This window comes from Eurosta solidaginis, chromosome 1, assembly GCF_040869045.1.
Source record: "Eurosta solidaginis isolate ZX-2024a chromosome 1, ASM4086904v1, whole genome shotgun sequence".
In the NCBI taxonomy this organism is placed as follows: domain Eukaryota; kingdom Metazoa; phylum Arthropoda; class Insecta; order Diptera; family Tephritidae; genus Eurosta; species Eurosta solidaginis.
Genome location: NC_090319.1, coordinates 48,850,370 through 50,003,802, shown reverse-complemented (window position 1 = coordinate 50,003,802; position 1,153,433 = coordinate 48,850,370). Strand labels below are relative to the sequence as shown.

The 1,153,433-nt window shown below is 37.6% G+C and overlaps 14 protein-coding genes, 1 long non-coding RNA gene, 1 other non-coding gene and 1 pseudogene across 65 annotated transcripts in view; 6 read left to right on the top strand and 11 right to left on the bottom strand.

Moving 5' to 3' along the window:
- The window catches only part of psidin (phagocyte signaling impaired), a 51,952-nt gene extending 10,708 nt beyond the window's left edge, over positions 1-41,244 (bottom strand). The window contains exons 1-8 of one of the 2 annotated variants that reach the window (XM_067789319.1): positions 41,226-41,244; positions 38,620-39,194; positions 38,269-38,493; positions 7,894-8,087; positions 6,288-6,586; positions 4,183-4,339; positions 3,835-4,107; positions 1-1,406 (exon numbers count right to left, since the gene is read on the bottom strand). The exon at positions 1-1,406 is cut by the window's left edge and continues 31 nt beyond it. In XM_067789319.1, coding sequence (XP_067645420.1) covers positions 1-1,406; positions 3,835-4,107; positions 4,183-4,339; positions 6,288-6,586; positions 7,894-8,087; positions 38,269-38,493; positions 38,620-38,677 — 2,612 coding nt within the window. In that variant the 5' untranslated portion in view covers positions 38,678-39,194; positions 41,226-41,244. Of the gene's footprint in view, positions 1,407-3,834; positions 4,108-4,182; positions 4,340-6,287; positions 6,587-7,893; positions 8,088-8,162; positions 8,265-38,268; positions 38,494-38,619; positions 39,195-41,225 lie in introns of those variants that run through there. The other variant, XM_067789328.1, reaches the window with a different exon arrangement.
- Positions 41,245-55,667: 14,423 nt separating this feature from the next.
- Positions 55,668-58,166, top strand: LOC137253032 (coiled-coil domain-containing protein 174). The gene is made up of 2 exons (XM_067789280.1): positions 55,668-55,741; positions 55,813-58,166. Exon 2 carries the CDS (start codon positions 55,842-55,844, stop codon positions 57,654-57,656), a length of 1,815 nt encoding a protein of 604 aa, XP_067645381.1. The 5' UTR covers positions 55,668-55,741; positions 55,813-55,841; the 3' UTR covers positions 57,657-58,166.
- On the bottom strand, positions 57,898-84,439 carry LOC137253034 (uncharacterized). 2 transcript variants are annotated; one of them, XM_067789295.1, is made up of 9 exons: positions 83,955-84,438; positions 77,306-77,484; positions 74,599-74,723; positions 74,267-74,508; positions 69,089-69,295; positions 68,820-69,028; positions 67,451-68,752; positions 67,134-67,361; positions 57,898-58,259 (listed from the first exon to the last, which is right to left on the bottom strand). In XM_067789295.1, the coding sequence occupies exons 1-7, from the start codon at positions 84,063-84,065 to the stop codon at positions 68,527-68,529; spliced, it is 1,299 nt and encodes a 432-aa protein (XP_067645396.1). In that variant the 5' UTR covers positions 84,066-84,438; the 3' UTR covers positions 57,898-58,259; positions 67,134-67,361; positions 67,451-68,526. The 2 variants fall into 2 exon arrangements, with proteins under 2 accessions (XP_067645396.1, XP_067645406.1); XM_067789305.1 differs by lacking the exons at positions 57,898-58,259; positions 67,134-67,361 and having other exon boundaries at positions 67,920-68,752; positions 68,820-69,025; positions 69,086-69,295; positions 83,955-84,439.
- Positions 84,440-89,312: 4,873 nt separating this feature from the next.
- Positions 89,313-89,384, bottom strand: TRNAG-UCC (transfer RNA glycine (anticodon UCC)). Its single transcript has one exon. It is a non-coding gene; the product is annotated as a tRNA-Gly (tRNA).
- Positions 89,385-95,367: 5,983 nt separating this feature from the next.
- Positions 95,368-278,021, bottom strand: LOC137239274 (hexosaminidase D). 5 transcript variants are annotated; one of them, XM_067764654.1, is made up of 8 exons: positions 277,748-278,021; positions 113,073-113,216; positions 112,435-113,013; positions 112,229-112,372; positions 104,241-104,953; positions 99,473-99,673; positions 99,104-99,413; positions 95,368-95,860 (listed from the first exon to the last, which is right to left on the bottom strand). In XM_067764654.1, the coding sequence occupies exons 2-8, from the start codon at positions 113,214-113,216 to the stop codon at positions 95,636-95,638; spliced, it is 2,316 nt and encodes a 771-aa protein (XP_067620755.1). In that variant the 5' UTR covers positions 277,748-278,021; the 3' UTR covers positions 95,368-95,635. The 5 variants fall into 5 exon arrangements, with proteins under 5 accessions (XP_067620755.1, XP_067620515.1, XP_067620596.1 ...); XM_067764414.1 differs by having other exon boundaries at positions 277,776-278,021; XM_067764495.1 differs by having other exon boundaries at positions 112,435-112,998; positions 277,776-278,020.
- Positions 278,022-285,606: 7,585 nt separating this feature from the next.
- On the top strand, positions 285,607-348,874 carry Ssdp (Sequence-specific single-stranded DNA-binding protein). 8 transcript variants are annotated; one of them, XR_010953691.1, is made up of 4 exons: positions 285,607-286,633; positions 334,237-334,624; positions 334,677-340,486; positions 340,813-348,874. XR_010953691.1 is itself a non-coding variant. In XM_067789229.1 (4 exons), the coding sequence occupies exon 4, from the start codon at positions 335,299-335,301 to the stop codon at positions 336,622-336,624; it is 1,326 nt and encodes a 441-aa protein (XP_067645330.1). In that variant the 5' UTR covers positions 285,607-286,482; positions 286,573-286,633; positions 334,237-334,624; positions 334,677-335,298; the 3' UTR covers positions 336,625-348,874. The 8 variants fall into 8 exon arrangements, 7 of the variants coding, with proteins under 7 accessions (XP_067645330.1, XP_067645338.1, XP_067645349.1 ...); XM_067789229.1 differs by having other exon boundaries at positions 285,607-286,482; positions 286,573-286,633; positions 334,677-348,874; XM_067789237.1 differs by having other exon boundaries at positions 285,607-286,268; positions 334,677-348,874.
- Positions 348,875-363,833: 14,959 nt separating this feature from the next.
- Positions 363,834-372,288, bottom strand: LOC137239151 (uncharacterized). Its single transcript, XM_067764178.1, has 2 exons — positions 371,509-372,288; positions 363,834-365,528 (listed from the first exon to the last, which is right to left on the bottom strand). Exons 1-2 carry the CDS (start codon positions 371,923-371,925, stop codon positions 365,277-365,279), a joined length of 669 nt encoding a protein of 222 aa, XP_067620279.1. The 5' UTR covers positions 371,926-372,288; the 3' UTR covers positions 363,834-365,276.
- Positions 372,289-380,667: 8,379 nt separating this feature from the next.
- On the top strand, positions 380,668-386,863 carry LOC137252954 (protein transport protein Sec24C-like). Of its 11 annotated transcripts, none has more exons than XM_067789133.1 (9): positions 380,668-380,786; positions 381,333-381,471; positions 381,533-381,623; positions 382,055-382,281; positions 382,342-382,571; positions 382,630-382,953; positions 383,007-383,499; positions 383,562-383,712; positions 385,341-386,863. In XM_067789133.1, the coding sequence occupies exons 3-6, from the start codon at positions 381,564-381,566 to the stop codon at positions 382,713-382,715; spliced, it is 603 nt and encodes a 200-aa protein (XP_067645234.1). In that variant the 5' UTR covers positions 380,668-380,786; positions 381,333-381,471; positions 381,533-381,563; the 3' UTR covers positions 382,716-382,953; positions 383,007-383,499; positions 383,562-383,712; positions 385,341-386,863. The 11 variants fall into 11 exon arrangements, with proteins under 11 accessions (XP_067645234.1, XP_067645277.1, XP_067645259.1 ...); XM_067789176.1 differs by having other exon boundaries at positions 380,700-380,786; positions 381,423-381,471; XM_067789158.1 differs by having other exon boundaries at positions 380,704-380,786; positions 381,406-381,471.
- Positions 386,864-390,601: 3,738 nt separating this feature from the next.
- MED17 (mediator complex subunit 17) lies at positions 390,602-395,487 on the bottom strand. Its single transcript, XM_067764051.1, has 6 exons — positions 395,405-395,487; positions 393,505-393,628; positions 392,685-393,444; positions 391,573-392,144; positions 391,061-391,481; positions 390,602-390,999 (listed from the first exon to the last, which is right to left on the bottom strand). The coding sequence occupies exons 2-6, from the start codon at positions 393,597-393,599 to the stop codon at positions 390,916-390,918; spliced, it is 1,932 nt and encodes a 643-aa protein (XP_067620152.1). The 5' UTR covers positions 393,600-393,628; positions 395,405-395,487; the 3' UTR covers positions 390,602-390,915.
- Positions 395,488-411,349: 15,862 nt separating this feature from the next.
- On the top strand, positions 411,350-412,610 carry LOC137238984 (RNA-binding protein 42). Its single transcript, XM_067763965.1, has one exon. The coding sequence runs from the start codon at positions 411,402-411,404 to the stop codon at positions 412,362-412,364; it is 963 nt and encodes a 320-aa protein (XP_067620066.1). The 5' UTR covers positions 411,350-411,401; the 3' UTR covers positions 412,365-412,610.
- Positions 412,611-453,742: 41,132 nt separating this feature from the next.
- On the bottom strand, positions 453,743-492,366 carry LOC137252939 (phospholipid phosphatase 5). 5 transcript variants are annotated; one of them, XM_067789078.1, is made up of 5 exons: positions 483,856-483,991; positions 483,144-483,330; positions 481,499-481,947; positions 454,867-455,276; positions 453,743-454,791 (listed from the first exon to the last, which is right to left on the bottom strand). In XM_067789078.1, exons 2-5 carry the CDS (start codon positions 483,309-483,311, stop codon positions 454,367-454,369), a joined length of 1,452 nt encoding a protein of 483 aa, XP_067645179.1. In that variant the 5' UTR covers positions 483,312-483,330; positions 483,856-483,991; the 3' UTR covers positions 453,743-454,366. The 5 variants fall into 5 exon arrangements, with proteins under 5 accessions (XP_067645179.1, XP_067645190.1, XP_067645217.1 ...); XM_067789089.1 differs by lacking the exon at positions 483,856-483,991 and adding an exon at positions 483,585-483,714; XM_067789116.1 differs by lacking the exons at positions 483,144-483,330; positions 483,856-483,991 and adding an exon at positions 492,348-492,366.
- A 9,280-nt stretch (positions 492,367-501,646) lies between these two features.
- Positions 501,647-503,210, bottom strand: LOC137236543 (histone acetyltransferase type B catalytic subunit-like; annotated as a pseudogene).
- Positions 503,211-506,580: 3,370 nt separating this feature from the next.
- Positions 506,581-508,347, top strand: LOC137252931 (coiled-coil domain-containing protein 115-like). The gene is made up of 2 exons (XM_067789067.1): positions 506,581-506,938; positions 507,040-508,347. Exons 1-2 carry the CDS (start codon positions 506,664-506,666, stop codon positions 507,242-507,244), a joined length of 480 nt encoding a protein of 159 aa, XP_067645168.1. The 5' UTR covers positions 506,581-506,663; the 3' UTR covers positions 507,245-508,347.
- On the bottom strand, positions 507,352-508,975 carry LOC137252906 (oxaloacetate tautomerase FAHD1, mitochondrial). Of its 4 annotated transcripts, none has more exons than XM_067789060.1 (5): positions 508,833-508,951; positions 508,562-508,665; positions 508,210-508,305; positions 508,059-508,155; positions 507,355-507,977 (listed from the first exon to the last, which is right to left on the bottom strand). In XM_067789060.1, the coding sequence occupies exons 3-5, from the start codon at positions 508,287-508,289 to the stop codon at positions 507,480-507,482; spliced, it is 675 nt and encodes a 224-aa protein (XP_067645161.1). In that variant the 5' UTR covers positions 508,290-508,305; positions 508,562-508,665; positions 508,833-508,951; the 3' UTR covers positions 507,355-507,479. The 4 variants fall into 4 exon arrangements, with proteins under 4 accessions (XP_067645153.1, XP_067645161.1, XP_067645150.1 ...); XM_067789049.1 differs by having other exon boundaries at positions 507,356-507,977; positions 508,210-508,435; positions 508,489-508,665; XM_067789052.1 differs by lacking the exon at positions 508,562-508,665 and having other exon boundaries at positions 507,352-507,977; positions 508,854-508,975.
- Positions 508,976-517,539: 8,564 nt separating this feature from the next.
- Positions 517,540-561,924, top strand: LOC137252812 (dipeptidyl peptidase 9). The gene is made up of 12 exons (XM_067788892.1): positions 517,540-517,684; positions 522,550-523,896; positions 529,591-529,810; positions 544,135-544,414; positions 544,493-544,772; positions 546,784-546,946; positions 547,013-547,321; positions 549,938-550,132; positions 550,205-550,516; positions 550,583-550,805; positions 550,868-551,060; positions 553,519-561,924. Exons 2-12 carry the CDS (start codon positions 522,764-522,766, stop codon positions 553,718-553,720), a joined length of 3,510 nt encoding a protein of 1,169 aa, XP_067644993.1. The 5' UTR covers positions 517,540-517,684; positions 522,550-522,763; the 3' UTR covers positions 553,721-561,924.
- A 5,185-nt stretch (positions 561,925-567,109) lies between these two features.
- Positions 567,110-1,115,908, bottom strand: InR (Insulin-like receptor). 20 transcript variants are annotated; one of them, XM_067788935.1, is made up of 24 exons: positions 1,115,516-1,115,908; positions 1,109,827-1,110,480; positions 1,105,429-1,106,696; positions 1,030,053-1,030,287; positions 1,028,797-1,029,035; positions 699,008-701,462; positions 590,566-590,981; positions 590,146-590,284; positions 587,348-587,514; positions 587,007-587,286; positions 586,784-586,931; positions 583,450-583,658; positions 583,168-583,345; positions 580,976-581,183; positions 580,748-580,862; positions 580,477-580,672; positions 579,110-579,594; positions 578,727-579,034; positions 576,839-577,411; positions 576,586-576,757; positions 576,378-576,505; positions 575,957-576,224; positions 573,205-573,379; positions 567,110-569,797 (listed from the first exon to the last, which is right to left on the bottom strand). In XM_067788935.1, exons 6-24 carry the CDS (start codon positions 701,157-701,159, stop codon positions 567,862-567,864), a joined length of 8,253 nt encoding a protein of 2,750 aa, XP_067645036.1. In that variant the 5' UTR covers positions 701,160-701,462; positions 1,028,797-1,029,035; positions 1,030,053-1,030,287; positions 1,105,429-1,106,696; positions 1,109,827-1,110,480; positions 1,115,516-1,115,908; the 3' UTR covers positions 567,110-567,861. The 20 variants fall into 20 exon arrangements, with proteins under 20 accessions (XP_067645036.1, XP_067645042.1, XP_067645068.1 ...); XM_067788941.1 differs by having other exon boundaries at positions 1,028,797-1,028,963; XM_067788967.1 differs by having other exon boundaries at positions 1,028,797-1,028,951.
- Positions 1,115,909-1,124,190: 8,282 nt separating this feature from the next.
- On the bottom strand, positions 1,124,191-1,125,187 carry LOC137238903 (uncharacterized). Its single transcript, XR_010949250.1, has 3 exons — positions 1,124,780-1,125,187; positions 1,124,506-1,124,658; positions 1,124,191-1,124,432 (listed from the first exon to the last, which is right to left on the bottom strand). It is a non-coding gene; the product is annotated as an uncharacterized lncRNA (long non-coding RNA).
- Positions 1,125,188-1,153,433: the final 28,246 nt, after the last annotated feature.

Below are 1,153,433 nucleotides of genomic sequence, written 5' to 3'. Positions count from 1 at the left end.
TCACGTCGCCGCCATAGACCATCGCACGCAGCATCACTTTCCGCTATTACTTGTGCACAAAATTGCACAATTTTCGTCGCTATATCGCTTACAATTTTACATTGCATTGGCAAGTTACCAGCACCAGTATATAATTCCAATATAAGTTGCGCCAATGCACTAAAGAATTCTTCATATGGTACTTCAAGAAATAGATGCAGTCTAGTTGGCAATAGATTGACTAGAAAACGATTTGATAATGGTTTGTAATTCATTTTACGCAAACGTTGATATAAGCCAATCCATGAATCGCGCAATAATTCTATAGTTTCAGTTTCTTTTATATTTTCCACATCGTTGGCGACAGTGTCACTACAACTATGATTATGACTACTGTTGTTGCTATGTCTAATGCTATTTGTGGTGATGGATTTTTTTTGCTGATTATTAGCCTTTTTGCTATTAATGACATTAGCAGATTTTTCTTGAGCGTCGATTGATTCATTTGATGGAGGCATTTGTGGTTTCGGATAGAAAATATCAACAAATGATGCTACTAACCGTAATAGCAATTGACGTATTTGTAAGACTTCCACTTCTTGATCGAAAGACTCTGCACGATCCCGTTCCACATCAATTAAATGCACCGGATCCCAACGTATCAATGCACTCAAATCGCGATTATCAGACAATTCATGCCATGTGATACGATCATTTGCAGGTTCTATACTCATTGCAGTGTAAGCTGCTAAATTATGTTTTACATTACCGTATAACATAACCAAATCACTTAATTGCGCCTCTACTGAAGTACTTACATAATGTATACTATTTGTAAGACGTTCTTTAAAATTCATAAATTCTTCCAATTTGGAAAATGTACAAAAACGATATGTTAAACCTATATATTCTAAACGTTCCTTATAACTGTTGGTGAAGAATTTTAATGTTGCATCAAAAACTGTACGTGCCATTGAAAAACGTCCGCTTAATGGTAACAAATTACAATGTATATAGCTCATTGAGTCCAATTGGATTTGTTTGATATCCAAATAATCATACATTTCTTGTGCGCCCAACATACAACCGCACATATGATAAATTTTTAAGCTAAGCAATTTTACATGAAAATTACTGGTACTATTACGTAATGTATACTGTAATAGGCATAATGCTTCGAAAATTCGATCTGATTTCTGTTCTCTTAAACTAACATCGTACATAACATTTGCGGCTAATAGCGCATAAGGATCAGATGGACCCATATCGGTTGGTAATAAATTATTACCAAAAGCACTCAAGCCATGTTCATAGTGCAATTTAAGCGCTGTATATAATGCGAGCATATGTTCGGTTTCCATATCTAAATGTGTACCACAAATGCGTGATATTTGTAAAGCGCATATATGTTTTTGCATTTGTTCTTTCTGAAATATTTGCAAAATAAAAAATTAAGTTTAAATTCACATGTTTACGTACATACATCGACAAAACTTTAAATATAATAGAATATTCATTTTAAACACAAAGAATTGTTTACACTATATCGATCATACCGACACTTTGATGTATTTAATTTAAAAATCGTGTTTTTATACTCAGCTTAGCAGCGCTCACAGAGTATATAAATTTTTTTCGCATAACGGTACCCCGTAACGGCATAAACTAATCGATATAGATATAGAATTCTATATATCAAAATGATCTGGTCGAAAAAAGAAATTCATTTAGCCATGTCCGTCCGTCCGTCCATCCGTTCGTCCGTCTTTCCGTAAACACGATAACTTAGTAAATTTTGAGGTATCTTAATGAAAATTGGTATGTATGTTCCTGGGCACTCATCTCAGATCGCTATTTAAAATGAACGAAATCGGACTATAACCACGCCCACTTTTTCGATATCGAAAATTTCGAAAACCAGAAAAAATGCGATAATTCGTTACCAAAGACAGATAAAGCGTTGAAACTTGGTAGGTGGGTTGACCTTATGACACAGAATAGAAAATTTGTAAAATTTTGGACTTTTAAAAGGAGGTAATTTAAAATTTTTGCAAGCTGTAATTTGGCAATCGTTGAAGATATCATGAGGTAATTTGGCAGGAACGTTACTACTATTACTATATATGTGCTAAATAAAAATTAGCAAAATCGGATGAAGAACACGCCCACTTAAAAAAAAAATTTTAAGTAAAATTTTGCCAAAACATTGAATATCTTTACAGTATATAAGTAAATTATGTCAACATTCAACTCCAGTAATGATATGGTTCAACAAAATACAAAAATTAAAGAAAATTTCAAAATGGGCGTGGCTCCGCCGTTTTTCATTTAATTTGTCTAGATTACTTTTAATGCCATAAGTCGAAAAAAAATTTACCAATCCTTGTGAAATTTGGTAATCTATGACGATAACTGTTTTCTGTGAAAATAGGCGAAATTGGTTGAAGCCACGCCCAATTTTTATACACAGTCGGCCGTCTGTCCTTCCGCTCGGCCTTTAACACGATAACTTGAGCAAAAATGGATATATCTTTACTAAACTTAGTTCACGTACTTATTTGAACTCACAGTATCTTGGTATTGAAAATGGGCGAAATCCGACTATGACCACGCCCACTTTCGGTATCGAAAATTTTGAAAAAAAAAAAATGCATTATTCTATACCAAATACGAAAAAAGGGATGAAACATGGTGATTGGATTGGTTTTTTTACGCAAAATATAACTTTAGAAAGAACTTTGTAAAATGGGTCTCACACCTACCATATTAAGTAGAAGAAAATGAAAAAGTTCTGCAGGGCAAAACCAAAAACTTTTGGAATGTTGGCAGGAATACTGTTCATGGTATTACATATATAAATAAATTAGCTGGTCGAAATTTTGGTCGATATCTCGAAAACGCCTTCACATATACAAATACAACACTCCCTTTTAAAGCCCTCATTAATACCTTTAATTTGATACCTATATCGTACAAACACATTCTAGAGTCACCCCTGGTCAACCTTTATGCCGATATCTCGAAAAGGCGTCCACCTATAAAACTAAGGCCCACTCCCTTTTAAAATACTCATTAACATCTTTCATTTGATACCCATATCGTATAAAAACATTCTAGAGTCACTTCTGGTCCACCTTTATGGCGATATCTCGAAAAGGCGTCCACCTATAAAACTAAGGCCCACTCCCTTTTAAAATACTATTTAACAACTTTGTGGTGCTGTGTTACCGGTACAAACAAATTCTAGAGTCACCCCTGGTCCACCTTTATGGCGATATCTCGAAAAGGCGTCCACCTATAAAACTAAGGCCCACTCTCTTTTAAAATACTCTTTAACATCTTTCGTTTGATACCCATATCGTACAAACACATTCTAGAGTCACCCCTGGTCCATCTTTATGGTGATGTCTCGAAAAGGCATCCAACTATAGAACTAAGGCCCACTCCCTTTTAAAATACTCATTAACACCTTTCATTTGATACCCATATCGTAAAACCAAATTCTAGAGTCACCCCTGGTCCACCTTTATGGCGATATCCCGAAATGGCGTCCACCTATAGAACTATGGCCCACTCCCTTTTAAAATACTCTTTAATACCTTCCATGTGTTACCCATGTCATACAAACACATTCCAGGGTTACCCTAGGTTCATTTTCCTACATGGTGATTTTCCCTTATTTTGTCTCCAAAGCTCTCAGCTGAGTATGTAATGTTCGGTTACACCCGAACTTAGCCTTCCTTACTTGTTGAGTTATAACACTAATGAAGTAAACGAGCAGCAGTTAATTACCATACATCATTCTTTTTTTACAAACTTTTCAGTTATTGCAAATAAACGCAAAAAAACACTCACATTTTGTGGTAAAGTTGTAGAACTAATTCCACTTTCCAGCAATAATTTGCTAGCTACTTGCTGGCGTGTTTCCATGCTAATCGAAGGCAAAAATAGCGCAATATCATGTGTGCAACAGGGTTTATCACCAAACATTCGGAAATATTCAATAATTAACTCAGTGAAATCACCAAGTAACGCTTCTGCATCCATACCTTGCGCACGCATTCGCTTATGTAGTTCCAAACGTGCTAAGTATGGACCACGTACTTTGCGGTAAGCGGACTCGATCATCTGTAATATGAGAACATTAAGAATAAATTATTTGTTTGTGTTGAAAGACACATACGTTTTAAATTATTTACGCACCTGGCACAAAAAATCATGGCACTCATCCAATATACTTAACGAATTTGTTTCCTTAGCGTCATCTGTATTCTCCGTTATTTCTGACTGCTGTGAATTTGCTTTTAGTAATTCAAAACAGCTTGACAAATAATCTTGATGATAATCCCAACGGTCAGGGCTAGTTGGCAAAGAGAATTAAATAAAAGTTCAGAGTAGAAACGAAAAGATATTAAATAAATATTGTTTCTACTATTCGTCTGAAAAATTCAGCTAAAAAACGACCCGGGGGTCAGTATGGCTCAGAAGGTTCGTTCCCGAGATGATCGAGCTAGTATCTTAATTGTGCTTGTTACCAGAACGTTACCGCGCTATTTCCCCCAAAGGATCATTAACATTAATAATACTAACTCAAAACAATAACAACAATAATAAGAAATCGAAGCTGGAACCCAAACTAAAAATATAACCAAATATCTAATCCAAAATCGAAACCATGACTGGACCCGGATGAAAACTATGACGTAAACCTGAACCGACTACCGCACAGAAACCACGACAAAAAATTCAGAACCGGAATCTTTAACGAACTGAAACTCGACAGAACCAGAGATCAAGCTGGGATTCAAGAGTTTGGTGAGCTCAATAAAAAACGTTATAGGTTCAGAGAGAGGGGGGGGGGGGGGGGGGGTTACGGCCTAGAAGGTTTAATGTGGTCATGTTAACCGTTCCGGAGATGGTCGGGCTAGTACCTTAATAATGCTTTGTTACAGGAACGTACGTGAGCTATATCAGGCAAAGTATCATCAACGTTGAAAATTGTGAATAAGAATTGATTCAAATTTTTGAACCAACACCTACGCAGAAGCGTTAACCGAACTTATATTGGAAATTTATCAAATGTCGCATAGATGACTGAACCGAATTTAAATTGAAAGAGGTAAGGTACCGAGAACTATGTAGTATTAGGCTATGTTATGGTTCGCTAAGTTATATATTACCTAGGCGACCGAGCTTTGCTCGGCAACGTTTCGTTGTGCTGGCAACGTTTCTCGAGTATCTTCATGCGCCGAATTATTAATTTCAAACATTTTTTTAGTTATACACTATGAAAGTCTCACAATTTTATTACATTCCAAAAACTTGTAAATTTCACGAAGGACAACCATTAGTTAGTTTAATTAAATGTCAACTTACTTCCCTATGCGCCATCTGTTGGTAAGTAGTTAAATGGTTAGATGTCGTTTTCAAATTGAACACATGCCTCTAGTGTTAAACGGTAGCAAATTATCATGGTGAGATATCTTTTTGCTATGGTGAGAAATTTTTCTAATAGTAATCTGTGAGAAATTGCAATTATTCATTCATGTTTGCCAAAAATATGGATTTAAATATATTTTGTTAGAATTTGCCACGGTGCCTTGATTTTGCATTTCAATTTTATTAACGTGTGTGAAATTAAGAAAATTAAGTCGAATCATGTGTAAGATTTTTTTACGAAGATTTTTAACTTTAATGTTCTCCTTAAAGCTTTAATAGAATATGAGTAGGTAGAGTACTATTTCGTCTAACTACCCCAACCCTAAATCTAAATGGCAACCCTACTCAAAAATGTCGCTATTGTAATGCGGAGTGAAACACCTTTCGTTTGATACCCATATCGGCAAATCTCATGAAATTTTTTTTTAATTTCGAATAGGTGGCAACCCTAAATGGCAACCCTACTCAAAAATGTCCCTATTGTAATGCGGAGTGAAATACCTTTCGTTTGATACCCATATCGGCATATCTCATGCAATTTTTTTAAATTTCGAATAGGTGGCAACCCTAAATGGTAGCCCTACTCAAAAATGTCCCTATTGTAATGCGGAGTGAAATACCTTTCGTTTGATACCCACATCGGCATATCTCATGCAATTTTTTTTCAATTTCGAATAGGTGGAAACCTTGTGAAACATTCTGAGTGGCAACACCTAGGTAGAAAGTCTTAGAAGGTGATATATTATCTGTGTGCCAAATTTCATTTAAATCGGTTGAGCCGTTCCCGAGATCGTTCGGCTATACAAATATACCAGAATTGCTCGCTTAAAGCTATAAGATTTTGTTAATTATCAATTAGTTTAACTTACTCATCTTTCAATAAATCTTTGAGTAGCGTATTTGTTTCCTGCCACATATTCAGTAGTTTTAACAAGTCAATTTTCATATAAACGGGCGCACCGGGATACAATTTTTCACAAAGTTCACCTTTTAGGAACTCCAATGCCTCTTTATATTTTTGTTGCAATTTTAAAATATGTAAATAGAGGAAAACTTCTTGTTCTGATTCCAACTTATTTTCATTAATCATTTTTTCTACCATACGCTGTGCTAGCGCTAGATATATTGCCGTTTTTTCTGGATAAATCTTTTCCGGACCACGTATTCCCTATGAAGAATATGAACATCATTTAAATAAGACAATTATTAAACATACAGTTATTCACAAAAATAAGTACACACTTGGTTTATGCTGAACAAAAACCTCAGAGCAGTGGCTCACCGCTTAATTGATAATTTTCATCTAAAATATCGCAAATTCCCTAACAGAAAACACATTCAAAAAAATGTCAAAGGTTATCCAAAGGTAAGGAGAATTAATCAAAATTTCAAAAATGATCATAAAAATTTTAAAATTTTTTTTCAGAAATTCTAAAAAATTTTTGAGTATGCAGTTTTGTAGCCCAATAAATTTTAGTATAATAATGTGTAAGTTAGAAATAGCTCAAAAATTTTCCTGAATTTCCAGAATTTTTTTCGGCGAGGGTGTTGAGCAATTTCCCACATAAAAAATACATTTTTATTCATGCGGTGAAATTCTGAAAAAAAAAATTTGAAAATTTTGATGATTTTAAAAATATTTTTATTTGCCTTCAAATATTAGGGGGACTCATGATAGCATATAAACTTATAAGGTGTAAAATTATATCCATTTACACACGCGGTTATATGAACACACCTAGTAATACTCTTGATAAACTTGATTGTTTTTCAGCTGTATTATTTCCAAAAAAATTTTTTTGATTGTTATACAAATTAAAAAATACCAAGATTAAGTGAAAAATCAAAACTAAAACGCCTTTACTTGCTGATGTTGGAGATTTCTGATGAAAATGCCTGCTGTAATGTTTGCAAGGTTGCATTCCTTTGAGTTTACCGCGTTTACACAATGAAATGTGCGCGTAAATTTATACAAATTGTGTAAATGATTTTTCATACAAAATTTGACAGCTCGTGCGTAAACTAGATAAATTTATACGTTTACACACTTTATAAGGCATTTATACGGTTACATGAGTCCCCCTATTATAATTTATTAAATTTTACCGACTGTAAAACATATTCAATTGTTTCCTGAGGATGATCTCAGAATGAGATCGAAATATCGACCAAATAAAATTGAAATACAAACATTTAAACTGTGTTTCAATTTTTTAAACTGCCTCGAGCTCATTAAATTTAATAAATTATAATTTTGATGATTATTTTTGAAATTTTGATTAATTCTCCTTACCTTTGGATAACCTTTGACATTTTTTTGAATGTGGTTTCTGTTAGGGAATTTGCGATATTTTAGATGAACATTATCAATTAAGCTGTGGGCCACTGCATTTGAGTTTTTTTCAGCATAAACCAAATGTGTACCTACTTATTTTTGTGAGTAACCGTACCTATTTAACAATTTTTTTTATTTACCTGTAAAACCACACTCATCACAGCCCAAAAGTAATAGGCCGTCTTTGGCTGTGCTTTATATAATTGTAGCGCCACCGATTGTTGCGATTTGAAATCCTCCATCCGTACATAGGATATGAATAGATGAGCCAGCAATGCTTCATTGCCAGGCGATTGTTTTACAGCATTATTGTATAAGTGTACAATTTTATCCACTTGAAATTAATCAAAAATTACAATTTGAATACTAAAATAATACATATTTGTAAATTAATAAATAAATAAAATACTTGTTCATAAATATGTTAAAATAATTTGGCAGTGCTAGAGAGCCGTTTGAATAAATTTCAATAAATCTCGTGTGTGTTTAAATGCCAAAATAACACGTCTGGCTGCTGATCTTACGTGTTGTCGTGTGCCACGTCAGGCGGTGAATGCTTCTTCATTTCATATGTTTGTACCTGCGTGTTTACTTGAATTTTTACGTTTGGTTGATATTTTTATAGTGCATAAAATGTTTCATCTATGAAAAAAAGTATGCCTAAGGCAGCAGACAAGATGCCAAATTTTAAATTTTAATGTGTGCTATAAAAAGTATTCACTTAATTGCGACACTTGCGCTACCTACAAAAGTATTGGCCTAGTTGATTTTGAATAAAACTGTGTAAATTTTGAAATGAACCGATTTATTCCTGCACACGCGGCTAATCAGATGATATTGTTGGGAAAAATTATATATTAGTAAAATTTTATTGGTACTTGGAAAATCAGTATTACGTTGGAGGTTCTATGAGAAATTGAGCCGTGACGCGGGAAAAATCCTAGGCGCTGATGCGCCAGTCTTTATTGGTAATGTTATTTGAATAGTGGGTGTATGCTAGAACTATATAAGTAATATATGTATGTAATACTTCTATATTGCTACAACAGGCTGGGTATACTCACATACATTAGAGTGCCCATTAATTGCTGTTTAAATGTTTTTGTTTTTGTATTCAATAATGGAATGTTTGTAAATTTAAATTTTTTCTTGCCACACTTATGCTGCTACAATCAAAAAAATTTTGTAGGCTGTATTTTTATACCTTTATATTAAGTCGCTTTCATGTTTGTCCCCTCATTTCCATACGAATTTTTGACCCACGGAAAAGTCTTTTTCGGTAACTTCCCGTTGAGCTAGACACTTGATACTTAGAACATTAGTTCAGCTCTGAGAGACATTACAGTGTAAGTGAAAAAAAATCCGTTAGGTGGCGCATGGATCGAGATATACAGAAAATTAATTTTAAAATGGAAATTGTGCGATCGACTTTTAACTAACTTCTCGGTGATTCAGAGACTTGAAACTTAGCACATAGTTTGCGAGTCGATGGCACTACAATTCGTGGAAAAAAAAATACCGCCAGGTGGCAGACGAATCGAGATAAACGAAAATACCTGAAAAAACGCAGGGAATCTTGCAATCGATTTTTGAGTAACTTCCCGGTGAGCTGGAGGTATGAAACTGGAGCCGTAAGTCGGAACCCGGTGACAATGCAATATTTTATCAAAAAAATTCAGCTAGGTGGCGCATGGATCGAGATATTAGGACAATTAATTTTAATTTGGGAATCTTTCAATATATTTTTAACTAACTTCCCGGTTACGTAGAGACTTGTAACTTAGCACATAGTTCGAGACCCGGTGACAATACAATTTATAGAAAACAAAGTTCCGCTAGGTGGCATGCTAATTGAGATCACTACAAATCCCTGAAAAACTAGGGGAATCTTGTGATCGATTCTTGTGTAACTAGCCGGTGAGCTAGAGGCTTGAAACTTGGCACTTAGTTAGAGGCCTGTGACAATACAACTTATAGAAAAACAAAGTTCCGGGGGGAATCTTGCGATCGATTTTCGAGTAACTTCTCGATGAGCTAGAGACATGAAACTTGGGCCGTAAGTCAGAACCCGGTGACAATGCAACATTTTATCAAAAAATCCCGCGAGGTGGCGCATGGATCGAAATATTGAGAAAACTAGTTTTAAATTGGGAATCTTGCAATCGATTTTTAACTAACTTCCTGGATATCTAGAGACTTGAAACCTGAAATATAGTTTAAAACTCGGTGACATTGTTTTGATCAAAAAATTTGAGCTACGTAACGCACAAGTCGAACTATTTAGAAGATTAGGCCATACCTTCATGGCTAGCCTCCTGAGTGTTGCAGGCGTTGTAGAATTCCACCTCGTTGAAGGCCCAACTCAATGCACGTCCTTGCATACTTTTAGGCGTACGTGACTTTCACCACGATTCTTTTAGACTTTCAGGCGTATGCGAATTTCACCACGATTTTCAGCCGTGCAAATTAAGTAGCTGGCAAATGAGGTGGAATTCTCTTGTCATGATGCGAGGTGGAATTCTGTTGTTTTCGCCAGTGTTGTCGGCGAAAATTCCACTAATTCTATTAAATCTTGCTATTTTGAACAAATAACTAAAGATAAGAATTTTCACTTAGGAATTACTTACATTACTAATCAAAGTTGCAATTGCCTTTTTGTTGGCAGTACTAAAGACATAGTCTTGTTGAATTTTGACTAAAAAACTTTAACAAAGCTCTTGTAAAAGAATTTTGGGATTTAAAATTGTAGAGGTCTGTATTAAAGGAAAAATTGTCTTCTATTATTTGGTCCATTTATATAAAGGTAGTCCTTAAAATTTTTTATCATATTTTTATTTTGATTTTGAATTCAAAACTAATTGAGAGCATATTTTACTAGCAATTCAGGAGTATTACATATACGTATGTCTAGAACTCTTATACATATATGTATCTCTATCTCTACTTTAAGCCGGTAACTGACAAAAAAACTTCTTTAACATGACTGCATTGGAGTTAGAATATAGTAATTTGCTTGTAGCAAATGCACTATCATTAGAGATGGGAAAGGGGTAAATAACCGGTAAATTGGTTATATATGGTAAAAATGGGTAAATACCCCTCGGGCGCCCTCCACGGCGAGGGATTACATCGAAAGAAACATAACCTAACCTAACAAAGGGTAAAAATTATCTTTTGGGAAATATGGGAAACAAACACACAATTGGTGGGTAGTTATCCATTGCGCTATCGGTTAAATTAGTGTTAATCTGTAATCCAGCGCTTTTAATAAATCTTTACCCGATTATGCATACCGTGGCCCAAATTTTAGTTAACCCAGCAAAAATGTTAAGTCAAATAAGAGTCAGAAAAAATATCTAATTTGGAGCGTTTACAGTCGCTATGAGCTCATTTTGGAGGCCGAAACCAATTTATTTCCCTTCTTACAGTGGTCGTCGTATATGTATGGGCCTATTAAAGTACAGTAGAATCGCGAAAAAGTTAACTCTCGAGAAAGTTAAACGCTCGGCTAAGCTCGGCCCGGGACTAAAATGAATATGGGGCCACTTAAGGGAGCAAAATATGACCATTTTTTTTTTAAATAAATAAAAACTATTATAATTATTTTTATAATATATTCTCGCAAATATTTTTTCTTTTGTACTTATATATTAAAAACTATAAATCATTATACAATTAAAAGTATTTTTTTCTTGATTTTACTCTGGCAAAGTCACTTATCAAATCATCAAAATCAATCGATCGAAGTAAATCAACTTCAATGCTTAACCGCATCAATGCGGCCAACCGTTCATCTAACATAGTTCATCGATACATATTTTTTATTCTTTTTAAAACCGAGAATGACCTTTCAGATTCGCAGTTTGCTATTGGAATCGTAACCAAAACACTGTAAGCGATGTAGATATTCGGGAATACTTCGATATGTTCACATTTACAATCCAATTAAGAACTTGCAAAGGGCACAGAATTTGTTCTGTTTCGTTATATAATTTTTCTGTTCTATTAGAGAAAAAACATTTTGGCTGTAGTTTCAAGCGGGGTATAAACTGTTTGAGTTCCAATAATAAGTCATTTTGCAAATCATCCGAACAAACCTTTATCAACTTTGTTGCTTTAGTTTCCAATTCATCTGATGTTTCAGATTACAATGAGGATATGTCATGATATACTTACTATAGTCCGAACTCTGAACGTGCTTGCTTATATTATCTTATTCTTAGCGTGTATTCTTTTCCATATTACTATTGTATATAAATTATGAGGTGCAAAATAAAATTTAAAAAAATAATAATAATAAATGTAAGGCGCGATAACCTCCGAAAAGATTTTAGGCCGAGCTTCTCTTCCAATTTGCGTCGTGCTCTTTTTTAATTTTTCCTACAAATTTGACGGACGGAACCTATTTGTTTTATGCCGACTCCGAACGGCATCTGCGAGGCAGATGAGTTTTCACTGAGAGCTTTTCATGGCAGAAATACACTCGGAGTGCTTGCCAAACACTACCGAGGGGCGACCGCTTAGAAAAATTTTCTTCTAATTGAAAAACATTATTTCTAAAATTTTGATGTTCCTTTGCTCAAGGTGTGAACCCAGAGCATTCGCTGTGGTACGCGGAGCACGCTACCATCACACCACGGTGGTCGCCAATTAAATTATGTGTACGCAAATACGTAATATGATATTATTTATTCGAGCTCGCGGGGCCCTCCCGATGCTGGGGCACGGGGCTATAGCCCCTGCTAGCCCCTCCTTTAATCCGCCCTGCGTCCACGTAGCGCTCTAAAAAGTTCTATTTGTTAACTTTTCTCAGCTCATCAATATTTTTTCACATCCAACCGTTTGTTTGGCACCAAAAAACAAGTGCGGGTATTCGCCTATTTCTGTGTATTCCCTGAATTTCTGTGTGAAGAAATATTGTCGGTGACACGAGGCGCTAAAGTAGTTAGTCATGAGCATTTAAACGTGTGAGTTGTGTAAAACTTGTGTTAAAAAATGGGAAAAAACAGAAAAAATAATCGCGATTCAGATTAAATTAGCATCAAAAAATAAATTCAATGTGTTATATCCCAAAACTATATTTATTACTGTATTTTTTCAAATTTGAGAACCGCTTGGAAAAGTTAATATTTCGGAAAAGTTAAATACCCTTGGGAAATTTTTGGGTTAACTTTTTCACGATTCTACTGTACTTAGGGATCCTGATTGGCAATAAACTGAGGTTTGCGGATCATATTGATTATATTGTTGCCAAAATGGGCAAAAAAAATTGGATTCTGGAAGAGATCATGTAAACTTATTAGTAAGAAATATAAGTTGAAAGTTTATAGATCCATCATAGAACCGCACTTCTTATATTGCCATACAATACTCTTTATTGCTAATAAAACACAAGTAGACAGGCTACAAGTTATGCAATACAAAGCTATGAGATTTATATTGAAAATGAGGTACGATACTACCATAAAGAGTATGATCGATGCACTAAACTGATTGAGTGTGAAACAGCTGATATTTTACCATAGTATGAAATTTGTATTTAATATCAAGCATGGTAAATTACCAGTCTACTTAATACGGCCCATACATAACACAAAGCCATGCGCAAATATAAAACGACGAAATTTGTGCAAATGAGAATCGTATCAAAATCGTTTTGATGTTAGCGCAGTTCTCTGCGCAAATGGCGCAACCAGTGCACACACCCGGCAAATCCTTGTGCAAATTGGTAATTGGCACAAGGAGACTTGAGCCGTGCAATTTGCGTATAAGTGAAAAACTTGTGTATGTAATGAAACCCACTCTTACATAATAAGGGAAAATAATAATTTTAGATTACGTCTTTTCAAAACCGAAATGCACAAGCAAAATATATTTTACAAAGGCCTGAAATGTTTTAATGAACTTCCCAATCATGTTAAAAATTGTGAAAACTTAAACAACAACAAACAGACACTGAGTAGCCTTATGCATCAGGTCAAATATATCGCTCGCAATCAAATTGGGGAAGAGTTCCTGAAAACATCGTCTCAGACAAATAGTTGGAGGGTTCATGAGAGTCACGTCTATTCAAACAAAAATAATAAAACAATAATATATTATGATTAATTATGTTTATATAAAAGCTGGTGCAGGGAGGATTGGAAACACGACGTCCTTTCCAACCATCCGATAAAAGTGGATCATTCTGCTGAGCTGCTAGCTTTTGTGTTGATCGGAATCAAATGCATTCCGACAGCATAAATAACAAAACTGTGTAATCTTAAAAATTGGAACAGGACATGATTGGAAATACGTTCTTTCCAACCTCCCATTAAAAGTTCCTTATAACTTTGAGACAACATAATTAATTAAACTATGTATTCATAAGTCATGGCGGCCGCCGTGGTTTGATGGTAGCGTGCTCCACCTACCACACCGTATGCCCTGGGTTCACACCCCGGGCAAAGCAGCATCAAAAACATTTTAGATATAAGGTTTTTCAATTAGAAGAAAATTTTTCTAACAGTGTTTGGCAAGCGCTCCGAGTGTATTTCTGCTACGAAAAGCTCTCAGTAAGAACTCATTTGCCTTTCAGATGCCGCTCGGAGTCGGCATAAAACATGTAGGTCCCGTCCGGCCAATTTGTAGCGAAAATCAAGAGGAGCACGACGAAAATTGGAAGAGAAGCTCGGCCTTATATCTCTTCGGAGGTTATCGCGCCTTACATTTATTTTATTTTTATTCATAAGTCTTGGAGTAGGGCAGGATTGCGAACACGTTCTTTCCAACCTCACAATATGATGACTCCAGGACTCGCCCGTTGGGAGCGCCAGTTCCCGTGCTGATGGGTATGGCATGCATTCCGACAGGTCAAATTGTAGAAATCATATTACTATTAAAATGTACTTACAAATTGTAATAATCTAAGTTTTAGGCTTTAAACGCCGTAATAATAAATAATAATAATAAAAAATAAGAGTCCGACATGAGTCTTAAAAGGCTTTTAAACAGCTCATATTATACTCTACTGGAACTCTTTCCGGCGTCGATATAAACTCTGATTATATGACGTATGTATATATGTAGTTCGACACACCAGGGCAGAGCGGAAAAACGTCGATGCTTATACAAAAAGAAAAAAAAGAATAGCAAGGGTAACAATAATGTACAAATATAATTCATTTTGTATTAAAATGAAAAATTGGCGTAACAAAGTATCAATATTTGTTCCAAGCTCGCTTTGACGAACATAAATATTTGAAAAAATGATAATTTTGGCATGCTAGGTTAGGAGCTTTTAGGTCGTTAAATAAAAGCCAAAAATTAAAATGTTCCTTTACCCTCCTACGCGTTTCGACGCTTTCTGGTTCCTACATTGCCCACTTATTTTGGACTTGTTTCGGATTCTTAAATTATGAGCGTCGCAAGCATGTTTGAGGGGTAAGCTTTGTTTGCGTAAATATGTGTACTAGGGCGGGTCGATTTAAAAATCGCTCATTGCTCTGTGAAAATCGTATTCTAGGGATCAAAATAAGAAACTTTGCCGAAGGAACCATACCTCTAAAACGAATTCTGATGTCGGCCCCCCCCCCCCCCCCCTCCCCCTCTGGGTCGAACTTTTGGGTAGGGGCAATTTCAATTCTACCTGCTGTGTCTTGTGGTGGCTTAAAAAACAACACAAGCAATTTTACGATCTGCAATTGTGTCACAGTGATGCCTTGGTTTTAAAAGGGGGTTGTAAAAACGCTAATTTCTAATAATTTTTTTTTTAATTTCTTTTCTATTACTAAGTTAAATTCATTTTTTCATTTACATATGTCCTGACTAAATAAATTTCTAAAGAGAAAAATAAACTCCAAAAAGAAAAAACATAGGCATTTCAAAGTGGGATTTTACAAAATTTGCCCCTACGACCCAAAGGGGGGACATCAGAATTCGTTTTAGAGGTATGGTTCCTTCGGCAAAGTTTCTTATTTTGATCCCTAGAATATGATTTTCACAGAGGGCGATTTTTTTGCCTCCCCACAAATCGACTCGGCCTAATGTGTACGCTATAAACATTATCGAAGCGCTTACAGTTCTGGAGTTCAATATGGGTCCGAAATTTGTGAAAAATATCAGCCTCAAAAATGCTATCACTTAAGAGTATTTTATGACGCCAATTTGATGAAATTAGGAACAAACGCAAAATATTAAAATCAGTAAACTAGCTCCGGAATAAAAACTCAGAAATTTTTCTGCGATAATTTTTAAATAAAAATTTAATTCAACTAATACTAATTTCATTTGATTCATAATGAGTGCAAACGATGCAAAGTTTGGACTCCTTTCAGACTAATTGTTTACTCCGAGTGTTTGCTGGGTTGTTTGTTTAAAATCAAAACGAAATTTTTTTAAATTTCAAATAACGTATAAATGATTTTTAAATATCCAAAAAAAGATACAAATAAAAAGATGATAAACAAATTTTAAGGGCTACCTTTATATATATGGACCAAAAAATTGAAGGCAATTTTTCCTTTATTACAGATATAGTCTTGTTGAATTTTGACTAAAAAACTTTAAAACTATAAAGGTGGAGCGCAATCTTTCAATTTAAGGCAAACCATGTATGTGGAATTAACTAATTGATTATTTAAAATTTAAACACGCACTCTACCTTTATAATTTTAAATACCAAAATTTTTTTACAAGAGCTATTGTTAAAGTTTTTTAGTCAAAATTCAACAAGACTATATCTGTAATAAAGGAAAAATTGCCTTCTATTTTTTGGTCCATTTATATTAAGGTATTCCTTAAAATTTTTGTATCATCTTTTTATTTTAAATTTTTTAGTACTGCCAACAAAAAGGCAATTGCAACTTTGATTAGTAATGTAAGTAATTCCTAAGTGAACATTCCTATTTTTATTTATTTGTTCAAAATAGCAAGATTTAATTAGTGGAATTTTCGCTGACAACACTGGCGAAAACAACAGAATTCCACCTCGCATCATAACAAGAGAATTCCACCTCGTTTGTCAGCTACTTAATTTGCACAGCTGAAAATCGTGGTGAAATTCGCATACGCCTGAAAGTCTAAAAGAATCGTGGTGAAAGTCGCGTATACCTAAAAGTATGCAAGGACGTGCATTGAGTTGGGCCTTCAACGAGGTGGAATTCTACAACGCCTGCAACACTCAGGAGGCTAGGCATGAAGGTATGGCCTAATCTCCTAAATGTTCGACTTGTGCGTTACGTAGCTAAAATTTTTTGATCAAACATTGCACTGTCACCGAGTTTCAAACTATATTTCAGGTTTCAAATCTCTAGATATCCAGGAAGTTAGTTAAAAATCGATTGCAAGATTCCCAATTTAAAACTAGTTTTCTCAATATCGCGATCCATGCGCCACCTAGCGGATTTTTTTTTGATAAAATATTGCATTGTCACCGCGTTCTGAGTTACGGCCCAAGTTTCAAGTCTCTAGATCATCGGGAAGTTACTCGAAAATCGATGGCAAGATTCCTCCCGTTTTTAAAGGATTTGCAGTTATCTAGCGGAACTTAGTTTTCTATACGTTGTATCGTCACCAGCCCTCTAACTAAGTGCCAAGTTTCAAGTCTCTAGGTAACCGGGAAGTTAGTTAAAAATGGATTGAAAGATTCCCAAATTAAAACATTTTTTTGTACTATCTCGATCCGCGTGGCACCTAGCGAATTTTTTTTTGATCAAATGTTGCATTGTCACCGGGTTCTGACCCACAGACCAAGTTTTAAGTCTCTAGCTCACCGGCAAGTTACTCAAAAATCGATCGCAAGATTCCCCTCGTTTTTCAGGGATTTGTAGCTATCTCAATTAGCACGCCACTTAGCGGAACTTTGTTTTCTATAAATTGTATTGTCACCGGGTCTCGAACTATGTTCTAAGGTACAAGTCTCTAGGTAACCGGGAAGTTAGTTAAAATGGATTGAAAGATTCCCAAATTAAAATTAATTTTCCTAATATCTCGATCCATGCCCACCTAGCGGAATTTTTTTGATAAAATATTGCATTGTCACCGGGTTCTGACTTAAGGCTCAAATTTCATATCACCGGGAAGTTACTCAAAAATCGATTGCAAGATTCCCTGCGTTTTTTCAGCAATTTTCAGGGATTTTCGTTTATCTCGATTCATCTGCCACCTGGCGGCATTTTGTTTTCCACGAATTGTAGTGCCATCGACTCGCAAACTATGTCCTAAGCTTCAAATCTCTGGATCACCGAGAAGTTAGTTAAAAGTCGATCGCAAAATTTCCATTTTAAAATTAATTTTCTGTATATCTCGATCCGTGCGCCACCTACCGGATTTTTTTTTCACTGGCATTGTAATGTCTCTCAGATCTGATCTATGTTCTAAGTATCAAGTGTCTAGCTCAACGGGAAGTTACCGAAAAAGGCTTTTCCGTGGGTCAAAAATTCGTATGGAAATGAGGGGACAAACATGAAAGCGACTTAATATAAAGGTAAAAAAAGGATTATTCCTGCTATTTTCCGGGTATTTACCTATAATAAAATAATAGAAACAATTTTTAAGTTAAACGGTTTTATTGAAAACAATACTTACATGAAGTAATAATAATACTAAAAGCTAGAAAATAACTAGGTAGGTCCTACGTACTAGTCATCGTCATCACACTCCTCATCAATCTAGGGCGTTGATCAGACGTGAAATTTCTAAAAATGTGAGGCGTAGCATAACCTGATTAAGGTTCAGTTGGTCTTACTTATGACTATCTATAGAAATTTGACGCGTCCAACGCTTTTATTTAATTGTCTGGTCAATGCCCTAGATTGATGAGGAGTGTGATGACTAGTACCTAGGACCTACCTAATTATTTTCTATCTTTTAGTATTATTATTACTTCATGTAAGTATTGTTTTCAATAAAATCGTTTAACTAAATTTTTTTTTTCTTTATTTTTTTTTCTTTATTTAATTGTACATTATTTCTCAATCTATTTAGTTCATTTAGTGACTCATTATTACAAGGACCCTTTCCTGACAATTTGTTACAATCTAAGTCATCAATACATAATCCTTCCAAAGACTTTACTCGACTCTGCGCCACGTATGCGCCCTCCTCCAATTCCAAAATATTTTGATGTCACTTCTACCGGACTGTATGTAATATTTGTTCTAAATATGGAGCAAAACGGACCACAAATACGAAAATTTTGAATATCTCGATCCTTGCGCCACCTAGCGGTGATTTTTCTTCATAGGTATCTTTCTATTCTTGTATGTAATATGTGTTCCAAATATGAGCCTAATCGGACCATTTTTTTGAATATATCGATCCTTGCGCCGGCTGGCGGCGATTTCATGTGTCACTTTCTATTCATGTATGTAATATGTGTACCAAATATGAGCCTAATCGGACCACAAATACGTTTTTTTTTAATATCTGCATACATAACTGCATTTTGTTTAAAATTTAAATATTGCAAAAAAATTTTTTAAAATGGTTTCTAAAAGAATATTTTCTTAACAAACATATCAGCAACATTGAACACGAAAAATACAATCGAAATCTTCCCAGGAAAGACTGACTTAAGATAGCACGCAAGAGATTTGGCGTAACAAAATTATCATTGTAGCATCTTTTTTAACAATCACAGCAAAAACAATTTTTTTTTTTTTGGTTAATTGAAACTGCTTTGGGCCTTATTTATGAGCCTTCTTCGGGATTCGGTAAGGATCCTTTCACAATGGTTTCTAAATCCTTAGACCAATTTCACACAGAGGGTTAATGAAATAATTAGTCAAGCTTTCGACATTAAAGCACTTATTGAACTCAATCTTCCATACAAATTCAAGCTCCTAATTATCTCATTATTGCTGTATTGAATGCCTAATGGAGTCAAAAATCAAGGGTTGAGTTTTATTGTTATTGTAACAAATGACAATCAAAAATAAATTATTTTCAATAATGTACGAAAATTTTAAAAACACCAAAAAAATCTCAATTTTCTTTTTTTAAATAAGTACATATTTGGTTAGGTGCAAAATCTATGAGTAGTTTTGCAAAGGTATTTTATAGGGCTGTGAACTAGAGGTTTACGCCGATCACTATATCGGCGGCGGCGGCGTGGGGGGCGCGCCGGTGTTCTTGCTTTAAAACGCTTTTTTCTATTTAAAAAAATAATATTTAGGAAAGGTTTTGTTTGTATGTATTTAAGGGAATCAACGTATTGGCGATTTCGGAAAGACCAGGGTTTTTGCCACAAAGTCTCGCGGATCGTTCAAAAAATTTCAAGAGCAGCTCCTTGCGGAGGGTCTGTCCTTCATTCACTTACTCCAGGGATTTTCGAACCTAGCCCCGGTCTAAAGGACTGGTAATGCTGCGTCCGCCGAAAAAAATGAGGTACTTAAAACGGTCACACTTTTGCCTGCAGATCTCGTACAAAGCGTAGTTTCACCGAAGGAGATGTTCTGGTCTAACTTCTAATACTCGTTATCGACACGATTTCTTTAAATTATTTGTGACCCCTTGCTGGTCACGCACAAAGGTGACTTACGGTTGCTAATAATGGTCTTTTAATACTCATGCCACAATTTTAACGATGAGCACCAACGCTGGCCTATTGTTAATCGTGCCAAAGGGGGCATCTAGTTTTTTCGGCACCACCAGTCGCTACCACGCATCCTGGCCCTCATACAACATGACAGCACAGAAGCTATATGACTGCGACTTCGAACTCATACCTTCGTGAACGTCACTAGAAGCTCTATGTATAGTTCCGAAGACTTTCTAACGGATTTTTTTTTTTGTCGCGCTATACTGCCGAGCACTACCAGAGAAACACCTTGAAACGTTGGGGAGTGACTATTCGGACAAGAACGCCGCCCTCGAAATCATAAGCAGTCCAAGTGGATATTATTGCATAACTCATGGGTGAAAATAATATAATCCTACATAATTTAAATTTTACAAGAACCCTGGATATCTTTTTTTTAAATGTAGACCAAAATTTGCAGACGTTTGTGTTCGAAACTTAGATTTCAATAGTCTTCGCTAAACCAAAAGATGTTTTAGAATGAAAGTCGACCGATTTTAAGTTGAAAGATGTTAAGGTTATACGCTCAGTTCCAACTGTTGTTTTCCGGACTTTTGATACAAGAATTCATTATGAATAACCGCGTAGCTTCAGTTTTCAAACTAGTTCGACTGTCCACTATGTTAGAGTAGTAGCACACCGGGTTATTTGTTCGACTGTATGGGGAAAACTTTTGCTTCACCACTTTGAGTGTTCTTGCGAAAGACAAAGCCTCACCTGGTAAATATACATATGTGCCTACGTATTCACATTTGTAAAAGGAGCCGTAACGTGTAGGTGATATTTAAACTTGGTTCATAGGCTAGAAACTTCAGCGACTGGCATGTGTATGCATCACGGGAGTTATGCGCACATGCCCTACAGCAGCGCTGGAGGCTATCCTCGATCTGACCCCGCTGCATATATCAATAGAGCAGTCAGCCAAGCGAAACCTCCTGAATCTCGCTAAGGAGGGCTCGGGCATAGGTAAAGTCATATCGTCCCGAAACATGGAGGAATTGAGAGAGAAGATCCCAATCTCTCAACTCCGGAGGGATGATATCCTCAGGCAGATAGTCTATGAGAGAAGGTATAAAGTAGAACTGGGAAACAAGGGTACGTGGAAGGAAAGCAGAATTGAGTACATTCATCAGCTAAATAGAATAGTATGGTATACCGATGGCTCGAAGACGCCAGAGGGAATTAGATCTGGGGTCATTGGACCCAGGGCCAAGATATTAACGCCTCTAAGAACACACCCGAGCATTTTTCAAGCGGAAGTATTCGCTATAAGCCAGTGTGCTGACCTGAACCTCCAATGAAACAATTGCCATACTCAGTGACAGTCAGGCCGCCCTTAAGGCGATCTCGGCGTCTGAAATAAAATCAGCACTAGTCCTTGAGTTCTTTGAAAAGCTAAATCAGCTATGAGCACACAACGAACTGCTGTTGGCCTGGGTTTCTTGAGGGTTGAGGGTAATGAGCAGGCGGTTCCTGCCAGTAGGCCCGCTGGAAATAAGAGGACATCTACTAGTAGAAGAAAGGGAAAAGAGGGAAGAACACTGGCGCAATATGTCAGGCCTGAGGCAATCTAAGTTACTGTTAGGGGGCTACAACACAACTCGATATAGGGCATTAATAGGCCTCTCGAAAGATAACCTTAGGATCCTAACAGCTATTCTTATAGGACATTGTAGACTGAACAGCCACATGCAGAAGCTGGGCATACTATCGAACAACACATGCCGATTTTGTGATCGATCTGCGGAGACGGCGGAACATGTACTCCTCGAATGTGACGCAATCTCAAGACGTAGGGATAATTTTATGGGCTCACCATGGCCAGAGCACTCACATCAAATCCCTCAAGCCAGGTGAACTGCTAGGGTGCATCAGAGATGTCGGCTTGGATGAGGTGCTGTGAAGCAGGTGAGGGTACAATAGACCAATGGTCGCAGTGCGATCCTCAATTAATTATCTAACTATCTAGGCTAGAATCACTGTGATTCACTCCAAGGGACTAGTTGGGATAGGGCCGCCAACTTTAGGAAATGTCAAAACGGGAGACTTGGGTGTTGAATGATGAATTGTGAATTGTGAAAATCAAAATTAACACATCGAACGCTATTTTAAAGTTTCGCAAATAAACAACAGATGTTTGAATATAAGGCCAAGTGATTTTTCAAACCCTTCTATCTTCAACTTAAGTGAGAATCATTTCAAAGGGGAGTTTAAACCCCTGGGGTATAAAACCCCTGATATTTTTTACATTCGGCGGCGGCGGCGGCGTTTATCTGCGGCGTATATCTCTACTGTGAACTGCATCCGGATTTTTCAACTATCCGGATACACCGGATATTCGAATAACCGGATAGCTAAGCAAAAAATTCGTCTGACCGGATAAATATCTGCATATCAGAATTGAACGAAGCAAACATAGAAATATTATTCACAAAATATGTTTGTAGATTATTAAATTAACGTCAAAAATTAAAAGGCTTCAAATTTACAAACAAGTGAAAATTGTTTATATTGTGAAAAAACGCTAGGGTTACATTTAATTGCTTGCTCAACACCACGTTTGTATCTAATTTTGTGAGAAAACCACTGCTACAACAATAACAACAGGAGCAAAAAATAGAAACTATGTTGATATGCAGTTTGAGAAGACATCAGTCAATCAAGCAATCAAAGTATTACCCCAGCGGGTTAGGGGCTTAGAATATACCCTCAGCAGGTATGCCTGTCGCAAGAGGCGACTTAAATACCAAATTGATTCAAGGGATTGCCAGCGAAATATAGTTTCTCCAACCCAATTGTCAACTTAACCTACCCCTGGCGAATACTGTTTCTTTAACAGACGAGGCTCTGGCAACCCAAAGTTCCTCATGGATTTAGGGGTGGGAGGGCGGTATGGCCTTGAAAATTTCATTTGGTCATACCAAATCGGTCGCGAGATGGTCGGGCTAGTACCTTAATTGTGCTTGTTATCGGAACGTACCGGATCTGCATCCGTCAAAGGACCATCAACATCGATAACACTACCAGGGCCTTTGGAGAGTGTGCTTATCCCTACAACAACAAAAACAACACAAGCGTATTGATTTAAAAATAGGCTCTGGTAAAGAAAAATGTCTGAAGAGTTTGAGATAGACTTGAAGTCGGTAATTGCTCTAATTAAAGGTACGTTAGAGGCATAGAGGGTCGTGACACAGTGCGTATAAAATATATCCTGCTTTAGGGAACGGATGCTCTCAAGGAGTGGGCGTTAATAGCACCGTTAACAATGTCATAGATAAAACTGACTTATTAGCGTGCACCTCGCATTATATGATAGAATCGGTAAGAAAAGCTTAGCGAACAAACGCTTCTTATACCCATTCAATATATGACACTCATAATACAGTCTCCCAATAAAGCAAACAACTTGGGGTATAAGTCCTTTATCTCGTTAACAGTTGAAAGGCGGATACAACCAATAAAATACGAAGTGGGGATGATTCCACGCGATTTGGTAAAGGTTACATGAAAGCATTTACTAAAATTTAGCTGTAGATCATTGGCACTACACCAGGCTACGATATCGTTCAGATCCTATTGAATCTAATTCGCGTCAGAGAAATTTGGAAATAGTAGAGTCTTCAGGCCATGTGTTGGAGCGGGTTTAGATATGGTTTATGAAAACTACAAAAAGTAATGGCTCCAGAATGCCACCCGCGCTGGCACAGTTGTTAAGGAATGCAGTCACTTAATACATAATAAATAAATTTTTATTGTATTTTTTTCTTTTTGTTATTCCGAAATAATTATTTCGTTTTGCATTCCTAATGTGGACTAAAAAAATTTAAAAGAATTCCTCTTTTGGAATAACAAAATTAAAAATTATACCTCAAGTGAATAATACAATTGAACATTGTAAGCGCAATACAAAGCTTTACTTCAGAACTTTCGAAACCAAATTGTCAACCTCACCTACGCGAGGGGAATCCTGTTTTTTTTTAGCAGCCGAAACCCCAAAACCTTCGGAGAGTGTCCTCATCGCTACAGCAACAATAGAACATCTTAACATTCGGAGAGTGTCTTTATCGTTGATACAACAGCAACAACAATTAAAAAGCGTTCCTCTAGTGAATAATTGCCCAAAATTGGTTTTCTTACATTGTTTCTTGTAAAATCTGAAACCCACAATGCGACTTTCGGAGGAAGTGGCTAAATAATTCTAATTCTTAGGCTGCTAACTCTGCAATCCATATTATTATTCATTAACAATGGATAAGTAAATAAATTAACATACTAAGGGCAGAGCTGTAAAAAGATTGAATCAATTGAGTGTGCATTCTCTCAGCATTCTTTTAAAAATTTGTGATTTTTTGGTTGCATATTATAAATCTCTATTCCTGAATGGCTTAAAATACTTTAATTCCAAGCTAGTGTGTGTGTTATTGAATGGTAATATATAATTCAATATAGAGTGTGAATGTAGGAACCATTCCCAAGCTTTAATGAATGTGTAATGTCACCTTAAGTTTGTAATGTCACCTTTAGTTTTAAGTTTTATTCATATAAGCAACCCTGTACATAGCAACCCTGGCATAGGATGTCGAGTATAAAAGAAAATGTCAAAATGTCAAAAAGAGGGAAGCGCTGCTAAATTCACTGATTTCCTTCTTCTTCTGTGCCAGCCAAAAAGACAAACTAAATATCGCAAATAAAATAAAGACATCCTGTTGAAGAAAACGATAAAGTTTCAAATGTAAATTTTAAATGAATGCACACTTTTGTTTCCATTCAGTACTAAATACTTTTTCCTCAGGGTTATTTTTTTGTATACTTTCATTGCCATCAGATATGTTAAATCAATTTAGTAGTTGGGTGCAAAAAAGGCGTAAAATTGGTCAATAGGAAAATAGCCCCTTCTAATTATTCAAATAGTTTAATATTTAAGAATTCACGAGCTTAACACCGGCTTATAATTATTGAATATCAAGATATAGTCGAATTTGGCTGAAACTTCGCAGACAATCTATTGCTTTCTTACTATATGTCAGAATGTTACTACTTATTTTGCTATTGTTGTAAAATGGATTTTGTAAATGAACACATTGTGCATTGACCAAATAGAGTAAAATGTGCATATTTTTTTGTCGATAATATAACAAAAACAGATTCTTGAGTTTAAGTCATTTAAATACATCAAAGTGCATAGGTCCATCGGCGATTTCGTTGGAGCTTCCTAATTCCGAGAATTTCGATAAACATACATATGTCCATTTCCATGGGGCATCGTCCTACGGTGATTCAGGCTTTTTCTATTCACCTGATTCACCTTCCCCGTTTTCCTTCATCTGTGCCACAAAAAAAAGTTCCATTGGGAGAAACTCTTCAGAGGTTATTGACTGGCTTCATCGGACTACAGTTTTTTTACAGTGTTTGACGGAATATAAATATAGGACCCGAGTGACTGAGAAGGACCCTTAGTCTCTCTGTCTATTTGCATGACATTTGTAGGTTGAATTCTATCTTACTTGAGCAGATTTTTATTCAAAGTTAATTTTCTTTGCTATCAAAAAAGCTACAACTACTTATAGAGCCTACTTTAAATGACTGTAATTACAAACAATTTTGTTTAGAAGAATATTTTTCTTAGAAAATAGAAAAAAATAGTATATTGCTATATCAACTTGCAAACTCACAAACCAGTATAGATACAGTATTTGACCATAAACCGCTAGGAAGAATATACTGTTACGAATATTAGCAACACTAAGGGGTACTGCCATCTCTAAGCCGATGCTAAGCAGCGCTTTGTATGCACATCCATAAATCAATCATTATGTATCTACATAAACGAATGAATCATTATGTCTACACATATGTACGTACACGCAGCGGAGAAGAGATGCACAAACACATGCAGATATCTTATCTGAGATGCTCCCGAAAGTATGCAATTGTAATTGTGGAAGTGTCGCTCACAAATAAGCGAGCATATGAAAAGCTATACACGTGCATCTGTAGTTATAATTATATGGCAGTAACTAAGTAAATTCTCTAAGCGCCTAGAAGATGCAACGAGGAAAACACAGAGTATAAAAGCACCAAAGGTGGAGGCGCTACAATCAATTTTGATTAAGCACGTTCAACGTAAATTCGTTACAATATGAACGAACTTAAGAGCTTTTATAATATATAACTTTAAATTGTTTAATCAACAATTGAGTACGTTGAAATGTAGATTAGTACTTTTTCATGCAAGCCTTTTATATGGCACATTGGAAAATCTTATTTAGAACGATGACAATTTTCGGAACAGGGACGTTGAAATCTTTGTCATTTTCTTTTATTATTATTAAATTTTTAGGAAAATTTCAATGAGAATAATTTTCCAGTTAACTTCTTTGTGCTTTATTACCATTTAAATATCGAAAAAACTGGTCATTACGGGCAATAATTAAATTTTTGTGTAGATATTTTGAAGTGGCTTTAATTAAATGCAACCATGTGATATTTGAGCGGGTTTTGTGCATGTACAACATTTTTCATAACTGATTGGTACTAGAAAAGTGTGTGCACACTCAGCAAAGGCTGCATTCATTTGAATGCTTATTCTGTGTTGAAAAATGTTTGTGTTTCATTCAATAACTCCCTTCTTTCTTCGATGAGTTCGGGAATGTATTTGTTTTTTCCACTACTGAATGAAGAATGGGTTAACTTGTAAGCCACATTCCTTAACAAGGAATGAATGAATGAAGAGCAAGCATTCTTAAATCAATGATTTAAAGTTTCAAATTGCACAGTTTTACAGCTCTGACTAAGGGCCATTTTTAACACGATTTTATTAGCTTGGCCTGTATGTAACGGAATCTTTGAGCTTAATTTTCACCGGTTTCTAGAAGTCTGATTAATTTGAAACTTTGCATACGTATCAGGGACCGATGACAATGCATTAATGTGATGGTGTGGTGACATAAGGTCAACGGCCATAAGGTCAATTGGCCTTATTACCACATTGAATGGCGATAAGTTTGATTGAAACTTTGTACACGTATCATGGCTCAATGACAATGCATTAATGTGATGGTGCGGTGACATAAGGTCAACGGCCATAAGGTCAATTGGCGTTATTACCACTTTGAAAGGCCATGTTTAATTGAAACTTTGCACACGTATCAAGGCTCGATGACAATGCATTAATGCGATGGTGTGGTGACATAAGGTCAACGGCCATAAGGTCAGTTGGCCTTATTACCACGTTGAATGGCCATAAGTTTGAGTGTAACTTTGCACACGTATCAAGGCTCGATGACAATGCATTAATGCGATGGTGCGGTGACATAAGGTCAACGGCCATAAGGTCAATTGGCCTTATTACCACTTTGAATGGCCATAAGTTTGATCGAAACTTTGCACACGTATCAAGGCTCGATGACAATGCAATAATGTGATGGTGCGGTGACATAAGGTGAACGGCCATAAGGTCAATTGGCCCTATTACGACTTTGAATGGCCTTAAGTTTGATTGAAACTTTGCACACGTATCAAGGCTCGATGACAATGCATTAATGTGATGGTGTGGTGACATAAGGTCAACGGCCATAAGGTCAGTTGGCCTTATTACCACGTTGAATGGCCATAAGTTTGATTGTAACTTTGCACACGTATCAAGGCTCGATGACAATGCAATAATGTTATGGTGGGGTGACATAAGGTTAACGGACATAAGGTCAATTGAACTTATGACCACCCCAAATGACCATAGATTTGAAACCTTGCACATAATGCGAAAAACGCATTCCTTTATTAATGATAGAAGTGGATGCATGGCACATCTACGAAAGAGCATACTGGAGCCCTTTTTAACACGCCTCAATTAGCTTGGCCTGTATCTATCTATGTATCCATGTTTGTATGTAACGGAATCTGGAGTGGAGCCGAGAGCCCCGGTAATGCAGAGCTCCGAACTCCGTTGCACCTTTTGAAGCATTTTAAGATAGGTACTTTTAGCTAGTGCAGGCCACCAGACCAAGCCACCATGGCTGTGTAAATCCAGTAGGTCACCTTAGGGGAGAATCCCCAGGAGGTGCCAGTTGTCCCCTTGCAGGTGAACAGCTCTGCTGTTGCCTTCTTGAATCGCTCCACTATATGGCCACTCCATAATAGCTTTCTATCCAGAATGACTCCCAAATTACTTGACTTGATCGCTAAACGCTAAGAACGTACACCCAATTCTTGGTGGTGTAAGATTTGGTACTTTGTACCTCCTCGTGAAGAGGACAAGCTCGGTTTTATCCGGGTTTACTCCAAACCTGTGGCGGGTTGTATTCCTGGAGCAGGTCCAGGACGTCAGCTGGGTCCGTTGGCGTCACTGGAACCCAGGCTCTAGCCCTTGGTCGTGAGGGGATATCACGCGCCTCCACTACCTTGAGGCGCGCGCCCGGATATACCACCCCTATCAGCGTGACGGCGGCCCTATAGAGGTTTACCGACCTGGCGTCGTCAGAGGCAATTAGCTTGACATTGCCCTGGAACCACCCTGCATCGGTGTAAGATGGCGGTGGACCAGGGTTGTCTTTCTTAACCTCAACGGCCACCATAGCGAGCGCGGCCTCGATCCACTTCCACTGTTGTTTCGGGATCCTGCCATCTTCGCGGCTCTCGTCTATAATGCCACTGATCTGCCGACCATTGGCAATTTCGGCGAAAGACCGCGTCCACCCTCCCTACGTCTTGGCCCTTTTTGGTGCCGTGAGGTTGGATTCATCCACGGACCGCTGGCGTTTCGAGGTCTCTTCACTCTCGACTAAAACTTTTAAAATTACTTGAACTAAAATATTAAAAATAAATAATAGGTTAAAAAAACTAAAAAAAACACGCTTTTATAGAAAACCGAACTAACAAAAGGACGTGTGGCACTCGGGGCTGCCGCGGTAAAGCTATTGCATATTATCAACTTATGCAATTATAATATTTATGCAACATTTTGTTTTCTTTGATATTAATTCAAGTTTTGTCTTTGATATTAATTCAAGTTAACCTTTTTAAGCGTGGTGACCGATAAGAAAACAATTTTTTTACTTTTATTGAATAAACGAGAAGTTAATATTTAACTTTCACTTTGACTTTAACTTTATTTTTAACTTTAACTTTAACTTTCACTTTAATTTTAACATTCACTTTAACTTTAACTTTATTTTTAACTTTAACATTCACTTTAACTTTAACATTAACTGTAACTTTAAATTTAACTTTAACTTTAACTTTAACCTTAACTTTAACTTTGACTTTAACTTTAACCTTAACTTTAACTTTGACTTTGACTTTGACTTTAACTTTATTTTTAACTTATGATTGGATAACGGTTGGTTGTACATATATAAAGGAATCGAGATAGTTATAGACTTCCATATATCAAAATAATCAGGATCGAAAAAAAATTTGATTGAGCTATGTCCGTCCGTCCGTCCGTTAACACGATAACTTGAGTAAATTTTGAGGTATCTTGATGAAATTTGGTATGTAGGTTCCTGAGCACTCATCTCAGATCGCTATTTAAAATGAACGATATCGGACTATAACCACGCCCACTTTTTCGATATCTAAAATTTCGAAAAACCGAAAAAGTGCAATAATTCATTACAAAAGACAGATAAAGCGACGAAACTTGGTAGATGAGTTGAACTTATGACGCAGAATAGAAAATTAGTAAAATTTTGGACAATGGGCGTGGCACCGCCCACTTTTAAAAGAAGGTAATTTAAAACTTTTGCAAGCTGTAATTTGGCAGTCGTTGAAGATATCATGATGAAATTTGGCAGGAACGTTACTCCTATTACTATATGTACGCTTAATAAAAATTAGCAAAATCGGAGAAGGACCAAGCCCACTTTAAAAAAAAAAATTTGTTTAAGTAAAATTTTAACAAAAAATTTAATATCTTTACAGTATATAAGTAAATTATGTCAACATTCAACTCCAGTAATGATGTGGTGCAACAAAACACAAAAATAAAAGAAAATTTCAAAATGGGCGTGGGCGTTTCATTTTATGTCTAGGATACTTTTAACGCCATAAGTCGAACAAAAATTAACCAATCCTTTTGAAATTTGGTAGGGGCATAGATTTAAAAAACCCTTAAAATCTTGGCAGGTATTACATATATAAATAAATTAGTGGTATCCAACAGATGATGTTCTGGCTCACCCTGGTTCACATTTTGGTCGATATCTGGAAAACGCCTTCACATATACAACTGCCACCACTCCCTTTTAAAAAACTCATTAACACCTTTCTTTTGATACCCATATTGTACAAACAAATTCTAGGGTCACCCCTGCTCCACCTTTATGGCGATATCTCAAAACGGAGTCCACCTATGGAACTAAGGATTAAAAAAAAAAAAATAAATGTAAGGCGCGATAACCTCCGAAGAGATCTAAGGCCGAGCTTCTCTTCCAATTTGCGTCGTGCTCCTCTTGATTTTTCCCTACAAATTGGCCGGACGGGACCTACATGTTTTATGCCGACTCCGAACGGCATCTGCAAGGCAGATGAGTTTTCACTGAGAGCTTTTCATGGCAGAAATACAATCGGAGCGCTTGCCAGACACTGCCGAGGGGCGACCCCGCTTAGAAAAATTTTCTTCTAATTGAAAAATCTTATTTCTAAAATTTTGATGTTGCTTTGTCCGGGAGTTGAACCCAGGGCATACGGTGTGATAGGCGGAGCACGCTACCATCACACCACGGTGGCCGCAACTAAGGATTACTCCCTTTTAAAATACTCATTAACACTTTTCTTTTGATACCCATATTGTACAAACAAATTCTAGGGTCACCCCTGGTCCACCTTTATGGCGATATCTCGAAACGACGTCCACCTATGGAACTAAGGATTACTCCCTTTTAAAATACTCATTAACACCTTTCTTTTGATACCCATATTGTACAAACAAATTCTAGGGTCACCCCTGGTCCACCTTTATGGCGATATCTCGAAAAGGCGTCCACCTATAGAACTAAGGCCCACTCCCTTTTAAAATACTCATTAACACCATTCGTTTGATGCCCATATTGTACAAACAAATTCTAGGGTCACCCCTGGTCCACCTTTATGGCGATATCTCCAAAATGCGACCACCTATACAACAACCACCACTCCCTTTTAAAACCCTCATTAATACCTTTAATTTGATACCCATATCGTACAAACACATTCTAGAGTCACCCCTGGTCCACCTTTGTGGCGATATTTCGAAACGGCATCAACCTCCCACTCCCACCTCTACTCCCTTTTAAAATACTCATTAACACCTTTCGTTTGATGCCCATATTGTACAAACAAATTCTAGGGTCACCCCTGGTCCACCTTTATGGCGATATCTCGAAACGACGTCCACCTATGGAACTAAGGATTACTCCCTTTTAAAATACTCATTAACACCTTTCTTTTGATACCCATATTGTACAAACAAATTCTAGGGTCACCCCTGGTCCACCTTTATGGCGATATCTCGAAAAGGCGTCCACCTATAGAACTAAGGCCCACTCCCTTTTAAAATACTATTAACACCTTTCGTTTGATACCCATATTGTACAAACGTATTCTAGAGTCAACCCTGGTCCACCTTTATGGCGATATCTCGAAAAGGCGACCACCTATACAACTACCACCACTCCCTTTAAAAACCCTCATTAATACCTTTAATTTGATACCCATATCGTACAAAGATATCCTATAGTCACCCCTGGTCCACCTTTATGGCGATATTTCGAAACGGCGTCCACCTATAGAACTAAGGCCCACTCCCTTTTAAAATACTCATTAACACCTTTCGTTTGATACCCATATTGTACAAACGCATTCTAGATTCACCCCTGGTCCACCTCTATGGCGATATCTCGAAAAAGCGACCACCTATACAACTACCACCACTCCCTTTTAAAACCCTCATTAATACCTTTAATTTGATACCCATATCGTACAAACGTATGCTAGAGTCACCCCTGGTCCACCTTTATGGCGATATCTCGAAAAGGCGACCACCTATACAACTACCACCACTCCCTTTAAAAAACCCTCATTAATACCTTTAATTTGATACCCATATCGTACAAAGACATCCTAGAGTCACCCCTGGTCCACCTTTATGGCGATATTACGAAACGGCGTCCACCTATAGAACTAAGGCCCACTCCCTTTTAAAATACTCATTAACACCTTTCGTTTGATACCCATATTGTACAAACGTATGCTAGAGTCACCCCTGGTCCAACTTTATGGCGATATCTCGAAAAGGCGACCACCTATACAACTACCACCACTCCCTTTTAAAACCCTCATTAATACCTTTAATTTGATATCCATATCGTACAAACACATCCTAGAGTCACCGCTGGTCCACCTTTATGGCGATATTTCGAAACGGCGTCCACCTATAGAACTAAGGCCCACTCCCTTTTAAAATACTCATTAACACCTTTCGTTTGATACCCATATTGTACAAACGTATGCTAGAGTCCCCCTGGTCCACCTTTATGGCGATATATCGAAAAGGCGACCACCTATACAACTACCACCACTCCCTTTTAAAACCCTCATTAATACCTTTAATTTGATACCCATATCGTACAAGCAAATTCTAGGGTCACCTGGTCCACCTTTATGGCGATATCTCGAAACGGCGTCCACCTATGGAACTAAGGATCACTCCATTTTAAAATACTCATTAGCAACTTTTTTTTTTATACCCATATTGTACAAACAAATTCTAGGGTCACCCCTGGTCCACCTTTATGGCGATATCTCGAAAAGGCGACCACCTATACAACTACCACCACTCCCTTTTAAAATACTCATTAGCACCTTTTTTTTTTGATACCCATATTGTACAAACAAATTCTAGAGTCAACCCTGATTCACCTTTATGGCGATATCCCTAAATGGCGTCCACCTATAGAACTATGGCGCACGCCCTCATAAAATGCTCTTTAATGTCTTTCATTTGATACACATGTCATACAAACACATTCCACGGTTTCCCTCGGTTCATTTTCCTACATGGTTATTTTCCCTTATGTTGTCACCATAGCTCTCAACTGAGTATATAATGTTCGGTTAGACCCGAACTTAACCTTCCTTTACTTTAGCTTTCTCTTTAACTTTAGCATTCACTTTAACTTTAACTTTAACAAATTTTAAATATTTAACGAGCTCGAGGCCATATACATATATATACATTTTAACTTTAACTTTATTTTTAACTTTAACTTTCGCTTTCTCTTTAACTTTAGCATTCACTTTAACTTTAACTTTAACTTAAATTTTAACTTTAACCTTAACTTTAACTTTAACTTTCATTTTAACTTTAACTTTATTTTTAACTTTAACTTTAGCTTTCTCTTTAACTTTAGCATTCACTTTAACATCTACTGTAACTTTAAATTTAACTTTAACTTTAACCTTAACTTTAACTTTAACTTTGACTTTAACTTTAACCTTAGATTTAACTTTAACTTTGACTTTAACTTTAACTTTCATTTTAACTTTAACTTTAACTTTATTTTTAACTTTAACTTTAGCTTTCACTTTAACTTTAACTTCAACTTTAACTTTAACCTTAACTTTAACTTTGACTTTAACTTTAACTTCAACTTTAACTTTAACTTTAACTTTAACTTTCGCTTTAACTTTAACATTCACTTTAACTTTAACTTCAACTTTAACTTTATCTTTAGCTTTAACTTTAACTTTCGCTTTAACTTTAACATTCACTTTAACTTTAACTTTAACTTCAACTTTAACTCTAACCTTAACTTTAACTTTAAATTTGACTTTAACTTTAACTTTAACTTCAACTTTAACTTTAACTTCCACTTTAACTTTAATTTTAACTTTAACTTTCGCTTTAACTTTAACATTCACTTTAACTTTAACTTTAACCTTAACTTTAACTTTAACTTTAACTTAACTTTAACTTTATCTTTGACTTTAACTTTAGCTTTAACTTTAACTTTAACTTTAACTTTAACTTTAGCCTTAACTTTAACTTTAACTTTCACTTTAACTTTAAACTTTATTTTTAACTTTAACTTTCGCTTTAACTTTAACATTCACTTTAACTTTGTGATCCGGGGTGGGCGTGAGCTTAACACCTGCTAACAAGCCAACCTAATATAAACGCACGCAAGTCATTTTCTGTCAAAAATGTCTCATGCACATACAACTTGTATGAGAGCAACTCAAAAAAAAACGAAGTGCGGTTTTATTAGGTTGGCTTTTAAGACGGCCCATACATAACACAAAAGCCATGCGCAAATATAAAACGACGAAATTTGTGCAAATGAAAATTTTGACATACACGGCCCAAAAACACTGCACAATATTAATTTTTAAAGTTGCGCAACAAATGAAACATGTGTTTTAATTGTATAAAAAAGGCACTAATTGTTTAAAAAATCACTCTTTATTTTCCACAGTGCTGGTAATTCACGGTATAAGTAAAAAACTCGCACCAGAAGCGTTTATTTTCCATTGTATTTATAACATATATATTTTAATTGTAGGACCAGCTCAACTCATTGCAGCACTGCGCAATATTCATTTTTCAACTAGCGCAACAAATGAAACATGTATTCATGTATTCTAATTGTATAAAAAACTATTATGTATTATTGAATTTGTGTGAATTCATGTTACAAGCTAGAGATGGTCCTTACGCCTTCGATATTAACATTTTTAAGTAATAAGTAATAATTATTGATGTTATATTATCAGAAACCACAGGTAAACTGTGTTACCATTCACCACACACGAAGAAAAAAGCATGTGCAATATTTGCAGACATGCGTAAATATCAAAATCGTTTTGATTTTGGCGCAGTTCTCTGCGCAAATAGCGCAAACACTGCACACACCGAGCAAATCCTTGTGCAAATTGGTAATTGGCATAAGGATACTTGTGCCGTGTAATTGGCGTATAAGCGACCATATATGTATACGATAAGCTATAGCACAATGGCTACTTCGTGAAAATCAACGACAGCTCTTTTAGTTTGATCATTGTACAGGTCTACAAGTAGGATATGTAGCAGCACGCACATACACAGCCACGCTCACCTGATAAAATGCTTCTTCTTGTTCGTTTTTTTTGTGGACGCTATTTGGCACTGTTGTACTTCTTAGGACAAAAAAAAGTTTAGTAGCTGCTATCGAAAACTGCTTAAAATTTTTTTTCTTATATTACAAAGAAATATACTTATTTACATTCAAACGAGCACTTAATTACATATCTCTTTAATAACCATATATTTTGGACAATTTTAATTAACAAATTGTGATACTTTATTACCGGGGACGATTGCTAAAACACGACCAAATCCGTCGGGGGAGTTATTAATAGACGCGTTTTGGCCTCGCTTCCAATAATTCGAATACTTTTTCTCTTCGGACTATTGACAACAGGACAAAACGCGTCTATTCATTTTTCTTTCCGCTTTTTTGGACGGGTTATTGCAGTCGACCTCGATTTCAAACTGTTTTTCGCGGAGAACTTTTGAACGGGTAGAAAAACTTAACTCACGTGTTTGTATTCTTAATTCTGAAATAACTACGCGTCCTCAGATACCCCAATTGAAGACTTTTTTATAATTTTCTGAAGGACCCATATGGGTGCACTTAGAATTTCCTACTAAATTCGTTCAAAAAAATTTACCATCACAGCAACCCATATTTGATATTCCGATCCCTTTCTTGCTTCCCTGTGTCGCTTTCGACGAAGCAACCCCGGTAATTTTGACACTTCGTTCAGTGTCAAAACTCATGTTCCACGCATGTTCCACTGGGTTCCACGCTAGTTTGACACTGACCGAAGTGTCAAACTGCCGTGTGTTAGAAAGGGAAAGAAATTGTTTCCCTCTCATACATATCATACTTGTAAACCTGTACAATGAGTTTGATTTCGATGGTCGTACGGTGAGGAAGTGTCGCACGCGCGCTTAATACAGAGTACCAAAGAGTGCGTGTGACACATGTTCACCGTTCAAGCCATAGATGAATGGATTTGCAACTCTTTGTTTCGAGAGAGCGCTGTCAAAATGCACATTTTTTATAACATTTATCAATGATGCCACTCCTAACAAAAATTAATAGATCTGAAAATGGGGATTTTTGACATACATTTCGGCGATTATAGTTTCAATAATTTAAAAAAATGATAGTCGTAAAATATTCATTTCTTTAAACTCATTTTACAATAATACTACTAGTTGGAGTCAAATATAAACAAATCTAAGTAAAATTTACATTTTGATTAAAGTAATTGGTCAAAATTTGTAACGCATTTAACTCACAGTGAAAACCATATATTCTTTTGGAATTTCAGTAAATCCGACCTATGATATAATAGTTAACATCATTCAATGGTAGGGCCTATCCTACATGTCTGACGTTCCAGGTTCTGTGATCAAAATGGACTGGTTGCATCGGGACTTCATATTTACAGAACTTGTTTTTGTGACGACATTTGAATGGGAAATAATATTTACCCTCCGCCTTCGAACTAATAATATTTACGCTAAAACAAGTATTTTTATCCTTTTTCCCATAATTTTTGAACGCTGTTCTACAGTTGTAGGTCAAACTAAAGTTTACCAAAATTTTTAGCACATTTTCGTTTTGGCTGGGACATTTTTTGTTCTGGCACCCGCTTCAGCTGGTGCGAGGGATTTATCTGTGATTGTTGCCAGCAACAACTAGAAGATAAATCCCTCATGAGAGCGAAAATATGAGAGCGTAAACAAAAGATTCGTATCAATCTAATCTATGGTTCAAGCATTGAAATCAAACTAAATAAATAATTGATTTTGCTTTCGTGCTCGCTACGCGTTCGTGTTTACTAACACATTCTCAATTTGGTAACCTGCCTACCGCTGATTATGATAGAGATCCAATATTATGTATTTGGCCTGTTGCTAACACCGAACCTTTACGAACGTTTTCGAACCTTTTCGGATCTTTTTTGACAAATATCTGTTACGGTTTTTTTGATTTAGTCGCCAAGCCCGCGATAAAATCTATGAAATAGCTTAAAATAGAAAATAAATTTCAATTGAAAAGAGTTTATATAACAGTAGTAGAAGGTCAAACAATCGTTTATAGTTAATCAACTCAAAATAAAATTATAATAAAATTTAAGTTATTAACAGAATAATTTAATTCACAATAAAAAGCGTGGGGTGCTTGATATTGAATGTTACTATCATTCTATTGGCAACTATCTGAGAGGAAATATATGAAATGTAGTCAAATGCACCCCACGCTTTTTACTGTGAATTAAATTATTCTGTTAATAACTTCGATTTTATTATAATTTTATTTTGAGGTGATTAACTATAAACGATTGTTTGACCTTCTACTACTGTTATATAAACTCTTTTTAATTGAGCTTTATTTTCTATTTTTTAGTTCGATTTTATTATAATTTTATTTTGAGGTGATTAACTATAAACGATTCTTTGACCTTCTACTACTGTTATATAAACTCTTTTTAATTGAGCTTTATTTTCTATTTTTTAGTTCGGTTTGCTATAAAAGCGTGTTTTTTTTTTAGTTTTTTTAAACTACTTTTATTTCATGTCAACCGTAAGGTTTATACGAACAATAAACACATTTTCTGTGAACGAAAATTTTTTAGGACCTAGTAAACTGAATGCAGGTAAAAATAATGCAAAGGCAGGCCTAGATAAAGTGATGAGTTGCAGTTGGTGAAGGTGGGGCATCGGAAGACCGGCGAAGCGGGAAAGGAGAGGGAAAATATATGGTAAGTGGAAACGAAAGGAAAGAGGTGTGATTATTTCCTACGTGTGAAAACCAAAGTTTGAGCAGAAAAAAGTTTTACCGGATGTGCTATAATGTTGTCACTAGCTGAACATACATACTCATAGAGAGATGTTTTTCGCATATCTAACACATGTTAAACTTACGTTGCTCCAGTTCCTTGTAGCAGAATGATAGCACCTGCAATGTCGGATCATCTACGGGCTTTTCACTGCTTACAGATTTTAACATCACCTGGCTCTCTTCATATCTTCCAAGCCGTAATAACGCCAAAGCTTTTAATGCACGAGCACACCACATATTTGGATGCTTCTTAAGGAGTTTTTCGGTTTCTTGCAAAGCTTTGCGATTGTTACCAACCTCTAAGCTATCTGAAAATTCAAAAATGGAAATGATATTAGTGCACTAAAAGTTTATGCATAGAAATAGAATCATCCTCCAATCTTGAGTCTATAATGATGTAAACGCATATACAATTGTTTGATCACTTTACTTACCATAAATCGGCCGCAAGCGTCTCTCAAAAACGGTAGCATCTTGCATGTGCTGGGACATTTTGTAGCTAAAAAGTGCCTGTTTTGATAACCAATAAGACTTTTGTTTGCACTGCTTTAACTGTTTATAAAATATTTAAAAGCGGCACAATTTTCAATTTCCAATAATTACTTTTTATGTGACGCCTACTATGAAGCACTTTACTTGTTTGCTATTCTTCTGCTAATACGTGTCCAAAAATATCGAGAGGTGTTAAAAGACGCGTATTCCGAGGGCGAAAAAATTTTAACTCGTTCAACAGATATTAACGAAAAATGAAATTAAACTTTCCGTGAAATGTGCACAATTATAAACCATACATTTTTAGAGAAATTGGCGTAATGAGAACAACAATTTGTTTAGAACAATCGTTCAATATAGATTTCAGACATTTACCGCTAATCACGTACACAAGTTTCTTCACGCGTTATTAACACAATTTAACTATCTTTTATAAACTCAGTTAATTTTTTAATGGAATATTCAGAAAAAAAAAACTTTTATTTTAGGCTAAATTTTGCGAAGCATACTGCGAGATCTGCAATTAAAACGTAAAAAATTAAATGTCAAAAATAAGGAAATGTCAAGAAGGTTGTGTTGCCAGACCGCCAGAGACGTGTAACTACCCTGCAAAATTGTTGGATAACCCTTCAAACGCGATTATTCCATAAATATTGTAAGGAGCACCCCTTTAGGAGTATAGGAGTGTCCAAAACTAATCTGTATTCATACAAAAAATGTGCTCCAAATAACATTGCGATGTCCTAGGAGAGGAGTAGGTGATCCCACTCTCGCTTTGTTTGTGAGTATTCCATACAGTACATACGTGGGAGTACTTTCCAAAGTACTTTCAATGTAGTACTCCATGGAGCACCCACGCAGGAATTGTATCGGAAAGAATTATCGGAGTGAATTTAATTTAAAATAAAAGTAAATGAAGAGGGGCAATACAACTTTTATATTTTATACTACGAATATTCTTATCTTATTGTGCGGCCACCGTGGTGTGATGGTAGCGTGCTCCGCCTGTCACACCGTATGCCATGGGTTCGCACCCCGGGCAAAGCATCATCAAAATTTTAGAAATAAGGTTTTTCAATTAGAAGAAAATTTTTTTAAGCGGGGTCGCCCCTCGGCAGTGTTTGGCAAGCGCTCCGGGTGTATTTCTGCCATGAAAAGCTCTCAGTGAAAACTCATCTGCCTTGCAGATGCCGTTCGGAGTCGGCATAAAACATGTAGGTCCCGTCCGGCCAATTTGTAGGGAAAATCAAGAGGAGCACGACGCAAATTGGAAGAGAAGCTCGGCCTTAGATCTCTTCGGAGGTTATCGCACCTTACATTTATTTTTTTTATTTTTTTTTTATTTAGCATTTGCGTGAATAAAGGAACTAATATTTCCCTTTATTATAGTATGCATACATAAAAGCAGTGCGCGGTTGCATTTTATCTGAATTGCCATAGTCAAATTTTATTATCAGTTATTACTTTTTAAATATAAACGAGCTCTAGGCCAAATATTTGTATATTCTTAATAAAACACAATACGTGAATTTTTAATATACAATTATATTATTTAATTTGTCGATATTTCGACTTCAGGCTGAAGTCATCATCAGGACTAGGTACGAAAAGAACAAACATAAATATTAAAATCATAAAAATTAAACAAAAATAAACAAAAATATAAGTTTACGGACAGTGCAAAGCAAATAACAATAAAATGTAAATAATACAAAGTTGTTATCATAAACAAAAAATGAACATAAGCAGAAAGTTAGCTAATGAGTAGCAAAAATTTTGGATATAAAGATATTGCATGCGCGAACTTCGGTGGAAAGCAGCGGAGCATAACAAAATTCTAGTAGGTCACTTTCACCACACCAAAAACTTTAACACAATTTTTAACATAATTTAAGCACAGAAATACACTGATTGGAGTTTTAGAGAGTAAAAATGTGAATTCTGAACACATTAGCTGAATAAAAAGTGTATAAATAATTGTTAAATAACAAATACAGACAGTGGTAGTTTAACAAATTCTGCTGTGGTAAGTGGTGAATGTGACCTACTAGAATTTTTTGAAGCTTGCCTCACACGATTTTTCGTCTATGCAATGTCTCTATATTATATTGTTTGTGTGAGTAGTGAGCGCCGCTCAAGTGATATCAGCTGCAGCCTGCAGGTGAACTCTTTGGTAAACAGTGGGAGATGCTCTTATCTAATATTGTTGTTGTTGTTGATATCAGTTGAGCGGCGCTCAATACTCATTAGCTAACTTTCTGCTTATGTTCATTTTTTGTTTATGATAACGGCTTTGTATTATTTACATTTTATTGTTATTTGCTTTGCACTGTCCGTAAACTTATATTTTTGTTACACTAGTCGACATATTGCATTCAACAATGTAAGTTCTGTACTTGTGCAAATGTGTATTTTTATGATTTTAATATGTATGTTTGTTCGCACCTAGTCCTGATGATGACTTCTGACTGAAGTCGAAATATCGACAAATTAAATAATATAATTGTTAGCGTTAAAATGCGGGTTGCGGGTTGTAAGGTTGACTTACGCGAGGATTATAGCCGATTATAAAAAACACTTGCACTTGGTTTTCTTTGTTTGTTTACTATAAGCTAAACGGAAGTAGCCATTGACAGCTGACAGTCGGTGCTGCCAATGCCACTAATTGATGTTTGATATGATTACATATAGAGATGCCAATTAGGCGCAAACATGCCGGCCGCCTTGAACGACCGTCCAAAATTAGAAAAAGGTACAAAGTATTTAAAGTTTACATCAATAAAATTCAAAGTGAAAAAATGTCTGCTTTTGTTGGTAATAATGATAGCTTCGCAAAAGGTCTTAGCAGCTCTCCTTCGGATGTTCGTAGGTTGACAATTCGTACGCGATCATCTGAGCCGGGATAGCTGTCGAGAACTCGACCAAGTTTCCATTTAGTGGGCGGAGCGTTGTTGTCGTGTATAACTACGACATTATCTCGTTGTAGGTTTTGCGTTGGACGAACCCACTTCGATCGGCGCTGAAGATTCGGGAGATATTCGTCTCGCCATCGCTTCCAGAAGTGCTGCCTTATTGCTGTGATTGCTTGCCACCGCTGATGAAGGTTGCCCTTGAAAGGTTCTGTGTCAAGCTCCGGTAACCCCTTTATTGGTTCGCCGATCATAAAGTGCCCAGGTGTTAGCACTTCGATGTCTTGTATGTCAGAAGGTATCCAGCAGAGTGGTCGAGAATTGACGCATGCTTCCACCTCGGTTAAGACTGTTGAAAACTCTTCGTAAGATAGTAACGCGGAGTCTAGTACGCGTTTTAAATGATGCTTTATGCGCTTAATCCCAGCCTCCCAATAGCCGCCCATGTGTGGAGCGCTTGGAGGGTTAAAATGCCAGGTGACTTGGTTGTTGGCGAAGTAAGATGCCAACTTGTCGTCGTTAGCGCACCTTTCAAACGCGGCACGTAGCTCCCTTTCGGCACCGACAAAGTTCGTGCCATTGTCGGAGAACATATGCTGACAATGTCCTCTTCGGTTGGTGAAACGTTTGAATGCGGCGATAAAGCTTGCAGACATGAGGTCTCCGGCCAATTCTAGGTGCATGGCGCCTGTGCTCATACATATAAATGAGCAAATGTACGCCTTTGTTGATTTCGCGCCTCTACCATGAGTAAATTTTACGTTATATGGGCCGGCAAAATCGACCGCACTTTGAAGGAAGCATCGCGTACTCGTAACGCGACTAGGTGGTAGATCGGACATCTGCTGCTGTAGCGGTTTGCGGTTCAAGCGTTTGCATCGTACGCAATGGCGGTATGTACCCCGAACTAAATTGCGAATGCCAGGGATCCAAAATTTACGTTGTATAGCAGCTTGCATCATTTGCGGGCCAGCGTGCAACATACCGATGTGAGTTTCAGCGGCTATTGCTTTAGCGAGCGGTGAATTTTTAGGCAAAATAATCGGATGTTTTATATCGTTCGTGCACGGTGCGTTCTTAATTCGACCTCCTACTCGTAAAATGCCTACGTCGTCTAAAAACGGCTGATGACGAACGAGGCTACTACGTATCGGTATTGGCTTCCCTGAACTGCAATTAGAAATTTCTTGTTGGAAAACGTTAGCTTGGGAATACCTTACCAAAGATAATTCGGCTTTGCGGATTTCAGAGCAGGTTAACGGTCCGGACAGCCGTTCGTGTGCACTCGACTTCTGAGCAGATATGCGAGCGTTGTTTATGGAGCGAAGTATATGTGCGGTCACCCGTTTGAGTTTGTTGTAAGAGTGAAATTTCGTTAGTAAATCCCAATCTTCGTGCGTTTGCGTTACATTAGAACTAGCTTTGATTGATTTCAGTTCCAAATTCGTAGTATGTTTCGTTATGTGCTGCGTCCAAAAACGATCGGTTTCGGATAACCAGTGTGACCCCTGCCACCATAAGCGGTGATCGAGGAGCTGTGCAGGTGTGAGAACCCGAGAAGCGCAATCTGCAGGGTTATGCTCTGAGATGATGTGTCTCCAATGCGATGACGGCAAGACTTCTTGTACATCGGCTACACGATTTGCAATGAACGTTGCCCAACGATTTGGATTTGATTGCAGCCATGCCAACGCTATCGTTGAGTCTGACCACGCGTACAGCTTTTCAAGTTTGTGACCAAAACTTTATTGAATTAGGCGGACGAGTTTAGCGCCTAGATGAGCTGCGCAGAGTTCCAGACGAGGTAACGGAGTTGTTTTTAGCGCAGCTACTTTAGTTTTCGCAGCATTGAGCACGACGTTTATCTCGTCGTCCGATGACTGAGTGCGGCAGTAGATAGCGGCTGCATAGGCAGCATCTGATGCGTCAGTGAAAACATGGAACTCTGTGTCGGCGTTTGGACTAGTACCAAGCCAGCGATTTAGCTTCAGCGATGAAAGCATGGCCAGCTCTTTTCTATGCGTTAACCAATCTGTAGCTATCTCAGGCGGAACTAACTCATCCCAATCGACATTACAACGCCAAATTCTTTGCAACCAAATTTTTGAGCGAATGGTGCATGGAGATATGAGGCTGAGAGGGTCGAAAATCTTGCTTGTATCGGAGAGAAAAATGCGTTTTGTTAATTCGCACTGGAGTGGCTCTATATTGAAGGCTATCGCAAGAGAGTCGGTATCCGTGTGCCAAATACATCCTAGAGTTCGGATATCACTTCCATCAGCCAAGAGATGAGACACCTGTGTAGACGCATGTGGCATCTGTTGTCTCAATGGCTTGCAATTTGTTGCCCACTTCCGGAGCTCGAATCCACACTGAGATAAGACGTGCGAGATGTTACGTTGAAGCGCTGTCAGTTCTTGGAAAGAGTCGGAGCCGGAGAGCAAGTCATCCATGTAAAAATCTGACGTAACGATATTTGCGATATTTTGATATAACGCGCCAGCTTTTTGTGCCGCGCGTTGCAACGATTTGACAGCGAGATGAGAAGCGGATGCTACCCCATAGGTAACCCTTAATAGACGATAGTCGCGTATTGGCTGCGATGAATGCTCACGCCATACAATGCGTTGATAGTCGACGTCCCGTTTATCGACGTAGACCTGTCGATACATTTTCTCGAGGTTGCAATTATACCATAGCGATGGGTGCGGAAGCGGACTAAAATCGGGAAGAAATCTTGTTGGAGCTGAACCCCAACCATTAGCGCGTCGTTTAACGAGTGCCCCGACGACGTCTTCATTGACGCGTTGAATACGACCGTAAGCTTAGTAGTGGAACTTGTTTCTTTTACCACGGCGTGATGTGGCATATAGTATGCGGTTTGCGTTGTTGGAGTAGTTAGCTCCATATGACCCAAGTCAAGAAGCTCCTTCATAAATTTGCAGTACTCTTCGTGAAGGTCTTTGTTGGTTGCGAACCTGCTTTCCATTCGCAACAATGCCCGAACGGCTGCGTTACGCGACTCACCAATCAACACCTCGGGTTTTAGTGGTAAACGTACAATAAATCGGCCGTCAGTTGCGCGCTGTGTTGTATCGTCGAATAACTTCTCACAATATAACTCTTCGGGCGTGTAAAACTTACTAGATGGTAGCTCTTCCAGCTCCCAAAACTTAGCGAGGAGGTCAGTTAGTTGCGTATTACAATAATGCGTTGAGATTACCCGGAGTTTTATTTGTGAGGGAATCGCGTTCCCAAACAGCACCAACCCAAACACGGTGTTCTGTGCCATCGCAGTGCCATTTTCACCCTTTTTTAAGCCGTCGAGTAAAAACTTGTCCATTTCGTCCATGCCAATCAAGACATCTATCGGACCAGGCTTGAAATAGTTAGGGTCAGCAAGCGGTAAGCCAATGACATGCGGCCACCGTGATTCGGACAAGGCGTTTGTTGGTAGGTCGTTAGTAATTTTAGATAAAATAAGCGTACTCACGTGAAATTTAGAGTTTAGTGACTTTGGCGCTATGGATAACTTGACCTCACCCTTTGTGCGACCTCCTTGTACGGATCCAATACCCGTGACGCAAGCTGATGACGTATTTCGTGGTAAACGAAGTCGTTGAACGCAGGGCTCCTTGATGAATGAAGCATGTGAGCCGTTGTCGAACAGTGCTCTGGCTGGCTGCCAGCGGCCGGAGTTATCTTGCAATAAAATGTCAGCAGTAGCTAGTAATACTACGCGTTCAGCATCGGCGTAGTGCGACGTTACGTTGTTTTGGACGGCATTTTGGATATCAGGAGCTGCCTCGTTTGTATTGTGACCAGCATGAAGAAGCGTGTGGTGGCGGCGTTGGCATATGCGGCACGATGACGAGCTGCGGCAGTTAGCGAAAACATGTCCTTCACTAAGGCAGTTTAGACATGCACCATCTGATTTGATTGTGGATAGCTTTGCTCTCGCGTCGAGTTGGTTGAATTTTTCGCAAGTGTAGATTCGATGCTCACCTTTGCAGTATGTACACGATGTGGTTTTAGCGGTTTTTGATGATGGATGATTTTTTGGTACTAATTGGTTGCATGTTGTATGCAAAGCGTTCTTTGCAGTTGTACGTGCGTTTGCGGCAGCGGGCACCATCTCCAAAGAGCGGGCTCGCGTTTCCAAAAAATCTCGAAGCGATGTAAACGATGGCACATCGTCGGCTACAAGCGATAATTCCCACTGTTTTCGCGTTTCATAGGCTAATTTCGAAACAGTCAAATGGACAAGGCAGTCGTCCCAAAATTCCACCGGGCGTTTCAAGGCACGTAGCGCACCAACGTGCTGCAATGTTAAATTTAAAACGCGTTTAATTGCTTTTGCGGAGTCTTTCGATGCCTTTTCAATCGATGATAATGCTTTTATATGGCTATCCACTATAATACGCATATCTTTATAGCGTGCTGTCAGCATATCCCAAGCTTCACTGTAGTTGCTGTCGCTTACAGCAAAACTACTAAATAATTCCAATGCTTCACCATTTAAACAATTGCGCAAGTATTGCAACTTCTGTCCGTCCGACAAACTTGCATTGGAATTCACTAGTAAACACAATGCGTCATGAAAAGTGATCCATTTTGTTGGATCGCCACTAAAGGATGGTAACTGCAGCTTCGGTAGCGGCACGCGTGCAGGTGCAGTCGGAGTTGGTTGCTTTTGTGGCGCAAGAATGCGCTTAAAATTTGATTTAGTGATCAAATACCACTCCTCACCTTGAATTCGTGCCTGCTCTTCTACTGCTGTGTTTTCGTCGCCACACGACACCTCCACTTCTTGTGCTTTGCAGAAACGTTCCCACTGCTCCTCTAGCAATTGCAAATATGTGGTTGCAGCCTCTGCATCGACTGCAAGCGAATCGGCTTTGCTCGATTGCAAATGCCGCTTTAATGCATTTAAAGCAGAATCGCGAACTTTCAACGAAGACATTTTTAATTTGCGGGTTTTTATGAAATTTATAAAATTAAAGCGATGTGGACTGTATTTTGCGGAAATATTGCGCGATCCGGGTCGGTGGACCAAAATGTTAGCGTTAAAATGCGGGTTGCGGGTTGTAAGGTTTACTTACGCGAGGATTATAGCCGATTATAAAAACACTTGCACTTGTTTTTCTTTGTTTGTTTACTATAAGCTAAACGGAAGTAGCCATTGACAGCTGACAGTCGGTGCTGCCAATGCCACTTATTGACGTTTGATATGATTACATATAGAGATGCCAATTAGGCGCAAACAATAATTGTATATTAAACATTCACGTATTGTGTTTTATTAAGAATATACAAATATTTGGCCTAGAGCTCGTTTATATTTAAAAAGTTATAATCCAAAGGCCGTAAGCAACAAAAATAATTATCAGTTATTTGTATGCAATATTTTACTTTTGGCAACTCTGTTCGATCGTCATCGTGTCCTGATAACGGTTGTTAAAAAACGAGCAATGATCGGCTGATGGTGGTCCGCAAACGCATTGCAAAGGAGTATTGTTAGATTACTCCAACATGAAGAAAATGGAACACGTAATCCAACAATTTTTGCAGGGTACGTGTTCCATTTTCTTCATGTTGGAGTACTCTAACAATACTCCTTTGAAATGCGTTTGCGGACCACCATCAACCGATCATTGCTCGTTATTTAACGACCGTGATCACGACACGATGACGATCGAACAGAGTTGCCAAAAGTAAAATATTGCATACAAATAACTGATAATAAAATTTTACTCTGGCAACTCTGATAAAATGCAACCGCGCACTGGTTTTATGTATACATACTATAGTATAGAGAAATATTAGTTTGTTTATTCACGCAAATGCTAAATAACATAAGAATATTCGTAGTATAAAATATAAAAGGTGTATTGCCCCTCTTCATTTACTTTCATTTTAAATTAAATTCACTCCGATAATTCTTTCCGACACAATTCCTCTTTAGTACTTTGGCATATGATCCTCTGTGGGTGCTCCATGGAGTATTACAGTGAAAGTACTTTGGAAAGTACTCTCACGTATGTATTCTATGGAATACTCACAAACAAAGCGAGAGTGGGATCACCTACTCCTTTCCTAGGACATCGCAATGTTAATTGGAGCACATTTTTTGTATGAATACAGATTAGATTTGGAGCAGTTCTATGCTACCAAAGGAGTATTCCTTACATTATTTATAGAGTAATCGCTGAAGGGTAATTTTACCGTCAGGTGCTGCCACGAAATTTGAAAACTTAATAATTTTCTCCTAGGGAGAACAATTATTGGGGAATAGGAATTTCGAATTTTCGAAGTCAGCTGTTTTGCCAATTGGGGCCGTTAGAGATGTGTACTGTGAATTGGTTTATGGAAAAAAAAACCGGTTTTGAAAAATTTTAAGTTGTGACTTATAAAAATGTGTATAACAATTATTACTTTTGCCTACTTTTATTTTGTCTTTCTAGGTAAGTTTGCCACCGACTTGGGAGTTCGGCCGTACCACTCGAGCGGGCCAAGGTACACCCTACACCCACAACCTGACAAGCTCTTCAGTTGCTTATGATATACTTTTCGACTTAAAATAAAGAATATTGTGGTTGTTGCTGTTGTTGTATTAACAGTGAGAATATTGTGGAAGAATGTACATACATATTTTAGCAAAATACAATACAATAAATGTTCTTTCTTAAAAGAACCAATTTCCTTTAATTATTTTGACGCATTCGCTTTAATTTAACAAGTGAAAAAACTCGTATAAATGGCAGCGAAATCTCCCTCACATTCATAATCAGCCCAATTCTAAACAAAAATTCCGTGCGAGTTTTTTCCCTTCTCCCATTCCTCGTATTCTAAATAAAAATTCCTTGTGAGTTTTTTCACTTCTCCCTTTCCTCTTATTCTGAACAACGTTCGAAAAAGCAGAAACCGGTTATGGGAGAAAAGTAGGTATTATGAATGTGAGGGAGAGGGAGATTTCTCTGCCATTTCATAGGAGTTTTTTCACTTGGTAAATTAAAAGGAATGCATCAAAATAGTTAAAAGAAATTGGTTCTTTTAAGAAAGAACACTTATATATACAAATTTATGCTAAAATATGTATTTACATTATACCACAATATTCTCACTGTTAATACAACAATAACCACAATATTCTTTATTTTAAGTCGAAAAGTATCTCATAAGCAACGGAAGAGCTCTTCGTATATTTGATGCAGCCATCCAGAAATTGCGCTAGGATTTTTTAAGAAGGCTTAAATAGATTTTGGCATATGAATTTGCTTTGCAGAATGAATGCAGGCAACTCCGGCGGATTTGTGGTATCCCGCCGGCCTTCTTCTTATGCTCCTTTGTTGATGTTGCTGTGGCACCAATTCATTACTCATTTCAGTGAATACCACATGAAATGCAATAATGTGAATTTTTTTAAACCCTATTTCTTAATTTCAAACAAATTCGCAACAATAATTAACCTTTTCAATTTTTTAAACAAAATAAGAAATGCGTAACGAAATTAACAAAACAGCTGACTTCGAAAATTCGAAATTCCTATTCCCTTAATTATTGTTCTCCCTAGGAGAAAAGAATTGGAGGAATTTTTCCGCGGGAATAAAAAAATCCGCGAGAACAAAATTCCGCGAGAATATTTAGAATTGGTCTGATAGCCTACTTTCCACCCATAACCGGCTTCCGCTTTTTCGAACATTGTTCAGAATAGGAGGAAAGAGAGAAGTGAAAAAACACACAAAGAATTTTTATTTAGAATACGAGGAATGGGAGAAGGGAAAAAACTCGAACGGAATTTTTGTTTAGAATTGGGCTGATAGAGAATAACCAACGACGGATAGCAAGAGAAATGTCAAGGATTAGCAAAAAACGCAGTGTTTTCGTTGGAATTTCACAAAATATAAAAGAGCTCTTATGGGGACACACATAGCACACAGCATCTGGCAACACCATTCTATGTGGCAGTTCTTCTTCGTTTCTGCTTCCTCTTGTCATTCGCTGGCGGTTGCAAGTTCGAAATGCAACCGGAGACAGATTCATTGAATCGCTACCAACTGAACTAAGCTGACGCTTCTATACAACATTAATAAGATTTCAATATTTAATAATTTCACACTTTGTAACTTAATATATATATTATGCACATAATAAATATACGTTCATAAAATACAAAAGTAAATTGGCTAAATGGTTAACAACCACAATTGGTGACCCCGACGTGATTTGTACAAGCGGCACTACATCGCAAAAAGACAAAGCCATGGCATTCTGCAACTAACATCGATAAATACGAACGACTGGAACTTCCACCTTTTTGGAACCAAAAAGTTGAACTATGGTTTATTACGGTGGAGGCTCACTTCCAGCTGAGGAGGATTACGTCTGACGCAACGAAGTATTACGCTGTTATCGCCCGTCTCGATCAAGACGCACTTATTGTCATCGAGGGTATTTTTACAGACCCTCCAACAACTGATAAGTATTTATCACTCAAAGAAATTCTGATAAGCCATTACGGTATTTCACAGGAACGACGGTTCAAAATGTTATTGTCTGGTTTGGTACTAGGTGATCGACGTCCTTCCGAACTCCTGGCCGAAATACATAGATTAGGCGGAAACAAACTCAACCCCATTTTCGTACGCACTATTTGGCTTGAACGACTTCCCACACAAGTACAGCTTGCGCTTGCTGGAATACACGAGACAGACAACGCCAAATTAGCTCAAATAGCAAACCAAATGATGGAAGTACAACGCGACGCTGCTAGTCGATGCGTTATGCCTATTTCCCAAGCTGCTGCTTCAAACAATGGCAATTTAACGGAACAAATCGACAAGCTGACGAAGCAAGTTAAAGACCTGACAACAAAGGTTATACAATTAGTACCGGAGGATGGTTTTCGGCGTCGGCAAAACCTAAACAATACCACAAGTACACGGCTCAGCTCAGAACCACGCAGGCAACCAGCATTGTGCTTCTATCATCGTAGGTTTGGAGTGCGCGCAAACAGGTGCACGCAACCATGTACATATGAAAAGGAACAGGGAAACGCAAGCAGCCACCAGTAGATTCGGCGACGTCTGGTGGTAAAAATCTACCCCGCCTTTTATTTATATACGACCGCAACTCGGGAACGAAGTACCTCGTCGATACTGGCGCAGATATTTCTGTAACTCCACCCACTAACAAAGACAACCTTTCACCAAAAGCACTTCGACTTAAAGCTGCGAACGGCACCCAAATCGAAACGTTTGGCGAAAAACCAATTTTGCTCGACTTTGGCTTTCAACATCCGATCCGGTGGGTATTTTGCATTGCCAATGTCCCATACCCAATCATCGGCGCCGATTTGATCCATGAACATGGGCTAATGGTGGATCTGAAGCGCGCGTGTATTATCGATCGAAGCTCCGGTTCACGTAGCACAGGGCCGTTCGCTACAGCACCTATCACAAACATTACGGCGCTCAGCGGTACGAGCAGGTATACAAGCATCCTCAAAAGCTTTCCTGAACTGTTAGGTAACCCGTCCAACCTCACGGCAACCAAACATTCAATAAACACTACATTACAACCACTGGCCCTCCATGCGTACAACGCGTACGGCAATTATGCCCTGAAAGACTTAAAGTTGCTAAGGACGAATTCCGGTTACTGGTCGAACTCGGTCATGCCAGACCGTCTAACAGCCCATGGGCCAGCCCTTTACACATGGCCAGGAAGAAATCAGGGGATTGGAGACCGTGCGGGGACTACCGCAGACTGAATGAGCGAACGGTTCCCGATCGGTATCCGATTTCATTACTTCATGACTACTCCACAATTTTAGCAAAGAAAAATATGTTTTCCACAATCGACCTCAAGCGCGCATTTGGACTGTACGAGTTCGTAAGCATGCCATTCGGACTCCGCAACGCAGCCTAAACGTTCCAACGCTTCATTAATGAGGCACTAGCAGGTCTCGACTTCGTATACGCATACATAGACGATCTGCTAGTGGCATCAACAGGTGAGCAGCAACACGAAAAATATCTGCGAGCAGTATTCCACCGGCTGAGCAAATACGGCCTATGTGTTAACGCCGACAAATGCGTATTGGGTGCAGCCACGGAAAATTTTTTGGGGTATCGTCTATCAGCGGCCGGGTCAACACCACTACCGGATAGAGTTAAAGACCTGCTTAATTTCCCGAAGCCAAATACCATTTTGGAGTTACGAAGGTGTATTGGAGCTGTGAATTTTTATAGACGCCACATGAAAAATGCCGCCACGGTTCAAGCTCCACTCAAAGAATTTTTAAAAGATTCAAAGAAAAACGATCGAAGGCCAGTGCCATGGCAGCAGAAGCAGAGTCTGCTTTCGTTTCCATAAAGGACCATCTCGCGAAGGCCACTTTACTTGCACACCCATGTCCATCAGCCGAAATTCGGATCACATGTGACGCCTCCAGCACAGCGCTCGGAGCAGTACTCGAGCAAAACAGCAACAGCACTTGGCAACCTTTAGGATTCTTTTCAAAGAAACTGTCACCGGCACAAAAGAATTATAGTACGTACGATAGGGAATTGACTGCGGTATACGAGGCAATAAAGAATTTTCGCCATTGGGTAGAAGGTCGCGAATTTGTTGTCAGGACCGACCACAAGCCCCTTATTTACGCTTTTAAACAACAATCTGACAAATCATCGCCTCGACAAATCAGGCAGCTCAGTTTTATCAGCCAATTCACCACCAATTTTCAATACATTTCCGGCATTAACAATAATGTAGCGGATACGTTCTCACGGATTGACACTATGCACCTCCCATTGGCAATTGACCATGACGAACTGTCTCGAGCCCAAACAACAGATGAGGAGCTACAAAGACTGTTGGTTCACAACGACACATCGCTCAAGTTTCATTCACTGACATTCGGCCATAGTCAACAAGTAGTACATTGCGATATTTCTACCAATCACGTGAGACCATTCGTGCCATCAGAACTTCGTCGTAAGGTTTTCGACGCACTGCATAATCTAGCACACCCCAGTGGGAGAGCCACAGTCAAAATAGTCGCGCAGCGATACGTATGGCCGTCCATGAACAAAGACATCACCCGATGGGCTCGCCTCTGCCTCCCTTGCCAACGTTCAAAAGTCAATCGCCACGTACACGCTTCACCAACCTTTTTCGACAGTCCCGATGAAAGATTTGAGCATGTACAGTTGGATTTAGTCGGGCCTTTGCCAGAGTCACAAGGATATAGGTACCGTCTCACGATGATTGACCGATTTGCTAAATGGCCGGAAGCTGTCCCCATAAAGGACATCACAGCAGATACAGTCGCAAGTGCTTTCTATTGTAATTGGATCGCACACTTTGGATGCCCTAAGCTTATGACAACCGACCAGGGTACGCAGTTCGAAAGTGCATTATTCACGGCCCTGTCGAGATTAGTTGGAGGCAAACGAATTCGAACCGCGGCGCATCATCCAGCCTCTAATGGATTGATTGAAAGATGGCATCGTACCCTCAAGGCGTCCATTATGTGCCACCAAATTCCCCAGTGGACCCGAGCGTTGCCAACAGTCTTGCTGGGATTGAGAACGTGCTACAAGAACGATTTAAAAGCATCACCAGCCGAATATTTATACGGAACGACACTCAAGGTTCCTGGTGAATTCTTCACGAACGCAGAAGCCCCAGTAGACTCACATAATTTCATCAACGATTTCCGCAAACATATGAGAACTATTCGGCCAGCTCCCACCACACACCATTGCCGACAGAAAACGTTCTGCTTGGAGGACTATCTACATGCACCCATATTTTTATAAGAGTCGATGCAACCAAGCGTCCCCTGGATCAACCTTATACAGGCCCACATAAAATAATCAAAAGGGTAGATGAGCGAGTCTACACTGTCGACGTGAATGGCAAGCACTCCAACATTAGCATCGAACGTCTCAAGCCAGCTCATGTAGCAAGTGATGAATTTTTTGGAGAACTACCTCACCGACGTGTTCTCATCAATTCAAACATGCCTCAACAACCGTCGCTTTCAACAAGTTTACCACTACAACAAAATTCTACAGTAAAGCCCCCGTTACTGATACTTAGCATAGACTTGACTTGACTTGGCGTAAACTTGGCAACTTAGCCACGATTATACTCCACTTGGCGCATAAAATCTGGCATCATAATCAGCGTTGAAATTTATTTTTAAATAAATGTCAATTTGTATGACAAAATGTCAAAATGAAATGGAAACAAACAAATGGCATCTCAAAATGTATACGTCACTTAGAACTTACATAGAAAATCAAAATTCAACAGACTTCTAAGTCAAGTTAAGTTTTGAGTAATCAGTAACATGCAATGTTCATTTAACAGAACTGTAAGTGACAGTTCGCAAGCCAAGTCAAGTCTATGCTAAGTATCAGTAATGGAGCCTTAATACCATCACTTAGGGGGGAGTAATGTGGGGACACACATAGCACACAGCATCTGGCAACACCATTCCATGTGGCAGTTCTTCTTCGTTTCTGCTTCCTCTTGTCATTCGCTTGCGGTTGCAAGTTCGAAATGCAACCGGAGACAGATTCATTGAATCGCTACCAACTGAACTAAGCTGACGCTTCTATACAACATTAATAAGATTTCAATATTTAATAATTTAAAAATTAAATAATTTGTAACTTAATATATATATTATCCACATAATAAATATACGTTCATAAAATACAAAAGTAAATTGGCTAAGTGCCCTACAAGACACGCTGATAGTTTTACTAATGCACTCACACTTGTAATTGACAATGCCATGGCGCAACGATACAAGGTGGCAGCATGGGAAGCTGATTATACATTTTTTTTATTTGATTTGATACATCAACTTCCGGATCAGTACGATTTTGACATTTGTCCATCGAATTTACAAAAACAAAGTACATGGAAATTGTATTTATGTTTGTAGGTATGTCACCATGCTGCCACCTTGTATCGTTCCGCCATGGACAATGCTGATCCTGCGATGACGTAAACATTGATACTCAAATTTATGTATGTTCCTTTGTTCGCTCATGCATGTCCGAATGTTCCCAACGACAGCCTATAATAATGAATAAGGACTCAAACTGGCAAAGCTTCGGACACCTGGTACAGAACAAAAGAACATACAGCAGATACCATTATGCATGTGAGACAGATACATAATTCTCAACGGAATTTTATGTATGCGAGAACAGTTTATCCGATTTAATCATGTTGTCACTACTGACAGTCATATGACAATCAAATGATTATCACGGTTGTCTTGTTATTTTTTAAATTCCGCCATTTTCAACCGACGAAAACCATATAAAAAATAAGTTTAAAAATGAAAAAGAGAGCATTTCAAAGCTCCATGCTAAAAGAAAAAAAATCGAAAATAATATTAAAAAATACCAAAAGTTGTCGGAATGTATGGGGCGCACTCAAAAAATTGATACGCGAAAAATAATAGTGGTTAGTGGTGATTAATTTTTAAATGTGTTTCCGCATGGGGAAAGCGCTCTTCTGTTGTTTTGTTATTTTCTGAATTTAAATTTAACATTCTGAACTCGAATTCTTATAAAACTAGTTATTTTAAACAAATAAGAACAAAATTAAAAACGTAATGAAATAAAGTAAATAAAAAGCAAAAAGCATTGTTTCATTTTTGGCGGAATATAACAATGGTCATTTATGATAGTAAAACAGTCAAACCTGATATCTACAGTAAACTATAATTTATGACACTTTTTGATACTTAGAGTGTCAGCACTGACCCAGGAAAAGGAATGAGAGTGAGCAGTACGGCTATATACTTAATCAGTAGGCCATGTTGGTGTATAAGAAGGAGAAACAAACTCACACGTACACAGTTGTTTACATCACATTTGCGCAGGTCCCCTTAAGTTTGTGATAGAAAGTTTGTATGAGGCGCTGATCGTTAGGTTGACATTGCTGACAATCAGATGATAGTCATATGATAGTCAGTATTCTTGTAGGGAACCACACTTGTTATAAATTCAGCAAAAATTGTTTCTGCATATGGCAACACCAGCAGTTCACTCATGTGCCTTGAGTTGACATTCGTAATTTTTTTTTGCAATTTTGGGAACTGGAGTTTCCTTTACCGCTATTCGTAAATATTTTCTTCAGAGTTATGTGTTTGACGTATATATTTCTAATAAATTTTCTGACCATTTCTAAGAGTTTTATGCTGGTATCCACAAACGGGAAGAATGAACGATCCAAACAAAGCAATTAATGTAAATTTATCATCGCTTTTAAGCTTGAAAGCGGAATTGCTGCGAAAACAGGCAGAAGTTAACAAAGCAAAAGCAACAACGGTGGTTTCCAATCAACCAAACGAGTACAACTCAAATAGAAGTTCCTACAATAGCGCTGATCGCGAAAGCAAACGGGATAAAAAGCTGCGAGCTAAAGAGGTTGAAAAGCAAGATGATGCTACTGTTTACGAGCATGAAGATTCCCAATTGCTGGAGAAATCGAGGCGTATATTAGAAGCTAAAAGCAAATTCTATGAACGCATGACCCGCACTGGTGGTCAGCTTAACTCGGATGATAATTGCCTAGTATTGTTCAATCGTAAGCATCAAGATGAGCGTGTGAATGTTGCTGATGGGAAAGATGAAAATACATCAACAAATCATGTAATTTCAAGCGACATCGATACGGATAGTGAAGCCGAAAGGGGTACTGACAAAAGGTATGACGATGATGACGATGAAGGAGACTGGGTAGAATATACGGATTGTTTGGGACGCACAAGAAAGTGTTTGCGTGAGGATTTAGAAGCAGTCAAAAGGCGAGATGCTGAATTGGCCACCAGTATGCCCGAGCGCTTAGATCAATCTAAAGCGAATTGGATGATAACAATGAATGAAACAAAGGATAAAAACGAGGATGAAGATACACTAATTGGACCAATGCCAAGCGAAAGTGTCGTTGGTGATGGTATATCGATGATGTCCAAACATGATGAGCAACGCGCCAATTGGGAGCGAAAAGAGCTTGAAAATTTAGATAAAATAGATGTGCACTATCAAGATGTATTTTTCGATGAAGCCCGTCAACATGGTGTTGGCTATTATGCATTCTCTACAGACGAGGAAGAACGTAAAAAGCAACAAAAAGAGCTAGAAGAGACGCGAAAACGTACAATTGCTGAACAAAAACGCCGCGAAGAGCTCCGTTTACAACGCGAAAAGATCATAGCAGAACGTGTGCGTGCGGCGAAGAATAGACAAAGGGCACGTCTTGGCTTACCACCATTGGAAGAGGAAGAGAGTAAAAAGAAAAACGCTGACGATGCTGTAAAAGAAACAAAAGCGGAGCGTAAAGCGCGCAAACGAGCTGAAAAAATAAAACGTAAACAAGAAGAAGAGGAGCGGCAACGTGAAATGGAGCGTGAACAATATGTGCGTCCGTGGGACAAAGAAAAATTGGGCATTGCAAGCCAAAAATTGAAAGAAGACAACGATGATAAATCGGAACCAAAATGGGTATATAGGCCCGAACGTGTGCCCATGTCGCAAGAAGAATGGAATGAAAAGAAACGCGCTGAACGCATCACAGAATTCGCTCCAGTCGTCAATGAATTATCAACATCGGCACCACCAACCGAACATCATCAATATCAATTAAAGCGTACAAATTTCACAAGTATGCCACCACCACCACCACCACTACTAACATTGGAAACAATTCCTACCAACAAACACATTTCTACTGCAACATTATTGGAAACCGATGAAAGCTTCATTACTCATCAAACATCCAAAAAGAAAAGACAATTTCATCGACGGAACTGTGAAAGTCATTGCGAGCAGCCGGAAGAGGAAGGGCTTCATATGGGTGCCGCTATACCTCCGCCAATAGATTTGGGCTACGTTACTCCCCCACATGCTAAAAAACCAAAAAGTGGACATCAACTTGAGCAATCGATCGAAGCAGGCCTACGTTTTCTACGTAACAATTCCGATCAGGGGACTTTAACCACGAAATCCAGTTGGGCGGCAAAGGCAGATTACTGATGCAAAAGAAAGTTTATACAAATATTGCTGTTATATTTAGTAAACGATCATACTTCGGCTTAATGTGCTGTTATATATATTCGAATCAGTTTGAACTCCGAGCTATGACTTTAGAATTTAGCATTTTTTTGTTACAAGTCTTTAATTACAAGAATAACATTTTTTTGTCTCTTGGAACATTTTCCGATGGCTTCGTATGAATATACCCACATTTCGGATCGCTATGACTAAAAAAATGGAGTTCGGTTGTTCTCTAATTGGTTATTTTTATTAAAAATAAATAATAATAATTCTAAAATATATGGTATATTATGTATAAAAATAAGTTATTACTATGCTCCAGTATCAAGTTAAGAATACAGCTGTCGATTTTATAGTCAGCGTTACCATTGCCTGGCGTTAAGCTGAACATCGGAGATGATTTATCCATTCGAATAGCAAGCAAGGGTTGGTTGGTTGCTGTGTCGCCCGGACACCAAAGATGCGACCCCAAGTAGCGTACGGAGTCCCTATTAATGCAAATTTATTTTGGAACCAATTGGTGCTGTTTTAGTATGGCTAGTCGGCTAACTAATTATTCGAATAGTCCATCCCTAGTAGAAACTATAACAAAGAAAGAAACCCCAAGACTTTCTTAATTTTAGCATTCACATTTATTAAACATTTTATTCTTAAATTCTGCATCATAGATAGCTCAATTTGAAAAAAAAAGAAAAAAATTCGAATACGTTTTTTCGTTTTAAGTCATATCTTACAAGCCAACTCCTGAGGAATTCACCATATGTCGGTGCCCTATCACAGCAAATTCTTGCAAACGCGTTATATCGAAATTTCTTTGAAGAATGTCCTAGTTCAAAATCTTTTTCAAAAATGCACTATTCTAACGGGAGTCCGAGGAAACTTGCTGTTTCAACAGGGGTGTTAGAGGCGTTGGTTCCACATTACAATTAAAGAGATGGTTGGTGTCATGTGGGGACACATTGCAATCGGGGCATGCATTTTATATGTCGGGGTTGATTCTGGATAGGTAAGAGTTTAGTCTGTTACAATATCCAGAACGAAGTTGAGCTAGAACGACTCGCGTTTCCCTGGGGAGTATGCGTTCCTCTTCCGCAAGTTTTGGGTACTGTTCTTTGAGTACTGGATTCACCGGGCAATTCCCGGCATAAAAGTCCGACGCCTGTTTGTGGAGTTCACTGATGACCTGTTTGTGTTTTTGGCAACATACGGGTGAGTTCTCAGGTGTCGTATTTCCTCATAATGCTTACGGAGATGACTTCTTAAGCCCCTGGGCGGTGTTGGCTCATCAATCAGATGTGTGTTGGGATGCCCATGTTTCTGGGTATTCCACAGGAACTGTTTGGTTAGCATCTCATTTCTCTCCCTGATGGGGAGTATTCTCGCCTCATTATGTAGATGGTGTTCTGGGGACATAAGAAGACAGCCCGTGGCGGTGCTGAGAGCAGTATTTTGGCAGGCCTGTAGCTTTTTCCAGTGAGTAGTTTTTAGGCTTGGCGACCATATAGGGGACGCGTAGCATGTAATCGGCTGGCCAATTGCTTTGTAAGTTGTAATAAGCGCTTCTTTGTCTTTTCTCCAAGTACTGCCCACAAGAGATTTGAGGATTTTATTACGGCTCTGGATTTTTGGTACAATTGCGGCTGCATGCTCACCAAAATGTAGACCCATATCAAACGTCACACCCAAGATTTTTGGGTGTAGGACAGTCTGTAGCGTAGTGCCATCGACATGGATGCTCAAAATGGTGGACATTTGGGACGTCCATGTTGTAAATAAGGTCGCGGAGGATTTAGTCGGTGATAATGCCAGGTTTCGTGAGGCGAAAAAACTGGAGAGATCAGGGAGGTAGCCGTTTATTCTGTTGCAAAGCTCATCGATCTGTGGGCCTGGGCCTGTGGCCATTATTTTACAGTAATCGGCGTAGGAAACGATAGTGACTCCTTCTGGTGGTGAAGGTATCTTTGATATGTAGAAGTTAAACAAAAGAGGGGATAGGACACGACCCTGTGGCACCCCTTTTCTTGGTTTTGATGTTTCGTTCCTAAATTGCACCGATGCCTGCCGAGCACCCAGATAATTTGCGGTCCACCTTTTAAGACATGAAGGAAGGGTAGACCCTTCCAGGTCTTGCAGTAACGTGCCATGGTTGACCGTATCAAAAGATTTTGATAGGTCTGGGTGCTAATGGCATTTAACGCGGTGGTGGTGCTATGGAGTTTTCTGAAGCCATGCTGATGACAGGGTAGCTGGAAAGTTGCTTTGAAGTAGGTGAGCAAAATGGCTTCAAGCGTCTTGGATACTGGCGATAGGAGAGATATCGGGTGATATGACTCTCCTACGTTAGCTGGTTTCCCATATTTCGGTGCCCGATCACAGCAAATGAAATCGAATATTTAATTAGTATTCGAATTTTCGAATCAAGCTACAAAGTAGGACCTTATTGCGCTCCCTTTATGATTTTCAAATGTGCATTCGAACAAATTACAAAGTGTAATTTTATGTTAAGATTTCCCAGTACATACATTTTAGTATCTACATTAGGGTGCCTCAACATATAAAGTTGAGGTTTTTTCATCGGAATTATACAATCCACTCATACGGTAAAATATTTGAAAGTATAGGGGGGTTAGGGGATCAGAATATACCCGCGGTAGGTATGCCTGTCGTAAGAGGCGACTAAAATACTAGATTCAAGGGGCTGTGTAGCGCAAACTTTCAGGTTGCCAGCGCAATATATAGCTTCTCCAAACCCAATTGTCAACCTCACCTATCCGCAGCGAATCCTGTTTCACTAACAGAAGAGGCTCTGGCGACCCCAAGCTCCTCATGGAACTTGGAGATAGGGAGGGAGGGAATGACCTGAAGGTTTAATGTGGCCACATAAATCGTTCCCGAGATGGTCGTTATAGCACCTTAATGGTGCTATGGTACCGGATTTGTATCCGGCCAAGGACCATCACATCGATGACACTCCCCAAAGCCTTCGGGGAGCAACCTTATCGCTACAACAACAACAACAACAACAACAATGCTAAAATATTCTTTTTCGAGGTATTAACAACAAGAATTTAAAAATTCCATACTTAAAAACCCTTTAATAGAGTACCTAGTATGCACCTCTCAAGAAAATGTATATGCTTTCTGGTACCTTTTTTTCTAAACATTGCTTAGCAAGTGTGTCCAGGGGAGCCCAGCTATGGACATCCCAACTGGAAGCGCAAGAGGCACGTATAACAGAAATGTCATCGCAAATATCCACCAACATGTCATCTCAACTAGGAGAACAGAAAACGTATATGTCATCTCAACTAGAAGAACAGAAAACGTATATGTCATCACAGATGGAATCCCAAGAGACACGAATAACATCGAAGATTGAAGCACAGGAAACACAAATTTCTTCACAACTAGAAGAACAGAAGACGTATATGGTATCCCAACTGGAATCGCAGGAAACCCGTATAACATCACAATTGGAAGAAGACATACTTGGCATCTCAACTGGAAGCGCAAGAGGCACGTATATCTGAAATGTCGGCACAAATTTCGGAACAGGTATCATCGCAGCTCTTTGTGAAACTGGAAGAGCAGGATGCAAAAATTTTACAACTCGAGGACAAAATTGATGCCGAAATAGAAGCGTTAAAAGGTCGTATGGAGCAATTACAACTAAACCGCCCAGCTGTTTCAGCAAGCAATCCAAAGGTAAAAACACCATCATTTGACGGTTCTGTTCCTTTCCAGGCTACAGTTTGAAAAGACCGCAGCAGTGAACAACTGGAATGCGGAAGATAAAGTTGCTGCACTGTTCGTGGCATTGAAAGGGTCTGCAGCGGAAATCTTACAGACGATTCCAGAGTACGAACGGAACAGTTATGAAGCATTGATGGCTGCTGTAGAACGACGTTATGGAAGCGAGCATAGGAAACAGATATTCCAAACTGAGTTGCAAAACCGTCACCAAAGAGCTAATGAGACTTTGCAGGAGTTTGCCTCGGATGTTGAAAGGTTGGCTCATCTCGCAAATGCGGATGCACCCGTGGAATACACCGAGAGGGTAAAAATCCAGATACGCAAACCCAAAGCTGGCATTTGCTGAAACGGTATCACATGCATTGACTCAGGAAACGGCTTCACTATTGAGTAAACCAGCATACAAAGCTCATCGTGTGGAAGTGGAAATACCAGATTGGGTAGACACAATTTTGGAAGCACTGAAGGGATCACAACAGAAAAATGCCGGAGTTATTAAATGTTTCAAGTGCGGCAACCCAGGTCATATTGCACGACATTGCAGCAGCGTTCCCAATAGCTCCAACAATGTGGGTGGCCGTAAACGCAGAGCTGAAGGAGATGAGCAAATCTCCAAGTCCACTCAATCGTTAAACTAAAGCGAGTCAGCCGCAAGGGGCGACAGCTGGCTCCCTCAATTGAATGCCCCATAATCTCTATCTCACAAATTGGAAGAAGGTCAAACAATCTTACGGTCGGAGGACATGTGGATGGAAAGGAACGTTTACTGACTGTAGATACGGGTGCATCTCATTCCATCATTCGATCGCATTTAGTCAACAAGAAGGTAAGACCATTGCATGGAGCAAGATTGCGCACAGCCACTGGAGAAGACAGCACGGTTCTAGGAGAAGTATCATGTGAAGTCGCAATTGGGAATGCCACGGGCATCAAGATCGACATGCAAAGCAAGACGATGCGATATAAGAACATGGATGTGCCACTTAATTTCGGATACGAGAGAGGCTACAGCAGTAAACGAGTGCTGGTGGAAGAGAGTCAGCAAATACCACCAAAATCAGAAGCAGTCATCTGGGCAAAGGTTGATGGAGATTGTGGGACAAACAAATTGTGGGTTGTCGAAGCAGCAAATAAATTAGCACTGAACATACTTGTAGGAAAAACCCTGGCTATGACAAAACAAGATGGACGTATTCCGGTAAGAGTACTCAATGAGTTCAAGTCACCATTCAATTTGACCAAAGGAACTATTTTGGGAAGATGCCAAGAGGCCGAAGTAGTTATTAACTGTGAACAGCTCCAGGAACACGTTTCATCTAGTAATACTGATCTTTCAAACGACATCACGGCATGGACGCAAGGGCTAGAGGAAGCCTATCAGAGTAAGGCAAAACAACTGCTCCTAAAGTACGCGAATATCTTTGACCAGGATGGTTTCAAACCAGGCCGCACCAACGTTGTGAAACATCAAATTGACACTGGAGATGCGAGGCCGATCCGTCAAGCTCCACGTAGTGTTCCACTGGCGAAGCGGGAAGTTGTGAGTCAAATCATACAAGAAATGAGCGACAGCGGCATCATCATCAGCTAGTCCATGGAGCTCACCGGTAGTACTTGTAAAGAAGAAGGATAGAAAAATGAGGTTTTGCGTGGACTACCGGAAGTTGACTGACGTAACGAAAAAGGATAGCTACCCATTGCCAAGAATTGACGACACTGGACTCGCTATCTGGTACGAAATGGTTTTCCACGCTGGACTTGAAAAGCGGCTACTGGCAAGTGTCGGTGATGGTCTTTGGCAATTTACAGTGATGCCTTTTGGACTTTGTAATGCACCAGCTACTTTTGAGAGACTCATGGACCAGGTACTGAAAGGACTACATTGGAAAACATGCTTGGTGTACCTGGACGACATCATCGTATTGGGCAAGAATTTTGATGAACATCTTAGGAACTTGGAGGAAGTTTTCCAAAGAATAGCTGGCGCTGGTCTGAAGTTAAGTCCCAAAAAGTGTGCGCTGTTTAAAAAGGAAGTAAATTATTTGGGTCACAAGGTAACGACAGAGGGCATCTGCACTGCGAACGAAAAGATAGAGGCAGTAAAGGATTGGCCAAGACCACAGAATCTGCATGAATTGAGAAGTTTCCTTGGGCTGTGCACATATTACCGCCAATTTGTACCAAATTTTTCCAGTGTAGCCCATAGCCTCCATGAGCTTACAAGAAAAAATAAAGCTTTTGAATGGAAAAAGGAGCAAGAGGTGGCTTTCCAAACATTGAAGGAGCGTTTGTGCACTGCCCCAATGTTGGCTTATCCGATTCCAGGAGCAATATTTATTCTAGATACAGATGCGAGTGGATATTCTATAGGCGGCGTTTTGTCACAACTGGTTGATGGACAGGAGAAGGTAGTTGCATATTACAGCCGTTCGATTGGAAAACCAGAGAGGAACTACTGCGTTACGCGGAGAGAGCTGTTGGCATTAGTAGAGTGCATTAAACATTTTCACAAATACCTCTACGGCCAGCGATTCCGTGTCAGGACAGATCACGCAGCGTTGAAATGGCTTCTGCAGTTCCGTAATCCGGAAGGACAATTGGCACGGTGGATCGAGCGACTACAAAGCTATGACTTTTCCATTGAGCATCGAAAAGGTAGTACCCATGGAAATGCCGATGCAATGTCACGAAGACCATGTAGTTTGGAATGCAAGCACTGTTCAAAGGCCGAGGCTAAAGAAGACATTATAGATGTCCGGCTAATGACTATAACGTGTACGGATGAATGGGACAAGGAACAACTAAGAAAGTGTCAGCTAAAAGATACAGATCTGTCACATGTTATGCAAGGGCTCGAACGAAACGAAAGACCAAGCAGAGAGGAGATGTCAGCAGAGAGTCCCATTGCAAAGTCATATTGGGCACAGTGGAACAGTTTAGAATTGATATCCGGTTGCTTGTATCGAGTATGGGAGAGTGAGGATGGTCAATGCAAGAAGAAACTGAGTTGTTCCCAGAAAGAGGATTCCTGACGTGCTCAGCGAGCTGCACAATGGTCCAAGTGAAGGTCATCTTGGAATCACGAAGACACTCGAGAAAATTAAGCAGAGATTCTATTGGGTTGGTTGCCGTCAGCCGGTCACCGAGTGGATTGCCAATTGCGAGGTGTGCAACAGAGCGAAAGGGCCCAAAACCCGAAGTCATGGCCAGATGAAGCAGTATATTTCAGGTGCACCATTTGAAAGGATCGCCATGGATGTCGCAGGTCCATTTCCTACTAGCAACCGCGGAAACAAATAGTACTGGTTGTTATGGATTGTTTCAGTAAATGGCCAGAGGTATACCCAATCCTAAACCAAGAAGCGAAAACAGTAGCAGAAGTGGTTAAAAACGAATGGGTTGCAAGGTATGGTGTACCAATGGAGTTACATTCTGACCAAGGCAGGAGTTTTGAATCAGCTGTGTTCCAAGAAATGTGCAAGAAGTTGGGCATTCGAAAAACACGGACAACTGCATTGCATCCTCAGTCCGATGGCATGGTGGAACGTTTCAATAGAACATTGGAGGAGCATTTAAGGAAAGTAGTAGACAAGTACCATAAGGACTGGGATACACACATATCATTATTCTTGATGGCCTACCGATCGGCAGTACATGACACAACGGGCCAAACTCCCGCAAAGGTAATTTTTGGCAATGACCTTCGACTGCCAGCTGATTTGAAGTATGGGATAGATGCCGATGCGGAGAGGAATGTAAAGAAATCCACTGGTGTCTTGGAAGAAGAGCTAAGAGAGATACATGATCTGGTAAGGCAGCGAGCAAAGATTATGAGTGACAAGATGAAAGCGAGGTACGATAAAGCAATTAATTCGGAAGGGTTGCAGGAAGGAGATTTGGTGCTGCTATACAACCCACAACGAAAAAAAGGTTTGTCCCCTAAATTGCAGTGTAACTGGGAAGGCCCATACAAAGTTGTGAAACGGATCAACGATGTAGTATACCGCATACAAACCACTACCAAACCACGAACCAAAATGAAAGTGGTTCATTTGGAGAGATTAGCAGCGTTTAGATCGAGAGATTTGTCTGATCGGGACGATCAGACTTAGGTGTAGGGCAGTGTCACGGATATTAGCATCACTAAGCTATACCATCACTAAGGCGATGCTAAGGCATGCTAAGCGATATTTACGTCAATAATCAAATTATGTATACACATATATAAGGCAGCCGAGAGATGTCACACACAGATGCATTTACTTATACGCCTATGTGTGCGCGAGAGACTGTAAACTACAAACATTCACATCAATAATTCAATCATTATGTATCTACATAAACGAATAAATAATTGCGTCTACACATATGTACCATGTACGAATACGAGCAGCGGAGAGTCAATGCGCAAACACATGCATATATCTGAGATACTCCTATAAGTATGCAATGAGAAAAACTATAAAAATTGTGCAATTGTAGTTACAGCTGAGAAGTTTGAGAGCTACTGGACTAGTAGATTCTGGAAGCGCCTAGAAGATGTATAAAGTGTGCAATTGTAGTTACAGCTGAGAAGTTTGAGAGCTGCTGGACTAGTAGATTCTCGAAGCGACTAGAAGATGCGAATGTTAAAATCAAAGAGTATAAAAGGCGACAGATGTAGAGGCGCTGCAATTCATTTTGATTTGAGTTACGACTAAGACGATATCTAGCGATCAATAGCAGTATTATTTTGAAAGTCAGTTTCCTTTAAGCTATCAGTTTGGTTATTAAGCTATTCGTTGCACAGTTTGAGTGTTATTGTGAAGTATTTTAATAAAGGCCGTTTTTTCCATTATTCAATATTGGAGTTATATATTCAACAGTTTAGCGATACGAACATAGCAAAAGGGCAAATAAGAGGATTTGCAAAAAATTCGTTACAATACTATAGATCTAGTGAGCACGCGTGGTCCCTAGTTCATATATTTCATTAATCCAATACACCATTTCGGAGCTAGCGTGATTAAAAACCGGCATTAGATCACGGATCGTATGTTACGATTGTTGTTGTTGTATAAACGATATAGGCACTACCCGAAAGCTTTGAGGAGTGTTATCGATGTTGACCACATTAAGCCTTCTAGGCCATGGACTTGGCTACTGTTATTTTACACATAACAAATATATACGAAATTTTTCTTGAGCGCTTGATTATGAAGTGGATACCGCCCTTAAATAGGGTGCAATTAATTGTTTTGCATATGGCCCGGTTTTTCAGTAGCTGGTTAAGCAAAGCTTAAATGTAGTATATTGGAACGATTTTCCGGTATACCTCGTCAAATTTGGTTTCGAGGCAAAACGGTTTCGGCGTTGTGCCATCATCAGTGTCAATTTTCATTCTCTCAAACTAAGTTTGATTGGGCTCTTGCAGTAGTTAAGCTAAGCTTAAACTAAGTTTTCTTAAATTCTAGCCAAATTTAAACTCCAGTTAAACTACAGAGCAGTTTTTCAGTCACAGTTTAAGCCGCCTTTGTGTGAACTTTTTTTGTACGGCACCATTGGTTTTTTACCATATAGATAATTTGAAGATACGACAGCAGCTGGAATTTGTTTACCCACCAAACATGGAAAAAAATATTTCTCCCCGCTTAGATAAATATGTACATATCTAGTTCTAGTATCCAGTTGATATCCAACATCATTCTCTAATTATTCTCAAACCTGATAGTTCTTAAGTTTATATCCAACATAATTCTCCAATCACTATCCAACCTTTTGTAAAATTTATAGTTCTCGATTTGATTTTCAATGCTATTCCAACCGTTGAAAGATTTTGAGAAAGTATAGTTCTCGAATGAATGCTCAGCTGATTTCTCCAGTTGATATCCTACATCTTCTGCAAGATGGTACCATCAAAGCCCACAGCTCTTTAGTGTGAGAAAAACGCATCTTGATTGTTGTAATGAAGCGGTATAAATAGGAAAAAAGTTAATGTTTTATTTTATTTTCAGGAAAAAACTCGAGTATTGGAATCTTACATTTGAGTCCAATTAGAGAACAAGACTTCAAGTTGGGAATTATATCTTTTTCAAACTTAAGTAACAGCATTGTTTGCTTTATAAAAACTCCCCTTTTGATGAGAAGGCACCGATTCTCCAGTTGGGGCACTGTTTCGAAACAACGTCTGGGATTTGAGAAGTATGCTAGTTATCAACATGAGCTATGGTACACACGCCCAAATTTGGTATATTCGACGCCATTGCGAAGGAATGTAAGTAACTGATTGGTTAACTTATGTTTAAACCAGCCTGATCGGCCGCTTAAGCTCAGCTTAAACTTCAGTAAAAATAGATTTTTAAACTGCAGAATAAATATAAGCGTAGTTCAAATGACAAACTGAATGGAGCTTGCACTCAAAAACTGGGCCTTAGTGTCAATTTCTCAAAAAAAATTGGTAAGGTCCAATACTCAGTCGGATGTTGTATGTGTAATAATACAAGTTTCAAATTGTTATTGTCCGTTTGAAGAGTTTAATTATTAGTAATTAGGCCGCAATGATTCCGTCGCAGTATAACATGTTTTTCATGGACCCGAATATCTACGATACTTCTTTCATTTTGAGTTGAATTGAACTCTCAAAAATCGTAACCATACCCATATCCATAACCATCTCCAATGTGATCGATTAATGGTGCCTTAACCTAAAAATCGTGAAAATTTCATAAAAATTAAGAAAATGCAAAAAATTACAAACATATTCCACAAAAAATAAGTCTCTTAGTCATAACGTATCGAAAACAATGAATAAAATCTACAAAAAGTTATTAAATTCACCAACTCAAATATTTTTAGGTTATGGATATGGCGAGAAACCAAAAACCAATTGGTTGGCTATGGTATGGTTATGGCGTTAGCGTTATGGTATGGCACCATTAATCGATTACATTGATTGCCATAAGGTAGGTTCGATCAGCTGTTTTATTTGGTTATGGTTTTATGGTTATAAGTCACCACTAATTGGCCCTTAAAGCATTTACGCTCGAATACTTAATAATCAAAGTGCGTATGCTATTGAATATTTTTCGATTAGGATAAAAAAAAAACACATATCTCATTAAAGCAACCCTCCATCAACCATATCAATAACAATGTCGGACATATTTTGTCGACATAAATCGTTGGGCGGAAAATTTAATATCGGCGCACCCGCTTCCAAATCATCGGGATGTGTATTTAAGTACATATCAGGTGCTTGATCAGATGAGCAGGTTGATATTGGTATTATATCCATTGCTATACCAAGCGCAAAACGTCCATAAGCTTTCAAATCTTCACGAAATCTACAATAAATCGAATATCACTAAATAATATATCACAATTTTATCAACATTTTTTTGTTTAACATACAAGTTTGAAAACTTTTCAGCACTGTCGCACGCCTCGGGTATTTTTGTACATAATATTTTTAACCATCGAAAAACTTCTGTCGTATATAAAGTTATAAATTCATCCAAATATTCATCACGCATCATTTTGGTTGTGCAACAGAAAAGCAAATTGGCTATGTCTAATGCAATGGAACTATAACGTATTAGCTGAAAATCAACTAGACAAATCTAAAATAAAGATAGTAGGAATTGAACGGAAATTCCAAAAAAAAGATGTTAAATTCTTACTTCAACTGCACGTTTTTGGTCTGTTTTTCCACCCGCACATTCGTAGCGATAGAGAAAATTATTCACCCAACAATCGCCATGACATATAGCTGAAAGCAACGATTCTGAACTGGCGATGTGTATCATTTGCGAGAAGAACGAAGTGGAGCCAGCAAATTTTTTCATTGCATCCAAATATTTTGATTCTTCTGAGAGAACATCGGAAACCTGAAAAAAAAAACTTTAACTTAAAATTTTATCAATCGCTAAATGAAATCGGCGATATCACATCATATTATAATATCACATCAACATATCACATCAACATATCACATCAAATCAAAAGTATTGAATCAATCAAACTATAATGTCATACAACCATAAGTAACAAATGAAATGAATCAAGAAAACAAAATCAAATAAATATATCAATGATAATCTAGTTAATAATATTAAAAAATATCTTCATCAAATCAAAAATTTCTAGCCATCATCAAAAATTCACATCAATCATCACAAAGTCGCAATTAATTGTTCTCTTCGACTATCAGTTGGATACTAATGTGCTTAATCGTCTGCCAGATATGAAGGACCTGGGTATGATATTTGACACTAAGCTCTCTTTTAATAACATATCGATTTCATAGCCTCCAAATCGTTTGCACTGATAGGTTTCATTCAAAGAAATACTAGGGATTTTAGAGACCCAAATACCCTTAAATCTTTGTTTATTGCTCTTGTACGGAGCCGGTTAGAATATTGTTTCTTGGTTTGGAGTCCGTACTACGATCTATACTCAGCAAAAATTGAAAGATTTCAGGGAGTCTTTACGAAATATGCTTTATATAAAACTAACTTCGAATGTGGTCGTCCGCCTTACATTGGCAGAAGGAAGCTTCTCGGCCTGCAGTCTTTACATGACCGAAGAATTTGCTGCTCATTACTATTTGTATATAATGTAATTAACCATAATATTGATTGTGATGACATAAAGGCTTTGTTCAATGTTTATATTTCCCCAAGATCGCTAAGATCTAATCGCTTATTTGATGATTCAGTTAGTAAAACTAATTACTCGTTGAATGAACCCATTAATAGGTGTATCCGCCTTTGTAATAGTTACGCTAATGTTATTCAAGTTTTTAAACGTTTAAATTAAGTTAGTTTACACTATTTAATTAAATTTGTTATATTTATACTTATGTGATAAACTGTCTAGTCTGTAAGATTTATAAATCAGTAGACTGGAATAAATAAATAAATAAATCGCGAGTTTGAATCGAGCTCAAGGCCTAACAATAATTATTTTATCATTATTATTGTTATAATATATTTTTTCTTAATTGAAAAAATTTTTAAATTAGAATAGAAGAATTTAAAAATTTTTTCAATTAAGAAAAAATATATTATAACAATAATAATGATAAAATAATTATTGTTAGGCCTTGAGCTCGATTCAAACTCGCGATCTTACAAATCAGTAGGCCGATATAACACCAAATTAGGTATTTATATCATTTGGGCAATTTATTACGTAATTTATCATATAATAAATTGTAATACTATATACAAACACATACCAAATTGGCAATTTATACTATTTGGGCAATTTATTACGCAATTTATCATACAATAAATTGTAGTCATAAACCGCCAATTTAAAAAAAAAAAGGCGTAATAAATTGTTTCAAACTGCAAATGCATGTATACAATTTTCCCCAACATTTCTGTTGCTTCACGTATCTTTTGCCTATACCTGTCACTGTAGCTAGTGCAGAACGTCCCTTCAGCGTCCTTGCAAGAATCAAAAATATCATAGATTGTGTTCATGTCAAGAGCGAGTTTCAAGACTTGCCAGGCTTTTTGTTGAATCCGTTTTGGCAAGACAGTTAAATTTTGATATTATTATAAAAAATTGTGCAGCGAAAAAACCAAGAAAAACCACTCTTTGATATCCGAACCTTCTATATCGAATAATTAAAATTTATAATCATCATTATATTTGTCAGAAATGTTCTAAAATGTTGCCAACTAACTAGAAAAGATATTTTGAAATAATATGTGGCTGTTAAAAGAGAATTTTATTTCAACGTTACAATAAAATAGTATAAATAGTAAATATTCTGTGTGAATTTTATTTTCAGCCCTTAGTCCAAAAATCATTTAGTTGATGTGGCAAACATTTTTTTTATGTAATCCATCAATAATAATTCATGAATGAGACGTCATTAATTCAAATTAATCAAATGTATTTGTGTTTTTTTATAGGGGGGCCGTAAATTGTTTAGTCCCGGGCCCGGATTTTCTCTCTACGGCTCTGTTCTGGTGGATAGTAAATATACCAGGTATGGAACCGCACTGATTGGAGAATAGGAGCTGATACACTCCCTTTACCCAATCTTTGTCTCCCTGTGTGAACAGCTTGGTAATCAATCAACTTCCGGATACTTATTTTTTTTTGTTTTCGTTTTTTTGTTTTTTTTTTTTTGTTTGTTTTTTGTTTTTTTACCTAGAATATTGTCATCTTTACTCCGTCATAGTTAGGTGTCGGGACATATATTTCGTCGCCAGCGATTGGGGTCATACCTCGCGTCCCGATAATGTTGCCATATACCGCACGTTGCGCCCGAACCCAACGTGGCGCTTTTGGATATCGTCAATTTTTGCAGGGGAAGCGAGACATTCCTCATAGTGCCAGTTGTTTTTCTGATCTCACTGGAAGTTTGTGGAGTTCGCAATGGCGTTATGTAGTGAGTGATGTCTTTCCTAGTTGCGCATGAATTACTATATTTGAATAAATCAATATAAAAGAAGTAAGGGTGTTTAGGTTCGAGAGTAACCGAACATTAAATACTCAGGGTGAATTTAAATTGTACAGTTCATTTCAGATAAATTACTTTTATAACCCTACTGAGGCATATTTTGAACACAAACTATTCCCGAAAAAGTAAGGGAGTCTATGTCTGGGTGTAACTGAAATTGTTGTGTAGCATTTGATCGGTATAGCTTATTATATTCGTCTACGACCATTTTTAAAAGTCTTTTATATAAATGTGGGCACGGTCCTTAACCGATCTTGTCCATTTTTCCTAGAAATATTTTCTGCTATGAGAAAAAATTGTGTAGCCAATTTTATTACGATCCGTTCATTTTTCTTGTACTTACGGCTCCCGAAACAATGAAAATCAAAAATTTGAAAATTTTCCACTTGTTATAATTCCACTTGGGAAAAGAAATACTATTAATATAAAGCTCTTTTTTGCAAGGATATGGCTTATTTTTTTCGTCCACGACCCTTTTAAAATGTTTCATATAAAAAAGGGCGTGGTCCTTAACCTATTTCGTGAATTTTTTTATTATGATAAGTCTAAAGGGTTTTGATTCATGATTAATAATATTTGTAAAATTTATTTTATTACAATAGGCGGTGCTACGATCATGTTCAAAATTTGTATCAAGAATCTTAATATCACACATCAAATTTCAATATTCTAGGTGTATTGTTTACGAAATAATCGCGATTTTTGTGTTTTCCAAAATGTTGTATGTATAAAAATGAGCATGGTTATCGTTAAATTTCGCTCGTTTTAAATACCGATGGGAGATGAGTGCCAAGGAACCCATATACCAAATTTTAATAAGATATCTCAATATTTACTCAAGTTAACGTGTGCACAGACAGACGGACGGGCGTGGCTAAATCAATTCCTTTTTTCATACCGAGCATTTTGATATATGGTATGGTTGTCTATATTTATCTCTATTCGTTTATGGTGTTATGATCAACCGTTATGTTATCAAAGTTAATATACTCTGTGTGCAAATAAATAGATTAACTATTAAAAGGTGTCCTTATTCACGTTGGCATTACCATCTATTGTTGCGTGGGCGCAAACAAATGCTATATACAATATAAATCGCTGAAATCGGTGTGGTTAAATGTTCGCTATAGCCGTGAACCACAGTACTTGTCCCTGTTCATGGTCACTGCGGTAGATTTCGTAAGGCCCTAGCTTTTGCCTTCATGACAACAGTCGTAAATCTGTACCTTATTCTGCAAGAGGGTGGACATTCCAGGTAGTGGTAGTCTTAAAAATGCTTTCCGTGGTCCCCAACAGAAGAATCTCTTCAAAGCGTGTTACCTATTTTAGGTAGCGGGTCACGAGCTCTGCACCCGAAAAGCCTTTCAGGGTATATTCTATGTCCCTATAACCAGCTATAAATATTGTGATGAATATTAGCAACACTAAGGAATACTATCATCTCTAAGCCGATACTAAGCAGTGACTTGTAGGTACATAAACAAATCAATCATTATGTCTACACATATGTACATGCCAACAGCGGAGAGATGCTCACAAAAGTATGCAATCATCAGCAAAGTATTTCTCAAATATATACATGCATATATCTGAGATGCTTACAAAAGTAGGCAATCATTTGTGCAAGTATCACTCACATATAAACGCGCATATGAGAAGCTATAAACGTGCATATGTAGTTTATAGCTGGTAAACAAATAGTAAATTCTAGAAGAAGAAACGCCTAGAAGTATGCGAACGAGACATCACAGAGTATAAAAAGAGTTAAAGCTGAGTAAACAGTGATCAGTCTGATTTAAGCAAGCTATTGGTTGGGAAGTATCAGTGTTATCGTGAAGTACTTTAATAAAGGCCATTTTGCATTATTGAATATTGGAGTTATTTATTCAACAGTTTAGCGATACGAACGTTAGTTGAAGGTTGCAAATAAGCGGAGTTTCACTAAATTCGTTACAATATTTTAACAACATAACATTAATAATATCACATTACTTATCGGAAATATCACAACTTTTATATGAAAACGACATCGACATCACAAATAAATCAAGCACCTATCTCGTTACTACGTTAGTCCAAACTAGGCAACTCTTTATACACGTACAATAAAGATCCAGATGTGTTTGCTCCTAATACCAATAAACCATCGCGCTACTTTAAATTATCAAATCATAAAAATATATAAAATTAATTATATAATAATAAAATAACATGTGTTTTATGTGGCGAAAAACATTTGAGTTCATATTTCATAGCTTCAGATACTAAAAATTTTAACTGAAAATAGCGCACAAGGACTACAACATAAAAAATCAAATGAATTTGAACTTAACTATAAAGGCAAGTCTTGCGATTACGGTTCAGCTAAAAGACTCACCATTTTAATAGCATCCTTTGTCAAGCGTTCATAATAATTTTTATACCAATTCGTATTCGAGGAACAAAAGATGCCTTCCGTGATAAGCGTACGTAATTTTTCAAATTGTGTAGGATTTTCAAATTTATAAGACAAACTTAAGGCATGAAATTGAGCTACCTCTTTCAACACTAAATACATTTCTTCTATTGTAAGACCTTTTTGGCGGTCTGGCATTTGAAAACCACGTGTTTTTAAGTCCTCTGAAATTTCAAATATATTAATATTCATTTAAGGATATGTATTTTATGTATTTTTTTTTTTGGTTTGATTTTTAATTTAATTAAACGAACCCATTATAAGAAGATCGTCTCGTGTATAGAAACATTTTGGAGCTGCACAAAAAATTGTATCCGTTTTTGCGGCTTGAAATCTCAATAGTTCCGGTAAGATTTTGGTGTAAAACAATACTTCAGTGCTAAAAATATGTACAGAAAAATGTTTAAATATAAAGTTTTATTACACTTTTAAATGTTTAATATCAGAAATCCCTCATTGAAACGAAAAATTTGAATTGAAATTGAAATATATTTTAGCTTCTCTTTGGAGTTCTTTAAGGCCTGGTACTCTGAGGCGTAGCCTGGTTTGTTTCAAAATAAGCCGCCACTGTCGCATATATATACATAAATATAAAAAACCTGCTGCCCCTAAAAGCAGGCAACAGTTATGTTAATAAAATGGCAGTTAATCGAAGAAAGGCCAAAGAGGATAAATATAATAAGAGACGTCACTCGTTAATTTGCATAATGTTTTTGGTTAGGGTAAACGCAGGTTTTTTGTTTTGGGCGAGATCTGCATAAATGTCTTTATACCATTTCGTGGGGTGTTTGTGTTTATTTTTCCCACTGTATTTAATTAATTAATTAATTTTCTTTCCAAAAATCACATTTGCATAAGGTGCCTACACGACATGGATAAATGCAAGACAATTGAAAATGTCCCTCATGGAAAACATTAGGCAACTTTTTTTTTTTAATTTCCAGCGAGTCACTCGCCACTCGTAGCAGACTGGTGGCTCTTATTATATTTATCCTCTTTGGAAAGGCATACAAAAATTCGAAATGTAGTGTTCTACCTTAGTAATAAATTTATGTCACATGGCTTAAAGGGCTAATTAAACTTCCTTAACCCTAACGCCATACTCGTAACCATACCCATATCCATAACCATCTCCAGTGTGATCGATTAATGATACCTTAACCTAAAAATCGTGAAAATTTCATAAAAATTAAGTAAACGCAAAAAATTACAAACATATTTCACAAAAAATAAGTCTCTTATAGCGCTTTCTTTTCTGAAATACATTGTTGCCTAAGTAAATGGTAAAGCCCTAATAGAGTTACTCCTACCCCAGACAATTTTCAACATTTATAGTGCATGCAAAGATCATAAGGTGCTACCCCGTGTTTTAGCTGATTTTCACAAAGGCTCTGTCAGTAATAATAAAAATTCATTAGCAATTATTTCCTTCATTTTAATTTTCTTCACCTAAAAATATGTGAAGTTACGAAAATAAATAGTCACGATCAGCAAGTTTAACAGAGTTGCACTGCCACACCGCCCTTTTATGCAGGGTAAACGTGTAACGCTTTTGCGTTGCGAGGAGTCAACAATTTTCACAAAAGAACGAAATAACCCATAAAGGCGTTACCTGCGTTTTACAACAGAAAAAAAAAAAAACATTTACAACCCTTGCGCGGCGTACAAAAAGCATAACACTTTTGTTAGAAAAGAAAACGTTATTAGTATCGAAACCAATGAATAAAATCTACAAAAAGTTATTAAATTCACCAACTCAAATATTTTTAGGTTATGGATATGGCGAGAAACCAAAAACCAGTTGGTTGGCTATGGTGTGGTTATGGCGTTAGCGTTATGGTATGGCACCATTAATCGATTACATTGATTTTCATAAGGTAGGTTCGATCAGCTGTTTTATCTGGCTATGTTTTTATGGTTATAAGTCACCACTAATTGGCCCTCAAAACATTTACGCTCCAATACTTAAAGAGCTAATTAAACTTCCTTAACCCTAACGCCATAGTCGTAACCATACCCATAACCATCTCCAATGTGATCGATTAATGGTGCCTTAACCTAAAAATCGTGAAAATTTCATAGAAATGAAGAAAACGCTAAAAATTACAAACATATTCCACAAAAAATAAGTGTCTTAGTCATAACGTATCCAAAACAATGAATAAAATCTACACAAAGTTATTAAATTCACCAACTGAAATATTTTTAAGTTATGGATATGGCGAGAAACCAAAAACCAATTGTTTGGCTATGGTATGGTTATGGCGTTAGCGGTATGGTATGGCACCATTAGTCGATTACATTGATTTCCACAAGGTAGGTTCGATCAGCTGTTTTATCTGGTTATGGTTTTATGGTTATAAGTGACCATTAATTGGCCCTTTAATACAAAAAGCACATACATGTAATACATACATGCAAACATATTGTTACGAATATTAGCAACACTAAGGGCTACTGCCATCTCTAATCCGATGCTAAGCACAGTGACGTGAATGCACATCAATAATTCAATCATTATGCCTACACATATGTACGTACACGCAGCGGAGAAGCAACAAACACATGCAGATATCTTATCTGAGATATGCAATTATAATTGAGGAAGTGTCGCTCACAAACACACGCGCATATGAGAGCTATACACGTACATCTGTAGTTATAATTATAACAGATAACCAACTATTAGATTCTAGAACAGAAGCGCCTAGAAGATGCAACGAGGAAACCAAAGAGTATAAAAGGCCTCAACAATAGAGGCGCTACATCCAGTTTCGATTAAGCACGCTATCTGTCGGGCAATAGTAGAGTTATTTATTGTGAAGTATTTGAATAAAGGCCATTTTGCATTATTAAATATTGGAGTTATTTATTCAACAGTATAGTGATTCGAACTTAGCAGAAGGTTGCAAATAAGAGGATTTGCAGTAAATTCGTTACAATATATAAGTACATACTTACCCGAAAAGTTTATCGCTCTTGTAAGCTTCCCGTCGTTGCAGATTGTCCGGCAATCGCTTACAAATTAAAATTTTCTCCCAAAACTCCTTTCCACCATCCGAAGACTTTCTTTGTCCAATGAGATGTGTACGATATAATGTAGCCGTATAGTTGTCGCCTCTCCCCGACCCCTGTTCCTCCTAAAGGGGAAGAAAATTATAAATTAATTAAAACAGTGCAGCCGAAAATTGTATGTACTGCGATCTTTATTTAGATCTATGGTGATTGACCTTTTAGCCTATTACTGTATGTGGTGGCTTTCAATGTAATTTAAATACCTTCTTAGGATATTTACTCCATATCACGAAGGGATTAAGAGCCACGCCACCTAGATGGGAGAGTCTCTGCCTTGCCAGGGCGACACACTCGCAGAAAATGTGAGTCGGCGTTTCATTTTCCAGCTCATAAAAGCGACAGGTTTGTGTATGGGATACATTTTACGTACTTAGGATATATCGTAGACCACATTATATACATATAATAACCAGTGTGAGTTGGTAGGCCCTCACTGCTTAGATTTATGAGTATGTGCATTGTTGGGAGTATAAACAATTTGGCTTGCCTTTTCCCTGTCCAGTGTTGTCTGAACTGTGGATCAAAGCAGCATTGCTAAAAGAACTTTCATGTCCTTGGTCCTGGGAACCCATCCTAACAAAATCTTGTTTATGGCTCCCGGATCATTTAGGACTCCAATGCAGCCATCCGCTAGCACAGAATTTATTGTGTAAGACTACAAGGCCCGTAAGGCTGTTTGGCTGTGTGACATAATGAGGATACTGCTAGAGTATAAGCATCTTCGTAGATATTCTCTACTTTTAAAAGGATTTCTGCCTGCAAAATAGTGGAGTAACATCCCATTGGTATCGATTTCTTGACGTTCACCCCATAGATATCAGGTCCCGTTTTTCTATCATCCAATATTGATCCATCCGTGAACCAGACCTCTAAGTTAGGGTTAGTATATGGATTCCCTGTTTCCAAAAAAGAGTTCTGTCGTGAAATTCAGGGCGTACATAGTTACAAGAAGGATTTCCTTTGATAATAATGGTTTTCATTTGCAGTTCATTAGCTCAGAGATATTTTCAAGTATTAGTGCAACATGTGTTGCCTCTTTTTCTATTGGAATAGGGAACGAAGGTATTCCCACTAAGACACTATGTGCAACATCCGAGGAGGTTCTCATCACATCCGTTATGCCAATACGGACTAATCAATGTAGTTTACTTAATTTTGTTATTGCTGTTCTTTGCGTGGTCTTTGTGTCCACCAAACTAAGGAAGTATATGTGAACATTGCCTTCATAACAGTATTTAATATCCAGTACCCATTTTGCGAGATGGCCCCATGTTTTTATATAATTTGCCTAATGACTTGGAAACTAGACAAGAAAGACACGGTTTGAAGTCGAACGAGATCCCTAGGCTGCTAATATTCTCAAAACTCGAAAAATGAGAAGAAAAATTAAATTATACTACTACTTCTAATTCCGTTCTAACACAGAATAATAACGCTTAAAACCTTATGATTTACATTAATTGAATTTAAATAAAATAATTAAAAAACATTTTTAAGTTAAACGGTTTTATTGAAAACAATACTTACATGAAGTAATAATAATACTAAAAGCTAGAAAATAATTAGTTATGTCCTAGGTACCAGTCATCACACTCCTCATCAATCTCGGGCGTTGATCAGACAATTAAATAAAAGCGTTGGGCGCGTGAAATTTCTAAAAATATGAGGCGTAGCATAACCTGATTAGGGTTCAGTTGGTCTTACTTATGACTATTAATAGAAATGTGACGCGCCCAACGCTTTTATTTAATTGTCTGATCAACGCCCTAGATTGATGAGGAGTGTGATGACTAGTACCTAGGACATAACTAAATATTTTCTAGCTTTTAGTATTATTATTACTTCATGTAAATATTGTTTTCAATAAAACCGTTTAACTAAAATTTTTTTTTTAATTATTTTATTTTCAAGTTTTTAGTCTTTATTTAATTGCCTATTATTTCTCATTCTATTTAGTCCATTTAGAGGCTCATTATTAAAAGACTCATTCCTGACAATTTGTTACAATCTTAGTCCTCAATACATAATCATTTCAAACACTTTACCCGACTCTGCGCCACGTATGCTTGTCCCTCCGCCAACTCTAAAATATTTTGATGCCACTTCTACCGGACTGTATGTAATATTTGTGAACCAAATCGGACATCATAGGTCGCTTTCTATTCTTGTATGTATTATGTGTTCCAAATATGAGCCAAATCAGACCACAAATACGATTTTTTGAATATCTGGATTTTTCTTATTATTGCATGTCATCGGGTTCTGAACTATATTCCAAGTTTCAAGCTTGTAGCTTATCGGGAAATTACATAAATTTCAATTACAAAATTCGTGCCAGCCAGCCAACCAACCAGCCATTCTGTCAAGTCAAGCTAAATAAAACCGTTAAAAAAACGGGTTTGTTTTGAAACTATTATATTTCATGAAAAGATATGAATTTCGCACTGCCTAAAACAAGAAGACACCATAGTGCGATGTCTCTTCCACTCTCAACATCGAACCGCAAACTACCGAAGAACAATGTCAACAGCAATTGATCTCAGCTCAGTCAAGTAAGCGACAATTACTTCATATCGAATTATAAATAAACATTCCGCAGCAATTAATCCAAAGCGATGCACATACAAGAAACTGAGTCAGTCATTAAGGGTAGCCTACATACTTACTTATACCACTAGGGTGTGGTGCTCTGACCAATACACAATAAGCCATATTAATTATGAAGTTCGGCCGCCGTGGTGTGCTGGTAGCATGCTCCGCCTACCATATCGAAGATCCTGGGCAAAGCAATATCAAAATTTTAGAAAAAAGTTTTTTCAATTAGAATAAATTTTTTTCTAACGGGGTCGCCCCTCTGCTGATTTTGGCACGCACTCCGAGTGTATTTCTGCCGTGAAAAGCTCTCAGTGAAAACTCGTCTGCCTTGCAGATGCCGTTCAGAGTCGGCATAAAACAAATGGGACCGCCAATTAGTAAGAAAAATGAAAAGGAGCACGGCGCAAATTGAAAGAGAAGCTTAGCCTACAATCTCTTCGGAGTTTATGGCGCCTTACATTTATTTTTTTTATTTATCATCAGCATGCGTCAGCAATTGTAGCCTCTTTTATAGATTGTACCATTATAGTTTAGTTCTGCTGTTAAAATTATCTTCTCCAGCATTAGGTTAAAGAAGTCGCATGAAAGGGAGTCACTCCATTTAGTTTCGAATGGCTCAGAGAGGTGCTTCCTAATCTGGTGGTGCTGCTCAACGCTATTTGGCATAGTCTAATTAATATTACTGGAACTTGAAATAAAAAATCAAGTAGTATATAAATTTGTTTCGGTATTTTTCATGTTTCGTTCGCAGTGCACAAACCAATTGCTGTATTACCCACCCCTGATATATATGATCATGTTAAAATAGGAAAAATGAAGTCAGTCGATGTGTTAGCATCTTAATTAAAATAAAAAAAATAAATGTAAGGCGCGATAAACTCCGAAGAGATCTAAGGCCGAGCTTCTCTTCCAATTTGCGTCGTGCTCCTCTTGCTTTTCCTTACAAATTGGCCGGACGGGACCTACATGTTTTATGCCGACTCCACACGGCATTTGCAAGGCAGATGAGTTTTCACTGAGAGCTTTTCATGGCAAAAATACACCCGGAACGCTTGCCAAACACTTGCGAGGGGCGCCCCGCTTAGAAAAATTTTCTTCTAATTGAAAAACCTTATTTCTAAAATTTTGATATTGCTTTGCCCGGGGTGTGAACCCAGGGCATACGGTGTGGTAGGCGGAGCACGCTACCATCACACCGCGGTGGCCGCCATGGCCACGTTGGCACGCATTAATTTATCATATAGTATAACAAAAATCGCCTGAAAATGGCACACCTTAATGTGGGCATACTACAACTGCGATCACGAAAATAGCAATTGCAACTTTCAGGAAATTTCGTTAATTATTTTTTCTTCTTTTCTTTTTGATAATTTGAGGAAAAAATTGCGTGAATTGCGTAACTTAAACTATGCAAACTAATCTTAAAACGTTGACGAAAAAATTTGGAGTTCGTTTTTGAGTATGCCGTTTTGTGGTCTAATAAATTGAGATTGACAAAATAGAAGTCTTTGAAAATTCGCATTGATTTTTGACATATTTTCCCCCTCAAAGGTGCTTAGATTTGTTTCCATACAAAGTGCGCACTTTTTTTATGTGGAAGAAAATCTTAAAAATCCTCGGAAAAAAGTGATCAAAAATTAATGTACAATTTGAGACTTCCTGCGCTGACGTTTGAAATGTCGGACGAGCTATAACCATTTCCTTCCACACGCGTGTGTACGGTTTCGTGCGGAACTTCCTGTAGTCTATTTGTTCCGCCTACATCTCTCGCGTGCTGCCTACTTGCTGGTTTGGAATGCCACAGTTCGTGATGGGTATTTAAAACGCGAGTAAAGCACTGACTTCTCGAATTTTCGAAATTTGTCGAAAACATTTCTGAGATTGTTTTGCTTCAGTCATGATAAAAACACCTACAAGGTGTAACCGTTTCTGACGGTTTTCCGCAATGAAAAAAATTTCAAATTTCTAAACTGCACACATACATACTTATTTTTTTCTCAAAAAACCCAAATTTGATTACTTTACTTTGTTTATTATACTCAGCGTGCTTTGCACACAGAGTGTATTAACTTTGATTGGATAACGGTTGGTTGTACAGGTATAAAGGAATCGAGATAGATATAGACATCCATATATCAAATTCATCAGTATCGAAAAAAATTTGATTGAGCCATGTCCGTCCGTCCGTCCGTCTGTCCGCTAACACGATAACTTGAGTAAATAATGAGATATCTTCACCAAATTTGGTACACGAGCTTATCTGGACCCAGAATAGATTGGTATTGAAAATGAGCGAAATCAAATGATAACCACGCCCACTTTTTATATATATAACATAAAACACAAAAAACCTGATTATTTAGTAAATAATACACCTATAATGTAGAAATTTGACGTGTGGACTGATATTGAGACTTGATAAAAATTTGAAAAAAAAATTGAAATGGGCGTGGCCCCGCCCACTTGTGATAAAATCAATTTTACAAATATTATTAATAATAAATCAAAAAACGTTAAACCTGTCGTAACAAAATTCGGCAGAGAGGTTGCCTTTACTACAAGAAAGCTTTGAAGGAAAATTTACGAAATTGGTTAAGGAACATGCCCACTTTTATATAAAAGATTTTTAAAGGGTTGTGGACGAATAAAATAAGGTATATCTTTGCAAAAAAGAGCTTTATATCAATGGTATTTCATTTCCCAAGTGGATTTATAACAATAAATAGGAAAAATTTCAAATTAAAAAAAATGGGTGTTGCACCGCCCCTTTTATGACTAAGCAATTTTCTACGTTTCGGGAGCCATAAGTCGAAGAAAAATTAATGGATCGCAATAAAATTAGGTACACAAATTTTCCCTATAATATAATATATTTCTAGTAAAAATGGACGGGATCGGTTGAAGACCATGGCAACTTAGATATAAAACAAGTTTAAAAGGGTGGTGGACTAGAATAATAAGCTATAACTTAGCAAAAATAGTTTTGAATCAATGATATTTCACTTATCAAGTTTTACTGTAAGAGGAAATGGAGAAATTTTTTTAAACGGGCGGTGCTACGTGTTCTGTAGAAAAGTAATTTATCTGAAATGAAATGTACAATTGAAGCTCACGCTGAGTATATAATGTTTGGTTACACCCGAACTTAGACACCTTTAATTGTTTTTTGATTTTGTTCTGGGATTGATTTTTTTTATATTGCGTAAGAACTTAAAAATAAAATCATGGTCGACCAGAAGAGAGAACGGTTATACCTCGTAACTGTTGATAACATGGGTTGAGTAAGCAATTCACAATTTTGAAAATTTTTTCCTCAAATTTACTAAAAGTTACCACTGCTATTTTCGTGCTCGCAACTGTACAAGTCTATCATACATATCTATATGGGGTCAATAAAAATATCCAGCATGATGTGTTTTGAGAAATATGTTGTGGGCGGTGGCAATATCACAGCACAGTGATGTAATAAGGAAAATGCGTCCCGTAACAAAATATAGATAAAAAAATAGATGCAAGGCGCGATAACCTCCGAAGAGATCTAAGGCCGAGCTTCTTTTCCAATTTGCGTCGTGATCCTCTTGATTTTCCCTACAAATTGGCCAGACGGGACCTACATGTTTTATGCCAACTCCGAACGGCATCTGCAAGGCAGATGAGTTTTCACTGAGAGCTTTTCATGGCAGCAATACACCCGGAGCGCTTGCCAAGCACTGCCGAGGGGCGACGCCGCTTAGCAAAATTCTATTCTAATTGAAAAACCTTATTTCTAAAATTGTTGATGTTGCTTTGCCCGGGGTGTGAACCCAGGGCATACGGTGTGGTAGACGGAGCACGCTACCATCACACCACGGTGGCCGCCAACAAAATATAGATACACATATTTAATTTAATATGTATGTAATTTATAAAACTAAAAACAAAAAAAAAAACAATTTGTTACCTCCAACGCATCGATTTGTACTTCCGGCTCTATATTACGAAAAATCTCGCGAAATGTTTCCAGCGTCACTTTCGAGCACGTATCATCTGCGGACGTTTCAGTTACTCCCATAATATTTAACAATTCAATGTCGCTTACAAATACCGGAATGAGGGAAAAAATCAGACTTGCAAAAATGTATCCTTTGAAGTGCGTCAAAAAGTTTGGTTTTTGTTGCTTTATTTTGTTGCTTTATATTATAAATTTTTTTTTCTATACTGATATCGTCTTAACAATTTCTAATTATGTTTTTTTTTTATTTGTTCAGTTATTTTTTTAATATTAATCACAAATATTTCCTCCGTTACACATTTACGGTATAATTTGTTTTAGATCCCATCCAAAGAATCAACCGCTTTCGAATGAATGAAGAACAAATTTTGCATTAGTTTACTTGTGCTTTTTATTTTGTGTTTGTGATTTTTTTCTTTCTTCTACACACAAGTATTCTATCTACTTGAATAACAATTGACATCTCGATGCTTTCGCATATCATTGCGATGTCGCTCACATCGATTTTCTTCGTTTACTCATTCGCGTATTTTAAAGTTTGACAAATGTGCAAGGGATGAATGAATTTGTTTATGCTTGGTTGTGTCAAATCGTCCTGTCAATTTCCGGTGTTTTCGCTCCTCGTTTATCCTGTGCTGCTTGCGCTTCTGTCATGCATGGGACACAATGAAATTTGACATTACACATTGCATACTTCTAGGCTAAAGGTAAAATATTCACAAAAGGTAACCCATCCAACCCAACAACAAATTTTTCCAACTTTGCGTGGAGTACACGTCGTTACAGATTCTTATTCTTGACAGTTCTCCATTCTTTGTATATGTGCTCGCACCAAACTTAAAAAGAAAACAATTTAACTCACTAAATCTTATATAATGCTGACAATCTGAACTAAGGTATGTTGTTGCTGTCAAGAATAAGACCTACCTAATTATTTTCTAGCTTTTTGTATTATTGTTACTTAATGTAAGTATTGTTTTCAATAAAACAGTTTAACTGAAAAACTTTTTAAATTATTTTATTTTCAAGTTTTTAGTCTTTATTTAATTACCTATTATTTCTCATTCTATTTAGTTCATTTAGTAACTCATTATTACAAGGACTCTTTCCTGACAATTTGTTGCAATCTAAGTCCTCAATACATAATCCTTCCAAAGACTTTACTCGACTCAGCGTCACGTATGCTTGTCCCTCCTCGAACTCCAAAGTATTTTGAAGTCACTTCTACCGAACTGTAGCTATCTAATATTTGTTACAAATATGAGCCAAATCGGACCACAAATACGAGTATTTTTAATATCTCCATTCTGCCGCACCCAGCGCGATTTTTTTTCATAAAGAGATACCTATTTCTGTATGTAATATGTGTTCCAAATATGAGCCAAATCGCTCCACAAATACGATTTTTTTAATATCTCGATCCTTGCGCCACCTGGCGGCGAGTTTTTTCATACATCGCTTTCTATTCTATTCTATTATACGTGTTCCAAATATGAGCCTAATCGGACCCCAAATACGTTTTTTTTAATATACCGATCCTTGCGCCACCTAGCGGCTATTTTTTATAGGTCGCTTTGTATTCATGTATGTATTATATGTTCCAAATCTGAGCCTAATCGGATCACAAATACGATTTTTTGAAATATTTCGATCCATGCTTCAACCTCAAATCCAGAGCTGCTCAACGCCTATACACTTGTAACACTTTTGTTTTTGTTTTGCCCTGAATCATAAGCACAGATTCAAAATTCACACTTAGAATATAAAATAAATTTTAATAGCACTCCCATATGCCCTCACATATAATTTCGAATCATATGAAAATGCTTGAATTTCTTATGAAAGTGCCAAGAAAAAGCACTCCCGTAAGACGCTCAGGCAATTGTGTACGATAAAAAAATCTACACTAACAATTTGACAACAAAAATTATTCAAAAACATTACATATAGCACTGAAAAAAATGTTCAATCAAAATTGATTCATAAATAAAATTAAAATAGATAATTGACCGCGGAGCTGAAATATTTATATGGGGCATATGACCAAAGAATGTAAGCAAAACTGTACCAAAACTAGAGGAGCCTATTCTAACTTCATATGAAATTAGTTAATTACCCTTCAGGAAAGTCAGTAACTAGTGATACAAAATTCTGGTTCAGAACTAGACCTAGAGTGCCAAACAAGTATTAGTTCGTTAGTAACTAGATTTTTAGTTATAAAATCGACAAAAAAACTGATACCAGCTTTAACGAGCTACGGCTACATATGAGTATGCCTCTTTCTCAACACTATTCCACCAGTACGTAACTATCAAAAAAGTACCAAAAAGAAATTTGTATATAGTTAGGAACTAGTGAAAAGTTAAAGCAGCGGGGACAATTTCCACCGCCTAGGACATCGCCATGTTAAATTCGCTAGTTGAAAACATGTAAAAGAGATAGATGGCGAACTATTAGTGGTTCAGAATGTAGTAGCAATGCACCCATTTTGAACTAGAGACTCTTCTTACGGGGTAGTTTCTGTGACTTCTTGTTTCAATTCTGTATATTATTTTTCTTGTTTATGAGAAATTTTTTGATTGGAAGTGGGGGGAATCGTAAAGTAACCATGCCCATCATTTACATGCTAAACATTCTATTAAATTCAAATGGTATTTCAGCACCTCAGTAGTCTCTGTTGCTAATATATTGTGAAGAATATTAGCATCACTAATCTATTAGTAAATAATCACGTAACAACAAAAATATGAACCAGTGGCTGTCGTGTACACATTAAAGCTAGCAACAATTATGTAGAAGACGTCGAAGAGCTATCTCACACCCACAGGTGTAGTCATCAGCCGGAGTAGTTACTCACACATACACACCCATATGGCTATAAACTACAAATATAACGAAGCAACGGAGAGTATAAACGCGACGAAAGCTGAGTAATCAGTAATTAAATTTGATTAACACACGCTATTTTGAAGTACGTGATATTGAAGTATAATTGTACTACTCCCAAAGGAATCTAAATGAAGACTAGTTTGCAATACGGAATATTGGATTGATTTAGTCAACAGTTTAGCGATTCGACCGTCAGCAGAAGGGTTGAAATAAACGGAATTTCACTAAATTCATTACAATATGTATGTAAATTTGAACACAAATTTAAAACAAACCGCGCGGAGCAATTAAGCATTTCAAAAGTTTTCAAATTCAATTTCCAATGCAACATTCGCTGAAATCTCTACGTTCACTTTTAGTATGATTATTGAAACCGAAATTCCGACGATATATGTATATAGAATATGTTCCCACAAAACTTGAGGCTAGAGGTCAATGTAGTTTTTCGCTACTTTCAGAATTAATTTTATTGGCTCTCGTATGTGGTGATATAACTATTGACGTATTATTTTAAGCAAATATTTTGTAACATGAAATCAAATATTCAATTTTTCCGACATCAAAGATTAAAATTTTTTAAATATATTTTTTAAATACAAAAAAAAGTTTCAGTGCACATACAATTTTGTACATGTATTGTGATTCGCACTTCCATATAAAAAATTTTGAGTAGCCCTGCTCAAATCAAAAACTTAAAGTTGCAGTCACATTTTTTTTTAAATTTTGGAGATAGATATTCTTCCACTGCATTTCTAACCTAGTTATTTCATCAGTGCTATACTTGTTTTTTACATTCGTGAAATATGAAAACAATTAAGGTTTCACAATTCTCGATGTGTTTTCAACTGAAAAGAAATCTATATTGCTAAGCGTATCTATACTGTGCGGCAAGCGTTGCCTTATTTGCTCTATTAATTTAATTATGAAGTCGCGACATATATTACGTATCTTTATTTCAATAAATTCGTCTATATATTTATCTTCTTTTTTGAATTCCTATATATTCTTCAAAGATATAATGAAAATAAGGCACGGGGAACAAAAATTTATTATAATCTAAAGTTAAAGAAAAAAAAGGGGCAAACATTTTAAAAAGGGCCAAAAAAAGAGCTAGGAGCTAAACGCAAAAAAAAAGGCTAGATCTGGCTCCAAAAGCACCAAAGTGGCAACACTGGGAATCATACATGGTGGCAGCACAGCGATATACCTACAAACATATATAAAAGTTCCATGTACTTTGTTTCATAATTCGATGAACTTATGTCAATATATCGTACTGCGCCGGAAGTGGAAGTGTCTATTAATATTAAAAAATCAGCGGATTTCCGGCAGTCACCTGTTAGTGGTTCCGCCATGCTCAAACAAATTTGAGCTGAAAGTAATTGTTATACGTTGTAGCGCAGTAGGTGGAGCGCTAATGTAATTATCATCATTTAGATAATGTTTAGGAGACCAATCTAGCGGCAATGGTTAATTAACTAACTACAGAACGGGTTGTACCGAATAGCAGACACACGCACCTCTATTGGCCATAGTGTATAACTTAAATAAAAAAAATAAATGTAAGGCGCGATAACCTCCGAAGAGATCTAAGGCCGAGCTTCTCTTCCAATTTGCGTCGTGCTCCTCTTGCTTTTCCCTACAAATTGGCCGGACGGGACCTACATGTTTTATGCCGACTCCGAACGGCATCTGCAAGGCAGATGAGTTTTCACTGAGAGCTTTTCACGGCAGAAATACATCCGGAGCGCTTGCCAAACACTGCCGAGGGGCGACGCCGCTTAGAAAAATTTTCTTCTAATTGAAAAACCTTATTTCTAGAATTTTTATGTTGCTTTGCCCGGGGTGTGAACCCAGGGCATACGGTGTGGTAGGCGGTAGTAGTGTATAACTTATAGCTACATAAATCGGCTGCGGTGAATAGTGGACACACACCATTTGTAGAGGTAAATCAAAGGCACATATTTCAGTGCATCTGAGTATAATGCGTATTGAAATTTAGGAGTACTAATTTTCTGCGCAGCGATTTAAGAAGTGTAGATAAAGTTTAGGCATAAATGGTTTCACTTTTACTGACGAAACACAACCAATTCTTTATGAAAAATCGCTGTTTTTCCTAGCTTTGACCTCAATGAGTGTTAAAATTATGGGATTAACCTGAAACTTTGTATGTCCTATTTTCTAATCTATTGGTATATTTTATGGGGGTGCCCCAGCGGAAAATCTAAAATTGATTTATTGTGGTCGCCCTAATGTACATATGTACATACGTAGGCATACGATGTGAAGGTAAAACGTAAAAGCACAATTTACTTGCATTAGTGTTTTCTCTAACACCATTTTTTTTTGTTTGAATATGGATTTGTGGTCTTGTACTAAATTAAATAAAATTAAAATTAGAAAAACAACAAAAACGTGTGCGTCGGCCGGGAATCGAACCCGGATCAACTGCTTGGAAGGCAACTATGCTAACCATTACACCACCGACGCAACTGCGAACAATGTGCACAATGGCGTTGTTGAAAAGGCCAGCACAAGTCAACAGCAAACAAAAAAGTTGTTATTGTAGCGAATACAAAACAAGCATTTATTTTCGTTGCGTAACAACGTGTGCGCCGAACAAATGTTCGCCTATTGAGTGTTGAACTTTTTAGATAACTTAAGTTTGCTGAAATTAAATGCTGGTACATTTTTGAAAAGTTATTTTTTACGAGTTTGTTTCTTAAATTTCTTGTTTAAAATCAGCGTTTTTTCATTGGATATTATTAATAAATTGTATAATTGTATGCGCTAGCAGTTGTTTCCTACCGTGGAGATGGTACTCTGCAGCAGGCCCTACGAGAGGGGGGATGGGGGGGAGGATTCCCCGGGCCCGGGCTTTCTCAGGGGGCCCGCGATTAAGAAATTTTTTTAATTCAGGAGAGTCTTTAGCTGTTCCATGTGCAAATTTTAAGCCGAATTTCAAAAGCAACGAATATTTATAATGATTTTTTGCCTGGGCCTGAGGAGACAATAAAAACATCAAGCAAAAATGTATGTTTACATGAGTCCGAAATCTTAAAATTTTCGTGGTGAGTCACCACTGGTGACACTGATGAAGGTTCATCTTCAAAAAGTCTTACAACAATACCACCAACTCTGTATCAAAGTTCAGATTATTTAAACGACTTCGACATCGGTACCGTGAATAATGAGTTTTTGCGATCTGAAAAAGTCAACGAAATAATTCGTCGAGGTCATCAAAAGTGTCCTGTTATTTTTCCACGTGATTGTCATGACGAGGCATTTCCTACCTCGTTGTTAAACAGAATCATGCCAAATGGAGAGAAAGTGGAAAGTGACTGGTTAGTGTGGAGTGCCAGTAGCAATGCTTTTTATTGCCTACCATGTCGTCTATTAAGCACCAATACTTTAAATCGACCTAAAATTTGTTCTGCGGATATTCGAAATTACAGGTATGGAAGAAGCTATACGATAATCTGCCATCACACGAAAATACTCAAGATCACATTAAATGTTATATTCAGTGGCGATCTTTACAAAATCTAATTCAAAAGGAGGCTTCAATTTATACACTTATCAATGAACAGCTAATCACTGAAACTCAAAATTCAAGAATGGTTTTTGGCTTTCGTGAATTGTAACCAAATAACTGGTCACAAAATCGCTGGTCTAATTTGCCATACTTGATTGAAGATTGTCGTGCACAAGGGTACGATAACGGCGCTAATATGAAAGGAACTTGCAATGGAGCACTACGTCACGTTCTCCACAAAGACTCGAATGCTGATTACTCGCCTTGTGCAACCCTCAATCTGGTTCAAAATACTGACTACCATTAATGAAAGAAATGTGGTCCTCCAAGCTAGAGACACCACCATAGATGTTGACGTCCGACATCTAAATGCCTTATTAGCTTCTTGAAGTTGATCAGGCACCAATTGGAAACAATTTTAAACGAATGCAAAACAGTTGCTATTCAATTGAACATCTCGCCAAATTTTCCTGACATTCGAATGAGAAAACCCAAAAGACGATCTGAAGATAGTTTAAATGAGATGATTACGGATGATTCAGAGTCTGATTTTAAAAACAATACAGTTTTGGTGATCATTGATTCAATCACTGGCATTACTGAACGATTTGCGGCTATGAGAAATTTGAATGAGACGTTTTCCTTTTTGTGGCAATTTGAAGACATGTATGAAACTACGGTTCGGGCGAGCGCAGCAAAATTTGTCGAAAAATACAAGTCGAACATTTCTCAAAGCTTAGATAGCGAAATAATTCACTTGAAACACATTTACGAAGCAAATTTTGACAAAGGTCTGTCACCATTGGAATTGCTAAATGCCATCTATGTTCAAAATCTGTATACAATTTTCCCCAACATTTGTGTTGCTTTACATATCTTTTGCGCTATACCTGTCACAGTAGCTAGTGCGGCCACCGTGGTGTGATGGAAGCGTGCTCCGCCTACTACACCGAATGCCCTGGGTTCACACCCCGGGCAAAGCAACATCAAAATTTTAGAAATACGGTTTTTCAATTAGAAGAAAAATTTTCTAAGCGGGGTCGCCCCTCGGCAGAGTTTGGCAAGCGCTCCGAGTGTATTTCTGCCATGAAAAGCTCTCAGTGAAAACTCATCTGCCTCGCATATGCCGTTCGGAGTCGGCATAAAACATGTAGGTCCCGTCCGGCCAATTTGTAGGAAAAATCAAGAGGAGCACGACGCAAATTGGAAGAGGAGCTCGGCCTAAAATCTCTTCGGAGGTTATCGCGCCTTACATTTATTTATTTAAATAACTAGAAACGATTATTTGCAACAATATGTGGCTGTTAAAAGAGAATTTTATTTCTACGTTACAATAAAATAGTATAAATAGTAAACATTCTGTGATCATTTTATTCTCAGCTCTTAGTCTAAAAATCATTTAGTTGATGTGGCAAAATTTTTTTTTTTCAAGTAATCCGTCAATAATGATTCATGAATGGGACGTCATTAATTCAAGTTAATTAAATGTATTAGTAAATTTTTTATAGGGGGCCCGTAAATTGTTTAGTACCGGGCCCGGATTTTCTCTCTACGGCCCGCTCAGCAGTATGAAAAGAAAACCACTTTGCTTTGACTGTTTTGTGAGGTTTGTATTTTATTCCGACGAATTCTACTCGTTCCTGACATCCATGCACAGTTTTCCAAAGTTTTTGTGAAAAGCGACATTGAGTTTCTTACAAAAGGGTGAGCTAAGGTTAGTGATTTCACAAGGTGATAGCACAACTCGACCTCCATAAAATCGAGGTTGCATGAGCTCTATGAGCTTTACGTAGATACGAACATACATGGTTCAACGAATAAAAGACCATTGGCTTCGATGGTTAGGTAATGTTATGCGAATGAACGAAGACACCCAAGCGCAGAAATTACATACCATCGACACAGGATTTTGAAGCAGAGGCGAAGACTTCGACTGAGTTGTTAGGGAGACTTGTTGGAGCTCACAATTCGAAACAGCTATTAATGTCGTGTCAGCCAAAATCGTCTAGGCGGTTAAGTGTCAATTAATGTTGATGAGATATGCAAAGAAGACTTAAGGAGGCAAATAATACAGTTTTTGGGTGTTGATAGTTTTGTCTGTTTATTGAACGACCAGTATAACCTAACGCATGGTATTTTTCCAACAACTACAGTGCTTCCAGAACCTGTCTATCACCACGACCATTGCGAATCATTCGGAATCGATGCTATTGTGAAGCAGGATGAAGCTTTTATTAGTGGCATAAGGTCCCCACAATAATTATGACTAATAATTAAGGTCGACCGATTTGTGGTGCGTTCCTTTTCACTCATGGCATCCGCTAAGGCAGATGCATTTTCTTTTTTGCTGAGAAGCTTTTCATGGCACAAATACATTCGGAGTGCTTGCCAAACTACTTCAGAGTGGTGATGCCGTTTTAGGGAAATGTTAGTCAGTGATCTGCGATATGTTAGGCCAGCACACTTCCACTGTATCACGGCGATTGACGAACTATCATTCGGATACTGATACGGCCCTACCGTAACACAGCATATTTACCTAGAACAGAATAGTGAAGTAGTGTGTTTTAGTTGTTTGGCGGCAAGACAAATGCGCCGGGCTGCAAAATTTCTAAGATCATGTGCAAAGCCTACGATATTAGACTCACAAACTGGCTCATATCTCTGAAGATAGAAGACTTTAAGCTCAAGATGGGCATACTAACTGGACACTGCCTTCTGGCATCATATGCTTATAAGTTAGGCCTCGTCCGTAACAGCAGGCGTGGGAAGTGCGAGCTGCAGGAAGAAACTGTTGAGCACGTTCTGTGTTGGTGTCTCACACTTGCCTGGTCGGGGCTGCAGCTATTAGGGGCGCCAGAGTTGTCAAATCTCGAGCAGAAGTTAAGCGAGATCCTAGAAAACTTCCAGTATTTGCCAAGAGGACGGAGTTGTTATATAACATAAGTCCTGGCACCTGGTTGAGGTTCCGTTTGGTCGTCAAACAAATTCTGGTAAAACTATGGACACATTCAGTATATGCGACGTCTTTATTGGACGGCCAGTTCAACCTAACCTAGGTTTCAAGACAAAAGCTGTAACGTATAATAAACTCGTATAATCTGGTCTTTTACTTACCGAGAGAAAGCTGTCAATTCTTTGATACAAGTCTCCGGTGTCTTTGTTGATTTATTGCCGCTGGCTCGCCATCTTTTACACTAATTGCCTTAAGCCGGGCTACATACAGAAGTCTTGAAACAAGTTCATGGTAACTATTATTCCAAATACCGGTCAGAGTCTCAAGTATGTTTTTACGACTTCAGACCGATAGGTCTCTCGTCTTTTCTCCTAAAAACGTTGGAGCGGCTTATTGATCTGTACATATGCGATAGGATTCCTTGGGGATTACAATCGGCATCGTAGCATGCCTATTGTAAGCGCAGGTCAAGGGAAAAGGCTCTCCATTCGATTTTAAAGCAAACAGAGGGCCGCTGAACAAAAGGAATTTTAACTTGCCGCCTTTATTGACATTGAAGGTAATTCTTGGTTGGGACAGAGGGGGCTCTGGTTGAATTCATTAACAAACTGCTGTGTAACAGAATTGTTTCAGTGGAATGGGGAGGAGCTACAAGCGGGAGGAATGTATGTAGAGGCACGACAAAATGATCAGCGATTCTAGCCCCTCTACTCACGGTGATGGTAAAAGACTTCTGATGCAGCTAAAGGGCAGAGACTGCGGAGTGGTGGCCTATGATAATGGCCTGATCTTTGTCAGAGGTAAATTTCTGAACACCCTGCATATTTTGCGAACCTAACTGAACTTTGGATATTTTGCAGGGCTATCTGGTCTCAGTGACTAGGTGGGATGAATCATGTGGGCTGGCAATCAATGCTGGAAAAACGAAACCGGTTCCTTTTACGAAAATAGACAAGAACCCGAAAATATACAAGAATCTCCGGAAGACCTTTGATTGGGGGTACACCGTTGGCCTTTTCTGGGGATTATATTGGACGGGAAACTGTTTTGTACAGCGAATGTGGTGGATAGAGCAAAGGAAGGTCTCGGTTGCCTTGTACTGCTGCAGGGGGCCAACGGCAAGAGCTAGAGACTCACGCCAACGGTAGCACACTGGGTTTATGGCATGGTAGTCAGGCCCAGTTCAGAACTACTACTTCTACATTGCAAATCTTGTTGTACTTACATCCGACGAGTATTGCGGGTAAGAAGGCTGTGGCCCGGTAATTGATCAGGCTTCGTGACATGCGCTACGGACTCTCTCATATGGGGTATTCCAGCATTCTTACCGAACTTGCTCCCGTGCAATCTCTAGAGCAGTCATCCCCTAGAGAGAGGCAGTGGACTCGTCAACTGGCTCACGGATGGGTCGAAGTTGGGTGGCAAGGTTGGAGGAGAGGTTTTTCAGTCGGGAGCTTGATGTAAGCCACAAGCTGCGTGAAAACTGTGTCTTTCATGTGCTCTACTCCTCAATCTGGACCTCGAGTCAGCTATAAAAATGCTGGGCGAACACTACCTTTTGCAGGGTAGCGAGATTCTTTTGGCCGAAGCAGAAATTATGGTGTCAGCAAAGCTCTATCGATAGTGATTGAGGTTTTGACGCGTCACTGTTCAATGGGAGTACATGCGGTACATACGGAAAAACCCCACTTGCTGCAACTGCATGGAGGATGATGAGGGAGAATCATTGAGACACCTTCATGCTTGACTATCCACATTTTGTCTACGATCGAGATCGGCATTATTCGAAACTACATCGCTGTCACCCAGCGGTTCTAAAATAGCTATAGCTTACGTCACCGTTATCTTATGCGGTATCACAACGGACCTTCATGTTGTCCAAGTGAGCTTACCCTGTCGGGGTGGCTACCACCAACCTAACCTAACCTATACATACCGACCACATCTAAGGCCTAATCATCTTCAATAATAAGATACACATCGACTTTTATGTTTAGGTAAATTATTTTAATTAGATATTATTTATGATCATTTACAATTAAAAAGCATCATAGAAAATGTTAACGGTTTTTGTTCATAGAACTTTAAATATACTCTCTCTGCTCTTAGATGTGCTCTCGCTCGCTTGCTCCACATTGTATTTGCTCAAAGCGTTCAAAATTTATTTTAAATGTTAACGGTTTTTTCGTTTATTGGTCCCATGGGGCTTATGTATATGTATCTATATGTATTTCTTTGAGTCTTAAAGCTCTAATTGTGTTTGATATCACCGTTATCGCCTGCTTCAGAGCCGCTGCCAGCCGTATTCAACAATTGTGTTGGTACCAAATTTAGTTGCACCAATTCTTGAGCGTAGGGTAGAGGACGTTGCGGCCATACGCGACGTTGCAACAAGCTTTGTGCATTCTCCAATTGACGTTGCAATTTTGCTATTGTTGGATATATATTTTGCTCCACAAATTCGACGATTGTGTACTGAAAAATATGAAACAAGTTTTTTGAAAGTAGTTTAGAAAACTATCAAAATCAGCAGGTATTTTGTCCGCTGAATTAATTTTAAATTTGGAATTCATTGATAGCTCGAAATTTGGGCGGGGTGACATAAGGTCAGCGGCCAAAAGGGCAATTGACGTTATGACCACTTCAAATGGCCACAGGGTTAATTAGCCCTTCAAACGGCCACAAGGTCAATATACTTAGGGTCATCCCTTTATATTTTCACTTTGGTGTGGCCATTTAGAACATTTCCGTTTGACCTTATTACCATTTCGAGAAAAAGACCATAACCATTTGCAAGTTAAGTTCGTGGGGTGACATAAGAGCAATGTCCTTTTAATTTTACTTTATGGCAGTTAAGTAAGTTTCAGTTTGACCTCATGACCATTTCGGGAAAAATACCATAACCATTTACAAGTTAAGTTCGTGGGGTGACATAAGAGCAATGCCCTTTTAATTTTACTTTATGGCAGTTAAGTAAGTTTCAGTTTGACCTCATGACCATTGCGGAAAAAAGACCATAGTTACATACAGCAATTGTTTGGTTGGCTGATATAAGGCCAATGTCAAAAAGGTCAATTGACGTTATGACCACATCAAATGGCATACGATCAATATGTATAAAACCACTTCATATGGTCACAAGGTCAATTGACTTTACGCCCTTTCTTAATTTGATTTATGGTCATTTAAGGAATTTCCGTTTGACCTTACGACCATTTCAGGAAAAAGAACGAAAAACTTCCATAGGATGCATAAGACGTTTTGGTTAGCACGTTTTGTTTTTTATTTGAAAGAAGTCCTCATCGACACAGCTTTTAATCCGATATTGCACTTCAATGAAACCAGAATTAGAAAAGTAGCGCAGCAGGAGAAAATTTGGAATAAAAAATCGTGCAACTATATGGCCATAAGGTCAACTGTCATTTAAGCCGTTGACATTATGTCATCCCTCCCGAAATTCGAGATAAGAACTACTTTGTAGAATTCGAAAGGTCACATCATCACCTTGTTTGGTGTGACCGGATCTTTCTAGGTTAATAAACCATTTTGATACCAAGCCGGCTACCGTGGTGTGGTGGCAGCGTGCTCCGCCTGCCACACCGAAGATCCTGGGTTTACGCCCTGGACAAAGCGACATCAAAATTTTATAAACAAGGTTTTCCATTAAAAGACAATTTTTCTAAGCCCCTCGGCAGTCATTTGGCAGGCACAGCGAGTGTATTTCTGCCATAAAAGAAATGTTTATGTGAAAACTCATCTGGTTTGCAGATGCCGTTCGGAGTAGGCAAAAAACATGAAGGTTCCGCCAATTAAAAAGAGCACGACGCTAAATTGGAGAGAAGGTCGGCCTAAAATCTCTTCGGAGGCTATCGCGCCTTACATATATAAATATATTGTAACGAATTTAGGGAAATTCTTCTTATTTGCAACCTTCTGCTAACGTTCAAATCGCTAAACTATTGAATAAAGCACTCCCATATTCTGTATTGCAAAATGGTCTTTATTAGACTACGCTGGGAGTAGCATAACTATACTTCACAATAACACGTATACTTCACAACCGATAGCGTGCTTAAATCAAACTGTTTTTGACTACTCAGCTTTCGCTGCTTTTATACTCTCTGTTGCCAAGTTCACCCATTTCACCTAAGGTCTAGTAAATTCGCGAACTTCTTGCCTGGTTACCAACCATATATGTACATGTATATCTGTAGTTTATAGTCTCTCACATAGCGTATGTATATGTGAGTAGCACTTCGGCTGATAGTGAGTATCTATCTGCTGCCTTGTATGTTCATGTGTAAATGATGATTAATCTGTTTATGTAGCTCGCTTTTATTTAATAACATTAGGGATGTATCAATTAGTGATGCTAATATTCGTCACAATATATATAAATGTTGTAAGACTGACGAATTTTTAAACGCACCGCTGCGTATCGTGAGGACTCCGTTGACTTTTTAATATTTGGGAAGCTCTACCGGGCAGACACCCTTGAATACTAGTAGGCTCTAGAAACAGGATTTATCAATAACCTTCATTCTCCTTCGATAGTGCGCTGAACAGTCGCACAGTAGGTGATCCACTATCCGCATAGAAACCACCTCGCGGAGTTCGGAGGACGGATGGAATAAGATGTTGCCGCTAGTGTTCCGAAAACGCTCACTTTCACTCCCACGCTACAATCGGTTTTAGATCTGTTCGTGAAAAGTATTACGTCAAATATTTGAGTGAGATTTGAGTCAAATACATTCTTGAACGAAAGAGCTTCCCATTGTTATAGGACTTAAGTAGTCCGACGGACCTTTTACTTTCTGCCTTAAAGAAACACAACTCTGAATCAGGCGAACAAATGGAAGATTGGCGTTGTTTGCTTCATCATCATCATTATTTGGCGCTTAACGGCCTCCGTGGTTTTGACCGCGTCTTAACAAGTTACGCCAGATATCTCTGTTTCGTGATAACTGACGTCAATTGGGAGCACCAAGCGATATCAAGCAGCAATTCAGGTTCTTCAGTAATCCCGCTGATCAGGTTGGGAAACAGATTCGATACCTATTACTATACATCATTGGTATAGGGAACAACTTTAAACTCGTTTCTGTTGAGTGGACGAAGTATGCTGTCTACGCAAAGCTCAAGAGTGGTAATAGGTTACCGCCTTGTGAAGCATCTCTACATCGAAGTCCTGTAATCTGACTAATTCACAGCTTAGCGCTAATTATTCCGCACCATAGAGTCGATTCTGTGCAGTTTACAATTGGATCTTCAATACCTACGTTATAAAGCGTACTTCAGTTTTTTTAAAACAAACGACGAAGGGCTAATCGGTCTAAAGTAGTCAGGTTATTTATAACCATTTTTGCTTTGATTTGGTCGAAAATAGACCTAAAATAGACATTCCAGAGAGGATATAATCAGAGGGCAGGGTTTTTGTACTATCCCTCTGAAGATTTCATCCAGATCTGGGGACTTATATGGTGAAAAGCAGACATCATTTGGCTGGAGCTAAGCCCTGTGTTTTAACAAGCTGAGAACGATATAGTCATTGTGCCAGTTTAGTTTTTTTGAATATCAACCTGTCAGATACGTCCTAACCATCGCAAGTCGTGACCAAGACTCATACACATATTTTATTTTTGATCGTAGTATTACCAGGGGCGATATTGAATAAAATACCTTCACTTCATTTTTCAAGGACCACCTTAATGTACATACCTCATCAAACGCCTCGTACATGACCTCATGTGCTTCGCGCCCCATAGCAACTAGTTCATTGATATAATTCGGGGTATTGAATGTCAATTCGTGTGCACGTAAAGGCGAAGAAAAATTATGACGCACATTGTAATCGGATATCCAGGCACTTCGATCTTGGACGTGCATTAAGTAGCTCTGTAATTCTGTTAACTTGTCAAAGAGGCGTAAAGCAAATTTATAAACCATGCTGCCGGGATATGTACAAGAAGAGAATAACTGGCTATGATGTGAGTTTGGTTGCAGCTCAATCCAGGCATGTCCAGAGCGCCTAAATAAGAAATTGAAAGCAGTTAGATATGAAATAACTGAAGGATATGAAACACTTACCGACTATCTGGATGGAAGGCACACTCCAATATACGCAGTATGTCGTTCTCCTTTGGATTCGTTATAAAATGGCCACGAGATACAGTTGATAAGGATGTGGTTAAGCTAGGTATGCCAACCGGTAACAATTCACATAATACGGCAAAATGATCATAACGCTGCCAGCCAGTTAATGCCAGACCTCGTATACCTTTGGAAAAACTTAACAGAGAGAAATAGCTGACTTCAGTGGAAAATTAAAAGCAATAAGGTATGGGAATATTCCTATAAAAAAGAGTTTAGCTCTCATCTTCCAATAGGTGGACCTGAGAAACTTGAAGTAGTTACTTCGTGCGCTCTTCAACAACCCAAAACAACGTGGTCCAGATGATGCGCAAATAATAAACTCTTCGGATTATTTTATGATAACGATGTGAACCAAAGGACTGCCTATCAATTCATAGTGCCTTCCACTATAACATGTTGTTGTTGTAGCAATAAGGATACTCGCCGAAGGCCTTGGGGAGTGTTATCGATGTTGATGGTCCTTTGCCGGATGCAGATCCGGTACGTTCCGGTACCAAGCCCGACCATCTCGGGAACCATTTGCAATCCAACCATCTAAGCCATACCGCCCTCCCACCCCCGAGATCCATGAGGAGTTCGGTGTTGCCAGAGCATCCGCTGTTGATGAAACAGGATTCGCCACGGATAGGTGAAGTTGACAATTTGGTTGGAGAAGCTATATATTGCGCTGGCAACCTCTTGAAAGAGTTACGTTACACAACCGCTTCAATCCATTTGGTATTTTAGTCGCATCTTACGTCAGGCATACCTACCGCCTAAGCCGCTACTTTAAACCAAGCAACAAAAAGTTTCTTTGCCTGCACTCGACTCTATGCCAAAACTTTGGGGCTATCTCCCAAAATTGTATATTGGGCATTTAATACTGTTTGGGAAAAAAACATTACACAAACAACAACATCAGCTCTGAAATCCAGCGAAGTATCACCCTTGCCAATAAATGCTATTTTGGACTGAGCAGGCAATTGATGAGTAGAGTCCTCTCTCGGCAAACGAAAATCATGCGCTACAAGTCACTTATCGTACCGGTCCTGCTATATGGTGCAGAAGCATGGACCATGACAACATCATATGAAGCGGCTTGGCTCTGGGAGTGTTCGAAAGAAAAGTTCTTCGACGCGTTGGCGATGGCGAGTACCGAAGAAGATTTAATGAGTAGTACGAGCTTTATGCAGACATAAACATAGTCCAGCGAATTAAAAATGACTAGGCCATTTTATGCGAATGAAAGATGAGGCTCAGGCTAAGAAAATATTTTTATCGGAACCCGCCTATGGAAGCAGGGCTGAAGTACCACGTGGAAAACAATTTAAGCTCTGCTGGTGTGATCAACTGGCGCCAGTTGGTAGAGCGAATAAGCGACTGGCGCCTTTTGTTGGGCGGCCGTAACCTTTTAAACGGTTAAGTGCCAATTAAGAAGAAGGAGAATACTGTTGTGAAGCCAATAGTCACATATGCTTCGAGTTGTTTGTATTGTCATAACGGGTGCGATGACAACGTACCTCCTCTCCCTATTTTAATGGAGAAAGAGGCAAAACTTACTGCACTAGGACTTCAAAATTTTTATGAGCTAACGATCGAAAACATGACAGAGTATGAAAGTAATCAAAAAATTTAGAGAAACACTCATATTGCACCTACGTGATGCTATGGCCCCTATGTTCAGAATTTCTATAAACTTTAAGGTGCCCATTGTGAGCAAAACTCTTTGGCAAACAAAGAATCCATATACTGCCCCTGACTATGAGATCAAGTTCACCGATGGATCGAAATTTGATAACCGCAAAGCAGGTGCTGGTCGAAGTTCGAGAAATCAATGAGTATGAGATTATGTCCTTCTGTGCACTCACAGAGGCACACACTAGTGAAACGATAAGTAACTGGGCAACAAAACAGCTCAGACAACCCTGGATTGACTGTCCAGGGTCAAATTGTTTATACTCACAGCAACGAGATTATCAGCCAAACTCATTAATGTATGCATAGATGGGATACGAAATTTCACTGGGTTAAATCTATCTGATAGACAAATATGTCGATTTTGTGAGCTGGAGGATGAAACGAAGGCCCGCATTCTCTGTGAATGCATTGCTCTGGGAAGGCAGAGATTCTCCCATCTAGATGGCGTGACTCTTAATCCTATCGTGATATGGAGTAAAAAGCCTGAATAGGTACTTAAATACATTAAAAAGCTCCACATACAGAAATGGGCTGAAAGGTTAAGCATAATAGATCTAAATAAAGGTAGCAGTGCGCCGACGTCTATAACAATAACAATAATGATAACGGCCATTAGGGTGTTTTTCCGGCCGTTACTATTGTTAGTCAAGGACTATATTAGGCGGTATTTGAACAGAGCCTTTCCCATATTTAATACTACTTAACCCGCCTTATCGGGCTGATGGTCGTACAACGAAGATGGTCCACTCAATACTCCATTACGAAGAAAATGAGGAAGAGTGTGGTAGAATAGGATAGAAAGACATAGAAGACGTTAGCGTTCAAAGCAATGAGGCTGAGTTGGCAAGCAAGGAAAGAATGTTGTGAGTAAGCTTGGTGAGAGGGAGAGGCGACTGTAAAGCCTGGAGTGGAGAAGGATACGAAGCAAAAGGTGAAAGATAGCACTATCACAGTACGGGACAGCATTAAGAATTGTACATTGCTTTGCAGCGGTGTTCGATCCAATTGGGACGGTGTAACAAACTAAATCAGTTAAGTATCCGGTTTGGCACGGTGTGGTGTTAGTGTTGCCCGCCTACCACACTGCATGTTCTAGGGCCAATTCCCGGGTGAAGCAACGTCGAAAATTTATAAAAAAGTTTTTTCCAAGCTGAGTGGCCCTCGGCCGTGGTTTGGCAAATACGCCGAGTGTGTTTAAACTATGAAAAGGTTTTTAGCTTTTCCTCTCCATTTCCCTTAATGACGTCCTTTCGCTTCATTTCTCTTTTTCTCCTTTCTTTATTCCCCCAACTTTCCCACTTTACAGTTCATATTTTGATATAAACTTCGTCTTATCAACACAATGATGAAGTTAGGAGTTAAGACTTAGTTGGAAAAAGAAATGAAATAATTAAAACAAAATTTTCAAGTTAAGCCGTTTTATTGAAAACAATACTTACATGAAATAATAATAATACTAAAAGGTAGAAAATAATTAGGTAGGTCCTAGGTACTAGTCATCACACTCCTCATCAATCTAGGGCGTTGATAAGACAATTAAATAAAACCGTTGGGCACGTGAAATTTCTAAAAATGTGAGGCGTGGCATAACCTTATTAAGGTTCAGTTGGTCTTACTTATGACTATCAATAGAAATTTGACGCGTTGTTGTTGTTGTTGTAGCGATAAGGTTGCTCCCCGAAGGCTTTGGGGAGTGTTATCGATGTAATGGTCCTTTGCCGGATACAGATCCGGTACGCTCCGGTACCACAGCACCATTAAGGTGCTAGCCCGACCATATCGGGAACGATTTATGTGGCCACATTAAACCTTCAGGCCATCCCCTCCCTCCCCACCCCCAAGTTCCATGAGGAGCTTGGGATCGCCAGAGCTTCGTCTGTTAGTGAAACAGGATCGCCGCGGATAGGTGAGGTTGACAATTGGGTTTGGAGAAGCTATATATTGCGCTTTCAACCTGAAGGGTTGCGCTACACAGCCCCTTGAATCTGGTATTTTAGTCGCCTCTTACGACAGGCATACCTACCGCGGGAATATTCTGACCCCCTAACCCGCTGGGGTAAATTTGACGCCTCCAACGCTTTTATTGAATTGTCTGATCAACGCCCTAGATTGATGAGGAGTGTGATGTAAGTATTGTTTTCAATAAAACCGTTTAACTTAAAAATTTGTTTTTAATTATTTTATTTTCAAGTTTTTAGTCTTTATTTAATTACCTATTATTTCTCATTCTATTTAGTTCATTTAGTAACTCATTATTACAAGGACTCTTTCCTGACAATTTGTTGCAATCTAAGTCCTCAATACATAATCCTTCCAAAGACTTTACTCGACTCAGCACCACGTATGCTTGTTTGTCCCTTCTCCAACTCCAAAATATTTTGATGTCACTTCTACCGGACTGTATGAAATATTTGTTACAAATATGAGCCAAATCGGACATCATAGGTCGCTTTCTATTCTTGTATGTATTATGTGTTCCAAATATGAGCCAAATCGGACCACAAATACGATTTTTGCGAATATCTCGATCCTTGCGCCACCTAGCGGCGATATTTTTTCATAGGTCGCTTTCTATTCTTGTATGTAATATGTGTTCCAAATATGAGCCAAATCGGACCACAAATACGTTTTTTGTGAATAGCTCGATCCTTGCGCCACCTAGCGGCGATCCTTTTTCAGAGGTCGCTTTCTATTAGATATTGTATGTATTATGTGTTCCAAATATGAGCCAAATGGGACCACAAATACGATTTTTGTGAATATCTCGATCCTTGCGCCACCTAGCGGCGATTTTTTATCTTATAATTGCATTGTCATCGGGTTCTGAACTATATTCCAAGTTTAAAGCTTGTAGCTTATCGGGAAGTTACTTAAATTTCTATTACAAAAAAGTGCTGTCCAGCTTGTCAAGTCAACCTAAATAAAACCGTTTAAAAACGGCTAATACATAACAAACTCGGCTCAATCACAGGATTCGAATAATAATTAACATAGTTACTATAGTTACTAGTACTACAATACCTACCGTCCACCTTCCTTTGCAATAACAGCTAGCCATCTGATATTGTTCTCCAAGTGTTGCTGTAGTGGTGGTATCATAAGACTCTCGCCAAAAGCACCTTTAAATGCAGACGCAGCCCAAACTGCTGGAAAAACCTTCGAGTACATATCCCATAATTGTGGTTGAATGAATCTGTATATATCATTGGCATATACCCAAACCATCGGTTCGACATAGCTACCAATATGCGAATGTAGCATTTCACTTAGCATCATGCCACGAAGCATATCATCCCAAATCACTACACGCAACTGTGGCCAATGTGAGCGTACGAAATTTGAAATTGACGTAACATGACTTAGAAAAACTTCATTACGTGCACGCTGTCGACACAAATTACATTCGCCCATGCGTGCCACCTCATCACAACCGATATGAATATGGGAAAATGTAAGCGTATGATCTGCTGGCATATGCGTTGCAGCTCCTCCTTCTGATGAATTGCCATTATTGGTGGCAGCATCATTTAGGTTAAGATGAAATTCAATAACTTGACTTAACATATTTTGTATGAATGAAATGGAATCTGGTTGACTGGGACATATTGATTGTGGACTTTCGAGTATTTCACGCATATGCTCAAATCCGGTTAATTTTAATGCGAATTCGATGTGACCGAAAGTTTGGACGAGCGGCATAATGGTGAGACCGTGCATTTTAGCAGTTTCAAGAAAATCCTGTGTAGGGGGAATAAATCAACATGTATGTATGTAGATATAAGTAAAAAATTCGAAGTTGAACGCCAAATATACTTATGTAATATACCCAGTAGTGAATTTTAGTAGCTGCCCATTTAAGGTGCCTAGGATATTATGATGTTATAAAAATAAGCACCAGCAGACTTGGCAGACTTAGATCTGACCTAACTTCGGTTTATCTGTATGACTTTTAAGAACTCTTTTTCTTTGGATTGGATAGTGAGAAGAAAAATGTGACCCTTGCAGGGAGACAAAGTACTTGGTATGTGGAAAGAAAGAAGCGGCTTATTGGTGCCTTTGGGTGCCATGCCTTCGTCTACCTCGAAACCAGCAATGCCAGCTTATTCAAGCGTATCAAACAGAGAAAATTTTTATTAAAAAGCTCTACTTTTGACTTGTTGAGCAATTAAAAAGTGGATAAGTAAAGAGTAAGACACAACTCTCATCATTCCTACCCTGATGTATTGGCTCCAAATAATGGGCGCTGTCGAAAGATAATGCGGCGACTCTTGGAGTATTCGAGAAATATGTTCCCCGAAAGATCTAAGGTACTCTCTTTAATGACAATGGTATATATTGAGGTAGGTTAATGGTAAAGAAGCAGAGGAAGGGAGAAACCTGCGCCGAGTTGGGAGGCAGACGTGGAGGAAAGCTTAAACTCCTTTTATGCTCTCAATTGGCGCAAGTTATCGCTGTTATAGCGATAGCTGGCGTGACTAATTCCACAACGGCCAAAATCACTTTTATTCAGGTGAGATTAAATTTCAAGTAAATAATATTCCTATAATATGTGGTCTACGTTTTCGATACATTTAAGGGCTAATTAAACTTCCTTAACCCTAACGCCATAGTCGTAACCATACCCATATCAATAACCATTTCCAATGTGATCGGTGCCTTAACCTAAAAATCGTGAAAATTTCATAAAAATGAAGAAAACGCAAAAAATTACAAACCTATTCCACAAAAAATAAGTCTCTAAGTCATAACGTGTCCAAAACAATGAAGAAAATCTACAAAAGGTTATTAAATTCACCAACTCAAATATTTTTAGGTTATGGATATGGCGAGAAACCAAAACCAATTGGTTGGCTATGGTATGGTTATGGCGTTAGCGTTATGGTATGGCCCCATGATTTCCATAAGGTAGGTTCGATCAGCTGTTTTATCTGGTTATGTTTTTATAGTTATAAGTCACCATTAATTGGCCCTTAAATCTGGCCATGCCTCGACTGGTTGACTTATTACCATTGTTGATCTAAAACATTACTACTAGGAGTCCCGGCAGTCGTTGTACTGCCCTTACTTTAGTTAATCTGCATGACTTTAAAGACGCTTTTCCCTGTTACTCTCCTTTTTTTTGTCCTCTTCCTTTTATTCGCTTTTCCATCTCCGTTTATCTCTCTCTCTCTGCATCTCGTTCTCCCTCTCCGTCTTTTTATTTCCCTTCCTCTCTCTTTCTGTTTCCATCACTCTCTTAAGCTCTCTCTCCTTCTCCCTTTTTCCTCTATATCTGCATCTTCGTCTAACCCTATCTTTTTCTCAGTTTTTCCTTCCTCCCCCGTTTTTCCTTTCTCTTGTATCCTCTATATAAATTTCTAGCAATTCATCTCCTGAAAAAAGTATGCGAAATATTTATGTCCGCGAATTACAAAAAATGGCAATATAAATTAGATGTTTTCGCAAATTCGGCCCCTAGTCCACTACCTAGAGAAGTAGTGTCCTAAGTACTTCTTTTTGTTTTGTTGATTTTCCGACAGGGTGTATAAATGATGTATATTGGAACGATTTTTCATCATCCATCCCTTTGTCAAATTTGGTTTGGAGGCAAGCCGGTTTCGGCGTTGCGATATCTTCATTTTTCATTTTGACGAACATCATAATCTGAGCAAGAAGCTATCAATGTTAACATTCGCATCATAAATATAATTTTAGATTTTTTAATCGGTCTTTGGTTCAATTCCCGAAACCCAGAAAAAAAAACTTAGCAGGCACACTCTATGGGTGAAAATTTAAACCAAATCGGTTGAATGTACTTGGAGGACATATTTAGTTCTGTATTTAACAATCTTTAAAAGTTTTCAAAGAATGTATGCTGATTTAATCGGTATTGTTGCATAAATGTATATTAGACTGGGTTGGTCCCCATACAAAAAAAAGTTGACAATGTCCGCCCCTAAATTTAAAGCTTATGTTGAGATGGTTTCGGAAAAAATTTTTTCTATTTTTTTTTGATCCTTCGAAATACAGCCGAAAAAATTTTTCGTTACAACTTGGTTATTTGACGTCCGATTTTTAAAATTGATATGTCATTATTTTGGCCTTGAGAAGCTTCACATTTCCTTTTAATGTCCTTTTAAGATATGAAGTCGTTTTCACAGGATTAGGTCAGCTAACAAAGTTGTACCGCCCTAATGTATCCTTTTTTCTATACCAAACGAAAGTACTTAAAAATTCAAGAAAATTTTGCTTGGAAACTATATTACTAAAATAATAAACACAGAAGTTATAGCACTTTCAATATTTATTGCAACTGTTATTTTACTTGATTCTTATTATACTTAGACCTAAAACTCATGATAAAAATTATTATTAGGGTTTGCATTGAAAAGTTTATAAAGATATGCCAAATATCATAAATAGGGGAAGCCAAAGTAAATAAGTGAGTCAAACCTGTTGTTTGGTATTTATAATAATAGTATCGCCTGTGGTCGAAATTCGACCAATGTGTTTTTTTTCAACTCAGTCTATGCATCAAGTGTTGGAATATAGCAAACTGGTCTAACTTACTTAACTTTTTCTTTAAAATTTTGAATTTGATCTAAGACTTTGTACTTTTTGATTGCATTTTCTTAAATTTTCTACAAACTTTCCACATGTAATTATAACGTTTTGGCATGGAGCTCCTTAAACAAAAATATAAAAATTATGTAAAATCAAATGAAATCGACATAGAGTTATGGTGAAATTACTTGAAATTGAATTGAAAAATAGGTTTTTCCACACCACCCGGAAGGTCCCCGTTGGCCCGCTACCGAAGTTAGTTTTGGAAGCTCGGTTCCCCAGTAGGCCTATATCACCCATATACATATTGTTACGAATATTAGCAAAGCTAGGGGGTGCTGCCGGCTCTGGGCCGATCTAGGCAGTGACGTGAATGCACATCAATAATTCAATCATTGTGTATCTGCATAAGCGAATGAATAATTGCGTCTACACATATGCACACATTCCGACGAGCAACATTTACATACAAGGCAGCAAGAGATGAGATGTCACACACCGATGAATTTACTTATACGCTTATGTGTGTGCGGGAGACTGTAAACTACAAACACATGCATGTACCTTGTCTGAGTTGTCGCGGGAGTCAGCAATAATTTGTGCACGTAGTTGTGGCTGGCGATTTTGTAGCCGAAACAACTAGTAGGTTCTGGAAATCGAGGAGCCTAGAAGTATGCAGCGTAAACTATAAAAGCGGCGCCAGCGAGTAAGAAGAATTCAGTTTGATTTGAGTTGTCAAGCAGTTGCGATTAAGACGATATCTAGCGAGCAATAGCAGTATTATTTTGAATAGTAGAGTTTCATTGAGCTATCAATCAGTGTGGTTATTAAGCAAGCTATTCGTTGCACAGTTGAGTGTATTGTGAAGTACTTTAATAAAGGCCATTTTGCATTATTACAAATTGGAGTTATTTATTCAACAGTTTAGTGATTCGAACTTAGCAGAGGATTGCAAATAAGAGGATTTGCAAGTAAATTCGTTACAATATGTATATAGAATTTTAATGTTTATTCTATAATATTTAATTCAATAAAACTCAACCTTAAACTAAAAAGGACAATGTCTTATCTTCAAAAGGAAAATCCCAAAATTATATATGCGTTGAAATTCAAAGTATTACTAGACGTTGCACAGTGTTTCGTGTAGAACAAGCTAGCTTGACAAAATTATTTTATGAGATTTTCCGTTTCATATGCAGTCATTTATTACAACTACGTCATTTTTTTCAGGCATATGTTCTTTTTTTATTTTTTTTTTCCAAAATTTTACTTCATATGCATACATTTGCTTATTTCATATACAGTAACTAATGTGAATAAGTGACATAGATCCAAAAAAATTTAAAGGACTTAAGATTATTACTTTATTGTACTTAAAATGAATGGACTACAAATCTCAATACTCTAAAAAATTCCGAAAAAAAAATTAAAATTTTTTATGAAAATTCGTCGAATTTTTCAAACATTTTTTTAATATAATTTAGTTTTTGTTATAGATCGTGACACATTTTCTTATGGGAAATTAGTTAAAATAAAATTGCGAAAGCGAAGATTGTAAGAATTGTCCAAAAAGGGGTGTATACTTATTTATGTGAGTGACTGTACATATGTACATACATATTTTGTATTTATTTGAGTATTTATCCTGGCACTACAATTTTTACAAAATTGATTTATAGTACCAGTCAGGAATGCAAAAGTGAATTACAATAATAATAACAACAATGTAAATAATTAAATTAATTATGTGAAAATAACTTATTACAAAAACTTAAAAGTAAAGTATAATGCGATCCAACAAAAAGTTATAGGGTAGGTTATCTTTTATAATTATGTTATTATTCGCTATCATCACTTTCATTCGATCAGTCACTTGTGGAATAGTCATGCGCATCAGCAACACTATTGTGAAAGCTTGAAACAACTGGGGTATTTATTGACTCCTCAACATTATCGGGGGACAGTAAATTTAAGACTTCTGAAGTCAGACTTTTAAATTTTTTCTTAGGTATCTCCCTAAAACTGTTAACTAAAGGATCCGATGTTATAAGCAACATATTCATAAGATCTCTATTCGTGGCTTCACGCGACTGCTTTTGTGTGTTATCATCCCTGAATCGTCTCAAATCTTTGTTACGGGCTTCCTGTGCTTCCTCAGAAAGTTGACCAATAGGTAAAATTGCTGATTTTATAATATCAGACTTCTGAATACAGTCAGACTCTGACTTCTGACTTTTCACCTCGTATAACAGCTGTTATACCAAATTTCTCAAAAAAGAATACAGCCCTTCAAATAAGGGAAAAGAGCGGACCACGATCACATTTTTGCTTTTTCAATTTGCTGAACGCGTTAAAAAAAAAAATTAAATTTCGAAATGTAGAATTTCGAACGTCGAACTTCGTAAGCCGATATCTATTTTTGGAGGCTAAGTTCGAAAAACGGAGATAGCACTTTGTTTACAAAAAAGTGAAAAAAGTTGAATTTGTAGCATAGTGTTATTATTATAAATACGAAACAATAGGTTTGACTCACTTATTTAATTTGGCTTCCCCTATTTATGATATTTAGCATATCTTTATTAACTTTTCAATGGGTTTTAGGTCTAAGTATAATAAGAATCAAGTAAAATAACAGTTGCAATAAATATTGAAAGTGCTTTAACTTCTTTGTTTATTATTTTAGTAATATGGTTTCCAATCAACATTTTCTTGAATTTTTAAGTACTTTCGTTTGGTAAGGAAAAAAGGATACATTAGGGGGGTACAACTTTGTTAGCTGGCCTAATCATGTGAAAGCGACTTCATAGCTTAAAAGGACATTAAACGGAAATGTGAAGCTTCTCAAGGCCAAAATAATGACGGACGTCAAACAACCAAGTTACAACGAAAAAGCCCTTTCGGCTGTATTTCGAAGGATCAAAAAAAAAATTTTAAAAAAATTCCGAAACCCTCTCAGCATAATCTTTAAATTTAGGGGCGGACATTAGCAACTTTTTTTTCGACCCAATCTAATGTATATGTCACACTGAAATCAAAACGATGTGAAACGAAAATGCATTAATAAGTAGGTAAGCTAGCGAATGGTGGCCTTTTTCACCATTTGATCTAATTCGACACGCGATATGGTGGATTGCGCTCGCAGATTGCGTGTTTGAACGTTTAGTTCACGGCAAACAAACACGCATACTGCGTTTTTTTAAGTAATAAGTTTTTTTTTTACAAAATTTTTTGTTTAAACAATTTGAGATATATATATTGTGGCGAATGTTGACATCACTAGGCTGTTAGTAAATAATCACGCGTACAACAGAAACATAAAGCAAGCCATACTTGTATGCATGAATACATCAGTCATCATTTATACACATAAATACAAGGCAACGAAGAGATATTTCACACACATACATGTGGTCATCAGCCGAAGTTGTTACTCACACATTCACACGCACATACGTAGGTCAATTACCAAGCAGTTTAAGTAGGCGAAACGTCTAGAATTTAGTAGAAATATGCGAATGAAGCAACGGAGAGTATAAAATCAGCGCAAGCTGAGTAGTCAGTATTCAATTTGATTTAAACACTCTATTAGTTGTGAAGTATAATTGTGAAGTACTACTCTCAAATTAGTCTAAATAAATACCAGTTTGCAATACGGAATATTGGAGTTATTTATTCGACAGTTCAGCGATTCGAACGTTAGTGGAAGGTTTCAAAAAAGCGGAATTTTTCCTAAAGTTAATATTATGTTGTTTAATTGCTAGAAAGAAATCAAGGTGAATCTTTACAAGGTGATGGCAAAGCGAATTCAGCCAATTCGTCGTGCAGAAGAATGTGAAGTCAAAAGAAAATTTTCATTGATTTCGGTTAACTGACATATTGCTGTACAAGGCGTTGTATGGAAAAAATCGAGAAGAAACAAGCAGCTGTTGGTATAAAACACCTGATACTGAATTCGCCTTGAAAATAAATATTTTAATCGAGTGATTCGTTGTTGATTTATAGACGTGTAGAGTACAATTTTATGAGGTTTGACCACATTTCAGCAATTCGCTAAGATCCTATTCAAGGCGAATCCATACCAGGTGGTGGCAAAGCGAATTCTACCAATTCGCAGTGAAGAAGCCTGTCAACTCAAAAGAAAATGTTCATTGATTCCGATTAACTGACATATTGTATTACAAGGCGTTATATGGAAAATAATCAAGAAGAAGCAATCAGCTGTTGGGATAACAACACCTGCTACTAAATTTGCCTTGGCTCCTATTATAGATTCCTCTACATTATATAAAAAATAGCCATATCACATGGCCAAGCTTTAAAATGCAAAATCGAAGCTTTCTGTGCGGAGTTATAACGCTAAATCGACATTTAACGACTTTATTCTAAAAGATGTATAGATATTACGTCTTAGCACTACTGGGTATAACATTTTTATGTTTTGCATGCATTCAAGTTAAAATTACGCATTACCTTCAACTCTTCCGCTTTATATGCATTCCTAGCAGACAACACTTGCAATGCACCTGTATATGGGAACATATCTTCATACTCCATCAGCAGGCCAGTGGCACCCAAAGTTTTTAGCATAGGCAGCAGACGTTTCAGAAATGTTAGCTATTACAAAAAAATACATTTAAATTAAACATTTTAAATCAAAATTGATTATCTTTGCAAACCTTTGGTGGTGCACCCTTGAGATCCAAATGCACCAGTCGCTCGTTAGGTGCACGCGGACCATCTGGTCCAATACCCGCAATAGCTGGTACACCCAAACGTTGCAATTCATGCTCATATTGTGCCTGACGTTCGACTGATGTTAGAGCGCGATCATAATCTATATTGTTCTGGAATTCATCCATGCCGGCGTTACGTGCGCGCTGTTGATTTTCAAGTATTTTCAGACGTTCCTCTTCGAAGAGATAGTTGACACCAGCCGTAGGTATTTTCTTGCGACGTGCAACTAGTGCGAGTGTTTGTTCTGATGCTTCGACTAGGCTGATAGTTGGTGGGCTCTTTGTCGGCTTAACGAAGCGCACAATACCAGAATTCTTGCCACTATGTGCTGCAGCCGGTACGGGTATGACCCCGGTAGGACCACGTGTACGCAATAAATTATGTTCAATACTCGAGGCTGTATGAGATTGCTGTTGTTGTTGATAACGTAATACACGATTTGCTTGTGATATTAATTTTTGTAATATATAGACATGCTTTTGTGGATTATCTGTTTGTATGAGATCCTGCAAAGGATGATTCTTTATTACTTAACTAATGACAATTTTTTTAAACGCATTTGAGGTATGACAGTTCTTACATTAAACTGTGCATCTTTTGGTATATCGCTATTGCTGGATATAAAGAAGACCCAAGTCCAAAGAGCAAAGAGCACTAAACTGGAGACGATTAGGACTGCACTAAGCTTACGACGCCATATGAGTATAAACCAACTTGATTGCATCTACAAATATATTCGGAAAAAGTGAATAAATTAGTAAATTAATATTTTGCTGGCAGACCCGGCAGTCAATGCCTGCTCAAATTTAGGACCCCGAGAGAGTCCCCAATATCATCCCTAAACTACCCCCAAATAACTCACGGGAAGATGCCGAAGCCCGAAGTGATCCCTAAATGACCTCGAAGTGGTCTCCAAATGACCCAAAAGGAACCCTGGCTTAACGCTGGATCGAGTAGGAAGGCTATTTCACACTCGATTGCGCATGGTATCAGATTCCAAGGTTACGCGGATGATATATGTAGCAATCATTGCAAAGGGATATATTCGAGAGCATGCTATGTGGTACCATAAGGAGAGTCTTAAACATAATAATGAGATGGTGCGCCAATGTGGGGCTTGACTTCAACCCACCAGGCCAGAAGAAGAGTCTTAGCAGTCCTAAACACAATTACCATAGAGAACATAGCAATGGAATATGGAATCGGTGCTAAGCACTTGGGGGTCATCTTTGAAACCAAGTTCCTATGTAAGGGTCGGGGAGTACATAATAGCATGTAAATTTCTAGCAGGCAAATCACAATAGACCAATGATCGCAGTGTAGTCCTCTGCAAGTATCTATTTCTCTATTTAACATCTTCTACGCCCGTTTGATTCTATTTGGTTAGCTGGGATCCCAGTTTTGGTAGCGATGCTGTTCTTGCCTTTTACAGGGATAATGAAGGTTCACGGCTTTGGCCTTTAGTTTGTTTGCTCAACATCGCTGTTTTCTTGTGCCTCTCCCCTATGCCTTGAACTCGTCATCTAACATTGTCTACCAACAGATGCACTACATTCTGCGGACAATAAGACGTCGCAAATTTCTGTACGAAGTCGTTTGAGATTTTATTCGTTGCACTCACAACTCCGCATTGAACATACGGTTAGCTTAGGTAAACGCGGTTTTTAAACTGGCAAAAGCTGTGGGAAGCCAGGAGTACTGGATCGAATATAGAGATCTGTTGAGTATCGTTAAACATGAAATCAACTGGCCTATGCGAACACAGAATGCTCCAGCGAAACGGCGCGACTGAGGTAAATCCTATCTTAGGGAGATACAGTTCAGGGACTGGTAAAAAAAAAAACGACGGTGAAAGGTCGAGCAGAATTGAAGATTCCTTGCGGCTCTACTTAACACACGCTTACCATGTTGTTGTTGTTGTATTAACGATAAAGACACTTCCCGAAGATTTTGGGTAGTGTTATCGTTGTTGATGGTCCTTTGCCGGATACAAATTCGGTACGTTCCGGTAACAAAGCACCATAAAGGTACTAGCCCGAGCAACTCGGGAACGAATAATATGACCACATTAAACATTCTAGGCCATACCGTCCCAACCCTACTTCCATGAGGAACTTGGGGTAGCCAGAGCCTCGCCTGCTAAACATGTGTATGATTCATTCATATTTGTAATTGTCAATTGGGATGCAGAAGCTTTGAAGCTATATAGCTTTGTACTGCGCTTATCAACCCCTTGAATCCAATACACTTCTCATCGGGAGATGATGTGGTAGAGTTGTGTAGCAACGTCTGCACTCCAAATACGGAGCGATCAGTTGGTGACAAAAACCAAAATTGAATCCGAGATAAAACTGTTGCTAAGTTCAGATGGAATACTCCCTGCTCTGTAGCAGATGTAGACTTTGCTCAGGATGGACCATACATGTATACTGGGCTCCCGGTAATAAGGAAATAGAGGGTTACGCAAATTATTATTTGTCGGAGGAGGGTGCTGTATTCGATAAACCAACGGTAGACGCCCCAATACACTTTGTAGAAATCAGAAGGAGACAGGAGTTGCATATGATCCATCAAGCAGGAAAGGCGTCGAAAGAAGTGCGCGTTGCTCAAAGTTTTTAAGTTCATGTCTAAATCCTAGCGCGTTAGACTCGCAACGTGGATCGTATCACTAACGAGACAGGACTTAAGGCTCACGATGGGCATATTAACTAGACACTGCCTTCTGACATTATATGCTTATAAACCAATCCTCGACAACAACAGCAGGGGGCAGCAGGAAGAAACGGTTGGGCACGATCTGTGTTCGCGAGGTCACGGCTTGACGGTTGACATTACCGGAAGCACCATAAAACTGCCGGATACTTTCTCCCGAAGACTCCGAAGAACGATTACCTTCGGTACCGTTGATGATTCTTAACCATATATCAAGACAGATGTCACAGTATCATAGACAGAGGTTGGCCTAGAAGGTTCAATATGATCATATTAAATCTTTCCTGAGAGGATTGGGCTACTATCTTAATGGTGCTTGTTATCGGAACGTATCGGATCTGCATTCGGAAAAGGACCATCAACATCCATAACACTCCACAAAGCCTTCGGGGAGTGTCTTTATCGCTACAACAACAACAACAACAACGTGACTGCCAAAGCCTTTGATGACAGCAAGTACTTCATCTTGTTCTCGTTCGCTGCAGCACCCCACTATTAGGCCGATAGCAGTTCAAGCACCACTAATAAGATCCAATCATTCTGACGACTTTCGGCTTAAGCTTTTCACACAATACTCTAAATAGAAACTTATATGCGATATTAAGCATGATAGTCACGCGTTAATTGGCGCGATTTGGGGAACGCCTTTCTCCTCTTTACCTACTCTCCACCTCCAAGGGCGAATGAACACCGTTCCATTTTGTGTACCCTCTTATTCAGATTAGTGCATTCACAGTCCAAGCAGCATTAACCAGTTTGTTGGTGAAATATACATAAATGCATAATTCGACCTTGACTCCAACTAACTACCGAAATTATCCAATTTTTATTAAAGCGCATAAATTTATTTATTTGCCACTTGGCGCCATCCTTAATGATGTTGGGGCACTCAACGTTTTTATACTCAGTTGAGCAGAGCTCACAGAGTATATTAACTTTGATTGGATAACGGTTGGTTGTACAGGTATAAAGGAATCGAGATAGCTATAGCTGCAGCGAACGAGAACAAGAAAAAGTACTTGCTGTCATCAAAGGCTTAGGCAGTCACGTTGTTGTTGTTGTTGTTGTAGCGATAAAGACACTCCCCGAAGGCTTTGTGGAGTGTTATGGATGTTGATGGTCCTTTTCCGAATGCAGATCCGATACGTTCCGGTAACAAGCACCATTAAGATAGTAGCCCGATCCTCTCAGGAACGATTTAATATGATCATATTGAACCTTCTAGGCCAACCTCTGTCTATGATACTGTGACATCTGTCTTGATATATGGTTAAGAATCATCAACGGTACCGAAGGTAATCGTTCTTCGGAGTCTTCAGGAGAAAGTATCCGGCAGTTTTATGGTGCTTCCGGTAATGTCAACCGTCAAGCCGTGACCTCGCGAACACATCATCATCATCATCATCCTCCTCAACTCCTATTGGAGCATAGGGCCTCGACCACCGACTTAAATCTTATTCTGTTAGGTGCAGTTCTTGTGATGTCATTCCACGTATATCCTGCGTCTTCGAGTTCTTTATCCACAGTTCTGCGCCAAGTTTTCGCAGGTGCACCAGGTCGTCGGCTTCCTTGTGGATTCCATCGCAATGCTTGTCTGGCTATATTTACTGGAGGTCTTCTGAGAGTGTGACCAATCCACGACCATTTACGCTTGGTTATTTCTGTGGTAGCCTTAGGTTGATTTGTTCTAGACCATAAGTCGTCATTTGAAATTCTTTCCGGCCATCGAATTTTCAGGATTCGGCGCAGACATTTATTAATAAAAACTTGTAGACGTTTCTGAATTGAAGTTGAGCTTTTCCACGTCTCGCAAGCATAAAACAGTACTGATTTAACATTCGAATTAAACAGTCGAAGCTTCGTTTTTAAAGATATTTGGCTGGACCTCCACACGTTTGCCAGTTGCCCAAAAACCATTCTTGCTTTGTTTATGCGAGACTGAACGTCCTCATCTGCACCGCTCTTATTTGAGACAATACTACCAAGATAAACAACGGATTCTACACCTTCGATTTCATTTTCGTCAACCGTAAGCGTCAATGGCCTTGATGAAATACTATAGCCGCATCTTATGACTTTGGTTTTCGCTGTATTGATGCTTAGTCCGGCCTCCTTTGCATGTGTGTTGACAGCTTCTAAATTGTGTTGAAGGTCAGTACTTCTGTGGCTTAGCAGACAGACATCGTCTGCATATTCTAAATCCCCTAGCTGAGTGAAAGGCGTCCACTGTACACCGTGTCCACCATTTTCTGCGTTCCTCATAATCTCGTCTAATGCCAAGATAAACAAGAGCGGCGAGAGTATGCATCCCTGTCGCACCCCGCTTTTAATTTCGAAGGGTTCTGAGAGGCGCCCATCGTGACTGACCCGGCACTTAAATTCGGCATACATTGCCTTTATAATGTTGATTATTTTATTGGGCATCCCTCGTTTTCGTAGTATTTCCCAAATATATTTCCTGTCGAGACTATCAAAAGCCTTTTTAAAGTCGATAAAAAGTAAATAAGCTGATGTTCTGTATTCACAGCATTGTTCAACAATGATTCGGACGGTATTTATTAGATCAACACAGGATCGGTTTTGTCTAAAGCCAAACTGATTTTCTCTTAGAAACACAGATCGTGCCCATATATCAAAATCATCAGTATCGAAAAAAAAATTCGATTGAGCCATGTCCGTCCGCCCGCCCGTCCGTCCGTCCGTCTGTCCGTTAACACGATAACTTGTGTAAATTTTGAGGTATCTTGATGAAATGTGGTATGTAGGTTCCTGGGCACTCATCTCAGATCGCTATTTAAAATGAACTATATCGGACAATAACCACGCCCACTTTTTCGATATCAAAAATTTCGAAAAATCGAAAAAGTGCCATAATTCATTACCAAATACGGATTAAGCGATGAAACTTGGTAGGTGAGTTGAACTTATGACGCAAAATAGAAAACTAGTAAAATTTTGGACAATGGGCGTGGCACCGCCCACTTTTAAAAGAAGGTAATTTAGAAGTTTTGCAAGCTGTAATTTGGCAGTCGATGAAGATATCATGATGAAATTTGGCAGGAACGTTACTCTTATTACTGTATGTCAGCTTAATAAAAATTAGCAAAATCGGAGAACGACCACGCCCACTTTTTAAAAAAAAATTGTTTAATTCAAATTTTAAAAGAAAATTTAATATCTTTACAGTATATAAGTAAATTATGTCAACATTCAACTCCAGTAATGATATGTTGCAACAAAATACAAAAATAAAAGAAAATTTCAAAATGGGCGTGGCTCCGCCCTTTTCCATTTAATTTGTCTAGGATACTTTTGATGCCATAAGTCGAACAAAAATTTACCAATCCTTGTGAAATTTGGTAGGGCTTAGATTCTAGGACGATAACTGTTTTCTGTGAAAAATGGCGAAATCGGTTGAAGCCACGCCCAGTTTTTATACACAGTCGACCGTCTGTCCTTCCGCTCGCCCGTTAAAATGATAACTTGAGCAAAAATCGATATATCTTTACTAAACTCATTTCACGTACTTATCTGAACTCACTTTGTATTGGTGTAAAAAATGGCCGAAATCCGACTATGACCACGCCCACTCTTTCGATATCGAAAATTACGAAAAATGAAAAAAATGCCATAATTATATACCAAATACGAAAAAAGGGATGAAACATGGTAATTGTATTGGTCTATTGACGCAAAATATAACTTAAAAAAAAACTTGGTAAAATGGGTGTGACACCTACCATATTAAGTAGAAGAAAATGAAAAAGTTTTGCAGGGCGAAATCAAAAGCCCTTAGAATCTTGGAAGGAATACTGTTCGTGGTATTACATATATAAATAAATTAGCGGTACCCGACAGATGATGTTCTGGATCACCCTGGTCCACATTTTGGTCGATATCTCGAAAACGCCTTCACATATACAACTAAGGGCCACTCTCTTTTAAAACCCTCATTAATACCTTTAATTTGATACCCATATCGTACAAACGAATTCTAGAGTCACCCCTGGTCCACCTTTATGGCGATATCTTGAAAAGGCGTCCACCTATAGAACTAAGGCCTACGCCCTTTTAAAATACTCATTAACACCTTTCATTTGATACCCATATCATACAAACAAATTCTAGAGTCACCCCTGGTCCACCTTTATGGCGATATATCGAAAAGGCGTCCACATGTAGAACTAAGGCCCACTCCCCTTTAAAATACTCATTAACACCTTTCATTTGATACCCATATCGTACAAACGAATTCTAGAGTCACCCCTGGTCCACCTTTATGGCGATATCTTGCAAAGGCGCCCACCTATAGAACTAAGGCCTACGCCCTTTTAAAATACTCATTAACACCTTGCATTTGATACCCATATCGTAAAAACAAATTCTAGAGTCACCCCTGGTCCACCTTTATGGCGATATCTCGAAAAGGCGTCCACATATAGAAGTAAGGCCCACTCCCTTTTAAAATACTCATCAACACCTTTCATTTGATACCCATATCGTACAAAAAAATTCTGGAGTCACCCCTGGCCCACCTTTATGGCGATATCTCGAAAAGGCATCCACCTATAGAACTAAGGCCCACTCCCTTTTAAAATACTCATTAACACCTTTCATTTGATACCCATATCGTACAAACGAATTCTAGAGTCACCCCTGGTCCACCTTTATGGCGATATCTTGCAAAGGCGTCCACCTATAGAACTAAGGCCTACGCCCTTTTAAAATACTCATTAACACCTTGCATTTGATACCCATATCGTAAAAACAAATTCTAGAGTCACCCCTGGTCCACCTTTATGGCGATATCTCGAAAAGGCGTCCACATATAGAACTAAGGCCCACTCCCTTTTAAAATACTCATTAACACCTTTCATTTGATACCCATATCGTACAAAAAAATTCTGAAGTCACCCCTGGCCCACCTTTATGGCGATATCTCGAAAAGGCATCCACCTATAGAACTAAGGCCCACTCCCTTTTAAAATACTCATTAACACCTTTCATTTGATACCCATGTCGTACAAACGAATTCTAGAGTCACCCCTGGTCCACCTTTATGGCGATATCTTGCAAAGGCGTCCACCTATAGAACTAAGGCCTACGCCCTTTTAAAATACTCATTAACACCTTGCATTTGATACCCATATCGTAAAAACAAATTCTAGAGTCACCCCTGGTCCACCTTTATGGCGATATCTCGAAAAGGCGTCCACATATAGAACTAAGGCCCACTCCCTTTTAAAATACTCATTAACACCTTTCATTTGATACCCATATCGTACAAAAAAATTCTGGAGTCACCCCTGGCCCACCTTTATGGCGATATCTCGAAAAGGCATCCACCTATAGAACTAAGGCCCACTCCCTTTTAAAATACTCATTAACACCTTTCATTTGATACCCATATTGTACAAACGCATTCTAGAGTCACCCCTGGCCCACCTTTATGGCGATATCTCGAAAAGGCGTCCACCTATAGAACTAAGGCCCACGCCCTTTTAAAATACTCATTAACACCTTTCATTTGATACCCATATTGTACAAACGCATTCTAGAGTCACCCCTGGTCCACCTTTATGGCGATATCTTGAAAAGGCGTCCACCTATAGAACTAAGGCCCACGCCCTTTTAAAATACTCATTAACACCTTGCATTTGATACCCATATCGTAAAAACAAATTCTAGAGTCACCCCTGGTCCACCTTTATGGCGATATCTTGAAAAGGCGTCCACCTATAGAACTAAGGCCCACGCCCTTTTAAAATACCCATTAACACCTTTCGTTTGATACCCATATTGTACAAACGCATTCTAGAGTCAACCCTGGTCCACTTTTATAACAATATTCCGAAAAGGCGTCCACCTATAGAACTAAGGCCCACTCCCTTTTAAAATACTCATTAACACCTTTCATTTGATACCCATATAGTACAAACAAATTCTAGAGTCACCCCTGGTCCACCTTTATGGCGATATCTCGAAAAGGCGTCCACCTATAGAACTTAGGCCCACTCCCTTTTAAAATTATCATTAACACATTTCATTTGATACTCATATCGTACAAACAAATTCTAGAGTCACCCCTGGTCCTCCTTTTTTGGCGATATCTCGAAAAGGCGTCCACATATAGAACTAAGGCCCACGCCCTCTTAAAATACTCATTAACACCTTTCATTTGATACTCATATCGTACAAACAAATTCTAGAGTCACCCCTGGTCCACCTTTATGGCGATATCTCGAAAAGGCGTCCACATATAGAACTAAGGCCCACGCCCTCTTAAAATACTCATTAACACCTTTCATTTGACACTCATATCGTACAAACAAATTCTAGAGTCACCCCTGGTCCATCTTTATGGCGATATCTCGAAAAGGCGTCAATGTATAGAACTTAGGCCCACGCCCTTTTAAAATACTCATTAATACCTTTCATTTGATACACATGTCATACAAACACATTCCAGGGTTACCCTAGGTTCTTTTTACAACATCGTGATTTTCCCTTACTTTGACTGCACAGCTCTCAACTGAGTATGTAATGTTCGGTTACACCCGAACTTAGCCTTCCTTACTTGTTTCTATTAGCTTTTTGTAATTACATACTTACATACATACATGCATACATACACATTCATAATGCAAGTAGCAACTGCACGTGCTGTTGAGTCGAAAAGTGGCTCGCGGTAAAATTTTTGCGAACTCAGACCAAAGAAGCTCAAGCACTAGATGAGCTCCAAAGTACTATTCAAATGTGTTTGTACGTACTATTTTCTTAACGTTGTCATTGTAGCTTTTATAGAAGTGGCTGCATGAAACTCTGTACACACGTATGTGTGTATGTATGAATGTATGTGCGTCTGTGTATAGAGTAAAATGTGCCATGAAGAGAGCCTGGCCCTATAATGGCTTTGAGGCCAACAAGTAGCCCCAAGTGTTCCCTAAAGCGTATGTGTGCATACAAAAAGTCTGCAAACAAAAGCAAACACACAAGCGTACTCAAGCGATCAACAATGGACCATTTATTGTATTTTGTTAAAGCTTGTTCGTACTTATGAGCATATGCACTTACATTCATATGTAATACATTCATATATAAGTTATATATATCTATATAGCGGTGTATATGTTTATACCTCATATGAATATTCGAAATGACCCGATTTCCTAGGGTAACCCTGGATATGGGTATCAAATGAAAGATGTTAATGAGTATTTTAAAAGGGAGTGGGCCTTAGTTCTATAGGTGGACGCCTTTTCGAAATATCGCCTTAAAGGTGGACCAGGGGTGACTCTAAAATTTGTTTGTACGATATGGGTATCAAATTAAAGGTATTAATGAGGGTTATAAAAAGGAGTGGCCCTTAGTTGTATATGTGAAGGCGTTTTCGATATATCGACCAAAATGTGGCCCAGAACATCATCTGTCGGGTACCGCTAATTTATTTTTATATGTAATATACCACGAACAGTATTCCTGCCATGATTCCAAGGTGTCACACCCATTTTGCAAAGTTTTTTCTAAAGTTATATTTTACGTCAATAAACCAATCCATTTACCATGTTTCATCCCTTTTTTAATATTTGGTATAAAATTGTGGCATTTTTTCCATTTTTCCTAATTTTCGATATCGAAAAAGTGGGCGTGGTCATAGTCGGATTTCAGCCATTTTTTATACCAAGATAAAGTGAGTTAAGATAAGTGAACTAAGTTTAGTAAAGATATATCGATTTTTGCCCAAGTTATCGTGTTAACGGCCGTGCGGAACGGCAGAAGGTCGACTGTGTATAAAAACTGGGCGTGGCTTCAACCGATTTTGCCCATTTGCACAGAAAACAGTTATCGTCATAGAATCTAAGCCCCTTCACAAGGATTGGTAAATTTTTGTTCGACTTATGGCATTAAAAGTATTCTAGACAAATTAAATCAAAAAGGGCGAAGCCATGCCCATTTTGAAAATTTCTTTTATATTTGTATTTTGTTGCATCTTATCATTACGGGAGTCGAACGTTGACATAATTTACTTATATACTGTAAAGATATTCAATTTTTTGTTAAAATTTTACTTAAAAAATTTTTTTCGTCATCCGATTTTGCAAATTTTTATTTAGCACTCATATAGTTATAGGAGTAACGTTCCTGCCAAATTTCATCATGATATCTTGAACGACTGCCAAATTACAGGTTGCCAAAGTTTTAAATTACCTTCTTTTAAAATTGGGCGGTGCCACGCCCATTGTCCAAAAATTTTACTAATTTTATATTCTGCGTCATAAGGTCAACCCACCTACCAAGTTTAATCGCTTTATACGTCTTTGGTAATGAATTATCGCATTTTTTCGGTTTTTCGAAATTTTCGAATTCGTTCATTTTAGATAGCGATCTCAGATGAGTGCCCAGGAACTTACACATCAAATTTCGTTAATATACCTCAAATTTTACTCAAGTTATCGTGTTTACGGACGGTCGGACGGACATGGCTAAATGAATTTCTTTTTTCGACCAGATCATTTTGATATATAGAAGTCTATATCTGTCTCGATTAGTTTATGCCGTTACGGATTACCGTTATGCGAACAGAATTAATATACTCTGGGAGCTCTGCTCAGCTGAGTATAATAAGTCTCGGAATTTTGATTATTATTATATATGCAGCCTTGGCCTGGCGACCGCAAGACACGAACACAGAACATGCTAGCACTTTCTACATTAGCTGTTACTGACGAGGCCCAACTTATAAGCATGTGACGCCATAAGGCAGTGTCCAGTTATTATGCCCATCGTGAGCCTCAATTTTTGTGTCTTTAGAGATATGAGCAGGTCCCAAATTGGACCAGGCCTAAGTTAGGAGGCGTGACCTTACAGGAGAAACTTTGCACAAAATATCTAGGAATCATCCTAGGCAGTAAGCTGTCATGGAAGCTACACGTGGAGGAGAGGGTGAAGAAGGCCTCAACGGTACTCTATGTAAAAGGATGCTGTGGTGTACGTGGGGCTTATCGCCCTCTCTTTCTCATTGGGTTTTAATAGCGATTGTAAGCCCTATTCTAGACTATCGAGTTCTTGTTTGGTGGAAAGCCACACAAAAAACAACACGCCTGAAAAAATTAGAGGGGGTATTCAGACTATCGATGCTTATCATTACGGGAGCCCTGAAAACAACCCGGCGGCTGCACTGTATGCCATTCTGCACATTCCACCTGTAGACCTGGTAGCAAAGAACATAGCATTAACAACCACGACCAGGCTCGGTGCCTCGGGGCAGCTTGAGCGCCGACCATATGTCCTTAGTAGTATAGCGTCATCAATTACAAGACGAACAGACTACTGATTCCCTATCTGCGCTTCGAGGGAGATCTTAAGGCCACAATAGAGGTGGACGGTTGGCGGAAATAAACAGATCCTACAGGCTGCCGGATTACTGTAGCGTTTTCCAAGCGGAAATATTAGCCGTAACCAAAGCAGTAGAAACACTGGAAGAGAATAGCTTAAGCTGCAACCGTGTTAACTTTCATATTGACAGTCAATCAGCAATTAAGGCAATAATATCGCATAGCACAGTATCTAAATGCGTGTTAGAGTGTAAGCAGTCTCTGGAGAGAATCGGAACAGGGAGAACCATACATCTATATTGGGTCCCAGGCCATATGGGAATAGATGGGAATGAAAAAGCGGACGAACTAGCTAAAAAGGGCGCATCCCTTGACGCTTGCTCCGTAGACGAACCAATTAGACTGGGCGAGATCAAGCGAAGGCGAGAGGTGCACATGATCGACCAAGCGGGAAAGGCGTGGGTTCAAGCGCGGGGCTGTAGAGTGTCGAAGATTATGTGTAGGTATTACAACCTTAGACTAACGAAGTTGCTTCTATCATTAAAAGAGAGGACTGTAGACTCATGACGGGTATTCTGACTGGACACTGCCTATTGGTGTCACATGCCTTTAAATTAGGCTTAGTCAGTGATAGCAGATGTAGGAAGTGCGGGTTGGAGGAGGAAACGATCGAGCACGTTCTGTGCTCGTGCCCTGCACTTGCCAGGCGAAGACTCCAGCTATTAGGAGTGATACAGCTGTCAGATCTAGAAGCAGCAAGTGGCTTAAGTCCTAGGAAGCTTCTAGTATTTGCCAAGAGGACGGAGTTATTTTATAACATAGGTCCTGCTTTTTCAGTTTGGTCGTTAAAACAAACTTCTGGTAACACTACGGACTCAATTAGTCTATGTGAGGTCGTCATGGACCGGCCAGTTCAACCTAACCTAGCCTAGAGATATGAGCAACTTTGTGAGTCTCGCATTTTGATAACAAATCGACAAGTTTATGACAAAATTTCGATAGATCTTTGAAAATAAATCAATAACTTTTAGATAACAAAGCGAAAACATTTCGCTATTTTCTTGATAGCAAATCGATAGCTTTTCAAGAATACATCGATAACACGTCAATAACAAAATGATACCACTCCGGAAACAAACCGATAAACTTTCGATAGCAGCTCGATATTTTTTCAATAAGTAATCCATAGGTTAGGTTAGATTGAAGTCGTTGCCGCGGAGGCACTCACAGGCCAGTGTCAGTGACGACTAGAGGACACCTCCTCTTGAAGCCGTTTATAGGACCTGGTAAAGGCTGCCATGTCCTTGATGTCAACGAGCTGGCGTAGATTTTAGAGAAGTGGCGCTTCCAGGCAGCGCTATCTGACCCCGCTTTGCGACGGGCAGTTGCACCTGAGGTGATACACTGCTCCCTCTTTTTCGTTAGCTCCTAAAGCATAGCCAATAAGCACTCCTAGTCGTTATGCATGCCTACCATTGATTCAGTGCCCAGTGCCTACTTAAGGTGCAAACATGACGGGATATCGTAAGATCCCATTTTTACCAAGTTTGCTAAGTTATCGTAATCGTTAAGTTTTCGATAACAAATCGATAACAATCTGTTATCAAATGCAGTGCTTTAACACTTCGATATGAAGTGGATAACTCGTCTATACCTCGTCGATAACAAACTGATAACTCATTGAAGAAAAAAGCAACAACTCATTGATAACAAATTGTTAAACTTCGACAACAAATTGATAACACGTGTCCGTTTTCGCATCCGGCATCGGTTTCACCTCTAATCTTTCAGTGGCTCTTATTTTTGCTTTTCTTTCATTTTCCTTTCACAACCATTCCTTTTCTTTCCTTGCCTTCCGCAATCGCGACAGTAAGCATCGTTATTATCATCCACATCATAATAGATATTGTTACTCTTACAGCTCTTTTTATCGTTGTTGTTGTTGTTGTAGTGACAAGAGCACTCCCCGAAGGGCTTGGGGAATGTTATCGATGTTGATGGTTCTTTGCCGGATGCAGATCCGGTACGTTCCAGTAACAAGCACCATTAAGGTACTAACCTGACCATCTAGGGAACGATTTGGTATGACCACATGAAACCTTCTAGGATATACCGCCCTCCCACCTAAATACATCAGGAGTTCGGGGTCTCCAGAGCCTGAAATAGGAATCCCCACGGGTAGGTGATTTTGACAATTGGCTACATATAATAATGATGTAGACGGAAAGTCGATTAAAATTATCTTTATTTCACGAGCTTCGCTTTACATCTAATCTAAACCGAAATTCGAATGGACCTTATGCCAATGTTCAAAAAGTTAACAATTTCGAATAACGGTATCCTTATAACTAATTAAAGTTAACTTCTCTCTTAATACTAAATTAAGAGAACTTAATACTACTTTTAACAGAAGCTCATATGTGTATGCTTCTATACATAACTCGTCCACCGTTGGATGTTTGCGTCTCTGCAAACGTTATCAATAAAAATTAAAAATGTTTTAAAACAGTCTTCAACAATTCAACAATGGCACGATATTAAAAAAAACAATTTTAATTACATATATTTTAAATTGTTAATATTTCAAAATTCTCTTGTTTCTTTAACTAGAGGTTTGATAGTTATATTTTCTTTTCAATTGTGATTTATAATATTTCTTATTTTGCTTAGTAGAGGTATCCAAAACATAATTTCCTTCCTTAACATAGTTATCAAGCTCTTTATATTTTGGTTAAGCTTTTGCAATTTTTCTGGTTTTAACAAGGTTCTCTTGTTGGTCAATTGGTTGATTTCTATTTTCGTTAAGTTTATTTATTCATTTAGCCTTCTCATCTTGATATTTTTTACATAAGTCTTGAATGTAATCTTTGTCAAAATTTTTAATTACAAAATCGATAGGACGTTTCTTTGTTGTAGTGTGAATTGTATTATTATAAATATTAAATATTTGAAAAAGCTTCTCCTCTAACTCTAAACCTTTCTTCTTTTTATCCACGTTCATTATTCTCAGATGCTCATTTAATGTACCATGCAACCTTTCGATATCGGAATTGTTTTAAGGTATGGCGTAGTTTTATGAACTTCGATATTATTTTCTTTCAAGAACAAAGCGACAGCACTGTAATATACACCTTTCGTTATCAAAAACAATTGTATTCATTCATCGTAAAAACTGTATACGCTGCCTTAAAGCGTCCAATATCGCTATCCAATTCCTATCGTTTAACTTGTGAAAAGTGGCATATTTGGAGAATTTGTCTATTGTGGTTAAAACCATACAATTTCTATTTGGATATCAAATGTCGATGTGCACAATATCATTAAAGTGAGTTGGATTTTTCGTAATTTGGTATGGCATTTTTAGTAGTTTTCTATCGTGTTTAGCGAGCTGACAAGTTTTGCAATTATTAATAACTATTGCGATCAATTTATAAAGTTTGGGATAAAAATACCGATCTTTTATTTCGTAAAAAACTTCTTTAATTCCTATGTGATTGTTTCGAATATGTTCGTTTTCAATTAAACTTAAAATCTCGGCTTTGTCTGTAATTTCTACTAACTTAGTAACTGATCTGTATAAAATTAAGCTGCTGTTTTGAAAATTATTAATATAAATATCTTGAAACTTTATGAAAAGATCATCATCTTCGCAATATATGTATACGGGGTATTCCATCCCATTTCGACCAATTTTGAACCCGACCCCTTTAGAATTGGCTGAAAGTTTTTCTTCTTTTTCTACCTTACGAAAGACGTTTTTCAGAATTTTTTTCAAATTTTTCCATCCAACTCAAAAAAAGTTATGAATGTTTAAAAAAACACCGTTTGGGATCTTTTTTTTTTTAATTTGTTTTTAAGTGTACTTTTCGGAAAAAATACAAACAAATTTTTAAGTTTTTTTTTTTAATTTTTCACTTTTTCGAGATTTTTCGAATTTCGCCATTTTTTTTTTTCTCATAAAAAACTTCAATCAATTCTGCAATCATCCCCACTAATCCCGGAGTGGGCCGATATTTTTAAAATATTTTTTTTTTAATTTAATTGAAAAAAAAATTTTCAAAAATAAAAATTTTTTTTTATCAATTTTATTTATATAACAAAAAAATGTAAGAAAATGATTTTTAAGTATTCTTTTCTTTATATATTATGGTAATCTACGATTAAAAGTTATAGCATTTTGAAAACAAAAACGGTGTTTTTTTAAAAATTCATAACTTTTTTTGAGTTGGATGAAAAAATTTGAAAAAATTCTGAAAAACGTCTTTCGTAAGGTAGAAGAAGAAGAAAAACTTTCAGCCAATTCTAAAGGGGTCGGGTTCAAAATTGGTCGAAATGGGATGGAATACCCCATACACATTATGCCCTTTTTCAGCAGTATTTTACTCAATATATTTACTAAATCAGAAGACTCGTTAATGACGACAAAGGTATGGCTTTTTTTATTAACAGTTTCTGTAAAAATATTTTCTGTATCACCATAACTAAGATAAAGTTGGTTTTTATAATAATTTACAATTTTTTCCGTAATAAAAATGTATTTTAAATTGTCCTCAATACCACTGTGGACAGTTGCATCTGTAGAGCGAATATCTATGTTAGTTGTATCAGCAAAATCAATTTGCTCGTTATTAAAAATATCAACGCTATTGTCGTCGTTTGATTTTTTTAAATATCTGCTTAATGCGTCAGCAACCTTATTATTTTTGCCTTTAATATAGCAAATATCAAAATTATATATATATATATTATATTCATTTAGAAAAATTTTCCACCTTTGTAATTTCATATTCGGTTCTCTAATATTATGTAACGATGTCAAAGGCTTGTGGTCTGTTTGTATTAGACATTTTTGTCCATACAAATACGTCCTAAAATATTTCACAGCCCAAATTACAGCTAGAAGTTCCTTTTCAATGGTTGAATATCGTATTTCATGTTCAGCTAAGGTGCGCGAGGCATAACAAACTGGATGATTTTTCTGACTCAATACAGCACCTATGGCAAATTGGGACGCATCCGTGGTCAAAAAAAAATTTTTTTCGCGAAATCAGGTGGCTGTAAAACTGGATCACTAGTCAATAATGTTTTTAAAGGTTCAAATGAACTAATATAGTCTTTATTTTTAACGTCAATTACTGCATTTTTCTTTAAAAATTTAGTCATGGGTAAGGCTACTTTCGCATAATCGCGAATAAATTTCCGGTAATAGCCGGTTATACCTAAACATTTTTTAATTTCTTTCTCAGTTTGCGGTAATTTCATGGAACTAATTGCCTCAATTTTGGAAGGATCGGGTTTGATTCCTTCAGCAGAAATGATATGACCTAAGAATTTCGTTGATATTGCAGCAAAAAGACATTTGTCAAACTGTATTTTTAAATTTGATTTGCGTAGCTGATTTAGAACTTTTTGTATAGAGTCGATATGCTCTTGAAATCCAGTAGAAAAGATTAATATATCGTCTAAATATACTACGCAAATCTTATTTATGTATTCGCTCAATACGTACTTTATTAGCCTCTGAAAGGTGGCTGGAGCAGTTTTCAACCCAAATGGCATGCGATTGAACTCAAAGTGACCATCAGCGGTTGAAAACGCAGTTTTTGCTCTAGCATCTGGATGAACTTCAATTTAGTGATACCCTTTCGCGAGATCAATTGTACTAAAATAATTATATTTACCTAATTTATCGAATATGTTTTCCATATTCGGAATAGGAAACCTATCATCTACCCTTTGCTCATTTAGCTTTCGATAATCAATAACGATTCGCCACTTTGAAGTTCCGCTGCTATCGATTTTTTTTGGTACAACCCAAAGAGGCGAGTTGTACGGGCTATTACTAGGTACTATTATCTTCTGATTTAGCTTATATTTAATTTGCCTATCGACTTCTGCTCTGTGTATAGCAGAATACTTATAAAGTTTGCTGTATATCGGGACATCTGTTTTTGTGATAATCCTGTGCTTAATCTCGTTTATGAAGGTCAAATCTTCGCCTTCCTTATAAAAAAGATCAGTGTATTTATTTAAAAGAGATTTTAACATCGCCTTATCTTTCGGATTTAAGTGTGCAGAAAATAAACTATTTAAGGACTTTTCATTTTTTTCTTCCTCGCATGTAAAAACCTGTACCAATTCATTATTTAAATATTTATCATAAGAAGATTCTTCTTCTTCGTTGAAATAAATTGGCACACTTGCACTGTCTGTTAACAACATTCTCTTTTTATAATCAAATATTATATTAAGATCAAACAGAATATTATTTCCAATTATGCCATCAAAGTATGTGTGAAATGGTACTTCCAAGAATTGAACAAAAGTATTTGGTTTATTGAATTCTTTAAATAGTGGTATCCTATATAAAGTATTAGTACTGACTTTTTTATTTAATACTTTTAGTGTGAAATCCGGTGAGTCCATTTTCCATTTAGGGCTACAAACTTTAGGGTTTATGACACTGAATTCTGCACCCGTATCAATAATAAATTTAAGTTTTCTTATCTTTGTATTAATTATTATATAGGGTAATCTTCTAGGCTTAGTGCTTGAAAATTTTTGCATCATTTCATTTGTACCTATTTCCATAGACTCGTTATCATTGCGATGTTGAGTATTATTTATGTATGAATTTTGTGAATTATTTGTGTGTCCAAATGTATACCTACCCACGTTTCTGTTACCATTCACTGCTTGCATATTAGAATTAAGCGCTCTCCTTGACTGCATAGATGTTTGTGTATTTGGATTTTGTCTCAATTCACGTCCATTTCCGTTTTCGATTTCATTTCCTCTGCTTGGATACTCATTAAAATACCTGTTGTCTTGCATGTGTTGTTGTCGTCTTCTGTTATATTCCATGTTCCTATCTGCGCTTTGTACATTACCTACGTGCTGTGCCATGTTACTAACAGAATAATGATTGTTGGTTGTGTACATTAAATAACCATTTTTATACTCAGTTGAGCAGAGCTCACAGAGTATATTAAGTTTGATTGGATAACGGTTGGTTGTACATATATAAAGGAATCGAGATAGATATAGACTTCCATATATAAAAATATTCAGGATCGAAAAAAAATTTGATTGAGCCATGTCCGTCCGTCCGTCCGTCCGTTAACACGATAACTTGAGTAAATTTTGAGGTATCTTGATGAAATTTGGTATGTAGGTTCCTGAGCACTCATCTCAGATCGCTATTTAAAATGAACGATATCGGACTATAACCACGCCCACTTTTTCGATATCGAAAATTTCGAAAAACCGAAAAAGTGCGATAATTCATTACAAAAGACAGGTAAAGCGACGAAACTTGGTAGATGAGTTGAACTTATGCCGCAGAATAGAAAACTAGTAAAATTTTGGACAATGGGCGTGTCACCGCACACTTTTAAAAGAAGGTCATTTAAAACTTTTGCAAGCTGTAATTTGGCAGTCGATGAAGATATCATGATGAAATTTGGCAGGAACGTTACTCTTATTACTATATGTCTGCTTAATAAAAATTAGCAAAATCGGAGAACGACCACGCCGACTTTTTAAAAAAATATTTTTTCAAATTCAAATTTTAAAAGAAAAGTTAATACCTTTACAGTATATAAGTAAATTATGTCAACATTCAACTCCAGTAATGATATGGTGCAACGCAATACAAAAATAAAAGAAAATTTCAAAATTGGCGTGGCTCCGCCCTTTTTCATTTAATTTGTCTACGATACTTTTAACGCCATAAGTCGAACAAAAATTCACCAATCCTTTTAAAATTTGGTAGGGGCATAGACTTTATGACGCTAACTGTTTTCTGTGAAAATGGGCGAAATCGGTTTATGCCACGCCCAGTTTTTATACACAGTCGTCCGTCTGTCTTTCCGCATGGCCGTTAATACGATAACTTGAGCAAAAATCGACATATCTTTAATGAACTTAGTTCACGTGCTTACTTGAACTCACTTTATCTTGGTATGAAAAATGAACGAAATCCGACTATGACCACGCCCACTTTTTCGATATCGAAAATTACGAAAAATGAAAAAAATGCCATAATTCTATACCAAATACGAAAAAAGGGATGAAACATGGTAAGGTAATTGGGTTGTTTTATTGACGCGAAATATAACTTTAGAAAAAACTTTATAAAATGGCTGTGACACCTACCATATTAAGTAGAAGAAAATGAAAAAGTTCTGCAGGGCGAAATAAAAAACCCTTAAAATCTTGGCAGGTATTACATATATAAATAAATTAGCGGTATCCAACAGATGATGTTCTGGGTCACCCTGGTCCACATTTTGGTCGATATCTGGAAAACGCCTTCACATATACAACTACCACCACTCCCTTTTAAAACTCGAATTAATACCTTTAATTTGATACCCATATCGTACAAACTCATTCTAGAGTCACCCCTGGTCCACCTTTATGGCGATATCTCGAAAAGGCGTCCACCTATAGAACTAAGCCCCACGCCCTTTTAAAATACTCATTTACACCTTTCATTTGATACCCATATCGTACAAACATATTCTAAAGTCACCCCTGGTCCACCTTTATGGCGATATCTCGAAAAGGCGAACACCTATAGAACGAAAGCCCACTCCCTTTTAAAAATACTCATTAACACCTTTCATTTGATGCCCATATTGTACAAACAAATTCTAGGGTCACCCCTGGTCCACCTTTGTGGCGATGTCTCGAAACGGCGTCCACCTATGGAACTAAGGATTACTCCCTTTTAAAATACTCATTAACATCTTTCATTTGATACCCATATCGTACAAACGCATTCTAGAGTCACCCCTGGTCCACCTTTATGGTGATATCTCGAAAAGGCGACCACCTATACAACAACCACCACTCCCTTTTAAAACCCTCATTAATACCTTTAATTTGATACCCATATCGTACAAACACATTCTAGAGTCACCCCTGGTCCACCTTTATGGCGATATTTCGAAACGGCATCCACCTATAGAACTAAGGCCCACTCCCTTTTAAAATACTCATTAACACCTTTCATTTGATACCCATAGCGTACAAACGCATTCTAGAGTCAACCCTGATCCACCTTTATGGCTATATCCCTAAATGGCGTCCACCTATAGAACTATGGCCCACTCCCTCATAAAATGCTCTTTAATGCCTTTCATTTGATACACATGTCATACAAACACATTCCAGGGTTTCCCTCGGTTCATTTTCCTACATGGTTATTTTCCCTTATGTTGTCACCATAGCTCTCAACTGAGTATGTAATGTTCGGTTACACCCGAACTTAACCTTCCTTACTTGTTTTTTATAACATCAAAAGCTCTTTAAGGTTTGATGGATTCCTGCTAATTATAATACTCTTAACTGGCTCTGGTAAACCATGTTTAAATGTATGTAAAGCAATTCTGGCATTGCTGTTACTATTTATTACTGGATTATTTTCGTTGCTAAAATATAAAGCATTGTTTAACCTACATAATAATGTATTTAATGCTTTGTAAAAATTTTCGATTGTTGAATCACAACGGCAAGTTCTAATTTTATCAATAAGGTCATCTACCGAATCTTTTTCCCCGTGATTGTCAATTAAAATTTGTTTAATATCTGGCCAATTATCTGCATTTCCATTGACCAACAAAGATCTTCTTGCATCACCTACAATTTTATCTTCAACCCTACCCATAATTAAACAACGATAATCTAATGGAAACGAATCGAGAATTGGAACCATCGAATCTATTCTCTGTAGGAAAATTAGGAGCGCATCTCTATCGCCATTGAAACTTGAAATGTTATTAATATTTGCTGTTATTAACTTAAATCTAACATTTATGTCCAGACCTTCCATTTTCGTTGTCTTGCGGCTTCTTGCCCTTCGAAATTCTAAAAAATGATGTTTTGATGTTCACTGGATTCCTTCGTGATCGTCGTGCACCTCGGTTGGAACGAATTCGGGAGTAAAGATGAGTTTAAACTTACCAAGTTGTTCGTGTACTTCTCATAAGTCTATGTTGTAGATGTTGCTGCTTCTCAATATAATTGGCTTCTCTCTACCTATGCTTGCTTGTTGTTGTTTGATTGGAAAAGGAAGTTCTCTGCTCTGATTTACTTTGGCTGGATTGACTGATGAGTTTGCCCTCTAAACGACTTTGTCCCTTTTAAATCTTTCACTATTTTCGAACTTCGTTTAAAATTCCTTTGACCTTTAAATGACTTTGAATGATCAATTCACTGAACTTTGGACTGTCCTTTAAATTTTGTTGTAGCTTTTGTTTCTTATTTTTCGACTTGAAAGGCTACTTCACTATACTGGTTATTATTAACGTTTATTTTGCTGATTTTTTTTTTTCACAGTTCTTTTTTAAAATCAATGTTTGAAATTAAATAAAGTTAAATAAGCCACAAAGTTTGTACACTTCTTTTGTTTTTCTCATTTCAGTCTGTATTTCAAAATTTTTCATACGTTTGGTTTCGTTAAAGTTTTTTTGTTCAAATAACCAATAGCACTTTTGCAATTTAAATATACTTTATTTCTTTCCGAAATTTAATACATGTGGTAAGTTCAACTGTTGACTGCGCCAATAATGATGTAGACGGAAATTCGATTAAAATGATCTTTATTCACGAGCTTCACTTTACGTCTAATCTAAACCGAAATTCGAATGGACCTTATGCCAATGTTCAAAGAGTTAACAATTTCGAATAACGGTATCCTTATAACTAATCAAAGTTAACTTCTCTCTTAATACTAAATTAAGAGAACTTAATACTACTTTTAACAGAAGCTCATATGTGAATGCTTCTATACATAACTATATATATTGAGCTGGTAACCTCTTCAAAGGTTTGCGCTGCACAACCCCTTTAATCAATTTGGTATTTTAGTCGCCTCTTACGTCAGGCATACCTGCCGCGGGTATATTCTAAGCCCCCTACACCGCTGGGGGGGGGGGGACTTTACGGTTGCTAAAAGTATGTAGTGCGACACTAACGCTTTGCGTGACTGTATCCCATTTGAAAGAGCTAGCACAGTTGGAACTAGAACCGTCTCTCAATTAGATAATTCTGCGTTAGCTCGAAACTTATCACTTATCCTACAATTTTTAAATATCTTGCCTTTCTTTAATACATTGTGTAATCATCATTCGATTAGTTTTGAACGCTCTCCAATATGTTACAATAATTTGAAGTGAATTGGTGATTTACAAGTAAATACTCGTTACATGTTGTGAAGGATATTAAAGCTAAGTAATACACTCTAACAATTTTAACAAGAAACTTTTAGCTATCTTCTAACACTTCATCCATTACAATAAAATACGTTATATGTATGTATGTTTGTCGGTAAAAAACTGGCCATATGTCGTACTTAATCCTTATTCCATTTTATTTTATTCTTTTTTTTTCAGAACTGAACTAAACTTTTCTGACCATAACAACAAATTGTAAATAAATAGCTCATAAACAAGAAGCCAAAGAAAGAGAGCAAACGAGAAAAATCCTTTCAAAACACTACAAATTGTGTGTAAACAAATGCAAACATAAGAGTGTGGTATGTTTTGAATCCATGTCGCCTTGAAACGTTAGGTTAGGTTTAACTGGTCGGTCCATGAGGACCTCACATAGACTCAATGAGTACGTAGTGTTAGCATAAGTTTTTTTAATGACCAAACTGAAATACTCTATCAAAAACCAGGACCTACATATTGTGACGAATGTTATCATCACTAAGCCGATACTAAGCAGCCACTCGTATGTACGTAAATAAATCAATCATCATTTACACGCATGCATACAAGGCAGCGGAGAGATACTCACCATTGTGAATGATGACAAAGTGTGATCTCTTATCTGTCAACTGCCTGACAGGCTGTTCAATATGGCTACTTTTCAGCGTTTTGACAGGCTGTTCAATATGGCGGCGCCTATCTTCAACGGGTGATAGAAAGAGATACAGAATGAGACAGCGATAGTCAAATACGAATCAGGTGATCCAATCACTTTGGAATTTTGACGTTTATGCAGAAGAGATCACACTTTGTCATCATTCAAAATGATACTCACAAACGCATGTCATCATCAGACGACGTAGTACTCACATATACACACGCATATGGATACAAACTACAAATATACATGATATACATGATGGTAACCAAGCATGAAGTTCACGAAATTACTAGACCTTAGGAGAAATGGGTGAACGAGGAAAACGAGAGTATAAAAGCAGCGCATGCTGAGGCATGACTAAGCAGTTTGATTTAAATACGCAATTAGTTGTGAAGTATAAGTGTTATTGTAAAGTACGATAAAGCAGTCTAATAAAGACCATTTTGCACTACTGAATATTGGAGTTATTATTCGACAATTTAGCGATTCGAACATTTGCAGAAGGTTGGAAATAAGCGGAATTCCCAAAAATTCGTTACAAAAAATAAAAATGTAAGGCGCGATAACCTGCGAAGAGATATAAGGCCGAGCTTCTCTTCCAATTTGCGTCGTGCTCCTCTTGATTTTCCCTACAAATTGGCCGGACGGGACCTACATGTTTTATGCCGACTCCGAACGGCATCTGCAAGGCAGATGAGTTTTCACTGAGAGCTTTTCATGGCAGAAATACACCCGGGGCGCTTGCCAAACACTGCCGAGGGGCGACCCCTTTTAGAAAAATTTTATTCTAATTGAAAAACCTTATTTCTAAAATTTTGATGTTGCTTTGCCCGGGGTGTGAACCCCGGTGCTGTGTTACCGGAGCGTACCAGATCTGTATCCGGCAAAGGACTATCACATTGATAACACTCCCCAAAGCCTTCGGGGAGCAACCTTATCGCTACAACAACAACAACAACAATAGCACAGAACGTACTCGATCATTTCCTCCTCCAACCCGCACTTCCTACATCTGCTATCACTGACCAAGCCTAATTTAAAGGCATGTGACGCCGGAAGGCAGTGGTCCAGTCAGAATATCCGTCATGAGACTACAGTCCTCTCTTTACAGTATATAAGTAAACTATGTCTAAGTTTGTAAGACCTCCACATAATTTTTGACACTTTACAGCCCCGCGCTTGAACCCACGCCTTTCCCGCTTGGTCGAGCATGTGCACCTCTCACCTTCGATTAATCTCACTCAGTCTAATTGGGACGTTTACGGAGCAAGCTTCAAGGGATGCGCCCTTTTTAGCTAATTCATCCGCTTTTTCATTCCCATCTATTCCCATATGCCCTGGGACCCAATATATGTAGATCTAGGCTTCTTCCTGTCCCGATTACTTCCAGAGACTGCTTACGCTCCAACACGCATTTGGATGCTGTGCTATGCGAGATTATTGCCTTAATTGCTGCTTCACTGTCAATATGAAAGTTAACACGGTTGCAGCTTAAGCTATTCTCTTCCAGTGTTTCTACTGCTTTGGTTACGGCTAATATTTCCGCTTGGAAAACATTGCAGTAATCCGGCAGCCTGTAGCATCTGTTTATTTCCGGATCAGCACAGTATACCGCAGACCCTACTCCTTGCACTACTTTGGAACCATCTGTGTACACATGTATCGTCTCGTCCGCTATTTGAGCACCCTTGCGCCAACCGTTTACCTCTATTGTGGCTTTAAGATCTTCCTCGAAGCGCAGATAGGGAATCAGGTAGACTGTTCGTCTTGTGATTGATGACGCTATACTACTATGGCCGTGTTGTCGGCGCTCAAGCTGCCCCGAGGTACCGAGCCTTGTTGCAGTTGTTAACGCTATGTTCTTTGCTACCAGGTCTACAGGTGGAATGTGCAGAATGGCATACAGTGCAACCGTCGGGGTTGTTTTCATGGCTCCCATAATGCTAAGCATTGATAGTCTACATACCCCCTCTAATTTTTTGAGGTAGGTTGCTTTTTGCGTGGCTTTCCACGCAAGAGTAAAGAAATCAAAAAATTTCTTTTCGAAAAATGTCCTTACCAAAAGAACCAAAGGCAGGGAACCATTTTTCTCTGGTAAATTTTTGTTTGGCAAAATAATAAAGTTTTTTCTAGCTTCGTAATCAAAATCTGTTCAAACAACCGGTTCTTGGTATCGGTTTCTGTAGACGCGGTTATTTAAGTACTCAAGCACACACATCACTATGTAACGCCTATCAGCTGAATTCCAGATGTTAACAAATAAGGGTTTTCCCTTGGACTCAAAGTAAGTATATTTGCTTCAAAAAATCTCAGATAAGCTAAGCAAAGAGTCAGCGTGTCAGACGTGTTGGCCTCGTATATGTTAACATACACACATACTTAAGTTTGTGAATTTGTGTGGATAAAATTTGAAAGAAATTTAAGGTGGATACTTTCACTGATACAGATATCGTAGGTAGATCGTCATTCTTTTAAGTAAGGTTAGGTTGTGTGGCCACTACAAAGGGAACTTTTTTTTTGTAAAGTTGTGTTACTCCATTCCCCAAAGGTGATATAGAAAACGACCATGTACGCTTCGTCGTTGCAAAGTATGAACAGCTGAGCTGAGCATAAAGCGACTGGATACTTCCACCTCATTGTCCTCGCTGTTGCTAAAACATCTGACACGCCGGCAATGCAGTCTTACCTCCAATTGATGAGTCAATAATAAAAACTACAAAAAGTTCAGCCAAACGCTGGGAGTGAATGACTGGCCAGAAATACCTTAGTGCCTGGCAAATGGTTGTGTCGGTCCTGCGCTTGTTAAGCTGAATCGATGTCTATCTATCATGTGGAGTGACAGCAGAGTGAGTAAATATCAAACTCCTTTACATTTAAATTGACGGATGACACCCCATATACCGCATTCTAAATAACTGGAAACTTCATAAACGAGGTCGTAGCAGAATACTCCCTCCTTCTTCCCGTCTATCGTGAATCCATCACTGTTCAACCTCCAAGCTGCGCTAATTTTTGTACCGCTTCCATGGAAGAAGTGCCTTGTTAATCAGACTAGAAGAAAATTGGTTTGACCACCATATCGTACAGCCAATGTACTGCCTGATAGACCCCGGCGTTTTGCCAACTGCCCCTCAACAGCCTTCGGTGGGGTTGGGAAGTATGAAAGAATTTGGTCTCCTTCATACTTCTTAACTGCGAGACAATAGCTGACCTGTGGCAAGCGAGAGTTAACAAGCATAAAGTTGAGGCACACCAGCTTTTCAAAGAATCGTCATTATAAATTACACTCTAGTAAAACCACGCACGCGGATATGCGGACGATGCAATGATGATGACCTTAGATTCCTTCCCTTCCGTTATGAGTGAAATCAAGAAAAGAACATTAGCAAAACTAAGCAGATGAGCACGGAATGTGCCTTTACATACCATCACGATACGAGTAATCTGCTACTTCTCAGCAGTAGCTGAGGTGAGCGCCAACACGTAGAAGACGGGTATGTTCCTGCTTACTCGGTTTTATATGGTCCCGATTGGCCTAGGCCTAAACTAAGAGGTATGATCTTGCAGGAGAGGGCTTGTACAAAATATCTAGGAATCGTCCTAGACAGCAAGCTCATCATGGAGGAGAGAGTGAAGAAGGCCTCGACGGCACTTTATGCATGTAAAAGAATGTTGGGGTTTACGTGCGGTCCATCGCCCTCTCTCTCTCTCTCATTGGATATTTACTGCGATTGTAAAGGCCATCCTATGCAATGGACTTCTTGTTTGGTGGACGGCCGCTTAAAAAAGAACGTACCTCAAACACTTGTTGGCAAACCGATAGCCCAGAAAACAACCCCCACGGCTGCATTGTATGCTATTCTGCACATTCCACCTGGTGGCGAAGAACACCGTAAAAAACTGCAACGAGACACAATGCCTCGGGGCAGATTGAGCGGAGACCATACTATCATAGTAGTATAGCATCATCAAATATTGTACGGCCACAATAGAAGTAGAAGGTTGGCAAATGGCAGATGAGACGATACACGTATATACCTATGGTTCCAAATTAATGGACAGAGTGATGTCTGCGGTATACTGCGAAGTGTTTTTCAGGTGGAAGTAGTAGCCGTGACTAAAGCAGTAGAAACAATTCCGGTTGTATACATCTAATTTACTTTTGGAGTTGATAGTTTTCAGCTTCTAGAAAGACCAATTCGACCACTGTGTTTCAGTTGAGTACTAATTTGTTTTTGTTTAGTATAGTGTGCATACCTTAAGCATGAAACGGAAGCGGAAACAATAAAAACTAAGCAAATTGCAAAGAAGATTTAAACACATAAAACTGAGTCGCAAATTGCTTTAACTAATCTAACAACAAATGGAAATGCAAAGGAAAGATGAACGAAACCTGCAGACTACTCAGGTACTCAGATAAGCGCTGTTTGGATGAGTTAAACAAAGTCACATAAAAAATTTCAACATTTGGGGCTCTAAATCTGCAAGTAGTGCAAATATATGCAACACCAAAAACAAAAAACACAAAACGAATGCAAATAACACTGGTTTACAGCCAAAATGCACCAGAGACACCACTAGAGAAATTCCTATGTAAAATCACACCTTGATACCGAAAATCAAGGTTATTTTTAATTCTATGGTAACGTTTTTGAGATATTTACGAATAACAGTTTTTTCAAAAAAAAAAAAAAAATTGGGTCCACTTAATCATATATATCTCAAGAACGAATAGAGCAATTCCAAAACGGTTTGAAGCTTTTAAAAGACATAATTATATATTAATGTGTCACTTATGTATTTATCTAATATACTTTTTATTTTCTTTCGGGAGTAAATATGTCTTTAAAAATTTATTTTCTACACTCCCATTTAAATTTTTAACGCAAAATCTTGGCGACGAAAGTGAAGAGCATGGCGAAAGGTTTCACCAGCAAATGAAAATGTGAAACCGATCGTAATCTAAACAAGCGTCAGAACAAGATACATAACTTTTTCAATTATAAAATAAGATCATAGAGTTAAGACAGAATCATATGTACATACTTATGCTATTATTTGTAGCATACTTAAGTTTTACTATATGGGAATATTTATTTGAATGCTTATAACTTTCGTATTAGTCCACCGATTTTGTTGAATGAAAATTTATTTTTTTTTGTAATAAAACAGAGCTTAGAGAGGAAAAAAAATCTGCAAAAAAATAAAAAGTTGTCGAGATATTTCCTCGAAAAGTACAAATTTTTTTATATTTTGACAAAAAAATTGAAAAAATCCGTAATGGTTGTTCGTTATCTTTGAATCTGCAGGGCCTAGCAAAAAGTGTTGTATGCACAGTTTATAACAAATTTTATTACCTCTTAAAAGCTTCAAATCGTTTTAGAATTGCTCAATTCATTCTTGAGATATATATGTATTGTGACGAATATTAGCACTAAGGCATACTATCATCTCTAAGCCGATATTAGTCGTCGCTTGGCACTTGGCGTAGCAACATCAGTGGTGGGTATCGGAGATCGGTATCAAAATATGTATGAAAAATTATGCGCGATACAAATGCTTGATGTTAGCTCGTTGCTTGCTAGTAAGCGACTAAATGAAAAATCAATTCACCCGCACGATCATCGCGACGATTGCGCTCTCACTAATACAGGTGCACTTTCAGTTTTGAATGGCCCTGATCTACATAAACAAATCAATCATTATGTCTACACATACATATGTACACACAAGAAGCGGAGAGATATGCACAAACACATGCATATATCTGAGATGCTCACAAAAGTATGCAATCATCGGTCGATGTATCACTCACATATACACGCGCATATGAGAAGCTATAAACGTGCATCTGTAGTTTATAGCTGGTGCGCTTATAGCTGGTAAACAAGTAGTAAATTCTAGAAGGAGAAACGCCTAGAAGGTTGCCGATGAGGAAACCGAAGAGTATAAAAAAAAATTTTAATTTTTTTTTTTGAAAAAATAAAACGGTAATTCGTAAAAATCTCAAAAACGTTACCATAGAATTAAAATAACCTTAATTTTCGGAATCAGGGGGTGATTTTACATAGGAATTTCATAATGGCGTCTCTGGTGCAAAAAAAAAATTGGAATTTGTGATCCAGTGTAATTTATCGGGCAGACACAGGAAGTGCTATTGAATCAGTTAAAACAGACAATAACAAAATAAAGAAGCTATGGGAGTTCAGAATATTGTGCATTTGAAGTTGGAAATGTCGTTATAGCAAATATAACCCACGTATCATGAGCAGCTTTTTCATTTAAAATTTTTTCTTCGCAATTTTTGTTTTGTTTTGACAGTTGATGATTTGCTATTCAATAATATTGCTACGGTTTCTGATGTTGCAATGCTCAAATATCTTTTTTTTGAGCAATTTAAAGTTTGTAAATTTGCTAATTTTCCTATAGCTGAAAAACCACTGAATTAACGTAGGTATGATGCAGTAGAACACATACCTCTTACGATAAGTCTTACGATAATTGCTCTATCTTAGCGAAAAAAAAGATATTTGAGAAAACTCAACGCTATTCGTAAGAGAAAGACTTCTTCTTTAAGATGCTATGTGTGCTTTTAAAAAAAAAAATCTGTCGTTTATATATAACCTCAAAAATAGGTAAAAACGGTGTTTTTTGCACATTTAGGTTGGGATATCTCAAAATCCTGACGTGATAGAGCAATTCTGCGTCCAGATTTGAATTCAGCGCATCGAAAACCATTAGGAAAGTATGGTCTGGTTTATGGTCAAAAAAATCGGTCTCATTTTGTCGGCCTGTGTTATCGGACGAAGTCAACGATAAATGAATGCATAACTCATTCGTCCCCAACTGCTGCGGATAGCATACACTGAAAGAAATGGTGCTAGTAAAATCAACAATTCTGTTGTTCTTGACTTAACGGAGAATCGGTGAAATTGATCGAATTATGGTTAATTCGACCGAGTTCTTTGTCAAGCGAACAAATTAGTTTAGTCATGTCAACAGAGAAGAAATTGTCGCTCTTAAGTTGACAAAATTCTGTAAAATTGACAGATTCCTAATCAATCTAACTGATTGTTTTTTGTTAACACAACTGATCTCACTGGTCATTTCAACAGCGATCAACAGTCAATACATGAGCAAATTTCAAAGGGAATTTTACGCTCACTGCGCTCTCTACTTTGTACTTATGTATGCTGTGTACTATATTTATGCACATATTTCCGTATGTATATGGCGGCCGCCGTGGTGTGATGGTAGCGTGCTCAGCCTACCACACCGAAGACCCTGGGTTTACACCCCGGGAAAAGCAATATAAAAATTTTAGAAATACGGTTTTTCAATTAGAAGAAAAATTTTCCTAAGCGGGGTCACCCCTCGGCACTGTTCGGCAAGCACTCCGAGTGTATTTCTACCATGAAAAAATCTCAGTGAAAACTCATCTGCTGTGCAAATGCCGCAACATAGGTACTTTCGTACAAGGCTGTCGCAACAACTTTTTTTGTTAATTTGACTACTAAAACGGTCAATTACAAATCAACGATTTGTGCGCAGTTGTTTCAACATCTTGTGGCGATAAATAAAAATTTACAGAAATTTCGGCTGAAGTGGCCCGTATTTCGGTTGATTTTACCAGTATTTTTCTTCCAATGTATCAATGACTTCAACCAACTTGCGGCCATGAGGGTTATCGCGCTATATTGAGAAGATAGGATGCACGAATATGAGGCCAAACGGTGTCAGTACTAGGAGTTGAGATACCTAGTGGCCGAAATTTTACCAAAAAAGGCGTGAGTACTAAGTACTCGTGAAGCTCGACGTGTCAACATATAGGTGCACGCCCAAAAAACAAATGCTATTAAGATAACTACAGCCCGTTTAGGGGTTGAGCTTAAACCACAACAGTGGTAGCTACAAGAAACAAAAATTCCGGCCTTTTTGATAAGATCTTCGTCGGCTTCTTAACGGCAACAACCGATATCGACAACTTATTTTTTTATTATTGGTTTGTTATACCCGAGTCATCGGCTTGTTTTTGTTTGTTACCGGATTTTTATATACGGGTAACAGACATGTCACCAATTTTATATGAAAGTTTTATCGGTATCTGTTTCGTAACAAACCGGTGAGTTACAGATAACAAATCGATAACACGCCGATAACAAATTGGGTGCACTCGGATAAAAAATCAACAAGATTTCGATCGAAAATCGACAACACGCCTATAAATTATTGGCAAAACACCGATAACAAATCAACAATTTTTCGATAGCAAATTGATACATTTTTTGCACCATATCGGCAAATATTCGATATATAATTGATAGCTTTTCGATAACAAATCGATGAAAAGTCGATGTTTAATATCCAAACAACTTTTTGATAACAGACTGGCAACATCCCGATAAGAAACCGAAAACTTTTCGACACGAAATGGTAACTTTTAGATAACATACCTATAACTTTTCGTTAATTAATCGATAACTTTTCGATATAAAATCGATAAATATTTTGGCAACAAATCGATAAATTTGATATTGAAAATCGATAGCGAGCCCATAACATATTGGTCAAACTCCGATAACCAATCGACAACTTTTCGATAACAAATCAATAAATTTTTCGACAGATAATCGATGGATTTTCGAAACAAGTCGACAACTTTTCAATGTTCAAGGGATAACTTTTTGATAACAAGTCGACAACTTTTCAATATCCAACCGACAACTTTCTGATAGCAAATCGATAAGAATTGGCAACACTTCGATAAGAAATTGACAACTTTTCGATAACAAATCGCTTTTTACAACATATGGGTAAATCTTCGATAAATAATCGATTTTTTTCGATAACAAGTCGACAACTTTTCAATACCTTACCGACAACTTTTTGGTAACATGTCAATCATTTTCCAGTATCCAACGGACAAATTGTTTATAGAAAATCGATAACACGTTTGCAACACTCCGATATGAACTCGATAACTTTTGGATACGAAATGGTAGCAAGTGAAATGGACAAGTTGGCAACACTACTACAGATAACTTGTCGATGACAAACTTGTTGATAACATACCTATAAACAATAGAAAACTTTTCTATAAAAAACGATACTTTTTGGATAGCATTTTTATTTTAACACATCGAAAACTTTTCGATTAATTTTCGATAATAAACACTTCGATAAAAAATCGATAACTCTTCGATAACATACCTATAAGAAATCTTTCCATCCCAGAAAATGAAAATTGTCGAAGATCATGTGCAGATCTTACAGCCTTAGATTAACAAAGATAGCCTTATTATTGAAAACAGGGGACTGTGGGCTCATGATGGGTATTCTGACTGAGCACTGTCTTCTGGCGTCACATGCTTTTATATATTGGTCTTGTTAGTGATAGCAGATGTAGAAGGTATGGGTTCGAGGAGGAAACGATCTAACACGTCTTGTGCTGCTGCCGTGCGTTCGTAAGGCTAAGACTCCAGCTATAAAGAGTGGTACAGCTATCAGATCTAGAGGCAGCAACTAACATAGGTCGTAGAATGCTTCTTGTATTTGCCAAGAGTACAGAGTTATTTCATAACGTGGGTCCCGGTTTCTGATTGGGGTTTTTAGTTTGGTCGTTGCGCAAACGTCTGGTAACAAAATGGACTCATTCAGTCTATGTGAGGTACTCACGGACCAGCAAGTTCAACCTAGTCTTCCTTCACTTACCATGCCTTTCCTTGCCTTGCCTTGCCACTGACCTTTGCGAAACATCCTTCCAAGTCCAAGATCCCTTTATAATACTGGACTCTTAAGGTCCTAATACATTAACAAACCTTCCAGATTTGAATTCAGCGCATCGAAAACCATTAGGAAAGTATGGTCTGGTTTATGGTCAAAAAAATCGGTCTCATTTTGTCGGCCTGTGTTATCGGACGAAGTCAACGATAAATGAATGCATAACTCATTCGTCCCCAACTGCTGCGGATAGCATACACTGAAAGAAATGGTGCTAGTAAAATCAACAATTCTGTTGTTCTTGACTTAACGGAGAATCGGTGAAATTGATCGAATTATGGTTAATTCGACCGAGTTCTTTGTCAAGCGAACAAATTAGTTTAGTCATGTCAACAGAGAAGAAATTGTCGCTCTTAAGTTGACAAAATTCTGTAAAATTGACAGATTCCTAATCAATCTAACTGATTTTTTTTTGTTAACACAACTGATCTCACTGGTCATTTCAACAGCGATCAACAGTCAATACATGAGCAAATTTCAAAGGGAATTTTACGCTCACTGCGCTCTCTACTTTGTACTTATGTATGCTGTGTACTATATTTATGCACATATTTCCGTATGTATATGGCGGCCGCCGTGGTGTGATGGTAGCGTGCTCAGCCTACCACACCGAAGACCCTGGGTTTACACCCCGGGAAAAGCAATATAAAAATTTTAGAAATACGGTTTTTCAATTAGAAGAAAAATTTTCCTAAGCGGGGTCACCCCTCGGCACTGTTCGGCAAGCACTCCGAGTGTATTTCTACCATGAAAAGATCTCAGTGAAAACTCATCTGCTGTGCAAATGCCGCAACATAGGTACTTTCGTACAAGGCTGTCGCAACAACTTTTTTTGTTAATTTGACTACTAAAACGGTCAATTACAAATCAACGATTTGTGCGCAGTTGTTTCAACATCTTGTGGCGATAAATAAAAATTTACAGAAATTTCGGCTGAAGTGGCCCGTATTTCGGTTGATTTTACCAGTATTTTTCTTCCAATGTATCAATGACTTCAACCAACTTGCGGCCATGAGGGTTATCGCGCTATATTGAGAAGATAGGATGCACGAATATGAGGCCAAACGGTGTCAGTACTAGGAGTTGAGATACCTAGTGGCCGAAATTTTACCAAAAAAGGCGTGAGTACTAAGTACTCGTGAAGCTCGACGTGTCAACATATAGGTGCACGCCCAAAAAACAAATGCTATTAAGATAACTACAGCCCGTTTAGGGGTTGAGCTTAAACCACAACAGTGGTAGCTACAAGAAACAAAAATTCCGGCCTTTTTGATAAGATCTTCGTCGGCTTCTTAACGGCAACAACCGATATCGACAACTTATTTTTTTATTATTGGTTTGTTATACCCGAGTCATCGGCTTGTTTTTGTTTGTTACCGGATTTTTATATACGGGTAACAGACATGTCACCAATTTTATATGAAAGTTTTATCGGTATCTGTTTCGTAACAAACCGGTGAGTTACAGATAACAAATCGATAACACGCCGATAACAAATTGGGTGCACTCGGATAAAAAATCAACAAGATTTCGATCGAAAATCGACAACACGCCTATAAATTATTGGCAAAACACCGATAACAAATCAACAATTTTTCGATAGCAAATTGATACATTTTTTGCACCATATCGGCAAATATTCGATATATAATTGATAGCTTTTCGATAACAAATCGATGAAAAGTCGATAACTGTTTAATATCCAAACAACTTTTTGATAACAGACTGGCAACATCCCGATAAGAAACCGAAAACTTTTCGACACGAAATGGTAACTTTTAGATAACATACCTATAACTTTTCGTTAATTAATCGATAACTTTTCGATATAAAATCGATAAATATTTTGGCAACAAATCGATAAATTTGATATTGAAAATCGATAGCGAGCCCATAACATATTGGTCAAACTCCGATAACCAATCGACAACTTTTCGATAACAAATCAATAAATTTTTCGACAGATAATCGATGGATTTTCGAAACAAGTCGACAACTTTTCAATGTTCAAGGGATAACTTTTTGATAACAAGTCGACAACTTTTCAATATCCAACCGACAACTTTCTGATAGCAAATCGATAAGAATTGGCAACACTTCGATAAGAAATTGACAACTTTTCGATAACAAATCGCTTTTTACAACATATGGGTAAATCTTCGATAAATAATCGATTTTTTCGATAACAAGTCGACAACTTTTCAATACCTTACCGACAACTTTTTGGTAACATGTCAATCATTTTCCAGTATCCAACGGACAAATTGTTTATAGAAAATCGATAACACGTTTGCAACACTCCGATATGAACTCGATAACTTTTGGATACGAAATGGTAGCAAGTGAAATGGACAAGTTGGCAACACTACTACAGATAACTTGTCGATGACAAACTTGTTGATAACATACCTATAAACAATAGAAAACTTTTCTATAAAAAACGATACTTTTTGGATAGCATTTTTATTTTAACACATCGAAAACTTTTCGATTAATTTTCGATAATAAACACTTCGATAAAAAATCGATAACTCTTCGATAACATACCTATAAGAAATCTTTCCATCCCAGAAAATGAAAATTGTCGAAGATCATGTGCAGATCTTACAGCCTTAGATGAACAAAGATAGCCTTATCATTGAAAACAGGGGACTGTGGGCTCATGATGGGTATTCTGACTGAGCACTGTCTTCTGGCGTCACATGCTTTTATATATTGGTCTTGTTAGTGATAGCAGATGTAGAAGGTATGGGTTCGAGGAGGAAACGATCTAACACGTCTTGTGCTGCTGCCGTGCGTTCGTAAGGCTAAGACTCCAGCTATAAAGAGTAGTACAGCTATCAGATCTAGAGGCAGCAACTAACATAGGTCGTAGAATGCTTCTTGTATTTGCCAAGAGTACAGAGTTATTTCATAACGTGGGTCCCGGTTTCTGATTGGGGTTTTTAGTTTGGTCGTTGCGCAAACGTCTGGTAACAAAATGGACTCATTCAGTCTATGTGAGGTACTCACGGACCAGCAAGTTCAACCTAGTCTTCCTTCACTTACCATGCCTTTCCTTGCCTTGCCTTGCCACTGACCTTTGCGAAACATCCTTCCAAGTCCAAGATCCCTTTATAATACTGGACTCTTAAGGTCCTAATACATTAACAAACCTTCGCATACATATGTATATATTGTGGCGAATGTTGACATCACTAGGCTGTTAGTAAATAATCACGCAACAACAAAAACATTAAAGCGAGCCACACTGGTGTACATGAACACATAAATCATCATTTATACACATACATAGAAGGCGACGGAGAGCTATCTCGCACGCACAGATGTAGTCATCAGCCGAAGTTGTTACTTACACATACACACGCATATATGTAGCTCAATTACCAAGCAGGAGATACAGCAGTTCTAGAAGGCGAAACATCTAGACTTTAGTAGAAATATGCGAATGAAGCAAGATTGTATAAAAGCAGCGCAAGCTGAGTAATCAGTAATCAGTTTGATTTAAACATGCAATTAGTTGTGAAGTATAAGTGTTGCTGTGAAGTACTCTCAAAGTAGTCTAATAAAAGGCATTTTGCATTACTGAATATTGGAGTTATATATTCGACAATTTAACGATTCGAACGTTTGCAGAAGGTTTCAAATAAGCGGAATTTCCCTAAATTCGTTACAATATCAACACAAACATGGTAACTGAACTTTGCTCAAGTTTTGCCAAATGGACTGACCACTCTACTTAACTGTGATGATACAAACATACATATATACAGGTAAATCCGAAAATCTCTATATGCATGTGTTCCTGAATATTGTAGCTATGTATAAATATGTATGGTGCATGCCTGATGACGAATAATCCATATATGTAGGTGTGTACGTATGTGACTTGGATGGCTTTCTATGTTGTGTTCACATTGATGTTGAAATGTGTCATCATGACAGCGTTGATGTGACTGTTGATGTTTATGTGGATTTTGCCACTGTAAAGTCAACGGCACCAGCGGTTGATGCTGATGATGACGAGTGTAACGATTATGTAGACATAAAGACGATGGATGGCGTCATCAATTTGGGTTATGAAGCTTTAGTTTTGTTTACTGCTCTCAAGTACTATGGTGCACTTAAATACTGTATCTAGTATTTTTTCATTTTTATTTATACAAGGATGCCCGGCTATGTAAACTCTCTTGTAGTTATGACAATACATTTTGTTGAGGTAGGTATGTACCTAAGTCAACCATAGAGTATGAATAGGCTTCTTGGCGTTCAGCATATCCATGCATGAATAATTACAAAGGCGGTAGATTGTCTATAGCTTTCAGCATTTTATATGCGGAAAAAACTTGTAGATTGAGTGGTGGCACTTTGTCTTTTAGTTTCACAAATTGCTACAACACAATAAAAGGAGGTTATCTCTCTGCATACGAGTGCTCGGCAGGTGTATTCATAATATTGCAAGTGAATATGCTTTGCACATCCATACATACTTGATGATGCCATAGACTGGGTTAGGTAAGGTTGGATGGCAGCAGTCCAGTTAAGAAACAGTTCACTTTGACACTTTTAGTTCTGTCCATTATGTTACCATATACACTAACGGTGAATCAGCTTCCAGTTATTTAGCAAATCGTTTTGGGGCAACTATAATACTATGAAGGCATACAACGATCTTGGAAATTTCACCTCGCCCCCCAAAGGCTGGTTAGCTGAGCACAAAGTGAGTGGATGACTCCACCTCGTCGTTCTTCATACAGCTTAAACAGCAGGGTTTGTCTAGTATTTTAAGGCGTACCGCATGCACTCCAAAAACTATGTTTGGTTGAACTTTTATAAACTCTTATACCTCCGCCGAGCGCTTGGAGTCAACAACGGGTCAAAGAGAACTCGACACACGGCAAGAGGTGGTATCATCCCAGAGTTTGATTAACTGACTCGAGGCTCATCTGTCCAGAAGCACAGAGCAAGTGGCCATCGATCAGAGATCAACCTGGCAATTGATTCATCTTTATCTTTATATATTGTAACGAATTTACTGCAAATCCTCTTATTCGCAACCTTCTACTAACGTTCGTATCGCTAAACTGTTGAATAAATAACTCCAATATTGAATAATGCAAAAATGGACTTTATTAAAGTACTTCACAATAACACTTATACTTTGCAACCAATAGCTTGCTTAAACCAAACTGATTCTCGCGCCTCTACTGTTGCTGCTTTTATACTGTGTGATTTCCGCGTTGCATCTTCTAGGCGCTTCCAGAATTTACTTAGTTACTGGTATATAATTATAACTACAGATGCACATGTGTAGTTTTCATATGCGCATGTTTTTGTGAGTGACACTTCCACAATTATAATTGCATACTTTAGGGAGCATCTCAGATAAGATATCTGCATGTGTTTGTGCGTTGCTTCTCCGCTGCGTGCACGTACATATGTGTAGACATAATGACTGAATTAGTGATGTGCATCAAGTCACTGCTTAGCATCGGTTTAGAGATGACAGTAACACTGCCCCCCACTTAAGTCTGATCGTCCCGATCAGACAAATCTCTCGATCTAAACACCGCTAGCATCTCCAATTGTACCACTCTTCTACTTCGTGGTTTCCCAATTATTTGTATGCGGTAGATGGTATCGCTAATCTTCTTCACAAATTTTTACGGGCCTTCCCAACTGCACCGAAATTTGGATGGAACACCTTTCCGCCGGTGAGGGTTGTATAACAGTACCAAATCTCCCGCCAAGAAACCTTCCGAATTATTGTTCTCATCGTACCTGCGTTCCATCTTACTACTCATTATCCTGGATCGTTCCCTCGCACTCTGTTGTTTGGCTAATGAACTACTTCGCAGAGCTTGCGCTTGACGGATTGGCTTCGCATTATCAGTATCGATCCACGTTTCACAACAGCGGTGCGCCCTGGCTTGAAACTACCCTCGCATTCCTTCTGGGAATTTCTTTCCTTCGTTTTCGTGCATCCCTTTGGTTTTGTCAATGCCAGTGTTTCTCTCGCAGGTACTTTTGATTTCGCTTTATTTGGCCCATTAGATCTATCAACTTTTACCGTTGACTTCCGTGGTCTTTGTCGAATCTTCTCCACCAGAACTCGATTACTGCTGAACCCTTCCTCCAAACAAAGTCAAGTGGTACATCCTTGTTCTCATAACGCATAACCCTTCTCTGCATATCGATCTTGATGTCATGGTCAACTAAGAAGTCCACTACCAATATGACTTCATCAACAATCTCCGCCACAATGAATTTGTGTAGAACCATGACCTTCCCAATTGAGACTTCACATATTACTTCTCTCTGGACTTGGTTATACTCGCCTGTGACCGTACCCAACCTTGCTCCACGTAATGGCTTTACTCTCCTATTGACCAAATCAGATCGGATTAAGGAGTGAGATGCGCCCGTATCTACAGTCAGTACACGCTCCTTGTCATCCAGCTTTCCTTTGACGGCAAGACTGCTCGATTTTCTTCCAACTTGCGAGATAGATATCACAGGACATTCAACAGCTGGAGCTAGCTCTTCATCTTTACATCTGGCACGCTCTTGCTCATCTCCTCCAGCTTTGATATTAAGACCACTCATGATGTTGTAACCACTAGGATCTAGATCGCAATGACGTGCAATGTGACCGGGCTTCACGCATTTGAAGCATTTGATAACTATCTCACTCCGCTTTTGCGATCCTTTCAGCGCCTTCAATATTGCGTCTACCCACTCTGGCCTTTCCACTTCCACACGACGTGCTTTGAAAACTGGCTTACACAAAAGCGACGATGTTTCCTGAATCAGAGCTTGTGAAACCGTGTCTGCGAATGTTGGCTTTGGGTTTGCGTATGTAGCTCGCTTTGTTTCGACGTCCCGTATGCCATTTATAAAGCTCTAAATCTTTGCCCTTTCAGTGTATTCCACGGGTGCGTCCTCATTCGCTAAATGTGCCAGCCTTTCAACTTCCGACGCAAACTCTTGCAATGTCTCATCAGGCTTCTGGAAGCGGTACAGTAACTCCATTTGGTATATCTGTCTCCTATGCTCAGTTCCGTATCGTCTCTCTAGAGCACCCATCAATGCTTCATAACAGTTCCGTTCGCCCTCTGGAATGGTTTGTAAAATCTCAGCTGCAGGCCCTTTCAATTCCATGAACAGTGCAGCAACTTTATCTTCAGCATTCCAGTTGTTCACTGTAACGGTCTTCTCAAATTGTTACTTGAAGACCTGGAAAGGAACAGAGCCGTCAAAAGATGGAGTTTTTACCTTCGGATTGCTTGCTGAAACAGCTGGTCGATTTAGTTGCAACTCCTGTATACGACCTCTCAAAGCATCCACCTCGGCCTCGATTTTTTCCTCAAACTGTGTTATTTTCTCGTCCATACGCGCTTCGAGTTTTGATGATATACGCGCCTCTTGCGCTTCCAGTTGTACTGTTATGAGTGTCTCTTGTTCTTTCAGTTGTGCTTCCATATTTGATGTAATCTGTGTCTACATTTCTGAAATACGCGTTTTTTGTGCTTCAATCTCCGATGTTCTGCATGTCTCCTGCGATTCCAGTTGAGATGCCATATATGTTTTCTATTCTTCTAGTTGAGTTTCCATCTTGGATGTTATCTGTGTCGACATTTCTGAAATACGTATATCTTGTGCTTCAATCTTCGATGTTACTGTCGACGTTTGTGCAGATATTGCAGCCAATATCACGTTCAAGTCTGTGCTGGTAACTACCTGCGATGTTTCGTTTTTCTATTCAATTTTTGTTGTTGTCTCGTCCCCATCAGGATGAAAGACATCATCGTCCACGTTAATTCCATCCGACTCCATAGCGCCTCGTAGCCGTGCTTGAAGTTCGATCTTATTGCCGGTTGTATTCAATCCACGGGCTTCCAACTCCTTTTTCAGTTGCTGCATCCTTGCCAATAAATGCTACTTTGGAATAGGTAGGCAATTGAAAAGTAAAGTCCTCTCTCGGCGAACGAAAATCATACTCTACAAGTCACTTATCGTACCCGTCCTGCTATATGGGGCAGAAGCATGGACCATGACAACAGCAGATGAAGCGGCTTTGGGAGTGTTCGAGAGAAAAGTTCTTCGAAAGATTTATGGACCTCTACGCGTTGGCGATGGCGAGTACCGAAGAAGATTTAATGATGAGCTGTACGAGCTATACGCAGACATCAACATAGTCCAGCGAATTAAAACGCAGCGGCTGCGCTGGCTAGGCCATGTTATGCGAATGAAAGATGATGCTCCGGCCAAGAAAGTGTTTCTATCGGAACCCGCCTATGGAAGCAGAGGTAGAGGGCGGCCCCCACTCCGTTGGAAGGACCAGGTGGAAAACGATTTAAACTCCCTTGGTGTGACCAATTGGCGCCGGTTGGCGGAGCGAAGGAGCGACTGGCGCGCCTTGTTGGACGGCCATAACCGTTTAGACGGTTAAGCGCCAATTAAGTAAGTAAGTAAGTAAGTAAAGGATTCTTAATTCATTAATTAACTTCGCCATGTCCTTGTTGTGCTCTGCAACTTTGGAATTTATTCAACAATTCCTCTTCTGACACCATTTGTAACGAATTTACTGCAAATCCTCTTATTCGCAACCTTCTACTAACGTTCGTATCGCTAAACTGTTGAATAAATAACTCCAATATTGAATAATGCAAAAATGGCCTTTATTAAAGTACTTCTTAATAACACATATACTTTGCAACCAATAGCTTGCTTAAACCAAACTGATTCTCGCGCCTCTACTGTTGCTGCTTTTATACTGTGTGATTTCCTCGTTGCATCTTCTAGGCGCTAGGATAAGATATCTGCATGTGTTTGTGCGTTGCTTCTCCGCTGAGTGCACGTACATATGTGTAGACATAATGACTGAATTAGTGATTTGCACAAGTCACTGCTTAGCATCGGTTTAGAGATGACAGTACCCCTAAGTGTGGCTAATATTCGTAACAATATGTTTTCGCCTTAGTCTTGACAGTCATCTTTTTTTATACTCAGTTGAGCAGAGCTCACAGAGTATATTAAGTTTGATTGGATAACGGTTGGTTGTACAGGTATAAAGGAATCGAGATAGATATAGACTTCCATATATCAAAATCATCAGGATCGAAAAAAAATTTGATTGAGCCATGTCCGTCCGTCCGTCCGTCCGTTAACACGATAACTTGAGTAAATTTTGAGGTATCTTGATGAAATTTGGTACGTAGGTTCCTGAGCACTCATCTCAGATCGCTATTTAAAATGAACGATATCGGACTATAACCACGCCCACTTTTTCGATATCGAAAATTTCGAAAAACCGAAAAAGTGCAATAATTCATTACCAAAGACAGATAAAGCGATGAAACTTGGTAGGTGCGTTGAACTTATGATGCAGAATAGAAAATTAGTAAAATTCTGGACAATGGGCGTGGCACCGCCCACTTTTAAAAGAAGGTAATTTAAAAATTTCCAAGCTGTAATTTGGCAGTCGTTGAAGATATTATGATGAAATTTGGCAGGAACGTTACTCCTATTACTATATGTACGATTAATAAAAATTAGCGAAATCGGAGAAGGACCACGCCCACTTTAAAAAAAAAAAATTTTTAAGTAAAATTTTAACAAAAAATTTAATATCTTTACAGTATATATAGTGCAACAAAATACAAAAATAAAAGAAAATTTCAAAATGGGCGTGGCTCCGCCCTTTTTCATTTAATTTGTCTAGGATACTTTTAATGCCATAAGTCGAACAAAAATTTACCAATCCTTTTGAAATTTGGTAGGGGCATAGATTTTATGACGCTAACTGTTTTCTGTGAAAATGGGCAAACGGCGAAACGGCGTCCACCTATGGTACTAAGGATTACTCCCTTTTAAAATACTCATTAACACCTTTCGTTTGATACCCATATTGTACAAACGCATTCTAGAGTCACCCCTGGTCCACCTTTATGGCGATATCTCGAAAAGGCGACCACCTATAGAACTAAGGCCCACTCCCTTTTAAAATACTCATTAACACCTTTCGTTTGATACCTATATTGTAGAGGCACCCCTGGTCCACCTTTATGGCGATATCTCGAAAAGACGACCACCTATACAGCTACCACCACTCCCTTTTAAAACCCTCATTAATACCTTTAATTTGATACCCCTATCGTACAAACAAATTCTATGGTCACCCCTGGTCCACCTTTATGGAGATATCTCGAAACGGCGTCCACCTATGGTACTAAGGATTACTCCCTTTTAAAATACTCATTAACACCTTTCATTTGATACCCATATCGTACAAACGCATTCTAGAGTCAACCCTGATCCACCTTTATGGCGATATCCCTAAATGGCATCCACCTATAGAACTATGGCCCACTCCCTCTTAAAATACTCTTTAATACCTGCCATTTGATACGCATGTCATATAAACACATTCCATGGTTACCCTAGATCATTTTCCTACATGGTGATTTTCCCTTATGTTGTCACCATAGCTGTGAACTGAGTATGTAATGTTCGGTTACACCCGAACTTAACCTTCCTTACTTGTTTTATTTCGTTTTCTTATTACCGTCTCCTCAATAATTCTCTTCGTTTTCGTATGCGTCTTCGTCTATTTATTATTCTTCGCCTTCCTGTTTTTATTTGTTGTTATACTTATATTTTATGCTTTTCTTTCTTTTGGTTGGTTGGTTGCTTGCCTTGCCGCCCGGGTAACAATGATCTAAGCTTATATTGCGCGTGTGGGGCTATTATGATGCATATTTTCGTGGAAACAATTTCTACTCTTTTAGTATGGCAAGTAGGTGTTCCATTCAAATGCCTTGGCACGGAAAATTAACCTGCTGAGACCTTTAACAAAGCATTTAACAACTTCCTGAAGTATATAAGAAGTATATAATAGCCTATAGTTAGAATCCTTGTGAGTACTAGAGATGGGCAGTCACTCAGGCAGTGCGCGACGGTTTTTTCCTGTCCACCTCGCCGTAGCTACCGAAAATGCAGGCGAAGCGTGTTTGTATTCGTTCGTTTTGGTGTTCGTCCCCATATTTGCATATGTGTTTCTATTTCGACTTTGCCGTCATCTCCGCATTTCTGTTCTTTCCTCTTAGTATTACTTTCAGTCTTTCTCTTCTATTTCGGCTTCGTCTGTGTTTCATGTTCGTTCTCGTTTTAGATACGTCATTTTCACTGTTATTGTTCATCAAATGAATCGTTATGAAGGATTTGATATCTCCGTGTTAAAAAATTAGTTATTTAAGAGTTGGCTGAGTAGAGTGGGCTTGGTTTTTTTATAAAATTTGAAGAAGCTTAAACTATGTACAAACACACACCAAATTCGCAATTTATAGCATTTGGGCAATTATTTTTTTCATTTCACTGGAGTAGGGATTGTGAAAAGAGGATGGCAAACTCAAACTCTAAACCAAAACATTGAACACATTTTCTTACAACACATAAAAATTTCAAAGTTTTATGTTTTCATTTCATTCCATTCACCTAATACCACCACACACATTTTGACAGTTTGAACAAAGGTATGTTGTTGCTGTAGATATGAGCCAACCAGCTATCAAATTACTATGAACACCACTAAATTTAAGTCGAAATTGCCTAACCTTATTTTTCTGTTTGAGCAGTAGTATTAGAGGTACCAGATTTTTTCAATACAATTTTTGAGGGGACCAGTTCTGAGGCAAATGTCGTAGTAGGGCAGTGCCATCGGGCCTTAAGAAAAAAATTTTCTTGAAAATTAGATACAGTCAACATTTCTAAACGCAGAGATGCATGGATTGCATGTTTCATGATCCACCCAACCTTCATCAGATGCTTTCGTGTACTGGAACTCGATCCCATGTATTAACATGATAGCCCTTGTTAAATGCAAGCGGCTCTAACCGCTCGACTAACAGTTTGTGACTTAAACTGTCATTCTCTTCTAACTGCTTTGCTTTTATTCACTTTACCGGTTTTTCTTTATCCTCTATGCGTTTCGTTATATTCTATCCTTCCTGAGGGAAATCTGTTATTTTCTTTTCATCAGTTTTTTCGTCTATATGCAATATTTTTTGTTCAATGTTTAACGAGATACTATTTTTATTACTTTGGGCTTTGTTATTACTGCTTTTTAGAAAGGGTTTAAGAAACGTTTCCTTAATCCTCCAGCGCGTTTGTGTATATTTTGTACCTCAGGGAGATCTAATAACTTTTTGTTGTTACTGTAACACCTGGTTTATTTGTTATTTTATACCTGGGGTTTTTAGCCGGTTGCGGTTTCGTGCCAGAAACAAAGTTTGTCTTTATCGTTCTGCGGTATTCAGTTTGTTGGATACCTTGATCATGGAGTTCTTTTATTTTCTTCCGATGGGGATCTAAGCAAAAAACAAAGTTTAATTTTATCCTGCTACGATTTTCGGGACATTTTCGCCTTACCTAGAGAGATTTGAACTAAAAAATTAGTGACAATTTTAGGGGTGTGGAAGCGGCCTGATTGAATTAAAGTTTTAAATTATAGTAAAAAATTCTCACGTCAATTTATTTTTAGTTACCATCGGAATAGTAAAAAACTTAGGAATGAAATTATACACTGAAACTTTTGCTCACTATTCTCTTCTATGGTAGTGTATGCGACTACATTAAACTGCACTTACTTTTCTATATGCTTTCTACATTACGCAGCGCGCCTAGTTCGACGCAAATAGTGATACAGTTGTTGCGCTTTAGAAAAAAAAGTATACGAAGGATGCTTAAAGTTGTTGTTAATTATATGGTATTATATAGGAGGCTACTCAATTTGTTTGAATGTAATTATTTCGACGATAAAGTGAGAAGTAGTTGTTTAAGACAAATATGAATATTTAGTCGATGGCAATTTGTGCGGTTGTAGTTCCGGTCACTTTTTCCATGCTTGTAACTTATCATATATATTATTTCTAATTGCTGTTTTTATTACGGGCCCCTTTTTCACTCTTATTTAGAATCCAAATCTATAAATAAAGTTTTGGTTGTAAAGATGGAGATTCAAGCTATTAGTGAGCTTAGGGCAATTTTGGTCGTAGTGCTTTTGTTTAGCTATATTTTATTAAAATAATTTGTTCAAAATAAACGATTGTGACCACACAAAGAAATCTATTTGTACTATGGCACTATTGTGAATATTTCCACTGCATTACCGGCAGTTGCTACCATACCCCAGATGGCAGCGCGAGTTATAAGTTTTAATTGATTGATAGAAGAGCTGATTTCTGTTGATATTTAATAAGAGATTTTTATATTGGTTGCGCAAGATGCGCACGGATCCGGCTCGTAGATACTAATTAAAAATAATAACATTCATAACCGATATATTAGATCAAGCTTAAGATTGTGTTAAAACCGTTGAAATATTTTATCCAAATCAGTATGATGACCTCCTAACATAAAGTTAAAGCTTAACACCCCTATATTTTAATTAGGTTCACACAAAACTAATTATTCGTTAATTCAATTTCCAGTAGGGCTATACAGTCCAAAGGTAGCGAAATTATCCTTAAACCATCTCGGGTCTTGCGTTCCTTGATGAGATTAAAGACTTAGGGGTTATCTTTGACTCCTTGTTCTCTTTCAATAACCATACCTTAATATATAAAAATCACGTGTCACAAATCTTTGGCCGCGATGGACTCCTAAACTACTGGACCGATTTTGAATTTGTTTTGCACCCCGTGTGTAGTTTGATCTAACTTGAAATATAGGATAGGTCATATCTCAGTTTATAGTTGCAATATTAATTTATTGCAAATTTTTTTATTTGTTTATACGTAATAATAAAGTGTTACGTATACGCACAGGCACTCACATTTTCAGGGGTGCGGATATACTTCCGTGTAATTGGTTGGTGTTTATTTAACAACGTGCTTATCAATAAAAAATATTATAGCGAATGATATCAAGTATATGCCCGCCGAGAGGGTGGGGGCATTTTTTTAATTCATGAGAGTCTTTAGTTGCTCCATGTGCAATTTTCAAGCCGAATTTGAAAAGCAACGAAAATCTGCATTTCGTTTTAATATTATAGTGAAATGTGAAAAATAAAAATCTATATATATAAAAAAGAAAAACTAAAATGTGTGTTAGTTGGTCGCCGGTGTTTGAAGAAATGCGTCGGTCGATTTTGTTCAAACTTTCACACAAGTTGCGAAAACCTCACCCGGTGATTACTACATAGGTTTGGTTGCGATCGACGAACAGGGTCTCGAGATATAGGCCGAAAGGTGGACCCGAGTACCCATAGAATGTGTTTATAGAATATGGATATCAAATGAAAGCGGTTGATGAGTTCTTTAATACAGAGTAATATATTATCCAGAGACGGACTGGGACTGGGATTAGGACTAGGACTAGGACTGAGACTCGGAGTGAGACTGGGACTGAGACTCGGAGTGGGACTGGGGCTGGGACTGGAATAAAATACATACCACCCTCTGGGACAGGCAATAAGGGATGCAGAAGAATGAGAGGGAATTGAGAGAATAGAAAAGAGAGAAGGAGATTGAGAAAGAGATAGAGCTAGAGGAAGATGGAGATACACGAAGCGAAAAAGACGGAGGGAGGAGTGAATAAAAGGATTAGGAAAACGTTCCTGAGCCCCAAACAAATTTGTTGTACCTTCAGCTACTAAAGCATTCTATTTAATGACTATTTTAAGACTTTTATACTTGGGTATTTACATAAACGCAATCCCTTTGGATTTAAAGAAACGCTATTTTCTCAGTTGCTACATAAATACGCAATAAATTAACCAAACTGTAATTGAGATGAACCTTCTCACAAGAATCAGCTTCTCAATTGATTGCATAGCTCTATGTTTCAGTCGTCGTAATTTTGTTAAAATCTTGTTATATAAAATGAGTTACTCATTGTGCGATAAGCGCACGAAACTGATTGATTATGCCACATCCCATTCGCCTTTCTAGCAGAGGAAGCATCATTGCAATCATGAAGCACGAAGTACGCTGCAACATCAATTTGTATGCCCCAATAAACAGTTAATACAATAGCGAGGCTAAAGCTTTTTGCTGCAGCACATCACAACTCAGCATCCGTTAGTTGACGCTTTGAAGGTAACATTAAAAAAATGAAGCAAAAAGGAAGACGAACGAAAAAGCAGGAAATACCATGCACATTCAGAATTATTTGAGCCGCGACTACATCATCGTCTGTGCTGTAATTTGCATACACTTGCAATATATATATGCATATACATAATTAAGGTGGCGCACATCATTGGCGTTAATCATTTAAGCGCCTTAGTCCCGTCTGATTTATGCTAGCTTGTGAAAATTGGGAGCACCAAGGCATTCGATCCTCCCTATCTTTATGCTTCGAAGCTTGGTAATGACGCAGAACACAGCCGCAGGGTTTTTCAATTGAATCATAATTTTTTATCGATACTTTTCGTTGTATTAACAGTGCTTCGCTCTAACCGATAGACGCGATCACTAACGAATTGTCATCAAAGTACACGCAGAAAGATGAGTTGGCAAAGGAGGGTGCAAAACTCCCTGAAACGACAATAAATTCCCCAATCCGTTTGGGAGAAATTAAAAGAAGACAGGAGCTGCTTATGAGCCATCAAGCAGGAAAGGCGTGAACAAAAGCGCGGGGCTGCAAAATTTCTGAGATCAAAGCCTACGATATTAGACTCAAAAAGTGGCTCATATCTCTGAAAAGAGAAGCTTGAGGCTCACGAAGGGGATAATAACTGGGCACTGCCATCTGGCGTCACATGCTTATAGGTTAGGTCTCGTCAGTAATAACTGGTGTAGAAACTGCCAGCTGTAGAAAGAAACGGTTGAGCACGTTCTGTGTTCGCGTCCTGCGCATGCCAGATCAAGGCTACAGTTATTAGGAGCTGCAGAGTTTCCAAATCTCGAGACAGCAATTAATTCAGGTCCTAGAAAACTTCTGGTATTAGCCAAGAGGACGGAGTTAGTTTATAGCACAAGTCCTGGTACCTGATTAGGAATCCTCCGTTTGGTCGTCAAACAAATTCTGGTAACACTATGGACACATTCAGTCTATATGAGGTCTATAATAACCGGCCAGTTCAACCTAACCTAACACGCAGAAAAATATGGTAGCCCAAGGAAACTGGCAGTTTCAACAATTGAAAAGGTAAGGTTCAGCGAAGAAAAGCTCCGGAAACGTAGTGCTTTCAAAAGTAATAAAATCGGCAGTTCGTTCTATTGAGGGAATGTAATCGACTGCCTGTTGTTGTTTATAAGTCCCTTACTGACGATGGAGATATCTGCCAAGCTATGGCAGTTTCGTCCCACTCGTGGGGGAATGTCAGTTGGCAAACCGGAATGTCAGAAATTGTGGCTCTCGAACAATAGGTGAAAGAAGTTAAGCAGACTTTCTAACTGACTCTTCCTGCGGCGGATGTTAGGTATATTTGGTTATATTCTGAGCAAATTCTCAGATAGGGGCTACTTTCGTCTCTTGTAACGCAGCGATGTAAATGTTAGGTTTCTTCTGATGGTCCAATACACGATTTTCACTGAGCTTATAATGCAGGCTGATATATTTTAACCTGATATATTTGAACCAAAAGGCTCAAACAAAATTTTTTTTTAATTTTGCTTCTGTAACGAGAGGTGTGAATATTTCGGTAAGTGCAATTCCGAATGAGACGCAGATGTTGTCACCGTCTGTCAGTCACGGCGGTTCCCTCGAAGCTCGTCAGAACGGCCTTAACAAACACTATTAACATTTCATTTTAAATTTTAAAACTAAATACCCACCTCACATACATACTTTACATATACATTAGGGTTGGTCGATTTGTATGGACAAAAGTTAACCGATATCGCGCCATCGATTTTTCGATAAGATTTGGGCGCATACCTAAAAAAATAAGTTTCGAGCCTGCGAAATTAAATTTTTTTGATTTTCTTCGACTTTGATTTTTAAAGTGTTTTCATGACCTACTAAAAATATATTTTTTTTCAAAAAACTGTTATCGAAAACGTTTTTAGCGAACATTTTTGGGTCGGACAGGGTACACATCAAAATTTTACAATCAAATGAAAATTTGTTTAGTAGATCATGAAAAAAAACTTAAAAAGAAAGAAAAGTAAAAAAATTAAATTTCGCAGGCTCGAAAATAAATTTTTTGGGTATGCGTAGTGGAACTTTTTTTCCTGAGCCCAAATCCTATCGAAAAATCGATGGCGCGATATCGGTTAATAAATCGACCCAGTCTAATATACATATGTACTAACTTGTATGTCTTTATCAACAGCATCCTTCGATGTGGCATATTTTTGTAGATGCTCCTTTGACGGGAAGGAGAGCAATTTCAGCTCAACTTTTAGGTTGCTTCAAACTTTTGGGACTTTTCACACTCTTTTTTTTTTATTGAGTGTCTGACACTTTGTTGTAATTTTATGTAAATTCGGTAAAACCAATGGCACACAATACTAACAATTTTCAGACTTTGAGCCACAAAAATTTAGTATACCACCCCCGACTGTGCATGCACATAAATATTTTGAGAACTTAATGAACTTTTGCGCCACAAAAAAAAAAAAAAAAAAAATTAAAACTATGTGAAATACCTCAATCAGCCCACAAGTGGATGTGTAAATTAGGGTAAATGAGCTGTTAAATTGTCTATTACTTAAACGAAATGTCGCTGTTAACTCAATTAACTTGACATCTAAATGGGAAATTTAGAACAACAAATAGAGGCTGGCGTTACGATTAAGGAATTTATTATCGTTCTTGTGTCATAAAGTAGACCTTTTTCCGCCTATGTATAACCTTTTTAATTGGTTCATTTCAAAGATCGAACTTCACGGATTGTGATCAAAGTTATGGAGTCCATTTTGTACATTACAATGTCCTTAGTACGTTCATGACGGGTGCACATTAGACTGGGTTGGTCCCCCATACAAAAAAAAAGTTGCTAATGTCCGCCCCTAAATTTGAAGATTATGTTTAGAGGGTTTCGTAAAAATTTTTGAAAATTTTTTTTGATCCTTGGAAATACAGCCAAAAAGGTTTTTTCGTTGTAACTTGGTTATTTGACGACCGATTTTTAAAATTGATATGTCATTATTTTGGCCTTGAGAAGCTCCACATTTCCGTTTAATGTCCTTTTAAGCTATGAAGTCGTTTTCACATGATTAGGTCAGCTAACAAAATTTTACCCCCCTAATGTATGTTTTTTTCCTTACCAAACGAAAGTACTTAAAAATTCAAGAAAATGTTGCTTTGAAACCATATTACTAAAATAATAAAGAAAGAAGTTATAGCACTTTCAATATTTATTACAACTGTTATTTTACCTGATTCTTATTATACTTAGACCTGAAACTCATGATATTTTTGGAGGAAATATTGCAGGGTTTGCATTGAAAAGTTAATAAAGATGTGCCAAATATCAGGAATAGGGGAAGTCAAAGTAAATAAGTGAGTCAAACCTGTAGTTTCGTATTTATAATAATAACGCTATGCGACAAAATCAACTTTTTTTCTGGGTATTGGACAAACCCCACTTTTTTGTAGAGATTGAGGCTTAACTAAACAAAGTACTATCTCCGTTTTTCGAACCGAAATTTTATTTTTCACCCCTATTCTGCACTTCGATTACGTTCCCGTTCTACGCTCCGTTTTAATCGAAGTTGGGTATTCTGCATTACGACGGAATCGTAATGAGAAGAGGAAGAGCAAATGAATTTTCGAAATCAGCTGTTTGTACGGAATGTGTGAACATTGGAACAAAATAAATTTAAGAAAATTTGTAAAAAACACCGAAAAACGTTTATATTTTATTATCCACGCCATTTTGTACAAAAAAAGCAATCGAATATATTGCCGCAGTGTTATATTTTTTTGAGTGAAGTGCTTTCATAATCGTATGTGTGTTTTTGTTGTTCTTTTAGCCAATTCCCTGCCATGGCCACCAAGTTTTGTTAAAACGGATTCCTGCACGAATATAGTTGACATTTTCTGAATATTATGGATAATAATTTCATTGCGCTGGACTAAAATACTTCATGAAGATTTATTTATTCTTTCCGTAAGGATTGTTTACGTTTTCGCTTCACGTTCCTCTATTCCGTCGGCTTGCTTTGGCATATAACTGAACCAAACCAACAGCTACAAATTATAGCTGTCTACTATACTGGAGCCAATAGTCGCGGCATTATTTGTGGAGTTGGAAAGCAACGTATACGAAAATGGCCAGGCGAGAACGGAAAGGCAAATATTGCGAAGTTTGTGTAATTTATTTGAGATGAGTGACGAATTGTAAGAAATTGATCTTAAAAGTGGTAATGTTTAATAACTTATTTTCTTATTTAGGTTCAAAAAAACTTTCGACTTAATAAGGATGCTTTCAAGTATGTGTTAGATACTTTTGTGGGGCAAATACGTCCGAGGACTTCGACATCGACATGTCATGAAGCCTTTTATGTTTCTTAACAAGTTTTACTTACATTTTTGTTAAAATTCTGTTATAAATTAATAAAAAAATAAAAAGAAAATATTTTTCCGTCAACAAATTTGCAACTTAGAAAAACGGAATTATGATCGAAATGCAGAATACACAAAATCGAACGATTCGAATTTGGATCGAAAGAGATTGGAACACAGAATACCAAAATTGCCAAATCGAAAAAATTCCAATCCAAGCCGAAATGCAGAATAGGGCTGTTTGTTGTTATACGAGGTGAAAAGTCAGACTCTGACTTCTGACTTTTCACCTTTACTTTTTGAATTTGCTGAACGCGTTAACAAAAAAATAAAATTTCGGTTCGAAAAACGGAGATAGTACTTTGTTTACTTAAGCCTCAATCTCTACAAAAAAGTGGGTTTTGTCCAATACCCAGAAAAAAAGTTGATTTTGTCGCATAGCGTTATTATTATAAATACGAAACTACAGGTTTGACTCACTTATTTACTTTGACTTCCCCTATTCCTGATATTTGGCACATCTTTATTAACTTTTCAATGCAAACCCTGCAATATTTCCTCCAAAAATATCATGAGTTTCAGGTCTAAGTATAATAAGAATCAGGTAAAATAACAGTTGTAATAAATATTGAAAGTGCTATAACTTCTTTGTTTATTATTTTTGTAATATGGTTTCAAAGCAACATTTTCTTGAATTTTTAAGTACTTTCGTTTGGTAAGGAAAAAACATACATTAGGGTGGGTAAAATTTTGTTAGCTGACCTAATCATGTGAAAACGACTTCATAGCTTAAAAGGACATTAAACGGAAATGTGGAGCTTCTCAAGGCCAAAATAATGACATGTCAATTTTAAAAATCGGTCGTCAAATAACCAAGTTACAACGAAAAAACCTTTTTGGCTGTATTTCGAAGGATCAAAAAAATTTAAAAAAATTTTTCCGAAACCCTCTCAACATAATCTTCAAATTTAGGGGTGGACATTAGCAACTTTTTTTTCGGACTCAGTCTAGTGCACATCTGTCCAATATTTGTAACTTAGTAAACTTGTTTTACCTTCGACAAACTGTCGGGAAAGCTTTGTACACAAAAACCTGTGTTGTTTTTGTTGTATCTAAAAAGACACTTTCCGAGTACTTTGGCACATGGTACCGATTCGTGTAGTGCTTTGTCGGATAAAGAGCTGTTATGCTTCGAAAATAGCACCGCAAGATGCTCGGCCGGCTTGGGAACGGATTTATATAGTCACTAGCGATCACGGTAGACGTGGTTCTAGCAGAAAATCGGTCTGCGTGCATTTAGAACTGATCCTCCCTCCCTTTCTCACACTCTGTCCCCTCCTTCCATCCTTTCTTTCCTTCATTCCCTTTATCTTCATAATGATTCTCCTCCTCCCTTGTACACTCCCTCACACTTTCTCTCCCACGTCTACTCTCACACCCACTACCAATACTACGACTACTACCAATATTTTATTTGTATTTCATTTTATTTTATTTCATAAAATAAGTTTTGTTCTATTATATTTTGTACTATTTTACTTTGTTTAATTTAATTTAATTTAATTTTATGAGTTAACCGTGGATTGCCCGTATCGCTTTAAATGTATGAAAACATTTATTTCAAGCAAATAGAACAAACAACAAATACCAAGTTTCTCTGAAAACCGCCTTACAAACAGGCATAACTTCAACACATAACTACATACGAATTATGTAATGTGTGGAAGATAATATATGCGAAGAAGACAATTGGGAAAAACTTTACAACAACTAAGGCATGACGTAGCTGAATGCGTTTATAACCATTTCAACTATCGTAGGAGTGCGGGTTCGACTCCCACTCCCGGGAGAAAAGGCTTTGAAGAGATTTACAAGGTATAATCGAAACAGCTGTCGCCTTGTCCGTCCTGATGTCACGTTGTTTAAATTTTTCCCAAATTATTAAATAAATTTAATTTAATTTTATTTTATTTTATTTTGGTTTTACTTTACTTTATTTTATTTAATTTAATTTTTAATTTAATTTCATTTTATTTTATTTCGTTATTTATTTTATTTGATTTTATTTTTCTTCTGAGACTGTTTTTATTTTATTTTATTTTATAGTATTTTGTTTTATTTTATTTTACTTTATTTTATTTTATTATTTTTAATTTTTTTTCTTTCTATTTTATTTTATTTATTTTATTTTACTTTATGTACTTCTTTTTACTTTAGCTTATTTTATTTAATTATACTCAGCGTGCTTTGCTCACAGAGTATATTAACTTTGATTGGATAACGGTTGGTTGTACAGGTATAAAGGAATCGAGATAGATATAGACATCCATATATCAAAATCATCAGTATCGAAAAAAAATTTAATTGAGCCATGTCCATCCGTCCGTACGTCCGTTAACACGATAACGTGAGTAAATATTGAGATATCTTCACCAAATTTGGTACACGAGCTTATCTGTACCAAGAATAGATTGGTACTGAAAATGAGCGAAAGCGGATGATAACCACACCCACTTTTTATATATATAACATTTTGGAAAACACAAAAAATCTGGATATTTAGTAATTAATACACCTAGAATGTTGATATTTGACATGTGGACTGATACTGAGACTCTTGATAAAAAATTTTAAATGGGCGTGGCACCGCCCACTTGTGATAAAATCAATTTTACAAATATTATTAATCATAAATCAAAAATCGTTAAACCTATCGTAACAAAATTCGGCCTTTACTATAAGGAATGCTTTGAAGAAAAATTTACGAAATCGGTTAAGGACCACGCCCATTTTACATAAAAGATGTTTAAAAGGGTCTCGGACGAATAAAGTAAGCTATATCTTTGCAAAAAAGAGCTTTATATCAATGGTATTTCATTTCCCAAGTGGGTTTATAACAATAAATAGGTAAAACTTCAAATTTAAAAAAATGGGCGTGGCATCGCCCCTTTTACGACTAACCAATTTTCTATGTTTCAGGAAAAATTAACGGATCGTAATAAAATTGGGTACACACATTTTCCCTATAGCAGGAAATATTTCTAGGAAAAATGGACGAGATCGGTTGAAGACCACGCCGCCACCACCACCAGTTTATTTTGTTTAAATTTATTTTATTTTGTTTTTATTTTCTTACTTTTTTTAGTCTTTTTTTAATTTATTTTATTTCACATTGGTTTGTTTTATTTTACTTTACATTATTTTATTAGATTTTATTTTATTTTGTTTTACTATACTTTACTTTATTTTATTAAATTTTTATACTCAGTTGAGCAGAGCTCACAGAGTATATTAACTTTGATTGGATAACGGTTGGTTGTACAGGTATAAAGAAATCGAGATAGATATAGACTTCCATATATCAAAATCATCAGTATCGAAAAAAAATTAGATTGAGCCATGTCCATGGTATGTAGGTTCCTGGGCACTCATCTCAGATCGCTATATAAAATGAACGATATCGGACTATAACCACGCCCACTTTTTCGATATCGAATATTTCGAAAAACCGAAAAAATGCGATAATTCATTGCCAAAGACGGATAAAGCGATGAAACTTGGTAGGTGGGTTGACCTTATAACGCAGAATACAAAATTAGTAAAATTTTGGACAATGGGCGTGGCACCGCCCACTTTTAAAAGAAGGTAATTTAAAAGTTTTGCAAGCTGTAATTTGGCAGTCATTGAGGATACCATGATGAAATTTGGCAGGAACGTTACTACTATTACAATATATGTGCTAAATAAAAATTAGAAATGTCGGATGAAGAACACGCCCAGTTTAAAAAAAAAAAAATTTTTAAAGTCAAATTTTAACAAAAAATTTAATATCTTTACTGTATATAAGTAAATTATGTCAACATTCAACTCCAGTAGTGATATGGTGCAACAAAATACAAAAATAAAAGGAAATTTCAAAATGGGTGTGGTTCCGCCCTTTTTCATTTAGTTTGTCTAGAATACTTTTAATGCCATAAATCGAACACACATTTACCAATCCTTCTGAAATTTGGTAGAGGCATAGACTCTATGACGGTAACTGTTTTCTGTGAGAATGGGCGAAATCGGTTGAAGCCACGCCCAGTTTTTATACACAGTCGACCGTCTGTCCTTCCGCTCGCCCGTTAAAATGATAACGTGAGCAAAAACCGATATATCTTTACTAAACTCAGTTCGCGTACTTATCTGAACTCACTTTATCTTGGTACAAAAAATGGCCGACATCCGACTATAACCGCGCCCACTTTTTCGAAATCGAAAATTACGAAAAATGGAAAAAATGCCATAATTCTATACCAAATATGAAAAAAGGGATGAAACATGGTAATTTGATTGGTTTATTGACGCAAAAAATAACTTTAAAAAAAACTTTGTAAAATGGGTGTGACACCTACCATATTAAGTAGAAAAAAATGAATAAGTTCTGCAGGGTGCAACCAAAAGCCCTTGGAATCTTGGCAGGAATACTGTTCATGGTATTACATATATAAATAAATTAGCGGTACACGACAGATGATGTTCTGGGCCACCCTGGTCCACATTTTGGTCGATATCTCGAAAACGCCTTCACATATACAACTAAGGGCCACTTCCTTTTAAAACCCTCATTAACACCATTCATTTCATACCCATATCATACAAACACATTCTAGAGTCACCCCTGGTCCACCTTTAGAACTATGGCCGACTCCCTTTTAAAATACTCTTTAATACCTTCCATGTGATACCCATGTCATACGAACACATTCCAGGGTTACCCTAGGTTCATTCTCCTACATGGTGATTTTCCCTTATTTTGTCTCCAAAGCTCTCTGCTGAGTATGTAATGTTCGGTTACACCCGAACTTAGCCTTCCTTACTTGTGTTATTTGATTTTATTTTTCTTTTTAATATTTTTTTAATTTATTTAGTTTAATTTAATTTTTAAATTTTTTTATTTTTTTAATATTTTTTCTCTTGTTTTATCTTATTTTATATTATTTTATTTTATTTTAACAAAAACTTTTTTAGAGATCTAGAACCATGATATCTTCTAAATAATGCTGCTATAATACTCTACAAATTGTTGTAAAATATATTCGTAAACTTGTAGCTCGAAAAAGAAAAAGACAATTTGAGTATTTTGTAGCAAACGTCCTTCAGCAGCTTATTTGCGCATAAAAGTACAAAAGCAATTGGCGTTTCTTTAACGATTTGCAATCCTTTTTACAAATTTCTAACAAATAAATTAACAAATTAGACTTTGAAAATGTATGTCTTCAGCTGTGTATATATGTTTGTTGCAAGGATAACAGTGCTTTAGTCCTTCCAATCATTCATATTAACTGCAGTACCATTTAAAAGAACCCCTTTATTTATTTTATTGTAAAAGATTCATACAAAAGTTTGGCAATGCTATGATTTAATGCTTCGTTACTTTGCATTTTTACTTTTTTCAACATTCCTATTTCCAGCTAACTTTAAAAGGACTCCTTCGTCCTTGCTTGTATCGGCTTAATTAGTTCAGCTATTTCAAATCTCTACATCGGAATTACTTGTTGCGAAATGAAGTATGAATATAAATATATTTTGACGCATCTTTGTATGTATCGGACATTGTTTTAATGCTGTTACTTAGCTTTAAGGTAGAACTCTTGTCTTTGTAAACGGTATTTAAGGAATTGGTAAAGAAGTTTATTTTCATTTTATCTTTAACATGCAAAACCAACAGACAGTGTTCTACACTAAGATTGCAGAGAAAGTGTTCTTACTTTTTCCAACCTTATCTTTCCTTCTTCAAAGCGGCCACTTTCGGTATCCCCATCTGTATCCCTATCCCTATCCCATTCAACATCATGCAAGTTGTTAGACATAAGCAACTAATAAAATCACTATCCCTATCCTTATCCCTCAATCAAGTACTACTTTTATCTTATGACTTTAGCCCCATATTCATCAGCCATTCTGTCGTTCTTTCTTCGGTGTTATATCATACTACTTGGCGCACATCCCATCTTTTTTCCAGTACTTCAAATGCAATCTGATCTGCATACTCGACAATTTGTGTGTTTCCTGGTAGATAGATACTTAGCACACCGTAGAAACCGCATGTTTGCTTATTTGTAAGTCCCGAAGAAGAGAACTCTGTCTTAAAGACTGCTAACAATTATTTTGAGGAAGTAAGCCTCGTGCCGTCCTCCAAATCCAGGGTGTTATACACACCGTGCATTTGAACGGAGCCTTCCTGATACCGGCCCGCCTCGGGAAGTAATAATGGCCTTACCACAGCAAGAGGCGCTCTTGTGGTGGACGGTTTTTATCACCATTTTTAACATTACACCGCTGAGCCCGCATTGTCGGACAGGTTGTCGTACGACCAATATGAACTCAAAAACTTCTAAAGAAAGTAACGATGAGAAGCAAAAGGCAATAGCGTCGCAAGCTAGGGAAGAGAAATCGCTGGAACTAAATTGAAAACTGTTTTGATTGCATTTACCGTAGATCTGGATTTCTCATACCTTTATGAGAATGGCTGCTCGGCAGCTTACCAGGTTTCTGGAATAGGGAGCTGTCTTTGAGTTTTGTATTAACGGGGAATACTACTTCTAGTATACAGATATTGAAGAGATCAATTAATACTGATGTTCTGGTTCTAGTAACGGCTATAAAAACTACCGGATAATTGTTTAAATTTTTATTTTATTTTTTATTTTTATAATTATTTAAATAATTTTCGGGACTTGAAGAACGCGTGCAGCCGGTATTGCCATCCTTAAAGAACAAATCAAAAAGCAACTATCATATTTTTACTACCTTTTATATTTGTTAACGTTAAAGTAAGAAACCAAAGTTCCGTTTTATTAACACGTTCTTCCTTGCAACTAAAAAGTCTATTCCAACAATTACCGGTAATTTTATAATGGTAAATTTTGTTACCATCATTGTTAGCCACATCAGCTTACGGTCATTTTGACACACACGGTTACAGTGCCAAAACGCAAAATGTTTATTAACTATTATAACGAAAGTGTGTATGAAAATTTGTTAGAAAATCGCTATATTAATACGAGCCTGACCTGTGCGCATTTTGCGCTACCAATATAAAAGTCAGTAAATTAAATGTAAATTTTTGTTTATTTATGTTTAGATGTTAAAGTTTCAATGTTATAAATTGAATGTAAGTATTATGTTAACAACAGAGTGATGTGAATTGTGCAATTCTAACTAATATGTTAATGTTTGTTTTGTTTTATGTCATATTTTATGATAAATATACGGTTTCCTTTATGAAGATGAAAAAATTTCATGGAAACGCGTAGGAGGAAAAACTCCAAATAATTACAATAAAAGTCTCTTATCACATATCAACAGAAATCAGCTGTTCTATTGACTTACAGTTTGCGCTGCCATCTAGCGTACAATAGCAACTGCCGTAAATCAATTAAAACTTACAGCTTGCACTGTCATCTAGCGTACAATAGCAACTTCCGGTAATGCAGTGAAAATATTCACAATAGTGCCATAGTACAAATAGATTTCTTTGTGTGCTCAAAATCATTTATTTTTAATAAAATATAGCTAAAAAAACGCACTACGACCAAAATTGCCCAAAGCTCGCTAATAACCCGAATCTCCATCTTTATAACCAACACTGTATTTATAGATTTGGATTCCAAATAAGAACTAAAAAGGGACTCGTACATAAAAACAGCAATTATAAATAATATATCGTTAGCTTAATGTGAAAATGTGCTAAGTCACTTTTTTTGAAAAATTGTTTTTTAATGCAGTTTTAAACATGTATTCAAAATACGTCGATCACAAAAAAAAATATTTAATTTTTTCATTTTTACGTGCTGTGGACAATGATTTGTAAATGTGCTAAGTCGTCAGCTGTTAAAAAAAATGTGCTAAGTCAACCTGTCGATAATATCAATCTGAATTACTAGTTATTTCTTTGTGCGTGTATGCTTTGTTGTTGTTGTATTAACGATAAAGATACTACCCGAAGGATTTGGGGAGTGTTACCGATGTTGATGGTCCTTTTCCGGATGTAGATCCGGTACGTTCCGGTATCAAAGCACTATTAAGGTACTAGCCCGACCATCTCGGGAACGATTTATATGACCACATTAAACCTTCTAGGCCATCCCGCCCTCCCCACCCCTGGTTCCATGGGGAACTTGGGGTGGCCAGAGCCTAGGCTGTCAATGAGATAGGAGAGGGTTGCGAACACAACCCCTTGAAATTGTATTCACCTAATTGAGACATGCCTTTGGTGTATGATAAATGCTTTGCTCTGACTATAATCTACTTCAATTCTTACATGTCGATAACTACATGCTTTCTTACAGACTAGTTAAAAATAGAAAACAATTCACGGTTAAACTTACATATTTATTAAAATTAATAGTAGTGTTATTTCGATGAATCGATTTGCTAGATGTAGAGTCCTAGTTATAGGTTCTTTCATAGCATAATTCGTATTATGAGTTATTTCGATACATAATATATTATGCCGAAGATCTCGCAGTGGAATATATGGAACGAACAAAGTAGATAAATCAGAATAATTCGTACTAAAGTTTATTACATTATAGGCAAGCATGAGTGAGATTAAAGTTCTTCTATCATGCAAAGCTTGAAGACTAAGCAATTTGTGCCTGCTGGTATGTGATGGGAGGCCGCCTGGCCAGTGAAGCATACGTAAAGCAATTTTTGTAAAAATTTTTTGAACTTTCTCAATTTTATCGGAGTTAGATTCATAGAAATGATTCCATATTATTGATCAATATTCAAGACCTCTTCTGACCAAGGATATATAAAGTGCCTTTAACGTCATAGGTTCCTTAAAGTCACTTGTGTTACGTATACTGAACCCAACCATTGCAACAAATTTTGAAACAATGAAGTCAATGTGACTAGAAAAAGAGAGTTTGGAGTCAAAAATTACACCCAAGTCCCTACTCTCTTGACAACGATTAAGAGATTTAGCATTCAGTTTGTAGATAAAGTATGTGGCAGTTGTCTTTTTGGAATAAGACCCAACACAGCATTTGGTTGAGTTTAAAAATAAATTATTGTCTACGCACCATCCGGCAAAAGAGTCCAGATCAGAACCGTTAGAAATAGTTTGTTTGATAAATAAATAGTATTTTTTGTGAAATATATAGTTTTAGAGTTATCTTTCAATCACTAAAGGGGAAGAGCGATGGGGAAACATATTGAGTAAAAAGTGCTAAGTCGGGAGAAACAATTTGTTTTGAGTGCGGAAATTGTGCTAAGTAATAAAATAGCTGCTGGGTTAGCATACATGATTTTTTTTAGCTTTTTCAAAGCTTCTACACTCAAAAGTATTGCAACTAAGGTATGCTCATTCATAGTTTTGAAAAAAATGATTATTTCAAAAATCATTCATTTCTTTTTTCGTCTCCTGTAAAATTTGTAAAAAGTGACTTAGCACATTTTCACATTAAGTTAACGATATATGATTGTTTTTTATATGCTTGTTCCCCAATTTAGATTGTTGTTGTTGTTGTAGCGATAAGGACACTACCCGAAGGCCTTGCACCGTTAGGGTACTAGCCTGACCATCTCGGAAACGATTTAGTATGACCACATGAAACCTTCAAGGCCATTACCACCCACCCACCCCCTATATCCATGAGGAACTTGGGGTCGCCAAAGCCTCTGCTGTTAAAGAAACTGGATTCGCCACGAGTAGGTGAGGTTTACTATTGGGTTGGAGAAGCTATATATTGTGCTGCCAACTCCCTTGAAAGGGTCACAACAGGCATACCTGGGGGACCAATTTAGATACTCAGTGTGTGCTATTTGTTCCTGTCTAATTTTTTTACTGGTTATTTTCCAGAAACTTTTAAGGGCAGAATATGAAAAGGTTGTAATAGTTTAATAGTTGCTTGTCACTTTCGACACCGGTTATAAGAAGCTTATTACCAAACAAGAATACAGACGTAAATATTCTCTTCTTAATCGAAGTATGTAACCAAGTAGAGTTGTATTTCACTACATTTACACAGAGCTGATGCATATAGTTCGACGCATTTTCTCCGTATTAAGTTTTTATTGTACGTACTTCAGTTTTGTTGCATTCGGAATTTCGGAAGGAAAATCATACAATTTTACAGTAACACATATGTATATATTAGACCGGGTCTTAAAATAAGTTTTAAAAGTCCGTATTTAGTACGTTATTTTATGATTCTTCGAAACACAGCCGTAATCGTTGTTTTTTTATTACAACTTACTTATTTGACATCCGATATTTGCTATTGATACATCATTATTTCGTTCTTGGAAATTTGCATATTTGCTTTTAACGTCCTTTCGAGGTATGAAGTCGATTTCACATGATTAGATCACCTAATTGGGTTCTATCCCGCCTAAGGTATTCTTTTTGTTTTACCAGACGACAACATAAGCTTCAAATTTAGGGGCGGTCTAATATATGCTTGGATTCGCTGCTATCGAATGGCGAAATTTATCTCTTTTAGCTAACGTTTACTGAATGAATAAAAAATAATTGTCAAAGCATTAAATCGCAAATTCGAAAGCTATTGGTAATGATTAAGAGCTTTTATCTGCGAACGCTTTATATTCAGCTCAATGGTTCTGGCAGTTTTTATGTCTCATTATTACAAAAGTTGAGTTTCATTTCTTGTCAAAGCTAGGCATGAGTAACATCAAAAAATAGTAGTAAAATGGCAAGTAAGAGGAGCTAAGGAAGGAAATCGAATTTTAGCGAACATACCCGGGAACTTATCTTTTTGAAAAGTTTATATATTTACAAGCTTTTGTCCATGAAAAATTTCGTTGAATTCAATGATTCTATAGACATTTCCGGAATGATACGAAGATAATAAAAGGTACCAAAACATTCAAGAAACTATTTTTAAAACAATCGGAATATTCGATTATTCCCGAAACAGCTCAGCAATAATACTGAAAACAATCTTGAAATATTCCCATCATTAGACCGTAATAATCCGAAAATGACTTTGAAAACAATCCAAAAATTATGCGGAAGTATTCTCGAAATATCCTGGAAATTAGCTTGAAATAGCCGTGAAATAATTTAGCTTAGATCAAACAGCTATTAAATAGTCATGTTATTCTTAACACTTCTCAAAAACAATCCGAAAAACATTCGAAAAATATCCCAAATTTATAATGAAAACAGTCCCAAAATTGCTCCGATATGAATTTTATAAGAATTTCGAAATGATCCTTAAAACATTCTTCAAATTAGTCTGAGGTAATTCCGAAAAGATCTCAAAATATTCAAGATAATATCTTCAAAACAATCTCGATTCCCAAATGCTTCTTCGAAACAGCGACGCTATGAATAACGAAAAAAATATAATTGCGAGATTATTAGTCCTGAAATGTTACAGGCCATTATCTTGAAATAGCTGTGAAATGATTCTGAAAAGTTTCCGAAATTGCTTAGATGGAATTCCCATAAAATAGCCCCGTTACTGTAACACTTTACCATAAACAATCAAAAATTACCAAAAACAACACTCAACCATAGTCTGAAAATAATCCCGAAAATGCTTCGATATGATCATTACAATAATTCCGAAAAAGTTCGGAAATTATACTAAAAATATTTCGGAAATTGTTTCTAAAAGGTGTCAAAGTATTCCAGAAATTAACCTTGAAGCAATGGCAATATCCAAATCTTCTCTCGAAATAGCTCCGATTTAAATACTGAAATGGCGGCCGCCGTGGTGTGATGGTAGCGTGCACCGCCTACCACACCGAAGGTCCTGGGTTCACGCCCCGGCCAAAGCAACATCAAATTTTAGAAACAAGGTTTTTCAATTAGAAGAAAATTTGTCTAAGCGGGATCGCCCCTCGGCAGTTTTTGACAAGCACTGCGAGTGTATTTCTGCTTCGCAGATGCCGTTCGGAGTCGGCATAAAACAAGTAGGTCCCGTCCCGCCAATTTGTAGGAAAAATTAGAAGGATCACGACGCAAATTGGAAGAGAAGCTCGGCCTAAAATCTCTTCGGAGGTTATCGCGCCTTACATTTGCTTTGTTTTTTATTTTAAATACTGAAAAAAGTCTGTACGACGAGATATTTAAGAAATTCCAGAAAATTATGAAGAAAAAATCCATCGTATATTGCAATTGTTTTTGAAGTATCTAAGTTACCGGTGAGGTAAAGACCTCAAACGTGGACCATAGTTCAAAAACTTGCAACAGCTTGTGAAATATTCCGCTAGGAGGGGCACTTATTAATTTATTTTATTTATTTATATCAAAGACTGTTAACATGCAATAGGGTGTGCTAAAATTCCGCTGGTTGCCCCACAGATAAGGGTATTTGGAAGATTCGTTAAAATCGATGGAATTTTCAGATCGATTTTTTTTTTTTAATATTTCGGTTACTTGGGAACTTGAAGCATAGAACGTGGTTCAGAGCTCGGTGACAGTGGAACGTGAGGAAGAAAAACTCCCCTAGGTGCCGCATAAAGTCAGATATGGTAAACGTTCGAGTTTAATTTAGAACCTTGCAATCGATTTTGAAATGACTTGGATGTGGGCTAGATGGTTAAAACTCGGATCATAGTTCTAAGTTTGGTGGCAATATAATATACTAGGAAAAATATTCCGCTACGTGGCGCACAGATTGAGATACATGGAAAATTAGTTTAACAGCGATGCAATAAAATTTTAAGTAACTTCCCTTTCAAGCTATGGGCTTATATTCATGTGGCAGTGTAGAGTAACGTTCGGATCAATGATATTGTAACGAGTTTTGCGAAATTCCGGATAATTATTTTGCAGCTTTTGTTAACGTTCGAATCTCAATTACGAATCGAATTACAATTATCGCGTACTTCACTATAGCGTGTTAAAACCAAAACTGATCGATTCTCTCTTGCACCGCGCTGCTTTTATACTCTCAGTTAGCCTCGTTCACCTATTTCTCCTAAGGTGGTCTAGACTTTTCACGAACATGCTTTCTGGAACAGTTGTATCTCATACCTGCTATGTACATGTATATTTGTGAGTAACAGCTTCTGCTCTTAGCGATAACGTGATGTGTGATTGTTTCTCTTTCTCCTTCGCTCTGCTGACTACATATGTGTATGTGAAATAATCTCTTTGCTTCAAGGTGCTGGTTATGTGTGTGAAATATTCTTCGTTACCTTCTATGTATGTGTGTAAATGGCTTAATGTTGTTGTGTTTATTTACTAACAGCATAGTGATGTTACAAATGCTAATATTCGCCACAATATGTTAATGAGATGTTGGGAGTCTTAATTTCAACCTAGGAATAGCGAATATAACTAATTTTACAGGTATGTCGGTCAGTAAGTATGCTTTATGTATGTATGTGTGTATGTATGCTTTTGAGAACCAAATGAAGGTCCTTTCTCCCCTGTCGGATAAGGTGAATCTGTGCGTGTGTTTAATTAAATTATGTCACAACCAATCATACACTTTGCTTTCATGATTCACAAAAGTAACTAAATGATTATGTCTACTACTCGCGCTAGGTTTATTTTGTCGCAGCCTGCGGATAAGAAGTCCATTTCCTTTAACTGCAATTGTTCATTGTGCACTTGAAATCGTTGCTACGCAATTGTTACTTAGTTCCTTTTGTTGTGCCATTTTCGTTCACAACTTTTGCCTTTAGTGGATTTTTGCTCTTTTTTCATTCACCACAAACTTTGTTTGCAACTAAGTTAACTCAATTGATGGGCATTGTGGTTATATTTCCATATGTAAAAAAGACGATCTCACCATGGAGTAGGTCGTAATGAAAGGACTTCAAAACAAGGAACTATTTTGATGTGTTTAAAAATGGAATGCTAATAATTTTCAATAAAATTTTAAAGAGGAACAATAAGAACATAAAAAACATAGATAACATCATAAAATTTAAGTGGAAAGCATATAGTTTCGTTTTAGCAGTCGAGAGTGGATGGAGTCTTGTAGATTCATATGTCTATACTCAACGTGCTTTGCACAAAGAGTATATTAACTTTGGTAACATAACGGTTGGTTGTGCAGGTATAAAGCAATCGAGATAGATATAGACTTCCATATATCAAAATCATCAGTATCGAAAAAAAATTTGACTAAGCCATGTCCGTCCGTCTGTCCATCCGTCCGTTAACACGATAACTTCACCTAATTGGGTATACGAGCTTATCTGGACCCATAATAGATTCGTATTGAAAGTGAGTAAAATCGGATGATAACCACGCCCACCTTTTATATATAACATTTTGGAAAACATATTGATATTGATTATTTAGTAAATAATATACCTAGAATGTTGAAATTTGATGTGTGGATTGATATTGAGACTCTTGATAGGGAACTTACATATATCCATTGACAGGCATTGGAATATCTGGTTCGTCATCTCCGTCGCTATATGGCAACAGGGAAAAATGTTCCCTATTGAAGTTAAGCACACTCTATACGTCGAGGTTAAGCTTGAAAAAGAATATTGAAGTGAGATAAAATAGAGCTCGAGCAGTGTAATATAAATCAAAAGAGCTTTAAGAATGCACTTGGGCTGTCATTGCATATCATCCAATGTTAGGTTAGGTTAGGTTAAGAGGCCGTGTGTAGGTATTACTTTCACTCAGAGAAATTTTTTGTCCATTGTGAGTGCCCACAGTAAGGGCAGGGTGGCGGAACATTCGTTTAACCCCATTAGCTGCTAGTGGTCATAAACGAACCACTTGCTTTCCCTGATGAACCCAATAAGAAGCGAGACGTTCGCCTTCCCAACCTCTGCCAGACTGTCGAAGAGCCGTGAGCCCAGAAATCTGAGCCTTCTACTTTGAAGTCCCGAACACCGGTAGAGAAACTGGTAGATCGACTCCTCTTCCTCCTCATCCTGACAGCTCCTGCTGAGGGAGCTTGTTGGTGTTCGCCAACGTCGGAGCATTGGTGCGATAGCACAATGACCTGTAATTACACCCGTAAGTATCCTCACCGCGGATTTGTCCAATTTGAGAAGGAAGCTGGTGCCTTTCCTAGCCAAGAATGGCCATGAGGAGTTGAGACTTCGCAGTCAACCATGTTGGTCCATAGCAAGTCCGTTTCTCTGTTCTCATATTCCTCGATTCTCCCCAGGAAATAACGCATCGGTGGTGGAACGGAGCTGTCCGCTTCACTTTTGTCCAAATCCGAACCTTTTCATACATAAGTAAAGAAGATTTAATAGCTAACAAGGCTATAGGATAGTTAAAAATAGATGCCTGCAATTCGAAGACGACTGTAAACGTTAATACGAGTTTAGTATTTAAGATATTTGAGCATGAATTTTAAGGCAATCAGTATATAATTTTAGTGAGCTACCTTTAAGCTCAGTGGATAAAAACAACAAAGCAAAATAGTTTAGCAAATCTGAAATTGCATTTATTTTTATTTACACCATAATATTTGTAAATCACTCACGTGCTGCTTGTCTAAAGTACAATACATAACTTAACGAGAATGCTTTAGTTTTTTATACTCAGCGTGCTTTGCACATAGAGTATATTAATTTTGTTCGCATAACGGTACGCTGTAACGGCATAAACTAATCGAGATAGATATAGACTTCTATATATCAAAATGATCTGTGCGAAAAAAGAAATTCATTGAGCAATGTCCGTCCGTCCATCCGTCTGTACGTAAACACGATAACTTGAGTAAATTTTGAGGTATCTCGATATAATTTGGTATGTAAGTTCCTGGGCACTCATCTCAGATCGCTATTTAAAATGAAAGAAATCGGACTATAACCACGCCCACTTTTTCGATATCGAAAATTTCGAAAAACCGAAAAATTGCGATAATTCATTACCAAAGACGGAGAGGCGATGAAACTTGGTAGGTGGGTTGACCTTATGACGCAGAAAGAAAATTAGCATAATTTTGGACAATGGGCGTGGCAACGCCCACTTTTAAAAGAAGGTAATTTAAATGTTTTGAAAGGTGTAATTTGGCAGTCGTTGAAGATATAATGATAAAATTTGGCAGGAACGTTACTCATATTGCTATATGTGTTCTAAATAAGAATTAGCCAAATCGGATGACGAACACGCCCACTTAAAAAAAATTTTTTAAAGTAAAATTTTAACAAAAAATTTAATACCTTAACAGTATATAAGTAAATTATGTCAACATTCGACTCCCGTAATGATATGGTGCAACAAAATACAAATATAAAAGAAATTTTCAAAATGGGCGTGGCTCCGCCTTTTTTGGTTTAATTTGTCTAGAATACTTTTAATGCCATAAGTCGAACAAAAATTTACCAATCCTTGTGAAATTTGGTAAGGGCATACCTTCTATGGATAACTGTTTTCTGTGAAAATGGGCGAAATCGGTTGAAGCCACGCCCAGTTTTTATACACAGTCGACCGTCTGTCCTTCCGCTCGGCCGTTAACAGGATAACTTGAGCAAAAATCGATATATCTTTACTAAATTTGGTTCGCGTACTCATCTGAACTCACTTTATCTTAGTATTAAAAATGGGCGAAATCCGACTATGACCACGCCCACTTTTTCGATATCGAAAATTTCGAAAAATTAAAAAATGCCATAATTCTATACCAAATACGAAAAAAGGAATGAAAAATGGTGATTGGATTGGTTTTTTGACGCAAAATATAACTTTCGAAAAAACTTTGTAAAATGGGTGTGACACCAACCATATTAAGTAGAAGAAAATGAAAAAGTTCTGCAGGGCGAAATCAAAAGCCCTTGGAATCATGGCGGGAATACTGTTCGTGGTATTAAATATATAAATAAAATAGCGGTACCCGACAGATGATGTTCTGGATCACTCTGGTCCACATTTTGGTCGATATCTGGAAAACGCCTTCACATATACAACTGAGGGCCACTTCCTTTTAAAACCCTCATTAATACCTTTAATTTGATACCCATATCGTACAAACACATTCTTGAGTCACCCCCGGTCCACCTTTATGACGATACCTCGAAAAGGCGTCCACCTATAGAACTATGGCCCAATCCCTTTTAAAATACTCTTTAATACCTTCCATTTGATACCCATATCGTACAAACACATTCTAGAGTCATCCCCGGTCCACCTTTATGGCGATATCTCGAAAAGGCGCCCACCTATAGAACTATGGCCCAATCCCTTTTAAAAAACTCTTTAATACTTTCCATTTGATACCCATGTCATACAAACACACTCCAGGGTTATCCTTGATTCATTTTCCTAAATAGTGATTTCCCGAATTTAGCCTTCCTTACTTGTTTGATGTTGTTTTTGTTGTTTTCATGTCGGCATTTTCCATCTATGAACGTCAGGGATGCAACTCACGCAAAAACATGAGACAGATGCACTCATGTTTAGAAATATTGTAAACGACTTTTTTGTATTTCATCAATATAAACTTTTGTTATGGTATGTATGTGTAAATGCTTATGTGTGAGTAATATGTAGTGCAAATTAACATAAAAGAAGTCGCCGTCGATTGCGGACGTGTTTATTTTTCGCTCCGCGTTTTTTGTACTATTTCTGCTATTATGGCAAGTTTTAATAAGTATAATTATAACAAGTGCACTGTTGACCTGAGATAGTGACTCTTGTTTCAATATAATAACTATTATCATTTTATTCAAATGAAGAAACAATTTTATTATTAATAAAATAAATTATTCAAAATGCCCTGCGAATGTGGACAAAGGGTTGATCGCAATAAACCGAAAGTGTTGTGTGCAAAGTGCAATGATCTCTTTCATTTGCAATGTGTTAACATGTCATCTGATGATCTTGATTATCTCATCTCTTCAAAGAAACCATTCTTTTGTAAATTGTGTTCGGTTGCGCGTCGCGCATCGATACGTACTCCTCCACCAAGTGCTCCACCCATTGTCTCTAATAACGCTGAGAGCATAGGCGAGCTGTGTGAAAATATCCAACAACTATCTCTGTTCGATATTGCTAATGACATTGCTGCTTTACGTTCGGAAAATGCCAGTATACTTACTACAGTGAATTCTCTATTAGCCGAAGTTTGCTCTTTGCGCTCATTAATTGTCGATAAAAATAATATAATCTCCTCGTTAACTACCGAACTAAAAGACATGCATACTGTTGTTGCTTCCTATGCTAGTGAACGCGAATCAACTCGCATAGAAAAACAAAAAGTTAAACAGTCAACTTCTCATAAGAAAAACAATATGAGTGGTTTGGCTGCAAAGGCAAAAAACAGCAACAACGACTCTGCTGCAAAAGGTAAACAAATCACGAGTATAGAAAAGCCTGAATCTGATACAGAAACAAGGCAGTCAGAACCTATGATAGAATCTGAATTTCTAACTCCAATCAATGATGTCGCTGCTAAGGAGAAACCTGTTCTCATTGACAACAACAATGTTACACTATCTGTTGAACCAGCTAATACGTGTGTTGATGATAGCATTGTTATTATTGATACAACTGACATACAAAGTGATGAGCCTACTGATGCAAAGTGGGTGGAAGTTATAAAGAAAAAGAAAGCAGGTAAAAATCGAAGTACTGAGAAGGATAAATCTGACTTAAATACCGCCGCATCTCCGTCTTTCTCTGCGTCAGCTGTTAATGGCACTAATGCTGAAGTTAACATTGCGAACGTCAACAACAATCATCAACATCAGAAGGTAGATGATGCAATGAAGAATAATGATGATAAACAAATGCGCATTATTGGTTCGAATGTAAGCACTGAGCTTAGGGTTGCTAAGACTAAGTGGCTTCACATTGCGTCGTTTTTGCCATCCGTTACAGAGGAAAATATTATTGAATACGTCTCTAAGTATTCTGGGATACGAAGAGAGTTGCTTTCTTGTCACGGGCTTATTAGGAAAGGTACTGCCGTTGAATCTTTGAAGCGAATTACATTCAAGCTTGGTGTCCCCGATTCTTGGTTTGATAAGATGCTCAACCCTGAGCTTTGGCCTGCCGGTGTAACGGTTTGCCCTTTTCGGTTTGGCCGAAAAAGGTTCGAACTGAAGACATAGTCGCTAGTTCTTACTTAGAAATTAGTAGATCCATTAATAAATCAAAATCGAGTTATGCGATTTATTATCAAAATGTTAGTGGTATGCGTACCAAATCGTCACAATTCTATTGTAACGTTAGTTCACACGAATATGATATATTAGCTCTGTCAGAGACCTGGTTGAATGAAAATTTTTCATCTAACGAATTTTTTGACGGCTATTATAACGTATTTCGCAATGATCGGTGCCCGAACGCCACCGGTCTTGAGAGGGGTGGTGGTGTTTTAATTGCTATTAGAGCAGATCTATGTAGTAAACTGATTACTAATGATTTGATAGATGGTGGCGTTGAACAAATCTGTGTAAGCGTTAAGTTTAATGACAATAAAACAATAATAATCGTTTTGTCTTATATTCCGCCAAGTAGTGAAATTGCTGTCTATCGAAAACATTTAGATAATATAAATAGTGTCATAAGTACTGCTAATCCGTCTGATGAGATTATATATCTAGGCGACTTTAACTTAAGTAATATCTCCTGGTCAAGTGGCTGTAATAATTTACCCACAAATATCAGATCCGATATCGATGTGCTTGTTGTTAGCACCTTGTTCTCGTATGGCTTAAAACAATATAATACTCAACCAAACAGTAATGGTAGGTTCCTTGATCTCGTTTTTGGATCTGATGATTTAAGAATATCTTGCCTGGAGTGTCTATCTCCAATCTTGGAAAACAGTTTACACCACAATGCTTTGGTTGCAAATTTCGAGTTTTATAGCTTTGATAAAAACCCAGTTGTAAATATTTCAGAATATAACTATTTCAAGGCTGATGCTCAAGCGATAAACGAGTTTATCCTCGACACTGATTGGTCCTTCTTGGACTCCGCTAATGGGCCTGAGGCTTCTTATGAGCTCTTAAAGCAAAGGCTTTCATTAGCAGTCTCGAATTTTGTTCCGCTAAAACGGAAAATTCTGAACAACAGGCCACCCTGGTTCAATACTAAACTTAATAATATTAAAAATAAAAGACGTAAGGCCTTTAAGAAATATAAAAGGAGCAGGAGTGAATCTGATCGTCTTACCTTTGTCAGGCTTAAATCGAATTTTAACTGTCTCAATAAGTTCTTGTTTAGACAATATATGAATAATCTGGAATCAAAACTGAAGACGAATCCATCTAGTTTCTGGTCGGTGATTAATTCCAAGAGGCAGACTAACGGATTTCCGACGTGCATGGAGTATGACGGTGTATCGTCCAGTAATACGGTAGATATTTGTAACTTATTTGCCAAATTATTTCAGAAGGTATACTCAGATCCTACCTCTTCACCTAGTCCGACATTCTACTCTGGTTCTCCGCGTCAAATTTCTTCTTTTGATATTACAGCCGAAGATGTATTTCTGTCAATTTCAAAATTGAATAATAGTCCGAAATCAGATAGCGAGGGATTTTCTCCGTTATTCTTCAAACTATGTTCAAATACAATTTCTGAACCCCTGGCAATTCTTTTCCAAGGATGCTTGAACCATGGGATATTTTTAGACTCTTGGAAGTTATGCTCCATAAATCCGGTATTTAAGTCTGGTGACCGCAATGATATTCGCAACTACAGACCTATTGTTAAGCAGAGTACTCTGGCAAAACTATTCGATAGTATCCTTCATAGCAAATTGTTTCACTACATAGTCAAGGCTATTGTTGAGTGTCAGCATGGGTTTTTTCCTGGCAGGTCTACTTCTACCAATCTGGCTTTAGTCACTAGCCAAATTGTAGATGCCTTTGAGAACCATGCGCAACTAGACGTCATCTATACTGACTTCTCGAAAGCATTTGACAAGGTCGACCACTCTATACTCTTGCAAAAACTGGGGATGTACGGAGTGACCGGAAGTTTGCTGAAGTTCTTCTCAAGTTTCTTATCGAATAGAAAGCTTTTTGTGTCAATCGGAGCCAACCAGTCTACTGCGCTTATTAACGCTTGGTCTGGAATCCCACAGGGAACCCACTGTGGCCCTCTGTTGTTCCTAATTTTTATTAATGATCTACCTCAAAAATTCAAATTTGCTAAATGTTTAATGTTTGCAGACGACGTCAAACTCTTTCTAACCGTACGGGATACTTCCGACTGCATTAACTTGCAATATGATCTCGATTCTTTTAATGAATGGTGTTCAAGTAATAACCTACTTTTAAATACTAACAAATGCTGCGTGGTTTCCTATTCTAAAAGGGTCACTACCACCTTTTTCAACTACAAATTAAATGCTGGATCTTTAAACCGTTGTCGAGAGATAAAAGATCTGGGTGTAATGTTTGACAACCAACTTTCTTTTTCTGGTCACATCGACTTTATTATTTCCAAATCTTTTGCAATGGTTGGGTTTATTAGACGTAATTCCAGGGACTTCAAGGATCCGATGACTTTGAAGGCACTTTTTACGGCATTGGTAAGAAGTCGTCTGGAATATTGCTCGATTATATGGAGTCCATTCTATGAAGGTAGCTCACATAAAATTGAGAGAGTTCAAAGAATTTTCACCAAAATTGCTTTGCGTATGCTTCACTGGCCCGATGGCCTCCCATCATATATCAGCAGGCGTAAATTGCTCGGACTCCAGGCTTTGTATGACCGTAGAACTTGTATCTCACTCATGCTTGCCTATAACGTTATCAACGGTAATATAAACTGCCCTGATTTATCTAATTTATTCGTTTCATATATTCCACCACGTGATCTAAGGCACACCAGACTATTTGTTGAAGTAACTCATCGAACGAATTACGCGTTGAATGAACCCATATCCAAGGCTTTACACCTAGCAAATCGATATAGTGGTCTTCTTAACTTTAATAATAGCATTTATAAATTTAAGCTTGAACTTTTCTCTATTTTTAACTAGTCTGTAAGGAAGTTTGTACTTTTTAGACCGAAATATAAATATAAATATAAATATAAATATAAATTTCAGTATTGTAACAAGGCTTGGGTTACAAAAGCGTCGCCTTCAACCAACTTGTCATGTCGCCGATCTGCCGCTCTAGCACTGTTGGCATTATTAAACGGAAATGATACAGTTTACCAACAAGAAGAAAAAACCACAGTTTCGGCGGCGCTCGCTATATGGTACTGCCCTCAGTACGCCTACGAATGTCAAGTATCTGGGCTTTGAGATAGACAACAAGCTAAGCTGGAAATCGAATATCGAGCGTGGGGTCGAAAAGGCGCATAAAGCCTAATATTCTCTTTTACACGAACATGTCAGCAGAAACTGGAGTCTAAAATCTAAACTCGTTATATTACTATATACGGCTGTCATCAGACTCATGCTAACATATGTAGCTATAGCATAGAGGCTGGCTATGGACAAACAGTACAACATTAAAAAGAAGCAATTTTTAAAAAGAAGAATATAGTACAGCGGACAGCCCTCGGAGGAGTAACAGTCGCGTCCAACTGACGCACTGACTAACCTCTGGACCTTCACATATGTGAGGGGGAGGGGTAAAATTTTGTTAGCTGACCTAATCATGTGAAAACGACTTCATAGCTTAAAAGGACATTAAACGGAAATGTGAAGCTTCTCAAGGCCAAAATAATGACATATCAATTTTAAAAATCGGACGTCAAATAACCAAGTTACAACGAAAATACCTTTTCGGCTGTATTTCGAAGGATCAAAAAAAAAAATAAAAAAAAATGTTTCCGAAACCCTCTCAACATAATCTTCAAATTTAGGGACGGACACTAGCAACTTTTTTTCGACACAGTCTAGTGTGCAGACGTCAGAGCAACCAACAAACGCGGCTTTTAATATAGAAAATCACTCAGAAAAAAAATATTTTGGCAACCTTGGTTGACATCTAACGGGTACAAGTAAAGTCGTTCGACTTGGTTGGGGCAAAATTTTCTTTAAAAGTCCTATCTTGCTATTTTAGAGATCTATTACGGTGTTTTGTAAAATCTGCCAACAAATTAGTTTTGGAAGTGGCGATACTGGGTGAGACTGGATAAAATCATTAATTGGATTAATGGGGGCCATCCTAATATACAAACATATCTCAAAACTAACAATTATATAGCACAACTAGCAGACCCGGCAGACGTTGCTCAGCCCAAGCTTTGGTCTATCTGCATAACTTTTAAGCAGTTTTTACCTCTTACTCTCACTTCTCATCTCTCTCCCTTTTCCTTATCTTTTTATTCACTCTTCACATTGCCTCTCTCTTTTTCTGCGTCTCTTACTCTCTCTCTCTACGTCTTTGCCCTCTCTTCTTTTCCGCTCTCCATCTATACATATCTCTCTATCTTCGTCTCTTTCTCCTTCCCCTTTTCTCTAGTTTTTCTTGTTCTTCTCCATCCCTTTTTACCAGTCCCAGTCCTAGTAGCAAGCCTAGGCCCAGGCCCAGTCCCAGACCCAGTCTAAGTCCAAGTCCCAGTCCCAGTCCAAATCCCATTCCCAATCCAAGTTCCATTCCAATTTCATGTCCAAGTCCCAGTCCGAGTCTCAGTCCCAGTTCCAATTCCAGTCCCAATCTCAGTCCCAGTCCCATTCCCAGTCTAAGTTCAAGTCTCAGTGCCACTCCCAGTCCCATTCTCTGTTCCAATCCTAGTCCAACTCCCAGTCCCAGTCGGTCCCTGCTCCGTTTCCCGAGAAAAGTGTCATAAATACTAATCAAGGCAATGCCCAATTTCAGGTAAATCAAACCAAGAACAGAATTTTTTCGGAAAGATCGGTCCATGGTCCTATTCCCGGAGAAAAAGTATCGTAAATACTAATCTAGGCAAAGGGCCGCCTATATACAGTAACGAATTTGGGAAATCCGCTTATTTGCAACCTTCTGCTAACGTTCGAATCGCTAAACTGTTGAATAAATCATTCCAATATTCTATATTGCAAAATGGTCTTTATTAGAGTACTTTGGGAATACTACAATTATACTTCACAATTAAAATTCAATTCGCAACTGATAGCGTGTTTAAATCAAACCGATTAGTCATGCCTCAGCTTGCGCTGCATTTATACTCTCGGTTTCCTCGTTCACCCATTTCTCCTAAGGTCTAGTAATTTCGCGAACTTCATGCTTGGTACTAGCCATATCCATGTTTATTATTATTATGTATTATTATTATGTATATGTGAGTACGTTTTTTTTTTTTGCGGGGAGGCCGAAAAATGCCTAATGCACTATAATTGTTGCCGTCGCAGCAACCGTGTGTCCGTAGACTAAAAAACAGCCCCGTTTTGGAACCGTCGCCCACTCCGATACCACTTTCGCATTACTTCAGGGTGGCGTTCCATATTTCTCATTTTTTAAGAGCCTACTGTTGTCCCTGCGTCCAGGTTCCCGCTATTTGCTCTGAGTACTACTTCGGCTGATGATTACATGTGTTCTGAGCATCTCCCCGTTGCCTTGGATGTATGTGTGTAAATGATGATTAAATTCATGTATTCATGTACACATGAGTGGTAGCTTGCTTTTTTGTTGTTGTGCCTTTATGTACTAACAGGTTAGTGATGCTAAAATTCGCCACAATACTAAATTTCAGGTAAATCGAACTGTGAATAGAATTTGTTTCGAATAACTCGGTCCCTGCTCCACATCCCGGTAAGAAACTTCACATAAACGCTATCCTATCTTTCAAGTTGCATCAAAATGTAATCGTTTGAGTCGCTTAGGAGTCCATCGCGGACAAACAACGTAGCACGAAATTCATATGTATATATATAGATAAGATAGACGAAGAGCCCCTACTACTGCGACATAGCCAGTAGAAAAAGTTACTCATACGCACCGTCATCCCCACATATAGAGTATATCCAGCAACTTACATATGAAACTACATATTATTTACATATGTGCAGCCAGCAAATTGTTGCAAGGTTTTGCACTTTCATCAACTGCATTTTGTATATCTTTACATAACTGCACTACAAATGACGTTGCTATCATTTAAATGCCTGCAAATTGAATCACTAAAATGCGCAAACTGCTGACATTGCAATGAAATTTGAAAAGTCATTCATTTGATTGTTTTTATTTGCTTTTGTGCTTTATGGCTCTCAAACAATTACATGCAATGAAGCAAGAAAAAAGGCATAGATTTTGTTTATTCCAGCAATAATCACTCCTATGTAGAGCACAAGCAAAAAAATGGAACTTTATCAAATTCAAGACCATGGTCGAAATGGAGGAATAGAAATGGCTCATTGCTGCAATAAAAGGATGATTGAGCATAACTTGAAAATCGGTGTTCGCTGCATTTGGTGATGGCGCTACCGCACACAACAATATACATATACATACATAGATACAAATAGCTATGTGTGCATGTGTATGTGCATACATATACTTCAAGGCAAAACTAATGATACTGCAGGAGGCAGTTAACTGTGCTCTTGATTTACTAACTGCTGCATACGGCCAGTCAAGTAAAAAACATATTTTCTGTGTGCACAATAAGGCATAGTGAGTATTGTTACAGAAGTGAGGCATACAAGGGACGAAATCTATGACTTTGATGATAATGATGACGATGATGATGGTGGCAATGTGAATGACAACGCGACATATTTCGAATTTTATCTACCAACTTTACTGCATTCTGCGAGTTTTGATGAGCCAGCAAATTGGTTGGATATGCACGGACACTTTACCAAGTGGTTGATACCTGACCATAGAAGTTCTTAAGGCCTCCAACTTTCATAACTTTAATACAGTTTAATAGAGCAGCTTATAGTGTATGCGGTTTGATGAAGATAATATTGACCGTAGAGAGCCGAAGTAAATGTTAACGTTTGTACATATGTAGCTAGAAGTGGCTTCGGCCGATAAATCTTCTTGGTAGTAAATGAGAATGTTTCGAAATGTTTTATCAAACACTATTTATATGGACCTTAGACCTAAACACTCAACGGGTCTTGAAGACTATTAAAGCTGAATTTTTTAGGGGAAAATTTATTCCATTCTAAAACAATTTCTGGTCATATTTAAAAGTTAAAAACAAAATGAAGAAAAGTACTGCACTCCCAGGAAGGACGATGAAATCGAGCCCCCAAACAATGAAGATGGAATTAGTGTTCCCCTACCCGATTATGGTGAAATCAGAATAGCAATAACTGTAGGGTTATTTATGTACTTGTAATATACTTTGTTATATTTAAAATTTTTTATTATTAGATTGTTTATTGTTTATTATTAAAAAATGAAAATATTTTCAGTTATCAAAAATATCTTTTAAAAAAATAAAGTTTAAATAAATTACTAAAAATTATATAGAAAATTATTATTTTCTATAATAACAACATCCAAAAAAAATAATTCCGCGGATCCTAGTGAATTGCTTGCGGAGCTATTCAAATGCGGCGGCGAGGTGTTGTTAAGACGTAGCATCAACTTCTGTACAAGATATGGTCCCACGAGTGCAAACCTGTCGATTGCAATCTAAGTGTTCTTTGCCCAGTTCACAAGAAGAGGGAACCTGAAAACTGCGCCATTTATAGCGTGGATTTATCTTTCTTAGTATCGCATATAAGCTCCTGTCAAGCGTATTGTGCGAAAGTTCGAATCCCACCGTGTATCGGTCGGTTGGCACCCATGAGGGCGACTTCACACCTGGTAAATCTAATATCGAACAGATTTCCAATATACGCAAAATCTTGGAAAAACCCACGCAAAAAGAACTGACACACATCAAAAGCTGCTGCTATGTCTGAATTTCGTTTCTTGCAAAACTTGTAGTGTTATGCAAAATTACTTTGAGCAACTCCATCAGCTCAGTTAAAATTTGGAAGGACCTCTCCGAGCCCTTCGAAACTAATCGAGTTGTCAAAAAGAGTGACTATTGTGTGGGATTTCTTTAATTTGATGCTGGAGAAATTATATTGCCTGCAGAACTTAACGGCTCTGGAAGCATATTAGTTATATAAAGGCATACAATTACTGACGTATAATGACGACATTGACATCAACGGCCCGAACATCCGCGTCGTAGGTTCAGCTTACTCCGAAATGGAAACGGTAGCTCAAAAGATCAGGTTGAAGGTGAATGAGAACAAAACAAAGTACCTGCAATCATCAAGCGACGCAGATTTTTGTTTTGACAACCACGTCCCTGTTGACAGCAATAATTTCGAAATAGTAAGGGACTTCGTTTATTTGAAACCCAGCATTAACACAAATAACAATGTCGGTCTAAAAATCCAGCGAAGAATCACACTTGCCAACAAATTCTACTTTGGATTGAGTAGACAATTGAAAAGCAAACGAAGAGCAACACGATACAACTCACTTACCGTACCCATCCTGCTATATAATGCAGAAGCGTCGAACATGACCACATCAAACGAGACGACGCTGGGATTGTTTAAAAGAGAATTTCTTCGAAAGGCCCACGGGCCTCAATGCGTCTGCGACGTCGAGTACCGAAAACGTTTAATGTTGAGTTGTACGTTGTATGGCTCATGATGTCATGATGAATGACTCAGAGTCATGGACAGTGTCGAGAGAAGATAAGAACGCCCTTACAGTGTTCGAAAGAAAAGTGTCCGGAAGATTTATGATCCTTTCCGTGATGCCGTCGGCGAGTTTCGAAGGAGGTATAATGATGAGCTGTATGAGCTTTACACAGATATGAAGATAGTGCACCCAATAAAAACCCTAAGGCTTCGCTACCTAAGCGAATGGACGCTCCGGACAAGAAAGTATTTCAGTCAACACTAAAGTTTGGATACAGAGGAAGGAGAAAGTCTCCACTGAGTTGGGACAGGCAGGCTTAACCTCACATGGTGTTATTTATCGAAAAAGGGATAGCCGGCGTGACTTGTTACGAAACTGCTAAAATCGTTTAGTAGGTTAAGCGCCAATTAATGATGATGATGATAAAGTACGAAGTTTATGTAAGCATCAGCATGTTAATTTTATAGACCACGACGCCTAGCTGCAAATTTATCTGTTTCGCTGAACAATCATTAAATTTAGTACATTCGTTAAACTCCTGCGAAGTTTGTGGGCCACACGTTGGAAAGTTAGATAAAAGGACCATGCAACGCCATAACAGACATCATAAAGTGGCAAAGAGGCCTGGAAAGACTGCAATGCGATAGCAACATAAAGAGACCTAAAACACGGATTGGAACACGGCCTTTCTAACAGCGAAAGATGCAATGAAGTAATCAAATAGTAAAGTCTGATGTACTGATTGGAGGCAAGGCCTCTCACCATAAAAATAACGGCATATGAGTGAAAAGGTAATAACTATCAAGAGTAGTAATTTTCTGGGCACAGATTGGATATATGGCCTCTTCAGTCTGAGCAACTAACAACTAGGGAGTTTTTGCATACATCATTGCTAGTTGCCAACACGGATTTTGCAAGGGAAAAATCCACAAACCTGCTTGAATTCACAACTCATGTCTCAAATGGGTTTCGTGAATACATGCACACGGACGTTGTATACACAGATTTTAGTAAAGCGTTTGACAAAGTATGGCACTCGCTACTTATTAATAAACAGAATATTCTAGGCTTTCAACCAGGTCTCACGCAATGGATATCGTCTTATATTTTGATAGAACTCAAAGAGTTATCTTTAAAAATGCTTTGTCCGATGTCATTGATGTAAATTCTGGAGTTCCTCAGGACAGTCATGTTGGCCCAATTCTGTTCTTGCTGTTTATAAACGATATTTCTACAACAATAAAATTTTCTGAAATTTTGATGTACGCTGATGATGTAAAAATTTGTTTATCCTATGCGTCAAGCGATCAGATCTGGACGCATTGCACAATTGGTGCTCCATCAACTATATGCCACTTGATCTTAAAAAATGCAAATTTATGTGCTTTTCTCGTAGATTACTTCAGCCAGCTTCCTACTCTCTTAACAATTGTAATCTTGAAAAGGTATACAGTTTTATAGACCTTGGTGTTAATATGAAGAGTAAACTTTACTTCAACCTTCATATTACTGCAGCTGTTAATAAGGCTAGAGGTGTTTTGGCGTTTGTAAAGCGATGGTCTAAACAATTTAGCGACCCGTACGTTACTAAAGCTCCTTATACAACATTAGTTAGGCCAATATTAGAATATGGTGCAATAATTTGGAACCCGAGCTACCAGGTTCATACTGATCGGCTAGAATCAGTCCAAAAACAATTTTTACTTTTCTCCTTAAGAGATTTCCATTGGAATTCCACGTATAATCTGCCAACTTATACTAATCGCCTGAAACTTATTAATCTTTCCGCCCTTGCTAGTCTTAGGGAAACGCTTGGAACCGTATTTATGATTAAATTACTAAATGGTTCGCTCTCTAGCTCATTTCTGTTGAGCGAAGTAAACTCTAATGTCCCTTCCCGGCCTTCAAGACATTTTTAACCTTACTACCTAAAACATTGTAGAACAAATTTTGAATTAAATGAGCCCTTCCGCTGTTTGTGTCAGAATTACAACTCCCACTCTAGCACATTTGATGTTTCGGACTCGCGTTTCTGTTCTTTACTCTCTTAATAGTAACTAACAGTATTCATTAACATGTTGAATTCAATTTCTACTAATTCGATCCATTATATGTATGTACATTAATTACTAATACGTCATTTATTTTACTTAGCTGATGAGGTTTCCTCTGTAGCTGAGCAGTTTTAGATTTCGACGGTTAACAAACCACTGCCTTACAACGACTCGGCATGAACAGGATTAGCCTGGTTTCATTGGACCCCACTTGAGCACTTGAGGGCAGCGCGCTGTCACAGCGTCCATTAAAAAAAGGGTTTATTATTGCTTTTTAATCGAAAAATACATCAAACTGCATACAATTTTTATACAACTTTAGATGTGCGCGGTTAGCTCCGTTTACGTTGCAGATGGGTTTTGGGATATCTATACTATTCAGTGGACATCTAGGAACGCCAGGGAATATATTTAAAAAAAAATTGGAACATTTTGAAAAATCGACTTTTGGCCAGCTAGATTGATCAAATACTCCACCGTGCGCAGTGCGACTGTGCAAGTACTGCAACATTACCTCAACGCATGTAGAGCCTAGTGCTAGACCAACCTCCTGACGGAATACTTAATGTTAGTTACGGGGGAAATGGTACTTATACGGCAGGAGTTTTAGTCTGGTTAAGGTCCAACACTCACTTGGAAGCTTTCTCCTCTGAAACCAAAAAAACACATCCTAGATTGTTCATTAAGAATACTATTGTTTATATTCTCTATATAAGTACATTTACATTTGTATTTATTTATTTGCCTTGGCTTCATAATATACTCGATTCATCAATGAAGTGCATTTTTTATTGTTTTAATTACAATTATGTGGCGTGTTTATCTTTTCACATCCATAGGCAATTACAGTGTCCACAGACATACAATATATTCTTACGTATACACGCATACATATATACATATATACACGGTATATACGCCAGCTGTGTGAATCCCAAAAAGTACACAGTTAAAAGTTTTTAAATTAACCAGATGAAAAAATTTAATTGGAATTAAAATTTAAAATGATGAAGAAAAAAATTTCATATATTTACACATACATGCATAATATGAATATTTATGCATGTGGACATATTTGTATATATGAACATTAGACTGGGTCGATTTCTTAACCGATATCGCGCCATCGATTTTTCGAAAGGATTTGGGCTCAGGAAAAAAGTTCCACCATGCATACCCAAAAAAAATTATTTTCGAACCTGCGAAATTTCATTTTTTTGACTTTTTTTGGCTTTGATTTTTAAGGTTTTTTTCATGACCTACTAAAAAAAATTTCATTTGATTGTAAAATTTTCATCGGCAACGTTTTTAGCGGGGATTTTTGGGTCGGATAGGCTAAAATCGATGGCGCGATATCGGTTAACTTTCGTCCATACAAATCGACCCACCCTAATGAACATACATTATTCATATACACTGCATGTACACTTGCACAGATAGATATTTCTTCCATTTTATATTTATGAGAATTATTTTATTATTGCAGGATGTGCATCTCCTTTGCCAGAGGCAGAAAATGGCGCATGCATGTTGACAAAGCACAGGATATAAGAAATATGGACTCATACATAAACACAGTAGTGTACAGTACTGAGCGAAAGTAGAGGACTCTGAAATACACTGAGAAATAATAGAAGCGCATGCATATATAAGAGGCCGACAATAAGAAACGTACTGCTCGAATTTCGTGCGAATCACTGTGCTGTCGAATGAATTAACGCAAATGTTCTTTATATAAAATGCTCTTTATTAACAGCACTACTGTGGTAGTAGATCTTCAAAGTTTGATGTATTCATATACTTCACTTATAGCGTGTTAAAATCATCGATTCGAAATCAATTTAGCCGCCACTGCTTCGCATGCAAATTTCTCTGCGCTCCCTCTCAGCATGCATCAATTGCGTTATAACTAGAGAGGCCATCTTGCTCACAAAAGTCCAACAATGTATTTGTCTGCACACTCGGGGAACTAAACTGCTAATGGAGGGATCCTCTCCAAAAACACTGTGTACATAAAGTCTTTCGACGTGAAAACGAGGGCGGTGAAATATGACGTGTTCTGTGTTTTCTAATTCGGAGGGACAGTGTGAACAAAAAGGACCCTCTCCTATCCTACGCTTATATAGATATTCCTTAAACCCGCCGTGCCCGCTCAATATCTGTGTGAGGTGGTAGTTCAGTTCGTCGTGTTTCCGCTCGTACCATTCCGCTATATTCCAAACTATCACTAACACGCGCCCTTTTTCTTTCCACCTAACTATTATTCGTGACTTTTCTTGGCATTTTCAGATGGTCGGCCCATTTAAATGACATGCCGATCGCATGAACAGGAATCACGCCCTCGGACACCGTCAGATAAGCACAAGATATATATCGTATAGCAGTGTTACGGTAGGCTGGTAGTATAACTTTTTGGTGGGCCATTTTAGATCCGTGCCAACCGTGCTGCATATAATATTATCGAGCTGATTACGTTGGATAAAAGCTGGAGGGTAGTTTCGCCTGGGCCGCCGATGTTGGGCATTATTCGCGTTAGGACTCCACTTACTCTAGAACTTTTCTCTCCCACCGCCCTCATGTGCTCCTTAAAAGTTAGTTTTGAGTCAATGTTTACTCCTAAATATTTAAAGAAAAGCTTTAAATTTATTTGCCAATATTGTATAGTTAGGACTAACTTATCCACAGTCCTCTTTGAGCTCACCAAACCACTTCTGTCTTATTGCTAGCCATCTTTAGCCCCATTTTCTTCAGCCATTCCTTCATTCTTCCCACGGCTTCATCTCTATCTTCGTCTAACTCTATCACTTCCCAGTCTCTTTCTACTTCCCTCATTTTCTATCTAGTTCTTTTTATTCTTCTCCATCCCTTGTTCCCAGTCCCAGTCCTAGTTTGCTAAATACATGGGGCATACAGCGAATTACGCGTAATTACGAAGGGAAAATCACAGAAAGTGGACATAAACCAAATAACAGCAACATAATTTGATAATTTGGAAAATGAGAAAAAAGGGCTAAAAGGAAAAACAATGGAAAGGAAAAGTTTTAAGTTTAACGAAGGGGATCCTTAAACGAAATGTAACAGATTACGTAATGGCAGAAGAAGAGAAAGAATAAAAAGAACAGTATAACCTCGATCGAGTTAAGGGACTTATGAAGAATGAACCAAAAGTAATGAGAATTGGAATGGAAAAAAATTTAAACAGAGATGTCATCAAATACCTCAGCTTAAAAAAAATGGCTACCAAAGACATACACAGGGACCTATTGGAAACCAAAGGATACTCTTCTCCTCCAAATTCCAAGCGACGGAGTTTAGGTTGAGAAGAACCTGAACATTGTAACGGACAACCATCCACGTCCCTGGCTGAAGAGAACGTAAAATAAGGTTCAAGAAATTGTATTGGGCAATCGAAGCGTGACTAGCCCATGTAAGTACATGAGGTCATAAGGATCTCATTTGCCACTATTCAAAGAATCCCTGCGAAGGAATACGTGAAACAAACTTCTGCGCGGAAGGCGACATTTTAAGAGCAAATCTCGAAAACTTGCAAGCAAAGCAGTAATGTTTTTTGGCATGTTTGGTTTACAAAGACGACACCACCACTTCAACGCCGAAACTAAACAATAATCGATTACATGGAAACGAATCGAGATTCAAAGTGTCAAGCTCTGCAGGGAAAGTTATGTCATCCGTTTTCTTGGATACTGAAGGAATTATTATGGTGATATATTTGGTTATGGGAGCTATTATTACGAGCTCCTTCTACGCTAAGCGACTATGAGGTGTGCGGGAGTCTAACAAGGAGAAGAAACACGGCATACTGCTGGCTGTAGTGCTCTTACATCAAGTCAATGCTCCGGTTTACAAAGCTCCAATTGACATAGCTGAATTCGTTCATCTACAAGAAATTGCTACGCTCACCCATGGTCGAAATGGCCAAGAAAAGACGTCTATCGTTTGCTTACCTTGTGCGAACCCTGCGACTATTTCCATGCTCTTATTGGATAGCCTGAACTTATGCAGATAATTGCTGACAGTATATGCTCTCACAGTTTTCCACGCTATATAAACTCTCCTGCCACTTTTCTCTTGGTGCTAATGAAGTCAATATATCTGTTTTACGACAGTCCATATTAGTATATTTGTGTCCCAAACACCGTTTTATAATAACAGACCTTGATTAAACAAATTTGCTATGACATTCATCGCGTCTACACTTAGCAATACATTTAAGCAAGAGTAGGTGTTATGCGGAAAGTACTGCTTAGTTACCAGGGGGTCTTTTGTCAAGAGCTAAATGTAAGCCGCAAGTTTAAGTTGGCTGATCACTGCAGTGTATTCCAAGCGGATGTTGCTGCGATTAAGGATGCGGTGAATGAAATGCTATCCAGTGCTACTACGGGTAGGGAATTTAACATCTACTCTGATAGCCAAGCGGCTATCAAGGCCTTGGGCTCAACTACAGTGCGATCGAGGGTGGTCTGGGAGTGCCTGACCTCGCTTGCAATTGCATCGAATTATTTTACAATTAAGATTATCTGGTTCCTGGGCCATATTGATATCCCGGGCAACTGTCAAGCGGATCTCTTAGCCCGCATCGGCACAACTGAACCGGATGAAGATGGCTGTAGGGATTTCGGTATTCCGCTGGCCACCTGTGGATTGCTCTTCCATAGCTGGGCCTCAAGTCAGCTCAGCAAACGTTGGACGGACACCACGTCCTGTAGGGTAGCAAGATCTTTCTGACCGAAAGTGGATGGCAGGAGGTCTGCTGAAATAATTGGTTTCACTAAGGCTCACCTATCAATGGTAATTGGGGTTTTGACAGGGCACTGTCCCATGGGTATCCATGCGGTACGTCTCAATATACTGGAAACTCCATCCTGCTGCAGCTGTATGGAGGATGATGAGGTGGAATCACCAAATCACTTTATGCTTAATTGCCCAGCTTTTGCCAGAACTAGGCGAAAGTACTTCGGTCGCGACTCACTTGGATCTCCCGAGGATTTATCCAAAGTTGAGATCGGTATCATTCGGAGCTTTATCGTTGCTACCCAACGATTCTCTAAGTAGCTAGAACTAAGTCACCGTTATTTTTGGTGTATGTGGTATCACAACGGACGTTCGTGTTGTCCAAGTGGGATATCCTTATCAGGGCAGCTACCACCTAGTCTAGCCTAACCTAACTTACCAAACCAATAAGCAATAAGAACATGAGTACGTTTTGGCGGTCACTGCCCAATGGGAGTCCATGCGGTATGTCCTAACATAATGGAAAACCCTCTTTCTGCAACTGCGTTGAGGATAACGAGCTGGATTCATCGAAGTACTCCTTTCTTGACTGATCAGCTTTTGTCAAAACCAGGCGAAATTATTTCGCGTTTGGTTCACAAGGAGTATCGAAGGCCTTATCCAGGGTTAGGATCCATCTTATAAGAAACTACACCGTTGCCACGCAACGCTTCTCTAAATAGCTAAAGCTTGCGTCACCGTTATCTTATGTGGTATCACAACGGATCTTTTTTTTTTTGTTCCCCCTGCCGTGGTTTCACTTCCCATGGCGGGGTGACTACCGCACCATCTAGCCTAACCTAACATTTGACTGAATGAGAATACCCCTAAGCTTAAGAAAAATTCATCACATATGACTTCTCCTCTAATAAATTTCATTTATGTCCATCCTCATTTTGTATGATAACATAAAAAATATTTACACTCGAAAATGTTTCGTGTGCACATTCAAAAATTAATTCACCAGCGTACAATGTGCAAATTCCGCTGTGCACTAATTTCCACTTCCTAACACGTAAAGAGTCCTGCTGCTATCCTACCAAAAAAATTGAAGTGTGAAAATTTACTCCCTCAATTCCAGGACAGGCATTAGTGCAACTGTCAGTGATTTAGAAACGGCGCACAAAAAGGCTGTAAAGTTTGCAGCTATACGCTTCTAACAAAACATGAATGTACATGCGTAGATGTGCATATGCATGAGTGTTAAGGCATCGTTAGGTGTTAGGAATGTGAAGTGACAGTGGTTGCTGGTAGCGGAAGTGGATGCGGATATGAAACTAACAGCAACGCCACCCACAATATGTAGCAATCATATGCACTGTTAAATGCATTTTTGTTGTTGTATTTAAATGTGTGTACATTAGGGTGAGTATTGAGTGTTAGGGAAGCACATTTTTTATACTCAGCTGAGCAGAGCTCACAGAGTATATTAATTTTGTTCGCATAACGGTACCCCGTAACGACATAAACCAATCGAGATAGATATAGACTTCTATATATCAAAATGGTCTGGGCGAAAAAATAAATTTATTTAGCCATGTCCGTCTGTCCGTCTGTCCGTAAACACGACAACTTGAGTAAATTTTGAGGTATCTTATGGAATTTGGTATGTAAGTTCCTGGGCACTCATCTCAGATCGCTGTTTAAAATGAACGAAATCGGGCTATAACCACGCCCACTTTTTCGATATCGAAAATTTCGAAAAACAAAAAAAATGCGATAATTCATTACCAAAGACGGATAAAGCGATGAAACTTGGTAGGTGGATTGACCTTACGACACAGAATAGAAAATTTGTAAAATGTTGGACAATGGGCGTGGAACCGCCCACTTTTAAAAGAAGGTAATTTAAAAGTTTTGCAAGCTGTAATTTGGCAGCTGAGTATGTAATGTTAGGTTACACCCGAACTTAGGCCTTGCTTACCTGTTATATGTAAACTTCTTTGGCCACGTTATGGTGAAATACAGAATATTAGCGTAAGTACTACTATTGATGACAAAACTAATCGATCAGCTATGGATTTGTTTACGAGTTTTCTGTTTATTACAGAAAAGCTATCGAAAATGTATCGATATTTTATCTAAAAAGTATCGATTTGTTATCAGAGTGCCACCAATTTTTTATAGGCGTGTTATCGATTTGTTTTCAAGAAGTTATCTATTTTTGTATCAAAAATTTGTCATTGAAAAGTTATCGATTTGTTATAAAAAGTTATAGATTTATCACCAATATATTATCGGCGCGTTATCGGCGACTCATCGGTTTGTTATAAAACTGATGCCGTTAAAACTTCAATATCGATAGCCCTTCGATAACAAGCCCATAAGAAATTAAAAATAATAATCGATAATAGGCCGATAATGAATAAAGAAAAATGAACAGAAGGAAAGGAAATGAAAAAAGAAAACGAAAGATTCAACAAATGGAAGGGATGTAAAGGGGGAAGAATAATTAAAATGATTGTTATGAAGATAATGATGATGAGCGAGTCGGGGAGGGGACATAAATCAAATGAGAATAATAAAAACTAGGAATAATGAAAAACAAAAGGAAGGAGAAGAGATGGGAATGAAGAAGGAAAACGAAATGCAAAAAAATGAAAGGGACAAGGGGGGAGAGAGACGAGCTAAAATGATTGATGTAGAGATAATGGTTTTCCCTAGAATATGAGCGACTCAGGGAGTGGACATAAACCAAATCAGAACAAAAAAGCAAGGTATAAAGAAAGGTGTAAACAAGGAAAAGAGATGAAAATGAAGAATGAAAACGAAAGGTAAAAAAATGGAAGGGATGGAAAGAGGGGAGGGTAGAAGAGCTCTTTAGAGTATGAACGACCCAGGGAGTGGACATAAACCAAATCAAAACAATAAACCCGGAAGTGAAGAAATGTGAAAACAAAGAGAAGGGATGGAAATGTATGGAAATGGAAGCACTGCTACAACAACAACAACAACATGGAAATGTATAAGGAAAAAGAATGGTAAAAAAGGAAAGGATAAGGAGAAAGAAGAAAAGAAGTTAAAGGATTGTTATGAAGATAAGGATTTTCCTTAGAAGAAGGACGGCGGGGTAGAGCAGTTTCTGACTGTGACGTTAATTGATTAGCCTCATTTTTCAAACAATATCTACAAAAAAGTGGAGATCTGTAGAGACGGAGCTCAACGGTATAATGATGGGAATTTTTCGTCACGTACATAATATCGGAGGGGCGGTACTATATCGCACCTCCAAAGCCAAAGCACCCGATCTGTTCTCAACTATTCCAAAGGCTAAGGTGGCAAATTCGGATGAAGCGCAGCTCTTTCTATAGAATCAGAACTCAAATATACCAACAAAGAATTGGAAGGTACTTAGTATACCTCGGCCTACGGAGGAGGGTCAGCACTACATCTTTGTAAACCGAGTTTGGAAAAAATATCTTGGAACATGAGCAGCACTTATCTTCGCCACTGGAAAGAAGTATCAAGGCCAACGAAGAATGTGTATTAGAAACAGGCGAAGTAGAAAGGGGCATCGAGAACATGATATTAAGGGTACACAAGAAGAAGACTTAGACGTAACAATGATTTTCTGGCCATCCTGCAATATGGTTCATAACTTGGAGGCCGTACCAATAGCGTTAAAGAGGCTAATGGATGAGGAAATGCGCAAAGGGCGGATCGTCTTGGACGCAGATGCAAAAGCGCTCCCACCATGATGGATAAATTACAGTTCAATCAGATTTTTCCAAACACCCTCATAAATAGCGCCTGTACTCTACGGAGATCCAGGCGCAAAATAAAGCCACCATAGTTGAATAAGGGAAAGTGTAAGGAGCTGTTGAGTAGCAGGATAAGCAGGAAATATGGCTTACAAGAGATTCATTGAAAAATGCATTGTATGTTCCAGTGAAACAGCTAGGTTGAGGAAAACCGAAAAGTGGAAAATAGAAAGCTGGAATAGTTAAGAGGCTGATAAAGAAATAAGGGAGAATGAAATTTATCTTGAGTTAGTTCTGAAGAGTGTTAGAAACTTTCTTAACCTTTAAGCTCCAATTCCTTGTGGCACATTTTTACTTCTTTGATGGAAACAGCAGGCAAAACGAACGTAGAAAGGCGGAAGTTAATTTTTGTTGCGTGCATAAAACTGGATTATTCCGGCACTCTTGGAGGACGGCTAGCGTCGTTTTCCTATCAATGGTGAGACAAATACAAGAAACAGTAGAAGGATATTTTTGAAAAATTGTCAGAAAAAATTCGGTATTTTTACAGTTACAGTTACGGGTACGCCTACTGTTCCTACTGCTGTCAACGCTACAGTTACCGTTAACACTGTGATTATTACGGTCTAAGCTATCGTCTGCGCATTATTCTACAGTTACGGTTACGTGATTAATCTTTCTGATGAGGCTAGGGGCTGTGGTTATTGTTATGGTTATGTTAAAGGGAATGGGTGCGGTCATGATAAAATTAATTTTGACGGTTACAGCTAAGTCCTTGTTCTCCCTGCTTCTTTACCTATCGTTTTGATAGTCGCCTATGCTTAGCACACAGCATCTTTAGAGCCATTGCGTCACCATTTAATGATATTCAGATGTATTTTAATTTTATAAAGGTCACTCTAATGTGCATAAGTATTTATGTTTGTACGTCTGTACTTTATGCTTGAGTACAGTTCAAAAGTAGCTGCCCCGAAGTGAGTTAAACAGGCTACAGAAATGCAATCGAGGCCACAGCATTGATGCACCAAAACTTCTGAACGCAAAAAAATACATAACTAAGGTTTAGTGATGCTTCGAATATTTGTCCAAACGAAGGCGCATTGGCAGAAATCAAAGCATAGCTTAATACGGCACACTTCGATATGACGGCACAAATCGAACTCAACATTTTAAGGTAATTTTTAAAATGAACTTAAAACAATAATGAACAAAAAATTTCAGTATTATTTTAATAAGCACGTTTTTTTTATTAATCAAGTAAAGGTGTCTAAGTTCGGGCGTAACCAAACATTATATACTCAGCATGCGCTTCAATTGTACATTTCATTTCAGATAATTTACTTTTCTACATAACACGTGGCACCGCGCGTTTAAAAAAAATGTCTCCACATTTCCTCTTACAATAAAACTTGATATGTGAAATATCATTGATTCAAAACTATTTTTTGCTAAGTTGTTATAGCTTATTATTCTAGTCTACGAACCTTTTAAACTTGTTTTATATCTAAGTTGCCATGGTCTTTAACCGATCCCGTCCATTTTTACTAGAAATATTTTCTGCTATAGGGAAAATTTGTGTACCCAATTTTATTACGATCCGTTAATTTTTCTTCGAGTTATCGCTCCAGAAACATAGAAAAATGCTTAGTCATAAAAGGGCGGTGCCACGCCAACTTTTTTAAATTTTAAGTTTTTCCTATTTACTGTTATAAATCCACTTGGGAAATGAAATAACATTGATATAGAGCTCTTTTTTGCAAAGATTTAGCTTATTTTATTCGTCCACGACCCTTTGAAAAATCTTTTATATAAAAGTGGGCGTGGTCCTTAACCGATTTTGTTAATTTTTCTTCAAAACATTCCTTATAGTAAAGGCAACCTCTCTGCCGAATTTTGTTACGATAGGTTTAACGATTTTTGATTTATGATTAATAATATTTGTAAAATTGATTTTATCACAAGTGGGCGATGCCACACCCATTTTAAAAATGTTTTTCTAATTTTTATCAAGAGTCTCAATATCAGTCCACACGTCAAATTTCAACATTCTAGGTGTATTAATTACTAAATAATCATGTTTTTTGTCTTTTCCAAAATGTTATATATATTAAAAATTGGGCGTGGTTATCTATTCTGGGTCCAGATAAGTTCGTGTACAAAATTTGGTGAAGCAATCTCAATATTTCGTTTTTTTTTTTTTTTTTTTTTTTACTCGGACGTTGAGCTGAGAAATATAGATTCAAAAATACAATAGACTAAAAGTATAAATATAATTTTTTATTTATTAAGAGAAGATAGAACCGTCTTTTTTATGGCAAAGAGCGAGTCCGAAACATCAATTATTCTCGAGTGAGAGTTATAATCTTCACACAAACATAGAAAAGGTTCGTGTAGTTGGAAATTGCTTCTGCATTGTTTAAGAATTATAGGTTTATAATGCCTTGAAACTCGGCATGGAACATTCAAGTTTACTTCGTTCAAAAGAAATGGGCTTGAAATCGATCCATTTAAAAGTCTAGCCATAAATAGTACACCTAGCATTTCTCTACGACTTGCGAGTGTAGGAAGATTTATTAGTTTTAATCGATTAGTGTAAGGAGGAAGATTATACGGAGAGTCCCATTGAAGATTTCTAAAGGCGAAAAGTAAAAACTGTTTTTGAATTGATTCTAGTCTATCCACATGAACTTGATAACGCGGATTCCAAATTATCGATCCATATTCTAATATTGGCCTCACCAATGATGTAAAAAGGGTTTTTGTAACGTAAGGATCACTAAACTCCTTTGCCCATCTTTTCACAAATGCTAAAACTCCTCTCGCTTTATTGACTGTGGCATTAATATGAGGGTTGAAACTAAGTTTGCAATTCATTGTAACTCCCAAGTCGACAAAAACATCAACGCTTTCCAGAGTTTGGCCATTAATTGTGTAGGAAGCTGGCTGTATGTTCCCACGTGAAAAACACATGGATTTACATTTTTCTATGTTGAGAGGCATAAAATTCGCATTACACCAAGTAACTAAACGATTTAAATCCGCCTGGAGTACAGAACGTTCTTCAACCGACGGGTATGACTTAAAAAGTTTTACGTCGTCGGCATACATTAAAATTTTAGAATATTTTATAGTTGTGGAAACATCGTTTATAAAGATCAAAAACAGAATAGGACCGAGATGGCTGCCCTGAGGCACACCGGAGGGAACATCGATGACATTCGAACAATTTTTTTTAAAAATGACTCTTTGAGTTCTACCGCAAAGATAGGAGGAGATCCAGCGAGTTAGGCCAAGCAATTCGAGTTTATAAACAAGTAATGAGTGGCGTACTTTGTCGAATGCTTTGCTGAAATCAGTGTATATAACGTCGGTATGCTGATTGTTTCTAAACCCATTAAAGACGTGAGTTGTAAATTCAAGCAAATTGGTTGTGGTTGATTTGGCTCTACAAAAACCATGCTGGGAACTATCTATCAATGTAGAAATCGAAAATGTAAGGTGATTAGTAACGATTGCTTCGAAAAGCTTAGGGATAGCGGAGAGCTTTGCTATTCCACGATAGTTTTCAATAGACGACTTGCTTCCTTTTTTATGGAGTGGGATAAGAAAAGATTCCTTCCAAGCCGTCGGGAAAATGCCATTTTTTAAAGAGAGGTTAAACAGATCAGTAAGGGGCTGGTAGATGTATTCCGCACATTTTTTAAGAAAACATGTTGGGATCAAATCGGGACCGTATTTGAAGGATTCTTTTAGGGTCTTTAGATGTAGTAGAACATCTTCAGGCAGCAAATGTGGGGCATATATTGAGTTACTAGAATGGAGCTCATACGGATAATTTGTAGGTGATGAATCAACCACAGCAGAGTAATTAGAGTGAAATGAGCGAAGAAGTTTGCAATCTCTTGACCGTCGCTGGAAATGCTATTTCTAAACTTCATGGCAGAAGGAAATCCGTTAGTTCTGCGTTTGGAATTTACGAAATCATAAAAAGACTTCGGGTGGCAAATAATGTTTCTTTTAATTTTACATATGTAAGCTTTATAACACTTTTTATTAAGTTCAAAATACTTATGACGGAAAATAGCGTACTGTGCATAATGAGAATGTAAACCGGTTCTCTTATATAATTTGAATAAACGTGATTTCTTATTTTTTAAAGCTTTTAAATCTTTAGTAAATCAGGCTTGCACTGGTTCAGTGTACGAGCATGTGCGTTTGGGCACATGTTTTTCAAATAAAGTATAAATGGTTTTATTAAAATGTAAAACGTTTTCCTCTATATCCTTTTTATATCGAGGCCAAGTTATCTCAGAAAGCTCTTTATTTAAATTGTTGAAATTAGTTTTGGAAAAATCAAAGCATCTGGTAGAGAAACGTGTTTTGTTAGTGCAGCCGACTTCGTTGCTTATGATTTCGTAAGTTATCTCAAGAGAAGAATGGTAAACGTCTTCTGGCAAAACAAGAGGTTCACACCGATTTATAGAGAATTTAGATATGTCGTCAACAAACTCAAAGTCTAAGAATTTTCCATACTTATTTGGAAAGAAGTTGATCTGATTAAGGCAAAGATCATTAATTCCATCCAAAAAGTCATTGTTATGCATCTTGGATGATACGGGGACAATATTGTGATCAACGGTATTCCAAGATATATGTGGCAGGTTAAAGTCGCCTAAAACAATCATTGAGTCCGTGGACTTTATCATCGAATTGACTGATTGTAACAGTGAAATATGGTGCATATACACTGATAGATCAGAAGACGGTGGAATATAGCAAACGGCTAAGTAAATATGACCCCGGTCTAGTAAGATTCGGATGCATTTAAACTCGATGGAATCAACTTCGGCTAAATTAACATCTTCAGATGGTATTGAAGAATGTACAGCTAGCAAGACACCACCTCCGGTCCTATTTAAGCGATCATTTCTATAGGTCTGATACTCACCACAAAAAATTTCGGAATTTAAAACATTGGGTTTCAGCCATGTTTCGGTAAAAGCAATAATATTATAGTTACAGTGAATGGTTTTCAAATATAAGTCAGTTAATTTAGTATTTAAGCCTCTAACGTTTTGATAGTAAATGCTTAAGCAAGATATTAAATTAAGTTTTTTGGATCGGAACTTTGAGGAGGAATTTTTGCTACATTTTGAGTAATCTCAATAGTCTTATGCACAAATTCGCGAACAAAAGCCCCTGGCGGCCAAAATGCGCTGTCCAAAAGTTTATCAAAATCTTCTGAGTAGACATCAATTCTAAATGAAGAAATGTTCCTTTCGTAATTAAATTTAAATTTTCTTAAAGTCATGCCGTCAGCCTTAATTTTCGAAGTGACATAAGACTTGATATCCTCAACGGAAGTGTCTTTGTCAAAGCGAGATACAAAAATCGATTTTTTGAGCGGGACTACAACTAGCTTCTTAGCCGGTGCTACTGAATAAGAAGGCACAGATTGAGAAGTTACAGTTTCAGAAGTTACAGTTTGAGGCTCTAAGGATTTTTCCGCGGCCTTAGAAGTGGACGGAACCACAGCTTGAGGATTAGGGGAAGCCATGTCTATGAGCTCCACTTGCGGAAAATTAATGTTCTGAGCAGGATTAAGATTCAAAGCATTAGGTGAGTCTTCAGAATGTTTTTGATTATTATCGCGGTTGTCTTTATTTCTATTTAAACAAAGCGGTAACTCATCCAAACACTTGAAGGATTTGAACAAGCTATCGTATTGATTGAACTTTTCCGTGATTATGGAAAACTCTTTAGCAATAACAGAAAACGCTTTTCGTGTTTGTCTAAACAGTTTAAATAGGTCAACCTCAGTTGATCTGCATTTAATGCATGACCAACGTACTCCCTTCTCCCCATCATTGACAGTGTCAACAACTCAGCCGTCAGTCCCGCGCACTTTCCATGGGCGAGCCCATCGCAAAGCCAGCAAGAGACAAAACGTTCGGATTCGCTTTTTACCTGACAGTTTTTGAAAATGCAAGTCATTTTTTATAGAAAGGTGAAAAGAAACTAGTATAAGAATATAGAAATGGTAAACATATGTTTGTAAATTACAAAGAAAAAACAGTTGAAATAGCACTGAGAATGAGAAAGGTTATATATAAAGCAACTCTGAAAGTTTGGAGCTTAGCGGTAGCTAGCAGTTTTAGAGTCACTGTTACTTGACACTTAAAAAGCGACGCAAACAGCTGCGAAGACAGTAAATTGCGAGAAAAACAAAAAGTGTGCGCACAAAAACAATTTCAAGATGAAAAGGTGCCAATCAAAAATTGCAACAAAAACACAAATGCACAATGACTCGGCAAACACAAAATGAATAATAAGAAATTGATTAAAAACTTTAAAAATTCACTAAATCTTAACTTTTCAAAGCAAACCAATTGTATTAAAATGAACTCAAGGTTTTCGCACTTATTTTTGTCACAAACTAATATTACAATTTAGATATTATAATTTAAAACTCGCAAAATAAACACAGCAAAATAAAATGCAACTTCACAGCTATAATGACGTTTGCGTCCTGGTGGCACGAAGTCGGCGGTTACTATTTCCCATGGCTGCGGATATTGAATGGTTGCCAATCATCTCACCGGGCTCTTCTCTGTCGCCTTTTATTGTGTAAAATAGCGGGGAGCGCATTGCATATCGCGTTCGGCGCCCTTTTTCGGTAATCTTCATTGACATTGTATGTTTGTATAGCCGGGTAACGGGGGTAGAAGCGTTGCTTCAGCGGTCGGTTATGTTTACGGATGGTCGAATGTTCGGCTGCGGTTATTGGGCTACCGGTTTTACTCAATCGCTTCTGGTGGTGCTCCGGTTTTTGACCATTGTTCACGTGTTCCCAGCTGGTCATTGAACATAGTGTGTCTAACTCGGCTGATCTCCTGGTCAAAGTGACTTCTAACGGCTGGCCATCTAGCGTGAGGGTGATTCCCCTTTCCCGTAAAAAGTCCATTCCTAAGATCATCCGTTCTGCCAAGTTCTGGATGACGGACATCATTGTGTTAGTCGTTCATCCTTTGTACGTAATCCTTGCTGGGTACGAATTCGAGCTATAGACACACGTGTGGTCTGCCAATTGGACGCTCCGCCTATGAAGATGTGGTTTGATTTTGTTTCTCTCCAGGTGGTTTCGTATTGACTCGTCGACGTATGAGAGGGTGGCGCCGGTGTCTACTAGCGCGCGCACGCTCATGCCCTCGATGGTTATCGGCATGTAGAAACGGTCATCTACTTGCATTTCGGCAGCGGAATTGCAGGCTGGTGGTTCCATATACTTCTGTGGCCGCACAAATAATGCTTGGCGGCTTTCTCTCACATAACTTGACGGCATCCTGGATGTGTTGTTGTCGGTGGATTGGTTGGTCGAATGGCATAGGCAGTCCCTGGAGAGGATGTTGTCTTGTCCACACCTGGAGCAGAACATTCTCCAGCGGCCCCTGCATTGGGAGCGGCGGTGTCCGCGTTCCTTGCAGCGCCAGCAGCACTCCTTGCTATCATACTCCGTTTGAAGATGATACAGGCTGTGGATCGCCGCTTTGCCCTGTTTCGCTTCCTCGATTTTTAGCAGCTCATATTATTCCGTTATTTCCAGGAGCTCATCGATCATTTTAAACTCGCTGCGCTTGACGAAGAGGCGGTATTCAACGCGTAGGCCATCGTATATTCGTTCGATGTGGTTTTCCTTACACATTGTCGGGTGCTGGCGGATCAGAGTTTCTAATGCGAGGATGTAGTCTTTGGCTTTTTCACGGCCATGTTGCTTGCGTTGTCGGATGGCCTCTTCCAAATGTCGAAGATGACGCTTGGGCAGGAAAAAATTTTGCACCTCCGTTCGAAAATCGCGCCATTGGTTGATTTGTTGTTTACGGATGCGGTACCATTGGAGTGCTTTGCCACGTAGAAGTTCCGGCAGCGTTGGGAGGAGCCGGTCGACGGGGATGCGGTAACATTCGGCAAGCTCCTCTATCCTCTCCAGAAATTCGTGCAGCGACTCTTCACCCGAAAAATGCAAATCCCAGCGGCGAACGGTATTCATTAGCTCACCGTCGCTCATTTCGTCTCGCTTCGGTGGTGCGCGTTCTCTCTCATGCGCATGCGGTTGAGGACTATGCATCTGGATCGAAGGGCTCGGCTTTGTTGTTGGTTGGGGTATCGTAGCGGATTTCCCCTCTTCTTCATTCACTTATCTCTCTAGCTCCTTTAGCAGGTCTTCGCTTGACTTTCTTGTGCGTTTGGCTCGCACGTATACGCTCAGTGCGCGACGCAGTTCGGCTACGGTTTGGCCTTCTACCTTGATATGGTGTTTCCTGCACTCCTCGATTAGCCTCTCCCTCTTGAGTAGGTAGATCCAGTTGAGCGAATCGGTGGTCAGCGTTGTACCTTCGGGGGACGGTGTGTTTGTTGTTTCTAAGGGTGTGTTCGTCGAACCCGCCCGGCAGTGTTGGTGGTTGTTGTGTTTGGTTTCCACCGTCATCTGCGGAGGAGGGTCCCTGCTCGGGCGCCATTTATGAGGTGGGTTTTGTCGAAGGTAGCACTCAGTCAATCCAGGGTCAAGTAGAGGTCCCACAAACCCCTAAACACCGCTTGAGACTTCGCCAGCAACGGCACTACCACAGTAACGCGCAACCGCGAACAGGCCGACCCCCCTCCGCCCCGGCCCGGCCGTCGACCGGTCCAGCAGCTAAAGGGGCTACCGCTGTGCCGTGAGGTGCACTCCCCCTCAGCCCAGGGATCGGCCGACGGAATTCCTGCTGGTACAACTCCGCGTCCAGCCCTGCATTCGTGCGGGCAAGGAGGCGGTGGTGTCCAGCTGGCGGACCGCCATTAACCCAAGTTATCGTGTTAACGGACGGAAGGACGGACGGACATGGCTCACTCAAATTTTTTTTCGATACTGATATATGATTTTGATATATGGAAGTCTATATCTGTCTCGATTCCTTTATTTATAAGTTAATATACTCTGTAAGTTAATATACTCTGTGTGCAAAGCACGCTGAGTATAAAAACAAATCAACTACACCCAAACATATCCGTACCAAATGAAAAGACGGCTACCAGTGCGTATACGTAAAATTTTATTTATAATTTACCCTATCTGCAGGCAGTAGGGATGAGAATTCCTATGCCCATTTTAGCAGGGGCAACCCCCGCCTACACACATCCTATACCGTTTTAATATTGGCATACCATTGGAGGTCCTGCCACACATAGCAAACTAAAGACCTTGAGAAATAATGCACCCTTCTTACAGCAAGGGCATCGTGTCACATACTACAAACTTTGCAGCACACTTCTTCGCAACCTGCCACATACTGGGGTATGCTTTTTCTGAACATACCCAACATTGTAAACTAAATGCCTTGAGAAATGTCCACCGAAGAGGCCTAATAAAGAACATATTAATAGGACTATGACAAAGTGCTTCTAGAATCGGGTATCTTGCCACTGCTAGCGTATTAAGCCATTAGCGCATAGTCCAAAGGAGAATCACATGATCGCAAACATACAGTGAAGCATTTTATAAACAACTGAATAATTTCACTTGTCACTGAGCTGCTTTCTATAGTCTGTCTGGGCGAGACAATTCCCATTTTTAAACTTCTAGACATCTACGAATTATACATCTTCTTAGATGACGATGATGTAAGCACTTAACTTCATTAGGGTATGAACCAGCCGCCCCGCGAGTTAATAATAATAACATTTTGGCACCAAATATATACCCCCGAAGAGATTAAGGTCGCACTTCTTTAGCGATTTGCAGTGAAGTGATTTTTCTTTTTTACAACATTTGGCGGGCCTACACATATTATGCGACATGTACATATATGTTCTCTACGACCGTGACGAAGAGCACGGAATGATTCACACTTCGTTTATGGTGCGACAAATAGGCAGCAAATACTGCAAGTGAATACGCATAAAAATTAATTTTTATTACCTTAAACATATGTATGTTGATTACTATATGTATTGTACGTGTAATACACATATGTGTACGTAGTAAGCGAGGGCGGGAATAAACTGGCATATGCGGGCTCTAGCCCCAGCTTATTAAATGCCGAGCGGCTTTGACTTTGGAATTGCAGCGTGACCCCAACAGACGTAGAACCTTATGCTTAACCCACCTCCCGATGGAATACTTGACAGTAGTACCGGAAGGGAATGGTACTTAGACAGTAGGAGGTTTGGTGCGTTAAAGTCCCAAACTGATTTTGAGGCTTTCGATGTTTCCTCCTCTGAAAAATAAAACATGTTTAATGCCGACTACGAACCAAAAGCAGCTGAATTTCGCTGCGAAATTTTTCATGGCAGAAGTACAGCCGACAGTTCGCTAAAACACCGATGTTAGTTGTCACACAACCTTAGCTGAGTTAAAAATAGTACTTGTCATTAAAAAAAAGATCTCTCATTCGTAACTGTACTAGCTTTTTAATTGTACGTGCTTTTAAATGGCATCGCACAAGCCAAGCGTACCACTCAATGATACAGACCACCAGTTCATGTGGACAGTCTTACAAACAAAAAATCGTGAGTACTGAATACTCGTGAAATTGGTTATGTAAACATACAGGTATATGTTTAGAAAACGAATGTTTTTAAGTTGTCTAGAGTTTGGCCAGGGGTTGAAGTTAAACCACAAAAGAGGCAGCTTTAACAGAAACAAATAATTTGAGGCTATTTAAAAAGAGCTTTTGTCGGATTTGTATGGCTAACAACCAATACCGAAAAGCTTTTGTTTTAATATCGGCCTCGATAAATTTTCGATAACTATTTGGTAACATATCGCTAACTTTTCGATTAATATTCGATATACTTTCAATAGTAAATTGATAACTTTCCGAAAACATCTATAATAACAAATCCATACCAAGTCGATAACAAATTGGCAACACTCGAAAACTTTTCAACAACAAATAAATAACCTATTAATAATATATTGATAACTTTTTGGATAAAAATTCGATAACTTTTTTATCAAAAATCGAAAAAAATTTCTATAACAAACCCATAACTCGGCGATAAAAAATCGACAACTCAACGATAACCTTTTTCATCGATAGCAAATTTATAACACTTTGATAAAAAATCGATATCTCGTCTATACGTCATCGATAGCATACCTATCACAAACCGATAGCTCGTCGATCACTAATCGATAAGAAACTGTTATCAAAGCGTTTCTCTCATACCAACTTTACCATGTTTTACATTATTCCGTCCGATAAGCACTTGCTATTCTTAAAGAAGCAAGTCGGTACGCTGCTAATATATATTTTTGATGGGTCTGTTTAGATCCATACCACACTGGTGCTGCGTATAGTATTATTGAGCTGGTTACTGTGGACAATAGCTGACGTATAGCTTCGCTCGGACCACCAATGTTAGGCATTATTCGCATAAGTGATCCATTAACTTTGGTAATTTTCTCCCCCACCGCTCTGAAGTGCTCTTTGAAAGTTAACTTAGAGTCAATGTGCACTCCTAAGTATTTTAAGGAATCCTTTGAGGTGATTTGATGATCCCCGACAGTTAAGACTAACTCGTTCGCCGACCGTTTGGAGCTTACTAATACCACTTCCGTCTTTTGGCTAGCCAACTCCAGTCCTGTATTGGTCAGCCATTCCTTTATTCTTGCTACGGCGTCATTACATAATGCTTGAAGCAGGTCCAGTTTCTTGGCCACTACTACCACTGCAATATCATCAGCATATCCCAAAATTTGCGTGTTTTCTGGTAGATCAATCTTTAGCACCCCGTCATACATTACATTCCAAAGCGTTGGACCGAGAACAGATCCCTGTGGGACGCCTCCTGTGATTTTGTACTCTTTAGCTCCTTGATCCGTGTCAAAAAGAAGTACTCTGTCTTTAAGATAGCTACCTATAATTCTGCGTAAGTAAGCTGGAGTGCCGAAGCTTTGCAGCGCTGCCATTATCTGCATCCAGTTCGCAGTGTTAAAAGCATTCTTGATGTCCAACATAATCAGTGCACAGAACTTCCTTTTATTTTGGCCTCCAGATATAGCTTCTCTAGCTATATTGACGACTGTTTGTATTGCATCTACGGTGGATCTTGATTTGCGAAATCCATATTGACTATTCGATAAGCCACCTGGTCTTTCTAGAGTCAGCTGTAGGCGCTCACTAATTATACGCTCGAAAATCTTCCCTAGGGAATCCAGCATACAAAGTGGCCTATATGAGGATGGTTGGTCCGGCTGTTTACCACGTTTCAGCAATAGGACAAGTCTTTGTCGTTTCCACGGGCGAGGGAACACGCCTTCTTGCATACAGGCATTAAAAAGATCAGTAAATAATGTAGCCCTAGTTGTAATCGCGGCTTTAAGGGCTATGTTTGGTACTTCGTCGGGTCCTGGGGATTTGTTATCAGCAACTCTTTTTGCAGCGTCCAGCACCTCTTGCTCTGTAATTTGCGCAATTTCCGTACTTTCTAGATCCTCGCTTGGATAAGTCCAGCGATCTTGCGGCGGGAAAAGTGTTTCAACAATAATATTCATCAGTATCGGGCACGTAGGTTGCTGTGATATCGGTCCTTTAAATTTGGCCATCACAGTTCTATAGGCTGATCCCCAAGGATCTAGGTCGACATTATCCAGCAGTTCCCTAAAGCATAACTTCTTGCTCTTTTTTATGACATTTTTAAGTGCCTTTCTCTGTGCGACATAGGTGCTGTGTAGCTCTGCATATCGTGGTGATGAGCGTGCCCTCTGCGCTATTCTTCGTGCTTTGTGGCATTTTCTACGCTCTTCCGCAATTTCGTCATTCCACCAATATACCGGAGTGCGCTGTGCTTTTCCGCGACTTCTGGGCATGGCAGCATCACATGCCATACATAGCAACTTAGTGATTTGAACCGACTGGTCTTCCACATGCGATTCTCGTACTATGGCGTCCTTCCAGATAATGTCAAATATTTGTGGGTCGAAAAGGTGCTGTTTCCATTTCCTACTTTGTCGATGTCTTGCTGCTACCGTTCGTGGAGTTTCGAGCAGCTCTACGCTAATAGCTTTATGGTCGCTGTGTGTGTAGACGTTGCTTATGGACCATTTTGCTCGTCTTGCTATTTCGCTGCTAGCGAAGGTGAGATCTATAATGGATCGTCTGGTACCTGTATCGAAGGTATATATCCCTGGTTCATTTAGGAGTTCTAGCCTCAAAGAAGTAAGACTTTCGAGGAGAACTCTCCCTCTTTCGTTGGTTCGTCTACTTCCCCACACAGATGACCATGCATTGAAGTCTCCACACACTAAAAGCGGGTGTTTACCTCGTGCTTCAATGGTGATCCCGTATATCATGTCTTCGAACTCGGCGATGGTCATGCTCGGAGGGGCATAGCAACTGAAGACGTATATACCGTTGATTTTTGCCCACGTGAATCCTGCTACCGTTGGCGTCATAATTTCCTGTGGGAGAAATTTCCCTGGTGCCCAAATTGAGGCTTTCCCTGCTGAATCTGAGAGCCAACCCTGCTCCTGGCGATTTTTGTATTGTTCAGAGAGTACCACTATGTCATATCCTCCTTCATAGACTGTTTGGGATAATAGCTCTTGGGCTGCCTCGCAATGGTTTAAATTGAGCTGCAATACCCTCATGAGACAGTCATTTTGCTGCCCTCTCGTTGTGGGCATTTAAAACTGCCTGCTGAATGTTGTCCCCCACATAGCGCGCATTTCGGGGCATTTTCGCAACTTGCAGCCTTATGACCTTCCTGGCCGCATTTCCTGCATAGGCTAGACCTATCTACAGTCTCCTTACATTTCTGAGCTATATGCCCGTAGCCCCAGCACCTATAACAGCGTTTTTCTTGCTTGAGCTCTCTAATTCGGCAGGAAACCCATCCTACCCGGATTCTTTGCGTATTAAGAACCGCCTTGGCATCATCCGCTGTAAGGCTTATAAGTGCCGACTTCGTGCCACTGTACCCTGTGCGTATGCTTTTTATGGCAGCCACATCTGGAAGTTTGATGTTGCATTGCTGGTGGAGGGCGTTGCAAATCTCCTCGGGCGTAGTAATCTCATCGAGATCTCTGCACTGTAGCGTGACCATTTGGGACTTTGTTATAATTTAGCCGAGTCCTTTAGTACCGCTTCAATTTCTGCTTGGTACGCGCTTGTTTTCCCATCTTGCGAGTTTTTCAGCTCTAGTAACAGCTCTCCTTTCGCCGTTCTTCTAATCGTTTTGACGTCATCACCCAGGGATTTTAATTCGTCGCATCTTCTCACTTTACGCAATATGTCGGCGTACGTCGCATCCCCCGCCTTGGAAATGATGATTGCATCCGGCCTAGCCTTAAGTGATTTTTTCTTGCTCTTCTTTTTGGCTAACTGCCACTCTCCCGTCTTTTGGGCTGCAGTTTCCTCTTTCCGCTCCGTCTACTCTTGCATTTCTTGCCGTCGTTTGTGACCACCCACGTGCCCTGGTAAGACATCTTTTAGAGTAGTAGTGGGTTTTACCACGTTGTTCTCCTTGGTCGAGTACAAATTATTCCTCGGTCGCTTTCCTGGGGGTGATGGACTTCTATCCTTGGCGCATTCGCTTGCACGCAATTTATGTTCTAAATTCTTTACCTCTAGGGCCGACTCGATGTACAGCACTTTTATTACGGAGGCCAAGCGCTTGATTTCCGCGTGTATATTATTACGCCCTATGAAGAACTGCATCAAGTCCTCAATCGCCTTGCCTAGCTTGGTCATCTTTTTTTCTCCAGGGGGGTTTTGCTGATTTAACGCAGCTGACGCCTGCTTAATTAGCTCACTTAATAATGGTGTGCCCGTTTGAGCCTTGCTGTCGGAGTTCTTTTTGCAAAGCTTCGGTGTAGCACCCGGCGACAACGCTCCTTGCTTGCTTTCGGCCTCCGCTCCTTTGGGTTTCGTTACCACTTGCGACGAAATGTTAAGGCCCCCAGCCGATGGGACACGCCCTTCTGGAGAGCGAGCTAGCTTCCTTCCTACAAATGGATTGAACGCCATTTCATTCTCCTGTGTTTGGTTTTTTATTTTAGTATTGTTGTTGCTCATCATTTATTTAATTGGGTCCCCACTTGAGGCCGTTATCTTGGTCCGAGTGTGCAGTTACCTATATAGATCCCGTGGTTGTCTATGCGAAGGCAGGGAGGCCACGTGAAGGTTGACGCAGTCCCTCATGAAGACTGCGTTCAGAGCCAGATCAGTATTAATCGGGAGGATCTCAACCGAACCTGCACCACCAACTTAATGATGACGGACTTTGAACGTACCCCAAGGCCTGCCAAGGTTTTAACGGGACGGAGACGAATGGGACATTAACCGGAAAGTCATTTCGACGGTGTGTCAAGCCGTGTACTGAGTTTTCCGAATGCCACATTCGCCAGCCCTTAACAAACATATCCGAGTCGTTGATTCCAGTATACCTTAATTAAGACCTTACTGGGCTCAGTCTTAATGTGACAATCACCTTAAATTTACAAATAATTTACCTCTTTACCTTCCTGAGTGTGTATCCCACGTCGTATAGTTGCCTCCCTATCTTGGGTAGGTATTCCCTCGAAGCAACCCCGCACTAGGCTGTGGATGCTTAAGTCAGGGCGGCATCTGCTCGCCCTGTCACTGGAGGTTCCCAGGGTGCTTTAGGCCTTTTAAGCCAAACCCTCCTCACCAGCCGCTCTTGGTCGAGGGCTGATTATTTGATATTCGCAGCTAACCTAATTAATAGGCCGTTCACTGTCCGCCAGCAGTGCCCCCTTGGCCTGAGCTCAGCCTGTAGTGACTACACTAACGCTTACATTCTATAGTCCCCCAATCCGTGCGCAAAGATGTTTAAATGTCAATAAATTGAGATCATGCCATAAACTATCGCTACTACTATATCTCCGTTTTCCTCTAGCTCGTTGCATCTCCTTCTAATCCTTAACTATCTCACTTATTACACTTCATACTGTAGTACTTCAGTTATTCTGACATCATCCCCACCTATTCCCTCTTTTTTATCCTTCTATCCTTCGCCCACACTTCTCCGCTCTCGACAGCACTCTCATTTTTCTTATCTCTTTTTCTCTTGCTAAATCTATTTCTCTTCTTATTTCTTTCCATCTTAGGGTGAACTGACTGTTCCATGTTCTCACATAGACTGAATAAGTCCATAATGTTGCCAGAAGTGTGCTCAACGACCAAACTGAAAAACCCAATCAGTAACCAGGACCTATGTCAAAAAATAATTCCGCCCTCTTGGTAAATACTAGAAGCTTTATAAGACCTATACTACTTGCTGCTTCTAGATCTAATGGCTGAATTACTCCATGCAAGCGCATTGCAGGAGCACAAAACGTGCTCGATCGTTTCCTCCTCTAACCCGCATTTCCTACATCTTCCATAACTGACATAGCCAATTTTAAAAGCATTGACGCTAGAAGGCAGTATTCAGCCAGAACACCCATCATGAGCCTAAGGCTGTAAAACCTGGTCGCTCATGTGCAGCTCTCGTCTTCTTTTTTGGATGGTACGTCTATGGTACATGCTTCGAACGATGCGCTCTTTTTGGCTAGCTCATCCGCTTTTTCATATCCATCTATGCCCATATGGCCATATGCACAATATAGATAAATCCCTACCCCCATTTTTTCTTGGGATTGCTTACACCTTAACACACTTTTAACGCTATGTTCCTTGCCCGCTACAGGTGAAATGTGCAGAATGGCATACAGTGCAGCCTTCAGGGCTTCCGTAATGCTAAGCATTGATAGCCTGCATATCCCCTCAGATTTGTTGAGGTAGGTTCTTTTTTGTCTGGATGTCCACCAAAAAATCACTCCACAGTATAGGATAGGCTTTAAAATCACTACAAATACCCAGTGAGAGAAAAATTGCCGTCGAAGCCTTCTTCAGTCTATAAACGTTGAGCTTCCACAACAGCTTACTGTCTAGAATTCCTATATTCCTAGATCTTTTGTTAAAGGTTTATCCTGCAGTATAACCTCTCCGAGCTTATGCCTGGCCCAATTTGTGATCTTGTACCTCTTTGTAAATAACACCATATCCGTCTTCTCCACGTTGGCGGTCAACCCGATATTAGATAACCAGGATGTTAATTTAGAAGCGCTCGATCCATCAAACAGTTAATTTTTGGAAGGCAACAACTGTGACAACTGAACCGTCATCTGCGTGCGCCGTAACTTTGGCGGGTCCCTCATCGAACCACTTTAGCAGTTGGTTGATAAGCAGCGTCTAAAGCATAAGTGATAATACCCCGCCCTGCAGTGTGGCTTTGTCTACTGATTTCGTGACAAGTAACTTCACTTGACTTCAATTTTCTATCTATAGAGTATTATTCTTACTGTCGAACAAAAAATTATAACAACATGACTATGATATTTTTACATACCCAAAACATATACCCTTTTTTGCAATTTTTTACTTCCTTCGGTTGAATGTTTGTCCGCTTTTCATACAAATCTTGCAATCGATTTTTAAGTAACTTCTCAATGAGCTACAAACGTGAAACTTTACACATAGGTTAGAACACCGTGACAATGCAACAAAAGGAAAAAAATCCGTTAGGTGGCGCACGGATCGCAATAATTAGATAAGAATTTAAAAATTTTCAAACCAGCTTTTAAGTAACTTCTCGATGAGCTAGAGACTTGAAATTTCAAGCTTAATTCAGAGGTCGATGACACGATACAAAAAGATTCGCTAGGGGACGCACGGGATGAGATACTCAGAAAAATCGTACGAAGTTCTCCTTTTAAATATTTTTGCAATTTCTATCTAAATTTAAAAATCAAAGTTTAGCAAGAATATGTCTATATATAAGGAGACATTTTTCACTGATTTTTGTCCATTTATATAAAGGAAGTGTTTAAAATTTTTTATTTTATTTTTATTAATATTTTAAGTACGTTAATGCACTACAAATGCACTTATGTATTTTAATAATAGCATTACTACATATATATGCATATGCAAATGGAAGAAATGTGTCACAAAAAAACGCAGACAACTCATAAAACTAGACACGAGAACTTGCTAGAAGAAAGCTTTTCATACATAGTCTCTCATAGTTTACAGGGTGACAGGAAAAGTTATAAAAAAAAAAAAAAAACATTTATTTAGTAGCTTTCGCTTGTCTGTCGAAACTTGTCTACCTGTACCTTTATTTCAACCTTTACCGCTATCCTTATGTCTTATTTTCTCTATCCGCCCCTTTTCCTGCCTATAGGGCTGACTACATTCACGACGGCGGTGTAGCCGCCACATCTGTCGTATTAGTTTTACACATGTTCTTATGAGCGTCGTTATTTTCGGCGCGACAGAGCAGCACGACAATCAATCACGAAAGCCATTGTAGCCAGATTAAACCTAATCTATTTTTTGGGAAGCGACAGTGAGTGCTGTCCTTTTTATTTTGTCAATAAAAACTAAAATGGAAGTAAATAACAGATAATAAAAGCCAAAATCCTTCTTTCGGACATTTTTTAAACATAATTAATATTTTTTTCAAAATTTTTCGCTACTGTTTGCTGTAATTTATATTGGTGGCTACCGCTTTCAAAGTAATCAAGAAGCCAATGCTTGGCTACGGTTGTCATAAAGCTTTGCTTTATTGTGGTTGTGGTCTGTAGACACCGTGTTGAATATGATCAGCCCGTATATCTATTTTCCCAATGTCTTATATCTCTCTCAAGCTCTACTTTTACCACTATCTCTATATCTATCTCAAATTCCTATCTGCATCCCTATTTGTATCTATATCAATAGCTCCGCAAGGTTAGTAGTTAAGTTCACATTGCTTCCGCTCATACCATTTTGTTATATAACGTACTAGCGTGAAGGTCCAGCGTCCTATCCTCGATTCCCCCAAACGTTCTTGGCACTTAACTATTGTTCGTGACCTTGAGGTCTTCTTGGCATTTTCAGATGATCGCCCGACTCGACTGTCACATAGATCGGCCATTGACAGCAGACCCACTGGTTTTTCTGGGATAAAACAAGGGTCACGCCGTCGGACGCCGTCCGATAAGCATTTGCCATTCATATAGCTATAAGTCGGTAGGGTGCTAATATATATTTTTGATGGGTCATTTTAGGATCGTGCCACAGTGGTGCTGCGTATACTATTAGCGAGTTGGTTATGGTCGACAACAGCTGATGAGTATTTTCGTCTGGGTCGCCGAAGTTAGGCAATATTCGCATAAGGGTTAATTAACTTAAGAAGCTTTCTCTACCACCGCCTGGAATACTCCTTATAACTTAGCTTTGAGTCAATGTTAACTCCTCATCCACAGTCCGCTTTGAGCTCAACAACACAACTTATGTTTCATTGCTTGTCATATGTGGCCCCATATTCGAAAATCATTCCTTTATTCTTCCTGCAGCGTCATTACATAATGCTTAGAGCAGATCCAGTTTTAGGATCACGGCTACGACCACAATATATCTGCATAGTCATCAATTTTTGTGCCTCCATGAAAATCGATAGATACCACACCACCATACATCGCATTATATTGGGTGGATCGTAGGACAGATCCCTTAGGTACGCCTGGTGATGTTGTTCTTTCATAATCCTGCTGTATCAAAGTTTCGTAGCGTAGTGCACAGAGCTACGTTTTGCTTTTACCTCTGGTTATGGCTTCGTGAACTATATTGACAACTGTTTGCATTGCATCTACCGTGGATCTTGGTTTTCGAAATCCAAACTGATTATTTTATAACCCATTCGAACTTTCCAGGCTTTGCTGTAGGCGCCCGTCGATAATACGCTTGTGAATATTTCCTAGTCAATCCAAAAATACAAAGCGACCTGTATGAAGATGGCTGATCGGTCATCTTAACAGGTTTCAGCATAAGAACTAGTCTTTGGCGTTTCCATGTACGAGGGAACATGCTTTCTTGTATACAGGCTTTGAAAAGATAGATTCGCAAATACTGATGTTCTAGCTCTTTGGCTGCTTAGAGGGATATATTTTACACTCCATTGGGATCCGACGATTTACTATCACCAACTCTGTGTATTGCATTCAGCACCTTCTACTCTGTTACTTGTAGTACTACCATACCTTCGAGTTCCTCGCTTTGATAGGTCTAGTAATTTTGTGTCGGAAACAGAGTTTCGACTATATTTCATATCAGTATCAGACATGTGAGTTGCTGAGACACCTTTCCCCTTAATTTTAGCCATCACCGTTTTGAAAGCCAATCCCCACGGATCAAAGTAGGCATTATCCATTAGTTCTATCTCTGTCTCTACCTCGATCACTTTCACTATCTATGCCTTTACCTTAACCTCTCTCTATTCAAATCCCTCCGAAATAGTCCTGAAACGATCTGAAAAACAATTGCGAAATTGGTTCGAAATTAATTCGAAGTAGTCGCAGAATTATTCGTGAACTGTTCTGAAACAATTTCGAAGCGTATTTTGAGATATCCAAGTAAAAGTCTTAACTTGCTGCAGACCTCTTAGCCCTTTCCCTTGATACCCATATTGCTTATACAGTTTTTGGAACTATCTGGGTTCCTATTGATATCCCAAAAACATTTTGAAACAACGAAATATTGTGATACTTTGTGTCCTGACAGATTACTGTAGCGTTTTCCAGGGGAAGTATTAGCCGTAACCAAAGCAGTAGACCACTGGAAGAGAATAGCTTAAGCTACAGCCGTGTTAACTTTTATATTGACAGCCAGGCAGCAATTAAGTCAACAATCTCGCACACAGCTTTTAAAAGTGTGTAAGAGTGTAAGCAATGCCTGGAAAGAACCGGGACGGGAAAAGCATAGATATATTGGGTGCCAGGGCATATGGGAATATATGAGAAAGAAAAAGCCGATGAACTAGCTAAAAAATGCGCATTCCTTGAAGTTTGTTCCGTAGATGTCTCAATTAGATTGGGCGAAACATCGCAGACGTGCACATGAACGACCCGGCGGGGGATTGTAAAATGTCAAAGATTGTGTGTAGTTCTACAACCTTAGACTAGCAAAGTTGCTTCTATCATTAAAAAGAGAGGACTGTAGACTCATGACGGGTATTCTGACTGGACACTGCCTTCTGGCATCACATGCCTCTAAATTAAGCTTGGTCAGTAATAGCAGATGTAGGAGGTGCGGGTTGGGGGAGGAAACAATAGAGCACGTTTTGTGCTGGTGCCTTGCGCTTGCCAGGCTAAGGTTCCAGCTATGAGGAGCGATACAGTTGTCAGATCTAGAAGCAGCAAGTGGCTTAAGTCCCAGAAAGCTTCTGGTGTTTGCCAAGACGATGTAGTTATTTTATAACATAGACCCTGGTTTGGATAGGGTTTTTCAGTTTGGTCGTTAAATAAACTTTTGATAACACTACGGAATCATTCAGTCTATGTGATGTCCTCATGGCCCGGCCAGTCCAAACCAACCTAACCTTGTGTCCTTTCGTAAACTGAGCTTATATCTCCCCGATTATCTAAGACTCGCAAAATTTCGAATTTATAATATGAGTAAGATACCAATTGAATTGGTTTCCTTAAAGTATGCAGTAAGCAACAATTATTTACACTTTCTTATGTTACCATAGTATATTATCAGGCACCCTGTATTTACATAAGCATGGCATAAGAACTCGCTAAAAACGTATTCATGTGTATCTATGTATGTGTGTGCGTTCGGGATAGGGTTAACGGCAATAATGCTGACGTTTTAAATGGCCGCTTGCAGCAATGTTGAAATTTTTTGGATTGCAAACAGATACACCGCTGGTTGTAATTGGCACGTTCCAACGAATAACAACCACAACAATAACTACAACAACTACAGCAACTACCCTTGCAACTAGGGATTCAAAAGTGGAAACTGTTGAAATGCTTGAATTATGGATATGCTCGTTGTAGAGCTTTAGAGCCAAAGTAAATTGTAGGTAAGTACTCGTATGTATGTATGTGTACACGTGTATGAAGAATATAATAAATTGAGACAGTTTAGGAGTCTGTGATATAATTGAAACATGTAGATGCATTGTCGCATTCATATAGATGAGCATGTACAATTCCATATATACATAACTACATTTATCATATACAAACACATACATATGTATGTATGTACTATGTACGTGTGGAAGATTGCAATGTGTTGCTGCTTTTGTTGATTTTCAAAATGTTCTTATCAGCACTTGAATATGTTAAACAGGAGAAGAGGCATCAGTAACAAAAACATCAAAAACAGCAGCAACGATCCACAGTTCTTTGTTGCCGCACAGTGCATTTGTATATAGCTGCATATATGTATGTATGTCAGAGCTTCCAAATATTAGTAAACTGAAAATTTTACGTAATCAAATTCTTTAAAATACCTGACGCCAATTGCAACCTGAAAAGGAAACGAGTGCTCCCCTACTTACTTTAATCCACCCGTTAATGTTATCATCCCGGTTATCTTTTATCTATTCGGTTATTCTCATCGAGCCGGTCAGTTTAATTAAGCATGTTGCTTTTCCATCCGGTTACTTTTAGCCATGCGGTTACTTTTATCCATCCGGTTACTTTTACCCGTTCCTTTAATCGAGCTGATTACTTTGGTCTTTTCCTTTGCTTTTATCGAGCCGATTACTTTGATATATTGTTGTTTTTGTTGTTGTAGCGACATGGATACTTCCCGAAGGCCTTGGCGAGTGTTATCGAAGGTAATGGTCCTTTGCCGGCACGTTCCGGTAACAAGCACCATAAAGGTACTAGCGCGACCATCTCGGGAACGATTTGGTATGACCACATGAAACCTTCTAGGCCTTACCGCCCTCCCACCACCTAGATTCACCCCAATCATCCCGGTTGATTCACAGTAAACCCGTTGAACTAACCTCATATTCCTTGATTTACCTCTGGAGATAATTCAGTGGTGGTCGTAAGGAGTAAGCCACGCTTATGTCCGTTTCGAAACCTTTCTGGCCATCTCATCTACAAATTCATTCCCTCCAATATCGCTGTGGCCTGGGACCCAAGTGCCGTATGGACGCCAGCGAGGTTTAACACATCCGCATGATATCCGACTTTATCACGTTGGATTGCAATGGCTTTAAGGCTAACTGGACCTTACTACCCTGGAGCAGTCTGGCTGCTCTTTCTATGGTATTTAGGGAAACCTCTGCCTGAAAGACACTGCATGAGCCAGAAAGTCGAGTTGAGTCAGTTACTCTTATTAATTTTTTTTTTTTTTTTTTTTTTGAGAACAGAGGAAATGTGAAAATGACATAAGAAAGCTTTCGGCTAAAACAACAATTAAACACAGTGACGGATTTCAAGGAATATTATAACAAAAAAGGGAAACCCTTACACAAGAGCTTTCTTCGCCTGCACTCGACTCTATGACAAAACATGGAAGGGAGGTAGCTGAATATTTAATACTGTTGTGAATCCAATAGTCACCTATGCTTCTTTAGTTTCATGGCCGAAAACCTCACAAAGACTAGCACAGACTGTATTGGCAAAACGGGTGCGATGACTACATCTCCTGGTGTTGCACTTAGTGCCATCGTGGGACTACCTCACTTCCCTATTCTAATAGAGAAGGAGTCTTCAAAATATTTTGAGCTAAAGATGGGAAACATCACAAGGCTATAAGAAATTTTGTAGAAGATGTCACATTGCAACCACGTGATGCAATGAACCCTATGCTCAGAATCTCACGTAACTTTGAGGTGTCCATTGTGTATAGAACTTTTTGGGAAACGGGGAATCCAGAATTCTGGTTCACAGATGGATCGAAGTTTTATGACGCAAAAACGAGAGCTGGTATCTATGGGCCAAACTTCAAAATATCGAGGAGTAACTTCGTTATGTCAGATAGCCAGCCAGCCCCCGTGCGCTGCAGAAGGTTTTTTAAGAATGGGGTCCCTCTCATCAAGAACATTTACGTAATTAACAGGCAGATTACCTTGCCAAGCAGGGCGATATAGCAGCATTATATGACCCAGAGCCCTTCTGTGGACTCACAAAGACGTAGACTAGAGAAACCGTAACCAGGACAAATTTGGAAATATGGATTGATAACCACGCCCACTTTTTATAATAGAGTCAACAAACCTTCTAATTAGTAGGAGATATTGGGAATGTCAATGGAAACAAATAAACTTTAAAATTCAAATAGCAAAGGTATAAGCGAGATATATCTAAGTCAACCGTGGTAAAAAAACAAGTTAAGTGGGCGTGGTGCCGGCCATTGCACCTGCAGTCCAACTATTACACTACTACTCACAGATGTGTAGAAAACACACTTCCTTGTTGTTTTTTTTTATAAACACATTTTTTATTCAAAATTCTTAAAAATTAAAATTTTTTATCCTCATACGCGTTTCCACATGTTCACGTCTTCATCAGGGATGCTGATAACTTTGTTATTTATAGCGGTGTCAGACTTCCTAAAATTTTACTTGGCCTTCAAATTTCTCGGCTATAACGATCCATTCTATCAAAAGCAGGTAAGTTTTTTCCTACAAGAAATACACATTGCTAGATCAGCCTAGTCTATTAATCTATACACCTCAAGGAAATACAGCCTTATGGCCATTCAGCTTATCCAACCTAAAGGTCAAACCTTCGGGTAGTATTTTATCGTTAAAAAAAAACAACAACGTAGTCGCGGTATGCATTTTATATGGGGAATGAGAATTCGACACCAAGCACCGTCGATCATGGCTATGAACTAGGCATATACTCAACCGCCCCCGATTTTGGTCGTTTTTCGCACGCCGCCGCCGAATGTCAAAAATATCGGCGCGGCGGCGGCTGCGGCGTCCGGCGCGTTACTTACGTTTTCTACTCGTTTGAGACTGGTTAGGCCATTTATTGTTCATGTCGAAAATTGGGCGGATATGGTCGAAAGTGGTATCAACGGATGCGCATCACTGTCAGTTATAAGAAACTAATTGCGAAATTTAACTCTTTCTAATTGTTCAAAAGTTATTTAAAAAAAAAGGCGCTTTCGATGTCAGCTTAACACGGACTTCGCATCACCCAATTAAAACAAAACACTAAAAGAAAATTTATATAATAAATTTATATGCTCACTTTGCATATTTTTTTCAAAAAATTAATAATGAACAATGAATTCAAATGAAATGGCCCAAGGAGAACATGTTTTCAAATTGTCCTCAAGTTGTTAAAAAAAATCAAATTACCCAAAAAGGTGCCGATTTTTAAAAAAAATTTTATATTGCGATTGGCTGAAAGAATAAGCGAAATGATTCAGGGTTTTAAACACTCCTATGAATGATTCCCACCTTATACTTACGTTGAAAATTTATGTACGTATGAGAAGGGTTTGAAAATTCACTTGGTTTTACATTCAACCATCTGTTGTTTATTTGCGGAGCTATATATAATAGCGTCTGAAATGTTAATTCTGATTTTCACACTTCATCCTTCAACACCCAAGTCTCCCGTTTTGACATTTCCTAAAGTTGGCGGTCCTATTCAAAACTAGTACCTTGGAGTGAATCACATTGATTATAGCCCGTCAATCAAGTTTAAATATCACCTATACGTTACGGCTCCTTTTACAAATGTGAATACGTAGGCACATATATTTACCAGGTCAGGCTTTGTCCTTCGCAAGAACACTCAAAGTGGTGAAGCAAAAGCTTTCCCAAGACAGTGGAACTAATGACCGTGTGTGCTACTACCCTAACGTAGTGAACAGTCGAACTAGTCTGAAAACTGGAGCTACGCGGTCATCCATAATGAGCTGTTATATCATAAGGCCGGAAAACAGCAGTTAACATCTTTCTACTTAAAATCGGTCGACTTTCATTCTAAAATATCGTTTTGATTTCATGAAGACTATTGAAATCAATGTTGTGAACACAAACGTCTGCAAACTTTAGTCTACATTTAAAAAATTTTATCCAGAGTCTTTGTAAAATTTTAATTATGTAGATGCGCCGAGGATTATACGATTTTCACCCATTATGCAATGACTTCCACTTAGAGTGCTTATGATTTCGAAGGCAGCATCCTTGGCCGAATAGTCACTCCGTAACGTTTCAAGGTGTTTCTCTGGTGTAGCTCGGCAGCATAGCGCGCCAAAAACATCCGTTAGAAAGTCTTCGGAGCTACACCTAGAGTTTCTAGGAAACTGACGTCGACGAAGGTACATATGATTTCGAAGTCGCAGTCCTATAGCTTCTGTGCTGGCATATGATGTGAGTGTCAGGAGGCATGGTAGCGACTGGTGGTCGGGATTGCTACTGTTCGCACATCGAGAATTGTAGCTCTTAATCATCGGGGATTGTAGCTCGAAAAAACTGGATTCGCCCTGTGCCACGAGAGTCATGAGTATTAATAGACTATTAATAGCAACCGTACGTCACCTTTGTGCGTGGCCGCTAAACAGCCACAAATGATTTAAAGATATTGTGTTCGCGACGATTATTAGGAGTTAACCCCAGGTGAAACTACGCTTTGCAGGAGATATACAGACAAAAGTGTGACCATTTTATGTATCTATTTCTCTTCGGCAGACGCAGCATTACCAATTCCAAAGACCGGAGTTAGATTCTAAGTCTCTCTGGAGTAGGTGAACGAGGGACAATCCTTCCTCAAGGAGCTATTCCTGAAAATTTTTGAACGGTGTGCGAGATCTTGAGGCAAAACCCCAGGATCTTTCCGAAATGGCCAACACGTTGATTTCCTTAAATACATACAAACAAAACCTTTCTTAAATATTATTTTTTTAAATAGAAAAAATCAAGCTCTTTAAAGTAAGAACACCGGCGTATGCCGGCGCGCCGCCCACGCCGACGAACAGTGTTTCGTGTAGAACAAGCTAGCTGGACAAAAACAAAGTTCTTATTCCAAGAAAAGTGTAATGAGAAATGAAAGAAAACTAACAAAATAACGGGATTTTTGCTTTTTTCTGATATTTTTGCTCATATATATTGAGTAATTGAAGTAAGAAGGCAGGAGTGGCCGTAAAATGCATTGATTAATTTTCTAAATTCTTGTTGAATATTAAGATTCATATTTCTTTTAAGTGAACACTTTTACATAATTTTTTTGATGGATTCTAAGCTCGAAGGTAAGTAAAATTTTTTAATAGTAATTCTTTCACAATTAGAGTATTTTCAATATATTTAACATTCCTTTATTAAGAAGAAAAGGTATTTTTTCCCTATATTTTTAAATTTAGGAACAAAAAAGTTACATACATCCGCGGACATCCGGGCTTAATTTTACATATGTTATAGTCGCAAGTATTCTCTAATAGTCGAAAGAAAAAACCATTGCGAATTCTTTGGACATTTATTTTTAATTTTTTTTTTTTTTGTAGATTTAGTTATCTCTACATATCCAATAGGATGTATGTACCTACCAGCTCCGACGAGATATTTGAACCTTTAAAGCTGATCTACAAACGGCAAAACCAATTCCCTGGTACAGAGAACAAACACGTAGCCATAAAACATACAAAAATAAACGCGCAAGGTCAACAAGATCACACCAAAAGCAAAAAGGCGAAGATCATTGACTTCAACCTGCCACAACCTACCGCACCAGTCACCAAGGCATAAAAACAGGTACATACAATGGATTGATGAAGATAAACCAAAACCAGTTTTCGGCAATACCAATGACGGCAACACTGCTCGTAGGTTTTTCGAAAATTCTGAGGCTATTGCTGAGATTACGGGATTGGATGTAACGCTCATCAAAAGATTCGACACTCTCCTTCGCACATTAGCATCTGGGTACAATATAAATATCCAAAAATTTTAAAAATTTGCTGTCGAGACTAAAAAATTATACATAGATCTCTATCCTGGTTTAATATGCCTGTTACAGTTCATAAATTCTTAGTGCATAGTACTGATATTATAAAATCAGCAATTTTACCTATTGGTCAACTTTCCGAGGAAGCACAGGAAGCCCGTAACAAAGATTTGAGACGATTCAGGGCTGATAACACACAAAAGCAGTCGCGTGAAGCCACGAATAGAGATCTTATGAATATGTAGGATCCGATGTTACCTTTAGTTAACAGTTTTAGGGAGATACCTAAGAAAAAATTTAAAAGTCTGACTTCAGAAGTCTTAAATTTACTGTCCCCCGATAATGTTGAGGAGTCAATAAATACACCAGTAGTTTTAAGCTTTCACAATAGTGTTGCTGATGTTCATGACTATTCCATAAGTGACTCATCCAATGAAAGTGATGATAGCGAATAATAACATAATTATAAAAGATAACCTACCCTATAACTTTTTGTTGGATCAGGTTTTATTCAATTTAAATCTATTGTCTTTTCTACTTTGTATGATACTTTACTTTTAAGGTTTTGTAATAAGTAATTTTGACATAATTAATTTAATTATTTACATTGTTATTATTATTATTGTAATTCACTTTTACATTCCTGACTGGTACTATAAAATAATTCTGTAAAAATTGAAGTGCCAGGATAAATACCCAAATAAATACAAAATATGTATGTACAAATGTACAGTCACTCACATAAATAAGTAGACACCCCTTTTTGGACAATTCTTACAATCTTCGCTTTCGCAAATTTATTTTAACTAATTTCCCATAAGAAAATTTGTCACGATCTATAACAAAAACTAAATTATATTTAAAAAATTCGACGAATTTTCATAAAAAATTAAAAATTTTTTTTCCTAATTTTTAGAATTTTTGAGTATTGAGATTTGTATTCCATTCAATTTAAGTACAATAAAGTAATAGTCTTAAGCCCTTTAAATTTTTTTGGATCTATGTCACTTATTCACATGAGTTACTGTATATGAAATAAGCAAATGTATGCATATGAAGTAAAATTTTGGAAAAAAATAAAAAAAACAAGTAAGGAAGGTTAAGTTCGGGTGTAACCGACCATTACATACTCAGTTGAGAGCTATGGTGACAACATAAGGGAAAATAACCATGTAGGAAAATGAACCGAAGGAAACCCTGGAATGTGTTTGTATGACATGTGTATCAAATGAAAGGCATTAAAGAGTATTTTATGAGGGAGTGGGCCATAGTTCTATAGGTGGACGCCATTTAGGGATATAGCCATAAAGGTGGATCAGGGTTGACTCTAGAAAGCGTTTGTACGATATGGGTATCAAATGAAAGGTGTTAATGATTATTTTAAAAGGGCGTGGGGCTTAGTTCTATAGGTGGACCCCTTTTCGAGATATCGCCATAAAGGTGGACCAGGGGTGACTCTAGAATTCGTTTGTGCAATATGGGTATCAAACGAAAGGAGTTAATGAGTATTTTAAGAGGGAGTGGGCCTTAGTTCTATAGGTGGACGCCTTTTCGAGATATCGCCCTAAAGATGGACTAGGTGTGACTCTAGAATGCGTTTGTACGATATGGGTATCAAATGAAAGGTATTAATGAGTATTTTAAAAGGGAGTAATCCTTAGTTCCATAGGTGGACGCCGTTTCGAGATATCGCCATAAAGGTGGACCAGGGGTGACCCTAGAACTCGTTTGTGCAATATGGGTATCAAACGAAAGGAGTTAATAAGTATTTTAAGAGGGAGTGGGCCTTTCTGGACCAGGGGTGACTCTAGACTTTGTTTGTACGATATGGGTATCAAATGAAAGGTGTTAATGAGTATTTTTAAAAGGGAGTGGGCCTTCGTTCTATAGGTGTTCGCCTTTTCGAAATATCGCCATAAAGGTGGACCAGGGGTGACTCTAGAATGAGTTTGTACGATATGGGTATCAAATTAAAGGTATTAATGAGAGTTTTAAAAGGGAGTGGTGGTAGTTGTATATGTGAAGGCGTTTTTCAGATATCGACCAAAATGTGGACCAGGGTGACCCAGATTTATTTATATATGTAATACCTGCCAAGATTTTAAGGGTTTTTTATTTCGCCCTGCAGAACTTTTTCATTTTCTTCTACTTAATATGGTAGGTGTCACAACCATTTTATAAAGTTTTTTCTAAAGTTATATTTCGCGACAATAAAACAATCCAATTACCTTACCATATTTCATCCCTTTTTTCGTATTTGGTATAGAATTATGGCATTTTTTTCATTTTTCGTAATTTTCGATATGGAAAAAGTGGGCGTGGTCATAGTCGGGGTCGTTCATTTTTCATACCAAGATAAATTGAGTTCAGATAAGTACGTGAACTGAGTTTAGTAAAGATATATCGATTTTTGCTCAAGTTATCGTGTTAACGGCCATGCGGAAGGACAGACGGACGACTGTGTATAAAAACTGGGCGTGGCATCAACCGATTTCGCCCATTTTCACAGAAAACAGTTAACGCCATAAAATCTATGCCCCTACCAAATTTCAAAAGGATTGGTTAATTTTTGTTCGACTTATGGCGTTAAAAGTATCCTAGACAAATTAAATGAAAAAGGGCGGAGCCACGCCCATTTTTAAATTTTCTTTTATTTTTGTATTTTGTTGCACCACATCATTACTGGAGTTGAATCTTGACATAATTTACTTATATACTGTAAAGATATTAAATTTTTTGTTAAAATTTTACTTTTAAAAAATTTTTTTTTTAAAAGTGGGCGTGGTCCTTCTCCGATTTTGCTAATTTTTATTAAGCGTACATATAGTAATAAGAGTAACGTTCCTGCCAAATTTCATCATGATATCTTCAACGACTGCCAAATTACAGCTTGCAAAATTTTTAAATTGCCTTCTTTTAAAAGTGGGCGGTGCCAGTTCAACTCATCTACCAAGTTTCGTCGCTTTATCGGTCTTTTGTAATGAATTATCGCACTTTTTCGGTTTTTCGAAATTTTCGCTATCGAAAAAGTGGGCGTGGTTATAGTCCGATATCGTTCATTTTAAATAGCGATCTGAGATGAGTGCTCAGGAACCTACATACCAAATTTCATCAAGATACCTCAAAATTTACTCAAGTTATCGTGTTAACGGACGGACGGACGGACATGGCTCAATCAAATTTTTTTTCGATCCTGATTATTTTGATATATGGAAGTCTATATCTATCTCGATTCCTTTATATATGTACAACCAACCGTTATCCAATCAAACTTAATATACTCTGTGAGCTCTGCTCAACTGAGTATAGAAAAGAACATATGGCTGAAAAAATGACGTAGTTGTAATAAATGACTGCATATGAAACGGAAAATCTCATAAAATAATTTTGTCCAGCTAGCTTGTTCTACACGAAACACTGTGCGCCGCCGCCGGTATATAATATAGTCTACGCCGCCGCCGCCGATAAAGTGATCGGCGTAAACCTCTACTATGAACTAATGTCTAACCGCGATGTGCATCGAAGCAATTTAAAGATAATGCGTGAGACATGGATAAGCACTCCGCTTATGAGAAAGTAGAAAACACTGGCTATTTGCTGCCCCCCTCCATGCCATCATGCAGGGCTACTTTAACGCCTTGCTATTAAGGAAGAGTCTTTGGTGCTACAGTCCGAAAATTAAGCCTCCACGAGATGTTACCCAATGGGTTGAGGTTGATCGACTTTTAACCAGATAGAAATATGATGACATGCAGTACCAGGTGCCAGAATAAAAAGATAAATCAAGCTACTTAGTGGTCTCCTGAACGGGGAACGATGAATCAAATCGATCTTGGGATTAATTTTCTTAATGTACGAGATCGGTTTTTTGACTCTCCAATACCTTGCGGGATCCAAAATACGCGCTCGTCTGTGTGCAGCAAAACAAATGCGTTCAGTGACATAGAGAAAGTCTGCCGGGCGCTGAGATGCTGCTCATGGAATAAACAGCTGATCAATTCTCTTCTCGGCTCTCACCACTGGTCGCTTGAAGCAATATCCGACCAAATCATGACTTACCGCCGCTATGGCGCATAAAAAAGGAGCCTTCAGTCTCACTGAGAGCAGCCGAAATACATCTTAAATGTAAGTTGCTGACGAAAACTTAGCTCTTCTTAGTTGACTTTTATTATGAAACTCTATCAATTGTTTAATAGTTATTCTTGAGCTCTGTCAAGCGTGTCAGTGGAAATTTCCATTTTGCCATAACACTTTTCTCTTTGCTATCTCTCAACCAGCCATCCCCTGATGTTTTTGATGCTACTTTTTTTCTATAGAAGATGCAAAAACTTTAAATATTAAATTTCCGGTTGGCAGCATCCGGTGTTACACGTTGAATTGCATATCTTCTGCCGACCGCGTTAAAACTCAGCAACCGAGCAGCCAACAATAGCGAGTCAGTAGTGCCAGTTTTCAAGCGGTTGGAGACAGCAAGAAATTTTCAGTTAACATTAAAAAGTAACTAACTGAATCGACCACATTTGTAAGCCACAAAACCACCATGAAATCCAAATGCAAGCTCATCCTTTCAATTTTCTCTTCGCCTACTACTCTACCCCATTAGTTCGACTCTTTGTTGGTCTTTGCGGTTGTTGGTTATTGCTCAACGTTAGCTCACCTTGTTGGTCAAGGCTTACATTGTGTGGCTCATTGGACGGGTTATTGACCATGTTTTTTCATCAGAGGCAACATTTGCTATCCACACGCGTTGATCGACTAGACAAACGCCTTCGTTTTCATCTTTGTATCCCATTTTGCATTCATTTTGTTTTGCGCAAATTTGGAATTTTGTTTGGAATTGGAAATTGCATTGCTAATGCGATTAGTGCTTTAATTACTTGCAACTACTGTTTGCTACATTTTCCCATCCGACAGCAAAACAGTCAACAACAACAACAACATGCTAGTGCTACAACTGTTGTACAGTAGTAATCATCGTGAATTCCGGTACGTAATTCAGCAATTAGAATAATGTAGCTTCAGTGAGGAATTAAATTACGGAAAGCATTAAATTAAACACCAAAAATTGCATTGATTAAGAGAGGACTGTAGACTCATGACAAGTATTCTGACTGGACACTGCCTTCTGGCGTCACATGCTTTAAGTAAAGCTTGGTCAGTGATAGCAGATGTAGGAAGTGCGGGTTGGAGGAGGAAACGGTCGAGCACGTTTTGAGCTCGTGCGCTGCACTTGCCAGGCTAAGACTCCAGCTATTAGGAGTGATACAGCTGTCTAGAAGCAGCAAGTGGCTTAAGTCCTAGAAAGCTTCTGGTGTTTGCCAAGAGGACGGAGTTCGTTAAAATAAACTTCTGGGAACACTACGCACTCATTCAGTATGTGTGAGATCCTCATGGACCGGCCAGTTTTAGGTTATGTTGACCTAATTGCATTGAATTAAAATTTATTCAAATTAAAATTGTATATATATTGTGACGAATATTAGCAACACGAAGCTGATACTAAATAAATAATCACAGAACAATAAAAAAACACGAAGCAACCACTCGTATATACATACACACATCAACCATCATATATAAAAGGCAACGAAGAGATAACTCACACACAGATGTAGTCATCAGACGAAGTGTTACTCACACAACCACACTCATATATGTAGCTTAATTAGCAAGCAGGAGATACAGCAGTTCTAGAAAGCGAAACGTCTGGACCGGAGTGGAAGTATGCGAATGAAGCAACGGAGAGTATAAAAGCAGCGCAAGCTGAGTAGTCAGTAAGCAGTTTGATTTAAACACGCTATCAGTTGCGAAGTGAAGTACAATTGTGAAGTATCATTGAATTGGAGTGATTTATTCAACAGATTAGCGATTCGAACGTTAGCAGAAGGTTTCAAATAAGCGGAATTTCCCAAAATTCGTTAAAATATCTACAGTTGAGCTGATAGCCATAGCAGCTAGTGCTCTCCTTTGTTAGTCTTAAAATTTATTTTAATCCTAAATATATATTAATATTAATATATATATCTACATATAGTGTCTTTCTTTTAATTTTCGAGCTTTACTTCTTTAACAGCATTTATTTTTCTTCTAATATCATTTAACCATCACCTGCCCCAGAAACCAGGCTCAATCAATAGTTGGAGTGAACTACATAGAAGGAGTGCCGTAGATGAGTTTATTTAAGGAACGAAGAGGTTTACATCTTAACGATATTCTCCACATATGATATATAAATACTTTGTAAGAATCTGTTCGGTCGTACCCTGTCTAGCGAGTTTGTGTGCAATACAGTTTCCTTCGTTGTCCCTGTGCCACGGGACCGATGTGAGGTGTACACGGTTCTGTTGGGCCATCTCTTAAAGAGATCGGCGACAGTTCATTCAGAATTGAGTTGGTAAGTGCTAAGAGATTTGATAGTTGCCTGGCTGTCACTGAAAATAATGATCTCGTTATTGATGTTGTGTATCTCTATCTTAACTGAGACTTCCATGATTACTGACACTTCTGCTGAAATACACTACAGTGATCGGGTAGACTGTAGGAGAGTTGTAGTTCTATGTCCCTTGAATATACTTCACTTCCAACTCTTAATTTAGAACCATTGGTGTATATGGAAATACTGCCGTCAACAGCAAGGCACCCATCCCACTCCGCCCAATCATTTCTACAGGGAATGTTTACCATATAGTTGCTTTGCTGTTATTGTTGTAGCAGTGCTTCGCCCCATCCAATAGGTGCGACCAATAACAAATTGTCATCAATGTCCTCTAATGGGAGTCCAAGGAAACTTGCTGTTTCAACAGGAGTGGACCATAATGGGAGGGGTGTTAGAAGCGTTGGTTCATAATACAGTTAAAGAGATGATTGGTATTGTGGAACCAACGCTGCCAATGTTGCTTTCCTCAACTGTTGTGGTCGCACAGCAATCAGTGATAGAAGGAAGAAAACTGTAAGAATTCGTTCAGTATGCTAGAGTATCCTACGGTTTTATTGTTCCAATTGGACAACACTATTAAACGCAGGGCTGACGTTGCCGCTGCTCGAGAACCAGCTAGATCCAGTGGTAAGATGTCAAGAATGATTTGAAGAGCTTCGGTAGGCGTTGTTCTTAGCGCACCACTTATGCTGACTATACTAGATGTTTGGACTTTACCCAACAAGTTTAAGTTTGACACCTTGCTCAGGCCTGGCCAATATACAACCATCCCATACAGCAGTATGATTCAGATAACCGCATTGAATATCCAACTGCATCTATAGGGGGTGAGTTGAATTCTTTGCAAATGATTCTTTTATACGTATGTATATAATGCAATGTATGCTTTCTTTTGGCACTGAATTACGTTGTCCTTCTAGTTCAGCTTTTTGTCCAGAACTACCCCTACGTATTTGACCTTATCTTCCAGGTTTAGGGGCACACCATTTAAATCAGGTGAGTTAAATGGTGGGATTTTGTATCGTTTGGTATATAAGACAAGCTCAACTTTATCGGAATGAGCACTGAGCTCGCATCGGGAGCCCCATAGGGAAACCTCTCGCAATGCTACCTGCATCAGGTCGCATAAAGTTTGAGGGTACCTGCCTATGTAAGCAATAGATTGGTCATCAGCATATACCACAACCTTCCCGCTCTCCCATATTGTACCTCTTCATAACGACTTTACCGTAAGATTCCATAGAAGCGGGGATATAACACCACCCTGAGGTGTGCCCCTTGCGACATAGCGTGTTACATCTACCTTCCCTCTTTAAGAAATAACTTTCCTTCCCTTGAGTAGTTGATAAAACAGTCCCTCTAGAGATATCTTTACATCCAGATTTGTTAGGGCATTCTTAAAAGCATTTGAAATTATATTGCTGCATGCTCCTTCAATGCCTAGGAAGACCACAAGATAACAATCCTTTTCCAATAGTAGAGACTAGGCTGTATAACGAACTCTCCGTAGATTTACCGTTCGTGTATGCATGTTGATAGCCAGATATGAGGTTGCTATCAATATTTGTTGTGAGGAAGTTCCCCTCTCTAGGGTATCTTGTTTACTCGCTGGTGTACATCAGTGTCACACTTATATATCAAAACCACATTTAGCCCCATGATTATAATACCATATCTACTGCCATTTATTGTATAAATATTTGCGAGCAAATTAGCACTTTACTCTATCTAAACTAAAATTGACCGCATAAAATCAAATAATAAATATAAAAATTTCAAATAAGCGCAAAGCAACTAAAATAATACACACACTAAAGCATTTTTTTCGTCTTCTCTCCTTTTGCGCCTGTTAATACATTTAAACAATTGGGTCATATTTATTTGCCAACTCAAAATATGTCGAAAAGGTTAAAAATTTATGAAAATAAATTTCAATTGAAAACAAATAAACATAAATAACGGATTTAAATCACAAGACCAAAAAGCCGTTGAAATGAGGACTGGCAAGAGGTTTGTACTAGCAAAGTAAGTTTGGGTCATTGCTGCAATGTGCAATTTGTGCCAAATGCGGGAAATTTTCTTTTTTGAAAGTTTGTTTATATATATGTATATATATGTACATATATACTAGGGTGGGTCAAATTTATTGTTGAAAAGGCACATCCAGTTTCTGCATCTATGGGTCATACTGAGTAATATTGTCCATGGGACCATAGGTCTGAAATGAATTTCGAGCCTCCCTAATTTTGTTAGAAAATTGTATATCCCAAGAAAAAGAACCGGTTGTGTCGGATATATAATATATAGGTATATGAGCGATCTTAATAACTTTTTCGGCAATAATATATGGCGTATTTGTGATCATCTGGAACGATTCGAGGCCTATAGGGGTTAAAATGTAGAAGAAATTACGTCAAACCTCTTATTTGAACAATCGGTTGTATGGGATATATTATATACTAGCAGACCCGGCAGATATTGCTCTGCCCTAGCGTTGGTCTATCTGCATAACTTTTAAGCAGTTTTAACCTCTTATCCTACCTTCCACTCTCTCCGCCTTTTCTTTATCTTTTTATTCACTTTTCCCTCTACCTTTCGTCTTTTCCCCCACTTCATTTCCGCTCCATCTATCCATATTTCTCTGTCTTCGTCTAATTCTGTCTCTTTCTCCTTCTCTCTTTTCTGTTTTCTCTAGTTCTTCTCATCCCAATTTCCCGGTCTTACTCCCTGTCCCAGTCCCAGTACCAGTCGCAGTCCCAGTCCCAGTCGCAGTCCCAGTCCCAGTCCCAGTCCGTGTCCCGGTCTCAGTGCCGCTCCCAGTTCCAGTCCCAGTTCCAGTCCGAGTACTAGTTCCAGATCAAAGGCTACGGCCAAGAATGTATAGCTATAGGCACCCATAATTGGTAACAGAGGGGTGGGGCCATTTTCACTAAGTAGGGAGACACAAATGGAGGAATATTCAACCTGCTTTGGTGTACCCACTTGGCGTCAGTTATAGCGAAGCAGAGATGATCGGACTGACTATCGATGCTTAGCATTACGGGAGCCCTGAAAACAACCCCGACGGCTGCACTGTATGCCATTCTGCACATCCCACCTGTAGACCTGGTAGCAAAGAACAAAGCGTTAACGACCGCAACCAGGCTCGGTGCTTCGGGGCAGCCTGAGCGCCGACCATATGGCCTTAGTAGTATAGCGACATCAATTACAAGACGAACAGACTACATGATTCCCTATCTGCGCTTCGAGGGAGATCTTAAGGCCACAATATAGGTGGACGGTTGGCGCAAGAGTGCGCAAATGGCGGACGATGCGACACATGTGTACACCGATGGTTCCAAATTAGTGGAAGGAGTAGGGTCTGCGGTATACTGCGCTGATCCGGAAATAAGCAGATCCTACAGGCTGCCGGATTACTGTAGCGTTTTCCAAGCGGAAATATTAGCCGTAACCAAAGCAGTAGAAACCCTGGAGGAGAATAGCTTAAGCTGCAACCGTGTTAACTTTTATATTGACAGTCAAGCAGCAATTAAGGCAATAATCTCGCATAGCACTTCATCTAAATGCGTGCTAGAGTGTAAACAGTCTCTGGAGAGAATCGGGACAGGGAAAAGCATACATCTATATTGGGTCCCAGGGCATATGGGAATAGATGGGAATGAAAAAGCGGGTTAGGGGGGGTCAGAATATACCCGCGGTAGGTATGCCTGTCGTAAGAGGCGACTAAAATACCAGATTCAAGGGGCTGTGTAGCGCAACCCTGCAGGTTGCCAGCGCAACATATAGCTTCTCCAAACCCAATTGTCAACCTCACCTATCCGCGGCGAATCCTGTTTCACTAACAGACGAGGCTCTGGCGACCCTAAGCTCCTTATGGAACTTGTGGTTGGGGAGGGAGGGGTTGGCCTGAAGGTTTAATGTGGCCACATAAATCGTTCCCGAGATGGTCGGGCCAGCACCTTAATGGTGCTGTGGTACCGGAGCGTACCGGATCTGTATCCGGCAAAGGACCATCACATCGATAACACTCCCCAAAGCCTTCGGGGAGCAACCTTATCGCTACAACAACAACAACAACAAAAAGCGGATGAACTAGCTAAAAAGGGCGCATCCCTTGAATCTTGCTCCGTAGATGTCCCAATTAGATTGGGCGAGATTAAGCGAAGGCGAGAGGTGGACATGATCGACCAAGCGGGAAAGGATTGGGTACAAGCGCGGGGCTGTCAAGTGTCGAAGATTATGTGTAGGTCTTACAACCTTAGACTAACACAGTTGCTTCTATCATTAAAAAGAGAGGACTGTAGACTCATGACGGGTATTCTGACTGGTCACTGCCTTCTGGCGTCACATGCCTTTAAATTAGGCTTGGTCAGTGATAGCAGATGTAGGAAGTGTGGGTTGGAGGAGGAAACGATCGAGTACGTTCTGTGCTCGTGCCCTGCACTTGCCAGGCTAAGACTCCAGCTATTCGGAGTGATACAGCTGTCAGATCTAGAAGCAGCAAGTGGCTTAAGTCCTAGGAAGCTTCTAGTATTTGCCAAGAGGACGGAGTTATTTTATAACATAGGTCCTGGTTTTTGATAGGGTTTTTCAGTTTGGTCGTTAAAACAAACTTCTGGTAACACTACGGACTCAATCAGTCTATGTGAGGTCCTCATGGACCGGCCAGTTCAACCTACCTACCTCACAACGAATGCGGCACTCTTGTGAGCTGCCCAGCTAATTAAAAAGTCCTAAGGCGTACCGTGGGTAAACACACTTCAAAAGAAAAATCGCTGTAAGCTTCTAACCTCACCTAAACGAACAGCAGCTCTGAGAGTAACCTACGCTTATAGCACTGTACAGGACAAGCCGTAAAAGTTAATACCAGAAAAATATCTATCGACGTATCAGCGCTTGAAAAAATAAGGTTATGGGAAACAAGAAATCACGCGAATCAAGAGCGCATGAAAGTCGTTAACAAAAAGAGTAGGAAAGAAACGTTTAGGCTATGGAAAGTATGATGATAAAATGAACAGCGAGGCAAATGAACAGCGAAACTAATCACAGATATTAAGGCATGGAGCACCATAAGCTTTGGTGAGGTAAATCAATACGTAACTCAAATGCTTTCTAGACATGGTAACTTCAAAAAATACTTGTACAGAATTAAAAAGTCCGGAGATACTTAGTGTGTTTAGGGCGATGCATACGAGTATGATGCTGAACACACCTCTTTCTCCTGTTCATGATAAAGCCCGAACCGATAAATGCTCCAGTGGCCGAGAAGAGCGGCAATAAATCAGCAACTTCCCCCAAAATCACACTCAGAAAGTTCTTTAAAACCACCCTGGAGTAATGGGAACGGTGACGATTTCAAGACGGTTCCAAAAGGGGAGATTTTTAACAGCAACAATGGAACATTGCGGTAGTTTAAACTACAACTTTGACTAAAGTTTAACCTTCCACTATAGCCGACTAAACTGAGGTAAGCAGTAAAATTGTATGTAAACTTCAACTGTAGCTTATGAAGTCCTCAGGACCGCCCGGTTCAGCACAACCTACCCCAACCTTAACTGTCACTGTAAAACCGAGCGTAAGCACATTATCTTAAACTGTTTACAATGTTTGGATAATATCTTTTCGAAATTTGTAGTTTATGTGTCTTTTGTACCCTGCCAATAAGGGTTGGCATATTCTGTGATTTTTTAAGAACTATGTGATTGCAAAGTCGCAGTGATTTTAATCCGTTGCGGTGACTGAACAATGATACAAAAGCAGTTCGCAAGCACGCATAGCAATAATAACAATCATAAAATCAATCACACATGGCAGAGCCATACAAGTGACGGCAGGAAATCAGCTGATGAATACTTTTTTTTATCTGATTTGACATTTCAACTTCTGGCCCAGTACGATTTTAACATCAGGTAATCTAATTACACAAACAAAATGCATGGAATGTGTACATTTGTTTGTATGTATGCAGCTCTGCTACAACCTTGTATGGTCCCACCACGCAATAACAGATCCCATCACAGCAAAACTCTTAGATGTAACTAGGAGTAGCTGACTAAGTAGCAGCAGACAACGCTGCAGTAAGCTGCATCTACAGCTAAATGGTCGCAGCACAAATCACAGGTTCATTGGTGCGTATTGTCGTATGTTATTATTTCTTTCTTTGCGAAAACTGTGATTGGATCTGTGACCGCGTTTATTACTAAGCGTGAAAGTGAACGAGATGCAGCTGAAGTCACGGCCAGCAAACTCTACAATTTTTTTTTTGGAGCCTTAGTTGTGATTTACCTCTACACACAAATATTTGTCAACTCTACTGTAAGTAACATAAATAGGTATGGAATGTGTAACTCAAAAAAAAAAATATTTTTTGTAGCGGCGCAATTTATTCTGGATTTGCCCATTCGTGTATAGATGTAATAGAGAGAGTATATATAAGCATTTATAGCACATGTTTAGGTATGCAAATAATATTAATAATCTTATGCACAAAATCTGGCTCAACTCTAGAAAGTTTCGATATCCGATTGCTATAAATGTGGGCCATGTCATAAATCACTGTTTTTACATAAACAGTTCTTATGCCAACTCTTATCGTTCATTCAATGCCAAATATACAATTTGATATGGGTTTTGGCTAAGGATTTGTTTTTATGCAATATATGTATATGTCACGCTAGAATTAAGAAATAAATACTCATTGGATTTTTATCGATTGCATTGTGATTCAGTTCTCTTTTTATACTCAGAGCTCACAGAGTATATTAACTTTGATTGGATAACGATTGGTTGTACAGGTACAAAGGAATCGAGATAGATATAGACTTCCATATATCAAAATCATCAGTATCGAAAAAAAATTCGATTGAGCCATGTCCGTCCGTCCGTCTGTCCGTTAACACGATAACTTGAGCAAATGTTGACGTATCTTGATGAAATTTGGTACGTAGGTTCCTGGGCACTCATCTCAGATCACTATTTAAAATGAAGGATATCGGACTATAACCACGCCCACTTTTTCGATATCGAAAATTTCGAAAAATCGAAAAAGTGCGATAATTCATTACCAAATACGGATTAAGCGATGAAACTTGGTAGGTGAGTTGAACTTATGACGCTGAATAGAAAACTAGTAAAATTTTGGACAATGGGCGTGGCACCGCTCACTTTTAAAAGAAGGTAATTTAAAACTTTTGGAAGCTGTAATTTGGCAGTCGTTAAAGATATCATGATGAAATTTGGCAGGAACGTTACTCTTATTACTATATGTCTGCTTAATAAAAATTTGCAAAATCGGAGAACGACCACGCCCACTTTTAAAAAAAAAAATTTTTTTAATTCAAATTTTAAAAGAAAAATTAATATCTTTACAGTATATAAGTAAATTATGGCAACATTCAACTCCAGTAATGATATGGTGCAACAAAATACAAAAATAAAAGAAAATTTCAAAATGGGCGTGGCTCCGGCCTTTTTCATTTAATTTGTCTAGGATACTTTTAATGCCATAAGTCGAACAAAAATTTACCAATCCTTGTGAAATTTGGTAGAGGCTTAGATTTTAGGACGATAACTGTTTTCTGTGAAAAAGGGCGAAATCGGTTGAAGCCACGCTCAGTTTTTATACACAGTCGACCGTCTGTCCTTCCGCTCGGCCGTTAACACGATAACTTGAGCAAAAATCGACATATCTTTACTAAACTCAGTTCACGTACTTATCTAAACTCACTTTGTATTGGTGTAAAAAATGGCCAAAATCCGACTCTGACCACGCCCACTTTTTCGATACCAAAAATTACGAAAAATGAAAAAAATGCCATAATTATATACCAAATACGAAAAAAGGAATGAAACATGGTAATTGTATTGGTATATTGACGCAAAATATAACTTTAGAAAAAAACTTGGTAAAATGGGTGTGACACCTACCATATTAAGTAGAAGAAAATGAAAAAGTTTTGCAGGGCGAAATCAAAAGCCCTTGGAATTATGGAAGGAATACTGTTCGTGGTATTACATATATAAATAAATTAGCGGTACCCGACAGATGATGGTCTGGATCACCCTGGTCCACATTTTGGTCGATATCTCGAAAACGCCTTCACATATAAACTAAGGGCCACTCCCTTTTAAAACCCTCATTAAAACCTTTAATTTGATACCCATATCGTACAAACACATTCTAGAGTCACTCCTGGTCCACGTTTATGGCGATATCTCGAAAAGGCGTCCACATATAGAACTAAGGCCCACTCCTTTTTAAAATACTCATTAACACCTTTCATTTGATACCCATATCGTACAAACAAATTCTAGAGTCACCCCTGGTCCACCTTTATGACGATATCTCGAAAAGGCGTCCACCTATAGAACTAAGGCCCACGCCCTTTTAAAATACTCATTAACACCTTTCATTTGATACCCATATAGTACAAACAAATTCTAGAGTCACCTCTGGTCCACCTTTATTGCGATATCTCGAAAAGACGTCCACCTATAGAACTAAGGCCCACTCCCTTTTAAAATACTCATTAACACCTTTCATTTGATACCCATATAGTACAAACAAATTCTAGAGTCACCCCTGGTCCACCTTTATGGCGATATCTCGAAAGGCGTCCACCTATAGAACTAAGGCCCACGCCCTTTTAAAATACTCATTAACACTTTTCATTTGATACCCATATAGTACTGTAACGAATTTTTATTTGCAAATCCTCTTATTTGCAATCCTCTGCTAAGTTCGAATCACTAAACTGTTGAATAAATAACTCCAATATTGAATGATGGAAAAATGGCCTTTATTAAGTACTTCACAATAACACTCAAACTGTGCAACGAATAGCTTAATAACCAAACTGATATCTTAAAGGAAACTGACTTTCAAAATAATAGTGCTATTGCTCGCTAGATATCGTCTTACTCGTAACTGCTTGACAATTCAAATCAAACTGAATTACTTCTTACTCGCTGGCGCCGCTTTTATAGTTTACGCTGCATACTTCTAGGCTCTTCGATTTCCAGAAGTTACTAGTTCTTTCGGCTACAAAATCGCCAGCCACAACTACGTGCACAAATTATTGCTCTCTCTTGTGACAACTCAGATAAGGTATATGCATGTGTTTGTAGTTTACAGTCTCCCGCACACACATAAGCGTATAAGTAAATTCATCGGTGTGTGACATCTCATCTCTTGCTGCCTTGTATGTAAATGTTGCTCGTCGGAATGTGTACATATGTGTAGACGCAATTATTTATTCGTTTATGTAGATACATAATGATTGAATTATTGATGTGCATTCACGTCACTGGTTAGATCGGCTTAGAGCTGGCAGCACTCCTTAGTTTTGCTAATATCCGTGACACTGCCCTACACCTAAGTCTGATCGTCCCGATCAGACAAATCTCTCGATCTAAACGCTGCTAATCTCTCCAAATGAACCACTTTCATTTTGGTTCGTGGTTTGGTATTGGTTTGTATGCGGTACACTACATCGTTGATCCGTTTTACAACTTTGTATGGGCCTTCCCAGTTACACTGCAATTTCGGGGACAAACCTTTTTTTCGTTGTGGGTTGTATAGCAGCACCAAATCTCCTTCCTGAAACCCTTCCGAATTAATTGCTTTATCGTACCTCGCTTTCATCTTGTCACTCATAATCTTTGCTCGTTGCCTTACCAGATCGTGTATCTCTCTCAGCTCTTCTTCTAAGACATCAGTGGATTTCTTGACATTCCTCTCCGCATCGGCATCTATCCCATACTTCAAATCAGCTGGCAGTCGAAGGTCATTGCCAAAAATTACCTTTGCGGGAGTTTGGCCCGTTGTGTCATGTACTGCCGATCGGTAGGCCATCAAGAATAATGATATGTGTGTATCCCAGTCCTTATGGTACTTGTCGACTACTTTCCTTAAATGCTCCTCCAATGTTCTATTGAAACGTTCCACCATACCATCGGACTGAGGATGCAATGCAGTTGTCCGTGTTTTTCGAATGCCCAACTTCTTGCACAGTTCTTGGAACACAGCTGATTCAAAATTCCTGCCTTGGTCAGAATGTAACTCCATTGGTACACCATACCTGGCAACCCATTCGTTTTTAACCACTTCTGCTACTGTTTCTGCTTCTTGGTTTGGGATTGGGTATACCTCTGGCCATTTACTGAAATAATCCATAACCACCAGTACGTATTTGTTTCCGCGGTTGCTAGTAGGAAATGGACCTGCGACATCCATGGCGATCCTTTCAAATGGTGCACCTGAAATATACTGCTTCATCTGGCCACGACTTCGGGTTTTGGGCCCTTTCGCTCTGTTGCATACCTCGCAATTGGCAATCCACTCGGTGACCGACTGACGGCAACCAACCCAATAGAATCTCTGCTTAATTTTCTCGAGTGTCTTCGTGATTCCAAGATGGCCTCCACTTGGACCATTGTGCAACTCGCTGAGCACGTCAGGAATCCTCTTTCTGGGAACAACTATAAGTTTCTTCTTGCACTGACCATCCTCACTCTCCCATACTCGATGCAAGCAACCGGATATCAATTCCAAACTGTTCCACTGTGCCCAATATGACTTCGCAATGGGACTCTCTGCTGACATATCCTCTCTGCTTGGTCTTTTGTTTCGTTCGAGCCCTTGCATAACATGTGACAGATCCGTATCTTCTAGCTGACACTTTCTTAGTTGTTCCTTGTCCCATTCATCCGTACACGTTATAGTCATTAGCCGGACATCTATAATGTCTTCTTTAGCCTCGGCCTTTGAACAGTGCTTGCATTCCAAACTACATGGCCTTCGTGACATTGCATCGGCATTTCCATGGGTACTACCTTTTCGATGCTCAATGGAAAAGTCATAGCTTTGAAGTCGCTCGATCCACCGTGCCAATTGTCCTTCCGGATTACGGAACTGCAGAAGCCATTTCAATGCTGCGTGATCTGTCCTGACATGGAATCGCTGGCCGTAGAGGTATTTGTGAAAATGTTTAATGCACTCTACCAATGCCAACAGCTCTCTCCGCGTAACACAGTAGTTCCTCTCTGGTTTTCCAATCGAACGGCTGTAATATGCAACTACCTTCTCCTGTCCATCGACCAGTTGTGATAAAACGCCTCCTATAGCATATCCACTTGCATCTGTATCTAGAATAAATGGTGCTCCTGGAATCGGATATGCTAACATTGGGGCAGTGCACAAACGCTCCTTCAATGTTTGGAAAGCCACTTCTTGCTCCTTCTTTCATTCAAAAGCTTTGTTTTTTCTTGTAAGCTCATGGAGGCTATGGGCTACGCTGGAAAAATTTGGTACAAATCGGCGGTAATATGTGCACAGCCCAAGAAAACTTCTCAATTCATGTAGATTCTGTGGTCTTGGCCAATCCTGTACAGCCTCTATTTTTTCGTTCGCAGTGCAGATGCCCTCTGTCGTTACCTTGTGACCCAAATAATTGACTTCCTTTTTAAACAGCGCACACTTTTTGGGACTTAACTTCAGACCAGCGCCAGCTATTCTCTGGAAAACTTCCTCCAAGTTCTTAAGATGTTCATCAAAGTTCTTGCCCAATACGATGATGTCGTCCAGGTACACCAAGCATGTTTTCCAATGTAGTCCTTTCAGTACCTGGTCCATGAGTCTCTCAAAAGTAGCTGGTGCATTACAAAGTCCAAAAGGCATCACTGTAAATTGCCAAAGACCATCACCGACACTGAAGGCTGTTTTCTCTTTATCTTCCTCCTTCACCTCCACTTGCCAGTAGCCGCTTTTCAAGTCCAGCGTGGAAAACCATTTCGTACCAGATAGCGAGTCCAGAGTGTCGTCAATTCTTGGCAATGGGTAGCTATCCTTTTTCGTTACGTCATTCAACTTCCGGTAGTCCACGCAAAACCTCATTTTTCCATCCTTCTTTTTTACAAGTACTACCGGTGAGCTCCATGGACTAGCTGATGGTTCGATGACGCCGCTGTCGTTCATTTCTTGAATGATTTGACTCACAACTTCCCGCTTCGCCAGTGGAACCCTACGTGGAGCTTGACGGATCGGTCTCGCATCTCCAGTGTCAATTTGATGTTTCACAACGTTGGTGCGGCCTGGTTTGGAATCATCCTGGTCAAATATGTTCGCGTATTTTATGAGCAGTTGTTTTGCCTTACTCTGATAGGCTTCCTCTAGCCCATGCGTCCATGCCGTGATATCATTTGAAAGATCAGTATTACTAGATGAAACGTATTCCTGGAGCTGTTCACAGTTAATAACTACTTCGGCCTCTTGGCATCTTCCCAAAATAGCTCCTTTGGTCAAATTGAATGGTGACTTGAACTCATTGAGTACTCTTACCGGAATACGTCCATCTTGTTTTGTCATAGCCAGGGTTTTTCCTACAAGTATGTTCAGTGCTGATTTATTTGCTGCTTCGACAACCCACAATTTGTTTGTCCCACAATCTCCATCAACCTTTGCCCAGATGACTGCTTCTGATTTTGGTGGTATTTGCTGACTCTCTTCCACCAGCACTCGTTTACTGCTGTAGCCTCTTTCGTAGCCGAAATTAAGTGGCACATCCATGTTCTTATATCGCATCGTCTTGCCTTGCATGTCGATCTTGATGCCCTGGTCGATTAAGAAGTCCACTCCAATTATGATTTCATCAACAATCTCTGCCACTATAAAATTGTGTACTACCGTGACGTTCCCAATTGCGACTTCACATGATACTTCTCCTAGAACCGTGCTGTCTTCTCCAGTGGCTGTACGCAATCTTGCTCCATGCAATGGTGTTATCTTCTTGTTGACTAAATCCGCTCGAATGATGGAATGAGATGCACCCGTATCTACAGTCAGTAAACGTTCCTTTCCATCCACATGTCCTCCGACAGTAAGATTGTTTGACCTTCTTCCAATTTGTGAGATAGAGATTATGGGGCATTCAATTGAGGGAGCCAGCTGTCGCCCCTTGCGGCTGACTCGCTTTAGTTTAACGATTGAGTGGACTTGGAGATTTGCTCATCTCCTTCAGCTCTGCGTTTACGGCCACCCACATTGTTGGAGCTATTGGGACCGGTGCTGCAATGTCGTGCAATATGACCTGGGTTGCCGCACTTGAAACATTTAATAACTCCGGCATTTTTCTGTTGTGATCCCTTCAGTGCTTCCAAAATTGTGTCTACCCATTCTGGCCTTTCTACTTCTACACGATGAGCCTTATATGCTGGTTTACTTAATAGGGAGGCAGTTTCCTGAGTCAATGCATGTGATACCGTTTCAGCAAATGTCAGTTTTGGGTTCGCGTATGTAGCTCGCTTCGTTTCCACGTCTCGTATGCCATTTATAAAACTCTGGATTTTTACCCTCTCCGTGTATTCCACGGGTGCGTCCGCATTTGCGAGATGAGCCAATCTTTCAATATCTGAAGCAAACTCCTGCAATGTTTCATTTGCTTTTTGGTAGCGGTTTTGCAACTCAATTTGGAATATCTGTTTCCTATGCTCGCTTCCATAACGTCGTTCTACAGCAGCCATCAATGCTTCATAATTGTTCCGCTCTCCTTCGGGAATCGTCTGTAGAATTTCCGCTGCTGGCCCCTTCAATGCCACGAATAGTGCAGCAACTTTATCTTCCGCATTCCAGTTGTTCACTGCTGCGGTCTTCTCAAACTGTAGCTTGAAGACCTGGAAAGGAAGAGAACCGTCAAAAGATGGAGTTTTTACCTTCGTATTGCTCGCTGAAGCAGTCGGCCGATTAAGTTGCAATTCCTGTATACGACCTCTCAATGCATCCACCTCTGCCTCGAATTTTTCTTCAAACTGCGTTATTTTCTCGTCCATACGCGCTTCGAGTTTTGATGATATACGCGCCTCTTGCTCTTTCAGTTGTGTTTCCATCATTGATGTAATCTGTGTCGACATTTCTGAAATACGTGTCTCATGTGTTTCCAGCTGGGATGCCATATATGCCTTTTGCTCTTCCAATTGTGATGTTATACGGGTTTCCTGTTCTTCCAGTTGTGATGACATGTTGGTGGATATTTGTGATGACATTTCTGTTATACGTGCCTCTTGCGCTTCCATCTTAGATGTTACTGTCGATGTTTGAGCAGTTATTGCAGCCAATATCATGTTCAAGTCTGTGCTGGTAATTGTCTGTGATGATTCGTTTTTCTCTTCAATTTTTGTTGTCTCCTCGCCATCAAGATGAAAGACATACTCTTCCACATCAATTCCTTCTAATTCCATTGCCTCTCGTAGTCGTGCCTGAAGTTCGAGTTTAATGCCAGTTGTATTCAATCCACGGTTCTCCAACTCCTTCTTCAGTTGCGGGATCTTCAATTCACTTAACTTTGCCATGTCCTTGTTGTCCTCTGGAATTTATTCAACAATTCCTCTTCTGACACCAATTGTAACGAATTTTTATTTGCAAATCCTCTTATTTGCAATCCTCTGCTAAGTTCGAATCACTAAACTGTTGAATAAATAACTCCAATATTGAATGATGGAAAAATGGCCTTTATTAAGTACTTCACAATAACACTCAAACTGTGCAACGAATAGCTTAATAACCAAACTGATATCTTAAAGGAAACTGACTTTCAAAATAATAGTGCTATTGCTCGCTAGATATCGTCTTACTCGTAACTGCTTGACAATTCAAATCAAACTGAATTACTTCTTACTCGCTGGCGCCGCTTTTATAGTTTACGCTGCATACTTCTAGGCTCTTCGATTTCCAGAAGTTACTAGTTGTTTCGGCTACAAAATCGCCAGCCACAACTACGTGCACAGATTATTGCTCTCTCTTGTGACAACTCAGATAAGGTATATGCATGTGTTTGTAATTTAGTCTCCCGCACACACATAAGCGTATAAGTAAATTCATCGGTGTGTGACATCTCATCTCTTGCTGCCTTGTATGTAAATGTTGCTCGTCGGAATGTGTACATATGTGTAGACGCAATTATTTATTCGTTTATGTAGATACATAATGATTGAATTATTGATGTGCATTCACGTCACTGCTTAGATCGGCTTAGAGCTGGCAGCACTCCTTAGTTTTGCTAATATTCGTAACAGTACAAACAAATTCTAGAGGCACCCCTGGTCCACCTTTATGGCGATATCTCGAAAGGCGTCCACCTATAGAACTAAGGCCCACGCCCTTTTAAAATACTCATTAACACCTTTCATTTGATACCCATATAGTACAAACAAATTCTAGAGTCACCCCTGGTCCACCTTTATGACGATATCTCGAAAAGGCGTCCACCTATAGAACTAAGGCCCACGCCCTTTTAAAATACTCATTAACACCTTTCATTTGATACCCATATAGTACAAACAAATTCTAGAGTCACCCCTGGTCCACCTTTATGGCGATATCTCGAAAGGCGTCCACCTATAGAACTAAGGCCCACGCCCTTTTAAAATACTCATAAACACCTTTCATTTGATACCCATATTGTACAAACGCATTCTAGAGTCAACCCTGGTCCACGTTTATAACGATATTCCGAAAAGGCGTCCACCTATAGAACTAAGGCCCACTCCCTTTTAAAATACTCATTAACACCTTTCATTTGATACCCATATAGTACAAACAAATTCTAGAGTCACCCCTGGTCCATCTTTATGGCGATATCTCGAAAAGGCGTCCATCTATAGAACTTAGGCCCACGCCCTTTTAAAATACTCATTAACACCTTTCATTTGATTCCCATATCGTACAAACACATTCTAGAGTCAACTTTGGTCCACCTTTATGGCGATATCTCGAAAAGGCGTCCACATATAGAACTAAGGCCCACGCCCTTTTAAAATACTCATTAACACATTTCATTTGATACCCATATCGTACAAACAAATTCTAGAGTCAGGCCTGGTCCACCTTTATGGCGATATCCCTAAATGGCGTCCACCTATAGAACTATGGCCCACTTCCTCTTAAAATACTCTTTAATACCTTCCATTTGATACACATGTCATACAAACACATTCAAGGGTTACCCTATGTTCTTTTTACAACATGGTGATTTTCCCTTACTTTGTCTCCACAGCTCTCAACTGAGTATGTAATGTTCGGTTACACCCGAACTTAGCCTTCCTTACTTGTTTTACATTGGTAATGGTTACCGTGCGTCACATACCTAAAGCTTAGCCTGGGAGCGAGATCGGATGGAGTTTACACATTGATTGTTCTAAGCCCACTTAAAGAACCACCATTTAGTGAACAGATGCTACTGGTTTCAGTGGTACTAAGGGAAGTATTGATAGTTTTATTTTTGAAAAACAAAAACATTTTTGAGGGGCTATCAAATGATGCCAACATCGATAGTTTTGCAGCTCTAGAACGACCCCAGACTTCACACGGAGTGGCTACAGCATCCAAAACTTGGGCCATTGAGCACGAAGTTTGCGATTGAGTCAACGTGATGCTGAACAATGTTAAAAATGGGTGCACCTTTACTACATCGACCTCTGCTTGGAAGACATTACAGTGACAGCTTAAACTAGCCGCTCATATCCACCACAAATATTGGTAGAACTCGCCAGCTGTAAGCAACATCGTGATTTTTAAATCAGTATGTTATAAATCGCAGCTCACAATCACGCTTAACAACAATCGCTATCACAGGACCCAATCACAACTTTCATATGTTTGATTTATATGTACATTGCCTCATCGCATTGTTCCTGTGACGCGAACTATGATTTCAACTGTTGGTAAGCGTGATATCGAACGAGACGCTGTGATAAAATCACAGTTACATGACTATTTTCGAACTCTATGGACTCATCATAATCATTACTTGGCGCTAAACGATTTCGGTTGTTTCGTAATAAGACACACCGACCAACCCTGTTTCGAGTCAACTCACGCCAATTGAGAGCAGCAGGGTAAGTCCAGTCTTCCTCCACTTGCTTCTCCCAACTCAGTGGAGCTCTCTCCCTTTCTCTGCTTCCAAATGCGAAGCGCCGTCATTCATTTTCATTACATGACCAAGCCAGCGAATCCTTTGGCTTTTATTTGCTGCATTATCCTCATTATCGCATATAGCTCATGCAACTCATCACTATACCTCTTTCGATACTCGCCGTCGGCATCACGAACAGGACCATAAACTTATGGAGCCCATGATTTCGAGTCATACAACAGGACGGGTATGATGAACAACTTGTAGAGCCTGATTTTTGTTAGTCAAGAGAGGACTTTACTTTTCAATTGCCCACTCAACCTAAAGTAGCACTTGTTGGCAAGGGTAATCAGCTCAAAAGAGTATATCGGCTTTTCGTAACGTCTGCTGCAGTGTTGAGAGCAATTTATCTATTGAAATTTTATAACATTCGGCCAGCTCCTCAATCCTTTCCAGAAAGTCATTACATTCTCTGTAATTACTGAAGACGGGGTACTCACATAAATAATGGGAATCGATTCGAGGGCGTTTTGATTTGGCTGTTCTTTTCTGACTTGATGTCCTCTTCCACCTCTCTCAATAAATCTTCACTTGATTTGCGGCTTCGTTTTGCTTTAACGTAAGCGCAGCGCATAGCCCAGCCACAGTGGAGCCGTAGAGCAATATGCGGTGTATCTTACATTCTTCGATTAGTCTCTCTTTACTTAGCGGATATATCGAGTTCAAGTTACCGATATTCAGATGATTGAACTTTTTCTCTGGCTGTTGTTGTTGCGTGTTCAGCTGTCCCTCTCCCTTCGTGTTGGTGCTTGTTGTTGGTTTTACGCCGTCGTCGATGGAGATGGGTCCCTACTCGGGCGCCTTTTGTGAAGTGATTTTTGTCGAAGGCTGAGGTAAACTCAGCCGCTCCAGTGCCAAGTAGAGAAGCCATCAAACTTCCACTAAATAATAAAACATATATAGTATTTAAGCGAACATGTGGAAACATACGACCCAGCCATTTTCCTTTATTGCCGACAGCCTTAGTTTTCAAAGAGCAAGACAGAGAGTGAACGACGGTATTGGTGAGAGCGCAGAAAGCGGTTATCAGAATAGCGATGCCAGTTCAAAGAGTGACGACGGGCACGGTCCCAATTCAAGCGAATTCAAATAATTAATAGTCCAAAATTATTTTAGAATGTTAATCCTACACTGAAAGAAATAGTGCTAGTAAAATCAAAAAATCGGTTCTGTTGCTCTTGACTTAACGGAGATTCGGTGAAATTGATCGAATTATGGTTAATTCGACCGAGTTCTTTGTCAAGCGAACAAATTAGTTTAGTCATTTCAACAGAAGAGAAATTCTCGCTCTTACTTTAACAAAATTTTGTAAAATTGACAGATTCCTAATCAATCTAACTAATTTTTCTGTTAACACAACTGATCTTACGGGTCATTTCAACGGCGATCAACTGTCAATTTTTACGCTCACTGCGCTCTCTACTTTGAACTTATGTATGCTGTGTACTATATGTATGCACATATTTGCGTATGTATATGGCGGCCGACGTGGTGTGATGGTAGCGTGCTCCGCCTACCACACCGAAGACCCTGGGTTCACACCCCGGACAAAGCAACATAAAAATTTTAGAAATAAGGTTTTTCAATTAGAAGAAAATTTTCCTAAGCGGGGTCCACCTCGGCACTGTTCGGCAAGCACTCCGCGGGTATTTCTGCCATGAAAAGATCTCAGGGAAAACTCATATGCCGTGCAAATGCCGCAACATATGTACTTTCGTATAAAGCTGTCGCAACAACGTTTTTTGTTCATTTGACTACTAAAACGGTCAATTACGAATCAACGATTTGTGCGCAGTTGATTCAACATCTTGTTGCGATGGATAAAAACTGACAAAAATTTCGGTTGAATTGACCCGTATTTCGGTTGATTTTACCAGTCTTTTTCTTTCAGTGTATTTAAGGATTATATTAATAATCTAAAAAATGTATTTACACACAAATGTGCCACAAATGACAGCTTCTACTACTGATTGCATCACATGTTAATAAACGATTCCATATTAGTATTAGTGCAACTATGCTAAACGCTTCACTGATTTCTCTATGTCAAATCCTAAACATAATATCCGTTGCGAATGCGTGCATATATATCTTACACAGGAATGTTATCATTGTTATGCTTGCAACTGTTGTTGTTGTGAAAGCTCAGTTTGTTGATCAAATTTATGTTAGTTGGTAGGGTTGGTATACACCCTTGCTTACTGTTGTTGTGTTATTTTGTTGAGTGTTAAAACTATTATTTGATTGTGAAAACCGCGACACCCAAAACAGATGTTCGAAACCAACAGACCAACACCGAAAGCGTTGTTGCAAACAAATTTCATTCAACTGCAATAGAAAATCTTCAACAATGCTCTAGAAGCATCTTAGATAATAAATCAAGTGTAAGGCGTTGCAATATGTTCTACTCATAATATGTGAGAAGGACAAATGTTGAAAGGAAACAGCAGCAACTATGGAAGCACCAGACAATAAACAGCTGCTAGATGTTCGGCGTTGGAGTGTAAACATATGTTACGTGCATTAGAGTGCTTCAAAAAAATATTAAATTTCGTTGAAAAGGCACAAGCTATTTATACTATGTTCAAACAGAAAAATAAATTGAGGCCATTTCGATTTAAATTGAGTGGTGTTCTTACAACTCAATTTAGCTTACACAATAGTAATTTGATAGCTGGTTGGCTCATCTCTACAGCAACAATATACCTTTGTTCAGACTGTTGTCAAAATGTGCGTGTTGATATTAGGTAAATGGAATGGAATGAAAACATAAAACTTTGCAATTTTTGTGTGTTGTAGGAAATTGTGTTCAATGTTTTGATTTCATTTTGAGTTTGCCATCCTCTTTTGACAATCCCTACTCCAATGAATTGAAAAAAATAATATCAGCTGATGAGGTGGACCAACCATATAGTTGAGCCATGCGTAACTGACGTTTAAATCTATTCAATAAACACACTTTACAAGGTTGTATTTGCAGTTTGAAACAATTTATTACGCAATTTTTTTTTAAATTGGTAATTTATTATTAAAATTTATTATATGATAAATTGTGTAATAAATTGCCCAAATGGTATAAATTGCCAATTTGGTGTGTGTTTGTACATAGTATTGTGTTGTGAGAGGGTGGGGGAGAATGAGGTGAGTGAGTGGCATGTACACGTATTCCGAGAATTTTACGGAAAATCGTAAAGTTTGCCAACTTTTGGCTTACGTATTTTCAATGCCAATATACAGATATTAATATTGATAAAATAGTGAACAGCGGAAATACTGCTTATAAAAGCACTGCTATAACTAAACCCAATGTTACTGAGCTTTCGATAGCGCGCCTATAAGTATTCCACACAATTAGGAATAAAAACATATAGAATTAGTATGTGCCTAATGGTATATAAAGTAATTGCAACAAAAAGACAATACTCAGAGACCAATAGCATTCATATGGCCGAGTGGATAAAGGCATCTGCCTTTAAACTAGTATAAAGTATGAATGTTGGAGATTTCGTGTTCACTAACTCAGCTCCCGAAATGCTAGCTGATGAAGAAGTGAAATTCAGAAACATGTCCTGGTAACCGTCACCGTTTGCAAACTTTGTAATTATACTCAGCTGAGCAGAGCTCACAGAGTATATTAACTTTGTTCGCACAACGGTACCCCGTAACGGCATAAACTATTCGAGATAGATATAAACTTCTATATATCCAAATGATCTGGGTGAAAAAATAAATTTATTTAGCCATGTCCGTCTGTCCGTAAACACGATAACTTAAGTAAATTTTGAGGTATCTTAATGAAATTTGGTATGTAGGTTCCTGGGCACTCATCTCAGATCGCTATTTAAAATGAACGAAATCGGACTATAACAACGTCCACTTTTTCGATATCGAAAATTTCGAAAAACTGAAAGAGTGCGATAATTCATTACCAAAGACAGATAAAGCAATGAAACTTGGTACGTGGGTTGACCTTATGACGCAGAATAGAAATTTAAAAAAATTGTGGACAATGGGCGTGGAACCGCCCACTTTTAAAAGAAGGTAATTTAAAAGTTTTCCAAGCTGTAATTTGGCAGTCGTTGAAGATATCATGATGAAATTTGGCAAGAGCGTTACTCCTATTCCTATATATGTGCCCAATAAAAATTAGCAAAATGGGACGACAAACACGCCCACTTTAAAAAAAAAAATTGTTTTAAGTCAAATTTTAACAAAAAATGTAAAATCAGTATATAAGTAAATTATGTCAACATTCAATTCCAGTAATGATATGGTGCAACAAAATACAAAAATAAAAGAAAATTTCAAAATGGGCGTGACTCCGCCCTTTTTAATTTCATTTGTCTAGAATACTTTTAATGCCATAAGTCGAACAAAAACTTACCAATCCTTGTGAAATTTAGTAAGGGTATAGCTTCTATGACGATAACTGTTTTCTGTGAAAATGGGCGAAATCGGTTGAAGCCACGCCCAGTTTTTATACACAGTCGACCGTCTGTCCTTCCGTTCGGCCGTTAACACGATAACTTGAGCTTATACTTATCTGAACTCACTTTATCTTGGTATTAAAAATGGGCGAAATCCGACTATGACCACACCCACTTTTTCGATATCGAAAATTTCGAAAAATGAAAAAAATGCCATCATTCTATATCAAACACGAAGAAAGAGATGAAACGTGGTGATTGGATTGGTTTCTTGACGCAAAATATAACTAGAAAAAATCTTTGTAAAATGTGTGTGACACCTACCATTTGAAGTAGAAGAAAATGAAAAAGTTCTACAGAGCGAAATCAAAAGGCCTTGGAATCATGGCAGGAATACTGTTCGTGGTATTACATTTATAAATAAATTAACAGTACCCGACAGATGATGTTCTGGATCACCCTGGTCCACATTTTGGTCGATTTATCGAAAACGCCTTCACATATACAACTTAGGTCTACTCCCTTTTAAAATACATACTCATTAACACCTTTCATTTGATACCCATATCGTACAAACACATTCTAGAGTCACCCCTGGTCCACCTTTATGACGATATCTCGTCCACCATAGGGTCCACCTATAGAACTAAGGCCCACTTCCTTTTAAAATACTCTTTATTACCTTCCATTTGCTACCAATGTCATACAAACACATTCCAGGGTTACCCTAGGTTCATTTTCCTACATTGTTATTTTCCCTTATTTTGCCACCAAAGCTCCCCGGATCCTTTTAATAAATCGCCATAGCTGAACAAATTTACCTGAGACCCACAATATTTAATATCTTGGTCTTACAGATAGAGGTTGAAGGAATTTCGAAAAATTTAGTAGTGGCGCGCCCAAGTCCCTTCGCCTCCAAGTCCCCTTGAACTTTCTTATAGGTTGCTGTAACTTTGCATGTATTTACCTCATTATCATTAACTGGCGCTTAACAGCCTAAGCTATATTGGCCGTTTCATAACAAGTCACACCAGCTATCCCTGTTTCGCGATAACCTCCTTCTTCCTAACTCAGTGGAGGTCTCCCTTGCTCTGCGTCAAAACTGCGGTGTAGACTATAATACCTTCTTGGCCGGGGCGTATTCGTTCTTGTTGGATTAACGATAAAGACACTATCCGAAGGTTTAGGAGTGTTATCAGTGTTATCGATGTTGATGATCCGTTGTTGGAAATAGATCCGGTACGTTCCGGTAACCAAGCACCATTGGGGTCGCCAGAGCCTCGCCTGATAAATATTTCCCTCTCGTAGTATCTCGAGACCCTGTGCGTCGATCGCAACCAAACCTATGTGAAAGTTTGAACAAAATCGACCGGCGCATCTCTTCAAACACCGGCTACAAACTAAAACACATTTTAGGCTTTCTTTTTATATATTGTAACGAATGTTAGCAGCACTGAGCGATGCTATCGTCTCTAAGCCGATGCTAACCAGTGACGTGAATGCACATCAATAATTCATCATTATGTATCTACATAAACGAATAAATAATTGCGTCTACACATATGTACGTATACGAACATCTGAGCGGCAATGCACAAATACATGCATATATCTTATCTGAGTTGTCACAAGAGAGAGCAATAATTTGTGCACGTAGTTGTGGCTGGCGATTTTGTAGCCGAAACAACTAGTAACTTCTGGAAATCGAAGAGCCTAGAAGTATGCAGCGTAAACTATAAAAGCAGTGCAGGCGAGTAAGAAGAGTTCAGTTTGATTTGAATTGTCAAGCAGTTACGAGTAAGACGATATCTAGCGAGCAATAGCACTATTATTTTGAAAGTCAGTTTCCTTTAAGCTATCAGTTTGGTTATTAAGCTATTCGTTGTACAGTTGGAGTGTTATTGTGAAGTACTTTAATAAAGGCCATTTTGCATTACTACAAATTGGAGTTATTTATTCAACAGTTTAGTGATTCGAACTTAGCAGAGAAAAAGCAAATAAGAGGATTTGCAAGTAAAAATCGTTACAATTGGTGTCAGAAGAGGAATTGTTGAATAAATTCCAGAAGACAACAAGGATATGGCAAAGCTCAGTGAATTAAAGATCCAGCAACTGAAGAAGGAGTTGGAGAGCCGTGGATTGAATACAAGCGGCGTTAAACTCGAACTTCAGGCACGGCTACGAGAGGCAATGGAAGCAGAAGGAATTAATGTGGAAGAGTATGCCTTTCACCTTGATGGCGAGGAGACAACAAAAATTGAAGAGAAAAACGAAACATCGCAGACGGTTACCAGCACAGACTTGAACATGATTTTGGCTGCAATATCTGCTCAAACATCGACAGTGGCTTCTCAACTGGAATCGCAAAAGACAGATATAACATCCATGATGGAAGAACAGAAGACACGTATTGCAGAAATGTCGTCAGAAATAGCATCGAAAATTGAAGCACAAGAAACGCGTATTTCACAAATTTCAGCACAGATATCATCTCAGATCTCCACACAACTAGAAGAGCAGGAAGTCCGTATATCATCTAAACTGGAAGCGCATATGGAAGAAAAACTAACCCAGTTTCATGAAGGCTTCAGTGGTCGACAGGATAAAATCGAGGCCGAGGTGGATGCTTTGAGAGGACGTATCGAGCAGTTGCAACTAAATCGCCCAGCAGTTTCAACGAGTAATCCAAAGGTAAAGACACCATCCTTTGACGGTTCTGTTCCTTTTCAGGTCTTTAAGCTACAGTTTGATAAGACCGCAGCAGTGAACCAATGGAATGCTGAAGATAAAGTTGCAGCTCTGTTCGTGGCACTGAAAGGGCCTGCCGCGGAAATCTTACAGACCATCCCAGAGTACGAGCGGAACCATTACGAAACATTGATGAGCGCTTTAGAGAGACGTTACGGAAGCGAGCATAGGAAACAGATATTCCAAATTGAGTTGCAAAACCGCTGCCAAAAAGCAAATGAGACATTGCAGGAGTTTGCTTCAGATATTGAAAGATTGGCTCATCTTGCAAATGCGGACGCACCCGTGGAATACACTGAAAGGGTAAAAATCCAGAGTTTCATAAATGGCATACGGGACGTGGAAACGAAGCGAGCTACATACGCAAACCCAAAGCCAACATTCGCAGAAACGGTGTCACAAGCTCTGATTCAGGAAACAGCGTCGCTTCTGTGTAAGCCAGTTTTCAAAGCACGCCGTGTGGAAGTAGAAAGGCCAGAGTGGGTAGACCCAATTTTGGAAGCACTGAAGGGATCTCAACAGAAGAATGCCGGAGTTATTAAATGTTTCAAGTGCGGCAACCCAGGTCACATTGCACGTCATTGCGATCTTGGTGCTAATAGTTCCAACAATGTGGGTGGCCGTAAACGCAAAGCTGGCGGAAATGAGCAAGAGCGTGTCGAATGTAAAGAACGAAAACTTGCCCCGGCTATTGAATGTCCTGTGATATCTGTGTCGCAAATTGGAAGGAAATCAAGCAGTCTTACCGTCAGAGGGAATGTGGATGGTAAAGAGCGTGTACTGACTGTAGATACGGGGGCATCTCATTCCTTGATTCGATCTGAATTAGTCAACAGGAGAGTTAAACCGTTACCTGGAGCAAGGTTGCGTACGGTCACAGGCGAGTATAACCAAGTCCAGGGAGAAGTGATATGTGAAGTACTGATTGGGAAGGTCATGGTTTTACACAAATTCGTTGTGGCGAAGATCGTTGATGAAGTCATATTGGGAGTGGACTTCTTGGTTGACCATGGCATCAAGATCGATATGCAGAAAAGGGTGATGCTTTATAAGAACCAGGATGTGCCAATTAACTTCAGTTTGGAAAAAGGTTTCAGCAGTAATCGAGTACTGGTGGAGAAAAGTCGACAAAGGCCACGAAAGTCAAAGGTAAAGGTTGATGAAACGAATGGGCCAAACAAAGCGAAATCAAAAGTACCTGCGACAAAAACACCGGCATTGACAAACCCTAATGGACGCACTAAAACGACTGCAAGAATTTTGCAGGAAGCATGCAAGGGTGGTTTCAAGCCATCGCGCACTTCTGTTGGGAAACGGCGGAACGATACTGTCAAGCCAATCCGTCAAGCGCAAGCTCTGCGAAGTAGTTCATTGGTCAAACAACAGAGTGTGAGGAAACGACTAAGGATAATGAGTAGTAAGATCAAACGCAGGTACAATGAGAACAATAATTCGGAAGGGTTCTTGGAGGGAGATTTGGTACTGTTAAACAACCCTCTCCGGCGGAAAGGTGTTCCAGCCAAAATTCGGTGCATTTGGGAAGGCCCGTACAAGGTTGTGAAGAAGATCAGTAATTCCATCTACCGCATACAAACCATTGGGAAACCACGAAATAGAAAGGTGGTTCATTTGGAGATGCTAGCGGCGTTTAGATCGAGAGATTTGTCTGATCGGGACGATCAGACTTAGGTGGAGGGCAGTGTAACGAATGTTAGCAGCACTGAGCGATGCTATCGTCTCTAAGCCGATGCTAACCAGTGACGTGAATGCACATCAATAATTCATCATTATGTATCTACATAAACGAATAAATAATTGCGTCTACACATATGTACGTATACGAACATCTGAGCGGCAATGCACAAATACATGCATATATCTTATCTGAGTTGTCACAAGAGAGAGCAATAATTTGTGCACGTAGTTGTGGCTGGCGATTTTGTAGCCGAAACAACTAGTAACTTCTGGAAATCGAAGAGCCTAGAAGTATGCAGCGTAAACTATAAAAGCAGTGCAGGCGAGTAAGAAGAGTTCAGTTTGATTTGAATTGTCAAGCAGTTACGAGTAAGACGATATCTAGCGAGCAATAGCACTATTATTTTGAAAGTCAGTTTCCTTTAAGCTATCAGTTTGGTTATTAAGCTATTCGTTGTACAGTTGGAGTGTTATTGTGAAGTACTTTAATAAAGGCCATTTTGCATTACTACAAATTGGAGTTATTTATTCAACAGTTTAGTGATTCGAACTTAGCAGAGAAAAAGCAAATAAGAGGATTTGCAAGTAAAAATCGTTACAATATGTATAAGATTTCTGGGCCATAGTTTTAAATAAAAATATTTTTAGATACTTTTATATCAAGTAATGACGTAAAAAATGTTACGTATACGCACAGGTACCCGTCTACTCACGTGGTACGGATATGTTTGGGTGCTGCAATTGGTTGGTGTTTAACAACACAACGTTTTCATTTTATTTTTCGTCACACTAATATATGCATACAAGCATACATACATATATACAACAATGCTTATAAGAATATATGTAGGTTTATATATAAAAACAAATATAGGACTGCAGTACGCAGCCTGCCAGAAGTGTTTCAACTTCCACGTTCTCTATTTTAGCCAATTTATCCTGCGAAATGAAAACGGAAGTTGAGATAAATGTTAGTCTTTGCTTGTAATTTGTTTTTGTGGTGCGTTGTGAAGTGATCGGAAGTGTTGTCTAGTTTACCAAACCATACGCACATACACACATACATACGTCGTTACATATATTAGTGCATACAGACATTTCTAACACTTTTTCAAATGCAAGTGACCCATGCGAAAATTTAACTTTAATAGTGAAATGTTAAAAGAAACTAATACGAAAGCGAATACGAATTCAGAAAGTAAATATATGTGTATGTATGCATGCACGTAATGAAGAAGAATAGAGGAGATGCAGAGAAAAATGTTGTTTTCCTTTGTCAAACGAATATGACTTCTTACAGAGTTAATGGTTCCTAATTAAAAGAGACATATTTTCGTTATTATTGTCAATTTATTTTCTACTGACTATTACCGCGCACTTTGCTGTCGCAGAAAAACAAAATTCAGAAATTTGGTTTAGTAATAACTAATGGTGAATATACATATGTATACATATAGTGAGTTAAGGGGCCTAAAATTTACCCGCCGCAGCTATGCCTGTCGTAAGAGGCGACTAAAATACCCAAACGGTTCAAGCGGTTTCCAGCGCAGTTAATAGCTTCTCCAACCCAATTGTCAAACTCACGTACCCGTGCCGAATTCTGTTGCTTTAGCAGACGATGCTCTGGCGACCCCAAGTTCTATGGAGCTAGGGGTGGGGAGAGGGATGGCCTAGAAGGTTCAATGTGGTCATATTAAATCGTTCCCGAGATGGTTGGGCTTGTACCTGTATGCTGTTGTTGTTGTGTTAAAGGTGCTTCGCCCCATTCAATGGGCACGACCACACACAAATTGTCATCAAAGTCCTCTAACGAGAGTCCAAGGAAACTTGCAGTTTCAGCAGGGGTAGATTGGTTGGTGTCATTCAGAGACACATCGGGTGCAGGGTATACATTACTTATGTCGGGGTTGATTCTGGACAAGTAAGAATTTAACCTGCTACAGTATCCAGAACGAAGTTGGGCCAGGGTGACTCGTGTCTCCCTTGGTAGTGTACTTACTTCTTCTGCGCCGTAATGATGCTTGTTACCGGAACATACCGCATCTATTTCTGGCAAAGGACCATCAACATCGATAACACTCACCAAAACCTTCGGGCAGTGTCTTTATCGCTACGACAACAACATATATATTTCTCTCTTCTTTCTCCCTATTCTTTAGCCACTAATTTTTCTTCCACTTCTTTTCTTTCTTCTAAATCTTTTCTTATACCTCTATTTCCTCCTTTAACTCTCTATTATCGTATCCCTTTTCTCTTCCTTGCCTCCTGCCTCTCGCTCTTCCTTCTGAGTATAAATTTCAAGCCAGTCGAACCATAATTTTTTTTTTCTATAAATCACTATACGACCCACTATCTGGAATAAAGATTGTTCTATAAAAAAGTCAAGGTATAAAGTACCGAAGTATGAACTTTTAAGCAAATGAGAAAGTTTCGGAGTTGTCACGAATGGTTCTAAAAGTATGTGTGTGATATTAAAGATTTTGTTTGTATGACGGGTATGCGCCATGCACGGGAGTGCCCAGAAACACTCCCAAACACAAAATCACCAACGTGAAAAAAAAATTTCGAAATCCTTTCAAAATCGTTGCAAAATATGGTGAGATGAGTGCGTGACTGACGATTGGAGTTTAAGTGTTCTTTGCATAGTCCACAAGGGGAATCCTGCAAACTGCGCCAACTATCGCGGAATCAGGCTTCTTAGTATCGCATATATGTAAGTTCCCGTCAAGTGTATTGGGCAAAAGATTGAAGCCCGTTGTGAATCGGCTGATTGGACCTTATCAGTGTGGCTGCAGACCTAGTAAATCTACCATCGCCCATATTTTCACTATGCGTCAAATCTTGGAAAAAACCGACAAAAAAGAAGCTGCCTTAGTCACCCTTAAACCTAAATGTACCGTAGTCGCAAAAGCGGTGTAGAGAGTGGCTTGAACCAAAGGTTATGTGGGCTAATTTCGAGAAACATCAGCCAAAAATGTTAAAGAGAAAACGAGTAAGGGGAAATTTTTTTGTAGTTATGCAAAAGTAAACCTTAAAGCTTCCTATGGCTAAGTACACACACACATACATATATATTAGCCACCAGAATAAGGTCGCGCGCAATTGCCAGTTGAATATAAATCATGTCAGTCGCGTCAAATTCAATTCTGTAACGCCCAACTGAGAATAACTGAAATGAAATTCAACAACAATGACAAAGCGTTAAGACATACAAAACAATCTCCGACTCCCTGGCGTTAGGCTCAACTATTCGAATGCATTTAAATCAAATCAAAACCAAATTCATCATCATTATAGCCATCGTTATTAAGATAATCAAAAACATCAGCCTTGAGATGTACAAAAAACTTCGTTTATATTTTACGTAGCCAAGCTCAAAGACGATAAATAATAATTTGAATACGTACGACTGACTGAGTTGCGGTTGCAAGGAAAGGTGTCAAAGGACCTTTCGCATACAGCATCGTTAACAACACTAACCAAATCAGAATAACAGATTCATGACACGATGAGACTACAATGGGAAAATGAATATCAAAAAAGATAGTCATATATGTATGTATGTATGTATGTATGGAATGTACCATAAAACAAGATGTACGACTGTTTGACACATTTGGCACGAATACCTGACAGGTGCGTATTGGGATTGGAGGGTTAAAAAAAACGATGTCATTAAAAAATGAAAAAAGTGCGCATTGACTTTTTTGGAGCCAAGTAAAAAGCCGAGAAAGACAGTCAAATAAATACGTAATGTGTATGTGCTTCATTAGGTTAGGTTACAGTTACTGTCCCACAAAGCAGAATCCTTTCCTTCTTTAAATATATAAAAAAAATGAACCAGTTTGTCCATCTAACGTACAGAAGAATGTCCATGATGTGAGCTATTCAGTCGATGAAAAGTTTGTTCAAGTGTTTAAAAATTAAACAGGCCAGATCAGTACCTTTGCAAAGGAGATGTACAACACTTTATATCTCCTCTTTATACATACTGCTGCGACGGAATCATTAGTTGGGATTCTCATGCAATCTTCATGTTCTCCCATCAGACTGTATTCTATTAATGTCCCAATCAAAGGGCCTAAGTAGACACGATTCACAAAAATTACAAAAAAGATTCTCATTTATGCGAGAATGAGGGGGCGAAGTTTATGCCTACGAGGCGGCAGAGATTTCAGAAAAGGAAAAGAATGGCACTGCCGATGCGCCGTTGGCCAAAGCGGCACGTTATATACATATACGTTATTTTGATATGTCTGGCAGCTGTAGAAGCTAATGTTGCTTGTGCTCAAGCTTTTCTGCTCATTGTTGCATCAGCTCGGCTCCACAAATGAAGTTGCTTTGACGAAAGAGTGAGCAGTATAGAAGAAATAAACATGAGACCTAATGGCGTGATTGCGAGGATCTTTAGATGGTGGCTGATGGGTATACGTTGTTCCAAAACTGCTGCCAGCAAATTCAGCGGATGACGGACGGATTCAAAACGGAGGCCAATTTTCGGCTGCTGATTGAGTTATGAAGGGAACACTTTTGCTTATTGGTAGATATTGAGGGATATGAAGAATACCGCCATTGCTGAGGACGTAATACGCGTTCCTCCACCGGATATGACGAAGGGAGTATCAAAAGTGCCCGATAATGACCGACTACCCGCCCGGACGTTGAAAAACGGAGGCAAAGAGGTAGTAACCCTGCAAACACAGTTGTCAAACTAGTACTCCAGTATAGATTATCTACTCCAGATGTCGCTTTGCATAAGGTAATTTTTTTTTTGATTTTTTGAATAGTACTCCCTCGAAGATGTTACATAGAGTGCTCAGAAGAACACCCAAACCGTATTAGGTTACTCTGACTTAGGACATCGCAATGTTATTGAACCACTCGCTTTATGTTAAGTAGTGGAGTACTTGTAAACTTCTTAAGGTTTTTTAATGAACTGAATGAGCTTTGCGCTGACTAGGTGTTACATTTGAGAATGAAAAAAGACCCTCAGGTCAGGAAGGATTCTTATCAGTTTTGGAAACAGGATTACGTACCTGCCGACGGTGACCTAAACTTTCTATGATCCAACTTTCTATGAGGACCAGTCTTTTGTCGGACTTACGCGGTAGAAGCTCCTTCTGATTGAGTGCCCCTCTACTCCGGACCGCACCTAGGGGTGCGGTAGGGTTAGAACCCCCGCAGATTCGCGAAGACATCCATCTATCTTCAAAACTTACCCGCCAACTATGTACTAATGTCTTTGAATTCCGAGTACTCTGGATACTCACACAACGCATGCATCAAGTCACCACGCAGCGCCCGACATGCACAACCTCCATTGCGATAAGGTTCCTCTAACAACTTCCTCTAACCGACACATACTTTCCAACTATCTATCTCTCCACACTATCGTCGGCCACCCGTTCAACCTCAAGCATGCCGTTGCTATCCTCCTTCTCAACCTAAGAGAAAAAGCATACGTTCGGTCGATTGAAGCAGCACCTACATCGCATCCGAGGATACGGTGCGACAAACGGGAAAGGGTGCTACCACCATACACCTCTGTATGTTCAGCATGTCATGACCTTTCGATACCGTAATGCGTTCATACAAGTAGCACAAGCTACGAAGAGGCTGCAACATATTGTACGAACTGCACGACAACTCAGGCCCCCCAGTCATTCCGAATGATGCGCAAAAAATTCCCGGAATTAACCATCATCTTTTCCCGCATGAACTCTAAGTATGGGAGGACGTTTATTCGCTCGCCTAGGCCGGCCACAGGTATTTGACTTGAGCCTTTGCGAACAACCGGTAGGCGATTTCGCAACAATCTGTCCTTGCGCAGTATTGTTACGGTTTTGTCTACCCTCACGTAAGCGCGCCAGTTTGGCACTATTTCGCATATTGCATCGATGTTGCGCTCCCCAAACAGGGCGCCCTTCATCATGTTCCATATATATGGATTACAGATGGATCCCAGCGAACAACCTCGAACCTGCTGCCTCTCCACACTTCCATTCGCACCAACGATAGAAATAGCTCCGTCAAATGAGACTTTCGGGCAGCGGAGCTCCGCTAACCGATTACCCTCTCAAAGTACAAGAAGTCCCCTCTTGTCAAATGTAATATTCAACCCTCCTTGAACATGCAGACAGGTATCTTCTATACTACATTTTTTAAATCTAAACTGCCTAAGCGATTGATTAGATTCGTGGTGCTCCCAATTGCGAAACACGAATAATAATGATAAATGATTATGACGAAAAAAGTGTATTTAAGATATTGGTAATTGGTAAATTACGAATAATCATGTAATTCAAACTTTTTATTAATCTTTGAGAAGATACAAGCACTAATATTTAATCTTTAAACCGTAAACTAATTGCAACACAATATATTAGGGATGACTTAGTAATCAATTAATCTAGCATGACAATTCATCAACACACCAATTATCAATTAATTAAAAATTAATTATTTACGATTAATCGAATAGAATATATGAATTTCTAAATTAGTCATAATCGTATTAATTTCATTCAACCGATTACGCAGTAAACACAATCTGATTAATCAGAAAGTCTTAGTATTGCTGTAAGATTAATTGCAGTATTTATGGACATTGTCAAAAATATCTTATTACTTTAAACGAGTAAAAAATTTTTTGTATTACCGGAACGATCCCGGAAACGGATTAACCGATTTACCTATGTAAGTGTTGCTGTATTGTGTTTTCACAACGTTGCCACCTATAGGAAATTAAAAAAAATTACTTGAGATATGCAAATATGGGTATTAAACGAAAGGTATTTCATTCCGCATTTCAATAGAGAAACATTAAAGTATGGTTGCCACTTAAGAGTTGCCACCTCACCTTATTATTTATATCTCTTTGTATATACACTACTATCGCGGAAACGGCTAAACACATTTGAATGAAATTTTGTTCATAAATAGTATATCACATTTTAAGACTTTCTACTTAGGTGTTGCCACTGAGGATATTTTCCCAAGGTTGCCACGTATTTGAAATTTAAAGAAATTACATGAGATATGCCATTATGGGTAACAAACGCAGGGTATTTCACTCCACAATTCAATAGAGAAATTTTTTACTAGAGTTGGCACTTAGGGTTGCCACCTCACCTTATTATTTATATCTCTTTGTATATCCACTACTATCGCGGAAACGGCTAAACACATTTGAATGAAATTTTGTTCATATATAGTATATCACATTTTAAGACTTTCTACTAAGGTGTTGCCACTGAGGATATTTTCCCAAGGTTGCCACTTATTTGAAATTTAAAGAAATTACATGAGATATGCCATTATGGGGAGCAAACGCAGGGTATTTCACTCCACAATTCAATAGAGAAATTTTTTAGTAGAGTTGGCACTTAGGGTTGTCACCTCACCTTATTATTTATATCTCTTTGTATATCCACTACTCTAGCGGAAACGGCTAAACCAATTTGAATGAAATTTTGTACATAGATAGTACATCACATTCTCAGACTTTCGACCTAGGTGCTGCCGCTGAGGATATTTTCACAGGGTTGTCACTTATATTAAATTTAAAAAAAATTCACGAAATATGCCAAGCGAAATATACTTTTTTCCCTCATATAAATAGAGACATTTTTATTAAAATTTAATTTAAAAAAAATCCACGAGATATGCCAATATGAGTATCAAATGAAATATACTATTTTTTCCGCATTTCGATAGAGACATTTTTAAGCATTCAGTGGATCTAATTGAAAATATAATGCCGTTGATAACTTGGTTTTCATCTGTTTTCATGTTTTGTATGATATAGTATGTGGCTTTTTCTAGAGTGACCAACTAATTTAAAAGTACTGCTTCCAGAGGCAAATCAAAAGCGTTCAGGGAACATGATTTTGAAGCAAGTTTTGGTTTCGAAGTTTTGTTTTTAAAAAACATAAAAAAATATGGAGAACAGTTTCTTGAAAAGTAAAGTTGAAATCGAAGGTTTTGGTTGATATATCGAGCTTTAACCGCAGATGCTAATACTCGAAGAATACCGAGCCAAGTTCGGTCGGCCAGCTACTATATATAAAGATATAATTGAAATCAGACTCAGTCAATTTTTTCTCAGTAGACAGTAACTAGTCAAGATTTAATTGAGCAAAAACTTGCCAATCAAACTTTTCGAATAATCCAAAAACTGATTGACATTTTTTCTTAACCGATTAATCGCGCATTCCTACAAAAAACCAAATAATTAATCAGTCTGATTTTTATTCATTATTCAACAGGCCTGCTTTAAATGATAGATTGGTTCTATTTGTAATTGACTTACAAACAGCCTTTCGTTGTTTATTTTCCAAACTCTTTCCAAACACACATTCTTTACCTCCACATTTACATGCACTTTAAATTTAAGTAACTAAAAATTGCTTTCCAAAAATTCAGAAGCTCATAAAACCACTGTCAACTGTAGCGTTTTTCTTGTAACTTTTTTTCTTTTAAATTTAAATCTTTAATGACTACATTACCATTTTATTTATTGAGATTTATCCGTTACTGCATTCAATTTAATTTTATTTTTTTTTATTTATGCTAAAATTGCAATAACGAAGTCCTTCGAAATGTTATTATCTACTCCAACTCATTTTTGCTATTTATTATTTTTTGATTATTAGTTTTTCTCATTTCACTATTTTGATTTATTTAACTAATATTTACAAACATCTGAATATATGTAGAGCAGTTACAAAACTTTAAGTTCTCAATCGAATATAACAACAAACGCGCTCGATGCACAATTTTCTCATGTTGCTTTCGCTATTTACTGACTGCAACTGATTCGCAGGACATTCAGCAGCATCACAAAAAGCATCGTGTGTCCTTTGCCAAGCAAACCAATAGCAGCATGAATGAGTAGTGTTGCCTCTTGCCGAGAGAGGGTGAGAAATTGCCCCTTTTGTAAAATAAGCTTTAGCAGCAATTTTTAGTGTTTCTCTCAAAACTTGTACGTCCTTCTTCGTGTATTTGTCTTACAAAAGACTAATATTTGCGGTCACATGCAATAACAGCCTAAGTCGACTTAGGATATATGCAGAACGCAAGATTTTCTATCTGTTTTTTTAACAGCTAAACCTCATCTTTTTGTGAAGTTTTTTGTCCTTATAATATTTTTTCTAATAGCTATGATTAAAACGTTTTTGACTTGAGTGGTCATATGGTATTACATTCTTAAGTTGACTTAGGTTATTATCGCTCGTAACCACAGATATGAAATTGAATAAAAGATTTTTAAATACTAACATCTCGGTAACATCTCGGATTTACATAGACCTCTTGCCGCGTTGCTTCGCTTTGATGCTTTGACACCACAATAAAACTGGACTAATGCCGAATTTATATAGAACGCTTTGTTACTTTGCTTCGCCTGATAGATGAGTTCGATGTATGCCCGAACGCATATGTTGCTGCACAAAGTTTGTAAAATATAAATCGAGGCTAAAGTTCACATGTTCTTAACTCATGGCGCATTCAAATCTTCAAAGTGAATCACCGCGGGAATAGTTATATGAAAATCCCGGCTTACATAAACGTATTGATCAATTCAAAGCGATGGAAGCGGCTATGCCTTTCATTGTCATCTTATATAACTGTTAAAGTGTTAAAAAGACCACAGACTTTAACACCCTATTATGAACCCATACGATACAAGATAAACGCTTGCAATCTGTTATACCGTATTATAAAATAAATTCTATCGTGTGAAAACCGTTCATTAGCGTTTATCGTGGTATTGCCATACGCTAACTATCATATCAGCTGTTCAATTTTCTACGCTAGCTATCGTTGATAAATTTTTGCACGATACGTTGGGAGCTATTTAAATAAAAGTAAATATAAAATTATTACAAAATCCAATAGAATCCAACTAAAGCCTCATTCCCAACACTCTGTTGCAACATCCTGGGCAAGAAACCTTAAAGTGGCACAAACCTTCAAAATATTTGGGATGGGTGACCTACTTCTGTTAAGACATACTCTGAAATCAATTATTTTTTTTATTAACTTTTTTCACTTTTAGTATATCAAGTACTTACAGTGTAGAGTTCATTTCAAGAAGATTGGAACCATCTCTCAATTTTCTTCTTTCTATGGCCTCTATGCGAGTTTCGTCAATTTGTTCATTTGAGTTTATATAAAAGGCAACAGAGGTTGCAGAAAAGATTTTATTATTAGAGCTTTTAAAAATTTTTAATACTTTTAGTTACAAGGCAATTGAATTGTTAGTATTTACGTTTTGTTTTGCTATCTGTTTCCTATAGATTAACAAAAATTTGTAAACACAAATCTGCTGTCATTCACAATAGTACATCTGTCGGGCGTGTGGAAATCGCAATATGAAAGCTGATTTTTTACGATACGCTAGCAAGCGATTATCGTCTATCATATGAAAATTCATAATAGGGGTGTAAGTATGTTCGCCTTAAGTTAACAATACCTCAAATTCTTGCCTTGCTTTATAATCCACATACTCTTTGTAGCAAGATATATTTGGGGCCATATATTGAACTCATCTCTCAGGCGAAGCAACGCTGCGAAACGTTATCTGCAAATCCGGCATACATGTATGCAGAAAAGTGTTCTGTGGAGAAATACTGTGAATCACATAGTGGACTAAAAATATGTAGTTCATTGTCTTGTAAATCCCTTGTTACCCGTAATATTTCTATAGAATTTTAGATTCTAGTTAAACAAGTATCATATCACCTCAGCTGCAAAAATTTGCGAAACTGAGTATGGAAGCGCTGAAAACGACGAAGGTTATAGATTTACTTAGTCTATTCCAGATTATATTCATCAGATTTTTGAAACAAGTGTTAAGGCTGTTTAAGAGATAATCAAATTAATTGATGCGGTCGTATAGCGCGTTTTCAACTAACGAAATTGCGGTAATAAGTTTTTTAATAAATCGTGTTTCTAAACAACTACTTTTTTCCAAGACCTACTCAGTACTCGGTGCAAAAGTATCGACTGCAAATATTCTTGGCATCGGATCAGAAGTATCGATATATACTTGTATTTACTAGTATCGTTTCATCCCTAGCAGCAAAGAGCGTTTGAGTGTTGCTATCATTGTGAATTCAAACAAGTGGCGAATGTTTGAAAAAAAAACGTTCACAATAGTAAACAGCCTGGATCACCTATTAAATCGCTGATCGATTACTTAAATAATTTGCTCAATAGTGTTTTCCTAATTTTTGAAGACGACTGGTACATTGCATTATTTACGTATTTTAAAAGTTTTCTTAACTTGCTGCTCCTTTTTTCTCTATAAGCTACATTTTAACAAGTAAGGAAGGCTAAGTTCGGGTGTAACCGAACATTACATACTCAGCTGAGAGCTTTGGAGACAAAATAAGGGAAAATCACCATGTAGGAAAATAAACCTAGGGTAACCCTGGAATGTGTTTGTATGACATTGGTATCAAATGGAAGGTATTAAAGAGTATTTTAAAAGGGAGTTGGCCATAGTTCTATAGGTGGACGCCATTTCGTGATATCGCCATAAAGGTGGACCACGGGTGACTCTAGAATGTGTTTGTACGATATGGGTATCAAATGAAAGGTGGTAATGAGTATTTTAAAAGGTGGACCAGGGGTGACTCTAAAATGCGTTTGTACGATATGGGTATCAAATTAAATGTATTAATTGGGGTTTCAAAAGGGAGTGGCCCTTAGTCGTATGTGTGAAGGCGTTTTCGAGATATCGACCAAAATGTGGACAAGGGTGACCCAGAACATCATCTGTCGGGTATCGCTAATTTATTTATATATGTAATACCACGAACAGTTCTCCTGCCAAGATTCCACGGGCTCTTAATTTCGCCCTGCAGAACTTTTTCATTTTCTTCTACTTAATATGATAGGTGTCACACCCATTTTACAAATTTTTTCTAAAGTTATACTTTGCGTCAATAAATCAATCTAATTACCATGTTTCATCCGTGTTTTCTTATTTGGTATAGAATTATGAAATTTTTTTCGTAATTTTCGATATCGAATAAGTGGGCGTGGTCATAGTCGGATTTCGGCCATTTTTTATACCAAGATAAAGTGAGTTCAGATAAGTACGTGAACTAAGTTTAGTAAAGATATATATATTTTTGCTCAAGTTATCGTGTTTACGGCCGAGCGGAAGGACAGACGGTCGACTGTGTATAAAAACTGAGCGTGGCTTCAACCGATTTCGCCCATTTTCACAGAAAACAGTTATCATCACAGAATCTATGTTCCTACCAAATTTCACAAGGAGTGGTAAATTTTTGTTCAACTTATGGCATTAAACGTATTCTAGACAAATTAAATAAAAAGGGCGGAGCCACGCCCATTTTGAAATTTTCTTTTATTTTTGTATTTTGCTGCACCATATCATTACTGGAGTTGAATGTTGACATAATTTACTTATATACTGTAAGGATATTCAATTTTTTGTTAAAATTTATTAAAAATTTTTTTTTAAGTGGGCATGTTTGTTATCCGATTTTGCTAATTTTTCTTTAGCACATATATAGTAATAGGAGTAACGTTCCTGCCAAATTTCATCATGATATCTTCAACGACTGTCAAGTTACAGCTTGCAAAACTTTTAAATTATCTTCTTTTAAAAGTGGGCGGTGCCACGCCCTTTGTTCAAAATTTTACTAATTTTCTATTCTGCGTCATAAGGTCAACTCAGCTTCCGAGTTTCATCGCTTTATCCGTCTTTGGTAATGAATTATCGCATCTTTTCGGTTTTTCCAAATTTTCGATATCGAAAAAGTGGGCGTGGTTATAGTCCGATATCATTAATTTTAAATATATGAGATGAGTACCCAGGAACCTACATACCAAATATCATCAAGATACCTCAAAATTTACTCAAGTTATCGTGTTAACGGACGGACGGGCAGACGGACGGACATGGCTCAATAAAAGTTTTTTTCAATACTGATGATTTTGATATATGCAAGTCTATATCTATCTCGATTTCCTTATACCTGTACATCCAACCGTTATCCAATCAAAGTTAATATACTCTGTGTGCAAGGCACGCTGAGTATGAAAATTAATATTAGTTTGTAGTCTCGTTTTCTGCAGATACAATTCAAAGAAAAATTGGTTTGAAACACAAATGGGTAATTCATGGCGCTTCAATTTATTAACCGCGAGGAAACAAACACCCTTTCTTCCATTCTCTGGCCATGCGCGACTGCCGTTCTCTCTCTCAGCAATTATTTGACAGGTAGGTATGGCAATGGAGTAATAGAAAGAGTTTAGACTTCCAGAATTTACAATGGTTGCTATTAAAAAATATTTACGTTAAAAATCAAGGTTTTAAGGAAACTGATTTTTTCATTAAATAAATGGATGTCTTATTTTTCTTAAAGAATAAGTGAAATTTCGAGATCCAAAATTAAATATATCTCTACTGTGTACGCCGTACGTCATCAAACATCAAAAATATTGCCTATTTCGGTGCAGAATTTTTCTTGAGCATTCACATTTCAGCTGTATACGGCCCTTTAGCTTCGACATAAAATAATATTTGAGTACCACTGGATCAGTTTATTTTAACTCGACAGCCCTTAACAGCTGTACATAATTACGAGATTGCAACAAGACACCCACCACCATTGTAAATTTTACCAAGTAGCGCAACTAACAGCTGATCGATGAAAATTCGCACATTCACACGCACAGTTCTCGACTCAGTTTCAAAACAAAACTTTAGATTATTTAATTCAAATTTTAAAGTGGGATAATCCTTACAAATTTATGCATACAGAATATATATGGCGTTTTTGTTGTTATTAAAACAATAGTTTTATTTATATTAAAGCTTTTATCATTTTTTTTTTTAACTTTGAAAAAACTCCGAACACCATTCCTTCATTATATGACATTCGACTGCCTAGTCCACTGCCTTCCACTCTATTCGCAACATAACCTCTACTTAAGCTGCCAAACTATATAGTAAACAATGCCCACCACATGCGGCCAATCGAAGTTGATTTCTGTTCTATGTATGAACACATTTATGCATTGGCATCACCAAATACTTACATGTATTAATCAATCTCCAATCACTTACATATGTAGCTGTATGTTCCATTCAATTGGTCAAATTTATTTTATTTCATATTTATCTAAAGTACCTCATTCTATATTAAACACCGCAACATTGTTAATTTTACCAAGTAGCGCAACTAACAGCTGGTCGATGACAATTCGCACATTCACACGCACAGTTCTCGACTCAGTTTCAAAAAAAAACTAGATTATTTAGCTTAAAATTTAAAGTGAGATAAACCTTACCACTTGATGTATATATTGAATATATAAGGCGTATTTGTTGTTTTTAAAGGAAGATTTTTATTTATTTTAAAATTTTTATCATTTTTTTTTTTTTCAGTTTTAATTTAACAATTTCATGGGTTTTTACAGCATTTTCGTGCACTGAAATACAACCATGTGCATTACGTTTTAACATTACATTTCATACACGTTCGTATTTGCCATCCTCATTGTATCTAAATTCGTAAACAATGACTGCAATTATTCGGTGCGTTTTTCGAAAAAAATTATTATTTTTGTGAAATTTTAAACTTAATTTGTGGTATTATGGCGGTCAAAAAGTTTTTATGCAACAATATTTTGCCTCACAACGCGACAATGTATTTCGTAATGTCAAAGTACTTATATGTTCATGTATTTGATGTGGACCCTTCAAAAAACGCGAGTACTCCATAAATAGTGTAAGGAATACTCCTTTAGGAGTATAGGAGTGTTCCAAAACTAATCTGTATTCATACAAAAAATGTGCTCCAATTAACATTGCGAAGTCCTAGGAGAGGAGTAGGTGATCCCACTCTCGCTTTGTTTGTGAATATTCCATAGAGTACATTCGTGAGAGTACTTTCACTGTAGTACGCCATGGAGTACCCACAGAGGATCATATGCCAAAGTACTAAAAAGGAATTGTGTCGGAAAGAATTATCGGAGTGAATTTAATTTAAAATGTATGTAAATGAAGAGGGGCAATACAACTTTTATATTTTATACTACGAATAGTCGTATGTTATTTAGCATTTGCGTGAATAAAGAAACTAATATTTCTCTATACTACAGTATGTACGTACGTTTTTTGAAGGGCAGTTATTTGTATGCAATATTTTATTTTTGGCAACTCTGTTCGATCGTCATCGTGTCGTGATCACGGTCGTTAAAAACGAGCAATGATCGGCTGATGGTGGTCCGCAAACGCTTTGCAAAGGAGTATTGTTAGAGTACTCCAACATGAAGAAAATGGAACGCGTAATCCAACAATTTTTGCAGGGGAAGCTTGCATTTTAGACCACGCTTGCCACTTATTCAATTTGGAACAAAAATGGTCCTTTCCAACCCCATATGGTCCGCTGGTCCCTTTTTCTCAATTTTGTTTTTTTCGGCACGGTTTTGGTATTATTTCTTTTTCACTTAAACTGAAACAAAAATTCAAAATACTGCTAATAAAATTTTCCGCAAATCTATTATCCACATATAATTTTCAATTTACTTCAATGGAATTCTTACCACGAAAATTGCTCTAGCAAAAAAATGTAGCAGACAATGACATTTCACTTGGGAGATAATTTAAGCGAGTAATTAAAAAGGGAAGTGTTGAATGTTCGGGCAACAACGGACTTATCAGAAAAAATACTTGTTTTCGATCGGTATTCAGTTATTATAGAGTTGAAACTTTTAAGACGCTTGATTTTTAGTCTGAGTTCAAAACTCATACTTTCTGAATCTAGGTTCTGGTATGAAGTTTAAACTGTTAGGGGAAAAGTAAGCATCTATAAAATAGCATTAACATAATTGCTTAGTTTTATTTATGGTTTACTCAGTTCGCCACAACGCAAATTTTTTAACCGTTCCTTACTAAAACGTAACTGCACTATACATTTTATTTCATTGCAATCAAGCAAAATTAGGTTCACAACGTTTTATTGATGAAAGGCATAGACTTATCCTATAAATTTGAAAATGTATTACCTAAAGTTACACTTTATTTTTGTTTGTGCATTTTGAAATAAAGCCAAATGTCTCCTTTATTAAAATTTTACAACGAACGAAAGTGTGGTCCTTTTTTACATGCATTTTGGCCCCAAATGAAATCATGGTGTGGCAACCGTGTTTGAAAATGCATGTGCAAGGTTGCATTTTTCAGAACTAAATTTTTTTTAAATAATGAAACGCGTATGCAAGCGACTGCCATAGTAGTAGACATGTACATTAATATTATGAACAAAGTTTAAAACTAAAAAAATTTTCTTTGAAATATAATCTAACAGAAGATGGACACGAGGCGAAGCTTCATAGACGCGTATTAGGCACAGCATAAGAAATCTTGAGGCGTAGAGAGATCTTAGCTGCATGCCATATTTTGTAAGGTTCTACGAAGCTACGCCTCGTCTGTATCTTGCCTAAGTTTAACCTTGTACAAGATCCAACATTTTCAATTAATAATAAATAACACGTAAAGCAACTACGCTTAAGGTGACTTTTGTGTCGTTTTGCACTTGCGTTGCGTCTACATCTGACGCGCTTTAATTGCTTCAATCGATAAGCAACGCAACGCCCACGTCGAAGCAACACACAAATCATTAAAAACCTACGTTCTTCTTGAAGTTTCTTGCATTTTATATCGATTTTGTGATCGATCTCCAGAGACGGCGGAACATATCCTACTGGAATGAGACGCAATCTTATGAGGGCACAACAAACCAATGGTCGCAGTGCAATCCTCCTTAAATTTTCGATCTATCTGTGGCAGGGAAACTTTTAACGTGCTTTATTTCAAAGTGACACTTTATATGAGAAGTAACTGAATGAATTCTTTCAAATAAATTGCTTGCTAACGTTAACCGAAGATTGTGAAATCGGGCCCTGGAATTGTTACCTTATATATCGAGAAAATTAAGATATAATGCATAGGTATAAAATGCTTGCATGCATAAAATCATTTTTGTTATATAAAAGTAGTATGACATTTATATTTTAGTTCTGATATTTTTAACACAGAGTTATTTTTTAACATAAAGTAAGAAGTAAAAACATGATTAATTGCTACATTTTACGTGTTTCATTAATTTTCATTGAGGAATAAATCGTAAAAATAAAAATCATGTTATTGTAAAGATTATGCGAAGCCCCATAGGTAAAACGAGTAATAAAATGAACATTGGTTTATATATTACATTTTTAAAAATCTTCTGCTAAAAAAGAAATAGAATGAACATTGGTTCGTATATTACATTTTTAAAATGAAAATCTCCTGCTAAAAAAGGAAGCAGTACTTAACTCGTCCCACGCCCTCCCCCCTCCGCCCCTTTGTGTTTCAGGATTTTGGGCATATTTTGAAAAAACTCCCAACATCATTCCTTCTTTATATGTCCACTGCCTTCCACTCTATTCGCAACATAACTTCAATTTAAGCGGCCAAACTATATAGTAAACAATGCACCGCACACAAAACAACCACTCAAATACCTTGTAAGAGCAACACTGAGTATCAGGGATAGAATTTACAAGTACTGATATACTACTTTCTTCGAAACGTTGGTCTGCGCTACTACGATGGAATAAGGTATAAATTAACATATGGCCGGTTTCTAGTGCAAGTTTAAACTACAAGTTTATTTGAGCTTAACCCTGTCACTGTGGTGATTTAAACCATTATGAGCGAGCGTTAATTGTGCTTAATTTGAAAAAAGTTTATTCGGAAGTTTACTTTGAAAGAACATAATGAAGAAAACACTCTAGTGTGTTCGAAAAAAGTCGTAAGCTGCTAGTATTTAATATTGCCAATGCAGCGATTAAAATAAATTTCGAGAAACTCGCGAGATTTACGAGCATTTTGAAATTAAAGAATATGACAATATTGTCGAGGGGCATGCCAAGGAGGATAGATATAATAAAAGCCGTCACTCGTTATTTTGTGGCGAGTAACTCGCTGGAAATCAAAAAATTCATGCCGAATGTTTTCTATGAGGGACATTTTTGAATTGCCTCCAATTTATCCATGCGGTGTAGGCACTTTATGCAAATGTCATTTGTGGAAAGAGAATTAAATAACTAATTATATACAGTCGGAAAAATAAACACAAATACCCAATGAAAATGTATATAAGACATTTATAAACATCTCGCCCAAAAAAAAAGTAGCGACTACCTCACAGTTAACATCGAGTAAATGCCTAAAAAAGAACGAGGGACTGCTCTTATTATATTTGTCCTCTTTGTGCATGCATCAATACTTGCTAATTGCTTCGTTGAATTTGTTGATCGATTTCATTGATAAATTGAAATGATAATGATATCAAAGGAAAACAAAAAGACCTATGCTACATGCTGCTTCTAAATGTGATATATGTGCCACTCTCAATAGCTGGAGCTCAACACAACATTAGATTCCCAGGTATGTTACATATATCCCTTTCGGGACATAAAAAAAGTTGTTGTCCGTACCAAGTTATTCATTGTGTAGCCGCCCTATTAGATCCTGCGTTATGTAATAAATTTACCATTAAATAATATTACAAAAGTTATGCTGTTAAGTATTAAGCGTGCAAATGAATATTTGTTCTTCTTATTTCTACAGCTACTATTTTTCATAAATTTCCCAAAAAAAGAAAAAAAAACCATAGAGTTATGGATGTCAATTCGATTTGGGAGCAACATGGCTGCAATTGTCAAAACTTTGTACCGAGCAAACCTCTTGTGATTGAACCATGGGCGGTAGCTTCTTGGCCATAAGTAAGGGATTACCGATTGCGAATTGATCAATGTAAGACCTAGTTTTACATACAACGAGATAATATTCATCTGAGTACTTAGCACCTTATCGGTAATTAAATAACTTGATTTGCCATATAAAGTTATAGCTTCGGTAATTGCCATTGTTTTCCTAGGCAAAATTTGACGGTTAATTATCTAGTTTCGAGGAATGGGGCTATTGTTGACGGCTAGGTTTAACTATTGTGTTTTTTTTTTTTTTTTGTAGATTAGTACACGTGTAAACGCGGTCAAAGCGGTTTTTGGGGCAAAATAATTTTTTTTATTTGTGCCTTACTCAATAAATCCATCATGTATTAGGTACAAAATTGTGTTCTTTGACCGCCTGATGTGACTATCTTTATTTTCCTACATAATTCCCAATAGTTAATTATAAGTAATTAAGGCCCGATTTTTCAGTAGTTGGTTAAGCTAAGCTTAAGCTAAATTTGCTTAAACTCTAATCAAATTTAAACTCCAGTTAAACTACTGAGCCGTTTTTCAGTCACAGTTTAAGGCCACTATTGGCGTATGCTTTTCGAGCGGTAACATTGGTTTCTTTATTATCTAGATAAATTGTAGATAGGGAAACAGCTGGATTTCGTTTGCCCAAGAAACATGGAAAAAAGTTCTCCAGCGAAATATATATCAAGTTCCGGAAGTGATATCCAACACCATTATTTTATTAATATTAAACCAGATAGTTCTCGATTTAATATTCAACTTCATTCTCCAATCACTATCCAACTTTAGAGAAATTGTCTAAAATTAAAAGTTTTCGAGTTGATCTCCAACGTCATTAATATTTTGCAATTATTATCCTAATTTCGAGAGATTTTGAGAAATGTACAGTTCTCAAATGAATATTCAACACATTTCAACGGTTGATATTATTACATATTGGGTCGAGGTGGAATTGAAAAAAATCTCCAAGGTGGTACCACCAAAACCAACAGCTGTTTATTGTGAGAAATAAACACCTGGTTGATAGCAGTAATGAAGCGTAATTAATCAAAAATAAATTATATAGGTGGCCGCCGTGGTGCGATGGTAGCGTGCTCCGTCTACCACACCGAAGATCCTGGGTTCAACACCCGGGCAAAGCAACATCAAAGTTCTAGAAACAAGATTTTTGAATTAGTAGAATATTTTTCTAAGCGGGGTCGCCCCTCAGCAGTGTTTGGCAAGCACTCGGAGCGTATTTCTGCCGTCAAAAGCTCTCAGTGGAAACTGATCTGCCTTGCAGATGTAGCTCGAAGTCGGAATAAAACAAGTAGGTCTCGTCCCACATTTTTGTAGCAAAAATTAAAAAAAAAGTTGGAAGAGAAGCTCGTCCCATAATATCTTCGGAGGTTACCGCGCCTCCCATTTATTTATTTTTTAAATTATATATCCATATTTCATTTTATTTTCTTGAAACTCCTGTAATATGGAATCTTACATTTGAGTCCAGCTAGAGAACCACCAGTTGGGCATTAAATTTTTTCAACTTAAGTAATAGCATTTTTTGCTTTATAAAAAATTCCCTTTTTTGCTGAGAACGCTATGATTCTTGAGTTGAGTCACAGTTTCGTAACAACTCTTGAGATTTTAGAAGTATGCCTAGTCAAAAACATGAGCTCTAACTAGATCTTCTGGGCTTTCCAGCGCCTTTATTAAGTTGGATTTCAAATTATCTTGATATTAGGACTCAGCGAGCTTTCTTCAATAACAATCTTTCAAAGTCGTTTCATGTAACTTCTGGCGTGCCTCAGGGTAGCCATTTGGGCCCATTACTTTTTACCCTGGCTATCTTACATTTTAGAGGTTTTGTGTATGCAGATGATGTAAAACTTTGTTACACATATCTGCCTTCAAAATTGTTCTGTTTTGAACAGCGTTAGACCGATCTTGACTCATTTCAAAGCTGGTGTACTGCAAATTTACTTTTTTTGAGTTACTCTAAATGTAAGCAAATGACTTTTCACCGGGTGAAGCCGGTCCTAATATCTTATATTCTTAATGGCAACCCTTCGGAGCGGATATCCGTTGTAACTGACCTAGGTGTTACTTTTGATCCGAAATTAAGTTTTACCATAACACTATAATCAACCACTATAAACAAAGCATCTGGTACTAGGATTTATCATACGTTGGGCTAAAAAGTTTGATGACCCTTATTTCACCATTTATACCTCGCTGGTACGTCCTATTCTCAAGTACTGTTCATGTGTTTGGTCTCCAATCAATCAAATCCATATAGATCGGAATGAGTCGGTCAAGAGACAGTTTTTAATTTTTGCATTACGAGGTCTCAACTGGGAATCAAGTACTCAACTTCCACCATACAGGAATAGGCTCCTTCTAATTAATTTGCCATCTCTAGAGAATCGTAGAGTATTACTCGACGTTATGTTCATTCACAAGCTCATTATCGGCGTGACTAACTCCCCTGACCTACTCAGTCAACTAAATTTTGCTGTTCCTGCTAGGGCCTCCAGATATTTTGTGCCTTTTCATTTACCTCTATGCCGGCAAAATTTTGCCAGGAATAGTCCCTTGCGTCATTGGTGCTCGTGCTACAATGATGTTTTTAACTGCATTGGCTTTGAATGTTCGCTTTACATACTGCTATATTCTTAAGTTCAGCCTGATATTTTAATTTTATTTTTTCTTATGCAATGCGATGTCAAATTGTTATAACATACTAATTTTCTATGTACCTCTTTTAAACATTTTAATTTTAAGGATGGCTCTGTATTAACATATATATCTGTTCTTTTACAATAATTAGTGGACCGCTTTGTGTTTGCGTCGACTTTAAATAAATAAAAAAATAAATAATGGTACTCAAGCCCCAATGTTTGTTGGGTATATTCGACGCCATTTCGAACAAACGCATATCACCTATAGGTTAACTAGAGTTTAACTCTGCTTAAGGTCAGCTTAAATTTCAGTTAAATTATACTGAAAAACTGCAAAATAAGTTTAAGCGTAGTTTAACTGACAAACTGAGTTGTACTTCTGCTGAAAACTGGGTCTAAATAACACATTTCTCATATAAATTTACAGATCAGTGCATTTGTAAACGCGGTCTAAGACAGCGAAACCCGACCTGTAATGTCCATCTCTAGTATTGCCAGCCATTTAATAACGCGAGACGTACTTGTGGCGAAAAGTTCGGGACCATTCGATTCATATTTCACTGGTAAAATTGTGTTCTTATTTAATAAATTATCACTTAAGTGCAAGCATTAATAGATTGAAATGTTTTGTGCATAAAATGGAAGAGAATAAAAATGCAATTATATCGCAAATTTACAAATGAAAATTTTTTACATGAAAAAGTACATGTGAAATATATATATATAGAAGTGCACGAACATAGTGGAAAAGAAATAGGATCAAAGAAAGACCAATTGGCGAAAGAAGACGAAGAAACTGAGCCTGCGGTGGTTGAAGTTGGAGTGAGAAAACAACATTATCAAGAAATCGAACCATCTGAGAAAAACAGAACGGCAACATTGAATACAAAAACAACAATAAAATCTGCAACAAAAGTGACAATAGCCAAAGCAGCGACGTCGACAGAAATAGCAGCAGCTACGACGACGTTGACAAACCAATCGGTCGGCATGTTTGTGAAAAGTTTTAGCAGATTTGTTAAAATGGACTAAATTATTTTGCAAAGTGAATAAAACCTCAAGACATATATACTGCATACTTAATCGTCGACTTAAAACATTATAGCCGCATACTGAAAAAAAGAAAGATAACTTGCAGTATTAAGGTAAAATGAATTTTGTAGCACCTTAATAACTCAGTAAAACTGAAAACATACTTTACACACATTTATACATACATGTATCTGCATAGAATTGAACGAAAAAAGCATGCACATAAAACGGCAATAAATATCGGAAAATACGTAAATCTAAAATTGTAATTAAAACAGAATAAAGAAAAAGCAACAAAGTGTAAAAAGGAAAAGAAATAGCATACAGGTGAATATTTAGTGGAGCTGCTCATGCACAGTTTAACTACATAAAAGCGAATATGAAAACATAAAGCAAACAAGAAAATTTTAAATCTAGGTACATCAGCTAATCACCCAGTGCGTAATTTTCCAGTGGTGTTGTGCAACGCTTACAAAACGTAAGTGCATGTGCTATAAAGTAACGTAAACTAATTTAAAATCTTTCATTTGTTTCTACACCATAGCATGACACTGGTAATAGTTTACTACAGGGGTCGACTGCTAATACACATCCAAAAACTTGGGGTAATAGTATAGTTGAGGGTAGTAGTGCATTTTGCGGTACCCACCCTAAAGTTGGGCCAAGATTTTCGAGTGAGGTATCAAAAGACGCGTATTTATCTCGAGAACAATAATCCGAAGGCGGAAAAGAAAAATTGGTAATAGTCTAGTTGAGGGGTCGACTGCTAATATGCTACCAAAAATACCGAGAGGGGTGTCAAACGACGCGTCTTGACATCAGTATTAATAAACCGGAGGCGGAAAATAAAAATATTAGCTCGTTCAAAAGATAGGTAATAGTCTAGTTGAGGGGTCGACTGCTAATACGCTACCAAAAATATCGAGAGAGGTGTCAAAAGACGCGTCTTGACATCAGTATTAATAATCCGAAGGCGGAAAATAAAAATATTAACGCGTTCAAAAGATATTAACGAAAAACCGAAAAAAGACCCGTGGGTACCTCCGAAACCGGGGGTCGGATCCATAGTATTTTTGCGCAGAACACCTTTCGGCGTTGGCGGCCTTCGGCCGCGCTTATAAAAAATAACCCTGGGCTACGCCATGCCACGTCCGGGTGTGTGGTTTAACCGTGGCTACCGCCACGGTGATGGACAATTTTTTTGGTGGGTACAAACACAACAACAACCACATGGAAATCGCCAACTTCAACTGCAAATATCTCCGGACAGAGATAAAATTTTTCTTTTCCGCCTTCAGATTATTGTTCTCGAGGTTAATACGCGTCTTTTGACACCTCTCTCGATATTTTTGGTAGCGTATTAGCAGTCGACCCCTCAACTAGACTATTACCAAAAGATATTAACGAAAAACCGAAAAAAGACCCGCGGGTACCTCCGAAAACGGGGGTGGGATCCATAGTATTTTAGCGCAGAACACCTTTCTGAGTAGGCGGCCTTCGGCCGCGCTTATAAAAAATAAGGTAATAGTCTAGTTGAGGGGTCGACTGCTAATACGCTACCAAAAATATCGAGAGAGGTGTCAAAAGACGCGTATTAACCTCGAGAACAATAATCTGAAGGCGGAAAAGAAAAATTTTATCTCTGTCCGGAGATATTTGCAGTTGAAGTTGGCGATTTCCATGTGGTTGTTGTTGTGTTTGTACCCACCAAAAAAATTGTCCATCACCGTGGCGGTAGCCACGGTTAAACCACACACCCGGACGTGGCATGGCGTAGCCCAGGGTTATTTTTTATAAGCGCGGCCGAAGGCCGCCAACGCCGAAAGGTGTTCTGCGCAAAAATACTATGGATCCGACCCCCGGTTTCGGAGGTACCCGCGGGTCTTTTTTCGGTTTTTCGTTAATATCTTTTGAACGCGTTAATATTTTTATTTTCCGCCTTCGGATTATTAATACTGATGTCAAGACGCGTCTTTTGACACCTCTCTCGATATTTTTGGTAGCGTATTACCAGTCGACCCCTCAACTAGACTATTACCAAAAATAACCCTTGGCTACGCCATGCCAAGTCCGAGTGTGTGGTATAACCGTGGCTACCGCCACGGTGATGGACACATTTTTTTGTGGGAGCGTGCAATAGGTCCTTGTGCATCGAAATTGAAGACTGTAAGTCCCAACCTTTCTTGGCAACATCCGGGGTACCTCAGGGTAGCATTTTTGGTCCTCTTTTATTTGTGCTCTTTATTAATGACATTGGTTCCTGCTTTAATTCGTCTGGATTTCCTTTTATATGCAGACGATCTTAAGATTTTTCTTAGAATTAATGGCCCGTCAGATGCAGTGCTGCGCTACACAACCCCTTGAATCCCGATCTAAATAATCTTGTTGCTTGGTGTAATGCCAATAGTCTCTACTTAAATGTCAAAAAATGCATTCAAATGTCTTTTTCCAAGTCGTCTACCCTGCATACCACGCCCTACGGTATTTCAGGTGTTCCACTGGCTTCTGTCAAAGAAGTTATTGATGTAGGTGTTGTCTTCGACACCTCTTTCTCCTTCGTTAGTCATATCTGTTATGTCCTTCCGAAGGCTTACAGAAACCTTGCCTTCCTTCGCAGATATGCTAAAGACTTTAAGGATCCCTATACCAGGAAGGAACTTTTTATCTCTTTAGTTCGCTCAAAATTAGAATACGCCTCATTTGTCTGGAATCCTATCTATAGTGGCCACTCTGCCAGAATAGAGAGGGTTCAAAGAAAATTCATTAGATTTTGCTTAATTTCTATTAACTTAGACGATCCATCCCCATCCTATTACTCGCGATGCATACTTATCAATCTCCAGTCTCTTGAAATCCGGAGAACTGCGCATCTACTAATGTTTGTTTATAATCTCATCACTGGCTCTTTGGATTGTTCAGCTCTTCTAGCTAAAGTTAATTTTAATGTACCTAATAGGTGTCTTCGTACTTTCTTACCCTTTTACTTGCGTGTCGGTAGAGCCAACTATTGCATGTTTGACCCGATTTTCCGCGCACTTACCGTATTTAATAGACTCTCAGGGAGCTTCCTTCTTGATTTCTCTATGTCGAGAAGTACGTTCAAGTCTTCTCTGGATTTGTGGCTGTAATTTATTTTTATTATTTATTCATCTCATTGTTATCTTTTTTCTTTTTTATTATTTACACGGTAATTACATATATAAGTTTGACTATATAGTTTTTATATCTTTCTATTCATTTGTATCTAGTCTGTAAGATTCTTTTCGATCATAGACTTAATAAACATATACACATATACACATACACATACACAACAACAACCACATGAAAATCGCCAACTTCAACTACAAATATCTCCGGATATAGATAAAATGTTTCTTTTCCGCCATCGGATTATTGTTCTCGAATTAATACGCGTCGTTTGACACCTCTCTCGATATTTTTGATAGCGTATTAGCAGTCGACCCCTCAACTAGACTATTACCTATTGGGAAAAAGTCTAGTTGAGGGGTGGACTGCTTTTTACCAAAAATATCGAGAGAGGTGTCAAAAGACGCGTATTAATCTGGAGAACAATAATCCGAAGGCGAAAAGAAAAAATTTATCTCTGTCCGGAGATATTTGCAGTTGAAGTTGGAGATTTTCATGTGGTTGTTGTTGTGTTATACCCACAAAAAAAAATTGTGCATCACCGTAGCGGTAGCCACGGTTATACCACACACCCGGACTCGGCATGGGTAATTTTTTATAAGCGCGGCCGAAGGCCGCCAACGCAGAAAGGTGTTCTGCGCAAAAATACTATGGATCCCACCCCCGGTTTCGGAGGTACCCGCGGGTCTTTTTTCGGTTTTCCGTTAATATCTTTTGAACGAGTTCAAATTAGAGTTTTATTAATACTGATGTCCAGACGCGTCGTTTGACACCTCTCTCGATATTTTTGATAGCGTATTAGCAGTCGACCGCTCAACTAGACTATTACCAGGTATTGAAACGAATTTAGGGAAAGTCCGCTTATTTCACACCTTCTACTAACGTTCGTATAGCCAAACTGTTGAATAAATAACTCCAATATTCAATAATGCAAATTGGTCTTTGTTAATGTACTTCACAAAAACACTTATACCTCATATTCGTCACACTGCTCTCCACCTAAGTCTGATCGTCCCGATCAGACAAATCTCTCGATCTAAACGCTGCTAGCACCTCCAAATGAACAACCCTTCTATTTCGTGTTTTCCCACTGGTTTGTATGCGGTAGATGGTATCACTGATCTTCTTCACAACTTTGTACGGGCCTTCCCAACTGCGCCAAAATTTGGATAGAACACCTTTCCGCCGGTGAGTGTTGTATAGCAGTACCAAATCTCCCTCACGGAAACCTGCCGAATTAATTTTTTTTGTCGTACCTGTGTTTCAGCCTAGTATTCATTATCTTGATTCGTTCCCTCACACTCTGTTGTTTGGCCAATGAACTACTTCGTAAAGCTTGCGCCCTGGCTTGAAACTACTCCCGCATTCTTTCTGGGAAATGCTTTCCTTCGTTTTTGTGCGTCCATTTGGTTTTTTCAATGCCAGTGTTTCTCTCGCAGGTACCTTGGATTTCGCTTTATTTGGCCCATTCGATCCATCAACCTTTGCCCGATCAACTGCCTTCGACTTTGGTGGTCTTTGCTGAATCTCCTCCACCAGCACTCGCTTACTGCTGAACCCTTTCGCCAAAATGAAGTTAGATGGTAATAGAGATATACGCCGCCGCCGCCGCCGATTAGGGTCGTTTTTCGCACGCCGCGGCCGAATGTCAAAAATATCGGCGCGGCGGCGGCGTCCGGCGCGTTACTATATTTTCTACTCGTTTAAGACTGTTTAGGCCATTTATTGTTCATGTCGAAAATTGGTCGGATATGGTCGAAAGTCGTATCAACGGATGCGAATCACTGCCAGTTATAAGAAACTAATTGTGAAATATAAGAAACTTATTGCGAAATTTAACTCTTTCTAACTGTTCAAAAGTTATTAAAAAAAAACAGGCGTTTTCGATGTCAGCTTAACACGGACTTTGCATCACCCATTTCACCAAGTTATTAAAACAAAACACTAAAAAAAAAGTTATATAATAAATTTATATGCTTTGCATATTTTTTCCAAAAAATAATGAACAATGGATTAAAATAAAATTACCCAAAGCGTTTCAAATTGTCCTCAAGTTGGTAAAAAAAAAAAAAACAAAAAAGGTGCGGAAATTTTTAAAAATTTTATATTGCGATTGGCTGAAAGAAAGCCAAATCAGTGATGGAAAATCCTTTAGTAGGTTCTAGGGGCATAAACACTCCTTTGAAATGATTCTTACCTCATACTTAAGTTGAGGATATATGTACGTATGAGAAGGTTTTGAAAAATCATTTGGGCTTACATTCAAAAATCTGTTGTTTATTTGCGAAACTATACAATAGCGTCTGAAATGTTAATTTAAATTTTCACACTTCATCCTTCAACACCCAAGTCTCCCGGTTTGACATAAAGTTGGCGGCCCTATCCAAACCTAGTCCCTTGGAGTGAATCACATTGATTATAGCCTATCAACGAAGTTTAAATATCACCTACATGTTACGGCTCCTTTTACAAATGTAAATACGTAGGCACATATATGTATTTACCAGGTGAGGCTTTGTCGTTAGCAAGAACACTCAAAGTGGTGAAGCAAAAGCTTTCCCAAGTCAGTCGAAATAATGACCGTGTGTGCTACTACCCTAACGTAGTGGACAGTCGAACTAGTCTGAAAACAGAAGCTGCGCGGTCATCCATAATGAGCTCTTATATCATAAGGCCGGAAAACAGCAGTTAACATCTTTAAACTTAAATCGGTCGACTTTCATTCTAAAATATCGTTTTGATTTCACGAAGACTATTGAAATCAATGTTTTGAACACAAACGTCTGCAAACTTTGGTCTATATTTTAAAAACTTTATCCAGGGTCTTTTTAAAATTTTAATTATGTAGATGCGCATGGATTGAAATATTTCAAAAAATCGTATTTGTGGTCCGATTTGGCTGATATATGGAATACATAATACATACATGAATAGAAAGCGACCTAAAAAATCGCCGCTAGGTGGCGCAAGCATCAAGATATTCAAAAAAATCGTATTTGTAGTCCGATTTAGCTCGTATTTGGAATACATAATACATACATGAATAAAAAACGACTTATAAAAACCGCTGCTAGGTGGCGCTGGTATCAAGTTATTCAAAGAAATCGTATTTGTGCTCCGATTAGACTCATACTTCGAAAGCGACATGAAAAAAATCGCCGCCAGGTGACGCGAGAATCGAGATATTTAAAAAAATCCTATTGGCCGATTTGGCTCATATTTGGAACACATATTACATACATAAATAGAAAGCGACATATGAAAAAAACGTCGCCAGGTGGGGCAAGGATCGAGGTATTAAAAAAATAGAATTTGCGGTCCAATTTTGCTCAGATTTGGAAATTATATTACATACAGAAATAGAAATCGCTTTATGAAAAAAATCCCGCTAGGTGCGGCAAGGATCGAGATATTAAAAAAAATTCGTGTTTGCGGTCCGATTTGGCTCAGATTTGGAACACATAATACATACATGAATATAAAGCGACCTATGAAAAAAAATCGCCCCTAAGTGGCGCAAGGATCGAGATATTCACAAAAATCGTAATTTGGTCCGATTTGGCTCATATTTGGAAAAAAAATCACCGCTAGGTGGCGCAAGGATCGAGATATTCAAAAAAATCGTATTTGTGGTCCGATTTGGCTCATATTTGGAGCACATAATACATACATGAATAGAAAGCGACCTATTATTTATTTATTTATTTATTTATTATTACGGTCTTTAAGACCTAGTTTAGGTTAACATAAGAAATTAAACATAACTACTCATGTCACATTTAGTGACGTACAATATAAAAACAATTTTTCTTTGAACTTACTAATATTTTCACAGTCTTTCAAATCAGAAGGTAACTCATTATACATTTTATACCCTAAATATTCAAGAGACCTTTTGGCGAACTCAGTTCTTATTCTAGGCAGTCTTATATTATTGCAATTTCTTGTTCCATAATTGTGGATTTCATGATTATAATGTATTTTACTACTCAGGTAATTCGGTAACATTCCTAACCTAAGTTGGTGTATAAATTTCAATGTGAAATAACTAACTGACTGTTTAATACTAAGCCAGTTTAATCTATTGAGCATTACAATTTTTGGCGTTCTTGGAGGACATTTTAAAATAAATCGCATTGCCTTGTTTTGCTGTATTTGAAGTTTCTTAATATATATATCATTACTTAATAGCAGAATAGTAGGACAATAAATAAAGTGTGGTTCAATAATTGAACGATATACCAATATTTTATGACTTTGACTGATATGTTTACATGTTCTATACATGAAGCCTATTTTCTGTGCAATTTTCCTTTCCAGATAAGTTACATGCTCTCCAAAATTTAGATTATCATCAATCAAAACTCCTAAATACTTAATTTTGTCTACTCTTTGGATTTCCATGTTTTTTACCTTCAGCGTAATATTATTTAAACTATTGTTACTTATGATATTGGTGTTTTTACAAAATATCATGAACTTAGTTTTTTCGACATTTAATTTCAGTTTTCTAAGGCATAACCATTTGTATAGCGAGTCCAGGTCTTCTTGTACTTTCAGCATGGCACATTCTGCATATTTTTCACTTATGATAAGCAATGCATCATCCGCAAATAGACGTATTTTACAATATTTTAAGCATCTTTTGATATCATTGATATACAATGTAAACAATATTGGCGCCAAGACCGAGCCTTGTGGTAAACCAATGTTAACATCCACCACTGATGAAACCTCCTTTCCAATTATCGTTCTCTGTTTTCTGTCACCCAAATAACTCCGGAACCATTCCAAAGCCTTTCCTCTTATACCAATTTTAAACATAACGTCCAATAGCTCAGATCTATCGACAGTTTCAAAAGCCCGTTTTAAATCCAAGAAGACAGACACCGTAAATTTTTTGTCCGCCATGTCTTCTTTCCAATCTGCAATTACCATATTCAACGCTGTTTCACAAGAATGGCTCTTCCTGAATCCCGATTGTTCTGGGATAATCACATTGTGCTTCTCTAAGTATGCCACAAGTTGATCCTTCACCACTGTCTCCATAATTTTTTCATCTGTAGGTAACGTGTTAATTGGACGTAGTTCCTCAGGTTTCATTGTATTTTTTACTTTTTCAACAGGTATTATTGTTGAAATTTTCCAGTAACTAGGTACAATACCGCTGTTTAAGGATTCGTTAATTATGTCTTTGTAGAAATTAGCAGTATATGTCATGGCATCTTTAACGACACCCTCCGATAAAAGCTTGTCGCCGCCATATTTGTTTTTAAGTGATTTTGTGATAATAATAATATCGTCCACTACAATGTCAGTAAATTTAAATGTTTCAAATGGATTACTATGATTTGCGCTTATTTCATCCCCATTTACAATTTCTTCGATGCTATCATTAATTTCAACAATACTTTGTATAAAAAAGTTATTTAGGGCATTAGCTATATCATATTCATTTTCCAGGCATTCACCGTTAATTACAATTTTAGTGATATGTTTTTTAACATCATTAAGCTCGACGAGGTCTTTTAGACACTTCCACATACGTTTCATATCGCCATTGTTATGATTTACTCTATCTTCCATGTATTTCTTTTTTTTATAAATTATGGTTCTTTTATATATGAAAAAAATCGCCGCTAGGTTGCGCAAGGATCGAGATATTCACAAAAGTCGTATTTGTGGTCCGATTTGGCTCATATTTGGAACACATAATACATGCAAGAATAGAAAACGACATATGAAAAAAACCCGCCGCCAGGTGACGCAAAGATCGAGATATTTAAACAAATCGTAATTATGGCCGATTTCGCTCATATTCGGCACAAATATTACATACAGTGCGGTAGAAGTGACATCAAAATACTTCGGAGTTCGAGGAGGGACAAGCATACGTGGCGCCTAGTCGAGTAAAGTCTTTGGAAGGATTATGTATTGAGGCCTTAGATTGTAACAAAATGTCAGGAAAGAGTATTTTAAATACAACGGTTTTATTGAAAACAATACTTGCATGAAATAATAATAATACTAAAACTAGAAAATAATTATGTAGGTCCTAGGTACTAGTTATCATACTCCTCATCAATCTAGGGCGTTGATCAGACAATTAAATAAAATCGTTGCGCACGTAAAATCCATTAGTCTTTATTTAATTGTCTATGTAACAAATTATATTTAGAGTAAATCAAAACTTCAAAGATGAAAGTTAAAACTGTACAACTAAAGAAATGTTCAAATTCATGAATTTAAGTGAATTAAAATGGTAATACCAAAAAGTGGAGCAACTTGCCTTTGCTATCTTTCTTCAGCTATCGATTCATTTTATTTAAATATTTTTTTAAATATGAAAATTTGGTTAAATTTGAAGGAATTTCTTTATCATTTTTTTTTAAATCACCCATGAAATATTTTCGAATCGCTCTGAATTATGAGTCCGATAAGAGTCCGAAATTGTGGACCAAGGGTGACGTTTTTTGGAACGATTTTCCTTCATCCTTTATCAAATAAGGGAAAATCACCATGTAGGAAAATGAACATAGGGTAACCCTGGAATGTGTTTATATGACATGGGTATCAAATGAAAGATATCAAAGAGTATTTTAAAAGGGAGTGGACCTTAGTTTTATAGGTGGACGTCTTTTCTAGATATCGCCATAAAGGTGGACGCGTAGTGGAATTCACTAACTTATAACGATGCGAATTGTCGAGATTTCCCACGACGATTTGTCGACGATTTTCACCCATGAGTTACGCAATGACATCCACTTAGACTGCTTATTATTTCGAGGGGGGCATCCTTGACCGAATAGTCACTCCGTAACGTTTCAAGATGTTTCTCTGGTGTAGCTCGGCAGCATAGCGCGACAAAAACATCCGTTAGAAAGTATTCGGAGCTACACCCAGAGCTTCTAGGAAAGTGACGTCGACGTGGTCAGGATTGCTACTATTCGCACATCGGGAATTATAGCTCTTAAAAACAGCCGAAAAAACTGGAGGCGCCCTGTGCCACGAGAGTCATGAGTATTAATAGACCATTAATAGCAACCGTAAGTCGCCTTTATGCGTGTGGCCAAGGAGCCACAAATGATTTAAAGAAATTGTGTCCGCGACGACTATTAGGAGTTAACCCCAGGTGAAACTACACATTGCACGGAGATATACAGACAAAGGTGTGACCATTTTATGTATCTCTATTTCTTTTCAGCAGACGCAGGAGTACCAATTCCAAAGACCGGGGTTAGGTTAGAAGCCTCTCTGGAGTAAATGAACGAGGGACAATCCCTCCGCAAGGATCCAAAACGTTGATTTCCGTAAATATATACAAACAAAACCTTTCCTAAATATTAGTTTTTTGAATAGAAATTCAAGCTTTTTGAAGTAATAACACCGGCGTAAACCTCTAGATGGTATATTTTGGATCTTATAACGCATAATCCTTCTCTGCATATCGATCCTGATGTCATGGTCAACTAAGATGTCCATTATTAAATTAAATACACCTTTTCGGTGTATTCCACGGGTGCGTCCGCATTCGCTAAATGTGCCAGCCTTTCAACATCCTACGCAAACTCTTGCAATGTTTCACCAGCCCTCTGGAAGCGGTTCAGTAACTCCATTTGGTATATCTGTCTCCTATGCTCGGCTCCGTATCGTCTCTCTAGAGCGTCCATCAATGCTTCATAACAGTTCCGTTCGCCCTCTGGAATGGTTTGTAAGGGCTCAGCTGCATGCCCCTTCAATGCCGTGAACAGTGCAGCAACTCTATCTTCATCATTCCAATGGTTCACTGTTGGGGGTACCCAACATTACAACAACCACATGAAAATCGCCAACTTCAACTGCAAATATCTCTGGACAGAGATACAATTTACAGATTATTGTTCTCGAGATTAATACGCGTCTTTTGACACCTCTGTCAATATTTTTGGACGCGTATTAGCAGTGTCATGCTGTCGTAATGTTGTGTACCCACAAAAAAATTGTGAACATAAGGGTTTTGCGCGGATATAGTTTTGGTCTCCAAAGGTGTTCTGCGCAAAAATACTGTATATCCCACCCCCGATTTCGGAGGTACCCGCGGGTCTTTCTTCGGTTTTTCGTTAATATCTTTCGAACGAGTTAAAATATTTATTTTTCGCCTTAACACTGAAGTCAAGAGGCGTCGTTTGATACCTCTCTCGATATTTTTGGACGCCTATTAGCAATGTCATGCTGTCGTATAGAATTACCTAAAAAATTACCCTGGGTGGGTCCAACACTTGTGTGGAGACCAAAACTATATCCGCGCAAAACACTTTTATTTACAATTTTTTTTGTGTGTACAACAAAATCATCAAAACTACAACAACCACATGCAAATTTTCAATTTCTTTTGAAATATCTCTTGACAGACCCAAAATATTTGACCTTCGCTTTCGGATTCGCGGTCTTGGATCCAAAACGCGTCTTTTGATACCCCCTCTTGATATTTTTGGACATGTAATAAGAGTGTCATGCTGTCTTATAGAATTGCTCTCAATGCCCTGAACAGCGTTGCCATATATTTTTTTTCCAAGTCGTCAAACGCCGCCCAAAAAATTGTCAAAAATCTATGGCAGCAGCCAAAGTCGAGTTAGGACGAAATTGGGTTATTACCAGGGGCCATACGATTGTATTCGCCGAGAACCAAAATGATGAAAAAATAATCAACAATATTATCTTTAAAAGCGCTTTCCTGAAAATTTTCTTTGGTTGTTATTTCTTGTTGCAAAAATGTATCATAACAATAATAAGATAAAATAATTATTGTCAGGACTTGAGCTCGATTTGAACAAGCGATCTTACAAGTCAGTAGGCCGATATAACAATAAAGTTGTAATCTAGAGCCAGCAATATTCCTTTTAATGTAGTTTCCAAACTAGCTCAAAGAACAACTTCTTTGGGATCCATGAAACTTAAGTTTTGTAGTACAGCATTGTTAAAATAAAAACGCTTTGTAATTTGATCACACAGTTCACTATAAAAAATAACACAATTTTCTTTAAATTTGAATTTTTCTTGCTCGGAAATGTTAGAGGCAGTCTTAAATCGTCATTTTTCATTACAAAATCGTCCAAGCGTCATTCTAGTTGAAAATCATCAAAATGACGACGGCGTCGTCAATCTGTCACCGCTGGCCCTGAATACCATGAAGTCACATGCTTTGTGTTTGTCAACTGTTTCCTCACGTTTGCTATGTCTGGCTCTAAACTCCATTCGAAACAGCTCAGATACTTAAACTAATCAGTGGTGTACAAAAAAACACTTTCTGAAAAATAAAAAAAACTCAAGCATACAAAGAAGCACCCACAGCGTCACCATATATTCACATAGGTATATAGCGTCTGTCTGGGAATTCGTAGTGTCATTTTAAAATTGATATTTAAGCGCTGTATTTAACTTTTGCAAATTATTTTTCCTGTACTGTTAAGAAGTCCTATCGATACATATTTATATAAATGTTTATACCTAAGAATTATAGATTGGTGTCAAAAGGGATGCAAAAATTTACATCTGCCTATAATAAGTTTGGCTTACAAGAGGATAAAATATAATATATTCCGCTTCCCAAGGCAGACGGTTCTATGTACCATAGCGACTCGGGATTTTTCCCGACCAAGGGCTGTCATTTCATTGTACACTGCTACAACAACAACATAAAATATAAATAACAAGTAAGGAAGGCTAAGTTCGGGTGTAACCGAACATTATATACTCAGCTTGAGCTTCAATTGTACATTTCATTTCAGATAAATTACTTTTCTACATAACACGCGGCACCGTCCGTTTAAAAAAATGTCTCTCCATTTCCTCTTACAATAAAACTTGATAACTGAAATATCATTGATTCAAAACTATTTTTTGCTAACTTATAGCTTATTATTCTAGTCTACGACCCTTTTAAACTTGTTTATATAAACGTGGGCGTGGTCTTTAACCGATCCCGTCCATGTTTACTAGAAATATTTTCTGCTATAAGGAAAATATGTGTACACAATTTCATTACGATATGTTAATTTTTCTTCGAGTTATGGCTCCCGAAATATAGAATATTGCTTAGTCATAAAAGGGGCGGTGCTACACCCATTTTCAAAAATTTTGGTGTTTTCCAATTTTATGTTATAATTCAATTTAGAAAGTACAATTCTATTGATATAAAGCTCTTTTTCGCTAAGATATTGCTTATTATTTTCATCCACCACCCTTTAAAAAATCTTTTATATAAAAGTGGGCGTGGTCCTTAACCGATTTCGTAAATTTTTCTTCAAAGCATTCCTTATAGTAAAAGCAACCTCTCTGCCGAATTTTGTTACGATAGGTTTAACAATTTTTGATTTATGATTAATAATATTTTTAAAATTGATTTTATCACTAGTGGGCGGTGCCACGGCCAATTTTAAATATTTTTTCAAATTTTATCAAGAGTCTCAATATCAGTCCACACGTCAAATTTCAACGTTCCAGGTGTATTATTTACTAAATAATCAGGTTTTTCATGTTTTCCAAAATGTTATATATATACAAAGTAGGCGTGGTTATCCGATTTCGCTCATTTACAATACCAATCTATTCTGGGTCCAGATAAGCTCGTGTACTGAATTTGGGGAAGATATCTCAATATTTACTCAAGTTATGGTGTTAACGGACGGACGGACGGACATGGCTCAATCAAATTTTTTTTCGATACTGATGATTTTGATATATGGAAGTCTATATCTATCTCGATTCCTTTATACCTGCACAGCCAACCGTTATCCAATCAAAGTTAATATAATCTGTGTGCAAAGTACGCTGAGTATAAAAAATTGCTGGCGCCTTTTCCTGTTATCTAGATACCGCGGGTTGTTCCAACACCGGCTAGGAGATTCAAATGCTAGGAGATTCAAATGGAAAATGCTTTAAATTCGTGGGAATGTTTTGGAACTTTTCGGCCAAAGGTTTTAAGCAAAAAACAATGGTTTTTCTTTTTTCCTCTACATGTTTCGATTCGGATTTAAATTTTCTTGGTGTGACCAATGGGCGCCAGTTAACCCAGCGAAAAAGCGACTGGCGCGCCTTGTTGGACGACCATAACCGTTGAACGGTTAAGCGCCAATTAAGTAAGTGAGCTTAAGAAGGTGACTTCTTAAGTTCCGAGGACGCGGGGCCTCTGTAATCAGATGTATAAGTCTCATAAGCCACTCAAAATCAGGCTTACATAAGGCGTTAGAATAAGCTAAGTAAAAATAGATATTTTTTATGACTCACTGTCCAACAACGAATTTTTTGCCGAAATAACTGAACTTTGCCTTAAACAGATAAATAAAATTCCTAATACGTTCGGGAGGATCTTTGATTTGGTATTTGTTGACGATACATCAAAATGTAATCCTAGCCGGGGTGAACCTCTTACTGTACCTGAAGACCCTACCAGCGACCCTAGCGGGTTAGGGGATCAGAATATACCCGCGGTAGGTATGCCTGTCGTAAGAGGCGACTAAAATACCAGATTCAAGGGGCTGTGTAGCGCAACCTTTCAGGTTGCCAGCGCAATATATAGCTTCTCCAAAGCCAATTGTCAACCTCACCCATCCGCGGCGAATCCTGTTTCACTAACAGACGAGGCTCTGGCGACCCCAAGCTCCTCAGGGAACTTGGGGGTAGGGAGGGAGGGAATGGCCTGAAGGTTTAATGTGGCCACATAAATCAGTCGAAATAATGACCGTGTGTGCTACTACCCTAACGTAGTGGACAGTCGAACTAGTCTGAAAACAGAAGCTGCGCGGTCATCCATAATGAGCTCTTATATCATAAGGCCGGAAAACAGCAGTTAACATCTTTAAACTTAAATCGGTCGACTTTCATTCTAAAATATCGTTTTGATTTCACGAAGACTATTGAAATCAATGTTTTGAACACAAACGTCTGCAAACTTTGGTCTATATTTTAAAAACTTTATCCAGGGTCTTTTTAAAATTTTAATTATGTAGATGCGCATGGATTGAAATATTTCAAAAAATCGTATTTGTGGTCCGATTTGGCTGATATATGGAATACATAATACATACATGAATAGAAAGCGACCTAAAAAATCGCCGCTAGGTGGCGCAAGCATCAAGATATTCAAAAAAATCGTATTTGTAGTCCGATTTAGCTCGTATTTGGAATACATAATACATACATGAATAAAAAACGACTTATAAAAACCGCTGCTAGGTGGCGCTGGTATCAAGTTATTCAAAGAAATCGTATTTGTGCTCCGATTAGACTCATACTTCGAAAGCGACATGAAAAAAATCGCCGCCAGGTGACGCGAGAATCGAGATATTTAAAAAAATCCTATTGGCCGATTTGGCTCATATTTGGAACACATATTACATACATAAATAGAAAGCGACATATGAAAAAAACGTCGCCAGGTGGGGCAAGGATCGAGGTATTAAAAAAATAGAATTTGCGGTCCAATTTTGCTCAGATTTGGAAATTATATTACATACAGAAATAGAAATCGCTTTATGAAAAAAATCCCGCTAGGTGCGGCAAGGATCGAGATATTAAAAAAAATTCGTGTTTGCGGTCCGATTTGGCTCAGATTTGGAACACATAATACATACATGAATATAAAGCGACCTATGAAAAAAAATCGCCCCTAAGTGGCGCAAGGATCGAGATATTCACAAAAATCGTAATTTGGTCCGATTTGGCTCATATTTGGAAAAAAAATCACCGCTAGGTGGCGCAAGGATCGAGATATTCAAAAAAATCGTATTTGTGGTCCGATTTGGCTCATATTTGGAGCACATAATACATACATGAATAGAAAGCGACCTATGAAAAAAATCGCCGCTAGGTTGCGCAAGGATCGAGATATTCACAAAAGTCGTATTTGTGGTCCGATTTGGCTCATATTTGGAACACATAATACATGCAAGAATAGAAAACGACATATGAAAAAAACCCGCCGCCAGGTGACGCAAAGATCGAGATATTTAAACAAATCGTAATTATGGCCGATTTCGCTCATATTCGGCACAAATATTACATACAGTGCGGTAGAAGTGACATCAAAATACTTCGGAGTTCGAGGAGGGACAAGCATACGTGGCGCCTAGTCGAGTAAAGTCTTTGGAAGGATTATGTATTGAGGCCTTAGATTGTAACAAAATGTCAGGAAAGAGTATTTTAAATACAACGGTTTTATTGAAAACAATACTTGCATGAAATAATAATAATACTAAAACTAGAAAATAATTATGTAGGTCCTAGGTACTAGTTATCATACTCCTCATCAATCTAGGGCGTTGATCAGACAATTAAATAAAATCGTTGCGCACGTAAAATCCATTAGTCTTTATTTAATTGTCTATGTAACAAATTATATTTAGAGTAAATCAAAACTTCAAAGATGAAAGTTAAAACTGTACAACTAAAGAAATGTTCAAATTCATGAATTTAAGTGAATTAAAATGGTAATACCAAAAAGTGGAGCAACTTGCCTTTGCTATCTTTCTTCAGCTATCGATTCATTTTATTTAAATATTTTTTTAAATATGAAAATTTGGTTAAATTTGAAGGAATTTCTTTATCATTTTTTTTTAAATCACCCATGAAATATTTTCGAATCGCTCTGAATTATGAGTCCGATAAGAGTCCGAAATTGTGGACCAAGGGTGACGTTTTTTGGAACGATTTTCCTTCATCCTTTATCAAATAAGGGAAAATCACCATGTAGGAAAATGAACATAGGGTAACCCTGGAATGTGTTTATATGACATGGGTATCAAATGAAAGATATCAAAGAGTATTTTAAAAGGGAGTGGACCTTAGTTTTATAGGTGGACGTCTTTTCTAGATATCGCCATAAAGGTGGACGCGTAGTGGAATTCACTAACTTATAACGATGCGAATTGTCGAGATTTCCCACGACGATTTGTCGACGATTTTCACCCATGAGTTACGCAATGACATCCACTTAGACTGCTTATTATTTCGAGGGGGGCATCCTTGACCGAATAGTCACTCCGTAACGTTTCAAGATGTTTCTCTGGTGTAGCTCGGCAGCATAGCGCGACAAAAACATCCGTTAGAAAGTATTCGGAGCTACACCCAGAGCTTCTAGGAAAGTGACGTCGACGTGGTCAGGATTGCTACTATTCGCACATCGGGAATTATAGCTCTTAAAAACAGCCGAAAAAACTGGAGGCGCCCTGTGCCACGAGAGTCATGAGTATTAATAGACCATTAATAGCAACCGTAAGTCGCCTTTATGCGTGTGGCCAAGGAGCCACAAATGATTTAAAGAAATTGTGTCCGCGACGACTATTAGGAGTTAACCCCAGGTGAAACTACACATTGCACGGAGATATACAGACAAAGGTGTGACCATTTTATGTATCTCTATTTCTTTTCAGCAGACGCAGGAGTACCAATTCCAAAGACCGGGGTTAGGTTAGAAGCCTCTCTGGAGTAAATGAACGAGGGACAATCCCTCCGCAAGGATCCAAAACGTTGATTTCCGTAAATATATACAAACAAAACCTTTCCTAAATATTAGTTTTTTGAATAGAAATTCAAGCTTTTTGAAGTAATAACACCGGCGTAAACCTCTAGATGGTATATTTTGGATCTTATAACGCATAATCCTTCTCTGCATATCGATCCTGATGTCATGGTCAACTAAGATGTCCATTATTAAATTAAATACACCTTTTCGGTGTATTCCACGGGTGCGTCCGCATTCGCTAAATGTGCCAGCCTTTCAACATCCTACGCAAACTCTTGCAATGTTTCACCAGCCCTCTGGAAGCGGTTCAGTAACTCCATTTGGTATATCTGTCTCCTATGCTCGGCTCCGTATCGTCTCTCTAGAGCGTCCATCAATGCTTCATAACAGTTCCGTTCGCCCTCTGGAATGGTTTGTAAGGGCTCAGCTGCATGCCCCTTCAATGCCGTGAACAGTGCAGCAACTCTATCTTCATCATTCCAATGGTTCACTGTTGGGGGTACCCAACATTACAACAACCACATGAAAATCGCCAACTTCAACTGCAAATATCTCTGGACAGAGATACAATTTACAGATTATTGTTCTCGAGATTAATACGCGTCTTTTGACACCTCTGTCAATATTTTTGGACGCGTATTAGCAGTGTCATGCTGTCGTAATGTTGTGTACCCACAAAAAAATTGTGAACATAAGGGTTTTGCGCGGATATAGTTTTGGTCTCCAAAGGTGTTCTGCGCAAAAATACTGTATATCCCACCCCCGATTTCGGAGGTACCCGCGGGTCTTTCTTCGGTTTTTCGTTAATATCTTTCGAACGAGTTAAAATATTTATTTTTCGCCTTAACACTGAAGTCAAGAGGCGTCGTTTGATACCTCTCTCGATATTTTTGGACGCCTATTAGCAATGTCATGCTGTCGTATAGAATTACCTAAAAAATTACCCTGGGTGGGTCCAACACTTGTGTGGAGACCAAAACTATATCCGCGCAAAACACTTTTATTTACAATTTTTTTTGTGTGTACAACAAAATCATCAAAACTACAACAACCACATGCAAATTTTCAATTTCTTTTGAAATATCTCTTGACAGACCCAAAATATTTGACCTTCGCTTTCGGATTCGCGGTCTTGGATCCAAAACGCGTCTTTTGATACCCCCTCTTGATATTTTTGGACATGTAATAAGAGTGTCATGCTGTCTTATAGAATTGCTCTCAATGCCCTGAACAGCGTTGCCATATATTTTTTTTCCAAGTCGTCAAACGCCGCCCAAAAAATTGTCAAAAATCTATGGCAGCAGCCAAAGTCGAGTTAGGACGAAATTGGGTTATTACCAGGGGCCATACGATTGTATTCGCCGAGAACCAAAATGATGAAAAAATAATCAACAATATTATCTTTAAAAGCGCTTTCCTGAAAATTTTCTTTGGTTGTTATTTCTTGTTGCAAAAATGTATCATAACAATAATAAGATAAAATAATTATTGTCAGGACTTGAGCTCGATTTGAACAAGCGATCTTACAAGTCAGTAGGCCGATATAACAATAAAGTTGTAATCTAGAGCCAGCAATATTCCTTTTAATGTAGTTTCCAAACTAGCTCAAAGAACAACTTCTTTGGGATCCATGAAACTTAAGTTTTGTAGTACAGCATTGTTAAAATAAAAACGCTTTGTAATTTGATCACACAGTTCACTATAAAAAATAACACAATTTTCTTTAAATTTGAATTTTTCTTGCTCGGAAATGTTAGAGGCAGTCTTAAATCGTCATTTTTCATTACAAAATCGTCCAAGCGTCATTCTAGTTGAAAATCATCAAAATGACGACGGCGTCGTCAATCTGTCACCGCTGGCCCTGAATACCATGAAGTCACATGCTTTGTGTTTGTCAACTGTTTCCTCACGTTTGCTATGTCTGGCTCTAAACTCCATTCGAAACAGCTCAGATACTTAAACTAATCAGTGGTGTACAAAAAAACACTTTCTGAAAAAAAAAAAAAACTCAAGCATACAAAGAAGCACCCACAGCGTCACCATATATTCACATAGGTATATAGCGTCTGTCTGGGAATTCGTAGTGTCATTTTAAAATTGATATTTAAGCGCTGTATTTAACTTTTGCAAATTATTTTTCCTGTACTGTTAAGAAGTCCTATCGATACATATTTATATAAATGTTTATACCTAAGAATTATAGATTGGTGTCAAAAGGGATGCAAAAATTTACATCTGCCTATAATAAGTTTGGCTTACAAGAGGATAAAATATAATATATTCCGCTTCCCAAGGCAGACGGTTCTATGTACCATAGCGACTCGGGATTTTTCCCGACCAAGGGCTGTCATTTCATTGTACACTGCTACAACAACAACATAAAATATAAATAACAAGTAAGGAAGGCTAAGTTCGGGTGTAACCGAACATTATATACTCAGCTTGAGCTTCAATTGTACATTTCATTTCAGATAAATTACTTTTCTACATAACACGCGGCACCGTCCGTTTAAAAAAATGTCTCTCCATTTCCTCTTACAATAAAACTTGATAACTGAAATATCATTGATTCAAAACTATTTTTTGCTAACTTATAGCTTATTATTCTAGTCTACGACCCTTTTAAACTTGTTTATATAAACGTGGGCGTGGTCTTTAACCGATCCCGTCCATGTTTACTAGAAATATTTTCTGCTATAAGGAAAATATGTGTACACAATTTCATTACGATATGTTAATTTTTCTTCGAGTTATGGCTCCCGAAATATAGAATATTGCTTAGTCATAAAAGGGGCGGTGCTACACCCATTTTCAAAAATTTTGGTGTTTTCCAATTTTATGTTATAATTCAATTTAGAAAGTACAATTCTATTGATATAAAGCTCTTTTTCGCTAAGATATTGCTTATTATTTTCATCCACCACCCTTTAAAAAATCTTTTATATAAAAGTGGGCGTGGTCCTTAACCGATTTCGTAAATTTTTCTTCAAAGCATTCCTTATAGTAAAAGCAACCTCTCTGCCGAATTTTGTTACGATAGGTTTAACAATTTTTGATTTATGATTAATAATATTTTTAAAATTGATTTTATCACTAGTGGGCGGTGCCACGGCCAATTTTAAATATTTTTTCAAATTTTATCAAGAGTCTCAATATCAGTCCACACGTCAAATTTCAACGTTCCAGGTGTATTATTTACTAAATAATCAGGTTTTTCATGTTTTCCAAAATGTTATATATATACAAAGTAGGCGTGGTTATCCGATTTCGCTCATTTACAATACCAATCTATTCTGGGTCCAGATAAGCTCGTGTACTGAATTTGGGGAAGATATCTCAATATTTACTCAAGTTATGGTGTTAACGGACGGACGGACGGACATGGCTCAATCAAATTTTTTTTCGATACTGATGATTTTGATATATGGAAGTCTATATCTATCTCGATTCCTTTATACCTGCACAGCCAACCGTTATCCAATCAAAGTTAATATAATCTGTGTGCAAAGTACGCTGAGTATAAAAAATTGCTGGCGCCTTTTCCTGTTATCTAGATACCGCGGGTTGTTCCAACACCGGCTAGGAGATTCAAATGCTAGGAGATTCAAATGGAAAATGCTTTAAATTCGTGGGAATGTTTTGGAACTTTTCGGCCAAAGGTTTTAAGCAAAAAACAATGGTTTTTCTTTTTTCCTCTACATGTTTCGATTCGGATTTAAATTTTCTTGGTGTGACCAATGGGCGCCAGTTAACCCAGCGAAAAAGCGACTGGCGCGCCTTGTTGGACGACCATAACCGTTGAACGGTTAAGCGCCAATTAAGTAAGTGAGCTTAAGAAGGTGACTTCTTAAGTTCCGAGGACGCGGGGCCTCTGTAATCAGATGTATAAGTCTCATAAGCCACTCAAAATCAGGCTTACATAAGGCGTTAGAATAAGCTAAGTAAAAATAGATATTTTTTATGACTCACTGTCCAACAACGAATTTTTTGCCGAAATAACTGAACTTTGCCTTAAACAGATAAATAAAATTCCTAATACGTTCGGGAGGATCTTTGATTTGGTATTTGTTGACGATACATCAAAATGTAATCCTAGCCGGGGTGAACCTCTTACTGTACCTGAAGACCCTACCAGCGACCCTAGCGGGTTAGGGGATCAGAATATACCCGCGGTAGGTATGCCTGTCGTAAGAGGCGACTAAAATACCAGATTCAAGGGGCTGTGTAGCGCAACCTTTCAGGTTGCCAGCGCAATATATAGCTTCTCCAAAGCCAATTGTCAACCTCACCCATCCGCGGCGAATCCTGTTTCACTAACAGACGAGGCTCTGGCGACCCCAAGCTCCTCAGGGAACTTGGGGGTAGGGAGGGAGGGAATGGCCTGAAGGTTTAATGTGGCCACATAAATCGTTCCCGAGATGGTCGGGCTAGCACCTTAATGGTGCTATGGTCCGGAGCGTACCGGATTTGTATCCGGCAAAGGACCATCACATCGATAACACTCCCCAAAGCCTTCGGGGAGCAACCTTATCGCTACAACAACAACAACAACCCTACCAGCGGGTTAGAGGGTCAGAATATACCCGCGCTAGGTATGCCTGTCGTAAGAGGCGGCTAAAATACCAGATTCAAGTGGCTGTGTAGCGCAACCCTTCAGGTTGCCAGCGCAATATACAGCTTCTCCAACCCCAATTGTCAACCTCACCTATCCGCGGCGAATCCTGTTTCACTAACAGACGAGGCTCTGACGACCCCAATCTCCTCATGGAACTTGGGGGTGGGGAGGGAGGGATGGCCTGAAGGTTTAATGTGGCCATATAAATCGTTCCCGAGATGGTCGGGCTAGCATCTTAATGGTGCTGTGTTACCGGAGCGTACCGGATCTGTATCCGGCAAAGAACCATCACATCGATAACAATCCCCAAAGCCTTCGGGGAGCAACCTTATCGCTACCAAGCAAACACAGTATCAAACGATAGAAAAATATTGTAATTTTACATTAGAATTCTAATGTAGTTCTCTAATGAATTTCGAATCGAAAACTAGGTTAGAATTCGACTGTGAAACGATTTGAATAACACTAGAAATGCGATGTTATGATTATTGTCACAGTTATCGATTATTTTCACGACATGATCACTCATCCTTAGTGTTTAAGGCACGCATTGAGTCCTATTACTTATCTCAGTAAATCTTACTTTAAAATTGTTAAACTAGTACTAAGTTAACCTGTAATCTAGTCAGTTGTTACCATTTGACTTAATAAAGATATGAAATATGAAATATTCAAACTAAATAAAAATAGTGAAAACTTGTGTGGAAATATTATAAGTTGGGAAATAAGTTTTTTTATTTATAATAGTAAATACTAGGAAGTGAAGATGAATCAAAAAAACTTAAAAAAGGAAAGCAAGCAGATTATTGAAGTACTATTTGAATGGCATGAAGAAAACGCTTCCTCATCCGTACCCCAAACCAACGCTGAGCTCAATTTTTACGTGCGGTTTTAATTTATTATTATAGAAAAAGCCTTTGAAATATGTTCATTCTTAATACATAAGCTTATAACCAAATAAAACTATTTGATATAATGAAACAATGAAAATTTCGCTGATTTTAAATAATTGAACTTAATTGCGCATCACTTCAAAATTCTCATTAGAAATTGATGTTAGAATTCGATTAGAATTCTAACCCTTTTCTCGATATCGAGAACGAAGTCCCCTTTTTGTCGAGAATGCTATAATTCGCGACAGTTTCGCAAATCGTCCTCTAACCTTCTACCTCAGAGAAATACGTTAGAATTCGATTCGTCTTCTAATCGTTTTCTAACCTAATTGTTTGTTGGGTACAACAACAACAAACCTACCAGCCTAAAAACTACTCACTGGAAGAAGCTACAGGCCAGCCAAAATACTGCTCTCAGAACCTCCACGGGCTGTCTTCTTATGTCCCCAGAACAACATCTACATAATGAGGCGAGAATACTCGCCATCAGGGAGAGAAATGAGATGCAAACCAACCAGTACCTGCTGAATACCCAGAAACTTGGCATCCCAACAGGTATCTGATTGATGAGCCAACACCGCCCAGGGGCTTAAGGAGTCATCTCCGTAAGCATTATGAGGAAAAAAGGCACCTGAGGACTCAGAAGTATGAAGCCAAAACCACAAGCAGGTCCTCAGTGAACTCCACAAACAGGCGTCGGACCTTTATGCCGGGAATTGCCCGGTGAATCCAGTACTCAAAGAACAGTACCCAAAACTTGCGGAAGAGGAACGCACACTCCCCAGGGAAAAACGAGTCACTCTAGCTCAATTTCGATCTGGATGCTGTTAACAGGTTAAATTCTTACCTATCCAGAATCAACCCCGACATACAAAATGTAACACCCCTCTCATTATGGTCCACCCCTGTTGAAACAGCAAGTTTCATTGGACTCCCGTTAGTCGACATTGGTGACAATTTGTGATCGATCGCACCTATTGGATGGGGCGAAGCACTGCTACAACAACAACAACCCTACCATCCTTCCCTGGAAATAGCATACGAATGCGAAAGAAATTCTCTGTATAATTGCTACTAAATACGATCCTAGTTTGATTTTTGACTTTGCAAAGGCTACTTTTAGTAAACTTAATCAAACTGTATCTACAGTGGCTTGGCCCAAATACGGTGTAGATATTAACAAAATTGTTTCTGACTTTTATACCACCATTTACGGTATTTTGGAAAAACACGTACCTAAGCGAAAACGTGTGTCTACCGCACCAGTCCAAATATGGTTCACTAAAGAGCTGAGTTCTTTAAAAAACAGAAAATCGCGTATCTTCAAATTATTCAAAAGGTCCGGTTCTCAATCCGATTACTTGCAGTATTCTATTTTGCGTCATAAATATATTGAATTAAACATAAATTGCTACATATGTACGTCTGTAAGCCGGAAAGGAAAATAACTTGCAATCCGAAAGCATTCTATGATTTCGTGAACTCTAAACGTGGGGTAAAGGGTTCCCTCTGCTCTAAAAAACAAGGATGATTTGTCTAGTCACGTTCAAGATATTACTAATTTCTCTGCACAATTTAATTCTTTTTCAAATGAATATTCAATTAAACTTAACTCATTTAACACAATATTCCAGCAATATCTCTTGATGAAGTTTTTTCATGTTTAACTTCTTTGAAGGAATCTTACAAGTACAGTCTTGATTTACATAATTCCCACTTGTCTTCTTAAAAATGCGCTGAACACATTTATCAGCCTCCAACTGATTTATTCAATCTGTCCCTAAAGCGTAGAGCCTTTCCTTCTGCTTGGAAGGAATCTTTTCTCATACCCCTTCACAAAAGTGGTAGTAGGTCGTGTGTAGAAAACTATTGAGGAATTGCAAAGTTGTCGGGCATCCCAAAGTTTTTTAAAGCTATCGTTACCAATCAGCTAACATTTTCCATTTCTACTTTGATTGCAGCACCGCAACACGGATTCTGTAAAGGCAAATCTACCATTACAAATCTACTTGAATTCACAATTTATGTTTCTAATGGATTTAGAAAAAATATTGGTGCAACGTTAATTCAATGCCGCTGAACCTCAATAAATGCAAATTCATGTGCCTCTCTAGAAGATCTTTGCCTATTACGTAAATAATAATTTTTGTCTTCTATCAGTAAACTAGTTTGTGAACTTGGAAGTCACAATAGATGCTAAATTTAGTTTCAACCTAAATATTAATGCTACTGTCAATAAGGCTAGAGGTGTTCTTTCATTCGGGAAACGGTGGTCCAAAGAATTTAGTGATCCTTATTTGGTCAGGTTTATTTATTTATATAAGGATCAATAGTCTGGAATCCAAAATATCGAGTTCATCCAACTCTCGCAGGTCGTAGAGAAACGCTAGGCGTAATATTTATGGCTAAACTTCTGAATGGATTGATTTCCAATTATTTTGATCGAAGTAAACTTTAACGTCCCATCACGAGTGTCAAGACATTACGAACCTCTTCGAACAAATCCGTGCGCCATGCGGATGCGCCCCTCGCGTCGTTTGTACGAGCTTTGGAGGGTATTTATCCGTTGGGTATTATTATTATTATTTTTGCATATATAAAATCAGGCTTACATAGGACTTATAATAAAGCGCTAATACAGCAGGCGACAAGGACAAAATTAGAGATACGCTAACAGAAAAGATGGATACAATTTTATATAATATAGCTGAGCAAAAAGTGTATATCCCTAGAGTTGTGGTAGCTAATATTAGTACAGAGCATACCGAAAGCGAAATAGTTAGCGGGATCCTTGCGCAAAATGACCCACTGAGGGAAGCTAAAATGAAATGTATTAAAATTAAACGCTCTAAGATAGAAAATAGAGTGCAACATGTTAATGCAGTTATAGAAATAGAGCAAAAATATTATGAGGTCATGCTGAGAAGTAAGAAAATTAATATTGGATGGGATCGCTGCAAAGTTTACGACGGCCAAACTGCAAAAAGGTGCTTCAAATATTTAGGGTTTAACCACATAGCTGTCAATTGCACCCTGAAAAAGAGATTTAGTAAATGTCTAGGAGAACATATGGTAGAAAACTGCAAGGAGAGCATACCAATTAATAAACGTGGCAATTGCGTAGATGCCAATAACCAGCTGGGTTTTAAACTCAATATTGAACATAACATTATGAGTCATGACTGCCCAGTTTATCAAAGGAAGCTTAAACTGGAAAAACAATGAGTTGCTTTTTAGCAACCAAGACATACTAGCCCTGTAATAAAGATTTTTGATTTGAAATGTGTCTACTAGAATATTTGTAGTTTGTTAGCAAATAAAGCGGAGTTCGAAGAATGATAGAAGAAGTGCATCCGGACATTGTTTTATGTTCAGAAACACGTATAACTTCAGATATTCTTGATTCTGAAATTAATATTGCACCGTATACACTAATTCGTTGCGACTCTCATAGCAGATATACGGGATGGGTAGTTTTATTACTGAAAAGGGAAATCGAGTACAAAGTCAGGCTTAATAGATCAATTGATAGAAATGTACGGTGTGCTATAGTAAAATTAAAGAAAATGGGCATTAAGTAGCAAATATGTGTGTTGTATCATTCCCCAAGTTCTAGCGACAGTGAATTTCTAAATCACATCGAGAGCATTTTAACAGAAGTATTAGAATCAAGTACGAATTCCCTTTTATGTAGTTTGAGATTTCAATATAAACTTAAATATCAATTCTTCGAGTAGCGACAAACTGAATGAAATGTGTGCACGTAGCGCAATGAAACAAAAAATAAATTTCAATACATGAGTCGCGGAAACTTCCCAAACAAAATTAGATTTATTGTATGCAAACGCTGATATACTGTCCTGTGTAAATCTTGAAGACCACAGAATATCCGATCACGAAACTATTTCATTTACTTTGAAAGTAAATAATTCAAACCCGTTACGAAGAGTCATTACATCAACATCTGGGAGAATTATTCTGTCGATAATTTGACGACGAAGGAATTGCCATCTCAGCTTAATAAGAACCATGAATGTGAGCGACATGGTAACTATATAAATGCTTGTTTACTGGAATGTATGGGAGCACTAACATTTGAAAAGCCCAGTACCGTAAAGTTAAGAAATAAATGGTATGGCCAAGAATTGAATAAACTGAAATATCGGCTGCACTCACAAGCTAGAACAATGGGTGACTATACCGAATATAACATGATCGGGAAGTACTTCAAAAAATTAATCAAATTTAAAAAGATTAAATACATGGAGAATAATATTGATATCAATTGTTCAGATAGCAATCTAATGTGGAAGCACCTTAAGCATGCTGTAAACTTAACAGGGCCACAAGAAAAGATCTTGACAGTGATCGTAAAGGGTGTGACATATGATACACCTCACGATATTGCTGATGCATTGAACTCCTTCTTCATCGATAGCATTGTTGATATAGTAACGAATTTTGGGAAATTTCGCTTATTTACAACCTTCTGCTAACGTTCGAATCACTAAACTGATGAATAAATAAATCCAATATTCAATAATGCAAAATGGTCTTTATTAGACTACTTTCACAATAACACTTCTACTTCTCGACAGATAGCGTGCTTAAATCAAACTGATTACTGATTCTTAGCTTTACCACCTTTTATACTCTGTGATTTCCTCGTTCGCATACTTCTAGGCATTTCTAGAATTTAACTTAGTTACCAGCTATAAAATGTCACAGCTATAACTACAGATGCACGATTATTATAGCTTCTCACGTAGCCACATGCGCGTATATATGTGAGTGATACTTCCACAGATGATTGCCTATTTAGGGACATATGTATAGGCATAATGATTGATTTGTTGATGTGCATACAAGTCACTGCTTAGTATTGGCTTAGAGATGATAGTATCCATTAGTGTTGCTAATATCCGTCACACTGCCCTCCACCTTAGTCTGATCGTCCCGATCAGACAAATCTCCCGATCTAACCGCTGCTAGCCTCTCCAAATGAACCACCCTTCTATTTCGTGGTTTCACAATTGTTAGTATGCGGTATATGACATCACTGATCCTCTTCACAACTCTGCACGGGTCTTCCCAACTGCACCAAATTTGGATGGACCACCTTTCCGCCGGTGAGGGTTGTATAGCAGTACCAAATCTCCCTCCAAGAAACCTTCCGAATTAATGTTCTTGTCGTACCTGTGTTTCATCCTACTACTCATTATCCTGGACCGCTCCCTCACACTATGTTCTTTGGCCAATGAAGAACTACTTCGCAGAGCTTGATCTTGAAGGATTGACTTTGCATCATCAGTATCGTCTTGACGTTTCACAACAGTAGTGCGCGCTGGCTTGAAACCACCCTTGCATTCTTTCTGGGAAATTCTCTCGTTCGTTTTACTGCATCCATTAGGGTTTGTCAATGCCAGTGTTTTTCTCGCGGGTACCTTGGGTTTTGATTTGTTTGGCCCATTCATTCCATTAACCTTTGCCCGCTTTACTTTCTTTGACTTTTGTGGTCTCTGTTGAATCTCCTCCACCTGCACTCGCTTACTGCTGAACCCTTTTTTCAAACTGAAGTTAATTGGTATATCCTGGTTCTTATAGCGCATAATCCTTCTCTGCATGTCGATTCTTATGTTATGGTCAACTAAGAAGTCCACTCCCAATATGACTTCAACAACGATCTCCGCCACAACGAATTTGTGTAGAATCGTGACCAGACCTCACATAGCACTTCTCCTTGGACTTTGTTATACTCGCCTGTGACCGTACGCAACCTTGCTCCAGGTAACGGTTTTACTCTCCTGTTGACGAAGTCAGATCGGATTGAGGAATGAGATGCGCCCGTATCTACAGTCAGTACACGCTCCTTGCCATCCACATTTCCTTTGACGGTAAGACTGCTCGAGTTTCTTCCAATTTGCGAGATAGATATCACAGGACATTCAATAGCTGGGGCAAGTTTTCGATCTTTACATCTGACTCGCTCTTGCTTATCTCCTCCAGCTTTACGTTTTCGACCAGCCAAGTTGGAACTACCAGGACCGGTGCTGCAATAACGTGCAATGTGCCCTGCCTTTCCACACTTAAAACATTTGATTGCACCATTATTCGTTTGTTGCGTTTGTTTTAAAACTTCCAAAATTGCGTCTACCCTCTCTGGCCATTCTACTTCCACACGGCGTGCTTTGAAAACTGGCTTACCCAGAAGCGCCGCTGTTTCCTGAATCAGAGCATGTGATACCGTTTCTGAGAATGTAGGTTTTGGTTTTGCGTATGTCGCTCGCTTCGTTTCGACATCCCGTATTCCATTAATAAAGCTCTGAATTTTTACGTTTTCGGTGTATTCCACGGGTGCGTCCGCATTCGCTAAATGTGCCAGCCTTTCAACATCCGACGCAAACTCCAGCCCTCTGGAAGCGGATCAGTAACACCATTTTGTATATCTGTCTCCTATGCTCGATTTCCTCTCGCCTCTCTAGTGCGCCCATCAACGCTTCATAACTGTTACGTTCGTACTCTGAGATGGTCTGTAAGATTTCCGCTGCAGGCCCTTTCAATGCCACGAACAGTGCAGCAACTTTATCTTCCGCATTCCAGTTGTTCACTGCTGACGTCTTCTCAAATTGCAGCTTAAATACCTGGAATGGAAACAGAGCCGTCAAAAGATGGAGTTTTTACCTTCGGATTGCTCGCTGGCACAGCTGGGCGGTTTAGTTGTAACTGCTCCATATGACCTTTTAACGCTTCTATCTCGGCATCAATTTAGTCCTCGAGTTGTAAAATTTTTGCATCCTGCTCTTCCAGTTTCACAAAGAGCTGCGATGATAGCTGTTCCGAAATTTTTGCCGACATTTCAGATATACGTGCCTCTTGCGCTTCCAGTTGAGATGCCAAATATGTCTTCTGTTCTTCCAATTGTTATGTTATACGGGTTTCCTGCGATTCCAGTTGGGATCCCATTCGGTTGATATTTGTGACAACATTTCTGAAATGCGCGTTTCTTGTGCTTCAATCTTCGATGTGATTTCTGACGACATTTCTGCAATGCGTGCCTCCTGTATCTCCAATTGTGATGCCATATATGTCTTCTGTTCTGCCAGTTGAGATGACACTGTCGATTTTTGAGCAGATATTGCAGCCAAAATCGTGTTCAAGTCTGTGCTCGTAACTGTCTCTTCCATTTTTGTTGTTTCCACGCCATCAAGATGAAAGATTTTAAACATGATCTAGCTAAACTGATGAATAAATAACTCCAATATTCAATAATGCAAAATGGTCTTTATTATACTACTTTCACAATAACACTTCTACTTCTCGGCAGATAACGTGCTTAAATCAAACTGATCACTGATTCTCAGCTTTACCTCCTTTTATACTCTGTGATCTCCTCGTTCGCATACTTCTAGGCGTTTCTAGAATTTAAATTAGTTACCAGCTATAAAATTTCTCAGCTATAACTACAGATGCACGATTATTATAGCTTCTCACGTAGCCACATGCGCGTGTATATGTGAGTGATACTTCCACAGATGATTGCATACTTTTGGGAGTATCTCAGATATATGCATGTGTTTGTGCGTTGCTCTCCGCTGCTTGTATGGACATATGTATAAACATAATGATTGATTTGTTGATGTGCATACAAGTCACTTCTTAGTATTGGCTTAGAGATGATAGTATCCCTTAGTGTTGCTAATATTCGTCACAATATAAACAGGGAAATTGAAGTTGTTCAAATGATCATGTTTAAAATTCGAAGAAATTACGGTTGAGGATGTTTTATATTTATAACAAAAAGGTTCAAAAATAAAACTGGAGGGAAAATTGTTCTTTCAGAAGGCGTAATTAAAGATTCGATATCGTACATGGGTTTCTTCTATGCAAACGCTATAAACAAATCCATGGCTACTGGAGTAGTGCCAGACATGTGGAAAATTTCGACAATAGTACCAATTAGGAAAGTAAAAGACTCAATAATGGCAGAGGAACTAACACCGATAAGTACATTGCCGAGCATAGAAAAATTCTGGAAATTGTAATAAAAAATCAACTGGTTAATTAATTGGAAAATAATAAAATCCTTATAAAGGAACAATCCGGTTTCCGAGAAAGACACTCTTGCGAGACGACGTTAAATTACATCATATCTAGCTGGAAAGAACTGGGTCTAAAAAAACATATAGTAGCAGTTTTCATTGACCTGAAAAGAGCGTTCGAAACAATTGATAGGAATATAATGCTCGATAAACTACAAAAAATTGGTATAATGGAAAATGAGTTGCAGTGGTTTAGAAGCTTCTTATTAGATCGGAAACAAAGAACAACCATCGAGTAAGTAGTCTCATCCGAGGCACAAATGGACATAGGCTTACCACAAGGGTCGGTATTAGCACAAATCCTGTTCAACATTTACATAAACGATATATCATCAGCACTGAAATATAGTAAAATCAGGTTGTTTGCAGATGATGCGCTACTTGAAGTATATGAAACGGACATTTCAATAGCAAGGAGCAATATGCAAGAAGATTTGGACTCATTGTTTAGATGGCTTTGCAATAATAAACTCAATCTTAACGTTAATAAAACTAAGTTCATGGTTTTATCTAGGACGACCAATAAAGAATCACTTAATTTAGATCTAATAAGTAAGGGTGTCTAAGTTCGGGTGTCACCGAACATTATATACTCAGCGTGAGCTTCAATTGCACATTTCATTTCAGATAAATTACTTTTCTACATAACACGTGCAACCGTCCGTTTAAAACAAATGTCTCCACATTTCCTCTGACAATAAAACTTGATAAGTGAAATATCATTGATTCAAAACTATTTTTTGCTAACTTATAGCTTATTATTCTAGTCTACGACCCTTTTAAACTTGTTTTATATCTAAGTTGCCATGGTCTTTAACCGATCCCGTCCATTTTTACTAGTAGTATTTCCTGCTATAGGGGAAATCTGTGTACCCAATTTCATTAAGATCTGTTAATTTTTCTTCGAGTTATGGCTCCCGAAACATAGAAAGTTGCTTAGTCAGAAAAAGGGCGGTGCCACGCCCATTTTTTTAAATTTGAAGTTTTTCCTGTTTATTGTTATAAATCCACTTGGGAAAGGAAATACCATTGATATAAAGCTCTTTTTCGCTAAGATATTGCTTATTATTTTCATCCACCACCCTTTTAAAAATCTTTTATATAAAAGTGGGCGTGGTCCTTTACCGATTTCGTTAATTTTTCTTCAAAACATTCGTTATAGTAAACGCAACCTCTGCCGAATTTTGTTACGATAGGTTTAACGATTTTTGATTTATGATTAATAATATTTGTAAAATTGATTTTATCACAAGTGGGCGGTGCCACTCCCATTTTAAAATTTTTTCCAGATTTTTATCAAGAGTCTCAATATGAGTCCACATGTCAAATTTCAACATTCTAGGTGTATTATTTACTAAATTATCAGGTTTTTTGTGTTTTCCAAAATTTTCGCTCATTTTCAATACCAATCTATTCTGGGTCCAGATAAGCTAGTGTACCAAATTTGGTGAAGATATCTTAATATTTACTCAAGTTATCGTGCTAACGGACGGACGGACGGACATGGCTCAATCAAATTTTTTTTCGATACTGATAATTTTGATATATGGAAGTCTATATCTATCTCGATTCCTTTATACCTGTACAACCAACCGGTATCCAATCAAAGTTAGTATACTCTGTGTGCAAAGCACGCTGAGTAAAATAAAATCCAGTTTCCTTAAAAATATTATCATGTTAAGTTTTGGGCCACACACTGAAAGAAATGGTGCTAGTAAAATCAACAAATCGGTTCTGTTGTTCTTGGCTTAACGGAAATTGATCGAATTATGGTTAGTTCGACCGAGTTCTTAGTCAAGCGAACAAATTAGTTTAGTCATTTCAACAGAAGAGAAATTGTTGCTCTTAAGTTAACAAGATTTTTTTAAATTGACAGATTCCTAAGCAATCTAACTGATTTTTCTGTTAACACAACTGATCTTACAAGTCATTTCAACGGCGATCAACTGTCAATACATGAGCAAATTTCAAAGAGAATTTTACGCTCACTGCGCTCTCTACTTTGTACTTATGACGATGGTGCCACTTGTTAAAAAAAACCATCAAATCGCAAAAACACACAAAATGGGAAAACAATAAAAAAACTAGTTTTGCAGTTATCAATACAAAACGAAAACCCTTTTTTGAATTTACTGTGCAAAAAATTATGAGACACCGGGACACCTATTTTCGGGTACAATTTTGCAACTTCTCGTCCAAGCTAAATGCAAAATTGCGCCCTCTTGTTGCAAAGGTTTTGCTTGAACGAACAGGATTTTTCCAAAGTTAGTAACATTTTGTTAAAGTTTTTATGAATTTTCACTCACGCGAACGAATCTAATAAGATAATAAAAAAACATCCTTTTATATTGTTGATGTTTCCGACAAAATAAAAGTTTGAGTTGTTTTGGAATCGTTTCAACTTAAAGTGTTACGAAAATTTAACTTGCCGAATTACATGTAAAATTACTCCAGTGGTGAATTACCTTCCTGCGATTTGATATTCTTTACTTTTCTATAACTTACAAGTTCCCTTTTTAAAATGTTACGTCAAACATTTATACTACAAGTTTTGTCCGAAACAATCAAGTGAGGCAACTACATGCGAGAGAAGAAACTGAGAATGAGCTGAGTTGCAACTGAAAGAATTGAGAATCAGTTTTGTGACTACTATTTTCATTTCTCTATTCATATTGTAACGAATTTACTGCAATTCCCCTTATTTGCAGTCTTCTGCCAACGTTCGTATCGCTAAACTGTTGAATAAATAACTCCAATATTGAATAATGGAAAAATGGCCTTTATTAAAGTACTTCACAATAACACTTATACTTTGCAACGAATAGCTTGCTTAATAACCAAACTGATTGATAGCTCAAATGAAACTCTTCTATTGCCCAACAGATTGCGTGCTTAACTACAATTGCACGATTTTATAGCTTCTCTCATTGCATACTTTCAGGAGTATCTCAGATATATGCATGTGGTTGTGCCTTGCGTCTCAGCTGCGTGTACCTACATATGTGTAGACATAATGATTGATTTGTTTATGTAGATACAAGTGACTGTCTGCTTTATTGTTGTTGTGACTTCATTTACTTAGCATCAGAGTAGGGATGTATCACTTAGTGTCACTCATAATCATCACAATATGTATGTATATGTACGCATGCTTGCTACATTTATGTATTCACATATTTACGTATTTATATGGCGGCCGCCGTGGTGTGATGGTAGCGTGCTCCGCCTACCACACCGAAGACCCTGGGTTCACACCCCGGGAAAAGCAACATCAAATTTTTAGAAACAAGCTTTCGGAGTCGGCATAAAACAAGTAGGTCGCGTCCCGCCAATTTGTAAGAAAAATTAAAAAGGAGCACGACGCAAATTGGAAGAGAAGTTCGACCTAAAATCTCTTCGGAGGTTATCGCGCCTTACATTTATTTATTTTTTGGGTTTTTGTTAATAGCCTTATAAGTTTATCTTAACTTTCTGGTTAATTATTGAGCTCAAGGCCGCAAGGATAAATAAATTTATTTATTTATATGGCAAGATAGGTACTTTCATACAAAGCTGTCGCAGCAACTTTTTTTGTTCATTTGACTACTAAAACGGTCAATTACGAATCAACGATTTGTGCGCAGTTGATTCAACATCTTGTTGCGATGGATAAAAATTTACAGAAATTTCGGTTGAATTGACCGTATTTCTGTTGATTTTACCAGTCTTTTTCTTTCAGTGTATTTACCTTAGTGATAAGACCTATTTGTAGCGTTATTAAGCCTGAAATAACGCGTTATTACAAGGCGTATGAGGTTTATCTATTAGGAATAGAACCAGTATTCATTATTGCTTACAAACGTCAGTTTTTACTGGGTAGATTTTCTTGTTTTGTTACATGCATTCATCATGCAGCACATTGTTGAAGTGGAGTAGAAAGATTGACGCTACAAAATCTTTACCTAAAAGATGTAACAAATAAAATATAGAAAGGTGTAATGATTTAGGGTTTTTTTTTTGCCAGTCGCTCAACAGCGAACAGTCGAGCGCTTGGACTACAAACTTTGCATCGCTAAACACAAGTCTACATACATACATATATACATATCTATATACGAACGTGCATTAACACTAAATATTTAAAAGTTGTCGCAAGGAAAATGAACAAAAATTCTTCAATATAATCATTAATTGGCGCTTCATCGATACCGCCAATGTGAATTGAGCTGATATAGAAATTTCCAGTGATCGTGTCTCTAGAATACTCGGTATCATCTTATATGCCGCTGGCAACGTCCATGAGTACTACGAGCATTCCATGGAAAATCATAAATATTGACCGATTTCTGCTCTCCTTATTATATTAATTTTGTTCGCATAACGGTACCCTGTAACGGCATAAACTAATCGATATAGATATAGACTTCTATATATCAAAATGATCTGGGCGAATAAAGAAATTCATTTATTCATTCATAAATGTTGAGGTATCTTGATGAAATTTGGTATGTACGTTCCTGGGCACTCATCTCAGATCGCTATTTAAAATTAACGAAATCGGACTATAATCACGCCCACTTTACCGATATCAAAAATTTCGGAAACCGAAAAACTGCGATGATTCATTACCAAGGACGGATAAAGCGATTAAATTTGGTAGGTGGGTTGACCTTATGACGTCGAATAGAAAATTAGTAAAATTTTTGACCATGGGCTTGGCACCGCCCACCTTTAAAAGAAGGTAATTTAAAAGTTTTATAAGCTGTAATTTGGCAGTCGTTGAAGATATCATGATGAAATTGGAATTTCTCCTATTACTATATACATATGTGCTAAAGAAAAATTAGCAAAATCGGATAACAAACATGCCCACTTAAAAAAAAAATATTTTAAAAGTCAAATTTTAACAAAAAATTTAATATCTTTACAGTATATAAGGAAATTATGTCAACATTCAACTCCAGTAATGATATGGTGCAACAAAATACAAAAATAAAGGAAAATTTAAAAATGGGCGTGGCTGCGCCCTATTTCATTTAATTTGTCTAGAATACTTTTAATGCCATCAGTTGAACAAAAATTTACCGATTCTTGTGAAATTTGGTAAGCGTATAGCTTCTATGACGACACCTGTTTTATGTGAAAATGGGCGAAATCGGTTTAGGCGACGCCCAGGTTTTATACACATTCGACCGTCTGTCCTTCCGCTCGGCCGTTAACACGATAACTTGAGCAAAAATCGATATATCTTTACTAAACTTAGTTCACGTACTTACCTGAACTCACTTTATCTTTTTATTAAAAATGAGCGAAATCCGACTATGACCACGCCCACTTTTTCGATATCGAAAATGAAACAAAAAAAATTCCATAATTCTATACCAAATACAAAAAAGGCATGAAACATGGTAATTGGATTGGTTTATTGACGCAAAATATAACTTTAGAAAAAACTTTGTAAAATAGCTGTGACACCTACCATATTAAGTAGCAGAAAATGAAAAAGTTCTGCAGGGCGAAATCAAAAGCCCTTGGCAGGAATACTGTTCGTGGTATAACATATATAAATAAATTAGCGGTACCCGAGAGATGATGTTCTGGGTCACCCTGGTCCACATTTTGGTCGATATCTCGAAAACGCCTTCACATATACAACTAAAGGCCACTCCCTTTTAAAACCCTCATTTATACCTTTAATTTGATACCCATATCGTACAAACACATTCTAGAGTCACACCTGGTCCACCTTTAAGCCGATATCTCGAAAAGGCGTCCACCTATAGAACTAAGGCCCACTCCCTTTTAAAATACTCATTAACACCTTTTATTTGATACCCATATCGTACAAACACATTCTAGAGTCACACCTGGTCCACCTTTATGCCGATATCTCGAAAAGGCGTCCACCTATAGAACTAAGGCCCACTCCCTTTTAAAATACTCATTAACACCTTTCATTTGATACCCATATCGTACAAACACATTCTAGAGTCACCCCTGGTCCACCTTTATGGCGATTTCTCGAAAAGGCGTCCACCTATAGAACTATGGCCCACTTCCTTTTAAAATACTCATTAACACCTTTCATTTGATACCCATATCGTACAAACACATTCTAGAGTCAACCCTGGTCCACCTTTATGGCGATATCCCGAAATGACGTCCACCTATAGAACTATGGCCTACTCCCTTTTATGTGTCATACAAACACATTCCAGGGTTACACTAGGTTCATTTTCCTACATGGTGATTTTCCCTTATTTTGTCTCCAAAGCTGTCAGCTGAGTATGTGATGTTCGGTTACACCCGAACTTAGCCTTCCTTGTTAATTTAATAAAAAATAATAATTAGAGAAGAACTACATAAGCATAAGCCTAAGTTTCTTGAATATTAAACAACTAAACAATGCTTTAAAAAACCGTAACAAGGGATTTTCTGAAAAGAGATGAGAAAATTAATATTTAAAAACTGAATTTCATACGTGTCCCGTGCGAACAATTTAGCTTTTGTACTATATGTACTTAACTTTTTTTAGAGTAAATATATACAAGTAAATATTAATTTTGCTGAAATTTCAGCTCACCGTAACAAGAATCAGGTGTATTTTCTTTCCAGTCTAAAGTAAATTTCTGATAACAAAAATAGCTGAAACTTTGAACATAACTTAGGAACCTACTAGGAGAGAAATCAAATATATCCCGCGGACCACACAGGCCGAAGAAGGACACTTCGTTAATAAACCAAAGTACAAAAAAAAAAAAAAATCCTGTCGCCTCTTTGGGAGCCGAGTAGCCGGCAGGTGGGCGTCTGTTCTCCATGTAAGGAGCGGCCTGCTTCGAGCAATCTGTGAACTCATCACTCGCTGATTGAAATTTAAATAATATTCTAGCATGGATCAAAACGATAACGGAAACTATTCTCCACGGGGTAACCAGCATTTGCGACACAATCCCTCTGCTTCGGCAGCTGGCACATCGGATGTGGAGGTGCCAAATTCAGGCTTTAATATTAGGATGAATGAAACTGAAACGACCGACCATATCATATTCCTGAAAGTAACCAACATCACAGAATCGGCATGAAGCATAAAACACAAATATGTACATGGAATGTACGAACTCTCTATGAGAGTGGTAAGCTTGAACAGCTACGGAGGGAAATGCAGCGATACAAAATAGACATATTAGCCATACAAGAGTGCAGATGGACAGGATATGGCCGAATAAATGACCAAGGAACAACGTTCCTATACTCGGGCCGAAATGAAGGAGAGAGTCACACCAGCGGCGTAGGTTTTTTAATAACAAGTACAATAGCGAAAAGTATCATTGAATGGGTGCCGATAAGCCCCAGAATTATTATACTTAAACTCCGCACTAGAGCAAGGAAACTAGTCATCATCAATTTTTATGGACCAACAGAAAGCCAAAATGACGAAATCAAAAACGAATTTTTCGATACGCTCAACAGCTGCGTAAATTCACACGTTAATCAAGGGAACATATGTGTTATTCTGGGCGACTTTAATGCTAAAGTTGGATCTGACAATGATGGTCTAGATATATACATGGGTAAACACAGCCCTGGTACCCGGAATGACAATGGTAGTAGGCTTATATAATTTTGTTGTGAAAACGGTCTGGTGATCGGTGGAAGCTTATTCCCACATAAATTAGTCCACAAAACAACATGGACGTCTCCGGATCAACGCACTAATAACCAAATTAATCACGTACTAATAAACAGCAGATGGAGGTCATCCTTGCTAGATGTGCGCGTTAAAAGAGGAGCAGATATTGGTAGCGATCACTACCTTGTAGCTGGTAGTTTCAGATTTAAGGTAGCCGCAGTACAGAAAAACCTTCAAAAAATGAGCAAGAAAATTGATATTGAGAAACTAAAGCATGAAGAATATCAAAATGCCTTTAATGCCGCAGTACGCGAACGTGTTGAACAGGTAAACATGAGTGGTAGTACAGGTGACAGGCTAGACTCCGTTAATAATATCTACCAAGAACTTGGTAGCAGTATCCTTGGACACAAAAACAAAGCAAAGAAAGTATGGCTAACAAATAATACGTGGACACTTATTGAACAGCGGCGGAAAATTAAAGAATCGCTTCTCAGACGGACGAACAACAATGACACGGAGGAAGCAAGGCAGTTATCCGCAAGGTATAAAGAAAAATGCAAGCTAATTAAGAAGTCTGCTAGAAAAGACAAGAGGGAATGGGCTGACACATTAGCAAGTCGAGCTGAATCGGCAGCCAGATTAAATAATCTGAGGGAACTCTATGAGATTGGTAGGGAACTCACCGGAAAATACAGGAGTGGTCAAAAACCAGTAAAAGACTTAAACGGAAATCTTATTACTGAAAGCGAACAACAAATGAGTGTATGGGTGGAACACTTCAAGAAAGTATTAAATAATCCTGTAGGTAAACCGGCCTTAAATTCCAACACTATTGCTGCAAACTACAACAACCAACCCCACTTCAATGGGGTAAACAGCGCGCCCCCTACGAAAAATGAAATAATTTCAGCAATCAAGTCCTTAAAAAAGGGCAAGGCCCCAGGAACTGATGACATATATGCTGAATACCTCATAGCAGATCCAGATACCGCAGCTGAAACCTTACTTCCAATCTTCCGTCAGGTATGGAAAGAAGAATCCTACCCTCGTCAGTGGAATGAAGGCATACTTGTAAAAGTCGCAAAAAAGGGAGATATCTCTGATTGTAACAACTACAGAGGTATCACCTTACTCTCGATTCCTAGCAAAGTGTTCTCCACGATCTTACTGTCCCGAATTCAAGAGGCGGTGCACGGAACTCTAAGAGAAAATCAGTTTGGCTTTAGACAAAACCGATCCTGTGTTGATCTAATAAATACCGTCCGAATCATTGTTGAACAATGCTGTGAATACAGAACATCAGCTTATTTACTTTTTATCGACTTTAAAAAGGCTTTTGATAGTCTCGACAGGAAATATATTTGGGAAATACTACGAAAACGAGGGATGCCCAATAAAATAATCAACATTATAAAGGCAATGTATGCCGAATTTAAGTGCCGGGTCAGTCACGATGAGTGCCTCTCAGAACCCTTCGAAATTAAAAGCGGGGTGCGACAGGGATGCATACTCTCGCCGCTCTTGTTTATCTTGGCATTAGACGAGATTATGAGGAACGCAGAAAATGGTGGACACGGTGTACAGTGGACGCCTTTCACTCAGCTAGGGGATTTAGAATATGCAGACGATGTCTGTCTGCTAAGCCACAGAAGTACTGACCTTCAACACAATTTAGAAGCTGTCAACACACATGCAAAGGAGGCCGGACTAAGCATCAATACAGCGAAAACCAAAGTCATAAGATGCGGCTATAGTATTTCATCAAGGCCATTGATGCTTACGGTTGACGAAAATGAAATCGAAGGTGTAGAGTCCGTTGTTTATCTTGGTAGTATTGTCTCAAATAAGAGCGGTGCAGATGAGGACGTTCAGTCTCGCATAAACAAAGCAAGAATGGTTTTTGGGCAACTGGCAAACGTGTGGAGGTCCAGCCAAATATCTTTGAAAACGAAGCTTCGACTGTTTAATTCGAATGTTAAATCAATACTGTTTTATGCTTGCGAGACGTGGAAAAGCTCAACTTCAATTCAGAAACGTCTACAAGTTTTTATTAATAAATGTCTGCGCCGAATCCTGAAAATTCGATGGCCGGAAAGAATTTCAAATGACGACTTATGGTCTAGAACAAATCAACCTAAGGCTGCCACAGAAATAACCAAGCGTAAATGGTCGTGGATTGGTCACACTCTCAGAAGACCTCCAGTAAATATAGCCAGACAAGCATTGCGATGGAATCCACAAGGAAGCCGACGACCTGGTGCACCTGCGAAAACTTGGCGCAGAACTGTGGATAAAGAACTCGAAGACGCAGGATATACGTGGAATGACATCACAAGAACTGCACCTAACAGAATAAGATTTAAGTCGGTGGTCGAGGCCCTATGCTCCAATAGGAGTTGAGGAGGATGATGATGATAATGAGGAACCTACTAAGGTTTCCTACAGGATACAAACATTATATAGGATACAAATTATTTCTGGATGAGACAGGAATCGAGATATTTATAGATATTTAAAAAATGATTGCGAACATGTGTGAATCTTGCTGCGATTTTTGAGTAACTTCCCGAGTCTTGAAACTTGGGACATACTTCAGAACCCGGTGACAACGCAACATGAAAGACAAAAATGTCGCTAGGTGGCGCTAGAACGCGATATTTATAAAGCTCGTCGGAACTTGAAAATTTGATCGAGTTTAAGTAACTTCCAGCAGAACTTGAGACTTGAAACATTAAACTTGGCATAGAAATATATTAAAATCTTATTCTGAGGGAAAAATTGTCTACTAGATTAGACAGGGATCTTTAAAGATGTTTAGAAAATCCATACAGAGCATGTTGCAGCATAAGAGAGATTGTGTCTTCTCATTGAGCTGGAAACTTGAAACCTTAGGCTTCACACGGGTTGAAACAATCAGAATACTCTTACGAAATCCGGAATCCTATGATCGATTTTTATGTAGCTTCCCAAACTAGACAATTTGAAACCTAACACTAATCGTGAAGAAGGAATCAGCTGCTATCCATTTTAACGTTTAATGAAGCAGTAGCCCTGTGTGAAAAGGAAAACTTAATTATTTCATTAACCAAAATTGTGATTCGATTAAGTTTATGAGTGAAATTGGTATAAGGGAAGGACAGGAATAAGGAGATATTTAAAATAGAGCAGACAGGGGTGGGATAGAGAGTGATAGCGGAAAGGGAGGACCAATTCTTGAATGTAGGTAAACCAATTTCGGGTAGGACATCGTCTGCCTGGTACGCTAGTTTACAATCAAATATGAACACATGAACATGATATGTATGTATGTCATTGAACCGATTCAGTTCGATTTTTTACCGACTAAAAACATCACGGAAGAGATACCCCCAGCGGGTTAGGGGGTCAGAATATACCCGCGGTAGGTTTGCTTGTCGTAAGAGGCGACTAAAATACCAGATTCAAGGGGCTGTGTAGCGCAACCCTTCAGGTTGCCAGCGCAATATATATCTTCTCAAAACCCAATTGTCAACCTCACCTATCCGCGGCGAATCCTGTTTCACTAACAGACGAGGCTCTGGCGACCCAAACTCCTCATGGAGCTTGTGGGCGGAGAGGGAGGTATGTCCTGAAAGTTTAATGTGGCCATATATATAAATCGTTCCCGAGATGGTCGGGCTAGCACTTTAATGGTGCTGTGTTACCGGAGCGTACCGGATAACAACATCACGGAAGAGATAAAATTTATTCAATTGTAATCATAGTACATTCATTTATAAACTATCCCTTTAACGTTTTTATGTAGAATAAACCAAATCACTAAATTCTAAGCACCTAAAATATGAGGTACGTTGAAACAACGTCCGTACAGTAAGTCGCCATTAAGTATGATAGACGTCTACGGTTACTCTGTGTACAAGACGCGATATGCCTCCGAAGAAGATTTAGGCCGAGTTTCTCTTCCAATTTGCATCGTGCTCCTTTTAATTTTTCCTAGAAAATGGCGGGACGGGACCTACATATTTAATGTCGATTCTGAACGGCATCTGCAAGGCAGATAAGTTTTGACTGAGATGCTTTTAATGGCAGAAATACATTAGGAGTTTTTGCCAAATCAACCCCGAGGTAATTGAATAAAAAAACTTCTTTCTAAATTTTATGCTTCTAGCTGTTAAAATCGTCAAGAAATGACGAAAACCCTCTTATCGGAAAAATAGGTTGTATGGAAGATGTATGCTCCGTTCCATACGGCTCTGACAAATGATTAATCGGACACCCAAATATACCCGCTTACCAAATTTGCATTCAAACAGACACACATATACACAGACGGACATTACTAAATCAACTCAGTTCTTCATCCTGATCATATCGGTGTACCTATTGGTGAGCCCACCTCACCTCTATCAAGGTCCTACCAATTTTGAGATTCGTAACAAACTTAATGAACCATTTTATTTTGATGAAAGGTATAAAAAACACTAAGATTTGAAAATTTGGTTCCACATATTCTACTTCAAATTAGGTACTATTTATTATATGAACGCTGCTGTATATTTATATAGCCGTTAAAGAGCAAATAACTAGAGACAGGTACAGAACAATAGTTTTGTCACCAGTTGGATGTAAATGAAATTCGTAGTGTAGCTCATACAATTCGACTGAACTGCGACTGCAATTGTAGTGGGCAGCGAAACGCATCTATGGAAATAAAACGAAAATCGATTGCTCTTCAAGTGCAAAAGAGCTCATCATGTTTCTGTGATTCGTGCATACGGCAACAGACTCTGCTCCTGTGGCGCGACGTTAAAATCAAAGTAAGCGCATGTCCTCTAATTCAAAGCTACCTCCCACTCGTCCTGTTTTACTGCTATGTATTTGATATGGTGTTTGTTGATCGGAATTGACGTACGACGTTAGCTTAAACGCACCTTGCGCTGTCACTTTCTTCGTCCCTGTCATATTCTCATGTCATGCGCTGTATTGTGTATGTAGTTTGCTATTCAATACACATCCAACATCACATGGAGGTATAGGCATCCATCACCATTGTAGACGTCAGCGTCATCACAAGCTGCATCACAGCTGCCACTTTGGTTTATTTGGCCTGAAAATGGTTCGTTTTGTTGAAACTTTGCAGGAACTCTGAAATGAAATATGTATATATTAGGGTCAGGTGTTTCTACCACGTTCAGGTACAAATATTTCATATATGTTGAGGTCCACACCAAAACAAAGGAAGCAATTATTTACACATAACTAGTTTTGAGAAAATTGGCAAAATTGATTTTAATATTGATACTAAAGTAAGCTTCGTTTTTTTTAAACGGATTTATTTAGCTTGAGTTGGCAGGCTAGGCTGGCTGGTTGGTATGCATTTTGTAATTGAATTTTAAGTAACTTCCCGATAAGCTCCAAGCTTGAAACTTGGAATATAGTTCAGAACCCGATGACAATGCAATAATCAGAAAAAAATCGCCGCTAGGTAGCCCAAGTATCGAGGTATTCACAAAAATCGTATTTGTGGTCCGATTTGACTCATATTTGGAACACAATACATACAAGAATAAAAAGTGACCTATGACAAAAAATCGCCGTTAGGTGGCACAAGGATCGAGATATTCACAAAAACCGTATTTGTGGTCCGATTTGACTCATATTTGGAACACATAATACATACAAGAATACAAAGCGACCTATGAAAAAAATCGCCGCTAGGTGGTGCAAGGATCGAGATGTTCACAAAAATCGTATTTGTTGTCCGATTTGACTCATATTTGGAACACATAATACATACAAGAATAGAAAGCGACCTATGAAAAAAATAGCCGCTAGGTGGCGCAAGGATCGAGATATTCACAAAAATCGTATTTGTGGTCCGATTTAACTCATATTTAGAACACTTAATACATACAAGAATAAAAAGCGACCTATGAAAAAAATAGCCGCTAGGTGGCGCAAGGATCGATATATTTCCAAAAATCGTATTTATAGTCCGATATGGCTCATATTTGGAACACATAATACATACAAGAATAGGAAGCTACCTATGAAAAAAATCGCCGCTAAGTGGCGCAAAAATTGAGATATTTAAAAAAATCGTATTTGTCGTCCGATTTGGTCCATATTTGGAACACATAATACATACATGAATAGAAAGCGACCTATGATATCCGATTTGGCTCATATTTGGAACAAATATTTCATACAGTACGGTTGAAGTGACATCAAAATATTTTGGAGTTGGAGGAGGGACAAGCATACGTGGCGCAGAGTCGAGTAAAGTCTTTAGAAGGATTATGTATTGAGGACTTAGATTGTAACAAATTGTCAGGAAAGAGTCCTTGTAATAATGAGTCACTAAATGAACTAAATAGAATGCGAAATAATAGGCAAATAAATAATTGAATAATAATAATAATTAAATAATTAAAATATTTTTTTTTTAATTAAACGGGTTTATTGAAAACAATACTTACATGAAGTGATAATAATACTAAAAGCTAGAAAATATTTAGGTCCTAGGTACTAGTCATCGTCAATCTAGGGCGTGGATCAGACAATTAAATAAAAGCATAGAACTCGTCAAATTTCTATTGATAGTCATAAGTAAGACCAACTGAACCTTAATCAGGTTATGCTACGCCTAACACTTTTAGAAATTTCACGCGCCCAACGCTTTTATTTAATTGTCTGATCAACACCCTAGATTGATGAGGAGTGTGATGACTAGTACCTAGAACCTACCTAATTATTTTCTAGCTTTTAATATTATTATTACTTCATGTAAGGATTGTTTTCAATAAAACCGTTTAACTAAAAAAATTTTTTAAATTATTTTTTTTATATGGAGTCTTGTCTGAACGGGGTAACATGTATTTAAATTAATAAGTCCAACAATTGTATAAGCTCCAGATTAGTACCTTAGCAGAAAAGTAGTTTAAATCTATTCTTTAAGTGGAATCTAAGGAGAAATAGTCCCACAAGCTGGTTTCAAGTCAACGTAATGGGGACTTAGTTTCTTTTTTTAAATAGATAACTTTTTTTTAAATATGTAAACGTTGTATTTTGGATGGACCTTCACATAAGGTTCATCGCCCGTCTTATTTTAAACTAATGTATACAAAATTTAAATTTTTGAAGATTTTAAGATAATCCACAACAGCCGACTGGTAAGAATATGTTATGTTCACATACAAAAAAAATTCTTAGTGGGAAAATTGAATGGTCCAGTGGTCTTTGCATTTAACTTTTGTCATGAAACTGTTTACAATAAAACGGGCAATATTTATATCAGTAAGTAAAGAAATTGTTTGCGTAGGTAAAGAAATTTTATTATTTTATTCGTTGCTGTCGGTATGACCGAACTTTTCTGGAGGGACCCGACATCAAATTTTGTAGCACTGTTCTATCCACTTTTAGTGATATTGTTCGACACATTCATTTTACTTCTGTAACGATTTTTTGGGTTTCCCTATTCTCAAAAGTTTTGGTTTCATTTGAGCCCAATATTGCTTAAGTAATTGGCCGCAAGTGACGCACGTTGCGTGGATTCAAGTTTTTCCTAACATAATGTAGGTGCATTATTGCCTTCGTACCACTTTTGGGTGATACGAGAACACTACGGAGCCAAGTCTGTCCAAATTTTAGATTAACCATTATGGCGACGTAAGAATTGCAGAAGACGTTTTTGAACATATTCTTCTTAAATTTCTGCGTTGATGGTTCACTTCGTAGAAAACAGCTTAGTTTTATGCCCACTTCACTAGTAGCTTGCCAAATCAGACCTTTCTGCAAAAATTTTCTATCAAGGTGATTTTTTCGGAATAGGAATATTCTCTTCAGGTCCCTTTTCATAGACAAAAAAAAATTATACACAAAATTTTTGTTTGCCAAATTGGGCTCATAGAGCTTACGTGTAATGGCAATGCTTTTTGACAACCGTTGTTCACTTCGTTTTGGCACTTTTTTATGTATTTTGGTTTTAATACCATTTCTCTGCTTGATTCGTATGACTTGCAAAAGTGTGGTTTTGGCTATTTTGGCAACTATTGATATGGATCGGTTTTTTTCGAATGAGGGTTAGACAATTTTTCTCCAACTGGGCGTCTGCTGATCCCTTTGGACGGCCCTTTTCTAGGCTTGTCTTTCACTAAGCATTCGCTGAAGTACAATACCGTTCTCGGGGTAGTGTCATACGATAATCCTGATAGTTTTGTGAACTTTTTGTAACTAACATTGGGGTCATTCGTCGAAATGTACACGACTTGTTTACGTAGCTCTTCCTTCTTACTCACTACTTGGTTTACGAAGCTAATACATTTTTAAAAATGCTATGAAACGCCAATTCAGAAATATTTTATTTTAAACCTACTATGTCATTACTAGAACATTCCGTACCAATCCTTATATTGAATGGATTCAGCCAAATGACCTTTACAAAAGTATTGGCTCATTTGTCGGCCTGTGTTATTGACACAGAAGTCATTTTTGAACGTGTATTAGCAGTCGATCCCTGTGAAAATTTTTACCGAAGGTCTTCCATGATTTCTAACTTTATTTTGGTACATGTGGACATATGTACATTAGAGCGGGTCAAATTGTATGGGGAAAAAACTTAAGGTGCACATCCAGTTTCTGAATCTATGGGTCATACTGAGTAATATTGTCCATGATAGGTCTGAAATGAATTTCGCCCCTCCCTAACTTTGTTAGAAAATTGTATATCCCATTCTGAATACGAATATGACATTTATTTTCATGCATTTTATTTGTGAGAGCCGCTATTCGGATCGGGATATAAAATTTTCTAACAAAATTAGGGAGGCTCGAAATTCATTTCAGACCTATAGTCCCATGGACAATATTACTCAGTATGACCCATAGATTCAGAAACTGGATGTGCCTTTTCAACAATAAATTTGACCCACCCTAATGTACATACATACATATATTTCTACGTCGGTAAATTATCAGCACTGTAAGTTAGTCTGTGAGTGTATTAGTAAAAATAACAGAATTTCTTCTAGGGATGTAGTTAATCTAGTTTGTATCATATACATATGTCTAAGGTTTTTGTTTCTTTTCATAATACATTTTGGTGCCGAAAAAACTTTGCTCTGGCAACCGTGGGCTGTTTATGTACTTTATCAATTCCTTCATTACACTGCTTTTCCCTACCAATTTTATTGTTATTTTATTTTTACATTCTCTTTTTATATTATATGCTTCAGGTTGAGTTCCTTGGGATTGGTATTTTAAGCGTAGTGGGAGAAGAGCTATATCTGCAGAGGTATCACAACACAGCGCAACGAAAATACAACCACGGCAACGACTACGTCACACTAACAACAAAACGTTTGTTATTCGTGGCCTACGAGTATAGCAACACAACTGCAGCTACATCGTCTGCTACTGCAGAGATTGACACGAACACGAGTGGGAAAAGCAACAACGATTTTCAGTGAAGTGGTTGTTCAAAGCAGAGTAGGCGGCAGAAATAGCAACAAGAGCATACAATATACCAAAAAAAAACGGTATAAGGAAGAATCAAGCACGGCAAACATGAACTAAATTTTGCACGAAAAGTAAGCAGTTTTATTGTTGAAAAAAATATCATATGTGAGTATGCTTCGGTAAAAATAAATAAAAGTAAAAAATTTTAACTTTACAGTAAATAGTGCCAAGCAATAGAGGTGGAATATTGGAAGAAGATAGCAAAGAAGCACCAATAATAGCGGCAGCGGCAGTAGCAGTAGCAGAATAACTGGCAGTGGTGCCGTGGAAGAAGAAACAAATTTGAGACTGGTGAAAGATAATACGACGAATAGCAAGAGGACGAGTAATACGCACAAATTACCTACAGAAACAACTTTATATTGCTGAAAAAGTAAATGAAAGATGTTGAAAGTCTAAAGAAGAAAAGAGAATGGCTGCGTAAGCTTCGCAGTGGCGGCGAGCGCCAATTAAATATTTTTTGTGGTGGCCTCAAAACAAAAAAAACCAAAAATTCATGAATTCTGTTTCTATGAAGCAAAAACCTACAGAAAAGTATTTTAAAAGTAATTGCGATTTAGCAGTTTGTATAAAACGTGTATAAAAATAACACTGTCGTCTATACGAAAACTCGAAGGTGCAATTGATGTCAGTATATAAGAAACTAAACGGCAGCACTACTGGAATACATCATTAAATAAAGATATCAACTAATCAGCAGATATCGTCAACAAAAAAAAAAAAAAAAAAAAAAAACAATACTTATCCATTTTAAACCTTGCGATACATCACAACAAATAATGTATGGAAAAGCTAAAACATCATCGGTGCCGTCAGATGCACAGGCACGCGAGAAATTGGCGTTATATGTTTACGAATACCTGTTACATGTTGGCGCCCAGAAAGCAGCACAAACTTTCCTATCGGAAATTAGATGGGAAAAGAATATTACGTTAGGCGAGCCACCCGGGTTTCTGCATACATGGTGGTGCGTCTTTTGGGATTTATATTGCGCCGCACCTGAACGCCGTGATCAATGTGATCACTCTTCAGAGGCAAAAGCCTTCCATGACTATGGCTTTGTCAGTTCCGGTTATGGTGTTAATGGAATTGGTCCCGGTGGACCACATAGTGCTGGCGGTCCAGCTCCTAGCCCACTTGGTCAAATGCCACCCGGTGGTGAAGGTCCTATGGGACCTGGTGGACCAATGGGTCCCAACTTTTTTCCAAATTCAACAATGCGCCCATCACCACCAACACACGCGTCAAGTCCACAACCACCACCATCTCAAATGATGCCTGGTCAACCGCCATTCATGGGTGGACCGCGTTATCCTGGTGGTCCACGACCAGGAGTGCGAATGCAAGGTATGGGAAATGAATTTAATGGGCCTCCTGGCCAACCAATGATGCCGAACAGTATGGATCCGACACGACCGGGCGGAATGGGCCCAATGAATCCGCGTATGAATCCACCACGCGGTCCTGGAGGTATGGGTCCGATGGGATATGGTGGCCCCGGAGGAATGAGAGGGCCAGCCCCAGGACCAGGTGGTATGCCACCCGGTATGGGTATGGGTGCAGGCGGACGACCGCCACAATGGCAACCAAATGCAACAGCTCCTATGAATGCGTATTCATCATCTTCACCTGGTAATTATGGGCCAGGTCCTGGTTCTAATGGGCCGCCGGGTCCTGGAACACCGATTATGCCCTCACCACAAGATAACACGCAAACAGGACCTGGAGGTCCTGGAGATAATATGTACGCGATAATGAAACCTGAATTCCCGATGGGTGGTGGACCGGATGGCGGTGGTGGGGGTCCAGGCGGTATGGGTCCAATGGGTGGTGGGCCTAATTCAATGGGTCCTGTACTTAATGGTGGTGCCGGCGATGGTTCCGGCTTAGATGGTATGAAAAATTCGCCAGCCAACGGTGGTCCCGGTACGCCGCGTGAAGATTCTGGCAGCGGAATGGGCGATTATAATCTAGGTGGTTTTGGTGGTCCGGGTGAAAACGATCAAATCGAATCGGCGGCTATATTAAAGATTAAAGAGAGTATGCACGAAGAGGCGAAAAGATTTGAAAAAGACTCTGAACATCCAGACTATTTCATGCAATAACAACATAGAAGCAACAATACGGCCACGACGCACACAACAGCGGTAGCAGCAGCGGCAGTTGCAGCAGCAGCAGCGGCGGTGCTTGGTGCAAACATGCTCAGTGATGCAGCCGCAGCTGTTGCACATAATTTTAGCAACAATGGCAGCGGTAACAGCACCAACAACAGTCTCATCCACCATGCCAGCAACAAAAGTCCCGCAGCGATTACGTCGCATTTTCCTAAAGAACTTAATTTTTAAAAAAATTTAACATATTTTTAGGATGCAGAAAGCTTTCAAAAACAATATATGAAAATGAACTAAAAGCGCGTACAAGTAGTAGGGTCAACTGCATACAGAAAGCCAACTTAATGATATAAAATTATCTGCATTTGTATTTCAATTTAAGTTATCCAAAAATATCAAAAAGAAATTTGCAACAATTTGGTGCCACTAAGATCATGCAATATGTACTAGCATTAGCATATCTGTTATTTTTTTTTTGTAATATTTGCTTGATGCGGATAGTTGTTTAACTATGGCTGTTTAATACATGTCCATATGTTGCATGGTTTTAGACGCATTTTGTTCTTGCGGTCGAGTTTTAGTTATGGTTTGAATTGGATCCGAAACTTATGCCCATTGATCATGTAAAATAATAGAAGAAATTTACCAATATATCGCCGGATTAGGGGAAAGGCGTTACTGCTGTAAAACCAATTTTCCACGCAGGCAAAAGAGGTTACCTGGATTTTCTTTAACAGCTTGAGAAGCCAAATCAATCTTAAAGAATTTATTTGCCTGTTGATGGAGCAAAATATAATTTTTTATAATAAACGGATTTAGCAAATTTACGCCCGAAGCCGGTGATATATTTTTTAAAATTATTGTTCGGTTACGAGTGACTAACTTTCGCAGCTGCTAATGTGCGGATGAAGCGATTCTTTTTATTTAAAAAATATCTTGACAGCCACCCAAAATTACCTCTCGTGTTACTCTAATATTTAAAATTTTGCAGAAAGTATTAAAATTGTACAAAACAAAAGCGCAATTAATTAAAGAAATATAAGACAATGGATGGCCGATTTTATAAAATCATATTATGCACTTGCAAAAATTTAATATTTCAAATATCACAAAAAAAAAGCAAATGTCCCATATAGAAAGAAGTCTTTATTCAGATTTTGATTTATAGCTAAGCGTGAAAGATGAAAAATTTAAAAAATATTTTAAAATATTGGATGCATAAATGCACATACATATTTGTAAAATAAATATACTAATAATTGTTAATCATAAACTAAAATGGAAATAACTATATTGTACTTATCAAAGCGAACTTATACTGTAAAATATTTAAAACAATTAAATAAATGACTACACATAATTATGAAATGAATATGAAAATAAAAGTAGTAATTAAATTTAAAACTATTAAGGACACGGTTAGCAACTATGAGTAAATAAATACTTTAGTTTCAACATTCATGTGAAATTACGCGTAACTTAACTAGATTCTAGAATTAAGGGCAATATACATAGGTATGTGGTAGAGTAGGGTATTGCAGCTGAGGCCAATAATGCTATGCTGCAAAAACCGTAAATAACATTTGTAATAGGCTAAAATACATACAAATTCAAATTGTAAAATTTTACATATATATATTAAAAAAAAAAATTATATATATATGTATTTATCACAGAGGCAACACTCGAATTTCAACACATTTTTGTTGCATTAAGTAAAATTATTAAATAATAAAAAAATGTAATTTAAGTCAATTTGAGTTCATTGTATTCCTTTCATTTGTCGAAAGTTGACGGGCATAGTATATAGCAGAACCACCACCGTTTTTTACACTTCGAATACTATAAAATATACGAGTACTTTAAAGTTATAAAACAACAACATAAAACTAATTTCTACATAGTTTATTGTACTTCATTTTAAATTTGCAATATTTTACATGAGTCTTTTTAGAATAAGAGGTAAAATATATTACGTACATTGGAAGGACATACGTTGTTTGGGTATATATAGTAAAATTCCACGAAGAAAATTTGTGTGAAAATGTTTAAACCTTTGGCTCTGTTAAGAAAGGGTCCTTTTTCGGTGACCACAAAAAATTTTCACCGGAAAACTCGAACACGAGTGTTCTCAGAAAAATTCATTGTTCAAAAAAGGTGAAAGGCGAGGGAATAAATGAAATATTTGCCTATTGAAATATAAAATAACTTTTCAATCATCCTCGTATAGACCTTTTGTTTCCAACAAAGGTATGTTATTGTAATTTATACACTAAACTAGCATAACAGCAATGTTCGTTTCCACAGAAATTGCAAATTAAATAGTCTGAAAAATTATTGCATATTTTAGGTGGCATAATTTCTTTTTAAAAATTGTACACGAGTATTCTGAGTATACTGTTACTAAACAGTAGACTGGGTCGATTTATTAACCGATATCGCGCCATCGATTTTTCGATAGGATTTGGGCTCAGCAAAAAAAAAACGGTCCACTACGCATACCCAAAAAAATAATTTTCGAGCCTGCTAAATTTCATATATATATTAGAGCGGGTCAAATTGTATGGATGGATTTTTTCCCATCAGGAGTATAGCAAAAACGTAATCTACAGACGATTCTAAGAAAAATTGCTGAAGACACCATAGCTCTCAGTCCGATTTCGAGATCCCCACTTTTTCAAAATAGATATTTTGCATTTGAATGTAGTGTTTGGCTAAAAAATCTTCATAGCTTCTGATAGAATTATAGGAAAAATATAATATTGGGCTTACTTTAGGTACATTTCAGAATCTGTATTAATATATCTAGTGTTTTTGAATTTTAGCAGAGATCTCATACTTAAATTATGAGAAATTAGCCTAAAATGAACTATTAACTATTATATTATAATTTTCAACAAATTTCTTATGGACATTTTTTTCTTTACAGTTAAAATAAGTTCAGAACATTTCCAAAAATTTTATTCAGACAGTTTTTCTTTTTTCGAATTCGTTTTAGTAGAAAAAAATTTCAAAACAACCTATATTTTCAAGTAATAAGCAAAAATTTTTTCTAATAAAACCAATTTGAAAAAAGAAAAACTGTCTGAATGAAAGTTGTTGGAAATGTTCTGAAATTATTTTAGCTGTAACGAAAAAAAATTCCATAAAAAATTTGTTAAAAATTATAATATAATAGTTAATATGTAGTTCATTTTAGACTAATTTCTCATAATTTAAGTCTGATATCTCTGCTAAAATTCAAAAACACTAGAGATATTAATACAGATTCTGAAATGTACGTAAAGTAAACCCAATATGATATTTTTCCTATAATTCTATCAGAAGCTATGAAGATTTTTTAGCCAAACACTACATTCAAATGCAAAATATCAATTTTGCAAAAGTGGGGACCTCGAAATCGGACTTAGAGTTAAGGTATCTTCCGCAATTTTTCTTAGAATCATCTGTAGATTACGTTTTTGCTATACTCCTGATGGGCAAAAAATTTAACTCGCTCTAATATATACATATATAAATTTAATTATTTTTTTTTTTTTAAAACTGTTATCGCCAACGTTTTTAGCGGTTTTGGGTCGGACAGGGTCATATATGTAATACTCCTATATTGCTACAAAAGGCTAGGTACATTCCCAAACATCAGAGTGCCGATATATTGCTGTTTAAACGTTTTTGTTTTTGTATTCAATAATCGAATGTACCTAAATTTACAAAAATTGTATACGCTGTCTTGTTTTGATTTCGAATTCAAAACACATTGCGAGCATTTTCTATTAGCAATATAGGAGTATTACATATATGGACAGGGTATACATATGAAAATTAGTAGGTCATGAAAAAAACCTTAAAAATCAAAGTCGAAAAAAGGTCAAAAAGTGAAATTTTGGCAGGCTCGAAAATTATTTTTTTTTGGATATGCGTAGTGGAACTTTTTTTCCTGAGCTCAAATCCTATCGAAAAATCGATGGCGCGATATCGGTTAACTTTCGGCCATACAAATCGACCCACCCTACTAAACAGTCGTAACTGCGTATTTCGAAACGATAGAGTTTAGAGAAATTTTTTTAATTATTACAAATAACTCAGGAAAAAAAATGCAAATTTAAAACGGCCATGGCAAGAAAATTTGGCCAAAGAATATAAAACGATTTTTTGAGCTTTTACTATACGGGTCCGTCTTAGTGGGATTTATTCGCTCCCAAAAATGCTGTTACACAGTGTTACAGATGCTATTGGTTATTTAGTAATGCACATTTGTATCCCTCAATTCACGTATGTGCAGTTATTTTCATCGTTTGATGTATAGTTGGGTAATTTGAAGCACTTTTTACTCTTTCTTCATATTGCTTGCATACATAATTGCGGCTTAACGGTTTAAACGGTTATGGCCGTCCCACAAGGCGCGCCAGACGCTTTTACATTAATTGGCGCCAATTGGTAACACCACGAGAATTTAAATCTCTCCACCCGGTCCTTTCAACGGAGTAGGTTTTCCCTCTTGCTCTGCTTTCATGGGCGAGTTCCTAGAAAAATACTTTCCTAGCTGGAGCATCATCTTCCATTCGCATAACATGACCTAGCCAGCGGGTTAGGGGGTCACAATATACCCGCGGTAGGTATGCCTGTCGTAAGAGGCGACTAAAATACCCGATTCAAGGGGCTGTGTAGCGCAATATATAGCTTCTCCAAACCCAATTGACAACCTCACCCATCCGCGGCGAATCCTGTTTCACTAACAGACGAGGTTCTGGCGACCCCAAGCTCCTCGTGGAACTTGGGGGTGGGCAGGGAGGGGATGGCCTGAAGGTTTAATGTGGCCACATAAATCGTCCCCGAGATGATCGAGCTAGCACCTTAATGGTGCTGTGGTACCGGATCTGTATCCGGAAAAGGACCATCACATCGATAACACTCCCCAAAGCCTTCGGGGAGCAACCTTATCGCTCCAACAACAAACCCCGGAGCGTACCGGATCTGTATCCGACAAAGGACCATCACATCGATAACACTCTCCAAAGCCTTCGGGGAGAAACCTTATCGCTACAACAACAACCTAGTCAACGTGGTCGCTGCGAGAGAGGACTTTACTTTTCAATTGGCTCCCTAGTCCAAAGTAGCATTTATTGGCAAGAGTAATTATTTGTTGGATTTTAAAGCTGATGTGGTTTGTGCAAGCGCAAATAAACGAAGTATTTTACTATTTCCAAATTATGAGCAGATAACTCGTTTATCCATATTCACTATCAAACTCAAAATTTCCGCTGCTTTTGTCCAGTTTAGAGTGAGCAGAACTTATGATATGGGTGTTCAGGCCGATGATATCAATGACGTCAGCATACGCTAGTAATTGCACGCTTTTATAAAATATGGTTACAGAGCCGACGGCGCGACAATCGCTTCTTCGCTCTGCCAATTGGTCAGACCAATGGAGTTTAAATCGTTTTCCACCTGGTTCTTCTTCCTCTGCTTCCATAGGCGGTTTCCTATAGAAACGCTTTGCCGGAGTGTCGTCTTTCATTAACATAACATGGCCTAGCCAGCGTAGCCACTGCGTTTTATTTTGCTGGACTATGTTGGTGTCTGCGTAAATCTACTTCGGTACTCGACATCGCCAACGCGTAGAGGTCCATAAATCTATCGACGAACTATTCTCTCGAACACAACCAGAGCCGCTTCACCTGATGTTGTTGTTGTTGTTGTTGTAGCGATAAGGTTGCTCCCCGAAGGCTTTGGGGAGTGTTATCGATGTGATGGTCCTTTGCCGGATACAAATCCGGTACCTTCCGGTACCATAGCACCATTAAGGTGCTAGCGCGACCATCTCGGGAACGATTTATGTGGCCACATTAAACCTTCAGGCCATTCCCTCCCTCCCTACCCCCAAGTTCCATGAGGTGGTATAAGGCTGATTTCGAGATAGTTGTCGCAGTTTGCAGGATACCCCTTCTTGTGGATTGGGCAAAGAACACTAAGCAAAGCATGGGCCTTGTTGTTGTAGCGATAGGGACACTCCCCGAAGGCCTTGGAGAGAGTTATCGATTTTGATGATCCTTTGTCGGATGCAGACCCTGTACGTTCCGGTAACAAGCACCATTAAGGAACTAGCCCGGCCATCTCCTGAAGTTTTCCAGTTTCGCCAAGAAGGATATTTTTGTTTTCCTAATAAGAAAGTGATTTGACGTAAGCAACACATCACAGAAATCACTAAACATAATACTCCATCTAGAGCCGTTGCAAGTGTTCGTGCAAAGTTGCAATAAAGTCTTTACATATCTATAAGAAAATCCTATATGTGGGAAAACTATGGGTTTATAATGTACTTTGTTGTTGGTTTGACACTAGGACGGCCATCAGGATTGTCCTTACATCCATTATGAACATGTACTGCATCCATATATGTACCATAACGTATCAAAAATAAAAAAATTGCAAAAAATATAACAACAATTCAAAGTAAGGTAGTGCTCTTTATGTTGTTGTTGTAGCGATAAGGTTACTCCCCGAAGGCTTTGGGCTTTATGGCCATATTAAACCTTCAGGCCATCCCTCCCTCCCCACCCCAAGTTCCATGAGGAGCTTGGTATCGCCAGAGCCTCATCTGTTAGTGAAACGTGATTCGAAGGTGAGGTTGACAATTGGGTTGGAGAAGCTATATATTGCGCTACACAACCCCTTGAAACCCTAGTGCTCTTGATAAGTCCTGCTCTTGATCTTTTCGAATCCTTGTCGGTGGCTATTTCTCAATACCTTTAGACTGCAATGTTGAGTATGTTGAGAAAAAGTTTACCCAAAGTATGCAGGGTTTTGGAGGACGCGCTTTCCCCCACCCATTCGATGTGATATTTCTAAATTCCTTTAGACTGCAATTGGCCTTAATAAACGCGCCGTAAGTTCTTCCTTCTCTGGAGTTGATAAACAGGCAAACAAGTGGATACTGCTGTAAATGAGGTTAGGACGAAGGACTTACTGTCGTAAAAAAAAGAATCAGCGCATTTGTGCCATGGCGCCCTCGTCACTATTCACGGATATAAATTCGAGACTGTGAAGGACTTCGCCTATCTCGAGTCAGTATTAACAGCGAAAACAATGTCAATTAAATATCAAACGTAGAATAACTGTTGTCGTTGTTGTATCAGTGCTTCGCCCATCCAATAGGTGTGACCGATCACAAATTGTCATCAATATCCTTTAACGGGAGTGCAAGCAAACTTGCTGTTTCAACAGGGGTGGACCATAATGGAAGGTGTGTTAGTTGCGTTGGTTCCACATTACAATTAACGAGATGGTTGGTGTCATGTGGGGACACATTGCAAGCGGGGCATACAATTTGTATGTCGGGATTGATTCTGGATAGGTAAGAGTTTAGCCTGTTACAGTATCCAGAACGAAGTTGAATTAAAGTGACTCGCGTTTCCCTGGGGAGTATGCGTTCCTCTTTCGCAAGTTTTGAGTACTGTTCTTACAGTACAGGATTCACCGGGCAATTCCTGGCTTAGAGGTCCGACGCCTGTTTGTCCAAAAAAATAATTTTCGAGCCTGCGAAATTTCATTTTTTTGACTTTACAATTTTACAATGAAATGAAAATTTTTTTAGTAGGTCATGAAAAAAACCTTAAAAATAAAAGTAAAAAAAGTCAAAAAAACGAAATTCCGCAGGCTCCAAAATTATTTTTTTGGGTATGCGTAGTGGAACAATTTTTCCTGAGCCCAAATCCAATCGAAAAATCGATGGCGCGATATCGGTTAATAAATCGATCCAGTCTAGTGTACATAATTGAGTAACTTACTCAAGTACCGATTATTTTCGTAGTCGATTACATTGTACAAGTACTTCCTTGAGTAGCAAGTAAACAGATATCGATTCCTCGTGTCAAGTAACGTCTCTTGTATTTTTGTAACTTTTTTTTACAATTCCCGTAAATTTTATTTTAAGACTGGCAACATTCGCAAATTTGAATACCCGTATAAGAATGACCCAAAATAAGGTTTGATTTTGAGAATATTGCATTCCGCTTATAAATTAGCGGTGCCAATATCTATAAGTACAATACAAGCTGTATAGCTTCTGCAACTCAATTGTCAACCGTACCTATCCGAGAGGACCCCAAGTTCGTCATGGAGCTGGGGTGTGAGAAGCGGTATGGCCTAGAAGGTTCAATGCGGTCATATTAAATCGTTCCCGAAATGGTCGGGCTATATCCGGCAAAGGACCATGAACATCGATAGCACCCCAAAATTTTTGGGGTATGTATTTATCGCACACAACAACAAACTTTTTTCCAAAACTGCTTTCGAACTTTTGTTATATTCTTTTTATTGAGGGGTGTGCGGCTAAAATTTTTTTCTTTTTTTTTTTTTTGAGTGCGGTCTATTATGCATACTTACATATATCAAATACATAAGTTAATATTGTACAAAAGTTTAATATAATTGCTATTCAAAATTAATTAAATGAATAAATAGGCATACATACATATTTAAAAAAAATAATTACTTATAATAAATCATAGTTGCATTAAGACTAAAAAAAACTCTTTATAGTTATAAATATATTATATATCAAAGTAAATAAAAATAATATACATGCAAAAAAATAAGAAAAATCATAAAAAATGTAAAACAATTGAAAAATACAAAAAATGGTTGAATGAAGAAAATAAAATATGCAACATAAGTAAAATCTGAGTAAGTAATACAAAAAAGAAACTTAAATATATACTTATTATGGAAGTATGTATGTAATGTAGAGAAAAACAAATTGTGCGTTGTGCGTATAAAACATTAATCTCAATTTTCCAGTCGTTATTTTCCTCACTTCTACAACTCTAGCCGTTTGATAAAATTTTTTTTCATATCCCATAAAACTAGCATTAGCTTTCAATTGTTTTTTTTTTTTTTGTTAAATAAAAGCGAAAAATTTATGTTGAATCAAAAAAATAAATAAATAAATTTAGTCAAGCTAAAGGCGAGTTCTGTACCAGGCGTTGTTATCCCACCAGCTGATTATTTCTTCTTGATTATTTTCCATACAACGTACAACAATATGTCAGATAATCGAAATCAAGGCGAATTCAGTACCAGGTGTTGTTATCCAACATCTGATTGCTTCTTCTTGATTATTTTCCATACAACGCCTTCTTCAGCAATATGTCAGTTAATCGAAATCAATTAAAATTTTCTTTTGACTTGACATTCTTCTGGACGGCGAATTGGTTGATTTCGCTTTGCCATCACCTTGTATGTCGATCAAGGCGAATTCATTACAGGTGGTGTTATCCCATCAGCTGATTGCTTCTTCTTGATAATTTTCCATACAAAGCCCTGTACAACAAAACGTCAGTTAATCGAAATCTATGAAAATTTTCTTTTGACTTGACATTCATCTGCACGGCGAATTGATTGAATTCGCTTTGCCACCACCTGGTATATATTCCCCTTGTATGTCGATTAACTGACATATTGTTGTACAAGGCGTTGTGTGGAAAAAAATTAAGAAGAAGCAATCAGCTGTTGGGATAACATTACCTGGTACTGAATTTGCCTTGCTATGTATGTAAAAAAGGCGAACATTAAAAAAGATATTTAGCATAAAATGGCCGAAGTAAAAATCAGAAACGCTATATCTAAGACGAAAAAGCACAATTACAAAAAAATCACATCATAAAAAATCATACGTGCTCATTAGGGTGACTAAGAAACAAATTTGTCTACAAAAAGACACGAATGCTTCGTTTCTGTGCGAATAAAAAAACACTTATCACTAGAGTTCGCCCAGTGGTAGAAATCCATCACTGTAGTAGTCAGTAAGTAAACCACATATAATATTTAAGACCATAACGTAAGGCTTATGATCCCTGCATGCTACCTCTATTAGGACTCTGGTTTCCGTTTCAGCTTTCTGCGTCAGAATTCCAGATTTTAAATCTATACTAAATACGAAACGCGTTTTGGTTCGGTTTCTGCCGCAGTTATCAATATGGCAAGGCGAATCCATACCAGGTGGTGGCAAAGCGAATTCAACCAATTCGCCGTGCAGAAGAATATCAAGTCAAAAGAAAATTTTCATAGATTTCGATTAACTGACATTTTGTTGTACAAGGCTTTGTATGGAAAATTATCAAGAAGAAGCAATCAGCTGTTGGGATAACACCACCTGTAATGAATTCGCCTTGTTAAATTACAAGGCGTTGTATGGAAAATAATCAAGAAGTAGGAATCAGCTGTTGTGATAACAGCATCTGGTACTGAATTCGCCTTGCAGTATGTTGATAGTTTTGGTTCCGCTTTCGAATTTTCACATTTCCTTTCTCTTTTTCGGTTTCAAGTTCATGCGTCAGATATCCAGATTTTAAATGTATACTAAATATGTAATTCGTCAATAGAGTCTAATAGTTTGTATATGAGGTTGGCATTTGTAGTGATGTCATTTTTAAATTTATTTTTAATTTTTTTTTCAAAGCCTACACTGCTCCTTGAGAAAACCTATCGATACAAACTATAAGTCTTTATGCCCCGTTTTTCAGTGCAAGTTTAAACTATAGCTTAAGTTGACTAGAGTTTAACCTTGCCACTTTGTTGGATAACATAAAATTTTTCTGTTCATGGCAACTTTAACTGTAGTTTAAACTCGCACTGAAAAACCGGGCATTAGAATTATAGTTTGGCCATAAAAGGGGCGCAAAGTATTCAACTTTCCATTTATGTATAGTTTATAATGAACAGACTTTTTAGTTGTTGTTGTTGTTGTTGTAGCGATAAGGTTGCTCCCCGAAGGTTTTGAGGAGTGTTATCGATGTTGATGGTCCTTTGCCGGATACAGATACGGTACGCTCCGGTAACACAGCACCATTAAGAGGCTAGCCCGACCATCTCGGGAACGATTTATATGGCCACATTAAACCTTCAGGCCGTCCCTCCCTCCCCACCCTCAAGTTCCATAAGGAGCTTGGTGTCGCCAGAGCCTCGTCTGTTAGTGAAAGAGGATTCGTCGCGGATAGGTGAGGTTGACAATTGGGTTTGGAGAAGCTATATATTGCGCTGGTAACCTTAAGGGTCGCGCTACTCAGCCCCTTGAATCTGGTATTTTAGTCGCTTCTTACGACAAGCATACCTACCGCGGGTATATTCTGATCCCCTAACTCGCTGGGTTAGAATTTTTAGTTCTTAAACTTGTCTATATGAAAGACTTGGGCAAACCTTCGATTGTTATAGCAACCCCCGCTGCGGTACATGATGCAATACCATTCTTGGACAACTTTCACAGAGTGTGTGGGATTATGCCTTGTTGAGACATCCAAGATTGACTCACACCGAATTTTTCAATACAGGGATTGCTTTTGTCTTCACGACCTTCAAAATTTTGCTTGCGTTGCTAAAAAGTTAAGTATCCCAGTAACTTTTCGATGACAGTTGACCTTATTCTAGCATCACTTAGTCGCTTTGGTGTGCCTGATTTGGGAACCTAAATCTTGCAACCCAAGCTGTCTTAATACAATTTTTTTATATAAAGATTCCAAAAATTCGCTATAAAACAGCTTATTATCAATTAATAATTAATAAAGTACATATTTATTTCGCACAGAAACGAAAAATCTGTTCAAAAGAAACATAAATTTGTTTCTTTTAAGAAGCACCCTAGTGCGCATACACGGTGAAAAATTGTTTATAGAAAAGTGAGAAAAAAATTTATAAATTTAGCAATTTTAGATTATAAGCTTAACAAAAAAAAAATATGTATGTATGACAGTGTAAAGTTTGAATATGACGAAACTGTGTGTGATGAAAAATTAAAAAAATTAATAAATAAAAAAATATATAGGTAATGAATGCACACTACACACTTTATTACGTTAAAAATATGTACGTGAATGGCATTCTTGAAGCTCATAATTTGCTATCATTTAAAATATCGTCTTTTGCCTATACAGAGTAATATTTCGTGATGGAAATGTGTATTTTTGTGCAAATTGTATGCATGAAATAATATAATTAAATTAAACCGTAACAGCAGAAAAAACTTAAATTAAATTGAGTAAAAAAATTATATATTTAATAAAAAACGATTTAATGAAATGTGGTGGTGAATTATGCAAATATGTTTATACAGTAAGTATTTTTAGTGTTAATATACAATTTGCGAATAGCATAACAACAATATGAAAAAAAACCCAAAAATATGGAAGTGTGAGAATGATGAATAAAGTTTTAAAAACCAGAATATTTGTAAAAAGTAAACAAAAAACAATATTGGTGTTTTTATTGTAAGAGAGAAAAGGTAGGTGATAGTCGGATAAAAACGGATATGTATGCTGGGTGAGAATTTTTTTTTTGTATTGTAACGAGCTTACTTGCAAATCCTCTTATTTGCAACCTTCTGCTAAGTTCGAATCACTAAACTGTTGAATAAATAACTCCAATATTTAATAATGCAAAATGTCCTTTATTAAAGTACTTCACAATAAATAACTCTACTATTGCCCGACAGATAGCGTGCTTAATTGAAACTGACTCTAGCGCCTCTATTGGTGTCGCCTTTTATACTCTCTGATTTCCTCGTTCGCATCTTCTAGGCGCTCCCATTTCCAGAATCTACTAGTTGGCCATCAGCTATCAAATTTCTCAGCTGCAACTACAGATGCACGATTTTATAGCTTCATTGCATACTTTCGGGAGTATCTCAGGTATATGAATGTGGTTGTGCGTTGCTTCTCAGCTGCGTATACGTACATATGTGTAGACATAATGATTGATTCGTTTATGTAGATACAAGTGACTGTCTGCTTTATTGTTGTTGTGACTTCATTTAGCTACTTAGCTACTTAGACTAGGGATGTGAGTATCACTTAGTGTAACTCATACTCGTCACAGTATATTAAAAAAAAAATTCTGTAACGAATTTAGGGAAATTCCGCTTATTTGAAACCTTCTGCTAACGTTCGAATCGCTAAACTGTTGAATAAATCATTCCAATGTTCAGTATTGCAAACTAGTGTTCATTTAGATTACTTTGGGAGTACTTCACAATTATACTTCACTTCATAACTAATAGCGTGTTTAAATCAAACTGATTACTGTCTACTCAGCTTGCGCTGCTTTTATACTCTCCGCTGCTTCATTCGCATATTTCTACTAAAGTCTAGACGTTTCGCGTTCTAGAATTGCTGTATCTCCTGCTTGGTAATTGAGCGACATATATGCGTGTGTATGTGTGAGTAACAATTTCAACTGATGATTACATGTGTTTGTGAGTATCTCTTCGTTGCCTTGTATGTATATGTGTAAATGATGATTCATGTGTTCATGTACAGCAGTGTGGCTCGCTATAATGTTTTTGTTGTTGCGTGATTATTTACTAACAGCCTAGTGATGTCAACATTCACACAGCCACAATACATAACCTCCGAAAAGATTTTAGGCTTCTCTTCCAATTTGCATCGTGCTGCTTTAACTTTTTCTTCAAATTGGCGGTACGGGACCGAACCCGAACAGCATCTGCAAGGCAGATGAGTGGCGACCCCGCTTGTAAGCACTTTTTTCTAATTGAAGAAACTTGTTTTTAAATATTTGATGTTGCGTTGGCCGGGAATCGAACCCAGGATCTTCGCCGTTGTAGGCGGAGCACGCTACCACCACACCACGGTGACCACCAAATATTAGATATAGGATTTTAATGGCATTTCAGGTTCTAGCTAAAAAGGGTGAATCTCTCGAAATATGTACCGTAGACGTCCCAATCAGATTAGGCGAGTATTGCACATGATCGACCAGCCAGGAAAGGCATGTAACCAAGCGCGGAACTAGACTGCAAAGTGTCGAAGATCATAAACTGTGTGAGAACTATTTATTTATTAAAATAGCCGAACCTAAGGTTTGTAGTCTGCCAACACTTAAAATGATTTTTCTTCAATTTCCTTTATTGACTACAAAATAAGTTTGTCAAATAAAAAACACACCTATACACTAACAACATATATTTTTTATTTGGCACAACAAATGCATTTCGGACAGACCTGCTGTCCATCATCAGCGACGCGCTACTAAAACAAAGGAGTCAATTGCAATTTTCATGGAAAACCAACAAAAATTCTTCGAACAATGCCATAACAGCTTCAAGAAAAAGCGCAATATACAAAATGGCAAATTAAAAAGACTCATCGAGGAACAACTTAGTCAACACCCAAAAGCCCGCCCTGAAATTCGCCCAGTAAAAAACCTCGTAATGAACCTATCTACCGCCATGCTCAACGATGAAGAACTAGATCTATTAAATAGAGATCTAAATTTTACCCCCCACACAATGTCCAGGAATGTAGAAGATTCCATCGTAGATATTGAATCCGCCATTCAGTTCAAACCATTAAGTACACAAAGACAATTCGTGAAACAGCAATGAAAGCAATAACAAATGCTAAACTCAAACTTAAAAAACGTCAGATACCAGAAGTAATCAAAACGATTAAACACTTAAAAGAGAAGGACGTCTACTATATGAAGTCCGATAAAGGTAATAGAGTCGTTATTATGGACAAAAAAGACTACGACCGCCGAATGCATCTCTCTATCGAAGAAGATGGTTTACAACTTTTAAAACGATCCCCGCTTAATCGTATGGTTAATGACGCCAAAATAATCATCAAACAAATTTGCGAAGTTTTTAAGACCAATAAATACACCTTTTTGGTGCCAAATCCTAGTGTACCCAAAATGTACGGTTTGCCAAAGGTCCATAAGGAAGGAGAAAAGATGCGGAAAATCGTCTCCAATACATCATCACCGTTGGTTCGCGTCGCAAAATGGTTGGTAAATGAGTTGAGCAAATATGGAAATTTTGAGGGTGCCAGCATAAAAAACACCTTCGAATTTGTTAACAGAACCACAGATATAGAAATCCATGAAGGTGAAATTTTTGCATCCTTCGACGTAACAGCATTGTTTCCGAGCATCCCAGTTGATATTGCTATAGAGTCTCTTCGAAAACACCTGGAAAACAAACAGGCCAACCCGGATGAAATAAAAGTTTTAATTGAAGCATCCCAGATTTGTATGTCCCACAATTATTTTGCCTTCAGAGATAAGTTTTATTCTAATGACTTCGGTACCAGCATGGGAAACCCACTGTCACCACTAATTGCAGAAGCATTCATGACCAAATTCGAAAACGATTTAAAACAGAAGGTGTCTTACCTCGAATTTGGATCAGATACGTCGACGATGTGTTTTGCATAATTAAAAAACAAGAACTGCAACACACATTAGACACAATAAACAACAAATACGACAGCATAAAATTCACAGTTGAAGTGGAAGATGAACAAAACTCCATAAATTTCTTAGACTTGAAATGCACAAGAGTAAACAATAAAATTGACTATGCGGTATATCGAAAACCCACCTCAACTGACCGTTTAATCACACGTGATTCTTTCTGCCCCTATCAAACCAAAATAGCTGCATTTCATTCATTGGTTTATCGCCTTGTGAATTTACCACTCTCCGTAACTAATTATAAAAACGAGTATACAAAAATTATTGATCTCGCAACTACCAATGGCTTTGACAAGAAACTCATCGATAAACTAATAAAAAAACATTCCAACTTACACTACAAAAACAATTTAACTACTCTCTTCGCTCAAAATAAAGAAATTAAAACAAACAAATTAGCACGCATACCATTTAGTTATGTATTTTCCTGCTATCACCAATAATTTAACGAACATATTTGAAAAGAATGAAATGAAAATCGTATACACAAACAACAACAAATTGAAAAACATTTTGGGCTCCACAAAAGATACTGTCCCAATGCTTGAGCGTAGCGGCATTTACCAAATTAGCTGCCTGGGTTGCGATGCAAAATATGTTGGACAAACTAGAAGGCAAATCTCTGTTCGTTTCAAAGAACACGAAAAGCACGCCAACAATAAACAAATTCATCGGTCCGCAGTAGCAGCGCACATTCACACAAATGACGACAGCTCAACAAAGCACAGCATCGGCACTGTAGAAGAGAGTCTTCATTTAATAAAAGCGGTGCACTATAGTAAACAATGCGGTGCACAACAACAGAAAGTTAGACGCTTACGAATCTCTCTACATCACAAAAACCAAGATTGCCATGAATGCTGACAACGGGAACATAAATTCCCCTCTTTTTTCTTAAATTTATTACATACATATGTATGTACGTTGTTTTGTAATTGCCATAATATTGCTAATATTTTCTATTTTGTTTATATTCTTGACTGTTGTTGTTGTTGTTGTTGTTGTAGCAATGCTCGCCCCACCTAATAGCCGCGACCGATCACAAATTGTCATCAATATCCTCTAACGGGAGTCCAAGGAAACTTGCCGTTTCAACAGGGGTGTACCATAAGGAAAGGGGTGTTAGAGGCGTTGGTTCCACATTACAATTAAAGAGATGGTTGGTGTCATGTGGGGACACATTGCAAGCGGGGCATACATTTTGTATGTCGGGGTTGATTCTGGATAGGTAAGAGTTTAACCTGTTACAGTATCCAGAACGAAGTTGAGCAAGAGTGACACGCGTTTCCCTGCGGAGTATGCGTTCTTCTTCTGCGAGTACTGGATATTTTTCTTCAAGTACTGGATTCACCGGGCAATTCCCGACATAAAGGTCCGACGCCTGTCTATGGAGTTCACCAAGGACCTGCTTGTGTTTTTTCGCTTCATACGGCTGGGTTCTCAGGTGCCGTATTTCCTCAAAATGCTTACGGAGATGACTCCTTAAGCCCCTAGGCGGTGTTGGCTCATCAATCAGATGTCTGTTTGGATGCCCAGGTTTCTGGGTATTCAACAGAAACTGTTTGGTCAGCATCTCATTTCTCTCCCTGATGGGGAGTATTCTCGCCTCATTATGCAGATGGTGTTCTGGGGACATAAGAAGACAGCCCGTGGCGATTCTGAGAGCAGTATTTTGGCAGGCCTGTAGTTTCTTCCAGTGGGTGGTTTTTAGGCTTGGCGACCATATGGGTGACGCGTAGCACGTAATCGGCTGGCTAATTGCTTTGTATGTGGTCAAGAGCGTTTCTTTATCTTTTCCCCAGGTACTGCCAGCAAGGGATTTGAGGATTTTATTACGGCTCTGAATTCTTGGAACAATTGCGGTTGCGTGCGCACCAAAATGTAGATCCTGATCAAACGTCACACCCAAGATTTTGGGGTGTAGGACAGTCGGTAGCGTAGTGTTGGGGCGTCCATGTTGTAAATAAGGTCGCGGAAAATTTAGTCGGTGACAATGCCAGGTTTCGCGAGGCGAAAAAACTGGAGAGATCAGGGAGATAGCCGTTTATTTTATTGCATAGCTCATCGATCTCTGGGCCTGGGCCTGTGGCCATTATTGTGCAGTCATCGGCGTAGGAAACGATTGTGACTCTTTCCGGTGGTGAAGGTAGCTTAGATATGTAGAAATTAAACAAAAGCGGTGATAGGACACCACCCTGTGGCACCCCTTGTTTAATTCTCCTTTGTTTTGATGTTTCGTTTCTGAATTGCACCGATGCCTGCCGACCACCCAGATAATTTGCGGTCCACATTTTAAGACATGGGGGAAGGGTAGACCCTTCCAGGTCTTGCAGTAACGAGCCATGGTTGACCGTATCAAAAGCTTTTGATAGGTCTAACGCTACGAGTACTGTTCTATGGTGGGGATATTGATTCAAACCGCAATTTATCTGGGTGCTAATGACATCTAGCGCGGAGGTAGTGCTATGGAGTTTTCTGAAGCCATGCTGATGAGGGGCTAGCTGCAAATGTGCTTGGAAATAAGGGAGCAAAATGGCTTCAAGCGTCTTTGCCACTGGCGATAGGAGAGATATCGGACGATATGACTCACCTACGTTAGCTGGTTTCCCAGGCTTTAGTAGCGGGACCACCTAGGCCATTTTCCATTTCTCGGGTATGACAAAGGTGGAAAGAGACAGGTTGAAGACATGCGCTAAATATTTGAAACCCTCTTTCCCTAGGTTTTTAAGCATCGGCATGGCTATGCCGTCTGGGCCCACTGTTTTGGATGGTTTAGCGCGACCAATGGCGTCCTCAACCTCTCTAGCGGTGATGGTAATTGGTGACGCGCTGAGTTTGTGTTTATGTGCGTGTCTATTGGCTCTCCGTCTATCTTTGTCGACCGTAGGATGCATTATATATTGTCGGCAGAAAGCGCTTGCACATTTTTTCGCATCCGACAGCACCTTATCGCCAAAGGCGATGGAAACTTTATCTTTGTGCTTAGTCGGATTCGATAGGGACTTTACGGTGGACCAAAGTTTACCTACACCGGTAGAGGTTACAACCTCTTAGGTGCTCTTCCCATTTCGCCCGCTTGTCTTCGTCCACAAGCAATCTGATGCGTTGGTTTATATCCCTTATTTGGGGATCGCCTGGATCAAGCTGTCTTATAAGGTCGCGTTCCCTCGCTAAGCTCGCGGCCTCCGCCGGGAAGTGGGGCCGGATTTCGGGAATTCTCCCGGCGGGAATGAAATGTGCCGAGGCGGATTCAATGACCTTACGGAAGGCACGCTCCCCTTGGCGGGCATCAGTCGGGATAGGGAGGGCAGCAAAGCTGCTGTCTGTTGCAGATTTATATTCTTCCCACTTTCCTTTTTTGAAGTTTATGAAAGTGCGTTTTTCGGTGACGATGAAGTTGGCGGTACGCTCGAACGAAATAAGTATGGGCAGGTTACGAGTTCTGCGCTCACGATTGAGATATCTGGCGAGCTATGACAGCTTCCTACCATACGTGTGGGGGCGTCTCCGTTTATTGTGCAGAATGTCGTTTCGTCTATTTGATCCGCCAACATCTCACCCCTACTGTCCGCCCGCAAGTTTGAATGCCATAGGTCGTGATGGGCATTGAAATCGCCTAAGATAATGCCTCGATATTAGGGCGGTATCCACTGGGGCAACAGGTGACAGGAGGGATGTAGATGTTGATGATTTCTAGATTTGCATCGCCTGACCGGACAGATAGGCCTTGACGTTCTAAGACATTGTCCCTGCGGTCGATGCCAGGATCAAATATATAATATTGCACAGAGTGGTGTATAATAAACGCGAGGCCGCCTCCATTTCCGCTCTCGCGGTCTTTCCTGTGGACATTATAACCAGAGCAGGTCTGCAATGCAGATCTTGCTGTGAGTTTAGTCTCTTGAATCGCAGCAATGCGGATGTTGTTCCGCTTCATGAAATCGACTATCTCCGTAATCTTCCCAGTTAGTCCATTACAGTTGAACTGCAGAATTCTGAAGTGCATGAGGGGTGACGCCGCCACTCTAGGGGTAAGTTACGGGTGACTACGCCTAGGTTGTGGAAGGCCAGGACGCAATTGCTGTTGTGGCCTTGGGCCTGGGCGCCCTTGGGCAAGCATTTGGGTACCCGGATGATTTGGGTTTGCGACCTGGCAGCATGGCGCGATGAAACCCGTCGAGGGGTTGCCGTCGCGGAGACCAGAACATCTAGGAAAGTGGCACCACCCAAGGCAGGAGCTGCATTGAGCGGATGTCGCAAACCTATATATTCTGTGCTGGCAGACGGTGCAAACGGAGGCAGGGACTAAGAGTCTGTTTCCCTGACCTGCACGATTTCTGCCAGAAAAGAGGGGGGGGAGAAGAAGACTGGGGCAGGGGCTGATGCTCAGCATTGCTACCAGCTCTACTACGAAGGTAGTAGTTATGAGTGGTATCAGCTGTTTGAGTTGTTGGCGCAGTGGGGCGCGAGCAGCAGCGGGTACTTGTTGTGGCTTGCTGAGCAGCGAAGCTGCTGGAAGGTAGTGGGGATACGCTTAGGCGTAGACTACGGGACGCCCTTGGGCGTGAGCAGCAAGGAGCCACAAAATATATATAAAAGTTACGTGGACGTCGGGTTTTGGGATCAAGCCCAGAACAACCTGTCCGATGCAACCATCCCTTGCTCGAGACACACTGAACAGAGTATGACCGTCCTAAAAATATTCTTTTCTGGCAAATGCAGCAAAACCATTTCTCAGGACCGAGGTCAGGAGACGGACCCGGATTGGGTTCGATACCTTCCCGGAGTAAGAGAATATGTAGCAGTCCTGCTGCAAGGAGCTGCTGGGAGGATGACAATTTGTGGGAGGGACGAAACAAATTAAATGGGGTCACACTGAAATGACAGTCCTTGGTCGGGAAAAATCCCGAGTCGCTCCGGTACATAGAACCGACTGCCTTGGGAAGCGTTCTTGACTCCTTTGTTTTAGTAGCGCGTCGCTGATGATGGACAGCAGGTCTGTCCGAAATGCATTTGTTGTGCCAAATAAAAAATATATGTTGTTAGTGTATCAGTGTGTTTTTTATTTGACAAACTTATTTTGTAGTCAATAAAGGAAATTGAAGAAAAATCATTTTAAGTGTCGAAGATCATGTTCATGTCTTACAACCTTAGACTAACAAAGTTACTCTTATCATTGAAAGTAGAGGACTGTAAGCTCATATCCATCATGGGTATTCTAACTGGGCGCTGCCTTCTGGCGTTAAATGAGAAAACGCTTTAGCACGTTTTGTGCTCGTTGCCTTGTCCTAGAATGCTTCTATTGTTTGCCAAGAGGACGGAGGTTTTTTATAACATAGCTCCTGGTATCTGATAGGATTTTTCAGTTTGGTCGTTGAGAGCAAACTTTTGATAACACTATGAATACATTCAAACTTTTTGAGGTTTTCAAGGAAACCTTAAAGGCCTAATGGTAGACAAGTTAGATTTGATTTAGATATCGGGAAAAGTGCTGAGCTAAGAGCTAGTCAGGTTACGTCACACTTATGGATTCCAAACCCGACATATCGTAACAACGCAATTTTTTATAAGAGGGGGGGGGGGGGGGGGGTGGGGGGAATTTCGTTTTGTCACGATAACAATTCCCTGAAGGTCTGGGATAGTGATGCCGCTTTGATAGTTCTTTAGTAGGATATGAACCAAATTTGTAATAGCTACAAAATACTTTTCAAACACTTTCTGAAATATTAAATCCATACTTATTTTAAAAGTCTCACAAAGGCTGAAGGCATACAAAATAACCCTATCCTCTGGGAGAATACTTAAAGTTGTCTAGGGTCTCGACATCTGCAAGTTGCGAACTCATAGCGGACTGTAGCTTATGTTGCTGTTTTTGATGTAGCAGCGCTTCGCCCCATCCAAGAGGTGCGACCGATCACAAATTGTCATCAATGTCTTCTAACGGGAGTTCAAAAAAACTTGCAGATTCAACAGGGGTGGACCATAGTGTGAGAGGAGTGTTAGAGGCGTTGGTTCCACATTACAGTTGAAGAGATGGTTGGTGTATGTGGGGATACATTGCAAGCAGGAAAGTTGATTCTGGATAGGTAAGAGTTAAACCTGTTACAGTATCCAGATCGAAGTTGAGGTAGAGTGACGCGCGTTTCCCTAGGGGGAGTGCGTTCCTCTTCTGGATGTTTTGGATACCTTATGTCTACCAAAATATGTAGTTGATTGAAGATTAGCACCTGCAGCAAAGCTGATAGACCAAGGGTAGACTATGGCGTGATTTGCTTGAAATTTGGTACAGGGTTATTTCTTTGGCTAGGCTAAAATTTTAGAAACTTTTATGTCCGGAAAGCCAATTATATCGCTTAATTCGCAAAAGACCTAGCCATCAGATTCTATGAAGCAGGGTTTTTCACAGATTTTGATAGGTATATTAAAATAACCCCCAGTAAAAAAAATTTGAAGTTTTAGAATAAATAATAACGGAGTTTGCCTCCAAAAATTAAGTGTGAATATGAATGCCCCGCTGCTCGCTTTGCAATTGATCTCTAAGTATTGCCTTTTTGTTGCTATTCTTTTATACACTATTAGGTACATACTAATTCTATATGTTTTTATACTCAGCTGAGCAGAGCTCTAAGAGTATATTAATTTTGTTCGCATAACGGTAATCCGTAACGGCATAAACTAATCGAGTAAGATATAGACTTCTATATATCAAAATGATCTGGGCGAAAAAAGAAATTCATTTAGCCACGTCCGTCCGTCTGTCCGTAAACACGATTACTTGAGTAAATTTTGAGGTATCTTGATCAAATTCGGTATGTAGGTTCCTGGGCACTCATTTCAGATCGCTATTTAAAATGAACGAAATTAGACTCCCCAGCGGGTTAGGGGGTCAGAATATACCCGCGGTAGGTATGCCTGTCGTAAGAGGCGACTAAAATACCAGATTCAAGGGGCTGTGTAGTGCAACCCTTCAGGTTGCCAGCGCAATATACAGCTTCTCCAAACCCAATTGTCAACCTCACCTATCCGCGGCGAATCCTGTTTCACTAACAGACGAGGCTCTGGCGACCCCAAGATCTTCATGGAACTTGAGGGTGGGGAGGGAGGGACGTCCTGAAGGTTTAATGTGGCCATATAAATCGTTCCCGAGATGGTCGGGCTAGCACCTTAATGGTGCTGTTACCGGAGCGTACCGGATCTTCGCCTTCGGGAGCAACCTTATCGCTATTAAAACAACAACGAAATCAGATTATAACCACGCCCACTTTTTCGATATCGAAAAACCGAAAAAGTGCGATAATTCATTACCAAAGATGGATAAAGTGATGAAACTTAGTAGGTGGGTTGACGTAGAATAGAAAATTAGTAAAATTTTGGACAATGGGCATGGCACCGCCCACTTTTAGAAGAAGGTAATTTAAAAGTTTTGCAAGCTTTAATTTGGCAGTCATTGAAGATATCATGATGAAATTTGGCAGGAACGTTACTCTTATTACTGCATGTGTGCTAATAAAAATTAGCAAAATCGGAGAACGACCATGCCCACTTTTAAAAAAAAATTTTTTGTAAAGCCAAATTTTAACAAAAAATTTTATATCTTTACAATATATAAGTAAATTATGTCAACATTCAACTCCAGTAACAAGTAACTCCAGTAACAAAATACAAAAATAAAAGAAAAATTTAAAATGGGCGTGGCTCCGCCCTTTTTCGTTTAATTTGTGTGGAATTCTTTTAATGCCATAAGTCGAACAAAAATTTACCCATCTTTGTGAAATTTGGTAGGGGCATATATTTTATGACGATAACTGTTTTCTGTGAAAATGGGCGAAATCGGTTGAATACACGTCCAATTTTCATACACAGTCGACCGTCTGTCCTTCCGCTCGGCCGTTAACACGGTAACTTGAGCAAAAATCGATATATCTTTACTAAACTTAGTTCACGTACTTATCTGAATTCACTTTAAAATGGCCGAAATCGGACTATGACCACGATATCGAAAATTACGAAAAATGCCATCATTCTATACCAAATATGAAGAAAGGGATGAAAAATGGTATTTGGATTGGTTTATTGACGCAAATATAACGTAAAAAAAACTTTATAAAATGGATGTGACACCTACCATATTAAGTAGAAGAAAATGAAAAACTTCTGCAGGGCGAAATCAAAGGCCCTTGGAATCTTGGCAGGAATACTGTTCGTGGTATTACATATATAAATAAATTAGCGGTACCCGACATGATGTTCTGGGTCACCCTGGTCCCCATTTTGGTCGATATCTCGAAAACGCCTTCACATATACAACTAAGGGCCACTTCCTTTTAAAACCCTCATTTATACGTTTAATTTGATACCCATATTGTACAAACATATTATAGTCACACCTGGTCCACCTTTATGGCGATATCCCGAAATGGCGTCCACCTATAGAACTAAGGATCACTCCGTTTTAAAATACTCATTACCACCTCTCATTTGATACCCATATCGTACAAACACATTCTAGAGTCCCCCTGGTCCACCTTTATGGCGATATCGCGAAATGGCGTCCACCTATAGAACTATGGCCCACTCCCTTTAAAAATACTCTTTAATACCTTCCATTTGATACCCATGTCATACAAACACATTCCAGGGTTACCCTAGGTTAATTTTCCTACATGGTGATTTTCCCTTATTTTGTCTCCAAAGCTCTCAGCTGAGTATGTAATGTTCGATTACACCCGAACTTAGCCTTCCTTACTTGTTATTTCTAATTTTATGGAATATTTGTATGCGCACCTTCAAGAGCTTAGTAACATTGGATTTTTAGCAGAGCTTTATAAGCAATGCTTACTCTGAGTGCCTTTTGCCCTAGTATGAAGTTTGCAGGTTGGAGATTTCGAGTTCAATACTCAGCTCCCGAAAAGCTAGTTGAAGAAGAGAAATTCAGAATCATGTCCTAGTGACCATCGCCGTTTGTAAACTTTGTAATTTTTCTCTAATATCAATAACAAAAAACAATTGTATAAAACAATATGAGCATGTCTCGCTTATTAAATACAGATAAAAATGTTTGTGCTTTTCCTGTAAAATTTCCAATTTGTTGGTTAAGCGCTAACGATATATAGATTATTTTTGATTTGAGAGATCTTAAAATTGTGTATTTGAGATTTATAGTTTACTTAGTTATTTATAATTTTTGTTGTTATATCGGCCTACTGATTTTAAGATCGCGGGTTCGAATCGAGCTCAAGGCCTAACAATAATTTTTTATCATTATTATTGTTATGATAAATTTTTTCTTAATTGAAAAAATTTTTAAATTAGAATAGAAGAAAGAAAAAATTTTAGACAACTGCCAAAGCTCGTTGTATAGATCCATTTCGGGAACTGCTAAATTCCTTCATCGGCAACGTTTAGGCGCCGCTGCTATAGCCATTCAGCCACCACAGCGGTTTTTGTTTGTCTTCATTAATCCTACTTCTATTCTGGTTCGTGCCAATTGATATTCACACCACTGCGACATCTGTTGCAGAATAGCTGTGAAAATTGGACTTGTTTGTTGGCAATGCTGCCATAGTGTCATATTTTATTGACACTTTTTTTCCCCGTGCTCTGGGATGTATTAACAATTTTTGTTGTTATATCGGCCTACTGATTTTAAGATAGCGGGTTCGAATCGAGCTCAAGGCCTAACAATAATTTTTTATCATTATTATTGTTATGATAAATTTTTTCTTAATTGAAAAAATTTTTAAATTAGAATAGAAGAAAGAAAAAATTTTAGACAACTGCCAAAGCTCGTTGTATAGATCCATTTCGGGAACTGCTAAATTCCTTCATCGGCAACGTTTAGGCGCCGCTGCTATAGCCATTCAGCCACCACAGCGGTTTTTTGTTTGTCTTCATTAATCCTACTTCTATTCTGGTTCGTGCCAATTGATATTCACACCACTGCGACATCTGTTGCAGAATAGCTGTGAAAATTGGACTTGTTTGTTGGCAATGCTGCCATAGTGTCATATTTTATTGACACTTTTTCCCCGTGCTCTGGGATGTATTAACAATTTTTGTTGTTATATCGGCCTACTGATTTTAAGATCGCGGGTTCGAATCGAGCTCAAGGCCTAACAATAATTTTTTATCATTATTATTGTTATGATAAATTTTTTCTTAATTGAAAAAATTTTTAAATTAGAATAGAAGAAAGAAAAAATTTTAGACAACTGCCAAAGCTCGTTGTATAGATCCATTTCGGGAACTGCTAAATTCCTTCATCGGCAACGTTTAGGCGCCGCTGCTATAGCCATTCAGCCACCACAGCGGTTTTTTGTGGTGAATGTGGTGTGAATATCAATTGGCACGAACCAGAATAGAAGTAGGATTAATGAAGACAAACAAAAAACCGCTGTGGTGGCTGAATGGCTATAGCAGCGGCGCCTAAACGTTGCCGATGAAGGAATTTAGCAGTTCCCGAAATGGATCTATAAAACGAGCTTTGGCAGTTGTCTAAAATTTTTTCTTTCTTCTATTCTAATTTAAAAATTTTTTCAATTAAGAAAAAATTTATCATAACAATAATAATGATAAAAAATTATTGTTAGGCCTTGAGCTCGATTCGAACCCGCGATCTTAAAATCAGTAGCAAAGAGTATATATTTGTCAAGAGGCGTCACTCGATACTTTTGTTGTTGCCAAAGCAAATTACTCGATGTTTTCTCAAGGTAGTCGTTGGTTTTTTTTATCAGATGTATTTATAAAAACTCCTTCTATACATTTTCGTGGGGTATTTGTGTTTATTTTATTGACTGTATTAAATTAATTAATTAATTCTCTTTCCAAAAATCGTAATTATGCAAAGTCACTTTACCGCATAACTATATAGGATTAAATTTAAAAAAACTAAACAAAACTTCCTTGAGAATCACATTCGACATGACAGGGTTGCTTTGGCAACAACAAAGTATCGAGTGACGCCTCTTAACAAATATATACTCTTTGTCAGTAGGCCGATATAACAACAAAAATTGTTAATACATCCCAGAGCACGGGGAAAAAAAGTGTCAATAAAATATGACACTATGGCAGCATTGCCAACAAACAAGTCCAATTTTCACAGCTATTCTGCAACAGATGTCGCAGTGGTGTGAATATCAATTGGCACGAACCAGAATAGAAGTAGGATTAATGAAGACAAACAAAAAACCGCTGTGGTGGCTGAATGGCTATAGCAGCGGCGCCTAAACGTTGCCGATGAAGGAATTTAGCAGTTCCCGAAATGGATCTATACAACGAGCTTTGGCAGTTGTCTAAAATTTTTTCTTTCTTCTATTCTAATTTAAAAATTTTTTCAATTAAGAAAAAATTTATCATAACAATAATAATGATAAAAAATTATTGTTAGGCCTTGAGCTCGATTCGAACCCGCGATCTTAAAATCAGTAGGCCGATATAACAACAAAAATTGTTAATACATCCCAGAGCACGGGGAAAAAAAGTGTCAATAAAATATGACACTATGGCAGCATTGCCAACAAACAAGTCCAATTTTCACAGCTATTCTGCAACAGATGTCGCAGTGGTGTGAATATCAATTGGCACGAACCAGAATAGAAGTAGGATTAATGAAGACAAACAAAAAACCGCTGTGGTGGCTGAATGGCTATAGCAGCGGCGCCTAAACGTTGCCGATGAAGGAATTTAGCAGTTCCCGAAATGGATCTATACAACGAGCTTTGGCAGTTGTCTAAAATTTTTTCTTTCTTCTATTCTAATTTAAAAATTTTTTCAATTAAGAAAAAATTTATCATAACAATAATAATGAAAAAAAAATTATTGTTAGGCCTTGAGCTCGATTCGAACCCGCGATCTTAATTATTTATATATAATTATTTAATAATACATACATATACATATTGTAACGATTTTACTGCAATTCTCCTTATTTGCAATCTTCTGCCCACGTTCGTATCGCTAAACTGTTGAATAAATAACTCCAATATTGGATAATGGAAAAATGGCCTTTATTAAAGTACTTCACAATAACACTTATACTTTGCAACGAATAGCTTGCTTAATAACCAAACTGATTGATAGCTCAAATGAAACTGATTTCTCGCTTCTACTGTCGCGCCTTTTATAGTTTTTGATTTCTCATTGCATACTTCTAGGCTTTCCATTCCAGAACTTACTAGTTAGTTATCAGCTACAAAATCGCCAGTCACAACTACGCTTATAACTTCTCATTTGAGTAAAGCCCCCATTACTGATACTTAGCATAGACTTGACTTGACTTGGCGTAGACTTGACTTGACTTGGCGTAAACTTGGCCACTTAGCCACGATTATGCTCCACTTGGCGCATACAACCTGTTATCATAATCAGCGTTGAAATTTATTTTTAAATAAATGTCAATTTGTATGACAAAATGTCAAAATGAAATGGAAACAAACAAATGGCATCTCAAAATGTAAACGTCACTTAGAACTTACATAGAAAATCAAAATTGAACAGACTTCTAAGTCAAGTTAAGTTTTGAGTAATCAGTAACATGCAATGTTAAATTAACAGAACTGTAAGTGACAGTTCGCAAGCCAAGTCAAGTCTATGCTAAGTATCAGTAATGGAGCCTTAATACTTGCACAAGTTATTGCCCTCTCTTGTGAGCAATTCAGATAAAATATATGCATGTGTTTGTGCATTGCTTCTGCGCTGCTCGTATGCGTACATACATATGTGTAGACGCAATTATTGATTCGTTTACGTAGATACATAATGATTGATCTATGGATGTGCATGATATCACTGTCTAGCATCGGCTTAGAGATGGCAGTACCCCTTAGTGTTGCTAATATTGTAACAATATTCTTTAATTTTTTAACAAGATTTTATGTACTTATGTAGGTACTAAGTATTAAAAATTGTGCGTATTTAACTTTTTATTATCTGAACACAAAATCAATACAATGATATAATATATAATAAATTTGCGGGTTTGAATCGAGCTCAAGGCCTAACAATAATTATTTTATCATTATTATTGTTATGATACATTTTTTCTTAATTGAAAAAATTATTAAATTAGATTAAATTAGATTATTATATTAAATTTAGTTTCCTGAGACTATGTTTATGCACAGAAACTTTTTTTACAGCAACTATTAACTTAAAAAGGGGGAGAGTTTCGTGAAGAGAGGATAGACCAAGGTGGTGTCCGTAATCTGGCAGCTTGTATCTTTTTTTTTTTAACAAAATTAAATTTTTCAGGCCTAAAGTATAAATTAAACAGGAAGTTTATATAACAGAATGCGATACTCAACTGCAAAACTAAATAGGAAACAAAAGCTGCTGTATATAAATACAATCAAAGCAGAAATATATATAGGAATAGTAAGTTTCTAGAGTACACCAAATCGTTCAAAATTGCTTTGTATACTCGTACTCCGTTCGTATAAACTGCGAGGTGGCATGACAAGTGCATGACGACTGCCGCTGGGCACATAAAATATGCTACTACCCCGTTGCATTCTATCATTTAAAATGCCACTGTTCTCATTGTACGATGAGCCGTTGGTGCTCGGTAGACTATTTTTGCGTCTTGACACTATAAAAGTATCTTCAAGGCTGATAGTGTTAGCACGATTAGTACTCTAAAATGATAAAAATAAGTTTATAAATTTTTGTATTAATTTAGGAAGATTTTGAAACTTAAATACGTATTACAGATTTCCGAACAATTTGTCTCAGATAAACTCAGCGTTAGCCGGATATGGATACCAGGCAATTTTTTAATCATATATAATTCCTGGGGTCCCTAAAAATCTTATACGACTATGCCTAACTTTGAGGACTGCCTACATATCTCTCTATCTCTACCTATCTCTATTGCTACAAAATACAATAACAATACTTTTGCATACTCTTCATCCATTTGCGTAACATTACAAATCATGTTATGTGTTACGGCTACACACGACATACGAGAAGAATCTAACCACCATGGCGAAGAAGAATAAATTTACTCCAGCACATCTTTATCGTTTAACTCAAATTCTTACCTGTCCGGATTAACTCTTCATATATTTAATATATGCCTCCCATGGTAACAGTCTAGCTGAGACATGAAATAGTTAATGAATTGGCATCTCTTTAAAAATTACTTGCTCCAGCTCAGAAAATACTGTTACGTTATTTGTGCCGCTATAGCATCCAAGATGTTCAGCTACAAGGCAAGATTGAACTGGTCGGTTTGCAAGGACCTTAGATAGACTGAATGTGATCTTAGTGCTAACGGAAATTTGTTCGACGACTAAACTAAAACACTCTTTCAAGAACCGACATTTGCAGTTTAGGCTGGAAAAATTGTTTCGGCATTAGTCACCAATCCTGGCACTACGCGATTTGTGATAGCAATGCAATTATTGTCTATTTGCTCTGCCGAAAGAAAAATGTGCTTCTTAAAGCGTCTTAAGGGACCGGGACACTTATCATCATTAAATTAAAGCTGGACCCGGTTTACCCCCGAGGAAAACTCTGTTCTAATTGAAAAATATTGTTTCTAAAATTTGGTTGCCTTTGGAATAATTAGGCTGTGTACTGAACTTCACAGTTCATTGCATGCAAGAATATTGCCGCCGATATGAACCTTTTGCAGCTAAAGAAAGGTGAGACCCTGTGTTCCACGAGTTTTAAGTTCTGTCTCTACGACAGGATACCATAAAATGTCTATGAGTGTTGTTGCAATAAAAGCAGGGCCGGATTAATAAGTAGGTAGAATAGGTAGTTGCCTGGGGCCCCCAATTTTAGGAGGCCCCCGAAAAATGAAAAAGACTTCTCAAATTTTCTTACAAACATAAAATTCTAGAGTGAAAGAAAAATATAATCAGAACTGAAAATGATTATATAATTTTTTTCCCGCTTCCACCTATCGTTGGGCGTATTAAAAAATAAAATAAACAATGAGAAAACTTTGAAGACATTGTCATCTACACGCTGGAAAGCACATTCGAATGCGACGCCTCTAACACCCCTTTCATTATGGCCCACCCCTGTTGAAACAGCAAGTTTCCTTGGACTCCCGTTAGAGGATATTGATGACAATTTGTGATCGGTCGCAGCTATTAGTTGGGGCGAAGCACTGCTACAACAACAACAACAACGAATGCAGTTTACGATTCATTTGAAATCATATTAGAGGCTCTAGAAATCATTGCTGATGATGAATCACAAAATACTGATACTCGTTATGAGGCGACGGGTATCGCGTATAAAATGCCTGCTGAAAGAGCTACAACGCGACAAGAGCGACTCGAGATGTTAAGTATAGTTTCCATTGAGTCAGATTTATTGAACAAAATCGATGTTGATGATATTGTTACGAATATTAGCAAAACTAAGAAGTGCTGCCATCTCCAGGCCGATGCTAAGCAGTGACGTGAATGCACATCAATAATTCAATCATTATGTATCTACATAAACGAATCAATAATTGCGTCTACACATATGTACACATTCCGACGAGCAACATTTACATACAAGGCAGCGAGAGATGAGATGTCACACACCGATGAATTTACTTATACGCTCATGTGTGTGCGGGAGACTGTAAACTACAAACACATGCATATACCTTATCTGAGTTGTCACAAGAGAGAGCAATAATTTGTGCACGTAGTTGTGGCTGGCGATTTTGTAGCCGAAAGAACTAGTAACTTCTGGAAATCGAAGAGCCTAGAAGTATGCAGCGTAAACTATAAAAGCGATGCAGGCGAGTAAGAAGTAATTCAGTTTTAGTTTGAGTTGATCAGCAGTTACGACAAAGACGATATCTAGCGAGCAATAGCAGTATTATTTTGATTAGTGGAGTTTCATTTGAGCTATCAGTTTGGTTATTAAGCTATTCGTTGCACAGTTTGTGTGTTATTGTGAAGTACTTTAATAAAGGCCATTTTTCCATTGTTCAATATTGGAGTTATTTATTCAACAGTTTAGTGATTCGAACTTATCAGAGGATTGCAAATAAGAGGATTTGCAAGTAAATTCGTTACAATTGGTGTCAGAAGAGGAATTGTTGAATAAATTCCGAAGACTTCGAATAAACTTGGACATGTCAAAGTTAAGTGAATTGAAGATCCCGCAACTGAAGAAGGAGTTGGAGAGCCGTGGATTGAATACAAGCGGCGTTAAACTCGAACTTCAGGCACGGCTACGAGAGGCAATGGAAGCAGAAGGAATTGATGTGGAAGAGTATGTCTTTCATCTTGATGGCGAGGAGACAACAAAAATTGAAGAGAAAAACGAAACATCGCAGACGGTTACCAGTACAGACTTGAACATGATATTGGCTGCAATAGCTGCTCAAACATCGACAGTAACAGAATTGGCGTCGCAAGTAACATCACAATTGGAAGAACAGAAAACGTATATGTCATCACAGATGGAATCCCAAGAGACACGAATAACATCGAAGATGGAAGAACAGAAGACGTATATGATATCCCAACTGGAATCGCAGGAAACTCGTATAACATCACAATTGGAAGAGCAGAAGACATATATGGCATCCCAGCTGGAATCACATGAGACTCGTATTTCAGAAATGTCGACACAGATTACATCAAAGATGGAAACACAACTGAAAGAACAAGAGGCGCGTATATCATCAAAACTCGAAGGGCGTATGGACGAGAAAATAAAGCAGTTTGAAGAAAAATTCGAGGCAGAGGTGGATGCGTTGAGAGGTCGTATACAGGAATTGCAACTTAATCGGCCGGCTGCTTCAGCGAGTAATACAAAGGTAAAAACTCCATCTTTTGACGGCTCTGTTCCTTTCCAGGTCTTCAAGCTACAGTTTGAGAAGACCGCAGCAGTGAACAAGTGGAATGGGGAAGATAAAGTTGCTGCACTCTTCATGGCGTTGAAAGGGCCTGCAGCTGAGATTTTACAAACCATTCCAGAGAGTGAACGGAACTGTTATGAAGCATTGATGGGCGCTCTAGAGAGGCGATACGGAACTGAGCATAGGAGACAGATATACCAAATGGAGTTGCTGAACCGCTTCCAGAGGCCTGGTGAAACATTGCAAGAGTTTGCGTCGGATATTGAAAGGCTAGCACATTTAGCGAATGCGGACGCACCCGTGGAATACACTGAAAGGGTAAAAATCCAGAGCTTCATAAATGGCATACGAGATGTGGAAACGAAGCGGGCTACATACGCAAACCCAAAGCCAACATTCGCAGAAACGGTGTCACAAGCCCTGATTCAGGAAACAGCGTCGCTTCTGTGTAAGCCAGTTTTCAAAGCACGCCGTGTGGAAGTAGAAAGGCCAGAGTGGGTAGACGCAATATTGGAGGCGCTGAAAGGATCGCAAAAGGGGAGTGAAAAAGTTATCAAATGCTTCAAATGCGGGAAGTCCGGTCACATTGCACGTCATTGCGATCTTGGCCTTAATAGTTCCAACAATGTGAGTGGGCGTAAACGCAAAGCTGGAGGAGATGAGCAAGAGCGAGTAAGAGGTAGAGAGCTAGATCCAGCTATTGAATGCCCTGTGATATCTGTGTCGCAAATTGGTAGAAAATCGAGCAGTCTTACCGTCAGAGGGAATGTGGATGGCAACGAACGAATACTGACTGTAGATACGGGCGCATCTCATTCCTTGATCCGATCTGACTTGGTCAACAGGAGAGTAAAACCGTTACCTGGAGCAAAGTTGCGTACGGTCACTGGCGAGTATAACCAAGTTCAGGGAGAAGTGATATGTGAAGTATTGATTGGGAAGGTCATGGTTCTACACAAATTTGTTGTGGCGGAGATTGTTGATGAAGTTATATTGGGAGTGGATTTCTTGGTTGACCATGACATCAAGATCGATATGCAGAGAAGGGTGATGCGTTATGAGAACCAAGATGTGCCACTTAAATTTAGTTTGGAAAAAGGGTTCAGCAGTAATCGGGTACTGGTGGAGAAGACTCAACGAAGGCCACGAAATTCAAAGGTAAAGGTTGATGGAACAAATGGGCCAAACAAATCAAAACCGAAGGTACCTGTGAGAGAAAAACTGGCATTGAAAAGCCCTAGCGGACGTACTAAAACGAAGAAAGAATGCAAGGGTGGTTTCAAGCCAAGGCACACTACTGTTGTGAAGCGTCGGAACGATACTGATTATGCAAAGCAAATCCGTCCAGCGCAAGCTCTGCGAAGTAGTTCTTCATTGGCCGAGCAACAGAGTGCGAGGGAACGATCGAGGATAATGAGTAGTAAGATGGAACACAGGTACGACAAGGAAAATATTTCGGAAGGTTTCCGGGAGGGAAATTTGGTACTGTTATACAACCCTCACCGGCTGAAAGGTGTTCCATCCAAATTTCGGTGCAGTTGGGAAGGCCCGTACAAAGTTGTGAAGAAGATCAGTGATACCATCTACCGCATATAAACCACTGGGAAACCACGGAGTAGAAGAGTGGTACATATGGCGATGCTAGCGGCGTTTAGATTGGGAGATTTGTCTGATCGGGACGATCAGACTTAGGTGGAGGGCAGTGTTACGAATATTAGCAAAACTAAGGAGTGCTGCCATCTCCAGGCCGATGCTAAGCAGTGACGTGAATGCACATCAATAATTCAATCATTATGTATCTACATAAACGAATCAATAATTGCGTCTACACATATGTACACATTCCGACGAGCAACATTTACATACAAGGCAGCGAGAGATGAGATGTCACACACCGATGAATTTACTTATACGCTCATGTGTGTGCGGGAGACTGTAAACTACAAACACATGCATATACCTTATCTGAGTTGTCACAAGAGAGAGCAATAATTTGTGCACGTAGTTGTGGCTGGCGATTTTGTAGCCGAAAGAACTAGTAACTTCTGGAAATCGAAGAGCCTAGAAGTATGCAGCGTAAACTATAAAAGCGATGCAGGCGAGTAAGAAGTAATTCAGTTTTAGTTTGAGTTGATCAGCAGTTACGACTAAGACGATATCTAGCGAGCAATAGCAGTATTATTTTGATTAGTGGAGTTTCATTTGAGCTATCAGTTTGGTTATTAAGCTATTCGTTGCACAGTTTGTGTGTTATTGTGAAGTACTTTAATAAAGGCCATTTTTCCATTGTTCAATATTGGAGTTATTTATTCAACAGTTTAGTGATTCGAACTTATCAGAGGATTGCAAATAAGAGGATTTGCAAGTAAATTCGTTACAATATAATTGATGAATTTGCCGAAAACAAATGTAGAAAATGACATGTTTAAAATGTATATAGTAATTTTATAGTTATTATTACATTGTGACAAAAAAAATTTTATGAAAGATATAAGTCTGTATTTTTTAATCGAAAAAAGAAGGGAACAGACGTGAAAAAAGAGGCCCTCAAATTGATGGTTGCCTGGAGCCCCGCTGAGGGTTAATCCGGCTCTGAACAAAAAGTACGTACTGCGATAAAAAAAAACCAAGTGAAGACTTGAGTTCTCTTGTTTTTTTTTCAGTTAGCGCAAGAAAAATCAACTTGTTGGACTCAACCATAAACATCTAGAAGGTAACGCGCTAAAAAAGAACTGAAACTAAATGATCGTTTCTTAGAGACGGTGCTTTTTCTCTTAATTTTTTATACTTACCCAACGCTCCAAATCACAAAAATGTATTTCGTTGTCATAGTTGGCGGTGGGTAAATTATTCTCGTTGCCGCAATCACCACCGATTATGCCACAACTGCATTTATTACGCACTTCACCACTATTACCTTCAGTATTTGGACAGCCGTACGCACCAACGGCAGCGGCATGAGATTTGGACATAGTTTTGGCGACTCGCAGATGTAAGCCACGATTTGTAGAGAAGAGCACCGGTGTGATGTATTTTGTTGTTGCATTAAAGTTTGGATTTTGATAAAGACTATTAGCAGCGCCAATATTATTAGATGGTGGTAATCTTTGTTGTGCACGCTTTCGTATAGGTGATGGACTTTCAGACGATTCATCGCTGCTGTCAGTTGACCCAGAGGTACAAGGATTTCTCCAACTCCATGGCGCCATGCAACGTTTTTATATTTTGTTCTTCCCCTGCATATTACCGCTTTGGTGATATTGATTTTTTTTGTTCTAATTTTATATGCAGAAAAGTATATCTGCTTTCCGGATCTACTACGTATTTAGTCGTTTTTTGTCCTTCAACAAAGACTACTCCAATAACGTGTTTACGTATGGCTGATTTGCCAAAGACTAACAAAACAAAGCAATTCGCTGACGAACGCATATAGGCAATTCTACATAACTTTTTTCGTTCTTTTATGGAGTTCAAATAAGTGGCAAACGGTAATTCCAACACTGTTTAAATAGGATGACTTCTTTTTCTACGCACTACAAACGCAGTCGGCTCGATTATTAATATAGCCAAAATCTATTTGTAGGAACATTAGTATAATACGTATCAAAACAACAAGTCCTATTGATTTGCTTGTGTATATGCATTAGACCGTTTCAGAAAAAAAAAATGTAATACTTCATATGCACATGAAATAAAATAATCAAAAAAAAAATGTTTAAGTTAAACGGTTTTATTGAAAACAATACTAACATGAAGTAATAATAATACTAAAAGCTAGAAAATAATTATGTAGGTCCTAAGTACTAGTCATCACACTCCTCATCAATTTAGGGTGATCACACAATTAAATAAAAGCGTTTGACGCATAACCTGATTAAAGTTCACTTGGTCTTACTTAAGACTATCAATAGAAAATTGACGCGTTCAACGCTTTTATTTAATTGTCTGATCAACGCCCTAAATTGATGAGGAGTGTGATGACTAGTACCTAGGACCTACATAATTATTTTCTAGCTTTTAGTATTATTACTACTTCATGTAAGTATTGTTTTCAATAAAACCGTTTAACTTAAAATTTTTTTTTTAATTATTTTATTTTCAAGTTTTTAGTCTTTATTTAATTGCCTATTATTTCTCATTATATTTAGTTCATTTAGTGACTCATTATTACAAGGACTCTTTCCTGACAATTTGTTACAATCTAAGTCCTTAATACATAATCCTTCCAAGGACTTTACTCGACTCTGCGCCACGATGCTTGTCCCTCCTCGAACTACAAAATATTTTAATGTCACTTCTACCGGACTGTATGTAATATTTGTTCCAAATAAGAGCCAAATCGCACATCATAGGCTGCTTCTATTCATGTATGTATTATGTTTTCCAAATATGGACCAAACCGGCCCACGAATACGATATTTTTGAATATTTCGATCCTTGCGCCACCTAGCGGCGATTTTTTTCACAGGCCGCTTTCTATTCATGTATGTATATGTGTTCCAAATATGAGCCCAATCGGACCACAAATACGATATCTCGATACTTGCCCCACCTAGCGACGATTTTTCTCATACCTCGCTTTCTATTCATGTATGTATTATGAGCACCAAATATGAACCAAATCGGACCGCAAATACGATTTTTTGAAATATTTCGATCCATGCGCCACCTATCGGATTTTTTTTCTTATTAGTGCATTTAATAGTCTCATTTTGTTATTTTTTTTGTAAGTCTTCTAATAGCGAAAAGAGGGCACAATATAAAACAGAGACTATTTTATATCAAAAATGTTTTTGTGCTTCTCAAAAATGTGCTGGAAAAGTACCTACCCGCAAAGTCAGCGCGTGTTTCGTTTATACAGTTGCGATCAAAATCTTAGTAGTGCTTATGGCACATTTCATTTAAGTTTTTTTTTTATCCCAACAATTTTTCGGTATCCACTGTAAAACACATTAGACAAAGAAGATGGCTTCAGAACATGCAATCACTTGGTAAGGATTAATGACGCAACATTTTATGGTCCGACATTGTAAAGGTTTACAATATATGACGAAGGTTGTCATGTATGGTGGAAAGGGTTTACGCCAATATGTAATACGGCCATCGAATGCCGAATACCAACCGAAGTATACTAGAAAAAAAGTGACCGGTATTATTGTCTGAGCATTAGAAACTTATGTTATCGCTTTGTTTAAATTAAAACAAACCTGATATATAAAAAAAATATTTTTTTAATTTTTTAAACGATTTTAAAATTACATGAATAATTATTCAATTGTAATATGACAATATAAGAAAAAATTTGATGGTAAGAAAAAATATTACAATTAAAAATCAATGCCAACTAACTATAATTATGAAAGAATTTCAAAAGCACAGTGTTGTTGCTACAATGTCTGACGCTTCTCAAGGAGATCATGCTGTCATATGCCAGAGACCAAATGCCACTTGTTTGGACGTTCTAGCAAGACAACAACCCGAAATATACGAGCAAAGTAGCGAACATATATCTTGAGGAAAGCCAGATTAGCGCCATGGAATGACCGCCACAGTCAGCAAATATAAACCCCATTAAAAATTTGTGGGTTGGTCAAGGAGGCAATAGCTCAACGCAAGCCAACATCGAATAAGCAACCATGGGAGTCGCTTGAAGGATGCCAAAAACTTGTAGACTCAATGCCACGTCGCTGTGCTGCAATTGCTAAGAACAAGGGCCATGCAACTAAATACTAATTTAATTATTAGCCAACACTCAATGACCGTCCGAAATTCGCTGCAGTTTTTCTAAATATTTGATTGAAATTGTTATATCATTAGATTTGTTAGATATTTCGGCTATAAGAGGGGAAAATCTATTTTTTTTTTTATAGAAGCGATTACTGTTTACATATGTACACTACTAAGATTTTCACCGCAGCTGTATGTCTAATGCAATTATTCTAAGAGAATGTGTATTTCTTAAATAGGCGTATATTTTTAGTGTTTGTCATGGAACATGTATCCTAAGGTAAGCTTTATAATTATACTCAGAGTGCTTTGCACACAGAGTATATTAACTTTGATTGGATAACGGTTGGTTGTATAAAGGAATCGAGATATATATAGACGTCCATATATCAAAATCATGTGTCGAAAAAAAATTTGATTGAGTCATGTCCGTCGGTGTGTCCGTTAACACGATAACTTGAGTAAATATTGAGATATCTTCACCAAATTTTGCCTTTACTATAAAGAATGCTTTGAAGAAAAATTAACAAAATCGGTTAAGGGCCCACTTTTATATAAAAGATTTTTAAAAGGATCTTGTACGAATAAAATAAGCTATATCTTTGGAAAAAAGAGCTTTATATCAATGGTATTTCATTTCCCAAATGGATTTATAACAACAAATAGGAAAAAATTCAAATTTAAAAAAATGGGCGTGGCACGGCCCCTTTTATGACTAAGCAATTTTCTATGTTTCGGGAGCCATAATTCGAAGAAAAATTAACATGTAATGAAATTTCGTACACCCGTACATTTTCCCTATGGCAAGAAATATTTTTAGTAAAAATACAAAACAAGTCTACGACCCCTAGACTAGAATAATAAGCTATAACTTAGCAAAAAATAGTTTTAAATCAATGATATTTCACTTATCAAGTTTTATTGTAAGAGGAAATGGGGAGACATTTTTTTTTAAACGGGCGGTGCCACGTGTTATGTAGAAAAGTTATTTATCTGAAATGAAAACTACAATTGAAGCTCACACTGAGTATTTAATGTTCGGTTACACCCGAACTTAGCCTCCTTACTTGTTTTTTATTAGAACCAACAAATATTTATTTTTAATAACGTAGTTTATAAAAATTAGTCTGCCAACTTAAAAATGTTTTTAAAAAAATTGCAGATGTTTTCAAAAATATGGGAAATGATTTACAAAAATAGGCTAGATATTTACCTTTAAATAAAGTCCTCCAGCGATAGCAAATAATTTTCAGGTAGTTATTTACAGGTTACCATTGCTCAATTACCCCCTTAGAGCTTTCGCAGATCCGTTAAGTTCGTTTACGATAATGAAACACCAGCGTGGCTACAAACCATTACTGAAAGGATTCAGACTCAAATAAATGAATTAGAGACATTTGTCTATTAGGAAAATCCTATTAATTTTAAACATATTTGCCAATGATCCACGGAAGGACTTATTTACTACAACAACATATTTACTAACGCAAAATTGGCTCTAAGTTGTTATTTATGTGGTGGAGCAGCTAAAAATATGGACTGCCTTGAAATAATCGAGAAAATTTGCTTTGTTCACTCTACACGCAAAGAATCGATTTTTTGAATGCTACTTGCACTTGGGACTAGAATGGAAATTAAATGTTGGCAAGCAAGAGAAGACACGAAACCAGAAGTTGAGAAATGATTATTGACAAGCTTGGGACCGAACTAGGTATTTAAGCTGACCAGTCTAGGCCCGGATATGGTTCCACCAACACTAATAATGCAAGTAGGAAAGATCAAAAGTACATTAAAAGCGGTAAAAGTAGGGGTACCACAAGGTTCCAAACTTGCTGCAACATTATTTATGATCTATATAAATAATGTATTGAAACTCAGTCTGTACGGAATCCCATAGTTCTATGCTGATGATGGTAGTTTCCTATGTGCTACAGATACTCTGGAAGAATTAATCAGTAATATTAAAGCAGATTTGCAAGAAACCTCCTGCAAATAAATTTGACGAAAACCAATTTTATCATTTTCAACAATTTTAGAAAAATTCCTGATAGAAGTGAACTTCCTGGGATAATATACAACGGTAACTTTATTTCAAGAGTAGACAAAATAAAATACCTGGGTATTTGGTTCGACGAAAATATGAATTGGAATGAACAGATTTTCATTTATAGAAACCGTAACAATATTCCAAAGAAGCAGCTATGGCTTCTATACAATTCCTTCTTTCTCTCGAAAATAAATTATCTAAACCCAATTTGGAATAGATGTTCAGAAGAAAGATTAAGTGAATTACAAAGGCTACAAAATAAATTTTAAAAAATATCCTTGTACTTCCGTGTACAACTAGCACATCCAATCTATATGTAAACATGCTTGATATTCGAAAGTATTCAGCTCTTCAAAATATTATGGTCATATATAAGATAAAAAATAACTTAATAAAACACAATATACAATTAACAGCAGCAGAAAGCACTGATTACAACCTAAGAAACTCTCAGAACATCAGGACTCACTTTTTTCGAGCTGAAAGATGCGCTAGATCTATTAGAAGCTACGGTATAAGATTATTCAATAAATTACCGTTAGAGATAAAAAATATAAATAACATTCTACTATTTAAAAGATACGTAACAAACTTACTACTGCTAACTATAATTTTAGAATATAAACATATATATAACCACATACTTAAAATATTTATGGAACAATCGAAATTATTTTCTCCTCTAATTAGGAATATTTCCTCTTGCCACAACTGATTGATGCAAAATGAGAAAAATGTATTCGTTATCTTCTCGCACAAAATTTTATATTTTGTGAGAAAATTGATGTATGTATATACATATATTATATATCAAAGTTGTTAATAAAGGAAAAAAAATATATTGCCAGTGTTTTTTCGAAACTGAGAAAAAACTGCAGGGGTGGCTTTCCGTATTTCGATATCGATCGAGAACGAGTATAAAATAATCGTTTTCGCTTTCCGTAACACAAAATCTCCACGAGTCGTGTCGAACGTTCGATACAAACTGTTCGATACCAAATTAGGTGTCGAATTGCCTTTTTGAAAGTTATAATTTATGCTTTGGTGATTATCTAGAGAATGATTTTTTCTTCTGAGATTAAGAAACAAACGATATTTATAAAAGAAAATATTTTGGTGGCTCCAAAAAGTTTTCTAAACACCCTTTAAAATCTACAAACGAAAGAGATCATACAAAGATACGGGAACTAAAATGGGATCATCGAGCGTTCGATATTGACTTGACGTATCGAACCAACGGGTGTCGACTATCGAATTACGGAAAGCCACCCCTGATATTACAGAAGTTGACAAAGAAATAATTGACAGATTTCCTACTATTCTGCAATTAAGCCGAACAGACTACCTGATTCCATATCTGCGCTTCGAGGGAGACCTTCAAGCCACAATAATAGTGGATGGTTGGCGCAAGGGTGCCTAAATGGCGGACGAGGCGATACATGTGTACACAGATGGGGCCAACGTAGTGGAAGGAGTAAAGTCTGCGGTATACTGTGCTGATCCGAAAAAAAAACAGATCCTACAAGTTGCCAGATCACTGTAACGTTTTCCAAGAATCGGGACAAGGAGAAGCATGCATATATTTTGGGTCCCAGGGCATATGTGAATAGATGAGAATCAAAAAGCAGATGAACTAGCTAAAAAGGGCACATCCCTTGCAGCTTGCTCCGTAGAGCTCCCAATTAGATTGGGTGAGATTAAGAGAAGGCGAAAGGTGCACATGATAGACCAAGCGGGAAAGGCATGGGTTCAAGCGCGGGGCTGTAAAGTGTTGAAGATTATGTGTAGGTCTTACAACCTTACACTAACAAAGTTGCTGCTATAATTAAAAAGAGAGGACTGAAAACTCATTACAGATATTCTGACTAGATATTCGGACTGGACCTTCTAGTGTCACATGCCTCTAAATTAGGCGTGATTGCAGACGTAGGAAGTGCGGGTTGGAGGAGGAAACGACCGAGCACGTTTTGTGCTCGTGCCCTGTGCTTGTCAGGCTAAGACTCCAGCTATTACGATTGATACAGATGTCAGATCTAGAAGCAGCAAGTGGCTTAAGTCCTAGAAAGCATCTAGTATTTGCCAAGAGGACAAAGTTATTTCCGTTTGGTCGTTAAAATAAACTTCTGGTAACACTACGGACTCATTCAGTCTATGTGAGGTCCTCATGGGCCGGCCAGTTCAATCTAATCTAATCTACCCTGCAATTAAGCCAAAAAATTTAACACTTATGAGATCAATGTTGCTGTAAAATGTTGTTATTGAACACGTGGCAAGGTTAAACTCTTGTTGTTGTTGTTGTATTAAAGACTTAAACTGTAATTTAAGCTCGGACTGAAAAACCCGGCCTTACATTACGAAATGAAATATAATATTAATAAAATTTTCAGCTGATAACAATTCCAATTTAAATTTTTGTTGTTGCAAATTTTCGCTATAACAATAAATTTTATGTCATAGTGAATGAGAAAAGCTCGGCCAGCATACCAATACTATGGATCCCACATCCGATTTTGGAGGGGCCCGGGGTAATTTTTTAGGTTTTCGTCAATTTCTTTTGAACGACTCAAAATTTTCCGCCTTCGGGACTATTAATACTGTGGTCAAAAAGCGTCGTTTGACACTCCTCTCGATATTTTTAACGCATATTAGCAGTCGACCCCTGCTGTAAATTATTACAATAAATATTTATCAAACACCTTATATAAAAATTAAAATTTTTTGGGTTTTTTATAACATATCAATACATATAATTTCGGTGTTGCATCCGAAGCCTCCGTGTCTCCAAACAAAATTTGACAGGGGATGACAGAAAAATTAACTTAGTCTCTATCATCAAAATGGCGGGTTCGAATCGAGCTCAAGGCCTAACAATAATTTTTTATCATTATTATTGTTATGATAAATTTTTTCTTAATTGAAAAAATTTTTAAATTAGAATAGAAGAAAGAAAAAATTTTAGACAACTGCCAAAGCTCGTTGTATAGATCCATTTCGGGAACTGCTGAATTCCTTCATCGGCAACGTTTAGGCGCCGCTGCTATAACCATTCAGCCATCACAGCGGTTTTTTTGTTTGTCTTCATTCATCCTACTTCTATTCTGTTTCGTGATTCGAACCCGCGATCTTAAAATCAGTAGGCCGATATAACAACAAAAATTGTTAATACATCCCAGAGCACGGGGAAAAAAGTGTCAATAAAATATGACACTATGGCAGCATTGCCAACAAACAAGTCCAATTTTCACAGCCATTCTGCAACAGATGTCGCAGTGTTGTGAATATCAATTGGCACGAAACAGAATAGAAGTAGGATGAATGAAGACAAACAAAAAACCGCTGTGATGGCTGAATGGTTATAGCAGCGGCGCCTAAACGTTGCCGATGAAGGAATTCAGCAGTTCCCGAAATGGATCTATACAACGAGCTTTGGCAGTTGTCTAAAATTTTTTCTTTCTTCTATTCTAATTTAAAAATTTTTTCAATTAAGAAAAAATTTATTATAACAATAATAATGATAAAAATTATTGTTAGGCCTTGAGCTCGATTCGAACCCGCGATCTTAAAATCAGTAGGCCGATATAACAACAAAAATTGTTATTATCAAAATGTTTTCTCTGATATTCGGCGATTTTACAACGTGAAGATTTGTCGTCCCCCGGAAACTTGTTTTCTTGAATAATCAAAATACCTGCGTCGTTCATGCAACGGGTGATCCAAAGCAATGATAATCGGTTATTTCCAGTGCACCAAATAAAAAAAGTTCTCTTATGACTTAGCTACTCACTAGTTCAGCTATATTCATTTGAATACGAAACGCAGAGAAGTTAACAGCAATGTGGAAAAAAAATTAATTAGGTGTAAAATTATAGTATCCGTGTTCGCATTTTTGGTTTATAACATACATTATAGTAAATTCAGGGTGCTATTAAACTCTGATAGTTTCGTTACTTATATTCCACCCAAACGAAACTTAGAGCACGTTTTAGAAAAAACAAATTTTTTTCAAAAACGGTCTAATGTAAATAATCCCTGCAAAAATCGTGTGACCAAAAACGCACACAGCCACACGAATTTTTGACAGGGGTGACGATTTGGAATGAAAAATTCCCCAAATGAAATAGCATGTTGACAAATTTAGCTTTCCCACAAGGTATCGTGCTCTCTCGCACCTATTATTTTTATAGGGATAGCAAAATACGTCATTTTTGCGTGCAAAAAAATCCGCCATTTCTAATTCAGCAGAGACAGCAAAACATTTCGTGGTGGAAAATTTTTTCAATTTTCAGAGTTTTAAGTGTAATATCTCCGGAAAGATTTAAACTTAAGAGGGAGTTCTCCAGATCACAAATATATATATTTTAAAGTGCGAAAACTTATAACTTAAAAGTTATTTGGTGTTAAAGTTTGCAAATTTCTATACAAATTTTATATGTGTATACGTATATATATGTGGCAGAGCACAGCTTTGTAATGTCAATAAAATATATATATATATATATATGTGAATGTTGCTACAAAAGTGCGATTGATTTAATAAAAACATTTATAATAAATAAAAACAATGCAAAAATGAAATGTGAAATATACAAAAATGCAATTTAAGTTTATCGTTGCTAATTTATATAGATATGTATGTGGATTAAGGTTTTGAAAGATGTGTAAATTGTAATTTAAAGTGCTATAGAAATTTGTTAAATTTGCAAACTTTAACAACAAATAACTTTTAAATTATAAGTTTGTGCACTTTAAAATATATATATTTGTGATCGGGAGAACTCCCTCTTTCATTTGATACCAAGTTTTACCCCGAACTCGGGGGGTGCTATTCTAAAATTTTCCCAGTCTTTAATATACAATGATTTTTGCTGTTTATTTCGACAAAAACTTTTGATTTGATTTTTGTGCTCATGGAAAGAATTCACAATTATATAGCACCATGCCGCGAATTATGATAAAAGGTGGTGTGTGGAGAAACACTGAGGTAAGCATTTGACGCGACTGGTTACTCTTGGCCGTTTATTAACTAAATTGAAAACTTTCAGGATGAAATCCTCAAAGCAGCTGTAATGAAATATGGCAAAAACCAGCGGTCACGTATTGCATCACTGCTGCACCGCAAATCTGCCAAGCAATGTAAGGCACGCTGGTACGAATGGCTTGATAATGGTCACGGGAGGAGGATGAAAAGGTTTTTATTTTGACAAATTAATGCCAACACAATGGCGTACAATTGCGCCGATTATTTCAGAGGGTTAACTGGCACCAATTGTTCACACCAAATTGTTAGGTACAGGATTCGCCACGGGTAGGTGAGGTTGGCAATCACAACCCCTTGAATCATTTTGGTCGGCAGGTATGCCGCGGATATATTCTTGGCACTTGTTATTGATGGCTTTTATGATGCCACCAACACAACCTGGACCGACGCCAATGCTCAGTCAACCACCCAAGCCGGGTCAACCCCCAATACCCGGACACGTCCGGACACCCTAGTTATAATATATGCTAATACAACTAATAATTTACAAATTTGCTGATGATTATTTTTGTGTTATTTTCTTTAGCAACCACCTGCACCTGTTACTGGTAAATATCAACAGCCGCAACAGTATGATCAAGCCCAACGCCGTTTAGATCCCGATCAGATACCAAATCCGATGAGCGTTATCATTGAAAATCAAAAAAACGCTGGTGGTGCTTTTATTACTAATGAACAGGGTTTATTACCACCATTGGTGACCACAAAATATGTGGTAGAAGATCAGGGTAACTCCTCGCCACGTTACGTTAGGTATCGATAATCGAAATTAATGTTTTGTTTGGCAATTACATTGATCTTTCTTCTTTGCAGGTCGTCTTTGTATTGCATACCTGCAACAGCTGATTTATTAAAAACAACAGCTTTGTCCAGTACACTTGCCGTCTCACCAATGGCACGCACGGTTGAGGGTGAATATGAGCCACCCATTGTAAATTTTGGTGAATTGGGTGCAATTAGATGTAATCGTTGCAAGGCTCATATGCAACTTGTAGATGCTGGTCGTCGTTTCCAATGTCTAATGTGTAAAGTAACAACAGATGGTAAAAAAAAATCTTTCACTTTTACTTGTGTTCATTGATCAATATTTTTTCTCAACAGTGCCAACTGCATATTTCCAACATTTGGGCCACACCGGACAGCGTGTCGATAAATATGAACGTCCTGAACTTGTATTGGGTACATGAGTATTTGTGTAAAAAATGTTTGGGTACCGATAGCTCTCAAGGTAAACCTCAAGTCATATCCAACATCAATGCCTCGCATTCAATTGTGGACGCTGTACGCACTACATTGGGTTCACGTAGTATGGACAAGCATATTGTTGATTCCAGTGGTAAGGCCACAATTTCAAATGATGGGGCAACAATTATGAAACTATTAATTAAAAATCTAATCGACATCGCCAAATCTCAAGATGCTGAGGTAAGTTTTTTGTTATATTAGAATGTGTAGAATAAAAATGTTTCTCTTATCAGGTCGGCGATGGCACCACTTCAGTAGTACTTTAAACAGGTAAAATCTTAAAACAAGTTAAACCATATGTTGAGGAAGGCGTGCATGCACGTATCATCATTAAAGCTATACGTAAAGCATTACAATTATGCATGATAAAATATGACATGGCTGTACATGTCGAAGCGCCAATCAAAGGAAAAACAAAGTGCTTTATTGGAAAAATGCTCTGCCACAGCAATGTCCAAGAGTATCAGAAAACTGTTGATGCTGAATGGCGTCTCCTGTACAATAAACTAGCTAAGTAAGGCGCCAATGTTGTGTTTTCTAAACTACCAATTGATGTTGCTACACAGTATTTTGCAGATTGTGATATGTTCTGTGCTGTTCATGTACCAGAAGAAGATTGGAAACGAAGAATGAAAGCTTGTGGGGGTGCTGTTATGACTACAGCTAATGATATTATATCAAGTGTTTTGGGTCAATGTGATTACTTTGAAGAACGTCAGGTTGGTGGTGAGCGTTTCAAAATTTTCCAAGATTTGATAGTGGGTTTGACATTAATTTCATTTTTATAGTTTATAATTATTTAAAGGTTGCGTTAATGTTAGAACATGTACATTGATTTTACGTGGCGGTGCTGAAAAATTTTTGGAAGAAACTGAGCTTCGTTACATGATGCTATAATGATTGTGCGGCGTACAATTAAACATGATTCTGTTGTTGCTGGTAAGTCAAAATACAAATTGAAAAAAATTTCTAATCTTAAATTGTTAAGTAATATTATGAAAAGATTGTGTCCAACTCCGGAAGAAAAAACTATAAAATTTGTGTCAGTGAAATGATAATTATTGCTTTTGGTTGTAGTTTTGAGGCATCGTCTTCGAGTGCCTTCTGGTCGTATATGCCGTTTCTTTTGCCAACTACCTGTAAGGCGTTAAACTTATCAGTAACGTCGCCGTGGCCTCGTTCAGTGTAATGTGTAATGGCGACCCCAAGTTCCTCGTGTAAATAGGGGGTGGGGCGGGATGGCTTAGGTGGTTTAAAGTGATGATATTAATCGTTCCCGAGATGGTTGTTGTTGTAGCAGTGCGTCGCCCCACCTAATAGGTGCGACCGATCACAAATTGTCATCGATATCCTCTAACGGGAGTCCAAACTTGCTGTTTCAACAGGGGTGGACTATAATGAAAGGGGTGTTAGAGGCGTTGGTTCCACATTACAATTAAAGAGATGGTTGGTGTCATGTGGGGACACATTGCAAGCGGGGCATACATTTTGTATGTCGGGGTTGATTCTGGATAGGTAAGAGTTTAACCTGTTACAGTATCCAGAACGAAGTTGAGCTAGAGTGATTCGCTTTTCCCTGGGGAGTATGCGGTCCTCTTCCGCAAGTTTTGGGTACTGTTCTTTGAGTACTTCACCGGGCAATTCCTAGCATAAAGGTACGACGCCTGTTTGTGGAGTTCACTGAGGACCTGCTTGTGTTTTTTTGCTTCATACGGCTGAGTTCTCAGGTGTCGTATTTCCTCATAATGCTTACGGAGATTACTCTTTAAGGTCCTAAGTGGTGTTGGATCAACAATCAGATGTCTGTTGGGATGCCCAGGTTTCTGGGTATTCTACAGAAACTATTTGGTTAGCATTTCATTTCTTTACCTTATTGGTAGTTTTCTCGCTTGATTGTGCAGGTGGTGTTCCGAGGACATAAGAAGGCAGCCCGTAGCGGTTTTGGGGGCAGCATTTTGGCAGGCCTGTATTTTCTTCCAGTGAGTAACCTTTAGGCTTGGCGACCATATCGGAGACGCGTACCATGCAAACGTCTATTTATATTTACCCCAAGTACTGCCGATTTATCGAATTATATTAAATATTTGTTACAGCTCTGGGTAATGTCATATGGTCGACATTTGGCGCGGCCATGTTTTAAATAAGGTCACCAATGATTTGCTTGGTGACAATATCAGGTTTCGCGAGGCGACAAAACTGGAGAGATTGCGGAGATAGCTGTTTTTTTTTTATTACAAAGCTCATCGATGTAGGAAACAATAGCATAGGCGTAGAAGCAATAGTGACTACTTGTGGTAAAGGTAGCTATTGATATGTGGAAGTTAACAGAAGTTTGAATATGAGTTTTTTTAAGTTGCAAAAAAAGCGTTGAGGATTTTTATTATCTTACCAGGTACCTTCGTACATGTTTCTAAGAATGAAGAATAAAACCTATTCAAACTCAATTTTGACCAGGACAAAGCCGCTGAGACTTCGCTATACTTTAACATACAATACGTTACCCCATTTTAGCACAACTATCATTTTTTGATTTTATTAAATTTTATAAAATGTTTCTTCCTCTACAGTTCCATTTCGGTATTGGATGGTAAATATGTGGAAGAAATCTATGCGCGTAAATCGCAACATATTATCTTGGTGGAGCGTTTCTTCAATAGCTCTCTAGTGGTGATAGTGACAGCAGAGAAACCCAACTGTTTACAAATGTTACACTTCAAAAAGAATCAAAATATCTGCCATTGCGTCTACGGCTCAAATACCCACAGTATATGAATGAATCAAACGCACTTAATTGTCTGCCTAACGGATAGTATACATATTCATCAAATCGAAAATATTGCACCAAACGAACTGGGTCTGAATACTGAAACAGTACACATATTCAAAATCGATGAGAAGGCTGTGATGATGGTATAGGGTGAGTTGTTGAATAACATACGAAAACCACTTTAACCCATCTATCCATCCATTCTTGATCTGAAAAAAAAGTAAACCTAATCTGAATTTCTACTAAGCTTTAAGTTGTAGATTATTCAAATAGTTGGAGTTTTTTCTAAAGCTTAAAATTATTTTCTGTTCGCTTGGAAAAGATTTCAATTGGAAAACGAAAACCAGTTAAGCGAGTTTATTATTAAAATACTTACTTTTCTTTATATGAACTGTATTAATTTAAGTTACAATTTCATGTACATATATAATAAAGTATGTCGTGGAACGATTGCTGTTGGAATTAGATTTGAAACCAATCAATACTTCTGCTAAGGGTAGCAGATATATTGCTGGAATGATTAGATTTAGAACAATAATAAGTCTGACTCAATTACTAGTCGTACATTTTTAAGTTCGCCAATTACGACAGCAATCTGATTCCACGACACCTTTGAATATTCTTGATCTGAAAAAAAAGTAAACCTAATCTGAATTTCTACTAAGCTTTAAGTTGTAGATTATTCAAATAATTGTAGTTTTTCTAAAGCTTAAAATTATTTTCTGTTCGCTTGGAAAAGATTTCAATTGGAAAACAAAAACCAATAATGCGAGTTTATTTGTTATTAAAATAATTACTTTTCTTTATATCAACTTATTAATTTAACTTACAATTTCATGTAAATATATAATAAGGTATGTCGTGATCCGATTTCTGTTGGAATTAGACTTGAAACCAATCAATACTCCTGCTAAGGGTTGCAGAATTATTGCTTGAATGATTAGATTTAGAACAATAATAAGTCTGACTCAATCACTAGTCCTACATTTTTAGGTTCATACTTTACTTTATTACTTTCAAATTCAATTACGACAGCAATCGGATTCCACGACACCTTTGAATATTCTTGATCTGAAAAAAGAGTAAACCTAATCTGAATTTCTACTGAGCTTTAAGTTGTAGATTATTGAAATTATTGGACTTTTTTTCTAAAGCTTAAAATTATTTTCTGCTCGCTTAGAAAAGATTTCAATTGGAAAACAAAAACCAATTAAGCGAGTTTATTTATTATTAAAGTACTTACTTCTTTTTTGTATGAACTGTATTAATATAAGTTCCAATTTCATGTAAATATAATAAAAATAATAAATATTGAAAATTCAATTTTTTTGGTTCATATTTTATTCATATGGCTGCTCCAGGTAAAGTAAATCTGCAGGTAAAATTCACGTTATATGGCGGTTATATAAATGGTAAAACCGCAGTAAAATTGATTGTCAAATGGCTCGAAAACGTAGAGTTAAATGACGGAAAAATGACCGCCATTTGACGAGCATTGTGACGTGTGTGAGCAGCACAGTGCTATGCTCACATCCTATAAGTGGGAGCGGAATGCACGATCACATTAATAGGAACGAAACGGAAAATTTGGTCACAAAACCTAATCACGCCATGCAAAAATGACTATGAATATAACCGCTGCAGAAAGTCACAATGACCGTAAAATGACTAGTAAAATGACGTGGAGCGTTTTTGCAGGGATTATACGTATGTACATACATAGATTAGGGTGGGGGAGTTTTAGGCGTTTGCTTGTTTGGCTTGGTTACACTTAAATTTTATTTCCACTGTTGTTGCTAACATTCGTACTTAATCATTAGCTGTGTTTTTTTATACTCAGCTGAGCAGAGCTCACAGAGTATATTAATTTTGTTCGCATAACGGTACCCCGTAAAGGCATAAACTAATCGAGATAGATATAGACTTCTATATATCAAAGTGCTCTGGGCGAAAAAAGAAATTGATTTAGCCATGTCCGTTTGGCGGAAGTTAAATTTTGAGGAGTCTTAATGAAATTTGGTTTGTAAGTTCCTGGGCACTCATCTCAGATCGCTATTTAAAATGAACGAAATTGGACCATAAACGCCCTCTTTTTCGATATCGAAACCTTCGAAAACCCGAAAAAGTGCCTTGGCTTAACCTTATGACGGAGAATAAAAAATTAGTAAAATTTTGGGCAATGGGCGTGGCACCGCCCACTTTTAAAAGAAGGTAATTTAAAAGTTTGGCAAACTTTAGTCGTTGAAGATATTATGATGAAATTTGGCAGGAACGTTACTCCTATTACTATATGTGTTTTGAATAAAAATTAGCAAAATCCGATAACGAACATGCACACTTTTTAAAAAAAAATTTTTTAAGACAAAATATTTAATATCTTTACAATATAAAAGTAAATTATGTCAACATTCAACTCCAGTAATATGGTGCAACAAAATACAAAAATAAAAGAAATTTTGAAAATGGGCGTGGCTCCGCCCTTTTTCATTTTTTTTTGTCTAGAATACTTTTAATGCCATAAGTCGAACAAAAATTTACCAATCCTTGTGAAATTTGGTAAGGGATAGCTTCTATGACAATAACTGTTTTCTGTGAAAATGGTTGAAGCCACGCCCAGTCTTTATACACTGTCGACCGTATGTCCTTCCGCTGGGCCGTTAACACAACTTGAGCAAAAATCGTTATATCTTTACTAAACGTAGTTAACGTACTTAGCTGAACTCATTAAAAATGGGCGAAATCCGACTATGACCACGCCCACTTTTTCAATATCGAAAAATGAAAAAAAATGCCATAATTCTATACCAAATATGAAAAAATTGATGAAACATGGTGATTGCATCGGTTTTTTGTCGCAAAATATAACTTTAGAAAAAAATGGGTGTGACACCTACCATATTAAGTAGAAGATCAAAAGCAGGGCAAAATCAAAAGCCCTTGGAATCATGGCAGATTCCTGTTCGTGGTATTACATAAATAAATTAGAGCTACCTGACAGATGATGTTCTTGGTCACCCTGGTCCACATTTTGGTCGATATGTCGAAACGCCTTCACATATACAACTAAGGGTCACTCCCTTTTAAAACCCACTTTAATACCTTTAATTTGATACCCATATCGTACAAACACATTCCAGGGTTACCCTAAATTCATTTTCCTACATGGTGATTTTCCCTTATTTGACAAAGGATGAAGGAAACTCGATCCAAAAAACGTCACCCTTGGTCTACAATTAGGTCGATATTTCCCAAACGTGTGTGATATGGAATTAAAAACCACTTATAAACCATCTACGAAACCCTCCGAAACCGACGCAGCTATAATTATACTCAGATGAGCAGAGCTCTCAGCTGAGTGTGTAATGTTCGGTTACACCGGAACTTAGCCTTCCTTACTTGTTTACAGCTATAAACGTTTACGCTTAAACTTTATATGGACTGCTAAGGGTCAAACTTTATCTACTCTTCTGAAATTGCTGCGCTTAAAATTAGTACTACCAATGACATCTACAAATGGGTGTGTCCGCTATTCATCGCAATCGATTCAGCTATGTTATACACAGAAATACAACACAGGTTTGTGTCTGCGCTTTTCAGTACACCATGTTCTGTAGCTAGTTGCCGCTAGATGGATCCCCTAAGCAGCATTATGTATGTATGTATGTATGTATTTAGAGGTGTGGAGAAAGTGTAGCCTTGCCCCTCCTATGGAAATGTTTACCTTGTTTTCCAAAAAAACATTCACTAAATCTGTTCATTACTGATAAAAAATGTAGATAGAACAAACGAACAGTCAACGCCGGCCTAGGTATTTCAACTAAACTGAAAGCTCAGCCGATCAAATTCGAAGAGACGTCGCGATAGGTGTGTCTTTTTGGCAGCCCGAAAAATTTTCCAGAGCGTAGGCATAACGTTTTAAAGAGATTGTCACAAGGATAAAAAGAAACAGCTGGTGGTATAATGCTAAGTGAAGCGCAGTGTATTTTGCAGGGGGTGAGATATAGACTTTCGTTTCCCTCCAAGGTTTCCGGATTCCACGTTGTTGTTGTTTTATTAACGACAAAGACACTTCCCGAAGGGTTTGGGAGTGTTATCAATGTTGATGGTTTTTTTCCGGATATAGATTCGGTACGTTCTGGTAACAAAGCACCATTAAGGTACTAGCCCGACCATCTGGGGAACGATTAATATGACCACATTAAACCTTCTAAAACATCCCGCCTCCCACCCCCTAGTTCCAGGAGGAATTTGGGGTCGCCAGAGCCTCGCCTGCTAAATATGTGTATGATACATTCATATTTATAACAGTATTACCCTCGCGTAGGTGAGGTTGACAATTGGGAGCGGAAGCTTTGAAGTTTTGCATTGCGCTTATCAACCCCTTGAACCCACGTCGCCGAGGCTTTCTGTTCTGTATTATCGTACCTCATAAGAGCTCAAACGCTGAAGAAGAGAAGACAAAATATACTCATTGGACACCTATTCAAGTAAAAAAAAACATATCAAATAAGAAATTAGAGACTCGAGATTTTAAAAATTTGGAGGTAAAACAAAAAAATTTAGTTCCAAAACTAGTTCCCGACCGTTTTTTCCACTCCAACAGGCATTCATCGTCCCTGCTCCTTATCACTATATCGGCCGATATATAAGATTTGGCCAATGCGATGGCGTGAACAACACTCGCGACATGGGGATGACCGATGGGACAGTACAAGTATAGGATTTGGAAGCCCACCTGCAGTTTCTCTGCAACAATGAGTTAGCTATGATCAATCCTTTAATCGGTCGCAATGTGGCAGCCTATTCAGCGAAATAAAATTATACAAAAGAAAAGCTGGGGTGCACAACTCTATCCTATCCGAAGTTTAAACTGAACTGTGTTCATAAAATGGTGCTAAAATATTTCGGGTCAGGTCTCTTAGTGTTCATAAAATTGTCTAGCATTAAATTTTCAACTCTGAGAGAAGCACCAACATTTGGGTAACATATCGTTAGGCACCAGGTGCTGTGCACTTTACTGGATTTGTCTCCATACCAAATAAACAAGTCGCAAAAGTCCGCTTATAAGTTTTAAGTTCATGTTGAGAGTGTTTTGGAAAATATTTTTCAAGTTTTTTAAACCTTCCCGTTTTTTTTTTTATTTTGACCTGGTAATTAGACATTTGTCCTTTTCAGCTCTGCAGTCGTTTTCACATCGCCATAGTTTAATGAAACTAAAAGAATAGTTTAAGAAACTACAACTGGTTTAGTAGATTATGAAAACGGCTTCAGAGCAGTAGCGTGCGGTGTTAATATAAATAATTTGTTTTATGCTTTACATTTATTCTTAAACTAATCATTTTTTAAATGTATTTTTATTAGAATTGCGAGTATAGTCAAACGGAATTGCTAGTTAGAGCTGCCATTAAGAATTCCATTTTATTGAGAAAACTTTTGCCTTCAATTTTATCAAAGCGTACCTTAAATCAGTAAAAATAAACTCATTTTAATAATTTTTATATATCTAGACCTTTTACTTACTTCTTTAAAGTGACCACCCAAATTTTCCCAGAATTTCTCTGGCACCAAGGGATTCGGTATAAAATCTGGGCGTGGACTACGAGCAATATAAACTTTGACATCAATTTGTGGATCACAGCGTATTTGGACCGCAATCATGCGATCACCATTCGGTGATGCCAACAAACATGAACTTGCATTACCAAGTGGTTCCACTTTTCCAATACCCAGATTATTGCTATTGGACAACACCGTCCAAGCCATGCAACGCGCTAAATTGAGCAAACAAGATATTTGATGTGAATTTATTTGGCAAAGTATAAGATCACGCAACTCTTGTGGTTCGTAGGAAAGATGCATAACTCGTCCATCACGACAAATGCATTTAAGTGAACGCTCCTTAACATGTATTACGAGCGATGTACGATTAATGGTATCATAACTAAGAAGATAAATGGAATATAGAGATTAGTTAGCCAAAGTACATATGGATATCTTTAAAAGTTTAATAATTATAAAAATATGTATCTTACCCATGCGTAACAATGTTTATCTTAACACACGACATTGTTGGGCTGTTCATTGCATTCCAATGTGATACAATTTGTGGATCTTTAACATCACGCGCCAAAGTATCTAAAACATATTGCGTACGTTTACGCATAAATATATGTTGCGCTTGGGCAATTATTTGCTCCAAAATTGTTTGTGATTTTGTCATTTCCAATAGGCTTTGACGATCCGCTGCCTTAGGACCAGCAAGCATACGTTTCTTACTCGGCCCTAAAGGCCCACTAGTAGGATGCGGGAAAGGATGATGAGAATTCTTATGATGTACTTCACGTAAAAGTTGGTGTAGCGAATGTTCAAGTACATGGTCATGATCATTTATAGGACCTGGTTGACTCGAATCAAATGTTGTTGAGTGGCATAGGGATATGATAAGTTGTATGCCGGGTAGTAAAGTAGCACGAATTTGATTACCAATCACAACATGTGGTATTGGGGCTTGTAATTGGATAGCCTCTCGTGCCAGTTGACTGAACAGCTCTTTACAAAATAATACATTTTGTGCGAATTCCAAAGTTTTTTGCCAAACACCAGCCTACAATAAAATTAAAAATTATGTCGAGTATTTACATGTTAAAAATGCAAACTGAGAATGTAAAATCCTTATTTCTGAAAGGCTCTATACTCTGAACGGCATTAGATAAACGAATGTAATTTTACTGAGAAAAGAAAGGCTTTTTCATTTATCTAAAGCATTTTTTTAAGAATTCTTGCTGGGACCTCAGCTATAATGTCGCATACTGCCACGGCGGCCAATTTCGTTTTATAAAATAAGTTCAATTTTAGTAATATTTTTTCAGTCTGATAAAGAGCAAGCAGTTTCAACGCTTTTTTTGGGGAGAGCCTAAGTGCATCAGTCTGTATTGCGAACAATATCTTAGCTGAACGAATCGTCTCTTATTGATTTCGCTAGCAATGGCATTCTCTATCACTTTCGTTCCTTCGGAATAAAAGGAATCTGGATTGCAGTAAGAGTCAGAAACTTTTGTTAGACAAAATATCGCTGCAACAAAAGTAAAATCTAAGGGATTTACTTTTCAAGTCTAAATAAAATGAATTTTAGTTAGCTACCAACCTGTTGTGTTATGTTTGGACCGTGTCCCATTAGATTTACATTGGCCGTGCATAGATCTTCTTGATCCTTCTGTGTAATAACTTTTATGTATGCCACCCCTTGTAATTCGGCAGGTACAATAACTCGCAAAGATGAAGTAGTTTTCGGTGATTGTGTGGGCATACCATTGTTTCCACTACTTCCCGCATTACTTCCCATTCCAGTTGCATCATCATCTGCTATTTCTTCGGCTTTGGTTACCTCAAATGTACCGCTCATACCAAACTTAGATCCCGCAGTGCGATAACTTAAATCACCTATAATTGCATTTGACACCTTTTTCAGACGCCAGTTTTGACGTAAACGCAGAAGTTCAATGTGAAAATCTGTAACATTCCGGTTACGTTGTTCGCTATGCGAGTTTCTCAAGCGCTCAGCGCCGCTCAATAGCACCTGCGCTGCTTGTCCTAGTGCCTTTTTACGACTATAAACTTGTACTATTGGTTTAACTTCGTCCGGATCTTCAGGCACTGGATCCAAAACTAAATACCTTTTGTCCTTGGCTATTGAAATGACATCCGATAGCACGCAAACTTCTGTGAAAGCATCGTTTAATTTGGTGCGCACTGAATCCCATGGCCACAAACTTGGCTGAAATAATGATGGATCTTTTGTGTCATCGTCGACAGACTTGTCTTCCTTCTTCAAATCGTCCAACGAAGTTTTACTAAAGTCAATTTTAGCAGCACAACGTGCCAATGTCTCCGAAAGAGTGGGTGGGCTATTGATAAAAAGATATAAACTTTAAAAACTTTAATTATGAATTTCTATGTATTCTCACGGTTGGTAGATCTCAGTGCCATCATATGTTATTTCCTGAATCTGGTTTTCACACGTTGTTTCTACTGAAACATTGACACTTCCTGTTAAACTCATTTTCGAACTACCTATTCTTGATTGAGGAACTGAATAAAAATTATTATTTATAATTTTCGTGCAGATTTAACGAAAAATTAACAATAAATTTAGCCCAAGAAGGTGAGCTCTCAATGTTCGGCGGGATACGAAGTCACAATGGACGCTTTTAAGGTTCATGCACATTATACGATGTGACATGTAGCGACAAAATATTCTTCGCTTGTGTTATGGAGCCATGCACATCTAGCGACAGTCGTACGACACGACACGACCAGGTTGAACTAGGCAAAAATACCCAAATATCCCAAATATTTGGGATTCAAGGAGTTGTGTAGCGCAATATATAGCTTCTCCAACCCAATTATCAACCTCACCTTCGAGCGGCGAATCCCGTTTCACTAACTTGGGGGTGTGGAGGGAGGGATGGCCTGAAGGTTTAATGTGGCGATATAAATCGTTCCCGAGATGGTTAGGCCAGCACCTTAATGGTTCTGTTACCGGAGCGTATCGAATCTGTATCCGACAAAGGACCATCACATCGATAACACTCCCCAAAGCCTTCGGGGAGTAACCTAATCGCTACAACAACAACAACAACCCCAAATATTTTGTCGGAACGTGTCGCTACATGTCGCGTCATACAATGTGCATGACCCTTGGGTGAACACAATAGCCGTCATCCAGTGAGTTTTACAGTTCCGGATCACGGGAATGCTATGGATCAATGAGAGACTTGAGAAGCAGAGGTCGTGATTTTTTCGCACACGTGAAACGTGATAGGCAGATGTCGCCGCTGTTTTTCGTTTAACTCATACGGAGGAAGGCTAAGCAGCGACATCTTTTTTTGAAAATGTAGGTTTATTAAAGGCAGCGTTGCCAAACTAAAGACAAGTAATTAGCAAATTATCTGGCTCACAAATTGAACCAGACTTCTATCTGGATTTATCTGGCTCAAATCGTTGTTGTTGCATTTACATGCTAAATTATTTATCTGTCTCAGGATCTTTGCCACCGGATGGTGGCTAATGGCGCATAGTCATAGTCAAAATAAACCAAGTTTTAAATTTAGTTGCAGCCGTTTGATATAATTTTCTATGAGCTATTTGTAAAAAAATCTGAAACTAATATAATAAAACCTTATATTTTGACTCTAACTGTGCGCCAAAGCTAAAACTAACAGCCTCATTCTGTTTGGCGAACGATACGCTCAACGAACGATACCTGCTTGAACGATATCGTGTGCTCATGGTATTCTGAATCTTACGTTGCCGTTTATCGTGTAGCTTTACGTCGTTCGTCAACTACACGATATCAAGTGTCAAACTTGCAACTCTGTGCACATATATTTTGTTTTTGCGCACGTCATAAAGTTAACTATTATGTTAAATAAATATAGATATAAAAATATAATAAAAATGTATCAAGCTACTGCTCTATTATTTGCGCCATATTCCGGTGCTCCTCTGGCCAGATCCACATTTGCTTCCAGTTCATGAACAAGCACGAGGAATACACGACACGAACATTTCCGCGAACATTCCGCAATCTTGTTCGCAGATTTGGCCATACACCATACGAACTTTTGGCCGAACTTTAGTTCTCTTTCAGACAGCGATGAATACGGACAACAATTGTGCTGCAGCAATATTGCTCGCTGTGGCAATTAAGCGTAAAAAAAAGAGATAAGATCGCAAAAAAAGAATTTGGTGCAAAGAATGGTTTAATGTTCGTTTGAGCAAGGCAACATTTGACCAACTTTTACAAAAAATTTTGCCATAATCATTATTCTTTTTAATTCTATTACAATAATCTTTGCTTCTTACTTGCCACAATGATGGCAAAGATTTATACATTTCAATAAATTCACTCAGAAATTTTTTATTGTCCATTTTACTTTTCCGCGCACGTAATACACGACACGAACATTTCCGCGAACATTCCGCAATCTTGTTCGCAGCTTTGGCCATACACCATACGAACCATGGCGGAACGATACAAGGTGGCAGCATGGGACAGCTGATTATAATCTTTTTTTTATTTTAATTGATACATCAACTTCCAGCGCAGTAGGATTTTGACATTTGTCATCGAATTTACAAAAACAAAGTACATGGAATTTTTATTTATGTTTGCAGGTATGTCACCATGCTGCCACCTTGTATCGTTCCGCCATGATACGAACTTTTGGCCGAACTTTAGTTCTCTTTCAGACAGCGATGAATACGGACAACAATTGTGCTGCAGCAATATTGCTCGCTGTGGCAATTAAGCGTAAAAAAAAGAGATAAGATCGCAAAAAAAGAATTTGGTGCAAATAATGGTTTAATGTTCGTTTGAGCAAGGCAACATTTGACCAACTTTTACAAAAAATTTTGCCATAATCATTATTCTTTTTAATTCTATTACAATAATCTTTGCTTCTTACTTTCCACAATGATGGCAAAGATTTATACATTTCAATAAATTCACTCAGAAATTTTTTATTGTCCATTTTACTTTTCCCCGCACGTCTGTTCCGTTCAGAAATTACTACGATTATGAGCTATTTCGCCATACATGCACGAACAGTTCGCGCAAATATTCGCCAAAAATTAAAATATTTTGATTTTTGGCGAACATTTGCGCGAACTGGCAAACACCACCATACACGACAGAAAAGGTCGCAGAAACATGACATAACGGGAATGTTCGCGGAAATGTTCGTGTCGTGTATTTGGCGCTTTACGTAACAGTCAGCTGTTATCGGTTTGTCTATCGTATTGCAATTCATAATACGAACACACGAACGATGATCGTTTTGGAGACGATATCGCCAAACAGAATGAGGCTGTAAATATAAAACTTATTTTAATTTGCTTATGACTATGCGTCAATATTTATTCATACATTACCACCAGTGTAGTGGTAGAAAATTTGGGCACTTCTATACGGAAACATGACACTCTTAGTACACGTCCAAAAATATCGAGGGGGTGTCATGATGCATTTTGGCACCAGGATCACGAATCGGAAAACGGAAAACAAAATTTTGAGTCTATTAAAAGATATTCAGCCCAATTCTAAATATTCCCCCAGAATTTTGTTCTCGCGGAAAAATTCCTCCAATTCTTTTCTCCTAGGGAGAACAATAATTAAGGAATAGGAATTTCGAATTTTCGAAGTCAGCTGTTTTGTCAATTGAAATTTCGTTGCGCATTTCTTATTTTGTGAAATAAAGTATAAACAATGCACAGTATTGCATTTCATATGATATTCACTGAAATGAGTAATGAATTAATGCCACAGCAACATCAACAGAGGAGCTTAAGAAGAAGAAGGTGGCGAGATGACACAAATCCATTCAGCACAGCAACTTTCTGGTGGCCAAGTCGAGTTGAATTCGTATTTCATTATATGCCAAAATCTATTTTAGCCTTCTTAAAAAATCCCTGCGCAATTTCTGGATGGCTGCATCGAATATGCCAAGAGCTCTTCCGTTGCTAATGATGTACTTTTCTACTTAAAATAAAGAATATTGCGGTAGCATACATTTGTACAAATAAGTGTTCTTTCTTAAAAGAACCAAATTGATTTAACTATTTCGAAGCATTCCCCTTAATTTAATAAAAAAAAAATTCTAAGTAATGGCAGAGAAATCTTCTTCTCACTCACATTCATAATCAGACCAATCCTAAATATTCTCGCGGAATTTTGTTCTCGCGGATTTTTTTATACCCGCGGAAAAATTCCTCCAATTCTGTTCTCCTAGGGAGAAGAATAATTGGGGAATGGGAAATTCGAATTTTTGAAGTCAGCTGTTTTGTTGCGCATTTCTATTTTTGTTTAAGAAATTGAAAAGTTTAATTATTACTGCGAGTTTGTTTAAAATTTAGAAATAAAATATGAACAATACACAATATTACATTTCATATGGAATTGACTAAAATTAATAATGAATTGGTGCCACAGCAACATCGACAAAGGAGCATAAAAAGCAGACGGCGGGATAACACAAATCCGTTGGAGTTTTCTTCCACTCAGCAAAGCAATTTTATGGCGGACAACTCGAGTTGAATTCGTCTTTCGTCATATGCCAAAATCTATTTAAGCCTTCTTAAAAACTCCTTGCTCAATTTCTGGATGGCTGCATCAAATATACTGTTATGGATTCGCATTTTCGGTGGAAGCAGTAAGGAAGGCGGTCGGCATGATGTGGTGGTGCACAGTGGCTAGTCATTGTCGGCTGGGCGGGTCCTTGCCAACCTTATTTTTCCTGCGCCATAAACAGAAAAAAGTTCGTATCATGCCTATCAAACTAGCAGCTGTCAAATTTAAAATAAACTGACAGAAGCGCAGAGACGACTCAAAACGCTTATAATTCAAAATAAAACAACATCCGGCCGAACCGGATGTCACGGACAGACCGTTAACATTCAAAAAACTTAAAAAAAAATTAAACGCAAAAAAAATTACCGAACCGGACACGGCCGGTTACTAAAGCTGAAATTCAAAAGAACAAAAAAAAAGCTGAAAAGTAAAAGAAAGGGAAAAGGGCCGAATATATAAAGGGGCGCCGCGGGTGGTGTTGAGACGCCCGGTGCTATGCCCACCCTCAAACTCCATGCCCACCGACGCACCTATTTTTCGGTGGCCCCTTACCTGTTTTACCCTATGCCTTCTAAATAAAGGGCGACGTCAGCATTCCCATTATAAATACAATTTTTATTCAATACTCATTATTAATGCCTTAAACTTTTTCTCTGAAAAGTCATTGAATTATTAGCTAAATTCTAATATAAACCATACTCTCTAACAACAAAGGTGTTCAAATAATTTGCTTATGTTTGGTTAACAAAAAATATATAAATAATAGTTTGGCGACCTTTCTATTTCATAAATTTTATTTGCCGGCTTGAGGTCTGATGTTTTGACAAATAAAACACAGATGTTTTAAATTTTTTACCAATATATTTCGGTTATGCACGATAACCGTCCTCAGGGTGAACTATAAACAAACAGAACATAAAATAACATATAATTTACATCAAACAACAATTAACAATTAATAACAAAACTTCTTAAACATTGAAAACATACATTTTTGACACGTCTTTCCCTTTGTACGTGGAGTTGTTAACTATTTTGGTTTTTTATTAGATGCCTATAGGAGAGCGCGGTGTTTGCTACATCTGTTTTGTAGTTAATTCTTGTGTTAGTTGGTGTGTTTAGTATATGTAGCATTTCCAGTGTGAATCTCTTTCCATATTGTTGTTCTTGTTGAAGTATTATTGTTTTTTCGAAATTCGGGCAGTGCTTTCTCGTTGCACAATGGGTCATAAGTGCGGTTTTTTGGTTATTTATATTTAAATCATTGCAATATTTAAAATCTGATTTATGTTGTGCTAATAGAGTCTTTAATTTAGATTTAGTTGTTCCAACATATACTTTGTTGCATAATTCTTTGTCGTTTCCGTTACACGGGATTTGATAAATAAGGTTGCTTTTTTCCATTTGCGGTATTTTCGATTTCGTTTGGTTAAACATACTTTTTAAAGTGCTCATAGGCTTGTGTGCTATTTTAATATCTTCTTTATTATAGATGTCAGATGTTGATAGGCGCTCAGATAATTTAGGTACATAAGTTAACGACTTGAATATTTTCGGGTTTTCCTCTCTACGTTGACTATTTGGTGATTTATATCTTTTTAAAAGAGTTTTTATAATTTTATCAGGAAAATCATTGGCTTTTAACAATATCTTTATTTCATTTTCTATGTCCTTATGGTAAGTGTCATCTGTAATATTCATCATTCGTCTTATATAGCCCATTGCCGTATTTATGATCATGTTTTTGGGATGTTTAGAATAATAATTTATAATTCTACCCGATGTTATGGACTTCTTATACCACATTAACTTCAGTTGACTTCCTCGTCGTATTACTATTGAATCTAGATAGGGTAATTTTCCTTCGTTGTTGTTGTTGTTGTTGTAGCAATGCTCGTCCCACCTAATAGCCGCGACCGATCACAAATTGTCATCAATATCCTCTAACGGGAGTCCAAGGAAACTTGCCGTTTCAACAGGGGTGGACCATAAGGAAAGGGGCGTTAGAGGCGTTGGTTCCACATTACAATTAAAGAGATGGTTGGTGTCATGTGGGGACACATTGCAAGCAGGGCATACATTTTGTATGTCGGGGTTGATTCTGGATAGGTAAGAGTTTAACCTGTTACAGTATCCAGAACGAAGTTGAGCAAGAGTGACACGCGTTTCCCTGGGGAGTATGCGTTCCTCTTCTGCGAGTTCTGGATATTTTTCTTCAAGTACTGGATTCACCGGGCAATTCCCGACATAAGGATCCGACGCCTGTCTATGGAGTTCACCAAGGACCTGATTGTGTTTTTCCGCTTCGTACAGCTGGGTTCTCAGGTGCCGTATTTCCTCAAAATGCTTACGGAGATGACTCCTTAGGCCCCTAGGCGGTGCTGGTTCGTCAATCAGATGTCTGTTGGGGTGCCCAGGTTTCTGGGTATTCAACAGAAACTGTTTGGTCAGCATCTCATTTCTCTCCCTGATGGGGAGTATTCTCGCCTCATTATGCAGATGGTGTTCTGGGGACATAAGAAGACAGCCCGTGGCGATTCTGAGAGCAGTATTTTGGCAGGCCTGTAGTTTCTTCCAGTGGGTAGTTTTTAGGCTTGGCGACCATATGGGTGACGCGTAGCACGTAATCGGCTGGCTAATTGCTTTGTATGTGGTCAAGAGCGTTTCTTTATCTTTTCCCCAGGTACTGCCAGCAAGGGATTTGAGGATTTTATTACGGCTCTGAATTCTTGGAACAATTGCGGTTGCGTGCGCACCAAAGTGTAGATCCTGATCAAACGTCACACCCAAGATTTTGGATGTTCAATATGGTCGACATTTGGGGCATCCATGTTGTAAATAAGGTCGCGGAAGATTTAGTCGGTGACAATGCCAGGTTTCGCGAGGCGAAAAAACTGGAGAGATCAGGGAGATAGCCGTTTATTTTATTGCATAGCTCATCGATCTTTGGGCCTGGGCCTGTGGCCATTATTGTGCAGTCATTGGCGTGGGAAACGATTGTGACTCCTTCCGGTGGTGAAGGTAGCTTAGATATGTAGAAATTAAACAAAAGCGGGGATAGGACACCACCCTGTGGCACCCCTTGTTTAATTCTCCTTTGTTTTGATGTTTCGTTTCTGAATTGCACCGATGCCTTCCGACCAGCCAGATAATTTGCGGTCCACCTTTTAAGACATGGGGGAAGGGTGGACCCTTCCAGGTCCTGCAGTAACGAGCCATGGTTGACCGTATCAAAAGCTTTTGGTAGGTCTAACGCTACGAGTACTGTTCTATGGTGGGGATATTGATTCAAACCGCAATTTATCTGGGTGCTAATGACATTTAGCGCGGAGGTAGTGCTATGGAGTTTTCTGAAGCCATGCTGATGAGGGGCTAGCTGCAAATGTGCTTGGAAATAAGGGAGCAAAATGGCTTCAAGCGTCTTTGCCACTGGCGATAGGAGAGATATCGGACGATATGACTCACCTACGTTAGCTGGTTTCCCAGGCTTTAGTAGCGGGACCACCTTGGCCATTTTCCATTTCTCGGGTATGACAAAGGTGGAAAGAGACAGGTTGAAGACATGCGCTAAGTATTTGAAACCCTCTTTCCCTAGGTTTTAAGCATCGGCATGGCTATGCCGTCTGGGCCCACTGCTTTGGATGGTTTAGCGCGACCAATGGCGTCCTCAACCTCTCTAGCGGTGATGGTAATTGGTGACGCGCTGAGTTTGTGTTTATGTGCGTGTCTATTGGCTCTCCGTCTATCTTTGTCGACCGTAGGATGCATTATATATTGTCGGCAGAAAGCGCTCGCGCATTTTTTCGCATCCGACAGCACCTTATCGCCAAAGGCGATGGAAACTTTGTCTTTGTGCTTAGTCGGATTCGATAGGGACTTTACGGTGGACCAAAGTTTACCTACACCGGTAGAGAGGTTACAACCTCTTAGGTGCTCTTCCCATTTCGCCCGCTTGTGTTCGTCCACAAGCAATCTGATGCGTTGGTTTATATCCCTTATTTGGGGGTCGCCTGGATCAAGCTGTCTTATAAGGTCGCGTTCCCTCGCTAAGCTCGCGGCCTCCGCCGGGAAGTGGGGCCGGATTTCGGGAATTCTCCCGGCGGGAATGAAATGTGCCGAGGCGGATTCAATGACCTTACGGAAGGCACGCTCCCGTTGGCGGGCATCAGTCGGGATAGGGAGGGCAGCAAAGCTGCTGTCTGTTGCAGATTTATATTCTTCCCACTTTCCTTTTTTGAAGTTTATGAAAGTGCGTTTTTCGGTGACGATGAAGTCGGCGGTACGCTCGAACGAAATAAGTATGGGCAGGTGGTCGGATGCCAATGTTACCATCGGCTGCCAGTTGACGCAGTTTACGAGTTCTGCGCTTACGATTGAGACATCTGGCGAGCTATGACAGCTTCCTACCATACGTGTGGGGGCGTCTCCGTTTATTGTGCAGAACGTCGTTTCGTCTATTTGATCCGCCAACATCTCACCCCTACTGTCCGCCCGCAAGTTTGAATGCCATAGGTCGTGATGGGCATTGAAATCGCCTAAGATAATGCGATTGTTGCCAGTGAGTAAGGCCTCGATATTAGGGCGGTATCCACTGGGGCAACAGGTGACAGGAGGGATGTAGATGTTGATGATTTCTAGATTTGCATCGCCTGACCGACAGATAGGCCTTGACGTTCTAAGACATTGTCACTGCGGTCGATGCCAGGATCAAATATATGATATTGCACAGAGTGGTGTATAATAAACGCGAGGCCGCCTCCATTTCCGCTCTCGCGGTCTTTCCTGTGGACATTATAACCAGAGCAGGTCTGCAATGCAGATCTTGCCGTGAGTTTAGTCTCTTGAATCGCAGCAATGCGGATGTTGTGCCGCTTCATGAAATCGACTATCTCCGTAATCTTCCCAGTTAGTCCATTACAGTTGAACTGCAGAATTCTGAAGTGCATGGGGGGTGACGCCGCCACTCTAGGGGTAAGTGAGGGGTGACTACGCCTAGGTTGTGGAAGGCCAGGACGCAATTGCTGTTGTGGCCTTGGGACTGGGCGCCCTTGGGCAAGCATTGGGGTACCCGGATGATTTGGGTTTGCGACCTGGCAACATGGCGCGATGAAACCCGTCGGGGGGTTGCCGTCGCGGAGACCAGAACATCTAGGAAAGTGGCACCACCCAAGGCAGGAGCTGCATTGAGCGGATGTCGCATACCTATATATTCTGTGCTGGCAGACGGTGCAAACGGAGGCAGGGACTAAGAGTCTGTTTCCCTGACCTGCACGATTGCTGCCAGAAATGAGGGGGGGAGAAGAAGACGGGGGCAGGGGCTGATGCTCAGCATTGCTACCAGCTCTACTACGAAGGTAGTAGTTATGAGTGGTATCAGCTGTTTGAGTTGTTGGCGCCGTGGGGCGCGAGCAGCAGCGGGTACTTGTTGTGGCTTGCTGAGCAGCGAAGCTGCTGGAAGGTAGTGCGAATACGCTTAGGCGTAGACTACGGGACGCCCTTGGGCGTGAGCAGCAAGGAGCCACAAAAGATTTATAAAAGTTACGTGGACGTCGGGTTTTGGGATCAAGCCCAGAACAACCTGTCCGATGCAACCATCCCTTGCACGAGACACACTGAACAGAGTATGACCGTCCTAAAAAGATTCTTTTCTGGCAAATGCAGCAAAACCATTTCTCATGACCGGGGTCAGGAGACGGACCCGGATTGGGTTCGATACCTTCCCGGAGTAAGAGAATATGTAGCAGTCCTGCTGCAAGGAGCTGCTGGGAGGATGACAATTTGTGGGAGGGACGAAACAAATTAAATGGGGTCACACTGAAATGACAGTCCTTGGTCGGGAAAAATCCCGAGTCGCTCCGGTACATAGAACCGACTGCCGTCGTCCTCGAGTTCCGTAGTGAATTTAATATTTTTGTCAAAAGAATTTAGTGCGTCAAGTATTTTTGTACCTCGTTTTCAGTGATTATTGCAAAAAGATCGTCCACGTATTTAGTTAATAATCTTGGTTTTCGTGCTAATTTGTTCATCGCATTGTCCAACAGTTCTTCCATTACAATATCTGCAATTATTGGGGAGGTTGGTGATCCCATCGGTAATCCTTTTAGTTGTGTATATATTGTTTCATTATATTTAAAATACCGATTATCTTTAATGCAGAACTTTAATATTTCTATGAACATTTTCTTAGGTATTTTCGTATATTTTTCTATTGTTGTCCACTTATTTCTTATTATGTCAAGTGCTAGATGTGTCGGTATACTAGGGAACAATGAAACTGCGTCAAAGGATATCATCTTTTCATCGTCATAAATATAAGAGTTATTGATCTTTTATTTAAAGTCTTGTGTGTGCTTTATATTATATAATGAACTGGTGGTGACGTTTTTTAAAATATCTGCAACGTATTTGCAGAGTGCGTGTGCTGGTGATCCCGTGGCCGAGCATATCGGTCTTAATGGTGTTCCTTCCTTGTGGATTTTCGGCAATCCATATATCCGTGGTGGTAGTGCCGTTGTAGTCGTAAGTTTATTTCTAAATGGTGTTCCTTCCTTGTGGATTTTCGGCAATCCATATATCCGTGGTGGTAGTGCCGTTGTAGTCGTAAGTTTATTTCTAAATAAACTTACGACTACAACGGCACTACCACCACGGATATATGGATTGCCGAATTCTAAATAAACTTACGACTACAACGGCACTACCACCACGGATATATGGATTGCCGAAAATCCACAAGGAAGGAACACCATTAAGACCGATATGCTCGGCCACGGGATCACCAGCACACGCACTCTGCAAATACGTTGCAGATATTTTAAAAAACGTCACCACCAGTTCATTATATAATATAAAGCACACACAAGACTTTAAAGAAAAGATCAATAACTCTTATATTTATGACGATGAAAAGATGATATCCTTTGACGCAGTTTCATTGTTCCCTAGTATACCGACACATCTAGCACTTGACATAATAAGAAATAAGTGGACAACAATAGAAAAATATACGAAAATACCTAAGAAAATGTTCATAGAAATATTAAAGTTCTGCATTAAAGATAATCGGTATTTTAAATATAATGAAACAATATATACACAACTAAAAGGATTACCGATGGGATCACCAACCTCCCCAATAATTGCAGATATTGTAATGGAAGAACTGTTGGACAATGCGATGAACAAATTAGCACGAAAACCAAGATTATTAACTAAATACGTGGACGATCTTTTTGCAATAATCAATGAAAACGAGGTACAAAACATACTTGACGCACTAAATTCTTCTGACAAAAATATTAAATTCACTATGGAACTCGAGGACGACGGAAAATTACCCTATCTAGATTCAATAGTAATACGACGAGGAAATCAACTGAAGTTAATGTGGTATAAGAAGTCCATAACATCGGGTAGAATTATAAATTATTATTCTAAACATCCCAAAAACATGATCATAAATACGGCAATGGGCTGTATAAGACGAATGATGAATATTACAGATGACACTTACCATAAGGACATAGAAAATGAAATAAAGATATTGTTAAAAGCCAATGATTTTCCTGATAAAATTATAAAAACTCTTTTAAAAAGATATAAATCACCAAATAGTCAACGTAGAGAGGAAAACCCGAAAATATTCAAGTCGTTAACTTATGTACCTAAATTATCTGAGCGCCTATCAACATCTGACATCTATAATAAAGAAGATATTAAAATAGCACACAAGCCTATGAGCACTTTAAAAAGTATGGTTAACCAAACGAAATCGAAAATACCGCAAATGGAAAAAAGCAACATTATTTATCAAATCCCGTGTAACGGAAACGACAAAGAATTATGCAACAAAGTATATGTTGGAACAACTATATCTAAATTAAAGACTCGATTAGCACAACATAAATCAGATTTTAAATATTGCAATGATTTAAATATAAATAGCCAAAAAACCGCACTTATGACCCATTGTGCAACGAGAAAGCACTGCCCGAATTTCGAAAAAACAATAGTACTTCAACAATAACAACAATATGGAAAGAGATTCACACTGGAAATGCTACATATACTAAACACACCAACTAACACAAGAATTAACTACAAAACAGATGTAGCAAACACCGCGCTCTCCTATAGGCATCTAATAAAAAACCAAAATAGTTAACAACTCCACGTACAAAGGGAAAGACGTGTCAAAAATGTATGTTTTCAATGTTTAAGAAGTTTTGTTATTAATTGTTAATTGTTGTTTGATGTAAATTATATGTTATTTTATGTTCTGTTTGTTTATAGTTCACCCTGATGACGGTTATCGTGCATAACCGAAATATATTGGTAAAAAATTTAAAACATCTGTGTTTTATTTGTCAAAACATCAGACCTCAAGCCGGCAAATAAAATTTACAAAAAATATATATATAAAGTTCTGTTTTGGTTATTATCATAAGGGGTTGCACTTAAAGTACATTGTTATGATAATCACTTATTATCTGTTTTCTTTTTTTTCACTTACAAAAATTATTATGATGTTATAGTAGAACTTATTTTGCGGGTAACCTAATATCAAATTGGTATAATGCTAGTGCGAATAGTATAATGATAATAATATCTAATATGTACCAAGAAGAGTGTTTACAAAAGCAATAAGGATGAAATTGCGATAGCAATATGTATTACGTGCACGTAGATTACTTTCGTCTTGTTGTTCGAAAGATATTGCCGGCAATAGGGATTCATATGTATATATATATATATTGCATTTGTAAGATATAAGAAAAAAAATTTAATTCAAAATCCTTTTGCCAATTCGTGCATAATCGACGAATGGCTGCTGTCGCAAAAAAAAAATTCTTTAAATTTATGGTTGGGCTCCCAAAAATGAATCGCTAAAATGTTTCACGTGATAGCGACGGCTTATTATCAATAAAATTTATAGGGCTAACTTCAAACATTTTTACGCGACAAAATATATTCTTAAAATGATAAAAAAAAAAATGTATGCCTTTTATTTTTTTTGTAAAGCTAATGCTTAGGTAGGTATTAGGTAAATGGAATTATACTCGTAAATTGCTGAATACAATTTTAGTTATATTTAAAGAGTTATGTTCAATATAATGTATATAAGATGCATTCTCAAATAAACGGCGTATGTTGGAATTAGTGACTGAGACAAAACTGCCTGTTTATTTGTGAACAACCCTTTTAAAATGTGTAAATAATTTTGCATATTAAACTGTTGTTGCATTCTTTAATATCTTGTCAAGTTGCAAAACATAAGTGTTAGATAATTAATACAAGCTAAACTTAAATAGTGGAAATCATTTATGTGTAACTTTTTTTTTCTATAATAATTTAAAATATCCTTTCATCTTTTATGTTGATAATTCTTAAAAAATGTCATGATTTTGACGAAAAAAAGATCGATCCTTGTCGAATGGTTTACCCGGGCTGTATAAAACCCTCTAAGTACCACTTGGAAGTTCTTTTAACTACCCTGCAAAAATGCTCTCGTCATTTCACGCCGTTTGACTAGTTATTATACAGTCATAGGTTATATTCCTAGTCACATTTGCATGGGCGTGGGTAAGTTTCGTGACCAGAATTTTTTGTAGGGTAATTATATCTAAAGTTATACCTTGCTGGTACTTACATGGCCGACAGAGTACGTACTATAGGTCTCAGCCGGCGTGTTGTCGCTGGTGAAGGTGACTTTGCCGGTGAAGCCGACGCTGTTGTTGGTTGTGGTGCGCGGTCTCGGGCGCGCCGTGTTGGTACTGTTGGTGGTTGTTGCGCTCTGGTCCAAGGTAATCGAATGAACCTGGTGGCGATAAAGCTTCGTGCTGGCCTTTACGATCTGGATGACGTGGCCATTTTGACGTTAGTTGTGTTACGCGGCAGCGTACTGCTGGCCCTGGAGGCGGAATTGGTGGTCGGACGCTTTTCCGAAGGTGGTAGGGTACTTCGTGGTTCTCATCAACATTTAGCTCAGTGCCGTCCGAATCCGTATCGGAATCACTAACACCTTCCTCACTAAGTGTGGCTGTGAAACGCCGACGTACTTCACTAGATATTATATACGTTGCGCTTGTGTCAACACGACACCACCGTGATAAGTTTTATTCCCAATTGTTTATTCTTCTGGTAGTTGGGCCTGAAATTCCTCGTTGCAGTCTTTTGGTTCTAGTTGCTAGTTGACGTAGCAATAATGTTAATAAAGCAGTTGGCGCCTTGCTATTGAAGTTGTGTCAACCGATGTTACACGATCCCTTTTTTTTATATCGCCAGGCCGCCACAATTTTAGCTGCAGCCAATCACACTTTTTTCCGGAAACTCATTCCTATTTTATAAGCTTTTATTTAGTTTCACTTTTGTTGTCTGTAATGGAATCTTGCAAATTAAATTTGATACACTTCCCGGTGTCCGATTGAGCTGAAATTTTGCACACATGTATAACTCCGATGACAATGCAATATTACTTTGTTAGAATTCGATAAATTAATCGATAACACAGTTATCGGTAAAGATTTGTATTTACTTTGGCATAACAGCCTAAGTCCCATACAAACCCGCCGGTACCTATCAACAGATTGTGATATTTGGACGTGGTGAATCATGCGTATCACGCGTGGTGAATCTCAACGCTTGCGAAAAGCGGAGACACAACCCTCTGTTGTATTTCTGTGTATAACCAACATAGCTGAATTTTTAAGGTGTTTAACTCTGTAATCTTTTCTGTAATTTATTTTGCTTTTGGAAAAATTACCTATTTGAAAAAAGCTGGCTGAAAAATATTGGCATAACAGCTTAAGTTAAATCAAGAATGGAAAATCTTGGAAAATTTGAGCAGATGTGGCAATTTCGCGCGTCCGTTGAACGAAATATTGACAATCTGATGATCATCGCTAGGAAATTAGCGACATTCCATGAACTAAGCAGCACTTTAGCAATACTACTGTTATTATTTGACCGCTCAAACACACACATATTAATTGTGCATTAAATCTAAAATATACAAATACACCATAATAATTTACACGGCCAAAGCTATAATAATTTACACTGGTCATCAATTCTTTCTCTGATTCAAAATCTGAACTACCAGCGCTACCGTCAACAACTCAGTGTCATCATTGCCAGTAGCGCCAATAACACCAAATTCGTGCCTGACACACAAAAGTCGTTTCACTCAATAGCGCAAGTAAAATGTACTACGCAGTCACTACTAAGTAGAGTCAAAAATTCGCTTGGAGTCATTTCGTCAATGAGCTACCATTGAGCTGGCACCGCATTGGCGCTGGCGCCATGCAATTTACATCACTAAAATTGCGCGAATGCCCAGGCTCATGACTTTGTTAATCCAGATGGTGAAAACGAACACTCAAAGGAATGCAACCTTGCAAACAACAGCCGTCATTTTCAAAGTGTAAAAATTCTGTGATACAACGAACGCTAACGCGGTTAGGCTCTTATCGGTAAGTGTTGCATACTTTTCTGCGCACTTGATTTTGTTTTACAGATTTTTGGCGATAGAATTTTAGCTAAGCGAAAGTTGGAATATTAGCCGTGTTGTTAAACAACTAGCTCCAGCTACAGCGTGTACCGAAAAGCGGAGACACGACCCTCTGTTGTATGCCTGTGTATAACATATAGCTAAATCAGTTGCGATGAATTGTGGACACATATAGAATACATAGAATTAGTGTAGGGGGTGAAACAAAAACACATATTTCAGTTACATCTGCGTATAATGCGTATTGGAATTTATTAGTACATATTTTATGCGCAGCAACTTCAGAGGTGTATTTAAAGTTTGGCGCTTAGCAGTCCATATAAATTATAAGCGTATAGACGTTTACGTGTAAAAAAAAAAATACGGCTATTATTTTAAAACAGATTTAACACACAGAGCAAAGATCTGCAATGAGTAGTTGTAAACTGAACGCCACATAGGCCAAGTCACAATAAAATATGATTTTAAGTTAGTTAACGCTGTTTGACACAATTTTATATGTGCTCTCTGTCAAAAGCCGAGTTAGGTCTTTAGCAGGTATTCGAATCGAAGAACTTGACTGTTCAAAGTTGACTTCGAAGAAACCCTGTAATGTTGATGCATTAAAAGAAATGGATAGAATGAGAAACGTTACAAATAGCTAAGTAAAGTTTACGTAACTAATTAAAACAATATTTTACCCTACTAAAAATTAAAAAAATTTTCATATTTAAATTAAATTTAAGAAAAAGGCTTTTCTAAGAACAAGCTTCTATTACTTGTTAATAAAAGGAACTAAAAAGTAAAAAATAAAATTAAAGAAAAAAAAAACTTTTTTAAAAATAAGCTTTTATTATTTTGGTTAATAAAATTAACTAAAAAGTAAACAATAAATTGACTCTAAAGAAATATAACACTTTATAAGTTCATTGTAAGCTTAAACGATAATTAGGCTTTTTCGTCTGCGACAAAAAAATTCTATATCGTACATAATTATATATTTTTAACATTAAAACTTTACACCTAAATTATTAAAGCTTACAGTTTATATCACAGTCCTAATTGTTCTAATAAAAGCGTGTTACATTGCGATAGCAAGAAAATGAGATCCTAAATGTTCTTAATTATACCATCAAAATTTAACACGTTTTTATTAGTACAACTTGGACTGTGATATAAACTGTAAGCTTTAATAATTTAGGTGTAAAGTTTTAATGTTAAAAATATATAATTATGTACGATATGGAATTTTTTTGTCGCAGACGAAAAAGCCTAATTATCGTTTAAGCTTACAATGTACTTATAAAGTGTTATATTTCTTTAGAGTCAATTTATTGTTTACTTTTTAGTTAATTTTATTAACCAAAATAATAAAAGCTTATTTTTAAAAAAGTTTTTTTTTTCTTTAATTTTATTTTCTCTAGTGATGGCCGGTCTGTTTTTTTTCTTGTTTTCCGATACTTTTTATCGCAACTTTCGCCCCATCACTAGGTGTGTTCGTGCGAAAACGCTCCCAAGTGGACCGTAACCGTAGACCGTAGCAGCAGATCCTAACAATACCAAGAGCTCTTCCATTGCTTATGATATACTTTTCGACTTAAAATGTACATATTTTAGCACAAATTTGTACAAATAAGTTCTTTCTAAAAGAACCATTTTTCTAAATTATTTTCACAATTTTTCAAACTTTAATTAGGCGTTTTTGCATAAAATTGCAAACGGTCAAAAATTAGCGCACAAAAGTTTACTAGGCAACTCTGTCTAGTGAGAGAGCGATCAGCTGGCACGTTCTTACGGAAAAAATCAAAATTGTTTTGATTTCTACGTTCCGGGCTACGTACGTACGGGCGTTGCACGTCGGTGAGTTTTCGTTTACATTGCACACTCATAAGATGGGTCGTGTCAGCTGACACGTTTTTTCTACGTACGTTCGTGAGTAACCACGGCTTAAACCAAAACCCAATTGGTTGGCTACGATACGGTTACGACCTTAGCGGCACCAATAATCGATTGCATTAATTCTCATAAGGTTGGTCGAATCAGCTGTTAAAAGGTTACCGATACGGTTACCGATAAAGCACCAATGTCTCCAGCTTTAGTTTGCGAAAATTCCAGAATAATTCTTCACTACTGAATGAAAGTCGATAAATGGGCTGAATCGATAGAAAAGGTTATTCTCTGCTATTATATTAAACTGTCAAACGGAGTATTTGTATTTTGATTAGACGCCTTTTGTACCATAAAAAATGGGTACCAAACGTAAGCAAATCGAGGATGAGTTGTCGCGGTTCGAAGCAGAAATATCTAAGCCAGCGACACAGCCTATACGTAATCTGTTTGTTCCAAGTCAAGTCCGACCTATTATTGCGGCTAATACCTACAGTCAAGTTCAGCAAAAATTACAACAGCCACATACGACTACATTAAGCGCCAGTTCTACAACAAACTCGGCCACAACAGCACAACAAGCTCAACGTGCACCAATTCCACCACCACCAATACCGCCGCCAGCTTTTATGCCAACTTTTGTGCCAACGCAAGCAAATGGCGCCATTAACTCAAAACAAATAGGATCTGCTACCATAACAGCAACACCAGTTGTTGTAAGTAGTGCACCAAAGCTTTACCAAAGTCGACAGTCTGTTAATGTACCAACAACACCGCACATCGATATCAATGCGATACAATTTGATGTAACACAAAAATTAAAGAAATTGAAAGCAGAAAAATCTGGCCCGAATCCAATAGCTGAAGAAGCTATTAAAGCTGCACGTGCATCATCTGCATTGCAATCATTTCAAACAACTGAACGTAAGAAGAAAGATCGTAAAACGATACGCGTAGCTGGTGGTTCCGTATGGGAAGATTCTTCACTTGCCGATTGGCCTGATGATGATTTTCGTATATTTTGCGGTGATTTGGGAAATGATGTAAATGACGAAGTCTTGACACGTACTTTTAATAAGTATCCATCATTTCAAAGAGCACGTGTTGTGCGTGATAAGCGGACTGGTAAGAGTAAGGGATTTGGTTTTGTAAGTTTTCGTGAACCCGCTGATTTTATACGTGCTATGAAAGAAATGGATGGGCGTTATGTAGGTAGCAGACCAATTAAGTTGCGTAAAAGTACATGGAGGCAACGCAGTTTGGATGTTGTAAAGAAAAAAGAGCGAGAGAAACAATTACTACTGCAGTCTTTTAATTCCTAAATTAAAATAGTTACGAATATTTCGGTATATACTATACATAAATGATTAGGAAACTAAAAAAAAAACTAATATAAGTTTTGACAACCTAAAATACGTACATATGTTAATCGATACTCGGTCAATGCAATTATGAAATCAAAAGTTTGACAAAAATTAAAGCAGACATATTGACATTTGTTAAGGAAGTCATAGATTGTACAAATTATGGCCTAGTTAATTCAAAAATATAGTTTAATCGTTTCGGAATTTTTCTTGTTTTTGAAGTTGAGGTATCTTCTTCTGTAGCAGTGCTGGGTAATAGTCTAGTTGAGGGGTCGACTGCTAATACGCTACCAAAAATATCGAGAGAGGTGTCAAACGACGCGTCTTGACATCAGTATTAATAATCCGAAGGCGGAAAATAAAAATTTTAACGCGTTCAAAAGATATTAACGAAAAACCGAAAAAAGACCCGCGGGTACCTCCGAAACCGGGGGTCGGATCCATAGTATTTTTGCGCAGAACACCTTTCTGCGTTGGCGGCCTTCGGCCGCGATTATAAAAAATAACCTTGGGCTACGCCATGCCAAGTCCGGGTGGCTACCGCCACGGTGATGCACAATTTTTTTGGGGGTATAAACACAACAACAACCACATGGAAATCGCCAACTTCAAATGCAAATATCTCCGGACAGAGATAAAATTTTTCTTTTCCGCCATCGGATTATTGTTCTCGAGATTAATACGCGTCGTTTGACACCTCTCTCGATATTTTTGGTAGCGTATTAGCAGTCGACCCCTCAACTAGACTATTACCCAGTGCTGTTGGGTTGGCCCAATAGGTGAGATCATTTACACATTTTCATGGATATTATCGGTAATAGTCTAGTTGAGGGGTCGACTGCTAATACGCTACCAAAAATATCGAGAGAGGTATCAAACGACACGTCTTGACATCAGTATTAATAATCAGAAGGCGGAAAATAAAAATTTTAACGCGTTCAAAAGATATTAACGAAAAACCGAAAAAAGACCCGCGGGTACCTCCGAAACCGGGGGTCGGATCCATAGAATTTTTGCGCAGAACACCTTCCTGCGTTGGCGGCCTTCGGCCGCACTTATAAAAAATAACCCTGGGCTACGCCATGCCAAGTCCGGGTGTGTGGTATAACCGTGGCTACCGCCACGGTGATGCACAATTTTTTTTGTGGGTACAAACAACAACAACCACATGGAAATCGCCAACTTCAACTGCAAATATCTCCGGACAGAGATACAATTTTTCTTTTCCGCCTTCGGATTATTATTCTCGAGATTGAGACGCGTCTTTTGATACCTCACTCGATATTTTTCGTAGCGTATTAGCAGTCGACCCCTCAACTAGACTATTACCATATTATCTAACGAACGTCTAAGGAAACTTGCAATGCAATAGAGGTGGACCAAAAAGAAATGGGTATTACCGCATTGGTTTCCCATTGTTATTGAAAAAGTAACATGTGGGGGACACATTAGATACAGTACATATATGTATAGCGTATTTTGTGGTTGATTCTCTTTAAGTAATATTTTTCTCTATCACAGTATTCACATCGAAGTTGTGCGATAGTAATGCGCGTCTCGCTTGAAAGTGTACTTTACTGCGACTTTTGGGTGTTGGACTTAATGAACGGGGTTCGCCGGGCATATATCGATTGCTAGATTGCCATTATTGTTGTTTATTAATATGGTTGATAAAACAATAAAAATAAATATATATTTAGGTTGAATATTCTCCAGAGCTCATCCACTTCCATTTTTATGCTCAGCTGAGCAGAGCTCACAGAGTATATTAACTTTGTTCGCATAACGGTAATCCGTAACGGCATAAACAAATCGAGATAGATATAGACTTCTATATATCAAAGTGGTTTGGGCGAAAAAAGATTAATTTAGCCATGTCCGTTCGTCCGTCCGTCCGTAAACACGATAACTTAAGTAAATTATGAGGTATGTTGATGAAATTTCGTATGTAGATTCCTAGGCGCTCCTCTCAGATCGCTATTTAAAATGAAGGAAATCGGAATACAACTACGCCCACTATTTCGATATCGAAAATTTCGAAAGTGCGATAATTCACTATCAAAGACGGATAAACCGATGAAACTTGGTAGGTGCGTTGACCCTATGACGCAAAATAGAAAATTAGTAAAATTTTGAACAATGGGCATGGCACCGCCCACTTTTAAAAGAACGTAATTTAAAAGTTTTGCAAGCTGTAATTGGCAGTCGTTGAAGATATCGTGATGAAATTTGGCAGGAACGTTACTCCTATTACTATATGTGTGCTAAATAAAAATTATCAAAATCGGATGACGAACACGCCCACTTTAAAAAAATGTTTGTTAAGTCAAATTTAAAAAAAAAAATGTATATCTTTGCAGTATATAAGTAAACTAGCCTTTACCCGCGGCCCCGTCCGCAAGGAGAAAAAGAAATATGTGGGCTATTCACGTTAGCCTGCTTATAAAGTTATCTGTTTAAAATTTTTTTTTCTGTCTAATGCATTTTATTTTTGTAATTGAGTAAAAAAAGAACTTTATGAGCTGATAACCTGATAGGATCCCAAAATGATAACGAAATTATCCAGAAAAAGCCACGAAATGACCCCGACGCTATCGCGGACGGATCCCGAAAACCATCCAGAAACGCCCCGGAAGTGTTTCCAAAAGTTCCCGAAGTAGTCCCAAAAAACCCGAAATGACAACGACACGATTCTAGACTTATCCAGATAACCACACAGAAATGATGCCTGAAGGGTACCAAATTGATCCCGAAATAGTCCCGAAAAAGTTCCGAAATTACCCTGACGGGCTCCCGGACGGATCTCAGAAACCATCCAGAAAATATCCAGGAAGGGTCCCTAAATTATCCCGACTAACTCCAGAAAAAGTTCCGAAATGGCTCCGAGGGGATCCACGATGGATCGCGAAAACCATACAGAAATGATTCCGGAAGGATTCCAAAATGATCCCGAAATAGTCCGGAATTGACCCAGATGGGATCCCGCACAGATCCAGAAATGATACCGGAAGGGTGCAAAAACTATCCCGGAAAAGTAACAAAAACTCCCGAAATGGCTCCTACGGCATCCCGGACGGATCCAGAAATGATCTCGGAAGGGTCCCCAAATGATCCCAAAATGGTCCTGAAATGACCCTGATGGATCCGGCAAACCATCAAGAAATTATGCCCAAAGGGTCCCAAAATGATCCCGAAATAATACAGAAAAAGTCACGAAACGACCCCTAGAGGATCCCCAAATGATCCCGTATTAGCCCCGAAAAGGTCCCGAAATAACCCCGACGGGATCCCGGACAAATCCCGAAAACCATCCAGAAATGATGCCGGAAGGAATCCCAAATGATTCCGTAAAAGTCCCGCATTGATTCCGACGGGATCCCGAACGGATACCGAAAATCATCCAGAAGTGACGCCGGAAAGGTCCTCAAATGATCACCTAATAGTCCCGAAATGACCCTTAAGGGGTCATGGACGGATCCCATAAACCATCCAGAAATGATCCCGATATATTCCCGAAGAAGTCCCGAAATGACCCTGACGGGATCTCGAACGCACCCCTAAATGACCCTGACGGGATCCCGGACAGATCCCGAAATCCATCCAGAAATGATCTTGGGAGGGACCCCAAATGATCCCGAAAAAGTCCCGCAATGATTCCGAGGGGATCCTGATCGGATACCGATAACTATCCAGAAGTGATGCCGGAAAGGTCCTCAAATGATCACCTAATACCAAAATGACCCTGACGGCATCCCGGACTGATCCCAAAATCCATCCAGAAATGATCTTGGGAAGGTCCCAAAATTATCCCGAAATAGTCTCGGAAAAGTTCAGAAATTACCCTGACGGGTTCCCGGACGAATCCTGAAAGCCATCTCTAAATGATCCAGAAAAAGTCCCGAAATGACCCTGACTGGACCCCGAAAGGATCCCGAAAACTATCCAGAAATGATGCCGGAAATGTCCTCAAATGATCACCTAATAGTTCCGAAAAGACCCTGACGGGATCCCGAACGGATCCCGACAACTATCTAGAAATGATGCCGAAAGGGCCCGCAAATGATTCCGTATTAGTCGAGAAAAAGTCCCGAAATGAACCCGACGGGATGCCGGACGAATCCCAAAAACCAGCCAGAAATGTTGCCGGAAGGGACACCAAATGATCCCGAAAAAGTCCCGCAATAATTCCGGCGGGATCCTGAGCGGATACCGAAAACCATCCAGAAGTGATGCCGAAAAGGTCCTCAAATGATCACCTAATAGCCCCAAAATGACCCTGACGGCATCCCGGACAGATCCCGAAATCCATCCAGAAATGATCTTGGGAGGGTCCCAAAATTATCCCGAAATAGTCTGGGAAAAGTCCAGAAATTACCCTGACGGATACCGGACGAATCCTGAAAACCAATCTTAAATGATGCCGAAAAAGTCCCGAAATGACCCGGATGGGACCGGGAAAGGATCCCGAAAACTAACCAGAAATGATGCCGGAAAGGTCCTCAAATGATCTCCCAATAGTTCCGAAAAGACCCTGACGGGATCCCGAACGGATCCCGACAACTATCCAGAAATGATACCGAAAGGGCCCGCAAATGATCCCGTATTAGTCGAGAAAAAGTCCCGAAATGACCCCGACGGGATGCCGGACGAATCCCAAAAACCATCCAGAAATGATTTTGGAAGGGACCTCAATGATCCCGAAAAAGTCCCGCAATTATTCCGACGGGAATCTGAACGGATACCGAAAACCATCCAGAAGTGATGCCGGAACGGTCATCAAATGCTCACCTAATAGTCCCAAAATGACCCTGAGGTCATCCCGGACAAATCCCGAAATCCATCCAGAAATTATCTTGGGAAGGTCCCAAAATGATCCCGAAATAGTCTCGGAAAAGTCCAGAAATTACCCTGACGGGTTCCCGGACGAATCCTGAAAGCCATCCTTAAATGATCCCGAAAAAGCCCCGAAATGACCCTGACGGGATCCCGAAAGGATTCCAAAAACTATCCAGAAATGATGCCGGAAAGGTCCTCAAATGATCCCCTAATAGTTCCGAAATGACCGTGACGGGATCCCGAACGGATCCCGACAACTATCCAGAAATTATGCCGAAAGGGTCCGCAAATGATCCCGTATTAGTCGAGAAAAAGTCCCGAAATGACCCCGACGGGATCCCGGACGAATCCCAAAAACCATCCAGAAATGATGCCGGTAGGTATCCCAAATGATCCCGAAATAATCCCGAAATGACCTCGTCGGCATCCCGGACGGATACCGAAAATTATCCAGAAATGATGCCGGAAAGGTCCACAAATGATCCCCTAATAGTCCCGAAATTACCCTGATGGGATCCCGGACGGATCCCGAAAACCATCCAGAAATGATGCCGGAAGAGCCCCCAAATGATCCCGAAAAATCCCCAAATGACCCCGACGATATCCCGGACGGATCCCGAAAACCATCCAGAAATGATGCCGGAAGAGCCCCCAAATGATCCCGAAAAAGTCCCCAAATGGCCCCGACGAGATCCCGCACGGATCCCGAAAACCATCCAGAAATGATGCCGGAAGAGCCCCAAATGATCCCGAAAAAGTCCCCAAATGACCCCGACATACTCCAGAAAAGGTTCCGAAATGGCTCCGAGGGAATCAACGACGGATCGCGAAAACCATACAGAAATGATTCCGGAAGGATCCCAAAATGATCCCGAAATAGTCCGGAAATGACCCAGATGGGATCCCGCACAGATCCAGAAATGATCCCGGAAGGGTCCAAAAACTATCCCGGAAAAGTAACAAAAAATCCCGAAATAGCTCCTAAGGCATCCCGGACGGATCCAGAAATGATCTCGGAAGGGTCCCCAAATGATCCCAAAATGGGCCCGAAATGACCCTGATGGATCCGGCAAACCATCAAGAAATTATGCCGGAAGGGTCCCCAAATGATCCCGAAATAAAACAGAAAAAGTCACGAAACGACCCCTAGAGGATCCCCAAATGATCCCGTATTAGCCCCAAAAAAGTCCCAAAATGACCCTGACGGGATCCCGAAAGGATTCCGAAAACAATACAGAAATGATGCCGGAAAGGTCCTCAAATGATCCCCTAATAGTCCCGAAATGACCGTGACGGGATCCCGACAACTATCCAGAAATGATGCCGAAAGGGTCCGCAAATGATCCCGTATTAGTCGAAAAAAAGTCCCGAAAGGACCACGACGGGATCCCGGACGAATCCCAAAAACCATCCAGAAATGATGCCGGTAGGTATCCCAAATGATCCCGAAATAGTCCCGAAATGACCTCGTCGGCATCCCGGACGGATCCCGAAAATTATCCAGAAATGATGCCGGAAAGGTTCCCAAATGATCCCCTAATAGTCCCGAAATTACCCTAATGGGATCCCGGACGGATCCCGAAAACCATCCAGAAATGATGCCGAAAGGGTTCCCAAATGATCCCGTATTAGTCGCGAAAAAGTTCCGAAATGACCCCGACGGGATCCCGGACGGATCCCGAAAACCATCCAGAAATGATGCCGAAAGGGTTCCCAAATGATCCCGTATTAGTCGCGAAAAAGTACCGAAATGGCCCCGACGGGATCCCGGACGGATCCCGAAAACCATCCAGAAATGATGCCGGATGAACCCCAAAATGATCCCGAAAAAGTCCCCAAATGACCCCGACGAGATCCCAGACGGATCCCGAAAACCATCCAGAAATGATGCCGGAAGAGCCCCCAAATGATCCCGAAAAAGTCCCCAAATGACCCCGACGATATCCCGGACGGATCCCGAAAACCATCCAGAAATGATGCCGGAAGAGCCCCCAAATGATCCCGAAAAAGTCCCCATTTGACCCCGACGAGATCCCGCACGGATCCCGAAAACCATCCAGAAATGATGCCGGAAGGGTCCCCAAATAATCGCGAAATAGTCCCGAAATGATTCCGGAATAGTCCCGAAAATGTTCCAAAATAACCCCGACGGGATCCCGTAAACTATACAGAAATGATCCCGGAAGGGTCCCAAAATTATCCGGAAATAGTCCCGAAAAAGTTCCGAAATTACCCAGGCGTAATCCCGGACCGATCCCGAAAACCATCCAGAAATGTTCCCGAAAGGGTCTCGATATGACCCTTACGGGATTACAAATAAGGTGAAGCTAATTATAAAACCATGTTAATAAGGCAGCAGGCGCATTGGAGCGAATAAAAAGTTAGATAGAAACATACAGGTAAAGCTAATAAAAGCGTGCTAATAAAAACAATTGATGGAGGGCGGATGGCGGGAGTAGAGGAGAGGACCACTGATCGTTCCTCCAAAATAGACAATGATCTCGTTCTGTATGTACCAGATACCAAAAACTATTGATTTAGGAGAAAATTTAGATTGAGTTATAACAATTTATGGATTTTACACCAGAGGGGGAGATAAAGGGGGGCGGGCGGAGGGTGTCACTGCTTACTTTGTAAGTCCTCGACTTATTTGACCCCTTGAGCCTGTGATATTGGTGAAGGCCAGTATACGTAAAGTTATAATGTGTAAAAATTATGAAAAATAATTTCTCGAAGGGTCGTGGGACCCCCACCCCTCTTTCCATGTTCGAAAAAAATTTCGCTAGTAGACTACTGTCTGTGTCCCAAATTTCATCAACATCCGTGTAGCCATTCTGGCGTGATTCAGTCGCAAAGGCGAAAAAATATAATAATTACATTATAACTGTTCCTAGGGGGCGGGGACCACGCCACTTTTGAAAAATATATAGCTAGTAGATCCTTCTAGACTATTGGCTATATGTGTGCAAAATTTCATCCAAATCGGTTCAGCCGTTCTTGCGTTATTGAGTCACAAAGCCAAACGTCTGGACAAACATCCAAACATCCAAACATCCAAACATCTTAACATCCAAACTTTCCCATTTATAATATATATTAGATTATGTCAACATTCAACTTCAGTAATATGGTGCAACAAAATACAAAAAAAAAAATAAAATTTCAAAATGGGCGTGTCTCCGCCCTTTTTAATTTAATTTGTCTAGAATACTTTTAATGCCATAAGTCGAACAAAAATTTACCAATCCTTATGACATTTGGTAGGGGCATAGACTCTATGATGATAACTGTTTTCTGTGAAAATGGGCGAAATCGGTTCAAGCCACGCCCAGTTTTTATACACAGTTTTTATACACAGTCTGTCCTTCCATTCGGCCGTTAACACGATAACTTCAGCAAAAATCGATATATCTTTACTAAACTTAGTTAACGTACTTATCTGAACTCACTTTATCTTGGTATAAAAAATGGCCGAAATCCGACTATGATCACGCCCACTTTTTCGATATCGAAAATTACGAAAAATGAAAAACATGCCATAATTCTATACCAAATATGAAAAAAGGGATGAAACATGGTAATTGGATTGGTTTTTTGACGCAAAATATAACTTTAGAAAAAACTTTGTAAAATGGGTGTGACACCTACCATATTAAATAGAAGAAAATGAAAAAGTTCCGCAGCGCGAAATCAAAAGCCCTTGGAATCTTGGCAGGAATACTGTTCGTGGTATTACATATTGTGACGAATGTTACCACCTCTAAGGTTATTACATAAAGGCACAACAACATTTAAGCAAGCTACATAAACACATTAATCATCATGTTCGCACATACATACAAGCAGCAGAGAGATATAAACGCATGTCATCATCAGCGAAGTCGCGAACTCGTACTCACATATATACACACGCATATGGTTACACACTACAAATACACGCGCGTATGGCTGGTGACCAGGTAGAGGATTCTAGAAGAAGAAACGTCTAGACATTTGGTCGAAGAGTATAAAAGCAGCAGAAGTTGAGTAGTCCGGAATCAGTTTGATTTAAGCACGCTATTGGTTGCGAAGTATAAGTGTTATTCAAAGTAATCTAATAAAGACCATTTTGCATTATTGGATATTGGAGTTATTTTATTCAACAGTGTAGCGATACGAACGTTAGCAGAAGGTTGCAAATAAGAGGAATTTCACTAAATTCGTTACAATATATAAATAAACTAGCAAACCCGGCGAACTCCGTTTCGCCACCAGATAGCTTCGTTTTTTTGTAACATTTCGTTTGGTGATTAAAAGATGAAGAAAAATTATTTATTTTGTTTTATATTTTAAATGGAAACATTTTATTTCATTTCACAACAGTAATGAATTCATTTCGAATACAAAAATGAAGTGTAATTTAGTTGAACTTCTCTAAGTAAAAAATGAAATTGAATCCAAAGTAAATACTGAATCGAAGCGTTATACGTGTCCGCAAATTATTCGTTTCATTGAAGTGCTCTTTGGTAAACCACATTTTTCGTTTTTTGGTCTGACGTTAACACAAGCAAAGCGGATGGTTTCCGAACTCGTGAACACGCAACGTATAGCTGCCCATGTGAAAAACAATGATTTTCTAAATTTTGTAACGGCAGCCTGTGGGTTAATGCGATTGTAAGGATGTTCAAACATTTACGTATGTATCTGTGTGCATATACCAGCATAGCTACGTTTACATGTGTTAGTAACTGGTAGGAAGCAAACACTTGGATAGATGTTCGAACATGTATCTATTAGTATGCGTGAAGTTAGTTCGTGAAAGTTTATATCTGTCGTTTCCCGCCAAAATAGGATTGTATGTATTGGTGTCTTTCGTTCTTGAGTGAAAGTGGTGAGAAAGAAAGGCTTTTGATTTATGGGGGTACGACCACCAAACGATTGCAGAGAATGTCTCAAAAGAAAAGTTGACTTAAGTGAGTGCGGAAGCAAGTTTTAATTATATATACTTTTTTGCAAAAAAAAAAACAAAAAAGTTCGCGATTTTTTTCCATAAAACCGTGCTAACGGGTAATTGAGCGGAATCCCAAGGAGGAACCGGGATCTCATACCCTGCTTGACAACAGCCCCAGGTGAGTCCAGTGAAACCCCTTTCCCCAGTCCATGGTGCATGTGGACTAATAGTGAAAATAAATTAAAAAAAAATGTTAAAAGTGGAAATTAATTTAAATAAAACTACATACCTACAATCAATAAGATTTAGTGAAATAAATGAAATTGTATACAAAGATAAAATTAAGTAAAAAAATTAGATAAAATAATGAAAGTTAAAAATAAAATAAAATTAAAATAAATTAACTAAAATTATAAAATAAAATTACATATAAAACTAATTAAAATAACTAAAATTACATACATAAATAAATAAAGCCAGATATTTAATAAAAATCTATTGGATAAAATCAAGTAAAATTAATAAAACCAAATGAATGAATAAAATGACATAAATAGGTAAAATGAAATAAGTAGATAAAAGTCACTAAATAAAATAAGGTCACATGCACCCTAATGTGTCTTCCTCTGCCGCCATGACCCCAGTCCCTAATATTCTCCCCCTCTGCACATCTAGACTGCTGTGCAAAAATTTAAGCTGTCCACCATCACCAGCCACAAACGCAAAAATAAAGCGGGGTAGTATTTAAGTTAAAGGAACTTGCCACACCAGCCACCAATACAGTCCGAAATACACATAAGCGGGGTAGTATTTCATATAGAGGAAGGGGAAGCATACAGACGGTGCCAGGCTAGACGTCAAGGGAGTAAAGGGGCATCTGAGCGCTCCTGTCCTGGCACCGCCATCATTAAATTGGAGCTGCAGAGACAACCACTAATTGGAGGAGAACAGCAGTCAAGGAGAGAGCCCAAAAGGGGAACATAATTATCCGTGCGCCGCTGCCGGAATTTACATTTGTTTTTTTACATTTTTTGAATTTTTTTAGTTAATTTTAAGCACCATTTCATTTCATTGAATTTGTTTAATTTGAATTGTTAAGTTTAGTTTTCTTAGGGTTAATTTAAATCAATTCTACTTTTTCGCCGATTTCCTTGTGAGCCTTTTTTTTTATGAAGTAATTTTTTTGTAACCTCTATAATTGTTAACATTTCTGCTATTGCGTTTCGTTTCCTTACTTCTGCCTACCTTTTTTTCCAGTTTCTCAACATTACCCTTGTTATTTACCTATTAGTTCCTTAACCTTCGTTTTTCTATTTCTCCAGATTTAATCTCTATCCCGTGTCCTGCTTCTTCTATTAAATTCCTAAGCCTTAAGCCGACAGTTTCTCCATTACCTCTCCACTTTTTCTATTTCCTTTTTTTTTAGCATTTAAAGATCGCCAATTTTGTTTCACCTGTCTATCATTTTTTTGTATTTGTTCGACTTTGGCTTCTTTTTTGCACGTTTTTTGTTTTTTTTTTATTCCCCATTAGCGCATTTTTTTTTTTCTATATTATTTTTCACTTTTTTGTTGCTTTACGTTTTCTTTTGCGCTATCCCTTTTTTTACGTAAAGCTATTCGCATTTTTTTTTAATTGGCCCTCAATTCCATTTTTGGCATATTGGTTAAATTTCGGATAAATTGTTATAACACTACTAGAATTTTTATAACACTATCAGATTTTATATTTTTATATTTTATTTTATAATTTTTTCCATTTTTTTATTCTATTGATTTTTACTTCGCTCTAACCACGCGTAAAATCTTTGATTCGGGCCGCAGCCGCATGCCCGAATAACTTTGTAAAATTTCTTACTGTCACCTCCCATAGAATAGAAGTAGGATTAATGAAGACAAACAAAAAACCGCTGTGATGGCTGAATGGTTATAGCAGCGGCGCCTAAACGTTGCCGATGAAGGAATTTAGCAGTTCCCGAAATGGATCTATACAACGAGCTTTGGCAGTTGTCTAAAATTTTTTCTTTCTTCTATTCTAATTTAAAAATTTTTTCAATTAAGAAAAAATTTATCATAACAATAATAATGATAAAAAATTATTGTTAGGCCTTGAGCTCGATTCGAACCCGCGATCTTAAAATCAGTAGGCCGATATAACAACAAAAATTGTTTTATATTTTTATTTTTCCCAAATTTCTGTCTATTTACAATTTTGTTTACTTCTTTTACGTACTAATTTTAACATCAATAGCCCAGTTTAGTTTTTTGTTTTGGTTTCCAATTTCTCATTTTTCATACTGGTTTCAGTTTTCGACTTTTTTTTGCAATTTCTTTTTCTTTACGTCTTTCATAACTTTTAATTCTCTATTCCATTTAGATTTTTTGTAATTCCTCCTCTATTTTGTTTCCTTCATACTCTTCTTTATTTCTATGACCGTACAGGCGACCGTTGCAGTGGCAGCATCGCTTGAACAAGTCCGATACGATTTGTGCCACTACAACAAATACAAGGGGCGATACTTAGCTTACCGTAGGAGTTCCTTATGAGAGTTGCAACGCTTGAGTAAGTGGGATTCTACGGTAATGCTAGTATGATAGGAGGTAGACGTTTTCAATTGCAGGCCACTGTTCAAGCTGCCGTGCAAATAGTTCAGCACTGTTTGCACGTGAGGCCTACAGTGCGCCTGCGCCACATACAATCCAACAGAGTATGGCAGCCAAGCTTAAGGCCAAGGCCTCTAGACTTGATGTGCCATACTCGACTGGCATGACCTGTAGGGGAGACGTAGCTGACTTGGACTTAGACAAATTACGGACGGACAGCTCACATCCATTATGACCTTGCTGAGGTGCAACACCAGCACACACCATGCATTTTAATATATTTCATATTTCTTTATTTCAGTCTATGGCGTTTAAAGCCCTTACAGACTAGATAACAATGTTAAATTAAAATTAGATAATTATTTAATAGTATAGTACATGAGTTGAGTATAGACACAATAAAACTTACATGCTATGAAGAGATTGACAAGCACATTTATCTGTTTGAAAAGATATCAGTAAGTATTGTTTTAAAAGTAAACTTAGAAAGAGCAAAATCAATAGCTGAAGAATCAGAGATGCGATTAAAGTCGGTCATAGCTCTAAGCAAAGATGCGTTTGAGGCATAAAGGTTTCGGACAGAATCCGTATAGAAAATAGGTATATTACGAAGAGGCCTTATAGGGATATGGAATCGGAGACTACTGAGGAGACAAGGTGCATCAACTACACCATTAATGATGTCATAAACAAACATGAGCGATAGGACAGTTCTTCTGCATTCCAGGGTCTCTAATTTGATAAGTGAGCACCTGGATTTATAAGATGGAATCGGTTCAGAAAAGTTCAGCGAGCGCAGCGCGAACCGAACAAACGCTTTCTGCACACGTTCAAGCCTAACAATATGGCATTCATGATACGGCCTCCAAATTAAACAGGCATATTCCAGCTTCGAACGAACTAGTGCAGTGAACAATAACTTGAGGGTGTAGGGATCCGTGAAGTCTGTGCAGGAACGCCTAATAAAAGCCAGAAGTGAATACGCCTTAGCAATAGTAGAATTTATATGAGTCGTGAAAGAAACTTTCGAATCGAAGACAACACCCAAGTCCTTTATCTCGTTAAGAGTTGAGAGGTGGGTACCATCGAGAGAGTAGGAAGTGGGAATGAGGCCACGTGATTTAGAAAAGCTTACAAGAAAGCATTTGCTAACATTTAGTGGCAAGTTATTAGCACGACACCAAACAGCAACGTTATCTAAATCAGATTGCATTTTAATCACGTCGTCTGAGTTTGCGATGGTATTAAAAATCTTTAGGTCATCAGCGTATAATAGAAAATTAGAGTGCTGGAAGCAGGTGGAAATATCGTTTATAAAAATTACAAAAAGTAATGGGCCAAGTATGCTACCTTGACTCAGTTTAACCGGGGGGACGATCTTCAGCAGGACCAAGCCTGGAAACTCTGGGTGCCGTCGGAATTGCGTGCAGGATTGGTGGAAGCCTCTCACAGCCCACCTTCTTCTGGGCACGGAGGCATCCATAAAACGTTAGCCCGAATACGCGAAAAATACTACTGGCCTGGTATGGTAACAGAGGTTCAAAATTATGTTAGGGAATGCGAAGTATGTAAGGGAAATAAAACCCAAAACTCTTTTCACAAACCACTCATGGGAAAGCAACACGTAACTGAGAGACCTTTCCAACGATTGTTTATAGACTTTATGGGCCCTTACCCATGTACGAGTGATGGTAATGTGTATGTGTTTGTTTGTCTTGACCATTTTTCCAAGTTCGTTTTTTTAAAACACATGCGTAAAGCCACGTCTGTAGATGTTATTAAGTTTTTAGAGAAAGAGGTTTTTCACATCTTTGGAGTCCCAGAATATATCCACTCAGATAATGGCAAACAGTTTGTATCCGATGTTTTTGCAAAATTTTTAGAAAAGTATGGCACAAGACATATCCGGACTGCATTCTACTCTCCACAAGGGAATGCCGCGGAGAGGGATAGTAAGATCCTTCATTAAAGAGAATCAAAAGAGTTGGGATAGGTGCATCAGTGATGCGGCCTTGCCCTTCGTAGCGCGATACACACATCAATAAACTGCTCGCCATATTATGCCACTTTTGGCTTACCGATGATGCAACATGGCGCGTCTTATGAAGTATGCCGCAAATTAGGCACCGTGAAAGATACTGATCTACAGATAGATGCGCGAGCAGATAGATTGCAAGGAATTAGGGACTCGATAATGAAGGAGCTTAAGTTAGCACATGAGCGAAGTCAAAAGGTTTACAACACCAGATCCAAAGATGTGAAATTCCAAATCGGACAAGTGGTATGTCGCCGAAATTTCAAACAGATACCAGTGGCAAGAAAGTGCGCGTATACCACGCTAAGGATATTTTTGTTGCTTAATTATATGTTGAGTGTTAGTTTTGGTGACCTATGCTAAATGTAGATGTGTGCAACGTTTCCTAGCGTTAGTTTTAGCTTGACCATTAGAGTAATTATTTAAGCAATTATTTATTTCTTTGACCATGTTTATAGTTGACCTTATTTATTCATTTATTTATTGTTTTTTATTATTTATTTATTTATATTTTTATTTTTTTATTATTATTTTATAGATTCTGTGATATTTTATTACTAACATACTAAAAACTGTGATATAGATTTAGGTAGATAGATATCTGTGATATAGGCTTAGATACTTACCACCGATATAACTTTAGATTTAACCCGCATGCCATTCTAGTCATTAATGTAGTAGATATCTGTGAATTTAGGTTAGTAGTAGAAACATTTTCTTATTCCGCGTGCTGCCCTTATACGAGTTAACATAAACCCTAAATAATCGGAAGAATAGGCAACAGCCCGGCTTCAGGTCGTGGGTCGGGGCCACACGTTAGGCGTTTGAAGGTAGCTTTACCCTGCAAAAATCGCGAGTACTCCATGCATGCATGTATGGAGTACTCGCTATGGACCAAGCGAGTGCTCCAAAATTAACCACAATTCATACAAAAAATATGGTCCAATTAACATTGCAATGTCCTAGGACCGGACCATATACTCCAGCTCCGCATTACATCAGAGTAATCCATGGAGTACCCACAGTCCAATAAACATCGTGTAGTGATTAAAGTCGTTAAAAACGAGCAATGATCGGCTTACAACATGTTCGTGTAGAAACATGACTTGGTCCATCGCTGCATTACAGTGGAGTAGAATGGTAAGTACTCCAGTGGACCACATGGTCCAACGATTTTTGCAGGGTAGGACAGACTGCGCATTGAATTTGTTTACGCCCACGCTCCATGTTGCATGCAACATCGGCGGTTGCGAGCCTGTAGCGGCAGCCTGTGGGTTAATGCGATGGTAAGGATGTTCAAACATTTACGTATGTATCTGTGTGCATATACCAGCATAGCTACGTTTACATGTGTTAGTAACTGGTAGGAAGCAAACACTTAGATAGATGTTCGAACATGTATCTGTTAGTATGCGTGAAGTTAGTTCGTGAAAGTTTATATCTGTCGTTTCCCGCCAAAATAGGATGTTATGTATTGGTGTCTTTCGTTCTTGAGTGAAAGTGGTGAGAAAGAAAGGCTTTTGATTTATGGGGTTCGACCGCCAAACGATTGCAGATAATGTCTCAAAAGAAAAGTTGACTTAAGTGAGTGCGGAAGCAAGTTTTAATTATATATACTTTTTTGCAAAAAAAAAAACAAAAAAGTTCGCGATTTTTTTTTTCCATAAAACCGTGCTAACGGGTAATTTAGCGGAATCCCAAGGAGGAACCAGGTTCTCATACCCTGCTTGACAACAGCCCCAGGTGAGTCCAGTGAAACCCCTTTCCCCAGTCCATGGTGCATGTGGACTAATAGTGAAAATAAATTTAAAAAAAATGTTAAAAGTGGAAATTAATTTAAATAAAACTACATACCTACAATCAATAAGATTTAGTGAAATAAATGAAATTGTATACAAAGATAAAATTAAGTAAAAAAATTAGATAAAATAATGAAAGTTAAAAATAAAATAAAATTAAAATAAATTAACTAAAATTATAAAATAAAATTACATATAAAACTAATTAAAATTACTAAAATTACATACATAAATAAATAAAGCCAGATATTTAATAAAAATCTATTGGATAAAATCAAGTAAAATTAATAAAACCAAATGAATGAATAAAATGACATAAATAGGTAAAATGAAATAAGTAGATAAAAGTCACAAAATAAAATAAGGTCACATACATTCTAATGTGTCTTCCTCTGCCGCCATGACCCCAGTCCCTAATATTCTTCCCCTCTACACATCTAGATTGCTGTGCAAAAATTTAAGCTGTCCACCATCACCAGCCACAAACGCAAAAATAAAGCGGGGTAGTATTTAAGTTAAAGGAACTTGCCACACCAGCCACCAATACAGTCCGAAATACACAAAAGCGGGGTAGTATTTCATATAGAGCAAGGGGAAGCATACAGACGGTGCCAGGCTAGACGTCAAGAGAGTAAAGGGGCATCTGAGCGCTCCTGTCCTGGCACCGCCATCATTAAATTGGAGCTGCAGAGACAACCACTAATTGGAGGAGAACAGCAGTCAAGGAGAGAGCCCAACAGGGGAACATAATTATCCACCTATTAGTTCCTTAACCTTCGTTTTTCTATTTCTCCAGATTTAATCTCTATCCCGTGTCCTGCTTCTTCTATTAAATTCCTAAGCCTTAAGCCGACAGTTTCTCCATTACATCTCCACTTTTTGCATTTCCTTTTTTTTAGCATTTAAAGATCGCCAATTTTGTTTCACCTGTCTATCATTTTTTTGTATTTGTTCGATTTTGGCTGCTTTTTTGCACGTTTTTCGTTTTTTTTATTCCCCATTAGCGCATTTTTTTATACTCAGTTGAGCAGAGCTCACAGAGTATATTAAGTTTGATTGGATAACGGTTGGTTGTACATATATAAAGGAATCGAGATAGATATAGACTTCCATATATCAAAATAATCAGGATCGAAAAAAAATTTGATTGAGCCATGTCCGTCCGTCCGTCCGTCCGTCCGTCCGTTAACACGATAACTTGAGTAAATTTTGAGGTATCTTGATGAAATTTGGTATGTGGGTTCCTGAGTACTCATCTCAGATCGCTATTTAAAATGAACGATATCGGACTATAACCACGCCCACTTTTTCGATATTGAAAATTTCGAAAAACCGAAAAAGTGCGATAATTCATTGCAAAAGACAGCTAAAGCGACAAAACTTGGTAGATGAGTTGAACTTATGACGCAGAATAGAAAATTAGTAAAATTTTGGACAATGGGCGTGGCACCGCCCACTTTTAAAAGAAGGTAATTTAAAAGTTTTGCAAGCTGTAATTTGGCAGTCGTTGAAGATATCATGATGAAATTTGGCAGGAACGTTACTCCTAATACTGTATGCACGCTTAATAAAAATTAGCAAAATCGGAGAAGGACCACGCCCACTTTAAAAAAAAATTTTTTTTTAAAGTAAAATTTTAACAAAAAATTTAATATCTTTACAGTATATAAGTAAATTATGTCAACATTCAACTCCAGTAATGATATGGTGCAACAAAATACAAAAATAAAAGAAAATTTCAAAATGGGCGTGGCTCCGCCCTTTTTCATTTAATTTGTCTAGGATACTTTTAACGCCATAAGTCGAACAAAAATTAACCAATCCTTTTGAAATTTGGTAGGGGCATAGATTTTATGACGTTAACTGTGAGCGAGAACACGATAACTTGAGCAAAAATCGACATATCTTTAATGAACTTAGTTCACGTGCTTACTTGAGCTCACTTTATCTTGATATGAAAAATGAACGAAATCCGACTATGACCACGCCCACTTTTTCGATATCGAAAATTACGAAAAATGAAAAAATGCCATAATTCTATACCAAATACGAAAAAAGGCATGAAACATGGTAAGGTAACTGGATTGTTTTATTGACGCGAAATATAACTTTAGAAAAAACTTTATAAAATGGTTGTGACACCTACCATATTAAGTAGAAGAAAATGAAAAGTTCTGCAGGGCGAAATAAAAAACCCTTAAAATCTTGGCAGGTATTACATATATAAATAAATTAGCTGTATCCAACAGATGATGTTCTGGGTCACCCTGGTCCACATTTTGGTCGATATCTGGAAAACGCCTTCACACCACTCCCTTTTAAAACTCTCATTAATACCTTTAATTTGATACCCATATCGTACAAACTCATTCTAGAGTCACCCCTGGTCCACCTTTATGGCGATATCTCGAAAAAGCGTCCACCTATAGAACTAAGCCCCACGCCCTTTTAAAATACTCATTAACACCTTTCATTTGATACCCATATCGTAAAAACATATTCTAAAGTCACCCCTGGTCCACCTTTATGGCGATATCTCGAAAAGGCGAACACCTATAGAACGAAGGCCCACTCCCTTTTAAAATACTCATTAACACCTTTCTTTTGATACATATTGTACAAACAAATTCTAGGGTCACCCCTGTTCCACCTTTATGGCGATATCTCGAAACGGCGTCCACATATGGAACTAAGGATTACTCCCTTTTAAAATACTCATAAACACCTTTCTTTTGATACCCATATTGTACAAACAAATTCTAGGGTCACCCCTGGTCCACCTTTATGGCGATATCTCGAAACGGCTTCCACCTATGGAACTAAGGATTACTCCATTTTAAAATACTCATTAAAACCTTTCTTTTGATACCCATATTGTACAAACAAATTCTAGGGTCACCCCTGGTCCACCTTTGTGGCGATATCTCGAAACGGCGTCCACCTATGGAACTAAGGATTAGTCCCTTTTAAAATACTCATTAACACCTTTCATTTGATACCCATATCGTACAAACGCATTCTAGAGTCAACCCTGATCCACCTTTATGGCTATATCCCTAAATGGCGTCCACCTATAGAACTATGGCCCACTCCCTCATAAAATACTCTTTAATGCCTTTCATTTGATACACATTCCAGGGTTTTCCTCGATTCATTTTCCTACATGGTTATTTTCCCTTATGTTGTCACCATAGCTCTCAACTGAGTATGTAATGTTCGGTTACACCCGAACTTAACCTTCCTTACTTGTTTTCTATATTATTTTTCACTTTTTTGTTGCTTTACGTTTTCTTTTGAGCTATCCCTTTTTTTTTACGTAAAGCTATTCGCATTTTTTTAAATTGGCCCTCAATTCCACTTTTGGCATATTGGTTAAATTTCAGATAAATTGTTATAACACTATTAGAATTTTTATAACACTATCAGATTTTATATTTTTATATTTTATTTTATAATTTTTTCCATTTTTTTATTCTATTGATTTTTACTTCGCTCTAACCACGCGTAAAATCTTTGATTCGGGCCGCAGCCGCATGCCCGAATAACTTTGTAAAATTTCTTACTGTCACCTCCCATTGTAGGCTGGAACACTTTTCAGCATAGGTTTGTAGGTAGATGTATATGTACATACGTTCTTTGCAGCCACGCTCTCTCTTCGACGCAGGCGCCTCCGTCGCGGGATTGATCGGTAAGTGCTAGTGTTATAAGTTATTAACTACCTACGTAAATAGTTTAAATACAAACATACGTATATATCAAATTGTAAACAAACCTGCTGGAAGCCAGCAGAGGCTAAGGAGTTATTGGGATACAGTGGCGGTCCGATAACGACAGCATTATTAGCATTTATTAATTTTCAAGTTTAATTTTTGTACGCTAAAGTTTCACATTTTTATTCGGTAATTTTCAAGTTAAGTTTTTGGTGCACGGTCCAATTTTCCTTTTTACGTAACATCCTTTTTATTTTTTTATTCAATAGTTTTCAATTTAAAGTTTTTTACTTTTGATTTTCCATCGGTTTTTAATTTTCTGTTTTTCATTCTCAATTCTGCCATTAAACAAACTGATCTTTCTGACTTTCGATGTCTTGATTTTCTTTGAATTACGTAACGTGCTTTTCGCGGCAATTTTACAACCCAGCTCCCACTTCCTTTTCTCTATTATCTTCAATTTAGCAACCTTATCTTCATCATTTATATTTTTTTATTATACATATAATTAGGTAGAATTAGTTTCAAACCATTAGCCTTAAGGAAAATTCGATATCAGGGAAGTTTTGAATTGTTTTGAGCATTATTTTAGTATAACTAGCTAATAAAGAGTTTTATAACGTTTTACGAAGAAATTCATACTATCGTGTTCATTAGTTAGATGGGTTGAGCTTATCTCAGAATGAGCGGCTAAACACTTTAAATTGGTGTGGGTGTTGCACGAGTGCAATGTAGGGGACGTGGGTGTGAGGCGACTGTGACAGACTAGACAGGCTAGGGACATGGGACCGTAACGTACAGACAAATGTCAGGCTAAGGGGGCGTTACTAAAGTTTCGGAGTCAGTGTAACGCCCAAGGCTGCGTCAAGGTTTTACGCAGAAGGGGAGGGATGACTCCACCTGACACGGACAGACCTTTTCTTCCAGCTTTCCTTTTCTTTTCATAGATTTCAGGCATGAACCTCTCTCTTGTTTGTATAACTGTAGTAAGGCGGGTGAGCAAAAACTCACCCCACCCGACGAGCTAGCAGGGGCTTGCCAGCATGCCAAGTGCCACCTCCGCCTTACCCCAACAGTCAGTTATGCAACAGTTTATCCCACAAAATACTAAGCCATTGGCCTTGCGACTTGTTAATTGTCATTGCGAACGCAAGGTGAACCGGAAATTGCAATCGTTTGGGTGGAAATCCTGGTAACTCCAGAAAGTTCAAAAACTCCGTGGGATAATTTACTACATCATCGGGATTTGTTATGGAATCAACGGATTTGTATGTCACCAAATCGCCATCGATTTTTGATTGAATGGTGAAATTCAGTGCGTATACATCATTATTCTTTGCGGCGAGAATTGCTCGTTGACTTAACCAAGCATAATTCTGATAATTCTCACTAATGTTTGAGAAAACATTTTCAATAAGAGCTAATTGAGAGTCTACAAATTGGCAAAAGTCATTGGTAAGAGTAATTAATCCATCTGTCGCATCAACTGGGACTCTTCCATTTCCAACAGCTAACAATTGTTTGGAAAATTGTGCAGCACTTTGATCATTTTGAAGTTAAACTCTCATATTAGTGGTTAGCGATAATGTTTTTACGTTATTCCACAAAGGCGATGCCTTTAGGCAAGCATTCAATTAATCTGCAGGCATTCCACGTGGAATTACTGGCAACGTCTACCTGAAATCACCTGTCAACAATATCATCAAGCCGCCAAAGATGTTATTTCGCCGAAGATCCTTCAGTGTGAAGTTAAGTGCTTGAAGTGATTTCTTATGTGCCATAGTGCACTCATCCCAAACAATGAGTTTGCATTGCATCAACAATTTTCCCATTGCACTGGATCGGGAAATATTGCATGTTGGAGTATCAATTGTGTTTAAATTGAGTGGCAACTTAAGCGCAGAATGTGCAGTACGACCGCCATCTAGAAGAGTCGCCGCAATTCCAGATGATGCTAACGCCAAAGCTATGTTACATCTTGATCGAATAGTGGCCAAAATCAATGAAATGACAAATGTTTCCCTGTTCCTCCAGGTGCGTCCATGAAGAATAGACCACCAGTATTATTGTCCACCGCTTGCATTAATGTTTCGTATACTTGTTTTTGCTGTTCATTCAGCAACGGCACATTATTTCGAATGAATTCCTGCAATGTATCAACATTGTATTGCAGCTCGAATTAATTCTTGGTTAAATGCATCGTGCATCGATTGATTTGGCGGAATCATTCCTACTTGAATTAGTAACTTGTTTGCAATAGTCCAGCATTGATCCTCAATCAGAATCAATCCTTCATTGTAGATTTCATCGGTTATTTGCATGTCGGAATTATTCGTTCGAATGCGCAAGCGATACAAGATATTGTTACGAATATTAGAAACACTAAGGGGTACTGCCATCTCTAAGCCAATGCTAAGCAGTGACGTGAATTCACATCAATAATTCAATAATTATGTCTACACATACACGGACACGCAGCGGAGAAGCAACGCACAAACACATGCAGATATCTTATCTGAAATGCTTCTGAAGGTATGCAATTATAATTGTGGAAGTGTCGGTCACACATACAAGCGCATGGGGTATGAGAGAAGCTATAAAAATTATACATCTGTAGTTGTAGCTGAGAAATTGATAACTAACTAATAAGTTCTGGAATTAGAAAAGCCTAGAAATAGCAACGAGGAAATCAGACAGTATAAAAAGGCGGCAACAGTAGAGGCCAGAGATCAGTTTCATTTAAGCTATCAATCAGTTTTGATTAAGCACGCAATCTGTCGGGCAATAGTAGAGTTAGTTATTGTGAAGTACTTTAATAAAGGCCACTTTGCATTATTAAATATTGGAGTTATTTATTCAATAGTTTAGTGATTCGAACTTAGCAGAAGATTGCAAATAAGAGGATTTGCAGTAAATTCGTTACAATTGGTTTCAGAAGAGGAATTGTTGAATAAATTCCGAAGACTTCCAATACAACTTGGACATGCCAAAGTTAAGTAAATTGAAGATCCAGCAACTGGAGAAGGAGTTGGAGAGCCGTAGATTGAATACAACCGGCATTGAACTAGATCTTCAGGAACGACTACGACAGGCAATGGAATTAGAAGGAATTGACGTGGAAGAGTATGACTTTTATCTTGATGGTGAGGAAACAACAAAAATGGAAGAAACACCGCAGACAATGGCGAACACAGACCTGAACATGATATTGGCTGCAATGTCGGCACAAATGTCCGAAATATCATCACAAATATCCACCAACATGTCATCCCAACTGGAATCATAGGAGACACGTTTAACATCCAAGATGGAAAAACAACTGGAATCACAGTCGACACAGATTACATCTAAGATGGAAACACAGTTAGAAGAACAGAAGACATATATGGCTGAGCAGTTGAAAGCACAAGAATCTCGCATATCTTCGCAACTCTCAGGACAGGAAGCAAGGGTATCATCAAAACTGGAAGCGCAGGATGCAAAAATCGCTCAATTTCAGGCAGAAGTCGATGATTTAAAAGGTCGTATGGAGCAGTTACAACTAAATCGCCCAGCTGTTTCAGCAAGCACTCCGAAGGTAAAGACACCATCCTTTGACGGTTCTGTTCCTTTCCAGGTCTTCAAGCTACAGTTTGAGAAGACCGCAGCAGTGAACAACTGGAATGCGGAAGATAAAGTTGCTGCACTGTTCGTGGCATTGAAGAGGCCAGCAGCCGAAATCCTACAGACGATTCCCGAAGGAGAGCGGAACAACTATGAAGCATTGATGGCTGCTGTAGAACGACGTTATGGAAGCGAGCATAGGAAACAGATATTCCAAATTGAGTTGCAACACCGCTACCAAAAAGCAAATGAGACATTGCAGGAGTTTGCTTCAGATATTGTGTTAAAGTCTGCATTATCAACTACAAACCTCACCTGAAGGGGTCGCTGGTAGAAGACTCGCTGCAAGCACTCGTTGCGTTGCGGATCCGTTAAATGGCATCAGTTCCTTAGAGCCTATAAAAGGGACGAACAGCGATAGACTCGCCCTTATTCTTTTACCAGCGATCCATCAGATGAGTGTTTGCCAATACATTTGTATTTCATCCCTTTATATTTTTAATAAAGGCCTGTGCGACAGGGCTATCATATATATATACTTCATATCTTTGGATATTTAACTTATCTGTTTGTTGTTGGACAGCTAGGCACAGCTGGTAAGTTTTCCGTTTCATTATCGCGAGTTTCAAGAACCGGCTCCCCATAGGTTCCCCGTTTCCGGAATTCACGAGGAATTCCGGCGCCATTTATCCCCGCTCGAACATATTGATAGATTGGCTCATCTTGCAAATGCGGACGCACACTGAAATGGTAAAAATCCAGAGTTTCATAAATGGCATTCGAGATGTGGAAACGAAGCGGGCTACATATGCGAATCCAAAACTAACGGTATCGCATGCACTGACTCAGGAAACAGCCTCACTTTTTAGTAAGCCAGCGTACAAAGCTCATCGCGTGGAAGTGGAAAGGCCAGACTGGGTAGACGCAATTTTGGAAGCATTGAAGGGTACGCAGCAGAATAATAATGATGCAGTGAAATACTTTTAGTGTGGAAAGCCAGGGCATATTGCGCGTTATTGCAACACCAACCCTAACATTTCCAACAATGTGGGTGGTCGTAAACGCAGAGCAGAAGAAGATGAGCAAATCTACAAGACCACTCAATCGCTAAACTAAATCGAGTCAGCCGCAAGGGGGGCGACAGCTGGCTCCCGCAATTGAAAGAAGTTCGAGCAATCTTACTGTTGGAGGACATGTGGATGGAAAGGAACGTTTACTGACTGTAGATACAGGTGCATCTCATTCCATCATTCGAGCGGATTTAGTCAACAAACAGATAAGGCCATTTCCTGGAGCAAGATTACGTACAGCCACGGGAGAGGACACCCAGGTAATTGGAGAAGTACTACACAATTTTATAGTGGCAGATATTGTTGATGAAATCATAATTGGAGTGGACTTCTTAATCAACCAAGGCATCAAGATCGATATGCAAAGCAAGACGATGCGATATAAGAACATGGATGTGCCGCTTAATTTCGGCTACGAGAGAGGCTACAGCAGTAAACGAGTGCTGGTGGATGAGAGTCAGCAAATACCACCAAAATCCGAAGCAGTCATCTGGGCAAAGGTTGATGGAGATTGTGGGACAAACAAATTGTGGGTTGTCGAAGCAACAAACAAATCAGCACTGAATGGGTTGCAAGGTATGGTGTACCAATGGAGTTACATTCTGACCAAGGCAGGAATTTTAAATCACCTGTGTTCCAAGAAATGTGCAAGAAGTTGGGCATTCGAAAAACACGGACAACTGCATTGCATCCTCAGTCCGATGGTATGGTAGAACGTTTCAATAGAACATTGGAGGAGCATTTAAGGAAAGTAGTAGACACACATATCATTATTCTTGATGGCCTACCGATCAAACTCCCGCAAAGGTAATTTTTGGCAATGACTTTCGACTGCCAGCTGATTTGAAGTATGGGATAGATGCCGATGCGGAGAGGAATGTCAAGAAATCCACTGGTGTCTTGGAAGAAGAGCTGAGAGATATACACGATCTGGTAAGACAACGAGCAAAGATTATGAGTGATAAGATGAAAGCGAGGTACGATAAAGCAATTAATTCGGAAGGGTTTCAGGAAGGAGATTTGGTGCTGCTATACAACTCACAACGAAAAAAAGGTTTGTCCCCGAAATTGCAGTGTAACTGGGAAGGCCCATACAAAGTTGTAAAACGGATCAACGATGTAGTGTACCGCATACAAACCATTGGGAAACCACGAACCAAAATGAAAGTGGTTCATTTGGAGAGGCTAGCAGCGTTTAGATCGAGAGATTTGTCTGATCGGGACGATCAGACTTAGGTGGAGGGCAGTGTTACGAATATTAGAAACACTAAGGGGTACTGCCATCTCTAAGCCGATGCTAAGCAGTGACGTGAATTCACATCAATAATTCAATAATTATGGAATTAGAAAAGCCTAGAAATATGCAACGAGGAAATCAGACAGTACAAAAAGGCGACAACAGTAGAGGCGAGAGATCAGTTTCATTTAAGCTATCAGTCAGTTTGGTTTAATTAAGCAAGCTATTAGTTGCGAGTTATAAGTGTTATTGTACTTTAATAAAGGCAATTTTTCCATTATTCAATATTGGAGTTATTTATTCAACAGTTTAGCGATACGAACGTTAGAAGAAGATTGCAAATAAGGGGAATTGCAGTAAATTCGTTACAATATCTTCACATATGTCGTCTTTGTATTTGTTCCATATACTTTTAAAAGAAGGTAATTTAAAAGTTTTGCAAGCTGTAATTTGGCAGTCGTTGAAGATATCATGATGAAATTTGGCAGGAACGTTACTCCTATTACTGTATGTACGCTTAATAAAAATTAGCAAAATCGGAGAAGGACCACGCCCACTTTTAAAAAAAAAATTTTTTTAAAGTAAAATTTTAACAAAAAATTTAATATCTTTACAGTATATAAGTAAATTATGTCAACATTCAACTCCAGTAATGATATGGTGCAACAAAATACAAAAATAAAAGAAAATTTCAAAATGGGCGTGGCTCCGCCCTTTTTCATTTAATTTGTCTAGGATACTTTTAACGCCATAAGTCGAACAAAAATTAACCAATCCTTTTGAAATTTGGTAGGGGCATAGATTTTATGACGTTAACTGTTTTCTGTGAAAATGGGCGAAATCGGTTGATGCCACGCCCAGTTTTTATACACAGTCGTCCGTCTGTCCTTCCGCATGGCCGTTAACACGATAACTTGAGCAAAAATCGACATATCTTTAATGAACTTAGTTCACGTGCTTACTTGAACTCACTTTATCTTGGTATGAAAAATGAACGAAATCCGACTATGACCACGCCCACTTTTTCGATATCGAAAATTACGAAAAATGAAAAAATGCCATAATTCTATACCAAATACGAAAAAAGGCATGAAACATGGTAAGGTAATTGGATTGTTTTATTGACGCGAAATATAACTTTAGAAAAAACTTTATAAAATGGTTGTGACACCTATCATATTAAGTAGAAGAAAATGAAAAGTTCTGCAGGGCGAAATAAAAAACCCTTAAAATCTTGGCAGGTATTACATATATAAATAAATTAGCTGTATCCAACAGATGATGTTCTGGGTCACCCTGGTCCACATTTTGGTCGATATCTGGAAAACGCATTCACACCACTCCCTTTTAAAACTCTCATTAATACCTTTAATTTGATACCCATATCGTACAAACTCATTCTAGAGTCACCCCTGGTCCACCTTTATGGCGATATCTCGAAAAAGCGTCCACCTATAGAACTAAGCCCCACGCCCTTTTAAAATACTCATTAACACCTTTCATTTGATACCCATATCGTAAAAACATATTCTAAAGTCACCCCTGGTCCACCTTTATGGCGATATCTCGAAAAGGCGAACACCTATAGAACGAAGGCCCACTCCCTTTTAAAATACTCATTAGCACCTTTCTTTTGATACATATTGTACAAACAAATTCTAGGGTCACCCCTGTTCCACCTTTATGGCGATATCTCGAAACGGCGTCCACATATGGAACTAAGGATTACTCCCTTTTAAAATACTCATTAACACCTTTCATTTGATACCCATATCGTACAAACGCATTCTAGAGTCAACCCTGATCCACCTTTATGGCTATATCCCTAAATGGCGTCCACCTATAGAACTATGGCCCACTCCCTCATAAAATACTCTTTAATGCTTTTCATTTGATACACATTCCAGGGTTTCCCTCGATTCATTTTCCTACATGGTTATTTTCCCTTATGTTGTCACCATAGCTCTCAACTGAGTATGTAATGTTCGGTTACACCCGAACTTAACCTTCCTTACTTGTTTTCTATATTATTTTTCACTTTTTTGTTGCTTTACGTTTTCTTTTGAGCTATCCCTTTTTTTTTACGTAAAGCTATTCGCATTTTTTTAAATTGGCCCTCAATTCCACTTTTGGCATATTGGTTAAATTTCAGATAAATTGTTATAACACTATTAGAATTTTTATAACACTATCAGATTTTATATTTTTATATTTTATTTTATAATTTTTTCCATTTTTTTATTCTATTGATTTTTACTTCGCTCTAACCACGCGTAAAATCTTTGATTCGGGCCGCAGCCGCATGCCCGAATAACTTTGTAAAATTTCTTACTGTCACCTCCCATTGTAGGCTGGAACACTTTTCAGCATAGGTTTGTAGGTAGATGTATATGTACATACGTTCTTTGCAGCCAAACTCTCTCTTCGACGCAGGCGCCTCCGTCGCGGGATTGATCGGTAAGTGCTAGTGTTATAAGTTATTAACTACCTACGTAAATAGTTTAAATACAAACATACGTATATATCAAATTGTAAACAAACCTGCTGGAAGCCAGCAGAGGCTAAGGAGTTATTGGGATACAGTGGCGGTCCGATAACGACAGCATTATTAGCATTTATTAATTTTCAAGTTTAATTTTTGTACGCTAAAGTTTCACATTTTTATTCGGTAATTTTCAAGTTAAGTTTTTGGTGCACGGTCCAATTTTCCTTTTTACGTAACATCCTTTTTATTTTTTTATTCAATAGTTTTCAATTTAAAGTTTTTTACTTTTGATTTTCCATCGGTTTTTAATTTTCTGTTTTTCATTCTCAATTCTGCCATTAAACAAACTGATCTTTCTGACTTTCGATGTCTTGATTTTCTTTGAATTACGTAACGTGCTTTTCGCGGCAATTTTACAACCCAGCTCCCACTTCCTTTTCTCTATTATCTTCAATTTAGCAACCTTATCTTCATCATTTATATTTTTTTATTATACATATAGGTAGGTAGGTTGAACTGGCCGGTCCATGAGGACCTCACATAGACTGATTGAGTCCGTAGTGTTACCAGAAGTTTGTTTTAACGACCAAACTGAAAAACCCTATCAAATACCAGGACCTATGTCATAAAATATTTCCGTCCTCTTGGCAAATACTAGAAGCTTCCTAGGACTTAAGCCACTTGCTGCTTCTAGATCTGACAGCTGTATCACTCCTAATAGCTGGAGTCTTAACCTGGCAAGTGCAGGGCACGAGCACAGAACGTGCTCGATCGTTTCCTCCTCCAACCCGCACTTCCTACACCTGCTATCACTGACCAAGCCTAATTTAAAGGCATGTGACGCCAGAAGGCAGTGTCCAGTCAGAATACCCGTAATGAGTCTACAGTCCTCTCTTTTTAATGATAGAAGCAACTGTGTTAGTCTAAGGTTGTAAGACCTACACATAATCTTCGACACTTTACAGCCCCGCGCTTGAACCCACGCCTTTTCTGCTTGGTCGATCATGTGCACCTCTCGCCTTCGCTTAATCTCGCCCAATCTAATTGGGACGTCTACGGAGCAAGCTTCAAGGGATGCGCCCTTTTTAGCTAATTCGTCCGCTTTTTCATTCCCATCTATTCCCATATGCCCTGGGACCCAATATAGATGTATGCTTCTCCCTGTCCCGATTCTCTCCAGAGACTGCTTACACTCTAACACGCATTTAGATGCTGTGCTATGCGAGATTATTGCCTTAATTGCTGCTTGACTTTCAATATAAAAATTAACACGGTTGCAGCTTAAGCTATTCTCTTCCAGGGTTTCTACTGCTTTGGTTACGGCTAATATTTCCGCTTGGAAAACGCTACAGTAATCCGGCAGCCTGTAGGATCTGCTTAATTCCGGATCAGCGGAGTATACCGCAGACCCTACTCCTTCCACTATTTTGGAACCATCGGTGTACACATGTATCGCCTCGTCCGCCATTTGCGCACCCTTGCGCCAACCGTCCACCTCTATTGTGGCCTTAAGATCTCCCTCAAAGTGCAGGTAGGGAATCATGTAGTCTGTTCGTCTTGTGACAGAGGACGCTATACTACTATGGCCATATGGTCGGCGCTCAAGCTGCCCCGAAGCATCGAGCCTGGTTGCGGTCGTTAACGCTTTGTTCTTTGCTACCAGGTCTACAGGTGGAATGTGCAGAATGGCATACAGTGCAGCCGTCGGGGTTGTTTTCAGGGCTCCCGTAATGCAAAGCATCGATAGTCTGCATACCCCCTCTAATTTTTTGAGGTATGTTGTTTTTTGTGTGGCTTTCCACCTAACAAGAACTCCATAGTATAGAATAGGGCTTACAATCGCTGTAAAAACCCAATGAGAAAGAGAAGGCGATAGGCCCCACGTACACCCCAGCATTCTTTTACATGCATAGAGTGCCGTTGAGGCCTTCTTGACCCTCTCCTCCACGTTGAGCTTCCATGACAGCTTACTGTCTAGGATGATTCCTAGATATTTGTGCAAGGTTTCTCCTGTAAGGTCACCGCTCCTAACTTAGGCCTGGTCCAATTTGGGACCTTGTACCTCTTTGTAAACAAGACCATATCCGTCTTCTCCGCATTGACTTTCAGCCCGACATTAGATGCCGAGGTATGAATATCCCGAAGCGCCCGATCCATCAAAGAACTAATCGTTGGAAGGCATTTTCCACTTATGACAATTGCAACGTCATCTGCGTAAGCCGTAAGTTTTACGGGTCCCTCATCGAATTGCCTGAGCAGTTGGTTGATGACCAGTGTCCACAGCAGAGGTGATAGCACCCCTCCCTGCGGCGTGCCCCTGTCCACTGATTTCGTGGCCTCGTACAATCCCCATTGTGATGTAATCTTTCTGCAATTTAACATGCAGCCGATCCGTCTGATTAAGGCAGGATGTACTTTAATGTAATTAAGACCATCCATAATCGCCCATTTTGCAACATTATTGAAAGCCCCGGCAATGTCCAAGAAGACTCCTAGAGCATACTCCTTATATTCCAGGGATTTCTCTATGCTTATTACCACCCTATGCAATGCGGTGTCTACCGACTTGCCTTTGGTGTACGCATGCTGTGTTGTGGAGAGCAGCTTTTCATCCACGTTGGACTTTATGTACACATCTATCAGCCTCTCAAAGGTTTTGAGCAGAAATGATGTTAAGCTAATGGGTCTATAGTCTTTGGGATACACGTGACCGATCTTCCCCGCCTTTGGTAGAAAAGCTACACGAGCAGTTCTCCAAGAGTGCGGTACATGATTCAGTCTTATGCACCCATCGAATATTATTTTAAGCCATTCCACGACCGCCCTACTTGAGACTTGTAGCATGGCCGGGAATATACCATCTGGGCCCGGCGATTTAAACTTAGAAAACGTCTTCACTGCCCACTCGATCTTGGTATCGGTCACCAAGCCCGGCACCACTAGCTCCGTGATCGAAGTGTGAGTGATGTCTGCTGGTTCTTCTAAACCGTCTCCCGATGGGAAATGTGTATCGAGAAGCACCTCAAGGGATTCCTCACTATCACGTGACCATTCCCCGTTCTCTTTCTTTATTAGTCTCTGGACTATGTTTCCCTTTGCTAGGACTTTTTTCAACCGTGCTGTTTCACTGGAGCACTCTATGTCCGTACAGAAACTTTTCCATGAGTTTCTCTTCGCCCTGGTAATTTCACGCTTGTAGATCCTCAGTAGATCCCTGTACTCGTCCCGACACGCTTCGCTTTCCGCGGTCTTTGCGAGTTTAAACATTTCTTTTACCTGTCTTCTTAGAAGACTCAGCTCATTGCTCCACCATGGCGGCTTTGCTTTTCTTCTGAATCTTCTTAGAGGGCAAGCTTTGTTATACGCAGTCATAAGCGTACTTGTTAGGAATTCATTCGACTCCTCCAGTTCCTCTACATCAGCAACCTCTTTGGGTTGTCCCAGTTTTGTTTCTACATGTTTCTGGAATTTAGTCCAATTCGTTGCCCTAGGGTTTCTAAAGGTTCCTCCCTTCTCTACCCTCTTTAGTGGGATGCTGAAGCTTATATACGCATGGTCGGAGAAGGATGGTCTATCGAGAACCATCCAATCATACCTTGATATATCACGCTCGGAGCTCAATGTAATATCCAGAACATTGCTGGATGTTGGACCAATGTATGTAGGAACATTTCCCCTGTTGGCTATCTGCAAATTGGTTTGCAGGATGTAACAAAATAGAGATTCGCCTCTCTCGTTCGTATCTGCTCCTCCCCACGCATTGTGGTGCGCATTTGCATCTGCGCCTATGACCAACCGCCCTTGCTATACATATAATTAGGTAGAATTAGTTTCAAACCATTAGCCTTAAGGAAAATTCGATATCAGGGAAGTTTTGAATTGTTTTGAGCATTATTTTAGTATAACTAGCTAATAAAGAGTTTTATAACGTTTTACGAAGAAATTCATACTATCGTGTTCATTAGTTAGATGGGTTGAGCTTATCTCAGAATGAGCGGCTAAACACTTTAAATTGGTGTGGGTGTTGCACGAGTGCAATGTAGGGGACGTGGGTGTGAGGCGACTGTGACAGACTAGACAGGCTAGGGACATGGGACCGTAACGTACAGACAAATGTCAGGCTAAGGGGGCGTTACTAAAGTTTCGGAGTCAGTGTAACGCCCAAGGCTGCGTCAAGGTTTTACGCAGAAGGGGAGGGATGACTCCACCTGACACGGACAGACCTTTTCTTCCAGCTTTCCTTTTCTTTTCATAGATTTCAGGCATGAACCTCTCTCTTGTTTGTATAACTGTAGTAAGGCGGGTGAGCAAAAACTCACCCCACCCGACGAGCTAGCAGGGGCTTGCCAGCATGCCAAGTGCCACCTCCGCCTTACCCCAACAGTCAGTTATGCAACAGTTTATCCCGCAAAATACTAAGCCATTGGCCTTGCGACTTGTTAATTGTCATTGCGAGCGCAAGGTGAACCGGAAATTGCAATCGTTTGGGTGGAAATCCTGGTAACTCCAGAAAGTTCAAAAACTCCATGGGATAATTTACTACATCATCGGGATTTATTATGGAATCAACGGAATTGTATGTCACCAAATCGCCATCGATGTTTGATTGAATGGTGAAATTCAGTGCGTATACATCATTATTCTTTGCGGCGAGAATTGCTCGTTGACTTAACCAAGCATAATTCTGATAATTCTCACTAATGTTTGAGAAAACATTTTCAATAAGAGCTAATTGAGTCTACAAATTGGCAAAAGTCGTTGGTAAGAGTAATTAATCCATCTGTCGCATCAACTGGGACTCTTCCATTTCCAACAGCTAACAATTGTTTGGAAAATTGTGCAGCACTTTGATCATTTTGAAGTTAAACTCTCATATTAGTGGTTAGCGATAATGTTTTTACGTTATTCCACAAAGGCGATGCCTTCAGGCAAGCATTCAATTAATCTGCAGGCATTCCACGTGGAATTACTGGCAACGTCTGCCTGAAATCACCTGCCAACAATATCATCAAGCCGCCAAAGATGTTATTTCGCCGAAGATCCTTCAGTGTGAAGTTAAGTGCTTGAAGTGATTTCTTATGTGCCATAGTGCACTCATCCCAAACAATCAGTTTGCATTGCATCAACAATTTTCCCATTGCACTGGATCGGGAAATATTGCATGTTGGAGTATCAATTGTGTTTAAATTGAGTGGCAACTTAAGCGCAGAATGTGCAGTACGACCGCCATCTAGAAGAGTCGCCGCAATTCCAGATGATGCTAACGCCAAAGCTATGTTACATCTTGATCGAATAGTGGCCAAAATCAATGAAATGACAAATGTTTCCCTGTTCCTCCAGGTGCGTCCATGAAGAATAGACCACCAGTATTATTGTCCACCGCTTGCATTAATGTTTCGTATACTTGTTTTTGCTGTTCATTCAGCAACGGCACATTATTTCGAATGAATTCCTGCAATGTATCAACATTGTATTGCAGCTCGAATTAATTCTTGGTTAAATGCATCGTGCATCGATTGATTTGGCGGAATCATTCCTACTTGAATTAGTAGCTTGTTTGCAATAGACCAGCATTGATCCTCAATCAGAATCAATCCTTCATTGTAGATTTCATCGGTTATTTGCATGTCGGAATTATTCGTTCGAATGCGCAAGCGATACAAGATATTGTTACGAATATTAGCAACACTAAGGGGTACTGCCATCCTAAGCCAATGCTAAGCAGTGACGTGAATTCACATCAATAATTCAATAATTATGTCTACACATACACGGACATGCAGCGGAGAAGCAACGCACAAACACATGCAGATATCTTATCTGAAATGCTTCTGAAGGTATGCAATTATAATTGTGGAAGTGTCGGTCACACATACAAGCGCATGGGGTATGAGAGAAGCTATAAAAATTATACATCTGTAGTTGTAGCTGAGAAATTGATAACTAACTAATAAGTTCTGGAATTAGAAAAGCCTAGAAATAGCAACGAGGAAATCAGACAGTATAAAAAGGCGCAACAGTAGAGGCCAGAGATCAGTTTCATTTAAGCTATCAATCAGTTTTGATTAAGCACGCAATCTGTCGGGCAATAGTAGTTAGTTATTGTGAAGTACTTTAATAAAGGCCACTTTGCATTATTAAATATTAGAGTTATTTATTCAATAGTTTAGTGATTCGAACTTAGCAGAAGATTGCAAATAAGAGGATTTGCAGTAAATTCGTTACAATTGGTTTCAGAAGAGGAATTGAATAAATTCCGAAGACTTCGAATACAACTTGGACATGCCAAAGTTAAGTAAATTGAAGATCCAGCAACTGGAGAAGGAGTTGGAGAGCCGTAGATTGAATACAACCGGCATTAAACTAGATCTTCAGGAACGACTACGACAGGCAATGGAATTAGAAGGAATTGACGTGGAAGAGTATGACTTTTATCTTGATGGTGAGGAAACAACAAAAATGGAAGAAACACCGCAGACAATGGCGAACACAGACCTGAACATGATATTGGCTGCAATGTCGGCACAAATGTCCGAAATATCATCACAAATATCCACCAACATGTCATCCCAACTGGAATCATAGGAGACACGTTTAACATCCAAGATGGAAAAACAACTGGAATCACAGTCGACACAGATTACATCTAAGATGGAAACACAGTTAGAAGAACAGAAGACATATATGGCTGAGCAGTTGAAAGCACAAGAATCTCGCATATCTTCGCAACTCTCAGGACAGGAAGCAAGGGTATCATCAAAACTGGAAGCGCAGGATGCAAAAATCGCTCAATTTCAGGCAGAAGTCGATGATTTAAAAGGTCGTATGGAGCAGTTACAACTAAATCGCCCAGCTGTTTCAGCAAGCACTCCGAAGGTAAAGACACCATCCTTTGACGGTTCTGTTCCTTTCCAGGTCTTCAAGCTACAGTTTGAGAAGACCGCAGCAGTGAACAACTGGAATGCGGAAGATAAAGTTGCTGCACTGTTCGTGGCTTTGAAGAGGCCAGCAGCCGAAATCCTACAGACGATTCCCGAAGGAGAGCGAAACAACTATGAAGCATTGATGGCTGCTGTAGAACGACGTTATGGAAGCGAGCATAGGAAACAGATATTCCAAATTGAGTTGCAAAACCGCTACCAAAAAGCAAATGAGACATTGCAGGAGTTTGCTTCAGATATTGTGTTAAAGTCTGCATTATCAACTACAAACCTCACCTGAAGGGGTCGCTGGTAGAAGACTCGCTGCAAGCACTCGTTGCGTTGCGGATCCGTTAAACGGCATCAGTTCCTTAGAGCCTATATAGGGGACGAACAGCGATAGACTCGCCCTTATTCTTTTACCAGCGATCCATCAGATGAGTGTTTGCCAATACATTTGTATTTCATCCCTTTATATTTTTAATAAAGGCCTGTGCGACAGGGCTATCATATATATATACATATATACTTCATATCTTTGGATATTTAACTTATCTTTTTGTTGTTGGACAGCTAGGCACAGCTGGTAAGTTTTCCGTTTCATTATCGCGAGTTTCAAGAACCGGCTCCCCATAGGTTCCCCGTTTCCGGAATTCACGAGGAATTCCGGCGCCATTTATCCCCGCTCGAACATATTGATAGATTGGCTCATCTTGCAAATGCGGACGCACACTGAAATGGTAAAAATCCAGAGTTTCATAAATGGCATTCGAGATGTGGAAACGAAGCGGGCTACATATGCGAATCCAAAACTAACGGTATCGCATGCACTGACTCAGGAAACAGCCTCACTTTTTAGTAAGCCAGCGTATAAAGCTCATCGCGTGGAAGTGGAAAGGCCAGACTGGGTAGACGCAATTTTGGAAGCATTGAAGGGTACGCAGCAGAATAATAATGATGCAGTGAAATACTTTTAGTGTGGAAAGCCATGGCATATTGCGCGTTATTGCAACACCAACCCTAACATTTCCAACAATGTGGGTGGTCGTAAACGCAGAGCAGAAGGAGATGAGCAAATCTCCAAGACCACTCAATCGCTAAACTAAATCGAGTCAGCCGCAAGGGGTGCGACAGCTAGCTCCCGCAATTGAAAGAAGTTCGAGCAATCTTACTGTTGGAGGACATGTGGATGGAAAGGAACGTTTACTGACTGTAGATACGGGTGCATCTCATTCCATCATTCGAGCGGATTTAGTCAACAAACAGATAAGGCCATTTCCTGGAGCAAGATTACGTACAGCCACGGGAGAGGACACCCAGGTAATTGGAGAAGTACTACACAATTTTATAGTGGCAGATATTGTTGATGAAATCATAATTGGAGTGGACTTCTTAATCAACCAAGGCATCAAGATCGATATGCAAAGCAAGACGATGCGATATAAGAACATGGATGTACCCCCAGCGGGTAAGGGGGTCAGAATATACCCGCGGTAGGTATGCCTGTCGTAAGAGGCGACTAAAGTACCAGATTCAAGGGGTGTGTAGCGCAACCCTTCAGGTTGCCAGCGCAATATATAGCTTCTCCAAACCCAACCTCACCTATCCGGGGCGAATCCTGTTTCACTAACAGACGAGGCTCTGGCGATCCCAAGCTCCACATGGAACTTGGGGGTGGGGAGGGAGGGGATGGCCTCGAGGTTTAATGTGGCCACATAAATCATTCCCGAGATGGTCGGGCTAGCACCTTAATGGTGCTGTGGTACCGGAGCGTACCGGATCTGTATCCGGCAAAGGACCATCACACCGATAACACTCCCCAAAGCCTTCGGGGAGCAACCTTATCGCTACAACAACAACAACAACAAACATGGATGTGCCGCTTAATTTCGGCTACGAGAGAGGCTACAGCAGTAAACGAGTGCTGGTGGAAGAGAGTCAGCAAATACCACCAAAATCCGAAGCAGTCATCTGGGCAAAGGTTGATGGAGATTGTGGGACAAACAAATTGTGGGTTGTCGAAGCAACAAACAAATCAGCACTGAATGGGTTGCAAGGTATGGTGTACCAATGGAGTTACATTCTGACCAAGGCAGGAATTTTGAATCAGCTGTGTTCCAAGAAATGTGCAAGAAGTTGGGCATTCGAAAAACACGGACAACTGCATTGCATCCTCAGTCCGATGGTATGGTAGAACGTTTCAATAGAACATTGGAGGAGCATTTAAGGAAAGTAGTAGACACACATATCATTATTCTTGATGGCCTACCGATCAAACTCCCGCAAAGGTAATTTTTGGCAATGACTTTCGACTGCCAGCTGATTTGAAGTATGGGATAGATGCCGATGCGGAGAGGAATGTCAAGAAATCCACTGGTGTCTTGGAAGAAGAGCTGAGAGATATACACGATCTGGTAAGACAACGAGCAAAGATTATGAGTGATAAGATGAAAGCGAGGTACGATAAAGCAATTAATTCGGAAGGGTTTCAGGAATGAGATTTGGTGCTGCTATACAACTCACAACGAAAAAAAGGTTTGTCCCCGAAATTGCAGTGTAACTGGGAAGGCCCATACAAAGTTGTAAAACGGATCAACGATGTAGTGTACCGCATACAAACCATTGGGAAACCACGAACCAAAATGAAAGTGGTTCATTTGGAGAGGCTAGCAGCGTTTAGATCGAGAGATTTGTCTGATCGGGACGATCAGACTTAGGTGGAGGGCAGTGTTACGAATATTAGAAACACTAAGGGGTACTGCCATCTCTAAGCCGATGCTAAGCAGTGACGTGAATTCACATCAATAATTCAATAATTATGGAATTAGAAAAGCCTAGAAATATGCAACGAGGAAATCAGACAGTACAAAAAGACGACAACAGTAGAGGCGAGAGATCAGTTTCATTTAAGCTATCAGTCAGTTTGGTTTAATTAAGCAAGCTATTAGTTGCGAGTTATAAAAGTGTTATTGTACTTTAATAAAGGCAATTTTTCCATTATTCAATATTGGAGTTATTTATTCAACAGTTTAGCGATACGAACGTTAGAAGAAGATTGCAAATAAGGGGAATTGCAGTAAATTCGTTACAATATCTTCACATATGTCGTCTTTGTATTTGTTCCATAACAGAATTGGTTGTGAAGAGAAACATGAGGTGATTAAAATTGCGAACAGCGTTCGTATTTGGTACGCATTTGATGAAACAACTGAATCCGCAAGTGTTAAATCCCAATGAGAATCGTTCTCCAGCAAACCCAATAGTTGACATGCTTCTCGATATGTTTGGCATTGGTGGCCATTCACATTTTTCAAATGCGCAAATGATTTTGGTCCACGTACATTTACCAACAGCAGTCGCAAATAAAAACATTCATCATTTCTAGGATGAACAGTATACATGCGACCTAGAGCATCAGTGGAAAACACCTGTGGCCAATTTGGAACTGGGGTTCCTTGTTTGCGACGTTGGAATTTCTTTGTTGATTGATTCCAAGTGTAATACTTCTGATCGTGGGATGGTGTAGTGTGTGGTGTATGTGTAGTTGTTATGTGTTGCAATTGATTGGTGTGAGTGATTGGTTGTGTGTGTTGTATCTTTTACCTTGCAAGTAGGCATGAAGCCGCCTTCTCTAATGATATTAGCTCCAAAGGAAGTCATGCGAAAGCAGTTATTGTATTCAAGGATACGTTGAAGAAAATGGTTGGAATCGGGATCAGTTCCATCGAACAATGGTTTCAGTGGCTGTGGTGGTGGAAGTAATGGATCCAGTTTGACTTTTCCACTTGCGCAGCATAATCCGTCCGTTTCTCTTACGAACTTTAACGCATTGCAATATCGGCATACAGTCGTCATTGGTCAAATATCTAAATTACCATCATCACTGTAGTTCGCAGTGGGATCATATGGGAATGCCAAGCGATTGTATGATGCCAATGATCTTCCTGTGCTCACGCGTTGTCTCAATCGGGAATTTTCTCTTATTATATTTTGTCTTTCTTCGCTTAAGTTCTGTGAATACACCTGTCTTCCACGGCGGCCGATGTTCGCACGTCGTCCTCTCGGCAGTTTGGACTATGGACAGACTTTTAACCTCAAATGCACCATCCACATAATTTACACAGTTCAACTCACCACCTTAAGGACAAATGCCTGCTGTTGAAGTTGAATAAAAATTTGCTCAAGTCTGATTTGATGGTTTCCAACTGAACTGTTAGGAAACGAATAACTTTAACCCCAATTTCACAGTGAACGCTACCGATTTACACATTAGCGTTTGAAAGAAGTGCGCATAATAAATGTTACATGAAATTAACTGAACACAGTACAATGAGTAGCTGTCAAACAATGTATCACGCATCGGCGCCATCTACTTAAAATTGATACCCATAATGTAAAAACATATTCTAGGTGTATCCGGGTCCATGTTTTGGCCTATATCTCGAGACCCTAGTCACCCAGCGGTGTAAAAATTTCTCTGTGCTAAAGCATACAGCAACAGCTTAAATTTGATACACATAATGTAAAAACACATTCTAGGTGTATCCGAGTCCACGTTTTGGCCTATATCTCGAGACCATAGTCCCCCAGCGGTGTAAAACTTACTCTGTACTAAAGCATACAGCAGACGTTGTTCTGCCCTAAATTTGGTATATCTGTGTTCATATTAATAAGCTTTTTCCGTCTAACTCTGCCCTTGCCCCTCTACACTTTTTCCTAATCTTTGTATTCACTCCTCCCTCCGTATTTTTCGCTTCATCTATCTCCATCTTCGTCTCATTCTATCTCTTTCTCAGTCTTCTTCTCCTCTCTTTTCTCTTCTCTCAAGTTTTTCTCATTCCTCTTCATATCTTATTGCCAGTCCCAGAGGGTGGTATGTATTTTGTTGCAGTCCCATTCCGAGTCTCAGTCCCAGTCCCACTTCGAGTCTCAGTCTCAGTCCCAGTCCTAGTCCTAATCCTAGTTCCAGTCCGTCTCTGGTCTACTTCCCGGGAAAAGCATCGTAAATTCTAATACATATAGGCAAATTTATATACCAAATTTCAGGCAAATCGAATAGGGCGTATGTAAATAGGTATGTGGGTATTATTAATTCATGTCTTTATTTCGGCTTCGCATGCATATTTATCAGTTTTGCCATGTTTATGCGACTAAATCGAATATCACAATGAAAATTACTTTAAAGCTCTCAGCAACAGCTTTCATTTGATATCCATAATACACACACATTCTAGGGGTACCCGGGTCCATGTGTTGGCCTATATCTCGAGACCCTCGTCACCCAGGGGTACGAAAATTACCCTCTACTAAAGCAATCATCAACAGCTTCAATTTGATACCCATAATGTAAAAACGCTGTATAGGTGTTAACGGGCCTGCGTTTTGGCTAATATCTCAAGACCCTAGTCACCCAGGGGTATGGAAATTACCCTCTACTAAAGCACTCATCAACAGCTTTCATTTGATATCGATATCCTATAGACACATTCTAGGGGTATCCGGGTCCACGTTTTGGCATACATATATCTCGAGACCCTGTGCGTCGATCCTGAATTTTGCTATAAACCTCACTGAGCCCGAGACCTTTCCAACGAATGCAAAGCCGTGGAAATCGGTTCGTGCGTTCTGGAGTTATAGCGTCAGGAAGGAAAACCTGACTTTTTTTATATAATAGATTTGCGATACCCGGCAGATGATGTTCTGGGTCACCCTGGTCCACATTTTGGTCGATATCTCGAAAACGCCTTCACATATACAACTAAGGGCCACTCCCTTTTAAAACCCTCATTAATACCTTTAATTTGATACCCATATCGTTCAAAACATTCTAAAGTCACCCCTGGGTCCACCTTTATGGCGATATCTCGAAAAGGCGTCCACCTATAGAACTAAGACCCACTTCCTTTGAAAATACTCATTAAGACCTTTCATATGATACCCGTGTCATACAAACACATTCCAGGGTTACCCTACGTTCATTTTCCTACATGGTGATTTTCCCTTATTTTGTCTCCAAAGCTCTCAGCGGTTACACCCGAACTTAGCCTTCCTTACTTGTTTAAATATCATTTTATATTGATAACAAACTAGTAGTAAAAACTAGTTAAATCTTTAATGCAGTGTTTAATCTCATAACTTCATATTTCCAAGGAATATTAACTATGTATCACTAGATGGAATTAAGAGTTATAAAAAAAGTTTAAATAAATTTAAGTAAGCCTAACCATGTATAAATTTTACATTATGGACAAGAAATAATACATAAATACATACTGTTGTTGTTGTAGCGATAAGGTTGCTACCCGAAGGCTTTGGGGAGTGTTATCGATGTGATGGTCCTTTGCCGCATACAAATCCGGTACGCTCCGGTACCATAGCACCATTAAGGTGCTAGCCCGACCATCGATTTATGTGGCCACATTAAACCCTCAGGCCATTCCCTCCCTCCCTACCCCCAAGTTCCATGAGGAGCTTGGGGTCGTCAGAGCCTCGTCTGTTAGTAAAACAGGGTTCGCCGCGGATAGGTGAGGTTGACAATTGGGTTTGGAGAAGCATATATTGCGCTGGCAACCTGAAGGGTTGCGGTACACAGCCCCTTGAATCTGGTATTTTAGTCGCCTCTTACGACAGGCATACCTACCGCGGGTATATTCTGATCCCCTAACCCGCTGGGGTACATAAATACATACTCTTTCTCTGCGGTTCATAAATTAAGTCTAAAATCACTTTTTTCTAAATAAGTCGACGATGCTCGCTTCTAGATGAATTTCCGTGGTTTTCATATGGGACAATTTCTTCATCGCCATCATTCATATCTTCTTTAGATGATAAACGTTCGTAAAACCTTGATCGAATATTTGATTCACGTATCCTCCAACATGTACGTAAATATGGGCGATGACAATTTTTCGATGTTAGTGATGGATAATATTGTCTATAAATTAAATAAATAATAGTTAAGCCAATTATGCTGCCTGTAAGAACATCCTCCCAATGATGATGATAATCGCAAGTACGACTTAAAGCAATTAAGGCTGCGAAAATTAGTGGCATAATTGTAGCGCATAAACGCCAAGATTGACCACGTCCACGTGTACTAAATGCATGCAATTTCGCACCTACAAGCATGGAAATAAATCCAAAGGCAACAAAGGCAACTAAAATGCAAGAAGGAAATTTTTGAATAGTAAAAATGTCGACGAATTTTTCTAATCCACGTTACAACAACTTACAAGAAGCATGCCCACTGGGAAAACTTTTACGTCCTTCGCTTATTTGGCGTATATCACCTGTACAATTGTAAATGTCTTCGCCTGGAATGGTACTATTGTTTAGCACTTCTATTCCATCTGGAAAGCAGCGATAGTAGAAATCGGGTCTATGACGTCCAACTGTTATTTTTAAAATACTAGTTACAAGTCCATTCAATCCAAGTGCCAATGTCCACACCCAGTTGGCAGCGCGAAAGTCACGGCGATCACCTGTCAGCCACAGCTGAAACAGTGTCACAAAAAATGGCCCCAATGTTACTGATAATAAAAGCGCTTGTGCTGAGAAAATATCCGGTGTACGTGGATTTTTATACAACCATATTTCCTCTGGGTGTAATTTACGTTGAAAAGGTTTTGTTTTCTCTAGAGCTCTAAAAAAAGAAAGAACACATATGTACATGTTTAGTTCGTTAGTGAGAATTATGAATTTAGTATAAAAAACAAAATCAAAACAGGAATGAATAGATGCTTTCGAACGGCTGCAGGGTTGCTCATGGCTACCCCAATAGCCGCCGTCAGCCTAGAAGCGCGGTATCACGATATCGATTGTCAACTACAAAGGAGGTCAGCTGGTTTCGCAGCGAAAAATTTGGCACTACGAGATCACCCATTACACGAACATATGTGGAAGCTACAATCAGCGAATAGAAGAAAAGTAGGCGGCAGAAACGCTAGCGCTCTGGAAAACATTATAAGCTACCTTAACAATAATAAAACACCCATACCAGCACAACCACTAAGAAAGTCACCTAAAGTAAAATTCCATACGTATATGACACTGCGAATTCAAAAAAAAAAAAAAAAATACAAATGCTAGTCTTTAAAACCTTCTACGCAAAAATAAAAAATGAATTCAACCCAGACCTTATTTTGTTCACTGACTTCTCTAGGCAGTGCGTTACCTCAACCTATGCTTTAGTAGAACAAACTTCAGTTGACTCCTTTAAAACTCTGAAGCAAAGTCTATTACCGCTACATGCAGGAATTTCCGATGCAGAACTTGCAGCTGTTGAACAGGCAATTATGTACGCTGCTGAAAGAAAAGAAAAACGTTGATATGTTCCGACAGCCAAAGTGTAGTCAAATACATTTGGCTCTACTGAATATAATGGACCGGAAATCCAAAGACCTGGCGAGGATCAATTAATAAAAATCCTTTGGATTCCAGGCCACATAGGAATCAAAGGAAAAGCAGCGCTCCGGTTACCATTAACTGTGGCAGTACCTTGCTATAGCAGTATTATAAGAAACCACTGTTATAGTTGTCAAGACGTTGAGGAACAAGAAAAATTCAAATATATTTCTTCGAACACACAACCTGGGCACAAAGAGGCCAAACTACAATATAAACTTTACCAGTGATGAATGTATAAAGATTGCAAGAATGAGAGTTGAAACCATGCTGTTCAGCATATCTCATCATTACAATGATAATGGTCCGATTCAATGTTCGACATGCACCACTGCATTGACTCCCGAACACATGATGCAAATCCGTCCGTTGACGAAATTATAAACCCGCATGGATGTTGCCCTAGACTGCAGTAAAACGGAAACGATAAACACTGTCAATAACGCCTTGAAAACCTATAACGTCTACCACACTACTTAATACAGCAGCGAAAAATAACTATCCTTTAAGTAAAGTCAATATACATTTAGCTTACATACCAATATTACATTCCATATTGCTTGGAAAGTTCTAATAATATTTTAAAGATAAAGATACTGTTCCTCATAGTCTTCTTGCATTGAAACGAATATCTTCACCTGGTCCAGATGGTGTTCCTAGTTGTGTGCTTAAGTACTGTGCTGTCAGCTTATCTGAGCCTATCTTTAAATTATTTAAACTATCTCTGAAATCTGCATCATTCCCATCTATTTGGAAACAATCGTTTATTATACCTTTACTTAAAAAAGGTAGTAGGTCTAATATTGAGAACTACAGAGGCATAGCTAAGCTCTCAGCTAACCCTAAAACTTTTGAGCAGATAATTACATATCAGCTTCAATATCTGTGTAGCTCTTTAATATTACCTTGTATACATGGTTTTGTGCATCGGAGATCAACAACTACCAACTTGCTAAAATTTACGTCTTTTGTTATAAAATGGTTTTTTAGATTGTTTTTTATATCTTCTGGGCTTTCCAGTGCCTTTATTAAGTTGGATTTCAAGTTATCTTGAAAATAGGACTCAACGAGTTTTCTTCAACAACAATCTTTCAAAGTCGTTTGATGTAATTTCTGGCGTGCCCCAGGGTAGCCATTTGCACCCATTACTTTTTACCTGTTCATTAATGACTTACCACAGGTTATCTTACATTCTAGAGTTTTGTATGTATGCAGATGATGTAAAACTTTGTTAAACATATCTGCCTTCAAACTTGTTCTATTTTGATCAGCTTCAGGCCGATCTTGACTCATATCAAAGCTGGTGTACTGCAAATTTACTTTTTTTGAATTACTCTAATGGTGTTTTCTTTTCTACACGAAAATGTCGCCTTCTCGCCAACCCTTCAAAAAGTTGTATTCTGTTGTAAAATCAGCTTAGCCTCCATAGAGGGCATCATTATCTTTTCTCAACAACCTACCCCTAAAAATGGCCAAAAATGCAACATTACTTGCCCTCGCTGCCATTGACGGTGCAGAAAACAGCCCTGTCAATTAGCTGATGAATCACACGAAGCTGAAGCGAATGCTATATATGAACGTATGTGTCCGCATCATGCCTCACTCAAAAGCAATTTGCGATCACACTTGACAGCGAACAACCACACGAACTGCATTTTTTTTGTAAAAATGGTTACAATTTTTGTTCTTTTCAAGTCATACAGGGTGGCACTGAACATTTTAAGTGGCTAAAATTTCACAGGGCGAAGTGAGAATCTTATACTAATTTCACACAGACGGCTTATTGAATAATAAAGGCAATTTTCTACATTAAAACGCTTCCCTACAAGAACACTGACTATCATATGACTATCATCTGATTGTCAGCAATGTCAACCTAACGATCAGCGCCTCATACAAACTTTCTATCACAAACTTAAGGGGACTTGCGCAAATATGATGTAAACAATTGTGTACGTGTGAGTTTTTGTCTCCTTCTTATACACTAACATGGCCTACTGATTAAGTATATAGCCGTACTGCTCACTCTCATTCCTTTTCCTGGATCAGTGCTGACACTCTAACTATCAAAAAGTGTCATAAATGATAATTTACTGTAGATATCAGGTTTGACTGTTATACTATCATAAATGACCATTGTTATATTCCGCCAAAAATGAAACAATGCTTTTTGCTTTTTATTTACTTTATTTCATTACGTTTTTAATTTTGTACGTGATAAAAGCATACGTGTTTCTTATTTGTTTAAAATAAATAGTTTTATAAGAATTCGAGTTCAAAATGTTCAATTTAAATTCAGAAAATAACAAAACAACAGAAGAGCGCTTTCCTCATGCGGAAACACATTTAAAAATGAATCACCACTAACCACTATTATTTTTCGCGTATCAATTTTTTGAGTGCGCCCCATACATTCCGACAGCTTTTAGTATTTTTTAATATTATTTTAGATTTTTTTCTTTTAGCATGGAGCTTTGAAATGCTCTCTTTTTCATTTTTTAGACTTATTTTTTATATGGTTTTCGTCGTTTGAAAATGGCGTAATTTAAAAAATAACAAAACAACCGTGATAATCATTTGATTGCCATATGACAGTCAGTAGTGACAACATGATTAAATCGGATAATCTGTTCTCGCATACATAAAATTTCGTTGAGAATTATGTATCTGTCTCTCATGCATTATGGTATCTGCTGTATGTTCTTTTGTTCTGTACCAGGTGTCCGAAGCCTTCCCAGTTTGAGTCCTTTTCCATGATTATAGGCTGTCGTTGGGAACATGCGGACATGCGTGAGCGAACAAATGAACATACATAAATTTGAGTATCAATGTTTACGTCATCGCAGGATCAGCATTGTCAATTACAAGTGTGAGTGTATTAGTAAAACTATCAGAGTTTCTTGTAGGGTTATTGAGCTCAATCTTCCCTACAAAATTCGAATCTACTATTATTTCATTAGTAGCTAATCGAATGCGTAATGAAGTCAAAAGCACAATGCAACTCTGTTGGCAGCGTTCCGCTTCCGTTTCCGCTTCTTAGTTTTCAAAGCAAATGCCATTGTCTGCATGGCGGAACGATACAAGGTGGCCGCATCGAACAGCTGATTATAACCTTTTTTATTTGATTTGATACATCAACTACCGGCGTAGTACGATTTTGACATTTGTCCATCGAATTTACAAGTACATGGAATTTTTTTTGTTTGTAGGTATGTCACCATGCTCCCACCTTGTATCCTTCCGCCATGATTGTCTGTCTCATCCTTCATACTAATCGAGCAGTTACTTCTGTGTGAAAGCAAAAATTTACGATTTCATTAGCAGGTGAAATGAGATCATTAAGTTTCTGTGTGAAAACAGTATAAGCAAATGACTCCTGTTGTAACTGATCTAGGTGTTATTTTTGATCCGAAATTAAGTTTTGCCATACATATTTCAACCACTATAGACAAAGCATCTGGTGTACTACGATTTATCAAACGTTGGGCTAAAGAGTTTGATGACCGTTATTTCACCAAGATGCTTTATACCTCGCTGGTATGTCCTATTCTCGAGTACTGTTCATGTGTTTGGTCTCCAATCTATCAAATCCATATAAATCGGATTGAGTCGGTCCAGAGACAGTTTTTAATTTTTGCATTACGATGTCTCAACTGGGAATCAAGTACTCATCTTCCACCATACAGGAATAGGCTTCTTCTAATTAATTTGCCATCTCTAGAGAATCGTAGAGTATTACACGGCGTTATGTTCATTCACAAGCTCATCATCGGCGTGATTGACTCCCCTGACCTAATCAGTCAACTAAATTTTGCTGTTCCTGCTAGGACCTCCAGACATTTCGTGCCTTTTCATTTACCTCTATGCCGGCAAAATTTTTCCAGAAATAGGCCCTTGCATCATTGGTGCTCGTGTTACAATGATTTGTATGACTGCATTGGCTTTGAATGCTCGTTTGCCGCTTTACATACTGATATACTCCATGGTGGAATAACTAGGTGAAGTAAGCCGTCAATTGTCTCGCTCTAAATTCTTCTTTGTTCTGTCATTCAGCTATCTGAAAATTTTTCACCAATGTTGTCCCCGAAAGTGTTGCTTTTTGCATTTTTCAGGAGTAAAATATGCCACTTATAGTACTTTTTTCACATAAACTATTAGGTGAATATCGATGGACCTTTACTGGATTTAATTACAGAAATTCATCAGTTAGGGTATCTTTGGTGTTCTCTTCCATAAGTAAGGCCGTGCTAAACTAATAGTTCCATATTTTTGATATTATCATTATATACATATGTTTAATTTGTTCCCAAAAAAATTGAAAAAGGACTTTGTTAAAAAAAACTATTTGCATTCACGTCATATTCAACCATGGATTTTCCCCTGTACAGTACTAGTGAAGACTTTCGAGGAATGTTTTTCTCATTCATACAAGAACCCCAAAATTGTCGTATTATACCTTATTTTGAAAAAACTTCGGCTAAACAGTGGTATTCTAAATATACAAAAAATTGTAACTCACTGTTGCTGTTTGGCCCAAAAATCAGAACACTAAGATGAGAGGAAGCACTGCTACAACAACAACAGGAATGTTACACTTAAGGATTGTAATTTAGAATATATGAATCCAGCTCGCTTTGGATCAGCATCTTATCGTTCTAGGCCGAATGCCACTGGGCTAGTCTATCCCCTGATATATTTTGGTAAATAATAACTCGGTAACATTACTAATACATCATGAATTCAACTGTCAAGAATGCTTGGGGGATCTTCTGATTAAGTTTGTTGTTATATATTAGAAGAGCATATTTTTTAATCCCGACTCTCAACGAGAAATCAATAAAGCAGATGAACATGTCAATGAATTTTAAGGGACGGAAACACATTTAAGACTATCACGATCACGACCAAGTGTGACTGTAAAACTTTTCATCGAACCCGAAACCCATTTCAGTTCCGCCAAAGCAGAAAAGTACAACTAAATAACTGGCGTACATATGTATGTACTTTATATGAATAACTTACTTACTTACTTAATTGGCGCTTAACCGTCTAAACGGTTATGGCCGTCCAAAAAGGCGCGCCAGTCGCTCCTTCGCTCCGCCAACCGGCACCAATTGGTCACACCAAGGGAGTTTAGATCGTTTTCCACCTGGTTCTTCCAACGGAGTGGGGGCCGCCCTCTACCTCTGCTTCCATAGGCGGGTTCCGATAGAAACACTTTCTTGGCCGGAGCATCATCATTCATTCGCATAACATGGCCTAGCCAGCGCAGCCGCTGCGTTTTAATTCGCTGGACTATGGTGATGTCTGCGTATAGCTCGTACAGCTCATCATTAAATCTTCTTCGGTACTCGCCATCGCCAACGCGTATGAATAACACATGTTTCTTTTATGTTCGGTTTTTCAATGAAAGTTTCAACTGCAGTTGAAATAAAGATCAGTTAAAGTGGCCAAATTGAATTTTTTTTTTTTATTCGATCCTAAAAGTAATGTTAGCTCGCACTGGTGCTTTGTATGCAGTTTTGCACTGATATGCTGAAAACCGCAATTTCTGTAATGGCTTTCGTAGCAAGGTATTTATTTTTCTACTCCTAGTTCTTCAAAGCGGGTAAAAATTTTACCCTCTTCTGACCGTCGAAAATACATCACTACCGTTTCAGATAGCGTACATCTTCTGTCTTTTTTTATTTACTTCACCTGATGATGCCACCATGCTATACTCTTAGGTTTAGGCCTGATATTTTAATTTTATTTTTTCTTATGCAATGCGATGCCAAATTTTTATAACATACTAATTTTCTATGTACCTCTTTTAAACTTTTTATACTCAGCGTGCTTTGCACACACAAAAACCTGATAATTTAGTAAATAATACACCTAGAATGTTGAAATTTGACATGTGGACTGATATTGAGACTCTTGATAAAAATTTGGAAATTTGTTTCAAAATCGGCGTGGCACCGCCCACTTATGATAAAATCGATATTACAAATATTATTAATAATTTTTGTTGTTATATCGGCCTACTGATTTTAAGATCGCGGGTTCGAATCGAGCTCAAGGCCTAACAATAATTTTTTATCATTATTATTGTTATGATAAATTTTTTCTTAATTGAAAAAATTTTTAAATTAGAATAGAAGAAAGAAAAAATTTAGACAACTGCCAAAGCTCGTTGTATAGATCCATTTCGGGAACTGCTAAATTCCTTCATCGGCAACGTTTAGGCGCCGCTGCTATAACCATTCAGCCATCACAGCGGTTTCAAAATGGGTGTGGCACCGCCCCTTTTATGACTAAGTAATTTTCTATGTTTCGGGAGCCATAACTCGAAGAAAAATTAACGGATCGTAATAAAATTGGGTACACAAATTTTCCTTATAGCAGGAAATATTTCTAGTAAAAATGGACGGGATCGGTTAAAGACCACGGCAACTTAGATATAAAACAAGTTTAAAAGGGTCGTAGACTAGAATAATAAGCTATAACTTAGCCCAAAATAGTTTTGAATCAATGATATTTCACTTATCAAGTTTAATTGTAAGAGGAAATAGGAAGACATTTTTTTAAACGGGCGGTGCCACCTGTTATGTAGAAAAGTAATTTATCTGAAATGAAATTTGCAATTGAAGCTCACGCTGAGCATATAATGTTCGGTTACACCCAAACGCTTCCCAAGGCCGTCCCCATTTAATTTGTTGCGTCCCTCCCACAAATTGTCATCCTCCCAGCAGCTCCTTGCAGCGGGACTGCTCCATATTCTCTTGCTCCGGGAAGGTATCGAACCCAATCCGGGTCCGTCTCCTGACCCGGGTCCTGAGAAATGGTTTTGCTGCATCTGCCGGAAAAGAATCTTTTTAGGACGGTCGTACTCTTGTCAGTGTGTCTCGTGTAAGGGATGGTTGCATCGGACAGGTTGTTCTGGGCTAGACCCCAAAACCAGACGTCCACGTAGGTTAGGTCAGGTTGAACTGGCCGGTCCATAAGGACCTCACATAGACTGATTGAGTCCGTAGTGTTACCAGAAGTTTCTTTTAACGACCAAACTGAAAAACTTTATCAAAAAACAGGACATATGTTATAAAATAACTCCGTCCTCTTGGCAAATACTAGAAGCTTCCTAGGACTTAAGCCACTTGCTGCTTCTAGATCTGACAGCTGTATCACTCCTAATAGCTGGAGTCTTAGCCTGGCTAGTGCAGGGCACAAGCACAGAACGTGCTCGATCGTTTCCTCCTCCAACCCGCACTTCCCACATCTGCTATCACTGACCAAGCCTAACTTAAAGGCATGTGACGCCAGAAGGCAGTGTCCAGTCAGAATACCCGTCATGAGTATACAGTCCTCTCTTTTTAATGATAGAATCAACTGTGTTAATCTAAGGTTGTAAGACCTGCACATAATCTTCGACACTTTACAGCCCCGCGCTTGAACCCACGCCTTTCCCGCTTGGTCGATCATGTGTACCTCTCGCCTTCGCTTAATCTTGCCCAATCTAATTTGGACGTCTACGGAGAAAGCTTCAAGGGATGCGCCCTTTTTAGCTAGTTCGTCCGCTTTTTCATTCCCATATATTCCCATATGCCCCGGGACCCAATATAGATGTATGCTTCTCCCTGTCCCGATTCTCTCCAGAGACTGCTTACACTCTAACACGCATTTAGATGCTGTGCTATGCGAGATTATTGCCTTAATTGCTGCTTGACTGTCAATATAAAAGTTAACACGGTTGCAGCTTAAGCTATTCTCTTCCAGGGTTTCTACTGCTTTGGTTACGGCTAATATTTCCGCTTGGAAAACGCTACAGTAATCCGGCAGCCTGTAGGATCTGCTCATTTCCGGATCAGCGCAGTATACTGCAGACCCTACTCCTTCCACTACTTTGGAACCATCGGTGTACACATGTATCGCCTCGTCCGCCATTTGCGCACCCTTGCGCCAACCGTACCCCAGCATTCTTTTACATGCATAGAGTGCCGTTGAGGCCTTCTTGACCCTCTCCTCCACGTTGAGCTTCCATGACAGCTTACTGTCTAGGATGATTCCTAGATATTTTGTGCAAGGTTTCTCCTGTAAGGTCATCCCTCCTAACTTAGGCCTGGTCCAATTTGGGACCTTGTACCTCTTTGTAAACAAGACCATATCCGTCTCCTCCGCATTGACTTTCAACCCGACATTAGATGCCCAGGTATGAATATCCCGAAGCGCCCGATCCATCAAAGAACTAATCGTTGGAAGGCACTTTCCACTTATGACAATTGCAACATCATCTGCGTAAGCCGTAAGTTTTACGGGTCCCTCATCGAATCGCCTGAGCAGTGGGTTGATGACCAGCGTCCACAGCAGAGGTGATAGCACCCCTCCCTGTGGTATGCCCCTGTCCACTGATTTCGTGACCTCGTACAATCGCCATTGTGATGTAATCTTTCTGCAATTTAACATGCAGCCGATCTATCTGATTAAGGCAGGATGTACTTTAATGTAATTAAGACCATCCATAATCGCCCATTTTGCAACATTATTGAAAGCCCCGGCAATGTCCAAGAAGACTTCTAGAGCATACTCCTTATATTCCAGGGATTTCTCTATGCTTATTACCACCCTTTGCAATGCGGTGTCTACCGACTTGCCTTTGGTGTACGCATGCTGTGTTGTGGAGAGCAGCTTTTCATCCACGTTGGACTTTATGTACACATCTATCAGCCTCTCAAAGGTTTTGAGCAGAAATGATGTTAAGCTAATGGGTCTATAGTCTTTGGGATACACGTGACCGATCTTCCTCTTCTTTGGTAGAAAAGCTACACGAGCAGTTCTCCAAGAGTGCGGTACATGATTCAGTCTTATGCACCCATCGAATATTATTTTAAGCCATTCCACGACCGCCCTACTTGAGACTTGTGGCATGGCCGGGAATATACCATCTGGGCCCGGCGATTTAAACTTAGAAAACGTCTTCACTGCCCACTCAATCTTGGTATCGGTCACCAAGCCCGGCACTACTAGCTCCGTGATCGAAGTGTGAGTGATCTCTGCTGGCTCTTCTAAACCGTCTCCCGATGGGAAATGTGTAATGTTTCCCTTCGCTAGGACTTTTTTCAACCGTGATGTTTCGCTGGAGCACTTTATGTCCGTACAGAAATTTTTCCATGAGTTTCTCTTCGCCCCGGTAATTTCACGCTAGTAGATTCTCGGTAGATCCCTGTACTCGTCCCGACACGCTTCGCTTTCCGCGATCTTTGCGAGCTTAAACATTTCTTTTACCTGTCTTCTCAGAAGACTCAGCTCATTGCTCCACCATGGCGGCTTTGTCTTTCCTCTTAATCTTCTTAGACGGCAAGCTTTGTTATACGCAGTCATAAGCGTCCTTGTTAGGAATTCATTCGACTCCACCAGTTCCTCTACATTAGCAACCTCTTTGTGTTGTCCGAGTTTTATTTCCACATGTTTCTGGAATTTAGTCCAGTTCGTTGACCTAGGGTTTCTAAAGGTTCCTCCCTTTTCTACCCTCTTTAGGGGGATGCTGAAGCTGATATACGCATGGTCAGAGAAGGATGGTCTATCAAGAACCATCCAATCATACCTTGATATATCACGCTCGGAGCTCAATGTAATATCCAGAACATTGCTGGATGTTGGACCAATGTATGTAGGGACATTTCCCCTGTTGGCTATCTGCAAATTGGTTTGCAGGATGTAACAAAATAGAGATTCGCCTCTCTCGTTCGTATCTACTCCTCCCCACGCATTGTGGTGCGCATTTGCATCTGCGCCATAACCAACCGCCCTTTGCGCCCTTCCTCCTGTACTAGCCTTTTGCACTCCATCGGTGGAACCCATGCAGCATGGGCCATGTAGCAGGACGCCAGGATAAATGCCTGCTTATTCTTTTGCTCAACGGCCACCGCTACGAAATCCTCAGAGGTGTAATTAGGCAGCATATATGAATGCAGCTGTTTCCTTACCATTACTACAGCTCGCACCCGTCCTTCCGTTTGCGCGTAGTAAATGCCAAACCCGCGCGCGCAAAGTCCAGAAACCTTTCCTCCCGATTAGAGCCACGGCTCCTGGATCAGCCCCACGACAAACGAACCCTCCTCAAGGGTTAGGAGTTCGCTCAACGGCACTTTACTGTGTTGGAAGTTTATCTGTAGGACTCGCAGCACCATTGGGCTGTTTGTCCCCCTCCAGCACCTTGGTCTTGACGTCGTCGTCCTCCCCTTGCCCTTTTGGTTTAGAGTATTCGAGGTCGCCTTCAGCCTCTCGTGACTGTTGTGCCGGGTGTTCCTCTGTGCGAGTCACAGCACCATTTAGCGGTTGGTCCTCTTCTAACACGTTCGTGGTGACGTCGGGGACCTCCACCTGTCTTTTTTGCCTTAGGCTTTTGAGGTCCTTTTCGACTTCGCCCACCTCTAGCGTGTTAGGGTTTTTATCCTCGGGACTTCTTTTCCTGAGTCGCATGTAAATTTTGCCGGTGCCAAAGGACATTTTGCCAAGCTGCGTGTACAAAATATCCTCCGCCTGCTTGTTTATTTGGAAGATGTAGAACTGACCATCCTCGTTAGGCCGAGATACAGTAAGTACCTCCCAATCCTGTGTCGGTATGTTCGGATTCTGATTCTGCAGGTCGCAGTGTATCCTCCGACTTCATCACGCATGGTATCCATAATTTAACTTTTGGTACCGTGGGGATTTGCGCTTTATCCACCACCTCAAACCGCACGTTCGTGCCTTGCCTTTGGAGGTTTGGAACCACTTCCTCCAGCCACCGCATGCTCGCGATGTTGTCGCACGCTATCATCTTCACAGCATTATACCATCCACTCGAATCAAAGGTTGGAAGGGGCATCATCTTAAGCACTAAGCTAATAAGCTCCCTTTCCACAGATCTCCACCTTTCAGTAGTCATTTGTCCGAAAGGACTGCTACGATCAACCAGCGCCACAGTCAGTGACTGCTTTGCCACATCACTCATCTTCTCGGGAAAAGCAGGAGTCTTAGTGTTATCTCCCTTTGGCACCTCCGAGAAAGCCGGAGTCTTAGCGTTATCTCCCTTTGGCTTATCTCCTACTTCCGTAGTTGGAACTTCCCTCTGACTCGCAGCTTTCGAGGTAGTTGCTACGTCGCTATTGGAGCCCATCTGTCTTACAGCTTTGGGCCTACTTGTCTTGTCTATGCCACTGCCCTGCCTCGCGGCTCTAGGACTGGGTCCTTTCTGCCTCTTGAAAGCAGGCTTGTCGGCTTCCGCCGAACGTTGTCTCTCCATTCTGCCATTCGACGCTTCTTCCTCCTCGTACCGGTTGCAGAACCGAGGGTTTCTCGCAGCAAACCTTTTGAACTGCCTTCGACCAACTTCTACCGCTTCATGGGGTCATTCCAAGCGCTCGATCTCACTTCTGTTGGGTCGTTTCATTTTCATTTTTCAACACTACTCTCGCTCCCCGACTCCGACACATCGCTTAATTCGTATTTGTCGTCCTTGGATTGCGACTCCTCTTTACATCGTCCTTATTACAATCAGGTAATGAGTCTTCATCTTGGTCGTACGACCACCTAACCGATAAGGCGGGCTCAGCGGTCCAGTATTATATACGGAGTCATAAATACTTCCCGAGGTGGCCCGGTATGGGGAAGGCTCCGTTCGAATACAGCCGAATTTATCCCCTGGCTGCAAATCGTCCAATAGACACGGTCCGCATAACACCCTGGATTAGGGGGTTGGCAGTTCTTGGTCACCGACATCCCGCCGCCCTCCTATGAGGCGAAACGGCGTAGATGTCAGTCCTAAACAGCTCCGCCTCATAGTCGGGCGCTATGGAGTTCGGCTAAGCCCTCACACCAACGACAAGGTGCCTACCCTAGTGAGGGAGACGTCCACGTAACTTCTATAAATCTTTTGTGGCTCCTTGCTGCTCACGTCCTATGACATTCCGTAGTCTGCGCCTTAGCGCCCCCCCCCCCCCCCGCCACCTTCCAGCAGCCCCGCTGCTCAGCAAGCCACAAGTACCCGCTGTTGCTCGCGCCCCACGGCGCCACCAACTCACACGGCTGCTCCAACTCATACCTACAATCTCCGTAGTAGAGTCGGGAGCAATGCCGAGCATCAGCCCCTGCCCCCGTCTTCTTTCCCCTCTTTTCCGGCAGCAATTGTGTAGGTCAGGGAAACAGACTCTTAGTCCCTACCTCCCTTTGCACCGTTTGCCAGCACAGAATATATACGTTTGCGACATCCGCCAAATGCAGCTCCTGCCATGGACGGTGTCACTTTCCTACATGTTCCGACTAAATCATCCGCGACCTTATTTACAACTTGGACGTCCCAAATGTCGACCATTTTGAACATCCACGTCGATGGCACTACGCTACCGACTGTCCTACACCCCAAAATCTTGGGTGTGACGTTTGATCAGGATCTACATTTTGGTGAGCACGCAGCCGCAATCGTTCCAAAAATTCAGAGCCGTAATAAAATCCTCAAATCCCTTGCTGGCAGTACTTGGGGAAAAGACAAAGAAACGCTCATTACCACATACAAAGCAATTGGCCAGCCGTTTGCGTGCTACGCGTCCCCTATATGGTCGCCAAGCCTAAAAACTACCCACTGGAAGAGGCTATAGGCCAGCCAAAATACTGCACTCAGAACCGCTACGGGCTGTCTTCTTATGTCCCCAGAACACCATCTACATAATGAGGCGAGAATACTCCCCACCTGGGAGAGAAATGAGATGCTAACCAAACAGTTCCTGTTGAATACCCAAAAACCTGGGCATCCCAACAGACATCTGATTGATGAGCCAGCACCGCATAGGGACTTAAGGAGTCATCTCCGTAAGCATTTTGAGGAAATACGGCACCTGAGAACTCAGCCGTATGAAGCAAAAAACCACAAGCAGGTCTTTGGTGAACTCCACAAACAGGCGTCGGACCTTTATGCCGGGAATTGCCCGGTGAATACAGTACTCAGGGAACAGTACCCAAAACTTGCGGAAGAGGAATGCATACTCCCCAGGGAAACGCGAGTCACTCTGGCTCAACTTCGTTCTGGATACTGTAACAGGTTAAACTCTTACATATCCAGAATCAACCCCGACATACAAAATGTATGTAATGCAATGTGTCCCCACATGACACCAACCATCTCTTTAATTGTAATGTGGAACCAACGCCTCTAACACCCTTTCATTATGGCCCACCCCTGTCAACACAGCAAGTTTCCTTGGACTCCCGTTAGAGGATATTGATGACAATTTCTGATCGGTCGCAGCAATTAGGTGGGGCGAAACATTGCTACAACAACAACAACCCGAACTTAGATACCTTTATTTGTTAATTTTAAGGATGGCTCTGTATTTACATACATATCTGTTCTATTACAATAATAAGTCGACCGCTTTGTATTTGCGTCGACTTTAAATAAATAAATAAAATAAATAAATAAATAAATAAAAAATAAAAAAAATATGTTTAATTACAGGGAACGATATGGTCTCAGTAACCAGTACCCTAACCAAAAATAGTTTATAAATTTATTTGTAAACTATGACAATAATAATAATAAATAGTATCGCCTGTGGTCGAAATTCGACCAACTTGTATTTTTTTCAACTCAGTCTATGCATCCTGTGTTGGGGGTAGTGCAATAATGCGTTAATAGTTTAGCAGTGAGTAGAAATGTAGCAAAATGGTCTAACTTACTTCAATTTGTCATTAAGACGTTGTAATTTTTGATTGTATTTTCTTAAATTTTCTACAAAATTTTCAAATGTAATTATAACGTTTTGGTATGGAGCTCCTTAAACAAAAATATAAAAAATATGTAAAATCAAAAGAAGTTGACACAGAATTATGGTGAAATTACTTGAAATTAAATTGAAAAATAGCTTTTTCCACACCACCCGGGAGGTCCCCGTTGGGACTCTACCGAAGTAAGTTTTGTGTGCTCGGTTCCCCAGTAGGCGTATATCACCCATATACATATAACGGCCATTTACTTCAATAATGTCATAATTCACACAAAATTTTAGTTAAAAACGAAGAAATGTGATTAAGGAATTTAGCCTATTTCACGCCACCCGTTAGGTATGCAATTGGCGCTTTACTGAGTTTAATTTTGTATGAATACATATACAGCATGAACCAATAAACAGATCTCGCATTAAAAAATGAGAGAACAAAAAATCATAGTTGGCTGGGAAATAAAAGTTCTTGGCGTGACGTCACGCTTTTGACAACATGTTTTATTGCTGACTCAGTGTTCAGACTTTATTCCAATCGGAGTATTTTGCTCCGCTCTTACCTCCTACTACATTTTTTATCTTAAAGGTTTATTTGGGTTGAGTTGATAACTAAATAGTATTACTACCTAATATCTTTTGGTTGAAGTTTTCATTATATGTGACCCGACCTATGAAAATGTGGCTTATGACTCAAAAAAGAAATTGAAAGAAACAGCTGTTAAAGATAAACAATGCATTTCTTCAGTTTCTTAGTAGTCTTCTTTTTTTTGAGTGATAAGCCACCTTTTCAAAGGCCGGGTCACATATACATCCGTATGTAAAGCTGATTGTTTAGAAGTGACGATTGGATGAAATGAAGTGAATTCATTGTTCGTGTCTAAGACATGTTTGTTCACATTTTGCTTACAGTTTTTTTTCGTACGGAATGAGAATTGAAGAAGTAAAATGTAAGCAAAAAATTTGTCCGAACGTAATCTGAAAATCCTGCCAAAATTCAACATACAGCACTTCTTGAAGTTTTATATAAAAATGGAGTACGTTGAGTCAGTAAGGGCAGCGATAACAGTCGCCAATTGTGAGCACCACACGAGGTCAAATCTAACTCCAACTGTCTCTCCCAACTCAGTGAAGGTCTTTTCTTTCCTCTGTTTAAACACCGTGGCGGCCACCGTGGTGTGATGGTAGCGTGCTCCACCTGCCACACCGTATTCCCTGGGTTCGCACCCCGGGCAAAGCAACATCAAAATTTTAGAAATAAGGTTTTTCAATTAGAAGAAAATTTTTCCAAGCGGGGTCGCCCCTCGGCAGTGTTTGGCAAGCGCTCCGGGTGTATTTCTGCCATGAAAAGCTCTCAGTGAAAACGCATCTGCTTTGCAGATGCCGTTCGGAGTCGGCATAAAACATGTAGGTCCCGTCCGGCCAATTTGTAGGGAAAATCAAGAGGAGCACGACGCAAATTGGAAGAGAAGCTCGGCCTTAGATCTCTTCGGAGGTTATCGCGCCTTACATTTATTTTTTTTTTTTTTTTTAACTTTCTTTCTTGGCCGGAGCGTATTCGTCCATCCGCATAACATGACCTAGCTAGCGAAGCTTTCTGTTTTTATTCGCTGCATTATCGTCATATCAGCGAAAAGCTCATCATTATACCTCCTTCGGTACTCGCCGTCGACATCACGAATAGGACTATAAATCTTCCTGAGAACTTGTCTCTCGAATACTCCAAGAGCCATCTCATCTTCTTTAGTCACCTTCCATGATTCCGAGCCATCCATCAGGACAGTTATGATGAGTGACTTGTAGAGCGAGAATTTTGTTAGTCGAGACAGGACTTTACTTTTCAATTGCTTAAAGAAGCACTTGTTGGCAAGACTTATTCCCCGTCTGATTTCTAGGCTGACATTGTTTTTGCTTTTAATGCTGCTTCCCAAATAGACGAAATCTTTCACAGTCCCGAATTTATATCAGTCAATAGTGACTGGCTACAAAGGCCACAATAACAGCAAGTACTTCGTCTTGTCCACATTTACTATAATCCCCCCTTTTTTTGCTTCTGTATCTTATACCAACTCTTCGCCTCCATGTTTGAGCAGCCCGGCGGGTATCCCGTCATTACTTGGCACCTTGTGATTTCTTAGCCGTGATATTACCATTCTCACTTCGCCAAAGTTAGATGCCGTGTTTTTCATCATCGGCAATCGGGGTATCGGCTTCGTCTTCCCTCACACTCTGTACGTCAGATCATCATTATCATTCCTACAGGAATTTGCCCCGGTCTTGTAGCCTTCTGTCATTAAAAGAGCATGAAATATGTATGATAACCCGAAAATAATAATAATATTTTTTGCGATAAATATCCGGGGAGATAGAGCCCACTTTTCTTCCAGAATGTGGTGTGCTAATGGGAGCATTATTTGGTCATCCTGCACGTTTTAGGCCGACTCCATGTGCATATGATAAGGCAGATAACTTTTTTGTCGAGAAAGATTACATGGAAAAAACAATGGAAGGGATTGCCAAGACACCAAATCAATTTGTTGTTGGTTGTTCGCCCGCTTTCAAAGAGGAAAAAAAATATACTCCGAAAATTTTATTTTTACTCCGCCGTAGTCGTTTACTCAGGTAACAGTTTTAAATACTCCGAACACTGGTAGCGAAATATGAGAGAAATGTAATAAATCGAAAAACTTCAAAACCGCTACGTCTTCAAACTTTTTTTTAAAATTCGATTACAAATACAACAATTCCGGAATGCGGGATCTTGGCTCATTTGTTTATGCATATACAGTATGTACATATGTAAGTGTGACACAAAACGAAAATTTCGAATAGAATAGAGGATACCTTCATAAAAAATAAGAATATAAAAAAACTATATAATGAGAAAGGAGGCAGAGTTTACTAAAAAAATTTAAATGAAAGAAAAAAAATAAAGTACTTAAAGTGCGAAAAAATTAAGTGAAGTGAATAAACAGTTCCATATAAAAACGCAATAAGTGCACTTAGACTTTTTTCCGGGTTTTAATGTTATCATCGTGGAAATATGAAGATTCTAATATTCGGATATTTAATAATGGGATTCCCATTGAGATCTATGTACGTAATTAATTTGTATTAAATTTGCAAACACTCCATAAAATATCGTCTGCGAACGATATAATACTACGATATAACAAAGCAGAATAAATTAGAAGGAAAAGAAAAACAAACAAAAACATTGAAATTATTCAAGCAAACATATTTACTAAAATAAAATTGATTTCATAACTTTAAGCGACATAAACAAATTAGGAATATGGGATCTAAGCAGCCGATTAATGGGCATATAATCCAAGAAAGTTAGCCTAATAATAAATACAGTGGGTAATATACTGCCTATGCAATATTTCGACCTAAAATCGAAAACGTTTTTGGGTCGTTTTTTCGTTTAATATACAACGTCCAATTTTCCGATGCAATCAAGTTGCATTTAAATAATAAATTAAGTTGAAATATAAGATAATATAATAAAATAAAATAAGAAATATCAAAATAAATTAGCATAAAAGATAATATACAAATTTTAATGTAATATCTTTGTACCAAATTTATTTATTTTTTGTTCACTATAAGACGTGCTATATCTAAAATGAGCATAAAATCTGAAAATACAAAAAACATTTGGGTCAAATTTGCAATTAATTGCTATAAATAAATAAATTTAGTGAGTTTGAACAAAAGTTGGCTCATTATTTCTGATTTCATTTTTTTAAAGCAACTAAAATGAAAAACAAAGAATCTGTTAAATAAAGACCTATGCTTTTACGTGTAAGTAAAATTTGTCCAAAAAAAAAGTTTTTTTTGTGCGCTAACAATTATTTTAGAACAATTTTTTAAGGATTTTGGTACAGACCAATATAGGTAAGTGGCAACAATGGGAAACAATATTTTATGTGAACTGAAAATGAGTGAAACATTAGTTCTCTCACCGTTTGGCAGGTACGAATATATACATATGTAGAGATGAAACATTTGAGCAACGCGACAATGCATTTGAACTGAAAACAAGTAAGGAAGGCTAAGTTCGGGTGTAACCGAACATTACATACTCAGCTGAGAGCTTTGGAGACAAAATAAGGGAAAATCACCATTTAGCAAAATGAACCTAGGGTAACCCTGGAATGTGTGGACCACGGTGACCCAAAGCATTTTCTATCGGGTACCGCTAATTTATTTATATGTATATGTCATACCACGAAAAGTATTCCTGCCAAGATTCCAAGCGCTTTTGATTTCGCCCTGCAGAACTTTTTCATTTTCTTCTACTTAATATGGTAGGTGTCACACCCATTTTACAAGGTTTTTTCTAAAGTTATATTTTGCGTCAATAAACCAATCCAATTACCATGTTTCATCTCTTTTTTCATATTTGGTACAGAATTATGGCATTTTTTTCATTTTTCGTAATTTTCGATATCGGAAAAGTGGGCGTGGTCATTGTCGGATTTCGACCATATTTTATACCAAGATAAAGTGACTTCAGATAAGTACGTGAACTAAGTTTAGTTCAGATATATCGTTTTTTGCGCAAGTTATCGTGTTAACGGCCATTTTCACAGAAAACAGTTATCGTCATAGAATCTATGTCCCTACCAAATTTCACAAGGATTCGTAAATTTTTGTTCGACTTATGGCATTAAAAGTATTCTAGACGAATTAAATGAAAAAGGGCGGAGTTACGCCCATTTTGAAATTTTCTTTTATCTTTGTATTTTGTTGCACCATATCATTACTGGAGTCGAATGTTGACATAATTTACTTTTATACTGTAAAGATATTAAATTGTTTGTTAAAATTTGACTTAAAAAATTTTTTTTTTAAAAGTGGGCGTGTTCGTCATCCGTTTTCGCTAATTTTTATTTAGCACACATATAGTAATAGGAGTAACGTGCCTACCAAATTTCATCATATCTTCAACGACTACCAAATTACAGTTTGCAAACATTTTAAATTACTTTCTTTTAAAAGTGGGCGGTGCCACGGCCATTGTCCAAAATTTTTCTAATTTTCTGTTTTGCGTCATAAGGTCAACGCACCTACCAAGTTTCATCGCTTTATCCGTCTTTGGTAATGAATTATCGCACTTTTTCGGTTTTTCGAAATTTTCGATATCGAAAAAGTGAGCGTGGTTGTGGTCCGATTTTGTTTATTTTAAATAGCGCTCTGAGATGAGCGCCTAGGAACCTACTTACCAAATTTCATCAAGATACCTCAAAATTTACTCAAGTTATCGTGTTTACAGACGGACGGACGGACGGACAGGGTTATGAATTAATTTTTTCACCCAGACCATTTTGATATATAGAAGTCTATATCTATCTCGATTAGTTTATGCCGTTACGGATTACCGTTATGCGAACAAAGTTAATATACTCTGTGAGCTCTGTTCAGCTGAGTATAATGAGAAAGCAGTAGTTCTCTCACCGTTTGGCGTGTACAAATATATACATATGTAGAGATGAAACATTTGAGCAACGCGACAATGCAGCATTTGGAGCTTTGTACTCAGGGGCGTTTGTGAACATAATGGGTCGTACAGATGGCAATTTCGATAGTTGAATAGATTTTCGAATTTACAAAAAACTTTTTCTATTAATTATAAACAAATAGAGTAATATTTGTTAACAAAAATAGGCCTATGCACTGCGGCTGATCAATACGAATCGATTCATATAACTTTTATATGATTTTACGCATGCTAAGTATTCGAAACAGCCTGTCAATTGATTGTATGAAAATTTTGTTAGCGTATTAATATATAGATAAAAAATTTTGCTAAAAATACTTTTGCATTCCGTTTTCTTACTGTAATGTACCTTAACTTTGGTACAAATTACTTTTGTTAAATAAAATAGAACGATTGAGAAGGCACGTGTTTTATTATATTTCCTGTCTAGAACAATCTTCAATAATATGTATATTCAAGAATGGTACAATAAAAGTGGTTGTGTAGTAATATGTATATATAGGAATGTGTATTGTGAATCGATTGTATGTGTGTTCCTGAACCGATAATAGGTTCGTTCCTGACATCCCTCCTTTTTAGCGGTACCTTGCGGGTGTTTGAATTACACGTCCAGAGCGAGTGCGTGGTGGATGATTGAGGCTAGCTGCATCCTGTGGTGTAGCAGGCGTGGAAGGTTCAGCTTCACGAGGCACGTCATCTGGCGGACACTGTTGTATTGTGGTTTCTGTCGGTGGCTGTGTTGGACTCGAAGAACTTTGGTTTTTTGGTTCAACAGTAGGACGATCTGTGGACGAGTTAGGATCAACGTCGAGGGATGAAGTGGCTGGCTTAAGATGCCATGTGTTTCTTCTATATATGGCGCCATCCTCGGTTTGTACTCTGTACGAGCGGTGTCCTTCTGGTCTCACTATATAAGCTGGAACCCAGTTATTATGGCTTTGTCTAAGCAGTACTTTCTCTTGCGTAGTGTATTCTCTACTCTGTTTTTTATTTCTATCTGCTGTTCCTTTCTCACCTTCCTTGAGTTTTGTTAGTTTTTTGCTTACGTTTTTTATTATTTTTGGATTGAGTAGCTTTTCATTGGTAGGTAATAGCGTTCTGGTTCCTCTGTTCCTTAACCGTTGAACTGGAGACCACAGGTCCATGCGTGGAGTATTCCGATGATGTAGCAGCGCTAGCTGTATGTCCGTGTTGTCTTCGAGGCACTTTTTCATCAGGTTTTTTGCCTCTTGTACATAGCGTTCGGCTAGACCATTTGAACGTGGAAAATGAGGGCTCAAATTCTATTTTCAAAGTTCCATTCTTTCTGAAAAGCCCTGAAATCGCTGCAATCAAATTGTTTACCATCATCTGATAATAGTACTTCCGGGATGCCGAAGGTAGCAAACCATGTCTTAAGTTCTTTAATGACGTTGAAGCTGGTGATATTGTTTAGTTGTTTAAAGTCATAGTATCCTGAATAGCTGTGTGCAATGAGGATATAATTCCTTTCCTCTTAAGTGGAATATGTCCGAAGCGACAATACTCCATGGCCGTTTCGGTGCTGCTTGTAAATTTATTTGTTCCATCTGATTATCTTTTTGTATTTTGCTGCATGCACTGCAAGTTTTTATGTACTCAGTTAAATCTTTGGTCATTGTTGGCCAGAATACATTGTCACGGGCCAGTTTTAGCGTTCCTTGTAGTCCCTTATGACTAAGGTGGCAATGTTTCATTACTAATGGCACAATTGAGTTTGGAACCAATACTCTGTGATATTTAAAAATTATGTCCTCGTAAACGCTGAGAGCCTCTCTGTTTTTGAGATTTACCGGCACTTTATTGATGGTCTTTGGCCATCCTTTTAATAAAGTCAACCTTAAATCATTAAGTTCTTTACTTTTTGAGGTCTCTGCTTTAAGTTCGTCTTTTCGCGTTTTCGTGAATGGCACAATAGCACATATTTGTAAATTTTCTGTATTTAAATCTTCACTATCTAAGTTTTCTCTCTACTCAGTAAATCTGCTACATACAATTCCGTACCTTTTTTATAAGTGACTTTTGGATTATAAGGCAGGATTTGATACATGATTTTTTGCAATCTCGGTGGTGCATCTGTAATTGGCTTTTTAAATATTGTCTCAAGAGGCTTATGGTCAGATTCGATCGTTAAATCTTTGCAACCCCAAATGTACATGTGAAATTTTTTACATGCTACTAGAATGGCGTTTGCTTCTTTTTCTAATTGGCTATAGCCCTGTTCGGTTTTTGTGAACGATTTCGCACAGTAAGCGATCGGCTTCTGTTTTTGTATTAGCACTCCGCCACATGCATAACTACTGGCATCTACTGACAGCAAAATTGGCGCTTTCATGTCATAATACCATAGGACTGGTGGATTCTTTAACAGATTTTTCAATTTATTGAATGCTTCATTGTATTTCGTATCCCACACCCACTCAACATCTTTTCGCAATAATTGTCTTAGTGGTTGGGTGATATCTGCCAAATTTTTTATGAATTTCGACACGTATGTTACCATACCCAAGAATCTTTGCAACTCTTTCACGTTTTCTTGTTGTTTAATTTTCGTTATAATTTCTATTTTTTCGGGATCAGTAGTGGAATTCACTAACTTATAACGATGCGATTTGTCGAGATTTTAATTAGCGATTTTGTCGCTTGCCTTATCGATTGTACTATTCACTAACTTAGTTTTAACGACTCGAAATAAATGACGCTTAAATTTCGTTTTAATAGTAGAAAGGTGGCTGCACAGCTTAACGAAACCTAAAAAATGCGAAAAGCACAAAAGGAATGCCAAAAATAAATAAATTCCGTATACTAACTGCTTTTAAAAGTCATTATTGTGCAAGTTTTTACCTATTTTAACAAAAGGTAAGTAAATGCGGTATTAATTTCTTTTTTTTTTTCTCTGTTGATTTCGCAGTTATTCTTGTACCCCTTAATTGACCTTCAAGTTGAGAAATATCATGAGCCAAGTCTGGGGTTAGTCGGTACAGCTTTTGAAACTCCATTGCATTCAAGTCGAATGTGTTATCTACATACTTCTCTAAGAAGGTGTCTGTCCACTGGCGATGGACTTAGTAATTCTTCATCTTGTGATAAAACGTACGCCAAGTACTAAATGCCATTTGATTTATAAATAAAGCAACTTTTCGTGTTTGAAAGTATTTAGTTAAAGTTCCGATTCTCTTTTTTTTCGTGATTTTTAACGCAGCCAATTTACTTGCCGTTTATTTAACAACACAGCTGATAGTCGATCAACGAATATCGATACAAATTGGTTACTGAATAACGAAATCGTTACAGTTATCGATTAGCAAATAAAGCGATGGCAAATGTCGTTAAAAAAAAGTTAGTGAATTCCACTACAGGTTTTACCCCTTCAGCGGAGACTATATGTCCCAGAAACTTTACTTCTTGTGTATTAAAAACGCATTTTTCTTTATTAAGCTTAAGGCCTGCTTTTCTGAATTTGTCGAGTACCTCTTGAGTGATCCTCTCTAGTTCTAGTTTGCTGGTGGCATGCACGAGAACATCATCCATAGACACCTCCGCGTTCTTTACGTCCGCTATCAACGAACTCATTACTTGTTGGAAAACTTCCGGAGCCGATGCTAAGCCAAATGGCATTCTTAAGCAAGAATATCTTCCGAATGGGGTACTGAATGTCAGATATTCTGAAGTACGGGGTGTTACTTGCAGTTGCCAAAAGCCTTTTTTACAATCGAGTAACGTGAACCACTTAGAGCCGGGGATGCGGGCTGTAATTTCTTCTAACGTAGTAAGTGGATAATAACGTCTGTTGAGATTTTTATTTATCTCCGATGGATCTAAACAGAGTCTAATTTTATTTATTTTTTTTACTACGACCATGGGTGACACAGCCGGTGTCGGCTTGGTTATGGGTTTAATTATTTTTTGCGCTACCATACTATCAAGCTCATCTTTAACCTGCTGTCTAATAGTATACGGGATTTTTCGCGCAGGGCATATGCTTAGTTTCGGACAATAGTCTATGTCGTATTTGTATTGCTTCAGGCAACCAATTCCTTCAAACAAGTTTTCATCAACAGTTAAAGTTTCAATACGCTTCACTAATTTCAATTTCTCACATGTTGACTTACCAAGCACTGCTGTAACATCCGCTTTCACAACTAAGTATTTTATGGGTACCTCTTGTTTTTTAATAAGCGTGTCTATGACCACTTCACCCAGTACGGGGATTTTATGGTTTGAAAACGATGTTTTTTGCTTTGTTGGCGATGGACTGATGTGAACGTCTATTTTCTTTATTATTTCGTAGTTTAAAACGTTGCACTGGCTACCTGTGTCAAGCTTAAACTTTACCATTACCTTTTTGGCCAGCGTAGATTTTTCATACCAGTCTTCGACGTCCACACTGTCTAAATCCGCACCTACCGTAGACTCTAAAAAACTGTAATCGTTGCTTGCTCGGTCTTGGACAAGTTCGTTGACCGTTTTGCTTTTGCAACATTTGGTAAGGTGGCCATTTCTTTTGCATTTTTGACAAACCTTTTTAAAGGCCGGATAGTTACGGCGACCGTGCGTAGTATCACACCTATTGCAGTGAAAGGGTTCATCTTTTTTGTTAGTTTCTTTGATGTCTCTTTTATTTTGCTTTTTGTTCCACGTAACGGTGTCAACTGTGGCCGCTTGCTTCATTGTTGTTACCTGCATCTTAACTTGCTCTGCAGAGTGACATATATCTATTGCTTTTTCCAGGGTTAATTTGCTTTCCGCTAGTAGTTTCTCTCTTGTTGTATCATTTGTTATACCCACTACTAGTCTGTCGCGAATTAAAGTGTCTTCTAACGTCCCATAACCACAATTTTTAATTTTGCTTCTTAGATCTGTAACGAATTCATTAAATGTTTGACACTCCTTTTGTACGATGGTGTTGAATACATATCTTTCGTACGTTTCGTTGATTTGGGGTGTAAAATATTCTGTAAATCGCCGTTTGATTGTTCTGACGCTTTTTGTTATCACTTTCTGTTAAATTAAAAGTATTGTAAATTACTGCTGCATCATTTCCTACCGACGACATGAATACTGCGACTTGCACTTCTGGTTTCTTAGTATCCAGTTCCGTCGCGATCGCGTACCACTCGAATTGTTGAAGCCACAATTTCCACTCGTTTGCCACATTTTGGTAATTGTTGATGACGAAACTTTTTGGTGGTCTAATATTGTGGTCCAGTTTTACGCTATTAGTGTCTGATACTGGCATTTTTTCTTTAATTCGGGTTTCGGCACCATGTAATGTACCTTAACTTTGGTACAAATTACTTTTGTTAAATAAAATAGAACGATTGAGAAGGCACGTGTTTTATTATATTTCGTGTCTAGAACAGTCTTCAAGAATATGTATATTCAAGAGTGGTACAATGAAAGTGGTTGTGTAGTAATATGTATATATAGGAATACCCTGCAAAAATTGTTGGATTACGTGTTCCATTTTCTTCATGTTGGAGTACTCTAATAATACTCCTTTGCAATGCGTTTGCGGACCACCATCAGCCGATCATTGCTCGTTTTTTAACGACCGTGATCACGACACGATGACGATCGAACAGAGTTGCCAAAGTAAAATATTGTATACAAATAACTGATAATAAAATTTTACTATGGCAACTCTGATAAAATGCGCACTGGTTTTATGTATACATACTATAGTATAGAGAGATATTAGTTTCTTTATTCACGCAAATGCTAAATAACATAAGAATATTCGTAGTAAAAAATATAAAAGTTGTATTGCCCCTCTTCATTTACTTTCATTTTAAATTAAATTCACTCCGATAATTCTTTCAGACACATTTCCTCATTAGTACTTTGGCATATGATCCTCTGTGGGTGCTCCATGGAGTACAACAGTGAAAGTACTTTGGAAAGTACTCTCACGTATGTACTCTATGAAATACTCACAAACAAAGTGAGAGTGGGATCACCTACTCCTCTCCTAGGACATCGCAATGTTAATTGGAGCACATTTTTTGTATGAATACAGATTAGTTTTGGAATACTCCTAAAGGAGTATTCCTTACATTATTTATGGAGTACTCGCGTTTTTTGAAGTGTGTGTATTGTGAATCGATTGTATGTGTGTTCCTGAACCGATGATAGGTTCGTTCCTGACACTTACAAATTGGACTATGCGTATATCACATTCAGAAAAAAAGGATCAAATATACTTACATAAAAATATAAACGAGTAAAACACGTATCGCAATATCAATAGCGTCACTTATACGATTCCTCCTACTTCCAGTGCTGTAACAACAACAAACATTTCCACCAACATCGTCACCTTCATCATCATCATCATGATTATGATTGCTTGGACAATATCTTCTAGATTTTTTTAAATGTTGTGTAGTTGGAATATTTGAATTCACCATAAATTCATGACGCCACATATTTTTATTATTCCAATCGTTGGGCCTCTTTAATGATACGTCATTTCTGTGAAACTCATCTGCAGAACTTTCACTAAAACGTCGAAATGTCGTTGATGCCTCACTACCGATATTCGAATGGGTTAACACTGTATCGGCCTTGCTTATTGCTGTTGTTGTGAGTATGGTCGGCGCCATTATCAGACTTTTATGAATATGTTGATAACCGACTTCATCAGCGTCGGGGACCTGTACAATTTAATTAAAAATCGAATTTAAATGGCGGTAAAACAATTTTCACGTAAAAGTTATTTACTATTCTGTAACTGGTACATATGGATTAGTACATTTAAGTTGTGAGAAAAATATGAAAACGGGCAACTTTTTACAAAACGGAGCCGACCTCCAACAGATTTTTGGCTAACTCTCCTAGGGTATTTCTGTTGTTGTTGTAGCGATAAGGTTGCTCCCCGAAGGCTTTGGGGAGTGTTATCGATGTGATAGTCCTTTGCCGGATACAGATCCTGTACGCTCCGCTAACACAGCACCATTCAGGTGCTAGCCCGACCACCTCGGGAACGATTTTGATGGCCACATTAAACTTTCAGGACATCCCTCCCCACCACCAAGTTCCATGAGGAGTTTGTGGTCGCCAGAGCCTTGTCTGTTAATGAAACAGGATTTGCCGCGGATAGGTGAGGTTGACAATTGGGTTTGGAGAAGCTATATATTGCGCTACACAGCTCTTTGAATCTGGTATTTTAGTGGCCTCTTACGACAGGCATATCTACCGCGGGTATTTATTTTATCTTTTCATTTTAAATTTTTTGTTTATAAAGATGCAAAGCCATATATTTCTGTCATGTTTATCCCATTGAGGATAAAACGAAACTAAACATAATATCGTCAGTCAGTTATTAAAATATATCATAATATCTCAGACAACTAAAATTTAGCATTACATCATTTTACAATAAAAGGTGAGTTACGAGGTGTTAATACAGCTACATACTTGTGTGAAAGTTTCGCAAATAAATTTTAGTCGTACACTTATCTGAATGAGCTGACTTTAGTAATAAAATTAAAAAATTTGGCTTAACACTTGGTTAGTACGTCATACATATACATATCGTTGGCTTATAGTGTAAGTTAATTGCAAGACAAATTCATTAAAAGTTATGGAGACAACTTAATACTAACTTCATCGTCTAGGCTTAAAGCCACCAAAATAATGAAATTGTTCTTCCTTGTTTTTGCAAAATCGTCTGCTCCATGTGAGTTAGTAGCTTGAGCTAAAATAAATCAATGGATCTACACTCTTTGACGAAAATGTATTAATATTAGTGACGTGCAATGAACTTTTAGCATTAGATACTTCGCACAGGTTTTAAGACAAAATTGAACACAAAACAAACACGACAGACACACCTTATGTTGATGCTTACTTTAGTTAAATCAGTACTTTTCTCCACGTATTCATTATGGTTATTCCTAGGTGTATCTGAATCTACAATCATAGGTAAATTTCCAATCCTTTTTATCAAACCAAAAGTACGTTTGCGGATTTCCGTTTCCGTAGGAAGCCCCTTAAGGAAGGCTTGTGATTGACTCATTATGTTAGGAACTTTTAACCTAGAATAACGAATTTATAGTTAAATCACACACCTATATATACTATGTACACAAGCGTATGTGTGAATACAAGTTAACAAAAGGCTAGAATGTATAGCCGCTACTATGATTCTAACAAATTTTGGCGTGTTCATGATTAATTTTCTAGCTTTATTCTTATTTATTTTCACGTTTATCTTTCGCTACCTATCTTAAGGCGACAAAATACGATTACAATCTCCTTGTTCTTTATTGTTATTGATTTAAATACTGACAAACTTTCTCTAATCTTGCATTATGGGTTTTGTTTTCTAAAGTATTTTCAGGCCAGTTTACTTGTCCACATCATATAGCTATCGCCGTTATCAGCTGGATATAATGTTGTGCCAACGTCTAGCCCTAAATTTCTTTAATTTGCTAATCTAATGTAGTCTATACTTTCTTTTATCGATTTTATACTTCATCTCTGATGTTTATTAACTCAAAATTTGTTATTATGACCTATTAACCAGTATATTATAATTATAGCCTACACCAAAATTGTACCTGTAATCAAATTAATTAGCTTGTGGTAACATCTGTTAGCCCTCCAATGCAAATAGCTTTGTATGGCAATAAACAAACTAAATAAAGTTATTTTATTTTTCAAGAAGCAAGAACAAGAAGTAGGTCACAATAGTTCAATTGTACAAAATCTTCAAGCCAAACCTACAAAAATATCGATAATCTATCGACAAGTTCGAAATATATTGTGGTCCGCTCTAACTAAAGTCAAAACAGATATGAAGTACCCTGCAAAATTGTTGGATTACGTTTTCCATTTTCTTCATGTTGGAGTACTCTAACAATACTCTTTTGCAATGCGTTTGCGGCCCACCATCAGCCGATCATTGCTCGTTTTTTAACGACAGTGATCACGACACGATGACGATCGAACAGAGTTGCCAAAAGTAAAATATTGCATGCAAATAAAGCTGGAGTCATTGGTGCCGTATGTCGTATCGCTGTATCTGTATCCCTAACGTAATCAGCTGTTTATCGTTACGACGGTAAACCAAAACCCAATTGGTTGGCTACGATACGGTTACGACCTTAGCGGCACCAATAATCGATTGCATTGATTCTCATAAGGTTGGTCGAATCAGCTGTTAAAAGGTTACCGATACGGTTGCCGATAAAGCACCAATGTCTCCAGCTTAACTAATAATAAAATTTTACTTTGGCAACTCTGATAAAATGCAACAGCGCACTGGTTTTATGTATACATACTAAAGTATGTATAGAGAAATATTAGTTTCTTTATTCACGCAAATGCTAAATAACATAAGAATATTCGTAGTATAAAATATAAAAGTTGTATTGCCCCTCTTCATTTACTTTCATTTTAAATTAAATTCACTTCGATAATTCTTTCCGACACAATTCCTCTTTTTGGCATATGATCCTCTGTGGGTGCTCCATGGAGTACTACAATGAAAGTACTTTGGAAAGTACCCTCACGTATGCACTCTATGGAATACTCACAAACAAAGCGAGAGTGGGATTACCTACTCCTCTCCTAGGACATCGCAATGTTAATTGGAGCACATTTTTTGTATGAATGCAGATTAGATTTGGAGCAGTCCTATACTCCCAAAGGAGTATTCCTCACATTATTTATAGAGTACTCGCGTTTTTTGAAGGGTAATGTTCGGGAACTTTTCGAAGATTACGACTGCTATGCGAAAATTGTCGGTAACCTGCCAACCTAATAAAAACTTACGCAAGTAATTTTCTGTAAAAAATGTCTCATGCACATACAACTTGTATCAAAGCAACCGAAATTGAATTTTCTGAATGCGTGAAACCTAACTGCGTGAAAACCTAACTCGATTTCCAATTTTTGTTCTGCGTGACATTTCAGTTCGATCTTTGCACTCATTAATGATGGCCGATACAACGGTTTTGAAATATCAGTGAAATATATATGGATATTTTTGAATCGCGGCTATTTTTTATAGTGTAACGAATTTGCTGGAATTCCTCTTATTTGCAACCTTCTGCTAACGTTCGAATCAATAAACTGTTGAATAATTAACTCCAATATTCGATAATGCAAAATGGCCTTTATTAAACTACTTTCAACATAACAAGAGATGATAGTATCCCTTAGTGTTGCTAATATTCGTCACACTGATCGTCCCGATCAGACAAATCTCTCGATCTAAACGCTCCCAGCCTTTCCAAATGAACCACTTTCATTTTGGTTCGTGGTTTGCCAATGGTTTGTATACGGTACATTACATTATTGATCCGTTCTACAACTTTGTATGGGCGTTCCAAATTACAATGCAATTTCGGGGACAAACCTTTTATTCGTTGTGGGTTGTATAACAGCACCAAATCTCCTTCCTGAAACCCTTCCGAATTAATTGCTTTATCGTATCTGGCTTTCATCTTGTCACTCATAATCTTTGCTCGTTGCCTTACCAGATCGTGTATCTCTCTCAACTCTTCTTCCAAGACAACAGTGGATTTCTTGACATTTCTCTCCGCATCGGCATCTATCCCATACTTCAAATCAGCTGGCAGTCGAAGGTCTTTGCCAAAAATTACCTTTGCGGGAGTTTGGCCCGTTGTCTTATGGACTGCCGATCGGTAAGCCATCAAGAATAATGATACGTGTGTATCCCACCTCCTTATAGTACCTTTCTACTACTCTCCTTAAATGCTCCTCCAATATTCTATTGAAACGTTCCACCATACAATCGGACTGAGTACGCAATGCAGTTGTCCGTGTTTTTCGAATGCCCAACTTCTTACATATTTCTTGGAACCCAGCTGATTCAAAATTCCTGCCTTGGTTAGAATGTAACTCCATTGGTACACCATACCTTGCAACCCAATCGTTTGTAACCACTTCTGTTACGGTTTCGGCTTCTTGGTTTGGGATTGGGTATACCTCTGGCCATTTATTGAAATAATTCATATCCACCAGTACGTATTTGTTTCCGCTGTTGCTAGTAGGAAATGGACCTGTGGCATACATGGCGATCCTTTCAAATTTCAAATTCCCCCAGCGGGTTAGGAGGTCAGAATATACCCTCGGTCGGTATGTCTGTCGTAAGAGGCGACTAAAATACCAGATTAAAGGTGCTGTGTAGCGCAATATACAGCTTCTCCAAACCCAATTGTTAACCTCACCTATCCGCGGCGAATCCTGTTTCACTAACAAACGAGGCTCTGGCGACCCCAAGCTCCTCATGCAACTTGGGGGTAGGGAGGAAGGGAATGGCCCGAAGGTTTAATGTGGCCACATAAATCGTTCCCGAGATGGTCGGACCAGCACCTTAATGGTGCTATGGTACCGGAGCGTATCGGATTTGTATCCGGAAAAGGACCATCACATTGATAACACTCCCCAAAGCCTTCGGGGAGCAACCTTATCGTTGCAACAACAACATCCTTTCAAATGGTGCACCTGAAATATACTGCTTCATCTGGCCATGACTTCGGGTTTTGGGCCCTTTCGCTCTGTTGCAAACCTCGCAGTTCGCAATCCACTCGGTGAACGACTGACGGCAACCAACACAATAGAATCTCTGCTTAATTTTCTCGAGCGTCTTCGTGATTCCAATATGACTTCCACTTGGACCATTATGCAGCTCGCTGAGCAGGTCAGGGATCCTCTTTCTGGGAACAACTATCAGTTTCTTCTTGCATTGACGATCCTCACTCTCCCATACTCGATGAAGGCAACCGGATATCAATTTTAAACTGTTCCACTGTGCCCAATATGACTTCGCAATGGGACTCACTGCTGACATATCCTCTCTGTTTGGTCTTTCGTTTCGTTCCAGCCGTTGCATAACATGTGACAAATCTGTATCTTCTAGCTGACACTTTCTTAGTTGTTCCTTGTCCCATTCATCCGTAGACGTTATAGTCATTATCCGGACATATATAATGTCTTCTTTAGCATCGACCTTTGAACAGTGCTTGCATTCCAAACTACATGGTATTCGTGACATTGCATCAGCATTTCCATGGGTACTACCTTTTCGATGCTCAATGGAAAGTCATAGCTTTGTAGTCGCTCGATCCACCGTGCCAATTGTCCTTCCGGATTACGGAACTGCAGAAGCTTTTTCAACGCTGCGTTATCTGTCCTGACGCAGAACTGCTGGCCGTAGAGGTATTTGTGAAAATGTTTAATGTACTCTACCAATGCCAACAGCTCTCTCCGCGTAACGCAATAATTCCTCTCTGGTTTTCCAATCGAACGGCTGTAATATGCAACTACCTTCTCCTATCCATCGACCAGTTGTGATAAAACGCCTCCTATAGCATATCCGCTCGCATCTGTATCTAGAATAAACGTTGCTCCTGGAATCGGATATGCCAACATTGGGGCAGTGCACAAACGCTCCTTCAATGTTTGGAAAGCCACTTCTTGCTCCTTCTTCCATTCAAAAGCTCTATTTTTCTTGTAAGCTCATGGAGGCTATGGGCTACGCTGGAAAAGTTTGGTACAAATCGGCGATAATATATGCACAGCCCAAGGAAACTTCTTAATTCATGCAAGTTATGCGGTCTTGGCCAATCCTTTACTGCCTCTATCTTTTCATTCGCTGTACAGATACCTTCTGTCGTTACCTTGTGACCGAAATAATTTATTTCCTTTTTAAACAGCGAACACTTTTTGGGACTTAGTTTCAGACCAGCGCCAGCTATCCTCTGGAAAGCTTCCTCTAAGTTTTTAAGATGTTCATCAAAGTTCTTGCCCAATACGATGATGTCGTTCAGGTACGCCAAGCATGTTTTCCAATGTATTCCTTTCAATACCTGATCCATGAGTCGCTCGAAAGTAGCTGGTGCATTACAAAGTCCAAAAGGCATCACTGTAAATTGCCAAAGACCATCACCGACACTGAAGGCTGGTTTCTCTTTGTCTTCCTCCTTCACCTCAACTTGCCAGTAGCCGCTTTTCAAGTCCAGTGTGGAAAACCATTTCGTACCAGAGAGCGAGTCCAGAGTGTCGTCAATTCTTGGCATTTGGGTAGCTATCCTTTTTTGTAACGTCATTCAACTTCCGTGGACTACCGCAAAACCTCATTTTTCCATCCTTCTTCTTTACAAGTACTACCGGTGAGCTCCATGGACTAGCTGATGGTTCAATGACGCCGCTGTCGCTCATTTCTTTTACGATTTGACTCACAACTTCCCGCTTCGCCGGTGGAACACTACGAGGAGCTTGACGTATCGGCCTTGAGTCTCCAGTGTCAATTTGATAATTCACAACATTGGTGCGGCCTGGTTTGGAACCACCCTGGTCAAATATGTTTGCGTACTTTAGGAGCAGTTCATTTGCCTTACTCTGATAGTCTTCCTCTAGTCCCTCCGTCCATGCCATGATGTATTGAAAGATCAATATTGCTAGTTGAAACCTCTTCCTGTAGCTGTTCACAATTGATTATTACTTCAGCCTCTTGGCATCTTCCCAAAATAGCTCCTCTGGTCAGTTTGAGTGGTGACTGGAACTCATTGAGTACTCTTACCGGGATACGTCCATCTTGTTTTGTTATAGCCAGGGTTTTTCCTACAAGTACGTTCGGTGCTGATTTGCTGCTGCTTCGACAACCCACAATTTGTTTGACCCACAATCTCCATCAACCTTTGCCCAGATGACTGCTTCTGATTTTGGTGGTATTTGCTGACTCTCTTCCACCAGCACTCGTTTACTGCTGTAGTCTCTCTCGTAGCCGAAATTAAGTGGCACATCCATGTTCTTATATCGCATCGTCTTGTTTGCATGTCGATATTGATGCCTTCGTCGATTAAGAAGTCCACTCCAATTATGATTTCATCAACAATCTCTGCCACTATAAAATAATGTACTACTGGACGTTCCCAATTGCGACTTCACATGATACTTCGCCTAGAACCGTGGTGTCTTCTCCAGTGGCTGTACCCAATCTTGCTCCATGCAATGGTCTTATCTTCTTGTTGACTAAATCCCCTCGAATGATGGAATGAGATGCACCCGTATATACAGTCAGTAAACGTTCCTTTCCATCCATATGTCCTCCGACAGTAATATTTTTTGACCTTCTTCCAATTTGTGAGATAGAGATTATGGGGCATTCAATTGCGGGAGCCAGCTGTCGCCCCTTGCGGCTGACTCTCTTTAGTTTAACGATTGAGTGGACTTGGAGATTTGCTCATCTCCGTCAGCTCTGCGTTTACGGCCACCCACATTGTTGGAACTATTAGGACCGGTGCTGCAATGACGTGCAAGGTGGCCTGGGTTGCCGACCTTGAAACATTTCATAACTCCAGAGTTTTTCTGTTGTGATCCCTTCAGTGCTTCCAAAATTGTGTCCACCCAATCTACTTCCACACGATGGGCTTTGTACGTTGGCTTACTGAAAAGTGAGGCAGTTTCCTGAGTCAGTGCATGGGATACCGTTTCATCAAATGTTGGCTTTGGGTTCGCATATGTTACTCGTTTAGTTTCGACATCCCGTATTCCATTTATAAAGTTCTGAATTTTAACCCTCTCGGTGTATTCAACGGGTGCGTCTGCATTTGCGAGATGAGCCAATCTTTCAACATCCGACGCAAACTCCTGCAAAGTCTCGTTCGCTTTTCGGTAACGGTTTTGCAACTCAATTTGGTATATCTGTTTTCTATGCTCGCTTCCATAACGACAGCGGCCATCAATGCTTTATAACTGTTCCGTTCGTACTCTGGAATTGTCTGCAAGATTTCAGCTGCAGGCCCTTTTAATGCCACGAATAGTGCAGCAACTTTATCTTCAGCATTCCATTTGTTCACTGCTGCGGTCTTCTCGAACTGTAGCTTAAAGACCTGGAAATGGACAGAACCGTCAAAAGATGGAGTTTTTACCTTCGGGTTGCTTGCTGAAACAGCTGAGCGATTTAGTTGTAACTGCTCCATACGACCTTTTAAATGATCTACTTCTGCCTGAAACTGAGACATTTTTGCATCCTGTGCTTCCATTTTTGATGATACGTGTTCCAAAATTTCTGCCGACATTTCAGATATACGTGCCTCTTGCGCTTTCAATTGAGATACCATATATGTCTTTTGGTCTTCCAGTTGAGGTGACGTCATTTCTGAAATACGTGCCTCCTGTGATTCCAGTTGGGATGCTATATATGTCTTCTGTTCTTCCAGTTGAGTTTCCATCTTGGATGTTATACGTGTCTCCTGTGATTCTAGTTGAGATGTTATATCTGTCTTTTGTACTTCGAGCTGTGTTGACATATCGGTTGATATTTGTGACGAGATTTACTTCAGCACTGCTAGTATCGCGTTAGTGTATACACTCGCCAATGGATTCGGAGTCTCTATCTTCTCCTCCAATTTAGTCGCTGGCTCTTCCATATCAGGAAAAAAGACATACTCATTCACATCAATTCCTTTCAACTCCATTACCTCTCGTTGCCGTGCTTGAAGTTCGATCTTATTGCCGGTTGTATTAAATCCACGGCTCTCCAACTCCTTCAGTTGCTGGATCCTCAAGTCACTCAACTTTGCCATGTCCAAGTTGTATTCGCAATCTTCGGAATTTATTCAACAATTCCTCTTCTGACACCAATTGTAACGAATTTGCTGGAATTCCTCTTATAACTCCAATATTCCTTTATTAGACTAATCTAAAAATAACACTTCTATTGCTCGCCAGATAGCGTCTTAAATCAAACTGATTGTCGTGCCTCTACTGTTGCTGCCTTTTATACTGTCTGGTTTCCTCGTTGCATATTTGTAGGCTTTTCTATTCTAGAATTTACTAGTTAGTTATCAGCTGTAACTATGTTTATAGCTTCTCATATGCGCGTATATATGTGAGTATACTTTGTGAGCATCTCAGATAAGATATATGAATGTGTTTGTGCGTCTCTTTTCCGCTGCTCGTATGGACATATGGGTAGACATAATGATTGATTTGTTGATGTGCATACAAGTCACTGCTTAGCATCGGCTTAGAGATGATAGTATCCCTTAGTGTTGCTAATATTCTTCACAATAGCTATAGGCATCGCTTCAATTAATTTTTAATAAGCGAATGTGAAATTTGTATAATTGGCTATAAAAAAGGAATGTTTAAGTTTGTTTACCGAAGTAGATTGAATGTTATACATTATTTAGTTTAGTATACAGAATATATGAATCAAAATTGGAATAAAAAGAAAAAAAATATGTTCCTTTTATTGGAAACTGATGTATTGTGAAGTTCTAATTTTCTGAGATATTATGATACAATATTATTAACTGGCTGATGACATTATGTTCAATCTCGTATTACACTCAATGAGATGAAACTAGCGGAAATAGATGTCTATGTAATTTTGTTTTATAAATTTTGCTTATTGAAAATGCTTTGATTTTTAAATGTAAGATGAATCAACCCGAAATAAATCTGTATATGCAACACCATAAAAACATTATTTATTATTATTATTTTTATACCACACCGATGTAATCAGAAATACTCCGTATGAATTTATTCTGAAATTTGTATTTGGCTGCATAATGTTTTTATAGTAAAGTGAATAAATTTTTAATGAAAAATGCCCAAAATTATAAAATTGCTAACGGCTACTGCCTAGAAGTATTAACTTAGGAATTACACAGGCAACCAATCTTAGACTAAGACTAAAGACCCAGGTCAATTTAGCGTCATTTGTAATTAAAAATAAAAAAAATTCAGTCATTTAATCTCTTTTATGCACTTCATGAAATATTTATATGAACGGGGACTTTTACAATTATCACCGGGCTTTGCATGCGGTTCATTTATGGGCTCATAAAATTGCAACATTTCACTTCTTTTTTTACTATAATTTGCTCTCATCTTCCACTCGGTATTAAAATGGATTTTTAATAAATTAATACAACCAAATTTTCACAGCCAACCAGATTAAAAAGCCAACCAGATCAAAAGTAAACACAACCGAGTGAAGAAATATCGCTTTTGGATATCAATATTTGTTTTTTTTTTGTCAATTTGTATGGCCGAGTAGTCCACTTACTTAGTAAACAATGTCATAAACAGTATGAATTGCAAGATGTTATGTTTTTCTTTTAATTCCAGTGATTGATAAATGATCTTTGATAAAATTCAATAAGTTCCAGTTGTGAAACAGCTTTTTTTTTGTTGTCAATTTGTATGGCCGAGTAGCCCATCCGTATGGCCAGGGTAATCAAAATCAGTATGAGTTGTCAGATGTTGAGTTTTTGTAAATGGTGTGTTTTCTTTATTTTGCATTCCTCTGTTGTTGTTTGTTGCCAAATAATGTATGTTTGTATCCGTGATTTCAATGTATATATCAGCATGTTCCCATAATTTCACTGTGTATAGCAGCTCTTATTTTTAGTTACTCATATGTCCAAAAATGTGAAAATAGATTTAATTTTAGTCATTTAGGTTGAATGCATTACAATAGTTAATATCTCTTTTTTTTTATTTTCAATTTGTATGGCCGAGTAATCTACCCATGTGGCCAGGGTAATCAAAAACAGTATGAATTGACAAATGTTAAGTATTTAAAATGATGTGTTTTCTTCCATATGTAATTATTTGTTTTATTTATCTAGATTACAAATTTTTTTTATAGTATTTAATGTATTTATTTTAACTTTCGTTTCTAGTGTTGAGTAGAACTAATCACGCAATTACTGTTATTTATACAGTTTCGTAGCTCCGTTATGTCATGTAGCACTTTTTTCCATTATACAATGTTTAATATCTCTATTTTGAATTTGATATTAAATGTATAGATCCAATCACTCAAATTAATTCATTCATGAATTGATCGGAAAAGGTCATTATTAATTCATTATATTTAATTATTTTGAATTTATTTTACAATCTTTATTAAATATCAGCGCATTTTGTTTAATGTTATAATAAGTATTGTACTAATTGATTTTTCTTATGAAATTATTAGTTGATGTTTAAATTGAATATACATGACTGTACATGTTTTGTTACAATAATCTCTAAGTTGATTTCATTTTACCGTTTAATATCTCCGTTATATATGTTATACGATTATGATACTCGATTTTAAGTAGATTTAATTTTAATATTAGCCGTGTTTTTTAACACGCGTATATCCGTTTACGCTTAAACTTTATATGGACTGCTAAGCGAAATGCTTTAAATACACCTCGGAAATTGCTGCGCATAAATTTTTGCCTACTAAATTTCAATACGCATTATACTCAGATGTAACTGAAAAATGTGTTTATGTTGTCATATGTCATCGCAACTGATTCAGCTATATGTTATACCCTATGACCATCAGAGCGTTGTGTCTCCGCTTTTCGGTACACCCTGTAGCTGTAGCTAGTTGTTTAACCACTGCAACTAGATGGGTCTCCTAAACATTATCTAAGCGAGGATAGGCGTTTTTTTTTCACGCGAAAACGAAACTTATACGCGTGTAAAAAAACACGGCTATTGCACATTATTACAAAAAAAAAAAAACATATTACATTTAAACGAAAATGATATTGCTGCTTCGGCAGTATATTGACGAGTGGATATCAATATATCTATTTGGATAGCTAGAAGTGATGAACGATATTTCACTATCGGTGATTGCCTCGCCGCTGTCACTATTAAAATTCCATGCTGAACATAGCGGAATGATACAAAGTGACAGCATGATGACATACCTACAAACATAAATAAAAATTCCATGTACTTTGTTTTTGTAAATTCGATGGACAAATGTCAAAATCGTACTGCGCCGAATGTTGATGTATCAAATCAAATAAAAAATTTTATAATCAGCTGTTCCATACTGCCACCTTGTATCGTTGCGCCATGATGCTGAAGGAAAATCGCTAATCACTGATATTTGGATCATGGTACAATTACCAGGTAGAAGCATTAGCGAAAATGCAACCCTCCCGTGTATTTTGTTGTTGCCGATTGTACATAAACTGTCAAACGTTCTTTCAGTTTCTTCTGTCAAAAGTGATGGAAAAAGAAAAATGTCAGATGTAATTTTCGTCAACAAAGCCAAAACAAAAAAAGAAAAAAGTTGGTTTGCTGATGAAGATGGAGGAAAAAGGCATTTTTAATGGAAAATAAAGGTATTAGCTGATTTTTAAATGATATATATTTAATTTATTGTTATTATTTATTTACATATAGCAGCTGAATCACTTCTTCAACGTTTCCAACGCATCAACTCTTGGTAATTCTATACAACAGCATGACACTGATAATATGCGTCCATAAATATCGAGAGAGAGGAGTTAAAAGACGCGCATTGACCTCGACAACAATAATCAGAAGGCGGAGGTAAATTATTTTGTGTTTGACAAGAGATATTTGCAAAAGAAGTCGAAAATTTTCAATTGAACATTTTCATGTGCGCGTTGTAATGTTGATATTTGGTACCCACAAAAAAAATTGTGGACATAAGTGTTTTGCGCAGATATAGTTTTGGTCTCCAAACCGGTGTTGGACCCACCCAGATTAATGTTTTATAAGCGCGGCCGAAGGCCGCCAGCGCAAAAATACTATGGGCCCCACCCCGGACTAGAAGCACTCCGGGGTCATTTTTCGGTTTTTTGGGAATATCTTTTGAACGAGCTAAACTTTTTCTTTTCCGCCTTCGGATTATTGTTATTGGATTTGGTGCTGCATGTTATCTTGCACTCAAAGAAATGGAATATGATAAGAAATTTATAGATTTTCTGTCGAAACGTTTATATGATCGCATCACTTCAAGATTATTACATGGTATATGTAATTGTGATCCAGAGCAAAGGTATAGTGGTTTATTAAATTTATCATTACTTATGGCCTTAAAAGATGTGGCGTTGTCTAGTGCCTCAGCATGTACTTCTGCATCACTGGAACCTACGTGCGATTGGAACTGATGAGGATTTGGCACATAGTTCAATAAGGTATACGAGTTTACCGTACGGAATTGTTTAGTTAATTTGAAAGTAATTTATTGATAAATTTTTATAGATTTGGTATTGATTGTTTTACCACCATTGAAGAGGTTGATTATATTACCGATACCTGCATCAAACATGTCGAACGTTTACGTGAAATGTCTCCATTATGGGAGATGGTTCTAGAACCAATTGATTTGAAAAATATCCAATGGTCGCAACATTGATTTTGTTTATGAAATTTAAATAAGGGACCGTTTTGTATTGTATGTATCTTTTAGTGTAGGTATTTATATTCCAAAGCAGTTTAATGTAAAGTGAGATACAACTTTTTAGGAATTATATTGTTCCTACTTTATCTGCCTAAGGTCGTTATTTTGTAGTATTGAAATTATATTGGGAAATGCTATTGCTAAATGTTTTTTGTATTGGACCTTATTTTCAATACATGTATGTATGAATGCTAACGTTACTGTCTCCAAGAGATGTTGAAAATTTGGGATGAGATTGTATATAAAATGCTGAGTTAATAGTATGTTCATGAATAAGTACTGATTTTTTTTTAAATTTCATGTATTTTGTAAAGTAAAAATTAAGTAATTTAGTAACCTAATAAATATCGAAGATACATATATACATAATAACGTTTAACGTTGGAAACTCGTTGTGTAGGCATTCGAGGTGCAGATTTCTTTGAAGGATATGTACTCCATGTCTTTATATGTAATCTTTTTTAATTAAAAAAAGCACGGGTGTGTTGAAAATTTCAAATGAGTCACTATGCCACAGAACTTTCGGGTTCAGCGCCATTGCATGTTATTTTTCTTTTGGCTCCTCTGTTCGGAACCGATTTCGCTTTCGGTTTAATTTTTGGATACTAGTTCGGTTGTAGTACTGACTTCAATTAAGGTTCCGGGTTTTCCTTCTGGCTCTAGCCAGGAGGCTTTTGTAGCAATTTCGGCTTTAGGTTGGATCTGGTATCCGTACCTGCTATGGCAAAAGTTTGACTTGGAATATTTCCGTTTTCAACTCCAGTATAGGTTATAATCCAGTTTTTTTCTTGTCAACATATGGATGAAATAAATAATCCAAAAGTAAATCTATAGCATGTAAAACATAATTGTCTAGCAATATTTTCTCTTCGCAAACTGTTTGTGGCCCTGATAAGGGCCGCTTTTCGTAGGTATAATTGTTTAGCATTTTTTTTCTCTTTGTTGATTAGTATATATACTTGTATATACTTGTATAGCATATTTTCGCTCTTTGTAAACTAATGGTGGCCCTGAAACTAGGGGAGGTTACTGCGTCTGGGTTTCACAGCTTATTCGTGGTACATCATGCATATCCGTTTTTGTGCTGCAGCTGTTCCGTGCCAAGTATTGGCCTTTCGCTCCAACGGTTTCACTTAAAAAAAAGCGAACATGGGACTTTATTATTTATCTTTCGTCCTTCCTTCACGTTGTAGCGGCGAAAGTATTGTCCGATATTTTGGTAGACAACTGTAGGAATGACCGTTGGGGACGATGAGACAACTTCCGTTTTTTACAAACTCTTGATAAGCACTGCTAAGTCATACATAAAATTATATTATATTTTTTATCTTACAACATTCGGGAAACAATATTTACATCAAAGACGGTAAATATAGCAATGGAGTGGAGTTGGGCATCAAATGAGCTCCAACAATAAGGTCACAGGCCTGAAAATGGAGCGGCAAAATTAAGCCATTTAGGGAAAGTAACGCCACAAGCTTTTTTCCAATTTTTCCTCTTCCTTGATCTTGCGGGGTAATTCTTTACTTTAGCTCACAACTGCAAAAACTCGTGAAAAAATATCGGGAGAGTTGTAAAAAAATGTGTTTTGGACTCAGGACGACGAATCCGAAAGCAAAAATTAAAAATTTTATTTCTGTCAAAAAATATTCCCAAAAAACTGAAAAATGGCACCGGAGCGCTCCGAAACCGGGGGTGGAATCCATAGTATTTTTGCGCAGGTGATAGTCTAGTTGAGGGGTGGACTGCTAATACGTTACAAAAAATATCGAGAGAGGTGTCAAACGACGCGTCTTGATCAGTAGTCAGTATTAATAATCCGAAGGCGGAAATTTAAAATTTTAATTCGTTCAAAAGATATTAACGAAAAACCGAAAAAAGACCCGCGTGTACCTCCGAAACCGGCGTGGAATCCATGGTAATTTTGCGCAGAACACCTTTCTGCGTTGGCGGCCTTCGGCCGCGCTTATAAAAAATTACCATGAGAGACCAAATCTATATCCGCGCAAAACACTTACCCACAGTTTTTTTTTGTGGGTACGCAACACCATCAAAATTACAACAGCCACATGAAAATTTTTACTTTGTAAATATATCTGGAAAGAAATAAAATTTTCAATTTCCGTTTTCGGATTCGTGGTCCTGGGTCCAAAGCGCGTCTTTTGACACATCTCCAGATATTTTTGGACGAGTTTTAGTAGTTGTGAGCTAAAGCAAAGAATTACCTAATAAATTTTCACATCAATAGTAAATAAACAAAAAATGTAAACATAAACAAAGTTTGATATTTTATGACCACCTTCGAATGAAAAAACATGTAAAATGCAACTCTCATGCTTTTACTTCGTTATTGTACCATGATTTGGATATTGCAATATCACCGATAGAGAAATATCGTTCCATCACTAGCGCACATGCTTTACATTAGCCGTTTTTTTTACACGCGTATACGTTTCATTTGCGAGTGAAAAAACCCATGACGGAACGATACCAAGTGGCAGCATGGTGACATACCAACAAACATAAATAAAAATTAAATGCATTTTGTTTTTGTAAATTCGATGGACAAATGTCAAATTCGTACTGCGCCGGAATTTGATGTATCAAATCAAATAAAAAAAGGTTATAATCAGCTGTTCCATGCTGCCACCTTGTATCGTTCCGCCATGAAAAAACGCCTATCCTAGCTTAGATAATGCCCATCTAGCGGCAGTTGTTAAACAACTAGCTATATCACAGTGTGTACCGAAAAGCGGAGAGACAACCCTCTGTTGTATTTCTGTGTAAAACATATAGCTGAATCAGTTGTGATGAATAGTACACGCGCATAGAATACATAGAATTAGTGCAGAGGGTGAAACATAGACACATATTTCAGTTACATCTGAGTATAATGCGTATTGAAATTTAGTAGTACTAATTTGATGCGTAGCAATTTCAGAGGTGTATTTAAGGTTTGTCGCTTACATATATGTAATACTTCTATATCACTACTACTGAACATTACAGTACAGATATACAACGAGAGAAGGAGTAAAAATCTCAAGGCTGTCCTTAAATTTTTGTAAAAAAGGGGCTTAAATATATGTATATTTCAACAAGTCGGCTTGCTTCTATCAATATTGTACATTAGGCTATTTCGTTCTCCAAATGAAAAAGTAAGCTTTTGTTTTCCATTAGTATTATAAAATTTTTATTGTTTTAAGCTGGAGTCATTGGTGCCGTATGTCGTATCGCTGTATCCGTATCCCTAACGTAATCAGCTGTTTATCGTTACGACGGTAAACCAAAACCCAATTGGTTGGCTACGATACGGTTACGACCTTACCGGCACCAATAATCGATTGCATTGATTCTCATAAGGTTGGTCGAATCGGCTGTTATAAGGTTACCGATACGGTTACCGATAAAGCACCAATGTCTCCAGCTTTAAGAACTCCGCAGAATAGCATTACCGATTTGTGCTGAGTGCGCAGATATACGTATGTAAATGAGCCCTTAGTGACCAAAAAGCGACAAAAACAAGCAAATAATAGGCCTGGCCACATTCAACACGGCGGATACAGACCACAGCTACAGCAAAGCAAAACTTGACCAAAATCGTAGCCATGCATTGGCTACTTGGTTACAATGGCAACCACAGCTACAGTGGCAGCGCTGTTTCGAACAGCTGATGTATTTTAACATTTCATTGGCAAAACAAGCGTCCCGCCAAGTTGGTTGAAATTCTGCAAATAAAATTAAAAAGCCAGCTACATGAATTAATGGAAATAAAATAACTCGTTCTGTATACTGTATAAATCTGATATATTTCTACGATCATTCTACAATCAACAAATTCATTATACTCTTAATAGCAAGCTGCTACACATGGTTCTGGGCTCTGGTATTACCATTGGGAACCAGTGGAGCTCGACGTTCTTGGAATTGTAATTAAATACCATTTTCACTGGACAATAACCTCGAATCTGGGCAATGGAGAGGCGAAATAAATTCATTGGAGTCGTTCCAACAGAGAGTTGTAAACCGTTCTTCCTCTCATGATTTTGAATACGAAACAGCCTTAAAGAATTTTTAAATACAACTTTCTAAAAAAGAAGTGCAGCAAAGGGAATTATAGGCAACAAGCTTCAAAATTATATCGTCGTTTTCTTGTCAGAAGTATAAATGAGTGTTTTTTCAATTTCACTGGTTTCATCAGTGAATGTTCTATATTAAAATCCCGAAAGCTTATACTAAAGGAAACTACATTTTTTTTGGGCTTTAGTAAAGCGAATATGAAAAAATTCTAGATTTTCTGAAAATAGCTAACTTTAAAACTTGATTCCCGGACATTTTGCTTTTTGTTCATTCATGCTCCTGGCAAGTGGGCGACGAACAATCCAAGTTTTCATGCCTTGACAAAAACCCAATATTGAATTGATTATTTTGTCTTTACTGTAAATATTTCTAATTAAAAATATTGTTTTGACAAACTTAAGTAAAACTATAACGCACACCTACGCTTAAAGAGTGTTAAGTCAAATACCTAAGTCTTTATACATACTACCGTGTTCTCTAATCCTATACAGACTGATCTATATACTCAATTAAATAGTAGTTCCACCACTCACCCCCAAAGGCTTGATGAAACCTGACTTTTATTTAATCTATATGATGGAGTCAGACATCTTATCGAGTTTTTTAAACCTTGTTAGTTTTTGAGTTATTCACTCTTTAGGTAAAGGTGTGCGATATATCAGTTTTTTCTTTTAGTGATCGTAATCTAATCTGGTTGGGGGGGAGGGGGGTGGTCTTTGTAGCTAACCGCTTTATGGCATCAATTACGCTCACCGAATGAACCAGGAAGGAGGCAATGGTGATGGTCTCTATCTTTACAAGTAATACCGAGCATTATCTTATCAGAGCCGTAATAAACTCCTCAAATCTCTTGCTGGCAGTACTTGGGGAAAAGATAAAGAAACGCTCATTACCACTTGTAAAGCAATTGGCTAGCCGATTGCATGCGCGTCCCCAATATGGTCGCCAAACCTTTGGAGTGGGGAGGGAGGGATGGCCTGAAGGATTAATGTAAATCGTTCCCGAGATGGTCGGGCTAGCACCTTAATGGTGCTGTGTTACCGGAGCGTACCGGATCTGTATCCGGCAAAGGACCATCACATCGATAACACTCCCCAAAGCCTTCGGGGAGTAACCTTATCGCTACAACAACAACAACAGGCCTGTCAAAGCACTGCCCTCAGAACCGCTACTGGCTGTCTTCTTATGTCCCCAGAACAACACTTACACAATGAGGCGAGAATATCCCCCATTAGGGAGAGAAATGAAATGCTAACCAATCAGTTCCTGTTGAATACCCAGAAACCTGGGCATGTTGTTGTTGTTGTTCTTGTAGCAGTGCTTCGCCCCATCAAATTGTCATCAATATCCTCTAACGGGAGTCCAAGGAAATTTGCTGTTTCAACAGGGGTGGACCATAATGAGAGGGGTATTAGAGGCAGTGGTTCCACCATACAGTTAAAGAGATGGTTGGTGTCATGTGGGGACATATTGCAAACAGGACATATGTTTTGTAAGAGTTTAACCTGTTACAGTATCCAGATCGAAGTTGAGCTAGAGTGACTCGCGTTTCCCTAGGGAGTGTGCGTTCCTCTTTTTCGTTCTGGAGAACCGTGTCAAAGGCTTTTGACAAATTATGCACCACGACTACTATCTTTCCTGGCCATAAATTCATAAAGCCAAGAAAGTGAGGTGTTCAAAATGATTACAAGAGGGTGATACAAAAGTAAGCATTGGTTCCCCGATGACGTAGTTTATAAGTCCTGCACTGACTCGCGTTTGGAGCGTCCCCATTCAGCGTGCTAAAAGTCATATTATCTGCAAGTTCACTCACTTGCTGACGTCTACACAAAACATCCTGTCAAAGATATACCCAGAATAGTTGTTGTTATAGCGAAAAATCAACCAACCTCCGTCTTTTGCGGGATATTAACCAACTAAGCCCAGGCAGTATCATGACATTCCTGTAACCGATTCAAATTGACCATCGTAACTTCTTCGTATCTATATTTTCATGTTCTCTGTATATAAATCTACGCAGCAGATGGACGAGGTAAAAGACGTCATACACGAATAAATTCGGAACTCTTAGTGTTTAGGTTTTATTACATAAAAAATAATAATCAGATGTAGAACAATACCAGCTAAATGACACTTAAAATCTATATCATTTACTGTAACACATACAAAAACTTTGCTAGGTTCATAAGCTTAATCACGTAACTTTTCAACAATTTGTTTGTCTGCGTTCTCTTCTTTTTCATATTCCTCATGCAATTGCTCCATACGTTGACTTGGTGTAGGTAAACGCGCTCTCAACCATTCCGTATCCACTTTAGCTTTTTCCATTTTCTTAATATCATTTATATATTTATAATAAATTGCGTTTAACCGACGATTTACATCTAAACGATAAGCATGATAATCGTCCTTATCATAAATGTTTGTATAATATAGTCGAAGTATTTCATAAACCCGGCGACACTGACGTGGATTTAGCTGGAAAGAGATGGGCATCAGTTTAACAGGTGGTGTTTAATAGTTTTTAGTTAAATTAGTTTACCTTGTACGTTTCGCGTGCCACATGAACCATTTCTTTGTTAAATCCTTTTTTGATGACATCACTTCCAAAACTTTTTAGGCCCATACACAGACGAGCATCAATATAGCTGCGTAAACGCTGAAAATCACCCGATGGATCTTCCACTGCCATATCAATTACATTAATGATTGGTAAGTAATGTTTATAGACAGTTTCAAGGAATTTTGTGCCAAATTGACTAATGCGCGGTCGTATGTGTTGAGGATATGCGTAGTACTCATTTACAGTGGTGTAGCCAGTGGTTGAAGACTGATAATCACCATTATCATTTTTATACTTTTCATAGCTGTAGGAATATAAAAATTGATATAAGTTACTTATTGAAAGTAGCATATTTAGTGAACATACCATACAAAGAAGCTTCATTGCGGATCGTCAACATCAATATAGGATGCTGCATCAACGAACCATAATTTAAATGTCTACAAACGACTGAAGAATTTTAAGAATGCCGGCACCTTATAGTCACAATGATATAGTTCGAAGAAGTGCTCTTGTCCGTCTTCATCAGTAACACTGTGTTCGGTTATTTTTTCACCAAATGGTTGAAACTTATCTGCTTTATCTAGTGTTTTCAAAAACTCATCAATATTAACAAAAAAACAGCAATCAGGTAATTTTTCCGCTATCGGTCGCACAACTACATCAGCCTTTATATCTCCGTCTGATAGTTCATCAACTCGACTGTCATATTCAATGCCAATATAAATATGTAGAGGACCGGCAGTGTATAAAATACGCACACATAAACCTTTATATCCGAATATGCTTTCAGATTCACCAAATATTTGATGTGCCATCATGGGATGAAATACAAGGCTGTCATCTTATCTTGTTTGCGGCGTACTTGAATATGGGAAACATATAACTTTCGTACTGTTTATGTTAAATATTTTGTGTAATGCGAATGACTTACTTAATTTAAATTCCACAGCTTGGACTGCATCCAGTACGAGGTCCACATATTCGTGTATACCTTTTAATTCGTTTGCAGGAGTCTCGCAAACCCTTTCACCGCTTTTTGCATTGTTCCTATACATTTTAAATTGAAATAACACCACATGGAGAAATAAATCTCAAATATGTATACTAACCTTCACTTTGCATAGCAGAGGAGACTTGCCTCCATGCCAATTCCTTTTTCTTTATGTTTTTATAGTCCTTCAAGCCCAGATTATATATAATGGGCATTTTCCGCACCTCTTCAATTAATTTTTCACCTATATCCATATTTAATTTGTTGAAATTGTAGCAATCTATGTATGTAATTCAAGTTTATGAAGAAACAATTTTTTCATATTTTTTCAGGTAATTGTTTGCTTTAGGGTACAACTGCTAAAACTCGTCCAAAAATATCGGGAGAGGTGTCAAAAGACGCATTTTGGACCCAGGATCACGAATCCGAAAGCGGAAATTATTTCTGTGAAAAGATATTGCCAAAAAACCGAAAAATGGCTCCGTAACACTCCGAAACCGGGGTGGGATCCATAGTATTTTTGCGCAGAACGCCTTTCTGCATTGGCGGCCTTCGGCCACGCTTATAAAAAATTACCCTGGGTGGGTCCAAAACCGGTTTGGAGATCAAAACTATATCCGCGCAAAACACTTTTACCCGCAGTTTTTCTTGTGGGTACCACAAAATCATCAAAATCACAACAACCACATGAAAATTTTCGGTTTTGTTTGCAAATGTCTCCGAAAAGAAATAAAATGTCTGATTTCCACTTTCGGATTCGTGGTCCAGGGATCAATACGCGTCTTTTGACACCCCTCCCGATATTTTTGGACGAGTTTTAGTAGTTGTACCCTAAAGTAAACAATTACCTTTTTTCAGTCGAAGATTTTTCTTACCAATAATTTAAACTGTTCTGTATCGCTTAATATAATGTCAAATAAGTTATTATTATTATAAAACCGTGAGATTATAATTAATTTTATTATTTTACCAATTTTACCCAAGAAAAACTTTCAATAAACACGCGCGAAATTATTTGTCAGAAAAGTTAAGAAGAAGCATTTCATTAAGCATTTATGCTTTGCCGCTTGTCAAAATAGAAATAGATTTAATCTGGCGACAGCGGCATTCGTGGTTGATTGGCGTGTTGCCATGTTGTCGTTAAAAAAACCATCGCCATAAGAACATGAGTAAAAATAATATGACAGATGTGGCGGCTACACCGCCGTCGTCAATGTGGCAAGCCCTAATGCCAACCAAGGCGAATTCTGTATAGGTGGTGTTATCCCATCAGCTAATTGCTTCTTCAGTTAATCGAAATCTATGAAAATTTTCTTTTGACTTGACATTCATCTGCACGGCGAACTGATTGAATTCGCTTTGCCACCACCTGGTATAGATTCGCCTTGAATGCTAACTGACAACTACGAATTTCTCATGCACAGAATTAACAGTTACAAAATATGCGTAGGCGCACCGAATGGGATAAATTGAAAACAAATCTAGTTAGCGGTCGTAAGATTTCTGCTGTTGTAAGTAAATTTAATATCAAAAATGTCGAAGCGGCAAATTTATTAATATAGGCTTGCATTCGTGAGTATTTTGCAGAAAGTGAATACGTTAAATTGTCCAATTTTTGTTTTAACTTCTTATTGGGCTTTTTATTTAAACCCCAGCTTTCCAAAAGATGCAGAAACTTACGAGAAACTCAAAATAAGTAAAAATTTTAAAACGTTTATATATCGTTTGTTCAAGCTAGTTCAGTATAAATTATTTTTATACATGTATATTTGAATTTTTTTCATTTCAAAAATATGAATTCTTCGCTTTGTTTTTTTTTTTACTATTTATGTAAATAATGTACTTTGTACGGCTGCTTCATGTTTAAATAATAAATACATCAAGCCTTGTATTGTATTTGTTGGCCTTTTCATTGTTTAATTGACTAAACCGAGATTTTATAACAATTAGTCTGCAGAAGTTGGGTAAAGGGGATAGTGACCCGTTGTTACCCCTTTAATACTTTTTTTTCACACGATACTACAATTCACTAACACTAACAAAGCCCGCGCATGCGCAGAACATACATTTGCACAGTTTCATGGTTCAATTATGTACAGGTTGGCTCATCTCATCAGCTGATTTTAGTTATGTCATTGCATGGTCGAAGGGATTGTCAAAAGGAGATGGCAAACTCAAAATGAAACCAACTTATTGGCAACATTTTACTTACACATACAAAAACTACTAAGTTTTATGTTTCCATTCCATACCATTCGCACCAACACCAATTCACAGATTTTGACAATTTGAACAGACATATTTTGTTGCTTCACAGATGAGCCAAACTGTATATAGTTAAACCATGCACAGTTTCAGCAAATAATGATTGACAGAAAATTTGCACATTAGGAAGATAGGAAGGTATTGATATAGAAGTATTATATATATGGTCGCTTAGCAATCCATATAAAATTTAAGCGTAAACGTATATAGATGTGAAAAAACATAGCTATTGTCGCAACGCATGCTTATTTCGGTTAAGGCAAAAAACGCCGGTTGTTTGCGTGCGCTAAAAAAAACGCAGTGCGGTTTTATTAGGTTGGCTTGTTAAAGAGCCGTGTGCAGCTCTTAAGAAATCCCAAAAACCTATATCACATGTCACTCAAGAAATGCTTTAGAAAAAATTCGTATGTCATATTTCCTTTTGCAGAAGAATATCTAAAGAAATTTCTACTTGAGAAATGTCACTTAAGGTTCTGCTTAATAAGCCTTGAATGTAAAAGTTCGAGCACATAAGATTTTTGATGTAGTATCGTGCGCTGACAGATAAGGATATTACCAGCTGAATTCAGTAAGCCGTCTCTAGTCACTATTAGAGACTATTTGCGGTGAAAATCACTTTTGAGACAATTTGCCATTATGTAAGCTGTCTCGCGTCTGCAGCCTCACAAAAGCAATCACTAATTTGTGAGCTGGGCTGAAGCAGATCGCAAACATGAAAATTTCAAAAAAAGTATGAAAATGATTTGCGAAAAACACTTTAAATATGTTGTTTTATTCCCCAAATTATAATAAGCATAGAAAAAATAGAAAATATTAAAAAAAAAAACATCGAATTTAATAAATATTTGTAGATTTTATTCATTGTTTGGGATACGTGATGACTAAGAGACTTTTTTGGGGAATATGTTTGTAATTTTTTGCGTTTTCTTCATTTTTAAAAAATGTTCACGTTTTTTAGGTTAAGGCACCATTAATCGATCACATTGGATATGGATATGGATATGGATATGGGTATGGTTACCACTATGGCGTTAGGGTTAAGGAAGTTTAATTAAACCTTAAACAAGCCTTTATTAATGTTGTTTGCTATTGTGAACCTTAATCTCAAATATTCGGTTTTTGTAGGAATTGACGTCCGAACTTAACCTATCGAGTACATTAGCAACGCATCTCTAACAAGTCACATGATTTGTTGACATTTCTGTAATTCAGTAATAGTGGTAACAAATAGAAATTTAATTTTAAAATAAAAATGGTAGCAACAAAGGAGGAAATTGGAAGTTTACTTGATTCATTATACATAGAAATGTTTGATTTGATTGAACAGCAAACGGCGTGCCGCGTTAACATTGAACGGCTAATGAACAGCGGACAGTTAATGTTGGCAAAAACACGGTACCTGCAAGGATCACAAACAATTAGTTCTGCACAGATGCCCACAGAAAATAGTAATGAATTTAATGCACTTTCTGAAATAGCTGAACAAAAAAATAATGCGAAAATCTCTAGTGTGGAATATATACTGAGGTAAGTCTGAGGCAAATATCTTTTAAAACCAGGCCAAGTACATTGGCCAAACTTGTGGCAATGAACATATTCATATACCTTGTTCTTCGTTTACAATTTAGAAAACATGCCATAAATAAGCAGGAGGGATTTGTTGAACCAATGCATTGGTTTACGATGTTACCCCCAAGTAGTTTACGAGCTGCATCCGAGCAATTTAAAAAATGTGTGGAACTAGTTGTAGAAAGTGCCAATGTTCAACGTGAGCTTTTGGCTGTTATGGAAAATATTCAAAAAGTAAAGCATAAGCAAATCAAGTCATTCTAAAGAAGGGGTCTGCCATCCATAGCGTAATTGTATTCTCATTGCATATGGCCAGGGCAATACATACTTTCAATCTTTTGGACATCTATGTGCTTAAGTATCTTTTAACGTTCTTATTATAATTAAATATATATTATAATTTAGTACAATACACATACAAAATTATGTTATTATTATTTATTTAAATACATATAACAAATATGTGTAATTGTATAATTATTATATACATTTTTTATTATTAAGTGCATTCTTCACCAACAACAGTAAATTTTATTTGCACGTGATCACCCATGCCAGCCTCAATTATATCACCAGCTTTAGTAGACAACGAACCGTCTGGTGTTCCAGTTAGAATAAGATCATTTGGTTCCAATGTCATATACTTCGAAGCGTAAGCGATTAGATCATCAACTTTGAAAATAAGATCTGCTGTATTACCCCGCTGGCGCAGTTCTCCGTTTACTTTTAGCCATAGAGGTATATCATGAGGATTCTCAATTTGATTGCAGGATACGAAACGTGAGACAGGCGTTGAAGTATCAAAACCTTTACCCAAACTCCAAGGATGACCATTTTGCCGTGCCAAACCTAAGTTACATTGCGCAGTCATATCCAATGCGAGACAATAGCCTCCCACATAACTCAGCGCTTCCTCTTTTGAAACGTTTTTGCATTTTTTGCCAATTATGACGCCCAGTTCAACTTCATGTGCAACTTTCGTAAACACTTTAGGGATCTTGAAAACAAAATCAAAAACAAATTATGACACTAAATTAATGATTTATTTCGTATGTTTAACTATTGCATTAGGGCATACCACAATAGGATTGCCCTCTATCTCGTACGATGTTGTTGGTTTCAGGAATATGAGTGGTTCCTTTGGTACAGGTACATTCCGAGAGCGCACTATATCCCTGAAAATGTAAGTCAGGTGTATTCCAATTTGCATAACATATTTTGTATATTACATATAGTTAAGTGCTGCGCCAAGTATTTTTTTCCCATGCAGTACAAAACCATATTTTTCAGTTGCGTTTGTTGACGCCATCCTCCGACATGTTTTTCTTGTGATTGCAAATAAAGAACTGTTTATCATCTTGCTTTTATTTAATGTTAGGTTTGGATTAATTAATAAGTGTTAGTACGTATATACATACTAAGAACCATAAATGGGCAAATTTATGTGGACTAGAACTGTAAATATGTGTTTAAGCGCGGTATTCCGATTATAAAATAACACACAAAACCTCGCTATAAAATGACACTCAGAAACTCTCCATGTAAAATTTGGCATAATTTCATCTATTGTGTGTAAATTACCATGGATTGTATAATGACAAAAACTTTCCTATTCCCCCAATTAATTTTTTTAGGTGATGGCATGATAAAAACAAGGTATAACGGTTTCTGACATGGACGCTTATCTGCAATGAAAAACATTTTAAATTTCTAATTGCACACTTAAAAAATTATGTTTTTTCTCAAACAAAAACAAATTTTAATAGGTATTATATTTTGTCTATTTCCTTTTCATTCAAGATTGATTTTTGACTTGCTTAAAAACTTAAAAAAAGAATAAATCATTGCTGACCAGACGAGAGAACGGCAATACCTTGTAAGCGTTTTTATCATGGGTGATAAAGTACATTCTTTCCCTAGCACTAAATTGTTTAGCTCAGTACACTATGCCCAACTATGCTTAGAACTGATAAGAATGAGTACTTTTGACCTGAGAACGTGGGCCATCGACAACAGCTGTTCAGTTATCAATTCACTGACAGTTCATTTACGTTGTTCCCTTCCCTACAAGAATTGAGCGATATGTACTAATCCTCAGACATTTGCTTCCTGAAGCCACATTAGGGCCGTGTCACAATCAAATTTCTCATGATAAAGAGTTTTGATTCATGAGCGACCATCGTTATAATCGAGCAAGATGCTGCGTTTGTAAATATGAAAAAACTTCAGACAGCAGTTGAAACTTATTTCGGCTTGCCCACATACATAAAAAATTACACGGAGTTTTGTTATAAACATTCCCACTATACAAGAAAAATACTTGCTAATATATTTGGTCTTGTATTCAATTGTTAAAATTTAATTTTTAGACGTGACAATGAGAAAACAAACAAACAAAAATGTTGGAAAAAAGAATTACACTTGCAAAGTCTGAAAGCACTTATAGCAAAAACACATCAAGTTCTTCTTCGTATGCTTTTCTTGTAACAGGTTGGAACTTGGCTACTTTTTTATGTCAGATGTCACCGGTGATGCGGTTCTTGTCGCTTTCCATGCAAACACACGCTGTTGCAAGAAGCCACCAACGAAAGAGATTGGGGCAAAAATACAAAATCTCACACACACGTTCCACACGTCATACACCAAAAGAGCATCTACGCCGACAAGTCTGGCAACACATTTGGCCCTAAATCGACGGCAGCACTGGCGTGTACTTACCACACACGCTTGTCAAATATATATACATAGATACTTTGTATTAGTAATTGTCTGTATTGATATTCCTTTGTACTTTATTATATACTTTGTAATTTGTCGATATCCGTTATTCGTTTATAAAAAGACAAAGAGACTTTGCCGCTAAGGCCAGTTACATTTGAATACTACATTTGTCGTGTAATTTTTTAAGCCGTGGACAACAATCGTGAGATTTTTTTGCCTTCCCTGGAAATTTTGTCTGTAAAATTCGTGTAGAGTAAAATTTGTTCATTTCCGCGTCAAATTGTTTGTTTCCCGCCAGTTGCTCGTATAATTTAAAGGGCCAATATTTCTTAATATGCTAAATAGGGCACGAAGTAGAACTGACAGCGAAGAAGTGGAGGATGCCAACGAATCCTTTCCCGTCGCCGATAATACAACCTTGGAGAATGTCAATTCCCAAAATGCACCAGCTGTCTCTGCCGAGCAATCTACAACAGGCATAACCAGCCAATTAGCCGCAATAGTAGCCAGTATTGCGTCACTTAGTGAAGGCATGAGGGAGTTGCGCAACGAAGCTCAAAATCTACAGGAGCGTGCATGTTCCGATTCCAGCAGTATGGGAAATGCATCAAATCAACCACCCCTATGGTGCCAGTAACTACGTCATCACTTGCCACGCCGACAATATCGCGGATAACATTTGCCAATAATATATCATCATGGCCGCCAGCAGCTACAGTTGCTACAGAAAGCAACATGTCACCAACTAACGCCCAGAGATTGCCACTTCCACCATCAACATCAGCCGCGCTTGTACAAAGAGAAACAGCGCAAGTATCGACGTCAGCAGCCGTGCCATCGGCTACAGAAGCGTAATGGCGTGCTCAGTCAGGTCTAGATGGTTTATCAGCTAGCGGATCATATGCTTCTTCTGCACCACCTTTTTTATTACAACAGTCGCAAGTATCAGCACATGCTTTGCCACAAGCATCATTGCACTCCACTGCAAATGCAATGAACCAGCCAGTATTTATGTCACAGCAGCCGCATGGTTATATGCGGGTACAGCCAACACCGCCTGCGCCATATAATATCGAGTCAGGAGTTTTGCACAGAGCAAAGTTGTACCCACTGCCGGAGTTTGACGGCAATCCCGAGGATTGGCCGCTGTTTTACTCCAGTTTCGCCGACACAACACGTGAGTTCAACTATAGTGATCGCCAAAATTGAATGCGCCTACAAATGGCGTTAAAGTGTGATGCGAAGCGGGCAGTCACATCACTGCTTATCTTCCCAAAAAACGTGCAAAACATATTAGAAGAGCTGAGATTTAACTTCGGTCGGCCAGAACTGCTGATTCGTGCGCAGTTACGTAAGGTACAATCATTTCCAAATATAACAGAGGACCGTATGGAATAGGTGGTGGACCTCTCCAATCAGGTACGCAATATAACTGCATTCTTTAAGTCAGCAAGGTGTGATCAGCACTTAGTAAATCCGACGTTGCTTGAGCAACTTATTTCAAAGCTCTCAGCATCGAAACAGTTCGAGTGGAGTAAACCCGCATCTACGGTGACACCATTTGCCACAATGGAAACCTTTGCCGAATGGGTCGGTAACCTAGCCAAAATACTAGCTATTATGCCAAAAGTTGCTGATAAGGCAACACATCCAACATCATTTAGAGCTCCTCGTCTATCGGATCAGAGACCGGTCATAGCAAGTCGCTTTCTACACAGTAGTCAGGGTAATATAAATCAACAATGGATGTGCATTGCATGCAATTAGCCACACTCATTGGAGGACTGTCCCCAATTTAAAACACGTAACATAGAAAATCGATGGGCCCTAGTCAAACGTCAACGTCTTTGTTTTGCATGCCTGCAAGGAGGACACAATTTGCAAAGCTGTCAAAAGAAAAAGCGGTGTTATATACAAGAATGTCAACGCGTACATCATCGCTTACTGCACGCACCATCGAACACGCATACGGTCACATCAGCTACCACAAATAATTCGGAAGTCGTCCTCAGTTGCCAAGGTGAGTGTCGTTCCATTATATTTAAAGTTATACCCGTCACATTATTTGGGCCGAAGGGTCACATGGAGACACACGCCATGTTCGACGAAGGCTCTTCTATTTCTTTGCTAGAAGAAGACGTCGCTAATCAGCTGGGTTTGAATCATCACTAACACTACAATGGTATGGCGAGAACACAGCAACAGAGAAATCTCGCATAGTGTCGTTGGAGGTACAGGGTAATCAAGGCGGCGCACCATTTCCACTCAAGAACGTTCGCACAGTCAAAACCTTGAATCTGCCTAGTCAATCGTTTCAAAACTATCGCCATTTTGGTAACTTACCAGTCGCCAGCTACGACAACGTAAAGCCGACGTTGCTCTTGGGTTTAGCCAACAGCTTTCTCGGTATTGCCACCGAAACCGTTACGAACGGGCCGAGCCAATTAATTGCCGCCAAGACAAAATTAGGATGACTGGCTTACGGGCCAACTGATAAGATGGATTCGACTAGTCCACGGGTACTTATGATCAGAGACCCGCCTCTGTCGAAAAAGATATGCAACATGGTCGAAGAATATTTTACATTAGAAAACTTGGGAGTGAAAGCAGCTGTTACCGAGGGAGAAGACGATATGCGTGCAAAAGCTATTTTAAAATCGACAGCAATTAAGATTGGCGACAGGTACGAGATTCGTTTGTTGTGGAAGCAAGACGACATTGCATTTCCACCTAGCTACGATATGGCGAAGAGACTGTTGCTTAGTATTGAGAACAAAATGAAGAGAAGCACAGTTTTTGCTGAAAGTTACACCAAAGGCATGGCGCGCTACATAGAGAAGGACTATGCCAGAGAGCTATCTGCAGCTGAAGTCAACAACCAAAGTGAGAAGGTATGGTATCTCCCACATTTCGGTGTAATGAGCCCTCATAAACCCGGTAAGCTGCGCATAGTCTTCGACGCAGCCGGTCACCAACACATCGCTCAACTCAGAACTGCTTAAGGGTCCGGAGCAAGCACAATCGCTCTTTGCTATTTTACATCGGTTTCGCCAAGGGTCGGTGGCAGTTGCGGGCGATATTGAAGAGATGTTATCCCAAGTAAAAATCAAACCAGATGATCAGCACGCACATAGGTTCCTGTGGAGAAACGACAGCAACTCTGATAAACGGGTCTACGTAATGACCTCTATGATTTTTGGAGCAGCCTTCTCCCCCTGTTGCGCTGAATATGTTAAAAATACAAACGCGCTACAATTTTCGTTAATAATGCCAAGGGGAGCAGATGCGGTAGTAAGAAGCATGTACGTTGATGACTTGGTCATTAGCTTTCACTCGGAGAAGGAAGCCGAAATCATTACAAATGAAGTAATCGACATAAATGCAGCCGGTGGGTTTAATTTAAGAAACTTTGTCTCCAGCAACAAAAGACTCCAAAGTCTTCTAAACGGTGACAATAAGCCAAATGCGATCGTTAATATGGAGAAGCAACCAAGCGTTGACAAAATATTGGGAATGCTCTGGAACTCGGAAAAAGATAAGTTTGAATTTCGTTTTCAATATTTCAAAATTTCTCCCGATATCTTACAGTGTAAGCGGCCACCCACCAAACGAGAGTTACTAGCCATAGTGATGTCGATTTATGATCCCTTCGGGTTTCTCACATATATAACAATTGCAGGTAAGTTACTGATACAAGCCATGTGGAAGCGGAAGATTCAATGGGACGAGCATCTACCTAATGATCTCGGAAGGGCATGGTCGACATGTTGGTCCATATTCCAAAATATCAAAACATTGTCAATACCGCGCTGCTATGGAAATGTATTGCCAATCGCTGACGAAATCGAGGTCCATATATTCGTTGATGCAAGTTCAACAGCATATGCAGCTGTAGCCTATCTGCGAATGCGTAAAGGTCATCAAATTCACATCGCATTCATCTGTGCCAAATCTCGATGCGCACCTGTAAAAGGAATGACGATTCCTCGCCTGGAGCTCCAAGCAGCTGTGTTAGGATGCCGCCTAAAAACATTTATTCAGCAGAGCCATGATTTCCAGATTCATCGCTTTGCGTTCTGGTCCGACTCACAAACGGTGGTTATGTGGATATGCTCAAGGGAGCGAAAGTATAAACCCTTCGTCCAGCAACGTATCGCCGAAATTTTGACATCAACAGATAGTGACATGTGGCGATGGTTACCCTCAGAAGCTAACCTAGCCGATGACGCAACGCGAGCAACATTTACACAATGCTCATCACATCGATGGTTTACGGGGACGGAATTTTTGCAACAACGCACCGAGGAATGGCCAGGCGAGCCAGTTCAACTTGATACATCCGAGTGCAGTCGTGAAGAAATACTAGAAAGAATTATTCTGTTATGTCAAACAGGTGACTTAATCAAATACACTAACTATTCTTGTTTTTTAAAGATAGTCAGAATTGTCGCTTGGATACTACGCTTTGTGGGTAATAGTCGCAGTAAGAGTCGTTTACGAGGAGAGCTAACAGCTGCCGAAGTCACTGAAGCAGAAAAGTATATTTGTCGCCAAATACAACAAGAATGTTTTCGAGCTGAAGTTGCAACATTGAAAGCCAAGCAACCACTTCCGAAGAGTAGTTGTCTCCACAAACTAACGCCTTTCGTCGATGAAGACAACATTATCAGAGTACATGGACGCATCGATTAAGCCTTTTGTCTACCATTGTCAGCCAGACAGCCGATAATATTGCCACAAAACCACTATGTCACGCGCCTGATCATGCAACAATTCCACGCAAGAAGACATCATCAAAACGATCTTTTAGTTATCAACGAAATGCGTCAGAAATATTGGGTGCCATTTGCGAAAATGTTACTGAGGTCGATCAAACTAGCTTGTCCAATCTGCATCCGCTGGACTGCCAAACCCGCTGTGTTGCTAATGGGACAACTACCATCAGATCGCTTGACGTCCTTCGTTCGTCCGTTTTCATATGCGGGCGTTGATCTCTGCGGACCATTTCAGGTTACGATTGGTCGCAGAACAGAGAAGCGTTGGGTGGTATTATTTACATGCATGACGACAAGAGCCATTCATCTCGAGGTAGCCGAAGATCTTTCCACCGACGCCTTTATCATTTGCTTAAGGAATTTCGGCAATCGACGCGGAGTCCCAGTGCAAATCAGAAGTGACAATGGCACAAATTCTGTTGGTGCCCAGCGTGAGTTGAAGTCCGAAGACCGACTGTTCGATTTCGGGCGCATCGAGAAAGAAATTACGAAGCAGAATATTGAATGGCGTTTCAACTGCCCCGCCAATCCCAGCGCAGGTGGCTGCTGGGAATGATTGATACAGTGTGTTAAGAAGCTATTGCACCGCGTACTAAAGGAAGATGCGCCTCGAATCGAAACCTTCCGAAGTGTCCTGATAGGGGCAGAGAACATTGTTAACAGTCGCCCGCTAACAGATATCCCAGTTAGTTCAGAGGAGGAGGAGCCACTTACTCCTAATCATTTCCTGGTCGGGTGCATGAACTTCACGCAGACACCCAGCCTGGATGAAGCCCGCATCTGTCCGCGAAAGCAATGGAAGATTGCGCAAAATTTAAAAGATAGAATCTCGAAGCGGTGGATGGTGGAATACCTGCCACAACTGTTGTGTCGACCCAAATGGAGGGAGGAACCCGATCCTCTAAAGCTAAATCAGCTGGTGATTGTCTGCGATCCTGCGCTGCCAAGAAGCCACTGGCAGATGGGTAAGGTGATGGAAGTATTTGCTGGTAAGGATGGTCGAATTCGAAGCGCGGCCATAAAGACATCTCACGGAATCCTGCGTCGTCCAGCCAGCAAGCTAGCCCCTTTAAAGTATCGTGAATCCGCCGAAGATTCACTGGTCGGTGGGATGTTGCAATAAGCCACCAACGAAAGAGATTGGGGCAAAAATACAAAATCTCACACACACACGTCATACCAAAAGAGCATCTACGCCGACAAGTCTGGCGACACATTTGGCCCTAAATCGACGGCAGCACTGGCGTGCACTTACCACACACACTTGTCAAATAAATATAGATACTTTGTATTAGTAATTGTCTGTATTGATATTCCTTTGTACTTTATTATATACTTTTTAATTAGTCGATATCCGTTATTCGTTTATAAAAAAGACAAAGAGAATTTGCCGCTAAGGCCAGTTACATTTTAATACCACATTTGTCGTGTAATTTTTTAAGCCGTGGACAACACACGCCATCCACTCATCTGTTAGCGCACGATACTGCATAAAAAATTTAATGTGTCGGGTTCTTTAGTTCGCCCAAAATGATAGCACAAATAATCTACCAAATTGCGCAACCACGAATTCAAAACTGCTTCGTTCTGCGTATCTGCGTCACAGTTGACTGCTTGAGCGAATGAAAGAAAGAGAGAAAAAACAAGAGCTAAGGAAAATGATGTATGAATTGCCCATAAAAAATAGCTGATCTAATGTTTACATGCGCATTGCGCAATCTTATCTTATGTGATTTGTGACACCAAGCCAAGGCAATTTACAGAAACATTCCGATTACTTCGAGTCAAAGAAACTGGAAGGCGTTAATTTTTATTTTATGGCGCTGCCAAAACTTCCAAGCGAAGTAAACGGGAACAAGGCGTTAATATAAGTCCACCTTTTTTATTTTATGGTCGCTTAGTTTCAACAAAAATGAGAATGAGATTTGTATGAATTATTTCAGGCTTTACTGATCCATTCATTTTGGTGCAAATTCAATTCACCATTCTGCCCAAAGTTTCGCTGAAAATTTTCAGCATCGTCAGGGGTGACTCTGCTTATTTAAAAAAAACAAAAGGCATATAATATAACATATATTTCATATTATGAATTATACATGAAGACAAACAACATAAACAGAAAAACAATTTTATTACCACGCTTCAATTTGGTATCAAAACTAAGTATACATAACCCAAAGACATATAGCAAAATTTTGTTGTAATCCTTAATGCACACTGAGTTGGGCTGAACTTTCGACGAACCGAAATCAAACTATAATCTTTCATCATACCAGCAAAGAGTTCACTCGTTACTTGTAGCCATTTGCTAAATGTTTTCTTCGAGGTAGTCGCTGCTTTTTTTTTGGGAGAGATGTGCATAAAATTTTCTATACATTTTCGTGGGGTATTTGTGTTTATTTTTTCGACTGTATTTAATTAATTAATTAATTCTCTTTCCAATAATCACAGTTGCACAACGTGCATAGACGGAACGGATGATTGCGAGACAATTAATAATTAATTAAAACATCAGGCATACATTTTTTAATTTCCAGCGAGTTACTCGCCACTCGTAACAAACTGGTGGCTCTTATTATATTTATCCTCTTTTATACAAGTAGTAGGGCTCGGAGCTATGAGATGCCTGGGAGAAAAGATCTCTGGAAGATTTACGGTCCTATCAGTGATGCCTACAGCGAATTGGTAGTGCTACGAAAGAGTTCAAATTCTGCACATACAAGGTCACACTCGGCTTTATGATCAGAGGAAGGGTGAGACTTATACAGAAAAGACAGGAGATGTCAGTTATCGCGAAGCAATCATAATTGGTCTAGGCGGATAAGCGAGAATCAATTATGACGATCATTAAACGACGATGAACTACCTTCGGCTGAAATAATCCGCTCTCAAAATAATAAATGTAATTACATACCCAACGAGGACCGATTGGTGAATTATGTATGAGAAAGATACAAGGAAGATCTGAGCAATCCCGTTTAATCTATTGTAAGTTCCCTACAGAAAAAGAAGAAGAACAAGCGAGCACTCAAACGTCAATAGATTATTCAAGCAATCTGGCAATCACCAATTTGTGTGAAAAACAACTGGAAATACGCAATTATAAAATTGTTTGTGGTCATTTATAGTAATAATACTAATCTAGTTTAAATACAAAAAAGTGAATATGACATGAAAGTGAAACTTGCGCAAAAACTGCCGAATAAAAGTGTGTTGGAATATAAATAGCTGAAGGATTTTAATAGGAATTTTTGGCTACACATAAAACATATATATACAGATGTATACGTATGCATTTATATACTTCTGCTTATACTAATTTGGCACTGGAAGTAAATAAGTTCTTAGTGGGCTAATAAGTGAAAATACGAAATAGCCTAAAATTATCGAACAAATATATGTATGTTAATACTCTAAAAGTTAAAGGAATCAAAAAAAAAAATTAGGTTGTGATAGAAGTATGCTTATTGGCTTTGTGCCGAGAAGGACGTTTAAATATTGGATTGCTGGCTTTCACTTATTGGAATGCAATCAGATCAACTGTCAATTGCAATAACAACAATAACAGAAGACAAATACTTACAACAACTACCAAATGCCAGTGTGAGAACAGTAAATTTATTGGACGGATTGGTATTAATAAACAACGACAATAACGGAGTACCATTTCAGAATGTGAAGATTTTGTTTGCAAATGAGGTGCCACAGCATTATGTACATACGTATGTATATACAAATATGGGAAAAGGGTAAACGTGACTAGGTTTTTTTTTGGGGAAATGATTCGTATTTGGGTCAAACCTCAATACATCTCTTGTAATAAAACATTTTAGACTCCCTTTACTCGTTTCCCAACAGTATTTCTATTTCCTTAACACCAAATACCTAAAATGTTGAGTAAACAAATATGTACGGTTGACGGCACAATACTACAATATCATTTTTTAGGTCGTTAATGGCTTATAATGAAGATAACATACAAAAACAAAGTCAAAAATAAAAAGAATAATAATACATTTTTCAAATTTGCGGCATAAAACAATAAAAGCTCTTTTAAGATTAAAAGGTAAAAACCCTGCAGTCAAAAGCCAAAGTAGTCGGCGAACGTTCTAGTTCATTGACTAGAATTTTGTAGGATTATTGCTATGTTATGATGAGACTGGCAATTAATGGCAAATATGTCCTACATCACCATGTTGAAACTGCCAGTAGCAAATATAGAAAAAAGACAGAACTCGAATTAGTTGGGCATTTTGGCAATTACGTATTCTTTTAGTATACAACTAATTGGTTTGATTGCAAAAAAATCTACGTCCATATTTGGATAATCAGTAGACTGTTCAATGTAATTCCGAACCTTTAACCAAATAATTGACCTTTCGGAACCCTTAGGTAAGCTCTAAAAGCAGGGTAGCTCGACAAAGAAACAATGTCATATATAATTCCCGCAGTAGCATGAAGAGAAGCGAAGGCAGTGCTTATCAAAACTTTGAAATTGAAATAAACCAATCTTGAACGAAATCTTCAAAGGAGGCCTCAAATGCGTAATATACCAAATAGAGGATCTCTAAAATTGAGATTCAAGGGATTGACAGCGCAATACAAAGCTTTATTGCTGTATAGCTTCCAAAAAGCATTTTTCCACCTCACCTACCCGAGGGGAATCTTGTTACAAATATTTCACACACATATTTAGCAAGCGAGGCTCTGACGACCCCAAGTTCCGCTTGATGCTAGGTGGTAGGGGCGAAACGGCCTAGAGGATTCAATGTGGTTATTTTAAATCTAGGTGAAACTAATGCTCGGGCTAGTGCTTTAGTGGTGCTTTTTACTGGAACTTACCGCACCATATCCGAGAAAATACCATCAACATCGATAACACAACCCAAAATTTCGGGGAGTATCTTCAACGCTTCAGCAACAATAACGTCATCTAACAAAGTACATATATATTTTTTAAAACTCATTTGTTTTCGTACAAAAAAAGAAGCTAAAAGTTGGATCTAGGATCGAAGGTATTTGCAAAAGCAATTGAAAATTTTCATGTGATTGTTGTAAGTTGGATAATTTTGTCGTTACCACAACAAAAGATGTGAACACCAGTGTTTTGCGCGGATATACCTAAGTAGTTTTGATCTCCAAACCGGTGTTGGACCTACCCAGAGAAATTATTTTTAAAAGGGAGGGCGAAGGCCGCCAATGCGTCAAGTAACGTTAAATAACACCATGATCTCCATAATAGGACGGTCCTCGTGGCACTTGACCTGTCAAAAGCTTTTGACACAGTCAACCACGGCACGTTACTCCAAGACATAGAAGGCTCACACCTTCCCGCTTGATTAAAAAGATGAACCGTTAATTATCTGAGTGGTCGGCAGGCGTCGGTTAAATTTAGGGACGAAATTTCTAAACCTAGAAAAATTAAACAAGGGGTTCCGCAGGGTGGTGTCCTTTCCCCGCTTCTGTTTAATTTTTACATATCGAAACTCGCTTCCCCACCAGGAGTCACAATCATTTCCTATGCTGACGACTGCACGATTATGGCTACAGGACCTGGCCCATCAGTTGATGAATTAGTTTCTAAAATAAACAGCTATCTCCCCGATCTTTCTGGTTTCTTCACCTCGCGCAACTTGGCATTATCACCGACAAAATCCACGGACACCCTGTTTACGACGTGGAAGTAACAGATGTCGCAAATATTGGACGTATATGGTGTCACACTACCGACTGTCAGTCACCCAAGGATCTTAGGGGTAACACGAGTAACATGAGTAATTTATCAAACCTTCCCTAATGTATGGCTTGGAATCATGAAATGAAGATAGCGGAACAAACTAAAAGTCCAAGGATTGTTGGTATGAGTACAGCTGGTAGAAAAACCTTGTTGCTTGGAAACTTAGTGTCCCTTTTATAATTTTATTTTCTGCGCCATCATTTTTATCGCAGGATTTGAAAAACCGATTGATCGATCCTTAATAAAATTATCCGAAGATGTCAAAACTAAATATATAAGATCGAATAGAAATATTATAATTTATCTACTTAATACTTTCAAAAGATGTTTATGTAGTGGAATTTTGTTTTAAGAAGATAATATAAGCGACAAATCTAACCTTGCAGCGGACACTTCATGACTTAAGTTGTACCGACACATACCGACATTTTTTAAAACTATTGTAAAATGGTTCGAGAAAACAGGAAGAACAAGTAAGGAAGGCTAAATTCGGGTGTAACCGAACATTAGATACTCAGCCGAGAGCTTTGGAGACAAAATAAGGGGAAATCACTATTTAGGAAAATGAACCTAGGGTAACTCTGGAATGTGTTTGTATGACTTGGGTATCAAATGGAAGGCATTAAAGAGTATTTTAAAAGGGAGTGGGCCATAGTTCTATAGGTGTATGCCATTCCGGCATATCGCCATAAATGTGGATCAGGGGCTGACTCTAGAATGTGCTTGTACGATATGGGAATCAAATGAAAGGCGTTAATGAGTACTTTAAAAGGTAGTGGCCTTAGTTCTATAGGTCGACGCCTTTTCGAGATATCGCCATAAAGGTGGACCAGGGGTGACTCTAGAATTTGTTTGTACGATATGGGTATTAAATTAAGGGTATTAATGAGGGTTTTAAAAGGGAGTGGCCCTTAGTTGTATATGTGAAGGCGTTTTCGAGATATCGACCAAAATGTGGACCAGGGTGACCCAGAACATCATCTGTCAGGTACCGCTAATTTATTTATATATGTAATACCACGAACAGTATTCCTGCCAAGATTCCAAGGGCTTTTGATTTCGCCCTGCAAACGTTTTTCAATGTAATCTACTTAATATGGAAGGTGTCAACCCATTTTACTAAGTTTTTTCTAAAGTTATTTTTTGCGTCAATAAACCAATCCAATTACATTGTTTCATCCCTTTTTTCATATTTGGTATAGAATTATGGCATTTTTTTCATTTTTCGTAATTTTTGTTATCGAAAAAGTGGGCGTGGTCATAGTCGGATTTCGGCCATATTTTATACCAAGATAAAGTGAGTTCAGATTTCGCTCATTTTCACAGAAAACAGTTATCTTCATAGAATCTATGCCCCTACCAAATTTCACAAGGATTGGTTAAATTTTGTTCGACTTATGGCATTAAAAGTATTCTAGACAAATTAAATGAAAAAGGGCGGAGCCACGGCCATTTTGAAATTTTCTTTTATTTTTGTATTTTGTTGCACCATATCATTACTGGAGTTGAATGTTGACATAATTTACTTATATACTGTAAAGATATTAAATTTTTTGTTATAATTTGACTTAAACTATTTTTTTTTTAAGTGGGCGTGTTCGTCATCCGATTTTGCTAATTTTAATTTAGCACACATATACGAATAGGAGTAACGCTCTTGCCAAATTTCATCATGATAACTGCAACGACTGCCAAATTACGGCTTGCAAAACTTTCAAATTACCTTCCTTCAAAAGTGGGCGGTACCACGCCCATTGTCCAAAATTTTACTAATTTTCTATTCTACGTCATAAGGTCAACCCACCTACCAAGTTTCATCGCTTTATCCGTATTCGGTTTTTAGAAATTTTCGATATCGAAAAAGCGGGCGTGGTTATAGTCCGATTTCGTTCTTTTTAAATAGCGATCTGAGACGAGTGCTCAGAAACCTACATACCAGATTTCATCAAGATACCTCAAAATTTACTCAAGTTATCGTGTTTACGGACGGAGGGACGGACGGACATGGCTAAATAAATTTCTTTTTTCGCCCAGATTATTTTGATATATAGAAGTCTATGTCTATCTCGATTAGTTTATGTCGTTACGGATTACCGTTATGCGAACATAACATAAGCTGAGCTCTGCTCAGCTGAGTATAAAAATAACAGTAAATAAACCCCGGACAAATAAAAGATTCGATCAGTTACATTGAAAATTTTTAAACGAATAGATAATATATTTTTACACATTCATGTTTCTGACATGAGAGGCAATAGGGATTGTGTGGGTTACACAGTTACGAGGCGTTCAAATCTTTACACAAATACCATATATATATAAAATTTACTTCACAGCGATAATAATACTCGAGACTCTCAAGTTGCCATATTAAAATTTATGTACGAGTATAAGTAGTACCGTAAATATACGACGTTATTTCATCGACACAATTCAAAATCTAATAAATCAATTACATTGTCAATGTGGTTATAACATTAATGAATTTGAGATAATATTCTTAATCATCTAATCCATCATAACGGCTGTAGTGCGAGATTTAAATAAACTATGGACTCAACATTGACGACACATCATCAGCATAGTCGTTTGCAATCAGCTTTGACTACTACAACAACTTCAGCGGCAAATGTAACACCATTGAGTAGCAGTATAACTGGTGGTTCAAGCGCACTTTTAACAAATAACAGTAGCAATAATAATAGCAACAATACAATTGGCAGTAGCATAAGTGGAAATGCAAGAAATGTTGGTAGTGCTAGTCTAGCCATAATGACAAGTACAAGTGCTATAGTACCAATAAATCCCTTAACACAACTACCAATACAATCACCCACAACGGAACGCATAGCAACTAGTACATCGTCGTTAGCAAATCTTTTGGATGGATTTACATCACGCGTATCTGGTGATCGTACACAAAGTACTGCAAGTACACCAAGTAGTATTAGCAGTTCAATAGGTACCACTGCAAATGCCTTCTATTCTTCATTGGGATTAGCTTTCAATTCGTTAACATCCCCTATATCTACTGTGGCTGCAGCTGCGCACGCTACAACGGCAGAAGCTGCTGCCGTTGTTGTTGCGGCTGCATCAGCACTTTCAAATCATCTTAGTTCACCGACTAGTGGTACACCACCAAATATGGATGAATTAGATGATGATGATGATGATTGTGAAGATGATGATGACGATGATGACGATCGACATGTGCCCGCACCCACACCGCGAAAAACATGGTCTGAGATTAAAGCAATTGTTAACGATATGAGAAGACAGCTAATCAATTTATCTAGTATGATGCCATCAAATATACAATTTCGAACATTGTCTGATGGACGAGTACGTTGTTATTTTCTAAGTACGCCACCTAATGCTTGGGAACCCACATTGCTATATGCAGATATATATATGAATGGTAATGAAGAAAGCATGGATCAAAATATTGATGATGACTCTCCCACTGCAGAGATAAATGGTGGCAGTATTGCTGATGTAGAAAGTGATATGACTGTTGGCGCGAGCAGTAGTAGTTCTGTTGCAGCTGCAAGCGCAGGCATGGATGTTGCTGGAAGTGTTGGTAGTGCAGGAAGTGTAGGCAGTCGTTTGCCATCACCAAGTTCGTCAGAAGCATATTCGCCTCATTTGTCGGCACCCTTTCTAAGTAGTAGCCAAAATAAGAGGTTTGTTTAAAATAAGTTTGTACATATTTACATATATGTGTACGCTTGTATGTGCAGTGACGTCTCGGTATAACGAAATGAAAGATATTATTTTGTTTTGTTTATATTCCGACAGGGTGGATAAATGATGTATATTGGAACGATTTTCTGTCATCCCTTGTCAAATTTGGTTTTGAGACAAACCGGTTTCGTTGTCGTTTGCCCTGTATTTATAGTGCGTAGGTACATGAGCAGGTATTGTCAAAATTGATGCTTGTGTATATTTAGTTATGTGTATGTGCTGTGTGTTCATTCAGATCCGAGGGGGGTTTCTACTGATCGATTTGTGTGGCTGACTGGGGTAGGTAAAAATCCGTAATTTTAGTCGTTTGACCTTCTTTGTGGGTTTTTTGTTTTGGTGTGTTAATTGTTTTGTTGTTGTTGTTGTTGTTGTTGTAGCGATAAGATTGCTCCCCGAAGGCTTTGGGGAGTGTTATCGATGTGATGGTCCTTTGCCGGATACAGATCCGGTACGCTCCGGTACCACAGCACCATTAAGGTGCTAGCCCGACCATCTCGGGAACGATTTATGTGGCCACATTAAACCTTCAGGCCATTCCCCCCTCCCCACCACCAAGTTCCATGAGGAGCTTGGGGTCGCCAGAGCCTCGTCTGTTAGTGAAACAGGATTCGCCGCGGATAGGTGAGGCTGACAATTGGGTTTGGAGAAGCTATATGTTGCGCTGGTAACCTGAAGGGTTGCGCTACACAGCCCCTTGAATCTGGTATTTTAGTCGCCTCTTACGACAGGCATACCTACCGCGGGTATATTCTGATCCCCTAACCCGCTAGGGTAATTGTTTTGTGTTTGTTTGTTGTTGTGTGTTTGTCTGTTGTACCTGTGTGATTACTTTGTTTCTTGTAAACAAGTTTTAAAAACTCGAATATTGTGTCAGAAATTGTGTTTATCTGTTCCTTTATTATTCTACCGTCGAATGTTTTCTTTGGGGAGTGTTATCGATGTGATGGTCCTTTGCCGGATACAGATCCGGTACGCTCCGGTACCACAGCACCATTAAGGTGCTAGCCCGACCATCTCGGGAACGATTTATGTGGCCACATTAAACCTTCAGGCCATTCCCCCCTCCCCACCACCAAGTTCCATGAGGAGCTTGGGGTCGCCAGAGCCTCGTCTGTTAGTGAAACAGGATTCGCCGCGGATAGGTGAGGCTGACAATTGGGTTTGGAGAAGCTATATATTGCGCTGGTAACCTGAAGGGTTGCGCTACACAGCCCCTTGAATCTGGTATTTTAGTCGCCTCTTACGACAGGCATACCTACCGCGGGTATATTCTGATCCCCTAACCCGCTAGGGTAATTGTTTTGTGTTTGTTTGTTGTTGTGTGTTTGTCTGTTGTACCTGTGTGATTACTTTGTTTCTTGTAAACAAGTTTTAAAAACTCGAATATTGTGTCAGAAATTGTGTTTATCTGTTCCTTTATTATTCTACCGTCGAATGTTTTCAGTTTGTAGATTTCCATGTTTTCGAGTACGTTGAAACGTCGGCTTTTTGTTTGTATGTGAAGAACCCTAACTGTTTTATTGATGTTCGCTGGGGAACATTCACTCTCGACCATGTGATTCGCGAAGTTAGACTCGGGTATAATGTTTGGATTCCGTATTTTTTTGTTTTAATCTCTAATATGTTCTTTGAACCTCGTTCTTATTTACCGTCCTGTCTGTCCTATGTAACTATGTTGGCATCCGCAGGTAAGCTTGTATACGCCATGGCTGCTAAACGTATCCTCTGAGTTATTGTTAGTTCTTAGTTTTCGTCCTAGATTGGTCGATGTTTTGAATGCTGTGTTAATGTTGTATTTTTTAAAGAAGTTTGGCAATTTATATGTTGCTTTTCCAGTATATGTCAAAGTCGTCCAGCTATTATTTTCCTTTTCATTATGCGCTACCAAAAATCCACAAGCCGGACACGCCAATGAGGCCCATTATTAATTTTAAATCGGCACCATGTTACAAACTGTCCAAATATTTAAAAACGATATTGAAGGATACTCTGGAGCTAAGGAACGAGTATGCAATAGCTAACACAACAGAACTAAGAGAGAAACTTGAGACCGTAGAGCTAACAAAGAACAGCAAATTGGTATCTTTTGACATAAAAGATTTATACCCATCAATACCACTATCGGAGACTTTGGACTTAGCTCAACAATAGTCCATAATACAAAAAAATAAGTGAAAAGTATGCAAATCACAAATACGCTAAGAACCACTTTACGTCAAAACTATTTTCAATTCAACAATAAAATATACCTATAGACAAACAAACGGTCTTAGAATGGGAAGCCCCACATCAGCAATTCTTATGGAAGTGTTCATGCAAAATCTGGAAGAAAAGTACATACAGGAGCTGAAGTCCAAATTAGGCGTGTCATTTTATGCTAGATACGTGGATGACATAATATGCGTTTTAACTACTAATAACGAAGAGCTTGTACTGTTTGGTTTGGTAAAACCAAAATGCTGACCAAACAGTTCCTGTTGAATACCGAGAAACCTGGGCATCCCAACAGACATCTGATTGATGAACCAGCACCGCCTAGGGGCTTAAGGAGTCATCTCCGTAAGCATTTTGAGGAAATACGGCACCTGAGAACCCAGCCGTATGAAGTGAAAAAACACAAGCAGGTCCTTGGTGAACTCCATAAACAAGCGTCGGACCTTTATGCCGGGAATTGCCCGGTGAATCCAGTACTTAACGAAAATTATCCAAAACTTGCGGAAGAGGAACGCATACTCCCCAGGGAAACGCGTGTCACTCTTGCTCAACTTCGTTCTGGATACTGTAACAGGTTAAACTCTTACCTATACAGAATCAACCCTGACATACAAAATGTATGCCCCGCTTGCAATGTGTCCCCACATGACACCAACCATCTCTTCAATTGTAATGTGGAATCAACGCCTCTAACACCCCTTTCCTTATGGTCCACCCCTGTTGAAACGGCAAGTTTCCTTGGACTCCCGTTAGAGGATATTGATGACAATTTGTGATCGGTCGCGGCTATTAGGTGGGGCGAGTATTGCTACAACAACAACAACAACAACAAGAGCTTGTACTGGAGTACCTTAACAAGCAGCACGGAAATATACAATTTACAATGGAAACCGAAAAACACGCAGGAATCAACTATCTAGACCTCACGATAAATATTGATAAAGAAGCCAAAAGATTTAACTATGATATATATAGAAAGCCAACGGCCACCGACACAATAATACATAATACCTCAAATCACCTCCAACAGCATAAAAATGCAGCATTAAGGCACTTGGTACATATACTTGAAAGAACACCTCTTACGCAAGAGGCATATAAGAGAGAAATTGAGGTCATATATAATATCGCTTTAAACAACGGATATAAAAAAGCACTAGTAGATAAGCTCAGAAGGACAAATGGAGAACGAAAAAGAAATAATGAAAAGGAAAATAATAGCTGGACGACTATGACATATACTGGAAAAGCAACATATAAATTGGCAAACTTCTTTAAAAAATACAACATTAACACATCATTCAAAACATCGAATAATCTAGGACGAAAACTAAGAACTAACACTAACTCAGAGGATCCGTTTAGCAGTCACGGCGTATACAAGCTTATCTGCGGATGCCAACATAGTTACATAGGACAAACAGGACGGCAAATAAGAACGAGGTTCAGAGAACATAGTAGAAATTACAACAAAAAATACATATATTTTTCTGTTTGTGAGCTCTAGGCCTCTTTTAAATAAAACAACTCGGTTTGTTGCTATTATATATTTATTCATTAACGGCCAATAAACAAATTAATTATAACAAAAAAATACGGAATCTAAACATTATACCCGAGTCTAACTTCGCGAATCACATGGTCGAAGATGAATGTTCCCTAGCAAACATCAATAAAACAGTTAGGGTTCTTCACATACAAACAAAAAGCCGACGTCTCAACGTACTCGAAACATGGAAATCTACAAACAGAAAACATTCGACGGTAGAATAATAAACGAACAGATAAACACAATTTCTGACACAATATTCGAGCCTTTAAAACTTGGTTACAAGAAACAAAGTAATCACACAGGTACAACAGACAAACACACAACAACAGATAAACACAAAACAATTAACACACCAAAACAACAAACCCACAAAGAGGGTCAAACGACTAAAATTACGGATTTTTACCTGCCCCAGTAAGCCACACAAATCGATCAGTAAAACCCATCCTCGGTTCTGAATGAACACACAGCACATACACATAACTAAATATACACAAGCATCAATTTTGACAATACCTGCTCTCATGTACCTACGAAGTATAAATACAGGACAAACAGAAAACATTCGACGGTAGAGTAATAAACGAACAGATAAACACAATTTCTGACACAATATTTGAGCCTTTAAAACTTCTTTACAAGAAACAAAGTAATCAGACAGGTACAACAGACAAACACACAACAACAGATAAACACAAAACAATTAACACACCAAAACAACAAACCCACAAAGAAGGTCAAACAACTAAAATTACGGATTTTTACCTGCCCCAGTCAGCCACACAAATCGATCAGTAAAAACAACCCTCGGTTCTGAATGAACACACAGCACATACACATAACTAAATATGCACAAGCATCAATTTTGACAATACCTGCTCTCATGTACCTACGAACTATAAATACAGGACAAACGACAACAACAGATCAGAACGAAAATCGACACTGATGATGGCACTACACCGAAACCGGTTTGTCTCAAAACCAAATTTGACAAGGGATGACGAAAATCGTTCCAATATACATCAAATGAAAATTAGGGAGCGAACTATTCGACACTGACTTTTGTTTTTCACGTCGAAACTAAAAGTGTGAGTATTATTTCCTTCACAGTAAAATATTAAAATCTACGGCTGAGTGGAATATCTCCCTATCTGGGCTTATAGTCCCAAAACGCCCTGAATTCTGTTGAATACGTTTTATGTGAGAATTATTTTATAAACGCCTTATCCCACGGAAAAGTATTATGAGTGATCGGGATTTCTGTATTGTATGAGTCTAAACCCTTGCAAAAAGCTTACTCTGAGTTAAAAGGATAACTTGAGAGCTGCACTTTGTTAGGCTAAAGCTGATTAATCTACTAACTTTAAGATCGGGTTTTGATACAAAATATTTTTGAATTTTTAGAAGATATGCATACATTTAGTTTTATATTGCTATGAACTAAGATATCGATGACGTTTCATCTATTGATAACATTCTTCAATTTATCAATTAAGATTATATCGACGTTTCACTGAATATACATACATATACTTAGAATTATGTATTATGCGTACATACATATGAAAAAGAGCTTATCGTCGGCGTTCAAGCAAAAGTCACTCAGTCCATTTTGGCATTTTTGAATTAATGACAGCAAACATGCTCGTAAAGGAACAATTTCGACCATCAAACCTCATGAAGCCCATTTCAACATGTATAGCTGGTTGCATACTTAGTCACATACCAACCTTTTTATGGCAGGCATGAGCCATTAAATCATTTTGGACTTAGTGGTTTATGCCAGAGCGATGACGATATCAACCACCCAGATCAAAACGAAGGCCAACATTTTAATTTGCCTCTCCATTTTTCTTTGTTGTAGACTTCAATGGAAAATAGTATTACAACAACCAATATCTAGTGTAGCTGCAGCAGCTGGTAGTAGTGGCGTAAATCCTTGGTCGAGAGAATTCCAGCTATTACAGGAACGAAAACGTCTTTCAACGTGGGGCATCACTTCGTTTGAGATGCACAAGCCAAGTGGAAAAATTGTATTTCCCTGCTTCAGTGATCTGTATCAATGTCTTGACACCGGTTACAGTGTAAGTAAATCTGAGAAATTAGTTAAGTAAATATCGTTGGTCCCACTTTTCAGTTTTGGTTTGGAAAACTAGCAGAGTTCATTATTTTTGTGAAAGACTAGCACAGTTCGTTGTTCGCGTGAAAGACTAAAAAATGTGGCTTCTGACTTGAGTAATGGTTTGGATGGCATTCCCTTTTTGTAAATATATTAAGTTGTGATGGGCAACTCATCCTTAAACCTGTCTTAAGGACAGCCTTAGTACTCCTAAAACGAAGTAAAAATAAGTAGTTTGTGGGAAATAATTATGAATTGCAACGTACAAAGTAACGAAATTTGGAAAAAATGTGGACCATCTCGATTTTGTACCTGGTGCGTCGAAAACTAAGACGATTGAAACATGCCAGTTTCCAAGCAAACTATAGAAGATATATATTGGAACGATTTTCCGTCATCCCTTGTCAAATTTGGTTTTGAGACAAACCGGTTTCGGCGTTGTGCCATCATCAGTGTCGATTTTCGTTCTGATCTGTTGTTGTCATTTGTCCTGTATTTATAGTTCGTAGGTATATGAGCAGGTATTGTGAAATTGATGCTTGTGTATATCTAGTTATGTGTATGTGCTGTGTGTTCGTTCAGAACCGAGGGTGGTTTACTAATCGATTTGTGTGGCTGACTGGGGTAGGTAGAAATCTGTGATTTTAGTCGTTTGACCTTCTTTGTGGGTTTTTTGTTTTGGTGTGTTAATTGTTTTGTGTTTATTTGTTGTTGTGTGTTTGTCTGTTGCACCTGTGTGATTAAGTTGTTTCCTGTAAACAAGTTTTAAAGGCTCGAATATTGTGTCAGAAATTGTGTTTATCTGTTCGTTTATTATACTACCGTCGAATGTTTTCTGTTTGTAGATTTCCATGTTTTCGAGTACGTTGAGACGTCGGCCCTTTTCTTGTATGTGAAAAACCCTAACTGTTTTATTGATGTTTGCTGGGGAACATTCATTCTCGACCATGTGATTCGCGAAGTTAGACTCGGGTATAATGTTTGGATTCCGTATTTTTTTTTGTTGTAATCTCTAATATGTTCTCTGAACCTCGTTATTTGCCGTCCTGTTTGTCCTATGTAACTATGCTGGCATCCGCAGGTAAGCTTGTATATGCCGTGGCTGCTAAACGGATCCTCTGAGTTAATGTTAGTTCTTAGTTTTCGCCCTAGATTGTTCGATGTTTTGAATGCTGTGTTAATGTTGTATTTTTTAAAGAAGTTTGCCAATTTATATGTTGCTTTTCCAGTATATGTCATAGTCGTCCAGCTATTATTTTCATTTTCATTATTTCTTTTTGGTTCTCCATTTGTCCTTCTGAGCTTATCTACTAGTGCTTTTTTATATCCGTTGTTTGCAGCGATATTATATATGACCTCAAGTTCTCTCTTATATTCCTCTTGTGTAAGAGAACATAACAAAACTTCAATTGCGTTTTTCCAAAAATCTAAAATTTTGCGTTAAATCTGTTTGCAAAAAAATGTACGATTCGATGGTTTTTTCGGGGATATTGCTCTAAATGTGGACCTGGGATATACCTACAGTATATTCTCGGACCTTTTTGAGATTGTTTTCAGTACTTTTTCCAGATCATTCCAGTAATTTTTCGGTATAATATCAGGATTCAGCTATCATTTCGGGACTTTTTCGGAATTTCTGCAGAACTATTTCGGTATAATTTTAGAATTGTTTTCGGGATCTATTCGGTCTGTTTCGAGATCATTACGGATTTATTTTCAGAATTAGGGATTATTGTTTTCACAGAAGCGAATATAATTTTACCACATAATATTAAAAACACACTGTTCTTAGGTAGACTACATTAAAACTACAATGTGAGACAATTTTGTGAATTCATTTTATCTGTGTCACACGTCAGAGCACATTGGCATAGTAGCAGTTATAGGCGGGAAACTTCATGAGTTTTATTTTATTTTGATTCTAATGTCCAATATTAAAATTTGAGTTTTAAAGACTGTGCCACCCCCATGACCCCTTACCAATCTCGAAGTGATCCAGAAGCAGTCGCAAATCGATCACGAAATGGTCCTGAAATAGTCCTGTAATCGTGCCGAAATGATCCCAAAACGATACGAAAAACCTTCTGGGAATGGTTGGTGTCATTGTTCCAAAAGCAATCCAGAATGAATCAAGAAAATAATCCCGAATAGGGGCAACGAAAATTTTTTTTTGTTAAATACGATGTATGATATCCAAAATAGTTGGGCACAGTGCAGTGTTTCAATTGAAAATTTGGTACACTGTGCCCAGCTGTGATATCCATATACTATGAGGGCCTTAATTTTGTTTACTACTTTATGTGAGAAAGTAATACTAAACGCAGTATTATATTATATTTGTGCGCTTAATGTCGTTCGTTCCCGAGTTATCCGTTATTATAAAAAAATAGCACGGCCCGTGTTACTTTTTATGATCAGGGTTGTTGTGGTTTAAAAAATATAAACAGTTTTGACTTTTATTTTTGAGTTTAATTTTAAGAGTGAATGGAAGAAAAACTTACAAAAATATCTGTAAAAGTGTTGTAAAATAATATAAATATAATTTAAAAACACTAAAAGACACGCAAATATGGTGCCGTTTTAGTATCTACAATCTCGTGCATATCAACGTATGGCGTTTTCTTTTCTGAAATTAATGCCACCCTGTTGATTCTTCCCTGCTCTTTCGTAAGCTTATGTGTTCCTGTCACAAAATATTTCTCTTTGAAGAGCGCCAGGTGACCTTGTTCAAAAAACAAAAATTAAGAGTGCAACATGAGGGTAAAATTATTTTTAGAAAAGAAAACACCCTAATGAGGACCTAAGGGCCCCCTTTGTCCATTGACTGACTTCGATAAAATGTGTAAGAGGTTGAATTGTATCGCATACATATTCTTTGACCATTTTGGGACTACTTCGGCACCGTTTCGTGAAGAGTTCGGATAGACTTCAGAATCATTTCAACACTAATTCGGGACCGATTCGGAACAATTTAAGGTCCACTACAGGATCACTTCGCATTATTTCTAGACTATTTCAGAGTATTTCAGTAGTTTAAGTTTGTTTATTTTCATTGCGGTGGCGACAAATTAATGTAAAACTAAGTGCCGGAAGTAAATAACATATTTTAACGTATTTAGTGAAACTCCGTTTATTTTACACCTTCTACTAACGTTCGTATCGCTAAGTTGTTGAATAAATAACTCCAATATTCAATAGTGCAAAATAGTCTTTATTAGACTACTTTGAAAATACTTCACTTATACTTCGCAACCAATAGCGTGTTTAAATTAAACTGATTCCTTAGGCCTTAGCTTGTGCTGCTTTTATACTCTTCGGTTTCCTCGTTCGCATATTTCTAGGCGTTTCTCCTTCTAGAATTTACTAGTTCGCTGAAGATTGCATACTTTTGTGAGTATCTCAAATATAAAAAATAAAAAAATAAATGTAAGGCGCGATAACCTCCGAAGTGATCTAAGGCCGAGCTTCTCTTCCAATTTGCGTCGTGCTCCTCTTGATTTTCCCTACAAATTGGCCGGACGGGACCTACATGTTTTAAGCCGACTCCGAACGGCATCTGCAAGGCAGATGAGTTTTCACTGAGAGCTTTTCATGGCAGAAATACACCCGGAGCGTTTGCCAAACACTGCCTAGGGGCGACCCCGCTTAGAAAATTTTTCTTCTAATTGAAAAACCTTATTTCTAAAATTTTGATGTTGCTTTGCCCGGGGTGTGAACCCAGGGCATACGGTGCGGTAGGCGGAGCACGCTACCATCACACCACGGAGGCCGCCATCTCAAATATATGCATGTGAATTTGTAGTTTATAGTCTCTCGCATAGCCATATGCGTGTGTATATGTGAGTATTACTCTGCTGATGATTGCATACTTTTGTGAGTATCTCAGATATATGCATGTGTTTGTGCATATCTCTCAGCTGCTTGTATGTGCATATGTGTAGACATAATGATTGATTTGTTTATGTACATACTAGTGACTGCTTAGTATCGGCTTAGAGATGATAGTATCCCTTAGTGTTGCTAATATTCATCACACTGCCCTCCACTTAAGTCTGATCGTCCCGATCGGACAAATCTCTCGATCTAACCGTTGCTAGCATCTCCAAATGAACAACCCTTCTATTTCGTGGTTTTCCAATGGTTTGTATGCGGTAGATGGTATCACTGATCTTCTTCACAACTTTGTACCGTCCTTCCCAACTGCACCAAAATTTGGATGGAGCAGCTTTCCGCCGGTGAGGGTTGTATAGCAGTACCAAATATACTTCCCGGAAACCTTTCGAATTATTGTTCTTGTCGTACCTGTGTTTCATCCTAGTACTCATTGTCCTGATTCGTTCCCTCACACTCTGTTGTTTGGCCAAAGAACTACTTCGTAGAGCTGGCGCTTGGCGGATTCGCTTCATGGCTAATCAGTATCGTTCCGACGTTCCACAACAATAGTGCGCGCTGGCTTGAAACCACCCTTGCATTCTTTCTGGAAAATTCTTTCGTTCGTTTTAGTGCGACCATTAGGGTTTGTCAATGCCAGTGTTTTTCTGGCAGGTACCTTCGGTTTTGATTTGTGTGGCCCATTCATTCCATCAAACTTTTCCCGCTTTACTTTCTTTGTCTTTTGTGGTATTTGCTGACTCTCTTCCACCAGCACTCGTTTACTGCTGCAGTCTGTCTCATAGCCGAAATTAAAAGGCACATCCATGTTCTTATATCGCATCGTCTTGCTTTCCATATCGATCTTGATGCCTTGGTCAACTAAGAAGTCCACTCCAATTATGATTTCATCAACAATCTCTGCCACTATTAAATGGGGTCTGGCAAATGCAGCAAAACCATTTCTCAGGACCGGGGTCAGGAGACGGACCCGGATTGGGTTCGATACCTTCCCGGAGTAAGAGAATATGTAGCAGTCCTGCTGCAAGGAGCTGCTGGGAGGATGACAATTTGTGGGAGGGACGAAACAAATTAAATGGGGTCACACTGAGATGACAGTCCTTGGTCGGGAAAAATCCCGAGTCGCTCCGGTACATAGAACCGACTGCCTTGGGAAGCGTCTCTGCCACTATAAAATTGTGCAGTACCGTGACGTTCCCAATTGCTACTTCACATGCTACTTCTCCAATTACGTGGGTGTCTTCTCCAGTGGCTGTACGCAATCTTGCTCCAAGCAATGGTCTTATCTTCTTGTTGACTAAATCTGATCGAATGATGGAATGAAATGCACCCGTATCTACAGTCAGTAAACGTCCCTTTCCATCCATATGTCCTCCGATAGTAAGATTGCTTGACTTTCTTCGAATTTGTGAGATCGAGATTATGGGGCATTCAATTGCGGGAGCCAGCTGTCGCCCCTTGCGGCTGACTCGCTTTAGTTTAACGATTGAGTGGTCTTGGAGATTTGCTAATCTCTTTCAGCTCTGCGTTTACGACCACCTGCATTGTTTGAACTGTTAGAGTTGGTGTTGCAATAACGCGCAACGTGCCCTGGCTTTGCACACTTAAAGCATTTGACTGCATCATTATTCTTCTGCTACGTACCCTTTAAAGCTTCCAAAATTGCGTCTATCCAGTCTGGTCTTTCTACTTCCACACGATGAGCTTTGTATGCTGGTTTACTCAATAGTGACGTTTCCTGAATCAATGCATGCGATACCGTTTCTGCAAATGTTGGCTTTGGGTTTGCGTATGTAGCTCGCTTTGTTTCGACGTCCCGTATGCCATTTATGAAGCTCTGAATCTTTACCCTTTCAGCGTATTCCACGGGTGTGTCCGCATTTGCCAAATGGGCCAACCTTTCAACATCCGAAGAAAACTCCTGCAATGTCTCATTCGCTTTTTGGTAACGGTTTTGCAACTCGATTTGGTATATCTGTTTTCTATGCTCGCTTCCATAACGTCTCTCGACAGCGGCCATCAATGCTTCATAACTGTTCCGTTCGTACTCTGGAATCGTCTGTAAGATTTCCGCTGCAGGACCTTTCAATGCCACGAACAGTGCACCAACTTTATCTTCCGCATTCCAGTTGTTTACTGCCGACGTCTTCTCAAACTGTAGTTTAAAGACCTGGAAGGAACAGAACCGTCAAAGGATGGTGTCTTTACCTTCGGATTACTCCTGTATACGACCTCTCAAAGCTTCTACCTCGGCCTCGACTTTTTCCTGTCGGCCACTGAAACCTTCATGAAACTGGGTTAGTTCTCTTCCATCCGCGCTTCCAGCTTAGATGATATACGGACTTCCTGCTCTTCAAGTTGTGTAGAGGTCTGAGATGATATCTTCACAGAAATTTTTGCCGACATTTCGGATATACGTGTCTCCTGTGATTCCAGTTGAGATGTTATTTGCGACGATATTTCTGAAATACGCGTTTTTTGTGACCCTTGTTGGGATGCCATATATGTCTTCTGTTCATCCAGTTGTGATGCCATATATGTCTTCTGTTCTTCCAGTTGAGTTTCCATCTTGGAAGTTACTGTCGACTTACTGTTGTGCAGATATTGCAGCCAATATCATGTTCAAGTCTGTGCTCGTAACTCTCTGCGATGTTTCATTTTTCTTCAATTCTTTCAATTTTTGTTGTTGTCTCTTCCCCATCAGGTTGGAAAACATACTCTTCCACATTGATGCCTTCCGACTCCATAAACTGTCGTAGCTGGGCTTGAAGTTCGATCTTATTGCCGGTTGTATTCAATCCACGGTTCTCCAACTCCTTTTTCAGTTGCTGGATCCTTAATTCATTTAACTTCGCCATGTCCTTGTTGTGCTCTGCAACTCTGGAATTTATTCAACAATCCCACTTCTGACACCAATTGCAACGTATTTAGTGAAACTCCGTTTATTTTACACCTTCTACTAACGTTCGTATCGCTAAATTGTTGAATAAATAACTCCAATATTCAATAATGCAAAATGGTCTTTATTAGACTACTTTGAAAATACTTCAACTCATACTTCGCAACCAATAGCGTGCTTAAATCAAACTGATTCCTTAGGCCTCAGCTTGTGCTGCTTTTATACTCTTCGGTTTCCTCGTTCGCATATTTCTAGGCGTTTCTCTTTCTAGAATTTACTAGTTCGCTGAAGATTGCATACTTTTGTATCACAAATATATGCATGTGAATTTGTAGTTTATAGTCTCTCGCATAGCCATATGCGTGTGTATATGGGAGTATTACTCTGCTGATGATTGCATACATTTGTGAGTATCTCAGATATATGCATGTGTTTGTGCATATCTCTCCGCTGCTTGTATGTGGATATGTGTAGACATAATGATTGATTTGTTTATGTACATACCAGTGACTGCTTAGTATCGGCTTAGAGATGATAGCATCCCTTAGTGTTGCTAATATTCGTCACAATATATAATAGTTACTGAAACGAAATACGCTATATGATAAATACGCATATGTGATAAAACCGGTAAATTAATTACTGAAAATAAAGTTTCCAAAAATAAACAATTATCGGAAATGGCCAAGGATACAGTAGAGCTGGATTTCGATTCGATTTTTAATCGATTGAATCGATCTTTTTTAAGAAATGAAGACTCGATTTTCTTTTTAGAATCGTTTGATTTTTTTAGCCTTCGAAGTTTTGATCATCTTTCAGCATCTTGCCTATTTCATATTTATTGATAAAAACGTGCAGAAAATATATTTTTTGTAATTTTTATAAATTTAGCTTTATTGGCGTATATTCACAGACCAACTTAAAAATAGTGTTTTAATTTTCAAAAGGCTCGACTTTTTTAAAAACCCTGAACTATGACTATACGCCATTATGATGGTGGCTATGAGTAAAAGGAGAAATATGAAGAAATTTAACATCGCCAACAATTGGCACTTAGCCGCCTAGGAGATTTTGGCATTGCAGTTGCGCAAGTCAGCCTAGCTATCCCAGCTTCAACATAACTGACACCAATTGCGGGCACCAAGAGGGATCAAGTCGTCTGTTTCCAAATACGGATGCCGATAGGAACACCTGCTGTGCCGAAACTTTTTCATGAATTCCCATAACAAGACCTATCGGCTGGTTCGACGGAGATGACCATAATTCATTGGCATGACTTTTCTCTTGAAAAGGGCCATGCCATCGACTAATTGAAAAAATATTTGCGCACAAAATTGGAATATCTGGAAAAGTGAATAACCCTGTGGTACTCCTTGATGTTGCCAAAGAGCATCAGTCAACGAAACGAGAAAGAAATTAGCGAGGTTGTTTAGCGGTACAACCTTGGTAAATAATTGAGCAGCAATCAACTATTTTCAGCTCGATTTAATCGATTAAATCAATTTTTTTGAGAATCGAATCGAAAAAATCGATTCTCCAAAAAATCGAATCGCTCTACGATACAGCTCCTCGAGCATAAATCAATAATTTTACACCAGCCGTTTGATAAAGAAGCATTAAAAATGTAGAAATATTTATTATATAAATCATATAATATAAGTTTGATATGCATTGTTTATTTTTAGTACTGTTCATTTTTATTTATTACTTCAATAAAAAACAAAAGCGTTTGCGGTACATTAATTAGTCATAAAATATTTATTTTATATTGTTACGACATTTATTGCTCCTTAATTTTATAAGTTCCTAGGTTTTATAGCATTCCATTTATTGTTGCCAATCATCAGAAAAGTGTGTCAGTTTAAAGGTTTCGCTTTTATGTTTTCGATTTCATCAATAAAAGGTTACGACAATTACTTAATTACGCTCATATAAAAATATACGTATTAATTATTCCATAACAATTTGATAACAAGTTTCATTTGCTTTGGTTATTTTTTCTTGTTTGGGGCTGATGTTTGAAAATAAAAAAGTCATTATCTCTGAGATTTGATAGTGGGGATCATTAGCCTTGTGCAAAACTTAAAAAAACTGCTGGCTGCGATTTAAAAACACATAGAATATACATAGTAGAATACCTATATAGCAGAGTATTATGTATTAAGCGCTCATTGTATTGGTTAGATTTTTGCCAGTAAAGCTAAAACCACAACTTCACCAATTATTTAGAAGTAGTTTGCTCTCGATATCCCTCGGATGTGTTCCTTGTTATAAAATTCGTACATAGCTTAACTACATTTACTACTATAAAAATACCGTGGTTCCTTTACTCATCAGTGTTCTTCACTTTTTTTCAAGCTATTTACGAATTTTGTTAAATTCTTGATTATTCTGCACCTTCTGCTGAACTGTCGAATAAATAGCTCATATATTCAGTATAGCAAAATGTTATTACTCCCGTACTTCACCTATAGCGTATTAACTTCAAACTGAATGATTATTCCTCATCTTGCGCTGCTTTTGTGCTCTCAGTTGCCTCGTTCGTTTATTTCTTCTAGGGTCTAGACTTTTCGCGCACAACCGGGCCGAATAGTTGCTTGTATATTTCTCGTTTCTGTATCCCTTAGTCGATTATTTCGCTATACACATTTATATGCGTGAATAGCTGATTACATTTAGTGTGACTATTTCTTCGCTCTTAGCTGTTGATTACATGTACATATGTATGTGAAATATTCTCTTCGCTCTTAGCTTTTCTGTTTACATTAGACTGGGTCGATTTATTAACCGATATCGCGCCATCGATTTTTCGATAGGATTTGGGCTCAGGAAAAATAGTTCCACTACGCATACCCAAAAAAATAATTTTCGAACCTGCGAAAAAAATGGCGAAAGGGTAAATTTTTCGACCAAAACACTCCCCAAAACCCAAAAAATATTTTTTTTTTTAAAACTGTTATCGCCAACGTTTTTACAACAGTTTTTTGAAATATTTGTTGGGTTTTGGGGAGTGTTTTGGTAGAAAAATTGACCCTTTCGCCATTTTGTTCGCAGACTCGAAAATTATTTGTTTGGGTATGCATATTGGAACTTTTTTTCCTGAGCCCAAATCCTATCTAAAAATCGATGGTATCGCGCCATCGGTTAACTTTTGGCCATACAAATCGACCCAGGTTAGTATACATGTATGTGTGGCTGCTTACCTTGCTGTTGTTGTGCATTTATATACTAGCAGCACAGTGACGTATCGAAGCTGCTAAAATTCGTTACAATATCGTCAATTCTTTACCGCTGATCTTCAAGGAGATAACTTAAGAAATTCCTTCTATGTATTTTTTAAGGCACACGATAAAGTGGAAGCGATATTCGATGCTATAATTTAATAAAAAGAAGACCTGGGGTTGTAGTGGCATAAAGAAATCTAAATAAACACAAACTTCCGTATATCAAAATAATGCATAAGTTTAGAAAAAAATTACGCCAAAAATTTAATATGGGCTAGGGTCCGTGACCACGATCTAGCTTAAAACCTCCTGATGCTCGTCAAAAAGAAACATATTCCATTAAATGTTTTCTGAGGTACGTTTAATGAGCTTGAGGTCTTACAAAAAATTAAAACCGCAACGTTTTACTTTTTTATAACTAGTTATTTGGTCGATATATCGACTTCAATCTGAAGTCATCATCAGGACTATGAACGAAAACAAGTAAACAAAAAACCAATAATTTAAATTGATTGAATAGCAATTTTAAATCCTCGGTTTTTTGTTTTCTTTCTTTCATCAAATCAAATAAGACTATCAACCTTTTAAAAATAAGATCTTTCCAACAAAATTTTTTTTGCTTTCATTGGGATACACTGCTTCTATTATTTACATGCATCGAAAAGAACGATATTTAAAAAAATGTGCGAAGCTATTGTGCATATTAGCAGTTCGATACATCACATGCTGCTACTAAATAAATGCACAACAACAGAAAACCAAGCAGCCACGGTAAAGAAAATATTTCACATACATACATACATGCAGCTAAGAACAGAAGTTATTACTCACACATACACACGCATATCACTAGATGTGCATTTCAGATACATGAAGAGAAATAAATAAGTAGCTGTTCGTGAAAAGTTTAGACCCTTGGAGAAATATGCGAGCGAATAGAGAGTATAAAAGCAGCGCAAGCTGAGGAATAATTAATAAGTTTGATGTTAAACACGCTTTTAGTGAAGTACACGAGTATTGTCATTGTGAAGTACTACTGCCACAGTAGAGTTGTAAATAAAGAACATATTACCATACTGAATATTTGAGTTTTTTATTCCACCGTTCAGTGATTCGAACGTTAACAAAAGGTGCATAATAATCAGGAATTTCTCAGAATTCTTTACACTCTTATAACTAAATTAAATTATTTATTTATATTTCAGGCACTAATTGCCCTGTCTGATAAATTTATGCAAATAATGCAAAAGCAAATGTTTTGTTAAGAATGTTTCATGTTGTCATACTTATTTATGCCATCAAAGCGGTGTGAAAAAACTTGTGTCTGATTTTTAAACTAAATTAATCTGAGTTAAAAGAATTAAAAACAAGTTTAAATACATACGGGGTTTTTTTATCATTGTGGTACTTCTATATTATTAACACTTTATAATAAAGCTGTCAAAACTGTTCTTTTGCTCTCCTGAAAAAATGGGTTTTTGCTGATGGAGGGAATTGAATATTAGGCTACGATGAGTAGACAGTAAGGCATCGAGTCCTGAATATCTTTTCGGGATTTGAAAATGACAATGGACGTTGTGACAGCGCACTGCCCTCAAGTGGTCCAATGAAACCAGGCTAATCCTGTTCATGCCGAGTCGTTGTAAGACAGTGGTTTGTTAACCGTCGAAATCTAAAACTGCTCAGCTACAGAGGAAACCTCATCAACTAAGTAAAATAAATGACGTATTAGTAATTAATATACATACATATTAAAGATAGAATTAGTAGAAATTGAATTCAATATGTTAATGAATACTCTTAGCTACTATTAATAGAGGAAAGAGCAGATTTTTTAATGCAAAAAAGCGAGTCCGAAACATCAAGTGTGCTAGAGTGGGAGTTGTAATTCTGACACAAACAGCGGAAGGGCTCATTTAATTCATAATTTGTTCTACAATGTTTTAAGTAGAGAGGTTTAAAATGTTTTGAAGGCCGGGAAGGGACATTCAAGTTTACTCCGCTCAACAGAAATGAGCTAGAGACCGAACCATTTAGTATATACCATTTAATCATAAATACAATTCCAAGCAGTTCCCTACGACTAGCAAGGGTGGGAAGATTAATAAGTTTCAGGCGATTAGTATAAGGTGGGAGATTATACGTAGAATCCCAATGGAAATCTCTTAAGAAGAAAAGTAAGAATTATTTTTGGACTGATTCTAGCCGAGCAATATGAACCTGGTAGCTCAAGTTCCAAATTATTGCACCATATTCTAATATTGGCCTGACTAATGTTGTATAGAGGGCTTTAGTAACGTACGGGTCGCTAAATTATTTAGACCATAGCTTTACAAACGCCAGAATCCCTCCAGCCTTATTAACAGCTGGCGGCCACCGTGTGTAGCGTGCTCCGTCTACATCACCGTATGCCCTGGGTTCACACCCCGGGCAAAGCAACATCAAAATTTTAGAAATAAGGTTTTTCAATTAGAAGAAAATTTTTTTAAGCGGAGTCGCCCCTCGGCAGTGTTTGGCAAGTGCTCCGGGTGTATTTCTGCCATGAAAAGCTTTAAGTGAAAACTCATCTGCCTTGCAGATGCCGTTCGGAGTCGGCATAAAACCATGCGCGGTATATAATACAAATCTACATAGTACTTTCTTATCACACAACGGAATTTTACTCATTTTTAAACTTTCTTGCCTTTTTACGTTATTATTATATATATTAAAAAAAAAACGAGAAAAGCACATAAATTTGCATTTTTTAAGATCAAGTGGCATATAGTTGATGGAGCACCAATTGTGCAATGCGTCCAGATCTGATCGCTTGACGCATAGGATAAACAAATTTTTACATCATCAGCGTACATCAAAATTTCAGAAATTTTATTGTTGTAGAAATATCGTTTTTAAACAGCAAGAACAGAATTGGGCCAAGATAACTGCCCTGAGGAACTCCAGAAGTTACATCAATGACATCGGACAAAGCATTTTTAAATATAACTCTTTGAGTTCTATCAAGAAGATAAGACGATATCCATTGCGTGAGACCTGGTTGAAAGCCTAGAATATCCAGTTTATTAATAAGTAGCGAGTGACATACTTTGTCAAACGCTTTACTAAAATCTGTGTATACAACGTCCGTGTGCATGTATTCACGAAACCCATTAGAGACATGAGTTGTGAATTCAAGCAGGTTGGTAAATGTGGATTTTCCCTTGCAAAATCCGTGTTGCCAACTAGCAATTAATGTAGAGATCGAAATTGTGAGCTGGCCGGTAACAATAGCTTCAAATAATTTTGAAATAGCGGAGAGCTTAGCTATGCCCCGATAGTTTTCAATGAGAGACCTACTCCCGTTCTTATGAAGAGGAATGAGAAAAGATTCTTTCCACGCTGCCAATCCTGGGATCCCGGAATTTTTCGGGATCATTCGGGGACATCATTCACCAATTAAAGGTTTTTAAATTTGCAAAATGAGATCCCGAAGAAATTTATTAAAATCCCGTGAGTGGGGAGTCCCGGGATGCCTTAGTAGATAGTTAAACAGTACCAAAATCTAAAAGTAACATAGGAGCTGATAAGTTGGCAAACACACTCACTTTCATATGATGATATTTTATAAATGTCTTATACAAATCTTTATATTCAAATGCCGCATTGTTGATGCGAGATAAGCTATGTATGTATGTGTGTACATATGTATATATATTATTATTGCAAGTCATATTTTCTAATAAAACCAAGATGTTAATTATAGCTACATTTAGATGGAACGATTACTCTTGCTATTCAGCGTCGCTAAAAAATAGCTAGTATAAGTGATGACTCAACATACATACATATCGCTCATTTACTTCAATAGTGTCACAACTCAAAAAACATGACTTTTGAGTTAATAACATATAAGCGTACCCAATAACATGATCTATGTTGTATAAAAAAATCTTTGCGATACGTTACAAATGTACCACGTACTATACAAATGAAAATATGCCTTTATATGCGCAACATATGGCAGTTAAAATCTTTGAATGGCTCTCCTGGAAAATTTTGTTTTTTGAGTTATGACACTATTGAAGTAAATGAGCGATGTGATCTCGCATACTAATTGCTTGCATCTAAATTGAAGCAAACTTTTAGTACGATTTTTTTTCTCAGTTTAAAATCTCGTTTGTTTACCTTGCCTGCCGATAAATAATGGCCTTTATTTTTACGACCAATTTAGTATCATAACGTCGTAACTTTATATTGATACTTCTTTGCTTTTTGGTGTTTTTTTTGTTTTTGCAGACAAGCCCGCTTTTTCCAACGCAATTACGCACATGCCCCCAATGGGCTGCTTTGGATCCACAAATTTGTCCACAAAATTCCGATCTAATTGCGTACATTAGCGGTAGTGATATATGGGTTACGCATACAGTTAGCGGACATGAAGAACGTTTGACATTTGCACATGATGGTCGTCGTTCTACTATTGCTGATGATCCGCTTAGCGCTGGAGTGCCATCATATATAATGTTAGAGGAATTTAGTCGATTCCAGGGTTACTGGTGGCAACCGAAATCGGATGGTATATACATTTAAATAAAAACAATAAAAGAAATCTAAAATAATATTAAATCATTATCAATCTTAAAATATTTTGTAGATGGAGTTTATCGTATCGTTTATGAAGAAGTCGATGAATCCGATGTTTGCTTATACACATTTCCATCGTCACAAGCTATGCCTGGAGAAATGGAGGAATATCGTTTTCCACGCGCTGGTACAGCGAATGCAAAATCGAAATTAAAATTAGTGCAATTTGTTTTAAATGAATCGCTTCAAATTAGCGATGTTTGTATTAAGGATTTGCCATTCACGCTATCGTTGGTATTTCCATGGCTTGAATATATTGTGCGTATTGGTTGGACACCGGATGCTAATTAGTAAGTAAAATTTTTAATTGTAGTTCTAATTAAGCGCAGTATCTTTATTTATGTGTTTAGTATTACATCTTCTGAGTAGCGATGTTTTATAAAAGCTTTATAATATTTATATTTATTTATATATAATATCAGCAGTGGAATATTTAATTTGAAAACGTATCAAAAAATGCACAATCGAGAAATTCACGTCAGTCAATTCTCAGTTTATCTGTTACAAAATTTTTGCTCTAGTGTGTTTGGTTTTGTTAATAGCCACACAGGCAGATAACCTTATAACCACGCCTACGTGAATAGCCAAAATTCTGAAAAATTTGTGAATTCAAAGCGTAATCACAGAGTAAGATAACGAAATACGAGTAAAAATTTTGAAAAACTATTGCTCGATCTTTTCGTGAGCTGAATTAGAGGATTGAGCGGAATACCCATGAAGCAGGGTTGTGTTTTCAATTTCTAAAATTCGTTTGCAATTTTACGTCGGTTTTGAGCATACTATAAATTGCACGGATAGCATATGATTCTTTGCATGTTGTTGTTTTTGTGACTTTACAATCCGCGCAATCCATGCATTCCGTGCACCATTTGCAACACAAGTGAATCTCACTGTAGTGCTATCCCATGTTGTGAGTTACTGTTTAGATATGTGAAGACTTTGAATGGTTTATAGTCTCTCTTGAAGCTGACTATCCCTAAAAAGTATAATTTCTACGTTATCAAACACATTTATCGGCTATAACACGAAACCAGCAAACTTCTAAACCTAAAAGATAAAGGTCATTAAACACTTCCAGTTCAGCTTTGGGTTAGGTTGAATATTTACTAGAATTAATTTGACGAAATTGTTTTCAACAATTAAATTTCTGGTAAAAGTTTTAGACTACTTTAATGACGGTTATGGAATTTTAGCCTCACCTCTTTCTTTTATTCGGGAACAGTAAAGAAATGTGTTGTCGTGTTATAGGATACAAAAAAAAATGTTTGTCCTTTCATAGAGTGGTTTATCATGTGCGCTAACAGGCCTCAGCCAAATAAGCTAGCACGATCGGGCACTCCCACCGCCCCTGTAATATCTTTTTTTGTTTAATCATTGTGACTCGCTATGGCCAGTTGGTAAGATTAATGAATAAGGGCCAACTCCTTAAACTTTTTATCATTAATGACACCGGCTGAACTCTTGTATTCCATTTTTTGTGCTCAAGGTAAAGCACTATCCGAATACGGTATGTTGTTAAATAATTAATATAGAGCGGTAAATGACTCACACAATAAAAAATTAAAATTGTTGTTGTTGTTGTAGCGATAAGGTTGCTCCCCGAAGGCTTTGGGGAGTGTTATCGATCTGATGGTCCTTTGCCGGATACAGATCCGGTACGCTCCGGTAACACAGCACCATTAAGGTGCTAGCCCGATCATCTCGGGAACGATGTATATGGCCACATTAAACTTTCAGGCCATCCCTTCCTCCCCACCCCAAAGTTCCATGAGGAGCTTGGGGCCGCCAGAGCCTCGTTTGTTAGTGGAACAGGATTCGCCGCGGATAGGTGAGGTTGATATCTGGGTTTGAAGAAGCTGTATATTGCGCTAGCAACCTGAAGGGTTGCGCTACACAGCTCCTTGAATCTGGTATTTTAGTCGCCTCTTACGACAGGCATACCTCCCGCGGGTATATTCTGGCCCCCTAACCCGCTGGGGGACCGAATGCGGTATGTTGCAGTACTGTTTTTATTGTAGAAATGCTTCGCCCCTTCAATGGAGACGCTACTAATATCTGTGATCAAAGTCCTCTAACATAAGCTCGAGAAGTTTCAACAGGGTTGGACCATAAACAAGGTGCTGTTAAAGGCATTGCTTCCAATTTACAGCTTAAATGTTGGTTTCTGCCATGTATACACAATGTATACCGGTGTTGATTCGGGTTACATTGACCCAATCTAATAAAACTGCACAAATATGACGCTGTTAACAAAAAATGTAGTGTGTGGTACCCACCATCATAAATATTTTAAAATTTCAGTGTATGGATGCAAGGCATGAACCGTAAACAACAACGCTTAGATTTGGTGCTAATACCGTTAGATAATTTCTGTGAAACATATACTAGTTCAACGTCATCACCTTCTGGCTCTGCCGATCACAGTTGGAAGAGTCCATACTGTAGAGCTGTATCGCCATTACAGGTATACCACATACTAATTTTAATTGTATGATTCAGCAATATTTATATTTATAATTTCTCATTAAAGGTCATTTACTCACAAATTTCAGAGACATGGGTTAATGTCCATGATCTGCTATATTTTTTGGAAATAACCGATACAACGGTGACTTTTTTATGGGCATCAGAGGAGACTGGCTTTAGGCATTTATATCTTGTTACATCTAGTCTAACTGCGGCCGGAACTGTGAATGGTTTTAAAGAAACACATACAAATACAAATAATTTTGAAATGAATAGTCGCACAAACTCAACTTCATCGGCTACATCATTAAATATTGATATACATGCGGATTTTATTGATAGCGCCACGCTGCATCCACGAATTATAAATAAAGTATGAAAAAAGTGTGCAGCTTTGGGGAATGGTTTCAACTCAAAAGAAATCATTTTGTGAAAGATTTCTCGCATACAAAGAGTCTTTCAAGACTATTTTTTCGAACCGGTATAAAAAGGGTGGATCATTGATCTAAGATTAATTGCCTAGTGTGTTTTTCAAAAAATATTCTTAGAAGCAGGTTTAATATGACTTTAAGAGATTTTTTAAATTTGAATGTATTCTAAAACAAGTAAGGGTGTAACCGAATATTATATACTCAGCGTGAATTTTAATTGTACATTTCATTTCAGATAAATTACTTTTCTACATAACACGTGGCACCACCCGTTTAAAAAAAAAATGTCTCCCATTTCCTCTTACAATAAACCCACATAGCATATGGAAGATTGATTAAAGTATAAATCACCACAATGAGACATATTCGACTCCTTTTGACGACTAAAAACTGTTTAATCAATTCTGCGATCAAAAGAAGACTCGAAATCGACTCCCTCTTATGAGTGAAATGTGATTTGTTGAAAAAGCAACAACAAAATGTAAAGCGATCACAAAAAATGATTAAAATAAGATTCCAAATAGACTCTTAAACGTCTCGAGAAAGAATCGCAAAAGCTCTAAAACACACTTAAAAATTATTCCCACAAGACTCATAAATGATGGTAAATATGACTCGAAACGGACTAAATAAAAGAGGCTCACCAAGTGTAGTCGCGCGTAGGGTACCATTTTCTCCCGACGAGGGAGTCTTTTCTGATCAGAAAATGAGCGCATTTATGCTTATTTTGATCATGCTGGAGACTAGAAAAAGGCTCTAATATGATTAATAATTTCAAAAAATTCTGGGTGGGAAACTTGATAAGTGAAATATCCTTGATTCAAAATTATGTTTTGCTAAGTTATAGCTTATTATTCTAGTCTACGACCTTTTAAAATTGTTTTATATCTAAGTTGCCGTGGTCTTTAACCGATCCAGTCCATTTTTACTAGAAATATTTTATGCTATAAGGAAAATATGTGTACACAATTTCATTACGATATGTAAATTTTTTCTTCGAGTTTTGGCTCCCGAAACATAGAAAATTGCTTAGTCATAAATGGGGCGGTACCACACCCATTTTCAAAAATTTTAGTGTTTTCCAATTTAATGTTATAATTCAATTTAGAAAGTAAAATTCTATTGATACAAAGATCTTTTTCGCTAAGATATAGCTTATTATTTTTGTCTACGACCCTTTTAAAAATCGTTTATATAAAAGTGGGCGTGATCTTTAACCGATTTCGTTCATTTTCCTAGAACAATTTCCTGCTATAGGGAAAATTTGTGTACCCAAACGATCCGTTAAATTTTCTTCGAGTTATGGCTCACGAAGGAGAAAGTTGCTTAGTCATAAAAGGGGCGGTGCCACGCCCATTTTTTTAAATTTGAAGTTTTTCCTATTTGCTGTTATAAATCCACTTGGGAAATTAAATACCATTGATATAAAGCTCCTTTTTGCAAAGATACAGCTTATTTTATTCGTCTACGACCCTTTAAAAAATCTTTTACATAAATGTGGGAGTGGTCCTTAACCGATTTCGTTAATTTTTCTTCCGAGCATCCCTTATAGTAAAGGCAACCTCTGCCGAAATTTGTTACGATAGGTTTAGCAATTTTTGATTTATGTTAATAATATTTGTAAAATTGATTTTATCACAAGTGGGCGGTGCCACGCCCATTTTAAACATTTTTTCAAATTTTTAATAAGAGTCTCAGTCCACATGCCAAATTTCAACATTCTAGGTGTATTATTTACTAAATAATGAGGTTTTTTGTGTTTTCCAAAATGTTATATATATAAAAAGTGGGCGTGGTTATTATCCGATTTCGCTCATTTTCAATACCAATCTATTTTGTATCCAGATAAGCTCGTGTACCAAATTTGGTGAAGATATCTCAATATTTACTCAAGTTATCGTGCTAACGGACGGACGGACAGACGGACATGGCTCAATCAAAATTTTTTTCGATACTGATAATTTTGATATATGGAAGTCTATATCTCGATTCCTTTATACCTGCTCAACCAACCGTTACCCAATCAAAGTTAATATACTCTGTGTGCAAAGCACGCTGAGTATAATTATTCAGGAACAGGGGCCCTTTTCACAAAAATACAAGTCTTGTAATACAACTAAATTTCTTCAGCCAAAATTTTTCTTTCCACAAGAACTTTACTTGTATTACAGGGCTTGTATGTTTTGTGAAACGGGTCCAAGATCTAACTTTCTATGTCTAAAAAAGTTTTCTAAAATCTTTTAATTGGCGGCCTTTTGAGTTAATTTTTCGTAGAGTCACAACAATAGGGTAGGTTTATGACTTTTAGTCATGACTTGCGAAATCTAGTAAGTCTAAATACTCTAAAAATTATTCCCTGTAATATTTTGATGTTAAATGAATTCTTATCCATGTTCCTCTTATTTTTGAAACATTGAAAAACGGACAATTATTAGATATAAAAAGTAGACATTCAAATGTAAATAGCTATGTAGGTCCTCCGCAAGAGTTGCAATCATTTCCCGGACAATGGGTTTTTCAGTGTTGTACAGTGTAATCAATTTTACCACTTATTAAAGGTTGCACTCACCTCTGGCGAATGGGAGGTTTTACATCGGAATATTTGGGTTGACAAAGCGCAACAGTTAGTCTATTTTATCGGACTGCGTGATACGCCATTGGAAAAACATTTGTACGTGGTGAGTTTGCAACGGCCAGAACACATACGCTTACTCACTGAACCCGGCTACTCATATCAAGTAGAATTTAATGAGGTTTGAATACTACCAATGATGTGCTTGAAAATTATATATTTTTTTTACACGTATTAATTTCTTTATTTCTAGTCGTGTCAATTGATGTTGCAAGTTTATTGTAATATCCAAAGTTTACCAACTAGTAAAGTGATGCGTGTCACACAAACTTGTCAAAACGGTGGCGTCAATGGCATACAACTGTCACTGATGGGCTATTTACATGAAGGCGGTAAACCTGAACCACAGTATTGTCCACAAGTGTTTCGACCACAGCTGCCGTCGGGCGAAATTGTATATGCGATGGTTTTCAAACCACATAATTTTCATCTTGGTATTAAATATCCAACGGTGCTGAATGTTTATGGCGGTCCTGAGGTGCAAACAGTCAATAATACATTTAAAGTGCGTCTACCATCTAAACAGGTGTTCCTGTAACGATTATGTAATTAACTGTTTTATATATCTTAGGGTAAACATCAATTGCGTATGCATATGCTCGCTGCGCAAGGATATTGTGTGATATGTATTGATTCACGTGGCTCACGACATCGTGGCTTAAAATTTGAGACTCATATACGTTGTCGTATGGGACAAGTGGAACTGAATGATCAAGTATCTGCGCTACGAATATTGGCAGATCAATTGGGTTACATTGATATGAATCGTGTAGCCATACATGGCTGGTCTTATGGTGTGCAATGAATATATAAAATGTGTATTTGTATTTGATTGATTGTAATTGAAATTTTTTAGGCGGCTATTTAAGTTTAATGGGGTTAGTGCAGTATCCAGATGTATTCAAAATAGCAATAGCTGGTGCACCGGTCACAAATTGGGAGTATTATGATACAGGCTATACGGAACGTTATATGGATTTGCCGCAAAATAATAAACGTGGCTACACAGCTGGATCTGTGCTAAATTATATACACGCATTTCCTGAAGAGTAAGTAAACAATTGGTTTAATTAGTTAATACGATAAGTTGCAAAGAAACCCAGCAAACGCAATTTATAGCTTCTCCAACCCGTTCAACCTAACCGACTGTTGTTGTTGTTGTTGTTATTGTAGCGATAAGGACACTCCCCGAAGGCCTTAGGGAGTAGTTGATGGTCCTTTTCCGGATGCAGATCCGGTACGTTGCGGTACCAAGCCCGACCATTTCGGGAACGATTTGTTATGACCACATGCGACCTTCTAGGCCATACCGGCCTCCCACCTCCTAGATCCATGAGGAGTTCGGGGTCGCCAGAACCTCGGCCGTTAATGAAAGACCACGCCACAGATAGGTGAGGTTGACAATTGGGTTTGGAGAAGCTATATATTGCGCTTGCAACCTGAAAGGGCTGCGCTACAAAAACCCCTTGAATCCGTATTTTAGTCGCCTCTTACGACAGGCATACCTACCGCGGATATATTCTAACCCCCTAACCCCTTACCTACTCGTAGAGAATCCTGTTTGTTTAGCAGCCGAAGCTCTGGCGACCCTAAGCTCCTCATGGAAGTAGGGGGTGGGAGCGGGTTGGTCTAGAAGGTTCAATGTTGTCATATTGAATCATTCTCGAGATGGTCGGGCTTATACATTAATGGTGTTTGTTGTGATGAATATGCCGGATCTATATCCGGCAAAAGACCATCAACATCGATAACACTCACAAAAACTTCGGGGCACTGTTTTTATCGCTACAACATCAACAGACGTCTCTTTTCAAGAAGGAAATATGATTATTTGACGTACTATTTATGGGAGAAAAACTACTATAATCTATTCGTAATTCACGTTTGCATTAGGCAGTTTAAAAATGTAAACTTTCAATACGGTTATAGTGGTTATATCTTTGCAGTTGGGCCTAAAGGTGGATAAGACCCATTCCAGCTTCCTCCCATTCGATACTTCCTCTCTTTTTGATGTTGTGCCAGGAATGCATCATGCAGTCCTGCTCGCTTGTTGGGCTTACAGCTGAAATCCGCAGTTGGAATCGGTCCAGTTTTTGTCCCTTTTTCTTTATATTTTTTCTGAGCAGTTACTCGAAAAAGCTGTGAACGCTGGTCATCAACCAATTTCTTAGGTGGTTCGACAGAGGACCAGTCCACATTCAGCTCTCTGTTGCCTGGGAGTCTGCAGTGTGGTCAACGCGGAAAGTAACAATCTAGTATTCTTTACTAGGAAATATAAGGTCCCAAATTAGACTAAGCGTAAGCTTGGAGGATTAACCCTCCAAGAAAAGTACAGCAAAAAAATATCTTGGAATTATACTAAATGGAAGTTTTCGTGGAAGTCCCAAGTGGAAAAGAAAGCGAATAAAGCCTACGCGGCACTGAATGCATGCATGACGCCGCTAGGATGCATTGGGTGTTTTCGGCAATTGTCAAGCCCATACTTTACTGTATACAAAATAGTACGTATGCCAAAAACCCAGAGGGGGTATGTAGATTATAAATGATAACGGGAGCCATAAAAACTACCCCGACAGTAGCATTGCATGCTGTTTTGCATATCCCTCCCGCGGACCCAATGGCCAAGAATATAGCACTAACGGCTGTAACAAGGCTTAAGGCCTCGAGGGAGTTTGAGCGCAGGCCGTATGGCCATTGTAGTATAGCGCCTTCTAATATGGGTGGAACGGACTACATGGTTTTAAGCAGCACTAGCGATAATATATATATATATACATATATATTGATGGTCAGGCGGTCATTAAGGCAATAATCTCACCAAGTACTACATCAAGCAGCGTCCTGCAATGCAAACTGTTAGAGATTCACGCTCAGGCGGAACCATGAAACTGTACTGGGTTTCCGGTCATAAAGGAAAAGAAGTTAATCAAGTAAAGTTACTAAGATGCTTGTATCTGTAACGGGAGGGTACTTAAGGCTCGTGATGAGCATACAACTGGACACTGCCTTCTAGCGTCACATGCACATGAAGGCCTCGTCATAAGCAATAGATGTAGGCAGTGCTGGCTGCAGGAAGAAACGGTTGATCGCGTGTTTTGTTCATATCCTCCGCTCGCAGGGCTCCAGCTACTGGGGGCGGCAGAGTTGCCAGATCTCGAGGCTAGGTCCTAGAAAACGACTAGCATTTGCTAGTGGACGGAGTTATTTTATAATATAAGACCTAGTACTTAATTGGGGGTTTTCGTTTGGTCGTTAAGCAAATTTTGATAACACTACCGACAAATTCAGTTTACGTGAGGTCTTTGTTGATCGGACAGTTCAACTTAACATACTTAAATTATGTTTTGAAATGGTTCAAGTGCTAAAGACATCTTTAGTTAAAATCTCGCCAAATTGTATTACATAGTTATAAGGAATTCCACTACTGGGTACACGAAGTTCTGCATCACTTGAATTTATGGTCTTTTTAACTTTTACTAAACAGCTGCTTTTTTCTTATATCTACAGAGAAAATCGTCTTCTACTCATACACGGTCTTATCGATGAGAATGTGCACTTCTACCACACATCTCAATTAATATCAGCTTTGAATCGAGCAAATAAACCGTATGATCTGCATGTGTTCCCCGAGGAAAGACATTCACTGCGAAATTTAGAATCGAATAAAAATTATGAGACAAAGTTGTTAGCTTTCCTGCAAAATTTATGAAATTACCAACAACGAGCTCCGCCATAGCAAACAATTATAAATACAAGAAAAACAATAACAGTTATGACGATAGCAGTGCAAATGACTATAAAGTATATAATCTCTGAAGAGACAGTGCTAATGCTTGTATTGTAAGTAACATAAAAGCAACCCATATATACATACATGGCAGTGACAAGTGACAAGCAACACACAATTACAAAAAAGAAATGCCGGATCAAAAAGAGCTGTTGTAAAATTTATTAACTAATTTTATGTTTAAATAGTGTACCTACTTCTTTAGCGGCAAAAACAAATTACTTAGATTTAAAATTATAATTTTTACTGATTTCACCTTTTTGTTTATACATATTATTATTTGATTTGTACAATCAGCAATAAATTATTAGTTATTCGATATTTATAACGATACATACATACATACAGTATAATCTTGTCTCTTGATATTTGTACAATTTTTCGTTGGAAATAATTCAAATAGAAGACAAGAAATTTAGTAATAAATAAAGTTTTAGTAATATACATGTATTTACATACATAAGCTCATTTACTTCCATATGTCATAACTTAAAAAAAATAACTGAGTTATATAAAAAAAAGTGTTATCAATACCAGGCTCTATGATGTGTGAAAAATTCTTTGTGATGTGTTAAAAATGAAAAACGAAAAATTAATATGGCGCCAAGGGAGTGAAGGAGCGATATATCAAATTACCCTTTGGCACTTTTTTCCCCGGAATTATAAAATATGGTATTTTACGGAAAATATTAGTATGCACGGTTTAGAAATTGCTTTAAAAATAAAATTTTCGTATCGACACTTGAGTCTAATATTACCCATTCACGGATGCCATTTCGAAAGCGCCCAAATTTCAATTAGTTTCATTTGAAACCTTTATTTCATTTCAGACTTTCGAAAACGCAACACAGCGGGTTAGGAAGCTCAGAATATACCCGCGGCAGGTATGCACGTCGTTAGAGGCCACTAAAATACCCAAATGATTCAAAGGCTTGTATAGTGCAATCATTTCAAGGGGTTGCCAGCGCAATTTATAGCTGCTCTAACGCAATTGTAAAACTCACCTACCCGTAGTGAAACCTGGGGGCCTACTCTGTATTGCGATGCGAAAGGCAGTGCGATTCGAAATGAAATTGCGATGCGAAATGTAGTTGGAACTGTGTAGCGCTATCGCATCGCTAACAATGTCGCTTTTTTATTATTCGCTTATTTTTGCTTGAGTATGCATCACTGGCCCAGTGTTGCCAGAACTTTTTCAGAAAAGAAGCTAAATGGGCAAAAAAAAGCTAAAAAAAATTGTAAGCTAAAAAAAGCTAAAAATTTAAGGCAACTTTTCAAGGATTTTGTTCATTTTTCATAAGAAGCTTAGCATTTTAAACAATTTATACATCTAGTAAAAAATGAAAATAATTTTTACTGCAAAAAAATTTTACTCCATTCTTTGATTACGAGCAAATTGTTGTTGTTGGCAAAATTTAGCTTTCTTTCTATCTTGAATGTAATTCCCATCGTTTTGGAAACGTTCTACAAATTGTTATTCATCTCGTTTAGGGCTTTTATTGAGTTGCTTTGGTTCGGTTGCATTTAGTTGGGAAGTTACTCTCTTCCATAAATTATTGGCCGCTGTTTTTGAGTTGGGCGTTTTAAGTAACCCTTTGGCCAAATATGGGTGTGTTGCCATGAAGTCCACTAGGATTTCAAATTGTTGCTTTTGTGTTTGTTTAGTCTTTGGAGTTGCCCTATATATTTTTAAAAATATATACAATGAATATAAAGATATCAATTTATAAAATTATGAATTAATACTTACATACATATTTGAACAATGCAAATGCCTATTAGTTGTAGCAAGAAAAATGTGAAAATCAATGCTGTTTGACATTCGCTTTCGCTATACAGAGTGCTGGCAATGCGAAAAGGGAGAAAAATTGCGAATGGGCAAAATGTGAATGCGAATGTCAAAATATGCATGCGAATGTGTAGATACAGAGTACCGATTTTGCGATTTAGCGTATTTTTTCTTTCGCATCGCAATACAGAATAGGCCCCCTGTTTCTTTAGCAGACGAGGCTTTGGCGACCCCAAGTTCCATGGAACTAGGGGGTGGGGCGGGGCGGTGTGGCCTAGAAGGTTCAATTTGGTCATATCAAATCGTTCCCACATTGGTCGTGCTTGTACCTTAATGCTTGTTACCGGAACGGCCAAAACCTTCAGGAAGTTTCTATATCGCTCCAACCCAATTTCTTTAAATAAGTAATTATCTTGTACTTGACCCACAGCTCTTTTATTTAGATTTCGTGCTATTAGATAAAGCGTTTTATAAACAGATTCTGGGGTATTACGTTCTTTAATTGAATTCTGAGATAGGGAATTTTCTAGCAAAACTGAGATGAGATATTTACTTCGCAAGGGAAGTGCAAATTGAACACCATTTAAGTTTTTCGCATTAAACTTGTGACATTGTAGTTGCTGTATTAACTGTAAAATATTTCGAACGGGACGGCAGAGAGGAGTTGTTTGTAAATTGGGTACCTCTGTTTTTTTCTCTTTAAAGTTATGAGATTAGGCCACCCTCTTTTAAGCTTAAAACCTTGTTTTTTTTGTTTATTTGCCTGAGGAAGCTCAAGGTAGGTAAGCTTAAACAATTTTGCTTTGAACCGATTACCATTCTGGCTGCAGATTTTCGAAAACACTAACTGCAAATGCAAAATTTGATTTTAAAAAAAATGAAGTATTTCGCAAAGGCTTCAACTATAAGCCGAAAGGCTACAATTTCCTACAACCATAATCCCTTAGGTTGACCTAAAGACACTTGGGGTTATTTTTCATTTATTTAAATTTTATAATTCCGATGGAAAAAGGACCGATTATTACATACTGCGGATGAGAACATTTGGGGCTGTGTGCTATATCTCCCTTACCAGCTTGAAAAATTAAGAGACGTTCATTTGGACTTCTTTTACCTGTTATATAAAAAAAAAAAAAAATGTTTTCCATTCAAATAAGAAAAGATGGCAGATCACGTCCTTTTTTTTGTAAATAAATAATTTATGAATATATATGATGAAGGGTCAAATTTTGAACTTTTAAAGCCCATAACTATGTATTGGAGAGTAACTTTGACAAACGGAGAATTAAAAGTTTTGCTTATGCCTCCACTCCTTCCCTTGTCTAGTCGTATATGGCATATTTATTGGTTGTATGAAATATTTACTCGTTTCCAATCCATTTTCGAGATCAATTGGATTACATGACACAATTGATTTGATGTTGAGATTGGACAGTATTGAACCAAAGCTTGAAATTTAACGTTTCTGTGAAGCTTCCAGAGATGGGGTATTTTTGAAAGAAATTGTGAGATATGGCGTTTAGAAAATATTGAGGTGCAGGGTTTTCGAACCTGCCGCCGAGATTAGGCGATCTTTAATTCAGCCAATATATAGCACTATGAAGTAATGGCATTTTTCGACATGTAACTATTTGCTATACATCAAATACTGATAAAATTCTCTAAACTTAACAAAATGATTAAAAGTCACACAATGTGTAGAAATTAATTTATTTTCGGAAAATTTTCTTTAAAACTTTCAATTTGTTTAAAACCTTGAAATGTTTATGTTAGTATATATCTATCAGCTTATACCAGCGTTTTCAGAGGAGATAGTCTATAAGTTTAAATGTCTTAAGAAAAAATTCACAATTGACAATGCACTTTATACCCAAAAATCGTTACTTCTTGCTTTCTATGGAGTGTCGTATGATACAGATTTCTAATTCCAACAATTAATTAAATATGGAAACTTTTTTGAAATGCTCATATAGTCACGCTTAAGTAATACCATTATGCTGTAGATTCGCAATTAGCTGATTCCTTTTCGAAAGTGTTCGCTTTTTCATATTTTATACGTCATGAAAATGACGCCCATCACTGAGAAACGCACACAGATGCTCTGACTAGCGATGGACGATTAACTCATCAAACAGTTTATGAGAAATAGAACAAATTTAATAAAATGGCAGGAATTTAGTTCAAGCATTGGTTTTAAATAATGTATATGATATTGAATCTTTTTTAAATTCTTCTCGAAAGAATACGATTTTGTACCTTAAAACATTTTCATATCATGTAAAAATGGCGCCCAACATTGGGTTCGCAAAGCTGTTTTGAATAGTGCGCGGTAGATCAGAGCAATTTACCTGCCGCTTACGAGTTATGTTCGTTGTGCAAAAGGGTGAATTCTTAGAAACAAATAGGAGGATTTCTTAAGGTCGGAATTTCTTGCAACGAAGTTATATATTTAGGGGTAAATGAGATATTGAGTCATAAGGGCTTCGACTTTTCAATGTAAACTCTATAGAAAGATCGACAGTAGCTAAGGTCGTGAATCGATATTGTTAATAAATAAATGTGTATAATTTAAATGTATTGTATAATGTACATATTTAAATATAAATACTTTTTTTTGTGAGTCATTCAATGTTTAATTAATAGTTATATCATATTCTCCGTTTTCTTTTGTAAAATAATATTTAAGTAGGTATGTATATTAGACTGGGTCGATTCATTAACCGATATCGCGCCATCGATTTTTCGATAGGATTTGGACTCAGGAAAAATAGTTCCACTACGCATACCGAAAAAAATAATTTTCGAGCCTGTGAAATTAAATTTTTTTACTTTTTTTCGACTTTGATTTTTAAGGTGCTTTTCATGAGCTACTAAAAAAATTTTCATTTCATTGTAAAATTTTCATATATACCCTGTCCGATCAAAAATGTCCGCTAAAAACGTTGGCGATGACAGTTTTTTGCAAAAAAAAAAAATTTTTTTTTTAGTAAATCAAAATCAAATTCGAAAAGTCAAGAAAATGTAATTTCGCAGCCTTGAAAATTATTTTTTTTGGATATGTGTAGTGGAACTTTTTTTCCTGAGCCCAAATCCCATCGAAAAATCGATGACGCGATATCGGTTAACTTTCGTCCATACAAATCGACCCTACCCAATGTATGTGCTTTCTTAGCAGCGTGTTCAATAATTATTATTAGAATTTTTTTAAATATTTACAAAAAAAAAAGTTTTAAGTTCACTGTGTTGCATAAAAACAAGAAAAAAAGAAACGTTAAGTATGTGGTTAGTACGATTGTGAACCATTTAAGCGAAAAGTATTGTTTTTTCTTTGTTAAACACTTTAAAGTTATTTGTTTATACATATATATTTTTATATCTCCCCGTTCTAAACGATTTCGAATTTACAGCGAACGATTTTTTTTTTTTGTGATTTTCCGGTCAATTTATTTATAACATTTACTAATGCTTACTTAGGCTCTTTTGACCATTAGCGTTTGGTGCAAATAAAAACAACTTATTTTGCCATTCCAACCCGACGTTTCGCTAGTCTCTCTAGCTCTTTCAAGGGTGATCTGTGTATTTTAATAACAAAAAGCAATACATTAATTTTTTGATGCTTTTTTTTTGATGCTGTAGTGCTAAAATTATTCAATTACAGCAGCGAACAGAAAAATAGCAGTGTCTACTTGTTTTTTTTTTTTTTCAAATTTCGTTAAATACATTTTTTTTTTATTTTCGATGTTTTAAGAAAAAACTTCTATGGATTTTGTAATTGAATCTGTGAAAACAAATCTCGAAAAAATTCGTAAAAATTTAACGAAAATTTTTATTATTTTATTTGAAGTTCTCTGCATTTTTTTGAGTAGATATTAAGTTTTATAGCCCAATCAATTTTAGTCGAACAAAGTTCAAGTTATAGGTCTCACAAAATTCGCATTGATTTTTTTAAATTTCTTTCCGAAGAATGCTTGAGATTTTCTTCCATAGGTACACCACTGTGACCTGGTATCGATATCATTGCTGTGATCCACCGAGAGGCCAGAGTCACTTAGCAGGCAGTAATATATTGATACCTTCGATGAAGTGCTTCTGCCGTAAGGGCTTCGATTGTTGTTTGACTGTTAGATTAAAATGCAACGGATTTTGGAATTCTAAAAGAGTAGCCACAAAGCATTCCATAAATTTTGAAGTATTTTCATGAAAATTTATGTGAAGTTTCTGAAGTCCTGAAAACAAAGATTTTGCTTATTTTTTATTCACACGACCCATTAATTGGCGCCTACCCACCTAGGCAAGCTAGACCGCTGTGTAAAACGCGTGAAGGAAGTTCAACACTTTCTTCGCTACTACCTCCCAACGCAGTGGAGATCCTCTCATTCTCTGCTTCTGGTGCCGCCAGGAAGATGTACTTTGTGAGCCATAGCGCGTTGTTCCATTCTCATAACATAAGCTTCTCAGCGAAATTTGTATGCTTTTATTTATTATTTATTGCACGGTGATCATGCTGCGTAAAGCTCACATAGCTCAGCATTAGCCATCGATCAGCCTTCCTTATGGCTGTCACTTGTGCCTAGAAGTCGCTAAAATGACACGGAAGTCCTATACTTGGGGATGGTGAATGATATGAGAAGATACCACATTAAGTTTGGAGCTATGCGTGAAAGTGTCGCGAGTAGCATAATCTAGCATTTAGGTATATCCGGGGGAAGTTCCAGAGGCTTTGTGTGCTTATAGCAAAGTGTCCCTGATATAAGCATTGTTGCTGCTAGTAAAAGTTGCATTACTACAAATATTTTTTCGTTAATCTATTGCTATTTATTTTCTTTTTAAACTTGAAAAATGATGCGAATAAAAGAAAAAGAAAATATTACAGATGTCAAAGTTATCTAAAGTAAGAAGTTGTTCAAGGCCCGAACACATTCGACCTTTGCGTCGTTTCAGCGCTGGCGTCACTTTGAAAGACCTCACGTCGCAACTTTTCCTCTCACAACTTTGTTCAGATTGTCAAAATCTGCGTGTTAGGCGAATAGAATAGAGAGAAAACATAAAACTTTGCAATTCCGGTGTGTTGTAGGAGAATAATGCGCTAAATTAGATGCATTTACTAACAAAATAACTTAAAGTGATGTGAAATTATTTTTGTTCATAAAAAACTGACCACCACGGCGGTAACTAATTGTCAATGTGTTGGTTACATTTTGCGTTCACCATCTACTTTTGACAATCCCTATGTCAGTGAAATGAAAAAAATCTAATCAGCTCATCAGACGAGCCTACCTTATAATTGAGCCATGAGTCATTTTTAAATTTAAGAAAGAAAATATTTTTTTATATTAAGAAAAAAATAAATTTAAAGAATTTCATAATGCCAGCAAAATGTTCACCCCTATTCTGCATTTCGATTACGTTTCCGTTCTACGCTCCGCTTTAATCGAAGTTGGGTATTCTGCATTACGACGGAATAGTAACGAGAAGAGGAAGAGCAAATGATTTTTCGAAATTAGCTGTTTGTACGGAATGTATGAACATTGGAACAAAATAAATTAAAGAAAATTTGTAAAAAACATTGAAAAACGTTTATATTTTATTATCCACGCCATTTTGTACAAAAAAAGCAATAGAATATATTGCCGCCGTGTTATATTTTTTTGAGTGAAGTGCTTTTATAATTGTAAGTGTGTTTTTGTCGTTCCTTTGGCCAATTCCCTGCCGTGGCCACCAATTTTTGTTAAAACGGATTCCTGCACGAATATAGTTGACATTTTCTGAATTTTAAGGATGCTAATTTCATAGCACTAGCCTAAAATACTTTATAAAGGTTTATTTATTCTTTCCGCAAGGATTGTTTACGTTGTCGCTTCACCTTCCTCTACACCGGCAACTTGCTTTGGCATATAACTGGACCCAACGAACAGACACAAATTATCGCTGTCTGTTATAATGGAATCAATAGCCGCGGCATTATTTGTGGAGTTGGAAAGCAATGCGTACGAAAATGGCCAGGCGCGAATGGAAAGCAAATATTGCGAGATTTGTGTAATCCATTTGAGATGAGTGACGAATTGTAAGAAATTGAACTTAAAAGTGGTAAAGTTTAATGACTTATTTTCTTATTTACGTTCAAAAAAAACTTTCGACTTAATAAGGATGCTTTCAAGTATGTGTTAAATACTTTTTCGGGGCAAATACGTCCAAGGACTTCGACATCGACATGTTGTTTTTGACCTGGAAACATATAAAAAACAATCATCATCAAGCCTTCTACGTTTCTTAACAAGTTTTACTTACATTTTTGTTAAAATTCTGTTGTAAATTGAAAAAAAAAATAAAAATAAAATAGTTTTCCGCCAACTAATTTGCAACTTAGAAAAACGGAACTACGATAGTAACAATGGATTTTTAGGGATAGAAACACATTTAAAAGTATTACCATCACTTTCAACTGTGACTGTAAAAGTTTTCATCGAACCCGAAAACCAATTTAAGTGCGCAAAGTTACTACAGTTCAACTAAATAATGGATAACACTTCTCCCTTTTATGTGTGGTTTTTCGAATACAGCTTCAACTGCAGTTAAAGTTGAAGACAGTTTACTTTAGATGCATTATTGAATTTTATTGCTCATCACAGTTTAAGTTTTTTATTTTTATTTGATGCCAAAAGTAATATAAGCTCGCATGGGTCCTGTGTATTCCATTTTGCATTGGCGTTAGGTGATATGCTGAAAAAAAAAGTTTCTCTAATGGCTTCCGTAGCAGGGTATCCATTTTTCTACTTCTATTTTTACGAAGCGGGTAACAATTTTACCCTCTTCTGACCGTTGAAAATACATCCCTACCGTTTCAGATAGCGTACATCTTCTCACTTTTTTTATTTACTTCACCTGGTGATTCCACTATAGAATTCGCCTTGGTTTGGGCCTTAAACTTGAAGTCGAATAATTCATTCTGTTAACTCTCGGTAAATTCGTAACTTTCGTCGAAGTTGAGGTCGTCCGTTGAAGAAAAAATATATTTTTCAAAAATGTTTTTCAATGTGCAGTTTTAAAATTTTTACTAATATATTTTATGTGCTTTAAAATTATTTTTGATTACCTCTGGTCGAATCGTCACATACTTACTTGAACGTACGCCATGTTTGTTTTGTACTGAACGGTGAAACGTAAGTGACGCTAAATTTTCCCATAATCATACATATTTTTGGGCTCATTTTTGAAATCCATTACTATGATTTTATTACATCATTTTATACTGTTAAAACAAAAAAATATTTATAAATTATAGTTCAACTAATATTAATTACTTACGCAAACGTTGAAAAATTAACTGTAAATTAAATACCTTAATGCTCTAATAAACTACGCTAAATTCTTAAATATTGTAGTCACATTACATAAAGAGAATTACATAAAGAGAAGATCGCTATTTTTTATTAAATATAAACAATTAAAATCTGTATTTATTAAAAGAACAAGCCATAAAAAAAGTCGTTTTTATTAAAGAAAGTTTAAATGTATATGTCGAAATTAATACAATTATTTGTCTGTAAATTATTAATTCAATATTAAGTTTATAAAATACGTAAATTGCATAAAAAAATTATAACAATAGACCGATGAAATAAAGTAAATATCAAAAACAAGCGTATAACAATTATTTTCTATATTAGATTCGGACCTATAAAATTTGAATTTTTATTCCAATGACTATTTCAATTGTTTCCGAAGAAAAAAAACAATCAATAATTTAAGGCTTTTTTGATTTATTTTAATAAAGACTTTTTGATTATTTTCTTTAATAATTTGAAAAATGATCATTAAATAAAGAAAATAATCAATTAAACCGTTTATGATGTTTTTTTTGTTGTATTAACGACAAAGACACTCCCCGAAGGTTTTCATGGTTCTTTGCCGGATATAGATCCGTTACGTTTCGGTAACAAAGCACCATTAAGGTACTAGTCCCACCATCTCCCATTCACCCCTTGAATCCCATTAAACCATTTATAATTACGATTAACAACCAACATGTCCAATGTATTTCCCCTTTGGATTTTGTATCACAGATTATCTTATATAATTTATAAATCCGAAATGTTTTTATGAGCTTTCTAACATTTAAAACTTGGATACAAAGGACTGGCTTTTCTGTTCCAAGTTTTAAACAACAGTTAATATTGACAAAAGTTTCACCCTTCCACTTTTAAAGCTGAGATGAAAATTTTATGCAAATGGCCTCAGAGGCAAGGTTCAACCCTAGTCAACTTTAACTGAAGTTTAAACTAGCACTTGCAAAAACTGGACATAAATCTTCGAGTGGAGTAATTGTTCTTGAATACAATGGAATTTTGATAAATTTTCTAAGACCTAGTTTACATATAGCAAGATGATCTTCATGTTCGTAATTTCTAAACGTTAATTAAATACGAGTAACTAAATTTCCCATAAAAATTTTCCCCTTCGATAATCGGTTATTATGAACAAGTTTCAGAGATGCCGATTCTTTTTCATAGACAAAGTTTCACCTCGTAAAAATTGTATAATTAATAATCTTGTTCCTAGGGATGTGCCACATGTAAACGCCTAGATTATATATTGAGGAGTTATTATAGATAGGTGCATGTATAAACGTGGTCTAAGTATCTAAAACTTCCAACATTATGGATAACAGTTGTAGATGTTCGCAACTTCAAAGCCGTAACGGTTAAGACGCTTCTTGGGTTAATCGGTTTATCGATAACTACATTCCATTTGTGTATATCTCTTGAACCAAGCCAAATGAGATATTTTTTTGTTTTTGTAATGTACATATATGTACCCACTAGTAGGTTAATCCACAATTTGAAATTAAGTTCCATCGTTGACCCTTCCAGGCAAAAATGCGAATATATATTATACACAAATGACCCATCACTTAATTTCCCTACGTATCATGAACCAAGCAAGATTTTCTAAAATTTTGTTTTGCATTACATAACAACTTGCAGATCAATCCTCAATTTGACTCAAGGTTCTATTATTATTGGTTCAATTTTTACGTGTCATTTATCGGTTGAAAGATCAGTGCTGACTATTAGCTGCTTTTTGTGTATATTTCTTGAATAAAGCAAAATTCAAAAGTAGTTTTTTGCATTTATATAGCTACCTACTTGCAGATTGGTCCACAATTTATTCCAAGGCTCTACATTAACGGTAAGGCGCCAGGTGGGCTAAACGCTTTATCGATAACTACTGTCGATTTGCGTATATCTATTGAGCCAAAGCAAATGGCACCTTGGATCAAATTATGGATTAATCCAAAAATAGGTACCTATATAATAAAAAACAAGAGTTTAGAAAATTGTGCTTGGTTCAAGAGATATTGAACAATCTAGGCGCTGGGTCATTTGTGTACCGATAACTTCCCATTTGGTCCTGAAGGGTTCATGATAGAAGTTTATGTCAAATCGTGGGGTAATCCTAAAGTGGATATCTATATATTGCAAAAACAAAAACTTTATCATTTGCTTTGGTTCCAAAGATATACACAAGTCGACAGTAGTTATCGATAAAACGATTAACCTACTTAGCGCCTTAACCGTTAACGGTAGTAGCTTGAATAAAGTGTTGATTCAATCTACAAATAGGTAGCTATATAACTCAACAAAAAAAATTTCGATATATTGCTTGGTTCAAAATATATCGTGTCGAATGTTAGCATGCTAGCTATGCTGTTAATAAATAATCACGGCAACAAAAACAGCAAGCATCCACACTTATGTATATGTACATGTTAAAGCAAGCAGCCACACTTATGTACAAGGCAACGAAGAATATTCCATACACATAACCAGCAGCTTGAAGCAGAGAGATTATTGCCACTATTACCGTTTACAACTCAACTCTGGTTGGGTTGAAATTTCGCAATTTGGTATTACAGATTACAACTCAACCTGTCAAAAAAAATGTCGGTTGAGTTGTCTAGTCTAACAACTTTTTGTGGCATTACCGTTTACAACCTTGTGTTGCTGTAGTTTTCAAAGACGTCAAAATCTTACAACTGATTACTAGCAGTTGTTTCATACAATTTTGCAGTTGTTTTGAAAAAATGAACGTGAGTCCCATTGATACTAATCACTACTCCTGGGAATCCTGTTTTAGAGTAAAATAAAATTTTTGCTGTTTGCGTTTTAAGCGGGAGTCATTGGTGCCGTATGTCGTATCGCTGTAGTCGTATCCCTAACGTAATCAGCTGTTTACCGTTACGACGGTAAACCAAAAACCAATTGGTTGGCTACGATACGGTTACGACCTTAGCGGCACCAATAATCGATTGCATTGATTCCCATAAGGTTGGTCGAATCAGCTGTTATAAGGTTACCGATAAAGCACCAATGTCTGCAGCTTTAATCCACTTCGCACAAATATGCTCCTCAATAATATTTAAAACCAGATCAACACCAAAATCATTTCCACAGCATTTTTGGTAGCTGCCATCAGCAAGGAATCTGAGTGTGGCGCATAATTTTAAAATAGGGGTACAGCCTTCCCTCGAAAGCGTTTGCGGAAATGGTCCTTAATTTTGTTTAGTAATGAGCAAAATGCTTCCTTTCAAATATGCAAAATAACTTCATTTGAAGCTCATCATTTGTCACTTAAATATTTTCTTACTTGGTGCTAGGTAGTTCCAAGGGATTGGAATGATCACGCGAATGTTTTCCGTATTCGCGACATGCCAATCACCAACATTTTCGCCATTATCAAATAGATGTCATATCATATAATATCTTGTAATAAGAAAAACACTTTTGCAAATGCTTGAATTTCCGCCACAAAGTGATCAGCTGTTCATTTATCTGTCAAATCATCACTTTCTTAGGTTGGCAACACCAATTCAACTTCAACTGAAATACGTTGTAATTCGAAATACCAAACAAGAGTTGAGTTGTCTTAAAGTTGAGTTGTTTTAATTACAACCCAACTAAGTTGAGTTCTATACCGTAATAGGGGCATATTTTACATACATATATGTAGCCGGTAGCTAAGAGCAGAAGTTGTTACTCACACATGCACGCATATTGCTAGAAGAAAAGCATAAACTACAGATATACATGTATATAGCTAAATAACCAAGCATGAGATACAACTGTTCTAGAACACATTTTTGTGAAACGTCTAGACCTTAAGATAATATGCGAACGAGGCAACAGAGAGTATAAAAGCAGCGCAAGCTGAGGAATAATAATCAGTTTGATTTAAAGACGCTATTAGTGAAGTATAATTGTACTACTCCCAAAGTAGCCTTAATAAAGACCATTTTTGCAATACTGAATATTCGAGTTAATGATAGTAGCTTGAATAAAATTGTGTCTTCATCTGAAAAAAGGTAGCTATACTCAATAAATCTCCGGTAAAATGACAAAGGTCTAGTAATCACGGGCTCTTTGACTGTAAAAAATCAACGTGTAGCGTAAAAAATCATAATTAACTTACCTGAGGCTAAAGGAAAAATCCGCAAAAAGTAAAACCCTCCAAGGAAAAAAATGTTTAGCTTTTAAAAATTTAACATTTTCATTTTGTTTTAATTTCGTCAAAATAATTTGCATGCTTTTATTTCTTACATTTGTTTTTTTGCATCAAAATTATGTGTAAATCATATAAAGAAGTCACAACTTTTTTCTTAATATTACTATTAATGTGTACATTTTTTTGTTGTTAATTTTTTAAATTTCTCAAACATAAATCGATTTCATGATCGTCTCAAATGATTTTCGTTTAAATGATTTTGTGTTGCTGTTGTTGTTTTACCATAGTAAGACTAAATTTTACTTAAACTATAGTCACTATATATACATACATACATACATATAGAGTTGTACATTTTAGTAATTTATTACTTATTTAAATTTCTTTTTTTCTTATTGGAATTATTCTAAAAAAATATAAACAAACAAATAAATGGTTATCTTTAGCAAAAAAAAAAGAAAAAAAAACAAATGTAGAAAAAACGCATATAGCATTAACTATCTAATTTTTTTTTAGATACACAATAACAAATGCATTTCTAACTTTTATTGGTGTGTTGAGTTGCTGTGAGAATTTACAGTTATTTCAAATTTCATGTGCTTTTGAGCGCAGCACTCGTTGCATACATATGTACATATACCGTTAAATTGCCTAAATATTTGTACTCGTTACTCGTTACATATAATAACTACTAGTTATGTATGGGAAGCAGCTGCTTTCTTTTTTTATTTTTCTTTCTACAGCTGCGCTCAACTTTTTTTGCAGCCTGATACTATGTATCACGTCCCAAAAAACCGTTAGGTGGTGGTGGTTGTTGTGGTTGTGTTGACTGTGGTGTTTGCTGTTGTTGTCGCAACCAACTCTCCTTAAGCGAAAACGCTGAAGATGGGCGCGCTTGTGCTGCTGTTATTGGCGTATGCTGATGTGGAGTGGCTGATGTGGGTGAGGTAGACGCCGTTACCACTGACATTGGCACAATGCTGGCATAACCAGTAGCACTTTCATAGGGACTCGATTGTACACTACTTGAGGGTGTTTTTGCTGGCGAGTTGACCCTAGAACCAGGTCGTAAGCTTGATTTTATGGAAGATGATGTTCCAGACTTTTGAGGTTCAGCTGCGGTGTTATGACTTCGGCTACGACTACGGCTTCCACGTGTTTGCCCTTGTTGCGCCTTTTCACTATTACGACGATGTGCACCCAGCAATTTCATTTTGATATGCTCCGTTTCCTCATCATCGTCATCATCATCATCATCATCATCAGCATCCGAATCGTCGTTGTCATAATCATCGTCATCATCAGTATCTTTATGTGCTCTCGGTCTACTACTATATTTTTCATTTTTACTTTCATTCGCAGAAGCGGGACCCATCATTGTGTAGGCAGGATCAATATTCATTGGTGCCTGAGCAAGCGGACTTCGTACTGGCGTGTGTTGTGCTTGTTGCACAGCGCTTGATAATGTTGTTTGTTGATTAACCATAGGATAATGCGGATTATTTGTGATGTGTAGGGTTGAGTCAGCAACATTGGTGGCAGCTAACGGTCCCATGCTCGTATAATCGCTTGTAGGTCGTGCGAGTAAACAATCTGTTGGCAATGAGCTTAAGCCGGTTTGTCTCGCTAATTTATCAGGTGATGTTGTAACATTTAAAGTTTCGTCTAAACGTTTGTAACTCATCTTACCAGCAGTGGGTAGTGCGCCTTGCATATGTGGCCCCGTCTCATCTGCAGTTGATAGGTGCGACGTATTCGCCGATTCATCCAGTAAATGATAATGTGGTTTAGTACCCGAAATTGTATCCTTCACATCAGTCGCTGGTGAAAAGAAACGTGGCGCTGGCACATAACTAGCAGCGCTGCCACTGCCACCACTCTCGATGGTGCCCAAATTTTGATTACTCACAGCTCCTGTGGCGGCACCAGTATTTAAATTAGAATTACTACTACTACTTGTTATGGGATTAGAGCTGGTGCTCTTGTGACTCGTATTACTACCCGAACGTTTGTGACTAAATATTCGCCGATTCATATTTTTCAGCCGCTTAGGCATAGCTTGCATTTTATCAGCGACAGCACGTAAGGTTGAATACCGCCCTGTCGGCGGTTGTAGTGATGAAGCATTCGATGATGCGGCCGAAGCTGTAGATGGATGTAGTGAAGATGCAATTGGTGCTTCGATAATTTCATCATCTGGCGCGGAACTTGACATTTGTCTTATGGTAGGCATACGGCTTCGTGGTTTACTACGCGGTAATAACTTTTGTCCCCCACTACCAATACGCGAACGATGTGAACCACTCAGCTCTATGCTGCCGATGTCATCATCATCTCGTGAAACATCATATGGCACTTGTTCACGATAGTTGGGACTTGGATCGTACATTTCATAGCCACGATCATCGGTTGTTATCTTATTACTGGCTGAGGTAACAGAGCTAGGATCAGGATCGGGTAGTATATAATTGGCCGCTGAACCTTCATCATAGGGGAATTTCTTTTGGCGTGATTGCAATAAATGTGAACCGGGTTGATGCAAGAAGTGCGATAGCGAATGAGAACCACCGCTTATGACACCGGTTGATGTTGATGGCAAAGAACTTAGCAGGGTTGGATTAGTATGCGATTTTTGTGAAATATTGTAACTTTTCTTCGAATGTCCGTCTGGCGTGCTGCTGACAATTTTAGCTGAAGCTGGACTATGGCTATGGTTCCAGGATTAAATCAAAGGAAATTGTTTAATTTACAACGTGAATCTTCGAATATAGTGAATGTGGACAAGCATATTCTTGGGATGGTCTTAAAGCTAAAGTGAGGTTATGGAAATATGTATGTACAGGTATTAAAGACAATATGGAAGAGTTCCCTGTTTATATATATTGTTATGAAAACACTACCAGATCCAACAGACATGGTCCTGACCGAAATTTTCTTAACCTAGATAATTTGAACTGCTTTCCCTTCCTCCCTCTTCTCTCTTTCTTTCACATCTTCTCCGATTTTACTCCCACTTCTGTTTCCTTTCCCCAAGTCTTATTCTTCTCTCTGTTCTTCTGCCTCTGTTTCCCCATCCTACTCCCTTTCCTTCATTGTTTCACTCTCAAACCAGTATAACATATTTTAAGATCAAAGTAATGAAATTTTTACGGACGTAGTTTGAAGAAACCCGCCGCATAAACAAGATTCAATAAAAAAATTATATCCTGTCCTGACAGAACTACTCTCGAACTTACCAAACGCCTGCGGAAGGGCGAAGTTATTCCGTTAGTTAGGCCGGCACACTATATCTCTTCCCGAGTAAACGGAGAAATTCTCGCAGCACGTAATGTATCTGAGACCTGCTTAATAACATGTGGCCTCTCGATATCCTCAAAGTCTGGTGGCGTGCTGTGGCTGAAACCCGTATTTATTTGTGCGGCCGTCATGCACACTCTTAATAACACTACCGGACTAGGACCCCTAGAGCTCTGCCGGTTATTGATCCGGTACGTAGCCCTAAGGTACTGGCCCGACCATCGTGGAAACGATTTGATCTGACCACGTTGAACCTTCTAGGGCATCCAACTCGCTCTTTCCGTGAGGATTAGCGGTCATCAGAATACCGCCTGCATAGTCCAGCGAATTAAAACGTAGGTAGCGGCTGCGCTGGCTAGGCCATGTTATGCGAATGAAAGATGACGCTCCGGCCAAGAAAGTGTTTCTACCGGAACCCGCCTATGGAATCAGAGGTAGAAGGCGGCCCCCACGCCGTTGGAAGGACCAGGTGGAAAACGATTTAAACTCCTTTGGTGTGACCAATTGGCACCGGTTGGCAGAGAGAAGGAGCGACTGGCGCGCTTTGTTGGACGGACATAGCCGTTTAAACGGTTAAGCGCCAATTAAGTAAGTAAGTAAGAACACCGCCTGCTAAATAAACAGGATTCGCCAGGGGTAGGTGAAATGGAAAAGGTTGCACTACATAGCCCCATGCATGTCTCGCGGTATTCTGTACTTTGCAGTATCTTAATCTCTGGAGTTTGTGAAACCCTGAGATGTGTTTCCTTTGATACAAAAAGTTGATCGGCACCGACCTACGGTTTGTTCTAGTTGCGAATATATCCAACACGCAAATGTAACCGACGTCTGTGTAGGTTGAAATAACGCTATTACCATCTTTAGGATAACCAGTATTAAAGTTGTTGTAAAAGTTTAAAGAAGCCGAAAGATAGTCCGATATTTCGTCAAGCTTGGGAAGTCTGTACAGGATCCAACTACCAATGCTTTTAAATACAAACAATACAAATACACACAATAATACCCATAGTAGTACGTTCCTGTCGTTTAGGGCAAATTGATTAGAGGGCGGTCCTCAAGGCTTCTTGGTGTAAACATGAAATCTGACTACTTTCTGTCTTAACGGGGCTTAAACGTAAAATTTATGAAAGGATTTGCAACAGAGAGCGACTTTGGCAGACTCAAAGCAAAAGTAAAGAGTAGTCGCTCGAGCGCGTTTTGTGCTCGTGCCCTGCGCTTGCCTGGCTAAGGCTCCAGCCATTAGGAGTGATACAGCTGTCAGATCTAGAAGCAAGTGGCATAGGCCCTAGGAAGCTTCTAGTATTTGCCAAGACGATGGAGTTATGTTATGTAACTGCCTGCGTTGGCAGAGGAGGAGTGGCGGCTCGGCATGGTTGTAGCCCGGCTGAGGCTCGTCGGCTTGGGGGCGGGGTTCTTGCTACGCCTCCTTCCCACAGTGACATAGCAAAAAGGTTTCGTGCCTAGATAGAGTATACGATAAGAAAAGGTGATAGGATAAAAGCGGGAGGAATAACTGTCCGTGTCAGGTGGGAGCCTTTCCACCCCTTCTGTTCACTTTCAGCCACGATCAAGCTTATTTGTGTTCGACTAGCCTTAGCCGGGCTACTACCATGCCACTCCGCCACTTCTCGTGCCAGGCAGTTACGTAACAGTTATTTTATTACATAGATCCTGGTTTTGATAAGGTATTTCAGTTTGGTCGTTAAACAAACTTCTGGTAATCCCTACGGATTCATTCAGTATGTGTGTGGGCCTCATGGACCGGCCAGTTCCACCAAACCTAACCTGAGGAGTAGTCGCGTTCTATAGAGGCGGTTTATGCGCAGACATGGGAGTTGGGGCTTTCACCGAACAATTAAATACCGCCTCACATGACGGAATGGGGACAAATGCATTTATTTGGGACCTAAGAAGTGCCGGTTTGTTACTGAGCCGTCGAAGTGGAATTATAAGTAGGTTTGTTCCGAGACAATATTGTACTCGATCCTGCACTTATTTATAAATTTCGATAAAAATAATCGATACAAAAATAATATTGTCTCGTATTGTATTCATTAAAAAAGCTCCGCACAAATTATACAAAACACATAATTCTATATAGCCCGGGAACGCAGTATTTAATTATTATGATGCGTAAACTCGTGTTTTTTATTTATACGGGAACGCGACATTACCTAAAGTTGTGTAATTGAGAAAATAATCGAGCTCCAATTAGAGCAAAAGTTACACATCTGTGTGATTGCTACTGTGCAAACTTACTCGATATCTAAGAAAGTACTTGAGGTTATCAACTACGAAAAGTACACGGTACTTGAGTAAAGTACTCGAGTACTTACTCGTAGTTACTCCTGATGCGAGAAAACTATTTATGAGTAACAAATATGTAGAAGTGTAATTATTGTTTGGGTGTAATATACATATCAACGTTTTAAGTTTTAGAGAACGAAAAACTTCGATTTCAAAGTCCGAAAAAATATTTTCCAAAAATGAAACGAGTTATTTTAGTCGAACATAACATCAGCAAAGGAAAAAATCGAAGTTTGGTCGTTTTCTATACTGTAAGAAAAAAAGTTGTAATTTTTTGGCTATAAATTGAATAATTTCGAATTTTTTAAAAACGTGCGAATTAAATTAAAAGTAATGCAAGTTAAGGCAGACATTTCTTACAATTTTAAAACCAATATAATATATATATATCGATTTAAAACGAAGAAGTAATTTCTTAGAGTTTTCGCTTTTTTAACACAATTTAGAAATCAATTCTGGTAATAGCCTAAAAATTACCTAAACAACTGAATGTTGCTTGATTTGCTCTCACCTAAATGGAGAGTGTCGACGTTCATCCTCATTGCCCATTTCATCACCATGTTCTCCCAAGGAAGCGTTAGCCAATTTCGATTTATATTCTTTGTACTCGTCAGTACGTAGAGGCGTCGAAGCATCATCGATTTCATTATCTTCGCTGAAAATATCGGCTGTGGTGGTTAAAGCTCCTAGAAAGTGCAAGCAAAATTTAGTTTTGATTAAAATTTTTTCAATTACATGCAGTGCATATAAAATTCGTTTTTCTGGATATCGATAAAATCAATTTTTTTTTTCAATTTTTATCGGTTCTAATTTTTTGTAGACATATGTAGTTATCTTGATTTGAATCGATCTTTTTTTTTTTGATAGTATCGATAGAAGTCTACTATTACACATTTTGAAAGCATCCCAACAAACATTTAGGTTAGAAAACGATTAGAAGACGAATCGAATTCTAATGTATTTCTCTAAGGTAGAAGGTTAGAGGACGATTTGCGAAACTGTCGCGAATTATAACATACTCGACAAAAAGGGGACTTCGTTCTCGATATCGAGAAAAGGGTTAGAATTCTAATCGAATTCTAACGTCAATTGCTAATGGGTTTCTAATGAGAATTTTTAAGTGATGCGCAATTAAGTTCAGTTATTTAAAATCAGCGAAATTTTCATTGTTTCATTATATCAGATACTTTTATTTGGTTATAAGCTTATAAATTATAATAAAATAAAAATAATTCAAAATCCTATCGTATGTTTCACAGTTTTCAGTACTAGTTATTGTGTTGGAATTTTCGCTTCCACTTATTTCCTCAGGATTGAGCTCGGCATTGGTTTGAGTTACAGATGAGGAAGAGTTTTCTTCATGCCATTCAAATAGCCCTTCAATAATCGGCTCGCTTTCCCTTTTTAACTTTCTTGGATTAATTTTCACTTACTAGTATTTATTATTATAAATAAAAAAACTTATTTCTCAGCTTATAATATTTCCACACAACTTTTCACTAGTTTTATTTTTTTTGTATAACACTGTGACTGATCGTGTCGTGCAAATAATCGATAACTGTGACAATAATCATAACATCGCATTTCTAGTGTTATTCGAATCGTTTCACAGTCGAATTCTAATCGAGTTCTCTAACCTAGTTTTCGATTCGAAATGCATTAGAGAACTACATTAGAATTCTAATGTAAAACTACAATGTTTCTCTAACGTTAGAAACTGTGTTTGCTGGGATTGTGACGTTTTGCTAAAGTTTTATAAATTAACTAGCAGACCCGGCAATCGTTGCTCTGTCCTAGCTTTGGTCTATCTGCATAACTTTTAAGCAGTTTTTCCTCTCACTTTCCCTTCCCCTCTCTGCCCCTTTTCCTTACCTTTTTATTCACTCTTCTCTCTGCCTTTCTCTTTTTCTGCGTCTCTCCTTCCCCGTCTTTTCCCTCACTTATTTTCTGCTCCACCAATCCATATCTCTCTATCTTCGTCCAAATCTATCTCTATCTTTTCCCTCTTTTCTCTTCTCTCTAGTTCTTGTTCTTCTCCATTCCTTTTTCCCAGTCCCAGTCCCAGTCTCAGTGCCAGTCCTAGCCCAAGTCCCACTCTAAGTCGGCCCCTGCTCCATTTACAGAAAAAGGATATCATAAACACTAATCTAGGCAAGGGGCTACCTATATGCCAAATTTCAAGTTAATCGAACCAATAACAGATCTTGTTCGAAAAGATCGGTCCCTGGACTTCTTACCGGAAGAAAAGTATGGTAAATACTAATCTAGGCAAAGAGCTACCTATAAACCAAATTTGATAAAACTGTGAATAGAATTTGTTCGTATAGATCGTTCCCTGGTTCACCTCCCTGAAAAAAAACTTCATAGGGACGCTATCCTAGACATATTTCAAGTTGGATCAAACTGCACACGGTGTGGTAATTTGATTGAAATCGGTTAAGTAGCGGAAAAAAAAACGTGACACGAAGTTTATAAATATTAAGATAGGACTTTTTATCGATTATTTTTTAGTTAGTAGTGTTGAAACCAAAAGAAATGACGGTATGGAACTCCAAGAAACACGTTTTTCAACAACTACTCCTACTAGAATATACCCGCGGTAGGTATGCCTGTCGTAAGAGGCGACTAAAATACCGGATTCAAGGGGTTTGTGTAGCGCAGCCCTTTCAGGTTGCCAGCGCAATACATAGCTTCTCCAAACCCAATTGTCAACCACACCTATCCGTGGCGAATCCTGTTCCATTAACAGCCGAGGCTCTGACGACCCCGAACTCCTCATGGATCTAGGGGGCGGGAGGGCGGTATTGCCTAGAAGGTCGCATGTGGTCATAACAAATCGTTCCCGAGATGGTCGAGCTTGGTACCGAAACGTACCGGATCTGCATCCGGCAAAGGACCATCAACTCGATAACACTCTCCAAAGCCTTCGGGGAGTGTCCTAATCGCTACTACAACAACAACACCAACACCAACAACAACAACAACAACACCAACAACAACAACAACAACAACAACAACAACAACAACAACAACAACAACAACAACAACAACAACAACAACAACAAAAACTGCGAAGGCAAACGCAGAGTTCTCTCTTCCAAAGCGTTTTCTTCGCTTTATGTTGACTTTTATCGGTTCTGGACGGTTAATATGGCTTCTAATCGATTATTGTTTAACTTTTCATATTCAATACATTTAACCAGTATATGTAGATTCGCTATGGATATTATTGGCTAGAGATTATTAAAAACAAGACAATTTACCCGCTCGCTCTTTCTCCCGTTCACGTGTACCATCTTCTGAGAAGTAGAAGGATACTTCATGAAAATGTGCAATATATTCATCATCTGAACTATTCGTCTGAACATGATCCAATAAAGTACGTAATATTTTAGAAAATGATGGACGTTTTGTAGGCCGATGTTCCCAACATTGTTGCATAATTTCATATATCTTATCAGGACAATTGTCTGGACGTTCCATAACACCGCCTTCAATAACGAAGCGTAACACTTGATCATTAGAGTAGCCCTGTATATTGTATAGAATGAATAAGGAAACACGTCAAACATGTTACTGAGTCTAGTAAATTAGAGAGTATTTTCATCAGTCTGTCTCCATTTAATATAATATAAATGTATCTGTTAGAAAGAGACAACTTTATTTCTCTCATACAAAACTTACGGGATATGGCTGTGATGCGAGTGTTACAATCTCCCAAAGCACCACACCATAACTGAACACATCACTGGCAGTTGAATAGATGCCATCACGTAAACTTTCCGGTGGCATCCAGCGTACAGGCAGTAAACCTATTTGTATATAAGATTGAATAAATGAATATTTGAGTTCAATTTTCATACAATTATCTCAATTTTCACACAACACATACCTTTATCTCCCTTACGATAGTAATCGGTCTCGTAAACATCGCGTGTCATGCCAAAATCGCCAATTTTTACTGTCAAATCTGCACCGACCATACAGTTACGTGCCGCTAAATCGCGATGCACAAATTTCTTTGCCGATAAATATGCCATGCCATCACCAATTTCAATGGCCATCTAGCCGGCGAAACAGTTTTTTTTAATTATAATTTCAAAATTAAAAATAACTAAGTCAAAAGAAACCATAAAGAAACTTACCCGAAATACACGACTCAGAGGTGGCGGTTGCACACCAGCTTCACGATATCGAAATGGTGTATCATCATTTAGTACGCTATCAGGTCGATGGGCACGTAGATATGATTTCAAATCACCAAATTTCATCAACTCCATTACTACCAACGCTGGCTGACCAATTGAGCAAACGCCCAACAATTGTACAACATGATGCGTATCGAATTGTTTCATAACACTGGCCTCACTCAAGAAATTTATGCGTTCACGATCGGTTGCATTTTCATTGACGGTCTTAATGGCACATGGAGTATCTTCGTCGCTGCTTAATAAACTCTTAAGTATACCTTCGTATACCATGCCAAATGAACCTTGACCCAGTGGACTTAATTGTATGACGCGTTCACGTTCTACTTCCCAACTATCCGGTACATATTGCATACTAATATAGTATGGATTGACGGTGGGTATAATTTTGATTTCGCTTGGCGGAGCATATTTACGACGCAAGTACCAATAAGCTGCAGCCAATAGCAATAATGCCGAGATGACAGAAGCACATACGGTGGCGATTAAAGCGGCAGACCATTTCTCGGGCTAGAGGAGAGTAAAAGAAGAAGGAAAATTAATTTATTCAAGATTCTGATTCCGATTTCGGTACAAATCATTTGGAATCGGACTCATAGCAAAAGTTTATAAGTTGAAAGGGTCTTTGTCAAACGGTTGCAAAGGTTTGGGCAGTTCTTTGCTGCTACTGGATTATGTACTAGCATCATCTAGTATATTTTAGGCGGTTTTGTAAAAAGATTTTTGCATGAAAATTTATCCTAACGTCGAAGCATCATCGATTTCATTATCTTCGCTGAAAATATCGGCTGTGGTGGTTAAAGCTCCTAGAAATGCAAGCAAAATTTATATCTATATTCTATTAGTCCCAAAAATGGCTAAAGATCGTGTCCCCTTTCTATAATGGCCATTTGATTCTATACACTGCACAAAACTGCTATCATTGGTAGCATGAGAAATGCGATCCTGATGAGTTACAGGGGTGTAAGGACTTCATTCGTCAAGAGCCGTGCTAACTCATCAGCCATTTCGTTCCCTTGTATGATACTATTACCTAATCATCAGATTCGTGGCTCACTTCTTAAACATATTTAAAATGACTATCGGAGACTTGAGAGCTTGAAATACGCCTGGCTATCGGAAAAATTACTACTCTGTAACTGGTACCATTTGTATTTCTTAAGGCTTTACAAACCTTCTTAATACCGAAAACCTAGGGAAACGCACAGATATGGACTGTTACAAAGATTCGCTTGCGCTCCGTTATTTTAGAACCGTTCGTGACAAATGAGATTTAGAATATCTGCGTGTGTTGCCCTTCTGTGCTTGTAGAGAAAAGGATCCTACAGTTTTTACAAAGCCTAGCATAGGAAATATGTATGCAACCAGATTTTTTTGTGATAGATATAGAAGCCACTAACAATAAGTAGGACAAGTACGCTATATCCAGAGATGTAACACCAGAGCCTAAAAAAAAGATTTCGTTCGTTGGCACATTGCATATCGCGCCTCGCACTTTGCATTGAATAACGATTTCGGTTCAGACTCCGAAAAAAAGGTTTCAAAAATTTCCGACTCGTTCTAAAATCACTTTTGTAACATCCCTAGTTCCCAGCGGCGTCATGATGTGGTGGTAGCGTGCTCCGCCTACCTTATCGGAGGCTCTGGGTTCAAATCTCGGGCAAAGCAACATCGAAAAATTTTGAACACTGTCTCGTTTTTTCTTTCACTATGTGACGTATACAGATGCGCAAATCGTAAAAAATTTAGGAGATCTTTCCTTTATAGATCTTGTTTTTAAGTGCTAGGAAACGGGATTATATTTAGTTAAATAAAAAATACTTACGGGAATGTCGATGTAAACAACTTCAGAATAAACACCATCACCAGCTAAAGAATTTGCGCGTACTCTAACGCTATAATTTCCCGTGGGCAACTGCATTATATAACCGTTAGTCAGATTACGATAAAAATCTTCAGTAATGCAACGCTTCTCCTCAACTGCATCTTGTTCGGATTTTTTATAGGAAATTGTATAAGAAACCACATCACCATTTGGATTATCTGGCGGAACCCAACGTACACGCACATTACTACGTGTCGTATTTGTGGGTATTAAATCGACACGCAAGTTTTGCACCATGTCCACACCCTCTGCTCAGCAAAACAGAAAAAATCATTTAATTATAAATTTATTTTTTATACTATCACCAATATTTGTGTACTCACCCATTTTCTTTGTTCTCACAAAACGCATGCGCATATCACTACATTCTTTTCCAGTAGCACCCGTTTCTGGCTCACGACATGCCTCCACTCCAATCATATAAAATGTGAAATGTTTGAGCTTTTGAAATACATATCTGGTGTTAGTAATTGAGACATTTTGTACAAAACTCTCATAGTATTGTCCAGTCGGATCCATGACTGTGTCATTATTACTCGACTCGTCTGTGGGTGGAAGTGTACTGTTCTCATTTGGTCTTGCCGTGTTGGTTATGCTATTAGCCTCACTGGTACTATCAATTACAGCGGTATTTTTTAATATATTGTTTTCGAAATTATCATCTGTGTCACGCATATGCCGCCTCAGAAAGCTATCCTCAGGCTCACCCTCACTGTGGCGTCGTCGTCGCCGCCGTTTGGCATCCATGTCGGCGAGTAATGCACTATCCCTTCCACTGTCATTTCCAGGTGTCTTCGCATCGTCCCGTCTATATATTTTCAAAATTAAGTGAAATAAGGAATTAACTAATGCTTCAGTAGAAATTTTATTTATAGGAGAAGGCACCTGCACTAGGAACAATAAATTATGAAAAAATGTTGGATAGACGATGCCGGAATTTTAAATTGGACTTTCTACAATCTTGAATGATGAAAGGCGTCAGCCAATCGAGTTGCACATCACTACACTTTGTGCCACCGCGTAGATAGCTCTGAACTGCGATAGGTGGTCATCGGAAGTTGTCGCCAAAGCTCGATTGATGGTAAGACTCTACATCGCTTACCGGCCTTCTCTTATTGGGTGTTTACAGCGATTGTGAAGCTTATATAACGGGCAATTATAACGGGAACTTTGAATTTTTCGTCGGCAGTAGCGCAAATTACGCCATCGAGATCACGGTTGTGCCTTCTAGGCGGCAGTTTTAGCCTAGGCCAGCATCTTGAAGTGGTTAGAGTGCAAATAAGCACTTCACATAATTGGAACAGGAAAAAGCTTACATCTTTATTGGGATTCCAATATGCGTTATAGACGTAAGGTGCAATGGGTTAGATAAAAAAGAGGTGGTTGCCTTTAGAAATTCGTACTAAAATAGGCTTGCCTCACGACAGCGGTTTCGCAAGCTTCTCAGCAAAAAATTCGTCAGCGTTAACAAATTCCCATTCGGAGTGGGCATAGAACGTGTAGGTTCGTAAATTTTTAGAAAATATAATAAAACAGCACACAATTTGGAAACGAAGTACGGCCTTAATATCAATTAAAGTGAATCTTGTCAAACTATTATTATTATTAACGATCAGGCCAGCAAGCACATACTTAAATACCGAATCTGTTTTCTTCTTCTTAAATTTTTTTTTAACTTTATTTTACTCACTTCACATAAATAAAATTTTGCAGCGTATTTTCAAAATCAATGCCAGCAACAATAGTCGCTTCACTCGTATCAACTGATCCTGAGTTTAGTCTGTCACCATCACATTTGCAATTTGTAGCATTCGCTTTTTCTGTTGCACCTCCTGGCCTATCGTTGGTTGCATCTTTTTTGTCGCCATCCTTATCAATTTGTGCGGCTGTTTGAAGAAACAAAACGAGCTTATAATTGCAGCACAAATTGTCCAGCTTGAAACAGCTTAGTTATAACTTACGATCTTTGCAGTAGTTACGCGTTTCCATTACTTGACTACGCTTATCCATGATTGCATGTACGCGATAGGTTATGAGATTACCTTGCGGGTTGCTGGGTGGCATCCAGGTTATGACCTAAAATTATTAACAATGTTTGTTGCAAAATTTTGTATAAACTGTTTGATTGTGCTAGAACTAATTGTATCGTCATTTAGAACAAAAATGTCTAATTACTTTACATTACTTACGATTTCTGAACTGGATATCGCATAAGAATTTATATTTTGTACGAATCTTGGCTGCGCTGATTTCGTTCGCAGATGCATTATAGGACTTTGCGCATTACGTTTTTCCGATGATATCGTCCATGTTTTGACATAATATGCATATTGGGTATATGGGTTTAGGTTGCTTAAGATAAATTTTGTCTCTTTGGTGGGATCACTCACAATCCAGCTACAAATTATAAAGCGGAAAGTGAATATGTGTTGAGAAGGAAAACAGTTGAGAATGTTCCCCGCGGGATGAATACTTATCTTGAAAAAAATTCAAAAATTATCGAGACATTTTTTCGGCACCAAAAACACCGACACGCGAAACCCCTATGAAAAACCAGGACCTATTTTATTAAATACCTCCGTCCTCTTGACAAATACTACTGGCTTCTAGGACCTATGCTACTTGCTGGTTTTAAATCTGATAGCCGTACCATTCCTAATAGATGATGTCTTAGCATGGCAAGCGGAGGGCACAATAGACCAATGGTTGCAGTGCGATCCTCAATTAATTATCTAGCCTGGCAAACGCACGGTACGAGCATATTGATCCTTTCCCCCTTAAACCCGCAATTTCGACATCTTTTTTTAGTGACAAGGCCTAATTTAAAAGCATGTGACGGCAGATGGCAGTGTTCAGTCAGAATACCCATCATGCGCCTACAATCGCCTCTTTTCAATGATAAGAGTAACTTTGTTAGTCTAAGCTTGTAAGACCTGGACATGATCTTTGACACATTGCAGCCCCGCGCTTGGTTACATATTTTTCCTGATTGGTCGTTCAAATTCAACTCTCGCCTACTTTTAATCTCGCTCAATCCGATTGGGACGTCTACGGTACGGGGGAATGCGCCCTGTTTAGCTATTTCACCAAATAAAAATGTATATTTCTCTCTTTCCGGATTTTTTTTCAGGAATTGCTTACACTCTAACACATTTTACGATGCTGTGCCATGAGAGATGATTGACTTAATTGTTGCTTGACAGTGTTTCTATTGCTTTAGTAACAGCTACTACTTCCGCCTGAGAAACACCACAATGATCTGGCAGCTTGTAGGATCTGTTTATTTCTGGGTTATGGCAGAGAGGCCCTATAACTTTCATTACATTGGAACAATCAGTGTACGCATGTATAGCCTCGCCTGCCATTTGAACGCCCTTGCCTTCCACCTGTTTTGTGGCTCAAAGAGACCCACCGAAGCCCAAGTAGGGAACTTAGAAAAATTATCATCTAATTGAAAAACCTTATTTCTAAAATTTTGATGTTGCTATGCCCGGGGCGTGAACCCAGGATCTTCGGTGTGGTAGGCGGAGCACGCAACCATCACACCACGGTGGCCGCCGGTGGTTTAGTCTAATATAAAATGAATTTCAAGGTAATCTACGGCATTACATAACATTTCTCTCTTCTGATTTCTCATATCTTTCTGTATCATTTCTTTTCCGCTTTTTTGCCCTGTCTCTCTCCGTCTCCGTCTTGTTTTCGGCCTTTTCATTCATCTAACCTTCCCTTTCGCTTTCTTTCCCTTTTTCCTTTTCCATAAGAGGGGATTTTTCCCTCACTCACCTCACTCTCTCTTTTGATTCCTCATCCACTTCATCCATTTAAACACCATTTATCTTCTTCTTGCTCTTAGTGTTTCCCAATCTCCCTATCGTTTTCCGCAACCCACACTAATCTCGAATACCGGTTTTTTAACCTCAAAATATTTCATTCGTTTACCCCTCACCATTCACTACAACCACTTGTCATTTACCTTCTCATTGCTGTTTTTCTTCTTACTATACTTGCTCTCCGGCTTCCTCTCCCTTTCTATCTACCTTCCAACTTTCTCTTTCCTTCACTCTTCTCCTTCCTGTTCCGTTTTCTCTGTTCTTTCTTTCCACTTACGTTTTCCTCTCTTTTGAATGTTCCTCTGCTTTACCTTTCCCTTTTCCAATCTTATATTTTCTTTACCTTCTTCTCCCCTACCGCGCTACCTTGTCTCTTTACCTCATACTCATTTCCCTCAATATTTTCGAAGTACACCCCCTTTTCTTAAATTTCATGGTAATTTACTTTTAAGAATAATATGCCCAGCATTGTCCAAATATTGGACTTCTATTAAAATATGTTTGCACCTGTTTTTGAAACACTCAAAAGTAAACTTGAATATCCTTCTTACCTGTCATCGCAAACACGTTGTGATACTTTCGTGGCATTCTTGTACTTATCCTCCATATAGTAATATTGATAACCAATGAAACTGCGGTTGTCATTGAAAACCAATGGATTCTCAATTTGTAGTAAGGCAACGAAGCTTGCGATTCTCAAAACGGTAACATTTAACATCTCTGTATTACCTAGAATTCGAAGTATAATGAAATGTAAATAAGTATCATTTGAAATAATTTGGCATCCGTTAACAAGTTTAATTTGATGTGGTAATGGTTATACATGCACTCACATGACCCCTTATGTCCATTAGAATCGGTGGCCACCTCATTTTTGTCAAATGTAGCATTTTCTCGCATCATTGGTAGTAGCTTTTCAATCTCATTGTAACACAATTTTGGATTGAAATGGAAAAAGACGCGACCCCGTTCGATTATCACTGTACGATTTTGACCCCAAATTGTTTCAAGGTCATTATTTTCCAATGCGTAGATGGCAAATCTAGAAATAAAAAAGGTTTAAATTTAATAAGATTGAATTCGGATTACTAGAAGTTCATGAGGGATGAGAGGTTGGGACATTTTTAACGAAGTGGATAATTAATTCGTACGAAAAATCAGAAATAAATTTTCGGGACGAATCGTTCGCTAAGGGTAGGCACCTTGTCGTTGGTCTGCAGGTTTAGCTGTACTACATAACGCCTCAGAATGCTACAAGAGCTAAGTTCCTTGCACCAACACTTTTATGCGACATAAGAGGGCCGAGAGGTTGGTAACCAAGAAAGCTAATTTTATTTGATGATTTGCAACCAGGAGCCATTTCGGCAGTATCTTCTGTACCGAGCCGCATTGGTGAGTATGAACAAAGGGTACTGTAGTGAAAAATGATTCTCTTTCTGTTTATTTCATAGTAGACCGCTGATACTGCTTTGTCGGGAAGGAACAGCATTAAGTACTGCGTCTGGAAGTCGTTCAAAAAACTGACCAGTAGAGCGACCTCTTGTACCAGCGAGGAAGTGGAGGTTGAAGGCAGATTGGTGACAACAACTTTGCCAACGTTTACTCCTACAACCGATATGAAAAGGAGGAAGGTTCAGGCTGAGTGAAGAGGCCGCGGTTAGCTGAACTTGAGAAATATGCTTTTAACAGGCAGAAAGAATCCAGTACCAGATATGCACGTTCAAACCTGAACGGCAGAGGGATCCCAATAGTGAGGAAATAACTACCTCAAAAGATGCAAGTTAGAAAGCGGGAGAAAAAAGTGCTGATGTGCTTCCACCAGAGAGGACAGAAGGGAAAAGGCTGCAGGCCTGCCAAATGCTGCACTCAGAACTGCCATAGGATGTCTCCTTATGATCCCTAAACATAACCTACATAGCGAGACCAAAGAGCTCAACATTATACAGCACACTACCAAGGGGGACATGAGTCACCCTGGTCCAACTTCGTTCTGGATACTGTAACAGGTTAAACTCTTAATTGTCCAGAATCAACCCATTTAACGTAATGTATGTAGGTCCTGAATGCGGTGTGTCCCCACATGACACCAACCATCTTTTCAATTGTAACCTATGCCTCTATGGTCCAACCCTGTTGAAAATGCTGTTTTCCATGGACTCCCGTTAGAGGACTTCGATGACAATTACCTGATGAGAACAATTGACGTACCAAAGCAGTTTCTGACTGTAGCCCTAATTGATACAAACAATTTCTTTGGGCACCTATCAACTGAGATGTATAGATATGTACAAATAGAGGTTCTTAATGGTCAAGACCGGGAAGAGGCAATACGGTCCCATAAACCGCTTCTAATTTTCGATTCAGGTTCATGGTTGTTATATACATATAAACTTCATGATCGTTATATACCTAGAACAATTTTTCGGAAAATGGGCGAAAACCTTATGGTTCGAAAGGGAGAGACATTTGAAGATGGTGGGGACGACGATGAGCTTAAGAGAAGGAGTTGGAGGAGATGGGAGAGGAAAAGACGAGCGCGAGGAATAGGGGGTGGTATAAGCTTAGAGTGTGGAAAATGAAAAAAAAGAAGTGGGTTAAGAAGTCGGATGTCTATTTTGCCTTCACCTACATGTCGTCTAATGAGTGAAATAACATCAGCTGATGGGTTTACAAAAAGAATTAAGAGACAGGGCGTTCTGAGGTAGAGCATTTTTGAAGCAAAGTTTAAAATAGGGTGGTTTAGAAAAATATTCCCAGGTGAGTAGGGCGCTTTCGAACCGGAAGCCGAACACTGAGCCGTCGATGTGTGTGAGCGCAGCGACTAAGATTCAGCAGAGCAAGCAGCAAATAATGTTTCGCTTGTCTTTCAAGCATTAACCATCTCATGCGTAAACTCATAGCTCAAGTTTTCTTTCATTATTTTCTCTTTGTACACACATACCACAAACATTTTTATATCGCGGCACTGCTAGCGTGGTGCACAACTCATGTAGACACATATAATTATGCCTTGAAGTGGTCTCCCTTGTGGTTATTAGTCCAGCCGGCATTAGCCTTCAATAGATCGGTAGCCTTATACATGAAGATAACGATAGAACTTCCGAGTAGATGCAAGTACCCATCTTACCATTTGGACAATTTTGAAATTTCAATAAGAGCTTCAACTTATTAAAAAATATAAATACCAACAAATTCAAACAAAACAAAACAAAAATTTCAAAAGGGTTGCAACACTGAAAAGGTTATGATTTTCATACTCAGCTGTACTTGTACATAGGGTATTATAACTTTGATTGGATAACGGTTGGTTGTACAGGTATAAAGGAATCGAGATAGATATAGACTTCTTAGACTTATCAAAATCATCAGTATAGAAATAAAATTTTACTAAACCCCGTCCGTTCGTGCATTAACATGATAATTTCAGCAAATATTGAGTTATCTTCAACAAATTCGGTATACAGGCTCATCAGAATATATTGCCCACTTTTTCGATATCGAATATTTAGAAAAATGGAAATAATGAGATAATTCAAAAACGAATACCGGCAAGCTAATGAAATTTGGTTGTGGATTTGTTTTATGGGGCAAAACATAAAAAAAAAATTTGTAATATGGGCTTGGCCCCACCTACATTTAGAAGAAGAAAATTTGAAAGTTTAACAAGCCGTAAATCAAAAGGCGTTAAAGATATTACATTGAAATTTGGCGGAGACCTTGCGAAATTATATAGACTTGGTGAAGATAAATAAAATCGGTTAAGGCCCACGCCCACTTTTCCTAAAGGTCTAACCTTAACAAAGTTTGCAATAACTCTATGGTATTTAACTACATTTTACTGATATTCTACATCAGTAGTGGTATGGTTGAGCTTAGTTCAAAACTTAAACAAAGTTTGAAAGTGAGCGTGACCCGCCCCTTTTTTCGTTACTTTTTCCAAAATACTTTTAATGCAAGGGGTCGAAGAAAAATCTCACAATACGAACGTAATTTGGCATAAACATTTTTTCATATCTACAATTGTTTGCTCTGAAAATGAGCAAAATCGTCTGAAAGCCACTTCTACTTTAGCCTTTTAAGTGCACAGCTGGGTATGTAATGTTCAGTTTCACCCAAACTTGGACTTTCTTACTTGTTTCATTTAATTTTAAAGCATTCGAAACTTACTTATTTTCAGCGAGCTCAGTTCCAGCTATACGTTTTAAATGCTTAAAAAACGACAATGAAGTCAGACCATAAGTGCCTTGAATTTTCAGAAATGTGGTGATCTCTTGTATGGATGCCAAGCCAGATTCCAGCTCTTCCATTAAATGCTCTAAAATAAATGATATGACGAAAATGTTTCGGTTATTATAACTTCAAGTCACAAATGGTAGTAGTCAAAACTTACTTCCGCCACGCTTAATATTTATGGTTAGTCCATTTCTCTCTATATGAGTACAGCCGGTAAAATCTTTAGCACGTTCCACGCTATCGATTAATGCACCATTACACTTTATCACACAATTATCACCGCAAGCTTCACATGTTGTACCGATTTTATTATAACCATTTGGGCAACGAGTCGAACATTTGCCGTCAAAGGGCACAATAACTTGAGGTTTGTTGTTTTCGAACTTTGTGCCAATACCGATACAATCCTCAGCAGTGAGACAACGACGATCCAAGTACTAAAGAAGAAATATAATATTTAATTTGATATTTTTGGTTATGTAATCGAGCTAAATTTACGTTGAAGTATGTTGATGGACACTGTTTGATGCAGGTGTTGTTGTAGATGGAATAATCACGACAGCTCACGCACGCATCCAAATTATTGGGTGCACAGCCACCAATGCAGTTTTCGTTGCAACATGTATTTTCATCCACACAATTACCCTTGCAACGATCTGGGCAGACTGTGAAATAAATTTACAGGATTAACGTATAACCTTTATAAAATGGGGGATGGTTAAGAAAAAGATATATTAAAAGTTGTCAGAAGGCTTAAACCCGAAATTGATAAGATAGCCCAACGAAGGTACAAATATTTGGGCCGAAGCTTAATCGGGCGCTAATCGATGCTGGGTAGTTCTTGCTGTATAAGCGATAAAAGCTCCCAAAGGTTTAAGAGGGTTCTATTGATGGTGATAGTTTTTGCCGGATATAGATCCGCTACACTCCGGAAACTACCACCTTCAAGATAGTCCGGCTGACTATCTCGGAAATGATTTGATCTTTGAGTAGGGTAAATTTTAAATAATCTATGAATTTCGCCAATATATTTATGTTTATAATTACCATAGACACTAATTACGCTTGGAGACTAGGCCACAAAACTCCATTTCCATGTTACAAAAGTGTAAGTTTATATGGAGAGTTTCCGCAATTGATGCTAGGCTTAAAAGCTCAACGACTTCGCTATCGGCTACAATACTAATCCTGGAATTATGAGCTTTCGGACTTCGCGCACTCCAGCAGTCGTACTAACTTCTACAAAAACGCCAACAACTGCCCTTATCCAAGCTTCACGTCAGTCGGAACAGGACCGGTAAGAGGGACTCATCTGTGGTAGTGAGCTATTTAACTAGATAACGTAGACGCAGAAGTTGAAGGAAAGGTTGCAGGTTGAGTTTTCTGTGTGGAGCACGAAGTAAGCTACAAGTTCAAGCTACCCGGTCACTGCAGTGTCTTCCGAGGGAAAGTTGCAGCGCTTAAGGATGCGGTGGATCCCATCCATCCAGGTATTCACAGCTAGGTTAGGTTAGGTTGAATTGGCCGGTGCATGAGGACCTCGCATAGACTGATTGCGTCCGTAGTGTTACCAGAAGTTTGTTTTAACGACCAGGAGCTATGTTATAAAATAACTCCGTCCTATTGGCAAATACTAGAAGCTTCCTAGGACTTAAGCCACTTGCTGCTTCTAGATCTGACAGCTGAATCACTCCTAATAGCTGGAGTCTTAGCCCGCACTTCCTACATCTGCTATCACTGACCAAGCCTAATTTAAAGGCATGTGACGCCAGAAGGCAGTGCCCAGTCAGAATACCCGTCATGAATCTACAGTCCTCTCTTTTTAATGATATAAGCAACTTTGTTAGTCTAAGGTTGTAAGACCTACACATAATCTTCGACACTTTTCAGCCCCGCGCTTGAACCCACGCCTTTCCCGCTTGGTCGATCATGTGCACCTCTCGCCTTCGCTTAATCTCGCCAAGTCTAATTGGGACGTCTACGGAGCTAGCTTTAAGGGATGCGCCCTTTTTAGCTAGTTCGTCCGCTTTTTCATTCCCATCTATACCCATATGCCCTGGGACCCAATATAGATGTATGCTTCTCCCAGTCCCGATTCTCTCCAGAGACTGCTTACACTCTAACACGCATTTAGATGCTGTGCTATGCGAGATTATTGCCTTAATTGCTGCTTTAGGGGAGGGGGTCTTTTGTCAAGAGCTGAATGTAAGCCGCAAGTTTAAGTTGGCTGATCACTGCAGTATTTTCCAAGAGGAAGTTGCTGCGATTAAGGATGCGGTGGATGAAATGCTATCCAGTGCTACTACGGTTAGGGAATTTAACATCTACTCTGATAGCCAAGTGGCTATCAAGGCCTTGAGCTCAACTACAGTGCGATCGAGGGTGGTCTGGGAGTGCCTGACCTCGCTTGCGATTTCATCAAACTATTTTACAATTAAGATTATCTGGGTCCCGGGCCATAGTGATATCCTGGGTAACTGTCAAGCTGTTAGCCCGCATCGGTACAACTGAACCGGATGAAGATGGCTGTAAGGATTTCGGGATTCCGCTGGCCACCTGTGGTTTGCTACTCCATAACTGGGCCTCGAGTCAGCTCAGCAAACGTTGGGCGGACATCACTTCTTGCAGGATAGCAAGATATTTCTGGCCGAAAGTGGATGACAGGAGGTCTGCCGAAATAATTGGGTTCACTAAGGCTTACCTATCAATGAACATTGGGGTTTTGACAGGGCACTGTACCATGGGTATCCATGCGGTACGTCTCGATATACTGGAAACTCCATCCTGCTTCAGCTGTATGGAGGATGATGAGGTGCAATCACCAAATCACTTTATGCTTGATAGCCCAGCTTTTGCCAGAACTAGGCGAAGGTACTTCGGCCGCGACTCACTTGGATCTTCCGCGGAATTATCCAAAGTTGAGATCGATATCATTCAGAGCTTTGCTACCCAACGATTTTCTAAGTAGCCATATCTATGTCACCGTTATTTTATTGTTTGTGGTATCTCAACGGACCTTCATGTTGGCCCTTATCAGGGCAGCTACCACCTAACCTAACCCATCTGCAGCAAAAGTGTACCTTTTTGCTACCTAACCTTAAAACTAGAACTTTCAAATTTCAAAAGATTGGTTATGTAGTAAACTCGTCCCATTCACTTCAATCGTTTCGTTTTCCATGGAAAGGTCTAAACAACGAAGTGAGTGGCGATGATATGAGCTTATCTGTAACATCGCCCTTAGCCTTTTAAATTTTCTTGACTAACTTCTCTTTAGGTTAAAGAACTTTTAAACTTACTCTTCTGACACATTTTGTTGTTCCAACATCTTCTTTGTCCTTCGTATTCTCTGCATACCAAGTCATGTTCTGTGCCATCTTCTCTTATATTCTTTCCATCTCCCGGACATTTTGGACATTCAATTAGTTTACTGTTGTTCTATTACATCGAAGAGAGAGAGAGAGAAATTAATGTTGGCTTTACAAGATGCGATACCCATAGTGTTTAACAGCAAGTGTGTTATGTTATCTGTCAAATACTTTGCCAGGCAGGCGGATATGAAATTTGACAGCACTTGGACTGCTTCAACGAGTGATAGAATCAAACGCAAGATGAAAACAGCCGCCTAAGGCTAATTGATACTTTGACTTGCTTACCTTAGTTTGCACACTCGACATTATACACTATTCGGTAACCCAACATTCAGTTACTATACTCACATCTATGGTCATCTCTGCGTCTTTGTTTAGTATACGCTTCCATGCGATTGTGTCTACATAGCAGAGCACAACATTGTTTTCAAGACGTACACCACCCCGCGCTATAGTCGTTAGTTTTCCCAGACCCAAATCTTCCATATGCGGATTATAGTAAACGATGAGTGCATAACCCTCAAACAGAGTTGAACCACGAATAACACTCAAATTGGGAAAAATTTGTGACAAAGAGCGTAAATGATGTACACGATAGACAATAACAAATTCAGTTACTTCCGTTAATAATGGAAACGATTCGGAAAATTCTTCTATGCTATGATGATTCATGAGTGAGATGAGTAGGAATCCTTCTATGACCGTGCAGTTGCGTAACTCTTTCAATGAGTCTAGTGAGTTGCGCATATCCAGAGAGCGACAAACTGCAAAAGAGAAAAAGAACGCAAATAATTATTTTATTATAATATGAGTGTTCTGAAAATAGAGAAACGCAGCATTGAATTGAATTACGCAATATAGTATATAAAAAATGTTTCCTTATAAACTGAAAAGAGATGACATTCGACTCCAGAGTCATTGAAAAAAATTTGAGAAAAATCCACGCCAAAAATGAGAGTATTGCGGTGCATTTAAGTAAATTTCAGCTAAAGATCGACTTTCTTGCATCCGCCAGACTATCGAGAGCATCTACCTAGAAATCTGAGTCACTTTGCCCACAGATCTCCTATTTGTCTTAATCTTGCCAGCTTATGCAGACAATATAGTCAAAATATGCTCGTATACGACATAGTCAAAGTGTTGGTGCGGTTGTTATCCTAACATGCTTATAGAGACTGTGAGACCTAACAAGCATCCTGGTTCTTTCATTGGAAGTTCGTTGCCTTCACTGAGTATTCCTCGATATTTCTCAAACGATGAGATCACCCAATGGTGGCCGTACGGATTAATATCCATTTTGAATATTTGTACGGGCGTCGTCAGCAGTTTCCTTCCTTAGACATTGATGCCCTCAATGATGCAGAAGGAATAGAAATTTAGAAGGCTAGACGTCAGCGAGGCCAATTTCAGATTTTCCATGTTTGTTGGATTAAAAAAACTCAGCTACTGCCGTATCCACAAATTATTTAGATAAAACAAAAAAAAAAAAAACAATGTTGCCGTAGAGTTCTTTAAAACTTCCCCTGCTTTGTCTAAGCGTCCTTAAATTTTAATTGTTGCGATTTTAATGTTTTGGATGTTGAGTTGAGCAAGGTTGACTGGGAGTCCTCGTTTAAAAATAACGAATTTGCAGCCTGTTTTACCATTTTTAAAAGCTCCCTAGCTTCGCTGTGTAATAAATTTGTCCCTACTTTTAAGAGCAAAATTTACAAGATTCCCTCGTGAGAAATAAGTTTTTCAAGAATAATAAAAATACGGAAAGATCCAACTACTTTGAGTTGTATGTTTCTTATAATAAAAAATTCAATGATTTCAATAAGTTACTTTACTCGAATTATCTATCTAACTTTGAAAAAAATATTAAGAATAATCCCAAAAGCGCTAGTTGGAGTCAATTAGGACTCGCCACTCCAACCAACCAACCAACCACCAATCCCAAAAGCTTCTGGTCGATATAAAGTCTAAAAAAAAATGGTTCCAGCATTCCTAAAACTGTCTTTTTTGTCATCTTCAATTAATGAGGCCGCTAATCTATTTGCAAACTTTTTCTCTTCAAACTTTGTGTCAGAAGGGGAATTAACGGCCAACGAACGTTCCGCTTTACGTCTTAATATAAAAGACTCATACTCCTTCTCTATTAACTTTGGGTCCTTAGCATTATCAGAAAATGATGTTGTCGAAGGGTTGAATTCCGTCAAGGATTCCGCTCAGACGGATGTTGACGGGCTTTCCATGAAATTCTTGAAGAATTGCACCTCGCTTGTGAGGCCTCTCATGTATATTTTTTAACCTTTCTTTATCTTCTGGAGTGTTCATTGATGATTGGAAAACCACTTCTATCACCCCTATCTTTAAAAATGGTAATAATAGTGATATCTCGAACTACAGGGCTATTTCTAAATTATCATCTGTTGCTAAACTGTTTGAATGCATCGTGAAAGAGGAACTTTATTTTCAAGTGAAGCATCTTATTTGTCCAAATCAACACGGATTCGTAACTGCGAGGTCAACTGTTCAATCTGTCGGTCTTTACCGAGGATTGCCATTCATGCTTTCGGAATGGCCTTCAAATTGACACGATTTATACTGATTTTTCCAAAGCATTCGACAAAATTTCTCATAGTACTCTCATTAAAAACTCAGTTTTATGGGTCTTCATTCTAGTTTCCTTAAGTGGCTCAAGTCTTACCTGCATTGCAGAAGTTGCACGGTTGCTAAAGACGGTGAGTTTTCGGAACCATTCTCTGCTACATCTGGTGTACCACAAGGTAGCATCTTAGGGCCTTTATTATTCATCTTATTCATAAATGATATCTCTTCTTGTTTCAAAACGTCTAAATATCTTTTATATGCATGATCTTAAAATTTATTCCGTGATAAGTGGATCACACGATTCGTTAGTGCTCCAAGGGGGAGCTTAATAACTTTTTTGAATATTGTGTTGTGAACAGACTTTCTCTTAATATAAATAAACTTAATAAATAAATGCCACAAAGTGTCTTATTCGAAGATGATTAAACCGTTGGAGACGTGTTACTATTTAGCGGACCCATGCCTAACCGAGGTTAGTGAAATTAAGGATCTAGGAGTGTACTTTGATAGTAGACTTAGTTTCAACACGCATTTAAATTATATAATTTCTAGTTCCTTCGTTACGAAATTTTGATGTTTTTCGTGTTGGGGTTAACAGAACAGTTTATGGTTCCAATGCCCCATTGTGCAGAACACTGTCGGAATATAACTGTTCAGCGTGCTTTGCACACAGAGTATATTAACTTTGATTGGATAACGGTTGGTTGTACAGGTATAAAGTAATCGAGACAGATATAAATAAAATAAATGTAAGGCGCGATAACCTCCGAAGAGATCTAAGGCCGATCTTCTCTTCCAATTTGCGTCATAAATCAAAAATCGTTAAACCTATCGTAACAAAATTCGGCAGAGAGATTGCCTTTACTAAAAAGAATGCTTTGAAGAAAAATTAACGAAATCGATTAAGGACCACGCCCATTTTTATATAAAAGATTTTTAAAAGGGTCGTGGACGAATAAGATAAGCTATAAAAAAAAATAAAATAAATGTAAGGCGCGATAACCTCCGAAGAGATCTAAGGCCGAGCTTCTCTTCCTATTTGCATCGTGCTCGTCTTGATTTTCCCTACGAATTGGCCGAACGGGACCTACATGTTTTATGCCGACCCCGAACGGCGTCTGCAAGGCAGATGAGTTTTCACTGAGTGCTTTTCATGGCAGAAATACACCCGGAGCGCTTGCCAAACACTGCCGAGGGGCGACCCCGGTTAGAAAAATTTTCTTCTAATTGAACAAACTTATTTCTAAAATTGTGATGTTGCTTTGCCCGGGGCGTGAACCCAGGGCATACGGTGTGGTAGGCGGAGCACGCTACCATGACACCACGGTGGCCGCCGATAAGCTATATCTTTGCAAAAAAGAGCTTTATAACAATGGTATTTCATTTCCCAAGTGGATTTTTAACAATAAATAGGAAAAACTTCAAATTTAAAAAAATGGGCGTGGCAACGCCCCTTTTATGACTAAGCAATTTTCTATGTTTCGGGAGCCATAACTCGAAGAAAAATTAACGGATCTTAATAAAATTGGGTACACAAATTTTCCCTGAAGCAAGAAATATTTCTAAAAAAATGGACGAGATTGGTTAAAGACCACGCCCACTTTTATATAAAAGATTTTTAAAAGGGTCGTAGAATTTTACTTTCGAAATTGAATTATAACATTAAATTTGAAAAGGGCCTAAATTTGAAAAATGGGTGTGGCGCCGCCCCTTTTTTTGTCTAAGCAATTTTCAATGTTTTGGGAGCCATAACTCGAAGAAAAATTAACGGATCGTAATAAAATTGGGTACACAAATTTTCCTTATAGCAGAAAATATTTCTAGTAAAAATGGACGGGATCGGTTAAAGACCACGGCAACTTAGATATAAAACAAGTTTGAAAGGTTTAAAAGGGTCGTAGACTAGAATAATAAGCTACAACTTAGCAAAAAGTAGTTTTGAATCAATGACATTTCACTTATCAAGTTTTATTGTAAGAGGAAATGGGGAGACATTTTTTTTAAGCGGGCAGTGCCACGTGTTATGTAGAAAAGTAATTTATCTGAAATGAAATGTGCAATTGAAGCTCACGCTGAGTATATAATGTTCGGTTACACCCGAACTTAGACACCTTTACTTGTTTGGATATAGGTTTAACCTATTCTAAATCGGTAATTCATTTAAAATTAAAAACTTATTTTTTAAGCAATTTTTAACTAGCGTTTTTATATATATACTTTAATCTTAAGTGTCTGCTGTATTTTTTTAGGCATAAATAAATGGTATATTAAAAAACTAACTAAGTTTAAGCCTAGCTAAACCATTTACAGTATATACAATGTATATTAGGGCGGGTCGATTTAAAAATCGCTCATTGCTCTGCGAAAATCGTATTCTAGGGATCAAAATAAGAAACTTTGCCGAAGGAACCATACCTCTAAAACGAATTCTGATGTCCCCCCCTTTGGGTCGAACTTTTGGGAAGGGGCAATTTCAATTCTACCTGCTGTGTCTTGTGGTGGCTTAAAAAAAAACAACACAAGCAATTTTACGATCTGCAATTGTGTCACAGTGATACCTTCATTTTTTAAAACGGTTGAATAAAAAACCCACACAACTATGTTTACGACATGCAAATGCATCTCAGTGATGCCTTGGTTTTAAAAGGGGGTTGTAAAAACGCTAATTTAAAATTTTTTTTTTTAATTTCTTTTCTATTATTAAGTTAAATTTATTTTTTCATTTACATATGTTCTGACTAAATAAATTTCTAAAGAGAAAAATAAACTCCAAAAAGAAAAAACATAGGCATTTCAAAGTGGGATTTTTTAAAATTTGCCCCTACGACCCTAAGGGTGGGGGGGGGGACATCAGAATTCGTTTTAGAGGTATGGTTCCTTCGGCAAAGTTTCTTATTTTGATCCCTAGAATATGATTTTCACAGAGCAATGGGCGATTTTTTTGCCTCCCCACAAATCGACCCGGCCTAATGTATATATATATATATATGTATATATTGTATATACAGTATATACAATGTATACATATTTATAATATATATCCCATACAACCGACTGTTCAGGTAAGAGGATTTTCATCATTTTTTTCGAAATCGATTTTTAGTCCGATCTTGATGATTTTTTCAGACAACAATCTATGCCCAATACGTAAGCTTGTGGTAAAATTTGATGTTGCTAGCTGTTAAAATGAGGCAGAAATGGGGCAGAAATGGCGAAACCCCTCTTATTGAACAATCGATTGTATGGGAAGTATATGCTATAGTGGTCCGATCCGGTTGATTCCGACAAATGTCAAATCCCCCATGAAAATATACCTGCTTACTAAATTTCATCAAGATATCTCAAAAATTGAGGGACTAGTTTGCGTTCAAACAAACGGACAGACGGACAGACGGACATGGCTAAATCAATTTAGCTCGTCCCCTGATCATTTTGGTATACTTATTGGTGGGTCTAACGGAAACATATACATAAAAAATGATTTGGTGCCTTGAAAATGAAAAAAATCGATTTCGACCAAAACAAGTCCTAAAATCCAAAAAAAAAAAAAATTTTTTTTTTAAAACTGTTAATGCCAACGTTTTTATCGCATAATTTTAAGTGGGATAGGAACTATGAGACAAATTCGTTTTCATCGGCAACACGTTTGCACGTTTCTGAAGAAACCCTTAAAAAAATTGCGAAAAAATATATTTTGTCACCAAAACACTCCTCAAAACCCAAAAAATATTTTTTTTTTCAAAAAACTGTTATCGTCAAAGTTTTTAGCGGACAATTTTGAGTCGGCAAGGGTGTACACGAAAATTTTAAAATCAAATGAAAATTTTTTAAGTAGGTCATGAAAAAAACCTTAAAAATCAAAGAAAAAAAGTAAAAAAGCTCAAATTTTGCAAGCTCGAAAATTATTTTTTTTGGTATGCTTAGTGGAACTTTTTTTCCTGAGCCCAAAACCTATCGAAAAATCGATGGCGCGATATAGGTTAATAAATCGACCCAGTTTAATATACATATTGTAACGAATTTACTGCAAAACCTTTTATTTGCCCTTCTTCTGCTAAGTTCGAGTCACTAAACTGTTGAATAACTCCAATATTGAATAATGGAAAAATGGCCTTTATTAAAGTACTTCACAATAACACTTATACTTTGCAACTAGCTTGCTTAACAACCAAACTGATTAATAGCTCAAATAAAACTCTACTATTCAAAATAATACTGCTATGGCTCGCTAGATAGAATCTTAATCGAAAATGCTTGATAGCTCAAATCAAACTGAATTCCAGCGCCTCTACATTTGCTGCCTTTTATACTCTCTGATTTCAACTTTCGCATCTTTTAGGCGCTTCCAGAATCTACTAGTCCATCAGCTCTCAAACTTCTCAGCTGTAACTACAATTGCACGATTTTATAGCTTTTCTCATTGCATACTTTCAGGAGTATCTCAGATATATGCATGTGTTTGTGCATTGATTCTCCGCTGCTCGTATACGTACATGGTACATATGTGTAGACGCAATTGTTGTTTCGTTTATGTAGATACATAATGATTGAATTATTGATGTCAATTCACGTCACTGCTTAGCATCGGCTTAGAGATAGCAGCACCCCTTAGTTTTGCTAATATTCGTAACAATATATTTCACTTGTAGCTAAATTGTAGACTACAAATTCGGTTAATAGAATGAATAGAAGAACGACGAACAAGACATATCAGACCCAAACTTTTTCAGTTTATGCTTATGAACAACACCTTTTAGTAGTTGAGCCACACTTCGAACTGATTTTACTGAAACTTGCCATTTAATTACCGCATATTTAAATCTGCTTAAAACTCTCCTTGATTTGATCTAGTTTAGATTTTATGAGCACCTAAAGAAATCTTTCCACATAACTCAAAGAAGAAGCACAAGTCAAATATGTATTCACTTTCAAATCACGTGCATCATGTTTCTATTTAAAAGCACCTATCGTAAATTTGTAAACCGTCGAAAATATGTATGTAAGTACACTGTGAAAAGTGTATACTTCCATGCATCCATTTAAGCACTACTGCTTCTGTTTATTAATTTTCGGTTTTTTAAAGTTTGTCACGACAAATCACTAACAGAATTAATTTTGTTGCCAACTGACAAATGTATTTGGGCCGAACTTTTTGAATTTATGAATGAATTGATAAATGTGCGGAATTTTAGTAATTAACGCCAGTTCGTATGTTTGGGAATTCCTAAAGAAAGGAAGCCACATAGAAAAAACGTGCTTAGCATAAATACATTTTTCTCAATTATTTTAGGCTCAAAATATGTGATAGAATTTGGTAAAACCAATTAACAATTTTTTTTTATCTCGAGCCATACGTTTAACACCGTCATTACTAAATTTAACAAAAATCTATGGAAAATTCTAAGATATATATGTAGACCCGGCGTTGAGGCGCATAGCGTTAACAAGTGCAACAAGACCAATGCCACGGGGCAGATTGAGCGCAGATCGTACGGCCATAGTAGTATAGCGTCTTTTACATCCACGATAGAAGTGGAAGGTTGGCGCAAGGGTGCTTAAATGGCAGACGAGGCGACACCCGTGAATACCGATGGTCCCAAAGTAATGGAAGGAGTAGAGTCTGCGGTATACTGCGCATGGAAAAAAACAAATCCTAGTAGTAGCAGCCGTGACTAAATCATTAGAAACACTGGAGGAAAATAACTTAAATTGCAGCCGCGTGAACTTTGCATTGACAGCCAAGCAGCAATTAAGGCTATAATCTCTCATAGCATAACAACTAGAAGTGTGTTAAAGTGTAAGCAATCCCTGGAAGGAATCGGGATGGAGAAAAATAAACATCTTTATTTTCATATTACTTACTTACTTACTTACTTAATTGGCTCTTAACCGTTTAAACGGTTATGGCCGTCCAAAAAGGCGATCCAGTCGTTTCTTTTCTCTGCCAACCGGCGCCAATTGATCACACCAATAGAGTTTAAATCGTTTTCCACCTGGTTCTTTCAGCGAAGTGGGGGCCGCCCTCTAGGCGGGTTCCGATAGAAACACTTTCTTGGCCGGAGCGTCATCCTTCATTGGCATAACATGGTCTAGCCAGCGCAGCCGGGCGACATTAAAAGAAAGCGAGAGCTGCAATGCCCGATCAAGCAGAAAAGGCTTGGAACCAAACGCGGGGCTGTGAAATGTCGAAGATCATGTGGAGGTCTTACAACCTTAGATTAACAAAGTTACTCTTATTATTGAAAAGAGGGGACTCAAAGATCATGATGTTTAATATGACTGGACACTTTAAATTAGGCCTTATCAGTGATAGCAGATATAGGAAGTGCGGGTTAGAGGAGGAAACGATCGAGCACGTTTTGTGCTCGTGCCCTGCCTCCGCAAGGCTAAGAGTACAGCTATTACCCTGCAAAAATCGTTGGATCATGTGGTCCACTTGTGTCATACTGGAGTACTTACAATTATACTCCACTGTAATGCAGCAATGGACCAACTCATGTTTCTACACGAACATATTGTAAGCCGAACATTGCTCGTTTTTAAGCATTGTAATCACTACACGATGTTTATTGGACTGTGGGTACTCTATGGATTACTCCGATGTAATGCGGAGCTGGAGTATATGGTCCAGCCCTAGGACATCGCAATGTTAATTGGACCATATTTTTTGTATGAATTATGGTTAATTTTGGAGCACTCGCTTGGTCCATAGCGAGTACTCCATACATGCATGCATGGAGTACTCGCGATTTTTGCAGGCTAAGAGTGGCACAGATATAAGATCTAAAAACAGGAAGTAACATAGGTCATAGAAAGCTTCTAGTATTTGCCAAGAGGTTGGAGTTATATAATAACATAGCTCCTGGTTTCTGATATGGGTTTTCAGTTTGGTCGTTGAACAAACTTTTGGTAACACTACGGACTGATTTAGTCTATGTGAGGTCCTTAAGGACCAGTTAGTTCAACCTAACCTATAAATATTAAGACTACTACTACTACTTCGAAACGAAAGCGACCAGCTGTAAATGTTAACAGCTGCACTTTAATTTCAATTTAGTCTATAATTTATAAGTGACTTTTTTGCGTTTTTTTTTTCGTGCTAGCCTACATTTAACGAAATTTAAATACAATGCCCACAAATAATTTTTTTTGGTTTCAGTTTTTTTGCAGTATTCATAACACCCCAAAATGCAAATATTCAATTAGGGCAAATATATTTTAGCACATTTCCGAATTCGTGAAAAGTTGATTTTTTTTATAATTTAAAGGTCAATTAGGGTTGAAATAAAATATGGAAGGAGTGAGTTACCACGCGAAATATGTTCTGTAGCAATGCATATACATTTGCGTGCATTTGGGATGTGTTTAAACAAATATAAAATTTTTAAGTGCTTTTAATATTCGAGCATGCCATATTCCATGGTACCATTTTCAGTCACGCAATTATGATAAAAAAAAAAAAAAATTATGATAGGGTTACAGTTTATCAGCACACCTACATACACCCTGCAAAAATTGTTGGATTACGTGTTCCATTTTCTTCATGTTGGAGTACTCTAACAATACTCCTTTACAATGCGTTTGCGGACCACCATCAGCCGATATTGCATACAAATAACTGATAATAAAATGTTACTATGGGTACTCTGATAAAATGCAACCGCGCACTGGTTTTATGTATACATACTATAGTATAGAGAAATATTAGTTTCTTTATTCACGCAAATGCTAAATACCATAAGAATATTCGTAGTAAAAAATATAAAAGTTGTATTGCCCCTCTTCATTTACTTTCATTTTAAATTATATTCACTCCGATAATTCTTTCCGACACAATTCCTCTTTAGTACTTTGGTATATGATCCTCTGTGGGTGCTCCATGGAGTACTACAGTGAAAGTACTTTGGAAAGTACTCTCACGTATGTACTCTATAGAATACTCACAAATAAAGCGAGAGTGGGATCACCTACTCCTCTCCTAGGACATCGCAATGTTAATTGGAGCACATTTTTTGTATGAATACAGATTAGTTTTGGAACACTCCTATACTCCCAAAGTTGTATTGCCCCTTTATATTTCCTTTCATTTTAAATTATATTCACTCCGATAATTCTTTCCGACACAATTCCTCTTTAGTACTTTGGTATATGATCCTCTGTGGGTGCTCCATGGAGTACTACAGTGAAAGTACTTTGGAAAGTACTGTCACGTATGTACTCTATAGAATACTCACAAACAAAGCGAGAGTGGGATCACCTACTCCTCTCCTAGGACATCGCAATGTTAATTGGAGCACATTTTTTGTATGCATACAGATTAGTTTTGGAACACTCCTATACTCCCAAAGGAGTATTCCTTACATTATTTATGGAGTACTCGCGTTTTTTGAAGGGCATTCATACTTTTTATAAATGCAGTTTCGGGATAAACAACAACATCGAATTTACTTGTTCAACATCTTACTCAACAAAACTCTAAGTATTAATTCTAGAATGTTTATGTAGATTTTTTATACAGGCATAACTCATGCTAGCTATTAGTAACTTGAAAATTTACTATGTCCTTTTTAATTCGTATCATGGTGGTGACTCTGTACTGTAGCCTGTCGATGGGTTAAGGGCCTGGAAACGTTGATAAGAGCATAACGCCATAGTCATAACCATACTTTTATTTATCCATATCAATTGCCATCGGTTTTGGTGCCTTAACCTTAAATAAATGAAAATTTCATAAGAAGAAAATGCCAGAAATTACGAACGAATTCCACAAATAACAAGTCATTTATTCAAAACGTATCCAAAATAAAAAATAAAATATCCAAACAATTTAATATTCACCAAATGAAATATTTATAGGTTTTGTATATGGCGAAAAATCAAAAACAAATTGATTGATATGGTACGGTTATGGGCATTATGGTATGCCACCATGAACCAAGTAACAGATCCCGCATTATAAAATGGGAGAGCAAAAAATCATAGTTAGCTTTGAAATAAATTTTCTCGGCGTGATATTTTATTGCTGACGCAGTGTTCAGACTTTATTCCAATGTTGTTGTTGTTGTTGTAGCGATAAGGTTGCTACCCGAAGGCTTTGGGGAGTGTTATCGATGTGATGGTCCTTTGCCGGATACAAATCCGGTACCATAGCACCACTAAGGTGCTAGCCCGACCATCTCGGGAACGATTTATGTGGCCACATTAAACCTTCAGGCCATTCCCTCCCTCCCTACCCCCAAGTTCCATGTGGAGCTTGGGGTTGCCAGAGCTTCGTCTGTTAGTGAAACAGGATTCGCCGCGGATAGGTGAGGTTGACAATTGGGTTTGGAGAAGCTATATATTGCGCTGGCAACCTGAAGGGTTGCGCTACACAGCCCCTTGAATCTGATATTTTAGTCGCCTCTTACGACAGGCATACCTACCGCGGGTATATTCTGATCCCCTAACCCGCTGGGGTACTTTATTCCAATCGGAGTATTTTGCTCCGCTCTTACCTCCTACTACATTTTTTATCTCAAAGGTTTATTTGGGTCGTGTTGAAAACTAAATAGTATTACCACGTAATATGTTTTGGTTGAAGCTTTTATTGTATACGTATGAAAAGCTGATTGTTTACAAGTGACGAGTGGATGAAATGACGTGAATTCATTGTTTGTGTCTTAAGACATGTTTGTTCACATTTTACTCACAGTTTTTGTAGTTTTTCGTTTGGAATGACAAAAGAAGGAGAATATAAGCAAAAAATGTGTCCGGGCGAGATCTGCAAATCCTGCCAAAATTCAACATATAGCACTTTTTGAAGTTTTATATAAAAAAAAATGAGGTCAGCTAAGCCTGTTTTGCGATAACAGTCACCAATTGGGGGCACCAAGAGAGGTCAAATCTTCCTCCAAATGTCTTTCCCAACTCAATGAAGGTTTTCACTTGTTTCTGTTTACAAACTGCTGCAGCGTGTTCGTTCATCCGCATAACATGCGCTAGCTAGCGAAGCTTTTGGATTTTCAATCTCTGCACTATCGTCATGTCTGCGTAAAGCTCATATAGCTCATCATTATAGCTCCTTCGATACTCGCCGTCGACATCACGGATAGGACTATAAACCTTCCGGAGAACTTTTATCTCGAATACTCCAAGAGCCATCTCATCTTCTCTAGATACCTTCCATGATTCCGAGCCATACATCAGGACAGGTATGATGAGTGACTTGTAGAGCGAAAATTTTGTTTGTCGAAAGAGGACTTTACTTTTCAATTGCCTAAAGAAGAACTTGTTGGCAAAAGTTATTCTCCGTTTGATTTCTAGGTCGACATTGTTTTTGCTTTTATTGCTGCTTCCCAAATGTACGAAATCCTTCACAGTCTCGAATTTATATCCGTCAACAGTGACGTGGCTACAAAGGCCACGACGACAGCAACTACTTCGTCTTGCACAAAATTCACTGTAAGACCCACATTTATTTTATTCTTTATCTTTTACCAACTCTTCGCCGCCATGTTTGAACAGCCCTGCGGGTATCCAATCATTACTTGGCACCTTGTGATTCTTTAGCCGTGATACTGGATGCCTCGGAGTGTTTTTCATCATCGGCAATCGGGGTATCGGATTCGTCCTCCCCCACACTCTGCACGTCAGTTACCAGGTCGCCATTATCGTTCCTACAGGAATCTGCTCCGGTCTTGAAACCTTCTGTCATTAAAAGACAATGAAATATGTATGGTAAACCGAAAATAATAATAATATTATTTTTTTCGCGATAAATATCCGGGGAGATAGAATGTGGTGTGTTAATGGGAGCATTAATTGGTCATCCTACACGCTTTAGGCCGACTCCATGTGCATCTGATAAGGCAGATAACTTTTTTGCTGAGAAACATTTCATGGCAAAAACACAATCGAAAGGTTTTCCAAGCCACCAAATCAATTTGATGTTAGTTGTTCGCGCGCTTTCAAAAGCGAAGAAAAAATATAGTCCGAAAATTTTATTTTTACTCCGGCGTAGTCGTTTACTCAGGTAACAGTTTTAAGTACTCCGAACACTGGTAGCGAAACATGAGAGAAATGTAATAAATCGAAAAATTTCAAAAGCGCTACGTCATCAAACTTTTTTTCAAAATCGATTACAAATACAACAATTCCGGAATGCAGGATCTTTGCCCATTCGATTATGGTATGGCACCATTGACCAGTTACATTGCTTGGTTGGATCAGCTGTTTTATAGGGATAAGGATATGGCAAGTTTGCCACGACCTTTATCATATCTTAGACTAAATTCCAAACCGCGCCATATGCGTCATCTTGGGCGAAAAATTTGAAATGCGACGCATTTTCTCATACAAATCGCAATTCTGAAATGGCTCATTCATGGCGGAACGATACAAGGTGGCAGCATGGTGACATACGTACAAACATAAATGAAATTTCCATGTACTTTGTTTTTGTAAATTCGATGGACAAATGTCAAAATCGTACTGCGCCGGAAGTTGATGTATCAAATCAAATAAAAAAAGTTTATAATCAGCTGTCCAATGCTGCCACCTTGTATCGTTCTGCCATGGGCTCATTTCAGCGCATTTCATCGCATTCGGTTTGCAAATGCAATTCACACAACCGATCCCCAACGCTTTTGACATTTTTTTACTAAAAGAAACCCAGCAACAACACAATGGTTAAACAACGTATCAACGTATCTTTGTAGCAGGGTTATAAATAGCAGTGTCAGAGAGCTTTTTTTTAAGACAAACTTTGTTTATTTGATATTTTTTCTTTTTTATCGTACTATATTTTAATCAGTTATGTCAGTGCTTTTCTTGTGATAAATTGGTGTACTGGAAGTTGAGTGTTGCAAGGAAGGTTTTGGCAAAATGCGAGTGAGGCTAATTTTAATGCTCTCAAAACTTTTGGAAGTTCTCATTTGAGGCAAGTGGAATGCAGGGCAAATGCGATCCATACGCGTCTGAAATTTTCTTACTAAAGAGACCCCGCAAGAACATAATGGCGCACCTACGTACATTAACCTTAGTACTGCACCAGACTAAGAAAAAGCAGTTTAAATAAGGTCCATATACAAAGTTTAAGTGCATACGTATATAAATGTATAAAAAACAACAACAACAAAAGAAAAATAAATACGCTGTTTATTAAAAGACGGACACCCGTGCGCTTACGTAACATTTTTCCATTATTTGGCATAAAAAAGTTACAAAAAACTGTTTCAGTGTTTCTTATATGGATAAAAAATGAAAATAGTTGCTCTCAGACCCCCTTATGTACGAGTAAATGAAGCTTTGCAACTTTAATCATCGTACATACATTGTGGCGCATAACGGAGAGGTACTATAATGTACGAACGCAGTGTATCAGTTCAACTGCTTTAAACGCTTCAGGGCATGAAAGACATACTTGAATCCATCCTTAAAAAAACCCAATTGAACCAAACACACAGTTAATAACTTAATTGAGATCCTACGTTTAATATATGTATGTATATAGCACTGAAATCGATTTATTTATTCATTCATTGATGGATGTATTCTTTGTTGCAGACAAATGAGACACAGTGGATTTTTTTAACACGTTTGATACCTTTTACTAAATATGTCCAATTTGATAACTGCTTAAATGGTTTTTATATCTAAATTGAAAGAAGTTTCAATATATTTGTTTAAGGCGCGTAATATCTCCGAGCAGATTTAGGCCGAGCTTCTCTTCCAGTTTTTGTCTTGCTTCATCATAATTTTCCTTATAAACTGTTTTATGTCGACTACGAACGGCATCTGCAAGCAAATGTTTTTTCACTGAGAAGCTTTTTATGGCAGAAATACACTCGGAGTATTTGCCAAAATAATTGTGGAATTGAAAAAAAAAAAATTGTTTTCTGCATATTTTTGTGTTACTTTTCTCGGGCTATGAACCCAGGACCTTCTGTGTTGTAAGTGAGCACGCACTACGCACTGCGGTCGCCAGTTTAATACCTACACATACAAATTTTGTCTGCTGGAGTAAAAGGAAAAACGCAACTTCTTTCTCTTGCACTTTAGACGCGTTTGAGCACTTTCTTGTATCTTCTTCAGGGCAATTTAAAGTTACTAATATAAATAACAACAATTGATTGATTAAATCATTGCTTACTTAGTGTGAGCGCCAATATTCAGAATTCGCAGCGTTACTTAGGAATCGCTTTATTTGTAGGTTCGAACCTGATTCAGGACGTCCACAGCAGTGGTGATAACAACAAATCGGATCGGAGCTTGCTAAGAGGCAGGAAGACTACTTTGCAGTGGGGTATATGTGAGACTACGAATTAAGTAGAGAACACGATACAAAGCAGATGTTACCGCACCATAATATGACTTTTTGGGATAGGGCGGTCTCTGGTCTTATGACCGAAAGAAAAGTATCCTTAATATTAACTTACGAAAAAAGCTAACTATACACTGAATTAAAAGCATATCGCAAGGGATGGGTACTAACGCACCACAATATTTTGGATTTTTACCTTCTAAAGCTTTCTACCTAGGTCATACCATTAAGAACATCTGTGCAAGGTTACTACATACTCGTTATTTTTTTATTATACGATACACGCCAATACGGTTGTCAACCGAAAAGTATTTTACTCGGTATTTCAATAGAAAATTTTTGCCACCAAACCTCACAATGTATTCCTTTATGAATCCATTTCTATGTCGTAAAAGGATTAGCCGATTTAGATGAAACTTGGTTACCTACTTTCAGATACTTGGAGAAGAACAATGGCTTCATAGAATTTTTGCATTTTGGAGATATGGAAAGAAGGTAGCCTAGATAGCCTTAAAATGTGTTCTATTTAATATTGGTATTAGAGACATGTAGGGTACAGAGATGGGCGCTATCAGAAAATTTGTAAGGTAGTAGTTCGAAAGAAGGGCTGAACCAATAAGAGTTTCTTTCGCTCATGCCAAAGGATTTAAGGTTGTAATTCGGGCCCAGATCGTACACTTTTGGGCCAATGTCGAAACAATTTCCTGGTCCTCTTTGAAATTACTTACTTAACTGGCGCTTAACCATTTAAACGGTTATGGCCGTCCAACAACGAGTGTCGCTTCTTTCTCTGCCAACTGGCGCCAAATAGTCACACCAAGGGAGTTTAAATAATTTTCCACCAGATCTTTCCAGCAGAGTGGGAGGCACCCTCTTCTTCTGCTTCCATAGGCGGGTTCCGATAAAAATATTTTCTTAGACCGAGTGTCTCTTTCATTCGCATAATATGGCCTAGCCAGCGTAGCCGCTGCGTTTTAATTCGCTGGAGTATGTTGATGTCTACGTAAGGCTTGTACACCTCACCATTAAATCTTCTGCGATACACGTCATCGCCAACGCGTAAAAGGTCCGTAAATCTTTGGAAAAACTTTTCTTTCGAACACTCCCAGAGCCGCTTCATCTGATGTTGTCATGGTCCATGCATCTGGAAGTATACTCGTAAATTGGATAGTAAAATGGCATAAGCCAATTTACGGGTACACTTTTTGCTGGGATTGTTCGTACAACTTTTTTGTGACACAAGGTGGGATTCTTTGTTGTGGCGGTCGGTCACTAGATTCCCAGCAAAAATCTAGTGACCGAAAATGTCCGCCAACAATGAAAAATCCCACATAGTTCTCCAAAAAAGTTGTACGAACAGTACAGCTATATAGATTTTGTACTTTTTCCTATATGTGTGAGCAGTATGGGCAATCACATAAATAGGCACGATACGGAATGGAATGATAACAGAAGTTCCCGATGCTCTTGAAAAAGTTACTGAATATTTTACGTGTTTCATCGTCACATATAGGGCCATTTTACTAGCCAATTTACGGATACACTTTCTGCTGCGTTTTTGCTGGGAACAGACACAAGAAAACCAGCTGATGTCATGACGGGTCAGGGGGTCAGAATATACCCGCGGTAGGTATGCCTGTCGTAAAAGGCGACTAAAATACCAGATTCAAGGGGCTGTGTAGCGCAACCCTTCAGGTTTCCAGCGCAATTTATAGCTTCTCCAAACCCAAATGTCAACCTCACCTATCCGCGGCGAATCCTGTTTCACTAACAGACGAGGCTCTGGCGACCCAAGCTCCTCAAGGAACTTGGGGTGGGCAGGGAGGGATGGCCTGAAGGTTTAATGTGGCCACATAAATCGTTCCCGAGATGGTCGGGCTAGCACCTTAATGGTGCTGTGGTACCGGAGTGTACCGGATGTGTATCCGAAAAAGGGCCATCACATCGATAACACTTCCCAAAGCCTTCGGAGAGCAACCTTATAGCTACAACAACAACAACAACATGTAATGACGTGCGCGGGAATTGTAGCTAGTGCGATTTGAGCCAGTTAAATCCACATACAAGTCTGGTTCAATTTGTGAGCCAGATAATTTGGTAATTGTCTTTAGTTTGGCAAGATTGCCGTTAATAACTCTAATTTTTCAAAAATAGATGTCGATGGCCTTTAGCCGTATGTGTTTAATGAATCACAACAGCGACATCTTCCATCACAACTCATGTGTACGAAAATATCACGGCCTATACTCTCAAGTCTGCCAATGTTCCAGAGCATTCACGTGAGAATTGAGCGTGAAACGGGGATAGATAACTCCCTGGATGATGGCTATTGGCAAAGTATTTTACTCATTGCTCACTTCTTACGGCGATGGTTACTAGGGCATGTGTCTGAATAAAAGTGAACAGCGGAAGTACTGTTTATAAAAGCAATGCTATTAACCCAATGTTACTAAGATTTCGATAGCGCGCGCCTATAAGTATTCCACACAATTAGAATTAAAAACATATAGAATAAGTATGTAACTAATAGTGTATAAAGGAATAGCAACAAAAGGGCAATAACTTATAGCGTGTTCTTTTCTGAAATAAATTGTTGCCTAAGTAAATGGTAAAGCCTTAATAGAGCTACTCCTACCCCAGAAAATGTTCAACATTTATAGTGCATACAAAGAACATTTCAACTCACCACATTCACTCATCATATTAACAGAGTATATGTGGAACTTAAGAGCGAATTGAGAGTTTCACAAAGTTGCACTGCCACACCGCCATTTTATACAGGGAAAAGTGTAACGCTTTTGCGTTGCGAGCAGGCAAAAACTTTCACAAAAGAACGAAATACCCCGTAAAGGCGTTGCCTGTTTTTAGAATAGAACAACAACCCTTGCGCGGCGTACAAAAAGCGTAACACTTTAGCCAGAAAAGAAAACGCTATTAGAGATCAATTGCAAAACGAGCAGCGGGGCTGAGTGGTTAAAGGAATCTGCCTTCACACTAGTATAAAGTATGAATGTTGGAGATTTCGAGTTCAATACTCAGCTCCCGAAAAGCTAGCTGATGAGGAAGTGAAATTCAGAAACATGTCCTAGTAACCATCGCCGTTTATAAAATGTTGTAATTTTTTTTCTCTAACATCAATAAATAGAATGTAGATGAAGAAAATTGAAACACTGTGCAATGTGTTCGTGACATGATACACAAGCGGCCATGGTCTTAATAAATTTATTTAAAAAAAACAACAACAATTGTAGAGAAATCTCTACAATGCAATCAGCTTATGTTGTTTATGGAAAATTGAATAAATGCCTAACAATTATGGTGGAAAAATGTTAATGCACATAGTACAATATGAATGTAAATATATGTGTATATATATACATATGTATGTACATGTATTGATTTAATAAATTGTACAATAATTCCACATAAAAAAATTATTGACTTGTTGACTGTTAGCAAAATGAAAGCCATTTTCACTGAATTATCAAACACGACGACGACGACGAGGACGTCCATCGCCTGTTTGTGGCAAGCAATGTTGCAAGATTGGTTAAACATGCAATGTGTTTCAAGTGTGCACCGTGTGCCATATTAGACAGACGGACAGACAGACAAGTGCAAATATTGAATTGCTAAAATAACAATGAAAATTGTGCGCATAAATAAAATATTTTCTTAGTTAGTGTGCAATTACGTTGTATAAAATCACGAATAAATTGAATAGTACGCTCACAACTATGTATGTGAGAGCGTAAGGATGGGCGGAGGAGGTGTTTGTTGTTGTTTATTGATGATTGAATCGATCAACGTTGCCATTGTAAGTGGTTAGTAGGTATTTATTTATCGGTAAATGCTACTGGCGGCTTGACATGATTTTGAATTGTTTAGTGAGCAATTACTCGTCTTTATCTACCTCTTACTTACTACTATAAAATGTGCTGGAGGTATTTAATAAATGCTGTTATAATGATATAACAAATAAAATTGAATAGTGTCTGATAGTAGTAGTAGTAAAAGCTATGAATGCAATTTTGTATGCTACGGTAGACACAACCAACAATAACAAAGTACATAGTTGAGACTGATCAAGCTGTTCATTTTTATAACCGAGACATATTGGAATGAAGCGGCTATGCACTCGCTGAAGGGAAGTCGCTAACTCATGATGATTTGTGGTTCGGAACTACACTTCTTCCAACTGTATTTCAGAAAAAATCAATTGTATTTCAAGAAAGGTTGAAATAAGTATCAGAGAAGTGAAAATATATGTATATAGAAAAAAAGAAATGTACATATTTCAGAGATTTCAATAGTTTTTCAGAAAATCTTAATTTGGCAGGCACGTTACTCCTATTACTATATGTATGCTAAATAAAAATTAGCAAAATCGGATGACGAACACGCCCACTTTAAAAAAAAATTTTTTTTAAAGCCAAATTTTAACAAAAAATTTTAAATCTTTACAGTATATAAGTAAATTATGTCAACATTCAACTTCAGTAATGATGTGGTGTAACAAAATACTAAAATAAAACAAAATTTCAAAATGGGCGTGGCTCCGCCCTTTTTCATTTAATTCGTCTAGAATACTTTTAAGGCCATAAATCGAACTTAATTTAACAATCCTTGTGAAATTTGGTAGGGGCATAGATTCTATGGCCATAACTGTTTTCTGTGAAAATGGGCGAAATCGGTTGAAGCCACGCCCAGTTTTTATACACAGTCGACCGTCTGTCCTTCCGCTCGGCCGTTAACACGATAACTTGAGCAAAAATCGATATATCTTTACTAAACTTAGTTCACGTACGTATCTGAAGTCACTTTAAAAAAAAAAAAAATAAATGTAAGGCGCGATAACCTCCGAAGAGATCTAAGGCCGAGCTTCTCTTCCAATTTGCGTCGTGCTCCTCTTGATTTTTCCCTACAAATTGGCCGGACGGGACCTACATGTTTTATGCCGACTCCGAACGGCGTCTGCAAAGCAGATGAGTTTTCACTGAGAGCTTTTCATGGCAGAAATACAATCGGAGCGCTTGTCAGACACTGCCGAGGGGCGACCCCGCTTAGAAAAATTTTCTTCTAATTGAAAAATCTTATTTCTAAAATTTAGATGTTGCTTTGCCCGGGAGTTGAACCCAGGGCATACGGTGTGATAGGCGGAGCACGCTACCATCACACTACGGTGGCCGCGGTATCTTGGTATAAAATATGGCCGAAATCCGACTATGACCACGCCCACTTTTCCGTTATCGAAAATTACGAAAAATTAAAAAAATGCCATAATTCTGTGCCAAATATGAAAAAAGAGATGAAACATGGTAATTGGATTGGTTTATTGACGCAAAATATAACTTTAGAAAAAACTTTGTAAAATGGGTGTGACACCTACCATATTAAGTAGAAGAAAATGAAAAAGTTCTGCAGGGCGAAATCAAAAGCCCTTGCAATCTTGGCAGGAATACTGTTCGTGATATGACATATATAAATAAATTAGCGGTACCCGACAGAAGATTTTCTGGGTCACCTTCGTCCACATTTTGGTCGATATGTCGAAAAAGCGTCGACCTATAGAACTAAGGCCCACTACGTTTTAAATAATCATTAACACCTTTCATTTGATACACATGTCATACAAACACATTCCAGGGTTACCCTCGGTTCATTTTGCTAAATGGTGATTTTCCCTTATTTAGTCTCCAAAGCTCTCAGCTGAGTATGTAATGTTCGGTTACACCCGAACTTAGCCTTCCTTACTTGGTATTAAATAACATCTTGAAAATGATTTTCCATAGATGCAATTAGTTTTTGAGCGGCTTCGCGTGGTATCTTATGCCTTTCTTCGAAAAGTGTAGTTTATAAATCGCTAAACTTACTAATCTGCCTTTGCAGTGTAGCCTATTCCACACATTTTCAAAGACATTTAAAGCGAGAATTTGTGGAAGTAGATTCATGAGGTGTGGACAGTTCCATAATACCCATGCCTGCACAATCGCAGATTTGTGTTACGGGTATTTGCATTGGTGGTTATTGCGAAATCGATCGCGTACGCCTAAATTTGGGGCACTTTGCAACAAAATGTCTTTTCGTAAGGTAACAAACAAATTTTTGTCCATTGTGCCATCAAAGAAAGTTATTTTGCAGAGGCAGCCAAGTAGGCCCAAAACCATCACACTTCCACCGCCATAACATACAGTTGCCTTTAAATTTATATTTTGGAGCTCTGTATTTGCACTTTAATCATGGCATATAAGCCAAATATATAAAATTTTGATTCAGAGATGATACGTGCAGGGTTTCAGTTGTCTCATCCATCTTGTTTGATTTGCCTTTCATGGACCCACCATTATTAAACGTTTCCTCGTATTGCATTTAATCGTTATTGTCAAAAAAGCCATCAATCGAAAGGAATTTCAGTAGAAATATTCCTAAATGGTGACCTATCGAAAAAAACTTGAGGCCCTTTTACATTCTCAAGTATCCTAGCTACATATGTATATGTATTAGACTGGGTCGATTTATTAACTGATAGCGCGCCATAAATTTTTCCATAGGATTTGGGCCCAGGAAAAAAAGTTCCACTACGCATGCCCAAAAAAATAATTTTCGAGCTTGCGAAATTTCATTTTTTTGACTTTTTTTCGACTTTGATTTTTAAGGTTTTTTTCATGACCTACTAAAAAAATTTTCATTTGATTGTAAAATTTTCATGTATAGCCTGTCCGACCCAAAAATTTCCGCTAAAACGTTGTCGACAACAGTTTTTAGCGGACATTTTTTTGACAGGGTATACATATGAAAATTTTTTTAGTAGGTCATGCAAAAACCTCAAAAATAAAAAAAATATTTTTTTTTTCAAAAATCTGTTACGCCAACGATGGGTCGGACAGGGTATACATATAAAAATTTTTTAGTAGCTCATGAAAAAACCTTAAAAATCTAAGTCGAAAAAAAGTCAAAAAAATGAAATTTCACAGGTTCGAAAATTATTTTTTTGGGTATGCGGAATGGAAGTTTTTTTTCCTGAGCCCAAATCCTATCGAAAAATCGAAGGCGCGATATCGGTTAACTTTCGTCCATACAAATCGACCCACCCTAATATGTATGTCTAAATATTAATTAGGTGCTTTTTCAGGAGGTTGCCACCAATGTAAAAACAAAATCAATAATTGTTATATATGTACATTGTGAGAAGAGACAGAAAGACATTTCCTTAAGCCAGATCTCCCACCTTTTCGTTGTAACAAATTTCAAAATTTCAATTGCGTATCTAAGGAAAGGTATATATAAACATGAATTATGTAAGCTTTCAAACGAGGTTAAGCACTTCAACATGTTCTTTCGCCTAATTTTAGCCATTTATTATCATATTTGGATGTTTTTGTTCAGCATACGCTCATACATATAGCGGCGGGCACGAAAATAGCAGTGTAAGTTTTTACCAAATTTACTTAATACATTTTTTTTTGTTATTTTCGATAATTTAGAAAAAATTTCTATGAACTTTGTATCTGAAACTATGCAAACCAATCTCAAAAATCTGATTTAGCCGGAGGGCTTTTGCCAGGGTGCAGAAATGGCAGAACAAGCTCTAGCAGGGACGTGTCTGCTGTTTACTGTTTCTATCCAGAAATTATACCCCCCTTTTGCGAGTGTCGATCGGAATTGAATCGACAATTTGTCGATTCCATTTTTTGCATTTAATATTATTACTAAACAAATTAAGCGCCAAATCTTTGGACCATTATAAACAGTTATTTTATACAAGACAGATTTTGCTATTTTTTGAACTTTTCGATGTATATAACATAATTTACATATATACATTATAAAGATAATCGATTATCGCTCAGCGGTCGAATATCTACTGCAATCGACACTCGCAATAGGGGGGATAGCCGTGAAGAAAACAGTAGAAATTCTAGAGGAAGCGTGCTCAAGCTGCTGTCGCGTCAATTAATGGCGACTAAGACACTAATCACACACAGTACTTCATTAAGAAGTGTTCTGGAATGCAAAGAAGCATTAGAAAAACTTCGCTCAGGCCGGAGCAAACATCTATACTGGGTTCCCGGTTATAAAGAGATAGAAGGTAACGAAAAGGCCGATGAGTTGGCAAAGGAGGATGGGTGCAACACTCGCTTAATCGACGATAGACGTCCCAATCCGTTTGGAAAGAATTAAAAGGCAAAAGCACGAAGCTGCAAAATATCTAAGATCATCGGCAAAGAATACGATATTACACTTACAAAGTGGCTCATACCTCTGAAGAGAGAAGACTTAGGGCTCACGATGGGCATACTAACTGAACACTGCTTTCTAGTATCATATGCTTATGAATTAGGTTTCGTCAGTAACAGCAGGTGTAGGAACTCTGTGCTGCAGGAAGAAACGATTGAGCACGTTCTGTGTTCGTGTCCTGCGCTCGCCAGAGCAAGGCTTTCGTTATTAGGGGGCAGAGTTGCCAGATCGTGAGGCAGTGATTAATCTACGTCCTAGAAAATGTCTAGTATTTTCCAAGAAGACGGAGTTATTATATAACGTAGGTCCTGCTACCAGATTGGTGTTCTTCCGTTTGGTCGTCAAAGAAATTCTAGAAACACTATGAACACTTTCACTCTATGTGAGGTTTTTATTAACCGGCCAGTTCAACCTGACCAAACCTACATATTGTAACGAATTTACTGCAAATCCTCTTATTTGCAACCTTCTGCTAAGTTCGAATCACTAAACTGTTGAATAAATAACACCACTATTCAGTAATGCAAAATGGTCTTTATTAAAGTGCTTCGCAATAAATAACTCTACTATTGCTCGACAGATAGCGTGCTTAATCAAAACTGATTATTGCGCCTCTACCGTTGGTGCTTTTATACTCTGTGATTTCCTCGTTGCATCTTCTAGGCGCTTCCAGAATTTACTTAAGGCGGTGCCACAATGACATTTTTCATATAGATGCGTTTAACACAAGCTTATGCATTCTAATAACATCGCCACAATCAACCAAGATGTTGCGTTTGTAAATTAGAAGGAACTTCAGACGTAGCAACTGAAGTTTATTACGCCTTGCCCATTCAAATACAAAACTTTGCGAAGCACTGGTATAAACATTATCCCCTTACAACAAAGATACTTGCTAACATATTTTGTGTTGTATTCATTTGTTATATTACAGTTTTTACCTGCGAAAAAAGTTAGAAAATTTACCAACCAGTGGGAAAAATAATTTCACTTGCAAAGTGTGTCAACACCCTTAACCAAAACAAATGCCACATTCTTCTTCTTATGCTTTGCTTGTAACAAAATTTGGGAGATGGCTACTTTTCAATATCAGATGGCGCCAGTGTCGCTCATTCTACCGTTCTCCATAAAAATGCGTGCAATCTACTCATAATGCATAAGCTTGTGTTAAACTCATCTATATGAAGAAGTGCTTATGTGTCGGGGCGTTTAGTTACTGCCATATAATTAAAACTACAGATGCACGTGTATAGCTTCTCATATGAGCGTGTATTTGTGAGCGACACTTCCACAATTACAATAGCATAATTTTGGGAGCATCTCAGATAAGATATCTGCATGTTTTTGTGCATCTCTTCTCCGCTGCATGAACGTACATATGTGTAGACATAATGATCGAATTATTGATGTGCGTACAGTCACTGCTTAGCATCGGCTTAGAGATGGCAATACCCCTTAGTGTTGCTAATATTCGTAACAGTATCTTAAAAACGTTTTCGAAAAAACTCAAAAACCCGAGTAAATTTTACGAGAGTATAAGTTATAGGCCTCTCGAAATTCGCATTGATTGTTTACAGTTTTTTCAGAACGAAGTTTCAGATTCTCTTCCATATATAAAATAAAACAACCTTAAGAGTTTCAAAAGTCAACACGAACTTTGAGCGGTCATAACTTGTACTTTGTTGAACTGAAATAGGTAACAAAACTGCATACTTAAAAAACCCCCTAAAACTTAAAAAAAAGAACATATTTAAGATTGCTTTGCATAGTTTGAGTTACTAAATTCGTATACACTTTTTCTCAAACTGTCAAAAAAAAAAAAATCTAATTCCCGAAATTTGATAAAAATTGCCATTGCTATTTTTGTGTTCGCTGCTGTATGTATTATTTTTTACAAGTATATTTCCATGTGTCGAAACAAAAGTTTTGCTACTTAAATATTCAGAAGCAGTGTCAACCCCACTACTGGTATCAGCTTCAATTTAATGACTCAATTAAAATGTAAACATATTTTATGCGCAATTTACATAAGTATATTTTGGCACTATTGCTTGGATGTATTGTAGCAAAGTAGCGCGCACCTGAAGAACTCAAAAATCAGTGTTCGGACTTCTAGCACCAAAGTGGTAGATCTACCCATCTTATTTTAGCTTATATTAAAATATATGTATATCACGTATGTCCAAAATTCATTCACAACTATTTGGTTTGGAAGGAAAAACAATTAGGGTATTGATGTGAGCCTAATGTTTAGTTGGTTGCTCTGCTGCAATGCCGAACCTAAGCAGCGCTCCATGAGTCATTTCGATGCGCTTTCTCCTGGAACCAATTAGTTACCATGTATATACAATTAGTGCTTCCTGATCTTGTTTTGTTGATATCATTTAAGGAGCATTTCGATACCGTTCTAAGATTGGAAAGCACAAAACGACATAGAATTCGGCACATGATATTCGCAATATCTGGTCATTCAGACAGGACAAAGTGGTGTGAACGTTTTCTTAAAACCCTCTTGGCTGCGGAAACTATACCTGTCGTTGAAAATGATTCTCAGTCTTAAATATTTCTTTGGTAGGCAATTTTAGTAAATCCTTTTCTCTTTTTTGGTTGTACCCCAGTCAAATTTGTTTGGTGATCGTCATGAGTACCGATTTCTAATAGCGGCTTTCTTAGATAAGTAAGTATGTCTCTTTTCATTGATGACTGCCTTCACGTCTAGAGATGAACGGGCGTTTGCTAGTTTATCCGATTTTTCACTACCGTCAATATTCCTGTGACGCCACAGCAACTTGTTATACTTATCAACGACCACAATGAACGTAAAAGGCAAATCCAACGCCAGGAGCGCTGATTGGTTGCCTATGTATATGCATATTTATCGACCACGTACAGGATTCTCCTACAGAATGCAACAGGTGCTCTCTTTTTCTAGTAGCACTTCTTGGAAGATACGAGCTAAGTTTGAAAGCCTGATGGAGAGTGGCGGTCTTCAACAACACCACAGTCCATTTTGGACCCGTCAGTGTAGAATGAGATGACATCCTCCTTTCGGCTGACCAAACCATTTTCTAGGGAATCATCATCTAAAAGTTCTTGTGAAAGTTCAATTTGAATGAAAAGTAATCTGTTGTCGAGTCCACATCGCATAGCCTTTTTAGGATACCATACTGCTTCTTGTTCTGGCATCTCGACTGACTAAGTCAATGTCTCAACCGATAGCTGCGAGGTGTATGTGGAGGTCGAAATAGTTTTGATATGGTTAAAATCATACTCAAAATTGTCTCGAAAATAATACCTAAATGGTTTTAAAATGATTTGGAAACAAGCTTGAAATTACCCTTACATGTGTTCTAGAACAACTGTATCTCATGCTTGGTTATAAGCTAAATATGTACATGTATATCTGTAGTTTATGCTTTTCTTCTAGCCATATGCGTGTGTACGTGTGAGTAAGAACATCTGCTCTTAGCTGCCGGCTATGTATATGTACTTATGTGAAATAATCTCTCTGCTTCAAGCTGCTGGTTATATGTATGGAATATTCTTCGTTGCCTTCTACATAAGTGTGGCTGCTTGCTGTTTTTGTTGTTGTGATTATTTACTAACAGCATAGTGATGTTAATATTTGCCACAATATTTTAAGATGAGACATTGGTGCCCCAGATTTACAAAGGGGTGTTGTTTATTAGAAGTAATTTTAATAAAAACATGGTTATTTAAATTGCAAAATTTTTTCAGCAGAGCTAACCAACCTAGTCTGTTCGTAATTTAATATTTTTATATTGCCAAAGCCAAGTTGAAATTGAAATTGCTGGCGAAATTTTATTAGTTTAATGGGGTGTTTGAAAAATTGAGACTAATGGTAATACAACGGGTTTTCCAGTACATAAATGGACAAAGTGAGTCGAATTCTACGAAATAGTAGCAAAATATAAGTTGGCTATTGTTCACAAACTAAAACTATTTAAAATGTTAATGAAATCTAACTTTTGTTAACAGTTAAAGCAATGCTATCACATGAAAACACATTTACGTCCGAACACAGTTCACTAATCCTAATATTTATGAGCTTAGGAATAACAACAACATATACAAACGAACATCACAAGATATATATAAACAACAAAAAAAAAAACAGCTCGATTGATTAGGTCAAGTGGGCTGCCGGATGAGATGTAGCAGCATTCTTTTTGAAATAGAAATATCATGTTCTGTGTACCACTCACTGGGGCATATCAGTGACGTAAATGTCACTTGAAGAACGCTATTACACTATACGCTTACTGGTGGTGGCTTGCCAAAGCCATGCTGATATGCCAATATTATGGAAACGCGTGATTGCAATTTAAATATTTTATAGACAATAAAGTGGTGGTGTTGCTTTTTGGATAATGTTTTATATATGTATATACATGTTATTGAATATTATGTACATTTGAATGTATGTGTTTAAGTTATGTTAAGTCTTTAAGTCGTAGAATATCAACATTAACCGCTTTTGAGAGTGCCGCTGCGGGAAAAGTGTGGTTATGTAAGTACTCTAGTACTTTTTTAAATTTTTAGTGTGCCAGTTCATAAAATTTTTCTCTAAGAGAGATAAGAAGACACCACAAATTACATTCCTTAAATCGTTTGATTTAAGTTAGTTCTAGCTGCTGTAGCAGTCATTTCGGCAGCTTGGCACACGGAATTTCAGTTAGATTGAAAAGCGATAGCGAAAAATGACACTGATGATGGCGCAACGCCAAAACCGGTTTGTCTCCAAACCATATTTGACAAGGGATGATGGATTGTTCCAATATTCATCAATTATACACTCTTCTAGAAAATCCACAAACCAAAGCGAATCACTTGAAAGGCTTACTATTATAAGGAACGTTTTCGCAAGCAAACCTTAAGGTTTATCTGTCTGTTACAAACATTTTTTTTCAGAAAATTTTGTCTTTAAAGGCCATACAAATTTTAAAGTTCACATGAGAAAACGTTCCCTTAAGTGCCTTATTATGATCCACTGAAACAGTTTGATGTTTACCTTTGTTACGCAGGAACAGTTTTGTGGGCGTACTCAGCTCTCCCCATTCAAAAATGAGAGTTCAATATAATATCCTTTGTCAAACAAATTACCAAAATCTTTTACATCACTTTTACATTAGGAAATTAGGCAACGACAGGTATACTTAACAAGGAGAAATGGAAGAAAAATAAGTTAAGATGTAGTTTATTCGATGATATAGAGAGTGATAAAGGGAAATGAAGTCCACTTTTCAAATATAGGGGAGGACAACGTTTGCCGGGTATCCTAGTACCTACATAAATAGAAATCGACAAAAATGCAAATTTAAAATATATTAAGTATGGCAGCGCTCTCAGAGAAAGAGAGATATCGTTTTTATAATTGTGCCACTGATATTCAAATTCATTGGAGGTTAACAAATCAATTAACTTAAAATGATTTTATAAAATTATTGATTTTGTTTTGTTGCTGTTTTCTTAACTTGATATTATACATGTACAAACAGTTTGTTTGTTTTTTTTGCTACACACTATTTTTATATGGATTTGTTTGTATTGATACTAAATAGTATTATTAGACGTATCCCATAATAGAATAAAACAACAGCAACAAAAAATAAACCAAATTTAAATCAACTTAAATATCAAAGAACGCAATTTTATTCTTTTTTAATTTTTTAGCATTTAAACAAATTTCACGCACACAGATGCCTACGTATGCATAAAAGCTAAGAAAAACAAGTAAGGAAGGCTAAGTTCGGGTGTAACCGAACATTACATACTCAGCCGAGAGCTTTGGAGACAAAACAAGGGAAAATCACCATTTAGCAAAATGAAGCTAGGGTAACCCTGGAATGTGTTTGTATGACATGTGTATCAAATGAAAGGTGTTGATGATTATTTAAAACGTAGTGGGCCTTAGTTCTATAGGTGGACGCCTTTTCGAGATATCGCAATAAGGGTGGACCAGGGGTGACTCTAGAATGTGTTTGTACGATATGGGTATCAAATTAAAAGTATTAATGAGGGTTTTAAAAGGGAGTAGCCCTTAGTTGTATATGCGAAGGCGTTTTCGAGATATCGACCAAAATGTGGACCAGGGTGACCCAGAACATCTTCTGTCGGGTACCGCTAATTTATCAATATATGTCATACCACGAACAGTATTCCTGCCAAGATTCCAAGGGCTTTCGATTTCGCCCTGCAGAACTTTTTCATTTTCTTCTACTTAATATGGTAGGTGTCACACCCATTTTACAAAGTTTTTTCTAAAGTTATATTTTGCGTCAATAAACCAATCCCATTACCATGTTTCATCTCTTTTTTCATATTTGGTACAAAATTATGGCATTTTTTTCATTTTTCGTAATTTTCGATATCGGAAAAGTGGGCGTGACTATGACGGATTTCGCCCATATTTTATACCAAGATAAAGTGACTTCAAATAAGTACGTTAACTAAGTTTAGTTAAGATATATCGTTTTTTGCGCAAGTTATCGTGTTAACGGGCGAGAGAAAGGACAGACGGTCAACTGTGTATAAAAATTGGGCGTGGCTTCAACCGTTTTCGCCCATTTTCACAGAAAACAGTTATCGTCATAGAATCTATGTCCCTACCAAATTTCACAAGGATTGGTAAATTTTTGTTCGAATTATGGCATTAAAAGTATTCTAGACGAATTAAATGAAAAAAGACGGAGTTACGCCCATTTTGAAATTTTCTTTTATCTTTGTATTTTGTTGCACCATATCATTACTGGAGTCTAATGTTGACATAATTTACTTTTATACTGTAAAGATATAAAATTTTTTTTTTTGTTAAAAAAAAATTTTTTTTTAAAGTCATCCGATTTCGCTAATTTTTATTTAGCATACATATAGTAATAGGAGTAACGTGCCTACCAAATTTCATCATGAAACTGACTGCTTGCAAAACTCTTAAATTAAAAAAAAAAAAAAAATAAATGAAAGGCGCGATAACCTCCGAAGAGATCGAAGGCCGAGCTTCTCTTCCAATTTGCGTCGTGCTCCTCTTTATTTTCCCTACAAATTGGCCGGACGGGATCTACATGTTTTATGCCGACTCCGAATGGCATCTGCAAAGCAGATGAGTTTTCACTGAGAGCTTTTCATGGCAGAAATACACCCGGAGCGCCTGCCAAACACTGCCGAGTGGCGACGCCGCTTAGAAAAATTTTCTTCTAATTGAAAAACCTTATTTCTAAAATTTTGATGTTGCTTTGCCCGGGGTGCGAACTCAGGGCATACGGTGTGATAGGCGGAGCACGCTACCATCACACCACGGTGGCCACCAACTTTTAAATTACCTTCTTTTAAAAGTGGGCGGTGCCATGCCCAATGTCCAAAATTTTTCAAATTTTCTATTTTGCGTCATAAGGTCAACGCACGTACCAAGTTTCATTGCTTTATCCGTCTTTGGTAATGAATTATCGCACTTTTTCGGTTTTTCGAAATTTTCGATATCGAGAAAGTGGGCGTGGTTGCAGTCCGATTTCGTTCATTTTAAATAGCGATGTGAGATGAGCGCCTAGGAACCTACACACCAAATTTAATCAAGATACCTTAAAATTTACTCAAGTTATCGTGTTTACAGACGGACGGACATGGCTAAATGAATTTCTTTTTTCACCCAGACCATTTTGGTATATAGAAGTCTATATCTATCTCGATTAGTTTATGCCGTTACGGATTACTGTTCTTTGCGAACAAAGTTAAAATACTCTGTGAGCTCTGCTCAGCTGAGTATAAAAATGAAAAATGTGGAATAATAGCCAAATTTGTTTGGCATAAATAGCAGAAAACATTCACCAAGACCACTCAAATTTAGGTTGTATTTATGTAAATGTTTATTTTCAGCTATTTTTTTTTTGTTTTTTTTTTTTTTTTGTTTTTTGGAACAATTATAGTGCTTTTACAGTGCATTTGTAGACGTCAGCGTATTTGGCACTATAAATAAACAGTTTGGTAAAGAAAACTAAATAAGAATTGTGCGTGAAAATCTACCAACGTGAATGAGCGCAAACTTTACAGCGTTGACCAAATGATTGATGGATGGCGAGTTAAACTTGAAATTAGAGGCTAACTTAATACTACATACGCATTCTTAGTTTATGTTTTGTTTTTGTATAATTGATGAACATGACCGAATGTACATTAGTTCCAAGATCAAGTGCAAAAAAAGAATAAATGAAATTGAAAAGTTTTGCAGATTTTCATTTTGTTTACGGAGAAGAGAAACAAATAAGGATATCCGAATTTGGATGAAAACAATTAGAGCACACACAATTGGGAGTAAGAGATTTGCGTTTCATGTACATATGTAGCTTCATTGATTAGGGTTACGCCCATTTGGCGGCCACCGTGCTACGCATACCACACCGCAGATCTTAAGTTCGATGACCCGGTAAAACAACATAAAAACTTAGAAACAAGTTTTTTCGATTAGAAGAAGAATATTTCCTAACCGAGGTCGTTCCGAGTCGGCGTAAAACAGATATATTCCGTCCCGCTAATTTGTAAAATTAAATAAAATAATAAAAAAAAAATTTTTTAAGTTATTTAATTCTGCGCAAAACTCTAATAAAATACTATTTACGTCCGGCGGCTTACTCATTAATGAGTAGCAAGCGATGAAAAACGGCCTTGATTTGGGGAAACTCTACTATGTGGCTTAAAATTGGCCATAATGCCCTATTTGAACTTTTGAAAATTTTCCGTCCGTCTATGCCTACATCTATCGAAATCCGTTCCAAGTCTTTTAAAAAACTAAATTCTTCATATGTGAAATTGTACTGTATTCCCAAATATAATAGCTCGCCCTCTGGAAAAGGTCTATTATAAACTGCTTCCCTACTTGTTCCCATAACTTTACGAGCATTCAACGGTAGTACTTTAAGTCCGGCGCCCTCCAAGGAACGTAAAAGGTTGGTAAGGCTGATTTGAGTTGTTTTTGGTCGGATCGCCCAACCCTTCAACGCTGAGCGTATTCTGGCTGTGAGGCCTAATGTCTCCTCCAAACTTTCTACCAACTTTTCGTCATCAAATAAAAGCTCTCACTGTCGCTATCACTATCGATATATTGTTCGTCAATATTTATGTCAAAAGTAGTGGGCTCCGCACTGGAAAGCGGCACATCATTGCTTGCCATTCTGAGCATAAAAGCTTCCCTGCTAGTAGATGCTGTATCATCACTTTCTATTCTAGAATACTTGTTAATCCTTGAAAGTGCTTCCCTGTTTGTTGATGGTGTATCATCACTACCTACTCTAGAAGATTCGTTAAGGCCTATTAAAGCTTCCTTGCTAGTTGATGGTATATCATCTCTAACTACTCTAGAAGAGTCGTTGAGTCTACGAAACTTATTTACAGTTTCATTATAAATTGCCTTCTGCTTCCTCAAAAGTTTGTTATATGTTTTCGTGTTTGTTTTAAAGATAAATAGCTAATCTTTATATATAAAAATCACGTGTCACTATGTTTGTCAGCGATGGACTCCTAAACTACTGAACCGATTTTAAATTTGTTTTGCACCCCTTGTGTAGTTTGATCTAACTTGAAATATATGGCAGGTTATATCTCAGTTTATATTCGCAATATTTTTTTATTGCAATTTTTTTTAAATGTTTATACGTAATAATAAAATGTTACGTATACGCAGCGAGGCTCATATTTTCAGGTGGTGCGGATATACTTCAGCGTAATTGCTTGGTATTTAATTAAACAACCTGCTTATCAATAAAAAATATTATAGCGAATGATATCAATTATATCACATCACCAGGCCCGTCGAGAGAGAGAGAGGGGGGGGGGGGGGGGGGGTGTGGGGGGATTACCCCCCGAAGCCGGGGTTTCTGAGGGGGCCCGCGATTTAGAAGTACTAAGACATTTTTTTTAATTCAGGAGAGTCTTTATTTGTTCCATGTGCAATTTTTAAGCCGAATTTCAAAACCAATGAATATCTGCATTTCGTTTTAATATTATAGTGAAGTGTGAAAAATAAAAATCTATATATATATAAGGAAAGGCTAAAATTTGTGTTAGTTGGTCGCCGGTGTTCGAAGAGATGCATCAGTCGATTTTGCTCAAACGTGGACCAGGGTACCCCCAGAATATTTTTATAGAATATGGATAACAAATGAAAGCTCTTGATGAGTGCTTTAGTACAGAGTAATATATTATACCGCTGGGTGACTAGAGTATCGAGATATAGGCCAAAACGTGGACCCCGATACCGCTAGAATGTGTGGGTAATATGGATATAAAATGAAAGCTGTTGCTCTAAAGTAATTTTCATTGTGATATTCGATTTAGCCGCATCAACCTGGCAAAACTGATAAATATGCATACGAAGCCGAAATAGAGACATGAATTAATAATACCCATTATATTATGTATTATTTACATACGTCCTATTCGATTTGCCTGAAACTTGGTATATAAATTTGCCTATATTAATGTTTACGATCCTTTTTTCCGACCAGAGACGGACTGGGACTGGGATTAGGACTAGGACTGGGACTGGGATTAGGACTAGGACTGGGACTGAGACTCGGAGTGGGACTGGGACTGGAAGAAAAGAGAGAGACTGAGAGGGAGATAGAATGAGATGAAGATGGAGATAGATGACGCGAAAAAGACGGAGGGAGGAGTGAATAAAAGGATTAGGAAAAAGTGAAGAGGGGGAGGGCAGAGTTAGGCAGAAAAAGCTTTTTAAAATGTATGCAGGTAGGCCAAATTTAGGGAAGAACAACGTCTGCCGGGTCTGCTAGTAGTTATATAAAAAGATAAAAATAACTATGATTATAATAATGAAAATAAAACTAGTAATATTAATAATAATAATAATAATAATTATGATAAGAATAATAATAATGGCTAATATAATAATATTTGTAATAGAAATGTGAAAATGTTTGTGTCCTTTAATGTAATTCTCCCATTAATGAACTGCAAATAATTTTCTAAAATAAATTTCTAAAAATGTGAGGCGGAGCGTAACCTTATTAAGGTTCAGTTGGTCTTACTTATGACTATCAATAGAAATTTGACGCGTCCAACGCTTTTAATTTTCTGATCAACGCCCTGATTGACGAGGAGTGTGATGACTAGTACTTAGGACCTACCTAATTATTTTCTAGCTTTTAGTATTATTATTACTTCATGTAAGTATTGTTTTCAATAAAACCGTTTAACTAAATGATTTTTTTTAATTTATTTATTTTCATGTTTTTAGTCTTTATTAATTGCCTATTATTTCTCATTCTATTTAGTTCATTTAGTGACTCATTATTACAAGGACCTTTTCCTGACAATTTGCTACAATCTAAGTCCTCAATAAATAATCCTTCCAAAGATTTTACTCGACTCTGCGCCACGTTTGCTTGGCACTCCTCCAACTACAAAATATTTTGATGTCACTTCTACCGGACTGTATGTAATATTTGTTCCAAATATGAGCCAAATCGGACATCATAGGTCGCTTTCTATTCATGTATGTATTATGTGTTCCAAATATGGACCAAATCGGACTACAAATACGATTTTTTTAATATCTCGATCTCGATGCGCCACCTAGCAGCGATTTTTTTTCATAGGTCGCTTTCTATTCTCGTATGTATTATGTGTTCCAAATATGAGCCAAATCGGACCACAAATACGATTTTTTTGAATATCTCGATCTTTGCGCCACCTAGCGGCGATTTTTTTCATAGGTCGCTTTCTATTTTTGTATGTATTATGTGTTCCAAATATGAGCCAAATCGGGCCATACATACGATTTTTGTGAATATCTCGATCCTTGCGCCACCTGGCAGCGATTTTTTTTCATAATTCGCTTTCTATTCTTGTATGTATTATGTGTTCCAAATATGTGCCACATCGGACCACAAATACGATTTTTGTGAATATCTCGATCCTTGCGCAACCTAGCGGCGATTTTTTTCATAGGTCGCTTTCTATTCTTGTATGTATTATGTATTCCATATGAGCCAAATCGGACCACAAATACGATTTATTTGAATATCTCGATCCTTGCGCCACCTAGCGCCGATTTTTTTCTTATTATTGCATTGTCATCGGGTTCTGAACTATATTCCAAGTTTGAAGCTTGTAGCTTATCGGGAAGCTACTTAAATTTCAATTACAAAATTCGTGCCAGCCTGTCAAGTCAAGCTAAATAAAACCGTTTAAAAAGGGGCACGACGCAAATTGGCATAGAAGCTAGGCCTTAAATCTCTTCTAATGTTATAGTGTCTTGGATTTTTATTTTTCCTTTGAACAAAAATTGTACTGCAGATTTTTTTCTATATGACTCTTTTAAGTGAGTGTGAGAGATAACTCCACCACATAGAAACTTAAAGCGGAAATATCGTAGTCTAATAGGCAGAATTGTTTATAGAAAAAAGACAATGCATAGACAGTCTGAAAGATCTTGTCCAGGTTCTGCAAGAAGTTTTAAGCCATATGAGCATTTTGAATTACAGCTGTTTAAAGGATGATTTTAAAAAAACGCATCGCGAATACTTTTTGAGGCTTACTATTTTCGATAAATAAATTAACTCCACCTCCTTGAAAGTTTGTGGTATTAATAATTTCAAGCAGTTCCCTACAAAACTTTCAAATTTCAAAGCACTACTACGTTGCTGTTGTAGCATTTTAACGCACACATACGAGAACATATTTAAATGTTGCATGTCTTTATGAGTGTCAACAGTGAAAAAACGTCATTTGTGTGACAATCGAAATAGCTGTAGATGTAATTAATCAACGCATTGTTAATGAATTATGTGCGCATGCGCAACACTTAACAAATTTGGCCTATTGTTGATTGGAATGCAAGTATGGAATGTGAAAGGTGGATGGATTAAGCGTACATATGTATGTATATATTCGATTTTAATTCATAATTCATTTCATAAATTGTGCGGTCATACATATTTAATTAGTGATCACTTAGCTGTTGTGTGGTGAGATTTGCATACTAAATAAAAGCGATGAAATTTTGACTGAGAGTATGGAAGAAAACCTAAAACATGCTTCAGAAAAACAATTGTCAAAATTTGTGAGACCTATTGTACTTGTACTTTGTTAGACTATGATTGATTTGGCTTCAAAACTACATGCTCAAAAAAGGTCAGAAATCTCTAACTAAAAAGTTCGAAGCAAGTAAAAAGGTAAAAAGTTCGAAATTTACCTAAAAATTTTTCGAAAGCGTTTATGAAATTGATGTGCATTGTTTTACTTACTAAATTTATGGAACTTTTTTTTTCTAAATTATTGAAAATAAAACAATGCATAGATAATTAACGAAATTGGATAAAAAATGCCACTGCTATTTTCGTGTTCGCTGCTGCACATACATGCTGCATATATCTACCAGTAATCGAAAATTTCAATATGGTAAAAGTTGTAAGAGGTTATTGTCTGATCTCAACAAATTTACGCAATTTCTCAGTTATTAATATAATCTAGGTCTTTTACCTGACAATAATCCAGGTACTAGACAATAAAATGGGCCCTTCAAGTCGTTTATAGCAAGTATTCAAATATGTACTTACATACATATGTACAAGTGTATACCCCGCCGGTGCTTTGAGTTAAACTGTAGCTCTGGCTGCTGGTTACGTACTATTTCGTTCAACTAACTAGTATGGTCCAGGTCTAATGAATTATTGTCATCTCCTAGCACAAATCCATGTGAAAAGCTGTATGTAACAGTGCCGATTCCAAAAAAACTGATGAACTCAGTAATTGAGCACCAAAACCTTGTGCTGCAGGGTATCTACGCACACTCGGTCGGTCTTTTATGGAGTTGGTGGCCAAAAATACTTCCCGTAGAGATATCAACGTGATACTTTGGTCACGGCTTTACAAATATGTGACAATTATTTTTTCATAAAATTGGTGCGGGTGATACCTTCATACTGACCCACAACCACCCACTTTCACCAGATGCATACGCAAAACAAAGAAAGATATCGTTCGATGTTTTTAAATTTCTATTACAAATACAATGTTTAATAGGATTAAATAAAGAAATTAAAGTTATTAAAAGATCTTACATACATAACAAAACAACAAACGCACACAAAAATTTACATTTGCATATCGTCGGCTGGATAAAATAATGTCGTATGTTACATGTGAGCACATATAACATACAACAATAATTTATCAGGGTGACGCTATCAGAAAACTGTCGCATATCATAGTTAGCGTCAGGTGATATTAACACTTTAGAATCTTAAAACTTTGACTATTAATAGGATATAAGCCCCAACATGATGATCGGCGAGGAACCCAACTCGCCCCAGCGGCACTAATAAAGGCACTGGTGAAATTTTAAATAAATAAAAAAAAAAACACAACAAGCACACTAAAATTATTTCAAAACGAAATAAATGCTTTTGACTTCAACATTCATTTTTATTTATTTCAATACAATGATATTTTATGTATTTTTAAATATGTATGTAGCTTAAACTTGCACTTTATTATACTCAGCTGAGCAGAGCTCACAGAGTATATTAACTTTGTTCGTATAACGGTAATCCGTAACGGCATAAACTAATCGAGATAGATATAGACTTCTATATATCAAAATGATCTGGGTGAAAAAAGAAATTGATTTAGCCATGTCCGTCCGTCCGTCTGTAAACACGATAACTTGAGTAAATTTTGAGGTATATTGATGAAATTTGGTATGTAGGTTCCTGGGCGCTCATCTCAGATCGTTATTTAAAATGAACGAAATCGGACTACAAGCACGCCCACTTTTTCGATATCGAAAATTTCGAAAAACCGAAAAAGTGCGATAATTCATTACAAAAACGATATATCTTAACTAAACTTAACAAGTCTTCAAAGCGTAGCTTAAGATTCCTGAGGATGACTTCAGACTGAAGTCGAAATATTGAAAAATAAAAACAAAATAAAATACACATCCAAGTGTTTTATTTAAGAAAACCCGGCCTTGAGCTCAGCCAAAAATTTCAGTTTTTCTTAACTAAACTTAGTTCACGTACTTATCTGAAGTCACTTTATCTTGGTATAAAATATGGCCGAAATCCGACTATGACCGCGCCCACTTTTCCGATATCGAAAATTACGAAAAATGAAAAAAATGGCATAATTCTGTACCAAATATGAAAAAAGAGATGAAACAAGGTAATTGGATTGGTTTATTGACGCAAAATATAACTTTAGAAAAAACTTTGTAAAATGAGTGTGACACCTACCATATTAAGTAGAAGAAAATGAAAAAGTTCTGCAGGGCGAAATCAAAAGCCCTTGGAATCTTGGCAGGAATACTGTTCGTGGTATGACATATATAAATAAATTAGCGGTACCCGACAGAATATGTTCTGGGTCACCCTGGTCCACATTTTGGTCGATATCTCGAAAACGCCTTCACATATACAACTAAGAGATACTCCCTTTTAAAACCCTCATTAATACTTTTAATTTGCTACCCATATCGTACAAACACATTCTAGAGTCACCCCTGGTCCACCCTTATTGCGATATCTCGAAAAGGCGTCCACCTATAGAACTAAGGCCCACTACGTTTTAAATAATCATCAACACCTTTCATTTGATACACATGTCATACAAACACATTCCAGGGTTAACCATTTTGCTAAATGGTGATTTTCCCCTATTTTGTCTCCAAAGCTCTCAGCTGAGTATGTAATGTTCGGTTACACCCGAACTTAGCCCTCCTTACTTGTTTTTAACTTGCTCACACTGCAAAAGACAACTAATACCATAACCTCACTTTTGAAGCTATTCTTAAAGAGTACAGTTCGAATACAACAAAAACAAATATACCTTTTAAACGGCTGTTCTATTAGGAGATACTAACGACAAATTTGGTGACAAACTTTTCACGTTGATTTTTTTATTTTTGGCCTATGGAACTGACCATTGTGCCACGGCACAAACATATGTAGTAGAATTTATTTGAAAAATGACACAGTGACACCTTATATTGTGATGTCTGATGTCTAGACATACATATATCGTGTACGTAAAAGACATTAGCGCAAGTTTATTTGCATTCAGAAGTATGTACATACTTATGACGTAAATTTCCCCCGTTGACTTGCACACTTCAAAATTTATGACTTCCTTTAGAAATTCATCACTTGAATGTCAAAACAATTCCAGGTATTTTAGTGTGAATAATAAATTTGTATGAGTGAAAGTCGGCAATGTACTTCTATCACTGACTAATCAAATATATCCACTAAAGTATACTAAAAATATTCTTTGCGGACTTGAATTTTGTACAATTAGAGCTTTCATTATTATATTATAGCTTGCTGAAGAGAATCGCATTATTAAAACACTGGCGCCAATAGATTTTGATATATGGTTGATGTCAAGATAATAATTTTAGTTTTTCGCATTGAAAATTTAGTAAATAGACTGCTTTATGGTGACCATAAGTTATGGTACTGTTCCTTTAAAAATTGTTATTCAAAATAGTTAGTATGTAGGATTTATATTTAGGCAAATCTAAAAATAATAACTCAATAATCCAAGTCTTATAAAATAGGCGTGATATAATAAATAGATAACTTTTTGATAATATATCGAAACATAACGATAACTTTTTGGTAACAATTATAATATTCAATAATAGCGCAATAATCAAGGCGTTTTGAAAAAAAGGCATGAGATAAGATTTCCATAGCTTTTCGATAACTCTTTATAACAAATCGCTAAATTTTTCATAACACAATAACTTTTTATTAAATTTTCGAAAAGTTTTTGATAGCTTTTTGATAATATATCGATAACTTTTCTATAAAAAATCGGCAATTTTGTGATGATTATTAAATTATTATCCTTATATTTTGAAAAAAAAAAATATCGATGAGGAATCGATAATATTTCTATCAAATCGAAAAGCTTTTGATAACAAATCGATAACTTTTAGGGAAGTTTTTGATAGCAAACCGTTAGTTTTATTAGAAAAAATTGATCAATTTTCAATATAAATTTTAAAACTTTTTCTTCTCGAACACAAGCGAGTTTTTCGTGTCTCGAAATACTCGTAAATCTCGCGAGCTTCTCGACATTTTTACTTAATCGCTGTATGGACAGTATTTATAAACTTGTTTTTTTTTTAACTTGTGTCTTCTTTGCTGATTATATTGCTTCAATGACATTTAACTCAAAACATATTTATTATACATATAATTTTGTTCGCAATATTTTATTTTTCAACGAGACATCAATAACACGGCTTCTCGCGAGATTCTCTAATTACTCGTAATACTCGCGATCTTCTCGACTTTCAATTCACTCGCTGCATTGGCAATATTCTATACATTTCAGGGTTTTTACTTGTGGTTTTGCGGACATTTTGACTTGTGCTCCAGAAGAAATCATAAGTTCTATATAAACAGCCAATGAATCGATCAAGTTGAATGTCGAGTAGCTCGCGAGCTTTACGAGTAATTCGAGATTCGAGAATCTTGCGAGCCTTACGAGTAATTCGAGATTCCAGAATCTTGCGAGGCTTACGAGCAAATCTAGATTCGAGAATCTCGCGAGAAACCGAGAACATGTTCGAGAAATCGTAAGCTCTACTTTTTATAACACATCGACAAATTTTCGAAATTTATTTGATAGGGAATCGAAAACTTTTTCAAATTGCAAATTTTTATAAATAAAATAAAAAATATTGTAACGAATTTACTGAAATTCCCCTTTTTTCAAATCTTCTGCTAACGTTCGAATCACTAAACTGTTGAATAAATAACTCCAATATTGAATAATGCAAAAATGGCCTTTATTAAAGTACTTCACAATAAACACTTATATTTCGCAACTGATTGATAGCTTGCTTAACTCAAACTGATTGTCGTGCCTGTACTGTTGCTGCCTTTTATACTGTCTGGTTTCCTCGTTGCATATTTCTGGGCTTTTCTATTCTAGGATTTACTAGTTAGTTATCAGCTATAAAATTACCATCTATAACTACGTTTATAGCTTCTCATATGCGCGTGTATATATGGGGGTGATACTTGCACAAATTATTGCCTTTTTTTGTGAGCATCTCAGATAAGATATATGCATGTGTTTGTGCGTCTCTTCTCCGCTGCTCATATGGATATATGGGTACACATAATGATTGATTTAATGATGTGCATACAAGTCACTGCTTAGCATCGGCTTAGAGATGATAGTATCCCTTAGTGTTGCTAATATTCGTCACAATATATACTGGGCTTCATTTAACTACAAGGCCGAGCTTATTTTCCAATTTGCGTCGTGTTCCTATAAATTTTCGATAATAAATCGATACATTTTTGATAAATTTTCAATAACTTTTCCATAACAAATCGATAACTTTTTTATAATACATAGATGAGTTTTCGATAATAAATCGACATTTCGATACCGTTTTAAAAGATAATCGATAACTTTTCGATTGTTAGTCGATAACTTTTCGATAAAAAACGACAAATCGTCGCCAAAAAAGCGGCAGGGGGTCGCACGACCAAGATGAATCCTGAAAAAGATACTAAAAGTAGTAAGGAAGGGAACAGGGACGAAAGCTGGCGCATTGCTTAAACGGAAGCTTCTGGCTTCTATTATAATTTCCTGAACTTCAATTGAAATTTTCTGCAAATTTTCAATCGAATTTCACAAATTTCAATTGAAGTTCAGAAAGTTAAACCCGAAGTTCCGATTTTTCAGTTAAAGATCAGAATTTTACAATTGAAGTTCAGAAATTTCAATTGAATTTCACAAAATTACAATTGCAGATCAGAATTTTCAATTGAACTTCAATTATAATTTTATGAATTTTAATTGTAATTTTTTGAACTTCAATTGTAATCTGTGCTATAAATAGAAATTTGCAATCGAAGTTTAGAAAATTACAATTGAAGCTCAGAAATTTCAATTGAAGTTCAGAAAATTACAATTGAAGTTCAGAAATTTCAATTGAAGTTCAGAAAATTACAAATGAAGATCAGAACTTTCAATTGAACTTCAATTATTATTTTCTGAATTTCAATTGTAATTTTTCTGAACTAGAAATAGAAATTTTCAATCGAAGTTCAGAAAATATAATTGAAGTTCAGAAATTGATTCAAGAAAATAAAAATAAATACAAGGCGCGATATTTCTCCGATGAAAAATTTGGCCGGGCTTCTCTTCCAATTTGCGTCGTGCTCCTATTAATTTTTCCAAAAATATTTTACGCCCACTCCGAGCGGCATCTGCAAGACAGACGAGATATAACTTAGGAGTGTTTGCCAAATCACTGCCGAGAGGCGACCCCGCTTAGAAATTTTCTTTCTAATTGAAAAAATTTATTTCTAAATTTTTGATGATGCTTTGCCAGGGACTTGAATCCAGGATTTTCGGTGTGGACACAATCTAAAAACGTTATGGAAAAAACTCGAGAATATTTTACGAAAATTTCGAACTTTTTATTTATGGTTCCGAGTATGCAGTTCCGTAGTTCAATCAATTTCAGTCTAACAAAGTAAAAGTGCAGAGGACAGTCTACAACAGAGTTCGAAAAAAAAAAAATTGTCAAAAATCAATGAGAATTTTTAGCGACTTGTAACTTGTACTATGTAGGACTAAAATTTATTGGGCTAGAAAACTTCATGCTCAAAAAAATTCAGAGAACTTAAAATAAAATGTTTGAAACTCATGGATAAAAAAAAATTTATATAAATTGCCACTGCTATTATCGTAGCTGTACATTTATTACCTAAACTTTCCAGGATGATAACTAATATTAATAAAAATAAGTAAAGGTGTCTAAGTTCGGGTGTCACCGAACATTATATGCTCAGCGTGAACTTTAATTGTACATTTCATTTCAGATAAATTACTTTTCTACATAACACGTGGTACCGTCCGTTTAAAAAAAAAATGTCTCCCCATTTCCTCTTACAATAAAACTTAATAAGTGAAATATCATTGATTCAAAACTATTTTTTGTTAAATTATAGCTTATTATTCTAGTCTACGACCCTTTTAAACTTGTTTTACATCTAAGTCGCCGTGGTATTTAACCGATCCCGTCTATTTTTACTAGAAATATTATATACTATAGGGAAAATTTGTGTACCCGTTAATTTTTCTTCGAGTTATGGCGCCCGAAACATAGAAAATTGCTCAGTCATAAAAGGGGCGGTGCCACGCCTATTTTTTCAATTTGAAGTTTTTCTTATTTATTGTTATAAATCCACTTGGGAAATGAAATACCATTGATATAAAGCTTTTTTTTTTTGCAAGATATAGTTTATTTTATTCGTCCACGAACCTTTTAAAAATCTTTCATATAATAGTGGGCGTGTTCCTTAACCGCTTTCATTAATTTTTCTTGAAAGCGCTCCCTATAGTAAAGGCAACCTCTCTGCCGAATTTTGTTACGATAGGTTTAACGATTTTTGATTTATGATTATTAATACTTGTAAAATTGATTTTATCACAAGTGGGCGGTGCCACGCCCATTTAAAATATTTATTTCAAAGTTTTATCAAGAGTCGCAATATCAGTTCACATGTCAAATTTCAACATTCTAGGTGTATTATTTACTAAATAATCAGGGTGTTTGTGTTTTTCAAAATGTTATATATATAAAAAGTGGGCGTGTTTATCATCCGATTACGCTGATTTTCAATACCAATCTATTCTTTGTCCAGATAAGCTCGTGTTCCGAATTTAGTGAAGATATCTCAATATTTACTCAAATTATCGTGTTAACGGACAGACGGACGGACGGACGGACATGACTCAATCAAATGTTTTATTGATACTGATGATTTTAATATATGGAAGTCTATATCTATCTCGATTCCTTTATACCTGTACAACCAGCCGTTATCCAATCAACGTTAATATAATCTGTGTGCAAAGCACGCTGAGTATAAAAATTATATAGGTTAGAGCGGTTTGTGATTGTGAATCTAGTCATACTACCATAACTTCTAAATTTGAGCTTGTGATCTTACGATACTAATCTAGCAGCTCATACCTTAAGTTAAAACGTTTGACAAATTCCAGCGTCAAAGAGAAAGCCAAATCGTTGACCGTTTGGCGTTTTTTTTTTCATAATTCGAAAATATTTAGATACAATGTGTAGCAGCAATAATATGCCACAGCGACAATGGATGCAATTTCAATCAACAATAAATACACAATAGCAATAAAACCAGTAAATATTCAACAATGTCAGCAATAACGACTAAAGGCATGAGAAATATGTAAGTGGTATGTATGTATGTGTATAAATTGGGGAAAGAAAAAAATATATACATATGTGTGTGCACATTTTTGCTGAGTTTTTGCAACAATCACAGACGTTACAATAATAAACAGTTATTTGGTTACCCACGCCCGAGGAAATTTACATACTTCTGGACATAACCATTGCATTGTATGTGCACGACCTAATGTGTGAAATGCAAAAAAAAAAAAAAAAAAAAAAGATTTAAGTAACAATACCGATGTGCGAATCGAAGCGCAAATCACTGCTATAACCAGCTGTGTGCAACATTTTTATGGGATGAAAGGTAGGATTGTTTGTTTTTTACACTATTTTGGTGCATTTCATATTCGCACGAAGTTCCAAAAACTCTTTATTGATATTTTTAGGAAACTTGTGAAAACAGCTACAGATAGATCAGACATAGATAATGCATATTTCCTTCGGAGAGTGGAATACTTTTTGACCGAGTCATTTATGCATCGGCCCCACAAAAGCGATACAGTTGACAGTGAAGTGACTGAATGATATGCCCAACTAAGTGCTATGTTAAAATACTAGATTTAACCTGAAGAAATTTACAGACAGATCTCAACACCTGGAAAGAGCGCTCACATAGCACGCTCGAGGTGCACCTGTAAAGAAGCGAAAAGCAACTGGCGAGCGGAATTCCGTTGCTGGCAAACACTTTCAGTTCGCAAGTGCCTTTTCGGACCAAGATATCAGTTGCTAGGAATATCAATATACATCCGCTCTCCGGATGACTTTCATCAAAAAGAAGTTCAGTGCCATTGTTAGTGAAATGACGAAGCCCTAGTACTCTGTCTGTAGGAGCTCAGTAAGTATGAAATTTCCTTCTTTTCCGCTTATATGTAGTGATCGGCTAGCCCAAATTTCCAGCTGATTGCCAAACTCCTGATTTATATCTCACATCTCTAAACCGTATACCCGTCAACCAGGTGCAAATTGCGTTTAGTGTGTCTAGTCTGTCCACCAGAACTCTAACGTTGGACAATTACGCCGCGACAGCATAATAAGGCAAACGAAGCTTTCGTAAACTTGTATTTTACATTAAGCTTCTATAGCAGCGTGATGTTAAGAATAAAACTGGCTCCGTTTTTTGGGTTAGCAGCTAGTTCCCATACTTTATTCTACTTGGTCACGGCACCCAGATGGGCTGTAAAAGGTGGCTCACTGTAATTTTACCCGACAAAGATTGCAAAGTATCGTTCTGCCCTGCAGGTGTCTGCTAAAAAGTACGGACAGAGTAGATTCCCGTAACGAAGGATTTTTCGCGTTCAAGAAAGGCGCTGAGCACAAATTCTTTGCTGGTCTATCCCGTGGACGAATAAAGAGGCCTGTCCTTACTATAAGCATGTTGAGATACCTAAAGCCACCCCACTTCTGCTATTAACATAAAGATAAATAAGGCGGTTCACTGTTCCAAGAATGAGCGCATTTTTAATGGCTTTAAGTCTTGCGGAAAAAGGTCTTATCAGTTTAATTCAATACATTCCATACAAAATCGTTAATTTTGGCTTGATACACAAAGAAGGAAGATTTCGAAATTTAATTAAAACAAGTAAAGGTGTCTAAGTTCGGGTGTATCCGAACATTATATACTCAGCGCGAGCTTCAATTGTACATTTCATTTCAGATAAATTACTTTTCTACATAACACGTCGCAACGCCCGTTTAAAAAAAATGTCTTCCCATTTCCTCTTACAATAAAACTTGATAAGTGAAATATCATTGATTCAAAACTATTTTTTGCTAAGTTATAGCTTATTATTCCAGTCTACGACTCTTTTAAACTTGTTTTATAACTAAGTTGCCGTGGTCTTTAACCGATCCCGTCAATTTTTACTAGAAATATTTTCTGCTATAAGGAAAATATGTGTACACAATTTCATTACGATATGTTAATTTTTCTTCGAGTTATGACTTCCGAAACATAGAAAATTGCTTAGTCATAAAAGGGACGGTGCCACGCCCATTTTTTTTAAATTTGAAGTTCTTCCTATCTATTGTTATAAATGCACTTGGAAATGAAATACCATTGATATAAAGCTCTTTTTTGCAAAGATATAGCTTATTTTATTCGTCCACGACCCTTTTAAAAATCTTTTATATAAAAGTAGGCGTGGTCCTTAACCGTTTTCGTTAATTTTTCTTCAAAGCATTCCTTATAGTAAAGGCAACCTCTCTGCCGAATTTTGTTACGATAGGTTAAACGCTTTTTGATTTATGATTAATAATATTCGTAAAATTGATTTTATCACAAGTGGGCGGTGCAACGCCCATTTTAAAAAAAAATTTAAAATTTAAAAATTTTTATCAAGAGTCTCAATATCAGTCCACACGTCAAATTTCTACATTCTAGGTGTATTATTTACTAAATAATCAGGTTTTTTGTGTTTTCCAAAATGTTGTATATATAAAAAGTGGGCGTGGTTATCATCCGATTTCGCTCATTTTCAATACCAATCTATTCTGTGTCCAGATAAGCTCGTGTACCAAATTTGGTGAATTTATCTCAATATTTACTCAAGTTATCGTGTTAACGGATAGACGGACGGACGGACGGACATGGCTCAGTCAAATTTTTTTCGATACCGATGATTTTGTTATATGGAAGTCTATATCTATCTCGATTGCTTTATACCTATACAACCAACCGTTGCCCAATCAAAGTTAATATACTCTGTGTGCAAAGCACTATGAGTATAAAAACAAAAAAAAATTAACAAACAAAAAAAAAAATTTAAGACAGTACCTATCAAGGCGAATTCAGTACGAGGTGTTGTTATCCCAACAGCTGATTGCTTCTTCTTGATTATTTTCCATACAGCGCCTTGTACCTTAATATGTCAGTTAATCGAAATCAATGAAAATTTTCTTTTGACTTGACATTCTTCTGAACGGCGAATTGGTTGAATTCGCTTTGCCACCACCTGGAATGGATTCGCATTGGTAGCTATAGAAAAAAAAAAACTGTAGTACAAATGCGTACCAATTTTACTACCAATAAATTCCAGAACAGTTTTACACACTCACATCAGCCCCTAAATACTGTTATGTGATTCTTATACTCTGTAACTGGCACAGCTGAGTATAACAAATGCATCTACCAATGTTACAGTGACACCACTAAGTACGCGGCTGATTCAAATAACATGTTGTAAAAGTGTCATAGAAGCAATGAGGGCGGTCGGCAATGCGAACAGCAAGCGTACAATGTACTCATAAGCTGCGAGTATTTGTGGAATGTCAACGCATTGCAATATGACGCACCACTCACAAATTTTTTCAGCCCTCTTACGCCTCACTCAATTCACAACTCTTTAATTTTTACTACATTCACACGCTCACATGGCGCGATTGTTATTATTATTATAAAGAATGTTATTGTTGATTGTTGAATGACTGACTTACGGACTTTGCTAAGCAATTGTCATTTTTGTTTTTTTTTTGTGTGTGCAAATTGTTGTGATTCAATGCGAGACTAAATAAAGTGCAAATAAATAACAACAAATGTGAATAATAAGTAACAATAATACAACAATGATGTTGTATACACATAAAGGCACATGTAGGTACAAAGCCATTGACGTCGTTTTACTGGCGCCACACCATGGAAGGCAACATGCAAGAAAAAATGAACAAGAACAACTGTACACATGTACCAGCAACAAAAACTGTCAACAAAAGCTCATTGCACGACGAGCGTAAAGTGCAAAAAAGGAATAATATTATCCAAGAGAGTCAACAACAAAAGCATAAATTGCTGTTAGTCTCCGCATTAGGTTTGGTCGAAAAAATACCAGCAATAATATAAATGTTGAGGTCAACTTGAGAGAACTCAAACAATTCAGCACTACTATGGTAGTAAAACTTCACAGTTAAATGTATGTGCAAACTTCACTTATGAGGCGTTCAAATTTAACTGTTTAAATGCCACTCAGTTGGGTCATCAGTATTTTTTTCCAGTCGAGGCGAGTAGAGCCCGACGAGGTGTGCGGTCATGTGGTTTTTATCTCGCAAATATCACAAACTTTTGTGAGAAATTAATTATGACCTGGTGACCGAAGTTCAGCGCATACTTAAAGTATTTAGAAAACATGTCTTTCCACTTTTTTATAAGGAAGAATCCTCAGAGTTGGCCGTTCCCGTGGTTTTTGAAGAACAGCGTCAGCCGAATCCATCTCTATCTGTGTCTGATCAGCGAAAGAAGACCAATATGATCCAAGTCGCACCTCACAATCATGGATTCATAATCGGAATCACATGCCCTCACAACAGAAATACATATTAGCTGCCATTATATAAATCAATGACTCCTTGGCTAGTGCTGCTACGAACCGCAAGATGCCGAAATAAGCTGCTATTTAGGGAACCCTAGATCACAACTTTATTTATTTGAAGATATCCCTGCGAAATACTGTGGTATTTAAGTCGCTGTGACAAAGTCACAGGTATATGATAATATGGCAACTGTAGAAGGAATTAGTATTTGGCTCAAATCGGCTTTTCATCGAGGATTATTCTCTGATGCATCCTTGTATTTTTACACAACTACTTCTTAGCTAGTAGATGAATGCATTGGTGTCCTAAATGATGTGGGACCCAAAAACGGGCATCAGGAACATAAAGCTTAAGAACAGGCAGACTATATAGCCATTCAGGGTGCTAAAACGCATTTTATGTGGGACACTGTAGTCTATGATATAATCTAAGTAAGTTAAATCTATTTGATAGATAAGTCTGTCGCTTTTGTGAACTGGAGGATGAAACGCCGATTCACTTTATCTGGGAAGGCGTCGCTATGGCAAGACATGTCTAGGTGGATCGACTCTAAATCCCCTCGTTTCCCTTGTGATATGGAGTAAAAAACCTGAATAGGTACTTAGAAACATTTAAAGCATCCACATACAGTAATAGCCTGAAAGGTCAAGGTTAAAGAATATTAAGCAACTTATATCTCCGCTCCTTTTCTAGCTAATTATTACATCCCCGCGTCGATGGCAGCAACCCCTGTAATTTTGACACTCCGTTCAGTGTCAAACGTTCGTTCCAACATGTTCCACACTGTTTTGACACTTCGGTGAGTGCCAAACGGGAGTGTGATAAAAAGAGAAGGAAACAAACATATCTTACTTGTTAACCTATACAATGGGTTTGTATAAGATATTAAATTTTGAAGAGATATACAAGGTATAATCGGAACAGACGCCGCTTTGTCCGTCCTGATGTCGCGCTGTTTGAATTTTCCCCCAATATTAATGAAGGCTGGCAGAGCTCATAAAAATTTCTAATTAAACTAAAAAACATTTTATATATCTCGACCCGTCCTACTATTTATTGTACACCGTAATTCAACACCAACGCAATTGCACACACAATGCTGACAGCAATATTGCAAACATACAAATGAACATACATATGTAAACACAGCCTTATCTCTAGACATGCATATATAGGTATTGCAAAAAATAAAAGACTACAAACAAAATAAGCGCGTGTTGCATGCAGCAGCAGCAGCCACAGGCCCATGGTGCATTTATTAGTTATGGCCGGGCCACAAAAAATTTTTTGCGTTTAAAACAAACTTATGCATTTCAGTAACATCGCCACAATCAACCAAGATGTTGCGTTTATTAATATGAAGGCAATTTAAGTTTATTTCGCCTTGCCCATTCACATACAAAATTTCGCGAAGCACTATTATAAACATTCTCTCTATACAACGAAAATAGTTGCTACCATATTTTGTGCCGTATTCATTTGTTATATTGCAGTTTTTAATTGCGAAAAATGTTAGAAAAGTTACACAAGAGTGGGGAAAATAATTTCACTTGTAGAGTGTGTCAGCACCCTTAGCCGGAGCAACTGTCAAATTCTTCTTCTTATGCTTTGCTTGCAACAAAAGTTGCAAGTTGGCTATTTTTTCATGTCAGATGACGCTAATGTCGCTCGATCTGCCGTTCTCCATAAAAATGCGTGCAATCTACTCATAATGCATAAGATTGTGTTAAACGCATCTTTATGAAAAACTGCTTATGTGACGGCGCTTTTATATTCTACGCACATAGAGGTAGAAGGCGGTGAATAAAAAAACACAATACTGTCAAAGGTGTTGGTTACCCTTGCTGCTGTCTCGTGATTGCTGGCTGATGGTTGACTCTTTGTAGTTGTAATCAAGCGTATAACCCGTTCACCCATCGCATCACTGCGTATTGACTCTTGACGCTTGGGCAGTGCACTGTGGGGTTGCGGCAGCTTTTATTAATGTTATTGTGGCTGCTATTTATTTGCATTGCACATTTTTGTGTTGTTGTTACATATGTGCAACAAACACATTATCTACTGATGTCAAAGTGGCACATATTATTGGCTTGTTGTAATTTGCATTGCAATTGTTTTTATTTGCCATCTTTCTGTTTTCGCCTTGCCCATTCACATACAAAACTTCGCGAAGCACTATTATAAACATTCTCTCTATACAGCGAAAATAGGTGCTACCATATTTTGTGCCGTATTCATTTGTTATATTGCAGTTTTTAATTGCGAAAAATGTTAGAAAAGTTACACAAGAGTGGGGAAAATAATTTCACTTGTAGAGTGTGTCAGCACCTCTAGCCGGAGCAACTGTCAAATTCTTCTTCTTATGCTTTGCTTGAAACAAAAGTTGCAACTTGGCTATTTTTTCATGTCAGATGGCGCTAATTTCGCTCGATCTGCCGTTCTCCATAAAAATACGTGAAATCTACTCATAATGCATAAGATTGTGTTAAACGCATCTTTATGAAAAACTGCTTATGTGACGGCGCTTTTATACTCTACGCACATAGAGGTAGAAGGCGGTGAATAAAAAAACACAATACTGTCAAAGGTGTTGGTTACCCTTGCTGCTGTCTCGTGATTGCTGGCTGATGGTTGACTCTTTGTAGTTGTAATCAAGCGTATAACCCGTTCACCCATCGCATCACTGCGTATTGACTCTTGACGCTTGGGCAGTGCACTGTGGGGTTGCGGCAGCTTTTATTAATGTTATTGTGGCTGCTATTTATTTGCATTGCACATTTTTGTGTTGTTGTTACATATGTGCAACAAACACATTATCTACTGATGTCAAAGTGGCACATATTATTGGCTTGTTGTAATTTGCATTGCAATTGTTTTTATTTGCCATCTTTCTGTTTTCGCCTTGCCCATTCACATACAAAACTTCGCGAAGCACTATTATAAACATTCTCTCTATACAGCGAAAATAGGTGCTACCATATTTTGTGCCATATTCATTTGTTATATTGCAGTTTTTAATTGCGAAAAATGTTAGAAAAGTTACACAAGAGTGGGGAAAATAATTTCACTTGTAGAGTGTGTCAGCACCTCTAGCCGGAGCAACTGTCAAATTCTTCTTCTTATGCTTTGCTTGAAACAAAAGTTGCAACTTGGCTATTTTTTCATGTCAGATGGCGCTAATTTCGCTCGATCTGCCGTTCTCCATAAAAATACGTGAAATCTACTCATAATGCATAAGATTGTGTTAAACGCATCTTTATGAAAAACTGCTTATGTGACGGCGCTTTTATACTCTACGCACATAGAGGTAGAAGGCGGTGAATAAAAAAACACAATACTGTCTAAGGTGTTGGTTACTCTTGCTGCTGTCTCGTGATTGCTGGCTGATGGTTGACTCTTTGTAGTTGTAATCAAGCGTATAACCCGTTCACCCATCGCATCACTGCGTATTGACTCTTGACGCTTGGGCAGTGCACTGTGGGGTTGCGGCAGCTTTTATTAATGTTATTGTGGCTGCTATTTATTTGCATTGCACATTTTTGTGTTGTTGTTACATATGTGCAACAAACACATTATCTACTGATGTCAAAGTGGCACATATTATTGGCTTGTTGTAATTTGCATTGCAATTGTTTTTATTTGCCATCTTTCTGTTTTCGCCTTGCCCATTCACATAAAAAATTTCGCGAAGCACTATTATAAACATTCTCTCTATACAGCGAAAATAGGTGCTACCATATTTTGTGTCGTATTCATTTGTTATATTGCAGTTTTTAATTGCGAAAAATGTTAGAAAAGTTACACAAGAGTGGGGAAAATAATTTCACTTGTAGAGTGTATCAGCACCCTTAGCCGAAGCAAATGTCAAATTCTTCTTCTTATGCTTTGCTTGCAACAAAAGTTGCAAGTTGGCTACTTTTTCATGTCAGATGGCGCTAGTGTCGCTCGATCTGCCGTTCTCCATAAAAATACGTGCAAGCTACTCATAATGCATAAGATTGTGTCAAACGCATCTTTATGAAAAAATGCTTATGTGACGGCGCTTTTATACTCTACGCACATAGAGGTAGAAGGCGGTGAAAAAAAAAACAGAATACTGTCAAAGGTGTTGGTTACTCTTGCTGCTGTCTCGTGATTGTTGGCTGATGGTTGACTCTTTGTAGTTGTAATCAAGCGTATAACCCGTTCACCCATCGCATCACTGCGTATTGACTCTTGACGCTTGGGCAGTGCACTGTGGGGTTGCGGCAGCTTTTATTAATGTTATTGTGGCTGCTATTTATTTGCATTGCACATTTTTGTGTTGTTGTTACATATGTGCAACAAACACATTATCTACTGATGTCAAAGTGGCACATATTATTGGCTTGTTGTAATTTGCATTGCAATTAATTTTATTTGCTATCTCTATGTATTTTTTTTGTTATTGCTGTTATTTGTGGTCATGGTAACAGTATGGAATTTCCGATGTTTGATACAAAGAAAACAAATTTTCTAGCCGAAATGATGATAATCTCACATACCAGAGATCTTGGGAATGATATGCAATCGTGTTTTTTTAATAAATACAAAAGATGTATTTCAGGCTTCAAGGAAGACCATAATACTGAGACTCTGTAATTATGTCTGTGCAGTCTCAACTTTGCTGTCATCTTCCTCGATCTCTCGCTTTCTCTGCTATTCTGTTCATCTTTCTACACACTTTTTCTGCCTCTCAATTTACCTTATTTTTTCATCCCCTCCCATTTTTCCAGTTTCATTCCTCTTTCTTTTATATCCTTTTCTCTTTTTTCATAGTCTATTCAACTATCTCTCTTTTTTCCTTTCTCTTCCTAGTTGCTTTTCTTCCTGCTCATTTTCTTGAGAACTAATGAAAGTCCCATAGCAAAAATTAAGCTTTTAATCAACGGCTTCTTAAGACGCCTTTGTGAACAGTTTTTTGATATTTTGCAGATGTGATAAGTTTTCTCTTCAAATAAAAATGGATGTTACTTTGTTTCAAGTTGATAGATCCCGTGATTTTTGAGGAACACCTTTGTCTCTAACTGGGTCTTCTCAATCGAAGCCATTTGTCCGTAGTTGTACAGAACATTAGAGCAATATGATCCATATCGCAACTCACAATCACGCTAACCAATAATCGCAATCATAGCCAAAAACTGTTCTCTTCATAGCTGTACAACAAGCCCGAAAAATAGGAATCAGTGAATTCTTGATTTTTGCTGCTCTTCTACTTTACTGCGACATCTAACAAAAGATACCACCACAAATCATGGACTCATTTATCAGCCTAAGTATCAGTTTAGTTCTACTTAGTCGCAATACAAATCACAGGCACATTGGTTCATATTCTCCTCACAACTGAACAATAAGTTCCGAAAATATGAATCAATGATTTCCTGATTTGTACCGCTGTCGCAATAAGCTCGGATTAATTTACTACGTAGCAGTATGGTTAGTCGCAAGCTCATTGGTTCCTTATCAAAGCAGCTATGTAATTTTTCTATTAACAATACTTGTGATTTTCATGATTGGCAAGGGTGATTTGGAGCAGGAGCAGTCACATTCGCAGTGATTTTTCAGCCGCTGTGGTTAAAATTATAGGTATCTGAGTTATGGGACAAAATTCTCTTCAGTTATTCGAAAGGAAATCGATGAGCGACCGTAGTCTTCGGTCGCGAGCAGGAGAAATTTTGAAACAGCGACAGTTCTATAAATAAAATTACATGGCTACATATAAAAGCACGTATTGTTTTTTTTGTTGAATGTTTTACCTTTTGCAAAAACTGGTTTTTAATCTTTCATTTGTAGCAATAATATTAAATATTTATGCATAACCATAAGTAACCACAGAAATGAGCATAAGTAGCAGAAAACAACATAATCTTACTTACGCAAGAATGCACTTTTTTTTATGTCAACCAACAACGTAGCCACAACAAAAAAGTACATACTTAAATACCTATGCTGTTATATATGTAAATACTTATGCGTATTTTGTAACAACACATTGTTTTGGGGTCTTATCTGGTCAACTGCAGTGGTGTTTTTCACGCCTCGTACTGAAGTCCCCTAGTCACACGCAAAGTGTGAGATTGTGTCAAAGCGTCAACTTGTGACATTATTTTGTCATTATTAATATATCGTATGTATGAAAGTAATAAATCGAAAGTATAATCAGATATATATATATATATATTAGTATGTAAATTAGAGTGGCATTTGAGTACAAAAGGCTCCCGCAAGGAAACACTTGTGATGATGTTTTCCTGAAAAAGATGAAAACTTTTGATGCATCACAACTCCTGGAGAATACGAATTATAGGACAACAAGGAGGGAGCATTTTAAAGCATTAAAGTTGATAGAAAGATTTTAAGTTTGCCCGATGGCAAAATGGTAAGTAAGGAAAAATATACTAATTTACTGTTAATTTTTTCACAGCGAATAAAAGGTCAGAGTATATCACAGGGCAGTTTTGAAGGAATCGCTGACGCACTGCATATGCGCCAAGCTAGAAATCACGCTTTCCCATAATGATAATCACAAGTCATTTATCACATCATTATCATATTTACCTGATATAATATTGTAACGAATTCTGGGAATTTCTGATATTTATGTACCTTCTGCTAACGTTCGAATCGCTAAACTGCTGAATAGATCACTCCAATATTCAGTATTGCAAACTGGTTTTTATTTATATTACTTTGCGCGTAGTACTTCACAACCAATAGCGTGTTTATATCAAAACTGATTAGTCATTCCTCAGCTTGAGCTGCTTTTATACTCTCTGTTGCCTCGTCCGCATACTTCTCCTAAGGTCTAGTTGTTTCGAGAACAGTTGTATCTCTTGCTTGGGTACCAGCTATATACATGTATATTTGTCGTTTAGGCTTTTCTTATAGCCATATGCGTGTGTATGTGTGAGTTACTACTTCGGCTAATGACTACATCCGTGTGTGTGAGATATCCTTTCGTTGCCTCGTAAATAAGTGTTGCTAGCTTTAATGTGCACATGTACATAAGAGTGGCTGCTTCATGTTTTTGAAGTTGCGTGATTATTTACTAACAGCCTAGTGATATCAACATTCCTATGACGCTACTAACTGAAAAGCTGCACAACAACATCGACAATGTAAACAGATGAAAGACCATAAATTACACGCAAATATGTATATAGCCACAGCTAATATGAAAAAAAGAAGAACGAGAAATAGCAACTATTCGAGAAGCTGTTCGTGAAAAGTTTAGATCCCAGTAGAAAATAATGGTGATTCCGCAAAGTGGTATTAAATCGGCGCAATCCAAGCGATGATGAATAAGTTTGATTTTAACACATTGGAAGTGAAGTACGCGCATAAATTAAATTGTAAAGTTTTACTACCATTGTAGGCATTGAGCATTTTGTTGTAGGAAGTATTCGAGTGTATTCATTCAAGTGTTCAGTGAAACGAATCGATAACAGAAGGCTATTATTACTTATTCAGAAAATAACCGAAACTAGCTACGAACCAGGGATAACAGGCTCAAATGCCACGGGAGGTCCCCTTTTGACCCCTGTCTACATAGTGAGACCGAAGAGCTCAACATTAAAGAGCCTAATGAAATGCTGAACAGGCAGTTTTTGATAAATTCTCACAAACTGAGATAACCTAATAATATCCAGCCTCGGCTCCAAGAGGGTTAAGGGAACATCTCCCATAAGCACTATGATGAAATCCGGTATCTGCCAACACAGCGGTTTGGTGCAGACAAGCATGAGGAGGCCTTTGGCAGAATCGGTAAACGCCTTCGGCAGGACGCGCCCGGTGAACCCTGTTATCAATACACAATATCCTACTCTTGCAGAAGAACAAAGCACACTACCAAGGGAGACACGAGTCACACTGGCCCAACTTCCTTCTGAATACTGTAACAGCTTAAACTCATACTTCTGCATGCGATGTGTTCCCACATGACACCAACCATCTTTTCTATTGTAATGTGGAACTTACGCCTCTACCACCATTCTCCCTATGGTCCACCTTTGTTGAAACTGTCATTTTGCTTGGACCTCCGTTAGAGGACTGATGACGATTTGTGAGTGGTCGCACCCACTGAATGGGAGACTAAGTAGAGCTAGATTTCGTAGTAAACTGTGACAGCGGCATCTAGTAGTATATAGCAATTTCTGTAAAATCTAGCGGTGGTTTCAGTGATAGGCACGGATAAAAGAAGTCGCGGGATCTACCAATTTTGAATAAATGAAGATACCTTTTCCCCAAATGAATTGTATGGAAAACCATCCAATATAGCCTAATGCTCATTAAATTATTCCTTTGTAACTAAAATTGGCGTCAGTTGCGACTTCAAAGCGCCAGTTAATGCTAACGACAGCCACTCTAATGTTCATTCATGTTTGGCTCAATTTACAGCCGCTTAAGTAAGTTCTTACATGTGTACCCTTATTACCTCATTATGCGTGCAAACGTATGAATTACATAAACAACAACAAAGTACTTCAGAACATACCAAAATACAAAGCTGTATGTAGAAGGTAGGTTTTGATATAGGAAGAATGCATACGTACATTGTATCGTCATGAGTTTTTGCGCAATCTGCTACTTTAAGTGGTTTACAAAAAAAAAAAAAAAAGAAAAACAAAAAAAAAAACAACGGCTCCTTTGTGAGAAGGGGTTTCAATTGTTGTGGAAGTGTGTGCAAGTATTTACATGACCACAAATAGCAACAAGAGTTACATGATTATGATATTAAGTACAAAACGAAATTGAAATGGACACATTAAAGCTGACGAAGCTCAAATCTACTTGCATGTATTACTTATGTTATTCTTCGACCGTGTGCTAAGATTGAAGTAACGCATTTGTTTAGCAACGAAGTTGATCGTTGGATATTGATTTTTCGCCAGCACTTGCCAAATTAGGTTAAAAAAATACAAGTCTCACCATGGTGCCAACTTCAGTGTAATTATTTTTCCGCATTTAGAAAAGGAAATGGATCCTTCCTTTTATACATTTCAAGGTTGGGAGAATAAAAGACAAAGCATATAGAAAGCTTTATTATGAGACGATGTATTTATACAGCTCAAAACGAAAACTGATACTGAGGATGGCATAACATCCTAAACTATTTGTCTCCAATACAAAATACAAATAAATAATAGAAATTTAATTTTCATATAGAGGATACCGTTAGTCATAACAAAAAGCAGTTCCCCATGGGAATTATTGCGCATTGATTTTCCGCCATCACTTGTCAAAAAGTTTGTTTAAAGACCAAACAGTTTCGGCATTTTCAGTGTAATTCTTTGTTTGGGACATAGTGTACCTATACCAAGTGTGTCAACTAAGCGATAAACGTCAAAACTACAAACAGCCTCGCTCACCTGATGCAAATCTCAGGTCTAGAGTTGCATTTTTGGTACGTAAGAGTACTTCAAGCTGAGTTGCATTTAATAGTTAAATAAAACTTTGTAGTATTTACAGATGTAATAGTTGCATATATTTCCGCGGAAATAAGAATACTAGATTTGTAGCCTGCAACAATGCGGAAACATACGGAAAGCAAAATTTATTTAAATTAGAGCCAAAATATAAAGCGCCACACGTGTAACATGGAAAAATTTCACTTCTAAGGCTGTTTACACAAATGCATAAGGGCAAAATTATATAAAACGCTTTGGTCACTTCAAAAGCATATATGACACTATTTTATTTTTGCTTCGATTTCAAGCTAAAAAAAACTAACGAAACTTTATCGGAACTTCAAAACACAAAAAAAATTTCTATCATGAAAAAGCGAGGCCACTATTCCCCCATAATTAGCGAGTTTGTCATGTTTTTGTTTATGTTTTACATTTTATTTTTACATTAACATTTTTTAACAATAAAACAATGCAAATAACACGCGCAAATTATTTCTTTCTCTAATGGTTCACTTTTTTCACAAGAAACTTGATTCTAATTGTGTTTTTATGCACCAAATTTTCAAACTAAAAAAAAACTTTAATTTTTCTGATAAAAATAAAGAAAAAACGGCCGAATGTCAAAAAAACATATCGAAAAACAAACTGGCTCGTTTGTTTTTAATGAAAGGTTGTATTTTTCTTGTATTTCGTTAGTTTTTTGAAATATAGTTTAGAGTAGGCACGCAACCAAAGCATTTATGTAAATTTTTCGATACTTCGCCCGAGAGATGAATTAATGAATGCAACACAACCAAAGCGTCTGTTTAAATCCGCCTTAATTTTTGTAGCTGTGAAAGCCTCCTGCAAATATAATGGTGCTGTAATTGCAAACAAATCAAACTCCTATATGACGCTACTTTATTTTCTATGTATTTTTCTTGTATTTTCTCTTATATTTTAGCCAATAAGGTTTCAATACTGGTGAAAGTATGTGAACTATATTTGAAAAAACTAACGAAATACAAGAAAAATTCAACGTAGTTCATTAAAAACAAACAAGCCAGTTTGTATTTCGATAGGGTTTTTTGACATTAGGCAGTTTTTTCTTTATTTCTAAATTCAACGTAGTTCATTAAAAACAAACAAGCCAGTTTGTATTTCGATAGGGTTTTTTGACATTAGGCAGTTTTTTCTTTATTTTTTTCTGACAAATGAAAATTTAGTTTTTAGTTTCAAAATTGTGTGCATAAAATTACAATTAAATTCAAAGTGTAAATTGTGTGTGCAAATGAGTTTTCAATAAGTGTACATTTTTCAGTTTTTCATAGTAAACTTGGGTACAGAAATTCAAATTAAAAAGTTTTTCACAATAATTTGAAAAACTCTACGTTTTCTCTGCTTTTTACAATTAAAGGAGTAACCCTCCGTAATAAATTAAACTTTTAATGAAAATCAATAAGTCTGAACTGAACACTTTTCGCCATTATATAAAATTAATATGCTGTGGAACAGGAGCAACACTTTTGTGGCTACATAAACCCTGTTTCAATTTTTTACGTCTCTGCACAGAACCCTAATTGACCTTTTTCAACTGAAACAACAATGGCAACCCAGATTTTCCCGTTATGCCCACTGAAGCGAGTGCCTGTCAGAAAGAAGTCAACACACTTGTACTTGTACACTATGGTTTGGGACTCAGACACAATAAATTGTCTTGTATTTGCTAGTTTGTAGAGTACAAGAAAATTAATATATACAGCATACGAGGCGTTGATTATTTGTTTAGAACGAAAAATTACACTGAAGATGGCACAACATCGTAAATGATCTGTCGCAAATTTAAACTTGTCAATGGATGATAGAAAATTTCTCGTTTTGTATGAGGATAACACAGTCATCACAGAGAAGGAATTCATCTTGGGATCTATGTAGACATAGAGGATGCCTTTGACAATGACGCCCCTTTCGGTCTTAAGACCACTTGCATAATAAAAAGGATAATGGTATGAAACGTAAAGGGATGAGATGAACAATGCAGGGTGGCTGCGGTTAAGATGTCCTTGTCTTTACAAAATCACAAGACAACCACATGTAAAATTGTTTTACTGAGGAGATTCTTTAATGCTGATTTACTTGAGGAACAATGTTATACTATTTTCACACACACGGCTTATTGAATAATAAAGGCAGTTTTCTACATTAAGGCGCTTATTGAGCTCAATCTTCCCTACAAAATTCGAATCTATAATTATCTCATTAGTGACTAATCGAATGCCTAATGTAATGAAAAGCCCAATGCAACTCTGTTGGCCGCGTTCAGTTTCTTAGTTTTTGGTGTGTTCAGTGCTTAAAAATGTCATTTGTCAAAGTAAATGTCATTGTCTGTCATATAGCATTGTCATTTTAGTCGCTTGACATTTCATCCTTCATACTAATCGAGTAACTACTTCTGTGTGAAAACAGTATTAGCTTATTAATTGCGAACTGGCTTCAACATTCCAGTCGATTTACAGACGGCTCTAAAATTGCCTTCATATCAGGTGCCTGGGTGTTTGTTGAAGACAATGACAACAAACTTCACTTCGCTTTTTTAGAAAGTATGCTTCAGCCCCTGGGAATAACAATAGGGTTTGCTCCCAAAAGACATCTTTGAGCCTACAACGAGTAGCACTTCAACCTTACCTACGTATACGGTTTGTCAATAAAGATGTATAAGTTAACTGTCTGGACCAGCAGAAATCATCATTTTTTCAAACGGCATATATACAGTGGTGAGCACGAATATGGCAGTGGCAATTTTTATAAAGTATCCTGAATTAAATTCTTTCTTTTTATATTCTATAATTTAGAAAAAAAAAATACCATGAATTTTCTAGCTGCAGCTATGGAAAGCTCTCCGCTATCTCCCCTTGCTTGACGACTTGTGACGCCTGCTACCGTGAGTCCGTGGTAGAGGTTGGCGCTGACTTCAACGCCATCAATCCTAGGCACTTCACCTCATTTATGGGTCGCCCCTAATGTGCCCTATTTAGTAATACAGCAGCGAGCTTTTAGAAAAAAACTATCATGAATTTTCTAACTGAAGCTATATCAAAAACGTTTTAGAAAAACTTTGAAAAATTCGAGACAATTACGATTTTTTATTCAAAACTTTCAGAATTGTATTTAGTATGCAGTTTTGTTGCCTAATCAATTTTTGTCTAACATGTACAAGTTATAACACTATCAAAATTTGCGTTGATTTTTTACGGTTTTTTCTGAAGGTTTACAGATATTTTTTCCATATAAAAAATAAAGCTGTGTGTCCTTCGAAGAAAAAGCAGCAAAATGAGCGTCACGTAATGTATGGATCGCAACTTATCATTAATCTGAAATAAAAGTAATTCAATAGCAAGCAATAACATTGTTAATAAGGTAACAAATTTAGTGTTAATGAAACACTGATCAGTGCACAGCGACATCTATTGGTTGGTTTCTGGATATATGCTCAAAGTTATCCCGATACTATTCGGTTCAGTTCAATATTTCACTCATTTATAGATATACCTCAAAAAAATCGCTACAAGCAATTCCTGCTTCGAAAATCGTTCCGAATACAAATTTTCTGCGAATTTACGTGTACTCCTGTTTTCTTTCCTTCACTGAAAGAAAAAGACTGGTAAAATCAACCGAAATACGGGTCAATTCAACCGAAATTTCTGTCAATTTTTATCCATCGCAACAAGATGTTGAATCAACTGCGCACAAATCGTTGATTCGTAATTGACCGTTTTGGTAGTCAAATGAACAAAAAAATTTGTTGCGCAGCTTTGTACGAAAGTACATATGATTCGGCATTTGCAAGGCAGATGAGTTTTCACTGAGATCTTTTCATGGCTACACTCGGAGTGCTTGCTGAACAGTGCCGAGGGGCGACCCCCCTTAGGAAAATTTTCTTCTAATTGAAAAACCTTATTTCTAAAATTTTTATGTTGCTTTGCCCGGGGTGTGAACCCAGGGTCTTCGGTGTGGTAGGCCGAGCACGCTACCATCACACCACGGCGGCCGCCATATACATACGTAAATATGTGCATACATATAGTACACGGCATACATAATTACAAAGTAGAGAGCGCAGTGGGCGTAAAATTCTCTTTGAAATTTGCTCATGTATTGACTGTTGATCGCTGTTGATATGCCCAGTGAGATCAGTTGAGTTAACAAAAAAATCAGTTAGATTGATTAGGAATCTGTCAATTTTACAGAATTTTGTTAATTTCAGAGCGACACTTTCTCTTCTGTTGAAATGGCTAAACTAATTTGTTCGCTTGACAAAGAACTCGGTTGAATTAACCATAATTCGGTCAATTTCACCAAATCTCCGTTAAGTCCAGAACAACAGAACCTATTTGTTGATTTTACTAGCACCATTTCTTTCAGTGTTCTTTTTCAGAACTCATGTTCTATCACCTTAAATGAATAGTTACATGATACATTACGATAAATGAAGATAGCAAAACAAAAGCCCTAAGTTCATATTGAGTCTGAAATAATTAAACATACAAACTTATACATATACAAATTGTACTTATGTTTATAAAAAAAAATTTAAAAATAAGTACTAAAACTGGACGTAAAGTACTTTCAATAGAAAAGTGGCGCCAAAATGTAATATAATATGTACTGTTGAATACGTGAATGTTTTGTAAAGTTAAAGATAGCATCTGCTTATGAATAGTTTAGTCTACGAAGGCTTTGCTGAAAATAAAAGTTTTCAATGTGGGAAAATAAAGATATGTTTTTCTAAAAAAATAATTTTTATAAGTACTAAAATATGCAACATGAGAAACAATAAAATTGTATTTTTGGAGAATTAAGTTTCATTTATCTATAAAAGCATTTTTATTAGGGTGGTCCTTATAAATCACGTACACGATTTTCATAAGCCTCATCCCTTGGAATAGCGAGGTCAAGAATATTTCATATGAATTTTGGCACAGGGGCACAGGGGTCAAATTTAGGATTTCTCTATGTAGACTCAAAAAATTTAAATAAATTTTTTTGTCTTATAAGTAATACCCCAAATAAGTAGTACTATAATTGGTTCCAATTGACAGAAAAAAAATTAAATAGAGTTGTTTAGATGTCCATAGGGAAGTTGCCCCTGTGCGACACTCTTTGGCCGGCTCCAATTGGTATTAAATTTCTTATTTGGACTGGAAAAAATTAGTTAGTTAATTGTTTAGAACCACCCTAATTCTGGCACTAGAAACCTAAATTTATAACTGGCATTGAAAAATACTATATATTTGTGCCTAAATTTTGAACCACAATGAGTTCAAGCAATTTTTTAATTATTATTTTTTTCACTAAATTGTAAACTTCTCAATTTATTGCTGCGTTTTTCATTTTATTTGGTTTAAGATTGAAACTTAGCTGAATCAGAAGTCTAATATATAAAAACTATTTTAAAACAAAACCAAAAAGTTTAAAACATCTACAAATAGTCTAAGAGCCCGTGACTGTCAGACCTTCGTAATTTTATAAAAGTTGAAATTTCGTCAGTGCATACTTCCAGCTGAAGCAGGATCGTTGGTCTATTATAAAACTTGAGTCATTGTGCTTTAAAAGATATCGTGCAAAACTTTTGCAGAAAAATGGTCCTTTCGTTCGTCATTATATAAAGACTGATTTTCGTATATGGTCTTCATCACGATATAAGAAGCCACTACCCTCATTGCCAGACAATTTTCATAGTGGCTTTGTCCAGCCAGACACTTTTTATAATACAAAACTGTACATTTTCATAAAGCTAAATACTTTTTATAAGCTGAAAGTTTTTTACGGCAAACAAAATTTCAAAAGTTTGTTTTAAAGATATTGTATTAGAATTTCAGTATAAAATTGCTTCGATGTTCTTTGAAGTTTAGAAGGATTAAAAGTGTCTGGATAATCAAATCAACTATGGAAAGTGTCTGGCAATGAGGCTAGTGGCTTTTTATATCGTGACGAAGACCATATATATCAGTCTTTATAAAATGAAGAAAGAATGGCCAAGTTTCGGCAAAATTTTTGCACGATATCTGTTAAAGCCACTATGACTCAAGTTTTATAATGTACCAACGATTCTGCTTCAGCTGGAAGTATGCACTGACGAAATTTCAACTTTATAAAATGACGAAGGTCTGGCAGTCACGGGTTCTTGCTCTAGAATAGAAACTTGAACACTTCTGGTTTTAAAACGAAACGGAAAAGTTTATAAAAATTAAAAGTAAGAACGTTAAACCCTTCTGGTTTTAAACCAAAGCCCTAAAGTTTTACCTTGAAAATTTAAAATAATTTGTGAGAAGTCCTGCAAGTCATTGATTTTTTTTATACATACACCGTAAGAAATTTGTATTTTCAAAACCATTAAAGCAGTTTTCAATTTTTTTTTTAAATGTCAATTTACTGCTCTGTTTTCTAATTTAATTCTCTGTAAATTTTAAACTTAATTAAACAATAAAGCAGAACGAAAATCGACACTGATGATGGCACAACGCCGAATCCGGTTCGTCTCTAAACCAAATTTGAGAAGGGATGACGGAAAATCATCAAATCACATACATCATTAAACAATAAGACTAAAATGTAAAAATTGTTTTAAAACAAAACCAAAGAGCTCGAATCGAACCTTGAATCAAAACCAAAAAGTTTAAAAATCTTGAAATAAAAACTTATAGATCCTTCTGGTTTTAAAACAAAACAAAAGATATTGCAAATCTAAAAACAGAAACTTGTCGACCTTTCCGGTTTTAAACCAAAACCTAAAGGTTTAACCTACCGCTGAAAATAAGATATTTTATCTGTGAAAAAACGGTGCGTAAGCTTTAGGATAAAATGAACAGAAAGGGAGCAACATACAAGCCCAAATAAGAGAAAATTTGCCGTACGAAGCAGACATTTTATGACTTCCAGAAGGTCAATCTGCACCAGTTTACTTTTACTTCCATTTCACTTGATGGTAAATTTTCGGTATAAAAATGTGTTGCTCTGCTTTGAGTTAAGTAAAATTGATTTGTATAGCCATTATAAAGGAGCCATTGTTTATAAGTAATAGCGGAAAATGTCTGGAGTCTACTTATGGGGAGGAATTAGTCAAATATCTTGCCTGCATGTCAAAAAAAAGTTTAAAGCCATTCTTCTTTGGAACTTTTATAACTTTAGTAACAATAACGTGCCAATAATCAGTTTCGATCGTTGCGATAGGAATGTGATTGCCGTTGGAAGCAAGACAGAGTGCAATCGAGCTTATCTAAACTCCCTTCATGGCAACTGAGGAAGCTCGTATGCCAGTCCAAGACGTAAGGAACCTTTTGGCCCTATTTTTGAGGAAAAAGTCTGTATTTGCAATTAAAGCGAGTGCTCAATATTTGTAGAAAGAAGAACTTCCCTGGTAATGTCAAACTGGGTAACTGGAAACTGGCGAATCAGATTTTAGGCAAAATCTCTTCTAGAGATGATACAAAAACTACCGCTAGTATCGCCTTCAGGAAGTTAGGCTTTTTTTTTTGAAATTGCAATAAACGTTGAGATATTATAATTCTAAGAACTAAGGACTAATCTTCATATTGGACAGAATAACGCAACCGTAGAGTCTCCAGCTGCTGATTTTTCAATAAAGCTATAGTCAGTAAACTAGCCACAAGAACTTTGAGCTTTACAAAGAAACTTATTCGTAAATTCCAGACAATATATAGCGAATCTACAAAGGTGATAGCAAAGCAAATTCTCAACCATTTCGTAGTATGCCAGAAAGTCGAAACAAAATAAAGTTATGGTTAATTCCAAGGCGAATTGAGTAAAGGTGGTGTTATGGCAACAGCTGATTTCTTCTTCTTTATAATTTTCCATACAAAGCCAATATGTGAGTTAATCGAAATCAATGAAAATTTTCTTTTGTCTTTACATTCTTCTGCACGGCGAATTGGTTGAATTCGCTTTGCCACCACCTGGTATGGATTCGCCTTGGTTAATTCTAAGACGAATCTATAAAAGATGGTAACAAAGCGAATTCATCCCAATTCGTCGTACTACAGAATGTCAAATGAAAAGATAGTAAGCATTGTAAAGGTCTACAAAGAGGATATGTAGCAGCACGCACAGCCACGCTCACCTGATAAAATGCTTGTTCTTGTTCGTTTTTTGTGGATGCTATTTCGCACTGTTGTACTTCTTAGGTTCAAAAAAAGTGTACGAAAATTTTTATTGTTATATTACAAAGAAATATCCCTATTTACTTTCATAGGAGCACTTAATTACATCTCTCTTTAAAATCCATATGTTTTGGACAATTTTAATTAACAAATTAAGATACTTTGTTACCGGGGACGATTGCTAAAACACGACCAAAACCGTCGGGGGAGGTATTAATAACCGCGTTTTTGCCTCGCTTCCAATAATTCGCATACTTTTTCTCTTTGGACTATTGATAATAGGACAAAATGCGTCTTTTCACTTCTTTTTCCACATTTTTGGACGGGTTATTGCAGTCGACCTCGGTTTCAAACTGTTTTTCGCGGAGAACTTGTGAACGGGTAGAAAAACTTAGCACCCGTGTTTGTATTCTTGATGCTGGAATAACTACGCGTCCTCAGATACCCCAATCCAAGACTTTTGTATTGTATATTGGAACGATTTTCCGTCATCCCTTGTCAAATTTGGTTTTGAGACAAACCGGTTTCGGCGTTGTGCCATCATCAGTGTCGATTTTCGTTCTGATCTGTTGTTGTCATTTGTCCTGTATTTATAGTTCGTAGGTATATGAGCAGGTATTGTCAAATTGATGCTTGTGTATATTTAGTTATGTGTATGTGCTGTGTGTTCGTTCAGAACCGAGGGTGGTTTACTAATCGATTTGTGTGGCTGACTGGGTTAGGTAGAAATCTGTGATTTTAGTCGTTTGACCTTCTTTGTCGGTTTTTTGTTTTGGTGTGTTAATTTTTTTGTGTTTATTTGTTGTTGTGCGTTTGTCTGTTGTACCTGTGTGATTAAGTTGTTTCCTGTAAACAAGTTTTAAAGGCTCGAATATTGTGTCAGAAATGGTGTTTATCTGTTCGTTTATTATTCTACCGTCGAATGTTTTCTGTTTGTAGATTTCCATGTTTTCGAGTACGTTGAGACGTCGGCCCTTTTCTTGTATGTGAAGAACCCTAACTGTTTTATTGATGTTTGCTGGGGAACATTCATTCTCGACCATGTGATTCGCGAAGTTAGACTCGGGAATAATGTTTGGATTCCGTATTTTTTTGTTGTAATCTCTAATATGTTCTCTGAACCTCGTTCTTATTTGCCGTCCTGTTTGTCCTATGTAACTATGCTGGCATCCGCAGGTAAGCTTGTATACGCCGTGGCTGCTAAACGGATCCTCTGAGTTAATGTTAGTCCTTAGTTTTCGCCCTAGATTGTTCGATGTTTTGAATGCTGTGTTAATGTTGTATTTTTTAAAGAAATTTGCCAATTTATATGTTGCTTTTCCAGTATATGTCATAGTAGTCCAGCTATTATTTTCTTTTTCATTATTTCTTTTTGGTTCTCCATTTGTCCTTCTGAGCTTATCTACTAGTGCTTTTTTATATCCGTTGTTTGCAGCGATATTATATATGACCTCAAGTTCTCTCTTATATGCCTCTTGTGTAAGAGGTGTTCTTTCAAGTCTATGTACCAAGTGCCTTAATGCTGCATTTTTATGATGTTGAGGGTGATTTGAGGTATTGTGTATTATTGTGTCTGTGGCCGTTGACTTTCTATATATGTTATAGTTAAATCTTTTGGCTTCTTTATCAATATTTATCGTGAGGTCTAGATAGTTGATTCCTCCGTCTTTTTCGGTTTCCATTGTAAATTTTATATTGCCGTGCTGTTTGTTGAGGTACTCCAGTACGAGCTCTTCGTTATTAGTAGTTAAAACGCATATTATGTCATCCACGTATCTAGCATAAAATGACACGCCTAATTTGGACTTCAGCTCCTGTATGTACTTTTCTTCCAGATTTTGCATGAACACTTCCATAAGAATTGCTGATGTGGGGCTTCCCATTCCAAGACCGTTTGTTTGTCTATATATTTTATTGTTGAATTTAAAATAGTTTTGACGTAAAGTGGTTCTTAGCGTATTTGTGATTTGCATACTTTTCACTTTGTTTTTTGTGTTATGAACTATTGTTGAGCTAACTATGTCCAAAGTCTCCGATAGTGGTATAGATGGGTATAGATCTTTTATGTCAAAAGATACCAATTTGCTGTTTCTTGTTAGCTCTACGGTCTCGAGTCTCTCTATTAGTTCTGTTGTGTTAGTTATTGCATATTCGTTCCTTAGCTCCAGAGTGTCTATCAATATCGTTTTTAAATATTTGGACAGTTTGTAACATGGTGCCGATTTAAAATTAATGATGGGCCTCATTGGCGTGTCTGGCTTGTGGATTTTTGGTAGCGCAACCAGTGGAGGAGCCGAAGGGTTCATTTGGACCAATCTATGTGCCATGTTAGAATCTACTATATTTGTTGCATTTTTTATAGCAACTTTGATTTGTTTTTGGTATTCATCTGTGGGATCCTCTCTCATTCTACGACATTTCATTTCCTCTATGAGATCCTCGGTTTTGGATATATATTGCTCTTTTTCGATTAGCACAGTGGTGTTTCCTTTGTCCGCTTTCGTTGTGACAATATTGTTTTTCCTTAGTTTATGCCGTAGATTCTTTATTGTTTTCTCCTCTGTATTCGGTTTTTGTCCTTCCTGTTCTTTCACCTCCTTTCTTATGATTTCCCTGCACATGTGTCTTGCGTGCTCCTGTTCTTCCTGTGGTATCAATGATATTGCGATCTCCGCATCTACAATAAAAAATAAAAAAAAACAAAAAAAATACGGAATCCAAACATTATTCCCGAGTCTAACTTCGCGAATCACATGGTCGAGAATGAATGTTCCCCAGCAAACATCAATAAAACAGTTAGGGTTCTTCACATACAAGAAAAGGGCCGACGTCTCAACGTACTCGAAAACATGGAAATCTACAAACAGAAAACATTCGACGGTAGAATAATAAACGAACAGATAAACACCATTTCTGACACAATATTCGAGCCTTTAAAACTTGTTTACAGGAAACAACTTAATCACACAGGTACAACAGACAAACGCACAACAACAAATAAACACAAAAAAATTAACACACCAAAACAAAAAACCGACAAAGAAGGTCAAACGACTAAAATCACAGATTTCTACCTAACCCAGTCAGCCACACAAATCGATTAGTAAACCACCCTCGGTTCTGAACGAACACACAGCACATACACATAACTAAATATACACAAGCATCAATTTGACAATACCTGCTCATATACCTACGAACTATAAATACAGGACAAATGACAACAACAGATCAGAACGAAAATCGACACTGATGATGGCACAACGCCGAAACCGGTTTGTCTCAAAACCAAATTTGACAAGGGATGACGGAAAATCGTTCCAATATACACTTTTGTATTATTTTCTGTAGGACCCAGATAGGTGCATTGCATTTTCATACTAAATTCGTTCAAAAAAATTTACCATCACAGCAACCCATATCTGATATTCCGCTCCTTTTTTGTTTCCCTACGTCGCTTTTCATAACAGCAACCCCGGTAATTTTGACACTTCGTTCAGTGTCAAACGCATGTAACACGTGGTTTCCACTGGGTTTCACGCTAATTTGACACTGACCGGAGTGTCAAACTGCAGTGTGTTAGAAAGAGAAAGGAATTGTTTCCTTCTCATACATATCATACTTGTAATCCTATGATAGTAAGTGTAATTTTCCTTTTACTGCTGACGTCCTCCTGTATCAGAGTTAGAAAATCTTAAGAAGCAATCAGCTGATGAGTCAACAACACATAATTGCATTCGCTTTGGTTATTTCATTTCAAATCGCAAGAACAATCAGTCAGCTGTTCTAATACTATCACATGGTACTGGATACATCTCGAGATCATCTTTACGGGTTTTCAATTGCTTTAATCATTCACTTAAGTGATGGCAATAAATAATAAAAGTCAGATGAGTATTTGACAGCTGCTGTCATTGTGCGGATATTCGGAAACAACGAATTAGGTTCTGTCAGTGACACATAAGTGTTCACTTGTATTTATATATGCTCAGCAAAAAGTCACGTGGGCGATTATAAAAAAATTGGAATACGTTTGCATGTATGCATAGCTACGAAGAAAAGTCAAGTTCCTATAGGCTTATGGAAGAATATTATAGATGTCATTGACAAAAGTCAAGTCAGCAGCAAACACAACACCTACAGCAGCGAGCACGAAAATAGCATACAGTTTTTATCAAATTTCGTAAAATTCCTTCTTTTTCGAAAATTTAAGAAAAAACTTTAAGTTTTGTAACTGAATCCGTACAAGCCAATCTAAAAAAACTTTTTTGAAATAATTAAAAAATTCGCATATATTTTATAAAATGTGAGCTTAGTGCGAGCTTTCTGAATATTTTAGAGTATGCAGTTCTGTGGCCCAATCAATTTTAGTCTAACAAAGTATAAGCTGTAGGTCTTTCAAAATTCGCAATGATTTTTAATAATTTTTATTTTGATATAAAAAATAGAGCTATTTACCCTTCGTATGGAAGAAAATCTTAAATATCCATTGGAAAAAAAAAATTATAAAAAATTATTGCGAATTTTGAGAGACCTACTTTGTTAGACTAATACTATTTTCACACACACGGCTTATTGAATAATAAAGTCAGTTTTCTACATTAAGGCGCTTATTGAGCTCAATCTTCCTTACAAAATTCGAATCTATAATTATTTCATTAGTGACTAATCGAATGCCTAATGAAATCAAAAGCCCAATGCAACTCTGTTGGCCGCGTTCAGTTTCTTAGTTTTTGGTGTGTTCAGTGCTTAAAAATGACATTTGTTAAAGTAAATGTCATTGTCTATCATATAACATTGTCATTTTAGTCGCCTGACATTTCATCCTTCATACTAATCGAGCAACTACTTCTGTGTGAAAGCAAAAAATTTACGATTTCATTAGAAGGTGAAATGAGATCATTAAGTTTCTGTGTGAAAACAGTATAAAACTGATTGGGCTACAAACTTGCATACTCAAACAAATTCAAAACACTCTAAACAAAAAGTTTGAAGTTTACGTAAAACTTTATTGATTTTTTTTTATTTTTTCGAAAAGTTCGTGAAGTTACGTTATAAAGTTTCTGTTGAAAAATGTTTGAAAGTTTTTTCTTGTATTAACAAAAAAAAAAAAATGTATTTGACGAAATTTGATAAACATTGCCACAGCTATTTTCGAGTTCGCTGCTGTAAGTCACACATTCGCTAACTAAGGCCAACTAGCCTTCTGAGATATCTTGGAATGAGTACGATTTAGATTTAACATATAAGGGATGACTACATTCACGACGGCAGTATGGCCGCCACATCTGTCATATTATTTTTACACATGTTCTTATGAGCGTCGTTATTTTCGGCGCGACAGAGCAGCACGACAATCAATCACGAAAGCCGTTGTAGCCAGAGTAAACCTAATTCTATTGGAAAGCGACAGTGAGTGGCGTCCTTTTTATTTTGTCAATAAAAACTAAAATAGAAGTAAATAACAGATAATAAAAGCCAAAATCATTCTTTTGGACATCTTTGAAACATAATTAATATTTTTTTCTAAATTTTTCGCTACTGTTTGCTGTAATTTATATTGGTGGCTGCCGCTTTCAAAGTAATCAAGAAGCCAATGCTTGGCTACGGTTGTCGACAAGCATTGCTTTATTGTGGTTGTGGCCTGTAGACGCCGTGTTGAATGCGATCAGCCCTATAGAAGTATATTTTTACGTCAACACAACAGAGTTTCTATGGAGATCATCCTTATGTAAGGTACAATATATTTTTCGATATAGATACTTAATACACGAATTTTCGGTGTGCAAAAACTTTTTTCCTTCATATATTTCACTGAATTATCAAAAATCGGAAACGTACAGGAGAAGTTGTTTTGGCATTGATTGAAATAATGATATATGTACATACATATCTATTTATACGTATGCTTTTATTTTCAAAAATTCCTTAAGTTCGTCAAATTGTAGCCAATTTTTAGTTTTGAACACATGTATGCATGTAAGTGTATGTGTGTATTAAATTGAACCTGCTTCTTTTACTAAAATACTGAAACGCCAACAATTAAACGGTCAATGACATGCCGGTACGTGACGTCATTACTTTTCGTTATATTCTTTTGATCTATAAATGTTCTAAAATTTGACTGACTATTTTTGTTTTGACAATTTACATAAATAACACTTGATTATGGCCAGTTTCATGGTCTGATTAATAAAAACTATTTGAATTATTTTATTTATACATACCTATTTGTATACCGAATTTTTTGTTTGCTTAGTCTTGGCTGAGTGTCACGTCTTCCGCAAATTACGGAATATTTACATATGCTAATAATCAGGGCTGTTCAAGAATTTGTTTATAGAAGTGTAAATCACAATACATATACAAAATTATATGTACACTAGAACTTTTTTTAAATTGAACAAAAAAAAAAAAATGTTTTAAATGTTTAAAGAATTTCGATGGCCCCTTTATTGAATAAATGTTGAATTAAACTTTTTCTCAGTGCTACAAGATTTTTTCACAAATTTTTTGGTGTCAATTTGTTAGTGTAAATTTGAATATCATCCGAAATGCCTTGACTGCATATGGAAGTGCTTTTTCTTTGCACTTTCATAAGAAATTAAGACACTCTCATATGAATCGAATTTATACTTATGTGAGGGCAAATGGGAGTGCTTTGAAAATTGTTTTCTATTCAAAGTATGAATTTGTATCTGTGTCTACTCTTCAGGGCAAAACAAAAACAAAAGTGCTATGCTCTGCTAATAATACTACTGGCGCCTTTGACATATGTATGTATATAATGGAGACATTTAAAAGAATGACGGTATATAACCCCCCAGCGGGTTACTTACTTACTTAACTGGCGCTTAACCGTCTAAACGGTTATGGCCGTCCAATAAGGCGCGCCAGTCGATCCTTCGCTCTGCCAATCGGCGCCAATCGGTCACACCAAGGGAGTTTAAATCGTTTTCCACCTGGTCCTTCCAACGGAGTGGGGGCCGCCCTCTACATCTGCTTCCATAGGCGGGTTCCGATAGAAACACTTTCTTGGCCGCATAACATGGCCTATCCAGCGCAGCCTCTGCGTTTTAATTCGCTGGACTATGTTGATGTCTGCGAATAGCTCGTACAGCTCATCTTTAAATCTTCTGCGGTACTCGCCATCGCCAACGCGTAGAGGTCCATAAATCTTTCGAAGACTTTTCTCTCGAACACTCCCAAAGCCGCTTCATCTGCTGTTGTCATGGTCCATGCTTCTGCCCCATATAGCAGGACGGGTACGATAAGTGAATTGTAGAGTATGATTTTCGTTCGCCGAGAGGGGGCTTCACTTTTCAATTGCCTACCTAGTCTAAAGTAGCATTTTTTGGCAAGATTGATTCTTCGCTGGACTTCAGTGCTGACGTTGTTGCTAGTGTTGATGCTGGTTCCCAAATAAACGAAGTCTTTTACTATTTCGAAATTATGACTGCCAACAGTAGCGTGGTTGCCAAGGCGCATATGCGCTGACTCTTTGCTCGATGACAGCAGGTACTTCGTTTTGTCCTCATTCACCATCAAACCCATCTTTACCGCTTCTTTTTCCAGTTTGGAGTAAGCAGAACTAACAGCGCGGGTGTTTAGGCCGATGATATCAATTTCATCAGCATATGCCAGTAATTGCACGCTTTTATAGTATATTGTTCCAGTGCGGTTAAATTCTGCAGCTAGTATAATTTTCTCCAGCATCAAATTAAAGAATTCGCACGATAGCTGGTCACCCTGTCTGAAACCTCGTTTAGTTTCGAACGGCTCGGAGAGGTCCTTCCCAATTCTGACTGAGCTGATGGTGTTGCTCAACGTCATTTTGCACAGCCGTATAAGTTTTGCGGGGAAACCAAATTCAGACATAGCGGCATATAGGCAGCTCCTTTTCGTGCTGTCGAAGGCGGCTTTAAAGTCGACGAAGAGGTGATGTGTGTCGATTCTTTTTTCACGGTTTTTTTCCAAGATTTGGCGCATTGGCATGGCCGATGGTAGATTTACCAGGTCTGAAGCCGCACTGATAAGGTCCAATCAGCCGGTTCACGGTGGGCTTCAATCTTACGCAAAATACACTTGAAAGGACCTTATATGCGATATTAAGAAGGCTAATTCCACGATAGTTGGTGCATTTTGCAGTATCCCCCTTCTTGTAGACTGGGCAAAGAACACTTAGATTCCAACTGTCGGGCATGCACTCTTCCGCCCATATTTTGCTAAGAAGCTGCTGCATGCGCCTTACCAACTCCTCGCCGCCGTACTTGAATATCTCCGCAGGCAATCCATCAACGCCCACGGCCTTGTTGTTTTTCAATCTGGTTATTGCTATTCTAACTTCGTCATAATCGGGTGAGGGGACATATATTCCATCATCATCGATTGCGGGATCGGGTTCTTCATCTCTGCGCGGTGAATTGCTGCCTCCATTTAGGAGAACAGAGAAGTGTTCCCTCCATAATCTAAGCACTCTCTGGACATCAGTTACAAGGTCGCCGTTTTCGTTCCTACTGGAGTTTGCCCCGTTTTTAAAACCTTCCGTCCGTCGCCGTATTTTTTGGTAAAATTTTCGGGCGTTATTCCTGGTGGCTAGCAGCTCAAGCTCCTCGCACTCACGCCTTTCTGCTTCTGCTTTTTTCTTCCTGAAAAGGCGTCCCGCTTCCTTTTTCAACTCACGATAGCGTTCACACACTCCTCTTGTCGCGCTCGCTTTTAACGTAGCCCTGTAGGCAGCGTCTTTTCTTTCAGTTGCAACGCGGCATTCTTCATCGTACCAGTTGTTTTTTCGTGGTCGCCGGTAACCAATTTTTTCCTCGGCGGCAGTACGAAGTGCTTTGGAAATATGCCTCCACTGCTCCTGTATTCCTTCAGGATGAGTTGTGCTCTCAGAGAGCAGGTGTGAGAGTCGAGTTGCGAAATCATTGGCAGTCTGTTGTGATTGAAGCTTTTCGACGTCTACCTTTCCTTGTGTTTTTTGTTCCTTGGTTTTAGCCGCATTGAGGCGGGTGCGTATTTTGGCTGCAACGAGATAATGTTCCGAGTCGATGTTAGGTCCTCGGATCGTGCGCACATCTAAAACACTGGAGGCATGCCGTCCGTCTATCACAACGTGATCGATCTGATTGCGAGTATTTCGATCAGGAGACAGCCATGTAGCTTGATGCATCTTTTTATGCATGAACCCCGTGTTGGGTATGACCATGTTTCGAGCACCGGCAAAGTCAATCAGCCTCAGTCCGTTAGGAGAAGTTTCATTGCGTAGGCTGAACTTTCCGACTGTAGGGCTAAAAACACCTTCTTTGCCCACCTTGGTGTTAAAGTCACCAAGCACGGGGTCGGGGGACTTATAATATACTCCTGGCAGGTTTTCCTGTCGTAAGAGGCGATACCTAATTGATTAAATAGCTTCTCCAAGTATATCATGGATCTAGGGGGTAGGAGGGCGGTCATAGCCTAGAAGGTTTCATGTGGTGATACCATTTAGTTCCCGAGATGGTCGGGCTAGCGCGCAAAGAGACCCATCGGAAATTATCGCTACAAGATTAGTTGTGCTTAATAGCGGGGACACGAACCTTTGTGCTACGGCGTGTTGTTTAGTTTTTATACTCAGCTGAGCAGAGCTCACAGAGTATATTAATTTTGTTCGCATAACGGTACCCCGTAACGGCATAAACTAATTGAGATAGATATAGACTTCTATATATCAAAATGATCTGGGCGAAATGGAGAATGGAAGAAATTCATTTAGCCATGTCCGTCCGTCTGTTCGTCTGTCCGTAAACACGAAAACTTGAGTAAATTTTGAGGTATATTAATGAAATTTGGTATGTAAGTTCCTGGGCACTCATCTCATATCGTTATTTAAAATGAACGAAATCGGACTATAACCACGCCCACTTTTTCGATATCAAAAATTTCGAAAAACCGAATAATTGTGATAATTCATTACCAAAGACGGATAAAGCGATGAAACTTCGTATGTATGTGGGTTGACCTTATAGCACAAAATTGAAAATTAGTAAAATTTTGAACAATCGGGCGTGGCACCGCCCACTTTAGAAGAAAGTAATTTAAAAGTTTTGCAAGCTGTAATCTGGCCTTCCTTACTTGTTTTAAACTATATTTATCAGTTATAAGGATTCAAATAAACAATTATGTATAAAATAAAAAATTAAAAAAAATCTCATGATCCGAATTTGACCCGGCGCCACATGGTCAGTTCATTATCTAGCAGAAATTTGATTTTCTCAATTTCGTTAGTATTAAATAAAGTTATTAATTGGGAAGGAAAACAATGCCATAAAAAAAATAATAAATTCGTTCCAATATGATGACGCTTTTCATTCGGGACTAATTGTATATTTAAGCATACATTAGACTGGCCAGAAAAATCGAACGCTTTTTGATAACGTTTAATTTTATTAATTTGTATATAAAACAACTAGCCGAATAAAAGATTTATCTATGTAATTCAAACAACGGAGAAACGATCTGCCATGTAGCTAAGTTAAGTGTTGGGGAACTATAAGTACCTCAAAAGTTTTGCCGAGTTCCGGGAAATCACTGCATACGACTATTCAGCTAAAATTTTCAAGAAAAGAGTTCAGGATAGATTTCCAATACTCTTAAAAATGTTTCTACAGAGTTTGGCAGCTGCGGTTCGGACACTGTTTTCGTACAATCTTCAAGTAGTCTAATATATGTACATATATACATATACACAAAAACATATGATTTTGCGCCTCAACTTCAATATTACTAAATTAATTGACTAAATAAATAAACATAAATATGTTGACTTGGGGAAATGATTGACAAATATTAACAGTTCATAACATATACATAAATAACAAGTAAGGAAGTCTAAGTTCGGGTGAAACGGAACATTACATACCCAGCTGTACACTTGAAATGCTGTTGTTGTTTGTTTGGTGTGCTTAATAGTTTGAGAAGGCTGCGTAATAATACATATACATATTGTTCTATTCTGAATTAATTTTCGTTTAAAAGAAACAAAAAGAATACAGAGGCTAACGACAATGACCTTAACCCGGCTAATAATGCAGTTTTCTTCAGATATGGGGATTTCCCTACTGTTTATTTTAAAATAAATATATAACAGAACAAACAAGTAAGGAAGGTTAAGTTCGGGTGTAACCGAACATTACATACTCAGTTGAGAGCTATGGTAACAACATAAGGGAAAATAATCATGTTGGAAAATGAACCGAAGGTAACATTGGAATGTGTTTGTATGACATGTGAATCAAATGAAAGGTATTAAAGATTATTTTATGAGGGAGTGGGCCATAGTTCTATAGGTGGACCCCATTTAGGGATATCGCCATAAAGGTGGACCAGGGCTGACTCTAGAATTTGTTTGTACGATATGGGTATCAAATGAAAGATGTTAATGAGAATTTTAAAAGGCGTGGGCTTAGTTTTATAGGTGGACGCCTTTTCGAGATATCGCCATAAAGGTGGATCAGGGTTTTTTGTACGCAATGGGTATCAAATGAAAGGTGTCAATGAGTATTTTAAAAGGGAGAGATACTTAGTTCCATAGGTGGACGCCGTTTCGAGATATCGATCAAAATGTGGACCAGGGTGACCCAGAACATCATCTGTCGGGTACCGCTAACTTATTTATATATGTAATACCACGAACAGTATTCCTGCCAAAATTCCAAGGGCTTTTGATTTCGCCTTGCAGAACTTTTTCATTTTCTTCTACTTAATATGGTAGGTGTCACACCCATTTTACAAAGTTTTTTCTAAATTAATTTTTTGTGTTAATAAACGAATCAAATTACCATGGTTCATCCCTTTTTTCGTATTTGGTATAGAATTATGGCATTTTTTTCATTTTTCGTAATTTTCGATTTCGAAAAAGTGGGGCGATTATAATCGGATTTCGGCCATTTTTTGTACCAAGATAAAGTGATTTCAGATAAGTACGTGGACTAGGTTTAGTAAAGATACATATATCGGTTTTTGCTCAAGTTATCGTGTTAATGGCCGAGGGGAAGGACATTTTTTTCATTTTTCGTAATTTTCGATTTCGAAAAAGTGGGCGCGATTATAATCGGATTTCCGCCATTTTTTGTACCAAGATAAAGTGAGTTCAGATAAGTACGTGTACTGAGTTTAGTAAAGATACATATATCGGTTTTTGCTCAAGTTATCGTGTTAACGGCCGAGGGGAAGGACAGACGGTCGACTGTGTATAAAACTGGGCGTGGCTTCAACCGATTTCGCCCATTTTCACAGAAAACAGTTATTGTCATAGAATTTATGCCCGTACCAAATTTCAGAAGGATTGGTAAATTTTTGTTCGACTTATGGCATTAAAAATATCCTAGACAAATTAAATGAAAAAGGGCGGAGCCACGGCCATTTTGAAATTTTCTTTTATTTTTGTATTTTGTTTCACCATATCATTACTGGAGTTGAATGTTGACATAATTTACTTATATACAGTAAAGATATTGAATTTTTTGTTAAAATTTGACTTTAAAAAAAATTTTTTTTTAAAGTGGGCATGTTCTTCATCCGATTTTTCTAATTTTTATTTAGCACATACATAGTAATAGTAGTAACGTTTCTGCCAAATTTCATCATGATATCTTCAATGACTGCCAAATTACAGCTTGCAAAACTTTGAGATTACCTTCTTTTAAAAGTGGGCGGTGCCACGCCCATTGTCCAAAATTTTACTAATTTTCTTTTCTGCGTCATAAGGTCAACCCACCTACCAAGTTTCATCGCTTTATCCATCTTTGACAATGAATTAACGCATTTTTTCGGTTTTTCGATATCGAAAAAGTGGGCGTGGTTATAGTCCATTTTAAATAGCGATCTGAGATGAGCGCCCAGGAACCTACTTTGGTGGTTAACCAAATATTTAAATATTTATTTTTTAAAAATATTATGTTATTTATTTGAAGTATAAAATATTATTTTTGTTTATTTTTGAGTTTAGATATTTTCCAACTAATTAGAATTTTCTTTTTTTTGAAGTTATTCAAAATTTTAAGTTAACACGAAAACTCAATTAAAATTATTTTAAAAATTAAAGTAAAGAGTACAAAGTAGTTAACACTATATTTACTCCCCCTCCAAGAAAATTTGAAACAAACAAATTATTAATTAATATTAAATGTAACCTTTTTTTGTTTTTTGTTGTTTAATGTATTTGTATTTAAATTAGTGTTAATAAGTATGTTTGCTGGTTTAAGTAAATCAATTGAAATATTTTTAATAGTATTATTGTATTGAATTGTAAATGTTTTATGTTTCTTAGATATAACTTTAAAAGGTCCTTCATAAGGTGATTCTAAATTAGATTTACGAAGAACTTTAACAAAAACATACTCACAATTTTCTAATTGTTTAGGAACGAAAACATTTTCTTTGTTATGATGAAAAACTTTAGAACGAACAAGTGAAAAATATTCTCTTATTTTATGAAGAGCGTCATTAGAAAAATCATGTTCTTTATTACTATTTGAAATAATTAATTCACCAGGTATTCTAAGTGTTTGGCCATAAACAAGTTCAGCAGATGAATATTTTAAATCTTCTTTAATAGAAGTTCGTAAACCAAGTAGAATGAATGGTAAAATGTCAGACCAATGAACCGAGTCGTTTGATGCTATAATTGCTGCTTTTAAAGTTCGATGAAATCTCTCTATCATGCCATTTGCTTGGGGATGGTAAGGAGATGTATGAATTTTATGAGAATCTAAAAGTTTAGTTAATTCCGTAAAAAATTTTGAGGTGAATTGTGAACCTTGGTCTACTGTAATATTCAATGGTATACCAAATCGTGGTATATAATTTTGAATAAAAGTTTTTACTATAGTATTTGATGAAATATCTTAAAGTGGATAAGCTTCAGGCCAACGTGAAAATCTATCAATAATTGTTAAAATATAAGAATTTTCATTTGAAACTGGAAGAGGTCCAACAATATCCATATGAATATGTTCAAAACGACCTGATGGTATTTGAATTTTTTGAATAGGAGATTTAGTATGTCTTGAAATTTTGGATTTTTGACAATTGATACAAGATGAAGTCCAATCGTTAATTTCTTTACGCATGTTAGGCCAATAATATTTATTTTGAATTAATTTTCTAGTTGTTCTTATACTTGGATGAGATAATGAGTGAATTTTGTCGAATATAATTCTTCTCATAGAATGTGGAACATAAGGTCGAAAAGGTTGTAGAGAAACATCACACCATATGTTTAAATTAATAACTGGAATATGAATTTCTTTTAAATTATTTTTAGAATTTTGATCAGAAATAGTTTTTTGTAAAAATGTATCAGTTTGCTGTTCTTTATATAAAGTTTCTAAATTTATATCTTGAGTTGAAATTGCATTTATTTCTGGAATACGGGAAAGTGTGTCGGCAACTATGTTAAAATGTTTAATTGAATTATAAATTGCAAAAAGTTCACGATAAAATGTTGAATATTTAGTTTCTGTTGTAGTTAATTTTCTTGAAAAATAAGCTAAGGGTTCTAGTATATTATTGCTAGTTTGTTGAAGAACTGCTCCAATAGCAACATTTGATGCATCTACTGCTAATGATAAAGTACCATTTTTGTCGAAATGTGTAAGTAAAGTATTTTTAGCAAATAGTTTTTTAACATTTTCGAAAGCTGTTGTGGTTTCATTTGTCCAATTTAATTGTTTGAGTTTGTTTTTAATTGCATGTGTTAACATTTCATGCAGAGGACTAAGTTCTGTTGCTAACATTTTAATATATCTGTGATAGTAATTTATCATACCTAAAAATTTTTGTAATTTATTTATAGAAATTGGTTTTTCAAAATTTGTTATGATTTCAATTCTATCGAAAGATGGTTTAATACCTTCGCCTGAAATTTCGTAACTTAAAAAATTTTATTTATTTACACCGAGAGTACATTTTGAAGGTTTGATATTTAAATTATATTCTTCAAGTCTTTTGAAAACTGATTTTAAATGCTTTATATGTTGATCTTCATTATCACTGGCAATAAGAATGTCATCAATGTATGTAAATACAAAATCGAAATCAGAAAATACTTCATTAATAAAGCGTTGGAAAGTTTGAGCACTGTTTCGTAAACCGAAAGGCATTCTTACGAATTCAAACATTCCAAAAGGGGTAGTTATTGCAGTTTTATGAATGTCTTCTTCTGCCATTGGAATTTGGTGGTAAGCACGTACAAGATCAATTTTGGAAAAAAATTGTTTGTTTTTTAAATCAATTGTTAAATCGTGAATATGTGGTAAAGGATACCGATCTGGTGTAGTAATAAAATTAAGTCTTCGATAGTCTCCGCAAGGTCTCCAATAATTTGGTTCTTTTTTAGGAACGAGATGAAGTGGAGATGCAATAGGAGAATTTGAGGGTCTGCATATACCAGTTTTAACTAAAAAATCAAATTCAGTTTTAGCAATTTTAAGTTTGATTGGATCAAGACGTCTGGGTTTCGAAAATGGTAAAATACCTTTTGTTTCTATCCTGTGAACCGTATGGTGTTTAACTTTTTTAGTATAATCTGGTTCACAGGTAATAGACGGAAATTCATTAAGTAATTTTGAAAATTTATTTTCGATAATAGGAATTTTGAGTGAGAAAATATCAGAAAATCCAGAAGATCCAGCAACTTTAATTTTTGTAGTAGAATCCATTATTTCTTTATTTTTAATATTGACAATAATTCCGAATTTTTCTAAAAAGTTTGCTCCTAAAATTGGTGTATCAATGTTTGCAATAATGAATGGAAATTCAAAATCTCTTCTTAAACCTAACTTTTGTACCGAAAGTTTCAATTGAAGAACCGTTTGCTGCAGTCAAAGTAAGATCCGAATTTCTTTTATAAATTTTAAATTTAGAAAAAGGAATAACTGATACAACTGCACCTGTATCGATAAGAAAATTAAGTTTATTGAATTTATCAAATATGAATAGGCGACGAGTAGGTTTAATAATAGTTCCATTATCCGTCACCGTCATAATGGATCGTTTCAGTTTAAATTTTGTTCGGAATTTGAATTGTGATTTTGATTAAAATTGCATGGGGGTATACATTTAAGAGCGTTATTCTTAAATTTTTTGTGATACCAACAAATATTTGTTTGTGAAGTAAAATTACGATTGTTTGAAAAATTTCTTGATCCTGAAAAATTTCGAGATTTAGATCTATTTCTATCTTTAGATCTTGAACGGATTTGTAATTGATTAATATCATTAGAAATTTTATTTAAATTTTGAAAAATAGCCGTGGTTAATTCAGTTAAATTTTTAACGCATTGTTCTAAAATATTATTATTTATACTTGAGACTACAGGAGATTTGGAAGAATGAGGTTTATTGATTAAATCAAAAAGTTTGTCAGCTAAAATAATAATTTCATCTCTGTTTTGATTATTATTGGAAGTCAAATGAATTTGTATTTCTTGTGGTAATTTACGAATCCACAATTTAAAGAGTAATTCTTGACTAACTATGGAGGCAGAACCTATAAGTGATTTCATAAATCTGAATAATTCAGATGGTGAACGATCACCAAGTTCAGTTTTTGAAAATAATTGTTCTAATCGTTTTTCTTCGCTAAGAGAAAATCTTTCACATAGAACTTTTTTGATTGTATCATATTTATTAAAAAGAGGAGGAGGGTTAATAACATCTAAAATTTTAGATATAGTATCTCGTTGAAGAGTAATTAGAACATTTTGAAATTTTAAATTGTCATCATTGATATTGTTAATTTCAAATTGTCCTTCAACAAGCAAAAACCAGGCATCAGGACAATCTTGCCAAAATTGTGGTAATTTAATAGATTTAGTAGAAGGAAAATTTGTAAAGTTATCTTGTTTTGAAGTATTTTGTGTTGTTTTGGAGATGTTGTTTTGTGTTGTATTAATGTTAGAATTTTGAGTTGTATTGTGAGTCATGATGTTATTTGTATGGTTGATATTTTGATTTTCTGAATTTGTAAAATTACGAGTTCGTATTGGTGAACGTAGAACCATATGAAAAGAAATTTAAATGAAAAATTTGAAAATAAGAAAATATTTAAGAATTTTTTGGAAAGGGAGTTAACAATTTAAATACAATATTTAATTTTATATAAAAAATAAATAAATTTAAATAACTTATATTAAAATTTTTAAGATATAAAAAAAAATCTTAAAATAAATTTGAAATTTTAATTTAATATTAAAATAAAAATTGTATTTAGAAAAAGTTAAAATTATTTAAAATTTATATTTACGATTTATTACTATGGAAGAGTTGATTGATAAATTTAAATATGCAATGGCTTTAAAATATAATGATGCTCTTATTTGTGTAGAGGACGTTAAAGATCATGAATGGTTCCAATAAACGGTACACTATATGACGATGTTGCTTGTTGAATGTTAAAATACTTGGATATACGAATGAAATGTAGGGAGAGGTTAGTGACACTATTTTGTAGATGAAACTTCCTGAGTAATGCTGGATCAATTTTCTACAGCTGTGGTTGTATTTAAAACAGTGACAGTATTGTTTTGATCTGGCATTTATTTTTAAAAATGAGTTTTAGCGTATTTACACTTCTCGTTTTAAGCGTTTTATATTGCGTAACTTAAAAATATGTTGCAATGTGTTGCGAAAAATCACTCAAAAATTAAATTTTTTAATTATTTCACAATTTTTTGTTGCATTTTTAACTATTTTATTATTTCTATCAAAGTTATTTTTGTTTAGTTTCAGCGGTTTTTTTTTATTCTTTCTTCTATATCACATAATGGTACTCATCCTGTTCGATATTTGTTTTAATTGTTGATTTCTTCACTAGTGTTAACAGATGTACCGCACAAATGTTGAGGGTAGATGGATGCGTATTTCATCCTGTTAGTTTCGGTTATTGATTTTTTATTTAAATTTTAATGGTTGTTCTTGTTGTATGAAAATGCACTGAATATACTTTTAAAATTTATATTAAACAGCATTCAAGGATGTGATGATTCGGAGCAGGACCGTGTGTACATTTGCTGAAACCGGTAGATAGCTTGTAATTGGTCCAGGTAACTTTAAACAAATTTTCTTTGGTAGCACGTCACTTAGTTGCACTTTTATTTGCGGTATTTTATTGGTCAATAGCTTTGTGATACGTAAAGCGTGACATTCAGTGATTGTATCACATATAGACTTATATAAACATTTAGGTCCGTTGGTAGAATCGCCAATATATTTGGTGGTTAACCAAATATTTAAATATTTATTTTTTAAAAATATTATGTTATTTATTTGAAGTATAAAATATTATTTTTGTTTATTTTTGAGTTTAGATATTTTCCAACTAATTAGAATTTTCTTTTTTTTGAAGTTATTCAAAATTTTAAGTTAACACGAAAACTCAATTAAAATTATTTTAAAAATTAAAGTAAAGAGTACAAAGTAGTTAACACTATACCTACATACCAAATTTCATCAAGATACCTCTAAATTTACTCAAGTTATCGTGTTAACGGACAGACAGACGGACGGACGGACATGGCTCAATCAAATTTTTTTTCCATACTTATGATTTTGATATATGGAAGTCTATATCTATCTCGATTCCTTTATACCTGTACAACCAACCGTTATCCAATCAAAGTTAATATACTCTGTGAGCTCTGCTCAACCGATCTAGTTTTATCTACTAGGAAATCTAAGTTCCATATTTGGACTAAGCCTAAGCTGGGAGGGGTAACCCTATAAGAAAAATGTAGCACAAGATATCTAGGAGTCATCCTAGATAGTACTTAAGTCGTGGAAACACTATTTGGAAGAGAGAGCGAAGAATGATTCCACAGCAACGAGACATCCATTTGGACGAATTTGTTTATAAATAGATCAATCATCGCAAGAGTGCGGGTTCGAGTCCCAATCCCAACATAGAAACAGCTGTCGACTTATCTGTCACGATATCGCGTTGTTTAAATTTTTCCGAAATATTTAAACAAAATGAATGGCCTCAATTGTCAGAGCTAAGGAAATGCGTTCTCGAAATCTGAGTCAACAGAATTGCTTACTGGGTAGAAAGTTGAGCAAGCAGTACAATATACGACAAGATGCTGACGCTCAATTTTGAGTTATAGAAATTTGATCACCATGTCACCCTCTTTTAGCGTAGCATCGGGAGTTGATTAGCCAAATCGACATGTCGTCCGTCATCTTAATAGACAAAGCTGCGGGTGGTACAATAATTATTAATCGAAAGTTCCAAACAGAATAATAAATATCGGAAGAAATACAATAACTTTATTTAGTATTGAGTTAGCTACATATGCACAATATTAAACTACACACATAGATATATGTAAATATGTAAGGGGTGAAGAAAAATTGCGTCGTTTAAAATTAATTTACGATGTACATGCGTTGATTTTATTAATGTAATGCTTGTTGCTTTTGTAGTGTTGTATTTCATAATAATTCAAGTGCTGCTTATCAAACGAAATAAAATAATTATGATCAATGTACATATGTATGTGTTTACACACACATACATATATATCATTTATGATTTTTTTCTGAGGCTGATCAGTTCCCGCCTCTCAATCGAAGACAATTGACAGGTTGCACCAATCACCAAAATACTTTTTGTATTTTGAAATATTACTGTAAAATGGTTTTATGGTAGGGTTGGCAAGTCTCGCGATTTTCGTGGAACAAAGTGATTGCCACTATGATTTTTTAGTCACATCAATTTTCATCCGTCACTATGACTGAGCAGTGATGGAAGACTAATATGTTCTAAATCGCAGTTAAAAATCACGCTTACCTATAAACACAATAACAGTTACAATAACACCCATGTCACAACAAAATAGTAAGCTGCGACAAAATGAATCCATGATTAGTGATGCGATTCATTTCAAGATATCGCAGTAAGCTGCAAGCGAGCCCAATATATAACAACATATTTTCGACATCTACCATTACTTAGACACAACACAAATCACTTAATGCAAATCGCATCTTAATTGTACCTAGAACGAGGGCTGTGATTGTAACTGTGATTGCGCATGAGACACAAATGGCGTCACAGTCAGTCATTCTGCGATTTGGTTTGATCTTTCCTTTGCTGTAACAAAAATCACAGGTATTTGAATAACTTTTCATATGAAAGGCTGCATTGATGTGCGACAGTTCAACATCGAAGATAAAACCGAAGATAGTGGGTAGCTTCTATTTGGTATTGATTTCCTGGACCTCGTTTTGAACCATTTGTGTACTAAAATTCCGAATTAGCGTCAGTATATAGAACTCCTGATTCCAAGGCACTGGATCACACTTTCTTAAGATCCTAACTACAGTAGGCATTGCGATATAGGATTGTCTACGAGTTTTCTAAATTTCGTTATAGGTATGTTCTATCATGTAATCAATTGGTGTTACGAATTCTATAGATTTAACTGGTATTTAGGACTAGCAGGGTACCCGGCGTTGCTTGGGTTGGGCAGATACTAATCTAAATTAGGTGTATTTTAACGCATTCCTTCCCGCTACCCAAAGTCAAGCAATCAGTATAAAATATTTAATTGATCTTCTTCAGAATGTATCTACCAATTTTTCCCATTCTTACCCTTTATAATTTCCTTATCTCTTGCTCTTCTTTTTTTACACCCTCTACCACTCTCCTTCTTTTTTCTTAGATTCCTCATTCCTCTAATTTATCAATCTTTGCTGTATTCTTCAAATTTTATTTTGTCACATACAATTCATACTCAAAATCTCGTAACTTAAACACAATATTTTAGCTGCACAATTTTTGTCTATCATCTCTAATATAGGCAGATATTTTTCCAATGGAATACTTAAATTTAATTCAAACTTTTAAATCACTGAATACAATCGATGTAACTTTTTGTGAGTTCAATGCTATGACCAAACAATAGTTCTGCACTTAAGTACGTACATGGCGTATGAGTAACTTTTGCTGACATACAAAATTTGTCGCACCACCCAGTGGCGCCCGTGAAATTGAAAAAAAAAAGTTATAATTAATTTAAAATTCTTATGAAGAACCTTCGTCTTAATCGAAGGAATCTATAGCCATAATTTGGTGATGATTTAAGTGTGGGAAATACGTTTCCATAGGGAACAGGGAACACACACACAGAATTTCATTTTTATATATGTATACAGATGGACAACACTCAGTTAATAATCACAGCGTTTACGTCTTTTCTATTATTTGCTAAATAGCCTAAAAAGCAAAACTCTAGTGTTTAGACCCCAAACGCTTTAATTTTTTGGTAAACGATTGACTCTTGAATGGAGAAATTTCATGTTGACTTCCTTAATGTTACAGAGGCTAACGTGATGGAATTTATTGACCGCCTGCTTTATTGGTCGCAAATTAGTTGCTAGCAGAAGTTTTCAAGTTTATTCTACTTTGTGGGATATCTCGTTGGAGATTATTGAAGTCGCATGGCTGGTGGGAAGTATTTATTCTTCGCACATTTTATTTGCCAAGTAGTCCTTTAATTTCTCGTGCTTTGTTGAACAAATCCCACAATAGCTATCCAAGCTGGTTTTTGGACCAAAGCAACCTCACGTGGCCTTATTTCTGGCCGTAATGTTATGCCTGAGTGAAGCTGTTCAGCTTCTGTCGCAAACTCCTGCATCGCAGTTACATGGGTCGCTATAAGCAATTGGCATATTCCTCAATCGTAAAGCTAAATAACTCTTAGTATTTCATTTTTAATGATCCGATTGTAGCAGATTAATGACGAGCTTCCTTTCCAGCTTGTGGTATGTGTGCTTTTGATCTTCTTCACATTTCGGTTGAGTAATTACCTTTCTCAGAATTTTTTCATAGTTGGCTTATCTCAGCGTATAAAAATAATGTAAGGCGCGATAACCTCCAAAGAGATTTTATGCCGAGCTTTTGTCCCAATTTGCGCTGTGCTCCTTTTTTATTTTTTCTATAAATTGGCGGGATGGGATTTACTTGTTTTTGTGCCGACTTCGAACGGCATCTGCAAGGCAGCTGGATTTTCACTGAGAAGCTTTTCATGACAGAAAAACACTCGAGAGCTTGCCAAACACTGCCGAGCGGCGACCCTGCTTAGAAAAATTTTCTTCTAATTAAAAAAAACTTGTTTCTAAATTTTGATTTTCCTTTGCCCGGGCGTGAACCCAGAATTTTCGGTGTGGTAGGCCATAGTACAGGTTTACAAGTAGGAATGTTTGTTTCCTTCTCTTTCTAACACACTGCCGCTTGACTCTGACCGAAGTGTCAAACTAGCGTGGAACCCAGTGAACCTGCGTGGAAGATGAGTTTGACACTGAACGAAGTGTCATCGACATCGACGCGGCGAAACAAAAAAAGGAGCGGAATATCAGATATGGGTTGCTGTGATGACAACTTTTTTTGAACAAATTTAGTATGAAAATGTAAAGTGCATCTACATATATGGGACCTACAGAAAATGGGGTATCTGAAGAAGCGTACTTATGCCAGCATTAAGAATAAAAACAAGGGTGCTAAATTTTTTTACCCGTTCAACAGCTCTACGCGAGAAACACTTTAAAACCGTGATCGGCTGCCAAAACATTTCTAAAAATGTGGAAAGAAGTATGAAAAGACGCGTGTTGTACTGGTGTGTTCGGATTATTGAAATAAATACCATGCTTACTATACTCTTCTCAAATATTTCAACCAAACCTAAGAATCGGTTGTGAAGACACTTCGATTTCATTACATTTTGTCATATAATATATAAATTTATGAGAAAGAACGTTTGAGTCTTGAGTAGCAGTTTAGTTATCAACATGCTTCTGAAATTGAGTCAAAACGAAAATGTTTATTGGGTTATATGTGTTTACCATTTTATATGTCGGATAGTGTTAGCTGTGGCTTTTTGTTGTTTTCGATGTTAAGAAAGCAAATGGCTGCCGAATATGCGACGCCCAGCTAAAGGGAACGAGAAAAACAAAACAACAAAATAATAAATTTTATTTTAAATAAAAATACCACAACTGTAATAACAACAACCAATTGTAATAACAATAATCACACACAATAATAACACAAACCCAATGCTTTCGTCTTATCAAAGAATATGCTATATGTATATACTATACATTCACAGCACACATAAATTTATTTACATTTGTATTTATGTTTACATCTGAACAATCCAAGTCAAAGACTAGGCGAAGAAAATCCAATAAAGAGAAGAAAAAGGTTGATTCCACGTAAAGGAGAAAAATAAATAGAGGTGTAAGAGTCAATGAGCGTTTTGATTCCCAATAAATTGTATGTATTTTTTTACATACCCGAATTGGAAAACGAGAAAGTATTTAAAATAAGTGTCATTTAAATCCGTATTAAAATTTGACTAGCCGGACCCGTGCGCATCTTGCGCAATAAATATCAGATATTAACAGAAATCAGCTGTTCTATCAATCAATCATTTATCAATAAAAACTTACATGCCCTTGCGCTGCCATCTGGCGAATGTTAGCAACTGCCGGTAATGCAGTGTTAGTTCTAATCAAATACTCACAATAGTTCCATAGTACAAATAGATTTCTTTGTGTGCTCACAATCGTTTATTTTTAACATAATAATGCCCAAAGCTCGCTAATAGCACGAATATCTTTACAACCAAAACTTTATTTATAGATTTGGATTCCAAATAAGAGTGAAAAAGGGACCTGCACATAAAAACAGCAATTAGAAATAATATATAAGACTAGCAGACCCGGCAGACGTTGTTCTGCCCTAAATTTGGCCTATCTGCATACATTTTAATAAGCTTTTTCCGTCTAAATCTGCCCTACCCCTCTACACTTTTTCCTAATCTCTTTATTCACTCCTCCCTCCGTCTTTTTCGCTTCATCTCCATCTTCGTCTCATTCTATCTCTTTCTCAGTATCCTTCTCTTTTTTCTCCTCTCAAGTTTTTCTCTTTCTTCTTCATCTCTTATTGCCAGTCCCAGAGGGTGGCATGTATTTTGTTCCAGCCCCATTCCGAGTCTCAGTCCCAGTCCCACTCCTAGTCTCAGTCTCAGTCCCAGTCCTAGTCCTAATCCCAGTCCGTCTCTATTATACTTCCCGGAAAAAAGCATCGTAAATACTAATATGGGCAAATTTATATACGAATGTTTTAGGCAAAACGAATAGGACGTATGCAAATAAGTATGTGGGTAATATTAATTCATGTCTTTATTTCGGCTTCGCATGTATATTTATCAGTTTTGCCAGGTTGATGCGACTAAATCAAATATCAAAATGAACTTCAGAGCTCTCAGCAACAGCTTTCATTTAATATCCATAATATACACATATTCTAGCGGTATCCGGGTCCATGTTTTGGCCTATATTTCGAGACCCTAGCCTCTCAGTTGTATGAAAACTATCCTGTACTATAGCACTCATCAACAGCTTTCATTTGATATCCATATTGTATAAGCACATTCTAGGGGTACCCGGGTCCACGTTTTGGGCTATATCTCGAGACCCTAGCCTCCCAGTTGTATGAAAATTATCCTGTACTATAGCACTCATCAACATCTTTCATTTGACATCCATATTGTATAAACACATTCTAGCGGTATCCGGGTCCAGGTTTTGGCCTATATCTCGAGACCCTAGTCACCCAGGGGTATGAAAATTATCCTGTAATATAGCACTCATCAACAGCTTTCATTTGATATCCATATTGTATAAACACATTCTAGGGGTACCCGGGCCCACGTTTTGATCTCAAGACCCTAGACATGTAGCGAAAAAAAGGTAGACGTTGGCCGATTCTCAGACCTACACAATATGCTCACACAATTTCATGAGAATCGGTTCAGCCGTTTCGGAGGAAATCAGCCTCTAAAACCGTGACAGAAGAATTTTATATATTAGATTAGGTAGACATCGCACCCTTTCCTTTTGTTGTTATAGCATTAAAGCCACTTTTCGAAGGTTGTAGGGTAGTGTTATGGGTGTTGATGATTTTTTGCCGAATATGGATCCAGTATGTCCCGGTAACAAACACACTGAGGTACTAGCCCGACCATCTCGGGAACGATTTAATATGACCACATTGAACCTTCCGGGCCGTACCACTGTAAGTCTTTTCACTGAAATGTTCAGTGCTGTATACAATAGCAATTTTTTCCAAAGCAAATTGATATTTTAACATATGCACATTTATTTTTTAAACTTCTCAAAAAAGGGCGAAATTTCGAAGGGGTCCAGTAGGCCAACCGCGACAAAACGGAGCAGTTTTAAAAATTTGTCAAAGTGGCAACTTTGACTACAACAATGCAGTATGTGCTCTAAAGATATACATAAGTATTGGCGCCTAAAAATATTTACACAGTATAGGTATTTGAAAATATTCCGCAGTTGAGTTTAATTGTGACTCTTTAAAAACTATGCAATTTCAGTGCCCTCATCCAATGTAAATATATATGGAGTGGATCGGAACTATCGAAAAACGGGATACAATTTTACTAGACCCAGCATGTGGAATTTCTGAACAAAATGGACGAGTGGACCAATAGAGAAAAAGGATCACTTTGGGTTCGAATTGTATTAGAATGGCAGTCTTGGGTACAATAATACAGAGTGTATTGTTAAGATATGTGTATTGGCGCCTGATATGTTACACGAAAAAGCTACTTGAAAATTTTTCTAAACTGAGTTTGACTTATTAAGAACTTAGTAGTTCAGTTCCCTATTCCAATGCAGATATTTATGTTGTAGATAGAAACTATCGAAAAATGGGATAAAATTCTGCTAGAACCAACATGTAGAATTTATCAAATGAGTCGAGTAGTGGAAGGAACACGAAAAAGTACCAGTTTTCGTGCAAATTGGCAACAATGACTGCAGCAATACAGACTGTATATAGCATTTTCAGGTCAAATGAACCTTTTTTCATTTTAAATGAAACTTTTTTCATTTCAAATGAAACATTTTTCAAGTCAAATGAAACCATACTACTAAGGTAATTGTCAATATATTTATATCGTACTTTATAACGCTAAGTATTTATCAAATTTTTCTTTAAGACAACTATTTCTAATTAAACACATTGAAGGCAAAATTTTTGCTTGAATTTTCTTTGTGAATTTAAGCTGCAGTTAAGGTCGGCTTAGTTTAGCCTTGCCTTTTGGTCGTTTCAATTTTTAATAGATAAAATAGCAGGGTTATACGCTAGGCAACTTATATACTACAGTTTAACCACCCACTGAAAATAAGCACCTATATTTTTTACTTGTATTTACTCTTATATGTATACCCTGTCCGACTCAAAAACGTCCGCTAAAAACGTTGGTGTACATGAAAATTATACAATCAAATGAAAATTTTATAGTGTTCATAGTATTTAATGTGACAAAGTGTACCACAAATCGATGGTACCAATTTTCTATGTAATTAATGGTGTAATTTTTGCAAATTTTATTTAGTTTTCATTTGTAATTTTGTCAACCGCCACATCTAAAATTATTACGCCCCTGATGATGCCAAGGAAATTTGGCGAAACGTTGGGCCGTAAGGTGGAATAAACTTTGTTTTTATTCGCACTACAACGAAATAGATCAGAATAGTTTAAAGGAAACTTAATCTCCGAAAATTTTTTTTGTAGGTCATGAAAAAACCGTTAAAAATCAAAGTTAAAAAAAGTAAAAAAAAAAAATGAAATTTCGCAGGCTCGAAAATTATTTGTTTCGGTATGAGTAGTGAAACTTTCTTTCCTGACCCCAAATCCTATCGAAAAATCGATGGCGCGATATCAGTTAATAAATCGACCCATCCTAATATATATATTCTAAGTATTACATTTAGATACAATATACAATGAAAAATAATGGAATAAAGACAAATATACATGTTTTCAAAGGCCCAAATGAGTGAAGTGCAATGTAACTACGCCATAGAGTAGAAAAGATCACTTTTTACCGTTATGTTTTTCAGCATAGTTAAAAAAGATCTCCCCACAGTCCACATACTCTACTATATAGTTGGTAAAAGTAATGTTTCTCTCAATACCTTGCTATCGTTCTATGTTGTTTGGTAAGACGTTGGTCAAAGAGAAAAGCATAATACAGAGGATTCAACCGATGTGTAAGTTGGTGTCAGACAGTGAATAGGAAATACGCTCACATCATGCTCTTTGGTTCCTTCTCTTTGTTCTCTACGTTGCTTTATTCCTACGTTATTAACGGAGTATATGTAGAAGAAGAATGTGCTTTATATATAAGAGGAGTAGATACAAGTAAAACATATAGGTGCTTATTTTCAGTGGGTGGTTAAACTGTAGTATATAAGTTGCCTAGCGTATAACCCTGCTACTTTATCACAAAGAAAATTTAAGCAACAATTTTGCCTTCAATGTGGCTAATTAGAAATAGTTGTCTTAAAGAAAAATTTGATAAATACTTAGCGTTATAAAGTACGATATAAATATATTGACAATTACCTTAGTAGTATGGTTTCATTTGACTTGAAAAAAGTTTCATTTAAAATGAAAAAAGTTTAATTTAAAATGAACAAGTAAGGAAGGTTAAGTTCGGGTGTAACCGAACATTACATACTCAGTTGAGAGCTATGGTGACAACATAAGGGAAAATAACCATGTAGGAAAATGAACCGAGGGAAACCCTGGAATGTGTTTGTATGACATGTGTATCAAATGAAAGGCATTAAAAAGTATTTTATGAGGGAGTGGGCCATAGTTCTATAGGTGGACGCCATTTAGGGATATAGCCATAAAGGTGGATCAGGGTTGACTCTAGAATGCGTTTGTACGATATGGGTATCAAATGAAAAAATGAAAGGTGTTAATGAGTATTTTAAAAGGGCGTGGACCTAAGTTCTATAGATGGACGACTTTTCGAGATATCGCCGTAAAGATGGACCAGGGGTGACTCTAGAATGCGTTTGTACGATATGGGTATCAAATGAAAGGTGTTAATGAGCAGTTTAAAAGGGAGTAATCCTTAGTTCCATAGGTGGACGCCGTTTCGAGATATCGCCATAAAGGTGGACCAGGGGTGACCCTAGAATTTGTTTGCACAATATGGGCATCAAACGAAAGGTGTTAATGAGTATTTTAAAAGGGAGTGGGCCTTAGTTCTATAGGTGGACGCCGTTTCGAGATATCGCCATAAAGGTGGGCCAGGGGTGACTCTAGAATTCGTTTGTGCAATATGGGTATCAAACGAAAGGAGTTAATGAGTATTTTAAGAGGGAGTGGGCCTTAGTTCTATAGGTGGACGCATTTTCGAGGTATCGCAATAAGGGTGGACCAGGGGTGACTCTAGACTTTGTTTGTACGATATGGGTATCAAATGAAAGGTGTTAATGAGTATTTTTAAAAGGGAGTGGGCCTTCGTTTTGTAGGTGTTCGCCTTTTCGAGATATCGCCATAAAGGTGGACCAGGGGTGACTTTAGAATTTGTTTGTATGATATGGGTATCAAATGAAAGGTGTTAATGATTATTTTAAAAGGGCGTGGGGCGTATTTCTATAGGTGGACCCCTTTTCGAGATATCGCCATAAAGGTGGACCAGGGGTGACTCTAGAATTCGTTTGTGCAATATGGGTATCAAACGAAAGGAGTTAATGAGTATTTTAAGAGGGGTGGGCCTTAGTTCTATAGGTGGACGTCTTTTCGCGATATCGCCATAAAGATGGACCAGGTGTGACTCTAGAATGCGTTTGTACGATATGGGTATCAAATGAAAGGTGTTAATGAGTATGTTAAAAGGAAGTAATCCTTAATTCCATAAGTGGACGCCGTTTCGAGATATCGCCATAAAGGTGGGCCAGGGGTGACTCTAGAATTCGTTTGTGCTACCCATATTGCAAACGAAAGGAGTTAATGAGTATTTTAAGAGGGAGTGGGCCTTTCTGGACCAGGGGCGACTCTAGACTTTGTTTGTACGATATGGGTATCAAATTAAAGGTGTTAATAAGTATTTTTAAAAGGGAGTGGGCCTTCGTTCTATAGGTGTTCGCCTTTTCGAAATATCGCCATAAAGGTGGACCAGGGGTGACCCTAGAATGAGTTTGTACGATATGGGTATCAAATTAAAGGTATTAATGAGAGTTTTAAAAGGGAGTGGTGGTAGTTGTATATGTGAAGGCGTTTTCCAGATATCGACCAAAATATGGGCCAGGGTGACCCAGAACATCATCTGTTGGATACCGCTAATTTATTTATATATGTAATACCTGCCAAGATTTTAAGGGTTTTTTATTTCGCCCTGCAGAACTTTTTCATTTTCTTCTACTTAATATGGTAGGTGTCACAACCATTTTATAAAGTTTTTTCTAAAGTTATATTTCGCGTCAATAAAACAATCCAATTACCTTACCATATTTCATCCCTTTTTTCGTATTTGGTATAGAATTATGGCATTTTTTTCATTTTTCGTAATTTTCGATATCGAAAAAGTGGGCGTGGTCATAGTCGGATTTCGTTCATTTTTCATACCAAGATAAAGTGAGTTCAGATAAGTACGTGAACTGAGTTTAGTAAAGATATATCGATTTTTGCTCAAGTTATCGTGTTAACGGCCATGCGGAAGGACAGACGGACGACTGTGTATAAAAACTGGGCGTGGCATCAACCGATTTCGCCCATTTTCACAGAAAACAGTTAGCGCCATAAAATCTATGCCCCTACCAAATTTCAAAAGGATTGGTTAATTTTTGTTCGACTTATGGCGTTAAAAGTATCCTAGACAAATTAAATGAAAAAGGGCGGAGCCACGCCCATTTTTAAATTTTCTTTTATTTTTGTATTTTGTTGCACCATATCATTACTGGAGTTGAATGTTGACATAATTTACTTCTATACTGTAAAGATTTAAATTTTTTGTTAAAATTTTACTTTAAAAAAATTTTTTTTTTAAAAGTGGGCGTGGTCCTTCTCCGATTTTGCTAATTTTTATTAAGCGTACATATAGTAATAAGAGTAACGCTCCTGCCGAACTTCATCATGATATCTTCAACGACTGCCAAATTACAGCTTGCAAAAGTTTTAAATTACCTTCTTTTAAAAGTGGGCGGTGCCACGCCCATTGTCCAAAATTTTACTAATTTTCTATTTTGCGTCATAAGTTCAACTCATCTACCAAGTTTCGTCGCTTTACCGGTCTTTTGTAATGAATTATCGCACTTTTTCGGTTTTTCGAAATTTTCGATATCGAAAAAGTGGGCGTGGTTATAGTCCGATATCGTTCATTTTAAATAGCGATCTGAAATGAGTTCTCAGGAACCTACATACCAAATTTCATCAAGATACCTCAAAATTTACTCAAGTTATCGTGTTAACGGACGGACGGACGGACATGGCTCAATCAAATTTTTTTTCGATCCTGATTATTTTGATATATGGAAGTCTATATCTATCTCGATTCCTTTATATATGTACAACCAACCGTTACCCAATCAAACTTAATATACTCTGTGAGCTCTGCTCAACTGAGTATAAAAAAGGTTCATTTGAAATGAAAAAAGTTTCATTTGACCTGAAAATGCTATACAAAAGATATGCATACTGGCGCCTTAAAATATGTTACTCCCAGATGCGTCAAAATTACTTAGTTTATTAGTAATTTATACGTAAACTATGATGATGTGATCGAAATGAAGCAAGTCTGAACGCGGTCCAAGTCTTCCATTTGTTCACTTGGCGATAATGAAAAGGCTCGCCGGTTTATGCTATCTGGCTATCCTTCGCACGAAATAACTCAAATGCGCTCAATAGCAGCCACTTTCTGGTACTTGTCCGACTATGGTGCGAGCGGATAAGTAGGTTATTTTCGCTTATAAACCCGGTATATGTTTGAGTGGTTTTATAAAAGTTCTGTAAGAAATATATCTAAATCTAATTTTGGGAGCAAATGGGCTACGTTGCTAAAATTTTGTACTAGACCAGAGAATTTAGAAGTATAGAGAACATACAACAGAACGCATAGTGGGAAACAGTAAACTATGTATTAAATCACGCACACGTAGTTCACCCGTAAGGAAAATTTACTTGAAATTCGCACATTTTAACGCTAGAACCACTTTTATTTTGAAATAATAATCAAAAGTTAATGATTTTGTAACTCGTTAATTAGAGCCAGGTAGCTATCATTAGTAGGATACCTTCCATTTGCTTTTCGTCGTTGGTTATTCCCCCATAGACTGTCTTTGTACTGGACGACATTTTTTAAGCTTACCGATTCCCCGACATTTTAGATTTTGGCACGTATGAAGCCAATTTGCGGAACCATAGTTTAACCCATATTCATCATACGGCCTCCAATTTCAATGTGAAATACGTATCATCTCATTCGAAAGTAATTCATTCTGAATTATGCTCAAATTACTCCAATGCAACTATTTCACTAATTTTAATCGGATTGAGTAGGCCATTGAAAAGTAAAGTTCTCTCTGGACCAAACAAAATCACGCTCTACAAGCCGCTCATCATACCAGGGTTGATGCATAGCTCGGAATCAGAGACGGTGTCGAGAGAATATGAGATGGCTCTTGGAGTGTTCGAGAGAAAAGTTCTGCGGAAGATTTATGATCCTGCCCGTGATACCGATGGCGAGTATCGAAGGAGGCATAATGATGAGCTTTTCGCAGATAAGACGATAGTGCAGCGAATAAAGACCCAACGGCTTCGCTGGCTAGGTCACGTTATGCGAATGTACGAAGACGCTCCTGCCTAGAAAGTATTTTAGTCGGAACCGCAGTTTGGAAGCAGAGGACAGAGGAAACGTCCACTGAGTTGGAAGAGGCAGTTGGAGAAATACTTGACCTCCGTTGGTGCTCCGAATTGGCGTCAATTATCGTGAAACAGGGATAGCTGGCGTGACCTGTTACGAAGCGGCCAAAATCGCTTAGGGCTATCGTTCGTAGTTCGACATTGCATCGGTCGTTAGGCCGAAATATGTCAAATTCCATAAAAAGTGAAAATCATGCTAGCAAAATTATAATTTGAATGAAAAACAAGTTGTACGAAGAACTTTCAGTATGCTCAGCATTAATATTGCAGCTCTGAAAGAAGCTGATGGTAGCGTGCTCCGTCTACCACACCGAGGATACTGGGTTCACTCCCCGTGCAAAGCAACATCAAAATTTTTCAATTGGAAGAAGAAGCAGGCACCCCTCGCAAGTGTTTGGAAAGCACTCCGAGTGTATTATTGCCATGAAAAGCTTTTAGTGAAAACTCATCTGCCTTGCAGATGCCTTTCGGAGTCGGTATAAAACGAGTAGATCCCGTCGCCGCTAATTTGTAGGAAAAATCTAAATAAAGAGGGGCACGACGCAAATTGGAAGAGAAACTCGGCCTAAAATCTCTTCGGAGGTTATCGCGGCTTACATTTATTTCTTATTTAAGTGGATGGGGAATAAATTATGCATGCGCCGTGTGGACAGAGATAATTGCGAGCCACGAAGTGAATATTTTCGAGATTCAATTACGTGCTGAGTATAAACTAAGTTACTTAAATTTTTCTGACAATTAATTAAGCTAAAATTGTGATATTGACGATATTCAAGCCCTCGGAAAATGTTGATATTACCGCTTGAAATTTTACAATTTTCTTCAAGTTTGAAGCGATACTTTTGTATTGTTTGTTGGGTGACACAATAAAAGGTGGCGGCGGTGGAATTAAATCAAAACAAATGTACACAACTAAAGAAAAACAACAACAAAAAGCACATAACCAAATGACAACAACAAAAAGTGGCGGCGCATAGCATAGCGTGACAATAAGCGATTGTTGACTGTTGAGCTGCTATACGGCTAACTACCTCTCACACACACTCACACAAGCGTGCAAATATCTACTCATACTTAAATATAAACATAATCTTACATATATGCAGTATTTATTTAGCTTTCCGGCTAAGCAGGCAAATAGCCAATCAAAGTGGGCGGAGTATATATGTATGTAAGTAATGACGACAGCCCCAACGCCATACATGTGCTTTAAATAAATTTGCAACACACACCGCACCTCCGCCAACCTCCAACACCTTGATCATCCATATTGAGGTAGCTTCACTAAGGGGCCCGCGATTTAGAGGTACTATGAGATTTTTTTTTAATTCAGGAGAGTCTTTAGTTGTTCCATGTGCAATTTTTAAGCCGAATTTCAAAAGCAACGAAAATCTGCATTTCGTTTTAATATTATAATGAAGTGAGATATAGGCCGAAACGTGGACCCGATTACCCCTAGAATGTGTTTATAGAATATGGATAACAAATGAAAGCTGTTGATGAGTGCTTTAGTACAGAGTAATATATTATCCAGAGACGGACTGGGATTGGGATTAGGACTAGAACTGGGACTGAGACTCGGAGTGGGACTGGGACTGAGACTCGGAGTGGGAATAGAATAAAATACATACCACCCTCTGGGACAGGCAATAAGGGATGCAGAAGAATAAGAAGAAATTGAGAGAAGAGAAAAGAGCGAAGGAGATTAAGAAAGAGATAGAATGAGACGAAGATGCAGATAGATGAAGCGAAAAAGACGGAGGGAGGAGTGAATAAAACGATTAGGAAAAAGTGAAGAGGGGGGAGGGCAGAGTCAGACGGAAAAAGCTTATTGAAATGTATGCGGATAGGCCAAATTTAGGGCAGGACAACGTCTGTCGGGTCTTCTAGTATGTATATATTTACCTTGATATGTCTGTTTACTTCGATTTTGATTTGAATTTAGTATGAGCAGATAGTGCATAAAATGGCATAACAGTGAAATGATGCATATTTGCATTGTTTTATAATAATATTAACTGTGAGTAAAGATCTCTCAAACGACCCCACATAGTCCCGAAAAACGCTGGGTGGGGCTGCAAGCAAACAATGGTTCTTGGAATGGGATGGTCTCATACGAGTATGGAACAAAAGGTGTTGACGATGATTTCGGTACCCCAGCGGGTAAGGGGGTCAGAATATACCCGCGGTAGGTATGCCTGTCGTAAGAGGCGACTAAAATACCAGATTCAAGGGGTGTGTCAGGTTGCCAGCGCAATATATAGCTTCTCCAAATCCAATTGTCAACCTCACCTATCCGCGGCGAATCCTGTTTCACTAACAGACGAGGCTCTGGCGACCCCAAGCTCCTCATGGATCTTGGGGGTGGGGAGGGAGGGGATGGCCTGAAGGTTTAATGTGGCCACATAAATCGTTCCCGAGATGGTCGGGCTAGCACCTTATTGGTGCTGTGGTACCGGAGCGTACCGGATCTGCATCCGGCAAAGGACCATCACATCGATAACACTCCCCAAAGCCTTCGGGGAGCAACCTTATCGCTACAACAACAACAACAACAACGATGATTTCGGGGGATTCAAGGAGTTGTGTAGCGCAACCCTTTGTCAGCGTAATTTAGAGCTTATTCCGCCCAATTATCAACTTTATCTAGTCGTGGCGCATGCTATTTATTTAGCCGGCGAGGCTCTGACGACATGTTCCTCACGGAAGGAGCGGATTGGATGACAAAAAAGGTTCACTGTGGTCATATTAAATCGTTTCCGAGATGGTCGGGCTAGTACCTTAATGGTGCTATCTTCCGTAAAGGAACGTAACGGATCAATATCCGACAAAAGACCATCAACATCGATAAAACAACCCCGAAGCCTTCTTGCAGTCCTTTTATCGCCACAAAAAAAAAAAAAGAATTTTCAATAGTTTCAGCACAATACCTTAGCCAGTTTCAGCAACCAAAATATGAAACTGCGTCGCCATAAAAAGTGGCATTCTTTGGAAGTAGCTGAGGTATATTTACGAGCTAGCTTATGTCGTAATTGCGATCAAGAAATCTACAAAGTAGATATAGCAGAACAAAGAGAAACAAAATTGTGAGGACACAGAGTTCAGAGTCACATATGTATATTTTAAAGATTAGTGTAGGACACCCTAGATTTTTATTTCTAAATACAACATGGGGCCTGTGTAGTTCTTGACGCATGGACAGAGGAGGTGGACTCTCCACAACGATGCATGTTTTCTGGTCTGCTCAAGTATGTGTAAAAAGATCTGGCTATGAATTCATTTATGTTGTCGAAAGAATGGACGATAGAGCCCGAAAATATTTATGTATCATATATTTTATCACAGCGACTGAAATATTTGCAAATTGCAGCAAACAGTTTCAAATACCGACTGACCGTAACAGCATCTGCTTCTCATTCGCAGCCAAAGGCGACTGTTGCTACAGAAACAATTGGCTGCTTATGAACCTTAAGCTGGAGACATTGGTGCTTTATCGGTAACCATATCGGTAACCTTATAACAGCTGATTCGACCAACCTTATGGGAATCAATGCAATCGATTATTGGTGCCGCTAAGGTCGTAACCGTATCGTAGCCAACCAAATGGGTTTTGGTTTGCCGTCGTAACGATAAACAGCTGATTACGTTAGGGATACGACTACAGCGATACGACATACGGCACCAATGACTTCCGCTTTAGACCAAGTAAACTGCGACCAACACATCTACTGCTATTTAAACGCAACACCAATAGCAGATATTCAAATTGTGACAGCTTATTGTTCCGCTTTGTTTAGAGCTGTGATTATGTCTGCGATTCCCATTATTAGTAAGCTTGTTCCTGAGTTCCGATTTATGTATGTAAATAGAATTGCTGTGCTTGACCGTTCATTGAGAGGAACGAATAAACATCATTGCGGCCGAAAGAACACAGTCCCAAATAATTTTGTTTTAAAAAAATTCCTAGATATGCCATCTCTAATGGAGTTTACTTCTACACACAGTAAGCAAACTTTTGATGTGTTAACACTGCTCATGGTATGCCGGAATTGAGAATGTAAGCGTAAGTTACGTAGGAAACACAGTACGCAAGTGTACCGTAAATGCAAATAAAGGAGGAAAGGAAAGAAAATATTAGAAATAAAATTCGCAACAGGTCGGCGTTTTGTCGTGCTATTAAGTAATAACGGTTTGTTATCGAGAACTACCTTATCTATCAGTTGTGAATTTGCTATCCATTTACTAGAGAATTTTACAGAAACTTTATCAATGTGTAATTTATTGTTATCGAAATGTTATCAATTTCTCATCGACAATTTATCGGTTTGTAATCGGCATATTGTCGATTCGTTAACGATCGATTCGGTAAGGAAAAAAAAATTATCGGTTTATTATCGATAGAAAAGTTATCAATGGCTCATCGGTTAAAAAACTAACACATACCGATGATGCTTCCACGTCACTTAAGGGCTCGGACAGCATGTAAGTATGTTTACACATCGAGCTTCTCGAGTACTTGGTACTTGCGCCTTTTGTGTCAATAGTGTTTAGTACTTGACAACTTGTTTTTTTTTTTTGTAATAATTTTCCATGCTTAATGATTCTATTGGGAAAACTAAAGAGCACTTTGCAGGATTGTGGTTAGGTTGGGTTGAATTGGCTGGCCCGTGAGGATCTAACATAGACTGAATGAGTCCGTAGTATTATCAGAAGTTTTGTTACCGACCAAACAGAAAAACCCTATCAAAAACCAGGACCTATGTTATTAAATAACTCCGTCATTTTGGCCAATGCTAGAAGATTTCTTGGGCCTATGTCACTTGCTGCTTTTAGATCTTACAACTGTATCACTACTAATAGCTGGAGTCTTAGCCTGGCAAGCGCAAGGCACGAGCACAAAACGTGCTCGATCGTTTCCTATACCAACTCGCACATCACTGATCTGTTACTACTGACCAAGCCTAATTTAAAGGCATGTGACGCCAGAAGGTAAGTCAGAATACCTGTCATGAGTCTGCAGTCCTCTCCAATGATAGGAGTAAATTTTTAAATCTAAGGTTGTAAGACGTACACATGAGCTTCGACACTTAAAGAATCGTGGTCATTTGACCAAAATTTCTTAGCCTTTATTTCGTGTCTATCATTATATACATAGTCTGTAGCGAATAAGTTAGCACCACTATGGATAGAAAGAATATCTATAACATTATTTCAAAATGGCTGTTCAAATAAAAGCTTTCATTACGGTTTAACGGTTGCTTTTACGGGCATGAATGGAACGAGATAGATATACATACATAGGGGGTATTCCATCCCATTTCGACCAATTTTGAACCCAACCCTTTAGAATTGGCTGAAAGTTTTTCTTCTTTTTCTAGCTTACGAAAGACGTTTTTCAGAATTTTTTCAAATTCTTTCATCAAACTCAAAAAAAGTTATGAATTTTTGAAAAACCACCGTTTTTGTTTTCAAAATGCTATAAATTTTTCAAAAATTTACCGTTTGGGATCTTTTTTTTTTTTAAATTTGTTTTTAAATGTACTTTTCGGAAAAAATACAAAAAATATTTTTAAAGTTTTTTTTGTTGTAATTTTTCAGTTTTTCGAGATTTTTCGAATTTCGCCAGTTTTTTTTCTCATAAAAAACTTGATTCAATTCTGCAATCATCGCCACTAATCCCGGAGTGGGCCAATTTTTTTTTTTTTTAATTGAAAAAAAAAACTAAAATTTTTTTTATCTTTTTTCCGAAAAGTACATTTAAAAACAAATTTAAAAAAAAAAAAAAGATCCCAAACGGTAAATTTTTGAAAAAGTTATAGCATTTTGAAAACAAAAACGGTATTTTTTTAAAAATTCATAACTTTTTTTGAGTTGGATGAAAAAATTCTGAAAAACGTCTTTCGTAAGCTATAAAAAGAAGAAAAACTTTCAGCCAATTCTAAAGGGGTCGGGTTCAAAATTGGTCGAAATGGGATGGAATACCCCATAGATAAAACAAAAGACATCGATTAAGCCATGTCCGTTTAAGAACAAAAATTAATTAAATAGGCGTGGTCCTGCCCCTTATTATACTCAGCTGGGCAGAGCTCACAGAGTATATTATTTTTGTTCGTATAACGGTACCACGTAACAGCATAAACTAATCGAGATAGATATAGACTTCTATATATCAAAATGATCTTGGCGAAAAAGAAATTCATTTAGCCATGTCCGTCCCTCCGTCCGTCTATCCGCAAACACGATAACAAGTATAGTATATTTTGAGGTATCTTAATGAAATTTGGTATGTAAGTTCCTGGGCACTCATCTCAGATCGCTATTTAAAATGAACGAAATCGGACTATAACTACGCCCACTTTTTCGATATCGAAAATTTCGAAAAACCGAAAAAGTGCGATAATTCATTACCAAAGACGGATAAAGCGATGAAACGTGGTAGGTGGATTGATCTTATGACGCAGAATAGAAAATTAGTAAAATTTTGGACAATGGGCGTGGCACTGCCTACTTTTAAAAATTTTGCAAACTGAAATTTGGCAGCTGAATATATAATGTTCGGTTATACTCGAACTTAGCCTTCTTTACTTGTTTTTTTTTTTTTTTTTTTCTTTTCAAAATCTTTTGAAAAATGCTCGATTCAAAGCGAATCTAAAGATTTTAACATCTTTTAATTACCTTAATAATCATTTGTATGCATTAAAGAGGTGCTGAAAAGCTCAACATAAATTCAGTCAAAACAAATAATCGCCTTCAACATAAAATGTGAAATAAAAAGCCAAACAATAATATTAAATTTGTTTTGGTTGACATTATTTGTTAATATTTACTATGTGCCCTATGTAAGGCATTTTTGGCATTTTGGTTTTATTGGAATGAGTAAAATGGAATTTGTTTTGATCGAGTTTAACAGCTTATGTTGCTATTAAAATATTTTCTTACTTTTGGTTACATAACACATTTGTTGTATATGCAGTATGTGGAATGCGTGTATGTATATATTGTTTACTGAAGAAACATATGCTAAAAGATATTAATACTGATATGAAATATTGAAATATTGAAATTTTTAGGACTTCCCCTATGAGTTTTATTTTGGTTTGGTAATTTTAGAATTCCACGTTTTTAGAGTTTTATAGATGTGTGGCTCAAGTCTTACGAGCTCATAGTTATAAATTCGCTTAAAAACTTCATAGTGTCCTCAACATATAATCGATAAGGGCTTGTACGGCATAGGTAAAAGCCCCATCCTTTGAGGCTAATGTTTCCTTCCAAGTATTTTTAGCTTTATTTTAAGTAGACGACATTGGTAAATAACTGGAACGCTATACGAATATAGTTACACGAGCCGGACCCGCGCGCATCTTGCGCAACCAATATAAAAGTCTCTTATCAAATATCAACAGAAATCAGCTGTTCTATCAATCAATTAAAACTTACAGCTTGCGCTACCATCTGGCAACTGCCGGCAATGCAGTGCAAATATTCACAATAGTGCCATAGTACAAATAGATTTCTTTGTGTGCTCACAATCGTTTATTTTTAACAAATTATTTTAATAAAATATAGCTAAACAAAAGTACTACGACTAAAATTGCTCAAAGCTAGCTGATAGCCCGAATCTCCATCTTTACAACCAAAACTTTATTTATAGATTTGGATTACAAATAAGAGCGAAAAAGGGTCCCGTACATAAAAACAGCAATTAGAAATAATATATATGATGATTACCCGTGGAGGATTTGAAGGCGAAATCATACAAATCATTTCAAAAGGCGAAAAATAACTAACTAACGGTCTGTCACCTCCCAGTTGAAAAGGTTGGCCACATCCCTTAATTGTGGTAATCTAAATTGTTCTAATGAAATCTAAAGTGTGGCTCAAATGCGAAAGTTGTGTGTCTTATAGTGGGAAATGATATTTCTACAAAAAGACGGATAAACAAAATGGATCGAAAGGTCTAATTGTTGATGATGATAGATGCTCTGGGGAGTGTAGGTGATCGCAAAAAAAAAAAAAAAAAGATTGATGGTTGGTATTAAGTGTGAAAGTACATGCATTTTCTAGTTGATAGCATGTAAACGAATTTAAAAACGAACTACTATGTGTTCCAAATGCACCGGAAGCGCACCATTTCCATGAGGACCTCACATAGACTGAATGAGTCTGTAGTGTTACCAGAAGTTTATTTAACGCCCAAACTGTAAAACCCTATCAAAAGCCAGGACCTATGTTATAAAATAAGTCCGTCCTCTTGCCAAAATACTAGGACCTATGCCACTTGCTGCTTATAGTTCTGACAGCTGTATCACTCTTAACAGATGGAGTCTTAGCCTGGCACAAACCGTGCTCGATCGTTTCCTCCTACAACCCGTACTTTCTACTTCGGCTATCACTGATCAAGCCTTATTTAAAGGCATGTGACGCCAGAAGGCAGTTCCCGGTCACAATACCCGTCATGAGTCTAAAGTCCTCTCTTTTTAATAATAGAAGCAACTTTGTTAATCCAAGGCTGTAAGACCTACACATTTACACTTTACAGCTCCGCTCTTGAACCCACGCTTTTCCCGCTTGGTCGAACAGGTGCACCTCTCGCCTTCTCTTAATCTCGCCCGGTCTAATTGGGACATCGATGGAGCAAGCTTCAAGGGATGCGCCATTTTTAGCTAGTTTATCCGCTTTTTCATTCCCATATGCCGAGGGAGCCAATATAGATGTAAGCTTTTCTCCGTCCCGATTCTTTCCAGGGATTGCTTACACTCTAACACGCATTCAGATGCTGTGCTATGCGAGATTATTGCCTTAATTGCTGCTTGGATGTCAATATAAATGTTAACACGGCTGCAGTTTAAGTTTTTATCTTACAGTGTTTCTATTGCTTTGGTTACGGCTAATACTTTCGATTGGAAAACGCTTCAGTGATTTGTCAGCTTGTAGGATCTGTTTATCTCCGGATGAGCACAGTATGCCGCTGACCCTACTCCTTCCACTACTTTGGAACCATCTGTGTACACATGTATTCTCCGGAACAAATTTGGATCATTTCGGCGGTATTTCCACAACTTTGAGATCATTTCACGACTATTTAGTTCAGGACTGTTGCAAGATCCATTAAGAATTACTTAAGGTCTCTTTTCGGGAAAACTTTTGGATAATTTCGAGATTACTTCGAACTCATTTCGGGACAGTTACACGATCATTTCAGGATTATTTTGAGATTAATTCGGAACCTATTTTGAACATTTTCAAGATCACTTCGGAACTTTTTCAACAACTTCTGCATCATTTCGAGTCTCTTTAGAAATAAGTTTCGGACTTTTGCAAAATAGCCTCGGCATATTTTAGGTATGATTTGGAGACAACTTCTGGCTCATTTCGATAAATTACAGAATTGTTTTCGGACCTATTTCGGAATTAATTTGGAATAATCTCGAGATTAATACGGGATTGTTTTAGGTACAATTTTGGGATAAAGTCTGGATCATTTCAAAACCATTTTAGGATTGTTACAGGATTACTTCCAAATTATTTAAGGTTTCGGAACAACTTCTGGATCATTTGTATCATAATATGTTTCACAATTTGAGATTTGAAAATAGGGTTTATTCTCAAATGCATCTCAAATTTTTATTGAACAAAAATGTCTATCAAGATATCGACAAATTAGCAAAAATCTTTAGAATATAAAAAAGTAAAAGTACTCACCAGTCTCATTTCGCGCCAAAGATACCGGTAATGTGCGAATAACATTGTCATCTGCTTTTGCTATTGAGGATGGTGAAGCTAACGGCGACGCTGGTGTAACATCTGTTGCAATTGCATTTGATGTTTGTGCATTTATTGATGGCAGAAATAGCGATAGGAACGATATAATTATCAATATATAATATAAAAATGATAAATTTGGCATTTTAAAGACGCGCAATTTTTGTAATTGCAATTGCAGCGATGGAAAATTGTTTGGTTTGAGATGCTTTTGTTGTTGTTGTTGCACTAAATTCTGATGTGATGTTGACGATGAGTGTTGTTGTTGCATTAAATTGCAGTAATGTTTATGTTGCGGTTGTTGTTGTTGTTGTTGTACTATCTGGTGTTGCTGGTTATGGTAAATGTGAGGTTGATGTTGCAGTTGCGAGCATTTGTTGTTGTGGTTGTTGTTAAATAATTTACTATTATTAAAACTATTGTTGTTGTTAGCGTTATTATTAGCGTAATTTAATTGTTTTTGTTGTTTTTGTTGTGATGCATTATATAAATGTGTGGCATTATTGTTGCTATTATTAACATTACTATTATTATCATTATCATTATTATAATTATTGTAGTAGGAATTACAGCGAATTTGTTTCATCAGTCTTATAAGTGGAGGACGTTGTTGTTGTGGTTGTTTTTGTTGTTGTGATGGCCATAGCTGCTGCGCGTCACTTCCAATCAGCTCTGGTTTTTGTTGTTGTCTTTTATTGTATTTCATATAACTATCACTATTACTATTGCTACTATTACTATTCGTCGTATAAGCGATTTTGTTGTTGTTGTTGTTGTTTTTGTTATTATTGTTACTATTACTATTATTATAATTGCTATTGTTTTTGTAAAGAAAACTATGGATTCTTTTATTGATGGGGCGTAAAAATTGCATTTTTATGCATAAAAACAACAACAACTGAAATGTATACAACATGCTGCGCAACGGCGCTTGGATATTTGTATAAAACGTGACTGCTGTTGTTGTTGTTAGCATATTATTTTGGTTTTGATGCATGATGAAATTTGTACCGGCGGTGAGTGCTATTGCTGATTTGAATGATATTTGTGATTGTGTTGGTGATGTTCTAGTTGCGGTTGATGATGATGTTTTTGTTGTTGTTGCTGCTGCTGTTTCAGTTGCTTCATTTAAAAGCTGTGATGCATTTGAAGATGTAGTAGTTGTAAGCACATTCCTTGTTCCCATTTGTTGGACGCCGCTGCGGCGGCACGCCGTTATTGCAGCTTCAGCATGCCACCGCGGCGCACGCAATTTATTACAGGAACAACACACCGTTGCAACAGACGTGCGCGCATGCTGTTGTTGCTCTACATGCAAGGCCCTTTGACTTGTAGTGTGCCACGCATGTGCGCTGGCGCGCTCGCTGCAGCTTCCACTGTCTGTGCTTTGACAATCAGCTGCACGTTTTCTTGCACTTTCCGTTGCTGCTGTTGTTGTTGTTGTGGTGGCCAGCGCAGCCGCTATTGTACTATTGATTTCTGGCGCCGCACCGCACATGCACCGCCCTTCATGTGCCGCCTTCGGCGTCGCACTACATTTCTTTGCCACAACGCTTTTACTGCCTGCATTCGGCTCCTGCATCTTTTGTGCGCCCTTTTTTGTTGTTCCTGTCGCTATTTCTACACTTTTCAGCGTATCGTTATTGCTGTAGCAACACTTACAACATTCCTCCACATGCAGCTGTCGACATATGACGCATATTAAATTTCTTCGCGCAATTTCGCTTTCCGCCGCCAACGCTATGCCATTTGCAGTCAGCAATTTTGTTGTCGCGTGTTGTTGTTGTAACATGTTTGTAGTTAGTATTGTTGATTTATTGCTGCTTTCAAGCTGACTATTTTTTTGGTGCTCTACTCCATCTACACCAACTCCATGTCCCCCACCGGAGTCTGTAGCATTTTGCATGCGTTGAGCTGCTGCTGCTGCCGCTGATCTTCGTCCACGGCCTCTTAGCGCGCTATATACCTTCGTTTGCCTTTCTGCTATTTGCTCTATCTCCATGCTCTGCCGTAGTTTATGTATGGCGATGCGAATATAACTGTGGGTACTGCCAATGCCGCTCGATAACAATCGTTCGCATTTAATATCCATATTTGCTAATAATTTGCAAGATTAAGTTTTTACATGAGCGTACATTCATATGGATTTTCCCCAGCTCTTTCTTAATTTTTTTTACTTCTTTTTGGTATTGTTATTTTTTTCTCGTTTTGTTAATCTTTGTAGCTCTCTTACTTTGGCTCAGTGCTATTTTAAGATCAAGCTTCAATAGTTTCAATTTAGTTATTTTCTTGTACCTTTTGTGTTTTTCGCGTTACGTCATGTTGCGTTCAATGGCCTCATTTTTGCATTTCTTGGATGGAACCCGGCTTCTTAGATCAAGTCTCTAAAAGTCAACTGAGAAAAAGAAGAAATATTTAAAACACATTTTTTTTAAATTCAAGTTTTTTATTTAAAATTTAATTTTAAATTTAAGTATATCATTATTTCATAAAAAAATATGCATGGGATTTTTTATCCGTATTTTTTTGTAGATGAGCTGCAAAAACACCTTGTTGAGAATATACAGCAACGAACAATAGCAGTGGTATTTCTTTTTTCAAATTTCGTCAATTAAACTCTTTTTATTTTCGATAATTTAGGAAACAACTTCCATATATTCTGTAACTGAAACTATGCAAACCAGTCTCAAAAACGCTTTCGAAAAAATTCGAAAGCTCTAGAAAAAAAAAAAAAATTTTTTTTAACTTTTTATTTAGAAAAAAATATGCATGGGATTTTTTATCCGTATTTTTTTGTAGATGAGCTGCAAAAACACCTTGTTGAGAATATACAGCAACGAACAATAGCAGTGGTATTTCTTTTTTCAAATTTCGTCAATTAAACTCTTTTTATTTTCGATAATTTAGGAAAAAACTTCCATACATTCTGTAACTGAAACTATGCAAACCAGTCTCAAAAGCGTTTTCGAAAAAATTCGAAATCTCTAGAAAATAAAAAAAAAAAATTTTTTTTTGAACTTTTTATATAGAGTTTTCTGAATGATACAAATTCACACTTTGAAAATAAAAAAAATTTTAATAGCACTCCCTCACATACAATTTCCATTCATATGAAAGTGCCTGAATTTCATATGAAAGTGCAAAAAGAAGGCACTTCCATATGAAGCCAAGGCACTTCGGTATAATATTCAAATTTACACTAATAAATTGACAACAAAAAAAATTTTTCAAAAACATTTAATAAAAAAATTTTTTTTGTCAATTTAAAAAAACTTTCAGTGAACATATAATTTTGTATATGTGTTGTGAATTGCGCTTCAATATACAAATTTTTGAACAGCCCCATTCTAGAATTTTCGTATTTTTTCGAAAACGTTTCTAAGATAGCTTTACATGATTTCATTTGTAAAATTCGTTTAAGTTTTTTCCTAAAATATCGAAAATAAAAAAAGAAGAATTGTGTTTAAAAAATTTGATAAAAAATACCAGTTTTTTTCGCAAAAGGAAAGGTAAGGAAAAGAAAGGAGTCGAAAGGAAGTGAAAGGAAAGGGAAAAGGAGAGGAATGGAACGGAAAGGAAAAGAAACGAAGTGAAAGGAAAAGAAAGGGAAGGGGAGGGAGGGAAAGGGAAAGGAAGGAAGGGTAGGGAAGGGATGGGAAGGAAACGAAAGGAAAGGAAACGAAAGGAAAGGAAAGGAAAGGAAAGGAAAGGAAAGGAAAGGAATGGAAAGGGAAGGGAAGGGAAGGAATGAAATTAAAGTTAAATAAAGGAAAGAAAATAAAATGAAAGGAGAGGAAAAGAAAGGAGAGGCAAAGAAAGGAAAGGAAAGGAAACGAAAGGAAAGGAAAGAAAAGGAAATGAAATGAAAGATAAGGAAAGGAATGGAAACAATTAAAGGTGTCTAAGTTCGGATGTAACCGAACATTATATACTCAGCCTGAGCTTCAATTGTGCATTTCATTCAAGATAAATTACTTTTCTACATAACACGTGACACACCCCTTTTAAAAGAAAAATGTCTCCCCATTTCCTCTTACAATAAAACTTGATAAGTGAAATATCATTGATTCAAAACAATTTTTTGCTAAGTTATAGCTTATTATTCTAGTCTACGACCCTTTCAAACTTGTCGAGTTATGGTTCACGAAACATAGAAAATTGCTTAGTCATAAAAGGGGCGGTGCCACGCCCATTTTTAAAAATTTGAAGTTTTGATATGGTTCAATCAAATTTTTTTTCGATGCCGATGATTTTGATATATGGATGTCTATATCTATCTCGATTCCTTTATACCTGTACAACCAAGCGTTATCCAATCAAAGTTAATGTACTCTGTGTGCAAAGCACGCTGAGTATAAAAACAGAAAGCGATTATATAGTGACGTCTGTAGCACTACTACTGGTTCAACTCGAGTTTTTAGAAACGAGCGAGGACTTTTTCCCATTTTTTATTAAAATCACTTTAGAACTCTTATATTTTGAGGTCGGAAAAAGTTTGGAACTGATTTTGAGATTCTTTCAGGGACAATTCATTGCATTTTGGGGACCTTTTGTAGCGTACCATATTTGTACATTTTATATAATTAAGTTATGGGGCTTAAAATATACCTGCGGTAGGTATGCCTGTTGTAAGAGGCGACTAAAATACCCATATGATTCAAGGCGTTGTGTAGCGTAACTCTTTCAAGGGGTTGCCAGCACAATTTATAGCTTCTCCAACCCAATTATGAACCTCACCTGCCTGTGGCGAATGCTGTTTTTTAGCAGCCGAGACTCTGGCGACCTCAAATTCCTCATGGAACTAGGGAGTAGGGGTCGGCGTGGCCCAAAAAGTTTAATTAGGTCATATTAAATAGTTACCGATATGGTCCGGCTTGCACCTTAATGCTGCTTGTTACTGGAACGTACTGGATCTATATCCGGCAAAGGACCATCAACATCGGTAACAATCCCAACAACTTTCGGCTAGTGTCTTTATCACTACAACAATAACAACTGTTTTCTTAAATATCATCACGCTCCCGGCGCCATCTATCGACAGTTTTGCATTGTCACAGGGTTCTGAAATATGCTATAAGTTTAAATATTCTTGCTTCAGGGGAATTCACTTATGCTGGTTTTATCAGTGCAAGTTTACTTTACTTACTTACTTAATTGGCGCTTAACCGTTTAAACGGTTATGGGTGTCCAACAAGGCGCGCCAGTCGCTCCTGTTCCTGTTTGCCGAGAGAGGACTTTACTTTTCAATTGCTTGCCTAGCCCAAAGTAGCATTTATTGGCAAGAGTGATTCTTCGCTGGATTTCGGAGCTGATGTTGTTGCTAGTGTTGATGCTGGTTCCCAAATAAACGAAGTCTTTTACTATTTCGATATTATGGCTGCCAATAGTAGCGTGGTTGCCAAGGCGCATATGCGTTGACTCTTTGCTCAATGACAGCAGGTATTTCGTTTTGTCGTCCTTCACCATCAAGCCCATCTTTACCGCTTCTTTTTCCAGTTTGGAGTAAGCAGAACTCACGGCGCGAGTGTTTAGGCCGATGATATCAATGTCATCAGCATATGCAAGTAATAATAATGTTAAACTCTAGTCAACTTTAACTAGAGTTTAAACTCGCACTGAAGAAGCAGGCATTAAAAATATATAGTACGTTCTTAAATTTTGTGCAGAAATTGGCTGACAACCATAAAACCTATCAAATACAAATGAAGTATAAAGCCAACTGATTTGGATACAAACTATGGACTCTGGTGAAACATGAATACTTACTAAATTTTTACATAGTAACAAGTAAGGAAGGTTAAGTTCGGGTGTAACCGAACATTACATTGTCAGTTGAGAGCTATGGTGACAACATAAGGGAAAATAACCATTTAGGAAAATGAACCGAGGGAAACCCTGGAATGTGTTTGTATGACATGTGTATCAAATGAAAGGCATTAAAGAGTATTTTATGAGGGAGTGGGCCATAGTTCTTCTATAGGTGGACGCCATTTAGGGATATAGCCATAAAGGTGGATCAGGGTTGACTCTAGAATGCGTTTGTACGATATGGGTACCAAATGAAAGGTATTAATGAGTATTTTAAAAGGGCGTGGACCTAAGTTCTATAGATGGACGCCTTTTCGAGATATGGCCGTAAAGATGGACCAGGGGTGACTCTAGAATGCGTTTGTACGATATGGGTATCAAATGAAAGGTGTTAATGATAATTTTAAAAGGGCGTGGGGCTTAGTTCTATAGGTGGACCCCTTTTCGAGATATCGCCATAAAGGTGGACCAGGGGTGACTCCAGAATTCGTTTGTGCAATATGGGTATCAAACGAAAGGAGTTAATGAGTATTTTAAGAGGGAGTGGGCCTTAGTTCTATAGGTGGACGCATTTTCGAGGTATCGTAATAAAGGTGGACCAGGGGTGACTCTAGACTTTGTTTGTACGATATGGATATCAAATGAAAGGTGTTAATGAGTATTTTTAAAAGGGAGTGGGCCTTCGTTTTATAGGTGTTCGCCTTTTCGAGATATCGCCATAAAGGTGGACCAGGGGTGACTTTAGAATTTGTTTGTATGATATGGGTATCAAATGAAAGGTGTTAATGATTATTTTAAAAGGGCGTGGGGCTTAGTTATATAGGTGGACCCCTTTTCGAGATATCGCCATAAAGGTGGACCAGGGGTGACTCTAGAATTCGTTTGTGCAATATGGGTATCAAACGAAAGGAATTAATTAGTATTTTAAGAGGGAGTGGGCCTTAGTTCTATAGGTAGACGGCTTTTCGAGATATCGCCATAAAGATGGACCAGGTGTGACTCTAGAATGCGTTTGTACGATATGGGTATCAAATGAAAGGTGTTAATGAGTATTTTAAAAGGGAGTAATCCTTAGTTCCATAGGTGGACGCCGTTTCGAGATATCACCACAGGGGTGACTCTAGAATTCGTTTGTGCAATATGGGTATCAAACGAAAGGAGTTAATGAGTATTTTAAGAGGGAGTGGGCCTTTCTGGACCAGGGGTGACTCTAGACTTTGTTTGTACGATATGGGTATCAAATGAAAGGTGTTAATGAGTATTTTTAAAACGGAGTGGGCCTTCGTTCTATAGGTGTTCGCCTTTTCGAAATATCGCCATAAAGGTGGACCAGGGGTGACTCTAGAATGAGTTTGTACGATATGGGTATCAAATTAAAGGTATTAATGAGAGTTTTAAAAGGGAGTGGTGGTAGTTGTATATGTGAAGGCGTTTTCCAGATATCGACCAAAATGTGGACCAGGGTGACCCAGAACATCATCTGTTGGATACCGCTAATTTATTTATATATGTAATACCTGCCAAGATTTTAAGGGTTTTTTATTTCGCCCTGCAGAACTTTTTCATTTTCCTCTACTTAATATGGTAGGTGTCACAACCATTTTATAAAGTTTTTTCTAAAGTTATATTTCGCGTCAATAAACCAATCCAATTACCTTACCATATTTCATCCCTTTTTTCGTATTTGGTATAGAATTATGGCATTTTTTTCATTTTTCGTAATTTTCGATATCGAAAAAGTGGGCGTGGTCATAGTCGGCTTTCGTTCATTTTTAATGCCAAGATAAAGTGAGTTCAGATAAGTACGTGAACTGAGTTTAGTAAAGATATATCGATTTTTGCTCAAGTTATCGTGTTAACGGCCATGCGGAAGGACAGACGGACGACTGTGTATAAAAACTGGGCGTGACATCAACCGATTTCGCCCATTTTCACAGAAAACAGTTAACGCCATAAAATCTATGCCCCTACCAAATTTCAAAAGGATTGGTGAATTTTTGTTCAACTTATGGCGTTAAAAGTATCCTAGACAAATTAAATGAAAAAGGGCGGAGCCACGCCCAGTTTTAAATTTTCTTTTATTTTTGTATTTTGTTGCACCATATCATTACTGGAGTTGAATCTTGACATAATTTACTTATATACTGTAAAGATATTAAATTTTTTGTTAAAATTTTACTTTAAAAAAATTTTTTTTTTTAAAAGTGGGCGTGGTCCTTCTCCGATTTTGCTAATTTTTATTAAGCGTACATATAGTAATAAGAGTAACGTTCCTGGCAAATTTCATCATGATATCTTCAACGACTGCCAAATTACAGCTTGCAAAAGTTTTAAATTACCTTCTTTTAAAAGTGGGCGGTGCCACGCCCATTGTCCAAGATTTTACTAATTTTCTATTTTGCGTCATAAGTTCAACTCATCTACCAAGTTTCATCGCTTTATCGGTCTTTTGTAATGAATTATCGCACTTTTTCGGTTTTTCGAAATTTTCGATATAGAAAAAGTGGGCGTGGTTATAGTCCGATATCGTTCATTTTAAATAGCGATCTGAGATGAGTGCTCAGGAACCTACATACCAAATTTCATCAAGATACCTCAAAATTTACTCAAGTTATCGTGTTAACGGACGGACGGAATGGCTCAATCAAATTTTTTTTCGATCCTGATTATTTTGATATATGGAAGTCTATATCTATCTCGATTCCTTTATATATGTACAACCAACCGTTATCCAATCAAACTTAATATACTCTGTGAGCTCTGCTCAACTGAGTATAAAAACGTAATTTACGTAACATTTTTCTAAGCTGACGATCGTAAATACGACTTTAATATAAAATTTTCCTGTCATCGTGACTCATTTCGGTAAGTGTGAGTCACTTTATTTGTCAGTTGTGTCAGTTTTTAGTTGCTTGCATCTGAGTGCATAGATAAGAAACCATACAGTCATTGCCATCAATAATAATAAACTCACGTGCAACATTAACTATTTACGAAATTTTCAAGTCACTTATACAAATGTTTGCATGAACGTAGCACACTTTTCATCTCGCAATCGTAATAAAGATATGAATACAAAAATTAGCTATCAGAGTAACGTCAAAAGCAAGGGCGATGTGATAGGAAACTTTTGTGTATTTTGCACGGAATTTACTAGTTGTGTTGCCAGTAAAAAAAATCACCAACTGCGGCATGTTATTTGGGCCTTACTACAGCTCAGCTGTGGCGGCTCCATCATAAAATCCATTCAGTCACCAAGTTTCATCACTTGTTCAGTCTCTGTTAAGAGCCATCGTAAAAAGTCCATTTTCTCAATTTTCTATGTTAAAAAGTGGTTGTGGTAATTTTTTTTCGGTTGCGCCCATTTTTAACACTTATTCTGGTTACAGAGAAGTTCGAGTTATCGTGTTAACGATCGGCCGATAAGTTTGATAGACCTTTGCAAACCACAGAAGGCCGCCGTGGTGTGATGGTATCGTGCTCCACCTACCCTACCGCAGATACTGAGTTCAAGTCCCGGGCAAAGCAACGTCAAAAAATCAAAAAATAAAGTGTTTTCGACGGTGGTTTGGCAAACAGTCCGAGCGAATTTCTGCCATGAAAAGCTTCTCAGTGAAAGTTCAAACATGTAGGCCCTTTCTGCCAATTTGTAGGAAAGGGCCGTTTTCACCGTCTTCAGTTATCTCAGTTATATCACTTATCTAACTGGGGCAAAGTGTAAACAAAAGTCAGCTGCTTAGCTCGTTTTCGCGTATTCACAATAGATTTTTAGGACTATACTACATGATATTTACAACAGTCGGTTTGAGTAGGGGTGGGCCACCCTGTATTTTGTTTTTTAAACGGTTTCATTTAGCTTGGCTTGACAGGCTGGCCGGCACGAATTTTGTAATTGCCTTCCCGATAAGCTACAAGCTTGAAACTTGGAATATAGTTCAGAACCCGATGGCAATGCAATAATAAGAAAACAACTCCGATAGGTGGCGCATGGATCGAAATATATCAAAAAATCGTATTTGTGGTGCGATTTGTTTCATATTTGGAACACATAATATATACGTGCATAGAAAGCGAGCTATGAAAAAATTGCCCCTAGGAGGCGCAAGGATCGAGATATTCAGAAAATCGTATTTGTGGTCCGATTTGGTCCATATTTGGAACACATAATACATACATGAATGGAAAGCGGACTGTCAAAAAATCGCCGCTAGGTGGTGCAAGGATCGAGATATTAAAAAAAATCGTATTTGTGGTCCGATTTGGTCCATATTTGGAACACATAATACATACATGAATAGAAAGCGACCTATGATGTCCGATTTCGTTCATATTTGGAACAAATATTACATACAGTCCGGTAGAAGTGACATCAAAATATCTTGGAGTTCGAGGAGGGACAAGCATACGTGGCGCATAGTCGAGTAAACTCTTTGGAAGGATTATGTATTGAGGACTTAGATTGTAACAAATTGTCAGGAAAGAGTCCTTGTAATAATGAGTCACTAAATGAATTAAATAGAATTAGAAATAATAGGGAATTAAATAAAGACTAAAAATTTGAAAATGAAATAATTAAAAAAAAAAAAATTAGTTAAACGGTTCTATTGAAAACAATACTTAAATGAAGTAATAATAATACTAAAAGCTAGAAAATAATTAGGTAGGTGCTAGGTATTAGCCATCACAATCCTCATCAATATAGGGCGTTGATCAGACAATTAAATAAAAGCGTTGGACGCGTCAAATTTCTATTGATAGTCATAAGTAAGACCAACTGAACCTTAATAAATTATGCTACGCTTCACATTTTTAGAAATTTCACGCCCCCAAATCTTTTATTTAATTGTCTGATCAACGCCCTATATTGATGAGGATTGTGACGGCTAATACCTAGCACCTACCTAATTATTTTCTAGCTTTTAGTATTATTATTACTTCATTTAAGTATTGTTTTCAATGAAACCGTTTAACTTAAAAATATTTTTTAAATTATTTTATTTTTAGTCTTATGCGACGAAAATGCCAAATAAAGCTTTCTGGAGCATTACTATACTGCAAAAAGTTTCTAACTCAACTAGAGATGGTGAAAATGGCTCATACACATTTAAGGTCAAATATTATAAGCCTTTTACCTAATGCAATAAGCCGTATATTAGGTTAACAATTTTTTTGATGGGCAGTTGCGAAATTAAAATGTACACAAACAAGTATTGCATTTATTGCGTTGCAAATTGTCCGCTTTCTGGCTCATTAGCGTACCACGAGCTGATGAGTGTGCACTTTTCATATCGTTGTTGTACCCACCGCCCGTACAGCAGGCTAAAGCTTCCACAACCACAATGTAACTATAATTTATAAAAGTACTGCATTGTTTATAGAAGAGCAAGGGAGCATATAAAAATAATTGCAAATATTTTGCCGCTATTTAACAATAGTAACAACAACAACTAAATTATTTATTTTATTTTTTGTGTTTTTTTCCTGCATGTCATTGTTGACTGCAAAAGATTCATTCATGTTTTATCAACATAGTGCATTTAGTGACAAAGCTTAATTGATCCCAACACACATTAATCAGCGCTATTATGCATGTATATGTGTGAGTTCTTATTTATTGCAAACACAATTTCGTCATATGCAATTAATGTATAATAAGAAAACAAATTAATTAATGTGGAATGATTTTTATTAGAAACGTCAGACAAAATTCTTGTAATCATCATGAAATCGCTGAATTGATGCAGTTCATATTTTCTGGGAATGGATGTTTATCAATTTACGTGCGTGGCAGACCCAAGTGCTCAAAAATAAGTTTAAGTTGTTTGAGAATTAAGTGCTTTTTAGGTGCTATTTCGTGCCACAAACGATAATTTAGGTGCTAATTTGGTTTTCGAGATATTCGCAAAATCGTGTGGGTCTGCTAGCTTGACGTAAAGAGACCCACACTTTTTTGTGAATATCTCGAAAACGAAATGAGCACCCAAATAATCTTTTGTGGCACTAAAAAGCACCTAAATTCATATAATTTATCTTTGATTTAGTAGTTAAATGGTACTAAGTCAGTCAAGCGTTGCTTTGTGAGAACATTTCTCTGTCCTATCCTCCTAGGAACTCATTCTTTCCCGAAGCTTGTTATATATTCGCACAAAATAACCAGAGTAATGATTTTGGGTTTTTATTCGCTCAATCTATAGACCTGGTAGCAAAGAACATAGCGTTAACAACTGCAAACAGGCTCAGTGCTTCGGGGCAGCTTGAGCGCCGACCATGCGGCCAGAGTAGTATAGCGTTATCAATTACTGGACGAACAGACTACCTGATTCCCTATCTGCGCTTCGAAGGAGATCTTAAATCCACAATAGAGGTCGATGGTTGGCTCAAGGGTGCTCCAATGGCGGACGAAGCAATACACGTGGACACAGATGGTTCCAAAGTAGTGGAAGGATTAAGGTCTGCGCTATACTGTGATTATCCGGAAATAAAAAGATCCTACAAGCTGCCAGATCAGTGTAGCGTTTTTCAAGCGGAAGTATTAGTCGTAAACAAAGAAGTAGAAACACTGGAAGAGATTAGCTTAAACTGCAGCAGTGTTAACGTTTATATTGACAGTCAAGCAGCAATTAAGGCAATAATCTCGCATAGCGCAGCATCTAAAAGTGCGTTGGAGTGCAAGTAGTCTCTGAAAAGAATCCGGACAGGGAGAAGCATACATCTATATTGGGTCCCAGGGCTTATGGGAATAGATGGGAATGGAAAAGCAAATGAACTAGTAAAAAAGGGCGCATCCCTTGAAGATTGCTCCGTAGACGCCCCAATTAGATTGGGCGAGATTAAGAGAAGGCGAGAGGAGCACATGATCTATCAAGCGGAAAAGGCGTGGGTTCAAGCGCGGGGCTGCAAAGTGTCGAAGATTATGTGCAGGTCTTACAATCTTAGGCTAACAAAGTTGCATCCATCATTAAAAAGAGAGGACTGTAGACTCATGACGGGTATTCTGACTGGAACCTACCTTCTGGCGTCACACGCCTTTAAATTAGGCTTGGTCAGTGATAGCAGATGTTGGAAGTGCGGGTTGGAGGAGGAAACGATCGAGCGTGTTTTGTGCTTGTGCCCTGCGCTTGCCAGGCTAAGACTCCAGCTATTGGAAATGATACAGCTGTCAGATCTATAATCAGCAAGTGGCTTAAGTCCTAGAAAGAGTCTAGTATTTTCCAAGAGGACGCAGTTATTTTATAACATAGGTCCTGGTTTTTTCAATTTGGTCGTTAAAATAAACTTCTGGAAATACTACGGACTCATTCAGTCTATGTGAAATACTCATGCACCGGCAATTTCAACCTAACCCAACCTATTCGCTGCAGCTGATCATTAAACTTCAATGCATGCCGTTGGCAACACGCGCAGGACCATACCACGCTCGGAGAACTTTTCTGTCGAATACTTCATGAGTAATTCGATTTTCTTTCGACACAGTCCAGGATTTTAAGCCACACATAAGAAAAACAAAAAGGATAAGGGACATATAGAGCATGATTTTTGTTTGCCTACCACTTGCGCTTGGTTTGCGAGCTGCGCTTGGTTTGAAAAGCATTCTGTTGAATTTCTTGGACGATAGTGGTTTCGGTTGTCATTTCCCAGGTATACGAAAGTGATACAGTTTAGAATTTATACCTGTCGACAGTAATGACAGCAAATACTTCGTATTGCCCTTGATCACCGCAACATTTTTTCACTTCTTTATCGAAGGAGAAAAGGCACTTCACGTGAAGTTGGCGGTGCACCAGAAAAAAATATAAAAATTTTTTTTTTCGAATTTATAAAATATGCCACTTATCTACGGCACGCCATTCGATTGTAAAGCAAATAGATGAGTCCCTAGAACACAAAGAGTTTGCTCTGGGTGCCTTTGTAGACATCGAGGGGGCCTTTAACAATGTCTTACCGGGGGCAATCGAAAGAGCTCTGGTGGGTTTAGGAGTCGAGGCGGCTCTGGGTGAATTTATTAGCAAACTTTTATGCAGCAGAATTGTCGCAGCGAAGTGGGGAGGGGCCATAATTGAGAGGAAGGTGTGCAGGGGCACGCCACAGGGGGGTGTGCTATCTCCTCTGCTTTGGGTTGTGGTAGTCAACGAGCTTTTTGTGGAGCTGGAAGCCAATGGCTGTCGGGTGGTTGCCTATGCAGATGACCTCGCTACCTAGTCAGGGCGCCCTGCGCGATGTTCTGCAGGGCTACCTGGATACTGTGGCTAGGTGGGCTGAATCATGTGGATTGGCGGTCAAGCCGGGTAAAACGGGATTGGTTCTTTTTACAAGGAGATATAAGATGCCAGATTTCAGAACTCCCTCGATTGGAGGAGTACCGTGGGTACTTTCTGATAAGGTTAAATATTTGGGGGTTGTTTTGGACAAGAAACTGTCCAGGAGACCCAATGTGGAAGATAGGGCCAGGAAGGCCGCGGTTGCCTTGTACTGCTGCAGCGGGGATATAGGAAAGAGATGGTGACTCTCGCCAGGAGTAGTACACTGGCTTTATGAGATGGTGGTCAAACCGATTCTCCTCTATGGGGTGCTGGTCTGTAGTGCAACGGACGGCGCTGATCGGTATCAGTGGCGCTCTCAGAACAACACATACCTTGGCACTGAACGTCATGCTGAACATATATCCAGTAGATATTGCGGGAAAGGCGGCCGCGGCCTGGTCGTTAGTCAGGCTCCGGGATATGGGCTATAGCCTTTCTGACTTCGGACACTCTACCCTTCTTACCAGTTTCGACTTTATCCCGGACAGGACGGACTATTGTATGCCGATAACTGCTCCCTATACAACCTTCACCCCAGTCATTCCACCGAGGTGGGTAAGAGGAATTATCTGGGGCATGGGACCGGTTAACTTTTTCACGGATGGGACGAAGTTGGACCGAAAGGTTGAAGGGGGGGGTCTTTTGTCAAGAGCTAAAGTTAAATATATTTTTTTTTTGAAATTATAAAATATGCCACTTATCTATGGCAAATTCGTGTGCAAGCATTATTTTCCTAGCTGGTCTCTAAGGTGGTCACTTCACGTGAAGTTAGAGCGTGCCGGATAAATTACGGCAAATTCACGGCAATTTTCTCAATAGGTAATTTTTTTCCACGTAAAAAAGAGAGGTCATTCCCATACCGTGAGCCCAATCCACGATTTTGCGTATAGTTAAATACTAGGCGGTAGTCAGAAAGGCGCCATCAGTTCATTGATTGTAGCCCACTGGCTTAAACCTAATATTCTAAGTAAATTTTTAATGAGATATTAAGCCGCCGTTTTAATTGGGTCGTACTTATTATGGAATCACAATACGTTGACAGGTACTGGGGGTTGTGGTTCGATAGTAATAACGCTAAAGCTCGCTTCGTTCTTGAAAACTTCTATTATCTACTACATTTTCTGTTGGAAATTTTGGGAACTATTTGTATACGTTTCATTCTGCTAAGTACACGTCTCTTTTCAATCTATGCATCGCGATAACCCTCTTATAATACAGCGGGTTTCTGCAACCGAACGCAGCGTGGCACTGTTGATAGCGTCCTTCTTTCACGATGCGGCGCTACATTCCTAATCGTGCCAGTTGTTTATCTGGGTTCTCTGGAACACTTTAGAGTACGAAACGGCGGTAAGTACTGCTCGATTCGAAGACTGATTGCAAATATCATTATCAATCAATCCATTGCGTCTGCAGCTACTCAACGGAAAGCCCCAAAGCGGAGTGTGGGTTGTTTGAGTAGATAGTTGGGCCTTGAGTTGAGCGCTTATATCTTGCATGCTGGAGATTTGCTTGCCGTCGATCATTAGGTGATAACTTTCGTTTCAACTTCTTTCTAGGAGACACTCATGGTATAAGAAGTTTAGGCCATATTACAATACGAAACGAAGTCGATAAACTTCAATCCTGTGTGGATTTTACATCACGCAGACTGTCTTTTTCGACTGTGGGAAGGAGAATCCACGCTGATGTTAAAGTCAACCATAATCATATTGTCGTGTTGCTGGCAGTGAGTATACCTTTTCAGATTAATCGGAAGTGTTGTTATCTAAAACGGCGCGGAGGTGTAGATACAAGTTTTGTGGAAGAATCTGGATTTCGTGTAAGTCGTTGCTCGATAACGTATTACGCTTTTTTGGCCACTGTGTTAGACCTCTCAAAGTTCTATTGCAACATGCTTTTCCATCGCTCTTATTTTTTATCATTTTTACAAGTAAAATTTATTTTACAGAGGTAAATTGTTAATAATACTATGCGTTTATACACTGAAAGAAAAAGACTGGTAAAATCAAACGAAATAAGGGTCAATTCAACCGAAATTTCTGTAAATTTTTATCAATCGCAACAAGATGTTGAATAAACTTCGCACATCGTTGATTCGTAATTGACCGTTTTAGTAGTCAAATGAACATGTTGCGACAGCTTTGTAAGAAAGTACCTATGTTGCGGCGTTTGCAAGGCAGATGAGTTTTCATTGAGATCTTTTCATGGCAGAAATACACTCGGAGTGCTTGCCGAACAGTGCCGAGGGGCGACCCCGCTTAGAAAAATATTCTTCTAATTAATCGAAAAACCTTATTTCTAAAATTTTTGTGTTGCTTTGCCCCGGATGTGAACTCAGGGTCTTTGCTGTGGTAGGCGGAGCACGCTACCATCACACCACGGCGGCCGCCATATACATACGTAAATATGTGCATACATATAGAACACAGCATACATAAGTACAAAGTAGAGAGCGCAGTGAGCGTAAAATTCTCTTTGAAATTTGCTCATGCATTGATTGTTGATCGCTGTTGAAATGACCAGTGAGATCAGTTGTGTTAAGCATATATGACACTACTTTATTTTTGCTTGGATTCCAAGCTAAAAAAACTGACGAAACTTTATCGGAACTTCAAAACACAAAAACAATTTCTATCATGAAAAAGCGAGACCACTATTCCCCCAAAATTAGTGAGCTTGACATTTTTTTGTTTATGTTTTACATTTTATTTTTACATTAACATTTTTAACAATAACAACAATGCAAATAACACGCAAAAATTACTCCGCCCTCTAATGGTTCACTTTATTCACAAGAAAGTTGATTCTAATTGTGTTTTTATGCACCAAATTTTCAAACTAAAAACAAAATTTTCATGTGTCAGAAAAAAATAAAGAAAAAACGGCCGAATGTCAAAAAAACCTATCGAAATACAAACTGGCTCGTTTGTTTTTAATGAACTAGATTGTATTTTTCTTGTATTTCGTTAGTTTTTTCAAATATAGTTTACATACTTACACCAGTACTGAAGCCGTATTAGGATGGAGTGCGACAAAAAATTGAAGATAAAACACAAGAAAAAATACACGAAAATAAAGTAGTGTCATATAGGTATTAACAAAAAAATCAGTTAGATTGATTAGGAATCTGTCAATTTTACAGAATTTTGTTAACCTACCCTGCAAAAATCGTTGGACCATGTGGTCTACTGGAGCACTTACCATTCTACTCCACTGTAATGCAGCGATGGACCAACTCATGTTTCTACACGAACATGTTGTAAGCCGATAATTGCTCGTTTTTAACGATTGTAATCATTACACGATGTTTATTGGACTGTGGGTACTCCATGGATTACTCTGATGTAATGCGGAGCTGGAGTATATGGTCCAGTACTAGGACATCGCAATGTTAATTGGACCATATTTTTGTATGAATTGTGGTTAATTTTGGAGCACTCGCTGGGTCCATAGTGAGTACTCCATACATGCATGCATGGAGTACTCGCGATTTTTGCAGGTACGATGTTTATTGGACTGTGGTTACTCCATGGATTATTCTGATGTAATGCGGAGGTGGAGTATATGGTCCGGTCCTAGGATATCGCAATGTTAATTGGACCATATTTTTTGTATGAATTGTGGTTAATTTTGGAGCACTCGCTTGGTCCATAGCGAGTACTCCATACATGCATGCATGGAGTACTCGCGATTTTTGCAGGGTAAGAGCGACAATTTCTCTTCTGTTGAAATGACTAAACTAATTTGTTCGCTTGACAAAGAACTCGGTCGAATTAACCATAATTCGATCAATTTCACCAAATCTCCGTTAAGCCAAGAACAACATAACCGATTTGCATATTTTACTAGCACCATTTCTTTCAGTGTAACATGCGGTGGCTGTTTACCCTTCGTTAATAATTTCTTCAATCGAAAATAGGCGAAGTTGGCTGAGTCAATTTGGAGAATATAACGTAAATTTAAAATTTCGAAAAGAAGTACGTATGCTTGTAAATTCGTCCAATAATTTATGTAGTTCAAATCAAGGTATGCACATTAAACTTGTCTTGCTGTTGTTGTTGCCAGCTGTGGTGGTCGGCCCACATGTCACCTACAATGCTGTTGTGTCTGGGGCATAACAGAATTTGGGTCAATGAAAACGACGCGACATGTACATCCATAGAACATTTATTTATGTATTACCAAAACATATACATACATGTATATTTCATAACACATAAACATGCTGTTTATATGTGTATAGTTTATAGGACATACATACATACATATTAGTGTCTCTTGTGCTTCGGCCTCTAATTAAAAGTATGCGCCTATAGGCTTATGGATGTAATTGCACAAATACATAAAACGCAATTATAAATTTCCCTGCAACAAATCGTGCGATTAATCTCTAAAGAGGTTGGTCTCCGATTGAACGCTTTTGTCTACAGTTGGGCATAATTGATCCCCTTTAGTCCCTTTCCGGAGCAATTGGGATTAGTCAGTTTGAAATCTACATATGTAGCCCATTTTAAGTAAAATAGAATAGTGAAAAAACGGCAACGAAATGAGTAAAACAAAAAATATTACCGGTGATTGAATCGAAATATTTAAGAAAAATACGGAGGCCTATACCGAACCTAAATTACTAGGACTTAATGAAATATTTTTTATTTCTTTTTGAAAAGTGGGCAAACAACTTTCATGAATATATTTGGTGGCTTGGCAACCATTAGATTGTGTTTCAGCCATGCAAAATGCGACTGCTCGCTATATGAGTCCTTATTGAACAGAAAAAGGGGGTTGGTCTTCATATTGTAACGTATTTACCGCAAATCATCTTATTTGCAACCTTCTGCTAAGTTCGAATCACTAAACTGTTGAATAAATAACTCCAATATTTAGTAATGCAAAATGGCCTTTATTAAAGTACTTCACAATAACACTGATACTTCACAACCAATAGCTTGTTTAAATTAAACTGATTTTCAAAATAATATTGCTATTGCTCGCTAGATAGCGTCTTAAATCCAACTGATTGTCGCGCCTCGACTGTTGCTGCCTTTTATACTCTCTGATTTCCTCGTTTGCATCTTCTAGGCGCTTCCATTTCCAGAATCTACTAGTTGGTCATTAGCTATAAAATTTCTCAGCTGTAACTACAGATGCCCGATTTTATAGCTTCTCTCATTGCATACTTTCGGGAGTATCTCAGATACATATATACATGTGGTTGAGCGTTGCTTCTCCGCTGCGTGTACGTACATATGTGTAGACATAATGATTGATTCGTTTATGTAGATACAAGTGAATGTCTGCTTTATTGTTGTTGTGACTTCATTTACTTAGCATCAGACTAGGGATGTGAGTATCACTTAGTGTCACTAATATTCGTCACAATATGTTCCCATATCCAGCGAAGAATCAATCTTGCCAATAAATACTACTTTGGACTAGGCAGGCAATTGAAAAGTAAAGTCCTCTCTCGGCGAACGAAAATCATACTCTACAAGTCACTTATCGTACCCGTACTGCTATATGGGGCAGAAGCATGGACCATGACAACAGCAGATGAAGCGGCTTTGGTAGTGTTCGAGAGAAAAGTTCTTCGAAAGATTTATGGACCTCTATACGCAGACATAAACATAGTCCAGCGAATTAAAACGCAGCGGCTGCGCTGGCTAGGCTATGTTATGCGAATGAAAGATGATGCCCCGGCCACGAAAGTGTGTCTATCGGAACCCGCCTATGGAAGCAGAGGTAGAGGGCGGCCCCCACTCCGTTGGAAGGACCAGGTGGAAAACGATTTATATTCCCTTGGTGTGACCAATTGGCGCCGGTTGGCGGAGCGAAGGAGCGACTGGCGCGCCTTGTTGGACGGCCATAACCGTTCAGACGGTTAAGCGCCAATTAAGTAAGTAAGTATGTTCCCATATGGGTACAAAGGGGATTGGTTCTATCGATCCCTTTCGGGTATAAATGGGTACAATCAGTCTCTTCATAGGACATGCGCAAACAAAAGGGGACAGTTCAAAGAGATCAAAACTGGCATTGGTCGCATACTCCTTTGCGACTCATCCCCGATTCATCCTAGACCAATCTCATTTTTTGCAGGGTTACTACAAACGTTTTCCCTTACTCTCCTTTTTATTTTCTTTTTTATTGCATTAACCCCTTTGGTGTGTAAGGTGTTTATTTTTTTGTTATTGTATTCATTATGCATGTCTGCATTTATTTTGTTGTTTCTTCGTCTCAACATATTTGCATTGTCACCTTAAGCGCGGCGTTGTTTACATGACACCCCTATGCTTTGACGGCTCTTACAACTTGAGACGGGTATATACTGATGTACTGACTGACGCTCGAAACGCGGTCAAATTGCATCAGACTGTCGGTGGCTAGGCCTACCATACTTACACATGACTTGTTTACACATTTTTTGGTATTTTCTCTTTCAGCTTTATTCTTAGCACCCCACAGTGCTCTAAGAGCTGAAAAAGTATAGATCTTGGTAACGTAATAATCGTCCAAACATATTATGTCTGATCAGCCAATAGCATAAGGATTCGTTCTTTAGTACAAATACCTTGCGACGTTACTTACCAAACAAGCCATTGTGTTGGTTTTGGGAGAATGAAACTTCGTCGCCAATTATTCACTACGTTTCGCCGCTATACACATCAAGGCGGAGTTTTTTCGGTAGTTAACGTACTTTTCTAATCAACTATCCAGCTTGTCGGGAAATCAATAAAACGAATCGAACTGTTGCTAAGATAAGCTCGAAAAACAAACGATGACTGCTCCTACCGGCGCCTAAAACGCCGAAAGAATCTTTGGCCCTATAGTTGAAAATTCAACCTACACGACGTAATGGACTGAGGTTGATCGACTTAACCGCGTCTCGAAATATAATAATCTATAGTAGATACCACATTTCAGTATACACCAAGTTACTTGGCTCGACGGCAGATCGGACTTCAACCTAATGACAACCAAGATAAACACATGCCGCAGCGCATCGAAGAAAATGTACGCAGTGTCAAAAGTAAAGTTTGCCGCGAGAACTTTCATACGCATCAGATACCTGATGGCTACTCCACTCGGCTTTCAGACCTACTCAGCGCAGTCGTCCACTCGACGATGTAGTCGAGCAGTGGAAGAACACTTCTCAGCTACTACGCATAACCACTGCGGACACTGCAGAGCTCGAGAGAGCTTGAAAATGCAACTAGTACGATGGGGGAATATCACGACGACTCGGTTCGAGGTTCTTAAAATATTCGCGCGGTAGGCATGCCTGTCGTACGAGGCGACTAAAACACACTAGCCTAGAAAGTTGGCGCGGTCAAGTCAAATAGTTCACGAGATGCTCGAGCTAGAAGCCTAAGGGCGCCTGTCGTAATAGGCGACTAAAACTCACAGACCTAGAAGATTGACGCGGCCAAGTCAAATAGTTCACGAGTTGCTCGAGCTAGAAGCCTCATGGCGCTAGTTTCCGGAACATACCGCATCAATATTCGGCAAAGGATAATACTCCCAACAACCTGCGGAGAGTATGTTTATCGCTACTTAGAAGAATCGGATGTGAGGCCGAAAGACTTCAGTGTGAGGATTTTACCTGATAGGAATAGTTGGGAAGATTTTAGAAGGGAGTAACCTACATTCAAAACTTTTATAAGGTTTGGAGGGAACCTTTCACCTTATTAAATGCCTGAGGAAGGAAAAAGATCAGATGACTTCAAGATTTTAGATATTCCCGAATCGTTTTCGATGACACGTCAATAACAAATGAAACGACGACAACTTTTCGATCGTTAAACTTTTGGTAGCAATTTAATAACAAGTCGATAACTTTTCTATTACACATCGATAACTTTTTGATAACATACATAACTGTACTATTTACTGTAAACCGTTAACTTTTCGATAGTAAATCGACAATTTTTCGAAAGCCCATTTAAAACAATCCATAACACGGGGATAACAACTTAGTAACACTCCAATAATGAATCGATGATTTCTCGATAACAAATCGATACGGTTTTTACAAACATATCGATAACTTTTGGATAAATAAGCAATAACATTTCGATTGAAAAAATTTATTACTTTTGATAAAGAACTGCTGATAACTCGTCGATAAGGGATGGATAACACGCTCATATCCCATCGAATACTAACGGGTAACTCATCGATAACAAATTGATAACACGGACAGTTTCGGTTTCGGTTTTCACCTATACTCTTAACTTTCTTCTCTCTCCTGCTTTTTTTCGCCTTCTTTCTCTCAATTTCCTTTCCTTTCTTAACTTTTTCTTTCCCTGCTTTCCTTTCGTAGTAGGAAATTACAAGTCCCGAAAATCTTGAAATACCGAGGTTGGCTTCCCTAATACCCCCACATATACATATACATATTTATGGAAGTGTATCATCAACCATCAGTGCAGCAACGGCAGCAACAATTTGGTGTAACCGAGATGCATGAACGGATATGCGGAAAGCATAACGAAACTGTGTCACCGCATTGTTTGTTGTACATATTGAATGCATGTTGTAATTGATGTTGTTATTGTTGTTATTATTATCATATTTTTCTGTTGTTTTCCGTCTGCTATGGAGGTTAGATACATACATATGTACATATGTATGTTGTCATTTGCCATCGACGCTTGACCGAATTTCGCTTTTGCATGTGTATGAGTGGCCAATTTAGTAATAACAGCAACACCAAATATCAACAACAATGCAATGCAATTGCAATAAGTTGCAGCAAGTATGTAAAGTATAAATGTAAACAACAATTTTTTTTTGCGAATTGCTGCTGCTGATTTGGAATGTAGGTTCTCAATGACGTCTGCTATGGCGTTGTTGTAATTACTGCTGATGCGGCTGCTGCTGTTGTTATTTTCAGTAGCATGCATAGGCGCACAGTGTACGATTTTAAAATGCTGAGCAACAAATTGATATAAGCAATTTAGAAACAATCAAAATAATTGGAACGATTTTTCGTCATCACATGCCAAACTGGGACTGATGGGTAACCGATTTCAACTTTGTCCCATCTTCGATGTAATTTTTAGTTTTTTTTTTCGAAAACGGATTTGGACGTAATTTGGCACACAAACAGTTGGCAGGAAGGTGCTACTCCCTTTTTAGGCGATGGCGAAGTTTTCACGCCCCCTGAGAATAGTTAAGGCCTTGGGGAGTGCTATCGATGTTGAAGGTCCTTTGCCGGATGCAGATCCGGTACGTTCCGGTACCAAGCCCGACCATCTCGGTAACGATTTGTTATGACCACATGCGACCTTCTTGGCCATCTCGTCCTCCCACCCGCTAGATCCATGAGGAGTTCGGGATCGCCAGAGCCTCGGCTGTTAATGAAACAGGATTCGCCACGGATAGAAGAGGTTGACAATTCGGTATGAAAAAGCTATATATTGCGCTGGCAACCTTAAGGGGTTGCGCTACACAACCACTTGAATCTGGTATTTTAGTCACCTCTTACGACAGGCATACTTACCGCGGGTATATTCTGATCCCCAACCCGCTATGGGATTAGGTCGCGGTCTAATGATTTTGTGGATGGGCTATGCCCTGGTATAAGTTAAGGTTCAAGCAATAGTACTTCTTTAGATCATCGAGGCTATTTCAGGATAATTTCGATTTCAATACGGAGCTGTCCGCAGTTTATTTCGGAAATGTCTTCAGAATCGTTTCGGTGGCCATTTTGATATAATTTCGGAATTTTTGTAGTGATAATTTCGGGGTACTTGCACCGTAAACTGATGAACGATCCCCGCATTGATTTCAGGATCATTTCAGAATAATTTTGTGAGGTATATTGTAACGATTTTCCGTCATCTCGAAACCAAATTTGACAAGAGATGACGGAAATCGTTCCAAAATTATTCTGAAATGATCCTGATGGATGTGTTGACCTTACTTGATATTGTCTGGGTGTCAGTGCATATATATAAACCTGGAAACTGTCATATTGATCTCTTGGCACGGGCAGACACCGGTGAATTGAATTTTAAGAGACTAATCCCCGTCTCGGTCGGAACGTACACACTAGGGTGTCCCTTATTTTTAGAAGTCTTTTTTTTGTAACGTATACCCTTCAGATCGGTTCTCCTTAATCCAATATACTCAATAAAAAAATATAAGCTCATTACGAAAACTCTAAACCGTGCCGAATTACTTTGGAAACAAGTTGGTTCAGCTTCAACGGTTAACATTCGATCAAATTCTTTTTATTTGAAATGAGGTGTTCTATAAACAATTTTTTACGATTTGGGTTTTATATATTATATTCTAAATAAAGTGTACTAATATTTAGAATATAATTTTACGAGTAGTATCAGTGGTGTAGATGGGAGGGATTTTAGGGAATGGATCCCTCCCATGGGCTTCGATGCCATATACCTTAAATTGAAACCTAAATATGTGGGTAGTTGTTTTTCTGAAGATTTCATGATTTCATCCCCATATAGTGAGTACATTGATTTGCGATACTTGGATACAGTGGCGGATTTGCGGGGGGGGGGGGGGGGGGTGCGGGTTCAAACCGTCCCCGTAGGACTCGATTTTCTATGGAAAAAGACAAAAAAAGGCAATTTTACTGGCAAAAGAACTCTTTGAAAGCCAAATACCACCAAATACCACGCAAATGCTCTTTCGAAACAACAAATTGTTCCATATGGATCACATTGTTATTAAATTTTCATGTTAAATGTTCATCCGTCAGTGGCGCCACCTTCTGTATTAGAACAACAACGCAACGCAGTGCAGCTTTATACAGAAATATAGCCCGGCTACATTCAAAACGACGACTGCGAACGACAACGGCGAAAAACTAAAGCTTGACGATAATTGCCGCCAAGCACCGACGACTGATTATAATGAAAGCGACAAAGACAGTTCTGCATTAGCTCAAACAACAACAAAAAATTTAGAAAAAAGTATTGCATGTGTTAAAAAAATTTATAACAAATCAATTTCAACACATATTTAAGGCTATTTGCATTTATTTTGATTTTTATTCACAAAAAGAAAAAAGGACGCCACGACCGTCGCCTGTCAAAATAGAAATAGATCTAATCTAGCGACAGCGGCATTCATGATTAATTGCCGCTTTGTCGTGTCGTACCCAAAAAATTCCTCCCCATAAGAACATGTGTAAAAATAATTTGACAGATGCCGCACCGTCGTTGTCGTCTTGAATCTGTTTCCCTAATACGCTAGATTTTTCCAAATAAAAACAATTTGATAATATTAGGCCAACTGATTTGGTGGCGTTTCTTATTAATAGAAAAAAATTTCTACATAACTGTTCGTTCAAATAAGACGTGCACGGATTATTATTCTTGAGTTGTCGGGTTTTTCATTTCGAAAATGTCAGTGGAACTAAGAAGCAATAAAAACAGTATATTTCTGGTGGGTGAGATTAATCACCAAATAACAGGCGCAAAATTACCGTCGAATCGTCAAATTCTTGCGGTTCTGTTTTTCAACATTCGCGAAATAAAGTTAAATATTAGTGAAAGTGCAAATCTTGTGGCTCGGGAGTGCATTATATTCTGGGAAAAAGCTAGAATACCCACCAGAGCTTTCCCTAATTGTGTTAAAAAAATTGTGGATCTTTATCAGTTCTGGCGAGAGCTGCAAAAAAATTGTAAAAAGATACCGGATTTTTATAAACGTCGCGAGGAGGAGTTTCAACAGGATTTGGATAATTTATTCGATATCACACATGCTGATGCTCTCAACAGAATTAAAATAAAAGAAGATAAAGTATTCTTACGTAAACAGAGAGAGCCAGGCCGCCCAGGTTGCTTAATGGGTGTAGACAAAAAGTTGGCTGTAATTGAAGAAAAGGCAAGGTTAAGACAACTAGCAAAAGAGAAATATAGATTAAAACAAATGCCCTCAGATGCCGTATCGACATCTGTTGCTGCTTACAAGGATATGACACATACAGAATTACATGACCAATCTGCAAGCTCTGAAGAAAGTCCGAACGAACCGACTCCTTCCACTTCTCAATCAATTCGTTCTTTAAGTGCAGTAGCAAAAAGAGGAAGAAAAAATTTCATCACGCCAAAATTGACAGATGTCAACTCAGCATTCGATATTCTGTTTATGTAGTTCAAGCTGTAGTGGAAGCACTAGGTCTTAACTGTGACGATTACCCAATCAACAAATCCTCTATTCAACGCATTCGAACGCAAATGAGAAAACATAGAGCAGAATCCATTAAATCTGATTTTCAGAATAACATACCCGAAGTTGTTGCTGTTCATTGGGATGGAAAACTGTTACCTAGTCTCAACGTAAAAAGCTCTAAAGAAGAACGCTTGCCAATCGTTATTTCGTTTGAAGAGAAAGAACAAATTCTTGCAGTCCCGAAATTAGAGAGCTCTTCCGGCAAAAATCAAGCAAATGCAGTACTAAATACGCTAAATGATTGGAACCTTAATGATAAGGTACAAATAATGTGCTGTGATACGACAGCATCTAATACAGGTCGCTTGAATGGAGCTTGTGTGCTTTTGGAGCAAGCATTAGAAAGAGAATTGTTACTTTTTGCTTGTCGTCATCATGTTTACGAACTTGTGCTCAAAAGTGTATTTCAAACTAAAATCCAAGAGGACAGTACCAGTCCCGAGATTCCACTATTTAAAAAGTTCAAAGATAACTGGAAGAATATTAATCCTAATGCTATCGAACCCTGCTCTAATTTCGTAAAACAACACTTTTGTGAGACGATGATAAATGAATTGGTGGAGTTTTATTACAACGAACTGGAGAAGTCAATTGTACGAGATGATTATCGGGAACTGATTGAACTAGCTATTATTTTTTTGGGGGGAAACTCTGAGAATAAAATTAAAATCAGACCTCCAGGCGCATTGCATCAAGCTCGGTGGATGGCAAGAGCTATTTACTCTATAAAGATATGTTTGTTGCAGTCTCAATTTAAAATGAGCGTCAAGGACGAACAAGCTCTTAGAGATATTTCTTTATTCATTGTGACAGTTTATGTTAAGCCCTGGCTAAGATGCAGTTTAGCAGTAAAAGCGCCGAATCAAGACTTACTCTTTTTAAAGACCCTGAAGGATTACGAAAGAGTTGACAAGTTGATTTCCAAAGCAGCTTTAGGAAAATTCAGTCACCACCTGTGGTATTTATCAGAAGAAATAACCCTGCTATCAATTTTTGACGAAGACGTTGATGAACAAACCAAGAAGAACATTGTAATTAACTTAAAAAGAGAAAGCTTTGATGATTCCGGAAAGAGATACGTTCCATCGAAGGATGAAACGTCGATATCTTTATATGGTGAATATTTATTCATATGTATTAAGCTATGCTCACTATTTACTAAACGCTAAACTTTTGTTCTTGTTTTAGAAAAATCTTTGAGTGATTTCATCACTATTAGAAGCAAAAATATATTTTCGAGGCTAAAAGTTGACTGCAGTTTCCTTCAGGAAAATATATCTTCGTGGGAAGAAAACGTGGCCTATATAGAAGCAAAAAAGAAGATTTTGTGCTTAAAATCAGTTAATGACACAGCTGAAAGAGCTGTTAAACTTATGCAAGACTTTCATGGTTTGATAACCGCAGAAGAAGAACAAAAGCAGTTCCTTTTACGCTGTGTGCAAGAACATAGAGATATGTATCCAGATTGTAAAAAACAGACTTTAAAAAGAAAATGTTCTGAGTAATCCTATTAACAATATTTAAATTAAACAATCTTTAATACAAATTTCTATTATTAAACAAAGCAATGAACATTTTCGTTGATCTAGCTACTAGATGAAGAAAGAAACTGCTATTTTTGAGGCCCTGTCGGCACGGGTTAAAGTTTACGTGGAAAGTTAAAATTTGTTATTTAAGCAGAGGTTTGTATACTGAACCGAATTAGAGGGTATGCGTTTTGATAATTGCAAAACGAAATATTTCGTTCATATAAGGGACACCCTAGTACACACACAAAAAAATTTTTCCCGATGGCCAATTGCCATGCCTTTTGGCCATGCCAAGAGGAAAAAATTTCTTAAGTGCCATTTTATTCAAGTTTTTTCTGAGTGTATTCAACTATCCGGAGTAAGTTACCAAGATTGATGTTTGCCTTATACGTAGCTTTATTGTTGCCACAGCGATTCGCTTATAATTGGTAGCCTGTTTCATCGTCCGAATATGTCGTAACACAACCGACAAACTTGAAAATGCCCTAGTGCCACCCAATCTAGCCAAACCACATGAATTCGAGCCTGTTTCGGAATAACTGTGAGTATGATTTTGTTTTCGGGATCATTTCAGCGCTATTTCGTGATTAATTCGGGTCCATTCTGGGGACAACTTTCACGATCATTACGGAGCTATCTCCGGATGATTTCGGGTTTATCTACGATTTGTTTTGGACTAATTTCGAAAATATCTCCGTTTAACTTCGGAGTTGCTCTCGAGACTATTACGGAATCGTTGTTTTCGGATATATTTTGGACCATTTCAGAACTATCTTTCTCTCTTTCACTCTTTCTTGAATGATAACTGAGGTAGTGTTCTGGAAAGTTTTTTGAACAATCTACAGATTATTTGTTATAGCTTCGCGTATATTTTGCCATCATTTTTCTACTGTGTTTGAGTTACTTTTTTAGAACCGGGTGCTTTTCTAGAGCCAGTTTCTTTTCAGAACCTGGTAGACGTTTTTGGGATCGGGAATATTTTCAACCGGATAGTTTCTAAGAAAAAGGTACTTCTTAAGAACCGAGTACTTTTTTGAACCGGGTACTTTTTTGAACTTGGTCCTTTTTTTAGAACAGTATACTTTTTCAGAGGTAGGTATTGTTTTGGAACGGTTTCTAAACAATTTACAGATTATTTTGATATTATTTGTGTTATCGTTTCGTGCCTATTTTGACATCATTTCGGTATTGTTATGGCTTTACTTTTTTAGAACTGAGTACTTTTTTGAGAGCCAGATGTTTTTTAGAATTTGGTATTTTTTTTAGAGCCGGGCACATATTTTCAGGGGGCACTTTTTTAGAATTTGGAATTATTTAAAGAACGGAGTACTTATTTTAAACGGGCATTTTTTTTAAACGAGTACTTTTTAATACCGAGTTATTTCATAAATCGGGTACTTTTCAATACCCGGATCCTTATTTTAGAACAGGGTACTTTATTAAGCCGAACAGTTTTAAGAACCAGGTACCTTATAAGACACTGTTAAGCCACTCAGCCATGGAACGCACTTAAAATGGTGGGAAATAGCAGCAGTAATTAGCCATTAACTGTTAGTAAATCTAATACGAGCGCTTTAAGAATAGCAAAAGAGTAAATTTTGATTAGTTTTGTTGGCGCAGTGAAGATAAATTCTTATATGAGTACTCATTTGCGGCGTCCAACGTTGGGCAGATTCTTGCTGCCGGAGTTCAAAAATTTATAAACACGCACCAAACGTCGAGTAATTAGCATAATTTCTTGTAGCTGCGACCTAGTTGGTCCATTAGCAAAAATTTTAAATTTTCGTGCAACGGCACTGCAAAATTGTGCACTGTGAGTCGATGAAAAGCCAGGTTTCCCTCTATCATTGTCACATTTTACAGATGCAACTACCGCTCTTGACGCTTTTCAGCGCTGCAATTTTTTTATTGTGGGGTTTTTATACAGTATGCACATACATATCTATGCACATATTGATATTTTTTGCGTTTATCTTATTTTTTTTTATTTTATTTTTTAATCTTTATTTAAGTTCGCCGACAATTAATTGCGTTAACGTTATGAGTGTGGTAGTTGTTGTTCGTGTTTCAGATTCAATTTTCATTGTTTTTTGCTCTTTTGCTATTCTTGAGACATATTAAGAAGAAGCAGCAATTCACAAACAAAATATTATTAAATGTTCCTGCGTACAATGCCAGCTGTTGTTTTTACAATGCGACGCTTCAATGATAACGCCAAGCGACAGCACCAACAAACAACAAAATCATGCGCATAACAAGCGAAAAGAATGCAATAACAAAAATGTTGCATACAAAGTATAATTTGGTAGTAAACAAATTAAAAACTTTTTTTCAATGCGCAATTCAACAATTATACGTTAAGCGGAAGAATGTAATAATGATTGTAGCAACAACAACAATAGCAGCATGCGTTTAGCAGCAGCCATACATTTAAAATGAGTGAACTCAGCGTCTGACTGCCCTTTGTTTGTTTGTCCATTCAACTTGACTTTATATACCACAATGAAAACATCCGGTTTGACACCTCCTTTTTTGCGGCAAATCATTTGAATACATTTTTTTTTTTATTGAATGATATTTTAAATTGAGGAATTCAATAAGATGTTTGTTTGTTTAAAAAAGGAGCTCAGTGTGCAGTTTAACATTAGTAACGGTGTCTTATCAGCATGAAAAACACATACCGACAGCCTTCCTTATCCTTATCGTCGCATGAGGGAAAGTATATCCTATTGCGGCTACAGGTTGGAAAAAGCTAGCTCCGAAAAACTTTTGTAGAAATATTCAAGTTTTCGGCATTGTTTATGCTGCGGATTTCGTATATATTAACTTAAGAATGTTGTCTGGACTCTTAAGAGATCACTTCGGGATCTTTTTTGGCAACAAACCTATTGCAGTTCGCTAATAAACCGATAACGCATCGACAACATGTCGCTAACAAACATTTACTTCGTCGATAACACTTCGGTAAAACTTCAATAATTAATCGATAATTTTACGATAGCAAATCGTCCTTCTCTATAACCAAACGGGAACTTTACAATAAAAAATCTATATATTTTCGATATTAAAAGGCAATCTCATTGGAAAAAATCAATTACCGGCTGATAAAACCGATAACTCATTGGTAAAGTTTGTACAGTTTGACAGCAAATTTATAACACTTCGACCGAAAATTGATAACACATCGTAAAAAACCGATAGCACTTCGTTTATAAAAAGTAGAAAAAACAAAAAACATAAATCCCATAACTCATCGGTAACGTTTGTTGTATATATGTATCACACTGCGATAACAACTTTACGACTCGCCTATATATGGTCGATAACACGCCAATAATAAATCGATAACTCGACAAAAGGAAATGGATAACACGACCGTTGCCCGTAGATAACTGTACTCCTTTTTACCGATAACAAACCGTTAACACTTCGAATAAAAATTGACAACTCGCAGGCAGATTTCGGGTTTGTTTTCACATCTTTCGTTTCCTCATCCCTTTTTTATACTCAGCGTGCTATGCACACAGAGTATATTAACTTTGATTGGATAACGGTTGGTTGTACAAGCATAAAGGAATCGAGATAGATATAGACTTCCATATATCAAAATCATCAGTATTGAAAAAAAAATTTGAGCCCTGTCCGCCCATCCGTCCGTCCGTTAACACGAGAAAAGCAGCACTACTACAAAAACATCAACAACAAGATCAATTAGCAAAATATATGTTCCCATTTGTAAGCGATATTGAAAAGGTTGATGCGGGATCTTATTTTTGAAGGCCTAGGTTGGCATTTGCACTAAGGTTAGGTTAAGTTAGGTGGTAGCTGCCCTGATAAGGATAGCTCACTTGGACAACACGATGGTCCGTTGTGATACCACATACACCAAAAATAACGGTGACTTAGATCTAGCTACTTAGAGAATCGTTGAGTAGCAGCGATAAAGCTCCGAATGATACCGATCTCAACTTTGGATAAATCCTCGGGAGATCCAAGTGAGTCGCGACCGACGTACTTTCGCCTAGTCCTGGCAAAAGCTGGGCAATCAAGCATAAAGTGAGTTGGTGATTCCACCTCATCATCCTCCATACAGCTGCAGCTGGATGGAGTTTCCAGTACATTGAGACGTATCGCATGGATACCCATCGGACAGTGCCCTGTCAAAGCCCCAATCAACATTGATAGGTGAGCCTTAGTGAACCCAATTATTCAGCAGACCTCCTGCTATCCACATTCGGCCAGAATGATCTTGCTACCCTGCAAGACGTGGTGTCCACACAACGTTTGCTGAGCTGACTCGAGGCAGGAGCAATCCACAGGCGGCCAGCGGAACCCCGAAATCCCTACAGCCATCTTCATCCGGTTCAATTGTACTGATGCGGGCTAAGAGATCCGCTTCACAGTTACCCGGGATATCACTATGGCCCGGGACCCAGATAATCTTAATTGTAAAATAATTCGATGCAATCGCGAGCGAGGTCAGGCACTCCCAGACCACCCTCGATCGCACTGTAGTTGAGCTCAAGGCCTTGATAGCCGCTTGGCTATCAGAGTAGATGTTAAATTCCCTAACCGTAGTAGCACTGAATAGCATAACATCCACCGCATCCTTCGTCGCAGCAACTTCCGCTTGGAATACACTGCAGTGGTCAGCCAACTTAAACTTGCGGCTTATATTTAGCTCTTGACAAAAGATACCTCACCAACCTTTCCGTCCAGCTTCGACCCATCCGTGAACAAGTTAACCGGTCCCATGCCCCAGATAATTCCTCTTCCCGACTCCTCTCTCGGTGGAATGACTGGGGCGAAGGTTGTATAGGGAGCAGTTATCGGCATACAATAGTCCGTTCTGTCCGGGATAAAGTCAAAACTGGTAAGAAGGCTAGAGTGTCTGCAGCCGGAAAGCCCATAGCCCATATCACGAAGCCTGACCAACGACCTTGCCGCGGCCGCCTTTCCCGCAATATCTAATGGGTATATGTTCAGCATGACGTTCAGTACCAAGGTAGGTGTTGTTCTGAGAGCGCCACTGATACTGATCACCGCCGTCCGTTGCACACACATTAACATTTTGGAGGTGCTCGCCGTGTCCAGTGCTTTCCACCAGACCAGCACCCTATATAGCAGAATCGGTTTGACCACCATCTCATAAAGCCAGTGTACTACTCCTGGCGAGAGTCCCCATATCTTTCCGATAGCTCCTCTGCAGAAGTACAAGTCAACGGCGGCCTTCCTGGTCTGATCTTCCACATTGGGTCTCCAGGACAGTTTCTTGTCCAAAACAATCCCTAAATATTTAACCCTATCAGAAAGTACCAACGGTACTCTCCAATCGAGGGAGTTCTGAAATCTGACATCTTATATCTCCTTGTAAAAAGAACCAATTCCGTTTTTCCCGCGTTGAACGCCAATCCACATGATTCAGCCCACCTAGCCACAGTATCCAGGTAGCCCTGCAGAACATCGTGCAGGGTGTCCAGAAATTTGCCTCTGACTAGGATAGCGAGGTCATCTGCATAGGCAACCAGTCCGAAAGCCATTGGCTTCCAGCTCCACAAGAAACTCTTTGACTACCACAACCCAGAGCAGAGGAGATAGGACACCTCCTGTGGCGTGCCCCTGCACACCTTCCTCTCAATAATGGCCCCTCCCCACTCCGCTGCGACGATTCTTCTGCATAGAAGTTTGCTAATAAATTCAACAAGAGCCTCCTCGACTTCTAAACTCACCAGAGATCTTTCGATTGCCCCCGGTAAGACGTTATTAAAAGCCCCCTCAATGTGTAGAAAGGAACATAGAGCATACTCTTTGTGTTCTAGGGACCACTCTATTTACTTTACAATCGAATGGAGAGCCGTTTTCATCGATCTGCCCTTTCAGTACGCATGCTGTGAAGCCGACAGTAACCCCCGAGGTATCCTTTCCCGTAGGTACAGGTCAATCAACCGCTCAAACGTCTTAAGAAGAAACGACCAGAGACTGATTGGCCTCAAATCCTTAGGTGACACTAAACTTTTAAATAAAAACAAGTAAGGAAGGCTAAGTTCGGGTGTAACCGAACATTACATACTCAGCTGAGAGCTTTGGAGACAAAATAAGGGAAAATCACCATGTAGGAAAATGAACCTAAGGTAACCCTGGAATGTGTTTGTATGACATCGGTATCAAACAGAAAGTATTAAAGAATATTTTAAAAGGGAGTGAGCCATAGTTCTATCGGTGGACGCCATTTCGGGATATCGCCATTTTAAGCCGAGCTTCTCTTTCAATTTGCATCGTGCTTCTCTTAATTTTTCCTACAAATTGGCGGGACGGGACCTACTTGTTTTATGTCGACTCCGAACGACATCTACCAGGCAGATGAGTTTTCACTGAGCAGATATACAAGCGGAGTGCTTGACAAACACTGCCGGGGGGCGACGCCGCTTAGAAACCCCAGGATCTTGGGTGTGGATGGTGGAGCACGCTGTCAGCACACCACGGCGGCTGCAGCTATAACAATGAATTATAAAAGTTAATTATTTTAATACACATAGCGGCTACGCTGGCTGCGAATGAAAGATGATGCTCCGGCTAAGAAAGTATTTTTATCGGAACCCGCCTATTAAAGCAGAGGAGGACTACGGCCCATCTCATTGAGATGGCTACAACAGCGACATTTTTTCAAAGGACTGGAGTCTTTTGCTGTTCTCGCATTCATGAATCCGAAGTCAGCAAATGATTATAAAACTTAGCAACTTATTAAGCAGAGTCTCTAGCTGGTAGGGTAGCGACTGCTGGTAATAATTGTGCTGAACTAATAAAACAATTATTATTTGTTGTAATCCGTGAGAGAGTTGGGCACTACTATGTCAGTCAGCTTGTGAAATCCATTAGGTAATGGTCATTGACATATCACACATTTTACTTTTCTTTTTTGAGTTTTTTTCTAGACTAACCGCTGTGTGGCTGGCGACAAAAAGTAGCGAATGGGGTGAGTCGGGGTTAGGAAGCAAGCAAGCAAAAGACCATGCCTCTATTTGTTGATGGAGATGACGACAACGTTTAAAGTGGTTGTTCTAGTATTGATGTGTACAGTTTTTCATATTTTCTTTTATATGTATACTAGCAGACCCGGCAGACGTTGTTCTGCCCTAAATTTGGCTTATCTGCATACATTTTAATAAGCTTTTTCCGCATAACTCTGCCCTAACCCTCTGCACTTTTTCCTAATCTTTTTATTCACTCCTCCCTCCGTCTTTTTCGCTTCATCTCCATCTTCGTCCCATTCTATATCTTTCTCAGTCTCCTTCTCTCTTTTCTCATTCTTCTTCATCTCTTATTGCCAGTCCCAGAGGATGGTATGTATTTTGTTCCAGTCCCATTCCGAGTCTCAGTTCCAGTCCCACTCCGAGTCTCAGTCTCAGTCCCCGTCCTAGTCCTAATCACAGTCCCAGTCCGTCTCTGGTATACTTCCCGGAAAAAAGCATCGCAAATACTAATATAGGCAAATTTATATACGTAATTTCAGGCAAATCGAATAGGACGTATGTAAATAGGTATGTGGGTATGATTAATTCTTGCCTTTATTTCGAATAAATCGAATATCACAATGAACTTTAGAGGTCTCATCAACAGCTTTCATTTGATATCCATATTGTAAAAATACATTCTAGGGGTACCCGGGTCCACGTTTTGGCCTATATCTCGAGACCCTAGTCACCCAGGGGTATAAAAATTACCCTCTACTAAAGCACGCATCAACAGCCTTCATTTGTTACCCATATTATACAAACACATTCTAGGGGTACCCAGGTCCACGTTTTGGCCTATATCTCGAGACCCTAGTCACCAATAGGTATGAAGACTACGCTGTACAAAGGCACTCATCAACAGCTTTTATTTGATATCCATATTGTATAAACACATTCTAGGGGTACCCGGGTCCACGTTTTGATCTCAAGACCATAGACACGTAGCGAAAAAAAGGTAGACGTTGGCCGATTCTCAGACCTACCCAATATGCTCACAAAATTTCATGAGAATCGGTTCAGCCGTTTCGGAGGAGTTCAGCCTCTAAAACCGTGACAGAAGAATTTTATATATTAGATGTACATATGTATATATATGCGAAGTGATAACGATATGAAACCAAATATCATAAAGCATTTTCTTTGTTTGCTTTTGGGGGATCTTTTGTTAAGAGCTAAATGTAAGCCGCAAGTTTAAGTTGGCTGATCACTGGTGCCGCGATTATGCTATACAGTGCTACTACCGTTAGGTAATTTTAAAATCTACTCTGATAGCCAATCAGCTATGAACTCTTGGTAGCTACTATAATGCGATAGAGGGTGCATCGAACTATTTCATGATACAGATTACTGGGTCCCGGGACGCAGTGATATCCCGGGCAACTCTCAAGCGGATCTTTTATCACGCATCAAAAAATGGATCGCGGATAGCGGTAGGCATTTCGGAATTCTGCCTGCCAGTTGTGGTCTTCTACTGTATAGATAGGCCTCGTGTCAGCTCAGCAAGAGTTGGGTGGACACCACCTCTTGCAGGCTAACAGGTTGTTTCTGGCCGGATGTGGGCGGCGGGGGTCTGCCGAAATGATTGCGTTCACTAAAGCTCGTCTATCAATGTCACTAGGGTTTTGACAGAACACTGTTCAATGGGAATCCATGCGCTATGTCTCAATGCTGTAAAGCCCTTACTACTGCAGCTGTATGCAAGATGATGAGGTGGAGTCATCGAGTTCATTTATGCTTGATTGCCCATATTTTGCCAGAGCTAGGCGAAATTATTTCTGTAGCGACACTTGGATCTCCGGAAGATTTATCCAAGGTTGAGATAGGTCTTATTCGAAACTATGTTGTTGCTACGCAACGATTCCCTAAGTAGCTATAGCTACCTCATACCGTATATTTTACGTGGTAGCACAACTGACCTGCATGTTGTCCAAATAAGCTTCCTCTACCACAGCTGTTACCACCTAACCTAACCTAGATAAATAGAAATCGTCGTTAACAAGCTGGTAATCCTTACCATCAATAAGAAGAAGATGACATGGCAATAACAAGCCGAAAACTCAATAACAAGCCGATTATATAACATGCTATCGATCAGCTGCTGCTTGAAGCTCTTCTCAAAGGCCCCGAAATTATTTGTATCTGGTAAAGTCACCTCTGCTTTGGTTTAGCTTATACCTCTGGGCGAGCTTCAGTTCATTTAGGACATTTGTTTTCTGGACGTACACTGTATGTTTACACATCGAACTTCACTAGTAATTGGCACTCACGACATTTTTTTTTTAAACTAGACTTGCAGATGCGTTTTCAATGATCATTCACGTCCGCTGGCAGACAACGCGAACGTTGCACATCTTTTAAATCACATCGTTAAATCAATATTCCTCTTTAATAGTGCGTAACAGTTCGTAAATAATAAAGAGTTTCCTTAAAAATGCTTCATTAAGAAGCATCATATATGTACATATATCGCCTATAGTATAGGCCCTATACTGGTTGTTGTTGTTGTAGCAATGCTTCGCCCCACCCAACAGCCGCGACCGATCACAAATTGTCATCAATATCCTCCAACGGGGGTCCAAGGAAACTTGCTGTTTCAACAGGGGTGGACCATAAGGAAAGGGGTGTTAGAGGCGTTGGTTCCACATTACAATTAAAGAGATGGTTGGTGTCATGTGGGGACACATTGCAAGCGGAGCATACATTTTGTATGTCGGGGTTGATTCTGTATAGGTAAGAGTTTAACCTGTTACAGTATCCAGAACGAAGTTGAGCAAAAGTGACACGCGTTTTCCTGGGGAGTATGCGTTCCTCTTCCGCGAGTTTTGGATACTTTTCTTTGAGTACTGGATTCACCGGGAAATTCCCGGCATAAAGGTCCGACGCCTGTTTATGGAGTTCACCAAGGAACTGCTTGTGTTTTTTCGCTTCATACGGCCGGGTTCTCAGGTGCCGTATTTCCTCAAAATGCTTACGGAGATGACTCCTTAAGCCCCTAGGCGGTGCTGGTTCATCAATCAGATGTCTGTTGGGATGCTCAGGTTATTCAACAGGAACTGTTTGGTCAGCATCTCATTTCTCTCCCTGTTGGGTTGTATTCTCGCCTCATTATGCAGATGGCGTTCTGGGGACATACGAAGACAGCCCGTGGCAATTCTGAGAGCAGTATTTTGGCAGGCCTGTAGCTTCTTCCAGTGGATAATTTTTAGGCTTGGCGACCATATGGGTGACGCGTAGCACGTAATCGGCTGGCTAATTGCTTTGTATGTAGTCATGAGCGTTTCTTTATCTTTTCCCCAGGTATTGCCAGCGAGGGATTTGAGGATTTTGTTACGGCTCTGAATTCTCAAAACAATTTCGGCTGCGTGCTCACCAAAATGTAGATCCTGATCAAACGTCACACCCAAGATTTTGGGGTGTAGGACAGTCGGTACCGTGGTGCCATCGACGTGGATGTTCAAAATGGGACGTCCATGTTGTAAATAAGGTCGCGGAAGATTTAGTCGGTGATAATGCCAGGTTTCGCGAGGCGAAAAAACTGGAGAGATCAGGGAGGTAGCCGTTTATTTTATTGCATAGCTCATCGATCTTTAGGCCTGGGCCTGTGGCCATTATTGTGCAGTCATCGGCGTAGGAAACGATTGTGACTCCTTCCGGTGGTGAAGGTAGCTTAGATATGTAGAAATTAAACAACAGTGGGGATAAGACACCACCGTGAGGCACCCCTTGTTTAATTCTCCTTGGTCCACCTTTTAAGACATGGGGGAAGGGTAGACCCTTCCAGGTCTTGCAGTAACGATTTATCTGGGTGCTAATGGCATTTAGCGCGGTGGTAGTGCTATGGAGTTTTCTGAAGACATGATGATGAGAGGCTAGCTGCAAATTTGTTTGGAAATAAGGGAGAAAAATGGCTTCAAGCGTCTTTGCTACTGGCGATAGGAGAGAAATCGGACGACACGACTCTCCTATGTTAGCTGGTTTCCCAGGCTTTAGTAGCGGGACCACCTGGGCCATTTTCCATTTTGCGGGTATGACAAAGGTGGAAAGAGACAGGTTGATGACATACGCTAAATATTTGAAACCCTCTTTCCCTAGGCTTTTAAGCATCGGCATGGCTATGCCGTCTGGGCCCACTGCTTTGGATGGTTTAGCGCGACCAATGGCGTCCTCAACCTCTTTAGCGGTGATGGTGATTGGTGACGCGCTGAATTTGTGTTTATGTGCGTGTCTGTTGGCCCTCCGTCTATCTTTGTCGACCGTAGAATGCATTATATATTGTCGGCAGAAAGCGCTCGCGCATTTTTTCGCATCCGTTAGCACTTTATCGCCAAAGGCGATGGAAACTTTGTCTTTGTGCTTAGGCGGATTCGATAGGGACTTTACGGTGGACCAAAGTTTACCCACACCGGTAGAGAGGTTACAACCTCTTAGGTGCTCCTCTCATTTCGCCCGCTTGTGTTCGTCCAATCTGATGCGTTGGTTTATATCCCTTATTTGGGGGTCGCCTGGATCAAGCTGCCTTATAAGGTCACGTTCTCTCGCTAAGTTTGCGGCCTCCGCCGGGAAGTGGGGCCGGATTTCGGGAATTCTCCCGGCGGGAATGAAACGTGCCGAGGCGGATTTAATGACCTTACGGAAGGCACGCTCCCCTTGGCGGGCATCAGTCGGGATAGGGAGGGCAGCAAAGCTGCTGTCTGTTGCAGATTTATATTCTTCCCACTTTCCTTTTTTGAAGTTTATGAAAGTGCGGTTTTCGGTGACGATGAAGTCGGCGGTACGCTCGAGCGAAATAAGTATAGGCAGGTGGTCGGATGCCAATGTTACCATCGGCTGCCAGTTGACGCAGTTTACGAGTTCTGCGCTCACGATTGAGATATCTGGCGAGCTATGACAGCTTCCTACCATACGTGTGGGGGCGTCTCCTTTTATTGTGCATAACGTCGTTTCTTCTATTTGATCCGCCAACATCTCACCCCTACTGTCCGCCCGCAAGTTTGAGTGCCATAGATCGTGATGGGCATTGAAATCGCCTAAGATAATGCGATTGTTGCCAGTGAGTAAGACTCTGATATTAGGGCGGTATCCACTGGGGCAACAGGTGGCAGGAGGGATATAGATGTTGATGATTTCTAGGTTTGCATCGCCTGACCGGACAGATAGGCCTTGACGTTCTAAGACATTGTCCCTGCGGTCGATGCCAGGATCAAATATATAATATTGCACAGAGTGGTGTATGATAAACGCGAGGCCGCCTCCATTTCCGCTCTCGCGGTCTTTCTTGTGGACATTATACCCAGAGCAGGTCTGCAATGCAGATCTTGCTGTGAGTTTAGTCTCTTGAATCGCAGCAATGCGGATGTTGTGCCGCTTCATGAAATCGACTATCTCCATAATCTTCCCAGTTAGTCCATTACAGTTTATCTGCAGAATTCTGAAGTGCATAAGGGGAGGCGCCGCCACTCTGGGGGTAAGTGACGGGTGACTACGCCTGGGTTGTGGAAGGCCAGGACGCAATTGCTGTTGTGGCCCTGGGACTGGGCGTCCTTGGGCAAGCATTGGGGTACCCGGATGATTTGGGTTTGCGACCTGGCAACATGGCGCGATGAAACCCGCCGGGGGGTTGCCGTCGCGGAGACCAGAACATCTAGGAAAGTGGCACCACCCAAGGCAGGAGCTGCATTGGGCGGATGACGCGAACATATGTATATATTCTGTGCTGGCAAACGGTGCAAACGGAGGTAGGGACTAAGAGTCTGTTTCCCTGACCTACACGATTGCTGCCGGAAAAGAGGAGGGGAGAAGACGGGGGCAGGGGCTGATGCTCAGCATTGCTACCGACTCTACTACGAAGGTAGTAGTTATGAGTGGTAGCAGCTGTTTGAGTTGTTGGCGCCGTGGGGCGCGAGCAGCAGCGGGTACTTGTTGTGGCTTGCGGAGCAGCGGGGCTGCTTGAAGGAAGTGGCGGGGCGCTTAGGCGTAGACTACGGGACGCCCTTGGGCGTGAACAGCAAGGAGCCACAAAATATTTATAAAAGTTACGTGGACGTCGGGTTTTGGGATCAAGCCCAGAACAACCTGTCCGATGCAACCATCCCTTACACGAGACACACTGAACAGAGTATGACCGTCCTAAAAAGGTTCTTTTCCGGCAGATGCAGCAAAACCATTTCTCAGGACCGGGGTCAGGAGACGGACCCGGATTGGATTCGTTGCCTTCCCGGAGTAAGAGAATATGGAGCAGTCCTGCTGCAAGGAGCTGCTGGGAGGATGACAATTTGTGGGTGGGACGCAACAAATTAAATGGGGTTACACTGAAATGACAGTCCTTGGTCGGGAAAAATCCCGAGTCGCTCCGGTACATAGAACCGACTGCCTTGGGAAGCGCCCTATACTCGTACTTTATCAGACTGATGACGAAGCAATACGATTTTCCCTGAGACCGCACAACAATTTGGTTTTCTTTGGTAACCAGAAGTCTCCTACCACAACTGTACCAAATTTTTTTTTTCATTCTTTAGTGCCTAAAATTTCTCTTAAACATCTGTTAGCAATGGAGGTTTCTCTTACCTAAACGCTCGCATTTATTGCCATGGGGTCGTATCATTGGATGGGAGCTCAAACATACTCTTTTAAAATATTGCGGTTTTGCACATCAATTTCTTTGCTTTGTGCAAATGTTTTACTATAAGTGGGGGTGTGTGTACCATTCTCCACGTTACTGATTTTTCTATTACGCATGGTAGAGAGTAATAACCTCATTTACTTGTATGTATATGCACATAAAATACAAACACGCATACCAGAGAAGGTTTAGTCTATACTTTCCTCTACCACTATTGTGAGGCCGCTTGAGATTGCTCTCCAACCCATTCTGTTTTGACCTTTCTCACTATTTAAAGCTAGGTGCCACCAAGGAGTGTCTGGCCCACCAATGGGTGTCGACTAACCCTAACCTACGTACACGTATACAAGAATATTGCATTATAGTATTCTATAGTAAAATTTCACAATTGCTGGGCATGCGCACTTGCTTTTTGCGTAGTTTTAGTTTGATTGAATAAGACAAGGTTTTTTAAGATACTGCGTAATTTTTCGAAAGTACACTTTTTCAGTATTGGCCTTGAACTTTACAGAAAAGTATATCAATAAACAATTTTGTTATATTAAGACGAAGTGCTCAATGGTATAATTGTATAACAGTGGTCCAAAGCGGTACAGGAAAGGTCTTTGAGTTTTCTGAGAGCGGAATGGGACAAAAGACTTTTCCAGATATTTCCGTTAGTAACTGTAATACTGTGCTGATCCGGAAATAAACAGATCCAGCAGGCTGCCGGATTACTGTAGCGTCTTCCAAGCGGAAATATAACCAAAGCAGTACAAACACTGCAAGAGAATAGCTTAAGCTGCAACCGTGATAAGTTTTGTATTACAGTCAAGCAGCAACTAAGGCAATAATCTCGCATAGCACAGCATCTAAATGTGTGTTAGAGTGTAAGCAGGCTCTGGAGAGAATCGGGACAGGGAGAAGCATACATCTATAATGGGTCCCAGGGCATATGGGAATGAAAAAGCAGACAAACTAGCTAAAAATGGCGCATCGCTTGAGGCGAGATTAAGCGAAGGCGAGAGGTGCACATGATCGACCAACCGGGAAAGGCGTGGGTTCAAGCGCGGGGCTGTAAAGTGTCGAAGATTATGTGTAGGTCTTACAACCTTAGACTAACAAAGTTGCTTCTATCATTAAAAAGAGAGGACTGTAGACTCATGACGGGTTTTTTGACTGAACATTGCCTTCTGGCGTCACATCGCTTTAAATTGGGCTTGATCAGTGGTGATAGCAGATGTAGGAAGTGCGGGTTGGACGAGGAAACGATCGAGCACGTTTTTTGCTCGTGCCCTGCGCTTGCCAGGCTATGAATCCTGTCAGCTGTCAGATCTAGAAGCAGCAAGTGGCTTAAGTAATTTTTGAAGTTTTATATGATGTCTTACTAAAACGCATTTTGGGATGTTGATATCAAAAGTGCATTGAGTTGACTAGCTTTTCCGTTAGCACCTTACATAGGCTCAATGCCTCCAGAAAAGAGAAAAAAATAAATTATAAATACAAGGCGCGCGAGATTTAGTCTGAAATTCTCTTCCAGTATTCCTTAAAATTGGCGGGATGGGACCACATGCTTTATGCCGATTCCTAACGGCATCTGCAAAGCAGATGCTATTTTGCTGAGAAGCTTTTTTGGAAGAAATAGTCCACATTTTTGGTGGCCGCCGTGGTGTGATGGTAGCATGCTCCGCCTACCACACCGAAGATCCTGGGTTCACGCCCCGATAATCGATACTAGCAGGCTCGGCAAGTTTTGTCCTGGCCGAAGATTGTCTCTATCCCGCACTTATTTCTCGGTACCGCTTCCTCTGCATTCTTATTCTACTCTTTTTCTTCTCGCACTACTTAGTCTTACTTCACCTCCACTTCTTTTCATTTGTCTACTTCTCTTCCATTTTCTCTTATTCTTACTCTTCCTTCGCTTCTTCTGTCTCTCTCTCTCTCTCTCTCTCTTTTATCGATATATAGTCTATATATTCTTTAAGCTCTAGCAGCAGTAATAGCAAACGTATTTGGGAACAGAGTAAATGTATTTGGGAAAAAGGCAAAAGAATTTGAGGAAAGGGTAAATGTATCTGAGAACTGGGCAAATGTATTTGAGTAAAGGGCAAATGAACTTGGAGAAATCATTATGTCAAGGTTTTTGCTTTTTTCGAAACACATTTGCTCTTTTCTCATATACATACGTTTGACCTTACTGCTGGTAGATATTTTCGAGTAAGGGCGATAGGGAGAGAAAGAGAGAGAGGGAGAAGTAAAGACAAAGAAAAAGGAATAATAAGGGAAGTAGACAATTGAAAAGAAGTGGTATTGAAGAAATAATAAGTAGAGGGATAAGAAGAAGAGTACAATAAAAATGCAGAAAAATCGGTACCGAGATATGAACTCGGAATAGAGTAAAATGTTTCCAAGGTTTTTTTTTCTAATTAATTGGACATTTGTCAAATACATCTTCTCATTTCTCAAATACAGTTGGAAAAGGCTATTGCCGAAAGGGACTTCAATGGAAAACAAAAAAAAAAACTGCAACCGGGACGAAACGACAGTTAAATGACGTAAATGGAGCGAACATGAAGAGAAACAAAGGGAATTGAAACTAAAGCTAGATGGAACAAATAGCAAATGAAACGAAAAGAAAATTCATATAAAACGAAAAGATGTCGAAACCTAAATGAAATAAAAACAAAAATCCAACCGCACAAGAAGAAAAGGAAATATGAAACGAAAGTGAAGCGTATCGGAAGCGGAATGAAAATAAAAATTAAACACAAGGAACCACAAAAAATTTAACCAAAACAAATCGAAAGGCAAATCGAAAGGCAAATCGAAAAATAAAATAAAAAGCAAGGAAGGTTAAAGAAAGAAAAGGAAAAGTTACGAAAAACGCGTCCAACGCTTTTATTTAATTGTCTGATCAACGCCCTAGATTGGTTTTGCTTTCAATAAAACCGTTTAACTAAATTTTTTTTAATTTTGTTTCAAGGACTCTTTCCTGACAATTGTTACAATCTAAGTCCTCAAAACATAATCCTTCCAAAAACTTTATTCTACCCGGCGCCACGTATGCTTGTCCCTCCTCGAACTCCAAAGTATTTTGATGTCACTTCTACCGGATTGTATGTAATATTTGTTCCGAATATGAGCCAAATCGGACCACAAATATGTACTAGTATTGTCAATATCGCGATCCATGCGCCACCTATCGGAGTTTTTTTCTTATTGTTACATTGGCATCGGGTTCTGAACTATGTTCTAAGTTTCAAGATTGTAGCTTATCGGGAAGTTACTTAAATTTTAATTACACAATTCGTAAACAACGGCCGGCCGCTACACAGAGTCAAGCTAAATAAAAACGTTTAATAAAAAGGGCGTGGCATCGCCGATTGTAACTGAAACTCTCGCACTACATATCACTGGAAGTATTCGTTTAATATAACTGCAAATAAAATGAGGTTAACCTGCAGAAAACGGGTGATAAGGAAAAAGAGGGCGTGGCACCGCCCATAAATTTGGTGGTTTTCATATTGTATAACTCTGGAATTTTTGGAACATGTAAACTTGGAAACCGACCTTCTGAATTTTATATCTAGCATCACCAGAAAAAAGTTTGATTAAAGAAGAGGAGACAGTACCAAGTATTCGTGAAGTTCGATTTGTAAACATACCGGTGGACGTCTAGAACACTCAACTAATAAATTAACTTCAGCTCGCCTAGGGATTGAAGTTAGACACCAATAGGGGCAACTTTACCAGACACAAATAATTTAAAACAGATGAGTTTTCACTGAGTAGCTTTTCATTGAAGAAATACACTCACAGTGTTGTTTTGCCACATCACTTCCGAGAAGCGACCCCGATTACAATATTTGTTTTCTAATTGAAAAAAACTATTGTGTCAATCTTGATGTTACTGGGTTCCCGGTCATAAAGGGATAAAAGATAACGAAAAGGCCGATGAGTTGGAAAAGGAGGGTGCAACACTCACTGAAACGACGCGTCGACGATAGACGTTCCAATTCGTTTGGGAGAAATTAGAAGGAGACAGGGGTTGCATATGATTCACCAAACAGGAAAGGCGTGGATAAAAAGCTTGGGTGCTGCAAAATTTTCAAGATCATGTGCCTCGCCAAAGATATTAGACTCACCAAGTGGCTCATATATCTAAAGAGAGAAGACTTAATGCTCCATATGAGCATACTAACTGGACACTGCCTTCTGGCGTCACATGCTTATAAGTTAGACCTTCTTAGTAACAGCAGGTGTAGGAAGTGCGAGCTGCAGGAGGAAACGGTTAAGCACGTTCTATGTTCGTGTCCTGCGCTCCTCAGGTCAAGGTCCAGTTATTAGAGGCACCAGAGTTGCCAGAGTTGCCAGATCTCGAGGCAGCAATTAAGCTAGATCCTAGAAAACTTCAAGTATTTACCAAGAGTACGGAGTTATTCTATAACATATGTTCTGGCACCTGATTGGGGTTGTTCCGTTTGGTCGTCAAACAAATTCTAGTAACACTATGAACACTTTCAGTCTATGTGCGATTTTTATTTACGGGCTAGTTCAACCTAACCTTACCTTGTCCGAGAGTCGAGTTCAGGGCCCTTAGTGTGGTAGGGGGAGCACGCTTATTGTAGATAGCGAAATAGTCGACAACATATCAGATTGTTAGTGCCAAGTCATCGGATTCTAAGTGTTTTATTATCGGCATATGTCACCAATTTTCTATTGAAGTATTATCAGTCTCTGTTTCATAACAAGCGCGAACTTTTCTATAACGAACACATCGATAAGTTCTCGATAGTCAAAAGACAAATTTTAGATATTAAATCGATAACTTTTCAATAGAAAGTCTATAATTTTTTGATAGCAAATCAATAACTTTTTGACAAAAATCTACAAAATATCAATAATTATTCGATAACATGCCGATAACAAAGTGGTAACACTCAGATAATAAATCGATAACTTTTCGATAGCAAGTTGATAACTTTTCGATAACAGATCAATATTTTTTTGATAAAAAATCGATAAATGCTCGATAACTTTCGATAAACTTAGTTATGGATAAAAAATTACTGCAACAACAAAACGCTAACACGTTCATACATCGTAGAAAACCAAACCGATGAATTATCAACAAAAAACCGTTTACACTTCGAAAACGCGTTCAAAACATGCCATCCGGGCTCGATTCCGACCACCGGCTGCATGCCTTTCAGCTTTTTGATACACCATACAAATATCTTGAACAAAACAGGCTCTACATTACATTTAAAGAACAGTTCTCTATCTAATATTATTCAAAGATATACACGTACTTGGTTCCGACTTTAGTACGCAAATAACAAATAGCTAAGAGAATTGCCAAACTTTTCCACCTACAATTATTCTCATAGCTCAGAGCAAATTCTAAACGAATGAGGCGAGCTGGTGGTGACACTGATAAAGAGAGCATCATAAAAATAGTAAACAAATAAAATATAAATAGATAAATAAATATTTTGATGTGAGAACATAAACAAGTAGTATAGAGGGATGAAGAAAGTAGATAACTCGACAGTAACTTAAGAGCTCCAGTGTAATTATATACAAACGTATATACATACATACATGTATGTATTTCACGAGACTCTCAGGTTTCCTCGTTATAATGTTCGTTGGGCAACAAATAAAACTACGCATTTTTAAGCGAATTCGTTACATATTTTTGGCATATTTGTTTATTTTATTTGAGCGTATACAAAACAAGTAAGGAAGGCTAAGTTCGGGTGTAACCGAACATCACATACTCAGCTGAGAGCTTTGGTGACAACATAAGGGAAAATAACCATGTACGAAAATGAACCTAGGGTAACCCTGGAATGTGTTTGCATGACATGGGTACCAAATGGAAGGTATTGAAGAGTATTTTAAAAGGGAGTGGGACATAGTTCTATAGGTGGAAGCTTTTTCGAGAAATCGCCATAAAGGTGGACCAGGGGTGACTATAGAATGTGTGTACTATATGGGTATCAAATGAAAGGTATTAATGAGTATTTTAACAGGGAGTGGGCCTTAGTTCTATAGGTGGACGCCTTTTCGATATATCGCCATAAAGGTGGACCAAGGGTGACTCTATAATGTGTTTGTATGATATGGGTATTAAATGAAAGGTGTTAATGAGTAGTTTAAAAGGTAGTAGCCCTAAGTTGTATATGTGAAGGCATTTTCCAGATATCGACCAAAATGTGGACCAGGGTGACCCAGAACATCCTCTGTCGGGTACCGCTAATTTATTTATATATGTAATACCACGAACATTATTCCTGCCATGATTCCAAGGGCTTTTGGTTTCGCCCTGCAGAACTTTTTCATTTTCTTCTACTTAATATGGTAGGTGTCACACCCATTTTACAAAGTTTTTTCTTAAGTTATATTTTGCGTCAAAAAACTAATCCAATCACAATTTTTCATCTCTTTTTTTGTATTTGGTATAGAATTATGGCATTTTTTCGATATCGAAAAAGTGGGCGTGATCATAGTCGGATTTCGCCCATTTTTACTACCAAGATAAAGTGAGTTCAGATAAGTACATGAACTAAGTTTAGTAAAGATATACCGAGTTTTGCTCAAGTTATCGTCTTAACGGCCGCAGGGAAGGACAGACGGTCGACTGTATATAAAAACTGGGCCTGACTTCAACCGAATGCGCCCATTTTAACAGAAAAAAGTTATCGTCATAGAATCTAAGCCCCTACCATATTTCACAAGGATTGGTAAATTTTTCTTCGACTTATGGCATTAAAAGTTTCCTGGACAAATTGAATGAAAAAGGGCGGAGCCACGCCCATTTTGAAATTTTCTTTTATTTTTGCATTTTGTTGCACCAAATCATTACTGGAGTTAAATGTTGACATAATTTACTTATATAAAAATAAAATAAAATAAATGTAAGGCGCGATAACCTCCGAAGAGTTCTAAGGCCGAGCTTCTCTTCCAATTTGCGTCGTGCTCCTCTTGATTTTTACCTACAAATTGGCCGGACGGGACCTACATGTTTTATGCCGACTCCGAACGGCATCTGCAAGGCAGATGAGTTTTCACTGAGAGCTTTTCATGGCAGAAATACACCCGGAGCGCTTGCCAGACACTGCCGAGGGGCGACCCCGCATAGAAAAATTTTCTTCTAATTGAAAAATCTTATTTCTAAAATTTTGATGTTGCTTTGCCCGGGAGTTGAACCCAGGGCATACGGAGTGATAGGCGGAGCACGCTACCATCACACCACTTATATACTGTAAAGATATTAAATTTTTTGTTAAAATTTGACTTAAAAAAAAAATTTTTTTTAAAGTGGGCGTGGTCGTCATCCGATTTTGCAAATTTTTATTTAGCATACATATCGTAATAGGAGTAACGTGCCTGCCAAATTTCATCATGATATCCTCAACGACTGCCAAATTACAGCTACCTTCTTTTAAAAGTGGGCGGTGCCACGCCCATTGTCCAAAATTTTACCAATTTTCTATTCTGCGTCATAAGGACAACCCACCTACCAAGTTTTATTGCTTTATCCGTCTTTGACAATGAATTATCGCGCTTTTTTGGTTTTTGGAAATTTTCGATATCGAAAAAGTTGGCGTGGTTATAGTCCGATGTCGTTCATTTTAAATAGCGATCTGAGATGAGTGCCCAGGAACTTACATACCAAATTTCATTAAGATACCTCAAACTTTACTCAAGTTATCGTGTTCACGGACAGACAGACGGAGGGACGGACATGGCTAAATGAATTTCTTTTTTCGCCCAGATCATTTTGATATATAGAAGTCTATATCTATCTCGATTAGTTTATACCGTTACGGGGTACCGTTATGCGAACAAAATTAATATACTCTGTGAGCTCTGCTCAACTGAGTATAAAAAAAAACAAGTAAGGATGGGACTGTCCTGTGCCGAAGACTTCGTACCTTTCATGAATGGGGCTGAACCATAATCTTATCCCATTCGTTACATCCAAATAATCGGCTGTATAAGATATGAAATATATAGTGAACAGATGATATACCTAAGCGATTTTTAAAATAAATAAAAAATAAAAAAGTAGGTACTTTATGTGAGGATGCAACGTTTTACGTTTTCTGTGGTCTACATGAAATAGCTATGATAACGAATAACTTATCTCAAAAATATATAACGTAAACGTCAGTATTTGATGAAATTGGAAGCTTCTAGCCTAGGATATATGCAATATATACAACCGATCTCATCCATTTTTTCAGACAACAATATGTGCAATATACAAAAGCATATGGTGAAGTTTGAAGCTTCAATCTGATCAATTGAGGAAGATATGACAAAAATCCTTTTTTCTGAAAAATCGGTTGTATGGCAGATATAAGCTATAGTGATCCGATCCGGCCGGTTCCGACAAATGCCTAATCGGACACCTAAATATACCCAACCACCAAATTTTATCAAGATATCTCAAAAATTGAGGGTCTAGTTTGCATACAAACTCAAAGACGGACAGACTGACTTGGTTAAATCAACTCAGCTCTTCATCCTGATCATTTCGGTATACTTATTGGTGGGTCTTCTATTCATTTTCATGAAAGGTATAAATATATTCCTGCTGGAGGAGATATAGAGTATGCTAAATAGGAAACTTGAAGTTGACGGTAGAGTGAAGAAAAGCCTACAAAGGTATATATTTGAGTATTTGGTATGTATATATGTATAAATATATATATGACAAGAGATTAATATTTTGCGCACTTCGAAGAACCATAAGCAGTGAAAAAATTTAGTAGTTCACATGTTTTGTGTACAGCAGCCAATTATAGTATTTGAGTAAAAGCAGTGATGTTGTTTTTATTTTTTAAGATTGAAATCATTTAATATCAAACCATATACATTCGGGATTCACACTTTCATCACAAAATGTATAAAATAAATTTAGGCATTCAGGAAGTGGGCGCCGTGTTGTGATGGTAGCGTACTCTGCCTATCACACCGTAGATCCTGGGTGCATGCCCCAGGCAAAGCATCATCGAAAATTCAGAAAAAAGTTTTTTCAATTAGAGGGGGTCGCCCCTCGGCAAAGATTGGGCAAACACTCCGAGTGTATTTCTGCCATGAAAAGCTTCTCAGTGTCAACTCGTCTGCCTTGCAGATGCCGTTTGGAGTCGACATAAAACATGTAGGTCCCGTTCCGCCAATTTGTAGGAAAAATTAAAAAGGAGCACGACACAAATTGGAAGAGAAGCTCAGCCTCAAAACTCTTCGGAGGTTATTGCGCCTTGCATTTATTTCAATTTAAAACATGAGTTCTCTTTTTTCGTTGTACAAACACATCTTATATCGGAAGCCATGTGTCAACTTAAAACTCTTATGACCTGCCCAATTTTTTTAGTGTTTTCAGACTAAAGCTGGGTGAGAGTTGACCTAAACTTCTACATTAAAAAAAGAAAAAACCTAAATCACTGGAAACTGTCGGGGGTGCAAAATAAAAATTTACAATTTTGATGGGCATACTTTTCAACCTAAATTAAAACATCAAAATTCAAAGACAAAAATATTTGAATTCTTCATTGTTGTTAAACTGTGCATATCGAACTAAAATGGTCATGAAAGGTCTATTACAAGTATAACATGCTGCGGTTTGTATTAAATCGATTATAGAATATGGCGTAGTGGTGATCTTAAATGGCTTGCCGCTGATGGCGGCATAAGAATTGGATTCTATCATCAAGTTTGAGAATCTGCACATATGCATGCGGGAGCCAAGTGGATTTTTTGGCCTAAAATATGTTATTGAAAGCATGCCAGCATCCCAATGTTCAATTTGAGATTGTTGCAAATGGCTCTGTACATGTGGCCCATTACGCCGGCAAAAAAAGGCATATCAGATGGAGCCGCTGCACTTACATACTTGTACTGCTATCTAAAGATACTAACGGTGAATCCTTCTTGACCTCTGTTCTGTTCTGTTGAACCATGCATAGATATTGCCAAATCAAATTTTATTATTTTTTAACATAAGCCGTGTTTTTTTTTTACACGCGTATACGTTTCGTTTGCGCGTGAAAAAAAAACGCCTATCCTCGCTTAGATAATGCTTAGGAGACCCATCTAGCGGCAGTGGTTAAACAACTAACTACAGCACAGGGTATACCGAAAAGCGGAGACACAACCCTCTGTTGTATTTCTGTGTATAACATATAGCTAAATCAGTTGTGATAGATAGTGGACGCGCATAGAATACATGGAATTAGTGCAGAGGGTGAAACATGGACACATATTTCAGTTACATCTGAGTATAATGGGTATTTGAAATTTAGTAGTACTAATTTTATGCGTAGCAATTTCAGAGGTGTATTCAAAGTTTGTTGCTTAGCAGTCCATATAAAGTTTAAGCGTAAACGGATATACGCGTGTTAAAAAACACGGCTAACATATAGATAAATCAGTTGTGATAGATAGTGGACGCGCATAGAATACATGGAATTAGTGCAGAGGGTGAAACATGGACACATATTTCAGTTACATCTGAGTATAATGGGTATTTGAAATTTAGTAGTACTAATTTTATGCGTAGCAATTTCAGAGGTGTATTTAAAGTTTGTTGCTTAGCAGTCCATATAAAGTTTAAGCGTAAACGGATATACGCGTGTTATAGAACACGGCTAACATATAGATAAATCAGTTGTGATAGATAGTGGACGCGCATAGAATACATGGAATTAGTGCAGAGGGTGAAACATGGACACATATTTCAGTTACATCTGAGTATAATGCGTATTTGAAATTTAGTAGTACTAATTTTATGCGTAGCAATTTCAGAGGTGTATTTAAAGTTTGTCGCTTAGCAGTCCATATAAAGTTTAAGCGTAAACGGATATACGCGTGTTAAAAAACACGGCTAACATATAGCTAAATCAGTTGTGATAGATAGTGGACGTGCATAGAATACATGGAATTAGTGCAGTGGGTGAAACATGGACACATATTTCAGTTACATCTGAGTATAATGCGTATTGAAATTTAGTAGTACTAATTTTATGCGTAGCAATTTCAGAGGTGTATTTAAAGTTTGTCGCTTAGCAGTCCATATAAAGTTTAAGCGTAAACGTATATAGACTTGAAAAAAACACAGCTATAAATAAATAATTTAGGTAGTCAAACAAACTCGCACAATTTTTGATAGGGTTGTCCTAAATTATTGCAATGCTGGAAGGTTCCAGTGGAATGTTCAAGTTCAAGTTCCTAAAATTTAGGCGAACTCACGCCTAGCTTGAATAAAAAAAAAAACTTCCGAGGTAAGTACATATAAAATTCAAAAAATAATTAGGAGGTTTTATTATTACCTTCATATTAGTTCTCAAACTTAAAACCAGATAAAGAAGATGCATACCTGAAATGAGAAAATTTTGGGTTCTATTAGAATGTGGTAAATTTTGGATAAACTAGAATATATTAATATACATTTTTTTATATTTAATGCATAAAATATTACGTATTAAGAATTTACTCTAACTAAATTGGACGCAAGCCGTGATTGCATGCATCCGTCATTAAGGAATAATATTTATTTAAAAAAAAAATTAATTATTCACTCATATTAGCACCAGCCTGGGTCCAAGCGCGAGGCTGTAAAGTGACGAAGATTATGTGTAGGTCTTACAACCTTAGACTAACAAAGTTGCTTCTATTATTAAAAAGAGAGGACTGTAGACTCATGAGTCATGACGGGTATTCTGACTGTACACTGCTTTCTGGCGTCACATGTCTTAAAATTAGGCTTGGTCAGCGATAGCAGATGTAGGAAGTGCGGTTTGGAGAAGTAAACGATCGAGCACGTTTTGTGCTCCGTACTCTGCGCTTGCCAGGCTAAGACTCCAGCTATTAGGAGTTATACAGCTGTCAGATCTAGAATAAGCAAGTGGCATAGGTCCTAGAAGGCTTGTAGTATTTGCCAAGAGGACGAAGTTATTTTATAACATAGGTCCTCCCACTCTCCCTCCCCAAACCACAAACGCTCGACTCTCATTCCACTCTCATTCGCATTCTCAACCCCAGTCTCATTCCCACTCCCATTCTTACTCCCACTCCACCTTTGACTCCTTATTCCGTTCTAACTCCCAGGCCACTTCCATGTTTACAGTGGGCGTTTGAAGTTAGCTCTCGATAGTTAGGATAGTTTCTTCAGAAAATTTTTCTTGAAAATAATACAAGATACGCTGTGGATAAGACTAACAGTGATACATTTTGAAATAATTGATTCTTCCGACAAGAAGAGCTGGCATTACAAAGGAAGACGTAAAAAAGGCAGGAACACATCAAATGTCAGTTAAAATGAGTAAACCATAGATGCACAACTGCTATTGGGTATAATAATAGATGCATAAGATTCCTTAAAGAGAATACCCCACATTTTACCAAAAACATTTATTTACTGCAAAAATACAAACTATAGAGAGCAACTATGGCTCTGAGTATAAGAGGAGCTTTGGGACAGTTAGGTAGGTAGGTGAAATGGCTGCGACCCTGGTCGCCCAAGTAGCTATTTAAAGCCGTTTTGATGCCATGAAACTCGTCTAAAAACCTACGGAATGTTATGGTCAATGTATCACAACCAGCCAGAGTTGTTGATAAAATTAAAAATATTCAAGATTGCTATCACAGATAACCCTCTTAGGTCTTCTAGAAACGGGGTTCCAAGGAACCTTAGCCGGGCATTTACACATAAAGTGTTCTACTGTCTCCCTGGCATTTGGATCTTTGCAACTTCGTCAGTACTCGTTATACGGAATGCCCATCTTTTCCGCATGTGTACCTACTGCCCAATGTCCGGTGCAGACTGCTATCAGTTTGCGTGTGTTAGCCCTGGATTTGTTCGGAAGACTTCTCGTCCTGTTTCCATCATAGTTTGGCCAAATGGATTTTGATATCGCACATGTGGTGATGTTATTCCACTTTGATTGTGCTTTCTTCAAGTAGAAGCTTTGGATATTCCCCTTGGCTACTGCTAAGGGTATGCCTACTTCGACACTGGTTATTTCCTCGTTCATCTCCGATGAGCCCCTGCGTGCTAGCTCGTCGGCCTTCTCGTTACCCTCTATCCCCTTATGACCCGGGACCCAGATAACGCGTAGTTCTAGATTGATGGATAACTGGGATATGAGTCGCTTACAAGCCCACACTAATTTTGAGTTAATGTGTGGCGAGGAAAGCGCTTTTATCGCTGCTTGGCTATCCGACAGGATGCAAACTTTACCAGCTATATTCAAGCGCTCCAGTGATTTGCAGGCTTGCCAAATCGCGAGGATTTCTGCTTGAAACACGCTGCAGTACGATGGGAGTCTGAATGATGCAGACAAATTTAGGGACTCAGAGAAGACTCCGGCCCCCACTCCCGATTCCATCTTGGAGCCGGCCGTTAAATAAGGGACAAAAATAAATTGTATGTCTGTATTTAATCGATTTCCTTATTTGCGATAGCGTTCCCACTTCGATCAACCGAATACTACTAAGCCGTTTCATAAGCAAGCTCCATCTGGTGTTAAATCGGCGAGGATGGCTCTCCAATGCAGAGCAAAAAATGTGATAACTTAAGTTGAAGAAATTTAATTCGCCACTTGTGGTTTTCTAACTGTACTCAAATGGAAGATTCCATACTACAGTATTTTCACAAAAATAAATAAAATATATATAATTTATTTTTGCTTAATTAGGGTTCATTACTAGTATCTACCAGGTGTTTATTTCTCACAATAAACCGCTGCTGGTTTTGGTGGTACCACCTTGGATATTTTCTTTCAACTCCACCTCAACTCGATTTCCAATGTAGGATATCAGCTGGAGAAATGTGTTGGATATTAATTCAAGAACTATTTTATTTAAGAATAATTAAATAATGATGTTGGATATCACCTCCGGAACTAGATATATATTTCTCTGGAGAAATATTTTTTCCATGTTTGTTGCAAAATTCATCTGCTGTATCTACAAATTATCTAGATAACAAAAGACCAATGTTGCCGTACAAAAAAGCCTACCCCAAAGGCGGCCTTGAACTGTGACTGAAAAACTAATCAGTAGTTTAACTGGAGTTTAAATTTGACTTAGTTTAAGCTTAGCTTAACCAACTACTGAAAATCTGGGCCTAAGTCGTAGAGTTGTCAAGGTTCATATTAAAAATAAAGTCAGCATCAACTAAGTGTAAGTTAAAGTTAACCACAGTTTAAGCCTGCTACTTTGGCCGCTTAAACTGAGATAAGCAATAAAAATATTAAACATTTTATTTAATGCAAACATAAATCCTAATAGTCGTTGAATTTCAAAATAAATCAAAAATTCTTCACATTACTCTGGCACTGCTTTGATATACTAAAAATATTAACTGTGTTTTTTTTTACATCTATAGACGTTTACGCTTAAACTTTATATGGACTACTAAGCGTCAAACTTTAAATACACATCTGAAATTGCTGTGCATAGCATTAGCCGTGATTTTTTTTACAAGCGTATACGTCAACGTTTGTGCGTAAAAAAAACGTTTATCCTCGCTTAGATAATGCTTAGGAGACCCACCTAGCGGCAGTGGTTAAATAACTAGCTACAGAACAGGTTGTACCTAAAATGGGAGACACAAACCTCTCATGGCCATAATGTATAACATATAGCTGAATCAGTTGCGATGAATAGTGGACACGCATAGAATACATAGAATTAGTGTAGAGGGTGAAACATAGACACATATTTCAGTTACATCTGACTATAATGCGTATTGAAATTTAGTAGTACAAATTTTATGTGCAGCAATTTCAGAGGTGTATTTAAAGTTTGACGCTTAGCAGTCCATATAAAGTTTGGTAATAGTCTAGTTGAGGCGTCGACTGCTAATACGCTACCAAAAATATCGAGAGAGGTGTCAAACGACGCGCCTTGACATCAGTATTAATAATCCGAAGGCGGAAAATAAAAATATTAACTCGTTCAAACCAGAACCACATGAAAATCGCCAACTTCAACTGCAAATATCTCCGGACATAGATACTATGTTTCTTTTCCGCCATCGGATATTGTTCTCGAGATTAATACGCGTCTTTTGACACCCCTCTCGATATTTTTGGTAGCGTATTAGCAGTCGACCCCTCAACTAGACTAGTACCTAAAGTTTAAGCGTAAACGTCTATAAATGTAAAAACAACACAGCTATTATCGCAACTGATTCAGCTATATGTTATACACAATTGCCATCAGAGGGTTGTGTCTCCGCTTTTCGGTACACGCTGTGATGTAGCTAGTTATTTAACCACTCCCGCTAGATGGGTCGCCTAAGCATTATCTAAGTGAGAATAAGCGTTTTTTTACGCGCAAACGTAAACGTATACGCGTGTAAAAAGAAAAGAGCTATTAGTTTGGACAATTTTTTTTGCAGGGTAAAATTAATTCACATTACGTATACGCACTGGCTCTCTTACACTCACATTCTTACTCTCTGCGAGTCAGCATAGAAAATTAAATGCGCAATTTATGTTATTCTAATGTTGCAGTTGTTGCTGTTGTTTTTATTGTTGATATTGTTTATGTAGCTGTTGTTATTTCGTTGAATGTTATAAGCATGTTTGGGTAGTTGTTGGTGTTTTTGTTTGTTATACTCAGTTGAGCAGAGCTCACAGAGTATATTAACTTTGATTGGATAACTGTTGGTGGTACAGGTATAAAGGAATCGAGATAGATATAGACTTCCATATATCAAAATCATCAGGATCGAAAAAAAATTTGATTGAGCCATGTCCGTCCGTCCGTTAACACGATAACTTGAGTAAATTTTGAGGTATCTTGATGAAATTTTGTATGTAGGTTCCTGAGCACTCATCTCCGATCGCTATTTAAAATGAACAATATCGGACTATAACCACGCCCACTTTTTCGATATCGAAAATTTCAAAAAACCGAAAAAGTGCGATAATTCATTACCAAAGACGAATAAAGCGATGAAACTTGGTAGGTGAGTTGAACTTATGACGCAGAATAGAAAATTAGTAAAATTTTGGACAATGGGCATGGCACCGCCCACTTTTAAAAGAATGTAATTTAAAATTTTGCAAGCTGTATTTTGGCAGTCGTTGAAGATAGCACGATGAAATTTGGCAGGAACGTTACTCCTATTACTATATACATATATGCTTAATAAAAATTAGCAAAATCGGAGAACGATCACGCCCACTTTTAAAAGAATTTTTTTTTTAAAGTAAAATTTTAACAAAAAATTTAATATCTTTACAGTATATTAGTAAATTATGTCAACATTCAACTCCGGTATTGATATGGTGCAACAAAATGCAAAAATAAAAGAAAATTTCAAAATGGGCGTGGCTCCGCCCTTTTTCATTTAATTTGTCTAGGATACTTTTAATGCCATAAGTAGAACAAAAACTTACCAATCCTTGTGAAATTTGGTAGGGGCTTAGATTCTGGGACGATAACTAACTTCTGTGAAAAAGGGCGAAATCGGTTGAAGCCACGCCCAATTTTTATACACTGTCCTTCCGCTCGGCCGTTAACACGATAACTTGAGCAAAAATCGATATATCTTTATTAAACTCAGTTCACGTACTTATCTGAACTCACTTTGTATTGGTATAAAAAATGGCCGAAATCGGACTATGACCACGCCCACTTTTTCAATATCGAAAATTTCGAAAAACGAAAAAAATTCCATAATTCTATACCAAATACGAAAAAAGGGATGAAACATGGTATTTGGATTAGTTTATTAGCGCAAAATATAACTTTAGAAAAAAACTTTGTAAAATGGGTGTGACACCTACCATATTAAGTAGAATGAAATGAAAAAGTTCTGCAGGGCGAAATAAAAAACCCTTGAAATCTTGGCAGGAATACTGTTCGTGGTATTATATATATAAATAAATTAGCGGTATCCAACATATGATGTTCTGGGTCACCCTGGTCCACATTTTGGTCGATATCTGGAAAACACCTTCACATATACAACTACCACCACTCCCTTTTAAAAGCCTCATTAATACCTTTAGTTTGATACCCATATCGTACAAACACATTCTAGAGTCACCCCTGGTCCACCTTTATGGCGATATCTCGAAAAGGCGTCCACCTATAGAACTAAGCCACACGCCCTTTTAAAATACTCATTAACACCTTTCATTTGATACCCATATCGTACAAACATATTCTAGAGTCACCCCTGGTCCACCTTTATGGCTATATCTCGAAAAGGCGACCACCTATAGAACTAAGGCCCACTCGCTTTTAAAATACTCATTAATACCTTTCGTTTGATACCCATATTGTACAAACGCATTCTAGAGTCACCCCTGGTCCACCCTTATGCCGATATCTCGAAAAGGCGACCACCTATACAACTAACACCACTCCCTTTTAAAATCCTCATTAATACCTTTAATTTGATACCGATATCGTGCAAGCACATTCTAGAGTCACCCCTGGTCCACTTTATAGCGATATCTCGAAAAGGCGTTCACCTATAGAACTAAGGCCCACTCCCTTTTAAAATGCTCATTAACCCCTTTCATTTGATACCCATATCGTACAAACAAATTCTAGGGTCACCCCTGGTCCACCTTTATGGCGATATCTCGAAACGGCGTCCACCTATGGAACTAAGGATCACTCTCTTTTAAAATACTCATTAACACCTTTCATTTGATACCCATATTGTACAAACTCATTCTAGAGTCACCCCTGGTCCACCTTTATGTCGATATCTCGAAAAGGCGACCACCTATACAACTACCACCACTCCCTTTTAAAACCCTCATTAATACCTTTAATTTGAAACCGATATCGTACAAGCACATTCTAGAGTCACCCTTGGTCCACCTTTATAGCCATATCTCGAAAAGGCGTTCACCTATAGAACTAAGGCCCACTCATTAACCCCTTTCATTTGATACCCATATCGTACAAACAAATTCTATAAATCCTGCTTTTTAACATGTACATCTACATTTGCGATTAAAAAAACGCTTATCATTACTTATATAATGTTTAGGAGACCCATCTAGCGGCAATTATGGAAGACTTGCGGCAGTTGTAAATAGCTCAAATAGCTCGCTACAACACGAGTGGTACTGAAGAGCGGAGACACGCACCTCTGCTGCTCAAAGTATATAGCTTATAGTTTAATTCGGTTATATAAGTGGAGAATAGTTTAGAGATGAAATGGAGAGATGCACCCCTAAATTTAGCAGCAATAATTTTCTGCGCAACAATTTTATAAGTGTAGATAAAGTTACACCCTTAGCAGTCCATATGAAGTATAAGTGCATATGTATATACAAGTAAAAAAAAAAATATAGCTACTATAACGAGGAAATGCCTTTAAGCTCTGATCATTGGTTTTCATATCCTATGACTAAAAGTCTACCAACAACCAAATCATATCGCAAAGAGGGGGGAGAGTCACGCCGCTAAGGCGCAGTGGGCGCAATGGACCAACTTAAGATTAATATCTAGTGTTTGTATTATATATCGGAAAGGGATGATACTCAGAAACATTTAACAGCTATAGTTGCTCCCAAAGCAAAAGCCACATAGGAATACTAAATAAATCGCTCATAGAAGTAAATAGCAGGTTGTGTTGAATGGGATGCCAACAATCAGTGAATGTGATGAGGGTATAAGGTGCCAGTTTCGAAGTCATGCTCCGAAAATACAAGGCAATTTAAAGGCGAAAGTCCACGATATTTACGAGAAATAGGTATTATGAATAGTTAAAGGTATCTATTTGTTGTAAATGTAAAAATAAACCTATATGGAGCCAAAAGACACCTTTATTCATAGGTAACGGATTGACGGATTTCGATCACATTTTGGATGGGTTGGAATTGTATGTATTCAAACCATCTTGGGCTACTTCGGGACTGTTTCGTGAAAATTTCAGAGTAATTTCGGTACACTTGGAATATTTTAAGCATCGTTTCGCAAATACTATTTTGGTGCAATTTGGGGATCACTTCGGGATTAGTGTGGGATCATTTGTGATTATACCCAGACTTCAAAGGACTCACTTCGGAACTAATCTCGAATCATTTCGATATAATTTCGAGACCAATTTGAAATGATTTCAGGATAGTTTCAGGAGTATATCGGATATAATTTCGGGACAAGTTCTGGATCACACACTTCGACACTATTTTGAACTCACTTCGGGACTGTTTTTGATTCATTTCGATACAATTTCGAGACAAATTTGGACCGATTCAAGGATCATTTTAGGATTATTTGAGGTATAATTTCAGAACAACTTCTAGAAACTCATTTCGAGACTATTTCGAACTTTGTTTCGGGAAAGTAACAGCAACATTTCGGTATTATTTACGTAATTATTTCAAAACAATGTCGAAACCAATTTGTAGGAATTTCAGGATCACTTCCTAAAATTGTCTTGGAACAAGTGAGTCTGAAGTTTTTAAGAAATAATACCTTAAAAAAGCCTGAAGTGATTCCTGTTACAGTCTTTAAATATCCAGAAGCCCCAATGTGTAAATAATATCCCGAAGTGATCCTGAGATAACTCCAAATTTATACCGAAATAATTCCAAAGTTTTACTGAAGTGATTCTTTAACTGCCCCGAAATGAGTTTGAAATAACTAGAACCAAGAATTTTGAAATTTTTGTCAGGATCATTTCGGTATATATCGAGTATATCGGATATAATTTCGGGAAAACTTCAGGATCACTCACTTCGACAATATTTTGAACTCACTTCGGGATTGTTTTTGATTCATTTCGATACAATTTCGAGACAAATTTGGACCGATTCCAGGATTATTTTCAGGTATAATTTCGGGACAACTTCTGGAAACTCATTTCGAGACTGTTTCGAACTTTGCTTCGGGAAAGTAACAGCATTATTTCGGTATTATTTACGTAATTATTTCGAAAAAAATTCGGAACCAATTTGTTCAAAATTCAGGATCACTTCTTAAAATTGTCTTGAAACGGTCTCTAAGTGAGTCTTAAGGCTTTAAAAAATAATACATTAACAAACCTTAAAGTGATTCTGTAACAGTCCTTAAACGGTTTCGAAATATTCTCGAAAATATCCAGAAGGTCCAATTTGTAAATAAGATCCCGAAGTGATCCTGATATGACTCCAAATTTGCACCGAAATAATTCCAAAGTTTTACTGAAATGATTCTGTAACTGTCGCGAAAGGAGTTCGAAATAACCAGAACCAAGAATTAAAAAAATGGCGTCTAGAGGTTTGTCAGATTGGCTATTAGTTTGGTAAAGAAGTATTTGAAAATATGAGAAATTTTGACATTCCGTAAGTGAATATAGCAGGCAATGTGCCTGGGAAAAATTATTTTATTTAAATGCGGTTTTACTTCCGAAGACGAGGCAACGCCCATTTTTTCCCAACATATCCAGAACTCGAACAAAAAATTACTTATCGTACTAAATATGGTTACAATTATTTTACTTATAAAGAGAAATAAAAAATGGGCAACATGATTTGAAAGCCACGCACAGTTTTTATTAGAGTGGAAATAAGTGACTTTACAAAATAGGGAAATCAAGAGCTCTGTGAAGTTGGCACCTACTTGGTCGAATAATTAAAAAAACCATATCTCATTCGTTTGTCCACCGTTTGTCCACGTTTGTCCAGGAAAAATTTTCGTTTGTCCACCTTTTGTTAAAAAGTTATTTCAAAAAAAAAAAAATCGTGTGTGAAGTTGGCACCTCCATTTGCGAGTATTTAAAAAAACTAAATGCCATTCGTTTGTCCATCGTTTGTCCACGTTTGTCCAGGAAAAATTTTCGTTTGTCCACCTTTTGTTAAAAAGTTATTTCAAAAAAAAAAATCCCGTGTGAAGTTGGCACCTCGATTTACGAGTAATTAAAAAAACCAAATGCCATTCGTTTGTCCATCGTTTGTCCACGTTTGTCCAGGAAAAATTTTCGTTTGTCCACCTTTTGTTAAAAAGTTATAACAAAAACATTTTTTTTCGAAAAAACCCAAAAAAATTTTTGTTTCGCTTTATTGTGCTAAATCGTATGTCCGTCGTTTGCCCATCGTTTGTCCATGTTTGTCCAGGAGAAATTTTCGTTTGTCCACCTTTTGTTAAAAAGTTATTTCAAAAAAACAAAAATCGTGTGTGAAGTTGGCACCTCCATTTACGAGTAATTAAAAAAACCAAATGCCATTCCTTTGTCCATCGTTTGTGCACGTTTGTCCAGGAAAATTTTTCGTTTGTCCACCTTTTGTTAAAAAGTTATAACAAAACATTTTTTTTTTTCGAAAAAACCCAAAAAAATTTTTGTTTCGCTTTATTGTGCTAAATCGTATGTCCGTCGTTTGCCCATCGTTTGTCCATGTTTGTCCAGGAGAAATTTTCGTTTGTGCACCTTTTGTTAAAAAGTTAATTCAAACAAACAAGAATCGTGTGTGAAGTTGGCACCTCCATTTACGAGTAATTAAAAAAACGAAATGGCATTCGTTTGTCCATCGTTTGTCCACGTTTGTCCAGGAAAAATTTTCGTTTGTCCACCTTTTGTTAAAAAGTTATAACAAAAATATGCCTATAACAAAAATATTCTTTGCAGCGTAGGTAAATGCAAAACTCTAATTCCACGAATCTTCAAATGACTTGCGCGCAGGATTTCTGATCTATTGAGAGCTCACCAGATACAATCCGTCACGACGTACGCCATTTTCCACTGACAGCACGTGCGTGGTGGAAATTGAGACACAAAACGACTCTTAAAGTATAAGGCCGGGAAAAAACAGTTTGGTCTGAGCATATAACCATTAACATCTTTCACCTCAAAATCGCAAGCTTCGCCGCCGGTATACCCTGTGGATCCTACGCCGCCGCCAAAAAAGTGATCAGCGTAAACCTCTAACTCATACTCATTAAAAGTATGGCATCAAAAATAAAAAAATTATTTTTATTTTAAAATGAAGTCATAAATATGATTCCTTTATATTTTAATTTTTTCAGAGTAAAAAATAGCTTAGAATATTCAAAGCGAAATATGACAGCGATATTTAAAAATTTTCAAATACATGACATCTGCAATTGTTACACATAAGGTGAGCTATTTAAGGGTTTCTATACAAAGGCCATTAATTTTTTTAAATTTTTCAGAATTCAAAGTTTTTTACATTCATGTTTTGCATTTACAGACAAATTATTATCATTATTTATAACTAATTTGTTGTTAATTATTGTCCATGTGATGTATGTAACTCAAAATTTATTTTATTTTTTGAGTAAACGCAAACAAATTTAATTTTTTTCGTACTTTCGTTATGAAAATAATATACAAATACACATCCACTCTCCAGAGTTTTAATTGATTTATTAACAATTTTCACTAATAAATACTTCAGCTAAATTTATGGCGATTTTTTTCTATAACAATATGTGTCAATACGTGGTAAAACCAATGTAAATGAAGTTTGGAAATATAAAACATTATTCCATATAACATACATTTTGAGGTCCACATCAAAACGAAACATTTCCTAAATGCAACCAAGCCTTCGTGATTGATGGTAAAGATCCCTATAAATTTGAAGAAAAGTGCTAACATCAAAAAAAAAAAAAAAAAGAAACAAGATATACAATGTAAAGCTAGGCCAGTATCGTGTTGTATGATCCATGACTCAAATAAATTTTTTAAATCGCAATAGCACTGAATTGGTTAATCGGATTAGGAAAATATGTGAAATGGTGGCTACCTATACTCATAAGATCTATAACTTATTATAATTTTTACGATTTTTTTGGCAGATTTATATTTATCGTTTGAGTGAAATTGCTTTTCGATACGTGATCGTGCAAACGTTATTGGCTCATGCTAACACCGTAAATTTTATGTACAATTTAAAACTTTCCGTGTAGTTTAAAAAAATTGTATTTTCGTTGAACTGTAAAATTTTGTTTAATGGAGGTAGCACCACAATACAACTTTCACTAGAGATCAATGGAAATATTCTTTGCCAAAATGACTTATGGCTGAAATGTTACGTTGTGATGTGGAAAATGGCGTACGTCGTGACGGATTGTATCTGGTGAGCTCTCAATTGATCAGAAATCCTGCGCGCAAGTCATTTGAAGATTCGTAGAATTAGAGTTTTGCATTTACCTACGCTGTAAAGAATATTTTTGTTATAGGCATATTTTTGTTATAACTTTTTAACAAAAGGTGGACAAACGAAAATTTTTCCTGGACAAACGTGGACAAACGATGGACAAACGTATGGCATTTGGTTTTTTAAATTTCTCGTAAATGAAGGTGCCAATTTCACACACGATTCTTGTTTTTTTGGAATAACTTTTTAACAAAAGGTGGACAAACGAAAATTTTTCCTGGACAAACGTAGACAACGATGGACAAACGAATGGCATTTGTTTTTTTTAATTACTCGTAGATGGAGGTGCCAACTTCACACACGATTCTTGTTTTTTTGAAATAACTTTTTAACAAAAGGTAGACAAACGAAAATTTCTCCTGGACAAACATGGACAAACGATGGGCAAACGACGGACATACGATTTAGAACAATAAAGCGAAACAAAAATTTTTTGGGTTTTTTCGAAAAAAAAAATGTTTTTGTTATAACTTTTTAACAAAAGGTGGACAAACGAAAATTTTTCCTGGGCAAACGTGGACAAACGATGGACAAACGAATGGCATTTGGTTTTTTTAATTACTCGTAAATGGAGGTGCCAACTTCACACACGATTCTTGTTTTTTTGAAATAACTTTTTAACAAAAGGTGGACAAACGAAAATTTTTCCTGGGCAAACGTGGACAAACGATGGATAAACGAATGGCATATGGTTTTTTTAATTACTCGTAAATGGAGGTGCCAACTTCACACACGATTTTTGTTTTTTTGAAATAACTTTTTAACAAAAGGTGGACAAACGAAAATGTTTCCTGGACAATCGTGGACAAACGATGGACAAACGAATGGCATTTGGTTTTTTTAATTACTTGTAAATGGAGGTGCCAACTTCACACACGATTTTTGTTTTTTTGAAATAACTTTTTAACAAAAGGTGGACAAACGAAAATTTCTCCTGGACAAACATGGACAAACGATGGGCAAACGACGGACATACGATTTAGAACAATAAAGCGAAACAAAAATTTTTTGGGTTTTTACGAAAAAAAATGTTTTTGTTATAACTTTTTAACAAAAGGTGGACAAACGAAAATTTTTCCTGGACAAACGTGCACAAACGATGGACAAAGGAATGGCATTTGGTTTTTTTAATTACTCGTAAATGGAGGTGCCAACTTCACACACGATTTTTGTTTTTTTGAAATAACTTTTTAACAAAAGGTGGACAAACGAAAATTTCTCCTGCACAAACATGGACAAACGATGGGCAAACGACGGACATACGATTTAGAACAATAAAGCGAAACAAAAATTTTTTGGGTTTTTTCGAAAAAAAATGTTTTTGTTATAACTTTTTAACAAAAGGTGGACAAACGAAAATTTTTCCTGGACAAACATGGACAAACGATGGACAAACGAATGGCATATGGTTTTTTTAATTACTCGTAAATGGAGGTGCCAACTTCACACACGATTTTTGTTTTTTTGAAATAACTTTTTAACAAAAGGTGGACAAACGAAAATTTTTCCTGGACAATCGTGGACAAACGATGGACAAACGATGGCATTTGGTTTTTTTAATTACTTGTAAATGGAGGTGCCAACTTCACACACGATTTTTGTTTTTTTGAAATAACTTTTTAACAAAAGGTGGACAAACGAAAATGTTTCCTGGACAAACATGGACAAACGATGGGCAAACGACGGACATACGATTTAGCATAATAAAGCGAAACGAAAAATTTTTTGGGTTTTTTCGAAAAAAAATGTTTTTGTTATAACTTTTTAACAAAAGGTGGACAAACGAAAATTTTTCCTGGGCAAACGTGGACAAACGATGGACAAACGAATGGCATTTGATTTTTTTAATTACTCGTAAATGGAGGTGCCAACTTCACACGGGATTTTTTTTTTTGAAATAACTTTTTAACAAAAGGTGGACAAACGAAAATTTTTCCTGGACAAACGTGGACAAACGATGGACAAACGAATGGCATTTAGTTTTTTTAAATACTCGCAAATGGAGGTGCCAACTTCACACGCGATTTTTTTTTTTTGAAATAACTTTTTAACAAAAGGTGGACAAACGAAAATTTTTCCTGGACAAACATGGACAAACGGTGGACAAACGAATGAGATATGGTTTTTTTAATTATTCGACCAAGTAGGTGCCAACTTCACAGAGCTGAAATCAAGATCTCTAAAGGCAAACTAACTGTGCCTTTTCCAAAATATCCCTGCCACTACTCACACTTGAGCTATTTGTTTTTGTTGTTATTGTAGCGATAAAGACAATTCCCAAAGGTTTTGGGAAGTGTTATCGATGTTGATGGTCTTTTGCCGGATATAGATTCGGCATGTTCCGGTTACAAGCACCATTTAGATACCAGCCAGACACGTGCGTAAAGCTGGCAGACCCAAGTGCTCAAAAATAAGTTTAAGTTGTTTGAGAATTAGGTGCATTTTAGGTGCTATTTAGGGCCACAAAAGATAATTTAGGTGGTCATTTGGTTTTCGAGATATTCGCAAAAAAGTGTGGGTCTGCTAGCTTGACGTTAATTGTATTTTGTGGCCCTAAATAGCACCTAAATAGCTCCTAATTTTGATATATTTTTTATTTAAAATAAAATGAAATTTAAGTTGTGGGTCTGCTCGCTTGACGTTACCTTGCAGATCCACACTTTTTTGCGAATATCTCGAAAACGAAATGAAAACCTAAATTATTTTTTGTGGCTCTAAATAGCACCTAAATAGCTCCTAATTTTGATATACTTTTTATTTAAAATAAAATGAAATTTAAGTTGTGGGTCTGCTCGCTTGACGTTACCTTGCAGATCCACACTTTTTTGCGAATATCTCGAAAACGAAATGAAAACCTAAATTATTTTTGTGGCCCTAAATAGCACCTAAATAGCTCCTAATTTTGATATACTTTTTATTTAAAATAAAATGAAATTGAAGTTGTGGGTCTGCTCGCTTGACGTTACCTTGCAGATCCACACTTTTTTGCGAATATCTCGAAAACTAAATGAAAACCTAAATTATTTTTTGTGGCCCTAAATAGCACCTAAATAGCTCCTAATTTTGATATATTTTTTATTTAAAATAAAATGAAATTTAAGTTGTGGGTCTGCTCGCTTGACGTTACCTTGCAGATCCACACTTTTTTGCGAATATCTCGAAAACGAAATGAAAACCTAAATTATTTTTTGTGGCCCTAAATAGCACCTAAATAGCTCCTAATTTAGATATACTTTTTATTTAAAATAAAATGAAATTTAAGTTGTGGGTCTGCTCGCTTGACGTTACCTTGCAGATCCACACTTTTTTGCGAATATCTCGAAAACGAAATGAAAACCTAAATTATTTTTTGTGGCCCTAAATAGCACCTAAATAGCTCCTAATTTAGATATACTTTTTATTTAAAATAAAATGAAATTTAAGTTGTGGGTCTGCTCGCTTGACGTTACCTTGCAGATCCACACTTTTTTGCGAATATCTCGAAAACGAAATGAAAACCTAAATTATCTTTTGTGGCCCTAAAAAGCACCTAAATAGCTCCTAATTTTGATATACTTTTTATTTAAAATAAACTGAAATTTAAGTTGTGGGTCTGCTCGCTTGACGTTACCTTGCAGATCCACACTTTTTTGCGAATATCTCGAAAACGAAATGAAAACCTAAATTATTTTTTGTGGCCCTAAATAGCACCTAAATAGCTCCTAATTTTGATATATTTTTATTTAAAATAAAATGAAATTTAAGTTGTGGGTCTGCTAGGTTAAAGTCACCTTTTTGCGAATATCTCGAAAACGAAATGAAAACCTAAATTATCTTTTGTGGACTTAAAAAGCACCTAAATAGGACCTAATTTTGGTATATTTTTTTATTTAAAATAAAATGAAATTTAAGTTGTGGGTCTGCTAGCTTGACTTTAACCTAGCAGACCCACACCTTTTTGCGAATATCTCGAAAACGAAATGAAAACCTAAATTATCTTTTGGGGACCTAAAAAGCACCTAAATAGCTCCTAATTTTGATATACTTTTTATTTAAAATAAAATGAAATTTAAGTTGTGGGTCTGCTTGCTTGACGTTACCTTGCAGATCCACACTTTTTTGCGAATATCTCGAAAACGAAATGAAAACCTAAATTATTTTTTGTGGCCCTAAATAGCACCTAAATAGCTCCTAATTTTGATATATTTTTTATTTAAAATAAAATGAAATTTAAGTTGTGGGTCTGCTAGCTTGACTTTAACCTAGCAGACCCACACCTTTTTGCGAATATCTCGAAAACGAAATGAAAACCTAAATTATTTTTTGTGGCCCTAAATAGCACCTAAATAGCTCCTAATTTTGATATATTTTTTATTTAAAATAAAATGAAATTTAAGTTGTGGGTCTGCTAGCTTGACTTTAACCTAGCAGACCCACACCTTTTTGCGAATATCTCGAAAACGAAATGAAAACCTAAATTATTTTTTGTGGCCCTAAATAGCACCTAAATAGCTCCTAATTTTGATATACTTTTTATTTAAAATAAAATGAAATTTAAGTTGTGGGTCTGCTTGCTTGACGTTACCTTGCAGATCCACACTTTTTTGCGAATATCTCGAAAACGAAATGAAAACCTAAATTATTTTTTGTGGCCCTAAATAGCACCTAAATAGCTCCTAATTTTGATATATTTTTTATTTAAAATAAAATGAAATTTAAGTTGTGGGTCTGCTAGCTTGACTTTAACCTAGCAGACCCACACCTTTTTGCGAATATCTCGAAAACGAAATGAAAACCTAAATTATTTTTTGTGGCCCTAAATAGCACCTAAATAGCTCCTAATTTTGATATATTTTTTATTTAAAATAAAATGAAATTTAAGTTGTGGGTCTGCTAGCTTGACTTTAACCTAGCAGACCCACACCTTTTTGCGAATATCTCGAAAACGAAATGAAAACCTAAATTATTTTTTGTGGCCCTAAATAGCACCTAAATAGCTCCTAATTTTGATATACTTTTTATTTAAAATAAAATGAAATTTAAGTTGTGGGTCTGCTTGCTTGACGTTACCTTGCAGATCCACACTTTTTTGCGAATATCTCGAAAACGAAATGAAAACCTAAATTATTTTTTGTGGCCCTAAATAGCACCTAAATAGCTCCTAATTTTGATATATTTTTTATTTAAAATAAAATGAAATTTAAGTTGTGGGTCTGCTAGCTTGACTTTAACCTAGCAGACCCACACCTTTTTGCGAATATCTCGAAAACGAAATGAAAACCTAAATTATTTTTTGTGGCTCTAAATAGCACCTAAATAGCTCCTAATTTTGATATACTTTTTATTTAAAATAAAATGAAATTTAAGTTGTGGGTCTGCTCGCTTGACGTTACCTTGCAGATCCACACTTTTTTGCGAATATCTCGAAAACGAAATGAAAACCTAAATTATCTTTTGTGGCCCTAAATAGCACCTAAATAGCTCCTAATTTTGATATATTTTTTATTTAAAATAAAATGAAATTTAAGTTGTGGGTCTGCTAGCTTGACGTTAACCTAGCAGACCCACACTTTTTTGCGAATATCTCGTAAACCAAATGAGCACCTAAATTATCTTTTGTGGCCCTAAATAGCACCTGAAATGCACTTAATTCTCAAACAACTTAAACTTATTTTTGAGCACTTGGGTCTGCCAGCTTTACGCACGTCAGCCAGACCATCTCGGGAACGATTTATTATGAACACATTGAACCTTCTAAGCGATCTCACCCCCACTCCCTAGTTTCATGAGGAGCCTCGGTTGGCCAGAGCCTCGCCTGCTAAATATGTATATAATAATTTCATAGTTTGTACAGCATTCGCCTCGCGTGGGTGTGGTTGATATTTGGGTTACGGAAGCTCTAAATTGCGCTATCAACCCACTGATTTTGTTTTGTTGATTTTCCGACAGGGTGGATAAATGATGTATATTGGAACGATTTTCCGTAATCCCTTGTCAAATTTGGTTTCGAGACAAACCGGTTTCGGCGTTGTGCCATCATCGGTGTCGATTTTCGTTCTCAAATTTGACAAGGGATGACGGAAAATCGTTCCAATATACATTGCTTATCAACCCCTTTAATCCCAAAGTCACCTTGAGCTAACCACCAACTTGAGCGATGTGGTTAAAGCTCACAACTGAGTATAAAATTTACCGACACAACCGAACTTACTACTTTATTCTTGGTGATTGTTGTTGGTGTCGCCGGTGCTTTTGACTATTATTGCGCAGCAAAAATAATCAGTCAAGAATTGAAAAGAATATACATTTAAAAAACAGACTACACAAATGTATACAAAGTAGGATGGTAGGTATAGAAAATTCAAAACGAACTAAAGAATGAACTACAAAACCGAATCGAACCAGCAGTAGCGGGCAAGAAGACAGGCGTATACGCTCCACGGTGGGTAAGAAACGAAAACAGATTGGTGGTGGGGTTGGGTGGTAAAATTAAAAAAAAAAAAAAACAAGTAAGGAAGGTTAAGTTCGGGTGTAACCGAACATTACATACTCAGTTGAGAGCTATGGTGGCAACTTAAGGGAAAATAACCATGTAGGAAAATGAACCGAGGGTAACCCTGGAATGTGTTTGTATGACATGTGTATTAAATGAAAGGTATTAAAGAGTATTTTAAGAGGGAGTGGGCCATAGTTCTATAGGTGGACACCATTTAGGGATATCGCCATAAAGGTGGATCAGGGTTGACTCTAGAATTTTTTTGTACGATATATGCATCAAATGAAAGGGGTTAATGAACATTTTAGAAGGGAGTGGGCCTTAGTTCTATAGGTGGACGCCTTTTCGAGATATCGCCATAAAGGTGGACCAGGGGTGACTCTAGAATGTGTTTGTACGATATGGGTATCTAATTAAAGGTATTAATGAAGGTTTTAAAGGGGAGTGGTGGTAGTAGTATAGGTGGTCGCCTTTTCGAGATATCGCCATAAAGGTGGACCAGGGGTGACTCTAGAATGCGTTTGTACAATATGGATATCAAACGAAAGGTGTTAATGAGTTTTTTAAAAGGGAGTGGGCCTTAGTTCTATAGGTGGACGCCTTTTCGAGATATCGCCATAAAGGTGGACCAGGGGTGACTCTAGAATGTGTTTCTACGATATGGGTATCAAATTAAAGGCATTAATGAGGGGTTTAAAAGGGAATGGTGGTAGTTGTATAGGTGGTCGCCTTTTCGAGATATCGGCATAAAGGTGGACCAGGGGTGACTCTAGAATGTGTTTGTACGATATCGGTATCAAACGAAAGGCATTAATGAGTATTTTGAAAGCGAGTGGGCCTTAGTTCTATATGTGGACGCCGTTTCGAGATATCGCCATAAAGGTGGACCAGGGGTGACCCTAGAATTTGTTTGTACGATATGGGTATCAAATGAAAGGTGTTAATGAGGCTTTTAAAAGGGAGTGGTGGTAGTTGTATATGTGAATGCGTTTTCCAGATATCGACCAAAATGTGGACCAGGGTGACCCAGAACATCATCTGTTGGATACCGCTAATTTATTTATATATAAAATACCACGAACAGTATTCCTGCAAAGATTTCAAGGTTTTTTATTTCGCCATGCAGAACTTTTTCATTTCATTCTACTTAATATGGTAGGTGTCACACCTATTTTACAAAGTTTTTTCTAAAGTTATATTTTGCGTCAATAAACTAATCCAAATACCATGTTTCATCCCTTTTTTCGTATTTGATATAGAATTATGGCATTTTTTTCATTTTTCGTAATTTTCGATATTGAAAAAGTGGGCGCGGTCATAGTCCGATTTCGGCCATTTTTTTTTATCTATACAAAGTGAGTTCAGATAAGTACGTGAACTGAGTTTAATAAAGATAGATCGATTTTTGCTCAAGCTATCGTGTTAACGGCCGAGCGGAAGGACAGACGGTCCACTGTGTATAAAAATTGGGCGTGGCTTCAACCGATTTCGCCCTTTTTCACAGAAATGAGTTCTCGTCCCAGAATCTAAGCCCCTACCAAATTTCACAAGGATTGGTAAATTTTTGTTCGACTTATGGCATTAAAAGTATCCTAGACAAATCAAATGAAAAAGGGCGGAGCCACGCCCATTTTGAAATTTTCTTTTATCTTTCTATTTCGTTGCACCATATCATTACTGGAGTTGAATGTTGACATAATTGCTTATATACTGTAAAGATATTAAATTTTTTGTTAAAATTTGACTTAAAAAAAATTTTTTTTTAAAGTGAGCGTGGTCGTTCACCGATTTTGCTAATTTTTATTAGGCATATATATAGTAACAGGAGTAACGTTCCTGCCAAATTTCATCATGATATCTTCAACGACTGCCAAAATACAGCTTGCAAAAGTTTTAAATTACCTTCTTTTAAAAGTGGGCGGTGCACGCCCATTGTCCAAAATTTTACTAATTTTCTATTCTGCGTCATAAGTTCAACTCACCTACCAAGTTTCATCGCTTTATTCGTCTTTGGTAATGAATTATCGCACTTTTTCGGTTTTTCGAAATTTTCGATATCGAAAAAGTGGGCGTGGTTATAGTCCGATATTGTTCATTTTAAACAGCGATCTGACATGAGTGCTCAGGAACCTACGTACCAAATTTCATCTAGATACCTCAAAATTTACTCAAGTTATCGTGTTAACGGACGGACGGACGGACGGACGGACATGGCTCAATCAAATTTTTTTTCGATCCTGATGATTTTGATATATGGAAGTCTATATCTATCTCGATTCCTTTATACCTGTACAACCAACCGTTATCCAATCAAAGTTAATATACTCTGTGAGCTCTGCTCAACTGAGTATAAAAACATACATATGTACACACACAAAAACTATATACAGATACATATGTATATGCATATTTTTATGTAAATATGTATGTATAAGTGTGTATAATAATACACCAGAAAAAGAAATTTTTATTCAATTTCTTTTTTAGTTATTCCGCAATTCTTTGAATCTCAAAACATTTCACACAAATCACAAATGTTAAATGTGGTTGAGCTTACGCATACACATGTATATGGGTATACGTTAAGAAAAATATTGAAATTTGTCATCAAAGCTAAAGAATATGTAGGCATTGAGGTACCTTGTTACCTGTAATTGGTTTCAACCCAGTTTGATTGGCGTGATTCAGACTTGTCTCAGGCACAATTCAAATTTCCCAATGAAAGGATTTATATGTACATATGTATGACTACTAAAGATAGCTACGTAACCACAGCATCGTAAAATAAAGTGTCAATTGTTGATTTGAGAGCTTATAGTTCGAAAATGATCTATGTATGTATATACCAGACCTGTAAAATACTGAGTACATACTTGTACTAGTACCAAATAAGTACAAGTACTCAATTACTTCAAATCTAAGTACAAAGTATAAGTACTACAGTACTTGTACACTTGTACTTCGAATCCCAAAGTACAAGTAGATATACTCACGAAAGTACTTTTTCTGATAAAATATGTCAGTTTGATTCATAAATGGAAAATCAAAATATGAGTAACATTCATATTAGAAAGCAGCAAGAAGTAAAACAACATATTAAATAAGTATAAATTGTACAACAGCTAACAATATTAAAGTAGTTTTGGGTTTGCCTTCATTAGTACTAGCTTTTCAAACGAAAAGTCCGTCATTGATTGCCTTGTAGGACTATAAACAGTGCCTGCCAAGGAAAATAAACGCTCTACTGGGTCGGCGGAAGCTAAGGGCGTATTCATTTTGAGTGATAGGTCCTTCATAAGAGGATAACTCTGAAGCATATTGAAATCTGTTGATGGATCATTAAAATACCTGTAAAACTCTTCTTCAACCATTTTGTCAAAGTTAGGTGATCGTAAAGGCAAAGAGCATAAATCAACAAGAGACATCACTTAACATGTTTGCTTCGAACCCAAACTACTCGCTGATTTAGATTGTGGTTAATGACATTTCTTTTTAAGGCTGTTCGCAAACACACGGCGAAAACCACGGTTGCCACTTCGGACTCTGTTTGATGCGCTGGTACCTTTTTGTCAATTTTGGTGCTTTTTAAGCAAGTAGCCACTATTTTGATATTTTCGTCTTTTTCACTATTGCACAGATTCAAAAATCGTTCAATCATTTAATTGTAGCAGAACAAAGGCAATTCGGGCACATAAAGGAGTAATGTCGGATTTTACAACAAAAAAAAAAAACAAATTTTGTAGATAGTTGGTGAAGTTTTGGTGGTTAGATATTTCGATCGATTAAATTAAAAATTTATTTCAAAATCACGTTTGCCTCTTGGTAATTTTATAAAGCTTTGACATTAATGGCGCCAATAAGATGGACAGCGAAAAAATCAATTGAAAACAAAATTTTACATTTAGTGCATTCAATCGAATCGACTTGAACTAGGTAATCTGTCACTATGCAAAATGGCGGAGTTTGTACCTCTTTTCTTATTCTGTAAGAAATATTGCCACTATTTTGTTATGCCACAATTTTTATGCTGCCACGACTTCGTTATGAGAAATTATCTCATTAACTCTCATACATCATATGATGAATAGCACTGTGGTATAGAAATATTTTGAGTCTTATTTATGTATATGGGCAAGTTGCCTTTAACTTTTAGCTTTTATTCTTAGTGGCGGCCACCGTGGTGTGATGGTAGCGTGCTCCGCCTATCACACCGAAGATCCTGGGTTCACGCCCCGGACAAAGCATTATCAAAATTTTAGAAATAAGGTTTTTCAATTAGAAGAAAATTTTTCTAAGCGGGGTCGCCTCTCGGCAGTGTTTGGCAAGCACTCCCAGTGTATTTCTGCCATGAAAAGCTCTCAGTGAAAACTCATATGCCTTGCAGATGCCGTTAAGAGTCGGCATAAAACAAGTAGGTCCAGTCCCGCCAATTTGTACGAAAAATTAAAAAGGAGCACGACGCAAATTGGAAGAGAAGCTCGGCCTAAAATCTTTTCGGAGGTTGTCGCGCCTTACATTTATTTATATTTATTCTTAGCTTTAAAAAATTTTATTTCGCTTCTTTTAGCCTTTAATTTTTGTCCGTATAGCTTTTTTTCTGCAAAAAAGTTCTGGCAGCACTGCTCTAGTGTTTTGACATGCGGCAAAAATTAAAATGAAAAGTGGGAAGCAATTGTCAGTAACCCCAATCTTTTGTACGGAGTGTTCGATATCAAACATACGAACTGACGTCTCTTGTTATGTATGCTCTTTGGTAAGGGTGCTGGTTGATACGCTTCAAAACCGTTCAATACTTATCAAAGTACTTCGAAAGTACTTACAACTACTTTACTTGTACTGCAACAATTCAAGTACAAGTACTTCGAAACTTATACTTGTACGAATTTTTCGAAGTACTGAGGTACTGATACTTGTACTTGTACAGGTACTTTTTTTTTACAGGTCTGGTATATACCCGATGCATGACAAAATTAAGGTACTAAGTTGGAATGAAATAAGACTAGCGGTGTGAATTATATTTTATTAACTACTTACGCATATCACACTTAATCAAAACAAATATATATTCACAATCACAGATGCATTCATATGTATATGTCTATGTATGCGAATTATAAAAAATAAAATATGACGGGAGCTAATGTACATATGTAGTTATTTTTTTTTAAATTAATTTTTCTTGTTGATTATTTTGGGTTAAATGCATGCGTGTGTAGATATGTATGTATGAGTGTGTACTTGAATAGCAATGACACAATATTTATACTCAGCTTTGCATATGTAGTATACAAGTTATATTAGATTTGTTCAATTAAATGAAATTTGTTACAACATTAAATATGTAAACAACTTAGGTATAGCTTTCATAAAGAAAAATGCCCAGGACAATAAGAAAAACCGATTGCCATGTCCGTGCATCAGTACCACATACCAATGGTGACTTTAAAATGGTGAAATTAAAACACTACAACTAAAAAGTATTTCTGCTAAAAATGTAAAAATTCGTTGATGACAATAGCAAATTTTTAAAATGGTTTTTAAAAAGAGGTCGCTTTGGATTTTCGAAAAAATTTTCATTATAATATATGTTATAGTATATTTTCATCATCAGTATATGCTGTTATTTTATATTTTTGATCTCAAGGCCGAATTGATTTTATTTAATCCGGCTTTGAACTCAAAAATATTAAATAACGTAATAGTTTAGCGATAATTTTCCTGAACTGTGTCGTGCCTCGATGTCGACAAATTTTGGTTGCACGAGATTGGCGGAATTTGCGTACTTTCGGTTACAAAATTCATGGAAGTTTTTCTTAAATTTTCGATAATAAAAAAAATAGAGTGTAATTAACGAAATTTGATAAAAGTTGCAAATGTTGCTTTCGTATTCGCTGATGTATATCGTTCCAAGTTTTTATTATTATTATGCGGAATGATGTGGAATGTACAAATTACAGTGACGAATAAAAGCGATAAAATATTCGAAAAAAGTATAATATAAAATTTATAAGGAATAAGGTATAAGATATAAGGTATAAGGCATAAGGTATATGGTATTGAGTAACAGGTATAAAGTATAATGTATAAGGTATAAGGAATAAGGTATATTAAGGTATGAGATATGAGGTATAAAGTAGATAGTGTATCTAAGGTATAAAGTATAAGGTATGAAATACAAGGTATAAGGTATAGGGTATTGGGTAAAAGCTGTAAGGTATAATGTATATAGATATAAGATATAATGAAGAAGGTTTAAGGTATAAGATAATTTTTATTTCAAAATATATAGATCGTTATGTGAGAGTGTTATGTGATTTATTGCAAGAAGTTTTTAAAAACTGTTATTTTACGACCAACGACAAACGTTAAATCTCTTGTCTGCTCTGTTAGAACTAACATAATGTAAACTTTACATAATTTTACTATCTTACTTACTTAATAGGCGCTTAACCGTTTAAACGGTTATGACCGTCCAACAAGACTCTTTCTCTCTGCCAACCGGCGCCAATTAATATAATATAATCATTATTGCCCAAAATTAAACTAGAAAAATTACACAGCGTACCGATCGTATATTTGCGGGGTTATGCAGGAACTATTTCCGGGACGGAGACATTGTAAGACTTTTTTTGGTGTTAAATTGAGGTGATTTCGGAATAATTTTGAATTTTTTCGGGATTGTTTTAGGTGCTACATTTCGGGATAATTATAAGAGGGCGGGCGTGGGTGATACCCACACTTCCACTCGGAGACATTTTTGTCCATTGTGAGTGTCCTCAGTAAATACAGGGCGGTGGCAAATTCGTTTAGCCCCATTAGCTCCTAGCGGTCCTCAACGAACCACTTGCTTTCATTGATGAACCCAAGAAGAAGCAAGACGTTCACCTTCTCAACCTCTGCCAGGCTGTCGAAGAAGCGTGAGCCCTGATTTTGAGCCTTCTTATTTGAAGCGCTGGGCATCGGCAGAGAAAGTGGTAGTTCGACTCCTCTTCCGGGCATCGGCAGAGAAAGTGGTAGATCGACTCCTCTTCCTCCTCATCCTGACAGGTTCTGCAGAGGGAGCTTGTTGGTATTCGCCTCCGTCGGAGCATTGGTGCTATAGCACAATGACATGTGATGACATCCGTAAGTACCCTCACCGCAGATTTGTTCAGTTTGAGAAGGAAGCTGGTGCCCTTCCTATCCAAGCATGGCCATAAGGACCTTGGGACTTCGCGGTTAACCCTATTGGTACATAGCAAGTCCGTTGCCCTGTTCTTCTATTCGTCGATTCTCCCTAGGAGACAACTCAGCGGCGGTCGGACGAAGCTGTCCACCTCACTTATGTCTAAGTCGGAACCTTCCCTAGCCATCTCATCCGCGAGTTCATTCCCTTCAATGCCGCTGTGCCCAGGGACCCAGCAAAGGGAGACATTGAGATTACAGATTACCCTTTTCCATTTTCGAGCGAAAAAAGTAAGTATTGAGGGCAAGACAATATATATGTATATGAAGTGATAGTACTTTCGAAATCCAATCAATAAGTTTAAGAAGTATGTAGGTAAGTACAGATATCAATGCATATATTTTTTTAATTCATAATTTGTACAAACGTACAGCCATGCACATTAAGCGTTACAACTCTGAACTAAAAAAAAATTCATTCATGGTTTTAGTATGTTGTACGTTTCATTCATTTGGTGCTTGCATTTTTAGCTTTTTCCAATTTTATTTTTATAAACATATATTTTTTAATTTGTTTGTTTGTTGTTGGTTAGTTGTTAAGTTCATTAATATCTACCAGGAAACGTAAATCGAGCAAAAACCGTTGTCAACAAATTTTAAAAATATAGGACACAAATGTGAGAAACAACAATAATAACAACTCATGCATTGTATTTCATTCATGATGATGATTGCACAACGATAATAACAAGTGCAAGTATCACTTATACATATGTATGTGATGTACATATACACCTACTTATGTGCACACTTCTCAAAATTTGTTTGCTCATATGGACTAAAGATATGGTCAATTGTATGTATGTATGTACATATGTCAATATTATACATTCTTGACAAATACCCAAAAATTCAACAATAAATAACACATAAATGAAGCAATAAATAAGTCCGTCAAAATTTGGAAAATTTAATTCATTGAAAAATTAACTGATATGGCTAATCAAACGCGTATATATATGCCACAGATTCTTAAAGTAGGCTTCTTGGAACGCATTGGTTCTGTAGCAAAGTCACCAGCACTTTGTGAAATTATACATTTTTCGGGTCAAATTAAACATTTTTTAAGTCAAACTTTTTTTCAAGCAAATAAAACTTTTTTTAAACTAAAATAAAACTTTTTTCAAATCAAATGATATCTTTTTCAAGTCAAATGAAACATTTTTTAAACCAAATGAAAAAATTTTTTATGTGAAACAAAATTTTTCTCAAATTAAAAGAAAGCTTTTTGATATCAAAAGAAACTTTTTCAAGCCAAGCGAAACCTTTTTTAACTTTTTCAAATACACTGAAACGTTTTTCAGCTCAAAAAAACGTTTTTTTAATCAAAAGAAACCTTTTTCAAATAAAATAAAACTTTTTTCAAATAAAATGAAGCATTTTGCAAATCAAATGAAATTTTTTTTCAAACCAAATGAAATCTTTTCCAATTCAAATGAAAATTTCTTCAAGTCAAACAAAGTTGTTTTCAAATTAAAAAAAAAGTGAAATAAAACATTTTTCAAATCAAAATAAACCTTTTTCAAATAAAATTTAACTTTTTTCAAATAAAATGAAACACTTTTCAAATCAAATTAAACTTTTTTTTAAAGCCAAATGAAATCTTTTTCAAGTCAAATGAAAATTTCTTCAAGTCAAAAAAACTTGTTTCCAAATTAAAAGAAAGTTTTTTGAAATCAAATGAAACTTTTTTCAAAACCAAACGTAACCTTTTCTAAGTGAAACAAAACTTTTTTCAAATCAAAGTAAACCTTTTCAAATGAAATTAATATTTTTTTTTAATCAAATGAAACCTTTTTTCAAATCAAAAGAAACGTGTTTCTAAAAAAATGAAACTTTTTTGCAAATGAAATGAAACTTTTTCCAATCCAAATAAAACTTTTTCAAATCAAGAGAAAACTCTTTCAAATAAAATGACACTTTTTCAAACCAAATGAAACTTTTTTCATACCAAATGAAACTTTTGCCATATTAAACAAAACCTTTAGCAAATCAAATTAATTATTTTTCAAATCAAATTATAACGTTTTCAAATCAAATAAAACTTTGTTGAAATAATATACAAAAATTTTCAAACCAAATTAAACCTCACGAATTGTCATAAATATCCGCTAACGTTGGCAAGAAGACTTTGTTGACTCTTTGTGAATGAGGCTGAAAGCCTTTTAAGCTTTGTAGGCAGGGGCGCATCAGAAACAATTTTATTCAGCATTTCTATTCTCAACCTAATGATAAGTATTTCCGCCTCATTGTGTAGATGACGTTGTGGCATCATAAGAAGACATCCTGTGGCAGTTCTGAGCGCGGTGTTTTGACAGGTGTGAAGCTTTCTCTAGTTTGTACTTTTTATTTGCCCCAAATGCTACCAGCAGGGGACTTGAGGATTTTGAAGTGTCTCCATACTGCAGGTAAGATTATGGCTGCACTCTCATGGAAATGTAGGTCATTATTCAAAGGTCACAGCCAGTATTTTTGCCAGTAATTAGTATTTTGTGTAATGCCATCGAGGTGGATTTCCAATATTGCCGCCATAGGCCAGATTCTCGTCGGAAATACGTTCACCGAGCATTTGGTCGTTCATCACGAATGACGGTCCGACCATTTAAATAGTTTGCGTTCAACCTTTTTTGAGACCAGCTGGAAAAGTAGACCTTTCCGAGTGATGCAGTAACGTGCAAATGATTTCCACAACCGCATTCCAACACCTGAGAAGCAGCACTCAACTCTCATAACAGGAATAGTAGCAGTGACAAACACTCAACGGCCTTATCACATACCATTTACAATTAATTAATTCAAAAAAAAAAGTTTACGATGCGCTTTTAAAAGCTCACGATTTTTGGATTGGAAATATTTCTTGTGTTAGCTCTGCTAAATCTAAAGTAATTACGTTTTTGTCGTATGAGTTTTAACCGGGGATTACCCGTATTGCATTAAATGTATGAAAACATTTATTTGAAGCAATTTTAAATTTTATAATTTATTTAATGATTTGGAAAAAATTTAAACAACGTGACATCAGGACGGACAAGGCGACAGCTGTTTCGATTATACCTTGTAAATTTCTTCAAAGCATTTTCTCCCGGGAGTGGGATTTGAACCCGCACTCCTACGATAGTTGAAGTGTTACAAACGCATTCAGCAACGTCATGCCTTAGTTGTTGTAAACCTTATCTCCATTGCCTTCTTTGCATATTTTTCTTTATTCACAGTCCATACTTCGTATGGCATCATGTGGTAAAGTTATGCGTTAGTAACGCTTTTTTCTTTTATCTTCTGCTCGTACCTTAAGTTGTTATTATTGTTGCTGTTGTCGTCGCCGTGTTAGTGATAAAATATAGTGAAGTGTGAACGATAAGCGTGATTGTGTGAGTTGTGTTAATTTAGTTTTCTTAATTTTTATTTATTTGCCATTGAGGTGTTTTCTTAGGGCAAAAAAAAAAAAAAAAACAAAAAACAATGCTAGACCTAAATAATATATATTTTTGATAGAGATACCTTTCGTCTATAAGTATGGTGTACTTATGTACATAATTATTAAAATACATACATATATGTACATTACTTCTTTTTGATATTATTAGGTACCCTGTAAAAATGCGATTAGTCCAGGATGAATCCGGGATGAGTCGCAAAGGAGTATGCTGTTAATGTCAATTTACATCCCTTTTTTGTGTTAATAAAAACAATTGAAGGAGGGAGGATGGCGGGAGGAGAAGAAGAGCACAAGTGGTCGTTTTCCAAAATGGTTTAGATGCCGATGTGTATGAGTCAGATATCAAAAATTATTGATTTAGGGCATAATTTATTTTGAGTTACAAGAATTTATAGATTTTGCACCAGTGGTGTAGGGAGGGGGCGGGAGGGGGGAAGGGTGTCACTGCTCACTTTGTAGCCCCCGACTTATTCCACTCATTGAGTTCGTTATATTGGTGAAGGTCCGTATACTTAAAGTTATAATGTGTAAAAATTAATAAAAAATAATTTGTCGAAGGGGTCGTGCCCCCCCCCCTTCCGTTTTCGAAACATTTTTAGCCAGTAGACTATTGCCTATTTATGTCCCAAATTTCATCAAAATCTGTGCGGCGCTTCTGGCGTGATTCAGTCACAAAGATAAAAAAATTAAAATAAATTATAACTGTTCCTAGGAGGCGTGGACTTCGACCCTTTTCAAAAATATATAGCTAGTAGATCAATATATACTATTAGCTACATATATATGTGCCAAATTTCATCCAAATCCGTACAGCCGTTCTTCAAGACAAACGTCTGAACATCCAAACTTTCACATTTATAATTTTATTAAGATTATTTGCGGATTATTTTCGAGATTATAACGGTACAATTACGGGATCATTACAGAACAATCTTTAGATCATTTCGCGACTATCTCCAGATTATTTCGCAATTATATCGGGATGATTTCAGGTCCATTTCGGGTCTACCTAGAGATAATTTCAAAATTATTTCGGGATGATTTTAGGACTATTTCCAAATCATTTCGTTATTATTTTTGAGATTATATCGAGATAATTTCGGGATCATTTCGGGACTATCTTCAGATCATTTTAGGATTGTTTTCGTGATTATTCCAGGATCATTTCGGGATAGATTTCAAACTGACTAATCCTAACTGTATCCAAAAGGGAATAGAGGGGATCAATTATGCCCAATGTAGACAAAAGATCTCAATCGAAGACCGCTCTCTTAAGAGATTAATCGCACGATTTTTTGCAGGGCAATGTTTAATTATTTCACTATTTAATTATATACATTAAATAGTAAGCGATTTTGAATAACATCTGTTTTTCGTTTCCGCATTGTTGACAGTGTTGCTGATTTAATGGGTTTGCTTTTCGAGTAAGGCTGCTTTTTCGTTAAAATGATGAAAAATTCACAAACACCAATTTGAAACCAAAACAAATCGGTATAACGGCCCCTGTGAAGATTTCTTAGCAGATACTACTTATTATCACGTTGCTAGGATGGGTGCCAGGTTACTGTCGCAGTTGCAGATGTACTGAGGAGCAGTAAAGCGTTCAGAATCTGCTATGGCAATGACTCGCAATGATTTTATGGAGGTATTCTCCCGCCGCATCTGGTACCACAACGGATAGAGATTTTTTGGGACATCACAATTGGTTAGCTTGTAAGCTTAGTTCAGCCTGCTTAATATCGCGTATAAGGTTCTATCTAACGTACCTAGTAAAATACTGAAGCTCATTTTCAATAAACTAATTGGAGCTTATCAGTGCAGCTTCGGACCTAGTAAATCTATTAACGATAGGATCTTCACTATGCACCTGACTCTGCACGATAAGAGAATCGACACTCACCATCTTTTGGTCGCCTACAAAGCAGAATTTGGGGGGCGCGAAAAAAATGCTGCCTGTATGCTATTATGTCTAAATTTAAGTTCCTTGCAAAGTTTATAAGTCTCTGCCTATTGGGAACTAGCAGAACCGCGAAACATAGCAAGACGCTCGTAAGGAGGCATGAACAACTGTACTTGCCAGCACAGCTTCTTTCCCATCACGTATTCAACACAACAACTGCCTTTTTAGTACTTTAGAATATACAATCACAAGTTATTATTATTTTTGGTGTAAAAAATTATATATTTAGTTATTTATAAGAATTAAACATGTGAGCTCGAAAATTAAACAAGCTTATTTGGTAGCACTAATGACAGAGTGGAATAGGGAGGCTAGGGAGAGGTGGTCATAGGAGTCATACACGATTGCAAACATTTCGTACATATGAATATGTATTTGGTCACTTCCAATTAAAGCTATCGTCTTCAGAAAAAAACAAGTAAGGAAGTCTAAGTTCGGGTGAAACCGAACATTACATACCCAGCTGTACACTTTAAATGCTGTTGTTGTTTGTTTTGTGTGGTTAATAGCGTTACAAGGCAGCGCAATAATACGTATACATATGGGGTATTCCATCCCATTTCGACCAATTTTGAACCCGACCCCTTTAGAATTTTTTCATCCAACTCAAAAAAAGTTATGAATTTAAACAAAACACCGTTTTTGTTTTCAAAGTGCTATAACTTTTTCAACAATTGACCGTTTGTTTTTATATGTACTATTCGGAAAAAATACAAAAAAATTTTTAGTTTTTTTTTTCAATTAAATAAAAAAAAAAAAAAAATGGCGAAATTCGAAAAATCTCGAAAAACTGAAAAATTACAAAAAAAAAACTTTAAAAATTTTTTTGTATTTTTTCCGAAAAGTACATTTAAAAACAAATTAAAAAAAAAAGATCCCAAACGGTCAATTTTTGAAAAAGTTATAGCATTTTGAAAACAAAAACGGTGTTTTTTTTAAGTTCATAACTTTTTTTGAGTTGGATGAAAAAATTCTGAAAAACGTCTTTCGTAAGCTAGAAAAAGGAGAAAAACTTTCAGCCAATTCTAAAGGGGTCGGGTTCAAAATTGGTTCCATTCTGAACTAATTTTTCTTCGAGTTATGGCTCCAGACACATACAAAATTGCTTAGTCATAAAAGGGGCGATGACACGCCCATTTTTTAAAATTCCTATTTATTGTCATAAATCCACTTGGGAAATGAATTACCATTGATATAAAGCTCTTTTTTGCAAAGATATATCTTATTTTAGTGGTCCACGACCCTTTTAAAAATTTTATATAAAAGTGGGCGTGGTCCTTAACTGATTTCGTTAATTTTTCTTCAGAGCATTCCTTAAAGTAAAGGCAACCTCTCTGCCGAATTTTATTACGATAGGTTTAACGGTTTTTGATTTATAAGTAACCATATTTGTAAAAATGATTCTATCACAAGTGGGCGGCGTCACGCCCATTAAAATTGTTTTTTATTTATTTTTATCAAGAGTCTCAGTATCAGTACACACGTCAAATTTCAATATTCTAGGTGTATTATTTACTAAGTAATCATGTTGTTTGTGTTTTTCAAAATGTTATATATATAACAAGTGGGCGTGGTTATCATCCGATTTCATTTTCAATACCAATCTATTCTGGGTCCAGATACGCTCGTGTACCAAATTTGGTGAAGATACCTCAATATTTACTTAAGTTATCGTGTTAACGGACAGACGGACTGACAGACGGATGGACGGCCATGGCTCAATCAAATTTTTTCGATACTGATGATTTTGATATATGGAAGCCTATATCTATCTTGATTCCTTTATACCTGTACAACAAACCGTTATCCAATCAAAGTTATAATACCCTGTGTACAAGTACAGCTGGATATAAAAAATAAGTCTGAAGGATAACTGCGAAAAACGTTGAAAGCGCCGCTTTCTGCAAGCAATGCCTTCTTGCAGATAACTGTTATTATTGCTCTCTTTCATTGCTCAAATACCAAACAAAGGTTTCTTTCCTGAAAAATTATGATGGGATCTTACAACGCTTGTCGCGATTACCCATTGTTTTAAATTTTAAAAGTTTGTCCACATTGAATCTCAGTAAGTGTATATACTTATGGCGTCTTCTTCTATGAAAATAATGTTGCCCCGTTGGTTCTTCTCAGTTCTACCGTGAGTTTGTTAGGTTAGGTGACCTAAAGTTAGAATCTAAGAGTGCAACATGGGGGTAACATCCTTTCCAGAAAAGAAAACGCCATTCGCATAAGCCTTCTGCAGAAGTTTTCTTTCGGGCCACTTTACACTCCGCGTCACGTCACTGCGCCCATACACGGCGTGTTTGCTGAGCTCGTACTGCGAGGCGCCACGATACTCCTCAGCGTATTAGTTGGTTTTCCGGTACCCAGTGATGCTCGCCGCAGCGATACGTAGTAGGACTGATTACATTCATGACAGCGGCGACAAAGCGACATCTGTCAAATTTTGGTGATTCCACCTCATCATCCTCCATACAGCTGCAGCAGGATGAAGTTTCCAGTATATTGAGACGTACCGCATGGATACCCATGGGACAGTGCCCTATCAAAACCCCAATGACCATTGATATGTGAGCCTTAGTGGGCCCAAATATTTCAGCAGACCTCCTGCCAGACCTTTCGGCCAGAAAGATCTTGGTACTCTGCAAGACGTGGTGTCCGCCCAACGTTTGCTGAGCTGACTCGAGGCCCAGCTATGGAGGAGCAATCCACAGGTGGCCAGCGGAATCCCGAAATCCCTACAGCCATCTTCATCCGCTTCATTTGTACCGATGCGGGCTAAGAGATCCGCTTGACAGTTAAGTTACCCGGGATATCACTATGGCCCGCGACCCAGATAATCTTTATTGTAAAATAATTCGATGCAATCGCAAGAAGGTCAGGCACTCCCAGACAACCCTCGTCGCACTGTAGTTGAGCTCAAGGCCTTGGTAGCCGCTGGGCTATCAGAGTAGATGTTAAATTCCCTAACCGTAGTAGCACTGGCTAGCATTTCATCCACCGCATCTTTAATCGCAGCAACTTTCGCTTGGAATACACTGCAGTGATCAGCCAACTTAAACTTGCGGCTTACATTTAGCTCTTGACAAAAGACCCCACCAACCCTTCCGTCCAGCTTCGACTCATCCGTGAACAAGTTAACCGGTCCCATGCCCCAGATAATTCCTCTTCCCCACTCCTCTCTCGGTGGAATGACTGGGGTGAAGGTTGTATAGGGAGCAGTTATCGGCATACCCCGAAGACCTTGGGGAGTGTTATCGATGGTGATGGTTCTCTGGAAGCAGATCCAGTACATTTCGGTAACAAGTACCATAAAGGTACTAGCCCCACAATCTCGGGAGTGATTTGGTATGGCCACATGCAACCTAAGAGGCCATCCTGTACACCCACACCCTAGATCCGTCAGGAGTTCGGGGTTCCAGAGCCTCGGCTGTTAATAAAAACAGGCTTCGCCATGGGTAGGTGAGGTTGACAATTGGGTTGGAGAAACTGTATACTGCGCTGGCCGTGGCCCTTGAATCATTTGGTATTATTTTCGCCTCTTACGACAGGCATACCTACCGCGGGTATATTCTAAGCCTCCTAACCTGCTGGGGCGTTATGGTATGGCACCATTGACCAGTTACATTGATTTGCATAAGGTTGGTTGGATTAGTTGTTTTATATGGATATGCATACATAAACTTTGACAGGCCCTTAAGCCTGTCGCCGATCACGACATAATTAATTTGGTTTTATGTATTTTAACTAGGCGACATCCAAGTGGTTAAGTTCAAGTTACGGAAAAGTCAATCAACCTAGCCCAACGTGAAAACTTTATTTAACATGTACTTATTTCTTGCCGCTCCTGTCTTTTTACCATGTTACTCCTTATGAATAATACCAATTAAATGGTTTATTTCAAAAAAAATGTCGAGTTTCCATACTACGTCACACCCGTCACATGCGAAGTCACATCCGTCACATTTTAAATAAGATTGTTTTTTGGAAAAATATTATTTTCCAAATAATACGTATTTCTTACAATCAAAAAGACTTTTAAGAAACAGCTACACTGAAATGTGAAAGTGAAGATATGTTAAAACTTAAATATACATGATCACACTTGTCACGGTCTTCTAATGCCCTCTTTGATTGAAAATTGTATCCGTTTAGTGTTTTACTGAAAACTGGCACATTAATCTAAGCATTACTATAAATACGATACTGTAACGAAAACTCGCAACACTAAGGGATACTATCATCTCTAAACCGATACTGAGCAGTGACTTGTATGCACATAACCAAATTAATCATTACGTCTACACATATGTCCATACAAGCAGGGCCAGAACGCACAAACACATGCATATATCTGAGATACTCCCAAAAGTAGGCAATTATTTGTGCAAGTATCACTCACATATACACGTGCATCTGTAGTTATTATTTTATAGCTGGTAACTAAGTAAATTCTGGAAACGCCTAGAAGTATGGAACGAGAAAGTCGAAGAGTATAAAAGAGCGCAATCTGAGCAATCATTGAATGAGTTTATTTAAGCACCCTATCTGTCGAGAAGTAGTAGTATTGTGAAGTACTTGAATAAAGGCCATTTTGGATTATTGAATAGTAGAGTTATTTATTCAACAGTTTGGTGATTCGAACGTTAGTAGATGTTTGCAAATAAGAGGAATTTCAGTAAATTCGTTCCAATACTTTTATTTCCGTTACCAGCTTCGAATTTTTAAACTGACGATGATATCATGTACACACCCGTCGCCATGGAATTACCCATTTAGGGCATTACATCGAGAACAAGAGAATCAACCAAATTCATAATAATTATAAAATGTGCAACACATTTGTGTATGTTTGTACTAAGTATGTATTTAGGTATGTATGTAAACATATACAAACTACTACGCAATTTGTAATTAGAGCAGTAAGTACAACCTGAGATTATAAGTGCAAATCATACATAATGCGCTTGAGGTGCGAAAACAAAGCAACAAAAACAAAGCAACAAAAACAAACAACAAGCGTATACATATCAGCTATTATATAACAGCACGACTAGACTAAAGATAACAAAACAATTTGTATTAATATGTTTTTGCATTTAATTGGCTGCTTACAGCTACGAACATAAAAATGGCAGTGGAAATTTTTAGCAATTATATTCTTTTTTTTTCGAAAATATGAGAAAATAATATTATCAACGGTGTAATTGAAACAATGCAAACCAGCTTCAAAAAGTTTTCGAATAATTTTGAAAATTCGAGAATTTTGCATGAAAATTTCGCATTTCTCAAATAGAATTTTCATAATTTTTTTGAGTATGCAATTACTCTGATTTGATGAAATTCTGATTGAATTTTGAAAATTTTTTAGCCGAAGGGTATTTCAGATTTTTGCTGTCTAAAAAATGAAACTATGCGCCATTTGAAAATATATAAAACAGCATATGAAAAATAAAAAGATGATACAAAAATTTTAATGACTACCTTTATATAAATTGACCAAAAAATAGAAGGCAATTTTTCCTTTAATACAGACATAGTCTTGTTGAATTTTGACTAAAAAACTTTAACAATAGCTCTTGTAAAAGAATTTTGGGATTTAAAAAAAAAAATTATAAAGGTAGAGCGCGTGTTTAAATTTTAAATAATCAATTAGTTAATCCCAAGTACATGGTTTGCCTTAAATTGAAAGATTGCGCTCCACCTTTATAGTTTTAAATCACAAAATTATTTTACAAGAGCTACTGTTAAAGTTTTTTTCATAAAAATTCAACAAGACTATGTCTGTGTTAAAGGAAAAATTGCCTTCTGTTTTTTGGTCCATTTATATAAAGGTAGCCTTTAAAATTTTTTTATCATCTTTTTATCTTCAATTTTTTAGTACTACCTACAAAAAGGCAATTGCAACTTTGAATAGTAATTTAAGTAATTCCTAAGACACAACCCCTCCTGGTTATATGTATATGACCATTAAACCCAGGAGATGTCGCGTAATTCTCTTGGCTGTGGTGCATCACCCAGCGACATCTGTTGGATATAATGACAAACCAGAAGGGTTTGTGTTTTGTATTTGCATTGTGTATTGCTATGGTTAGTTTCACAGCTTTCAGCTATTCAATTTACACATCTAAAAATTGTGCACTGAGGGAAATGCTTGGCTGCTATATCATTTTTGCTATTGATAGCGACGTATTTCGCGCGATATCTATTTGGAATGGATTCACTATCAAATCTTATTTGCATCTAATAAAAAGTCATATCGCAATTTAAATTTTTTTTTTTTATGGGACTTTACTTTTAGTATTTGTATAAGAAAAATATTTATGGACGGCACTGTACTATTTCATATTGGCGTGAGAGCAATATTACAACTTGTTGAAGGGCTTTTGGGATTAAAATTTTTTTTTTATATTTCATATATTTAAATATTTCTCTTGAAATTTCATGACATGCCGTATGGTAGAGCACTGGGCTCATAGCCTAGACGCATAAACAAATGAGCCAAGATCCCGCATTCCGTAAATGTTGTATTTGTAATTTAATTTGAGAAAAAAGTTTGTTGACGTAGCGCTTTTGAAATTTTTCGATTAATTACATTTCTCTCATATTTCGTTACCAGTGTTCGGAGTATTCAAAACTATTAACTGAGTCATGACGGAACGATACAAGGTGGCAGCATGGTGACATACCTACAAACATAAATAAAAATTTCATGTATTTTGTTTTTGTAAATTCGATGGACAAATGTCAAAATCGTACTACGCCGAAAGTTGATGTATCAAATCAAATAAAAAAGGGTATGATCAGCTGTCCCATGCTACCACCTTGTATCGTTCCGCCATGACCTGAGTAAACGACTATGCCGGACTAAAAATTAAATTTTCGGAGCATAATTTTTCTTCCTTTTTGAAAGTGGGCGGACAACTAACATCAAATTGATTTGGTGGCTTTACAATCCCTTCGATTGTGCTTTTGCCATGAAATGTTTGTCAGCAAAAAAGTTATCTGCCTTATCAGATGCACATGGAGTCGGCCTAAAACGTGTAGGATGACCAATTAATGCTCCCATTAGCACACCACATTCTGAAAGAAAAGTGGGCTCTATCTCCTCGGATATTTATAGTGAAAAAATTTTATTATTATTATTTTCGGTTAACCATACATATTTTATGCTCCTTTAATGACAAAAGGGTAAAGGACTGGGTAATTGATGTACAGAGTGTGGGAAAAGACGAACCCGATATCTCGATCGCCGATGATGAAAAATATGCTCCGGCATCCAACTATGGCGAAGTGAGAATGGCAATATCACGGCTAAAAAATCACAAGGTGACAAGTAATGACGGGATACCCGCCGGATTGTTCAAACATGGAAGCGAAGAGTTGGTATAAGATAAAGAAGCAAAAAAATGGGTCCTTCAGTAAATGTGGACAATACGACGTATTTGTTGTCATCATGGCCTTTGTAGCAACGTCACGGATATAATTTCGAGATTGTGAAGGATTTCGTCTGTTTGGGAAGCAGCATTAAAAGCAAAAACAATGTCGGCCTAGAAATCAAACGGAGCATAACTCTTGCCGACAAGTGCTTCTTTAGGCAATTGAAAAGTAAAGTCCTCTTTCGACGAACAAAATTCTCGCTCTAGAAGACACTCATCATACCTGGCTTGATGTATGGCTCGGAATCAGGGAAGGTGTCGAGAGTAGATGAGCTGGCTCTTGAAGTATTCGAAAGAAAAGTTCTACGGAAGATTTATAGCCCTATCCGTGATGTGGACGGCGGGTATCGAAGGAGGTATAATGATGAGCTTTTCGCAGATATTACGATAGTGCAGCGAATAAAAACAGAAAGCTTCGCTAGCTAGGCCACGTTATGCGAATGAACGAATACGCTCCGGCAGTTTGTAAACAGAAGAAAGGGAAGACTTTCACTGAGTTGGGAGAGACAGTTGGAGGACGATTTGACCTCGCTTGGTGCTCCCAATTGGCGACTTTTATTGCAAAATAGGGTTAGCTGACCTCACTGACTCAATGTACTTCATTTTTATATAAAACTTCTAGAAGTGTTGTATGTTGAATTTTGGTAGGATTTACAGACCGCGCCCGGACAAATTTTTTACATTTTACATTTTACTCCTTCTATTCTCATTCCGTACGAAAAAAGTACAAAAACTGTGAGCAAAATGTGAACAAACATGTCTGAAGATACGAACAATGAATTCACGTCATTTCATCCAATCGTCACTTTTCATACATATACAATGAAAACTTCAACCAAAAGATATTAGGTAGTAATACTATTAAGTTTTCAACTCGACTCAAATAAACCTTAGAGATAAAAAATGTTGTAGGAGGTATGAGCGGAGTAAAAAACTCCGATTGGAATAAAGTCTGAACACTGCATCAGCAATGAAACATGTTGTCAAAAGCATGACGTCACGCCGAGAAAATTTATTTCACAGCTAACTATGATTTTTTTTCTCTCATTTTTTAATGCGAGATCGGTTTATTGGTTCATGGCCTAGACGAACAAGGTTCGAATTATGCTGAAGCAAAATGTCAAATTTAATTTTTTTTAAGAATGCCGAATTTATCAATAGTTAATTGATTCCTTACGCATACTTTGTTTGGATGCCAGTTCAATACTGATTCATCATTCGTACAGTGATAGCATATCCATATTTATTGATGGGCCAGGATTAACAATTTTTATTTAATGTAGTATCAATAGTTGTGGGTGATGGAGGCATAGATATCCCTGCGTGTGGTGAAATTTGCGAACGCCTGAAAGGACTTGGGCCGTAAAGGCCTTTAAGGTCCAAGTCCATGCGCGTCCTTTCAAATTTTCAGGCGTATGCGACTTTCATCACGATTTTTAGCTGTGTAGATTGAATAGCTAACAAACGAGGTGGAATTCTAGAACGCCTGCAACGCCCACGAAGCTATCCATGGAGTTCTGGCTTAACTCAATAAGCATAACAATTTTGTGCCGACAGATTTTAGAAAATTTTAAAGTCTAGTAACAACATAATTTGTTTAGAGAATTACCTCTTGGCTGTGGTGCATTACCAATACTAATAGTTCATTCACCAGAATCCGTGATTCACCACTTGTTAGGTCATTGCTCCCAAAAATTCATCAAAGAAAATCAAAGTATAAGGAGCTTCATGATAAAGAATAGTGGGTTAAGCGGCTGATATACGAACGAAAGTCCGAAATTAACTGCCTAGATCGGAATTAACTTGAAGATAATCCTCATAGTTAATTCCCAAGATTTAAGAGAATTTATGGAATTTTTGCTGACAACACTGGCGAAAACAACAGAATACCACCTCGCATCATAACAAGAGAATTCCACCTCGTCAGCTACTTAATTTGCACAGCCGAAAATCGTGATGAAATTCGCATACGCCTGAAAGTATAAAGGAATCGCGGTGAAAGTCCCCTACGCCTAAAAGTATGCAAGGACGTGCATTGAGGCCGGCTTTCAACGAGGTGGAATTCTACAACTCCCGCAACACTCAGGAGGCTAGCCATGAAGGTATGGCCTAATCTTCTAAATAGTTCGACTTGTGCGTTACGTAGCTCAAATTTTTTGATCAAACATTGCACTGTCACCGAGTTTTAAACAATGCTTCAGGTTTCAAGTCTCTAGATATCCAGGAAGTTAGTTAAAAATCGATTGCATGATTCCCAATTTAAAACTAGTTTTCTTAATATCTCGATCCGTACGCCACCTAGCGGAATTTTTTTGATAAAATATTGAATTGTCACCGGGTTCTGACTTACGGCCCAAGTTTCATGTCTCTAGCTCATCGGGAAGTTACTCGAAAATCGATCGCAAGATTCCCCTCATTTTTCAGGGATTTGTAGTTATCTCAATTAGCACGCCACCTAGCGGAACTTGGTTTTTTATAAATTGTACTGTCACCGGGTGTCGAACTATGTGCTAAGTTACAAGTCTCTAGGTAACCGGGAAGTTAGTTAAAAATGGATTGAAAGATTCCCAAATTAAAATTAATTTTCCTAATATCTCGATCCATGCGCCACCTAGCGAATGTTTTTTTTTTTTGATCAAATGTTGCATTGTCACCGGGTTCTGACCCACTGCCCAAGTTTCAAGTCTCTAGCTCACCGGCGAGTTACTCAAAAATTGATCGCAAGATTCCCCTCGTTTTTCAGGTATTTGTAGTTATATCAATTAGCACACCACCTAGCGGAACTTTGTTTTCTATAAATTGTATGGTCACCGCGTCTCGAACTATGTGCTAAGTTACAAGTCTCTAGGTAACCGTGAAGTTAGTTAAAAATGGACTGAAAGATTCCCAAATTAAAATTAATTTTCCTAATATCTCGATCCATGCGCTACCTAGCGGAATTTTTTTGATAAAATATTGCATTGTCACCGAGTTCTGACTTACGGCTCAAGTTTCATATCTCCAGCTCACAGGGAAGTTACTCAAAAATTGATTGCAATATTCCCCTCGTTTTTCAAGGATTTGTAGTTATCTCACTTAGCGCGCCACAGCGGAACTTTGTTTTCTATAAATTGTATTGTCACCGCGTCTCGAACTATGTGCTAAGTTCTGAGTCTCTAGGTAACCGGGAAGTTAGTTAAAAATGGATTGAAAGATTCCCAAATTAAAATTAAGTTTCTTACTATCTCGATCCGCGCGCCACCTAGCGAATTTTTTTGGATCAAATATTGCATTGTCACCGAGTTCTGACTTACGGCTCAAGTTACATATCTCCAGCTCACCGGGAAGTTACTCAAAAATCGATTGCAAGATTCCCCTCGTTTTTCAAAGATTTGTAGTTATCTCACTACCTAGCGGAATTTTGTTTTCTGTAAATTGTATTGTCACCATGCCTCGAACTATGTGCTAAGTTTCAAGTCTCTAGGTCACCGGGAAGTTAGTTAAAAATGGATTGAAAAATTGCCAAATCAATATTAATTTTCTTACTATCTCGATCCGCGCGCCACCTAGCGAATTTTTTTGGATAAAATATTGCATTGTCACCGGGTTCTGACTCACGGCCCAAGTTTCAAGTCTCTAGCTCACCGGGAAGTTACTTAAAAATCGATCGCAAGATTACCTGCGTTTTTTCAGGGATTTTCGTTTATCTCGATTCGTCTGCCACCTGGCAGCATTTTGTTTTCCACGAATTGTAGTGCTATCGACTCGCAAACTATGTCCTAAATTTCAAGTATCTGGATCACCGAGAATTTAGTTAAAAGTCGATCGCAAAATTTTCATTTTAAAATTCATTTTCTGTATATCTCGATCCGTGCGCCACCTAGCGAATTTTTTTCACTTGCATTGTAATGTCTCCCAGATCTGAACTATGATCTAAATATCAAGTGTCAAAAGACTTTTCCGTGGGTCAAAACCTCGTATGAAAATGAGGGGACAAACATGAAAAGGACTTAATATAAAGGTAGTAAAAATCAATCCAAATTTGGAAAGACTTATAAATTGTACTTTGGAAGATTAAAATTTAGTGGGCAAAAAGAATAAAAATTCCCGAAATTCTAAGTTAATAATTCGAAATTAATATTGTGGCAAATATTAGTATTTCTAACATCACTATGCCGTTAGTAAATAAACACAACGATAGTAAGCCACTTACAGACATACATAGAAGGTAACGAATAATATTTCACACACATAACCAGCAGCTTGAAACGAAAAGGGTATTTCACATACGCATATGTAGTCAGCAGAGCGAAGAAGAAAGAGAAACAACCACACATCATGTTATCATCAGCTAAGAGCAGAAGCTGTTACTCACAAATATACATGTATATAGCAAATATGAGATACAACTGTTCCAGAAGGCATGTTCGTGAAAAGTCTAGACCTTAGGAGAAATAGGTTAACGAGGCTAACTGAGAGTATAAAAGCAGCGCGGTGCAAGCGATAATCATTCACTTTGATTTAAACACGCTATCAGTGAAGTACGCGATAATTGCAATTGTGAAGTCGAATTGTAAATAAAGATCACATTGCCATACTGAATATTGAAGTTACACTCATGGACAAACTAATAGGTGTACACAGCTTTGGTTCTCTATCATTACAAGATTTTGCAAATGAAAAAAATTTTGTGTGGTAATATTTATAACTTTAGTTACTTGTACTAAATATATGAAAATTATTACAATTCATCCATTTACAAGAAAACTGTATCATAATAAAAAAATGTCGTTGGTCAAAGTAATAGGTGTATGAAACTTTTCCTAGAAATCAAAGAACACCATTGAATTATAATTCCTTAATCCACTGTTTTGTTAATCACCGGTATCTCCTCCATGTTTACTTTGCCTATTATATTAGGCATGGCTTAAAATAATTTTTGGCGTGTTTCCAATGGAGTGCTATCCAATCCCAATCCTTCGTCTTCTGCCAAAATAAAACGCTTGTTGTGAAATGAAAAGGAGGCCAATCTTCTCCTAAGGTCACTCCACAAGTCCACAATCGGGTTGAGGTCAGGGTATTGACCTGGCTATTGCATACATGTGACAATTCCATTTCTGAAAAACTCAGAAACCAACCGAAAATTATGTTTTGTATCGTTTTCTTGGTGATAACTCAATCTGAGTGGAGTGTTTTCGTACGCATATGGTAGCTTAACATTTCGCAAGATATCCCTGAGTTATTTATTCAACAGTTCAGCGATTCGATCCGTTAACAGAAGGTGCATAATAATCAGAAATTACCAAAATTCTTTACAATATTTAGACTGCGCGATTTTCCGGAAACGTGTTTGAGATTGGTTTGCATAGTTTCAGTTCCATAATTCATAACAATTTTTACTTAAACTATAGAAGATAAGTATATAAATACGCCACAAGCAAATTTTTCAGCTCCTTTTTAAAAGCACCATTTGCCATTTTGAATGAAATATGCACCAATTTGTAGAAAACTGAATTCTTCAGTGCATAGGCGGTATCTTTGGTGTTTAGGGGAGGTGGCATCTGATATATATACCAACATATGATAAATCCAATATCTATAAGAGTATTTATATCAGGCATCGAAATTATATCAGTAGGTTGAGAAAAGTGAAAATAATTGGGAAAGAGGTGTGTTACCTCCCAAAAAAAAAATTCTTTCCATATAACATATATGCTTAACCGATGCGGCGTGGAATCGGATATATATACAAACATATGAGGACTTAAATACCTCTGAGGATAGTAATGCCATGTCAATGGTTCCTGTCACGCCCAATATCGATGTTATATCAGTGGAGAAAAGTGGGAGGTATGGGAAAAGAGCGTATGGTACCTCAAATACAAATTTTTTTCCATATCACATATCCCCTGAGCCGATTATGTCACATTACTCAAACTTTGCATAGCTGCCAATATTGTCAAATCCGAAGCAAATAAGAGTTAATTTGAAAATGGTGCGTCGAACTTTCCATACAAAATCAAATTTCCATAAGCAAATATCTGTAACCACTGAATCTACATCATTGGTATTCGCTGAATATTGCCAAAAGTGGGAGTTTTTGCAAAAGAAAGTGTGCATTAATAGATTTATATTATCATAAATGTATATTACCACGTAATACCAAGGATATTTTAACTTTATTTTATAAAGTTATTCGCCGATGTCAAGAAAATTGCATTATCAGTGCGTATATTGAAAATTTTATTTAAACAGCTTAAAAACAAAAAACCAAGGCATCGCTATAAATTTGTTTTGAACCTACTCCACATAAACACGTTGTTGCACAGAGGAGTAGAAATTATGCGAAAAGGAAGGGACTGTGGCACATCTGAAATAATGAGAAATTTGTATATTCCATGTCTAGAAACCCCATGCAAGCTTTCATTTTCATATTCCTTATATGAGAAGTTAGATTGGTCGAATTTTCGACTCCGGGCGATACTAGTTTTACTAAAAATTGCCACTGCTATTTTTGTGCTCGCAGCTGTAGGTATGTACTTACATATATAAAGTATGTAATTTGAACTTGTATTATTGAGTAATAGTCTAGCGTTTTATTATTAACTCTCACCCACTTGTTTAGTGTGTTATTGCAAGATTTATATATTCCTTATCTGAATTGAAATCAAAATTGGAGCCATCACAATTGATTTTGGCAAATATTCTTTGGGAGTCTTCATTTAAATCTTCGATTTCCTATTGTTTATTGCGTAGGCGCGCAATTTGCGTCAGTGAACTTGTGGGCGTATATTGCGATGTACATTTAAAAATAAGTTGAGAAAATCATAATTTTCACAAATAAAAACTTTAGGAAGTGGGATCTTTATGATATCTAGACCTTGAAAATGGACATATAGTAAAAATATCCTGTGTGGGAAATTTTTACAGAACATTTTGTGTAATCTTTGACTACACTGTCTACAAAATTGCATAACTCGAGCTAAATACGTTAATGTTTGAGTTATATTCAAAACCCCTCATATGAAAACAATCAGTTGCATTTGATCTGCGTAAATCATTTATGTAGAGCTCTGGTCTTGGCGCTGTCTCTTCACAATATTCTTTAAAGTTCTGTGAGTTGCATAAAAGAGACACAGAAGACTGAGTTCGTTAATTTTGTTTAGGGTCCTAATGAGACAGGGTATAACGGGATTTTTGTATTGAGTGTGTCCCCAAATAGAAACCTTTATTGCAACTTATGTTTAACAAACAAAGTGCTCGATATAGAAGCTCTTTTCTTGTACTTTTCGGCACTGGATTGCCATTTGATCTGAAGATTTTGACCAAAGTAATCGTATGAATAACTTTAATTCAAAAATAAAATCTAAGTCAAACTATTTGGTGATTTGCAGATCATATTATCAAACGTTTTTTGTTCTAGGAGTAATTTTTTTAAATAAAATTTCTAGGCATCATTTTTTTTATATTATAAAAAAAAAAAAGATTAAAATATGTATATGTTAGTCGCTTTGATGCGCCAGGAAAAAATAGCTGCGAGCACTTTTTGAACCGGGTATTATTTTTGATCCGGGTACTTTTTTAGATACGGATATTATTTTAGAACTGGGTACATTTTTTGAACCGGTTAAGATGTATTTTCGTTGTTGAAACGTTGCAGGTTCTAATTCAGCCACTGCGCATGCGAATTATTATACCAAATGTAGCATGGTGACCCTCGCGTTTACAAGTTCTATGCCCTTTTAACATTGGCATGTCATTGGAGTCGGTGTCCTGCCACAAGTAGCAAACTAAATACCAAAAAAAATACCACACCCTTAACCTGCAGACTTTACTTTATATATTTTAACTAAATTCCTTGAGAAATATTCACGAAGGAGGCTTGATAATGAGCATGGTAAACGGACTATGTTTGCCAAATTGGGTATCTCGCCTCTGCTAGGTTACCAGAGAGCATAGTCAAATGGTTCGAGATGCATCATCAATACTAGAGTGTAAATTAGTACCGATTACAGGACGAAAATTGAACAGAACACCAACATCGAATGTATCTAAATAAATGAATAAGTATATGATTGATGAGTTTATCTGGGAGTACTATCATACAGCAAGCGCAAAAATTAAAATAAATACATTTTTTTTTAAGTTGAACGGTTTTATTGAAAACAATATTTACATGAAGTAATAATAATACTAAAAGCCAGAAAATAATTAGGTAGGTCCCAGGTACTAGTCATCATACTCCTCATCAATCTAGGGCGTCGATCAGACAGTTAAATATAAGCGTTGGCCGCGTGAAATTTCTAAAAATACGAGGCGTAGCATAACCTGATTAAGGTTCAGTTGGTCTTATATATGACTATCAATAGAAATGTGACGGGTCCAACGCTTTTATTTTAATTGTCTGATCAACGCCATAGATTGATGAGGACTAGTCATCACACTCCTAGGACCTACCTAATTATTTTGTAGCTTTTAGTATTATTATTACTTCATGTAAGTATTATTTTCAATAAAACCGTTTAATTTTAACATTTTTTTTTAAATATTTTATTTTCAAGTTTTTAGTCTTTATTTAATTGCCTATTATTTCTCATTCTATTTAGTCCATTTAGTGACTCATTATTACAAGGACTCTTTCCCGACAATTTGCTACAATCTAATTCCTCAATACATAATCCTTCCAAAGACTTTACTCGGCTCTGCGCCACGTATGCTTGTCTCTCCTCGAACTCCAAAATATTTTGTTGTCATTTCTACCGGGCTGTATGTAATATTTGTTCCAAATATGGGCCAAATCGGACCACAAATATGATTTTTTGAATATCTCCATCCTTGCGCCACCTAGCGGCGATTTTTTTCATAGGTCGCTTTCTATTCTTGTATGTGTTATGTGTTCCAAATATGAGCCAAATTGGACCACAAATACGATTTTTTGAATCTCGATCCTTGCGCCAACTAGAGGCGATTTTTCTTATTATTGCATTGTCATCGGGTTCTGAACTATATTCCAAGTTTCAAGCTAGTAGCTTATTGGGAAGTTACTTTAATTTCAATTACAAAATTCGTGCCAGCCAGCTTGTTAAGTCAAGCTAAATAAAACCGTTTAAAAATAAAAATTAGAGTGGTACATTGTGTGAGGATACAAAGTTTCACGTTTTTTGTGGTCTGCGTGTAAAAACTATGACCATGAATCATTTATCTGAACAATATATGACGTATACGTAAGTATTTGATGAAATTTTAAGCTTCTAGCTATTTAAATGATAAAAAGCTCCTTATCTGAATGATAGGTTTGTATCTGGTATATATACAACCAATTTCTACGATTTTTTCAGACAAAAATATGCGCCATATACTTAAATATTTAGTGAAATTTTAAGCTTATGGCTGGTAAGATGGGGTAGAAAAGAAAATATGTGTGATAGATACTACATATATATACGACCGACTTCTACGATATTTTCAGGCAATAATATATGCCATATATGTAAGCATATTGTGAAATTTGAAACTCCTCGATGTTAAAATGGGGCAAAAACTACCAAAAGCTCATTATCTAAACGAAGTATGCTCGTCGAATGGCTCTTTTGACTCGGGATAGCTCCCAACAACATCATTTTGAATCCGGGTAACTCCCAATAACAACCAAATCGATTTCGGTAAAATAACACGGAAAACAAGCCAGATGAAGACAACACAAGTCGATCGGCACTCATTCACTTTGACTGCGGAGTCAGTAAACCTAATTAATTTCGGTAGAAACGCTCACAAGATGATGCTTTGAAATTCAATTCATGTCACACATGTCACACGTGTCAATCGGAAATCTATCCACATTTATTTACTGCTGGTCAGCCTGCCAGTATATTGTTGTACTTCTTACTGACGTTGTTGTAAAATTCCCTTGTCGTATGACTCCGTTATCCAAATTTTTGGAGCACCCTTGATTTAAACAATCGGTTGTATGAGATATATGCTATATATACGACCGATCACTACATTTTTCCAAACAACAATATATAGTACATATTAGAGAATAAGAAATAATCTGGTGAAGTTTGAAGCTGTTATCTGATAATTTGAAGAAAATACGACAAAAAACCTCTTTTCTGAAAAATCGGTTGTATGGGGATGCATGCTATAGTGGTCCGATCCAGTCGGTTCCAACAAATTTCTAATCGGGGAGCGAAAATATACCTGTTTAGGCAGGATGCCTAACTTGATTGCGACCCCCCTAATACAACTCGATACTCGATTTAATTTATAGCCACCCACACCATCACAATGAACAGGTCCCGAAATGGAAAAATTCAGTTCTTTTCTACAGCACTTGTGGCAATGAAGAGACAAAAAATATCTACATATTCATTCTACAAACATACCACACCAGCTATCAGCTGACAAAGAACCATACGACAGGGTTGCGCTTAACATTTTGCATACAAACATTTATGGTGAACCCCCAGGGGGGTTCCAGGGGGTGTGCCACTGGCATCGGTGGGTCGGGCCTCCAAAGTTAGTGGGGGTCGGTCATACATTTGGACTCGATTGGAGCACTCTAAATGGATCAAAGTGGGATTTTTCAAAATTTGCCCCTACCTAAAAGTTCGACCCAAATTGGGGGGACGGGACACACAATTCGTTTTAGAGATATGGTTGCTTCGGAAAAGTTTCTTATTTTGATCCCTAGAATACGATTTTCACAGAGCAATGAGCGATTTTTAAATCGACCCGCCCTAATGTACATGCACATGTATGTGTGTTTTTGTCAGCACTAATGCACATGCATGTCGGTGTTGATGTGTGGGTGCCTTTCCCCTCCAAAACGGAGGATTTTTCGGGTCAACGGTTGTCGTTTTCGATACAAGCGGTCTCTTGGATTTCAACAGCCATCCCGTGCACATCTGCCGCCAGCGATCTCTTTCTTTTTCCTTCAATACATTCAGGTAATATTGTAACCTAGCCATTTTATGTATTTACTCAATAAAATATAACAATTTATAACGAGAAATCTCGTCTATTTATTTACTTCTCTATTCCACACGCCATATTCCCATTGAGATCGACCCCGGTGCGCCCACCTACTCCGGAGCAGACGCACCCCGGCCGAACAATACCCGCTCACAAAATTTCATCAATACAACGTAAAACTTGAGGGACTTGTTAGCGTTGAAACAGACAGACGGGCATGGCTAAAGCAACTCAGCTCGCCATCCTTATCATTTCGGTATACTTATTGGTGGGTCTATCTAAAGTTGACTTCAAGTTGAGTTCAACTTTGCCACTTTTTTTGATGCCATCACATTTCTTGTCAACTTTAACTGAAGTTTAAACTCATTGTACTGTACCATTTAATATCTATGAAAAAGGAAGGAATTTAAACTTTCGTCGAAAATAATCACTACAAAACACCGAAAACCAAAAAACTACATCCAGTCAAAAACTGATGTTACGGCTGTACTCTACATAATCTTCGATAGAATTAAAAGCAAAAATGATTTGTTTCTACAACCGTGTCACTGGTCTTTTATAGTAAGTACCAACAGACTTCTTTTTCGATTGTAAGCAAGAATCTATGTCAAAACTGTTTAAAATATGAGCAAATATAAAAACCTTAATCATGGTTGTTTCAAAAAAACATTCACGTATGAGAGATGTGCTGAAACTACTGATTACAGAGTTCACAGAATGATCTTTTAGAAAATCGATGATGTTATTAGAGAAACTTTAGCACACAAATTTCCATTAACTATTTTAATATGTAGCTAAGTTCACTTATGTAAGTAATATTCATTCAAAACCAATTTACACAAAACAAAAACAACCCAATCAAGCCTATTATTCTAAAACAAATTAGCTAGAAAACTTGTAAACAATGTAACTACAATGAATCAGTGCGTTCTGGGAACCCTTTGGATTATCATAATAAATCTACAAAAATTTATAGACAAAAACAACAGATGATGACAAAAATAGCACAAATAACTTTAGTACGGATATGACTCACTGGCAAGTAGTGATGACGAAGGCGAATATGCTTAGAATACATATGTATGTATGTATATACATTAACCTGGGTCGATTTGTATGGACGAAAGTTAACCGATATCGCGCCATCGATTTTTCGATAGGATTTGGGCTCATGAAAAAAAGTTCCACGCATACTCAAAAAAATAATTTTCGAGCCTGCGAAAAAAAATGGCGTAAGGGTCAAATTTTCGACCAAAACATTTTCCAAAACCCAAAAAATATTTTTTTTTCAAAAAACTGTTGTAAAAACGTTGGCGATAACAGTTTTTTGAAGAAAAAAAAAAATATTTTTTGGGTTTTGGTCGAAAAATTGACCCTTTCGCCATTTTTTTTTCACAGGCTCGAAAATTATTTTTTTTTTTTGGGTATGCGTAGTAGAACTTTTTTTCCTGAGCCCAAATCCTATCGAAAATCGATGTCGCGATATCGGTTAATAAATCGACCCACTCTAATTTAAATACATACAGATGGATGTATAGAACTTTTTTTCCTGAACCCAAATCTTATCGAAAATCGATGTCGCGATATCGGTTAATAAATCGACCCACTCTAATTTAAATACATACAGATGGATGTATAGACATGTGAACTCGATATGTTTAAGTAAGTGCGAAAACGCGTGATTCCATAAAGCTAGCGACGGAATTTCGTGGAAGTGGCGCTGTAACAAATTTATTTAAGGTTTATAGGTATATTACAGTAATTTGCAAAGAAAATGGGAAAGTCGACTTGATTTATAACTTTCTCAAGTTGCTCAAATTGCCGAAAGATACTTAACATCTGCACATTTATTTATTTGGTATGAAAGATGTGATAGCGCATTTAACTTCTTTACATCTATCGGAGAACTTTTCTCTCGAATACTGTAAGAGCCATTGCATCTTATCTCGATATGGTTTATGATTCTTAGATCAGATGAGGTATGATGAGAGACTTGGCCTGTGTTCGTCAAGAGAAAGCACAAGTTTTTTGTTTAATGAAAGTAAGTACTTTATATTGTCTTTGTTTATCATTATTGCTCTTGCAGAAATTGGCGCCTCTTTCTCAAATTAAACCGTGCAGGCCACTTTCGTCCCACATTGGCTTATACGTAGCGCTCTTCTCTTTAGGTGGCGCAACATGCCTCATGCAGTAGCTGTACCAAGGCGAATTCAGTACCAAGTGTGTTATCCCAATAGCTGATTGCTTCTTCTTGATTATTTTCCATACAGCGCCTTATAATTTAATATGTCAGTTAAACGAAATCAATTAAAATGTTCTTTTGACTTGACATTCTTCAGCATGGCGAATTGGTTGAATTCGCTTTTCATCCACCTGGTATGGATTCACCTTGAGCTGTACGTAGTAAAATGCGCTCTCGCTGCTAGATTACATTGTAAAGTCGAAGAGTGTTTTCAGGGAGTAGAAAAAGAGAATCATGAGCGGAAAAAGATTGCAGTAAAAAATAACGGCAAATAAGTAAAATTTAAGCGCACGCATCCCAATGTTGGGCACGTTTTAGAGACTTCAACAAAAATAATAAACTCTACAAAAGCAATTTAAAATTAAATTTATTTAAAAAAAAATCCAAAAACTAAACTGTCACACTTTTCTTGAGATTTACTGTGAATATGCATATCTATGTAGGTATATATGTATGTATTTTTATGTACTATGAGTGGCGCTTTATCATTACCTTGTTTTGAACTTTGGTTTTTCCCCAATTCGCTTTGATTTTTTTTTAATATTGAATTCTCTAAGCATTGCCGGGCTAAGTGTTGCGGTTTTTTTACGTTAATTAGCTTACAATATCTGAACTTTGTAGGTACTTATGTATGTATATGTGCTAGTAAATAGGCAAGTACTTTTTATTATTCGTATTTATTTTTATTATTCATTGAAATTTCAGCATTCTTAGTATTTCACTTAATAATTTTATGTAATCTTTGCATCATTTTAAAGGAACTTGTGAACTTGTTTTCGTTGAAAATATCTTGCGCCACATGTAAGTAAGTTTATGTGTATATTTTTTTTTTTGCCACTTTGTTATTTACAGCAGCGAATTTGGCAGGGACAATATGCATACAATTTTATCTATTACATTTTCTTTTTTTTTTCAATAACTGTAACCGTAACTGAAACTATGAAAATCAGACTCAAAAACGTTTTCGAAAAAATTCGAAAATTCGTAAAAATTTGTTCAGAAGTTTTTTTATTTGAGTATGCAGTTTTGTAGCGCAATTAATTTTAGTCTAAAAGCGTACAGGGTATAGCTCTTAAAATTCGTATTGAGTTTTGGTAATTGTTTTTTCGATGTGAGTTTTATATTTGCTTCTATTTTTTATATGGAAGAAATTCTGAAACACCTTTCGGTTAAAAAGTTGTAAAAATTCAATGAAAGTTTTGAGAGATTTACAATCCCACCAGCGGGTTAGGGGGTTAGAATATACACGCGGTAGGTATGCCTGACATGCAGAACTTAACCGCACTGGAACAATATTCTATAAAAGCGTGCAATTACTGACATATGCTGATGACATTGATATCATCGGCCTAAACACCCGCGCTGTTATTTCTGCTTACTCCAAACTGGAAAAAGAAGCGCTAAAGATGGGTTTGATGTTGAATGAGGACAAAACGAAGTACCTGCTGTCATCGAGCAAAGAGTCAGCGCATACGCGCCTTGGCAACCACACTACTGTTGGCAGCCATAACTTCGAAATAGTTAAAGACTTCGTTTATTTGGGAACCAGCATCAACACTAGCAACAACATCAGCACTGAATTTCAGCGAAGAATTAACCTTGGAAATAAATGCTACTTTGGACTAGGTAGGCAATTGAAAAGTAAAGTCCTCTCTCGGCGAACGAAAATCATACTCTAGAAGTCACTTATCGTACCCGTCCTGCTATATGGCGCAGAAGCATGGACCATGACAACAGCAGATGAAGCGGCTTTGGGAGTGTTCGAGAGAAAAGTTCTTCGAAAGATTTATGGACCTCTACGCGTTGGCGAGGGCGAGTACCGAAGAAGATTTAATGATGAGCTGTAAGAGCTATACGCAGACATCAACATAGACGGTTAAGCGCCAATTAAGTAAGTAGGTATGTCTGTCGTAAGAGGCGACTAAAATACAGGATTCCAGGCCAAACCCAATTGCCAACCTCACCGATCTGTGGCGAATCCTGTTTCATTAACAACCGAGGTTCTGGCGACCCCGAACTCCTCATGGATCTAGGGGGTGGAAGGGCGGTATGGCCTAGAAGCTCGCAAATCGTTCCCGAGATGGTCGGGCTTAGTATCAGAACGTACCGGATCTGCATCCGGCAAACGACCATCAAGCCGATAACACTCCCGAAGGCCTTCGGGGAGTGTCCTTATCGCTACAACAACAACAAGGGAGATTTATAATTTGTACTTCTTTAGACTAAAATTGCATAATCAGAAAAAATTAAATAAAAAGTTCGAAATTTTCTCAAATTTTCGGAAACGTTTAAATTGTACTTTGTTGGGCTACAAAACTGCACACTCAAAAAAGTTTGAAATTTCTTTTTCCGAAAACATTTTTGAGATTGGTTTGCATAGTTTTAATAACAAAATTCATGGAAGATTTTTGCTTAATTATCGGACAAACATCTTTTTTACGAAATTTGGTAAAAATTGTAACTGTTATTTTGAAGGTGGGTGTGGTAATATGCATATCTTAAAAACTGTTAGGTAAGTTAGAGTGGTCTTCAAATGTTGCCTAAATATGAAACTTGATTAGAATAAGAATATTTTTTAAAAACTAAAAAGTAGCACGACGCAAATTGGAAGACAAGTTCGGCCTAAACCTCCTTGGATCGTTATTTTGTGTTATTTTTATTATTATTATTTTTTTTTTTTGATATATTCATGCTGTCATCAAATGTTGAACTATAAAATTTTGTTAGAACCAGATTATATATTTTTTGCAATATTTTTAATTTTCATTTTATATGGAAGGTTTGTGCGTGCTCCGCGCGGTAACTAAATGTTTTTGTATTAATATAAGAGAACAATTACAAAAGTTGCACACGGCGATGTCTACTAGTACCATATATATAATACTTTTATATCAATACCTTCCTATCATGGCGAAACGATACAAGGTGGCAGCATGGGACAGCTGATTATTACCTTTTTTTATTTGATTTGATACATCAACTTCTGGCGCTGTACGATTTTAACATTTGTCCATCTAATTTACAAAAACAAAGTGCATGGAATTTTTATTTATGTTTGTAGGTATGTCACCATGTTGCCACCTTGTATCGTTCCGCCATGCTTCCTATCTTCCTAATGTGCAAATTTTCTGTCAATCATTATTTGCTGAAACTGTGCAAATGCATGTTCTGCGCATGCGCGGACTTTGTTAGTGTTAGTGAATTGTAGTAGCGTGTGTAAAAAAAGTATTAAAGGGGTGAGAACGGGTCACTCCCAACTTCTGCATACTAATTGTTATAAAATCTCTGTTTATTCGATTAAAGAATGAAAAGGCCAACAAATACAATACAAGGCTTGATGTATTTTTTATTTAAATATGGGCTGCAGCCATACAAAGTATTTTATTTACATAAATAGTAAAAAACAAGTAAGGAAGGCTAAGTTCGGGTGTAACCGAACATTACATACTCAGCTGAGAGCTTTGGAGACAAAATAAGGAAAAATCACCATTTAGCAAAATGAACCTAGGGTAACCCTGGAATGTGTTTGTATGACATGTGTTTAAAATGGAAGGTATTAAAGAGTATTTTAAAAGGGCGTGGGCCATAGTTCTATAGGTGTAGGTCATTTCGGGATATCGCCATAAAGGTGGACCAGGGGGACGCTAGAATGTGTTTGTACGATATGGATATCAAATTAAAGGTATTAATGAGGGTTTTAAAAGGGAGTGGCACTTAGTTGTATATGTGAAAGCGTTCTCGAGATATCGACCAAAATGTGGACCAGGGTGGCCCAGAACATCATCTGTCGGGTACCGCTAATTTATTTATACTAGCCGGACGCGTGTTTCGGATTTTGTTGCGCAACAGGCGCACGGGTTCGGCTAGTATTATTAAATTTGTCTCTCCTTTTATCACACAAAAACAACGCTTCGACATTTTTGATATTAAATTTACTTATAACAGCTGTAAACCTTACGAGCGCTAACTAGATTTGTTTTCAATTAATGCATTCGTGGCGCCTACGCATATTTTGTAACTGTTAATTCTGTGCATGAGATATTCGTAGTTGTCAGTTGGCATTATTTGCTTTTTTTTCGCGCTTTTTGGTCACTAAGGGTTCCTTTACATACGTATATCTGAACACTCAGCACAAATCGGTAATGCTATACTGCGGAGTTGTTAAAACAATAAAAATTGTATAATACTAATGGAAAACGAAAGCTTACTTTTCATTTGGAGAACGAAATAGCCTAACGTACAATATTGATAGAAGCAAGACGGCTTGTTGAAATATACATATATTTAAGACCCTTTTTTTACAAAAATTTAACGACAGCCTTGAGATTTTGTCTCCTTCTCTCGTTGTATATCTGTACTGTAATGTTTGACAGGCTGCACAGTTCAGTAGTAGTGATATAGAAGTATTACATATATGACTAGGACATGTTTCTGAATTTCACTTCTTCATCAGCTAGCTTTTCGAGAGCAGACTTTTGAACTCGAAATTTCCAACATTCATACTTCATCTGCTGTATGAAGCCATACCGCGCCATGCCGCGCTCTACGCTTTGTAAATTTTTTCTAAGCATTTCCTTTTTTTGTTGCTAATCTTTTTATGCACAAAAGGGTACATATGTATACTAAATGCTTTTAATCAAAATTATGTGTAATATTTTCTGGCGCGTTGAACAGAACTTTAGTATTTTTAGATTTTTTTTAGCAGTGCGTTATAAGCAATACTTCCGTTGTTTACTATTTTATCAGTTAAAATATTTTTTTTTTTCATTCATTATACAGGATGTTACACTGTGCGGTGGTCGCAAAAAAAAAAACAAATTTTAATACACGTTTTTATTGCTATCACGCATTTGGATGACTTGCACAAATTAAAGTACACGCGCGCACACACACACATATATACAAATATTGTGCAAAATGGCATACGAATAAACACATTAATTCACGCATTTGTTGATGCAACAATTTTCCACGCGCGCTCACCGATACCGCACACGCAAGTGTATTTATACATGCATATATTTATATTTATGTAAATGATTTTAAAAGGCGCAAATAGCTCATTATCACAAGTCCCTGTTAATGACTTAAATTTCAGCAGTCATAATTTGCTTCTATTTTTTATTTTTATAAATACGCAGCGCGTTAACTTTTATCGAAGACTTTTAAGGATTCTATGTATGATTGTGCTTTTGGTGGGATGTACTATTACAAACATTTTACATACACACACACACACACGCGCGCAGATGAAAGGAGCGTTAAGATATGTTCACAGCGTACTTCAACTTCCGGCGGCTCAAAACGGCGATGGCTCTGCAAACGCGCTAATATAAAAATGTGTTGCTCTTAAAGACTTAAACAAACGCGTAACAACGCTTGAACGTCTCAAGCATATGACAGCATATCATCAACTTTTTCTATTTTATTTATTAAAAAGGCACATGTTACATACATATATATAGCGCAATTGATTGGTATCACACAAAAACATTCGCACGATGATTTGGAAAATTTTTGTACACGCGCTGTCGCCACACGCCTGTAGACTTTTGTCGCTTCACATAATGCGCTTACACACAACATTCGAGTTTGACACGCAATATCTGCTGTCATTTTGTTTATCAAATCAATATTTTTTGGTCATTTTATTAAACGAATCAATACTGTTTTTTTTTTTTGGCACTTAGTTTTAAGTTTAGGAAATTGACTTCCGATACACAAATATCTATATACATATATATATTCGTATATGTACCGCGCGCGTTACCGTCTATGCAGAAGCGCGCATGTGAACGCGTTAAACGATCGCCGCACTTTGAATTGTGATATGCGAAGAATTTTTTCAAAACGAATTGTGAAAAATGTGTGCAGGTTGTATTCGACACAAAACAGAATATACATACGTATTTCTGTGTATGTTTATATAAAAATAAAACACACTACATACAAACAAATCGCATGTCGCACCACACCAAATAATGACGACTATACAACAACACCGTTTACGACGAAATAATAACACGATCGAACTTTTGCTTGTAAACAAACGACGATGTACAACGATTTTCCACCAACAAACGATCGCATTTAGCCAATGAACAGACTAAACGATTGAAATGCGACGAAACAATATAAAAATTGACCGCGTACTACACACATAAAATTTAGAATGTGAGGGCAGAGACAATTTGAGTAGCGCGCAACTGATCGAGCGCGATCTTAAACACATACGAATAGTAGCTAACGAATGAACAAAATAAAATGAGCGCAAAGTTCCCAGTCGGCAATTGAGGGATGCATGTATATATGTATGCATACTCGCATGCAGCGCAATGCGCACGCAACAAACTGCCGAAAAAATAATGTGAAACTACATAAATACCGCGCGCCGCGACGCATTGCTTAGAGCCAACGAATCAACAACTCAGCGCTGCAGTAGCGCTCACGGATCCATACAGATGCATACATACATATATCCACATGTAGAAACTAACTAGCTGAGCGCCCGACATAGAGAGGGAGTTGGAGTGAGCGCGTTTCTCTGAATAAATGAATGAATGTCGTCTGTCTGTTTGCCAGATCAAGCGTGCGTTTAACCGAAGCGTCGTATTAAACGACTGACATTATACGCGCACTGTCGCTGCCGTTAGTGTTTTACTTTTTCGTTCCTTTCAGAGATCCGAATCCTTCGTTCTTTTTCTGATGAACGAACAAGTTGTTCTTTTTGTTCATTTGTTCTTTTTTTTCAAGCAAATTTGTTCACTGCTGCTCGCACCCGCGAAAAAAGCCAAGAAGTATAGATGAGGGTGTGTATGCAGCAATGCTTTGTGTATGTATATTTAAATGTGTTATGAATAAATAAGTTAATATATATATGTATAATTAACTTCAAAAAAAATTACAAATTTCGGAAGATCCAGGAAATTGAAAGAGTACAGACACAAATTGTAAATATGAACTTTTCAAGTTTAATAAATGAATAATTAGTTTCTTTCAAAACATGTTTTTCATAAATAGTCCATAGTCCATAGTCGTTAAATACTCCATAACGTATACAGGTTTTTTCTATTCTCAACTTGTTAATGAGAGCTTAGATAAAGGTCTCATTCCTAGTTTATGGAAATCTTCTATAGTTGTGCCATTAGAAAAAGTTAAAAATACCATCAAAGCTGAGGAGATAAGACCTATTAACACGTTACAATGTGATGAAAAAATTTTGGAAACAGTGGTAAAAAATCAGCTGGTAAAATATTTAGAAGATAATGTAATTATTATACCTCAACAATCTGGTTTTCGAAAGAAACATTCATGTGAAAGTGCTTTGAATTTGGTTGTAGCTAACTGGAAAGAAGACTTAAGCAGGAAAAAACACATATTAGCTGTATTTTTGGATTTAAAGCGTGCATTAGAGACGATCGACCAAAACTTAATGCTGAAAAAGCTTTCTTGCATTGGCGTTTCTGGTATAGAACTAAAATGGTTTCAAGACTTCCTAATTAACAGATACCAAAGAACAGTGATTGGAACGTCCGTATCGGATAAAAGGGAGGTACCTATTGGTCTACCTCAAGGGTCTGTGCTGGCACCCATACTGTTCAATATATATATTAATGATATAACTAGCTCCATTAAGCACTGTGAAATAAAATTGTTTGCTGATGATACATTGCTGATGATAAGTGGGAACAATATTACTGAAATATATGCTAAGCTGCAAGAAGATCTTAACAGCGTATATGGTTGGTTATGCGTAAACAGACTAAAAGTGAATGTCAATAAAACGAAATTTATGGTTATATCTAGACGCAAATTTCAAAACAGTGAGCTACAAAACTTAAATATAAATAAGGAACTAATTGAAAAAGTCAGCACCATAAAATACTTGGGAATACAAATAGATGATAAGCTGAATTTCAACGAGCACGTGGATTATACGGTAGGAAAAATAGCGGAAAAGTTATATTTTACACAACTAACTTGCAAATATTTAAATAGAAGGTATAAAGTCATCGTCTACAGATCTATAATCGAACCTCATTTTATTTATTGCCCAACTATATTTTTCATCTTGCGAGATAGTCAGATATACAAGCTACAAAAGCAACAGAACCGCGCTATGAGATTCATTCTCAAAAAACGGTATGACACACCTATCAGAGACATGCTATGCTCTCTTAATTGGCTTAGCCAACTTAGCAACTTTTTTATTATACCATAAAATTTATTAAAAACATAATAGAAGGAACTTTGCCTGCGTATTTGAGGACTAATATAAAATATGTAAAAGATATGCACTCTGTAAATACTCGTAATAAAAATGATTTTAATCTGCCGGCTTATAAAACTGAAGCAGACAAATGTCATTCCAATAAATTTAAACAAAAATTGTACAATTATTGCAGAACACTACCAATTTAGTGCTGGACAGGCGGACTTCCATAGCATCGATAGAAGTGCAGCGAAACTATACTGCTATTTAGCGCCAAGACTTCCAAGCTCTTGTACGCGTACAAAAAAGGTTGCCGAAGCACATACTGAAGCGCATCACACGATTAACTCAGTGCATCGCCGTGCAGATGTTGCCTTCGCGCTTTACTAACATGCGTAAAATGCCTACATACTACACAAGCACAACGCTTTGTTCGCATGATCTGGAAGTCTCCCATCCATAGTACTCCAAGGTAGGACATAGATGTAACTATTCTAGATTGCATAGTCCAGAAGACAATTATAAACATGTAAAATAGATTTAAGTTAGGCTTAGGAAAGCCGTAATAAATAAATACGTTACATTATATTGTTGTAGCAGTGCCACACCACAAAGATGACCCCACATATCTTTAGGGTAAGTGGCATCATCGACATTCGTGCTCACTGTGAATTTCTGCGTATGTATGTATGAATTTACAATGTTCGCGAACGAGAAGAGAGAAAGAATAACATTAGGTAAAACGAACTAAAAGAACTAAAAGAACAAAAAGAACCGATATCGAAGATCTAGTTCACTCGTTCAGTTGAGAGACCCGGCCAATTGAACAAGTTCAGAACGAAACGACCCAACTCTAGCTGCCGTACACGACGCGCTCTTATGTGCATGTGAGGCGAGACTTCAATGCGCTGTTGTTCAAATCATGAATGAAAAACCTCTCAAGCAATATAATCACACGACGCCAACAACGAGTATACTAAAAAACAAGTAAGAACGGGACTGTCTTCGGCTGTGCCGAAGACTTCATACCTTTCATGAATGGGGCTGAAAAATAATCTTATCCCGTTCGTAATCTCCGAATAATCGGATGTATAAGATAAGAAATATATAGTGAACAGATCTGCATACCTTAACGATTTTTAAGATAAATATAAAATAAAAACAAATAAGAACGGGACTGTCTTCGGCTGTGCCGAAGACTTCATACCTTTCATGAATGGGGCTGAAAAATAATCTTATCCCGTTCGTAATCTCCGAATAATCGGATGTATAAGATAAGAAACATATAGTGAACAGATCTGCATACCTTAACGATTTTTAAGATAAATATAAAATAAAAAACAGGTAGGTACTTTGTGTGAGGATGCAAAAATTCTGGTTTTTTGTGGTCTGCGTGTAAAAACTATGACTACGAATCACGTATTTCAACAATATATGACGTAAACGTAACTATTTGATGAAATTTGATGAATTTTGAAGCTTCTAGCCGTAAAAAAGGGGCAAAAATGACAGTTTATATGAAGTATATAATATATATACCACCGATCTCTATGATTTTTTCAGACAACAATATATGCTATATATGTAAGCATATGGTGAAATTTGAAGCGTCTAGCTGTTAAAAAGGGGCAGAAATTGCGCAAAGTTTCTTAACTGAACAATCGGTTGTATGAGATATATACTATATATACCATCGATCTCAACGATTTTTTCAGACAACAATATAATCTATACACGTAAGCATTTGGTGAAAGTTGAAGCTTCTAGCTGTTAAAACGGGGCAGAAATTGCGCAAAGTTTCTTATCTGAACAATCGGTTGTATGAGATATATACTATATATACCACCGATCTCTATGATTTTTTCAGACAACAATATGTGCTATATACGTAAGCATTTGGTAAAATTTGAAGCTTCTAGCTGTTAAAATGGGGTAGAAATTGCGAAAAGTTTCTTATCTGAACAATCGGTTGTATGAGATATATACTATATATACAACCGATCTCTATGATTTTTTCAGACAACAATATATGCTATATACGTAAGCAATCGGTGAAATTTGAAGCTTATAGCTGTCAAAATGGGGTAGAAATTGCGAAAAGTTTCTTATCTGAACAATCGGTTGTATGAGATATATACTATATATACAACCGATCTCTATGTTTTTTCAGACAACAATATATGCTATATACGTAAGCAATCGGTGAAATTTGAAGCTTATAGCTGTTAAAATGGGGTAGAAATTGCGAAAAGTTTCTTATCTGAACAATCGGTTGTATGAGATATATACTATATATACAACCGATCTCTATGATTTTTTCAGACAACAATATATGCTATATACGTAAGTATTCGGTGAAATTTGAAGCTTCTAGCTGTTAAAATGGGGCTAAAATTTGCCAAAAATATATATATATATATACTATATATATATACTATATATACCACCATATATATACTATATATACCACCGATCTTTATGATTTTTTCAGACAACAATATATGCTATATACCTAAGCATTCGTTGAAATTTGAAGCCTCTAGCTCTTAAAATGGGGCAGTAATTACGAAAAGTTCCTTATCTGAACAATCGGTTGTGGGGGATATATACTATATATACGACCGATCTCATAAATTTTTTCAGGCAACAATATGTGCAATATAGGAAAGTATATGGTGAAGTTTGAAGCTTCAATCTGTTAAATTGGGTAAGATATTACAAAAATCCTCTTTTTCTGAAAAATCGGTTGTATGGAGGATATATGCTATAGTGGTCCGATCCGGTCGGTTCCGACAAATGTCTAATCGGACACCCAAATACACCCGCTCACCAAATTTTATCAAGATATCTCAAAAATTGAAGGACTAGTTTGCATACAAACAGACAGACGGACAGAGGGACAGACGGACAGACGGACATGGCTAAATCAACTCAGCTCTTCAACCTGATTATTTCGGTATACTTAATGGTGGGTCTATCTATTTTCCTTTAAGGACTTACAATTTTCGGTTTCGTGACGAAATTAATATACCATTTCATTTTCATGAAAGGTATAATAACACAACCAAATACGAAAAAAAAAAAAAATAAAAAAAAAAAAAAACAACAATAACCGCAACATATAAAAATGTGATCAACAATACTATAAAAAATAAAAGAAAAAAACCATAACAATACAAATATAAAAGCAGACTCAGTATGCGTTGTCGTATCTACATACATATGGATGTGTTGTATAATTTTTAAGTTGCATAGTGTGTGTGGGGTGTTATGGACACAGGTTTTTTTTACTCGACATTCGATAAACTTATGTATTTCCGTAGTTAAATGAGAGTAAATAATTAAAAAAATGTACATTAAAAAAATTAAAATGCCAGTCAATACCTATATCGCTGCAATGACAAATATTATACGAAATATTAACGTAGTACCTATTTAGGTATGTCAGTAATAAATTTCAGCGTTGCGTAATCTCTGTCAGAGAAGTTGTAAATCAACTTACTATAAATTCCTTCCACATCCACAAATGGCTCGGCTGACGTGTATAGACGTACGATGACTGTCCCTGCCATAACATCAAAATCATGCTTAGTGACTTTTGCATGGGGGTGGTCAACGAACCACGAAGTGTTGATTCCTCCAATCGGTTCTAACGCGTGCTCACTTGGAGAAATTTTCCATGTCACGATATAACCGAGCAGTACGAGCATATCTTTCACTCACAACATAACGCTGCTATTGACATCATAAGTTTATAGGAAACCCGGAAACATAATGGTACGATGTTGAATGTTGTGCGAATCCGGAGAAGAAAAATTCTTCCACGCGGTGTTTGGAACAGCCATTGGGGCGAAATGAGAGCGAGGCGACGTCTACTTAGAAAAAAAGAACAAGCGGCCGAACGGAGTGAGCATAACAAGCTTCCGATGCTGACTGATAGAAATGATGGCCGAAAATACTACCACAAAATCTGACGGTTGCAAGAACGATACAAGCGATCTAATAACTGATGTACGGAATATGCTGCAGAATGTGTGGAATGACTGGTTTGACTTGAGGCCTTGATTGCCGCACAACCTTAAGGTCTTTGCAAACAAATATGCTGTTCGCAGTGACAGTTCTTCAAATATCGATTCTCTCCCGCTACCATAACATGTATTCGAGAGACGTTTGTCCTCTCTCATTCCTCAAAAGACTATGCTTCCAGACTTGGCTGGTAGAACCCAAAGGCTCAATACTAACAAAGCCTCTCTTATAGCTGTTACCAATCGCAGTAAGCGTTAGTCTTTCCCATAATACGGCACATATAATCTGATTCGCGATATTACGTAGGCTGTTTCCGCGACATAAGCGCGGTTTGAAGAATCACCTTCTAGATGTATTAATCAGATCATACTTGAATTTCAATCTACATGCTAGCGCTCGACTGAACTTATTTTGGATAAGAGTTAAGTAATGCTGTTTATGAACCTTTTGCCTCCGTGTTTGAGCAGCTCAACCGGCGCTGTCTGTCTTTTCCCGGCGCTTTATTATTTTTTTTAATCGGCACTTTATTATTTTTTCGCTATCGGGCGACGAAACACTAATTTTATCAACAGAAATTGGTTCGTCCTCTCCCTCGTAATCTAGCAATGCTCACAATGTAAAAACTGTACGACAGTTACCAGGTTACTTTTATAATTACTGCCACGAATCTGTCGTGACCTTCCGTCAACTGCGGGGTATTTCAGCATAATTTTTGGACATTATTTACACCAGCCAGCATGTAAGCCCCTCTTATATACGCTGTTCGACTGCATGTATCTTTGTATGTTCCTTTTTCCGTTCTATCTTCCTTACTCAGCATGGCTCTTTATAAAGCGTACAGTTTTGAGAGGCACGGCGACATTCAGGCTAAGTGGATACGGATGCTGTTTGCAGAGTAATGAGTGAGAAATATTCTCTCACTGCCCAGTTACATCCTCAGGCCGAAGATTGATGTGAGCAGCAAAGCTTTCCTTGTATCAATGTGGGCGTTCCCTTTGCTGCACAAAGGCGTACTGACACGAGGCTGCCACAAGGTAATGATACGAGTCTACATTCATTCTATTTGTCTCGCACAGCAATTCCGCCTTTTTATCGATGATGGGAGCCTTTCACTTCACGACAATATCAAGTAGCTTCGGTAATATGTACCTGCCTTTGAGAGAGATCGAAATAATAGCCCGTAAAACGCATGCCGTGTAGCTCTCATCTGAGCCTATTACCTTTGCTTGTTGGAGGCGGTTTTTACTGTCACATATAAAGAAACAAAAAGTATCTCTTGAGACATTCCTTCCAATAAGAATCTTTCTACGCTCAATTTGATATATGGTGCAGACACATTGAAGTAGAAAGCATTACATTATTGTTGTTCGCGCTGACTGCATATAAGGCCCAGAAGGTGTAACTTTCAACTCCTGCTCCTGAGAAAGAGCTTCACATCCACTGATGTTTCTGACTCGCGTAATTAATAGCGAAAAACGGAAAACTCGTAAACGACAAAGATTTTAAAAGATTCGGCATAACTACCCAGCTTTGGCGGTGGACTTGGAGTGGGCATAAAACTGTAGGTTGCGATTATCATCTTTTACTACTAAAAAGTTCTATCCACTGGCAAGACATTTGATTTTACTATGACGAATTTTCCCACTCGGCTCGTCCTGAGGAGAGTAACAATGTATCACGTATGTATGTATATTCATTAGTAGGCCACATTTCGTTTCAGAGTAAAGAGAATTTAAAAACAAGTAAGGACGGGACTGTGTTCGGCTGTGCCGAAGACTTCATATCTTTCATGAATGGGGCTGAACAATAATCTTATCCCGTTCGTAATCTCCAAATAATCGGATGTATAAGATAAGAAATATATAGTGAACAGATGTACATACCTAAACGATTTTTAAGATAAATATAAAATAAAACAAGTAAGGAAGGTTAAGTTCGGGTGCAACCGAACATTACATACTCAGTTGAGAGCTATGGTGACAACATAAGGGAAAATAACCATGTAGGAAAATAAACCGAGGGAAAACCTGGGATGTGTTTGTATGACATGTGTATCAAATGAAAGGCATTAAAGAGTATTTTATGAGGGAGTGGGCCATAGTTCTATAGGTGGACGCCATTTAGGGATATCGCCATAAAGGTGGATCAGAGTTGACTCTAGAATTTGTTTGCACGATATGGGTATCAAATGCAAGGTGTTAATGACGGTTTTAAAAGGGAGTGGTGGTAGTTGTATAGGTGGTCGGTTTTTCGAGATGTCGCCATAAAGGTGGACCAGGGGTGGCTCTAGAATGCGTTTGTACAATATGGGTATCAAACGAAAGGTGTTAATGAGTATTTTAAAAGGGCGTGGTGCTTAGTTCCATAGGTGGATGCCTTTTCGAGGTATCGCAATAAAGGTGGACCAGGGGTGACTCTAGACTTTGTTTGGAGTGGTGGTAGTTGTATATGTGAAGGCGTTTTCCAGATATCGACCAAAATGTGGACCAGGGTGACCCAGAACATCATCTGTTGGATACCGCTAATTTATTTATATATGTAATTTCTGCCAAGATTTCAAGGGTTTTTTATTTCGCCCTGCAGAACTTTTTCATTTTCTTCTACTTAATATGGTAGGTGCCACACCCATTTTACAAAGTTTTTTTCTAAAGTTATATTTTGCGTCATTATTTGCCATGTTTCATCCCTTTTTTCGTATTTGGTATAGAATTATGGCATTTTTTTCATTTTTCGTAATTTTCGATATCGAAAAAGTGGACGTGGTCATAGTCGGATTTCGGCCGTTTTTTATACCAATACAAAGTGAGTTCAGATAAGTACGTGAACTAAGTTCAGTAAAGATATATCGATTTTTGCTCAAGTTATCGTGTTAACGGTCATGCGGAAGGACAGACGGCCGACTGTGTATAAAAACTGGGCGTGGCTTCAACAGATTTCGCCATTTTCACAGAAAACAGTTAGCGTCATAAAATCTATGCCCCTACCAAATTTCAAAAGGATTGGTCATTTTTTGTTCGACTTATGGCATTAAAAGTATCCTAGACAAATTAAATGAAAAAGGGCGGAGCCACGCCCATTTTGAAATTTTTTTTATTTTTGTATTTTGTTGCACCATATCATTACTGGAGTTGAATGTTGACATAATTTACTTATATACTGTAAAGATATTAAATTTCTTGTTAAAATTTTACTTTAAAAAAATTTTTTTTTTAAAAGTGGGCGTCATCCTTCTCCGATTTTACTAATTTTTCTTAAGCGTACATATAGTAATAGGAGTGACGTTCCTGCCAAATTTCATGATATCTTCAACGACTGCCAAATTACAGCTTGCAAAATTTTTAAATTACCTTCTTTTAAGAGTGGGCGGTGCCACGCCCGTTGTCCAAAATTTTACTAATTTTTTATTCTGCGTCATAAGTTCAACTCACCTACCAAGTTTCATCGCTTTATCTGTCTTTGGTAATGAATTATCGCACTTTTTCGGTTCTTTGAAATTTTCGATATCGAAAAAGTGGGCGTGGTTATAGTCCGATATCGTCCATTTTAAATAGCAATCTGAGATGAGTGCTCAGGAACTTACATACCAAATTTCATCAAGATACGTCAAAATTTACTCAAGTTATCGTGTTAACGGGCGGACGGACGGACGGACGAACGGACATGGCTCAATCAAATTTTTGTTCGATCCTGATGATTTTGATATAGGAAGTCTACATCTATCTCGATTTCTTTATACCTGTACAACCAACCGTTATCCAATCAAACTTAATATACTCTGTGAGCTCTGCTCAACTGAGTATAAAAATAGGTAGGTACTTTGTGTGAGGATGCATAGTTTCAGGTTTTCTGTGGTCTGCGTGTAAAAACTATGACTACGAATCACGTATTTCAACAATATATGACGTAAACGAAACTATTTGATGAAATTCGGTGAAATTTGAAGCTGCTAGCTGTTAAAATGGGGCTGAAATTGTGAAAATATATATATATACTATATATACCACCATATATAAACTATATATACCACCATATATATATTATATATATCACCGAGCTTTATGATTTTTCAGGCAACAATATATGCTATATACGTAAGCATTCGTTGAAATTTGAGGCCTCTAGCTCTTAAAATAGGGCAGTAATTACGAAAAGTATCTTATCTGAACAATCGGTTGTGGGGGATATATACTATATATACGACCGATCTCATAAATTTTTTCAATATACGAAATATGTGCAATATACGAAAGTATATGGTGAAGTTTGAAGCTTCAATCTGTTAAATTGAGGAAGATATAACAAAAATCCTCTTTTTCTGAAAAATCGGTTGTATGGAGGATATATGCTATAGTGGTCCGATCCGGCCGGTTCCGACAAATGTCTAATCGGACACCCAAATACACCCGCTCACCAAATTTTATTAAGATATCTCAAAAATTGAGGGACTAGTTTGCATACAAACAGACAGACGGACATGGACATGATCAACTCAGCTCTTCATCCTGATTATTTCGGTATATTTAATGGTGGGTCTATCTATTTTCCTTTAAGGACTTACAATTTTGAGTTTCGTGACGAAATTAATATACCATTTCATTTTCATGAAAGGTATAATGAGAGATCAAATAAATTTGATCTTATTTTTAGAGCGACACTTTTTCTTCATTGATTTTAACACTTTATTTGTTTTTGAGTGCCTCAAAGATTTTCCATTCCTACACACGCATTTGTACAAACATCTGCACATACCTACAAAAATAGGTTTTCTAATCTACGTTGTTTCACGCACGTACCTACTATTTATTTTTGATCTATGTGTAATACAAATATATGTATACATATGTACATAGATATGCCCACCATTGCTGCCACACTACATTGTTCATGTGACTAGAATTTACTATTGAAAAGGCCAAAGGTACAAAACAAAAATTGTAATTCCTCAAGCACTGGTTAAAATAATGATTATATGAACCATAAACTGAAAGAAAAAAGCTGATAAAATCTATCGAATTATGGACTAATTAAACCGCAATTTCTGCCAATTTTTATCAATCGCAAATAGCTGTTTAATCAAGTTCGCAAAAATTACTCATTTTGTTTTGTTGATTTTCCAACAGTGTGGATTGGATGATCAGTTCAATATACATACATCAATTCGCACATATGAATGATTCTGAAGTGACCGTTTCAATAGTCAAAACAACGAACAAAATTTTTACCATACGTAAAACATAGCTCTGTTAACTTAACAATTATTACTGTCACCCTGAGATTTTTCTGTGGCGCTATGGTCATAAGAACAAAGTATGCCCGTGAGCGTGCAGGTCCGAACACATAAGAATAACCTATTTGACGATCCCCATACAAACACATGCAGTCAACTGCATCATCGTGCGCTGACAGATAGGTTATTCATATGTGTTCGGGCCTTAAGTTTCTCTTCAAAATTAGCTGTTGTATTAGCATAATATTGGCAGTTGTTCGCAGTTGAAATGACCAACAAACTCAAAACTTTTTACTGAAAAAAGAAAAAAAAGTTGAATGAGAATTTTTAATTTTTACAAACTATTGTTGAATCAAAAAAAAAAAAAAAAACAAAAAAACATAATCGGTTCTCTTCTATTGAAGTTACTAAACAAACGTATTATCTTGCACAATCATAATGCAATCATTTTTACCGAATGTTTGTTAATTCAAAAACAAAACAGCTGATTTGTTGATTTTACCAGCGTCACTTCTATCAGTGTGAGAAAGATTTGGCGTTTTTATACTATGCTTATATTTACACCTCTCTTGCTTAGTGCTCTTAATTTTAGTAATCTCATGTTAGAATTTTAGTGAAGGTTTTGAAATTAGTAAGTCATAAAGGTACTTCATATCAGTCTTTGCAATAACTTTCAAAGAAGCGTTTAAAAACTGTCTAATTTGATTGTTTTTTGGTTTTCATAGTCTTTGCGAGTCCTATTTTAGTTTCCATCTATTGCGCGATTGTCATTAAAAGTGCCATGTTTTCTCTACACTCTACACTGTTGGAAATTTGAGTCTTAATGTTAAACCATTCATTAGTTTAGGCAATTTTTCATAAGTTTTTCGTCCAAATTTGAAACCCTGATTATAGTTTTATTCTCAAAAAAGTGTAGAACAAAACAAAAAAGTTAAAAAAAATCTAAAAATGGCAACTTGTGATCATCTCTGGTTCTAACAGAAAACCGGAAAAAATTAAAAAATTTAAAACTTTAACTTGTATATGTGTAGTTGATGTTTTATGACAAAACCCAAATTTTTAAATAATTTAGAAACAGAAATTTTGTAGAATATCTACTTTTAAAACAAAAGAGACTTGTATACATATTTCTATTTGGGTTTTTTTTTTAACTTTTTGGTTTTGTTTTAAAGCAGTTTTCAGCTTTAAGATTTATTGTTAAGTTTAAAATTTAAAGCGAATAGATTAGAAAAGAGGGCAGCAAGTTTAACACCTTTAAGTGTAGGGGGAAAAAGTTTGAAACTGAATTTATTTGGTTTCAAATATAGGATTAAATTTTTAACCGTGTAAATAACAAGTAAGGAAGGACAAGCTCGGGTGTAACCGAACATTACATACTCAGCTGAGAGCTTTGGAGACAAAATAAGGGAAAATCACAAATTAAATGAAAAAGGCCGGAGCCACGCCCATTTTGAAATTTTCATTTATTTTTGTATTTTGTTGCACCATATCATTACTGGCGTTGAATGTTGACATAATTTACTTATACACTGTAAAGATATTAAATTTTTTGTTAAAATTTGGCTTACAAAAATTTTTTTTTAAAGTGGGCGTGTTCGTCATACGATTTTGCGAATTTTTATTTAGCACATATATAGTAACTGTAACAATATTCCTGCAAATTTCATCATGATACCTTCAACCACTGCCAAATTACAGCTTGCAAAACTTTTAAATTAACTTCTTTTAAAAGTGGGCGGTGCCACGTCCATTGTCCAAAATTTAACTAATTTTCCATTCCGCGTCATAAGATCAACCCACCTACCAAGTTTCTTCGCTTTATCCGTCTTTGGTAATGAATTGTCGCATTTTTTCGGTTTTTCGAAATTTTCGATATCGAAAAGGTGGGCGTGGTTATAGTCCCATATCGTTAATATTAAATAGCGATCTGAGATGAGTGCCGAGGAACCTACATACCAAATTTCATCAAGATACCTCAAAATTTACTCAAGTTATCGTGTTAACGGACAGACGACAGGCGGACGGACGTACGGACGGACATGGCTCAATCAATTTTTTTTTCGATACTGACGTTTTTGATATATGGAAGTCTATATCTATCTCGATTCCTTTATACCTGTACAACCAACCGTTATCCAATCAAAGTTAATATACTATGTGTGCAAAGCACGCTGAGTATAAAAATAGCCTAATAACAGGGAAAACCTCAACGAAGCAAACAAACACAAAACTTACCACTTTTGGTCACACTAAATTGATGTGGCAACTACGCCACATGCATACATACATATGTATGTATATGTATTGATAGATGTAATTTCATCATATACCAACACCTGGTTTTCAACTTCCTTTCCAAAGAAAGTGTTGCAATATTTTCTACAGATACAAAATTCCTTTTTCTTACAATTTCACATATTGTTTGGAATGTACTGTACACGCTTGAGGAACATTTCTCTATACGCTATCCAGACGGCGTTTCGTTTTTGGTGTTCTATTTGTTGTCCTTTTTCTTGTTTTCATAGCATGTTGTAATATCCTAGGCAGTTCCGATATTTTTATGACTACCTGTTTACTTTTAAATCTCGGAATTTTAATTGTTTAGAGCAAAATGCTCATATAAATTTTTGTTTTCATAATTAGATATGTAGGTACCTCTTGACATTGATGGGAAAACCGATCTAGTTAGTTAATGAAAGTTCGTTACGGATTATAGTGAGAGAAGCTTTAAATCGAGTCGAAACGAATTGGAGATCCTGATTTGACTGAAACCTGGTATCAGAAAATATTAAATAACCATTAAAAATTATTTGATAAGTGGTTGTATATTCACCATGGTTTTTATAGGGTTTATAGGGCAAGCTAGTTGCTCAAGTTTGTTTGTAATAAAACAAAAGCCAAATGGGAAAATGTCCTTCGAATTACCACTAAAAACTTTTTTATTGCCTGTGCGACTTTGTATCCATCATTCGGTAAGTCTGCTAGCTCCGTATCACGCTCACTTCTCATGGGAACGCTTTCGACCATTGGAAGATTTGAGAAGGAGAGTGCATGATATTATTGTACACATGACTTGTGATAGGCAGATGCCGCTGCTGTGTTACAATTAACACATAAGGCTAAGGGCCAAGGAAGTGTGGCCAAACTAAAGAAAAAATTTAAAATTTTTTATCTGGCTCAGGATCTTTGCCACTGGAAGGAAGATGCTCAAACACTTTTGAACTTGCTAAAGGCCTGAACACATTCGACTTTTTCGTCGTTTGGAGCTAGCGTCACTTTGAAAGAACGCAAGTTGAAAGTTTTCCTGCCAAAATGACCGCAAAAGAAATACGCAGGGCCGGATTAACAGGTAGGTAGAATAGGCAGTTGCCTGCGGCTCCCGATTTTAAGCCCCCCCCCCCCCCCCCCCGAAAAATGAAAAAAACTTCTAAAATATTCTTACAAACATAAAATTCTAGAGAGTGAAAGAAAAACTAGACAAGGTTCCTAGCAACGACATTTCCGAATCAATTGTATGAGCGTACAAAGAAGAGTATCGAAGTTAAAGGAGAGTATATTGAATAATAAAAATGGTTTATAACTTTTCTTCAGTTGGAAGGTCATACTGGTGAAAGTCCAGCGAATTAAACTTTAAGGTTTCTTACTGAAGACTGTGGTTTAGATATTCAAAATTATAGAGGACAATAATATGACAACGCATTTAACATGTCTGGGAAGTATAAAGGTGTGCAAGAAAGAATATTGGCGGCCACCGTGGTGTGATGGTAGCGTGCTCCGCCTACCACAACGTATGTCCTGGGTCCACACCCCGGGTAAAGCAACATCAAACATTTTAGAAATAACGTTTTTCCATTAGAAGAAAATTTTTCTAAGCGGGGTCGTCCCTCGGCAGTGTTTGGCAAGCGCTCCCAGCGTATTTCTGCCATGAAAAGCTCTCAGTGAAAACGCATCTGCCTGGCAGATGCCGTTCGGAGTCGGCATAAAACATGTAGGTCGCGTCCGGCCAATTTGTAGGGAAAATCAAGAGGAGCACGACGCAAATTGGAAGAAAAGCTCGACCTTAGATCTCTTCGGATGTTATCGCCCCTTACATTTATTTTATTTATTTAAGCAAGAATATTGAGTTTGAATGATAATGCGATCTATGTTCCGTGTTCGGCGTATTCCCTTAATTTGGTTGGAGAGCATGCTGTGAAGTGCTGTTTTTATGCAGTAGATTTTTTGCCATTATGCAGGCATTATATAATTTTTTCCGCTTCCACCTATCGTTGGGGCGTATTAAAAAATGAAATAAACAATTAGAAAACTTTGAAGATATTGTCAACTACACGCTGGGAAGCGCATTCGAATGCGACGAATGCAGTTTACGATTCATTTGATATCATATTAGAGGCTCTAGAAATCATTGCTGATGATGAATCACAAAATACTGATACTCGTTATGAGGCGACGTATATCGCGAATAATATGCAAAAATTCGAATTTGGTTTCATGTTGATTTTATGGAACTCTAGTTTGACTGTTATGCGTTCAGTGAGTAAGTCATTGCAAGGTGAAAAAGCAGATTTGCAAACGTGTGTTTTTTTGTACGGATTGTTAGCAGAGATTTTAGTTTCATTCCGTGAAAAGTTCAATGATTTCGAGGAAAAAACAAAACAATTATTACCTGGTGTAGGTTATACAGAAATCGTAAAACGTACTAGTCGTAGAAAAAACCAACCTAATGACGGAAATGCTGCAGAAGTCCAGAAGAAGAATTTTCGCCTCGTGATGATTTTAGGACAAAAGGTTTCCTCGAAGTCACCGACAATCTTGACAGTGAAATCAAACGACGTGCGGAAGTGTGTACGGAAGTTTCAGATGGAGACTTCCACGAAGCTATAAATAACTTAGTTCGTTTTTATTCTAGAGATTTGGAAGAAATTTTTATTTAAATGAAACAATTCAAAAGTTAAGTGAACTCCAGATACACTGATGCGCAAAAAACTCATAGGCATTTGTATGAGATTCTAATGGAGGATCAATTAGCCGAGGTGTTTCCTAGCACAGAAATAGGATTTTTTTAACATTAATGATCACAAATTGTTCTGCCGAACGATCCTTCTCGCAATTAAAAATAGTCAAAGCTGCTGAAAGAGCAACAACGCGACAAGAGCGGCTCGAGATGTTAGGTATACTTTGCATTGAGTCAGATTTATTGAAAAAAATCGATAATGATGATATAATTGATGAATTTGCCGGAAACAAATGTACAAAACGACATGTTTAAAATGTAGATAGTGATTTTATTGATATTATTATATTGTGGCAATAAAATTTTTATGAAAGATATGTTTGTATTTTTTGATCGAAAAAAGAAGGGAATGGACGTTAAAAAGGGCCCCAAATTGATGGTTGCCTAGGGCCCGGGTGAGGATTAATGCGGCCCTGGAAATACGGAAACTTTGCGCAAAATTAGAAGGTTTCAAAGAAAAAAACTGACAACACCAACAAAGCGTAAGTTTTTAAATTTCTTTTAGTTGCCGTTGCGTTGTCTATGGATTAGGAACATAGCAATTAATGCGTGTGTGCTCAAAGTCAGCTGTTTACGTAACGCAAGCTCCAAAACGAAGCAAAATTCGAATATGTTTGGGCTTTAAGTGTGATCTTTGTATGTAGAATGTAATACAAATATCGAATGGAACTATTTCAAGTAATGTTTTATTTCAGGTCAAAGGCTGAGTTAAAGTTTTTTTTTCCCTTCTACGCGTTTTGACGCTTTCACGACTTCCTTAGGGAGTCTGTTAATTTTATTTAAAAGGTCGTTTGAAGGGCGTTGTTATGATTATGGAAAACTCACTTTTTCAAAAAAAAAAAAAAAAAAAAAAAACAAAAAAAAAAAATTGGAGCTGAGTGGTGGCAAGTTTTCATTTTAAACAGAAAATGATGAAGATTAGAGAGTTGGTATGCCAATGATACCGAACGACCACTTGTTTTTGTAATGATCCTATGATCTCTTCAAAAGAGCCACAGTACAATGACTCATATAAACAGCCATCACCTCAAAACCAACTGACTTTCTAATGGCACTAATGGGATTTAGAGCAGATATTCAGGTCGACATAAAGTTCAAATCGTGTCGGCTTTGGATTTGAAGCCAGTATATATGACAGTTGCGAACACGAAACGAGCAATGAAAGTTTTTTGCAAGTTTTATAATTATTTTCTTTCTTAGTCTCTTCATGAAGTATAAAAAACGTCATTGAATCGTGTAACTGAAACTATGGAAACTAATCTGGAAAGCGTATTCGAAAAAATTAAAAAATTGGAGAAGTGCTCAAGAATCAGAGCCCGGGACCGTATCGTTATATACGATCACATATAGAAAACCATTTTCATACAAACGATAAAAACGAAACTGTCAAATAAGCTGTATAAGATATGAAATATATAGTGTACAGATGTACATACCTAAGCGATTTTTAAGATAAATAAAAAATAGCTAAGTACTTTGTGTGAGGATGCACACGTTTTTTGTCGACTGCATGAAATAGCTTGACCATGAATCATTTATCTCAACTATATATGACGTTAACGTAAGTATTTGAAGCTTCTAGCTGTTAAAATGGTGTAGAAATTGAGAAAAATTTCTTATCTGAACAATCGGTTGTACCGGATACATACCATATGTACGACCGATCTCTATGATTTCTCAGACAACAATATGTGCTACATACGTAAGACTTTGCTGAAATTTTGAGCTTCTAGCTGTTGAAATGGGGCAGAAACTACGAAAAGTTTCTTATCTGAATAATCGGTTGTATAGAATATATACTATATATACCACCGATCTATAAAATTTTTACGTATACGTAAGCATTCGGTGAAATTTGAAGCTTTAACTGTTAAAATGGGACAGTAATTACGAAAACGTTCTTATCTGAACAATCGGTTGTGGGGGATATATGCTTTATATACGACCGATCCCATTTTTTTTTTTCAGATAACAGTTTGTACAACGTACGAAAGCATATGGTGAAGTTTGAAGCTTTAATCTGATAAATTGAGGAAGATATGACAAAAATTCTCATTTCTGAAAAATCGGTTGTATGGAGGATATATGTTAGAGTGGTCCGATCCGGCCGGTTCCGTCAAATGTCTAATCGGACACCTAAATATACCTGCTCACCAAATTTTATCGGATATCTCAAAAATTGGGGGACTAGTTTGCATACAAACAGGCAGACGGACATGGGTAAATCAACCCAGCTCTTCATCCTGATCGTTTCGGTATACTTATTTGTCGGTCTATCTCTTTTCCTTTAAGGACTTACAGTTTTGAGATTCGTGACAAACTTAATATACCATTTAATTTCCATTAAAGGTTTAAAACTTGAATTCGATCACGGTACGGGACCAGGGTCATGCAAATTTTGGAAATTTTTCGAAAGCGTTTTTCAGATTGGTTTTCATATTGTGAGTTACGCGATTCACTGAAGAATTTTCTTAAATTAACGAAAAAAAATAATAATAAGAAAATATTTGCGAGCAGTTGCATGCAAAAAGGGAGCTAATTTGAAAATCACGTTTTGAGATTTTCGTGTTTAAACATTTGAAGTGATAAAGCCATTTTGTTGTGTTAGTCTTTGAAACAATTTCTTAATATGTAGTATTATTATAATTAGGCCTGGAAGTACTGCGACCTTTGTGCAGATCTATTGTGCATGTCATGTAGTATATTTCATATAAAATCCATAAGCTTCCGCCAAAATGTGTGGAATAAATACATAGATACGTCTTTGAAATTTGAATCTGTTCCACTTCCTAGATAAAATGGTGTAAGTTTAAAATTTCAGCGAAATTGGGAGACGTTTTTGCACCATTGACTTAAAAATACATATATATATATATATATATTTTTTTTTTTTTCAAACAACTAACACAGAGCTTTACATTTTGAGATGTCACGAATTAAGTTTCAGAGATACATATAAAAAATATTTAGTGTTGGTATAAAACTGGACATATTCTTCCTGTTCAGCTATGTGACGCAAACGGGAGGATCGTCTCTTGACGCTTTTTTGTACGTACAAACATCTTAATTGATAAAATTTGCTATGAATTTTCACTGCTATTATTATGCGCGCAGCTGTATGTTCATGAATTGAAATTAAAAAATGTCGAAAATGGCACAAACTCTCCAATCCTTACACAATTATTTCTTCAATCCTCTTAAAATCCACACTTATTCCTAGGTGCAAGCTTTCAGGCATCCACATTCTGGTTTCGCAAACCGCGGATATCAAAAACTTTTACATTTACCGTATCCTTAATAAACATACATAAGTAAAAAAGAAAATAGTCATTGAAAACATTAAAAAAGCAACCATTCAAATTATAGCAAATGCGTTCATCATCATTGTTGAGAATGCTCGTAGAAAAACGGCATGGAATGCAATTCGAAAGATGATCAGAGCATAGAGCATACTTGGCAATAAAATTGGTGCGAAAGCGAAGGTAGCGCCAACAAAACAAGTGTAGATAAACAACTATTTGCAAAAAAAAAGCAATACATGCAATAATTTTAGCAATACATACACATTTGTAGTTGGGTCTCAGCGCGTGATGAAACGGGGTGAGATGAGGTGAATCAGCAAACACGCGGTTTTATGACTATAACCCTGCAAAAAAGTCACCTGACCACGTCGTTCTCTTGCGATATAATAGAGTACTTTCAAAGTGCTCCTGTGTGAAGCAGGATTGGGCCTATTTATGAGTACATCGGAGCTAGTCTTTGCTTGCCTTTGGCGTACTATGTTCGGCAGGCACAACTTCACAATCACATTTTTACAAGTATGCAAGTGGATCGTCAGCCAAAAGAGTAGAAAAGCAGTGGTATAGTTTCAGGTTTACGTTAAACGAGTCTGGTTAATGCCGCCTTATTGAATGAAGTGGGTGTACCGAAATATGCAAACTGTTTTATTCCACTTACCCATTTTTGTGGAATAAAAGAATACTGTGACGAATATTAGTGACACTAAGAGTTACTCACATCATCTGAAACTAAGCAAATAAAGCCACAACAACAATAAAGCAAGCTGCCACATTTGTATGTACGTAAACAAATTAATCATTATGTCTACACATATGTACGTACGCGCAGCGGAGAGAAACGCACAAGCACATGCATATGTATATCTGAGATACTTCCAAAAGTAGGCAATCATCGATGGAAGTATCACTCACATATACACGCGCATATGGCTATGCGAAAAGCTATAATAGTGCATCTGTAGTTATAGCTGGTGAGTTTATAGCTGGTAAACAAGTAGAAAATTCTAGAAACGCCTAGAAATATGCAAACGAGGAAACCGAAGAGTATAAAAGCAGCGCCAGCTGACTCATGGCACCCAGTTTGATTTAAGCACGCTATCTGTTGAGAAGTAGAAGTGTTATTGTGAAAGTAGTCTAATAAAGACCATTTTGCATTATTGAATATTGGAGTTATTTATTCAACAGTTTAGTGATTCGAACGTTGTAGAAGGTGTGAAATAAGCGGAGTTTCAGAAAATTCGTTACGATACGTTCACATATTCAACCATCTCGTTTTCAATTCCATTTGGTTTCGGTAATGTTTGAGTTCGGTTTGTGAAAATGAAATTTCACAATTTGAGAATTGAAACATTCCTTTTAGCTTGAAAACGCAGTCAACAGTTATTGGAGATACATCTGAAAACTATCTTTTGGGATTTGACTATAAGCTTAGTCATCGAATGCATCTCAAATTGATAATGAAGTAAATTGATATAAGCAGCTTTGTTAACCACTCTACAAGTAACTTTAGCTGAAATTATAACACTTTTACAGGTGGCGTTCCTAGATGGTCAGACACATATTACTTTGAAGAATTTCGAACAAAATCGGAAATGGTCTGATTTAAAACAAATAAATAATAGTTTAAAAAAACTAAAAAAACACGCTTTTATAGCTAACCGAACTAAAAAATAGAAAAATTTCAATTAAAAAGAGTTTATATAACAGCAGTAGAAGGTCAAACAATCATTTATAGTTAATCGCCTCAAAATAAAATTATAATAAAATTTAAGTTATTAACAGAATAATTTAATTCAGATTAAAAAGCGTGGGGTGCATTTGACTATATTTCATATCTTTCCTCTCAGATAGTTGCCAATAGAATGATTGTAACATTCAATATCAAGCACCCCACGCTTTTTACTGTGAATTAAATTATTCTGTTAATAACTTTAGCTTTATTATAATTTTATTTTGAGGTAATTAACTATAAATGATTGTTTTGACGTTCTACTATATAAACTCTTTTTAATTGAAAATTATTTTCTATTTTTTAGTTCGGTTAGCTATAAAAGCCTGTTTTTTTTAGTTTTCTCTAAATATTATTTATTTTTAATTTTTTATTTCAAGTAATTTTAAAAGTTTTAGTCGAGAGTGACGAAACCTCGAAACGCCAGCGGTCCATGGATGAATCCAACCGCACGGTACCGAAAATGGCCAAGACGCAGGGAGGCTGGACGCGGTCTTTCGCCGAAATTGCCAAGGGTCGGCAGATCATTGGCATTATAGACGAGAGCAGCGAATTTGGAAGGATCCCGAAACAACAGGGGAAGTGGACCGAGGCCGCGCTCGCTACGGTGGCTGTTAAGGTTAAGAAAGACAACCCTGGTCCACCGCCATCTTATACCGATGCAGGGTGGTTCCAGGGCAATGTCAAGATAATTGCCTGTGACGAAACCAGGCCGGTAAAGCTCTATAGGGCCGCCGTCATGCTGATAGGGGTGATATATCCGGGCGCGTGCCTCAAGGTAGTGGAGGCGCGTGATATCCCCTATCGACCAAGGGCTAGAGCCTGGGTTACAGTGACGCCAACGGACCCAGCCGACATCCTGGAGCTGCTCCAGGAGTACAACCCGCCACAGGTTTGGAAGTCAACGCGGATAAAACCGAGCTTGTCCCCTTCACGAGGAGGTACAAAGTACCAAATCTTACAAAGCCAAGAATTGGGGGTACGTTCTTAGCATTTAGCGATTAAGTCAAGTATTTGGGAGTCATTATGGATAGGAAGCTATTATGGAGTTACCATATAGTGGAGCGATCCAAGAAGGCAGCAGCAGAGCTGTTCACCTGCAAGAGGGCAATTGGCACCTCCTGGGGATTCTCCCCTAAGGTGACCTACTCGATTTACATAGCCATTGTGCGCCCGATTCTTTTTTATGGTGCGTTGGTCTGGTGGCCTGCACTAGCTAAAAGTACCTATCTTAAAATGCTTCAAAAGGTGCAATGGAGTTCGGAGCTCTGCATTACCGGGGTTCTCGGCTACACTCCAGATTCCGTTACATACATACATGGATACATAGATAGATACAGGCCAAGCTAATAAAAGCGTGTTAAAAAGGGCTCCAGTATGATCTTTCGTCGATGTGCCATGCATCCACTTCTATCATTAATAAAGAAATGCGTTTTTCGCATTATGTGCAAGGTTTCAAATCTATGGCCATTTGGGGTGGTCATAAGTTCAATTGACCTTATGTCACCCCACCATCACATTATTGCATTGTCATCGAGCCTTGATACGTGTGCAAAGCTTCAATCAAACGTATGGCCATTCAAAGTGGTAATAAGGCCAATTTACCTTATGTCCATCACATTAATGCATTGTCATCGGTCCTTGATACGTATGCAAAGTTTCAAATTAATCAGACTTCTAGAAACTGGTGAAAATTAAGCTCAAAGATTCCGTTAAATACATAGATACACGCCAAGCTAATAAAAGCGTGTTAAAAAGGCATAATTTGATAATAATTTCAGACATGCATTTTGACAACAGTGTACTTACACCCGCTCAATCTGAGGAAACTTTCAGTCGGTATAGCTCTCCGAGCCTAACTACTGCTGAGTTCGAGAAAAAGGTAAACTACAAAGCATAGGTTTCTTTCTATACAAGGCACTAGTCGAATGAACTTTTGAAGCAAGAGCTACTTGATAGTTTAAAAAATATAGCTTCGGTAGATGTTTCAGGATAAATATTACGTTCCAGCAGCCATTTGGCGATAGACGATAAATATCGAATATGTTTGGCGAGTTAACAAAAAAGTGCGCACGAAAAGGATATTTGGTCTTACAGTCGGAAACTTAAGCCCCCATGATGTAAAATCACTAAAGGCATTGATGTTTATCGACTCTAGACCAGGTTCTATCAAAAAAGATAACAAAAAAAAATTATCGACCACGTCATCATGAACCACAGACAAACCAATAGCATTTGTGCGCACTCTTCGAGATCCAAGTATCACCTCATGACAGTCAGGATATGAGCAATCCTCAGAAAAGTTAGCGGTCGAGAAACTGCTCGTATAAAGGGTAGCTAATGGCTACTCTTCTGATATTTCCTGCTCAAACTCTGGCGTATAAGAATAGAGATCGAAAACTTCCTGCAGTAAAGATAATGGTGATCTAGTAACCGACGAATATAGGTTTTTGTTATGGAGGCAACATTTGTTCTCACTGCTAGATAGCGAGAGAGATGACGAACCCCTGGCAATGGAATAAGCTGTTTGACCATGACGATGTGAGCACGTCAATATCCCGGCAGGAAAACACAGAGGAAACGCATGCCAGCAGATTGGAACTTAATTGATTTCGTACCAATTCGCAAGAAAGGTTATATCGCAAACCATGAGAATAACCACGAAATTATCCAGTCAGCTGCAACAGTACCATTTCTAGTAAGTCACCCCGGCCAATGCAGGACAAACGACACACATAATATCTTTATCAGCGCTGAATAGAATTCCAAAATGACGTTGAGCAAAATTATCATCTCTTTGAAGGTTTGGAGAATTAAGGCTCTTAGAGCTACTGAAGACGAAGCAAGGCGACTCATAATCTGCGATTTTTTAAATTTGTAAACGTACAGAACGGGTGAAAGAAGACGTACCCGGGCATAGATTCAGTGAGTGTGAGTTTTCATATAATTTGTTCCTGCTCTCGCAGAAGAAATAATCGTCGATAGTGAGAAATATCAATTCGAAAATGTAAAGGACTTGTTTATTTGGAAGTGGAATTTACAGCGAGAACAATGCCAGTGAATAAGAACGTGCTCTACATCAGGGCATACCTGTCTTGATGTCTGGTTCAGAATAATGGACCGTATGGCCAGAAGAAGGAATGGCCCTAACAATATTCGAGAGAATAGTTCTCCAGAAATGTATTGTCAATCACAGTAAGAGAAATGGGAAGACCTCAAATGAGTTGAGAAAGACGGGTGGATGAAGACTTGATCTCCGCAATGACGTCAGTTATCGTGAAGCAGGAACGTTGATGATGTTATTGTATATGAATAACGGTTATTATTGGGTACTCTTGGTCACAAAAGGAGTACTCTTCACAAAGTTCATACATTTGCAGCGAGCTTTTTTTTCTCGTTGATGTTGGTACTAGCGATGCTGTTGTTGTTTTTTTTTTTTAGCGATGATGACGTTATAAAAAGGTATTTGTGTAGATTTTAATAAATATTGTTGTTGGTTTTATGGTACATACATATGCATATACCAAGTAGTAGTTGTTATTGCTCTCACAAGGGTGACGGTAGTTGTTTACGAGTTTTTGCGTTTCGTTAATGATTGCGCAAGGGGCGGGACGAATGAATGCCGACGACCGACGGCTATTTATGATGCAGGCGATCACTGCAATTATTACTAGTATCGTCGTTGTTCTTGTTGTCGTTTTTTGTTTTATATTACTGTTGTTGTTTTTATGATTTTTGTTAATGCAGTCCCATATGTTAGCGTTTGGTATTTATTGAGTTGTTGTTTTTGCTTTGTATGGTGATGTATTGGTGGGAGTGTTGTTTATTTGTTATTTTTTTTCAGAAAATTTTTTTTTTGGAATTCATTTTTACTATTTGTGGTTTTGTTTTTGTTTTGTTGCTGCAGTTTTTTGCTGACTGAGTAATAATGATTTCTTTATTGTTGTTAATTTAATTTCATTGGAATTTTGAATGACGTTTGCAAAGTGATTTGCATTGATGACGCCTTTTCTTTTCGTTGTAAGCGTTAAATATTTTATGTTAGTAAAAAAAATTGTTTTCATTATTTGCGCTGAATGCATTTTTATTATACCTTTCATGAACATGAAATGGTATACTAACTTTGGTCCAATGTTTGTAACGTTGAGAAATATAGAAGATAGACTCACCATTAAGTATACCGAATTGATCAGGGCGACGAACTGAGTTGATATAGGCATGTCCGTCTGTCCGTCCGTCCGTCTGTCTGTTTGAACGCAAACTAGTCCCTCAAATTTTGAGATATCTCAATGAAATTTCGCACAAGGATGTATTTTTGTATTATATTAGACATTTGTCGGATTCGGTAGGATAGGAATACTATAACGTATATCTCCCATACAACCGATCGTTCAGATAAGACGATTTTGGTCATTCCTGCCGCAATTTAGAAAGTATAAACGTGAAACTTGGTGATATATATTCTAATATATCATAGAAGATATCCTGAAAAAATCACTTTGATCGGAGCTATATATAGTTATATCCCATACAACCGATCGTTCAGATAGAAAGATTTTTGGGCATTTCTCCCTTAATTTAGAAAGTATAAACGTGAAACTCGGTGATATATATTTTAATATATCATAGAAGATTTTCTGAAAAAATCACTTTGATCGGAGCTATATATATCCCATACAACCAATCGTTCAGATAGAAAGATTTTTGGCAATTTCTCCCTTAATTTCCAATATAAAAACGTTAAACTTGGTGATATTTATTCTAATATATCATAGAAGATTTCCTGTAAAAATCATTTCGATGGGTGCTATATATAATATATATCCCATACAACCGATCGTTCAGATAAGGGGCCATTTTTTATTTTATATTTATCTTAAACATCTTTTAGGTATGTACATCTGTTCACTATATATTTCTTATATTATACATCCGATTATTTGGAGATTACGAACGGGATAAGATTATTGTTCAGCCCCATTCATGAAAGGTATGAAGTCTTCGGCACAGCCGAACACAGTGCCGTCCTTACTTGTTTTTATTTAACTCGTACACCCTATTCGAGTCATTTGCACAGTAGCGTTGGATCGCATCAATTTAAAAATAGATTGTCGGAAATTTTTATTATTTCAATAACAAATTACCAGATACCAAGTTTTCCAATTGAATTGTTCTAAAAGCTACATATATACATACATAACATCTTCTAATTTAATTTATTTGTCACGGAACTTTATTTATTGAATAGCAGTCATTAATAAATTTGTTTAGCTGAGTATAGTGTTAAAACAGCACTCGTGATTTTTCACGTGACAAAACTTGTAACGATATTCCACGCGTGGCAGTGAGGTATTTGAAGAAAAAAAAAACTGCACTACAGAGTTACTGGGCATTTGTAAGTGAACTGTAGTGATGCTCTTTGATGAACCTTCAGAGATCTCAATGAAAATTTTTCAGAGAAAATTCGAGCCTTTTCGACATTTTTTTTAAATTCTTATCTGATTTTTTATCGGCGCCTTTTTGGACAAAATTTTTATTTTAAGGCCATTTTCTTGGGCTTCCACATCATTGTTGGTTAGATTAGCCCGGTCAATACAGAACTCACATAGACTGAATGTATCCATAGTGTTGCCAGAATCAAACGTAAGAACCCGAGTCAGGGGCCAGGACTTATGTTGTATAATAACTTCGTTCTCTTAGCAAATACTAGACGTTTTCTGAGGCCTGTCTTAATTGCTGCTTCGAGATATGGCAACTCTGCCGCCCCAGGCAGTTATAGCTGCTGCAGCTTGACTTGGCAATCGCAGGACATAAACACAGAACGTGCTGAACCGTTTCTTACTGCAGCTCGCACTTCCTACACCTGCTACTGATGAGGCCTATCTTATAAGCATGTGACGCCAGTAGGCAGTGTTCAATTGGTATGCCCATCATGAGCCATAAGTCTTCTCTCTTCTGAGATATGAGCCACTTTGTGAGTCTAATATCATTGGCTTTGCACATGATTTTAGAATTTTAGCAACCCCTCGTTTTGGTCCACGCCTTTCCTGCTTGATAAATCATATGCAACACCTGTCTCCTTGTGATTTCTCCCAAACGGATTGGGACCCTTCTTTGCCAACTCATCGGTCTTTTGATTACCTTCTATACCTTTATGACCGAGAACCCAGTATAGATGTATGGTCTGGCCTGAGCGAATTTTTTCGAAATTTATAAGAGTTCGATAAAAAATCGATACTCCTTTACAACTCGGCAATAACTCGCCCATAACAAATCGATAACAAATGGATAATAACAATTAGATAGCTCATCAAAAATAATTGACTACACATGCCTGCAACCTGTCAATAACAATTCGATAACTCGTCGATAAATGTTGCTATCGATAACAAACCGTAAGCACTTCGATAGCAAATCGGCAATCGGTTTCAGTTTCGGTTCCCGTTTCTATTTATTTTTACCCTGCCTTTCCTTTCTTTATTCGGGACTGATTGTGCTGTTCGATAAGACCACAGAAGTTTGGGATTCAGGAGGTTATGAAGCGTAACCCTTTCAAGCATTTTCCACAGCAATTTACGTCTTCTCCAACCCAAGCGTCAGCCTCACCCACGGATTAATACCCGGCAGAGGACCATCAATATGGGCAAAATTCCCCAAAACTCCTTGTCACTAAAGGAAGAAGATGGAGACCATGGATGTTTAGAGATGCGTTGATGTTGTTAGCTTCTGTCTGCAAAGGGGCGCGGCTGCAAGAAGGCGTCTACCGCCGCTTAGTTTTTGTAGCTTACTACTATGAAGTATGATATCACTTACAAATAATATTCTTCAGCATAATACGACGCGTTTTATGATAATGAAAAAGCCATCAAAGGCTTCTTTCATGATAAACTAAAAAAACATGTGAGTGCTACACTCATCGGGGAGATGTTGATTGATATTGCCAGTTCTACGATTTGAGAGAATGAAACTGGAATGTCTAATATCTAATAAGAAAGGTACCTCTGCCTTGCTGGTTGAGCTCCTTTTTAAGACAAACGAAGAATGGGCAAGGATGTTTGGCTAAAACGGTTTCGATATCTATTGTAATCGTCATTCAAAAAAGGAAGATTTGGTATCGCATTTATGGTAGGAGATAAACATATTTCACACTTCAAAACAGTATAGTTCTACAAGTGCTTCGAACGCAAGATGAGCAAAGGAAGTACTTTCACCACAGAAATAACGTTCAGTCAACTTAGCCTGATCGATAGGTTTAAACATAAAAGAACTAAACATAAAAAGGGTTAATATCTAGTTTTCATCTGAGGGAGTCTGAAATAAGTCAGACTCCCTGATGAAGATATATAGTTAAGCATCGAAACGAGTAGAATAAAAAATGCAGTTTTTGTCTCCTGTAAATCGGTCGAAATTCTCCTTGCAGAGGAGTCATCTAAAAAGATTAATGAAACCACTTGGGTTATTATTACTTAATTGAACGATCGAAGGACATGCTACTATCTTGTAATCTACGTAGGGCTTTCTTCCAGTATGTATTTCTGATTTGCACATGAATCGAAAACATCAAAACGAGTCACTATCTTATGGAAATTATGAGAATCGACACGAACTATCACTTTTTTGATTCCAAAGAAGATTTTAGTAGGAAGAAAAAAAGCTTCTGCTTTTCCCCTGTATGGAATAGAATTCCCTGCAAAACTTGCACGCTATGCCAAATAAAGCTAAGCAATACTCATATCTTCATCGGTATGGGAAGGTGCTCTCCATGCGGTTCCCTTAGGTAGGTCCCTTCCGACGTCGAACAACAAGAACAACGTCAAAAGCCTTACAACAATAAAATTAAGCAAATACGTAAAATATGTATGGCAAATCTGTTAGTATTATTCTACCGAAATTTGAAGCCTAAATTATTTATTAATTTTAATTAAAGGAATATTAGTAGTAGCAAGTGTAAAATTACTTCATTTACGTCAGCACTACAGACAAAAAAGACGACTTACTTCTCTTGTGTTACTCAAAGGCGCTTAATCCGCAAAAAAAAAACTACGCTAACAGTTTTATTTTATTTTTGGAGAGTTTTTCTTTCATTTTTTTCTTCAAAACGACAGTATACAGCAACAGCAGCGCAAAAAAAATAGTAGTGGACTTTTTTCAAAAATCTCGTCAAATAAATTCTTCTTCTTTTATTTTCCATATTTTAAGAAATTCGTAAATTTTTAATCTGAAACTATGCTAACGAATCTCAAAAATATTTTGAAAAAATTCGAGAATATTTGAAAAAATGTTAAACTGTTTATTTGAACTTCTCTAGATTTTGTTAGTATACAGTTTTGTAGCCCAATAAATTTTAGTTCATTAAAGAACAAGTTATAGGTCTATCAAAAATCGCATTAATTTTTGAAAATTTTTTTCCGAAGGGTGTTTAGGATTAAGCTCCAATTTTATTTTGTTATATGGGGAAAAAACTGCTACATGTTCGGAAAAAAAATGTTTTTTAAATTAACGCGAATTTTGAGAGGCCTCTTAAGCTAGCCCAACCTTTCCAGCCAAATCAAAAAACGAGACCGCACTAAATTGCATAATATTTAATGCTAATTTAATATGGGTTAATTAAATTTATTACACTTGTTTTTTTAAAAAATATGGAGCGTTGGGCTAGCTTAAGTTTATATTTAAAAAAAAAAAAAAAACAATATGTAATATGAAGTGTTCGAGAAAAAAGTTCTTCGAAAGATTTATGGACCTCTACGCGTTGGCGATTACCGAAGAAGATTTAATGATGAGCTGTACGAGCTATACGCAGACATCAACATAGTCCAGCGAATTAAAACGCAGCGGCTGCGCTGGCTAGGCCATGTTATGCGAATGAAAGATGATGCTCCGGCCAAGAAAGAGTTTCTATCGGAACCCGCCTATGGAAGCAGAGGTAGAGGGCGGCCCCCACTCCGCTGGAAGGACCAGGTGGAAAACGATTTAAACTCCCTTGGTGTGACCAATTGGCGGCGGTTGGCGGAGCGAAGGAGCGACTCGCGCCTTCTTGGACGGCCATAACCGTTTAGACGGTTAAGCGCCAATTAAGTAAGTAAGTAATACATTTAATTAACCCGTATTAAATTAGCATTAAATATTGTGCAATTTAGTACGGTCTCGTTTTTTGATTGGGCTGTAAAGTTTGGGATAGCTTATGAGACCTAATTTTGAGAGACCTATAACTGATACTTGTAAGGACTAAAATTGATTGGGCTATAAAATTGCATGATTAAAAAAAAATTATTCCGTATAAAAAGTTCGCAATTTTCATTAGATTTTTTCGAATATTTTAGAAAACGTTTCATAGTTTCAGTTACGAAATTCTAGTCAGTGTTTTCTTAAATTATCGAAAATAAAAATAGCTTTTATTGACGAAATCTAAAACAAAAAAAAAAAAAAAAAAAACTCCATTTTTTTGTTCGCTACTGTATCTACACATGCAAGCCCTTTAAGCAAATTATTCAATAATTTTACTATTTATTCTTCTTTCTGCCGTGGTAAAGACACAATTAAATTCCATGAATTTTGTGATATCAATCAACAGTCCTGATAAACTTTGTTTTTATATATTCTTTCAATGAATCGCTTTGTGATTTGACGTCAAAGTCGATTCAATTCAAAAACAAATTAAAGACATATAAATAATACGAATGGAAACAGTTTTAATAAATACCCAACAAAAATTACGTTTACTTCATTTGATTAAAAGGTTTATACGAACATGAAGGATGGCAGTCGATTTCCATTCTCTGAAACGGCTGGTTTTCCATTTTCGCCAGTTTGTCTTGATCGAATAATCGTTTGATCTCCAAATTAAAATCCTTTATTTGTGGGTCTAAGAATTTGCGGCTTAGATTTCGTACAGTACTTTGCTCTCTCGATAAGATTGTAGGTTCAGCTGGGAAGTGCGTGCAAATTTCTGGACTTCTGCCAGCTGATATAAAGCAAGCCGATGGAGAATTGATTCTCCTTGACAGAGACAGGTCGAATGGGAGATTTAGCGAAAGAACGCACCGCAAATTTCGTGAAGCTTTTCCAACTTACATTTTCGAAGTTAATGAAATTACGGCGCTCGGAAGTAATGAAGTTCCTTGTAGGCTGTGCGTGCTCAGCTTGCATTTATCATTTTTACATATTCGCGCGCGCATTTTGTTTTTAATAAAATCATACAATGGTTTTGTATTAAAAACAAATAATATTATTATTGTGGATAGATAGCATGGTCTGCAACCCATACCGAAGATCCCGGGTTCACGCGCCCAAGGTTAAAGCAACATCAAACATTTTAGAAACAAGTTTTTTCAATTTGATGAACATTTTTTAAGCGGGGTCGAACATGAGCAGTGTTTGGCAAGCACTTTGAGTGTATTTCTGCCATGAAGAGCCTCTCAGTGAAAACTTATCTGCCTTGCACATATCGTTCGGACTAGGCATAAAACAAGTAGGTCCCGTCCTGCCAATTTGTAGGAAAAATTAAAAATGAGCACGACGCAAATTGGAAGAGAAGCTCGGCCGAAAATCTCTTCACAAGCTATTGCGTCTTACATTTTGTTTTGTTTTTAGATAATGTGTGATTCGTTGCATTGAACGATAAATTGACAAAGTGCGCATGCATGCAAACGCATACATATTGTGACGAATATTAGCATCACTAAGCTGCTACTAAATAAATGCACAACAACAATAAAGCAGACACTCGTATGTAGCAGGCGACGAAGAAATATCTCACACACATATCAGCCGAAGTTGTTACTCACACATACACACGCATATGGCTATGGGAAAGGCGTGGGCTACAGATATGCATCTATATAGCTGGTAACTAACCAAGCATGAGACACAACAGTTCTAGAAGGCGAAACGTCTAGACCTTACTAGAAATATACGGACGAGGCGACAGAGAGTATAAAAGCAGCGCAAGCTGAGTAATAACTATCAGTTTTGATTTAAGCACGCTATTGGTTGTGAAGTATAATTGTGAAGTACTACTTTCAAAATAATCTAAATAAATAGCAGTTTTCAATACTGAATATTTGAGTTAGCAAAAGGTTTCAAATAAGCGGAGTTTCTCAAAATTCGTTTACAATATATACATAAATAGTAATTAAAAGCTGTTGCATACAGTGCTGGCAATTTTTGTACAACCAGTCGTGTAGTAGCTGGTCATTGTATGAAGTTGGTTGCAAAGTTGGCAAAAAAAAAAAAAAAAAACCTATGATTCGAGCTTTGGAAAAAAGACATTCGCAAAATGTGAGTAGCATAAACACTTTTTCGAATCTTTGTTCGAAAATGCTAAATGTCGCTTTTTAAAAGGGTCAGAAACACTACTTTATCACCCGATTGAGGTGAGTATCAGTATTTTGTCGATTTTTGTTATGATGTTTTGTTGGGTATCTTAAGTAAATATGCATGCATATGAAAATAGTACCCGAAGAAGAAAATAAAATGAAAAATATTTAATTTCGCGCAATGACAAGAAAAAATATGAAATCAAATGTTGTAGATCCATATGGTTATCGTTTTCACTATTTTGATGAGAATTCAGTACGATAAGATGTATACATAGAATGCTCATAATTATATAATTATATTCACGCGATATCATTTGAATAGACGATGCGATTGGTAATATATACTAATTAAATACAAATTTTTATTGACACATTGAAATCATGTTCGATGACCTTCGAATTTATTAACAATAATTTTGTGTGTATTATTATGATAAATTTTTATTCATTATACATTTTTGTTTTATAACTTGAGTAGAAGTAAGAAAAGCTGCAGTCCCGTCATTGTCATGCCGACATTGCTATTTTGGAGGGCAACTCGAGACTAATCAGCGCAATTTTGTTCCCCTGCACAAGGTTCGTTTGTCTGCTAATTTCTTATATCTTATCTGCTTACCAAATACTTTCAAAGGGTGATTTATTAAAAGTTGCACTTACTTCTGTTTTTCAAATTATTTGGTAAATGTTTTAATGGGTACCTGTAAAGAAAGAGAAAAAAGTTATTTAGTCAAGTATTTAATCAAGTTTTTACGCAAAATTTAATTCAAAATAGCTCCGAAGTTGTGGGTCCGTATAACGACATATGTGAACTAGGGACTTCGCGTACTAGTTGGATTTATAATTTATCACAATTTGTATAAATAGTTTGGCAGTTTTATATTTATAAATTGAGTGAAGAATGGATTCCGATACGAATCGTAACACACGATACGGACCCAGGTATTTTGTTAAGATTTTGAGTTTTAAAAACATAAACTTAAATTTTATACATTTAAATTTTAAGCATTAGAGTGTTTACACACACTGGCGAATACGAAAATATCAGTGACAATTTTTAATCAAATTTCATCAATTAAATTCTAATTTTTTTATTTTCGGCAATCTAAAAAATTTTTATTGAGTTTTCTAAATAAAACTATGCGTACCAAGCTCAAGCAGGTTGCCAAAAGCTTTCGAAAATTCGTAAAATAAAAAAAGGGTGACCTTACAGGAGAAACCTTGCACAAAATATCTAGGAATCATCCTAGACAGTAAGCTGTCATGGAAGCTCAACGTGGAGGAGAGGGTAAAGAAGGCCTCAACGGCACAACGTGGGGCTTATCGCCCTCTCTTTCTCATTGGGTTTCTACAGCGATTGTAAGCCCTATTCTATGCTATGGAGTTCTTGTTGGTGGAAAGCCACACAAAAAACAACATACTTCAAAAAATAGAGGGGGTATGCAGACTATCGATGCTTAGCAGTACGGTAGCCCTGAAAGCAACCCCGACGGCTGCATTGTATGCCATTCTGCACATTCCACCTGTAGACCTGGTAGCAAAGAACATAGCATTAACAACTGCAACCAAGCTCGGTGCCTCGGGGCAGCTTGAGCACCGACCATATGGCCATAGTAGTATAGCGTCATCAATCACAAGATGAACAGACTACCTGATTTCCTATCTGCGCTTCGAGGGAGATCTTAAGGTCACGATAGAGGTGGACGGTTGGCGCAAGGGTGCGCAAATGGCGGACGAGGCGATACATGTGTACACAGATGGTTCCAAAGTAGTGGAGGGAGTAGGGTCTGCGGTATACTGTGCTGATCCGGAAATAAGCAGATCCTACAGGCTGCCAGATTACTGTAGCGTTTTCCAAGCAGAAATATTAGCCGTAACCAAAGCAGTAGAAACCCTGCCAGAGAATAGCTTAAGCTGCAACCATGTTAACTTTTATATTGACAGTCAAGCAGCAATTAAGGCAATAATCTCGCATAGCACAGCATCTGAATGCGTGTTAGAGTGTAAGCAGTCCCTGGAGAGAATCGGGACAGGGAGAAGCAACATCTATATTGGGTCCCAGGGCATATGGGAATAGATGGGAATGAAAAAGCGGATGAACTAGCTAAAAAGGGCGCATCCCTTGAAGCTTGCTCCGTAGAAGTCCCAATTAGACTGGGCGAAATTAAGCGAAAGCGAGAGGTGCACATGATCGACCAAGCGGGAAAGGCGTGGGTTCAAGCGCGGGGCTGTAAAGTGTCGAAGATTATGTGTAGGTCTTACAACCTTAGACTAACAAAGTTGCTTCTATCATTAAAAAGAGTAGACTCATGACGGGTATTCTGACTGGTCAGTGCTAGCATATGTAGGAAGTGCGGGTTGGAGGAGGAATCAATCGAGCACGATCTGTGCTCGTGCCCTGCACTTGCCAGGCTAAGACTCCAGCTATTAGGAGTGATACAGCTGTCAGTTCTAGAAGCAGCAAGGGGCTTAAGTCCTAGGAAGCTTTTAGTGTTTGCCAAGAGGACGGAGTTATTTTATAACATTGGTCCTGGTTTTTGATAGGGTTTTTCAGTTTGGTCGTTAAAACAAACTTCTTGTAACACTACGGACTCAATCAGTCTATGTGAGGTCCTCATGGACAGGCCAGTTCAACCTAACACAACCTGCTGTCCCTTTTCCCATTTACTCTCCACCAGAATCATTGCGCCCGCTGAGAGGTGGCATCACTCACACATATACATGTATTTAGCTAAATAACGAACTATGTGATACAGAAACGAGGTATAATAAGCAACTGTTCGAGAAGGCAGTTCATGACAAGTCTAGACCCTGGGAGAAATAGGCGAACGAGGTAACTGAAAGCATAAAAGCAGCGCAAGCTGAGGAACAATAAATAAGTTTGTTTTTAAACGTTGTAAGCGAAGTACGCGAGTAATTTAGTTGTGAAGTAATACTATCGTAGTAGTCTTATAGCATCATTTATATACAGATCATTACTTAAATAATTCTGAAATTATTACTATATAATAAAAGGCAGCGTATTAACGACCATCAGTTTGATGAGAAGCGAGAAATATTGAAATCTAAGTAATAACTATATTTTTTAGCAAAAGATCGGATTTACTATCACATAGTACACTCTTGTAAACATTCATTCATTATTGAACAAAAAATTCATATAAAGTGCATTAAAAGTAACTAAATATTCAAGTGAAAAACATAACTAACTACCTTTATAGACCTACTTACAAATGCAGACGCTATAAAAATTCTTAAGAAAGCTAAAGAATTTGTAGGGCTTATAATGACGAAAATAATATTGACATAAGGCATTCCAGCACGTTTTTTTTGTGTTTTGGTGTTTTGGTGTAGAGGTGTCTGACAGTACAAATAGATAAAAGGCACTTAATTATAGTTAGGTCTACAAATAAATTTGTAGATGCATGTAGATTTGAATAAAAGCTCCAGTGTTGCAGCGCCTTCTGTGATTACTTAGTAGTTGGAGTTTACGATAACAGTATCGGTAAATTTATTTTTATTTACCTATTTTTTTTTTATTATTTATGATGTGTTTTTCGGAGAAATGTTGTATGTATTTCGTTTCTATTTGATAATTTGTTATAACATTTTGTTTGCAGTGTAACGCGTAATAGCTTGAGTACAGCATCGAGCACGATGTGGCAATATGTATCAAATTTCGTCAATTAGTTCTTATCTTTTTAATTTCGATAGTTTTGGAAAAGAATTCTTTGATTTTTGTAACTGAGGCTATGTGAACCAATGTCAAAAAAGTATTCAAAAATATGTGAAAATTTGAGAAACTTTAAAGAAAGTTTCGAGCTTCCGATATAGAGATTTCTGAATTTCATATGAAAATGCAAAGAAAAAGCACTTCCATATGAAGCCAATGCAATTCGGTATGATATTCAAATTTACACTAGCAAATTGGCAACAACAAATTTTTAAAAATATAGTACTGAAAACAATTTTATTCAAAGCACTGGAAAAAGTTTTAATTCAAAATTTATTCAATAAATTGACCATCAAAATTTTTTGAAAATTTAAAATAAATTTATTTATTTTTATTAAATTACTAGCAGACCCGGCAGACGTTGTTCTGCCCTAAATTTGGCCTATCTGCATACATTTTAATAAGCTTTTTCCTTCTAACTCTGCCCTACCCCTCTACACTTTTTCCTAATCTTTTTATTCACTCTTCCCTCCGCCTTTTTCGCTTCATCTCCATCTTCGTCTCATTCTATCTCTTTGTCAGTCTCCTTCTCTCTTTTCTCTTCTCTCAAGTTTTTCTCATTCTTCTTCATCTCTTATTGCCAGTCCCAGAGGGTGGTATGTATTTTGTTCCAGTCCCAGTCCGAGTCTCAGTCCCAGTCCCACTCCGAGTCTCAGTCTCAGTCCTAGTCCTAATCCCAGTCCCAGTCCGTCTCTGGTATACTTCCCGGAAAAAAGCATCGTAAATACTAATATAGGCAAATTTACATACGAAATTTCAGGCAAATCGAATAGAACGTGTGTAAATAGGTATGTGGGTATTATTAATTCTTGTTTTTTTTAGGCTTCGCATGCATATTTATCAGTTTTGCCATTTTGATGCGACTAAATCGAATATCCGGGTCCATGTTTTGGCCTATATCTCTAGACCCTAGTCACTCAGCGGTGTAAAACTTACTCTGTATTATAGCATACATCAACAGCTTCAATTTGATACCTATAATATAAAAACACATTCTAGGTGTATACGGGTCCATGTTTTGGCCTATATCTTGAGACCGTAGTCACCCAGCGGTGTAAAACTTACTCTGTACTAAAGCATACATCAACAGCTTCAATTTGATACCCATAATATAAAAACACATTCTAGGTGTACCCGGGTCCACGTTTTGGGCTATATCTCGAGATCCTAGCCTCCCAGTTGTATGAAAATTACCCTGTACTATAGCACTCATCAACAGCTTTCATTTGATATCCATATTGTATAAACATATTCTAGATGTACCCGGGTCCACGTTTTGGGCTATATCTCGAGATCCTAGCCTCCCAGTTGTATGAAAATTATCCTGTACTATAGCACTCATCAACAGCTTTCATTTGATATCCATATTGTATAAACATATTCTAGGGGCACCCGGGTCCACGTTTTGGGCTATATCTCGAGAGCCTGGCCTCCCAGTTATATGAAAATTATCCCGTACTATAGCACTAATCAACAGGTTTCATTTGATATCCATATTGTATAAACACATTCTAGGGGTACCCGGGTCCACGTTTTGGGCTATATCTCGAGACCCTAGCCTCCCAGTTGTATGAAAATTATCCTGTACTATAGCACTCATCAACAGCTTTCATTCGATAACCATATTGTATAAACACATTCTAGGGGTACCCGGGTCCACGTTTTGGGCTATATCTCGAGACCCTAGCCTCCCAGTTGTATGAAAATTATCCTGTACTATAGCACTCATCAACAGCTTTCATTCGATAACCATATTGTATAAACACATTCTAGGGGTACTCGGGCCCACGTTTTGGGCTATATCTCGAGACCCTAGCCTCCCAGTTGTATGAAAATTATCCTGTACTATAGCACTCATCAACAGCTTTCATTCGATAACCATATTGTATAAACACATTCTAGGGGTACTCGGGCCCACGTTTTGGGCTATATCTCGAGCCCCTAGCCTCCCAGTTGCATGAAAATTATCCTGTACTATAGCACTCATGAACAGCTTTCATTTGATATCCATATTGTATAAACACATTCTAGAGGTACCCGGGTCCACGTTTTGTTCTCAAGACCCTAGGTACGTAGCGAAAAAAAAGGTAGACGTTGGCCGATTCTCAGACCTACCCAATATGCTCACAAAATTTCATGAGAATCGGTTCAGCCGTTTCGGAGGAGTTCAGCCTCTAAAACCGTGACAGAAGAATTTTATATATTAGATTTTATAAGCTCGAGGCCTCATCCAAATAAAATACAGTGTTATACAAATACAAAGTATAACACTGTATTTTATTTGGATTAGGCCTCGAGCTTATAAAATAATTTAATAAATTTAAATATTAAAGGCCAATAATAATTTTTAAAAAAATTTATTTATTTTTTTTTTCAATTTAAAAAAGTTTCAGTGCACATATAATTTTGTATATGTATTGTGATTTGCACTTCAACATAAACATTTTTGAACAGCCCAGTTTTTGAGTATGCAGTTTATTAGACCAATCATTTTTAGTTTAGCCAATTACAAGTTATTGGTCTCTTGAAATTCGCATTGATTTTTGAAAAAAAAATTTTTTGCGAGGGATGTTTCAAATTTTCTTTCTTACGAAGGGCGCATAGCTATATTTTTTATATGGACGAATTCGAAAATTTGGTGTATCTTAAATCGGCTTGAACTAAATATAATTGAGTTTGTAATGCATTGAAATAAATTGATTTGAATATTAAGTGAGTTAAATGGAATTTGAAATTAATTTAACATGTTAGAATTGAACTGAATTGAAGTCAATTGAATTTAATTAAACTAAAATTGATTGAACTTAATTAACAACAAATATGAGTTAAAGTGGAATTATTTGAATACAATTAAGCTAAATAATAACGATTTAATTCAAGTTAAATACATTTACTCATATTTGAATACGTTGAATCTTTGTTAAATCTATTTTAATTTACACCCATATTCTGGCCTTCAATGACTGACAATTGTTATAAAAAATGCCATCTTTTCCAATAGTTTTTAATGTGTCAACATGACGCAATAAAACCAAATCGGTGAAGTCGATATTACAAAATGGAGTCGCATTCGACAAAACTCGCCCTCATAAACTGAAATGTTGCTTTTTGACTTATAGGCAGCACTGATTTTTTCAATATCATAAACAAATACTAACTTAATGTCTTTCTGAAATATGAAGTAACGCGCAGGAACATAACTCCTGCGGTCTGTACTTCCTTTTGTCGGAGGGTTTCCTGAGAGGAAATGGAAAAGTTTTTGTCAGCGGAACTGAATGGCTGAATCTTCAGAAAGGAAAGATACAGCTGACGTCATCAAGTTGACTGACGATCTGGAACAGTTTCATGAAGTTGCGGATGAGTATCTGGAATAATTGTGAGGTCTCAACGCCCTTATTTGAATAGAAAAGGAACAAGGAAGCTCAAACTTAAAAAATCTGCTGTGTGAGTACTTACGGCCATCATTAAAGATTACTTTCTTATTGCACCAACTGACAATGAACTCCCACTGCAAAAACCTGTCAGGATAAGGAGTCATTCTTTTTACTAATTAGAAATGACTCAGAATTCTGGGCGCACAAGTTTTCGACAGTCTGGCAAAGGTGCTATGTTGAGATCTAACTAGGAAGTATCTGGTTTGACTAATGTGCACCATCAGAAGGGAAAAGAACGGAAAAAAGAAAAGGAGGGGAGAGAAAAGGTATCACTCAATAATGAAGCCGAAGTGTTAACGGTTTACTATCGATGAGTTTGTTACTTAAAGTGCATGGGCGTGTTATCCATTTTTTATAGACGAGTTATCGGTTTGTTATTGTTGTATTATCGATGAGGTATAGACGAGTTATCCATATATTGTTGACGCGATATAAATTTGCTATCAATAACAAAGGTTATCGATGAGCTATTGATTTTTTATCGGCTAGCTGTCGGTTTTTTATGGAAAAGTTATCGATTTATTATCAAAAAGTTGTTTATTATCAAAAGTGATCGATTTTTGTATAGGAGAGCTTTCGATATGTTATTAAAAAGCTGTCGTAGGCGCGTTATAGATTTGTAATTAAGAAGCCATCAGATCGTTATCAAAAAGTTATCGATTTTCTTACGAAAGTTTTCTGCTAGTTATTATAGTGTCACCAAATTGTTATTGGCATCTTATCGACGACTCATCTGTTTGTTATGAAATTGATAACGATAAAACTTCAATTAAAAATCTATGGCAAATCCGTAACCTGTCGATAACAAGCCGATGACTCGGAGATAACAAACTGATTACTCGGCAGAAATTTCTCTTTCGATAGTAAGGCAAGTCTAGCTAATTTCTATAATTGTTCTCCAGTCCTCTGCTTCTAATTTTACACATCGAAATTCATGAGTACTTCGTTCTGAGTTATATTTTTCTGTGTAGTTGTTCACCAAACTAGGAATCCGTGGGATCGGATAGAGTACAATGTAAATGCGCACGATAGAGAGCTAGGACCAGATCCACATTCTTTTAGTTTTTACTCAATTCAACGTCAATTGTCCTGGCATATACATCTTAAAGCTCCCTTTACAGTACTCAGCAGAGAGATGTTCATTGATAACCAATGATCACAGCAAAGAGCATAGTACATCGCATAGTGACGTCCCTTGATCACCGATTTCATGGCGTCACAAAGCACCAACTGCGAAGTAGTCTTTTCGAGACTCTACCCGTCAAGGCGTTATGTACTTTAATGGAATTAAGACCATCCATGATTGCCCGTATTGAGACATTTTTGAAAGCCCTAGAAATGTTTAAGCAGACGCCTAAAATGTCCTTCGCAGAGCGAATAATCACTCGTCCATGTTCGACTTGATATACATACATAAGTATGTAGCTATTAGCCTCTCAGGAATGGTCTTAGGCTAATAACCCTATAGTCTTTTGCATACAAATTGCTAAGCTAACTGCAGGATTTCAGAAACAAAAACTTGACCTCAAGCGACCTAAGCGTTAAAATGCGCAGAGTACAGTTTACCATTCAAATATTTGACATTACTTTTTAGCGACTCAGAAATATTCAAAATTTGTTTTTACTATTTACTTGTACAACCGAATTTTTGTGAATGAAAGCACTTTATCTGATGTTATAATATACATACATCTATACATACATACATATATAGTGCATATACGAATACTGATAACATATTTGTACACACGTACATATTTTGTATGTAAATATGCATTTCATTTGTATTTAAAGCCCCCTTGTGGAATTGCAGTCAAGTTACATGAATGGATGGATGAGTGCGGTAAAATTAAAAAAAAAAAAAAAATTGTTACTATTGATTTATTGACTAAATGCGTATTTATTGTGCGTTTAAAAAATATTTTTGATTGATATGCCGATAAGGCATATTTAAACTTGAATAAACAACACTTAATATTAAATGAAAGAAAATAAATGTCGAGCCACAGCGTTAATTTCAAAATAATTTATTATTGAGGGCATTTTGTGTTTCACTTCCCTTTTATTGTTGATATTGGTTGTTGTTGTTGTTTACGTCAAAATTTTATCAATGGCATACTAATTTGTGTGCATTAGGGTGATCAAAAGCTTTGTCATCATCATCATTAGTTGACGCTTAAACGCGAAGACGACATGGAAGTTGCCACGTCAGTTATGACAATTATTAGAAGCCCCGAAGTAGACCAAGTAATTCACCACATCTCTCTCCCAGCTCAGTGAAGGTCTCTCCTTGCGCTGCTGTCAAACATAGGGATCGATAGGAAAATTTTCCAGACCGAAGAGACTTCATCGATTCTCACATCATGAGCTAGCTAGCTTAGATAGATGCCTTTGGCGTCGTAGAAACTTTTCTCTCGAACAATCCATGACTTCGCGTCGAACATAGAGATAATATAATATAGATAAAAAAAAATGCGTGAGTTGCACGTACTTTTAAGGTTTGATGTGTAAACATATCCAGCCCAATTCTAAATAAAAATTCCGTGAGCGTTTTTTCACTTCTCCCTTTCCTCGTATTCTGAACAATGTTCGAAAAAGCGGAAACCGGTTATGGGAGAAAAGTAGGTATTATGAATGTGAGTGAGAGGGAGATTTTTCCTTCATTTTAAAAGAAATTGTTCACTTGATAAGCTGAAAGGAACGCTTCATAAAAATGTAAGTAAATTGTATTTTTTGAATTGAAAATTACTTATTTTATTAGGTATGTAATAAATAAAATAATATTCTCTTATATTACTCTTGATTTCAGGTCTAAAAGTACAAATAAGCAACAGATAGAACTACTAATCGATTTGATGCCAAGTCATCCGGAAATTGCGCAAGGTTGTTTTAAAGGAGGCAAAGAAGCCTTACACAGATTTTGGCGTAAAGCTGAGGAAGAGCTGAACTCAGCCGGACCACCAGCAAAATGCATTGCAGAATGGAAAAAGGTGCTTATTTTCATGAAAAAGTTGTATACATACAAGCTGACTAAAAGTTATGTGTTCTAGGTGTGGGCTGATCAAAAAAAATACGTGCGTCAAAAAGCAGCGAACCATAAGAGTTCCAGAGGCACTGGCGGTGGCCCAAATAACGAATACAAGTTTTCCACAACAGAACGGGCAATATTTGAGTTGATCGGTATGAAGGAATCCGTGGAGGGAGTGGGAAATAAATTTGGACTGCCATCTAGGAAGAAGATATTGCAGCAAATTAATGGCAACATTCAAATTGAAGATGGAACTACAGTTAGGGAAAGTGGTGTTGTGGACGACATTGTCCAAGTGAGTGAATGTGAGTTAGCTAACGGATTTGAGGAATTGAGTGAGACTGTGGTAGGGATTGAATGTGAGGTATTGCATGATGACCCAGTTATTAGTGTTTGTATGAATGAGAGCCCCCCAAATGCTTTGATTGAAAGGCCCACTTCCTCAAAAAGAGTGCCATCTAAGAGATCTTCCTCTGACATTCTTCAAGAAGAATTGTCAATTCAACGCGAGCTCTGTGATACCATAAAAGGTGCAGTGTCAGATTCCACTGATCAAAAAGAAAATATTAAAAAAATATATAGGGCGATTGACAAAATATATGCAATTAATAAAAAGCATTATAAGGAAATGGAAAAATTAAAAAGAGAGGAAATAGATGAATTGAAAAGGCATAATTTAGTAATGGAAAATCTTATGCTCCGCCAGCTAGAAAAATAATAGAAAAATACCTAGTCGCATGACACTTGTATATAGCAAGCTACCTGAATTTGTGATTTTTTTAATAGTCCTTTTAATATTTACTAAAATATAAGACTAGTAAATTTTTTTAATATGAATTATTTTTTATTTTATTTCATAGTAGTATTAATATCAGTATTATACATGCTTACGTGAACTATTTTTATTTTGTAGACTATAATATTACTTAATTTAAGACTGTGTTATGACGAGCAAAAAAAAACTATTTGTGATATTTCTATTTTTTGTAAGAAAATGAGACTGAAACTCTTTAGTAGGAATTAAGTAAAATGTACTAAATTGTGATACCTGAATTTAAAGGCAGAAAAAATGAATTTAAAACAGAAAATAAAATATTAAACTCAAAGTATGAGTTTTCATTCCTTAAAATTTATAGCGAGCTTCCAATGTTGTTTCGTATGTTTTGCGCTGCGTTCAAATACTGAGGCGAAGTCAAGGGTATTAAATCTGGATTTCTGTTTTGAGTTGCCTGCTCTTCTGTGGATTGTACTTCTGTCATATCTGTGTATGACTTGAAATGTATGCATATGTTGTGCAGCGCGCAGCACACGTTTACAATTTTTGCTGCTTTTTTTGGAGTGTAATGTAATTCTCTTGCACCAAGGAGACACCTCCATCGATTTTTCAGCACCCCATTGGTTCGTTCAATAATGTTGCGACACTTCGAATGGGCTTCATTAAATTTCATCTGTATAGAGCCTTCGTCGGGACTCCGATGTGGTGTCATAAGCCATGGTTCTAAAGGATACCCGGCATCACCTAGTTTAAAAAGTCTTATATCAATACAAATATTTACATTTTGAATATTTTATTATTACCCAGTAACCAAAAATTGGCTTCACGTTGCAAATACTGGTCTTCAAGGTGAGTTCTCAATTCACTCACATTCCAAATAAAGGAGTCATGCGAGGCACCGGGATGGGAAAGCATCAACGTACCGAATTTTCAGCTCACCGTCACACATCTAAGAAAATACAATGCCATAGTCAAATATATTTCAGTTGAACTATTATAAATAGCTTACCAACATTACATTTAAGCTGTAGTAGCCCTTCCTATTGTAGTAGAGATGCTTGTTTTCCGCGGGTGCGATGATACGGACATGAGTTCCATCAATGCAGCCGATTACACTGGGAATCCCATGCTTCACGTAAAATGCACGTGAAATTCGTCTTCTTTCGTCGCTGCTCATTGGCACACTTATCCATCTTTCGCACAGTTCACTTTCAAAGGTCTCAACGACTTCGTCCAGAACTTTGCTGAAGGTGGGTTGCGCTAAAGAAACGTCCACATCTTTTCCGATTCCTGTTTGATACCCACCTTCAGCAAAAAATCTTAAAACTGCACTCAGTTTCACAAGCGGCGATATCGCAAATTGTTTTTTGCGATGCCGTGTGTGCGATGTGAGAAATTCCAACAAATACCGAAATGCAGGTTTGTTAACCCTATAATACTTTTGAAATCTGTAAATTCCAGAAATTTAATGAAATATAAAAGCAAAACAGAAGATGTTCTAATACTTACAACGATTGTGGCAACTCCAACGGATTGGTACTATCGCGCAACCTTCTTCTTATAGTCCTCTGTTGGTGTTGCTGGGAACCTTCTTCATCAATCATTTCGTTCACAACCATATGAAATGCAATTCTATTCATTTTTTATGTATATTTTTCTTTAATTTACGATAAATTCGTCAAAAGACACTAAACTTTATTTTCTTAAACAAAAGCAGAAATGCATAATGAACTGTCAGATGGTAAAACAGCTGACTTCGAAAATTCGAAATTCCTATTCCCCAATTTTTCTTCTCCCTAGGAGAAAAGAATTGGAGGAATTTTTCCGCGGGAATAAAAAAATCCGCGAGAACAAAATTCCGCGAGAATATTTAGAATTGGTATAATCTAGAAAACGGATGGTTTTAAGTTAACTAGAGCTTTCTTCGGGGTTGAGCTTAAACTACAACATAGGGAACTTTACAAGAAACAAATAATATCGCGCTCTTTGAGGAGAGCTTCGTCGGCCTCTTATCTGTAACAAGCGATACCGGCAAGTTATTGTTTAATTGTCGGCTTATAACCGACAGCGAATTACTATCACCAAGTTGATGCGTTATCGATTTTATAATGAAATTTTAACGGTATCTACATTAGACAGGGTCGATTTATTAACCAATATCGCACCATCGATTTTTTGATAGGATTTGGGCTCACGAAAAAAAGTTCCACAACCCATACCCAAAAAAATAATTTTCGAGCCTGCGAAAAAAAAAATAGCGAAAGGATAAATTTTTCGACCAAAACACTTGCCACAACCCAAAAAATATTTTTTTTTTCAAAAAACAGTTATCGCCAACATTTTTACAACAGTTTTTTGAAAAAAAAAAAAAAATTTTTTTTTGGGTTTTTTTAGGGGAGTGTTTTGGTAAAAAAATTTACCCTTTCGCAATTTTTTTTCGCAGGTTCGAAAATTATTTTTGGCGTATGCGTAGTGGAACTTTTTTCCTGAGCCCAAATCCTATCGAAAAATCGATGGCGAAATATCGGTAAACTTTCGTCCATACAAATCGATCCAGGTTAGTCTACATACTTCATAACAAAGCAATGAGTAATCGATAACAACACTCCGATAAAAACTCGTTAGCTTTTCGATATCATCTCGGGTAACTTTTTGAAAACAAATTGATACTTTTCAATACCTTCTCTACAAAAAATCGTTAACATATCGGTAACAAATTTTTAAACTGCGCCAATAAATCGATAACTTTAAGATAATTATTTGATAATAAATCGATAACTCGAATAACTAACAAGTCGTTACCTTTTCTATAATAAATCAATAAATATTAAATAACAAACCTCGAACTCGTCGATAATAAATCAATAACTCATTGATACGCTTTGTTATAGATAGCAAATTTATGACAGTGCGATAGCAAATTGATAACTCTTCTCTACCTTGCCAATAGCGCATCCCGATAACAGCTCTATAACTCCTCGATAAGAAATTTATAACACCCCCATAACCCGTCGATAAAAAACCGATTGCTGTCTGATTTTCCTCATATTAACTCTGCCATGTACATTGTTCGCAAATTACGTTACAGCGTAGTGACTACACTGGCGCTTACATTCTGGGTTTCTCTACATGGTAAGCAAAGATGTTTGCACATGAAAAAGGTTGTTATTATTTATGAAACGAGAGCTTTGTGTATACAGCACACCTTTCTCCTATCATATGTACCCTTCGATGATGTGCCGATGATGTGCCTTAATCCCTCTTTTTACGGAACCACCAACCCTTTCAGAACTTGTTCTGTTTTAACTAGAGCTTACTTGCATAATTTGAAGCAACTTTCAAAAAAGTATGTATTTCTTCCTCTTCTGTTCTCTTCAGTCCTTCTTCGCATCTGTCTCAATCCATCCCTCTCTCACCGTTTTTCCTTACTCTTTCTCATTCCTTCTTTCTTTTTTCTAGCTCTCGTTCTTCCTTTCGCCCTTCCTCACCAAAGTTTTAGAAACCCTTTATACCATAATATTCTCTAGTGTAGTATTGAAGAGTACTAAACAACTTTTTCGAAAGGAGTTTGTACCACCCTAATGTACATAAATTCAGGCATTTAAATACGCACACTACTACTACTTTTTCATGTTTATATCTTCAGTTGTTTGTTCCGGTTTAAAAGTAAATATTTGCGCAAGCGGGCCTGAAAGAGGTACATGTTAGGCAAATAAACACATTCATACATACCTATAACACACTTAGAGATATGTATATATATATACATGTATATATGTATATATATGTATGTATGAATGTATGAAAGCTTCATAAAATTGTAAAAAACAACGACATATAGATAAATAAATAAATATTGAGCCCTTAAGACCGGAAGACAGGTGTGCTTTTAGAGAGGAACTGGTATTTAGAATGATTAAAAGTAAACCAAAAGAGCTAAAGTAGACTTTGTTGCATTTGGGACAACCCCATTTAGGCGGTTTTTCGTCTTCAGAACGAAAAATGACACTAAAGATGGCGAAACTCCGAAACCAATTTATATCCAAAACAAGTAAGGAAAGCTAAGGGGTGTAACCGAATATTACATATTCAACTACCAAATTACAGCTTGCAAAACTTTTAAATTACCCTTTTTAAAAGAGGGCGGTGCCACGCCCATTGTCCAAAATTTTGCTAATTTCCTATTCTGCGTCATAAGGTCAACTTACCTACCAAGTTTCATCGCTTTATCCGTCTTCGGTAATGAATTATCGCACTTTTTCGGTTTTTCGAAATTTTCGATATCGAAAAAGTCGGACTATCACCGATTTCGTTCATTTTAAATAGCGATCTGAGATGACTGCCCGGGAACTTACATACCATACATTTCATTAAGATACCTCAAAAATTACTCAAGTTATCGTGTTTACGGACAGACGGACATGGCTAAACGAATTTCTTTTTTCGCCCAGATCATTTTGATATATAGAAGTCTATATATATCTCGATTAGTTTATGTCGTTACGGGGTACCGTTATGCGAGCAAAATTAATATACCCTGTGAGCTCTGCTCATCTGAGTTTGACAAGGGATGAGGGAATATCAGAACTTAACTTTATAGGCAGTGCAAAAAGTTGAGATAGTTTAAGACAGTAAAATAAGTCGTTCCTGGTGTAGTAAAATAATACATTTGTAAATAACGCACGAGAGGATTACTTCAGTCTTGCTTCCGGAAAGCTTTTACCTTGCTTTAACTAAATTAAATCAAATTATGGATTGAGATATGGTCGTATCTACAGTAAGGAAAATCCTTCCAAATATCCTTTGACAGAAGATTTTTCCTGATTTGTGCAGCAAGTTCAACCTAAAGTAGGCTTAAGGCGGCATTTGAAGAGGAGATTCGATTTATGCAAAATGGCCAATTGATTTAAACGCAATTGCTGTGTGTACAGTTTTTTATTTGCCAGTAAGTTGTTGTTTGGAGGAAGGTAGCGGAAGGTAGAGTCATAGAGATATAGAGAAGGAAACCTGAGTGTGGAAAGAAAGTGAGCAAGGAAAGCATAGAGGGCTTCATCCTACCCTGGGAGTCCTTGTATATATAGTGTGATTTGAAGCCAATAATTTAATAAAAAACAAATATCAAATGCATATTTGTATAAATTAGCAATTTTCAAAAGCTTTACTCACATATTTAGCCCTAAAAATATTTGAGTTTTGAAAAGAGAAAAGGCAACAGACCATGTCGCTAACAACAACAGTCAATGACCACAAATGGCAGCGCATAAATCACAGCAAATTAAAGAAAAAAACGAGTATATTTCTGCATACATTAGGGTAGGTTTGACACAATTTTTTTTTTGACATCATTCATTGCACATTCGTCTTCAATTTTAAGCAAATTTTTTTTTTTTTAAGTGGGCGTGATTGTTAACATATTTTCCTCAGATCTAAAATTATGATACCAAGAATCATAATTCTGCAAAATTAAAAAAAGGGCTTCTGATTTATGGCTTTTAAAACTTTAAAGTTTTATTCTACTCAATCTCGGCGGTGCCACGCCAATTTTTCAAATTATACTAAATTTCTATTTTGCGTTCTAAAGTCAATCCAATCGCCAAGTTGTCATCAATGCACCAGTATTTGTCAATGCGTTGTCCAAATTTTTCCACTTTCGAAAATTTTTGATATCGAAAAAATGGACGTGTTTATTATCAGATTTCGAGCATCTAAAGCATTTTATGTACTAAAATTGGTGAATATATTGCAATTTTTGCCCAAGTTGTCCTGCTAATGGACAGATGTGTGGCTGGGTATAAAAAGTGGGTGTGGCTTCTGCAAAGTTATTAAAGCTCTGCCCAATGACGTTGAACAAAACCACCAGCTTCGAAAGGATCGGGAAGAAGCTCTTCGAGCCATTCGAAACCAAACGAAGCTTCAGACAAGGCGACTGTCTTTCGACCATTTTTTTTAACATAATGCTTGCGAGGTTAGTTTTAGCAGCTGATCTAAACCGTAATGTTACATTCTATTATAAGAGCGTACAATTACTGATGTTTGCTGATGATATTGATATTTTTGAGCAAAGCGCTTTAAGTTCTCCCTCCTCGGGACTAGATAAAAAAGCAAAAAACTGAAGACAAGATGAGGTACTTGCTATCATCCAAGAAAAAAACGCCGCATTCGGGCCTTGGCAGTCGCGTCACCAATGACGGATATAAATTCCAGACTGTGAAGGATTTCGTCTAATTGGGAACCAGCATTAGTAGCAAAAACAATGCCAGCTTAGAAACCACACGGAGAAAAACTCTTGCCAACAAGAGCTACTTTGGACTTAGTACGCAAATGAAAAGGTAAAATCCTCTTTCGACGAACAAAAATCACTCCCTGCAAGTCGCTCATCAAACCTATCCTGATCTATGACACGGAATCATGGACGATGTCGAGAGACGATAAGAGCCTTCCGCGGGTTGGGGGGGTTAGAATATACGCATGGTAGGTATGTCTGTCGTAAGAGGCGACTAAAATACCAAATAGATTCAAGTGCTGGTGTAGCGCAACCCTTTCGGGTTGCCAGCACAATATATAGCTTCTTCAAACGCAATTGTCAATCTCACCTGTACGTGGCGAATCGTGTTTCATTAACAGCCGGGGCTCTAGCGACCCTCATGGATATAGGGGGCGGGACGGCGGTATGGCCTAGAAGACCCCATGGGGTCATAACAAATCGTTCCCGCGATGGTCGGATTTGGTACCGGAACTTCCCGGATCTGCATCCGGCTAAGGAACATCAACACGATAACACTCCCCAAGGCCTTCCGGGGGTGTCCTTGTCGTTACAACAACAACAACAACAGAGAAGATAAGATGGTTCTTGGAGTGTTGGAGAGTAAAGACCTCCGGAAGATTTATGGTCCTGTCCGCGACCCCGATGACGACTATCGATGTAGGTATAATGATGAGTTGAATGAGCTTCACGCAGATATGTGCAGCGAATAAAAACCCAAAGGCTTCGTCATGTTATGCGAATGGACGAAGACGCTCCGGCCAAGAAAATAAAATAGTCGACGCCGCAGTTTGAAAGCAGAGAAAGGGGGAGACCTCCTTTTAGTTGAGAGAGGCAAGGAAAACTTGGCTTCCATTGGTGCTCCCAATTTGCTTCAGTTATCGCGAAACAGGGATAGCTGACGTGATTTGCTACGGTTAAGCGCCAATTAATGTTGATGATGATGGCTTCCAAGCAAATTTCGTCTTTTTTACAAGAAAAAAAAAAAATAACAATGCTTATACCGAATTTTGTAAAGATTGGTCGATTTTGGTTCCATTTCTGTCATATGTATTATTATACAAATATTTCCTAAAAACTGGGTGTGGCTATGACCATTTTTAAAATTTGTTTTTAATTGTCGTACTTTAATTTAGTTATATATTGCAAGGATATCTATTGAAGATTATACAAAAAAATGCGTTTAAAGTAGGCGTGGTTGTCTATTTATCTCATAAACTTTGTAAAAGTTTGCAAGAACAAACCCCATGCCAAATTTCAACATGATATCTACAATGGCTTTTGATTCAAGGCTAGCAAAACTTTAAATTTTTTGCATCTAAATATGGGCGGTGCGGTGCACACACCCACTTTCCAACATTTTACTAAATTATTTTTTTCTGTCATAAAGTCAGCCCACGTATCAAGTTTCTTCGGTTTTTGATAATGAATTTTCGCATGTTTTCCATTTTTCCAAATTTCCATATTGATTCTTTTTAAAACTGGGCGTGGTCGCCAGTTGATTTCTTTAAGTTTTATTAAAAAGTGAGTATATAACTGTACGGACAACCCCCATGCCAAATTTCACGCCCATTTTCTAATACATTACAAAATTTATACTTTCGTCATAAATTCAAGCACAATAACAAGTTACCAATGTTATAAAATAACTTCGTCCTCTCAATACAATTTTAAAAACTTTTTCGCCAAAAAACAGCTTAAACACTAAAAAGAGGCATTTAAGAACCACCCTAATATGCATCCATTCGTACCTACAGATGTGCGAACAAACAACAGAGAGCAATCGGAAGAAAAAATTAAAGAAGGAGTAATGAATGACGTATGGTCGGCACATGCTACATTTTATAAAAGCGAAATAACAACACTCCAAAATATTTGCAACATATATGTGCGTGTCTGTGTCGGTTTAATATAAAAATCGTATGGTGTTTTAGTTGCAATCGGTCAGTTGGATGTTTGTTATGGCAATACACCAACATGCAATCATTCCCTTGTTGTTGTTTTTTTTTCGAATGCATTTGTTTGGGTGTGCGTGTGTGCGCTTATTTGAGTAGGGTTTATATTACGAATACATATTTCAAGAAGTCGGAGTCATTGACCGATGTGCATTAGCCGAAAATTTTAAAAATTAACGAAATAAGACAAAGTACAAAAGAAAGGCAAGAAAAAAGTCTATGTTCATATTATATACCCAGCTGTATGTTTTCACATAACCCCACTTAATAAACAGGTTCGTATCGAGTGCTATGTGAAGGAGGAGTGTCTCTAAGTCGGTATCTTCTTTGCGTGATTTGAAATCGGCAATCGATGACCAGTCCATTATATTTTAACGGGTTCTTGTTGTTGTCGTAGCGATAAGGACAACCCCACAAGGCCTTGGGTAGTGTTATCGATGTTGATGGTCCTGTACCGGTTGCAGATCCGGTATGTAAGGAGGTACTAGCCCGACCATCTTGGGAACGATTTGGTATGACCACATGAAACCTTCCAGACCATACCGTCCTCCCAACCCCTAGATCCATCAGGAGTACGGGGTCGCCAGAGCCTCGGCTGTTAATGAAACCGGATTCGCCTCGAGTAGGTTAGGTTGACAATTGGGTTGGAGAATCTATATATTGCGCTGGCAACCCCTTGAGAGGGTTGCGCAACACAACCCCTTGAATCAATTTGTTATATTATTTGCCTTTTACGACAGGCATATCTGCAGCGGGAATATTTTAAACCCCCTAACCCTCCAGGGGTTTAACGGGTTCTCTATATGTGCGGTTAAGTTTATGTAGAGATTTAAGGCGTTCTCAAAAACTCTGTTGATCTGCGAACTTTCTTAAACTTGACGCCTTCACCATTATTAACACAATAAAAGGTACTACTTCTTGGATGCTGAATATATCTCTCGACGAACAAAAATCAGGCACTACAAGTCGCTCATCATACCTGTATTGGGGGTATGGCTCGGCATTATATACGGTGTCGAGAGAAGATGAGATGGCTCTGTCCGAGGTACCAACACGAGTGTCGGTGAAGGTGTGAAGATAGTGCATGTAATAAAAGCCCAAAGGCTTCTCGGCCTGAGTCATGTCATTGTTATGCGAATGGACGAAGACACTCCAGCCAAAAAAGTATTTCAATCGACACCGCCATTTGGAAGCAAACAAAGATGGAAACTTCCTTTGAGCTGCGAGAGGCAGGTGAAGGAAGACGTGACCTCTATGGAGTATTTTTAACGCCAGCCTATCCCATTGACGGCAGTTATAGCGAGTGAGGGATAGTTGACATAACTTGCTACGAAACGGCTAAAATCGCCTACGTATTCAAGTTCCCATTAGTAATGATGGTGATGAGTGTTGAATATTGCTGCTACACGACCAAAGATATTTGTCTAACCCACCAAAAAGGCGGAGACAACGTCGGAACGTATGTATGTTCCAAGCAGTCAAATGAAGAACTGTCGCTCGCATCATTATTCCTTTGAGTTAAGCAGCAGGAAGAGAAGAACATATTGCTGTAGAATCTCGTTTAGATATCGATCGTGACACGGGGTAGTCTCAATCCCAATCCGACTGTCAGGCGAGCCACTGGTACTTTTGCTGGAAAAGTTATTGTATCTCGTGAAATACCTAGCACAATTGAGATTATTGTGTGAAAGGCTAGTTAGCTTAAGTTAGGTTAGGGGACAGCTACCACAGGTAAGTTGGCAGCACTATTACGATCCGTCTGATACCCCGCTATGTATTGGCGACACTGCTTCTGGTTATTTAATGAGCCGCTGTGAGGCAACGACTTAGTCCCGGATAAAGCGGATATAGACCCTGGATAAATATTTGGGATGTTCAATCTACCAACTTCTTTTCCACAACGCCCGCCTACAGCAGATGGCCCCGAAGATTAAGGATTTTGTCACAAATATCTGCATTTCTGAAGGATATAAATGCGGTACGCTCTGTTAGTGGCACGTCTAGATTCTAGTCCGCTTGCCAAAAGAACGAATTGTTGGACCATGTCGAAACTACGATCTGTTCTTCAAACCTTTTTAAACTTATCGGTACCACTTAAAGTGGAGTACATGAGACTTGAGCTTTTCGCTTGACTATCCGATTAAATTTTCAATTCCTGACCATGTCTCAGACGAGGGAAGAAAGAAAACCACCGCTTTAACTATCCTGAAGATAAAGGTATGTGCGATATACATATGTACTCTGGCAGGAGACTGTTGATGACCTTTCAGAGAAAAAAAAGGGGGGGGGCAGTCTTGCAAAGCAGCTTAATGACTACCACCGAACTGGTGCTTATCGGTTGCAAAGCGGAACCCTTGGTAGCCACATTTGTACCAACAGCCTTTACGTCTGAGCTATTATATGTATTAAACGAATCTTTCATAAGCAAGAATGTATTCTAAAAGTCTGCTAATCGGGGGTAATTGCCGTTTCGTAAGACATCACAATGTTAAAAGTGTCAGTTGAATGCAGTTCGACGGGACACAACTAGATTCATTAATTACCCTGGCTGCTTGTAGCATACAACTGAGCTTCAGCTGCAGTAAGTTTAGTAGAGACCTATGGCATCAAAAACGACTTCTAATAGCTACTTCAGCGACTCTGCGCGGCAGTTATTCTGCCTACCAACCTACCCCTGATCACAGGGAGTGGGAGTAAGCGTTGCGATTAAAAGTGGCGCCTTCTTTTCTACGCTTCCTATTCGTGTTCTGTCGCACTAAACAACCGTTACATACATACAGACATATGTACAATTAATTCGTACGCAATACGACGCAAACTTTACTCCGAACCCATTAACTTCATTCACGCAGCACAATGAGCACATCTCGCGTTCGTTATTGCTCCTACGTCTAAAAAAATAAAAAAAATCCAGTATCCTTTTCCGAACTCAACAACATCTCTTGTCGGCTGACGCGACATCCTCTTCAATATAAATTCGACTCTTTCACACTACACATTTGTGCTCTTGTTTTGCATCTCTTACACAAACACAAACACACATTCAGATAAACATACAAGTTTGCGCTCTGTGCTGTTGTTGTGTGTTTTTTGTTGCACTTTTTGGGCTTTTTTTTAGCTCATTTATTATCTTTCCGCTGCTTGTAATGCGTGTGTGTGTGTGTTTACGGTTTGTTCGTTATTTCCTTATGCGGCAGTTACTCACGAACGTACGTACCAAAAACCTGTCAGCTGACACGACCTATCTTATGAGTGTGCAATGTAAACGAAAACTCACCGACGTGCAACGCCCGTACGTACGTAGCACGGAACGTAGAAATCAAAACAATTTTGATTTTTTCCGTAAGAACGTGTCAGCTGATCGCTGTCTCACTAGACAGAGTTGCCTAGTAAACTTTTGTGCGCTAATTTTTGACCGTTTGCAGTTTTATGCAAAAACACCTAATTAAAGTTTGAAAAATTGTGAAAATAATTCGAAATAATTATATATATTTAATATTAATTCCAGCCTTTTACAACATCAAAAATTAAATTGGAAAAAGTTGATGTTTCCATAACCAAGCATGCAAAATGGTCAATGGCACCAGTGGTTATCTGTAAACAATACACACACAAATATGTTATGTATATGTACCAGGCATGCTTAACCAACGAAACGATATCATTTCGTTACGATAATCAACGTTAATAAACGAAACGAAGTCATTTCGTTTCGTTTATTAACGTTAAGATCGTCAAATTAACGAAATGATTTCGTTTCGCTTTCTGCCATATCAAAACGAAATCAAATCGTTTATGTTGATTATTAATTTCAAACTATGCTGGCAAAGCTGATTGATGGCGGAGTCATTAAAGGTGAAAGCATTATCCAAGCTGATTGCAACTTTTCTCATGAATTTTGACAGTACGAACATTTTTCAGAGTATTTTTGACATTACCACCAACGAATTACACAAACAAATTACATAGAGTTTGTGTGTGTATGTGCGCTCGTTGTTGCCACCTTACGGCTTCACCATGGCTATAGCATTGCCAGCACAATTCAAACATAAAGTATCACGTTTCTGTTAACGTTTTTAACGCTAACGAAAGCTTTTCGTTTCGGTTAAAAACGAGATACAATTTATATTGATAATTTATTTATCGATAATATTTCGAAGTGTTTCAACGGAAACGGTGGAAATTTTTTGATAAACGATTAGCTTAACGTTAAGGTGCATCCCTGATATGTACAAAGACGCACACATTGATTCCTACGGGCTTGAGGGTTCGCTCAAACGTGTTTCGTACGACAAACGTCCGTACGTACGGCACACGTCGGTGGGTAATTGCCGCTTTAGATTTGTTTCTTGGTTGTTGCCTTAATCTTTGTATGTGTTTGCTGTTGTTGTTGCTGCTCCCCTTTAATTTGTTGTTTGATGGTACGACTACTCGATGGTTCGGCTCCAAACGAGACACGAAGTGGTGGCGCTTGTTTGCATTCGTTTCGTGCCTGCCGGCTCGACAACAAGGTCAATGACACTGCTGGGGCTGCTGAAAGCGGTCGACTTGTTGTTGGTGGAGGCGGCAGACACGGAATGCAGTTGTTTCCATTTGGTTTTTGTTGCTGTTGCTGCTGCTACTTTTGATGTTGTTTCTGTGTTAGCCACCGATGCATTCATTATTCGTTTGGTGTTTGTGCTTTTTTTTTTTTTTGAATGTCTAACTTTGTTTGTTTCTTTGTTTGGTTTTGGCATATTTTGTTTGTATGTTTGTCGGTTTTTGTATATTGTATTGTGCTTCTTTAGTGGTTTTGCTTTTTGTTACATGTTGTTGTTTTGCAAAAATATTCCCACAGGTCTTTTATATATGTACATATGCACATACATATCTGCATTTGCTAAAAGACGGCTCTACAGTCTAAAATTATGAAGCTTTTGTTATGAGAAAGAAAGAATTGAATTAAGTGAACAGCAAATAGTGGAATTTGGAACTTTGTCAATTCAATTTGGTAATCAAAGCTGGGCGCAAAGCATAACTATGCAACGAGCGGATAAGAAGGCATATACTTAACAAGTATTCATATTAAAATTTAAAAATCTTTTAAAAGTAATTTTAAGGAAGTTTCTTTTAGATATGCCAATTTTTCATCTACTCGTTCATGCCTACTTAGATCTAAGATTGGGGTTAGTAAGACCACATTGGCTTGGTGACCGATACCAAGATCGAGTGGGCAGTAAAGACGTTTTCTAAGTTTAAATCGCCGGGCCCAGATGGTATATTCCCGGCCATGCTTTACAAGTTTCAAGTAGGGCGGTCGTGGAATGGTTTAAAATAATATTCGATGGGTGCATAAGACTGAATCATGTACCGCACTCTTGGAGAACTGTTCGTGTAGCTTTCCTACCAAAGGCGTGAAAGATCGGTCACAGGTACCCCAAAAATTATATACCCATTAGTTTAGCATCATTTCTGCTCAAAACCTTTAAGAGGCTGATAGATGTGTACATAAAGTCCAACGTGGATGAAAATCTGCTCTCCACAACACAACATGCGTACAGCAAACGCCAGTCGGTAGACACCGCATTGCATAGGGTGGTAATAAGCGTAGAGAAAGCCCTGGAATATAGGGAACATGCTCTAAGAGTCTTCTTAGACATTGCCGGGGCTTTCAACATTGTCTCTAAATGGGGGATTATGGATGATCTTAATTACATTAAAGTACATCCAGCCACCATCCAGTACATGGCGGCCACCGTGGTGTCATGGTAGCGTGCTCCGCCTATCACACCGTATGCCCTGGGTTCAACTCCCGGGCAAAGCAACATCAAAATTTTAGAAATAAGATTTTTCAATTAGAAGAAATATTTTCTAAGCGGGGTCGCCCCTCGGCAGTGTCTGGCAAGCGCTCCGATTGTATTTCTGCCATTAAAAATGAAAAGCTCTCAGTGAAAACTCATCTGCCTTGCAGATGCCGTTCGGAGTCGGCATAAAACATGTAGGTCCCGTCCGGCCAATTTGTAGGGAAAAATCAAGAGGAGCAACGCAAATTGGAAGAGAAGCTCGGCCTTAGATCTCTTCGGAGGTTATCGCGCCTTACATTTATTTTTTTATTTGTTTATAGCTGCGGTACTTTAGAAATGATGGGGGAGTTAAGCGCCATGAGCGCTGCTTGGCTATATGAGTAAATGTACACCTCGCGACCCCACACCAAGTCCTCTGCCAGGAGCGCACACGCCCTCTCCACGCGCAGAACTTCGGCTTGGAAGATGCTAGCAAATTTGTGTAGACGGACAGACAGTGACACTTTAAGATGTTCGCAAAAGACACGCGGTCCCACAATGCACTCCATTTTGCAACCGTCGGTGTAGATTGAAATTGCGTGGTTTCTTTGCACCTGAAATTATCTCTTGAGGGGAGCTCATCTTATTACGCCTGTAGTAAACTTAGTGAGGGCGTATGATATTCACGTGGCGGGACCACACCGGGAAGCCTCCTGAGTTTACTACTGTGACCATACTGCATCGAGTTCGCACAGTTAGACTCACGAAGTCTTACTGCCGAACCATTTTCAGATTCACGAATGTGAAGATCCATTTAGTGCATCTGCTACCTCTGTGAAGGCTGCATGCTGTACTCTATCAATCTGTTTCATGTTGTACTATTCGTCCATGGCCGTCCTACATATGTATATGCTAAGGCTTCATATGTTAGTATGGGTCTTACGACGGCCGTATATAGCTACATCACGAGTTTGGGTGCTAAACCCCAGTTTCTGCTGACGACTCTCTTACACCAATAGAAAGCTTTGTAAGCAGTTTAATTTCACAAAGAAAAGTCGGTATGAAAAATCAGATAGAAGAATGTCGACACTTGGGACTTGAGCTTCAGTATGCTACATAACATACTTTGTTCTACATGTCATCATTAATCAAACTCTACATTTTTTATATGTACATATATTATATATTTTTACTTACCAATATTTGATTTCCTTAAAAATAGATTTCAAAAACATATCAAACACTAACCGTAAAATGAAGTGGAATGAAAAATTTGAAATGGGTAATTCCAGCCTATAGTATAAGGGATTGTTCTGACAATTAGTGAAATCGAGAACTAAGTTATTTAGGTCGAGTACCTTCATGCGCCGAATTATTAATTTCCACCATTTTTTAGTATACACTATGAAAGTCTCACAATTTTATTACATTCCAAAAACTTGTAAATTTCACGAATGACAACTATCAGTTAGTTTAATTAAATGTCAACTGACTTCCCTAAGCGCCATCTGTTGGTAAGTAGTTAAATTGTTAGATGTCGTTTTGAAATTGAACATATGCCACTAGTGTTCAACGGTAGCAAATTACCATTGTGAGATATCTTTTTGCTTGGTGAGAAATCTTTCTAATAGTAATCTGTGATAAATTGCAATTATTCATTTCATATTTGCCAAAAATATGCATTTAAATATATTTTGCTAGAATTTGCCACGGTGCCTTGATATTGCATTTCAATTTTATTAGCGTGTGTGAAATTAAGAAAATTAAGTCGAATCATGCGTAAGATTTTTTACGAAGATTTTTAACTTTAATGTTCTCCTTTAAAGCTTTAATAGAATATGAGTAAGTAGAGCACTCTTTCGTCTAACTGCCTCAACCCTAAGTGGCAACCCTAGTCAAAAATGTACCTATTGTAATGCGGAGTGAAACACCTTTCGTTTGATACCCATATCGTCATATCTCATAAAATTTTTTTAAATTTCGAATAGGTGGCAACCCTAAATGGCAAACCTACTCGAAAATGTCCCTATTGCAATGCGGAGTGAAATACCTTTCGTTTGATACCCATATCGGCATATATCATGCAATTTTTTTAACTTTCGAATAGGTGGCAATCCTAAATGGCAACCCTACTCAAAAGTGTCCTTATTGTAATGCGTAGTGAAATACCTATCGTTTGATACCCATATCGGCATATCATGCAATGGTTTTAAATTTCGAATAGGTGGCAACCCTAAATGGGAACCCTACTCAAAAATGTCGCTATTGTAATGCGGAGTGAAATACCTTTAGTTTGATACCCATATCGGCATATCTCATGCAATGTTTTTTTAATTTCGAATAGGTGGCAACCCGACTCAAAAATGTCCCTATTGTAATACGGAGTAAAATGCCTTGCGTTTGATACCCATATCGGCATATCTCATTAATTTTTTTTTATTTCGAATAGGTGGCAACCCTAAATGGTAATCCTACTCAAAAATGCTCCTATTGTAATAAATAAAAAAAAAAAAAAATATCTGATGAATTTTTTTTTTATTTTCGAATAGGTGGCAACCCTAAATGCCAACCCTACTCAAAAATGTCTCTATTGTAATGCGGAGTGAAATACCTTTCGTTTGATACCCATATCGGCATATATCATGCAATTTTTTTTTAATTTCGAATAGGTGACAACCTTGTGAAATATTCTGAGTGGCAACACCTAGGTAGAAAGTCTTAGAAGGTGATACGTTATCTCTGTGCCAAATTTCATTTAAATCGGTTGAGCCGTTCCCGAGATCGTTCAGCTATACAAACACACACATATACAAGAATTGCTCGTTTAAAATTATGAGATGAATATTGATTGCAATCAGCACCTATTTTCATTTATGAAATTTATTCAATGATATACTTACTCATAGTGAATCAATTTAATTATTTTAATTGTAATAGCAGGCAAGCTATTAATAGCTGACAGTTATTAAAAAATGGCTATTATAGAATTATCAGATTAGAATCAGTCAAAAGTAAACAGGAAGTGGGTTAAATTAGCAAATTTAAATGAAGCGCACGGGGACGTGGTAGTGCTGAAGTAGCTGTCTTCTGTGATAAGGAAGTGACTAAGAAAAGTCACACTTAAGCTGGCGTTGCCGTTTTTAATTAATTCAAATCCTCAGACTTCACATCATATGGGATTCATACCCTGTCTTTGGAAGTTTGGAAAAATTCCATTTAAATATATGTATAGTGATTAATATAGTTCAGTCTTATCAACTTAACTCCATTATTTCGAAATACATCTAATATAGGAATTCCTGCATCCATAAGAGTCACAGTTAGGAACTGCTTCGTGGCTGCGTTCATCTTCTTATGAACAACAGGTGTCGCTGGATTTTACTTCTTTTAAAATCTCAGAGTAAAACCGGAGTCTCCGTGTCGCCACACATTAGCACATCAATCACATTACAAACGTTACTTCGCAAGGCGATCTAGTGAGGGAAAGGCTCTATTTAAATATAGCACCATTCACATCTAAGCCACTAGTGTTAAGTTCTAACGTCAAGAAGATATAGAGGTACGAGTGACGTAACTAAGCAATTAGCCGAGAAGGCTGTTCGCGACAATTCTAGACATTGGGCGAAATAAGTAAACAAGGTAAACGAAGAGTGTAAAAGCGGTGAATTGCTAGTGATGGTCAAGCAGTTTGATTTTTATGCGCTATAAGTGGAGTTCGCGAGTAATTTAATTGTGAAGTACTACTACCATAGTAGTGTTGTAAATAAAAAACATTTTGCTATACTGAAGATTTGAGTTATTTATTCGAAAGTTCAGCGATTTGAACGATAACAGAGCGTCAAAAAATAGATCAAACATTGCAAATAAAACTATCATTTTATATTTTAATGCCAAACACAGTTTATGATAAATTGTGGCAGTAGCCGAGAAGAAGAAGAAGTGGAACTACCTGTCTATATTCGTATCATCCTTCGTACGAAGCTTTCTCAATTCAATGACACCATTTCTCCTTTGTGCACAGAAATGGTACTTTTAATTTTCGTAATCTTTAAATGTTTTCATAAAACTATATAATTAGCACTATAATTAAATAACTAACATTCATTTAAGCGGCTCGAGCCTTTGTTGTTTTTTTTTTTTTTCGAAAACCATGTGACAATTTGAATGGTTTTACAGATTTGAACGTGACTACAATGCTATTGTGATTTATAATTCAACAATCGCTATCATTAATTATGCAATAATGACATTAAAAAGATTAATAATATAAATACTGCGTTTTGTTGTGTTCTGTGATGATGAGTGTAAGTGTTAGGCATTAGTCAAATATATATCTACATTTGAATTAATAATAAATTTTAATGAACATAATTAAGGCATTGATAAAAGTGTGCAATGTATCAATTTATTGAATTATTATTCTTTTTTTCAACTAACGTTTCTATAACCAGTTGTGCTAAAAGATAATGTGAACTCTTTATAAATAAGTCGATATATGCTAACTTGGTATCGAGTCTTAGATGATGTTCTTCAAGTTTCTACATTTTAAATCTTTGGATGAGCGGAATATAAAGCTAGCTCGACACAATTTTCGAATACATCCTAACGTAGCAAACGATTGAAGAACGCCCTATCTAAAAATTTTCTTTTTCTTTCATAATACTTTTGAATATTCGAAAATAAAGGTTAGGTTAAGAGGGCGTGCGTGGGAATTCAGCACACTTCTACTTAAAAACATTTTTGTACATTGGGAGTGCCCTCAGTGAGTGGCGGCCCATTCGTCCAATCAGATTACTTCCTAGTGGTCCCCAACCAGACTGAGAGAGTACTGAGTACATACTTGTACTAGTACCAAATAAGTACAAGTACTCAAGTACTTCAAATCTAAGTACAAAGTATAAGTACTACAATACTTGTACTTCGAATCCGAAAGTACAAGTAGATATACTTACGATATACTTGCAAGTACACGAAAGTACTTTTTCTGATAAAATATGTCAATTTGATTCATAAATGGAAAGTGAAAATATGAGTAAAATTCATATTAGAAAGCAACAAGGAGTAAAATAACATATTAAATAAGTGTTTGCCTTCATTAGTACTAGCTTTTCAAACTAAAGTCCGTCATTGATTGCCTTCTAGGACTATAAACAATGCCTGCTAAAGAAAATAAACGCTCTACTGGGCCGGAGGAAGCTAATGGGGTATTCATTTTAAGTGATAGGTCCTTCATAAGAGGATAACTCTTAAACATATTGAAATCTGTGTATGTATCACTAAAATACCCGTAAAACTCTTCTTCAACCATTTTGTCAAAGTATTTCGATACTTATACTTGTACTAATTTTTCGAAGTACTGAGGTACTGATACTTGTACTTGTACTGGTACTTTTTCTTTACAGGTCTGGCCCCAACAAACCACTTTTTTCTCTAATGAACTTATAAAATAAAAATAAATGCAAGGCGCGATAACCTCCGAAGAGTTTTAGAGGGCGAGCTTCTTTTCCAATTTACATCGTGCTCCTTTTTATAAGCTTTTATTTACTTTCACTTGGCTGTTGCCTGTAATCAAATCTTGCAAGTTAAATTTGATACACTTCCCGGTGTCCGATTGAGCTGAAATTTTGCACACATGTATAACTCGGATGACAATGCAATATTACTTTGCGATAATTCGATAAATTAATCGATAACAGAGTTATCGGTAAATATTTGTGTTCACAAGGGAATAAAAGCCTAAGTCCTTTGTTTAGAGGGATGGTGAATAACCTACAGCGGCTCAAGAACGAGGTAACTTCGGTTTGTTGTGTATACAATGAATGTAGAAGTTAGGCTGTTATTCCTCAATGTTGCATACTTTTCTGCGCACTTGATTTTGTTTTACAGATTTAACCCACAGAGCAGAGATCTGCAATGAGTAGTTGTAAATAGAACGCGACATAGGCAAAGTCACAATAAAATATGATTTTATGTTAGCTAGCACTGTTTGACACAATTTTATAAGTGCTCTCTGTCAAAAATTCTTCAACTGACATAGTCACATTTTATTTCGATTATGAATATGCCCCAATATATTCGCATCATGATATACAAAATCGTGTACTTATACTCAGTCAGGGTTATTTAAACGTAGCGATTCGTATCATTAATTTGGTTGAGAGTCTTTTTCATCCCGACACCGCGTTAGCGTTGAACGCGAAAGATCTGACAACTGAAGATGCTGATATCCCAAGTGAAGCCACTTTTGGCGAACACATACGATATGTTTTCCCGAAAGTCTGTATATTCATATGTATGTATGTATGTATTTAAAGTTTTGTTGTTGCAAGAACACGTGAACATGTGTATGCACATATATACACACTCATTTGAATGAGTTGAACAAAAGCAAACCTTGTAATGTTGATGCATTAAAAGAAATGGATAGGATGAGAAACGTTACAAATAACTAAGTAAAGATTACATAACTAATTTAAACAATATTTTACCCTACTAAAAATTAAAAAAAATCGATATCTAATTAAATTTAAGAAAAAAGCTTTTCTAGGAACAAGCTTTTATTATTTGTTAATAAAACGAACTAAAAAGTAAAAAATAAAATTAAAGAAAAAAAAAACTTTTTTAAAAATAAAGCTTTTGTTATTCGTTAATAAAATTAACTAAGAAGTAAAAAATAAAATTTAAGAAAAAAAGTTTTTTTAAATATAAGCTTTTATTATTGGTTAATACAATTAACTAAAAAGTAAAATAAAATTAAAGAAAAAAAAAACTTTTTTAAAAATAAGCTTTTTATATTGGTTAATAAAATTAACTAAAAAGTAAAAAAATAAAATTAAAGAAAAAAAACTTTTTTAAAAATAAGCTTTTATTATTGGTTAATAAAATTAACTAAAAAGTAAAAAATAAATTGACTGTAAAGAAATATAACGCTTTATAAGTTCATTGTAACCTTTAATTATATATTTTTAACATTAAAACTTTACACCTAAATTATTAAATCTTACAGTTTATGTCACAGTCCTAGTTGTTCTAATAAAAGCGTGTTACATTGTGATAACAAGAAATGGAGGTCCTAAATGTTCTTAATTATACCATCAAAATTTAACACGCTTTTATTAGAACAATTAGGACTGTGATATAAACTGTAAGATTTAATAATTTAGGTGTAAAGTTTTAATGTTAAAAATATATAATTAAAGGTTACAATGAACTTATAAAGTGTTATATTTCTTTACAGTCATTTTATTTTTTACTTTTTAGTTCATTTTATTAACCAATAATAAAAGCTTATTTTTAAAAAACTTTTTTTTTCTTTAATTTTATAAATTTTTTTTCCTACTAATTGGCGGGACAGGACCTTCATGCTTCACGCCGATGCAAGGCAGATGAGTTTTCACTGAGAAGCTTTTCATGGCAGAAATATACTCGGAATGCTTGCCAAATCGCTGCCGGGTGGCGACCCCGTTTAGAAAGATTTCTGCAGCTGATATTATGGCGTCATCAGGAGACATTTCGTGACAGATATGTGTTGAAGGAGCATGCAGGTTTTTTGATGCGTAAATCACACTGACTAAAACATTATTGCAGTGTGTGTTGCCAAAAAAAGTGTTTAGTAAATTCTGTTAAAACTTTGCTGCTGCTCTCTACTTTGCTGACAGCCGAATTGTGTATAGACTACACTGATGTGATTTGATCATATTGACTCTTCTAGGCCTATCATTTTCAAGTATACAATTGGGTATATCATTTCCAAATTAACACGCATTTATATCAACTTTGATGTATTTTCCGATTTATACCCATTTTAAGTGTGCGCACACTCCATTGTTTCCTGAATGTATGCATTTTCTTTTATGTATTTAAAAATAACTTTGAGAAAATTTAAATTTATGGTTATGTAGATGGTGTGATGTGGCGGTAGCTTGAATTATATGATGTGGAAAATAATGTATGACATGTAGATGGTGACAGCAAATTATGTGTCTATGTTTATGTCAGGAAAAACTGTATAGACGCGTAAACAAAGCAACTCGTCGTTGATGTGAGAGTTGATTTTTCACACAACGGGTGGTCATAGTGTCAGCGAAATTATATCTAATTCAGTGTGCGTATTTGTGTTTATATATGTGTATGTGTGTGTAATATAGCCAAATCGGCAGTCAAACATTTTTGATCATGAATTGCATATTTCATATTTAATTAAGTAAGTTCGCTTTACATATAAATTATGAGCATGAATTGATTAGGCGTTAGAATGCATTGAAGTACTGATAAAGAAAAAAAGACCGAGTAAACAGCGGTGGGCTATTTTTTTAAAGCTGAATATAATGGCTAGTTTTAGGCCTAAGCTAAATGCCAATCAAACTGTAACTGAACTATCTGTCAAAAAGCCTATTCAGTGTTTTCAGCACAAAGGACGACAGATTTATTTGCCTTTAGTTTTGCGCTTCTGAGTGGTTGAGTCTGCCTGCTGTAAGTTTGCCTACCTTTACAGGCGTATGGAACGAACTTCTGGCAACACTATTGAGTCATTCAGTCTTTGTGAGGTTAGCACGGACCGGCCAGTTCAGCCTATTCTAACCTAACGTAATTGCCGAAAACTTCAACAGATGCTGATTAGATGGGATATCGAACTATCAGCAGCTGTTGCCATCATGTGCCGTATAACCTCATCAGGTGTCACCGTTTGCAAAGTTTCAAATATATTTAACAGCTCTTATTATATAGCCGCATTCTTCAGTTTTTTTAAGGTAGTGGGAGTTAGGTTTGCTGAAGATGGTAATTTGGAAAGTGTTGGATTCCCATTTGTTGTCCCTTCGTTTCCACAGTGTTCAACCTTCTTAAGTTCTACATAATAAACGTCATTAAAGTCCTTCGTGTCAAATTTGATCCTAGTATAACATAAAGATGCCAAACAAACCAAAATTTATCGTTATATTATGGGATTTTCATCGACAGCGAATTATTATCGCCGAGTTATCCGTTTCTTATCGGCTTGATATCGACGCGTTACAGGTATGCCATCGAGTTAATATTGTAACTTTATCGGTATCTGTTTCATAGCAAACCGATGAATTGTCTATAGCAAATCGATAACTCGCCGATAACAAGCTGGTAACACTCTGAAAAAACATCAATTATTTTCCGATAGTAATTCCATAACTTTTTGACTACAAGTCGAAAATTTTTCGAAAACAAATCGATAACATTTCGATAACAAAACGATTACACGCCGATAACACTTTTATAACAATTCGATAACTTTTTAATAACATGTCGATAGCTTTTCGATAATAAACGCATAGCTGTTGGATGACCTTTTGATAGGTTAGGTTGAACTGGCCGGCCAATAAAGACTTCAAATAGACTGAATGTGTCCATAGTGTTACCACAATTAGTTTTCCTCTAGATCTGGCTACTCTGCCTCCCTTAATAGTTAGAACTTGATCTGTCGACCGCAGGTCACGAACACAGAACGTGCTCAACCTATCCAATTAATATGCCCATCGTGAGGAGGTTTAAGTGTTCTCTCTTTAGAGATATAGGCAACTTTGCCAGTCGTAGGACTTGCACAAGATCTTAGAAATTTCGCAGCTTCGCGCTTCTGTCCACGTCTTTCCTGCTTGATGGTTCATATGCAACACTTGTCTCCATTTGATTTCCCCCAAACGGATTAGGGCGTTCACCAGCGATTCCTGTATGTATAGGTGTGCGGTCCGACCTGAGCGAAGTGTCTACATGCTACTTGATGAAGTACTGTGCGAGATTATTGCTATGATTGTCACTTTACTATCGATATATGTATATACCGACGTGACTGCAGCTTAAGAACGCTTCCTCTAGAATATCTGCTGTCTTTTCCACGGCTTTCCGCCTGAAAGACACTGCAGTGATCTGGCAGCCTGTCGGATCTACTAATTTCAGGATCAACACAGTAAACAACAGGCCCGGCTCCTTCCGTTAATTTGGAACTTTTCGATAACAAATCGATAACTCGTCGATAAAAATCGGTAACTCATTGATAACTTTTGTTATCGATAGAAAATTTAATACACTCGTCTATAACCCACCAGTATCAAAGCATAAACTCATCGATAGCAAATTGATAACACGCTTTCCAGTTTCGATTCCGGTCTCGTTTTGGCCTTGGGTTTAACTTTCAATCTTTCCTATCCCCTCTTCTCTTCTCCTTTTCTTTTCTTGCCTTGTCTGCAGGATTTAGTTTCGGAGTAAAAGATGGCTTGGTTGTTTTTGCTCCCTTCCTTTACTCACAAACTCGGAATCTGTGCAAATGCTTGCTTTTTATGCATTGTTCCATTTATTTCCGAATATTTTCCCAGTTAGTAGTTCTTTGATGCCGAAATGGCTATCCTTTTTTGTTCCCAAAACAAGCACTGCATGATGCTCTCCAATTATCGACATTGGTATTGAGAGTGTTTGCCTGGTATGAATATACACAATTTGATAAGCAGTTTGTAGATGGTTAAAAAGGAGTCATATATGCCACTCCTTGGCATAGCAAATTGCTTATATTTCGCCTCTGATCTGATGTTTTATAATCTCCTAAAATATTTCTTTAGAATGCCCATTCGTGGCATCTTGTTTGACTCTTATTTTTAAGTCTCTTTGCTAGCGGCTTGGCTTAGAATCCTACGTCATCCCCTAGGGAGATAAGTAGCAAAGAAGTACGAAAAAGGAATGAAGAAAAGGGAGCAGGGACAAGATATCGAGATAGAGGAAGAAGATGGTAAAGATAAGATGGGACAACAAGTGGGGAAGGGAAATAAAAAGGAAGAGTACAGAAGGGCCAGAGGGATCATAGCGCAACAGGGAAAGGAAATTGAAACACGTAGCAGAGCGGTCAGAGAAAGGATAGTGGGAAGGGTGAAAGTTAGGCGTGAAGGGAAGGATCAGGAATAAAAAGGAAATGTGAAGGGGAAAGGAAGTGGCAATTAGGAGGACAAAGAGAGGAATGGGCATGGGAGGTAGGAAGAGAGTAGTTTATGGAAATGAAAAGTGAGATGGAGAGAAAAAAAAAAAAAAGAAGTCTAAGAGGACAGAGCAGGGTATTGAAAAGAAAAACATTGAGGAGTTAACAGAGGGGAAATGAATATAAACAATTGGGAACGAAGATAGAGAAAGGTGAGATGCAGAAATAGAGTGGGATATGAATGAAGCATTTTGGGACAAAAGGAGAGAGGGATGAGAGGCAGAAATATAGACGGTTCTGTAAAATAAAGCGAGGTAGAGGAAGATGTAGAGAAAGGATATTGGAAATGAAAATCATGGGAACGGAGAATAAAGAGAGTGAGTTGAAGGAAACGGGAGTGAAAGAGAAATAGGAGAGAGGGAGGCAGGAATAGGTCGGAAATCTAGAGGGAGGAGAGAGGCCGATAAAGGGGAAGAAAAAGGTACAGAAGAATTGAAAAATTAAGAAGGCAACAAAAGAGCTAAGGGAAAGATAAAAAGAGGGAATGGAAGAAAAGATCAAGGGAGAATACCGACGAGAGCGGAGAAGATCGGATCGGCTTTGGAAAAGGAGAAGAACAAGATTAATGAGTGAACCGGTAAGAGTATGAGCAATAGTAAAGAGGTTACTTCTTAATAGTCCTTTATTTTTTGCAGTTACAGCACAGAAAGAATTTCGAGCAACGAGCAGGATTTGTTTTCCCTGAACTATTTAAGAAGAATTTCAAGAAGTGATTATAAGGCAGTCCTTCTCTTCGCTCTCCCTGTCCTCTTTTGCTTCGCCTTCTCTTTTACATTCTCTCCCAGTACACTCTCCGAGTGTATCCGACAATTGCCAATGAGAAAGTATTTCTTTTAATCTCGGAGAGTGCAATATATGACGGCAGTCTTCAGTCGTATCTAGAAAGCTTAGTCCTAAAAGAATATAATATATTATTTTTATTGCCTTTAATATACTATACTACTTAACTGTCACCTAATTTAGTGAAACTCTGATTGAAGAGATGCCTTTTAGAGGTAATCTCCGCGCTTAAACTATGTAATTGTGAATACGGCCATGGTAGTACTGGGGCGATGAATCGCGAGCTCCAATGCTCTCTGCTAGAGCAGGCCCTCTAAAAAAATTCTGGCAGAGATTATGGCAGCAACTTTTGACTTCCATCTTTCATCAATTCTGCCAGAGATTATGACAGCAACTTTTGACCTCCATACCAATACAATCCTAGCTAAGAATTGTACGCTTAAACTGACTAGCTATTCATTTTAATAGGACTTGGGGTAGCTGGCATACGCTAAATTTAAAAACAATTACACTTCACGTTTTTTGTTTGTTTTTATTATTGTTGTTATAACGTCATTATCTTCTTTCTTTTGCTATTGTTTCCATAGCTATGCTGATGTCTATTAAAATTGGCATTATCTTGGCGCCAGACAGGTTGGAGTTTCCTGCCTTTTTATAAAAAGGAAAAAGAACATCGCTAAAAATTTGCCACTAAATGAGGCGTGAAAGAATAATAATTTTGCAAATAAATTTATAATCAAAATTTCGTTGTGACCGTAATTTGGTTCACAAAAAAGGCTAAACGAATACAAGATTACGAAGTGTCCGAGAAAACAAATTTTTTGATTGATACACTAAACTTTCAATAATATGAACTAATTGAAAGGGAGCAGTATTTTTAGCATAAATTGGAATGGTTAGGAGTTTTATAATAAATGTTATTAATATTAATATATTATATAATATTGTTTTGTTTTTATAAGAGTCAAAAATAATAATTAAAGCCTGAATTTTGTAATAAGAATAAAATAAAAATTTTAGTTAGAAAGTTTCGTAATAATAACGATCTTGAAGCGGAATCTGATACCTTATCTGCTTATTTTTTTTTTTTTAACAACAAAAGGTTTTTTATTGAAAATGAGCGAAATCGGTTTCTAATGAACATGAGGCTAGCGAAAGATCTTCGGCGGGTCAAACAATTACTGGACTGGTAGTTTGCCGCTAATAAGGCGCTAGTTAATTGAGAAGAAAACAAATTTGCCGCGCTTTTCTAAGTTAACGTGAATTTTTCGAAGCCCATTCGTTAAAACTGACATTCCTTTCACTAATCGAAATGTGTCTTAGCCGATATTTTGCCGCTACTAAGTTGCTAATTAGTTGCCGAAAAAAAATTTTATTCTAATTATTTTAGTTGCTTCCCTAACTAACCATAACTTCAGGAAGGACACAAAAAGTCACTTAAAAGGATTCAAAAGCAAGTCGCTTTTTACGAGAAAGCGAACCAAAACCAAAAGAAAAACACTCAAAAGGATTGATACAATTTTTTCTTTGAACTAATTAATGTCGAAATACCACCTATTTCAGATTTTGATTATTGGAGTGTAAAAAAGTTTTTATGAGAGTGCTTTGTAAAGCTCACGTGAGCAAGCCATAAAAGCACTTGAGTAACACGATTTTTTCTATCAGCAACAAAGGAGCGACAAAATACTAGCTAAGGCGCATTACGATAAGAGGAGTATAACGGAAACGTGAAATAAGCAACGCAACCAAAAAAAGGCAATTAAAAACAAGTAAGGAAGGGACTGTCTTCGGCTGTGCCGAAGACTTCATACCTTTCATGAATGGGGCTGAACAATAATCTTATCCCGTTCGTAATCTCCAAATAAGCGCATGTATAAGATAAGAAATATATAGTGAACAGATGTACATACCTAAACGATTTTTAAGATAAATATAAAATAAAAAAAAATGGCAAAAAACCCCCTTATCTGAACGATCGGTTGTATGGGATATATATGTTATATATAGCTCCGATCAAAGTGACTTTTTCAGAAAATCTTCTGTGATATATTAAAATATATATCACCGAGTTTCACGTTTATACTTTCTAAATTAAGGGAGAAATGGCCACAAATATTTCTATCTGAACGATTGGTTGTATGGGATATAACTATATATAACTCCGATCAAAGTGATTTTTTCAGGACATCTTCTATGATATATTATAATATATATCACCGAGTTTCACGTTTATGCTTTCTAAATTGCGGCAGGAATGACCAAAATCCTCTTATCTGAACGATCGGTTGTATGGGAAATATATGTTATAGTGGTCCCATCCTACCGGATCCGACAAATGTCTAATATAACACAAAAATAGATCCTTGTGCCAAATTTCATTGAGATATCTCAAAATTTGAGGGACTAGTTTGCGTTCAAACAGACAGACGGACGGAAGGACAGACGGACATGGCTATATCAACTCAGTTCGTCGCCCGGATCAATTCGGTATACTTAATGGTGAGTCTATCTTCTATATTTCTCAACGTTACAAACATCGGACCAAAGTTATATACCATTTCATGTTCATGAAAGGTATAAAGAGCGGCCAAATTGTTCTCTTCGCACCGAAGAAGCACCTAGTAAGCTGCAAATTACCGACCTAGTATTTTTTGATCTGCCAAAGGTGCTTCAATAACCTCATGTTTATCGCTTATCATATAATGAATATTCTAAAAAACGATATTTTAGTGAATAGTTTTCGCGTGAATTTATGCGCTTTTCATGAAATTCTTTGAAACAAGCGTGGAATGTTAACAGCACCGTGAGTTTACTGTGGCTCTATTAAAAAAATGTTTGCTTTAAATTATTGTATCTCTATTAACTGATAAGCGGTCAAAGTATTCCTTTTGGGGGTTAAGTGTGACCATACATCTTTTTAGCACCAGTGCGTGTGCGATTACCATGCCGTCCACTCTCCGATGGCTTGCGCATTTATTAAGTGGTTAATGCACTCTTTGACAAGTGTTGTTTGACTATATTTGCATTGGTAAATTTTGATCTTAACATAACTTTTGAATGATTCAGTAGCTTGGTTAACAAGCATTTGGTTTAAGTAATTCTCAAAACTATTAAGAGGCAGAGAAAGAAGATATAGCTCAAGCTTTAAAAAAAAAAGTTTTGTATGTACAGCAGTGATCAAATATTTAGCAGTGGTAATTTTTTGTCAAATTTCATAATTTTAAATTCTTCTTTTTTTATTTTTGGACTTAATAAAAAAATCTGTAATTGAAACTATGCCAACCAATCTCAAAAACGTTTAAGAAAAATTTCGGATTTTCGAAAAAGTTTTACGAAAATTTCGAACCTTTTATTTAGAATTTTCTGATTTTTTTTCTAGCTGTCTCAAATTTCGCTTTGACCTTTGAAAATATTTTTCCGAATGTTGTTTCAGATTTTCTTCTATATAAAATATTAAGCTATATGGCTTTGTAAGGAAGAAAATATAAAGCACCCTTCGCAAAAACAAATAAGTTGTCAATAATCAATACGAACTTGAGAGAACTAATACTAGTACTTGGTAAGACTTAAACTTATTGAGCTATAAAAAACTGCGTACTTAAAAAAATGCATGTAACTAAATACAAAGTTCGAAATTTTCGAAATATTTTTCTCGAATTTTGGAACTGAAAGGGTTGTAGATATTGATTTTCATAATACAAAATTCATGAAAATTTAAAAAAGAAACAATTGAGGAAATAAATAAATAAATTTAATAAAAATGTCCACAGCTAGTTTCGTGTTGGCTACTGTAATTTCAGATTATTTAATTCATTCAACAACGCCGCAATAACCCGCTTCGTTTTATAGTTCGATAAGTCTAAATAAAAAAGTGAGCTCTGCTTCTTTACTGTTGATGCTTCCGATTGTTTTAAGAAAGGTGTAAAAAAACTAATTATGTGCGTATTCTTGATCGAACGTAGTTAGATTTCAAAAAGAATATTTGACTTTCAGTGATATAGATTAGAGCTTACGATTTCTCGAACATGTTCGAGAAGAGATTTCTCGCTAGTCTCACCTTCTCGCGAGATTCTCGAATCTCGAATTACTCGTAAGGCTCGCGATATTCTCGAATCCCGAATTTCTCGTAAGGCTCGCGAGCTTCTCGACATTCAACTTAATCGATTCATTGGCTGTTTTATATAGAGCTTACGATTTCTTCTGGAGCACACGCCAAAATGTCCGCAAAACCAAAAGTAAAAAACCCCGAAATGTGTAGAATAGTGCCAATGCAGCGACTGAATTGAAAGTCAAGAAGATCGCGAGTATTACGAGTAATTCGAGAATCTAGCGAGCCTTACGAGTAATTTGAGATTCGAGAATCTCGCGAGAAGCCGTGCTCTTGATGTCTCGTTGAAAAATAAAGTATTGCGAACAAAATTATAAATAAATAAGTAAATGTAAGGCGAGATAACCTCCGAAGAGATCTAAGGCCGAGCTTCTCTTCCAATTTGCGTCATGCTCCTCTTGATTTTCCCTACAAATTGGCCGGACGGGACCTACATGTTTTATGCCGACTCCGAACGGCATCTGCAAGGCAGATGAGTTTTCACTGAAAAGCTTTTCATGGCAGAAATACACTCGGAGCGCTTGCCAAACACTGCCGAGGGGCGACCCCGCTTAGAAAAATTGTCTTCTAATTGAAAAACCTTATTTCTAAAATTTTGATGTTGCTTTGTCCGGGGTGTGAACCCAGGGCGTACGGTGTGGTAGGCGAAGCACGCTACTATCACAAAATTATATGTTTAATAAATATGTTTTGAGTTAAATGTCATTGAAGCAATATAATCAACAAAAAAGTCACAAGTATAAAACCCAATTGTATAAATACTGCCCATACAGCGATTAAGTAAGAATGTCGAGAGCTCGCGAGATTTGCGAGTACTACGAGATACGAGAATCTCGCGAGAAGTCGCGTTCTCGATTTCTCGGGTGTCGAAAATCTCGCTTGTGTTCGAGAAGAAATCGTAAGCTCTAATATAGAGAGAATAAATGTAGTTCAATATTTATTGTGTTTATTAATTGTTAATTAGGTTTAGTTTTTACACATAGTTGTAGATTAAGTGTAGTTTTAGAATAGTAATAGTTGTAATTGTTGCTTAGATTTTAGAAAAGCATGTAAGTTCAAACATAGTTTTAGTTGTAATTGTTGCTTAGATTTTAATTTCGCATGTAAGTTCAAACATAGTTGTAGGTTTTATTTTTACACAAACGTTCAATAGTTATTTTAATCAACTTTAGTTATTAAACAATAGTTATTTTCAAGGCTAAGTAGCCGTGCGCATGTTAAACGCGTCCGTCCGTTTCGAGTGCTTTCATTCAACTGTCCTTTTGGTATTTTTTGATCGTCCATTCGTCCGTTATTTATTAAGCGTTGGTCAAGTTTTCGTTGAGTCTCAGAGTCACTTTTTATCAGGGTCGCTTAGGTCAGAGTTGCAATCCCACATTCGGCTATCCTGACAGGGCATTCGACTCGAATGCTGGGTCCCATTTCTTCATATTCTCCACCACAGAATATCTTTTGGCTGGCCCCTCCGAGTTCCCTACTTTCTCGACTGAATACCGTCCGTGATTGAGTTTCTCGACTACCTTATACGGCCCCAAGAACTTAGGCTTGAGTTTTAATCCCGACCCGAATTGTGTCCTTTTAATGGCCACTAGTTCCCCTGGTGCGTATTCTGTTTCAGGTACTCTCTTTTTGTTGAAAGATTTCCTATTTTCCTCCTGAATCCTTTTTATATTTTGTTTTGCCTCTTCTCGAATCTCATCCCGTTCTTCATCTAAAACCTGGAAATTTTCCTCTTCAAGAAGTGCTCGGATATCTCCATTATCGTTTGTGCGCATTTCTACGCCTGTTAATATCCTAAACGGAGAGTGTTTTGTGCTGCGTGGGGGTGTATTATTTATCGTTTGTTTTGCCTTTGGTACAACCCGTTCGACGTGCTTGTACCATACCTTGGGATCCCCTGTACATAACTTGGCTAGCATTGGGACAACAGTTTTATGAATTCGTTCGACCTGACCGCGCGGTATACCAGTAGCAATAAGAAGATGTTGAATCATCTCTTGTTTACAATACTCCTCGAACACTTTCGCCGTAAATGCCGTAGCCCTATCTGTAATGATTCGCTCTGGGTTCCCGAAAATAGACGCGAGTTTCTGCAACCTATCCACTACTTCTGCTGCACCTGTACTCTTCGTTGGATAAAGCCAGACGAATTTCGAGAATGCGTCTACTATAACGAGTATATGGTTGTACCGCTTTTGTGTTTGCTCCATGGGTCCTACATGGTCAATGTGGAGGGTTTTGAGTGGTATATCCGCCTTATCTATGGGGTTAAGCAGGCCTTCTTTTTTCCCTGCCTTTGCGGCTATAATAATGCATTCAATGCACCCTTTTACTACACTTTTTACTTTTGCACTTAAATCAGGTATATAAAAATCTTTTTCTACTATATCTTGCGTCTTTTTCGCGCCAAAGTGACCTTGTTGATGCGCGATTTTGATTATTTCCTGCTCCATAATCGCTGGTACCACTAGTAACTCTTTCGACGAATCTTTATATAAAAGGGCATACTTTAAATAATAATCTTCGTAGCTATTTTCCCCTAAACCCAACCCTAACAGCACGAGTCCACTCATCTTTCAACTGCGCTTCTTTGATACGATGCCGTAAAGTATCTCCAACTGTTAAGCAAATTACTCGACTTAACGCGTCAACGTGCTTCATCTTAGGCCCTGAACGGTGCTCTATGGTATAATCAAATTCCTGCATAAACATTGCATGGGTGTCTACCTTAAGGGAACATCATCTTTTCGCATCGTCATTGCGAAAGCGTTGCAGTCTGTCACTATTCTGAATTTGGTTCCCAAAATATAAACTCGCCACTTTTTTAAGGCTTCGATGATGGCGAGCACTTCTAGTTCGTATGAATGGTACTTTTGTTCTGCTGGTGTCGTTTTCCTACTCATATACTGGACAGGATGTAGTTGTCCGTCATCACTGTCTTTCTGTAAAAGAACTGCTCCATAACCGTACTTACTGGCGTCCGTATGAACCTCAGTTAATGCTGTTGGATCATAAATTTTAAGTACGGGAGCACTCGCCAAAGCGTTCTTTAGCTGTTGTACCGCAGCTACTTGCTCATTTCCCATTGCGAACTTTGAATTTTTCTTCAGCAGATCCGTCAATGGCCTTGCAACTGTTGCGTAATTAGGGATGAAACGGCGGAAGTAAGAAGTGAGCCCCAGATAGCGCTGGAGTGACTTCTCGTCATTTGGCACCGGGAAATCCCTAACCGCTTTCGTCTTTTCCTTGGACACTTTTATGGTTGAGTCTTCGATGATGTAACCTAAGAAACTCACTTCCCTTTTCAGAAATTGACATTTGTTCCACTTTATTCTGAGACCGTATGATTCGGCTACAGTTAGGACCCTCTTCAATTTTTCAATTCCTTCACGTTCGTCTTTGGATGGGACTATGAGGTCATCCATGTAGATAACTACAGTACCCTCTCGTACTAGCTCATGAAAAATGGCGGAAATGAATCTGCAGAAAACTGCGGGTGAATTTGAGATGCCGAACGGAACAAAATTGAATTCATATTGGCCGTTATGAGGACAAATGCCGTAAATTTCTTGGACTCCGATTCCAATGGTACGTGGAAGAAGCCATCTTTTAGGTCCAGGGCTGTGAAAACCTTAGCCTTTTCTAACCTCTGTAGGACATCGTCTATCAGTATCATTGGAAAATTGTCTCTTACCACTTTTTCATTTAATCTCCTATAGTCGCAGCATAGTCTCTTCGAACCGTCTTTCTTCGCTGCTAATACTATAGGTGACGCGTATTCGGAAGTGCTTGGACGGATAACCCCCTCATCTAGCCAGTCTTTCACCTGCCTATCTACTATTGCCTGATCAGAAATAGGTAGTCGTCTGGGACGACTGCATACAGGAACTTCATCCTTTAGAACAATCTTCATTACCACGGGAGAAGTCTGAGTTATCTTCGGCCTATATCCTTCGATGAGGTTATTCAATTCTGACTTGCATTCAACATTCAAATGGTCTAAGTCATGGTCCTTCTTATTCACCTCTTCGATAATGTTAGATAAGCAGATTTCACCAAACTCTTGTACTAGTTCCCCGATGCCCTGACACTTTTTATCTGCGGAATTCCTAACTGATGTGCCTTTTCTATCTTCACCGCTTTCGCAAGTGGTTTTTTGTTCTCCAGACTGGCGTTTCAAATTCTCTTTCAGCTGGAATTTAGCTCCTTCATCCCCTATAAACACTTAACCCGTTTTAAAATGTCATTTCCGAGAACTGCACTATATAAAATATCTCTCTCTCTCGCGACGTGAAACTTAATTTTAAGTTCAATTCCGTCGATTTTGACTTTTCTTTCGAAGCTACCTATTGTGGTTATTGTTGCGCCACCGATTCCTGTAAACTTTTTGACCTCGTTGGTCAGTTCGATACCATCTAACATCAATAGCGTATCATAACGTATAGCACTGATGTCACTTCCTGTAGCGATTATAGCAGATATGGTAACATTGTTAATGGTCAATTCCTTGAAAACTCGGTTACCCGATAGAGTTAATGTCAATACTTCATATTCAGAAGTCATGTGCAAACTATCCTTATCTTTCTTTGAAGCTTCCTTTTTAGTATCTTCTGGTTTTTTATTCTTACACTCGACTGCGCGATGACCAATCTGATTACATTTCAAACACTTAAAACCCTTCAACTCGCAGGTCTTAGCCAAATGCCCTTTTGCACCACATTTAAAACATGAAGAGTCGCTTGTTTGCTTGGTTTCCTGTGCTTTACCACCCACTACAGAGGTTTGATGACCTGCCTTCGAATAAGTCTGCGCCTTAGAATTTTTAATTTTTTCGTACACTTTTAAATTAACCTTAAGTTCTTCGACTGTCTGTGCCTGATACAGGACTGACTTGCTCTGCCAAGAATCCGGGATACCCTCAACAAAATATTCGACTAAACTCTCCTCATCAAGGCTAATAGCATTCCCTATCTCCATTAGACAATACAAATACTCTCGCAAGGTTTCCGATGGTTTCTTCCTCCGATTTTTTAATATCTTATGGACTTCGACAGCTGACAATTTTTTACCGAATTCTAGATTTAGTGCTTCTTTCAACGATTTCCAGTCGCCGATGTTAGATTGGCTTCTAACAAAAGCTCTGGCATCTCCCTTTAACAACTGCCTTGCATAAACAAATTTTTGCAGTTCGTTCCAACCAAGAGTGAATGCATTATCTTCAAAATCTCTCACCCATTGACCTATACTCTGATAACCTACCCCCGTAAAATGGCCCATCGAGTCCTCTATATCACGCAATGTAAAGTGTGATGGCTGAACAGTCGATAGTTGTTGGGGAACACCGGTTGCATCTCCATATAAAGAACCGTTATCTGAGCCGGATGCCCCATCGTTATACAAATTGAAATGCTGGAGCAACCTGGATTGTAATTCAACCTTTCGTCCCGTTGTACTCAACCCTAACTCTGTCAACTTTTCCTTCAGTCCACTGTTAATGATGTAATCGTTTGTACGTCCATAGTGTCAGTTGCGCCCAAGATTGATGTGAATGGAGAAAAAAAAATAATTTTTTAAAAATACTTAAATTATTGTTATTTTTTACTATCTTATCGATCTTACTAAACTACAGTGTTTGGTTAAGCGAAATTTAAGGCAATGTTAAATATCTGTTTGAATTCTAATAAGAATTTTGTTTTTACTTTTCTTCTTTATTAGCCATTTTCTTGTTGAAAATTATTGATACTTCTTATTTACTCTAACTTTTGTTATTATTTGCTTTCTTCAGCACAAAACGTTATTCGCCCTATAGTTCAGCTATATTTTATTATGACACTTTAACATCTCTTTCTAACTACGCTTTTTGATCTACGTCCTCATTACATTCACAAATTGCTTCTATATTTTCACATAACTATGCATATTCTCGCTAGTTTATACATTCTTGTTGTTTTTTCGCTTCTTTACATCAATATACTTTTCTCGGTTTCTCTACTCAAATTGATACCTGTATATTTCAACTTTTCCACTTTTTAATTTTGATTTAGAAACTCCCTACTTTAATTCGCTGCTTTAATGAGCTTTTTTTCTCACAACTCAAATCTTTTAAACTTTACAATTTCATCTTAACGTTTATTTATAAAAATTTCGTTTCTACTACTACTATTTCTACTAAAATACAACGTTCACTTAGCTGCAACTTCTTGTACTCCGCTCTACTTTGATATGCTTCTTCCACTTAAGAATTTTTGCGAATTTCTTGTTGTTGTTGTTGGATTCTTCCTTTGATCTGCTGGCGCACTTGCCTTGAAATTACTAGCGTCTCTGCTACTGCGTACAGTTGACTTAAAAAATTTGCTGTTTCACAATTTTCGCATGATGGCGAATTTTTCCAGCCTTTTCACAAACTAGCGGAGCATCTGATTTTGGTTGAGCCCCCAATTTGTAGTTCAATATTTATTGTGTTTATTAATTGTTAATTAGGTTTAGTTTTTACACATAGTTGTAGATTAAGTGTAGTTTTAGAATAGTAATAGTTGTAATTGTTGCTTAGATTTTAGAAAAGCATGTAAGTTCAAACATAGTTTTAGTTGTAATTGTTGCTTAGATTTTAATTTCGCATGTAAGTTCAAACATAGTTGTAGGTTTTATTTTTACACAAACGTTCAATAGTTATTTTAATCAACTTTAGTTATTAAACAATAGTTATTTTCAAGGCTAAGTAGCCGTGCGCATGTTAAACGCGTCCGTCCGTTTCGAGTGCTTTCATTCAACTGTCCTTTTGGTATTTTTTGATCGTCCATTCGTCCGTTATTTATTAAGCGTTGGTCAAGTTTTCGTTGAGTCTCAGAGTCACTTTTTATCAGGGTCGCTTAGGTCAGAGTTGCAATCCCACATAAATATATTAATGTCGGTGGCTCAGTCAAGTTATTTTCGAAACATTGTTTTGAAAACCACTCTCGGAGACCGACCGGGCTCTCAGCGTATTAAAAGGTATAGAATGTACCCGCAGCAGGTCTGATTGTACTTAGAGGCGATTAAAATACCCAAATGATTCAAGGAGAATGTCTATCGCAACCTTTCCAAAGGATTGCCAGCGCAATTTATAGCTTCAACACCCCAATTGCCGTCCTTATTGCTTCTATAGTAGCCGAGGATATGGCGACCACAATCAGAGAGTGGGGCGCAGAATGGCTTAGAAGGTACAACGTGGCCATGCTACATCGTTCCCGATATGGTCGGGGTCGTCCACTTAGAGATTTAGTGGTAATGAGTTGTCATTGGCCTAGCTATAAGAAACTTGGAAGGGTGATACCTTAAGTATCCTAGAAAATATACTTGCCTGTACAATGTTGAACATTTCATACAAATACTTCAAAACTCCACAATTAGTCCTTCCTTTTTTATGCCAGAATTGAAGCTTCCGAGTAATTCTTAAGCAGCTATCGCATCAATGCATATGGGAAAAATGTGAAAAAAATCGTGGTAGGAGAAATGATGGAGTTCCAACCTGTTTGAATGAAAGTTGGCAAGCATCCCTTTGAAAATTATACTTAAGTGCCGCAACAAGTTTAGAATCGACAGTATTTGGACTAGAGCTAAGCGAAAAAACATTAATTTTATTTGTGGCGAGTTTTCGGAGTATTTGAAGGTTTATTACGGGATAACTTCTGATGGAGTTGAGGAATTCGATTCTGCTTTTTGGCTTATTTAGAAAAACTAAAAGAATTCACAAACTAAGTAACCAAAGCTGCGGTAAACCAAGTTCTACCCCTTCTCCCTTTTCCTTATATATAAATATATATACATATAGATTACCTTACAACCACTCAATATTTTTGAGCATGTCCTGATACGTGTTTCTGGATTGTACAAGTTTAATCGATCAGCTTCTTACCTATAACGGAAAAAGAAAATAGTCTTAATGTTGTCAAATGTTATGGTTTTTATTTATTAAATTTAGTTTGTAAAGTTTTTTTAAGGGTGGCCACCCTTAAACAACAAAATGGCCAAAAATTATGAAGTAGCAAATAAAGCGACTAGGTTAGGTTGGGTTGCAGCTGGCCAGGTAAGAAACAGCTCACTCCGATACTTTTATGTTGGTCCGTTGTGTTAGAACGTGCTCTATCGGTTAAATAGGTTTTCAGTTTTTAGCGAATGACTGTGTAGCAAAGAGTATTCTGGAACATCGGTATTTAAATTTTCCTACGAATGCGTGTCGAGTGAGATATTTAGGCATATACTGCCAATGGGCAGCGCCAAATCGAAACATGGTATGGGGTGGTAACGACCCAGCGGATTCTCAAAGTCTCTACTGGCAGACACATTGAATTCGTTAGTGCCTTCCGTGCCAAGAGAGGCCATGGGCAATGCACCGCAAGTGAGGTTCAGTAATTCCTCACAGCTCTCAACCTAAGGGTGGCCGAGCTTATCACTTTGATAGTGGCCTGACTATCTTACTAGATGTTAAATTCCATAACAGATACAACGGCAGATAGCATCCCATCTATCACATACTTAGCGGCGATCGAGCAGCCAAAGTTTCCAGCTAAGACAGAGATTATGGCAAAATACTCCACCTCCAATCCTCCCATTAGCCAGTATCTATCCATGGAAAGGCTAGAATAGACTAGATTTCCGAACCATATAATTTCAAACTACACTTATCCCTTGCGGGAATATGAGTGGTGAATGCAGAAACAGAAGCGAAAGCCAACGTGCATTTGGCTCTTCGGACAGAATGCTGGAGTGCCTGTAATTCACAAGCTTCTATCCTGCGCCGTGAAGCTGCTTTGCCGCCCGGGCTACGGCTATAGTGTACATGATATCAAACGAGTACAAATTCTACATCGCGTTTAACGCGTTGGTTGGTTGGTCGGTTGCTGTGCTGCCGGCGCCGTTTTTATGCACTTTCTCCTGGAACCAATTGTATTTTTAGGCTGATGTACCCTGGGTATTGTTTTACTCAAACCACTTGGTTAAAACAATATAGTTACTTACTGATGGCCTTGATGCGGCTGTTTGACACCGCCCTTAAGTCCGACAACACATAATTGCCTAGAGTTCGGGACCGAAAATTCGCGAGGGCTGGGCACTCGCAGAGGAAGTGAGTAACCGTTTCCTCGGCACCCTCCTGTCTACAGCTCCTACACCTCTCATTGTAGGTGATACCCATTCTACCCGCGTGTGGGCCAAATGGCCAGTGCCCTGTAATAGTGGCCGTAACTCTGTCTATTTCCTTCCTAGATCTATTTAGTAGATCATCGGTTCTTTTCTGGTTGTACTCTGGCCAGATTAGTTTGGTGATTCTACAGGTGACCGTAACGCACCAATCACGGATTGCAATTTTCCTAAGATAGGTGAGAATGTCTCTTTTAATTGATGTGAGTGGTCGATGCACCGTGACTGCATTGCTTTCAAACCTCTTGACCGTGGAAGAAGTGTGTAGTGCTCTCCCTGAGAACAAACCGGCATAAGAAGAGGACCGGCTTCACCACTATATCGTAAAGCCAAATTACCACTCTTGGAGAGAATTCCCAGCGTTTTTCAACTACCTCTCGACAACAGTACCACAGCGACTGAAGCCTTCCTAGTCCTGTCTTCCTCACTAAGCTTCCATGACATTTTTGTAGTACTAAACTCTGTCAAATAGCACCAGCTGTACTCCCCCAATAGAGGATAGTATAAATTCAGGAATCTTGTACCTTTGCCTAAAACAAAAACGAAGTCAGTTTTGCTAGGGCTTACAGCTAAGCCGAATGATTCGGAACACCTGATCACTACGCCCAAGCAAACCTATACAGCATTCTTCAGCGTATTCAAAAATTTACCGTTGACACGAATTGTCGGATCATAGGCATAAGCCCCCAGTTGGCAGTCCCTACGGTCTAGACTCTTACGACCCAATGCATGGGAGAAAGAAAGCCCTTGTCGAGTTATCTTCTACATTTCTCTGAGCCGTCGCTCTTGGAAATTTGGTAGGAAAGGAGATATTATTAGTCAATCAATTGCGCTCCACCTTTATATTTTTACTTCTCATCAATATTTTTGCAATTTCTACGTCAAAATTTAAGAATCAAAATTTAGCAAGAGTATGTCTTTATATAAGGAGACATTTTTCGCTGATTTTTGTCCATTTATTAAAGGAAGTGCTTACAGTTTTTTTATTTTATTTTTATTTTCTCCTTTTCTTAAGTTTTTTCGGCGTCTTATCCTATCTGTGAAGTTTTACAGTTGTAGCTTAATGAGAACTTACATAAAAATCAATCCCAAAATTCCCTCCGTTCCGTTTGAGTTTTCTAAATATATCAGTCCGTGCGCCCCCTATTTTTGTATCGCGTCATCCGCCGTCATCGACGTCTGATTTAAGCTCTAAATTTTTAGCCTCTAGCTCATCGAGAAGTTACTTAAAAGCTGGTTTGAAAATTTTCAAATTCTTATCTAATTATTTTGATCCGTGCCACGCCTAACGTATTTTTTCCCTTCTGTCGCATTGTCACGGTGGTCTAACATATGTGTAAAGTTGTACCTTTGTAGCTCAATGAGAAGTTACTTGCAATCGATTCAAAATTTGTATGATAAGCGGACAAACATTAAACCGACCTAATATAAAGACAGTAACAATTTATTAAGCCATGTCCGGCAGTCCGTCCGTCCGGCTGCCCGTCAGTTAACACGATAACTTGAGCAACTATTGAGATATCTTTAGAATAGACTGGTATTGAAAATGAGCTAAATCGGACGAGAACCACACCCACTTTCTCGATATCGAAAATTTAAAAAAATTTAAAAAATTATATAATTCATAAACGAATACCACTAAGCTTATGAAATTTGGTAGGTAGATTGGTTTTATGACCTTAAAGATATTACATTGAAATTTGGCAGAGACCTAGCGAAATTATATAGACTTAGTGAAGATAATTAAAATCGGTTGAAGACCACGCCCAAGGTCTAATCTTAAAAAAGTTTTCAACAACTCTATGGTATTGTAACGAATTTACTGCAATTCCTCTTATTTGCAACCTTCTACTAACGCTCGAATCACTAAACTGTTAAATAAATAACTCCACTATTCAATAATGCAAAATGGCCTTAATTCAAGTACTTCACAATAACACTACTACTTCTCGACAGATAGCGTGCTTAAATCAAAACTGAATCGACGTGTCTCAAATGCTGCTGCTTTTATACTTTTTGGTTTCCTCGATGACATATTTCTAGGCGTTTCTATTTCTAGAATTTGCTACCAGCTATAAAATTACCAGCTATAACATAACTACAGATATTCGTTATAGCTTCTCATATGCGCGTGTATATGTGAGTGATACTTCCACAGATAATTGCCTACTTTTGGGAGCATCTCAGATAAGATATATGCATGTGTTTGTGTGTCTCTCTCCGCTGCGTGTACGTACATATGTGTAGACATAATGATTGATTCGTTTATGTCGATACAAGTGACTGCCTGCTTTATTGTTGTTGTGCCTTTCATTTACTTGGCATCAGACTAGTGATGTGAGTATCACTTAGTGTCACTGATATTCGTCGCAGTATTTAACGACATTTGACTGATATTCTACCTCAGTAGTGGTATGGTTGTGTAAAGTGTTTCTATCGGAACCCACCTATGGAAGCAGAGGTAGAGGGCGGCCCCCACTCCGTTGGAATGACTACGTGGAAAACGATTTAAACTCCCTTGGTGTGACCAATTGGCGTCGGTTGCCGGAGCGAAGGAGCGACTGGCGCGCCTTGTTGGTCGGCCATAACCGTTTAGACGGTTAAGCGCCAATTAAGTGGTATGGTGGAGGTAAGAACAAAACTTAAAAAATTTTGAAAACGGGCGTGACCAGCCCATATTTTTGTTACTTTTTCCAATACTTCCAAAATACGTTTAATGCCATAAGTCGAACAAAAATCTCCCAATCCGAACGAAATTTGGCATAAACATTTTTTCCATAGCTACAACTATGAAACTACTCAAGTTGATTAGTGGTAGCCTCTGTATCCTTTTTGTTTCTTTGGAACGAAAGTGAGTTCAGAATAGAACCATATAAGTATTATAGCGCAGCCTCATAACACTATTAACCACACAAAGAAAACAACAACAACAGCACTTCAAGTGCACAGCTTACTTACTTACTTAATTGGCGCTTAACCGTCTAAACGGTTATGGCCGTCCAACAAGGCGCGCCAGTCGCTCCTTCGCTCCGCCAACCGGCGCCAATTGGTCACACCAAGGGAGTTTAAATCGTTTTCCACCTGGTCCTTCCAACGGAGTGGGGGCCGCCCTCTACCTCTGCTTCCATAGGCGGGTTCCGATAGAAACACTTTCTTGGCCGGAGCATCATCTTTCATTCGCATAACATGGCCTAGCCAGCGCAGCCGCTGCGTTTTAATTCGCTGGACTATGTTGATGTCTGCGTATAGCTCGTACAGCTCATCATTAAATCTTCTTCGGTACTCGCCATCGCCAACGCGTAGAGGTCCATAAATCTTTCGAAGAACTTTTCTCTCGAACACTCCCAAAGCCGCTTCATCTGCTGTTGTCATGGTCCATGCTTCTGCCCCATATAGCAGGACGGGTACGATAAGTGACTTGTAGAGTATGATTTTCGTTCGCCGAGAGAGGACTTTACTTTTCAATTGCCTACCTAGTCCAAAGTAGCATTTATTGGCAAGATTGATTCTTCGCTGGATTTCAGTGCTGATGTTGTTGCTAATGTTGATGCTGGTTCCCAAATAAACGAAGTCTTTTACTATTTCGAAATTATGGCTGCCAACAGTAGCGTGGTTGCCAAGGCGCACAGCTGGGTATATAATATACGGTTTCACGCGAACTTAGACATTTTACTTGTTTAGTATAAGATACTTTTTTTTGGAAGGATATATAACTTTTGTGTATTCACACATAAAAATCCTTTCAAAAAGGTGTTAACGGTTTCCAACTGCTACTTTTGCACTAAAAATACATATTATTTTAATTATCTTATAACAAGTTGTAAATATTTTATTACTACAAGCAAAGCGTTTGACAACAGATTTAAGTAAGCACCAAGGTAAGAGAAGCTAACTACTAAATCACTTTGTTGTGAGCCCCCTACAAACATTTTATGACCAGCTAAATATAAAAGTGCATATGTTGAGCTTATTGAAAAACAACTGTAAAAGGATTAAATGCTCATAAAAAATCTGATTACTTTTTAATTGGCCCCTAAATGCAAAAATGTTGCAGCGCAGAAATCGAGAGGGGCAATGATTATTGAAGTGATTGCATTATAAATATGTATGAAAAAAGGTTTTTTCTTTTTCTTTCCATGTAGGTGCCTTGTTAAGGGTTTACAAAAACATATTAATTATAAAAAAACTTATTTTTAAAAACTTGCCATTTCAACTTAAGAAAAATCGCAATCAAATTACCTTTGTACAGTGCGCATTATTTTGCACGATTTCGCGTAATCTCTTGTGTATATAAATTCAATGAAAAACCGGTAACGGGTTTTGCGCCATCTTCAGTGTACGCAAAAATTCTTTAAAAGGACGTTAAGTAGGAAATACATTTCGTTTGATTCTCATATTAAGCTTATATCAGAGTAGCCCGGAGACATTTTCTGCCCGAAAATTAGTTTGCCTACATTTAAAAATTAAACCTTGCTTTCCCTCTTCACTATCTATGCCATTCTCTCTATCTTATACTTCTCGTCCATTCCTTATCTCATTTTTCTGCCACCAAATCCCATACCCCACCTCTACCCGCAATTCCATTTCCACTCCCACACCCACTACTAATTGCGCTAAACTTCACTCTCCCATTCCCACTAACAGTCTAGCCCCAATTCCACTACAACTCGGACTACCATACACTCTCTCCCTCTCACCACAAACATATATACCAAATATTGAATACCTGCTTCACCTGATCGACCGATTTCAATATCTGTGTTCCATAAAGGTGGACCAAGGGTGACTCTAGAATGGTTGTACGATATGGGTATCAAACGAAAGGTGTTACTGAGCATTTTAAGAGGGAGTGGGCATTAGGTCTATAGGTGGACGCCTTTTCGCGATATCGTCATTAGGGTGGGCCAGGGGTGACTCTAGAATGTGTTTGTACGATATGGGTATCAAACGAAAGGTGTTACTGAGCATTTTAAGAGGGAGTGGGCATTAGGTCTATAGGTGGACACCTTTTCGAGATATCGCCATTAGGGTGGGCCAGGGGTGACTCTAGAATGTTTGTACGATATGGGTATCAAACGAAAGGTGTTACTGAGCATTTTAAGAGGGAGTGGGCATTACGTCTATAGGTGGACGCCTTTTCGCGATATCGTCATTAGGGTGGGCCAGGGGTGACTCTAGAATGTGTTTGTACGATATGGGTATCAAACGAAAGGTGTTACTGAGCATTTTAAGAGGGAGTGGGCATTAGGTCCATAGGTGGACGCCTTTTCGAGATATCGCCATTAGGGTGGGCCAGGGTGACTTTAGAATGTGTTTGGACGATATGGGTATCAAAGGAAAGGTGGTAATGAGTATTTTAAAAGGGAGTAATCCTCAGTTCTATAGGTGGACGCCTTTTCGAGATATCGCCATAAAGGTGGACCAAGGGTGACTCTAGAATGTTTGTACGATATGGGTATCAAACGAAAGGTGTTACTGAGCATTTTAAGAGGGAGTGGACATTAGTTCTATAGGTGGACGCCTTTTCGAGATATCGCCATTAGGGTGAGCCAGGGGTGACTCTAGAATGTTTTTACGATATGGGTATCAAACGAAAGGTGTTACTGAGCATTTTGTGTTACTGGGCATTAGGTCTATAGGTGCACGCCTTTTCGAGATATCGCCATTAGGGTGGGCCAGGGGTGACTCTAGAATGTGTTTGTACGATATGGATATCAAATTAAAGGTATTAATGAGGGTTTTAAAAGCGAGTAGCCCTTAGATGTATATGTGAAGGCGTTCTCGCGATATCGAACAAATGTGGACCAGGTGATCCAGAAAATCATCTGTCGGGTACTGCTAATTTATTTATATATTCAATACCACTAACAGTATTCCTGCCAAGATTCCAAGGGCTGTTGATTTCGCCTTGTAGAACTTTTTCATTTTCTTCTACTTAATATGGTAGGTGTCACGCCCATTTTACAAAGTTTTTTCCAAAGTTATATTTTGCCTCAATAAACCAATCCAGTTACCATGTTTCATCCCTTTTTTCGTATTTGGTATAGAATTATGGCATTTTTTTCATTTTTCGTAATTTTCGATATCGATAAAGTGGGCGTGGTTATGGTCGGATTTCGGCCATTTTTTATACCAAGATAAAGTGAGTTCAGATAAGTACGTGGGCTAAGTTTAGTAAATATATATCGGTTTTTGCTCAAGTTATTGTGTTAACGGCCGAGCGGAAGGACAGACGGTGGACTGTGTATAAAAACTGGGCGTGGCTTCCACCGATTTCGCCCATTTTCACAGAGAACAGTTACCGTCATAGAATCTATGCTCCTACCAAATGTCAAAAGGATTGGTAAATTTTTGTTCGACTTATGGCATTAAAAGTATTATAGACAAACTAAATGAAAATGGGCGGAGCCACGCCCATTTTGAAATTTTCTTTTATTTTTGTATTTTGTTGCATCATGTCATTACTGGAGTTGAATTTTGACTTAATTTACTTATATACAGTAAAGATATTAAATTTTTGGTTAAAATTTGAATTTAAAAAAATTTTTTTTTAAAAAGTTGGCGTGTTCTTCATCCAATTTTGCTAATTTTTATTTAGCACATATATAGTAATAGTAGTAACGTTCCTGCCAAATTTCATCATGATATCTTCAACGACTGCCAAATTACAGCTTGCAAAACTTTTAAATTACCTTCTTGTAAAAGTGGGCGGTGCCACGCCCATTGTCCAAAATCTTACTAATTTTCTATTCTGCATCATAACGTCAACCCACCTACCAAGTTTCATCGCTTTAACCGCATTTGGCAATGAATTATCGCATTTTTTCGGTTTTTCAAAATTTTCGATATCGAAAAAGTGGGCGTGGTTATAGTCCGATATCGTTCATTTTAAATAGCGACCTGAGATGAGTGCTCAGGAACCTACATACCAAATTTCATCAAGATACCTCAAAATTTACTCAAGTTATCGTGTTAACGGACGGACGGACGGACGGACGGACGGACGGACGGACATGGCTCAATCAAATTTTTTTTCGATCCTGATTATTTTGATATATGGAAGTCTATATCTATCTCGATTCCTTTATATATGTACAACCAACCGTTATCCAATCAAACTTAATATACTCTGTGAGCTCTGCTCAACTGAGTATAAAAATGGCAAAAAACCCCCTTATCTAAACGATCTGTTGTATGGGATATATATTATATATAGCTCCGATTGAAATGATTTTTACAGGAAATCTTCTATGATATATTAGAATATATATCACCAAGTTTCACGTTTTCATATTGGAAATTAAGGGAGAAATGACCAAAAATCTTTCTATCTGAACGATCGGTTGTATGGGAGATATATGTTATGGTGGTATGATCCTTCCGGATCTGACAAATGTCTAATATAATACAAAAATACATCTTTGTGCCAAATTTCATTGAGATATCTCAAAATTTGAGGGACTAGTTTGTGTTCAAACAGGCAGACGGACGGACGGACAGACGGACATGTCTATATCAACTCAGTTCGTCGCCCTGATCAATTCGGTATACTTAATGGTGAGTCTATCTTCTATATTTCTCAACGTTACAAACATCGGACCAAAGTTAATATACCATTTCATGTTCATGAAAGGTATAAAAGGCTTTCATTCATATCGACAGATAATTGACCCGTTCTCCTGCACGATAATATTCTTCCCTGTGATGTTATTTCTCTACCAGTAAACAGTGGCGGCCGCCGTAGTGTGGTGGTATCGTGCTCCGCCTAGCACACCGAAGATCGTTGGTCCAACTTACGGTCACAATAACATCGAAAATTGAGAAAATATGTTTTCACAATTAGAAAAAAGTTTTTCTAAGTGGGGTCGCCCCTCGGCAGTAACTTGACAAACACCCCGAGTATATTTCTGCCATGAAAAGCTTATCAGTGAAAATTCATCTGCCTTGCAGATGCCGTTCGGAGTCGGCATAAAACATGTGGGGCCCGTCCCGCCAATTTTTAGAAAACATTAAAAGAGCACGATGCAAATTGGAAGAGAAGCTCCGTCTAAAATTTATTTAAACAGAGGCATTTGCCATTTTGTAAGTTCTACAAAAAAATTTAACTTCTTGCCTCGTCCTTCTTCTACGTTATTTGATCCCTGTCTCTGCTCTGCAATTTCTCCCTTTTACATTCTCGATTTTTCTTTCTTCTACTCCTATCATCGCGGATTTATTTCAGGGTAATTACGGTAATATCTCTGGAATATTTGGGAATGTGTTTCGGAACAATTTTGCGATGTTTCGGTATCATTGCGTGACTATCTCTGTGTTATTTCGTATTAATTTCGGGACCTCTTTATAACTACCTTTATAACTTTGGGGGGCATTGTGCGGTAACTTTAGGATTGTTCTCGGTATCAATTCAAGACTTTTCAGGTTACCTTCTGGATCATTTATTGATGTTTCGAACTGTTTCGGCATTATATTCGGAATCATTTAGGGACTATTGGATTAGTTGCAGCTTGAGACCAGAATAAATGCAGAAACGTTTGACAATAATCTCAGAAACACCTTAGCATTATTTTAAGCATCATTGCGTGACTGTTGCGCTATCATTTCTTCCGGGGTTATTGATTAACGGATGATTTAGGAATCATTTTTGGACTGTTTCGGGATTATCTCCGAGTTCTGTTGTTATTCAAATTATCATTTGCTACTACCTTCTCTTCACACTAAGCTATACAAATTAAATTTATTTCAACTGCTGAGATACAGATTTGATAGGTCTTTAAAGCATATACTCTATTCTTCGCGTTCGATTTCTGTCTTTCGCATGCCTTCATTTAAATATTGCTTCATTTGCCTGCATAAAATTTTGCTTTTTGCCAGTGTTTTCTAAATGTTTTGAATAAATGAATGATTGGCATGACGTACTTCGGTCAATGTGACGTGGTAGCAAAGTGACTTCTGTTCAACACTTGTTTATTGCATTTTAATAGTTGCAAATTACTTACTGCAAAAAACCATAAAATCGTCAAGCAAATATTACAAGTGATTTAGTACAGTTTAATGGGGGAAAGGCTATGTTAATTTACGGACTTGAATTAAGGCGCCACAGCTGGCTCACCAGGCAAATGTAGGAAAAGCAAAATGATCAAAAGAAAAGCTGATATATGGTCAAATATTAGGTTGCATAAAAAACTTGTGCCTTTTGGACTTCTCTTCAAGTCACCGTGTATATACGCTTACAAAGGAGGCGGGATCGTGTTGAAGCGAAATGAATTTTGCTGTCAAAATTTTGTGTGCGTCTACCAGCCTCGACAATGGAGGAGATATGCCAATGAAGAGTTCAAACATTCGAAAACCATAAAGGTTTGATTTGTATTCCTTTTCGTTTTAGATAGGTAAGCTACAATGACTTCCTATTGGCTTCGAAAGTTTTGTTTATTAAATAAAGCGTACTCAATCATTCTCGGCATAGTAAAATGAACTGAGCCTCATTTCAACGCCTATTTTGCATCAAGTGACTTGCAAAGCCTAGATGAGTTTTAATTTTGACATCGCACGTACGCTTTCCGACAATACGTTTATGGTTACATTGCGTTAAGGCGGGAAGGCATGTTCACCTTTAAGCTTAGCTTCTCACATCGAGAATATTTCGAAAAAGTGGGAACTGCATCTCCTCAGCTGCGAGTTCTTGAAGTTTTCGAACAATGTGGTTTTTTGGTGTGTTAACGTCTTTGATCACGATAGAGGGAATATAGAACGGAAGCGTAAGAGTCGTTAAGTTATCAAAAACTTATCGATTTCCTATCGAAAAATTATCGATTTACTATCGCAGTATTGGCAACTTGTTAACGGCGTGTGACTCAATTGATATCGCTAAGATATCGATACCAAAAATCATCATAAAACAGTTTTAGATTTGTTCTCGAAAAGCTATTGATTTATTATCAATGAGTGATCGATTTGTTATCGAAAAATTATCGAAAGGTTATCGATTATTTACGAAAAGTGATCCATTTTATATGAAAAAGTGATCGATCGGAAAGCTATCAATTTGTAATCAAAACGCTGGGGATTTGTTAGCGAAAAGTCCACTAATTTCTTAACTAGCCGTTCACTAGACGACAATGTCGGTATCAGATTTTACCGATAAGAAGCTGACGAACCTATCTCCAAAATAGCAGAAAATGTGTGATAGGTTAAATTAAATTGGTTGGCCAGTGAGGACCTCATATAGAATGAATGATTGCATAGTGTTGCCAACTAAACTGAAAAACCAGAAGCTATTTTATAAAATATCTGCATCTTAGTGACAAATACCAGAAGCTTTCTAGAACTCATGCATCTTCCTTCTTCTAGACATGAAACTGTGTCACTCCTAATAGCATGAGTCTTAGCCTGGCGAACGCATTATACGAGCACTCCTTCATCTACTATAAAAGACAAGGCTTATGAAGCTAGAAGAAGAAATCCATCACAAGTCTACAGTATACTCTTTTCAGTGATGAGAGTAACTTTGTCGATCTAAGGTCGTAAAAACTGCATATGATCATCGACACTTTGCGCGCTGTGTTCCACGCTTTTCATGATTGATTGATCATGTGCCTCTCTCGTCCTTTTTTAATTTCACCCAATCTTATTAGGAGGCCTACCGTACGAGTTTCGAAGGATGCGCTTTTCTAAACAAGCTCATCCGCTTTTTTCATTTCTCGGTAGTTGAGGATATATGATCAAGATCGGTTGATAAACTTAGGACCTGCCCCTGCAGCTGTCCTTTTTAAAGCAAAACACTCCGCCGAAGAACTTGGGAAGTGTTGCCTAAAAGCAAAACTCTAGTACCTTCTGGCGCTTGCCCACCAATAAAGTCAACGATTTTATATAAACTCATTTAGTCATCCCACTCCCTACTTTCGTGAGACATACTAAAGATACTTAACAATCATTACTAATTATGACGGTATTACGTCAATGCTCCAAAGAAACATGCTTCCTCTGGATTGACTACCTTCAGTATCATTCAAAATCCGATAGAGAGAAAGAATGAACATCAGTCGCTTTTTCTCAAGCACGTGTGGTTTAGTTACTCTCTTCATAAAGAAAGGTCTATGTTGGTGAGTTGAAAATATACTCTACCCTACCGAAACGGGCTCAAATTGTTTCCAAATAATTGAATTCATTTAAACCCGAACTCTTTTGTTACAAAATTTAGTCAATAATCTCTTAACTTTAGCGAATTAGTGTTGCTACTGAGTAAGTTACTAACCAACAGTGGGGGCGCACTCTTAGATAGGGCAAGGCCGCGTTGTAAATTATCGGCACTTTCTCTTTTGAAATCGCTCTTATCATATTCATTCACGAAATCGGTTCCTTTTTGCACTTATACTTCAAATACTTTTATAACATTTTCACGACTCCACGGAAAAAATGGAGATGCACTAGAACATAAAGCCCTTAAACCGAGTAAGATTGACTTGGTATCCATCCCATTTTCTAGTCGACCTCTAGTCGTCGTTCGTTTTATAATCAAGAAGTTTTACTGTGTGAACACTGCCTATCAAATATTCAAATATGTTCTCGGATCATGCTCCCAGAAAGCGTAGAAAAGGTGGTTAGAGAAGCAGATGAAGTTTTGTATAGATAGAGAAGTAACGCGAGAGCGGCTTTATGGACCTCACTTATTAACACATACACACACCCCCTTTCTTGCTTTTTTGTTTGTTGCTGTTTTTTTTCTTGGTTTTTTTTTTTGCATGAAGATTTGAATCCGATTTAAAATTTTAGCGAGCAATGCTATTTATGCTCTGTGACAAACGAATAAATAAGAGAAAACAGACATAACAAAATAAGCACACATTAGAGATGGGAGCGAGTCTAAATATTTAATCCCGGTTGACGCCTATTAAGATAATAACTATCGAAACATGGGCGGAAGTTCTGGTACACACCAAAGATTCAGTAAGACATTTCAAAGAACTTTAGAAAAGATGGAAAAAAACGGGGTACTTCCTCCTGGTTGATATGTCTTGCAAGCCCATTTCTGCCACAAAAAGGTTTTCTGAAGCAATTAATCAGTCTTGGAATATGCTGTTGCTATCGGGCAATAATACCCAAACTAAGAGTTGCAAGAGAATGACGGAATGCTAAAGCTTAGAGCGACTGGCATAGAAGCCTACATTTTTCGATACAGATCAACGGAAATTGCTTTCCATTTGATGGTTAAAGAATTAGAGGGATCCCTAGAAAACAAATAATTTTTTGGGGGGCTTTCTTGTTATCGTGTTGTAGGTATTTAGGCATTGCTACCTTACCTGGGGGCATCAAAATATATCTCGGAGTGATGTGCAACCTAAATCGACAGATAAGTTTGCTAGACAGATTAGTTCGCTAAATTGGCGTGTTCTGCCTTAACGCGATGGTGTTCAAACTTATATTCATCTAAGATGGCCGGGTCTGAATCTCAACATACTTCCGGTGAATACTGAGGCTGACTTGGCTCTAGTATGGCGTTAGACAGGCTTTCCTGATGGCAGGAGCAAGGGACCCAGTTAGAGCAGTGCATCAGCTATCTGGTTCACGTATAGTGTCGTAGTGGAAAGGGAGGTTGGTAGCTGGGTTTTTGATTTTTTCCAGGACTTCGGTGTAAGCATGCTATTAAGAGCTACACAAAATATATAGCGCGATAACCTCCGAAAAGATGTTAGGCAAAGCTTCTCTTCCAATTTATGTCGAACTCGTTTTAATTCTTTCTACAAACTGGCGGGAGGGGACCTACATAAATTTTACGCCGACTCCGAACGGCATCTGAAAGGCTGCAAGATCGAGTTATCTGTGCAAACGCTGTGTAGACATTTCATCTTGTAGAGTATTGTGATACTTATGGTCGGAAGTGGTTGGAAGACGCTGAATTTCTTGAACTCATTAATTTATTCTTGGTGATTGGAAATCTGACTGACCATTGCCCAATTACTGCCCATACGATTCGTTTCAGTATACTAGAAAAGCTTTACTCTTGCAGCTGTGTGAAAAACGATGAGGTGGAATTATCGAAGCGCTTTATACTTGACTTCGTTGCTTTTTCCAAAACTAAGCGAAAGTATTTTGACCTCAGTTAACATGGACCTCTGGAGTATTTGTACTTGGTGGAGTCAGTCATACTTGAAATAACATCGTCGCTTGCAAGTACAAATAGCTTGAGTCTGCGTTCTTTTATGTGAAATCACGACGCACCTTCATGAAGTGCCACGAACACACTCAACCTAACCTAACTTAACATACTTAGTGTACAATCGGCCATCCAGAAATTCACAAGCATCCGAGTTTCTTGGATTTGAAAGTGGTAGAAATGAAATTTAATACCGTTAGTCCCGATATCACTCGCTCATCTTTAATACCTACATACATATGCAAGCACACACATAAAAGCTAACATAAAGTAAACAGCAAAAACAAGATTTGAGCGAATGAGCGAACTAGACTGAGGGGTATGAATAACATTAAAAAAATAAACAATGACCTTAAAAACGAAAACAATAAGGTTAAAAATCTATTTCAAGGTTAAATTTACACAAAAGCGCTTTCTGGAAATTCGTACTTTGTTGTTGTCTCACTTTTGGTTTCCCCTTTTGTTACTATTATTGTTCTCTTATTTAGAACCCATGTAGGTAGTTGTTGTTGGCGATTTCTAAAATTAAATTGTTTAGTTATTTTATGAGTCGGATTTTGTTTTTTAAGTTTTGATATTCCCAACTACTTTTAAAGAGCTGAGCTCTCCTGCGAGTTTTTTCAGCTTCAATACCGACACCGATAGTTAGCAACAGGTACTAGAGATATACGCCGCCGATAAAGGCCTCCGCCGCCGACGATTTTCGTCGTTTTTTGCACGCCGCCACCAAATGTTAAAAATATCGGCGCGGTACTATATTTTCTACTCATTTAAGACTGTCTAGGCCATTTATTGTTCATGTCGAAAATTGGACGGATATGGTCGAAAGGGTTATTAAAACAAAACACTGAAAGAAAAATTATATAAAAAATTTAAATGCTCACTTTGCACAATTTATTAAAAAAATTGAGAAGGAACAAAAAATTCAAATAAAATGACCCAAGTCGTTTTCAAATTGTCCTTAAGTTGTTAAATAGCAAGTTACCCGAAAAAATGCTAATTTTTTCAAAAATTCTATATTCCGATTGGCGTAAATAATAAGCGAAATCAGTTATGCAAAATTCTTTAGTAAGTAGGTCCCAGGGGTTTGAACTCTCCTTTGAACTGATTCTCACGTCATACTTAAGTTGAACATGTAGGATTATACTATTTTCACCCATGAGTTACGCAATAATATCCACTTGGACTGCTTATGATTTCGAGGGTGGCATCCTTGGCCGAATAGTTACTCCCTAACGTTTCAAGGTGTTTCTCTGGTAGTGCAAGACAGTATAGCGCGACAAAAAAATCCGTTAGAAAGTCTTCGGAGCTATACTTAGAGCTTCTAGTGACGGTCACCAAGGTATGAGTTCGAAAAGTCGCAGTCCTATAGCTTCTGTGCTGGCATGTTGTATGAGGGCCAGGAGGCGTGGACATAAGTGTGACCATTTTAAGTACTTAAATTTTTTTCGGCAGAGGCAGTAGTACCAATCCCTTAGACCGGGGCTAGGTTCGAAGCCTCCCTGGAGTAAGTGAATGAAGGACAGTCCCTCCTCAAGGAGCTGCTCTTGAAATTTTTGAACGATCCGCGAGACTTTGAGGCAAAAACCCCGGATCTTTCCGAAATCACCAATACGTTGATTCCCTTAAATACATACAAACAAAACCTTTCCTAAATAGTATTTTTTGAAATAGAAAAAAGCTTTTTTAAGCAAGAACACCGGCGTACACCGGCGCGCCGCCCACGCCGCCGCCACCGATATAGTGATCGGCGTAAACGTCTGACAGATTCTTATACCTCTATACAAGCTCACATATATTTTATCAAGAATATCATATATGTATGAATTAATTTTCGTGGAATATATGTCGCTAAACAAAGTACTTTCAGACTTTAATAAAGTTATTTGCTATAATGTAGCCCTGATGTGAGAATCCGCCGGCGTTGATAGGTGACTAGCATGCATTGCATGCGAGAAAGTTAGGCTTTGCAGTCTAATCGAAGCAATTTCCAGGGCATTATAGTCTGCTAGATCAGATACCCAGTTTATGCAGTAGCCGTCGAATTCGGCCATCGAAATTGAAATAACGCACTGTATGACTCTACATGATTGGATGGTTTCCTAGGCTTTAGTTGTGGAACACATTTTTCCTGTTTCCGTTTTGCAGGAAAGGATGAGAGCACTTGATTAAAAGGCGAGGGTGCAGCATGCGATAAATCTGCGGAGAAATGAAAAGGAGAAGGATGTTGCATTTTATACTGAAGCAAGAAAAGCTTTGATAGAAACGCGTGGCGAAACATCTTTTAAGATCATGTGGATATCCTACGATATTAGTCTCACAAAGTAAAATATATATGCTATCTCTAAACATCTCAGTAACAGCAGATGTATGGATTGCGATCTGCAGGAAGAAACAGCTCAGCACGTTCTGAACACGTGGCTGCGCTCGCGAGGTTAGGGCTCCAGCTACTAAGAGCGGCAGAATTGTCAGACTTCGAGCTAGCAACTAAGGTAGGTTTATTGAGCGGCCAGTTACACCTAACCTAAAGCAGGATTGTAGGGATTGTTAAATTTTCGTATTTATGATGGTAATACGCGACACAATATATATATTTTTGTGTTTATGTGGTTGGCCGTTGGCTCTTCATCTGGCCTTGTCAACCAAAAGATGCATCGCACATTTCTGCGGGTCCAACAGAACTTTATGACCCAATGCTAAAGATGTTTTGTAGTTACATTTTCGTGACAGGAGCTTCTCGGTTGAGCACAGTTTTCAAACAGCAACCGATAGGTTGCAGTGCTTAATATGATGGAAATCCCATTTGGATCGCTTTTAAAGTCTCTTACTTAATGACTTACTAGTTGTTTTCTCACTAATACTGTAGGTGCAACTGCGAAACTAAGCTAGATTTCTGATATTTTGCCAGCCGAAATGAAGCGAGCTTAAACTGAATTGATGATCTTGGGAAAGTCATGTTCTCCTTGCAAAACATCAGTCGGAACGGGGGGTATTGCGGCAGAACGGTTAGTAAATTCTTTATAGCAGTCCCAATTTTCCGTCATTCGTGTTGAGGTATCTCCATTTAACGCGCTGAAGGGCGTGCTTTCTATATGTTCAACAGCTTCCTGCCACTGGCTGACAAATTGAAATACCAGAGAGGGTGGAATGCTTTGAGAAATATACGATTGCCTGACTTACTTTGAAGGGAGGCCATAGTCTCAGGACAATAGGTGCAGGACTTATGTAGATGTTTTGATGGAATTGAGAGGCCCAAGGTTGGTAGCTAAGTAGCCTCCGCAGTTCGATGCGTATCTTGACAGCACGTTGCTACAAACTCGCTAGACAGGGAGTTTACGTTGCTAAGGACAGTATAGCGCTAAAACTGATGTCCTCTAAGACATAAACTCCATTCAGTCGATTGTGGGGTCGTATGTATTCTGTGCTGACATACGATGCACATAGTGTGAAGGGCCAGGAGTTCTGGATTTATCTTAAAAAAAGCGGCTTTACAAGCAAGACAGGGGTAGGGCTGATTCGGCATTGCTCTAGCCTAATTACGGAGATAGTACTTATGGGATTCAGCCGTGTGAACTGGAAGTGCCGTTCACAGTAAAACTCTCCTTGGTAAGAATTGAGAATGATACCCAACGCACTCCTGTGCGTGGAACTAGCTGAAGTGGGAAGTTATTTCTAGGCTATGGATAACTTAATAAATAAGTCTTTAAATGCGGTCAATGGTTACAGCCATTCTCTTATTTATTTTTACTTGAGCCTGCAAGTTGCTCCTGAAATGTTCAATCGTATGGACAAACTATTTCTAGGGTCGAAGATTCCGGCTATCGCTACCCCCCAGTGTCTTCGAGCCATCTGTGCAGAGTACAGGTGTGTTGTTCCGTTGGAGCTCTTGGCATATAAACTCTGTATTCCACCTTTTTTCGAATATGTTGAGCATACCGTCTTAGTCTTCTTCGAGAAGGTGAAAGAGTGGGCTCCACTTTCTACGAGCAGGATGCTTCACGGAGAATGTGTCTAAGCCACTTAGCTCGCTAGGGTGTAGTATTTTAATCTGCCTCTACTTCGGGACTATATGTTTATTCCAAGACCCTACTTGGCAGAGCTGTTTACAGAATTACTGTGCTTAGAGACGCCCGAAAGGTTCCAGTTATGACAAGCAACCGTTGAATATACCATAACGAGTGTACGATGTGTATATTTTTTAAGATTTTAGGTCTCAATCGTGCGTTTGGCCCCAATATATCATTTCAATCATGTTCTACAACAATACTCCATACCTCTAAAGTATCTTCACTCAGGGAAGAGTATTATGGCTGCCTTGCTGGGGTGATGTTCAAACATAATGTCCTTTGCATTATATTTGTCGACTAGCATGTAGATATGTTCCCTGAAATCTGTTCGGTCTGATCTCTGGGTCCATGATGTTTCCCATTGTATTCAGAGCAAAGGATAATTGGCCTGAGAAGCGTAGTCTACTTTTTCATTATGGAATAGTCTTCTTCTCCAAGCCCTCGGGATATAGTATACGAACGCTTTATTTCAAGATTTTTCGTAGTTTGTGATTAGTTCGTTCTCTTGTTGCAGAAATACTAGGCACATTCTATCCACTTTCGGAGATGACCACACCTTCAATGTAAACGTCAATAGAGAGGATCCAATCTGAGTGTGTCTGCCTGACAGTTCGAGTCACGATTTCTTCTCTTTCGCGCTCACTGTCATCTTGTCATCATGTTGTCCTCATAGTTTCCCGTATTACTAGCTTAATGAAATAGCTTGTGGATGTATTTGGAATTGATCCTAACTCCCAGAACTTCATACACATATCCCGGTCTTTTCGCTGAAAAATTTAAGATTCACAAAGTACATACGATAGGTGTTACTTAGAGCCTTTCAACCGGTTGCTTGCCACAGCTGATATCCACCATCAGAAAATGGTATGAGAAATTGAGAATTCATGTGCATAGCAGAAATGCAAAATATGTCAAATCAGGTTGATAAAAGTTTCACGATTTTCCAACACTGTGCGCATGTTTTTTTGTTGTTCTTTGACTTATTTCACTCCGCCACATTTGCACAGCTAGAAATAGCAACAGGCATTACCATAGTAAGCCAAGAGCGTGATGGCAACCGTAAGATTCATTGACGTAAACAAAGACAGTAAATTGCAAATTATAAAAATAGAAACTTATCAAGATATAAAAACAGAAATAATTGTCACCTAAGATGGCGCATGGGTTTTATTTACTTGTGGGTGTTTCACAATTGCGTATGCAAGCATATTGACACTTCAGTGCGTGAGCAGCAGGAGATAAAAAATTATTTGCTTTTAATGATTGCGGTATACAATTGTGTGCGTTGGTTCGAAGAGCTCAAAGTTTTTTTTCTCTAACCAGGTCTTCTCTTCGAGTTGGCTTGATACACCCCACTGTTGTTTTTAGGTGAAATATATTAATACATATTTCAGGTAAAATTAAATCAAATCAAATTAAACTTTTTTCATACTCAATGAAACTTTTTTCAATTCAAATTAACTTTTTTAAAATCAAACGAAATTTTTTTCTTTCAGGTAAAGTTAAATCAAACCAAATTAAACTTTTTTCATACTCAATAAAACTTTTTTCAAATCAAAATAAATTTTTTTTAAATCAAATTAAACTTTTTCAAAATCAAACGAAATTTTTTTCAAATAAACTGAAACTTAATTCAAATCAAATGAAACCTTTTTCCAATCATGCGAAACTATTTTCAAATGAAATTAATCATCTTTCAAATCAAAAAATTTACTTTTTTCAAATCAAATGAAGCCATTTTCAAATCAAATTAAAAATTTTTCAAATCCAATTAAACTTTTTCAAAATTAACACTTTTTTCAAATCAAATTAAACTATTTTCAAATAAAATTAAGCTGATTGAAACTTTTCCCCATCATACCAAACTACTTTCAAATCAAATTAAACTTTTTCCAAATCAAAAAACTAGCTTTTTTCAACTCAAATTAAACTTTTCTCAAATATAAGTAAATTTGAAAATTTTTTCAAATTCATTTCAACTTTTTTAAAAACAAACGAAACTTTTTTCTAATCAAATTAAACTTTTTTCAAATCAAATTAACCTTTTTAAAATCAAATTCACCTTTTAAAATCAAATATAAATGTTTTCAAATACAACTAAATTTTTCCGAAATCAAATGAACATTTTTTCAAATAAAATAATACTTATTTCAAATTAACTGAATCATTTTCACATCCATTCTGCAACAGATGTCGCAGTGTTGTGTATATCAATTGACACGAACCAGAATATAAGTAGGATTAATGAAGACAAACAAAAAACCGCTGCGATTGCTGAATGGTTATAGCAGCGGTGCCTAAACGTTACCGATGAAGGAATTTGGCAGTTCCCGAAATGGATCTATACAACGAGCTTTGGCAGTTGTCTAAATTTTTTCTTTCTTCTATTCTAATTTAAAAATTTTTTCAATTAAGAGAAAATTTATCATAACAATAATAATGATAAAAAAATATTGTTAGGCCTTGAGCTCGATTCGAACCCGCGATCTGAAAAATTTTTAAGCCAAATTAAACTCTTTTCAAATCAAATTCAACATTTTTCAAATCAAACGAAACCTTTTTCACATCAAATGAACTTTTTTCCAAATTAAACTAACCCCTTATTCCGACGCGTACGTCTGCTTCTTTGGGGATATTAATATTAACATTAATAATTATTTAGTTCAGGTACTAATACAATTTGTGCACCACATTTTTTACATAGGTACATTAAAATGTACCAATACAATTTGTGCACAACATTATTCACATAGGTACATTTTAAATTTTAATGTATATATGTGAATAATGTTGTGCACAAATTGTATTAGTACCTGACATTTTAATGTACCTATGTGAATAATGTTGTACACAAATTTTATTAGTACCTGACATTTTAATGTACCTTGTGAATAATGTTGTGCACAAATTGTATTAATACCTGAAATTTTAATGTACCTATGTGAATAATGTTGTGCACAAATTGTATTAGTACCTGACATTTTAATGTACCTATATGAATAATGTTGTGCACAAATTGTATTAGTACCTGACATTTTAATCTACCTATATGAATAATGTTGTGCACACATTTTATTAGTACCTGACATTGTAATGTACCTATGTGAATAATGTTGTGCACAAATTGTATTAGTACCTGACATTTTAATGTACCTATGTGAATAATGTTGTGCACAAATTGTATTAGTACCTGACATTTTAATGTACCTATATGAATAATGTTGTGCACAAATTGTATTAGTACCTGACATTTTAATCTACCTATATGAATAATGTTGTGCACACATTTTATTAGTACCTGACATTGTAATGTACCTATGTGAATAATGTTGTGCACAAATTGTATTAGTACCTGACATTGTAATGTACCTATGTGATTAATGTTGTGCACAAATTGTATTAGTACCTCACATTTGAATGTACCTATGTGAATAATGTTGTGCACAAATTTTATTAGTACCTGACATTTTAATGTACCTATGTGAATAATATTGTGCACAAATTGTATTAGTACCTGACATTTTAATGTACCTATGTGAATAATGTTGTGCACAAATTTTATTAGTACCTGACATTTTAATGTACCTATGTGAATAATGTTGTGCACAAATTGTATTAGTAGCTGATATTTTAATGTACATATGTGAATAATGTTGTGCACAAATTGTATTAGTACCTGACATTTTAATGTACCTATGTGAATAATGTTGTACACAAATTTTATTAGTACCTGACATTTTAGTGTACCTTGTGAATAATGTTGTGCACAAATTGTATTAGTACCTGACATTTTAATGTACCTATGTGAATAATGTTATGCACAAATTGTATTTGTACCTGACATTTTAATGTACCTATATGAATAATGTTATGCACAAATTGTATTAGTACCTGACATTTTAATCTACCTATATGAATAATGTTGTGTACAAATTTTATTAGTACCTGACATTGTAATGTACATATGTGAATAATGTTGTGCACAAATTGTATTAGTACCTGACATTTGAATGTACCTATGTGAATAATGTTGTGCACAAATTTTATTAGTACCTGACATTTTAATGTACCTATGTGAATAATATTGTGCACAAATTGTATTAGTACCTGACATTTTAATGTACCTATGTGAATAATGTTGTGCACAAATTTTATTAGTACCTGACATTTTAATGTACCTATGTGAATAATGTTGTGCACAAATTTTATTAGTACCTGACATTTTAATGTACCTATGTGAATAATGTTGTGCACAAATTTTATTAGTACCTGACATTTTAATGTACCTATGTGAATAATATTGTGCACAAATTGTATTTGTACCTGACATTTTAATGCGCCTATGTGAATAATGTTTTGCACAAATTTTATTAGTACCTGACCTATGTGAATAATGTTGTGCACACATTTTATTAGTACCTGACATTTTAATGTACCTATGTGAATAATTTTGTGCACAAATTGTATTAGTACCTGACATTTTAATGTACCTATGTGAATAATGTTGTGCAAAAATTTTATTAGTACCTGACATTTTAATGTACCTATGTGAATAATGTTGTGCACAAATTTTATTAGTACCTGACATTTAAGTCTACCTATGGTAATAATGTTGTGCACAAATTGTATTAGTACCTGACATTTTAATGTACCTATGTGAATAATGTTGTGCACAAATTGTATTAGTACCTAACATTTTAATGTACCTATGTGAATAATGTTGTGCACAAATTGTATTAGTACCTGACATTTTAATGTACCTATGTGAATTATGTTGTGCACAAATTGTATTAGTACCTGATATTTTAATGTACCTATGTGAATAGTGTTGTGCACACATTTTATTAGTACCTGACATTTTAATGTACCTATGTGAATAGTGTTGTGCACACATTTTATTAGTACCTGATATTTTAATGTACCTATGTGAATAGTGTTGTGCACACATTTTATTAGTACCTGACATTTTAATGTACCTATGTGAATAATGTTGTGCACAAATTGTATTAGTACCTGATATTTTAATGTACCTATGTGAATAGTGTTGTGCACACATTTTATTAGTACCTGACATTTTAATGTACCTATGTGAATAATGTTGTGCACAAATTGTATTAGTACCTGATATTTTAATGTACCTATGTGAATAGTGTTGTGCACACATTTTATTAGTACCTGACATTTTAATGTACCTATGTGAATAATGTTGTGCACAAATTGTATTAGTACCTGATATTTTAATGTACCTATGTGAATAGTGTTGTGCACACATTTTATTAGTACCTAACATTTTAATGTACCTATGTGAATAATGTTGTGCACAAATTGTATTAGTACCTGACATTTTAATGTACCTATGTGAATAATGTTGTGCACAAATTGTATTAGTACCTGATATTTTAATGTACCTATGTGAATAGTGTTGTGCACACATTTTATTAGTACCTGACATTTTAATGTACCTATGTGAATAATGTTGTGCACAAATTGTATTAGTAGCTGATATTTTAATGTACCTATGTGAATAATGTTGTGCACAAATTGTATTTGCACCTGAACTAAATAATTATTAATGGTAATATTAATATCCCCAAAGAAGAAGACGTAAGGTAAACTTCGAAACGCGTCGGGAATAACAAATATACCCTGTTTTAATTTATGGCCACAAATGCTCATTTTAGCAAACCAAACATTTAAAAATTGGCCCAACCAACATAATAACCTCTTTCAAAATCAAACGAAATCTTTTTTCAAGTCAAATGAAACTTTTTTTGATCAGATCAAACTTTTTTCAAATAAAACAAGTAAGGAAGGCTAAGTTCGGGTGTAACCGAACATTACATACTCAGCTGCCAAATTACAGCTTGCGAAACTTTTAAATTACCTTCTTTAAAAAGTGGGCGGTGCCACGCCCACTGTCCAAATTTTAACTAATTTTCTATTTTGCGTCATAAGGTCAACCCATGCACCAAGTTTCATCGCTTTATCTGTCTTTGGTAATGAATTATCGCACTTTTTCGGTTTTTCGAAGTGTTCGATACCGAAACAGTTACGTGGTTATAGTCCGATTTCGTTCATAGCGATCTGAAATGAGTGCCCAGGAACTTACATACCAAATTTCATTAAGATACCTTAAAATTTACTCAAGTTATCGTGTTTACGGACAGCCGCACGGACGGACGGACGGAGGGACCTAAATGAATTTCTTTTCTCACCCAGATCATTTTGATATATAGAAGTCTATATCTATCTCGATTAGTTTATGCCGTTCGGGGTACCGTTATGCGAACAAAATTAATATACTCTGTGAGCTCTGCTCAGCTGAGTATAATTATATTTTTTCCAAATCAAATTAAACTTTTTCAAAATCAAATTCACCTTTTTTTTAAATCAAGTTAAACATTTTTCAAAACAAATTAAAATTTTTTCAAATGAAATTGAAAATTGTTTTTAAATGAAACTTTCTCCAAATAGCCCTGTTGCTTTCTCCTTTTTCATGCAACAGTTCTTCATTCCATTCAACAGATGCGATCACTCACATATTGTGATCGATATGCTCTACCGGAAATCCAATGAAACTTGCAGTTTCAAAAGGGTTGGTCAAAGAGCATCCATATCTAGAGGTTTTGGTTACAGATTGCCATTGAAAGGATGGTTAGTGTTAATTGGAGACACATTACATGCAGGACACACATTGCGTATGACGGGTTTGATTCTGGATAAGTAGGAGTATATTCAGAATGAAGTTGTGCAAGAGTGACGTGCGTCTCCCTGGGAGAGCGGCCGGATAGTTACCGGCATATGATTTTGCCCTATCCAGTAGCATTCCTCGGCGTTTTGACAGCCCTGCAGCTTCCTCAGCTTTGTCTCATTTATACTTGCCGACCATATCGTAGACATGTAGTATACAAACAGCTGGCCAATTGTTGTTTAGGTAGTTTAAAGCGTTTTTTCGTCCTTGCCCCAAAGGTAGCCAGCGAGTGACTTGGGGGGCTTTGTTCCGACTCTGAACTTCTTGTAGAATTGCGACTGCAGGTGTGCAATATTTTTTGGTGCCAGACAGTCTGTAGCGGTAACGAAATGCCAGCCAAGGTGTGTCTTTGCTCAATGTTTGCCAGCGAGCGACTTGAGGGCTTTGTTACGGCTCTGAATTTCAGGTAGAATTTCAGTCGGCAGCGGATTGACATCGACATGGATACTAGACTGGGTCGATTTATTAACCGATATCGCGCCATCGATTTTTTGGTAGGATTTGGGCTCAGGAAAAATGTTCCATTACGCATTCCCAAAACATAATTTTCGACCCTGCGAAATTTCATTTCTTTGACTTTTTTCGACTTTGATTTTTAAGGTTTTTTCATGACCTACTGAAAAAATTTTCAGTTTTCAATTTTTAGCGGATATTTTTGTGTCGGACAGGGTATACATATGAAAATTTTTAAAGTAGGTCATGAAAAAAAACCTTAAAAATCAAAGTCGAAAAAAGTCAAAGAGGAACTTTTTTTCCTGAGCTATCGATATGGGTTAACTTTCGTCCATACAAATCGACCCAGGTTAATGGATAATAATAATAATAGTAATAATACCCAACGAATTAATACCCTCCAAAGCCCACCCGACCGGTGCGGGGGGCGCAACCGCATGACGTACGGATTTGTTTTTGCCGAGTTGTTAAGCATCGAGATCTAAAACTGCTTAGCTACAAAATAAATATCATCAGCTGAGTACTATACATAACAGTTAGAAATCACATAACAGTTAGAAATTATACATATACATACTATATTGTCAAATAAATGAAAATTTTTAGTTTATTTGATTTTTTTTTTTTTTGTTAAGAGTTAAGATAGGATAAGACAGTTTTCTTTTTGGTAAAAAGTGAATCCGTTATATCAAATGAAATAGAATGAGTATGAGTGAGAATCATGACACAAACACCGAAAAGGTTCATTTAATTCGAAATCAGTTCTACACTGCCTCAAAAGAAGAGGTTTGTAATGTCTTGAGACTCGTGATGGGACGTTAAAGTTTACTTCGTTTAAGAAAATTGGGTTGGAAATCAATCCATTCAGTAGTTTAGCCATAAATATTACGCCTAGCATTTCTCTACGACTGGCAAGAGTTGGAAGATTGATAAGCTTCAACCGACTAGTATAAGGCGGAAGATTATACGCAGAGTCCCACTGAAAATTTCTTAAAGAGAAAAGTAGAAATTGCTTTTGTACTGATTCAAGTCTATCTGCATGAACTCGATATTGTGGATTCCCGACTATTGATCCGTATTCTAGTATCGGTCTAACTAAAGTGACGAAAAGAGCTTTAGTTACATAAGGGTCACTAAATTCTTTAGACCATCTCTTCACGAATGAAAGAACACTTCTAGCCTTATTGACAGTAGCATTAATATGAAGGTTGAAACTAAGTTTAGCGTCCATCGCGACTCCCAAGTCAACAAAATAGTTTACTGATAGAAGACAATAATTATTAATTACGTAAGAGGCTGCTGGCAAAGATCTTCGAGAGAGGCACATGAATTTGCATTTATTGAGGTTCAACGGCATTGAATTTACGTTGCACCAAGTAACTAGGCGGTTTAAATCCGCTTGAAGCAAGGGACGTTCTTCGATAGACGCATAAGAACTAAAAAGTTTTAAATCATCAGCATACATTAAGATTTTGGAATATTTTATAGTGGTACAGATATCATTAATAAATAGCAAGAACTGAATTGGACCAAGGTAACTGCCTTGTGGGACGCCAGGGGGAACGTCGATGAAAGTATATTTAAAAATAACTCTTTGCGTTCGGCTGCAGAGATACGACGCGATCCACTGGGTGAGACCAGGTTCGAAGCCAAGCCGATCCAGCTTGTAGATAAATAAGGAGTGGGTTACTTTGTCAAATGCTTTACTGAAATCAGTATAAATAACATCGGTGTGAAGATTTTCTCTTAATCCATTAGAAACATGAGTTGTGAATTTAAGTAGATTAGTAATGGTAGATTTGCCTTTACAGAATCCGTGTTGCGGTTCTGCAATCAAAGTATAAATGGAAAATGTTAGCTGATTTATAACGATAGCTTCAAACGACTTTGGGATGGCCGACAACTTTGCTATTCCTCGATAGTTTTCTTCCCACGACCTACTACCACTTTTGTGAAGGCGTATGAGAAAAGATTCCTTCCAAGCAGAAGGAAAGGCTCTAGGTTTTAGGGACAGATTGAATAAATCAGTTAGAGGCTAATAAATGTGCTCAGCGCATTTTTTAAGAAGACAAATGGGAATTAAATCAGGACTGTACTTGTAAGATTCTTGAAGATATGAAAAAACTTGATCTGGAGATATTTCTGGAATATTAATTGTGTTAAGTTGAAATGGATATTCATTTGAAAAAGTATTATGGAATAGTTGGACCTGAATAATTATTCAAAGAAATTAGCAATATCTTGGTCGTCGCTAGACAAATCATCCTGGTATTTTAAAGCAGAGGGAAACCCTTTAACCTTGCGTTTAGAGTTCATAAAATCATAGAAGGCTTTCGGATTGCAAGCTGTTTTCATTTTCATCTTACAGATGTACGTATTATAGCACTTTTTGTTTAATTAAAAATATTTATGACGCAAAATAGAGTACTGCAAGTAATCGGAGTCAGATCCCGACCTTTTGAATAATTTGAAGAAGCGCGATTTTCTCTTTTTTAAAGACCTCAGCTCTTTACTGAACCATATTTGGACTGGTTCGGTAAACACACGTTTTCGCTTAGGTACGTGTTTTTCCAGAATACCGTAAATGGTGGTACAAAAGCCACTGTAGATAAAGTTTGATTAAGTTTACAAAAATTAGCCTTCGCAAAGTCAAATCTGAAACTGGAGTTGTATTTAGTAGCAATGCTACTCGCAGAATTTCTTTCGAATTCGTATGCTATTTCCAAGGAAGGATGGTAAAGGTCTTCCGGTACAGTAAGAGGTTCACCCCGGTTTAGAGTACATTTTGATGTTAGGAATTATATTTATCTGTTTAAGGCAAAGTTCGGTTATTTCGGCTAAAAATTCGTTGTTGAACAGTTTTGAAGAAATAGGTACAATATCCTGGTCAGATATGGTCCATAATACATGCGGGAGATTAAAGTCACCAAGACGTATCATCGAATCAATGGGCTTCAATATTGAATTAAAATTTTGAGCAGGGAAATATGATCCAATATTATGCCATCCACGTTGTAAATAAGGTCGCCGAGGGCTTGGTCGGTGATAGTGCCGCGGTTACGAAGGCAAAAAAAAAACTGGAAGGGCATATTGGGTTCCTATTTATTTCTTATGGACTTGTTTTCGACGGGTTGCCGACGAGCCATCGATTTTATATTGAAGTTTTATCGGTATCTGTTTCATAAGAAACAAGAAATGGGTTGTCGTTGACAAATTGATGTGTGCCGAAAACAAAACGATATTCCCCGATTACGAATTGCTAATACTCTGATAACAATCGATTGCGTCTTGAAAACAATCCGACAATAAGCTTATCAGATTTTAACAAAAAATCGATAACTTTGCGATAAGTAATCGATAATATCCCGATAAATTATTTATTTATTTATTAAGTCTATGGTTTAGAAACCCTACAGACCAAGACGTACATATGTTATTAATTATATTAAAAATAGTACATACAAAGTTTTTCTTTAAATTCATTGCGATTTACAAATATATCTAAATTTATTTCTCTACATAACAAATTAAATTCCGATAGCAGTCTGATAATTGGTTCATTTTGAGCATACCTGGTTTTGCAGAGGTCAATAGCAAATAAATCATGACAACGCAATAAAAACGTACAATCAATAGTCCCATTGAGAACATCAGATTAGATGCATTTTCGAAAGCAAATCGATAACAAATCGATAACACGCGCATAACGATCGATTTGATAACTTTAAGGTAAACAGTCGACAACTGGTCGATAGTGATGCGATAACTTTTCGATAACAAACCGATTACTCATCCAAAAAAAGCTTATAACACTTCGATAACAAATCGGTAATTCGTTTATTTATTTATACCTCGATAACTCGTCACTAAAAATTGATAACACGCCCATATTCCGTCGGTAACAAACCGTTAACACTTCGATGACGAACTGCGCATAACACGCCTTCCGGTTTCTTCCATGTTCTGTCTTCGGTGTTCGCTTCGCTTTGGATACTAATCTTTTATTTCCTCTCCCATCCACTTATTTCTGCTTTCCTTCTGCTGCTTTCCTTACCTTTTCTTGCCTATTCTTGCCTTGTATATGTATACCTAAGCGAATTTGTTTCTAAGTTTTGTTTTTGTATAATACACATTGAACGTATTTGTTGCTTATTTATACAAATATAGTTGATGACGGCTATTTTTCATGTCATGGAATCGCCTTGTTTTTTATTAATTTGTTTTTCTCATATATAAATACGTCTATGTGTATCTCAATTTATTTGCAAATAGTTGGTATGAATTGTTGTTGTTGAAATTATTAGTGCTGCCTCTGCAGTTCTCTAGCATAGTTCTTAATCATCACTGCCTATAAATTCCATACTTATTAATGTTATGATCAAGAATAGAAAGCAAAATATTTTTTTTTTAATTGAATAGAATTAAATAGAAGGGGAAAGTGTTATTTTTGAACAAGTAAGGAAGGCTAAGTTCGGGTGTAACCGAACATTACATACTGAGATGCCAAATTACAGCTTGCAAAACTTTTAAATTACCTTCTTTTAAAAGTGGGCGGAGACACGCCCATTGTCCAAAATTTTACTAATTTTCTATTCCGCGCCATAAGATCAACCCACGTACCAAGTTTCATCGCTTTATCCTTCTTTGATAATGAATTATCGCACTTTTTCGGTTTTTCGAAATTTTCGATATCGAAAAAGTGGGCGTAGTTATAGCGATCTTAGATGAGCGCCCAGGAACTTACATACCAAATTTCATTAAGGTACCTCAAAATTTACTCAGACGGACGGACGGACGGACATGGCTAAATGAATTTCTTTTTTCGCCCAGATCATTTTGATATATAGAAGTCTATATCTATCTGGATTATTTTATGCCGTTACGGGGTACCGTTATGCGAGAAAAATTATTATACTCTGTGGGCTCTGCGCAGCTGAGTATAAAAATAGTGGCAGATAAAAGATAAATAAATACTAAACGCACACTCACGCACTTTACACTACAAAATGTTAAATATTGTGGCTGTACGAAAGTGAACTTAACGGAAACAAAGTCGGAAACAGAATCAAGAGTGGCTGATTCCACTCCATCATTCGCGATACAGCTATAACAGCTGTAGCTGTCCGGTATATTGAGAAGATCCAAGCAGCATGGATAGATGAGCGTTTGTAACCCTTATAGACCACCTAGCGCTTGGAGTCAACAACGGACCAGAAAAACGGAGACACACAGCAAGAGGTGGGAACAGCCCAGCATTTGCTCTTCTAGCTATAGGCTCAACTGTCTACAACCATAGAGCAAGTGACCAGTGTAATTCCAAAGTCTCCACTGGCAGACACATTCAGTTTAGGATCCTTTATAGCGGCCACCTCGGCTTGGAGGATGCTGCAGTGATAGGGCAGCCTAAAGTTCCAGCTGGACCAAGCTCAAGGCATAGTACACGAAACAACACCACTCTCCCTTCCAGCCTAGATCCATCCGTGAATAGGTTTATCAGATGCCTGCCCCATTTTAATTCCCCAATCCACCACACCCTTGGAATATGAGTAGTTAACTTCGCAGAATGAGTGGAAGACGACACTTCGCAATCTTTTCTGCCAGGCGTATAGAATGCTAAAATGCCCGAATTTTATAAGCTGATGTCACGAAGTCGCATTCCGACTTCCTAGTCACGAAAGCCAAGTAGGACCTGTAGTGTATTCAGAAATATACCCCTGATCACAATGGCTAGGTCCTCGGCATAAGCCACATCTTGGCAGTCCCTATCTTATATTTACAAATACCCAAACCCACCTTGTACAGCTCCCAGTGTGATGGTAGCTTACTCCTTTCGGCTTACTGAGGAGTCGCTTTTTAGAAGCTCTGAAGTCACTAAGCGCCTTCGGCCACTACGGAATGAGTTTTCATTGGGCAGAGGTACAGAAAACGACCCAGCCACTTTGCAAATTTATCTCAAATTCAACAAAATGTCATCCTGGCAGATAGCAAATAATAAAAGTCATTGCTTATGTTATTCATAAGGCTAGATAGCTGTGATTATTGTGGATGTTGTTATTGTAGTTGCCGACCCCAATGTGCTGAATGCTCTTTTAATAGAATTCTCGTGTTTAGATACTTAAGAATATAAACAAAATGCTAAATATAATACACACACAGCATCTGTAGAACGAAACTAACAACAACAACTACCACAACCAGCTCGCTCCCTACATACAGAAAGGTCTGACTTTAGTAGTGACAAGTGAAATGTAAGCAATTTAAAATTGCGAATGAACAAATGACGACGACAATTGGAATTGTAAGGAAAATGCTATAGCGCAAAGCAACAGCAGCAAAAACAAATCACTTACGAACAATATATGTAAATAAACAAACTATGCAAAACACAAATATAATGTTTAATATTAAAATGATCATTTGCACTTGCTTCTTTAATTTTACTTGAACGCCCATTAGGGTGTTTCATTTTTAACGCAAGACAATTTTAATTTTTTTATCCGAAAATTTAACAAAATAATTTGCAAAACGTTTTCGAAAATTTCGAACTTTTACTCAGAATGTTCTGAATATTTGTTCATTAGCAATTGTGTAACCCAATCAATTTATTTGTAAGAAAGTATAATTATAGGTCTCTCCAAATTCGTATTGATTTTTGACAATTTCTTTTCCGAATGGTATTTTACATTTCCCTCCCTATGACGGCGCCCTTTTTAATGTGTAGAAAAATCCTAAACACCCTGCGAATTTGAAGAGACATATAATTTGTACTTGTTTTTCAAAAACGATTTTGAAATTATGAGTTTTTTTTAAACGGGGATTAACCTTATTGATTTAAATGTATGAAAACATTTATTTGAGGCAATTTTTAGTTTTATAATTTAAAAAACTCATACAAATAGACAACATTGGTTAATTCGTTGTAGTTCAATAAATAGAACAAAAAGCAACAACACCAAGTTTCTTTGAAACCGCCTTACCATCGCATACCTTTACCACATGATGCCATACGAAGTACGGACTGTGAATAAAGAAAAATTTTCACAGACATATGACGTGGCTGAATGCGTTTGTAACACTTCAACCATCGTAGGACTGCGGGTTCAAATCCCACTCCCGGGAGAAAAGGCTTTGAAGAGATTTACAAGGTATAATCGAAACAGGTGATCTTGTCCATCCTGATGCCACGTTGTTAAAAAAATTGTTCCTAAATCATTAAATAGATTTTGAAATTAATTTACATAATTTCATCTACGAAATCATGGAAGTTTTTCTTAAACTATCGAAAATAAAAAATTTACGAAATTTGATAAAAGTTGCTACTGTTTTTTTGCTGCTGTATACATATGTAATTAATGTTAGGTGGTAACACTGCATAAAATATTTTCATTAAAATACAGGGTAAAATATTTTTTGTTTTATACCCATATTGGAATACTTCATACAATTCCAAAAATAAATTTCAAAAATTGTTAAAACGTTTTAGTAGCAACACCTAGATATACAAGCTGAGAAAGTGGCACACCACCCATTAAAAACTCCACTTAGAAATACTTTCGAAACCCTTTTTGACATATATCATAATTTTTTTTTAACTGCAAATAAGTGGCAACCTTGTAAAAATATTTTAATCGGCAGTAATTAAGTGAAAGAATTTTAAAGCCAGAGTTTAATCTTTTAACAAATTTTATTTCCGTTATAGTAGCGGATATATATATATATATATATATATATATATATATATATATGGCATGTGATAACCCCAAGTGGCAACCCCGCTTAGAAATAGTTCTGCAGAAATACGATGTTAGGTACATTTCGTATGATGTCCATACAGGCAGATCTAGTAGATTTTTTTTTAGTTTCAAAAAGGTGCTAACCTTGTCAATAGGCTTACCTTCCACAGCGAAGTCCGTATAAGCAAAAGAATTTTTGTTATACATAAGTCAGGCAAGGTTAAATTATAATGGCTGCCGCACAGCAAGGCAAAGTGGCTCACTTTTGGCTGCTAGTGTACAGTTGATAACACTGGATGTGATAGAACGCTGTCTTCTCTAAATATATAGAAATTTGAACGAATTAGTGAGCCTAATTATACATTTTAGATTTCACCATAACCATGCTTTGGTTTACATTCGATGAAGAGCCCGGCCCAGCGCAGTCCATACGCAAAGCAAGTGCTCAACACTTGTTATCTTTTTTTCATACATATAGATAAGACAATTTTCAATCGTTGAAATTTCCAAGCGTTCCAGTATGCAGATTGTGCGAAGAGTAAGGGGCAGTACTATAAGAAATGAAGACGCTTTTGGTACTCGAAGAAGGTGGCAGAGAAATGCTTAGCAATTCTGTTGTCTTCAAGTCGCTGGCATAACAGGTAGGTGTTAGTTTCTTCACTCTGCTCTAGCACCTGCTCTCAGAGAACAATCTACGATTTAAACAAGTATTGGCTGTATATTCCAGTCAAATCATAACTTCTTCTAAGGAATCGAAAAAAAAACACTAGTATGATGAGGAATGTCGTCCACCCTCGGAAAAGAAGGAATAAATCCCAAAAATTATATTAGAAAAAGAAGATTTGAAGACCGGAATAGGACTTACAGGGAAAGTAACGGTGACAGTGACTGCGAGAACTTGAAAGAAGTCGCCTGTATCACTGAGGCAATTAGGTCTCGTTCAATCACAGCTCTCGTCTCAGGAATACTTAGTGGTGGTAATATGCCCCATAAACCGGTAATTTATGCTTATAAAAAAGCTTATATGTATATAAAGGTGCCCACGTTCAGGATCTGTATGGCTACCAACAACATCACTTTGACTCCGTCTGGCTCTCAACAGCACCACCATTGATTTCAGTAGAATAACAGATAAAATAATCACACAATCAAACGAACGGCACAAAAATTTATCCATATTCATTCACTGCTAGCCGGCCTGCACTTGCTGCTGTTTAGTTGCATTATCGTTTTACTTTTTAAGGCCCAGTTTTAGCGAGTGCGAGTTTAAACTTCAGTTAAAGTTGGCTAGTTGCCACTTTGCTCGATAACAAAAAATTTTGCTGCTCATCTCAGCCGAAGTAGCAGATTTGAACTCTTGTTAAGTTTCCCTGGAATTTAAACGCTGACTAAAAAACCGAACATAAGCTAAGCGTAATAGTAATCTTATCTCGGATAAACCGTGCCTTAGAAAAATATTTGAATACCGGAGAAAACTTAAAAATCTTCACTGAAACTAATACAGCCTAATGCTGATATATGTATATGGGGTATTCCATCCCATTTCGACCAATTTTGAACCCGACCCCTTCAACAACTTCAATCAATTCTGCAATCATCCCCACTAATCCCGGAGTGGGCCGAGAATTTTTTTTTTTTTTTATTTAATTGAAAAAAAAACTTTAAAAATTTTTTTTTGTATTTTTTCCGAAAAGTACATTTAAAAACATATTTTCTAAAAAAAAAATGATCCCAAACGGACAATTTTTGAAAAAGTTATAGCATTTTGAAAAAACACCGTTTTTTTCAAAATATTTAAAACTTAATTTGAGTTGGAAAACGGTGTTTTTTTCAAAATGCTATAACTTTTACAAAAATTGACCGTTTGGGATCATTTTTTTTTAAATATGTTTTTAAATGTACTTTTCGGTAAAAATACAAAAAAAAATGTTAAAGTTTTTTTTTCAATTAAATACAAAAAAAAAAATTTTCGACCCACTCCGGGATTAGTGGGGATGATTGCAGAATTGATTGAAGTTTTTTATGAAAAAAAAAAAAAATGGCGAAATTCGAAAAATCTCGAAAAACTGAAAAATTACAAAAAAAAAACTTTAAAATTTTTTTTTGAATTTTTTCCGAAAAGTACATTTAAAAACAAATTAAAAAAAAAAAAAATCCCAAACGGTCAATTTTTGAAAAAGTTATAGCATTTTGTAAACAAAAACGGTGTTTTTTTTTAAATTCATAACTTTTTTTGAGTTGGATGAAAAAATTTGAAAAACTTCTTAAAAACGTCTTTCGTAAGCTAGAAAAAGAAGAAGAACTTTCAGCCAATTCTAAAGGGGTCGGGTTCAAAATTGGTCGAAATGGGATGGAATACCCCATATGTATGTGAGTGGGCACAGATGGGCGTCGCGATTTCGCGATAGTGCATTTTCAGTTGTTGTTGATGGTAAACACATTTAACGTCATCACTCGCGACTGTCACATGCATCTCATTGCTTTACATAGTATATGTGTTTAGTTTGGGTAGATTTGATTAGGTTTTCTGTATTGTAATTCATAATTAAATTAAATCAAATAATGCCTACAAAACACATACTAATTCCACAAAAAAATCATAAAAATATAAAAACACAGATAGTAAAGTTGTTTACAGTTAGATGTAGTTTTGTAGTCAGTTTTGAAAGAAAAAAGTGGCGAGGAGCAAGTACTGATGAGGTTCGATGTGTAAACATAGAGGTGTACGTATAGAAAACCAATGTTTTTAGGTTAACAGTTCCTCGCCCAGGGGTTGAAGTCAAACCAACAGCGCAATCTTTACAAGAAACAAACAATATTGTGTATTTTGGGAGAACCTTTGTCGGTGTATTATCGACAACAACCGATACTGACAAGTAATTGTTTTATTATTGGCTTATTAACAATATCGAATCATTGTTGTCATCGATTTTATATTGAAGTTTTATCGGGACATGTTGCATGAAAAACCGATAAGTTATCGGTAGCAAACCGATAACACACTGTTTACACATTTTAGATGTCAAATTTATAACTTTTTCAAAAGAAATCGATAACACTTCCACAGCAAGTCTTAAACTTTTCAATAACAAATCGATAACATTTCGAAATCAAATCAAAATAACTCGATAACTTTTCGGTAACAAATCGATTACTTCTGCATAAAATTTAACATATTTTGATAACATATCCATGTTAAATCAATAACTTTTTATGTGAAATTGAGAACTTTTCGATAACAAAAAGAGAAATTATCGATAACAAAATAACATTAAACAAATTGAGCACACGTCTATAGCAAATTGGTAACTTCTTCAATATTAAGTCAAAAACTAAGATGTCGATAAATTTTCGACAATAAACCGACAACGAATCGATAATGCAACGAAAACCAATCTATAGCTTTTCGATAACAAATATACAACTTTTTGATAACATATCGATGATCTTCAAGAATAAATCGCTAAATCCAAACCTCGTCTATTAAAAACGGATAGCTCGTAAATTTCGTTACCGGGAACAAATTTCTATCAATTCGATAGCAAATAGATAACTCGTCTTTAACTCGTCGCTAACAAAGCATTAACAAACCTATAACTTTCTTTACGAATATCCATTTCCTAAGTTAAATTCCTTATTGTGAATGAGAAAGGTAGGCAATGTTGTCACGTGCCCTGCTAGAAATTGTTAGAATGACATTTAGGGGATGCACTAATTGTCATCGCACATCATATGGCCATAATGTATACTTACTTACTTACGTAATTGGCGCTTAACCGTTTAAGCGCTTATGACCGTCCAACAAGGCGAGCTAGTCGCTTCTTCGTTGGGTCAACTGGCGCCAGCTGGTCACACGGGAATTTAAATCGTTTTCCACGTTCCGGCGGAGTGGGTGCTGTCCTCTTCCTCTAAAAAATACTTTCGTAGGCGCAGCATCATCTTTCATTTGCATAACATGACCTAGCTAGCGTAGCCGCTATGTTTTAATTCGCTGGACTATGTTGATGTCTGCGTAAAACTAGTACGCCGGCGCCAACGCGTAGAGGTCCGTAAATCTTTCGAAGAATATTTTTCTCGGACACTCCCAGAGCCGCCTTATATGATGTTGTCATGGCTAATTAATGCTGTTCTTTCAAATAAACGCATTATTTTACTATTACGAAGTTGTGGCTGCCAACAGTGGGATGATTACCAAGGCGCCAATGCGTTGACTCTTTGAACGATGACAGCAGTTACCTTGTTTTGTCCTCATTCATAATCAAAATCATCTTTCCGAATGTTGTACCGGAGCGGTTAGGTTCTACAGCTAGTATAAATTTCTCCGGCATCAAATTAAATCGCACAATAGGGGGCACCCTTTCTGAAACCTCGTTTAGTCTCGAACGGCTAGGAGAGGTCCTTTCCGATTCTGACTGAGCTGATGGTGTTGCTCAACGACATTTTGCACCGCCATATGAGATTTGCGGGGAAACCAAATTCAGACCTTGTGGCATATAGGCGACTCTTTTACGTGCTGTCGGAGGCGGGTTTAAAATCAACGAAGAGGTGATGTGCGTCAATTCATAAAATGTACGATATTGTTTTAAAGAAATTCTTTATTACTCTGCACCTTCTGTTATCGTTCGAATCGCTGAACTGTCGAATAAATAAATCATACATTCAGTGTAGCAAAATGTTCATAATATACAACACTACTACGGTAGTATGTAGTACTTCACAATTAAATTAGTCGCGTTCTTGGACTGAGCTGCTTTCTTAACCACAGTTTGCTTCATTCACCTTTTTCTCCCAGGGTCTAGACTTTTCGCCAACAGCCGTTCCGAATAAAAAATAAAAATGCAATGATAACCTCGGAAGAGATCTTAGGCCCAGCTTCTCTTCCAATTTACGGGCCTTTTAAGTTTTTTACAATTTAGCGAGACTGGACCTACGTTTTAGGCCGCCTCTGAACGGCATCTGCAAGGCATATGAGTTTTCACTGAGAAGCTCGTCAAAGTATTTGCCAAATCACTACCGAGGGCCGACTCGCTTAGAAAAACTTTCTAATTGAAATCACTTGTTTCTAAATTTTTGATTTTGCTTTGCCCGAGACTTGAACCCAGCACCTTCGGTGTGGTAGGTAGAGCACGCTACCACCACACCATGGCGGCCTAGCTGTCTTGAATATTACTTATTTAGTTCTCGTTTCAGTATTTCATATTGGCTTTGGCTACACATATGCATATTTGAGGTTTTTCTTCATCTCATACTCTCACTGTTGCCTTCTATGCTTGTGCTTAGGCATATAGAGTAATATATGCTCTTTATAGCTGTGTACATGTATGTGTGGTTGTTTTTTATTTCATATGTTTGCCTTATGGCTGTTGTTAATCAGCATTCATTACTAGTGGCACAGTGACGTATCGAAACTGCTTATATTCGCTACAATTTTCTGAGTTATAAGATGTTATGACACTATGTTAATCAGCTATCTGTGTATTTGTGCTAGAGCTTACGATTTCTTCTCGAACAAAAGCGAAATTTTCGAGACCCGAAAATCTCGAGAGAAGTCGAGTTCTGGATTTCTCGAAGTACTCGTAAATCTTGCGAGTTTCTCGACATTCAACTTAATCGATTCATTGGCTGTTTTATATAGAGCTTACAATTTTTTCTGGAGCACAAGCTAAAATGTCCGCAAAACCACAAGTAAAAAACCCCGATATGTATAGAATATTGCCAATGCAGCGACTGAATTGAAAGTCGAGAAGATCTCGATTATTACGAATAATTCGAAATTCGAGAATCTCCCGAGCCTTACGAGTAATTCGAGATCGGAAATCACGCGAGAAGCCGCGTTCTTGGTGTCTCGTTGAAAAATAAAATATTACGAACAAAATTATATGTATAATAAATATGTTTTGAGTTTAATGTCATAGGAAGCAATATAATCAACAAAAAAGTCACAGGTAAAAAAAAACGAAGTGTATAAATACTGTACATACAGCGATTAAGTAAGAATGTCGAGAAGCTCGCGAGATTTACGAGTACTTCGGAACAGGAGAATCTCGCGAGAAGTCGAGTTCTCGGGTCTCGTAAATCTCGCTTGTGTTCGAGAAGAAATCGTAAGCTCTAGTAAATATTGCATTATTGGCATTGGGCTTAAGATACGACTATACAAGCTTAGAATAGAACATATCAAATATTCGAAAAAGTCCAGAAAATTTAGTTATTCTATTGGGTTTATAAATTTCGGCAGCTTTTCAAAGTTTACGCAGTTTGAACGGAAACCAAAATCAACATCAGCGACAACGGTTGCTTGTTTTTTTAATTGTCTGTTTGTTGTATTGCAACTGTGTTCAATTCGTTGACAGACTGCCTGGTTACTCGAAACGGATCAGTGCTAGACACAAACAAGCCAAATATATAGACACCCTGGCATGCAGACAACCAATGAGGCGAGGTGACCGACAGACATTTTGACTGACTAGGAGGCATTGAGGCTGTAAACAAACATATCGGCTGGGCGAGAATTGTATGTACACAAGTACATAGATGCTGTTTTATTGCGTGGCACAAACCAAACTAGCACAAGCGAAAAATTTTATAAAAATACTATTTCTATTTTTAAACAAATGCGTTGCTGAATGTTGATGCCACAAGACACACACTACACAAAAATGACTCTGTCACAGCTAAGTGTGTGTTTCTAAATTTATAAAAAAAACAAGTAAGGAAGGCTAAGTTCGGGTGTAACCGAACATTACATACTCAGTTGAGAGCTATGGAGACAAAATAAGGAAAAACACCATGTAGGAAAATGAACCTAGGGTAACCCTGGAATGTGGTTGTATGACATGTGTATCAAATGGAAGGTATTAAAGAGTATTTTAAGAGAGAGTACGCCATAGTTCTATGGATGGACGCCATTTAGGGATATCGCCATAAAGGTGGACCAGGGCTGACTCTAGAATTTGTTTGTACGATATGGGTATCAAATGAAAGGTGTTATTGATCATTTTAAGAGGGAGCGGGCCTTAGGTCTATCGGTGGATGCCTTTCGAGATATCGCCATTAAGGTGGGCCAGGGGTGACTCTAGAATGTGTTTGTACGATATGGGTATCAAATGAAAGGTGGTATTGAGTATTTTTAAAGGGAATGGGCTTTAGTTCTATAGGTGAACGCCTTTTCGAGAAATCGCCATAAAGGTGGACCAGGGGTGACTCTGGAATATGTTTGTGCGATATTTGGTATGAAATGAAAGGTGTTAAGGAGTATTTTCAAAGGGAGTGATCCTTAGTTCCATAGGTGGACGCCGTTTCGAGATATCGCCATAAAGGTGGACCAGGGGTGACTCCAGAATGTGTTTGTACGATATGGGAATCAAATGAAAGGTGTTACTGAGCATTTTAAGAGGGAGTAGGCATTAGGTCTATAGGTGGACACCTTTTCGAGATATCGCCATTAGGGTGGGCCAGGGGTGACTCTAGAATTTTTGTACGATATGGGTATCAAACGAAAGGTGTTACTGAGCATTTTAGGGGGGAGTGGGCATTAGGTCTATAGGCGAGATATCGCCATTAGGGTGGCCCGGGGTGACTCTAGAATGTTTGTACGATATGGGTATCAAACGAAAGGTGTTACTGAGCATTTTAAGAGGTAGTGGGCATTAGGTCTATAGGTGGACGCCTTTTTGAGATATCGCCATTAGGGTGGGCCAGGGGTGACTCTAGAATGTTTGTACGATATGGGTAAATAACGAAAGGTGTTACTGAGCATTTTAAGAGGGAGTGGGCATTAGGTCTATAGGTGGACGCCTTTTCGAGATATCGCCATTAGGGTGGGCCAGGGGTGACTCTAGAATGTGTTTGTACGATATGGATATCAAATTAAAGGTATTAATGAGGGTTTTAAAAGCGAGTGGCCCTTAGATGTATATGTGAAGGCGTTTTCGCGATATCGACCAAAATGTGGACCAGGTGATCCAGAAAATCATCTGTCGGGTACTGCTAATTTATTTATATATGCAATACCACTAACAGTATTCCTGCCAAGATTCCAAATGCTGTTGATTTCGCCTTGTAGAACTTTTTCATTTTCTTCTACTTAATATGGTGGGTGTCACACCCATTTTACCAAGTTTTTTCCAAAGTTATATTTTGCGTCAATAAACCAATCCAATTACCATGTTTCATCCTTTTTTTCGTATTTGGTATAGAATTATGGCATTTTTTTCATTTTTCGTAATTTTCGATATCGATAAAGTGGGCGTGGTTATGGTCGGATTTCGGCCATTTTTAATACCAAGATAAAGTGAGTTCAGATAAGTACGTGGACTAAGTTTAGTAAAGATATATCGGTTTTTGCTCAAGTTACTGTGTTAACGGCCGAGAGGAAGGCCAGACGGTGGACTGTGTATAAAAACTGGGCGTGGCTTCCACCGATTTCGCCCATTTTCACAGAAAACAGTTACCGTCATAGAATCTATGCCCCTACCAAATTTAAGAAGAATTGGTAAATTTTTGTTCGACTTATGGCATTAAAAGTATTCTAGACAAACTAAATGAAAATGGGCGGAGCCACGCCCATTTTGAAATTTTCTTTTATTTTTGTATTTTGTTGCATCATATCATTACTGGAGTTGAATTTTGACTTAATTTACTTATATACAGTAAAGATATTAAATTTTTTGTTAAAATTTGAATTTAAAAAAATTTTTTTTTAAAAAGTGGGCGTGTTCTTCATCCAATTTTGCTGCTTTTTATTTACCACATATATAGTAATAGTAGTAACGTTCCTGCCAAATTTCATCATGATATCTTCAACGACTGCCAAATTACAGCTTGCAAAACTTTTAAATTACCTTCTTGTGAAAGTGGGCGGTGCCACACCCATCGTCCAAAATCTTACTAATTTTCTATTCTGCGTCATAACGTCGACCCATCTACCAAGTTTCATCGCTTTATCCGCCTTTGGCAATGAATTATCGCATTTTTTCGGTTTTTAGAAATTTTCGATATCGAAAAAGTGGGCATGGTTGTAGTCCGATATCGTTCATTTTAAATAGCGATCTGAGATGAGTTCTCAGGAACCAACATACCAAACTTCATCAAGATACCTCAAAATTTACTCAAGTTATCGTGTTAACGGACGGGCGGACATGGCTAAATTTTTTTTCGATACTGATTATTTTGATATATGGAAGTCTATATCAATCTCGATTCCTTTATACCTGTACAACCAACCGTTATCCAATCAAAGTTAATATACTCTGTGAGCTCTGCTCAACTGAGTATAAAAATTGCACAAACAAACATACCACCACAGTATGATCTACCTTATTATATGCTTATGGGCGAATGTGTGAACCAGACAACGCTTCACACTGGTAAATCGCAATTTTATTTTTAAAATCGCGCAAAAATAAGCAACAAGTGAAACGAAATTAAAAATCAACCAACATCACGTCACATCACGCGGTGTTGCTGGCTGTGGGATGGCTTTGTTTTGATATACGAATGTGCAACATCACACTAACAATACCGAAGTACATGAGGGTGGTCCTAATAAATCAAATAAAAGTTTCTTTTGTTTAGCCTCACCTTGGCCAAACATATCACATACAAGTGTTGCTCACGAATGGAGACGGTTAAATGGTGTCGCACAGGGGTCGAAATTAAGACCTCTAAAGTTTAAATTGAATTTTAAAAAATTTCAATACCCAGAATAGATAGTTGGTGAAATCGCATATTATTTTTTGTCCCGAATGGTGGTACAGTACGTTGTCAAAAATATTGCAACGTAAGAGTAATTATGTGGAAACTAAGAAAACGGTAAAGGGCCAATTAAACTTCCTTAATCATAACGCCATAGTGGTAATCATACCCATATCAATAACCATCTCCAATGTGATCTATTAATGGTGCCTTAACCTAAAAATCGTGAAAATTTCATGAAGAAAACGCAAAAAATTACAAACATATACCACAAAAAATAAGTCGTTTAGTCTTAACGTATCCGAAACAATGAATAAAATCTACAAGAAGTTATTAAATTTACTAACTGAAATATTTTTAGGTTATGTATATGGCGAGAAATAAAAAACCAATTGGTTGGCTATGGTATGGTTGTGGCGTTAGCATTATGGTATCGCACCATTAATCGATTACATTGATTTCCATAAGGTAGTTTCGGACAGCTGTTTTATCTGGTTAAGGTTATATGGTTAACCGGTTATAAGTCACCATTAATTGGCCCATAAAGTTCGCCGTAACGTAATATAGCGGCTGGCCTTAAAATATTACGACCGTTATGACGGTAGAAACTCGTTCATCAACATTTTTTCCATCGCTATACCCAAAGCGGTGAACCATAGTGCAGGGGGTTGAGAATGGAAAAATTCGTTATTTGATTTAAAAGGACCACACTAATTTACATATGTATATAAATACGATTTCAAACGAGTATTATTGTAGTCAGGTTGACGTTAGAAATGAGGAAACAATTTCTACTTTCAAAAATGCCCTAATCATTTTATGAGCAAAAAATATCGTGCTTGTTACAAAATTAGAAAATAATATCAGAACATCTGGTTGGTTTTTTTCTGGCGTTCCAAGTGTCAATCTGATTTATTCTCAGAAAACAATTTTCGCAAGGATATTTGTAAGGTCCAAAGCCGTAATGAAATATACCTTGAAGAGCTTATCGCTTACGATTCAGATTTTGCCTATAAAGAGTATTCCAGCTCCATATAAAATATCGGATTTTCAGTGCGAGCTTAAACTTAAAAACTGGATTTAAGCTCGTCTACCACACCGAAGGGCCAGGATTGAAGTCCCGGCAGCATCAAACAACTTAAAATGTAGGTCCCGTCCCGCCAATTTCTAGGCGAGTAGCACTACGCAGTGACATAAGAGCTCGGCTTGAAATATCAAGTGCGCAGAAAAGCATGCAACATCTAGCACCATGTGGTCGTATGGAATAACCGCCTAAGTCCTATGTAAATTTATAGTAGTTAGGCTTTCGGGGTCGGCATAAAACATGTAGGTCCGTTCCGCCAATTTGTAGGAAAAATTAGAAAGGAGCACCACTCAAATTGGAAGAGAAGTTCGGCCAAAATTTTTTTGTTTTAAATGTTTAATACGACTTAACGAAGAAACGACTGGCGACTGACACCTAATCATAACCGTTTAAACGGTTAAGCGTAAGTTAGTGAGTAATTCTTTTATAGTCTCTTACTGAAGGCAGGGTTTGCATCTGTGAAAATAGTAGGGAAGTTCAGGATTTGTGCAAATGGTCTAGAATCATTGCGTTTGCAAACTTGTGTAGGATATTTGCATAATACAATAACAAAACAAACCGATATACATATGCTACGCCATTGCAAGTACGCAACATCAAAAATAGTAGTATATATAGTATAACTGTAAATACAATAGAAAATGTGGAAAGAAAAAATTGAAAATAAAAAAAACTGTGCACTTTCCGTAGCTTATATTTGCTCTTGCAACGTTTCCAATCGCAAACGCACAAAACTCTGAACGGCCTTAGCAGCATATTTCAGTTTTCATATCATTTGATTTTTTTGACATTTCTTTTTAAACGTATCTTTAATATATATGCTTTAATAAGCTTACAACTGGGAATATATTATTCAGTTTCGGTGGAACTTAGACTTTTTGACTTGTTTATTGTTACATTCACATTAGTCTTTACACTGTTAGTAAAATCAACAAATCAGTTCTGTTGTTCTTGACTTAACGGAGGTTCGGTGAAATTGATCGAATTATGGTTAATTCGACCGAGTTCTTTGTGAAGCGAACAAATTAGTTTAGTCATTTCAACAGAAGAGAAATTGTCGCTCTTAAGTTAACAAAATCCGGTAAAATTGACAGAGTCCTAATCAATCTAACTGATTTTTTTGTTAACACAACTGATCTCACTAGTAATTTCAACAGCGATCAACAGTCAATACATGAGCAAATTTCAAAGAGAATTTTACGCTCACTGTGCTCCTACTTTGTATGCTGTGTACTATATGTATGCACATATTTACGTATGTATATGGCGGCCGCCATGTACCGATGGGAGCGTGCTCCCCCTACCACACCGAAGACCCTGGGTTCACACCCCGGGCAAAGAAACATAAAAATTTTTGAAATAAGGTTTTTCAATGAGAAGAAAATTTTCTTAAGCGGGGTCGCCCCTCGGCACTGTTCGGCAAGCACTCCGAGTGTATTTCTGCCATGAAAAGATCTCAGTGAAAACTCATCTGCCTTGCAAATGCCGCAACATAGGTACAAAGCTGTCGCAACAACTTTTTTTTGTTCATTTGACTACTAAAACGGTCAATTACAAATCATCGATTTGTGCGCAGTTGATTCAACATCTTGTTGCGATGGATAAAAATGGACAGAAATTTCGGTTGAATTGACCCGTATTTCGGTTGATTTTACCAGTCTTTTTCTTTCAGTGTAAGCTTTTGACCACAGTTATATCACGTATGCATACCTACCATAAATATGGGCTTATATCAGAAAATTGTGAATGAAAGATTATTCAGTTACTGTTCGAATTATTTCTGAAAAACTAGTAAGTGAACTAGAGTTTTATGTTCTCAATTCTAAAGATTCTGCATCATTTAATGCATACTTTCAAAATATTATTGTAACGAGGTTTGGGAAAATTCCGTCTTCTGTTTGTAGTTCGAATCGCTAACTGTCAAATAAAAAAAAAATGTAAGGCGCGGTAACCTCCGAAGAGATCAAAGGCCGAGCTTCTCTTCCAACTCGTGCTCCTCTTGATTTTCCCGATCGATCAGATAAGACGATTTTGGTTATTGCTGCCGCAATTTAGAAAGTATAAACGTGAAACTCGATGATATATATTCTAATATATCATAGAAGATTTTCCGAAAAAATCACTTTGATCGGAGCTATATATAGTATATATCCCATAAAACCGATCGTTCAGATAGAAAGATTTTTGGCAATTTCTCCCTTAATTTCCAATATGAAAACCCTAAACTTGGTGATATTTATTCTAATATATCATAGAACATTTCATGAAAAATCATTTCGAACGGAGCTATATGTATATAGTATATACCTATCCCATACAACCGGTCATTCAGATAGACAGATTTTTGGCCATTTCTCCCTTAGTTTCCAATTTAAAAACGTGAAACTTGGTGATATATATTCTAATATATCATAGAAGATTTCCTGTAAAAATCATTTCGATCGGAGCTATATATAATATATATCCCATACCACCGATCTCTCAGATAAGGGGGGTTTTGCCTTTTTTTATTTTATATTTATCTTGAAAATCGTTTAGGTATGTACATCTATTCACTATATATTTATTATCTTATACATCCGATTATTTCGAGATTACGAACGGGATAAGATTATTGTTCAGCCCCATTCATGAAAGGTATGAAGTCTTCGGCCCAGCCGAGGACAGTCCCGTCCTTACTTTTTTTTATTTACACTACTTCTATGGTAGTAGTACTTCACATTTACTCGCATACTTCACTTATAGCAATATATATATATATTATAGTGTTAAAATCAAACTAACTCATTATTCCTCAGCTTGCGCTGCTTTTGTACTATCAGTTGCCTTCTCTGCCTATTTCTTCTAGGGTCGAGACCTTTCGCGAACATCCGTCTCGAACAATTGCTGGTTTATTTCCCATTTTTGTCCCACATAGTTTCATAGTTAGCTATATACATGTTTTATGTGTGACTACTTGCTTTGCTGTTATTGTGCATTTATTTACTACCAGCATAGTGACGTATCGAACTGATAGTATTCGCCACATTATGTTATGGTAGAAAGCGTTTTATACCTCGACCGAGTTGCTTCGGAAATGTCCGTGAACACAACTATAACACATTACCGATACTTAGGCGTTTTCTCTACCCGAGCTACCAAACTCGTTCAGTGAACTTTTTGTTGGTTAGTGTAAATTAAAAATACGCAGTGTACTGGGTCTAAAGTGTTAGTTTTGTTTTTTTTTTTAGTTTAATCCAACAGTTACTCTTAAACTTTATTGCTTAATAAATTAAATTAAACTTCACTTTTATGACAAGTTTTAATTAAACTTTTAAAAACTATGAAACAATTACAAGTCTCAAATGAATAAAAAGCGGAATGTACTGCCAAGTGTGCACAGTGGTACAGAACTGCAAAATATAAAAGCATTTTTCGTGGTATAAATAAGTCCAAAATAAGTAATGAAAACTAACCAATTATACTAAACATATCCGTTTCACCTAACAGACGGGCGCTGGTGCGGATGCATAACACGGTATGGGGGAATGCAGTATGTAAGCGTAAGGTAAGTGTAAGCGTAAGTGTAGTTCTTATTTTTCTTCTTGTAGCGATGAGGAGACTTCCTGAAGGTTTGTTGGGAGTTTTACCGATGCTGATGGTCCTTTGTCGGATATTGAATGTTCATTCTGTAATATATAATAATAAATAGGCTTCCCCACGGATAGGTGAGATTGACAATAGAGTTGGAGAAGCCATAAATTGCTCTTGCAACCCCTTGAAAGCGTTACGCTACACAACCCTTTAGGTCCCTGAAAGGTTGTTGTATCGGTAAGTGTGAACAGTTACTTAAAACAGTAATCACAATTGCACCTCAATGGCGAAACAAAAAACTGTTTTGCACACAAATGAATACATTTTTACCACTTGCGGCTCACTGTGCGCTAAGGCTTTGCTTGTGACGACCCAAAACTACAACAAGCAACTGCAAAATTTTGTTATTATTTCAAAGAGTTTATGACTTAGCTTTTCGCAAACTTTGAATTTCACAGATTTTGTGCTTCTTGCCAAATATAACGATGTTGACACTTAGAGCGAATAAAGCGAGCTCATGTAATTATTTTTATTACTGCTAAGTTCTTTTTTGTCGGAACAATGTACAGCTATGTAACCATGAACTATGTTATAAACGTACCATAATTGAATTTAGGAAGATAAATAAAAAACAAGTAAGAAAGGGACTGCCTTCGGCTGTGCCGAAGACTTCATACCTTTAATGAATTGGGCTGAACAATAATCTTATCCCGTTCGTAATCTCCGAATAATCGGATGTATAAGATAAGAAGTATATAGTGAACAGATCTACATACCTAAACGATTTTTAAGATGAATCTAATATATAAAATTCTTCTGTCACGGTTTTAGAGGCTGAACTCCTCCGAAACGGCTGAACCGATTCTCATAAAATTTTGTGAGCATATTGGGTAGGTCTGAGAATCGGCCAACGTCTACCTTTTTAAGTGTCTAGGGTCTTGAGATCAAAACTTGGACCCGGGTACCCCTAGAATGTGTTTATACAATATGGATATCAAATGAAATCTGTTGATGAGTGCTATAGTACAGGATAATTTTCTCATATAGGCCAAGACGTGGACCCGGATACCCCTAGAATGTGTTTATACAATATGGATGTCAAATGAAAGCTGTTGATGAGTGCTATAGTACAGGAAAATTTTCATCAACTGGGAAGCTAGGGTCTCGAGATATAGCCCAAAACGTGGACCCGGGTACCCCTAGAATGTGTTTATACAATACGGACATCAAATGAAAGCTGTTGATGAGTGCTATAGTACAGGATAATTTTCATACAACTGGGAGGCTAGGGTCTCGAGATATAGCCCAAAACGTGGACCCGGGTACCCCTAGAATGTGTTTATACAATATGGATATCAAATTGAAGCTGTTGATGTATGCTATAGTACAGGATTATTTTCATACAACTGGGAGTCTAGGGTCTCGAGATATAGGCCACAACGTGGACCCGGATACCCCTAGAATATGTTTATACAATATGCATGTCAAATGAAAGCTGTTGATGAGTACTATAGTACAGAATAATTTTCATACAACTGGGAGGATAGGGTCTCGAAATATAGCCCAAAACGTAGACCCGGGTACCCCTAGAATATGTTTATACAATATGCATGTCAAATGAAAGCTGTTGATGAGTACTATAGTACAGGATAATTTTCATACAACTGGAAGGATAGGGTCTCGAGATATAGCCCAAAACGTGGACCCGGATACACCTAGAATGTGTTTATACAATATGGATATCAAATTGAAGCTGTTGATGTGTGCTATAATACAGAGTAAGTTTGACACCGCTGAGTGACTAGGGTCTCGAGATATAGGCCAAAACATGGACCCGGATACCCCTAGAATGTGTGTGTATTATGGATATCAAATGAAAGCTGTTGCTGAGAGCTATAAAGTTCATTGTGATATTCGATTTAGTCGCATCAACCACGCAAAACTGATAAATATGCATGCGAAGCCGAAATAAAGACAAGAATTAATAATACCCACATACCTATTTACATACGTCCTATTCGATTTGCCTGAAATTTCGTATATAAATTTGCCTATATTTGTATTTACGATGCTTTTTTCCGGGAAGTATACCAGAGATGAACTGGAACTGAGACTGAGATTCGGAGTGGGACTTGAACAAAATACATACCACCCTCTGGGATTGGCAATAAGAGATGAAGAAGAAGGAGAAAAACTTGAGAGAAAAGAAAGAAGGAGACTGAGAAAGAGATAATGAGATGAAGATGGAGATGAAGCGAAAAAGACGGAGGGAGGAGTGAATAAAAAGATTAGGAAAAAGTAGAGTTATACGGAAAAAGCTCATTAAAATGTATGCAGATAGGTCAAGTTTAGGGCAGAACAACGTCTGCCGGGTCTGCTAGTATAAAATAAAAAACAGGTAGGTGCTTTGTGTGAGGATGCAAAGTTTCAGGTTTTTTGTGGTCTGCGTGTAAAAACTATGACTACGAATCACGTATTTCAAAAATATATGACGTAAACGTAACTATTTGATGAAATTTGATGAATTTTGAAGCTTCTAGCCATAAAAAAGGGGCAAAAATGACAGTTTATATGAAGTATATAATATATATACCACCGATCTCTATGATTTTTTCAGACAACAATATATGCTATATACGTAAGCATTAGGTGAAATTTGAAGCTTCTAGCTGTTAAAATGGGGCCGAAATCGCAAAAAATAATATATATACTATATATACCATCATATATATATTATATATATCACCGATCTCTATCATTTTTTGACACAACAATATATACTATATACGTAAGCAATCGGTGAAATTTGAAGCTTCTAGCTGTTAAAATGGGGCTAAAATTGCGAAAACATATATATACTATATATACCACCATATATATACTATATATACCACCGATCTTTATGATTTTTTCAGACAACAATATATGCTATATACCTAAGCATTCGTTGAAATTTGAAGCCTCTAGCTCTTAAAATATGGTAGTAATTACGAAAAGTTTCTTATCTGAACAATCGGTTGTGGGGGATATATACTATATATACGACCGATCTCATCAGTTTTTTCAGGCAACAATACGTGCAATATACGAAAGTATGTGGTGAAATTTGAAGCTTCAATCTGTTAAATTAAGTAAGATATGACAAAAATCCTCTTTTTCTGAAAAATCGGTTGTATGGAGGATATATGCTATAGTGGTCCGATCCGGCCGGTTCCGACAAATGTCTAATCGGACACCCAAATACAGCCGCTCAACAAATTTTATCAAGATATCTCAAAAATTGAGGGAATAGTTTCCATACAAACAGACAGACGGACAGACGGACATGGCTTAATCAACTCAGCTCTTCATCCTGATTATTTCGGTATACTTAATGGTGGGTCTATCTATTTTCCTTTAAGGACTTACAATTTTGGGTTTCGTGACGAAATTAATATACCATTTCATTTTCATGAAAGGTATAATGAAAATGACAACAACGAAATACAATGAAATGCCTAAATCGCCTCAACCTGTTAACATTTTTGGCATGATTTTTTTTTCTTGACTATTTCCATGAGCCTTTGAACTAACAGTATGAACTCATCAGCTTTATTTCGACCTAGGTACCTGAAGAAGGCAACCGCATTCAAGTTAAACGTATCGTACACGATTTGAGCGTTCGAAATTAGAGTCTTAATTTTAAAACATTTTAAACCAATTTTTTTAACTGTTTTGTACTATATTGAAAACCTTTCAATTGAATACAGCGCTTTTTAATTTTATTCGGTTTAAATTTTAAACTTAACTGGACAATAAGTCTGTAATCTTAAAATTGTTTGAAACGAAACCAAGAAAACTAAAAAAAAACCTACAAACCTTTAGTTTTAAAACAAATGCCAAGAGTTTAAAAAATTTTAAATATAAAAAGTTTAAACTTATTGCTCGAAATCTAAAAATAAAAAAATTCGTTTGTGAAAAGTGCTGTAGGTGATATATCTTTTTCACTAAATTATTTTCTGCATATTGTGGCGAATATTACCAGTTTCGCTGCGTCACTACGCCGTTAGTAAATAAATGCTTCACCACCACAACAGCAATGCAAGCAGATGAGACAACAAATAGATAAGCACACATATACAAAGCAGCTAAGAGCGTAGACGACACCACTCACACATATACATACATAAAAGACAACAGCGAATAGATATAAGATGCAGAGATATGAGAGAAGTAAATAAACAGCTAATCGAAAAAGCTGTTCAAGAAAAGTCTAAACCCTAGGAGAAATAGGCGAACGAGGTTACTGGGAGAATAAAGGCAGCGCAAGATTTGATTCTGAAACGCTGTTAAAAAGAGCATTTTATATATAGACGGTTACGTTTATAAGATTAATCGAGAATTCCTAAAATTCGCAACAATATTAACGATCGGCAGTAGAAATGGGATTTATATTAAAATTGAACAAAAGTTAAACTTATAAACATGTTCGCAAAAGTAAAAAAAAGTGCAGTAAGAACATAACTAAAACACATCGATTCATATAATAAAACAAAGACTCATCGTTTTTCTACATAAGAAGAAGATATAAAAGCTAATTTAAATAAAGGTTATGTTATTGAGTAAATACTTTGAAAAGGTTGGCTATTTTTTAAACATTTCGGAACTACTTCTGGACTGTTTCGGGAACATTTAGAAACTATTTCGATGCCAATTTGGGGTACATTCAGGCTTACTTTTATATTGTTTTCGGAATAATTTCGAAACTATATCGGGACCGATTTGGAATAATTTCAGGATCACTTCGTGATATTTTTAGGATCAATTGAAAACTACTTGGAAACCATTTAAGGACACTCAGGACATTCAGGAAATTTCGGGATTCTTTAAACTATCATTTCGGAATGGTTCGTGGGGGGTTGCGCATGCATATCAAGAAGATAATTATTTCGATGGAATTTTTATCCAATTTGAGGATCACTTAGGAATTATCTTAGGAATCATTTCGAGGCTGTTTCTGAACCAATCTAGAGCAATTTCGGGATCTCTTCGTAATTATTTTAGGATCGCTTCAAAACTGTTTGGAAACCATTTTTGGACAGTTAAGGGATCACTTAGAGCTTATTTCCGGAGTCAGTTTGAGACTGCTTCGGGACCAATTTGGAACAATGTCATAAACATTTAAGGATTATTTGATTATGATATTATTGGACTATGATTTCTCGACAACTCATGGGAGATATTTCAACGCAATTTCAAGACTGTAACATTATCACTTCAGGATTAAGTATTTTTATACACAGCGTGCTTTGCACACAGAGTATACTAACTTTGATTGGATAACGGTTGGTTGTACAGGTATAAAGGAATCGAGATAGATATAGACTTCGATATATCAAAATCATCAGTATCGAAAAAAATATTTATTGAGCCATGTCCGTCCGTCCGTCTGTCCGTTAACACGATATAAATAAACAAATAAATGTTAGGCTCGATATCCTCCGAAGAAATCTTAGGCCGAGCTTCTCTTCCAATTTGCGACGTGCTCCTTTTAATTTTTCCTACAAATTGGCGCGACAGGACGTAGTCGTTTTATGCCGACTCCGAACGCCATCTGCAGGGCAGATGAGTTTTCACTGAGAGCTTTTCATGGCAGGAATACACTCGGAGTGCTTGCCAAACACTGCCAAGGGGCGATCCGGCTTAGACAAATTTTCTTCTAATTAAAAAACCTTGTTTCTAAAGTTTTTTATGTTGCTATGCCCGGGGCGTGAACCCAGGATCTTCGGTGTGGTAGGCGGAGCACGCTACCATCATATCACGGCGGCCGCCACGACATGAAAACTTGAGTAAATTTTGAGGTATCTTGATGAAATTTGGTATGTAGGTTACTGGGAACTCATCTCAGATCGCTATTTAAAATGAACGATATCGACCACGCCCACTTTTTCGATATCGAAAAGTTCGAAAAACAGAAAAAGTGCGATATATTATAATGAAATTTGCGAGGAACCTTACTCCTATTACTATAGGTGTGCTAAATAAAAATTAGCAAAATCGGATGAAGAACACGCCCACTTAAAAAAAAAAAAAATTTAAGTAAAATTTTAACAAAAAATTGAATATCTTTACAGTATATAAGTAAATTATGTCAACATTCAACTCCAGTAATGATATGGTGCAACAAAATACAAAAATAAAAGAAATTTTCAAAATGGGCGTGATTCCGCCTCTTTCATTTAATTTGTCTAGAATACTTTTAATGCCATAAGTCGAACAAAAATTTACCAATCCTTCTTAAATTTGGTAGGGGCATAGATTCTATGACGGTAACTGTTTTCTGTGAAAATGGGCGAAATCGGTTGAAGCCAAGCCCAGTTTTTATACACAGTCGATCGCCTGTCCTTCCGCTCGGCTGTTAACACGATAACTTGAGCAAAAACCGATATGTCTTTACTAAACTTAGTTCACGTACTTATCTGAACCTACTTTATCTTGGCATAAAAAATGGCCGAAATCCGACTATGACCACGCCCACTTTTTCGATATCGAAAATTACGAAAAATGAAAAAGTGCCATAATTCTATACCAAATACGAAAAAAGAGACGAAACATGGTAATTGGATTGATTTATTGACGCAAAATATATCTTTAGAAAAAACTTTGTAAAATGGGTTAGCACCTACCATATTAAGTAGAAGAAAATGAAAAAGTTCTGCAGGGCGAAATCAAAAGCCCTTGGAATCTTGGCAGGAATACTGTTCGTGGTATTACATATATAAATAAATTAGCGGTACCCGACAGATGACGTTCTGGGTCACCCTGATCCACATTTTCGTCGATATCTCGAAAACGCCTTAACATATCCAACTACCACCACTCCCTTTTAGAACCCTCATTAATACTTTTAATTTGATAACCATATCGTACAAACGCATTCTAGAGTCACCCCTGGTCCACCTTTATGGCGATATCTCGAAAAGGCGTCCACCTATAGAACTAAGGCCCACTCCCATTTAAAATACTCATTAACACCTTTCATTTGATGACCATATTGTACAAACACATTCTAGAGTCACCCCTGGTCCACCTTTATGGCGATATCTCGAAAAGGCGTCCACCTGAACTAAGGCCCACTCCCTTTTAAAATACTCATTAACACCTTTCATTTGATACCCATATCGTATCTAGAGTCACCCCCGGTCTACCTTTATGGCGATATCTCGAAAAGGCCTCCACCTATAGAACTAAGGACTCCCTTTTAAAATACTCATTACCACCTTTTTGATACACATGTCATACAAACACAATCCAGGATTGCCATAGGTTCATTTTCCTACATGGTGATTTTCCCTTATTTTGTCTCCAAAGCTCTCAGCTGAGTATGTAATGTTGGGTTACACCCGAACTTATCCTTCCTTACTTGTTTTATATCAATTCGGGAAAACTTTTTTAGCAATCCAAAATTGTTTCGGGACCTTTATAGGTATTAGTTTAGTGTATTTTCATGACCATTTTGGTAATATTTCAGCTAATTTCCAGATCCTGAAATAAAATCGCGAAGTGATCGCTTAAAAGTTCGCAAATCATTTCGAAATGGATGTATATTGAAACGATATCTCGAAATTATCTAGAAATGTTCTCGAAATGATACTTTGAATAATTCTTAAATGGGCCCAATTTCGAAATATTCCTGAAGTGGTCTAATAGCAGTCCTAAAAAAGTTTCGAAAAAGTCTCTAAGTGATCTTAAAATAATCCCGAAGTCAGCCTGAAATTATTCGAAATTAGCACGGAAATAGTCTTGATTCTGTTGAAATTAATATAATGGTTTTTGGAAATATTTTCGAGTGTCTTGTTGATAAAATGCAGTTCTTAAACCAAAAGTATGACAAAGAACGGTTATCAATGGCTAGAAATTTGCTAGTTAAACATAGGACGACACATACATAAGTATACATCTCCGTTTTTGAATGCACGTTTGTCTTCAATGCAGCTGAGTTGATATTGCATGCTTTTGGATTTGACCTTTGAGACCTTTGTACATGAATCACTATAATTAAGCTACCCACCCAGGGCTGCCGCTCTGTAACTAAAAGTTGCATAAATTATTTTAGCATCATGTTTATATTCACGTCTATTTTTTGTTAGTGATGCACAAATATCCAAGAAAAAGGAGCAGAAGAAATGTGATTTGAAAAATGGGTATAAAAGAAATGAAATGGAAACAGAACTTTATAATCGAAATCAAGGTTCCAGGAAAGCTGTCGCAATGGCCAAACCTTTTTTGTGCGGTGTGCGACTTCTTTTGTGTTTTCAAATTAATTGGAGGAACGCGTAGTTTTTATATAGGCTCCGAATTGTATATACAAAATCAGATTAATTTTGACTGAGAAGCTTTTCAAGGTACAAATTAACCTGAAGAACGAAAGAGATACGGCCGAGGGGTGATCGCTTTTTTTCAAAATTTTCTGAAGTGGGATTTAGATACGTAACCTTATCCTATCACTATACAAGTAATGCCACAAAACACCATTATTTCAACAGTCTGTTATACATACGCTATACTGATCCGAAATCTCAAGCTTATGATTGTGAAAAAGGGGATTTCTACCTATAAAATATTATGCATATCACCCTCCAAAGCTGGTGCAGCACATGAGCTCACCTGAAACGAACACCAAACCGGTTCTTTGAAACCTCAAAAAAGCACATAACTAATGTCGCTATGTACGATTTATTGGCGAATAGGAAATGTAGTCAGTGCAATTATGCTAATTAGGTGTTGCACGTCAAAACAAAAAAAAAACATATTAAAAAACATGGGGGAAAATAGCTTCGGGCTATTGAAAGGCGCCTTTAATACGGCTTAGAAAACTTATTTATCCACTTTGTACCATTTCGCTATTTCTTTGATGTAATTCTGATGTTATTACATGTATTTGAGCATGTGTGTAAGTATTTACCCAACAAACACTGAAAACAAAAATCTAAACTAACAAAATCAAAAATCTCAAATGTTTGAGAAAAACATTGATTCTCAGTTTGATATTCAACATTATTTATAATTTGAATCAAAATATTTTCTCAACTTTTTCTCAAACGTCGATCTTCAACTTGAGAATAATTTGAGACATACTTGAAAATTTGTTTGAGAAAACATTAATTCTCATTTTGATATTCAGCATTATTAATCATTTGAAGCTAAATATTATATCAAATTTTTCTCAAATGTTGTTCTTCAACTTGAGAATGGTTTGAGATAGACTTGCATTTCGTTCCATTCTGGTTGAAAACCATCGATATCATGGAATATTTTCGTTAATAATAATGTGAATACTTTTTGCGCCAATGTGTCTAAATTTTAATGTCCATAATAAGTGTTCATGCAACCCAAAAATTTGGGCGAAGTTGGACATAAAGTGAAAAAATAGGAAGTATTTATACATTTTAATAATATTAAGTGATATTGTACTACATTATGCATAAATCTAAACGAGTTAAAAGTGAAGTGAGGCAAATAATGAATTTGCTTGCCGATAGTGGCACAACAGTGGATTCCATTTCGTTCCGCTTTATTCCCGTTTGAGAAAAAGTTGAGAATCCAAAAATTCTCAATTTGAAAATAAAAAAAAATTCCATATTAAAAATGTGCCTTTTAGCTTAAGAATGCTATCAACGGCTATTTGAAATGCATTTCAAAATTATCGTTTGAAATGTGAGAAATGGATTGATTCTCAAATGTATCACAAACTGAGAATTGACAAAAATGTTTTTTGGGTAAGGTTATATGCTTATTGAGGTGTGCTTTATTTTGCAACTTTTTAATTTTGAAGCTAAATAAAGGGGACATTTTTTAATTCTAATTGATAGCTGGAACTTCGATAAGCTTATAATCGATTTTTGGCTAAACACTCATAAATACATGTAAAGAGCTGCTAGTTGACAAGGTCCAGATATGTTTTAGCGATTATTTATGATATTTTCACGCGTTTTTGGACATTTCTTCGATTTCGGTGAAAACACGAGCCTACCGTATTACTGCTGTACGAATAGCATGTGCTTATTGAATGAAGTCGGACGACGTAATCCATGTTTTATCCAGGAAAATCACAGTAGATCTACTCTCATGTGAAATGGACTATATGTAGGGCATTGGAATCAGCATGCCATCTCAAGATGCTAAGAAAAGCGCAAGGTCACAAATATGAGTTAGGTGGCAAAAACGGTGGGAATAATCGAGAAAAGGGCGCTGAACACGTAATGTTTCACTGCCCTCATTTTCAGGATGAAAGACTCGCTTTTTGGAGTTAATTTAGAGTTTTAGTTCCCCGAATGTGCAGACAAATTGATTGTTGCACTGCTGGCTGCTGTGAACAAGATTACAGTTAGGACGCAATTGATGCATGCTGAAAGACAGAGCAGAGGAATGCGCATGCGAAGTAGTGGCGACTAAATCGCCATAGGCAGTCAACTGTTTAGGAGTAAGGTTAGACTTCTGACTAACATATTGGACACAAATTCAACATACGACTGCGAAGGCATCTAAACAGGTATCGCTGCTAAGAACGCTGATGGCAAACGTCGGAGGAACAACGGAAATGAAAAGCAAACTGTACTGTACGGCTCCGGACTTTATTTATTTATTTATATATTTATTATTTAAAGTCGACGACAAACTATGGTCGACTACATAATATAAAAGATATATAAATATACAACTCAAAAGATAAAATTTTATATTAAAAACAAAGATATATTATTGAACATTGCAGTTTAATTTCAGAATATAATAATAAGAAATATGAGCAGAAATAAGATATTCTACCGAGATCTTATACTGGCGGAATGCACCAGATTCCAATCAACACAGTACTGTCTTGTTCCTTCTTAATGATACATGTTGATAAATGTTCCTCCATCCTTAAACGAGATAGTTCCTGTTTTTTATGGAAGAAATAAATGCCGGAAAATTAAATTAAATTAGCTTGTATCTCATAAATTAGATAGGCAAGTATTGCATTACGTATAGTGGCAAAAGAACATTCAAGACTGATACAGCTATACAAGTCATTGTAGTGCGCGCACCAGATAAGAAGAGGATTATTTTTAGCTAAGTTTCGTCGACAAAGGGGTACATAAAAAGGAACGTAGTGTCTGGATACTCTAGGGGGAACCGCAAAAAACAAGCGGCTGAGAAGGTCCGCAGAATAAATTTCTCCAATAATGAGCTTATGGATGAACAATACCCCCAGTAATATTCTCCGATTTTCCAGAGTGGGTAAGTTAATAAGAAGAAGTCTACTTCTGTATAGAGGAAGGTGGAGACTTGAGTCCCAATTAAGGCCGCGCAATGCGAATATCAAAAATTGCTTTTGAACTGACTCAGGACGCTTTATATGCTTTTGAGAAACAGGGGGCCAAACGCATGAGCAATACTCGAGTATTGGACGAACCAGCGATGTGTAAAGAACCTTAGTGAGGTACGGATCATCGAACTCTTTAGCCCATCTTTTAACAAATCCAAGTAAACCCAACGCTTTGTTGGCAATAGATGAAATATGCATGTTAAAATTCAATTTCGGATCAAAAAGGACACCTAGATCATTTGCAATAGATATACGCTCCAAAGGCGTACCATCTATTACATAAGGTTTCAATGCTGGCTTCACTCGATGAAATGTCATATGCTTAAATTTAGAGCAATTTAAAGCTAGTAAATTTGTTGTGCACCAACATTGGAACGAGTCGAAGTAGGCCTGAAGAAGATCCAAGGAACTCAAATCGGTAGGACAGAAAGTGTAGCAAAGTTTTACATCATCCGCATAGATTATAGTATGGGAATATAATATTGTCTGTGGCAAGTCATTATTGAAAAGGGCAAAGAGCAAAGGGCCTAGATGACATCCCTGGGGTACACCGGAGGAAACTCCGAACGATTCCGACAGATTGCACTTGAACAGGACTTTTTGGGTCAGCCACATTAATAGGTGAAACGGAAAGCCCAGTAAATCAAGCTTATGAATAAGTAACTCATGGTTGACGGTATAAAATGCTTTGCTGAAGTCCGTGTAGATGACATCCGTTTGCTTGTTCGCTAAAAATCCTTCCATAACTATAGAGGTGAATACAAGCAAATTTGTAGAGGTTGACCTTTGACGAATGAAACCGTGTTGGCATGGACATAAAAGACTAGAACACTGAAATTGGAGTTGACTGATAACAATCTGTTCAAAGACTTTACGAATGACTGAAAGTTTAGCAATACCCATGTAGTTTAGGAAAACACACTACGTAAAAAGAAACGTTGTGAGCTTCTAACAGCTGTACAGCGAACAGCAGCTGTAAGAGTAGCCTCCCTTTATCGCACTGCAATAGGACCGACCGTACAAGTGATAAGCGGAACAAACCCCATCGGCCTGTTAGTGCTGGAAAAAAGAAGGTTATGGGAAACGCAAAATCAGACGGATAAAGAACGTATGAAAGTAGTAAGGAAGGAGAGCAGGGAAGAAACGTTTGTTTAGGTTGTGTAAAGAACGGTGCGAAAATGAGCAAAGATGTCAGCAAACCGTATAACAAATGTTGATGCGTGGAGAACAAGACGCTTTGCGCTCCGGGCACGGGCTAAGAAAGGCCGAATACCCTAAGTGGGTTTACGGCGATGCAGGCGAAGAAGATGCTGAACATACATTCTTCAAGTGCTCGCGATGGAGCCAAAACCGGCAAATGCGCGACAAAAAAATCGGCCAAACCACTTTCAATAACATTACAGCTAAAATGCTGAGCGGATCAGAAGATTGGCAACAAATCAGTAACTTCGTAAAAACCATACTCAGAGCAAAAAAGCGGGACTTGGACGCAGGAACAACAGAAGGCTCTTAAACAACGAAACATTTAGAATGCCACCCTGAAGCTATGTGAAAGCGGGCCAGGGGGTGGGCTTTGGTTTCAAATGGGGTGGTTTTCCACGGACTTTACAACCCAACTCGCAAACAAAAAAAAAAAAAACAAAAAACTAGTTAAGAAATGGTGTGCTTTTTAGTTTGAAATAAATAAAAAGAACACCCTAATATTTATTCTTACTTATGTACGTATTTTAGCCTGAAAAATTGCTTGTACATAATGCAGTTTTTTATACTCAGTTGAGCAGAGCTCACAGAGTATATTAAGTTTGATTGGATAACGGTTGGTTGTACATATATAAAGGAATCGAGATAGATATAGACTTCCATATATCAAAATAATCAGGATCGAAAAAAAATTTGACTGAGCCATGTCCGTCCGTCCGTCCGTCCGTCCGTCCGTTAACACGATAACTTGAGTAAATTTTGAGGTATCTTGATGAAATTTGGTATGTAGGTTCCTGAGCACTCATCTCAGATCGCTATTTAAAATGAACGATATCGGACTATAACCACGCCCACTTTTTCGATATCGAAAATTTCTAAAAACCGAAAAAGTGCCATAATTCATTACCAAAGACAGATAAAGCGACGAAACGTGGTAGATGAGTTGAATTTATGACGCAGAATAGAAAACTAGTAAAATTTTGGACAATGGGCGTGGCACCGCCCACTTTTAAAAGAAGGTAATTTAGAAGTTTTGCAAGCTGTAATTTGTCAGTCGTTGAAGATATCATGATGAAATTTGGCAGGGACGTTACTCCTGTTACTATATGTACGCCTAATAAAAATTAGCAAAATCGGAGAAGGACCACGCCCACTTTAAAAAAAAAATTTTTTTTAAAGTAAAATTTTAACAAAAAATATAATATCTTCACAGTATATAAGTAAATTATGTCAACATTCAACTCCAGTAATGATGTGGTGCAACAAAATACAAAAATAAAAGAAAATTTCAAAATGGGCGTGGCTCCGCCCTTTTTCATTTAATTTGTCTAGGATACTTTTAACGCCATAAGTCGAACAAAAATTAACCAATCCTTTTGAAATTTGGTAGGGGCATAGATTTTATGATGTTAACAGTTTTCTGTGAAAACGGGCGAAATCGGTTGATGCCACGCCCAGTTTTTATACACAGTCGTTCGTCTGTCCTTCCGCATGGCCGTTAACACGATAACTTGAGCAAAAATCGACATATCTTTAATTAACTTAGTTCACGTACTTACTTGAACTCACTTTATCTTGGTATGAAAAATGAACGAAATCCGACAATGACCACGCCCACTTTTCGATATCGAAAATTACGAAAAATTAAAAAAATTCCATAATTCTATACCAAATATGAAAAAAGGGATGAAACATGGTGAGGTAATTGGATTGGTTTATTGACGCGAAATATAACTTTAGAAAAAACTTTATAAAATGGTTGTGACACCTACCATATTAAGTAGAAGAAAATGATAAAGTTCTGCAGGGCGAAATAAAAAACCCTTAAAATCGTGGCAGGTATTACATATATAAATAAATTAGCGGTATCCAACAGATGATATTCTGGGTCACCCTGGTCCACATTTTGGTCGATATCTGGAAAACGCCTTCACATATACAACTACCACCACTCCCTTTTAAAACTCTCATTAATACCTTTAATTTGATACCCATATCGTACAAACACATTCTAGAGTCACCCCTGGTCCACCTTTATGGCGATATCTCGAAAAGGCGAACACCTATAAAACGAAGGCCCACTCCCTTTTAAAAATACTCATTAACACCTTTCATTTGATACCCATATCGTACAAACAAAGTCTAGAGTCACCCCTGGTCCACCTTTATGGCGATATCTCGAAAAGGCGAACACCTATAGAACGAAGGCCCACTCCCTTTTAAAATACTCATTAACACCTTTCGTTTGATACCCATATTGCACAAACGAATTCTAGAGTCACCCCTGGTCCACCTTTATGGCGGTATCTCGAAAGGGCGTCCACCTATGTAACTAAGGATTACTCCCTTTTAAAATACTCATTAACACCTTTCTTTTGATACCCATATTGTACAAACAAATTCTAGGGTAACCCCTGCTCCACCTTTATGGCGATATCTCGAAACGGCGTCCACCTATGGAACTAAGGATTACTCCCTTTTAAAATACTCATTAACACCTTTCTTTTGATACCCATATTGTACAAACAAATTCTAGGGTCACCCCTGGTCCACCTTTATGGCGATATCTCGAAAAGGCGACCACCTATACAACAACCACCACTCCCTTTTAAAACCCTCATTAATACCTTTAATTTGATACCCATATTGTACAAACAAATTCTAGAGTCAACCCTGATACACCTTTATGGCGGTATCCCTAAATGGCGTCCACCTATAGAACTATGGCCCACTCCCTCATAAAATACTCTTTAATGCCTTTCATTTGATACACATGTCATACAAACACATTCCAGGGTTTCCCTCGGTTCATTTTCCTACATGGTTATTTTCCCTTATGTTGTCACCATAGCTCTCAACTGAGTATGTAATGTTCGGTTACACCCGAACTTAACCTTCCTTACTTGTTTTTGCATAGAATGGCTATAATTCCATGCCCACCATCTCTTGGTTGTCTCGCGTGCTTACATATTTACAAAAATATTTCATTTGCCATTACCTGTATTTATACATACATACATCCAAACAAACATTTTATTTATGGGTATTTTTTTGATTATGCACCCTTTTCTTAAAGAGAATTTACTATAGACAATAAAGCTGTTCATTAATTTAATACCAAATCGCCCAACTGTCTGGCTCATTGTCTGGCGGAGCAACATAAAAAGCAATATTAATATTATATGTTAGTTTTTGTATGTATTTTCGTTAAAAAAAGAAATAAATGAACAGGAAATATGCTCAAGTTACATTCCATAAGTTGTACCTATGCAAAGCACAAATTTACTGCAACCAAATGCCACACCGCAGATCCTGGGTTCACGCCCCAGACAAATTTCAATTAGAAGTACATTTTTCTAAGCGGGATCGCTCCTCAGCAGTGTTTGGCGAGCACTGCGTGTGTATTTCTGCCATGAAAATCGCTCAGTGAGAACTTATCTGCCTTGCAGATGCCGTTCGGAGTCAGCGTAAAGCAAGTAGGTCCCGTCCCGCCAATTTGTTGGAAAAATTAAAAGGTACAAGACGCAAATTGGAAGAGAAGCTCGGCCTAAAATCTCTTCGGAGGTTATCGCGCCCCACATTTATTTATTTTTATACTCAGCTGAGCAAAGCTCACACAGTATATTAATTTTGTTCGCATAACGGTACCACGTAATGGCATAAATTAATTGAGATAGATATAGACTTCTATATAACAAAATGATCTGGACGAAAAAAGAAATTAATTTAGCCATGTCCGTCCGTCCGTCCGTCGGTCTGTCTGTACATGAACACGATAACTTGTGTAAATTTTGAGGTATATTAATGAAATTTGGTATGTAAGTTCAAGGGCACTCATCTCAGATCGCTATTTAAAATAAACGAAATCGGACTATAACCACGCCCACTTTTTCGATATCGAAAATTTCGAACAACCGAAAAAGTGCGATAATTCATTACCAAAGACGGATAAAGCGATGAAATTTGGGCGTGGCACCGCCCACTTTTAAAAGAAGGTAATTTAAAAGTTTTACAAGCTGTAATTTGGCAGCTGAGTATATAATATTCGGTTACACCCGAACTTAGCCTTCCTTACTTGTTTTAAATGCAATTTGGTTGCGGAGGAATTGTTACAGCTTAAACGAGAATGCAATCATATGCTACAAACACATCTATGTAAATACAGTTATAGCCAACTAATTGGTATAGCAATCTAAATATATTCTTAATCAAAATCTTGAATTTTGGAATTAGGTTATTTCGGCCAGAAATTACGGTATTGAGCTGCAACTTTTTTTTTTTAAATTATTATATTACAGAACAAAGAAAGCAACGTAATATAAAATGGCTAAAATATTTCTTAATTATTAAGAATTAAATTTTGCTTCATTTGTTCACACTAAGCACAGCATCGTTACGAACTAATGCAAATTCAGTGCTGTAGCCGCAAGAAGTATAATTGTGTGAGTCGTAAATCAACTAAATAAATAAAAAAATGTAAGGCGCGATAACCTCCGAAGAGATCTAAGGCCGAGCTTCTCTTCCAATTTGCGTCGTGCTCCTCTCTTTTCCCTACAAATTGGCCGGACGGGACCTACATGTTTTATGCCGACTCCGAACGGCATCTGCAAAGCAGATGAGTTTTCACTGAGAGCTTTTCATGGCAGAAATACACCCGGAGTGCTTGCCAAACACTGCCGAGGGGCGACCCCGCTTAGAAAAATTTTCTTCTAATTGAAAAATCTTATTTCTAAAATTTTGATGTTGCTTTGCCCGGGAGTTGAACCCAGGGCATACGGTGTGATAGGCGGAGCACGCTACCCATCACACCACGGTGGCCGCCGTCGTAAATCAACTGCACTCACTTTATTCGTCAAACGAATTGCTTATTTGTTGATTTCACAGTACACCTTTCCAGCGATACAAGCTAAATAACAAAATGAAAAAAGAAACGGCATTTCTATTGAGTTGTCCACCACTGTATGTATGTATTTGTGTAATTTTACTATGTAATTATGTATATGCACATATCTATGTAAGCTTATGATTGGAGTGCGTGCATGCATTTGCATTTGTGCAACATTTACGCGTAATTTACACCTTTTAGACCGTAAATTAATTGCACTTTGTAAGAGGGGACTCTTCATTAGCTGTACGCATTGATGGACGTAATTCATAGATAGACCTCATGGCGTTAACAAATTGACTGTTGATTCGTTGATTGTGAGGTTAATGCAAATATTTACATATGTGCTCAAGTTACAGCAATTTTTGCACATTTACATATTCGCAATGAGTAGCAGCTGGAGGTGCAAAATTCTGCGAAATTGCTTAAGCACTCTATGTTTTTTAAAAAATGGTTGGCTTTAATGAGGCTTTGAACTTTACGTATACACTTTTATTGGTATGCCGTATAAAGATGTATATGTATAGTTGCCAAATGAGCCAACAATCAGATATCTGTATAGAATTCCCAAAATCACTGACACATTCATAAAATTAAACTAAAATAAATGTAGGGCGCGATAGCCTCCAAATAGGTTTTCGGACGAGCTGTTGTTGAAGGGAACAGTTTGCGTCGTGCTCCTTTTATGCCGACTCCGCTCAGCATTTGCAAGGCAGATAAGTTTTCACAGAGAAGCTTTTCATGGCAGAAATACCCTCGGAGTGCTTGCCAAATCACTGCCGATGAGCGACCCCGCTTAGAAAAACTTTCTTCTAATTGTAAACACTTTTTTCTAAAACTTTGATGTTGTTTTGGCCGGGGCGTGAACCCAGGATCTTCGCATGCGGAGCACGCTATCACCACACCATGGCTCATTAATTTGAAACTCTCCGAAAAAATCTTTAACTGACGAATCTAAACAACACAATTAAAAAGGTCCAGCAGCGTGTGAATGTCGATCGATTGTTGTGTCGTTTGCTTTGAGTATGCGTCATGGCAAAGTCAATGAAATTCGAAGGATGCGGCTTTAATTTGCTGTGTCTTTCAACAAATATAGATTTGTTTGTTTGTTTGGAAGCCAATCGGAGCAAAAGTGATGTTGGTGTGGGAAACAGAGTGTCCGTGGACCCATTGTGTATGCATCCCTTGGACCTTGTCGCCTTGTATTAATATATTGAAGTAGTTCTTATATGCCAAAGAAAAAATGTGTTCCCTGGTATGGCATTTAATTAGCAGATTTCTTTTAAAACAGTATTACAAATATCGTAACGAATTTTAAGAAATTCTTAATTATTCTGCACCTTCTGCATTGTTTAAATCGCTGAACTGTTGAATAAATAACTCAAATCTTCAGTATAGCAAAATGTTCTTTATTTACAACATTACTATGGTAGTAATAGTTCACAATTAAATTAAAATTGATTGAAGACATTAAAACCGGTTGAAACTCCACAACCCAGAACGTGTTTAAGTTATGGATGCAACATATCTTTTTTTTTGTTAGGAAGGCGATATAATAGATTTTCTGCAATGTGAAAACATATAGTTGTACTAGCAGTCCCGGCAGACGTTGTTCTGCCCTAAATTTGGCCTATACGCATACATTTTAATAATCTTTTTCCGTCTAACTCTACCCCCCCCCCCCCTTCATTTTTTCCTAATCCTTTTATTCACTCCTCCCTCCATCTTTTTCGCTTCATCTATCTCCATCTTGGTCTCTTTCTATCTCTTTCTCAGTCTCCTCCTTCTCTCTTTTCTCTTCTCTCAAGTTCTTCTCATTCTTCTTCATCCCTTATTGACTGTCCCAGAGGGTGGTATTTATTTTGTTCTAGTCCCAGTCCCAGTCCCACTCCGAGTCTCAGTCCCAGTCCGTTTCCGGGCTACTTCCCGGAAAAAAGGGTCGTAAATATTAATATAGGCAAATTTATATACCAAATTTCAGGCAAATCCCATAGGACGTATGTAAATAGGTATGTGGGTATTAATAATTCATATCCTTATTTCGGATTCGCATGTATATTTATCAGTTTTGCCAGGTTGATGCGACTAAATCGAATATTACTTCAGAGCTCTCAGCAACGGCTTTCATTTGATATCCATATTACCCACACATTCTAGGGGTACCCGGGTCCATTTTTCGGCCTATATCTCTAGACCCTGTACGTCGATCGCAATCAAAGCTATGTAATAACCACCCCGTGAGGTATACGCAACTTGTGTGAAAGCTTGAACAAAATCGACCGACGCATCTCTTCGAACACCGGCTACCAACTAACACACATTTTAGCCTTTCTTTTTATATATATAGATTTTTATAAGACTCTCCTGAATTAAAAAAAAAATCTCTTAGTACTTCTAAGCCGCGGGCCCCCTCAGAAACCCTGGGCCCGGAGTAAATCCCCCCCCCCCATTCCCCTTCCCCCTTCCTAAGCACGTTGTTTAATTAAACACCAACCAATTACAAGGAAGTACCACCTGAAAATATGAGTGCCGGTGCGTATACGTAATATTTTATTAATACATATAAACATTTAAAAAAATAGCAATAAAATAATATTGCGACTATAAACTGAGATATAACCTATCCTATACTTCAAATTAGGTCAAACTACACACGGGGTGCAAAACAAATTCAAAATCGGTTCAGTAGTTTAGGAGTCCATCGCGGACAAACATTGTGACACGTGATTTTTATATATAAACATGTCTAAAAACTAATGTTTTTTAAGGAAACATAAGCTCATTCAGGGATTGCAGTTAAATCATATCGGAGGTGACTAACCAGAGACAAATAACTTCTGGCTTTTTGAGAAGAGCTTCGGCGTCTTCTTATTGGTGACAACCGATACCAAAGAGTTATAGTGTTAATTAATTCCGGCTTATTATGTATAGCGAATTATTATAGTCGAGTTATCTATTTGTTATCGTCTTGTTAATGCCAGTCATCGGCATCTTATTGGTTTTTTTTCGACTTCAACAGTTATATTTTGTAGTTTTTTCGGTATCTTTTTCATAACCGATACGCCACTTTTAAGAAATCAATAGCACGCCGATAACAAATATGTATCACACGGATGAGAAGTCGATACATGTTTCGATAACAATTCGATACCATGACGATAGAAAATTGAAAAACTCCGAAAACATATCGATAATAAATGTATGACTTTATGATAAATAATCGATACTTTTCCAAAGTAAAACGATAACTTTTCGACAAAAAATCTTAAAGTTTTTGATAAAAATCGATATTTTTCATTAAAAAACGAAAAGTTTTCGTAACACGCTAATAAAAAATTGGTATAACTGCGACAACAAATTGATAACATTCTGATAACATAACTAGACAGTTCGATAAACAATCGATTCATTTTATCGAACGCTTTCCAACAGTTTTTGAAATACCGGTTTTGAAATGAATTTCGAGATGTAGCGTTAATTAATTCAGCCATAACCATCATCAGTGCCATTTTTCGTTGGAACGAAACCAAATTAGAAAAGCATAATGGAAAATAGTTCCATTAAAAAAAGAATTTAGCCCTTCAAATAAGGGAAAGGAGCGGACCACGACTTCATTTCTACTTTGTCAATTTGCTGAACGCGTTAACAAAAAAAAATTTTAAATGTAGAGTTTCGCACTTCGAAAGCCGATATCTATTTTATTTATAATTTTGTTAGTTGACCTAATCATGTGAAAACGACTTCATAGCTTAAAAGGACATTAAACGGAAATGTGAAGCTTCTCAAGGCCAAACTAATGACGTATCAATTTTAAAAATCGGACGTCAAATAACCAAGTAACAACGAAAAATGTTTGAATGGGGACCACCCTAGTCTAATGTACATATATAGTCAAGCTAATTATTTCACTCTACAAAACTGAATTTTGACCCAGATTAAAAGCCTCTGTCCATACTTTGAATTAATGGACAATTTGTATTTTACGTATTTTTAGCTAAGCATTAAAATCTGGGCTGCGATTTATAAATTAGGTTGCATATTTTCATAGACCGCGGTTTCATTTATTTGTTTTTTATTAATAAAAAACATCAGATCACCCTACTCAAGCTCCCTCCCTTTATTAGCGTCGTTCATATTTGCAAAGCGTGTATATGTATATGCAATTTTAAGAATATTTTAATAGGGACTACACGTGCGTCATATACATATTTGCTAGTGCGGAGTGTGTAAACATAAAAATTGAAGTAGCAGCACCTGCTTAAGCGTTTTAAGCGAGCGTTTCTACTAGAAAACTTCGTAAGCACAATATCACTTAAACATTACATACTTACAAACAAATATACATGTAAATATAGGGGGCTGTAATTGGGAGAAGTGGATACTGTTTTTAGTAGTTGCTGCCATCTTTGGTTGCCATGATTTTCCAGTCGCAGTGAATTCTATTGTTAAACGGTTTTTTTAGCTTGACTTGACAGGCTGGTTGGTTGGCTGGCTGGCACGAATTTTGTAATTGAAATTTAAGTAACTTCCCGATAAGCTACAAGCTTGAAATTTGGAATATAGTTCAGAACCCGATGACAATGCAAAAATAAGAAAAAAATCGCCGCTAGGTGGGGCAAGGATCGAGATACTCACAAAAATCGTATTTGTGGTCCGATTTGGCTCATATTTGGAACACATAATACATACAAGAATAGTAAGCGGCCTATGAAAAAATCGCCGCTAGGTGGCACAAGGATGGAGATTTTCACAAAAATAGTATTTGTGGTCCGATTTTGCTCATATTTGGAACACATAATACATAGAAGAATAGAAAGCGACCTATGGAAAAAAATCGCCGCTAGGTGGCGCAAAAATCGAGATATTCAAAAAAATCGTATTTGTGGTCCGACTTGGTTCATATTTGGAACACACGTATACGTATTAATAAGTGACATCAAAATATTTTGGAGTTCGAGTAGGGAAAAGCATACGTAGCGCAGAGTCGAATAAAGTCTTTGGACGGATTATGTATTAAGGACTCAGATTGTAACAAATTGTTAGGAAAGAGTCCTTGTAATAATGAGTCACTAAATGAACTAAATAGAATGAGAAATAATAGGCAATTAAATAAAGACTAAAAACTTGAAAATACAATAACTAAAAAAAAAAATTTCAGTTAAACGATTTTATTGAAAACAATACTTGCATGAAGTAATAATAATACTAAAAGCTAGAAAATAATTAGGTAGGTCCTAGGTACTAGTCATCGCACTTCTCATCAATCTAGGTCGTTGCTCAGACAATTAAATAAAAGCGTTGGACGCGTCAAATTTCTATTGATAGTCATATATAAGACCAACTGAACCTTAATCAGGTTATGCTACGCCTCACATTTTTAGATATTTCACGCGCCCAACGCTTTTTTTTAATTGTCTGATCAACGACCTAGATTGATGTGAAGTGCGATGACTAGTACCTAGGACCTACCTAATTATTTTCTAGCTTTTATTATTATTATTACTTTATGTGAGTATTGTTTTCACTAAAACCGTTTAACTTAAAATTTTTTTTAAATTATTTTATTTATTGTTTCATTTCATAAACAGTTTTATAAACAATCGCAATCACATACCATGTGTTGGAAACAAAATTATCTGCGACAATATGATTTGTGTTGGTAGACACTAGCAGCATTAGCGGTATAAAGCAAAGTCGCTGTTTACAATGCCATAAATTGCTAGTTTATCACAGAAAAGATTACAGTTACATTGGCATATATTAAAGCGGGAGTCATTGGTGCCGTATGTCGTATCGCTGTAGTCGTATCCCTAACGTAATCAGCTGTTTATCGTTACGACGGTAAAGCAAAAACCAATTGGTTGGCTACGATACGGTTACGACCTTAGCGGCACCAATAATCGATTGCATTGATTCCCATAAGGTTGGTCGAATCAGCTGTTATAAGGTTACCAATACGGTTACCGATAAAGCACCAATGTCTGCAGCTTAACGCATCTTATTATTGCTGTGACGAGCATTGTGATTAGGCCAATCATTGCTATTATTGATAGTCGCATTTGCGGTCGAAACGCAGATTTCGTTAGAATCAGTCATTCAGCGCGACTTATTCGAAGATGTCACTCCAAGTTACTGTACTCTTTCAGTTGTTGTTTCAAAATCACAGGCACATAAGTATTTTCCCACTCACCATGGCAGGCTATACGATCAAGATATAGTCGTAAAGTGATCCCCTCAAGTGATTGCGTATAAACACGAAGTTATACCAAGCTGGTATGGAAAACTGAAAGGTTTAGGTAGAGCAATGATCCTCAAGTGGTGCCTTAAATAATCTTCGCATAGTTACGGAAATATTCCAATCAAAAGCTAGCGTCTATAACACTAGATCACAAATGCCAATTTTTTTTCTGCACCAGAGACACCATTATGAAATTCCTATGTCAAATCACCCCCTGATTTCGAAAATCAAGGTTATTTTTAATTCTATGGTAATGTTTTTGAGATACTTACGAATAACGGTTTTTTTCCCAAAAAAAATAAATAAATTGGGTCCACTTAATCATATATATCTCAAGAACGAATTGAGCAATTCTAAAACGGTTTGAAGCTTTCAAAAGGTAATAAAATTTGCTATAAACACTGCAGATTCAAAGATAACGAACAATCATTACGGATTTTTTTCCATTTTTTGTAAAAATATAAAAAAATTTGTACTTTGCGAGGAAGGATCTCTAAAACTTTTTATTTTTTTGCAGATTTGTTTTTTTCTATCTAACCTCTATTTGATTACAAAAAAAAAAAAAAATAAGCTTTCATTCAACTAACTAACTGATATACGAATACTAACACATACATATGTACCAGTGGGGTACTTAAGTATTAAATGGATATATTTACTTGAATGCTTATAACTTTTGTATTAGTCCATCGATTTTGTGAATGAAAGCTTATTTTTTTTGTAATATAACAGAGCTTAGAGAGAAAAAAACAAATCCGCAAAAAAAATAAAAAGTTTTCGAGATCCTTCCTCGCTAAGTACAACTTTTTTTTATATTTTTACAAAAAAAATGGAAAAAATCCGTTATGATTGTTCGTTATCTTTGAATCTGCAGAATCTATCAAAAAGTGTTGTATGCACTGTTTATAGCAAATTTTATAACCTTTTAAAAGCTTCAAACCGTTTTAGAATTGCTCAATTCGTTCTTGAGATATATATGATTAAGTGGACCCAATTTTTTTTTTTTTTTTTGGAAAAAACCGTTATTCGCAAATATCTCCATAGAATTAAAAATAACCTTGATTTTCGAAATCAGGGGGTGATTTTACATAGGAATTTCATAATGGCGTCTATGGTCCATTTTGGCTGTTAACCAGTGTAATCATCCCAAAGCTCGCCCGATTTGCTATCAAAATGCTGGCGGAAGTAGTTCCGATATACACATCTTTAAAATACTATATAAACTGACAAACCTCCATTGAACCCCACAAAAGCATGTGTTCTAAAGGCGTAATAAAAAAAACCAAAACAAAAGCACTAAACCTAATTAAATTTCATAATTTTTTTTACGAAATTTCGTACGTTTGTAATAAAACTCAAAAAAGTGCAATGTTGACCGCATTAAAATTTACGATTCAGCAAAGAATGTCATGTAAACGCCAGCAGGCAGGAGGTCGATAGGCGTGAAGTCTTAATTGGTGGGATTGTCGGCCATAGAAACGACATTACGTAATTACACACACATAAATGCATACATATATATATAGGTTAGTGCTAATATCTGCGCATTTGTGAGAACGCGTAAATGCAAATTTTTTTTTGTAAGTTTTTTAGTTATTTTTCATTATTATTCATAGTCTATTCTGTTTATACCTAGCATGCTCTTTTACACAATGGTATTATAAGTTTCATCTCCTTATACCAAAATTATCAACATCGAAGGAAAATCGAATTGGGCAATGTCTGTCCGTCCGTTCGTACGTCCGTTAACATGGTAGTATAAGGAAAAATTGAAAGGCCTTTACATGGACTCAAAATAAATTGATATTGAAAATGGGCGTAGTCGAACGATAGCCACGCCCACTTTTTCAACTTAGAAAATTTCGAACAAAGAAAAAAAATACGTAATCCATTACCAAAGGTCAATGAAGTGACAAAAACTGATAAGTGGGTTGACCTTATGCCGATAAGTAGATATTTAGTAAATTTTTGCAAAATAGGTGTGGCACTGCACAAATTTGAAAAGAAAACATTTTTAAGCCGTAAAACAAAACCCGTTGAGGTTATGATGTTTAAATCTGCCTTGTTGGTTGTCCTTGCTATTAAATATACACTTTGTGAGAATTAACATAATCGATTAGCGATCACGCCCACTTAAAAGAAAATGATTTCGATGTTTCGAAAAATGGAAAAAATGTAATAATTAATTCCCAAAGATCGATAAAGTGATGAAACTTGATATGAGGGTTAAGCTTTCGACGAAGACTGAAATTTGGTAAAACTTTAAAATTGGGCGGGAGGTGGCACGAGTTTGGAGGAGGAAAACATTAAAAAGTTTTGCAAGACGTAAATCAAAAGCCATTGAGGATACAATGTTGTATGTAGGTTGTCATTACTTTTAAGTTAACATCAACTGAAAATTAACAAAATCGATTGGTGACCACGCCCACTTAAAAAATCGACTTCGAAATTTCTAAAAAAAATGGAAAAATGCGATAATTTATAAAGGCAAATTAAGTGATGAAACTTGATATGTAGGTTGAATTTTTAACAAGAAATAGCAAAGCAAACAAGAAAAAGCAACAAATTTAGAACTTATACAAGCCGTAAATTATAAACATTTAAATAAAGGTTTTCGTACTTTTATTCAAACATCAAATGAAATAAGACTAAATCGGTTGACGACCACGCCCATTTAACAACAGAAGTTTTGAAAATGATTGTGGCACCGTCTCTTTTTAAGTCAATTTCTTTCTAGTACTATTATTGCTATTAATCTCACAGTAATAGACCAATTCTAACAAAATAAGGTAAGATCAATAAATGTTTAGTATAAAAATGGACGAAATTGAGTGGGAGCCACGCTCACTTTTTTACTCAGCCGTCCGTATATTCTTCCGTCCAGTCGTTTACACGATAACGCGAACGAAAATTGATATATCTATCTACACGAAAATTTAGTACACGAGGTTCTGAACTTAAAATACCCCGTGCGCATTTGCGCAACAAATATAAAAGTCTCATATCAAATATCAACGGAAATCAGCTGTTCTATCAATCAATCATCTACCAATAAAAACTTACATGCGCTTGCGCTGCCATCTGGCGAATGTTAGTAACTGCCGGTAATGCAGTGTTAGTTCTAATCAAATATTCACAATAGTGCAATAGTACAAATATATTTCTTTGTGTGCTAACAATCGTTTATTTTTAACAAATTATTTTAATAAACAAATAAAAACAAAATCACTACGAGCAGTAATTTCCAAAGCTCGCTAATAGCATGAATCTCCATCTTTACAACCAAAACTTTATATATAGTGTGACGAAAATTAGCAACACTAAGGGCTACTATCATCTCTAAGCCGAGACTAAGCAGTCACTTGTATGTACATAAACGAATCAATCATTATGTATACACATATGTACATACAAGCAGCGGAGAGATACTCACAAAAGTATGCAATCATCAGCGAAGTAGTTCTCACATATACACACGCATATGGCTATGCGAGAGACTATAAACTACAAATTCACATGCATATATCTGAGATACTCACAAAAGTATGCAATCATCGGTGGAAGTATTACTCACATATTACACGCGCATATGGCTATGCGAGAGGCTAAAACGTGCATCTGTAGTTTATAGCTGGTAAGTTTATACCTGGTAACCAAGTAGAATTTCTAGCAGAAGAAACGTCTAGACATTTGGGCACAGAGTATAAAAACAGCGAAAGCAATCAGTTTGATTTAAGCACGCTATTGGTTGCGAAGTAGAAGTGTTATTGTGAAGTATTTTCAAAGTAGTCTAAATAAAGACCATTTTGCATTATTGAATATTGGAGTTATTTATTCAACAATTTAGCGATACGAACGTTAATAGAAGGTGTAAAATAAGCGGAATTTCACTAAATTCGCTACAATAGATTTGGATTCCAACAAAAAAGGGCCTGCACATAAAAACAGCAATTAGAAATAATATATAAGATTTTGATATTAAAGGTGGCCGAAATTAGAAAAAAATGGAAAACTGACACAATGTATTAACAAATATGTACCGATAAAGGGGTGAAACTTGTCGATTAGAATAAATTTGTAACCCAAAATAGACGCGTTCTCCCTGGGGATGTTGCTTTTCTCAACTGCGAGTTCAGGATATTTAACTTGAGAAGGGGTTAATCGGACATTCCCTGGCATAATAGTCCCACGCCTTTTAAAGAATAAGTTTGAGGGCCTTGCCGTGCTCTTTTTTCATAAGTGGCTCAATTCTTAAGTGTCGGATTTCTTCGTAGTTCTCAAGGAGATGACTTCTTTAGTTCCTTGGAGGCGCCACCATTTCAATGAGATGTCTAAGTGGTTTTGAGCGTTTCTTTGTCTTTGCCCCAAGTGCTGCCGGCAAGGGACTTGACAATTGGAGGTCCTGAGCGAACATCACACGCAGTATTTTTGGGTGTGTGACAATCGGTAGCGTTATGCTATCGACGTGGATGTACAATATGGTCGACATTTACTTAGTCCTCGTTGTTAATAAAGTCGCCGCGGATTTGGTCGCTGACAGCGCCAGACTTCGCTAGAAGAAAAAACTGGAAATACTAGGGAGGAATACATTAGTTTAGTAGCAAAGCTCATCAAGGTAACCCAATTAGAGGACTTCTGCTTTTGCTAAACAATATAGGCGAGTAAAGGAAAACTTTCTGAGCCGAGGCGTTTGTCTCTTTATGCAAACCAGAGAAAAAAGAACTTATATTGAAGCCAATGATATCAATATCGTCATAAACAATTGTAGGGTATTATATCAAGGGCCCCTAGTATTGACAAAACTGTCTCACGACGGAGTAGCATATGATAAAAGCCCGCTTTAAGTTAGAGATTAGTAGAGTTCTTAAAGGAACCTTTGCACAAGTTTGTCCATTTAGTCGCAGCTTGGTTGAAAAAGAAACGGGATCTCATCAACAAATATTTCTATGTTGTTAGTTTTACTACATAATTGTCTAATCGATTTTGTTTTTCACCACCCACTTTATTTACAATTAGTATTAATGAGGTACTTACAGCCTCATATGACCGTTTTACTTCGAAAATATATTTATTTGTAATTATAAATAATTCTTACACAATACGCCCACATATAAGCTGTAAAACATTGTATTATTTGAATGTTTTTCATGAAAATAAGCGTGCAGCTTTAAATATACTATTAATAGCGAAATAATTATATTTGCGCTCTTGGGCATTAGGGTGTCACATGAATTAGACGAATTCTGTAAAAAAAAAAAAATTTGATAAACGTTTTCGGCTGTGATAAGCTATCAGGAGGATTTAGCACTATCTCCAAACGATGTCTGAAATGAACCAACGTATCATCAGATTCCTTTCCCGGTACTGGGACAAGATCAGTTCTGATTCCCCTTACAAAAAAATTCGAATTTCTTCAATAGCCCGTTTAAACACCGCCATCAAAGCAGATACTTAGAATTGAACTCCAGCGAAAAGACTAATGGCATGTTTACTTACTTACTTAATAGGGGCTTAAATGTTTAAACAGTTATGTCCGTTCAGTAAGGCGCGCCAATTGCTGCTTCACACTGCTAACTGGTGCTAATTGGTCACACCAAGGGAATATAAATCGTTTTCCACCTGGTCTTTCCAGCGGAGTGGGGCCGCCCTCTTCCTCTGCTTCCATAGGCGGATCCTGTGGCATTTTTGCCATCTTAAAAACAAAGTGCGACAACAAAAAATATCGCCTAAAAATATTAACACACACTAATGTGCATACTTTATACCTATTAACTGGTAAACAAACTTTATATTTATAAATAAATAGCGCCAATTTGTGCTGAAAACATATTCGCCCACATTTGCCGCAAAACGGTTTCCAAACAAAATTTGTTAGACACTTGTTGTCGTGAGTAATTCTATTATTTACTTACGTGGGAATAAAATTAACAAACTGACATTCAGTTAATAGGAAAATAAGTACACTGAAAGAAATGGTGCTAGTAAAATCAACATATCGGTTCTGTTGTTATTGACTTAACGGATATTCGGTGAAATTGATCGAATTACGGTTAATTCGACCGAGTTCTCTGTCAAACGAACAAATTAGTTTAGTAATTTCAACAGAAGAGAAATTGTCGCTCTTAAGTTAACAAAATTCTGTAAAATTGACAGATTCCTGGTCAATCCAACTGATTTTTCTGTTAACACAACTGATTTCACTGGTCATCTCAACAGCGATCAACAGTCAACACATGAGGAAATTTCAAAGAGAATTTTACGCTCACTGCGGTCTCTACTTTGTACTTATGATGATGGTGCCACTTGTTTAAAAAAAAAAAAATACTAAAATCAGAAAAACACCAAATCCAAAAAACACACAAAATGGGAAAACAACAAAAAACTAGTTTTTCAGTTATCAATACAAAACGAAAAGCCCTTTTTTTGAATTTACTGTGCCAAAAATTATGAAATACCGGGGCACCTATTTATCGGGTACAATTTTGCAACTTCTCCTCTAAGTGAAATGCAAAATTGCGTCCTCTTGTTGCAAAAGTTTTGTTTGAACGAACAGGATTTTTCCAAAGTTAGTAACATTTTGCTCAAGTTTTACGAATTTTCACTCACGCGAACGAATTTAATAAGATAATAAAAAACATCCTTTTTTAATGTTGATTTTGTGAAAGTGCGTTTAATAAAACAAAATAATAAAGTGTATAATGTTTAATGTGTGCCAGCATATTTGATGTAAGCCCAATTGACGTTCGGTTAGTAAGTGCCACAGTGTTGTGATGGTAGCGTGCTCCGCCTGCACACCGTATGCACTGGGTTCGCACCCCGGGCAAAGCAACATCAAAATTTTGGAAATAAGGTTTTTCAATTAGAAGAAAATTTTTCTAAGCGGGCTCGCCCCTCGGCAGTGTTTGGCAAACGCTCCGAGTGTATTTCTGCCTCGCAGATGCCGTTCGGAGTCGGCATAAAACATGTAAGTCCCGTCCGGCCAATTTGTAGGGAAAATCAAGAGGAGCACGACGCAAATTGGAAGAGAAGCTCGGCCGTAGATCTCTTCGGAGGCTATCGCGCCTTAAATTTATTTATTTATATGGCAACATAGGTACTTGCCTACAAAGCTGTCGCAACAACTTTTTTTGTTCATTTGACTACTAAAACGGTCAATTACGAATCAACGATTTGTGGGCAGTTGATTGAACATTTTCTTGTGATGGATAAAAATTAACAGACATTTTGGTTGAATTGACCCGTATTTTGGCTGATTTTACCAGCCTTTTTCTTTCAGTGTAATTGTTTTTGAAATTGAGAGATTAGTGAGAGGTAAATTTATTTTAGGTCATTTATTTTTGGCATTTTGCTTTAGCATAGCTTTTTATAATCTGTATTTAATAAGCGACACATGTTTAAATTGGTTTACACAATTGTTTTTGTTATTGATATTAGAGAAAAATTATTTACAAACGGCGATGGTTACTAGAACATGTTTCTGAATTTCACTTCTTCATCAACTAGCTTCTCGGGAGCTGAATATCGAAATCCCCAACATTCATACTTTAGACTAGTGCCTTTATCCACTCAGCCATATGAATGCCCCGTTGATCGCTTTGCAATTGGCCTCTAAGTGTCGCCTTTTTGTTGCTATTCGTCTATTCACCATTTACGTATATACTAATTCTATATGCATTTTAATCCTAATTGTGTGGAATAATTGTAGGCCCGCCTTAAGAGAGTAAAAGTGTCACAATTTGTTATGACTGTGATAGAAATGATGTAAGTTTTGACATCATTATTATAAATACTATTGTGCTAAATGAATCTATAATATATAAAATTTAAACTATGAATGCATGTTTGTATATGTAGAGCTGGTTGCGTCCTAAACAGACCAACCGATCACAATCAAATTCGAAACACCCATTAGAAACCTTATAAGGATAGTCATAGGCTTAAAATAATTTCGATTCCCATACAAATGGAGTCTGTGATACTGCATAACTCTGCAAGTATTCATGCTAGAGCATTGAAATTTAGTAAAGAGTTATATGAAGTCAATCCCTTACACCACCAAAAAAATGTGAGGTGAGAAATAAGGGGGCGTGGCACCTCCCATACGAATGGAATATTTAATACTGCATATCTGTAGATGAAGTAATGGTAGAATAATGAAAATTGGTAAGGAGCTATATGACGTTACGTCCTCACAGCACCAGCAAATTGTGGAATTGGGGCAAAACAAAGATCATTTTGTTGTACGGATTGTTTGAGTTTATTTATTCGACAGTTCATTGAGACGAACCGATAACGGAAGGCAAAAGAATAGCCCTGTTGTTCTAGCAGTGGGGAGATACCCAATTCGACCAGTAATTCGATATGGCCTTATCATTATGCCCAATATCAAACCCCTTCGGTGAATTTGATGAACAATTTGGGGGATGTTGAGAAGAGTATATCTACTCCGAAGTCTGCAGTGTGTGGTGTGTTGATAAAAAATGTACCCTATAGTCTACAATGGGTGGCAGAAAGCCTTTGCTGTATGGGAAAAGGTATGATATTCCTCAACGCCTTTAGTTTGCTACGTGTGACAAGACGCCATTACAAATTACAATGTTGATAGACATCTAATGTGCATAGACGGAGACACGATATAACTGCTTCAAACGTCAGGACCCTTACATAAAAAGAACACCCTTTTGACATCGAAACCAATGTTACATGACTCTGAAATCATGCGAGTTCACGCAAGATTAGCATATGCCACATATAGCTTTAATGAGAGGCACACAATTATCATACCCGAAAACTCTCAGTTTTTCTCTCTCCTGTTGGACTTCCTCCATTCGAACCTCTTGCACGCCGAAGAACAGTTTATGATCCTAATGGTACAGCAAGAGTACTACATCACTACATCATTTCACTGCAAAACATGCACCATCTACAAATAGCAATGAAAACGCAGATAATGATAGCTTTATCACCAGAGAGGTCAACCTATTCCCTACCTTTCCATACCACAGGAGCCGACTTCGCTGAACCATTTTCGTCGAGCTTCGTATGTGAAGGCTTATGTTTGTGTGTTCGTGTGTTTTTGCACAAAGGCTGTTCATTTAGAAGTATGCTCTGATCTTACAACGAACGCCTTCAATGCAGCCTTTGCCCGATTTACTGGCAGCTGTGGCCTACCCGATCAGACATTTCATGATCGCTGTGTAGACGTGTTTTTGTTTCGCTGGCAGAAGATTGCTGTTTTCTTTGCTTTATTTACGCAAATTTGTACCAAATAAGTTTTTGATGATATATTTGTGCAAGCTGCGAGTTTTTTTTTTTTTTAAAGTGGTTACGTTCCAAACAAGTAAAAAGCAACTTTAATCTAAAATCTGCGAGTTGGTGTTTATTTTTGGTTTTTTTTTTGTTTTTGTGGCAAAATAAGTAAACCCAATACAAGGCTCACATTTATGATTTCGTAAATTCTAAGCGCAGAACTAACGGGTTTCCTTCTGACATGAAGTTTAGAAATAGCATTTCCAGCGTCGATCAAGAGATTGCAAACTTCTTCGCTCAATTCTTTCACTCTAATTACTCTGCTGTGGTTGATTCATCACCTACAAATTATCCGTATGAGCTCCATTCTAGTAACTCAATATATGCCTCACATTTGTTGCCTGAAGATGTTCTACTACATCTAAAGACCCTAAAAGAATCCTCCAAATACGGTCCCGATTGGATCCCAACATGTTTTCTTAAAAAATGTGCGGAATACATTTACCAGCCCCTTACTGATCTGTTTAACCTCTCTTTAAAAAATGGCATTTTCCCGACGGCTTGGAAGGAATCTTTTCTTATCCCACTCCATAAAAAAGGAAGCAAGTCGTCAATTGAAAACTATCGTGGAATAGCAGAGCGAAGCAATCGTTACTAATCACCTTACATTTTCGATTTCTACATTGATAGATAGTTCTCAGCATGGCTTTTGTAGAGCCAAATCAACCAAAACCAATTTGTGTGAATTTACAACTCACGTCTTTAATGAGTTTAGAAACAATCATCATACCGACGTTATATACACTGACTTCAGCAAAGCATTCGACAAAGTACGCCACTCATTATTGTTTATAAACTCGAATTGCTTGGTTTTCAACCTGGCCTAACTCGCTGGATCTCCTCCTATCTTTGCGGCAGAACTCAAAGAGTCATTTTTAAAAACATTTGTTCGAATGTCATCGATGTTCCCTCCGGGGTGCCTCAGTACAGCCATCTCGGTCTTATTCTGTTTTTGATCTTTATAAACGATGTTTCCACAACTATAAAATATTCTAAAATTTTAATTTATGCCGACGACGTAAAACTTTTTAAGTCATACGCGTCGGTTGAAGAACGTTCTGTACTCCAGGCGGGTTTAAACCGTTTAGTTACTTGATGTAATGCGAATTTTAAGCCTCTCAACATAGAAAAATGTAAATCCATGTGTTTTTCACGTGGGAACCTACAGCCGGCTACAATTAATGGCCAAACTCTGGAAAGCGTTGATGTTTTTGTCGACTTGGGAGTTACAATGAATTGCAAACTTAGTTTCAACCCTCATATTAATGCCACAGTCAATAAAGCGAGAGGAGTTTTAGCATTTGTGAAAAGATGGGCAAAAGAGTTTAGTGATCCTTACGTTACAAAAACTCTTTTTACATCATTGGTGAGGCCGATATTAGAATATGGATCGATAATTTGGAATCCGCGTTATCAAGTTCATGTGGATAGACTAGAATCAATTCAAAAACAGTTTTTACTTTTCGCTTTGAGAAATCTTCAATGGGACTCGCCGTATAATCTTCCTCCTTACATTAATCGATTAAAACTAATAAATCTTCCTACCCTTGCAAGTCGTAGAGAAATGCTAGGTGTACTATTTATGGCTAAACTATTAAATGGATCGATTTCAAGCCCATTTCTTTTGAACGAAGTAAACTTGAATGTTCCATGCCGAGTTTCAAGGCATTATAAACCTATAATTCTTAAACAATACAGAAGCAATTTCCAACTACACGAACCTTTTCTATGTTTGTGTGAAGATTATAACTCTCACTCGCTCTTTGCCATAAAAAAGACGGTTCTATCTTCTCTTAATAATTAAAAAATTATATTTATACTTTTAGTCTATTGTATTTTGTGAATCTATATTTCTCAGCTGATGAGTTTCTCTGTAGCTGAGGGGTTTCAGATCTCGGCGCTAAAGAAGCCACTGCCTCTCAAAGACTTGGTAACAAAAAAATTATAAATAACACATAAATAAGAAGTAGGATACAAAAAAAAAAACAAAAAAACCAAAAAAAAAAAAAATTTATGAATAAAACAAAAACAAAAACAAAAACAGGATTAGCCTGGTTTCATTGGGCCACTTGAGGGCAGTGCGCTGCCACAACGTCCCAACATCCGAAATAATGTTGTGTCATCACCACTGACTTTTTTGTCGCCTAATGCATCAATTTCAACGCAATCACGGAACGCGGACCGAAAAGTGCAAGGTGAGAGCATATCAGCTGAACAGCTTATGCAAATGTGTGAGAAAAAACTCGAAAGGCATAAAAAAAATATCATTGAACACCTAAATGAAAAGTGGGAACAAAAACTCAAAACGCACGAAGAAAATATTATTAAACATCTTAATGAGTCAATTGAAACCATGGAGAATAGAGTTATGCAAAGTCGCAGAGAAATATGGAACTCACGGAGGAAATTCATCCCACCATACGCTCCACATATGGGTGGTATATGGGAATCGAACGTGAAAAGTTTCAAGATCCATTTTACGAAAGTAGCAGGAAACCAGGTGTTCTCGTTCAAATAGCTCACTACCCTTTTAGTACGCATAGAGACGCTCCTCAACTCCCGCCCGCTCTCCCCCATGTCTGACGATCCAATGGATCCCATAGTCCTAACTCCAGGGCACGTTTACGTGTCGCGCCACTCTTATCATTACCGGAGCCAACTGCAGAGCATCTCACCTTGGTCAATAAATGGCTGAAACTCAAAGTGATTCACCACCAGTTCTACACACGATGGAAGATCGAGTACCTCAAGGAGCTGCACAAGCCTTCTACTACAAAGGGTATAAGATTTCTCATGCCTAGAAGCAGATCTGCAAAGCTACAGGGTCCTTACATGAGTGATATGTACAGAAAAAAGAATTCGCAAAATCTGGTGTGTTTACATATGTATGTACAACAATTATATAAATGCACACCATATTTAATAAGATTTTAGGAAACACACTTCAAATAAAAATAAAAAAAAAAAACAGCAGTTACTAATTTCGCCTACGCGCTACGCAAACTTTATCAACTTCCACCATACGAACGGAAGGAACTTAATTACTACGGGCAAAAGGCTTGCTTCTTAATACTTTATATACTAGGGACACGATATTCAATGTTAACCATCGAGTAGCATCATTTTGATTATATCTTTTAAAATATCGGTAACCCTTTGTATAGTACTGCATGTGTTTGATAGCTGCATGCCGAATTGGAGTGTGAACATCATATAAGACTCTGTTCAATCACTCAATTGTACATTACGTATACGACATGATGCCCAAATATAGTCAAAGTAGGTATAGTAGACTGAGTAAAATTAAGCAAATCAATAGTAAAATAATGTTTTTCATTGCTGTTGTATGCCCATACATTTGTTTTTTTACTATAAATCACTATTTCATTCATATATTTACTCATCTATTCGTTCATTCAATTATGTATTCATTCATAGAAATCTACTATTTAATAACTTCTATCGACAAACATTTTAATTATTGTTTACCTTTATGGCGTAACAATAGCAACAACAGCGATTATGATGGTAAGTATGACAAATGTAACAAACTAAACGATTTTTTATTATTCAGAGAGAGAAAGTGGGTGCTAATTGCTGCTTTAACATGAACAGCAGCGAGCACGAAAAAAGCAATGACAATTTTTAAATTGAGGATTTCTCCTTTTTTATTTAAGATCATTCAAGAAAACACTGCAATGAGTTTTTTTTTTCAATGAAACTATGCAAACTGATATCAAAAACGATTTCGAAAAAATTCGAGAAAATCTACAAAAACTTGGAACATTTTAATTAGAATTTCCTTAATATTTTTTTTTTGAGTACGCAGTTTTGTAGCCAAATCAACCTTGGTCCTACAACGTATATATGTCTCTCAAAATTCTATTGCTTTTTGAAAATTGTTTAAAGGCCTCTTAAGTCAGGTACCTGGAACGCATTTGTTGTTAGCCCCGCAAGACAAAACTAAATAGCAACTACTTGTACTCAATACAATCTCGCTGCAGTACCTCGACTTTGAAGTAGACGGTAAGCTAGGACTGGGTTTGGGAGGGGGACTAGGACTGGGACTAGGACTGAGACTGGGTCTGGGATTGGGACTGGGAATGGGACTGGGACTGGGGCTGGAGCTGGGGCTGGGACTGGAGCTGGGGCTGGGACTGGGACTGGGAATGGGACTGGGAATGGGACTGGGACTGGGACTGGGACTGGGACTGGGACTGGGATTGGGACTGGGACTGGGACTGGGACTGGGACTGGGACTGGGACTGGGACTGGGACTGGGATTGGGACTGGGAATAGGACTGGGGCTGGGACTGGAACTGGGACTGGGACTGGAAAGAAGGGATGGAGAAGAAGAGAAGATAAAAGAGAAGAAGGAGGAAGGAGAAAAAGACTGAGAAAGAGATAGAATTAGAATTAGACGAAGATAGAAAGATAGGGATAAATGGAGCAGAAAACGAGCGAGGGTAAGGATGGAGAGTGAGAAAGAGAAAAGCAGAAAGAGAAGCGAATAAAAGGACAAGGAAAAGAGGGAGAGTAATACGTAAAAACTTCTTAAAAATTATACAGATAGACCATAGTTAGAACAGAACAACGTCTACCCGTTCTGATAATACTTCATAAAGAACATGAGCTGATATATTGACCAAACGAAATGCTACAAAAGTTTATTGAGTAAACTAATCCAACAGAAAATGTACGAAAATGACGTTATGTGTTCTGAATTGTGTCCGTTCTCTTCAGCACAAAAATAAACCATACAACCAACCATTTACAGCTGGAATGATCGTGATAAATAAAACATAAATATAAAATAACCGTTCAGTTATGCGGATAGGTGGAGTTTGTTATTAGTTCAATTTATCTCCCAATAATTTACCTGAAAAGATATAGAAAAAGGTACTTATTTTTAACTTATCTTAAAACTCTTCATATATGAAATTAATTCTTTATACAAAAGTTTTGATGAAACCTTCTGTATTCTTACAATAGAAAGTTTGGAATATGTACTTAAAAGTAAACATATTATTTCCGAAGTATCTTAAAAAATCATTTTGTACAATCCTATGTAAAACGAAGAATACATTAAGACAGTTCAGAATTTGATATTGGAAACATTGCTATAGCAATTATAAGTTACAGATCGTGAACTACTTTTTATAACTTTCATGAAAATGAAATGGTATATTAAGTTTGTCACAAATCTCAAAACTGTAAGTCCTTAAAGGAAAATAGATAGATCCACCAATACACTCAGCAAACACTTGAATGAAATGGCACTTAAGAAATTTTTTCCTCTTCGCATGGCCACCGTGGTGTGATGGTAGCGTGCTCCGCCTATCACACCGTATGCCCTGGGTTCAACTCCCGGGCAAAGCAACATCAAAATTTTAGAAATAAGGTTTTTCAATTAGAAGAAAATTTTTCTAAGCGGGGTCGCCCCTTGGCAGTGTTTGGCAAGCGCTCCGGGTGTATTTCTGCCATGAAAAGCTTTAGTGAAAACTGATCTGCCTTGCAGATGCCGTTCGGAGTCGGCATAAAACGTGTAGGTCCCGTCCGGCCAATTTGTAGGGAAAATCAAGAGGAGCACGACGCAAATTGGAAGAGAAGCTCGGCCTTAGATCTCTTCGGAGGTTATCGCGCCTTACATTTATTTTATTTTAAGCATTCTCGCACAAAGTACCTACCTATTTTTAAACGGTTTTATTTAACTTGACTTGACAGGCCGGCCGTTGCGAACGAATTTTGTAATTAAAATTTAAGTAACTTCCCGATAAGCTACCAGCTTGAAACTTGGAATATAGTTCAGCGCCCGATGACAATGCAATAATAAGAAAAAAAATTCCGATGAGTGGTGCATGGATCGAATTATTTCAAAAACATCGTATTTGTGGTCCGATTTGGCTCATATTTGGAACAAATATTACATACATTCCGGTAGAAGTGACATCAAAATCGCGGACTTATATTGTAACAAATTGTCAGGAAAGAGTCCTTGTAATAATGAGTCACTAAATGAACTAAAAAGAATGAGAAATAATAGGCAATTAAATAAAGACTAAAAACTTGAAAATAAAATAATTAAACAAAATTTGTAATTTAAACGGGTTTATTGAAAACAATACTTACATTATGTCATAATAATACTAAAAGCTAGAAAATAATTAGGTAGGTCCTAAGTACACTCCTTATCAATATAGGGCGTTGATCACACAATTAAATAAAAGCGTTGGGCGTGTGAGAATTCCAAAAATGTGAGGCGCAGCATAACCTGATTAAGGTTCAGTTGGTCTTACTTATGACTATCACTGCTATTCAGAGTTGAAAAAAAATATTTTGGTTTTTGATGTTGCGTATTTGCAATGACGTAGCAATTCCATAGTCGTATATTTTTTTAGAGTATTGTGTAAATAAACTACACCAGTTTGCAAATGCAATGATGCTAGATCATTTGCACAAAAAACCTTGAACTCTCCCCTAATATCTTTATATATAAAAATCACGTTTCACATTGTTTGTCCCCGATGGACTCTTAAACTACTGAACCGATTTTAAATTTGTTTTGCAGCCCGTGTGTAGTGTGATCTAATTTGAAATATAGGATAGGTTACATCTCAGTTTATAGTCGCAATATTATTTTTATTTTTTATAAGTTGGCCGCCGGTGTTTGAAGAGATGCGTCGGTCGATTTTGTTCAAACGTGGACCCGGGTACCCCTACAATGTGTTTATATATTATGGATATCAAATGAAAGCTGTTGATGAGTGTTTTAGTACAGAGTAATATATTATACCGCTTGGTGACTAGGTTCTCAAGATATAGGCCAAAACGTGGACCCGGATACCCCTAGAATGTGTGGGTAATATGGATATGAAATGAAAGCTGTACTGAGAGCTCTAAAGTAGTTTTCATTGTGATATTCGATTTAGTCGGATCAACCTGGCAAAACTGATAAATATGCATGCGAAGCCGAAATAGAGACATGCATTAATACTACCCACATACCTATTTATATACGTCCTATTCGATTTGCCTGAAAATTGGTATATAAATTTGCCAATATTGGTATTTATGACCCTTTTTGCGGGAAGTAGACCAGAGACGGACTGGGACTGGGATTGGGACTATGACTGGGACTGAGGCTCGGAGTGGGACTGGGACTGGAACAAAATACATACCACCCTCTGGGACAGGCAATAAGGGATGAAGAAGAATGAGAAGGTGAGAGAAGAGGAAAGAGACAAGGAGACTGAGAAAGAAATAGAATGAGACGAATATGGAGATAGATGAAGCGAAAAAGACGGAGGGAGGAGTGAATAAAAGGATTAGGAAAAAATTAAGACGGGTGGGGGAGGACAGAGTTAGACGGAAAAAGCTTATTAAAATGTATGCAGATAGACCAAATTTAGGGCAGAACAACGTCTGCCTGGTCTGCTAGTTATACTCAGTTGAGCAGAGCTCACAGAGTATATTAAGTTTGATTGGATAAAGGTTGGTTGTACAGGTATAAAGGAATCGAGATAGATATAGACTTCCATATATCGAAATCATCAGGATCGAAAAAAAATTTGATTGAGCCATGTCCGTCCGTCCGTCCGTCCGTTAACACGATAACTTGAACAAATTTTGAGGTATCTTGATGAAATTTGGTATGTACTCATGAGACATGCCCACTCATGAGACATGAGCACTCATCTCAGATCGCTATTTAAAATGAATGATATCGGACTATAACCACGCCCACTTTTTCGATATCGAAAATTAGTGAAATTTTGGACAATGGGCGTGGCACCGCCCACTTTTAAAAGAAGGTAATTTAAAACTTTTGCAAGCTGTAATTTGGCAGTCGTTGAAGACATCATGATGAATTATGTCACCATTCAACTCCAGTAATGATATGGTGCAACAAAATACAAAAATAAAAGAAAATTTCAAAATGGGCGTGGCTCCGCCCTTTTTCATTTAATTTGTCTAGGATACTTTTAATGCCATAAGTCGAACAAAAATTTACCAATTCTTTTGAAATTGGGTAGGGGCATAGATTTTATGACGTAAACTATTTTCTGTGAAAATGGGCGAAATCGGTTGAAGCCACGCCCAGTTTTTATACACGGTCGTCCGTCTGTCCTACCGCATGGCCGTTAACACGATAACTACAGCAAAAATCGACATATCTTTACTAAACTTAGTTCACGTACTTATCTGAACGCACTTTATCTTGGTATAAAAAATGAACGAAATCCGACTATGACCACGCCCACTTTTACGATATCGAAAATTACGAAAAATGAAAAAAATGCCATAATTCTATACCAAATACGAAAAAAGGGATGAAACATGGTAATTGGATTGGTTTATTGACGCGAAATATAACTTTAGAAAAAACTTTGTAAAATGGTTGTGACACCTACCATATTAAGTAGAAGAAAATGAAAAAGTTCTGTAGGGCGAAATAAAAAACCCTTGAAATCTTTGCAGGTATTACATATATAAAAAAATTAGCGGTATCCAACAGATGATGTTTTGGGTCACCCTGGTCCACATTTTGGTCGATATCTGGAAAATGCCTTCACATATACAACTACCACCACTCCCTTTTAAAACTCTCATTAATACCTTTAATTTGATACAAATATCGTACAAACATATTCTAGAGTCACCCTTGGTCCACCTTTATGGCGATATCTCGAAAAGGCGTCCACCTATAGAACTAAGCCCCACGCCCTTTTAAAATACTCATTAACACCTTTCATTTGATACCCATATCGTACAAACATATTCTAGAGTCACCCTTGGTCCACCTTTATGGCGATATCTCGGAAAGGCGACCACCTATAGAACGAAGGCCCACTCCCTTTTAAAAATACTCATTAACATCTTTCATTTGATACCCATATCGTACAAAGTCTAGAGTCACCCCTGGTCCACCTTTATTGCGATACCTCGAAAAGGCGTCCACCTATAGAACTAAGGCCCACTCCCTTTTAAAATACTCATTAACACCTTTCGTTTGATACCCATATTGTACAAGCGTATTCTAGAGTCACCCCTGGTCCACCTTTATGGAGATATCTCGAAAAGGCGACCACCTATACAACTACCACCACTCCCTTTTAAAACCTTCATTAATACCTTTAATTTGTACCCATATCGTACAAACACATTCTAGAGTCACCCCTGGTCCACCTTTATGGCGATATTTCGAAACGGCGTCCACCTATAGAACTAAAGCCCACTCCCTTTTAAAATACTCATTAACACCTTTCGTTTGATACCCATATTGTACAAGCGTTTTCTAGAGTCACCCCTGGTCCACCTTTATGGAGATATCTCGAAAAGGCGACCACCTATACAACTACCACCACTCCCTTTTAAAACCCTCATTAATACCTTTAATTTGTACCCATATCGTACAAGCACATTCTAGAGTCACCCCTGGTCCACCTTTATGGCGATATCTCGAAAAAGCGACCACCTACTACCACCACTCCCTTTTAAAACCCTCATTAATACCTTTAATTTGATACCCATATCGTACAAACAAATTCTAGAGTCAACCCTGATCCACCTTTATGGCGATATCCCTAAATGGCGTCCACCTACAGAACTAAGCCCCACTCCCTCATAAAATACTCTTTAATGCCTTTCATTTGATACACATGTCATACAAACACATTCCAGGGTTTCCCTCGGTTCATTTTCCTAAATGGTTATTTTCCCTTATGTTGTCACCATAGCTCTCAACTGAGCATGTAATGTTCGGTTACACCCAAACTTAACCTTCCTTACTTGTTTTATATATAAAATCCCGTGTACGATTGTATATATGACAGTTGATACGAATATATGTACCTAGCCGATTAAATTCTTTTCTTTTTCGCTGTTTAGAATTCAACAACTTTTTTTTTACTGATTAACTATAGGAATTTCAATGGAATTTAATCAATTAATCAAAATTTTTCGTTTATTTATTACACTTATTGCATTTTCATAAATTACAAATCACGTGACAGAGAAAGTGATTAGATTACAATATGCATTGGTAGTTAATGTTATTCTACCATGTATTTGTTGATTTGTAAATACTGATAAATATAATTTAAGTAAGTACTGGCGCTAATAAAAAATTGAAAGTTTTGCTGATATACTGCATGACTGAAGTATACAAATATTGCTAGTCATTGACGTCTAAGTTTTTAAGCACACCTTTTCAATATAATGTTAACAGTTTAAGTAGAGAACACGTGCATTTTTCTCAATTTCCAAGTATTTACAGAACATTAAGCAATTTGATAAAAATTTTATTAGTTAACATTTTTCAACAACATTTCAGGGTGCGCGTAAATAACGGCTCAGAATAAAATAGAGGCGTAGCATAACCCGATTAGGGTTCAGTTGGTCTTACTTATGACTATCAATAGAGATTTGACCCGTCCAACGCTTTTATTTAATTTTCTGATCAACGCCCTAGATTAATGAGGAGTGGGATGGCTAGCACATAGGACTTATTTAATTATTTTTTAGCTTTAGTATTATTATTATTTAATGCAAGTATTGTTTTCAATAAAACCGTTTAACTTAAAAATTTTTTTTTAAATTATTTTACTTTCAAGTTTTTAGTCTTTATTTAATCTTATAACTTCAAACGAGCAATCTTGTTTGATTGTATAGGCGAACGATTTCGGGAACGGCGTAATCGATTTAAATGAAATTTGGCACAGAGATAATGTATCACCTTCTAAGACTTTCTACCTAAGTGTTGCCATTCAGAATGTTTCACAAGGTTGCCCCCTATTCGAAATTAAAAAAAATTGCATGAGATATGCCGATATGGGTATCAAATGAAAGGTATTTCACTCCGCATTACATTAGGGAAATTTTTGAGTAGGGTTGCCACCTATTCGAAATTAAAAAAAAATTGCATGGGATATGCCGATATGGGTATCAAACGAAAGGTATTTCACTCCGCATTACAATAGGGGCATTTTTGAGTAGGGTTGTCATTTAAGGTTGCCACCTATTCGAAATAAAAAAAATTGCATGAGATATGCCGATATGGGTATCAAGCGAAAGGTATTTCACGCAGTATTACAATAGGGACATTTTTGAGTAGGGTTGGCGTTTAGGGTTGCCACCTATTCGAAATGGAGAAAAATTGCATGAGATTTGCCGATATGGGTATCAAACGAAAGGTATTTCACTCCGCATTACAATAGTGACATTTTTGAGTAGGGTTGCCATTTAGGGTTGCCACCTATTCGAAATTTAAAAAAATTGCATGAGATATGCCGATATGGGTATCAAACGACAGGTATTTCACTCCGCATTACAATAGGGACATTTTTGAGTAGGGTTGCCAATTAAGGTTGCCACCTATTCCAAATAAAAAAACAAACGTTGCCAGCACAATGAAACGTTGCCGAGCAAAGCCCGGTCGCCCAGGTACTTGCCTATTATTTCTCATTCTATTAAGTTCATTTAATTACTCATTATTACAAGGAATCCTTCCTGACAATTTGTTACAATCTAAGTCCTCAATACATAATCCTTCCAAATACTTTACTCGACTCAGCGCCACGTATGCTTGTCCCTCCTCTAACTCCAAAGTATTTTGATGTAACTTCTACCCCACTGTATGTAATATTTGTTCAAAATATGAGCTAAATGGGACCACAAATACGATTTTTTTAAATATCTCGATCCATGCGCCCCTAGCGGCAATTTCTTTCATAGGTCGCTTTCTATTCATGTGTGTTTTATGTGTTCCAAATATGAGCCAAATCGGACAGCAAATACGATTTTTTGAATAATTTCGATCCATGCGCCACCTATCGGAGTTTTTTTTTCTTATTATTGCATTGTCATCGGGTTCTGAACTATATTCCAAGTTTCAAGATTGTAGTTTAACGGGAAGTCACTTAAATTTCAATTATAAAATTCTGCTCGCTACACAGAGCCAAGCTAAAAAAAACCATTTAAAAACATGCACTATTCACTAAAGAAAATATTCCAATAGGCTGAAACTAAAATGGTCTTCTCGAGCGTTCAATACCAAACTGAAGTATCGAGCCGTCGAGTGTCGACTATCGAGTTAAGGAAAGCCACGCCCCTTGGTTGTTTCTGGCTTGTTATCGGCGAGTCATCGGCTACTTATTGGTTTCCTATCTATCAATGATGTGTCGTCTGTTTTATATATAAGTTTTATCGGCATCTGTATCATAATAACTGATAACCAATTCGTGACTTTTCGATAACAAAGCCATAGCTTTTCGATAACTTTTCGAATACAAATCGAAACACGCCGATAACTAATTGCAATACTCTGATAAAAAAACGATAACTTTTCAATAAAAAATCGGTAATTTTTTAATAACAACTAAATATATTTTCAATAACAAATTGAAAAAAATTCGATAAAAAATCGATAGCTTTTCGATATCAAATCGAAAATGAATAACAGTCTGAAAACCAATCGACAACTTTTTGATAACATATCGATTGCGATAAATAATCGTTCAACCGAAACCGTATATCTCAAAAACAAATCGACTAGTTTTCGATAACACATCTGTAAGTTTTCGATACGCCAGTAAAAACTTGGTAGGACCCAGATATCTAATCGAGTAATTTTTGAAAACTTATCTATAACTTTTCGATAAATAATCCACAACTTTTCTACCGTGACAAGTACCTAATTATTTATGTCTAAAGTTGTGCAATGAAAAATATGAAAGAGAATAATTAAAACATTTATAATTTGATGGATAACTGCCCTGCAAAAAAGGCGATAAGTCCAGGATGAATCTGAGATGAGTCGCAAAGGAGTATGCGACCAATGCCAGTTTTGATTTCTTTGTATGAGTTGAACTGTTCCCTTTTATTTGGGCATGTCTTATGAAGAGATTAATTGTACCCATTCATACACGAAAGGGATCGATAGGACCAATCCCCTTTGTACCTATATGGGCCATATGAAGACTAGTCCCTTTTCGGTTCAATAAAGACTCAAATAGGGATCAGTTGCATTTTTCATGGCAGAAACACAATCGAAAGGTTTGACAAGCCACTAACTCTATTTGATGAAAGATGTTCGCCCGCTTTTCAAAAAGGAATAAAAAATATTCTCCGAGAATTTAACCCTAACTCCGGCGTAGTCGTTAAGTCCTAGTAATTTAGGTTCGGTATAGGGCTCAGCATTTTTCTTAAATAATTCGATTCAATCCCCTGTAATATTTTTTATTTTTATCATTTCGTTGTCGTTTTTTTCAATATTTCTTAAAATGGGATGGGATTTCAAACTGACTAATCTCAACCGTACTCGAAATGGACTTAAGAGGATCAATTATGCCCAAATGTAGACAAATAGACCAATCGGAGACCTATCTCTTTAGGGATTAATCGCACAATTTTTTGCAGGGGTTTTAATAAATTCTTCTTAAGTAATCTACCTTATTCTACTGCATATGCAAACAACTTACATGTACATACGTATGTAAATTCGAGTATAAATTTCATATAAATTTTGCATACTTTTCACTTGTCACGTTTATCTGCTTGTAAGGAGGCCTATGCGTAGCCTATGACTTGCTTCTTTACGTAATTGCCATATTTCAGATGGATCGGTTGCACTTTGTCCGTCGCTACGCAGCCTTTTCGAGTAAAAACTTACACAGATGATTATGTGTATTCGTGCGGTTTAACTTCTCAACCCATTCAGCATATCATGCAAGCTTTATAAACTCAACTTCGATCGAATTCAATGCATGTAAGCATAAGCAATCGTTTTGACATATTTATTAAATTTGTTTATATACCCAGTTTTGCTAGTATAGAATGTGTAAACTCTGGACAAAGGTAATAGTTGATATAGGTTATGAGGAGAGTTCAATAGATTGTGGCTGTTTTACGATCGTGCTAAAGAAATCAATCCTTGTGAAACTGGAATGATGCAAGAAAGGCAGCTTAGGCCAATTTAATGGAGAGATATATCAGTTCTGGCATTGTGCCAATGTCAGGGAAATTTTTCACTATCGCTTTGCACGCGAGAGCTTCGTAGAGCTTTGGAAACTATTCAGCGTTCACCTGCAACCCGTGTGAGCGCAGCGACAGAGATTCAGCAAGCAAGCAGTTAATGAGTTTTTGCTTGCACTTCAAGCAGTAAAGATCTTATGAGTGAGCTCTATGCTCAAACAATGTCCCTATACATATCCAATAGATGAAAAATCGTTCCAATACGCTTAAAAAACAGAATAGGTTAATTAAATCAAGAAGGCGTAATATTTATAAAAAAGCTACATTTGGGTATATTATTTATACATTTGTGTTTACGTATGAGTAAGTATGTAAATATGGTTATCTTGATGCTATTTTTGTTACGCGAAGCTAGCTTAGTTTTGGTTTTCCCATATTTTGCGCTCACTTAAAGTTCCTGTTTTTGCACAGTTTTGCAAGATCAGCATTTTCATTTCATACACATGTACATAGACATGGATGCAATACATACAGACATATAGATCAGTAGTGCACTCGAGAGCTTCGGAAAACTATTCGGCGTTTACCTGTGTGTCTTATAAGTTAGGCCTCGTCAGTAACAGCAAGTGTAGGAAGTGTGAGCTGCAGGAAGAAACGGTTGGGCACATTCTGTGTTCATGTCCTGCGCTCGCCAGGTCCAGCCTCCAGCTATTAGAGGCGGCAGAGTTGCCAGATCTTGAGGCAGCAATTAAGCTGTGTCTTAGAAAAGTGCTAGTGTTTGCCAAGAGGACGGAGTTATTCTATAACATATGTCCTGGCACCTGAGTAAGGTTCTTCCGTTTGGTCGTCAAACAAATTCTGGTAACACTATGGACACATGCAGTCTATGTAAGGTCATTATTGACCGGCCAGTTCAACCTAATCTAACCTAATTACCTACATGTCGTGTTAGCGCAGCGACAGGTATGCAGTAAAGTAACGTCAATCAGTTTTGACTTGTAATTCAAGCAGTAAACATCTAATGCGTCGATTCTATGCTCACACATTCCCCATTGTGAACGCATATTACTTACTACAAAAAATGTTGCCTTTGCATTCGAAACTCTGCCGGCATTGTGCATCACTGATATATATGTATGTATGTATTAGTATGAAAGTCATTCATTGGACCGGCTTGGCTTTGGAGCTGCAGGAGTAAAAATAAGCTATACAAAAACAACAAAGATATAACAGTTCATGAATGCACATTATCGGCATCCGCAACCAACTCGATGCATCCGCCAACAAAAATATTGTGGGAAATTCGAAGCAAAATATTTTGGATAATGAAAGCCATAGAATGAAACAGGCGCCGCGTTGCGTCACAGTCTGTGACTTTCGTAGAAGGCAAAAGCTCAAAGGTCATGAACATGAGCTTCACAAAAACAACAACTATTGATCATATTGGTATACCGTTGAAGAAAGCGTGGCCTAAGCGAATAACATGCTCACAATTTTTCATCTCTTTGAGTATTATGTGAAAAAATGTTGGTAAAAAGGAAAAAGCAGCATAATCTTAATTTTATTGTTTAATTTATGGGTTTTTTTGTTTGTAGTTATAATTGTATCAAATGTTGCTACGTTTGGACATAATTCCCACTTTGGGAGTTTGGAGGATAAGTCGTTTTTTGTCGAGTTAATTTTTTATATTCTACATATTTAGGCCGAGTTTCTCTAACAACTTGCGTCGTGGTTCCTATTAATTTTTTCCACAAGCTTGCGGAACGGGACGTTTTTTATACCGAATCGGAAAGGCAACTTTTTTCCAAGTGAAGCAACTTTTTTCTTAATTTTTGATGATCCTTTTCCCGGGACATGAACCCGGGAGCTTTTGTGTTCTAGGAGGAGCATGCTCCCACCACTCCACGGCGGATGCCAGACAGTGTGGATCTTTATGTATATTGCAACTATTTTCCGTCATTACTTGCCAAATTTGTATAGGAAATAAATCGGTTTCGGCGTTGTGCTATCTTCAGTCTTATTTTTTGTTCTGTAGTCTATTTCAGAAGCAGCACGAAAATCCTGCCTATGCATACTAGTAACAGTCGCATAATTTTACTTTATTGACTCTAGTCTTTCCTCAGAAAGTTCCATGCATTCCATCGCAATGTTATCATATTGGGAGCTTCCCACTCCCGGGTGGTGTTCCGAACTGAGCTTTAGCTCTCTGAAATTTGTGTATAGAAATTATATAACTTTGTGAACTTCATATATTTTTTGCCTTAGTTTGGTATTCGTATTATGTAGCTCTTGAAATATCTTTTGCATCTTCTACTCTAAGACCATCGGGTACAACGTCAGCTCCACATTCTACGGTTCTTCATTACGCTACGACCTGCGAAGCACGGGCTAAAATGCCAATAATATTCCTGCGTTAGAAGTGGCTGTTGGAAGAGGTGACTTAAATACACAGGCGCGAAGGTTCGAGGGGTAAAAAAAAAGGTTCCCGCTTCAAACGAGCTAGTACCAGAAGGAACTAGTACCGGTGCGGACCAGTTTCATATGAAGCACAAGACTGCCTATACCCGTAACACTCTCTAAACCTTCGGCTAGTGTCAAGGAATCATAACATCAACTCGCAGCTTCATAACAAATAAGCATCGTGAGTGGACCCGAAGGCCCGTGAGGTATAGAATCCATATCCGGAAACGGACTGTCAGTAATACCCTCCTAAATTTTGGCACTTACAAAAACAGCCATATGCAAACCTTCTCCCAACTCCGGAACTCATACCAGCTGCACTGTCCCCCGAAATTACCAAATTCCGCTCCCACTCAGTCGGTTCGCCAATTTTGTTTTCGTCTTACCTAGCACCTCTTTCACACATTTTTTTTTCTTCTCTTGTTTATGGAGATATCAGTCAATTGTATTAGACAGCAAAGCTTTGGCCGTTTCGACTCAGGGCAATCGGGCTCCACCTCTCATTCACGAAAAACAACTTCCACTGTAGGAGGGACAGATGCCTCAATTTAGGAAGGACAGTAAAACCAACACCTAGACTTCTGATCCAAAGTCTCGTACCTACTCCTAGTAAAGGCGCGGCAGCCGCATTGAAGGGAATGAGGTAAGTTAATACTTACATTTCTGACCTAAGGTCCCACGGCTGATCTTTGCAGATATGACGAAGGCGCACAGACAACTCTCAACTGTTTCATCATGATTCAACCAAGAGAGAAAACTTACCGGGAGTTAGGTATTCGACAGTGCACGGGAGCGGAAAACAGAGATTTGAGTAGCATTTTACTAGAGACATGCCGTACTGCGGCTATATGCAAAGCCGGTGTGGATGATATTGATGCTCTACCTAGAACCTAAAATCAAATCTTCTTTGGTGATTTTATCGCACACGGCGATATTTGGCATTGGAAAGCGGACTCAATGATAACTCAAGACATAAAAAATATAGTAACATGACATTTGTAGCGAAGTCTAGTCCTATGTTCGTCTCAGCCTTCCCTGTTGGAAACAGAACCTCTTTTAGGGAACCGAAGAGAAGCACCTCTATACGTAAGCAGAATTATGAGATCTGGTAATGTATAAATATGTAATAATGCTCCCGATCATGGTTCATCATTACGATTCTGACTGCCTTAAATCGAAAAATACTGGATGTGACGTTCGATCCGGATCTACATTTTGGCGGGCTTGCTGCCAGAGCTGTAACAGCTAACACCCCTTGCTCTCTGGTCGATACCTGTTGAAACTGGAAGTTTGATCGAGCTTCCGTTAGAGGATATTGATGACAATTTCTAAGTGGTCGCACCTAAAAGTGGGGCGAAGTACTGCTGGGTCAATAAGAAAAGATCTGAATGGTAGCCACAAAATAAAAACAAAATACAGTGCTTTGCTAACTTAACCCACCGGCAGTAGCCGAAGCATAACAGAAGCAAGAAAAGAAAGAATTTGCCGCTGCACATGCGCTTCCCAGCTTAGTGGATTTTATTTTGTTATGCCAGTCGTCACATAAGCAAAAGCTGTTTATCATCTTTGTGGCTTGTTTATCAGCACTTTTCAGATGTTTTGTTTGTGGTATTTTTATTTTTCAAGCTGTCTCACGTTCGTACACAGTTTAGACGGTTGATTTGTCTGTCTGTGCTCGCTGGGTTGGCGGCTAACCAAACAAATCATTGTGGCGGTGGTTGCGGTTTTAATTTATTGTTATTCCGTTTTCTTGTTAATATTTATTTACGTTGTTTTTGCTTGATTGGCAAACTTCATCATCTTGGAACATTGAACCTAAGCCAATCGTATTAAAACTGACTGTGTCTGTTTCATTGAGTTTGAAGAGAGCTCCCTCACTCAGCTCAAGCGGAAATCACGAAACCGGTTAATCATTATTAAGATAAAAGAAAGTAAAGAAAAAAATAAGAGGTGAGAAGAGGAAAGGAAAGATTTTATGTCGAAACCGAAGCCGTAACTGAAACCGGACCGAGTGTTATCAATTTGCTATCGAAGTGTTAACAGTTTGTTATTGCCGAGGTATGGACATATTATTCAATTTTTTTTCGTCGAGTTATCGGTTTGTAATCGGTGAGTTATCGACGAGGTAAAGTGGAGTTATCGATTTGCTCTCGAAGTGTTAAAAACTTGCTATCGACGGGTTTGTTATCGAAACGTTATCGAGTTATTATCGAAAAATTTTCTATTATTTATCTAAAAGTTACCGACACATTATCAAAACTTTCCCGATTTGTTCTAAAAATATTATCAACTTGTTATCGAAGTATTGCCACTTTTTTGTCGACGTGTTATCAAACACTTAATGATTATTAATCGAAAAGCTATCGGAATTTTTTCAAAAAGTTATCGATTTACTACCAAAAAGTTACCTATTTGTTATATCGATGCTTTAAGATTTTTTATCAAAATTATCGATTTGTTATGTAACAGTTATCGAATTGTCAGCAATAAATTATCGACTTTTTTGGAATGGTTGTTGATTTGCTGTCGGAGCGTTACCAATTTGGTATCAGTGTGTTTCTCGATTCGTGTGTCGACGACTGATCGGTTTGTTATGAAAAAAGATGCCGATTAAACTTCAAAATAAAATCGATAGCACATCCGTGGATGCCGTGGATGCAAGCCGATAAGAAACCAATAAATAGCGGATGAATCGGCAATAACATGCCGATAACAAACCGATCGACCGAATCGACGGAGATTTCGCCTTTGATAGTAAAACAATAAATCTTTGTATCTGTTGTTATCGATAAGCCTACGAAACTCTGCGCAAGAAACAGGAAATAATTTTTTTTTTGGTAAATTTACATCTAAAAAAAAAAAAAATTATGTAAGGCGCGATAACCTCCGAAGAGATCTAAGGCCGAGCTTCTCTTCCAATTTGCGTCGTGGTCCTATTGATTTTCCCTACAAATCGGCCGGACGGGACCTAACATGTTTATGCCGACTCCGAACGGCATCTGCAAGGCAGATGAGTTTTCACTGAGAGCTTTTCATGACAGAAATACACCCGGAGCGCTTGCCAAACACTGCCGAGGGGCGACCCCGCTTAGACAAATTTTCTTCTAATTGAAAAACCTTATTTCTAAAATTTTGATTTTGCTTTGCCCGGGGTGTGAACCCAGGGCATACGGTGTGGTAGGCGGAGCACGCTACCATCACACCACGGTCTTTTAATTTCAACAATTTGGCGATCCCTAGTTGGTTTGAAAATTTATTTTCTGAGACGTACACCTGAAAGCATTGGTTACTATATATTTTTGCAGCTTAAATTGAGGTTATGTTGTGAATAGAGTGGGAGGCAATAAATGAAGGCAGTCGAATGGAGTGGAATGAAGAACAGCAGGAAAAGCAGAGTTGCATCAATATGCTACAATACTTGAATATAAGTAAACATTTTCTATACATTAGTGCAAATACGGTGTCCTAAGCGCTATATAATCCAAAATAATCACAGTTTATGTCTGTTTGAAAATTTAACTTAAATTTTCCAAAAGGTTTTCGTAATATGGCAATTATTGATGTTTGTGTGTTTGCTAATTTTGAGCAATCAGCTGTTAATTGATCTAATTGTTAAGGTTTACAATGCCTGAAAGTTTACACATCGAACTTAACGAGTACTTAGTACAGAGTTGCTAAGTTGTTTAATACCAGCTCTGTCAAACAGAGCATGGAACGCTGCATAGCGGAACCGTACAGGTGATGGCCGGAAGTCAGCTGATTTGTATTTTTTTTTATTATGACGTGACACTTCAACTTCCGGCGTAGTACAATTTTGACATTAGTTCTTCGAAATACAAAAACAAAGTGTATGGAATTTTTCTTTATGTATGTGTGTATGTCACGCTGCCGCCAGCTTGTATGATTCCGCCATGGAACGCTGTATGACTCTGAGAGAGCATCACATTATGTGATACATATAGAATGTGGTACTCTCTTAAGGCTCCATTACTGATACTTAGCATAGACTTGACTTGGCTTGCGAACTGTCACTTACAGTTCTGTTAAATTAACATTGCATGTTTCTGATTACTCAAGACTTTACTTGACTTAGAAGTCTGTTGAATTTTGATTTTCTATGTAAGTTCTAAGTGACGTTTACATTTTGAGATGCCATTTGTTTGTTTCCATTTCATTTTGACATTTTGTCATACAAATTGACATTTATTTAAAAATAAATTTCAACGCTGATTATGATGCCAGATTTTATGCGCCAAGTGGAGTATAATCGTGTCTAAGTTGCCAAGTTTACGCCAAGTCAAGTCAAGTCTATGCTAAGTATCAGTAATGGAGCCTTTAGCGTCAAAGCTACGAAAAAACGTGGCGGCAGCAAATGTTGGTTATTTATATGTTAATTATTAAAATTCTAAGAATTCTTCTCTACGATCAAAAATGGCAATAATATTGGTGACTATGATCAACAACTTGTATGTTGATACATTTGCTTGAGAGTAAACTTCGCAAATAAGCAAAGCGATCGTAAATAAGCAAAAAAATAAACTAGCGATGACGAATTTGGTGGTTAAGTGAACAATGTCGTCCATTACTTGCTATTTATTTTATTTCCGTAGCTTTTGAGTCAGTGTACGTACTCTATCCGACAACACGCTTTACCGCCATAATGCACCTCAATGGTTATATGCTCAGACTAGAACATAGCTAGATAAATGCCAAAGTAAAACAAGTAAGGAAGTATAAGTTCGGGTGTAACCGAACATTACATACTCAGCTGCCAAATTACAGCTTGCAAAACTTTTAAATTACCTTCTTTTAAAAATGGGCGGTGCAGAGCTTACACAGCATATTAATTTTGTTCGCATAACGGTACCCCGTAACGGCATAAACTAATCGAGATAGGTATAGACTTCTATACATCAAAATGATCTGGGCGAAAAGAGAAATTCATTTAGATTAGTTCGTTTAACGATCCCCTGCATTCAATTGAAGTGCTTCTACTCTGAGCAGTTTCGATTTCCACGTAACTCAGGTGAAAATAGAGACGGGTGCAGCTTGAGCAGTTATCGATTGGTCTTCTTTATAGCTGATAGTTGAAGTATAAAATTTCGTGACAGGAGAGCTTGGGTCTCCGATTGCGATTATAGCTGAGTGTGAATATAAGCTACGATAGATGTGGCACTCTTCCGACAAAGTCTTCCATAAAATCGCTGCGACAGAGAAATCACAGTCAATACTGAGTTAATAGATGTTACACTGAGTTAGTCTATATGAGGTCCTCACGGACCAGCTAGTTCAACTTCAATTTACTTTCTGAAACTCCGACTGACATGTTTACTGAAGTACACCTGTCTGGAGGTACTGCTAATGAATCATTGATATAAATATCGTCCTAAGTCTTCGTTATCCAGATTGGTTTTATTTAGCTTGACTTGACAGGCTGGCTGGCCAGCACGAACTTTGTAATTGAAATTTAAGTAACTTCCCGATAAGCTACAAACTTCAAACTTGGCTCATATTTGGAACACATAATACATACAAGAATAGAAAGCAACCTATGAAAAAAATCGCCGCTAGGTGGCGCAAGGATCGAGATATTAAAAAAAATCGTGTTTGTGGTCCGATTTGGTTCTTATTTGGAACACACGTATACGTATTAATAAGTGACATCAAAATATTTTGGAGTTCGAGGAGGGACAAGCATACGTGGCGCAGAGTCGAGTAAAGCCTTTGGAAGGATTATGTATTGAGGACTTAGATTGTAACAAATTGTCAGGAAGGAGTCCTTTTAATAATGTGTCACTAAATGAACTAAATAGAATGACAAATAATAGGCAATTAAATAAAGACTAAAAACTTGAAAAAAAAAAAATTTTTTTTTTAATTATTTTATTTATTTCCATTGCTGAGTCATATACTCCACTGTGCAAATAAGTTGATTTCCAGGTTCAAACAATTACCGGCTGTTCTTTAAAATCTTGCGATCGTTGAGCATCAATAATTTTCCCACTCATAAATTTTATTACTGTGGTTAATTCCGATTTGGTCATAACTGCCGGCAGCAATGTCGTTAAGTGTCGCTACAGTCAATTACAAAAAATGTATTCGCATGCAAGCGCGATCTTCACCATTTCACTCATCAACTTAAACAGCAATACTACTTATTAGTAGAGGTTGAAGTGGATATAGATGTAGAGGTAGAAATAGACGAAGAGGTAGAGATGGTTTTAATACTGCGAGCGGGATGCAGCTAATGACAGCGCTGCGACAGACTACTCCTCTTTGATACGGATGAGGATCTGTTATAGAACCAAAGCGATTTTCCTGGAGGGAGACATGCGAATTGCCGGCTGTGCAAATGATATTGTCGTAGTTGTGGCCAAGAAACTGAATCTGCTCCAAGCATTATATTATGACGACGTAGGAAGAATAAAGGAATCGCTGACGAACATGGGGCTGGAAATGGCTAGCAGCAAGACAGAAAAGGTTTTGGTGAGCTCAAAGTAGACTGCTGATGTCACAGGAGACTATCAAATTAATTCAAAGCCTTACTTTAAATATTGAGTAGTAAATATTGTGTGAGAGAAAGTTTATAAAATAGGTGGAGCCCCAATGTGGATAAGACCCAGCACTGTCGGCCCAGGCGACGCTACTCGTCAGCCCTTGTCCAATGTAACTAGATCAACAATATTATACGCAGCACCAGTGTGTATCTAAAAGACCCACCAAAAAAAAAAAAACAAAAGCAACCCACGGAACTACTGCTATACGAATATCAAATGCTTATCCAACGGTGTCCGGTGACACGATCCTTGTTTTATCTCGGCAAATCTCAGTTGATCTGCTGCCAAACGAAATTACCAATCTGTATGATATCGGAATCGGGATGCCAAGAAAAGCGCCAGGTCACGAACAATAATGAGGAGTCAAGAACGGTTGGAAGAATCGTGGTAAGGGTGTTGGACCTTCACGATACATCGGTGCGGCTGCAGTTATAAAGGAATGCCATGAGTGGGACCGGTGGTTTCAAGAAGTATATACATAAGCGAAGTTTAGGAAGGATATTTTCTGCCCACACTGACGTGTGACATTATACCTAACGGCGGTCTCAAGGGGTGCGGACGTGTGAACAGAATTAGCCTTGTTTCACTGGACCGCTTGAGGGCAGTGTGCTGCTCCAAGGTACAGGAAAAAGAAGGTGGAGGTAGAAATAGCGGTTGAAGTGGATATAGTTGTAGAGGTAGAGGTAGAGGTCTATGTAGAAATAAAGGTAGAAATAGAGGTGTAGAACTTTAATTTTCCAGATTATTTGCCGGTGATAAATAAAGCTGCAGCTTTTGTACAAATTTACATGCAGTTAAGCTTCATAAAAGCATATGAACAGTAGCTGTTTGCGCATGCGCGCACTTGCTTGAATGTCTTAGTTGCACTCTAAGCAAATTTAAGTTTTTTGGACATTCAATAGTCATGGTCATGAAAGAATTTCTGCATACCATTGGCATTGTTACACAGGAGACGAAGGAAACAAGAGGTCGCGAGCTCAAGAACAATTCAAAAAAACCAGTTCTTGTCAACAGAGAATGTGAGAAAGAGGTAGAGAGGCAGAAAATGAGTTATTCACGAGCGCGATTCACAGCATGCTTACACCATTACAGCGATGCACATTGTTTGAATGAGGCGCTTCCAAAAAAAAAATTTTTTTTTTTGGTACAACCAAGTACTATCAGCATCTTATGCATAAAACTAGAAACTTGAGAGAGCTCAGTGGCAGCAGTCCAAAGTGGAAACGATGACGGCGGCTAACTAACAAAGAAGTGAAAGGTAACGCATACAATAACCGGCCAACAAGCCCACCTCGACCGGCCTTTCCAGTTATGTGTGTTTGGAATGTTTATGGTGGTATACACGAAATTGCTTGCAATCAAGGCGCGACCTTCCCATCATAGACATATAAATAGAAACAATTATCGAACTATTATTGCAACTATGCAGAAAAACGTGTATACGAGTATGTATGTAGATAATGTGGCTTCAAATAACGCTGGCGTTGGAATTTACATGTTTGTAGGTATGTGAGGAAAAACTAAATTTTGTTTCTATATTTTGTATTGTGATATTGTGGCAATCTTTCTGCATTCTGCCACACTTAAGTAGGTATACCTATCTACAAGCAAGGCAACGGGGTCATAAGTCCATTAACTACACATTTAGGGCACATTTAAAGTCCCATTATACCACAAAGTTGATTTATTGCTTCTTGTTGAATCAAGGCAGAATCAGTCGCTGAAAACCTTCACAGGAAGAAAAATTAAATAGAAAGATCAATACAGAAATAAAGCTAAAACAAAAATAATATGTTAATTTAGGTTGAACTGGCCGTTCCGTGTTTATCTCACATAGACGGAATGAGTCAATAGTTTTCCCAGTTTTGTTTCTTTATTTGACGACCAAACTGAACATTTTTTTCAAAAATCAGCACTATATTATGCAATAACTCCATCTTCTTAACAAATACTAGAAGTTTCCTACGAACTATGCCACTTGCTGCTTTTAGGGCTGATAGCTGTATCACTCCTTACTACTGGAGCCTTGACTGACAAGCGTAGCGCGCGAGGACGAAACATGCTCGATTGTTTCCTTATCCTTGTTACCCATGCTTTCTACATCTGCTATTCAACCTAATTTTAAAGCAGAAGGCAGAATCCAGCCAGAATATCATCCATAACTCCACAGTCCTCTCTTTTTAATGAAAAAATTAATGTTAATAGTCTTGTAAGATATACACATGCTCTTCGACACATTGCAGCCCCCCCCCCCCCCCCCCCCCCCCCATTTCGGTGCACGACTCTCCCGTTTTATCGATCATGTGCCACTCTCGCCTTCTCTTAATCTGGCCCAATGTGATTGGGACGATGTTGTTGTAGCGATAAAGGCACTCCCCGAAGGTCTTGGGGAGTGTTATCGATGTTGATGGTTTTTTTCCGGATGCAGATCCGGTACGTTCCGCCAGAGCAGCGGCTGTTAAAGAAACAGGATTCGCCACGGGTAGGTGAGGTTGACAATTGGGCTGGTTGCTACACAGCCCCTTGAATCAATTCGGTATTTTAGTCGCGGCAACTATAAACTGATAGTTAGCCGGGTAGAACGTCCGTACTTGTAACGTAGCGTTACAACAACATAACCCCCCTGTACTTCCTTTTTTCACTTAAGCCTGAACCCTCCTGTACTTCCACGACACCTTAATTACTAAGCCGCCCCTCCCCCGCCTCTCGGACTGAGCGGAAGGGGCGCTGGTAGGGCGCAGGTCACCCTTCACCTGGAATGGACGGCGATAGTGGTGTCTTCGGAATATTTCCCTCCGTCGGCCACCCAGGTGTCGAGTGGCGCCACGCTGAACGACCAAGCGGACCCTCCCCCTCAACTCTTGTATAGTAAGCTGGCCGGAGCGGGTTTAACCATTCGCACAAGCGATCTGGGGAGAAGAGGGTGCGGCTGTGGCGCAGGTCCCCCCTTGCTACGACCGGACGACGAGAGTGGTGTCTTCGGACTATCTCCCTCCGTCGCCCTGGCCAGGCAGGGGATGGCTCGCAGCCCGAACGACCGCACGCCTCCCTCTCCCCAGCTCTGGTTTCGGCAGTGAACCGATTCGTGTGCACAAGGGGCTACCGCTGTGCCGTTAAGGTGCACTTCCCCTCCGCACACGGATCGATCCACGGTGTCTCGCGTAAGCGCGAATGCTTTCTCAAGCTTTGCGATGACGTCGAGAATGACCCTTGGGGCACAGCTTATAAATTGGTTTTTAAGAAATTGAAACACAAAGGAGAGGCGATGCCAACATGCCCCTCTTTTCTCAGAAACGTGGTAGATACTTTATTTCCCACGCAAAGGGAGCTAGTGTCTCCCACATCAGGCGCCGTACTATACTCATTTGACGAGGTTACCGTCGTCGAGGTCCTTCAAGCGGTGAATAGACTGCAAGACCGCAAGTCTCCTGGCCCAGACGGGGTACCAAACAGAGCACTCAAACTAGCTCTCACTTATAACACGCCAACATTTGCGGAACTATTTAATGCATGCTTGGCTGAGGGGACATTTCCTACAATATGGAAACGACAAAAGCTGGTCCTGCTGCCAAAGTTTGGTAAAAATACGGCGGAAGCATCTAGCTACAGGCCCATTTGCCTGCTCGACTCCGCCGGTAAGGTTCTTGAGCGAGTCCTCTATAATCGACTCGAAAAAGAAATTGAAGATGTGGGTGGTATTTCCGATAACCAGTTTGGGTTTAGGAAAGGAAGATCCACCATCCAAGCTGTGAACATGGCGAAGGAAGTGGCCCAAGAAGCCATAAGTGGCACCCGATGGCTCCAAGGCTCTAAGGAATATTGCCTCATCGTTACTTTAGATGTAAAAAATGCCTTCAACACTGCCAATTGGGCAAAAATTCTAGACACGCTGGAGCAGATAGGCATATCCCTTTACCTGCGTAGGATCATACGCAGCTACTTTGAAGGTAGAGTGCTGGAATATGAAACGGCTGCTGGAGTAGAAAAGCTTCACGTCACAGGCGGTGTTCCTCAAGGCTCCGTGCTCGGTCCACTGCTTTGGAATATTATGTACGACGGAGTATTTCGACTCAAGGTACCCAATGGGGTGAATATTATCGGCTTCGCGGACGATATCGCATTGGTAATCACCGCCAAGCACCTAGGCGAAATATGCGCCAAATCTAATACAAGCATAGCGATGGTTCAATCGTGGCTTACGAAAAATGGACTGCAGCTGGCGGAACAAAAAACAGAGGCTGTACTCATATCAAGTAGGAAAAGGGTGGAGCAGGTCACTATAAGAATCGGCCGCCATGACATCGACACGCTGCCTGCAATAAAATACTTGGGGGTTGTGATAGACAGGAGGTTGTCATTCAAATCCCACTTAGAGTATGCCAATGGAAAGGTAGCAAAAACCGTAGCAGCATTATCTAGGATAATGATAAATGCAAGAGGACCAAAGCAACGACGGCGTCAACTTCTGGCTGGCGTTGTAAAAAGCCAAATACTTTACGGGGCTCCTGTTTGGCATCAGGCCACGGAGTATAAATCATACTTCCGCGGGGTAAAGTCGATTTACCGCCTGTGTGCACTACGCGTCTGTAGCGCCTTTAAAACTGTCTCTGACGACGCAGCACTAATCATCACAGGAATGTGTCCTATAGACATATTAGCAAAAGAAGCAGCGACGATTTATCGGGATCAAAGCTCAAGTAACGGAGCACGAGAGCGAAGCGTGCAGATCTGGCAGCTCAGGTGGAATGCCTCAACAAATGGTCGTTGGACACACCGATGTATCCCAGATATTAATATATGGATATCTAGAAAGCACGGCGAGGTGGATTTCTACCTCACACAGTTTCTGAGTGGTCACGGATGCTTTAAGGAATATTTGCACCGATTCCATCACGAGCCTAACAACATATGCGATCACTGCGGCGGCGATACAGTAGAAGATGTTTACCATGTATTTTTCGAGTGTCCTAGGTTCTATAGCTCGAGATGCAAACTGTGCAGAATATTTGGAGAGGATTACACTCCTGAAACAATTGTTGGATGCATGCTACAAAGCAAGGTAAAATGGTCAGCGGCGTGCGATGTAATAGCGGAAATAATGAAGTGTCTACGAAGTCTTGAAAGGCTACGGCGCAGCAACGAACATTGAACAGTCGAGTTGTGTGGGTGGATAACAAATTGCTAAGGTGGAGGGGATCGAGCTGAGCACGTATTGAATGCAAGGCCTCCGTACAATTAGCGGCGTGAGAATGATAACATAAGAAAATACCGTAATATATGTAGGTAAATGTAATAGCAAACCAGGCGACGGATTGGAGACAAGGCCTCTTCAACCGTTCGAATACTGCCCCAGGTGAAGGAATAAAGCACGGATTGGAGAAACGGCCTCTTCAACCGTGCGACCAAAAGCAGTCAACATACACGCAACAACAAACCTACGGATTGGAGACAAGGCCTCTCCAACCGTAGAAACAACGAGTATGAGGGTAAACGTCTCACATGCAATCAGAGTTTATACTCGGATTGGAGAGAAGACCTCTCCAACCGGTGGAAGTACGAGGAAAGCCCCGTTACGTATTGTGGAAAAAAAAAACTCAAAAAAAAAAAAAATTTCTATTTATACATATATAATTTATTTACACATAGATACATATGTAAAAAACAAAACCCTACAATACAAGTAGTCGAACGCACAAGCATGCCACAAGCACTATATGCACAGTGTTTAAGGTAGGCTTGCAAATATTCGCAGAAGTGGTATGCGTCAAGCACATTCAGGTAGTAAGCAGGGCGTGTCAGTCCCAGCGTTAACCATACCGCGGCACTATCTAAGTACAGCAACGTGACCCCGACAGACGTAGAGCTTAGTGCTCAACCTTCCTCCCGACGGAATACTTCACGGTAGTACCGGGGGTAAATGGTACTCAGACGGTAGGAGGTTTAGTGCAGTTAAAGTCCCACACTGACTATGAGGCTTTCGATGCTTCCTCCTCGTAAAACAAAAAAAAAAAAAAAAAAAAAAAAAACGGTGTCTCGGCTGGTACAGCCCTGCCCCCTGGTGCCCCCGCTGCTTCCATCCCGCCAGTGCTACGCCGACCATCCGTTCAGCCACTGTGCTGATCCCGCCGCTGCTTCCATACCGCCGTACCAATCCGTCCGTTATCCGACCACCGTTAAACCGTCCTGCCGAAACCTCCTCTGCTCCGACGACCGTTAGTCGCCGCTCCGCCCCTCACTACCTTGCGACGGAAAGCTGCTGCCCGCCTTAAACCTCCAGCCGTGTGTGCGTATGTTCGTAACACATAAATATTGTGTATTTATTCAGTAGGAGTTTGTGGGACCTTTACTCGGCTCTGGATTGACTGAGCGTTACCCCAGCCATAGACAAAACCCACCTCATAAACTGTTAACTAATCTATAACAAACCGTTAAAACTTCGATAACAAATTGATAGCAGGCCGTGCGGTCTAGGTTCCCGAATTACCCCATAATGTGGGCAAAGATGGCATTACGATTTTTTGGATTTTTTTGCGCGATTTTCATGTTCCAAAAGTTCAATCTCGGAATTCCGAAATTAAACCTGTATAGATTTCTTTACGATTTTTGACAATATTTGCTACACATTGACGACTTTGCCAAATCCAGCCGTTCAACTAGACAATTTCTCAGAAGCAAAATATGGGTTTCTAAAATTTCTGTCTGGAAGAGTAGTAGTGGAAAAATAATGATCGTAATAAAAAAAGTTCTAGAAGTAACATGACCAGAAACCTTGGAGAAAGTGTAGCCTTGTTTCTGGTCACAAAATTTATTTGAAATTTATCGGCCTTATCACTAATGTTTACACATAAAAACACATATCAGACAAACTTGATTCCATTTCGCACTTGTTCTGGTAAAAAATGATTGGGATATTGCTACCCATACTAACTAAAATAGTCTTTAATGGGGAACAACAAAATTGTGTACAAACTAACCCATTAGAATAGGCAGATAATTCCTTAATTGGCTAGTTTTAACTGCTCATACATCATAGAAAAACAATCTTTTCTTTTCTATATTGAAAGTTGGCAACAGCTGCACTTTGAGAGGTAAATTCAAATACAAGTCTTATATACATACATAAACTATTTTAAATATTATACAAAACGCATCAAAACTTACATAGAATTTGTGTCAGCTTTTGAGCGAAAAATAAAGCTAAAAAGGGGGTTGCTTTACGGACCATATTAAAATCAAAGTATTGTTACTAAATTCTACGTATTATGAAGAGGATATTTATAAAAACTTAGGGATTTACATATCTCATAAATGTTTTCTTGATGAAAGATTTATGCAGCAAATGTAAGCAAAACAATAAGAGAAGCACAAAAAAGCACACACACACACCCAGATTTCCCCTAACGAAAAACAAAACAGAAATATTTACGTATTCTAACAGCTGGTTTAAATAGCCACGGCCAAAATTTGACGAATCATCGACAGGCGGCCTAATGCCATAAAGAAATGTAAGCATAGGTCGAAGGTGATACTGTTGTAAGAACTACAACATTTCCTTACAACAAAACAAAAAACATAGACAAGGGGATACATTTAGAGCATACAATACTTCAAAAAAAAAAAAAAAAATTTAAAAAGGCGTTTAAATAAGATTCGAAACACAACAAATTACATTTGAAATACTCCAAATTACAGGGTGTTTACACTGAAAGAAAAAGGCTGGTAAAATCAACCGAAATACGGGTCAATTCAACCAAAATGTCTGTTAATTTTTATCCATCGCAACAAGATGTTGAATCAACTGCCCACAAATCGTTGATTCGTAATTGACCGTTTTAGTAGTCAAATGACAAAAAAAGTTGTTGCGACAGCTTTGTATGAAAGTACCTATATTGCCATATAAATAAATAAATGTAAGGCGCGATAACCTCCGAAGAGATCTAAGGCTCAGCTTCTCTTCCAATTAGCGTCGTCCTCCTCTTGATTTTCCCTACAAGTTGGCCGGACGGGACTTACATGTTTTATGCCGACTCTGAACGGCATCTGCGAGGCAGATGTGTTTTCACTGAGAGCTTTTCATGGCAGAAATACACTCGGAGCGCTTGCCAAACACTGCCGAGGGGCGACCCCGCTTAGAAAAATTTTCTTCTAATTGAAAAACCTTATTTCCAAAATTTTGATGTTGCTTTGCACGGGGTGCGAACCCAGTGCATACGGTGTGCAGGCGGAGCACGCTACCATCACAACACTGTGGCACTTACTAACCGAACGTCAATTGGGCTTACATCAAATATGCTGGCACACATTAAACATTATACACTTTATTATTTTGTTTTATTAAACGCACTTTCACAAAATTTTATATTTTATAATTTATAGTTTGATTGTTTCGAATAAAACGCGGATAAATGTTTAACATAACATTTTAAATAGAGAACTTGTAAGTTATAGAAAAGTAAAGCATCAAAACGCTAGAAGATAATTCACCACTGGAGTAAATTTAGATGTAATTTGGCAAGTTTAATTTTCGTAACACTTTAAGTTGAAGCGATTCCAAAACAACTTAAACTTTTATGTTGTCGGAAACATCAACATTAAAAAAGATTGTTTTTTTATTATCTTATTAAATTCGTTCGCGTTAGTGAAAATTCGTAAAAACTTGAAAAAAATGTTACTAACTTTGGAAAAATCCTGTTCGTTGAAACAAAACTTTTGCAACAAGAGGGCGCAATTGTGCATTTCGCTTGGAGGAGAAGTTGCAAAATTGTACCCGATGAATAGGTGCCCCGGTATCTCATAATTCTTTGCACAGTAAATTCAAAAAAGGGTTTTTCGTTTTATGCTGATAACTGAAACACTAGTTTTTTGTTGTTTTCGCATTTTGTGTGTTTTTTCCATTTGGTGAGAGTAAAATTTTCTTTGAAATTTGCTCATGTATTGACTGTTGATCGCTGTTGAAATAACCAGTGAGATCAGTTGTGTTAACAGAAAAATCAGTTAGATTGACCAGGAATCTGTCAATTTTACAGAATTTTTTTAACTTAAGAGCGGCAATTTCTCTTCTGTTGAAATGACTAAACTAATTTGTTCGTTTGACAAAGAACTCGGTCGAATTAATCGTAATTCGATAAATTTCGCCGAATCTCCGTTAAGTCAAGAACAACATAACCGATTTGTTGATTTTAATAGCACCATTTCTTTCAGTGTAATATATTCTTGCATGCGAACGCTTTATATAGCTTTATTTTTTATATGGAAGAAAATCAAAAAATTCTGAAAACTATTTAACAAGTTCGAAATTTTCGTAAAATTTCTCGGAACTTTGCATTTTTTCAAAAACGTTATCGAGATTTCTTTGCATAGTTTGAGGTACAAGTTTATAGAAGTTATTTCTTAAAATATCGAAAATAAAAATAGTAATTCTAATGATTTTTTAAGGATTTTTCGGAGGTTTTATCGAGCGCTACCAGATTTGTCAACTTGATTTGAGTTACGAGCGTAAATTCAAAACCGCGGCTGTACATTTTAAAATTGTTTTGACGATGCATTTCTTATAAGATCGATCATATGTTATTGTTGTGTAGCAGTGCTTCGCCCCTTCCAATTGGTGCAACTACTCACAAATTTGCATCAATACCCTGTAACGGGTCTCCAAGGAAACTTGCAGTTTCAAGAGGGGTGGACCAGAGAGAGAGAGGGTAGGCAGGGAAGAGTTTAACCTAATACATTATTGAGGTCAAAGTTAAGCTAGAGTAACGCGCGTCTCTCTGCGGAGATTATTTACCTCTTCTGCGAGTTCAGGGTATTCAAGTTTAAGAACGGGGTTCGCCGGGCAATTTCTGGCATAGTCGTCCGATGCCTTCTAGTGAATATCACTGAGGACATTTTTCTGTTTTCTTCTACATACGGCTGAATCCTCATAATACTTGCGGAGATGACTTCTTAAGTCCCAGGGAGGTGGGGCCTCTTCAATCAGATGTCTGTTGGGATGCTTAGGGTATTCAACAGAAACCATTCGTTCAGCATTTCATTTCTCTCCCTAATGGGAGCACTCTCGCCTCACTGTATGGATGGTGTTCTGGAGACATAAGAAGACACCCCATAGTAGTTTTGAGAGCGGATTTTCGACAGGACTGTATTTTCTTGCAATGAGTAACCTTTAGGCTCGGCGACCATATCGAGGACGCGCAGCATGATAGTGGCCGGCCAATTGCTTTGGAATTGGTAATGAAAGCCTCTTTATCTCAATTACTGCCGGCAATTTGAGGATTTTATTACGGCTTGGCTTTAAGGTAACATTTGCGGATGCCTGCTCGCGAAAATGTAACGTCGGTACCCAATATGGTCGACAATTGTTTCGTGTATGTTCAGCTCAGCTCAATCTTATAATAAAGTCCGTTAACAGATTCCCATTCAGTTAAAGATGAAGCTGGAAGTCTTGAAATGACGACTGCTGGATCCCCTGATTAAAATACAGTTCAGCGTTCAGTGATCTACCTTGGACGCATGACTTTGTCTGTTGCTTGGTGTTGCAACGTTGATGCGTTTCTATAATTCGAAAAAAGCGCCCCTCAATTAATTGATATCAAAATGCTTGAAGACCCTGTATTCACCCCACCTATTAAAACTAAAGTAGGCATCTCTATGCTTAATGGAAATTCATTAGAAATTACCAGAATGTAAGCAATCACAATATTATTTCTATACGAATGTAGATATAGGTGTGTATGTATGCATTTGCATTTATGTAAAAGTTTGTTTGATATGAATTGGCAGCAACAACTGTTGCTGCAGCATGATGCGATGCCCTCTTTCATCAAAGTAAAAATATTTCAAAACCTATTTTTAGCACCCTACATAAAGCCATGTATCTCTACTCGCTTGTCTGTCACTCACTTGCATACGCATTCACCGAGGGGGGCACACCACATACAGATATACAATTAGTTTAGAAATAATTCCGGATGTGCCGGAAATATTAATGAGTGAGTACCACACGCGTGAAGTCATTTCGATTATCCGAAATGTGTTACAGTTCGTGAGCCATAAAGCCCACAGCAGATATGCACTAATGCAATAATAAGGCAAGCCGTCGTATAGATTGCCAAACCAGTAGGAAAATTTGTTGAAAGACAGAATGAAGTACAGAAGGTAGGGTCGTAGTTGTGACTGAATGGCGTAGTAAACACTTAAGTTATGAAGAGCGGGTGCAGGAAGTATAAGATGCTAGCTGATAGCAATAACGGCCGAATATTCGATTACAAAAATCAGCCGGAGGACGGGGTAGGGCTTTTAAAAAGTAAAAGTAATCTTGGCGTCCTGGTAACCAACGTCTTGCCTTTAAATATTGTCGATTTAAGTTCACCATTCTATTTCATGTAAAAATTATTCATAAACAGTAGGTATATGGGCAGCTCATTCGCTTAGATCTACCGAATTTTGCTACTGGGTTACTGGTAGCTCATTCGTTTAGATCAAGAAAAATTGTCTACAGGGTAACTTATACATATATCTATGCAACTTTTCATAGTAAAATTACAACATATGTAAGTAGTCGTCGTTCTTCTAAAGTTTTCATCATTTCGAAAGCGACAAATAAATGGGGAGAAAATGTATTGAGTAAAAGCAAACTAAATTTTGAAAATCTAGTAGAATTTTTCTATAACAATTTTTATACTCAGTTGAGCAGAGCTCACAGAGTATATTAAGTTTGATTGGATAACGGTTGGTTGTACAGGTATAAAGGAATCGAGATAGATATAGACTTCCATATATCAAAATCATCAGGATCGAAAAAAAATTTGATTGAGCCATGTCCGTCCGTCCGTTAACAAGATAACTTGAGTAAATTTTGAGGTATCTTGATGAAATTTGGTATATAGGTTCCTGAGCACTCATCTCAGATCGCTATTTAAAATGAACGATATCGGACTATAACCACGCCCACTTTTTCGATATCGAAAATTTCGAAAAACCGAAAAAGTGCGATGATTCATTACCAAAGACAGATAAAGTGATGAAACTTGGTAGGTGGGTTGAACTTGTGACGCAGAATAGAAATTAGTAAAATTTTGGACAATGGGCGTGGCACCGCCCACTTTTAAAAGAAGGTAATTTACAAAGCTGTAATTTGGCAGTCGTTGAAGATATCATGATGAAATTTGGCAGGAACGTTACTCCTATTACTGCATGTACGCTTAATAAAAATTAGCAAAATCGGAGAAGGACCACGCCCACTTTAAAAAAAAATTTTTTTAAAGTAAAATTTTAACAAAAAATTTAATATCTTTACAGTATATAAATAAATTATGTCAACATTCAACTCCAGTAATGATATGGTGTAACAAAATACAAAAATAAAAGAAAATTTCAAAATGGGCGTGGCTCCGCCCTTTTTCATATAATTTGTCTACGATACTTTTAATGCCATAAATCGAACAAAAATTTACCAATCCTTTTGAAATTTGGTAGGGGCATAGATTTTATGACGTTAACTGTTTTCTGTGAAAATGGGCAAAATCGGTTGAAGCCACGCCCAGTTTTTATACACAGTCGTACGTCTGTCCTTCCGGATGGCCGTTAACACGATAACTAGAGCAAAAATCGACATATCTTTACTGATCTTAGTTCATGTACTTATCTGAACGCACTTTATCTTGGTATAAAAAATGAACGAAATCCGACTATGACCACGCTCACTTTTTCGATATCGAAAATTACGAAAAATGAAAAAAATGCCATCATTCAATACCAAATACGAAAAAAGGGATGAAACATGGTAATTGGATTGGTTTATTGACGCGAAATATAACTTTAGAAAAAAATTTGTAAAATGGTTGTGACACCTACCATATTAAGTAGAAGAAAATGAAAAAGTTCTGCAGGGCGAAATAAAAAGCCTTGAAATCTTGGCAGATATTACATATATAAGTAAATTAGCGGTATCCAACAGATGATGTTCTGGGTCACCCTGGTCCACATTTTGGTCGATATCTGGAAAACGCTTTCACGTATACAACTACCACCACTCCCATTTAAAACTCTCATTAATACCTTTAATTTGATACCAATATCGTACAAACACATTCTAGAATCACCCCTGGTCCACCTATAGAACTAAGCCCCACGCCCTTTTAAAATACTCATTAACACCTTTCATTTGATACCCATATCGTACAAACAAATTCCAGAGTCAACCCTGATCCACCTTTATGGCGATATCCCTAAATGGCGTCCACCTATAGAACTATGGCCCACTCCCTCATAAAATACTCTTTAAGGCCTTTCATTTGATACACATGTCATACAAACACATTCCAGGGTGTCCCTCGGTTCATTTTCCTACATGGTTATTTTCCCTTATGTTGTCACCATAGCTCTCAACTGAGTATGTAATGTTCGGTTACACCCGAACTTAACCTTCCTTACTTGTTTTCATTATTTTCTTTTTATTTGGGAGCAAACTTTAAATTCCTGCAAGAATTGAGACTCGCCCTTGAATGTGAAGGTGGGCTTCAAATCAGAATTAGAGGATAACGTGAAAGAACTGAACTAGGCTTCTTTACACAAAAGCACCAAATAGCGAATCATGTCAAAATTGGGCAAATAAGCCCGGGTGACAATTCAAGAATGACTGTGAAATAGTCATTCCAGACCAAGGCGAATTCAGTACCAGGTGCTGTTATCCCAACAGCTGATTGATTCTTCTTGATTATTTTCCATACAGCGCGTACTTTAATATGTCAGTTGATAGAAATCAATTAAATTTTTTTTAACTTGACATTCTTCTGCACGGCGAATTGGTTGAATTCGCTTTGCCACCACTTGGTATGGATTCGCCTTGTTACCGACGGAGAGAAACGAGAGCGACAAATTAAAGCAGTAACCGCGCCAAGCCAAATCCATCTAGTGGCAATGTTGGCAGACTGAGGAGATGTAATGTTTTTGGCGGCTTTGCCTAGTGCCGCTCTCCTATGACTGTCCGACTCCTGGGAGAATAAGATTTACTTGTTTATTTTAAAATATATTTTCTTGACAGTTTTTGTAAGACTGAAACTGTCAACGCGAAGAGTATCAGCCAGCTTCACAAAGGTTTATTTGAATGCACAGCACATTTACTTGCTGGCACTTTTAGAACCTCAGTTGACTAGCAATGTTCTTGCCAGGATTCAGTGTAAGCCTTATATCGTGACTTCAGAAGCAGGTAATAAAACTTTTAATAACAGTTATTGAAACTTCCTAAACTTAGACCTTTTGTTGCTGAAGTTTTCATCCCATCACGAAACCTTTCCTTTTTGGTTGTTGAGATTGAATTAAACAAAAAAGTCTCGAACACATACAAGTCATAGATATACTGAAAGAAAAAAGCTGGGAAAATCAATCGAACTACGGTACAATCATCATACGTATGCCATAGCTCCGTTTATGTAACAAATATTACTGTCAGCCTAAAAATCCCAATTAAAGTATGAACAGAATTCACTTAACAGGAGAATTACAGTGAAGCCTGTTGATATGACAGAGATTTCTGTGGCCCCATAGTTATAAGACCCAAGAAGTAAGCGCCGTGAGCGTAAAAATGACAGCTGTGCGTTGTTGAAATCACCAATTAAATCAGTGCTTTTTACAGAAAAATGTATTAGACTAATTGATGTTGTGTAATTTTTAACGAATATTGTTCACTTGAGACCAGAAGTTTCTCTCCTTTTGAAAAACCTGAACAAATTTGTTTTCTTGACGAAAAATCGGTCGAATTAACCATAATGCACTCAAATTTATCGAATTCTGGTTAAGTGAAGTTAACTTGAAACCAAAAGTTTCCCTTCTTTAGAAACAGCTAAACAAATTTGTTTACTTGACGAAAACCTCGTTTGAATTAACGATAATGCACTCAAATTTCTTGAATTTCGGTTAAGTGAAGAACAACATATTCGATTTCTTAATATAACTAGCGTCACTTGAGTATAATCTACCAATATGTCGGCTTTCACGTTTCACTATCAATTTTCTGCTTTACTTCGCGTAGGTGGCACTGCTAACTTCACAAATCTACTGTATATCACGTACCAAAGGCGAGTCGAGCCGAAGGTCATTATGATTAATATCCTGCATGAGACTGCATGAACCTTCGTACCTTCCTATTTAGCGGAGAAAGTTGAGTTTAGTAGGTGGCCTGGGAAATGAAAACAATATAATATGGAAGCTAGATTTTTGATAAAACGCGTTGTCAGCACAGCCATTTGTAAGAATAAGTAAGCAATATGAAGCCTCACAACAAACCTCACTAACGAACTCAAGACTGAGCGAAGGAAAAATGACAATGAACCAATTTAATAAATTACCACATGCAGTAAAAAATAATACATCTTCAGCTTAATGATATTCACAGTTAAAATTTTCGTGCGATAATTGAATTCAAAAGATATTCGTTAATAAATGAAAACTGTTGACTGATTAACCCTTCTTTTTTTTCAAAGTGCATAGCATTCCCAAATAAGTTTCCCCCATCTAAAATGCATTAACTCAAACAAACTTGTACAATATATCATTCAAACTTTATCACCCACAGCTGCAACGTGTGGACGGAATAATGTACATATGTGCTTACGTCCATCACTACAACAAAACATTGGAACTAAACATAAAATGGATACGTGCAGTAAAATGCTTATAAAATTTACTACAAATTAATTAATATCCATTTAAAGGCAGTAAAAATTAAAACAAAGTAAACTGCAACGAACGAAACAATAAAATTGCCGCACAAGTCACAAGATATTTGAGCAGTAAGTTTAACCAAATGCATTGCGCATGCAAACAAAAAAGTTAAAAGGGAGAATAAAGAAAAAATATATAAGTAAGTGGTATGTGAACTAAGATGTCGAAAAAATGTACGTAAAATTAAAAGAAAATACACACACAAACAAATAAACCAAATATATATTATAAAAGTCTTATGCACTCAGCAGGAAATTCGAAACTGTTCCTTACACTTGATAATGAAAATTATTTTAATTTCAAACAGATTTTTTTGGAAAATAGCAACTCTAAAAAAATTTTTCGAAAACTATTCGTAAACGATTTCTCCTAAATAAAAAATGGTCTATGACGAATAAAATTAAGATGTTCCAATTCGTCCCGCCAAATTGTACAAAGAATTGAAAGGAGTAGGACGCAAGTTGAAAGAGAAGCTCGGCCTAAACCTTTTCGGAGTCATATCGCGCCTTTTATTTATTTTTTTTTTATTCGTCCGGAAGATGCAATACAAAAATTATCGAATTTCTCTTTTTGTATTAATTTAACTTTTTTTTTTGCTGTTTCTCTTCATTTTACCTCAATTTGGACTTCAGCTTGCTACTCATCAGCAACAAACTCACAAGGCTAATACGGAAGTTAAATACAAAGGGAAGATCAAAGTGAAAATCTTTTTTGGCGTTCTCCTTGTTAAAGTAAATTTAAATTTTGAAGCGATACATGACATTCCAATCTTCTTAAGTATCTAAGGGGAAATATTCATAAGTGCATCGTTGATAATTTTGCATATATTATTGATAAATTTAAATATTTCGATTTGTACGCTACACCTTGGAATTTTTTCACTTTTTATTGCAATTCCATGTACTATAGTTTATTTTCATTCTATAACTATTGAATCTTTTTATTGGGTTCCTAATTATTTTAAAAATTGTACTACTATAGACCATCGTGCAGTTACACAAAAAGTGATCTCAAGTTTCGAAAAATTTGAACAAATTTTCTGAATATAAAGTAATAATAAATAAAAAGTGATCTCAAGTTTCGAAAATTTTTAACGAATTTTCTGAATATAAAAACTCGTTTCTCTGGATATCTAGACCGTATACGTGTGTATGATATATTGTCATGAGATTCTGCGGTATGTTCTGAGCCTCCAGCTCTTCAAAAAGTAACTTAAACATATTGTCGTTGTTGGGGTTTGAAGCACGGTTCCGATGTCAAGACGATAGCTCCCCAGCAAGATAGTTGAAATTCAATTTCGAAGTCCCTGAATTTCAAAAGAATTACATATATAATATCTCCTTGCGGCGCCAAACCAGTAGTTAGACCTCGATTCTTTGTGTTGAGTTTTCTCACTGTTCTGTTGTGTTGAGTTTTCGGTTTTTTTAGCTCCTCGAGAAGTAAGTAAAAAAACGGTTAAAGATTTCTTAACATTTTGCCAATATTTACGCACAAAAAGAAAGTGTAGTTCTATAAAGATCGTCATGAAAATAGTGATGAAAAACTAGTTCCTCGAAACAATACGTTTCCTGGCGCTATATATGAACCAAAGATGGTAAGTTATCACATGCATTGAACTCAGTTAGGTATTCCCATTCTATCTTATCTTCAGTGGGGTCGATAAAAAATACTTTCAGGAATGGAAGGTGCCTGCCAAAACACTGCCGCACCAAAGTAAGCACTTTATTAATGTTTGTTTAAACCGGAATATAAACCTTTTTCAATATTTGCTGTATGTATATAACAACAACTTAGCAGCTTATGATGTTAGGCAAAACTTTAAAAATTAATTAAATATGCTCATATAGTTTAATTTTAGCGCGAAAATCTAGTCAGTTGTCTTGGTGGGCCTCACATGAATTGATGTCCTTATTTCTTTAATTTCCCGACTTAACGAAGAGCTCAAAACGAAGCTACAATGTAGGAAAGCCAACGAATCTGTTTGTTTATTCTTGAATTAACACACATTCGGTAACATTGATCGCATTATGGTAAAGTTAACCGGCTTTTTTACTGAATAGAACATAGTTTTTGGTCATTTGAACGGAAGAGAAACCGGTAGTCTAAAGTTAACAATATTATGTAAAAATTACAGATTCTCGATCAATCTAACTGATTTTTCGGTTAAAGAACTAATTTGTCGTTTCAACAGCAAATAAATGTAATTTTAAAGAGAAATTCCCCTCACAGCGCAACAATGTAGTGTTCTTTTCCGCAAGAATTCCACATAAATTTCTGTCATACCAACAGATATCACTGTTATTCTAATAATGGCGGAAATCTGTTATTTTAACAGGTTTTAGTAGTATTCTTTTGCAGACAGTAACAATAGATAAGTTAACAGAGCTAAGCCCTGCATATGATCATAATTTTTTTCTGTATGATGGGCAATGGTTGAACATTTACAGAAATTTCGGTTGCATTCACCTATAATTCCATTTTTTTCTTTTCGTTAAGGGTACCTTAGTGATATTCTTGTGAGCCATAGAGGACCATTAAAGCTATTGCGTGAACATCAATGTGTTAGATCACAAGGTGCTGATTATGATCCTTGTTTAGCAAGTTGATCTGTATGCTTATTGTTTAACGTCATTCATTATATCCCTGTTGTCATTAATTATCTGTTAACTTTTACTATCTTAACACTAATAGTCATGAACTTATCAATTTACCCTCGTATTTTGCAAATAACTCGTGAGAAGTTCATAAGCTAATCGAGTGCTTTATTGTAGGCGACGTACATCAAAGGAGTTGTTGAATGAACATAAAAATCATCATAAAACCACAATAACGCATCGAAAGCCGTAAACCATCAGAACGATCAGCCGTGAACTGATGTGTAAAATGTCATGTACTTTTGCGAGTTTGTTCTAGAGATTGAACAGAATGTCGGGACTGGCGTAACTGATTGAAACATTTTCAAGGTGAGAAGTTTCGGGAAAACCTTGAAAATTTGTGAAGCAACACTCCCCCTTATTTTCTGTAGGAAATTTACATGAGACGCTAGTAGCTTATCATTTGTTACAATCTGAGACCATCCCACATCACTCTATAAGGCCAACCGCTTTTTAAACATTTGAAGAAGGCTCTCTGGCTGTATTTCATGCAAAAATGTCTGATCACAGAATTTGTCTGTCAAACGCTCTTTCTTAAAATAAAAATGAAATACATTTACACTGAAAGAAAAAACTTGGTAAAATAAACGGAGCTGCAAGTCTACGTAAGCCATAGCTCTGTTATCTTAACAATTGTAACTATCAGCTTATGAATACCAATGAAAACATTTAAAATAATAAATTCGCCTCAACCTTAGAATAACAGTGACGTCTATTAAAATGACAGAGATTTCTTCGACATCATGGTCACAAGAACAAAGTAGTGAACGCCGTAAGCGTAAGTTTCTCTTTTAAATTAGCAGATGTATTTGCATAATATTTATAATTGACAGTTGCTTGGTGCTGGAAAATCTGTCAGGTTAGTTGAGAATTTGGAATTTTTACAGAATATTGTCAACTTGAGTTCAACAGTTTCTCTTCTGTTGAAATTACAAAACAAATCTGTTCTCTTGACAAAAAACCCGGTTGAATTAACTATAATTTAATCAATTTTACCTAATGTCTGTTAAATCAAGAACAAAAAACAGATTTTCTGATTTTACGAGCGTCATTTCTTTCGCCGTAGGACATTAAATAAAATCTTAAAGAGGAATTGGTGTTTTCGTACGGCGATTCACGACTAAAGGGCCCATTACTGATACATAGCATAGACTTGACTTGACTTGAGAACTGTCACTTACAGTTCTGTTAAATGAACATTGCATGTTACTGATACTCAAAACTTACCAACACTTAACTTGACTTAGAAGTCTGTTGAATTTTGATTTTCTATGTAAGTTCCAAGTGACGTTTACATTTTGACATGCCATTTGTTTGTTTCCATTTCAAATTCACATTTATTGATTATGATGCCAGATTGTATGCGCTAAGTGGAGTATAATCGTGGATAAGTTGCCAAGTTTACGCAAAGTCAAGTTAAGTCTATGGTAAGTATCAGTAATGGGCCGCGATATGCAATTCTATTATTGCAAAGGTGGTAGAAGTTTTACTCAACTATAAGATAGACCTACGTGATCTATTACGGCAAATGTAGAAAAACGATGATATATATGTATGTTTTCAAATATAAACGACGTCACCACATTCGGGTTTGGAATGGCAAAATTTAGTGCCGCGCACATCGCTATTTTATTTCTCTAATATAAATGTTGTTTTAAAAGGTAGCCTGTGGTTGGCAACGATGCGCGTGCGCCTCATTTTCAGCAAAGCAGAGACCCACATACATACATATACAATTTAATATGGTTTGTGTACACAAACCCCCCTAAAAGCAAACGGCACCGATTTTTGTTTTTGTTTTTTTTTTTTATTGAACCACTTAAGTCAGTAGTAGAAATCAACCAGGTGAAACCTCCGACAGATGAGCATAGTAATTAAGGTTTCGTTTATAAATGACTATTTCCTTAAGAAAAATGAGTATCGCAAACAGGAAGAAACTATAAAAATAATATTATTTTAAGACGCGAATGGTAAACACAATAATTTGAAGTAAATTAGGACAAATCTGTTGGTTTTTCGAGTAAAATGAAGTGTTCAGTCTTAATTTTTTTTGATGGATGAGCTCGCCGATGTCAAATGAGTATTATGTCGAGTACGATATCGTCCTGTGACGAAGAGCGAGAGTGGATTCAAAGTAGAAAGTTGAGGTATGTTTGGCTGTTATCACATGCAAGTGTGAAAAGGTTATCAGGTTATCAGGAAGAAAAGAACTTTGATTATTTATGTTGAGGCGTTACTTATGTTTGTGCTTACCATAGGCTTGGTTAAGCGGACGTGCGTGGGTATTACACACACTTTCACTCGGAGATATTTTTGGCCATTGTGAGTGCACTCAGTAAGTGCAGGATGGCGGCACATTCGTTTAACCCCATTACTTCTTAGTGGTCCTCAACGAACCACTTGCTTTCCCTGATGAAACCAAGAAGAAGCGAGACGTTCATCTTCCCAACCTCTGCCAGGCTGTCGAAGAACCGTGAGACCAGAAATCTGAGCCTTCTTCTTTGAAGCGCCGGACATCGGCAGATAAAGTGATATATCTACTCCTCTTTCTCCTCATCCTGACAGCTTCTGCAGAGGGAGCTTGTTGGTATTCGCCACTGTCGGAGCATTCGTGCGATAGCACAATGACCTGTGATGACACACGTAAGTGCCCTCACCGCAGATTTGTTCAGTTTGAAAAGGAAGCTGGTGCCTTTACTATACAGCACGTCGATAAGATCCTTGAGACTTCGCAGTCAACCCTTTTGGTCCATAGCAAGTCCGTTGCCCTGTTCTCATATTCCTCAATTCTCCCCAGGAGATAACGCAGCGGTGGTCGGACGGAGATGTCCACCTCACTTATGTCTAAATCGGAACCTTTCCTAGCCATCTCAGAGCTTACCATAGTAACCATTATAATATAACGAATTTAGTGAAATCCCGCTTATTTGCAACCTTCTACTAACGTTCGTATAGCTAAACTGTTCAATAAATAACTCCAATATTCAATAAGGCAAAATGTTCTTTATTAGACTACTTCGCATACTTCTGGCGTTTCTTCTGCTAGAATTTTGTACTTGTTTCCCAGCTATACGCGTCGCGTGTGTATCTGTAGTTTAAAGCCTCTCGCATAGCCATATGCGCGTGTATATGTGAGTAATGATGATTGCATACTTTTGTGAGTATTTAAGATATATGCGGGTGTTTGTGCGCATCTCTCCGCTGCTTTTATGTACATATGTGTAGACATAATGATTGATTTGTTTATGTACATACATGTGACTGTTTAGTATTGGCTTAGAGATGATAGTATCCCTTAGTGTTGCTAATATTCGTAACAATATGTTGAATGAGATTATTAGTTCTCTCTATGTGATATAAGGTCAACGGTCATAAGGCCAGTTGACCTTATATCTACTTCAAATGGTCATAGAGTCCATTGGCTATATGACCACTTCAAATGGCCATAAGTTCATTTAACTTTGCAACTTTTCAAATTTGACACAATGACCATTTAGAAAACATCCGATTGATTATTTCGGAAAAAGGTCATAATTATTATACTGAATTGAGTCCAGCATAAACAAAGTTTCGTAGATTGCATTAATCCCGGTAAATGCGACTTTAAACTTCAGTTAAAGTTGTCTAGGTTTTAAGCCTGCCACTTCGACCGCTTAAGCTCAGATGTGCACAAAAATTGTATGTTATTGAACATACCGTAACTAGAGTTTACACTCGCACTGAAAAACCGAGCCTTAGGCGTTTAGTTGCAACACTTCCTCTTATTTCAAAGAAATCTTCACCGGAGCAGCTTTTGCTGTGACCATTCGAGATGGTTGTAACTTCGATTGAACTTAAGAGGATTCGAAGTACTAAAAAGGTCAATTGATTTCACCCATCTTGTATTCACCCACTGATAAAGTAAACAGATAGGATAAGCTGTCTGATCATTGAAAGAATTGGGAAAGGAGATATATACATCTGTGTTTATGGCCCTAGGCATATGGGAATAGATGGAAATGAAAAAGCGGATAATCTAGCAAAAAAGGGCATCCGAAGAGTTGCACATAATCGACCAAGCAGGAAAGGTACTTACATACTTAGCTGACAAAGTTACTCTTATCACTAAGAAAATAGTACTGCAGACTTAAGGCGAGATTAGGCTTCAATAGTGATAGCGGATGTCGGAAGTGTGGGTTGAATGCCCTGCGCTCGCAAGGCTTAAACTCCAACTATAAGGAGTGACAGGAGCAGGAAGTAGCATAGGTCCCAGAAAGCTTCTTTTGTTTACCCAGAGGACCGAGTTATTTTATAACCTACGTGTTTTCAGTTTGGTGGAACATGTGAGACCCTCACGAACCGGCAATTTCAACCTAACCTACTCAGTTCTTTATTCTTATTTGTCCAGCTGCTGTATTAGAACATGATTTAGGCGCAAGTGCAATTACAGTAGGGGTTGTATCATTGTAAATCAGCGCAACAGGAGCTTAGTCCTGGTTGTTTTTGTTGTTATTGTTGTAGCGATAAGGACACTTCCCGAAGGTTTTGGGGAGTTTCATCGTTGTTGATGGTCCTTTGCCGGATGCAGATTCAGTACTACTAGCCCGACCACCTCAAGAACGATTCAGTATGACCACATAAAGCCTTCTAGGCCATACCGGCCTCACACTCCTTAGATCCATGAGGAACTTAGGGTCACCAGAGCCTCGGCTACTAAATAAACTGGATTCGAAACGAATAGGTGAGTTTGACAATTGGGTTGGAGAATCTATATATTACGCTCGCAACCCCTTGACAGGGTTGCGCTACACAACCCCTTAAATCAATTTGGTATTTTAGTCGCCTCTTACTACAGGCATACCTGCCGCTGGTATATTCTAAGCTCCTTTACTAGCTGAGGGGCTTAGCGCTGGTCAACAATGTCTATGTTAGAAGTTTAAATTTTCCCTTACACTGGTTTGCCTATCTTTTTATTCCGAAACCTTGTAGGAAAAGCAAAGAATGAGCTTCCTTACCCAACTAAACAAATCTCCTCGAAGAGAACTTACGGTGGTCTGCGATGTCGTGTATAAACCTGCTTCACTAAGAGTATTTGTCAGGATTAGGATGTGTAGGACTACCGATAAGGTCGGCAGTGTTCATGCCATTTCGTTACTTCTTGAGTTCGTACAGAAAAGGAAGTGTTTCAACAAGGTTATATTGGAAAGTTCTGAATGGGGACCATGTGTTCCAACCCGACACTCGATAGGCGCAATTTATAGCAGTGATTATTTCATCCCAGCTGGGCTTAATAAGCTATTTAAGGCCTGTTCGCCACCTTTACTGCCTAAAACGATATATTAACAAAAGGTAAATACACCTAGAAGTGTTTATCTGTGACATTGGTATTACGCTTTCTCAATACAATGGAACTTACATATATTATAGCTTGTAATTATATCTACACATAGTCCAACACGAGTAATCACAATTCAAACAAACAGTTGAGTCTGTTTGACTCGTATACTGAACCTCTTTGTATGCCTAATGCTGGTGAGTCCGATAGCTTGCGTGTTTTTACTAAGTTTGTGGTAAAGTAGTGATCTAACTAACTCAACTCTTGCAACAACGACAACTAAGTCATAAAAACGTAATAATCATGAAATAACATTTAAATATTCAGTCAGTTGGAATAAACCATCCATGACCGACCATCTAAATTCAAAATTAAAGCGCATAATTTTATTCACACTTGGCTATATGCGCTTCAGTCGTTTGTGCAATTGGGGTCCCCCTGCCATTACAATATAGTGTGGTGCTCTTTCCCTCATGTATTTACCAATTAATGATTACATACTACACATAAATTTTGTATTACATATCTTAAATTCAGAGGTATTGTTATTGTCGGTTTTGCTGCCTAGTTAAATTTTAATTACTAATTTTATTTTATATTTTTATTGCGTTTTGTTGCCACGATTTACTTTTTTTAAATACATATTATTGCCGCCCTAATAATTGTTAGTTATGTTTATAAATAAAGATAAATTAGCTCCTATACCCATTTTCAGAATCTAACATGCAACATATTTATTCTTATTCCTCTCTTCCCACAGCTTGAGGACATCGTATATGCAAAGACTAAAACACCGCCCCATTAGGAATGTGATGTGATATCACCATGTGATATCAGTACCGGGTAAGGACTTTTTCGCGCCTTGCCAATACATTGACCATTGCTGAATTCATTTTGCGAGAGATACGGTTCTTCTGTACTTTGGCCTCAGCCCATATCTAATCACGATTCAACCCAAAACAAAGATCTTAATTATACTCATCTGAAGAAGGGTACCTTGTAGCTGTTCTAAGCTTTACGACCGCTGTTCCATTGAGAATAATTTTTTGACGCTATGTTTGGCTGGGTGAACTTCTCGCAAATTTCGGAGATATATGGGACCTAAAGGGGTTCATCTTTATAACAAGACTGAAACACAAAAAAGGCTGACCAAGTTTCCTGGTAGCTCCCGATTAAATAAGAAGTGAGTACCAAGTACTCATGACGCTCGAATTGTAAATATATAAAATGAAAACTAATGTTTTCAATTAACTGGAGCTCGCCCAAGGGTTGAAGTCAAACCGCAACTTTACCAGAAACAAATAATTTCAGGTTTTTTGAGAAGAGCTTTGTCGGCTTCTTATAGGTAACAACCGATACCGACAAGTAATTGGTTTATTATTAGTTTTTTATCGACAGCGATTTAATATCTTTGCTTTTTCGGTTTGGTTTCTTATCGGCTTGTCAACAACGGGTTGCAGATGTGTCACCGATTTCATATTGAAGTTAATCTTTTTCATAAAAAACGATGAGTCGTCGATAACAAATTGGAACCACAACGATAAGAGACCGATAACTTTTCGTAGTCATATTGATAACTTTTTGATAACATATCGATAACTTTTCGTTAACAAATCAATTACTATTAGCTAACAAATCGATAACATACCAATAAGAAATTGCCAACAGTCTGATATCAAATCGTTAATTTTTTCTAAAGAAATTGATAACTCTTCTATAAATAATTTATAACTTTTTCATAATAAATCGATAACTTTTTTGTAACATATCGACACTTTTTTTATAGAAAATCTATCAATTTTTGATAAAAAAATCGCTATTTTCTAGATGTCAAATCGATAACCTTCCGATAACAAATCAATTATTTTGAAAACATATCGAACAAATTTCGATAGTAAATCGATGATTTTTCGATAACAAACAAATCTTCTAAAAAAATCGAAAACTCAACGATAACACCCCTGTAACAAACCGACTAACTCATTGATAAAAAAACTGTGAGCATCTATTAAACAAGGCGTGTTACTTTTTCGATCCGGCTTTTATTTTGACGGATGTCCATCTGAACTTTGGTTAACGGTCCATTTTCGTCAATTATCTATTGCGCAGTCCGTTTTATCCTCTCTTCCCTCTCCTATTTTATTTCCTCTCGCGATACCACTTCCTCTCGCAATACCACATCCTCCCGCTTCTTGACACACCCTTCTCGCTTCTCTCATTTCATTTTCGTTATTTTAAGTCTTCGTTCGCAGACGCTCCATTTTTCTCAGTATCTTCTTCGACATATTTCTTCCCCAATCCCTTCCTCTTTCTTGGACAAGATTATACTGTTTCGATGTTTCTTCTAGACAACAAATTCTATAACAGAATCTTAGAGACACGCTAATAGGTAAACAGCTTCACTCCAAATAAAGACTTCACAGCAGTCTTCACGGATGGCTCCAAACTGAATTGCAATGTGGGCAGTGTTATCTACTAAAAATATCTTTCGCTCTCCTTAAGTATTGGGCTACCAAGCTATTGCATCTTTCAGGCAGAAGCCATAAAGACGGATGTTCCACGGCTGCTATCAAAGAATTTGCCGTCCGTTGCAATTTACTCCAACAGTCAGGCAGCGATCAAAGGCAGGAGCATTTCATCAAAGCTCGCAATTGATTGCAGACAGCCTCTAAGCGAACTAGCCTCTAGGAACCCTATTTTCCTCAACTTTTTCCCCCGCAGCCTCATCCTATGCTTTTTCTCCCCTTTCCCCTCTCTTGCCGTATAACCATATCGTAGAGCATTACGTCAAGGACTTTGTAGCCTTTATCAGATCCACCAAATGGTTCGAAGACGAGAGGTAATGGTGGCTTTTCGTGGTATTACAACGGGCCTAATATCACTGGCTTAGATCTGCCCTCGGGCAGCTACTTCAACTTAACCTTTTCTTTTTAGGTAAGTTTTTTTTCTGAGTGTGTGGCGACAGTGACTTTGACTTCGAAAGTCTATGCTATTCAGTAGAAAATTTGTAGTTAAAAATCTTCATGTTTTCGGAAAGCAATCTATAATTGAAGATTTAGACATAAAAGCAAATTTGTTTGCATTAAAATTTTGTTTTGGTTTCTAAGGAACATCTTGCATCATTGAGGTTTTTATGGGGTTTTCTTTCAAACTCTTTTATTATACTCTTTCATACTAATTGAAATGCTCATGTATGTATTCCCTAGTGCTTTCACTTTTTCGATTTGTAATAAGCAGAATCTTGTTCGAAAGTATGCAAGCTAAAAGAACAAAAAAGGCGCCCAACGTGGGGCTTACTAATGTGGCTTTGCGAAGTGTGAAAACGAACATATTAACTAATACATAGAGAGAGGATGTCCCAAGCTAGGATTCCCAAGTAAGGATTCCCAAATAATGTTACTTTTACTTGGCAGTAATAACAACTCATAAATATGCTAGAGTTAGGAATATTTTTCGTTTTGTTGATTCTCCGACAGGGTGGATAAATGATGTATATTGGAACAGTTTTCCGCCATCCCTTTTCATATTTGGTTTGAAGACAAACCGGTATCGGCGTTATGCCATCATCAGTGTCATTTTTCGTCCTGAGACGGAAAATCTTTCAAACATACATTTCGAATATGTACATCTTACCACTCCCTCAGCATTACTTCCCATTTTTAATGCCCGCAATACATTTTATAAAAAAAAAATCACGTGAAGACACTAACACACAACATTCTAATATCAATACATACAAAACAAAATAATAAAATAAAATAAACATTTAAACAAAACACGACAGATTAGGGAAAAATTAATTCGTTAGCGTTGATTTTGTAGTATGAACGGCAGACAACCAATTCTTCTAGTTTTAATGTATTTAGGTATGCAATGTATGTGTGTATTTAAGTGAATAAATCTATCTGTAGGTCAATGCGCCAGACAGTCAATGCATTCCAAAGCGTGCAAATACATTCATTTAAATCGTTCACAAAAGTGCAATAGTACATACCTACTTTACTTCCATAGAAAAAATGAAAGGCTGCAAGCTGGCCGCCAATATTGCACATTAGACCGTTCGGCAAAACAAAAGCCTTTTTCGACTATCAGTGAAATTTCTAAAGGAGTTGAAATCACCTAATTTCTGTACACATAAAACAACCATGAGACAGTTATCTGCAGACTATAATTATTAGACAATATTTATAGATAAATTAGAACAACAAAAACAAAAAATTATGTTGGTATAATTCTCAAACAGGGTTCTCTCTATGGTATACAACTTACTCGGATCAGTGGAAAGAAGTTTGCGCTAACACTTTTCTAATTAAAAAATTTGCCCGAGACCACCGGTGACCGGTAGGTTGAAGTGTTCCAAGGAAAAATGAATCGTAAATTTTACTTGACGCTTTTTTTGCTCCTGCTACAGGCCAAGTCAGGCTAGTTTATCAGTTCATTTATTTTCTTGAAGGCTTGGACACAAATAGTTAAGAAACGAGAAATCGATCGTACAGTTCATAACTCACTTCCTACAATGTCTAATCATAATGAAAATATGCATATCTTATTTAAAACGCTTTCGTAAGCCTGCTGATGTCTCTCACCTTCTGTATAGCGCCAGCTTCGAATTGAAACATAGTCGTCATACCTGAGAGACCCATTGAGTAACTCGGAAGTAACCCGAAGTGCTGCAAAACTGTCTGCTCCCACTCGGCAGGCTATTTTCAAAATTGGGCGATTGAATCTCGGAACTATTACCTTCTTATGGAAATCATTCTCGCAGCATGTTAGTCGTGTCACTTATCTTATGTCTTGGAGGATTATATTTGTTTCCGGTTTGGTCCAGACAGGAATATGAATTAAAAGAATGTTGGAAGAAAGTTGGTTCGGCTTCAAAGATAGCATCGATCGGTAAGGGCTATCTCTCCATACGGAACGACGTGATGGGGAGAAGCAGAAAGCAATAAAGATATTTGTGGCTCTGTTTGTCTCACGAGTTCCAGCTAATTGAATGGATAAAGTAATGTTAATTTCTTTCTTTTTATAGCAATTTTCTTCTTTATATTCGTCTTTTCGAGTCTGTCTTTGTATTAATCATTGTTGTTGTTGTAACCGGTGTTCTTACTTATCTTGAAATTTGTTTTCGCTTTAACGCTTAATTCAATTTGTCTTTGCCTTACGCTCATCTAGCACCTTTTGGCACTTGGATCGACTTCCCTGAACCATCGGGCGTTAAAATTTTAGTTGCCTTTTACTATGGGCATACCTGCCGCGGTAGTTCCTTTAACCTCCTAACCCACTGGACAAGCATTTTCATTTTCATCGTCGTATTTCTTTGTTGTCATACTATATGTCCCCGTATTTCGCCTTCGCGTGCATCGCAGGAAAGCGGCCGCTGTCCGGTCGTTAGCCTTGCTTCGAGATATGGGCTATGGGCTTTCTGACTTCGGGCACTCTAACCTTCTTACTAGGCTCGACTTTATCCCTGACACGACGGACTATTATTTGACGATAACTGCTTTCTGTGCAACCTGCACCCCAGTAATTTGCCCGAGATGGGAATGGGGAAGGGGACTTATCTGGGGGACTAGTTAACTTGTTTACGGATGGGTTGAACGAAAAGGTTGGTGGGGGTTCTTTTGTCAAGACAAATGTGAACCGAAAGTTTAAGTTGGCTGATCACAGCAGCTTCGTCCAAGCGGAAGTTGGAAGAATGCTATCCAGTGCTACTGAGGTCTTCATTGACCGGTCAGCTCAACCTATCCAGTGCTACTACGGTTAGGAAGTTAAAAATCAACCCGGCTAACCAAGCGGCTTTCAAGGCCTTGAGTTCAACTATAGTGCGATTGATGGTGGTATGGGAGTGCTACCCTCGCTTGTGATTGCATCGAACTCTTTTATAATTAAGATTACCTGGGTACCGGGCCATATTGAAGCGGATCTCTTAAGCCGTATATGTTCAACTTAACCGGATGAAGTTGGCTGTATGGAATTCGGGATTCAACTGACCACCTGTAGTTTGCTTCTGCATATATGTGACTCGAGTCAGGTCAGCATGTTGGGCGGACACGATCTCTTGCAGGGTGGAAAGATCCTTCTGACCGGAAGTAGATGGCAGGAGGTCTGCCGAAATGATTGTGTTCACAAAGGCTCATCTATCAGTAGTAATTGGGGCTTTGACAAGACACTTGTCCAATGCGAATCCGTGCGGTATGTCTCAATATACTGGAAACTACTTCCTACTGCAGCTGTATAGAGGATGATAAGCTGGAGCTATAGGTTACGTCACCATTATTTTATGTGGTCTCACAACGGACCTTCATGCTGTTCAAGTGAGCTTCCACTACCAGGGTATCTACCACCTAACTTTGCCTCGTGAGCGGCTTTAAGTTTGTATACGCCTTCATTTCCGTCTCTTGCTTAATCTTTCTCTTCGGCTTCCCCTTTGTATTTTTCTACGTCCTTACGTCGTATTTGCGCTTGTCTTTCGTATCTGTTATCATATTAGTGCTTCTTCGCCTCTTTTTCTTATCTTCGTAATTTTCTATCTTTGTGTATGGTAGGTATTCGTATTTGTATTCTTCAACGCATTGCTCTCCTATTTTGTCTTCGGTAATTTTCATGGTATTGTCCGGCATCATGTTCTGAAAACATGTTTTTCACACTCAAATGAAACAGAATGAACGAAAAACAAAAAAAAAAATTCTGAAACGGTCTAATGTACATAAAAAATGCACATTTAGAGTTTATACAGTTGTATTTACATTCGCACATATAATAGAAGCGAATCTCGAAGGTTTTAGCGGCTATAAAAGAGTTGCAACCAACGTTGCACTACAAAAGCGCTCTGCTCAAATTGCCAGCCATAACAATAACAAATGCAATAGCAGACCACCGCCGCGGTGTAGTGTGTGTATGTGTTTAAGCAAGACAACAACAACAACAATTGTCTAGTAGCAGCAGCAGCGTGTCGGCAACTGCAAAAAGCTAGAAATGGCAATTTGCAAATGTAACAACAACAACATCAGTCAGACAGTCATGCAATGCAAGTTCGTCTCGACAATTTTTATTTTTCAATTTTCTTATTTATTTACATAATTATAAACAAACAAATATACATATATGTAAATAAATACATCTGCCCTATGTATGCTTTGTCTTGTTTTAGGACAATAATAGCGAAGTGTAGTAAATTTAGCTAAACATTCAGAAGCAACAACGGCAGTAATTCTCAACTTTAGGAGTCAATGCACACAGCAGCCTCCAAACAATTAACAACGGCAATATTATGAGGAATATCAACAAAAAACAACAATATTAATAACCCTTACAGCAACTCAAACGAAATGCGATATAGCTTAAATAAATATCTATTGAGCAGTACATAAATATTTATGTATGTATGTACATTAGGGTGGGTCGATTTGTATGGAAGAAAGTTAATCGATATCGCGCCATCGACTTTTCGATAGGATTTGGGCTCAGGAAAAAAAAGTTCCACTACGCATACCCAAAAAATTAATTTTCGATCCTGCGAAATTAAATTTTTTGGACTTTTTTCGACTTTGAGTTTTAAGGTTTTTTTCATGACCTACTAAAAAATTTTCAAAAAACTGTTATCGACAACGTTTTTAGCGGACATTTTTGGGTCGGACAGGGTATACATGAAAATTTTACAATCAAATGAAAATTTTTTTTAGTAGGTCATGAAAAAAACTTTAAAAATCAAAGTCGAAAGAAAGTCAATTTCGCAGGTTCGAAAATTATTTTTTTGGGTATGCGTAGTGGAACTTTTTTTCCTGAGCCCAAATTCTATCGAAAAATCGATGGCGCGATATCGGTTAATAAATCGACCCAGTCTAATGTATAAAATAAAATTATGCCCTGGAAGAAATGCTTTTAGTCTAGGCTGAGTTGAGGATGAGTTGTTATGAGTGATGAATCGGTTATGACTCGCAATGGAGCCTAGCAGGCATTATCGGACAGGTTCTCTTTTGTGCCTACGGGTACTCGATGAAAACTGATTAATCACAACTATACCCATAGAGATCTATTAGAAATGTAGCCCCCCCCCCCCCTGCAGTGGAAAGGGATTATTCATGAGACGCTTTTTGCAGAGAGGAATATGTGCTTACATTCATGAATTTCGCTGATACTATCGTTGCTGGGAGTATAAACAATTTGGCCTGTCTTTGCCCTGGGCATTCAATCCAGTATTGTATGAGCTGCTTTTTTTTTCCAAGTTACTTGTGGTTTCCCTAGTGTGCGCGTTTGTGAGTCCACAGATGGGCTCTGAACCATAGAATGCTGCTATAGCACCCTGCGTGGCTACGTAGTCTGCCTTTATGTCGTTGATGCCCGGGGGGAACCCATCCTAACTAAACCTTATGTTTAGCTCCTAGACTGCAATGCAATTATTTGTTAGCTGAGGAGTACATAGTTGTGAAAGATTACTAGGTACGCAAAGCTGTCTGGTTGTCTGGCATAATGAGAATACTTCTCGAAGAAAAGAGACATTGTCTAACCCAAATTTCTATTGTATGGATTTCCGTTTGAAAAATATTTGGCTAGCATCTCGTTGGTATTTATTTCCTGAAGTTCGGCCCGTATACACCACTCGTTTTTCCGTCATCCTTTCGACCGATTCGCGAAGCAGACCTCTGATTTAGGGTTAGTATATAGATTCTCTGGATTTCAAAGCGATCTGTCCAGAATGGAAACCTCAAAATTTCGTGAGATCAACTACCGAGATTCTGAGGTATAAAAATTAAAAAAAAAAAGCTATAATTCCTACAGGGACAATAATCTAGAAGTAATCCTGAAGCAGTCCCCTCATTATTTTAAAACTAATTACAAAACGGTCCCAAAAACGATTTTTCGGTAGTCACAAAAATCGAAATAATTCTGAAAATATCTCCAAATAGTACGTACCCAAATTATTCGATTCCCAATATATACCGAAATTATCTCGAAAAAAATCCTGAAACTATCAAAAGACGGGACCTAAGGGATTTCGAAATAGCCGCTAAACAATCGCGAAATGATCCCGACTTCACTTCGAAAATATTCCAAAGCAATACTGAAAAATCCCAAAATGGACACGAAACAATACTGACATGTTCCGAAAATAGTCTGAAACTATCCTTAGATAATTTCGAAAAAAAATCTTGAAACTATCAAAAGATGATTTCGAAGCCGCTAAACAATCGCGAAATGATCCCGACTCCACTCCGAAAATATTCCAAAGCAATTCTGAAAGATCTCATAATAGCCACGAAACAACAATGACATGTTTCGAAAATAGTGCCGCCACGTCCCATAAGTAGTCCACCCAACCCTGACATGCTCGCAGATATGACCGAAATGATTTTGAAAATATTCCGAAACAATTTTGAATTTATCTTGAAAATTTCTCAAAATAGACCCGAAGCAATCCTTGCATGTTAAGAAAATTGTGTCGAAATGTTCTGCAAATAGCCCCTAAATGATCCCGAAAAAATTGCCAAATTATCATGATATAAACTAAAATTGGTTTGAAAACAACTCTGAAGATATCCTGAAATGCATAAAAATTAGACTTCACTGCTCTGAAGATATCCTGAAATGCATTAAAAATTAGACTCACTGCTCACTTTTATAAAATTGCTTTCGCCTCGATCTATATGTCCCACATAAATGGACTCAGAGCTATACCGACTTTAAGCAACTGTTTCCTGGATGGTACTAGGGAGAGGGGGAGGTAATGTGGTACTTCACGTTTTTCTGAAATTGCTTGGACCTCGACCTTTATTGATCCAATACCTAAAGTCATAGTCATAAACAATGATTGCAAATAACTGTTCCAGAAGTAGCGAGCCTTCCAGAAAATTTACTTTTTCAGAATATTAGCCAGCGGTTTTGGCGTAATCGTGTCACAAACATCTAAGCTTTGGCATATATTATATCCATAGGATTTTAGAAAAGCTGCAATTTTAAAATTAAGTAAAAATTTGAAGAGTTTTGAATTCGATTACAGGACATTACCAAATTGTCGGGAAGACAGTTATAATGGAAACAGAAATTGTAGGAGAGACCATTCCTTATGTACATTTTGATGTGCTTAATCAAATCGCTTTACAGAAAATGTGATCTACTAGACACAGCATGGAAATAATCGAACCTCGTGACATCTACTATAGTGGATAGAAAAGGAGAAGCTGAAGATATAAATGATACTGCTAGAAAATCGAATATTACTTATCAAGTTCTGTTGAACGAGCCTGAAATTATTCCACACAATTTGGATTAAAAACATATATTATACATATATACCTATTTTCGTATAGAAGGAATGGCAACAAAAAATGATATTGTTTTGTTTGTACCTTTTGAAGTAATTTAAAATACAGAGGTGGGCACACTAGTTTAATCATATCTTATCAAATTTTGACTTACCTTTGTTATACTTTGATGAATATCATCTGGTGATTCTGGCAATGCAAACTTCGAGTTATGGTTGGTTACTAATCGCTGGAATATTTACTATTAGGAACAATATTTTTTGTCTAAAATTAAAAAGAAACTTAAAGTTTTTTTTTTATTTTAATTCACTATTCAAAGCACTTAATTTTCAAAATAACGGTATAAGTATTTTTCAAATATTTTAAATTTTATATAGAAACAAGTAAAGGTGTCTAAGTTCGGGTATAACCGAACATTATATACTCAGCGTGAGCTTCAATTGTACAATTCATTTCAGATAAATTACTTTTCTACATAACACGTGGCACCGCCCGTTTAAAAAAAATTTCTCCCCATTTGCTCTTACAACAAAACTTGATAAGTGAAATATCATTGATACAAAACTATTTTTTTACTAAGTTGTAGCTTATTATTCTAGTCTACGACCCTTTTATACTTGTTTTATATCTAAGTTTTAGTGGTCTTTAACCGATCCCGTCCATTTTTACTAGAAATATTTTCTGCTATAAGGAAAATATGTGTACACAATTTAATTACGATATGTTAAGTTTTCTTCGAGTTATGGCTCCCGAAACATAGAAAATTGCTTAGTCATAAAAGGGGCGGTGCCATGCCCATTTTTTTAAATTTGAAGTTTTTCCTATTTATTGTTATAAATCGATTTGGGAAATGAAATACCATTGTTATAAAGCTCCTTTTGTAAAGATATAGCTTATTTTATTCGTCCACGACCCTTTTAGAAATCTTTTACATAAAAGTGGGCGTGGCCCTTAACCTATTTCGTTATTTTTTCTTCAAAGTATTCCTTATAGTAAAGGCAACCACTCTGCAGAATTTTGTTGCGATAGGTTTAACGATTTTTGATTTATGATTAATAATATTTGTAAAATTGATTATATCACAAGTGGGCGGTGCCACGACCATTTTAAAATTTTTTAAAATTTCAACATTCTAGATGTATTATTTACTAAGTAATAAGGCTTTTTGTGTTTTCCAAAATGTTATATATATAAAAAGTGGGCGTGGTTATCATCCGATTTCGCTCATTTTCAATACCAATCTTTTCTGGGTCCAGATAAGCTCGTGTACCAAATTTGGTGAGGATATCTCAATATTTACTCAAGTTTTGGTGTAACGGACGGACGGACGGACATGGCTCAATCGAATTTTTTTTCGATACTGATGATTTTGATATATGGAAGTCTATATCTATCTCGATTCCTTTATACCTGTACAACCAACCGTTATGCAATCAAAGTTATTATACTCTGTGTGCAAAGCACGCTGAGTATAAAAAGCGCCAAGATATTTTATTTCTCACTTAATTTTATTATTTTAGCCTTCCAAAATTTAGTATTTTTTATTTTTATAATTTTGACACAAGCTGTTTTATAACAATAATTCACTTGAAACACTTTTTATATGTACAAAATAGTTATCAGAATGTTCCGCACCAAAAATTAGCTGGAAAGAGAGCAAAAAGAAAAAAAAAATATTTATTAGAACTATTTTTATTTACTATGTAAACATTTGAAAAGTTATAAATAAAATACAAGTAAGGATGGGACTGCATACGGCTGTGAGCTATAATTCGATTGAATCAGAGACTTGAAAAACGTAAACTTTACATGTCGTGACAAAAGCCTAATTCTTAAGGAGGCACGAAGACATACACCGACACTCAAGGCGCTGCCAGTGCACTTTAGAGCTTCTCCAACCCCATTTAATATCACCTACTCGTTTTTAATTCTATTTATTTTGCAGGCGAGGCTCTAGTCTCTTCCTTCCGGAAGGAGGGGGTTGGATGACCTAGAAGGATCAAAGTGGTCATTTTATTCGTTAACGTATCTGTATCCCCTAAAGGACCATCAACAACGTTAAAATTTCCCAAAAACTTATGGGAGTCTTCTTATTGTTACAAGAGGAATAAGCCGACGACGTATACTAATGGGCCATCAACAAATTTTTGAAGGAGTGGACAGATTCTTAGAATAGAGTAGAATTGAATTGAACTTAATTAAATTAAATTCAATTCAATTGAGTTTAAATGAATTGAAGTGAGTTGAATTTAATTGAAACCATCATTCTGCCGGTTTCGTAACAAGTCACACCGGCTATCCCTGTTTCGCGATAACTGATGCCGATTTGGAGTATCGAGGGAAGTCAAGTCTTCCTCCACCTGTCTCCCTAATTCAGTGGAAGAATTCCCCTTCATCTGCTTCTCAGCTGCGGTATCGACTGAAAATCTTTCGCTGCATTATAATCATATCTGCGTAGAACTCATACAGCTGATCATTACATATCCTCCGATATTAGCCATAAATATTCCTAAGAAATTTGCTCTCGAACACTCCACGAGCCTTCTCATCTTCTCTCAACACCGTCCATGATTGAGAGCCATACATCAGGTCCATATATGAGCGACTTGTAGAGCGTGATTTTTGTTCGTCGAGAGGGTACTTTACCTTTCAGTTGCCTCCTCCCTCCTCAGTCCAAAGTAGAACTTGTTGGCAAGAGTTATTCTCCGTTTGATTTCTAAGCTGACGTTGTTTATGCTGTTAATGTTGCTACCCAAATAGACGAAATCCTTCACAGTCTCGAATTTATATCCGTCATCAGTGACGTGGCTGCCAAGTTGGCAATGCAAAGCCTCGTTTGGTTTCGAATGGCTCGAATCCAATGTCAGTCTTTCGCACAGTACACTAGATAATACCTTATAAGCGATATTAAGCGGGCTGATTTCGTGGTAATTGGCATGGTTTGCGGGATTGCAAATTGTGCAGAGTACATTTCAGTTTCAATCTGGAGGCATGCGCTCATCTGACCATATTTTAATTAGGATGCATGCTTTTTACCAACGCTTCGTCTGCGCGCTAGCACCGGTCGGCAGCTATTCCACCAATACCTCACGCTTGTAATTTAGCCGGATGCTGTAGCGATAAGGACGCTTCCCGAAGGCCTTGAGGAGTGTTATCGATGTTGATGGTTCTTTGATGCAGATCCTGTACGTTCCATTAACAAGCACCATAAACGTATTATCCCGACCATCTCGGGAACGATTTGGTATGACCACATAAAACCTTCCAGGCCATCTCGCTCTCCCACCTCCTAGATCCATCAGGATCTAGAGCCTCGGCTGTTAATGAAACATGATTCGCCACGGGTAGGTGAGATTGACAATTGGGTTGGAGGAGCTATATATTGCGCTAGCAACCCCTTGAGAGGGTTGCGCCAAACAAACCCTTGAATCAATTTTGTATTTTAGTCCGCTATTCCGACAGGCATACCTACCGGTGGTATATTCTAAACCCACTAACCCGCCGGGGGTACCATTCTCACTTCGTCATAGTCGGTTGCCGGAACGTATTTTCCATCATCGGCGATTGGGGTATCGGGTTCATCTTCTTCCTTGCTAGCTAGCACTGAGGGGAAGTGTTCGCTCCACAGCTAAAGTACACTTTGTACGTCAGTTATCAGGTCGTCATTAACGTTCCTACATGAATCCACCCCGTGCTTGAATAGCTTTGAGTAAAACAATTTCAGTTTCATTAATTTTCCATACACCAGAAATTGTCAATTTGAATGTCGTTTCTTCAAATTCCCTCACCTAAAGTTGTATTATAAACAATGGTTGTGTTATTCTAAGAAAAATTACTTTCGATTTCCGCTATTTGTTTTTACGGGTTTCTATTCTATTTGTTTGCTTTTAATTTTTTTCTGTTTTTAATATGTACGTATTTGTGTCTTTTTATGGACTTTTATTTGTGTAAGTAAGTACCTTTGTATGTATTTGTAAATTTCATATCACTTGTTGTCGTTTCGGACTTCATATAAAAATCGTTGTTTTTGCTTTGTATGCAACTTTTTTTATACTATTTTTGTTGTCATTCTATTGGCTTTTGCTCTGCGTTTCTTTAAACAATTTACGCTCACTTTATGTTTTTGTCACAGCGCGACGAGCTGCTGATTATATGACGCCATGTATGTGCTGGGTGGTGAGAGTTGAAAGGGGGCGCAAATAGCGCTACACGTGCCACTACTGCCTTTTAAATTTAGAAAACAATTTTTCCTTAGAAAATTTACCGATAAGCGTTATTTTTTAAATTTTTTTTTTATTTTTTTTTTTTTTCAAAAATAGTTTCAAGCATAAATGAGTTGATTAGTAAAAAAGGTTTATTTTTAGAATAAAAATTTTATTTTTTCACAATCAAGAAAAAAACGATTGTTTTTACCAGCGAGAAAACTTTTTTATATCAATTTATACATTTTTTTGTGATAAAAAATTCTCCATTCCATCTCAGATTTCTCATTTTTCGCCTTTTCATCATAATTTTTTTTTTTTATTTATTTAAATCAAAGAGCAATTCATATATATAAATCACGCGCGCTTAAATATATAAGTAGGTTTACGTATATTAATATAAATACAAACATATACGCGTATGTATTGTTTGTATGTTGAAAACGTTTTTTGTTTCTTTTCTAGCAAAAAAAAAAAAACAAAATGAACTACACTGCGATCTATATAATAGTACATACAACGCCGAATGTAAAATAACGACTGAATTTATATATTTGGAGCGCAACGCTCTCAAGTTTCTTCGTCGCACAAAAAGCGAAGCGAGAGCTAAAATAAAAAAAGTGAAAATGGCAAAACAAACTTAAAGCATAAAGTAAAAGCGCACAAAATAAACCCCCAAAGCGACTACACCGGCATATAGGACTTGTAGCCATACATATATACACACATGCATGCAACCAAACACATCTAGGTATACATAGATGTGTGTGTATAAAAGTTCAATATTTTCAATTCAAACATAGATATAGGCGGATATCTAACGAGTGCGGCTACGAAACCGCTACAGTCAGCCCAGCTACTTTTCAATTAACTGGCAACTAGTTTGTTTGGACCCCGAACCCAACTAGTGACTATTATGTCTGTTTTTTATACAGTTAATTGATGTTTATACAAGATATATTACCTACTCCGATTTGCAACTTTCCATTAATTGGCAACAAGCCACTTCGGTAACGGCAATACAAATTATAACTGCCACTACCATTACGACTACCACTTCCGCTACTACTACCACTACCACTACCACTATCTTTGCCATTACCACCAGCACTAGCACTACCATTACCACCACCACTACCACTACTACCAGCACTACCACTTCCACTACTTGATTGATGTTTATACAAGATATATTACCTACTCCGATTTCCAACTTTCCATTAATTGGCAACAAGCCACTTCGGTAACGGCAATACAAATTATAGCTGCCACTACCATTACGACTACCACTTCCGCTACCACTACCACTACCACTATCATTGCCATTACCACCAGCACTAGCACTACCATTACCACCACCACTACCACTACTACCAGCACTACCACTTCCACTACTACTCCCACTCCAACTCTAACGCTAACTCCCATTCCCAAAGTGCAGCTGCTCACTTTTTTGAACATATAGAGTATATTAAATATTATTGGTCCAGGCAAAATAGGCTCAAAGTTACACCGATACCGGGTAAAGCAACATCAAAGATTTTGCAATAAGTTCTTTCAATTACCAAAAAGCTTTTTAAAGCTGAATCGCCCCTCGGCAGTTTGGCAAATACTCCAAGTGTTTTTTGCCATCTATCTCTTAGATGCCGTTTGGAGTCGGCATAAAACAACCCGCTCCGTTTTCACGAAGTTAATTTAAAAAAACAAGTAAGGACGGGACTGTCTTCGGCTTTCATGAATGGGGCTGAACAATAATCTTGTCCCGTTCGTAATCTCCAAATAATCGGATGAATAAGATAAGAAATATATAGTGAACAGATGTACATACCTAAACTATTTTTAAGATAAATATAAAATAAAAAATGGCAAAAAAACCCCCTTATCTGAACGATCGGTTGTATGGGATATATATTATATATAGCTCCGATCGAAATGATTTTTTCATGAAATCTTCTATGATATATTAGAAAAAAAATCACCAAGTTTAACGTTTTTATATTGGAAATTAAGGAAGAAATTGCCAAAAAATTTTCTATGTAAACGATCGGTTGTATGGGATGTATACAATATATAGCTCAGATCAAAGTGATTTTTCAGAAAATCTTCTATGATATATTAAAATATATATCACCGAGTTTCACGTTTATACTTTCTACATTGCGGCAGAAATGACCAAAATGGTCTTATCTGAACGATCGGTTGTATGGGAGATATATGTTATAGTGGTGCGATCCTACCGGATCCGACAAATGTTTAATATAATACAAAAATACATCCTTGTGCCAAATTTCATTGAGATATCTCAAAATTTGAGTAACTTGTTTGCGTTCAAACAGACAGACGGGCTGACAGACGGACATGGCTATATCAACTCAGTTCGTCGCCCTGATCAATTCGGAACACTTAATGGTGAGTCTATCTTCTATATTTCTCAACGTTACAGACATCTGACCAAAGTTAATATACCATTTCATGTTCATGAAAGGTATAAAAATGATCCTGATATAGCCCGGATATAATCCTTGCAGCAATTACTATAAAAATAAGAAGAAATTGTATATGATATTTCGGCATAGAAACCCTTCACTAAATCTCGGGCCTTATTATGAAACTCGGTTCGAATGGAAATGCGTTTCGAAAGCTGCCACATACATTTTTTTTATCAAATTCGAAAGAAATTTCTTCCGAATCGAGTTACATAATAAGGCTCCTAAACAAGCAGGGGCTGAAACTGTTATTCCTTTATAATATAAATCCTTGCAAAACTATTAATTTTGGACTTTAAATATATTTGGATCAAGATAAAAAGTATTTTCGGAAATAAAAGTCCCGCTTGATAACAAAGAAACGGCTTATCCGAAATAAAATTTTTTTTTATTTGGGCCTTAAACAATAAAAGTCTTGATTTAACTTTTATTTCCGTACTTTTATTTTTAAAAGTCCAAGTGTAACTAGTTCTATCGGACTCAAAAAATAAAAATACAGATTTTACTTTTATATGTGGACTTTTATGGAAAAAGTTCGAAAAATAAAAAGGATGCATGATTCGACATGATATTGCTATAGGGATACCTGGGAACTCAAACATTTTCACCTAGGACAATTTTTTGTGCAGGACTTTTTCGACTCCGAAAAAAAAAATAATTATTATTTTCCGTCCTTGTAAGCAAGTAATTTTCTCTGATAATAAAACAACTTTTTCCTTGGTTATTGGAATAAAAAAAAAAAAAATAAATGTAAGGCGCGATAACCTCCGAAGAGATCTAAGGCCGAGCTTCTCTTCCAATTTGCGTCGTGCTCCTCTTGATTTTCCCTACAAATTGGCCGGACGGGACCTACATGTTTTATGCCGACTCCGAACGGCATCTGCAAAGCAGATGACTTTTCACTGAGAGCTTTTCATGGCAGAAATACACCCGGAGTGCTTGCCAAACACTGCCGAGGGGCGACCCCGCTTAGAAAAATTTTCTTCTAATTGAAAAATCTTATTTCTAAAATTTTGATGTTGCTTTGCCCGGGAGTTGAACCCAGGGCATACGGTGTGATAGGCGGAGCACGCTACCATCACACCACGGTGGCCGCCGTTGGAATATATTTCTTAAAAATGGAGCAAACTGAAAATAGTCTTGAGTAAAAAACAATTTGAAAATTAAATTCAATTGTGTAATTGTAACGGCCGTGGATTTCTTTTCGAGGTGCTTTACGTTACGGCCGAATGCTCTTATTCACTAATCTAACTCGTACATGTAAAGTCATGAGAAATATTTAATCAAGTATTGTTAATGAAAATACTGAAGAAAACATTTTTCTTAAATTAATAAAAGTTTTTTATCATAAAATTTTAAATTCTGATTATTTAAATTGAAAATTTCCTTAATTTAAAGAAATTTTTTAAGGAAACGCTTTCTCAATTAAATATTTTCTTTTCAGAAAAAAGCCAAAACTATTCCAAAATGGTCACAAAGTTTTAAAGGAAAAAAAAATCCAGAAAATCCGTAGGGTATTCCGAAATGGGCCACACATGGTCGCCAAATGACCACGAACTGTCCCTAAACTATGCCGAAAAAAATTCCGAGATTACCGGGAGATGAAAAAATCATAATAAAAAGAATTATTAAGCTACCTCGAAAAAGCTCTTAAATTGTTCAAAATCACCACAAAAGCCATCTCGAAATAGCTTTAAAATTCCAGAACAATCCGAAGATAGCTCGAAAGTATCCCTAAACTTCCCCAAATGTCTCCCAAAAAATAAGGAAAATATTACTGAAGTTATCTATAGATACTGATTACGTGAAATCGAAATGACCCAGAAATAGTCTCGAAATGATTGCCGTATTACTCCGAAAGTATACTAATATAGTCGAGAAAATATTCCAAACGCAATTTCAACATGATTCCGAAATATATCTATAATAAACCTGATAAAGATCGCAAAATCATGCCGAAACAACCATGAAATGGTCTGGGGATAATCCCAAAAAAGATCCGGAACAAAAGATCTCGAGAGTTTTTGTATTTTATGTATAAGCCTAAAAGCTAAGTAAAGTATCTACACTTTGCCTCGATAATTTCCGCCGATACAAATTGGTACGGTCTAAAGGTTTAAATTCAACCAAGTACAGTCCATCAACACAATAACATGAGCGCAAATTTAGATATCATCACCAAATCTAGTACACGAGCTTATCTGAACTCAAGATTTCGTCAACTATGCGGTAAAAGTTGCTAACTCCACTTTTTTTTTAGATAATGGTGGAATGGGAGACGATTCCGTACAAGGTGGCCAAAGAAATATACATATATTTATTGTCTAAGAAAAAAACTTAAAAATTCTAAAACCAAAACCAGCTAACTACAACAAAATACCCTTCAAATGTGGAATACTGAGTTACGTCTTTATTGAGCTGAGTTGTTTCGTTGTACTGTGTAGTTTTGTTGGATGAACTTAGCAGCTCTTAAGGCTTCGTCGAATATTGGTATTGCAAATGGGCAACATCAGTAAATGACAATTCCCACTTTTTCAATATCAAAAAATTTTAAAAAAAGATAATACAAATACTGATAAAGTGGTGAAACTTGACAAGTAGATTAAACTGATGAAGCAAAATAAAAAAATTTAGTAACATTTTTTGAAATGGGCGTGGCATCCCACATTAAAGAAGAAAATTTAAAAGTTGGTTTACAAGTCGGAAATCAATATTCGTTGTGCTATTTGAGCAAAATCTTATTTTAAAAGTTCCTTTACGGGTTAATCCTAACAAAGTTACATTATTTTATGGTATGTAACCTGGAAAAAAAAAAAAAAACAGTTTCGCGCAACAGGTTCAATGACTAGCCTCCGAACTGGTTCTAATCGGTTCAGAACGGGACAGTTGATAGAAGCGGTAAAACCTGAGCTAAATGGATGTTCTTCACTTATATTAAAAGTTCCGATGTACTCACTCGAGTATACTCAATGCCTTATACTGAGTATGAGAACTGGCATCGATAATTTGATCCAAGTATTTTAAGTGAGTACCGGTATCGATACTTATTCGAAAAGCGCCATCAGTACTTCTGCATATTATATTTACAATAAGCCTTCACTTACATTATGTATTCCCCCATGCAGCATACCACTTCCAAAAATTAGGCTTACACTTACGAAAGACGTTTTTCAGAAGTTTTTCAAATTTATTCATCCAACTTAAAAAAATTTATGAATGTTTAAAAAAACACCGTTTTTGTTTTCAAAATGCTATAACTTTTTCAAAAATTTACCGTTTGAGATCTTTTTTTTTAAATTTGTTTTTAAATGTACTTTTCGGAAAAAATTCAAAACAATTTTTAAAGTTTTTTTTTTTTTGTATTTTTTCAGTTTTTCGAGATTTTTCGAATTTCGCGCTTTTTTTCTCATAAAAAACTTCAATCAATTCTGAAATCATCCCCACTAATCCCGGAGTGGGCCGAGAATCTTTTTTTTTTATTTAATTGAAGAAAAAAAAAATAAAATTTTTTTTTGTATTTTTTCCGAAAAGAACATTTAAAAACATATTTAAAAAAAAAAAAAAATGATCCCAAACGGTCAATTTTTGAAAAAGTTATAGAATTTTGAAAAAAAAACACCATTTTTTTCAAAATTTTTAAAACTTATTTTGAGTTGGAAAACGGTGTTTTTTCAAAATGCTATAACTTTTTCAAAAATTGACCGTTTGGGATCATTTTTTTTTTTTTGAATATGTTTTTAAATGTACTTTTCGGAAAAAATACAAAAAAAATTTTAAAGTTTTTTTTTCAATTAAATAAAAAAAAAAAATTCTCAGCCCACTCCGGGATTAGTGGGGATGATTGCAGAATTGATTGAAGTTTTTGATGAGAAAAAAAAAGGCCGAAATTCGAAAAATTCGAAAAACTGAAAAATTGCAAAAAAAAAACTTTAAAAATTTTTTTGAATTTTTTCCGAAAAGTAGATTTACAAACAAATTTAAAAAAAAAAAGATCAAAAACGGTCAATTTTTGAAAAAGGTTATAGCATTTTGGAAACCAAAAGCGGTGTTTCTTTAAAAATTCATAACTTTTTTGAGTTGGATGAAAAAATTTGAAAAATTTCTGAAAAATATCTTTCGTAAGCTAGAAAAAGAAGAAAAACTTTCAGCCAATTCTAAAGGGGTCGGGTTCAAAATTGGTCGAAATGGGATGGAATACCCCATATATATATATACATATAATATACAAATACTATTTTATTGCTAGGATCTAACAAAAAATTTAAACAAAATTCTGATGTTGCTACTACTCTAATAAACGATAGAAAATAGTAATGTGTATGAGGTGAGTGCGAATATTTATTTCACCAGCTGAAGACCACTGATCTAGATGTATATTTAAAAAAATTTTCTTCGCACGTCATAAATCACCGCATCATACGTGGTATTTTCCGCAATTGAATAACAGATGACACAATGACGTAGACAGACAAAACGTGAATATCTTAGACAGTAAACAAAATCATTAAATAGCTATTTTATTAAACACTAGCTTTACCCGGCGTACGTTGTAACGCCCGAGATCGAATGGATGTTGCGTTATTTTTTCTGTTTTGTTTGTTGATAATTTAGTTTATTGTTCTGTAAATTGAATTGAATTTTGTACGCATTTTTGGTGAAATTTTCTGTTAAAACATTTTATTCTTGTATCCTATTGTAATGCATGTGGGTACACAATAGTTTTGGTTTATTCGTTCGGTGCAAAGATAAACAAATTTTTTGGTGTTCCAACTCTAGAGCAAACAACATATAGCTGGCCATGGTAAAAGCACAGACTCTCTAAATTTAAGCCTGCAACAGTAAGCGATTGTCCTTGTGCTTTGTTGATTGTAATTGCAAAAGCCAGGCGTACAGGAAACTATAAGCGCTTAAAATTTAATGGAAAATCTGTAGGAATCATTGGGATTCGTGGTATGAGCCCATCTTCACAGTTGCTTTTACCGCTGATGATTGTTGATTTGATTACATTCGGCATTAATTTCTAAACGCAAAGTCTGGTTCCATTGCACAATTTTGGTGGGTTTAAGTTCCGAAGAAGCATGATTGCTGAGCTAATTTTCAAAGTTGATATATGCACAGGGATTCCTTTTGGAGTATAAAAATTCATTTGGATAATTCACAATTTTATCTTCATCTGTAACTGTGTCGATCGATTTATATTTCGTCACTTCACCAGGAAATTGTTTTTGATTGCGATCATTGATTTTGTTAACATGATCATTTTTGGGAGCTAAGATAGTTCGTTCGCATAGCCAAAAAACAAAAACATTTAAATTTAAAATTCTTAATTCTGAAATATGAAAAACTTTCGTCTTGGGCGAAGGAACCTAGAGCCAAAATTTGGTGATGATCGAAGGATGGCAAACACATTTTCATAGGGAACACACACACAGAATTTGATTTTTATAGAAGATGTAGATAGACTGAAGCTAAACAATTTTTTTTTAACAGCGGCAGATTACTAAACGTTCAAAAGGCATAACAGCCTAACTCAACAATGCAGTCAAACTTTAGGTGTAAAAATAACTTAAGTTTGTACGGCAGCCATAGTTTTTCCCCACTCCACATTTTATTGGAGGTGTTAGGACTTAACGTCACATAGCTCCATACCAATTTTAATTATCCTACCATTACGACATCCAGATATATGCAGTATAATATATTCTATTTGTATGGGAGGTGCCACGCCCCCTTTTTCCCAATTCCATATTTTCTTGGTGGTGTTAGGGATTGACCTCCTTACTGAATTTCAATGTTCTGGCATGTTTACCTTCAAAGTTATGTAGTACCAAAGATTCCATTTGTATGGGAGGTGTCACGCCCCTTTTATATATCGAAATTATTTTTAACCTAAACCTTCTCGTTGATCGAAGGAACCCCTAACCAAAATTTGGCGATGATTGAAGTGTGGGAAATACGTTTCCAAAGCGAACACACACACACACAAAATTTGTCTTTTATATATACAGATTTTTTATTAACGCGAACTCTTTTTTTTTAGATTACACTAGACATCAAATATTTTGTGAAATAGAAGCCATAATATATTGTGGCGAACATGCTTCGATATGTCACTATGCCGCTAGTAATAAATGCTGTACAAGAACAACAGTATGGTAAGCAGATGAAATAGGAACTAGCCACACAAACATGCACACAGCAATAAAGAGCGCATATTACTAAGGCATATCTATAAAAGGCAATAGGGAATATGAGATGCAGAGATATGAGAGAATAAACAAATAATCGAGAAGGCTGTCTAGACCAGATGTCGGCAAATAGTGAAACAATTGTTCGCACTCGATTTACACGTATTCTTATTCTCTTTAGTTTAGTAGTTGATGAACATTTTGCGCAGTACATCGATTGTATGCGTCGATTGTATGTATCTTAGGATAAACCATTATTTTACTGAGTAGAATTGGCAAAATTGAAAAAAATAATAAGTAATAAAAGTTTTTAATTATTTTATCATTATTATTGATATAATATATTTTTTCTTAATTGAAAAAATTTTAAATTAGAATAGAAGAAAGAAAAAATTTAGATAACTGCCAAAGCTCGTTGTATAGATCCATTTCGGGAACTGCTAAATTCCTTCATCGGCAACGTTTAGGCGCCGCTGCTTTAACCATTCAGCCATCACAGCGGTTTTTTTGGTTTTGCTTTTGGCTGAATTCAAACTCGCGATCTTACAAATCAGTAGGCCGATATAACAACTAAAATTAATAAAAGATTTTGTCTTCTTGCTTGCTAAGAAGCGAATGAACGCAAAACGATGCATCAAATGATGTGCGCGTTCATCGCGCTCTCACCAACAAATCTGCATTTTCATTTTGCCGACGTCTGGTCTAGACCCTGAAGGAAACGGGCGCACGAGACAACTGAGAGTATAAGAGCAACTTGAGCTAAATAATAGTCAATCGGTTGGATTTGCTTTAAGTGACGGCGAGTACCGACGAAGATTGATAAGCTGTACGAGCATTACGCAGGCATCAACATAGGCCAGTGAAATAAAACGCAGCGGCTACGCTGGCTTGGCCATTTATGGCTATAAAAGACTACGCTCCGGCTAAAAAGGTATTTTTAATTGAACCCGCCTATAGTAGTATAGAAGGACCAGATGGATAACGATTTAAATTCCCATGGTGTGACCAATTGGCGCCAGTTAGTAGAGCGATGAAGCAACTGCCGCGCCTTATTGGACGGCCATAACCGCCTAAACGGTTAAGCGCCAATAAGTAAATAAGTTAGTATAAGTGAAGTAAGCGAATATATTAAACTGTGAAGTTCTATCACCAGAGTAGTGCTGTTAATAAAGAGTACTTTATATACAGATTATTTGAGTATATTTATTTGACACTTCAGTGATTCAAACAATTGCAAAAGGCGCAAATAATCAAGCATTTCCTGAAACTCGTTACAATATTTATTAAAGAAAGTACATTTTGTCGTTGTTCTTCTTCATTTGCACGTAAATGGTATACAAGTTCCAAGAAATAATTGGACCAACCGTACAGTATTTGGAGAGTTCCATTTGTTGCCTTATGAAATATTGGTCCTTATAAAATTTGTAACGCTACTAGTTTGTCTTCCGTTAAACCATAAGCTTTTTCAGCAAAGATGATCTATACGAAATTATATTTCTGAAAAGGTTCTATTTTTTGCTATTAAGAAAAAATAACCAGATTTGTTTCATGTTGTTATCGAGCGCACTTTTTCCTTCAAATTTATTGAAACACAGTTTTTTCTAATTCCACATAAGAGTTCATATTTATTTGCAAATCAATAAATCACCACTGAGTAGTAAGTACATTGTTCCACTGACACCTGATATAACTGACAGCTATGTGACGTCAGGATAAGATATAAGAGTTGATAGTAGGCGTTAGAAATCAAATGATGTAAAAAAAATTTACGTCAACACTTAATTTTGAAGTTATCCTACTGTCTGAGTGGCGCTAATAATTATCGGTGCATCGGGGTTTCAAGTTGAAGTATTATGCGCGAATTATTATTGATTTAACTTCTTGAATTTTGTAATTGAAATTATGGAAACCGATCTCAAGAAAATTTTTGAAAAAATTCGAAAATTCGAGAAACTTTTACGAAAATTTCGAACTTCTTGTTTAAAGTTTTCAGAATTTTTCGGAGTATACAGTTTTGTAGGGCAATCAATATAAGCTTCACAAAGTGCACGTTATAGGTGTCTTAAAATTCGCATTTATTGCTTAGAATATTATTTCGAAGAGTGACTGATATTTTCTTCTATGTAAAAATAAGCATATGCGGCCCAAGTATGGAAGAAAGCACCATAAAAAGAATATAAAAGAAATGCAAATTTTAGACTAGACTAACAGACTGCATGCTTAATGAAATTCTGAAAACTCTAAATAACAATCTCCGAATTTTTTTGTAAAATTTTCGCGACTTTACGAATTTTTTTGAAAGCGTCTTTGAGATTGGTTTGCATAGATTACTTGACAAAATTCATTCTTCAAAATTAACTCGAATAAAATAAAAAAGAATTTAACTGACGCATTTGAATGAAAACTGCCACTGCTATTTTCGTGTTAACTACTGTATATACAGCGGTGGTCATCTAAATGGCACACTTGAGCAACATTTCGTACTCGAAAAAAATTCTAAATTATTGTTACATTTTTGAACAAGAAATCTCTTCTGCATCTCAATAACATTAATCTGGAGAAAGAAAAGGGAGAGGGAGAAAAAAGGGGAAAGAGGGTGGAACAACGCAGGGGGAAAGTGAGATTAAAAACCAGGCGAAAATAAGAACAAATCGGTGGAAAACTATAGAAAAAAAACAAGGAATTGAAAAAAAGTGAGAAAGAGAGGTAATGGAAAGAATCGGGCTTGGAAGAGAAAGAGGAAAATGGCTAGAAATAGAGCAGCTTGCATCTGGGCTTTTTAAAATGCCAATTATATTTCCACGAGCTTACCTCAGTGCTTATCGAAGTCGCTCTGCCGTAAACAGGTCCGTCATCTTCTCACGGTATGTTCCCGACATAGAACTCTCTCAGGTGCTTGTAGCTGTTGATCTCTAAATAACTGTCTAGCTTAGCATCTGAACAGTCGAACGCTAGTAGTAGAAAACAAAATTTTTATCGGATATGTGCCTGCGATGGTTACTTATTGAAGTAAAAGCGGAATTCTCAGTTGCAGCTCTCACAAGACAACTTGATGAACACCGAATTTTTGTTGTTGTTGTGGCGATAAGGACACTCCCCGAAGGCGCCTTGGGGAGTAGTATCGATGTTGATGGTCCTTTGCTGGATGCGGATCCGATACATTATGATAACAAGCGGCATCAATGTACAAGCCCGACCATCTCGGGCATGATTTAGTATGACCACATAAAACCTTCTAGGTCATCCCGCCCTCCCACTTGGGGTCGCCAAAGCTTCGGCTGTTAAAGAAACAGGATTCGCCAAGGGTAGGTCAGATTGAAAATTGGGAGCGTGAAGCTATAAATTGCGCTGGCAACCCCTTTAAAGGATTGCGCTACACAACCCCTGCAAAAAGTTTTTTATTTTAGTCGCCACTTACATCAGGCATACTTGTCGCGGTTATATTCTAAGCCCCCTAACCCGGCGGCGGCATGAAGCTAGTTTTATGAGGCTCTCTGCTGCATCACTGTTATAAGGTTTTCTTGGTAACCAGTGTGAGAGTGATGGGATGTAAGGAAATGAAATGTAGGGGTAGGAAGTGGAAAGAGAAGTAACTAAACCCGAAACCTGAGCCGAAACCAAACGTGTTATCGATTTTTTGTCGAAGTGTTATTAATGACGAGTTATCGTCGTGTTATATATGAGGTATCGATGTGTTATCGAAAGGTTCTAGATAGTTATTTATAATAAGCATTATCCATGAGTTATCGGTGGGATACCGATTTTTATCAATGAATTTTCGATTTTTCTCGACAAATTGTCATCGAAAAGTGACCAATTGGTTATTAAAAAAATATTAATTTGTTATCGATTTGTAAGAGCTGGCCGATTTGTTACCAGTACATTCTCGATATTTTACCAACGAGTTAACGGTTTTTTTTTTTCTAATTGTTTTGAATTTTTAGCGATGAGTAATAGAATTTGTCATCGAACTGCTATCGATGTGTTTGGTAAATTTACCTCTGTTGAGCTTTGACGTCAACCAATGGTCGAGCTCTAGTTAATTTAAAAACATTCGTTTTCTAGACGTACAGCTATACGCTCATACTTCGCGAATACTTGGTACTCATAGCTATTTTTGCAATTCAATTACAAAAGATTGCGGCTATTTAAATTAACGCCATCATATCGATGGTAAACAAGTGCCAGACCGCAACAAAAAAATATGAACAATTTGCAAGTCACACATTTGGCGGCTGTCATTCATGTGTCTGTCTGGCCGAGGTGGAAGTGCTGAATGCACCTGATTTTCAAGTGCCGTGAAGCAGCACTGTGTGTCTACCCGCAGTGATCGCGCTAGGAGGAGGCGGAGGACTTAAAGTCAGCCGTGTATTTATTTTGTTAATAAAATGTGGCTTATTTTGACGTAATTTACATTTACAGTTGTTGTTGTGGCTTTTGATAACAACATTAATACCCAATCGCAAGGAAAAGTAGCGGGAAAGAGGAGACTTTAATAAAAGTAAACAAAAATATGTACAATTGTTTATAATAAAAAATAATTTGCGTATATCATAATTTTTCTAGTTATGGGAAAATATTTAATGGATATTTGTGTGTAAGTGTGTGTACGGTCTTATACCCAGCAAAAATTTTGAATATTTATATACTTAATTTTCTTAAAATATAAACACTATGGACTCATTCAGGACTGGCCAGTTCAACCAAACCGTCCATAATATACAATTCTAGGGCTTTGCGAGAACTTTCTGAACTGGTGGAATCAAAGCTTTGTGACTCAGGTAGCACCTAGGCAGCGATTCCGGCTACCCTTAGAACTGCTGCTACAATCATTTCAAAACTGTGACCAAATTTTCAAAAGTTGTCTACTTGTTGGGAGCGGTGGATTATCGGCAACGCAAAGTATCTGAGAGGCTAAACTAGCGTATAACTAACTAACTAGCTTTTAAAGGTTTTATCTCTTAAACTCTGTCGTTCTTTATAGTATATGTAGCAGGCGAGACTGTAGTGAACCCAAGTTCCTCACGGTAGGAGGATATTGGTTGATCTACAAGGTTAAACTGTTTATATCAAATCGTGTACGAGATATTGAGTTAGTGCCTTATTGGTGATATTTTCCAGAAAGTACTGGATAACTATACGTCAGACAACCATTAACATCAATAAACCTCAAAAAGTGAGTATCCTTATTGCTACCGGAAGAAGTTGAATCAGGTGTTTTGCCCCTTAAAATCACAAGGCTGCCTGTTTCGCTAAGGCCCTTCTTTCTAATAGCATGCTAAATAAACTCCTGTTAAAGAGAAGCTGCAACCAGTAGCTTCCGAAATATGGACGTTGTGTACGATTCGTAATATGCAAAACTGTTGCTTAGGACATAAGCACAACTCACTATATTATGCATCTGCCCTACATTTTCGGAAGACATTATTGCCTATTGGGGAACTGATTATAGCCGAGCCAATAAAAACCACCAAAGGGAATTCACACATTGAAACTCTGATATCTCTCAGCGGCGTACGCTCCAACACGATCTACCCTTACAACTGAGATGTGAGCAAAGTACGACAGGAAAACACCTCCTTCCCTTAGTGAGTCAGTGAATGCAGAAACAATGCTGAATGCATCTTCAAACGCAATCTCCTTTGGCTGTATGTAAAAAAATGTTCAGACTGACCTGAATAAGAAATTGCCAGAAGAACATGGAGCTCCTTGTAGTGGGATCTGGTTGAAAGGCTGTGAAAGTTATTTTCTTTTTTTTTTTTTGCGGGAGGGCTGAAAACTGCATAATGCACCATAATTGCTACCGTCGCAGCAACCGTGTGTCCGTAGACTAAAATGAGGTAATAATAACACTAAAAGCTAGAAAATAATTAGGTAGGTTCTAGGTACTAGTCATCACACTCCTCATCAATCTAGGGCATTGATCAGCCAATTAAATAAAAGCATTGGGCGCGTGAAATTTCCAACAATGTGAGGCGTAGCATAACCTTATTAAGGTCAGGTGGTCTTATATATGACTATAAATAGAAATTTATTTTATTTAGTGACTCATTATTACAAGGACTCTCCTGATAATTTGTTACAATCTAAGTCCTCAATACATAATCCTTCCAAAGACTTTACTCGACTCTGCGCTACGTATGCTTGTCCTTCCTCCAACTCCAAAATATTTTGATGTCACTACATCCGGACTGTATGTAATATTTGTTCCAAAAATGAGCCAAATCGGACATCATAGGTCGCTTTCTATTCATGTAGGTATTATGTGTTCCAAATATGAGCCAAATCGGGCCACAAATAAGATTTTTCCGAATATCTCGATCCTTGCGCCCCTAGCGGCGATTTTTTTTCATAGGTCGCTTTATATTCACATAGGTATTATGTGTTCCAAATATGAGCCAAATCGGACTACAAATACGATTTTTGCGAATATCTCGATCCTTGCGCCACCTAGCAGCGGTTTTTTTAATAGGTCGCTTTCTATTCGTGTATGTATTATGTGTTCCAAATATGAGCCAAATCGGACTACAAATACGATTTTTGCGAATATCTCGATCCTTGCGCCACCTAGCGGCGATTTTTTTCATAGGTCGCTTTATATTCATATAGGTATTATGTGTTCCAAATATGAGCCAAATCGGACTACAAATACGATTTTTGTGAATATCTCGATCCTTGCGCCACCTAGCGACGATGTTTTTCTTATTATTGCATTGCCATCGGGTGCTGAACTATATTTCAAGTTTCAAGCTTGTAGCTTATCGGGAAGTTACTTAAATTTTAATTACAAAATTCGTTCACAACGGCCATGCAGCCTGTCAAGTCAACCTAAAAAAACCGTTTAAAAACAGCTCCGTTTTGGAACCGTCGCCCACCCCGGTACCACTTTCGTATTACTTCAGGGTGGCGTTCCATATTTCTAATTTTTTAAGAGTCTAATGTAGTCCCTGCGTCCAGGTTCCCGCTATTTGCTCTGAGTGTCGATTTAATTGCCACTGCTTCGCCTGCGCGTTTCTCTGCGCTCCCTCTCAGCACTGATCAGGCGTGTCATGACTATAAATGCCATTTTGCTCACTGGAGTCCAGCACTTTTTCCTGTTGCACATTTGTGATACTAAATCTCTCGTGATAGGTTCCTCCCCAAAAGCTCTATGCAAACCGAGTCTTTCCTCGTGGAAACGGGGGCAATAGAACATGACGTGTTCTGTGATTTCTAACTCCGTGGTACACATTGGGCAAATAGGATCTTCCTCTATCCTACGCTTCCATAAATACTCTTTGAAACCGCCATGTCCACTCAGTATCTGCGTGAGATGGTAGTTCAGTTCGCCGTGCTTCCGCTCCATTGAGCTACGTTCCAAACTAGCGTGAAGGTGCAACGCTCTTTACTTGCCTCCCACCGTTCTTGTCACTTAGCTGTTATTTGTATCCTTGCTCTTTTCTTGGCTTCTTCAGATGGCCGCTCGATATTAGTGTTATACAGATCGGACATTTCGCTTGCCAGTAAGTCCACCGGGATTTTGAGGGTTAGAACCAGGATCGCGTCGTCGGACACCGTCCGATAAGCACTTGCTATTCTTAAAGCTGCAAATCGGTACGCTGCTAATATATCTTTTTGATAGGTCTGTTTAGATCCATACCATACTGGTGCTGCGTATAGTATTATTGAGCTGGTTACTGTGGACAATAGCTGACGTGTAGCTTCGCTCGGACCACCATGCATTATTCGCAGAAGTGCTTCATTAACTTTGGTAACTTTCTCTCCCACCGCTCTGAAGTGCTCTTTGAAAGTTAACTTAGAGTCAACGTGCACTCCTAAGTATTTTAGAGAATCCTTTTAAGTGATTTGATGGTCCTCGACAGTTAAGATTAACTCGTTCGACGACCGTTTGGAGCTTACTAATACCACTTCCGTCTTTTGACTAGCCAACTCCGGTCCGGTATTTGTCAGCCATTCCTTTGTTCTTCCTACGGCGTCATTACATAATGCTTGGAGCACCACTACTACCACTGCAATATCATCGGCATATCCCACAATTTGCGTATTTTCTGGTAAATCAATCTTTAGCACCCCGTCATACATTACATTCCAAAGCGTTGGACCGAAAACAGATCCCTGTGGGACGCCTCCAGTGATTTTGTACTCTTTTGCTCCTTGATCCGTGTCAAAAACAAATACTCTGTGTTTAAGATAGCTACCTATTATTCCACGTAAGTAAGCTGGTGTGCCGAAGCTTCGCAGCGCTGCCATTAGCTGCATCCAGTTCGCAGTGTTAAAAGCATTCTTGATGTCCAACGTAATCAGTGCACAGACCTTCCTTTTATTTTGGCCTCCAGAGATAGCTTCTCTAGCTATATTGACGACTGTTTGTATTGCATCTACTGTGGATCTTGATTTGCGAAATCCATATTGATTATTCGAAAATCTACCTGGGCTCAGTCAGCTGTAGGCGCTCGCTAATTATACGATCGAAAAATTTTCCTAGGGAATCCAACATACAAAGTGGCCTATATGAGGATGGTTGCTCCGGCTGTTTACCAAGTTTCAGCAATAGGACAAGTCTTTGTCGTTTCCACGGGTGAGGGAACACGCCTACTTGCATACAGGCATTAAAAAGATCAGTAAGTAATGTAGCCCTAGTTGTGATCACGGCTTTAAGGGCTATGTTTAGTACTCTATCGGGCCCTGGGGATTTGTTATCAGCAACTCTGTTTGCAGCCTCCAGCACCTCTTGCTCTTTAATTTGCGGAATTTCCGTACTTTCGAGATCCTCGCTTCGATAAGACCAGCGATCTTGCGCAGAGAAAGTGTTTCAACAATAGTATTCATTAGTATCGGGCACGTAGGTTGCTGTGATATCGGTCCTGTAACTTTGGCCATCACAGTTCTGTAGGCTGATCCCCAAGGATATACGTTGACATTATCCAGCAGTTCCGTAAAACACAATTTCTTGCTCTTCTTTATGCCATTTTTAAGTGCCTTTCTTTGTGCAACATAGGTGCTGTGTAACTCCGCATATCGTGGTGATGAGCGTGCCGTCTAAGATATTCTTCGTGCCTTGTGACATTTTCTACGCTCTTCCGCAATTTCGTTATTCCACCAATATACCGGAGTGCTCTGGGCTTTTCCGCGACTTCTGGGCAATGCCGCATCACATGCCATACATAGCGACTTAGGGATTTGAACCGACTGGTCTTCCGCATGCGATCCTCGTACTATGGCATCCTTCCAGATAATATCAAATATTTGTGGATCGAAAAGGTGCTGTTTCCATTTCCTACTTTGTCGATGTTTTGAAAGGTATATGAAAAGCCAGGACCACCTATCTTCTTTTGAACTGGGCCAATCCATAGCATGAGTTGAGTATCAGTCCAGTTTCATGATGAAACTGGATACAGGCTCCGTAAAATGGCAAACAGGAGGCATTTGAGGAACTTATGCAGCGTTCATCACGACCCCGTGTCGCAGTTATTTAAAACCAGAGTCGTTCTGACTTGAAATCAGGTCACCTTTGACTGTAAACCAGGATTTCCCTGACTAAAAATCAAAGTCCCTCTGAGTAGAGTTCAGATGCCTTCTGATAGTAAATCGGGGTAGCTCTGGCTAATGACCCGAGGCCTTCTAACTTCAAAAAAAGGTTGCGCTGACTAAATTCAGAGTCTTTCAAACTATAAATGAAATTTCCTCTAACTGTAAATCAGGTTTAATTTTTGCAACTCTGCCACCGAACTAACAGCTTGTGAATTAATGAAACAGGACCACTTCGGACCGAGCTTAATCAAGGCATTACCAGTCACAAAGGTAGCAGTTTATTCTTAAGCGGAAGCAATTAAAAAGCCGACGTCGACTAGTAAACAGGAGCTTCGACTATACAGGCAACCAGCTTTGGTTTTTTATTTTTTTGTTATTGATGACATAATTCAGAGTAAATAAACTTCGTATGAGATAGCATAGTTCGGTACGAAATTGAAATACCAATTTCTAGTCAGACATCGTACGGAAATCTTATCGAGGAAAATAATGTCAAGTCCTATTCAATTCATTCTTCCTGTAGCGGTAAGGAGACCCCCTGAAGGTTTTGGGGATTTTTATCAATGTTAATGGTTATTTGCCAGATATTATTGTTTCTGTACGTTCCGGATAACCCCACCATTTAAGCTTTATAATGCTGGCTGGGTTTCGATTTAGACTCCTATTCAAATATACATTCCGTTATATATATATATGAAGTTTACGCAAAGAGCATGTAAACGCAATGCTTGTGATGTAATTTTATATTACATTTTATTGCTTTCTAGCAGTCGTGGCTGTTTTTTTGTTTTTTTGTTTTTTTTTAACACGATATCACAGCACACGTTGACATTGAGTAACTTGGCCTAGTGGCAATCTATATTAAGACAACAACCAATATGGAGATGGTGATTGGTGGTTCTGTGACGCCGTCTTAGTTAGCAACTTTGGTACCTATTATTGGCGCCATTCGGCTAGCCTGTGGCTACTTGAGTACATATCTAACTACCTAGAATGGAAATATTTTGCTACTGTCACTAATAACTGCCACATTTGTAACCAAGCTTAAGTATGAAACTTATGTTTCTACCCATTATTTCCCATGAGCTGAATATGAAATTAAAAGTTAAAGCTTCGATTTTTCATATGAATTTATGTTCTGTGATCTGCGGGTGGTTGTCAATAGTTGATATATAATATACAGGTTGTTTAAATTACAGTTTTTAAAAGATTTCTGGCGGATATTGAGAGAAGAAGAGGAAAATGGTTAGCGAAGAGAAATAAAGAAAAAGGGAAAGAAAAAAATTTAATAAATAAATGCAAGGCGCGAAAAAATCCGTCGCGCTCCCTTACAAATTTTTCCAACAAATTGGTGGGACGGGATCTACATGCTTCACGCAGACTCCAAATGGCATCTGCAAGGTATATGAGTTTTCACTGGGAAGCTTTTCATGGCTGAAATACACTCGGATTGCTTGTCAATTCACTGACCAGGGACGATCCCGCTTAAAAAACCATTTTCTAAATTTGCTTCTAAATTTTTGATGTTGCACGAAGCGCGCTACCACAACACCCCATCGGGTGCCCTCGAAAGAGTAAAAGAAGAAGGGAAATCGGAGGGGGTGATCAGAGAGATAGAGACGGTGTCGGAGAAAAAAAAGTATTGGAAGAAAATGGAGAGGTTTTCGGGAACATAAGAGGAGTAGAGGTTCAGAGCCTATCCGTAAGTATATACAAACTCTGCTCCGAAGAACAGTTGCCAAAGCCATCGTAAGAGACAGCACGGTGTATCTGAGGGCTATCGTTGAACATACAGTATATTTACAACTCTGCCTCACTTGCCTGGGTTCTGTGCATTAAAGGTGTGGAGTACAAAAGCAGGACAGAGAAGATATTTCAAAAGAGTTGTACTAAAGCGATAAGATGCAATCGTTCGACTGTCGAGCAATGAGTTAAGAACCTTAACTGCTATCTATACAGAGCAATATAAACTTAGGTGCCACATGCACAGACTGAGCATTGTAGCGAGGAGCCATTTTTCTCGAGGACGATGCCATAGCACAAGAATCGAGAAAAGTTTCTTGACTCAGTTAGGCCAGAGCATAAGCACATACCTGTACAACATGCTGTGAAGAAAAGAGCCCACAATAGAAGCGGAAGTCACAATGCCATCCTGAAAACCCTGCTCTTTTTTATATGCCATCTCGTTCCCTATCATTTGCTATGTCTACCCTCCTCCAGGCATTCGAAAAAAACAAAAACTCGCCATAGAAGAAAGCAGACTTCCAACCAAGATCTCGATACTGCAATAGGTTAAACTCTTACTTAAACACAATCAACTTAGGCATACCCAATGTACATACAATGTCCTGCATGTAATGTATCCCCACATGACACCAACCATCTTTTCAATTGCAATAAGCAACCAACGCCTCTCACGCCCATATCTATTTGGTCCGACCCAATTGAAGCTGTTAGGATTCTAGTTAGAGGATATCAATGACAGTTTGTGAGTGATCACACATATTGGATAGGGCGAAACATTGCTACAAAACGGAGGACACAATTTTTCAGCTTACTGATTTTCCTTTAAATGAGGGGAGTTTTAAGGGATTTTAGAGATACGTGATCCGATAAAGGAAAAAAGAAAGCACCCCGCGGCGGTGGAACCTAAAGTGAAGAAAGATGTGCCTTAAATTGGTGGCAGAAGCCCACGAAAAGGTCGCCAACAGCAAAATTAAGCAAACTACATCGATTAGTTTGCATTGGCATAACGGATGCGATGAGAACGTCCCATGCTGATGCACTTAGTGCTTTAGTGGGAATACCTCCCTTCTCTATTCTGATAGAGAAAGCAGCAACGCAAGGCGCATTAAGACTTCCAAATATTTCGGAGTTGAAGCCAGGAAACATGATAGGGTATATGAAAGTAATAAGAAAATTCATAAGAAATCCGACATTACAACTGCGTGACGTAATGTCCCCTAAGCACAGAATCTCACGGAACTTTGAAGTGTCCATGGTGGACAGAACCCACTGGAAAACAGGGAATCCCTATAATGACCCTGGCTACGACGTTTGGTTCAGAGATGGATCAAATTTCGATGACGGAAGAACGGCAGCTGGCATCTATGGGGCGAACTTCAAGAAATTAATACCAATGGGATGCTACCCCACCATATTCCAGGCAGAAAACCATGCAATAGAAGTCAGTGATAGAGAATATCTGCGGAGAGGCTCAACATCGAAGAGCATCAACATTATGTCGGACAGCCAGGCGGCCCTGCGTGCCTTGCAATCCTACACAGTTACATCTAAGCTAATAGATGACTGCACTGAAATCCTTAATGACCTGGGAGCCAAAAACAAGGTTTTGTTAGGATGGGCTCTCCGACATCAGGGACATGAAGGTAATGAACATGCAAAGCAATGTGCTATAGCAGCATTCTATGGTCCAGAGCCCTTTTGTGGACTTACAAAAGCACACGTCAGGGAAACTGTAAATAACTGGGAAACAGTTCAGACGTCACTGGATTGACTGCCAAGGGCAGAGACAGAGCAAACTGTTTATACTTCCGGCAACGAAAGTATCAGCCAGACTCATTAATCTAAGCAGGGAGGACCTAGGAACTCTCACTGGGTACACTACGGGACACTGTGGCTTACGATATCATTTAAGTAAATTAAATCTATCCGATACTCAAATTTGTAGTTTTTGTGAGCTGGAGGATGAAACGCCAGTTGACATTCTCTGCGAATGCGTAGCTCTGGCTAGGCAGAGACTCTCTCATCTAGGTGTTGTGACTCTTAATCGCTATGTGATATGCAGTAAAAAGCCTGAAGAGTTACTTAGATACATCAAAAGCCTCCAGATATAAAATTAGGCTGAAAGGTCATGCACAATAGATCTGCACAATGGTCGCAGTGCTTCCAGGCCTAGTAATAATAATAATAATTGAGTTTCTTTCTCTGATTGGTGCGCTATGTTGTAATCGTGGAAAGATCGTTTACGCGCTTAAGCTCTAATTATCAGGCTCAGTGAATATTGGTATCGCAATTTTTTTATCAAGGGTCATTGAACACTACAATCCAGAGGCAGTGGCTTCCTTGCAGGGTATATAAATGTGTACACATATGGATTACAGCATACACGACATTCACGGATATATACATATGTAATTTTGGAAATTTGTTTGCATTGTCAGCATAATTTCCCATTTTTCAGCCCTACCACCATCGGCGTAAAATATGGGTTGCATTTACCATACATGCATGCATATGAAATACATACATACCTACCAACTCACAATTATAATAATAACAACAAAGTACTTGCCACATGCAGTAGCAGTAGCACCAGCAGCGGGCTTATATCACACATTGTCGCAATGCCTGTTTTTCTGGTTGAGACAGCAGTCAGCAGCTATGGAAATCAATCATCCGAATTTTAAACTGACCTACCCCAGAAAATGCGGCATTCATGCAGATACGGGTTGAATTTTGTGTGATGTCTACTAAAAACTTTTTTGTTGTTGTTGTTTTTGTTGTTTTACAGTCATATAAACATATCAACTATAGCAACATACACACATATATACTTACTATATCACAGATGCAGTTGCTGCAGTCTATCTGGCGGCAACGGCAGAGACTGTACCTGCTCTTCTTGAATTTGTTGTTGTGCAAAAGAATGGGAACATGGACGTACGCTGGGTACTTACAAGCAGATGCATTGTGTGGAACGAGAGTAACAAGGATGAGCTATACTAAGATAAATATTCACGATGATAGAAACAGCTGCCTTTTCCAATAAATAAATAAATGAAAAACTGATTTTACCAATAAATAAATAAATGAAAAACTGATTTTACCAAGACAATATAAATTGAGGATATTGTAACGAATTTAGTGCAATTCCGCTTATTTGCAACCTTCTACTAACGTTCGAATCACTAAACTGTTGAATAAATTACTCCACTATTTAATAATGCAAAATGACCTCTATTAAAGTGCTTCACAATAACACTTATACTTCGCAACTGATAGCTTGCTTAAATCAAACTGATTCGTCGTTCCTCAGCTGGTGCTGCTTTTATACTTTTTGGTTCCCTTGTTGACATATTTCTAGGCGCTTCTATTTCTAGAATTTACTAGTTAGTTATCAGCTATAAAATTACCAGCTATAACTACGTTTATAGCTTCTCATATGCGCGTGTATATGTGAGTGATACTTCCACAATTATAGCTTCTCATATGCGCATGTATATGTAAGTGATACTTGCACAAATTATTGCCTACTTTTGGAAGTATGTCAGATATATGCATGTGGTTGTGCGTTGCTCTCCGCTGCTTGTATGGACATAATGATAAATTTGGTAATGTGCATACAAGTCACTGCTCAGTATCGGCTTAGAGATGATAGTATCCCTTAGTGTTGCTAATATTCGTCACAATATCAACATCCAGACCTCAACAATAAGAGGCAGATATCCCATAATGCATTTCTCACTGAGTCAAATATCTTTAATGAATTAAGTTGCCAGAATAAGAGACGTACATTGGTTACCAGAAGAATTTTTGAGAATTATTTCTATCAGCGAGCTTTTGCAGCTCCTCGTAGTCACGCCGTTTGCCCCCTGCTTAAGGTAAAGTTAAGCTGAGAAATCGGAAAACGGTTTGATTGACTGGCAGACTGATATCAGCATTGGGGCACTGTAAGGAAACACTAGACAGCACTGCGCCCATGGCTTTGCGCAAGTTCCGCTGAGGAGGGTGAAAATACTCAACCTGATGTGGCGTCATATTTTTCTCCACCCTTTACTTCTCATTCTTTATATCTGCCCCTCACGTCTATTACAATCTTACCAAACTTAGATGCATATATGATCCCCTTTTTTGTTTATTTGGCTGGTGCTGAGCACAGTGGTGAAATACCTCGTCCAAGACATCGAGCTACCCTGGGATGCAAGCATACCTAGCTGCCGCCGCAAACAGTCAGCCACATAACAATAGCAGCCATGTAAGGAAAGCGGCGTCCTTTTTTTTTAGACCACGCGTTAATCCTCATCATAGCAGCATAGGGCTACCTCGCTGAAACACTGTCATTCCACTTGTGGGTACGTAATTTGAGTAAAATCTGAAATGAAAAATTATCAGCTGACCCTTCAATGAGCAGCTTCCCACATCTGTGAGACTGCGATGCTAAGTTTCATGTGTTTTTTTAATACCGCGTTATAATGGGCCGAATCGATATTTTGGAGAAAGGGGAAACCTATGCTTTCTTTGATCAAGTAATGAACTTAAGTATACTAAGATTTGGTACTACCTCGGAGTCCCGACCTGTTGGTAGATGCTACAACGTGGAGGCGTAATTTTACGAGCGTGCGACCAAAGGCCAAAGGAAATTTAAAACTAAAAGAACTTTTCAATATCAAGAAATCACGCTCTTTAAGTCACTCATCATACCTGTCCTGATGTGCGGCTCAGAATCATGGACATATTTGAGAAAAATGAGATCGAAGGAAGTTTAATGAAGTGCTTAACGTAGAAATGAGCATACTACGACTAATAAAAGCCAAAGGCTTCTCTGGCTAGGCCAAGATATTAGAACTGATGAAGACGCTCCATATAAAAGTAAATGAAAGCGAACAGATGGGGAAACCTCCTTTAAACTGTGGAGGTACAGTTGGAAGTAGAGTTGATCTCTCTTGATGCTTACAATAGGTGTCAGTCATCGTAGAGACAACAATCAGAGCAGCGATGACTGGCATAACTTGAGCAAGAATGGCGTAGCCATCATTTAATGATGATGATGAGGACCATAGATCGCTAGCTTGCCCGCCCTGACGTTAAGGTTTGCAAGCATGATTTCGATGCCAGCCTAGGGAAGTGTTCGAAAGTATTTTCTAGTTTATCATAAAAGGAGTTCTTAATCACGTCGGCTGCCTCATCGTCGGCTTGTGGGCTTAGATACAAGCTCCCGCGTATGAAGGACATCTTTTGGTCTCGAAGTCATTTTCCCACCACAAATGCAACAATAAGGTACGTCTTTTGCATTCCGTTTTCCAGCTTTCGAGGTAAATGTCTTAAGGCCACATATCAAGGTACCCTCCTTTAAAAGGTTCAACCCTTCAGGTACCTCAACGCAGAAACCTTAAAATGTTTACCATAGTCTTCATGAAAAATAATAGTTGTTTCCGAAGCTTTCAACCTAGACTTTTAATTAAAAGAAGTTTTTCGTAGATGGTTCCAAACAGATTGACAAATATCCAGCCAACCATGTATGGAGCGTCCCAAATTAGGAGCGCAAAGTTACTACCACAACACGACCATGGAATAGCTTTCCGGATATGAAACCGGCTATCTGTTTTTGTTATTGGGTTTATTTGCATGATTTTAGGAGTCCGAAGTATCGTTTCGAAACTCATGAGATGCGCAATGAATGTATTTTAATGTAACCAGTTTTTAATGCATTTGAAAAAGCAATTTTCTGCGACGGATACCTCATTAAAAACTTTTTCAAACCCTCCTAGGCTGGTAAGTGCCGCGAGGGATTTCAAACTGAGCTCCTTGCGGACTCATCTGGTGGCTGGGTAATTGCGCGTTTATGTATGTATGTAGCGAGCTCCGCGCTGTCGCTCTCGGTGAGCCTTTAAGCTCATCTTGTTCTAGAATCTGGCTCACAGATCGTCACGTAGCTCAGAGCGCACGAAAGAGAATTTAAGTGTCGAAAAACACCTGAGAGAGGACTTGCGGTCAATCTAATAAAAAATAACAGTTATTTACGGTCCGAATATTTACATCTCCTTAAATAACAGTTTTTACTAGATATTTTTTCAATCGGTTGAGTGTTACCTCCGAGCTCTGGCTACATATGTATGTACATATATCCCTCTGCGACGTCACAGAACCACAAAAATCACATAGAATTCAAACCACTTTTTGAAAAATTGAAAAATTTACTTAAATTAGCCGAAAATCTTACGAGTACAACAACATAATAAGCAGTCAGTTAAAAATGCATAAAAATAACAAATAATTCAAAACAAAACATAAAAGGTGTGCAAACACAGTCTGGGAATGCGTTTAAGTGAAGGTTGATGGACGAGGTGAAGGGTAGTGTAAAACAGCATACTACTACAGGAAAAAAGGTCAGCGCCATCTAGAAGGGCGCGTCATTAGACTCAGCCGTTGGTATCAAAATAGGCAGCAGACATTTGTGGCGCACACATTGACGGCTACCACGAAAAACACACGCATACACACACAGATAATAAATACAAAAAATCAAATACAACAATGGCATCAGTAAAAGAGCCCAAATATATCTAGGTACTATATTCGTTGTATGTTGAAGAACCTTCGCTAATGCACAGTGCAACGATTGCTTATATTACATTGACAAATATCTGCATGACGGGCGCTAGAATTTTCTGGTTCTGAGTACAATCATCTCGCACAACAAGATCAAAACAGCGAACAACTACAAATATTGCAACGTCCAGAAAACGAAAAATACTTGTTGGGAACAGAATTGGGAAGCTCGGAAACACTCATAAATTCGAAGTTTCAAAATTTTTGAGTTATCTCCTTAAAGATCTAGGTGTGCGATATCTAAGCACTGGCTGGATATGCGATTCCTCCTTAACCAAAAATCGTAACTTCAACAGCTTTAGTTGACAGATCTTGAGGCAGCAATTAAGTCCGGTCTCCGAAAACTTTTAGTTTATGCCGACAGGACGTAGTTACTTCATTAATTCTAGTACCTAGCTATTTCTCGGAAAGCCCGCTCTTATTGTGAAGTTTGTGGCCCAGATCTTCAATATAACACGTCAGTTTCAGAAAACGTGCTACCAAACGTTGATAGAGGTCCTTACAGGCAAGCATTATATCTACGTCATACTCCGTTCAATACTACCGGTCAGAGACGTGTCAACGCAAGGAACTAATATGGAGCAAAAGTTGTCGCTATCACTGTTTTGAGCCGATATCAAATCGTTTACCAGATGATCGTGCTAGTAGCTTAATGGTGCTATTTTCCGGGACGTGCCGTGACAATCTGCAACAAAAGACTGCAACCTTCGTGGAGTCTCCTTATCGCTCCAAGAGGAAGAGGTACTAACTACCCGCGCAAGCTGCTTGTATGAGACTCAGGAATTGAGAAAACCGTACAAGTAGGCGAAGAATGTTCTAAGTCCCACCATAAAGACAACGTAGTTATGTGTTGGATAAAGCTTTCCGTTGATCAAGTAGAACAAAAATACAAATTAGTCATGAAGAAATTTCGTTGTCGAACCAGGTAGGGCGTTATATAGTGGTCAATGGAGAAATATACTCATCTGTCCATACAAAGAAGATAATCTCGTTTTCCAGGAATGACCACAACGGCGAATTATTCAGCTCAGAATAGAAAAAGGCACGGCTTTTTGGACGCAAGAGAAATCAATCGGAAGCTGGCAAACGTAATGCGGAAGGAGAACTTACAAAAAGTTGATCTGGGTATTAAAGCACGATATAGAGCCATGATTGAAATGGTAGCATGAGGTGGTCGAATTCTAGCCGATACAATGTTTCACTGTACGCGGAAAAATGGAACAGCGCACCACCTCTACTGTGGATGCATAGGCGAAGTGCTGCTCACCTTCTTTAAAGGAGATCATTTCCCAGAACATATACATACGTAACTAAGGAGGACGAAAAAATCTGAAATTTGACGAAAACTCCAAACTTATCCATAGTGCAATGTGACGATGAAATGATGAGCAACAATGTAAGGCAACAGACGTTTGCCGCGATTGAAGACGAGAGCAAAAAACGAATGAAAACCACCCTCAAGATGACGTTGACCCCGAAAGACGGACACAAAACGTATGGCGCGCATATGAAACTCAAAACAAAAACAAGAAATAGAACTCAAAACAAATATAAAAAATATAAAAAAAAAATGTTATGAAAAAAATATACACAAAGCTCAGAACAAGTCAAAAAATCGAAATGAGAACGAAGGCCCAGATAAGTGTGCGCAAAGAGCGGGCGCAAAGAGCGGGCGCAAAATAGGAGGGAATCAACACGATAGAAACGAGTGCAAACAGAGATATGGTATACACATACGACTTAAATACATTTGTAGACATACGTATGTATGTTTGCATGCAGCCTATGAACACTAGACTGTCTTCATCAGCATACAAAAAAGATGTCATCCCACATTTTGGACAAATTTAAGAACTCACGTCAGTTGGTTTTGTTCTCTAAAATTAAATTTTTTCACAAACAAAATTAGTTTCTAAATTTATTTCGTTGTTTGAGTGAACAAATCTCCGAACTAGGTTAAGGGATTCACCTACCTATGAATCCTCATCTTGGTGTTGACATGCGAAAATTATCTTTTGTGCTAAACACAAAAAAGGAGGGGCTAGAAAGAGCTAATACAAAATCACTCACAGAAGGTGAGGTTAGGTTAGGTTGAACTGGGCGGTCCATGAGGACCTCACATAGACTGATTGAGTCCGTAGTGTTACCAGAAGTTTGTTTTAACGACCAAACTGAAAAACCCTATCAAAAACCAGGACCTATGTTATAAATAAACTCCGTCCTCTTGGCAAATACTAGAAGCTTCCTAGGACTTAAACCATTTGCTGCTTCTAGATCTGACATCTGTATCACCCCTAATAGCTGGAGTCTTAGCCTGGCAAGAGCAGGGCACGAGCACATAACGTGCTCGATCGTTTCCTCCTCCAGCCCGCACTTCCTACATCTGCTATCACTGACCAAGCCTAATTTAAAGGCATGTGACGCCAGAAGACACCAAACATATTTTGTTTCCTATGTAAATCTAAAAAAATGTCCTATCAAAACCGGTTCCAACCGAACTGTTTTGGACCGAACCAAAAATTCAAAGGCTGAACCAAAAATCACAAGCAAAAAAATACATAGTTCGGTTCGGTTCAAAATAATTTTTTACATAAATAATTTTTTTGTTTTTCTTCATTGACAATAAAGTTTAAAATTATTACAAGATTTCTCATAAAAAGAGAAGTTTTTGCGAGAGAAAATAGCTTATTTCTATTGTCATCAATTATTATGAGAGGTTACAATGAAAGACAGCAGTAAGGAAATAATAATTAAAACTTTAATTACAACTAAAATTTAGCTTAATAATTTAATTTAAATGAGTAAAATTTTAAATATAGTGTAGAACGTACTTTGCATCTAGATATTAAAATCAAAATTTGTATGAAGTAGCCATTTGACCTCAAATTTAAAGCATTGCACATTTCTTGCATTTTTAACTTCAACTGGAAGTTTGTTGAAAAGTTTAACGCCATATTGTCTTAGTGATTTCATATTTATTCTAACTCTAGGTGTATATTTTAGGGTTGATTCTTCTGGAATGTCTAAATTATGCTTTATTAAGTTATTTTTAATTTTATAGAATAATATTAAAGTTTGAGGGATGGAGTTCTTGCGTACATCAAGCCTGTCTTGGTATAGCAGTACACTTGCTGTCCTTAGCGGCAAATTTAAAATGTTTTTCATTATTTTATTTTGAATTCTTAGCATTTCATTTGTTAGGTGTTCGGAACAAGTGTTCCAAATTGGATTTAAGTAATTAATATGTGACATAACCAAGGCGTTGTACAGAAGCCACATTTTTGCTTGTGGAATAAGTTTCCGATTTCTATAAATAGCAAAATTTAGTTGTATTAATTTCATTTTCAATTTGATTATCAGCCCAATTCTAAACGTTGGTTGTATTAATTTCATTTTCAATTTGATTATCAGCTCAATTCTAAACGAAAATTCCGTGCGAGTTTTTTCCCTTCTCACATTCCTCGTATTCTAAATAAAAATTCCTTGTGAGTTTTTTCACTTCTCCCTTACCTCCTGTTCTGAACAATGTTCTAAAAAGCGGAAACCGGTTATGGGAGAAAAGTAGGTATTATGAATGTGAAGGAGAGGGAGATTTCTCTGTCATTTCATAAGAGTTTTTTCACTAGTTAAATTAAAGGGAATGCATCAAAATAGTTAAAGGAAATTGGTTATTTTAAGAAAGAACACTTATTTGTATAAATTTTTGCTAAAATATGTATTTACATTCTACCACAATATTCTCACTGTTAATACAACAACAACAACAACAACCACAATATTCTTTATTTCAAGTCGAAAAGTATATCATAAGCAAAGGAAGAGCTCTTCTCATATTTGATGCTTACTTACTTACTTAATTGGCGCTTAACCATCTAAACGCATATTTGATGCAGCCATCCAGAAATTGCGCAAGGATGTTTTAAGATGGCTTAAATAGATTTTGGCATATGGCGAAAGGCGAACTCAACTCGACTTTGCCGCCCGAAAATTGCTTTGCAGAATGAATGCAGGCAACTCCGGCGGATTTGTGTTATACCGCCGGTCTTCTTCTTATGCTCCTCTGTTGATAGTTGATGTGGCACCAATTCATTACTCATTTTAGTGAATACCACATGAAATGCAATAATGTGCATTGTTTATACCTTATTTCTTAATTTCAAACAAATTGGCAACAATAATTAAACTTTACAATTTTTTAAACAAAATAAGAAATGCGCAAGGAAATTTCAATTGACAAAACAGCTGACTTCGAGAATTCGAAATTCCTATTCCCCAATTATTCTTCTCTCTAGGAGAAAAGAATGGGAGGAATTTTTCCGCGGGAATAAAAAAATCCGCGAGAATATTTAGAACTGGTCTGTATATGTTCTCGCCAGTTTAAATTGGCATCAAACCAAATTCCGAGGCACTTTAAATTGACGACTCTCGAAATAAAGCTCTCCAGATAAATTCCCTTCAAATCATTCAAATTAGGTATATTTATATAATTGTTGAATATTATAAAGTTAGTTTTAGATAGACTAATTTTTAATAAATTACGCTGAAACCATTGTGAATTTAACTTAAGATCTCTTTGCATATTAGCGAAGAGGTCACCGAGGGTATCAGTGGCATACAAAAAGGTCCCGTCATCGGCATAGAATTGCGGAATTCCATTCAAGTCATGTTTAAATATACTGTTTATATATAATAAAAATAATAGCTATCATCCGGTGGCAACATCCTGAGCCAGATAAATAATTTTGCATGTAAATGCAACAACAACGATTTGAGCCAGATAAATCCAGATAGAAGTCTGGTTCAATTTGTGAGCCAGATAATTTGTTACTTACTTCTTTTTAGGTTGACAACGCGGCCTTTAATATACCTACTTTTTCATAAATAGAAGTCGCTGCTTAGCCTTTCGCAGTATGAGTTAAATGAAAAACAGCGGCGACATCTGCCTATCACATTTCACGTGTGCGAAAATTTCACGACATCTGCTTCTCACGACTCTCAATGATCCAGAGCATTCCCGTGAGAATTGAGCGTAGGCCGGAGCTGTAAAACTCACTGAAAGACGACAAATGTGGCAGCTAACTTCGATCCTTGTGGAACGCCAGGTTTAACATTTTTAATTGAGCTTTTTGTATCTTTGATTTGGACAAATTGTTTTCTATTAGTTAAAAAGCTTTCGAAGAGGTTAATAGCACTGCCATTAATTCCCAACTCCTTAAGCTTTTGGATCATAATATATATATATACTGAGTGATAACAGCAACATATTTTTTCTTATCTACGTTTTCGTATAAAAATTCTGTGCAATTGCTACTGGCAGATAATGTGGTCGAGTTTTCGGTAAATCCAAACTGATTATCGCTTATTATGTTGTTAAATTTAATAAAATGTTTGAGTCGGTTCAGCAAAATGCTCCAAAATCTTATCGATTGCACTCAATTTTGTTATTGGCTTGTAGTTTGAGCAAACCTCCTTGCTTCCCGATTTGTGAATGGGAATTACAGACCCGATTTTTAATTCATCTGTATACTGACCGCTCTCGAAGCACTGATTTATAAAATTCGACAAGGGACCAGATAACATGTCTTTATATTTCTCTCAAAATCTTGTTGAAATTCCATCGGGCCCGTTGGCTGACCTTCGGTTAAGGCTGCAAATTGCACGGTTTACTTCCTCAATATCGCAGTGACTCATATCAAAAGGATAAGGTACTTCAGCTTCGGGCTCTGGGGAGTACTCAAAGTTTTCCGGAACGTTTATAATGTTAATAAAATAATTATTAAAAGCATCGGATATTTCAGAATGTTTTGTTAAAACTTTATCATTGTATTCTACTTGAAAGATTTCCAGAGACGATGCATTCTTTTGCCGTTATATAAGCTGATTAAGAACTCTCCATGTTTTAGCACTAGATTCGATATTTTGTTCTATCTGGCTTGCATAAAACTGTTTTCTTACTCTGTTTATTTTATTGCGCGTTAAAGTTTTCAAAGTTCTAAATTGAGTTTCGAAATACAAGTGATTCTGATACTTCTTCTTCAGTTTGTAAAATTTATTTCTCTCTTTGATTAAAGATAAAATTTCGTTATTCATCCATAGTTTTTTAATGTTTTTATTTGATTTTTTGACACATTTAGTGCAATTTTCAATACTTATCCATAGCTGCCTATGAAAGTCAGAAAGAAAGAATTCAAAGTGATATGACCTAACCTAACCTACCCTTAAAACTTTTTAAAATACACAGGTCATATAAATTATGGTATAATACTTTGTTAACCTTTTTATTTGGATTTGCTCATATCCTAAAAACAAAAATAATAATTTCCTTTTTTTCGTGAATTTTGGGTATTATAAAGTGCATCCAGCACAACGGTGAGACATTTTTTTTTTTTTGTGATTTGTTAGAAGGTAAGGTTATATGTTGTTTTTCTTCTTAGGTAAGGTTAAGCTTACAGTTCCCTGAGCACCTCACATCGAGCTAATGTCTGCAAAATGAAAGACTCTAGAAACTAGGCTCTCACATAGATTGAATGAGGACAAAGTCTTGCTAGAAGTTTGTTTGATGTACAAACTGAAATACTCTATAAATGAGAAGCTATCTCGGATCTATACTACTTGCTGTGCTTCTAGATCTAATAGCTGAAGTTTTAGCCTGAGCGCAGGACACGAGCACACACTGTCATCACGTAAGACAACTAATTTAAAATCTTGTGAAACCAGGAAGCAATATTAACTCAGAATACGTATCATGCTCTGCGACACTTTGCAGCTCGTGCCCAGTTCAACGACTTTCCCGCTTAGTTGATCATCTGCAACTTCTTCCCTCTTTATATACCGTCCATTCTGATTGGGATGAATACGGCGTACGTTTCGAGGGATAGCCTTTGCCCGGGGGCTCAATATAGTTGTGTGTTTCTTCATATCCGAACTCTGTTGTGCTATGCGTGATTATTGCCTTAATTACTGGTTGGTAATGATTATTAAAGTGCACGTGGCTGCTGTTTAAGCTATTTTACTCCAGCGTTTCTACTTTTTTTTTGTCACGGCTACTAATTGAGCATGAAAGACACTAGAACCGCAGATCCGATCATATCCATTAGTTTTGAACCATTGTAATATACGCGTATATCCTCCTTTCGCATTTACGCCTCCTGACGCTAACCGTTTTCTTTCATCTAAAATCCCCATTGAAGGACAGGATATGATCCAGTTGTCTGTTCATCCAATATTTGATAGCGGTATACTACTACGTGCAAGTCTTACGATGTTAGACTAACAAAGTTACTCTTATCATTAAAAAGAAATCAGTGGCCATTAAATGTACTCTGACTGGACACCGCCTTTTGGCGTCACATGCTTTTAAATGAGGCCTAATCAGTGAAGTTCGGGTTTGAGGAGAAAACAATGGAGCACGTTTAGTGCTCATGCCTTAGCATGCCAGTCTAAAGGTACGTCCACACCAAAGTTGTATAACAATTGTTTTAAAACAACTTGCAACTTGTTACACAACCAAGTTATCTAATTCCTTTGATCTTTACCGACAACCTCTGGGTAACATGTAACCTGATATAAAACAGAAAAAAAGTTACACAACATCGTGTTATACAACATTTTTCAGTTGAATTTCTAACAAGTTACATAACATTGGTTATATAACTGTTTGTAACATGTTTTGTTACTGGTGTGGACGCACCTTAAGACTCCGGCTATTTGGAGTGATACCAGCCATCACATCTAGAAGCAGCAAGTGGCATAGCTCGTAGTAAGCTAGGACGGAGCTATTTTATAGCATAGGCCATGGTTTTTGATAGGGTTTTCTGTTTGCTCGTTAATCAAACTTCAGGTAACAATACTGCTTCGCTCTGTTTATATGAGGTCCTCATGGACCAGCTAGTCCAATATAACTTGAACTGCTGTTAAGTTAAAGAGTTATAGTGCTCCGGACGGAAGATAAGCTCACTACGCCACCGGCTAGTTCTGAAATTTTCGACAAAGGATTCGGGTTCTCGCGAACTAATTTTGATCTTAGCTTCTATGAATTGTGTATTTTCTTTTTATTTAGGCACAGTCCATAATAATTATAAATTCCGACAAAACAAAAACCCAACATATATTGTTGAGGCACCCTTAAGTAGACACATACATATATAAATCACATATAAAAATCGGTGCAAATGAATGAAGTCACGGCGTCAGGCAGCAAAAGGCGACAATTCAAATGGGCTGCGGAATTTTTCAATTTCAATTTGAAGAGTCTAATCGTAAATTATATATGAGAGTGGTGCAGAAGCTAAAGAGATTGCCGATGAGAAAGAGCAAATAGTATATAGAGCACATATATATAAATATGAATGAATGTATACAAAGTAGTAACACAACTAGTAATGAGAGAGATTGTGAGAGAGCAAGTGGACACATGCATAGACGAATAATAAAAGGCATACATAAAAAGAGAATGAATGTGTGCTAAATTAAATGTGGTTTGGGACCAAAGTACAACTACATATCGCTCGAGCAAGAACTGGAGGAACAAGAAGACGAAGACCATATTAAAATAAAACAAAAACCAAACAATAACAAAACCGACAGCGTCAAATGCTGACAAACAAATGGCTGCACAAAAGGGAATTCAATAAACAATCACACGTACACACAAAATAAGGCAGGCAGACCGACAGCACAAAAAGCGGCAACATACCCGAGCGAACGTTGAACGTAAAAATGCGAAACAGCATATTATAGTGTAACGGATAAAACAAGAAAAATAAATGAAAATGCAAAGAGGAATACCACAAAATAACAACAAGCTGTGTGTAGGGCATAAGCGCCTATACAGAGTGCGGTTTCTCAAACCAAAAAATTACCAGGGACCGCATTTATTAGGTATTTATTTTCGAAATTTTAATTTAAATCGGCATATGGAAAGAGTTTCTTTATTTGTATTTGAGTTTGTCTTGTACACAAGTGTGTTAAACATTTGATTGCATAACGGTAGTACGTAAAGTATTGATATATGTATAATACATAGATTAAGCCATGTTCGTCCGTTCATTAACAAATAAATAAAAAAAAGTCTGTTATGCTGGCTTACCTAGAGTCGCAATAGATTAGTATTGAAAATAAGCGAAATCGGATCCGCCTACTTTTTCGATATCGAAAATTTCGAAAAATGGAGATTATGCGATATCTTCTTAGTAACGAAACTTGATATGTGAGTTGACTATATAACGAGAAATAGAAATTTGGAAACATTTTGGAAAATGGGCATTCCAATATCTACATTTAGAAGAAGAAAATTTGAATGTTTTTCAAGCCGTAAATAAAAACCCGTTGCAGATATCGTGTTGAAATTCTGCATGGAGGTTCCTGTTGACACTAGGTTGAACTGGCCGGTCAATAAAGACCTCACATAGGCTGATTATGTCCATAGTGTTCCTGTTGGCACTCAATTAATCAAATCGAGACCACGCCTACTTTAAAAAAAATTTCAAAAAATGGAAAAAATACGATAAAGTGAAGAAACTTGATACGTAGACTGACTTTTGCACGAAAAATAGACATTTTATAAAATGGGCGTGGCACCGCTCATATTTATCAATTTATTTAAAGTCGACGACAAAATTAAAATGGTCGACTACATAATATAAAACTATATATACCTACAAATCAAATTTGGCATCAATTTTGGCGTTGCTATCATATATACAATGTGTGGAAATAAACGGGATCGGTTGGCCACCCCAGCCATTTTAATAAAAGTCGACATGAAAAAGGTATTTCAAAAAATGGAAATAGTTCGATAAGCTTATACCAAAAACCGATAACGTAATTAAACCTGATATATGAGTTGACTTTATAAAAAATTATGGAAAATTGTTTAAATTTTGCAAATGGGCGTGGCGCCGCCTCCAGTTAGAAGAAGAACATTTAAATGTTTTTACGGAGCACGGAGCATGTCCTTGGTAATATATCAAAATCGGCGAAAATTATCAAAATCGGTTGACGGCTGGGTCGGCACTTAACCGATTATCTTTTTGCAAAATCTATTTTCAACAAAAAATGTAATACCTTTGCAGTATATGAATATACCCTTTTCAGTTTTAGTTCAGAAATATCAGAATAGTTTACACCTTTTTCAGTTTTAGTTCAGAAGGTTGCAATTGAAGTTCAGAAAATTGCAATTGAAGTTCAGAAAATTACAATTGAAGTTTAGAAAACACAATTACAAACACACACAGTAATTTTCTGAACTTAAATTATGATTTTCTGAACTTAAATTGTAACATTCTGAGCTACAAATGGAAATTCTGAACTTCAGTTTTAATTTTCTGAACTGTAATTTTCTGAAATTAAATTGAAATACAGTTGAAGTTCAAAATTTTCAATTGAAGTGCAGGAAATTACAATTGAAGTTCAGAATGTTACATTTGAAGCTAAGAATTTTCGTGGACCCGCCCCTGTTTAAGGTTATCTCTCTATAATAATTAATTTATGCCATAAGTCGAACGAAAATTTACCAAGACCAACAAAATTTGTTATAAGGATTGTTTTTCAACAAAAAGCTTAGTAACAGCTAAGGTAGATTTAAAAAAAGGGGCGTGCCATCGCCGACATTTTGTAGAAGAAAATTCAAAAGTTTTGTAAGCCGTAAATCAGAAGCCGTTAGCACCACTTTGGGATTTCGCAGAATGATGGTTCTTAGATTTATAGGTATATATGTAGGTATGAGGTAAATTCTGTAATAACCACGCCCTCTTTTGCCTGCACGCAACTACAACACCAATATAAATATGTAAGCGCAAAGTAAGAAAATTAAAAAAAATAAATAAAATATTGTGAATGGTCCTGGTACGCTTCTTTTTGTAAAGCTCTTCGCAAAACTTTCAATATCAAGGCCGAACAAAGAGCGACTCGTTTTAGCGAGATTTGATTGGAATGTTGTTTCTATAATTGTGCATATGTGGGACTGCTGTTGTCGTTTTGGTAGCAAGTAAACCTGCTCGGGTGCCATATTTATTACATTTATCGGACATTCGTGAGAGTTCTATTTATTGCGATGCATTATGTTTCTCTTCAATTGAATCGATTTGCTACTTATATCATTGCTTGTGCCACTTATACCTTTGCGGTATTTGAAGTAGAATGACGGGCCTTGTCCATATATGAATCCGTTCTTTCATAATGTGTGGACCAGAGATAAGAAAGTTTCGACGGAGGTTATGGTCAAAAAACATTTCTATCGGGGAGCGCTCGAATGCGATCTATTGGATGCTATCTAGTCTGCGCATACTAAGAGAGATCAATATTTACTATGACTGCCAATCGGCTACTAAAACAGTGACTTCAATGACCCTTGGTAATTGCATAAACTTATTTTCAATAGCTTTTACCTAATTCGAAATGATATATCTGAATCCACAGCGTTGAGTAACTTCAACAAATCCTAAACTGGCGCCCGAGCATTGCCATTAAACGCTGAGTCTTTCATGTTATGTTCATTATGTCGCTTCTTCTTTCACCGAGCTGTGACCACAGAAATACATGCAGTATATCACATCATTCTTCAAAATCCTTACTGTGACACCCGCTTTTAGGATGAACTCTATATAAAGCTTTAGCATTTGAGCCATAACTTTAGAATTCATTAGAACCAATTTGGATTATCAAGGAAACGGCATCTCAAGGGGCCCTAAGGCTTCGGGAGTTGGGCATATGGATGGAGCGTACATATGGGCACGGCCGCGCCCTGCTCAATATTAACGACTCCCGCATCACGTCAAAAAGAGACTACAAATGTCCAAGGGCAGTCTTCGACACAAACTACACAATTCTCTTCCCCACAAGGAAAGATGGGGGGGGGGGGGGGTACATTTTGGACAACTGGGATACATGTGGCATGGATGGGAATGGAACACAATACCCCCTGTCGCAGCTGCAAGCGTCCGGAGGCGGAAGAAACGGTTGAGCATCTGCTGTGCGAATGCCCAGCACACTGTCGAAGCAGAATAAAGATTCTTGCAACACCATTTTTCCAAGGCCTACCAGAACTCAAGGATGTTAGACTGGGAGAGCTTCTCAAATTTATAAACTCTACGCGATGGATATAGGTGGACAGGTTTCCCTGAGGCGCTTGAAAATTCTTATCAGTCTTCTTACAACACCCTTTCATTAGTTAACTCACGAGTTGTGGTATCAAGACGGCGCATGAGCGCTAATTGGAGTCAATTTGAACTCGCCACTCCAACCAACCAACAATATAAAGCCCATAAAACAGTAGATATAATCAGCAACCAGTCCTGCCAGCTTTTTAAACATATTGGCAACCATTTACAATAATTCTGGATCTTGCCGAAGGGTTCAATTAAATAATAGTTTCCACTAAAACCCACGGCTTTAGTTCCGTGTGGAATGAGATTCCTTGCTGTTGGTCTTAAAAGCCTACCGCCATCAAATCCCTTCTCCAACGCAATCATCTGCCGTCCAAACAACTTACGACTTGGGTTTAAGTCTATCAAATAGATATTCGATGAAAAACTCTGCGTGTAGTGTTCCTTCTCCACAAACGAACGAAGGGATACTTCCTAAAAACACAGCATAACACAAGTTGAGTTGAATTTTAAAATAATTCAACATTGAGTTCAAACATCTAATTAAGTTTTCTTTTGCGCACTACAAAGGCTATGCCTAAAGTCATTTGGACAAGAAAGAAAGGTTAAATCAACCCAAAAGCCAACAACCTCGCCAAAAATTCATAGCCAATGAGACATTGTCAGGCCATTACCATTTTGTTTTGATCATTGCAAACATTTTTGCCGCCAGTTAATGTCATCCCCGTATACAATGCACGCTACGGATGTATTTCTTTTGACTGTGCAAAATTTTGTAGATATGTAGGTATATGTATATATATCCGCATAAGTGACGTGATTTGTTGAGTGTTTAAAGAATTGGTTTCATGGCTACCAATTTTGTCCATAAGCGAATCTGTAAGCTACCGGCGCCAGTAAAGACAGCTGTAATCCGTCGGAACAAAAGAGCAGTGGTGATGGCGCACGACTAGGGTGACCAGATCGTTCCGACGCCAATCCATGACGGCTTGTGGATCACATTTCTTTATCTCCAGAGTACCCTTCTTCTTTTATTGCCATGAGCTGCTTTTAACGCCCAAAACCAGCGTAGCTCCATTGTTCAAGCCTGAAGAGCACAAGGAACTACTAAGCAGACAGTAGCGCGACAGCCAAATAAGCAGATGGTGTACCGAAAGCCTCCTTCGTCTACTTTCTATAGGCGGTTGCTATTACCTGAGCTCAGTCAATTCCTTTTGCAAAAGAGTAGATGAGTCTAGCGCAACTTCAATCTGGTCCACTACACATTTGGCAAATGGACGGTTCCCGCTTTTACCTAAACCATTAAACATACTCATGACTTTTCCTGTGAAACAAATACTCCAAACAACGACGACAGGATGGTATGACTCTATTGAAAGGAAACTTTGGATAATATCGACGGCAATTCTTGAATAAGTGTGTCATCTAAGCAGGGCAAATGGCAGGGCAACAACAACAAAAATCGTCGCAACAGCCAACTTCTACCTAACGTAATCTTTAACAGGACGATTGTTTGAGTGAAAGCCTACATCGGATGCGCAAGGTCGATTAACTGACATGACTGTGGACATAGCTGTTCTGCGTCAGCTCCTTCCTTGTGGACCAAAGATAATAAGGACCTTGCGGGAAGTTGGTTGCTGAATCCATCATTTTTGTGTCAAAGTAGTTCTAAGCGTAGTCGTCGATGAAGAAAAATACACGGGCTTTTTGGAGATAACTAATTTTTAGTGGGTATTTTGTATTTTCTGAGACCAGGTTTCAGACCGTTATAAAATTGTTCTATAAAAATATGACACATACTTTGAACAAGATCTTCGACCAGATTTATAGCTTTAGTTACTATAACACGAAGCTATTTTTCATTAACTAACCCGGTTCTATGGATCCAATTGATCGGATTCTATACATCACTACATTTTATGTTAAAGTATTTATTGACTGTCTCAGAATGTTGCTCTGCTACACATTCTTCATATACACAATAAATACAATTTAAATAAACAACAGCAATACATTAAAAAGATAACCAAGAAAAACCCAAAAACGGCCAAATAATTTAATGTTGCACTTCAGCCTTAGCGAAATCATGATTTACGAGTTGCAAATAAGCCGGTTTCTTGTTTTTATCGAAACCGGCATGGTATAAGATATAAACCCACATATATATGCACAAATGTTTATACATAGATAAATATACTCACAGATTGCGCGAGTATTGCATGCGAGTATGGAAAGAGTACTTCGTTACATCCAAAAAGTACTCCAATCTACGAGTTAGTCGAAGGCCTTACTATATGTACTACTTCAAATTCCGAAAATATTGGATTAATGCAAGCATTACCTACTACTGGAACTTTGGAACCGAAGACTATTTATCTGATCGGAAGCCGAAATACTAAAGGAGACATTGTACGAAATCGTACAAAATTTGAATTGTATTGAATGTGAGAAACGAGCAATGAAATCTAGGAGTAAACGTTTTCGGCATTATCTCTTGGTCTTCTTCGATAGTAGAATGTTGTGTAAACCCTTAAGGGATTAATTAGATAGCTTTTTTCGCAGGGTGCTATGGATCTGACTACAAACCGATAAGCCATCAATGAGGTTGTTATCGTTAACCCCTCGATAGCAAACAAATATCTGGTCGAAACCATATTGATAACTCTTCGATAGCAAACCGAAAACCGATCGATAACAGAAAAAAAATCATTACATTTGTATAATAAATGGACAACTCTCGATAACAATACGTTAACTCGTCGACAACCGTTCATGTCGGTAAGAAACCGTTAACACGTCTGTAACAAATAGATAATAGGCCATCTAGTTAGGATTCCGGTATCGGTTTAGGTTTGTCATATTTCCTTTCCTCTTCCCTCTCTTCTTGTTTCTTTTCCTTTTCTTTCGTCGCCTCTTTCCACCCCCCAATTTTTACATCTACATTCACCCTACACTTATGTATATCCGGATTCTCCAATACATAATTAAGCTGAATCCGTTAAAGTTATCGTAAAGTGAACCATCTTATGCCGAACCGCAAGAGTAGCTATTTACTGTTACTGTTACTGCAGACGTAATCCTAAACCCTCGTAGCTTCTACTTCATTTACCTTTTTTTTTCTTCTATCATATCTCACCAATCCGCTTCACCTCTCATTTTGTTTTCCCTACGTCGAGTTTTCCATTACATTTTGTGCACATATTTCCTTTTCCCTTTACCGATTCCTTCTTTCAATCCTCAACCATCCTTAATTTATGTATCCTTTTCTACACCTTCCTCTATCTATCCCTTTTTATACCCAGCTGTACTTGTACACAGGGTATTATTACTTTGATTGGATAACGGTTGGTTGTACAGGTATAAAGGAATCAAAGTAGATATCGACTTGCATATATCAAAATCATCAGTATCGAAAAACAAATTTGATTGAGCCATGTCCGTCCACCCGTCCGTCTGTCCGTTAACACGATAACTTGAGTAAATATTGAGATATCTTCACCAAATTTGGTACACTAACTTATCTGGACCCAGAATAGTTTGGTATTGAAAATGAGTGAAATCGGATCATAACCATGCCCACTTTTTATATACATAACATTTTGGAAAACACAAAAAACCTGATTATTTAGTAAATAATACACCTAGAATGTTGAAATTTGACATATGGACTGATATTGAGACTCTTGATAAAAATTTGAAAAACATTTTTTAAATGGGCGTGGTACCGTCCACTTGTGATAAAATCAATTTTACAAATATTATTAATCATAAATAATAAAAATTGTTAAACCTATAATAACAAAAGACCACGCCCACTTTTATACAAAAGATTTTTAAAAGGGTCGTGGACGAATAAAATAAGCTATATCTTTGCAAAAAAGAGCTTTATATCAATGGTATTTCATTCCCAAGTAGATTTATAAATAGGAAAAACTTAAAATTTAAAAAAATGGGCGTGGCACCGCCCCTTTTATTACCAAGCAATTTTCTATGTTTCGGGTGCCATAACTTGAAGAAAAATTAACGGATCGCAATAAAACTGGGTACACAAATTTTCCCTATAGCAGGAAATATTTCTAGAAAAAAGTCAAATCTTAGCGAAAAATAGTTTTGTACCAATCGTATTTTGTGCCATTATAACAAGAAATGGGAAAAAATTGAAATCTTTGAAAATGGGCGTAGCACAGTCCCTTTCTTACAATGCATTTTCCAACGTTTCTGGAGCCATAACTCGACGAAAAATTTGGTTTTTAACAGGAAATATTTTCAGTAAAAATGACTAAATCGGTTAAATCGCCTTCTTTTATATAAAAGATTTTGTAAAAGTGCGTAGATGCAGGTAATAAGCTATTTCTAGTAAAAGTTGAAAAATTTCGTTAATAACACTGCCCTTTTTTTTTTGTAATAACGCTTTTTAGTACAATGGCACTTGTGTGTTTATGGTTATTGTTCTGTTATATCTTTATTTTAAAATAAACAGTAGGAAATCCTCATATCTGAAGGAAAACTACATTATTACCCGCTCAAGGTCATTGGTGTTAGCCTCTGTATCTTTTTTGCTTCTTTTAAACGAAAATTAATTCAGAATAGAACCATATGTACATACATATATTGTAACGAATTTAGTGAAATTCCGCTTATTCCAAATATTCTGCTAATGTTCGTAGACTACTTTGAAAATACTTCACAATAACACTTATACTTCGCAACTGATAGCGTGCTTAAATCAAACTCATTCCTCAGCTTGTGATGCTTTTGTACTCTTCGGTTTCCTCGTTCGCATACTTCTAGGCGTTTCTTCTTCTAGAATTTACTACTTAGTTATCAGCTATAAAATTACCAGCTATAAACTACAGATGCATGTTTATACCATCTCGCATAGCAATATGCGTGTGTTTATGTGAGTAATACTTCCACAAATGATTGCATACTTTTGTGAGTATCTCAGATATATGCATGTGTTTGTGCGTATCTCTCCGCCGCTTCTCCGCTGCTTGTATGTGCATATGTGTAGACATAATGATTGATTTGTTTATGTACATACCGAAGACTGCTTAGTATCGGCTTAGAGATGATAGTATCCCTTAGTGTTGCTAATATTCGTCACAATATGTATTATTGCGCAGCCTGCTTAGTATCGGCTTAGAGATGATAGTATTCCTTAGTGTTGCTAATATTCGTCACAATATGTATTATTGCGCAGCTTTGTAACACTATTAAGCACACAAAACAAACAACAAAAGCATTTCAAGTGTACAGCTGGGTATGTAATGTTCGGTTTCAACCGAATTTAGACTTCCTTACTTGTTATTTTGCATTTTCCCTTCATGTCTCTATTTCATATTACTCTGCTCCTATTCCGCCTTTGTTACTCTTATTTGCTTTACATCTACTCTCTGAGTATTTCTCTTGGTATCTTCATAAATTAACTCAATCTAGCGTTATATAAACTCAATTTGTTTGGTTCCCACAAATATTATGTTTATGTTAATGTTTTCTTATCGGCTTATTATCGATAGCGAATTACTATCGTCGTGTTATCGGTAAGTCCTCGGCTTCTTATTGGTTCCTTACCGAATTTCTTAGCGACGGGATACGAATGTGTCATCGATTTAATATTAAAGTTTTATTGGTATCTGTTTCATTTCAAATTGGTAACACTCCGATGAGAAATTTTGTAAGTTTTTGATAATTTATCCATAAGTCTTTGATAACAAACGTTAACACGCCGATAACAAATTAGTAGCACTCCGATAATAAAGCGATAATTTTTTTATAATTTATCGGTAACTTTGTGATAATAAATAGGTAAACCTCCGGTAATTGGTAATTTTTCGATGATAAACTCATAACTGTTTGTTTATAAATCGATAGTATTTAAATAACCAATTGATAAATACTCACACGCCGTTTATAAATTGGTAACACTGCGATAGCTTTTCGATAGCATAACAATACATTTTCGATACCAATCGATACATATTTGATAACATATCGATAAATTTTCGAAAATAGATCGATAACTCTTCGCTAGCAAACCTATAACTGGAAATACACCAGAATTTATTGCTGCTTACTCATGCGTCACAACTGACTCATCATGAAATTTTTGGTATGGTTATGAGGCAAGATTCAAGGAGAACAATTGAAATTTCATATTGAAATATGCTTGCTTTTTTTCATGACATGTCAAAAAAAGTTAAGTAATTAAGCGAATTTACAAAAGAACCGTAAGCACATAAACGCACCCGAACAACTCTAACCTTTTATCGCACCCTAACAATACCGTTAACATATCCATATTACCCCATCTGAGATGCTAAATTGCTTCAGAATCCTTGTAGTTGTCAGTATGTACATATATGTAAGTTGAGTACTGGCTCCTGCAAAAGTCAAATAACTGGGTAATGAGCATCACCAGCATAAAAACACGTTCAGACATTTAAAGAGACTAAAATAATTGTTGGCATTTGGCATTCGTCGTTGGTCGTTTGACGTTTATCATCATGCTACCATCTCATGAAACAAGTAAAGTTTGCCAAGTAATTAAAATTTTAAACCAAATTTTAGTTTAAGTGAATAGAATGAATTTAGAGAGTTTTTTGTTGGCAGCGTTGAGACAAACAATAACAATTTGCCGCAAATTTATCTCTAACGCATTCAAGGACGAAGAAGAACAGCTTTTGTGCCCCCCAGCGGATTAGGGGGCCTAGAATATACCCGCGGTAGGTATGCCTGTCGTAAGAGGCGACTAAAATATGAAATTGATTCAAGGGGTTGTGTAACGCAACCCTCTCAAGGGGTTGCCAGCGCAATATATAGCTTCTCCAACCCAATTGTCCAACTCACCTACCCGTCGCGAATCCTGTTTCATTAACAGCCAAGGCTCTGGCGACCCCGAACTCCTGACGGATATAGGGGGTGTGAGGGCTGTATGGCCCAGAAGGTTTCATGTGGTCATACCCAATCGTTCCCGAGATGGTCGGAATAGTACCTTTATGGTGCTTGTTACCGGAACATACTGGATCTGCATCCGGCAAAAGACCATCAACATCGATAACACTCCCCAAGGCCTTCGGGGAGTGTTCTTATCGCTAAAAGAACAACAAACAGCCGCGTTTGTGAGGAGCGTTTTTAGTATGGAATGTACAATGTCAGTCTTCGACCGGGTTTGGAGGTAGGTCAAAATATGGTCGCGTCTCTAATAGCTAGTGTAGAGCACACTTCAATTGCAATTTGCGCGCGTTCAACATGGGAGCATAGGCGTTGATGCATGGTCTTAACAAACTCTTCACTGTCGAATGAAAGTCTGTAGTTTCCCTGTTTTTTGATGTGTTAACATTCATTCGTATGGAATGGGAGGATCTAGAATGAAAGCGTAAACATGAGCGTAGTTTTTGGCATTGGTATGCTATACAGGGGAATACATATATAGTTGAGTTATCGGTTTGTTATCGATGGGTTATGCGATGACTATCAATTTCTTACAGAAAAGTTATCGGCATGTTATGTGAATGTTATTTATCAAAAAGTTATGGCATAAATATTGAAAATTTATCTATTGATTATCGAAATATTATCGATTATATATCGAAAAATAAGCGATCTGCTACTAAAATGTGTTAAATTTGCTATCGATATATATATGTATATCGGTTTATTATCAGAATGCTGGCAATTTCTTATCGGTGTGTACCGATTTGTTTTCGATTTTTTCCAACAAGTTATCGAGTTAATCGAAAGATTGTTACAAAAAAGTTATTGATTTACTATAGAAATTATATTGATTTTCTATGAAAAAGTTAACGATTTGTTATCGGAGTGTTACCAATTTGTTATCGGGGTATTGTGGTTTAACTTCAATATCTGGACGAGCTCTAGCTAACTTAGAAACATGAGTTTTCTGGGCAGACGCATGGAACTTGGCATTTTCACTTCATCATAGCTTAAAGTATGTTCCGTCTTTAGAGATTGGTTTACAGGCTTGCCATCTTCCTCGCTATCTAGCAATGAAAAGAAGGGCTCCCTCCATAGTTCAGAGTCATTTTCAAGAAAAACTTTTTTAGTAATCCCAGAGGAAAAAGTTCCACAGAAGATCGTATGAAAACTCATGAAATAGGAGTAAACCTAGTAGGTGGTGACGCTTTATGTCCTCATAGCTGCTAGTAGGCGGCTCTTCAATAAAGCTGACACACTTAAAACAGGTGGGAGCTCTCCCAGGCGGAGCTAAGTACTTTTAACTCTGACATCGATGGAGCCAACCAGGACACCTTGTTAAACGTTTGCGAGAATGCGGAAGGGTGTAGTGATAGCGCGAGACTCAGAATGATCCTCCCGAAGAATCCTGTTCGAATGGGGTACCTGGGAGGGTTACCTTGGAGGTAGACACGGCGCGCTGCGCAAAGAAGTGTCCCTTGGTTTTCAATTGGCAACTCATTTTCCGATGGGTCCCATGCAGTTGGCTGGCTCCCATTTACGCCACCAACTCTAGGCATTACGGGGGACATTGTCTTCAAATATAGTCAAAGTCCCTATCATGTCTTAACGGGGAAAAATTATCACATCTCTCTCGAAAGCTTTAGGCCATTAAATTTGTCCATCCATCGACCAGATTTTCACAATGCGCCAAATTTTGAACAAAAAAAAAAAACACGAAAAAAAAATTGACGCACATCACCTCTTCGTCGATTTTAAAGCCGGTTTCGACAGCGCGAAAACGAGCTGTCTATACGTCGCTACGTCTGTATTAAGTTTCCCCTCAAAACTTATTCGACTGTGCAAAATGACGTTGAGCAACGCCATCAGACTTCTCCGAGCCGTTTGAATCGTGCGATTTCTTTAATTTGCAATTACTGGCGTATGTTGACGACATTGATATTATCGCGCCGTAAGTTCTTCCAACTCTAAACTGGAAAAACGAGCGAAAAGGATGGGTTTGATGGCGAATGAGGCACAACGAAGTACCTGCTGTCATCAAGTAAAGAGTCAGCACTTCTGCGCCTTGGCAACCACGCCGCTGTTGGCAGCCATAATTTCGAAAAAGTTAAAGACTTCGTTTATTCGGGACCTAGCATTGACACAAACAAATAACACCAGCTCTGAAATCCAGCGGAGAATCACTCTTGCCAATAAATGGTATTTTGGATTAGGTAGGCAATTGAAAAATAAGTTCCGTACTCGGCAACGAAAAGCATACTCTACAAGTCACTTATCGTATTCGTCCTGCTATATGGTGCAGAAGCATGGACAATACCAAACATCAGATGAAGCGACTCTGGGAGTATTCGACAGAAAAGTTCTTCGGAAGATTTACGTACCTCTACGTGTTGGCGATGGTGAGTACAAAAGAAGATTTAATGATGAGCTGTACGAGCTTTACGCAGACATCAACAAAGTCTAGCGAATTAAAACGCAGCGTCTGCGCTGTCTAGGCCATTTTATGCCAATGAAAGATGATGCTCCGCGTAAGAAAGTATATTTATCGGAACCCGTCTATTTAAGCAGAGGAAAAGGGGGGGGGGGGCGACTCTTCGCTGGAAGGACCATGTGGAAAACAATTTAAATTCTCTTGGTGTGACCAATTGGCGCCAGTAAGAAGAACAAACAGCCGCGTCTTGTTGTACGGTCATCATCGTTTAAACGGTTAAGCGTCAATTAAGTAGGTAAAAACCACTTCACATAAGTTGTTTTTCATATACATAGATGCGTTTAACGCAATCACCAATGTGAGTAGATTGAACGTATTTTTTATGGAGAACGGCAGATTGAGCGACACTGGCACCATCTGACATGAAAAAGTAGCCAACTTGCAACTTTTGTTGCAAGCAACGCATAAGAAGAAGATTTCGACATTTGCTTTGGTTAAGGGTGTTTTCACACTTTCCTATTGAAATTATTTTTGCCAATTCTTGATACTTTTTTAACATGTTTCACAGTTAAAAACTTCAATTTAACAAGTGAATACGACACAAAATATGTTAGCAAGTATTTTTCTTATAAGTGAGAATGTTTAAAACCCTGCTTCGCGAAACTTTGTATGTGAACGGGTAAGGCGAAATAAACTTCATTTACCAAGTCTGAAGTTTCCTTATATTTACAAACGCAACATCTTGCGTGATTGAGGCGTTGTTACCGGAATGCATAAGATTACGTTGAACGCATTTATACTGTGGTGGTTTCACTTCAGTCCCTGCTTTAGTTTCCAGACATTCATCTGTAGGCTTACACATCGAACTTCACGAGTATTCAATTCTCTAGCCTTTTGTTTGGTATTACATGTCGCGGGGAGTATGATAGGTGAACACACTATCTCTTTACTATCTGTACCAAAGTATCTATGCCGCTCATTTTTATTGTTTTTTTAGCTTATTTAAATAAATTAATTTTCAACTAAGTTTAGGTATCTACGTTACAATTGATGACAAACTAATGGTTATTGTTATTTGACGACATCATCAGCAGCGCCAGTTCTTTCATTGTGTCCCCTTAATCCAAAAAAAAACAACACAACTGTAAACACGAATAGACCGACATCGGAAAATGTCAAACATATTTGAACACTTGAAATTATTTAAAGAAAATTTAATTAGCTTAAGCCGACATGAGGCAGACACTTTTATTAGGGATTTTAGTTGGGTTAATAGTAGATAAATACTGAACACAAAACAAAACTTCATACAAATATCGTAAAATTTTTTATTATCGAAATAATCTTACATACATAAAAGTCATTCAATTTATGTACGCACAGAAAAGATACGTCTAATGATAATTTAAAAAACTATTATTTGTTCGTGTGTTACCAAAACATGTGTGTATACCCAGGTGTGGAACGGTAATCAGTAAGAAAATTTCATTTGACGATTAGATGCGCCTAAGCTAAAAAAAACAAGTAAGGACGGGCACAGCCGAAGACTTCATACCTATCATGAATGCGGCTGAACAATAATCTTATCCCGTTCGTAATCTCCAAATAATCGGTTGTATAAGATAAGAAATATATAGTGAACAGATGTGCATACCTAAACGATTTTTAAGATAAATATAAAATAAAAAATGGCAAAAAACCCCCTTATCTGAACGATCGGTTGTATGGGATATATATTATATATAGCTCGGATCGAAATGAGTTTGACAGGAAATCTTCTATGATATATTAGGATATATATCACCAACTTTCACGCTTTTATATTGGAAACTAAGGGAGAAATGGCCAAAAATCTTTCTATCTGAACGAGCGGTTGTATGGGATATATATTATATATAGCTCCGATCGAAATGAGTTTTACAGGAAATCTTCTATGATATATTAGGATATATATCACCGAGTTTCACGTATAGTCTTTATAAGTTAAGGGAGAAATGGCCAAAAATCTTTCTATCTGAACGATCGGTTGTATGGGATATAACTATATATAGCTCCGATCAAAGTAATTTTTTTCAGTATATCTTTTATAATATATTAGAATATATATCACCGAGTTTCACGTTTATACTTTCTAAATTGCGGCAGGAATGACCAAAATCGTCTTATCTGAACGATCGGTTGTATGGGAGATATATGTTATAGTGGTCCGATCCTACCGGATCCGACAAATGTCTAATATAATACAAAAATACATCCTTGTGCCAAATTTCATTGAGATATCTCAAAATTTGAGAGACTAGTTTGCGTTCAAACAGACAGACGGACGGACAGACAGACATGGCTATATCAACTCAGTTCGTCGCCCTGATCAATTCGGTATACTTAATGGTGAGTCTATCTTCTATATTTCTCAACGTTACAAACATCGGACCAAAGTTAATATACCATTTCATGTTCATAAAAGGTATACAAATTCTTAATTAAACCGGAAAGAACAAGTGTTCGTCAAAGGACTGTCATACCACAAGCCAGTGGTGATATAGGCCAACACCATCAGCTCGGTAAGGACTGGTAAGGACCTCCTCGAGTAAATTAAAAACGAACAAAGCTTCAGGCATTTCATTATAGAGATGCGAAAGAAGCGAGAAAATTTTAGCAGCAGATCTAAAATGAAAGTTGGTGCGCAGAGTATCTGTTGTCTTTAAAGAAGGAATCTTGAGATATGCGAATACTGGGTGTCTTCCGACGTCTCCAGAATATCATCTACACAGTGAGGCGATAATACTCCGCGTAAAGAAGAAGAATGAAATGCTGAACAAGCAGTTTTTGCTGACTACCAAGAAACCTGGGCATCCCAACACACATCTTATTGAAGAAAAACTAAAAAAGTTATCTGCGGAAGCACTATGAAGAAATTCAGCACATAAGAATTCAGTTGAAGAAGGGGAGCTAGAAACGAATCTCAAAGACATCCACAAAAACTCGTCGGAGTACTGTGCCACAGATTGGCCGGTAAGCCCTGTTCCTGAAGACAAATACCTGCAACTCGCAGTTGAGAAAAGCAAACCCCTTAAGAGACGCGAGTCACTTAAGCCCTAATTCGGTCTGGATACTGTAAAAGTTAAACGCTTGCTTATCCAGAATCAACTCCGACAAACCCAATGTATATATGTTCTGCTTGTAACGTGCCACAAACATCTTTTCAACATAAGTGTGGAACCAACGTCTCCACTATACTTGTCTCTCTGGTCCAACCCTGTGGAAACTGCAAGTTTCCTCAGACCCTTGGTAAAGGATATTCATGACAATTTGTGAGTGGTAGCACTATTGGATAGAACGAAGTACTGCTATAACAACAACTACAACAAAATTCATACGCGATTTTTCAACTGAGGAACTTGGTCTATTTGAACTATATTTTTAGAAATTCGACTGAGAATCGCCGCACAAACCCAGAACATAAAGTTAGTAAAATTTTGGACAATAGGCGTGGAACCGCCCACTTTTAAAAGAAGGCAATTTAAAAGTTTTTCAAGCTGAAATTTGGCAGTCGTTGAAGATGTCACATGAAATTTGGCAGGAACGTTACTCCTATCACTATATGTGAGCTAAATAACAAAAAAGTTAGCAAAATCGGATGACTTTTAAAAAAATTTTTTTAATACAATTTAATACCTTTACAGTATATAAGTAAATTATGTCAACATCCAACTCCAGTAATGATAGGGTGCAACAAAATACAAAAATAAAAGAAAATTTCAAAATGGGCGTGGCTCCGCCCTTTTTCATTTAATTTGTCTAGAATACTTTTAATGCCATAATTTGAAAAAAATTTACCAATCCTTGTGAAATTTGGCAGGGACATAGATTCTATGACGATAACTGTTTTCTGTGAAAAAGGGCGAAATCGGTTGAAGCCACGCCCAGTTTTTATACACAGTCGACCGTATGTCCTTCCGCTCGGCCGTTAACGCGATAACTTGAGCAAACAATGATATATCTCTACTAAACTTAGTTCACGTACTTATCTGAACTCACTTTATTTTGGTATTAAAAATGGGCGAAATCCGACCACGCCCACTTTATCGATATCAAAAATGTCGAAAAATGAAAAAAAGCCATCATTTTTAACAAATACGAAAATATGGATGAAACATGGTGATTGGATTGGTTTTTTGACGCAAAATATAACATTAAAAAAAAACTTTGTAAAATGGGTGAGACACCTACCACATTAAGTAGAAGAAAATCAAAAAGTTCTGCAGGGCGAAATCAAAAGCCCTTGGAATCATGGCATTAATACTGTTCGTGGTATTACATTTATAAATAAATTAGCGGTATCCGACAGATGATGTTCTGGGTCACCCTTGGCTGTTAATGAAACAATTGGGCTTGAGAAGCTATATAGTGAGCGCAATTCCTTTGAGAGGGTTGCGCTACAGAATCCCTTGAATCAATATGCTATTTTAAACGGCAGCTACGACAGGAATATCTATAAATAACAAGTAAGGAAGGTTAAGTTCGGGTGTAACCGAACATTACATACTCATTTGAGAGCTATGGTGACAACATAAGGGAAAATAACCATATAGGAAAATGAACCGAGGGTAACCCTGGAATGTGTTTGTATGACATGGGTATCAAATGGAAGGTATTAAAGAGTATTTTAAAAGGGAGTGGGCCATAGTTCTATAGGTGGACGCCATTTCGGGATATCGCCATAAAGGTGGACCAGTATGGGTATCAAATGAAAGGTGTTAATGAGTATTTTAAAAGGGCGTGGGGCTTAGTTCAATAGGTGGACGCCTTTTCGAGATATCGCCATAATGGTGGACCAGGGGTGACTCTATAATGTGTTTGTACGGTATTGGTATCAAATTAAAGGTATTAATGAGAGTTTTAAAAGGGAGTGGTGGTAGTTGTATATGTGAAGGCGTTTTCCAGATATCGACCAAAATGTGGACCAGGGTGACCCAGATATCGAAAAAGTGGGCGTGGTCATAGTCGGATTTCGTTCATTTTTTATACCAAGATAAAGTGAGTTCAGATAAGTACGTGAACTAAGTTTGGTAAAGATATGTCGATTTTTGCTCAAGTTATCGTGTTAACGGCCATGCGGAAGGACAGACGGACGACTGTGTATAAAAACTGGGCGTGGCTTCAACAGATTTCGCCCATTTTCACAGAAAACAGTTAGCGTCATAAAATCTATGCCCCTACCAAATTTCAAAAGGATTGGTAAATTTTTGTTCAACTTATGGCATTAAAAGTATCCTAGACAAATTAAATGTAAAAGGGCGGAGCCACTTCCATTTTGAAATTTTCTTTTATTTTTGTATTTTGTTGCACCATATCATTACTGGAGTTGAATGTTGACATAATTTACTTATATACTGCAAAGATATTAAATTTTTTGTTAAAATTTTACTTTAAAAAAAATTTTTGTTTAAAAAGTGGGCGTTCTCCGATTTTGCTAATTTTTATTAAGCATATATATAGTAATAGGGGTAACGTTCATGCCAAATTTCATCATGATATCTTCAACGACTGCCAAATTACAGCTTGCAAATTTTAAATTACCTTCTTTTAAAAGTGGGCGTTGCCACGCCCATTGTCCAAACTTTTACTAACTATCTATTCTGCGTCATAAGTTCAACTCACCTACCAAGTTTCATCGCTTTATCTGTCTTTGGTAATGAATTATTGCACTTTTTCGGTTTTTCGAAATTTTCGATATCGAAAAAGTGGGCGTGGTTATAGTCCGATATCGTTCGTTTTAAATAGCAATCTGAGATGAGTGCTCAGGAACCTACATACCAAATTTCATGAAGATACCTCAAAATTTACTCAAGTTATCGTGTTAACGGACGGACGGACGGACGGTCATGGCTCAATCACATTTTTTTTCGATCCTGATGATTTTGATATATGGAAGTCTATATATATCTCGATTCCTTTATACCTGTACAACCAACCGTTATCCAATCAAACTTAATATACTCTGTGAGCTCTGCGCAACTGAGTATAATAAAAAAATAAATAAAACAGGCATATCTACTACGGGTATATTCTAAGCCCCCTAACCCGCTTGGGTGAATGGTATACCGGGTTTTCTGTTAGTCGAGAAAGGACTTTTATTTTCCATTACCTACTCAGTACAAAGTAAGGCTTGTTGACAAAAGTTATTCGCTATTTCATTTTACATTGTTTTTGCTGTTAATGCGGGTTCCCATATATACGAAGACCATCCCACTCACCAGTACCTCGTGCGATTTTCTGAACGGCAAATATCGCGTGCTGCACCCCAATAATAAATTTATAATACTCTCGTAAGCAATCGGTTATTTATTGATAACATATCGATAACATTTCGATAAATAATCGATGGCTTTTCGATAATAAAACGAAAGCTTTGCGATAACTTGTAGATAACTAATATGTAACTCATAGATAACCTTTGTTATCGATAGCAAGTTTATAAGACTTCGATAACGCGTGTATACCTCGACGATAACACATCGATATCAGATTGTAATAATACATAACACAAGCTTTAATCAGATATGAGCATAATGCCGCAAAATAAAGCTCGCTTGCATATTTTCGGCCTTGTAGAGTTTTCCCTCACCATTGATAGCTTGCCTGTATTCTATCTTGTACATATGTACAGATTACTAAGTAGTAACCAGTGTCTGGGGAGTAACGCACTTTTTAAGATTAATTTTGGTAAGTGTATTGGTGCATACATACATACATGTATCGTTTTGCTTATAAAAGGCAATTGTAGAACATAGGGATTTCACGAGAAGAAAATTTCATACGCATATTGCATATAAGGGAGGATGTAGCTAAGAAAGCTTTTGCCAGTGGATACAAATTCAGGTCACAAAACAGCCACAATACTTCAGACAAACTTAAGCACACACACACACACACGCATAATTGCACTTAAAACAGACTTTTCAGACAGGCTCAAGAGGGGGTGGTGGGGTTAAGCATAAAAAAAACGCAGAAATTGTATCAAGTGGCGATGAATAGCAAATCTATTTGAAAGTTGAGTATGTGAACGACCGTTTGCACACGTGCACACAGTCAGACACACACACACACACACCCAATCATATGCACATCCAAACCCACATACCTACATAGATTTTCAAAGATACGCACGCACGTATTTGGGTGAGCAATGAATTGTTGTTGTACGCATTTAATGCTGCGAGAACATACCGTTGTGTTCCAGTTGTTTAATGGTGTGATGCATGATTTTTGTCTACGTTACTGTACATATACGTTGTTGTTCTTGTATATTATATAACTTTGTCCACGGTCGTTACTTTGAGTTATAAACAATTAAAAAAATAAAAAAAAAAGTTCTATACACAGCATCTGCCTGTCCATTTGTCTGATGAGCGTCACATTTTCGGTATATAAATCAACTTTTTCCACCCTTGACACCGCACCTCACACTCCAATTGTCTGGCAATGATACTTGTAATAATAGTAAACTTTTTTCGTGTATTACTGGAGGGTTGTTGCACTTTATTTCACTTTCAAACACACACACGTACACATGTACGTATTTGCGTGTAGTAGGCTTTTAGGCGCTCTACCTCATTTTCATTGTTTTTATTCTTCTTCATGCACTTTTTTTACTGTCGGCGATTTGGTGATTGGAAAATGCTTGTTTTGTAATGCAGTGAATCGGTTTTGTGAAAGTACATCTTGGGGCTTCTATCATCAATATACAGATATTCAAGGCGGATTTAGTATACATTCTTCACTATCAGTTTGTCTCTGGATGCGATTGCACAGGTTGTGTAGCCAAACTCTTTCATAGGCTTGTCAGTGCATCTTATATCATCTGCCACCCAAAACTCCCCAAAACCTTAAGGGAGTTTCCTTAGCTATACAAGGAGAAGATGTCTCCAGTTCAAAAATGCTAATCCAAATTGATTACGTTGCGATCTACTGTAGGCATACCTCTAGCGCAGAGTATTATTGGACAGTGAAAGGTCCCAATACTGCTCCCATCTACATCTAGTGGCGGACGTGATATGCAAACGATTTTGTTAAGCGAAAAGAAGCATCCGAAAGGAAGTGTGCTTGCTGTAGACAACAAGATGTGGCTGAAAATGTCCTGCGAAAGAATCAAGACCGTTGGGTGCTCTCTCTCTCATATAGCCTGGGGTGTGTGATTAAATGAGGTTCTGGTCGACTACGAAGTTAATGGGTGCCGACTAGTTTCTTTCACAGATGACCTGGCAGGCCTGGTCAGTGGTGAAATTCTATGCTCCTTGAGAGATGTTTTCACGAAGGCAGCTTTTCCCATCCCACGTACCCACCTACCCGTGGCGAATCCTGCCTATTCAGCAGGCGAGGCTCTGATGACTCCAAGTTTCTCACGGAAGGACCTAGAAGGTTTAAAGTGGTCTTATCAAATCGTTCCGGAGATGGCCGAGCTTGTACCTTAATCGTGCTATTTTTCGCAATGTACGCGATCAATATCCGGCAAAAGGACCATCAAAATCGATATAATTCCCCAACATCTTCGGAGATTCTTCATATCGCTAAAGAAGAAGAATAAGAAGAGTCGAGCTTTGGGTAATAGCTACTTCGACGCTGAATCTGATGCTGAGTATACATTCATAGGCAGGCGGCTGGATCTCGATTGCGATGTGAGTTAAGCTTACTGGATGATTTGCAAGAAGAGCGCAGAAGGATAGCGATAAATATACTCGCCAAAGGTTTTGGTGGTTCTTTGCCGGTTACTGATCCAGTACGTTCGGGAAAATAGCTGCTGACCCGTAACGACGATTTGATGTGACTACGACGAACTACCCACCTCCTTTGTTGAGGTACTTGGTATCAGCAGCGCGTCGTCTGCTAAATAAACATAATTCGCCACGTGGAGGTGAGATTGACAATCAGGTTGGAAAGCCTGTTTTAAAGAGGCAGAAAGCAACTCCTTCTAAACCAAAAACTTCAAAATTTGCAAGTCAAAAAGAGCGCTGGAAAAGTAACGATATCCTAACAAAGGATGTGGAGTGTGTGACGGCACCTGAGAACATAGCCGTATAAAGCAAAAAAAGCACAAGCAGGTCCGCACTCATATCCACAAACAGCCGTCGGACCTCTATGCCAGGTATTGCCTCGCAAATCCCGGACACAAAGAAAAATACCCAGAACTAGCAGAGGAGGAACGCACTCTCCTTGGGGAAACGCGTGTCAGTCTAGCTCAACTTCGATCTGGGTACTGTAACAGGTTAAACTCTTACCTAGAATCAACCCCGACGATGTACGTTCTGCTTACGATGTGTCACCAACCATCTCTTCAATTGTAATGTGGAACCAACGCCTCTAACACCCCTCTCATTATGGATCACCTCTCATGAAATCGGAAGTTTTCTTGGACTCCCGTTAGAGGACATTGATGACAATTTGTGATTGGTCGCACCTATTGGATGGGGCGAAGCACTGCTACAACAACAACAACAACAACTGGGTGATAAAGGGAAATCGATGGGATGATACAATGGTGCGAAAACATCGCAAGCATAAGGTGACATGAGCGTTCACATTGAGGTGTTGAATAGAGCGCAGATCCACAAGTTACCAAATTTCGAAGTATGGATGCCGTGTATGATTTATTGGGAAGATACTCTGTGCCTTGCGGCCACCGTGGTGTGATGGTAGCGTGCTCCGCCTGCCACGCCCTATGCCCTGGGTTCACACCCCAGCAAAGCAAAATTTTAGAATAAGGTTTTTGCCCCTCGGCAGTGTTTGACAAGCACTCCGGGTGTATTTCTGCCATGAAAAGCCAGTGAAAACTCATCTGCCTTGCCGTTCGGAGTCGGCATAAAACATGTTGGTCCCGTCCGCCCAATTTGTTGGTAAAATCAAAAGGGGCACGACGCAAATTGGAAGAGACGCTCGGCCTTAGATATCTTCGGAGGTTATCGCTCCTTACATTTATTATTTTTTTATTTACTCTGCGTCTTTTGCAGTGTGAGACTACGAATATACCGACACAGAATTGGAAGATACTGAATGTATCTCGGACTACGGACGAGGGTCAGCACTATAGAGCTCATGTAAACAAGCAGGCGAATGATATGCTATACGCTGAGCTTGGGCAAATGCTCTGGGGCACAGGCAGCAAAATTTATCTGCGCCTCGGGAAAAGTAGTCACGATGATAACAATCCTGACACATTAGAAGCGGGCGAGGTTGAAAATGATCTCAAAAGTCCTAAATCAAGTGGACTAGAGAAGGACGTAGACGTCACGGCGAAGGTGTTGGAAGGGCACAAACAGCCCAATGATTCTGCAGTCCAACGAGTTTTACAAATTAACCAAATTAACCTCGAACATTTTCTATAGCCCAAAGAGTATTATAGATAAACCTCCAACAACGTAAAATGATAGCGAGGAGACTTCTACCAAACCTTGAATAGCGTGTGTTTGACATGCTACTGCTACGCAAACCGGATGGCAGATTGAGAGCTGCAACTATGGTAAGCGAACAAATATACTCACAAATAAATATCTATATAGCACCGACATGTGGTGTAACGAGTCGTTACTAACGACCTTTTTCCAATTAACAAATATGCGATGAGTCTATCGCCCCACTACCAATCCTTAACGCAAGTCATAAGAGCGCGCGCGAATTTTACAAAACCAACATACTCTTTTTTTGATTTATTACAACAAGAATAATTGCGCTTAAATATATAATAACCACTAACAATAGCATATCCACAACATTCAAAATCCAATTAAAATTGATAAGAATCAACGTCCACGCTTTGGCACGCCTTGCCACTGGCGCATTTGCAAAGCTTCAACGGAAGAGATCATCGCTGTATAAGTGCGGGTTTTGGACGTATATATGGCAGTTTAAATAACTTTACTGGATTTACTAAGTTTGGAAGTTAACTGCTTTTACTTAACTTAAGCTTATACGATTATAATTGGTAAGCAATTGGGGATTGATTGGATTAAGAACGTATTTTAATTGAGTGCTGTGGAGAAGCTCTGTAGAGTAAAATAGCTCTGTTACAGTTAGTAAACTGACAACTAATATTTCTTCTTATCATCATGATCATCATTCTTCATTAATTGGTGCTTAACCGCCTAAGCAGTTTTGGCCGTTTCGTAAAAAGTCACGCCAGCTATCCCTGCTTTGCGAGCACCGTGGGAAGCAAAGTCGTCCTCCACCTGCCTGTCCAAGCTTAGTTGAGGCCTCTCCTTTCCTCTGCTTCCAAACTGCAGGGCTTATTGCACTGTCTTCATATCTACGTAAAACTCATACAGCTCATCATTATATCCCCATTCATACTCCCCGTCGGTATCACGAACAGAACCACAAATACTCCGCAGAACTTGTCTCTCGATCACTCCAAGAGCCATCTCATCTTCCCTTTTTGTTGTTGTTGTAGCGATAAGGTTGCTCCCCGAAGGCTTTGGGGAGTGTTATCGATATGATGGTCCTTTGCCGGATACAGATCCGGTACGCTCCGGTACCATAGCACCATTAAGGCGCTAGCCCGACCATCTCGGGAACGATTTATGTGGCCACATTAAACCTTCAGGCCATTCCCTCCCTCCCCACCCCAAGTTCCATGAGGGGCTTGGGGTCGCCAGAGCCTCGTCTGTTAGTGAAACAGGATTCGACGCGGATAGATGAGGTTGAAAATTGGGTTTGGAGAAGCTATATATTGCGCTGGCAACCTGAAGGGTTGCGCTACACAGCCCCTTGAATCTGGTAATTTAGTCGCCTCTTACGATAGGCATACCTACCGCGGGTATATTCTGATCCCCTAACCCGCTGGATCTCATCTTCCCTCGACACCATCAATGATGAGCGACTTGTAGAGCGTAATTTTTGTTCACAAGAGTTATTCTCCGTTTGTTTTCTAGGCTGACATTGTTTTTGCTGTTAATTATAGACGAAATCATCCACAGCCTCAAGTTTGTATCCGTCCGTCAGTGACGTGGCTGCCGAGGCGCAAATGCGCCGACTTTTTCTTGGATGACAACAAGTACTTCGTCGTGTTCTCTTTTACCCCAAGACCCACGATGCAAATTGGAAGAGAAGCTCGGCCTAAAACCTCTTCGGAGGTTATCGCGCCTTACATTTTTTTTTTTTTTATCTAATCCCGAGAAGGCAGAACTCCTAGAACATGTTTGATGGCCAATAATATCAGTAATTGTACGCTTAGTTCTGCTGCTTTGCTGAAAGATCTTCTCCAGCATTATGTTGAAGAAATCACACCAAGTGGAGTTGCCTGAAGCCACGTTCGGTTTCAAATAGCTCGGAGAGGTCCTTCCCAAACTTAACGCAGCTGGTGGATTTGCTCAACGTCATTTCGTATAGCCTTATTACCCTTGCAGAGCCTTTTAACCTTAAACTCAGACATAGCAGCACACAAGCAATTTATTTTCTGTCAAATGCTGCTTTGAAGTTTCCAAAAAGATGGTTATAGTCGACAGCTTTATCGTAAGTCTTCTCGAGCATCTCGCGCGTTATGAAAATCCGGTCCGTAGGAGATTTACCAGCTCTCAAGCTGCGCTGATAAGGTTCAATCAATTCGTTGACTATGTATGGGCTTCAGTCCTTTGCACAATATGCTAAATAGAACCTTATACGCCATATTAGGCAGGCTAATTCCGCAGTAATTGGCGCGATTTGCGGGATCGCCTTTCTTGTGGAATGGGCAGAGCACACCTTTGAGACCTTTGACCTTTGTCCAATCTGCTACTTTCAATGTTTCCGTCTCCTAGACATACGTTATACACATCCAGGGCTTTGTATACTTCGATAGCTTATTCGTTGATCATATTCCAACGCTGTTATCACCCTATCTGCAATTTTCATTCCCAGGAGTGGCTCAACCAAAATGTGGTTGGCGGTCGACTGTTGCTGAGATTGCAATGGCCTGTTGATAGTTGAACGAACGTGCGAATAGAGGCGAATGCCCGAGACATAAACAAAGAGACCACCAAAACCCACAAAACTCCTTCCACAACCGTCTCAATGGCAAATAAAAAGCGCAATAAAATGTATTATGTGCGTAAAAAATTGTAAAACTTGTCAAGCTTATTCGACTGACTGCGTATTTGTGTAAATACACAACGTGTTTGAGGGAGAGGGGGAGGGGGGGGGGGGGGGGGGCGGGGAGGCTAAGTAAATATTTTGCAGTAAGAATTGCTGTAGTAAATATTACAAAACACTTGCCTCGAAGGAGAATTGCAGGCTGTCGTAGCGAAGTTCTGAAGCAGCGTTGTAAATGTACGATTAACGGTACAATTTTGTGAGTAGCAAACGAAAGCATCTATAACAACAAAAACCGCAACTGCCATAACAGCGTTGACGAGCTACATATTTTACAACGACATTTTACAATTTCATTCACATTTTTTACATATTTTACAAATTATGCTGTAACACACCTTACCGCCCGACCTCTCTGCATATCCCACACCCAGTCACGGAGCAGCAATCGTTAAATTAATGTACTCACATCGGTACTCGTAGTATACGCTAGTTTGCGTTAGTTGTAATGATTCCGAATAGTCATCGGATCATAGTTGCCTGCTGCACCTAAGGACATGCAAGGATGAGAGAGGGAAAGAGAGAGAGAGATGTTACTGGGTTGTAGTTTGTTGACCAAAAAGCCGTTGACCTGCAATGTTAAGTAGAATGCTGCAAAAGCGTACCCTTCTGCGCAAGCACCAGCATAAGAAAGAGAATAAGTATGTAGGAAAAAAGGACTTTGTAGTTTATGCTAAGCGAAAAAGAGAGCTCGCCTTCCACTATCGGATGTCATACTCTTTCAGACTTAGGACTTAGTTTGGCAATTCATCAACATTCTTCAACTGATTTGTATCATCCGATTCTCATTTAAATATATACTAGTACACCACCCACTTACGCAAGTTCTTTGATTCTGAATTCTGTGGAGCCCTTGAGCGAATACTATGCTTGCGTGATATAGTAGCGACGAGACGTTCTCCTATACGTCGATATAGTAAAGACACTGGACCAAATACTTTAAAGAATATGTAAACCAAATCAACTCCTCACTAGGGATTCAAGGGGTTGTGTAGCATAACCCTTTAAAAGGGTTGCCAGTGCCATTTATAGCTTCTCCAACCATATTGTCAATTTTAACTACCCGTGGCGAGTCTTGTTCTTTCAGAAGAGAGGGTTGGATGACTTAGCAGATACAAGGTTATCATATCTAATCGCTCCAGAGGATGGTTGGACTAGCACCTCAATGGTGCTAACTTCCCAAAAGCATCGGATCTACAAAGGACCATTAGCATCTATAAAGCTCACCAAAAACATAGAGGGGTATCCTTATCGATAAAGAAGAACTCGGAGAAGACTATCGGACAGCTAAGATGTGACTACCTTAGAACTCTTTTCCACGTTGGACAAGAGAAAATCAACAGAACGAAATTAATGTTGTTCAAGCGCTTCGTCAAGAGATAAACTTCTTGCTTCACTTCGTGTTTCGAACATATTCTATGTTAAAAGATGAAAAGGAGCTGAGCTCCAGGAAAGGCATGGCCGCCTCAAAGAAAATTATGAAATCGTAGGAAGCCAATGCTTTATCGGCGATGCAGATGACCGCAGTAGAGCAATATTTGGAGCCACATCCAACTTAAATGAAAAGGCGTTTGAAAGTGACGTTCTAGCGACCCCTAGTTCCTCCCGAAAAGAGAGGGTTGGATGACCATATGGAAACGCTCTCGAGGTAGTCAGGCTAACATCTTAATGGTGCTAATTTCCGGACGTACCGGATCTACAAAGGACCATTCACATCGATTAAGCTCGTAAAATCTTCCCTTATCGAAAAAAAGAAGAATACCAGCGGATAGCTAAGACGAATTAAATTAGAACTAGTCTTCAATTCATATGTGTTGGAACTTTTTCCATCTTCCCTTGTCAAATATGGTTTGGAGACAAACCGGTTTCGTTGTTGCGCCATCATCGATATCTTTTTTCGTTCTCTTTTTAAAATTTGAAAATCAACATCAGCAAAACAAAATTAATGGTTTTCAAAAGCTTGATTTCATGTTCCGAACAAATTTTTGTGATAAGATGGAAAGCTCTTTGTGATTGTTGCTTTGTTGTGCAGATCTTGGAACGCTACAGCAGTAAGGCTATACCGAATGGCGCAGCTGAGCTACAAGCGTCAGATGAGGATGACGCCGGGAAAAGCGGAGCTCCAGGAAAGGACTAACCTCCTCAAATTACGAAATAGTAGAAAGTCTATGCTTCATCGGCGATGTAAGTGACACCAGCAAAAGGAATATCTGGAGCCACATGCAAACCCAAACATAATGGCGTCCGAAAGTCTACTGCGGCGAGTGATGGTTCTGCGGAATGCTGTATTCATATATCAATGGACAGTTTCTTTGGTATGAGGGAATATGGTTTTAAAGGCGTTAAAAAGAATATACACGTCGTCGTAAAAGATTTGACTCTTTACCAACAAACGAGAATCGGACGAAAGAGATTCGGAGTAAATGGCGATTGCAGTGATGTAGAGGGATGAAAAATCACAATTACCAAACATCCATTGCCTTTGGCAAACCGGCAATATTTAACGTATTTCCTCTGCCAAAAGACGCACCCATTACCATAAACATAGTGCGTCTTCCATTACCATCACCGCCAAAGAGGTTGAAAAAGCCATATAAACCTAAGAAGTCATCAAAGGCAGTAGACCCGGGTGGGATCTCTGTCCACCTTTGCCAGGTGGTCAAGGTGGTACCTGTACTATGTTCCTAGGAACCATCTAACAAAGGAGACCCATAATATCTGATATCCCTCTCGTCGCCAGTAACCAAGACACTTGAAACCGTCATGCTCCCTAATTTCATCACAAACTGCAGGACAGCAAACTTTTTCAGTGGTCTAAAATTAACAACTCTCTCCTTAATCTTTCTGGTTTCGACACCGCACGTAACTTGGCACTATCGCCGAACAAGTTCTCCGTGACCTTGTTGTTGTTGTCGATAAAGACAATCCACGAAGGTTTTAGGGAGTGTTATCAATGTTGATGTTCCTCTACCGGTATATGTAGATCCAGTACGTTCCGGTAACAAGCAACATTAAGGTACTAGTCCGACAATCTCGAGAATTTTTTAGAACAAATGGACAAAGAAAATGTCGGCAATATTGGACATTCACATCGATGGAATTACGCTACCGACTGTCATGCAACCGAAAATACTGGGAGTAACATTCGATAAGTATACAGCCGCAATCGTACCTTAAGTTAAGAGCCCTTAATTCCCTCGCTGGCATCACATGAACAAAAGATAAAGAAACGTTGTAAGCCTCCTTTAAAGCAATCGGCAAACCGCTTGTATACGACGCGTCTTCGATAAGGTCGCCAAACTTAAAATAAACGCACTGGGTCCCTCCAGTAGGACTGTCAAAACACCACACTCAGGATGTTTTCTTATGAGGTTACGATTACTCTCCATAAAGGAGAAAAACGAAATGAGATACAAGCAGTTTCTGCTAAATCCCCATAAACTTGGCTTTCCTTACAAAAACTGTGTGACGTGGTCCCACCTTCCAGGGATATAAGGAAGCATTTCCCCAAACATTACGGAAAAATGTGCCACGTAGGAACTACACCTTTTGAAACAGAAGAGCATAAAAAGATCTTCAGCCCCATTCACAAAGAGTCTAAAAGGTTCTTTGCTGATAAATGCTCGGCAAACCTCGTTCTTAAAGTCCAATACAGGAAACTCGCAGTAGAGAAAATCAGTAGAAAAAACACTCTCACACAACTTTGATCTTACTTACTTACTTAATTGGCTATTAACCTTTTAAACGGATAAGACCATCCAACAAGGTGCGCCAGAAGCTACGTCGTTGGGTTAACTGGCACCAATAGTGCTTCCAGCTGAGTGGGGCCTGCTCCTTCCTCTGCTTCCATAGGCGAGTTTTGATAAAAATATTTTCTTAACCTGAATTCACCTTTAAATCTTTTTCGTTACTCGCCCTCGCCAACGCGTAGAGGTCCCTAAATCTCTCTCAAACACTCATAGTTTAAGCGACCAATTTTCTAGTATCCATCTCGACATACTTCCTGTAATATGCCCTCAGATGACAACAACCATCTCTTCAATTATAATGTAGAACGAACGCCTCTAACCGCCATGCCACTTCGGCCCAACCTTATTGAAGCCGATAGTTACCTTGGAATTAAGTTAGAGAATACCGATGACATCATCTACTTTGTGTGGCGGGAATACTCATGAAGTTTGACATCCTTTTAGGCAATGTCCCAGGGACATAAGGAGAGATATCCGCAAGCACTATGAAGAAACCCGGCACTCAAGAATTCAGTCGTTTGAAATAGACACTTAAGCATAAACAGGGCCGCAGCCTCAGCCACGATGAGTCGGCGAAGTCCTATGCCGATAAATGCCCGTTGAGCATATTTTCTCTGCGGTCCGAACCTATGGAAACTGCAAGCTTCCTTGGCTTTTTGTTAGAACATAGACAAATAATTTGTTAGTGATCGCAGCTATTGAATAAAGCGTAGCACTGCTACAAGAAGAAGAAGAAATTATTCAAAGCTCCGACATTACCTAGGCAGACATTTACGCTTTCGCTATGACAGATTTTTAACCCTTATGGTGTTGCATACTTTAAGGCACAATTTTTTCATATAAGTCAATTATAATGTACAGCCAACATCTCTAACAACCATGTCACTTCGGCCGAACCTTATTGAAGCTGCTAGTTTCCTTGAAATTAAGTTAGAGAATACCGATGACATCATCTACTCTGTGTGGCGGCAATACTCATAAAGCTGGGCAACCTTTTAGGAAATATCCCAGGGACATAAGGAAAGATATCCGCAAGCACTATGCAGAAACCCGGCACTCAAGAATTCAGTCGTTTGAAATACACCACTTAAGAATAAACAGGGCATCAGGCTCAGCAACGATGAGTCGGCTAAGTCTTATGCCGATAAAATCACGACGAGGTTATTTTCTCTACGGTCCAACCGTATGGAAACTGCAAGCTTCTTTGGCTTTTTGTTGAGCATAGACAAATAATTTGTTAGTGATCGCAGCTATTGAATGAAGCGTAGCACTGCTACAAGAAGAAGAAATTATTCAGAGCCCCGACATTACCTAGGCAGGCATTTACGCTTTCGCTATGACAGATTTTTAACCCTTAAAAATTTTTCCATATAAGTCCAATTTTTTTGTAAAAAGCTAAGGAATATGGAAAAAACTCTTCAGCGAAACAATTTTGAAACAAAATTTTCCAGCTAATCATATATACATATATATATGTACTTATGAATAAGCAATTCTGTATACATATACATAAACGCTTACATATACATACTATATAAACAGCTATTTGTTTATAGATATTTATGTATGTAAATAATTCGTTTTATGCGAAATGACTTTTCAATCTATCTGTTTATTTTTGTACGTTTTGTTTACGTTTCACTATTTCGGCTTCGCTGCTAAATATGACAATGGGTGGTGGTTTTGACGCATGCGCAAACCCAGTCAAAACATAAAAAAGGCACATAAGTAAATAACCGAAACAATTACACTCGTAGAATATAGTAATAGCAATTATAGTACCATAACCATATAAACATACGTTCATTAATATGTACGACATGGTATTTATGTGTGTATGTGTGTATCCTCGATATTTGGTGGTTTGGTTGGTACTACTACAACCCACTAAAGTCCTTCATGATAAATTCAATATTGCTGCTGTTAATGTTGTTGGAGTACCATAAGTAGTAATATTTTTTGTTTGGTGTTTAAATTTCTCTTTTTATAATCGTGAATTACGATGCCAATTTTTTTTTTTATAACACTGCGGTATACTCGGCGGTTTAAGGGCCAACCAGGTTTGCAGCGTTTTGGAGAAAACGACTCAATAAATAAATTATGTATCAATCCTGTTTCAGATTTGTGTGCTTGTGACTTGCGTCTGGAACCCTAAAAATAGTTCCATTTAATGAATGATGAGGAATCTTTTTTCTGGCCAAGGAATTCATTGTGTGGACAATCGAATGTATGAACCCTTTCGAGGCAAGGTACCGTTACATCTTCAACGTCCGAACAAGGCTTGAAAACAATCCCACCCTGCGACATTTACAGGCCACAAGAGGAGGTAGTCGACGTAGATGAGGACTCCTTTTATATATTAGAAATGATATCAAAATATCTAGCTTGGCGTCTTTTTCGAATTGACTTAATGCATTAGCTTTTGGTCCTGTAGTACTAAAACTTAGTCCTATTCTTGGTTCTGTACTGATTTAAGAACGCTAACCAAAATGTATGCATCTTTGTTGACGTCAGGTTCAAAGGTGTGAGTATGAGGCGAAAAGTCCACCAGAAAATCCGTCGCAAAAACAAAGTTTACACGAGATGATAACCAATGAGTTACATGTGTTTAGCCTAGATTTAGATTGCACATATCCTAAGTGTTGTTGTTTTAACCATAAAAATACTCTTACTTACTTACTTACTTAATTGGCGCTTAACCGTCTAAACGGTTATGGCCGTCCAACAAGGCGCGCCAGTCGCCAGACTTTACTTTTCAATTGCCTACCCATTGCCTACTTAGGTGGGCAATTGAACCATAAAAATACTCCCGAGAGCTTAATGAGTGTTGCGGATATGAGCAGTATTTTGTCGGATGGTGCTATCCCGACTGTCTCGCGTGCGATTTATTTTCTAATATTCGAACTTTCAGGGTCGGTGGGTTTAAATATACTTTGCACCTTAACGCGTTGAAGCGAACAAATAGAACTGCCAGAAAGCTTTGCAAACGTCAGTCCGATAGCCCAATCTCTGCTGATGGGATATACGTTAAGCCACCCAACTATGGCAATATACTGACTAAAAAATTAGTAAGTTGCAAAGACCGTCGGACTAATCGCTGAGTTGATTTAACAGAGCAGAGCAAGAGAGAGATAAATATTGTACATCAAATTTAAGCCAAAAATGGTCGTACGAACAGCCATAGTGGGGATTCAGTGTGCTTCAAGCCTGGTCAATCGACTATCGATCACATTTGCACGATTGGCCAATACCTGCAAAGAGCCTAACTATCATCGGTATTTTCTGTTTCAAAGCAATTTTGGAGAGCAGGACAAGTACCTTGGTAGCGAATCTATTTTTGACAGATATTTGAAAACCCTAAAGGACTTTGTATCGCAACATTATCAGCTTAGAAATAAAACGACAGATTACTCCGACCATCAAGTACTACTAAGGACTAAAGTGTAACAAATTTTCTGCGAAGGTTCTACAAATCCGTCATCAAACCAGTCCTCATATATGGGCAAGAATCATGAACTATGTCGAAAAAATGGTAAGGTTCTTCGTGTATTGGACGGAAGAATTTTCAGGCAGATAACATCGGGTTGTATCGAAGGAATTTTAATGACTAGCCTTCGTTGGCCAGGTTGTATTTTCCGAACGGACGAAAACAATTTGTCGTTTCCACCGAAGCTAGTTGACAAAACGTTAATTAGAGGAAAGCACAGGGTGCGTGAGGAAACAATATCCGATCACAAGCAATAAGATCAATGCTAGAAAGATCTCTGTACGGTATTCAAGTCAGATATTTAACGAGACCAAATTACGCAGGGGTAGCACTACACAGAACTCTCACGTGAAATGCTTTCATAGTCTGCTGGCTGAAAACCAATAAAATGTTGGGAAGTACTAGTTTAAGCAACGGCATCAACTCGTTTGTCTCGGAATAGGAATAGGAGCGATGAGAACAGGCCATGTTGATGCACTTAAATTCTTAATGAGATAAACTCCTTTCACTATATAATATAACACACTTGGTGCATTAAGATTTAAAAATATCTCTGTTCTAACTAGAAGTTGGCAGGACATATGAAGATTCATAGAGACTACCAGATTACAATTACGTGGTGCTATCGCCCATATTATCATATTCTCGCGGGACATTGAGTAATCGCTTACTGACAGAGTGCTAAAGGAAACAGCGATTCCATATACTGCCCCTGGCTCAGATGTTTGATTCAGGGAGATAAAAACAAGGATTTGATAGAATAGATTCACAGGTAAGACGGACGTGAAGGTAATGAACAGGCAGACCACTTGCCAAAGAGAATAAAAAGGATTTGATAGGATAGATTCACGGGAAATGCGGACGTGAAGGTAATGAACAGGCAGACTACTTACCAAATAGAATATTTCTGAAGGTTCAATAGAACGCTTCTAGAGTAACAGCAAGTCAAAGTGCTTATGCATCCATCAAAAAGAGTACCAGCCAAACCCATTAACTTAAATCTCATTGAGTTTACGACACCTTAGTATACGATATCACCTAATTAAGACAAATCTGTCCACTGTACGATGGAGACGACGTTGCAGTAGACATAAATGGAAAGTGCCTTCCAACAATTAGCTCTTTGATAGATCGGGCGCATCTAGGCATCTAATTTCGAGTTGAGCGCCAGCACGGAGAAGGCGGATATGATTGTTTACAAGGAGGTACAAGGTTCCAAATTGGATCTGGCCTAAGCTTGGAGGGGTAACGCTGCAGAAGAAACCTTGCATAAAATAGGAATCAGTCTATACAGTAAGTTGTCGTAGAAGCTCAACGTGGAGGAGAGAGTGAAGAAGGCTTCGACGGCATTTTACGCATGTAAACGAATGCTGGGTTGTACGTGGGGTCTACCACCCTCTCTTTTATTTGGTATTTATAGCGGATGTGAAGCCTATCTCATAGTATGGAGTCATTGTTTACTGTGCAGCTACACAAAAAAGAACCTACATACCTCAAAAAAAGCGGTATGCAGATTATCGATGCTGTATGCCATTCTACACATTTAGCCTGTACACCAGATCACAAAGAACAACGCTTTAACAACTCCAACGAGGTTTAGTGCCTCTGATACCGTATCTCCGCTTCGAAGAGCCAAAATAAAGGGGTAGGGTCTGTGGTCTACTGTGATGATCTAGAAATTCTACAAGCTGCCAGCTGCATAACCAACGGAGTAGAAACAATGGAAGAAAAATGCTTAGACTGCAGCCGCCTTTGTATTGATATCCAAACATCAGCAGGAATTAAGGCAATAATCTCTAATAGCACACCATTGAAAAGTGTGTTAGAGTGTAAGCAATGCCTGATAGTAACCGCGATAGGGAAAAACATACATAAATATTGGGTCCTAGGGCGTACGGGATTGAAAAAGAGTACAAGTAAGCTAAACAAGACGCATCAGTCCAAGCTTGCACCTAAACGTTCCAATCAGATTGGATGAGATCAAAAGTAGGGGGAGCTGCACATTATCGACCAAACAGGAAAGGCGTGGAACCAAAAGTGGGGTTGCAAAGCGTTGAAGATCATGTGCAGATCTAACAACCTTTGTTTGATGGTTGACGAAGTGAAAATTTTCTTAGGAAAAAAAGCCACAAAATGAAAACGCCGACAGTTCAAGTTCAAAATAGTAATATTCTTATAACTCCTCTTTGTTGCATGACATTAATCATATATAAAAGTATGTACAAAATTAAATAGAATAAAATAAGATATGAACAAGATGTCCGTCTATTTTCAAGTAGAATGTCAACCGTCTTTTTTGGTTTATGTGTACCACGGTTGCCACACTGTTGAATATTATGCGGTCAGCGATGATTATTATTCCTGTCAGTAAATAGTGCATCGTGATAGTGTGTATTTATATAAGCTTATACCAACAAAGTTACTCTTATCATTGAAGAGTGGACTATAGGCTCTTGATAAGTATTACATCTGGACACTACTTCTAGCATCACATGCTACTTAATCAGGCCTTTTAGGTGATAGCAGATGCAGGAAATTTGGGTTGGAAGAGGAAATGATCGTGCGAGTTTTGTGCTCATGCTCTGTGCTTGCCAGGCAAATACTCCAGCTATTAAGAGTCATACAGCTATCTGATCTAGAAGCAATAAGTGGCATAGATGCAGGAAAATTCTAGTATTTGCCAAGACGACGGAGTTATTTACTAACCTAGATTCTAGTTTTTGATAGGGTTTTTCAGTCGTGGTCGTTAAACAAACTTCTGGTAACACTTTGAACTCATTCAGTCTTTGTAAGATCCTGACGGACGGCCCAGTTCAACCTAACCTTGTCATTGCTTTGTGCAAAAGTATATTTTCTTTTACTCTGCGTGCTAGTGTTCTGATTGGGATCGATATTCACGTGCCTTCCTAAAAATTTTGTATGTATGTATGTACTCACTCATGATTCAATTACTAGAGGTTTGTTCTTCAATGACGGCAGAGCTTTGACACTCCCAAATTGAGAAATCTGGACGGGTTGCTTTTACGAAGTAAGGAAAACGGGTAATAATTGAATCCCCTTTAGTGTAGTAGGTTTTGGAGGAAATAATTCAGTTTCTACTAAATATTTCGTGAATTGATAAAGAGCTATATTGGTTTAGAATTTTATTCAAAAATACATTATATCAAAATTTGTTTCAAAAACTCCCTATATGAGCATAAGTTCAATGCATTTTGACATAATAGGGAGTTAATGAAAAGCATTCAGAGGCGTTCTTCAATCTAATTCTAATATAGGGCGTTTTTGTGACAAATCATGAAATGGGAAGTTTTTGAAAAATATTTTGAGATAAGACGATATTGAAAACGCAGCCGACATGGTCTGAGAAAAAAAAAAAAGTAAAAGAAAATGGCTTATTGTCTTAGAACTTTATATTCCGGTCTTGACTTTAACAGAAGAGTTCAGCTTTTATGCGGTCCTGCTACACAGGGAGTATTTACATTTTTATTCTGAAATGTCGGCAAGCTCCTTTACGTTAAGTATTCATGGAAGTGTTCCGGATAAAACGTTAATTTAGAATATTCGGAACACGTTCGTTTGATACTACCTCACGAGGTCCGAATATACATAATATTCAAAATATAAACCGATTCCCCAAATTCTTAAATGGAGACGAATGTTCCGAACATACGGAATGAATAAGTTAACATTCTCAATGTACCAATATTTCGTTATGGCATCTCCATTATTTACTAATGACATTTTTACGTGAATCAATTTACTATTCGAGTTTTTGACGTTGAACGATGAATTTTGAAGTGGTTTAGGGATCGTATGTTCATAGGTTTACGAAAGTGCACGATTCCTTGGCGTCCGTACTTATCATAAAACCTATGTTCAGCCACACTAATAGGTCATGGCATAGTTAATAAATTCATCATAAAATTAAAATAACTGCCTCATTCTGTTTGACGATATCGTCTCCAAAACGATTATCGTTCGTGTGTTCGTATCGTTCGCCAAACAGAATGAGGCTGTAAATGTTCTAAGGAATTATGCAGTTTAGTACTTACTTCCTATTTCTGCTACTAATATTTTTCGAAAAATTGCAAAGAAACAACACAGTTAATGGATGTTAATTCGATTTGGGAGCAAAATGGTTGCAGTTGTCAAAAAATTTGTCTGTCGAGCAAACCTCTTGTGATTGAATCATGGTACTCACCTTTGAACGTTTTTTTTTGTGTTTTCCAATTGTTGTTTCAGTTGAGCAGCAGACCACACTCTTTACATTGTTCAATGAGCCTACAGTTAAATGAGCTAAATGATCTTTTAGTGTATTATCCACTATCAATATTTGAATATTCTAAATCAACTTTCTTCTACTCTTTATTTGTTTTTAATTTTTAACACACTCTGCGCTCAATTTTTTTTTTTTTTTTTTTTTTTTGTAATTTAATTTTTGGCAATTGAAGGAATACAATTTTGATAATTCGTTTGCTTAAATATTTTTTTTCTTCATATTTTTTGCTGCTTTAACGCTTACTCTAATAGTATTTTTGACACTTTAACACATTTTGTGCACCACTGGCCTCACTCTCGGCTAACGGCCATTCACACTTTTCCTGTGCACGCTTTTAGAATATCTATAAATTAATTTCACTCAATTTAAGTACATATATATATCTTTCTTTCTTTTCAATATTACTTAATAAATACTCTTTTAATGCAAACAAATTGTTTGACTTCTTTTTTTTTTACCACAATCCAATATATTTCACTTTTGTTTTTTAATTTTCTTTTATTATTCATCCGCAAGCTTTACGTTTTTGCTCTTTCCACATGCAACGAAACGGCGCAACTAGAAACTTCCGTGTTTTTATTCCGTACGATTATTCTCGCGTACACTTCCGGCGACGCGTGGCGAAGCTTCATTTCCGTCGTTCGCAAGCAAACGAATATGCTCACACGAACACACACTCAACAACACATATGTGTGAGCAAACGAATGTATCGTTTGTGCTCGTTAGAGGTGCCACCGTTGAGTAGACGCCTATTTGGATTTTGATTCAAGCAAACTCCTACTTTTCCTTTATTATGTACTGCGTAGTAGATATAGGGGCGATTTTTTTTGTTACTACCTATTTAATGTAAATTGTTGTTGTATTCACACAGCAAGAAGTAAATGTGTTTGGCATATCCCTTGTTTTTGGGGGCATTGATTTGTTAATGTTCTTCCGAAGAATTGCATGAGTTGGTTGTATGTGTGTTTATATTGAAGTGTAAGTACGTATTTACATAATTTTTTGTTTGACAACAAAAAGTGACCTTTTTTGCAGCTAATTAAAATTTTTTTAATATTTTTTAACGTTTTCATAGGGCATTTTATCAAACCTTTTGTTTCACATTTACCATTTTGTATTTCAATGTGATACCTTTTACGAACTGTAAATAGTATATTAACTTAAGTCCACTTTCCAAAAACTGCAAGTCCTGTATAAAGAAGAGTTACAATCCATGGTTTAGTTATTAAAGTTAACCCATATAGCAATATGTCACCCTTCTAAAAATGCAAAGATGTATTTATTTCTAATCTTCTTTAAAAACATTGAAAACAATTTTAAAATAGTACTGCAAATTTAGCTTAAAATAAAGGTTCTAGTTGAGTACACATATTCAGGGCCCGTATCTTGTTATACGATCCGTGATCGAAATAAATTTATTCAATCGCACTAGCTCTGAAATTATTCATCGAATTAGGGAAATATGTTTGTGAAACGGTGGCTACCAGTACTCTTTAGATCCATAATTATTATAATTTTTACGAACCTCAAAATAAAGCCGCATCGACAACGTAGTACATTTTGGAACCGTCGGTGAAGAGTGAAATTGCATCCTTCCTTTCCACCCTATTCCCTTTCCATCTCCCCTTGAAAAAAGCTTTACCTTATGACACCTCTCTTAACTTACTGATGGCGTGTGCTAATCTTATAATGAATCCACATCGGGAAGTCTTCTGAGGATACTAGTGTGGACATACTGCGTCAAGTTTCAACAGTCAGACAGTGCAACCCCTCCGATGGCTGCCAGCTGCACCCTGTTCATCTTTTTAAAACTGTACTCTTTTTGCATGGTCGGCCACCATGCTACAGCTCCATATGTTAGTATGGGTCTGATGACAAGTTTGGGTTTTAGACGCCAGTCTCTGCTGACGATTCTTTTACACGAGTAGAGGGCTATGTATGCGTTTTCGACTTAAGTTAGAAATAATCCAAGCTATTTGACTCTGATTGGCGGCCACCGTGGTGTGACGGTAGCGTGTTCCGCCTGCCACACCGTATGCCCTGGGACCCCTTCTTGTATTTTTTTACTTAAATTCGAAGGGAATGGACCCTGATGGCAGTAAAATAAGTTGATTTTTAGACATTCACCAAAGCTTTCACAAAACCATGGAAAACGCACAAGATTATCTATAGAGGTACATCTAAAAACATAGAGAATATGAAGCACTCCAACGCATTATTTGAAACTTGTTCTGATTGCTAAAATTAAACTTTCAGTTTTTTTTATTTTTATTATTATTACCTTTATATTAAGTCGCTTTCATGTTTGTCCCCTCATTTCCATACAAATTTTTGACCCACGGAAAAGTCTTTTTCGGTAACTTCCCGTTGAGCTAGACACTTGATACTTAGAGCATAGTTCAGATCTGGGAGACATTACAATGCAAGTGAAAAAAAAAAATCTACTAGGTGGCGCACGGATTGAGATATACAGAAAATTAATTTTGAAATGGAAATTTTGCGATCGACTTTTAACTAACTTCTCGGTGATCCAGAGACTTGAAACTTAGCACATGTGTAGTTTGCAAGTCGATGGCTCTACTATTCGTGGAAAACAAAATGCGGCCAGGTGGCAGACGAATCGAGATAAACGAAAATCCCTGAAAAAACGCAGGGAATCTTGCGATCGATTTTTAAGTAACTTCCCGGTAAGCTGGAGACCTGAAACTTGGGCCGTGAGTCAGAACCCGGTGACAATGCAATATTTGATCAAAAAAATGTCGCTAGGTGGCGCATGGATCGAGATATTAAGAAAATAAATTTTGATTTGAGAATATTTCAATCCATTTTTAACTAACTTCCCGGTGACCTAGAGACTTCAAACTTGGCACACAGTTCGAGGCTTGATGACAATACAATTTATAGAAAGCAAAGTTCCGCTAGGTGGCGTGCTAATTGAGATAACTACAAATCGCTGAAAAACGAGGGGAATCTTGCGATCGATTTTTGAGTAACTTGCCGGTGAGCTAGAGACTTGGAACTTTGGGTTAGAACCCGGTGACAATGCATCATCTGATAAAAAAAATTCGCTAGATGGCGCACGCGGATCAAGATGGTAAGAAAAGAAATTTTAATTTGGGAATCTTTCAATCCACATTTAACTAACTTCCCGGTTACCTAGAGACTTGAAACTTGGCACTTAGTTAGAGGCCTAGTGACAATACAGCTTATAGAAAACAAATTTCCGCTAGGTGGCGCGCTAGTCAAGATAACTGAAAATCCTTGAAAAACGAGGGGAATCTTGCAATCGATTTTTAAGTATCTTCCCGGTGAGCTAGAGACTTGAAACTTGGGCCGTGAGTCAGAACCCAAAATTCTAAATGCCTTTTGGTAGGCAGCACTAAAAAGATGATAAAAAAATTTTAAGGACTACCTTTATATAAATGGTCTAAAAAATAGAAGGCAATTTTTCCTTTAATACAGACATAATCTTCTTGAATTTTGACTAAAAAACTTTAATAATAGCTCTTGTAAAAGAATTTTGGGATTTAAAATTATAAAGGTAGAGCGCGTGCTTAACTTTTAAATAATCAATTAGTTAATCCCAAGTACTTTGTTTGCCTTAAATTGAAAGATTGCGCTCCAACTTTATAGTTTTAAATCCCAAAATTCTTTTACAAGAGCTATTGTTAAAGTTTTTTAGTAAAAATTTAACAAGATTATGTCTGTATTAAAGGAAAAATTGCCTTCTATTTTTTGGTCCATTTATATAAAGGTAGTCCTTAAAATTTTTTTATCATGTTTTTATTTTATTTATGCTTTGAAAATGATTTTTGTTTAAATGAAATGTACTTATCTTTGAACGATGTGGTGAAATTTTCTGTTTGCATGAAGCAAAAATGAGAAAATAGTTCCTACTAGCAGACCTGGCAGACGTTGCTCTGCCCCAGCATCGGTCTATCTGCATAACTTTTAAGCAGTTTTTACCTCTTACTCTCCTTCCCCTCTCTCCCTTTTTCCGTATCTTTTTATTAACTTTTTTCTCTCTAGTTCTTCTTCATCCCTTTTTCCCAGTCCTAGTTTCAGTCTCTGTTCAGTGTCAGTCTTAGTCTCAGTCCCAGTCCTAATCCCTGGTCCACTTTCCGGAAAAAAACTTCACAGGAACGTCTTCCTATCTTTCAAGTTGGATATCGTGGACAAACGTGATACGAAATGTATATACATATATTAAAATTTTGTAGAACTTTTTCACCATTCGGTGGCATCACCGGCTTCTAAAATATGGGTTTCCACTCTCTCAGCACCTTCTAAGAAATGCAATGAGATTATTTTGCAGTTACCTTCATGAATATCAGACAGTTTTTAACTGAAATTTTTACTTTTTCACTTTGGTTTCGTCACTACTTCGTTATTTTTAAGAAAAATATCAAGATTTTTGCAGTTTTGTTTTTTTGTAAGCATTCCTTTTAGGTCATTACATATTTGCTTACACTTGTCTTGCTATTGTTATTTTTTGCTTGTGTTTATTTTTTTTTTTGCTGTTTTGTTTTGATTTTCACTTTTCGTATCAATACGCTCGCTTTGTGCTCTCTACATGCAGCAATAACAACCAATTTTGTTTTTCATAGTTAATTGCTCACGCAAGTTTCAAACTTTTCGTAGAGAGCTGCATAAGTTGCGTGTTGTTATTGTTGTGAACAAAAAGAAGAGAATTCGATGCGTATATATTTTTCTCTTTGGGAATAAACATTGGAACACTGAATATCTACTTGGTTATTTGAAGTTGATATATGTAATTATAGCATTTTTCTTGCTCATTCATTTATATTTAGTTTTCTTATCAATTTCAAGTTTTCTTTCTTAATTTTTTGGAACTTATTTTGTTGGGTATTTTAATTTATTATTTAGTACACACCAAGCTTTTAAAAGTTTTTTTTAGTAGCACGTCATATTTAACACTTTTCACTCTCACTGTTCATTTGTTGTTATGTACACTGCTGGTCAAGCAAATAGATTTGTATGATTCCTAAATTAGAGCTGTCAAAGTATCGATGTTGATATCGATTTATCGAGTATTAGGGTTTATGGTGCCGACATCGGTATTTTTATACCCATCTGTACTTGTATAGAGTGTATTATAACCTTGATTAAATAACGGTTGGTTGTACAGGTGTAAAGGAATCGAGATAGATATAGATTCAAGGGCTTGGCTTGTGTAGCGCAACCCTTTAAAGGGGTTGCGAATGCAATATATAGATTTTCCAACCCAACAGCCGAGCCTCTGGCGACCCCAAGTTCCCCATGTCTCTGGGGGGTGGGAGGGCGAAATAGCGTAGAAGGTTTCATGTGGTCATACCAAATCGTTTCCGAGAAATATAAATATAAGAAATACAAATTTTCTACTAATTGAAAAACCTTGTTTCTAAAATTTTGATGTTGCTTTGCCCGGGGCGTGAACCCAGGACCCTCGGTATGGGAGGAGCACGCTACCATCATACCACGGCGGTCGCAATAATAACTTATTGCTAAATACCTCCGAGAATACTTAAATAGGTGAAGCTTCCTTGGTACTAGTAAATTTGATTAAGCCCTTTAATAGATAAAATCTAAAACTAAATGTTGAACCAATTCAACTAAGCAGCAGTGTATGTTTAGTATCTCTGCCTGCACTAATTTAGCAACAAATACCACTAACTAACAAGTAAGGAAGGCTAAGTTCGGGTGCAACCGAACATTACATACTCAGCTGAGGGCTTTGGAGACAAATGTTCGGGTTGAATGTTGACATCATTTACTTATATACTGTAAAAATATTAAATTTTTTGTTAAAATTTGACTTAAATTTTTTTTTTTAAGTGGGCGTGTTCGTCATCCGATTTTGCTAATTTTTTTTAGAACACATATAGTAATAGGAGTAACGTTCCGGCCAAATTTCACAATGATATCTTCAACGACTGCCAAATTACAGCTTGCCAAACTTTTAAATTATCTTCTTTTAAAAGTGGGCGGTGCCAGGCTCATTGTCCAAATTTTACTAACTTTCTATTCTGCGTCATAAGATAAACCCACCTACCAAGTTTCATCGCTTTATCCATCTTTGGTAATGAATTATCGCACTTTTTCGGTTTTTCCAAATTGTCGATATCCAAAAAGTGGGCGTGGTTATAGTCCGATTTCGTTCATTTTAAATAGCGATCTGAGATGACTGCGCAGGAACTTATGTATATACCAAATTTCATCAAGACACCTTAAAATTTACTGAAGTTATCGTGTTTCCGGACGGACAGACGGACGGGCGGACGGACATGCTAAAGTAATTTCTTTTTTCGCCCAGATCATTTTGATATATAGAAGTCTATATCTATCGCCATTAGTTTATGCCGTTACGGGTTACCGTTATGCGAACAAAATTAATATACTCTATGAGCTCTGCTCAGCTGAGTATAAAAAAGAGTTTGCAAAATCGTACGACTCTTTGCTATTTCTGTCGACACTGCAACCAATATTACGCACGCACACACACTCCCACACATATATCGATGCGAGACACGCACCGGGCCTCACTTAGCTCAGCTAGCAAAGCAGCTCTTTTATTCGTATTTTTTCACTTCAGTGTCAGCGGCACCCTCCGCCTCTTCCCTAAATCGATCTAAAATGAATCTAGTCTGAGGTATTTTGTTTGCTGAGCGTAATATTCTCTTGTGTTTGAATGCGTGTGTGTTATTGACGTTCATATTTGTTTTTGTTTTTTTTTTTGCTATGCTTAGTACCAATGAAATTCGCATAAATTTACTGCTGCGTAGTAATTTCTAGAGTAACTTGCTAATTGTATTTTTTCTAGTGCACTATTAAATACCATTGGATTAAATTTAACTATATTACCCCTTTCATGCGCCCCTCACATAAACCGCTATTCCTATTATTGTACCTATTTATGAAAGATAACATATTGTCTAGGGAGCGTTAAAATATGGCCGATGAGTGTTATCTTTTCATATTTTTTGGGAGTTTTTATTTACATTAGACCGTTTCACAAAATTGTTATTTGAAATTTTTTCTTTTAAATTAGTTGCAATTTACTTTATGCTGAGGTGTTGCCACATATTCGAATAAAAAAAAATCATATTTATTATATGACACAATGGATATCAACGAAAAGTATTTTACACTGCATATAAAACAAAATTTCAACTATAGGGTAACCTATGTATACATATTGTATATATTTCTTATATACATATATAACTACATACCCAGCTGTACAATTGAAATGCTGTTGTTGTTTGTTTTGTATGCATAATAGTGTTACTAGGCTGCGCAATAATACATATACATATGCTTCTATTCTGAAAAAATTTCTTCTTCAAGTTATGGCTCCCGACACATAGAAATTGGCTTAGTCATAAAAGGGGCGGTGCCACGCCCATTTTTTTAAATTTGAAGTTTTTCCTATTTATTGTTATAAATCCACTTGTGAAATGAAATACCATTGATACAAAGCTCTTTTTTGCAAAGATATAGCTTATTTTATTGGTCCACGATCCTTTTAAAAATCTTTTATATAAAAGTGGGCGTGGTCCTTAAACGATTTCGTTAATTTTTCTTCAAAGCATTCCTTATAGTAAAGGCAACCTCTCTGCCGAATTTTGTTACGATAGGTTTAACGGTTTTTGATTTATAAGTAACCATATTTGTAAAAATGATTCTATCCCAAGTGGGCGGTGCCACGCCCGTTTAAAATTTGTTTTTTTTTTTATTATTATGAAGAGTTTCAATATCAGTCCTCACGTCAAATTTCAACATTCTAGGTGTATTATTTACTAAGTACCTAATTAGTTTTTTGTGTTTTCCAAAATGTTATATATATAAAAAGTGGGCGTGGTTATCATCCGATTTCGCTCATTTTCAATGCCAATCTATTCTGGGCTCAGATAAGCCCGTGTACCAAGTTTGGTGAAGATATCACAATATTTTCTTAAGTTATCGTGTTAACGGACAGACGGACATGGCTTAATCAAATTTTTTTTCAATACTGATGATTTTGATATAGGGAAGTCTATATCTATCTCGATTTCTTTCTACCTGTACAACCAACCGTTGTCCAATCAAAGTTATAACATCCTGTGTACAAGTACAGCTGGGTATAAAAATAAACAAAATCTACGTAAATATGCATCTGTGAGTAACCAATGAGAAATTGTTACCATATTTAAAAATAAATATTCCTAAGTGGAGTTGCCAACTGAGGTCTAAATCTAATCCTATTATATCTATTTCTTTAAATATCCGGTCATATGTCCGAAACGGCTCCATTTCAAGACTATCTGTCTAGATAATACCACTAATAGTGGTTCTACACGATTTTCCACTTTCTCAAACAATAAAATTTAGGTATGGCAGTAATAGTATGAAGATAAAAATATCTTACGTTGTATTTAAGAAAATCATTTTTAGGTAGAGTTGATACCTGGCATTATCACCTAATCCGACTAAATTTTCTTCTTAAAATATTTTTTACATTTATTTATTATTTATTGTAAATCTTAAAGAACAAATATGGAAACCAGACGAAAGGTATCTTAAAATTCATCAATTATTTTATTATTCATACAACAGAAATATTTATAACTTAGGTTGCCACTTAGGCTAATTTCTTTGTGTATATACCACTATCTCATAGCGATTGCAAACTTTTTTCAACCAGCCTATTGGCTATGCACTTACGTACGACAGATATTTCACCTACGCTGGCAATATATGTAAATATTTTTGAGCAGGGTTTTACCTAATCTTAATTATGTAATTTTATCCGATTAAGCGGTAGAATGTCTGAGGCAAAGTTAAATAACGACGAGCTACACAAGCTTACCCACCCAGGTAGTACTTATTTGATTTAAATAAGAACATTTCCAAAACATGTTTTTTTTTTGTCTGAGATAAAATATAAAACCACAATCCAATATCGATGTTTACTATAAAACTTATAATGATAAAGATTCCCGCATTCACAAATATCTAGCCAAATCAGAACCTTTCTGCCAAACATTTCTGTTTCTTCCGTGCTCGTGATGTACTCTTTTTTTCTTTTTGTACGTTAAAATACCATTGTGTGACTTGACATATGTGGCTCTTACTATTTTGGCACCATCTTTGTTGACATGGATCGGTTTTTCCTAATTAGGGATAGAACATTATTCCACAGCTGAGCGTCTGCTGATTCCTGCGGGTAGCCTCTTCTTGGCTTGGCCTTCACTAAGCCACCTTCCTTGAAGAATAAAACCGTTCTTGGGGCAGTGTCATAGGATGATTCGCCAACTTTTTGTAAGTAACATTGGGATTATTCGTCCAAATGTACAAAATATTTTTACGTAACTCTTCGTTCGTATTAATTTTTCTCGTTGTTGAAGGCTTCACTTCAGAAGCTAATATATTGTACATATTTGTAAAAGTGTCATGAAAAAGCAGTTCAATATATACTTTATAGTACTTTATTACTAAAAAACTTCTACAGTTCTAAATTTGAAGAACTTTCAGTACGATACCTTATACCATGATGAAATGAATATTCAGGTGTTCTCATCCCGTTGACGTTTTTCCTTATTCTGACAAGTTCGGCATGCATATTTTAGAAGTTTGTCTATCATACAGAACTGCCTTTGAGTTCTGCTACGAACGGAGTACATTTTACTATACGTTTAGAAATATTATAACTGTATAAGCCGCTACTAGAATTGTTTAGCCAGAAATATTAACGTAACTTTGTGTTCTGCAAAATAATATGGAAAAAATTTTGCAGGAGATAAATTATCTTGGAAATTTTGTACGAAAAATGAAGCAACCAAATTGAATACAAGTAAACCGGAAAATATAATTACAGAAAAAGTGAGGTAATATTGCTGACATCACCTTTATTATTACATGATGCCTTATAAATATGTATATCCTTATGGGCATTTTTGTAGAAACAAATTAAACATTTTTGGAAAAAACCAAATATTTTTTATGAAACGGTCTAATGTGCATACATACAAATGTATATTTATAGCCGCAGCAAACTTCGTTACGTGTAGCACATAAAGCAGTAACATATGTAACTGTCTGGAATCAATTCGATTTTAAAATAATATTTTAGGTTTAATTTTTTTTACTTTAAGTTTTGTAGATTGTTTTAAAATTCTTAATTTTTTGCTGTCTAAGCGTCCACATTGAGCCTTACTTAAGTTATTCACTAGATATATGATTTTTTTTTTGTTTTTATACATTAATATTACACTTTTAAAGTCGTTGCGTATTCGCTTTTGTTTTTAATTAGCAAATCAGTTTTGATTAAATATACATAAACAGTTTTATATATATTTGATACACTCAATGTACATAAACGCGGGAGTATTTATTATCCGTGAACCTCTTGCACGCGCCCTATCGAACTCAAAGTTATGAATAAACTGAGTCTGCAAGTTTTTTTGGGGTGGCGCCGGAGCAGCAGCGAACCAACAGAGACACAATTATAACAGCGAAAAGTCGCCACCAGCAGCAACATGAAAAATAATGAAAAAACCTAAAAAAAAAAACATAAAAACATATAAACAAGTAAAGAGCCTGCAAGCCAATATGCAACAACAACAGGTTTTATGCACCACAATGCCCCATCAAGCCTAGTGGTGAATGTCCACTTGGCTGCTGATCTAAATAGTTTTTGTTAGGCTTTGCTCACTCTTGATTTTGTTTATTGTTTTGTTATCGCTTTTCATTTACGTATTTATGCTGTAACTAGTTGTTGTAATTGTTTTCTGGCCTACTATTCATAGCTTATTAACCGTATATGTATGCTCTTAAGAGTGTTCTCTTTTCCCTAATGCGCTCTTAGGTTGGTTTTAATATAGGGGGAGGCCTTCAGTGCATTCATTGAAATAGTTGTATACATACATATGTGTACTTATACATATCCATATGTCTGTAGGTATGTATGTAAGATCTCGCTATACTCCATGTGAAATCAATTCGAAACCAATAGCATGTTTACATTATTTTATGAACACTGTTCAATGCTTCTTATGTTATAGGCATTCATACCGACCTAGTTGGAAATATATTCATTCTTTTGCGTTTAACCATATAAAAGGTTTTGACTTTAGCTAAGGATGCAATGTTTTTAATATAACAGTGAGCTCGAACGTTATATATCTAGGTATGATTGGCTGGCCCTTGCTAGACCATCCTTCCCTAATAATGCGAATATCAGATTCAGCGTGCCTCTAAAGAGGGTAGAGAAGGAAGGAACGTCAAGGAAGGTTAACGAACTGAACCGGAAGCAGTAAGTTGTAGAAGAGAAATAGAGTTTGCCAATGTTGGGAGAACTCGAGAAATCCAATGAATTTATAATAAAGACACTTCCGACTGCGTATTAGAGGTTTACGATGATCACTTTATCGGCGGCGGCGGCGTATGCTCTATTATATACCGGCGCCTGTATTCTTACTTTAAAAGCCTTAATTTTTTTATTTAAAAAAATAATATTTAGGAAATGTTTTGTTTGTATGTAAGGAAATCAACGTTTTAGCCATTTCGGAAAGATTCGGGGATTTTGCCTCAAAATCTCGCAAATCGTTCAAAAATTGTCAGGAGTATCTGCTTGCGGAGGGATTGTGCCTCGTTCACTTACTCCAGAGAGGCTTCGAACCTAACTCCGGTCTTTGGAATTGGTACTGGCGTCTGCTGAAAAAAAAAAAATAATAATAATAGAGATACATAAACTGGTCACTTTTTTGTCTGTATATCTCGTGCAAAGCGTAGTTTCACCTGGGGTTAATTCCTAATAATCGTCGCGAACACAATTTCTTTAAATAAGTTTTGGCTCCTTGGCGGTCACGCACAAAGGCGACTTACGGTTGCTATTAATGGTCTATTAATACTCATGAATCTCGTGGCACAGGGCGCCTCCAGTTTTTTCGGCTGTTTTTAAGAGCTACAATTCCCGATGTGTGGACAGTAGCAATCCCGACCACCAGTCCCTACCACGCCTCCTGACCCTCACACCATACGCGCGCACAGAAGCTATAGGACTGTTACTTCGAACTCATACCTTCGTGGACGTCACTTTCCTAGAAGCACTAGGTGTATCTCCGAAGACTTTCTAACGGATGTTTTTGTCGCGCTATGCTACCCAGCTACACCAGAGAAACACCTTGAAACGTAATGGAGTGAGTATTCGGCCAAGGATGCCGCCCTCGAAATCATAAGTAATCTAAGTGGATGTCGTTGCGTAACTCATGCGTGAAAATCGTATAATCCTCGGCGCATCTACATAAATAAAATATTATAAAGACCCTGGATAAAATTTTTAAAATGTAGACCAAAGTTTGCAGACGTTTATGTTCACAACATTGATTTGAACAGTCTTCGTTAAATCAAAACGATATTTTAGAATGAACATTGTTCTTGACAGGAATGGGTGTTTTTCCTTCTCCAAGTTAGACGAAAAGTTGGAATATTTTAATAGGCTTGTCAATCACATTTTTAAAATTCAAGGTCATAAAAAATCATGGTTTCAAATGAACGTGAGAAAGCTTACAGAGAATGGGAACAATTTCCATATGAAAACAAATGGGAAGCCTATCGTCTTTTGCGCAGTCAAGCTACTTTATGTATCCGGAATGCTAAGGTGGCATATTTGAATAATAAATTTAATGCAAATTTTCCTCCAAAAATGCTATGGCAGAATCTCCGCACTTTTGGAGTATCCAAAAATGATAATATTCAATGCAAATTTAACCCTAATGTAATGAACTCGCACTTCTTGAATGGTAATATAAGTGATACCAGTGTAAATTATAGTGATGATCATGGCACCAGCTATGAACACAATAAGATGTGTAGTATAGGCAGAAGACCGAATATTGATATTGATAGTTTTGACTTCTCAGTTGTAACTGCAAGTGATGTCTTGGATGCTATATTTGACGTTAAGTCTAATGCCATTGGAGTCGATGGCATCAGTATACGATTTATTAAACTTCTACTTCCATTTGTTACAGCTTCACTAACACATATATTTAACTTTTCAATTATGGTTTCCAAGTCAATGGAAAATAGCTAATGTTATCCCTATTCCAAAGATTTTATGCCAATTAGCCTATTGCCAGCCTTATCTAAGCTTTATGAGAAGCTATTAGCTAAGCAGATAAATGATTATATATATAATAATAACTTACTATCTGAGGTCCAGTCGGAATTCAGGAGAGGACATAGTTGCGCTACTGCCATGCTTAAGATTCTTGAAGCCTATGACCGTAATGAACCTACAGTATTTGTACTTTTAGATTTCTCACGAGCTTTTGACACAGTTGACTGCAGAATACTTCTGCATAAGCTGGAAATAAACTATAACTTCAGCTCTTATGCTATAAAGCCAATCCAAAACTACCTCACAGCTCGACTTCAGCAAGTTCAATGCGGTGATGATGCCCCAAACTTAAAGCTTACAACATCTGCTGTCCCACAAGGATATATTTTAGGCCCAATATTGTTTACACTTTTTATTAACGACATAGTTCACGCCCTACTGGGCTTACCGAAGACTTGTTCGTCGGGCTGAATGAAGACTTATCACGCATAGGACATTGGGCTCACAGAAATAAGTTATATCTGAATGCAACGAAATCTAAGGCGCTATCAATATCGAGCGCAACATGTGACTTGAACAGCCTTCCTGAAGTTGTACTTAATGAAGGCAAAATATTATTCCAAGACGTGGTCACCAATTTAGGCTTCAGAATTAACTCTAAATTAACTTGCGTTGACCATGGGTCGGTAAAACATATAATACATATAATACCCTTCGAAATTTGTACAGAATTGCCTATTTACTACCACGCGAAACAAATATGAAGCTGGTCAAATCTCTTATAGTTCCTCAAATTTCGTATGGGGAACTTATATACGGTAATCTTGATTCGTCTTCACATAATAAATTGCAGCTTGCCTTAAACAATGCTGCCCGTTTCGTTTTTTCTAAAAAGAAATTTGATCATATCCCTTCATATGCCGTACAGATTCCCGGAAGTGGTGTTAATAACTTCTTAAAACTCAATGCTTTTTGCATAAGCTACTTCATTCCAGTCGGACCCTGAATTTATTGGTTCCTAATTTTAAATACAAAACATCCTCAAGACTGTTCTTTGTCAGTACAATCTGTCTATGGAACTCACTTCCCTCCAAAACAAAAGCTATTAGAAAAGCAGGATGTTTCAAACTAGCAGCATTTTCTTTTCTTAACTATTAAGTTACTCTAAATCATTAAATTTTTCGAGCTCAAGGCCACGCATAAATAAAAACCAAATATTTTATATCTTTCAATAAATATACTTGTTTAATGTTAATCGATATTTCGACCTCAATCTGAGATCATCCTTAGGAACTTTTGGCTGTGCCTGATCGATCACTATAACTATAAGCATTCAAGTAAATATATCCATTTAATACTTAAGTATCATACTGGTACATATGTGGTAGTATTCGCTAACTAACTGATATACGAATACTAATCCATATGACCAGTAGGGTACTTAAGTATTAAATGGATATATTTACTTTAATGCTTATAACTTTTGTATTAGTCCATGAATGACAGCTTATTTTTTTTTGTAATAATACAGAGCTTAGTGAGAAAACAAAAAAATCTGCAAAAACGAACTAACTGATATACGAATACTAACACATATGTACCAGTAGGGTATTTAAGTAATTGATGGGAATATTTACTTGAATGCTTATAACTTTTGTATTAGTTCATAGATTTTGATTAAAGCTTATTTTTTTATAATAATACACAGCTAAGAGGGAAAAAAAAGTTTTCGAGATCCTTCCTCGCAAAGTACAAATTTTTTCATAAAAAAAAAAAGGCAAAAATCCGTAATGATTGTTCGTTATCTTGGAATCTGCAGGGCCTAGCAAAAAGTGTTGTATGCATAGTTTATAGCAAATTTCATTACCTTTTAAAAGCTTCAAACCGTTTTAGAATTGCTCAATTGATTCTTGAGATATATATGATTGAGTGGACCCAATTTTTATTTTTTTGGAAAAAACCGTTATTCGTAAATATCTCAAAAATGTTACTATAGAATTAAAAATAACCTTGATTTTCGAAATCAGGAGGTGATTTTACATAGGAATTTCATAATGGAGTCTCTGATGCATTTTGGCTGTAAACCAGTGTAAACAACAGATATTTGAATGTAAGCCTAAGTGATTTTTCAAAACCCTTCTCATACGTACATATATCCTCAACTTAATTATGCGGTAAGAATCATTTCAAAGGAGTGTTTATGCCCCTAGAACCTACTAAGGAATTTGCATCACTGATTTCGCTTATTAGAAAGCGCCTGTTTTTTTAAATAACTTTTGAACAGTTAGAAAGATTTAAATTTCGCAATTAGTTTCTTATAACTGGCACTGATACGCATCCGTTTATACCACTTTCGACCATATCCGACCAATTTTCGACAAGAACAATAAATGGCCTAAACAGTGTTAAACTAGTAGAAAATATCAAAAATAACGAAAATCGGCGGCGGTGGCGGAGTTTTTCTCTACTGCGTAAAACAAGCTTGCTCTCTTAGAAAATTCAGAGGTAAAACAAAGCTGCCAAGATGCTGCAAAGATGATTCAGAAGATCCCGAAGTCAGCACTTACACTTCGATCACGGAACGGGTAGTGACGGGCTTGGTGGTTGATACCAAGATCTAATGGACTGTGAAACTTTTCTCTAAAAGCCCCGACACATGAAACGTTTTTCATATAGATGCGTTCAACGCAATCTTATGCAAGAAAGCAGCATTGCCACCATCACGCAAGATGTCGCGTTTGTAAATAAGAAAGAAAAGAACTGCAGCTGAAACTAACTTCGGCTTACTCATTCATATTGAAAATTTTTTGAAATACTGTTATGAATATTCTCACTATTCAACAAAAATACTTGCTTACATATCTTGTCGTTGTTAGAAAAATACCAACTTTTGTGAAAAATAGTTTTACTTGCAAAGTGTGAAAGCACTCATATACAAAGCATATGTCGAATTCTTCTTCTTATATTTTGCTTGCAAAAAGTTGGCTACTTTTCTTTGTCAGATGGTGCTAGTGTCGTTTGATCTGCTGCTCTCCATAAAAAAACATGCAATCTACTCATCATGCATAAGATTGCTTTGAACGCATATATATGAAAAACTTCATTGTGGCTCGGCCATAAGTTTAAAACCCCGGGATTAGGTGGTAACGGTCATTTAACGAATTTCGAGGAACGGGATGGTGGAATGACTTTAAATAATTTTCGATGAGTGCATAAAACTTAATCATGTACCGCACCACAAAGTTCTCGTGTAGTTTTCGTACCAAAGGCGAGGAAGATCGGTCATATGGATCCCAAATACTACAGGCGCATTAGCTTAACATATTACTGCTCAAAACCTTTGAGAGGCTGATGATGTATACATAAAGTCCCACATGGATGAAAAACCGTTCTCCACAACGAACCATGCGTACATCACAGGAGTCGGTAGATGGCACTGTATACGGTGGCTATTTACTTAGAAAATTCCCTGGAATATGAGTTGAATGCCTCGAATTACAAAGCAAGTAGGCTGTATAAGGTGTCGGACGGTGCGATGTATCCACTTATAAGATAAGCTGATAAAAAACTTTATCTGACACACTTCATATCGGAAATTTGTGCTTTTTAGCCGAAATTACTTAGTTCTCTTAATTGTAGCAAATTATCTTAACTTAAAAAGCTAATCCATGGATTTGAAAGTAGGATTGTTTGTAAATATGGCCCGGCGTCCCCATTAGAAATGAAGATGGAAAGCAGCTAGAATTGTGGATATGAGCCCTATACTTATACACAATTCCTAAAGAACATGTATATAGTACAGGTTAATAGTGAATGTATCGTATCTCTTGCAAAACAACCAAAAAAAATGGGGAAGCGCTTATGATTACGGCAGCCAATGGAAGCCGAGACAAGCTCCGCAAACCACATTACGATAAATTACTTAACGTGGATTTAAAACTTTAGCTTTAATTTTCTTTGAACATGTTTTCTTGTTCGATCTTGGTGATAACTAACACAAATTGAAAGGTCAATCGGATTTCAAGTCATCTTGGACTGGCTTTTCCCAGGTCAGCAGGGCCGTCGCTTTCCTCTGTTGCCACAGGCAGGTGCATGCCTGTAAACTTGTGATCCGGAGTCACTCCATGCTTTCCCATCAAAATATCCGAAAAGCTCCAATTGTGGCAGAAAGAGTGCAGAAAGCGAGTTTATGCAGGAATATTTTTTTTCAAACTTTTTTCGACCCGGTTTAATGTACACAACTACGTGCTAAATTTAACTTAAAGTTAAATAAATAAAATTTGCTTTGGTGCCAATTGCTTTCTAACATTAAAAAAGATCTTCAGGTAATGATAATAATTGTACAAGTTTCCAACTGGGTTTACACGTGGTGCGCTTCACACACACTCCAACACCTTTACATACAATTCTTTTACCTTTCTCTTAGATAGATACTCGCGACCACTTACGCCCAGTAACAAAAGGTATTAGATAGGAAAAGAGTTGGTAATAGCCAAAGTGAGGGTCTTACTGCTGAATTCATCGCTGAATTTTAACACAGCGAGATCCTACGAAATTCATACCTGAACAACTCGCTTACCCATGGATATTAACCAGTCAATTATATGAATTACCGACTTACATACTTGGGTAAATGATTTGATCAGCTGTACACCTAAACGACTCACATACTTTGACAAATGAATTGATCAGCTGTTCACCTTACCGACTCACATACTCGGGTCTATGAATTGATCAGCTGTACACCATACCGACTCACATATTTGGGCAAATGAATTGATCAGCTGTTCACCTTACCGACTCACATACTTGGCTATATGAAAGAACTAAAGAGGATTTAATGCAAATATTTTATAGTTTTACACTTTTTAATTCATTAGTTAACAAAAATTAACATTCGAGGCAAAATAAAAAAATTCAATTCGTAACATAAAAAGTTTATATATTCCCAGTAACAAAAGGTATTAGATAGGAAGTGAGTTGGTAATAGCCAAAATGAGGGTCTTACTGCTGAATTCATCGCTGAATTTTAACACAGTGATGTCCTACGAAATTCATATCTGAACAACTCGCTTGGCGGCCACCGTGGTGTGATGGTAGCGTCCTCCGCCTACCACACCGTATGGCCTGGGCTCGCACCCCGGGCAAAGCAACATCAAAATTTTAGAAATAAGGTTTTTCAATTAGAAGAAAATTGTTCTAAGCGGGGTCGCCCCTCGGCAGTGTTTGGCAAGCGCTCCGAGTGTATTTCTGCCATGAAAAGCTCTCAGTGAAAACTCATCTGCCTTGCAGATGCCGTTTGGAGTCGGCATAAAACATGTAGGTCCCGTCCGGCCAATTTGTAGGAAAAATCAAGAGGAGCACGACGCAAATTGGGAGAGAAGCTCGGCCTTAGATCTCTTCGGAGATTATCGCGCCTTACATTTATTTTTTTTTTTAACTCACATACTCGGATAAATGATTTGATCAGCTGTACACCTTACCGACTTACATATTTGGGCAAACGAATTGATCAGCTGTTCACCTTACCGACTCACATACTTGACTATATGAAAGAACTAAAGAGGATTTAATGCAAATATTTTATAGTTTTACACTTTTTAATTCATTAGCTAACAAAAATTAACATTCCAGGAAAAATAAAAAAATTCAATTCGTAACATAAAAAGTATATATCTTTTTTAATGATTTTTGCATTCACTTCTATTTCGCTAGTTTTTATTCTGCTGCCCCCTCGAGGAAACCACGATTCTTTCCCATCTTGAAAGCTCTTTTGAGCTCCCGCTCAAAATTTCCTCTAGTGTAGCCCTCCACTTGTATTGCCTCCGAAATGAAAAATTGTTTATATTAAAATTGTTTTATAATAAATATTTATTTAATAAAAAATAAAACTTACCATATATTACATCATTCAGAGACTCAAATTTCTGCAATGCAACCTTTTAGTGCAATCCATCTTAATTTAGTTGTACCGCCACTTTATTGCTGGGTATTTTTGTCATACCTTTACAACTCGAATCGGTCCAATTACGTTTTTTATAAGAGATACCTTAAAAAAAATTTTAATAATTAAATTTTGATGTTAATGTTAAAAAAATTATGCTGGTGCGACTTTAGACATCATCCTTATTTTTAGATACCTACATGCATCCTTATTTTTAGATACCTACATCATCTTCAATTTTAGTGAGGTGAGATATGTCGCAAATCGGGAATCTTATTATATATTTCCACTGATATTTTCAATCATAGTATTTAGAGTTGCAGTATTTTCATCACTTATGTCATCCACATCATCATTTGATATATTATAATAAACATTTTTGATGACGTTTTCTATACATACTTATTAGTTTAATTCACTTCCACCCGACCGCTTTCAACTGATCTTTAATATTTACTAAAAGCAAAATAAAAACGAAATTTGCGTGGCAGCAAATTTTGCCGTCACAACGGGATAACGGTAGTAACTTATTTGCAACAGTAAATATATGCATGCATGTAAATATTACATGGAAATATTTGTTTGTTTGTACGTAGTTGCAGCTTCGATTTCTTTGAAAATTTAGTACTGACGTGATCGCATACCCATGGCAGTGAGTCGTTCGGGTTGTGCGAATAACTTTGATATAAATACTTTTGTTGAAAATACCAACAACGATTTCAAAACCAATTTTTTTTTCGTCTCTCACCCCCGCAACTTATTTCCAACTCGTTTACCTTTTTCAGTTCTGAATACTTTTGGTACTGGGACGTGTTTAAAATACCTCACAAACACAAATAAAATTACATACTCTCATAGTTACTACGTCTTTGCAAAATGTTGCTAGTTCTGTTCTTTTCATAGCTTCTGTTTTTGTCTCTCATTCGCATTCAGGTACTCAACTGTTAAAACTTGCCGCAACATCTTTACCACTTTTCATTTTCCCTCTTAATCATTGTTGCCGTTATCCACAACTATTCCCAATTGAAACAGTTAAGGCAGTTTAAGCTAGGTTAACTTTGCGTTCATGGAAATTCCCCACACTTACACTTTGAGACATTTCTGTCCATTATGAGTGCCCTCAGTAAGTGCCAGGTGAGGGCGTATTCGTTCAATCAGACTACTTTCTAATGGTCCTCATCGAGCCACTTGCTTTTTCGGATAAGCCCAAGTAGAAGTGAAAAAACTATCTTCCCAACCTCTGATAGACTGACGAAAAATGTGCGCACAAAAATCTGTTTGCAGCCGAAAACATCGGCAAAGAGAGTGATGAACCGACCTCTCTTCCTGCTTATTTTTCACGCGCCCAACGCTTTCAATTAATTGCCTGATCAACGCCCTGTATTGATGAGGAGTGTGATGACTAGTACCTAGGACCTACGTAATTATTTTAGTATTATTATTACTTAATGTAAGTATTGTTTTCAATAAAACCGTTTTTAACTAAAATTTTTTTTCATTAGATATTTTATTGAAAATGAACTTAGGTCGTCAACATAAGCATAGTTTGGCAACACTGATGAAAAAATGCACATGCGCTTTTGAAACGCTCTCCTCATACCAGTGATGATAATCATGGTAAATTTGTACTTTTTTTGGTACATTTCGCTTCCCGAAAGTACATTGGTACTACATTGACATATTTGGTACATTTTTGTAAAATACCGCACTACACTTCTTCAAGTCATTTGCAAAGCAGCTCTGAATTTGTAAAAAATTTTAAATTTTTCGAAGAAAATATATAATTAAGTCATTTTGTAGCCGAGTACAATTTGCCATTTGCAATTATGGATCATTTAAATATGCTTATGAAAAATAGCATAACTGATTTTAAAATTGTGAACAAACTTTGCATCAATAGAATTAAAGCAAATCCATAATTTTATTTTGTCAGAAGAATTATTACTCTCTAATAATAGATGAAACGACTGATATATGTATATCAAAAAATTTGGCAGTTTCGATTGGAATTTTTGATAAAAAGTGCTGGATAGATTTTTAGATTTGATACCTTGTTCGATAGTAGCACGGAGGGTATTTTTAATGCCATTATTAAATCTTTAAAACACTATCCAATACCACTTGAAAAAATGATTGGTTTCACTACCCACAATTGCTCGGTTATGATGGCAGCAAAAAGCGGAGTGCAAGCAAGGCTGAAGCAATTTGTTCCAAATCTGCATGTTAATGGATGCGTTTGTCACATTTTAAATCTAGCTTCAATGGCCGCTTGTAAAGTATTTCTCAACAAAATTGATACATTTTTAAAAGACGTAAGCTATCAGTTTTGTAACAGCCTCCTTAGGAAGGCAGACTTTCAGAGTTTTCAAGAACATATCGTTTCAGAAATACATGTTATACTAAAGTACGCCCCACAAGGTGGCATTTTAGATAAGCAGTCATAGATAGAATTCTTGAGCAATGGAATGCCCTCAAGTGTTATTTTAATCTTTACGTATTTGAAAATAAAATCAGCAGCAAAAGTATATTTTACATTTCTTTCTTATATTTTAAATGAAATAAATAATATGAATATAGAAGTGCAGTATGAAGGAATGCACATACATTTACTTATTACCAAAATCAAGTTTTTATAAAAAAATGTTGTTTAGACTCCAGTTCTATTTGGATGTTAAATATTGATTCAGACGAAAATCACTTAATCCCAGATGAAGTTTACTGCGGTGTTAATGTGCATATTATTCTATCAAAACAACCTTTTCGAAAAAGATGTCGTACACATATTTAAGAGCTGTGCTAAACAATTTTATACAAAATTTTTTAGTACTTTATTAAAGACAGTAAATTTAAATGATAAAACTTTTTTGTGGGCTGCAAAGCTTTCACCAGAAGGTATTTTAATCGCTGAAACAAATAGCATTGTGCCTTTAGTTATGGACTTGTTTTCGAAATATGCATTTGATAAAATAGAGAATTCTGAATTTAGAGGTTTAGCAGAGCATGAGCGCCTCAAAAAATTCAAGAATTTAAATATATGCAGCTTTTTAGAAGAATTAAGATAAGTTAAAAATTAATTAAATGCGCAAATGTTTTCCAATATTTATTGAATAGTTCAAGGCATATTGTCGATTCCACATTCATCCACAAACGTAGAAAGGATATTTTCTATACAAAATTTAATTAAAACTGAGTGTATCAATAGACTTCAAATAAACACAGTTTTCAATTTAATAAAAACTAAAGACTTCATGAAATCAACTAACAGTAGTTGTCATAATATAGATATGAAAAAAAATCTTTTGTCAACTGAGGTATTTAAAGACCTCAAAGAAGAAGAAGTGTTAATGTAATTGAAACATGAGTTATTAGTATAGATGTAGGCGATAATTTGTCAACTTTTATACCTGAGTCTAAATCTTTTGTACCTAAATGTTTTTATGAAACGTTTTTGCATTGAATGCAGGTGTTATTTTTTTTTAAACATTAATTTTATATTTCTGACTGGTACACAATAAAGAAATGTTTTTATATATGTACATAATTGTACCCTTCAATCGATAAACGTCTATTATTTTTACTGGAAAAGTATTTCTTCATAAATCATATTTCCCTGTAATACTACCTTTAATTTGTGTTAGAAAGTTTCCTGACTAAAAACAGTTTTTGTTTGGTTCAATTTGGCATCCGAAGACTTGGTACATTTTTGGATAATTTGGTACATATTTTTTCCTCGTTTGGTACAAAATGAAAAAATCCATTTATCATCCCTGCCTCACACATTTCATTTTTTATTTGTTTACCCTGTGTTGTTGTATAAATGTATAGATGTATGTTTTGTGGTTGAGGGAGAAACTTGAAATGTTTTTGACCTTTACAAGTTTTGTTTTTGTTCCACTCGTTACTGGTGCAGCTGTAGCGTTAACGTGTTATTATTGTTTTGACGGTTTAATTTCTTCAAGCACACCATGTGTGTTTACTCTCTTTTATGTGTTTTGGGTGGGGGCTGCATAGTCTATGCCTTACTCATTTGTTTTATGCCCAGAGCAAAGGCACTCACACATGCATGCATACGTACCATCCCATGTGCGTATGTAAATATTTAGGTATGTATTGTATACCTATACGGGCCTGTATAAATATACTTCTCAGCGACATCTGATGGAAAGTAATAAGCTTATTAGCACGGCACCTCCCTCTGTTGGGTTGATTGAGTAGGATATACGAGGTGTGTTCAAAAAGTATCGCGAATTATGAACTTCGCGGGTTACGTATATTCGAATTTCGATTTTTTTGTGGCGTAAGGCAAGATGCACACGAGGCGTAGTTTCATAGACGCTTACAAGATATGACATGTAGCTACGATTTCTCTACGCCTCAAGATCTGCACATGAAGCTACGTTCGAGCCTCGTTAAAAAAAGCAAACAATTATTGAAAAAAAATAAGAAAATAAATTTCTGCAGGTATATCCGCCACCGAAACGAAAGGAAAATAGGTATTTAAAGTTATTTGCATCCCCGTGTCTTTGGAAATTATGAAAGACAACCTTACACCACCGCGGACTAGAGAAAAAAGTGATTTCTAGTTTCCAACACTTTTTAGCCTTTTAATCGCTTCAACAATGTCTAACCAAGCTTTTGTGGTGTTGAATACTCTTTTTAGCTTTGATAGTATACCTTTCACGCACTTTTATTAACTAAACTAACTTTTTCTAACTAATTACACAAATTTGCATACAAAACAAGTAAGGAAAGCTAAGTTCGGGTGTAATCGAACATTACATACTCAGCTGAGAGTTTGGGTGACAAAATAAGGGAAAATCACCATTTAGCAAAATGAACCTAGGGTAACCCTGGAATGTGTTTGTATGACATGTGTATCAAATGAAAGGAGTTAATGATTATTTAAAAGTAGTGGGTCTTAGTTCTATAGGTGGACACCTTTTCGAGATATCGCAATAAGGGTGGACCAGGGGTGACTCTAAAATGTGTTTGTACGATATGGGTATCAAATTAAAAGTATTGTCACGGATATTACCATCACTAAGTTATCCCATCACTAAGGCGATGCTAAGGCCATGCCAAGCAGTATTTACGTTAATAATCAAATCAAGTATACACATATATAAGGCAGCCCAGAGAGATGTCACTCACAGATGCATTTACTTATACGCCTATGTGCGCGCGAGAGACTGTAAACTACAAACATTTACATCAATAATTCAATCTTTATGTATCTACATAAACGAATAAATAATTGCGTCTACACATATGTACGTATACGAGCAGCGGAGCGGCAATGCACAAACACATGCATATATCTTATCTCAGTGGTCACAAGAGAGGGCAATAATTTGTGCACGTAGTTGTGGCTGGCGATTTTGTAGCCGAAACAACTAGTAAGTTCTGGAAATCGAAGAGCCTAGAAGTATGCAGCGTAAACTATAAAAGCGGGGCAAGCGAGTAAGAAGTAATTCAGTTTGATTTGAGATTTCGATTAAGCGCTATCTAGCGAGCTATAGCAGAATTATTTTGAATAGTAGAGTTTCATTTGAGCTATCAATCAGTTTGGTTATTAAGCTTGCTATTCGTTGCAAAGTATAAGTGTTATTGTGAAGTACTGTAATAAAGGCCATTTTTCAATTATTCAATATTGGAGTTATTTATTCAACAGTTTAGCGATACGAACTTAGCAGAGGGTTGCAAATAAGAGGATTTGCAAGCAATTTCGTTACAATTGGTGTCAGAAGAGGAATTGTTGAATAAATTCCAGAGGACAACAAGGACATGGCAAAGTTCAGTGAATTGAAGATCCAGCAACTAAAGGAGGAGTTGGAGAGCCGTGGATTGAATACAAGCGGCGTTAAACTTGAACTTCAGGCACGGCTACGAGAGGCAATGGAAGCGGAAGGAATTGATGTGGAAGAGTATGACTTTCATCTTGATGGCGAGGAAGTAACAAAAATTTAAGAGAAAAACGAAACATCGCAGACAGTTACGAGCACAGACTTGAACATGATTTTGGCTGCAATATCTGCTCAACCATCGACAATGTCATCACAGATGGAATCCCAAGAGACACGATTAACATCGAAAATTGAAGCACAAGAAACGCGTATGTCAGAAATGTCGACACAGATTACATCGAAAATTGAAGCACAAGAAACGCGTATGGCAGAAATGTCATCTCAACTGGAAGAACAGAAGACATATATGGCATCGCAACTGGAAGAACAGAGGACATATATGATATCTCAGTTGGCTCAGCAGTTGAAAGCGCAAGAGGATCGTATATCATCGCAGTTGGAGGGTTTTAGTGAACGACAAGATAAAATGGAAGCTGAGATGGATGCTTTGAAAGATCGGATTCAGCAGTTACAATTAAATCGTCCAGCAGTTTCAGCGCGTAATCCAAAGGTAAAAACACCATCCTTTGACGGTTCTGTTCCTTTCCAGGTCTTTAAGCTACAGTTTGAGAAGACCGCAGCAGTGAACAACTGGAATGTGGAAGATAAAGTTGCCGCACTTTTCGTAGCATTGAAAGGACCAGCTGCCGAAATCTTACAGACTATTCCAGAGTACGAACGGAACAGTTATGACGCATTGATGGCTGCTGTAGAACGGCGATACGGAAGCGAACACAGGAAACAGATATTTCAAATAGAATTGCAAAACCGCTACCAAAAAGCTAACGAGACTTTGCAGGAGTTTGCTTCGGTCATTGAAAGATTGGCTCATCTTGCAAATGCGGATGCACCCGTGGAATACACGGAAAGAGTGAAGATTGAGAGCTTTATAAATGGCATACGGGACGTCGAAACGAAGCGAGCCACATACGCGAACCCAAAGCCAACATTTTCTGAAACGGTATCCCATGCATTGACCCAGGAAACGGCGTCATTATTGAGTAAACCAGCATACAAAGCTCATCGTGTGGAAGTAGAAAGGCCGGAGTCGGTAGATACAATTTTGGAAGCTCTGAAGGGATCACAACAGAAAAATGCCGGAGTTATGAAATGTTTCAAGTGCGGTAACCCAGGTCACATTGCACGTCATTGCAGTAGCAATTCCAATAGTTCCAACAATGTGGGTGGCCGTAAACGCAGAGCTGAAGGAGACGAGCAAATCTCCAAATCCACTCAATCGTTAAACTAAAGCGAGTCAGCCGAAAGTGGCGACAGCTGGCTCCCTCAATTAAATGCCCCATAATCCCTATCTCGCAAATTGGAAGAAGGTCAAGCAATCTTACTGTTGGAGGACATGTGGACGGAAAGGAACAGTTACTAACTGTAGATACGGGTGCATCTCATTCCATCATTCGAGCGGATTTAGTCAACAAGAAGATAAGACCATTGCTTGGAGAAAGATTACGTACAGCCACGGGAGAGGACACCCAGGTAATTGGAGAAGTAGAATGTGAAGTAGCAATTGGGAACGTCACGGTGCTTCACAATTTTATATTGGCAGGTATTGTTGATGAAATCATAATTGGAGTGGACTTCTTAATCAACCAAGGCATCAAGATCGATATGCAAAGCAAGACGATGCGATATAAGAACATGGATGTGCTACTTAATTTCGGCTACGAGAGAGGCTACAGCAGTAAACGAGTGCTGGTGGAAGAGAGTCAGCAAATACCACCAAAATCAGAAGCAGTCATCTGGGCAAAGGTAGATGGAGATTGTGGGACAAACAAATTGTGGGTTGTCGAAGCAGCAAATAAATAGCACTGAACATACTTGTAGGAAAAACCCTGGCTATGACAAAACAAGATGGAGGTATTCCGGTAAGAGTACTCAATGAGTTCAAGTCACCATTCAATTTGACCAAAGGAGCTATTTTGGGAAGATGCCAAGAGGCCGAAGTAGTTATTAACTGTGAACAGCTCCAGGAATACGTTTCATCTAGTAATACTGATCTTTCAAATGATATCACGGCATGGACGCATGGGCTAGAGGACCCCTATCAGAGTAAGGCAAAACAACTGCTCCTAAAGTACGCGAACATATTTGACCAGGATGATTCTAAACCAGGCCGCACCAAAGTTGTGAAACACCAAATTGACACTGGAGATGCGAGGCCGATCCGGCAAGCTCCACGTAGTGTTCCACTAGCGAAGCGGGAAGTTGTGAGTCAAATCGTTCAAGAAATGAGCAACAGCGGCGTCATCGAACCATCAGCTAGTTCATGGAGCTCACCGGTAGTACTTGTAAAAAAGAAGGATGGAAAAATGAGGTTTTGCGTGGACTACCGGAAGTTGAATGACGTAACGAAAAAGGATAGCTACCCATTGCCAAGAATTGACGACACTCTGGACTCGCTATCTGGTACGAAATGGTTTTCCACGCTGGACTTGAAAAGCGGCTACTGGCAAGTGGAGGTGAAGGAGGAAGATAAAGAGAAAACAGCCTTCAGTGTCGGTGATGGTCTTTGGCAATTTACAGTGATGCCTTTTGGACTTTGTAATACACCAGCTACTTTTGAGAGACTCATGGACCAGGTACTGAAAGGACTACATTGGAAAACATGCTTGGTGTACCTGGACGACATCATCGTATTGGGCAAGAACTTTGATAAACATCTTAAGAACTTGGAGGAAGTTTTCAAGAGAATAGCTTGCGCTGGTCTGAAGTTAAGTCCCAAAAAGTGTGCGCTGTTTAAAAAGGAAGTCAATTATTTGGGTCACAAGGTAACGACAGAGGGCATCTGCACTGCGAACGAAAAAATAGAGGCTGTAAAGGATTGGCCAAGACCACAGAACCTACATGAATTGAGAAGTTTTCTTGGGCTGTGCACATATTACCGCCGATTTGTACCAAATTTTTCCAGCGTAGCCCATAGCCTCCATGAGCTTACAAGAAAAAACAAAGCTTTTGAATGGAAGAAGGAGCAAGAAGTGGCTTTCCAAACATTGAAGGAGCGTTTGTGCACTGCCCCAATGTTAGCATATCCGATTCCAGGAGCAACATTTATTCTGGATACAGATGCGAGTGGATATGCTATAGGAGGCGTTTTATCACAACTGGTCGATGGGCAGGAGAAGCTAGTTGCATATTACAGCCGTTCGATTGGAAAACCAGAGAGGAACTACTGTGTTACGCGGAGAGAGCTGTTGGCTTTGATAGACTGCATTAAACATTTTCACAAATACCTCTACGGCCAGCGATTCCGTGTCAGGACAGATCATGCAGCGTTGAAATGGCTTCTGCAGTTCCGTAATCCGGAAGGACAATTGGCACGGTGGATCGGGCGACTACAAAGCTACGACTTTTCCATTGAGCATCGAAAAGGTAGTACCCATGGAAATTCTGATGCAATGTCACGAAGACCATGTAGTTTGGAATGCAAGCACTGTTCAAAAGCCGAGGCTAAAGAAGACATTATAGATGTCCGGCTAATGAATATAACATGTACAGATGAATGGGACAAGGAACAGCTAAGAAAGTGCCAGCTAGAAGATGCAGATCTGTCACGTGTTATGCAAGGGCTCGAACGAAATGAAAGACCAAACAGAGAAGAGATGTCAGCAGAGAGTCCCATTGCGAAGTCATATTGGGCACAGTGGAACAGTTTAGAATTGATATCCGATTACCTTCATCGACTATGGGAGAGTGAGGATGGTAAATACAAGAATAAACTGATAGTTGTTTCCAGGAAGAGGATTCCTGACGTGCTCAGCGAGCTGCATAATGGTCCAAGCGAAGGTCATCTTGGAATCACGAAGACGCTCGAGAAGATTAAACAGAGATTCTATTGGGTTGGTTGCCGTCAGTCGGTCACTGAGTGGATTGCGGACTGCGAGGTTTGCAGCAGAGCGAAAGGGCCCAGAACACGAAGTCATGGCCAGATGAAGCAATATAACTCAGGTGCGCCATTTGAAAGGATCGCCATGGATGTCGCAGGTCCATTTCCTACTAGTACCGCGGAAACAAATACGTACTGGTGGTTATGGATTATTTCAGTAAATGGCCAGAGGTATACCCAATCCCAAACCAAGAAGCAGAAACAGTAGCAGAAGTGGTTAAAAAGGAATGGGTTGCAAGGTATGGTGTACCAATGGAGTTACATTCTGACCAAGGCAGGAATTTCGAATCAGCTGTGTTCCAGGAAATGTGTAAGTCATTGGGCATTCGAAAAACACGGACAACTGCATTGCATCCTCAATCCGATGGTATGGTAGAACGATTCAATAGAACATTGGAGGAGCACTTAAGGAAAGTAGTAGACAAGTACCATAAAGAATGGGATACCCGCATACCATTATTTTTGATGGCTTACCGATCAGCAGTGCATGAGACAACGGGTCAAACCCCTGCAAAAGTAATTTTTGGCAATGACCTTAGACTGCCAGCTGATTTGAAGTTTGGGATAGATGCCAATGCGGAGAGAAATGTCAGGAAATCCACTAGTGATTTGGAAGAAGAGCTAAGAGAAATACATGATCTGATAAGGCAAAGAACAAAGATTATGAGTGACAAGATGAAAGCCAGATACGATAAAGCAATTAATTCAGAAGGTTTTCAGGAAGGAGATTTGGTGCTGTTATAGAACCCACAACGTAAAAAAGGTTTGTCCCCGAAATTGCAGTGTAATTGGGAAGGCCCATACAAAGTTGTAAAACGGATCAACGATGTAGTGTACCGCATACAAACCATCGGTAAACCACGAACCAAAATGAAAGTGGTCCATTTGGAAAGGCTGGCAACGTTTAGATCGAGAGATTTGTCTGATCGGGACGATCAGACTTAGGTGGAGGAAAGTGTCACGGATATTACCATCACTAAGTTATCCCATCACTAAGGCGATGCTAAGGCCATGCCAAGCAGTATTTACGTTAATAATCAAATCAAGTATACACATATATAAGGCAGCCCAGAGAGATGTCACACACAGATGCATTTACTTATACGCCTATGTGCGCGCGAGAGACTGTAAACTACAAACATTCACATCAATAATTCAATCTTTATGTATCTACATAAACGAATAAATAATTGCGTCTACACATATGTACGTATACGAGCAGCGGAGCGGCAATGCACAAACACATGCATATATCTTATCTCAGTGGTCACAAGAGAGGGCAATAATTTGTGCACGTAGTTTTGGCTGGCGATTTTGTAGCCGAAACAACTAGTCTCAGTTCTGGAAATCGAAGAGCCTAGAAGTATGCAGCGTAAACTATAAAAGCGGGGCAAGCGAGTAAGAAGTAATTCAGTTTGATTTGAGATTTCGATTAAGCGCTATCTAGCGAGCTATAGCAGAATTATTTTGAATAGTAGAGTTTCATTTGAGCTATCAATCACTTTGGTTATTAAGCTTGCTATTCGTTGCAAAGTATAAGTGTTATTGTGAAGTACTGTAATAAAGGCCATTTTTCAATTATTCAATATTGGATTTATTTATTCAACAGTTTAACGATACGAACTTAGCAGAGGGTTGCAAATAAGAGGATTTGCAAGCAATTTTGTTACAGTATTAATGAGGGTTTCAAAAGGGAGTAGCCCTTAGTTGTATATTTGAAGGCGTTTTCGAGATATCGACCAAAATGTGGACCAGGGTGACCCAGAACATCTTCTGTCGAGTACCGCAAATTTATTTATATATGTCATACCACGAACAGTATTCCTGCCAAGATTCCAAGGGATTTCGATTTCGCCCTGCAGAACTTTTTCATTTTCTTCTACCTAATGTGGTAGGTGTCACACCCATTTTACAAAGTTTTTTCTAAAGTTATATTTTGCGTCAAAAAACCAATCCAATTACCATGTTTCATCTCTTTTTTCATATTTGGTACAGAATTATGGCACTTTTTTCATTTTTCGTAATTTTCGATATTGGAAAGGGGGCGTGGTCATAGTCGGATTTCGGCTATATTTTATACCGAGATAAAGTGACTTCAGATAAGTACGTGAACTAAGTTTAGTTAAGATATATCGTCTTTTGCGCAAGTTATCGTGTTAACGGCCGAGCGGAAGGACAGACGGTCGACTGTGTATAATAACTGGGCGTGGCTTCAACCGATTTCGCCCATTTTCACAGAAAACAGTTATCGTCATAGAATCTATGTCCCTACCAAATTTTACAAGGATTGGTAAATTCTTGTTTGACTTATGGCTTTAAAGGTATTCTAGATGAATTAAATGAAAAAGGGCGGAGATACGCCCATTTTGTAATTTTCTTTTATCTTTGTATTTTGTTGCACCATATCATTACTGGAGTTGAATGTTGACATAATTTACTTTTATACTGTAAAGTGGGCGTGTTCGTCATCCGATTTTTTATTTAGCAAACATATAGTAATAGGAGTAACGCGCCTACCAAATTTCATCATGATATCTTCAACGACTGCCAAATTACAGCTTGCAAAACTTTTAAATTACCTTCTTTTAAAAGTGGGCGTGCCACGCCCATTGTCCAAAATTTTTCTAATTTTCTATTTTGCGTCATAAGGTAAACGCACCTACCAAGTTTCATCGCTTTATCCGTCTTTGGTAATGAATTATCGCACTTTTTCGGTTTTTCGAAATTTTCGATATAGAAAAAGTGGGCGTGGTTGTAGTCCGATTTCGTTCATTTTAAATAGTGATCTGTGATGAGTGCCCAGGAACCTACATGCCAAATTTCATCAAGACAACTCAAAATTTACTCAAGTTATCGTGTTTACAGACGGACGGATGGACATGGCTAAATGAATTTCTTTTTTCACCAAGATCATTTTGATATATAGAAGTCTATATCTATTTCGATTAGATTATGCCATTAGGATTACCGTTATGCGAACAAAGTTAATATCTCTGTGAGCTCTGCTCAGCTGAGTATAAAAATGTGAACAAACATCTTGTTCTTCCTTTTTTTCAAGCGTACGTACGCTCAGCGACCAGCATTGCTGTACGCTTAGCCACATGAAGCATTCATGCTTTGTTGCTTTCATGCAGCTAACGCCTCGTGTGCAGCTCTCCATTCAAGTACACGTGTTCGACATCTAGCGTACAGATTTCGCCTGCAGCGTCTAATACGCGTCTATGACGGGTAGCCCTGTGTGCACCTTGCCTTAGGTTGGTACTCATGTCTCTCACTTATGCCGACAAGCTCGGCCATTTTAAATGTTCACTTAATTGGTGACACCTTCTTCAATCTTTACCTATTCAAAAAAAAAAAAAAAAAAAAAAATTGATCAAAGAACCTGTGTCCAGGTTTACGTGAAAAACGAAATTAAGTGGGCGGATGCATTCCGAATGTTGACTGTGGCAACGGGGGAGAAGCTGCCTTAGACCGAAGCACCGTTTATCGGTGGTACAAAATGTTCTCAGAAGGCCGTCAAATCACCGTTAGAGAAGTTGCTGAGGACCTAGATATATCGACTGGCTCACGCCATTCGATTTTTATCAATGATTTGGGCATGATACGGGTTGCCGCGAAATTCGTACCAAAATTTCTCAATTTCGACGCGACCTTTTGGCCAAAAACGACACACTAATAATGCCGCAGCCACCGTATTCCCCAGATCTGAACCCCTGTGGCTTTTTCTTGTTCCCTAAACTGGAGAGGTTGGTTGTACATATAAATTAATCGAGATAGAAATAGACTTCCACATATCAAAATCATCAGTATCGAAAAAAATTTAGATTAAGCCATGTCCGTCCGTCTATCCGTCCGTTAACACGATAACTTGAGCAAATATTGAGATGTAAATAAATAAATAAAAATAAATATAAGGCGCGATAACCTCCGAAGAGATCTAAGGCCGAGCTTCTCTTCCAGTTTGCGTCGTGCTCCTCTTGATTTTCCCTACAAATTCGCCGGACGGGATCTACATGTTTTATGCCGACTCCGAACGGCATCTGCAAGGCAGATCAGTTTTCACTAAGAGCTTTTCATGGCAGAAATACACTCGGAGCGCTTGCCAAACACTGCCGAGGGACGACCCCGCTTAGAAAAATTTTCTTCTAATTGAAAAACCTTATTTCTAAAATTTTGATGTTTCTTTGCCCGGGGTGCGAACCCAGGGCATACGGTGTGGCAGGCGGAGCACGCTACCATCACACCACGGTGGCCGCCGATATCTTCACCAAATTCGGCTTATCTGTAGCCACAATAGATTAGTATTGAAAATGAGCGAAATAGTACGATAACCACACCCGCTTTTTAATATATAACATTTTGGAAAACATAAAAAATCTGATCATCAAGTAAATAGTACACCTAGAATGCTGAAATTGGATAGTTGGACTGACATTGAGACTCTTGACAAAAATGTGAAAAAACTTTTAGAAAATGGGAGTGGCACCGCCCACTTGTGGTAAAATTAATTTTACAAATATTAATCATAAATAAAAGCCGTTAAATCTATCATAACAAAATTCGACAGAGAGTTTGCCTCTACTATAAAGAATATTTCAAAAAAAAAATTTACGAAGTCGGCTAAAAACCACGCCCCTTTATACATAGAAATTTTTTAAAAAGGTCATGGATGCATAAAATAAGCTATATCTTTGCAAAAAGGAGATTTATATCAATGGCGTTTCATTTATCAAGTGAAATTTTAATAATAAAAAGCAAAAATTTAAAATTTTTGAAAATGGGCGGGGCACCGATCCTTTTTTACCAAGCAATTTTCTATTTTTCGGGAGCCATAACTCACAGAAAAATTAACTGATGGTACTAAGACTGGGTGCACATAATTTTCTTATAGCAGGAAATTATTTAGAGTAAAATGGACGGGATCGGCTAAATACTAATCCAACTTTTATATATAAAGCAATGTTTAAAAGGGTCGTAGGCTAGAATGTTCGCTTACACTTGTTCACAATTGAAATTATTAGTGTACTTCACTTACAATGTCTACCACCGTGTCTTGCTTGGCATGTTGACTTACATGCCTTGGGCGATCAAAAAGTCCCCCTCAATTATGTTATCCATAATAATCTCGGCCAGTATAAAATTGCAGGGCGGTGTGACATTTCCAATTGTCATTTCACATGCTACTTCGCCCAAGACCTGGGTATCTTCGCTAGTAGCCGTATGCAATCTTGCTGCAGTGGGCTTATTGTATTGTTATTATTATTGTTAATTACATAAGATCGAATGATGGAATACGATGCGCCCGTATCTATACTCAGTAAACGTTCAGTTCCGTAGCCCATTCGCCTACAGTAAGATTGCTCGACCTTCTATCGATTTGTGAGACAGATATTATGGGGCATTCAACTGAAGGAGCCAGCTCTCCCCCTCTAAGGCTGACTCGCTTTAGTTTAACGATTTAATGCACTTGGAGATTTGTCCATCTCCTTCAGCTCTGCGTTTACGAACACCCTTTTTTCGAACTATTGGGGTCGGTGCTGCAATGACGTGCCATGTGCCGCCTGCCTGCTCTTGAAGCATTTCATAATTGTCAGATCTACGTTACCGATACAACTGGAAAAACAATTTACACTTCAAGAGGCACTGGAAAAAGGCCATAAGCCTCTTTATATTAGAATCTACTTTTGAACATCCTCAAATTAAAAAAATATTTATAATTATCCATATTCATAGTTAGCAGTCAAAGTGGGTGTTGTGGTTGACCTGGCCGGTGTTCGAGGATCCCAATTTTCACTAATTTTCCATGATTTACCTGTTGAAGTGTCCAATATCATAAACATTTAATTGAGTGTTCAAAATGACTTTACATGCTTCTCCAATATCTACATCGATTGATTGCATTAAAAAAATCAAAATTTTCCTCGAAATTCTACACGCTCTGTAAAAAGAAATCCATTTATTAAGGGCGACCCTAGCAATGTAGGTTGGTGTTTTTTTTCTGTATTAAGAAAGCTTAAAAAAGCTTCAGTGTGTACTCAAACCGAATAAGCTTTGATTCCGAATATTTTGTAACATTGGCGCAAACCAAAGCTAAACGGTGAAATTACAATTTCACCTTCATTGATGGCGCTTCGCAATGTTGAATACATGCTTGACAAAAAAAACAACAGTGGCAGATTTAATACAGTGACGGCCTGCAGACCAAACGAAACAAAGTTTGTACAGCAAAGTAAAATTAATTAGTTTCAACAAAAAATCCTTTTTTAAATTTATCAAATCAAAAGGAGACAGTCCCCATACAGCCCTTATTTGCTGGCAACCATATGTAATAATCTAGCAAGGTCCTTTACAGATGCTAATAAAAGCGCAAGGTCACGAACAATAGTTAGGTGGCAAGAACGGTGGGAAGAATCGAGAAAAAGGCGCTGGACCTTCATGTTAGTTCGGAATATAGCGGAGTGGTGCGAGCGAAAACACGGCGAACTAAAATATCACCTCACACAGATATTGGGTGCGGACGGCGGCTTGAAGGGTATCTACATAAACGTGGGATAGCGGAGGATACACTGTCCCTCCGAATTGGAAAGCGCAGGACATGTAGTGTTTCACTGCCCTCGTTTTCACGACGAAGTGGAATGTGTGAGCAAGATGACCTTTATAGTTATGACGAAATTGATGCATCTGAAAGAGAGCGCAGAGAAATGAGCATACGAAGTAGTCGCCCTTCCCCCCGTGACGTTATGCCTAACGGCGGTCCCATGGGGTGCGGACACATGAACAGGATTAGCCTGGTTTCATTGGGACACTTGAGAATAGTGCGTTACCCCAACGTCCAATAAAAAAAGAGGCCCTTTACAGAATATATGGCAGATTGCCCGTAATTAATCCAACATAGTTCTTCTACACTTTAGTTTCTGTTGGTACTAGTTAGAGTTTTATAACAAAAGGAATTATTAGAACGGGCTCGGTAATTGTTTTAATTTTAATCGATGATTTTATATCCGGCGTGTAAAGCAAGCTTCCGCTTTCTGCAACATTGCGCAAACAGTGAAGAAGTTGTCTGAAGGTCGATTGTGGGCATATCGCCTCTATTTTCCTAATATATCTTTAAATAGGTTATTCTTATGTGATCTCTTGAGTTTAGTAGGCGCTGAGTATTTGGCGCAGTAGTTTGGGTGTCTTTGATGGGGATGTCTCGCCTTGCACAGGCGTCATCCCAAAACGTCGTCTCGTATGTGCTTGCACCCTCCCCCCACATTGGGGTGGAGCCTCCTCGCGGTGACACCTGGTAACGCTTCGGCGGCGAATGCGAGCGGCGACATGTTTCTCCTCCCTTCAACCAGATTTCCCTTCTTCTCCCTTCTCCCATCCGTACTCCGTTTCCCCTGGACCAAGTTTTCCTATAAACAGGTGCTATTTTTTAGTTCAAGACCGACCATACGTGGCGAAGAGTCACACCCTGAATAAGGTGGCCAAGCTTTGCAAATATGGCGGATCTAGAGAGGACAACTCGATAAAACCCGTAATTCCGAGTGTCGTCCGAACCGTGCTCATGGGATGAATGGCACTACGTTAGTGTGTCTTATAACGGTGGCCTCCAGATACGTGACGCTCTCTGGTTGTAATTAGTCTTGCTGGGATATTGGGGGATATGTCCCAGCTGACCTACCTTCACCCATACTCGTGGGTATTTTTATAGATGAAAAAAATGTAAAAAACAAACAACCAAAATGGAGCTGAACAGCTCCCAATAGATCAGGCCGATTGCGACCTTTCGGTGCAAGCCGAATCAGCTATCGCAACAGACTTACCGGGGACGAATAGTGGAGACGGCAGATGTGGGGACTCTGCAGGATGCAAATCGGGTAGATTCACAATCCACAGTCTCGCCGGAGGATGAAGAGAGGCTCCTTGCCTCTCCGGAGAAAAGCGATCAGCCTGGCCGGAATGCAGAGCGAGATCGGCTAAGTGGTGCCGCTCGAAAACGTCTGAAGTGATTACTGGCCAGGGGGATTGGCTACAATGAAGCCAGGAGACTTGCCAAAGAATCCTTGGGATCGGTCCGTGGTGAGGGGTCAGCCAAGAGAGGCCGCTCAGATAGCTCGACTTCACCAGAGAGAGAGTCCAAAAAGATGTCGCTGCCCACAGCTGGCAATACAAAAATATTGTCAAAAGCTGTGGAAAGCTGTGCATCAAATGTCGAGGCAACCATGCCTCCCCACCGTGATGCAACACCCAAGCAGTCTGCAACTTTCAGGGATGTCCTGAGTGAGGTAAGGCTGGGCATTAAACCTCCCGACTATCACGTCCTGCACGAGGTGCCACTTCTTCTACTGATAATGGCCGATCTAGAGAGGACAACTCGATAAAACTCGTACCCCTGAGTCATTGTGCCGAGTTCAGGGGAGGACTCTGTTAAGTGTCAAGATCGGTACACAACGGAGACGAACTGGATTGTTAGGGCTCTTGATTATTGACTTTGATTTTTGACTTGATGACTTTAGGCTGGTAGGTGCAGTATTCTGCCACCTTAGTAGGTCGGGGTGAAACCCTACCGAAATGGTTTGTAGGCTAATGCTGCATCTGTTCACGTCCCGTTAAACCGTAGCGGGCCTCAAGGTATGTTCCGGCTCCGCCGCCGTTAAGTTGGTGGTGTAAGGGCAGTTGAAAATTTTCCCGCTTTGCGTCCGGTCTGGCTCTGAACGCATTACCCATAAGATAATGCGTCAACCCTCGCGTGGCCTCCCTGCGTAGCATAGATAACCACGAGACCGTTGAAGGGCGACTACACAATCGGCTCAGGATAGCGGTCTTGTGGGAGACTTTCTAGAATGGACACGACTCACACGACTCCGCCAAGGATGGGGTGGGAAGAAGAGCGGTTTTGATGGAAATTCGTCAAATCAATCTGCAGCACTCCAAGGCGGCCTCCGCAAATTTGCTGCTCCGCCTTGAAAAAGACGGAGTGGATATAGTCCTCGTCCAGGAGCCGTGGCTGAGTAGTAACTGCAGAAAGATTTCTGGATTAAGGAAGGGAAAATTCAACACCTTGGTGCATGGGGCGGCAGGTAGGCCTAGATCATGTGTGCTTGTAAAAACGAAATTAAAGATTTATTCTCTTTAATTCAGCAATCCTGACGGAAGCACGGTCTGCCTCGAGCGAAGCAGTAATGAAATGTGGGTGGTCTCAGTGTACATGCCCCATGGGGCATAGCGGCACCACCACGTGCGATAGTGGGCGAAATCACCGCTGCACCAAGGCGGAGAGGTGTTGGCGTGATCATCGGGGCCGATGCTAATGCCCATCATAGCATCTGGGGAAGCTCGGATACAAACACTAGAGGTGAGTCTTTATTTACTTTTATTTTAGATGAGGGACTTTGTATATATAATAGGGAGTGTGGCAACCCGAATTGAGCAACACTGACATTGATGCTGCTGAGAGAAAGAATGACATTTGAGTTCAGTTGATTTCTGTATGTAAAGAGTGCCGCGTGCAAATCAGAAGAAATAAAAGTACAAATTAATAATTAAATAGTTTGTTTCATTAGCGGGTTATTACACTGGCGACGAGTGAAAAACCAAGGAAAAGGAAAATACGGATTATAATTTAACTAAGCGTTTGTAAAAAAAACAAAATAATAAGAAAGAAAAGCATTGACTTAACTATTTTGCGTGCATGCATTGGCTTGCTTGTGCAACGAGACAGATGCGTTCTGCCCTTTTTACACTACCTTCGTGTTGTGAACAGTTTTCGTTCCCGAATCAACTATAAAAAGAAAAAAAAAAACAAAATAACGAAAGGTATAGTGTGTCAAAGGAAAAGAAAACAAAACTGAGAGTAAATTGGAATTATCTGACAAGGGTCAGAAGCTACGCACACAGTGGTAGCTGGAAAGAATTATCTGACAATGGTCAGAAGCTGCGTACAGAGTGCGAGCTGGACAAGAATTATCTGACAAATGTCAGGGGCTGTGTATTTAATACAAGTCGAAATGAAAATTTTAATGCATTAAAAATGCGGAGACAAATTGTGTACGGAATTTAATTATTTGACAAAGGTCAAAAGCGTTGATGTGTTGATAAATAAACACATAGGTATACCCGTTTGTGATATACATATGTATGTATATGATGACCACATGAACAATATTTGGCAGCCAGTGGCTGAATTAGAGAAAAATAAAGTCATTTCTTGTTTTGTTCTATCGGCCTAAAGTAATGTTATTTCTTTTATTATTTAGGCACCTAAGAATTTCCAGGCTGCACATACATAATGACAGAGCATACTATAAGGCCGTTTCTTTGCGAAACAATTGAAAAGTCATTATTGCGTATTGAATGGGAGAAATGGCTCCGAGCGTTTGAAATTTATGTAGAATCTGAAAATATCAAGTCAGTACGGCAAAAGAAGAACAAGCTCTTACATTTAGCCGGCACGCAACTACAAACCGTAGCTTACTCTTTGCCGGGCGCTATTGAAGAATATGATGAGGAAACAAAGAACGACGTCTATAAAGTTTTAGTTGATAAACTCAATGCATATTTCTCCCCTAAGCAGAACTCAACTTTTGAGAGACATTTATTTAGAACTATTTGTCCCACCGAGGGTGAGACATTTTCAAAGTTTGTATTGAGGTTACGTCAGCAAATGAATAAATGTTCTTTCGGGTCAACAAAAAGGGGAAATAGAAGAAATCTGTCTCAAAGACAAGATTATTGACACATGGGCATCGTTAGAGCTTAAAAAGAAGCTTCTGGAAAAGGAACTTACTTTAGATGAAGTCATCGGGGCGTGTCAGGTTGATGAACAAATAAATAAACAATCAGAATCAATGAGATCTGATTCAAACGCAGTCAACTCAGTAAACAAAATCCGGTATCAGTCGCGGGCTCCGTCTTCTCAAGGTAGCGAATGTGGTAGATGCGGTAGAAAGGGCCATATTGATAACAGCTCTTCGTGCCCCGCCAAATCGAAGAAATGTAATAAATGTGAGCGTGTAGGGCATTTCGCACAAAAATGTAGGACGAATCTAAAACGAAAATCTTTTCAATCTAAGAATATTGATTCCAAACACCGATATAACAATGTTCGTTTGGTCAGCGATGATGGTTCTGATGCCGAGATTGCTAAACCTGAAAGTAATTGTTTCAAAATACTGAGCGATGACGAAGAAGAGACAATACAAGCCAAGGTTGGGGGCTACGCGATTTCCCTAATAATCGACTCTGGATCCCGGTTTAACCTGATAAGTCAAGTCGACTGGTTGTATCTACAACAAGAAAAGGCTACTGTTTTCAATATTCGACCAAATTCACATAATCAATTTAGAAGATATGCGTCTGACCAATTACTTAAGGTAACATGCGTTTTTGAGGCTCCCATATCTGTGAGGAATAATCCCGAAATGATTGCCTCATTTTTCGTTATTAAAAATGGGAAACAGTCATTACTTGGTCGTGAAACCGCGATTAAATTGAACGTTTTACGACTCGGGTCCAACGTAAACCACATTGAGCCCTTAAAGCCCTTCCCAAAATGGAAAGGCGTACTAATTAAATTATCGATTAACCCAGAAGTGAAACCGGTACAGCAACCCATGAGGCGAATCCCAGTAGCCCTAGAAGAAGCTCTAAACCAAGATGTCATCGAACCGGTGATTGGCCACAGCCCGTGGATATCGCCGATGGTATTGGCGTTTAAAGAGAACGGCGACATTCGACTATGTTTAGACATGCGTTTGGCGAACAGAGCGATTTTACGAGAAAACTATCCACTACCCACATTCGATTCGTTTATGACGAAACTGAGGAATGCCAAACTCTTTTCCCGGTTAGATCTTAAAGACGCATACCATCAACTCGAGCTCCACGAGGCAAGTAGAGAGATCACAACTTTTATTACACCTCGAGGACTTTTCCTGTATAAGCGGCTGATGTTTGGTATTAATTCCGCCCCAGAAATTTTCCAAAGAAGGCTTGAAGAGCTATTGGCACCCTGCTCAAATGTCATGAACTACATTGACGATGTAATCATTTTCGGTAACAATGAGAAGGAGCACGACGAAAGTGTTAGTACAGTCTGCGGAATTTTTCAAGCCAACAACGTTCTCTTAAACCAACAGAAATGCATTTGGAAAACAAGTAAATTAAAATTTCTTGGTCACATTTTATCCGACAGGGGAATTGAAGTAGATCCGGAAAAAGTAACTACAATAACTTCATTTCGTGACCCGGTAACTAAAGAGGAGACCAGAAGTTTTCTGGGACTTATTAAATACGTGGGCAAGTTCATTCCAGATCTAGCTGATCGTACTGAGCCTTTAAGGCGTCTTCTAATCAAAGAAAATAAATTTGTGTGGGGTGATGTCGAGAAAAAGGCATTCGAAGATCTTAAACAGCGTTTGGCTGAAGTCACCAAATTATCATACTTCGATCCGAAAAAAAGGACACGTTTAATTGCGGATGCTAGTAAAGTAGCTCTGGGAGCTGTATTGGTTCAATTAACCGAAGAAAATAAGCCAAGTATTATTTCATTTGCAAGTAGGAGTCTATCAAAAGTAGAGCAACGATATTCCCAGACAGAAAAAGAGAGTCTAGCTTTGGTGTGGGCCGTGGAAAAATTCTACTTTTACTTAGCAGGTCTTGAATTTGAGCTCGTGACTGATCACAAACCATTGGAGACAATATTTAAGCCCACTTCGAAACCACCAGCCCGAATTGAAAGGTGGCTCCTACGCCTCCAAGCATATAAATTTAAGGTGATTTACAAGACTGGGAAAGAAAACATATCTGACGTTTTATCCCGGCTATGTCAACCCACAGAGACGCATTGTCTGGACTTCGAAGGTGAACACAATATTCTGCGAGTGATTGAAAGTTCGGTTCCAAGGTCAATGGCTATCTCAGAAGTGGCAGAAAGGAGCGCGTACGATGAGGAGATAGTTGATGCAATGTCTTGCATGAGCAATAATTCCTGGGAAGCGGCATCTTCTAATAGCCTGTATCCTTTTAAATTTGAGCTTTCGACGGTAGGGAGCATTCTTTTGAGGGGAGCGCGGATAATTATTCCGTCCACATTGCGACGAAAAGTTCTTGAATTGGCACATGAAGGCCATCCGGGGGAATCCGTCATGAAACGACGGTTGAGATCGAAAGTATGGTGGCCACTAATAGATCGTGAGGTAGAAAAGTTTGTAAAGAACTGTCGGGACTGCATTTTAGTTTCGAAAGATCCAAATCCCGCTCCAATGGATAGAACCCCATTCCCTACGGGACCGTGGGTTTGTGTAGCTACAGATCTTTTAGGCCCCTTACCAAACAGCGACTATATACTGGTACTAATAGACTATTACTCAAGGTATATGGAACTTAAATTTCTTCGGTCAATTTCTTCTCTCGCCATAATCGATTCAATGAAAGAAATTTTTAGTAGGCTTGGGTTTCCTAAATACTTACGAACCGACAACGGGAGGCAATACATAAGCATGGAATTTCAGCAATATTGCAAAACGTGCGGGATACAGCAAATTAAAACACCTCCATATTGGCCCCAGGCCAATGGAGAGGTGGAAAATATGAACAAAAATCTGGTTAAGCGATTGAAGATAGCACAGCTGAATAAGGAAAATTACAAATAAGCAATACAAAATTTCATGCTTATGTATAACGTGACTCCACATGGTAGCACGGGTACCGCTCCATCCGAATTAATGTTAGGCCGGGTCATCAGGGATAAACTACCGAGCATCCAGGATATAGTTGGAGAGTTTTCAGATTCAGTGGAGAAGGAAAGGGATTGTGTGGCTAAACAAAAAGGGAAAGAGGCAGCTGACATAAAGAGAGGGGCGAAGGAAATAGACATAGAAGTGGGGGACAAAGTTTATTTGAAGAATGTCGTGTTTCCACACAAGCTCACTCCTAATTTCGACCCAACGGAATACGAGGTCATGGAAAGGAAAGGCAACATAGTAAAGGTAGTTGGGGGAGGCCGAACTCTAATGAGGAATGTAGCTCACTTGAAGAAAATACCACCCATTTCACCCAGAATGGGGGACCGTTCCCTCGATACTACTTCAGCCTCCGAAACACGCATACCAGTGGCCAGGCCACCGCAATCTGTTTCTTCTACAGGTAACCCGGACGATGATCGACACGCACCTACTCCGGCTAAAATAACTCCATCTCCAGGCCAAGGGTTGAAAATCAAGCTGGTGAACAAAGGAGGGATGTGGCAACCCGAATTGAGCAACACTGACATTGATGCTGCTGAGAGAAAGAATGACATTTGAGTTCAGTTGATTTCTGTATGTAAAGAGTGCCGCGTGCAAATCAGAAGAAATAAAAGTACAAATTAATAATTAAATAGTTTGTTTCATTAGCGGGTTATTACAGGGAGAATGACCTGACTTTATTACTGCGGTAAGGGAGTGATGTGATGGTAGCGTGCTCCGCCTATCACACCGTATGCCCTGGGTTCGCACCCCGGGCAAAGTAACATCAAAATTTTAGATGGCAGTGTTTCGCAAGCGGTCCGGGTGTATTTCTGCCAAGAAAACGCAGAAGGCTGCAATGAATCCGCGAGGCTTAGAAAAATACTCTCTAGGAATCCCGCCCCTCTGGGGTATCTGAGAGATGATGGTGGGGACTGGTCGATGAGTAGCGAGGAGTCCCCAAAGCTGTTACTGGACAAACATTTTCCCGATGGCCCAGTTGTGCAGGGATCTTCGCCTGCATGGTCGGCGGCCGTTGGCCATGCAGAAGTTCCTGCCATTCCACGTAGTTCAAGTCTCCCGGCCCGGATGGGATCATTCCTGCGCAACTTCAAAATTCTTTTGGGATTTTCTGCCGCTGGTTGGCCATCATCTACACTAATTGCCTCAGGCTTAACTATTTCCCGAAGCCTTGGCACACGGTTAGGGTCATCTTCATTCCGAAGGCCGGCAGAAACTCCGTATCCTCTGTATTACCTAAGGATTTCAGACCAGTCAGTCCCTCGTTTCCTCTTAAGACGTTTGAGCGGTTGATTGACCTGTACCTATGGGAAGGGATACCTCGGGGGTTAGTGTCGGCTTCACAGCATAAGTACTGCAAGTGCAGAACCGCGGAAACGGCCGTGGCGCGGTCGTTTGTCAGGCTTCGTGATATGGGCTATGGGCTTTCTGACTTCGGACACTCTAGCCTTCTTACCGGTTTCGACTTAATCCCGGACAGAACGGCCTATTGTATGCCGATAACTGCTGGGGCGAACCCAGTCATTCCACCGAAAGAGTAGCGGGGAAGAGGAATTAACCGGGGCATGGGACCGGTTAACTTGTTCACGGATGGGTCGAAGTTGGACGGAAAGGTTGGTGGGGGTCTTTTGTCAAGAGCTAAATGTAACCCGCAAGTTTAATTTGGCTGATCACTGCATTATATTCCACGCGGAAGTTGCTGCGATTAAAGGTGCGGTGGATGAAATGATATCCAGTGCTAATACGGGTATGGAATTTAACATCTACTCTGATAACCAAGCGGCTATCAATGCCTTGAGCTCAACTACAGTGCGATCGAGGGTGCTCTGGGAGTGCCTGACCTCGCTTGCGATTGCATCGCATTATTTTACAATTAAGATTATCTGGGTCCTGGGCCATAGTTATATCCCGGGTAACTGTCAAGCGGATCTCTTAGCTCGCATCGGTACAACTGAACCGGATGTAGATGGCTGTAGGGATTTCGGGATGCCTCTGGCTACATGTGGATTCCTCCTCCCTAGCTGGGCTTCGAGTCAGCTCAGCAAACGTTGGGCGGACACCACGCCTTGCAGGGTAGCAAGATCTTTCTGACCGAAAGTGGATGGCAGGAGGTCTGCTGAAATAATTGGGTTCACTAAGGCTCACCTATCCATGCGGTACGTCTCAATATACTCAAAACTCCATCCTGCTGCAGCTGTATGGACGATGATGAGGTGGAAACACCAAATCACTTTATGCTTAATTGCCCAGCTTTTACCAAAACTCGGCGAAAGTACTTCAGTCGCAACTCACTTGGATCTCCCGAGGATTTATCCAAAGTTGAGATCGGTATCATTCGGAGCTTTATCGTTGCTACCCAACGATTCTCTAAGTAGCTATATCTAAGTCACCGTTATTTTTGTTGTATGTGGTATCACAACGGACCTTCGTCTTGTTCAATTGAGCTTTCCTTATCAGGGCAGCTGCCACCTAACCTAACCTAACTTAAGATACCATATCTATCGATAACTTTTCGATATAAAATCTATAACTTTTTGTTAACATTTACGATAATAAAACGATAGGTTTTTGTATATAGATAGCATATCGTTAAATATTTGGTAACTCTTCGATAATAAATCGATATTTTTTCAATTATAAACCGATAACTTGTCAATTAAAAGTCGATATCTCATCGATAATATTTAGTATTTATAAAAAATTTACAATATTTCGTCAAAAAATCGATAATACGTATAAATCTCCTCAAAAACAATAAGAAGTGAATAACACGCCCATAACACGGCGATAACAAACCGATAATAAAGCCGAACGGTTTTGGTACCAACCTCAGTTTTGGCTTCGGTTTGGAATTCTAATAATTCTCTTCATATCCTCTCGTTTTCTTTTTATCTTTCTTTCCCAGCCTTGACCCCTGTGCGATGGCTGAACAGAAAATGTTTAAAAAGACTTTTTGGAAATTCAGATGATTCATGGAGATCCACTGAAGGCAGCTCGTGCTGGCGGATTTCTGAAAAATACCAATCTGATATCGACACATTTCACCAGATGATTGTTATTGGCGTATCATACACCTATCCCCGATTTACACGGCACTTTTACACGATTTCGCTTTTACACGGTTCATAAATCAGCGAAATTTGAAAAGCTCCGAAGATTCACAAATCATTAAAAACCTTTTTGAGTCCCCTTGGCAACACTGATTGCAATATTGAGGGATTCCTCTTATTGTGAATATGTATGTACATAACCAAACGCAGAGTATGTAGTTCTTGTGGAAGGAAAATCGTTTGATGAAAATTTGAACAAAAAGCATTTGTGTTAATTTTTCAAGTTTCTAAAATGCCAAAAACTTCGAAGAAAAATGAGACCAAAAGAAAAGTCATATCTTTGGAAACAAAAATCAAAATATTGGATCGTCTTCGAAGTGGGGGGAGAGTAACGGATGTTGCGAAACACTATTCTATGAATGAAGCGACAATACGAATAATAAGAAAAAGTGAAGATTCCATTAGAAAAAGTGTCGCAGCTGCAGCTTGCAGCAGTATGTAAGAGATGTTACAATGGAAAATATGGAAAAAGCCCTAATGATTTGGATTGAAGACCAAACTCAAAAAAGTATTCCAGTTGACACTAATGCTATTAAAAATAAGCTTTGAGTATTTATGGAAGACTCCGGAATCAGTCACCTGCTACTTCTTCGGATGGAAAAAACGTATCGTTCTCCGCAAGCCATGGATGGTTAGAAAGATTCAGACAGAGACATTCGTTACATAATCTTAAGATGAAAGGTGAAAGTGCATCCGCCGATTTGGTCGCAGCAGAACAATATCCCGCAGAATTAGCCGAAATAATTGCCGCCAATTCTTACACTCGTTATCAGGTCTTCAATGCCGACGAGTCCGGGTTGTTCTGGAAAAAAATGCCTGAAGGAACATATCTAACCAAAGGTCACAAATCAGCCAGTGTACATAAAGCAGCAAAAAGCCGAATAACAGCTCTTTTCTGTTCCAATGCTTCAGGCTATTGTCTTATGAAACCATTGGTTATTAATCAATCTAAACGTCCACATTCATTCAAAGAAATAGATATTAACAACCTTCCTGTTTATTGGATGGCGAATAAGAAAGCATGGGTCACTGCTGTGGTCTTCAATGAATGGTTCCATAATTTCTTTGTCCCAGATGTCAGGAGATATGTGAATAGAAAAGGACTACCCTTCAAGGCGCTTCTATTGATCGATAATGCACCAGATCATCCTCCAGATTTGCAACACGAAAATGTGAATGTTGTTTTTCTTCCCAAAAATACAACTTCCTTATTACAACCTTTAGACCAAGGAATAATCTCTACAAATCTCAAAGCTATTTACATCAAGCAAACATTCAAGTACATTTTGGAACGAATGGAGAATGCCGAATCTTTGACTCTCATGGATGCGTGGAAAAATTTCACAATCTTAGATTGCGTCAAACATATTGGATTGTCGTACACGCAAATCAAACAATCAACGCTCAATGCTTGCTGGAAAGCGTTATGGCCAGAGGCTGTTGGAAGTGGAAACGAAGAACATCCAATAGAGCTTAGAGCATGAATATTCCCAAATCACTCAACTAGTTCATAGAGTAGGAGGAGAAGGTTTTGAAGATTTTGCTCTTGCTGATATTGAAGAAATAATGGCTGATGAAGAACTGAATGCAGATGATTTAGTTAACATGATATTTGAAGCCGAAAAGCCAGATACAGATAATGATTCGGATGAAGAACAGCCAGAACGAGCTACATTCACAGCGAAAGCCATTAGCGTGGGCCTTCAAATGGGAAGAAAATTAGGAAACCATTTTCTACAAATTGATACAAATGTTGAACGAGCTCTCCGTTTCCAACGTGATATTAACAGATGCTTAAGTCAATATGAAGAAGTTTATAAGAACTTAGCTAAAAAACCAACGCAACTGTTAATTACAGATTTCATTATGAAGTCATCTCAATTTTCTCATCTTCCGATCTTCCCAGATTCGTCAACTACTGTTGAACTGGTACAATCAGACCGGGTATATTCAAGCGAAGGAAGTGATTTTATATATATGTATACCGATCAAGGAAAAAAGGCTTATGATGGTTCCTGAATCTGTTAGCGGATCCGAATAAACTTAATACATACCTGAACTTTTTAACTGTATGTAATATGTAATATGAAAAATGCTGTGTTTCTTTTTTTATACTCAGTTGAGCAGAGCTTACAGAGTATATTAACTTTGATTGGATAACGGATGGTTGTACAGGTATAAAGGAATCGAGATAGATATAGACTTCCATATATCAAAATCATCAGTATCGAAAAAA

Excerpts from the sequence above, each read along its gene's own strand:
- LOC137252954 (XM_067789133.1), top strand. The coding sequence starts at position 381,564 with ATGGCAAAAACCAGCGGTCACGTATTGCATCACTGCTGCACCGCAAAT. Across the intron at positions 381,624-382,054 it reads CCGCAAATCTGCCAAGCAAT|CAACCACCTGCACCTGTTAC; the intron begins GTAAGGCACGCT and ends TATTTTCTTTAG. Across the intron at positions 382,282-382,341 it reads TCCTCGCCACGTTACGTTAG|GTCGTCTTTGTATTGCATAC; the intron begins GTATCGATAATC and ends TCTTCTTTGCAG.
- InR (XM_067788935.1), bottom strand. The coding sequence starts at position 701,159 with ATGGATATTAAATGCGAACGATTGTTATCGAGCGGCATTGGCAGTACC. Across the intron at positions 586,932-587,006 it reads AAATATTAAGCGTGGCGGAA|AGCATTTAATGGAAGAGCTG; the intron begins GTAAGTTTTGAC and ends CATTTATTTTAG. Across the intron at positions 581,184-583,167 it reads CAACGTGTTTGCGATGACAG|CTGGATTGTGAGTGATCCCA; the intron begins GTAAGAAGGATA and ends TATAATTTGTAG.
- LOC137239151 (XM_067764178.1), bottom strand. The coding sequence starts at position 371,925 with ATGGCGCCATGGAGTTGGAGAAATCCTTGTACCTCTGGGTCAACTGAC. Across the intron at positions 365,529-371,508 it reads TTTGTGATTTGGAGCGTTGG|AGTACTAATCGTGCTAACAC; the intron begins GTAAGTATAAAA and ends TTATCATTTTAG.
- LOC137253034 (XM_067789305.1), bottom strand. The coding sequence starts at position 84,065 with ATGGGAGTAACTGAAACGTCCGCAGATGATACGTGCTCGAAAGTGACG. Across the intron at positions 77,485-83,954 it reads TACAAATCGATGCGTTGGAG|GAGGAACAGGGGTCGGGGAG; the intron begins GTAACAAATTGT and ends CTTCCCCTTTAG. Across the intron at positions 69,026-69,085 it reads AAAAACGTGCAGTTGAAGTA|TGTCTAGTTGATTTTCAGCT; the intron begins AGAATTTAACAT and ends TTATTTTAGATT.
- Ssdp (XM_067789237.1), top strand. The coding sequence starts at position 335,299 with ATGTATGGAAAAGCTAAAACATCATCGGTGCCGTCAGATGCACAGGCA.
- LOC137252812 (XM_067788892.1), top strand. The coding sequence starts at position 522,764 with ATGGACTCAACATTGACGACACATCATCAGCATAGTCGTTTGCAATCA. Across the intron at positions 523,897-529,590 it reads AGTAGTAGCCAAAATAAGAG|ACTTCAATGGAAAATAGTAT; the intron begins GTTTGTTTAAAA and ends TCTTTGTTGTAG. Across the intron at positions 551,061-553,518 it reads ATACACGCATTTCCTGAAGA|AGAAAATCGTCTTCTACTCA; the intron begins GTAAGTAAACAA and ends TTATATCTACAG.
- LOC137252939 (XM_067789078.1), bottom strand. The coding sequence starts at position 483,311 with ATGAGTCAATCACAAGCCTTCCTTAAGGGGCTTCCTACGGAAACGGAA. Across the intron at positions 481,948-483,143 it reads AAAGTACTGATTTAACTAAA|GTCCCCGACGCTGATGAAGT; the intron begins GTAAGCATCAAC and ends TAAATTGTACAG. Across the intron at positions 454,792-454,866 it reads TCCCAGTGGGCATGCTTCTT|TTGCCTTTGTTGCCTTTGGA; the intron begins GTAAGTTGTTGT and ends CTTGCATTTTAG.
- LOC137252906 (XM_067789049.1), bottom strand. The coding sequence starts at position 508,337 with ATGATAAACAGTTCTTTATTTGCAATCACAAGAAAAACATGTCGGAGG. Across the intron at positions 508,156-508,209 it reads GGCGCAGCACTTAACTATAT|GGATATAGTGCGCTCTCGGA; the intron begins GTAATATACAAA and ends TTACATTTTCAG. Across the intron at positions 507,978-508,058 it reads TAGAGGGCAATCCTATTGTG|ATCCCTAAAGTGTTTACGAA; the intron begins GTATGCCCTAAT and ends TTTGTTTTCAAG.
- LOC137253032 (XM_067789280.1), top strand. The coding sequence starts at position 55,842 with ATGAACGATCCAAACAAAGCAATTAATGTAAATTTATCATCGCTTTTA.
- LOC137252931 (XM_067789067.1), top strand. The coding sequence starts at position 506,664 with ATGGTAGCAACAAAGGAGGAAATTGGAAGTTTACTTGATTCATTATAC. Across the intron at positions 506,939-507,039 it reads AGTGTGGAATATATACTGAG|AAAACATGCCATAAATAAGC; the intron begins GTAAGTCTGAGG and ends TTTACAATTTAG.
- LOC137239274 (XM_067764414.1), bottom strand. The coding sequence starts at position 277,796 with ATGGAACATACAGCTACATAT. Across the intron at positions 104,954-112,228 it reads ATAAAGCGGAAGAGTTGAAG|GATTTTCTTGAAACTGCTAA; the intron begins GTAATGCGTAAT and ends CCCCCTACACAG. Across the intron at positions 99,674-104,240 it reads ATTGCAAAGGAAGGTGGACG|TTTTTCCAAAGGTATACGAG; the intron begins GTAGGTATTGTA and ends CTCTCTGTTAAG.
- LOC137238984 (XM_067763965.1), top strand. The coding sequence starts at position 411,402 with ATGGGTACCAAACGTAAGCAAATCGAGGATGAGTTGTCGCGGTTCGAA.
- MED17 (XM_067764051.1), bottom strand. The coding sequence starts at position 393,599 with ATGAGTTTAACAGGAAGTGTCAATGTTTCAGTAGAAACAACGTGTGAA. Across the intron at positions 393,445-393,504 it reads GGCACTGAGATCTACCAACC|CCCACCCACTCTTTCGGAGA; the intron begins GTGAGAATACAT and ends TTTTATCAATAG. Across the intron at positions 391,482-391,572 it reads ATAAACATTGTTACGCATGG|TTATGATACCATTAATCGTA; the intron begins GTAAGATACATA and ends TTATCTTCTTAG.